The sequence below is a fragment of the Sus scrofa genome, chromosome 2 (genome assembly GCF_054392235.1).
Source record: "Sus scrofa isolate SSC_HxYL_T2T_F1_AM1 chromosome 2, Sscrofa_HxYL_maternal_Yorkshire_Landrace_v2.0, whole genome shotgun sequence".
Lineage (NCBI taxonomy): Eukaryota > Metazoa > Chordata > Mammalia > Artiodactyla > Suidae > Sus > Sus scrofa.
In genome coordinates this window covers 100,278,024-101,298,837 of record NC_139384.1, presented here as the reverse complement: position 1 = coordinate 101,298,837, position 1,020,814 = coordinate 100,278,024, and the positions used below count along the sequence as shown (strand labels likewise).

The window sequence follows — 1,020,814 nt, the reverse complement described above, 5'->3', positions numbered from 1 at the left end:
TTAATATCTTTTACATTCTTTAGTTTCAAGAAACAGAACCCAATTCAGTAATTTGAGCAAAAGAGAATTCATTTCATGCTGTGGTGTGGCTCAGAAAACCAAAGGCCTGAAGAAGCAGGCTCAGAAAGGGTAGGGACCAGAGCCACTTCCGAGTTTTCCCATATCAAGAGAGCTGCCATGAGGATAAATCTTATCCAGTTATTTTGTGTACTAGAGCTTCCATTCTTGCATCTTCCCTCTCAGGCACCAAAGCCCCCAAAGAAAGTGTCTAATAGCCCATTTTAGGACAAATACCCATCAGCTAAAAGTCAAATCACCTTAAATTATAATCGCAGCATGACTGTCCACAACAGCAGAGAGGCCATTTGCCAAAAGGAAATCGCAGAAGTGTTCCCAAGAGAATAAAAATGAATGATGATGGCTAAAATACAGCATGCAGTAATTGTAATAACAACAATAACAATAATAATAATACTAATAGGCGCTAGCTTTTAATGAGCACTTATGTAGTATTAGGTACCATGTTAAGCATCCCATTGAACTACGACCATAATCCTACAAGATAGAAAGTATTATTACTTTTAGAGAGTAACTAATTGAGCTCCAATATGTTAAATAATATACCCTGGGTTACACAGCTAGAAAACTGAAGCATGTTCTGATACCAAAAATGTGCTTAACTGCTATGCTATTCTACTTCTTTTATTAACTCTGGGCAATAAATTAACCAAGTGCTCAAAACTCCAAAATTCAATATTAAAACCAAAAAAACTCCCATACTGTGATAAGTATATTTGGTGTTGGCTGCAGTGAATGATAACCTAGTTATAGAACAGGGAGCAACAACCACAGAGATAATAAATAAAACATGAAAACCCAGAATCATGTTTTGCAAAATGGGGCAAATGGTAATTTATTGACTATGAATACTTTCCTCATTTCTCTATAGTTTAGAAACTGTTAACCTTGGCAGCGAACAAGAGACTTACTGTAAATTGGATGGCAACCACCAGCACAAACAGGTTTTCAATCAAATGTCTCTGGATTAGTCAAATTCAGTGAAAAGTGAGAGTATACAAATATCATCTATCATGTTAGTTTTCCTTTAAGATGAATTCTCTGTTGCTGAATTGATAGAAGAGCTCTTCTACTTACCTGCAAAATCTTGAATAAACTAATAAGTATTTCCAACTATGTTGTACTTCTCAAAAATTTAAATAATCTTTATGCTGGAAAGATGTTACCAGAATACAGGTTCTTGTTCATGCAGTCAAAGAATCAACTCAGTGAACACACAGGCAGCAAGCAAGCAAAGTCTTCATTACAGGAAAGCAAACAGCTCCCAGGGCTGCTGGGAGAGGGGAGAAGAGCCCCCCCCCCCCATTGTTTTTATCCCTTAACGATGGGGGGGGTACCAGTGTAGGGTCCAGAAAGATGTGGTTTTCTCCCATTAGCCTTGCCCAATTACCTATTTCAGTCCTTGTCCAATAAGGGTTTTAGGGGTGGAAATGTCCTGTAAGTTTTATGGTTTCTTTGTCCTTCTCTTCTTGTAAACTGAGTCACAGGGGGTTAGGGATTCATGTCCATCTGGGGGTAGGTACACTCCCTATAATAAACAAGGCCTGTGGGGATGTTACTCCCTGGAGCTCTTAAGCCACAAAGGTTAATCAACAGTCATATCAAAGAATGCATTGAAGCCCATGCTCCTACACTGCCTACCTGAGTTATTATTCTGACTCAATCTCATAAGTAACTTTAATAGTCCTAATAAATAACAGTCAATGTGCAGAACTGGGGAACAGGCCACCCTTCCTCAAGTGCCCATCCATCCCCAGTGTGCCCACTGGTTCTGTCAGCCAGACAGAGCCCCAAGCCTGGATGCACTGTGTATGATGGGGCAGAGACTTGGCACAGATCAGACTGCCTCCATGTGAATCTCAGGGAACCACTGTGTGACTTCACTGCTTTCCTCATCAGTAAACTGCTATTCCAAGACTTGCTATCAAGCTGAGAGAAATAGACAATACTTTAAATTGCTTGGAATCAGGTTGTCTTAGGATGGTTTCCTAGAAGCAGAGCATGAGGTGGAGCTTCCTGCTGATTTGTCTTAGAGCCTGTGATGTGAGGCAGTGCAGACATCACACACAGAGGTTCTGCAGGTGCAGCAACCTCTGCTTTGAGACCATTCTGCCTACCTACCTCCCCCCAACCCCCTTTCCCTGCACTAGGGGCCTGTGATGGGAGCGGTACCTCGGATTATCTCTGAATCACCTTCTGAGTCATTCTTCCATTGCTTTGGACAATCGCTCTGGCATCTATTGAGATGACTGATCCTTACAAATCTCCTAAGTAGTCATTTGCCACATCTTCAGTGTTCTTATTTTTTGCAATATGGATAGCCTGAGAATTTACCAAATCTTTAAATTCTTTTTTTGCTTAACAATTCCATCTTTAAGTCATTTCCCCCTTGAATTTTACTGTAAGCAGTCAGGAGGGGGTCAAGACTCACCTACAACACTTTGTTTAGATATTTCTTCAGCATGTCATTGCATTCCAGTCCAAGGTAAGCAAAAGACAAACCCTGTTATCTCTAATTATGAGATCTTAAATTAATCCCTCAGTAAATGCATCAAGAAGAACAATGAAAAATCAAGAGGTGATACTTAATAAAAAGAGACTACAAAAAGATAACTTCCTCCAGAAAAGTAATCTAGCAGTTAACTTATATAACAGGTCTGACATTTATCTATATCAGTTTGATCAAAGGGCCTACACAATATTATCGTCTTCTGAAAAAATGGATATTTTTCCAGAAGGTGGGGGGACAAATTCTCTGTTCCCCAAGATAACTTTGCCTATGAACAGGTACAAATCAGATAGACCAAAGAAGAAAATGACCTGACCATTCCCACAGCCATCTAAAGAGTTACACAAACTTGCAGCTAATTTCTTCCACATTCTGTATAAGGAATTACCATGGACCCCAGAGCCACATGAGAAGAGGAACATTAAATATCCAAGTGGTCATGAGGATGGCTATGTAAGTTTCAGACAGATGTTTCTTAAAGAAAAAAAAAAAAAGGAAAGAAAAAGAAAGAAGCCAGATGGGAGTATTAAAGGCAGGAACCAAATTAAGCCCAAGATTACCCAGAAAGATAAAAAGATGACTAGGAGAGTAACAGCCAGTGCTGACCAGAGTCGGAGTGAAGCCGGCCAGCCCGTGCTGACGGACGCGGCTCAGACTTGGCTCAAACCCAAAACAAGCACAATGTACCCATATCCAGAGCAACCGGGGAATGAACTGTGTGCTGAGCAACTGAATCATCACATGTTACAATAACGTCTACAGTCCATTCTCAGGAAGAATGTTTTAAGAATAGAAAGAAATCTCATATTGTTGGGCAGGATGAACCCTACATACTCTTGCCCAGAGGCAAGAGACAAGCCAGCAAGGAAGAAAATACAACTTTGACATGCATACCCTAGACTGTTTCCAATCAAATTTCAAAGGAAGTAAAATATGTAAAGAAAACACAAATTTAAATTTTCACCCCCAAAAGAAACCAGATCAAAGGGTTCCTATTTTATAGTTTCAAAAATGTTAGTCCCACTTAAATATTTTCTGGCCTGCACAAACCTTTCCCATAATAATCAGTATCCCAGAGGTCAAGCCTCTGATGTTTCAGTATGTGATCTACCAAAAACCCCTCAGCTGTGAATCTGAATTGTGTTTGTTTACAGCTTGTTTTCTCTTGGGTCTGAGACCTAAGAACAAGTGCTTATTTACCTAATTGGCTTGCTTGTTGTGTGCAATGCATAAAGATCCAATGTAGCCTCCATGCAATGCATAAAAGCACCACAGAATACCACAGGTCTTGCTAAACACATGAGGATCTGACTGTAACTGGTAGCTGCTATATTCTTCAGGAGTGAGCAAAGGGAGACCCCACTGGAAAGGATCCTTTGGGTCCCTGCGAGCTGCTCTCACCATGAATGTCTGTCTTTCTTCATCCCAGCTTACCTATCATCCTGCAAGTCTCTGGGAGTCTTGGGGACCTCCTTCCTTTGATTCAAACTCAAGTGAACCCAAAAAAGTTATGGTTAGCATGCCCGCGAATTCAGTGGGAAGATCAAAGCCTCAAAGAAGAACAGACGAGGGAGAAGAGATGGTAGTGGGAAGTGGGCTGCTTTAATTAAGAGCAGCTACCAGAGTTCTCACTGTGTCTCAGTGGGTTAAAGACCTGATGTAATCTCTGTAAGGACACAGGTTCGATCCATGGCCTCGCTCAGTAGGTTAAGGATCCGGCATTGCGGCAGGCTGTGGCGTGGGTCACAGATGTGGCTCAGATCTGGCATTGCTGTGGCTGTGGCATAGGCCAGCAGAGCACCCTAGACTGGCAACTTCCATATGCTGCAGGCGGGGCCTGAAAAGGAAAAGAAAAAAAGAGTAGCTACCTACTGTATAGCACAGGGAAGCCTACTCAATAGTTTGTAATAACATATATGAGAAAATAGAATGGATGTATATATTATCAGTTTCATATATATATATATATATATATATGATTTACTTTGCTGAACACCTAAACCAATACAACATGTCAACTATACACCAATAAAATTAAAAAAAAAAAAGAACATAGAGATGATGTTTACACAAAATGGTCCCCAGAGCAAATATAAGATCGCCTAGCCAAGTGCTTCTCAAATCACCTGGAGATCTTAACAAAATAATTATCTTCTGATTCAGTAGGAATGGGGGGGGGGGAATCCAAGATTCTTCCTTTCTAATGTGTTCCCAGGTGATATCACTATTTTTGGCCACATTTGAATAGCAAATCCTTAGGGTCCTTGTTTAAAAATTCAGATATCTATAGAAAACAAGTTTATGAAAGAAGAAAGGAGGGAGGAATAAATTAGGAATGTGGGATAAAGAGATATAAATTAAGAGATATAGTAAGATAAATTGAGATATAAATTAAGAGATATAGTAAGATAAATTAAGAGATATAAATTAAGAGATATAGTAAGATAAATTAAGAGATATAAATTAAGAGATATAGTAAGATAAATTAAGAGATATAAATTAAGATATAAATTAAGGTTCTCCTAAGAACCTTGAGCAGTTTGATCCCTGGCCTTGCTCAATGGGTTAAGGACCCAGTGTTGCCATGAGCTGTGGTGTAGTTTGCAGATGCAGCTGGGATCTGGCGTTGTTGTGGCAGTGGGGTAGGCCAGCAGCTGTAGCTCTGATTCCAGCCCTAGCCTGGGAACCTCCATATGCCACAGGTGTGGCCCTTAAAAAGAAAAAAACAACAAGGGCCTACTGCATAGCATAAGGAACTATAAACTCAATATTTTGTAATAACCTATAAAGGAATAGAATCTGAAGAAGAATATATATATATACATACATACACACACACACACATATACATATACATACATATTCCTTTCTGCATCAGTTAGTTACTCTGGTGACAGCTGCCTACCACAGCCAGAGCTGCGAGGGCCAGGTGGGAAGAATATTCCCCATCCAGGAATATCATGAGCTCAGGAATATTATGAACAAGTTTAGCTCAGCTACTTTCTTCTCTTAACTACTGATTCTTGCCCTGCCGCTAATCAGTGATTTTTACTTGCTACTGGGAATAGAGGAGGGAGTTTATTTGGTACCTCAAGGAAAGAAGTGAAAATACTGGGAGTGGTAAGGTGCCACATACTAATTAGATTTGGAGTTTCTTTATACTTTTCTGTAATTTTCTAGTTTTCTAGAAGAGTTTTATAATCCGAAAAACAAAATATTTTAAAGTCTTTAAACTGGGAGTTAATGCATGCTTAAGAAACTACCACAGCATTCAGTATTTCCTAAAACAGCAAACTGCCTAACAATGTCTTTTCCTTGAAGTTTAGCTTTTACACACACACTAACTCAGTTATCTGATTCTCAAACTTTATCTCTGGATTTCACCTACTAGGACCCCTTGTTGGCTGTTTCCTCAGTCCTTGCCTATTAAACAGGCAGATTTCAGTCTTGTAAATGTTCCTGGTTTTTTTTCCTAAGAAAATTTTCAGACCTATCTACCATTGAATATATCTGATATTTTCTTTCCTCTGGTTTTCAAGTGTCTGGTTTTACTAAACTCTACCATTTTAGCTAAAACAAATGGCCTGCACTGTCTATTCCCTAGAGTAAGCACCATTTTGATTTTGTTTTCTCTTTTGTTAACTTTTTTTTTAATTTATCAAAGATAAGCATATAAAAGATGAAGTTAGTTCACTCAATTCATCCCTCCTCACCTGCCCTGTATGTTGTTGCTGTTATTATTATTGATTAATTACTCTGTCACATTTGAAATTTCTAAAATTTTTAAATCTCTATTTCTTTTTTTCTTTCTTTTTTTTTTTTTTTTTTTTGTCTTTTTAGAGCCGCACCCACAGCATACGGAGGTTCCCAGGCTAGGGGTCTAATCAGAGCTACAGTTGTCGGCCTACCCCACAGCCACAACGCCAGATCCAAGCGATGTCTGTGACCACCGCAGCTCACGGCAACACCGGATCCTTAACCCACTGAGCGAGGTCAGGGATCGAACCTGCAACCTCGTAGTTCCTAGTCAGATCCGTTTCCGCTGCACCACGGCAGGAACTCCTAAATCTCTGTTTCTTATTCTGTCAGCTTTTGACCTGATCTAGCAAATTTCCACTGTTTCAGGTGCTAAAGATATTAGTCCCCTGCCCTTTACTTCATTTTTCCTTCTTCCTTATCTAATTCCTGTTATCTAAAATTTTAATTGTATGATTTATATTCTGCACTGTATATTATGTACTGCATGGTTATACCCATAATGGTCTTTAATGGTTTGTGTATAGATTGTAAAAATTAAAAACCAATAAACAGTATCTGTCATTTTAATGAGTTTGGTAGTGAGAGGACTGTGGTCTTTGTCCTCCTTGGGGGAAGAATTGAGCAAGGAGACCAAGAGTGTGAAGCAGGTGCAGAATTTATTAAAAGCACAGTATGTGTGAAAGAGCACACACGGGTGAGCTTGCAGAATGAACTGCATGCAGCAGAAGTGGCTTCGATTGCGTTCACGCAGATGGGGCAGTCCTCTGGGTTGGCAGGGGTGGGGGTGGGTGTCTCTAGCCAACTATCTTTTTTGTGCCCACATTTGGTCTCACTCAGGGTCCTTTCTGGTTGGCGAGTGCATCTTTTTGCCAAGACGGATTTCAGTGTGAAGGTTTCTGGGAGATTGGCACGATATGTTATGGGCTGGCATCCTTCTCTCCACAGGTCCCCTCCTTAGACTGAGGACCTTTACTGAACATTACTGACTGGAAAGTCCCTTTCAACCAAAGTAGGGTGAGAGGAAATTGTGGTCACTTTGTCTTTGACTGACCAGGGCCTAATGCACCTATAGGTGTTTCATCACAAAATCAGGAGACTGGCCACTCAGCCTGGGGCCCAGCTATCTCCTACCTCAGTAACTATCCAAATATTATTTACTACAGGAATTCCCATTGTGGCTCAGCAGGTTAAGACCCCAACATAGTATCCATTAGGGTGCGGGTTCAATCCCTGGCTTCGCTCAGGGGTTAAGGATTTGGCATTGCTGCAAGCAGCAGTGTAGATCACAGATGCGGATCAGATCCCATGTTGCCATGGCTGTGGTGTAGGCTGTTGGCTGCAGCTCTGATTCGACTCCTAGTTCCAGGAACTTCCATATGCCACAGGTGCCACTGTTAAAAAATAATAATAATAATAAATAAAAAATAAATATTATTTCCTGAAAAGATAAGAAATATGCTAGTTTACCTTTACTTCTCAACAAGTCCCATGACACTGCGCTGGGTGACCTCAAGGACAGCTCTCCTGCATCACAGTCAAATCAGTTCTTCTATGGTGTGGCCTCAATTGTGCCAAATCCTGGCACTTTTCTGTTTGCTCCATGTCTGGACCATGACTTTCTAGTATTTTTTGTATCTAATCTGGTTTGGTGCACAGAGAGGAGGAGATATTTAATTGTCCTCTTCCTGTAAATAGAAGAAATATATGCTTCTACCATATCCTAAAATTTATCTTGGGCTTTCCATCACTGCATATCTGGCTTAAATACCATGTCTTCTTTCTTGGTTCCCTCTCTCATTTGCTATTACCGAGAAATGTCTTCAAAAAGGACACAGAGTGGACAGATTTTCTGAATCCCTGCATGTCTAAAAATATCTTTATTCTACTTTAACTGATTCATAGATTAGTTATGGAACTTTTGCGTCAAAATAACTTCTCCGCAGACCTTTGAAAACATAATTCTATTATATTCAAACACCTCGTGACTGATGAGATGTCTGATTCTCCATCCTTTTAAGGGAAGGTTTTTTTGTTTTTTTGTTTTTTTTGTTTTTTTTTTTTTCTGAAAACCTCTCAGGATCTTATCTGCATCCCAAATGTTCTGAAATTCATAAAAATTTTATCTGTGTGGGGGTATTTTTAGTCATCTTTTACAGCACATGATGAATTCTCCTAGTCTTATTATGTTCAGCTCTGGGAAATTTCCTTTCATTATTTTGTTCATTTCTTCTTCACTCTTTTCTCTGCTTTCCATTTCTGGGACTGCTGCTCATCTCATTTTGAGCCTTCCAGATGTATCATATCTTGTTCTTCATATGTTGGTGGTTTTGTCTGGTTTTTGATTGATGGTCTTGGAGTTTTACTTTTAGGCAATCATTTGTAATTTATAAAAGTCATTTCTCATTTTGCTTATTCTTTTTTCATGGCATCCTGCTTTTGTTTTATGGATGTGATATCTTCTCAAATCTTAATGCCAATGCTTACAGAATAGAATTTTTAGTTATTGTCTGTTCCCTAAATTACCTCCAGTTCCTCCAGAATCAATATATATATTATATATTTATAATATATTTTAATATATTTTCTTATCTTGATTTTTTTCATACTATTTTTTTTCTCTACTGCCTGGTAAGTTGGATTGCATTCATGATTAAGAATAAAAGTCTGAGTTTATTATTCTAGATAACTGACTGAAGTTTCCTCTGCACTGTGTTTAGTTATAGTCCTTCCCCTAAGTGGGAAGAATGACTAAAATTATGTGTTCATGGACTGTGAGGTTTTGAAGTGTTGAATGGGCAAGAAGGAAACCCAAGAAGTGATCAGAGTGAGGGCAGTGGTTTTTTAGAAGCTTTGGTTTTCTTTAAACGGTTTAATTCAGCAGTGTACTCTTTCACACCAACAAATGTATGGGAAGGGATGTATTTATTGGGGCACTTGGAATGCTTCCAGCCAGAGAAAATCCACCAGGAGTTTTAACTGCTCCATGCCTCTTAAATCTCCTAGCAATTATATCCTTAGAGGTGAGAAGGATGCACCTGTTGTATTGCATTGGCCAATCTTCACACCATAACTTGGGTTTTCTGCACTCAATCTTCCAACTTGAGCCCAACCATGTTCCATTCCATTTTCCATATCCCCACCAGGCAGCTACTTCCTCATTCTTTGTACTTCCTCACATTTCATTGTGTTCTGTCTTCCATAAATTTGTTAAGCTCTCATTTTATTATCTCTTCTGCCTCCCTTTTCTTGATTGTTATGAAGGCTAGCCTACGTTACTGTGGTATCAATTAGATTAAAGATGGAGGGTAAGTAAATAAACGTACTTGTTCTGCCATCTTGGAATCTTGAACCGAAATGCGCTATATTGCAGGCAACCAAAATAATTCTTCCTCTTCTGCTTTGTCCATGTTTTGTTTAATTTTAAAACAGATGTTATCATTTAGTTAACAGAGACTTAAATTGTGAAATAATCCTTAATTCCACCTTAACTTTGATCCCCACATCTAGTCAGTCATTGAATACTATCTATTAAGCCCTGGCAAAGGTTTCAAAATGTTTTCTGTTTAACATTCCCATTGTCCATGAGGAAAGTGTAGACTTATGAAAGGCTAATTAAGAACTTAATAGTAACTATTAAGTGAAGTGAAGTGAAAAATATGTTAACTAACCTTATTGTAGTAATCATTCAGCAACATGTACATATATCAAATCACCTTAAACCTACACAATGTCATATGTCAATTACATTTATTAAAACTGGGAGGGAAAAAAAAGAGCTTAGTAGTTAGAACCCTCACAGACCCACCTGCACTGTTGTAACAGCTCCTAAAACGTCTTCCTGCATGTAACTTCCCTTTCTAATTCATTCCACCCACTGTTCTCCTCCCCTAGCAATTCCCGCAAAGTGTACTTCTTATCATTCACCAGGTGTATATCAATCACCAGGACATGAAGCCCTGGAGGAGCTTATGAGAACTTAAAGACTCACCCTCTCCCCAACCATTTTTGGTTGATAAATATAAGAGGAAGGAATAAAGTGCAAGGATATAAGCTAGGCACTAAGGCCCCTCCATGCCCAGGCCCCATTCTGAATTTCTGCCCTTACTTCTTATTCCTCCTCCTTATGTTCTTTGGATTTTAGCCAAGCTAAATTACTTTCTAGGCCTTTAATTTGTTCTGCAATTTCCTAGTCCTGTGCTCTTGGTTTTCCTATTAAATTACGTTCCCCTAATGCAGAAAAAAGTGTTTTCAAAATTTCCTCCATCTTTTAAGGACCAACTGAAATGCCTAGTCTTTCCTCAAGTATTCCTGAATCCTCCCAGCTGGAAATGATTTCTCTTCCCCTGTTTAATCTTAACACCTTGGTTTACACTTCTCTTACTTCTCTTAACTCCTGTCATATTCTGACTTATTCAATAGTCATTGGTGTACATGTATTTTCTTCTATGTAGTAAGACTATCAACTGCTTGAGGGCAGAAGTTGTAATTATTGATTTTTAAACTTCCTGTAACACTTAAGTGCCTCTTACAAAGGGCCAATGGCCAATAAATGTACTTTGAGTGAAGATAAACCTTCTGGTGAGAAATGACCATAGTAACTCTCAATAAGTTATCATCGTTCGAATTTATTACCCCAGCATTGAAAGTTCTCCATAATATAGTTCAGTTTACCTTCCTACTTTTCTTCTACAGGAATCTTAAATTCATGCCAAGAGATTCTATTCACAGACTCCCAGACTGCTCAGCACGGTGTACCCATCCCCTCTATCTGATCACATTGACGATCTTTATAAACTGGTTCAATGTACTTGTTTATAAAGCCTTTTGACACTATTCAACCTGCAAGGCTCTTTCCATCTGCTGACCTCATTTGGCAATATTTGCATCAACTGTAATTTTTTTTCTTGTTACTCAAAGTTAATTTTTATTAAATACTTTCTCTAGCTAAATTATGTTTCTTTTTATTTGCCATAGTACTTAGGACATATTTGATTTATTAAAGATGTTATCATTCATTCAAATTTAGCATCAGTAACATTATTCTAGTATATCCAACAATATTAATTATAGGATTTAAAAATATGATTTGCTATTTTCAACTACAATTATTAACATGAACTATATTAATGAAGAACAATGCATAAATATATATGCTAACTAATGTATTTGTGATTTTTTTTTTTGGTCTTTTTTTGCCATTTCTTGGGCCGTTCCCACGGCACATAAAGGTTCCCAGGCTAGGGGTTGAATCGGAGCCAGAGCCGCAGGCCTACACCAAAGCCACAACAACTCAGGATCCAAGCCACATCTGCAACCTACACCACAGCTCACGGCAATGCCAGATCCTTAACCCACTGAGCAAGGCCAGGGATCAAACCCACAACATCATCGTTCCTAGTCTGATTCGTCAACCACTGAGCCACGACGAGAACTCCTATTTAATGTATTTTAAATGTTTTTTAAATAGGTTAAATTGTACATCATCATGTTTATATTATACATGTGCTTTGCACATATGCCGTAATTCATTGCAGATACATATAAACTATCATCAACTTCAAATTACTAGGCTCTGATACATTAAACCTTGCTTATAAAATAACTAAGAGGGAAAAATCCTTTCCCTTTTCAATACATTTCTATAGATTTTTCTGGAGATAATTTTAAAGCTAATCTGAATGCATTCTCACAAAGATTTTATACAGAGAAACAAAACTTCACTAAAAAAATCGAGATATGTTGCTGTGTATGTTTAGTATATGCAGGAGTCTTATCAGTGCATTAAAAACAAGCTACTTACTCTCGCTTTTTTATTTCCCAAATTTTACTTCCATCTTACAAATATATTCCTACCTTGTCTTAATTATCTTTGTTTTATATCTTCCTATAATATTTCTTTTTCAGTTTACCTGTAATTTGACAGCCTGATCTGGGTCTATTTTGTATTTTAGTGAACTTTGTTTCTGCCTCTATTGAATCTCAAGCCTATGGACTTGTCCCTCATCCGTGTTTTGAATGGGTCACCAAATCCATGGTCATGTCTTTAAGTGGCTTAGGTCTACTAGGAAAATATATTCACACAGTCAGTTAAGGTATAATATTATAAAGTATGATATGAAATACTAATTGAGTGTTATAATTAGAGAATATAATTAAGATATTTGCATTGGAATTATCAGAAAGAGGTAGGTAGATATAATAGAATTGACCTTTAGTTATGTAGAACTTAATAAGGTAAAGAGGCAGCATGAATAGTAGAAATACTCTGAATTTGATGCTGGATAGAATTAAGTTCTGTCACACAGATCTTCTACTAACTAGCTGTGTAGTTTTAAGCCAATCACTTTACCTTTCTAAACTTGAGTTTTTTATAAAATAAAAATCTATCAGTAGGAGTACTAATTCTTATGTCACAGGGTTGTCGGAAAAACAGAGAATGCAGAAAGCACCAAGCACATTACTTGACATAGTGAACATACAATAAATTGCTTTTTAATGGATAGGGAAATTCAGGGAGAAAAGATTCTGGTGGCATGTTTAAGGGACATCATAGTCTACATTCTAACAGAGTAGCTGATTACTGTTAAGTCTATAATGCTCAGTGGGGCAAATATTAAAGGATTTTTAATTATATCAGAATTAACTGTGTTGACCATGGCAAGCCATGGAGCCGTGATGAGCTTGATTCTACAGCATGGAGCCAGGTTTGGCAGAATATTCCTTTTGGCAACAATGTTTAGGATGGGTTAAAATCAAGGAAAAGATGGTCAGAGAGAAAGGCACCACATTTTTAGCAAGAGGACTGCCCTTAAAGGCACAGGGCCCGGCTTTAGCTTCCAATTCTACACATGATCACACATTTGCAGTAGAGATTTTTGAAGGTATCATCCCAGCTCACAGCTTCCCTTCCCTGAGAACTCCTACCACAAAAGTGGCACCCTGCCGCCATGTTTCTTCAACATGACGCTGTAGTAGATTGTCCCACAAGTGGACACCCAACACTAACTAGCCGAAGACCATAACAATTTTTTTCTGCTGAGTTATTCTTTTTTTAATTTTACATTATTTTTTTTAAAGTATATTGATTCACAATGTTATGTCAATCTCTGCTTGCAGCACAGTGACCCAATCATACACATATATACATTCTTTTTCTCATACTTATCTTCCATCATGTTCTATCCCAAGAGATTGGATATAGTTCCCTGTGCTGTATAATAGGACCTCATTGCTTATTCATTCTAAATATTGTCCTTTCCATCTACCAACCCCAATCTCCCCATCCAAACCACTTACTCTCCTCTCTCCCTTGGCAACTACAAGTCTGTTCTCTATGTCTGTGAGTCTGCTTCTGTTTTGTAGATAGGTTCATTTGTGCCATATTTTAGATGCCACCTATAACTGATATCATATGGTATTTGTCTTTCTCTTTCTGACTTTATTCAACATCACGAATTATTAGAGAAGTGCAAATCAAAACTACACTAAGGTACCACCTCACAGTGGTCAGAATGGCCATCATTATCAAGTCTACAAATAACAAATGCTGGAGAGGGTATGTTGAAAAGGGAACCCTCCTACACTGTTGATGAGAATGTAAATTGGTACAATCATTCTGGAAAACACTAAGAAGATTCCTCAGAAAACTAAATATAGAACTACCGTATGATCCAGCAATCCCATTCCTGGGCATATATCCAGACAAAGCTTTCATTCAAAAAGATACATGCATCCCCTATGTTCATTGCACTGTTCACAACAGCCAAGACAAGGAAGCAACCTAAATGTCCATCGACAGATGAATGGATGAAGATGTGGTACTTATAGATATATATACAACAGAATACTACTCAGCCACAAAAAAGAACAAAATAATACTATTTGCAGCAACATGGATGCAACTAGAGATTTGCACACTAAGAATTTTGAGTTTGTTTCCTATTAAGTCTATTCAGACTTTGTTAATATTTCATCTGATAAAATAGAGCCTCTTAAAGCTGTCACGTTAAGTTCAATTGTATAGGAAAGCAGAGGGGAAAGAGTCTATAGACAGAGAAGTATAAAAGAGTTCATAGGAAAATAGAGATAGAAGACAATGTGCAGAGTAACCTTGGTGTCTGATCCCATTCGGGAAACATGGAGTTGTCACTCAGATCTCCCTGTCAGAACTTGATGCCCAGCATCAAAGAACGTGATCAGCTGATAGTCTCCAACTATCAGCAACCTCGGAATGGCCCTCATTGTGCCACTGAGACCACATTCTTCTTGGGGTGTGGCCGACGGTCAGTGGATGGTAACCAAGATCACATTCCTTTAGATATAGCTCAACAAATGACCAAACAAAGGGATGGTACAAGGCCCTATCTATTTTCACCCAATGCAGGACTCCTCCAGCAGGCATACTGTGGTCCAGAATCCCGCCACCCCCCCATGGACTGCAAAATCATCGTTCATATCCACATCATGGTTTGATATATGCCTGTGCAGTTCCATTGCCCAAATGTCAATGATTCTGAAGTTGATAAACACAGATCTTTGTGTCTCTTCCTTGCCATTAAATGATCTCTAAGTCAGAAATAATCCTTTCAAAATTATTTGCGCTATGTTACAACAAAAGAGAAATATGCAAACGGATTATTAATACAAAGACCAAAAAAAAAGTCACACTGTTGAGACACAGTTTTGTAGAGAATAAACATAACAGAAACCTTAAGCTGAGGATATGTTACCACTAAGTCCTCCAAGTCTCTCTCAATGGCCAGGACAGAAAGGAAAATGCTGTGTGGTCTAAAGTTCTCATCATATGATAGAAGTTTTTCATAAAAGATTAGGTTTCTCAGTGAATCCTAGAAGATGGAGCATATCATGTAAGAAAAATTCTGAAATGGAACTTGGTTTTGAAGGTTAATGGCAGGATCATTTCAGGTAAACCAATGTGAATGAATGCCAAGCAGAAGCACACAGATGGGAAATCTCTGTATATTCTGAGATTTACACTATTTTACTTATACTTCATTTATTTGCTCAGCATGTATATGACTCTCAGACATATCTTCACAGGGAGAATATAAGAGACCAGTTCTAAAACACAAGGTCCCTGTGTTTCTGAAGCTGGATTTCAAACTTTAAAAAAAAAAAAACCAAATATATGTAGCCCAATTAAGCTACAGAAATGGAGATTTTTCTGGTTTTCTGAACAGAGTAAAAGCCCTTCTATAGTTCACATTCTCTGTGGCATCGAGCAGCACAAAAAAGACAGAAAGAATGCCCAGGGCCCAGGCATATCAAGTTGGCCACTGTCCCAGAAACAGTGAGAAAGGAACAACTATCTATGGTCCCTCTGGTCAGGAAGGGACACTGCCTCTCAACCAAAATTCTATCCATCCTCTCCCACTCTCCTCTACGTTCTCAAACAGAAGAGTTTCCTTCAGCCAGTTATAAACCCAGAAGCGAATCCACAGGTTAGATAACTTGGCCACATTTTTCTCTTGGACCAAAAAAAAGGGGGGGGGGGAGGTAGAAAGAAAAATAAGATGGCCCTGTTACTGCCCCAGACAACATTCTCAGGCAAAGAAACTGACTCACAGCCAGACAACTTCCCACAAGAAAAATTTCCACAAGACAGAAGTGATACCACAGAATAAAAAAATGAGAACAAGTTATGACCTGGGGTTCCATAACTATATCTCTACTGCCTAACGTCTCTGTGAACCTAATGACTCATCGTTTTACTGTCGGATCCATGTTTTAATCACTTCGTGAAGGAGCACATGGAGGGCAGAAACTTTCCTAAAATGACGACTTTCCAGAGCCTCACCCGAACATAACCAGTGTTCTCAAGGCTTTGCCTGCCTCGGCCCAGCTAATGGGAACAGACGGGCTGGTCCACACCACCCTGGAGTGAGAAGCACAATCTGCAGAGGGATGGTTACCGTGTTGGACCCTCACGTCCAGCGCAAGCAGCATCTCATAAATGTTACGGTTTAAGTTGCTTAACGTAGGCTGAGAAGAAGCAAGAAGAAACAGCCAAAAGTGACCCCAAAATTTCATGACCGATAAATGGAGGCCATAATAACAAAATACCCAATAGACATGCAAGCACAATTAGACGGCATGAATTAGGTTGAAAGGATCCAGCTGGAAAAAGTCAAAAGTTAAGAGCCCTCAGTTTAGTGAGCATCGGCCACGTGGTAGCAAAGGGATCTTCCCAGAGAGGGGGGTCAGCACTAAGCTTGGCAGACTACAGGAGCTTTGAGGAAGCCATCAGGGACACCAAGGAGGAGTTCAGAGAAAGGAGGCTGGCCTGGGGGTGACCACACACTCAGAGCCAAGAGAACAAGAATGAGACCTGGTCCAAAACCCTGGATGCAGCCAGGGTGAGGCAGAGTCTGGAGCGTAACATGGATGAGGTGATGAGAGGAGCCGCCATTGAGGAAAAAAGAGTTTGAAAGATAAATGCAGTCAGAGAGGCAGATAACTTTTATAAGAGCATTCCAGAATGAGCAGATGAGAAAGGCAGTTCGAGCAAGGAGGGAAATATCTGTTTATTTTCATGGGCAATTGTAGGCTTAAAAGGCAATGTTGGAGATTTTTAGCCTTAAATAGACAAATGGTATACTATTTTCTAGTCAACCACCAAATATAACCTGGTATCTGGAATACGATTTAACATGCAATTCCCAGAATAAATTATGTCGACTTAGCTATATATTTTCAGCCTCGTGAAAGGCTGTGTGTGTATTTTCCTCTCCCAGAAGTGCACCAAAAGTTTTACTAACTCACAGGCTCCTGCTCTCTCTTGCTGCCCAGTGTCACGTGACATCTCTGGAGTCCCCAGCATGGATCCCAAGCTCTGGTATGGGGACACCATCACTCTGTCCCATCATAAGTCTGCCTTCCCACAGGCAGGATTCTTTAGAGTCTGGCTCTCATCCTGGGGGGACCATGGTGCACGACTAGTTTTCCTAGCACCTAAAGGAAACTAAACCATCCCAAAAGACAAACATAAGTGAGTGGGAATCACATGTGCAGGCTTTACATACTTTCCACTTAGCAAACACAGAGAACATCTCCCACCTTCACAGTCTTCATTGGGTTTCACACTATATTGTACACCTCAATTCTAACAGAAGAAAACATTTAATAAAAAAGTTCCTACTTCAAAAACCAACAAATTACTTTGATGCTACTTCAAACTCCATGTTTGCAGCTCTCCCACATTTTTGCCTTGATCCCCAGATAAGAAACCAATACATCAGAATGAATACCTTGTTTGTGTTTATCATTATCTTTATGAGAAGGCATTAACCTTTGCCCTTTGAGATAGCGAATCAGTCGTCCTCAGATCAAACTAAACTAAGAAATGTCCAAGACATGAGAAGTTCGCCTTGGCTGTGTGATGTTGATTTTCAGTGCCCTGATCCAGCTTTGGGAAAAGAACCACCCCCACCCTCCCCCAAGGCATTCAGAAATAATTTTATTTGCTCTTATTCACCAGCAAAGGAAAAGTAGCAAACTCCAGAGCCAATGACTATTCATCCCACCCTATGATAACCCTGACCTTAGTAAAGCCAACATCTGTCTTGTGTTTGAGGTGGCTGACAGCCAACTGGAGATCAGAAAACAACAATTTCCCTGGTCAGATGTAAACCTTGCCTAGCATGTTGACTTTATAAACCACCCTGTAAGCACAGTGAATTTAATTGGTAGATAGTGTTGTCTTTCCTTGGCTCATTTCCCACCAATTAATATTATTGCCGTGAGCACCCGTATGATCAGACATACACTAACAAGGCCCTGTCTAGACAGGCAGAGAAGGTTTTTCACCTTTTTGTTTTTTTCTCCCAGAATTAAGCATTAATACGCTACTTTCAAATGGGACAAATGTTTACATAAATCACACTGGGAAAATAAATACTGCTCTCGAAAACTTCCAGATGCTCTAGATGGGATTAGTTAGATATCGAAGCTACCATGTTAGTTTGTTCCCTGTGCACTTCAAAGATGTGCAAGTCAGCAAGAAGGGGGCGGGAGGGCAGCCATGTGTAAGAAATGGAAGCAGCTGAGTTATACACCAGTGACAGGCTGATCCATCTAGCTTTGCTTCAACCAATATTCCACCTTAATTTATGGTGGTGAGGAGGTATTGGGCATGGTTGATAGTGTTCCAAATAACACTGGCCATTCCCACAATGCGATGTCAAAAATTATAAAAGGCACTTTTCACAGTTGCTTTGAAAATCTAAAGTGGGGTATATCATGTAGGAAAACCTGTTGTCCAAAAGCAAGAATTCCTATTGTTTTCTAAAAGAAATTTTTGTAAACCAACTATAATGGAAAAAATAAAAGGCATTTTTAAAAAGCACCACCTCAAAACAAAAACAAAAACTTTTTAAAAAGGCCTAACATGTAAATGAAACTGCTAATTCACTTTATCTTAACTACCCAGCCCATTCACAACCTCACCCATCCCTTTTTAATACTTTCTTATGCTGGGGAAGTTATGAAACGAAATTTGCAAAAGAACAAATTCATAAGTTTTCCCATAAGTAACCCCAAGACCATCATTGTTATTAATTTTATGAATCCATTTATTATCACAACTAATCAAACCAAGCCAACATTTAGCAAATTTTTAAAATTCTCCTGAGCAAGGGCAGAGGATACAGAAGTATTATGAAATATGATCCCAAGCAGTTTCTAATAGATTATCCAGTCCAGTTTACTTCCTAAGATTACTATTCTGGAAAACTAAAGACCAACAGCTAACTTTGAGAGTTTTCAGATTGAAATGAAAGATTTCTTCAACTGACTAGACAGTAGCCACATTCCCCTTTTGAAGAGACAAACTTCTGCTGACCCTAACATGATGCCCTAGTTGAAGCGGGGACTGCCAATCACAGTGTTCATTCCCTTCAGACCATAAAGGGGTAGGGGTGGGGGTAGAATGTGACACAAACTGGGTCAATCACAGTCCTGGCCTTAGATGGTTTTTATGTGGAAACAAAGGGGAGCTGCTGCTTCTCAGGTGGGAAAATTTGGGAATCACAGGCTGGAGCTATCAGTGGCTATTGTTGCTGCTCACAGAGAAAGTCAGCCTGAGAGAAGCAGAACAGAGAGACCAGATAGCACTGTGGGCTCCAATTCCAGGGCCTTGAGGTCGGCCATACTCTGCTCTTTCCATAGCTTGCTTGTATTTGCCAATAAATTCCCTTTTGGTAAGCTAGGCAGAGTTGGGCTTCTGTCACTTGCCATCAAAACATGTCTTAATTACTCCTTCTGCATTGTTCTCCATCTCCAGAACACCTAACAAGAAAAAAGGTCTAAGACTTCACCAAGAGTTACACAATGAATGTGACTTTTATTTTACATATAAATTTTGACTCTAAAGGAGTTTGAACACTTAACCTGCTATAAAGTGTAAAAGTGTATAACCTGCTAGATGGAAACATCTTCAAAGTATCTTGGACAACTGTCTTGAAATTAACTTAACACAGAGAAACAGACTTAGACTGGAAGATTAGCTCCCAAACCATTTTGTTGTACAAATATGGGATCTGTTGCAAAGAGCCAAAGACCACCTACCCCTTTCAGTAGTGCAGCTTTCTGTTCCTGCCTTCTAATTTCAAATGCCCTCCACTTGCTACTATCTTGCTACTTCTGCACCTCCATACATACAAACACGTTTCAGTGTCTGCCTTTTCATAGCAGCCTAGGCGAACCCTCTTTTCCTCCTGGCCATCTGTGCAGCCACATCAGCTGGACCTCTACCTCTTGTTTCTTAGGTTCCTCCCAACTAAGAGAATACCTGGCGTTGGCAATAAAAAAAGCACATTTTGAGAGCTGTTAGACGGGAGGACTTCCAATATTCCTATCAACATTGTTATCTCTGCATAATGGCATCATTTTTCTTTCTCTGCATTCTGTGTCTTTTTTGGTAACTAAAGGGGCATATTTTGGAAGTTGTCTCCCCTTCTGATCCTTCAGTTATATAAAACAAAACAGTACATGAACATCAACCAAGAATACTGTTTTTTCAGCTGCTTTTCCTTAACCTTGAGATTCCTGAATTGAAATGGGGAAGGGCGAATAATTAGATCTGATGCTTGAGAAATTGATTTCTAATAGTTTTGAGGTTGAGAGTATTTGTCATTTCACCCTCTAGTCAAGTGTTTCTTTCATGCTTTGCTCTACAAAGACAAGGGTTCTTGGGAGGCAAATCTGTTTGAAATTATTCAGCTCAGAGACTGACACTGTAAAATTAGAAAGAAAGAGGTCAAATAACCTTATGGCAAAAGTGTCAGTGGATTTCCAGAGTAAAGTGTGCTCCCAGCATCCTGTAGAGGTTTTAAGAGGGCCACACACATCAAAAAGACAAAAAGAACTTTAAAAAATGAACAGTAGGATTTTTCCTTGCAGTAGAAGACATCCAAGTCCCAATCATTTTCCCTCTCTCTCTCTCTCTCTCACTCTCTCTTTTGCCTTGACCTTCAGCTGCTAACATTGAAACTACTGCAGACTTGGTGGAGTTTAGAATCTCCATTAATATTTACATAGCTTGCCACCCAGCCTATAACTCACCCTGCTGCTACAGAATGATAAATTCATTTGTCTCCACTGAGGCCTGAGAAGTATTATTTCACTGGGGAATAAGCTTAATTTTTGCCATACACATGATGTGATGATCATGTCTGGCTTATTAGTCTGCCTATCTCTTGAGGCTATTTTATGGTAAAAATGTATTCAATAAAACCTTGGAACGACCAGATTATATAGCTTTTTCCAAAAGTCTTATTTCCTTAGTAGCTGTTAATATCACTAAAGTGCAAGTAGGCACAGGGCCAACAAGGAACAAGAGGTAACCGTTCTGCAAATGTGCCATGAACACAGGGCCCCCTCTAAATAAAGAATGCACTCAGCAGCAGCTAGATGTAGAAAAGCATGTCCTCTTTGCAGCCATCCATGCCAATAAGTTTGTTTTGTCCTTCACTGGGGAAAAAAAATGAGTTAACACGGGTTGTTTTGATCATTTTGTTTAAAAATAAACAAATTGGAATCCACCTTGGTTTTAAAACCAAAGTCTACATGGAAGTTAAACCAGATGATTTCTAAGGGCTCTTCCAGATTTAAAATTCAAAAGTAACACAATGAAATGAAAGTCCTCTATGTGCAATAGATGACTGCAACAGGAATCCAGAAAAGACAAGAAAAGTATGGCCAGGTGTCATCAAATTTCCATACTTTTCTTGTCCTTTTGGGATCTTTTTCCTTGTGATGAGAACTTTAATATTTACTCTCTCAGCAATTTGCAAATATACCATATAATATTATTAACTGTAGTCATCATACTGTACATTACATCCCCATGATTTATTTTGTAACTGGACTTTGTTCATCCATTTCACCCACTCCACCTCTAGCAACCACCAAACTGTCCTCTATAAATAGGAGTTTGGGGTTTTTTTGGGTTTTTTTTTTTTTTTTGGTTTTTTAATATTCCACGTATAAGTGAGACCAAACAGTATCTTCCTTTTTCTGATTTATTTCACTTAGCATAATGCCCTTAAGGTCTATCCATGTTGTCGCAAATGGCAATATTTCATTTTTTATGACTAAATAATATTCCATTGTATATATACACCACATCTCTATTCATCCATCAATAGACACATCATTTCCATGCCTTAGCTACTGTAAACAGTGATGCAGTGAACATGGAGATGCATATATCTTTTCAAGTTGGTGTTTTCATTTTCTTCAAGTAAATACTCAGGAGAGGAATTGCTGGATCATATGGTAGTCCCATTTTTTAACTTTTCAGTAATTTCCATACTGTTTTCCATAATGGCTGCTCTAATTTTCATTCTCACCAACAGTGAACAGGGGTTCCCTTTTGTTCACATGTCTCCAATGCTTGCAATTTGTTGTCTTTTTGATAATACCCATTGACAAGTGTGAGGTGATATCTCATTGTGGTTTTGATTTGCATTTTCCCTGAGGATGAGTGATGTTGAATATCTTTTCATGTGCTTGTTGGCCATTTGTCTTCTTTGGGAAAATGTCTACTCAGATCTTCTGTCCATTTGTTAACTGTGAATTGTTTGGTTTTACTGCTATTGAGTTGTATGAGTTCTTTTTATATTTTGGATATTACCCTCTTATCAGATAAATGATTTGTAAATATTTTCTCCCAGGTGATTTTAAAATGCATCCATAGTTGAAAACTACCAGTCTAAATGGTAAGGATGAAAGTAGACTAGGAGTAAATAAACAGAATATGAAGAAGGCATATGGAGCTTTTGCAAGTTTCAAAAATCCCAGATAGAGTTTCCAGATAACTTCAACAATGACAGAAAATATACTAGATAAAATTTTGTGCAACCAAAAGAAAAAAATTACATGATGTTCAGTTAATAGGTACAATGGCTATTTTTCTTTTATCACTTGTTATATGTTACAGATCAAGTGTGGGGTTTTTTTGTTTGTTTGTTGGTTTGTTTGTCTTTTTGCCTTTTTCTAGGGCCGCTCCCACGGCATATGGAGGTTCCCAGGCTAGGGGTCTAATCGGAGCTGTAGCCGCCGGCCTACACCAGAGCCACAGCAACGCCAGATCCAAGGCTAGTCTGCAACCTACACCACAGCTCACGGCAACGCCAGAACATTAACCTACTGAGCAAGGCCAGGGATCGAACACGCAACCCCACAGTTCCTAGTCAGATTCGTTAACCACTGAGCCATGATGGGAACTCCTAGTGCAGGATTTTTGAAACAATCTTTTTCTTTCAAAGAAAAAAGAAGAAAGTTTACCTCTAAATGACTCAAATGCCAGTCTTTCAGGTTCACATGTCCATGTATTATCCATAGCACTAATAAAACCATTACTAACAATATTAGTAGCTAATATTTATTGAGCATTTACTATGAGCTAGGCATTGTGCTGAGTAATATGTGATCATAACCTCACTTAGTCCCTACAGTAACTCTGTCAGATAGTTACTAATATTATCAACCTTCCGCAGAGGAGGAAAATGAAGCTCACAGAGATGAGGTCAACTTACCAAGAATATGCAAATATTGATGTATGTGCAAATTTGATATATTTGATAAATATATCAAAGAAATAGATCATCAAGAGGAACTTAGATTTTTCTGAGTCCAAAACCTACTATTTTGACTACTACACAAAAACCAACTCAGCAAAATTTCTTTCCATCTATCATTTTACTGAATAACTATAATAGAATAAAGAACCGGTTTTAATCTGAAGCAGAACTTATTTGATGGAAAAAACAAGTCTACTTATCAAGAAATGCTATTTCTTCATGGAAAATAAATATCATGTCCAAAGCATCACCACTGATATAAAAAGAATTTGCCAAGAGAGAGAGAGATTTTTCTTTCCCAACCCTCAACAGTGACAATAGAATATGTGTATAAGTTCACAATTAGCCCAACTCAGAGTCAACTATTGTTTACAACTTAGTGCCGCAAAAGTCAATTTATTGGCAATATTAGCCAGCTCTTCTGCACTTCAAGAGTAACTTCCAAAAAGAAAATTTTACATATTTAAATTTTTGGAATATTTGGAATTAAATAAAATTTGGAAATTTATTACTCAACATGGGTAATCTCTTTGGGGGTAAATTGCCAAGTACCTCTTATATTAAAACAGCACTTGGTAAATTATAACACATATATCCAACATGTCTGTGGAGTGGTACACTTTTTTATTCATAGATAAAACTTGTGAGAAATCAGAATGTTGGAGTTCCCGTCATTGTGCAGCAGAAATGAATCCGACTAGGGACCATGAGGTGGTGGGTTCAATCCCTGGCCTCTTTCAGTGGGTTACGGATCAGGCATTGCCGTGAGCTGTGGTGTAGGCTGCAGACATGGCTCAGATCCTGCATTGCTGTGGCTGGCTGTGGTATAGGCCAGCAGCTATAGCTCTGACTGGACCCCTAGCCGGGGACCCTCCATATGCCATGGGTGAGGTCCTAAAAAGAAAAAAAAAAATCGTAATGTTGCCAATAATCTTGCTGTGCCAAATTCCATGGAGAAACCCGAACTGTTGTGCCAGTAAAATTCCCATTTCCTTTTCCCAGGAGTGAACAGGCACAGTAGTGAACAGCATGGGCCCAGAAGATGAGTGAGAATATTTATAGATAGGTCGGTGATGGTGCTACTCCAGTTCAGACTCTCCACAGGTCTGTAATCAAATTTTATTCAATAGGCATATAACCTATAAAATCCAGGGGACCCATGTGGTCCAAGCTTAGAGTAACATTACATTCAAGAAAATAAAGTCCAAATACCAAAAGTGATGTTTAAAATAACAAATAATTTACTCTCATTTCTGGAAAACTCCATTCATAACCTGCAACAATAGACTTTAAATTTTATTCCTTCTCTTTCCCATTTCTCTAGGGCCTAGGACTATTCCCAGAGACTAAGAATCAGTAAATTTTCCAAAACTCTCTATTGAAACTCAGTCATGAATGGTAGGTTGCATTGTTGATACACTTTTTTTCGTTTCTGATTCTTCCTCTGTGAGAAGTATATATTTCCTTTCCCATCCCATTAATGTTGGCTTTAGCCGAATGACTTGCTTTGACCAATGGAATGAGGGCAAACAATATATCCTACAAGCCCAAACAAAGCAGAGGCTTTAAATGTACTTGCAGGGTTTAACTTGGTTTCTTGGGCTCACCTCTGCCTGCCTTCTGCCAGGAGAAGAAAAAGTGCGAGTCATTCTGACAGGAGAGGTGCATGGAACATTTAGGAACTTGACCCCCAGCCAGAACAAAGCCACCAGAGCTGACCACAAACCTGTGAGTGAGAAATTCATTTTTTGGTTTTGTAAGATGCTGAGGCTTGGTGTTTTTGCAAAAACTAATACACAATGTGACTTTTCTCCTTTCCTTCTGCTATCCCTATAAGTAAATATTCCACCTCTTCAGAAAGGAGTAGGGTAGAGAAATCGGAATAAGCAATATAAGATTAATTTGACTGAGAGTAAAAAATGGTATTGCTCAGATAATGATTGGGACAATGACACCGTATAACATCAAAGAGGGCAGCCTCTAAGACAGACGTAAAATCGATACAGCCATCAGTAAACCTCATGGTCAGCAAAGGGAAAAGAGAGCCAGTATCACCCAGTGTTTAACTAGAGGACTGTAATTGTCTCAAAGAAAAAATATAAGCCACCTTAGCTTACTTGCAAGGAAGAAGGCGTATATGGGGTTTGGTACAAGGAATTACGCTCGTAGAAATGTAAACCAGACAAACCTTGGACTACTGTCCCTATCTATCTGATTGTACTCTAGCCTGCACTGGCCAGAGAACCCTGTGTTGCCGTGGTCATGGCATTAAAAAGAAATGCTGATATTATCTCTTGCGTGAAACTAAATGCATAATTCAGAGATTGTTCCGTATTAACTAAGCCAATATATTTGCACGCCAGCAGCCTTCACACTTCCTTCCAGCTCTGTGACAGACCAAGGACTTGGGTATTAATATAGATTTTGTTCCATGAGTAGTCTAGCCCTTAATACATGTGCTTCTTTTGGTAAATAATATTTTGGATATTATCTTGCTAATAACGTCTTTAACTGAATTACGAACTAGGATATTAGAAATCACCTGGAGCTGAAAACGGGTCTCTACCTCCAGACAGATGGAGCATCATAAACCTTGATGAGTCAAGTAATCACCTGAAAGGCCAAAGCATCCTCGCTGATTGAAGTCAGATGAGTTCCGAGACTAGACTGACCTTTGATCAGATACAGTGTGAATAAGCCTGAATATCTCTCAGGTTCCTAAAGGTCAGAGTAAATATGGGCCGAGGATAAAGAAGCCCTCGCTGTTGTTTCTTAAATTGATCAGTCTGAGAAAAGTATGAGCCTTCTCTTTGCTAGTGTTTCCCATGCTAATGCCACCAAAGAACTCAAAGCCATAACAAAAACTAAACCAAGCGCCTTTTTGCAAGCACCATATCCCCCTGCTGCTGTCTCGAGAAGTGAGAAGCTCTGTGTAATTGCTTCAGCTTTGTTTTTTTGTTGTTGTTTTTTTGGGGGGTTTTTTGTTTGTTTTTTACTCATTTCTTCTTCAAAATACCCTGTTTTTCTAAAAAATTAATATAACAAGTCGTTTTTCATCCACGTAAAATCACCAATATGAGACAATGCTTTGTACAGAGCTGATGAGGCAATTGTAAGAGATGAGGGATGAATTCTAACATTTATGCCCTGCCCAGAATGACTAAGATTTATAACTGTAAACCTGCAAAGCTCTGGCTTAGGTATGCAAATATGGGGCCAATTAGTGATTCACCTGCAACTGCTAATTAAAAGGTCTGGGGTGATGGATTGCCACTAACTGGGTAGACTGGGGCCGGCTGTCCAGCATCATCTATTCTCGCACAAAGGACACCCCAAGGAGAGAATATCTGAAGATTAGCTCCCTAAAGAGCCATCCGAATTTTATATCTACTAATTTGGAAGAAAAAAAATAAGCTGTGTGGGAAAATGTAATTATAATGTAGCTAGAAAATAAAAACAGGCAAAGCAAACCAAGTATTGTTGCATCATTAAAAGAGAAAATAACCCTTCTGGGTAATTTTCCCATGGAATTCAGAACAACAGAAAAAAAAAAAATTGGAAAAAGGTTTGGAAGAAACCACATGTGATTCTTTCCCCTCCAATTACAACAAATTTCCACAGTTTTCAACTCAGCAAAATGCCTGAACCAAAGCTTGGCAAATAATAGAGAATAAAATTGTTAATAAAATAAAAAATTCAAGTCCAAGCCTTCCAGACAGCTAGGTTAAATAGGTTCTCATATTACTTAAACTAAGTTTGGAGATATTTATTCAATAGCTGACTTCCAGTTTCAGCTGAAACAATCTAATTAAAATTCAGATTAAAAAAGCGAAACAAAAAAAAACCCACCCTGCTTCTCAGAGTCCACAAGCAGCTGGGTCTACAGACCTCCAGTTCCCTCTAGCATCAAGTGCTAGGATATCTCTTCCATTGTCAGCCCTTTGGCTCAGTTACAGACCTACAGTACCAAACCATTGCTGTGGCCACAGTGCTTTATGATCTACTATGCCTCAAACCCACACCTCTTCATGATTCTCATGCCTTAGCCCAAAGCACAACCACGGCATCAGCTACTTGGACCAAGGGCCAGGCCTGTGGCCACAAAGATCTTGCCTTCAAAGGGCTGCTGAATGCAGTGTCTTGTTTGGTTAGAGGTTTCTCTCCCACGCAGCCCTGGTGTGTTTGGGAAGTACCAAGGTTCCTGCTGAATGGCTTCCGGCACAGGGCATCCTGGAGACATGGGGAGCCTAATGAGGTGTCACATAAAAATATCCTCTAATGAAGTGACCTCAGAGGAGAAACAGCAGGTGGGCAATGTCAGTGCACTACTGGCAGGAAAATCTAGTGATGCTCATTAGGTTTACCTCATCAGTAAATATTACTGCCTTGGAGAAAGAAGAAATGAATACCCGTTAGCCAAGGTATGTTGAAATCCTGGACTTTCGGCTCACAGCTATACGACCCTGAGGTCCCTTCTTGCTCCACTTTGTTTATAGTCTCTTATGTTCAACTCATATGCTATTTAGTTTTAGCCTCATTAAGTACTTGTATTTATCTTAAAAATATGTCCTATCTTCCTGGAACACATATGTTTAAATATTTGCTGAGTGCCTACTATGTGTCAGGTGTTTCTTTCTGCATTACCTCCCTGAATCCTTCCACTAGCCAGAAGACACTGTGACCTGCACTAAGTCATTAAGTGATCAGGTAGTTGATCAGGCATTCAAGCTCCAGACCTAACTCTTTCCCTTCCATTGGAGCTGTCACCCACTATTTGGAGAGTCATCTTCTCCCCTGGCCTTGTCTTCTACTACTTTTCATTTGAATGTGCTCCCTATTCTTATTGAAATTACCTTCTTGTGACTTTTACTGGTTTATCCCTGCATTCCTCATGCTTCTGTTTTCTCTCTTTTCCCCAGTTCTCTACAATTCTTTCTCTACACTCTCTTTACCCTTTCACTTGCAACAGCTTTCCTCCTGATGTTGGGAACCCTAAACCCTCACCTTATCAATAATATTAGGCAAAGACATGTGGACTGCCCACACTGTCTGCCAACACTGCCTATATTTAAAGAAACTGAGTAAGGGAGAAGTTAGGCAATAAATTCAAGGACCCACTGCTAGAAGGAAGTTAGATTCAGTCTAGAAACTAATCTTCATTCTTAGCGTTATTTCTAACTCTGAACTTTCCTCTCATGCTCCTTGATCATAATCACTTTTCATCAATGGCTAATGTTCTTGTACTCCTCCAACCCTACTTCTGCCATATTGTCCAACATTTTCAACACAGATTCTTCACATGTGAGTGTATTAGACCAGAGACCTTGGTTTATTGTCTTTGTGTTTCTAGCACTTGGCACTGAGTTGGAGCTCCATAAGTGATTATTGAATGAGTGGATACTGTTTGTTCTAGCTTTCTTCACAGGTCCAAGCACACATCTTCCCCATTCTAACCTACATTATCCTAAAGTTCTCCCTGACTGGAATGCTTCTCCCCAAACCCGCCATTCTTATGGTATATTTTACCTGAGCTTAAAGGAAAAGCTCAAGACTGTTCCATCATGAAACATTCACTAAGCACTTTAATTTACCAGGATTTTCTCATCCCTGGTCCCCTATAGAAATTACCGTCTCCACAAATAACCTTATTTAGAGTTTGATTATATATCATTTTGCTCCATTCATGTTATTTTTGTCACAAGATCTTTGAGAATTAGTACCAATTCCTGTGTTAAAATATCTGCTTATTTCTAGAGTTTTATAGCTCACAAAGTGCTTTGCTCACACAATGTTTTCTCTTTTTTAATCCTCTCAACAACCCTAGAATGCATCTGCCCAATGTGTGAGCCTGAGAATCAATCTCTTCCTTCATCTTGCTGCCACTCTGCCATTTGGTGATCAATACTAATGCACATATCCACGGACTGAAGAACTGATACATACATTTGGTAGCAGTTCACATTTTCTCTTTAACCGTATGCTTTTTGAAGGGTAACAGAATATGCCACCCCAAAATATGCCTCTTTGGCATGAGGATCATTTTGAGCTGCAGACATAAGGGAAGCTCTGAAAACGGAGAAGTTACCCTTTTTTAAGGGGAATTTACATTAGAAAGGGAACCTGGACCAAGAAGAGAACTATTACCAAAGGGACTATTCATCTGAGAGACTTATCTAAAGGGCAGGGCAACTTTTTGTTTGTTTCTTGTTTTGCTTTTAATGAGATATAACTGACATATAACAGTATACCAGTTTTAGGTGTACCACATAATGACTCAATATCTGTATATATTGAGAAATAATAACCACAATAAGGCTAGTTAACATCCAACATCTCACATAGTTATTTTTTATTTATTTATTTTTTTTTTTGCTGTGATAACTTTGATCTACTCTAGGCAATCTCCTCTTCTCATCTTCCTCAGATCCTATCCCTCTCCTTGGCTCAGGATAGTTTATGAGCCTCAATCTTTGGACTCCCTTTTGAGTCCCATATCTTTGTGGGGCTCCTATATGTACCTATGTCATTAAAATTATTTTTTGTTTGTTTCTCCTGTGAGTCTGTCTCTTTTAACAGGAGCTCCTAGAAAAGAATAATGAAGGGTAGGGGGAAAATTATTTTTCCTCCCCAACAATTTTGACATTTATGTCTCACCACTTTCCTAATCTGCATTTTTCACTTTTCATCCTTCATTTAATCTTAAATCTCTATATCCTTTTATCCCTGTCACAGTAAATTAAGTGCATAATAAGGGCTCTGAACTTCTATAACTTGGCCTTTAGATCATAAATTCACTACACAGTTAGAATTTTAGGGTGACTAAAGCTACATTACCATGTATCTACTGTCAAGTGGATTTAGCACTTGTCACATATGTTGCCTTAGATTATCCTAGGACCACTTGAGGAAGTTAAAGGTACTGGTGCTTGTTCTACCAAAAAGATAAACTAGTATGAAACAGATCGACGGGAATTCATTCCCAGGTCAGTATGTTTTTTCCTGTGTTTTGAAAGAGCTTGGGTGACAGAAGTTCAAAAGGAACTCAAAGGAGATTCTCCTAAAAAAGTTTTTGAAGACATTTTGCCTGTTGGCATCTACCAGAGTCAATACCCAAAATGATCCTGAATTTAAGGAGCTCTTTTCTTGGGCTGACTAAATACACACCAACATCCTCATCCTGTCAGGGAATTATTGTTTGGGATAAGAGCTTTACATTTCAAAATTTTTACCCCATTATTCACTAAGTATATGCTCAGACAAAAAATTTTGGTCTACTTGTACTTTTTATAACATTTACTTCTATGACTATTGTAACATGTAGTCACCACAAGTATTTCTTGTTTTGGGACAGGTTCAGGCAGCTGAAGAGAACAAAAGCATTTAGGTTTTTTAAAAATGAAATCCTGAAACTATTCTGAATAATACTATAATATAATAATGCATATATATCATTATACATTTGTCAAAAATCCATGGAACACACAATGACAAAAATAAACCCTCGTGTAAACTATGGACTTTGGGTGATTTAATGACGTATCATCATGTCATAGATAATAACATATCAATATAGGTTCATCAAGTGTAACAAATGTACCACCGTGATGCAAAATGTTTAGCTGGGGAGGCTGTATGTATCTGGGGGTAGGGGTTATATGGAAATCTTTTACTTTCCATTCAATTTTTTTGTGAAGCTAAAACTGCTCTAAAAAAGTACAGTCTATTAAAAAATGAAATCCAACTTCTTTTAATATACATATACACATGCACACATTCTAGAAAACTTTTTTTGTTTGCTGAGATGTCAGAAATATTCATCTTTGATTACAAAGTGATTTTACTTTGACATCATGACATTTCAATAAAGAGAAAACAATGAAAAGCAGGCTCCAAAAAAGACATCAAGAGATCCACTTAAAGAATTAAGCCTGATTTCCAATAACTGTGGGAAAACCTCAACAGAAATTCAGCCAGCATATTGTCAATTTTTAATTTAACAAATATATCTTCAAGATTTACTAGGTAGAAGAGATGAGTAGTAGGAATTGATACTTGCACAGCCTTTTTCAATCTTTGGCTGTAACCATCCTTTAGGAAAGAATGCTTTCTTTTATTTTCTGCCTTTGATCCATACAGGCCAGGCTTACAACCTGTCAGCAACCTCTTCCATGAAACCAGAAAGAGAAAAACTTCTGTCGATAAACAGCTCGCACACTTGTCTACAGCATCAGGGCAGCTTCTTTCCCAGGTTCTTTGCAGACATAAAGGACCATGCTTTATCATGGGCAGTTCCAATAAAGTAGCTGCAACCAATTTATTAGAAGATAGCTAGACAGTAATCCAGACAGAACTGTTTCTCTGCTGTTATTATATCTCCCTCATCACTGGCTTTCTGAAGCTCCCAAAGGTCTCATTTTTCAAGATATTTGTCTACTTCCAAATAACCTTAGTAAAAGATTCTAGTGATAAATACATAATGACTGAACCAAGTCTTTCTTAACTTATTTATTCATACTGAATTAATTATTAATTTTCCAGACATACACTTCCTGGGACCTCATTACATATTCTTTCGGCTCCAGATGGTCAAGGGCTCAAATCTGCATTATCTTTGGAATTACCACCCATAAGAGAGAAAGAAGAATGGCCAGAAACCTGCTATTCTAAGAAAAGGTCCAGAAGCTATCTCTTATCCCAAATCCCCAAAGAAGGTGAAAGTTGGAAAAACCTGCTATTCTAAGAAAAGGTCCAGAAGCTATCTCTTATCCCAAATCCCCAAAGAAGGTGAAAGTGGGGAAAAAAAAAAAAAGTACCTAAGCCAAAATCCATCCCTGTAAGTACAATAAATCTCTTATAAGCTCTTATAAAAAGGCCCAATCTTGTTTATCTTTTTTTTTTTTTTTTTTTTTTTTTGCATTTTAGGGCCGCACCCATGGCATATGGAGGTTATCAGCCTAGGGGTCGAATCGGAGTTACAGCTGCCAGCCTACACCACAGCCACAGCAATGTAGGATCGGAGTCACGTCTGTGACCTACACCACAGCTTCTGGCAATCCTGAATCCTTAACCCACTGAGTGAGGCCAGGAATCAAACCTATGTCCTCATGGATGCTAGTCAGATTCACTAACGGCTGAGGCACTACAGGAACACCTCTTGTTTCTATTTTCTATGGAAACAAGAACTCCTTTGCCCATCAAATGAGAGGAAAGATTTTCATCTTATTGTAGTGGTAACAAGCCTTGCTCTTAGGCTGGGAGATTATTTAGAATTTACGCTCAGAATTATTCTAATATTTTGCTCCTGTATATCTGAACAGAAAGAGAAAGCCTAGGGATAAGAAATAATTAGACAGCAAAGAGTATTGAGCTTCTTTGATAGGAACCATATAACTTTTCTCCTCTTTTCCCCTGATCACCACATCTTTGTTTCAGGAGTTAGACATAAAAAATCAGAATACAGTCTCATGTGAAGCACTTTTTGTGACTTCTAATGATTCCTAGTAGATCCTAATACGTTAGGAAAAGTGATTATAGCTGCTGGGCCTTCATTCTGTCAAAAACCTTTCCCCCAGTCCTTAGTGAATTTGGCTTTTTTCTAGACCACATTCAACATTTATCCAATTAACTAAGTCTTTAAAATGTCCCAAATGCCCAGGGGGAAGTGAATGGGGGGGTAGATGAAATAAGATTGGCCATAAATTAAAAATTGTTGAATCTGAGTGATGAAAATTTATCACACTATTCACCCTACGTTTGTATTTTTGAAAATTTTCCTAGTAAATTTTCCATAATAAAAAATTTTACCCTCTGTCATCTCAGTAAAGTGAAGTATTTTAAATAAGTTCTGAAAAATATCTCTCAGAAAACACTAAATTGTCTCTAAGCATTTTACCAGAGTCCTTCCTTGTCCCTTACTGCAAGTAATTCAGTTTACATGGTTTCCTCACGTCCACTCTACTCTTCTCTTGCACTTAAAAAACATAATCAGTTGTTTTAACTAGTCTGTTGTAAAGTACAGAGTTCCCATTGTGGCTCAGAGGAAACGATTTGGACTAGGAACCATGAGGTTGCGGGTTCAATCCCTGGCCTCGCTCAGTGGGTTAAGGATCCGGCGTTGCCCTGGGCTGTGGTGTAGGTCACAGACATGGCTCAGATCTGCTGTTGCTGTGGCTCTGGTGTAGGCCAGCAGCAATAGCTCCAATTAGACCCCTAGCCTGGGAACCTCTGTATGCTACAGGTGCAGCCCTAAAAAAAGACATAAATAAATAAATAAAGTATTAGTTCTAAGCCTCCCAATACTGGGTGCACTGTTAAAGAGGCTAGGAAAAGCAAACCCTAAAATAGTGGCTTGCCAACTGACAAATTAGTTGGGGAGATGATTTGTGGGCATGTCTTCTCTAACCCCTATGTCGCAGATGCTGTTGGTGCCCTGCCCAGAACCCCTTTGCCAGCCAGGACATCACCACTTAGCTTTGAGAGTGATGGCCAGGGGAATGCTGGCAAATATTTAACAACTGGCTCTTGGTGAGGGGTATAAAGGTCTTGATTTCAAGATGCAAATGCTCCCATCAGGGCTGATTCCAAACCACAGGATGAGGTCACTGGGGAGTTGGGAAGCAATGCACTTGTGAGCTCTTGTGAGCTGCACTGCCTACACACATCTGTTCCTTTCTCTGGGGAATTGCCCCCATCTTTCCTTCCCACTCCCACTGAAGGTCACCTCTCAGGCTTCATGCAGGAATAGCCTGCAGACAATGACTTGCCTCAAGGGCAATCAATTCTGTGATTTATTCATCACTCCCATAAATCAGATTATGTTCCTTGAGTTCATGTCATTGTTCAGCTCTTTCCCTTTTCCTATCCTGTTCCCTCACTTATTAGCTGGATTTTGTTGTTGTTTGTTTGGGGTTTTTTTGGCTGCACTGCAACACATGGAGCTCCTGGGCCAGGCATCAGACCTGAGCCAAGCTGCAAACTAAGCCACAGCTGCGGCAACACTGATCCTTAAGCCACTGTGCTGGGTGGGCCGGAAATGGAATCTACGTGCCAGCACTCATAAGACACTGCTGATCTCATTGTGCCATGGTTGGGGGGGGGGGCTCCAGCAAGTTTTTTTCTTTAAAGAGCATGACCTCAGTAAATTATATACAGCAGAATACTTACCTCAGGCTCTGCTTCTAGGAAAGCCAACCTAAGGTACTTGCATAACATACTCCGAGGGTTAAGCTTTCCCAAGCTTTCCCTCCAATGCACCTTTAATGAAATGAGGAATAACTGTATTTCCAGGAGATCTAGAAGTGTAACCCAAAGCAGGCAACTACAAACCTCATATTTTTGAAATCTTCTATTTCACAATAAAAACATATGTAAAAATTTAAACTGTATTTCGTAATATTTGTGTTTAACATTAAAAATGTCTTCCTTTTTTCCAGAATCCTTGAGTAGAATCAGTGCTCTAATGCTCCAAGGTAATGGTCCCATAGCTGTTCCCATCCCTGAAAGCATGCATGTCTTAATCTGGGAATTCTGAACACAAGAGTGCAGGGAGTCTATTCAGACCCTGAATGCTCAGCCTCCAACTCTAGAATGTGCAGTGTGCTTTGCCAATCCTTTAAAGACTGTCTCTTCAGCACTACAAGCTCTTAACAGACCTGCCCAAACAGACTGTCAGTAGATCCCAGTTTCTTCTTCAGTTTAATCAGGAAGGAAAGAAGGGAAAGGGGAGAATGGCAGGAATCCAGTCATTGTTAGATGGATCTTCAAGCATTCTTTCTAGTCTTCTGTTTTATGGATGTGAAAACTGAGAATCGAGGCATAAAAGTAATTTGCTGAAGACAAGAAATCAGTAAAGGCTGGAAACAAATATGCTATATCTCTGGATTTCCAGGCCAGAGATCTCTCTGCTTGCCCATGTGGCTGCCCAGATTTTGAGGACAACTTTAGTTGGTATCAGTAGAGGAACAGAAAAATCTGAAGTCTGTGGTCACTCAGTAAAATGTCTCCCCTGAGACCCCAGGGTGGGGTGGTGGTTTATTGAGCAAGGCAGCCTTCAGACTCCATGTGTTTCCAAGTGAGAGTCAGAGACTGCCTCTTCATCCAAAAGGAGATCTAAGTGAGAAGAGTCTCGTACTTCCCAGCTGGAGTCCCTTGATAATAGATGGTCTGAGAATGCCCTCTGGTGACTTTCTGCTGTGAGTTCAGGCAATTTAGAGAGGAGGTGGCTGTGGAAAAGGGTGAAGAGAAGCTGGGCTCCTGGAAATGGTTTTATCCTCCAACAAATGTGGTGTGGGTGTTCTGTCAGCAAACTGTGGCAGGATCCAACCAGGAAGTAGGGTAAATACATAATACATGGTTACGCCTCTGTGGTGTTTGTCTTCTGTTCTCTAACAACGACTACAATTCTTTTTAATTGCACAATTACTTCAATATTGCTGAACTTGTATTATATTAATACAAGGCATAGAAACAATAACAAATTGGTAGGCATAAAAATCTCTAGCACAATTTTAATTTGGGCATATCCTTCTCTGGTTCACTGTATAATATGATCACCATTTCTCAAGAAAATGAATAAAAGCCTACCCCTGGGTCTTCAGAATAGAGTCTGTCTTCTCAAGGCCACTGCCAATTCATTTTTGATGATATACATTTGAGAAAAAGAAGATTGATACTTGTGCTCCAGGATATACCCCTGAAGAAGTTGGAAGGAGCACTGAAGTGAAGTAATGGGAAGAAAGGAGACACAAATGCAATTAAAGTTTTTCTAAGACTATGACCTAGATGTGTTTGACTCTTTTAAACCTTATACGGATCCAAAATAAAAAACATTAGGGTTGGAAAGGAAAGCATCTATTTCAACATTCCCTCACACCAGGACTAGTAATAGCAATAATTGTCATTTGTCGAATATTTGCTAGGTACCAGGTAATGTGCTAAGCGCTTCACGTACACTAATTTAAGTCCTCAAATCCACCATAAGAAAAAGAAACTATTATTTTATAGGTGAGAACTCTGATGCATGGAGATATTAAATAAATCGCCCATGGTCTCAAAACCACTAGCAAAACCAGTACTCAAACATTAACTAGATCATCAAGCCTCAAGCCCATACTTTTAGCCATCCTGGTGTATGACCTCTACGACTCTCCTAAACAGCTGTCCTGTTCTCTCTCCTTGAATTTAGTCAATAATGAGCACATAATTCCATTATCTATATAATAAGCTCTATATTGTTCTATATTGCTTAAAGGACCTCTGTTGCCCCATGATTTGTACCCTTCAGTCTTATTCTGTCTTTTGGAACTATATAAAAGGCTAATCCAAGTTCCACTTGACATGCCTTTAAATATTTAAAACCAAGTATTAGGTCACCAGCCCCATCTCCTAGCCTTCTTTCCTCCAACCTAGCCATCCCCAAGTCCTCCAACTCTTACTTGTATAAGTAGTTTTCCAGGCTTTTTGCTACTGGAGTTCACTCCAGCTTTTTAATCACCTCTCCCCACAAAATAAAAATATAATGTCTAATGCTGAACACTCTCAATGCATTCTGACTATGGCAGAGCATAGTGGGTCTATAACTTCCTTGCTGTTGAAGCTGTATTTCTAATCAAAGACAGCTGATTCTCACAGCAGGCTACACCCCATTGAGTCTCAGATAGAGCTCAGTCAGCCAGATTCCTCAGGCTTTCTCATCCAGAGAGTGAGAGCTCTCTCGGCCCACGAATTTGAAGAATTTATTTATTTTAAACTTCACATTGTCCCTTTTCTCATTTCTTAATGTTTCCTCTCTACTGAAATCATCCAAATCTCAGATCAAGATGTTGAAAAGATGAGGTCCACAAATAGAGCCCAGCAGCCTTCCTCCCAAATGCCCTTTGCATATCACCATCAACTGGGCACGAAGCCTCCTAGTTCAACTACTACCCAGCTCATATATCTTCATCTTTCCCATAAGAACATCACAAGAGACTCTATCAAAGGCCTTCCTGAAATCCAGACACATTTTGTCTGTGGCATTTCCCCTCCTCACCAGTCTCCCCACTCTATCGAAAAAGGAAATGAGGTTAGTTGGGCATATCTTATTTTTAAGCAAACCCACATTTACTGAATCCATATTTATATGTACCAACTGGCTCAATGGGATTTTTTTCACAAAATGGAAAATTCCTCCAAGAAATCGAATTTTGAACAGATCTGAAGAAAGAGTCTAAATTTTAGCTATGTTTTTTTTCACCTTTAAAAGAACTTGACAAAAATATATTTTCAGGACCATCAAGGCCATCAGAGAGCTCAGCACTGATGAGAATGCAACCACTTAAATCCCACACTCCCAAACTACAACTGAACTTCAAAACTACATTAACTGGGATCGGAACATTTTCTGAATCATGCTGTCACCAGAGAAATGTCTCTCCAAAACAGTTTGATCCCTGGGTTGAGTTCTGCAATCAGTACATATTAAGTTCCACTTTCTAGGACTTGTAGAGCTGTCATTCTGGACAATGAAAGTTGTGCTGGCACTGAAAGATTTCTATGTCATACACAAAGATTCCACTGAGGGTGAGAAATGTTGACAGATAAGCAAATTACTAAATGACAGAGTGAGCTTTGCCTGTTGTATGCATTGAAGCAATGGCTGGAAATGCTTCTGACCGTGTCCAGAGAGCCAGGCAAACACTCACATTTAAAGAGTGTAAGGGAGGGGATGGAGAGAAAATCAGTCTATCATTTCTACTCCTCCATCACATGGTCTCTGGAATTGTCCTAGGCCCCTATTCCATGAAGTCATTAGAAAGCAAGAACAGAACAAAAATCTAAGAAAACAGAGGAACTGGGGCAAAGATAGGGAGTGACTATGAAACGAATAGGGCCAGAAGTCTTTTACAAGCGCGTGTGAATCGGAAATAATGTCACTTATTTTCTTGGGTTTTATCCTTCCATGGCCTTCCTAATTAGTGAAAAACTAAAGCCAGTCACTTTTGGTGCTTGTATCAACCTTGTAAGACACACTAAATTCTCCCTGTAATGCATAAATGTCAGCCTCCCTCACTCATCTGGAGTGATTTTTCCAATTAACCACGACAGGCATTTCACTCAAGCCCCCTATTCTAACTCAGAGGCCAGGTCCTGAAGAATGAGACTTCAGGCAGCTGCTGACACTTCTTTTGTCATACAAGCTGCTCTAGACAAACAATATTGACTACAAATTTGTCAGGACTTTCTATGGCCATCAATCATTCTTGCCCTTTTGCCTTCTTGGGTGCCCCTGAATTTCCTCTCACTCCCATCCTTTAAAAAATAAATAAATAAAGCAAAAAATTAAAACCCCACAAAGTTTGAGTCAGTACATGTCCTGGAATATCTGGAATTTGAAGGTTCATTTGCTACGACTAATGTATCCCTTACTTAGCAAATTAGAAGCTATAAAAAATGATACAATGCCTCAGAGAAATGCATGCCATAGCTTCATGTGAGAATGCTTTGGAGTTTTTTGTTTTTGTTTTCATTTTTTTCCTACTCTTAGACAAGATCTCAGAAAATGCAAGGCAAGGAGTTCCCGTCGTGGCGTAGTGGTTAACGAATCCGACTAGGAACCATGAGGTTGCGGGTTCGGTCCCTGCCGTTGCTCAGTGGGTTAAGGATCCGGCGTTGCCGTGAGCTGTGGTGTAGGTTGCAGACGCGGCTCGGATCCCGCGTTGCTGTGGCTCTGGCGTAGGCTGGTGGCTCCAGCTCCGATTCGACCCCTAGCCTGGGAACCTCCATATGCTGCGGGAGCGGCCCAAGAAATAGCAACAACAACAACAACAAAAGACAAAAGACAAAAAAAAAAAAAAAAAAAAAGAAAATGCAAGGCAAGCAAAGATTTCATCCACAGGTCCCAAACCCCAACACCTCCAATGAACAGAATTATAAATTATAAAAACCTAAGTGTAAGAAAATCAGGACCAGATTTCCCACTGTTACAGTGGGTTAGGAGTCTGACCGCAGCAGCTCAGGTAGCTGTGGAGGTGAAGGTTCGATTTCCAGCCTACACAGTGAGTTAAAGGATTCAGCATTGCCATAGCTGTGGCGAAATTGCAGCCATGACTGGGACTCAGTCCCTGGCCCAGGAACTTTCATATGTTGAGTTGCAGCCATTTAGAAAAAAAGAAAGAGGAGTTCCCATCATGGCTCAGCAGTAACAAAACCAACTAGTGTCCATGAGGACATGAGTTGGATCCCTGGGCTTGCTCAGTGGGTTAGAATCCGGCACTTCCATGAGCTGTGGTATAGGTCACTGATGCGGCTTGGATCCTGCGTTGCTATGGCTGTGGTGTAGGCCAGCGGCTACAGCTCCAATTCAACTCCTTGCCTGGGAACTCCCATATGCCATGGGTGTGGCCCTAAAAAGACAAAGAAGGAGGAAGGAAGGAGAAAAAAGAAAAAGAAAATCAGGATCTATGAGAACTGGAGTGTGCATCCCCCACTCGGTTTTTCAAACACTGTGCTAACCATACAAAGCACATCTGAGGGTCAAATTCATGGCATGTGCTGTGCTGCCAGTTTGCAACCCCTGGTTTAGTGTACACACACACACACACACACACACACACACACGCAGTATTGACTCCTCCTTTCCTCCTCAGGACATAGGTGTATATATTTTTTTAGGTGAAGTCATGCTAAAAGAGAAAGAGTAGAAAAAATAATACAGACTCTTAGCTTATATATAGTTCACACAGGCAGCATTCAGAGACCTTAGCTTCTCCTAAAAGAAAAAGAGCTCCTACACCCATATTCCTTGGAAAATTAAGATTCTTACAGCAGCAAACACTCTTTAACTCTGCCTCCATCTCTACTCTGTGAGCACTCAAACAGTTCCAGCATCCAGCATTGCAAACCTCCCCAGTCAGTCCTCAAGAACCAAAGAAGCAGTTAGTTACTCCTCCTGCTCAGAAAAGGCTATGGCCCTTTCCAAGAGCTCTGATGTGGAGCTGGAATTAGAACAAGGGCCCCGACTAGGGCAAGCTCGAAGACCCACTGGTCCGGGTCTTGGGAAAAGATGGCTAATACCAGTACAGGAACTTTCAAAGTTTCGGGTTCTTTCTTTTGACTCTTAAATGAGAAGGTATTCGATTTTTTAATTAAAGTTAAAATTTTTCTCCTCTCTCCAAAGTCTTCTCAGCCAACATGCTGGCGATATGTCAGCTCAGATGACAGAGATGAACAGGAATGCGACACAGGCATCCCTTCCTTTCTGTTCTCCTCCTGAGCCTGTCACCTGAAGGCACAGACTGTTCTCATAGGATGAAACATCCGCTGCTTCCTCAACACGTTTGGGGGGGTTCACACAATTATAATGCTGTTGGCAGGTGTGGTTCATAATAAAATCTAAACTCAAAATTATTAAATATAAAGCAGACATTTCAAAGCACATCTAGTTAACATAGAAGCTAATTTCATCTTTTTTTCTTTGTCCTGACTTATGAAAATTGGTCACAAACTGATGTAGATTCAAAGCAGGGGGCAGAGGCGGGGAGCAGATCTCAGGATATGGGCCCTTTGGAGCCAGTGTCTGAACCACAAGGAGAAAGGATCTGGCCTGAAGCCAGCAGCACAACGGACAATGCAACCAATTTTGCTTAATGGGGAAGAAGTTAGGCAACCTACTAAAAACCACAGGGCTAATCTACATTTTTTAAACTTATGACTGTGTCTAGCAAAGTGCTTAACTCTTCTGTGTTGTTTCAATTCTCAGAGTTCCATGAGACTTAACCTCTGCCCCTCCTCTACTTTAGACATGAGTGAGGGTACTCAAAGCTACACAACTCTCAGAATACCCTGGGAATAAAACCTTTTTTAAAAAAAATGATTATTCGGAGTTCCCGTCGTGGCGCAGTGGTTAACGAATCCAACTAGAAACCATGAGGTTGCAGGTTCAATCCCTGGCCTTGTTCAGTGGGTTAAAGATCCAGCATTGCCGTGAGCTGTGGTATAGGTGGTATAGGTCGCAGACGAGGCTCAGATCCCGCATTGCTGTGGCTCTGGTGTAGGCCGGTGGTTACAGCTCCGATTAGACCCCTAGCCTGGGAACCTCCATATGCTGTGGGAGCGGCCCTAGAAAAGGCAAAAAGACAAAAAAAATAAATTAAATTAAATTAAAAAATGAATATTCATGGAGTTCCCATTGTGGCTCAGCAGGTGTAGAACTAGACTAGTATTCATGAAGATGCAGGTTCAATCCTTGGCCTCACTCAGGGGGTTAAGGATCCAGTGTTGCTGCAAGCTGCAGCGTAGGTGGCAAGTGGCTCAGATCCCACATTGCTGTGGCTGCTGGAAAGGCTGGCAGCTGTATCTCTGATTTCAACCCCTAGCCTGGGAACTTCCATATGGCACAGGTGCAGCCCTAAAAAGACCAGGAAAAAAAAAAAAAAAAAAAAACAAGAACAAGAAGTTTCTCTGTCTTCACTCGGGGTCTCATCCATGCCCTACTAAATCAGAAATCTGCAGCTTGAGGCAGTTTTATGCAATTATCCAGATGACTCTAATAATCAACCAGATTTAGGAATCACTTGCCTAGACCAAAAAGGATAAACATACGGCACATGAGTCACTTCTTCTACTCCTTTGTCCATAGCAGACATTAATACTCTTTCCCACTGAGCCTTACCAAAGTCTCAGAATTCCTCACCATGTAGGGCTCCAAGTATCCACCATCAGTCAGTGAGAGCTGCCTCATGAACTGAAACCTGTCTGCCATCCCCGAGTGAGAATCAACTGGCCCAACAACATTTTGTGCTCAGTTGCACCTTGAGCCCAACATCTAGGATAGCTCCATTGTACAGTAGTCCCCTCTTATCTGAGATTTTGCTTTCCAGTTTCAGTTACCTGTGGTCAACTGCAGTCTGAAAGTACTAATTGGAAAGTTCCAGAAATAAACAATTCATAAGTTTTAAATTGTGTGCTACTCTGAGTAGCGTTATGAAATCTCGACACATCCTGCTACATTCTGCCCTGGATGTAAGGCATCCCTTTGTCCAGTGTATCCCTCACATTAGTCACTTAGCAGCCATGTGTGTTATCAGATCCACTGTCATGGCATCATTAAGTAAAGGTTAAGTAACCCAAGCACACAAGCACTTGTTTTACTTAACCCCTATTTAATAATGGCCACAAAGCACAAGAGCAGTGATGCTGGCAATTCAGACATGCCAAAGAGAAGCTATAAAGTGCTTCCTATGTGAAAAGGTAAAAGTATTTGATTTAATAAGAAAAGAAAAAAAAATCATGTTTAGGTTGCTAATATTTACAGTAGGAGCAAATCTTTGACCAGAAAAATTGTGAAGGAGGAAAAGAAATTTGCACTAGTTCTGCACCTCGAAAAGCAAAAGTTAAGGTCACAGTGCATGATCAGTGCTTAAGATGGAAAAGGTATTAAATTTATAAGACTTTAAGAGAGAGAGAGATACCACATTCACATAAGTTTTATTACAATATATTGTGGTGGTTGTTCTATTTTATTATTATTATTGTTCATCTCGTACTGTGCCTAATTTATAGATTAAACCTTATGACAGTTATGTATGATGAGAAACAACATAGTATACCCAGGTTCAACATCTCCAGAGATAATGGGGGACTACTGCATAATCCTTTTTGGTTCACAAAATCTTTTCAAATACCTGATCTCTTTTGAGTCTCTCAAAAACCTTGTGAAGTAAGAAGGGCGGGTACATTAGAGATCTGACAGGTGAGGAAACTGCAGCTTTGCCCTGCCCAAGGTCAGAGAGCTGATGAAGAGTAAAGACAGAGTATCCATCCTGATCCCTTGCCTTCTAGATTGAGCTGGGCAGGAGCGTTAGGGCAACGTTACCATCTGAGCCTCGCAAGAAACAGGGACGAGACAAACAGTACAGAAGAGAATAGGCATGAAGGAGAGGTACAGTAAGCTGACCAAGATCCCAAAGCTAGAGAGTCAGAACTCTAACCAGGTCTGACTCTGGGTCCTGTATTCTTTCATTTATTTTATTTTATTTATTTCGTGTTTTAGGGCCTCACCCACAGCATATGGAAGTTCCCAGGCTAGGGGTCGAATCAGAGCCATAGCTGCCGGCCTGCACCACAGCCACAGCAACACGGGATCCAAGCCAGGTCTGAGAGCTCCACCACAGCTCACGGCAATACTGGATTCTCGACCCACTGAGCAAGGCCAGGGATTCAACCCGCATCCTCATGGATATGAGTTGGATTCATTTCTGCTGAGCCACAAAGGCAACTCCCTGTATTCTTTCTGTTTTGGATCACAGCCTCCCACACTAGCACAGATGAGGAAAGGGCCTTTCCTTTCTTCTCCCCCCATCATTCCCTGGTCCTCCTCCCTCCTCCTCTCAGCCTACTTCCCTTCCTTCCACTAGAATCATCCTCTCAGCCACGGAAATCTCTCCACAGCCCACCCCTCTTCTTCCCCCTGTTACTCCCTTCCAAAAGCAGAAGGGAACCGCCCGACTTACTCAGAGCAGCTCCAGCCAACTGACTTAAGATAAGACAAGCACCTTGGCAGTGAGATGTGAATATAAAATTGCAAACAGCTTTTGAAGTTGCAGATCCATAATCTTCTAAGCCAAAGAAGAAGGGTTTGCGTCTTCTCCCTCTTGTCTAAATCAACACTCCAAAGGTCTGAAATGAGTCCAGCCAGCCTTCGGATGTGATCTCACAAGCCTGCCTGCCACACACATGCATTTCCAGCCTGTCGCCTGAGCACAGCCCTATGGGGCTTGTCATCGCTTGATACAGGGGATGTGTTTCTGCTGAAATCAAAGTGAAGGGATGTACTTTGTTGCCCTTTCATGTGCTCAAATACGTCCTGACTGACATGGTTAGGCGTTTATCTCTTTAAGAAACTAAGCACTTTCATGTTTAGGAGAAGGATGTTTAGGGTTTCAGAACACAGGAGTTGGTCAGAATCCGACCTACCACTTACTAGTGTGTAACCTTGGTCAAATAACTTAATATATCTCATCTCAACTTTTCCACCTGTAAAGTGGAAACCTAATAATAGCACTTTTGTTATAAACTTGTTATAAGTATTAAATTGCTGATCCATACAAAGAATTTAGTCCAGTGGTGGGTATGGGATAAGTAATAATATTAACTCCACTGTTAAAACAGAAACAGAAAATTCAGGACACATATTCCATGTCCTCTGGATGTTTGATGGCATCTTAACAGGTCCCCATCATATTTTAGGGTCATAGTAAATAGGTTTGGTTGGTTAAGGATAAAACTAGTGTTTATATTATCATATTTTCAATAAAATGACTGTATGCATAGGAACTAATAAGAATAAAATTTCTTTTAGAATTAATTCAGCTTAAAATAACAATGCTTGCTAAGAATATGCACAATTTTTTAGCTTCTTTATAGTTTACATTTGCAAATTTTCTACATAAATGTGCATTATTTTATGGTCAGAAAAGTTAAAATAAAAATACATATATAATAAATTTAAGCAAAATATGTCTCACAGTATAGAAATATAGTATCATTACAGGAAACTGCAATCAAAAAATAAATAAGTACTCTATGATTGCATCATGGTTTCCCCTACTGGCCCAGTTGGACATCACTTTTGGAAAGTTTTATAGCCTTAAGTCTCCAAATCCAAATGGAAATGCGCCCCAGATAGTACTCAGATAAAACTGGCAATGGTTTCAGATGAGAGAAAGGCAAAACAAAGAATTTTCTGCAGTTGGAGGCCACCACCTGAGCTAGTTTCATCTGTGTCTGCATGAAGCCTCAGCCACACAAGCCTGTTGATCTGCTGCCTATGTACAGATCACACACACACACACACACACACACACACACACACACACACACCTTCACATACGCAACCCAAACACTAAGCTCCATTTCCCCTGCTTTGTTCCTATGGAGGACCAAACAGATAGCAGCAGACCTTATGTCACTTTTTTCTTGGTGCACTGGGAATTTCAGCCTTTTTTTCCACTTTAAATAGTTAGAAATATCACCAATTAGGGTACTATTTCAACTAGTAAAATATTAATTTTCGTGAGTCAAAAAGTGTTAGAGTTCTGTAAGTATGCAGAGAAAAGTTTTAAAAACTGATGTCGAAGACCCCACTTTGAGGTACTCATATAGGAAAATTCATGAGCTGTGGTGAATCTAATCTGTCCTTTGGATCTCCAGGCAGAGGAACCAGCTAGGTCGTCTGGCATGGGACAAAGCCCAGGGGCCTCAAATGTCGGCCTCTGTTTGGTGGTAAATTAGGGGCCTCTCCAGAGGCTGAGAGAGGTCTGAGCCAATTCCAAATCTGGAAATTTAATGAATATATTTAAGAACGAATAAATGCTGAAACACTGTGACCAAAATTATATGCAATATGTTTACATTTAGCAAATGAACGCTTTTGACCCAAGAATAATGTTAATAACCACATATATATCTTCTTTTGAAGACAGCCTCAGAAGTCAAATTTTGAGACCTTCAGTAACTGTGGGACTGAAACCCAGTGGCCCCTTAATGGACCTGAGAAAATCCACACGGAAGCCAGAGTGAGGACAACATTCCCTCTAGTGCAAATCTGAACTCATTGCCATCACTCTTGCTCCTTGCGATATCAGAGGTATGGGAAACAAAAGGCCTGGATGAAAGACCTCAAGTTGAGGGCTGTCCAGGCCTCATGTGGCCCTTGAGCTCCTTTTCCTAAAACTTGCAGAGACATATGACATGCAAAGCAAGAAAACCTATCCTGAAAAAACTTTCTCTGCTCTTAGGTTATCAAGTTGCCAATGGCCTCATTCTCTTCCCCCATCCCTCTCAAGACTTTGTCATCTTCACACAAGACAGATTTGTTTTATAGACCCAGCATCCAAAGGCATCAAAGAGGGAAACAGTTTCCTCGAAGATAGTGATGAGCAGTCTTAGCCCCAAAGCCTGTCTGGGCCGGCGGGGGGCAGGGAACATGATGATGATAGCAGCCAGCATAAATATACGTCCACAGAATGCAGAGATAATTACATGCTCTGGGCTTTATTGGGCATCCATGTGATTACTGCCTGACACAGGGTCCCTTGAAGCATAGAAGCAGAAAGACAAAGAAAAGGCCTTGGGGATTTCTAAGTTATGAAAGAGAGACAGGGAGAATGATGTACAGGCCTTTCCCGGGTAACCTCTTGAAAACCTCATCCCTTCCTCTGCTCAGGGACATAGACTGTTAATCTCAAATTCCCACATTCTACATAATCTGCTCTCCCAATGCTTGGTACAAAATGCCTGTGGTAAATGTCAACTACCTACATTAGCCCTTTGAAGATAAGTTAGAGCTTAGATTCAAAAAACCTTTTTAATTCTTGGTTGGTGAGTTTCCCACTTAGGTTTTCATATATGTTCAGTTATTTAATAGCTTGCTCCACATGACATCAGAACATGCTAGTTATGCTTACCTAGTGCTCATCTCTTCCTCTCTTCCCCTTAAACACACACACACACACACACACACACACACACACATCTTCTCAGTTGTAAGAAGCCTATTTCCTGTTGTTTCACTTTGTGGTTTGGAGGTTTGAAAAATAATTTTTTTTCCAGGAATAGTATCAGAGAAAGAAAATACAGAATGATAGATCTATGCAATTTAAGAGAGAACAAAAGTGATTCTCCAAAGGAAAAGGAGGGTCTAGCGTTAATAGACGTTCATGCCTACCTAAAAGTAAAAAGCCAAATGGATTAGCTCATTATAAATAAATGTGTATTTCCACACAAGGCACAAAGAGGAGATGAAATTTCCTCTTCCTGCTTACACATGAAGAGAACTGAGTACAAATGCTACTTGGATCAGAAATAGGGAGTTCCCGTCGTGGCGCAGTGGTTGGCGAATCCGACTAGGAACCATGAGGTTGCGGGTTCGGTCCCTGGCTTTGCTCAGTGGGTTAATGATCCGGCGTTGCCATGAGCTGTGGTGTAGGTTGCAGATGCGGCTCGGATCCTGCGTTGCTGTGGCTCTGGCGTAGGCCAGTGGCTACAGCTCCAATTCAACCCCTAGCCTGGGAACCTCCATATGCCGTGGGTGCGACCCAAAGAAATAGCAAACAAAGAAAAAAAAAACAGAAATAAAATATGCCCATAGCAAATTGCAGGAAACTATCCTCAGCAGAAGAGACAGCCTCTGGAGAATACTGGACCCAAGGAGGTAGTGAGCTGCAACCCCACCTCTTCACTCCAAAAAGAGAGTTTACTCTCTTCCCACTGTACATACACATTCCAAGTCTCAGACACTCACCTAATTGTTTTGTAAGCAAATCTCCAAAGGAAGATTAGGTTGACGAAAGAAGGATGGCCACATTCCTTGGAAAATTGCAAAAGTGAAGAACAGATGCACTATATAACATCCGTCTCAGTAGGGAATTGTTTCTGTTCCAGCAGTACTGACCCATGGGTTTTAAGACACCCATTGTGAAAACATGAGCAGTCCTACTGGTCACTGACCTCCCTCGAATTAAATGAGAGGTCCTTCTGCAGAATGAGTTATACAAGCAGGACCTGGCCAGATTGCTTTTCATTCACTCTACCCTACGAGCCTATTGTTAGTGATCTTTAAAAAGCTAGAGCAATTAAAAAATATATCAAAGGCATCACGATGAGTTATTGGGAACACTAGTGCTCCCTGGTAATAACAACATCAGCAATAACAACAATAATAGCAATAGATGGCAGCTTTCAAAAAAGCTGAGAAAAAGAACCTCACTTTTCTAAGTCGTTTTTTCTTAGTTCCAAAGCACTTTGTATCTCCCTATTCATCATGCATTTATACATCATGCCTTTATACATAAGTCTCTCTCATTGGTTGGTGGACTTCATAAAAACCCTGCCCTATTCTTAATCATCTTTTTATTCATAGAGCCTTCCGAGCAAGTAGAAAGTAACAGTCTCTCAATAAATGTTTGATGGATGGATAAATATATGAAAAAAAAAAGGTGTATACCAGAGTGCACCAGTAAATAATATCCTAAATTTCTGAGATAAAAATGAAAGAGGGAGTTCCTGTCGTGGCGCAGTGGTTAACGAATCCGACTAGGAACCATGAGGTTGCGGGTTCGGTCCCTGCCCTTGCTCAGTGGGTTAAGGATCCGGCGTTGCCGTGAGCTGTGGTGTAGGTTGCAGACGCGGCTTGGATCCCGCGTTGCTGTGGCTCTGGCGTAGGCCGGCAGCTACAGCTCCGATTCGACCCCTAGCCTGGGAACCTCCATATGCCGCGGGAGCGGCCCAAGAAAATGGCAAAAAAAAAAAAAAAAAAAAAAAGAAAGGGATCATCAAAGTAAAGTTTCCCATGTAAGTCATCCACATAGTGAGAGGACTTCATTGTTCCCTAGATTTCATCAGTGATTCATTACAAATAATTACATAGGATTCTAGATAATGGAATGCTGAAATGTGCACTTGTCATCACCGACACTATCAGAAAGGTCCGTCATAGCCAAAATAGCTACAGTTTGTGTGACCAGAAAAAGAGACACACAGAGGACTCTAGAGGTGATAATGTTATTGTCCCCAGAAAGCCTGGAAGTCATCGTCTCAAACAGAAGGGGTAAGGAAGCCCAGGGCAGTTTGTTCTCTTGACCCCAGGGTTAGCACTTACCAAGGGGCAGGAAATGGGAAGAGGACCCAGGGTCAGACCTCTGCAACGGTGTGAAGTAGATGAAATTTGCCTTTACTTCCTCTTTTCCTGCCTTCCTTCCTCACTGTCTCTTCGCCAACCCAAATCTGTCTATCCTTAGTCATCACAACTGAGGACATTCCAAAAGAGCAACTCATACTAAGGTATAAATTACTTGTAATGATCATACAAATTAGTCCCCCATGGGCATTTGCCTTTTTAATAGGAAGCAGTGCTGTTACTCCAAGAAATAAGAGTGAAAGAATTTCTACCATGAATATAGCAAGGGCGATACCTGAGGTAAGGAGGTCAGTGCCAGCTTGGAGTTGTATAGGTAGCTACCCACTGAATTAACTAGAAGCATTTTTTAATCTTTAGCAATTTAAGATTCAGGCCCTGGATCTCCTGTGATTATGTAACTACTCCTGTTTGAAAAATAAACACTTCCACCTCCCAGAGTGGTTGATAACCAGGAGGTTATCAGGCTTCAAACACTGATAAGTGATTCTCTAGAGACCCCAAGTGGTCAGAATAGGAACTCGTTTTTGTAATGAATAGAATGAAGCAAGATGAGGGAGTGTTAGTGAGACAAAGTTAAGACCTACAATTCAGTGACGTCTATTAAGGAAACATATAAAACTTTCATTAATGGACAGCTTTAGTTGCTTACTTTCCCACATGCTTTCATTTCTCTATCCTTTCTCTTCTTGATCTGTGTATATAATCCTATTTGCTTTAAGTGCCTTTGAGGGCACTTACCCTTACTGGGCACTTGGGGTCAATTTCATTGCTTTACCTGGGGTGTCCACACAACAAAAACCACCTTGCCCTTCAAAGAATCACTCGAGAGTATATTTCTCTCATGCATTCCAAAGGCTCCTACATCTTATTTCACTCTGACATTCACTTGGCTTTTTGTTAGTTGATTCTCATACTTCCTAGCATGTACTCTCATATAAGTACAAGGCTATGCTTTTGCTGCCTTTGGTTTTCAGCCTTCTCTGCCAGGAAAGTATTTGATCAGGAGCACTGAATGAATTATCCCAGGGGATTCAATTTTAAGTGCTGTATTTTAGTTTCACAAAGCACTGGATATGTCAGTTCATTGTGACACTCAGGAAATAGAAACAGCCAAGTTCTCTTTCAGGGATGATCCTTCCCAACAAATAAAAATAGTCCATAGATTTGTGGTAGAAGCAATACAAGTATCTATTTTAACCTGAAGCTTTACTATCTATGTATTTTGTTGGAATTTTGTTTTCCTTTCCCAAATTTTCTTATCCAACTACTAAAATTATATATACATATGTCATATATTAAAGACATGTCTAGAAGGACGTTTCTCTAGAATAGACTGTAATTCCTCCTGGTTTTGAACTAAACACATCTCAGTAATAGAAAGAGGTGGATCACATCAATAGGAATGGGGAGTGGGCTACAAGCATAGCATCCATAAATTTTACTGAGTTCCTGCCTTGCCTTGAAGTTCTAGCCCATGATCACAAACAGGTTTCCCTAAGTCATTTATAAAAATCCTCACATCAAATGAAGCTGAAACTTTCCACTTAATTCTGAGGGGTCTAGATTTGAGGCTGAGAGTAGGTCAGGCCAATGATAGAAGCGGTAGGCACAGAAGGACCTATGTAATCTGGACTCACCTTTGGCCAGTTTCCTGTCATTCACAGAAGCACAGGATTTCCCAGAAAACCTATCAATGTAATGGTTCTCCATAAAATAAATTTATTCACAGTTATAACTGGTTGAGTAATGGGGAGTCGTGTCCCAGACATTTATGGTGTCAGAGAGCTTTTTAATCAGAGGGTTAAGGAAAGGGAGGGGGAACAGGTAGACTGTTCCTCTGGTTTGTTTCCTTAACTCAATTCAACAGGGAAATAGCAGAAACCACTGAACAACACCTGACAATATCTCTGTCGTGTTATCAAAACCCATGCCCAAGATCTTGGTGTGAAAGCAAGCTAGTTTCTTGGTCAGTGCTGTGGACTGAATTTTGTTCCCCCCAAATTCATATGTTGAAGCCCTGACCCTTCAGTATGATGGTATTTGGAGACGGAGCTTTGGAGCTCTGGGGAGATAATGGAGGTTTTGATGAGGTCATGAGGGTGGGGCCCTCATGATGGGATTAAGACCTTTACATGAAGAGATATCAGAGAGTCAGTCTCTCTCTCTTTCTCTCTCCCTCTCTCTCCCTCCCTCTCTTCCTCCCCACTCCACCACCCCCACCACTGTGTAAAAATATAGCAAGAAGGCAACTGTATGCAAGCCAGGAAGACAGTTCTCACCAGAAAGAGATAGCGCTGGCACCCTGATCTTGGATTTCCAGCTTGTAGAACTGTGAGAAAATAAATTTCTGTTGTTTAATCCACATAGTCTATGCTGTTTGATTTCAGCAGCGTGCGCAGACTAAGACACATTTTGGTACTGATAAGTGAGGTGCCGCTAACATACCTGAATGTGTGGAAGTAGCTTTGGAACTTGGAAATAGGTAGAGGCTGGACAAGTTTTGAAATGCAAACTAGAAATATAGATGTTGGGGAGTTCCTGTCGTGGCGCAGTGGTTAACGAATCCGACTAGGAACCATGGGGTTGCGGGTTCGGTCCCTGCCCTTGCTCAGTGGGTTGACGATCCAGCGTTGCCGTGAGCTGTAGTGTAGGTTACAGACGCGGCTCGGATCCCGCGTTGCTGTGGCTCTGGCATAGGCTGGTGGCTGCGGCTCCGTTTGGACCCCTAGCCTAGGAATCTCCATGTGCCGTGAAAGCTGCCCTAGAAAAGGCAAAAAGACCCAAAAAAAAAAAAAAAAAAAAGTGACTCTGGTGAGGTCTCAGACAGTAATGAGGAATATGTTACTGGAAACTGGAGGAAAAGTAATCCTGGTTCTAAAGTGGTAAAGACCTTGGTGAACTCTGTTCCAGTGTTTTGTGGAATGTAGAACTTGCAAACAATGAACTTGGATATTTAAGTTTTCTAAGCAAAGTGTTGAAGAAGCAGCTTGGCTCCTCCTGACTGCTAACAGTAAAATGCAAAAGGAAAAAGATGGAAGGAATTATTAAGCAAAAAATGGAACTAGACCTACAAGATTTAGAAAATTATCAGCCTATTCATATTACAAAAAATGAGAAAGCATGTTCTGTACAAAACGTGAAGTATGTAGCTAGATTACCACACAATAAAGAGTTTATGAGATTTTTATGAGCAGAAACACTGTCAGTTTGAACTGAAGGGCATGGAGACAGGATGAAGTTGAAGGAAGGTTGTTAGATTTCTTGCACTTGACAGGACTAGAAGATAGAGTTATTTAACGTGTGCTATTCCTCAAGAAGAGGGGGGGATGACCACAAAGCAAATCAGAGATGATCAGAGCCCTTGCCTTAGTTTCAACAGACAGGTGGCCTACACCTGAGGCCTTAGGGGTGGGGCCTCCCAGAGCCTCTGGGACAGGACCCCAGCCTGACAAAGCCATGGGCTGGGACCCTGGCCTCTCATATGAGACGCCTACCTAGAACCCTGGGGTGACATTACTTCCCCAGTGGGCCTGGAAGGCAAGACATCAAGTCAAAGAGGATTATTCTCAAGTCTTAAGATCTAATGGAATTTGCTTTGCTAGGTTTTGGACATGATTGGAACCAATCACCCCTTTCTTCCTTCTAATTTCTCCTTTTTGGAATAGGAATGTCTATCCTATGCCTGACCCACCACTGTATTTTGGAAGCAATTGTATTTTGTCTGGTTTCACAGATTCACAGCTGGAGAGAATTTTGCCACAGGAATGAATCATACCTCAAGTCTCACCAATATCTCATTTAGATGATGTTTAGATGAGACTTTGGATTTTAGATTTCAGAATTGATGCTGGAATGAGTTAAGACTTTTGGAGCTGCTGGGGTGAACTGAGTTACTTTGCATGCTAGAAGGACATAAATTTTGGTGAACAAGAGGTAAAACACAATGGACTAAAATATATTCTCCCACAGAGTTCCTGTTGTGGCTTAGCAACTAGTATCCATGAGAATGTGGGTTCAGTCCCTGGCCTCACTCAGTGGGTTAAGCATCCAGCATTGCCATGAGCTGTGATGTAGGCCACAGACCTAGTTGTTGTGGCTTGGTGTAAGCCTGGGAACTTCCATATGCCTCAGAGGCAGCCCTAAAAAGCAAATAAATAAACAAACAAATAAATAAAATATACCTCCCCCCCAAACTTCATAGGTTGAAGCCTAACCTCCAACATGACAGCATTTGGAGTTTGAAAGGTAACTAGGTTCAGAAGTCCTAACGGGTGGGGCCCTCATGATGGGATCAGCGCCTTATTAGAACAAACAACAGAGCTGGAACCCTCTCTCTCCTCCATGTGAGGACACAGTAAGAAGGTAAAGGAAGTCAGGAAAAGAATTTTCACCAGAAACTGGTTATGTTGGTACCTTGATCTCAGACCCCCAGCCTCCAGGCCTATAAGAAAGTTAGTGTTTGTTATCTAAGCTAGCCAGTCTAAGGTATTTTGTTATGGCAGCCCAAACAGACTAAGATCTCATATACAATGCCAGTTTCATACTCTGGGCATATACCACCAGTCTAAAAGTAATCCCACAAAGACCTGATTTCCACTAACCAGAGTACTGGTCTAGATCCCTTCTTCATGTAGGTACCTTCTCCCCTAGGGCATTTTGCTTTTGCTCCTAAAATTTAAGTAAACTAATCCTTCAATTCCCTTCATATGTATGCATTTTAATTGTGCAATATAAGACCTGCTATCTGGTGTTCTCACCTTTAGTCCAAAGATGTTATAGCCTATTCCCACCCAGCTCCAGCTGCCACACTTGAGGATTCTGAGAAGTCAGGGAAGACTCTGGAAAAAATCCTCATTTGCTAGCAAATGCTTCTATGTCTATCCTAGTCTGATTCCCAATCTGCTGAGCTCATTTTACTCTTCCTTCCCTAAGATCTAGGATGAAGCAAAGTGAAGCAGTCTATTCTAAAAGTCCATCGCCTGCAACCCTGTCAAACTCTAAGACTTTAGAAGGGAGAAAAGAGAGAGCTAGCACATTATTTCATTACAAAAACCAACTATTTGCTAATTCGTAAAATATTTATTGAGTGCCTAATATATGAAGGCTATCACACTGAATTCACAAAAAAAAAAAATTGGTTTTATTTTCCTTCAATTTTTCCCAAATCATATGGATGTATTTAGTGTGGAAAAAAATAATTAGCCGAAGAGTTGGCACCATGCCTACTCTTAGGGAAGAAATTGCTTTTCTTTTGGACAGTCTATTGTGGTAGAAGATGGACCCTGAAAGTGTGAGGGTCTTAGGAACAAAAGCAATAAAGGAGAGAGCTAAACTGTCCTTGTTAGTGCTCCACAGGAGAAAATGAGAAGGATTTGGTGTTGCTCCAGATTGAGAGAGAAGAGGAGAGATGCGGAGCCAAACAAATGACATGGTAGGAGGATGGGAACTACGTAAGGCAAAGAAGCCAGTGAAGAGTCCACCCTGATGAGCTGACTTTCAAAAACAAGAATGGTAAAAAAGAAGAAAAAAAAATTGGTCTGAAAACAACAATTGAGTAGTTGTCAGAAATACCTTGTATTTCGGCAGTGAGTCCTCATCTAAATCCCCACCCCTTTACACAGTGCACATGGCCACTGGTCAGTGGCGCCCCCTGGAGTTCCCTGCATACCGCCTGCCTGCAGGGCTGTTTACAGAGACCATTGTTTCTGACTCCCCAGAGCCCTTTCAGGCTCTGCCAACCCAGCTCTTGCCAATTGCTCAAGTCTTTATAAATGCATAAAAGTAATTTGGGAAATTAGTAAATTCGGTAAATTCAGCAAATTGGTCCTTCAACAATTGGCAGATAGGACCGATTGTCTTAGTGCTGGTAGAATTAAAATCATTTCCAGGCTTTGGCAAGCCTGACCACCATTATATTCAATATAGTGCTTTGATGTTCGCTCCCTCTATTCCTCTACTTTCCCCAATAAATGCCGGAGTGTCTGAAATTCAAAACCCATCCCTCATTCTCTAAGAGGATCAACAGTTTAGACTTAGGCACAGAGAGATCATCTCTGAGAAAAGTTTACTTATACAGATCTCCTTTAAGCAAAAAATTAAGAGAAAATTATTAACTAGGTTTACCCATAAGAAGAAATATCCTTAAATATTTGAGAGATATGTAAAGAGAGATGCTACTGTCAACCTGAGCAAGTAGATTACGTCAGAAGTAGGGCATAGGCATGTCCTATGTTACCCGTACCCAGGGTTAGAATTCATCCTGCAGAGCATGACTGCAAAGTTGACAGTACACAGGTCCAAGGAGGACCTGCCCTTCAGCTCCATCTCTCATCTTAGGCATATCGTTAGAGGATGAAGGGAAGGCACAAACTACAGAAAAATCAAGCTCATGTAAGTCTCCCTTTATTCCCTATAATTCACTCATTGCATCTTTCAGAAATTTACGCCCAGATGCCATGAAGGAGGCAGGGCTCAGACCCCTTTTTGTGACGGCATCCTCTGCCCTTCAGAGAGATCATCCCCTACTTTGCCACTGAGTGGGAGATCACATTGTTCCCCTGAGGGATGCTCTTCCCATGTGGTCTAGGGATGAGCTTTCATACAGATCCCGGGTGTACCCAGTTCACAGGTTTGGGCTGCCTAGAGCAGAGCTAGGTCCTGCCAGGAAAAAAAAAAAAAAAAGGCAGAAGGAATGTGGATGGTGGAGCAGAAAGGGAGAGAACATCTACTTTGCTTACCTTAAAACCATCTCTCTTCCTCACCAAGACAGAGAGAAGAGAGCTAAACATACACTGGAGAGAGGTCTAATTGCAATGAACAGGAAAATTCCAGCTGGAAACATTATAATCACACAAAAACACGCAGAGCATATGACACCCCCGTTGGCAGTCCCCAGAACTGGACTAGCCAACCCTTTGCATCTTAAGAGCCAAAGACACATCTGCAGAAATACACACCACTGAGCAGCCGTAGTACAGTCCTATGCTGGGGAAGAGGGCGAAGATAAGGGAATGAGTCTCCTCCATCACTCCAGCCACAGGTCCCAAGGGCTCACCTAGAACCAAGCCAAGGAGGGGGCTAGCAGCCTGTGTCCTTCCTGTGAAGGGATGGGCAGCAGGATGACCAGTGTGCCCAACCTCCGATCTGGGATCCTCCTGCTATGGGCCACCTGAGCAGTGAGAACAGTCACCTTATGACTGACATCCAAACACAGATTTGGCGTTGTGTGAATAAGTGTCCAGCAGTTCTTTGCTCAAGTTTATTGTTGAAGAATTATATTATTCTGAAGAAACAAGGGCTCTCTTGGGCCCTCTAATCTGATTTAGGGAAGGGGTATATTCGTACAAACGAAAAAATATGGAACTTAAAGCAAAGGCCCAAAGATTAGTGCATGGCTCCCTCCCTCCAGTAATCCTTAGAGAGACATGACCTTTTATTAATAATACTCTTTCATTTGCTTGGGAACTAGGCCAGCACACAGGCTACAGGACTGAGTGCTCAGCATGTAGCTGGGATGGATGCCCCCGGCATCATCTGCAGCTGCATGAGCACTTTTCAGAAACCACCAAATTCAATACCCCCAAACAACCAAGGTTGAATCCTTGGGGGGAGGCCAATTTGGCCTGTGGTCACTTGTGTTTGATGAGTTGCTCTGATTTTGAAAGGAGGGCTGACATTCCCGACACTGAGCGGGTTGGGGTCAGCCTGACAGGGGTCAGTAGAAAGTGGCCCTTGGTTCTGTGGGAAGTCAGCATGAGCCTTCCAGAAACAGCTTGCGCCACTGTGCCCCCAGCCCTCAGCCCATGCCACTTCCTGGGCTTAGATGGGAACAAGGCAAGGAAACAGAAATGGTTCATATTTCATCCTCTGGCCCCTGAGCTACAAAAGCCCTCAGTCATGTGGCTTCCTCTCACAGTTCACAGAGCGGAACGGCCCCAGATGGGCATGAATTGCCCTCTGTCGTCCCTGGCCAGGCTCTGGTGTGGCGTGCCGTGAGGGTTCACACTGTCACCCTTGTTGTGCCGACAGCCCGGCACAGAGCGCTTCTATCCAGATGGCACGTTCAATTTCAATGGTTTCAAATCAAGTCACAAAAGGTGACGTGACCGCTTCCCCAGGAAACACGCGTGCGAGTTTGAGAGGGAATCAGCTCTCCACAGGGGCCTTATTGCTCTGCACTGGAAGAGACTTTCAAGTGCCTTCTAACAAAGATCATGAGCTAATGTTTCTCGGGGATTCCGTCTTTGACCACCACAGCCCCAAATATCCTTGCTATTCATCTGAGGCTTCCCTAGATTCCTGTCCCAGGCACCAAGGAATCTCCTGGGAGTAAGGTTACAGAGTTTATCAGAGAAAAGACAGTAACTGCAGCATTGAGAGTTCCCGAACGCCTTCACCTCTCCACTGTATACCCCTTTACAGAGCCCCAAAGACCAAAACCACAGAAAGAACACAGAGCCAGCTGTGGGTAATGCAGCTATTGCTCTCCCCATGGCTGGGCAAGCAGCAAAAAGGCCAGGAGAATGGGAGACTAAGATGGAAAGGAGATCATCTCAAACCACCCTTCTCCTCTTGGCCAAACAATGTCAGGTGGGGGCTAGGACTGAGGAGCCGGGCTCCTCCCAGAGGAAGGTAAGTACTTAACGGTGCCAGTGAATCGACCTGTACTTGTTGATCACCTCTACTGCTCCTCATTGAGTAAAGCCCCATGAAGAGGACAGAAGCACAAGATATGATCCTCAAATGGATGGATGCCATCCACCTGCACCCTAGTACAGGTGAGGCAGGTGGGCCAAGGGTGAGAGCATGGACTCAAGATCCAGTTGCTCGGGTTTAAATCCGGATTCCGTCACTCATTAGCCAGAAGGTAAGGCAGGTTGTTTACGTCACTATTCTTTCATTTGCAAAATAAAGATGGCAATGGGACCAACTCACAAGAACTGTTGTGAGAATTAAATGAGCTGATGTGCACAGGGTACTAACTTATATCAGTGTCAGCTATCTATGGGATAAGAAAAAATACATGTCAAATATTATGCCAAAAAATGATAATATGACAGACATAAACTTGGTCCACAAACCTAGGTAAGAGGGAACATGTCTTCCATATTCTTTAAATCAACCTGAGTCCAACTCAAGTCCCCAGGAAATATAACCCAGTCGCTGCTGGGGCTCCCCACACAGCAACAGGACATCAGTAGTCCTTGGGTTGGATGTCGACTCAAAGAATGTGAAAAGTCTAGAATGACTCTCAAGTTTATACCTCCACACAGGGTCCACCATTGACTGAAAGAGGATGAGACACACAGGTCTAGAGAAGCAACCCCTTGGTTCACCTTGAATTTGAGGTTCTTAGTATGTCTGAGTAGAGATGCCCAGAAGGCATTTCTATACACAATCTGAAAAGTAAGAAATATAGATTAATATTTTGAAGTCATCAGTATATGGGTAGCAAATAAAACTTTGAGAATGATTGTAATCTCCCAGGGAGACTTCTATAGTGCCTGGCACATAGATTGTTTCACTCCATCTTTGTGTATGTGACTTTAGCTAGCTAGCTAGCTAGCTATAGATATAGGTTTTTACATACAGAATTATTACCTTTATTTCCCCCCCCAACACATCATGAAAACAAAATGGGCAAGATAACCACTGACCTCACAGTGGAACTTGGAATGGGAAGACATGAGATTGTCATCAAGCATGTTAATCTAATGCACATGCCCCTTTGGTTCATGGCTGAAGCTCAGGAGGCTGAGGACACATCTGTTGGCTTATTGCTGTGCACACATCTCCAGTTCTGTGCTCAGTACAGTGACTGGCACATCATAGGCGAGAGAATTATAGACTGAATGAAACAAGACGTCCTACCACCACATTTAACCATCACATGTATACCCTGCTGGACTTTACTGATGGACTTTACTGATGGACTTTGAGGTCTGGATTTAGGCATGGCTAATAAAGGGGAGACCTTTTTATTCAGAAAAATGCTCAGAGCATGAATAAATAATGTGGATTCCTTGGAAATGTGGCCAATTTTTTGGCAAGATATGACAGAAATTAATTCTGTATCTAAAAATCACAATATATAATGACAGAGTAAAAGAATATTTTACTTTGAGAATACAATGATCGTATTCCTAACAAATATAAGAGTCATGCTTGAATGAGTCAGATGAAATTCCCCTGCTGTGACTAAAACACATTCCCTTATACAAATACATGATTTCACAAAGGTGCCGTATTATATAATTTTAAAAACTATCAAAAAGACTTATTCAAAAATGTCAAGACCTTAAAAAAAACTATGCTCACAGTGTTGTGAATAATAAACTGATTACATAATTTCAGTTACATGATTTCAATTTTTCATTTAAAATGAGCACATTAAAAACAGCAGATGCCTGAGACCATCTTGCATATTGTTTGATGTTAAAAGAATCATGCACAACTTTCTAACCTGGGTTCAAAATTGTTTTAGTTTGACATTTTAGTCCTTTATATACATATAGAAGGAGTCTAATCATATCTTATTGATGGGATAATAAAGACTATCAGTTCTCAATGCTCTGTTATAGCGTCTAATTTATTCTAAAATACTTGCCCTCAAATAGGGCAAGTAAACCTTAACTAACCTGAACTTCCCAGAAGCGATTAGTTAGAATTTAAAAGACCTTAATCAGTCATAATCTGAGAAGTCTATTGCAATCAGCTTTCAATATGTCTTTTCCAAATGTGCAACAGAAGTTTAATTTGAATAAAGATGTTAGATAAATTTTCATTGGTAAAATAAGAGGTGTTCCAGATATGCAGTCAGATGAAAACTGTATATAAGGCACCTCAACCTTTAAATGAACAAAGTATAAAAATTGGCCACAGTCACCTTCAGTGTGAGACCCATGGCCTGGTTCAGTCTTCTATGTTGCCTATTCAAACTAAAAGACCTTTTTGCTTCCAAGAACACTGTTTTATCTGCCCTAAAGTAAGCATTCATGCAAAGTGTTTGGGCTGAGTACCTAAAGGGACAAAGACCTCATGAAACCAGTTGCATGAGTGACTGCTAACAAATATGTGATCATGGTAGAATTCTGCCAGTGGCCAGAGTGTGGGGAAGGAGCTATCCAGTTCCTACCTACTTCTAACTGTTGGAGTCTACTAAAAATCAGCAGAAGAAGCAGGCATTATCAGCGGCTGAATGGGCTTACAGAGTTCTCAAAACTGTAGTAGAGAGACGAGTGGGGAGAGCCAGAAATACACTGGATATGTCCCTCTCCCAAGTAACCTGAAGCCAAATCCCTTCTAAAGTCTGACTATGCTCAGAAAAAGGGCCACGTGAAATAAAAGGTAGGCTTATGACAAGATGTTCAACATCGCTAGTTACCTGGTAAATGCAAATCAAAATCCTAAAGAGACATAGATGGACCTAGAGATCTTCACACTAAGTGAAGTCAGACAGAGATAGACATATATGATATGATATCACTTATATGTGGAATCTAATTTTTAAAATGATACAAATGAACTTATTTACAAAACAGAAACAGACTTACAGATCTCAGACTCAAACTTTAAAGTTACAAAGGGGAAGCGTAGAGGAAGGGATAAATTAGGAGTTTGGGATTAATATATACTTACAGCTATATACAAAATAGATAACTAACAAGGACCTATTGTTTAACACAGGGATTCTCAATATCCTGTAATAATGACATGAGAAAAGAAGCAAAGAAATCTTTAAAAGAAGGGATATAGATATAGATTTATAATTGATTCACTTTGCTGGACACCTGACACTAACACAACATTGTAAATCAACCCATACCCCAATAAAAAAATTTTTTAAATGGAGTTCCCTAGTAGCCTAGTGGTTAAGGATCTGGCATTGTCACTGCTGTGGCAAGGGTTTGATCCCTGGCCCTGGAATTTCCACATGCTGCAGGTGCAGCCAAAAAAAACCCAAACAAAAAACAAAAAAAAAACCCCACAATGAATTATCACCTCATACCTGTTAGAATGGATTTCATCAATAAGAGCATAACAAATGTTGGTCTGGATATGGAGAAAAGGGAACCCTCATACACTGTTGGTGGGAATGTAAATTGGTATAGTCACTGTGGAAATCAGTATGGAGGTTTCTCAAAAAAAATAACAGTAGAACTACCATACGACACAGCAATTCCACTTCTGGCTATATATCTGGGGAAAAAAACCCAAAACACCAATTTATGTGTTGAAAAGATATGTGTACCCCAATGTTTATAGCATTATTTACAATTGTCAAGATATGGAAGAAACTTAAGTGTCCATCAACAGGTGAATGGATAAAGAAGACGTGGTATATATGATGGGAAAACTACTCAGCCATAAAAAAAGAAGGAAATATTGTCATTTGCAACTGCATAGATGGACTTGGATGGTATTATGCTAGGTGAAATAAGTCAGAAAGAGAAAGACAAATACTGTATGATATCATTTATATATGGAATCTAAAAAATATAAAAAACTAAGGAGTATAACAAAAAAGAAGCAGACTCACAGATACAGAGGACAAATTAGTGTTTACCAGTGAGGAAAGGGAAGGGGGGGGCAAGAGAAGAGCAGAGTATTAAGAGGTACAAATTATTCAGTATATAATAAGCTACAAGGATATATTGAACAACATAGGAAATATAACCAATATTTTATAATAACTATAAACAGAGTATAACCTTTAAAATTGTGAGTCACTGTTATACATCTGTAAAATATCACATTGTACATAAACAATATAATAAAATTTTTTTAATTTTATGTATTTATTTATTTTTGTCTTTTTAGGGCCACACCCATGGCATATGGAAGTTACCAGGCTAGGGGTTGAATAAGAGCTGCTGCTGCTGGCCTACACCGCAGCCACAGCAACATGGGATCTGAGCCTCATCTGTGACCTACAACATAGCTCACAGCAATATTGGACACTTAACCCACTGAGTAAGGCCAGGGATTGAACCCACATCCTCATGGATACTAGTCCTGTTCATTACAGCTGAGCCACGACGGGAACTCCTTTTTTAAATTTTTAAATGAAAGCTATAGAATGACTGTACTAGCCTAACCCTCCCACTACAGAGGTAAGAACTTCAACCCACAGAGAAAAGACCAGAATCTGACAAAAAGCAAATGAGGGCCCCACATTCTACCTCCACACAAGAACAAGCTAACTGACTGAGAAGGGTTAGCTGCATTCTGTCCTGAGAGTAGGACACTTCCTACTCTCCCTGCAGTGAATGGAGAGCGGTGGAAGGACTTCCACCATAAAGCAGTGTCCCATAGGCTGCCATTAGTTGGTGTATTTCCACTGTGGATTTAAGGTTTGAAAAGGTGAGGCTACTAGAGGAAATATGAAAGACAAGAATATTTGTTGAGATTAGGTTAGCTGAAATTTCATGGTCAGATGCTCAGTCTTTTGAATTTAGCTTGACTGTCTCATATACAAAGATACTATATTTATTCAGTAAACATGACCTGGGTACCAACTGTAAGCCAGGCACTGTATAAGACACCAGGGACACAGAAATAAAAGGGACAGAATCCTTGCCTCTCACCAGTCCTGGGAGAGTAGCATCTTCTCAGTAACAACTTCGCGGGACTTAATTTATCCACGTTTTCCTAGATGACCGGAGGAAACTGGGACAGTTTCCAAGCAGTGATTAGTAAGGGGAAAAAGTTAAAGAAAAACGTCAAAAGAGAAAATGAAGGGAAGAGATACCGAAAGAGGTGCCCTCTGGTGGCAGCCGTCCCTATGTCATCCTACAACCAGCCCCAAACTAACCAAGAGAACAGAATTGTTAGTAAGATGAGGGACCTAAGACTGTTGACAAAACACAGATCCACCAGTGTCAGAGTAGCTTTAGTCTTGGAAAGAATGGAAATATAATACTTCTTCTCTGAGTATCATGCTCTTTAATACGTTTGCCCAAATCCTTGAATGAAGCGGGACTTCTTCCTATCCATTTCCATGGACCGGATGAACTCAGAATTATCTGGTGTTTGCCCTGAACAATGTATCCAATGAAGCAGAGGTAGATGAAAGTAGAATACATCCTGTTTCTCCTGCCAAGTTAGAAAACAGGCCCAGATCGGGGCCAGATGTGTAAATCAGGCCATATCCTATTTTGCCCTTCCAGAGCTCCCCCGCTCTAAGTTGCAAAGAAACAGGAGCAAGTAGGAACTCAGTTCTTCACTCAGGGAACTAAGGAACTTTTCCTGAAGATGGAAGCAAGGATTTTAGACCCAAGGAGAAAAGAGAAAATCTGAATTTTCTGGTCCTGGGTATTAGATATGCCCTTGGCAGAGCACTTAGAACTGCTTGGAAAAAGTCAAAAGACTTGTTAGACATCAAAAACTCAGAACAATGCTTTAATGATTTAAGTGTAAATGCATCTTTGACACATATGGATTAAATTTCCTTTACAAGGCACATGCTAAAGCACTGAAGAAAAATGTTTCTGACAAGTCACATGTTCAGTTTACCAAAAGAGTGCAGACTATGTGACAGGTCGTCTGTGAGGCCTAACTGTGTGCCATTCCATGGGATCCATGCTGCCCACAGTGGATGCATCTCCTTTTCTCAGGGAAAACTGGATATCCACTTGCACAAAAAGAAAACTGGAGCTTTATTCTAAATCATACATAAATACACAAAAATCAACTCAAAACAGATTAAAAATTTAAACATAAGAACTAAAGCTACAAAATTTGCTTGGTCTCGTTGATGATTTTTTGGACTTGACACCAAAATCACAACAAAAGCAAAAATAAACAAGAGAGACTACATCAAACTAAAAGCTTCTACACAGCAAAAGAACCAACAAAATGAAAACAAAATCTATGCAATGGGAGAAAATATTTGCAAACCACACATCTGATAAGGAGTTAGTATCCAAAATATATAAGGCACACACACAGATCAATAGCACAAAAACAAATAACCAGATTTTTTAAAATGGTCAAAGGACCTAAATAGATATTTTTCCAAAGAAGACATACAAATGGCCAACAGGTATATGAAAAGATGCTCAGAATCACTAATTATCAGGGAAATGCAAATTAAAACCATAGTGAGCTATCACCGCACACGTCTTGGGATGGTTATTATCAAAAAATCAAAAGATAAGTTTTGGCAAATCTGTGGGGAAAGAGAATCCTCTGATACTGTTGGCAGGAATGTAACTTTATATTGCCTTTCTGGAAAACAGCATGGAGGTTCCTCAAAAAATTAAGAATAGGAGTTCCCGTCATGGCGCAGTGGTTAACAAATCCGACTAGGAACCAGAAGGTTGCAGGTTCGATCCCTGCCCTTGCTCAGTGGGTTAAGGATCCAGCGTTGCTGTGAGCTGTGGTATAGGTTGCAGACGCGGCTTGGATCCCGCGTTCCTGTGGCTCTGGCATAGGCTGGCAGCTAGAGCTCCAATTCGACCCCTAGCCTGGGAATCTCCATGTGCTGCGGGAGCAGTCCAAGAAATGGCAAAAAGACAAAAAAAAAAAAAATTAAGAATAGAACTAGCTTATGATCCTGCGATTCTACTTCCTGGTAACTATCAAAGAGATGGCTGCACTCCCGTATTCAAGTCAGCATTATTACAATAGGCAAGATAGGACTATTTTACAGTTTGCTAGATTTCTAACAAATTTTAAACTGCCCACACTATTCCCAAACTATCTGATTTCATGTTTCATCATTTAGTGAGTTTAATCAGTTCCATAAAGGAAGTAACAAATGATGGCCAAGTGAAAACATAAACTTCAAGAGCTTGGGAATCATTAGTGAGGAGCCTTGCTTCTTCTCAGGAAGCCCCCTCTGCTGTGGGCTCTGGACAGAACGGGAATCTCCTCAGAACTTACATAACCTTAAGTTAAAGAATGAAACACAGCTAATAGGAGAGAATTAGCTAATTACTCAGCCAAAGTTTTATAGGAAATAGCAATAAAGGTTTCATGTCTTTCACACTTTTCCCTAGAATAGGTTTTACCAAATTTTAGTAAAAACACATGGAAAGATTTCTTTCTGAGCATTAAGTTAAATCTCATTTTCAATTCTTATTTTTAGACACTGAGTCCTGTGGCTGGCATTACAGAAGTGTTTCTGGAGGGTGGCCATGTTGCCGATGATTTTTAATGAACGCCAAAGAAGAAAAAATATTCTAACTTGGAAGAAATAATTCAGGCCAGAGAAGAAAGCATAAGGCAGTCTAAACGCAAACCATCTATGCTAAACAAATACAGCTATTCTGAAACAATACGATTTGTGTTTCAGACAAAAAAAATATTGTGATATTCTCATGGGTTACAGAAAATCATGCAAGGAATATAACAGAAATTATCCTTTTTGATACTAGGGGAAATTAGAGCATTTGCCTCAAACTTTGAGCTGTGGGTAGAGACCCATCCCTAGCCCCAAAGCATTTTTCTTGCCAAGCTAAAGCAGATACATGAGCTGGAGCAGGTAGGGGGTCAGGCCTTGGATATTTGGGCATGTGGGCAGAGACGGGATGCAGTAATGAGAACATCAAACAAGAAAGTCCAAAGACCTGGGATCTAGTTCCATATCTGCCATTTGCTAAATAGGAATCATAAGTAGGCACCCATCCGAGCCTCTATTTCTCATTAATAAAAAGTTTAAAAAAAGATGATAATTCTTGATCTCTCAAAGTCTTTAGGAAGATCAAGTACCTTATCAATCACAAGGTAAGAGTAAATTTGGGGATTAATATTAAGCCCTTCTTGGAGTTCCCTGGTGGCTCAGTGGGTTAAGGATCTGGAGTTGTCACTGCTGTGGCTGGAATCACTGCTGTGGCATGGGTTTGATCCCTGGCCCAGGAACTTTCTCGTGCTGCATGTGTAGCCAGTAAGTAAATAAGTAAATAAATAGTAAATAAACATTCTTTTAAAAAACTTTAAAAATAAAATAAATAACTAATAATAATGATAAGCCCTTATAAGGTGAACCTTTTAAAAAGGAAATATGTCTTTCTGGCTTAAAAAATCAAGATGCAGCTTCAGCCTTCCAACAAATTGCAGCAGCACAAGCAGGAATGGTATTGGAGAGTACCAACTAGTGTTTAAAAACTACAAGACGGTAAGAGTGAAATTTTAATTTGATTGTTGGGCACAGTTAATGAACATTTCTCTGGTGCCCAAGGCACTGACAGGCAGTTGATTCAGCATGCAGGCATATCCACAAGCACTTTTAGTCTCATACAGCATCACTCAATGCCGTGTCACAGATGATATAGGGAGTCTTGCTAGACTCTCCATCAACCTGAGACTTTCTCAGACTCCACCCTTCTCAGTCTCACTCAGACAAAGCTCTCGAAAAAAAAATTCAGCTTATCTGAGCTCAGGGTGTTGAGTTTCTCGTGTCAGAGCTCTAGAAATAAGACACTATTCTTAGCTGGGTTTACTTGGGGAATGTTTAGCAGTGGTCGTTAGCTATTCTAGGAATGACACTGAGTTTGGATGGGATCAGGTCGGCGCCTCCACTAGAGGAATGTCTGCTTTGGTGAGGAAGGCAGCATGGGGATTGTAACTTCAATTTGAATGTTTTAAACCATCCCGTGGGTAAACAGAAGCCCCTGCAAACCCAATTTTTCAACCTAATTTACTCATGGGTCTGAGTTTTCTTATGACAGGTGAGGGGAACTTCCAGTTAGCATGCACCTAACCATCATGTTAATTGGTTAAATTCACTACATCTTCCATCGATGAAAGACAGAAGCTTTAGACACAAGAAGAATCATTGGACACCTCCCCCAAACATAGCCCATATAGCTCCCTAAACAGCCTACCATAATTCCTGCCATCCAACAACGGCATCAGTGTGTGGCCTAATCCAGTGTCTTAGAGTCACAGGTAGATAAACTCAATCAAGAGTCAGAGAGAGAGAGACTTTATGAAGCAAGAAACAAATTGAGGGCTCAGTTCACACGTGAAGGCAGAGTAATATGTAGGTAAATTTTGCTTCCTTGACAAATTTACAAATAGAGCACACTCTGGATGTGAAAAATACTAGATCAAAGTCCATTTTTTAGGCTTTCATAAGTTCACGGTGCATATCCAACCTTTTGTATTCCTCTGTTCAAGAAGACATCTATAAAAAGCTTATATAAATTCACTTCCAGTCACTGGGTCATTTAATCTAGAAGCTATAACTAATATCTCTAAAGCATCCCCCCAAATCCATGACACTTAATATTTTTATATAAATGTTTGTCAAATAAAAAATTTAAGAATTTTAGTACATCCATTTTTAAACAAGTCGACATAATTATAAACTCCTTGGAGCTTTTAAAAGAATTTTCTATAGTTCTATCAGAGTTCTAGGAACATACTAGACATGTAATAAACACTGCTTTCTAACTTATTCATTTCAAATATTTATTAAACACCTGTAGGGTTATTCAAAATTAATTGAACGCTTCTGAAATTTATTTTCATTGCCTAAGTTGTATGTGAACATGAAGTCAAATGAATTTACAAAGAAGCCTTCACAGGTATTTCTCTACTCTTGCAGATGCTCATTATACATCCTGCATGCCACCTGGCAAGCCTCAATCCTGCATCTAATTCATCCCAGACTCTATGTTGCATCACATAATCAACAGTGAAAATGGCAGCCTCAATGTGATCCTTCCCATCCTCAGATCTGAGAGGATGAAGAGGTCAGAATACATGGTTCTGGACACATCCCCAAAAGAAGTGACTCAGTGTACATCAGTGTACAATATGGGGGCAGGGGACCACTGCTCCTGAGATAGATACGGGCAAAGCTCTGTGCTCTAAACCACATGCTGGATTCCTTGATCCCCGTCAGTGTTACCTAATACATGGTCTAAAATAGCGCTAGAGCCGGACTCACAACATATGGATGTTTCTAGGCTAGGGGTCAAATTGGAGCTGCAGCCTCTGGCCTACACCACAGCCACAGCAATGCTGGATCTGAGCCACATCTGCAACCTACATCACAGCTCACAGCAATGCCAGATCTTTAACCCGCTGAGCAAGGACGACAGGGATTGAGCCCTCATCTTCATCGATCCTAGTAGGGATTGTTAACCACTGAGCCACAAACGGAACTCCCATCTGACTCTTAAAAGTTATTGCTCTTTTTTTTTTTTTTTGTCTTTTTGCCATTTCTTGGGCTGCTCTGCGGCATATGGGATGTTCCCAGGCTAGACAATTGGTCACTCTAAGTAGATCTTTTGCTTTTGTTTCAAGGTAAGTGAATGAAAATTGACTATAGAATTCAGAGACTCAGAGACTCCAGTAGTTAATAAATTATGGCCTCATAGTCCTATGTATTTAAATTCTCCTCTTGTTCTATCAAGGAAGTGAGACCTGAATCAGCTTACGTGGGCTTTTGCATTCTCCACCAAATATTTTAACTTGACAGTTTGGGGAGGAAGTGATTATACAAACAATGGTACAAAACGGAATTGTAAATTTATCTTAGCCTCTTGTGAGCCCAATCTTAAAGTTCATAGCACTGAGAAAAAGAACTTATTAAAATGCTAAGGGGCTTAGAGCTTCATAATAGGAAGGTTGACTAGTAAAAACATAAAGTCAGAAAACACATCAATAGAAATCAAAAATGTGACAAAAATGAACCTATCTATGAAACAGACACATACTAACAGACAGAGAATAGACTTGCGGTTGCTAAGAAGGGGGTGGAGGTGGGAGAGGGAAGGATTGGGAGGCCAAATATGATATATAGAATGGATAAACAATAAGGTCCTACTGCATAGCACAGGGAATCATATTCAATGTCCTACGATAAACTATATCAGAAAAGAATATGAAAAAGAGTGTGTATATATATGTGTGTGTGTGTGTGTGTGTGTGTATATATATATATATATATGAATCACTTTGCTGTGCAGCAGAAATTAAGACAACATTGTAAATCAAATATATGTCAATAAAAATTTTTCTAAAAAAATCAAAAAAAAAAAGTTATTGCTCTTTCTCCTTCTCAGTGGTGGTGGGGAAATTATTTGTACATTTGTTACTGCTCTTTCTCCTTCTCCCTAGTGGGGGGGAGAAGGAGAAAGAATTGTTGTATATTTGTTATTGCTCTTTCTCCTTCTCCCTGGTGGGGGGGGGGAAATTATTTGTATATATTTGTAATATATATATAATAAACTGAACTAGACAATGAGTTCCTTATGCACACATCTTCACTTTTAATGCTTCTACTTACTTGTTTCTTTCAAACATTTCTCACTTTCCCCATGTGAACTGCTCATTTCTAGAACTTCTCACTGTCTGTCTGCTCTTCTTGCGAATCAAGGTTCATATTAAAAAGAGTCACTTTCCCAGTACGTATAGTTTGCCATTCGTCAGCATCCACATGAGCATCAGTTTTGTGTCCAGTTCATTAAATTTCAGCCTCTCTGTCCTCTTTCTCAGAGGAACTACACTTTCCAAAAATCTCCCCAAGCTTCAGACTTTTCTGGCTTCCCATGCTCACTGGCAATGGAAGCCTCTCCTAATACACCTCTCGAGCAAGGGCCAATTACTGCTTTCAGCAAAACATTTCTAAAGATATTCAATAAGCCTGTGCCTCACAATCTCTTCATGTCCCAGACATCTAACACCTCACAATGTGATAGACATCTGTACAGTCTCAGACCTGGATTCTCATGGTCTGTTTTCACTCATGGTCAAAAAACCCATACAGTACAGCACATCCACATCTTGGTTCATAGGTCATATTCCATCAAATCCTAAAAAGAATGCTGCACTAACACCTAGTCAAATAATCTATTGTTACTCTGTTTAGTCCCGTAACAAATCTATTGTGTGAAGAACAGTACTCAGTGCGTCCAGGAGTTGTTCATTTAGAAACACGACTATGGGCAGGATTACTATCTCCACTCCATCAGTAGCAAGCCCAAGACATTCCAGAGACTAGAGAGGGGTTAACACATAAATTCCTTTCAGAAAAGTGACTTCCTTTAGTTCACTGGCCTCAAGGCATCTCTTTCACTTCTCATTCCATACATTAAAGGTCTCAGAGGAAAAACATTCTTTGGGCAAGAGAAGAAATGGAAAGACCTCAAACCAAAAGACTCCAGAGGTGTTCTTCTGGTTTGCATATTTCCCAGGCTTACACTGACTTTCTTTTAATTACTGAAAGACAAGGAGATCTGAACCTTGCTCTTCCTTAATCTGTCTTTTTTTTTTTTTGCCTTTTCTAGGGCCGCTTCCAGCAGCATATGGAGGTTTCCAGGCTAGGGGTCAAATCGGAGCTGTAGCCACCAGCCTACACCACAGCCACAGCAACACAGGATCCAAGCCCCATCTGCGACCTACACCACAGCTCATGGCAATGCTGCATCCTTAACCCACAAGCAAGGCCAGGGATCAAACCCACAACCTCATGGTTCCTAATCGGATTCGTTAACCACTGCGCCACGACGGGAACTTCCTTAATCTGAACATAATCATCAGCTTCAAAGTAACTTACAAACACATAGAGCTACCCTTGTCCTCCAACAAAAATAAACGGATCCCTACCATGCACTTCCCAAGGGTAGCCACCTGCTCTCCCACTAACATCCCACCATGTCACCTTTCCCAGACCTCTGCGCTCCAAGTTCGAGGAGGTGAGCAAGGACTAGGAAGGCTCTCACTCTTATGACTCAGACTTTCAGCAGGATTACCGACTCCATGACCTAATTGAATCGTTCTTAGAGTTGCAGGATGTCAGAATTCTAAAGGTCACTGTAGATTAGATATTCAATAAATGTTACCTTTTACACCATCAAACTCTAAGCAAGGTCTGTATTTGAATTTTCTCTCAGCACCTAACAGAGTATCTGGCTCAATATTTATTTGCTGAATAAATGAACAAATAAATGAGTAAATGAATGAATGAATAAATTAGAGATCACTTATTACAAATATCTATTATAAGAATGACAAATGCTACAGAACATTAATAATAGACACTTCATATTTGCTTTGTCTTATATCAGTCCTAACTATCTTATAGCAATCTTACTTTCTGTCTTACTTGCAGTCTTAAATGACATAAAACTAATCTATATGACTTGTCCAGTTTCTCACAATTCTAACACCAATGTTTTAGTCCTCCTAAACCAAAAGAAAAAAAAAAAGAAAAAAAAAAATCCACAGTTGGAAAATCAGTGCCAGCAAGAAATTATTACATATAATAATAAGGCTATATGGATCCAAATGACCTCATAGGCACAGCATCAGAAATCAAAAGTATGTGTGATAAGTATGTAGATATATTAATAAAATATATGAATATTAATAAAATAAGTGCTATAATTTACTTCCACGTATGCACCATAATTTAGATGGTATTATGTGGCTCAAGTATTTGATAATCCCTGAATACACAATTAATATCACTTTGATATTAATAAAATAATGCCAAACTTCTGACAATTTTGCTAGTTGCTCAATGTGCATACTGACCATTTGTTTCAAATTAGCTAAAAAGGAAGATGTCCTTTGGGAAAAATACAAATAATGGGTATTTTTCAGAAATAAGGTGTTTTCAGTCATCAAAACAGTGTGGTACTGGTATTAAAACAGACAGACAGACCAATGGAACAGATTAGAGAATCCGGAAATAAACCCTGACACCTATGGTCAATTAATCTTTGACAGGGAGGCAAGAACATAAAATGGGAAAAAGAAAGTCTATTCAGCAAGCATTGCTGGGAAACCTGGACAGCTGCATGCAAAGCAATGAAACGAGAACACACCCTCACACCATGCACAAAAATAAACTCCAAATGGCTGAAAGACTTAAATATACGACAGGACACCATCAAACTCCTAGAAGAAAACATAGGCAAAACACTCTCTGACATCAACATCATGAATATTTTCTCAGGGCAGTCTCCCAAAGCAATAGAAATTAGAGCAAAAATAAACCCATGGGACCTCATCAAACTGAAAAGCTTTTGCACAGCAAAGGAAACCCAGAAGAAAACAAAAAGACAACTTACAGAATGGGAGAAAATAGTTTCAAATGATGCAACTGACAAGGGCTTAATCTCTAGAATATATAAACAACTTATACAACTCAACAGCAAAAAAGCCAATCAATCAATGGAAAAATGGGCAAAAGACCCGAATAGACATTTCTCCAAAGAAGATATACAGATGGCCAGCAAACATATGAAAAAATGCTCAACATCCCTGATAATTAGAGAAATGCAAATCAAAACTACCATGAGATACCCCACCTCACACCAGTCAGAATGGCCATCATTAATAAATCCACAAATAACAAGTGCTGGAGGGGCTGTGGAGAAAAGGGAACCCTCCTGCACTGCTGGTGGGAATGTAAACTGGTACAGCCACTATGGAGAACAGTTTGGACATACCTTAGAAATCTATACATAGAATTTCCATATGACCCCACAATCCCACTCTTGGGCATATATCCGGACAAAACTCTACTTAAAAGAGACACATGCACCCGCATGTTCACTGCAGCACTATTCACAATAGCCAGGACATGGAAATAACCCAAATGTCCATCAACAGATGATTGGATTTGGAAGATTGGTATATATACACAATAGAATACTACTCAGCCATAAAAAAGAATGACATAATGCCATTTGCAGCAACATGGATGGAACTAGAGAATCTCATACTGAGTGAAATGAGTCAGAAAGACAAAGACAAATACCATATGACATCACTTATAACTGGAATCTAATATCCAGCACAAATGAACATCACCACAGAAAAGTCTATTGGAAAATAGACTTGTGGCTGCCCGACGAGAGAGGGAGGGAGTGGGAGGGATCGGGAGCTTGGGCTTATCAGACACAACTTATAATAGATTTACAAGGAGATCCTGCTGAGTAGCATTGAGAACTATGTCTAGATACTCATATTGCAACAGAACAAAGGGCGTGGGAAAAAATATATACATGTAAGGATAACTTGATCCCCTTGCTGTACAGTGGGAAAAAAATAAATTAAAAATAAAATAAAATAAAATATATCCAAGAGACAAAAAAAAGGAAATAAGGTGTTTTATATCAGTATGTGAAATACACATCTCTATTTCAAAATTGCAGTATTCAATTACTCAATGCACTCATTTCAATGCAGAATTCAATATATTCGCTAAATAAAAAACGGAGGATTTCACCAATTATCCATCAAAACAAAATTCAAAAGAGAAAAGATATTTCGCTTATTCCATTAGTATCTCATACAAAACCAAGGGATGGTTTTGTTTCAGATGATCTGAAAAATATTCTCAGTTTTATCCTAAAAAGCTGGTCATTATAAGTAATGAGTAACGTTTACTACATGGGAAAACTTAATTTTAGTGTGATTCACTGGTCACCTACGCATGATATTTATTACAAAATGTGTTACGTTTTATTATATAACTAAAAATAAAGAACATATAAATATGTTTATCTAGAGAGAGGAAATACCATTTTTTTTACCCAAATATTATATAAGCATCATTTTTTTACTTTAATTACAAGTGAATGTGACTAGACACAAAATGTATTACTCCACTTTTTCCTGACTGACACATGGACTTTAAAAAGTCCATCATTTACATCATGAGAGATAAGGCCTACTTCATTCTGTTCTGAGTCAATTAGTAGCTGAAGGAAAAGCAATGAATCGTAAACTTAGGGTTCTATGAGTGCGGAAGAAAGAGACTGTATATGTTAATCTATCTACTTAAAAGGGAAACATTTTGAAGATTCTAAAAAGGAATCTTGGAAGTTCCATGGTGGCCTATTGGTTAGGGATTTGGCATTGTCATTGCTGTGGCTCGGGTTAGATCTCTGGCCTGGGAACTTCCACATGCTGCAGGTGCAGCCTAAACAAATAAATAGGAAGCTTGAACACCAAAAACAAATAAATGTAGATTTGGGGGAATCATTTATAGTAAAATATATGTGTGTCTACATTTTCCATACTATGACTGCAACCGGTTAAGTATTTTAATCAGCAAAACCTGTTGGTAGGACAGAACTGGAAATAAATTTACTTATTCTGACACGTTTTCCATTAGAGATACCAAGGAACAAGTGATGTCTCTTGGAAAGTACCAAAGACAACACCCTCTTTGGCATTAGCTGTGTGTTTTCTTTGGTTTGATTCTCCCTGGTTTGCCTTGGCAAATAGAATTTGCTTACACACCTCCCTGATCTTCCTGGCTATTATCCACGGGAATCAGAGCTCCCCAATTGATGATATCTGCTTTGCTCCAGCAAATGGAGCTGATACCCTGAGAACTATGAGGCCTGTTCCCCCAGGGCAGTGAGCCTACTGAATAGATGAACCATAGAAAGAGAAAATGTTTTCCATTACCCAAAGAAAATACAGAAAACCAGAAGGAAAGAGAAACCCTTGGTTCTGAGATTATAAAGCTTGGTTCATAGAACGTTCATTGCCTTCTACAGAATATATTATGGAAGACATAATCTCTTTGTCTCAAAGGACATTTCACAAGGTCTAGGTAGCAAAACCTTCCAAAATCTGTGTGAAGACACAGTGTAGGGGCCTAATTCAGTTTCTATTTTGACATTCAAACAATGAAATGCGACTGTTTAGTAGAACTCTCCTGACTATAAAGGAACCATCTGGGACTAAACATGATACCCAGCCTTATTTTACTGGCATTTTTAGCAACATGAATGGACCTAGAAATTATCATGCTAAGTAAAGTCAGTCAGACAATGAGACACCATCATCAAATGCTTTCACTGACATGTGGAATCTGAAAAAAGGACACAATGAACTTCTTTGCAGAACAGATCCTGACTCACAGACTTTGAAAAACTTATGGTTTCCAAATGAGACAGTTCAGGGGGTGGGAGGATGCGCTGGAGTTGTGGGATGGAAATCGTATAAAACTGGATCGTGATGATCATTGTACAACTATAAATGTAACAAATTCATTGAGAAAATAAATAAATAAATAAATAAAACCATCATTTCATTTTGTATTTTGAGTTTCTAATATATTTATTTAAGGTTTTCCCTATTCCGGCCATATCATAATCATATATACATATCATAATTATACAAATTTTATACACAACTATACATTTATTTATAATATATAATATATACAAAATATAATATACATAAAGCTTTTGCAGAATTATGTAAAGATTACCTCTGTGAGTAGCAGAAAGTTACAAAACTCTCCAGGACCTTTAAAACTGGACGTCATTTTCTAAGTCTTCTTCAACAGATAACAATAATTGTTCCGGAACAAATAAGCAGTTTACATCATTGGAGCATTACATCTGGATACCACAACTGCAATGCACTCTTGTCTCTGCAAGTGCGTGAGTTTTCTGTATTCAGGAAACATTCCAGATCCAGAATACGTGTGCCCCTGCCCCTCTGGTCTATCGAAAACCTTTATGGGAGCCATGAGGCCATAGAATTTATACATCATCTTTCTTCCAAAGTATCAGAGACTGAACCAGACAAAATAAATCCTTTCTCTTGCAGGCTACTGGCTAGATGTAGAAGGCTCTGTGCTGGCATTCTTCCCTCCTGTTCAGCTGTATTTCAAAACTTCTCTTTTTGAGAGAATAGCTTCAAAGAGTTTCCAGAATGCTCTAAAAGCTTTTTGCTTCCTTTTCCAGTTACAAACTGAAGACTGAATTTGGAAAGGTGGTAACATGATTTTTGGTGGACGATTAGCTCTTAAATCATAAGGAAAGACAAGATACCTCACTAAAGGAGGCAGAAGATTGTCCTGCTCTTTCACTACAGCATGGTTTCCTTTTCGCACAAAAGAGCTGTAATCCACAAGTTGAGAAAAATCTAACAGTCACGATATTGCTAAGTCTTTTGACTCTCCCCTTCTTTCCTGCTGGTCATTTCTCTAACCCAAAGTCTGACTGAACCAGGGGAAGGAGGAAAAAGAGCAGCCTGACTACTTGTGGATCTCTGGCAGAAGGTACAGTATAGGACAAGGTTCAACCTAATTTCTAAAATAAATGTTTCAGATATTATTGCTACAAACTCAGTCTGTTCCCCATTACCGCAGATACCAGGAATTAACTGTAATTTTGCTTCCATTTGATTCCCCGTAGGGACAAAACCACAGTTTTAATGCCAACACATGCACGTTCTAACATTACAGTAAACGTTTTTCTGACGCATTTACAGATTCACAAAAAAAGAGAGATAAACTGAAACACTTGGCTAAGGCTTAGTTATTTTGCTGAGAATCAATAATATTTCAGAGAGTGGTACAATGTAGAAATTACCAAACCCGTTCTTTAAAAACCCTCAGGTTAGAGTTTGAATTACTAGAAAAAGAAATGCAAATTGTTTATTGTTTTCACATGTACAGTAAATTCAGAAAATTGTACTTCTTCGAGAACCATATGGGAGAGACCTTCTTTTCATCAGTAGTGGTTATGCTTATTGTGCCAAGAGCTAAAAAGATGTTTTTAATAACCAGAGCCAGTTTGTTATACAATCTGTCTAGATCTTGCTTGTAAGAGAAATGAAGATCCCTTGGGTCGGAAATAGAGGGTGATGGGGGGGTGTTGTCTGAGATGATAGAAAAGTTGTACAAGAAGAACAATCCAAAGGGAAGTATCTTTAACTCGAAAAACTGGTTTGCATATTTCACTGAGGTACCACGGGAGGTTGCCGGAGCTCCGTTTGTGAATGTGACTTTGTTCATTGTAAGAGGGAATGGGACAATGACTTGGGTGCTACAAACATGTCCCCTAAAAAACCCAAATTTAGTTCAAGCGAACAATTCATCCAACAACAGCCTGAGAGGGCCCCAGAGAAGATGACTGCCCTTTGAACCGAGGGAAGGCCAGAACCCTGCCTCAGAGGCATTCTTAGGAATGAGAGTGACCCTGAGAAGATCACACAGATGTTTCCCTAGACCTGCGTTTTTTTTTTTTTTTTTTTTTTTTAAAGACCCATCAAAAACTAGTACCAGAACATTATAAAGAGTTCATGGCTCATGATGAAATAAGAAAATTAAGGAAAGTGCATTTTCATAAAGTTAAATAAATTCATTATGAAAGGCCAGTCCTTCATTATAAGATTATATCCTTCCTATAGTTCTCTGGATCTTCAACATATTATGTGGAACCATAGGAAATTGCCAATATTCAGCTATTTTTGACCTACAAAAATGGCAATTTCCTTGGTTTCAATCTAACATTAATGATGATGATTGGATAGAGGAGCTTGTAATGGCTTTGTGTGCAAAATATAGACCTGGTAACCATATGTCAGTACCAAGATTTATTTTTGAAAATCTTCTATTCCATAAAATCCATATTACTATAATTGCTACTACAGAGCGTCTCAATCAGCAGCCTTCCAGATTTTGACTACTGCAAAACAAAACAAAACAAAACAAAATTAAAAAAAAAAAGGAAGGAAGACAGACCCAGGTGATGAATAGAATGTTATGGACTAGTTTTATATGAAGGGGAGGCTGGAACTCCTGAGTCCTGGGACACCAGGAGCATCCTAAAGGCATATGAGACCCTGGGCTAAGAAAGACTTTCCAATCCCTGTCCCAGCCTCATTAGGAAAGGAAATTGCAGATCATTCTTACTTACATTCTTCCAGTGGAAGGATGCATAAGTTGATCCTCCAGTGGAAAACAAAGTAAAAATCTATTCATAACTTGGTATTTAGAAAAAAAAAAACAAAAAGAAAAAGAAGAAGCTCCAAAAAGTAAGACATGGTTCCTGTCAGTAGCAGAGATTAAGAAGATTGAGGCAGGAGTTCCTGCTGTGGCTCAGAGAGTTAAGAACCCGACATAGTCTCCGTGAGGATGCATATTCAATCCCTGGTCTTGCTCAGTGAGTTAAGGATACAGAGTTGCCACAAGCTACAGTGTAGGTCTTAGATGAGGCTCAGATTTGGTGGATCTGGTGTTGCTATAGCTGTGGCCTTGGTCTCAGATGCAGCTCTGATCTGACCCCTAGCCTGGAAATTTACATATTCCAAAGGTGCAGCCATAAAAAGGAAAGAGAAAAAAAGAAGAAGAAGAAGAAGACAAAGAAGAAGATTGATGCAGTCCTCTGGTTCTCACAAAAGATACATGTTCAACATCCAAAAAAAAGGGTATCTTTATTGGCCCTGCCAATCACTGCTCAAACGCAGCTGACTGGACTGCAGTGGACCAAACTGAAAGGTGAGCTAGGACGTCCTGAGGACTTGAGTCTGAGGCTGCTATTTTGGAATGGGCACAATGAAGCTACGTGCAAGCAGAGAACCAAAGAGAGCAAAAGTAAAGCAAAGATACATAAGTGATGAGAAATCTAATACCAAAGAGAAAGAGGTGGAAAAACAAGGCAGAGAAAGCAGATTTGGTTCTAGACTACATTCCAGTTCTAGAGACAGTTGCACATGAAGATTTAGGTGGGTCTTGGGATCCCAGATCCTTGGGATGGATGAGATATCCCTGAGACAATTTTTCTTACTTAAGCCAGTGTGGGGGAGTTTCTGAGTCTTGAAAACAAGCTCATTAAATTGTAAAGTGATTTATTTAGTGGGAGATGAAACTGGATTATAATCAGAACTGGCTAAGAGCAACATGACTATATTTTCTTCCTTTTATATCTCTTCTCTTCCATATATGGTTCATCTTTTGCTCTTTCATTCCTCTTATGTGGCAGGTGTGATTACTCAGAGATTGATGTAAATCATAATTTGGAAATGCTTCTAACCTTGATGACAAATCAGTAAGCTCTGGCTGCATAACAAACCGCTCCAAGACATAGAGGCTGAAAATAACCAATTTTTAGCCAAGATTTTGCAGGTGGGCAATTAGGCTGATTTCAGCCTGGCAGTTCTTCAGGTCTCAGTTAGGCTCACTAGACATTTGTGGTCAGCTTCTGGGTCAGCTTGGTGCTGGCTAGTCTAGGATGGCCTCTGCTCAGATGGCTTCTCTCTCTTCCAGGTGGTCTCTCATCCTCTAGCAGTCTTTGCCCCATGATTATTTACTTGGCAGCTGAGCAGGTTTCCAGGCGAACAGGTGTATGCTTAGGCTCCGAATCAATCCAGTATCACTGCTGCTGCATTTCATTGACTAAAACAAATCATCAGCATACCCCAGATTCAAATGCTGGAGACATATATCTCACCTCTTAAGGGAAGCAACTGCACAGTTAGATCACAAGGGATATAGATAAAGAGTGGGATATAAAAGTGGCCATTTTTGCAACGAGCCCACCACAGGTGGCCACCAGGGTTTGGGTAGAGTCTATTCACAAAAGAGATGTGGAATAGTGCTTAGTTCATCTCTGCTCTAAGATGCCAGGAGAAAAGCTATTTTCCATTTCTTGACTGGTTTCCTTCTGTAATATACAAAGTCTAGGACACAAAGGATCAAATCCAGGACACAGGCTCACAAAGCATAACTGTGGACTGGGATGGCTGCAAAAATGGAGATTAGAAGCTGGAAAAACAGAGGCAGCTGGTTTTAATAGTCTAAGAGAAGAGTCTATCCAAAGACTAGCATTGTAAACACTGTCAGGGTATGAGATGGTGCATTTTGACAACGGCAATTTAAAAGTATCTCTTTAACTATAAACTTCCAGTTATAAGATGAGTAATTTCTGGGGACCTAAGGTCTGTGTTTAGTATAACTAATAATACTGTATTATGTATTTGAAAATTGCTAGGTGATTGCCTCTTAAATGTTCTTGTCACAAAATATAGTAATTATGTGACATGATGGAGGAGTTAGCTAATGGTGGTGGTAATAATTTTGCAACATGTAAGTGTATCAAATCAACACTACAGTTTAAAATTAGAAAATGTTATATGTCAGATATAACTCAATAAAGCTGGAATAAAAAAAGAAAATCAAGAGTTCCTGATGTGGTACAACAGGATTGGCAGCATCTTGGGAATGCTAGGATGCAGTTTCAATCCCTGGCCTGGCACAGCAGGTTAAGGATCCAGCATTGTCACAGCCGCAGCTTAGGTTGCAACTGCGGCTTGGATCTGATCCCTGGCCTGGGAACTCCATATGCTGCAGGTGGCCAAAAAGACAATCAAAATATATTTTTAAAGTATCTCTTTGTACATTATTTCAATTCACATTCCTTGGCTAGAAAGATGGAAGTGCATCTTTCTTAACAATTTCTCCCATTCTTGCATGACTCATGTCTTTCCAGAGCCACTAACAAACTCTACTCATCCAGGCTATCAGTACCAAGGAGACCTGCCACAACAATTTTAGTGACCCGGAGGATGAAGCAGCAGAAAATGTCCTACTATCATGTCTAACAGAACCTGAGAGCAAAATAAACTAGACAAGATAAGAGATCTTAGATACTTCAATGAGCAGTGGGTCCCGAATAATACTCCAGACACGTTTGTACCTGAACAACAAAAACCTTTGAAAACATTATGATTTTCCCAATACAACAACAAGAAATACTAATGAACACTGGGAATAAGCAGGAAGGAGTAAGAAAAAGCCCTGTGCACAGACTGACATTTACCTGATGTGATGTGAGAGACTCCAAACTTCCTGGGATTAGTCTGCCACCATACTGAAATGTTCACTATTAAAGTAACCCTTTCTGTGGATTAGACACAGTCTGCAAGAAGCCACTATAAAAGCATAAATGTGTTTCAAATATATTTGAAAGCAGAAGTCATGGATTCGTTAACAATTTGTCATTTTTCTATCAGAGAGAAAAATTAAAATGAAGGCTTGATGAAAAATGTTGATGGGGCAAAGGGATAACTCAGAAGCAACCTCAGGTATCTAGGGGTTTACATAAGGACACAGGGCATGAAGGGGTGGAAGAAGCAGTCTTGCAATGACTCTGTCCTTTCAATAGTTTGCATGGAGCCAGTTGTGGAGAATGATGGAGAGTGGGAAGGGGAAGAGGAAGGCACAAGGAAGGAGAAGACTCTGCACCAACATTTGTCATTTCCTTTTGGGTCTGGTTTCACATCAGGATTTCCTGTTGCCATTGTGACAAATCACCACAAACTAAATGGTTCACAACAACACAAACTTATATAGTTCTGGAGGTCAGAAGTCCTCAAATCAAAGTGACAACAGGACCACTTTCCTTCTGGAGCCTCTAGAGAATTTATTTCCTTACCTTTTCCAATTCTAGAGGTCACCTGCATTCTTTGGTCCATGGTTCTTCCTGTATCACTCCAACCTCTACTGTTGTTACATCCACATCCCACTCTGATTGTATCGCTCCTGTCTCCCTCTTTTTCTAATAAGAACTTTTGCAGCTACATTGGGTCCACCTGGATTTTAAGAAGAAATATTTGGATAAACATCTTTAAATGGGCACTGAATGCAAAAAGTTTTGTGTCCCATTCCCACCAAAGCATGACTTCAACAAAGCAGGATTAATAGTTGAGTGAATAGGATGAGATGTTCTGTGGCTTTCAGTGAACTTCTCCATCAACTTCTACCACTGCCAAATGGACCCAAATAAAGTGGCAGGGATACAGGCATGAACTTAGCAAAATGGACTTCTGCTCACCAAGGCTTATCAGGCTATAGCCCGGCTAAGTACTCAAACTGCTAGCAGCAGAGACCAACACTGAGCCCCTAAAATGGTACCATTCTCTAGGGATAATTAGCCAGATACCTGATGGGGTTGATCACATTAGTCGCTCCTATCATGGAAGGAGCAGTACATTATTCTCACTAGATAAGCACTTACCATAGGCATGGATTTCTCTTCCTTGCCCACAATGCTTCTGACCCTATCTGTGAACTTACAGAATGCCTTATCTACCATCATGGTATTTCATAGCATTGCTTCCAGTCAAGCATTTCACAGCAAAAGAAGTGTAGCCAATGGGCCCATGCCCATGGAATTCACTGGTCTTCCCCTGTTGCCATCATCCTGAAGCAGTTAATTGACAGAACAACTGAATGGCTTTTTACAGACTCAGTTATAGTGCCAGGTGGGTGGTGGTACCTTTCAAAGCTGTGGCAACATGGACCAGGAGGTAGTAGATAACTTAGCAATAAATGTACCATCCTGTTTCTCCCTAACCCAGGATTCATGTATCTGAGAATCAAGCAATACAAGTAGGAAGAGCAGCTCTCAGTAACATCTCTAGTGATTCACTGACGAACATTTTTCTTTCCATCCTTGCAACTTTAGGCACAACTGATACAAAGGTCTTAGTTTCCAAGAAAGGAATGTTTTCACAAAGAGACAAAACAATGATTCTATTGAACTAGAAACTGAGACCATCACATAGCTTCTCTGGGGTCCTTACGCCTATGAACTGACTGAACAAAGAAAGGGGTTACTTTTGTGGTTCCCCATGGGGGCAATTTTGTCAGGAGGACATTTGCAATGTCTGGAGACATTTTTTGCTGTCGCAACTGCAGGAGAATATACTAGCACCTGGGAGGTAGAGGTCAAGGATGCTGCTAAACATCCTACATGGCAGAGGATAGGCCACTACAAGGAAGACTTAACCTACCCCAAAATGCCAATAGTATGGAAATCCTGGACTGTTCAAATGATCCTAGAAATTGAACCTCACTATCAAGGGGAAATTGGATTGCCATTACACAATGTGAGCAGAGAGGAACCTTGGGTACTTTTTTAGTATTCCCATGTTCTGTGATTAAAGGCAATGAAAAACTACAAGTCAATTCATGCAAAACTGCTAATGGTCCAGAATTTCAAGAATAAATGTTTATATTATCCCACCAGGCAAAGAACTCCAACTAGCAGAAGAAGGCAATTATAAACACCAGCTAGACCATGTGACTAAATGCAGAAATGAGAAGTATAGTAGTTGCATGTCTTCCTTATTCTGATGTGAACAATTCTCTGTGTGTGTATATGTATCTGTGTGTGTGTGTGTGTGTGTGTATATATATATACGTATATATGAAATTCTTTGTATATATACCTATGTATATGTATGTATGTGTGTGTGTATATATAGAAAATACTTTTATTTTCCTACTTCCAATTCCTGATCCTCTAACACAGTATGTGTGGATAGTTGTTAACCGTTAGGTTACAGGATAACAAAGAGGGAGTTATAATAACTTATAAGAAGAATGAACATGACCAAAAACACAAAAGGAAATAAGCCTCCACTTAGGGGGAAATGGTTGTACACAAGGGTAGTTGTATCAGGTTAAGCAGAAGTATAGTTGTTACTGTATCTATTTTTAAAATAATTATAGTTTACAGAGATGTATGGGAGTGCTAAGTTGACCAGACTGTGGTGGTTTTATAATCCATCACTACAGCTAGGCTGAACCATGTTTTCTAGAATTCACTTCTCTGTATGTTTTTGATTAAGATGGACCATATCTGAGAGCCTATTTTTTGCAGGAGATTTAGAAAGTAGAAGTGAAGCAGCAGCCATTTGTTCTTAACCTCCAAAAAGCAGAGTCAGGTGCATTTGAAGCTCAGGTACATTATCATTTATTTGCTGGTTTACCTTGTTGGCACACGACAGCACCCAGGTCTGGAGCTTCTCCACTTTTTCCTGGAATCCTCCCTCAGTATCTTCAATTCATGGAACATTTATTTAGTTCTGTAACAAAGGGAACTATTTTATCAATGATGGAGGCAGTGAAAACTGACACAGGTTTCATTCTCATGATCCCAGCTCCTCTTCATGGATTCTAGCTTGTCCTTGCTCTCCCCCACTTTACATCCATTTTTGCTTCCCAGTTGTTTGCTATGCAGACTTCAAGTTTTAGCATCTGACAGTAAGACAAGAGGCCAGTCCACGGAGACTATTTATCCAGTATCCACAGTTGTGTATAAAGTCAAATCTCTGTGAAAATCTCTCTCCTTCAAATCCCTCTCTCTCTCTCTCTCTCTCTCTCTCTCACACACACACACACACACACACACACACACACATTTATACAGGTCTCTTCCATGGCTCTGGAAGAGTCCCTAGTATTATGTGCTCATGATAATATGTTTTGGGAAAAGCTGTAAAAATAAACTATTTCAAACTCAGTCTAATTTTAAAATTTTTAATTATTTTTTTCCTTTTTTTGGTCGTTTCTTTTTTTTATTTTTTAGGTCCGCACCCATGGCATATGGAGGTTTCCAGACTAGGGGTCTAATCAGAGCTACAGCTGCTGGCCTACGTCACAGCCACAGCAATGCCAGATCCTTAACCCACTGAGCAAGGCCAGGGATTGAACCCACAATCTCATGGTTCCTGGTTGGATTCACTTCCACTGCACTACGATGGGAACTCCTGTTTTCTCTTTCTAAATAGATGATCACCTTCATGCCTAATTTATATTTATAATTTTATATTCATTTTCTTAAAGAGGGTCTTCTAAACAGTGGTTCAAAATCGGCATCTGTACCTGCAGAGGTCTCCCTGCATTTGAAGTCAGTTCAGAGTTGACCTTCCTGAAAATACGTCAGAAAACCCTTTTGCAGCTGCAGGATGAAATAAATGCTGACTGCAAACAAATGGAGAAGGTTGGTGAGTCCTGACTTCTGACCACAAGACATTTAAACATGAAGCGAATTGACTGCAGTTTGCATTAAGGAAACTGTAAGAAGGAGGGCTGTACTGGAAAATCAGGTTCAGTCTTGAAACATGCACTTCCTCAACAAGAAGAGGAATGGAATCAAGGGCACAGGAGATGCAGAGAGGAGGCCTAATTAAGGTTAGAACATTTGTCCAAATCTCCACAAATATAATCTCCTGGACCTTGGATCCTCCCAAAAAGCAGAATGATTTGTAACACATAAAGAGATTTTCAGATATCACTGGAATGATTCATCAAAGAAGGAAAAAGAATACGCCTTGTTTAGGGGAAGAATTTGAGACTACTGGATAGGTTTCTAAATCCAACGCCTCATGTAAATGTGACAACAAACTCTCAAGGTCAGAGATGAGTTTTGCTCAGAATGATGCCACTGCTGGATAAAAATGAATGTTGTGGGAAACACTTTATCACTGTAATAGAGTTGAAAATAAAATCTAGCTTCTTAAAAAATGTGATAGTATAACACTCTATAGTTAAATATTACCGTCATGACGTAGTGATTAACGAATCTGATTAGGAACCATGAGGTTACAGGTTCGATCCCTGGCCTTGCTCAGTGGGTTAAGGATCCGGCGTTGCCGTGAGCTGTGGTGTAGGTCACAGACACGCCTCGGATCCTGTGTTGCTGTGGCTCTGGTGTAGGGCGGCGGCTACAGCTCCAATTAGACCCCTAGCCTGGGAACCTCCATGTGCTTTGGGAGCGGCCCTAGAAAAGGCAAAAAGACCAAAAAAAAAAAAAGGACAAAAAGATTCTTGGCTTCATATTTATTTTTAAGCTTTTCCATGATAATTTTTGAAGAGCTAGTATGCATCTTTTAAGACCTAACCAAATAGATTTTTAAAACATCTTTTAAGTTTTTAAACATTCCATTGATCTTTCATATGTAACATGATGGATGGATAAAGGAGAAAGAGATGGCTCCATAGACAAAGAGCTGTTATTTTAAATCTGACTGTAGTCTGACCTGGATGGATTAAAAAGAAATAATTCTGAAGAGGAAGAAAGGCTCTTTTCTTTAAGATCAACACCATAAATTATTTCCTAACTTTCAGTAAAAGTCTGTGACATTCGTGTCGATGTCAGACAGCAACTCTGAGAACTGAGGAGTGAGAAGGTGAGGCCACCAGAGGTGGTTTGAAAATCAACAGAGGCAGGAAATCAGAACTAAAAGAAACAAGAAGAACATAAATCACTACTGTTCCTGCCACCAATCCACCCTCCTGTTGAATTCTCAGGTGTCACGGGGAACAGACATACTTCTCACATTAAGGGGATTCAAACCACTTGACCAGGAGAGCAAACTAAAGTATGACTCCAGAGGATTTGGGGACATCCAGGGGGCCACTGTCAGGGTTACATGTTATAAAATAATAACCATTAGAACAACTAAATTTGACTACCATCATTTGTCCTATTTTTCCTTTATAAAATATCAGAAGGTCCAAACCACCTTTTAAATTCCATTTATTCGGAACTAGAGGGTTTTGCTCTAGCGCCATTTGGTTCTTTTAAAATGTTGTTGAACTCATCTCAGCAACTGAAAATATCATATAGTAAACACTGCAAGTTCTATCATAGAGAAAGAAATCTGAAATACATAAACTATCCCAAAGAGTCATGGAAAAACTCGATCTGTTCACTTTATTATCTTTTTATTATGGTGTGAAGGCATGAAAAGCATAAGCAATGGACACAGGCAGGATGGACAGCCATTCAGTATTCTCCCCAGGTTATGTCCCGTCTACGTGCCTCCACTGAAGAAGGGAAGTGGCTTCTCCACCCTGTTCCCTAGAAGGAAATCTGTAACACTAAGGTTTCTCTGAGGACCTTGTTCCACTCATTTTCTCCCCTCTGGAATATTTTTAACCTTTTTCTATACACTGGTTCCTCCTAGCCTGAGGGCTTCCAACTGCAGAAGCCATCACCTTGGTAGGATCCCCAAAGTGGCTTCTTAGCAATGATTGTTTTGTAATAACTTATTTGCATAAATGAGAGACTATCCGAGGGCTGCCTTATAACACCACACCCACATCCCAATATGTTTTGAGTAAGAAGGCCTCAGTTTGTTACCTGGGAATTATCTGCAACCTGAAGCTGCCTATTTTAGCTACCCATGGAGCTTCATGTGGCAGGGATCTATCTTAAAAGACTACCAGGCTGTAGGGCCCTAAAAATTGGGACACAGAATGACAATACGTGGGCATGTCTATAGGAGTATATGACACATGTGAACATCATTGTTCACAATGTCACAGCAGGGGAAAAAAAAATACACAACCTCAGAAGGGCTGCCTTACCCTAGAGCATCTTATTGGTTGTTTTAAATTCTTTCTAAAAAAGCCTACTAGATATAAAACAAAGTAACAAATTTTAATTTGTCCAAATCTCTGTGCAAGTCTGATTCTCAACAGGAAGTAGGCACCCTAGGCACCCCCAAATAGGATAACCTAAGGAGAGTTTATTTACAAAGGTCCCAGTAGGGCACAGGAGACCCACAAGGGACATGCAGTAACCTGAGGCTGTCACCGGAGCTGTTACCATCTCTGAGCCCAAAGGGACAAGGGAATAAGAAATTACTAAGAGCCAGGAGAGAGTCGAGTGTAGGAGGCCATCTTAAAAGAAGCAGGAACCTTCAGAGAAGGGATACACCCAGTCCAAGGCACTCCCTCTGGGAAAACACTCTGGGAATAAATCCTCTGAGCTAATGCTGGTCTCTTTTTTTCCATGGAGTATGATGTTCATCAGTGACCTCCTATGGACCAAATCCTAAGAATAAACATTTCTTAGTTCTTTTCTGACTTGGTATCTCTCCAGCATTTGACATAATTGACTATTTCCCTCACCCTGAAAATCTTTTTTCCTTTGATTTCTGAGACACTATTCTTTTCTTGGTTTGTCTTTTCTCTCTCTTGCTTCTAGTCCAGCTTCTTTACAGACTTCTCTTGCTCATCCCACTCCATAAATAACGGCATTGCCTAGAGATCTACTGTCAAACCGCCTTTCTCCTTGATCGATTTCATTCCTTTCTCCATCACCACTACCAAGTTTTCAACTTTCTCCCTCTGGCCTTTACTGCTTGTCTTTCCAGAGAAGCAGATCCTGCGAAGGATTTGAATACAAGCAATTTATTTTGAAGGTGATGCCAGGAAACATTATTAGGGGAGTAAGGAAGGAAGACAGGGCAAAAGAGAGAGTTAATGAAGTGAACATTATACAGTGAAGATGCCTCAACAGGCAAACGAGTCTTACTGAGGAGCTCCAGGAAATGGTATAAAACACACCCCAAAATTATTTGAATCAAGGGGAAAATGCGCTGTGGTATTTACACACAACTCCTGAGAGTTACTGCAGGAAGGCCACTCCCAGTGCGTATTAGTTCCTTAGCACGTCCAACCTGCCAGGAACACAGGTAGAGCAGCCTCTGAGGGCCGTTCTTGGCAAAGAAGAGATGGGCCAATATGCACGGAAACGGTCAGGTCCAAAGAAAGTGGGTGGACACTGACAGCATCTGCTACATTTCCAAATTTCTATTTCTAGTCCAGATCTCTTCCTTTGCCCCATATTCATACATCCAACCACGTACTTGGACCTCTCCTACAGGAAGTGCCTGCAGGAATCTCCCCTCTCCCAAACCCACTCTTACCCTCACCTGTTTTTCCCTGATGGCAGACACCAGCACCCAAAATAAGACATCTGCCAGTCATTTGCGACTTGCCAATTGGTTGCTCTTTCTTATTGAACCAACCTCTGAATCATCCCAAATCCTCTCAAGGTCTCCATTATCTCCAGTCAATATTCTAAGTCTACAGTTGAGCACAATGGTTCGCTCTCTTCATTTCCAGCTGCATCTTTCTCATTCCTCCGAATACACTGCATGTGCCTACCCACACACACAATTCTTCACACCTAACAAAGCCCAGTCTTTGCATATGTGTTTCATTCTGCCATATGTCTTTCTCAACATTACCTGTCTGCTCAACTCCTGCTCATGTTCTTTGCTGTATTTTCCCAGACTTTCCAGGAAGACAGACATCTCTTTAGGTTATGCTCCTGCAGCACTAACAATTAAAGGACAATAATCACATACCTATTGGGTTACCAATAAAAGTATCCATGGGAATAGTATAAGTTATTTACCTAAATATCAGAACATACCAGAAGTGATGCAAAAAGACAGATAACTGATGGATGAGCATAAAATTGTTCGTTATAATGCTCAACATTAGATAGGAAGACCAAAGACCCTCTTTTAAGAGGTCTCTTCTTCAGTCAAGAGTGCTCTTCTGGAGTCACAAACAGACTCAGCTCCATGAGTCCACTGTGATGGCTCAAGAAAGGTCTTTTTACACCAGAACTGGATGATGATGATGATGATTTAGATGAACAAGTATTTCAGAGGACTGCCTAGCCACATCTATCATAGAACACTTTACCATTAATAATCTAATCTAATTAACACTCTTCCCTTTCTTCCCCTTAAGGTTCCTGTGCTGTTATTTCACCCCTGATACTCCAGGATCCCAGCATCTCAAATGAGACCAAGTTCTCCAGTTCAAGAATAGCATCTCTTATCTTCATCCATAGCCTAACAGAGGACAGTCAGTAGAGCACTTTTCAAAAATTCTAATACTGTATCCCCAATGTATATCTATGACAAAAGAAGTGTCTTCTGGTCCTTCACAGAGGAACAGTTATGAGGATGGAGAACAGGTCATTAATGATATGTAAATTTTAATATCTCAATTTTCTAAGTTTAAATTTTTTTTTTCTATAGTATACTAAGAAATTTCTGGCCTATTTCATTTGTGTTTCTCACTGTTAATTTCACAGTGTAAGCAATCAACTGAGAAAACTGTTAGAAACACTCCTGGCTGCTCAAACCAGCACAACTCATCCAAAATCTGGTAAGAGAACGTATCTCAAGGGATTGAGCCCGATGTGAAATTATACACCTCACTCTCTAGAACCCATTTACACAGATATTCCCCAAGTCTTATGCTGCATAAATTAGCAAAACCTTGAATTTTATTCTCCCATATTTGATTTTGATGCTAGAATATGACTCTGTCTGTCCAGAGGCATATAACTGTCTCTGGTGAGATCATCACAGGACCATCAAGAAAGGCAAGGATGGTTTCATCTCAGAGAGGATGCTGCTGCTAGCAAGAAGAGCTTAATGGAGTTTAGGAATTCGATTCTTTAAGTTGTCTAAATTCTCCCCAAAGTTACCATTCCTACTTCAAGGTTCTTCTCTTTTGAAATCAATGTTCTCATGTACATATACAAGACCTGGCAAGGCTGTGAATTCCACCTGTAATACAGTTTACCAATTTGCAGATCAGACCTATGTCTGATTTTCAATGATGTCAGCCCATTGTCAAGCAGTAAGATTCTTGTAGATCAGTTATAAAAACTCCCTGGGGGAGTTTCCTTATGGCTCAGTGGGTTAAGAATCTAGCATTGTCACTGCTACAGCTCGGGTCACTGCTATGGTGCAGGTTTGATCCCTGGCTGGGGAATTTCCACATGCCTTAGGTGTGGCAAAAAAAAAAAAAAAAAAAAAAAAAAAGCCTCTCTGGATTTTTTTTTTTAACACCATGCCTTGATCTGTGAATTTAAACTCTTGAGTCATTGTTTTCTTTCTGTAAGCCCTCCAGCACAGAGAGAAAGAGCTAGCCTACCTTACAGGGTATGCAGTATTACCCTTACATAAGGATCACCATAGGTAAGGATGTATTCCAGTGATCACCATACGTAAGGATATATTCCAATTTGCCTGGCACCATCTTGTTTATGTCTGTTCTCTTAGAATTGTTACTGACACTCGCTTTCACTTTCAAAAGTGTCCCAGCTTGAACAATAGGTTTTGTTGGCCCTTCATGTACTTAGAGGCTATCACATCAGCCTGCCATTTATACCACCAATGGACACTCAAAGCAACCACAGTGAAAATTTCTTTACGGAATGGCATGGCCTATCAGTTTCCCATCCTCTACTGCTAACAAAGTCCTCTTCTGGTTTTAAGCTAAAGAGAGGCAGATAATTAGTCCTAGCCCCCCATTTTCGTGAGGTTGCATTCCCTGCAATCATCTTTGGTAGAAATAAGTACATAAATTAAGATTCTTAGCTGCAGGCCACAGAATCTACTCCAGGAGTTCTCGATATGGCTCAGTGGGTTAAGAACCCAACATAGTGTCCATGAGGATGTGGGTTCAATCCTTGGCCTTACTCAGTGGGTTAAGGATCTGCTGTTGCCACAAGCTGAGGCATAGGTCATGGATGCAGCTCGGATCTGGTACTGTTGTGGCTGTAGTGCAGGCTCCAGCTACAGCTCTGATGTGACCCTTAGCCCAGAAACTTCCATATAAGGAGGCAGGTGTGGCCCCAAAATGAAAAAAAAAAAAAAATCTACTCCAGCTAGTAAAAGTGAAAGGATGTAAATTAACTATAGACTATAGTTCAATTTTTTTAAAAATTGAAAGGAATTCACTATGGAATATTAGGAGTTTACAGAATTCTGGGAGGGCTGAACCAAACCTATATTCAAAGCCAATAATAATGCAGTCAAAAGAAATGTCCAGGGAGTTCCTGCGATGGTGCAGCAGAAACGAATCCAACTAGTATCCATGAGGATGTGAGTTTGATCCCTGGCTTTGCTCAGTGGGCTGGGGATCCCGTGTTGCTGAGGCTGTGGTGTAGCCCTGGCAGGTATAGCTCTGATTTGACCCCTAGCCTGGGAACTTACACATGACATGGGTGCAGCCCTAAAAAGAAAAAAAAATGGCCAACATGACACATTTTTATCAGAAATTCCACAGTCATTAACATTCATAATTGGCATCAAAGATGAGACTAGACTATAGATCAGTCACCACAGCTGCTCAAGAGGATCCAATTTCTCTGCACATGAACCCCTACACCACATCATTCTCAACTACTTTCTAAGTTTTGTATAGAGTATCTTAGAAGAACCTAGGTCATCTGTGAAACCCTAGTTAGGGAACTACAGTGTAGTTTTTACAAATAAGATTTCTTTAACATGGAAGGCATAGTAGAAAAGCTTTGGTGAGGAAGCAGCGTGAGCCATTCTTAGGTAGCTACCAAGAACTGAAAGGATTATTGGGAAATCCACATGGATGAAAATGGTTATATGAATATCAGTGGTGGCTCCACATTTTTTTTTTTTTTTTGGTCTTTTGTCTTTTTAGGGCCGCACCCGAGGCACATGGAGTTTTCCAGGCTGGCCTAAGCCACAGCCACAGCAATGCCAGATACGAGCCTTGCCTGCAACCTACACCGCAGCTCACAACAATGCTGGATTCTTAACCCACTGAGCAAGGCCAGAGATTGAACCCAAAACCCCATCATTCCTAGTTGGATTCATTTCCGCCGCACCATGATGGGAACTTCCCAGAATTTCTATTAATGAAGAATTTAGGGGACACTAACTCATTGGAAAGGGGGTAGAGCTGTTTGCACACTGTTTTTACTTAGCTTAGTTGTTTATTTCAAGTCCTAGGGGGGCTGATAAGGTCTAAATGAGGCAAGCCTTGGCACCAAAAACCAAATTAGAATCGTAAGAGACTGCCAAGACTAGTATCACTCCTTCAGAGACTGAACTCAGCTGTCTCCAAACAGCAAAGTAAATGATAAGAATGCCCTTGAATAAGCGTTCCACCATATTGACAGGAGTCTTCCCTAAACAGTTCAGTGAAAGAGAAAAAAAAAAAAAAAAAGACTATTTTTAAAAACAAAATTGGGGCATAACTTCTGAGAAATGCAAATTATGCTACAAAATATTTTAAATTCTGAACTTTCAGATAACCTTGTATTTATTATTTCTATATTTATCATATTCAAACTGGCAGAGGCAAGGAGGACCAAATGTGTTTTCCCTTCTCTATGATGCATTGTTCTTTTTTTTTTTTTTTTTTTGAAAGGGGGAGTCTCCCTAACTTGAAATATTCTTTTACTTTCAAGGCAGCTTTGAGGCATCAATCATATTTACCTCTGCAGGATTCCTGAAACACCTTTTTCATTGCTCCAAGTCTATCTAGGAAGGCCAATGGATGCTCCAAAATGTATTATTTGCATGTATTTCCTTTAAAGTAAAAATCAAGCCTCTTGGCAGAAAAACTTCCCTCACAAGTCAAACAGCATAGAATATGAACAACTGCTTTTAGAGCCTATTGTGGACTCCTTGGGGGAGAGAGACCTGGGCTATTAAACATAAATTTTGCAGATCTGTTGGCTTCTCAGTTCATAGCATTCAACTCCTTGGCTCCTCAGCAGCTCCTTCTCATCTGCTGCATCTCCAGCTTTCAAATGGGGGAAGTGGGCTGGAGAGGCAATGAAATCGTAGTGCCGGTCCAGATATCGCAGGTAGGTGAGCATATGCAGGGCGTACGCCAACACCAGCAGCAGGATCAGAGACATTGCCAGGCCGATCAGGATGGCTGGCGAGAAGGAGGAGGCACAGTCTCGGGCCTTGGCAAACTGTCCCCCCTTAATAGTAAAGGCTTGGATCTGTCAGGAGAAAGAAAAGAGCTGGAGTGACTGATTCTTTTCTCCTAAGATCTACTTCCCAGTTGGGCTAGGGTTCCTGGATCCCTAATTAGTCATGTTTAAATACTGGGGGCATATTTGAATAATTTAAACATATTATCTAACAAATCTGAGTGTGCTTTTGGGGACAGTGAAACTTAATTCAAAATCAAGACGGACTCTTGGGCATCTATCCGGACAAAACTCTACTTAAAAGAGACACGTGCACCCGCATGTTCATTGCAGCACTATTCACAAGAGCCAGGACATGGAAACAACCCAAATGTCCATTGACAGATGACTGGATTCGGAAGATGTGGTATATATACACAATGGAATACTACTCAGCCATAAAAAGAATGACATAATGCCATTTGCAGCAACATGGATGGAACTAGAGAATCTCATCCTGAGTGAAATGAGCCAGAAAGACAAAGACAAATACCATATGACATCACTTATAACTGGAATCTAATATCCAGCACAAATGAACATCTCCTCAGAAAAGAAAATCATGGACTTGGAGAAGAGACTTGTGGCTGCCTGATGGGAGGGGGAGGGAGTGGGAGGGATCGGGAGCTTGGGCTTATCAGACACAACCTAGAATAGATTTACAAGGAGATCCTGCTGAATAGCATTGAGAACTTTGTCTAGATACTCATGTTGCAACAGAACAAAGGGTGGGGAAAAAAATGTAATTGTAATGTATACATGTAAGGATAACCTGACCCCCTTGCTGTACAGTGGGAAAATAAAGAAATATATTAAAAAAAAAAAAGTTAGAAGACCCAGTAATATTGGATCTACAACCCTATAAAGCAAAAATTAGAGTTGAATCAACATTTTCCTGTGATGCCAGCTATGCTTTGCCACCTGAGGCATGTCAGTTTTTACCTGAGGCCTCTGAGTTTCACCATTTATGCAACATCACTCTATACTTTATTCCTAGAAAAAGCCAGGTCAGCAACGCTGTGTATGTGGAATGCAGTCTTTTGCATATATACCATAACCCAAATCACCACCACTTCTTCCCTGGACTGGGCTTGCATTCTGCGTCTGCCTACATGAAGGATGTTTTACAAGTTCCACTTCCAACACCCAATGCTCTTCCACCATGAGGCTGCTGTTGAGGATGCTGGCATACACTGCACAACACCAAAGATGGATGCACTCCTCACAAGTGCATTTTCAGTGGTCTTGTGAACCCCACGGACACACAATGAATGGGTGATTCTTTCTTAGGCTAGCTGCTCAAAAGCTTCAGAGACTAATTACTGTGCTACTTCCAGCCAGGGCAGACAGATGATCATACAATTTTGTGTACCACCTTCACCAGTGGCTTTAACTGATCTTTCATTCCTTCATTTTTCTTAATCCTCTATCTTTGCTCATCTTTTTTTCGCTTTACATTTTTTACAGCAAAACATACATAAAATCTACCATCTTAACCATTTTTAGTGTACAGTTCAGTGACGTTAAGTACATTCACATTATCATGCAACCATCACCACCATCCATCTCCAGAATTCTTTTCATCTTGTAAAACTGAAACTCTGTTCCCATTAAATACCACTTTCTATTCCCCTCTTCCCCCACCTCCTAACAACCACCATTCTACCTTCTATCTTCAAATGTGACTACTCTAGTATCTCATAAGCAGAATCATTCATACAAATGTCTGTCCTCTGTGTCTGGTTTATTTCACTTGGCATAACATCCTCGAAGTTCACTCATGTAGTTGCATGTATCTGAATTTCCTTCCTTCTTAAGGCTAAGTAATATTCCATTGTGTGAATTTTTAAAATTATAGTCAATTTACAATGTTGTATCAATTTCTGTTGTACAGCAAAGTGATATATATATATATATATATATACACACACACATATATATCATTTTTCTATATTTTCCATCATGGTTTATCCCAGGAGATGGGATATAGTTCCCTGTGCGATACAGTAGGACCTTGTCATTTATCCATTCTAAATGTAATAGTTTGCATCTACTTCCATTGCGGGTATATGCTAGATTTTATTTTTCATTCATCCATTGATAGACGTTTGGTTTATACCCATCTTTTGCCTATTATCACTAATGCTGCTATGAACATGGCTGCAAGTCTCTGTTTTCAATTCTTTTAGGTATATACTCAGAAGTGGAATTGCTGAATCACATGGTAATTCTATGTTTAATTTTTTAAGGAATTGACATACTGTTTTCCACAGCGGCTGTACCATTTTACCCCACCAGAAATACAGATGGGTTCTACTTTCTCTACATTCCTGCCAACAGCTGTTATTTTTGGTTTGGGGGATTGTTTTATAATAAACACCCTAATGGGTATGAAGTTTGCCCATTTTCCAGTTATTTTTCTTAAAGTATTTCTGTAAGTCATCATAAGTCATTTCTGGAACAAGGGAGGTATAAATCAGTCAATTCACCTGTTCTCATTAGGTGAGAATTATTCCTTGCTTTCATTATCACCTCCTCATTGCCCTTTCTGCCTACAGTCCACAATTCGAATTCTGCCTCTACCACTTACAAGGTATATCTCTTTGAACAGTTATATGATCGCCAGAGTTTTAGTAATCTCATTTGTAAAACAAAGAGAATAACAGCTATCTTGCAGCTTTATGATTAGTTCTGAAGACAAAGAATGTAAAATAACCATGAAAGTGCTGACAAACAAAGAGGATTAAGTATTAGTTATTGTTAATCTGTAAATAACATGGTCGGGGTGTTGTACATACATCAGGCCATGAATTCTTTATATCCATAAAAATAGGTCAGAAATTGAGAGAGTAGAGTAACCTGGCTGAATGGCTGAGAGGTAATTTGAAACCATGTCTTTCAAACTCCAAAATGAAACCTCCTTCCCCACCCAGATCTACCTCACCACACTTCTCCAAGCTGAGGGGAAGGGGAGTAAATATATACTCACATGTGGAAAAGATCAAAAGCCTATACAAGGGACATGTAAAACCCTGCCTATTTCAGCAAATGGGAAGAACAAGGTAAGCTTTTTTCACAGGTAAACAGGGCAGTGGAAGTTGACATGTTTCTCAGTCAGAAATTCTAGTGGTGAAAAGGAACCTCTAATGCCTCCATGCCTTTCCACAAATACTTTAAGAGGATCTCTGGGATATTTTTGACTCCCTGGCTGACAGTTCCATTCCTATGCTAACTGCCAAAGCTGTCATTCCAGCTGCAGATGTACTTCTTATCTGCCCTGATAGGATCACTGCTCCTCTCCAGGAAGGAAATAAAATAATTGTCCGACAATTCTTCTCCCCAGAAGGGCCTCTCACTTCAGGAAGTGTCAGTCACTGGGCTTCATGCTACAGCTTCACTCCAACTTAGATTGCTGGCATTCCTCACTGATAATTATTAGTGACTGGATAAACCTGAATGTAAAAGCCAGTCCACGGGAAGGAGTGGGGAGGGGTGTCACTGTGCAGAAAGAGGAAATAGTTGATCCTATTCTATTTCATACCTTAGAAGATAAAGAAAAAAACACCAATATTATTTTAAAGCTATCCACTCCTCTTTTTCCCTTAAATATCACTTTTTAGACACTGAGTTTCTTTAGCACCACATACACAGGTGCGCTGAACATATGTTTTAGTTTATTACCTGGAAATCAACAAAAGTGACCTCCCACAGGCTTGACATATCGGTGTCACTGGGCAACAAAAGGCTGTCATACCGCTGCAGGCTGCTGACGCGGTGGCAGTGGTAGGAGTAACTTGACGTTGCATATATGCCAGTTGCATTAAAAGATGCTTGAACTGAATTATTGAAAATAATCTCAACTCGGTGCAAACTAAACCAGCTCTGGATGGAGAACTTGTTGTAATTGGTAAGGGTGAATCTGAAAATGATTATAAAACAGTATTACCCCAAAGCACATTCACAGTTGCTGACACAGGACATCATCTACCAATGGTACAATGGCTCCCTCTTTTGTCAGGTAGTAGAACTGGCTCAGAGAGAGGCTTTTACTTTTCTAGTTCTGAACAAGAACCTCCTGATGAGGGGGAATGAAGCAAATAACAAGGCAGCCTCCCAAAGGGAGCAATACAAATTACTACAAAAGGAAAAATACAAAGGCTTGGGGTTTTTTTTTTTTTTCGTTCTTAAAATTAAAATAATTTTATTCTTGCAAAAAATTTGAGAGAAATTACATGGACAATAATGTAGAATTAACAAAATAGATAATGGTTAAATAATAGTAATAGCTTTTACTATGTAGCAAGCATCTTTTTATGGTCTTTATGTGTATTTTATTTAATCTTCGCTACAACACGATGAGATAAATACTATTATCTTCATTTTGCAGATGCAGAATCTAAGACACTAAGGGATTAAATAACTAACTTGCGCAAGTTTATTCAGAAAGCATTGGAGCTGGGCTTAGACTCCAAACTGAGATCAGAGCCCTTACTCTTGGCCATTTGGAATGGAGCATTCTCTAGTAATAAAAAAGTTATAACATCCGTATGTCATGATCACTTTTCTCATTAAAAACTGTGTGACTACCTAGAAAAAAATTCTGGAAGGATAGACATCAAAATGTTAATGTGATTACCCACTTTGCTGTACACCTGAAACTAACACAACATTGTAAATCAATGTACAGTTTAATTTTAAAAAATGGGGAAAAAAATCAGCTGAGACCATTATAGCTCAGGGTGAAAGCTTGGGTTTTGATCCTGGCTCTGCCCACTGCAGGCTGTGTTCCTGCTCCCTCTGGAAACAGCATCTTGGTGTGTATAGGGCTGACCCTCTTCCCTCAGTGAAACCTCTCAGGCCTTGTCAATCATATTGCAGCCCTTTAACTATAGTGATTGGTTTAGAGAAAGGCATATGCCCCAGACTGGATCAGTAAGATGCAATCCTGGTGCTTCTGCTACAGCTAGCTAAAGGCAACAGGGCTCTTTTAAGTGGATACTGTCAGCTCAGAGTTTTCTTCCTGGCCACCATCTTCCCTGCCTGAGAATGAAGCTGACACAAGGTCAGCAGAGCCAGAAGATGGAGAAAGATGCTGCCCTGGTGAGGTCAGTTAATCATATTCATTCCCATTAATCAATAAGTTCCCTTTAGGCTTTAAGCAGCCAAAGAGTTCTTGCGAACAAAGCTTTTACTAGTGGTATGATAAGGTTTGCAATATAACCTCTGTGGGACTTGGTTTTCTCATCTGTAAAATGGATTGTGCTTATCTAAGCTGAAAGGGGGCATGCATGGCTAGTATCCTGTACTGTGCCTAGTGTTATAAAACATTTGAAGTTATCTAGGACACCCCCAGTTCACCCTGGCCTCCTGAGTTACACATGGGAAGGCTTTTTGAGGGAAGCAGTTGTGCCCAGCCATCCCTGCCCACTACAACAATCCACCAAGAACAGTGAGGGAAGGAAGGATGGAGGGAGTGGACATCTCTTGCCTAAGCTCTGGAGTCAGAGGTTCCAGGGTGGGCAGTGGGAGAGAGGAGCCACTCCCAGAAAGGGTTTCCCAGGAAGTGACTGCTCCTGAGCTTGGGGCTCGGGTGGAGCCTGCCACATTGTCTGCAGCCCTGTTTCAGATAACAGCCTGAAACTGAAGCTCTTATGACAATCTTGATGAGATGGAAGCATCGATGAACCAGTAGACCTGCCTGAAAAATCCTTCCTTGTAAAAACACCAGGTCATCTTGCCAAATAGCTGTTCAGCACATGGGATCTTTGGCTCTGTGTCTCTTGGCCCTTTCTGAGTCAGGAGTAGCATGGCCCTAGCCACTGGAATCTGTGGCTGGCTTCTGGAGCAGAGCCTAAGACAGGGACTTATGGGTGAGTGATTTTTTTTTTTTTTAAAGAAAATCCTGGGAGGACAGGGGAGATGTAAAATGCGTGGAGGAAGGGAAGAACAAGTAAGGGCATGCATTGAACAGAGTGCCGGGGCCGGGGGCGGGGGGCAACTCCGGCTCCATCCTGCTGGGAGATCTGGAATTGTCTCATGTAATTAGTCAGGGCTGCCATGTGGGATGTCTGGCCCTCTGATGGGCACGCAGGCAAAGGGTGCTCCAGCAGCTGGCAATAACACAGGTACCTACTGTTAAACAGGGAGAAGGATGGAGGGGTGTGGACAGAGCAGCACAGTGCCTACTTCTGTTCCTGCTCTTTCCTAGTTTCTCTTTTAAAAGTATATATTGAAGAAGCCAGACATAAAGGTCATATGTTACATGATCCCATTTATATGAAATGTCCAGAACAGACAAAGCCATGGAGACAGAAAGCAGACTGGTAACTGCAGGTGGCCGGGAAGGGGAATGGGGAGTGACTGCTAATGGTAAGAAGTTTCATTTGAGACTGATACAGAAGGGTGATGGTGTGAATATACTGAATGCTATGGAATTGAATACTTTAAAATGGTAACTTTTACCAAAATTAAAAAAAAAGGTGTAAGAAAAATAAATGTTAATAGTGATTATCAATGGTAGTTAGATTATTAATGATTTTCTTTTTTTTTCATAGCTCAATATTTTCTCATTTTTCTATTTTCTTTTTTTTTTTTCATTTTTCTATTTTCAGTGGACATCTATAATAACCTTGTCTGACTTTGAGCTCCTACCGAAGGAGACCCCAAGACAAAGACGTGAATATGGGTATTTTGTGGAGGTGATCCCAAATTTATTTGGGAATTTAGTCATTCAAAATATGTAGAATGGATAGAAGAGAAATGACAGAAGAAAGGAAGGTGGCCCAAAAGGACACAGATAAGCGAGTTTTTGCTGTGGGCAACTGGGGTTTAATGCCCATGGGGAACCCTGGGACAGAGGAGAACATGAGGCTCTGAGTGATCTCATCTGAGGAGGAGGGAGCTGGGGTAATTATAAACTTCTTTCAGTCCCTGCTGCAGTAGGGATGGGAGGCAATGTGCCCCTTTGGCCAGAGAAAGCTTTCAGGCAAAGAAAGGCTGGCAGTTGAAAGATGAGCTGGTGGACTATAGGGCTGTCAAATGCAAATGCCCAAGAGGATACAGACAGGAAACACTGACAGTGTCTGCCATATATAGCTTTATCATAAGAAAACTAATACTCATAAAGTTACTTTCCTTTAGGTTAAAAAAAAAAAAGTGCTGTTTTTACACAATGGACTATTACTCAGGCATTAAAAGGAAAGAAAAAATGCCATTTGCAGCAATATGGATGGACCTAGAAATTATCATGCTAAGTGAAGTCAGTCAGACAGCGAGACACCAACATCAGATGCTATCACTTACATGTGGAATCTAAAAAACAGGACACAATGAACTTCTTTGTAGAACAGATACTGACTCACAGGATTTGAAAAACTTATGGTTTCGAAATGAGACTGGTTGGGGGGTTGGGGGATGCACTGAGGGTTTGGGATGGAAATGCTATAAAATTTGGTTGTGAAGATTGTTGTACACCTATAAATGCAATGAAATTCATTAAGTAATTTTAAAAAAGTGTTGTGTGAATCAAATATATTCCCCATTCCAATATCAAACAGATATGTATATGTGTTTGGTCATTTTATGGAATTCTATTTTCCTTATAAAGTTTCTTCAAAAGATGATGGTCTGTGTGTTTTAAATTATGACCAGTGAAATACTGGTGTCCCATGATATGTAGGCAAATGTTCTGAGGAAAGAGCTTACTAAGGTTAAACATAGGAAATGCTAGGTTTATCAAAGCCACCAAGCATAGCAATCTTCCTTAAAAGCACATTTCCACAGAAACTTCAATACACAAATTTCCACAGTGAATCTCTAAGAGGACACTGTGTGCCTCTTTCTCAAATATGTTTGACCACAGGACCCCTTTTCTGGGATTATAAACTCTTACACAGAGCAGAAGTGTTTCATACAACACAGCTTAGGAAAGACTGCCCTAGCACATCCGGCTGGTTTCTCAAGTAATGTTAAAGACACAGCTGTTTATCACCACTAAAGATTGGTCCTATAGGAAGGGAAAGATTATATTTTTATAAGAATAAAAATCTCTAATGCCTTCAAAGTGCTCCTTCCCCCTAACTACTTGGATAAGCCACTGTTGGCAGAAGCATTATTCTATACATAAACAGAGAAAAATGTAGGCCTGGGTTGACTGTCTGCTGGGGAATGCAGCTAACAGAGAATTTTTGGTTACTGTTAAGTGATAACAGTGATTCAGCTGTAAGGAGCTATACAGAAAATAATTTCAAACTAGATCCTCAGCTTTGGAGCTTTAAATACATTTTATTCTTGGCTCAGAGGAAAAGGGCTATCACATTCTCAGGTTCATATGTTTTCTAGGTAGATGCTTTGATAGAAACTAAAGAAAGTATTACGATAGAGTCCCACCATAATACCACTGACTTTCCAGTACAATTAGGTAAACATGGCATTTCATGCGTCACAATGTTTGGCTCACAGTGGCCCCTGACACTTAAATCCTGAATGAATTATATGGAGCTAATCTGAAGTGTGAACCTCTGACATCCCAAAGTAGAATCCATACCTACCTTATATCAAGACCTCTGGGATTTTCAGCATCACCAAACTTCAGAGACAACCTAAGAAGACAGAAACACAGTTCATAAAAATAGAAATAACTCTTACTCCACACTATACTCAAAAATTACCTCCAAATGAATCACAGGCCTAAATGTAACAACTAAAACTATAAAACACAGGGGAAACAAAAAAAATTTTTGCAATCTGGGGGTAAGAAACAGTTTCTTGAAAAAATACAAAAGTATTACTTTATAAAAGAAAAAAGCTGGTAAATTGACTTAATTAAATTAAAAGAACTTTTGTTCTTCAAAAGGTACTGTTAAGAAAATAAAAAACTAGCCACAGACTTGGAGAATATATCCACAACACATATTCATAAAGAACTTGTATCTGAAATACAACAAATAACATGAACAACTCAATAATAAGGAGGCAATGCAACTTTAAAGTGTTCAAAAGACAAGTGCTTCACAAGATATACAAATAACCAACAAGTACATGAAAATATGTCAATATCATTAGTCATCAGGAAAACATAAAATCACAATAAGATACTGTAGTACAGTAATCAGAATGGTTAAAACTTAAAAAAAAAACTAATCTTAAGCTTTTTACATCTATGTTTATTCACATTTTTCTGAACATTAAGATAGGATTGCTTTTGTCAAAGCAAAAGCCACAAATAGTTCCCCTTTTACCCCAATTCTTCCCTCCTGAAAGCCAGATGTCATCCTGCACACAGGGGGACTCATAACACAGGTGAGGAACACTCAACTTATGAATCTGGGAGTTTATACAGAAGAGAGACGGTGATCCCCCTTCACCTTCTAAGAGAGGGAGAGAAACATTTGCTTTCTTAGTGTCAAAAATTTTCCTTGGGAAAATAAAAGTGTACAAGTTTTATTAACCTTTGCATGGGAGCAAACAGCTCACCATAATGGAGACAAATGGCTGCATGTCTAATACCCATGTAAACAGACGTCTCCACGGAGAAGATAAAAAGCTCTCTGGGTTTCCGAGCCCTGAATATCTCGATAGTTCTGAGCTCCCTTGCTCCTTGACATGCAATCACATTCCTCTGAGGAGGTACATCTCTTAGGAACACCAAGACACTTCTTTCAATCCAAGTCCCAAGAAAATGTGTTCAGAAATCGCTGACCATAGAGAAACATAAAAATATTTTCTTTATGGTCCCATATTGACCATACCAAGTGTTGGTAAGGATGTGAAGCAGCTGCAACTCTCACAAGATGCTGGTGGAAAGGTAAATGCTACAATCACTTTTTTTTAAAAGTTTGGCTTTCTCTAAAAACTAAACACACATATAGCATATGATCCAGCCATTCCACTCCTAGGTATTCACCTAAGAGAAATGAAAATACATGCTCCTACAAGGACTTGCACATAAGTTCATAGCAACTTTATTTGGAAACTTATCTACAAACTGGAGGAAAAAAACAAATGTCCATCAAGAGGTAGATGGATAAATAAACTGTTGTATATCCATACAAAGGAGTATTTACCACTCAACAATAAAAAGGAACATTACTTTGATACATGCAACTATGTGAAATACCAAAATCATTATGTTAAGTGAAGGAAGCCAGACTGGAAAAGAGTGAACACTATATGATCATAGTTATATAAAACTGTAGGAAATGCAAACTAAGCCATAATGATAGAAGGAAGAATGGTGGCTACCTGGAAAGGTGGGAATGGCAGAAAGATGGATTACAAAGGGGCACAAAGAAACTTCTGAGTTTGATGAAGTGTTTGCTGTCTTGATTGTGGTGATGGTTTCATGGGTATAAACATGCCAAAACTGACCAAAATGGGAATTCCCATTATGGCTCAGCAGGTTATGAACCTGACTAGTATCCATGAGGACACAAGTTTGATCCCTAGCCTCACTCAGTGGGTTAAGGATCCAGCACTATTGTGAGCTGTGGCGTAGGTCACAGACATGGCTCAGATCTGGCATCGTGGCTGTGGCACAGGCTGGCAGTTGCAGCTCCAATTCAATCCCTGGGTTCGATCCCCAGTCCCACTCAGTGGATTAAAGGATCTGGCATTGCCACGAGCTGTGGCGTAGGTCACAGACATGGCTCAGATCTGGCATCACTGTGGCTGTAGAGTAGACTGGCAGCTAGAGCTCCAATTCAATCCCTAGCCTGGGAACTTTCATATGCCAGGAAAAAAAAAAAAAGCTAAATAAACAATTAAAAGTGGGAAAGTGTGAGAAATTAACATATAAAGGATGATGCTATGTGACATTATTTCTAGAAGTTATAACACCTCAATATTATAAAACCAAAAAAGCAAAAGCAGATAGTTATAAAATGTCCAATTACAAATTTGAAAAAAAAATGACACAAACATAATTTAGTCCCACGTATCAAGAAACAGAAACATCAGTGACTGAGCTGAAGTTTATCTTCATACTACTTATGGAGAAAAGGGTTTATTTATAAAATAAACCATGCTAAATACAATTACTAAGAGAAACATCTTTTTTTTTTTTTCTAACATAACATAAGATACCTTAGAAGTACTAATTTACAAACACTTTATAAGCTAATTTACTTGGTAAAGTAAGTCTTTAAGAGAGTTTTTTTAGAGTTCCCATCGTGGCACAGTGGTTAACGAATCCAACTAGGAACCATGAGGTTGCGGGTTCGATCCCTGGCCTTGCTCAGTGGGTTAAGGATCCAGTGTTACCATGAGCTGTGGTGTAGGTCATAGATGTGGATCGGATCTGGCATGGCTGTGGCTGTGGCATAGGCTGCCAGCTGTATCTCCAACTCAACCCCTAGTGTGGAAACCTCCATATGCCTCAGGCGCGGGCCTAAAATGACTAAAAAAAAAAAAAAAAAAGAGTTTTTCTTTAACAATACTCTGATAATCTGTTACTAATTACTGAAAATACTTTAAAGAAATGAAATGCATTCCTTGGATGGTACTTTATAAATCTGCCTGGTCACTTTTTCTAGTTCTTCCAAGGAATCAGAATAGCTTAGTTACCCACAAACGGGCTCCCCGACTAAAGCTCAAAGCACAGCCATGCTGAGCCCACCCCTTCTCTGTGGAGCAGCTCAACACCCTCCACACTTCTGATGCCCCAAGAGCTTTCTCCAGCAGTCCTGGTTTCAATGAAAGCTTGTTAATGTGCTCTGCTGCAGAATAAAAAACATGAGGCCCAATTTCAACAAAGCAAATTTAGCAATCATTCATTCTTTCATGTGCTAAGCACTGCACCATAACCTGGGAACACAAATGGGAAATACAACATAGAGAGTCACTCAGAAAAGAGGGTTTTTTTGCTCATTCAAGTGCCCTACTCTCCCATATTTAAAACAGATTCTGAATTGTTCAGACTATAATTGCCTAAATTCAAAATACACAGATGCTGGATTATGCTCTATTGGTAGGGCTTTCACTGTTTAAAAAGACTTCTGCAGCAGATCTGTCTGCCAACAATTTGCCTTTCCCTGAACACTTTGTTTCCAAGCACTAAAGTGTGGTCATGTTTTCTTAATTTGTGCTTTTGACCTTACATGGTTATGTCTTTGCTTCGGTTTGTTCTTTCCACAACTCCCTTTCTGGTTCCTGAATATAACATTTCCTTGCCAACACAGCAAAGACATCTCCCTAATCTATACAATTCACAGGAATCAGGGACAGTTTCAGCAGCTAGTCCTTGAGGGCCTCATGTCCTGGGAAGCCTCCCACTCATGCTCTTAGGTGGGCTCTCCAGGATGTCTGCACACTCTCCTGAGCAGGACTCCAAGGAGTGGGTGATGCAGACTTAGAATTCACCCACGAGGATGAGTGGGCAGTGATAAAGCAGAAAAAAAAAGATAATAATTTGCATGTTGTGAAAACCAAAGGTTTCCTAGGCCTCTCGACCAGGTAAAGAGATACTATTTTACCCTAGTTATCATTAGTATCTTAGGAGAATGATACTAATACTTTGAGCAGCGATTGACAAAGTTCTCATACATACATTTCCTCATTTGATTTTTTCATCCCTATGAGAGAGGGCCAAGAGATAAGAAAGAAAATGGCATTGGTAAAGATATTTTAGACCCCAGCTCTATTACCATACAAGTTGTCTGATCTCAGGACGTTTCCTACCTCAAGAACTTTGTCCAATTTCCTCACCTGAAACACAGATGACAACTACCTGTGACTCGAGGGCTTATTTGCAACAGCATTGTGAGGAATAACAGATAATTGTACCTGTAAAGTCCTCAGCAGGTGCCCGGTCAATGCCAAGTGCTCACGTCCTCTTAGTTACTATTAACAGATGCCATCATGTCCCTCTCACAGGTGATGATCCTATGGTGGCTCTTCTTTATAAAGGCACAGAGCTCACTGGCAGAGCGGGGTCTAAAAGCTAAATTTCCATTCTTTCTAGGTTCCCAGGGATAATTAAGGTTTCTAAGGCCCAGCAAAAAGCTGTGGTGCTCTGATCTTCCCCACAAATACCCTGGGATCAGGATAAATGGAACCAAGGAGGGCCAGTCAGCCAGGGACAGGCAAGATGATCCCCACCCAATGATCCTCTCTTCCCACCGCAGATCACACATAAAGAGCAGTGTAGGGAACTAATTAGAGCCTGAGGAAAAAGCCCTGAGTTCTTGGAGTCTCTGAGATAGTCATACTGTAACAGAATAAACAATCTGGGAGGAATCTGGATGCTTATGCTTACAATTCCCTAGCTCCCTAATAATAAAAGATAGTCATTCTGAATAGCAAGATACTAAGACTCCTAATATAACCTCTAAGTGTATGTTTGTATAATCCATTTTTACCCATCATTAAGAATTTTTAAATGAGAAATCAAGTCCAGGAATAAAAAGGTGTTTCTGCCAAGATATGTAGGAAGAATACAGACAGACAGATAGACACACACACACACACACACACACACCAGAGTATGCTACAGTTTATACAAAGCATTCTGCCCATATAAACCAGGCCAGAACAAATGCACAGATTCTTCCAAAAGCCTTCATTATGGCAACAAATGTTGAAAGCTAGGTTTATAGAAGGCAAGTAGGACATGCCAGACTTCCTACGCCTGGACCAAAACAAATATAACCAAAAAATATTTGCTTGGATGACTGAGAAGCAGAGAAAGGCACTGGAAACTGATTTCCTCTTCGAAAGAAATATATGTTTAATCTGCTTATCTTAAATCAAAAGTAATTATTGTAATTACTTTTAAATGTCCTGAAGAACTCTCTGAAATTTAGCCATTCAAAGGCAACCTTGCATATCTGCAAACCTTCTACGTTCTACAACCTCAGACGCTTCCTAGAGTCAAACATCTGCCCTGGCTAGAGTCAGCTTTCCCTGTTTCACCCACTAGAATATGTACGACTCTGCTCAGTGATATGTCATCTCTTCCCTGTTGGGATAAAAGTAGTTGGACACTTAACACTTGGAGTGATACAGAGCCCCAAATCCTTTCTCTTTTGCAGAGTGAGTTTGGGAGCCCTCCTTTTCAGAATCCTCATTTCCACAAAATATTGTAACAATTAGCTTAAGTGTTCAGAAAAAATTTACTGGGAAAATATAAGAAATTTTTAAAAACTAACTTCTGACTTGTTCTTTCATTTTAAACATTAGACATTTCCTCAGAAATGTATGTCAGGGTCATGTGCAAAGGAACCTATTTTATTTCCTAAAATGATAGAAAACTGGACCACCCAGGTAACAGTCTAAGCTTGCCCTAAGGGCTTACTCCAATCAACTTACGTGGCATTTTCTTCACTACAATTTGAGTTGCCAGCATCCACTGTTGCCTCCTGGCCAAAAGCTTCATCTGTAAGGTCCAGCCAGGTCTGATTCTTAAATTTAATTGTTATCCTCTTGGTCCAAAAAAGAATGCAGGGAATTCCATCCATGGAGACATTAACTGGGCTATGATGGCTGAATGCACTCCAAGGTTCTTTTTCTAAAAGTCTTTGTCTGCTCAGATTGTAGTTGAGAGCCTAATTAATGAAATAAATGAAATTTAAGCTATGAATTTGTTTCCATGGTACAAATAGCTTCTTGGAAGTAAAAGAGGCAATTCAAAACCAGGTGAAATTCTGATAGCTCCAGAGTCCGTGCTATCGTAGGGAAAACGAGATGGGTGGACAAGATCCTAACAAGCCTAAAAATGACAGATAAACCTGAAAAGTACATGAACTCAGTTCCACAAAGCACCAAAAATGGAAAGGATGAAATTACAAAAACAAACCAATCAACCAAAAACCAATTGTGAAAGTAATAATATTAGCAAATAGTGACTTTCAAAAGTCACCAGTGACCATTCTGGGGGAGAGAGAGGATAAGCAGGTAGAGCATAGCAAATTTTCAGAGCCATATAACTACTATAACAGTGAAATAGTAGATAGATACTATTATACATTTGCTAAAACCAAAAAATGTACCGCACAAAGAGTGAACCTTAATGTAAACTATGGACTATAGTTAATTATGTTATCAGTAGTGGATTTTCACTTTTAAAAAATGTTCCACACTAATGCAAAATTTTTAATATGAGGAAATTAGGGAGGGGGATAGATTGAGGAGATATAAGGGAACATTATGTACTTTTGTTCAATTTTTTCTGTAAACCTAAAACTACTTTAAAAAGAGTCTAGGTGGGAGTTCCCTTCATGGCTCAGTGGTTAACGAACCCAACTAGGACCCATGAGGATTCAGGTTCGGTACCTGGCCTCACTCAGTGGGTTAAGGATCTGGTGTTGCTATGAGCTGTGGTGTAGATCACAGACGTGGCGTGGATCCTGTGTTGCCGTGGCTATGGCATAGACCAGTAGTTCTGATTAGACATCTAACCTGGGAACTTCCATATGGCATGGGTGTGGCCCTAAAAAGCAAAAAAAAAAAAAAAAAAGTCTAGGAGTTCCCATTGTGCCTCAGCAGGTTACAAACCTGACTAGCATGCATGAGGATGTGTGTTTGATCACTGGCCTCACTCAGTGGTTTAAGGATCAGGTGTTGCCACAAGCTATGGTACAAGTTGCAGATGCAGCTTGAATCCCGAGTTGCTACAATTGTGGCATAAGCCAGCAGCTGTAGCTCCGATTGGACCCCTTGCCTGGGAACTTCCATTTGCCCCAGGTGTGGCCCTAAAAAGAAAATAAAAAAGAAAGAAATTAATAATGTTAAACAAAGAAAATAAGAAGTTTCTAGAAATCAAGCACACTTCTCCAGACCATTAATGTCAAACAGGACAGGCTGTGATATTGGCCATTATGCACTAGAAATGTAGTCAGTGCAACTGAGGAGCTTAATTTTTAATTGTACTTAACATTATTTAATTTGAATTTAAATTTAAAGAGCCACATGTGGCTAGTATCTACTATCTTGGACAGCACAGCTCCAGATCACTTAATATACATAAACTAGCAAGGTATTCTATGAAAACTTTGCCCATTTCTATGAAGCCCAGGACAATGAACTTCAGCATGTCACTCTGGAGATCACAAAGGCAGATCTTTACCTGAAAGAAAATCTGCTTATCTAGATCAGTTATTCCATATCAATTCCTCCAGTGTAAATACAGATAAAAGGGAAATTAAACTGGCAGCAGCAACTCAAGTTTACCAGTAACTGAAGATAAACTGTTACTATAGTGGTCCTGTCTGAAAAGCAACAAAAGCAAAAGTGAATACTGTAATGCCAGTGAAACTTCATAGTGTTTTCTCAACTCTAACACATTTCCCCAAGTTCAAGTAAGAATGTTAGTTGTTAACAGAATTATTATTTACATTTTCACAGTGGCTCTGACCAGATTGAAATGCGTTTACATTTTTTTTTAAAGATACAATCTAGTTTCCTAACACGTCCATACCTGTGTGATTGGCATTGTTGTGACATTCTGTACTGGCTTCATATTTTCATTATCCTGTTGATCTGTCAAATAAAATGATACATGTACAAAGGCTAAATGTCATTGATTCAGTAAAGTAACTGAGTGACAATAATACACTAAGCACTATGAAATGTACCAGGCTTGAGTATATTTTGGCTCATAATTTAGAATATACTAGTTTAAGAGATCTTAACATCAAAGACTCTTGCTGCAAGCACTGGTGTTCAGAGAAGCCCATCACAGACAGAATCCTTCCTCACCCCCACCCCCCGAGGAATCATAAAGGCAATTACAGGTCTTACCATTGTTTATAACCACTTCTTTATTTGAAGATGTTCGAGAGCTGAAACCAGGAAAGACAAAAATAAAAAGATGGGAACAAATATCTATATTGTAGATTTTATATAAAATTTTAAGGAGGATATTTTGTTTTACTACATCTCAGAGGAGAGAAGAGAAGCTTAGCCTGTCCAAAGTGTATACTTTCGAATAGTGAATTTTTTTTTTCAGCTGCACCTGTGGAATACAGACACTCCCAGGCCAGGGATCAAACCTGCACTATCGCACTGACCTGAGCCATAACAGTGACAATGCCAGATCCTTAACCTGCTGCACCAAAAGAGAACTCTCTGAATAGTAAATTAATCATTTAAAAAGGAACACTATACATGTTCTTCAAATAAAATAAGGAAAAGGTTAAAAATTTTAAATATTAACCTTGGGAGTTCCCACTGTAGCTCAGTGGAAATGAACCCAACTAGTATCCGAGAGGATACAGGTTCAATCCCTGGCATTGCTCAGTGGGTTAAAGATCAAGCATTGTTGTGAGCTGTGTTGTAGGTCACAGACGTGGCTTGGATCCTTCATTGCTGTGGCTGAGAAGCAGGCCAGCAGCTGTTGCTCCAATTTGACCCCTAGCTTGGAAATTTCCATATGCCATACCTGCAGCCCTAAAAAGCAAAAGAACAAAAAAAGTAATAACAAAATAAAATATTAACTGTAATCTTTATTCTTTGAATAAACAGTCTACTCTGAGAGTCTACCATGTGCCAAGCAGTGTGCTAGACATTGAGGTTTAACCAAAATTAAATAACCAAATAACAAATCAAATAAAGTATAAAACATAATAAAATACTTTTAAAGTGAAATTTTATACTACCTTGTACTGTTAACATATTGGAGTGAAAATATCATTTTTATCCCTTTTAAAAAGACAGACTCTACTGCCAAAAGGTACTTCTGAAAATTATGAGGAAATCAATTATAATAGATATCTTGTCAGCATTTCACTCTCCATACACAGACATACCCTACACACATATAATTTATTTTTTAAATAATTTAAGAACAGATTTTTGTAAATATCATATTTTAAAGCCTGTAATTTTTTTCACTTAAAATATATCACAAATATTTTCCCGTGTTATCACATATTTTTTCTGACCTAATTTTTAATTCTATGTGGTATTAAATCATACAAATGTATCAATTTATTTAACCAAATCCCTATTAAGTATTTAAATTTTCTCCAATTAATAAGCAAAACTACACTGACCATTACTGTGGATTATTTGTTTCTACCCCTGAGAAGTTCCTAAGATAAATTCCTAGAAGTGAAATGGCCAAGTTGTAAGATAAATATAACTTTTTCTCATGGAATACTGCAAACACAAAAAAACTTTTTTTCTTCTCTTTTTTTAAGGGCCGCACCTGGGGAATATGGAAGTTCCTGGGCTAGGGGTCGAATCAGAGCTGTAGCTGCTGGCCTACACCACAGCAACACAGGATCCAAGTCGCACCGTTGACCTACACCACAGCTTGTGGCAACACCACATCCTTAACCCACTGAGCAAGGCCAGGGATCAAACCCGCATCCTCACAGACACTATGTCGGGCTCTTACCCACTGAGCCGCAATGGGAACTCCAAACATACATAAATTTAAACAGAAAAATATAAGCTCCCTCATCCTCCACCCATATACCTTTACTCATCAGCCAGCTTTCATAATTATCAACTCATAAACAGTCTTGTTTTACCTACCTGTCCACCTACTTCCCCTCTCTGGAATTATTTTGAAGAAAATATCAGAAACTATATCACTTAAGTATATATTTCTAAAATATAATGACTTTTAAAAATAACAGCCCAATTATACTTAGAAAATATTAATTAACATTAAATATCACATCAGTTTAAATCCCCACTTGTGTCCTGTCATAAAAATTTTATTTCATACTTTAAATTTTTTGTAAGTTGAATCCATAATATATGAGAATGCAGATTCAACTATATATACATTACTATCCAAGATTTCTCTATATATAATATCATAAATTTTGTACATTTTTACAGTTAGACAATATATACATTATTCATCATTATCTATGTATAAAACATAGTATTAGCTACAGTGTTACTAAATCTATGTTTTAATGGGGAGTTCCTGTTGTGGCTCAGTGGGTTACGAACCCAACTGGCATCTATGAGAATGCGAGTTCAATTCCTGGCCTGGCTCAATGGGTTAAAATCCAGCTTTACTGTGAGCTGCAGTGTAGGTTGCAGATGAGCTCAACTCCCACGTTGCTGTGGCTATGGCATAGGCCAGCAGCTGTAGCTCCAATTTGACCGCCAGCCTGGGGACTTACATATGCTGCAGGTGCGGCCCCAAAAAAGCAATAAGTAAGTAAGTAAATAAATCTGTTGTAGTGAAGTGCTTCAGAATTATGTGGAACCAGTTACAAATTAAATTAAATGCACCATTCTTCTTTTTTTGTCTTTTAGGGCTGCACCCAAAGCATATGGAGGTTCCCAGAGTAGGAGTCAAATCAGAGCTGTAGGTGCCGGCCTACTCCACAGCCACAGCAACACGGGATCCAAGCCGCCTCTGTGACCTACACCACAGCTCACGGCAACACTAGATCCTTAACTCACTGAGTGAGGCCAGGGATAGAACCTGCATCCTTATGGGTGCTAGTCAGATTCGTTTCCACTGAGCCACGACGGGAACTCCTTAAATGCACCATTCTCTTTGTAATAACAATCTCTACTATCTAATAAAAATTTCTGAAGATGATAAACTGTCAACTATAATGTCTACTAGATGCTATTAACAATTTCATGTATGCATGTGGTTATTTTTTCACTTTATCAACTCTACTGAGGTTTAACTTAGGTACAATAAATTACATTAATCCATTAAATGGGTACAGTTTGATGGGTTTGGGTACATGCATACATCCGACACTGCCGTAATAAAGACAGAATATTTACATTCCACAGAAGTTTCCCCATACACTTCTGCTGTGAAGAGATATTTCCTCCCCCTCCGCCACAGACACCTACAGACTTACTTTTTGTCACTTTAGTTTGCATTTTCTCAAATTATAACCATATAACATATATTCTATAGTGCTTGGCTTCTTTCAGTCTTATAATGACTGAAATTCACTCATGTTGTTACATGTATATTTCATTCCTTTTTATTACAGAAAAATATTTCATTGTATGGGTATACCACATTTTGTCTATACACACACACTGATGGGTGTTTATGGTGTTTCTAGTTTGAGGCAACTACAAATAAAGATATAAGAATATTTATATACAGGGTTTTTTGTGGAATATATTTTTGTTTCTCTTGAATAAAAACTCAAAGTAGAATGGCTGAGGCATAAAGTTTAATTTTTAATCAATTTCAGTGTATGAACTCCACATTCTTATAAAATTTGGTATTGTCAGTCTGTTTAATTTTAGCCCTTCTAATGGGTGTGGGTTGCTGTAGTTTCAATTTTCATTTCCCTGATGACTAATGATATTGAGCATCTTTTCTTGTCTCTATTGACCATTCATGTATTTTCTTTTGTGATGCGTGTGTCTAAAACTTTTGCCAATTTTTAAAAGTTGCCCTCTTATTACTGAGATGAAAGAATTCCTTGTATGTTCTGGATACAAGTCCTTTGTCAGACACATGCATTAAAAACCATTTTTTCAGAAAAAAACATATTTTTTTCCATTTTATGTCTTGCTTTTTCATTTTCTTAATGGTGACTTTCAAAATGCAAAAGTTTTAATTTTCAAAAGTCGAGTGTATTTGGTTTCTTCACTGTCCATTTTTTACACACTCCAACCAAGTAAGGGAGAAAATCAGGGAAGAAAGCATAGGCTCTAAAAAAAGTGGATCAAACTCAGAAGTGTGACAGAGAAACCTAAGGATGACTACTGTACATTACACTTAAGAGAGTCAATCCAGATTGGAGCAAGAGGACAAAAGGGCTCTAAAGAAGCAAGACCTAGAAGGAGAGCTCTAGGTAAAAGGAGGCTTTGAGAGACTATGCTACACGTTAAGTTGTTACACAAAGTCTAACATGTATAAGGTGATAAATCACCTCTGCATATCATTTAAATATTGTGGCAGTGTGGTGGATTGTTTATTCCCTAGCAGCAATCCCAGAGATGTGTATATCCCTGCCTTTGGCCACATTCCTTGCAGTACCTCACTGTGAGTGGAGAGTTTTTCCTGCACCATCATCAGGCTGGGTAATATGTTTTGGAATGTGGGCCAATGGAATATGAGTAGAAGTGGTAACATGCTAGTTTCACAGAAACTTGAAGGGGTGTTACATATGTCTACCACCCCTTGCTTTTTTCCCTCTGACACGGCAATGGTATGTCCCTATAAATACTCTTTCAGTCTGGGTTGTGAAATGAGAAGTCACGGGAAACAGCTGGAATAGGTCCACCCTAGCCACGGATAGATACCAGTAGCTGTCAGAGGTAATACGATCCATGACTGAGAAACAAATGTTTGAGATCATAACATTCTGATGAATGTTGTGATCTCAAACATTTGTTTGTTATAAAAGAAAAGCTGACAAAATAGGGGATGTGTTTTTAATAATTTATTATGGGAGTTCCCGTCTTGGTTTAGCAGTAACAAACCTGACTAGCATCCATGAGGACACAAGTTCAATCCCTGGCCTCTCTCAGTGGGTTAAGGATCCAGTGTTGCTGTGAGCTGTGGTGTAGATCACAGATATGGCTTGGATCCTGTCGCTGTGGCTGTGCTCTAGGCCAGCAGCTGCAGTTCTGAATGGACCCCTAGCCTGGGAACTTCCATATGCGGGTGGTGCGACTGTAAAAAGACAAAAAAAAAAAAAAATGTATTACGTGTCTTGGTACCATTTGATTTTTTTTAACCAAATATGCATTACTTTGATAAATTTTTCTAATTTATTTTATTAAAAGATGGCTTCCTAGAGTTCCTGTCTTGGCTCAGTGTTTAACAAATCCGACTAGGAACCATGAGGTTGAGGGTTATGGCCTTGCTCAGTGGGTTAATGATCCGGCGTTGCCGTGAGCTGTGGTGTAGGTCACAGACGTGGCTCGGATCCCGCATTGCTGTGGCTCTGGTGTAGGCCGGCGGCTACAGCTCCGATTAGACCCCTAGCCTGGGAACCTCCATATGCCACGGGAGCAGCCCAAGGATATGGCAAAGAGACCAAAAAAAAAAAAAAAAAAAAAAAAAAAAAGATGGCTTCCTTTAAAAATGTATAAATTAGCATTCTGATTTATACTATGTCTCTTGTGAGTAGGATTAGCACTAATCAGTCCTCTGAACCAAATCACATCTAGGAGCACCATGAAATTTTCTGAGTAGCAAACATGAAGCTCCCATCAAAATAATTATGTAAGCACAATAGAGAAATGCTTTAGACAAAAAGAAAATTCTACCTAAACTCCAAACTCTATTGTGCAAATTAAAAAGTAACTGAATATATGAAAGACACCAGAAATAACTTCTCAAAGAGTTTCAGGCTTTCTAATAATATCACTATACACAAATTGATTTTTACTTTCTTTAATGTGAACTTTATCCAAAAGTCATAATTCATGATAAAGGGTTAAGTATTCAACTTTAAAATGTCTTAATGAACAAAAACATAAAATTATGAGATATATTTTACCTAAATAAAAATACATCAAGTCATTTGAAAATATCTAGTTCAGAGGTCCTGTCCTCGCGCAGCAGAAATGAATCCGACTAGGAACCATGAGGTGGCCAGGTTTGATCCCTGGTCTCACTCAGTGGGTTAAGGATCCAGCGTTGCCATGAGCTGTGGTGTAGGTCGCAGACGCAGCTTGGATCCCGAGTTGTTGCGGTTGTGGCGTAGGTCGGGGGCAACAGCTCCAATTAGACCCCTAGCCTGCGAACTTCCAAATGCTGCGGGTGCAGAACTCAAAGGACAAAAGACCAAAAAAAAATATCTAGTTAGCGGAAAGTTATGGAATAAAACTACATCTAGTTAGCAGAGAGTTATGAATAAGTGAATAAGTGAGTGAGTTATGTCATTATTATGCTTGGCTTGACACTCTGCTAATGAAAATTTTCCATTATGTTCATTAATGAAATGCTGTTGGCAGACAACATAGACTTATTTTCATTTCAAGGAAATCTATGGACATACAATGATGCTGCTATACTCTTTTTTATTTTTATTTATTTATTTATTTTTATTTTTGGTCTTACCCACTACATGCAGAAGTTTCAGAATCAGGGATAAACCTGCGTCACAGCAGTGAACCAAGCCATAGCAGTGACAATGCCAGATCCTTGCCCCACTGAGCCATCAAGGAATGCCTATACTTCTTAAAATAAATTCTAATTTAAACAGGCCTTGCCCATATCCATGAGCGTAAACTAATGAAGTTTTAAGGGAAGCCATAATCACAACCAAAGACAAAATACTGTATATATGCATTTTCACATCACTACAGGAGAACTAAGAAATGCTAATTTTTAATTTATGAAAAAAAGTAGACCTATGGAGTTCCTGCTGTGGTACAATGGGTTAAGGATCTGGCATCACCACAGCTGTGGCATAGGTCACAGCTATGGCTCAGATGTGATCACTGGCCTGGGAACTTCCATATGCTGTGGATACAGCCAAAAAAAAAGAGTAAACACTAAAATATTCAGACTCTTTTCGAGTAAAGGGGATCTCTGCAATGTATGAAAAGTAATCAAGAGTCCTAGGTTTGCCGTGTCTGGGACCATATTTTTGATTTACCAAGTATTCCATCATGAGTCTCCCAACGATGCTTTCATGAAGGTGAAGGTGAAGTAGTTCCTTCACGGCTTCATGGTTCTGCTCAGGATGAAGACCACATCCCACTATGAAACCTCCAAAGGACCTTGGCCTGTCAGCTGTGCTCAATTCACTTCACCTCCTCTCCCTCACAGCTACACTAGCATTTTTTTTTAAATTTTATTGGAATATAGTTGACTTACAAATTTGTGTTAATTTCAGGCACACAGCAAAGTAAATCAGTTATACATATACATATACATATACCCATTCCTTTTCACATTCTTTCCCACATAGATTATTACACAGTACACTAGGTATTTTTTTAGTTCAGTTCCCTGTGTGCTTCAAGTTCGCTTTTTCCCTCATAAGAGTCTTGGCACCTGCTATTCCTGCCATCTGGAATATTTTCCATCCTTCCCTTCCCCCTACCTCCTTGTCATGTCTTTCATATCCTCAGATGACAGCTCAAATATCAGTTCCTCAGGAACACTGTCCCTAACTTCTCAGACTAGCTCAGATCGCCCTAGTACATGTGTTCAGAGTCCACCACACTTTTCTTTCAAAGCACATTTCATAGTTTATTTGTAATAATAGCATTCATTTGATTAATGACCACCTCCATTCTAGACTTAAAGCTCCATGAGCGCAGGGACTATATCTGTTTTGCTCACCATCATATACCCAGCATCTAGCACAGTGTCTATTTAAAACTACTAAGTTTTAAAAAACATATGTGTTACATGCATAAATGAACAATTAATGACCAAATTCTGACAAAGAGGTGGGAAATGGGAGATCATAGGGGATGCTGTGTGAGAGGAAAACGATTTTTTTTGTTTGATCATAAACACAATATTCATGTAAAGGAAAAGTGATGACCTGTACTTTCTCTAAGCTTAGGAAACATGCACCAGGCTTAAAATACAGTCATCCTTCTAGAGACGTAAGAATTCTGAATTGCCCATGAGTTGAAATATATTTTAAATTTCAGACCTATAATTTGAAGAACATTCATAAAACAGCAACTCTTGTTGCCTTCATAATGAATTGATATGCCATATTATTAGATTCAAATCATCATTGATTCCTGTGATTTTTAAGGTCTCTTCTGAAGCTAAAATTAGTCAAACCCACTAATCTTGCTTGAAAAACAGAACTGGGATTTTTACAGTTCTTGGTGTACATTTTACTAGTTTAATACACAAATCAGTCATTTCTGTATAAACCAGGTGAGGAAACAGTACTAAGCTTTAACCGCTTAAAGAGTATAAGTCACTTGTTACTTGCAAGTCAATCTGAAGGAAAGCACTAACTGATTTGGAAACAGTTGGGAAAAACAAATAAATAACTGAACTTAGGGTTTTTATCAGATGGTGACTTAAGAATTCCTTATCACAAGTTTTGGCAGATCATCCTGTTTGCCACCATCTTTTGTGCTCAAACTAAATCCCCTGATGGGTTTGCTATAATAGCACTTAACGAGTAAATGAGAGATAAGACCTAAGTTAATTGCTATTCAGATTTTGAATGTTCTTCCTCATAGAGAAATCTCTGTATGTTCCTTTACGTGGTACTGGAAAGAAACCAAAATGACAAAGGAAATAGAAATTGAAATTTTGCTTGGTAGTTTTAAATAATATACACTCCACATAATTACTGTCTCCTATCAATTAAAATGATTTAAAACCTTTCCTTTGGGGGAAAGGTTATATGTTTCTGAGGTTTTAAATTTTTTCCTTACTCTCTTCTCATACAATAACGGAGGGAAAAACTGAAGTTAACACTTGTAAACGTGAAAGAAACATGAACACTGATTTGGGTCATTTTCTCATAGAGATATACTTTGATACATAATACAAATATTTCTTGGATATTTTGAACAAATAAATAATTCTTCCCACTCATAATAAAGATTATATCTTTATCTCTTATTTATGAACTCCAGTTCAATGACTTTAGTAGCTACTGAATAATCTAATCTAGTATATCTGTTTTGAATTGTTAACAAATGTAGCTGTGCAACATATAAAGAAATGACAAAATCACCTAATTTCACACTTGCACTGAAGTTGACAGATGCATTAAAAGATGTGCAATTACTCACCTTACATTCTTCCTGGCAAGTATCTGGTCCAAAGTTAGTGAAAATCCCATACATAAAAAAATAAGTGAAAAAATAAACAAGATTTTTCTTCCCATCAAGAAATGAATTGGTTTCTTCAAACCAGGCACATCTGTTAATTCATAAATGCAAAGAGAGCAGAGGCAGCACTTTTTATGCCTTGTGACTGACAATCTATTCAACCAATAAAAAGACAGCTTTTCCAGAATGTATTATGCAGGAGGAGGGGGGAAGTTGTAGGGAGGGGCCTGATACTGCTTAATTTAGAGCACAGAGTAAAACCAAGGGGTCTATTTAGGTTTTTAGATTATTTACCTCAATGAAAAATTATTAGGGCACAGATTTTTAGAGAAATTCTCCCAATTAAGCTCTGTTTAGAAATTGGCAGGGGATCAAGATGGCAGAAGAGTAAGATGTGGTGCTCACCTTCTCCCACAAACAAATCAAAAAAACCCTTCTACGTGTAGAACAATTTGCACAGAACATCTCTTGAACACTGGCAGAAGACCTCAGACCTTCAAAAAGGGCAAGAAACCCTCCACATAACTGGGTAGAAAACAAGGAGGAGAAAAAGAGAGAGAGGAGAAAAAAAGGAATCAGGATGGGATCAGCACTCCCGAGAGGGAGCTGTAAAAGAGGAAAGGAATCTGCACCCTAGGAGGCCACTTAACTGAAATCAGCCAGGATGGAAGGGGAACATTAAAGCCTCAGAGAAAACCTGCAGCCAGCAGCCAATCAGAGGAGGGCAAGGTAGAGAGAGAGTTGAATAGACCACAGGTACCACTGCCCAGGAAACCACAGCCTGAGACACTTGCGAGGGAGCTGGGGGCTGAAACTGGGGCTACAGAGATCAGTTCTGGAAAGAGGACTAGGGCTGGCTGTGTGCAAACTGCCTGAGGGGGCTAGGCAGTGGTGCACCACAGCCAAGAGAGCACAGGAGAAGGCCTGGGACCACCACAGGAACATCTTTCTCTCTGCTTGCGCAGGCTTTTGGGTGGCGGGGCACTCTTGCACAAGCTACAGGGATGGGCCACAGCCATCTCAGACTCCTGAGGTGGGCATGGCTTGCCACCACTAAAGCGCCCATGAATAAGTTCTGCATATGGCCCCAGTCACCTCAAGGTCGCTGCCAGGGAGGGCCTTACAACTGATCACCACCACTTGTCCTCAACCCACAGCAATGCACACACCTTGCTGCCATTACTGCTGCCAAAGGCTCTGGGTGTCCCCCCATACACACCTCCCTGAGGGTCATTGCCCATGGCCCTGCAACCTGTCACCCCTACCTCCCATGGGTCCTCACCACTGCAAAGGCCCTACCCATTTCTCCCACTTCCCCAGAGTCATGTGCAGACTGTACACCTGCACACCCCCTATCAAGGGAATGATGGCCTGCATACACTGAGGAAAAGAGACAGCAAGCAAAACCAAAAGCAGCCCTCCCATCAATTAAAAAATAATAATAAATACAAAATAAAAAAGGAAAGCAATGTAAGAGATCTATGGAATAATATAAAGCATGCCAATCTATGCATAACAGAGATTCCAGGATCAGAAGAAAAGGAAAAGAGGATTGAAAATATACCTGAAGAAATTATGGCTGAAAATGTTCCACATTAAAGAAGGGAACAGATATCCAGATACAGGAAGCACAGAGAGCCCCAAACAAGCTGAACCCAAAGAGACCTATACCAAGACATATTATAATAAAAATGGCAAAAGTTAAAGATATGGCGAGGGTTCTAAAGACAGCAAGAGAAAAACAAAGAGTTAATTATAAGGGAAACTTCATAAGGTTATCAGCTGATTTCACTACAGAAATGCTATATTCAAAGTTCTAAAAGGGAGAAATCTGGAACCTAGAATACTCTACCCAGCAAGATTATCATTCATAATAGAAGAAATAAAGAATTTCTCAGAATTTGGCATCATTTTGGTACTCTCTTAAGAATCTCATAATGTGGAGTTCCCAACTGTAGTTCAGTGGGTTAAGAACCTGACATAGTGTCCATGAGGATGTGGGTTTGATCTTCAGCCTCACTTAGTGGGTTAAGGATCCAGCATTGCTGCGAGCTGCAACACAGGTCACAGATGCGGCTCACATCCTGCATTGCTGTGGCTGTGGCATAGCCAGCAGGTGCAGCTCCAATTGGACCCCTAGCCTGGGAACTTCCATATGCTACAGGTACAGCCCTAAAAAATGAAAAAAAAAAAAAAAAGGAAGAAGAATCTCATAATGCTTTTTGGGAATACCTTCATGACATTGGTCTTGGCAATGATTTTATGGATATGCTACCAAAGCACAGACAATAAAGGCAAAAACAGACACAGGACTATATCAAACTAAAAAGCTTCTATACATCAAAAGAAATAATCAACAGAGTGAAAAGGCAACCTATTGAATGAGAGAAAATACTGGCAAAACATACACCTGTTACAGGATTAATTTTTCAAAATATAAAGGGAACTCCTACAACTTGATAGCAAAAAACAACTCAATTTTAAAATGGGCTAATGACTTAAATAGTAATTTCTCCAAAGAAGACACACAAATGGCCAACATGTATATGAAAATGTACTAACCATCAGAAAAATAAAAATCAAAACCACAAAAAGATCTCACCTCACACCTGTCAGGATGGCTACTATAAGACAAGTGTTGGCAAGGATGTGGAGAAACTGGAACCCCTGAACACTGCTGATGGGAACACAAAACGGTGCGGTTGCTGTGGAAAATAATATGCAGATTCCTCAAAAAGTTAAAGATAGAACTATCATATGATCCAGCAATTGCAGTATGGATAATTATCCAAAGAATCAAAATCAGGATCTCAAAGAGGTATCAGCACCCCATGTTCACTGCAGCAGTATCCACTACAGCCAAGATGTAGAAACAACCTTACAGTGTGCTGATGACTAAATGGATAAAGAATACATGCATATACATACAATGAAATATTATTCAGCCTTAAAGAAAAGAGGAAATTCTGTAATATGGGATGACATGGATGAAACCATGAGGACATTATGCTAAGTGAAATAAGCCAGTCACAAATACTACTGATTCCATTTATATGGGGTATCTAACATAGCCAAATTCATAATATCAAAGAGTGGAATGGTGGTTTCCAGAGGATGGGGGAGGAGGAAATGGGAGTTGAAAATCAACTGGCATAAAGTTTCATTTAAGCAAAATTAATAAACTTTAGAAATCTGCTGTAAAAGATTTTATCTATAATTAACAATACTGTAGTGTACACTTCAAAATTTGTTAAGAGAATGGATCTCATGTTAAATTTTCTACCACAACAAAAAGAACTTTAGGGAGTTCCCATCATGGCTCAGTGGTTAACTAGTCTGACTAGCATCCATGAGGACGCAGGTTTGATCCCTGGCCTTGCTCAATGGGTTAAGGAACCAGTGTTGCTGTGAGCTGTGGTGTAGATCACAGACAGGACTTGGATCCTGTGTTGCTGTGGCTGTGGTAAGCCAGCAGCTGTAGCTCTGATTAGACTCCTAAGCCTGAGAATTTCCATATGCCGCGGGTGTAGCCCTAAAGAGCAAAAAATAAAAATAAAACAAAAATAAAAAGAATTTTAAATAAATAAATAACCTGAAATGAAAGCCTTTTCTTACTTCAATGCCCAGATAACTAAAGAATATCTATTGTTTCCCATCTTTGCCTGACTCCACTCCCACCCCCCACCTAAAAAGCTTATAACAAACAACAAAATTCCTAAGAGTTTTATGTAAAAAATATACAATTAAAATACCACAATAAATCCTCCAAAATGCAACTGTCAGCATTTTTGACACTTAAGAACCTTGATCTCTTTAATGGTAAAGCACTTGTGGTTGAAAGGGGCTATTTCTAAGCAGCATATCAGAGATAACAGATTATAGGAAAGCTGGGGACTTGACCCTGACGAGACACTCCCTTCCTCAATGTCCACTTTGCACATATACCGTCTTCTAACATGCCACGAAGGAGCTCCAAAGAAAATCAAGAGATTAAATAAAGCACAATGACTGGGAGAAATGGGAGCAAAGAAAAATAAGGAAGAAAGCTGCTAATAAAAATTATAAAATAGAAAAGGCTTATCCATGTGCTATATTTTTCCTATTTCTCAACATATATTTCTTTTTTCCCTCTGTTCTTTCATTTCACCCAGCTTGCATTCTTCACCTCTCCTTTTACCTTTCTGTCCTTTTTCTGATTCCAAGGAATTTCAAGTAGCGAGACAGGTTTGGACAGGAGGACTTTGGTCTGAAGCAATATTGCCAAATAGAATTCAGGACACTCAGTTAAATCTGAACTTTAGATAAACAACAAATAGTTTTATTAGTAAGTATGCCCCATGCAATAATTGGGACATACTATCCTAATCAATTCTTTGTTGTTTATTTGAAAACTAAATTCCACTGGACACCCTGTATTTTTATTTGCTAAATCTGGCAAGCCTAGTCTTAGGCACTCTCTCTCTGCTACTCAGATTTTAACAGGCATACAAATCACATGAGATTTTCTTAAGATGCAAATTCTGATTCAGCAGGTCTAAGGTAGGACATGGGCTTGTTTCTAATGAACTTCCAGATGCTGATGCTGCTTGCCTGAGGACTGCCCTGTGAGTAGCAAGGATCTAAAACAGCACTGTTCATAAATTAGGAGATTGAGATTAAAATACACACTTTATACAAAATAGATAACCAACAAGGACCTACTGTATAGCATAGGGAACTATACTCAGTATCTTATAATAATCTATAATGGAAGAGAGTGTAAAAAAAGAATACACTTATATGTATGTGTGTGTTTGTGTATACCTAAATCATTTACTGTACCTCTGAAGCTAACATAACATTGTAAATCAACCATATTTCAATAAAATATTTTAAAACCATAAAAAGAGTATTGTTTAATAGGAATAAGAGCTACATATGTAATTTAAAACTGTCTAGTAGCCACTTTGAAAGAATTAAAAATAAACAGGTTGAAATTAGTTTTAATAATATATTTCATTTAACCTAATACATCAATAATACCATTGCAAGCATAAGTAATTTAAAAATTATTAAGGAGATATTTTACCTACTTTTCTGCCCTAAACCTGAAATCTGGAGTATAAATACACTTATACACATCTCAACTCAAACTAACCAAAACTTCAAGTGCTCTATACCCACATGTGGCCAGTGGCTACCTTACTGGACAGTATAAATAGAGACCATCTCCTCCAGCTGCCAGAGCAATACGTTATAGTCTCCCATGGCAGCAGAAGGAGAATCTGATCACATTGCTCCTCAAAATCCTGGTCAGGAGGAGGTGAGAGCCCAGGCCCATGATGCTGCTGTACTGTGATAATAATGGTTCGTGAACACTCGGAAACCACAGTCTTGGTCCCTTAGCACTTATCATGTACACAATCTTTCTTGGAAATATGCTTCAGCTATATTTTCAGCTACACACATGTACACAAAATGTTTTATTTAAATCAAGTATCATTTTAATATGTAAGATGTGATGATCCTAAAATTCTAATATAGCATTCTTCCGTCAAAATTTTCTCTCACTTGGTTAAGAATATTTAAGGCAGAATAATTAATAGCTACGAGGTTTCACACATGTGTTTTAGAATAGAAGTCACACTTAAGATGTGATTTTCTGAGAACAGCTGATCTTGTGACTTTGGAGGAGAAAAGCAGACAAAAAAATGTTAATATGATAGCTTGCAGACTGCAAAGCACAAGGGTATCACCTCCCTGGCATTGTACCTGCCTGCTCAGATGGCTGAGATCTCTGCCCCAAACTGTGAAGGTGTGAGATTTCACCCAGCTAGTAAACTAACAAGTTAGCCTGCTATGGCTTCATGGATGCTAGCGGAAGACAGGACTCATGGATGCTGGCAGAAGCAGTATGAGCATCATTCTATTTGTATCAGTCCCCCTTGCCTATAGAGCAACATGGAGGGGTCCAGATGGATGCTTGTACACAGGGTTTCACTTCAGGAGGGAAACCCTCAGTTTCAAGGCTATAAACAAACCTGCCCCTTTGCTAGAGAGGAAGAAACTATCCTTTCATAGCTGTTCACTATACATATATCCTAAAGATATTCCAGAACAAAGAGGAATTAGTGACTTAGTCACAAGATAAACAGAAAATGCAGAGATACATGGAAAATATCGCCCCAGAAGTCTCCATGACAGAAGAGAAAGCTGTACATCCATGCTGCCTTCTTTTCAACTGAAAATACTTGGACTTGCTTCATTTTCTGATTTACTATATACTACTAAATGAAATGTTACCTGAAAATGTGAATATCAAAAACCATCTCCCATAGTCATATATTACCATATGGAACTGAGTTCTCACAGGCAAAAATAGGTCTATCTTAATTTTAACATTTACCTGAAGGAGGAGCATATAGCATTAGTCAGACCACAGTTTCTATTCATCCAAATGCTCTCAGACTGAAAACTACATTAGTCATATGTTCAAACCAGTGACAATGGTCTTTGCACATTGATTCAAAACCCAACTCTATACACCTCCTATAAAGCCTGAACGACCTGGCCCCCACTGATCTCTCTCCTCACTTATGGCCACCCCTTCTTACCACCACACCCCAGCACCCTGGCTCGCACTCAGCTGCTCCACACCCTCCACATGACAAGCTTTTTTGCACCTCAGTGACTCTGCACAGATTGTTCTCTCTCTCTGCGGGGATCACCTCATGCCCCTCTAGCTCTCCCTGCCTTCTGTTCACTCCCATCATAATATATATCAATATTTGTACTGAGACATTGATTTTCTTGTTATTTATGGTGTGTTTCCTCACCAGAGGGCCTGTTCCATGAGGGAAGGGACCGTGTCTAATTAACTGATGTACACCTAGAGCCCAAGTTCAAGTTGGTTCCAAATAAAATACATAGCATTAATGAATAAACCTATCAAAAACATCACATAGGCGTTCCTGTTGTGGCTCAGTGGTAATGAATCCAACTAGCATCCATGAGGACGAAGGTTCAATCCTTGGCCTTGCTCAATGGGTTAAGGATCTGGCATTGCCTTGAGCTGTAGTGTAGGTTGCAGATGTGGCTCAGATCCCGCACTGCTGTGCTGTGGTGTAAGCCGGCAGCTACAGCTCTGATTCAACCCCTAGCCTGGGAACTTCCACATGCTACAGGTGCAGGCCTAAAAAAAAAAAAAAAAAAAAAAAGTCACATAACTAACTCCCATGTCATGCCACATGGTTGCAATTCCCAGGGCCTGAATACTTAGGCAACCATAGTTAGAAAATCAACTAACTCAAATATTCCATCAAATTCAGTAGCTTGAATATGCACACAGAAAAACCCAAATTACATCAGTTCATTAATAAAATACCATAGTACTTATGTACTTCTTGCTTTTGCCAGGGTATGACTCTGTGATGGTTGATGTGTTATCAACCTGACTGGACTATGAAGTGCTCAGAGTTATATCTCTCAAGATGTTCCCGAATGAGATGAAACATTTTAATCAGTGGATTGAGCAAAGCAGATTGCCCTTTCCAATGTGAGTGGTCCTCATCCAAACCACCAGAGGTCCAATTAGAAACAAGGTGGAACTAGGGAGATTTCACTTTCTCTACCTGTCTTATAGCAAGGACATCAGTCTTTACCTGCCTTCCAACTCAGACAACAATTGGAACTATAACATCAGCCCTCTAGGGTCTCCAGCTTGCTTACTGCTTCTCAGTCTCTGTAACTGCATGAACCAACTCCTATAATAAATCATATATTCAGGAGTTCCCACTGTGGCACAGTGGGTGAAGGATCTGGGATAATCTCTGTTATAGCTCCAGCTGCCGCTGAGGCATGGATTCAATCCCTGGCCTGGCACAAGGGTAATGAATCTGGTGTCGGCACACAGCTGTGGTGTAGGTCACAGCTGCAGCTCGGATTCAATCTCTGACCCAGGAACTTCCATACGCTGTGGTTGTGGCCAAAAAATAAATAAATCATATCTTCATATTCATATGTGTATTTATCTCCTATTTGTTTTCTCTAGAGAATCCAGACTACTAAAGACTCTTTATCAAGTTCAGAGACTAATTGCTGCCATGATTTCAACCAATTTTCATCAAATTAATTTTTGAGTTGATTAAAATCAGGTTAGCAAATTAAATACTCATAAGTGCCTTTGATTTAAATGTTAATGTTTCTTACTTTAGATTCCCCTTTGGCTTTGTGGAACAATGATAATGTATCAAATTAGTGGCATATTTTTACATTCTTACAGCAGGGCTGCTTTCATAAATCTGTCCATTAGATAAACACTGACTGTCATGTGCTAGATGTCAAAATACAAAGTAAAAAAGATCAAGTCTTCACCTCCAAGAAGATCCCAGTTGAGTCACATGATTGGTGAGGTAATAAAAACCTTTGGGATGTTTAACCTAGTAAACCAGTGACCTTTGAAGGCCCCAACTCCACTCCATGCAATGGCTGATTAGACGAGGGGTAGAGAGAGGCGGGTATATAACAGATGAGGAGGTAAGAGATGAGTTATAACTATCTCCTTTGAAGAGTTGAAGCAGCCTTCCTAGGAAAAGGCCTCCAACTACTCTCAAAAATGCACAATTCTCACCTCAACAGAGAGAGGAATCAGAGTTTTAATTCACTAAAATAAAACTCACATTGAGAATATGTGCTATTTGCCATTGCCCTATACCTAAGGCCACCATTTAGAATAAGAGCAAAGTGGATTCTTTAGACAAAAATTAATGCTTCAAAGACAGCATTGTGTACAAGCACTTGGTAAAAATCCAAGGTGTTGTTTGCTAAAAAATTAACACAAACTTGGAAATTTTAACTGAAAACTTATCTAAGTAATTTCAAAATTCACTGGTACACAGTATGAAAAATTGCCTTATATATGAACTGATTACAGATTCATTGATTTGGGTTATCTTCATAAACAGTAATGACTGCTAGAACCAAGAAGACCAAAAAGTAATATTTTAGATCAATGGAAAAATTACTTTGTGTAGCTATAAAAACCCAGAACCCCTCACTTCTTCTTTTCTCCCTCTCTTCCTCTGTTTCTGCACTCCTGCTTTTTCTCTCTTGCTCTCTTTTTTTTTCACTTTATGGGGAAAAAAAAATCTTGTATTATCTTATTTAAAGTCCTTTAGGCAATAAAATCTTAACAATATAAAATGCTCAAAATTTTGTATATTTACTTTTATAAGAGTTTTATATTTATATATTATAATATTATTGCATTTAAATAATCTGAAATAGTCCTGGTGAATCTTCATTTTACTGTGGAATACAGAGGCTGAAAGAATGACCCCAGCCATTCCCTATCACAAAGATCAACTGGTCCACACTGAACTCAAAGAGCACAAATCTGGCCCATCTACCATATTCTTAAACATCTCCAGGGAATGAGATTCTAAAACTTCATGTTCCATTGAGTGAATAAAATCATCTCTTTTCCTAGTGTGAAAAATTATCTTTCATATCCTATAATTCAAAGGTCCCTGCTGAAATAGAGTCTGTTTTCTTTTGTTTGGTTCTCAGTCAAGTTAGAGAACACCTGGAGAATAAATTTTAGTATGCACATTAAAATGATAACTCCCTTCCAGAAACTTCACAAAGACTACTGCTGTCAATTCCCCCCTAGATCCTACATAGAGGTTTAATTAAATAACAAGATTTTAAGACCAGGCTTGAAGGTTGGTAAGATTATATGGCAATATACATATTTCTTTAGTTCCACAGAAACTATGGAAAAATAGAAAAGATATGAAAAGAAATAACTACACTGAAAAGTAGCTAGAATGAGATGATAAGAAATCTCCTTCATTTTAGATAAGTTGGATAAATAATCACCTTTATTTAATCATGTAAAATGGAGCACTCAACATTCATCAACAGCAGTTATACAGGACATGCAAGCATTGGTCTTAGTTTCATTGCTTCTTTTTCCCGACATAAAGGTGCTATTTAACTTGTCACATTTCCATAGCAACTAACACCTTAATTTTTATAGCTAAAACACCATGAATCATTTCTAACCACTCTAAATGCTCCAATATCAATTGCCAACATTGTCAAAAACCTTGGCCATTCTTCCCCAAAAGCTAACTTCTCTCTCATAGAGTACAAAGCATCAGCATCACCCTTGACCTAGTCTCCTCATCACCTGACCTAATTTTTGAAGATGACTCTTTCTTCTTAAAAGTTAGGGGGCTCTGAGACAAGTCAAATAATAACACTCTTCTGCCCCACCTGAGTGCTAAACTAACTGAGAAATAAAAAAGGGGGTAAGACAGGTAGAGGCCCAAATACCACCTTTAACACTACTATGAGAAGCTAGGACAAAGTTAGGGCAGGAGCAAAGGGAGTGTGACCAAACCCCTTCCTACAGAAGACCAGGCAGCCTATCACAGCAGCACACTGGGCTCTCAACAGGGAAGGGAGCCCTGCCCCACAAGAAACTGGAGGAGCCATGTGCTCTGTGGGTAGACTGGGTTCCAAAAAGGAAAAAAGGAAGAGCTGAACATGCTCAGGCTACTCTTCTTAAATTTACCATAGATGTCACCTCTCTTCACCTGGCATGGAAGGAGGAAACTGGAAGAGAAATAAGGAGTTACAATAATTTAACTCCTTCTACTTGGAAGGAAATAATGGGGAAGAAGGAAATTTATTCTCCTTTCTGCCCCAACTCTCCCAACATTTCAATAACTACCAAATAGGATCTTTTGTGACACAGTGTCTATCGGTTTTCATGTACCTCTAGTAACCCATGGATATGGTTTCAATTTATAGTAATAATACTTTAATCTTCACAACTATACTCCTTAGTTTTCCTAGTGTTTTGCTGGCCAAAAAAACATTTACCATCAATTTTGCAACTTATTTACTTAACATCCATCAAAATTTTTTCTAAATGTAAAAATCAAAATTCTGTCTTATAACTAACCTGGAAAGCAACAAACATGTTCTGGTTAAGAAAGTTTACTTCTTTAAGTTTAAATTTACCCTCTGTAAAATGGGTCTAATAATAGCACCTACCACATACGAGTTGTTTTGAGGATTAAAAGAAATTATAGCACGTGAAGGCCCGAGCCAGCCACTTAAACAGCACGCGGTACCTGTTAGAGATGGTCGTGGTGGTGGTGGTGACGATGATGTCAGTGGTTTCGCCCTCTCCAACATGATCCAGCTCCAAATTATATCCTGAATCTTATGACATCTCTCTGCCTCCAACGCTACCACCTGCAATCTCTGAACTATACATACTATTGCAAGAGCCCCCCCTCCTTAGATAACAGGAGTCCTCGCTTGTCCCTCTGTGGTCTTCTATAGCAAGCACAGTGATATTTTTTAAATGTAGATCGGATCTTGTCACTCCTTCGCTTGAAGCCTGCAATGCTTCCCGTCATACGGAGAATGAAACCCAAACTCCTTATCCTGGCCTACAGGTTGGACATGAACTGGTCCTGCCCACCCCTCGAACGTCACCTTCCTCAATTCTCCCGCTGGCTTACTACCCTTTAACCATGGCAAATTTCTTTTCCTCTAATTCCTCAAGTTGATTCTTGTATGGGGACCCTTTGAGAAAATTTAGGGCTCAAAGTGAAAGGAAATTCTGTCTCCTTTTAGGATCCAAATTAATAAGTTCTTTAGCAGGAAGTAAAAACTTCAAAGCTCCAAAAACAAAAATTAAATCCTTTAAAAAATGTTTCATAGCTACAGTAATCAAAATCCTTGACTCATAATACAGTCTGACTGTTCCTGTTTGATTGGTTTGTTTTTAATAATAATATAACAATTAAACTCACTACCCGAAGTAAACCACAACCCCACTCTTTCCACAGAATGTACTATCACACTGAATACAGGACACAGAAGATCTGAATAGCACTATCAGTCACCCCGGACCAATTAACATTTATACTACATTATTCCTAACTTTAGCAAAACATACCTTCTTTTCAAGTGTACATGGAGAATTCACCAAGACTGACTGTATTCTTTGCCACAGAACAAATCTCAACACATTTTGAAAACAATAAAATCAAAAAAGGATCTTCTTCGACCATAATGGAATTAAACTAGAAATTAATAACATAGATATCTGTAAAATAAATACCATAATTCTAAATAATCCATACACCAGAAAGGAAAACAAAAGGGAAATTAGCAAATGTTTTGAAGTGAATGAAAACTAAAATATACCATGGCATGGCTCATGGCATGTACTTAGACGGAAGTCATACCACTAAATACATTAAAAAAGAACAAGGATCTCAGATCAATGATTTAATAAGCTACCATTCAAATACAAAACAAGCAGAAGAAAGTAAATAATAAGAGACCAGAAATCAACAATAATGAAAACAGAAAAACAAGAGGAAATCAGTGAAATCAGCTGAGCTGGTCCTCTGAACAAATCAGTAACACTTCCAAACTTCTAGCTGACCAAGGGAAAAAAAGAGAAGACACAACTTGACAATATCAGGAATGGAAGATGAGACATCACTATAAATCTATGATATTAAAAAGATTATAAAGGAATCTTACAAACAATTTCATGCCCATAAATCTGACAACTTAGACGAAATGAACAAATTCCTTAAAAGGCATACAGTACCAGAGCTCACTCAAAAATAAATAATCTTTATCGTCCTATATTTACTAAAAAAATTGAACTCATTGTTAAAAACCTTTCAGCAAATATATATAGATATGTTCATGCATGACAGAATGTCATAACAGCTTTAAAAAGCATATTTGAAAAATTAGATGAAATAGACAAACTTTAAAAAAAAAAAAATGACTTACCAGATCTGCCTCAAAAAGAAATCACAGTTCTCTGAATGGTTCTGTAAGAAATTAAAGAGATTTACTCTGTGATTAATAATCTTCCCACAAAGAAAACACCAGGTCCACGTAGTTCTACAGGAAGTTTCACTAAACTTTCAAAGAACAAATGACCCCAACTTTATATGAACACTTTCCTGTGAATATCAACTCACTTTATAAACTGTTTTTGCTTTCTTTCAGTTTGTTGTTGTTGTTGAACAGAGATTCTAAATATGGACAAATTTATTATTCTTTTCTTCTTGTTCAGAGATATTTTCCTTTCTTAAGTTCAAGGAGATTGTCACCTTTGTTTTCTATTAAGAATGTCATTGTTGACATTCAGGCCCTCAATCCCTCTAGAGTTGGTTTTTTAGCCTAAGATGGTGATGGAATTAAATCTGAGTAATCACTTTTTGTAGCCTCCATCTGTTTGACCTTTCCTTTACACATTGATCTGACATCTAATTCTGTCATTTAATAATAGTCTGTATTCATTGTACATGAGTCTCTTGCTGAGCTATTCTATTCATTAGTCAGTTTACTTCTGTACCAATGCTGCACTGTTACTCAGCCTCAGAGAAATTGCTCAGAATAGGTGAGGCCAGGCCTTCAGAGGTGTTTGCCTATCCCTGACTCTACTCCTCCAGCTTCAATCTCATAGTTTATTGTAATGCTTTCCTTGTAATCAGTCTCAACTCCCTTGCTCTTCCTCCATCACTTTCATCTAAACTCCCCCTGCCACCAGGACTCTCTATCTTAGTCACTACTACACGGAATGAATCTGAGGAATACACAAAATCATGCTAATTGATGTAACTTTATAACTACAGTTTCAAATGGAATCTCAGAACTGTTGGACAATCCCACATCCTCTTGCTAATCTAAATTAGAAGGCAAAATTCATGCTGAGACCTAATCTCGAATGTGATGGCACTGGTTGGTGGGAGTCTTTGGGAGAAGAGTAGGTTATGACGGTGGAGCCCTCATGTATGGGATTAGTACTCTTATAAAGAGACCTCAACATGCAATTAAATCTCAGTAAACCTGGAAAAACAAACAAACAAAAAACCCAAAAACCAAATATAAATAAAGGTAACCACAGAGCTGCCCTGGCCCTTCTGCCTTTTGAGGTTAGCAAAAGACTTTACAAATCAGGAAATGGGCTCTTACCAGACACCAAATCTGCCTGCACCTTGATCTTGGAACTATGAAAAATCAACTTCAGTTGCTTATAAGCCACTGGTCTTCAGTATTTTGTTACAGCAGCCTGAATGGACTAAGACACTATCCCTCAGTAAAATAAAGGTAATAAAAATATTTACCTATTAATAGTAAAAGAATTAAATGAGTTAATAACTGTAAGTCAACTAAAAAAGAATGTGGTATTAAAGTAATAGTGAAGTATACTGTTTAACACAAGCATTGTTTTCCTACATAATTTCACATCTTACCTTCTCAAACTTCTTTCCCCTATGCTTTCTCTTCATTGATGACCCTGCTTATTTTGAGATAAGAGTAGTCAAAGAGAAGTTCCACATAATCAACAGATGTTCCAATTTACCTGCAGTTGTACCCCTATACTCCGCCTTCTCTATAACTATAGATAAACTGTTATTATTTCTAAGGTCAAGTCCTCCACTTGGGCACCCCTCTAGTCTATTCAAGGATTGCTCGTGCAATTACCTATCTTCTCTGCTGGAATAATTCCATCAGCATACGAAAGTCATAAAATTTGCCATCTTAAACAAACCCAACCTGACCCCACATTCCTCTCCAGATACAGCCCCTTTTCTCTGCACATTATAGAAAAATTTTTTGCAAAAATGGTCTATAATTACTGTTTACACTTCTTTCACTTCCACATTTTCTTGACTCCAATCAATCAGGCTTAGATCTTCTTGACAAAGTCTCCGATAACCTGCACATTGCCAAATCCAAACGACAATTCTCAGTCCTCACCTTATCCTTCTTTCACACTTGCTCAGTTCCACCTTTGTCACTTGGCTTTGATTATACAGCAGCATTAGCCACTCCTTCTTCTTCCTTTTTTTTTTTTTTAACTTATTTTTTATTTTTTTTCATTTTTGGCTGCCCCGAGGAACGTGGAGATCCTGGGCCAGAGATCAGCTGCGGCCATGCCAGATCCTTAACCCACTGTGCCAGGCCAGGGATCAAACACAAGTCTCAGGTCTCCCAAGACGCTGCTGATCCTGTTGTGCCACAGTGGGCCAATTCTTTTTGATCTGTTTTACTTCAATTGCTTCTCTTTCATTTCACTAAGTTTCCACGTGCCCAGGGCTCAGGCCTCCAACCTTTCTCTGTGCTACCCACAATCATCCCCTGAATGACCTTATTCAGAGCCATGGCTTTCAATGCGGTCTATTCACAGATGACTCTACTGAACGCCACACCCATGTATCAACTGCCCACCTCACATAGCTACCTGGATGTCTCACAAGCATCTCAAACTTAACAGCACCCTTGATAGCCCCTTCTAAATTCTTCTCCTTTCCCAGTATTTCCCACTCGATAAATAACACAAGTTATCCAATCTGAGCAGGCTGAAGATCATAATTAACTTCTCTTTCACATCCTACGTTTCTGAGTAAATCCTGTTGGCTCTACCATCAAACTACATCCAATTCAACGTTTCTTACCACCTTGGACTGAGTCCAAGCCATCATCACCTCTCAAGTGAACTATCAAAACACCCTCCCAACTGGACTCAAAGATTCATCTCTTAGTTTTTTCCTCCTCACAAAAGCCAGAGTGAGCCTAGAAAAATATAAATCCTATCTTGTTACTCCCCAGCTGAAAACTTTCCAAAGTTTTCAAACTTTTCAAAATCACAGGATGAGTAAACAAAGTCTTTACCATGGTCTACAGGCTCCATGTCTCTAGGCACCCCTCAGACCTCATCTAATGCCACACTACTCCTCATGCAGCTCCTCCACCCCTATCCTTCAGTTCAGCCCATGCTACTTATGAGAACACCTCTTCTTGGAAGGCTTTACCCATATGCTTGTCTGAATGGCTCCCTCTCTTTAGGATCTCAGCTCAAATATAAACTCTCCAGAGACACCTTCTTTTTAAAAAAAAATATTTGTATTTTTTCCATTATAGCTGGATTACAATGTTCGGTCAATTTTCTACTCTACAGCAAAGTGACCCAGTCACACATATATACATTCTTTTTCTCACATTATCCGCCATCATGTTCCATCATTAAGTGACTAAATACAGATCTCAGCGCTCTACAGCAAAATACTTCCTAACGCCACCCTATCCAGAGTAGCCACCCCCCACTCCAAGTCACTAACACCAAACCAACTGTGTTTTCTCAGGAGCTTGTCATACTTAAAATTATCTTTTGATGTTTAAATACTTTTATTTTCTACTTTCTCGTACCTAAAATATAGATTTTTATAAAAACAGAAACCTTCACTCTCGAAAATTGTATCCCCTGTTGCAGCCCTAGTGCCTAGAACAGAGCCCAGAACAGGGAAGACATTTTTAAAAAGTAATTATGAAATGAACTAACATCCCAGAAAACTTATCTATTTAATTTTCCAGGAGAAACTGGGGTTTAAAGAATTAAATGAATCACCCAAGGTCGCACAGTCAAAGTAGCAGCTTTGGAATTTAAGGCGCGATCTCGCATTAAAGCGTGGGTCTATATACAGTACGGCATGTTGCTTTACTAAAGTTTTTTTCAATGTACTGTGTTTCTTGTCAGTAGCAGTTAAGGCTCCGAAGTCTAATTTTACACAACATAAACACAATGCCCCACTCCACCACACGTACACACAGGAGCAAGATTTCTTCTTCCGACTTCAGCTCCACTGAACCTGCAGCGGGGGGGTTTGCCCAGAGCGCCTGCGCTGTGGGAGGGGCTCGGGCAAAGGCTTCTGGGATTGGTAGTCCTCGTCCCTTCTGCCCGCCGCATTCACGTTAAAAAGAAATAAACCACGGTGAAAATTGGATACATCTGAATTGCACACAAATTAAATAAGACGCAGATTCTGGAAAGTGGTGCAGGCTTGTAGATTTCTACCGAGAGGCGCCTACCGGACCAGGCTCTGCGCAGACAGCCGCAGGGTCCTCGGATGGGCGGGGCTTGATCGCGGGGGTTTGTGGTTCCTTCCTGTCTTACTTCTCTCTTTTGCTCAGGCCCGTGGCGCCGGCAGGATGGGTGAGCTGACGGGGCTGTGCTGAGGGCGGCCGCACGTGGAACTTAGGGTTTCGGGAGGACAAGTGGGCAGATAGGAGCAGAGGGGTGAGGGAGAGCCACGGGGACGACCGATGATGAGAGCCGGGGTAGCGCGACTGCCGCTGGCACATGGCCCGGCGGGAACGGGCCCATGCGGCGCGGAGGCCGCGGAGCCAGAATCGCTGAGGGACGCAGGGGGCCCGCCGCCGCTTCCCCTGAGAATTGCCGAGGGTTCTCATTCTTTGGGGAAAGCAGAGCCGTTGGAGCGCTTGTGTCCCTGGTCCAAGGGGGACCTTGAGGCTCGGGCCATGAGCGTGATGTCAGAGTCTATCGGTCTGTAGTCAAGGTGAGACTAGGATCTGAAGAGATGTAAAATGTGATTGGGTGTATATTGTGCAGAACTAAGGTGATTTCGATTTTTAGGCAAGTGTCGCGGTCTTCGTACTGCCAGGAAGCTCCGTAGCCACCGACGGGACCAGAAGTGGCACGATAAACAGTACAAGAAAGCCCATTTGGGCACAGCCCTGAAGGCCAACCCTTTCGGAGGCGCTTCTCATGCCAAGGGAATTGTCCTTGAAAAAGTGTAAGTACATTGTTGCGTCCTTCAGGATTTGAGTAGGGTAACTCGAGAAAAATGCCCTTAAGGTTGGCTGTAAACCCTTGGTCTTTATGTAGCCGCAGTTGTTGGAAAGTTAAATAACCTCCAGAGGTTTCCAAACTTTAACATTGTTTCGAAGGAATTGTGGCATTGGAGTGAAAAAAGTAACAGTAATGAAATAATGGACATTAAAAGAGCTTATATGTGTGGAAACTGTTCTAAGAAAGTCGCACCCATCTATTTCATCTTTGCAGTCAATCACGTCTTTGCTCTTGAGAAAACAAATGTAGAGTATGCTGCATCTATTTACCAGTACTCAATTGTTTTTTGATTTTATAAAATGGCAATTGTAATTTTGTGGGTGTCTCAAGTTTAGTGGCAGTGAGGATCTGAGTCCAGGCTTTATATTTATAGCTCTAGTTCTTCCTTCATATTTTACAGCTATAAAGAGGCCAGAAGCTTCTCCCATTGGTCTCATTAAACTAAGACTGAGAAAAAAAAGCTTGGTGGAAATTTAGCAATTTAGAATTAGGTCAAAAAGGTAGGAATATTGTGGGTTTTTTTTTTTTTTAATGAATTAAAATATGTGCCTTTTCAGAAAGTCAGCTCACTCCATTAATGCTGTTTATGTTTCAGAGGGGTTGAAGCCAAACAGCCAAATTCTGCCATCAGGAAGTGTGTCAGGGTTCAGCTAATCAAGAATGGGAAAAAAATTACAGCCTTTGTACCCAATGATGGTTGTTTGAACTTCATTGAGGTGAGTGTTGTTGTCTGTTAGCTTCTATTCCTGGGGTGGTTTCCCCCAGTTGCTTATAGGAGTGGGTGTGTTTGGTGATTGCCACTTTTACCTGAAGTAAACTGTTGATTTTATTTCAGGAAAATGATGAAGTTCTGGTTGCTGGATTTGGTCGCAAAGGTCATGCTGTCGGTGACATTCCTGGAGTCCGCTTTAAGGTTGTCAAAGTAGCCAATGTCTCTCTTTTGGCCTTATACAAAGGCAAGAAGGAGAGACCAAGATCATAAGTTTTGATGGTAAAAGCAGGATAGTAATAAATTTTCATATGCCAAAAATCCTTTCTGTGTTTTCTTTTCCTTACCATAAGTGTGTTGTGTATATATTACCCGTTTTAAGAAATTGGGAAGGTGTTCCTGTTGTAGCTTAGTGGTAACGAACCCAGCTAGTATCCATGAGGACGTGGGTTCCATCCCTGGCCTCGCTCAATGGGTGAAGGATCTGGCATTGGGTGAGCTGTGTGGTAGGTCGAAGACATGGCTCGGATCCTGTGTTCCTGTGGCTGTGGCTGGCGGCTACAGCTCTAGTTCAACCCCTAGCCCGGGAGCCTCATATGTTGTGGATATGGCCTTTAAAAAGACCCCAAAAAATGGGGAAACAAGAATTTTTTAGAATAAATAGTATTCATAATTTTTTTCCTTCTACTTGGAATAAGCAAAATATGAGCTAAATATACAATAAATAACTAAAGTAATCCCTTATAGAGGGCCTAAAAAAATCACTGAGCTTCTAGTGGGAATATGGAATCCCTGAGTGATAAAACAAAGTTGGAGTTCTGTGTTTATAGTAGCCAAACTTAAGTATTATACGATTTAGTAGATAGGAGTCATTGGAAGTGAGTGCCAGACAAATTATGACAGGAAAAAAGAGACCAGTTGTGGGGAAATTGATCTAGGTGCTCTTTGTCCTGAACTTGTCAGATTTTGACCTTGAGACTTATTTCAAGGGTGACAAAGTAATGGAAGCGACTGACTAGAAATGGTTAAGGTGGCTTGTGTTCTAATAATTGAAGCTGGTTGTTGGCTGGGTACATAAGAGGTCCTTTGCCCACAAATTAAAATTCCTTAGAAAAAATGGTTAGATCAGATTTTAAAAGGCTTATTAGCCTAATTAAGTCTGTGATTGAGAAACTGCTTTTGCCAGCATTAGGAATTAGGAGTTACTTGCTCTCTGATCAAATTCTAGGGTTAGGTTTTGTTTAGGATCTTTGGAAAATGGAAATTTTTTTTGCCTCTTGTAAGATCAAGATAAAATATTTACCGTCATACCTGTTCTCTGCCTATTTCTAAACAGCGATCTTTCATTTGCTCACCCCTTTCTCCATTTACCTTAGGAGGCACCCAGCAGATCACCCGCTGCTCCAACTTCAGACTTTACTAATCCCAGATTCACACTTCACACTTCCTCTTTTCACAAATGATTGTGTGATTCTTTCCATGAGGGTAGAGACAAACTGGCTGTTTATTTTTTTAATTGAGATAATATTTTATAAATATCTGTATTTAAGATAAGGGTTAATTCAGTACATTTGTATGTGGTAATAGCACTGACAGTTCTTGGTTTCCACTGCAAGGCTTCCTAATGCAGGTAATTGCAGTTCCTGGTTAGGCCATTCCCAAAGCCTGACCAGATGGGGCTAACTAACTCAAATGGGAGTTCCCTGGGTCTTGCCCACTTGTTGGGGACCAGAAGAGACTCCAGAGGGCTACATGGTCCCCTCTCCCCAACCCCTTGGTTGGCAGTAAGGCAGAAAGCTCTGGACTGTCCCAACACCCCAGGTTTCTCAGGCAGTGCTGAGACCACAGAGGAACCTGTAAAGATGAACATGCCTAGGGGATTTCCCTAGTGGGGCAGTGGGTTAAGGATCTGAGGTTGTCACTGCTGCGGTATAGGTTTGATCCCTGGCCCAGGAACTTACATGTGACATGTCCCCGGCCCCAAGATAAACTTGCTTAGGAGTTAAGACTGCAAAGATTGCATGTGCTTGATTCCTGAGCACCCAGGACACACCCATCCTTTGACAAATGATACATTGACCCACATATCCACCAAAGAGTTCTCAGATGCAAAAGTGTTTGAGCCTGATCTGAGTTCATCTGCCTCCTGTGTATTCTTGCCATCCCTCCCACCCCCTATTCCTCCATTACCTTGTGACCAAAGCCCCTTCATTCTTAGATCTATCTTGAAGTTCATTCCCATAGCAGGGAGAGAGATGAGGTACTTGCTTGGGGTGCAAAATGTAGGCAAAATCCAAGCAGGTTTTTTGGTAGAAATAGAGAAGCTAATTCTAAAATTTATATGAAAAGGCAAAGGAACTAGAATAGCTAAAACCGTATTGAAAATGAATGAAGGTAGAGGAATCGTAAACTCTGATTTTAAGACAATTTGTAGCTGCAATAATCAAGAGTGTGTGGTGTTGGAAGAGGGACAGGCAAATAAAATAGACTCCATGAATAAGGCTTATACAGGTACAGCCTACTGATTTTTGATAGATACAGAAGCAGTTCATTGGAGTACAGGTAATTTTTTCAATAGTGTGGATTTCCGTTTGCAAAAAAATAGACCTCAATCTAAAATTTTCACCTTATACAAAAATTAACTCAAAATGGGTTATATATTTGAATATAAAAGATAAAGCTGCAAAAATTGTAGAAGAAAACAGATCTTCATGACTGTTATAGGTAAAGAGTTTTAAGACATTATGCTATAAACACATTCCACAAAAAGAAATGGATAAAGTGGATATAAAATCATTTGCTCTGTAAAATACCTTGTGACAAGGATGAAAAGACAGACTGCAGACTGGGAGAAAATAATCTGCAAATGATATGTATAATAATGGACTTGTATCCAAAATATATAAAGCACTCCCTAATTTCAAAAATAAGAAAACAGTTCTATTACCAATGGGAATGTGAACAAACACTTCACTGAAGAGATGGCAAGCACTTAAAATGATTAAGAAAGTTCCTGTGTGGGTGATCGGGTTAAGGATCTAGTGTTAACTGCCACAATGGCCTGGGTCACTGCCGTAGCGTGGATTTGACCCCTAGCCCAGAAATTTAAACATGTAGTGGGTGCAGCAAATAAATAATTTTAAAAATAAATAAATTCAATACCAGGCACAAGTCTGGAGCAACTGGATTGTCACTGGGACAGTTACTTGCAAAATTTGGCAAATTTTTTTTTTTTTTTTTTTTTTTTTTTTTGGTTTCTGCTATTTCTAGGGCCACTCCCTCAGCATATGGAGGTTCCCAGGCTAGGGGTCAAATCGGAGCTGTAGCTGCCGGCCTACACCACAGCTCACAGTAATGCTGGATCCTTAACCCACTGAACAGGCCAGGAATGGAATCCGCAACCTCACGGTTCCTAGTCGGACTCGTTAACCACTGCGCCACGATGGGAACTCCCAAAAATTATTTGGCAGTTTTTTACAAAGTTAACATATACTGACAATCCAGCAGTTGCACTCCTGGGTAGTTACACAGAAATGAAATGTCTGCCCACAAAAAAATCCTGTACACGCATGTTCATGACAACTTTATTTGTGGTAGCCAAGAACTAGAAGCAACCTAAATGTCCTTCAGCGGGCAAATAAACTGGATGGATAAACATTGATAAAAGAAATGCTACTCAGTTATAAAAGACCCTTATTGGATGCAACAACTTCTGTGGATCTTAGTGGTATGCTAAGTACAAAAAGCCAATCTCAAAAGGTTGCATATCATTTCATTTATATGAAACTCTTGAAATGACAAAATTATAGCTGTGGAGATGATGAGATTGGTAATTGTTAGGGATAGCGATAGAGTCAAACTACAAAGGGCAGTATGAAGGGAGTGTCTTTTTGGTGGTGGAACAGTTCTGAGTCCTGACTGTGGTGGTGTTTACATAAATCAATACTTGTGATGGAATTTCATAGTACTATGTATCAAAAATGTGCATATAAAAATTGATGAAATTTGAGTTCCCTGGTGGCCTAGCAGCTAAGAATCCCATGTTGTCACTGCTGTGCCAAGGGTTTGATCCCTGGCCCAGGAAATTCTGCATGCCTGTGGGTGCAGCCAAAAAAAAAAAAAAAAAAAGATGAAATACAAGTAAGTCGGTAGTTTTTAGTATTGTAATTTAATTTACCTGTTTTGGAAACGTACTCTGGTTTTGAAATACATTATCATTAAGGGAAAATTGAGTGAAATATGTAAACTATACTGTTTTGTAACTTGAGTCTTAAATTATTTATAAATTAAAAGGTTTAAAAAATTGTGAATGAGTATTTATGTTACTCTTATATCTGCCCAGCAAACCCCAAACAAATGAGAAATCGTTAGTGCAGAAAGAATCCGGAGATCACTTAGTCCTGTGATTCTCATATCCAGAAAGTTGGAATCCCTAAGATATGTAGATTATACGAATACCCCAAATCCTCTGGGGAAACAATTATTATGACATTTCTGGGAAAATTTGTCTTTTGAACAAGTTCTCAGACAAAAGTTGTGAAACCATCCCATTGCTTTTCCCACTTACAAGGATACTGCTGCTCTTTTCCAGCCACCTCATTTTATAAGTCAGAAGCCCAAAAAAGGTAGCTCTTGAGTAATTTTTAAATAACTTGCCCAAGTAATCAGTACAACTGAAGCCAGAAAACAAGTCTGTCTTCTAAATTATTAACTGTTCCTAGAGGAGACCTACCCCCTAACAAAATAATAAGGACCGCCTTACAGGTAGCTACTTAGCCAGTTATGGCATAAATTTATGCTGGGTATTAAACAAGAGTTTTTGTTTTATAGGGGTTTTGTTTTTGTTTTTGTTTTTTTTCTCTTTTTAGGGCAGAACCCTTGGCATATGGAGGTTCCCAGGCTAAGAGTTTAATTGGAGCTACAGCTGCGGGCCTACACCACAGCCACAGCAACACCGGATCCGATCTGCTCTGAAAACTACACCACAACTCACAGCAATGCTGGATCCTTAACCCACTGAGCGAGGCCAGGGATAGATTCCACGTCCTCATGGATACTAGCCAGATTCATTAACCTCTGAGCAACGATAGGAACTCCTGTTTTATAGTTTTTGAAAGGAAGGGGGTAGTATAACATGATTACTAAATTTTCTGTGTGTTTATATGGAAATGTTGAAGCACACCAGTAAATGATATTCTGCAAAAAATTTAAAACTATGCTAGGGAAACACACAATGCCTCATATACATGGGGCATTGTGTTTTATTTTTTGATAGAGTTGAGAAACAGTTCTGATTTGATAGCTATGCAAATTTGAATCTGTATCTTTGTATATGTGAGTTTTCTGTGTTTCAATCCAGGTAAATGTCTGGATTTGGTTACAACGGTCATGCTGTGGATAACATTCCTGCAGCTGTTTCACGGTTGTCAAAAAGTAGCTAACATTTCTTTGTTGGTTTTACACAAAGTCAAAAAAAGAGACCAAGATCATAAATTACCATATTACAATAAAATTTTCACTAACAGCTGCTTGTATCATCTTTTTCTAACCTGTAAAATCTGTTTAAATGGATCATCCAAGTATTAACTCACATTCTTATGATATTGTAGCTTGGGGATTGCCTTTGCAGGTTGTATTAAGCCTTCTTAGTTTCTAGCACAATTTCTACTCCTATTATTTGATAAAGTGATGTTGTGTTTATTAGTATGTGAGGAAAAGCAGTAGATTTGCAAAGCTTATTGTCATGGTAATGTCACCAGTGGAATTTTAGAGCAAAGTATTAAACCATTTAACAACTGAATATTTTTAAGCACAAAGTGTCTCATGGGAAAATCATTTTTAGAGTGACACATTTGAAGGGACCCAGGAGTGACAGATAACCAGTATTTCCAAACATGCACACACACAGCCACCACCTCATTCAGACTGCCACTTAAATATGTCACCTTCAATATGTGGTGTGTATCTTCAAAAGGAGGGAGCCCCTCACATACAGCCTAAGAACTCAAGCCAGGCTTGATGAGCGTCATGGACATTCCGGGCTTCCCAGAGCACCTGAAGCTTTCAGACAGCAATTCTGACCCTAAGGAGAGTGTCTCCTGTAGGAGGAAGAGGAGGAGATGGCAGCCCAGATCATCCCCTCACATCTCCCCGTCTGAGAAGTGGCAGCTTTCTCCGCAGATCCTTACCAGTGTTTTGCTTATTTGTGGTAATAAGTTATTGACGTGGCCTCTCTAATCTATTTGTTTGTTTGAAGTTTAGCTTCACTGTCGTTAATTAGAAGGAGCACAAGAGGTCATGTTACTTGGCTGGGTTAAAAGTCTAGGGAAAAATCTGAGCTACTGAAATTTTCAAATAAGTCTAGATGCTGATAAATATACTTCCTTGCCTCTTTAACAACCAGCAAATGTTTAAATCTGTACAATAGTGGGCACAGTGAGCCACATTTTAAATAATTTTTTTGTGTCAACCACAGCTGAAAAGAGTTGAGGGAAATGTTACTTGTTGAAACCTGTTTTGTCCATTAACACCTGCTTTTGAAACAAGGCTGTGAAACAGATTTTGTCATTATCTTCCCCACCCCCAACAGCTTTGTGAATTTCTTTATCCAGTTTATAGGAAGATTTTTTTTTTTTCTATAGAGCTTGACAGCTTCAGGTATCTGTCTTTGCGTGTGTTGCAGGTAAGCCGGACCACCACTTTGCCCCTCCTTAGGTTCCCAATAGATTCCAAGTATTCCTTAGAATTTTAATACCAGCCTGTGCAATGTTGACTTTGCTTATTCTGTATTTTACACATTTACTTATGCTTATAATTAGATAGTTTTTTCCCCTGTCACTATATATCCCTTTTTCCTCCTGCCCATGACATAACATAGGGGTATGTGTGTGTGTAATAGAAGACAGACACTGTTTTGTTTTGCCTTTTTTTTGTCTATTTTAGGGCTGCACTCACGGCACAGGGAGGTTCCCAGGCTAGGGGTCAAATCAGAGCCGTAGCCTCCAGTCTACACCACAGCTCACAGCACCGCTGGATCCTTAACCCACTGAGCGAAGCCAGGAATCAAACCCATGTCCTCATGGATGCTAGTCAGGTTCGTTAACCACTGAGACACGACAGGAACTCCGAGAAGAAAGCCATTGTGAATGGGATTTATTGACCAAATCTTGATCTATAGGATTTGACCTACATTTTAGAGAGTCTAGGAACCTCTTGAAACTGTATGCAGAATTTTCTAATATCAGTATGTGCATGTCTGTGTATGCACACACACACACATATACACATACATTTTTCTGAAAATTGTGGGGTCTATATATTTTTCAGATTTTTGAAGGGCTTTCTTTCCAAGAATCCAGCTACTGTTTAAATTTGTTCAACATTGACCAGATTTATTCATACATTACATAATTTTCCAATTTAATCACAGTTTAGAGCAGTCATAGAGTTGCCTGTGGTTTGCCATTACTTATGAAATGCCCACAGTGCGGTGAGGATCTGCGGATGGATGATCCAGGCTGCAGAACCTGCAACATGCACGTTTCACATTCTACTCTGATGGCACCAGCTGACCTAATTATGGAGCACTGGGCCATTTTAGAGAAAAGTTTCCCAATGTCACTGGTAAATGCACAATCAGAAAGAGGGTGGGAATTGCTGTTGTGGCTCAGTGGAAATGAATCTGACTAGTATCCATGAGGACACAGGTTTGATTCCTGGCCTCGCTCAGCGGATTAAGGATCCGGCTTTTGTCGTGAGCTGTGGTGTAGGTTGCAGATCCGGATCCTGAGTTGCTATGGCTGTGGCAGAGGCCAGCAGCTGTTGCTCCAATTTGACCCCTAGCCTGGGAGTTTACATATGCTGAGGGCGGGGCCCTAAAAAAGCAAAAAAAAAAAAAAAAAAGACTGGAAGAGAAAAGTGATCAACTCAATAATAAAAGCACAGTAAAATAAAATTATTTTCAAGGATTTTAGCAAATGGTAAAATACAAACTGCTCTGGGGAATGTAAATTGGTATAGCCTTACGAGTGAACAATTAAGCGACATGAATGGAAAAACTTAAGACATTCCTTATCCTTTGATCCTTTCATTCCCTTAGTAATAACAACCCAAAGAAACAGAATGTGAACAACTATTTCTACACACATATCTTACATTCAAAAGCTCTAGCAGGTTGAGGGGTGGGGGAACAGGCTAGTGGGCTTTGTCTGCCCTCCTGAAGACTGTATCCCCAGCACTGGCCATGCAGGTAGTAAGTGCTCAGTGAACGTATGTTAAACCGTGAAAATTAGAAACAACCTAAAATCCCTCATTATTTGGTACATTTTAATATAAAATAAATAGTAGTCATTTTAAGTTGTTTTTTCACAGAACATTAAATGATAGGGGGAAATGTTTCATATAAAGTGTTCAGTTGGAAAAATCAGGATGTAACCATACACAGAAAGACTAATTAAATATACTTAACTAGTAGAAGAAAATGTATCAAAATTTTAACTGTAGTTATCTCTGAGTGATAAACACTTAAGTTTAAACTTTACTCTTTTAAATTTTTCTGTGACTTCCCAATTATCTGTAAGCACTAAAACCCTTTAAATGAATTTTTAGTTTCATAGTCTATGGGTACCTACATGTAGCATTAAAAAAAGAGCCAAAGTCTCCTTCGATCACTTCCAATCTGAGTCCCCAATCTCCACCCCCAGAGGTAACCTCTCCTACAAGTTTGGTGTGTGTCCTTCTAGACCATTTTTATGCTTTTACATACATATACTACATACGTACTACAGAAAATGTATAGTATTGATGTATTTTTGATATAGTGTTAAGTCACATGCAGAGTTAGCATCTAGTTTGTTGTTTTTGCTTTTGTTTTTTTTTTGGGGGGGTTGGCCGCACCTGCAGCATGTGGAAGTTTCCGGGCTAGGAATTAAAGCCACCACAGTTGCAACCTGAGCCACTGCTGTGGCGATGCTGGATCCTTAACCTGCTGCGCCACAAGGGAACTTCCAGTATCTAGTGTTTGTTTCCTATTTTAACTCAACAATCCATTTATGAGAACTGCCTATTTTGATACATGGAGATGAATTCACTCAACTGCTCTACACTACCACATTTTATTTAACCATCTCCTAATCAATAAGCAGGAAAGGGCCTCTTAACCCATTGAAGGAGGGGACTAAGGAGACCTCATCCCATTCTGCTGCTTGTGACAGGGGAGAGAAATCTTCTCAAAGTATAGAGTGGGTGGCAGTTCCCAGGAGGAAAGCAGGTCCAGTCCTTGAGTCTACAGAAAGGAGACCATGGGAGGCTTCCCTGAGGCTCAGTGATCACCCACATACACAAATATTCCACGAAGAATTACGGGGTACCACCAAGTGCCAAGCACCATGCTAAATCCTGAAGATCTGGCATGCACATGCAAATACCAATGTACCAAAGGCTGTATATATACCGAACTACGATTTCCTGTTAGCCTATCAGGGCATACTTTGTTAAATTTCTGCCTCATTCAAAAGTGATTTATGGGTATTTGAAAAGATTTAAAGTAATCTAAGAAATCACCATATAGACATTGGATTTTTTTATCCTCATGTAAGGTTTATCTGAATGTAGGAATGCAGGTGAGTTTCCAGTTTATTTTTAATAATTTACAAAATGGGACTTGGTGGTCTCAAATAATTTTCAGCTCTAATGGGTTGCAATATAAGATATTTGCAATAGAGCTCTTTTACCACTAGGTGTCGCTATTGACAACACAAAAGTTAGATAAAAGCAAGGGTTTTACATTACAAAACTGCTTTAAAGAACATTACCAGATTTTAGAATAAAAACGTGAAAGTGCTTTTACAGACGAGCCCTATAAAAATCCAGTGTGGCGGGGGCGGGGGACGACTTTGGGAACCTATGTGCATTTCAAAGTAGCCCAGCGTTATGGGCATGCTAATAGTTAACACTTCCTATACCTTCTAGAATAATCTTTAACCACTTATTGGTCAGCAGCATAAAGGAATCAGACATCTTAGAACTGGAAGGAAGCTTTTTTTGTCCATTAGCTTTCAAATCTCTGACCACTCCCTGGAATTAGAAATACATTTACAGCACCATCTAGTGTGTCTGTGTGCACATCCTAGATAACAGCTTTTCTATGTATCTAGTTGAAATCAAAGTTCCAAAAACAATGATACCCTATTATTAGTGCAATGTACTTTTTTCTATGTATGTGTAAAATAATACAAAATATATATTGGTTTCTGCCCCAGGTTCCTGGCACCGAGCTCCTAAAACTCTTGAAATTTCCTAATAGGCATCTTTTGTTCCAGTATCTGGTCTCTGACTCCAGTTCCTGACACAGAACTCCTAAATGCCTTGGAATTTCCCAGATGATAGGAGTGGCTTTTGTTCTAAAGAGGTGACTCTGGGTGGGCTCCTGAATAGCTTCAGGAGAGAGGCTAGTCACTGGGAAGACTAAGCCCTGATTAAAAGCTTGGAATTTTCAGCCCTATCCCTCATCTTCTGGGAAGGGGAGAAGGGCTAGAAGTGGAGTTAATGATTGATCATGCCCACATGATGAAACCTCCATTAGAATTCCAAAAATACAAGTGCATGGTTCAGAGCTTCCAGGTTGGTGAACACCTCTACATTCCAGGAGGGTGATGCACCCCAGCTCCATGGGGGCAGAAGTTCCTGCACCTGGGACCCTTCTGGATCTCGTCCTGTGTATATATCGTCTGTTTCCCTTATCATATTCTTTATTATGTAACAAACTGGTAAGCCTAAGTAAGTGTATACTATGAGCCATTCTAGCAAATTACCTAACCCAAGGAGGGGGTCATGGGAACCCTAATTTATAGCTGGTCAGTCAGAAATATAGGTGACATCTTGGGCCTTGCAACTGGTGTCTAAAATGGGGTAGTCTGTGAGATTGAACAGTTAATCTCAGGATCTGAAGCTAACTTCAGGTAGACAGTGTGAGAATTGAACTGAATTACAGAAAACCTGGCTGGTGTTGCAGATTGTCTGGTGCATGGAACACCCATAACATCTAGTGTCAGATGTGCTGTATGATAGTATTGTGACAGTAAAGGAGAAAACACAGGGAGTGTTTCTCCTAGACATATTCTATTTCATAAAAAAAAAATGCTGGTCATAAATGAATGTATTGATTTTACTTGACCTAATAATACCCTTCCTTCCATTTAATACGTGAAGAAATAGGCACTGAGAGGCACAGTGACTTGCCCCAGGTAACAAAGTAAACCAGGACTTATCAGAACACTGGCAGGTTTTGCTTCGGAAGGCACTAAGCAAAAATCAAAAATCGTCTTTGACATACTCCCAGCGCTTTTTGCATTCTTGTACCTTCTCAAGTCTGTGGACTGGTACCTGCTGGTGAAAAAACACCAGCGAAGTGTATGTGCGATTAGTCATTTTCAAATACAAAATTCTTTCTAAAATGCAAATGTGATCACTTTTACAGCTCTGCTCGAATTCCCTTGGCAGCTCTTTGCGGGGTTTTGGCCAAACACAAATCCTCAGTGAGGCAATAAAGGCTCCTCCAGACCTGCCCCAGTCCCCCTAGCCAGGCTCACTCTTTACCACCACCCCATGTGCACCCTCAAGGTCTTTCCTCCATTTGTAACCTGGCTCAACCCGAGGTTTTTCACAACTTCACTCACATTTCTCTTCTGTGAATCTTTCCTGGTGCTTGCTCTCCATGCCTCTGCCACCGCACACATCCTACCGTCCCTGCATCTTCTTGTCTATCTTCTCCACTGGACTGGGGTGTTCACCTGAGCCGGGTCGGGCCTCTCCATGTGCTACCCCTGCCAACCAGCTTAGGGTCAGCACCTATGAGGAACTCAGTAAGTAATGGCTGACGTGAATATTTGCATATTCTTACTCTCAAATTTTAATCCTAAAAAAAAAAAAAAACAAAAAAACCTCTTTACTGGACTTTCAGCTCTCTGAATTATGTAAAAGCTCGTTTTGACAATGCAGATCTCCATTTCCTAATGTCTTAAGAGTATTAATTAAAACTGTACCTCTCTCAGAAGAAATGGATACAAAAACCCACTTCTCACTTTTTTTTCTTCATCTTATTTTTTTGGGGGGGGGGGGCGGTGGAAATTTCTTTTTTTTAACCTCCAGCTTGTAGGCTAGTACCTGATGTTGAGCACAGCCTATGGCTCTTCCACGGTCACTCAAAGAACTGGCCCACTTACGAGGGTTCCCAGACGGAGGATATTCCCTGGATCACTTCCAAGGGGCAGACAGCAGCTCCTCTGTGCATGCAACCTCATAACATATCCACAGGGGGTCAGTAAGTTACTCGCTACCCATCAAATCAGAGTGAAAAGCAGACAATGAAATGCTACTATTGAAACCAAAACACCTCTGACTTGAACCCAGACTAAACCCAGGTTGGAGCTTGAAACCACTTTTTTTTTTTTTAATTAGAATCACTCACCTGGTGTCTGGATTTACTGAGGCTCAGGTTCTTTGTGTCTCAGCACAGAAGGAATTCAGTGAGAGACAAAGTGATAGGCAAGAAATAGTTATTAAGATGCTTGTGAGAGACAGAAGCCAGCAGGCAAGGAGGTTCTGCCCGGAAGAATGGGTGGGCTACATTTTATAATCCAAGGAAAGCAGGAAGTGGGAAAACACCACCTTCTTCCTCATTCTTCAAGTAGACCTCAGGCTTACATCACTAACTCCTCCTTCCTATCGGCAAGAGAGTATTTGACCCCATGAGGTCAAACTAGGACTGTCTTGGTGCTTATTCAAATTAGCGGAAGGTAGGTAACATATGCTAAAATATGTTGAATCGTCTCAGGTTTCTGTATAATGAGGATCTTCTACTTTGGAATGTCATCTTACCCTTAAATTCCTATCTTTGGTCCTTAAGGATCATTATCTTGCTGAACTTGAATGCAGGCTTCATTTTTTTCTTTCGCTTAATGACCTGAGGCGTATCTTGTGCTTTTACTTATTCTTTTATAGTTAAGCAAGTCTGCTTCGTCCAAAACGTTTCTGATGGGTTTTTTTTTTTTTTTTTTTTTTTGCTTTTTAGTGCCACACCCATGGCATATGGAAGTTTCCAGGCTAGGGATCAAATCGGAGCTACAGCTGTCAGCCAGCTTATGCCACAGGTGCAGCAACATGGGACCCAAGCTGTGTCTGTGACCTACCATGGTAACACCAGATCCTTAACCCACTGAGCAAGGCCAGGGATCAAACCCGCAGCCTCATGGTTACTAGTCAGATTTAGGAATTCCCTCTGATGGCCTTCTTAACTTAGAGCGGTCTCCCAAAGTTCCCTAGGTTTCCATGTCTACCCATGGTCCCCTACTGAGACTTCTACAGCCACCTGTGTAACTATTCCACTCTATCCCTACCACTATGACTGAGTACAGTGATAATGAGATGGGGTGAGGGTGGGGCGAGGGTCAGAGAAGGCTTTGTAAAAGAGTGAATCATGTAGGCCAGGTTAAGAATTGGGTAGAGAGATGGGTAAGGGAGCATTTCCAGGTGGGAACCATCATGAGCAGCGGTCAGATAGGCTGTGGGCAGATAGAGCAAGCCTGACCAGAAGCCCATTTTCCTGGGGAGCAGTCAAGCCTGAACTGAGGTGGGAAGGAGTAGGGATGCTGTGTGGACTGGAACAGGGCCAGGACCCACTCTTCCCCTGACTCCACATGGTGGAGCTCTTTGCAACTTTTTTTTTTTTTTTTAAATCACTGATGAATTTTTAGGTCTTCATTAGTCATAGGGAAAAAAAATTTTTAACTTGAAAGAAACATACACTTCTCCTAAACTGATAGACTATTATCTTAGAATCTGTTAGCAAAAGACAATTTCTAGACAAGTACATCATGCAGATAATACATTATTACATTTTCTTTTTATTTTTTATTTATTTATTTTTTACCCTAGAAATGACCTGGCTTGAGAAATGACTTGCTGTAAAATCTGTGTTAGGGAGAGTGGTGGGGAGAAATCCCTTGCAGAAGTTGAAAAGATGTTAAGTGGTAAATACCAAAATGCCCAGCAAGCATGTAAGCAGGCTCTCATCCCAGCATGAATATGTGCAGCTCAGCGTTTTAAAATTTACTTTTAGCTTTTCTAGCAGTTTGAATTAACTCTTTCTCTACTTCTGCTCCCTGTGTGAGAGTTCAGCTCTTAACTTAGAGACTGGAAGGGCTGTCATGGTCCTCTGCCATCTTCCTAACCCTTCCCCCAAGTGGGCCGCCTTGAGAGCAAGAGCCTCCTAGACTTCCTTGCTATCTGGAGGCTCAGGGCGATGCCCGCACAACGTCTGGAAGCAAGTCCAGCTTGCCGGGGCTACACTTAGAATTGGGAAAGGCCTGTTGGGAGACCAAAACAACTGTGCAGCTCAGGAGGTACATCCAGACCAGAGATTCTTCAGGAGCATGTGCATCGAAATCACTCCAGAAAGGCTGTTCCAGCAGGTGGTCCCAGCATCTATCGTTGTAAGAGAGCCTCAAGTGACTCCCTCACTGACAGACACTAATCTAGGTGCTCTAAAAAGCCAGTTACAGGTTTCTCTTAGTTTCAGACCTAGCAATTTAAAACAAAAAAAAGGGCAACCTCAAACCAAAAATTCTACCATATTAGGTCCATCTTAATACCTTACCGACTATTACATTTATTGACCAATTGGGTGAATGGCAATCAAATATAAGAAAGGTAGCCATTTAATGAATACTTGTATAATGCTTTACAATATTTTCTCATGCACTAATGATCTCACATGCTTCCATAGCAACCCTGTGAGGTAGCTTGTTAGTCTCAAATTAAAGAGAACAAGTCTCAGAGATGTGAGAGAATGACCTGGAAGTGCCCTGGTGATGTCACTATTTCTATTACATTCATTTTTTGCTATTTATAGTGACTGCATCTTTGCAGGGTATCTTCTTTTTTATCTTTTTGCCTTTTTCTAGGGCCACTACTGTGGCATATGGAGGTTCCCAGGCTAGGGGTCAAATTGGAGCTGTAGCCGCCGGCCTACACCACAGCCACAGCAACGCCAGATCTGAGCCGTGTTTGCAACCTACACCACAGCTCACAGCAATGCTGGATCCTTAACCCACTGAGCAAGGCCTGGGACCAAACCCGCAACCTCATGGTTCCTAGTTGGATTCGTTAACCACTGCGCCACGACAGGAGCTCCTGCAGGGTATCTTCTAAAAATAGAGTATATCAGTTTCCGCAGATATCTGCTTCCAAGGAAAAAAAATCCACATCAAAATCTCAGGGAGCTGAAATCTTGCACAACATGGGTCCCATTAAAACACGGCTGGCCACATACATTTCCAGTGTTATTCTAAGCTCTTTGGCTCAATAGAAGAATCTGAAGAACAAGAACAAAACAAAAGCCAAGAAAATAAAAGGTTAACTGAGCAATAAAGGCTTGTTTTAAGAATATCAATTCTAAAATAAAGCCACCCAGCCCTATGGCTGGGTGAGTGTTATTAAAATAAAGTCAAAAGCTTCCTAAATGATGGGAATGTGGTTGGCTGGGAAACTAGGCAAACAATTCAATGTCCAGCCTGTTAAAGACGAAAGCAGATGGTGGCGCCAGGAGGGCAAGAGAGACACCAGGATCTCTGCAACGGCAAAACATGCAGCACCAACTTCTCTTTCTACCTGGTCCATTGACATTTCATGCATCCTGAGAGGCAGCTCTGGCATAACTCAGAGGCAGATTCAGCCCAACAGCCGGCCCTACGATGCTCAGCCACGACGTGATATAGTTGACGTTCCTGGGAAACAAGTGAAAACACAGAAAACTTGGTTTCCATTGTAGTTGGATGAGAGGTAGAAAATCAGTTACCAATAATCATAGAAATGAAGCTTCTTCAAAGACATATGCCCACCACTTGGAATCTTAGCGTTTTCAAATGCCAGCCCATGGCCTGACAGGGACTTGAGAGCCAAAGAGGCCGAGGATCCATTACTAAAGTAGTTGCAGGGTCAGGCCCTGGGGTTCCTGATTCCCCTTGATGATTCCTATGTGACACAATTGACAAGCTTAGCTAAGGCAGCAGAGTGCAGTGGTGAAGAGCATGGCTCTGAGGCAAAAGTGCCTGGGTTCAAATTCAGTTCCACTGCTTAACAAGCTGTGTGAGTCAGTTAGCCCTTCTGTGCTTTAGCTTCCTCCTCTGCAAACTGGGTAAAAGAATGGTACTTAGTTCACAAGGGTGTTATAAAAATCTAGTGTGTTAATACATCTAAAATACTTAGAACAATGCCTACCACACAATTAAAAAATCAATAAATATTAGCCATTCTTTTTATTACAAAGAATATTCCTTTTTTAGCTTAGCTTTTAGAATCACATAAAAAGACTTACTCTCTTTTAAAAGGAGTGCAAGCCAATTTATCTTGGTGTTTCTTACCTCTTGGTTTTTTGAGAACTCTTGAACACAGGAGTCATGAATTCACTTGTCTTGCAGGGATGCAGTACAAAAAAGGGCTGTCCAAGTATGGGGTGCTCCTGTAAGAATCAGAGTTAGCCCAGGATTGCCAGTGTGAGTTACTCATATGGTTTACTCCTTTAACATAAAGGATTTTTTTTTTTTTCTTAACGTTGGGTTTTTGTTTTGTTCTGTTTTGTTGTTTTTCTGGCTGCACTCGAGATATGAGAGAGTTCCCAAGCCATAGCAGTGACCTGAGCCACAGAAGCAACAATTCTGGATCCTTAACCCATTTTACCACCAGGGAATTCTGACTGAGGTTTGTTTTAATTTCAGGTTATTAAATTAAGATATATAGTGATTCCTATTTTGATGTATCTGTGGGAGAAGGTGAGCGAGACATCTTATTCTTCTGCCATCTTGATCCTTCCCCCGATTCCTATTGTGAAATAAAATTTGTAACCCAAACATGAGAAGTTGGTGAGAAGAAACAATCTGTTGATAAAGAACGGCACTAAATGCAAAATGCAGATACATTATATCCATTTCCCTAACTGTTCTTTAGCTGGTGTTTACTTTGGCCTATAATTTTTCTTCAATTTTTCCTCAGGGATGTCCTTGACGTCTAGGAGCCCGACCATCTGAACAATGCATTTCATTCACCTCTTTGTCAATGGTAAGGGCACCAATATCATTTGCATACTTTCTTACATAAATTTTGCCAACATGTTCATTGTTTCAGGCCTAACTGCATCCAGTGCCAGTGGGCACATGTCCAGTGAGTAGACAGGAGAGGAGGGGGAGTGGAAGAGGGGAATGGCCAGCACTGTTTAAATCGTACTATTTCTGTCTGTTTGCCTGTCTGCCTCTCTCTGAGTATCTGTTTATCTGCTTCTCTCCTGTCTCTTCCAAGCTTACAGGTCTATTTCCATAAGTTAAAAGTCCATAAAATGGAATTCCACTTCCTTCCTAAGAGAATGACTGGATATAAGACACAGGTCAGACTGCTGCCAGGTTAGGGATGTGGACATCATTTGGCAAGCAACAGGGAGCCCTAGAAGGTTTCTATGTACAAATTCTATGCACAAATTCTACCAACACAATAACAAACAATTATTATTGCTAAGTCTATCATTTGCTTATATTGTACATTATCCATGACGCCATTATGCCAGAGACTGAAAACTCAAATATTGCTATGATCTGAATGTGTGCCCCCTTCTCCAATTGATATGTTGAAATCCTAATGCCCAGTGTTATGGTATTAGGAGCTAGGGTTTTGGGAAAGTGCTTAGGTCAGGAGGGTGGAGCCTTATGATGAGATTAATACCTTAAAAAAGAGGCCCTTTCTGCCACATGAGGACACAGTGAGAAGTCTGCAACCTGGAAGAGGGCTGTCACAAGACAGGGCTGGAGACCTCAACCTGGTCTCAGACTTCTGGCCTTCAGAACTGTGAGAAATAAATTCCTGTTGCGTACCAGCTATATCTGTGGTATATTTGTTATAGCAGCCCAAAGAGACTAAGACTATGAAGTCCGGACTGGTGACCCAAAGGGGTGAGGCCAGTTCAATGCACCAGGTGGTGACAGGGACTGGGGTAAATGGAGAGTGTGCCCAGCCGAGGCTGTGCTTGCTACTCTGCTCCAGCCAATTGTGCCATGTGGGAATGCAGGTTCAGTGTGCCAGGTCTTCCCATTTGTCAAAATAACCTAGAAATCCAGATTTTTATGCAAAACCGCCTAAATTTAAATGTTGGCACAATTTTTTAAAAACATGGTCTGGGCCAAATAAAACAAGCCTGTAGGCTGGATTTGGACTAGGGGCTGCCTAGCTTCTTCTCCTGGATTTTTCTCTTCTCAGTCAGTACAAGGAGAAGCTGAACTCAGAGCTATCCGTGGGAAGAAATATGTGTGGCTGTCTCTGCTGCCTCCACCATCTAACCCCAAAACATTCATGTCTGTGTGCAAGGACACATACCGACCCATAAGAAATGGAAGGGATGGTTCCATGTGTATGGGTGACACTGGGTGTGGAGAGGTGTGTGCACGAGTGTGGCGAGGGCTGAGTTATGGGCTGGGTTTAGGCTGGTGTATGTCTCCCTGGGTGCCACATCCAGATGCCTCTGCCCATTGGCCTGATTCCTGCAGAGGGCCTGAGCTCCTGCTCTCCAGCTCCCTCCCTACCCCTCCTTCCTTTCCCTAACCAGGCCTTGGGGCCACCGCCCAGATAAGTTATGCCTATTGAACGTCCTCCTGTCCAACTTGATTCTGGCTTCCCTTACCTGCCCTAAACTAGAAGTCATTAATTCAACACAGACCAGTGATCATCTGGCGGGAACTGTTCTGGATCTAATTATAGAGATCACTATCTTTAAGATAAACCAAGTTCCTAAGCCCATGGAACTTACACTCCAGTGCAGGAGACACCAAATAAACACAGAGAACAAATAAGTTAACAGGATACTCTAGATGAAAATAAATGCAATGAATAAAACAAAACAGGATAATATGATTTTAGAGGGATTTTGGTAATAATAATTTAGATTTGCTGAAAGGGAAGACCTTACTGAAGAGGTGATCTTTAAGCTGAGATCACAATGGTAAGAAAAACTCAATCATGCAGAGACACTGTTGGAGGCAGAAGACCATGGAGAGAAATGAGCCTGGGAAATGTGCATAAGAAATGCATAAGAATTTTAGAAATATCCTGGACTAAAATAATTACTGTTTAGAGAGCTGGGGTTTAAAAAGCTAAATTTAGTCTAAATTCTATTTGGATACTTATGTGGTAACCAATAGAAGGAATGAAAAGCTGTAACCAAATCTGTGAAGATGCTACCTTCTTAAATAAAAGGAAACCTAGACCTCCAAGGATGGCTTTAGATGGAACACTCATAAAGGAGAGAGTGAGCTCAACCAGGCAGCCTCTATTCCTCCTCAAGACACATTCTCCCCTAGGCAGCCCATGATTGCCATGGCCACTTTCATGCTCATGGGGAAACTCATCCAACTTGAATCCAATAGCTAAGGTAGAATGGACTAGTCAAACTGAAAGCCTGGGAATACCAAAAGGGTAACAAACAGACAGAGCACCAAACTCTTAAAAGATCCAGAGCGTTATAGAACCAGGGCTCCCGGGCCCATTTGAGCCAAAGGGGACACTAGGAAGAGATCTTGGTTGGGTGTTCCCTTTCTGGGGGTGAATGGAAGCACTCACAACCACTATCCAAGAGTGTTCTCCAAGACTCTTAACCTCTTGTAGTTCAGTTTCCTTAGGAGTTGGTAATTCTCATGAGGAATGGCTTTGTCACATAAGTAAGACCTTGCTTCTTCCTTACAGGTCTGTGATCTAACCTTTGCAAGACCTTGAGAGAATAACCATGTCAGAGTATAGCATACACCTGAGATTTTCAGATGTACATAAATTTCAGGGGGGCATCTTCTAAGCAGTGACATATTGGCCGGTGTCGATGTGACATTTTATGCTCCTTGTTGAAGACTTATATTTCACATCTACAAGTCATCTTTTGCTCATTCCAAGTAGCAAATTGATAAGAGCAAGCTTAGGGTCTGTAATTAAGACTTGAATTAAGTTCTGCTCTACTACTTAGCAGCTGTGAGCTTGGAGGCAAAGCACTTAATCATTTTCTGTCTCTGTTTCCTCATCTGATAACTGGGATTAATGATAGCATCTACTTCATAGACTGATGGTGATCCTTCAATGAAAAACAATGCCAGAAAACTATTCAAAACAGGCCTGACATATAAAAAGCACTTAGTTGACTGTTACTGTTTAGATGTAACCCATTGACATCTAAATAGACAAAGAAAATAACAACCAGACATACGGTCTTACAATACCCTATAACAAAGCCCAATTTCATTATCTAAAACCAAAAAGCTCCTATAGAGTTATGCAGCATGGTAAAAATATCACTGACTAGTGTCTAAATGTTTAGGAACATTTGACAACTGATTATAACCAAGGTCAAGAAAAGTCTGAATTAGACAATGAGACACCAACACCAAATGCTTTCACTGACGTGTAGAATCTAAAAAAGGGGCACAATGAACTTCTTTGCAGAACAGATACTGATCACAGACATTGCAAAACTTATGGTTTCCAAATGAGATGGGTTTGGGATGGACATGCTCTAAAATTTGGTTGTGATGATTGTTGTACACCTATAAATGTAATAAAATCCATTAAGTAATAAAAAAAGAAGAAAAATCTGAATTAGTATAAAAAAGCCTATGTAGATATGGCAATTAGAATTAAAAATATGTTGGTATTCAGGACAAATTAATAGAAAATAATTTAAATTAAAATAAAAGCTCAGGTACTTCAAAAACACTTCATTAATCTATAACATTTTGATATTCATTTTTCTTCAAACAAAATAAAAAATTTTATTAATATTTAAGGCTATATTCTTATAAAATAAAATGCATGGTAATGCTCTTGTGAAACATTTTTTTTTAAATAATAGGAACTTCCATGACTTAGAAGAGCTTTTAGAATAGCTTGGAGAGTTCTTCAGTACAGGTTTGGCCACCTGAAAAAAAATTCTTTGTCTTTTACTATATTAAAGACATATTTATATAACTAGACAGAAGAGATTTAAATGAATGACTCTTTAAAAATCAAATGTTTAAACTATATTTTAAAAATAAAAATTATATGGTTTTCATAAGATGCTTTGGTTTAAAAAAGCTAAACTAATTTAAGAAATATTGATCTTCTTAAAACAGAAATTATAATAAGGGATATTTGTATAATTTTTTGAGAAAAGTGTTATAAATAAATAACAATAGGCATGGACTTCCAGCTATAGCAGAAAGATGTAGAGGTCAACAAATCTCCTTGAAAAACAGGTATAAAACTAAGCAAAATTGCCAAAAAGACAACCATTTCTGGGATGTGGAAATCAATCAAAGACAAATAAAAATTTTGATAAACTGTTTAGTTCATGAAAACTGCTAGAACTTCAAGTTAGACACAGAGAGAGTCTGTAGCCTTCCTGCCTAGAAATACTCCCATGCTGCCATCCCCACCCCTACACACACCTCACCACCCCTGCAACCCAGCTCAATCAACAAAGAAGTTTAACAAGAGTGGTGTCAGCCATGAGAACCAGTAGCTGTGCTGCCAGCAGGTCTGACGTGATTTCCAACAGAGAAAACTACTGCCTGCTGGCATTAGCAATAAAGATAGCAAAGCAGGTACTATATGAAAAGGAACCCACAGCTCTGCTAGCCAGAGGTTACAGTCCCACTTAAGGCAAGCAGCAGACCAATCAGAAATCTAGTAGGGAGAATATGGAGTGAGACAGCAGTAGAAGGGCTAGGTAAGTTCTCTAGGTATCTTGGACTGACGGGGAACTAAGTACATGTGTAGGGGAAAAGGGGAGATACAAGAAGGCCTGATGAAAAATAAAAGCTGATAACAACTTGAAGATTAACTGAAATTTGGATGTGCTCCCAGCCCATATCCACATCCATGAACAAAAGAAGGAAGCCTTATAGGCTTGAAATATACGAGCATAGCCTCTGTCAGATCACTGGCCCACAAGCAATGTATGCAGACATAGCTGGTGACCCCATGGAAGCCAGGCAAAAAGATGAAAATAAGAATGAAAGACAAAATAGAGACACCAATGGCCACACTTACAGGGGAAGAAAATTCTGCAGATAAAACCTAGGAAAGGTACTAAAGCAAATAAATAAAAACAATAGAAACAACAACAAAAAGACAACCCTCAGAGAAGAATACTGGAATCCAGAGGTGCTACAATATATTACCTAAAATGTCTAGTTTTTAAAGAAATTTATAAAAATGAAAAATAAAAAAGTAACTAAAGGAAAAAATCCATTACATTAAAACTAACTCTGAGTGGGTTTGGATATTGGATTTACAAAGAATTCAAAGCAGCTATTATAAATATATTTGAAGAATTAGGAGTTCCCGTCGTGGCGCAGTGGTTAATGAATCCGACTAGGAACCATGAGGTTGCGGGTTCGATCCCTGCCCTTGCTCAGTGGGTTAATGATCCGGCGTTGCTGTGAGCTGTGGTGTAGGTTGCAGATGCGGCTCGGATCCTGCGTTGCTGTGGCTCTGGCGTAGGCCGGAGACTACAGCTCCGATTAGACCCCTAGCCTGGGAACCTCCATATGCCGCAGGAGCGGCCCAAGAAAAGACAAAAAAAAAAAAAAAAGACAAAAAAATAAATAAATAAATATAAATAAATATATTTGAAGAATTAAAGAAAACTACTTTTAAAGAGTTAAAGGGAAAAATTATGACAATGCCTCTGCAAACAGGTAATCCCAATTGAGGAATACAAATTAGAAAAAGAACCAAATGAAAATTTGGAGTTGGAAAGTACAATACAAAAATAAAACTTTCACTAGATGGGTTCAACAGTGGATATGAGATGGCAATAAGAAGAACTAATAGGAGTTATCGTTGTGGCTCAGTGGGTCAAGAACCCAATTAGTATTCATGAAGATGTAGGTTTGATCCCTGGCCTTGCTCAGTGGGTTAAGGATCTGGCATTACCATGAGCCATGAGGTAGGTCACAGATGTGGCTCAGATCCTGCATTGCTGCAGCTGTGGTGTAGGCTGGCAGCTGCAACTCCAATTTGACCCCTAGACTAGGAAATTCCATGTTCTGCAGGTGTAGCCATAAAATAAATAAATAAATAAATAAATAAGAATTAATGAACCTGAAGATATATTGATAGAAATTATTCAATCTGAAGGAAGAAAAATGAACAAAGCTTCAGAGACCTATGTGATAATACCAAGCATATCAGCATACACATAACAGGAGTCTGAGAAAGAGAAAAGAGAAAGTGACAGGCAAAATATTTGAAGAAATACTGGCTGCAAAGTTCTAAATGCTGATAAAAAAATTTAATCTACAGATACAAATAGCTCAACAATCCCTAAGTACAAACACTGAGATTCATACCTAGACACACCATAATCAAATGGCTGAAAGCCAAAGATGAGAAAATCTTAAAAAGTAGCAAGAGAGCAAGACCTCATCACATAAAGAGGAATAAGAATATAATAATGGCCAGCTTCTTCATCAGTCCAGACTGCAGCAGAAAGGCATATTCAAAGCCTGGGGAAAAACCCTAGAACTGTCAATTAAGAATTCTATATCCAGCAAAACTATCCTTCAAAAATGAAGGTAATATAAAATACATTCCCAAGGAATAGACTGAGAGAATTCCTTGCTAGTACACTTGTCTTATAAGATATACCCAAGAGTCCTTCTTTCGATAATATCAGAAAGTACCTCAAATCCACAGGAAAAAAATAAAAGCATCATAAATGGTAAATATAAAAGATGAACTAAGTATTTTTTCTTCTCTTAATTACCTTAATAGTCATAGGATTATATAAGCAAAAATTAAAATATTGTAATGTTTGGTTTATAATATGCATAGATGTAACATATATGACAATGATAGCACAAAGGAAGGGGGGCAGTGAGACTATACTGAACAAAGTTACTGTATTTTAGCTATGTTAGGTCAGTATTAACTTGTGTTCCTACTGTTAGAATGTTAGTAAGAATGTTTTCAAGAGCATTTAAAACCCAAAAGGTCCTTCTTATTGTTAAATGAATCCTTTAGGTATATTATTAAACATGATCACTCTTCAGAAAAATGTTAAAAGCACCATAACTAAAAGCACCATGGTTAAACTATAAATAGTCAACACCTAATGCTTTCTAAGATGTATTAGCATCTCTTAGTTGTGACAAATTAACATCACTAATTACTTTTCAAACACACATAGAAAATTAATTTTTAAAATACTCAAAATAAATCTTTTTTTCTCCATAAGACTACTGAATATAAGGCCTTGAGTTATTAAGAATACGATAATGGTTATATAAAGTAGAAACATGTAGTTTCCTTGATGTGATTAGAATTCATATATTTCCTCATTCATTCACTTAGCAAACATTAAGTATTCTTGCCTGTTAATGTCTCAATGACTTAATCCTAACCAAAAGCAAAGGAACTGTAATTCAAAAATGTGGTTAATCTTTTGGGTATCTTAATGCTGCAGAAGTGGCAGAATTCAAAGACAGCCTTGTGACTTGAGCCAATACTACATTTTCAGTTACATTCAGTCACAGAGAAAGGAGCAGGCAAAATATTTGAAGAAATACTGGCTGCAAAATTCAGCCAGTAAAAAAAATCAGCGGATCCTATAAGCCAAGCAATTTGTATTCAGACAAAGTAAGGTGGAGAATTTACAAATAGTTTGAGTCATTTGATCAGTGTAGACAATCTGGATAATATTTTTCAAAAGCCATTTTTCTACAATGAAGATTTTTTAAGGTTTATAGTATCAGGAAAGATTATCTGTATTTTCTACTTTCTCCTTCAGACAGCCAGAATCAGAGATGAAAGTGTCTTTAGTTGGTTTAGGAATTATGTGCTGGAGTTAAAAAATAATCTAAAATCCTACACCTTATTTGTTTAACATACCATTTTCAGAAATGGAAGAACATCAAAACTGTCAGGATCTTTTTAGTGACATTTCTTAGATCAATTCAGAAGGTAAATTTGTGTGAAAGTGCTACCATCTGCTGTCAGTACTAATGAACTGATGCAAATCTGCGCTGAGAAAAATGTCAGTGTGGAAATGCACGCAGCCAATGAACTGTGTTAGGCTTACAACTCAATAAACACTTCTACTGGAACAAAGTTCTGCTAAATGGTTTTCCGTGAAAATAGAAATGATGGGTCAGATTTCTATCTCTGTAACTCCAGAGGAGTTATAGTGGCACATTCTCTTATGAAATTTAATTTAGCAATGGTTAAATGTCTCATAAAATAGGTCTGACATGAATACTGTGAATTGGTTTCAGAACTATTAGATATGACTATCACAAGGAAATGATAATACTGCACCTTCATTCTTACATCTAATAAATATGATGAGTTACTCGGTTCATTTCTTAATTTTCTTGGCTCTCCAGGAGGGCACAAATATAATTTCACAAGCTAAGCTTTCATCTAGTTTCATATTCCAGACCTATCAGATTTGCCTTCCACATTCCTTAGCAATGGGAATGTGTATCTCCCTCATCTTACCCACTCAGTCTGGGAAAGGAAAATGGCCATGGAGCATCTGCAGTATCAGGCACTGTACTGAGAGCTATGCAGGAGTCCCTTTCCCTGGTAACTCTTTGAGGAAGGCTTTATTACTGCCACTCTGGAGAACAAGTTCCTAGAGATCATGCTTACAGACCTTCCTGTAGTGAAGAGCAAGTCATTCAATGTGCATGCTCACACACTGTCCCTCCTCATCCCACTGACCAGGGCTGGGATCAAGGAGTACAGTACCCCTGGCTTCAATCCTCTCTAGTCTACCTCTTCAAAAATCTATTTTTTAAAACTTCAAACTACTATATTTTCATAAAATTTTTAAGAGCAGTGCATGAAGAGTTCATAAAATACTGAAGAGTATAAAGACTCAAAGCAGAATAAGCTAAAACTGGAATTCCTGTCATGGTGCAGCGGAAATGAATTCAACTAGTATCCATGAGGATGCAGGTTTCATCCCTGGCCTCACTCAGTGGGTTGGGGATCTGGCATTGCCATGAGCTACGGTATAGGTTGCAGATGCAGCTTGGATCCTGCATTGCTGTGGCTGTAGCTCCGATTGGACGCCCAGGCTGGGAACCTCCATATGCCACAGATTGCGGCCCCAAAAAGCAAAAAAAAAAAAGTCTAAAACTGCCCAATTCAGATTTACTCTCTATTTTGTGAATTCCCTTTCACAATATTCCCTTTCAGACCTTTTTCATACTACATGTTTGTAGTTTTCTGTTGCTTTTAATTTACTGAACAGATATTGATTGAGTGCCTACTATGTGCCAGTCCTTGTCATATGTGTCTTTTGTCAATCTTCTCTGTCTTCTTATTTCTTCTCTTTGTTTTGTTATGTATTTATATTAGCTCTTTAGTATCATTTGAGGATATCAATTCTTTTCATTCATTCAGCCATCACTGTGAGCATGCCCTGGGTAATACTGTGGTACCATAAACCTCTGCTCTCATAGAAGTTGCTTAAATATCAAAATACTTTTTATTTCCTGATTGTTATTTGTCTTTAAATTTTGTTCATGATGATTTAGATAAGAAATGTAATGTTAAACAAATCTGCATTTTTTTCCATTGTTACGTCTTTCATCATTTTTTATGTTTAAAAAGTCCTACTCAGAATTGGAAAACCAGATGTTTACCTATATTTATGTACAGTTTGTCATGAAACTACTTGCTGTTCCCCAAAACACACTGCCTTACCTCCGGGTCTTTGAATATATGGTTCTCTCTATCTAGAAAGCCCTCCTTCCATCACCTACTAATATTCTTTTCTTTCATACAGATCTCAGCTTTCTTTTACTCCAACTCTGTATCAAGTGCCCTCCTTCTGTGTTTGCACTGCACCCATTAGGCCTACTGCTTAATTCCACACTGTTCTATATAGGAAATTGACTGTTTATAGGAGTCTTCCTTTATCATAATTTCCTGAGGACAGAAGAAGTATTCTGATTACTATTCTAATCTCAGCATCCAGGACAATGTCTTTTATCTGGTAGACTTGCAATAAATATTTGTGGAGCTACTGCATAGACAAAGACACCCTACTGTGCCAAAGAAAATTGTTACTGGCACATGCAGCCTGTCCCACAAAGGGAAATACTTGTGCAGGAAGCACTAATGGCTTCTATGCCACTGTGGGGACATAAAAGAGACAGAAACATTCTTTTTCCATGGCACAAAACCAGGCAAAGTACCTCTGTACATTTATAGGAGACCCCAGATAAAATAAAAGCTTCCATATCTGTTTTATGAAGTATTTTCTCCAAAGTATACCTAAGAGCAAAGGAGAGAGTTTGAGGACAAGGTTAGAAATAACTCCCTACAGAAAAAAAACTTGTCAACTATGTGATATAGTCTAAAATCTATTGGTTACTACATAAAAATCAATAGCCTTCATTACCATGAAAAAAACTGATGAGATGCATAGTTTAGTTCTGTAAGTTGGCCTACCTTCTGCTATACCACCATATCCCCTAAGGTTTGTTACACAGACTTAGAAGCAGATCAAATACCACTAAAATATATAATAAGCTCATGCCTTTGTACTTCACTCACCCCTTTATTACTTCATGTGAATTTTACTCACGCATTCAAAAAACACCGCGAAATACCTACTGTGGGTAAGCCTCCATGCCAAGCATTCATCCTTCTATCCATCCACTCACTCCTTATTTGACAAATATTTATGAAGCTTATTCCATGCACAGGCACCATTTTAGGAACTGGACATACAGCATACTCACGACAGAAGAAAAATCTGCTGTCATGGAGTTTACACTTAGTATGAAGTAATAAAAAATATAAAACAACATCCCATTCTCTCAGCGCCTAAAGTTTACAGTCCCAGGTTGTACCTCTAGGGGAGAAAGTTCCAAAGGTAAAATCAGTTTGTCATACTCACTTCCCTTCCCTTAGGATTTCTAAAGAGAATGGAAAAGCAGATCCCCAGGGAGAATAGCAATGTCACCTGCTCTAATGATAGGACAGGAATAATAGCACTTGTGACCAGGAACAAGAAAGGCTGGCAAGAGAGATGCCCTCTGTGGGAGGGATTTTTCTTTTCATAATTTGGAAAGGAGGCATAGGGAGGCTTCACACTCCAGAGAAAGCGGAGTAGGCAATCACAATGACACTAGCATAGAATGAGATGCTCCCCACTGTAGGATGGAGGCTGTCCTGAGAAAGGCATATAAGTGCCTGTGGCCAGAGAAAAGCTCACCAGTAAATTAGAGGAGAATCACAGTGCAGAGGTGGCCAGGCCCGAGACCCCACACATGGAAAGAATGCTTGTTCCCTGGGATAATACTCACAGTATCCAGGTACCAAGAAATCCAGATCCCTGGCACTCCATTGTTTTTGCCCTGCATACCCAATGCTTATTAAAATTGTGCAGTTTCTATAATGCTATGTTGAGTGTCCCACAGTTGGAAACCCCAAACAAGGTGTACAAATTTTCATGAGTTGACAGGGACTTTGAGTCAAATGAAATAAGCCATCTTCTTTCCTCATCTCTCCCCATACTCTGTTAGGATACCTGCAATTCAAGGATTATAGAAATCACTATAATATACAACAGACTATGTACCACTTAAAAGGCAGAGGCCCAGCAATACAGGAATTTAGATAAAGGAAAGGTCATTTCTGACTAGGAGGAGGAGTGAGCAGCAAAGACTCCTGAAGATGTGGTATTTTTCTGGCCCAGACCTCTTTAAGATGGGAAGCACTTGGAGCAGGGGAAGAGCGTGGCAGTAGAATTGAGGACAGAAAGATGCTGCTCCAAGTTTGATGGGAAGGGAGTTGAGTGAGAGGCACACAGACTTCCATCTTTTGAGTAAGACTGACAATTTTGGTAAATTTGAAGAAGAAGAAAATGTCTGTTTTTCTTGGTGATGGTGATGTGGTGGTGGTGGTGGATTGCTAAATGATTGAGGCAATCCCTGTAAGTTCCAAAGTATTTTCTGGAAGTAATCAACACCGACACAAGACAAAGAAGCAGTTTTGAAGTATAAGCAGTCCTTTGAAAAAAAGATGGAAACAAAAGGGAAAGAAGATAGACCCTAGTATGGATTTCTAAACCTAATAAGCGCATAATGATACAGTTAGAAAGATAGTGGGAAAACATTTAAGGGGAAAAAAATATGCGGAAAGAGATGAGTCTTGCTCAAATACCCAAGAAAGGTCAGCAAGCTAGTTTTACTCAGGCTGTACTGCACCTGTTGCTATTTTGAGGCCAGTTAATTCTTTTTTTTTTTTTTTTGGCCTTTTTTTTACGGCCACACTTGTGGCATATGGAGGTTCCCAGGCTAGGGGGTCGAATCAAGCTACAGCTGCCAGTCTACGCCACAGCCACAGCAATGCCAGACCCTAGCGGCGTCAGTGACCTACACCACAGCTCACAGCAATGCTGGATCCTTAACCCACTGAGTGAGGCCAGGGATTGAATCTGCAACCTAATGGTTTCTAGTCAGGTTCGTTTCCGCTGCGCCACAACGGGAACTCCAGTTAATTAATTGTAATGATGTTTGGGAAGATGGATTTGAAAAATAGGACAGTTCTTCAAATTCATATGCTGCATAGGAACCACCAGGCTTCCTAGAATTTTTATTAAAAATTACAGACATCAGAGCAATAGTCCTCAGACACCACCTCCTCTGCTAACAAAAACTTTCCTTTCATGGCTCCAGAGGGAATCCAGAAACTAATTCTCCCACCCTGCATAAATCTACAAAGGGCTCCCTCCTTGAGCTGCTGACAGTCCCAACTCCAACTCCTGGATTAGAGAGCAGAGTTTTAATATATTTATAGAGTCTATATGGGTTGTTGCTTTAAGCAATACCATTAATATGCCAGAACTCTGAGTTCTCAAACTTACTCAGTTATCAATTTGTCGTACATAATTTAATCTCTCTGTATTTTGATATGCAAAATGGAAATAGCGCTGCTGATACTTCACAGGGTGAAAGGAGATAACCAACAAGACCATTATAAAGCTTTCTGGGGGAAAAAAAGAGCTTATGTAAATGTCTATTAATTAAACAGGAACGGCTGCACAACTAGGTCAGGCATGATGATAAGACTGAACAACCCACCCCCATCACGAGCAGCAAAAAGAAGAAATGAACATTTAATCCTAATAGCACTTGTTGGTTGCATTTTATAAAGAATAGTAAATTGTAATATTCTGTAACATAACACAGAGTACCATATTTCAGACCATTCTCAAAGAATTCTTTGATAGAACATAAACTTATTAGAGACAACAGCCAAAAACAAAAACAAAAACACAAGCCAATTACTAATGAAGAACTTGCAAAAAGCTAATCAAAGCTCTCATCCAGAGAAAATGAGAAAATCTGAGGCTCAGAATGATTTTGTATATTGATGAGACTTTATATAGCACCACAGAAAGAAAAGTAAAACAGATTTAAATGAAGACAAAAGGACTTTAAGTCTCTGTTTAAAAGCCTTGCTATGTTCCCTAACAATGTTTTTATTAAAATGTTCTATTCAGGTGGAAACGCCCATTTTTAAAAAATACTTGATGGATGTGGCTGGCAGTAAAGAGTGCTCTTGATTTCCTGTCTCTCTCACCAAAACCCTGAGTGTTGTGAGGGCCATAGAAAAGAACCTTCATTCAGCCTCACCCATTTTGCAGAAATTTGCTCATCCCTCTGGCACTCAGAAATTCTGGAGCCAAGAGTCATGTCCAGATTCTAGAATAGAACTTAGTCCTTACTGTACAGCACAGGAGCTGTGTGTGATTGGGTCACTTTGCTGTACAAAAGAAATTGAAGAAACATTATAAATCAACTATACTTTAATAAAAACAAATAAACAAAAAGCATAGATCTTAGTCTTTCTCTACCAAGGCCAAGCCTACTAAGACTAAATTCAGTACATGAGCATGAAACAACTTGCAGGCATTACATTTATTCTATTTTTGTCTTAAAGGAAAACAATTGGGAATTTGTGCTTTCCGAGCATTAATTCTTTTTTTTTTTTTCCCCTTTCACCACATTATATAACTGTGACAATTTTTGGCTTACTAAGTTTATTTCTGGGATACTCACTAAAACAGTGACATCACTTTAGCTTATGTTGGGGTATAATAGAGTGGTGAATCAGCAATCAGAAAAGTCAAGGATTTTCAAGAACAAACTCACAAAATAGCCTAGTTTATTGATAACCAGATATTAATATCTGGCAACTATCACACAGGAAGATGTTTTATGAGCAATACAAAATAAAATAGCAGTCTGTTAGTATAATTACTTTTTAGGATAGCACCAAGTAGAAGTTTAAATCAACAGAAAAATGTACAGATTAATCATTAAGATGATTTTTCAAAATACCACAATGCTTTTTTTAGATAAATATAATAAATATAAATTTCGAAGTTATAAAAAATATAATTTCTATATCTTTGTAGCTAACAGTTACATATTTCATTTCCTTTCTGCTTCTTAGCCAGTTTTGATAATAAAAAAAAATTATTTTTATTCACCAAATCAGATTCCCAGTGATTTCTTTAACTTAAAATCAGTTTTTCTCTTTAGAAGTGCTCTAGAAAGAGACTCTATGAAGACTACTTCTTACTAATTTGATAAACCCATTACAAAATCTGTTACCAGTCTAATAACAAAATATGTTAGGTAAAGATTTAATCTATAAAAATTTAGCTACAATGAAATACTTCTCCCACTTTTTAGACCACTAATCATTTGAAACTAGGCAACAAAAACAATGCTACTAATATTCTACAGTATCAAGAAATCATACTCTTCTGTGTATAAATATATAATCACAGATTTTTTACAGGCAATAATTGTACCCTAGTAGTTTGCAAACAAGCATTAGAGAGAGGGATAAATGGATACATATGGGCAAGAGTGGCAGTTTCTTATCCTTAAAGATATTTTATTAAAAATGTAAGCAACTTAATAATATCAGGATAAAAAAAAATGTACACTCTAATCCCATTTCCTGACCAAACATTTGTCCATAGTAACTTCCACCGGAATCTTAAGAACTGGTTTTTACAGTTTGAATCTAGTTCAGTATTTTCTAGAAAAGAAAGTCTAGGACCCAAAATAGAGTATAAAATTGAAAGAGAAGACTGGTACCAGGAAATAACACAGGCTTTCCACATGAACTCAGGAGAGAGATTCTGATTTAAAGGCTGAGCTCTGAACTCACCATTATTTTCTCCTCATGGTCCTTCAGACCAGCAGGGTCAATAAATCTCATGATTGCTGCAGACTAGGTCATCCTTGAGCTCTTTTTTTCCTTCCTGTTAAAGGTTGATTTCTTCCTATTTTTATTGATATCTACCTACCCACCTATCTTTCATAGTTATGTACACAGTGAATATATCATTTTATGATTAATTTTCCTTTTACCTCAATATTATTTCATATATACCTTCCTATATTTTGCATAATCCTCATAACTTTCTTTTCAGCTATATAACACTCTATCTGGCTAATATATCATAATAGATATTCCACTGTTAGACATTTAAATCATTTCCAGTTTTATATTGTTATAAATTGTGTGTGTATTTGTATATTATAAAATTGCAGGAATGAGTAAAAACAGTGGGGATATTTACAAGGCTGTTCATCTGTATTATCACATTTCCCTCCAAAATGATTAAACTAATTTATATTGCCACCAATACAAACTGCTTGACTACTCCCTCACTGTTTTAAGGAGCACTGTCTTAATGTAACAGTTAAACCAGCCTTTATTTCACAAAAACATCACACAGACTTTATAAAGACGCTAAGCAACTAGCTTAGGTTTTATGCCACTTTTGACTTGGCCATAGGATGCAACCATTAGCAATTACTGACTTGACTCAGGAGAACATACAGAGAAGGCTTAGGGCTCTGGGTAGGGTTGGGTGACTCTCTTGAAAGTTTGTAAACATGTTCCTGGATGCTGTGTTTCCAGACTGGCTGAGGTGGGTCAGCAACTCTTGAGAAATGGTATGCCGAGGAGCAAAATCTCGGAACAGGACGGAATATCTGACCTGAGTCTCCAACAAGCTGGAACTTGGGTCTCAGAGGGTCATGAAAGTAGGCCAGCACAAATCACATTAACTAAGCTTATGTTCTTCTCAGATTCTGTGCCAGTGGATATAAATATGGCTACAGTATTATCATATCACTCTTCTAAGAAGCTCTACTTTCCTTGGCAAGGGTCTGGAAAATAATGCTAAGTGAGAAAACCAGCATACAAAATTGTATATTCATTATGGTTACAACTATGGATATGCTGACATTAAACTTGCCCAGGAAGAAAATGGCACTAAACTTTCATTCTGAGGCATGGCACGAAATAAGAATGAAAACTAAAATTGTGCCCATCAAACTGATATAACAGGCAGGAATCACACCTGAGGGCACACACACTTTCTTCCACACTTGCTTTTTCACATAGACGATAGCCCAGTTCTAACACGTTCCTCATAAAGGATTCATTTATTCTTTCTTGTCTGAGCTGGTGCTCCTCCAGTACTAGGACCAATTGCCTTTTCCAGCACAAAGTAAAGTCTCAAAGCCTCCATCCAGCAGTACAGTGCCCCTCCCTCCCCATTTCAGCCTGGACAGGATCCACTCTGAGAGGGGCCCTTCCACAAACAAATCAAAGGACAAATCCAGCTCCTCCTTTCAAGACAGGGGCTCTCTCCCAGGCATTACCAATCAGTTTGGGAACACAAATGTCTACATACTGAGCTACTCTGAAGCATCAGGGATACTCAGTCTAATGAGCCCACAGAGTCAAACTGACTTTCTGCCAGAGGCCTCAAAATTCTAGAATTTTACTTAGTTTCCAAACTTGATAAGGAAGATAATTATTCTTAATATCTAGTACTCAGAAAACATACATTTTAAAGGTAATTTTATATCTCTACATTCATTCAACACCTTTACTCCAATTTATAATGCTTTATTCCAATGCCTTCAAATGTTATTGCTTGCACACACCTACATTTTAAAAATGTTTATCTACATACCCCAAGGCACATAAGTTGACCTCTAAAATTTTTCATTAAATAGTTGCAAAGGATATAAGTTCCAGTGCACTGTAAATACGGACAATTTAAAACACATACTATTTTACAGAAACATACAATTTTAAATAATATTGTCACTTTCTGAAATGCATTTAATTGAAAATAAATGCCCTAGTGTAATGATATCCACCATCATTCATTTTTAAAATATATGAACAATTGGATATTTAATACTTTCCTCCTTGAATTCATCTCCATTCTGCTATTCTCAAAGAACTTTATCCTAATGTATATTTTTGGTTAAAAGCTTTTTATTGATCACATTCCTGTAAACAAAAAAATAGAGAAAGAAGTTTATTTTTCAAAATGTCCTGTGACCATTTTGTGCTAGATCTTATCTAAGATGTCTTGTTGAGTTGCCATTATAATGATTAGTAGTACTCAGTTGAGCAAAACAAAATATTATAAAATTTGATAATCACATACAGTGAAATATTTTTGGAACCCATGAGTTAATAGAATCATTTACTTTTTATTATAGGTCATACTTTTCCCATATATGTTTGAATCCACTCAATTCTCACAACACACCCTATTATTATTATCCCCATTCTATAGATACAGAAACTGAGGATAAGAAAGCCTAGACTTCTCAAAGTCGTCAAGCCTGGATCCACACTTGCTCCCTGGCTCCAGAGCCCAGCACTTAACTGTAATCCTACACTTCCTGACTTTAAAATATGGGGGAGTGGAGCAATATGCCCTGGTAAGGGATCACATGGGTGTGATGTATGCCTTTGTTTTGCACAGTGGGAGAAAGGCAAAAGGGGAGGGTGGGGCAGGAAAATCTCAGCCGTAAGCACCTTTCAGGAGGGCAGATTTTATGAGAGGGGACCTATGGAAATATAAGAACTGGAAATTAATTCCTTTAAACCTCTCCTTACCCCCATTTCCTTTGGAATATCTTCATATCCACTCAAGGATACATACACTCCAGTTTGAATGCTATTGGTCCACTCAATCTCTGATACAATAAAAATTAAAGAAGGTTTTGTGAAACATCTTGAATGCTTTAGAAACAAAATTTAATTAAAATTTAAATTATTTTAACCCTTGAATTTTATTTTAAAATGGCAGTTAATTTTGATAATTTGGAAGGACACAAATGCTCGAATGTTACAGGAGAGTAATAAGCATAACTATAATCTACATGGTAGGCTTATAATGATTAGATGTAATGCATGAAAAGATAGCAGGTCAGTAATAGAGCCATGCATCAAAAGCTCCTCTCAAAATCTTTATTTGCATTTCTATTACTGAAATCATTTCCTGATAATGAAGTTGCCATGAGAGAAGCTCCATTACTAAGGAATCACTGTTACAGAAACAACATTATTAAAGCATTGCTATGTACAGGAACTTTTATTAGGATGATACACGTTATATATCATTGTAATAAAGCTTCCATTATAATCCTAATTGCATAAAGCTGTGTTTGAGTATAGCAAGGCTAGAGCTGTAGGACTTTTAATAAAGTATCAAAATAATGCTTTGGTAATAGGATTGGTTAGAATACTAATACTTCAGGGAAGGCTAAACTGACTAATGGATGATGTCTATGACACTGATTATACATGCTCTACCAAGAATTAAAAAGAAGAGAAGTGAGAAGCCCCTCATGTACCTAGTGGCATGCAGTGTGGAAATGTGTGTGTTGAGGCATACATACCAGCTCTCCTCTCTTTGATATAACAACTCAGTATGTTCAATTTATTTGCTGATGTAACATAAGTTGCCAAAATGGACATTAGTCCAACTGTGATAATTAAGAGGTTTAATGTTCATAACTATCTTTAAGATCTGATAATCAAAAAGTTAACACAATTATACATATTCAAAGACACATTTCTTCTAGCAAGAACAGCTTGTTACAAGAACCACCGGAGAAATGTGAGATTTTGGTGGAGAGAGAGAGAGAGAATACCTAAATACAATATGGATAGCTCACTCTAAGAGGCCACTCTATATAATACATCAACAATATAGTCACCCTTATGAATTATACTTAAAAATTAGTATCAGACTTAAGTTTACATCTGAGAATTTTAGGAGATTCATTCAAATATTTGTTTTCGTATTTGTTCAAATGGAGTCAAGCATTTGGCTGTTCCCTCAAGAAGCATATCTAATATTTACCACCAGAGACCGCCAAAGAGCCATCCAATAACCCAGCTGGCACTGAGATGCTCCTTAATATACCTGCTGTGTGGAAACCGGCAAGGAAGGCACCAGACTGTCTGAAAACAGCTTCAGTTTAGGTTAAGACAGGAGAGACCCTACGGTGGCTCTACCACAGCCAATTCGTGGTCAGATAATGGGGCCAAGGCCATTTAAGCTTTGAGACCATGTGTGGCTACTGGACTGACTTGAAATCTGCTTGGAAAGCAAAGTGCTTTTAGCTTTGTCTCCTTTTCACTGTTCCCTCTTAACCTCTGCCTCCCAGATGTGCTGAACTGCAAACAGTTGAGTGGGATTAATTTAGAGCCCAGAAGGTTCATTCCTTACTGACTCTGGCGATCAAGAGCTAATGTGAACATTCCCCCAATGTGATGGTCTCCAAATCTTTGCATTACCTCAGGGGAGGGTACAAGATTTAAAAACAAAAAAACAAAACAAAACAAAACAAAACGAACAAACAAACAAACAAACAAAAAAACTGTACAGTCAGCTGGACTATTTCATTTCTCAGAATTCTAATATTCTCTCATCAAATATGATCAAACCCAACTAATGCATACTGAGACAATGAGGGACTCTATTTCTGAAACACCTACAAAATTTGAAATCTCTTGACTTGGGAGTGTATGACCTTGAGAGTGAAAGGACTTAATTATCCAATTGGTCAACTAAATGCCTCCAACAACAGAGGCACCTCAAATATTGGGAGACATTTCAACCTCCACAAACAAGCAGAAATTTGAAATCAGATCATTCTGAAAGAAACTATTTTTATGTCAGCATTCATAAGAGTTGGTAGTTTATGATGTCCTTATTTTTGATACTTCTTTCCCATCAGGGCTTGCAGGGCACTCTAAGCTCTCATGGTGATAGGAGTAGAGTTCTTACACGGAGGCCTTAAATTAATGTGGTGGAGACTCAAGAGGCTTGATTATATAAATGATGAATGATTTCTTTCCCCATCTTCTCCACAAATATTTTGTCACCTCCCTCAAACACCTCCTTTTTTTTTTTTTTGCTTTTTTAGGGTTGCACCTGTGGCACATGGAGGTTCCCAGGCTAGGGGTCTAATCGGAGCTACAGCTGCCAGTCTATGCTAAAGTCACAGCAACGCCAGATCTGAGCCATGTCTGCGACCTACACCACAGCTCACGGCAATGCCAGATCCTTAACCCACTGAGCTAGGCCAGGGATCGAATCTGCAACCTCATGGTTCCTAATCGGATTTATTTCCACTGAGCCACTATGGGAACTCCTCAAATACCTCCTTTAAACACTTCCTTTTCCCTCTACCTCCTTGAAGATGGTCAGTCCCACCCATGCAGCTGTCACAGAATCGTTCCCTCTTGCCTGCCACAGCCTCCCACCTGATGTCCTCTGCTCCAGTCTCTCCTGTCTGTCCCTCACCCTCCACAGATACCTTAGCCATCATCCCAAATACCAATTTTATGCCACTCTCTGGTTTAAAATAACTCCTTATTTTGGTATGGAGCTGCAGAAGTTGTTTATAAATTTTGGAGATTAATCCCTTGTCAGTGGATTCACTTGCAAAGATTTTCTCCCATTTTGTGGGTTGTCTTTTTGTGTTGTTTAGGGTTTCCTTTGCTGTGCAGAACTTTGAAGTGTGAGTAGGTCCCATTTGTTTATTTTTCTTTTTATTGTCAATACTCTGATAGGTGGATCTGAGAAGATGTTGCTGTCGTTTATGTCAGAGAGTGTTTGGCCTATGTTTTCCTCTAGGAGTTTGATAGTGTCTGGTCTTATACCTTTGGAGTTTATTTTTGTGTATGGTGTTAGGGAGTGTTCTAATTTAAAACAAACAACCCCATCCAAAAATGGGCAGAAGATCTAAACAGACAGTTCTCCAAAGAAGACATACAGATGGCCAAAAAACACATGAAAACATGTTCAACATCACTCTTCATTAGAGAAATGTAAATCAAAACCATTCTGAGGTACCACCTTACACCAGCCAGAATGGCCATCATCCAAAAGTCTACAAACAATAAGTGCCGGAGAGGGTGTGGAGAAAAAGGAACTCTAGTACACTGTTGGTGGGATTGTAAATTGGTACAACCGCTGTGGAAAGCAGTATGGAGATTCCTCAGAAAACTAAAAATAGAACTACCATTTGATCCAGCAATCCCACTCCTGGGCATCTATCCAGAGAAAACCACATCTTGCAAAGACACATGTGCTCCAATGTTCATTGCAGCACTATTTACAATAGCCAAAACATGGAAACAACCTAAATGTCCATTGACAGAGGAGTGGATCCAGAAGTTGTTGTATATATACACAATGGAATATTACTCAGCCATCAAAAGAACGAAATACCAGCATTTTTAGCAACATAGATGGACCTAGAAACTATCATGCTAAGTGAAGTCAGTCATACAGTGAGACATCAACATCAAATGCTTTCACTGACATGTGGAATCTGAAAAACGGACAGACGGAACTTCTTTGCAGAACAGATGCTGACTCTCAGACATTGAAAAACTTAAGGTCTCCGGAGGAGACAGTTTGGGGGGTGGGGGGATGTGCTTGGGCTGTGGGATGGAAATCCTGTGAAATCAGATTGTTATGATCATTATACAACTACAGATGTGATAAATTCATTTGAGTAATAAAAAAATAAAATAAAATAACTCCTTATTATCCATTACTTAATTAAGCAAAGCTTTATTGGCACAGGAATATCTTTGAATATCCAGTAAAACTATGGACTTTAGAATAATGCATAATGCACATAGGTGTTTGCCTATGATTCAAGGGATTCACTTATATCTTGAATCCTGGGAATTTGTAACACTTAGGGAAAAACCCAAACCTATATGGTAAAGTTTGAACTGCATGGCCCTCTCTCTATTCGGTTTACCTACAAACTGGTATCGAACTATTTTTCTAGGCTTATCTTTTATCAGGGTACGCCTAATTATAAACAAGGCTTCACTGAGCACCCACCACATGCCAGAAACTATTCTAAGTCCTAAATACATAGCAGCAAGCAAGACAACAAAGGTTCTTCCGTTGTGCACATTCTAGTGACCCACAGTTATCCTGTGTTGCACTTTAACCTGCTACTGCATATCCTCAAAGGTATGCAATTCCTAGTTTTGGTAACCTGGCTCTTCATGTAGCTTATACTCGCATTAATTGGGTTTACTCTCTATTCCCAATATACCTTGTGTTTCCTCATGTCTGTGCTGGTCCCTCCTACCTAGAATAATCCTGTCTCTCTCCTCGCTCCCAACTTCCTCTCTCTCTCTCTAAGTCTTTCCAGAGCCATTTTAGCTCATAATAAACACATTTTTCTTATGTCTTTATCAGTGATCTGGCACTTTTTCATATACTGCATGTAGCACCTCTTTAGAGTTGTCTTACTATGTAACTTATTAATTCTTCAATGTAATCTATGCATTATGGCCCCATCTTTGGAAAAGGAGACCATGCCATAGATTTCTGTTTCCCGAACAAACAATGCTGTCTATCGTGGTGCCTTTTATTCACACCACCACTAAATCTCCATTTGGTGGTTATTGTTGATTGACTGCAAGAGATGATCCCACTGTGGTGATGAAACTTACTAACTTTCAGGGGTGATCCAGAAAAATTTCGGAGACTCTTTCTCTCCTTGGAGATTGATAATATGACCAAAGTGATACACAACTTAGCAAACCAACCCAACCACTGTTATTTATCATTCTGACTGTGTGCCACCTGTATGCAGTCATCAGCATGCGGACAATATGTAATAAAGTTGTTTATATTCCAAATGATAATTTTCTTTTGCCCTCTACATACGGCAGAGCTTAGATGCACTCTTATCTGACCTAACCTTCATGTTAATACATGAATTGAAATCTTTGAAGGCAACAAAAGGCATCCTAAAACAAACAAATAAACAAAAAACAGATAGCAGACAATAATGGTATACCTGTGCAGCTTGTTTGGGGTGCTATTAGTCACTGCAAACGCATTTGCTATCTCTGTCTGCATCTATAACTCTCACCATCATTTCCTTGTAAATAAATGTTGCTTACAAACTTTCCCACACAGCCTGTCTTTTCAGGATTTTTAAACCTACCAATGTGCTTACCAGACTCAAATGCCTTGTTAAAACCAAATAGATGGCATACAAATTACAATGTTATTCTTTGGGCTGTATCAGAGACGGGGAGACTAAACTTTTTCCTCTCTTTTTTTCTTTTTAGAGCACACCTGTGTCATATGGAAGTTCCCAGGCTAGAGGGTCTAATCGGAGCTGCAGCTGCCAGCCTTCCTCACAGTGACAGGAAGGCCAGATCCGAGCTGTGTCTGCAACCCAAGCTGCAGCTTGTGGCAACGTCAGATCCTTAACCTACTGAGTGAGGCCAGGGATTGAACCTGTATCCTCATGGACACAAGTAGGGTTCTTAAAACACTGAGCCACAACTGGAACTCTTTCTTTCTTTTTTTTTTTTTTTTTTTTTTGCCACTAAATTTCTTAGACTTGTTTTCTTAGAAGCCTGAAAGAACAATGTGTCCTGATTGTTATCCTGCCTGTCCAGTTCCACTCATCTCAATGCATCCCCACACTGATGTGATTTGAAATCCTGGGGAATATCTCTACCTTCCAGAGCCTGGAGCATTCTGCACGCGGGTTGCTATTCACCTCAGTGACAGATTTCCACAAAGTGATAATTGCTACCAGATGATCCACCACATTAATGATGATTGCTGAATGGCAAAAAAATATGAATTTATTTCTATACAAGAATAGTGATATTTGTTATTTGAGCTTACGTCCCATACTAGCTACATAGTAGTGTTAATTTTGAATTTGGTGAATGAATTGATGGAGGCATGTTTGTTATCAACTTGAAATAAGATCACTAATAACAGTTATAGCTAATATTTATTGGGTTATTGCAACTATGTGTTACAATCTATTTTAAATATTTTATATTTATTATTTAATCCATGTAATAACCCTGAACTATGTACTATAATTGTTATCATTTTACAGATGAAGAAACTGAGGCATAGACAGAATTATTACCTTGCTCCATGTTTCACAATTAGTTTTGAAAAGTCATCATTCCAATCTAAGTGGCTTGGCACTATATCAAACATGCTTAATTGTTATGTTTTACTACTTCTCATTTACTTTATTCCATTCTTTCCCCCCAGTTTTAATGAGATATAAGTGACATACAGCACTGAATAAGTTTAAGGTGCACAGCATAATGATTTGACTTCCATATATTCTGAAATGATTACCATAATAAGTTTAGTTAACCTCCCACATCTCATACAGATACAATAAATAAATAAATAGATAAAGTTTTCTTTTCCTTGTGATAAGAATTCTATTTAGTCCCTTTCTTAAACTCAAGTTGAGGTATCACCAACTATATTCTGTCTTGCCACGTCAGATGAAAAACAGTATCGGATATTTTTCATGATCCCATATACAGCTGACTCTTGAACAATGTGGGTGTGAACTGCACAGGTCCACTCATATACAGACATCTTCCAATAGAAAATACTACAGTACCACACAGTCCATAGTCCATGGTAATACTGTAATACTACAGTACTCCATCTATGATTGGTTGAATCCATGGATGTGGAAGAACTGTGGATATAGAGGGTTGAATGTCAGTTATACATGAATTAACCCCATGTTGTTCAAGGGTCAATTGCATATGGTGTTCAACGGATTGGTCTTTAGGGAGGTGTCCAGTATAAATAATCTGAGTTTTCCTCCATATACCCAAGGAACCTTTTCCTTTGCAACAAAACATGCTCCATGCCATTGTTTGTATTATGGACTTTGTGCTGACCAATTATTTGCCTAACTAGAAGGTTTCAGCCAAAACAAGCGCAAAATCATCATCATCGAGAATATTGTGGTACTTTTGGTAAAACTGGGTAGAGGGTACTAGTCAAATCATCACAGATGCTTTTTCTGATAGCTTATGCTCCTCTATCATAGAAGTAAATGTACCATTCAATTTCATATTTTTGCCTACTTTGACCTTTAATGAAATCCTGATACAAGTTTCTCTGCTAACAGATTCACTAAAGGACTAGCAAACTGTTTCTTTGGTGAATATTCTGATGGGTGTACAAAGTGAGGGCTTCAGACTCAGCAGCATGCTGAATTTGCTGACGATATACTCAAGGACTATTGGCCTTATGTATCCTCTCCAGAGTCCTCTAGGACATAACGGTCTGAATCATTTGTTTGATACTTAGCATGTGTTTGCTGCTAGCATTAATTTTATTTATTTGTATCCACATTTTTGCAAATCTACATCTTACATTGCCAGCACCAGGTCCTTGAACCATCTCTACATTGTGGATTCCAAGTCCAGTCAAATGGCCTAATGCTACCTTGGCTGCTGGCTTCCCTGGCTACTGGAAAAGCCTCTGAGTAGAGACACCAAGACAAGTGCAACACCAAGACTCATTGCCTGGGCTGCCCTGTCCTTGTGCTTATCTGACATCCGGGTGTTTTCTAAATTATTACTGCACTTAGCACCTGATCTGCTATATGAAGGCAAAAAACATACATAGCAGTTTTTTTTTTCTTTTAAAGAACTCTTATATTCATTAACTCTTACTTACACAAAGGTTATATCCTGATTGTGCACGTTATACAAAGAAAAACAAGACAGAGCCCCTACCGTGGAAGAGGTTGCAGTTAAATATAAGAGTTATCTATTTAAACAGTTTCCAGGTGGTATCCTAAATAGAGAAATGCTAAGGTATCAAAAGGGCAAGCCATGTTAGTTCGCAGAGGATCCCTAGGCCAGGTAGGAGAGTGTTCCAGACAGAGAGATCCACAGAATCACAGGTCTGGAGTCACGGAGCAGGATGGAGCACAGAGAGACAGAGAACATGAGAGGAAGAGGTTATGGGTGTTGGGTATTTCCTCAACCTGTACCTCCACCCGCAGTGTTTCACCAAATCTTGTATATTTTTCCTCCTAATATTTCTCTCTAATATTATTTCCTTCCTAACATCATTTATATATTCTTCTCTACTCTTGTTATTGTCGGCCCACTGCTGTAGTCTTCTAACCAAAAAAATGGAGGTGGTTAATATGTTGAAAGAACAAGCCTTCGATGGGAGGGCCTGTGTGCACTGGTCTGCTCTATCTCTGACTCTCTTTTGGGGTCCCAGGCACCAGCATCAAGGGCTGATGGGAGCCTGTTCCCTGTTCATGCCTGGGGGACCCTGTACACACTGCTCGCTCCCTCTCAGCCCCTTCCCCATGCATGAGACTAGCATATTCCTATTCAACTCCATCTGTGAGGACTCTGGTCATCCTTCCAAACAAATGAAACACTGCACTTGTTTCTTTTTCAGCACCTTAAACACTTCCCATGGTGACTCTCAACATACCTTTCGCAACTTCTTGTTCACAGAATTGTCTCCCCACCAGAATATAAGTTCTCTGAGGACAGAGGCTATATATATCTACAGTGTCCTAACTCTAGCACTAACCATAGCTCCTTGCTCCAGCACTGTTTGTGAATGAGAGAAAAAGAAAAAATGAATTATTGCTACATTCTCCCCAGATTCTAATAAGCTGAGAAGTAATAAAACATGTAAACCGAACAGTAAAGTTAAAATGAGCTCATCTAAAAGTAATGTTCCTGGAGTTCCCTTCGTGGCTCAGTGGTTAACGAATCTGGCTAGGATCCATGAGGTTGCGGGTTCAATTCCTGGCCTTGCTCAGTGGGTTAAGGATCTGGCGTTGCCGTGAGCTGTGGGTTGCAGATGCGGCTCGGATCCCGCGTTGCTATGGCTCTGGCGTAGGCCAGTGGCTACAGCTCTGATTAGAGCCCTAGCCTGGGAACCTCCATGTGCCACAGGAGTGGCCCTAGAAAAGACAGAAAAAAAAAATAAATAAATAAATAAAAGTAATGTTCCTGTGTGGGGCAAACCTTCTCACTATGGCTAGGTAAAACACAGCTAACAGGATGTTGAAGGGTGGCGAGTGATTAGCCCAACAGTCCTCACTGGGATGGTGCACTGAGTCCGTTAGGCAGTTGGCCTGACTCTATCAGCAACATAAGCCTCAGTGAAAATGGCTGGTCAAAGTCTTCACTATCTACAATACCACAGCTAATCAGAGAGGACTATTTGGGTTTTAAAACCATTAGATGTCACGACTATGTCTTTGTAGAACCTAGTAAACAGTCGGTGCCTACTAAGTGCTTACTATTTAATAGAGCCTTTCACTAAAAGAGAAGAGAATCAGTAGAACCACCATCCTAGCATGCTAATTAATTCTCTGTGTGAAAAGAAGTGCTAATCTCCATTTTAAAACATCAATCATGGAAAATAAACTGAAATGTGACCAGATTTTAAAATGCTACTTGTTCTAAAATCAGATGTAAATGAAAGCTTCCAGGATTCTGTAAGAAGCGATTATATGGTGCTAAGAAACTCCATTTAAACTCAATCTTCTAGGAAACTTTAAAATACTTTTTTCCAGTTTGAAGCTGTTCCCTAATATCACCCTTCATATGCTTTCCTTGTCTAAGAAGCTTTGCTCTATAAAATTTCTCCCAATTTCTAAGTGAAATATTACAGAATTTCCCAGAAGCATTAGCGACGGTTCCTTAGCAACTGTTGATATGTCTCAAAACAACCTGAGACAATCTTCTCTGAGACATACAGTCTCTCCCTCTCTGCTAACAGAATTCCACAATATGGCACAAAAGATTCGTGTGGCTAAAAATAGCTTCTGACACACATTCCGAAAGTAGATGGAGTCTTAATGATTTAAGTCTTCCATATCACAGCTTTTGGTAGGTATGCCTCAACAACAGTATATCCAAAGATTCTGTGCAGAGAGATTTTAGAATCTTTTTCTTTTTTAATCACACCATTAATACTCTTGACATTTCAGAAATAATGTTTATCGATTTTGGTGTTAGCACTCCCATAAATTAAGTGATGTAATGGACGGAATTATTGTGGTACTATAAAGAATGTGTCATTCAGATTGTTAACTACATATTAGGAATAGCACAGACTCTGGATTCATGTAAAAATAACCCCAGATCTGGATAGTAAACAGGAGATGAAGGAAAGTGACACATTCCAGTGATTGATTGGTCTATCTCCACCATTCCCTCCTGGAGGTTGTATCAAAAACAACTGAACTTGTTTAATACAAGCAAGCTATAACAGCAATGGTCACTCTATACACACAAACACATGTGCATGTGTGCATGCGTGCACACACACACACACACACACACGCCCCAAAGATGAAAATAAGGCAAAGAATTCAAGGTTATTCTCCCCAAAGAAGTGAATATAGTAAAACATATTAGGAATGGAGAAAAAAGCATTGAGAACTTATAGCAGAAAAAAACTACCATGGTAGAGAAAGGAAACACAGCCCCTAATAATCTATGGGGCTATAAGCTTCCACAAGAAACTTGCTTTTCACTAACAGAAGAGAGTCAGAGTCTAGCTATAATCTATGATTATGGTTCTGGGGTAAGAGTAGATAAGTCAAAAATGGTAAAATTACCACGTAATGGACAGACTGAAAGAATAAGCATGTGAGTGTGTGTGTATGATAGGACACATATGGGTTAAGAATTGCATTTAGATCCAATAGGGTTATTATTTATTATTTTTTAATTATTTTTTTTTATTTATTTTATTTATTTATTTTTTATTTTTATTTGTTGTCTTTTTGCCATTTCTTGGGCCATTCCTGCGGCATATGGAGGTTCCCAGGCTAGGGGTCGAATCGGAGCTGTAGCTGCCAGCCTACGCCAGAGCCACAGCAATGCAGGATCCGAGCCGTGTCTGCGACCTACACCACAGCTCACGGCAACGCTGGATCCTTAACCCACTGAGCAAGGGCAGGGATCGAACCTGCAACCTCATGGTTCCTAGTCAGATTCGTTAACCACTGCGCCACGATGGGAACTCTGGGTTATTATTTATTATGAGGAGTAAAGGAACTAATGCACATAAAAATAACACAGTGCTTGGTCCCCAGCAAGTGCTTAACTCTTAGCTGTAATCATCCTCATCACCATAACACAAATCATCACCATCATTTCTCCTGTTTTATTTAGGAAGATACTGAGTTTCCAAGGAAGTTAGGGAACTTACTCAAGGTCACATGGCTATCAAGGGACTAGGCAGAGACTGATGTCTGCCCAATTGCAAAGCCTACGACTTTTCCAATTTCACCATAGATCTAAGCGTTCTTACAGAGGGGTTAAACACTTTGCTTCTATGAGACAGGTTTCAAATAAAAAGAGAATATAGTTGGCTGCTACCATCTTCATTCTTACAGTTGTAAATGCAAATAAATCTAATTGAAAACTCTTAATAATACGAGTTTTTATTGGCTAGACATATTAGAGTAATCTATTGCTAGGCTAAGACATTTCCTGGTCGTAGGTTAAGTGTCTAGAAGTGGCTTTTGCTGAAGTGTTGCCAGTCTGTCATTGATCTACCATTCTATACATATCCAATTAGCATTCTTGAAGTCACACAAGTTGCTAAGGTGACTAATTTGATTACGTTTTACGTTTTAAGACAATAACATTATTGTGGATATAAGGAATAATTTTTACCAGACCAGAACATCAAACTCCATTCATTAAAGAGTCCATCAAATAAGTCTGATATAAATTAATAATATGTGTCTGTGTTCTGGTTTGGCTATGGAGGAGGAAAGTTACTTAAAAATAAAAGGGCAGAAGATTTATTTTTAGTCTAGGATATACTTAGAGTTAATAGTGCTAAGCCAGTGCGGCTCAGGGCCAGAGCAAAATCCACTAATTTGAATCTCTTTTTGTTGCCCTTCCTCTTTGCTCTCTAAAAGACAAGCTAATAAGCAGTGGGGACATAACTAGGATCTACAGAATATTTCTGCTGTTTCTATTTTCTAAATCATCAAGCTGTTCTTTCATTTTATAGAGCAGTTTTTCAATTGTTGAGGATTTTTCTGCAGAAAGGCAATTTGATTTCTATCCTTGGCTTTTCGATTTTACATTCCATCATCACTAAACATTGATTAAGCCTGCTGCAATACACTCCTTTGTATTTGGGTCTTTGAATTCTCAGAAGGTCATTATTTATTACAATGTAACAATCTGGAAATATTTTTAAAACATGGTCAATACAGGTGGTGTACTGCTTAGGTATTAACCTTAAGTTTTTTTGTTTCAGGAAAAAGTGAACCAATGCTTCGGAAACAGTATGGCATACTGAATTTCATTTTTAAAAGATACATGAAAATTAATATTCTTTTTATGAGAATATAATCATTTAAAAAAAATTCAAGGTCTGGTGGGCAGCTTTCTAAAGTGGCTCAATAATCCTTATCCCCTGGTATTCATTCCCTGTGCAACCTCCTCTCCCTGCATGTGGGCTAGACCTATCAACTTGGTTCTAAGGGACAGAATGCGGCCAAAGAGCAGTAATGTCACTTCCAGGATGAGGCTACAAAACCCTGTGACCTCTACAGGACTAGCTCTCTCTCTTTCCCCCTCTCACCTCCTCACTATGTTGGAGCAAGCTGCCATGCTGTCAGATGCTTTACAGAGTGGCCCATGTAGCAAGGATCGGAGGGAGGCTTCTATCCAATAGCCTTGAGGAACTGAGTCCTGCCAACCATCATGTGAGTGACCTAGAAGAGGGATCCTTCCTACTTGAGCCCTGGGACAGAGTGCACCCCAGTGAGAGACTTAGACCATGGGACCTAGGTAAAACATGCCTGTTTTCCTGGTCCACAGAAAATGGAAGATTAAAAAATGCTTTAAGCCACAATATTTGGGGTAATCTGTTACACCGCAAATAAATAACAAATAAAAGCTGTAAGATACATAATGTCATCATTCATACTATGTAAATATTTAGTAAGAGCCTCTTATGTACCAAGCACTTGGCTAGGTACTGGGAACACTGTGGAGAATGAAGCACACATGGTCCTTGTCCTCTGGAACAGAGGAAGATTGTCTTGTGCGCACTTTCTTGGCTGCCGATTTGCATTTGGTTCCCCACAGCATGAGTGTTTGCTGCCTTCTGATGAGAGAGACTCTCCACCTAGAGAGATACACTCTCCCACGGAAAGCCTTTGCTAAGCCGTAGCCTTGTCTGAACAAATATCCCTGGCTCCAAGGGGCTGATTACCTTCCCCTCAGGTACAACAAAATCCCTGGCATATGTACAGTGATGCTTTATTACTCAGATTCTTTTACACATGAAGGGTAAGAACAACCCTTGAATAAATTTTTTCATATTAAAAAAATGCATCTCATTAGTCTAACCATAATAATAATTATAATTGGAACCCAATTATAATTGTTGCAACAACAATGCAACTGCAAATCTTCTGTAAATTAGTAGTCTTCATCTGCTTCTACTAAATTATCCTTATCAAGGGAGTTCCCATTGTGGCTTGGTGGTAACAAACCCAACTAGATTCCATGAGGATGCGGGTTCAATCCCTGACCTCGCTTATTGCGTCAGGGATCCAGCATTGCTGTGAGCTGCGGTGTAGGTTACAGATGCAGCTTGGATCCTGCATTGCTATGGCTATGGTGTAGGCTGGCAGCTGTAGCTCTGATTAGACCCCTAGCTTGGGAACTTCCATATGCCACAGGTGTGGCCCTAAAAAGAAAAATAAATAAATAATCCTTATCAAGCTTACAAAGTATCATACATTTAGCTCATTATCATGCCTATTTTTTCATCTCTCTCTCTCTCTTTTTTTTTTTTTTTTTTTTTTTTTTTTTTTTTTTTTTGCCATTTCTAGGGCTGCTCCCACAGCATAAGGAGGTTCCCAGGCTAGGGGTCTAATCGGAGCTGTAGCCGCTGGCCTACACCAGGGCCATAGCAACAAGGGATCCAAGCCGCGTCTGCAACCTACACCATAGCTCACAGCAATGCCAGATCCTTAACCCACTGAGCAAGGCCAGGGATCGAACCCGCAACCTCATGGTTCCTAGCTGGATTCGTTAACCACTTGAGCCACGAAGGGAACTCCTCTCGCCTATTTTTTGTTCCCAGTTTTGCCTATCAAAAAAGTCAACTATATTCCTGTTGCCTTTAAATTTTGTGGTACAATCTTCTGGTGGTAAATCTGCATTCCTCAAGATTAGTTACATTTTTAGAGTCATCTTAAGGCATTCATATTTAAATATCTGTGCTCTATGAAGTAGGGCTCAAAGATTATCATATGGAAATCCATCAGTATGAGTAGATGTCTTACTCTTCTAGCTTTTGGATGCACAATTAGGCCAATGAGTAGTTTAGGTGTCTGTGAGCAGAACCTCATAATTAAACTGGTGAAACCAACCCCAAATGTTTGGTATTAAATTTGCTGAAAAGTTACCTTAAAAAACATCATCTAAGATCCAAAGTGGAAAGAGCACAACTATGGTTTGAATAATTCAGAAAGAATGTGTCAACAGAAGAGACAGAATTAGCAGAGATCAGGGGAAAATAGGAAACAGAAAGTAGAGTTTGGCGGTGCTCATGGAGCATCACCAGGACAAGGAGTTCTGGGAGTACCCACCCATGGTTTTAATGGTGAGTACAAAAGATATGCACTCTTGTTTTCATGACCCCTACTTTCTATGAGACCAGATGACCACGACTATTCTAGTTGGCAGGAACATGCATGGTAGAGTTGGCCACATCAAACTAGATGTTGTATTTAAAGTCATTTAACTCTTCTTTGCTGAGCTTCTAGGCTCAACAGATAATATTCTTATTATAAGGCATCTTCCAATAATTTTCCTCAATGTTGATTAGCGACATCAGCTTTCCCATTCACGTGGTAGATACAACACATAATTATAAATTAATACATCAGCATTCTAAGTCTTCTATATCAGTTATTTAAGAGTCTGGTTGGTATTCTCTGAGTTTCTCTTGAGGACCTGAAGCAAAGCGGTGGCCAGAGGAAGAAGGTTACCAGGTAGGACTGAGAGAGGTAGTTAGAAGTAGCCAAAGCAGGGAGAGACTTCAGGGTCATTGGCATATAAAAGATATATTTAAAGACAAGGACCTTGATAGAACCACTCAGAAAGAGAAGGTAGACAAAGAACATCTACAGAGCCCCGGAGGCACTCTAATGCTTGCAGGTCTAATACTAAGTGGGGCTGCTGGGTCACATATAGCATAAGCATTTGGTAATTTTTTAGATATTGTCAAAATTACCTCCATTGAGGTTGTACCTATTTCTCCTGCTTTTCACAGTGTGAAAATACCGTTTCCCCAATCCCTTCTCAATACTATGTTTTCAAACTTTTGTATCTTTGCTAATATATATGGTAGGTTAAAAATGTCATTACAGCATTTCGGTATAGTTTTAACTTGCTCTACTCTTTTCGTGAGTGGGTTTGAGTATCTCTTCAAATATTTAAGGTGCTTGCTTGTACTTATCTGTGAACTGTCTGTTGAAGATCTTTGAAGGGAAAGATAAAGGTGCTTATACAGCAGTGGGCAGAATCTGGTAGCAGGGCAGCAGGGAGACATGATGACACAAGAGAAAAAGGGTGTTACTGCAGGAGTTACATCCTTGAGAAGGAAGAGGGCCTAGGACCCAAGGCACAGATAGGGGTAGTGTTAGAAGGCACATGTCCACTTTTCCCTGGTTACAGCAGTTAACTCAGAGTGTATAGGTTCAGATGTCAGTAGGCTCCAGCCTGGTGCTGAGAAGATGAAGGGCCCTCTTCTGATTACATACATTCTCATTTTCAGATATGAGTGTGGAAGAGGAGCTGAGCCACGAGAGGAAAAGGTATGAAATAGCGCCCTTAAGGAGCTGGAAAGTGAATTTACTAGAGGAGTGGCATAGAATGATCTGCCAGTCCTGCATCCACTCCCGAGATTTGTGGGCATCAGTTGGAAGTGAGCACACTGTTTATGTGATTTTTCGGCAGGGAGGTTCAGTTGCTAAGATATGGGCATAACACAACAGAGATATAAGACAATAAAGGGTTTGAAACACCATGATTATTGACCTGGGCCACGGAACCTACAGTGGGTATGGAGAGAAGTGAGGACACTGAGGTGTAGAGGTGGTAACGGTAAGAAGTGGAGAGGTGAATGGACTGAAGGACAGAGTGAAGTTGGGGAACCGCTAGAATAAGAATCCACAGGTGAACAAGGGGGAATCTTAGGAAGCTGTACCTGAGGGCAATCAAGAGGGAAGGTGGTAGGTTAGCCTTGACCTGAAAGGAGCTGAAGATTTTACATAAGGATGAAGGAGACATGAATCAAAAAGGCAGGATGAGATATGCAGGAAAGAGAAGGCTGCAGGAGAAGCAGGAGTCTTGAAAGAGAGAGAGAGAGGATTCAGTTGTAAAAGATCTGAAAGGAATAGTCAGTGGAAAAGTTGAGAATGTTGGAAGCTTTTTCCCCATGGAATAAGAATTCTAGAGAACAGACTGAAAATTGATTACAATAAAAAGATAAATAAACAAATAAATAAATAATGGTAGTTTTATAATATAACAGAAAAAAAGTGTGGGATGGAGGGAGCAGTGGGAAAAAGAGTTAGGAGAGAGAAAGGACAGGAGAGAATGAGCATGAGAACCCAGGAGAGGTTAGAGGAGCAGAACTACTTATGTCACAAGCAGAAAACCATCCAGAAACTGTAGATTATATATAAAAATAATAAAATCATAACACAATATAAGATATAGGGAAATGAGGCAGTTTCTATAAATGTATAGTACACAATGATCCACAGATCAGTAAATTCCTAGCACGTAATATTGCAACTAGTTCCCTCTGGACTCAAGATTTTAGAATCCCATTGTGCATTATGGAAAGAAGCTGGTTCAGTGATTTACAACTGGGAGCTATTGTGCTGAAATTAAAACCCGGAAGTTTTCTTTATGACGATAAGCCTCCTTATCTCTATAGGAGAAATTTTAAATTCTAATTAAACTTCTAAATTAACCTAAATGGAAGCCCAGCTCATTTAATAGAATCCTAGAATTTCAAATTACAAGGAAACTTAGATGTCATCTAGTTCAACCAACCTTTCCTAAAGAAAAAAAAAAAAACTTTTCTATTAACTCTCCCCTCCTCCAAACTCTCTAACTTCCTTAGCCTCTTCTCAGCATATATCCTCTAACTATTGTCCTGACTAAAATCCGACAGCCTCTAAGAAGTCTTTTTACCTTGCGCTCCTTTCAAATAGAAACTCAGCACCTGGAGGTGGGACAGGTATGATCCTTCCCCACTGCCAATTCCAAACAGTTCCCCCTTCCCCTGACCTTCTTCAAAAGCCCCAGCTCAAATGAGTTCTATGTCCAGCATGGTTCCCACTAGGAATTTTAACATCTGTCTGAAGGCATGAGGGAGTTACAAAAACATGGGATTGTAGGACATAGAATCTGGAGAAGAAGGAAGCTCAGCAAAGTGGGCATGGCATTTGAAACGGCCTTTTCTTTGCAACTATTGATTCTGAAAGTTCAAGGTCTACCAAGAAAGAGGGGCGCTGGTAAGCACATGAAGATTTCGAATGAGATTTGGAAGAGCTCACTTCGAAAGTAAGGGTACTGAAAACATATCAGTCCTTATAGCATCTGAAGCCCAGCTTCAAAATAACTTAGTCCTTAGCTGGATGAATGTGAGCAGATACTGCTTGTGCCCTAAGCTAGTTGCCTGTCTGAAGCAGAAATAATTCTCTCTGGAGAAAAATAACATTTCGCAGAGCCTTAAATTACCTCTGTAAATTTTTTATATGCACAACATCTGGCTCCTAATAAAAAAAGCTATTAAATATATATAAATGAAAAGACTTGACCAAAACCCAAGAGAAAAAACAGACAATAGAAACAAACCACATGAACCAGATAAAGGACTTAGCAGACATTGACTTCAGACTTCTGTTAATGCATTTAAGACAAGCTTGAGCGTTTTGGTAGGAATCTGGGATTTTTTTTAATGAATTAAATTAAAATGCTAGACTTGAAAGTACTATAACTCTAATTTAGAACTCAGTGAAAGGCTTTCAGAGTAGATTTACATAGATGAAATTGGAACACAGATCAGAGGGAAAAAAACCCAGAATGAAGCATGCAAAAATAAAGAGGTGGGTAGGGTAAGAGCCTAACAGACATATGAGCTGTGGTGGGGAGACCTAAACACCTGTAATTGAAGAGTCAACAAAAGATGATAGAGAGCCTGGGGCAGAAACAATATATTTAAAGAGAAAATGGCCAAGAAATTTCAAAAAACAATGAAAAACATCAAGCCACTGATTCAAAAGGAAACATAGATCTCAAGGAAGATACATCAAAGACTATAACATATAAATTTATAATAGTTAAAAAAACAAGAAGTTAATCCTGAAATCATACAGAGAAAAAAGAAAAACTACCTTCATAGAATCCACAATTAAAATTGATGGCTGGATAGTATCAGATCTATTAAAAAATCAAATATTTTATTAAAAACTTTACCATGAAGGAAAGTCCAGACCCAGATGGCTTTATTGATTAATTCTCCCAAACATTTAAAGAAAAAAAAAAAACACCAACATAACATAAACTCCTCCAGAGAATAGAAAAATAAGGTACTTTTCCAAACCATTTTTATGAGGGTAACATATGCTTGATATCTAAAACTGACAAGGAATATTATTAGAAAGAAAAACTATAGGTCATTTTCTCTTATGAATATGGATGAAAATGTCCTAAAGCAAAGTATTAACAAACCAAACCCAGCAAAATATTAAAAAGACAGTATATTAAAAGCCAGTTGGACTTTTTCCCCCAGCAATGCAAGGTTGATTTAACACTTGAAACCCAATCAATGTAATTTATCATATTAAAGAGTAAATGAGAAAAATCATTTGATCATCTCAAAAGACGCAGATAAAGCATTTGATTAAAAAAAAATCAACATCTCAAAAGACACTTAAACTAGGAAGGGGAGGGAACTTCCTTAGTCAGATACAGAATACCCACACTAAAACCTAAAGCAAACTTCACATTTAAAATATTTTTCCTCTGAAATTGGGAATGAGATATCTGTATCATCACTTCTATTCAACAATTTAATGAATGCCCTATACAAAGCAAGGAGTTAAGAAATTCAACAAAAGATATGCCAGATCTATGAGTAGAATACTATAAAATAATATTAAGGGAAAAAACTTAAAACTAAATTAATGGAGGGATATACCATATTCATGAATAGGAAGAGTTAATATTATAAAATTTTTCACTCTTTTCAAATTGATCTCTAGATCCAATTTAATACCAAAGTTTCAGCATGTTTGTGTGGAAATTGATAAGCTGCATATAAAATTTAAATGGAAATTAAATGAGTTAAGAATAGCTAAGAAAAAGAAGAATGAAATCAGGCAACCTTATCTACTGGAGACAATATAAACCTAATAAAGATAAAATAATAAAGTAATAAAAATAGTGTGACACTGGCACAAAAACTGACAATTTAATGGAACAGAGAATCCAGAAACAGACCTATGCATATGTGGAAACTTAACATCTAACCAAGGTGACAGAGAAGTTTGGAAAGGACAATCTTTGATAAAAGATGCTGTTCCAACTGGATAACCATATGAAAAAAAGAAATTTGACCCATACCTCCCAGTATAAACAAAAACCAGCTCCTAGAGGCTTACCCAAATAATCTGAAAGGTAAAATAATAAAGCATCTATATAACAAAGCTGCCCAATAGCACAACTAACAGCTACATGTGGCTACTTAAATTTATTAAAATTAAATAAAACTTAAAACCCATGGGAGTTCCCATCGTGGCTCAGCAGTGATGAACCTGACTAGTATCCATGAGGACATGGGTTTGATCCTTGGCCTCAATCAGTGGGTTAGGGATCTGGTGTTGCTGTGAGATGTAGTGTAGGTCACAGATGTGGCTCAGATCCCATGTTGCTGTGGCTGTGGCATAGGCTGGCAGCTACAGCTCTGATTTGACCCCTAGCCTGGGAGCATCCATGTGCAGTGATATGCAGAAGTTTCCAAGCCAGGAATAAAACTCATGCCACAGCAGTGACCCTGAGACACAGCAGTGAAAATGCCAGGTCCTTAACCATTAGGGAACTCCACAGAAACGTTGCATTTCTTGACTGAATGATGGTTACACGGGTAGAATCACTACATGATAATTAGAGATCTGTACCATTTTGACTTGTGTATGTTTGTGAATGAGTGCTATACTTCAATAAGAAAATGCTTTTTAAAAAATTGGCTCCATTGGGAGTTCCCACTGTGGTACAGTAGTAACAAACTTGACTGGTATCCATGAGGATGTGGGTTCGATACCTGGCCTCGCATAGTGGCATTGCTATGAGCTGTGGTGCAGTTCACAGATGTAGTTGGGATCTGGCATGGCTGCAGCTGTGGTATAGACCAGCAGGTGCAGCTCTAATTTGACCCCTAGCCTAGGACCTTCCATATGCCACAGCTGTGACCATAAAAAGAAAAAAAAATCAGCTCCATTGATATACAAACCACTGAGTTCTAATACTTTCTACCTCCTTCCCATTACTGTTATTACTTTTTTCCTTGCTGTCATATAACATTTATTGTCTAGTAAACATTCATTAAGAGATATATACTGAATCTATGAATGAATGAAGGAAAAATAACTCTGGTACCTTGGACCAGTTAAATGTCCAAAGTACCAGAGTTATTCCTGTCAGAAAAAAACTTATAAAAGGACAATAGAAGTAGCAACAGTTTAGGCAGAAAAGGCAGTTTCAAGAGGATATAAATGAATTCTGTGAAATCTTGAAGTATATGAACAAGAGGAACACCCATCTTCTTAGCAAAATCAAGACTATGAGAGTAAGGGACATTTCTTGCAATTTTAATTTTTGAAAAAATTTACATATAGATTTCTCTTGTTTTGTTTGTTTCTTTAAATATGCTGAGGGTGATGGAAAGTTTTGGGCTTATTTGTTTTGTTTTAGGAACTCTCATCTTATTTGCGTATTTTGCTTTTTTAATGGAAAAATTTTTTATAGAAAAATTCCAACACTCAAAGATGTAGAGACCATCATGAATTGAATATCTACTAACCATCACCTAGATTCAACAGTTCTAAACCCTTGTACAATCTTGATTCATCTATACCTCCACCTACTCTACACTCCTTATCCTGGGTTATTTTGAAGCCAATTCTAGACATCATTTCACCTCTTCCATAAACATTTCAGTATATATCTCTAAAAGTTAATGATGACATTATCACATATAAAAAATTTAACAGGAATTTCTAAATATATCGAGTATCCACGAAGTATTAAAAATTTCTCCATCTCAAAATTTTTAACCACTGAAATATTATATCTGTTTCTAAATATTTTTCCTGTATTTGCTCTCCCTTCTCTTTGCTATTATTTATTGATGTAGTTTATTTGATTCACAGTCTTTTCTTCTGCCCCACGTCCCACTATTATCCAGGTGACTTTCTATCCACACTTCACCTATGCACTCCAACAGTCACAGTGAGGAATTTATCAATACCAGGAGTCACTGCCTCTCTAAACCATTCTAGGACCCAAATATTCTATTCCCTTCAGATCTCTTAGAAGATCCCTAAGATTTCAGTTCTTTGGGCTCATGGGAACCTCTAGTCCACATTTTCTGAGTTCACCTCCTCTTTTCCTTATTAAACTTCCTTATTAAATTCTATTCATTTCAATCACGTTCTTACCAATACTCTCAACTTCCTTGCCTACTGTCTCTCCATTTTATCACTTGGCAAAATCCCAATTTTGGCTGACTCCATTTTGCACTTGCATGCAGGTTGCCAAGCACTGCTTGAGAAGATTGTGTAACCTGGCATTCCTCAAGTGGACCCTCCAGGCCTCCTCCTTGTCCTGACATATTCTCTAGTCAGTCTACTTTTCCATCCCCTGTGGAAGGAAGTCAAATCTCTATTCTTTCTAAAGCTCTGAAATCCCTCTCTGTCAGCAGATGAGTTTGCTTCCAACTTTACAGAAAATATAGAAACCATAAAATATCTTTTTCTTGCCAAACTAAAAATACATATGAATCCATAACCATATCTTGTTCTCTATAACTTCTGTTAAGAAGGAAGAGCCATCTCTTCTTCCTCCATCACTCCCACTTTCTCTGGGACTTTGATCTCAATTCTCTTCTTCCTATGTCTTTCCTGTCTGCTGGCTCTTTTCCCATCAGTTTTAAAACACTCAAGTCCTCTCCACCTTAAAAACAAATCAATCAATTACAATGAAAAACGAACTCCTCTTTCCCCTTCATTTTCCTCTCCAAGAATCATCTAATCTTTCCCTCCCAGTTGATGGAAGGATTATTAATTCTGTGTCTACTTCCTCATTTCACCACTCAAACCACAATAGTCTGTTTACTCATCAGAAGCACACAAATGACCTTGTCATTGATGACGATCCCCAATGGGTGCATTGCAGTCTTTTCTTAAGTGGCTTCTCCTAACACAACAAATTCACAGCGGTGAAACCCACTCCTCCCTAGGCTGCAAGGCCTCAGAATCTCCTGAGTTTCCTCCTACACTTCTGGCCACCCTTTCATAGAAAGGCAGTCTTCTCTTAAGTGATGGTATGCTTCAGATTCTTTCTTAGGCCATTTACTCTTTTGATTTTACGTTTGGCTAGGTGACCTCACCTATTCTAATGGCTTCAATTACTATTTATTGCTGATAACTTCCAAATCCATATTTCTATCACTGATATGTTCTCACATGGCTCAGAGACATGACACTCAGATGTCCTGCATGACTGCTAAACTTTCAGGATAACGAAAACTGAACTCAATCTGTCCCTCCTCTGTAAATGGCATCATCCATCACCCAGTTTCTCCAATACTATCAATTCCACCTCCTAAAATACACTTCTTCTTTATTTCTAGAATCATTCTTTCTTTCCACACACCTCCACCTTCATCTAGCCCATCATCATAGTTTTCTTGGCTTACTTATTTTTCCTAACTGGTCACCTACCTTCCGTGCTGATCCCTTCCAATTTCTCCATACTATAGCCAGAGTAAGCTGCAGTTGTACTGTATAGCACAGGGATCTGTGTGTGATTGGGTCACTTTGCTGTACAATAGAACTTGAAGAAACATTGTAAATCAACTATACTTTAATAAAAAAAATCTGTATTCTCATTAGATTATAAGATTCACGAGAATAGGGATCATGCCTATCTTGCTAAACTATCAATTACTACAGCATCCTGTTATACAGTAAAATTCAAGAAATAGTGGGAGAGAGAAATAAATTTGCATCAGTGATTTCATCTAGCATGAAAATAATCCCTAAAGACTTCATAGGGATGCCAGGTCTGGTTTTGCTCTCCATTGCATCCCAGGGTCTAGCACAAGTCTGGCCCACATTTGTTGAATCAATGAGTAAAAATAAAACCAAAGTATGAGATGCTAATGTGCCTTGCAAAATGACATATGAAATGATATACAATTGAAACATGCAAAGAATAAAGCAGTACTATTTCTCATACAGAGAGAACTCTCTAGTTTACAAATGCCACCTCTACCCTACCACTTTTCTCCCTAACCCCTTCCCTCCTTTATTTTTTTCCATAGCAGTTTTCATCTTCAATCAGACTATGAAGTTTACTTATGTATTTTGTGTATTGGTTCTTCCCTGCTAGAAAATAATCTCATAAAAGCAGTAAGTTACATATGTGCTCAATAAATATTATTAAATTAAACTGACTGTACCTGGAACTGTGCTAGATATGTTAAATATTTTATCTTGTCAATCTTTAAAATAAGTCTTGTTAGATCCCTTTATCTCCATTTTAGAGATTTAAAAAAGGAGTCTCATACAAGTTACGACATTCTTTAAGGTATAGAATAATGCTACAGGAGGAAACCAAAAGGAAGATAAACAGAAGCACAAATAAGGAAAAAATACAAGTATATCAGTCATCACAATAAAAGCAAACAGATTAAATTCTCTGGTTTAAAAACAAAAATTATGGACGATTTTTTTAAAGTACAGCAATTTGAGAAAAAAAAAATATATATAGCACTTAAACATAAGGACTCTATACTTCTAGTGCCAGTCAAGATGGAGTAAGCCCATTACAGCCTATATTTCTCACTGATTAAAGCTTAAAAAAAAAAAATTAAAGCAACTACTCTAGAACTTTGCGAAGTTAACAAGCGTAGCAAATTGGAGAGAGTAGGCAAAACCTGAAAAAACATCTAGGTGGAGTAAATTCCCTGGCTTTTTTCCTCTTTTTATCTCTCAGCTTTGACCCAGGGGTTGCCTCACTGTGGAGTTGTGCAAGGAGGACAAACAACAAAAACACTGGCCATACAGCCAGGAAGAGGGGTCCCTGTGAGTTGTGGAGGGTGGGGAAGATCTCTTTGTTTGTTTTTTCTCTTACCCCTCTTTTCTCTCACAGTCCTGCTCCAAGGGTGGCCCCATGGACTAGCACCGCAATGACAGCCTACAACTTTGAGAAAAATAAAGAAACAGAAAACATGTTTCTGGCCAGAGAAACTGAGAAAGGGGACACTGTGGTCTGAAGACTGCAGGGGAATATGTGGTTTGTTTCAATTTTGTCTTTCTTCTCTCTTCTGCTGCTCTTTCTCAAGGGTGGTCCCAGTCACATGAAACTACAAGAAGGAGAGCAAGAAGTTATAACCCCAAGAGAAACTCTTTCTTTCTAGCCAGAGGAGCATGAAAAGAAGCCTCTAGGATCTAGAGAGTGTGGGAGAAAGTAGAGAAAGTTAGAGAAATAGATTCCCTAATTCTGTACACAAACAGATACAAGTCCCAGTTTACTCCCAAGCGATGTATGTCCAGATCAGATCCAAACCAGTATAGGAGAAACACTGTGAAAATGGAACTGCAATTTAAACTATTACTCAAGTCTCAGAGAACCTCTGAGAAGTGCATGCAAAGGAGAAATGCAAAGCAGCACAGCAAATGCCTGGAAACACCACTCACAGAAGATGAGATAGAACTTGCAATCTGACCCTGAATGGGTTGATAGTCTGCTAAAAACAAAGACAAAAGCAAACATGCTTTTCAGGATTTTAACAGAACCCAGAATCTCATGACCTAATAGTCAAGTGACAAAGATATAATCCAAAACTACTTGACACACAAAGAACTAGGAAAATCTGATCAGTCCTCAAGGGGAAAGACAAATGCAAACCTCAGAATGTTCTAAATACTGGAATCATTTAGACAAAAACATTAAAGCGTCTATTGTATTGTAAACATGCTGCATGAGGTAAAGCTAACCACACTTGAGATGAATAAAAAAATAGAAGTTCTCCATGGGTATATATAAAAAATATACAAATGGAAACTTCAAAAAATGTACTATCCGAAATTAAAAATTTATTGGATGAACTCGCTAATAGAATGAAGATGACAAAGGAACAAGTTAGAAAACTTAAATACAGATTAATAGAAATTATCCAATCTGAAGAAGAGAGAAAAAAAGATTAAAAAAATAAATGAACTTGCAGGAACACACAAAAAAGATCCAAGACTATTCATGTCTCCAGGAAAATATCAAGAAGAAGACCACCAACAACTATAGATTAATATCTTCCATAAAAATGAATGCAAAAAATCCTCAATAAAACATTAGCAAATCAAAACCAAAAATATATAAAAAGTATAATAAATCATGACAAATGGGATTTATACTGGAATACAAACCTGGAATACAATTTCAAAAATTAAACAATATTACTCACTGTAATAATGGGCTAAAGAAGAACAATCATATGATCATTTCCATAGATGTATAAAATCTTTCGACAACATTGAGCACCCATTCATATTTTTTTTTAAAAAAAATCTCATCAAGATAAGGAGAAAATTTCCTTAAAGAGCATCTAGAAAAGGGCCCTCCCTACATCTAACATTATACTGAATAGAAAATATAATTAATTATATTTAACAGAAAAATACTGAATGCTTTTTTTTCTAAGACCAGGATAAAGGCAAGGATGTTGGCTATTGTACTAATCTGAGTTCTACAGTAAACCAGAACCACGAGGATGTGTATGTGCGTATGTGTGTGTGTTAGAGAGACAGATATAAGGACAGATTTAGTTCAAGGAACTGGCTCACATGTAGAGGCTTTGGTAAGTCCAAAATCTGCAGGATAGACCAGCAGCCCAGAGATTCATGGGAGAGCTGCACTTAGAGTTCTAGTAAAATTCCTTCTGGCTTGGGGAGGTCAGTCTTTTTCTATTACAGCCTTCAAGTGATCGAATGTGGCCCACACACATTATGGAGGGTAATCTGCTTTATTCAAAGTCTACCCATTTGAATGTTAATCTCAACTAAAAAATACTTTCACAGAAATGTTTAGAATAATGTTTTACGAAATATTTTGGTACCATGGCCTAGCCAAATTGCCATATAAAATTAATCATCACAGCTCTTCTCACCCCTATTCAGCATCATTCTGGAAGTCCCAGCTAGTGCAAAAGGCAAGAGAAAAGAGAAAAAGGCACATGAGTTATAAAAGAAGAAATATAACTGTTTTTTTCCCACAGATAACATAATTATTAATATTGAAAATTTTTCCCAAACTACAACAAAGCTCCTAGAACTAATGAATGAATTTAGCACGGTCTCAGGATATATGGCCAATATGTAAAAATTAATTTTTTTCTAGATGATGTAAATGAACAATAAAATTTGAAATTTAAAGGAATAATAATTATGACAGCATCAAAACCTGAAATATTTAGGCAAAAATGTAAGAAATATATACAGGTTCCACATGCTTAGAATTATAAAACACTAATGAAAGAAAGCAAAGGAATCACACAAAAATGGAGAGTTACACCTTTTTACATACTAGAATACTCATTACTAAGATGTCAATTCTCTGCAAATTTTGATCTATGGATCTAACACAATCCCAATTAAAATTCCAATTTTTGTGGATATTATCAAGCTGATTCCAAAATGTATATGGAAAGGCAAGGGAATAGCTAACACAATTCTGAAAAAGAAAAAGGTTGAGAGACCTACACTCTGATTTTAAGACAATATAAAGCTACAATAAGTACAACAGTGTAGTATTAGTGACAGAATAGAAAAATAGATCAATGGAACAGAAAAGAAAGTCCAAAAATAGATTCACCCATACATGGTCAATTGATTTTTGATAAAAGTGTGAGGCAACTCCATCAAAAAAGAATAGCCTCTTCAACAAATCACACTAGACCAATTGGACATCCACATGTAAAAAACAAAGTAAATCTGAACTCATAACTCATACCTCACTCAAAAATTAACTCAAAATGGATTACAGGCCTAGGTATATTTAAATGTGTTCTATATAAAATGTCTATAAAAAAATCTTTGTGACCTTGGGCTAGGCAATTATTTGATATAATATTAAAGGGATAGTACATTAAAAAATGTTTTCTGATAAACTGGACTTCATATAAGTTTAAAACTTCTGCTCTATGAAAGAATAAAAAGAAGTCACATACTGGGAGTAAGTATCCATTATCACATATCTGGTAAAGGACTTATACCTAGAATATGTAAAGCATCCAAACTCAACAGTAAGAATATAAAGGATTTGGTAAAAAAAATAGGCAAAAGGTTTGAGAAGATATTTTACCAAAGAAAATACAGGAACACCGAACAAACCCATGAAAACATACTCAACACCATTACTCACTAAGTAAATGCAAAATAAAACCACACCAATATTACTATACACTAAATGATAGCTAAAATAAATTAAAAACCTGGCGCTCCCGTCATGGTGCAGTGGTTAATGAATCCAACTAGGAACCATGAGGTTGCGGGTTCGATCCCTGGCCTTGCTCAGTGGGTTAACAATCTGGCGTTGCCGTGAGCTGTGGTGTAGTTGCAGACACGGCTCGGATCCTGCGTTGCTGTGGCTCTGGCATAGGCTGGTGGCTACAGCTCTGATTCGACCCCTAGCCTGGGAACCTCCATATGCTGCAGGAGCGGCCCAAGAAGACAAAATAAATAAATAAATAAATAAAAATAAAAATAAAATAAATTAAAAACCTGATCATTTTATATGCTGGTGAGGATGTGAAGCAACTGAACTCTCAGAAATTGCTGGTGGGAAAGCAAAATGGTTCAGACACTTTGGAAAATGGTCTGGTGTTCTCTTACAAATACTCATCACATGGACTAGTAATCTTACTCCAAAGTATTTATCAAGAGAAACAAAAATTTACATCAACCAAAACCACGTTAATGAATTTTACAGTAGTGTTATTCTTAATCAATAAAAAGTGGCAACGACTCAAAGATCCTTCAGCTGGTAAAGGAATAAATAAAATGTTGTTCATTCATATAATGGAATACCACTCAGCAACAAAAACTATATACAGCATCATAGATAAACTCAAATGCACTGTGTTGAGTGAGAGAAGCCAGGCTTAAAATCCTATATATACTATATAAATCTATATATGACTCTCTGAAAAAGGAAAACAAGAGGACAAGGGTCAGGACAGCAGAAAGGATGAGTACAAGGGGCTGCACCAGGGAATCTGGGGCAGGAGTGAAGGAGCCATCTGTATTATCTTGATTGTAGTGAGTTACATATCTCTAGACATTTGTCAAAATCCATAGAATGTACATCAAAAAAAAAAAGTGTTCTATTTAACAACAACAACAGAAAAAGATAAATAATTAAGTAACAGAGAAAAAATTATCAAATACTACCCAAAAGAAATCTGGTGTTGTTAGGTTAAGCAAAATGATTTTTAGGTAATTTGTCTCAAGGCACAAAACTCGTAAAGGAGAGATTCAGCCTTTAATCTACCTCTTTCTTACTATAAACTCTATGTTGTTTTTAACACATCTCAATGACTCACATAGACTTAATTTACTAATTAAAAAGTTTGAGTCGGGAGTTCCATTGTGGCTCTGTGGCAACAAACCCGACTAGTATCCATGAGGACTCGAGTTTAATCCCTGGCCTCACTCAGTGGTTAAGGATCTGGCATTGCTTGGATGTGGCTGTGGCTGTGGCATAGGCCATGACATAGGCCAGCGGCCACAGGTCCCATTTGACCCCTTCCATATGCCACAGGTGCAGCCCTAAAAAGACAAAAAAAAAAAAAAATTTTTTTGAGACAGTATCTCACAAGCACACAAATTCCATCATGAAATAAATGCAGTTTTCAGGTTTTGAGAAAAATAAATAAATATTCTGCCCCCCTCCAAGTGTTTACTTAATATTGGTGAAACTATTTTTGTTTCACTTGGAGATTTCCTACCCTGTTTTCTTTTCATAATACTAGAAGTCAGCCATTAATACCACCCAAAATTTCAAAATCTCCACCAGACTTCTTTATAAAAAAGAAATCAATATTAACATTTAGAACCGAAGAACCTCTGCAGCCAAGATAGATGATCAGAGGAAGCTGCCTGCTTTTAACTGAAACACATGCAGGAAAACCTAAGGGAAAATTAGCTACATAACCTATCAGTGTGAGCTCAATGTGCACATATACATGAAAACATTTAGAGCATATCATACTCCTTACAGGAAGTTAAAGGTAAATGATCATATTAGGCATATTTCCACCGACAAAATTATGATTTTCAGTTTTCAGGAAAGTCATTGTGAAAAGTCAAGCAAAACAAGAAGGAAATAAGTTTTGCATAAGTTCCCAAATCCCAAGAAACTATGCTAGTACTGTTCCCTTCTGGGAATTTTTTCAATTACAATACAATAGCTGCCTATCCTTAGAATGCTGCAAAATGAGAGAAGAATAACCTTTTAGACCACGGATTCAGGTTGTGGAATCTGTTTTTGGGAGGAAGTTCAAAGGTGAGCTCAAAAACTACAGAAAACAAGTAGAAAATATGTATCCTTATCATACATAGCCTCCTATATTGGTTATTAAATGCAAATCTGGTTTCTTTTCACTCACTTACATATGATCTAATATTAGAGTGCCTATGAATTAAATCTAGAATTTGGCAGGTAAAGTAAATGAAAATCCCAAGAGAAGAGCACTGGATCACAGGCTGAACCTCCTTAATCAACTTTCCCCAGGCCCAGTCCCTCCCTGTATCCCAATTTTCCTCCAAAATATGTGGGGGCTTCTCCTTCCCACTGACAGGACACATAGCATCACACAATAACCATGTCCTGGAGAGAACATTCATACATTAGGAAATGGACTTTACTTCCTTCAAAACACCAGCCCTTAGCAAGAGTGCTCAGGGCACTCAGACTCAGCTGAGGTCAGTCATCTGAACCTCTGAATGTGAACCTGATGTGGGCACACAAATCATTTTATCTACAGACACAGACAGATAGGACATAAAATAAGGGCACTTAAGATTTCCAAACCATCACCTGGAAAGTCACAGCTGTCCTTAAACAAAGCTCCCATTCTGGCTGAAAAGAATTTGGAATGCTTAGGTAGGTCCTGCCAAATTTGTCAGAAGAAGAGAGGAATTTTCTTCCAGTAACATAAGGAACTAAGACCAAAACTAATGTTTGCAAGACAGAGCTGAGGTTGTGCATCAGAAAGACACTTCTCAAGGACCAAGGTTATGGGACCAGAGAAGGTCAACTAGGGTTACACAACAAAGTACTTGAAACCAGGCAGGAATGAGACAAGAGAGAAAGACCACACAGAAGCAAGAAAGAAGGGGTGTCTTTGGCGATTTCCCTGAGCTAACTTGTGTATGCAGATTGGTGAGCTTTATCTAAAGTACAAATAAGTTGAGCTAGTTTAAGGAGCAAGGGAGACACTATTGGCAGCTATAGAAACTTAAGATCCTTAGCTTCCAAAGTTAACTGGCTACACTTTATGATTCTAAAGGAGCTCCAGAAAATAAAGTAGAGGGCCAAAAGTCTGTCCCCTACGAAGTGCCAGGATAGGGAGCTCAATTTGAACACTCTGATCACCTTCCTTCTGGGCCATATCATTAGTTGTTATAAGTTGCCTCAATTTGACAGAATGAACTGTTATATCCAAGGCTGAGGAATCTAAGAACTATTTTTATTCAATTGCCTCGCAAAATAACTTTAGCAGATGCAAAGGTAAGCCTGGCCATACTAATCTCAGTTAAGACCAAAAGGATTGTTTCCTGAGCAACCTGCTGGAACCAATATGGACTTACATATTCCTGATTAAACTCCCTCAAAAGATAGATCTGACATATCCAAAACTCTCCCTGTCAAGGAACAAAGCAATGTTAGTTGTCTAGCTTTAACTTGACAGTCTTTTGAATTATATCTGGCCAATATGTTCTCTAGCTTAGCTCAGACATTTTCAAACATTTTAAAGCAGTGGAAAACTTTTTGCAAATAAAATCTTAAAAGGAACCAAAAATCAGAAGAAAGTGGAGGTGCTTTGACTTCAGTAAGGTGCAGGGCTCCAAAGACCCATCTACCTTACTTGGCTGCTTCCAAATTTGTCCCCTCAACCCCTCGCACACGCCTTCACACATACACACAATAGCCTCAAGAGACCCTCACTCATACATGGGGCTTCCCTAAACCCTGTGTGAAATCCCAGTTAGCTGACACAAAAATTTTAGGAGATTGGAGTATACAAAATGATAATCATTTGATCAAAGCTCCATCAGTAGAAGAAAGACCTAGTTTGAGAAGTCTGTTTCTATATGGTCCACAGCCACAGTGATAGCCATTTTTTTTTAATGATTTTTATTTTTTCCATCAAAGCTGGTCTGTCAGTTTTCTACTGTACAGCAAGGTGACCCAGTCACACATACATATATACATTTTAATGATAGCCATTTTGATCAATGGAGAAAATAGTCAAATTTGTAGTAACTTAAATCAAAATCCAAGGGGAAATATCATTCACATATTCAAGAAACCAGCACTACTGATCATTTAGCCTTTCCCAGTGGTGACACTGGTGTCAAACATGCCTGTGAAGAAATTCAAATAAAATGTGGAAAATAATCACAATTTGTTGATTATTTCTATCTAGGAGATGGACTTTGGAGGATTAAAAGTGATCACTTTACAGGACTCTTAAAAACATTGTCGACTTTAACGTCTGTTTACAATTAATTTGATCATATGACCACCTTCAAAGCAAGGGGGAAGAGGAAAGCTTTAGGAACCTTTAAACAGCTTACCTAAGCAACTTTCCAAGGTCTAAGACATTGACTGTGGATGTCCTTTTGTGGAGTTCCCCACTGGCTGTAGATTAACAAGTCTAAGTTTGAAAAACCTGCCTGAATAGCAGTGTGAGGGTGTAAGGGACAAGCCACTGCATTCTCTGCTAGTAAAGACTACTTGACTAAGGCTGGGAGTGGGAGTGGGGATGGGGAAAAAGCCTGATGGAAAGGAGGATATTGATTAGAGGAAGCTACTTAGACATGTATTCAATTTAACTCCTTTCACCAGCAAATGGTTTATATCACAGAATCCATGCATATTTCCATTCTCTTTTCAATATATGACACACATTTTCTACTCAGGTAAATACCCTGTATGTCCTCTGGCTTTGCCACAATTTCTAGCACAATGCTGAGGACATTTCAGCAATTTGATGAAACAGTTATGTTTTTACTGCACAAACAGTGCAAAATTCTTAGGCATATTTTGCCCATAAATAAAGAACACTTATTTTTAAATTTAGTTAGCCTTGTTGGCTATTCAGTATAATTGAACAAATTATACCTGAACTGTGTTTCCTTACCTTTTAATGATACTGGGAAAGAAGCCTTAATATCCACTTCACTTTCTTAGATCTAGCAATTTTTTTCCTTTATTTTATTTATTTATTTATTTATTTATTTATGTCTTTTTGCCTTTTCTACGGCCGCTCCCACAGCACATAGAGATTCGAAGGCTAGGGGTCTAATTGGAGCCGTAGCCACCGGCCTATGCCAGAGCCACAGCAACGCGGGATCTGAGCCGTGTCTGCAACCTACACCACAGCTCACAGCAACGCCAGATCCTTAACCCACTGAGCGAGGGCAGGGATCGAACCCGCAACCTCATGGTTCCTAGTCAGATTCATTAACCACTGTGCCACGACGGGAACTACATATATCTAGCAATTTTTAAAAATTTATTCTCAGAATTACTTCTTTCTTTAAAAATTTTTAAAAAATCAATTCCAGATGTATTGGAAATGAGACATTTCTATATGTCAGTGTGATGCTGTAGGTTTAGACATAGGCCCAGTAACCACTACAGATTATAAAATGTAACTGCTCATGGTGTAGCCCAGGAAGAAGCACTGTGGAGATGGTTTCTACTTATGGGCTAGATGGGATACTTCTGTTCTTTCAGCCTTAGGACATTCTTTCCCTGATTTGCCAACCTCATCATATTAAAAAAAAAAAATAAGTAAATAAATAAATAACATTAAAAAAAAAAAAAAAAAGACCAGCATGTTGAAATAGCCATCTAAAGCTGAAGGTCTCTCCTGAGGAAGGAGATTCACTACCAGAATTTTTTGAATGCTCTTTGAATGAGAACCACAAAAGACTTTATCTAGTTAACTAAGCTAATATGACCCCTAAGTACTCTGTACTGGCTTTCTTCTCAATATTAGCTACCACTTTGAGCCTGTGAATATACCATTGTAGGAAATTGAAGCCCACCAATTATTCTACGGACCACTGCAGTGCTGTATTTTATTTAATACAGAAATTCTGCCCACTGCTTTTCTTCTTCACAGTATTTACAGGTTAGTGACATTAATAAATTCACATTCTTAGCATCAACTACATGCCAGTCATTATGCTAGGCGCATCACATGCACTAACTCACATAATTCTCACAACAACCCAATGGAGTAGTCCTTTTAACAGTCCCCATATAGAAACTGATTCCCATTAATGTCCCATTTTGCAAAAGAGAAAGGTGAAATGTCAAATAATTTTCCCTCAGTCACACTGCTAATAAGTGGAACATGAGTAAGAACCCAAATGTTTCCGACTTCAGAGCCCAACTCCCAATCTGTTGAAAAAACTATCCTCTGGCCCAGCCATGTAATACTGTATCAGTCAAAGTTCAGTTGCAAAAACCAGAATCTCCTCTGTATAACTGAAGCCCGCACTGGGAGGGCTGAATAAACAAATTCTATGTGACTTTCCAGAAACAATTCCCAAAGCCACCTGGAGAACTAGAGACCATGGGACATAACACCTCTTTTCAGGTCAGGAATCTGCCGTTCTAGAATCTCAATTCCACCCCCTTGATCAGAAACTTGCCTCTACTGTGGCCACCTCCAGGGGTACATCACATTTGCTGCAATTCATACCAGCAAAATGGCTGCCCCATCTGCTGCCTCTTGGCACACCCAGAGCTAGTGCCTGGATGTTGAAGCCGCACAGATAACCTTCACGATCCACAGGACTCCCAACAAAGTATAGCCTCTAGTACTTCTGTCTTCCAAATCCTGCACAAATGCAACCAAAATGATGAACCTAAATCAAATTCAGGCCTGTCTACAAGAGTGAGATGAAGAATTACATTTTAACTTTCCTGTGTCTGCAGTAAAGGAAGGGAACAAGAGAAGGAGAGTGGGGAAACAGCTGTTGAGTTCTAATCCACTACAGCCACTATAAATTCTAAAGATTTCAATGTCCTCCTTCATTAGGGTTGCAAAATTGTGTGTGTCTAGGAAAAGGTCCTGGACTTTTCATCTGATCCTCAAAGAGGTCCATGACCCCAAAATGGATCAGATCTACTTTAACCTACCTTTAATGTGATAACATCATGAGAATATGATATATACTGTGGAAGGAATGAAACCATAGTGGTTAAGAATAGAACTCTCAAACTCACGAGTTCATGAACATGAGTTCAAATTCTGGTTTTGTCACTTAAATAGATGTTTGACTACCAGCATGTTATCTGATGTTCTCATGCTTCAATTCATTTTCTCTAAAATGTAGAGAACAGAATCAGCCTAATATGGGTCTTCAGGAAATTAAGTGAAATAATGTGTAAAGTATTTAAAAGAATACTTGGCACTTTGGAAATGCTTCCTAAGTGGAAGCTATTGTTACTGAAAAACCTTTAGACAAGATAAATTCTAATCTTAAAAGGTTATATAATAGAGTAGCATTCATGCCCCACACTTTTAAATTCATTTCCAATTTCATAGAGCTTTCAGAAGTGAGTACTTGATTTCCTGTAACAGCAAACAGAAAGACAAGCACCCATCTATATGGTGATGACCTGGTTCTACTTAAAGAATACATTAATCTTGCAGCCAATTACTGCCAAGAGGAACAGCTCAAGCACAACTATGCCAAAATCAAATTTGTCAGTTTTAGAAGACATTTTTTAGGACCCAAATGGATGGTATTTTGAAAGTATTTGAAATGCCAACCCCTTTATTGTTTGGAGGGGGGTGTATTAATAGTTACCTCATCCTGGAAGGCCTGCTCCAATACAGTTTTACTCAATCAAAAATCCCACTCGAGTCTTGTTTTCTGGGTGAGGTGGATGACATAACTCCAGCTCACAAAAATCTTGCCATCCATGGAGTTCCCGTCGTGGCGCAGTGGTTAACGAATCCGAATAGGAACCAAGAGGTTGCGGGTTCGGTCCCTGCCCTTGCTCAGTGGGTTAACGATCCGGCGTTGCCGTGAGCTGTGGTGTAGGTTGCAGACGCGGCTCGGATCCCGCGTTGCTGTGGCTCTGGCGTAGGCCGGTGGCTACAGCTCCGATTCAACCCCTAGCCTGGGAACCTCCATATGCCGTGGGAGCGGCCCAAGAAATAGCAACAACAACAACAACAGACAAAAAGACAAAAGACAAAAAAAAAAAAAAAAAAAAAAAAAAAAAAATCTTGCCATCCAAGAGCCTATCTTCCATGTTTATGGAGCAGGACTTCTGTGCTTCCATAGAGTTTTGCTCAATCATTTGTGCAAAATTAATATAGCTTACAAAGAAAAGCCTCAGCCCTGCCCGCAGGCATGCATACAGGCGCTTTTGGACAGCAGAAAGAATGCTCAGTCTTGGCAAGAATGCAAATCAGACCCTTTAATTCAGACCATATATCAACTCCCCCAGTGTCTAAAATGTATGTGCTAATCAAGTGCAAGAAAAACCACATTTGGTTCATAACTTAGGTGTTCACTTGTTGGATACATGGCTCCAATCAGAAGCCTAGCTGACATCAGACTGTAACAAATTAAAAAGAACAATTATGGACAAAGGGTTCTCTAATATACTGATTGTAGGAGGAGTTAGGACATCTTCTCTGAAATTGACAATGGGACTCTCTAACAAAATATTTAAAAATGAATACTTATTGACTCAGAAATTCCACTTCTAAAAATTTATTACAAAGAAATAATCTGACAACTGCATAAATTGTAGGTACAAGCATGTTCACTTAGGAACTGTTTAAAATACAAACAATTGGAAAAGAACTCAATGTCCACAACATAAAACTGGATAAAACAATTATGGTACTTGCTTTAAAATGGAATTCTGTGTAGATACTAAAAGGAAAATTTAGATGTATTTAAATTTATATTTGATTTATATAAATATAAATAAATTTTATATTTATCTGTGGCTCAGTGGTAATGAGTCCAACAAGTATACATGAGGATGTGGGTTCAATCTCTGGCCTTGCTAGGGGTTAAGGATCCAGCATTGCGGTGTAGGTTGCAGATGCAGCTCAGATCCCACATTCCTGTGGCTGTGGAGTACTCCAGCAGCTGTAGCTCTGATTCGACCCCTAGCCTGGGAACTTCCATATGCCATGGGTGAGGCCCTAAAAAGCAAAAAATAAATACATAAATAAATATTGGCATGAAAAGATATCTGTGATGTAAATTTCAAAACCCAAGTGCCTAGTGCTATCCTATTTGTGTTTGTGTATATTTATACATAATATATAAATGTGTGGAGTTCCTGCAGTGGCACAGCAGAAACGAATCCAACTAGGAATCATGAGGTTGCATGTTCAATCCCTGGCCTTGCTCAGTGGGTTCAGGATCTGGCATTGCCACGAGCTGTGATGTAGGTCGCAGACACAGCTCAGATCCTGCGCTGCTGTGGATGTGGTGAAGGCCGGCACGTGTAGCTCCAATTCGACCCCTAGCCTGGGAACCTCCATGTGCTGCAGGTGTGGCCCTAAAAGACAAAAAGAAAAAAAACAATAATATATATGTGTGAATATATATTTAACAATCATATGAAAAAACATATAATGTTTCTAGAAAGCTATGTACTGGAAGGTTAATAGTGGTAATTTATAATGTTTATAAATTTATGTTTCACATGTATTTTATTTATAATGTTTATAGGTTGAATAATTTTTATTTTTCTTTATGCTATTCTATTGTGTGTTTTATTAAAAATTATCAATGTGAATTACTTTTGGTCAGAAAAAATAAGTTATTAAAAAATTTTAAGCTCACATGATAGCACTTTTATTTGAGGACAGTCCAAGATATGTACTGAGATTCATACATTCAGAATCATGCGGAATCTCTAAACTCTTTTTTCTTTGTGTGTTGTTATCAGTATAGGAATAGGCAAACTGAACTTAAAAGACAGGCAGGCAAAATAAGTGAAATAGAGTACAAGCTGATAGGAAGGGGAAGTGACCATGGTTAACTACAGAGCACATACCCAGTCCAAAAAACTCTCCAAGCACTCAAAATATATTTATAGGCTGAATCTGAACAGTAAGCTGCTACTAAGGGCCTTTACAGTGTTAACCTGCACACACAGAATATTGCTATAGCTCTGAAGCACGACTGCAACTGAACATTCCTCCCTTCCCATCTCCTAAAGCTGGATTTAAGTAGTACCTATAAAAGAGATAATTTTTTTCGTATTTGTAAAATTACCTTCATAAAATTTAACATAAGAAAAAAGTTTGTCTTTCTGGATAAACTTGTCTGCTTCCTTCTATAACAGAATGAAACCATGTATTTAATTGGTTTTCCCTTTTTGTTATTTGTGTTCTAGAAAGCTCAGAAATGTCCCTTAGACTAGGTTTTCTGTAAAACTGTCCTCCATCACTTAGTTCTTATTCACATGCTTTTATGTTCACAGTATACGTATTGATATTATATTTAAGTGTACGTATATATACCACTTTAAATATTTCTGAAATTCAGACCGGACAGAGGGAAGTATAAATGAATTAATATACTGAGAAAATAACATCAGCATGCAGTTACCGTAATAACTTGCCTACACCCTTTATATATTTTAGTATTATCTATATTTATGGGCCAAATTTTAAACTATGAAATACAAACCACAGATGTAATATGGGGAATCTGACAGCTGACACGGAAAAGAACCAGGAAAACAACAGGTGAAAAGAGAAGGTGAAGGGGGTAGGAAGTAGAATGAAAAAAGAAAAATGAAATAATTGCATCGTAAAATAGGAATATGCAGCAACCATTGCGCCAAAAATAAGGTGAAACAAATAGCATCTTTCTTAGGAAACTTATACCCTTACAGGCATCTGGAAAAGCCTGTCTGCAGAGTATATCTTCCACCCTTTGGGTCCTGGGCCTGCCCCCTTCTGCTCTCCCAGGCTTGTCTACCTGCCTCTAGCTGCTGCTTTACCACCCACCAATAACCTTTTTCTCAAAAATGGAAATGAGAATATAAATATTCCTCAAACTTGAAGTTTTGGAACTAAGATGTTTATTAAAAATTAAAAATTGATGGTAGGTAATTATCAAAATGAAATGTGCTAAGATGAGTAATATTAAAATTAATTATTAAATATTTTAAATGGTATTTTATTTTCACATTTATAAGCTGCTCCTTTTTTAGTAATAAAAGTTCTATGGATCAATGAAATGCTGGAAAATTCTTTAATGTAAGTCCTTATATTAATCCAGGGTATGTGCTCAGTCAAAAGTTCAACTTTGACGGTAAAAAGCTAAGCAATATTCTACTCAACCAGATAAATAGATGACCAAGAACATTAACTAACTAGTCTCTTCTTTTTATTACCTAGTGAAAAAAATTCCAGTTTAAAGAAATAAAACTCAAATATACCAGAATAATCTGGTTACTTACAGGAAATACATTACTCATTTACTTATGTATCTTAAACTCTTACTTCTTTAAATGATTTTTATTTTTTCCATTATAATTAGTTTACAGTGTTCTATCACTTTTCTACTGTACAGCAAAGTGACCCAGTCTCACACACACACACACACACATTCTTCTTCTCACATTATCATGCTCCATCACAAGTGACTAGATATAGTTCCCAGTGATATACAGCAGGATCGCATAGCTTATCCACTGCAAATGCAATAGTTTGCACCTATTAACCCCAGACTCCCAGTCCATCCCACTCCCTCTCCCTCCCCCTTGGCAACCACAAGTATGTTCACCAAGTCCATGCATTTCTTTTCTGTGGAAAGGTTCATTTGTGCCATATATTAGATTCCAGATATGTGATACCATATAGTATTTGTCTTTCTGACTTATTTCACTTCATATAAGAGTCTCTAGTTCCATCCATGCTACTGTGAATGACGTTATTTTGTTCTTTTTATGGCTAAGCAGTATTCCATTGTGTATATATACCACATCTTAATCCATTCATCTGTTGATGGACATTTAAGTTGTTTCTGAGTCTGGCTATTGTGAATAGTGTTGCAGTGAACATAGGGGTATATGTATCTTTTTCAAGGAAATTTTTGTCTGGATATTAGCCCAGAAGTGGGATTGCTGGGTCATATGGTAGTCCTATATTTAGTTTTCTGAGGTACCTTCAGACTGTTTTCCACAGCGGTTGTACCAATTTACATTCCCACCAACAGCACAGGAGTGTTCCCTTTTCTCCACACTCTCTCCAGCATTTGTTGTTTGTGGACTTATTAATGATGGCCATTCTGACTGGTGTGAGGTGCTATCTCATAGTAGTTTTGATTTGCATTTCTCTAATAATCAGTGATGTTGAGCATTTTTTCATGAGCTTGTTGGCCATCTGTATATCTTCTTTGGAGAAATGTCTATTCAGATCTTTTGTCCACTTTTCAATTGGGTTGTTGGTTTTTTTGCTGTTGAGATGTATAAGTTGTTTGTATATTTTAGGGATTAAGACTTGGCCAGTTGCATCATTTGAAACTATTTTCTACCATTCTGTAGGTTGTCTTTCTTTTTTCTTTTTTTTTTTTTAATGGTTTCCTTTGCTATGCAAAAGCTTGTCAGTTTGATTAGGTCCCACTGGTTTATTTTTGCTTTTATTTCTGTTGCCTTGGGAGACTGACCTAAGAAAACATTTCTAAGGTTGATGTCAGAAAATGTTTTGCCTATGTTCTCTTCTAGGAGTTGATAGTGTCTTGCCTTACATTTAAGTTTTTAAGCTTTAAACTCTCATTAAAATAGAATAAAACAAAACCTCTTGGAAATTAATAACTAAAAGCTAAAGGAGAAAGTAATATTATACTAATGCCTAAATAGCATTTAGTATGAAGTTAAGATTTTCGAAGATACTCCAGGATGGAAAGCCAAAGAAATTCTGAGACAAAAATTAATTTAGTCAAAGGTAATGAGAAAAAATTTTCATACACTTCTTTTTTTTAATGATTTTTATTTTTTCCATCATAGCTGGTTTACAGTGTTCTGTCAGTTTTCTACTGTATAGCAACATGACCTAGTCACACATACATCTGTACATTCCTTAGAAAATCCTATAATTTTTATTTATTTATTTTGATTTTTTTTTGTCTTTTTGCCTTTTCTAGGGCCACACTCATGGCATATGGAGGTTCCCAGGCTAGGAGTCTAATGGGAGCTGTAGCCACCGGCCTACACCAGAGCCACAGCAACTCGGTATCCGAGTTGTGTCTTCGACCTATGCCACAGCTCACGGCCACGCCAGATCCTTAGCCCACTGAGCAAGGCCAGGGATCGAACCTGTAACCTTATTGTTCCTAGTCAGATTTGTTAGCCACTGCGCCACGATGGGAACTCCCATATACTTCTTAATGTAAAGAAAGTCTGAGAAACAAACAAAGCTTATAAAAATATATTTTTTACCTCAAAACAAGAAAAGCACAATAGAGTGTGAGTGACAGAGGATACTTCTGAATTGATAAAAAAATGAATATGGAAAGTCAGTTACTCTGACAATGTATGAAATCCACAGCATCAGCATTCAAAAAATATTAAAAGTCCCAATGCAGGAGTTCCTGGTGTGGCTCAGTAGTAAGGAACCAAACTAGCATCCATGAAGAAACGGGTTCAATCCCCAGCCTTGTTCAGTGGGTTAAGGATCCAGCATTGCTGTGAGCTGTGGTGTAGGTCACAGAGGTGGCTTGGATGCTGCATTGCTGTGATTGTGGTGTAGGCTGGCAGCTACAGCTCCAATTCAACCCCTAGCTGGGCAACTTCCATATGCCATGCGTTCAGCCCTAAAAAGACAAAAAAAAAAAAAAAAAAAAGAGAGAGAGAGAAAGTCCCAGTGCATGTCCAGATCAACAATCTAAAAATACTTACTAACAGGGACAAAGGAAAATATCACTGTTGTCATTGCACTAGGATAACAAAGAAAGTGACCTACAACAATGACTCATATTTCACTCTCCAAAGACAGGGAAGTGTGATGGAATTACCGAATACTTTTAAAACACTGAAGGTTTCTACAAAAAGTCTGCAAGGTAGATACATTTACTGTGGCACTATAAACCTACTCCGGAAGGTGATAAATTAAAGTCCAGAGCGAACACCTAGAAACTCAGAATCAAAAATTAGCAGCAAATTATTGAGAAAATAATCACATGATATCTGCAGTCCAATTTAAACAAAACTCCATCATGGAAGAGCCAGCAATGGAGCTGGCAGTGATTCTGAAGCAGCAGCAGCAGCAGCAATCCATAAAGGCTTCTTAATTTTCTTGTCATTTAAGAATTAAGCCACTTCCAGTTCACACTGATCCTACCAGGTGCACTAAATTGATGTCATTATGAGCCATCAGGAAATACCCACCGAGACCTATACCAACACTGAGGAGTTTGTTAAACAGCTGTGTGTTTTAATTGATTTGTATTATTTAAAATAGGAACAGTTAAAAGTCAGTTATCGGATGTTGTGTAAAAGAGATGCCTAAAGACTCCAGGGAGACTGAGTTCAGAAGAAAGCCAATCACTGGAACTTCACTTGAGTGCTTAGGATTATTACTAGAGGAAGCACAATTAAATCATCAGTTTATCTGCCATCATTACAAATCACCAGGCAACATATCAAGCTTCATTATTTACAAATTCTTAACCAGCAACTTCCTGCATCATTGAGAGTCAAAGACAATCTATTCACCAAAAAGTACCTAAGGAGTTTTATTTTTTGTTGTGCTTTGATTTTGTTTTTTCACCCTGAGAGATTTATCATGGAACTATAATAAAAACTCACTGAAATTAATTATCATACCTTTGCATGTTTTATACATGCTAAAGTCTTCAAAATTAAATCAGTGGTATTTGGAACATGCAAAATGTGTATGCAGCTCCTCCTAGTCCAACTCTCTCACAGTACTTGTGTGGGGTCACATGGGAAGAATAGTCATTGAGTTTCTTTCTACTTCTTTCACCTAATCCCATTCATTCACTAGTACTCAGACAGCCCTCCCCAGACATGTAAAATCAGAAAACAATGTACCTTCAGAATATATCTGAAAGGACACAGGATGTTTTGTATACAACACTCTTTATTAGTCTTCCCACCAAATCTATGTAGATGTTGCCATTATCTCTAATGGAAAAATAAGACACAGAGAGTTTTTGTAATTTGCCCAAGGTCATACAGTGGTGGTGCCCAAAGTTAGCTAAATCTACTCTGGTGCAGCACTTAGATAAAGGCTCTAAAAGGAAGCAAGCCTCCTTGGAAGATAGATGATGCCAAGTCTAGGCAGGAACTGCACAATTTGAATGTGCAACAACTTGTCATATCAAAAAGCAAGAAGCCATCAAAGCTATTTGGGTTGTATCAAAATAAGTTAGAGATAACTCAGAAATGTTTACTGGTCAAAGATGAGATAAATTAAGCATCAGTAAATATAATCATTAGAATGAACTGAAATGCATAAAACATTTACATCCATGATTTATTATCATTAAAAAAAAAACTTTCTTGAGGTACCCCCATACTGTTTCCATAGTAGTTGTACCAATTTACATTCCCACCAACAATGTATGAGGGTTCCCTTTCTCCATACCTTCTCCAGCATTTGTTATTTATAGACTTACTAATGATGGCCATTCTGACCACTTGAAGTGGTACCTTATTGTAGTTTTGATTTGCATTTCTCTAATAATTAGTGATGTTGAGCATTTTTTCATGTGCTTAATGGCCATCTGTGTGCCTTCTTTGGAGAAATGTCTATTCAGTTGCATGATCGCTTTTTAAACTTAGAGGTACCTCAGAAAACTAAATATAGTGTTACCATATGACCCAGCAATCCCACTCCTGGGCATATACCCAGACAAAACTTTCCTTTAAAAAGATAACATACACTCCTATGTTCACTGCAGCACTATTCACAATAGCCAAGACATGGAAACTACCCTAAATGTCCATCAACAGATGAATGGATTAAGAAGATGTGGTATGTAGACACAATGGAGTACTACCTAGCAATAAAAAGAACAAAATAATGCCATCTGCAGCAACAATGGATGGAACTAGAGACTCATACGAAGTGAAGTAAGTCAGAAAGAGAAAGACAAATACCATATGATATCATTTATATCTGGAATCTAATATATGACAAAATGAACCTATATACAGAAAAGAAACAAACTAATGGAGAACAGATTTGTGGTTGTCAAAGGGGAGAGGGAAGGAGTGAGATGGACTGGGAGTTTGGGGTTAATAGATGCAAACTATTGCATTTAGAGTGGATAAGCAATGAAATAGCACAGGGAACTATATCTAGTCACTTGTGATGGAGCATGATAATGTGAGAAAAAGAATACATATATATATATTTATAAAACTGGGTCACTTTTCTGTACAGCAGAAATTGACAGAACATTGTAAATCAACCATAATTAAAAAAATTTAAAAACTTTCTTGGTTACCTCTGGAGGATGCTAGAGAAACAACTCATCATCTTGAAAGCTAGAACATAAAGAGAAAGAATCAAGCATTTATCCTGCCTTGTGTGTAGAAAGTACACCTCAAGTAACTAAGCTAGTGTGGGAAACTGTAGTAGTTCAGCTAATAAATAACGAATGATATAACTAGAACATCACGATTTTGCAAATCCTATAATGAATTAATGGGCTAGGCAATAATCATCAATTGCTGCTAACATCACACAAAAAAGTGATAACCAAATATTATATGCCTCCTCATAAAAGTATTCAGAATCACTGATAAAGTATTCTTGCCATAAAAAAAAAAAAAAACTAAATCTGATCGAGCTTCCAGATCTGAGCGTACATAAAAAATAGGGAGGGTGTTCCCCTCGTGGTGCAGTGGTTAACGAATCTGACTAGGAACCATGAGGTTGCGAGGTTTGATCCCTGGCCTCGCTCAGTGGGTTAAGGATCTTGCGTTGCCCTGACCTGTGGTGTAGGTCACAGACGTGGCTCACGGCTCGGATCCCGCGTTGCTGTGGCTGTGGCATAGGCCGGCGGCTACAGCTCCGATTAGACCCCTAGCCTAGCAACTTCCACATGCCACCGGTGCGGCACTAGAAAAGACAAAAAAAAAAAAAAAAAAAAAAAAAAAAGGGAGGAACACAGTAAATACTACAAAGATATAATTAAGGGGAAAAAAAAATCCAGGCTGCATATGCTGCAAATACAAACGACCATTTTTTTTTAACAAAACCTATGAGGAAAAGAGAGAGGAAGGAAAGAGAATCTTAGTTTCAAAAGTCTTAAGAGACATTAACCATTTTGTATAAACCTTATTTGGATCCTGATTCAAAGAAGCTATATTTAAAAACAAAAAAAGCAGAGTTCCTGTCGTGGAGCAGTGGTTAACGAATCCAACTAGGAACCATGAGGTTGCGAGGTTTGATCCCTGGCCTTGCTCAGTAGGTTAAAGAATCCGGCATTGCCATTGCCGTGAGCTGTGGTGTAGGTTGCAGACACGGCTCGGGTCCCACGTTGCTGTGGCTCTGGTGTAGGCTGGTGGCTACAGCTCTGATTAGACCTCTAGCCTGGGAAACTCCATATGCCGCAGGAGCGGCCCAAGAAATGGCAAAAAGACCAAAATAAATAAATAAATAAATAAATAAATAAATAAAGCAAGGAAGGGTGGGAGGAAGAAACAACTGGAGAAACTTAAGCACATGCTTATTTAATGATATTAAGAAATTATTAACAACTTTAGTTGTGCTAGTACAATTGTGGTTATGCTTTTAAAAGAATCCTTACCTTTTAAAAATAAATTTTGAGATAAATGTGGATTCACAAGCAGTTGAAAGAAATGATACAAAGAGATCACTCATACCCTTCACTCAGGTCCCCCCAATGGTAACATCTTGCAAAACTATAGTACATTATCACAACCAAGATACGGACATGGACATCGATGCAGTCAGATACAGAATCTTTCCATTGCCACAAGGTTCCCTAGTTGCCTTTTATAACCACGCTCACTTCCCTCTCACCCATAACCCCCTTCTAATCTCTGATAACTGTAATTTATTCTCCAATCTATAATTTTTTTATTTCCTGTTAGATAGGAGTTCTGCTATGGTGCAGTGGGTTAAGAATCCGAATACAGCATCTGGGGTTGCAACTGAGGCTGGGATTCAATCCCTGGCCCAGGAACTTCTATATTCCATGGGTGCAGCCATTTAAAAAAAAAAAAAAAGTCAAATAAATGGGATCATATACTATGTAACTTTTGGGGGCTGACTTTTTGCACTAACTAATTCTCTGGAAATTCATCCAGGTTGCCAAGTGTTTCAATAGTTGGGCGCTTTGTATTGCTGAGTAGTATCCGTGGTAAGGATGTACCGGTTTGTTTAACCATCCACTCTGTGGACTTCAGAGTTGTTTCCATGTGGGCTCTTACTATTAAAGCTGCTATAATCATTTGTGTAGAGCCCTTGTCTTTTAGAGATATGTACTTAAATATTTATGGATAATATCTTGTCTAGGATTTGCTACCAAAAAATTACAGATTGGGTGAGATACCAAACTAACCTTGGTCAAAGTTTGTAAGTGAATTATACTATTATTTCAACTTTTGTAGATGTTTATAATTTCCATAATATAATTTTTTAAAAAGGAAGACAGTAAGGAAAAATTACTTATCTGACCCCTACAGACTCACATACATAAACACACATATCTTCAAGCAAAATTGAAGATATGATTTCTTATCTTCTGATTTTATAGCCCATGTCAAGATTACAGGAATTCTTTACCTAAAACATACAGCTCACACCTTCCCATCATCATTGTTATAACATTTGCTGCACCAATTTAGGCAGATCCAACCTAGGCATCTGTTCACTTTCTTCTGGAAGTTCTTCATTAGGCTGCACAGCTGATATGATACATAGGTCCGTAATATCGGACAAAAGCAGGTAAGTAATCACCATAATCAAATGTATGAGATTCATGAGTGGCTTGTCTTCAAAAGAGAGGGTTCATGTCTGACATGAATAGGTCCTTATCATCAAGACAAATGCTGAGAGAACAGAAGTGTGATTACTAAAGATGAAGAGCAACAAACTATATGAGCACAATCAAGCCTGAAAATGAAGTGAAATGCATTTTACATTATGCAAAGGCTGCTTTTGTTTTTAAGCAACTCTGGAGGACAGGATATTATTATCATGTTCGGTCTGCAAGCTAATGGTTCTTTAGTATAATTCTGTGAAACAGTGTCTCCTATTTGGTGCCACCAATATTCTATCAGCTCATTTCGCCCAGTGCTGTATCACACCCTCCCCTTCACAGCACTGAGGACACCCTTTTTTCCTTCCACATAGGGCCTTACAAAAATGAGGACATACTCTCTCAAAGATCTCAAGTGAATAAGAGGATGTAAATACCAACCCATTAACTACACTGGGATTAAAAGCTAAGTCCTCCAAAGTAAACATTCATAATGACTTTCAAATACCAAGGTAGTACAGTGGCACCAAATGCATTTCCCTTGCTAGGTCTTCAGTGCCTAGACACACACTGTGATGAGCAACTCTAATGCTTAAATAATGTATGTTATCAAAAGTAGAGATACCTGTCCACAGATCAATACCAATAAGACAAATCCCCAAAGAACACCTAAATGTTACAGTTACGTTTACTTTGCTCCTATCAAATATCTCTCCCAGTAAGTGGGCCTCATACTTGGTATTGAGACATTAATGCTTCTTATGATAGGATTTGATCATTAATACCATACTCTGACAAGTAGGAAAAAGATGGTTCACCACCAGGCTGTCAGTGTAATGATTAAATGCCTGTATATAAACTGAAAGACATTAGTCAATTCCATTAAAAACTATCAACATACAGATTGGTTCATGTGGTTGGTTTAATGAGTTAGAAATTCTATCAATGGAACCAAATCTATTGGCAACATAATTAGGAAACTAAGAAAATACGGTTGAGTTCAAAATTTTGTTCATATGTCATATGTCAGAACAAAAACATGTAGAATTAAAACCCACAATGACATAGACCACCAAGGATTGTGCTATAGGTTTGCACTGAGGAGATTAATAATAGGGCTGCCAGTGACAGAAAAAAAAAGAAAAAGAAAAAGAGAATCGGGCTCAGGTGCAAAATGCAGAATGTAATTGAGAAGGACCAGAGAAAAAAGACAAAGTTGAATACATATATTTTTGGATGCTTCCTCCCTCTATCCTTTGCTATCTTCCTTGACTCTCACAACCAAAACATTTTCTTGGTCCTGTAGATTCTGACTCTACAGTACATATTTTTGGACAGTTTGTGGTCACTGACAAGACAATGGAAGTTGAAACACATAGTGCTCACCCTGACATATTTAAAGGTTAATCTAAAACACTTTGCATAAAATAAAATGCTCTTGCCAAAAATCTTTATGATGAATTTTCACATATATCTCATTATATTATCCTTCTTCACAGCAACCACTCATGCCTGGGCTGCAGAACTGGGATTTTTAAAGCGGGCCGTTTTTGTGAGCTGAAGTGGTTTCCGAGAAAGGAACATGTAAAAGGCTGAAGAAGAAATATGAAGATAGAACAAAGGTAACAGGGAAAGCATTAAACCTGGAAAGAATTCCAAGAAACTGCAACAAGATGGTTCAGGGAGATGAATAGCCATGTTTGGCAGAAGCTGAGATTGTTAGTATGGAGGTGTAGGAGCTAAGCTTAAAGGAGCAGGTTGGATTCAGGGAATGGTACCCAGTGAAACTCAGGAGAGGCATTTAGACCACATGCCATCGGCCCTAGGAGAGCTACTGTGGGTTTACACATGGGTAAGATAAGTACAGTGTGGTTAGGAAGATGTGACTATGGGAAGGGACAGGGAGGAAAGAAGCAGAAGGTCAAAGGCAGGAGGATTTACTAATTGTTCTAGGTGAGATGACAGGGCTTGACCAAGGAAGGTGACAGTGGGAAGGGAAAGAAGAGGATTAATTTGAGGGGCAGTGTGAAAGATACATACACTTAAACCTAGTTTTGTCCTCAATTAAAACTTAAAAAATGGTCATTTGCAGTCATTGTCAAAGAACTACTTATGAGATGCTAAGATGCTTAAGTTGATTGGGAGGTAAACTGTCATATTATGATCAAACACATAAGAGGGCATAAAAATTCTAATGGCTGATAAAGTCATTTTAAAAGGAAGCTTTGATTAAACTTAACAGAGCATGGGAAAAAACAAAATTTTTTATATAAGTAAAAATTATTTTTAAAGAGAGTATGATTGGTTGCAAGGTGATAAGTATTTTTAAATTTCTAAAATAATTAACTGCTGATTTTATCAAGGCAGTAATAATGACATATGATTGACAAATCTTTTTTTCTCTACTTTTTAAAATCTACTCTTTATATCTACTTTTACAAATCTATTTTCTCAACTTTTTTCAGATCACTATTACAAACCCATTATCAATCAAAAGTTATTATTATTATTTTTTTTGCAAATGCACCTATGAGTCAAACTCTGAGGCATTATAGGTGACACAAGCTAAATCATCTATTTCTTGGTGTATGCAATGAAAAAGACACAGACTTTTTTTTTTTTTTTTTTTTTTTGGTGGCACCCGCAGCATGCAAAAGTTCCCAGGCCAGGGATCAAACCCATGCCACAGCAGTGACCTGAGCCACAGCAGTGACACCATCAGACCGTTAACTGCTAGGCCACCATGAAACTCCACAACATTAATTTTATTTAATTATGAAATTATGCCAACTTGTAAAAAGCACTATGAAAGAAAATCATAGGGTGCTATGAGGCCTTATAACAGAGACTAAACCAAGCCTGGGTCAAGGAAGATGTTTTAAAGGAAACTGTCTGAACTGAAATCTGTAAAGAAATAAGGAAATGAAATAAGAAAAGGAGTTCCCATTGTGGTGCAGCAGAAACGAATTCAACTAGGAAATATGAGGTTGTGGGTTTGATCCCTGTCTTCGCTCAGTAGGTTAAGGATCTGGCATTGCTGCGAGCTGTGGTTACAGACGCCGCTCGGATCTGGTGTTGCTGTGGCTGTGCTATTGGCTGGCGGCTACAGCTCAGATTAGACCCCAAGCGTGGGAACTTCCATATGACACAGGTGTGGCACTAAAAAGAAAAAAAAGAAAAGATGAGCAGAAGGGAAGAATCACATATACTACAATGAAAATACTCTCCAACCTGTTGGGTAATTGTGTCCCATGGTCCCTGCAGCAGCCGTGTCTTATAGCACTCATGAACTCTTTCCCATAGGTCCTTCAGAGCTAAAGGTTTTCCATCTGTGAAATTGTATGATAGAGAAATTGTCAGTTAGTAATCCACTTGACAAGTGGTGCTTGGTATCTATCTAAAACTGCTAAAATAATATTTTGATTTTTTAAAAAATCTATACTAGTACACTTACTGTATCAGAAGAGCACTCTATGAAATACTATTTTCTTCCTAAGGGAAATTTAAACATTCAAACTTCTCTCCTTTGTAACCATGTAGCAATTAAATTATCTGTTCATTTATTGCCTCTAGGAATTTTAGAAAACAAATAAGACCCAAATGTATTTTAGAGAGAACTGATATATGGAAATACCAGCAAAGGACCAAGTAAACAGACTCACATATTCACAAAGGTATACTATGGATACCTCTGAAGTCTTAATACTTCCTCTAATCTTTAAATCAAAGACCATACATATGCTTCTTTTACCCTCTTATCAACTGAATATCTGTAACGTTCAAATCAGTCTGTTGGGTACCATCGGGAATAGTTTTTGTGAACAGCTTATATCAGTGAGCACTATGTCAGGCACACAATAAGAGTTCAATATATATTAGACATATCTTCCTATCCCCCATTGCAACATTCCAGTTATTCTCATACCTGAAAGCTAAACGATTCATTTATAGACTATCATTTCTTAGAATTTTCTCATGTTTCTATACCATATGAATTGTGTTTGAAACAGTAATATATTACTACCATAGACAGGGCATTTCTCATGTTTGACCTGAAAAGTTGAACTTTTCCTCAACCTTTATTTTCAATAAATAGCAATAGAATATTTTGATATATTTTCAATAAGTATCTTCATCTTGGCATTTATCTGGCGGCAGGAGACCATTATCTTGTGATAAATAGTTTTATTCTACTGACATTTCCATGTCTGTAAAATGAACAAGATTTATTCATCCAATTAACATTTGAATGTCATGTTTAGCTAGAAGTTAAAAACAAGCTGCCTTCAGTATCTGTGTTATATTGTTTTCTGAACACATTTACAGAGTAGGGCCAAACTTTGCTCTTAAGATAAGCACTACACATTTTCAAAATATGCATGAGCGTGTGTGTTGGGGGGGTGTGGGCACGCACGCATGTGTTGCTGTTGGAAGAGGGAAAGATATCTCAGGTCAGTGTTAAATAGCAAACCAAACAATCAAATTATTAAGAGGTGTCATGCTTTTAAAATAATGTCCAGATATCAAAGTTAAAAGAAATCAAGTTGTAGGATAATAAATTGTTACATCTGGTATAATTACTAATTTTATACATAAAGTAACTAAGGTCTTGGGAAATACACATCTATCAAAATTACGCAGCCAGTTCATGACTGAACCGGAGCCAGACTCAGATCTCAGGGCTCACAATCCAGTGCTCCCACTGCTATTCCATGCTGCCTCTGAGGACAAAGACCGCATCCATTCTTTCATCACTGCAGCCTTGTTGTGTAGTTCTACGCCTCACTCACACACTGCAAATGCTTTACCTGATGAGCAATATCTTTGAAATCATGATTTACACAATCGACATAAAAAATGTATTTATAATGTGACTCTAATTACTCCAAAACCAAAATGGAGCCTTCAGATAGCCCACGGTAATCACTGAAGTAAGACAGTCAAAATATTTTTAAAATCATATCATAAAAAGAGAGATTAAATATGGCAGAAACATGGAGAATTTTGAATCTATCTATTTATGAAGACTGAAGACCCCAAACTTTAATTTAAAATTAAAATGTGGGCAGAAACAAATACTTGGTTAAACCCATGAAACACATTATTATGTGCCTTCATGTTCAGTTGAAGTTATCTTCAATCAAGAACTTTAAGCCCTGTTTAGAGGGTCTACTTTTTCTGTATGGCCTCAGTCAGAGGAGACATAAGCATACTCAATCAACAACTCCCTAGTTTCAGACCCAAGATATTCGATAGCACCAATTTCAACATGCTTAGAAATCTCATTAATCACACTGCAGCTGAGAAGCTCAGTAAAATCTCTTGCATACTTGAAAAATTGAAGTAGAAGCCAAAATGATTTCAGCTGCAACCTACAAAGTGAGAGTGGTAAATTAAGGCCATCTATTTAACTAGTGTTTATTGAGTCCCTACTATGTGCCTCTATCACCTGGAATGATAATACACATTTGAGCTAAAGGAATATTCTGTCAGCAGCCTAAAATGTCAATGACAAAAGAGGAAGAGACATCGGATGAAAAATAGAATAATTAAAAAGTACAATCTTTAGCAACTGCCAGTAGCATTTAATTTAACATTTTCATATAAAATCTCTCAATTGAATAATAACCTACATGTCAAGTAATCTATATATTACTCAAAATGTGCAGCTTTCTAAATTAAATTTCTCAGGGCTATTAGTTTTCATGAATCAAATAACAGCATGAGATATTTCACTAGCACTACCTAACTCTAGTGCAAGCGTGCTGAAGTCACCTTTATCCTATGGTGCATACTTTCACTAAAATTTCATAACTCCTAAAATGAAGATTAGTGAGAGCATAAATTATTTAGAGTAAATTTAAGAGTAATGTTCTGAATGTGATCCCTAGAAATAAAAAGGAAAGGGTAGATTTTTCACAGGGAAATATGTCATTATTCAATATATTGTCTTCAAGAAAGCCTTGAAGGCTATAAAAATTCATGTCATACTCCACAGTAAGGCAGAGATGATGCTCCATCAAAGGGGAAAATGCATTTTTGCTTCAGTGAGAAAATTGTGATATGAAATGAGTGTTAATTGTTCATGTACATTCATAGCAGCTACTGTTCTGGTTAGCTCTGTAATTTTTATTTATCCCTACATACATTTTCTCACAGTTAGTCTTTATTAATCTCAAGAAATCCAAATGAAAATTCCAAAAATATAGACTATGGCAAATTTCCTTTAACATTTCTTAAATTCTGGTTACTGGGCATCATGTAGTAAAAATGGGCTAAAGACTTGGAGTCTCAACTCTTTAGTTTTCTACATACCCCTGAATAAATAAATCATTTAACCCTTCTGAGCACTCAGCTTTTATGTCTGTACATAAGGATAATAACAGTTCCTATCTTACAATGTTATTGTGAGCATCAAGATACAGAACTCAGCTAGCATTACTGAAAGGTACTAACTATATGCCAAGTCCCACTTTATAGATTAGCTCAAAGCTCTATGAAGCAGAGTTTATTATCATTATCTGAAAAATTTTTAGATGGTAAAACAAAGAGTTCAATGATTTATGCAGGATCTGATAGTTATTTTTTATTTTTTTATTTTTTATCTTTTGACTGTGCCCGCAACATGTGTAAATTCCCAGGCCAGGGACAGAACCCACACCACAGCAGCGACCAGAGCTGCTGCAGTGACAACGCTGAATCCTTACCTTGCCGTGCCACAAAATAACTCCTTTTTATCATTACTAGGGTTTTTGTTTTTGTTTTTTGTTTGTTTGTTTGTTTGTGGGGCCCGTGGCTTGGGGAAGTTTCCAGGCCAGGGATCAAACCTGCGCCACAGTAGCAACAAGAGCCATAGCAGTAACAATGCCAGATTCTTAACCAACTGAGTCCCAAGGGAACTCCAAGGTAACACAGTTAGTAAGCAGAAGTAGGAATCAGAACTAAGTCTTTCCAATCATAAACAAAATGAAAAAACTACAGACTGGGGGAAAATGTTTGCAAACTTCGCACCCAAAATGGGCCTAATTTCCAAAACATACAAACAGCTCATACAACTCAGTAACAACAACAATAGAAATATAAAAAAATAGGCAGAAAACCTAAATAGACATTACTCTGAAGAAAACCTACAGATGACCAACAGGCACATGAAAAGACGTTCAGCATCGGTAACCATCAGAGAAATGCAAATCAAAACCACAATGAGGTATCACCTCACACTGGTCAGAATGGCCATTGTTAAAAAGGCTACAGATAATAAATTCTGGAGAGGGTGTGGAGAAAAGGGAACCCCATCCCCACATTATTGGTGGGAATGTAAACTGGTGCAGCCACTAAGGAAAAGAGTATGGAGATTCCTTTTAAAAAAAAAACCTAAAAACAAAACTACCATATGATAAAGCAATACCACTCCTGGGCATGTATCCTGAGAAAATTCTAATTTGAAAAGATATATGCACCCCAATGTTTATATAGGCTCTATTTACAAAAGCCAAGACATGAAAGCAACATAAATGTTTATCATTGACAGATGAATAAAGAAGATGTAATATATATACATATATTAGAATACTACTCATCCACAAAAAAGAATGAAATAATGTCACTTGCAGCAACATGAATTCGATTATCATACTAAGTGAAGCAAGTCAGACCAAGAAAGTATCATCCGATATCACTTACTCATGGAATCTAAAAATCTAACACAATTGAACTTATGAAACAGAAACAGACTTACAGATATAGAAAACAAATTTACAGTAACCTAAGGGAAAAAGCAGGGGGAGTGTTAAATTAGGAGTTTAGGATTAGCAGATGCAAGCTACTATATAAAAAACAGATAAACAAGGTCCTACTGTATAGCAATCGGAACTATATTCAATATCTTATAAAAACTATAATGAAAAAGAATATGAAAGAGTATTTATATGTATAACTATATACATATATAGTTATATATACATGTATAACTGAATCACTTTGCTATACACCTGAACCTAACAGAACACTGTAAATCAACTATATTTCAATAATAATAAAAAACAAGAACTAAGGCTTTCTAGCTGCAGATCTTGTACTTTTACTACTATACTGTCTCTGTACCCAGGAGCTCTTTGTAAACTATGACGTGATACACACATATTAGTTGTTGTGTTGTTTGTTGTCACTAGCAGTCTCCACCAGCATTGCCTAACCTAGGAGTATCCGGAATTTTGCTTTTCCTATGTTTCCTAGTGGGCTAGGCCTACCTTTTCCCTTATCGCTGCCAAGGCCTCTCTTGATCTCTCCAGCTCAAGGTAATCTCTGCCCTCTGAGCCCTGGTGGCCATTTCTGCCTGCCTCCCCAGCTTTATTAGGATATAATGGATACATGGAATTATGTAAATTTAAGGTATACAACATGACAATTTAACACATCCATCCCCTCACATGCTTACCATTTGTGTGTGTGTGTGTGTGTGTGTGTGTGAGCATGTGTGTGATTAGAACATTTAAAATCTACTCTTAGTAACTTTTGAGAATACAATAAAGTATTGTTAACTATAGTCTCCATGCTGTACATTAGATCTTATATCTGAAAATCTGTACCCTTTAATCAGTATGTCCTCATTTCCCCATCTCCCAACCCCTATCAACCATTAGCCTACTCTGCCTAGTGGCATTAACCTACTCTGCTTAGTGGCATTTTGTTTGTTTGTTTTTTGCTTTTTAAGGCCACGTCTGTGGCACATCGAAGTTTCCAGAATAGGGGTCAAATCAGAGCTGCAACTGCCTGCCTACAGCACAGCAACACAAGATCCAAGCCGCATCTGCAACCTATGCCACACTTGCAACAACGCCAGGTCCTTAGCCTAAAAAGCAAAGCTGAGAATTGAACCTGCATCCTCATGGATCCTAGTCGGGTTCTTAACCCGCTGAGCGGCAACAGGAACTCCCCTGCTAGCAATTTTTACCTCTCTCCCGGCCCTTAATATATTCTACTTGTTACAGTGAATTTCAAACCTGCTTTGTTTCCCCCAGTAGACAGCAAATTCCTTGCGGGGATCAACCACCTCTGATTCCTTTATTCATCTCTGCATTCCAGAAACATTTTCATGCCCTGTGTATAAATATTTTCCAATGAGTGGATAGATGGATGTTCAGCATTATTTCTAGAGCAATTAGCACAGCTATTACTAGGAATAAAGACTGAACAATCATGATTAAAAATTCATTGATTAAATGCTTCTCATTTATGGAAAAAACCCTCATACTTACATAAATCTATAGTTTTAAGTAGATGAAGGTATAGTGGATACTTGATTTTTCAATATTCAAACAAAGTTCCTATTCAGCAGATAAGTTCCAAAATAAGTAGAAAGCAGAGAGTTTCATTTTGTACCACTAAAGCAAAAGAGAGGCAGACACATCCCCTCATCTTATCATTCGTGCCTTCAGTTGACCTAAAATGCACCCTTCCACTAAATCCTCTTCTGCTTATCACGGTCAGGTTCAATTATCTGCAACAAAGTGTACTTAACTAACAAAGGCCAGACGAACATTTTATACATCTTGCTTAATATTTATCAATTTTCAAAATTATCAGCCCCAGTTGTTAAAATGTCATATATTTGTCTAGGATTTTTGAGTGGAAAATAAATGTAAAACATCTTTCAATTACATTTGAGAAAGTTAGTGTATGCTGCAATTCATTTTTATGAAAATACGCCCAACAACACAAAGAGGAGTAATTTAGGGTCACCTTAAACTGTCCACACACTGTGTTAAGAACTTATAATGCAAGCAATAGTATAACCTTTCATTTAAGTTAAACACTTAACCTAGCAGAAGTACACACAAGACCTTCTTGAAGAACCTTTGAATCAGAAAATGTCCCAAGGGAAGCAACATTGGGTCTGCAATATCCCCACAACTATTCATCAGAACTCCAAAGACCATATCACCATATAAATACCTACAACATTAGGTCTGCTGGTTCTACTGCAGAATACGCTCTACTTTTAATCCTATCCAAAGTGCTCTGATGTTTTGATTCCAACCTCCTACTTTAGCACAAGAGTACTCAGCATTTTGGGCTCCTGGCTCTCTTCAAACTTCAGTTCCCTCAGAACATGGACCTGTTAACATCTGTAGCAGCACCCTGAGACCATCTATCCAGCTTGAGCTTCTTCCCATGGAGAATGCGGTCTCCACCTTCTCGGCATAGCACTTAACACGTGGACATGAGAAACTCTGTTGTGATGACTTTAAAGAAGGAGAAAACCAAAATACGAGTTTCAAGTTAGGCAGCTATTTTCCTCAGCATATTTTTTAAACAGGCTACTGAGTTTTTGCGCTGTGTATTCAGTAGGCACTCATATATGTTTTACTGGATGTTACAAACAGGGCTTGTTTTGCCAAGAGTAAGCAAAGAAATGTTTCTTCCTTATGAACCACAATACAACACTTACTTGTCCAGGAAGGCTAAGGTAGAGTCTCTCGCAAGTAAGAAAATAAGTTTTTCTGCCTTTTCTTATCTTTTCCTTGCCTCTAAATTCATGTAAAATCTGTTGCTTTTTGTGTATGTGATGCTTTATGTTAACATGGGTTAGAATAAACCCTCTAGCTAATTAGCTGTCCCTGTAGTTTTGTTTCACCTTTTCTTCAATACATTTTAAAATTAGTGCTTGATTTTTCAATAGGATTCTATCCCATCATGTGTTCAAACCCAGTATCCTATTTCTACTCTAGTTCCCCATGTTTTAAACACTTACTTGGTTCAATGAATAATTCTCATTAAACTACCTCTTTTAGGAGTTCCCACCATGCACAGTGGGTTAAGGATCCAACTGCAATGGCTTTGGTCTCGGTGGAGGTACAAGTTCTATCCTTAGCCCAGGAATTTCCATATGCCAAGGGTGCAGCCAAAAAAGTTTCCTTTATTATTTAAAGTGTTCCGTTTGAATTTCTTGCTTGCTTGCCTTTTTTTTTTTTTTTTTTTTTCCTTTTTGGGCCACACCTGCAGCACCCAGAATTTCCCAGGGTAGGGGTTGAATCAGAGATGCAGCTGCCAGCTTACAACACAGCCACAGCAATGCAGGATCCAAGCTGCGTCTGTGACCTACACCACAGCTCACGGCAACGCTAGATCCTTCTTTTGTCTTTTTTTAATTTTTTTGCCATTTCTTGGGCCATTCCCTGGGCCTATGGAGGTTCCCAGACTAGGGGTCTAATCGGAGCTGCAGCCACTGGCCTACGCCAGAGCCCCAGCAAGGCAGCATCCGAGCCTCGTCTGCGACCTACACCACAGCTCACGGCAACTCCAGATCCTTAACTCACTGAGCAAGGCCAGGGATCGAACCCGCAACCTCATGGTTCCTAGTGGGATTCGTTAACCACTGAGCCATGACGGGAACTCCCAATGCTAGATCCTTAACCCACTGACCAAGGCCAGGGATTGAACCCGAGTCCTCACGGATACTAGTCAGGTTTGTAACCCTCTGAGCCACAATGGGAACTTCTATGAATATATTTATATTAGTTAAATAATTTTTCATTATTTTTCTGAATAACTTTCACAGTCTGCTCTTCAAATTTCAACCCCTAAAAATCTTTTTTTAGTGCATCAAAACTCATGTTCCATTGCATTATTATGACTTTGCTAGACTTATTATTTATGTAAACATAAGTGGCATATATGAACTTAAGATCTGCTACAATCAAATAAGATTCTAAATTATCTGCCAAATCATTATCTAATTCCCGCTCATTATAATAATTAACTAAAATTATTTTTGCCTTAATCTTTAAGTACCTCTCTAATCTACCTTTCTTTCCTTTTTAACACACCACCTTAACTCTCACTGTACTGGGAATGGTGATTTTTCCCTGAAAATATGTTCTTTCCACTTCATTCTCTCTAAGAGACTATTATTAAAAAAAAAAAAAAAATTCTAACTACTCCAACTCCAAAAAAAGCCACATTCCTCTTCCTAAAATTTCATTCTTCATAATTTCTTCCCATCCCTCATTAATTTTCTTTCTGTTTTACTCTATCAAAACTCCTACTCTAGGAAATCCTTCCCTTGATCCCCATTCACTTTCACTCAATCTCTTTCACTCTTTGATTATATCCTCCGACTCCATCCCACTCCTTATCTCTTCCATAATTTGACTTCAATGTATCTTTCCAGCCATTTCTTCCACAATTTGTAGTGGAGGAAGACTACCCCAAGCTTCTTCCTCCTCCTCCCTGATGATGTACACACTACTCTAATTCCAATCTTTTCATTGTTCTTCCTTTGAGCTGGCCTTTACCTTGGTCTAGTTATGCTGCCTTTGTGAGGGAATTATTCTTTGGCTATTTATTTTGCCCTGTTCCTCCATGAACATTGGTCAGATGTAAAACAAGCGGATAAATCTTCTGCATGAAATATCTGGGCTATATTTTTAATTCTTTACTCTTACTCCCTGCGTCAATAATAGAATGGATCTCCAGAAAGAACAGACATTCAGTTGCTGAAATGAAGAAATGTTTCCTACCTTATTCAAAAGCAGCCCTTCTGACTAATTAAAGAAATATGTCAAAACGGTCCCCAAGAAGAACCCATATGTCAGCACCAAGAATTAAATATTTTGAAAATGAGAAGAACCACTTGGTCTATTTTTCAATAGAGACTGAGAGCAAAGGAAAGGAAGAGAGACGGGGATAAAAATCAGAATTCAAGCTGAAATAAATACAGAAATCTCTGGTTGTAAATGAAGGGGAAAACTAGGTAAGTTTAAGACTCTGGTAAAGCCCAAAGCCATTATGTATATGCCTAAGGTTTATATTATATTTCTAACAGTTTCCATCAGCTTTTGACCAAAGCAAAGCCCCTAAAAGGGAAAAATGGGACATAAAAAGGTGTTTGAATGATAGAATGATGAGCAGTAGTTGGAAGCTTTTTGCATGATACCTATAATTAACACAGTGTGCCTCAAAAATAGTGGAGGTGGGGAGAAAGACCAGCGCTTGAAGACAGCAGTATTTTGTAAGAATGGACTTTATAGACTGCAAAGCACTATTCGAATGTAGGCTATTTATTAGTACTTGACCCAAGTGCAATTACCTCTCATCCACTACTGGGTAGCAAGTAGTATTAGGTGTGTCCCACCATCTCACCCCAACCTAAGATGGTAAGAGTGGTGAGGGAAAAAAGAGCACTGAGAAGGACTCATTTCTTCTCTTAAATTCACGTTATCCCCTAGGAAACTGAGCTCTATATGCCCAAGTAGTAGAAAGGAGAGATTCCCAGAAACAGAATGCAGTCTCAACGTGGCTGGCTGCCTTCAGGGATCAAATAAAAATGTGTGTTTACAAAAATGGAACAGCTGCCCAGCTAGTTTGGATGTTCACCTTTGAGTCCTTAGGACATTCCATTTTTCTTAGTCAACCATTCCTACAGTTTCTGGGAATGACCAGGCTAAAGAGTAAAGACATATAAGATATATAAATGGTTTAGGTTCTGCGTTTCCTGGAGACAACAGCATCACTCCTTTCCTTATAACACAGCAAAAAAGTTCAATTAAGGTACCATCACAAGGTTTCCATCTTTAGGCTGTATTCAGAGTGGTTAGAAATTCCTCCTCCTGGTTCATTTAATGAGTACTTGTTGATACTGTGCCGCAGTTGATACTGTGGGTATTAAAATGAGTAGGACAAATAATACATATGTCATATATGTATTATACACACACAGCTGTGAATAAAGCTTGTCAGTTTGTAGGTTTTTTAGTACTCACTATTAATTTCCTTCCTCTTTCTTTTTTTACCTTAAACCCTTACCTTCTGGCTTACCATTTTATCGGAGATAAGTAAACAAATAACTTCTTGCTATAGTGCAGTATGTACATACGATTTAATGTGATGTGATGTGATATGACATGGGAGTGACAAGAACAACTGGTGTGTTAGCTGAGTCTTAGGCAATAGTTGGCCTGGTGGACACTGGACATGTAAAGGAGTAAGAGGTAACCACAGCCCAATGGATTTGCATTTCAAGAAACAAAATAACAATTTCTTCTGAAATCTAAGCCAGTTGATGAAAGAAAGGTATTGTCAATTTAAATGGGAACTACTTACTACTGCTTTACCTAAAAAAGAAAAGAGGTTCTGGAATGAAAATTCAGAGCAAAACAGAGAAACTAATTTTTAGTAACAGTCAAACGCAAAAGAAGTTCTAAATATCTGTCAAAAACAAGGCTAAGTGAACTATTTTTGAAGCAACAACAACAACAAAAAGACCCCTGAGCAAGAAATTTTATAGCCATCCTTTTTCTAGGTCAGAAGTCTCTTAGAATGAGACAAAGAAAAATCTGGACCTGGAATAAAAGGAAGATGTTAGGAATCCATTCACCCCACTGATAGAGATTTGCTTAACAAAAAGATCAAAGGCCAGAGTAACCATGAAACACGTGAAGAAGGAATAGACTGAGGGGAATAAATGAAAAATTCTGACTCCAGAGTAAAGGGCAATACATTTTTAGAACACCCATTAGGTTAAGCTAGATAGAAAAGAGAAAAGGAATTATGAGGGTATGATAAAGAAAAGAACCATCTTCGTGTTTCTCCACAAGACAGCATTCAGTATGCTTTGCAAAAATTAAATTTGATATTTTAATGTACCTGGAAAACCACTACATGACTTCCGGAATTCAAAAATTCCTACTGTTCATTCTATATAACACAGAATATGAAGGGTGGAGAAGAAGAAATCCTCCTACATAAAACAAATGACTTGTTTTGGTTTCCTTTATAAAAGCATAAATGAAGAGCATCTTAAAAATATATAAATAGAATCCAAAATAGCTAGTTTTTTTTTTTTAAAGAAAACCATAATGAAGAAAAGATCTTAGGAAGTATACAAATTTCATTAAAATATAATTGGACTTGCAGGAACAATTACTGTGCTGTACTGTAAGGGGAGCTGTTGGCACACAAGAGCAAAGCACACGTATGAGCTCATCCACCGGCCTCGGCAAGACCCACTTCCAGCTAGAAGCAGTCATGTTTCAACACCTCTGATTCCCTAATGCTGACAAGCTAAACAACTTGTTTTGTCTCTGGGAGCTCTTCTCTGGTGATTAACTGCTTATGGTGAATACTAATTATATGAAAGTACAGTATTGAAAAAGTAGTGTCCTATTTTCTCTACCTGCAGCCTCAAAAGACATGGCTTTAAAACTGGAAGGTACCAGAAAGAGCTATTGCAAACCAAACCAGAAGGACATTTTCCTCCCCCCACCCCAGCAAATAAATGTATCTCCTTCTACTTTTTAGTATAACACAGCTCACTGACAAGAAACTTCCTTTAACCTCTGGGATCCAAACCAACCAGCATTACGATAAGGTGAGTGTTTTAAACACCTATAATAATCATATGGACAAATCTGCAGCAAGAGTTTGTGAATTAGTGAACTATCAGTGTCCTCAATTCCCCATGTCCCATGCTGAAAATTTACCCCAAATTGTCAGTTCTTAGGAACTGCACCTCAGATTAAAATCTTCTCACCAGGGAGTCTATGAGAATTTGTTCTTGTGTTTTAAATCCTAAGTGCTTGTTAAACCGCCAACACTGCAAAATTAGAGACCATTAAACAATATAAGGCAGCAAGTGATTAAATCTACCAAATACACATTCAAAGCAGCTTAAGCTACTTTTTAATTAAAAATAAAATATCACTGGCTAAATTCAGATGTCTTAGCTATCCAGAAAAGGTTAGAAGGCTGTTCAAAATGCAAAAGGCTGCTAAGTCCAGATAGAAAACGAGAAACAGGGGAGGGTGGGCTGGGGAAGTGGCTCTTCTTGTCCCTGAGTCCAGGGTGGAGGGGCCTCAAAATGCTGACCCAGTTTAGTCAGAGGACAATGTGAAGTGGGGAGTCCCAGCAGCACTGCAGGGTGAGGACTCCACGCGGCTGCTGATTAAATAAGCTTTATTAGCCAAGGCCTCAGAGGAGACAGGGTGTTCCACCTTGGCAAAGGGAATGAGTTGAGTAACAGCATGGCAGGAAGCTGAGGCATCAGAGATGTATAGATGGCTGAAGGAAATGTTAGCGCTATTTTAAAATACAGCTTAAACGGACTGATAAACAGTTCCTGAAATAATAATTAGTGCTTGGGGAAGGAGACATGGGTACTTTTGAGTTAATGGGATCACTTGAGATGGAAAGAAATCTTTACCGTAAAGTTAGAGTAAATAAACCTTGTAGCTTTAAGTTGTTCCTACTTGTTTAAAGTAAAGAAAAGAAAAAGGGCCAGGGGGGCTTAGTCAACGTTGGGCAGGAGGCCAAGAATCTGAAGATCAGACTTAAGGCTGGGATGATATCATTCACTCTCAAGTCTCGATACTCTTTCTAAAGCATGAGAAAATTTACTGGTAAAGCCTTACCTCACCCACAGTTTTCTTATTTTTAACTCTATTTTTTTCTCTCAAGAATAATTTTCCAAATCTGCTTTCTGCCTTATATGTAAATGTTATGAATTTACATTTAGCTTCCAACATGGTCTTACCTAAAAAGCTTGCCCTAAAGTAAAGCACAGGCACTTGGTAGCTGCAGGAATATAAGACATGATATTCATATTTAATCACTTCAGTTGCCGTGTCAGTCTCTGTCACTTCAGAATCATCCAGGGGTGGCTCTAAAGCCTCCTGAAAAAAAAAAAGCAAATACAAAAACAAACAAAATATGTTTGTCAATAAAAAGAATACATTAACACAGAGAGAGAAAGATGTGGATTTTCTTTTGCAAAATGACAGTTAAATAAATATAGGACTATGAGGTAAGGAAAAGGGAGTTTCCCACATTAATGTTTAACATTTGAGTCCTGGGTAAATAGTAAAACCAGAAAACATTAGCACTAAGTAATTCCAGATTGTTTTTGAAAGACAAAGCAACTCTGGGTAAAGAAACAGGAAGAAAAAAAAAGCAAGAAGATCTATTGCAACAGCAACTCTGAAAAATCTTTACTGCACAATTTTAGCAACAAGATGATGGTTATACAAGCTACCTTCTTCCCTACCTGTGAAAGCTAAAAACATCCTAACAATTGAACAAGAGACTGTGAAATGTCCCTAAAGATTCTATTGTACTTGCCAAAAGATGATTCATTGTGTGCTGAACAATTCCCAGTTCCATTTTGAATAAGAAAGTTATTTTGCAAGAGGTTGAGTTTGTTAGGTACATTTCAAAACCTGAGATGAATCTGTTTTCTTTATTATTGTGCTATCTTTGGTATATTTCTCCAATAAATCCTGATTTATAATAGAGTATAGATGGCAAATATTAATGTTAACTTAAACGGGGTTTAAGCAAAGATGTGTTCTAGCCAGCTCACTTCTCACCTAATTATTCTTCACCAGTTGATTTTTTACTACTATTATTATGTGGGGGGGTTTCTTGAGAATGTATTTTAATGTTTGGAAGCAATTAACTGGGCATGTTGAGTCAGAGTCAGATTCTATCCACATTCACTTGTTTATTTGGGTTGAGGAATTTTCTTTGACCTTCCTAGTAGAAGGAAAAAAGCAGGTTGGTTTGGCTCATTGCTACCTCTCATTAAAATGGTAACAACAATGAACAATCAGGAAGAGCTACAGGAAAGATTTCAAACTTTATCAATATGAAATAAGGTTTCCTGTGGAGATAAGTAAAGCCACAGACTACTCTCCAGATCTGTTATCTGCTTTACTAATTCCCCACTCACAGTCAATTCATTGGGGAAGATACTACACTAGATAAATCCCAGCCGAAGATAGTTACAAAATAGTTTTTCACTAAACTCCAGTAAACACTATCAATTAAACACAATGAATTTAAAATAACCACAGAGAAATCATTGAAATAAATATTTCAGATAAAATTAATAAGTAGGGGGCAAAGATAAATATGTCTACTTTTAAAGCAATTCTCTTAACCCAAGTTCTTTCTTTTTGGTCAAAGATTGGAATTATCTGGCAATTATAATTTCTTTTCTTTCTTAACATTATAAAATCATTGTGATGAAAAATAATTGCAAACACTACACAAGTACATTAAAAAAAAAGTGAAATTCCCCTCATCCCAGCACTTTAGTAACTCAGATTTATAACCATTTTCAATAGGTCATTGTGTACTTTTCCAGAATTTAATTTTTTGGCCTAGAAACACATATACACATATATATATCTGCCTCCCCTCCCACTTCTACATCTGCAATTAATATGTGGGCATATTACCAGGTGTTGCCATATCAATGCTATATATTTTGCTCCTTCTTTTAATGACTTCACTGTATGCCACTATATGACTATGCCATAGTTTTGTGTGTTTTTTTAAACATTTCCATATTGCTAGATATTTTAGGTTAATTATAATTTTCTGCTACTACAACTAATGCTACAGTGAATATCTTAGCACATATATTTTTATACACCTCTATTTTTCCATGGTGCAGATTCCTAAAGGTGACATTAATGTATGAGAGGGTATGTGAATTTTAAATTTCAAGAGATATGACCAATTTGTCTTCAGATAAAGGCTGTATCAATTTATACTCCTGAAAAAAAATTTAAAAGAATGCCCTTTCCGATATTCCATAAATACTGAATATTAATTTGTTTTTAACTTTGCCTAGTTGATGAATAAATGTCAGGGGTTTTTTGTTTCAATTTCTAGTTTCTTGATTACTAATGAGAATGAACATCTACTCATGTATTTATTGATAATTTGTATTCTTCTGTGATTCACCTGTTCTTATCTTTCTTACTTTTCTGATATTTAAATTTCCATTTTTCTTCTTGAATTAAATAAACTTTGTGTATTAGAAATAATAACTTATTACTGGAAATATATACATATCTGCACCATAGGAAAACAAAGTGTGCAAGGATTTATGTGATATGTGTATATGTGTATATAAAACATTTTCTCTCAGTTTTCTTTTAACTTTGTTTCGTGTACATGTTGTCATGAAAATTTTTTTACTTTCATGTAGTCAAATCTGTACATTTTCTGTTTGCAGTTTCTGAGTTACCAGTCTTCACTGGAAAGACTCCTACTATGTTCCACTCCATCCTTAAAAATTATAAAAATGTTAAACCTCTTTATTCTACAAACACTCCTTCTCTCTCTCTCTCTCTCTCACCCACATGTTTTAATACATCTGAATTTTGTTTTTGTGTATGGTGTGAGGTAAGAATTTTTCCCAGATGATTTCTAATAGTCCATTTTTTCCATTTATTTTAATTGAAATATAGTTGATTTACAATGTTGTGTTAGTTTTGGGTGTACAGCACAGTGATTTTACATATATAAGGATTATATATATGTATGTATAATTTTTCAGATTCTTTTCCCTTATAAGTTATTAAAAAATATTACAAAATCCCTGTGCTATCACATTGATTTTTTTTTTGGCTATGCCCACAGCATTAGAAGTTCCCAGGCCAGAAATTGAACCCATGCCATAGCAGTGACCCTGAGCCACTGCAATAACACCACAAGGGAACTCAAGCAATCCCATTGATTTTATTTTTCTTTTTAAGGCCACACCCACAGCATATGGAAGTTCCCAGGCCAGGGGTCGAATCAGAGTTGCAGTGGCTGGGCTACACCACAGCCACAGCAACTCGGGATCCAAGCCGCTCTGCGACCTACACCACAGCTCATGGCAACACCAGATCATTAACCCACTGAGCGAGGCCAGAGATTGAACCTGCATCCTCATGGATACTAGTCAGGTTCATTACCACTGAGCCACGACTGGAACTCCCAATCCCACTTATTTTTAATGCCACTTTTACCATAAATTAGAGGCGTGTATGTATTTATTTCCTATTCTTCTCTTCTGAGCTATTTCTCTTCTTGGACCTTCACTGTACAGTTTATAAGTAAATCCTGAATTGGGTCATTAATTTCTGTACAAAACTGCAGAAACAAGACTGCTGAGACTCAGTTCTGCTAGGGAAGATAAAATTCCTGGAAAGACTGTCATTCACCCAAACTCAAATTAAGCACTCAGGTATGTGTTGAAGTTGACACCTGGTACTTGCAACTAGTGATCAATTAGACATAAACTCAGATTTTCTGGAACAGTTAGGAGGCCCCAGGAGTAAGAGAGAAAAGACAGAAAGAGCTCCTTAAAGAGACTATCAGAAGTCTCATTCCAGTCACTGTTCTCACTGGTGGCTGAGTGCCTTTGTGGGATTTGAAGGCTGGAGTACTGCTCTCTAATTGGGAGTGCTGCTGTGTCACCCAGTCCCTTGCTTTGGGCAGCCATCTATGGACAAAGACATTTTTTCATCCTTAATTCACATTAAGTAAATTGGATTCTTGGCCTGTTCCCACTAGCATCTTTCCATCACTCATGGTCGTCTTTATGATGTCCATACAAATATCATCCCTTGAAGTCATACAATTGGGAAATTTCAGACTTTTACGTATTTTCCACTTCCTTTTCTCAAAGTGCCAGATGGTTTTAGGCCTTTAAGACCAAGATTTTGTCTCATTCATTTTTGTATTCCTAGAGACTTTAACACAGAGCTAGCTGAGAACACTGGTAAGCAATATTGTCTATATCAGTAGCAGATCCATTTCTTCCCATTTAAGTGCACTATAACAAACATTATAGGTGATTTACCAGCAAGCCTACCCTGACCCCAAGGTCTGACAGAAAGTAAATGAAGAAGTGAAAATGTAAAAGATGACCAAAGATGATATACGAACGGCAAATAGGCATAGGAAAAAGATGTTCAGGGAGTTCCCACTGTGGCGCAGGGGAAACGAATTCGACTAGGAACCAGGAGGTTGCAGGTTCAATCCCTGGCCTCACCCTGTGGGTTAAGGATCTGGTGTTTCCGTGAGTTGTGGTGTAGGTCACAGACACGGCTTGGATCTGATGTTGCAGTGGCTGTGGCTGTCGTATAGGCCAGCAGCTGTAGCTCTGATTGGACCCCTAGCCCCTAGACTGGGACTCTCCATATGCTGCAGGTGTGGCCCCAAAAAGCAAAAGAAAAAGATGTTCAATACCATTATCCATCAGGGAAATGCAAATTAAAATTACAAAGAGATATCAATACACATCTATCAGAGTGGCTAAAATAACAAACAGTGACATCTTCAAATGTTGATGAAAATGCAGAGAAACTAGATCATTCATACACTGCTGGTTGGAATATAAAAAGGTACGGCCTCTCTGGAAAACCATATGGCAGTTTCTTATAAAACTAAACATGTAATTACCATACAATCCACCAATTACACTCTTGGGCATTAATCCCAGAGAAATGAAAAACCTGTACACAAATGTTCATCACGATTTTATTCAGAATAGTCAAAAACTTGAGACAGTTCAGATGTCCCTCAGTAAGTCATGGTTAAACAAACTGCTGTATATCATCCTACACTACTCAGCAATGAAAAGAGCAATGTGTTGATACATACAACCATCTGAATGAATCTCCTGGGCATTATGCAAGTGATAAAAGCCAATCCAAAGAGGTTGCAGACTGTATAATTCCATTTATATAACATTTTTGAATGACAAATTTTAGAGATGAAGAACAGAGTGCAGATTAGTGTTGAAGGGGTAGGTGGAGGGTGGTGGGTACGGTTACAAAAGGGCAAGATGAGGAGTCCTTGTGATGATGGAACTGTTCTACATATTAACTATAGTGATGGATACATGAGCCTGTACACGGGATAAAGCTGTCTACACAACACACGTACACACACACACACACACACACACACACACACACACACACACCAGTATAAGTAATATGGGAAATCTGAATAAGATTGATAGACTGTATTGATGCCGATATCCTGATTATGATATTATACTATAATTTTGCAAGATGTTACCACCAGGGGAAACTGGGGTAAGGGTATGCGGGCTCTTTCTCATTACTTCTTATTACTGCCTGTGAATCTGTATTTATCTAAAATTTTCAATTGAAAAGAAAAAAGAAAAAAAATAGCCAGGCAATTTGAAATTTGTTAAAAACAAAACACAATATCTAAGACCTCAGGGCTAACAGTACAGATGGCAGAAGAATTATGTTGATAAAGAGAGGCCGACGTCTGGGATTTGCCTGAATAATAATATAGGAAAGGGGTCAGTGGAGGGAGGTTTGACACAGTTGGTCAGAGTGATGATTGTTGGGACTGATTGATGGGTCCACAGGTGTTCTTTATACCTTTCAAGTCTACTTTTTAGAATATTTTTAATGCTCAAAAAAATTTTTAAGGTAGCAAAAGTTTCTGATACCACGGTACAGTATATAGAAATAATAGAATACTAACAGTGAAAGGAATGTGAGACATTCCAGCTGGCCCAGCACTCACCTTGCTGATCCAAACAAGGACCAGAAAGGTTGGTGATTTACCCAATATCACTCAAATAGAAGCAGAGGCCCACCTATGACTCAGTATCTACTGACCCTGAAACCACTGTTCTCTGGACTGGAGAATGCCCCTTCTTAACTGTTACACACGTAATGTGGACTGATGTTCTAGACACCATAAGATTACTGTGAACATTTTGAGTATGTTTGTTAACATTTTATTATTTTTCTTTTATTTTGTTTTAAAAGGGATTGGGGTATATTCAATTTGATATTGAGAGTTAACATAAAAAGGAGTCACATGTACATTTATTTTCCTATAAATATTGCCATTTCATTAAATGAGAAGATACCTGTGTTTAGAAAATTATATTCATTCAAGGAGCTAAAAGATTAAGTGGTTCACATTAATTATAGAAACCTTGATTTTATTGAATTCAATTAACAATAAGTTGACAGTGATCTCTCATTTAGAAAATCTGATATGAATTAAGCTTTACAACTAAATCTCATTAAATAGTGATCATGCTGAAGACACTTCAGAGATATTTTATTGAAAGCAAACCCAAATAGTGTACTTGGCTTAGGAAATGAGATCCATATCTTTATTTAGCCTACAGGGAAACGTAATTGAAGGAAGAAAAACTTTTCATCTATCACCAAAAATCTCTATCATTATTACTAAGCAAACATAAGTAACAAGCTTCATTCATAATATCCCTTGAGGAAAAGAGATTCTCTTTGTTTCTCTTCCACCAGTCAGGTTCTTCATTCAAACCTAAGAGTTTTGGGCTAAAATCGTAGCCAAGAAGCCAAAGAGTGACAGAAGGACAGTCCTGGTTCAGAGATAGTCTTTAGCTGAACCCACATGTGGACACATAACCATTTAATTACAATGGAAAGATGGATTTGTGTAAACTTTGCTTGATTTTCCTGGGCTAACACCCTTTTAATATTTTCAGAAGTGATAAAGACTGAAAAAGCCTTAGGACAAACCACTGGAAAAGCAATTTCATAAGAAAAAAAAGAGAAGGATTTTCATTATTCAAACATTTAAAGTGAATTATAAAAATAACTTGTGTTTAAAGGCATATGTTTCTACATGAAGTACTTTGGAATAAGATTATAGTTGCTGTAAGAAAAAAAACCTATGGGGGACTCTAAGTAAGCAGGCTTTTTCTGGTTTCATGTACTCATTATTTTACAGTGGGGTGATCTTTTCATTATTTTTACAGAAGTTAAATGAGTGACTAGAATGACTCTTTTTCATGATCTCTGTGGCTTTTGAGTATGTGACTGTCACAAGAACTTTGCAAGCAATGGCATTCTTCTAGCAAATGTAAATAGTGTATCCCGTACATAAGAGAGGGTTCAACACCAGGCAGGCATGTGTCAGACAGCATCTGGGGGGACACTGAAACAACAAAGGGTGGTACTAAAATGACCCCAAAGGATAAGATCTCAGTGACACTCCCCCTTTCCCAGTAATATTATCACTGCTCCTGATTTTCAAAAAAAGGAAAAAAAGACATGCCATTCCTTGCTCTCCTAGCTTCATTAGTGAGGAACGAATTAGCATCAGCATGGCCAGTGTGGGTCCCACCGAGAGAAAAAATCTGTCTCCTGTGTGGGATTAAATCCACTCCAGCCTGGCATGCTCAAGGGCAAGGCAGGAGGGAGGGGACTCTGAAATCCACCAAAGCACATCTGGCAGTTTTCTGGATGTTTACAGCTGGCTACATTGAGCTCCAAAGGCCCTGTTTCCTTTAAGACCAGGCAGGAGATAGCAAGACAGCTTGAGCCCAGAGCTAGGCTGCTAGCAAATGGCTGAGTGCAAGGCAGACTGCAGAAGAGGCTGGCTCTTAGATTCCATGCCAGTGAACACAGGTTCCCTGGCAGAAGGGAACAGTAATAATGCTTAGTGGCACCTAACATATGTCCACAATGATTAATCTTTACAGAACAATATATAGAAAGCATTATTTTCCCAGAAAAAAATTAGGATTCAAAGGGAATTTTTAGAAGAAAACAGGTTCTTCGCATCTATATTTTTAAGATTTCTGAGCAGCTAAATGCAAGGAATTAGCAGGATAAGGGATATGAAAACTAGACATTCCTTATGGAAATCATAACTAATTGAAGTAAGAGAGAAAGATTTTTATCTAGTATTCTGAGTTTCAGAAACAAATGTGCTTCTTTTCAGAGTTACCCTTTAGCCTATTACATGAGAAAGACCAGCCTCAGTTACAGGGTTTACAGTTTTTCTAAGCACATTTGTATACATTATACCATTGGTTCCTCTGCTATGGGTGGAAGGCCCAAGGTCACCCAACAAGTAAGAAACTGAGCCAGAGCACAAACTTAAGCCCCCAGGCTCCAAGCCTAGGGCTCCTTTACTCTGCAAAGACCATGAGATTTTGTAGGGTAGGGAGGGTGGGAGCCAAATGCACCTCCATTAACCTAAGACATCAGTTCATAACCCCCACTCCCAGGGACAGCAGTTCTTTCAGTGGCCTTTTTTTTTTTTTTTAATCTCTTCTTCCCCTCCCCACCTCCTTCATTTTCTCCTCTTCCTTTTAATTGACTGATTAATTTGCTAAAGTATCAATGGCCATTGATGGTTTAATATGTTACTCCTTTGTTAAAAATTATATTCAGTGTCGGATTTATAACTGATAACCCTAATTGAAAGAAATACTTAATAGTGGAAATTGGGGTGCCAAAAAGGAGCAAATTTTGCACCACACATGTAGCCACTTATATGTAAGACTTGCCTTATAAGTCACTCTATGTTTTAGCTCCAGAGCCCAAAAATTCTTCCTTATGGTAAAGGGTAAATCAGTTTCCACTAGGTTTATCCTTGCAGAAGATTAAGAAGTAAGAGTTATCTTTTATATAATATCCTCTAAAAAATATGAACCAATTTATTGTCTTCGGATTTCTCTTTCCCATATTAAACAATCCTAGTTCTAACTTTTCTTATATTCCTAGTTTCAGAGGTCTGAAAAGGTTTTCTTGTAGGGACATATAATAAATGTTTTAGGCTTTGTGGGCTATGAGATCTCTGCCATCATAGCATGAAAGCAGCCATTGGCAACATGTAAACCAATAGACGTGGCCATACTCCAGTGAAATTGTATTTACAAAAACAAGCTACGGTCCATAGACCTTAGTATACCCACTCCTACGAGTCCATCTTAAGGCTTTCCTTAATTTCATTTTATTGTATTTTTATAAGTAGGAAGCAGAACCTTATTAAAGAACCCATGTCTCCATTTGCTGAACTTCCCCCCTTTTCTATTTTTTCTATCTTAGGATGTTACATTAGATTTCCAGAGGGTATGAGCCTTCAGAGAATGATGATAATTGAATCCAATAGGCAGAAGTCATTTTCTAAGGTAAGAGCTAGCACCACCCTAATTTAAACAAGTGAGATTTTTAAATGTCTTAATGAATAAACTGCAAACTCCTTCAGCATGAATAAATGTCTATACTTAAATCCAGAGATGGGTAAGGTTTATTGCCAAAGAGTGAAAATGATAAAGTCTTGATAAATAGACCAAAAGCCAAGCACTGTATTAATTTCAGAGGAGGTTTGTTTTACCATGTGCACAAGAAACATCACGTTTGAGAATCAGGTGGGAGCTGCTCTACAGGAACTCCAAATGAGTCATGAGCTCCTTCCCTTTCCTCAAAACTGACTCTGGATTATGTGGATATGAACAGGACTTTATTTGCTTGCTTGGTGGCTCTTTTACCAGGAGCATCCCTTAAAGGGTTCCAAAAGTGCCTGCCATATGCTTGTGCCAGGACAAAGACATGGAGCTGCCTTTAAATAATACTATTTCGACAGCAATGAGAGCACAGTGAAAGTTCTCATCTTTCTACTGGGGTGTAAGGGAACATTCAAACCACAGATAAAAACATCCAGATATTAGAGAAGCATAGCACAGTCAAATGCAGAAAAGGGCATGGAATCTGGAGTTAGATCTTGGGTTCAATTCTTGGCTATGCATTCACTGGATGGACAGACAACTTAATCCTTCTGAGCCTCAATTTCTTTTTTGTTAAATGAAGGCACTTTCCTCTTGTTTCAAGTGTATTAAATAAGATAAATTGTAAAACTATTTGACATATATGTATACTGATTCATTCATTCATCAAATATTATAGGTTTATCTTCTATGTTCTAGATCAAGGGTTGACAAACATTTCCTTAAATGGCCAGGTAGTAAATATTTTAAGCTTTGTGAACCTTGTGTCTCTGTCAAAACCACTCATGAAAGCACCCTACGCAATATGTAAATTAATGACTGTGGCTTTGTTCCAATAAAATGTTATATACAGACACCAAAATTTAAATTTCACATAATTTTAGTGTGTCATGAAACACTATTCTTTTGATTCTTTTTCAACCATATAAAAATGTACAAAATGTTTTTAGCTTGCGAGCTGTACAAAAATAGGAAGCTGGCCACAGTTTGCCAACCCTTGGTCTAGACTCTGTCCTAAGATCTTGGAACAGAGGAGAGAATTTCAACAGATATTGTGCTCTAAGGGAGGAGATATGACAAATAAACAATCACACAAATCATTAACACTATCATCACAATAAGCGCTACTACAGAAAAGGCACAGTCCTAGAATATAGATAATTTTAGAGCAGATATAAATTTGGTGTGTGAGGTTTTAACATTTTTCTGTTTTGGTTCTTTCAAGTACAAACCTGTTTTAGGTAGGACTGACACTTTTAATATCCTAATCCCCATTCTCAAGGTTTCAATGACCATGTCATCCACCCAGATAGACTTTTAAAAAAACCTCTAATCATCTAAGCTTTTCCTATCAAACTCTTCTTGTAGCCACTAAAAAGTCTCTGCAGGCTTTGTTCTGTCACTCCATGTCCTGCCCTCAGCAAGTTTCTGCTTGAGAATGCCCCACGCCTTTTTTTTTTTTTTTATTACTCAATGAATTTATTACATTTATAGTTGTACAATGATCACACAATCCAACTTTATAGAATTTCCATCCCACAACCCCAGCGCACCTCCCCACCCCCTGAACTTTCTCCTTTGGAAACCATAAGTTTTTCAACGTCTGTGAGTCAGTATCTGTTCTGCAAAGAAGTTCATTGTATCCTTTTTTCAGATTCCACATATCAGATTGTAAACTGGTACAACCCCAAGCCTTTCTTTGTCAGCTTTGAGCAAATTCACATACATCTGTGCACATGGGCACTCTGTTTGCGGACAGAGCACATATTCATTCACTAATCATTACTGAGCATCTACTATATTCTACACATGGTGTCAATACTGGAGAGTTGTGGGTGAACAGAGCAGACACAGTCTTTTCTCTCAAAGAGTTTATAACTAAAGGGAGAGTGGGGAGGAGGGGGGAATACCAAATCATTGCATGAACAATTATTTGATATAGTGTTGCAAGCACTATAAGAATTTAAGAATGCAGCTTGGGGCCTTATCTGGTCTGGAGTCAGAGAAAGGCTTCTCTGCCATTGCACACACACATCCCTTAGGATGCGAGTGGCCTGAGGGCAAGGATTTTGCCTATTTTATTCATTCAGGTATCCCAAGCATCCAGAACAGTACCTGGCAAATGGTAGGCATTCAATCAATATTTGTTAAATGGAATGATCATAACCTGCTGTTGCATTTCCATCCTAAAAAATCAGAGGTCTCTAAACCTTTTTGATGGTGACTCAGAGTCAAAACTTTAAGCATTTATCTTTAATGTGTGTGTATTTATCTTCTGATCAAGTATGAACATGTGTTTCTCATAATATACTATATAAGTATAAAAGACATTAAAATTGAAAACCTTGGAGTTCCCATCATGGCTCAGCGGTTAACAAATCCGACTGGGAACCATGAGGTTGCCGGTTCGATCCCTGGCCTTGCTTGTGGGTTAAGGATCCGGCGTTGCCGTGAGCTGTGGTGTAGGTTGCAGATGCGGCTCGGATCCCGCGTTGCTGTGGCTCTGGTGTAGGCCGGCAGCTATAGCTCCAATTAGACCCCTAGCCTGGGAACCTCCATATGCCGCGAGAGCAGCCCAAGAAAAGGCAAAAAGACAAAAAAAAAAAAAAAAAAAAAAAAACTGAGAACCTTAACTGATAAGATAAAGCTGAGGGAAAAATATTTTCCAAGTAGTTATTTTAGTTAGGTGATGATCCGGACACTGACAGAAGTAGGCATCCCACTCTGCTCTGTGCTCTGAGCACCGAAGGACCTCCACTGATCCCTTGCCCTCATTTCCTCTTTGGGCATCTTGCCCAATTTGCCCTCAGCTTTCTGGGTCAGTGGTTGTGGCTGAATGAAGTTCTCGAAATGTTCATTTTAAAGTACCTATTGAAAAAGTTAGCACATAAATGGTCACATGTAAATCATATGCAAATAAGCACGGAGTTGCCTGCCCTTCACTGGGCTTCTGGCTCCAGAGCCAGTACTGCTGAGCAGCCAGCCCTGATCACAGCTCAGCTGACCAGACACCTGAGCACTGAATGCCCAGATCCTGCCTGCCCAGCAGTCCTGCCTCTCTCTCCAGCACAGGGGCACAGCCTTAATTCAAAACCAACTCTGAAGAACCAGAGGTAACTTCCTTTCTCTTCATAAAGAATCGTGTGTAATCTGCACCTAGACAAAGAACCCTAGGTTCCAAATGTGTAAATCAACACAGTAAATTCAAGTGTTATTTAAAAAAACATACTTATTTTATTTATTAATGGTGCAGACACTTTTTTTGGCCAGTAATATTTTGATGAAAGCAATGTGATTGGACAAATCAAGTCCTTCTGCATAATGCTACAGATTTTTTGTTTGTTTGTTCTGTTTTAACTATTAATAATGACATGGTGTTTTAAAGTTCTGGCTTCAGTTCCTTATTTTTCGATAGGTAATTCTAATGGCTACAATAGCTGAGAAAGATACACAGATCCACATGGAAAACATATATCACTAGGTGACCTTAGTAAATAATGACACTCACATTTCAGTCCATTTCTCTACTTGTAAGAGGTTTGTCTTGATGTTCTGGATGCTTTCTCAGTGAGTTGCTAATCAACGCAGAGAGCATCATAGGATCAGTAGGCACAACATACAAACAGGTTGAGGGTTATCATTAATAATATGAAATATAAATCCCACCTCAAGTAATCTTTTTTTTTTTTTTTTGTCTTGTCTTTTGTCCTTTTAGGGCCACACCACGGCATATGGAGGTTCCCAGGCTAGGGGGTCTAATCAGAGCTGTTGCTGCCAGCCTACATCAGAGTCACAGCAACACCAGATCCAAGCCACTTATGAGACCTACACCATAGCTCACAGCAACACCGGATCCTTAACCCACTGAGCAAGGCCAGGGATCGAACCCATAACCTCATGGTTCCTAGTTGGATTCATCTCCACTGCGCCAAGACAGGAACTCCAGGCAATCTTAACTTAAAATTTGGAGAGCAAATTTTTGGAAAGATTTGATTATGTTGTTGTTTTTACATACTGTCCTTTTGTTGTTCTTGTTCATTAGAGTTTCTTTGTGGGGATCTTTAAAGCGTCTAATCTGACAAGTAGGAGTTGTGTTAAGTAAAACTGGATGAGATCATCCCAGTAAATCCAGGGCACACAGTAAGCTGTGATATGTAACAAAAGCCTGAAGGAGTGAAGCACCACTGTTAGCCCCTTCCTAAAGTCCAGCTCCTCGACCCCTTTCGGATGCCTTGAGTAACACCTAGGACTCCTAGCCTTCCGATGATGATCTGTGTGAAGCCCCAGTAAGATGCATGTTTAAGTATTAGTAAAGCTTCATTTTAAAAAATAAATAAGAGTCAGTATAAAGAGTGGTTCTAATGTTATTTCCCACACTTCACTGGACTGTTTTGCAAGCTCCCTGGGTGCACGTATCCACTTTAAAGACTATGCTGGTGATCCTGACTGTTGTTTTTAAAATCCTGAAGAAGATAAAAATTGATCCTCAACATCTTCTATACATAGCTTTTCATGGCCTTGTTTTCTTCTTTCAGCACAAGACTTTGAAATTTAGCCCTTCTGATTTTCAGAGGAAAGGAACTTGATATCAACTCAACTATAGTAAATGTTACAGGCTTAATCATACCAAGACTCTTTGCCTTTGAAGTTTCCCTGAACAGGGAAATCATAGGTGAATCACTGACCATGCAGAACATGACATGGGAGAGGGCCAGCACTGGTGGCTTCCCCGGCACCCTTCGGAACATGCCTACTGTACTGAGAAGGCCAGCCCTGTCAACGACAGTGCAGCATGTGGACACCACCCAGGGCTTCATAATCTGTCTCTGAGAGAAGAGAAATTGCTCCTGGAAGGAGCGGCTTTTGACTTTCAACTGCTATATCCCCATTTTCCCTGTTACCAAGCCTGGGCATTCAACCACTTTTTCTATTTGTAATGCTAATGATAAATCAAGATTCAACAGAAGTTTCCAAAGAAGAAAAGAAGCTTAAGCTGGTAATACTGAATTAATGTATTTTCCTGGTTACTTATAATGGTAAAGAATTATTTGCATAGTAAGGAAAATGCTAATTTTATTAAAGTGCTATTAGATAAGGCTTTTAGATTAACTTGCAACACCCTCAAAAATTATGCAGAGGGACTTGATTTATCAGTTCTAACCTCTTTAGAATCCTTTGCCTGCACAGTTGCCACACTTGGAGGAAAAAACCAAATCCAGAACTGACTTGTTTCCTAAATGAATTGGGAAGTTGTCATTAAGAAGCATCTGCTACTTTATTGCCTTCATGTAAAAGCATTCTTGTGCTGCTATAACGGACTATTGAGCAGATGTTTTAGAGCACTATACCCACAGCAATACGTGTATCATAAAAAAGATAAGGAGCTACAACGTAATTAATGATTCCAGTTCCTCGATAAATGCATTTCACTTTTTTAAAAAAATGGATTTAGAGTTGTGTCAAGAACTTCAACTATTAACTCAAGCAATTCCCTTGCAAGAAAGTGAACATAAAATCATTTCCAGCAATAAATGACAAAGGGTCAGACTCAGCCCTACATCCAACTTGATGAAATTTGAAGGTGCAGAAAAGGCTTCTCCAGATCAGACCACCCCTACCAACTCCCCATGGATCACCAGAGAATCAGCCATTAGAGATTGGCTTCTTTGTGCCTTAAAGGCCTTTAAGCCAGGAAAATAAGCATTTTCGCTGAGAACGGGGGAAAATACTTAAAACCATTATCAGCTAAAAATTTTTAAATCTTCGCCAAGATTTTCAGATTGACAGTGGAATCACAGTTTGGGAGGCAGGAGTTGGAAAGTGCAGTAGCAGCGGGAAGGCCAGTAGTGTGTACAAACATGAACAGTGGTAGTTATCAACTGGTAACATGTTCTTCTTACTCTAATAAAATCCCCTAACTCCAAGTGAAGAAAAATGAGAAATAGTGATTATGAAAGTCTGCAAGAATATTGTTCTTTAATCCAAGATTGAGGCTCTATTTAAGGTCCAGACTTCACATGGATTACACCCAGAGCAGATCTTGAGAGGAGGATGTGAGTGCAAGGAATCTATTGGGTAAGTGATTTCCAGAGTACCAGTGAGGGAACAGGGAAGTGAGGGCAGGTGGGAAAGAAAGAAACACAGGGTACACTAGTGAGCAGATAACCACTGCATGCAACTGGGGCTCCTTCCTACTGGGAGCATCTGGGAGACTGTATGGAACATACTTCAGAGCATCCCACCTGTGGGTTTGGAAATTCGGATGTGTAGTCACCAACTCTTACCTGTTCCTGGCTGAAGACTGCCTCAGGATGCTAAGTCCTGAAATTGGTGGACTACCTCACAATGGAGCAGAGCATGCATTGAGAATGCCCTCAGGCAGAGTCATGAGTACATACAACAAACCCTGAAGCACACAGAATGGGAAGTGTCATGGGGATACGGGCAGGGCTAGAAACCACCACTGCTGATTTGGGTAAAACCCCAGTAACAGTGACCAATCCCTTAGCCACAATTCCGAAATCCAAAAAGCCCCTCAATTTTTTAAATATATTTTTTCCATAAATTTGGCACGCAGACTCATTTGGTGGAAAATTCTTACCTAAGGCTTTTTTAGTCTTTATATTTATTCCACTTTTTAGGAACACTGTTTCACTAAAGAAATATTAGTATCTTTACACATGGTATGCTGCCCAGATACCACTGGGAACGTACCATAATTCAGAACTTACCCTCATAAAACTACAGTACTTTTCTAAAATCCCCAAAATCTGAATTCCAAAACACATTGTAGTACAAGAACTGTAGGAATGTGGGGGTTTGGTGCCTTCTACCTTTATTAGATTTTAGATTTGTCTTGAGCATAAACAAAACAATATGGATAGAAGTGTGTTGACCTCCATGAACAAAAGGCACTGAATAAATGCCCTAGCAATTATCAGATTAAGAAATCTAAGAAAAAAGGAAAAGGTGAAAGGAGAAAGAGAAAAGAAACAGAAAGAAGAAGGAGGACAGAGAAGGAGAGAAGAGAGACAAGGCACAAGATGATTAAAAAAAAAACTAGTGGCATCAATAAAATATGAGAGCTACAGTAAGACTAAACAAAAAAAAATATAAACAAGTTTTATTATGCTTCTAGTCTCTAATTTTACTGTTGATAAAATCTAGTTCCCCAAACTTTTACATAGAAAGATAATGAAGAGACAGAAAGAAAACCGAGACTATACCCATGGATGAACTACTTAAGAACAGGAATCTGATAAGAGTTATGAATATTCAAAATCAGATCACAACCCACACACGCAGAAGGAAAAAAATCTCCCCACTCTGTTCTATAACCACCACTGCACTCATCAGCTGTATCCTACTTCTGAATATTTGCCTAACCATCCCTGTGCAAAAATAGTTCCCTTTCACCTTTAGAACATAAGGCTTCCTCCCTAATAAAAATTTGGCTTAAAATTCCTCTGTCCTAGAATATGTTCACTGATTAACCAGATCAGCCTGATGTTTAACCAAATCTCTTTAACAATAAAATTTTGCAATCATTACATTTGCATGTTCAAGCCTCTGTGATCTGGGCTTACTTTGGAATGGCAGCTATAATTCCTAGCAAACTTTTTAGATATAAGAGGATTTTTATTCATTGGAATTCTTGGAGTCTATTCTTTATCTTGGCCCATCATGGTGAATAGTCTTAAAATTCCCATTTAAAATATTATAACTGTACACCTTCAAAAATTCCCCCAGGAAAATCAAAACTCAACTCAAAGGCAGAGATTTTAAAGCATGAATATCAAAAAAGGTCTTGGTCTTTTTAAAAAGGTGATCTCGTTAAATTAACACATGCATAATTTCCATTGGGCTCTTCAAGCTCATATGCTTCAGAAGTCTAAACCAGTAATCCTAAACAATCCTAATTATTAAGATCCACAATCACAGATTTGGGGTTTTTTTGTTTGTTTGGTTTGGTTTTTGGGTTTTTTTTGGCTGCACCCATGGCATACAGAAGTTCTTGGCCCAGGGATCAAACCCTGTGCCACAGTTGTAACCCAAGTCACTGCAGTGACAACACAGGATCCTTAACCTGCTGCACCACGAGAGAACTCTCATAGTCACAAACTTAGTCTATAAACATTAACTGAGCATCTAGTATACATAAAATAGTACATGTTAGGTAGAAGTTAGATGGGCCTCTGGGTGAGAACACCTGGGGTTTGTCAGTCTGAGTAAATTAGGCCTTATTTCTCTTTGCCATTTTAAGGAGAAAGTTAACAGCAGGAGCTGAGCTCTGCTGGAGTAAAAAGATGACCACATCAATCATGGTGAGGTCTTGAGGTCTTGAGGTCTTCTGGGATCAAAGATTTCTGGGTTCAAAAAGGGAGGAGTGCTTACCCCATAATAGGTGTTGTCAACCTTCCCACAGCCCTTGTTTTAGAACCCATCTTGGCTAAAAGACGTACATGCATATCGAGGAAGGCCCTGGGTCCAATTAGGTGTAAGAAATAAAACAAGAGAAGTCACCAAAGGAAAACAAAGCCTCGGAAGAACTGCCTCATATAAGTGATTTAAATCAGCTCTCTAGCGCATTCCTCATTTAGGATGCTAGCACCTGTACTCTTCTTTTGGGTGTGTATTTCTCCCTTGCCTCTGTCTTAAATAAATCAACTGCTTCTTTGTGTGCTCTCCCAAATGTTGTACTGTGCCTCTAATAATAAACTTTGTACCTGTTTTTACAGTTTCAGTTGGTCTCCTAGAAAAATTTTTATTTTTTCGTAAGAGAATAAAACTCAGGGAAATTGCACTTCTAGCCTCTAGCTGGTCTAGCAGCCAGGGCTTCTGGTTTTCATCCTGACTGCCTAGGTTTAACTCCTGAGCAGAGAATTAAGATCTCGTTTCAAGTCATCACTCACTACTATCTCTCCGAGATCACATGGAGCAGTTTCAAAAATAAAAACATGAATGATAAACTCCCACAAGTCATTTCAACAAGTGAGTATGACACACAGCAAACTGTGATGATGGCTGTAAGAGAAGTATATAATGTTCATAGGATTGCAGATGAAGACCTCAATCCTAAATGAATCCTAAAAGAACACAGAAAGCTTCAGTTTAAAAGGTGTCTAAATAATGAATGATTCCAACTGAGGAAAATGAGGCATAGGTTATTCCAGGCAGAAAGACAGAAGAACTAAGGTCCAAGAAAATGAAGCTCATGGCCAGTTTAACAAGTCACCCTGTTTTTTTAGCACATACTGTAGTATAGGAGATTTGAAAAAGAATAGATATGTTATTTTGAACTCAAACTGTAGGGGACTGAAATAGAGAACTTAAACTATATTTAATAGGTGCTGGTGAACATAAGGAACTTGTTGTGAAGCACTGTACTCTAACAAATTAAAAGAGAAGACTTGAGAGTCACTCTGCTTGGGCTTGGAACTTGATTGCACCATTTATTAGCTGGGTGACATCACAAGTTAATTAAGCTCTCTAAGGTTCAGTTTCCTCATTTGTTCAAGAGAGATGATAATGATAATATCTGGTTTATGGAGCTGTTGGTAGAACTAAATTAAATAGTCCACATAAAACATTTAAGACATTGCTTATAGCACATAAGAAAATAATTTTGGATGGTGATGATGAAGATGATGATGGTGATGGTGATAATTATCTATGTGCTAGAGTATTATGATTAGAGTTTTCCTTTCAAAAGAATAATCTGGGAACAACTGAAGGATGAATGGGAAATAAGAGAGAAAAGACCGAGTGAGATAAGTTAGAAGGCTGTCTCAACAGAATATTCCTTGAGAAAGGTCATAAGAGGTTTGGGTAAAAATGGTTAGGAATTATATCGGAAAAGAGGAAATAAATAAGAGAGATGTTCCAAGAGAGTATTTACTCTCTAAGCAAATTACTACTGAATGGAAAGGGTCCAAACCAAGCCCATTCATTTGACAATACCAATGTTTTGAGCCTGAATAACTGGGAAGATAATGGTGTCATTAACTATAAAAGTGCCATCAATAGTAGGTACTATTTTGGAGATGCTAATTTTATACATCTGGATTCTACAGTCCATTGAATTTGTAAGGCAAACGTCTGAAGAGAGGGACTGCAGAAATGGCTTCAATAACTGTTACCAACATTTGAGCATTAATTATATGTTATATGTATACTATAAACTATGCATGCCAATGTGATAAGCAACCTTATGAGATAAGGTATTAATATTTTACCCAAACTGGATCCTAAAAATCTCTGCCATACATCTTGCCTATGTTCACAAATAGTAAAATGGAGAGTCAGAATTCTGCCCATGTGTATGATTTTAAAGTTTAAATATAGTTTGAATTTGAGTCTCCGGCATAAAAGGATTAACTGGAGCAGGTGAAATTTCTAATGGAAAAAGAAGATAAGACCAAGAAAAAAGTGAGGAATACCATATTTCAGAGATAGAGGAGGAGAGGAGTGAGCAATGAGAACTTCACAGATGAAGAAGAAAACTAAAGAGCTGAAAATGACATGGAAGTCTTAGAAGGCATAGCTTCCAGCAGCTCATGTTCAATAGCTTTGGATGTTACAGAAAAATGAAGGATAGTCTGAAAAGAAAATCTGAACTGATGGTTCAGTTGCATTAGTGTCTTTTAAGAGAGAAATATCAAAAGCATACTAGAAGAAAATACAAAACATGTGGTGTAAACTTGTGGTGAGGAACTGTATTAAAAATAGATAACCCTTATAAGAAATTACATAGAAAAACAGAAAGATAATATATAGGTAGCATGAGGGATACTAATGTCAAAGTGAGAGTTTAAAATATATATGCAAATCTTAAATCTGGGTTTATTTGTAAATTAAATGGAATTAGTCAGTTGAGAAGGAGGAACTGAGGATACTAAGAGATTCCAACTTAGTGACAGACTAGATGATGCCCAGGTATTGAAGTAAGGAGGAGTACCTGACAGACCAATCTTCCTATAAATGACAGATACACACGTTAGGAAAATTTATTTGAGGGTTTTGGAGACTCAACAAATGTAGACAGATATTTGGGGGGGAGTCATCATCTAGAGCAAGTGACTTGTTTTTCTGCAGTTTTTCCCCCCTGGAAACAGCCACAGTGGCAGCGGTGGTGACAACGGAGCTGGGGGAGGGGCAGTCAGGTAAAGGTCTTATCACCTTTCTGACTGAAAAAGCCTGGAGAAACCACTGGAGCTGAAAGATAAGGAGGAAGTCCCAGAAAGAAGAGGACTAAAGAAAAAAAGAACCTGAAATTCTATGTTTAAACTCAGCCCAAGTCTCTGGTTGATTCCTGATGCATGAATGCATGGCACAAATTTAAAGTAGCTTGGAGCTAAGGTTTAAAGAACTGAACTGAGATCTTAACCACTGCTCACTACCTGGATAATTGTTTGCAATCTGAATACAAGTTAATTGAATAGGAAAAGAGAAATCAACACACTTTTGGAAGAATGTAACAAAATCCAGAGTCTTCAAAACATAACAGTTACAATACATAAGATACACTCAGGATTTATTCAATATAGGATGAGAAGTAAATATGTGACAATCTTCTGGGAAACAATGAACCAGATGTCAGCAATATTAAAGACTTTATTGAAACCATGCTCGTAAGGTAAAGAATAATATACTCATACTAGTTAAAAAGATAGAATATTTCAGCAGAGAAAAAGGAAATGTGAAAAACAAATGGAAACATCAGAACTAAAAAATAAAAATATCTGTGATAATTCAATGGATGAGATTAAGAGCAAACTGGAGACAACAGAGGAAAAATTAATAAACTACGGAGTACATAAAGTGAAATCGACCAATGTGAAGAAGGAAAAAATGGAAAGAAAATGAACAGAACATCCAGGACTTGTCCATCAGTATATAAAACTAGAATACCAGATTTACAGTTGAGAGAGAGAATTGAGCTGAAAAATTGATTTCAATAGTGGCAGAAAATTTCCCAAATTTGGTGAAAGAAATAAGTTTAAGAAATTTGGAAAACCATAATATAATACATGCAAATAAATTCACATCTGAGTACATTACAAACTGGTGAAAACAAAAAATAAAAAAAAGAAAAAGAAAATATTAAAAGTAGCCAGAGAAAAACAACATACGACAGGAAAACAACAATTAGAATTATTACGTATTTCTCATCAGCAACAATTTTGTAGATCAAAAGACAAAAGGACAATAAAGAAACCTTTATCTAGTGAAAATATTGTTCAGGAATACAGGTGAAATAAATATTTCTTTAATTTTTTATTTTATATTGGAGTATAGTTGATTTACAATGTTGTGTTAGTTTCAGGTATATAGCAAAGTGATTCAGTTATACATATACATATATCCATTCTTTTTCAGATTCTTTTCCCATGTAGTTTATTACAGAATATTGTGCAGAGTTCTTTGTGCTATACAGTGGGTCCTTGTTAACTATCTATTTTATAAAGTAGCATGTAGACATTAATTCCAGCTCCTAATTTATCCCCCAGTCCCAACACACACACACACACACACACACACACACACACACACACACACCCTCTTTGCCCTTTGGTAACCAGAAGTGTGTTTCCAAAGTCTGTGAGTCTATTTCTGTTTTGTAAATAAGTTCACTTGTATCATATTTTGATTCCACATATAAATGATAACCATATGATATTTGTCTTTCTCTGTCTTGCTACACTTAGTATAATCTCTAGGTCCATCCATGTAGCTGCAAATGGCATTATTTCATTTTTTGATGGCTGCATAATACTGCATTGTATGCATGATGCCAATGGTAAGTATATATTCCATTGGTGCAAGATATATTTTGATAAAGAAAAGCTAAGGTAATTCATTGTCACCAGACCACACTACTGAAGAGACAAAGAATTTCTACAAGCTAAAGGGAAATGATAACCAGAAAGGATTCAGATTTGAGGAAATGGTAAAAATTTGAGTAAACATTAAAGACTATAATTTTATCATATTAAAAAAAACTGTCAGTTTAAGGCAAAAATAATAACACTATCATGTGAGGTTTATAATATATGTAGATATAACATCTATAACAACTATAATATAAAGGGTGGTGAACATGTAAATGGATGTACATAACTTCAAAGTTTCTACATTTTGTGTGAAATGGCACAATATTAAGTAGATTGCAAAGAGTTAAGAATGCATACTGTTATACATAATCACTCATAAAATAGTGCAAAGAGGTTTATCCAAAAGGTCAATAGATAAATTAAAATGAAACTTTAAATCTTCACCCAAAAGAAAGCAGGCAAGAGGAAACAGAGGAACAACGACAATGAAAAGGAGGATAACAGAAAAAATGACAGACTTAAATCAGTCATATTAATTACTACCTTAAATATCATTGCACTAACTATTTCAATTAAGAGGCAGAGATTATCAGAATGGACTTTAAAAAGACAAAGCAGTCTTTGTCGGCAAGAAAAAATAATTCAGGCATTCCCGTCGTGGCGCAGCAGTTAACAAATCCAACTGGGAACCATGAGGTTGCCGGTTCGATCCCTGGCCTTGCTTGTGGGTTAAGGATCCAGCGTTGCCGTGAGCTGTGGTGTAGGTTGCAGATGCGGCTCGGATCCCACGTTGCTGTGGCTCTGGTGTAGGACGGCAGCTACAGCTCCGATTAGACCCCTAGCCTGGGAACCGCCATATGCTGCGGGAGCAGCCCAAGAAATGGCAAAAAGACAAAAATAAAATAAAATAAAATAATTCAGTAGATAAAGGAGACAATTTTTCAGACAGGCATCAATCATAAATGTTTATGTCTAATGACAGAGCCTAAAATTGACAATATTAAAAGAAGAAATAGACAAATCCACAACCACAGTAAGAGACTTTAGCACCTTTTTCTCAGCACCTGATAAAACCAAAATTTTAATCAAGACATAGAGGATTTATGACTTAATTTATAGAGTAGTGTTCTCCCCTCAAATTGTAAAATATTGACTCTTTTAAAGTGCACATGGTACATTAACCACAATAGACTATATACTTGGCCATAAAGGTCTCAATACATTTTAAAGGAAAGAGTATCTCTGACCACAATGAGATTAAATTAGATATAGCTGCCAATAAGATTATTTAGGAAAACTCTAAATATTCTGAAATTAAATAATACACTTCTAAATAATTCACAGGTAGAATAAAAAATCACAAATTTTACTATAAAATATTTCATTTTTAATGAAAATACAATAAAATAAAATTTGTGGGATTCAGCCAAATCAGTGCTTAGAGGGAGAATTGTAGCTTTAGGTGCTTATATCAAAAGAGAAGAAAAGTCTAAAATTAATAACCTAAATTTCAACCTTTAGAAAAGCAAAGTAACCCAAAGTAAATAAAAGTAAGGAGATAAAGATAAGAGCAAAATCAACAAAAGAGAAAATAAACACTTAGTTGAGAAAAATAAGGCACAACTAAAGAACAAAAATCATCAAAACCAGAAATGAAAAAGAATTATCACTAAAGATCCTACGGACACTAAAAGTGTAGTAAGAAAATGTTCTGAACAACGGTACACAAAAATTTTTACAATTCAGGTGAAATAAATTCCATAAAAGAATAAATTACCAATGCTCACTAAATTAAACAAATGCTCTAAATAGCTCTTTAGCTTTAAGAAAATTGGCCAATAGTTTTAAAACCTCTCACAAAGGAAACTCCAGGCCCAGATGACTTCACTGGCAAACTCGATAAACTATTTAAGGAAGAAATAATATCAATTCTACACAAAATCTTTCCAAAAGTAGAAACAGTATAAACACTTGTCTACTCATTTTATGATGACAGAATTACTTTAATAACAAAACAAAGAAAACTGTAAATTAATATCCCTCATGAACATAAAGTCCTTAACAAAATCTGAGCAAACTGACTGTAGCAATAAATAAGAATGTTAAGACACGACAAGCAGGGTTTATCACAAGAATGCAAAGTTAGCTTAACATTAAAAAAATCAACCAATTTAATTCACCACAATGACTGAATAAAGAAGAACCAAACAGTTTTCCAACAGATGCAGAAAAAGCTTTTGCAAAATTCAACACACATTGATGATTAAAACTCTCAGGAAAGTAGGAATAGAGGGATCTTCCTCAACCCAATAAAAATGCATGTAAAAAATTCTTCAGATTAACATTATACTTAATGGTGAAATACTGCGTTTTAAAAAATTTAAGGTTTTTAAAATTAGGGTAAAGTAGCAGGGAAAGAAGGTAGAACCAACACCACCTAGGAGTTGAGACTATAACATGAGGTTACTCCAGAGGGCAATTGGGATTTTTCATACTATTTTTTTTTTAATGGTTTTGTTCTGCGTATGTGTGTTTATGTCTGTGTGTAACTGCACTCTGATTAGAATTTTGAGTTATAAATATATACATGAGAATGATCTTTAAGACAGAAAGAGATTACCCTAAGCAAAGGAAGGAAATTCCTGATTCTTAAGCATAAATTTTATATATTCATTATTATTTTCTTTTCTTTTTTATCTAAAGTAAGCTGTATTTTTGGCATCTCTGGGCGTTTTTCCCCACTTTAATTTTTTTTATCTGTTCAGTCTTTTCTGGGTACACTGTGACTGATCTTTTAGATGATAATTTAGCATTATCTATTCATTTTTATGCCCCCTTTCAAATTAGGATAATGACTTAAAACCAAGAGAGGATGTTAGGCATTTTCTGCACAGTCTATAGATATTTTAAGTAAAGGACACACCAAAGCTAAACCCTCAGAAGCAATTTTCTTAATTAGCTTAATTAGTAATGATAGTGTTCAAATCAAGTGCATCAGTTCAAGAAACCCTTTAAAGCATGATAGGCTTCAATAACAAAAAGATTTAAATTACAGGTTATTAATTCCTATATCCTACTCTAATTTCAATTCTCAGTAGAAGGCTTCAAGTTCTGTTCCTACCAAAACAAATCCCCAAATTTAAATCATATTTTATTGATAATACTTTCTACAAACATGCCAAAAATATTTTTTATCTTCTGGATATACTAAAAAAGCATCCATGGGTATAAGGGAAATTAAATAAAGAGGCAGAATAGTCTGTTTTTAACTAAACCATTTCCTCTTGTTTTAACAAGTAATTTAGGGTTAGACTAGGTTCCACCTCCAAATTCTAATTGTAAAAAGTAGTCTTCATAAATAAAGCAAAAATAGCCAGCTTCCAAAAGAAACTTAGTCCAATTCACAGCTCTGAAGGGTTTGACTATGAGCAGACAAACTAGGAAATGCCTAAAGACATATCCCATGTCAACTTCGCAATGGTTCCTGCTGGCAGGGTTCAGTGCTGCAGCTATCAATGGGCATCTTGGGAGTTCCCAGGACACCCCCAATTTAACAATTCCTTTTACACTTGCTAAAGAACTGGTGACATGACCTCTAGGATGCCATGCCACCAGAAGAAGGCTCTAGGATGGTATAACTTTTACTCTTAGGCCCATGTTAGGGTTACTGAACCCCATCTTGCTGAATGTAATTTTATGATTTCACTCATTTGACAAATATTTGAAGACTTATGAGTACAGCTCATAAGATTTTCAAAGAAATCACAGTAATAAATATGGATTTTCTTGTCAGAAATATTGGAACCCTTTAAACCTAACTGGATAGATAACACTTCTACTCTCCAGCCTAGTTCTGGCTACTTGACCTTTAAATCACCTTACTGAATCTTAAATCTTGGCTGCATTGCAATCCTTCCTTGGGGGCCCAGTACTTGGTTTTCTGCTCAGCCATGAGAGAATAAAACATTGCCTGGAAAATAGAATGATATCAACAAAGACAGTGAGATTTTTTTGAGAGGAAATGGATGGAGCTAATAAAAACAAGAGAAAAAAAATAAATGCAGGGATTCTTTTTTGTTACCTCTTTAATCTATCACCAAAATCAACCTCTCTCTATATAAAGAAATCCAAGGAAAACATGATTAGAATAATTCCCCTTAATTAAGTTACTTTCATCTTACTTCAGGTAAGATTTGCCTAAATCAAAAATGCAAATGTTCTTTCCACAGTTTTTCCCTCCCTGCCTGCCTAGTCCTAAAATCGTACGCCATCCATTTATTTTGTGGTTTTTCCCCCCCATGTATATCCCACAGGCCCTGCAACTTCCTGCTGGACTAATGACATCTGAGCAGATTATGGCATTATTGAAACTTTCCTGGTATCTGGCCAAAAGCATCAGTGGATCCAACCTGACCACCAATGGTCACAATTATTTCTAGTACATGCAACAACTAATGGAGAACCGGCTCTCTGTTTTGCATTTAATTGCAACAAGTTAGGAATTTTTGAAACATTAGGTAATTTCTAAATCTCATCAACAATTAATCTTTAAACTCAAATTTACTGATCATCTAGTGGGAGCACAGTACAATATTGATGGGGTCTATTTACAAGGTAATGTGTCACACTAAATGAGAAGCATCCCATACAATTTATAAATTTACAGGTACAAAAAACAGATCTTCATGGGCACACACACGTATATATTGAAAGCAGTGGATTCTTGCAGCCAAATAATTCTTCAGGTGTTTCAATTTCCAAAGAAAGTTTTTATTTCTTGTCTTTTAGTTCTCTTTGACTGATTGAATGTTAAGGAACCTGGGATATTACTAAAATAACTTGTTTTTCCAGAGAAAATCAGGAGAATGAAAGCAAGATTGTAATCTTCATTGTTTAAAATAAAATTCATAGTAACTCAAAAAGCCTTACAAACCAAAGAATTACAGCTTCCCCATTCCACACACACTAGTATATTCACAAACATTACAATAATACCCTTATGCATTAACAATCATTTATAACAGCTAGAAATTCATTCGTCTTTAATTACTTTAAAAGTGTTATCACAACTGAAAAGTAAAATTTATTCAAATGAAAGGAGCAATGGACCATGAAAATTTGAAGAAAAAAATTAGTTTAGGGCATACACTTCATCTAAAAGTAGAAACTTCTTTCTAAATTTTGGTCTCTTCCTCTTGCAGTTCATAGGCAACAATATTAAGGCTTTATTAACTGAACAATACTCACACTGAGGGAATTTTATTTGGATTTCAGAGACATAAGGTAATTGAAAGTCTCCACAGTTTAAAATAATTTAACCATAAATTAAAGAGTTCAGACATAAATACTGAAGCACAAAAAAGAAAAAAGGACATAACAGTTTAGGAATCCCTGACTTCCTAGAATTCTTCCAGGGATTCAAATTTCACAAATACTAAATCCCAAGACAAATTCCTCCTGGAAACTCTTCCTTCATTTCCCTTTAATTACAACACTATCCCCTGAATTTTCTTCTAAAAACACCCTTCTCTGTTGCCTTAATTAACTATTCTTTCTCTACTTATCCCATAAATATTTGTATTGCCCACAATTCTGTCTTCAGTCATTATCATGCCTCATTTTTTCTTACTCTACTAATCTCAAATATTCCATGGCTTCAGGTTTCACTTCTATCCCAAATCTGCATTGCCTACTACCAAGATCACTCTTTTGAAGTTTAGATAGATTCATATGTCCAACTAGAAGTTCATGGCATCTCAATTCAATGTGTCCAAAATACAATCCTTTGTATTTTCACTGATCCTGCTCATCCTCATGTATTTTACATTTAGTTAAAGATTTTAAAATTCATCATGAACAGTGCCTGGCAGGCAATAAAATTTATTGAACAAATGAAACTAGTCAACAACTATTAATTGAGTATATCAGTAGCATCAGACAACTGTGCCTGGTGCCAGGGAATATGGATAAAATCAAGAAAACAAACTTGCTGCCCTCATGGAGTTCAGTCCAATGGAGAATACAGCCATTAAACAAATAGCTACAAATGTAATTAATTTTTTACATTAATTACAACTGTAAATAAAAAGGAAAAATAAGCTATCTAATCACACATACGGAAAATTTGGTAAATGTCTTGAATATTTTTTTCCCTTCATGCTTAATTTCCAATTACTTCCCAAATCTTATTAGTCTAATCTCTGAATTTTTTTCTGATTTATTTATTCTTCTCCATCATTACTGTCTTGCTTAATTCAGGGTTTTGTCATCTCTTTCCTTTAACTGGTCTCCCTGATTACAATCTTCCTTATGGTCCAGTCATGACATTGTTATCTTTCTAAAGTATAGATGTGATGGTGTCACAATCCTCCTGAAAACCATTTATGGGTCCCACCTGGCATGAAAAATAAAGCCCCAAATCCACAGTTTTTATGGTTCTTATATTCTAGCCTTCACTTGCCTTTCCAAACTTATTACACTCCTCTCAACCCCCCTGCACTCTGGTCGCTAGCCATATCATACCTGTATTCTCTCAAACCCTTCTTTTCTAACACTTGATTTCAGAAAAATAAAATTGGCTGCAAGTCCTTGGGTGGAGTAGGATTCTGAATGCCTGTCCAATCTTGTGAATGAAGCACCTCCTGCTTGAAGCTGCAATAGGTCAAGGAGAGGGGCAGTTACCAGAAGCAGAGTACTTTAAAAGTGCCAGGTCAGTTGAAGAGTAGATAGCTCAAAGTCAGGTCAGTCATCTAAAATGGACCAGATGTCAACCCAGAACCAAAAGAATAAAACTAGATAGGAGAGAGATCAAAGGTTGCAGAACAAAAAAGCATCTGAAGCAGACAGTGGGTAAAATGGAACTAGAAGTGCCTTCAAAGCTAAGGAAAGATGACATCTATAGATCTTTAAAAATCTGATTCTCACAGTTGCCCCTATTAATGTAATAGGAAATATCATCCACCTCAATTTATTCTCCAAGGTTCTTTTCCATGAAAACTATTTGTACCTCAACCTCATTCCATCTCCTAGCTAATCCTTTTCTCTGTAATGCTCCCATGGTCCTTTGCACTTACCACCATTATAACAATCAGCACTCTCAATCACAATTACTTACTTATACATCTGCTTACTCAGATAAAAGGTGAGCAGCATGAGGGTAGGGACTATGTCTTATTTATACTTTTATCCTCAGTGGGAACACAGAGTTTGTAAATTAATGAATATAATGAAGTAATCAGTGAATGAACGAATGAGTATAGTAGTTCTAACTTAATAGTACCTAGTAAATACATATATCTGCCAATTAAACTTAGAAATTGACTTTGTGAATTTGTTGCTTTTGACTATTAGAATAGTTGGATATAGGAAGAGAAACAATTTATTTTCTTGGCTTTAACTAAAGAATTCATAAATGGAACTAAGAAATATTCAAATAGGCCACAAAAGGTGCAAATAAATATAATCAGAAAATTATCACAATGCCAATATGATGCTATTCAATAATGTCTTGTTTTTCTTTCCTTTTAAATAATTATGTCCTAGTGAGGCAACTGTACAGCAAACATTCTACTCACTAGTTTATTCTTACATTAATGATTTATTTGCTGAACTCCACCTCTTCCATTCTTAGCATAAAATATGAAACATGGACACTTGCAAATAAAGTACACACTACGGACTGGGGGTACATTTAGTGCCCAGTGGCAACATCCTATGGGCCAGGGACAGTCCCACCCTATAAAGAATTCCATCCCAAAAAACCCATAGGATTGTGCCTTCCTCCACTGAGCACTTTAGCTAAGCCTGGCAGTTTTAAAATTCCACATCTCATTATTTCCCCCTACACGAAATTACTCAAGTCAAAAGATGCATTTTCAGAATTACCGAATTTGGTAGATTTGTGCCATTTATCTTAAAGCCTCTCTTGTGAAAATGGGATTTTCCCCCTTAAGCACGCTGGTGGAAACTTTATGAAACAGCTAAATTTAGCAGGGAAGGAGAGGGTGTCACTTTCTTATTGTGCTGATTCCAAGATACATTTCACAAAAATATCACTGAGGTAGCTATAATTCCACAAAGTAGCTAGGATAATTTAAAAGGACCCGTTTCTGAAGTCTTTTGTTTTAAACAAGATCGCATTTTAATATTTTGCATAAATAACCAGTGGGAAGAAGTATAAGGCACAGAGCACACTTATTTTTCAATGCTCTGGAGATGCTGAGGGCCAGTTTTCAGCCAATGAATTTAGTATGTATAGATCTATCAGCCTTTACGACCACCTGGGAATTTCAACTTGATCCCTGTGAAAACCAAGGAATTGGGGGTTGGGGGGGATGTTTGGGAGAGACCAGAAATGATTTCTCATGGCACTACAACATACACAACTGAATTTTTTGGTCTCCATTGGAGTGGTCAAAATTTCATGAAAGATAATTTTAAAACTTATTCTGAGTTAAATTTTGATCCTTATTATTATTATTATTATTATTATTATTATTTTGTCTTTTGTTCTTTTAGGTCTGAACCCATGGCATACGGAGGTTCCCAGGCTAGGGGTCTAATCAGAGCTGTTGCTGCCGGCCTACACCACAGCCACAGCAACACCAGATCTGAGCCACGTCTGTTACCTACACACTAGCCACGTTTCCGTGGCCTCCAGTTTAGTTTGCACTCTATAGCCTGTGAGGAGCTTTCTGTCATGGGACTATTTACTTCAAACCTAGAGTTTTGTGCACCTACATTAACTATTTTATGTTATGTGAAGAATAATATATCTTTTAATATTAGATACTATATACACTGCACATATTGCTCTTGCACTGTTTTAAAGATTTTGTACTAAATGATAGAAAATATTTATATTCTTTGAGTGTGAGCTTTGAAGAGATGGCATTATCACTTTATTATTTTTTTTTAACAAAACGGTTTTCACAATTATTCTATCACAATGTTACTCTGAGCAAGTCCTATGCCAAAATCTTGTATCGTATTTGTATGGAAGATTAAAATTTTACTTATGCGTGGTAAGACCTCTGAGTTATGGACTTCATTGTTGGAATTTGATATTCCAGCCCAAAATCCACAATGTATCCAGAAATCCAAGTTGGTGTCACACATTTTATCTTGATGTGAACTTCTCTTTGCTTTCCTTTAAGACTCCATTTTGCAATAAATCTTTTGAGAGTTAAAAAAAAAATACACCTTTTTTTTCTTTTTTTTTTTTTGTCTCCACCCTCAGCATGTGGAGCCAGAGCCACAGCAGTGACAACACTGGATTCTTAACCCACTAAACCATGAGGGAACCCCTCTGGCTATTCATTTATTGATGTGAAAAATTCTTGATTCACAATAACCTTAAGACTAATATTAGAGTAAATACATTTCATAAATTGGGTTTCATAAAATAAATTTTATTTCATAAATAAAATTATTCTTCTCTAATTAGTAATCAATTTAATCAAATATTTGCATACTTGAATAATCATAACTATTATCTATTCATCTCAAAATCTTCCTGAAAGCATACATAACTGAAATTTTTTCATCCTTATAGCACATAATTCAATGCCAACTGCCCTTTGGAAATGCAATAGGAATTTGATAACACTTAGAAAAAAACTGGTTGAATTAGATGACCTCAACAGCACCTTCCAGATAAAAATTCTATGCTGTTACAATTATTTTAGTGGTACATACATTTCACAATGAGGAATGTCAATCTGGCTATATGCCAAGTCAGTTAACCTGCCCTTGAAATATGCAGCTGTCTCCCAGTAAGAATTAGCAGTCAACACCCTTACTTTCTATAAAACCTATGCTCTCACTCCTTTGACCTGGTCACATCTTATGCATTCCAGATCTCTTTTGACCTTGCTTCTTCCTATCCTCTCAAATTTGCTACTGCTACTGCTACTGCTCCTTTGGCTTCCCTCCCAAGCTACTGTTTATATTCAGCCCTCAAATCTGGATCCTATAATCGTCCAACCTGATCCAACTTGCCATAAAAGACTGTACTCTCTGATGACCTACGTGGCCAGCTCTGCTACCAAATTTAGCCATACCCACATGAGAGGGAAATGTGCAAGACAACTTGTGAAGGATCTTGGAGCAGGTGGGATGAATAACCATATGTCCAAAATATGACATGTTGTGATGTCATAGAAAACGAACAGAACTTAGAGCCAAATGACAGATCTGAATAATAACCCCGCCATTTAATGCCTGAGTAAATGAACTTGGAAAAATGGTTGAACCTTATGACAAACAAGGAACTCTCCCAATTCAATACTGTTTGTTATGAAAACATTCAACCACACACAAAAAGATAAAAACAGTACAATGAACACCATGTGCCCTTCAGCTAGCTAAAGATCTGTGAACATTGGCCAATCCTGTCTTACCCACTCCCCAGCAAATACTTTCTTCCCTAAAGCAAACCCTAGGTATCATATTATTTCATCTGAAACTCCATTATAGTGGGTTCTTTTGTTTGTTTTGTCTTTTTATCTTTTCAGGGCTGCACCATAGCATATGGAGGTTCCCAGGCTAGGGGTCCAATCAGAGCTGTAGCCGCTGGCCTATGCCAGAGCCATAGCAACTTAGCATCCAAGCCACGTCTGTAACCTACACCAGCTCACAGCAATGCCAGATCCTTAACCCACTGAGAGAGGCCAGGTATCGAACCCACGTCCTCATGGATGCCAGTTGGGTTTGTTAACCACTGAGCCAGGATGGGAACTCCTGTTGTGTTTTAATAATATAAACTCATTATTCTTATCACAACCAATGAAGTTAACACTAATCCCACAGAATCACCTAATGCCCAATCCATGTTCAAATTTCCCACATTATCTCAAAGCAGTCTTTTAAACTTTTCATAGTTTCTTCTAAATAAGATCCAACTAAGAGCTACACATTCTTTGACATTTTTTTAATCAGATAATGAAAGGAGAAAGCCTCTAATAGGCATTAATTTGACTTGTTAACTCTAATTTGCTGCAATTGAGGACTTCACTCAATACAAACCTCTAGATCTACTCTTTTCAATATAATAGCCATTAGCCAATGTGGTTGTTTAAATTGAAATTAAAATCAGGAGTTCCCATTGTGGCTCAGAGAAAATGAATCCGACTAGGAACCACGAGGTTGTGGGTTCAATCCCTGGCCTCACTCAGTGGGCTAAGGATCTAACGTTGCAGATGAGGCTCAAATCTGGGGTTGCTGTGGCTGTGGCGTAGGCTGGAGGCAATAGCTCCAAAGAAATTATAATTAAGTACCCAAACATTCAGTTCTCAGTCACACTAGCCACATTTCAAGTGCTCAAGAGCTGCACATGGCTAGTGGCTACCATACTGGATGGCAAAGATACAGAACATTTCTCTGATCAGAAAGTGAACTGTCATACAGTATACATTTTACGTCATTGTAGGAAATTCTATTGAGTAATTCTGGTTGAGATCCTAAAGAAAGGACCTATCTATGTACCAGTCAGACTGCCTCTCCCTTCACAGATCTTACAAAATAACTCTTATAGTAAACTTAACATACAAAATCACTGAGGACTTGTTAGAATCATCCGAGACCCACTAGACCATTACTGATCCAGGGTCCTTAGATATGGGTTCCCAAGAATATTGACCAGCAGGCCTCAACTTACAAAAGGGCTATACTCCAAAGTGTATTTGCAACCTGTTTGGAACTTCATTTTGTTCTGGTTCCCAGGCTACCCTTAAAACCCCAATTAACTCAAAATTTTATACCATGAACAGCAGGGAAAACAAAAACAAAAACAAAAACTATTATTGCTATTGTAGACTAGCCTGGAAAAACCAAATAATTAAAGCTAGTGTTATTTCTGTATGTAAAAATGTTCTTTAGGTAGAGAAACAGAGAAGAAAGTGTCACTGAAAAGGTCTCATCCCTCACTCTCCTTTGTCCACTTCTTCCACAGTGGAGAAGTAGCAATGAGAACACAGAACACTGGAGGACACTTCACTTGGGAAGGGCCCTCCCCGACCTGAAGAAAAAACAGCCATATATATGGTGTATTTGTAAATGAATCACACAGTTCAACAAAGGTAATTCCGTATATCTGATTTAAACTAAGCAATGAAGGCTTTTTCTGATTATTCCTTTCTACATCACAGTTTCAAAAGAAAGAAAATTTTATATAATTTAGGGTTGGTGCAGTTCTTTCAAATCTTAACAAAGAAAGAAATCATAGACTAAAAGGTTACTAGATTTAACTACAATCATTTTAAAAATGATGTATGCCAAAAAAAACCCCACTGCAAACAAAGTTAAAACACAAAAATAATCTAAGTAAAATATTTGTAACATACACAACAGAATGCTAACATCCTTAATAAATAAAGAATTTCATAACCAGTAAGAAGTGAATACCTTCATAGAAAAATGGACAAAGAACAAGGATAAACAATTCATAAAGGAAGAAATATAAATGGCAAAATAAACAGGCAAATTTTCTAATTTCACAGATAAGGCAAGAGATACAAATCAAAACAAAGAGAGAGTTTTTTTCCTATCAAACAAGCAAAAAGAAAAAAATTAAATTGGTAATCTCTAGCACTCACTCTTAGAGGGAAGCTTGCTAGAGAGAACAGAGTTACTGACACCTCTAAGGTACAACTCCTATCTTTCTCAGCTCCCATGAGAGAATGAGTAGAATACACTTGAAATATGTCTTCACCCCACTGGAAATGCAAAATGCACCACCTAAGCATAAAATATCACTCCCAATAGTTATGGCGAAGAGTTTTATTAAGAGGATGGGCATGAAAAGCTGCAAATCTTGATTTTTTAATGTAATATTACTTTATCTCTATTATATTTCACATTAAGGCATTTTAAAGCCTTTTTAGTCTGCTAGTCTGCATCATCTCTGCATTGCTTCTTGGCATTGACTCATTAAGTATTCTTCATTTGATTCAAGGCAAAATATGCTTCTGATCAAATATGCACTCACATGCTCTTTGGCAAGCTACAAACCAAATTAGAAAAATCATAAATCTGGTGCTAAATGTTCTGGAGGGATGGTATATGCTATACCTTCCTTATCAGAAAAGCACACATATGGATTGCAATATGTCAACAAAGTATGTCTGTGACTTTTCTCACTCCTAATTTTAAAAATCACAGATCAATAAAATAAGCCATATTACTATATTTGGATTAATAACTAACAAACCTAGCTTCTCACATCTCAAATGGAATTCATTCAAAATTACTTTGAAAGACACTCAAAATGTACTTGAAATGTACATTTTAATAACTGTATCTGCATAAAAGTTAAAAATAAATACATTTGATATCCCAAGGATTTTAATATCTCTAATATCACTTACACAATATGGTTCTCCAAAGAAAGTTTGCCATTACATAGCCTATAAAATCATTTTATTGCTTTGAATATGCCCCTTTATTTGAGAAAATCTTCAGTTTCCTTATTTAAATCAACCTAACAAAAAGGATCAATTATCACTTTTAATCATATAATAAATGTGCATTTTTATGCCATAGTTTCAAATAAAAATCATTTTCAAAGGTTTTTAATAATTGTAGCACGACTGTCTCATAAACACAATACACAGTGTTTTATTGCCCATGTACACAGTAAAAAAAATTCTTTGCAATTCACAAGAATCAGGGTCTAAAAATACCATTCTGTATATGATCATTCAATAAAACTAACAAAAACTGAATTTTGCAAAATGATATTTAAGCATACAATTATCCTATAAGATAAAGCTTTCTATTCAAATAATAAAATGCATTTATCAAAATTCTAAATGTAAGACTAATCATCATAAATTTTAAAGTTTTGAAAAAAACTAAAGTATCTATATGAAAGATTCTAAACCCCCTATATTTTATAAAATAGTTAACAAATATTAATTTTAAAAAATTCACTGCAATTGCTATTCAATATTTAGATATTTATCTCAGACTCAGCACATGCAAAGTACACAGTATATTCTGAGCTATGTACCACAAAGAGCAGAAAAATACATAAGAAATCTTTCTTAAACTTATCAAGGAGAAAACAAACTAATAACGACGATACAACATATACACCTCAGAAACATGGAATTTCACAGCTTGAAGGGATATTCAAGTTTATTTAATCTGACATAGGCAATCACATATGAGAGATCTTGTATTCAAAGTAGGGAAATTTCTTTACGCTTTCTTAAAAGTTCACCTTTATGCCTACATTAAACAAATAGAGGTCTTCTATTCTCTTGAATTTTTCCACTTGTGAAATGCTTCTGTATGCCTTTTACTCACTTCTCTTTTGCAGCACTGGTTTTATCATAAATAAAACACATACACACAACAAACATCTATCATCTATCATTTGTTATGAATATTTTACCTGTTGCAATTTTTCCTTTAACATTATTCATATTTTGTTGTTAGTTTTTGTTTTCTGGGTGTTTTTTTTTTTTCTTTTTGATGCAGAAAAACCTATAGATCATTTCTTCACGTTTTCTATCTTGAAGCCATTCTGAGAAAGATTTAGAGGGTCACCAGTGTTTTCATCTACTAGTCATATGTGTTCTATTTTAAAAATTAATTATTCAGTCCATCTGGGATTTTATTCTGGGGCATACTGTGAAATAACGGTTCAATTTAATTCATTTTCCACATGCTTATAACATTAAAGTTGAATAGAAGATGCCAAAAAAACAAATCAAAAAATGTAAAGGAAAGAAAAAGGCGGGGGGGAGAAAAACAAGGAAATCATGCACAAAACAGAGAACAATTAACCCAGCCTTGGAATTTTTCCACAGCATCTTTCAATACCAGAGGACAAGTGACCAGTGTTTGCAGAGTTCTGAAGGAAAGAAACCATGTCCTCCACAGCCGTCTGCCTAACCAAGATGTGTACACAGGATAACTACAGCAAAAGATATTCTCAACAACAAAGAGCCACCTCTGAGACCTTCCTAAATAATTGTACTTATTAATGGAAACTAGATAACTAAAATCTGAAGAAAAATTAAAATTCAAGGATGGAAAAGTTCGGGTAAAAAAAAATCATGGTGAGTACTGTATTCCAGTTAGAGATAGAACTAGAATTAAACAATTATAGGCCTTAATTACAAAACAAGGTAAATGGTATAAAGCTTAAATAAGTAAAAATAATATAACAAAAAAAAAATTGAGAGGTGACAGGAAGGTAGAGCATACATGTGCATCTTTCAAAAATGATCAGTTTACATGGTTGAACAGAAATGTGTGTCATAAAACCATAACTATAACTTTATGCTTTTCATAATCTTATTTCTTAACTATAGACAGATCTTCCAAAATATATACTACATCTTGTAGTTAAGAAGTATTTATTTGGAAGTGCTACCATTCTTTTATGTACCTTTAATTTCTTTTCCTTTTCATAAATTTAAGTAAAGATAAATTTAATCCTTTTTATTTAAAATAATAGCCATACTATGATCAACAAACCAATAGGAAAGAAAGAAGGGAGGGAGGAGGAAGTAGAAAGAGAAGGAAGTTGCACTTCTGGTTATCTAATGTATCATGGCAATTATTTAAGGAGTGATTTTTTAAATTTCTTTTTTGTATTTTAATTTTTTTAATGAACTTATGCCAAGATAATAATGATTTTTTTCCTCTGTTATGAAAAATCAAAAACAAAGTAGTCATAAAATAGAGATAAATAATCAAGGTTACAAGGACACTGTACATCTTTTGAAAACTACGTAAGTGAGTTTGAGTCACAAACAACATACCTGGATATCAAAGGTATAGGTCACAGATTTTGAGCCAAGGGGTGGTCCTCTGGGATCTTTTAACTTTGCATAAACAGAACTGTGAGGTGGAAGTCTACTTTGTATTTTAGTACACAACTAAATGAACTATTTAGGAAGTCTGATCTCCTGAATAAACAAACCCGATGACCGCCCACCTCAATCCCTGTCCTAAACTGTCGCCTGCAGCAGCTGACTCTGCTCAGGCTCCCTCCTTTACACTCTAAACAGCAGCTTCAGTGCTTTGCACACAGCAATGTGGCACATATTGTTGAGTGATGAATAGGGCTTTCTCCTGAGTGCTCTCAGCTCTGTCAGTGTCTATGCAGGCTTCTTCCCATACTTCTTCCTTCCCTTACCCTCCTACATGTAGGTGTCCCCCAAGGTTTGGTTCTTACTTCACTCCTCTTCTAATTTTCCTGAATTACCTCATTCACTAACAAACTCTAGCTCTGGCTTCTCTTCTGAACACCAAACCTAAATCTGGAAGTATGTGCTAGACATCTCTACAAGGATACCCTCCATCACATCTCAGTCTGATATGCCAGAGGTGAATTATCCCTGTCCCTCCCCTCTCCACATTGCACTCTGGCCTCTCTGTCATCACTTACATCTTTAACCCCAACTTCCCTTACATCTCCCATCTCCAGTAGGGGCAACAGCAACTCGTTTAACTTCCTGGTCACAGAGACTGAAAACCTGGGCATCATCCTCAACTTCTTCCTCTCCCTGAGTCCCTAGCTTTTACACCTTCATAGTATCTCTCAGCGCAATCTGTCCTTCTACCCACTCTGACATCATCCAATGCAAAAAAAAAAAAACAGCACAGTATGATGAAAAGAAAACAAGGTCTGGACTCAAAAGACTTAGGATTTAGGAGTTCTCTTGGGGTGCAATGGGTTAAAGAAGGCATTGTCACTGCAGCAGCTTGGGTTGCTGCTATGGAGATCCCTGACCTGAGAACTTCCAAGTGCTGTGGGCACAGCCTTCCCCCTCTCCAAGACCTAGGATATGAGTATCAGCTTTGCTCTGAATTTGCTTTTTTGCTTTGAAATCTTGTATATATTACCTAACATATTTTTAGCACAAATCTTTAAAGCAAAGGATACTTCTGGAGGATATAAATTTACATATATGATTTAGGAATAGTTATTGTATAAATTGTGTGAAAATACATACATAAACACATACATATGTAGATGTCTATGTATACACAAGCATGATATGTATATAAGCATATATGAATGAATGGTATTATTATTATAGAATATACCCCCATAAATTAGTACAAAAATGTCCAATTTTAATCTCTCAGTTCTCTAGGTAACCTTTTATCCTGAGTGAAAAGCATCACTTGTTTCCTCTTAGTCTGCAATTTGCTCTCCTTTACCAAAAGCATAAAACCAAAACTCCTAAGCGTGGATTTCCAGGTGCTCCATTTCCAACTCCACCATAGCTTTCTGACCTCATTTCCCAGTACATCCCCCTCCCTCCCTCACGTTCTATCAGGACACACCCCTATACTTTCTTTTCCCAAATACACCCTGCATCTATGCTGTTCTCTCCAGTCTAGAATTTCCATTTTGCACCTCTCCTTCAAGGTCTAATTCAAATATCGCCCTCTCAACAATACCTCCAATGATTCTCTACCAAGATATGTGGCCCATATTCCACCTTGTAAATAGAAGGATCTTTACAATTCTCTCTATTCAACTAGATTATAAATACCTGAAGACCAGAGACAGTGGAGTATTCACCTTTGACTCTCCATTACTTATCTGATATGCATTAGACATTTAATGGATGTATATAGAACTGAATGCATAAATAATGCCCCTTAAGTCTTTCAATTTCAAACAAGAAGTAGAAACATATAGAAAATTAAAACTATACAGTAAAAATGTATAATTAATAAATGATTGGGGAGAGGGATAAATTGTGAGAATGATACTGACACACACACTACTATACATAACACAGAAAACTAACAAGGATCTACTGTATAGCACAGGGAGGTCTACTCAGTGTTCTATAAAATCTTATATAGGAAAAACAATGGATATATGTATATGCATAACTGATTCACTCTGCTGTATACTGAAATTAATACAACATTATAAATCACCTATACTCCAATGAACTATTTTAAAATGACTAATTATACATATTTTTTCAATGAAAATGGAGAAAAAAATTTTAATACATTACTAAGCTTTAAACTAAACAAAAATATTGTTTGGTGCTCCCTCTGCTGGCTTTGCAGTAGCAACATAAGGATGCTGAACAATAACACCACAAAGAAGTAAACACAGATACAGTTTATCTGCTCCTTGTAACTCCTGCAAATAACCAGAGTAGAAATTTCTCACTCAGTTCATTTGGAAATAAGCCTATCTGCAAAAAGGCTGGACTATGAAAGTTGTTTATAAAGAGACAAAACTGATCTAATAATTTTGGTGATAAGAATTCCTCTAAGAATTCCTGTTTATATCTTAATTTTCTAACTAAGCTACCTACCTTACATATAAAAAAATTTTAATTTTAGCTGAAACTATTGAGAAACAAAGCAGGATGAGATCTTTTTGTTTTCTTATTAATCTATGGTTTTTAAAAACAGATTAGGAACAGAAGAGGTTAAATTCTTCTTGTGTTTCTAAACAGAGTTATTCTGAGTACCCTGAAGGCATTTAATTCCAAAACAGGAAGCCACAGAGAGGAACACTTGGTTACACTAATGTTATGCAGATCTTTTGGAACATATTTTCCTAAACACGTGCTGAAAGAACCTTTTCTATACCGTACACTATCACATGAAATTGGAGAAGGGTCCCACGGATAACACAGTGCATTTACTGCTCAAATTGTCCTTTACTATTTTCCTCCACTCTTCTTACTTTAAATGGTCTTCTGCTTGCTCATAGAAAGAGTGGTAAGACAATCAGGTTGGGGTCAGAGAATATTTATTCACACACTATAATTCAGCTGGTTTTGCTTATACTTGTACAAGATCTATGATATGGTATATGGCAGTCAATTTAAAAAAAAAAATGATCATGACCTGATACCATAGAAAGATTAGCCTGAAACCAGCGCAGCCATCACTATTAAAGATCAGTGTCCTTTCTAATAAATTCATGTTTTCTATGCTTTTAATCGCACTATAAAATCTCTTTAAGCTAAAACATGTTAAATAAGATCTCACTCATTGCTGAAACAAAGAATAATAGTAAACTACAGGCAAGTGGAAAAAGCAGTGGATTCATGTGAGTAAGTGGCGTGAATGCTGGAGCTACCTGTTACTGAGCTAATAATTTAACAGTGTTGGCTCTCGTTCCCAACCTCTCAAATAAGGGTTCAAACTACTAGTGACCAACAAGGTACTTCCTAAGAGTCTGTGACTAAATAGGTGAACCAGATCCTAGGTCCACTTTAAGTTACAGGTGTAAGACAGAAAAAAAAAAAAAAAAAAAAAAAAAAACACAAAGGTGAGTGCATTTTTCATACACCATCTGATTTCATATACCATTTCAATGCCATGTTTAAAAATAGCTCTTTTTCTTAGTTTCTCTCTTAGTTTATATTCAGTTACGTTTTAAAGAAAGTAAATGATCACTGAGCAATTATCATTCTGTGCTGGAAATTAAGGTTTCATGCACATTCTTGATTATCCATAAAAATGAAGTGCAATATTAAAAGCACTAGTCTAGTCAGAGGAAGCCAAGTAGGAAAAATAGTCAATATATTTGGATCTGCTTATGGTTACTTTCAAAGAATTTATGAAAATATTTATTCCGTTCTCAACATTTAGGCATTAAGAATTTTGTTGAAATCAGCTGCGAAAACGTCAAAATAGTATTTACATCCATTCTGCAGAGCTTGGAAATTATTTTTCCTTAAAAAAAGTCTCCATGAGAACAAGAAAAGGGTTTAGCTGCTACAGTGAGCTACTATTGGCATTCTTGTGCTGGCAATTGTGAATGCCCCTGCCCCCCACCACTGAGATGGCTGAGATGAGTGATTGCTTAGTGAGTGGGTGCCTCCCTGTTAGGGCCATAAGACAATGGCAGACAGACACAGAGAAGTAGGCAGAAAGTCAAAGAACAGAGGATATTCCCAGGCTCACCCTGACTCTGTCATCCAGTATATGGCAACCTTGAAAATGCTGAGCTGATGTCTTTTGAGCAGGGCTGTCAAATCATTAGATTTGTTTTTGGAATTTCAGCTCATGAATATGTCATCTAATGCTATGGGGGCATCTCATTGAAATGTACAATTACACATATGACTGTAGCAAAGAAATCTTTACATCCCAAAAGATTAACAGCAATTCTTCATCATCCAGTGATTCATTTCACTTTAAATTATTGAATTCTCTATTCCGAAATGATACAACAACAAGTTTCCAGAGTTGTAAATTAGCTGGCAGTCGGACAATATCTTAAAAAGCCATTTTGAAGTGTGGAAGAAAAAATATTCAGAATATGTGAATCATTTTCATTTAATATAATATACACCCAGTGACGAATGAAGGAATGAACACGGGAGACTTATGATGTGGTTTGTTACAAAACGGAAACAGTAGTAACCAATAAAAGTTATGCTTCTTGCATTCTTTACGGTAATCTGTTTACCCTGTTAGCCAATACCAGTGCAGTAAACTACTAAACAATTTCTGAACGTTTCTGTAAAGAAAATTTCATTTCTGAGTGAAATTACTGAACATTTTCTGTAGAGAAAATACCAGGGAAGGTCATTTATCAGGCTCCAGCTGTGTTGATGTCATTATGTGCAAGTGTATGACATCTAACACTGACATTATTAGGTGCTCATCATAATAACACAGTCCTTTCTACACTCTATGATAGAGTATGAACTGATAACAAAATCAACTTATGTATATCACATTCTTTTCAAACACGTCAATGAACACTAGACATTTTGAACCAAAAATACATATAAATGAATGTAACTTTATATTCCAGATGTTTTCCCCATAGAAAATAACAACAAAAGACTTTATCCATGATGATTCAATACAATCTCATATTGAACTTTAATGATGAAGATTAAATTGCCTCCTTTAAGATCGGCAGGTCTCTAAAGTTGCTTAAAAGTTAATTTAATAGCAAGCCAAAAACTGCTATGCAGGGGAGTACCATGGTCAGCTTGGAGTTTTGGAAATACCATGCTGGAAGCCATGTTGGCCATGTGGCAGGGCTGGGGACAGGATAGTGACTAGTGAGAATGAAGACTATGGAATCCAAAAGACTCAATTGTCGGCAATGGGGGACAGGTGACTCAGCCTGTGCTTTAATTTCCTCATTTAAAAAACAAAGAATAATGATAATACTCACCTAGGAGGGTTACCATGAGAATGAAATAAGTGCTTCATAAAGGTCAGCTATTCATCCTGTGAGCTGTTCCAAGAAAGCTTACAAATGCTTGCTTAAAAGTTAATTTAATAAGATAATGGCATTTAAGAAAACACTGTTAGTTTTAAATTGTTTTAACCCTAGTCTATCTATTGCTTTAGCTAAATGATGTGGTAGCCAAAATTAGTACAGAATCTGTTCAGTTAACTTACAACTCAATTTGACTGAAAAATAAAATATTAAATCAGTTTATTCAATATAATACAGAAAAATGGATTACTGGACTTAATTTTTTAATACTGATATGCTGTAACCACACAAAGTTAGATCCAAAACTGACAGAAATGTTTTAGCATTACCTAAAAGTTAACAGTTAATTTTGAAGAGAGAGATGAGAAAATTTCATTATAGACTTAATTTACCTCACCTTGTGGACAGAGAGTAGGCGCTTTAGAAACTATGAGGCAAGTAGGAGTGTAAATTATTGTAATTACCTAGGAAGATTGATTGGTATAATCTACTAAAGATGGACATATACATGCCCTCGAGCCCATCCATTCCACTCCCAAGTATAACCCCACAGAAATATGTCCAGGTATGCAGCAAAAGAGATGTACAAGAATGTTCATAGCAGCGTTCTTTGTAATAGCCAAAAAATGGAAAGAATCCAAACCCCCATCATTCTAAAGAATATATAAACAAACGCAGTAAATTCACACAATGTAATCATATACTTCAGGTAGAATAAACAAACAACTAACTACATAGAGCTTGGATAAATTTTATAAAACAATATTGAAAAAAAAGAAGGCACATACAAAAGAGTATGTTGTATATGAGATACTTACATAAGGTCAGGAACAAGAGGCAAAATTAATGTTGAGTATCGGAAGTGAGGTTAGCGTAATGGTTGGAGAGCAGGTAGTGACTGAAAGTGTCTAGGAGGGTCCTGTGGTTCTGGTAATGTTCTCCTTTATCTGGGTATTGGATATATAGATGTAATGGCATTGTAAACCCTCAAGGAGCTTTAAAAAATAAACAAATAAGCAAACAAGCCTAGAAACCTGTAGACAGAAGCAATGGGAGAATCACTGAAGCCCATCCCCAGGTGTACATACATACAGTGGAATTTAGCATGGATTTCTAAAGGAAAGGTAAGTCTTTTTCCAGGGCAGGGAAGGGAGACAAGTGGGAAGCAGGACAAGGGAAGGAAGCTGCAGAACAAAACTAGCAATAAGCCATAGACATGTGGTAGAAAAAAAGAAGAGAAAGGGGTAGGCAGGTTTATATAAGAGTGAATCCCAATCCACGAGCACAGTGTAAGACAGCTACAGTGAAAGGCCCACAGAATAAAGGCTGGGACTACAGGCTCAAAACAGTCCCTGTTATATGATGACCTCATTTTAGAATGCAAAGGGAATCACAATTGTTGATCATTGTATACTGTGCTAAAAGCTTTACAAAGAAATTATTTTACATTTTATTAGATCAAGATCCCAAAAAGAGCTCAGATGTTTATTGAACTTAATTGCCATAATCCTTATGTAAAAAGTATTATTACCTTTGTCTGCAAATAAAGAACCTGAGGCCTGATGAGTTAGTTATCTGTGCAAGGTGTTTTTTTTGTTTGTTTTTCATTTTTTGTTTTTTAATAAAAAGCAAGTGGTAGAAGAAGGTTTGTCTTTTTTTTCTTGGAGAGGAGTTGGGAAGAAAGAAGGAAAGAGGCAAAGGTAACCAACCCCTTCACTTTAGCCCTTCTCTCAGCAAAATACGTTGTGATCTTTAGAAGGTTTGGTTCAAATGAATTGAACATGGTATATATCACATTGGTTAAGGATTTCATCTGAGCATCAAGTTAAGATTCCTCAAACTTTAAAAGTATTCAAATTGGGTGCGAAATGAGACCTAGATGCCAAGGAAAAGCAGGACCAAACAGCTGGGATCCCACAAATGTTTCCATAAAGCAGAGCTGAACTATGGCCTAGTATGTATCAGGTAAGGACATCCCAAACCCCCCACCACTCCAAACTGCAATATTTTCTGTAAAGAAAATATAAGGAAAGGCCATTTATCAGCCTCCGGTTATGCCGATGCTTTGCACCATAAAAACTCTACATTAAAGCAAAAATGCTTGCTACAACTGTTCTCTTTGAGTAACTAAAACCAAGATAGATAGATAGATAGATAGATAGATAGATAGATAGATAGATAGATAGGGATGATATGATATATAAATACATAAGTCATCAAAACTTACTCTTTGAAAATGTATAGGTCAAATTATGTGTGGCCAGTAGTTTTATGTACTGGAAAATTCATTTAAATCTCCAAGAAAGCATAATTTTACAGTGTTTACCATTGTATTCTTACTGATATTTGGTTTACATATTTGGAATCTTGAAAAGAAATTTTCTTTTTTATATGACATTTATCTAGCTTAGCAAGCAAAAGATTTTCTCCTTCTGTTCCTAATGGAGCAGGTATCCAACAACTATTGTGTGTAACTACTTAATAATATCTGTGTCAGTAGAATAAGCACGGGCCTGTAAGTCCTAGAGTGTTTTCAGTCTACTTGCTATAGACTTATAGTGCAGGCAGGGTGCCATAATCTAAACTTATAAACTTGTAACTTTAATATGTTAGATCTCTTAATTATAGAATTGTGAATACAAATCCAAAATATATACCACATCAACGTCTTAACATTTTCTGAAGAAATTCACATAATTCAAACACCAAGGAAAAATAAAAATACACCACCACAAAATAAGACAGAAGAGATACACATTTCATGTCTCATAAATCTTAAAATGTGCCTGGCTTATAGCTTATTGGTCAATACTTCCTATAGCAAATTAATTAATAACAAAATTCGTAAGACACAACACTTCATGTATCAGAAAGACTGCTAAGTGTGTGAAGTCACAATGTGTCCACAAAATCCTATTTCACTAGTGCCTTCCATTAAAAGAATATCCTATATCACAACACTGTAAATTAATTATACTTCAATAAAACTTCTAAAATGAAAAAAAAAGAATATGCTGCCCTCTGAATAATGTGAAAACAAGAACTTGGGTACTAAGTATTCACTTGAAGGAACACCTGCCGTTATTGATATGAAGTAAGGAGAAATCTAATTTTATCAAATCTCATATAAGAAAAGTTCATCATGGGTAATTTGATAGGGATTGCATTGAATCTGTAGATTGCTTTGGGTAGTATGGCCATTTTCACAATATTGATTTTTCCAATCCAGGAACATGGAATATCTTTCCATTTCTTTACATCTTCTTTGATTTCTTTGATTAAAGTTTTATAGTTCTCGGCATATAGGTCCTTTACCTCTTTGGTCAGGTGTATTCCGAGGTATTTGATTTTGTGAGGTACAATTTTAAAAGGTATCGTATTTTTGTATTCCTTTTCTAATGTTTCATTGCTGGTATACAGAAATGCAACTGACTTCTGAATGTTAATCTTATATCCTGCCACTTTGCTGAATTTATTAATCAGTTCAAGGAGTTTTGGGGTTGAGTCCTTAGGGTTTTCTAGGTATAGTATCATGTCATCTGCATACAGTGACAGTTTGATCTCTTCTCTTCCTATATGGATGCCTTTTATTTCTTTTGTTTGTCTAATTGCTGTGGCTAGGACTTCCAAAACTATGTTGAAGAACAGTGGTGAGAGTGGGCATCCCTGTCTTATTCCAGATTTGAGTGAGAAGGCTTTCAGTTTTTCCCCATTGAGTATTATATTTGCTGTGGGTTTCTCATAAATGGCTTTGATTATATTCAGGAATGTTCCCTCTATACCCACTTTGGCGAGGGTCTTGATCATGAATGGATGTTGGACTTTGTCAAATGCTTTTTCTGCGTCTATTGAGATGATCATATGATTTTTGACTTTTCTTTTGTTAATGTGGTGTATGATGCTGATTGATTTGCGTATGTTGAACCATCCTTGTGAACCTGGGATGAACCCAACCTGGTCATGGTGTATAATTTTTTTGGTATGTTGTTGGATTCGGTTGGCTAAGATTTTGTTGAGAATTTTTGCATCTATATTCATCAATGATATTGGGCGATAGTTTTCTTTTTTGGTGGTATCTCTGTCTGGTTTTGGAATGAGGGTGATGGTGGCATCATAGAATGTCTTTGGGAGTATTCCTTCTTCTTCGACCTTTTGAAAGAGTTTAAGGAGGATGGGCACCAATTCCTCTTTATATGTTTGATAAAATTCACCTGGGAAGCCATCTGGTCCTGGACGTTTATTTGTAGGGAGTGTTTTTATGACCTCTTCAATTTCATTTCTAGTGATTGGTTTGTTCAGTTGGTCTGTTTCTTTTTGATTCTGTTTTGGCAGGCTGTCAGATTCTAGAAAATTGTCCACTTCTGCCAGATTGTCAAACTTGTTTCCGTATAGTTGTTCATAATATTCTCTTATGGTTTTTTGTATTTCTGCTGTATCCGTTGTGATTTCTCCTTTTTCATTTATAATTTTGGTTATTTGGGTTCTTTCTCTCCTCTTTTTAGTGAGTCTGGCCAGGGGTTTGTCAATTTTGTTCACCTTTTCAAAGAACCAGCTCTTGGTTTTATTAATTTTCTCTATTGTTTTTTGAGTCTCTATTTTATTGATTTCTTCTTTGATCTTTATAATTTCCTTCCTTCTGCTGACTTTAGGACTTTTTTGTTCTTCTTTTTCTAATTCGTTTAGGTGGAGGGTTAAGTTGTCAGTTTGGGATCTTTCTTCCATGACATTTTTCACAGAACTAGAACAAACAATCCAAACATTTATATGGAACAACAAAAGACCCAGAATTGCCAAAGCAATCCTGAGAAACAAAAACCAAGCAGGAGGCATAACTCTCCCAGACTTAAAGAAATACTACAAAGCCACAGTCATCAAAACAGTGTGGTACTGGTATTAAAACAGACAGACAGACCAATGGAACAGAATAGAGAATCCGGAAATAAACCCTGACACCTATGGTCAATTAATCTTTGACAAGGGAGGCAAGAACATAAAATGGGAAAAGGAAAGTCTATTCAGCAAGCATTGCTGGGAAACCTGGACAGCTGCATGCAAAGCAATGAAACGAGAACACACCCTCACACCATGCACAAAAATCAACTCCAAATGGCTGAAAGACTTAAATTACGACAGGACACCATCAAACTCCTAGAAGAAAACATAGGCAAAACATTCTCTGACATCAACATCATGAATATTTTCTCAGGGCAGTCTCCCAAAGCAATAGAAATTAGAGCAAAAATAAACCCATGGGACCTCATCAAACTGAAAAGCTTTTGCACAGCAAAGGAAACCCAAAAGAAAACAAAAAGACAACTTACAGAATGGGAGAAAACAATTTCAAATGATGCAACTGACAAGGGCTTAATCTCTAGAATATATAAGCAACTTATACAACCCAACAGCAAAAAAACCAATCAATCAATGGAAAAATGGGCAAAAGACCTGAATAGACATTTCTCCAAAGAACATATACAGATGGCCAACAAACACATGAAAAAATGCTCAACATCGCTGATTATAAGAGAAATGCAAATCAAAACTACCATGAGATATCACCTCACACCAGTCAGAATGGCCATCATTAATAAATCCACAAATAACAAGTGCTGGAGGGGCTGTGGAGAAAAGGGAACCCTCCTGCACTGTTGGTGGGAATGTAAACTGATACAGCCACTATGGAGAACAGTTTGGAGATACCTTAGAAATCTATACATAGAACTTCCATATGACCCTGCAATCCCACTCTTGGGCATCTATCCGGACAAAGCTCTACTTAAAAGAGACACATGCACCCGCATGTTCATTGCAGCACTATTCACAATAGCCAGGACATGGAAACAACCCAAATGTCCATCGACAGAGGATTGGATTCGGAAGAGGTGGTATATGTACACAATGGAATACTACTCAGCCATAAAAAAGGATGACATAGTGCCATTTGCAGCAACATGGATGGAACTAGAGAATCTCATCCTGAGTGAAATGAGCCAGAAAGACAAAGACAAATACCATATGATATCACTTATAACTGGAATCTAATATCCAGCACAAATGAACATTTCCTCAGAAAAGAAAATCATGGACTTGGAGAAGAGACCTGTGGCTGCCTGATGGGAGGGGGAGGGAGTGGGAGGGATCGGGAGCTTGGGCTTATCAGACGCAACCTAGAATAGATTTACAAGGAGATCCTGCTGAATAGCATTGAGAACTATGTCTAGATACTCAAGTTGCAACAGAAGAAAGGGTGGGGGAAAAAACTGTAATTGCAATGTACACATCTAAGGATAACCTGACCCCCTTGCTGTACAGTGGGAAAATAAAATAAAAAAAGAAAAGTTCATCAAACTAAAATTCAGCATGGCCCATGCACACATATATTGAAATACTCTTGGCATATAGTATTGGGAGAAATGTACCTACTAGGTCTTCCCCTAAAATCTCCCTGACAGGAAATTTCCTAGTTTCTTCTGAATGTATAATAACAGTAACATTAGTACCTCTAAAAAAGTTGCTCCTTTTTAACTTTTACCTGCTGGTTCTATTCTGCCTCAACAGCAGTCAGGTATGACCATGAGATTAAGCTGTGGCCAAAAAGAGTAAGTGGAAGTGTTTGTAGAAATTCTGGGAAGGTTTCTTAAAAGGGAGAACGTGCGCCCTTTCCCCCACACCACAGCTACGCTTCTTCCTGCTGTCTGGAACAGGGGTGAGATTGCAGGAGCTCCAACAACTGATTCTAAAGTGATATTGAAGACAGAAACAGTCATTCATTGAAGATGGTCAGAGTTCTCAATAACTTCATGGAGCTGCTTCTCTAGCCCTGGACTATCCATCCCTAGACTTTATTTACACAAGAAAATAACCCTATCTGTGTACTCTTGTTATTCATAACTTAGCAACTGAATTCCTAACTCACATATTGAATCTACAGATAGGTTTTCAGGATTTGAAGAGCAACATCACATTCTACCTATATCCTCCCTCTCTAAACTTAAAATTTCCAGCTTCCTCATCATCTGAGTCATCCCCTTCTATACAGTTTCAAGCTTTTCAGAGTCCTTAAAATTTTCAGAATAGAACTCTATAACCCACCAGATGTGATCTGAACAGTGGAGAACGGCAGGATTACTAACTTTCTTTTGCTTCCACTGCAAGATAATCTTATACATAGCTTCTTCAGCAGTCCTCAAGACTAAAGATTCATACTGTGGTTATAGGCAGCCAAAAAAAAAAAAAATTAATTATTCTGCTACTCCACACAACAGAAATAAATTTTGAACCCCAATTTTAGTATCCAACCTAATCAATTATCCTTCTTAGCATCTATCTTCTGATTATTTGTTTTTAAGTATTCTGTATTCCCACCAAGTCCTTGGTAAGAACCTTCATGATCAAGGCAAAACACAGAGCTCTTTAGTGATCCACTGAAGCCTCTCTCTCAGTGGGCAGGAAACACATGACCAATACTCTTGGGACTCTTGTCCCTCTTTCAAGAATTCAGGGCCAAGGACAGGTCATAGGACACCCATGAGTGGCACTCAGGAAGCCCTTGACTCTGATTCCTGCCACCTAGAGAGACTGGCAGCATGGGATGATAGCCTGTGCAGGTGGACAAATGTGCAGGGGAAAGGTGGTTAGGGGAGAAGAGGGGGTCACAGCAGTAGCACTAACCTATATAACAAATACTTGGAAAAAAGTAAGCATGGTCTCTTTAAAAAGAAAAAAATTCTATTAGTATTTTGAGAGTAGGGTGGGGACCTGACTAGTGATTGATTGACAAAGCAGTGTAAATTCCATAACCACCCCATTTGCATAGATATTGATTGCAGTGGGCTTCAAAAGACTGATTATGCTGCTTTTCAGATTTGAAATGAGTGTCTTGTACCTTAGCCCTACAGGAAAACCAAGATAGCAAATGTTAAAGAACTTAAATATGCACATGTGAAAAAATGTATTTATGATTAATGATAATTTATTAAGTGCAATACTGTGCTAAATTACTATAGAGCTGAGTAAGACTGACTTTTTACTGATGAGATTATCTTGTTTATGATTACCATTATTGGCTTTAAAAGAGCTACATCGCTATTTTCTGAATAAGAGACACAGTCTAACATATGCAATGCATTTGGATATTTGATGATATTGTCCCTACAGTAGGCTCAATCACTGTAAATTAAGGGTTCTCTATATTTATAAATGTCTCTCCATTTATAAAAAAAGAATATACAAAAATATATTTAAGTATACAAAGATAAACATACAAATTACAATACTTTATTAATAATTATACCAATATCCCTTAAATAAGTGATCTCAACTGAATTTATTCAATATATAAACAATCACTGCTTTAAAATTAAGAATTAAATATTTTCATTAATCAACATAATTTTTAATTTCATTTAGCTACCATGAGATAGTGGACAAACCACATCCATTCTCTTCTCTGGGAAGCTAGAGATTTGGGCTTAATATTTTTTCCAAATAAATAACATCCATGTTTGACTGACAAATATTTAGATTTGTTCTAGGTTTTTCTTTTTTTTTTCCTGATGAGTAATCTGAGAAAATATAAATCTCAGTGAGGTTGCAATTTGACCACTTTGATAGCTTTTTCTTTTCCTTTTGGTAAAAGATAGAAGATCTACAAATTAGCATGGTTTGTCTAGTTTTTGGTTCATAGCTCATGTCAGTCCAAGTCCCTACATAAATCTAAATTAAATTACATTAAGGATGTAATGCTGCTTTATTGCTTTGATAAAGTTCATTTTTCTATTTTACTTGAATGCTATCAACAAGTCTATGGGCTGTGGGTAAGCTGGACAAAGGTCCAGGCAATTTGGTCAGGCTGACTTGTTGGGGATCATTTAAAGGAGAACTATCTATCTAAACAGTACTTGTGAACTCATATTGTTCTGGCAGCAACTAGGGCTATTTCAATAAACCTTATTTCATTTTAAATAACCCGAAAATTTTTCAATGGCCTTATTAGCTAACAGCTTTGTCTTTAGGTCATGTCAGGTGTGGAAATCAAGAAACGATGATCCCTTTGTCTGCACAGTGTTAGTTAAAACTAACATGAGCAAATAATTTAAAAGAAAAAGCTGAGCTCAATTAAAAAAATCACTATTACCATATATTCTTTCTTTAGCTATTAAAATACTAAACTTAAGAAAAGACTTATACCACATTATTCTTGTGTCACAAAATTGATTAATTAACCTAAATTAAAAGTATTCAATACCTGTACCTAGTCTTAGCTTTTGACAGCCTAGGCTAAAAGATAACTTTCCTGACCATGTTGAATGAGACAACAATACAGCAAAATCCAGACTAAATGTCACAATGAGAAACTAGACTTCCTTAGAGCAAATAATTCATCCTTCTCCATATGGCATCTTTATTGCTTTTTGTTGTTATTAAACCAGTTTTAAGGTATCCATTCTCTTTCTTCTAGTTCTCCAGCTCTATTTAACAATTCTCTCCTGGGCCCACATCACTGTGAATGGGGTATGGTAAATTTTACAGGATAGTTTGGGTTTTCTAAAAGACATGAATAGTAATAAAAAAAAATCTGTGAACATAGAAATATGCCCATTATTTTGCACTCTATAAGTGTAGCATCTTCAGGCATCTTCAGTTATTACAATGAAACTAATATAATGAGAAATGATTAGAAATTTCATTAAATTAAGAAATGAATCATGTTTCTAGTTTGACTGTAGTGTTTAAACATCGCTAGTTGTTGCTCAAGTTGAAATTTATTGTGGCATGACTACTCTAAGTTCTCTTGAAACTTCTTTGGGCAAATACTGTTCTGTAATTTACGATGGTACTTGTTCTTTAGTTAAATCTTTTCATACAATTTAAGGAATTGTGAAAAATACTTTCTAAATACTTTGTTATTTTACTATTGAATTTCATAGATATGTTACCTTTGATCTTTTTATTCAGGAATATTTGGGTTTTGCAAAAAGCTTTTAAAAATTTTAATGCCAATATTTATAGGGATAAAGGTCATTAGCCATCCATAATAACAATAATACTCTAGCATTTACACAGTATTCTTCTTCAAGAAAGAAAATTCCTTCTTTAACAACAACAAAAAAATCAAGGTTGACTGAACATTTTATTTTATAAAACACACAAGTTTAAATATAGATATAACTGACTATAACTTTGCAGAGGATTTACTTTTGCTAAACTTAAAAATTGATTATATTATTGCTTCAAAAAGCATACACAATCACTATGTAAATACAGCTGATTTACCTTAACCTTGAGGTAACTCAGAAGATGTCTTTGTAGGTAATTCATAGGTATCACTTTGTAAGTATTTCTTTGTAGGTAGTTTAAGAAAAAATATATATATAATAATACAAACACAAAAGATAGTCATTAAAAGATAGAAGGTACTATTTGATCAGATGATATTACCAAGAAAAAAAAAAAAAAAAGGAGTTCCCGTTGTGGAGCAGTGGTTAACGAATCCGACTAGGAACCATGAGGTTGTGGGTTCGATCCCTGGCCTCACTCAGTGGGTTAAAGGATCCGGTGTTGCCATGAGCTGTGGTGTAGGTTGCAGACGCGGCTCGGATCCCACGTTGCTGTGGCTCTGGTGTAGGCCAGTGGCTACAGCTCCGATTGGACTCTTAGCCTGGGAATCTCCATATGCCGTGAGAGTGGCCCTAGAAAAGGCAAAAAGACAAAAAAAAAAAAACAAAAACAGGGCAATGGGATATAGCAAAGCACAGTATAAAAAATATTTGAAATGACTTATTAGTGATTTCTTTTGTAAAGTAAGGGCATTGGTCCACATAACGTGTTCATAGAGACTTTCACTTTAGGATAAAAGGTTAAATTACCACGTCAGCTTACACTTCTCACTAGGATACTAATGCCAGAAAACAAACTTTGTAATGTGTTGAGTAGATGAGCCCCATTATAAACTCAAGACTTTAATAATAAAGCCAGGATAGTTAATTAGCCCAAAACCTATGGACCCCTTCCTTAACGCCTCAGAGCCTGACACAGGCACTCATCAAGGAAGTACAATTATGGAAGGTGAAGCCAAAGGGCTAGAGGTCAGCAAAAGAAACTGTAAAGCAGTGTTGATACCACAGGTTGGGAAAGACTACAAAATATTGAAACAGAAATATTCCAACAGGGGTAGAGTTCCATTTTGAGCTTACTTTGGATTTAAGTCAATCCATTGGAAACATATCTGAGAGATTAAATAGGTTACAAGGTATAAATTGTTCTAAAATAAATATGAAGGTAGGCTTATAAGTGCTAACTTTTAAGCTGCTTTAATAATAGCAAAAAATGGCTGAAATTGACATCTGCAGAAATTTTAAACTCAAATCACCTGACAAAATAGACAAATCTTAGAAATAGATGTGTGAGTGCACCTGCTCTTCTCACAGCAGTGCATAAAAATATTTCAAACCCAGAGAGGCTATAGAAGTGAGGCTTTATGAGTCTTTATTTGACTATAAAACAATATCCTGTGATAGCTGATGTGCCAGTGTTTTCACTTACAAGATTACTAATGCCATTTGTAATAAACACTGATTCTTATTTCACAATACTTGTAGCAAGAAACTATATTTAAGGAAAAGGAAGGACACTGATAGACTTCTCACCTCTGCAAAGTCTTTAAAGCTGGACTGTCATAAGGGTGCATAAAGGTAAAGAAATAATTTTTTATTTGAAGAGGTCAAGATCATTACTGTCTATTAATATTCCTACTAAAGTAATACACTTCATTTTAAGAAACACACAATACCTCTTGTTCTTCAGAGACAGCCTATCCCTGGGAGTGAAGGAATGGTTAGAAACTGAGAGAAGGCTGAGCGGTCTTTAGGAGGAAGGGTGCCAAGCCCCTTGGCCCACTTCTTCAGCAGTAATATAAGTAATATATAATAATAAGTAATATAAGTCTTTGCACCTTCTGCCTGAAGCCATCCCTCCCCAGCCAGAAGCAGGAGCTACAGTAGGCTATGGCACACTGGGGGAAGATAGGACAAGAGGAACTACCAGCTAGCTACAAGTACAGATACCACTCCTGGCTAAAATGAAATGAAACAAAAAAATACGTGATTCTCTTAATTGAAGATCACATTTTAGACAAAAACTGAGCTTAACTGAAATTAAAGACGGCAGCTCTCTTACAGAGATAATTAGTATTTGCTAATTAGAGCATGATAATAAACTCATCCCATCATCCAAGTAAATTTTATGGCTGGTAAAAACTTCATTCCCTTATTTTTCATTTAAAAAATTTTAAATAAACTACTCTTTGCTGACTACTTTTATAACCTGTGACATAAATATAATAATTGTATGATACATTACATTTAAAATTATTGACTTTAAAAACTATTAAAGATATTTGGTAATTTGCCCATGATCACCCTACCTGTAAAGGAAAGAGCAAAGACTCAAACGTGGGTCCTGCTTTTTCCTGGGCTCAGATCTACCGACTGACACATCACGGGTGTCATTTCCATTTTACAACCTGGTTTCTTGGAATCTTCTAAAACGTCTCTGTGAAACTTTCCTTTCTGATATCTTCCTTTTTAAAATAGAATAAGAACTTTTTTTCCCTAACTGAAAGCTTTACATTTTTGTTATTCTGAAAAATTAAAAGGAGAAAAAGGAAAACAAAAATTCCCTGTAATTCTACCTTCCAGAGAAATATTATATGTACACATATGTGTGTATATGTCTGTATGTGTATATTTCCCATATCATCTACACATGCCAATTTACAACCTCACTTTTTCACTTCATATGTTGAAGACATCTTTTTGTATAAACATACATTTACTTTATTGTCTGTAATAAAAGAATAGTGATATCCTGAACATACATATATTTAATAAATGAAGAAATAATTGCAAAAAATAATAAAGATAATCATTGTATAACTTAAAAATTAAAAAATTGCATATGGAAATATTAATTATTTGGCTAATAATTGACATTCAAGTTATTTTTAGTTTCATCAGTGATTCTACAATAATTTTTTCAACAATTTTGTGGGATTAGTTATTTAGGATAAATGTTTAGATTTGGAATTACTAAATCAATCAAGTAGCAATTTTTTTTTCAAGTAACTATTTTAAATTTTCATACCTATTACCAGATTGCATTCCAGAAAAACTGTGACAATTTGCTTTCTTACCTACATGTATTAGTACCTATTTTATCACCTATGCTTTTCTTCCTTAAAAGTATGATAGGTGAAAAATATTACCCTTGGTTATTCTAATTAATATCTCTTTGGTTAGCATTGTAAAAGAATTTTTTTTCATGTATTCATTGGTCATTCTCACTTCTAATTTATAAACTGCTCACTAACAAAAGCAAATAAAAGTACCCTTTTTCATTTTCCTCTTGTGATTGTTCATCTTTTCTTATTGATTTACAAGACTTATTTCTATACTAGAGCTATTAATCCTTACTAGGGCACAATAATTGCCAAACTTTTCTCAGTGTGTCACCCGTCTTTCAACTTGGTTTATACTGTCTTCTATAATATTGTCATTTGTTTTTAATATAGTAAAATACAAATATCACTTGCCATCTAAAGTTATTAGATTACCAAAGACCACAGCAGCCAAGAGGAAGTAACATGGAAAAGATTTATCTTGCCACCTAAATCAACTAAAAAACTACACAAAATATATGAAAGAGTGATTTGTCAAGACATTGGACATCAGGCAACAAAAGACTGTGACCCTTGAAATATGGGTAACAAATAAAGTAAGCTCTAAGACTGCCCCAGCTTATTGCCCAGAGAGAGTTTTCAGGCAACAGTGCAGGGAGCCATAATCCAGGCAGAGCCCATAAGGCTTCAGGTTAAGGAGATGGAATTGGGAATCCAGAGAGGCCAAGCCCATTAAGAGTTTGAAGGACAAAAAATCAGAGGAGAGAGCTGCATAGAAAAAGTCTTTCTCATCTTCAGTTGAGCATAGATTGGCTCATGTGCATAAGGAAAGCAGCTAGGTCAAGAAAATAACCATCCAAAAGGACTGGTGGAAACAAGAGCTGACATTTGCATAGAGCTGGGAATAATTTGGGCTCCTAGTAGTCATAATTCATAGGGCACTGGATAAAGTCCTCGGAGGAGCTATGCCTCAATAATGGGGTAAAATTAGCCCTAGACAAAAGGCTACTCTGGTTCCACTTAACAAAGCTTAACGTTCAGAACTGAAAAAGATCAAAGTATCTTCAGAATACCTAACTGTATCTCAGAACAAAACTGAAGAATATTTATAGGAATACAAAAATATCCAGCACTCAACAATCCACCAATATCTGGCAACTAGTCAAAAATTACCAGGCATGCAAAGAGGCAGAAAAATACAAAGTTGTAGTGAAATGAAAGTTCAATTAATTGAAACTGACACAGAAATAACTTCAGTGATAGAAATAGTAGATAAACATAGTGAAACAGTAATTAAAATGGCATCCCATATGTTCCAGAAGCACAGAGGTCAGCATCTTCTATTTTATAAAGGGCCTGATAATAAGAAATGTAGCCATACAGTCTCTAAAAAACTACTCAACTCAGCTATTGCAATGCAAAAAGCCACCATAAACAATGGGTTAACAAATCAGCATGGCTATATTCCAATAAAACTTTATTTACAAAACAAATCTGCTAGGCCTGATATGGCTCATTAGATATCATTTGTCCTCTCCTGAGCTAGAAGAAAGGCTGAACATGTTAAGGAGAAACACCAAAGGCATAAAAAAGGTCCAAATCAAACTTCTAGAGATGAAAACTACAATGTCTAAGAAAGAATTAAAGAAAGACTAGATGTTGCAAAAGAAAAAACTGGTGAAGTTGAAGACACAGCAATAAATCTATCAAAAATGAAAAGCAGAAGAAGACTAAATTTAAAAAATAGAGCATTGGTGAGCTGTGGGGAAACTTCAAACAGACTAAAATACATGTTATTGGAATCCCCCCCAAAGGAGATGGCAGTGGAGGGGAGGCAAATAAATATTTATAACGCTACATACCCATACATTCAAGCTCAATAAACCTGAAGCACAGGAAACATGACGTAAAACTACACCAAGGCACACATCACCATCAAATTGCTTAAAGTCAGTGATAAAGCTATTGTATTTCCAAGTTAGCATAGAGCATGTATAGTTGGGAAATTCAGAAACCACATAATCCAAATCTATTTATATCTTAATTTTCAGATAGCAAGTTGCCGAATGAGATTAAGAGATATATGCAAAACTTTATCCAAATCTACTTGGTTCCTGTTTTCAGACAGAATGTTCAGATAGCAAGATATAGGGAGGGAGATGATTATAATAATAATGGTTCCCAGTGAATTATGCCTCATTATGTCTGCATTCCTCTGCATTGTGACATTGCTGCTCAAGAGGTAGAGTCTCTTTATTCACCCCTTATAACTGGCTGATCTTGTAATTTGTTTTAACCAATAAAATGTGGCAAAAGTGAGTATGAGTTTTAGAATCTAGGCCTCCAGAAGCCTCATTAACTTTTGTCTTCACTCTCTCAAGACCCAGCCACCATATAAAGCTTAGACTAGACAACTGAGTAAGACACAACAGGGGAGTTCCCGTTGTGGCTCAGTGGGTTAAAAATATGGCTTTGTTTCTGTGGAGGTGCCAGTCTGATTCCTGGCCTGGCATAGTGGGTTAAGGATCCAGCGTTGCTGCAGTTGTGGCTTAGGTTACAGCTCTAGCTTGAATTCGATCCCTGGTCTGGCAACTTCCATATGTTGCAGGGGGCGGCCAAAGAGGAAAAAAAAAAAAAAAAAAAAAAAAAAAAACAGGGAGGAAGAAGTCACAGTCATCAGGTGAAAGAAGCCTCATAAATGTGTCCAGGTGAGACTCATGGGAGAATGACTTAACCAATTTACAGGATCTTAAGATATAATAAATCATTGTTGGTTTAAGCCATTAAGTTTGGAGATGGCCTACTGCATAAAAATAGATGTCAGAAACATAATTTTTTTGGTTATTACTGTCATGTTCAGAAAGCCTTTGCCATTTCATATTATAAAAATATAAACCTAAATTTTTTTCTGTGCTTTTATACTTGAACTTGGACACTTTAGTGGTTTAATTTCTTTTGACCTGTGATATGAAGATGGTATCCAATTTTGTTTTTCCAAATAGGTAGTTATCCTAATAACACTTAATAAATAACCACCCACCTATTGATTTGAATGCTACTGTTACTGTATATTAAATTTTGAGGACACCATAATGGGACAAATCCAAAAGAAAAATGTTTACCCAACCTTAAATACAAAAGCTGTTAAACCAGATTTAGTAGTGTTTGTGTAAAAAAATCCATATTTCCATTTTAAGTATGTATATGCATACTTTATCATAAATATTATTTTTATACATTTCAAGAAGAAAATCGGAAACATGTTTTGCAACATTTTGTCATGGAAATAGTCTTATTATTCAGAAAGCTTTTTAGCATTATATTCAGAGTAATATGATTTTGCTGGTACTAATTAACCCTGGTCTTGTAATGTGATTTCTACAGCTCCCTGACTATGTATTAGCCAAATGACCTTAAGTCAGCTCTAATCCAACTGAAAATGCTTCTTAAAAAGACTTCACTGCAATCTACAAATATGAGATAAAATTCAAGGCAATTTTTTCCATGTTACAAAAATATTGGAAAAAAATAGATCTCCTTAAATTCCAGGTAGGGCTTTGTCAACATGCAGGTCTCCTGGGAGTTTCATGGAAGTCCTTGAATTGGAGGAAGGAAAAGAGCTTAAAAAGGTAGAAATAGCAAAAAAAAAAAAAAAAAAAAAAAAGCTGACTTTTAAATGGGGGTCCCTAGAAAATACAGCCTGCCCACATCTTACTTTCTCTCCAAAAAGTGTCCCACATTGCTGGTATCTTTCTAGTTAATTTGGTTCTGTTGCTTGAAATCACATCAATTAGAGATTCACTTCAATCAAAAAGTATCCACTTTTCAAAACATACAAAAATCTCTAAGATGTTTAAGAGGTTATCACATTGTATAATTTGTTCTTCAACTGGATTTTCCATTAGATTATGGAAATCACCTGCAGTAAATGAGCAGGAATTTTTCTAACTGCATTAAAAAGCACCTTCATTCTCCCTGTTATTGGCTTTGAAATTTAAAATAATCTTTAATTAAACTTTTAATCTCAAGATAATTATAAACACACATGTAAGAAAAGCATGTATTGTTAAGATGTAATACAAAAGGTATATCCTTTACCCAATTTCCTCCAATGGTTATACCTTGCAAAACTACTATGCAAAATTAAAGTAAGGATATTGACATTGATACAGTTAAGATATAGAGCATTTCCACCATCACAGAGATCCTTTCTGTTGCCCTTTTATAGTTTAACTCACCTCCCTCCTACATCACCTTCATCTTAACCCTGGCAACCAGTAATTTGTTCCCCGATCTATAATTTTACCATTTTAAGAATGTTATATAAAAGGAATCATACATTTGGAATTGGTTTTATGTACTCAGCATAGTCCTGTTGGTGATTTCATCCTGATTGCTGTATATATCACTACTTTGTTGATTTTTATTTCTGAGTAGTATTCCAGAGTATGGATATACCACAGTTTTGTTGATCAATTCACTCATTCAAGGACATCTGCGTTGTTTCCAGTTTTTTGGTTATTACAAATAAAATTGCTATAAAAATTTGTACACATGTTTCTGTATGAGCATACGTTTTCATTTCTCTGGGATAAACGCCTAGGAGTATAACTGCTGGGTCATATAATTATTGGGTAGTTGCACGTTTAATTTTTCTCAGAAACTGCCAAAATTTTCCAGAGTAGTTATACCATTTTACATTCCAAACAGTGACATGAGTGATTCTGTTTTTCTGCATGCTGACTAGCATTAAGTATTACAACTGTTTTCTTAAACTATTATTATTTTAGCCATTCTGATAGGTGTACGATGCATTTCTCTAAAGGCTGATAATATTAAACATCTTTTCTTATGCTTGTCATTTGTGTATCCTCTTCAGTAACTCTTCAAGGCTTTTACCTGTTTTGAGAGTTCTTTATATATTCTCAGTAGTAGTCCTTTGTTGAATATGTAGTTTCTAAATATTTTCTCCCACTCTGTGACTTTTCTTTTCATCCTCTTAACTGGGTCTTCTGCAGAGCAAAAGTTTTTAAGTTCGAGGAAGTCCAAGTTATCAATTTTTCATTTTATGCATTGTGCTTTTATCTCAAGTCGAATTCCTTGCCTAGCCCTAGATCCCAAAGGTTCTCTCTTATCTTCCCAAAAGTTTTTACGTGTTTTATGTTTTAAGTCCATGATCCATTTTGGGTTGCTTTTTGTTTGAGGTGTGAGACCCAGGCTAGGGTTCATTTTTTGCCTATGGCTGTCCAAATTGTTCCAGTACCATTTATTCTAATGACTATCTTTCCTCAACTGAATTGTTTATACACTTTTGTCAAAAATGAGTTGGACAGGAGTTCCTGTCGTGGCTCAGTTCCTAGTCATGAATCCGACTAGGAACCATGAGGTTGCGGGTTCGATCCCTGGCCCTTGTTCAGTGGGTTAAGGATCCGGCGTTGCCGTGAGCTGCAGTGTAGGTTGCAGACGTGGCTCGGATCCCACGTTGCTGTGGCTCTGGCGTAGGCGGCTACAGCTCCGACTGGACCCCTAGCCTGGGAACCTCCATATGCCGCTGGAGCAGCCCAAGAAATGGCAAAAAGACAAAAAAAAAAAAAAATGAATTGGACATATTTATGTGGGTGTGTTTATGATAGATTCTAGATTCTCTACTCTATTCCACTGCTCTATGTGCCTGCCTCTCCACACAATCTTGATTAGTGTGTCTATATAAGTCTTGAAATCAGGTAGACTGATTCCTCCCACTTTATTCTTCTTTTTAAAAGTGCTTCTAGTTATTCTAGTTCTTATGCTTTTTCCTATAAACTTTAGGACAATACTCTCTATTTCTCAATAAATCTTCCTGGGATTCTAAGAGGAATTGTGTAAGTATATACATAAGTTTAGGGAGAACCAACATCATTGCTACCTCACATAATTTACATTTTATTTGACTTCTTTCATCAGTGGTTTATAGTTTTCAGCATACAAGTCCTATAAATGTCTACTCTAAAGACCTCCTAAATAATTTCATAACCATGTTTATCTCTCCCATCCATGAAAATTTGTCAAGGCTTACGGAGTTCTAGTTGATGTTTGATGTGTAAACCTTGTCTCAAAAACTAGCATTTGCTTGAGAGCTGGGTCTTATAAGACAGGGTCTTATAAATCTCTGGATTTTTCCCTTAATGACTTGGGTAATACCTTGTATCTAGTACATACTTGACATAAATTGAAATTAAAGAGTCAAGGCAATTATTTTTAAAAGATTTTTCTCATTACTATTAAATCTCTTACATATACCCTTATGTGGTTTTCTGCCTTTGAATCTTTTTTTTTATTAAAGTATAGTTGATTTACAATGTTTTTTCAATTGCTGTTGTGTAGCAAAATGATCCAATCACACACAGTTTCCTGTGATGTACACTAGGCCCCCATTGCCCATCCATTCCAAATATAACAATTTGCTTCCAAAAACCCCAGACTGTCCCTCCATCCAACTCCCCCGCCCCCTGCCACCACCCCTGGGAAGCACAAGCCTGCTCTCTTTGGCCATAATCTGTTTCTGTTTTGTAGACAGGATCATCTGTACCATATTCTACGTTCCACAATTAAATGATATGGTATTTGTCTTTTTCTTTCTGGCTTACTTTACTTAGTTTGAGAATCTATAGTTCTACCATGTTGCTGCAAATGTCATCAGTTTGTCTCTTCTACAGCTGAGTAGTATTCCATTGTATACATATACCACATCTTCCTAATCCATTTATCTGTCAATGGACATTTAGATTGTTTCCATGGCAGTGTTATTGTAAATAGCACTGCAATGACCACAGGAGTGCATGTACCTTGTTGAATGAATGTTTTGTCTAGATATATGTCCAGGAGTGGGACTGCCAGATCCTATGGTGGTTCTACATTTAGTTTTCTGAGGTACCTCCATACTGTTTTCCATAGTGATTGTACCAGTTTACATTCCCACCAACAGTGAAAGAGTGTACATTTTCTCCACATATTCTACTGCATTTGTTATTTGTTGACTTGTTAATGATGGCCATTCTGACTGGTGTGAGGTGGTACCTATCTGTCTTTGAATCTGAGCTGGCCTTGAGACTCACTTTTGCCCAAGAGAATGTGGAAGAAGCGATGGTGCATGCTTCCCAAGGTGAGTTTTAAGTTCTTTAGCTGCCCAGGGTCTCTTGAACTATGTGCTTTGGGAGAGATGGTCAGAAGCTAAGAAGTTCAACTACCCTGAAAGAGCCACGCTAGAAGAAGGCCAAGACTTCCAGGTTGAGAGGACATGCAGAAAGAGAGGCCCCGCCAGCCTCAACTACTCCAGTTATCCCAGCTGAGGTGTCAAACACTTTTGGGTGAAAAAGTGAAAAATCCATTTTGGATGTCCAACCCAGTTGACCTGCGGGTTGACTTCTTGTTTAAAGCCACTAAACTTTGCAGCAAAAATCTAATAACTTAGGCACATGCAAAACAAGATTATAATATACATATGGTTTTTATTTCAGTCATATCCCTAAATCTAATACTGTTTTATTTGTCTATTGTTTTTTTTCATGGTTTTAGTTTAATTCTGTTGCTGCCTTTAATTTTATTCCATTGTTTCATATTATAAACTGTAATTGGCATTAATAACAGCAATATAACAGCAGAAAACATTTTCTCTTTGTAGAATCCACTCAAATAGGTCATTAAAATACGTAGCTTTTAAACATTTTTTTGAAAGTTGAGATAATGTCCTGATTATTTTTTCTCTGTACAAAGCAGTACATAGTAGTTATTCAGTAAAGGCTGAAAATTGAATTGGTGAGTAATGGGAAATGAACATTTGGTGAAAAATTCAATAAACATCATGTATTGAATCTACTGCTGACCCAGTTAAAATTTTTTTAAAATAAAGAATATTTGGCATCTATTGAAACATTTGTTTAAAATTCTTAAGCTTCTATTCCAAGTAAATAGTATCAATTTTAATCCATTATTTTTCCAAAATTCATATTGCAATTAACCAACAATCAGTTCACAAAAATAATTTGATGTTTTAAATGTATTTGAGGGCCTAATAAGAAATAATTAGAAATAAATACAACAGCCTTTTAATACAGCTCTTGAACAAGCTGGAAAAACCTTTTTAAAAAGCCTCGTTCAAACTTCTTACTGAGTTTTTGCAAATACCCATTTTTCTATTTGCTAGCCTAATGGAATAACAGTTTCTTAAAACTTTAGTGAGTACTTACTATAATTCTATATTCTATATGCATCATTAATAATTTAAAATGTTCTACTCTATACCTATTTACAAAATTAGTTTCTAAAAAAAAAAATCTTGATTCTAGCTATCTGGAAAAATTATGAGTACATCTCTATTTACTAAAAACCTTAGTCTTCCATACTTTATTTTTGTCTTTTTAGGGCTGCACCTGTGGCATATGGAGTTTCCCAGACTAGGGGTCAAATCAGAGCTGCAGCTGCTGGCCTATACCACAGCAATGCCAGATCCAAGCTGCATCTACGACCTACACCACAGCTTAGGGCAATGTCAGATCCTTAAGTAACTGAGAGAGGCCAGGGATGGAACCTGCGTCCTCAAGGATGCTAGTCAGATTCATTTCTGTTGAGCCATGATGGGAAGTCCCATACTTTTGTTTTTGTCTTTTTAGGGCCACACCTGAGGCACATGGAGGATCCCAAGCTAGGGGTTGAATCGGAGCTGCAGCTGCCAGCCCATACCACAGCTACAGCAACACAGGATCCTCAATCCACTTATCCAGGCCAGGGATTGAACCTGCGTCCTCATGGACACCAGTCAGATTCATTTCTGCTGAGCCACAATGGGAACTCCGGGAATTTCCATACTTCTTGATTTGCTTTCTATTTCATGAAAATGAATGGGTTTCTAACCATTTCAATAACTTGGTTTAAAAAGAAAAACATGAAAAAGAAAAGAAAGAAAAGTTACAAACAGTTTGATAAAAGGCTGAGAATTTTTTTTAGTCCCAGTGTATTCATATGTACTTTTAAAAGAAAATCTAGAAATTCATCAGCCAGAAAATATATTATAAAAGGAATTTAGAATAAATTAAGCATGTTCAAAGACTCTCAAGAGAGTCTTCAAAATAAACCTGTCCATGAGATATGATGTTAATCAAGTAATTGAAAAAAAAAAAAAAACAAAACAACTCAGCATGGCTAAGTTCCTATTTAATGAGATATTTCTGGATTCAACAAATGAAAAAATATAAGAGAATAGATGTTTAGGTTTTCCTAAATTATACTGCTCATATTTGTACTACCTTCTTCAAAAATTCTCAGAGTCACTTCACTGAATTGCAGGATATATAGATTGTTATAAATCACTGTGGCCAAGAGGCCTAGAAAAAAAGTCAGTCTGATTGTACCCCTTTATCTTCCTAAGACAGAAGTTTAGGGGGTCAGGAGTTGAAGTTTATCTAGAAAACCAAATGACTAGTTTGGTCCAGACAGAATCATAGAGCATCAAGCCAAACTGAAACAAAGGGAGAGATCTGGAATATGAATCAAATTAAAACCACAAGCTCAGGGGAGTTCCCGTTCTGGCTCAGTGGTCAACGAACCCCAAATAGGATTCATGAGGATGTGGTTCAATCCCTGGCCTTGCTCAGTGGGTTAAGGATCCAGCGTTGCTGTGAGCTGGGGTGTAGGTCATAGATGCAGCTAGGATTCTGTGTTGCTATGGCTGTAGTTCTGATTCGACCCCTAGCCTGGGAACTTCCATATGCCTCAGGTGTGGCCCTAAAAAGACAAAAGACCAAAAACAAACAAACAAACAAACAAACAAAAAAAAAAAACTATGAATTCACAAATAAATGGAGATTCACACAGGACCAAGTGCAAGGAAAAGCAAAAAGATGAGCCAGGAAAGGTTCAAAATTCAGTGAGGTTAAAACAGAGGTTAGGTCTGGAATACTGATTTCAGATCTCAGAGGGTGAAAGTGATGGATGGAGGTCTGGAGTCACTGACTGTCCACCCTGGTAGAGAGGAAAAAGTTCTTAACCATCTCTGCAATATACCAGGTAGAAGGTGATATTAGCCCCACCCCCACCCAACGCAATGCACGTGTTAATCCCTAAATTCTTAGCTTCAAAGGTCCTAATACAGCTTTTACACACTTCCCAGAGCCAAAATATGAAAAAGTTTCCTTCTGGTATTCCTCCAGCAAGGTGACAGCAGACTAATGAATGACTGCACTTTTGTGTGATTCTTACCTATAATTTCTTAAATAGTAAATGACCAAGGAACTCCAAAAAAGTATCACTTTATCTTCTAAGATTCCTGGTGGTGCCTTCTTCTTTGAATATAAAACTGTGTACTAAAACTTTCATTGCACATTAAAGTAAAGAAGAAAAGGAAGGGGAACTATCAATCTAAAAAAGCACAGTGGATATTGGCTAGACAGGAATCTATGTCCTTTGAATAATATAAATCATAAAACCTCAGTATTAAAACACTTCGACCTACTGAGATGCTTGGAAAGATTATGATGGGAGAAAAATGACTGTATTATACTCAACTTAGACAGTCAGTATTTTTCCATTCTTATAAACCATGATCCCAATGCACCAAGACCTTACTCCCTAGTAATAATTGATCAAAGGAGAGAGATTTTACTGCTTACTTGTACTGCAGTCAGTGAAAGATCAGAACCTATAAGAACCTGCCAACAAAATACTCCAGACAAGTGCAAAATCCATGAAGTATAAGGAGTATATGCCCCACACTATAAAGGAAAGAAAATCTTAACAGCTTTTTCTAAAGCATCAATCAAATCAGAACAAAGTGCCACAGAGAGGATTTTGCTTTATGAAGTGCTAGCTTCCTTCAAGGTCATTCATGGCAGTGATGCAAAGATGTCTGCAGTACTGTGCTTTCAGTCTCAGCTAGAGAACTGCCTAGGGTCCTTACTTAATGAGTTTACTAGCTGAGCTTCATCTTAATAGAAGCAGTTGAGTTCTAAAATAAAAAAAATTTTTTTAATCTCAGCTCAGTCTCTTTCACAGCTACAAAAAAATAAACAATACACTTATTATAAAGTAATGAATTCTAAATTAAAATAAATGTGACATCCAAAGTCACTAAATATTATTATTACAAAAGTCAGTTTTTATCATTTATTCATCATTCTGCTCAAAAATCGATAAAATACTTACATTTTAACACTGAACCTCATATTTGCTGCTCTCTTTTCTCCCTGGTTACAACTTTCATTTACTAAACCTCACATCTTTGAAAGACAATCCAACAAACAAAGGCTATAAAATGCCTAAACCAATGGATTATGAAGCAAGATTAAAATCAGGCAGCAGATAAATCTGAAAATATAGACTTAGCATGCAATATTTTAAACTATCTGAATGTACCTGTACATCCACATTAAAAAGGAAAGAGGATCAATGAATACTCTTCATATATTTACTATATTATTCTATTACTATACTATTGAAGGAGTCCGATTTGGTCTGTTATTCTATCAGTGTTTTTTACCTGATCATCTTGTCTGACCTTTTAGTGTAACATTCATCACCGATGGCTACTCACATATTTAGTAAGCCCTCTGGTTATACTGAAGTATCCATGTTAAACTAGTTACTCTGAGAATATCATTATAATCACAGGCCCTCAAAAGGATCATAACATTTTGCTTTTTCTCTAAGATCTTCCAGCCGCACTTACAGGACAAGAACTACACAACCATGAAAAACAAAGGGAAATTCCACAGAGGTTCCCAAAGAGGACTTGTGTATCTTCCTATGCACTTTAGGCTTACAGGAGGGGCCAAGAAATTCTGGTTGTATTATGTTCATAAAAATGACCCAAATAATACTATTTAAAAGAATTTTACAATTAAAAAGTACAATTAATAATGTTCAGTACAAATAATAATATTCAATACCAGTGATGAAGAAAACCTAAAAAGCCTAACACAGACCATAAAATGCCAGCAAGTGTATTGTCTCTTCTAAATTCTCCTGAAATTACTTCTGAGGAATGTTTTCTTCCTTTTGGTATCCTTTAACATAGTGCCTGACACTCAGCAGATACTCAAAAATCTTTGTTGAATGAGGCGGTGAGTAAAAAATGAAATTAAAAAGATAGGCACTAACATACTGAGGTTGTGGAGCATCATTTAGTGTGCAGCAATAATACTTCAAAATAAAGTATAACCAAAGAACTTAGCATATATGGATAGCCAATATTCAAAGGCATTTTTGTTCTGAAAAAAAAAATATTTCAATGAAAAATCTGTAATTTGCTTATGTACTGCTATGCAATAAACTACACAATAACAGAGATACGTGCAATTAAACATTCTTTATTAAAATACAAATTAACAAATTCTAAATTTACTCAATTTAATATAAAATATAGTACAAAAACCTTCTAATGGCAAATAACTAATTACAAACTAAAAAATTTCTCTTAATAGACTCAGCCATACAGAAAACATTTAACCCTGCTATTTAACTCGGATGTTGGATGTCCATTCAAAATATCCTTTAATTTCTCTCACCTACATGTTTCCAGGCACTGAAAAAACCCTACTCTAACCTCTCTATGTCCTCCCATGCAAGCTCTTTATATCTTGGCCTCTTGCTATTTTCCAACTGTCTGCCTTAAACAAAGAGTCCTTGCTGGCACTGGCTTGTTGCTAGTCAGTATTTAGCTCTCTCTTTCTGTAGCTAAGAGAGAGCAACCATCTGCTTCCCACAGCTTTTCATTCCTATGATAGCTTTCTGCTCTTTCCTCTTCCAACTCAGAAACAGAAAGCAAGAGAGAAAACAAAGCATTTTAGGTCCACAAGAAGCTGTAGAATACCCGGGAGAGTTTCCTCCCAATCAGGAAAATGCTTCCTTAGCAACCAAGTTACTAAGGCCAATTAACCTCCCTTCTCTATCAATATTCAATTTACATTGAAACCCTTTTTGGTTAAGCCCTTCAGTTTTACAATGAGCTTTCTGGCAGAGAAAAAGGTACTTCTGTCTTAAAGGAGCCAGGCCTTTTCTCCTGAATGTAGGTGTGATCTGAACTTAAAGTGTTAGGTGACTTCCTAACACAATGTAAGAGACTGGAAACATAGAAATGGCCCAGAAATTAAGGGCAATCAACTGGCATAGGCCTAAAATGAGAGTAAAACATTTCAGAACAACCAGAGTCTGAACACCTCAGAGACTGAAAAGTGTGGAAAAGATGCTTTGTACTTGTCATGGCTTTAGACTTGCAATGGCTGATTTATGTCCCTTCTCCACAACCAACAAAGCCCAGGTGACCACTAAATAATCACAACATCAGTAAAATTCTACAGAAAAGATGACTGGAAGAGAGAAACACAGACAGTATCAAAACTAAGGAATTTCCTTTCAGTTAAGAAAGTTAAAAAAAAAAAAAAAAAAGGGTTGGGGAGAGTTCCCCTCATGGCTCAGCGGAAACTAATCTGAGAAGCATCCATGAGGACCCAGGTTCGATCCCTGGCCTCACTCAGTAAGTTAAGAATCCAGCATTGCCATGAGCTCCGGTGTAGGTCACAGATGAGGCTTGGATCCTTGGATCCTGCATTGCTGTGGCTGTGGTGTAGGCCAAGGCTACAATTCCAATTCATCTCCTAGCCTAGGAACTTCCATACTCCAAGGGTGTGGCCCTAAAAAGCAAAGAGAGAGAGAGAGAGAGAGAGAGAGAGAGAGAGAGAGAGAGAGAGAGAGAGAGAGAGAGAGAGAAAGAAAGAGAGAAAGAAAGAAAGAAAGAAAGAAAGAAAGAAAGAAAGAAAGAAAGAAAGAAAGAGAAAAACAGAAAGAAAAAAATAAAAACTAGTGAAAAACAGCACTTTGAAGTCATGAAGTAGAGGGGGTAAAAACTATACAACATTTAAAGAAAAGGAGGTGCTTTTATAAAAATAAACAAATGTACGATGAAAATTCTCCCTCTTCCCAAGACTTCAAACTGTGAGACAGGCTACATTTTTCTAAGTCTCACTAATTATTATACTATAATCCAGTATAATAATTAAAATGACAGAAATATTATACAATAGGTAATCAGTTGTCTTCTGATGTTCACTTTCCAGGTCTTCATGAATAAAAATGCTTTGTTGTTGAATGTAGTTTCTTTAAATTCTATATACAATGCAAAATAGAACTTGTATATAGTAATTTGTAACAGGCACTATAAATCATCCTTTGGCAGTTTTGGTAGCAGGTCTCCAATATCAACATGCAACACCATTGGATCTCAAAACAATTCTATTGTAACAATCCAAGTCATAATATAGAATTTTAAAACCAGTTTTGTTTTCTAGCGCTGTCTTTTGCAGGACTCTCTATCCCACTTGCACAAAGATTTACTCTAAAACAGTAAAGCTGCCTTACACATACTCTGATAAAAATTAACATTAGTTAATCCTTGGCTCCCATTAGCCTATTTATCCTAATAACCACTCTGTGAGGCAGGGTTGTGAGCATGTCCTTCCCCAGGTGAAGTGTTTGATGTTGAAAAGTGTTAGGAAAGGAATGTAAACTCTATGAAGTACCTACCATTTTTTTTTCAGAACCAGCCAGGTGCTTTCTTCCATGACATCATTTAAGGCACAGTCCCCAATTCTCTACCTCCTGGCTCCCTTAAGTATCTGGAACCCATGTTTACAGATGAGAAATTTGAGGCTCAAAGCGGTTCAGCAACATGCTAAAAGTACATAGTTAAAATGAGGAAAAGTATAGATTTAAAATTAACTTTGCCCAACTCCAAAGCCCTTGCTCTTTCAACCATGCCACACCACCTGCTACCCAAAGTCTGTGGCAGCCCCACTGTGCTACCATCTGAATCCCTTCCACCGATGTTAGCAATCACCAAAGATCTAAATAACATTTCTAAATGTGGAGTTCCCGTCGTGGCGCAGTGGTTAATGAATCCGACTAGGAACCATGAGGTTGCGGGTTCGGTCCCTGCCCTTGCTCAGTGGGTTAAGGATCCGGCGTTGCTGTGAGCTGTGGTGTAGGTTGCAGACGCGGCTCGGATCCCACATTGCTGTGGCTCTGGCATAGGCCAGTGGCTACAGCTCCGATTTGACCCCTAGCCTGGAAACCTCCACATGCCACGGGAGCAGCCCAAAGAAATAGCAAAAAGACAAAAAATAATAATAATAATAATAATAATACTTCTAAATGTGAGTCCTGAGCCATTAGAAGGTTCTGAAATCAACTGGTGAGCTTCAACAAGCATTTTTTAAAAAGCAAAATAGACTAATAAGGTAGGTAGATCAAAAAGACTAAGAGGAGTTCCCATTGTAGCGCAGTGGAAATGAATCCGACTAGGAACCATGAGGTTGCAGGTTCAATTCCTGGCCTAGCTCAGTGGGTTAAGGACCTGGTGTTGCCGTGAGCTGTGGTGTAGGTCACAGACGTGGCTCAGATCCCACATTGCTATGGCTGTGGTGTAGGCAGGCAGCTGCAGCTTTGATTATATACCCTTAGTCTAGGAACCTCCACAGGTGCAGCCCTAAAAAGACCAAAAAAAAAACCACCAAGAATTGTTTCTCCTGAACCTTGGTTTGAGGTATTTGTGTATGCAGTGTACTGGGTCCTGATGTTAAATATATTTCTTATTGTGGGCTTATATCAAGGAAGTTTGAAAGTCAATGGTCTCAGAGGAGGCTCTCACACAGACCTGGGATCATGGAAAGACTTATCAAGGGACTGGAAACTACTCAGTGTTCAGCTCTGTTCATTTAAATAACATCAGGAAACATAGACAGGAAGCTCCTTCTCAGACAAGGAAGAAAAAGGACTACCTGGAATCAGCATAGGAGGAGGATGCTGATTATATAATTATACACATCCTTCACAGCAGCCCCAGTCCATCAAGTAGATAGTATGGTTTATTTTTTACAGCACTAATTATGTAATTATCCATAACATTAAATCACTTCCACCTGATTCAGTCTATCAGAGGTTTCCTGAAACATTCATTTGTTTATTATTTTTAAAAAGAACACTAAACTACCAATCATCTTATCCAGAAGCCGGCAAACTTTTCTTGGAAAAGATTTTCTGTCAAATATGACACTTTTGGTGCTTTGGGATAAATGGCAATTGAAATTTCATCTTAATATACTTTGGTTCTTCCACCAACAAGATATTTCAGACAATATTTGGTTGTTTCTATTTATTTTAAGGTAAAGTTATTTTTCACCCTTAGGCATGTAAATTCAGAAATAAACTTTAACAAATACTCCTGGCCACTTCATTTAATAAGTTCCATTTAATAAACAGACAAAAAAATTGATAATGACAAAACAGTTTAACATTGCTGACTTTTAAGTAAGTTAACAGTATACTGGAGAGAAGGGAAAATTTAGATAGTTCTAATCCAGAAAAATCAACATATAGGCTATATTAGTTTCTGGCATTTATATGCCAGGCACTGGGCTAGATGCTGAGGACACAGTGGTTACTGAAGTGATCTAACCATGTCAGGGCTTGGAGTCCAGCAGCAGGGTTCAGAACCACTATTCCAGTTTGAAATTGTTTTGTTATCTCCCCGTAAAATAATCTATCCACATTTTTAGTAAAGCCTCTTTATTATTATTATTTTTTTTTTTTTTTTTTGGCTGCATCCCTGGCACACAGAAATTTCCAGGCCAAGTTTCAAACCCAAGCCACAGCAATGACAACACTGAATACTTAACCACTAGGCCACCAAGGAACTCCAATAAAGTCTCTTTAATAGTGAGTGTTTTGGGTGCTAGTGGAAGAAATATTGGGGGTTACATGGGTCCTATTATATAAGTAGCAATCTATATGTATGACTGTCCCTAGTTCTGGGCCATACTTTTATAGTATGATAATATACTATATAAAAGTCTTTATCTGACAGTTTAAAAAAAAAATCCTGGCAAGCAGCCAATTTCATTCAAGCTGGAAAAAAGCTCAACAATCCTTTAAACATCTGAAGATTGCAGTTTACCATGATATTTCATATTTCCATTTTAATATTCAATTTCTTTAGAATACATCACAAGATTGTTTTTGGGCCTTGCATAGAACATTACACCGAAGGATATTTCTTTCACTCCAGAAAATATTATTTAAATTACCCTTTTTGATTTAACTAAAGAAGAAAAAGAATTATAAATATAATACAATCATTTTGAAAACACATTTTTTAGATTCTATTTAATATTTAGTGAGAACAAATCTCATTGTAATGTATTGCAAGCAATGTATCTCTCTCCACACGTGGAGCTTCCACTGACATAAAAAACAAACAAACAAAAAAAAAACAAAGGGAGAGTAAGTATTAAATAGCGGTTTCACTTTCATTAATTTTAGATTTGATTATAAAATCAAGATACATTGCTCAGAAATTTTCCATGATAAAAGATCCACATAAAGTTTGAAACTTCCAATCAATCCATTAAGTTTCTTTTTTAAAGCTAAATCATGGAAAGCATCTCAAGCTCACTTTTTATAAATGGGAGAAACATATAATTAGGGCAATTAAAATAATATACTAAGTGGTCTTCCTCAGAAACAACTGGTTCTTATCAGACCTTTATAACTGGCCATAAGAAGCCACAATGAAAGTCAGATTTTTAGAGAGAAAACATTAGGTCAGTATTCCTTCAAGTACGCACCTGCTGCTAGAAATGATCATACTTTTGACTTTTTTTTTTTTTTTTGCATTTTAGGGCCGCACTTACAGGGCATATGGAGATTCCCGGGCCAGGGATCAAATTGCAGCTATAGCTGCTGGCCTATGCCACAGCCACAGCAAAGCAGGATCCGAGCTGCATCTGCGACCTACCCCATAGCTCACAACAACTCCAGATCCTTAACCCACTGACTGAAGCCAGGGATCAAACCTGCATCCTCATGGGTGCTAGTCAGATTTGTTAACCACTGAGCCACGATGTGAATTCCCATACTTCTGATTTAAAAATCACCCAAATATTGGAATTATACACAAAGGAAGCTTTCTGACACAACTCACTGCTGAGTTAAAATACTATAGCTATGGCAGGTACTTGAAAATAGAGAATTAGTTACCTATCTGGATTGATTGAATTTGATTTCTCTCAAAAACACAGATTCTCTCTTTGCTCTGCTGAGACCACAGAGAATGTGAAAGGCAGAAGTAACCCTAAGAGGCATTTAGACTACATGTTCTCACTAAACTTAATACTCTTTTTCAATTTTGCAAAGTGATACTACTCAGGTACCAAGGGCCTAGAGAAGAAAGATTCAGGAGAATGTGGAGCATGTCCTTGTTTATATCACACTTCTTGGTTTCACAGCAGAACACTAAATTGCTTTAAGACCCCTAAGATTTTATTAGGTAGTTGAAATAGTTTTAGGGCCACATCTCTATACGTGGTTTCTGATAAGATCTAAGAATGAGTTAACACATACTTCTGTCATATAGTAGTTAAATATAGCTTGTATAAAAAATACCATATCTAGTGCAATAATCTGCAGTTTTATCAGAAATGAAAATCCTAATCAGAACTGATTGGTTTTCAGAATATCCTGTACTCTCCCCTCTCAAGCACCACACCACTCTGTGGCATGTATTTGCACTCTAAATTAAGTAACTTAAATTTACTTTGTCTTTTAACATTTTCACAATACTTCAAGAAAATACAAAAATGAGATTATGGGATTGGGGTCTACTGTAGTAATAGCTATTTACATAAAAAATCCAGTTATCTATTAGCATTAGATTCATTAAATCAATAAATACTGAGTGACTATTACAGCTGCTTCCATTTGTATCTAAACACATTAAATATAATAGACTTTCTGGTATTTTAGCATTGCTTTAATAATTACATTTCAAATACTAGCCGTAATCATGCTTATTACTCATCATTTGCATTTATCAACATGTCTATACTTCAGTCTAAAAATAGCAGTTGCTTTATAGAGAAATTATTAACACTGAGAACTGTAGCTTATCATTTATTCTATTATATATTAAAAAAACGCACAACATTCTGACGTATGAGTCTATTTCGGACATACAAAATAGAACTCATCCTAGAAGCCACTTAATAAAATCCTTAGGGCAAATGAGTATATTTGAAGACCTGGTTACATCAGAAGATCATCACTCTCTGAATATGTTCTTTTGGCAATTGAGATCATCTCCTGTTACTGATTCTCAGCTTAATGCTTCAGGGAATTTATGATAGGTTGGTTTTGTTGAGGGCCCTCTGTAATATTCTACCTGTCCTGGACTAAGGAAAGTCCCAGTTAGAGGACCACAAGGCCCTAGGATAAAAAATTCTTTTTTCTAGTAGCATACTATTGCTATTTTTATGACTCTATCATTTTCATAGTTTTAAAAAATGTAATCTGAAGGTATAACCTGAGGCTCTAAAGTAATGAAGATTGTAAATGAATAAATAAAATATGCTCACTACCCTTCACTGATACCTCTTGGAAAGGAATAAATGGAACTTCAGATAGAAGAATCAAAACTTCAATAATATTTAAAAAAAAATCATTGACCAACCTAAGACAAATATATATGGATATCTAATCTATGAAAATGATTCAGAATTGCATAAATGAAGTTGAGGTAAAAAGCAAAATGTAATGTCAGACAGAAAACTACTTCTAATACAGCAGAAATTGACAGAACATTAAAATAAAAATCTTTAAAAAAAAAAAAAAAAGCTAGTTCTACAGGTAAGACTTTCAGGCACTTCCTCCTAACCATTCATTAAAAATTGTTACTACTGAAATCGATATCCCTGTTGAATATTCATCTCACTGTTTTCCTTTTATTAAGAGTGGTTTAATGTTAAACATGATAGAAAAGTTACACCTTGTTTCTCTGTTCCGGCCATTGTAGTCTTTATTATCCAGTGAGTTAATTTTAAACCTTACAGAATAAAGTGTAGTGGTTATTTTGCGATAATATTTCAACATGAGTTTCAAAGGTTAATAATGACTAATTTCACCAAAAATTATCTAAACTGGAATATGGAGCTTGTGATCCCACTTCTATTCTCAAACTATTGTTTTATTTATATAAGTAAGGCTTGATAAGAACTTTCCACCATAAGCTCATATTCATTAAAGCAGACCAATTGTTAAATCATGTTTTTCACTACTGTTAAAGGTAATATCTTAATCTCTCTAAGAAAAGTATTTAGTTAAATCCAAAAAATTGTAAATTGATAAAGTATTAGCACCAACATCCATTTATGAAAATTACTGTTACACATAATAAGATATTCCAAGGACCAGTGTTGATTATGTTGGATCTTGTTAAAACTATTCATTTATATTTATAATGTTTTAAATTGCGATAATGTATCTCTCTTGATCACTGGTTAAGTAAAACATCTTATTCAAATACTGCCACAGTCTTGGGAGTTCCTGGTGGCCTAGCAGTTAAGGATTCAGCATTGTAACTCCTATGGCTCAGGTTTGAACCCTGGCCCAGGGAACTTTCATATGTCGCAGATGAAGCCAATACCAAAAAAACAAAAATGCACACACACACACACAAAAAACCCAGAAAGCAGACATAGATTATAATTTTCACAAATTACTTCACTTCTACATTCCATTACATTTCACTTTGATTTTTAAAATCCTAGAATTATCTACATACCATTGCAGATAATCTCACAGACAAAAATCATGAATCCAGCTACCCTTCAATAGTCAAGACTGTTGGTTCTGGCTAGAATAAAGAAGTGATTTGACTTTCCACTTCATAAATAGCCAGTTTTTTTCTTAAAAAAAAAATCTTTTTTAAGGCAACTATTAGTAGAGGCATTCTTTTGAATATCTTTAAATAGGAAATGTGATGTACAGATATCAATCACGCTTTAAATTCTAAAGAGAATCCAGAAGGTCCCCTAGCTCAGTCTTCTACCGAAGGCAAGACTCCTTTCTATAATATTAGATGCTAGGTTGTAAACTGGTGACCTAAGGACCATTTGCAGTTCATATATATATATAGACTCTTTGACCTGCACAAATTTTTTTTTTTAATTAAACCAACAAACAAAGCCAGATCTTGGCTTTCTCTTGAAAACCCACATGCAGCTGCATGTCTGCTGCCCTTTTGGATGAGCCATGCCTTCACCACTTCTCCACAGCTCCCTCCACTTCCCAGTAGCCCACTTCACTCACTCATCATCTGGCTGGTGTTTTAAGTATCTGAACATTTAAGTTAGTGACCACTGTTCCAAAGAAAAGGTTACCCACCCTGTGGCTGAACATCTCCATGAAAGGGGAGGGAGCTCACAGTTTTGCAAGTTGACTGATTTCATTGTTCATTTATTTCATTATTAACCGTTTAGAGTAGGCAATTCTAAACAGTAGAGATAGTTGTCTAGAATAATTTCCAGATATAAACTAACTTTATCCTCGGAAACAAAATAAGTCTACCCTCTCTTCCACAGGAAAGCGTTCTAGATATCTTAAGAAACTAAACTTCCCAGGTCTTCAGTTCTACTTTAACACCCTCAGAGCTCTCAAACAGTCCTCACAGTAATATATTTTCAAGCCTATCCATGGGCCTTGGCATGCTTCTCTGCATGGATAAATTCAACTTATGATTTTTAAACTATTATTTATGGATTCATTAATTATGCATTTTAGCTATCATTGTTGTTCTTCACATGTAATAATGTAATATTTCCTTGATCAAGATCAGTGATTTTCAAACTTTCTGGTCTCAGTACCCATTTATACTTTTAAAATTCATTGAGGATTCTGTGAATTTCTGTTTAAGAGAGTTATAGCTACTGACATTTACTGTATTAGAAATTAAAATGGAAAATTTTTAAAAATTTATTAATTTACTTAAAAATACATGGTAATATAATAGCAAATTTTGATGAAAAATAAACATTTTCTAAAACAACATAAATTAGTAAGAAAAGCAGCATTGTTCTACATTTTTGCAAATCTTTTTAATGTCTGCCTTAATTGTAGACAGCTTAGATTCTCATAACTATTTTTGCATTCAATTTGTTGCAATATCACATGTAGGTAGCCTCCGGAAAACTTGAGAATAAAAGTTTAAAAAATGTGAATAATATCTTAATATTATTAAATAGTTTTGACTTTGTGGACCCCCTTGAAAGGGTCTCTGGGACCCTCTAGGTGTCCCTAGGTCATATCTGGGATCCATTTATGCTTGAATTAATGAAACTTAGGTTCCAGTTAGTTTCTCTAGCATCCATGGCATTCTGTCAACTAAAATCACTAGCTCCTTCTCTAACAAATTGCTGTCATGTCAAACGTCTAATGTTTCATGTAAATGCAGACCTTATACAGATATGTTTTTGAACAGATCCCATTTTGCTGGTTTCAGGCTACTCTTTAGTATTTAAAGCTGTTGGTGCCCTGCTCAAGCCCCCTTAAGGCAGGTACACAAATACCTACTCACTTGCTATAACTGTTGGCTGATGACACATGTCAGCCCCTTTCTCTAAAGAATGTCTCAGTAACACTAGAGCCATGTACATTGGCTTGGGAGCTATGTCTACCTCTATATCAGCCAATGAATGACTGACAAACCAATAACTGTCACAGAGTACAAAAGGCCAGCCTCAAGGACACAAACTAGGACTAATTCTGGGTATCTGTGCTCCAGAGCTTCAAGGGGAATCAAACCAAAGTTGGTCTCTAGCTGAGACCACCATCTTCCTCAGCTTTTACCCCTTGTTCTGTCCTGCTATGTCACTCTCTTTCTCCTAAGAGCACATCCCTCATAAGTCACTTCAACAGGAATCACCACCTTAGGCTCAATCCAAGACATTTTTCATCCTATCAAGATTACTGCAATCTCAATTCTATCATACATCATATTAACTAACCCTCTCAGCTTTACAGCATCTCAAATATGCCAAAAACTCTATTATAAAGTAGTGCAGTGGTTCTCAAAGTGTGGTCCCTGGACCAGCAGAATCACCATAACCTAGTCATTAGAGCAAATTCTCAGGCCTCAGTCCAGAACTACTGAATCACAAACTCCATCACAGAAATGTACCACAGGTAACTAACCCACTACTATTGAACATTTCAGTTGTTCCTGTTTTTTCTTATTATAAATAATAGTAAAATTAATATACTTACAGGTAAAGCTTTGTGTACATTTCTGATTATTTTGTGAGCACTTGTCTACAATTTACTTTGATGTAAAAGTATTAAATCAAAAAAGAAGATATACCAATAGGATGGCTATATAATACAGCAAGCACAGCAGCCTAGGGGATGAGTACATGGATGTTCACTGCAAAATTCTTTCAACTTTTTCATATGTTTGAAATTGTTGGGAAATGTTGAAAATGAAAGATTCTGAAAATTTTTTCTATTTTATGAAGCTAAATTCCTAGAATTGGAATAGATTGTTCATAGTATGTGCACATCTTCAAACTTTGTGAAGTTAAAACATCAACCAGAAAGTGTCAGTTCTCTCACACTGTCAACACCACTTTTTAGTGCTTTTCAAATTTCTGCCAACTTGTTAAGCAAAAACTTGTAATTGATCTTTTAAAATCATCATCTCTGTGCATTTTTTAAAGCTAATACATAATGAACGGAAAAGCTTTCTAACATGCTTGGCTTCAAATATGATGTTGGTTATTCAAACCATGAAGCAGTAATCAAGAAACAAACACCCACTTGGGGGCACTTACATTATTACTAAGCACCATACCTTCAAGAATAACTTGCAAACTAAATTATACTGGGGAGAGTTACTTCCAGGCCAGGATCATACACAGGCAGAGGGGATTAGTGCCCGGACTGCCAAAGGGATCTGATCTAACAGGTCCTAAGAAAGGGCCCTTCCTTCACAAAAAAAGTCTCCTTTTCCATTTTACAAAAAATTCTTGGAATTCTTAACATTAGATTTCTTTACATTGAAGCAATGAGATCCTCACCCATTCTATTTTAAAATTCAAGTATTTTACTACAGTGTGGGATCCACATAATTATGATGTATTTATAGGCTGGAATGCAATGGAGCTATTAAAAAAAAAAGAAGAGTGGATATCTACATTTACTAACATGGAAAGATGTCCATGTTATACCTGTTCATTACAAAAAACAAGTATGCGTGTGTGTGTGTGATAGAAATATGTAGAAGGATACTTTCTAAAATATTAAGAGTGGTCACCTCCAGTTAAAGGATGTATGGGAGGTTTTTTTTTAAACTCTTTTTATAATTTTTCTTTATTTTTACAATGATATATAAAAAATTCTATTGAAAAATACAATAAGGCTATTTGCATTTTGATAAAAAGAAAATTGAAAATATCCCAGAAAAACCATCAAGCAATGATTAGCATCTTATTAAATTTTTTTATAATAATTTTTTTAATTTTCCCACTGTACAGCAAGGGGGTCAGGTTATCCTTACATGTATACATTACAATTACATTTTTCCCCCACCCTTTCTTCTGTTGCAACATGAGTATCTAGACAAAGTTGTCAATGCTATTCAGCAGGATCTCCTTGTAAATCTATTCTAAGTTGAATTTTAATTTAGCAAGATTTTCAAGTCAAGGTTAAAGTTCCCTAAGGAATGAGACCGGATATAGCATATTTTAAAGGACATAAGGGGAAAAAAATTAAAGGCAGACTAGGCAAAGAGGTCTCCACCCATATATTAAGCAGCTGAGGGACAGGCCTCTATTAACCTGGGGGGATTTCACTGGAGAAAAATCAATAGGCAACGAAAGGCATCTGTGGTCTTTAGCTCCAAGAGGAACCAAAAGGATAAAGGCTCACTAGAATTTATGTAGACTCAGAGAGAATCTTAACTTTACCACAGTTTCTGCTTTCAATATTACAGAAGAAAATACCTTCTACAAATGATGTTCACTTCTCCCCCTACATCAGGTCCAGGATCTGATGGAGGTTAATTTTTTAAAATATATATTTATCAGATTTAAATTTGTACTTTACACTTTACAAAGACTGAAAAGGAGAATGTGACATGTTAAATCACTTACCTCCATGGGAAGACATGTCTGCACATGGGCAGATGTTTCTGGATGTGACACTGCAGTCCCATTTTTAACTTGAAAATGTGTTTTGCACATGTAGCCATCAGAACAGTCCTATGTTCCAAAGAATACATAAGAAAATGCCAATTATTATAAAAACTCATCATTCTAAGACCTACAATGTCTCATAAGTTCCAAACCAACCAATGAAAAACTAAGTATATTAAAAGATCTAAGATAAATGTGTGTCACGCCACCTGTGTAAGAGCATTTGATTTTTTAGGTAACAGTACTGAGTTGAATAGTATCCTCCCAAAATTCATGTCTATCCAGTACCTTGTTTGTGACATTATTTGGAAATATGCTTTCTGCAAATCTAATCAAGTTAAAATGAGATCATACTGGAACAGAGTAGACCTAAATCCAATATGACACACGTCCTTATAAGAGAGAAGTTTGGCTATGGAGACAGACACAGGGGAGAAAGCCATGGGAAGAAAGAGGCAAAGATTGTATTGGAGGTACAAGCCCAAGAATGCCAAGAATTGCCATTAACTACGAGAAGCTAGAAAAGGCAAGGAAAAAGTTTTTTCTAGAGCCTTTGCAGGGAACATGGCTCTGCTGACACTTTAATTTCCAACTTCCAATCTCCAGAACTGTGAGAGAATAAATTTCTGTGTTTTAAGCCACCTGGTATGTGGTACTGTACTATAGCAACCCTAGGAAACTAACAAAGAAACTATATTTTCTGAGAAATCTGGTGGCACCTTTACAATATCTCCCAGTTATCTGGGCTCTCATACCACCAGCACTCCCACAGAGGACCTGCTTATTGTTCATAATCTGCACTAGTTCTGATTGGCTGCAGTCAACACATTGTGACTGGTTATGACACTACCACAGGTTGTTAAATATTTTGAATATCTGAGTATCTTTTTTGGCTATAAAGTAATCTAGGAATTATACATATTTTTATTATTTCACTAGGTTCTACATTTTATAGATGGAATTATTATTTCAAGATGTAAAGAAATGGAAAGATATTCCATGCTCCTGGGTTGGGAAAATTAATATTGTAAAAATGGCCATACTACCTAAAGCAATGTACAGATTCAATGCAATCTCTATCAAATTACCAATGACATTTTTCACAGAACTAGAACAAACAATCCAAAAATTTATATGGAACCACAAAAGACCCAGAACTGCCAAAGCAATCCTGAGGAACAAAAACCAAGCAGGAGGCATAACTCTCCCAGACTTCAGGCAATATTACAAAGCCACAGTCATCAAAACAGGGTAGCACTGGTACCAAAACAGACATACAGACTAATGAAACAGAATAGAGAACCCAGAAATAAACCCAGACATCTATGGTCAGTTAATCTCTGACAAAGGAGGCAAGAACATAAAATGGGGAAAAGACAGTCTTTTCAGCAAGTATTGATGGGAAACCTGGACAGCTGCATGCAAATCAATGAAACTAGAACACACCCTCACACCATACACAAAAATAAACTTAAAATGGCTGAAAGACTTAAATATAAGACAGGACACCATCAAACTCCTGGAAGAGAACATAGGCAAAACATTCTCTGACATCAACCTTACAAATGTTTACTCAGGTCAGTCTCCCAAAGCAACAAAAATAAAAGCAAAAATAAATCAATGGGACCTAATCAAACTGACAAGCTTTTGCACAGCACAGGAAACCAAAAAGCAAAAAGCAAACAAAAAGACAACTTACAGAATGAGAGAAGATAGTGTCAAATGATGCAACTAAAATATACAAACAACTTATATACCTCAACAGCAAAAAAGCCAACAACCCAATAGAAAAATGGGCAAAAGACATGAATAGACATTTCTCCAAGAAAGATTACAGATGGCCAACAAGCACATGAAAAAATGCTCAACATCACTGATTATTAGAGAAATGCAAATCAAAACTGCCATGAGGTACCATCTCATACCAGTCAGAATGGCCATCATTAATAAGGCCACAAATAACAAATGCTGGAGGGGGTGCAGAGAAAAGGGAACCCTCCTGTACTGCTGGTGGGAATGTAAATTGGTATGACCACTATGGAGAACAGTATGGAGGTACCTTAGAAAACTATGCATAGAACTACTATATGACCCAGCAACCCCACTCTTGGGCATATATCCGGATAAAACATTCCTTGAAAAATACACATGCACCTGCATGTTCATTGCAGCACTATTCATAATAGCCAAGACATGGAAACAACCCAAATGTCCATCAACACATGGTTGGATTAGGAAGATGTGGTGTATATATATACATATATATATACATATATATATATGTATATACACACACACACACAATGGAATACTACCCAGTCATAAAAAAGAAACAAAATAATGCCATTTGCAGCAACATGGATGGAACTAGAGACTCTCATACCGAGTGAAGTAAGTCAGAAAGAGAAAGACAAATACCATATGAGATCACTTATATTTGGAATCTAACATAGGGCACAAAGGAACCTTTCCACAGAAAAGAAAATCATGGACTTAGAGAATAGACTTGTGGTTGCCAAGGGAGAGGGGGAGGGAGTGGGATGGATTGGGAGCTTGGGGTTAATAGATGCAAACTATTGCTTTTGGAATGGATAAGCAATGAGATCCTGCTGTGTAGCACTGAGAACTATGTCTAGTCACTTATGATGGAGCATGATAAGGGGAGAAAAAAGAAATGTATGCATGTATGTGTAACTGGGTCACCATGCTGTACAGTAGGAAAAAAACTGTATTGGGGAAATAAAAATAAAAAAATTTTTAAATAAATAAATAAATAAATTCTAGCTCTATGCCAGCCAACCACAAAGTACAACCCCCTATGGCCTTCTGCCACTGAAACCTTTATAATTAGGCAACATAAATGGCCTTTAATATTGGCTTAAATAGAGAAAGATACATACACACACACACACACACACACACACACACACAGACTGAGAGACTTTATTGTATTTTTTTACATCACGTATCCATTCCTTTCTCTTATGGAACAGTAGCCAGTTTTCCCCTAAGGACTCATAAGTTCCTTCCTCCCCTGTTAGTGTGGACATAGCCTCCCAACTTCCAGGATGGTCACAGGACTCTGATCTGGCCAATTAGGATACCAGTCTTGCTGACCTCAGAGACTCAGGAAGAAAATAATTTTATCAGAGCCAATGAGATGTGACTACAGACTGTGGTTAGGGGAACAGGAAGTGGGGGCTATTCCCTCTTCTAGTAGATGTGAACCAAAGATAATCCTTGCATTGTTGTCAGCTATCATGGAGCCTGAGAATAAAGCCAATGCAGAGGAAAGCAAGGCCTTAAGATGTAAAGAGACCACATCCTGATTATACTATTTCTACCTACTACAGCTGAAGCTATCTCTACCCTCAATTTTTTTACATGGCCCCACATGTCCCTTCTTTGCTTTGCCCAAGTTGATTTGGGTTTTCCATTACTTGCAACCCAAATAATCTTTTTATAAAACAAAATATGGTGTGTTTATTAGTTTAAAACAAGAAGATTTTCTTCTGTATTGTACTATCATTCTCATTATGATAAATAACCAACAGTTGATTATATAAAATATTTATCAAATATGATAAAACCATAATAGTATGTATTTCTGAGAAGAAAGTATTAGCAGTCTGCAGTTTAAAAATAATCTAGCAAGAGTAGAGTTCTCTTCATGACTCAGCAGTTAACGAACCCGAATAGGATTCATGAGGATGTGGTTCGATCCCTGGCCTCACTCAGTGGGGTAAAGATCCAACGTTGCCCTGAGCTGTGGTGTAGGTCACAGACATGGCTCAGATCCCATGTTGCTGTGGCGGTGGTGGTGTAGGCCAGTGGCTATAGCTCCAATTCAACCCCTAGCCTGGAACTTCCATATGCCTCATACTTCCATATGCCCTAAAATAGAAAAAATAAATAAATAAAAAAATTAAAAATAAAAATAATCTAGCAATAGAAAAAAAAAACTCTTAGGCTATTCAGAGAATAAATAGAGCTAAAATATGTGTACTGAATATAACTCATCATATAAGGATAATTCTTCTATTTCATATTTTCTATACCTGAGTGCTGGTTATACAACCTCTTCCTAAGGGAAGTTACAATTTAGTAAAACTCCAATTACAATGCAAAATATACCTCCTTTGACATGAAGAAAGGTGAGTCAGAAATTCGTGTGCAGCAATGTTATAAAAGCTAAATAAATTATCTGGTCTCTTTTCCTATGAGTTAAGATAGAGACATATGTTACTTTAAATATTACTTAAATTTAAGCAATTTAAATTTCTATTTCATGTAATTCTGAAATAATTTCTGATACTATTTATTAGTGTCTATAAGGAGATGCACAAGGGTTTTTGACTCAGCTTATATTTGGTCATGGCGATTTTCTTTTTGGTATCAATCTCTTAATAGTCAAGATTATCCTTGAAAAATTAAATATAGAAGAAGGAGAGTTTTATAGCATTTCAGACATTTGCTTCCACAGAAGTAGGCCTTTCTCCCATATCATTTTAATTTAAGACAGAAAAGTACATTTTGTTCTTCACTGTAGAAGGATTCTTTTTTTTTTTTTTTTGTCTTTTTTGCCTTTTCTAGGGCTGCTCCTGTGGCACATGGAGGTTCCCAACCTAGGGGTCTAATCGGAGCTGTTGCTGCCGGCCTACACCAGAGCTAGAGCAATGCGGGATCCGAGCCACATCTGCAACCTATACCACAGCTCATGACAACACCAGATCCTTAACCCACTGAGCGAGGCCAGGGATTGAACCCGCAACCTCATAGTTCCTAGTCGGATTCATTGACCACTGTGCCATGACGGGAACTCCGAAGGATGCTGTTTTGCAGACAACAAGTGTAAAAGCATGAGAACCACCACCCTGAACCCATAACTGCAGTCAATCAGGGCCAGTAAACAAAGCTATATTCAAACCTGCCTCCAAATATTCCAGTGGATGGACATTCCACTGCATTCTTTTTGTACCTACGATAGCTTACAATGTAACATTAACTCTCCTTTAATTTTTTTAACATTGATGAGTTTTTACTTCCTCTAATTGATCCTATGCTCAGGGCCTAGGTCCCATCCCCTGGAAGAAGAAAGACCTCTAGGGGAAGCCAGGGTCTTACTGCAGAATCCAGCCTTCTCTTCCACATAAAAAGGTGGTCCCCATGGAGTCCGAAAACACCCTGAACCTGCACAGGAGGATGTGGAACACAAAGTTTATCCCGTTCAACTCTCCCACTTTAGTGCTAAGAAGGTAAAAAGACTGAAGCACTTTAAAGAGACTAATCTTACAGCTACCTAGGGGCAGTGCTGGAAGTGGAAAACAGGTCTCTTGGCCCATGTTTCTTCTACTACACTAAGCAAGTTCTGCCAAAGAGCAGGATCATGGCAAAAAGATGCTTACTGATGCTTGCAGACTGGTGTAAGCCAGGCTTTGACATGAAGTAACAAGCTCAAGCCACTCAAGTGAGGTCTGGGGACCAATAGCCTCAGCGTTGGTCAGGTAGAGAACCACTGCACTAAATTTACTGGAGTCCTCTTCTGAACTCTGAGAACAGATCCAACCATGGACTCTGCAGCTGACTTGGGAGAAAAAGCCACAAACAGCTCCCAACTTTCAGGAATTCCATGGCTCACCTGGAGAGCTCCGTATGTTAAACTCACTTCTGTCGTTGCTCATCTTAGAGCTGAGACTGTGCTAAGGGTGGTTTTTTAAGTGGTCTTCACCACCACCTCAAACCCTACTCTCTGGCAACAAGCCCAGCCTTGACCTGGTTGTCTAACAGCCAGTCATCTCATAATCTAAAACTGTCTCATGTCCAAATACACTTTAGCTATCAGGACTCCTTGCTTCCCATTGCCACAAAGCACGCTGCTCCACATTGTCACCGTAGAAGAGAATCTAAAAGGAAAGTTAGGTGCTGTGTGTAACCTAGAAAGCACTTATAAAAAGAGAACATTTCCTCACAGTCAAAACTCAAGTTATCTACATGTAAGGCCCTTAACCTTATATCAAAAAAAGGAATATAGATTTAAGTGAGAAAAACAATACCATAAATATGTTTGACAAAAACACTGGAAGTTTATAAAAGCTTTTAAAACATATTTCAAAAGTAAATAAAAAACTTCAAATCATATAAAATACTGACATATTCTACTGCATGGAAAAAATTCCTAACACCATAAAGTCAAAAGACAAATATCAAAATGTGAAAAAAAGATCTGTACCTCATATCATAGAAAAGGACTAATTTTGTCAATATATAAATAGCTTTACTTTCCTCAACATATTAGTAATAGTCCCAATAAACCAAGAGAAAAAAGACCAACAGCCCAATAGAAAAATGAGCAAAGGATGGAGTTCCCATCATGGCTCAGCGGTTAATGAATCCAACTAGTAACCATGAGGGTGTGGGTTTGATCCCTGGCCTTGTTCAATGGGTTAGGGATCTGGCATTGCCATGAGCTGTGGTATAGGTCGCAGACATGGCTCGGATCCTGCACTGCTGTGGCTGAGGTGCAGGCCTGTGACTACAGCTACAATCTGACCCCTAGCCTGGGAACATCCATAGGCCATGGGTGCATCCCTAAAAAAAAGAAAAAAAAAGAAAGAGAATAATGAGCAAAAGATATCAACAGTGCACTAAAGAGGAAGTACACATGGATATTAATCATGTAAAAATATGTTGAGTGTTACCTATAAGAAAAATGCAAATTAAAACTATGTGATACCATTTTTTACCTATCAGATTGGCAAAGATCGGAAAGCATGAAATAAACTGTGTGGACTAAGATGTGGATAAAACAGGTAAGCATTCTCATGCACTGCCAAGAGCAGGGTAGTTTAAATTAGTACAGCCTCCCTGTACAGCAAGTTGGCAATACCTATCCAAACTTAAAACATATATACCTTCCACTCGGAAATGCTACTTCCAGGAGTTTATCTTACAGATGTAGTTGCACATGTGGGAAATAAAATTCATGCAATGATATGTATTATTGTTTTAATAGCACAATATTAGAAACAAACTAAATGCCTATAGGTGAGGACTGATTAAATAAATTGTGGTATATGCAAATAATAGAATGTACGCAGCTATAAAAAACAAGTAAGTTCTGCAACTATTCGTGTGGAATAATAACCAAGATAAATCATTAACTTTAAAAATATGCAGAACAGAAGCTCCCATTGTGGCTCAGCAGTAACAAACCCGACTAGTAACCATGAGGACATGGGTTCCATCCCTGGCCTCACTCAGTGGGTTAAGGATCCAGTGTCGCTGCGAGCTGCAGAGTAGGTTGTGGACAATGCTCAGATCTGGCTTTGATGTGGCTGTAGTGTAGGCTGGAAACTACAGCTCTGATTTGATCCCTAGCCTGGGAAGTTTTATATGCCATGGGTGCAGCCCCTAGAAGACAAAATAAATAAATAAAATATACAGAACAGCATGTATATATGTATATTATGCTACCATTTGTTTAAATACAAATGCATATGCTTGTATACATTGAAAATAACTGAAAGGACACCCAAGACAAGTGGGGTGGTGACCTCTGAGGTTTGGGTGAGGAGGGTGGGAGGGTTAGGAAGGAAGCTTACTTTGTTAGTATACAAACCCTTTTGTGCCTATAAATAAAAAAACATTTCATGTTAAACAAATACTTCATGCATTGCCCTTTGAACATATGCCTCCAGGCCATCGCATTGTTGCAACAGATTCCAATCTTGAACTACTAGGGAGAAAATGTTCTTAAGGCCTTATAGAGCCCTGGAGAGACAAACAAGTTTTCTAGTGCAGTGCTGAGCATACTGGATGGAGATCTAAGGATTTCCTAACAGAACATGTTTGGGTCTGCTTCCTTATAAGCTATCATTAGCTACGCCATTCAGAGAGCTATGTTATGCCTTCTGGAATCCAGCTACCGAAGTAACTATAGGACCCTTGATGCTGAATTTTAATAAGCTTTTAACAATCTACTTTAGACAAACACTGCTGTCTAAAAAAATCAGGTGGTCATCTATGGGCTTCAGCACTACCTTGGAATAAAAGATTGTATATAGGATATAAACTCAAGTTAACTGCGCAGAATGACCAGTTGCAGAAAGGGCTTGGCAAGGCCATTGGGGCGGGGGGTAATTAGGAGAAGTGGAAGTTTTTCAGTTATGCCTGCACTGATCAAACAACAGGACCTTCAAGGCCAATGGAACCCTAAGGAACAGGCCAAATCTAGGCCACAGATTTCAAGTGGTTGTTCTTTCTCTCTCTAAGAGATCAACCCAAAACCACCAGAAGCTGGCCAAAGCTAATTACTCTTGGGAGAAGAAGAAGAAGAAAGAAGAAGAAGAGGAAGAAGAAAAAAAAATTGCTGTTGACAAGCAAAGCTTACACTGCGTAGGTCAGACATTAAACTAATATCTGTTCATTTTTTTAAAAGCCAAAGTTAGATATATGCTGTAGGCAAGTAAAGGTTAAGGATTTAGAGATCCTCCAGAATACAATTTTGAATATGTTGAAATGCCTCATTTTCTACCCCTCCCCCTCCCTAATTTCACTAACTAGTACTGCTACATCTTCCCAATATGTGTGTGGATGTTGAGCATGGCTGACTCTGATGCCTCTGGGTCAAAATCAAGAGTGACCAAATACAATCAAAGTAATTCATGGGTAACTGCTCACCTTTTACTCAGGCAAAAATTCAAAAGACCAAAAACTCAAAGAAATAAAAAACCCCAAAGTGAAAGAATGCATATAACATATTTCACCTTTGAAAAAGAACTTTGTATGTCTTTTCACTGGTCTTGTAGCATTTTGGAGTTTATTAAACATGACACAGCCATTTATTGAACAATCCACTAATACCTTCTCCATACTTTCTGGGAGAGAATGTTGGCGATTGACCTCAGATAATAATAAGTTCCAGCTGAGGAACCAGGGACTGTCCTTCTGGGAAAGAATTAAAATCTGGATCTATGGTCCCATCTAGTAGAGGCCACAACCCCCTTGCTTCACCATTTGCACAACATAACCTGTACTGATATTTGCCTTTATGTGTGTGACTTAAGGTGTGAATGACTACTGAACACAGTGGTTCACTAGCTGGGAATCAAACTGCAAAACACTGTGAGCACTGGTCCTTGATTGAAGGTTCTCTGGCCCAGTTTAAAAGAGCTTTCTTAGCATGGTCATGGTATGAAACTAAAAGAGAATCTGTGGGATTTTAACCTGAAACATTCTCTATACAACAGCTATGTGTCACAGGGTTATACAGCCTCCTATCACAATAGTTAGTTCAGCAGTAGCTCTTATTTACAGCAGCGTACTCATTACATAACCGTAATAGGTTTAAAGTTCTATTCAACCTATAAACAAAGCACAGAGTTGCTTTGCTTTTTAAGTATAGTTACTGAGTGGAATCTAAATATTATAAATCTTGACGATATAAAAGTAATAATATAGTTAATTTAAAAAATCAAAAGGAGAAACAGAAAGAAATGTGGAATGTAATATAAATACACTACCTTCCTCATCTACTACAGAAGCAATCAATAATAATTGTCCAAAGATGAGAAATTAGGAAGTAGGAGTATATTGTTTAAGGTTATGGGAACGTTGTGGCTCAGTGGCAACAAACCCAACTAGTATCCATGAGGATTCAGGTTTAACTCCTGGCCTCGCTTAGTAGGTTAAGGATCCGGCGTTGCAGCAAGCTGCGATGTAGTTTGCAGCGGAGGCTCAGATCCGGTGTTGCTGTGGCTGTGGTGTAGGCTGGCAGCTGCAGCTCCAATTCGATCCCTAGCCTGGGAACTTCCATGTGCTGCAGGTCTGGTCCTAATTTAAAAAAAAAAAAAAGTTACAGGAATCACTATGAGAATAACTAAGGAGTTGGTCTTCACCTATAGGGGTTCCTTTAAACAAATTTAAATCATCCATGTGATGGAATACTATGTAGTTGCCAGAAATAATGAGATAGTTCCATATATGCTCACAAAGATGTCCATTTTGTAATGTTAGGTGGAAGAAGTAAGTTACAGAACAATGATCCCATTTATGTAAATATGTTATAACTGTACATACATATATTTACATGTGCTTAGAAAACAAACTACAAAATTGAGGCGGAGGAGAGGGAAGGAAATATTTTCTTTTTCTTCCTTTTTTCTTTTCTTTTTAGGGCCACACCTGTGGCACACAGAAGTTCCTGGGCCAGGAGTCGAATCAGTGCTGCAGCTGCTGGCCTACGCCAGAGCCCCAGCAACACCAGATCCAAGCCACACCTGTGATCTACACTGCAGCTTGCGGCAATGCTGGATCCTTAACTCACTGAGAGAGGCCAGGGATCAAACTCATGTCCTCATGGATACTAGTTGGGTTGGTTACTGCTGAGCCACAAGAACCCCCAATTTTAACTTGTGTTTTTATTTTTTCTCCTTTTTAAACTTACCCTCTAGTTGCTACACCTAAACAAGGCCAATATGTCTTTTCTAGGTCATTACCTAATTATAGCTAACTTTGCTTTTCTAGTGGTTTCACATCACTTACGGCCTTCAATTTTTCAATTCCATTTGATTAAGATATGCTGGGACCCTGGCACTCTGCTCAGGTTGTGTAAGAAGTTAGTTTTCCTCCAACATTCCTGCTCCCTTTTCCTGGGAGGGCTCTTAGACCTACCCAATACCTTTCCTTTTCACCTCTAGACCCTTACAACTTCCTAGAGAAGCAATAGAGCACACTGTTCTTCTCTTTCTCAAAGGCAGGTGAAAGCACAGCAAGGGAAGTGGCCCCAGGGAATAAAGAGCAGAAGAAACTCAAGCCATTAGTCAGGAGGTTAGTGGACCAATTTGGTGACCTAACTATATGGGAGGTTGGGGGGCCAGGGGCAAGTACACATGCATATGTGTTGATTTGCACTTACAGAGCCTGCTTATTTCACACAAATTTGTCTAAAATGGTTATAATTTAAATAATGCTAAATCTGTTCTTTCTTGGAATTAAAGCTTCAGAAGTAAGTTTGGATCACATTGGTTCCATTTTCTTTATTAACACTTTTGACAGGTATCTTTATAATGTTATGTATGTTTCACTATTAAGCATTTTGTGGGATTTCAGTCTCTTTTCCCTCTTTAGCTTTTTAATAATGTTTCGTTTTCAGGTTTTCCAACTAGCCCATTTGGAGTTTTCAATTTTAAGTTCATGTGAGATGTGAGAGCTCCATGTATACCCCCATACTTCTTATTATATTAAATAAGTTGGTTTTGCTTCCAAGAGCATTCCTGCTTATTTGTGCCCAAGCAATGGTCAACAGACGCTATAACTGACTGGAGGCGATATGGAGTGACAGTTGCAGGAAAAAAAAAAATCTTTTTCTTTGTTTCTACTTTAAATTTGGAGAGATCTTACCATATTTTGTCTGCTTTAATTGAAACGTTCGCAAAGGTTTCTTGTTGCTTTTCTAATATCGTAGGTAAAATAAGAAAACATAAAGATGACCCAAGTTCTGACCTCCTTTATCTTAATTTCTAAATTTAATGTTACTGAAAGTCTTATTCCTTTCATAAATTATTTATTTTTAGAAAATTATCTTTTAAAAGAGAATTATTCAAGAAAATTAACAGTTTTAAAGTAATTTTGTACTTAATAAAATAAATTGAAAGAAATTTGATAGTCTATTATCAGGGTAACAGTTGTCACTTCTATTTCAAAGCACTGTCTTTGCAAAGCAGTACAAATAATTTATTAACGCTCCTAGTTTTTCATGAACTGAAGCGCACCTGAGCTTAAGAAGTTTTATACAGGGAAGGAGCCGGCTGTGAGGGTGGGAAGAAAGAAAGGAAGGCGAAAAAGGCCTTCCTGGTGTGGGTATACACAAAGTACCAAAAAATGGGTGGCTTCAAACAACAAAGATGAATCTCTCACAGGCCTGAATCTGGAAGCTAGAAGTCAGAAACGAAGGTGTGGTCAGGGCCATGCTCTCTCTTTAGGCTCTAAGGAAGACTCTTCCCTTGCCTCCTCCCAGGTACTGGTTGTTGCCAACTTGTAGACACATCACTTCAATTTCTGCCTCTGTCTTCAGGTGCCTTCCCCCCAAGTGTCTGTATCCTTTGTCCAAATTTCCCTCTTCTTAGAAGGAAATCAGTCAGATTTTTGCATTTACATGCCTCTAATCCAGTACGGCCCCATCTTAATTTTTAGATTACATCTGCAAAGACCATATTTTCAAATAAAGTCACATTCACAGGTTCAGGGCAGACATAAATTTGGGGAGACACTATTCAACCCCATATACACAAAGAGAAGAAATAGATGAGAGAAAGGCATCCCCACAGCTCCTGCACCTAACACAGAAGCAGTTTGCCCCAAACAACTGAGAGAGGCCAGGGACTGAAAAGCTGTTCCAGCCTGAGGACATTGGGCCCAACTGTCATGGCTGCTGTTGGAGACCAAAAGGGCTTTGATCAAAAAGGAGGATGAAAGTACTGATAGCTTCACAATAGTACCATCACTGTCTTTATGCATGGGACCTGGATAGTATGAAATTGAAAATTTTACTGGAGTCCTCCTATGTCCCAAAAGGAGCATTCAACATCCGCTACTTGGATCCATACCAGACATGTGGCAAACTCACACTGCTGGCAGAGAAGAGTGGAGAGGAGGAAGGAGAGAGGGAGGATGTTATCCACTCAGCCTTTTTCACTAATATAAGAAAAGTTTCCTGACATATTTCCCAGAATGAGTCACACTCTCTACCCTCAACGTCCTCTCCATTCCATGCCTGCGCATGTTTAAAGCTCTTGGACTGAACGCCCTCTCCTTCTGTATCTTCCAGCAGAACTCCTGCTTTCCATAGCTTGACATGAGCATGTGGTCTCTGCATCTAGGGAGAAGCTGTGTGAAAGCTGGGCAGACACAATGCAATAGAAGGAGCAGAAGCCCACCACCTCACCCCACACTTACACTACAAACCTTAGGAAGTCTTCCTTAATATCTCTTCTTCCTCATTCCCATGAGTTCACCATGTTCTCTCCCTGCCGTGTTCCCCACCTTACATTTAGAAATAGACCAGGTGAACTGACGATCATGTGTCTAAAAGTATTTTAGCCTAAAATCTGTATTCATTAAATTTACATTTCATATAATAAGAAGAAACAATAGTATCCTTTAAGAATTTTTGCATTCTTCTAAATGTTTCTTTGGTTTCTAGCCATGACAGAATAAGGGAGACTAGATTTACTTCCCAATCTTAAACAGCTAGAAAAACCAAACAAAAAATATGAAATTGAGGTTGTTGTCTATTGGACACAGGCAGTGTAGGGCAGTGATCTCTGAGGAAAAGGATATAAACTAGGTGAGCTCTATAAGTGTCCTCACTCCCTGCATGGAGAAAGTTCTTAAAGAAAAAGATTAAAATGGCAAGAACTTCCTGTTGTTGTTCAGAATCTGACTAGTATCTGTGAGGATGAAGGTTTGATCCCTGGCCTTGCTCAGTGGGTTAAGGATCCAGAGTTGCTGTGAGCTGTGGTGTAGGTCACAGACACATCTCAGATCTGGCTTTGTTGTGGCTATGGCAAAAGCCAGAAGCTGAAGCTCCAATTTGATCCCTAGCCTGGGAACTTCCATATATCTCAGGTGCAGCCCTAAAAAGACAAAAAAAAAAAAAAAAAAAAAAAAAAAGATTAAAAATGGAAAATGATTTCACTGTTTGCTTAAATAATCTGAGAATCAACAGAAAAATATAATAGGAGAGTTTCAGAGCGTGGCCAGGAAAAAGATCAATATATAAAAATCAGTAACTTAACAAGTATGGCAATAATTGATTAAAATCATGTGGATAAAATACACCATTCCTGGTATGAACACAAATTATTAAATGATAATGGAAAACACCTATCATTATGCCAAGAAAACTCTACAACTTGTAGGAAATGAAAATAATCCCAAAAAGTTGGTTGGTTGGTTGGGTGGTTTTGTCGTTTTTAGGGCCACACCTGAGGAATACGGAAGTTCCCAGGCTAGGGGTCTAGTTGGAGCTATGCCACCGACCTATGCCAGAGCCACAGCCACACCATATCCGAGCTGTGTCTGAAACCTACACCACAGCTCACGGCAACGCCGGATCCTTAACCCACTGAGCAAGGGCAGGGACCAAACCCGCAACCTCATGGTTCCTAGTCGGATTCGTTAACCACTGCGCCACGACGGGAACTCCCCAAAAAAGTTTTTTATGCTACTTGTAAAACAATTCTAAAATTATTTTAAAAGGAAAATGCATGGGGTAGTTAATTTTTTAAAATAAAGTAAGTAATAGGATTATCAGATATCAATACCAACTAAAGAGCCCTAGTAATAATTAAAATCTGGGACTTCCTTGCTTATCTAGTGGTTAGGCCTGGGCACTTCCACCGCTGTGGCCTGGGTTTGATCCCAATCTGGGAATTGAGATCCCAAATCAAGCCAATTTATGGCCAAAACATAATAATAATAATCTATGTTATTATCACAGAAAAGAAAAACAGATTAGGGATTAGAACATGGAGTCTAGAAATAAACACATTTATATGTTGGAATTTAATATATGATAAAAACAGAATTTGAGATCACAGATGGGAGAATGGATGCGTCGATAATGAAATGAAGTCAACTGGCTCCTCGTTAAATAAAATACATAAACCACATTACCATATCTCACAATCTCCAAAATAAACTGCAGATTAATTAAAGCTCTAAACATAAAAAATAAAATAACAAAGGTCTAGAGGAATATACAAGAGAATATTTTCATAATTCGAAGTTGGGAACGATTTTCTAAGCAAAACACCAACCTAGAAGCCATAAAGCAAAAGAGTGGCAGATTTATTAAATATTAAAAACTCTTGTTTGACAAATGATACTATTAACAAAGTTAAAAGAGAAGTGACAGCCTAGGAAAAAATATTTGCAATATAAATAGGAAACAAAGAATTGATAGTCATAATATGTGTTACTCCTACAAATCAATATTACAAAGATAAACAACTACAGTAAAAGAGACAAAGGTTGCATAAACAAAAAATTCTTAGAAGAAATAGCAGTGACCAATAAGCATATACAAATACTCCCTGTAAGGAGGAAAATGCAAATCAAAACAATATATCATTTTTCATTTTATCATTTAGAGTGAAAAAAAAATTTTAAAGATCAGTAATATCCAATTTTGTAGAGAGTATGAGAAAATGGGCATACTCATATACTTTTTGATAGGAATATAAATTGGTGCAGTCAGGAGAGAAATGTTGCCTGTGTTCTCATTCCCACATTTATTCATTCCCTAAATATTAGCACCTAGTTCATATAATGTGGTGTGCTGGGCCCTAGGAATACTGCTGTGATCGAAACAGACAAAAGTTCTTGCCCTCAGGCAACTTGCATACAGAAAGAACAGAAGCAGCATGGAGAAGATAACAAATAACCAAATACGTAGAGCTAGTGGTTTTAAGTGCAATAAAAATAAATAAATTAGGAGTTTCTGTCGTGGCTCAGTAGTTAACGAACCCGACTAGTAACCATGAAATCAAATTGCCTAAACATATTAAACTTATTTGTTGATAAATATCTCAGTTCTGGGAGAGGCTCAACGGTTAAGGAATCCAACTAGGAACCATGAGGTTTCGAGTTTGATCCCTGGCTTCACTCAGTGGGTTAAGGATCTGGTGTTGCCATGAGCTGCGGTGTAGGTCACAGACGTGGCTCAGATCCTGCGTTGCTGTGGCTGTGGTATAGGCCAGCAGCTGTAGCTCCAATTCGACCTCTAGCCTGGGAACCTCCATGTGCCACAAGTGTGGCCCTAAAAAGACAACAGACAAGCAAAAAAATAAAGAATAAGAATAAATAAATTAGGGTAAGGGGGATTGAAAGTGATAGGGTGAGAAAGATAGTCTTTTACAAAAGATGGGTAGGTAGGAGGACCTCGCTGATAAGGTGAGGGATGAGCTGACTGAAGCAGGGAATAAGTCATAAAGCTAACTTTATGAATACAATAGAGAGTGGGAATGAGACGTGCCAAGACACCATGGTAGAAAAAGCAGGGATATTATATAGCTGGAGCAGAGTGAAGGAGAAAGAGAATGATGAAGTTAACACTAAAGAAGAATGGGAATTCACACTGCGGCTCAGCAGATTAAGAACCCGACACTGTGTCCCTGAGGATGCAGGTTCAATCCCCAGCCTTGTTCAATGGGTCAAGGACCTGGTGTTGCCACAAGCTGTGGCGTAGGTCACAGATACAGCTTGGATCATGCATTGCTGTGGCTGTGGTATAGGCCAGCAGTTGCAGCTTCAATTCGACTCCTAGCCTAGGAACTTCCATGTGCCACACGTGCGGCCCTAGGAAGATAAAACAAGCAAACAAACAAAAAAAGACTAGAGAAGAATGGTGTGGGAACCATTTAGGCCATGGAAGTCATGGCCAAGGCTTTCGATTTTACTCTCAAACTGGAAGGTTCTGAGTTACAGAGTGATGTGACTGGACTCACATTTTTTTTTTTTTTTTTTTTAACAGCTGCACATGAAGTATATAGAAGTTCCCAGGCTAGGCATTGAATTGAAGCCACTGCTGCCAGCCACATCCACAGCCACAGCAATGCCAGATCTGAGACATGTCTGCAACCTACACCACAGCTCACAGCAACGCTGGATCCTTAACCCACTGAGTGAGGCCAGGGATCAAACCTGCATCTTCATGGATACTAGTCAGGTTAGCTTCTGCTAAGCCACAATGGGAACTCCATATTTTTAAAAGATCACTCTCTGGCCATTTAGAGAGCAGATTCCTAATGGACGTTAATTAGGAAGCTATTGCAATAGGCCAGAAGAAAAAAATGACAGCAGCCTGGGCTAAAGTAGTGCAGTGAAGGTGGTGAGAAGTGTTTGATTATGGATATATTTTGGCAATAGAATCAGCAGATTTTATTAATGTATTAAACATGAGATGTAAGAGAAAGACAGATGTCAAGGGGAACTCCTGGTTCTTGTCCCAAGCAACTAGAAGCTAATATTTACTGAAATAGGGAAATAATATAAAAAAAGTAGGTTGTAAGGGAGAGGGGGAAGGTTAAGTAAAAATGAGTTAAATGTGCTGCCTCACAGATATTCAAATGAAATGTCAAGGTGCTGGATATAAAAGCCTGAAGTTCAGGGACATGATATGTGCTAAAAATACAATTATAAGCGTCATCGGTGACTATATAGTATTTAGAGCTAAGGAGCTTGGATAAGCTCGCCTAGAGAAAGAGTCTAATTGGAGAAGAGAAATCCAAAAATTGAGCCCTGGGGCACTCCAGAATTGAGCTAATGGGAAATGAGGAGGAAGCAGCAGAGGAGGTCACTCCTGAGAGGAAGAGTTGAGAAGTAAAATGAAACTACAAGGTCAGTGTCTCAGATGCCAAATCAAAACTATTTCAAGAAGGGAGTGACAGGAGTTCTCCTATGGTGAAGAGGGTTAAGGATCTGGCGTTGTCACTGCTGTCACTCAGGTCATTGCTGTGGTACAGGTTCAATCCCTGACCTGGGAACTTCCACATGCCACAGATGGAGACAAAAAAAAAAAAAAAAGAAGAATGGAGTGATGATTGTGCCAATTTTTCAGCATCTATCAAAATGTAAAGTGAGCATACTCTCTCATTCAGTAATTCTATTTAACTATCTATTCTACACAAATGTATAAGTACACATAAAATTGTGTTGAATGGCTATTTATTAAAGTACCATTTGTCATAGCAAATTAAATACCCATCAACAGAGGAAAACTTAAATTACTGTACATTTGAATAAGAGAACAAAATGCAGCAATTAAAAAAAAAAAAAAACCTAGCAGATAGAAGTTACTGGCATGGCAAATGACTTTTAGATATTATATTTAAGAAGATACTTCAGGATAGTGTGATAAGAGAGAGCATGAACTCCAAAGCAGACTTCCTTAGATATAAATTTGGCACTAGCAACAAATGTCTTAACTTTTCTTGCCCTTCCCTCTCCTTTAAAATCCCTCAAAAAGAGGTTTGAAGGATTAAATGAATTAATACACAAAAAAGATCAGTGTCTGGCACATACCAATCATTCGGTAAGTGTTAGATATTAATAATATCTTAATAGTATACATCACAATATATAATAACTATACATATGAGTGCATAGGAAGAGATTTTGAAGTTTACTCCTCAAACTGTTAACACTGGTTTTTTTCTGAAGAAACATATGGGACTGGGAGTTAGCAGAGGGGTGAGAGGTAGCTGAAAGAGACTGTATCTGTATCTGTATTACTTGAATTTTTAATAACATATTAGTGTGGATTTTTATAAAAGTATATGTACATTTCTTTTGAAATATTTAAACTTTTAATTTAGAGAAGGAAAAAGAACAGTAAATGTTTATGGATCTCGGGCTATTTCTTACTATTTCTATTCAGCTGACACCAAAAAGATAAATTAGAGAACTGGGATATGTGAAGCAGGCAATATAGCATTTTCTAGCCATTTCCAAGAAAGATACACAGACAGACATGCGGCAGTAAAAATCAAAAAGAAGAGCCTGAATAAAATGGGGGGGAAAGGGAAGAGAATGAAACTGAGCAGATTCAGAGACTCTGAGTCCAAGCATTTAGGCAAATCAAAAACCATATCTATCATATCTAAGGCAAGCAGTCACCCAGTGGCTCCTGACACATTTCCAGTAACACAGACAACAAGCATCACCTTGTATTAACCAAATACAGGCCCTTATTGGTCCTACTTCTCTCATCAAAAGTAATATGGATTTAAGTCTCTCTCTTCACCAAGACCAACTCTTGGATACATAGTCTGGCCTCACTACCTTGTCCGGGCAAGCCCAGCCCTGCAGAGTGTGGGCAGGGAGAGCATTCCAAGCAGCAGGATGCTACAGTTGCTCCAAATCTAAGGCAAATACAGCTAAGAATCTTTCCATTCAATGATGCCAACAGGTAGAATGCTTAAGATAATGTGGATGTATAACTGCATGACTTCTAACTTTGACTAAATTCTGCTTGGGAAAAAAAAAAAAAAAACAGGTATTTGCAGCAGACAAATGTTAAAGCATATTTACTCTATGTAGACTCATCTTAACTCTTTTGTACATAACCTAATGTCTTTCATTACCTTTCTTTGTCTTTAGTACAAACCCTTCACCGGCTCCTTCCATAACCTTCCCAAGGTAGAGCTCACTACTTCATGTATGGCTCTGCCTCTAATTACTATTTACTGCATTTGCATGTGTTTTCTTCTCATTATAATGTCATTAGCATGCGAGGGAGCCCAGTTGCCAGGGCAACCAGGAATGGTGAATGCAAGGCACAGCCTTTAATGAAAACTTAACCCTACTTCGTTTAATTCCCACTGTGTTTTTTGGCTCAATTCACTTTTGTGGTTGCAAGAATGGAAATACCCTGCAGTTACCCCTTTTTATGCGGTGCTGCTTCAAGGTCTTGGGAATCTTTGTGTTCCCCTGCACATACAAACAACATTTTATATTTCTCATAACTAACCTTGAAAACTTCCTCTGATAACAACACTCCTTCTAATCAATACTGCTCACTTAACACAGTACTTTGAATATCTAAAATAGTCTATTTTTCTCCAGACTAACTATACTCAGGTTTTTCAAGTTTGATATGTTTTCTGCAGTGCTAACTGTGGATAAACCTAACTGCCCAATCCGAAAAAATTCTAAATGATTTGGCTGAGACCAAATTCACTCCTCCTATAGCATCCTGCCAATCTGGTAATCATCTCAAAAGGAACTAAGAGATTAGTTTGACATGACTTCTTTTTAGCCAGACTACAAAGGTATGCTTATCAAAGCTGGATATAATAATAACGGTTTGTCAAATGATCAAATCAAATCTAATTTTTAAAAAAATCTAAATCACAATAGACAAAAAATGAGATACTTGGCATTAGTAAAAGCAAAATCCTCAAATCCAGCTACAGAAATAAAGGAGCTCTTGCTTAACTGTAATGCACACTTTTAAGCCCCAAGAGATATAGATGCCTTCAAGTTCAATAGGAGCCAAAGTGTGACAGGCTGTCATGAAGGAATTTCTTAGAACTCAGTTCGCAGTTTTTACACATACACAATAAGGTAAGGAGAACAAGGTCAACAGTATTGCAAAACTGTTTTAAGACAGTAAATATTGTATGAACCAGTAACTAATGACTACAAAAATCTATTACTTTCTGATATTGCTGTCCTTTATAATATGAGGAAAGACAGAATCAGCAGAGTCAGCCACTGAAATAAGGTAGCCTGAGGAGTTAGAAGCCAAGAGGATTTGAACTTTCACTTCTGATGGAGCAGACTTGAAGAAGGGGACCAGTGAGAATGCTACTGTCCAACAAAACCAGCAGCAATGATGGAAATGGTCTTTCTGCTATCCAAAATGGTAGCCAGTAGCCACTTAAAATACAATGAGTGCAACTAGGAAACCAAAATGTTTATTATATTTATCTTATTTAATTTAACTTTCAATTTGAACAGCTACATGTGGCTAGTGGCCACCATATTTTATTAAATGATGGGCTGCTGCAGAGTAAATGTTCCAATAAGATTTTAAGATCAGACTATATTCATGGAGTTCCCTTTGTGACTCAGTGGTTAACGAATCCGACTAGGAACCATGAGGTTATAGGTTTGTTCCCTGGCCTTGCTCAGTGGGTTAAGGATCCGGCGTTGCTGTGGCTCTGGCGTAGGTTGGAGGCTACAGCTCCGATTAGACCCCTAGCCTGGGAACCTCCATATGCCGCAGAAGCAGCCATAGAAAAGGCAAAAAGACAAAAAAACAAACAAACAATTAAGATCAGACTACATTCTTTAGCTTTCCCCCAAACAAGCAACTGAAATGGGGCCCAGCAACATGTGAGTCACAGTCTAAGAGAGGCCTTACTGTAGCATCCACTGTAGACCATATCCTCCACAGGATAAGTCCAGGCCAAAGAACAATCTTCCTTGAGTTCAAGGGTGGGAGTTTAGAAGGAGATGGGTGGTGAGTTTCACCATGGACTTGAGAAGCAGTATAGCAAAGAGTCAAGTACACAGACTTGAAAACCAGACTGAGTCGAGTTTACATCCCAGCTCTACCATGAAGTGTGACTTCAGTTTCTTCATCTATAAAGTGGGGATAATAATGACTACTATTACCAACCACTATGAAAAATCAACTGTATGTATGAAAAACTTTAATAAACACAAATCACTTAGAATAGAATGTGACACAAAGTAATTGTTTTGTTTTGTTTGTCATCACCCCATGGCATGCAGACGTTCCCATGCCAGGGATTGAACCTCCACCTCAGCAGTGACTTGAGCCACATCAGTGACAATGCCTAATCTTTAACTTGCTAGGCCACCGGGGAACTCCCCAGAGTAACTGTTAATGAGTTTTCCCAAAAAGTAGCTTTCTCCGGTCAAGAGTTAACTTATTTTGATCCATCCTCATAAGCAAGTTAGAGAAGGCTAAGATAATCTATTTCTCCCTCTAGGCCTTTATTCTTCTACATAATTCACAAACCATCTGAGTAGCTATTTGGCTTAATCCAGCTTAGTCTGGTTCATTACCCTCCTGCCACCTACCCAGCTCACTACTACTGGCCTTCACCTCCCGCATCAGTAAGACATAAGATGCAGCACATGTCCAGGTGGTAAATACATTTCCTGAAACTTTATCATCTCCCAGTGCTTGCTTTTTCCGCCATTCTCTGATGTCTTAGCTACTGAATTTGGGACCTATCACAGTTAGCAATCCTGCCTCAGCCTTCCATTTTGTCATATAATCCAGTCCAATGCTTCCTAACCCTTTTCATATCATGACACATAAAAATTCATATTTGAACAGTACAATGGAGTAAACTGAAGGGGATTTGGTGGTGTCTATATGAAACCTAGTGAAAAAAAAAAAACTTAAATACATTTTCTTTACACTACACAATTATTACAGTCAATTCCCATTCCTACTCCCAGCCCCAGGCTAATCTACTTTCTGTCTCTATAGAAAGGAGTATTTATCATTTTTCTCCAAATGATGGAAACTCCTTTCTCATCACTAACCAGAATTTGGATAATTCAAATCTAAATTGTACTTCAAAACTGCCATCATTCAGTAAATCAAATAGATCTTCTTTTACTTTCATTGACAAATGAAATGTGAAAATTTCTTATGATAGTATGAATAAATTGTGAGTATAACTGAAATCACTCACTTTAACCAGTGAAGCAGCTTTTCCTTAAGTATACAAGATGTTGCTCTACTTGTCTTAGTAATCATTCCTTCCTATTCAAACTGTGACACAGACTAAACACCACAAGGGAATCTTTTTTAACTCTTCATTTCCAAAGCTGAATTTTTTTACCTGAATCCATAAATCTTATCAGTACATATGCATACATTACCATGAGGTCTTGGCAGTTTTCTATTAGGTTCATTCATTCAGCTAATTGGCTTTTTTTCAAGCCAATAATTACCTTTTAACAAATCTTCAAAGTAAGAATTGCTTACCAAAAAAAGTTCTAATTCTCCTTCTAGTTCATAATTGGTTTTTTTTTTTTTTAAAGTTCATAAACTTTTGAAAAACTCTTCTTTGGACACCTATTGCCCTTCAGTGTGAAACAGTGGGAAAATGTATTCCAATCCCATTTCTTCACACAAAGCTGAAAACTGACGTGAGTGAAGCAGCTTCAGTTATGTTAGATTCTCCACTTCTATACATCAGACTATGTGAAACTCATATACAGGCAAACTTTTACAGAACAGAGTTTCTCTGTGAATAAAACATCATATTACTTGAATCTCAGTATTTTCATGACTCTATGCGTAAGCATTACACCTTCCTGTCACTATAGTCACTCTACCAGCAAAACGAATTCAAGCATGTTTCCATAATACCTTATTTGGTTCAAAGTATGACTTTACCACCTGCAAAATTTTATCCCCAGTAATTTGTTTTGATTCTTCTTTACAGAGAACTGATATTCTTCCCAGCCATTTCTCTTTAGGAATTCTAACTGTGCTGGAATTTGGCAGTTTCTAACATGTAAATTCATCAATCTGAAATAAAACCTTGCTTGATATAATAATAATCTGGATTAATGTTGTCTTTATGTCATCTGACATTACCAACACATTTACAAGTATTATTTGGGAATGCTGTCTTTTCTAACTCTTGCCTCATTGGCCTTAAATTTCTCATCTGGCTGGTAAAATGAGGGCTCCCATCTTTGGGTGAGGAGGCAGTTTGGCTTAAGCTTTTAACAGTGTGACTATGTGACTGGTTTATTTAGCTTAAACTAAACAAACTGAAATAGCTTATTGTTAGAAACAATCTCAAAAATAATTTTTTTTCATTGCTTTTGCAAAACTTTAAAATGCTCTAGTCCTTTCCTGCACAGGATAAGTTTTTGCGGGTGAGATGCCAATGCAGGTTGCTTGATACCTTGTCTTCATCTGATAACATTTCCTGCCAGGAAAGCATTTAGACTAACAGGAAAAAAGTTACCAAGCACAAACATAAAATATTAGCTGGGGACTTCCCTGGTGGCTCAGCAGATTAAAGATCTAGCATTGTCGCTGCTATGGCTCTGTTTACTGCTGCAGTATGAGTTCGATCCCTGGCCTAGGAGTTTTTGCATGGCACAGATGCAGCCAAAAAAAATTCTTTTTAAAGTGTGAGATGATTCTCATTTCATTACCAAACTAGTAACTTTAACTTTTTTTTGATACTGTGTTTCTCTGTGAAGCTGATAGCTTTTCAATTTTAATAGAAAGTTATCCACTAAGACTAAAAAGTAAATAAAACAGTGATAAGTTTTAAATCTTTTTTAAATATAAAAAATTAATAGGGCCAATAGGTTTTTACAACTACATAAAATCTATTTACAGGAATGGGAAATTTTCTATGTTCATTAAAATGTTTTAAAAACAAATTTCATGAAAATTCAAACACATAATCATTGATTTTTGTTTACTCCAAAAATTAAAACTTCAAAAAGTTTATAAATATAAATAATACATAAACTGGTATATGATTAAATATTTTTACAATTTATTTTCTGATGCTAATCTAAATTAATAAACAATTAAATTACATTCAATTATTATTTAACTTTTATACTTTTTTAAATTTCCAAAACAATAATTCACTACAAAATTCTAACAAGAATGTGACTTTGGCTAATTGTTAATACCAAAAGCAAAAACTAAGTATAAGTAAAGTAAGTAAATAAATCAAGAAGCAACAAAATCAGTGTTTTATTCAGCAACAGTTAGTACTAAAAAATAGTAATAAAAGTAATGAAAACAATCCTACATAAGTTCTAAGTCAGAAAAATTGTAAAATAATGATGATAGCAAACTAAATTGAAATTAAAATACAAGTATTTTATGTGTATTAAAAAACAACATTTTAAAAGATGGAGGCAACCCAAATAACCATCAAAAGGTGAATGAATAAATAAAATGTCATATATTTACAAGAGAATATTAATCAGCTTTAAAAAGGAAAGAAATTCTGACACATTCTATGAACTTTGAGACATGTTAAGTAAAATAAACCAGTTATAAAAGGACAAATATATGATTCTGAAACAGAGCAGGGCCCTATGTCCTTCCCCCCATGTCCTCTGGCTACCTTTTGTCTACAGAAAAACTTTAGTCAAAGAATAAGTTTAATCAGTTTAATAAGTTCCCATCATGGTGCAGTGGTTAATGAATTCAACTATGAACCATGAGGACTCAGGTTCAATCCCTGGCCTTGCTCAGTGGGTTATGGATCTGGCGTTGCCGTGAGCTGTGGTATAGGTCGCAGACGCGGCTCAGATCCCGAGTTGTTGTGGCTGTGGTGTAGGCCGGCGGCTACAGCTCCAATTCAACCCCTAGCCTGGAAACCTCCATATGCCGCGGGAAGCAGACCTAGAAAAGGCAAAAAGACAAAAAAAAAAAAAAAAAAAAAGAATAAGTTTAATCAGAGAAATGAGAAAATACAGGAGCAAAGGAAAATAGTCAAATAAGACCAAATGATAATAGTTTAGTCATTAAGCAAAGTCAAGGACCTTTAGTTCCTCCTCAGGGGCTACAGTGAATCTTCTGAGTCCTATGCTTTGAGCTGTCTTAAGGAGAATGAAACCCCCACCAGGTGGAAGAAGTTAACTACATGAGGACCAGACTGTAGCCATGACATAAACGACCACAATTTCAAGAACTGGCCTTAAAGAAATTGGAACAAACAGACTCTGGAACTAGAGATTAACTGTACTTAAAACAATCAAGATGACACTGGTCAGAACACCGCATGTCCAATTTCAATATGACTGTCAGAGCTGACTATGTTGCTTCTGCATGTAGCCCCTCCCTTGCCTACAAAAGCTCTTGCCAGCCCACTGATTGTCAGTGGGAGAAGTCAACACCTTGAACAGAAGTCCACCCTCTCCTCTGGTTGCTGGCATCTGAAATAAAGCAAACTCACCTTTCCACCAATCTTGCCTCATTACTGGCTTTATAGCAGCAAGCTGCCAGACCCCACTTTCAATAACAGTTGCACTCACGTGAGGTCCAGAGTAGTCAAATTCATAGAAACAGAGAGTAGAATGGTCGTTGCCTGGGGCTTGGTGGAAGGAGGTGTTTTGTGAATATAGAGCTTCAGTTTATTAAAAAGAAAAAGTTCTGGAGAAGGGTGGTGACAACAGTTGTAAAAGAATGTGAATGTACTGAATACTAGTAAATTGTACTACTGAGCTGAACCACTTAAAAATGGATTATGATGGTAAATCTTACGCATTTTTTTTTTTTGGTCTTTTTTGGGCCACACCCATGGCATATGGAGGTTCCCAGGCTAGGGGTCGAATTGGAGCTACAGCTGCCAGCCTATACCACAACCACAGCAACACAGGATCCGAGCCATGTCTGGGAGTTACACCACAGCTCACAGCAATGCCAGACCCTTAACCCACTGAACGAGACCAGGGATTGCACCCGCAACCTCATGGTTACTGGTCGGATTCATTTCCACTGTGTCACAATAGGAACTTCGGTAAATCTTATGTATTTTTTCCCATAATTTTAAAATATTTTAATTTAAATGCTTAAAATGGTACACTTTATGTTATAGATATTTTATCGTAGTTTTAGTAATTAAAAAAACATGGAGTTCCTGTCGTGGCTCAACGGAAACGATGAGGTTGTGGGTTCGATCCCTGGCCTCACTCAGTGGGTTAAGGATCCAGCACTGCTGTGAGCTGTGGTGAAGGTCACAGACATGGCTTGGATCTGGCGTTGCTATGGTTGTGGTGTAGGCCGGCAGCTGTAGCTCTGATTCGACCCCTAGCCTGGGAACCTCCATATGCCTCAGGTGCAGCCCTAAAAAGCAAAAAACAAACAAACAAACAAACAAAAAACTTGGTAATGACCCATATATCACAAGTGTGTAATTAGACATATTGGGATGATTCAAGGTTCAACATCAAGGGTAGGTGCTACATGATATGGTTACTACAGAGATCTTCCAAGTTATAAGTACCATACCTAAAGCTTTTTGGTCCAAAATAACTAGTGAATAGGGAGCCATTAAAATACTATTCAAACATCATTTTCAACTACTATAAATACCTGAATTGTTGTACAAAACACTTTTAATGAATTATTACCATTAGTACCTTGAGCCCACTTACAGCCTGTTCATGGCATAGCAATGTGGCACAGCAATGTACATGGCATGACAATGGAAGTCCTAATCTAGTACTCAACTTTCAGCGTTCTCCCAGATCAGCTTCTTATTTCTCTCCCAAACTCAGCATATTCTTGGACAATCCTCTAGGTAAGTCTCATCCCAGCTCAACCAGGACTTGAGATCTATGCTTCTTGCATGCTATGCCCAAGATATCTCCCTTCCAGCATACCCCAATTCTATGGGCAGAAACCACAAAGTGGCTACAAAAAAACCCAAACATATCATAAGCAGTCTTAATAGAAGCAGTATTTGGAAAAGGTGAATTATATGACCTACCCATAAACCTCTATTTCTATGACTTATGAACATTTTTTATGACTCAAGGTTATATAACACATAAATCCCAACCTTATATTCTGATTCCTTGTCCAGGTATCAGCAAAAAATGAAACGCATACTAAGGAGTCATGCCCCAAGATGATTTAGCAGCACTAAAATATACGAGGTAAAACAGAACTGAAACTTGTCATTTGATATTCTATTTCTACCTCCCCTTTGTCGTCAAGGCCCACATAATGTCCAAAGTTCGTAATCCTTCAAAAGTGCCACAAAGGACATAACTCAGCTTTCTCTATTCTTCTATTTCTTCCACCTAAAAGCCACCCTAATTTTTTTAAAATATCTATTTGGCAATGGGAAATTCCATTTGGACACAAGATCCTAGTCAGGCTTTTCTTACGAGATTTTCTTATGAGAATGTCAACACTAACTCTCACTCAGTGGTCACTAGAGCATAAAGACCTTCCCTTAATGGGAATGTCTCCACTTTAGGTCTTACTATCCAGCCCTCAGCTCATTAACTATTCAGTGTCATCAAGCTGTTTTGTTAGGGTACCAGAATTATAAGTGATGGTCTTTCCTCTGTCTTCAAATTTTAATATCTAATGTTATATAATGGGGCATAGGACATAAATCAACATTTGAAAATCTCATCCTAGACCAAATGCTTTTCAAACCATCTGTGGTGAAAGATCGGGATTTTTATTTCCAATCTGTCATAGACATACTTTTGTGAAAAATACTAAAAATGAATTACTAAAAAAAATTTAAATTAAAAAATCCAAAACATATAAAATACAAACCCTAAATAAAAAAGGGGGGGAACTCTTCTTTTTAGAGTAGTTTTAGGTTCATAGCAAATTTGAGAGGAAGATATAGAGACTTCTCATATACCCCCTGCCCCCACACATACATAGCCTCCCCCATTATCAATATCTTTTTTAAAAATTATATTGATAGACATAAAATTACTTTCATCAAATTACTAATATGTTGCTAAGTACTCGTTTTCAATTTTTTTACTTATCTCCTTGTATTGGCACCAATCTAAGACCACACTGAGAAGCACTGCCTCTCTCATCCCAACCAGAATATCTACCTCCATCCTATCACCAGAGTCAAACAATCCTCTCCATAAAGAAGCAGGAAGATAGAGAATGCCATATGCTATGGTTAGGGAAAAAGCCACTTGGGGTACATACACATCTTTCATCTATAGATTTCTAATTCACAGAAGATGATCTTTTTTCATAAGCCATTCACCAATCAAATATACTTTTAGATTTATGAGAGTGACAGAGTCTAGGTGTCTCATATAGGTCTTTCACTTAGAAACCTTTCATTTTGTGGAAGTAGTTAAAACCCCTATTCTGGTTCTTGATTATTTACATAATAAAGACCCATTTAAATGCACATGCACTACACCCTCCTGAAGTCAGCAGGAGGTGAACATGAAGATCTGAGACCAAACTTTTCTGTATGTGTGCAAAGCATGTTTCCATTGTGCAATTGCTTTATAAATAACAAATAAACACTGGGTTTATAAGACTTGGAAGAAAAGGTTTAATGGCTTTGACTGTTTTCCATTACTGGAAAATTTACATGCTGAAAAGTAGCAAAAACCAGTGCAAAAGAATAAACAGTGGGAGCACTTCAAGGGCTTGCTTCTTTCGAGAATCAGGAGTAAAATTGAGTTTTATTAGCTGTTTCATTAAGTTTTACTTTGAAGAAAAACAAACAGTGAAGGCATATGTGCAACATCTGATGAAAAAGGGATTTTATTCTAAACAGTCTCTGTACAAAACTCATTAATGTAACATTAAATGTGAAGACTTGTCTAGCAATTTAATGATAATTTTACTCATTTTAGTTTATTTATAATTTCTGACACAGTTTATTTAACATAGTCTAATATTTAAATCACCATGTGTACTAAACTAATATATTAAATCTGTCTTTCCAATGACATTTTGAAATAAATATCTAGAGCAACTGTTAAAGGCAATTAGTATATGAAGTTTGTACCAAATTTAACACCTAAAGATAATATAGTTGGATATTGATAACTTGGAAAATTCATGAAAACAGATCAGTTCTCCTTAATCAAATTCTCAGTTGTAAATGATTTTCTTACACTACAAATATTCCTCTTCTGAAAAACCTAAATATAGATGTTATTATAATCCAGTATCTGAAATCTAAGCATCTAATATAGTATTCAAATTATTAAATAAAAGTAAATATTTTTTCCTCAGAGCAAATTTAGACATGCTGGATATTCATCATACTCCCACTGAATTTACCCAACTGCTATTTTTCAATTTCAAACCTAGATGTTGATAAGAAGCAACTAAAATATGTTAGTAGGAAAAAAAAAATACATATATTCCAGTTTCGTTGTGTTGACTACAAAGTAGTGTGGGCCTCTGGTATGGAACAGATTAAACGTCAACTTCTAAATTTTCAAATTCAATATTAAACTACAAGTTGGGGGTTAAGACCATAATCTTTGGAAGCAGACACACTTTGGTTCCAATCCTGACCCTGCCTCTCATATAAAGACCAGGTAACCTTTGACATGTCACTTACTCCTCTAAGCCTACATGCCTCATCTGCAGTAAACATAGCAAGAGCTAACTCATAGTGAAATTGTGGGGATTAAAATAAATGAAGTATATATGTAAATAACAGCACAGGGAAGGTGCTTTGAAAATGGACTTTCCTCTTTAGAAAAAAAATATTACTCATTTTAATCAGAGTAATTCAGTACATACTTTTAAAGTCAAACAGCTCTAAATGCATATATATAACAAAACTCAGAAGCCCCTTTCTTACACCTCCCTATACTCTGGTCAGCCTACTCAGAGGCAACCTCCTGTAACTTTCCCTGTTATATCTTCTGCCATCCATCTCCAAACCCCATATATTTTCTGCATATAGCTTTCTCCTGATACATCAAATTTGGATATTATCTATTGATTTATATAGATTATATATATATTCAAATTCAGTGGAACCCCCAAATTAAAACACCAGCATCATTAAAAAATGACTTCTGGTAAACTCTTACATTAGAAAGAACACAGAGAAGAAACAATCTCTATCTTAGGAGGCTATGTAGTCCAGGTCAATTGTGACCTGTGATTAAGTCATCTACTCCTCAGAGCACCAATAAGAAATGGATTTATTTTTTCCAATAACTGCTCTTAGCTCTCCTGTGTAGAATCTCCTTTCCCATCTGATAAGTATGACAGATTGATTGCATTGGTGATCCCAATTTTTTACAACTCCCTATATCTTTGTCCTTTGGTAGCACCTTTCCACACTGACTCTGAGCTTGGCCCCCAAAGAAAAACTCAAGTAGAGGTCTGAAAGAGTGCTTAAGGGTTGCTACTTTCTTCCTTTGGACCCTACCCACTGTTATGAAAACAAGCTCAGGCTAGCCTGCTGTAACGGAACCAGGCTGAATCACCCCTCTTAAATGAGGCCCACTTAGACTAGCCAGCTCCCATCCAACACTCAGCAGGACTGTAGATACATAAATAAGCCCTGTGGACATCAACTGACCCTGCCACAGATCAGCAGAATAGTCCAGCCAATTTGTATGTTGCTGAGAAATAATAAATGGTTGTTGTTTTGAATCACTAAGTTTTATAATGATTTATTATGAGGCAATACCTAACTGATATATTAGGGATCCTTAAACAACAAAACTTGGTCCCAATCTATAACTTTTTAGATGGTTTCAGATGTCAGAACTCTACCCTTCACATAATTAAGATTCAATCTTATATTATTTTTGTTATTTTGAACATTTCAGCCTCAAATTCAATTTGAAGCTCTTTTTTCCCCTTAGTTCAACCCATACTCTCTGCAATTTAGAATGGACAAAGGAAGCACTGTCTTGTTCAGAGAAACCTCCTGTCCTTCATTCTTCTTCAAGGAACCCAGAGCTTGAGAACTGGAAGTAGGGAGGGACATCCCTTGTTTAACTGGATGCAGTCGCAGTCCTCTCCTTGTTGTTTGCTATTGTTTCTCTAGCTGACACTGACTAGCTGTTAATGCTCCTGCACATAGCAGGCATGCAGCTGCTAACTCCCTCATGAGTGATTAAATGGGCTCTTCAGAAGGGAGACACCCCCTGGGACATTTAACTGATCTGGGCAGTCACCCTTCACCTTCTATCACTGCTGAGGTCCCTTTACATCCTGTCTTGAGCAGGACAATGGAAAAATAAGTCAAGCCTAGCTACTCTCTGAAGTGACCATATGAAACAAATTCAACAGTGTCCTTTACCCCCCACTATTATTCTCAACTCCCTTTAGCCCTGCTCCAGCAGGAAAGGGCAGATCAGCAAGTCCATGGATAAGTAAATGCTCAGTCAGGCAACAAAATGACCCCCTCTCCCAAACCAAAGTATCCCACAGTCTTTGCTAGTGACCCTATGGAGAAGGAAGAGTGGTTTGGAGAGGGAGGTAATCATTTCTCATTAGGAACGCTGCACTTCCACTCTGCTGAATCCTATTCTCATACTGGGGTGGGGTGGCATGGGGGAATCCCAGTTCTTCAGGAATGATTCCTCAGAACAGTCTCTGCAGGCAGGTTTCTGGCCCCAGTGGCTAGTAGATTATTCATAGCAATCCAAATATAGAAAATTAGTTACTCAAAGTCTTTTGTCTTCAGCTTGGGGCCTTAGCTACAACTCTGGAACAAGATAAAAAGGGTCCCACTCAACACACTGTTACATGGTTATTTTAAAATCTAAAGTATGCATTAAATTCTACTATACTGCATATCATTATAGAAAAATTCCATTTTTATAGAAATGCCAGTTTTATTAAAAAGACTGCCCTGAAGAGGTTATTTGAATGATACTTATTAACTTTTTATGTAAATTTTATGGTGTTTTCATGGATCCTAATTCATCAATTAAGGGATAAAAGAAGAACATTGGCATTTTTTTTAAATTTCTCATATTTTTTCAAATAAAACTTTTTGTCTAATAAAATTCTTCCTACAAAGTGTGGATTTTCCTTTTTTTCCAGAAAATCAAATATTTAATCATTAATTTAGCAAGTATTTATGTACCTACTTTATATCCACTGATAGTCTAGTTGTTTTGAGAGTATCAGCAAACAAAACAAAGATATCTGTCCTCATAACCTGAGCAGGGAAAGAGAGACATTAAACAATAAACGTAATAAATATGTTAATTACAGAGTATATTAGAAGGTGAATGATGGTATGAGAAAAAGAAAATGTAGAGGAGGATAAGGGAAATCAGGCTGTAGGCAGGGGGATCAAGTAGTTTGAACTGTTGAATAGGGTGGTCAGGGAGGCCTCCAAAATAAGACGGCATGTGAGCAAAAACATGGGAGGGGAGGACAGTTAGCCATATCTGGAAGAAGGGTGTTCTAAAAAGAGGGGCCAGCCAATTCAGAAGCCCCGAAGAGGGAGTGTTTGTCTGGTGTGTTTGAGGAAAAGCAAGAAAATCAATACACCTGGATGGTTATGAATGAAAGGAAGAGAAATAGGAGGTGATATCAGAGAAGAAAGAGGGAGGGGAGAGAGCAGATCACATGGTTTATAAGCTATTGTAAATGCTTTGGGTTTCCCTTAGATCTAGAAGTGATACAATATGACTCACATTTTAAAAAGGTTATACCATAGGACTGCAAGGGTGGAAGTGGGCAGGTAGTTAGGTAATCCTAGTAAGAGCTGATGGTTTACACCAGGGTGGTAGCCAGGGAGATAATGAGAAATGGTGTTATGAAGGTAGAGGCAATAGGATGTCCTAATGGAATGGATGTGGAGTGTGAGAGAAATAGAGAAGTTAACGACAACTCCAGTAGCCATCAGTGGAGAGGAGAAAGTTAGTTTGGGTGGTAGTAGGTGAGCGAGTCAGGGAGGAGGAGATTTGGAGTTTTAATTTTGGACATGTTGAGACTAAGTGGAGACATCAAAGTAGAAATGTCAAGTAAGAAGTTGGCATTATGAATCTGTAATTCAAGAGAGAAATCTGGACAGGAGGTATACATTTGGGAGCAAACTGGTGTTTGCTGCAATCTAAATGATGACCTCCAGGCTCATGAGATTAGCTAGAGAAGAGAGTAAGGCATAGGACAGCCTAAACACTAACATTATGAAGTTGTGGAAAAAAAACAAAACAAAACAAAATAGCAAAGGAGGCTAAAAAGGAGTGAAGAGAAATATAGGCAGTAAACCAAGAGAGTAAGAACACCAAATAAAGAAAGCATGTCAAGGAGAAAGAATGACCAATCCTTGTCAAATACTAATAGATCAAAGAATTTACCAATGAGCTTAGCAGCAATAACCTTAGAGGTCACTGATGACATTATATAATAACACTGGACCCAATGATTCATTCTACTAAAAGGGAACTTAAAATTCTTCTAAAACAAATAGGTTTTTAAATACTAGTCAATGACCCACTTATTTCAAACAATATATTATACAATGAAATGTATTTATACAAATAAAAAACCTGGCCAAACTCCAGTTTATATGATTTTAACTCAATTAAAGAAATGCACAGAGAGTGTTTACTATGCTAAGCACCAAGGATACAGAAGCAAGGATATAGAAACTAAGTTCCTGCAGTCAAGGAGATTTCAGACTACTATGGGGAATCAAGCAAGGAATACAGATAACAACCATATAAAACCATGCACTAATAAGCCAAATTTGGGAGTCAGGGCTGCCTATCTGATGGAGATAAAGCTTATATTTAATCTCGAAAAAATATTTAGTGGTTATGGGCAAAAGACTTAGGAAGGCATTAAAAAACTAATAAACATATGAAAAGGTGCTCAAATGAACTAGTTTTTAGGAAAATGCAAATTAAAATCACCCAGTGGCCTCAGGAGGCAGGACTTCAAATCTTTTCCAAAAAACAACTTTGAAACTATTCAAAATTGTTAAAAACAACCATTTCAGGCATCTGGCAATCAACCAAAGTCAAATAACACAGTAAGAAGCACTTATTCATGAAATACTGTTGAAATTAGGGTAAGAACAGTGGGAGTCTGTGACATTCTGGCCTAGGGCTGCTGCCATCCCTCCCATGTGGTCAGGTGGTCTGAGTGAGGGTTTTCCCTGGACCACAGGCTAGGACAGTTTCAAAGCCAGAGAGGCTCAAACAATCTGGAGCCAAAGATGAAAATTTGCAGTCCGGCAGCATTACCAGCAAAAGTAGCAATTTCAGGAGCAAGTCTGAGGTAGCCATTTCAGTTAGAAAAAGCAATCTCCCAATAACAAAACTGTAAAGGTAACAGATAGATCCTGGAAGTAAGACACCACAGAGGGGCTTGAACTCTGCAAACAACCCTGGCTGCGTCCTACCCATATGCCTCAAAAAAACCATACTGGAAAGTTCCTTTAGTGGCTCAGCAGTTAATAAGCCAGACCAGGATCCATGAGGATGCGGGTTCTATCCTGGGCCTCACTCGGTGGGTTAAGGATCTGGCATTGCTATGGCTCTGGTGTAGGCCAGTCACTGTAGCTGCAATTCGACCACTAGCCTGTGAACTTCCATATGCCGCGGGTGTGGTGCTAAAAAGCAAAAGAAAGAGAGAAAGAGAAAGAGAGATAGAGGGAGGGAAGGAGGGAAGAAGGAAGGAAGGAAGGAGGGAAGGAAAAAAAAAAAGGAAAGAAGGGAGGAAGAAAGAAAACCATACTGTCCTGATATCCTAAGCTGATGGCAGAGCTGTTCACATGAACAGAGGACATGCGAGAAACTAGAAGGCAGGGCAAATTGGAAACCTGCTTGTACTTTGTGCTCCCCAAACCACACATAGAAACTCCAAAACTTCAGGAAGGGTGGAAATCTTACTCCATCTACCATGCTCAGATGTATTCAAGCACAGCCTCTAACTAATCACTGACCACAAAGTTACGCACAAGTGAATGTTGAGCAAGTGAAGCATCTGTCGGAGTACATCTTTTCTTAGGCATGAGCTCTGTATGCTTAGATAAGAAGCCTGAACTATATCCTGAAATAACGGAGAATCACTAAAGGATTTTAACCAGAGAGTAATGGATTGAAATTGTTTTATAAGATCACTTTGGCAGGGTGGAAGACAGATTGGCAGAGGGCAAGATCAGAGACAGAGAGCAGAAACAGTGGCCTGAGCCAAGACAGAGGCAATGGGAAAGGAGGGCAGAGGAGGCAGAGGTAAGCCAATCTGAGAGATTTTTAAAGCCAGAATAAATAATGATCCATCAGGTCTAGGTATTAAGGAGACAGAAGAATGTAAAAGCCTTCAGGTTTGTGGCTTGAGCCAGAAGGACGACAGAGCCATCCAAGTTCAGGCGATAGGAGGGTGAAAGATGATGAGCTCCATTTTGGTCATGTCGTGCTCAAGGTTACAGAACTCTGACCTGTGAGATCACTTACATGATAAAACTCTACATAGAGACTATTATTTAGAAAAAAAAAATAACTAACATATGGAAATATGGGAGTGTAGTGCTCCAAAGACCTGGGTTCTTGCTCCAGTTGTAGCTCAAATTTGGGCAAGTCAATTACTATCTCAGCGCCTAAGGCACCTAATGAATGATTTATTCTAGTCACCATGTCATAGGGTGAAGAAAACAAGACTTCCCTATACACTTACAAAGTGTTTTGAGTCTAAAGAAAGATGCTGTAAAGCAAGAATAAATATGATTGGTGCTATAGTGCACAATTTGTTCTGGAAATTGTCGCTAATACAATATGATCAAAATAAAGCCATACTGAGAAAGAAACCATATTTTCTCTATGTCAGATGACATGGAAAGCACCAAAGAATTATTTTTAAAAGCACTAGAAGTAGTAACACAGTTTATTTATGTAACCAGTTACAAAATATACCCAGCAGAAACAATCTTTAAAGTGAACACCTATTGTGTTCCTCAAAAGAGAAGACAATGTTGTAAATATGTAATTTCACTCCAATACTATAAATTTAAAAGAGCAACTATCAAAATCCCAATTGGGAAACACAGCGAGACTTGTGTAAGAGTACCTATAAATGAAAGCCTACATATGAAGGAAATTTACCAAAACAATGCAAATGTATTAGGGTAATGTGATTTTTCTACGATTGCTTTCTATTTCTACAAACATTCTTGATGATGATAACGTTGCCTGTAATTAGAGGCCTAATCTAAGTCTTTGGAAATCAAATGAAACAAAATAAAATGAAATAGTTAAACATGCACAATAACTATCACTGTTTAAATTCATTAATAAATTTGTAAAGTATTACAGCTCTCCTTTCAAGTTCAAGCATTAAATTAACTCATAATAGATCACAGTAGATGGGCAAATTACTCCTAAGAGAGAGAATAGCTCCCCAGTCTGCAAGATTTGACTATAATTAAATGGATAACCAAAAGAGAGACTGGTCACTTATTAAAACTTAAAACAAATATATGAGATCAGTGAAGAAAACATTAGTATTCCATTACATTCTTCAAGAAAGAGATTCTTACCCTACAAACTTTAAACTACTTAGCCTCAATGGTAAGACTAGTCCCCACTGCAGTGTAACATGTATGATGTCACTCTTAGAGTATACCATTCAATATTTCATCCATATAACTACAGTGAGAAGTTGTACTCATTCTGTCCTCATGCAATTGTGATCTGCTCACCTACAAAACAAAAATGAACACTGTGATAACAGGAGCATTCCAGTTCATTTGACAATTCTATTCATCATTAATTAATAAATTAGATCCGTGTATGTCGAAGGATACATACACACACACACATTCTTTGACATTGCTTGATTGTGGATCTCTCTTTGAAAGACAGCTCTATTCCTTATATCTGAATCTAAGGGTCAGATCTTGGGCTTGACAAACTTATTGGTGTTAACTCCCTGTAAGTCTTTTTGTAATACAGCCTGCCAGCCTATCTGATGAGCCCAAACACCACTATTAGCCAAGAATGTGCTTTTAATTAAGTGTGCACAATTACTATCATCGTTTACATTCAATTATTAAATTTGTAAAGTATTACAGCTTTCCATTCTCTTATACTCTTGATAAACTTTAAAACTGGTGTTCAAAAATATTTAATTCACAAGTGATAAAACCTGTTCTTCTTGAAATGACTGCCTAAGATTTGCATATGCTTAAGTGACACAATAAATTATGAACGAAAACCTAGTGTAACTATGATTCAGTGTTTATTACAAAAACACAGCATGCTGCTCCAAGTGCATTTTTCTCCTAATCTCCAAAGATAAACTTTAAAAAATTTACTTTAGTCTAATCAAGAGACTATGTGAACACAATATATTTAATCTTTATCTAGTGACATTTGGGGCCAGAAATGATATTTCATTAAGCTACAGGAGGTGACTTAAACAAATAAAGCCTTACACTAAAACTAATAGCAATAACATGCTCACAACTACCCTAAGAAGGATTAATAAAGAGATATATAAAAATATTTCTTAATGAGCTGAAGCCAGAAGGATAAAAGTTTAGAAAAATTAAGTATTTCAAACCAACTAATGCTGTTATTCACATAAAGCAACATTATACTTAAGAAACCTGTAGAAAAATGTCTATTCTTCTGGTAAATCTTAAAATTTGTCAATAAATTTTAGCAAAGAACCTATCTAAGGATATTGTGCACACAGATATCAAAACATTTAACTGGATATTTAATAGTTCACCTTTAAAATAAAATAAACTCGGAGTTCCCGTCGTGGCGCAGTGGTTAACGAATCCGACTAGGAACCATGCGGTTTTGTGTTCGATCCCTGGCCTTGCTCAGTGGGTTAACAATCTGGCGTTGCCGTGAGCTGTGGTGTAGGTCGCAGACGCAGCTCACATCCTGCGTTGCTGTGGCTCTGGCGTAGGCCGGTGGCTACAGCTCCAATTGGACCCCTAGCCTGGGAACCTCCATGTGCAGTGGGAGCAGCCCAAGAAATGGCAAAAAGACAAAAAATAAATAAATAAAATAAAATAAAATAAAACTCCTTACTTCCAATAATTCAACATACAGATAACACAAAAATAAATGAATAGGCAAAGTAAAATAACTGTATTTAAGATACTAGTTCCATTATTTATATACTCTCTATTTTGATTATGTTTCTGATATAAATATCCAGTTGGGTTTATATAGCATTAGCAAATCTGAGACAGGGTGAAAAACTAGTATTATCAGACATACATGGAAAGCATTTTTAACCTTCTTTAATGTTGTGCTTCAGAAATAAAGGAAATAAAATCTCTTAACAGAATTAAGCTATGTAATTCAAGATGCCATCATCTAACAGAAATTCACCCCCAATTATCTGTTTAGTTCTCTACTTCATAAAATCCTAACTTAAAATTCGTAGAACTAATGTGTGAATTTGTAAGATATCATGCTAAGAGAAAAAAGCCAGTCACGAAAAGATAAATACTGTATGATTCCACTTATATGAGATATCTAGAGTAGTCAAATTCAGAGACAGAAAGTAGAATAGTGGTTGCTAGGGGCTGGAAGAGGGGGAAATGAGGAGTTAGTGTTTAATGGGTATAGAATTTTGGTTTTGCAAGATAAAAAGAGTTCTGGAACTTGGTTGTACAACAATGTGAATGTACTTAAGTTTACCAAACTACCATATGATACAGCAAATCCACACCTGGGAATATACCCAGACAAAACAAAAATTCAAAAAGATACATGCAGAGTTCCCTAGTGGCATGGTGGGTTAAGAATCTGGCATTGTCTCCCAACACTACTTATTGAAGAGGCTGTCTTTTCTCAACTGTATATTCTTGCATAGTTTGTTGAAGATTAGTCAGTCAAAAAAAAAAAAAAAAAAAAGAATCTGGCATGTCACTGCTCTGGCTTGAGTCACTGCTGGGGCTCAGGTTTGATTCCTGGCTCAGGAATTTCTACATGCCATGGACATGGCCCCCTAAAAAAGATACATGAACCCCTATGTTCACAGCAGCACTATTCATAATAGCCAAGACTTGGAAACAATCTAAATGACCATCAACAGATGAATGGATTAAGAAGATGTGGTACATATACACAATGGAATACTACTCAGCCATAAAAAAGAATAATTTGCAGCAACATGGATGCAACTAGAGATTCTCATACTAAATGAAGTAAGTCAGAAAAAGAAAGACAAATACCATGTGATATCACTTACATGTGGAATCTAAAATATGGCACCAACGAACCTATCTACCAAACAGAAACAGACTCACAGAGAAGAGACTTATGGTTACCAAAGGTGGGGGGGGGGAAGAAGATAGATGGACTGAGAGTTTGAGGTTAGAAGATGCAAACTGTTACATTTAGAATAGATAAACAATAAGGTCTTACTGTATAGCACAGGGAACGATACCCAATCTTCTGGGATAAATCAAAATGGAAAAGAATATAAAAAAGAATGTATATGTGTGTATAACTGAGCTACTTTGCTGTACAGCAGAAATTAGCACACTGTAAATCATCTATACTTTAGTTAAAAATTTTTTTAAAAATTAAAATGGTTAAGGTGATACATTTTGTTATGTATATATATATATATATATATATATATATATATATATACACATACATATTTTTTACCATAATTTTTAAAACAAAAATTTATGGAAATAATATTTTTCTGAGTTCATTAATTTTAACATTATGATAAATAAATTTAGAATGTACTTGATGAATTCATAATTTTAAGACATACAGGAGAGAAAAAAAAAGAAAGCCAACTAAATTAAATTGAGATATATCATGCCACATATGCTTTAAAACAGTATGTTCCTGGCTGTGAGTTGATCATCATGGAAGCTAGTGATAGGTACATGATAATGCATTACATTATTCTCTTTACTTTTGTGTGCTTAAAATCTTTTATAAGACATTAAAAATAAACATAGCTGTTCAAATAAAGTGTGAAATTCAGCAGGGCAGCAGGACTGATGAGAAAGGAAGGGTGGGAGTTTCTAACAAGAGAGTGTTAAACGATGGAATAAAATAAAACATGGAATTTTTTTTTTTTTTTTTTTTTTTTGGTCTTTTTAGGGCTGTACCCACAGCATATGGAGGTTCCCAGGCTAGGAGTCAAAATGGAACTGTATGTAGCTGTTGGCCTACACCACAGCCACAGCAACACCAGACCCAAGCTGTGTCTGGGACCTACACCACAGCTCATGTCAACACCAGATCCTTAACCCACTGAGTGAGGCCAGGGATCGAACCTGAGTCCTCATAGTGAGATCTGTTTTCACTGAGCCATGACAGGAACTCCAAATATGGAAATATTTTAGAAGCAACTTTAAAAATATGAATTTGATGTAATTAGGATAATGGTAAAGGGTTTTAAGAAAATCAATGTGAATTAATCAGAGAGAAAGACTACTGAAATGAAGGAATTAAAAAGGAATTAAAAAATCAGAAATTGAAAAGAAATTTAAATTTTTTAATTTCTAAGAATAAAATAAAATCTAAAAATTTTATTCTATATAAATCAGGAAATAAGCCCTTTTAATAAGCAGCTCCAGAGCTGTCAGGGAAAAAATCAAAATATTTCTAATATGTTGCTATGAAACTTCAAAATATAATGAAGTAGGTTTAACTGAAGAGACAGAGATTAATGGGGGAGTGATTAGGGGAGCAGAGGCCTTTTAATTCTTATTTAAGAATTAACATACAAAATAATCTAGTATTAATTGTATAAAATCTAATCTCAAGATTAGTAGAATATTTTCTTTTCAGTATCTGAAACAAAACCCCTTTTGTTTTCTCTTCCTGTTTCTGCTATACAAAAGTGAGAGAAGAAACTTTAAAACCCATGGGAAATTATTTTATCAATAACCTGAGAAAGATGAAATCACAGAACTAATGTACTCATACCTAGTGAGTAAAAACACAAAAACAAAAGAAAAAATTTTAGAAGGCAAGTTGAAGTTTTAAACTGCACAAATTCCCAAAGGGGTCTGAATCCAAGACAAGGCTAAGAATATTTGTAATTATGAATAAAAGTTTAGGGTAAAGAATAAATTGCAATGACATTGAAGAAAAGGAAGCATATATGTTACATACATAAAACATAGAGAACAGTACCAAAATCAAACTTATATACACATTACTCATATTGAATACATGACATGATTTTGCCACATTTGCTTCATCTATCCCTGGTGTTTTCTTTGCTAACCTCATTAGTATCATTTTATACCTTAATCTATAATCAAATATCCCCAATTGTCTCAAAAAAAGACCCTTTTACAGTTGATTTGTTTGAGTCAGGATCTAAACAAGATTCGTACAGTACGTTAGGCTATGTCTCCTGAATGTCTTTTTAGCGTAGTGCCACTCACAGTGTGGTCTGAATTTCTGTCAATTTGAAAACTAATTATATATTAGGAGCCCAAAAACTGTTCTCCATCCCCATACTCTTTGTTACAGGTCAGTAAGATAAATTCAGAAAAAGAAAGTGAGGGCTTGGAAACTCACTGCAAGCAGACACCATCAAAACATCCAAGTGCATGGTCAGTGGACTCATCTAAACCAGGCTGGGGGCCGTCACATTCCTATGGTGAGTCTCACGGGACCTAACCTGAACACTAGTTTTGGGTATTGGGATGACTTTCTGGTTGCTGCCTCAAAGATATTTTAAATACAAAATGTCTACCATCCTTTCTATGTTTTTAAGATGGAACTCTGGAGGGGGACAAAAAAAAAAAAACAAAACTTTCTCTTATCAAAGTAGGCTCTTTGGTTACCATGACATATAGTTCATACAGGAAAGACAGGATACATGCTTATTTCTTTCCTTTTCAATAACCCTCAATTTGTTAACCTTAACATGTACATAATGCAAAAAGTGAAGTACAATAAAAGAAGATAAGCCTATAATGTGTTTCAATTGCATTCATTGTTATTTACCATCTTATGCTCCCCTTTCTTATTGTAGAGAATTCAGAATATACTACAGACCAGAATGGTATATTTGATGCTAACAGATTTTCAGTTTTCTGAAAACCTAACTATAATTACATTCATAGCATTATTTCTATAAGAAAAGACAGTGATATTTCAAACAACCAACTAAAAATTATAACCATAATGTAATTTTCCATGTGCCGGAAACTGTGCTAATTTTTAAAAATGCAAATCTAATTTAAACTAACTGTGTTAGGTGGGTATTATTGTTATTCCTATTTTATAAATAAGGAAAATGAAGTTTGGGAGTTTCCATTGTGGCGCAGTGGAAACGAATCTGACTAGGAACCATGAGGTTGCGGGTTTGATCCCTGGCCTCAAGCTCAGTGGGTTAAGGATCCAGTGTTGCTGCGAGCTGTGGTGTAGGTCACAGACATGGCTCAGATCTGATATTGCTGTGGCTGTGTCATAGGCCAGCAGCTGTAGCTCCGATTCAACACCTCTCCTGGTAACCTCCATATTCCGTGGGTGTGGCCCTAAAAAGCATGGAAGGAAGGAAGGAAGGAGGGAGGGAGGGAGGGAGGGAGAAAGAGAGAGAGAGAAAGAAGGAAGGAAGGAAGGAAGGAAGGAAGGAAGGAAGGAAAGAGAAAGAAAGAAAGAAAGAAAGAAAGAAAGAAAGAAAGAAAGAAAGAAAGAAAGAAAAAGAAAGAAAGAGAAAGGAAGGAAGAAAGAAAGAAAGAAAAATTACTGGTTCAGTAACTCACAATGCTTTTCTCAGCAACTTTGCAGGAAAGGGAGTTTCCCTATGGCACAGCAGGTTAAGACTCTAGCATTGTCACTGCAGCTGCTCAGGTCGCTGCTGTGGCGCGTGTTCAATCCCTGGCCCTGGAACTTCCACCTGCCATGGGCATGACCAGGAAACCTACTGTGCAGGAAAAATGATGTTTTTCCTTATCCAAAAAGTTGATGTATACCAATTCTCTAAATATTGTCACAATTCTTTTAAAATTAAAAAATAAAATGGGTGTGACAAAGTGATTTATGTACAAACCTGAAGATATGAGTGACAACACATGTACTCTTTAAAAAAGAAGACTCTCTACATATGGACAAATAAGGCTCTTTTTAAAAGTATGGGGCAAGATGGCCCAGAGAGAGGCATTACAAAGCTGCACAAGGAACCTTTTGGGGATGATGGATATGTTCACTCTCATGATTGTTGTGAAAGTTCAAGGTCTGTATATGGGTCAAAACTCATCAAATATACACTTTAAACATGTGCAGTTTATTGTTTTGACAACTACACATCAGCACAACTATTTTTAATATAAAAATAAACTTCTGGAGCCTAAAAAGCAAAACTAAAATCTAAATATTGTCTCCAAAGAGTCCCAAAGAGACTGAGATGCAATACAGATGGAAGCTTTAAACTAAATAACCAAGTGACTGATTCCCAATTTCCTTCTTCGAGATGGTATAGGACTACAGAAATTAAGTAGCAAAAACACTACCATTCTAAAATACAAAAGAGGGGGGGTCTCCTTGTCTGGAGCCCCCTTTCCTAATTCAGAGCAACAGCATGCAGTGAATCAGGGCTGGGTGAGAACACAGTATAACACCATGCAGACACATAATCCCAGGAGTCATCCACTGGCCACACAGAGTTCACATGTCACACATCACCGGCATGTTGGATTTGGTCCTCACTGTGTTTGAGAAATATCCTTTGTAATTAGTTACCAATTTAAAAATTTAGAGATTTCTCCCTCTAAATCTTTTTTACTTTTCTTGGAAGATCTGGTAACCCAACCCGGCCTCAGGCCAAGCTCTCTGGGCAGCCACGGGCTCCAAGACTCAGTGTACATACTGTCTTGTCCCTGGCAAGCTTGACACACTTATGCTACCATACCAGGTCTTCACAGACTTTTGAGTTTGCAGTCTTGCCTTAAGGGCATGAAGATTTTCTCTGAAGAATGTTTTATTTTGATACTATCTAGAAGCTCACCCTTACACTAAAGAGAAAAGTCCTTAATTAGAGGTGCAATTCTCACTCCAAAGGGTAGGGAACTTTTCAAACTCAGCAGGAAGTGGCAGCAAATAAGAAACTAGATTTAGCCATACCCATCCCTGAAGTAGAGGCCAGGCCAAGAATAAAAACAAATCCTGGAAACTGGTTCTTAGGGAACTAGTTTCAACAAATTCAGTGAAGAAACTTCTGACAGATATCACTTCCTTCCTGGAGCTCTTGCCCAGAGCCCCCCAACACACGCATACACAGTACCAACTCCCTCCCTAACCCTTCCCTCCCCCATTCAACTAGGTCACTGAATTGGTAACAGGAATCTCTATTATCCTGCCTCTAACTTAAGATAAAAGAAAATTTCCTTTTTTTTTCTTTTTAACCTGATGAAAAGGGAAAGTTCCCAAGGAATAATCACACAATTATTACAGGACAAAAGGAGTCAGAAACCTCTACTCATTCAACGAATAAACAATCAACATTTTAATCATTATATATCAGAAGCAATAATAGTAAAGTCAGGAAGAAAACAAAGAGAGCTGTTATTACCATTAACATTTTTCTACTGAATTCATAAAATAATAGAAATATTACAAAGGCAAAAAAACCACTTCATTTGCAGATAAGCTTACCTCATGTAGAAGACACAAGAGAAATCACTAAAAAGCTATAAAATCTAAATGAATTCAGTAAAATGACTGGATGGTTACAAAATTAATTACAAAATATTAGCAGTTATTTTATATGTCAATAATAATCATACAAGAGGAGTTCCCTTGTGGTGCAGCCGGTTAAGTACCCAGCACTGTCACTGCAGCAGCTCAGGTCACTGCTGTGGCATGGCTCAATCCTTGGCCCCGAAATTGCCACATGCCCCAGGCATGGCAAAAAAAAAAAAAAAAAAAAAAAAAAATCATAGAAGAAACAAGATGACTAAAAATTCAATCATAATAGCAAACGAAATTATAAAATACTCAGGAACAAAATCAATAAAAGGTGCTAGTGAGGTCATGTTATCCTGAAGCAAGAAATGCCTTAAGGGTTTAGGAACCGTCCCATCACTAACTTAAGAGAGTGGGGCTGGAATCTACCACAAGAAATGGACGCTACACCACTAAACCCTCACATGACCCACCGCCCCCATCGAAGCTTAGCTGACATATATAACCAAGAGGAATAAATGGCTTCTCTCCCAGTGACAATCTGGACCTGATCAAGACCTACATTTCCCCTGTCCTCTAGCTCTGAATCAAAGGAATCAGCTCAAAACTGTTCACAATTCTCAGATTTCATACAGGAAACAGCTAATCAGCAGAGAAGCAGGATTAACCACTTTTTCAGAATCAGGTAAGATGGCAAGTAGAGAAAACCTACTTATTCTGTAAGAAGAGAATGTCAAGGAACTCTAAAAAAGCTTTTGACAGAGAACCTTACTAAATGTATGTGTGGAAATAAATGAGTACACAGACCTTTTATATTATTATTACTGAATAGAACCAAATGAAAGAAAAGTTTGGAATGTGTTTATATTATTAAGAAATTCCCAATGAATAGAGTTCTCAATATTTCAGAATTTGTGATTGTTTGACTGTGGCTTGGTTTCAGGGTTATCTTTCCACTCCCTGGACAAAAGTAGTTTCCTAAGAAAATTAATAGTGTAAACAAATTGTTTGAAGCACCACAGAAGCATCTGTTTACATTTAGATAATTAATATACCAAGCACTCTTATCTATTAAATTAAAGCAAGTCACCTAAGGACTTTTCTAGATAATACTTCATTAGCCTAATTATAATGAGTATATATAGTTGAAGTAATAAAATGGACATCTGTTTTAAAACATTCTTCAATTTGAGCCTTTTACTAAAGCAAGCTACCTTTCATACATTACTTTCAATTATGGAGTTTTACATGGAGGACAAAAAGGCCTCCACTGAAATAGGAAATAAAATTCTTACCTTTGAAGTTCTCCATTCCCAGCCATCGCCTATCTGCTGTGAATGTTTAATGAATTCTGCACAACAACGCTGGAATGTTTTTTCTCCAAAGAACTCATCTTCTTCCATACTAAATGACATCTGAAATATAAAAACTATTAGTATCAGCTGTGGAAAGAATACTGAAAGAAATTCTGCTAATTCACTTATTTCCTTAAACAAACCAAAATTTGGGATGTGGACTGCAAAATAACCTCAGAGCCATTCAAATATGTGTGTGTGTGTGTGTGTGTGTGTGTGTGTGTGTGTGTGTGTGTGTGTGTGTGTGTGTGTGTGTGTGTGTGTTGTTGTTTCCATCTTTCTCACCTTATCCCCATTTTTCAATCAGGAAGAAATGTAATCAACGTGAAAACCCAAAACCTATGTTTGTAACAAATATGTATCTATGGTTCAAAAAATTTAGTTTGTCCATAAATTTAGTTCCAAGAGTTTAGTATTATTTCTTATAAGCTAATGTTTTCAAACAACCTCCTCAGAACTTCCTTCTCAGTCTCCTACCTTAGCTCTTATATGGATAGCGTGACAGTGAGTAGTAGAGCTAGACTGTTCTTCACACTTTATTAGAATTCAACTCACTAACAAATGATGTTCTAAAGCTCAAAAGTACTTGTTTTACAAGGTATTAGGTTATCATCACCTAATTAATTACCTACTTTACTGAGTCTATAATATTGCAAATCAAGAATTACCCATATATTTGTTATATACATCTGTCCAAAACATAAAACATCGTTTACAGAAAGAGGGTTTTAGAGCAACTATAAGGAAACTCACAGATTATGTAGTTCAAGTCTCTTGATGAGAAAAGTTAGACCAAGCGAATTCCCACATTCTCCTCATTAGTGATAAGCATCATCAGGACAATTAGCACTTGTTAACTGCTTACTTGTCAAATACTTATGCTAGACACTTCACATTCCCATCTAATCCTCACACAATCCAAAGGTGGTTGTTATTCTCATCCCTCAAATGAAAAGGAGAAAGTAATCTGCTCAAGAATACAAATGAGGGAGTTCCCACTGTGGCCCACTGGAAACTAATCCACCTAGGAAACATGAGGTTGAGGGTTCGATCCCTGGCCTCACTCACTGGGTTAAGGATCCAGGCGTTGCCTTGAGCTGCTGTGTAGGTCACAGACGAGGATCAGATCTGGTGTTGCTGTGGCCGTGTTGAAGGCCGGCAGCTGTAGTTCTGATTCGACCCCTAGCCTAGGAACTCCATATGCTGCAGGTGCAGCCCTAAAAAGAAAGAAGAATGCAAATGAAGAAAAAAATCAAACCCCAGTTTGGCTCCAGAGCCTATGATCTGTTCATACTAGCTGATTCTAGTCCAGTATTCTTTCTGATTTTTCAAATTTAATATGACCTATGTATTGTTTGTTCATTCACCTAACGAATACATACTGAATACCTACTATGAAGTAGACACTGTGCATAGGCAAAGGTTTGATACACAAATATGAAAAAATGTATAGTTATGTTGCAATGAAGGGAGATAACCAGTAACAATAATTATAGTAGAAACCCTCTTACCCAGCCTCCATTCAACTTGTCAGACTAATCAACACAGTACCCATTCCCTATGACTAATTTAATATCTATAGCATGCTTACTATGAAGCACCTCTGCTCCCATCAGTTGAGGGAATGTATGTTCACAAACCACATTCATGTATCATAACTATGCACATTAATTAAATGCAACACAAACCAAACTAACAACATGTAAGTAAAAAAGAAAGACAACTATTACTTCTATGGTGCAGACTTTATAAACACCTGGAAATACTATAATGGTAAGTCGTCATAAGAAAAACTATTAAACTCATTACAGGCAATACAACTGCAAAGATTGGCTGAAGGAAAAAAAAATACACAAATCAAGGATTATGCACTTAGACTGCTGTACAAGTGGCTTAGGTTCTTTCTTTTAAACCAAAACTAGAAATTTAAAGGGTGCATTCTGGTTTCGATATAATTAAGAATAAACAATGATTTTTTCAATCAAGTACCCATATGCAAAGAAAAGGTCTTTGTTATACATGAAAAAATTGATAAGTGAATATATATATATGTGTTTTAAGTTGAAATAAAATGTTTCAAGCACACATGTACTCTTAACTCTAGCTCTAATCAAATTTTTCAGTTAACAGCTCAACTCTCAATTCTGATATCACCGGAAAAGAGGACTTCTAGTTAGGTATATACAGTGGAGCTACATACAGTTTATGGTAGGCACAAGAAAAGTCCCTCTCCCAGAGAAGATGGTGTGGGAAAGTGTGTGGGGTGGATGAATCTTTTAAAGTAGGAGTTTTAGCAGGGCAGACTGTCAGTGAGTAAAACACAGGAGACAAAACAGTGGTCCAAGCAGGGAGGAGGTATGAATAAGAGTAAATAAAGGTGTAGAGAATTGTAAGCTTGATGTCACCACCATGATGCAGAGTGAAGGAAGATAGTTAAATCCCAAGCAAGCTAAACCTGTCTGACCTCATTAGAGAGGCAGAAATGGATGTGAAGGGCTCCAAAGACACAAGATAGAATAGTAAGGAACTTCCAGAAAGGAGGCTCATGTGCCATGCCAGAGTTTGGACCATTTCCAAGGAAATAGAGAATAAGACCTTGGAGTAGAAAAGTCAGAACAGTAAATCACTGGTGGTTCTGTGGAGAATGAAACTGGAAGGGCAAAGCCTAAGGGCGAGGAGAAGAGTTACACACTGTTGCAGGGGTCTGAATGACAGGTAATGAGGATCTGAACCTAGGCAATGAAAGGGAGCCAAAAAGATCAACTTAAGAGATTTGGAAGTCATAAAAGAGACAAATGAAACCGTGAGGGTAAAAATCGCCCAGGTAGAATGCATACAGCAAATCCTTACTATGACTCCTAGGGGATCATGAAAGTTTACACTAAATTTCATAGGTATGTGTCTATCTGTATTTTGGGAAGGAAAGATTGTCTAATTTTCAACAGATGGTTTGAGGGGTCTTAACCAAAGATTAGGAACTTCTATGGACAGTGAGAAGAACAGTGGGGTGAGAAAGAAACCTGCAGAGCAGCAACATCTAAGAAACCTACAGAGGAAGAGGAATGAACAAAAGAGCTAAAGAATAAGGAGCCAGGCATTAGGCAGTCCTAGCAAGGGCAGTGCCACAGAGCCCAGGGATGATGGTTTAAAGAGAGCAGAGAATAACTAACAGAGAACCAACAATATAAGTAAATGTGTGTGTGTGTGTGTGTGTGTGTGTGTATGACTGGGTCACTTTGCTGTACAGCAGAACTTGATAGAACAATGTAAATCAACTATAATAAAAAAATAAAAACCTAAAAAATAAAACATTTAATTTTTTTTTTTAAATTTGCAGACTACTTTTTCAAAAAATCTGATTGAAAAGCAGACACAAATTGGTAACAGAATCAGCACAATGGCTAAAGGGTGGATGTCAATTTTCCTAAGAAAGGGAGGTCTCTCAATACATGTTTTGTTTCAATTTTGTTTTGTTTTGGTTTTTGTCTTTTTAGGGCTGCACACGTGGCATATGGAGGTTCCCAGGCTAGGGGTCCAATCGGAGCTACAGCTGCCAGCCTACGCCAGAGCCACAGCAACACCAGATTCAAGCCACGTCTGCGACCCACACCACAGCTCACAGCAACACCAGATCCTTAACCCAGTGAGTGAGGCCAGGAATCGAACCTGCAACCTCATGGTTCCTAGTCAGATTCATTTCCACTGTTCCACGATGAGAACTTCCATTTTGTTTTGTTTTTTAGGACCACAAGGGCAGCATATTGAAGTTCCCAGTCTAGGGGTCGAATCAGACCTGCAGCTGCTGGCCTACACCACAGCCGAAACCGCAACAACACCAGATCAGAGCCTCATCTGCAAATTACACTGCAGCTCACGGCAAGGCCGGATCCTTAACCCACTGAGTGAGGCCAGGGATTGAACCCACATCCTCGTGGATACTAGTTGGGTTCATTTCCACTGAGCCACAATGGGAACTATTTTGTGTGAATATATGTTTAAGCTGAGCAAAGGGGGTTGAAGAGAGGGAAGAGTTGAAAAAATATCAAAGAAAGAAAGTGACCAATGAAGCAGTATCCTGAGGGAGGTGGGAGGAGATGTGTTCATCAGCACAGAAAGATGGATCTGAACAACACAGTAACCTTGCCCCTTGCAATTGGAGGAAAGTCATTTGAGGATGAATATAAAAATTAGAGGAGTTTCAGGAGTACCCATCATGGCGCAGTAGTTAACGAATCCAACTAGGAATCATGAGGTTGAGGGTTCGATCCCTGGGGTGAAGGATCCGGTGTTGCCGTGAGCTGTGGTGTGGGTTGCAGATGCGGTTCGGATCCCGCATTGCTGTCTCTGTGGTGTAGGCCGGCGGCTATAGTTCTGATTGGACCCCTAGCCTGGGAACTGCCATATGCCGCAGGAGTGGCCCAAGAAATGACAAAAAATAAAAAAAATAAAATAAATTGTAAAAATAAATAAAATAAAATTAGAGGAGTCTCTGTGGTGGTGCAGCAGAAACAATCTGACTAGGAACCATGGGGTTGTGGGTTCGATCCCTGACCTCTTTCAGTGGGTTAAGGATCTGGTGTTGCCATGAGCTGTGGTGTGGGCCGCAGACTCGGCTCAGATTTGGCGTTGCTGTGGCTGTGGTGTAGGCTGGCAGCTGTAGCTCCGATTGGACCCCTAGCCTGGGAACCTCAATATGCCTCAGGTGAGGCCCCAAAAAGACAAAAAAAAAAAAAAGCAAAAAATTAGAGAAGTTTTTCAAATGGGACCCCAAATTAAGGAATACAAAGTCTGATGATCACAAGATTTTCTGATGCAGGGGTAGAGGACAGTGATGAACAGAGAGTGTTTGAGTACAGATTAGGAACTGCTAGTGAAAGAGATGAGAGGACAGTATTTAAAGATGAGTAGACACAGGTGGAGGTCCAGCACAGGCTGGAAAGCCTGAATTTGTAGTGCAAAACTCTGGAAAGTCTTGTGATTGCCTTCAGCAGTGCTCAGCTCCCCAAGTGTGGGAACCAGCAGAGAAGGCTGCATTGACTATTCCTACAAAGTTGAGGTTTTGCTGGGTTGAGTCATGGGAGGATAAAGGTGGAACAGGGAACAGAATATGCTGGTGAGAACAGCTCAGAGGTCCAGCTTAGGTATAAAAGGAAAAGATGCCAAGAGAAAGTTGAAGGGGCTGGGAAAATACTGCAGTACCATGGAATATTAGATACAAGAGAGGCTGAAAAACAACCACAGTGAAAAGAGGGAAATGGAAGATGGGAAGACTATGAGATTGATTGATTGACTGATTGATCAATTTGTCTTTTTTGCCATTTCCTGGGCTGCTCCTGTGGCATATGGAGGTTCCCAGGCTAGGGGGAGAATCGAAGCTGTAGCGCGAATCGGAGCTGTAGCCACTGGCCTACACCAGAGCCACTGCAATGAGGGATCCAAGCCACGTCTGCAACCTACACCACAGCTCACGGCAACGCCGGATCCTTAACCCACTGAGCAAGGCCAGGGGTGGAACCCGAAACCTCATGGTTCCTAGTCGGATTCGTTAACCACTGAGCCACAACAGGAACTCCAAGACTATGAGATTTAGAACTGGAAGAGCTCTAGCTGTGGCCATGGAAGTAAATTTATAACGTAGCTTAGAGGCAAAGGTCACTGGAGCTCACAAAGTTTAAAAAACTATCAAGCTTATAATGTTTGCTGTCTTCTACGTGGACACTAAAGTCACTCAGGATTATGCAGATAGCTGTTAGGAATTCAGAGCTCTTCAAAGAATAAAGAACTTCAACTAGGAGATTTAGAAAGACAAGGGGCAAACGGTAGAAGACAATAGAGCAGAGAAGCGGTAAGTAATACACAGTATACAATGCTGAGTCCAAGAAGAAAATTCACTAATAAACCAATACCTATGTTCATGATAGCCAGAACACAGCCTTGGATTCCTTCTCAAGATGGTATTAAAGGCAGCCACTACCAGTGAATAGTCACAGTATGAGAGAAAAAAGCCTACCTTGCCATATCTGATGGAGCTTAATTTCATGGGCCTCAAAGTAGCAGGAATACTTACATGGGGCTGGAAAAGCAGTAACCTAAAATTGGCTCTGCAGAAGTGGGGGCTGCCAGCAATCTCTACACCCTGAGTTTTGCAGGGCAGAGGAAAAAGCAGCCTCTACTCAAAGAGCTTTTTTTTTAAAAAAAAAAAAAAAAAAAAGCCAAGTTTCCTTTAAAACTGGTTGGTGTACATTAACCTGTGTAGCTGTTGACATCACGTAAGGTATGAGTGGGGACTGATCCACACTACATCCACCTGCCACTCCCACCCTGGAGAATCACAATGCATACTGTGGTGGGTAAACTATTAATTCAGGGCTTCCCAACTCTTTGGACCACAAAATTATTTTTCCCAGGAACACTTTTTAACACCTTACTCCACAGAATGTAGTAAAGGAAACAATGGGTTAAGGGTTTAGGTAAGTTTACCGTGGATATGTGTTTTTGATATCACAAGGGAAAACCTGAGAGGACAGGGGATCGGTGGGAGAACACGTTTGGGAAGAGAAAGCACCAACTACAGGAATGAGAGTACAGAAGAGATGATAAATCGCAAAGGCTCCCATAAAGGCAGTCAAATGTTTCAGGGATGTGAGTGAGATCTCCAGTTTATACATAGAATTCTGGTTAATAAGGTGCTTCAATGTAGATACAAGTTGAGAAAGTAACAGCTAAGATGTCTGTAAAAGGAAGAACAGAAGGTAACTTAGTAAAAGGAGGCAAAGGGAACAGAATGTGCAAAAGTCTGAATCTAAGAGACAGTCTGGTAACTGAAAAATTCTCCTTTGACTGAAATAGAGAGGCAAAGGAAGAGTATTCAGAAAACTCCCGATGTGGCTCAGTGGAAACAAATCAGACTAGTATCCATTAGGATGCAGGTTTGATCCCCGGCCTCACTCAGTGGGTTAAGGATGCGGCATTGCAGTGAGCAGTGATGCAGTTTGCAGACAAGGCTTGGATCTGGTGTCACTGTGGCAGTGGCATAGGTTGGCAGCTATAGCTCCGATTCAGCCCCTAGCCTGGGAACTTCCATAAGTCGCAGGTGTGGCCCTAAATAGACAAGAAAGAGAGAGAGAGAGAGAGAGAGAAAGAAAGAAAGAAAGAAAGAAAGAAAGAAAGAAAGAAAGAAAGAAAGAAAGAAAGAAAGAAAGAAAGAAAGAAAGAAAGAAGGAAAGAAAAAGAGAGAAAGAGAGAGAGAGAGAAAGAGAGAAAGAGAGAGAGAGAGAAAGGGAGCAAGGAAGGAAAGAAAAGAAAAGAAAAACGAAAACTACAGGTGATGAAGACAAGAGGAACTCTGTAGCCTGAGGGCTCAAAGGGGTTTTGAAAATGGGAGTACACAGATCAGATTTGCATCCTGGCTTCCAAAGGAGAGTAAAGATCTAACGGGCCTGGATGAAGACCAGTTAAAAGTTTCTTACAATAATTCAGGAGAGACAAAATAATGCTAAACAGAGCCAAAGATTGGCGGTAGTGTAGACGAGGTATAGATTCAAAAGACATTTTGATAGTGCAGGATACTCATTATAACAACTTGTTGATCTTGGTATGAAAGAGAAAGGTGGGAGAAAAGATTCAAGAAAGAGCCCCAGCTCTTTGCCTTAGGTAGTAATGTACTGACTAAAACAGATCCCTGGAGGAAAAGCAGGTTTGGGGAGTGAGATGGGTTTAATGCAATGTTACTGAGTGAGTTGGAAATGCCTGTGGAATATCCAAGTGAAGAAATCTAGCAGGCACTTCAAGATGGATCTGGATGAGGAAAGAGAAATTTGAACTAGAATACTGACTCTAAATCAACATTTAATAGATAATATAACATATCTGATCACTTAGAGGATACAGAATGAGAATAGGAAGACCAAAATGAAGCAATTAGAGAAATAATTCTTCCAACTCTGTGGTGACTGTGACACATTCTGAGAGATACTAAATCAAAGAAAAAATGAATTTAATACTCAAAGAATACTAACATATTTTGGAATATTTTATAAATTCCAAACAACCCTTACTTAATAACAAAATTGAACTAAGTAAAAACACTCAATTCCCTAAGCCCTCCAGTTACTTGAGGTTTACTAAACTATTCAAAATGTTAGTCGAAACATAAAATTTCACTCAATAGCCATAGTTTATTTAATTAACAGCACTGTGCCACTAGCAAGATGACTGAACATCAAAGCATTAATTAATATTTGGTTGAATACTTTTAAAATTACCTAAGGACTGGGCTTTGCTGAAGGATGTTACATACAATAATATGAACACTTATGGCTTGATTACAAAATTAGGAACTATATTATATTAAAATGATATTCATCTCAATTCAAATCATCATAATATGCTATAATGAAATATCACTAATTATTGTCTCTTTCCCCAAGTAAGAATATTTCATCAAAAATGAAAACATAATACAATCAACATTTTTATATGTACTTTTCAAGTTATAATACTTTCTGCTCCTTTACGAAATTCACAGTCTAGTAGGGACAGAAATTAGAATCTTAGAACATCCTATTATGAGATGACTGAAATTATGGTCAAAAAATGGAAATAACCACAGTTTTAGCTTATTAAGCAATAATGGCAAGAATAAGCCTAATTTTGCAAAAGAAAACTTGAGACATGGGAACTGCCTACGTTTCCAGACTTCAGCTATCTTCCGACCAGAGATGACAGCAGAATACAGGTGAACTCTCTCAGTAAAAAGGCTACTTCCAACTCTAATTTTATCCTAAACAGTGAACCTCTCATCTCTTATTATTAAGGAAAAGTAAGAAATGAGTCAGAGCTCTTTCGTGTCATAAAGTATAAGTTGTTAATACATCTATTTTGCTTGAGTTTCACTCTTGCTGAACAACTATTTCATTTTTTTTTAAGCTCAAACAATCAAAATCTTATTTTAACTGCTTCAACACTGGCTAAAGATTGGAATGGCAGAATAATTTTTTTTCTTCACCAAGTGAAAGCAGTCTTTCTAAACTTGAGGTTAGCTAAACAGTATAAAGAAGCTTATTCTGCTGCTATTTAATATATCTTTTCAGAAAAGAGCACCCATGATTCTAACACTGTGTATAATCTTTGTTCAATGATCCTCTTTAATTAAAAACAATTTTTTTCACTACAACCCTCCACATTTTTTATGGGAATTTTAATGTAATATGTGGGGAACTGATTTTTTGATTTGGGGCTTTGGGTTTTTGTTTTGTTTGGAGTTTCTGTTTCGGGGGGCTTTTTTATGACAAAGAGAACATTTCTTAAGATGAATCTATAAATTAATACATATATATCAGAGCCATAAAATACTTTTAAGAAATGTAATTAAGCCTCCCCAGAACTTAAGATCATTTACAAAAATGTGATTACAGAACATACTATGACATTAAAGATCATTTTTAAATAATAAAAGTAAGTAACTTCCTCTGTACTTGTCCCTCCCTGCAGCAATTCCACATTATAAGTAGATTTAGACTCTCTCCTAAAAAAACACAAAGCAATTACTAGCTAGGGAGGTGAACTCAATTTATTATTTTTATGAGAATTTGGCTTGAATGCATTTTAGATTAGTTAATCACTTACCTATCAGGGTCCTTGGGCAGGGATCCTCAAATTTTAGAGAGCAAAGAAGCACCCAGGCTACCAATTTAAATGTGGAATCCTAGACCCAGACCAGAAAGATTACCTGATTCTGAAGGCCCCAAAATAAGCATTTATAATTAGCACCAGAGATACTTTTGAGAAGGAATCATACTAGAACACTGAGACAAAAGGCAGATCTTTTAAATTAGGGTATTAATGAGCCTGGATTTCAAGGCATTTGGCACCCTGGGTGGGGCACAGCAGGCATGACCCTGGTAATCCAATAAATAACACAGGAAGCAACAAAAGACAGGAAGTTAGTTTCATCTTGACAGCAGCTGATCAGCAGGCTCAGAACTCCCTCCTTGCCTTCCCATTGAAATACATAACCCATATCAAAATTTAAATAGGATACAACACGGTATCTAAACTAGAACTGAGGGATTTTTTTTTTTTTTTTTTTTTTGTAGCTTTATTGGTAGCTGATGCTTGCTATGGCCTTGCACAGCACAAGGTCCAGTTAGTAAGAGGGAAGAAGGCATCTCATTCTCCTCAATTCTGTATTTCCTTCAGGAAACAAACAAAAAAAAAATAGCTTGTGGTGCCCTCTCCACCACTAACTTCCAACAACCATTGGTAATTCTCTTTCAAGACCATTCTCTCCCAATAATACGATGTTCACAGCCAGAAGTGGAAGGTAAAGCCAAGTGCAGAACTGCATGCAGGAATGTCAAGTCAGCAGTAGGTAGCTGTGGGAACAGAATGGGCCCTCAGAAGAAAACTGTCTCACTACTACTCTTTCCCCCCAGAATACTCAAAAAACTATAAACTATTTCAAATTACACAAATATACTCCCCTCATCAGAGACACAGGACAAAATAATAAGAAAAGAAGGCTTCTGAGTACAGACAGATCTATCATTCATAAATTGAGCTGCATTTGCCAATAACAGAGAAGAATTCCCCAGCAACCATATGTGAAGGGGATGCAAGTAGCTTGGTTACTCTGACAAGAATGGGCAGCACCATTCCTACACAAAGCCAAGATGAAGCTTGTTCACCCTAAGAGGAACATTGCCATAAAGAGGAAGAGAGGAAGCTTGCTCTTATAATGGTCTTACACTGGGAATTAGGAGAAAAACTTAGAAATTAGCTACTTAACTTTCCCAATTGAAAAAGAAAAAAGAAAAACACCACCTCAGAAAGTAAGAGATAAGAGGGAAAACAACAGCTAAGATTAAAAAGGAAAGTGAGGAAGAAAAAACTGGAAGAGAATTCAAACATACAAGAGTAGACAAATTCTATAAAAGAAGCAAAAAACAGGAGTTCCCATCATGGTGCAGCAGAAATGAATCTGACTAGGAATCTTGAGGTTGCCAGTTCAATCCCTGGCCTTGCTCAGCATTAAGGATCCTGCGTTGCCATGAGCTGTGGCTTAGGTTGCAAACATGGCTTGGATCCCACATTGCTGTGGCTGTGGTATAGGCCAGCAGCTGTAGTTGCGATTGGACCCCCAGCTTGGGAACCTCCATATGCCACGGGTGCTGCCCTAAAAAGCAAAAAAAAAGGTATTTAAAAAAAAAGCAAAAAAGAGAAGTACAAAAGCTGGAAAAAATAAAACATTTTAGTATAAACAAATGCTCTCCAAACACAAAGAAAAAAGACCAAAATGAAAACAATTCATATTGATTGATATGAAGGACAGAGAACACAGATCCAACCTACAACTAACTGGCATTTCTAAATTGAAATCATAAGCAAACATACAACTGGAAAACTTCCTGAGCTGGGTAAAAGAAAGATATAAAAGATTCACTTCTATAAATTGAATGGGTTCAATGTTTCTGAGAAAATTTTCTGGGAAAAAAACCTATGCCTAGAGGTAGCCTATGGAATATCTTTACTTAAAGAAAAAAAAGGAAAACAAAAATGCAGAAAAAACAGATTACAAACAAAGTAAGAAAAAACAGGGTAGCCTCAGCCAAGTCCTCCACAGCAAGGAACACCGGAAGATGAGAAAACAGCATCTAAATGGCTGAAGACTTGTGACTTATGATTTTATATCTCAGTCCCCAACACCTATAACAGTTAGGCACAATATAAACATTAAATAAAAGTTGCAAGGAACAAAAAAAAATTCAAAATTTTATATGAATTTAGTTTAAATATCTCTCTCTTTATAGCACCTTTCTTCAATTTAACTTTCAAGTATAGTTAGCAGTTGGATGTTTTATAAGATTATAGTTATTTTCCATAAACAAGACTTCTCTGCAAGCTCATAAGAGAAATTGTTTCTCTGCTAGTGATGATTTGAACTGATCCACCAGCTCAAACTCTTTTGCTGCCTTTGAATAGTGGAACTTATAAAACTAACTCTAGTCAGGACACAGGCTAATTACCTCAGAACCAACAAGGAAAGGCTTATGTATGACCTTGGCCAAAGACAGTCAACAAATAAGATGGTACAAAAAAGATCAACACTGTATCAGAAGCTAAAGACTCAGTGCTTGTTTAAACAGTCTGAATATAAGCTAGAGCAATGTGTTCTTAAAACATATTATCAAGTGCTATTATTGGGGGGAGGGGGGAATAAATTGTTGGACATTTTTGTAATGGAAGAGCCATTCCCTTTAAATTTTTCTTCTTGCAAAGTCTTCAATAAAGGCTAACGTGCCCTCTTACTTCCACAACCTTCATTCAATTACTCAGCACCTACAATATCCTAGCACTTGCTATGTGTGTTCTCATGGGAAAAAGAATCAAATTTTTTTCTGGGAAAATTGAGAAGACCCAAAAAAGGGAGTCTGGAAGACTTGAATTCAGTTCTTGAAGACATGAACTTAGAAATCTGAATAAGGACCTACCAAATGAAGATAAAGGCATGTCAAAAAGATGGAAGAGCCCCTGTAAGACAAGACCTAAAAAGTATATGCTAAGTTAAAAAGAAGAAAAGTGGCAGTAGATAAAGCATAGACTACAAAAAAAAAAAAAAAAAAAAAGCATAGACTGTGTAAAGTCTATGGGTAGATAAGGTCCAAAGGTTCCCAGCATCAGGAGGAACCACTCCTGAAAGGGTTCTTTGGAAATAAGTAGGATCACGCAGAGTTGTCACAACGGGGGGGGGGGGGGGGGGGGGTGTGGTTTGCTACCGCCATTTAGTACTCAAGACCCAGGTATAATATGCATCCTACAATGTTCAGAATAGTTCTGTAAAAATGACAGTAAGCACCCTTTAAGAAACACTCAGAAGTAGGTTAGGGCTTAAAAAAGTTTGGGGAACTTAACCCTAAGGTTTCTTAGCATAACTTTGAAAACTGTGATCAAAACCTGCATTTCACTCACTAAATATTTACTTCCAAAGAACCTGTGTTTTTCCTGAGCAAGTCATTGGTTATGTTTCCTTCTTTCCTCTGACTATCATGAAGCTCAAAACTTAGCCTGTATCCCACCACTAACAATTATCCAACTGGTCATAGCATTTATTTGAGCAAATTGCACCCCAATCTCATCTTTCTATTCAAGTTTCATATTTTCATGATTCTGATTTATCTTTATTTGTACGTTCTTATATACAGTTGATAAGCTACCTTAAATAATTTTAGAACAAAATAGAGTGTACATTTTAAAATATAAGCAGAAGTAAAATGGAAAACAGAAAACTAGATAGTTATAGGAAAAAAACATTTTATACTGAGCTGCCAGTATCATCCTGGAGGAACTTAAACAGACTTTTTAAGAAGAGTGTAATATATGGTCTTTGCCCTCAACAGTTTGTAATCAAAGAAAAGAACATTAGAGAATAAAAGACAGTTCAAATTAGTGATATACTATACAACCACTTTTTAAGGATTAGTATGGATTAAATAATAACAGCATATAGTGAACTCTTACTATGTATCAAAAACCATATTGTTAAATTGTCATAGCAACCCTATGAGAGAGTTACTATGATTTTCTCCATTTTATAGATAAGGGAATTGGGACACAAAGGTTAAGTAGTTTGTCCAAGGTAAGAGCTATTAAATGTGGCAAACTGACCTAAGACAGTGCCGGAAAGGAGTAACATTTCAGATAATCCTTGAATTATAAAAGATATTGAAAGGCAGAGATACTACAAAAAATGATGAAGATGGGGTCAGGGGTTGGGGAGGGCATTGGCAGTGAATCTAGGAACAGGTTGAAAGAAGGAAGAGTAGACAGGTAAAGAGCCTGACTGGAAAGTGTGGATTAAGGAATACAGGAATATGGGGGTGGAGGGGGTGAGAGAGCAGTTTCTAAATCACCTTAAAATTCTAAAGAGAGTCCATTTAAAACAGTGGACAACAGCAAAGTATTTTAGGTTCTTGAACTCAGAAGAGATGATTAAAAACTTTTTCTCCAAAAACTATTACATGACAGTGAGAGGAAATAACCCTAACTTCAAAGCTAAATTCAGGATTCTGAGTGCTGTAAACCTATAGATCAAGCATTTTAAGGCCTGGGATTCCAGGTACATCAAAGGAGCCTCTGGTTCTGCAATTTCAGCAGTCTCTCCCTAATCTAGATGCTTGTAGGTAGTGTTTATTCTCCATTTCCCTACTTTCCAATTTTTTTATACCCAGTCCACACCACAGCCACAACTCAGGATCCTAACCCACTGAGTGAGGCCAGGGATAGAACCGCATCCTCATGGGTACTAGTCGGGTTGGTTTCTGCTAAGCCACAAAGAGAACTCAGGCTTCAAACATATAAATAATCAAACTGAGCCCAGGCTTAAGAAAACTACTTATAAACTTTACCCTATTTGTTTTTCCTAAGGCGTTGCTTATCTTTCTCAGAAACTTGAAAGCATTATCTTCTAACATTCTATACCCAGTGAATCCAGTTTAAAACTAGGGAAAATTGTTTCTACTAGTTTCAATTAAATTACCAACAATTTTCAAACCTTGTAATAGCAAGACTCTAATTTGCATTTCTCAGTACTCAACATTTATTTTTTTGGCCAAGTTTTCACTTTGTAAAAGTCTCTTCCTGTCCACATTTGACCCTTCAAAAGCAAGAAGGAAGGTTTCTATGTGGGATCCTAATAACGTAACTGAGTACTACAAAGGGCCTGCCTATGTTTTCCAATTCTGAAAAGTATAAACTGAGGTTTTGCCACTAAAGACTGGAGGTCATTGGCAAGTACAGTTTTTGAAAAGCTATAAACATGATTCATACAAAGTGAGCCTGTGGCAAGAATTTACTGAACTCATAATGAAGGAGCAAGATGAATGGTAAAAATTATAAAAATCTTGGAAATAGAGTAATAAAACTACAACCTTCAGTAGTATTTTTTTTTTCTCCCAGTCAGAAATTGCATCTCCATTAGACAGAAAAATGTAACTGCAAAGCCTGGGCCCTACTCAATACTGTCAGGCAAAAGTATAGTCTTCTAATAATTACTTGATTCAGGCAAGCCTGTTAGACAAGGCTCTATTTTGACTTTGAAACAACATGTAGCTATCCTTTTGCATTTTCAGAGATGAGATGTTTATAATTTTCACAATGGTGAAAACTTTTCATCACAAAAGTTTGTTTTCATAAATAAGTTAACTGCCCCCCTTTCCCCCTCTTTCATGATTTCTGATACTATGAGTAGATAGGTTATTTGGAATTAAAAACTCCTGCTACTTAATAAACCTAAAACTTCAAATTAAGTGGGACTTGACCATTGGAATCGCCAGAAACTTAATACACTTTCAAGGTTTCGAGGCAAAAACTCTCTATCCCGGTACAGGATTCAAACACAGTACTGTAACTACCTAAGTCAGGGTAAGGTGTCCATAGCTGCCCAGGAGCGCTGTCACACCAGCACTAGCGGCTCGCCCCCACGCCGCAACTCCAGCGCGACCCGGCCTTCATTTCACTGACCGAAGCCCCGCTTCCTCGGTCTTTTGTTCAGAGTTGGATTGTTTCCCGCCCACCCGTACCCGTCTTTCCTCTCTATCCTAGGAATGGGGTTAGGACCGTGAGGGAAACAGAGCCGGGAACAGGCGAGCAGCAAAAGCCTGTGGAAATACTCACCCCGCTCCACTCGGCCCCTGACCCCGGTCGCCCAGCCCAGCGGGGGCGGAGCGACGGGGCTGGGGGAGGGGAACCGGGGAGAAGGACCTGACGCTGTGCGAGGTACGGCCCAGTCAGCGGTCCCAGAAAAAAGAGTAATGGGCCTGGGGGGGTCAAAAGGACGGAGGTAGAAGAGCAGAGCCAGCAGCTGGGACGCCCACCACTAGACAGGTCCTACACGTCCCTTAGCCGCCATCACCGAAGGCGACCCACTCAGAGCATGCGCAATGCACATCCCGCGCACCCTGAAACACAGCTCGCGCGGGCGGCTGACGTCGTGAGCTGCGTGCATTGGGCAGGGGCCAGGGGGCGTGACCTCCCTGAAGTATGCGACGGCCTCCCCCGAGGCCCCGCCCAGCAGTTTGCGGACCCAAGGGCCAGGCGGCGACTGTTTCCTCGGCACAGCACAAAGGCGGCTCGTGAAGAGAGGTGTGGGCAGGTAGCTGAAGTCTGGGGGAGGGCGGTGCTGGCGGCTTCAAGAGCCTCTGCACACGCCCCTCCAACGAACAGCCAAATGTCTGGAAAATAAAAGGATGACCAGTGGAGAAAGGTAGGGCAAAAACAACGGAACTGAACAATTCCGTGCCCCTAGAATCTTCCTGAGAGGTTGGAGAACCGTGCCGGCTCTCACAACGCACACTGCAAAACTACTGTAAACACATTAAGCACAAGCACGACCCCTTTTAAAACTTAAGGACCGAGATGGAAGTTAGGGATTCGTAAATTGACAGTAGTACTGTCTGTGGCACAAACTCGGGGCAAGGGGAGGGAAATCTAGCAGCAGAATTAATTGGAGAGAAAGGTAAGGTAAAGGAAAGACAAGAAAAGCGTAGGAATAACAAGGGTAATCCAACTGAAATACTGAAAATGCAACGGCAGACATCTGAGGGAAAATAAGCATCTGCTCCTTTTAACACAACGGAATTAAATTTGTGTGAAAAGAAAGGAGTAAACACAGGCAAAGAAGTGAAAGGAAAACCTGCTTCAAACATACAGGGCATAGTTTTGATCTTGCACGACGGTTGTGTAAGATATCACCGTTGAAGAAAGGTGATTGGGTACACAGGACTCTGTACTATTTTTGCAATTTCCTGTTTGCCTATCATTACTGCGAAATAAAAAGGTCTTAAAAAGTGAAAGAACACTGATCAGTGGTGACCACGGCAAGGGAATGACTAACAAGGGGCTAAAGGGAATTTGGGAAGATGATGGAACTGTTCTGTATCTTTGTTTGCCAAATCTTGTAAAAAGAATAGATTTTACTGCAAGTGAAATAGTTTAAAACTCAATTTAAAAAAGGATACTGCTAACTGGGAGTTCCCGTCGTGGCTCAGTGGTTAATGAATCTGACTAGGAACCATGAGGTTGCAGGTTCGATCCCTGGCCTTGCTCAGTGGGTTAAGGATCCGGTGTTGCTGTGAGCTGTGGTGTAGATTGCGGACGTGGCTCAGATCCCGCGTTGCTGTGGCTCTGGTGTAGGCCGGTAGCTACAGCTCCAATTCGACCCCTAGCCTGGGAACCTCCATATGCCGTGGGAGCGGCCCAAGAAATGGTAAAAAAGACAATAAATAAATAAATAAATAAATAAAAGAAGATACTGCTAATAAAGATGAATGTCCTAATATGTTTGCACAACTATGGGTATAAATTAATCAGAAAGCTGCCAATTAAAATTACTCACTTTTTTGAAAAGCACAGGGAGTGTTATCTTAAAAACGTAAAGCTTTAATACAAAGATAGAATGCATTGTTTTACATTATAGTCAGTTATTTAAAGACACTTTTCATGTATCGACGACACCACACCATGTTAACTTTTTTTTTGCATTTAGATTGTTTTTGCTTTTTATTTTTCTTTTTTTGCTGCCCGGAGGCAAATGGAGTTTCCAGGCCAGGGATCAGATCCTAGCTGCACTTGAGAGCTAAGCTGCACCTGTGGCAATGCCAGATCGTTAACACACTGTGCCAGTTAGGGATTGAACCTTTGACCCAGTGTTCTTAAGACACCACTGATCCCATTACGCCACAATGGGAACACCTAAGATGTTTTTAAGTTTCATAATTCACGTGCCAAAACCAAAGAAACTAAAAGTAAATGAGGTAACTTCCATATACTTCCTCTATCATATCACTCATGGGCAGTGATAGTACTGGCAGTCTCTACGCTATAAAATCTGTCATCAATGTCCAGCCTATAACAGGACTCCTCACTAGTAATAAGTATTTGAATAAAACAATGAATTAACCACAAGAAAAGAGAAAGGAAGCTATAAAATTTATTGAGCACCTACCACAAACCAGAAGCTTATGTTTAGTTTAATCTCATAATAACCACACAAGAAGCCCATTTTATAGATATGAAACCAAGACTAAGGGTAATCATTTATGAGTCATTAATCATTTTCAGTCCTTATTTTACTGGATTTCTCTGTTTCATTTGGACATGTTGATCACTTCTAGCAAGTTTTGCTTTCCTTAGCTTCCATAAAACCACTGTCTCTTGATTCTTCTTCCAACTCCCTGACCATTCTTTTTTCATCCTCATAGGCTTCTCGTCATCCCTTACCCTTTAAATGTGAAGTTGAGCCTCTGGCTTTTCATTTATTTTGTTTTGTTAAGGTACTGTAGGATGGAGGGAAAAGGGAGAAAAGGAATCCAAATAGCCAAATAGAGTTATACAAACTCTATTATATTTAGTATCTTCCTTTAGTCATTGAACACTTATTTTTTTCCATTCATGTCCTATAGGCCACACCAAGACACAAGGAAAGTACAGAACGCAGTCTCCAGCTAGGTAGACAAGGGCTCGGTCAAACCTTGACCAGGTGGGGTTGTTTGATTAAAAGGATGGAGGGGAAAATGGATACCAGGGAGAATAGCTATCTCTGCTGCAGCTTGTCCTGGGTAGATCTCCTTTGCCACCTCCAAGAGGTCCTCAGGAAAAGATACCTTATATAAAAGAAAGAATTGTGGATCAGCAGGTTAGGGACCTGACATTGTTTCTGTGAGGATGCAGGTTCAATCTCTGACCTTGCTCAGTGGGTTAAGGATCCCATGTTGCCATAGGCTATATGGCGTAGGCCACAGCTGCAGCTCAGATTCGCCCTCTTGGCTGGGAACTTCCAAATGCCTCAGGTGCAACCAAAACAAGATTAAAAAAAAAGAAAAAGAAAAAAGAGTTAAAGGAGTCAGTCTGCATGGATGGCAGAGATAAGAATATCATCTTGAAGCTCTATGCACATAGCACTCACCTAAAAGAGAGAGGAAAAAAAAAAAAACTGTAGTTGGCAAAACTGTAGGGACAGTAGAAAATTGGTGGTTGCTAGAATTTTGTGGGAAGGAGGCAAAGGGGGGCAGAATGAATATGTGGCACACAGGGCATGTTTAGGGTAGTGAAACTCACATATGACACTCTAATGGTGGCAATATGACAGCACGGATTTGTCTAAAGTCATAAAACTGTATAACACAAAAAATGAACCCTAGTATTAACTCTGGGTTTAGTTAACAACAAACTGTCAATATTGGTTCATCAATTATAAAATACCACCATAATGCAAGATGTTAGTAAGAGAGGAAAATTCTCTATATTATCTGCTCAATTTTCTGGAAACATAATTTCTAAGAAATAAAGCCTGTTTAAAAAAAAAAACCCTGGAAAAAAAAAAGTCCATATCAAAGAATACGTTTTCAGAGAATTATAACAATTACAAGGAGGTGACTTATGCTGTTCATCATGCCACTTTATATTGTTACCCTTTGTACACATGCAATGCATACATTTTTTTATTTTTATAAACAACCTTTTTAAGTATAATTTACATATAATAAAATGCTCCTGTTTTAAGTCTGCAGTTCAGTGTATTTTGACAAAGAGATATACCCATGCAACCATCACCACAGTTAAAATATAGAAGATTTCCATCATACCAAGAAATGACCTAATACTCCTTTGCAGTTAATCACTTTCCCTACCCTCAGACCCTTGGCAACCACTTATTTACTCTCGATTTTTTTGAAAATTCTAGAAAATGGTGTCATACAGTATATATGTATCCGGATCCTTTGACTCAGCATAATGTTTTTGATATAATAATGTTGTTGCATTTATCAGTAATTAGTTCTGTTTTATTATTAATTAGTATTCCACTACATGGATATACCATAGTTGATTTATCCATCCATCTGTGAAGGACATTAGGTTGTTTTCAGCTTTGGGCTATTAGATGTAAAGCTACTATGAATAATCATGTACAAGTATTTTTGTGGACATATATTTTCAGTTTTCTTGGGTAAATACCTAGGAATAGACATATACTTTGGGATCACTATGGAAATACAAATTGTGTTCTATGATTTTCATTTTATATTGATCACATTCTTTAGCTTAGAGATTGTCTTATTTGATGATTTTAATTTAGATTATTTTTTGTTGCTGAACTTAACATATTTATGTGGAATTAAACATTTTTGGAACTTAATGTATGTTTCATATGATTTTTTTAGTAGTAGGCATTCATGCTTATGGTGTGTAAAGTTCAGGGTTGTGGCATGACACTCAAGTATTAAAATATTTGTATGGAAATACCAATGGAGGATTGTCATTTTTTGAGTGACAGTCTGTAATTCTATAACTATCTGTGTTGCCTAACAAAATTTTTTAGAAATTTTCTGAAGGTTAGTAAATGTTAGTTGTATAAGTCTTTATGAAAGCAAAGGATAAAGTTAGTGTACAGTCTCAGTAGCAAGATATTATAACTAACAATGTATAGAGTGGGATTTTATTGGTGTACCAATATTTTCAGGATCTTATTCTTAAGAGTCTAGTTTATACTATGAAGAGTAATATCAGGATATAATACAATTTGAACTGTCTGAATAAAGGTTGGACTATTTTAGTGGATTTTGATATGTACTTTGTTATCTAATATTTTTGTTTGGGCATTTTTATCTCTTAAACATTTGAGGTCATTTGGAAATTATAACTTATGTTTTCAGTTTGTCAGGGAAATTCAGCATTCTAAAAGGATCACTCTGGCAGTGATCAGATATGACCCAGGATACTTGTTTCCAATGAAATTGGTTGGGAGGGCACTATGTTCTTTTATTTGGCAGGGGTGGGGGTGGAAACTGTACAGGAGTTCCTTTATGGTATAGCACCTAAGGATCTGGCATTGTCGCTGTGGCATCCCTGGTCGCCACTGTGGCACTGGATCGATCCCTGGCTCCGGAACGTCCACATGCCATAGGCAGGGCCAAAACAAAACAAAGCCATGCATGTCTATAGCATATCCTTCTGGGTTATCAGATTCCACTTTATTCTTTGTCTTTAAGCTATTTTACTGTTATTTGTAAAATGTGGGTAATTGATAGATATATAACTTCTCTCCTATCTGATAGTGATTTTGTTTGTCCCATTCCATTCATGGAAAAATTAGTTCTGTCCCACTTTGCCTGGTTCTCTCATATCATGTGAGTAAAATGAATTCTTTGGCCTGTGCTCATTTTTATATCTATATGAAAGTCATGACTTTATCTTATTCTGAAAATTATTTTTTAATAGAGGCCTGGCAATATGTACCCAAGAATCCCGTAAGAGTAAATTCTTACTGTGGACTTCTGGTCTCAGGTCTCACTGAAGTGTCCAGGACCTCTAAAGGGTAAGGCAATATAGGATCTTCAGAGGCATAAAAGGACAGTTCCCCAGGGAAACCAAAATCTCAGCCAATATGGTGTGAGACCCAAGAAGACATAAATGAAAAGGTACATCAAGAGCAAGTTATCTGTAGTAAAAGAATGTGTAACCCCTTTGGATTGTGTGGAGAAAGAGAGGTCAACAGGATATTCGAAGTACCCTATATCCAGAATCCACTGATTTGGAAAGCAATGTTTAGAGACTAGAGAAGTTAACTATAGAGTCATATCAACTCTTCAGAATTTTGGTTCAAACTCTCTGTGCCTTCTAGGCCCCAGGTAAGATTCCTTAGAACTATGTAATAAGATGCCCTCCCATGTTAGACTTTCCACTTACTATTCAACATAGAAAATACAGGCATGAGGGAGCAGTGGTAGTGAGTCAAGATCAACATACATAGCTAGGGTCTGCCCTCACCTTACAAAGACTTGAATGTCCTTGTTCAATGATGACCTGTTTTCTTTAATGTGTGGCTATGTTCACTGTTCTGCTTTCAACTGCATATTGATACAGCTGTGTTATAATAATGTTTTGCTTTAAGAGAGTTCAGTCTGTAGCCCTTGAAGCCTTTGTGCAGTTTTAATTCAGGAAGCTGCCCTAAATTCAGACCAAATCAGAAGTGGCTCCTGAGGCAATGAGTCCCTTTAGGCTGCCTCTTAAAATAAATAACAATAGGGTATACTTGCCTGGAATCTTCATCTGCATTGTCTCATTAGAGAGAAGGGAGACACTGTGGAAAGGGCACCAATTTGGAGTCAAGTCATAGAGCAAGCTTTAGTCCTGCTATCTACTTGGTATGTAAATTTTCAGCTGTTGCTTACCCATTCTGAACCTCAGGATCTGTATTTCTGTGTAATGGAATTAGTAATAATCCCAGCTTTTCAGAGCTGCAGAGAACAGGAAGAACATACACATTTCCAAATTCAGAAGATTGATATACATAGAGGCAATGGAATAATACAATCATAATCTAATCGTGTAATCTGTGTTTTCTAACATGAATAGATGACCAGGTACAAAACAGTGTGTCTTAAGTATGATTTCATTTATGGTCCTAAAGAAAAATGGTAAATTATAACCCCAAATTATTAATGAATATCCCTAAATAAGAGTATTATGGATGACTCTTCTTCATACTTTTGGCATTTCAGATTGAAGAAAAAATAATGTATTATCAAGGTGTTACTTTTTATAGTAAAAATAAAGAATGCCATTTCCAATTGAAATTAATTGAAATTGATGTCTGTGATTTTAGATGGGAGCAAATTTTTTTATAATCTTTACTGAGTAGTTGTTTGACCCAAAGAAAGGAATGTTATCTGGATATAAATTGTATCCTGTTGTTCTTAAATGGAATAACAATGGAGGTAAAGAGGTCAACTTCAAAGAGAGGAAAGCCAAAACATGATGGCCAGCAAAGGATAATAATGAAACATTCCAAATGTGCAATTTCCTACCTTCTGCAACCTAGAATTGGCCAAGGAGAATGTCCTTGCATGGTTTAGTCTTATTCAAATTAAGGGACTGGAGTTCCCATCGTGGCACAGTGGAAAGAAATCTGACTAGGAACCATGAGGTTGTGGGTTTGATTCCTGGTATCACTCAGTGGGTTAAGGATCTGGTATTGCCATGGCAGACGTCACTCAGAACCAGCGTTGCTGTGGCTGTGGCATAGGCCAGCAGCTGTAACTCTGATTTGACCCCTAGCCTGGGAACCTCCATATACCATAGGTGCGGGGCCTAAAAAAAAAAAAAAAAAAAAAAAAAAAAGGGATTGATGGTATAAAGATATGGGCATAGATAGTAGAAGGATGGAAAGAGACATTCTGTATATACTCAAGGCATGCTAAAAACATGAATGACGACAGGAAGGCAGACACCGTGAATGCTGTCCAGTCCCGCTGAAATGATGAGTTGTTAGAATGTTAAATATGGATTGAAACAGGCTGAAATTGAGTAGTATTGCTGCATTTTTAATGTAATATTTGACTTATTTGTATTATGGTGCTTTTAATTATTTATACTGTTTGGTGTGCGTGTGATGAAGAGAGGGTGAAGCTTATAGCCCTACTTATAGACTTGTCTCTAAAATTGGCTCTTGATACATACAACACATGCCCTACTTATAATACATAGTCAGTCCTATAAGTGGGGAAATCCCAAGCTAGAATTTTGTTTGGCTGACTGGTCATGATGGCTTCATGAGGATGATCTTTAAGGTGATGTAACAGCCAATGGGTGAAGCATAGCACTTGAAAGGTCCAGTAAAGAACTGCAATATCTTCCTAGATATTTATGAATTCCACATTTATGAATTTCAATAAAGTTGTTCAGCCAGAGTTTACTGGCATGTATGCTGCTTGGCCTAGAGACTCCACCAATGTGAAGCTATCCGTGGCTCCAGCTGGGCAGAGTGGGTTGTGGGCAGCTGCATTGTGCTAAAGGACACCTGCCTGGACTAAGAACATCAACCCAGATGATAGGAAAACACTCCACATGTGAGCTATACCCTTATCACATCAATGTCTCATTTCAACAGATGCCTTTGCTAAGTTGAATGTAAGTTATCTCATTTCTTCAGCTTTCAGAAGTCTAACTAAAACAATCTGGATTGGCATATCCAAAAGGTGATATCCAGTAGGCAGTTTGGTATATAAGTCCAGAGCTCGTGAAAGAGGTCAGGCTGAAGAGAAATACTTTGGATATCTCCTGCGCTTACTTAGCATATTAAGTCTACTATATGTGCTTGGCAAAAAAACAAAAACATTTTTCTTATAACATGGCCCCTTAAATGCAAGCCAACAACTTCATCTGGTGCTCAACTCAAGAAACAACCTTCTGTTCCAATAGCAGAAGAAAACTGGCTGTGTGGGATTTCTTGATTGATTATATATATATATTCAAAATCATGTATACAGTATTTTAGAAGAGATTTTTCAAAGGTAATTTTAACTCTACTCTATTTTTGCCTTGCTTTAAATTCTAGTTTCCATAGGAAAAAATCACTCTCCTGTATTTGGGTATTACTCATACACATGTGATAGGTACAGCCATGGTCATAGAAGGCACTATTCAAGGGAGGGTATATACAGTGAGAAAAGAAGAGATCTGAGGGTGAAATATTAGAGAATATCAACATTTTAAAAGTAGGTAGAAGGGCCCACAGGATTCTAAGAGAATTAGGATGGGGACAGGAATGATTAGTATAATAAAAACAACAATGAGAGAGCTTCCAGAGAGTGGCTAACTATCAAAAATAATGCAAAGAAATCACAAAAGATAAATAATGAAAGGCAACCACTGGACTTGGGAATTAAGAAGACACTGATCACTTAGCAAAGCCGTTTAGGTAGTAGTGGTCTAAGTCAATTCTTGATGGATTACAAGGTAGATAAGTCTTTAAATAAACAACAAAAGAGGTGGAGACCTAAATGTTTTCAGTGAAGAGAAGGAAAAGATTCCGGTGGCAGGTAGCAGAGAATTAGAACCAAGGAAAAATATTTTGGTACTTTTTTTTTTCTGGTTTATTGTTTTTTGTTTTTTGGGCCACATTCGAGGCATATGGAAGTTCCCAGGCTAGGAGTCCAATTGGAGCTACAGCTGCCAGCTTACACCACAGCCACAGCAATGTTAACCCACTGAGTGAGGCCAGGGATCAAACCCAAATCCTCATGGATACTAGTTGGGTTCATTACTGGTGAGCCACAATGGGAACTCCTGATACTTCACTTTTTTTTTTTTTTTTTTTTGGTCTTTTTGCCATTTCTTGGGCCACTCCCATGGCATATGGAGGTTCTCAGGCTAGGAGTCCAATCGGAGCTGTAGCGGCCACCCTACACCAGAGCCACAGCAACGTGGGATCCGAGCTGCGTCTGCAACTTACACCACAGCTCATGGCAGCACCAGATCCTTCACCCACTGAGCAAGCAAGGCCAGGGATCGAACCCGCAACCTCATGGTTCCTAAGTCGAATTCGTTCACCACTGCGCCACGACGGGAACTCTGATACTTTACTTTTTAAATGGGTGTGATTTGATCTAGTCTATAGGCCAAAAACCAAAAAGAAAAAGAAAATTTAAACAACACAGTCCCCAAGGAGGAAGGAAAGGGTTGAATCCTAAATACTAATTTGCATTAACAAGAAGGAGGGCAGAGGAGAAAGATGTGCTAGGAATGGAAACAGATGCCTTTGTATTGGGAAGGGAAGAAGTGCTGTGGAGGATGAATCAAGTTCACTTCTGTTAGCTTCTACTTACTCTGTGAAATGGAAAGTTAGCAGAGAAAGTGAGGAGAAGCTTCCAAAAAAAAACAGTAAAAGTTTGTGATAGCCTTTGGGAGTTCCTGTTGTGGCTCAGCAGGTCAAGAACCTGACATAATGTCTGTGAAGATCCAGGTTCCATCCCTGGCCTTAGTCAGTGGGTTAAGGATCTGGCATTGCGGCAAGCTTCAGTGTAGATCACGAACGAAGCTCTTATCTGGCACTGCTGTGGCTGTGGTGTAGGCTGGCAGCCCTAGCTCTGATTCCACTCCTAACATGAGAACTTCCATGTGCTGCAGGTGCAGCCATTAAAAAAAAAGTTTGTGATAGTCTTTAACAGATATAAGAGAAGCTGAGAAAGAATATATAAGATTTGAGGATACAGGGAGTTCTCATCTTGGCTCAGCAGAAATGAATATGACTAGTATCCATGAGGACATAGGTTCAATCCCTGGCTTTCCTCAGTGGGTTAAAGATCCTGAGTTACCATGAGTTGTGGTATAGGCCTCAGACAAGGCTCGGATCTGGTGTGGCTGTGGCTGTGGCTAGGCCAGCAACTACAGCTCCAATTTGACCCCTAGCCTGGGAACCTCCATATGCAGGATTCCTATGTTTGTACATTTTCTACATTTTGTGTCATTTTTGTTTCAGTATTTCTCATCCCGCCTGTGTGAATAAGTATAAAACATAGACAAGTGGATGAGTCCAGGATTGCAGGTTTGCAGGGTACTGAAGGAAATAGAAAAGGTAGGATTATTATTATTTTTTTTAATGGCCATACCCGCAGCATATGGGGGTTCCCAGGCTAGGGGTTGAATTGGAGCTGCAGCTGCCAGCCTATGCCACAGCCACAGCAATGCCAGAAATGAGCCACATCTGTGACCTACACCACAGCTCACAGCAACACTGGATGCTTAACCCACTGAGGAAGGCCAGGGATCGAACCTGCGTCCTCATGGATACTAGACAGATTCGTTTCCACTGAGCCACTATGGGAACTCTGAAAGTGTGGGATAAATTGTGGTTGCTCATAGGAGAATGATAAAAAAAAAACACAGGACCTGAACTGAGTGGTAAGGAAGTGATGCTAAGAGAGGGCTAACAGTTGAAAAAGGAGAGGGAGGAATCAAGGGACTAAAGATCATCATGGTGTCAGTAAGAGGGTAGGTTTGCAGAAATAGGAGAGGACTGGCAGAATAAGAGGGTATGTTTAGAGAGGAAGATATTGATATGTGAGATTCCATGTATTTCAGTTAGTTCCAGGTAAAGATAAGCCCAAGAAATCAGTGCAAGGTAGGTTGCTGAAGTTGAGAGAAGTGAAGCCATAAGCTTTGAATAGACCACAGAACTATGAGGGTCATTCATGAAGGCCTTAAATTTTTGTAGGAGTTCAGTTAGAGAGAAATACAGTGAGTGTGGTACACAAAACCTAGATGAATGTGGATAATTAAAAAAATGGCGATGAAAAGGGTAGAAAATGGTATAGTTAGGTTGGTATAGAAGAAACTCAAAAGAAATTTTGTTTGATAGGAAAATAAAATGATCTGAAATTGGCACTTTGGAACTAGGAGAGTGCCAGCAGTACTTCTAGACTATGAGTAAAGGAGCCAGGCTAAAGTAAAGTGGGAACCTCAAGGATACCTGAGTTTCAAATAAGTGGGTGTATCAGTCAGTCCTCTCCAGAGAAACAACCAATAGGATATATAGATATGTAGAAAGAAATTTATTATAAGGGATTGGCTCACAAGATTATGGAGGCTGAGAAGTCCCACGATATACCTTCTGAAAGCTGGAAGCTCCGGAAGCCATGGTGTAGTTCTAGTCCAAATCCAAAACCTGGGAACCAGGAGGGCCAATGATATAAGTCCCAGTCCAAGTTCAAAGGCCCAAGAACCAGTGGGCTGGAGGCTAAGGAGAAGATGCATCTTCCAGCTAAAGCAGAAGAAGCATATTTGCCCTTCCTCTGCTTTTTTGTACTATTCAGGTGAGGGTGATCTTTACACAGTCTATAGATTAAAATGCTAATCTCTTCCAGAAACACCCTCAGAGACACACCCAGAAACAATGCTTTATCAGCTATCTAGGTATCTCTTAGTCCTATCAAGTTGACACATAAAATTAACCATCACAGTAGGTTTACATCCTACTGGCTCCCTCTGTGGAAAATGGAAACTCTTAAGCCTTTTAACATTTGTCCATTCCTTTCACAAATTTATCAAGAATCTAGTATGTGCCAGGCACTGTGCTAGATGTAGGAAATATAATGAAGTCTTCCTTAATAGACTTGAGTCTTTAGTCAGCAAGAGCCCAGACAAATAAGCAGAAAAAACTTTTTAGCCTGAGCATGTTATGAGGCTGTGTCGTGTTAAAGGCTACATCAACCAAAGCTTTCCCGTAAAAAAGATATGTAAACAGTCAGTCAGACAGACATTGGTATTGATAATGTAAATAAGCCTTCCTGTGTCTTTGAGAAAGTCACTGATAGAGCTGTTTACTAAAGAACAAATACTAGTTTACTAGATGTTTAGGGATTATTTACATTACAACAAGGTGTAGAATCAATTGATATGGAAATCAGTTAAGAATGCTTTAATAGCAAAACAACTGCGGAGCTGTATAATGTTATTCTAAAACATAATACCTATGAATCACATGAAAGTTAAATTTCAATGTTATATGCATGCAAGATGGAAGATTTCCTAGATGTTTTCAGAAACCTTACTAGGAATTGCTATTCAGAGCAGTAAAAAAACTACAAATGAATTATAGGTAGATAATATGTGACATATGTAAGTTACATGTAAGATCATTATTCCTTTGACATTTGGCAAGCTTTATTTACACAATAATAGTTTTTTTCAGTTACAGTCAGTAAATTTCAGAGATAAACATTTAACCATTTTTTTTAGCATTAACCTTTGTAGATCCATTTTGAAAAAGTTTTCTTACATCACCAAATCTACAGATTCAATCAATATATTAGTACTTTTTATAAAAATAGCATTGGGAAGATAAAATGTAAACAATGTCAAGTTATGAGATAAAACCTCCCATAAATAAATGTAATGAAATAAGATACAAAATTGGAAGCAAAAAAAATCATCAAAACCATTAAAAATCAATTATAACTTGTGCTGTGGAAAAGGGGAGAAAATAAAAGGGAAGAAGAAAGAACAATAAGCAGCAAAACTTTCACAGTACACCCAAATTCCTAGAGTACCAGACTGTTCCAGCCTCAAATGCTGAAGCCAACATTTCGCTTTAGCCTTCTCCGAACATCCTCACAACCTGAGACTTGAGCATAAGCTTTTAGGGCTGAGTAAAGCCCGTGAGAGGCTTGCCACCTTGGGTTTCATTGTGGATAAGGCTCAGTGAACAAATACCAGACTGAAATATAAGCCAACCTTCCCTTAGGAGGAAGGATTTGGCTTAGGATAGGTTTAGGGATGTCAATCCTGTGTTTTCCTCCCCAACCTCCATGGGATTGTGCCAGAGGCCCCCCAAACTTACTGCTGCCCTGCACATTTTTGATTGGTATCATTTGTCTTCTAAAACTTACATTTTCCAGGAAATGTTTATTAATATTCAATAAAATGAATGTTCTTCTGTCTTATGTTAAATAGAGATATGTTCCCACAGAAAACGTACTTGGTCAAGGAGTAAAAAATGATAGCCACTTGATCATTCAACAACTACTTATTGAGTAAACACAAAACACTTTAAGGAAAGCAGTATTAAGATGAAGTTCTTGGTCACAAGCAATAGAAACTGACTAATTTTAGCAGGAAAGGAATTTATTGGCAGAATATCAAATAGCTCATAGAATCAACAGGAAGACTGAAGAACCAGGCTGAAAAAACAGGCAGGAACCAAAGGCTAACAGACTGTAGGAATCATAACAAGGTTACATGCAAGTTTGGTTAGGATACTTCTGGTGACCCCGCCAAGGGTGAAAATACTGCTAGAAGCCATCCTGTAACCACTGGCTCCTGGGAATGTGTTTTAACCTTCCTTACCCTTCAAATGATTCACTTTAGATTCAAATTCCCAAGTCTGATCTGCCAAACCTAGGTTTTATGCTCCTGCCCTCACTGCTGTGGTTGGGAAGAGGAGGTGTCTGGCTAACTGGGCTGTGGGAAAGGGAGTTAGAGCCATAGTGTTCATTAAGACTCACTTAATGGGAAATTTCCCTCAAATGGGAGTTTGGATGCTCAATGGCTAAAGAAATTATAAATGTCCACTTGAGTCTGTATCTTTAGCCATCCAAATGTCCACTTCAGTCTATATCTTTAGCCATCTTTAAGCCATACACTTTTGTCCCCATGCTACCCTGAAGAGAAGCTGTGGCCATCATTGTGCAGCTTATCAGCAGGCCATACGTTTTGGTGTGGGGGGGCATGCATAGGTTTGATGTACCACATAATATTCTCATTATTCCTTCCCTCCACCCTTAGTACCTCAAAAGGCCAATTTTGAGGTAATATTAAGGTATATCTTCTATATAACCATCTATACTGGGGGGACGGGAATATAACGAGCTCATGTTCCTATCAGCGAAGAGATCAATTTTTTACAGTGCATTCTTTTTCCAAGATGCTAAAGAATATATCAGCAATCCAAAATGGAAGGGCAAGCCTAAATCATTCAATAAAAAAGAAAAAAAAGGTATAGTGCTAGCACCGTGTTAGAATTGCAAAAACAAATAAAATAGAGTCGGAGTTCCCATCGTGGTGCAGTGGTTAATGAATCTGACTAGGAACCGTGAGGTGGTGGGTTCGATCCCTGGCCTCGCTCATTGGGTCAAGGATCTGGCATTGCCGTAGGCCAGCGGCTACAGCTCCGATTAGACCCCTAACCTGGGAACCTCCACATGCTGCAGGTATGGCCCTAGAAAAAGGCAAAAAAAAACAAAACAAATAAAATAGAGCCCTTGTCCTCCAAGAGTTTAGAGTATAATAGAGTAATTCATTTGAATAGACTATTGGAATGAATTGTGAGAAGTACTAAAAGAAATATATGCAGAGTTTAATGGAAGCATATAGGAAGGAACCTGATTTCATATGTGGGGGGGCAGGGTGGAAGATGTGAGGATATGACAACCTGAGCTGTCTTCTAAAGGACGAGTAGGAGTTAGCTTCTGTTTTGTGAGCGTATTTTATAATCAAGAGCAATAAATCACTCAGACAGGAGTTATGTTGCATTTTTATTGAGAATACTTCCAATAGAGCCCTTTATTTCACCTATCATAACACTTATGCTATATTGTAATCACCGGTGCTGCTGTTTGTCTTTCCACCAACTAAAGCTCTGTGGTGATAGGAACCATGTCAGTCCTGGTCATAGTTGTATTCTGGGCACCTAGCACAGTACTTGGCACAAGGTGATAAATAAATGTTTGCTAAGTAAAGAGCAACATCAAAACATTTTACACATGAACATAGATCTAACTGCTGAAGATACAGTCTTGACAGTTTGTTGAAATACTATTGAACTTCAGAGGCAGCTGATGTATAGCTTACTTTTAGTCAGTACTTATGATAGTAAAGTTATAAAACTAGGGTTATATCTTAGTAACCCTAGTTTTACTGTTTTAAAAGACCCAAAGACTCAGCTACTTCTTACTAAATACAAATGCAAAAGAGATAAGAGTAATGGTTTTCCTGTCTCTTTTTTTGTAGCATAAAAAGAAGGGTTAACTTCCAAACTCTTTACTTTCTCATTAAGGTAGTGTTTCTACAAGACTTCTTTTTAACAAAAACTCAGATTTTTAAAGGGAAGTAGTACTACAATGCTGCAACATAATAGGAAGGAGAAGAACTTGAAAGGAATCTAATATCCCTATTTTAGCTGGAGAGGCAGTAATCTTCAGCTTGAGGGGTAATACTTTATGATGCATAGACACTATGGTTACATGGGAACCTACTATAAAAAAAAATTGGTGTTTGCAATAAATTAAATCCTAAATAGATGATACCAAAGGTTCGCAAACATTAGAATGCATCAGAATTACCCAGATTTTTAAAACACAGATTTCTGGCCTCTGCCCTTGAAGCTGCTGATTCAGTAAATTTGGCGTGAGGCCAATAATCTGTAGCTCTAACAAGTTCCCAAGTGTGCTGATGATGCCTTTTGGGAGCTGCCCATTGAGAACAATTGGACAACAGCAATCAGTTACCTTTTACCATAGCTTTAGTGATTTCACTTATTATTATATCCCTCTACTCTTCACTCATATTTAAACATCTCTTCTTAGAAAATTCAAGATTTTCTTTTACAAATGTTTCTATTTGGGAATCCCTTAGAATGCTGAAATACAAATAGCATGGACCATTGCAATAAACATATTTTACTGCATTTAAAAAATAATAGGATGGGAAGCTGAAAGATCAGAAATATTAAAGTATTGTATTGATCATGGTTTTTCACAGAAACGTAACCAATAAGAGATATGTGAGGAGATTTATTATGATAAACTGCTCACAGATTATGGACCCTGAGAAGACCCACAGTCTACCACCTGCAAGTTGGAGACTCAGGAAAGCCAGCGGTGTCATTCCACTCTGAGTTTGAAAGCCTGAGAATCAGGGCAGCTGATGGTATAAATCCTAGTCTGAAGACAAGGGAAGACCAATATCCAGCTCAGGGAGCAGACAGAAAGCAAAAGGGGTGAGTTCCTCCTTCCTCTGCCTTTTTGTTCTATTCAGGCCTTCAACAGATTGAATGATGCCCACCCACACTGGGGAAGACAATTTACTGAGTCCATTAGTTCAAATACTAATCTCATCCAGAAATATCCTTACTTACAGAAATAATGTTTAATCTAAGCAATCCTTGGCCCAATCAAGTTGACACATAAAATTAACCATCACAATGATTAAATGTTAAAATCAAGATTTGGAATTTCCTTTTCTGAAAATATGACAGTTGAAATAAACATTAAAGTCTTCTACTCTTATAGAATAAATATTTATTTATTTATTGGAAAAAATATTACTTTAAATCTGTAATCAAGAGGTAGTGTTTCTAATGATTAAATATAAAACTTGGGGAGTTCCTATTATGGCGCAACGAAAACGAATCTGACTAGGAACCATGAGGTTGTGGGTTCCATCCCTGGCCTCTCTCAGTGGGTTAAGGATCTGGCGTTGCTGTGAGCTGTGGTGTAGATCACAGACATGGCTCAGATCTGGCGTTGCTGTGGCATAGGCTGGCGGCTACAGCTCCAATTAGACCCCTAACCTGGGAACCTCCATATGCCACGGGTGCAGCCCTAAAAAGACAAAAGTCAAAAATAAATAAATAAATAAAAATAAAATACAGAACTTGGAATCACAATATATAGATTCGACTCCTAGGTCTGTTACTTAATAGCCATATAACTTTGAGCAAGTTAATGAACTTATCTACAGTTGAGTATCCTCATCTGTAAAGTTGGGAAGATATTATTACATATTATATAAAGGGTTGTATGAAGATTAAATGTAAAATGCTTAGAAAATATCTTGCCCATTATATAATACTCTATAGAAGTGTTGCTTTATTATTGTTGTTATTGTCATTATATTGTTATCTGCCAAGAAGATGTGGGAAATATACAGGTGTTCAAACTAAAATAGAATAGAAAACCATACCAGGAACTGTGCTTTTCTGATCTCAGCAGTCTAAGGACTTGGGTTTTAATGCCTATGAAGAAAGAGCTACCCTAAGCTATATTCCCAATGAAAGAGTCAACAAAATTTCTGCTTAGTAGATAAGAAAATTTGTTGACTTTGAGCAGCATTCTGGGTAGAAAAGTCTCCCTCACAAATTTTAAACCATAGGTCTTTGCCTCCCATAACTATAGAGTTCAAGTTTATATTGCCACCTACTCTTGGAGCCCTTCAAATTAAGAAATTTCATTAAAAATTAATCCTAAGCTACTGATATACCTAGACCATCTCAAAGAGGAAAATACAAAACATCTCTGAAGAAATACACTTTAACCATACTGTCCAGTATTATACAGAAAAAACCTCTCTGAAAATGAGCTTAAAAATATAAAATTACAAAATATTTATGAAAATAATCCACCATGAATTAGAGTCAGCAGGCACACTAAATAGCAAGATATAGTCCTAAGAATTTTATATAACAGAACATTCTAATAGAGACTACTATATAAAAATATAATCACATTGAAGATATTTAAAAGTCCAAATTCTATTTTGAAAATTGAGAAGCTATAAAAAGAAAGTTTATTTGAAAAATAAAATTTCAAGAAGTAAAAAGTGCACTCACTGAAATTTTTAACAATAACAAAGAAACAATTCATGAACTATAAGATTGATCTGAAACAATTAGAGAATGCAATTATAGTTTCAGCCCTTATTTTGCCCAGGACTTTCTTGGTTTTAGTACTGAAAACCCTACACCCTGGGAATTCCCTCAGTCCTGAACAAACTGAGTGATTGGGCTCCCTCATTAACAGTTACTAAGAATAGAACAAGAAGGGCTGGTATAGGGATTCTGAGATAAAAGAATATTAAGAATGGGAGAGAGGAAATAGTTGAAGAGATACCAATATGAATCTTCCAGAATTGATAGATATGCATTCTAAGAATAGCAAAATGAGAATTTTAAGATTCATGGGTCATAGATGCCAAGAAAAATAAATAAAAAGAAATATACCCAGACACATAGTAAAACTACAGAACATCAAAGACAAAGGGAAACTCAGAGTTACCACAGAAAGCAGACAAATAACTTACAAAGGAATAAAATGTAGACTGGCAGGAGATAGTACAAATATTGCACACAAGACAGCATAATAATAATTTTAAATGTCTGAGATGAAATAACTTGCCACCAAGAATTCTGTCTTGGATAAAAATAATTCGCAGATTAAAGATACAACCCCACCCCACCCCACCTTGCTTGCCCCACCCCAGACCAAGTTTGCCTCTTCAGCAGATAACAAGACACAGGCAGCCTCTGTACCTACTCATTGCCTTTGTCAAATACTGTGTCAGGTGTTTACCTTGAACTTCTTTGTACAACAAAGGGAAATCCACCATGACCAAAGTCAAAATGAGAGCTGAAACCAGAGTGGTAAGGAAATACCACAGGCTGCTCTGAGGGATTTGCCAATAAAAGGAACCTAGAGCCTCATGATAAATAGCAATATAAGAAATAGAAGAAACCTTCCCCAAGGAATGGGGAGTCAGAATTGAGGCCTGTATAAATATCAGCCAAGATCTTAAAAAGGCTACAGTGATAGGATGAGAGAGAGAATCTCTGCTGGGAAAAAGAACCATAAAGAAAAGCTTTGTCTCACAGGTCTTATTATGGGGTGAGAGAGAAAGAAATTTTACTTGATGAATTCATAAGCACAAATCTGCCCACATTGGGTTTGGTATTTACATCAGTTTGTGTGGGCTAGGAAAGTTTGTGCCAAATGCTTTAGCTTGATAATGCCCCAGGGCTTCTGGCAGAAGCAAAGGCAAATCCTCACTAGAAAAATGTACCTTCAATTCAAGCTATGCCATGCTCAGTTCTACCATACACAAGTTGTGTGTGTGTGTGTGTGTGTGTGTGTGTGTGTGTATTTTACTGATATAAATTAATAGCACTTCTGTTGAGTATTATGGAACTTTGTTATTCAAGCAGCTCAATATATCATTAGTGCTAAAATTGAATTTCTTTTAGAATTCAATAGTTGCCAGCCTACTTGCTCAGGTATGCATTCCTGAATTTTCTGCCTCCATGTTTTAGAAAGGCATTATATGATGTTCAATAAACTACTTCATTTGTGACAATCAATGTTTGACATTCTAAAAGTTTAAGTCATTTGGTATACAGTTAGATTTTAATAAAATTATGCAGCTCCCTGGACCTTTAATTATATACTTACCAAACCTTATAGAGCCAATCCTTCCAAAAGTCTCTCTTTTATTCAAAATTATAACCTCATTTTTAGTGTTTCCTCAACAACCACTAGCCTCTAATAAAAGATGCCACAATTGTTGGGGTTTTATATAAATTATATTCTGATCCCTCCTTTAATACCTATTATATTGTGAATTATGTAATGAATTATTTCATGTCTTTGTGATTAGAAAAAGAGAAGGGAAGAGGAGTTCAGGGTATAGGTGCAAGTAGAGAGAGGTTGTTGTTCTGAGGGTTAACCATTAGCTCAGATTCTGGGGTGTTTTGGAATTATAAATCAAATGCCAGAGTTCCCATTGTGGCTCAGCAGAAACAAATCTCACTAGTATCTATAAACCAAATGCCCTAGGCATCACCTATGAGATGTGAGGATGCCATCAACTCTCATAACTGTAGCAATTCAGTACCTTGCCAATATCTCTCTCTACCTTATGTTATTGTGGGGACTCCTGGGACTCTTTAATATATTCAAGAGCCTATGCTCTGCTACTGTTATACCCAGTCTCCTCTGTACATCCTCTGTGTCTGCAAACTCCTGTGGGCCCCACATGCTCCTCAGGAAGGAAGCTACCCTGCCTAGCGCCCTATCTCCTGTGGCAAAGCCTTTGGTATCACTTTCCATCCTACCTGCATTGGAGTCAGGGTCTTGAGATGCAGAAATAGGGAGACTGACCTTTCCACAGGCCCCTGAGTACTGAGTAGGTCTGGATGATCAGATGTCAGCCTGTCCCCTTCATGTCATTGTTGTTTTGGTTCCTGGCCCCAAACATAGAAAGGACTGCTTTACTCTCCACTCATATCACATGGCCAAGTGACACATGCATTCCAGTTTAAGCTTAACTGGAATATCTAACTGAAAAACATTTCCTTATTTATGCAAAAAAAAAAATCTGCAGAGCATCTATGACATCCAGATTGCTATGCTAGAAGTTGCTGAATACACAACAAGGAATTAGAGGCAGCTACTCCGGTATAAGATTGACATGTTTCCAGCCAAAACCAGTGGCCAAGGAGTTCAGTTCTCTTTTAAAGAATCCGTCAATCCTAATATTAACCCTGTTACATTTTGAAATTTGACCTTTACAGATCTGAGTTAGGACAATGGGAAGCTATACCAAATAAAGAAAGCCTGCCTTGCTTCCAAAGGTTAATGAATGATGGTGAGGTTTATTATTCAGGAAGATGAAAAAAAAAAAAAAATTCAAAGCAGTTTAAACCAAATGCATGTCCGTCCATAAGGAGCCATCATCTCCTGGTGCCTAAGCTACCGCAAGGTCATCAAAAACTTCTGGAAGCTACTTTAATTCTTTCAGTGAGTGCCTGCCTTGAACAGGAAATGGCCAGGACTGGAAGAACATGGTTCACCTAATGAGCACACGTTATCATCTTGTCCTGTGATGGAAGATGACAAGAGGTCTGCATCACTGTAGGCAAACAGACGATTCACATCAGAATGGACACCTGGCCAGCTGCTTGTCAGGAGGAACTTCAGTCAAAATGCTGACACTTAAAAGAGACACTTATTACTACCGGGAGAAAAAGACATGATGGAAGTAGTTTCCTACTGTGTGAAAATGTATACAAGATGGATATACTTAACACGACGAAAAACAAGACCTTCTACATTCTGAATTTCTCTTCCAGCTCTAAAACTAGGGGATCTATATCCAGTTTTGGATACTTTAGATCTATGCTGTCCAATACAGCAGCCACTAGTAATATGGCTAGTCTGAATTGAGATGTGCTATAAGTGTAAAATGTGCATCTTATTGTAAAAGCTTATTAAAAATAAACAAAGTAGGAACTCCCTCTGGGGTGCAACGGGATTGGCAGCGTCTTGGGAGCACTGGGACGTGGGTTGGATCCCTGGTCGGCACAGTGGATTAAGGATCCCGTGTTGCCAGCTTAGTTCGTGGCTGCGGCTTGGATCTGATCCCTGGCCCAGGGACCTCCATATGCCTTGGGTGGCCGAAAACAAACAAGCAATGTAGGAGTTTCCATTATGGCTTAGCAGGTTAAGAACCCAGCATAATGTCCATGAGGATGCAGGTTCAGTCCCTGGCTTAGCTCAGTGGGTTAAGCCACAGGCTGCGGCTTGGACCCCTGGTTGCTGTGGCTATGGTGTCGACCAGCAGCTGCAGCTCTGATTCAACTCCTAGCCCTGGGAACTTCCATACGCACAGGTGAGGCTCTTAAAAAAAAAAAATGTAAAAGATTTTATCAATATTTTAAATAATAATCACATGTTGAAATCAGAATATTTTTGCTATTTTGGGTTAAACAAAGTGTGTTTAAAAATTATTTATTTTTCAATTTTTAAATGTGGCTATTAGAAAAATTTTAAATACATTTATAGTTTGCATTATAATTCTATCAGATGGCACTGTTTCATGTATAACTGTATTTATTGTATTCAGAGATAACAACCTGGAGCTGGCCCTTTTGGGTTTAGATAAAATGTCCACTAACGCTACCTCCAACAGGGTTATTCTCATAAGCAAATGTCACTGTGCTCAGTGTTCTATGAGACAAAAACATAGTAACTTGCACCACAGATAAGGCCAATGTTTTATCGTTGCACTAAATTCAAAAGAAGGCTCACCATGAAGAAGCTTGCTTATAAACAGTTTTACAGCTCACTAACAGCAGACCTTTTCTTACTCTGGCTTTAGCTGTCTGAGCTAGCATAAACAGCTAAATTAGGGAAAGTCTAGAGCTGATCCCAATAAGATCCTAGGGCCACTAAGAACTGATATTTGAAAGAAAAATCATGTGGAAATTAATAGAATGTATTTGTGATACCCTTGAGCTAGAAGACAGAATTACAAGGTCAGTGGCACTGAAAACACCCTTGTTATAGACTGAATTATGTCCCTTCAAATTTATTTATTTATTTTGTTGTTGTTTGTTTGTTTGTTTGTTTTTCCCTCAAATTTATATGTTGAACCTTCACTGCTAGTATGACTGTATTTGAAGATAGGACTTTTAAGGAGATAAAATTAAATGAAGTCGTAAGCAGGACTTCTAATTGGATAGGACTGATGTCCTTATAAGAAAAGGATAGGACATCAGACCAGACCTTTCTCTCCATCATGACTCCTAAGTGAGCACAGAGGAAAGGCCATGTGAAGATGCAGCAAGAAAATGGAAATCTTTTTTTTTTTTTTTTGTCTTTTTTGTTGTTGTTGTTGCTATTTCTTGGGCCGCTCCCGCGGCATATGGAGGTTCCCAGGCTAGGGGTTGAATCGGAGCTGTAGCCACCGGCCTACGCCAGAGCCACAGCCACACCATATCCGAGCTGTGTCTGCAACCTACACCACAGCTCACGGCAACGCCGGATCGTCAACCCACTGAGCAAGGGCAGGGACCGAATCCGCAACCTCATGGTTCCTAGTCGGATTCGTTAACCACTGCGCCACAGCGGGAACTCCAAAGATGGAAATCTTTAAGCCAGGAAGAGAGTCCTCACCAAAAACTGAATTCTATTCTTTTTTTTTTTTTTTTTTTTTTTTTTTTTTTCCTTTTTCAGCCATACCTGTGGTGTTTGGAAGTTCCCGGGTCAGGGATGGAATCTATGTCTCAGCTGCAGCAGTGCTGGATCCTTAACCCACTCTGCCACAGCAGAAACTTCTAAATGTCTATTCTTTAAGCCTGCTACTTAACACCGCAGACTGTTATTATGGTAGTCTAAGCAGACTAGTCCAACACTTAAAAGGGATTCTGGAGAAAGAGTTAGAGTGTCTTTAACCAGCTTCTTTAGTTGCTGGTATGACACCACATAATGGAGACTGCGTCTTTTTTTTTTTTTTTTTTTTGCCATTTCTTGGGCCGCTCCTGCAGCATATAGGAGGTTCCCAGGCTAGGGGTCGAATCGGAGCTGTAGCTGCCGGCCTACACCACAGCCACAGCAATGCGGGATCTGAGCCACGTCTGTGACCTACACCACAGCTCACAGCAATGCCGGATCGTTAACCCACTGAGCAAGGGCAGGGATCGAACCCGCAACCTGGTGGTTCCTAGTCAGATTCTTTAACCATTGGGCCACGACGGGAACTCCCGAGACTGTGTCTTGATGTCTTAACAGTGACATAGAACTACTAAAGAAGTCAGCAACATAGTCAAAGGCTCAGAATGGTTAGGCTCCCAACCTGAGAGGATATATTTTGAAAATTTTTAATTCTGCAAAAAGACTTTAGATATCTATATGTAGTTCCATGGGACCTTTCCGAAATTTTTCTTGCTGGAAAAGTACCACAGAAATGTCAAGAGAAGCAGAAAGCGTTAGCTGTAGATGTCATTCTAATGAATATCAAAGAGATCTTTGTCTTATTCTTTTGTCTTGTATTCAAACTAGCCATTAACATATCTTCACCTAAGTAGTTCTCATTAATAAGAATATGCTCTAAAATCAGGTGGTTATCTATACTAAATTAATGCAATGGAGCATTTATTTTAGTTCCAGACAGATTGGTATCAAACTTTTCTGGCATTAAGAATCATGTTTTACAGGAGTGCCCGTCGTGGTTCAATGGTTAATGAATCTGGCTAGCATCCATGAGGATGCAGGTTCGATCCCTGGCCTTGCTCAGTGGGTTAAGGAGCCGGAGTTGCCATGAGCTGTGGTGTAGGTAGCAGACATGGCTCAGATCCTGTGTTGCTGTGGCTGTGGCTGTGGCATAGGTTGGCCTCTACAGCTCTGATTGCACCCCTAGCCTGGGAACCTCCTAAGGCCCGTGTGTGGCCCTAAAATCAAATAAACAAACAAACAAATAAATAAATAAAAGAATCACATGTGGAGCTTGTTAAAAATAAAGATTCAAAGTTCCCAACCCCCAGAGAGATTTTGACCTAGGAGGTGACTGTGGTGGGGCCAGCCCTTTATATTTAAAATAAACCCGAGGGGGATCCTGACCCAGGCAGTCTCTAGACTACACTTAGAGAAATACTATTCCTAGTTGCAGGCAGATTTGATGAACAATTTATCCTAAATTGAAATGGAAATATACTTAATGTTTTTTGCATGCTTACCATGAGTGTAATTATACTTTGAGATGAGTGTGGGCTCTCCTTTTTCCACTCTCAGTTTTATCCTAAACAATGGCAATTTTAATAAAAAGTATATGTGTTAACTTCATTTACTGTTTCACACACGAACTATGTGCTAAAAATCATGTCAACACTCCATCTGAAGGGGCATTTTTTAGAAGGTGTAAGGAAAATTTGCATTCCATAATAACTTTTGATCTAAAATGAACAATGAAAGGAAAATGTATTCATCTTACAAGTATGTATTAGTGATGACATTAGTGAAATGTATTTATTTAAGCAACAAATATATGTCTGAGACATTGTTCTAGCACCGTGGAAGAGACAAAGATGCACTAGAGAGAGAACTACCCTCAAGAGATTTACAGTCTAGTAGGAGAGATCAGGCAGGCATATCTATGAAAGATAAGTGTAGGAAGAACAAACTGAACACTAGGAATTTGGGGGATCCATATTCAGTATGACTTCAACAAAGGCTGCATGGGGGAAGTGGCAGAAGAAGATGAAGCAAGAGAGGTAGGCAAGGGCCAGATCATGAAGAGTCTTGTGCACTAAACTAACGGGTTTGGTGTTTATCCTGAGAGCTGCGAGGAGCATTGCATAGATTTTAAGGCGAGGGATGCGGTGCGTTCTCTCTCTCCATATTTACCTAACACTTGCTTTGTATCCAGCACTAAGTAAGACTGTGGACTAGAGAACTTTTAAACCATCTCTGAGCCCTGGCCCCACCCGGACCTACCCATTTAGAATCGGTAGGGTTGGTGAACGGTACTGTGTCACTTAAAATTTCTTCCAGTAACTCTGAAGCAAAGCCAAGTTAGGCAACCACCACTGAAGGGTGTATTGAAGTACATGTATATGAAAAACTCTTTGCCCTAAGGTATCTTATTAGGGAGGACGTTCAAGCAAATGATAAAATGATAATTGAGCTAGTGATAAAATCACTTACGTGGTGAATGGTGCTGAATTCAACAGGAAGGAAGCAGCAACAGAAAAGCTGGACAGGCGAGGTATAGGGATCAAGTGATTGGATTGCTTAATTCTTGAACAAGGAAAAGACATTCTCAGAAAATTATTTTAGGGAGTTCCCGTTGTGGCTCAGTGATTAACGAATCCGACTAGGAACCATGAGGTTGTGAGTGCAATCCCTGGCCTTGCTCAGTGGGTTAAGGATCCTGTGTTGCTGTGGCTGTGGCATAGGCCAGCGGCTACAGCTCCGATTAGACCCCTAGCCTGGGAACCTACATGTGCCGAGAGAGCGGCCCAAGAAATGGCAAAAAAAAAAAAAACAAAGACAAAAAAAAATTATTTTAGGAAACCGTTTTGTCTGTGATATCCATAATAGAACTATAAAAAGAAATTGGAGGCAGAGTCACCAAAAAGAGCTGAACATAGTAATCCAAGCATAGGATTATGGCAGATGGCTAAGGGGACGACTACAGGGATAAAGAAAAGTGGGTGAAACAGCTTTGGGAAACTACCACAAGGCTTGTAATGTGTCACTAAAGAGAAAGGAGAAAAACACAAAGAGTGGGAGAAGGAAACGAGGCAGGAGAAAGTGGATGAGATCATGGCGAAACTTGCATTGTAAGAAGAGATGGTTGCATCTAGAAATGGGAACTGCTAATTATTTGTATAGAACCTAGAATATAAGGTATTTGAAATTGTACTGAAAGTTGCTATTTTATAAATGGAAAACAATCTTAAAATGCCACATACTCTAAAATGTCAAGTAAACATGGCAATTTGTTTTGTGACTCACACTTGAAGTTTATTATTGGAGTTACTTTTGAAAATACATAACAAATCTGCAGTCTGGTTACTATTTTATTTTAAAACTATTAGTATAAATTTTACTGTTTACAGTATATGTTACTTCTTTTTCCATTAAAAGGCTAAAGCTATCTCTCTGTTCCCTTACCCCTTGCTTTGTTGAAGCGTCTCTCCTCGTGTCCATGCTTTGGCCGGAAGTCAATTATGATGAAAAGGGTGAAGAGGGAATCAGAAGCCTCTTGCCAGGGCCTCCTGCCAGGGACAGATGCGCTTGCTTTCTGGTGCTTCCCGTGTATAAAGGACACTTAGGCTTTAAACTGAAGGCTTGAAAGCAAACAAGGCCGCATACATGTGTGCAGGCTGCGCACTGCACAGCTCTGTAGTGCTGTTCAGCTCTGTAGGTTTGTATACTTAATTTCTGGCAGATGGAAATCAAGCATTTGATTAAACCACCAAGTCACTGTATAGGCTAGCAACGACGCTGAAGGAAATCCTCTTCCTTCACTGTTTCTCAAACCATGGTCTTGGGACTAACTACATTAGACTTCTCTGTGAACTGCTCAAAAAATATAGATTTTGGATCTCACTTCAGACTACTGAGGCGGGCCTTGGAATCCACATTTTTAAACAAACTCCCACCAGGCAATTTTCACATTCTCTTTAAGTACAACTTTTCAGTTACTTGGCAGATGACCCTACTTTCTCCCATTTCATCATAATGGCGTAAAGAAGTATATATATTTTAAACTATTTTACATTAAAAAAAGAGAGAGAACAGCACACCAGTTCCTAATTACCCTTCTGTTTTAGAATAAAAAGATAGATGCAATGTCAGAATTACAAAGGAGTGCCTCAAAATAGTGAAGGAAATGCCATATAGGTCATATGTTTGATCTGCCCAACCCAAAGTGTCAGATTGAGCCCTCTCCGTGACCTCAGATGTCTATACCACGAGTATTTTTCACACATCCCTAACCTGCCCATTATGGATTGTTGATCAGTGTTTATAAACTCTCATCAAGTGTACATATTTATTGTCTGCATAATCCATGAAATAACACAGTTCTTGTGTATTACCTAATGTGTAAAATTTCACTTACCTTTCTGTGTCCTGAAAAAGAGCTTTGCCAAGCTTTAAGTGACTCTCAGCGGCTGCACCATAGGATCTGATGGACAAAGTGGTATTTTCACTAGCCTTCCCATTGCTTCTTGATTTATAGGCTGCAGTCCAAGTCCGTTGCATGTTGAAGAACCTTAATCTTTTCAATCTGTTCTCTCAATAAGAACCGCCGTCGTGTTTTAGTCACTTTAATTGTCCTTGTAAGGATCTTTTTTCTTTTCATGATCTTTTAAAATTCAAGTTGTCATTTTTAAGGTTTTGTGACTTGAAATGTCCGTAGTTGTCTGATATAAATACATATATACTAGTTTTCTCACAAGCATAAGATCGTGCATGTGATGCATCTAACATCATTTCTCATCATGGTATTGCATTCTTGACCTTTTGAGCTATCATTTGAGACCTCAAAAACAATCCCAGATATTGAAATATCAGATATTGAAATTGAATAAAAATGGAAAATTACCCAGGTAAAAGAGTCAAGATGGATTGAATATCATTAGCCAGCTGTTTTCCCCTGAGCAACATCACCTTCAGTCTTACCTAGACTCACCCTCAGCTGCTTGGCTTCCATCCAAGTCCACAGTTTGGCCAGGAATGTCTAAGGCAGGCAGCTTCACTGCAGGGACCTGGTGAACGAGAAGCATCTAACAAAGCATCATCTGGACAGTGATGATACTGCTTCTTCCATATGCCTCATGATTCCTTAAAAGATTCGGATCCTGACCTCCATGAGCATTCATCCTGTAGCATGTGGATAAGGGCTATTTGAGGAGGGGCTGGGGAGTGGGGCGGATAGCCTAAAGAATAGCACAAAAAGCCCAAAGCCAGTTTTTTTGTTTGTTTGTTTGTTTTGTTTTTTTGACCCTTGCTTTACAAGGAGATGCCAACTTAGATGCTGAAGGTCTTACAGTTGAAGGTCACTGTGTATCTTGCAGTGACTGTACAAGCCAACTGAGACAGCAGTGGTGGCACCTGAAATCCCTCATTAGAATGCCTGACCCTTCTCCCTTCCACTTTTGCTCACACACCAGTATCCTCTGGGATAGAGGTTCTTCTGACTGGCTTGTCTTTCAGTAAACCTTCTGGTTATTTACTTGATTTGCCCTGTCAGATCCCCATCTAGAATGACTTGGTAGAGCTTCTTATGCTGCTGTTTCTCAAATCTCAAGTAAATCCTCAAGTGAACAAACAGACCACCCTCATCTACTCAGCAGGCCTTATTCCTTCTGGGTTTATTTGCTCCAGGATATGACATTTGGATGCTATCTCTGAACCAGGAAGCAGGCTCTTCCCAGAACCAAATCTGCAGGCTCCTTAATCTTGGACTCCACAGCTTCCAGAACTTTAAGAAATAAATGTCTGTTGTTCACAAGCCACCCAGGCTATGGTGTTGTTATAGCAGCCCAAGTAGACTAAGACAGATGCTCAAAGCAAAGAATAGAGAAGATTAATCTATTATGGGAGGAGGGGTGGAATTAGAAGCAGGGAGATCCAATAAGATGTGAAAGCACTGAGGCAGTGGATTAAGATAGTGGCAGTGGGAAAGGGGAACCATTTTTAAAAGGATCATTTGGATGAATCCTCATGCCATATCAGAAGCACCTTTCAGGGACAGACCGCAGCCCTCTCACAGCCTGAGTTTTCACTGAGCCTTATACTCTGTGTTCTTATCATTTGCTCCTGATGCCTTAAGCAACAGTTCCTTGCCTCAGTGCTTTTGTACATCTGTCCCTTTCACTTTGGATCCGACCCCCAACACTGCTGCCTTGGTTCTGACCTCTGACTCTCTTCATCACTACAATTCATATCCATCCCCTTGCCTCATACCCAGTAGAGCATCTTCTCTAGGACCAGCTCAGGCTACTGTGACCAGAATCTTTTTAGGTTTGTAATGAACTCAGTTGCTTGACATGTTGGTTGGAATGAATAATAAGGCATTAGGAAGGAAGATACAATCCTGGGGTTTAGGATCTGGAGTTGAGGATTTGTTGAATGGAGTTTCTCTGTATAGAGGCAGAAAGGTGAGGAAAAGCCACTAGTCTGGAAGGTCAGGTGAGGCAGTCATTTTCACACACACATTAGATGTGATAATGGAACATCTGAGTGGAAATATCTGATGTGCAGTCTAACATGTTGGGTAGCAACTAAGGAGAGAGGTCAGGACCATAGTCACAGCATACAGACACACAGGCCGTCACTGCATAATTCCAGAGGGTGGCATTCACATAGACTAGAAGATACATGACACCCCTTGAGTTATACAAAGCTGAAATCTTGGTCAGGGCAGGGAATTAGTACGTGGAGGAAATAGACAAAGTCAGGACAGAATAAGACTAAAGGAAGAGAGCAAACCAGGAAGGGAGCACAGGGCTAGGATTGCACTTTGGGGAAAATGTAGGCACAAAAGAGTAACTCTAGCTCTGTTGTATCAATATATACAAAGTAGAAAATTGGTATATTTTGAATAGAAGGGAGATTTAAAAAAAACACAATTATAATGAAAGAAAGAAGTGTGATGTTGAAAAGGAAAAAAGGAATTGTGAGCATTAAAAGCAACAGGTCAAGGAGTTCCCGTCGTGGCACAATGGAAACAAATCCGACTAGGAACCATGAGGTTGCAGGTTCCATCCCTGGTGTCGCTCAGTGGGTTGAGGATCCAGAGTTGCCATGAGCTGTGGTGTAGGTCACAGATGTGGCTCGGATCTGAGATCTGGCAGTACTGTAACTGTGGTTTAGGCCAGCAGCCACAGCTCCGATTCAACCCCTAGCCTGGGAACCTCCATATGCCGCAGGTGCAGCCCTAAAAAGACAAAAAGAAAAGAAAAGAAGATCAACAGACCAAGAAAATAATTGTTTCAAAAAAGATAAGACCTGTGTGTAGTGTTGCTTGAGGGGAAGGAGCCAGTAAAGAGGAAGAAATTGAAACTACTGGAGACTGAGAAAAAAACTGACAGAACAGGATTCCAGAGAAGACAAGTTAGTCATGAAAAGGGAAAGACATCCAAGATGGCTCAGAGAGACCGACCTTTAGAGACAAGGAGCAGGAAAGATGGGGAAATTCATGTCTGAGCTCCTTGCTTTTAGGAAATAGGAATTAAAAGAGCAATCACCTCAAAGTAGACACAGGCTCCGCTGGAAATTTTTTCATGTTTTTATTATATTATAGAAGCAAAATATACTCACAATAGAAAATTTGGAAAAATTACAGAGAAGTAGGGGAAAAAATCACCTTAGTTTTGAAAACAAAGATAACCACTAGAATGTAATTCTTTCCAGACAATTGGGTGTTTTTTTCCCTTTCACATGTTAACATTAGCACTTCTAGTTACTATTTAGCTTTTATAAAGCTCACATTTAAAGTTTATTTAATCTTCTACAAAGGACGTGTGCTATAATATCATTAACCATTTCCTGCATTTGAGCTGGTTTCTATTTTTTGCTATTTCATAAATAAAGCTGCACCTAACATCTCTGCACATAAAACATGTTCTATATTTAGAATTGCTTTCAAAAGGTAGAACCCTGAAAGTATAATTGTTAATTCAATAAAAGTATAATTCTGAACATCTTTAAGCCTTTTAACACCTCTTGTAGCATTTTACATTTTACCAGCAATGGATAAGAATACAATTTTTCTTAACCCTTGCCAGAATTAATAGTTTATAAAAGACATTTGTTAACAGATGAAAAAGCAGTACTCTTATTACATGACATTTCTTCTACTACTACTGCTAATGAGAGTGAATAAGTTTTCATATAATTATTAGGGTTTTTTTTCTACTTTGTAAAGTGTTTTTGCCTTTTGTACATTTATCTTTTGGGTGCATATATTTTATAATTTTAAGTTATTTATACAATAAAGGTATTGATATGTTCCCATTTTAAACCTCTTTACTATATTTAAAATTTATTAGTTTTATAAAATTTACTAATTAAAGTAGCTTGTCTTATTATTACAAAAAGAACTGTGTATTCTGAGGCTAGTCCTTCACTCTTCCTTCAATCAAATAAACTCCCCCATTTGCTTCCACTCAGTTCCCTTTTGGCTTAAGTTGGTTAGTGTTGGTGTCTGTGGGCTACAACAAAGAACTCTAATAAAACCCAGCAATAATCAATTAAGGAGTGCAATAAAAAGAAGCTGATATATGTTAGCAACCAGAACCATAAAATATCTAGGAATAAACTTACGAGCAAGCAAGCTCAACCTCCAGGAAGAAGACTATAAATCTTTACTGAGGATATAGGAAAAAACCTGAATGGAAGAGGAGTGTACACTTTTCCTGGTGAGAAGAACTGACTGTTGTGAAGATATCAATATTCCCCCAAATGATTGTATAAATTCAAATACATTCCAGTGGGATAATTTGAAATATGACCATTTAGTGCAAATGCAGAAAAAAATAATACATGAGAGTAGCTAGAAACTTTTTGAAAATTACAGCTTAAGGTAGTGATTGATTCAGCACCTTGTTTGTTATTAGGGCAGAATAGACAAGTAGAGTGGAAGAGTCTGGAGATAAACCTGAGTAAATATGGGAACAGTAAAAGTGGCATTTCCGATCAACAGGAAAAGGCATGGACTATCCAATAAATCATATTTTGGAATAGTTGCCTCTTGGCTTCCAAGACACCACACTCTACTAGCTTTCCCCCCTACTTTGCTGGCTGTTCCTTTTGTTTCATTTATTAGCTTCTATTTCTCCATCTAAGTGCACCAAAACTTGAAATGGACCTCAATGTTTTATTTTTTAGATCTACCTTATCCAGGAATCTGGCTTTAAATGCCAACTCCATGGATGAGCCTGAAATTTCTTTCTCTAGCCCTTGCCTAACTCCCAAATCCTAGGGTCATGCATTAAACTGCCTATTTGTTATGAAACTTAATATTTCTAAACCAGAACAGGTAATTCTCTTTCTACTACCACTCTCCCACACCACCACCAAACATATACATCGATCTCTAAGTTTTAGCTTTCCTAATACTTCTTATCTTAGTAAATAACACCACTGTCCACCAAGTTGCTTAATCAGAAAACCTAAGTCATCTCTGATTTCTGCTTTTCCTTCAACCTCCAACATTCGCTCTACCAGCACATCAATGGGTTCTGCTCAAGAGAGAGTAAAAATGGATACTTAAGAACATGAGCCCTAGAACCAAACTATCTGGGTTCAGATCCTGGTTTCACCATTGCTCAATTATATAACCATGGAAAACCCACCTATACTTAGTCAAGTTGTCATATGTAAAAAAAGGATAATGATATTGTCTAACTCACAGGGTAACAGTGGGGATTAACGAGTTGTTAAGAGATTAGAACAGTAGCTGATACCTATTACATGTTCAATAAATGTCAGTTATTACTGTCTTCAAAATGTAAATCAAATCTTCTAATTCTCTCCATATACATGTGTACCTCCCAGGTTCAAGCCACCATCATCCCTTCTAACTAACTGATCTCCAACTTAATTGCCCCACTGCTATTCATTCTTCACCCAGTAGTCAAGGGACCCTTTAAAAATATAAGCTGGATCAGATGTTCTCCTGTTTAACATTTTTTTAATATTTAATTTTTTTCTTAAATGGCTGCACCCGTGGCATGGAAATTCCTGGGCCAGGGATCCAATCTGAGCTGCAGCTGCCACCTATGCCACAGCTGTAGCAAGGCATGATCCTTAACCCATTGCACTGGGCCAGGAATTGAACCAACACTACTGCACGGACAACATATCCTCAACCTGCGGCACCACAGTGAGAACTCCTGCTTCTTGTTTAATAATTTTCACTGCCTTCTTGAACATGGCCTGAAAGTCACTGCATGAATTAGCCCTGACCCAATTCTCTGCCTCCTATGGTAATATTCTTCATCTCACTCACTTCACTCTATCCACAGGAGTATCATTCTGTTCCTTGAGTACATTAAGCTTGCTTCAGAGCCTTTGCCTGTGTTTGGCCCTCTGACTAGAACATTCTTTTCTTGGCTCTTCCAATGACTAGATCTTCATCATTAAAATGTTAATGTACCATCTTAGAGGCACTTTCCCAGACTATAATATCTAACAAAGCTCTGTTATTCTCCCTTACATTGTCCTGTTTTATTTCCTTCATAGCACTTCTAGCTGTCTGAAATTATCTTGTTTACTCGTTTACTTTTTTGTTGAATCTCTTCTCCATGTAAACCATATGACCTTGTCTTTTTTTTTTTTTTTTTACAGTTGTATTTACAATGCTGAAAATGGTGTATATCACTTCTCAGGTGTTTAATAATTTTGTAATAAATTGGTGAATTACTGAATGAATTAAAAAAAAAACAGGTCATTGGGTCTTCACCTTACAGCTTATATAAAGGTAGATTCCCAATTGATTAACTCTCTAAACATAAAAAAAAAGATCATATTAAAGAAGAACACAGATAAATAAATTTTATGGTCTTGGAGTAGTAATGATCTTTCTCAGCAAGGAAAAAATACTATGGAGCCATAGAGGAAAAATTGATGTTTGGTTGCATAAAAGCTGGAAAATTTTGCACAGTGAGGCATAGTGGGTAGGTAAGCAGACAAATTGACTAAGAGAAAGTGTCTAAAAATATAAAAGGCCTTGTAAATGTAGATGCAAAACCTCAACAAAATAGTAGCAAACCAAATACAGCAATATGTAAAAAATGACTATACACCATAACCAAGTGGAATTTACCCTAGGAATACAAGGTTGGTTTAACATGTGAAAATCCTTCAGCGTAACACATCGTATTAATAGAATAAAGAACAATAACCACATATTCAACTCAATATACATAGAAAAGCATTTGACAAAAATCTTTATACATTCATGATTTTTTAAAATTATTAACAAACTTGGAATAGAAGAAAATTTCCTCAACCTGACAAAAGAATATCTACAAAAAATCCATAGCAAAATCATTCTTTATGGTGAAAGACTGAACACTTTCCCCAGTGATCAGGAACAAAGACAGGATGCTTGCTTTTACCTCTTCTATTCAGTGTAATACTGGAGGTTCTAGCCAGTGAAGTCAGGCAAGCAAAAGAAATAAAAGACATCCAGATTGAAAAGGAGAAAGTACAACTATCTCTACTGCAGATGAAATGTTCTTATACACAGAAAATCCAACAGAATCCACTAAAAGACTAATAAACAAAAAAAGTTCAACAAAGTTGCAGGATACAAGGTCAATGTAAAAAAATCCTTTTTTTTTTTTTTTGTCGTTTTTTTTTTTTTTTGTACATTAGCAATGAACTATCCAAAAATAAAATTGCCCTAGGCAGCTTCTACTCTACTTTCTTTCTCTGTGGATTTGTCTATTCTGGGCATGTCATATAAATGCACTTACATTGTATGTGATTTCTGATGTCTGACTTTTCTGACTTGGCAAAATGTTTTCAAGATTCTTCCATCTTGTAGCATGAATCAATGCTTCATTCCTTTCTATTGCTGAATAATACTCCATTGTATGGATATGCCACATTTGTTTATCCACTCATTATGTGATGATTATTTGTTTTTTTTCCCAGTTTGGGGCTATTATTAGTAATGCTGTTGTGAACATTCATGTACAAGTTTTTGTGTGGACATATGTTTTCAACTCCTGTATTTTTACCTCAAAGTGAAATTTCTGGACCAGGTAGTTAACTTTGACTTTGTAAAGAACTGTCAATCTATTCTCCCAAGAGGCTGTACATTTTATATTTCCACCAGCAGTGTATAAGAGTTCCAGTTTTTCCACATCCTCACAACCCTTGTTATCTGTTTTTTTTATTATTATTATTATTATTATTTTAGCTATTCTAATGAGTGTGAAGTGGTACCTCATTATAGTTTTGATTACATTTCTTGATGGCTAGTGATGTTGAGCACCTTTCCATGTGTTTATTGGTCATTTGAATGCCTTCCTTGGAGAAATATCTATTCAAATCTTCTGTCCATGTTTAGGTTATTTGTTTTTCTTTTTTTATTGTTAGTTCTTTATGTATTCTTAACAGATTTATAATCCACTAACATTTTCTCCCATTCTGTGGAATTTTTTTTTTTTTTTGGTCTATTTGCCATTTCTTGGGTCGCTCCCTCAGCATATGGAGGTTCCCAGGCTAGGGATCCAATCAGAGCTGTAGCTGCTGGCCTACACCAGAGCCACAACAATGGGATCCGAGCCACGTCTGCAACCTACACCACAGCTCACAGCAACACCGGATCCTTAACCCACTGAGCAAGGCCAGGGATCAAACCCACAACTTCATGGTTCCTAGTCATGGTTCCTGAGCCATGATGGGAACTCCTCTGTGGATTGTTTTTTTACTACCCTGTTCATGTCCTTTGAAGCCAAAACTTTTAAGTTTAATTAAGTCCATTTGATCTTTTTTTTTTTTTTTCCTTTGGTGGCTTGTGCTTTTGGTGTCATATCTAAGGAACAGTTACCTAATCCAACATCTCAAAGATTTGCTCTGATGTTTTTTCTATGAGTTTTCTAGTTTTTGCTCTTAAATTTAGGTTTATACCCCATTTTGAGTTAATTTTTGTACATGATGTGAGATAAGGGTTATTTTTCTTTGCATGTGGATATCTAGTTATCTAAGCACCTTTTATTGAAAAAACTTTTTTTTCCTCATTGAAATATCTTGGAACTCTTGTTGGAAAAAAAACTCTAAAAATATGATATTTTGTTCTAATAAAAAGTGGTAGGATGACAGTGGGTATCCTTTGCCCTCCTAGAAATTTTTTGACATGCTGTTGAATAGTTGTCACAGGTGTCATCAATATCTGTTGATAGTTTTTATATAAAGAAAATGCTAATCCTGTAACTCATCTAAATGAAATGGGATTTTAAATGGACCTCATCTCAGTTTCAACCAGGGCTCAAGGGAATAGGTGCCTTTGTGAAAATTAGCAAAAAAAGAAACCCCACTGGGTAGGTGAATCGCAGCAAAGTGCTCCTTCTGTCACCCTGTGTTGCTAAAGGAGCAAGGGCTAAAATTCATCATTTATTTATCCCCTTAGCCCGATATCTTCATGTAGGACACAAACTGTATAGTCATTCAGAGTAGTCTTGGATTCCAGTGACAGAAACATTCCAAAGTGAGTTTTGAAGTCCTCTAAGCAGGACTTCCAAAAGAGTAAGCAAAAACTACCCAACTGTATCCTAAAGAAAAGGGAGTTAGAGAGATCAAGAGAGAGGATGTCTTTGGAGAGCATTGTGCTGAGAGCCTACTGCTCTAAAAACTAGGTACGTTGGGAGATACTTCTTCTTCACCTCAAACGTTAGAGGACCTCTTTGGGGACCACCAAGAAAGTATCCTATGTGTTCCCTAGTATGGGGATTGCATGTCTGACACAGGCCTGAGACAATATGTACTGGCTCAAGCTTCAGGCTGCCTTTAACCATGATGCAGAGTGAAACAGCTATGGTATAACTGATCAGTCAGTGTTTTGTGGCCCAGACTAAACTATGAATGAGCAAAACAGGCCACAGTTTTCTAAGGTTCTTTCCAGAAGGACAGGTACAAGGTTTCTGCTAGAAGACTTGAGAGCTAATGAAAGCATCAGAAATTTTTCTCCAACTTGCGGAGAAAATTTTCTGTTTTTCAAAGGACCTTCCAGGTGAGAAATACCCAATGTTGTAGGAGTCTCAAAAGAAATTTATAGATGTGTCCATGAGAGAAAAAGTCAGGCCTAAACATTTGCCAAGTCTGAAGGGTATCAACAAATCAGGAATGTACCAATTAAATAAACCTTCGCCTGTTTCCTCACCTCTTATTTTCTCCCTGACTCACATCCCAGCTCTGGGTCACAGTTAGTAAGTACCGGGGAAAAGAAGGCAAAGTCAAAAGAGAAGTCAACTTCCCTGTTTCCCACTGGAAGCCCAAAGTAGGAAAAGGCCTTAACTTCAAATTAATCTCTTTATCTTTGTATTTTTTTTTTTTTTTTTTTTTTAAGGGCCACAACCAAGGCATATTTAGGTTCCCAGGCTAGGGCCTACACCACAGCTCACAGCAACACCCGATCCTTAGCCCAGTGAGTGAGGCCAGGGATTGAACCTGTGTCCTCATGGATGCTAGTCAGCTTCGTTTCCACTGTGCCACGACAGGAACTCCCAAATTAATCTTTTAAGCTTTAACTGTTACATGGAACTAGGCATTAATTAGTGACATAAGTCTCTTTAGATTAAAAGTATCCAAAAGATATTTTGTTAGCTAAGCATGTATATACAACTAGCTATCTAGCTATCTAGCTATCTGTCAATGCTAACCACAAAGCAGGAGAAAAATTAGTTCCACGGAGTGGGTTCGAATAGGCAGTGTGGTGGAAGAGGAGAGAGTAAAATTGTGTTTGTGTACACACTCACAGTGCCACACGTTCAATATATTCATTCCTGACCTATCAAAATCAATAAACTACAATATGAAAAGTAGCCATGTCTCTTTAAATCACAAAATGTCATTTCAAGAATCTCCATAAAAATAGCTTCAATTCAATTCAAACAATACTCTAAGTGGTTCCCTAAAGAAATAACTGTACTGTAATTTAGGCATTGATAGCTGTAACACAATTTAAACATGACTTCACTTTTTTGTCTTAATACGATTCCACCCACTGCATCCTTCTGTGTGTTGTTTTGCTAATCTGTCACTTAGGGTTCTTTGAGCTCAGTTTTAAGGAGTCAACAATGAATGAAATGAACTCAGTATTGGGATACATTTTCAAGAATTCTCCATGTAGATTGAAACCATCCTATATAATTCCGTCATACTTGATTATAACATGAATAGGAACAAAAAAGCTAATCATGACATAGAAGCAACTTCATGTCAAATAATGTCCATGAATGAGCCAATTTAGTAAACTCTGAATTTACTTAGCCTATTTGAACATCCATAAAGGGAACTTAGCAACGACAGTCTCTCCATATGCCAGGTGAAACCCTCAGAGGGAATAGGCCTCAGTTTAATAATGAAAGAGAAGGGAAAGGGCTGATAATTATTCTGTCTAAACAGTGTTTTTGCGGCCTAACATTGATTGTGTCTTGAAATCTCCTTTGGGAATGGAGCAGGCAGCTTTTCCTTTGCTTTCACAAACCTCATGCAAATTATTTAAACATTTTTGCAATTATTTTCCTGAAACTGAGTTTTGGCACAATGCCTAGAAACACTGAAAAGTGACATCACACCGCACCCAGAGATGCAGGTTCAAAAAAATTCTCTGGGGATCCTTACAACTGTCTTGGAGGCTGATTTCCATATCACCATGTAAACATGGGAGTCTATTGGTACTTCTGCCTTTAGAGAGGCCCCAGATAAGGACACCACAAGTAAGCAAATGTTTAGGCAATTTAATTCTAGTTATCTCGCTGTAACTTGGACTGTGTGTGCAGTTTTCTTTTAATGTCCTTTCTAACTATCTTTGTGAAAAATATTTCTGTTGGCACTTTCTTAAATCCTTGATGTGTCTATGACCACCTCTTTTTAATGTTAACCACAGAAAGAAGCCTGCTTCCCTTTTCTCTATCTCAGAACTTATATCTGGTTATTCATAAGGATAATTTTATAATTAATGCAGATGACTGGCCTAAAAATGATGACCCTCTTTTGTACTATTACTTCATGCTGAGGACAAAGAGGATACAGGAAAATTACTCCTTGGCCCAGGAAGTTTATTAAAATGCTAAATGAAGGTCTGGCGGCAGCTCAAAGAACTTTAAATAACCTTGTGGTGGAAAACCTCCAAAACCTCTTTTTACCGTCAGCTTAAACTAGGCTGGCTGTGACAAAGAGTAAGAAAATAAGTAGTTTCAAGAGTGTAAAAACACATCTATTTTTAAGTTAGGTCTGTCCAGTGGTTATAGACAAATGTGACACAGCCTTCTGAGGCACGATGACGATAATTTATCGTACTATGGTTTTGCAGGGTTCACAGCCAGTCCAGGACAGGCTCCACATGTCAGGCGTGGACGAAGTTGTGCAGAAGTGTAATTACGTCGTGGTCAATGCAGTGTTCGCTTTTGTAAGTCAGCGCAAAACATGCCACAGACACATTCTGTGAATAACGTTCTGTGGCTAAAATTCCTTGTAATGAAAACACAAAGTTATATGAAATAGAATGACACTTGCTACTCCAGTTAACTCCACTCTGTACCTGGGGGTTCTGACTCCATATGTGGTTTTGGCGGTGTGTTGCTGTGCTAGATCCTTCCACATTCAACAAGTGGCAGACTATGTAAAAGGTAAGAGTCCCCAGGGCAAAGTCACTGAGCCATGATATCTGTAATTTATACTGGGGCATCTGAAACCTGTATGAGAATTTTCAAGAAACCCATAGGAATGGGAATATCACATACAAATTGAGCACAATGAGAAACTTTTTAATAGGGTCCAAGGGAGAACAAAAGAGGTAGATCTCCACAGCCTCGGAAGAGTCAACAGCAGTGGAAAGAAGGCAAGTTTTTCCCAGAGTCCTCATGTGGAGCACCTGTGCCCTTTCTTTCCATCTGATCTCCTAACACAGAGAAGCACAACCTCAGAGAATACAGCTTGTCCCCCACGGACTTGTTCCTGGCCCCTGAAGTTGTCCTCATAGGGGGTCCCTGGGCTCCATCTGCAGCTATTCTGCCAACCCCCTTCCTACAACCAAGCTCCCCAGGCACAATCTTGGTCAGGAACAACTTAAGGAAATTGAGCCTGGAATTCAGTGTCTGCTTTAGTTCTGATACTCAGGCTTGTTCCATCCCTATTCATTAGTCTTAGAACTGCCTCCCTGCTGTATTTCTTCTCCTTGTCTTGGTGATTTATCTCTTAAGGGTCCTTCAAGAACTAAAGCTCACCTCGTTACTATTTTCAGCCTCCAGGCCTCTTTTGGACCTCAGATGAAGGGCTGGGACTGTCAGTCCCTGACAGTTTCTGGATTCTTCAGCATTATGCCCCAAAGCTGGCAGCCTTCTGGTTGGACTACAGCCAGGTCAGATACAGACTTCCTTTGCTGTTAGGCTTGGCCTATACCCCTATTGCCTGCCTGCCGCCGCCGTATAGGCAGAAGCAGCTCCCAAATCTTCCCTTTCCCATCCATCCTGCCTTCTTCAGGTTAACTAGGTCATTTCAGACAGTGTCCCAAGGTAGGAAGGCTTGAGCTCAAGAGGCTAACTTCTTCCTGCTGAGTGCTAACTGCAGCTAGAAGAGTAATTCCTATAGCTCTGTATCAAGATGCTTCTTCTTTTGTGACTGCCATGCTCTTCAGGCTTTATTTAGGACTGTTAATGTCATGTACGCTATTTACTGGTCAAATTAAGACTATTATTATAGAGTCACTGAAAGTCTTGATTTTAAAGATAACTTCATGTTTTAGGAAAATAATCATGATTTAATGTTTGGGGGGCAAGCAGGATACAGAACTATGTCAAGCTGTGTGAGCTCATTGTGGCAGACATCATGTGGGATTTGGGCTGCTCAGTATCTAAACTCCCTTCCCAGGTTTAAGGAATTTCCCACCATGTGATTCTACATGTGCAGTGAAGGCCCCCTACCTTTAGAGAAGCAAAGAATTAAGAGGCCTTTCTGTCACTGCTCCCTGACAGCTGGGGCAGGCATGTGGCCTTGACTCAATTAAGCACCCACCCAGACTTGGAATTGGGGACCAGCGATTCACAGAAGCAAGGACTATGGAAACTCCATCCTATCAGTGAAGGTGACACAGTTACCAGGGCAGCAGGGCTGTCAGGGCCAGCAGAACCAGCATTGGCCTCTGGGCTGGCAATGTTAGAAGTACCAGCTTTGGTGAAAGTCTTTAGTGTGGGAGCCTCACTGGAATAATTCCATGGCAGTATCTGGCCTCTGGTTCTGTTTCAGTTATTGTATTTTGCATCTCTTCTTGCTTAAGTTTTATATTTTGTATCTCTTTGCTCAGTGTTTCCTGTAAATTATCCGTCTTTGCCTCCAGTTTATTTCTAATGTCTTGCATCATCTTCTGCATCAACAGTCTAAAGTCTTTTTCCTGGAGGCTGAGAATCTTCTAATCACTTAGCTGTTTTTCTGGGATTTTTTTTCTTTCTCCCTTCTCTGACTTATAGTTCTCTGTCTTTTCATTTTTATAGGTTTTTGGTCTGGTGACTTTTTTACAGATAATAGAGTTGTAGCCTCTCTTAATTCTGGCATCCGCCCCCCTTGTGGCTGAAGTTGGTATAGGGGCTTGCTGTAGGCTTCCTAATGGGAGGGACTGATGCCTGTCCGCTGGTAGGTGGTGCTGATTCCTATCCCTCTGGTGGGTGGGGCTTTGTCTCTGGGTGAGATTAGAGGCACTGGAGTGCCTGGGGGGTCTTTAGGCAGCCTGTTTACTGATGGGCAGGGCTGTGATCCCACCTGGACTGTTGTTTGGCCTGAGGCTTCTCAGCCTGATGGGTGGAGCCAGATTTTCCCAAAATGGCCACCTCTCGATGTGGCCTCCTCTTTGTCTTCTGGAGTAGGATATCTTGTTGAAAGTTTCCAGTCCATTTGGTTGAAGGTTGTTCAGCATTTGGTTGTAAATTTTGTTGTTTTTAGGAGAGAAGTTGAGCTCCAGTCCTACTATTCTGCCATCTTAATCCCATCTCCTCTGGTTCTGTTTTTTTAAAACCCTCCTTTGTCATTTTTACTCTTTTTCAGGACTGGTTCTCTAGGCTTTCCTGTGAATTTCTGAACTAACAAATATCTTTTCAGTAAATTCCTTTCTTCTTAAAGGAGTAACAGCTTTTTCTGTTCATTGCAGCTAAGAATTCTGACAAGTGTACCAATGCTTTTTAAAATGCAAAGAGAAAAGACTTGATGTACACTCATTGTTAATGATGGTTATCTTTAGGTGTATAGAATCACAGATCATTTTAGTTTTCTTCTTTTTTCCTGGGAACATTTCCTAAAAATTTCAGTAAAGTGGTATTACCTTAGCAGTCAAGAAAGAGCTAAGTTTTAAAATTGGAGATTTCCTTAGATCTCTGAAGTCCTTAATTGTTGGAAAACAATTACCTTGATTAATCAAGTGGAATTTTATTTTGGCACCTGTGACTTCAGTTTTGGCTTGGGCAAGTCATAGGTATTGGGGTAAGAGAAATGCCAATATATTTTGTGAAAAAAAAAAAAACCCCGAGACCAGTTCTTACCTCGCAATCCTGGTCTACTTATATTTTTTATTTGTTTTAGAACTCTATAGTCCTTTGATGGGAGGCCTGAGAATATTGGACTATTTTTAGAGAACTTTAACCCAATTCCAAGCAATAAGGAGTTTCTTAACACTAATGTTTATAAATGTGTATAAGCACAGGAACACTGCTCGTATGATTCTTTGTTGGTTTCTCCTAAGTAGCTATCCCAACAGTTTTGTGAATACTGTAAATAATAGTCTAAAAATACCAGGATATTGAACCTACCAGTAATTCGTGCAGTTGGCTGAGCAGCTACCAGCAATGGTGTGAGTAACACAGTGGAAACTGTATAATGGTGTCCTTCATTAGAACTAAATCCCAGCTATCAAGAGAAAACAAAGATCACCATTGATAGGAAGCAGTGGTCGTCTTGTTTCTATAAGAGCCTGGGGAGTTTTCAGTATCCCCGCCTCCCTCTAGGAGATTGCCTGCTTTTGACCATGGGTGAGAGATCAAAGTTACATGGGATGAGAGTCTCTTGCCCCTCCATCAACACTGCTGAGACAGCAGTCAAGGGAACTCTGAATCTGATCCAGTTGTGATCACTGAGTTGCTGCAGCCCTCAGAGTGTGGGGACCCTATTGATCATGCCAAATGAAGCATCAAAGCACAGTAAAATGGAAGAAGCATAGCATTTAGTCCAATGGACTTGGTGTTAGAGCCCAGTCCAAATAGCCACCAGCTGATCACATGAGGCTTTCTGAGCCTCGGTTTCACTACAGAATGTAGATAAAAGAAACACCTCATAGTATCAAAGGAAATAGCCCATGTAAAACTCTGAGTACAGTTTCTGGCTTATAATGGGTACTCAGTAAATGGGACTTCTCTTCCATCCATGAGCTCTGCTCCCTTTATTTTTCTGGGAAATCCTTTATCTTTTAGAAAGAGTGACTTCAGATGCAATTTTTGCAGAGATAGTTATTTTTTCCCAACCTCTCAAATCTAGTAAAATGCTAAAATTACCTTCTAATTATTTTCTGGAAAGAGGTGCCTTGCCTGAACCATGAAAAATTATCAAAAAAGGGAAACATTCGTAGCTCAATGAATGATCTGTGTCAATATTGCGTGTGACAAATATATCATCATTTAACATGTAGGAATCAGCATTAAAGTGCAGGGAAAAGGTATTAGAGCAAGCCCATGAGGTTGAATAGTGCAACAAAAAAAGATTGACATTTGCTTAGTGAGGATGCCAAGCTTGAGTAATAATCAACACTTTCTTCTGCTTGTTGAATAAGAGGAATACTCCGTATTGAGCAAAATGCCTTCATAAACTGCTTGGGTGTAGCTAATTTATTTGGACATTAAGATATAGTTTTCCCATATCCTTCCAAATAGCATTTTTGTTGCCAATATGTAAATGGGTCTCCAGTCTCTCAGAAGGTGACACAAGAAAAGAAGTGCAGAAAAGAAGGAAAATCAAACTAGAAAAGAAAAGAAGCCCTGTCCAAAAAAATCAATAATTTTGCTACTGAGAAATTGCTACCATCCTTATTCAGGAAGGGGTGGAAAGATCAGACCAAGCTAACTTGTGTGATAAATGAGTTTATAAAGTAGCCTGTACCAGGAGACTAATTTAATTGGCTGCTTAAAGTCTGATAATATACCATGCTACTACAAATTTTTTCCTTTATTTTAATCTTCAATTTAAGCTGAGTATAAGGCACACCATGTCTGCCTAATGGGACAAGGAACACCAATTGCTGCTGGGGGCATACAACCACCTGTGGTAGGAATTCCCTTTTGGCACAGAAAGTTAAGGATCCAGCATTGTCACTGCAGTGGCTTGGGTCACTTCTGTGGTGTGGCTTCGATTCCTGGCCTGGGAACTTCCATATGCCATGGTGCAGAAAAAAAAAAAAAAAAAAAAAGCCTTCATTATTATTACAAGCACATATCCTAAAATATTTTTTAATGATGTATTTTTTCTTCATGACACTTGTCATAGAAGGCCAAAGAAAAAATATTTTTGTTCTACCACCCCACTCTTCCAGACATTTGGAGCCTCACTAAATACCCAGTGTTGTAGTTCCCAAATTATAAATCAAATAAGAAATTTAAATTAAAGACATTTGACTATATAAATTTATAAGCACCTTAGATGTGTATTCCAAGTTTAAAACTCAATATTTTCATTTCTACTGGTTATATGTTATCAATGTAGTTCAGATTCCAATGGCTTTCACTTTCTCCAATAAGAGAAAGCTATTCGGAGGATCATGCCAATTTTAAACGTAATTTTATCCAAGTTCCCTACCTCTTTTATAAGAATAACTGGTAGATATAACCGCAGTGGATTCACAAAAGAAGATCCTAGAATATTAATAGAAGGGATGAAGCCAGTGCAAGTTTAAATCCTCATAAAGTTCTCATGAAGAACCGTGTTGGTGCACTCAGTAAATGATCCTGAGCTTAGAACTTGTAAACCTAACTCTATACATAGGAAAACAGTGAGAAACGAGAGGAAAAGTTCCAGTGCATTATTCGATCATTATTGATGATAATTGATAGACTTGGTTATAGATGTTATACAAAAGAACCATCAAAAAAAAAAAAAAAAAAAGAAAAGGTCAACTAAGATTAGGAAACTATATATTAAATAGGGTGGAACAGATTTTTTTTTTCTCTCTCTCTCTTTTTTTTTTTTTTTTATGTAACTTGAATAATCCCCCAAACTTCTAATAAGCTAAGGTGCAACTGTCAAAAGAGTAGCAATAATAATAGATTTCTTCTTGTGCAAGAAAAAGCTAAGTTTTACATATTAAACAGGTAGCCTGTTGAACACTTTCTTCAATTTTCCAAGTTTTCTATAATGAACAAATATTAACTTTTTTCATCAGAGAAAAACAAAAAAACTCTCCACCCTTACATTCAGTCCAACAGTTAAGTCCTATCAGCTCTACTTCCAAAGTATAGCCTGACTCCAACCTCTTATTACCTCCTAAGACTGCAACCGTAGTCGAAGCCCCTACCTTCCTTTTCACGGATAAATGTAATACCCCCAATAAGTGATCACTACCAAACAGTCTTGCCAACTTTCAGTCCATCTGAGTCCTCCACATAATCGGATTATGTATTTCCCTTTCTTGAAACGTCCAAAGGCCTTTTCCTGAACCAGAATAAGATCTGAACTCCTGCTCTTGGTCCTCAAAGCCCAACCTGACCTGGTACCTGTCTGTCCTTCAGCCATCACAGATCACCCCACTCCCTGGCTCCTGTGCTTTGGTCACAGTGGTTTCTCACTGTCTCCACACAAACCAAACTCATTTTATTCTTGGGACCTTTGTTCTTGCCAGGCCTTCTGCTACGAATATGCTTGTCCAAGATCCTTACTTCACTTCCTCATTTTCATCTTTCAGATCTCAATGTCACCTTCTCAGAGAACTTTTCTCTGACTACTTATTTACCTAAAGCACCACTACTCCCCCTGCCCACTTAATTCTCTTCAACACTTATTGCAGCCTGAAGCAATTATATTTGTCTCCCAGCATGCTTATCATGTCTTTCTTTGGTAGAATATAATCTCCTTGAGAACAAGGACCCTTACTCAGTCCACAGTGCTTAGAACAAAGCATGGCATGTAGTAAGTGCTCAATAAGTCTTTGAAAGGGAAAATTTAGGGAAAAGGACATATGTTGTGCCTCTTATGATACAATGCTAAATATCTGATCCTCTTTGTAGACTTGTCATCTGTATGTCATCCTCATTTTACAGAAAGAAAAACAGATTTAGAGAGGTTGAGCAACTTATCCAGCATCTTGCAGTGAGCTCCCACGTGTGACCAAAGATAACCAAGGAGAAGATATCTACTTCAAAAATTTTACTTCATCAAAATCTTAACAGTATAAACTCCCCAACCCTTAATAACTACTACCACAAAAAGCCTGCCGTTTCTTTTTCTTACTATTGCTAACTATATTAATATTTTACTTACCAAGTACTCAACTGTTCTAAATAAGTGAACGTTTTAGATAATATAAGCTTACCTGTTACATGTCAAAACTTCATCTATTTACATCATGTTTGGTAAGATGTTTCTAAAAGGGACTATCTATTTCCCAGTCTTAGAATATATTTAGCAGAATTTCTGAATTAACACATGGTAAGTTTTAGAAACATGAGTTCTGAACAAAAAGAGTTTTTTATTTATAATAACAGGAGTGGCGACATGACGTGTAGGGCCCAGTGCAAAATAAAAATTCAGAGCTCTTGTTCAAGACTTGATACGAATTTTAAGATGATGATAGCAGAACATTAAATCAGGCCCAGGGCCCAGTGTGACTGCACAGACTGCATGCCATAGAGCTGACTCTGCATCATACCCCATATAGTATCATATACATAATAGGAATTCATAAGCATTTACTGAATAATGAATAATATCTTTAAGCCCCAGTGAATAGGGCTCATTTCTTTAAATGAATTCAGATGTGATGAAAATAATAATAACAATGATAATAATAACAGCAGCATTAATTATGTGTTAAGCACTGTTTATTTTATATGCATTACCTTATCTGATCCTCAGAAACCCCTATGAGATTCATTTAGGATTTTATGACTGCATGTAACAAACTCAACTGAAACACTTTAGCCAAACATGGATTCTGTTTGCATATATTTGATAAGGGTCTAGTATGGAGAATATTAAATATATAAAAAACTTTAGCAGTTTTTATTATAGTTCTCCAGAGCAACAGACCCAATGAGATGTATGTGTATATTGTGTGAGCATATTTGTATGTTATGTATGTGTATATACACACACATAAATACACATTTATATATGCATATATATATTTATACACAAACACATGCATACACATTCATAGGAAGAGATGTATTTGGAAAAATTGACTCATAATAGTATGGGGTCTGGCCCGCAGGCTAGAAACTCAGGCATACACACACACACACACACAAATGTTCATAGCAGCTCTATTCACAATAGTCAGTAGGTAGAAACAACCCAAATGCCCATCAGCAGATGAATGCAGAAGCAGAATGTGATATATCCATACAATGGAATAACAGCTATTAAAAAAAATGATGTACTGATACATGGTACAACATGGGTAAACTTTGAAAACATTATACTAAGTGAAATAAACCAGACACCCAGAAAAGGTCACATGTTGTATGATCCCATTTATGTGAAGTACCCAGAAAAGGCAAATGATAAAGAATTAGTAGTTGCCTAGAGCTGAAAGGATGGAGGTTATGAGGAATGACTGATAGTGAGTTTGGAGTTTCTTTTTGGGGTGATGAAAATGCTCTGAAGTTATATAGTGATGATGGTTTCAGAACAGTGTATATACACTAAAAACCACTGAATTGTACACTTAAAAGATTGACTGTGACATGTGAATTACATTTCAGTAAAGCTGTTATAAAAAAGAATCAAAGGGAGCTCCCTGGTGGTACAGCAGGTTAACGATCTGGCATTGTCACTGCTGTGGCACAGGTTCGATCCCTGATCTCAGAATTTCTGCATGCCACAGGTGGCCAAAAGAAAAAAAAAGAAAAAAAGAAAAAAAAAAAAAGGAGAGGGTCAAGGACCCAAAAATCATACATGACATTTTGACAAGTTTGGGAGTTTAGGGGCTGGGGCCTTTTTTTTGCTCAACCTCTGAGCACTGTACATAGGCCAGTTGATTGATGTAACTGTATAGGAGGGCTGCAAGTAAAGGAGCTATTTCAGAATGAAAGAGGGAAAATGAGACAGAAGAGACAGGGGAAGAAGAGAACAATTCCTTTTGTTGGAGTCCTTGTCTCTGCTCCTCTGACTCCTGTGGTGACCTCAGAACTGTCTCTTGACCTTTCCAGGTCCTAGAATTCAATTTGAGAAACACTGGTCAAAGCCATTTGGTAGAGTCGAGATAATCAATGCCTCCTACTTAACCTGAAGGACTCCAACAGGTCATCCAAAGTATTAGGAATGGGTTGGAGTTGACGTTCTTGTCAGAGACTTAGCAGTGGAGAAAGACATGTTGAAGAAATCAAATTGCCTAAACATATTAAACTTATTTGTTGATAAATATCTCAGTTCTGGGTGTTCCCGTGGTGACTCAGTGGTTAACGAATCCAACTAGGAACCATGAGGTTGCGGGTTTGATCCCTGGCCTCACTCAGTAGGTTAAGGATCCGGCATTGCCGTGAGCTGTGGTGTAGGTCGCAGACACAGCTTGGATCCTGCATTGCTTCGGCTCTGGTGTAGACCGGCAGCTACAGCTCCAATTAGACACCTAGCCTGGGAACCTCCATATGCCACAGATGCGGCCCTAGAAAAGACAAAAAAGGGAAAAAAAATCTCAGTTCTATTCGTTACAATAAAACAACCTGCAAAGTCATTCACAAGCTTCATAGAGGAACTTAAGTGAACTGATGCCCACTGATTTTGTTAAGACTCATAGCATAGGAAAAAGAAGAGCTTTAAAAAGTGACTTATTCCAGGGACAGGTCAGAAAAGATCATCATTTGTAATGAGCATAAGCTTCTATGCAAAAAATGAAGCTCAAGAGGATAGACCTATGTCATCAAGAAGAGAGGTGCTGCCTGGAAACATCTTTAGGAGTCTTATATTTCCTTTCCCAGAAAAAGATAGTTGCCACTGATACAGGGCAATTTGAAATTATTTAATATATAATAGTCATGTCTTTATAAACAAAATGGAAAGAATGACAACTCTGAAACTGCTTCTAAATTTATCAAGAGGAGTTCCTGTCGCAACTCAGTGGATCCATGAGGACACAGGTTCTATCCCTGCCCTTGCTCTGTGGGTTAGGGATCTGGCATTGCCGTGAGCTGTGGTGTGGGTCAAAGACAAGGCTCGGATCTGGTGTGGCTGTGGCTGTGTGGCAGCAGCTACAGCTCCGATTCAACTCCTAGCCTGGGAACCTCCATAATGCTGTGAGTGTGGCCCTAAATAGACAAAAGACAAAAGACAAAAAAAAAAAAAAAAAGAAAAAGAAAAAAAAGAAAAAGGATCAAGTATTTCAATTTCAAAGCTGATATATAAGGGATTTTTATAAATTGAGTTTTGTTGTTGCTGTTGTCACTGGCACAGCCCACTGGGGTTCCAGGAAAAATAAGATGGAATCCAGCTGATAAGGCTTAACCTCTTCTTTTGTGTTTAGTCTAATTTTACTTGCCTGTAGGTGGTCCTGTGAGGATCCCTTGCACCTAAGACATGGAATTAGAGTTCCCAGCTCCAAGTTACTGCACCAGGCACTGCAATCTGGAATGTCTTGCACAGCACCTGCATTGGGTCCATAAAGACTCTGCCCTCTCCTTGCCGTATAAAGGAGCCCCACCAACAGCCTGTCTCCCTTGCAGAGCTTGCACTGTTTCATTCTTTGATCAAATAATAAAACTTTCCTTTGCTTCTGAATCAAACTTGGTCTTATTTCTATTGGCACAAATGACACCAGGCAGAAGAACCCTTGTTGGGGATCCCCTCGGGAGGGTCAGTAACACTACTGTGGTGCTGCTTTCAGCTGATAACTGAGAATACTTGTCCTTTTTTGGTCATGATTAGGCTGGAATTAAAGCTTTGAATTGCATAAGATCTTTAGAAGTTCTTCCTTCATGAAATGCTACTGCCCTTTACCTTGAAGAGAATGATCATGGGAATTCATCATTCCGTCGATCTCAAAAAATAATGTGAGAGGAAATTCCACAGAGACCCATGGTTCTACTAAAATCAGGACAGGGAGTTGGGTGGTTAATGGAAGATGTAGTTAAAGTGATGACTCATAAAAATATTATAGATATACACATAATATTTGTATTTTAAATTAGGATAACTGCATCCTTTTACCAAACCTTTGATACAAAGACTTTTTGAATGTTGGTCCATTGATCATCTCATCTTTCTTGCATAAACCACACCTGTAATATATCCTGTACTGTTTCCAATTATTATTTCTTTAAAAGGAAGCAAAAGCTTAAAGACACCTGTGGGCCAAACTGAGTGCAATGTCCATCTAGATTTTTATCATTGTTTTTTCACTTTACCTATTGCCCAACAGCCTACTTTTACTGAATCTCTTCAAAATATTCAAGTTTTCAGAGAAACAACTTTTCTTTTTGGATTCATATTTCATATGTTTATATAACAGTTTAATTTACTTTACTGATAATAAGGACATGTTTAATTGTCCTGAAAGAGGCTGAGGAACAAGTAACCCAAGTCTTAGTAAATATATAATTTGGCTGATGGTAGCAGAGTGCATGGGGGTTCTAGAGAGTGGCCTTCTCGCTCTGAGCACTCAGGTGCTCTGGGTATAAGTCTGTATATTTTCCTGCAATATTGGTCACGCTCTCAGCAATGTGTCTCAGGGCCAAGTGGGGCTACTCTACATCACTAGCTCTACACTGCCCACTGCCCACTGCCTCCCTCTTTTTTACTGCTGAAAGTTCCTTTGAAAGCTTTCTCTCCTCAAACAGCTCATCTGCTAGTGGTGGCCAGTCCAGACCTGCTGCATTCAGCCTCCTCAGCCCCAAGGCCCACTAGATGTATGATACCACGTGCTCATAGACTAGTCATTAGTTATGGTGTGACTGCTGTGTATGTGCCCAGGGGTTATTTCATAATCTGTGGCTTGTTTGGCAACACAGACGTATAACCTAGGGAAACTCTCTGAAATCTGAATTTTAGGTCCAGATGATGTGGCTAGTTCAGAGAAGTTTTTGTCACCATATAAATCAATTTGTTTTGGAGTCTTAGGATGACATGGTAGCAGGGCAAAATGCAGTGAAAGCCCCCTTTTAGTGCCCTACCAGCCCACCAGACTTCGTAACCTGGACTGCTGACTTTCATCACCAGCCTAGTGCATTTCCCTTGGTTGAACTAGGGAAGATGGGTGCACATTCACTGAATCATGACAAACTTGCTATCATCTCATATCTTCTTTGACCCCTCATCATTTAAATATGAAAGGGAAAAGTCAGTTTGCAGAGTGTAGCATGACAGAGTGTATGGTCTAACCATCTTTTAACCCATGCTCAGAGCCACCAGTTCCACAGAATACAAGCTTTGCTTCCCTTCCCCTTCTTTTCTAATCACCTTGGTGGTCAACTACCCTGGATTTTTTTGTTTTCCAAGCGGGAGAGGAGTGGAGGCTGAGGGAGTCCAAATACAGTTTATGAAAGGTTTAATGTGAAAATTAAGGGAAAGAGTATCCAAAAGGACAAAAAAATTCTTGAGAACCACAAATGTTAAGAACGGAATCAAGGAATTCCCATTGTGGCTCAATGGATTAAGAAACTGACTAGTGTTCATGAGGATGCATGTTCTATCCCTGGCCCCAATCAGTGAGTTAAGGATCTGGTATTGCCTCATGCTGTGGCGTAGGTCACAGATACCACTTGGATCCTGCATTGCTGTAGTTGTGGCATAGGCTACAGCTCTGATTCAACCCCCAGCCTGGGAACTTCCATATGCCACAGGTGTTTCCCTAAGCAGTTCCTTCTTCTTGTTGCCACCACAGAGCCCCCATGTCCCCCAATGCTACCTCCTACCCCAAAAGCCATTTCCAGCTCTGTCTCCTGGTTAGGCAGAATGGCTTTCTTCTCCAGGCCCTGAGGCTTATTTCCAGCCAGCAGAGGGCTCATCAAAGCCCCTTTTCAACAAAGACTGGTCTCTTCCAGCATAGAAAATAAATTGAAAACTTTCCTCATTCACTTCCTCAAATCAACTCGTACCTCTCTTTCCCTTTGTCGGCCAACTTCTATTTTGCTCACAGCATCCAACTCTTTATCTTGCTCCTTTGCATGATCTTCTGTTGCTCCCTCTGCTGTTGCAACTTCTTTCTGGTCTTCAGGATTTGAGGCCGCTTTCTGTCTCACTTTTACATGTCTACTTCACCCTCAACCCGAACTGTCACATACTGCTACCTTAATACATTTTGTGATAAGATTTTTCAGCAGTAAGAACTGTCACTCAAACAAGACAGCAAAGCCACTCTCCAGGGGTGTCACTCCTGGTAACAAAAGAAACTAGGGATTTCATTTCGTTTGCAATAATTAGCCTTTCCTCTCTACCGTCACCCAGGTTATCTCTAAAGCTCTCCACAAGCTATCTCCTGGGGTGGTCTGGTATAGTTCTGGACTGTATCCTGGTTATCTTTCTAAATTCTTTAATTACTTCAGAGTCGATACCGAATCCTTAACCGTTGTACATCCTCTCGGGGAACCCATGATGTGATTGTTCTTAACTTCGGGCTGACAAAAATCTCTCGCAGAGTCTGTTTAAAGGGCAGGTTTCCAGGCCCGTTGCCTATGTTTATGCTTCCATCAACCAGGAATCTGCCTCTTCGTCTTATACATCTAAGTGATTCCGAAGCCAGTATACTAGTCTTTCCCAAAGCAGCCATTCATATTGTGATGGCCCAAGGGATTGTAAGAGTTATGTGTTTATTTTCATTTATATTTAAAACCCATATAATAGCAAAAATGTGATTTCAGGAGGTGAAATTAAAATGGTGATTTAATTGAAAAGATTAGTAAGTAGATAATTGTGGGGGTAGAACTCATATGTAAAAAATTTTGAAAGTGGCATGTACATGGTATAGTTGGAGAAACTGTGAGTCCAAGACTAGATATGCTTCTATGAATATTTGGCATTTTTTAAAACTCCAGAATATTTCTTTTATATTTTGCTTTTGTTAAAAAAATTAAAAATGCTACCTTTTCACCATAAAAAACTAAAAATTTCTTGGAAATAGAAGATGAAATTTATTGAGAAACCATCATTGAGAGATTTGTACTGACATCTTGCATACTGCCTTCCTACCTTCCCTCTCTTGGGCTTGCTCATGCTTGCCTTCTCTCTCCCTATCTCTCTCTCCTTTATTTTTCATACTTTTAAAATTGGAAACATAGCACACATACATACTCGCCACTGTTTTTAATTTTTAAAAACACTTTACCATGCCATTAGATGGTCTACAAAGAGATTACTGTAATGGTTTAATAATATTCCAGCATAGAACAATAGTTAAGAGCATGTGGGCCAGTCAACTTGGTTTTAAACCCTGGCTCTGCCTTGGGTAGTTTATGTAACTGCCCCGTGCTTTCATTTCTCCATTAGTAAAATGAGAATAGTAGATCCTATCTCATAAAATTGGAGTCAATGAGATAAGATACTTAACAACTGCCTGGCACATAGTTAAGCACTTGAAAATTCAGATCTCCCATAGGTATTATCACATTTAAGGCTTTCCTTTATATTCTAATGTTTTATGTTCTTTAGTATGTTTGTGATTCCTGTAGGACTTGATCCTAGGATCAGAAAATCCATGTATAATAATGTAGGTAGAGCAATAGTTTATATGTTCCCTAATTCCCATGGCCTATCTACTTTGGTTCTTTGGTCTTTACCTTTCTCCTAACATTTTGTTGTTGTTGTTGTTGTTATTGTTGTATTTATTTATTTATTTATTTTTGCTTTTTAGGGCTGCACCTGCAGCATATGGAAGTTACTAGGCTAGAGGTCTAATCGGAGCTACAGCTGCTGGCCTATGCCATAGCAAAAGCAACGCAGGATCCTAGCCTCGTCTATGACCTGCACCACAGCTCACAGCAACGCCGGATCCTTAACGCACTGAGCAAGGCCAGGGATCGAACCTGCAAGCTCATCATTACTAGTCGGATTCATTTCCGCTGCAACATGCCAAAACTCCCTGTTATTGTTGTTTTTTCAATGTCTTCCCATTCTAGGCTACTAACATCTGGCTCAAATAAATATGACCATTCTCTCACACCAGAGGTAGGAGGCTCTGTCACCATCATACACCGTTCTTACTGTTTTGATCCTGTGACTGTAAGACACAGCCAACATGACGGGGGTGGGGGTGGGATTATTCTCTTAAATATGATTTCTTGTCTGTATCTCCTCTTTTTTACTACCATCAAAGGAAGTTCTTAGTTTGAAGAAGAAGAGAATTATTACACATACACTTGGCCCATCTTTAAAACAGTTACTTTCAACTTATTCTACTAAAGAATTGGATGTGTCTTAATCAACCCTATAGGTGGAAAGTCACCCTTACCTTTCTCTTACACCTTCTTGCCTATGTGTGTGTACACACACACACATACACATTTTGCTTTTTAGGGTTATGCCTGCGGCATATGAAAGTTCCCAGGCTATGAGTCAAATCAGAGCTGCAGCTGCCAGCCTACACCACAGCCACAGTAAGGCAGGATCTGAGCTTCACCTGCAGGCTGCACCACAGCTCACAGCAATTCTGGATCTTTAACCCACTGAGAAAGGCCAGAGATCGAATCTACATCCTCATGGATACTAGTCAGGTTCGTTATCACTGAGCCACAACAGGAACTCCTTTTTATTTTTAATGCATACTTTCTGATCTTATTGTCTTGATGGTACCTTAGATTTTCCCTTAATGTGAAGACTCCTTTCCATATACTTGGATCGTGCTGATGGGGCTGTTTTGTGAGATGTGTATAGAAAGTACCTACACCTTTCTTAAAAAGACCCAAGTTTCCACAGCAGTGATATCCTGCTCCAGTCACAGAGTTACACCTTGTGATCTATTGTGCTTGAGTTGCAGAGATGACCCTGTGGTTCTTGCTCACTGGAATCTGCTTCAGGAAACCTTCAGTGGAGGAAGTTCTCCCTCTATTTGGCCTTTTGACCTCTTTGCTCAGAGGCCTTCTGCTGAACTTTTGAGTTTTAACCATCTCAGAAGAGACTTGTATCATATGATTGCCATCTACCTTATTTCCTCTGGTAATTCTCATGTCAGCTTTTCAGCCTGTTTCTTTTTCCTAACATTCTCAGTGATGTGTACTTCAGGTTAAAGTATTACACAGGGAATCTTGGTGACTAGCTTAGTATTCTGTGTAGTTAGTGGGAATTCTAACATGCACCTCTGAGGCCCTGTCAGAAGTTGTGCTCTTTGCTCTGTCTTCTGTCACTATCAAGTTTCACTAAAATCTGCATATCATGGCTCAGTGGTTTGTGAACCCAACTAGCATCCATGAGGACAAGGGTTTGATCCCTGGCATCGCTCAGTGGGTTAAGGATCTATCGTTGCCATGAACTGTGGTGTAGGTTGAAGATGTGGCTCAGATTCTGCGTTGCTGTGGCTGTGGTGTAGCCTGGTGGCTGCAGCTCCAATTCAACTCCTAGCCTGGAAACCTCCATATGCCACTGGTGCGGCCCTAAAAGAAAAAAGACAAAAAGACACCTCCCCCCAAATAATCTGCCTGTCTTCTTAAAGATATTGGGGCTGCTTTTGCTTTATTATACAAGAGAAGTTCTTGGTTCTACATGTTCTTCTGTAAATGGTAGCATTGGGAAAGCATGTCACAAAGCAAACCTATATCTAGATGACAGAGGACAATTTTGCAGTTTGCACTGGATGGTCCAACATTGCACAAATCTATGTAATAGCAAATTAGGAAGAGCAGTACCTAAAGCTGTAGATATATATTTATTTCTCTCAGCTTTTATTTCAAAAAATTACAAACCTACAGAAAGTTTCCAAGTACAATGAACATCCACATAACCTTTATGTAGATTCTCCAATTATTTTATCACATTTGCTTTCTCTGTCTCATATATATGCTTTTAAACAGTCACACACAAGCATTATTATTATTATTATTGTTTTTCTGATACTTTACCCTTAAGAATGAAGACCTCAGGGTTAACCATGAGGCTGGAAATTTAACATTTATATGATAATATTATGTGTTATACAGGACATATTCAAATTTCCCCAGTTGTCTCTTGAGTCTCTTGTAACTAAATCATTACCCTTTCTCATTTTTGCAACAGTGATTTACATATTTTGTTATCGATGATAGCGTTTTCTTTTACAGACTGTTTCTCAATTTGGATTGATTTGATTGCCTACTCATAATTAGATTCAGGCTAAACTGGGGCTTTGGGAGTTAGAGCAGGAACACTACACAGATGACTTTGCGTCCAGCAAATTAGGGACCTCGTGACTCCAGCTTGTACTTCACTGGTGGCAAACCTGTGATTTTCTGGTGAGGGTAGTATTCTCTTGACGAAGGTAGTATTCACCAGGTTTCTCCACTGTTAAACGTGTATTTTCTCTTTGTAGTAAATGAGAATCTATGAGGTGAAATTGTTTGAACATCCCATGCTCCACTCCAGTGTTCTTTCACCCATGTTTTAGCATCCACTGATAATTTTTGCCTGAGTAATTGTAATTACTGTGCTGGTTTTAAAATGATAATTTCTTACTTCTTTTCTTCTACATTGACTAATTGATTTTTTTTTTTTTTTTTTTGCTAGAGAAGGGCTCTCTCTTCTCTCTCCTTTAAATTTATTTCCTATTTATATGAATTCATAGGTAGTTTAAAAATTTAATGTGTTTAGTCAAGTCCTGTCATTGTTCCTTCTGATACTTGGATTGTTCCATATTTGGCCAGTGGGAACCCCTTCAAGTTGGTCAATATGCTTTTGAAGAAGACTTTACTCAAAGTCTGAATTTTGGACACCAGCATTCAAAAGCAAATGGGGGAGTTCCCGTCATGGCGCAGTGGTTAATGAATCCGACTAGGAACCATGAGGTTGCGGGTTCGGTACCTGGCCTTGCTCAGTGGGTTAAGGATCCGGCGTTGCTGTGAGCTGTGGTGTAGGTCACAGACACAGCTCGGATCCTGCGTTGCTGTGGCTCTGGTGTAGACTGGTGGCTACAGCTCCGACTGGACCCCTAGCCTGGGAACCTCCATATGCCACGGCGCGGGAAGTGGCCCTAGAAAAGGTAAAAGACAAAAAAAAAAAAAAGAAAGAAAGAAAAGAAAAGAAAAAAAAAAGCAAATGGGATGGAGAAGGTAGAGCTCATCAGCTCTGTGCTTAACACTTTACATTCATGGTTTCACTTTCTTAGAAAAGCCTATAAAATAAGCACTATCTATATTTTAAGGAGTTTCAAGTTTCTTTAATTAACATAAAAGCCCTGATATAGAGAAATTACAACACCGATGGACATTTAGGGTAAAACACTCAAGAATATCATCAGCATACAAACAGAGCTCACAACAGGACCAGAGCCAGCATTTCCTTTATCCTCACCTGACAAAATATCTTCATTTTAAGTATGTGTTCATCTATGTGTGTTTAACCATTTCTTTAGGGATGTTTATCTAGAATCACAAAGTGTACTATGGGTAATTAAATACACGTAAACTAACCACATAGCTAACTTTATACAGTAGGCATTCTCAACCACTTCCACTTAACTAACTTGCCAGATTCCCAGATGCCCTCCATTCCTTCTGTGAACTGAATTTTCTGGTATGCACAACAGGCTGAGCACATGAGGGCAGTAACTACTCTCCAATATATACAAGAACTTCTGCTCCCACTTCTGCTGTGGTTTACTAACCAAGAGTCCGTTGTATTTGTTCCCAAGCCTGTTTGGACTAATTAGACTTGTGACTGTAGTGTTTTAATTAATTAGATTAAGCATATTTAATTAAATATTGTGAAAATCAACAAACTGGGATAGCAAAAAGAGAGTAGTTGTTATTCCGAAAATTAAATTGAATGCTTTGGAAAGTCTTAATAAACTTAAATCACTAAAAAAGATTATTGATAATTGTTACAATAGGGGTGAGCAAAAAAAATGTTAAAAGAATGCAATAAGAATCATAAAAGTCCATAAGGTTCTAGATTAAGACTGCCTCAGAAATGTTTGCTTTCCTTTAAATAAATGAAACTAAAAATAGATGCATTATGGGTGTGACTTATGCAAAAAAGTCTTTAGAACACAGATCTGCACTTGGGGAAAAAGTCTTTGACTCTACCTCAAAATATCGCCAGAGCATGTTTTATTATTACGTTTTTTTTTTTAGGATTTGGGGCTTCTACCAAATTTTTTGTATTAACTAACATAGTACTGCTTCTGGTCTTATCAAATAAGAGTTTATACAGTAAGGTTCTCATTCTACAGGGGTTTCAGTCATATTTAAGTTTTCCTTGTCTTTGAAAAATCTCAGTTAAAGAACCATTTTATGTACTATTAAAGTCTGTATATGGATTACAAACTCAACTAACCACAACAGGCTAACTCCTGGTACCAGAACAGACAAACAGGGCAAACAGTCCCTTAGTAAGACGGTGTTTAGATGAGGTTTATGTGTGCTGAACATAACCTAGCAGAAAACACTCTGGGACTTTATATGTTACCTATGGTACACATCATTAATAGGTTAAAGCTTCTTTTTCATTTCTGTGTTTCTGGAATGAATACCACTTCTTTTGTATCTTGCTAAACACCTAACATTATTCTTGCCTTTCTTATATTAGAACTTTAAAAAGTTGTCTAAGAAGGTAGTGTATAATAGTGCAGCCCTGCAAAGGCAAGGATTCCATGGCCCATCTACTGGGTGTCCCATCCTTGACCTCAGCCCTTTCCTGTTCTCAATTCAAGCTTTTGTTTAGCTTCCGGCTGGGAGTGCTGCTTTCCCACCAATCTGGAGCAGGGAAGAACTGCTGCTGTTCATCTATTTCAATTTTTATTTGATTAATTTATTATAAATTTATATTTTTTAAATTTACACCTAAAAAGTATTTGTGGATGATGATGTTTTCCTCCTTCATTTTGAAGGATATTCAGGAGCTCAGATGACACTTAAATAGCCAAGACACAGAGGCCACTTTCAGCAACTAGACTGTCCTTGGGGGAAGTGGGAGGAACTTACCGAAATGCCCCCTACCGTGCTCTGCCCTCCAAGTAAATCTGTACTACAGAACCAATCTCTCCCTCAGGGCTGGAGAACCAACCTCATCCTTTCAGCAGGCGAATGTGACTGAGTACAAAAGCATGGGCATCAGAGCATAAACAGAGCAGTGTCATGTCACATCATGTCACATCGACTTCAGTGGAGCCCCACTGCTGACTGAGTCTAGTCCAGACTGCAGGCTGACATCCGAGTCCACAGACTCCATGACTTCTGTCCACCTTCCAGCTTTCGTCTGGCTACTACCACATACATACACGCTCCAGTAAAACAGGAATTTTTCCTCTCAAATAGGTCCCTTCTTTACCTGAATTGTCTTCTCCACCCTGCTCAAACCAACCTAATCTCTGCTTACTGAAATCCTACCCACCCATCAAGGTTCCAAGTCAAATGTTGCATTTCCTTGAAGCCTTCCTTGATTTCTCTAACCCATAGTCATCTCTCTCCGCTACGAACCCTTAGGGCACTGAGCAAATTCTCTGTCACCTACTATCAGTTTTTACTTTACCTCCGACGTTCCTAGGTTTTACTCAGTTTGCATTTCCTGCTGTACATTGCCCAGTTGGCACCTTGAACACAGAAGGTGTTTAACATCTAAATAGATGTTTTATAGCTTTCAGTTGAATTGTCTTAAGTTCTTGACTCCATGTCCAAGTAGTGCAATGCTAGAGGGGTTTAGGAAATATTTTTAGGAGGTAAAGGTACATAGCTTTGGAATGAAAATATTTTACTATAAACCATGAAATTCTCTGAGCTGAAAAATAATGCTTAAAGTTCAGATAGAATAGTTGATTCCAGAAGGGTTCCTTTATGAATGCTATAAATAGATTCAGTGTTTATTCCAAGGCAATTTTTTTTTTATTGAAGACTGGGAAGAGAATTACTTCTTTTTCCTTGACACTTTTCAATTCTTGTCTTCAATATTTTTGACTAATTAATTTAATTAATTATTAAAGTATCAATAGTCAAAAAATGACTTAAGAAGGTCTATATTTTTTTGGCATTGAGTGGTCAAATACACACTCCTAAAGATTGATACTTCAAATAAATAAGGGGACTGCTCCTTATATATGACATATCTATAATTTATTATTGATACATTCTATAATGATATATCTATTTCCTCCTCACTTTTCTGCCATAGAATTGGGTGGCAGGCAGCAGCTGAACAAGCACTAAAGAACTTTCCCTATTAACTTTATTCTGCTGTTCAGGATGAATTGTGACATTGACAGCATTATGGATCACTCGGCATCCTCCCCCCACCCCCCACCCCCTTTTTTTTTCTAGTACTTTCTTCTCCAGGGACTGGAGGGGCATTTCAAGGTGGGTTCAATGCATTAAAAATGTGTGTGGTCTGACTACAGTTACAGGATGGTATATACTAATGATCTCATTCCAGATTCCAGCTTCATTTTTATCTCTGTGTGTGCAGTGCACTCAGCTAGACCATGATCAGCCAGACACATTCCCATTTTCACTCATCTTGCTTATTTACTGAAGGGTTTCTACGTGTGCCATCCAATCAATGGCTTTCTTGGGTTTGAGGAAGAGTTCCCTTAAATGTGGTCATCAAGTATGGATTTTGAGCATCTGAAAATGAAATGAATGATTTAAAATTGCAAAGGAAACAGAGAAATACTCTCTTAGCTTTGGCATGACAACTGGGCTTTTGTATTAAATGCAAAATTTCTGGTCTTGAGTGATAGCAGGAAATAGTTTAGTTACCTCTGTCCAAAATTCTGCCCCAACAATGATCTGTAAAAGAAGATCCTGTCAAACTCAAATGCTTTTAGACAAATGACAAGAAGTTCTGAATGGTATATAAGAGGTTATCACTATTTCTTTGGCTCAGTTCCTCCTTCATATAAATATGGGCTTGTAAGTCTTAAATCGCTCTCTTTTGGCATCTTGGGTTTCCAGAGCTCTCATATAATATAGAGGGCTTGGTACTTATCCATCTGCCTAAAATTCTCTTCCCACAGAGGCTTGCTCCCTCTTCTCTTTCAGTCTTTGTGCAAATGTTCCCGTCCTTCTCAATGGGAAGTTATAATATATATAGGGTGAAGGAATCATCCAGTTGCAAAGAAAGTATCCATCTTCCTTCCCTGCTTTAATTTTCTCCACAGCACTTATCGCCACTTGAACAGTTATATTTGTTTATAGCCTCTTTCTTTCCCTAAAGCTGCATGAGGGCAATAATTTTTATTTTTTGGCTGCACCTGTGGCATATGGACGTTTCCAGCCAAGGATCAAATCTGAGCTGCAGCTGTGACCTGTGTTACCACAGAGACAAGGCAGATAATTAACCCAAGGTGGCACAGTGGGATCTTCAAGAATTTTTATTATTTAGGTGGGTGCTGTATCTTCAGCGCTTATAACATGCCCAGAACATAGTAAGTACTCAATAAATATTTGCTAGGTGAAGATGAGTGTCCTTGGTCTTTTCCTCCTTTGCTTATTTATCTCGGTCATCTTTCCAAAACATAAATCAGATGATGTTATATTCTCATGCTTACAAAATTTCAATAGCTCCCTGTTACCTACATTTTAATACAATTCCAATGCTTTAGCTTGGCATAGAGAATCCCAATCTACTTCTCCAGTCCTTCATCTTAGCTCTTAACCACTCCACAGTGTCCAAGCTTACCCTATTCCTTACATTGCTACACTTTTGTGCGCAATGTTCTTTTTACTTAAAGTGTCCTCCCCACCTTTCAACCTGGGCAGCTCCTGATCATTCATCAGACTGAGTTGAAATGTGGGCTCCTCTGGGAAGCTTTCTTTGTCAATCCTAGGCAAAGTCAGCCTGTCTGTCATCTGGGTTTCTACTCTTATTATAGTACTAATGACATGGGGTTACACGTATTTATGCATTTGTATTCTTCTACTAAATTGTGATATTGGCCTTTCTCTCCCTTTGTCCTGATCATTAATAAGATGATATATGTAAAGCTTTCCATAGTAGTTAGGACACACTTGGTGCATAATCTCCCTTCCTTCCTTTCTTCCTGACAGACTTCCTTTCTTTCCTCAAAACTGGGTCTGCTCAAGTTATGACATATAAACTCTTCAAATACTGGAAGCATAATAATCTTTGAATCCTAGTGAGTTCTATAGAGATTGATACTTTGCGAGATATTTCATTGGGTTGATGGATGGGTGGGTGGACCACTAGGGTTCCAGGGTCCTTTCCTAAGTCTTCTCTTCCCTGCCCCCACTTTTTACGCTGCTACTTTTGTGCATAACTACCTCATTACTGTTCTTTCTTATATGTGCAATTATCCCCTCATGTGCCCAGTTAGATGATTCCTCATATTTGGGGGATAGATATAATTAATTTCAGATCCAAGTGACCAACATTGGACACCCAAAGTTCTTCTGTAAAAAAGAAAGGTTCTTCTGAGGCAAGGCTGAAAATCTAGACAAAAAAAGTTAAAGGCACTGTGTATAGGTGCCTTCTTCAACTTCTAAATGTATTATTCAGTCCTCAAGGAATAAAAAATGAGCAAAAAAAGTTAGAATTGAATACATTGAAATTGTTTCATACTTGATTCTGAAAAAAAATTAAAAGGACCTGACATAGAATAGAGCGATTTTATCAAGGCAGAGGACACTGTGGAAGAAAGGTCATAGAATGCTGCTGAATAAACAGGGATGGCAATAAATCACGTTAGCAATCAACACACCCAGTGTTCTGTGCCTACCAGCAGTGGCTTGTGTTTGCAAGAAAAGTGTAAATCCCTCATTCAGCACTAAGTTTTTGCAATCCTATGCTGTAAAAATCATTTTTTCCCAAGCCTTTCCAGGGATCAGAATATGACCTGATAAGTAGCCCCATTTTATATTAGTTATTAGTACATAGGATGAGAAAAGCAACAGCTTTCACAGCAGAGGATCAGGTGACAAAAGCCTTCTGTACGGTGGTTTCCACACAGTGAGGCTTATAGTCCTGTGGTCCTGCACTTCCTTTACTCTGGAAATCTCACCTATCACTGCTCGACTCACCCAAGCCAGCTCCTGGATGACTCCTACTCCAATACCGTGAACACTGAAATCATTTCTCTAACCACTGAGTTCTATCTCTCCTCTCCCACCATTTCTCTCTTGCTGAATCCAACTACTTCAGGACCCCAAAGACCTCACCTTGGAAAGACAGTAAAATGTTTTCGTCACTTTTTCTCCAATATTTCCTCCTTTGTCCTCAGAATAATCGAACCGAAGTTTTATTAGAGGACATAGCTGCTTATATTAAAGGCTATGTGCCATGCTTTCCTTGCAACAAGATTTGGCCTTATGACTAAGTTCTGGTCCATTGGATGGGAGTAGAAGTGACATGTGCAATTTCTGGGTTGTTTCCTTAAAAGGAAAGAGTGTGCCATTTTGCTAACTGGAAAATGGACATAGTGGTGAGTTGTTCTGAACCGCGTGAATGAAGGCAAAGCAACATGATAGAGACCTTAGGCCTCTAATAATTTCTCAAAGCAGAGATGCCTACTAGTTCAGCCTGTTATATGAGACAGAAACAAATTTTATTGTGTTTAAGCCACTGTTATTTCTGTCACAGCAGCCAAACCTCTAACTTAACTAGCACAGTCTTGCACAAAGTGATCTGCCCACCAAACATGTTTTTCCATTATTGTTTTACAACTTCTTCTATAACAATCAATGGCTTTCAACTTTGGTTGGGTATTATAATCACCTGGGACTTAAAAAAAGAGTCTTGATGTCCATGGCTTACTAAAGACTAATGATGTCATAATTTCTGGAAGACATTCAAGCATCAAAAATTTTGAGGTTTCCCAGGTGATTTCAAATGTACAATCAAGAATTAGATGGCTTGGATGATCTGCTGGGGTCTTAAGAAGTGAGAGAGTTCATTCCTAGCCCAAAACTGGAAAAAGGAAAAGAAGTAGTGGAAAATAGATCAAAAAGAATGATAACTCCTTATACCTTCTGCTTTAGAACTTGATAGAGCCATTCATTTTCTTGTCTGAATTTTGAAAACTCTCAGTTTACCACACTGTCCATATTTGAATATAAGTAGAAATACATTCCAAAGAATGTTTTGATGACCTTTTTCTTTTCAAATCTTTCTTCTTTTTTTCCTTTTAGGGCCACACCAGCAGCAAATAGAAGTTCCCAGGCTAGGGGTCAAATTGGAGCTACAGCTGCTGGCTTACACAACAGCCACAGCAACATGGGATCCAAATCGCATCTGCAACCTACATGCAGCTCACAGCAATGCCGGATCCGTAACTGACTGAGCAAGGTCAGGGATGGAACCTGCATCCTCGTGGGTACTAGTCAGGTTCGTTAGTGCTGAGCCACAGTGGGAACTCCTATTTTCAAATCTTGATTATTTTCATGACTCTTGACTTCTTTCATGACAATATAGAGTTGAACTACAAAATTAACAGTTTGCAGAAGCCACACAGATAAAAAACAAGGGCCACCACGGGAGATCAGTAACCAAGTATCCCATTGTCAAATAAGAGGAAAGTTTACAACAGGGAGTGACTTAGGTACTTCGGGGAAGTTTTCATTCAATGTTTAAAACAAACAGGTCACATTTCAGTAAGACAGTAGGTCCCTAGATCTAAGAGATTTCTAAACTGGAAGAGAGAGAGAATGGGACTGAAAGAAAGAAAAAAGAATGGAGGGGACAATACTGAGAAAGATGGGGTGGGAGGGAAGGCGAGAGACAGACAGACTGGCAGAGAGAGAGACAGTTACAGCTTTTAAGGGGCCATTAAAGTTCAATTCCCTTGCCACACACCTCTCCCTCTCCCTCCATTCACTCAGCTCCTATAAATGACTTTTCTGATTTACAGGGCAGAGGAGGGGCTATTCATTTCCTGTGTATTATTCCATTACTTACTAATATCTGCAGCCAGACTGAGAGATGGTATAAGCTGAATGGGAAGATGGTAGGGAGAAGTTGTAATTGTATGAATTTATTCTCTCTCTCTCTCTTTTTTTTTTTTTTTTTTTTTGCCAATGGATTCATTTCATCTGATATCTGGTATGACAAAAATGCTGTTATAATTTATTATAACTATAATTGTAATTTATTTACATTGTAAGAGGAAAAAGCAAGCTTTGTAAAATTTTCAGTATCAAAAGAAATAAGCCCTAAGACTGATCACTTTTTAAAATTTAGTAGGGATCCAAAGTCTGAACTAATACACATTGTCATCACCTTTCTTGGCTGTCCTCAGCTAATGTTCCTTCTGAAACTAATGTTCCTTCTTAGAGGATATTCAGTGGAATCAAGAGATGGCATATCTTTGGCTAGATCCAGTGGGAGTTGAAGAGACAGCATTTATAAAAAAGCAATTTATCACAACTTAGATCTAGCTTTAACAAAACAGGGAATGATGTAAAAGCAGCTATCAATGAGATATTACATGAAAAGAGGGCAAATTGCACAGCCCCTTTTTGAGTTAGCAGGTGAGAGTTGGTTCTTAACTGTTTCTGTTTGTATTATCAAAGTCTAGCCTAGGAAACAAAACTTTAAATTAATAGAAAAGGCTGATGGGTTGACAAGAACTCTACACTTTGTAATTAATCACAAAACTCATACTTAGATGGATAAGAACATGATGGTTAAAACACTAAAATAACCATTTCAGAGGATCAGTACTTCACAAGAGAGAAAGCAGCCTGAGTCATAGAGTGGGCATGCTTCAGGGAAGGACAGACACAAATGGCTTTCAGCCTGACATTTTTTTGCTATAATATATAATATTTTATTTGCTGCTTTACTGGACTTTCTTTACTAGAACCTTAAAATTCAGACTCCGGTTTTTAGAATCTCTCTTTTAAAAGTCAAGGACAGGAAGTTCCCATTGTGGCTCAACAGAAACAAACCCAACTAGTATCCATGAGGATGCAGATTTGATCCCTGGCCTCGCTCAGTGGGTTAAGGATCCGGTGTTGCCATGAGCTGTGGTGTAGGTAGTAGATGCGGCTCAAATCTGGCATGGCTCTGGCTAGCGGCTATAGCTCTGATTCGACCCCTAGCATGGTAACTTCCATATGCCACTAAAAAGCAAAAATATAAAAATAAAAAGACGTCAAGGACAGTATTTCTTTTGTATCGGGTCTAGCTCATTAACTAGTTTTATATACACATTTAAAATATCTCAGAGGGATACCACCAGGAAGCTTTCCAACAGCCTTTTTTTTTTTCTTTCTTTCTTTTTGTGCTGCTGCATCTCCAACTTACATCGCAGCTTGTGGCAACTAACCCACTGAGCGAGGCCAGAGATCGAACCTGCATCCTCACAGACACAATGTTGGCATCCCAACCCACTGAGCCACAACAAGAACTCCAATGACAGTCTTTCTCCGCCCTCCTTTGCCCTAAGGATTTTGTTTGGTCACAATGTGCTTAGCCCTAAGAAGTGAATCATGATTGGTCTAAGGCCCTTATAGTATGGCCATAAGCTCTTTTGGTGGATATTTATTTTCTCAGCTTCCCCTATAGTTACTGGCGGTCATGTGACCCAGTTCTGTTCCAATCAAATGTAAGGGGAACTCTTCAGGGGCTTTCTGGGTATTATTTTGCTTTCTGACAGCGGGGATAAGTATTTTTAAAAGATTTTCTTGGGGTGCTCCTATTCTTCCTGTCTGAGATAATTGATTGATGTAAAGAACTGATGCTTGGAAATATACATCTTGTGACTGCCCTAAGCAACAGCCTGATAGACATTGAAGATAATGTCAAAGATGCTGACCCAGAGCCCTACCATAGTTGAGCTACTGAACAAGCTCTGGAATTGCTTATAACTAGACTCTTGTTAAGTTATCAGTATCCTTTTGACATAAACCAGTGTTTGTTAGATCTTCTGACATTCACAACCAAAAACATCCCAACCAATACAGTTCCTTTCTTTTCAGGACATAAGTTCTTAACACTTCATCATGTGATTATAGAAATGATTCTCATTTCATTTTCCCTTTTGATTTATTAGTTCAGTTTTTTTATGTTTTAAATAGTTGGTAACCTTCTCAAGAAAAAAAAAAGTAGACTCTTTCCATGAAGTCAAAAAGTTGTTACTTAAAAATGAAAATAGCCACATGGTAATATTAACCATGACTACTCATAGCATTGCAGTCACTTTCAGTCAGGGTTTCTAACAGACATGGCAAGCATTCTTCATCGGAAAAGGTGGTACTATCACTACAGCAATATTGTTTCCATGTTGATTAAAGGATGTTGTGAATTTGCTATAAACAAGCCACTTTTGACTGGACTTCAACAGTGCAAATTTTACAGTATGTTCACATACATTTGTTCAATTGATTCTGACAGTGATCTAGCAAGGCAGATATTATTTTTAGCTAAGTGTTACGCATAAGGATACCAAGACTGAGGAAAACTAAGCGACTTGCTTCTGCTAATTTAATTTATAACTGGAAGAACTTGGATTTAGATCAAAGCTGATGTTCCTTCCATAATACATGCCATGGAGAACAGTCATAGGACAGCTCCGAGGCTCCTGCTTTCATCCATCAGCTCAAATATTCCCAGATTTCATGATGTATTTTTGGTATATTATGTTAAGCTTTATAGAACTTGAAAATAGATATTATATCTGTCATCCCATAGTAAATTGCTACCCTAATGTAGGTTTGGGCAGAACTGGCTTAAAACGCATTTTGCAAAGTCCTAAAAGGGCACCAGGGTGATATTTGAGGCATTCTCTCTCTCAAGACTACCACAGTCATTTTTCTTACTGACTATTAGTACTTATGTCACATTAGAATTAATATGTTAAGCTGATCCAGGGCAAAGACTCTATATTATTTGCTTTTGTCCAGTTCCGTGCCTGCCACATAGTAGGCACATCATAATGTTCATTAAATCAATAATTATTTAGTTACCTACTCATCCATAGACACAAAAACACTTTCATCTTTTCTCTCTTAAGCACATTAGTCAGTTCTCTCAAAAATTTGCTTTGGAGACCTATTGCTGTATGCAGTTTCAGGAAAGAAACCTAAGTAACAGCAAGGTGAAGTTTTTCACACTTTTATGTCCTTCCTGAACTGGTGGAAATATCCAAAAACAGGAGGAAAGCAATTAGATTTTTTTTCAGTAGCTTCTAGAAATAGGTTATCCATCTTCCATTGGAAACTGTCGCCTTTCTAATCACTTTTCTCCTCATGTTGGGTTAGTTTAGAAACATTATGGCCAGAGTTTAGTGCACACCTTTGGTTTTTAATATTGCAACCACATCACCACAGGTAGTGAAGGAAAACAGCTGTGCTGAGGAAAGCTATACATCTATTAGAGTGTGTCAAAAGAATGAAATTATAGCTCAGAAAAATCTTAATTTTCTGTGAAAGTTAAAAAAATTTTAAGAGAAATCCATGCTCCTGATATTTTTGAAACGCGCTTCCATTTTCACGGATCTTAATTCTCTAATAAAGGAAAGATGTTCATAACTGGAATCCCAAATGTTTGTGAATTATCACTATGCAAACTGAGTTTGTTCTAAGGGGGAAAACAACCACTTTAAGAAATATTCATGCTTGAATTTTTTTTCTAACTGTGTTCAAATTTATTTCGGTAATCAAATATATTTTAGGATTAAGGAAGGATGAAACGATCAATGAAAAATTTCAGGCACTAAATAGTCTGAATTAACCTTGAAAATACCGGTTAACTAGAAATCCAGAAAGCCCACAAAAATTAAATATAGGCCATTTCATGACCCTAGGAAAACATGGCCACAGTCACCATAATATTAGAAAGGGAACTCTTACCATTAATTATAAAAAGCAAAAGAACTTAGGAAAATGTGCGCTGTTTTTTTATCTGATATCAGCATTTGTATTCCCTGGGAATACAAATTCTTGAGATGGAATAGAGCTGTGAAAATAAATTTCCTGCTATTTAAGAGTATGAATCTGATAGGTTTCTAGTCGTTTGTACATAACAACACTTCAGGCTTCTACCAGGTGAGTGCTGAGTAGTTTGTAGAAACCTAAACTTAGCTGTTTTTTTCCTTTTTTCTTTCTTCTTCTTCTTTTTTTTTTTTTCATCTTATGGCCTCTATTTTATTTCTCTTCATTTTGAAATAGCTAGGTAGTATGCCGGCAAAATCAAGGAGAACGCTGCTGATTGTGAAGATAGCAACAGGGAGGATTTTATCCAGGTTGAACTGCATCTTTATCTGTAGAAATATTTTTTATGTAATTACTTAACCAATTTAAACAAAAATATATGACATGCATGTCATTTAGAACTTCATACTAAAATTGAGTATTAGTACTCAATTAGCTACACAGAAAAAATTCAGTCATCATTTGGATAAATAATGCCTGCTTACAATTTTTAAAAATGTACATGCTCTTAACACTAGAATCCTTCTTTCTAGTTCAGATTTGTAGGTAGAACCACAATATGTGAAACCACTCAAAAGCAGTGGATTCTAGCTGAAGAAAGTGAGAAACACTCTACTAAGGTAGTCCTAACATGCCTTTTGAGACCCCTCAATGCCCCCAGGCAGACAGCATGGAAATCATTGGGAATGCAGCTTGACCTTGAAACCAAGCTCTAGATCCAGCTCAGTCACCAGAGCTGTATGACTTTTGAGAAGTAATTTTGCCCCTTTGAGCCTCAGTTTCCTCACTAATAGACTGAATGATCACTAAGAGTCCAAATATTTTACTCGGATTTCTAAATATAACTAGTCACACTGAGACTTAGCAAAGAAATCTATCAAGGGTGAAATATGAAAAAAGGCACTCATGGTTTTACATTAGCATTAAAAGCATGTTGTTTTGAAATATGATATACTCATTTACTCTTGAAAAATACAATAAAAACCCATTCAAACCCTCAGGGTCACATTTCTTGATCTATAATCATTGTATTCCATCTCCAACTTAAACCATAGCACATTACTACACATCAGAGGAAATATTTGTTACCTCACATATCTGCAGCCCTCAATATTTTAAGTTCTTTAAGATTACATATGCAAGTGTCTCATTCTCACCTGGGCAAGTTGCCATTATTACTCTATGTGAATAATCTATGAATTGGTCAGTAGTATTAGCTTGGTTAGGTTAAAAGATAGTTAAATACACATTTTTTTTTTTCTAGAATGTGTACACTTATCTATAGCATTCTACTTACAGCATTTTTTTTTTTTTTTTTTTTTTTTTTTGTCTTTTGCCTTTTGTCTTTTTAGGGCCACACCTGCGGTATATGGAGGTTCCCAGGTTAGGGGTCTAATAGGAGCTGTTGCTGCTGGTCGACGCCAGAGCCACAGCAACACCAGGTCCGAGCCTCGTCTGCAACCTACACTGCAGCTCATGGCAACACTGGATCCTTAACTGACTGAGCAAGGCCAGGGATCGAACCTGAAACCTCATGGTTCCTAGTTGAATTCATTTCCACTGCGCCTTGATAGGAACTCCACCTTATAGCATTCTTCACAAGTTCATTTTTTTTGGTTTGTTTCCCCACACAGCTATTGTATATTTTGCAAGTATGTTGTGCAGAATTTGCATGTAAATAAGTATTCAAGTATAACTGGTGTAATTAAAAATGTTATGGATGGGAGTTCCTGTCATGGAGCAGTGGAAATGAATCTGACTAACATCCATGAGGATGAAGGTTTGATCCCTGGCCTCACTCAGTGGGTTAAGGATCTGGCGTTGCCATGAGCTGTGGTGTAGGTTGCAGATACAACTCGTATCTGGCCTTGCTTTGGCTGTGGCATAGTCCAGCAGCTATAGTTCTGATTTGACCCCTAGCCTGGGAACCTCCATATGCAATGGTTTGGCCCTAAAAAGACAGAAAAAAAAAAAAAAGAGAGAAAAGAAATGCTGTAGATGTTGAGGAAGTTGTACGGGCAATGCTGAAGTGACTGCCCAAGCTGGGCAAAAAATAAATATAATTATAAGGGGAGTTCCCGTCGTGGCGCAGTGGTTAACGAATCCGACTAGGAACCATGAGGTTGCGGGTTCGGTCCCTGCCCTTGCTCAGTGGGTTAACGATCCGGCGTTGCCGTGAGCTGTGGTGTAGGTTGCAGACGCGGCTCGGATCCCGCGTTGCTGTGGCTCTGGCGTAGGCCAGTGGCTACAGCTCCGATTAGACCCCTAGCCTGGGAACCTCCATATGCCGCGGGAGCGGCCCAAAGAAATAGCAAAAAGACAAAAAAAAAAAAAAAAAAAAAAAATAAATATAATTATAAGGAATTGGTGGACTAGATGGGGAGGAAGGAAAATGTCAAGAGATTTTACATCCAGGTGTTGTTCAAGGGCAACGAGAACTGTGGAAGTAGAGTTCCTGTTGTGGCTCAGCAAGTTAAGAACCCGACTAGTATCCACGAGGACTCGGGTTTAATCCCTGGCCTCAGTAAGTGGGTTAAGGGTCCAGCATTGCCATGAGCTATGGTGTAGGCCGGCAGCCTCAGCTCCAGTTCGACCCCTCACCTGGAACCTCCATATGCAGTGGGTGTGGCCCTAAAAAGACCAAAAAAAAAAGTTGGAAAGAATGGTCAAAGAGGAGAAAACCAGATGTGTACATCTCAGGGGCAGAGAAGAGCTGAGCTGTGAGTTCCAGGTATAGACACACAGGTGCATTGTTGAAGGACAGTGAAGGAAATGATGTTTGAAGCCAAGCGAAGGTGAATGCTATAAACTGGGTATCTCTATCTCTCTCCCAAACAGTTATGTTGAGATCCTAATGCCCAATGTCATAGTGTTAGGAGGTGGGGTCTTTGGAAGATGAGTAGGTCCTAAGGGCCTTAGGTATTGAATGAGATTAGTTTTCTCATAAAAGACACCTGAGAGACATCCCTGCCCTTCCCTCCGGTAAGGATACAGCAAAGGCTCCAGCTAAGAGCCAGGAAGAGAGTTCATCAGGCCATACACATGTTGGCATCTGATCTTGGACTTCCCAGCCTCCAGAGCTGTGAGAAAGAAATTTTTGGAGTTCCCCATCGTGGCACAGTGGAAAAAAATCTGACTAGGAACCATGAGGTTGCAGGTTCGATCCCTGGCCTCGCTCAGTGGGTTAAGGATCCGGGGTTGCCATGAGCTGCGGTGTAGGTCACAGACGCGGCTTGGATCTGGTGTTGCTGTGGCTGTGGTATAGGCCAGCAGCTACAGCTCCTATTAGACCCCTAGCCTAGGAACATCCATATGTTGGCCCTAAAAAAAAAGAAAAGGAAAGACGTTTTTGTTATTTATAAACTGCTCAGTCTGTGGTATTTTGTTAGAGCAGAACAAACTGACTAAGATGGCGAGGACGTTGTCGATCATCAGATAGGACCTAAAATGGCTGAGGCAGAACTTCAGAGAGTCCACACATGAACACGTCATCTCCCGTGATTAGTCCCACGTTACTTAGGTGATGTGTTCAAGCACCATCCAGATGGCCACCAACAGGATGGGAATCCCACGTCGTGTGGGGTTGATGCAATAATTTCCATAATTTCTTATTCCTAAAATTCTGTTACTTCCACCAGGAAAAAATATTAAAGTTAATTTGCTCTTGCACAAGGCATAAGTATTTATAATTAGGAGTCACAATGATTTGGGCTGTATTTGGTAGTGAACTACAGATATGAGTGAACTTTTAAAATGGTAGCATTTTAAAGACCTTAAAGTCCTATTTCTTCCTTACCCAAAGGAGAAAACTGAGTCCCAGGAGATGAATGTGATTTGCTTAAGGTTTTGAAACAAGTTTGACTACTCTGGACTTTTGATGAATCTCTTTTTTCCACCACTATACTGTGCTGCTTTTAAGCCATTTGAATTTTGTGCTGATCTGCGAATTGAAGGTAATAGATGCCATTAGCGGGCCAGATCTCTGTGAACAAAGGGAACTGTAGATTTGAAACAATTGTGCAGATAATTCTGTTTCCTCAGATGCTAAAAATGTTTTAATAAAAATATCTAGATAATTGAAACCTGGCCATTTTATTTTTTAAGTATTTTTAAAATGATTACCTTATTCACAATTTCACTTTACTAAATGCTCAATAAATGGAGATTTTGGTCTCATCTCTATGAAGTTCCCATAATAAATTATTCACTTGAGAAGTGTACAAAAAAAGAGAAAAGTGACCAAAGCACACATCACCAATAATGAAAGTACTTTCTCATGCTCTTCACTGAGAAGGAAACATCTCTTATGTAGTATTCTTCCCCAAAATGCTTAACCTGAATTCAACAGTCAAATGTATCTTGTGGGACATTTTACAAAATGATGGGTCTGGATTTTTCAGAAATATCAATGTCATGAAAGTTTTTTAAGAAGTTTTAGATAAAAGAGGGTGAAAGAGATATAACAAAAAAAATGCCGTGCAAGATTCTTGATAAGATCCAAGTGAGCAAAAAGCTGGATCAGACTTGGGACAATCAGAGAAATTCAAATGTAGACTATAGATAATGTCATTGTATTAATGCTAAATTCCTTGAGTATGACAATGATATTGCGGCTATGTAGGAGAATGTTCTTTTCTAATGAGATACGTGCTGGAGGATGAAAGGGGTAACAAGGTGATGTCTGCAGCTTATTTGCAGATGGTTCAGCCATAGTAAAGTGTGGCATGTTCATGTTAGCGAGAGGTAAAAGGCAAGAAGGGAGCGAGCATATATAGCAAAATGTTAATAATTGGTGAATCTAAGTGGAAGGTATAATGAGTTTTCATTGGACTTAAAATTTTTCAAAATAAAAAGTTAGGGGGAAAGTTGAAAGTTCTGTGAGTTATTTGCCTCCATACAAAATATACAGTAGGAAATGAATAACATGGGAACCTTATTCTCTGTCCCGTAAATTGCTTGCCCTAGGCAACCATCTATTTACAAGGCTCTAATGAAGCACTTTATAACACTTGAATAAAATGCTAAATAAATGACAGATCTAGTTGTATGCATTTCCTGAGGAAGTACCTCTCCAGTTATTTAGGAATTCCACTTTAGTAACTAGACATTTTATAAATGATGTACATGAGATAATCTCAGTTCTAGAATTGCAGAACGCCAGGGGTCCTTAGCCACAGCATATCAGAGGCAATGAATGTGGCCTTTTCTTTCCTTTTTCAAAATTCCACCATACCCAAGTACATCTAAACTTAGCATTTAGCACATATCCCCCCCTCCCCTAAACTGTAGAGTTTTCCTCCCTCTAACTAGAGAAAGAGTAATCCAGCAGCTAGTGTACAGTGCTGTGTGTGTGTGTGTCCATCCTAGGCAAAGGAAAGGTTTCTAATACACTTGGTGTGTAGCAGGGCTTAAGAGTTGACTAGGGAGATATCCCAGAGAATGTGATATCTGTTGAGCTAGTGGAAGGTGGAGAGGGTAAAAGGATTTGCAAAAAGGGGTAGCGGAATGAACAAAAGCAGCTGCTGGCTAATGAGTTTACTCAAAATATAAAACAAGATTTCATGTGCCCAGAATGTCTGTGGGCTTTTCTCCCCTCATCTCATAATTCCTGTTGTTTTGCCTTTGTTTGTTGACAACAATCTAATGACTGTTTGCCTCATATATGAGTCAAATATTTCTGTGCAGATAACTAAATATTTCTGAGTTATTCTTTGACAAGAATTATCATGATTGGCTTAGAATAGACAAATCAAGACTCATCATTTGGAGCTGGGACAGAGACCGATGCCAGTTTTCCCTCAAGCACATATCTTTACAGAATCATGTGGATACCTGAGCAAAACTGGAATTCTCTTAGCAGAGAAGAAGGCAAAGAGAATGTTTGTCAGGCAGGTGGCCATCAGCATCTTTTATAAGGAGAGAATCTACTCAAGGTGTTAGGTCATCAAGTGAGGTGAAGGTTAGAAGGCAAAAATGTACTCATGCCTGTGGGCTTGCACCTCTGGGAGGTGAGGTAGTATAAAGTTAGATAGAGAATATAGCAGGGAAAGCAGATTTGGGAGTAAGAGAGTAAATTCTGTTTTTATGAAGTTGAATTTGAGATGCCTTTGCAATGTCAAGGTATAACTACACAGCAAATATTTTAAGTTCTAGGTTCAGCTGTGGATTGGATATGTAGATTTGAGTGTCATCAGCATATAGCAAAATTGAAAGCCATGGAGTAGTTAGATCATCTAAGGTGAATATAACATGAGAAAAGCCAGTGGACAGAAGAGGAACCCATAAGGGAGATAGAGAGCAGTGGTTTTAGGGGGACTGGGAGAGAGCAATTTCATCTCAGAACCTAGACAGAAAGCTTGAGAAGTGAAGCGATAGACATTGTCAAAAATAAAACAGAGGTCCATTGACCTGTGGTCTAAATATATCTTTGACGGTAATGCTTCTAAAGTCTTAGGAATGTTTTTATTTGGCTCACACTGGGTCAAACACCTACTTCTGAACCAATGTCCAAGAGGATATGGCCATCCACTCAAACCACAGACATAAGAATAGTGAATGGCACAGAGAGGAGGAGAGGTGGTGGGGGTCACCAGAATAAAAGGGGAATGGATGCTGAGCAATCAACAAGAAATGTTCACTGCCAAGGTCATTTGCTGATGGCAAGTATACTGGGAGCTAAGTAGGAGACTTAAGAAGTGTAGAGATTTGGAACAGTCCTTAAAAAATATATGGGAGCTCAACATGGCCAAGTAAGAATGACAAGTAGAAACACTAAGAATTCACCTGAGGTTGTCTAAGTTAGCGCAGGCAAGAATTCATCTACCAGTGCTTGACTATACAGGGATAAGTAAAAACAATAATACTATGTATATGTGAGGAATTGTTTTATTTTTTATTTATTTATTTTTTTGGAATTGTTTTTAAGAGTGCATATTCTGATTTATTTAATCCTCATACCAGCTCCATGAGAGTGATGTAAGGATCAAATTGTGTATGAGTAGAGGAGGTTGATCATGGCATTGAGATTTCGTTGATGGATGCAATGAAAGTAGAGGGCTATGAGGGGATCAAGCCCCTGTGAAAGCTAAGGATGGAAGTGGAGGTGAAGGGAGGCCAGTAAATGGAGAGTGAAAGAAATTGAGGCTCTGAGGGTCTCTCTCTGAGGCTGACTGGGGTTGGGAGTGAGACTTGGAAGGAGAGAGAGTTGTACCCAGAAAGGAGGATGTTGGAATCTGAGATTTTAGGAGGGTTTCAGATTCATTTCTGCCAAATTTCTATTCTTAATTCTAATACCCCAAAACACAGTTTTAAAAGTCATCAGACCAGAGTCTCTGGTTGAGTTCCAGCTTTAGGTGAGTAATCTCCAGCAAGGAATTTACCTTTTCTGAGGCCTCTATTTCGCCAGCTATAAACTAGAGATGATAAATGCTTATCTCAGAAATTGTGTAAAAATCAGGTGAAATGATGAACATAAGGCACCTGCATTATACTGTATCTGTTATGTAGTAGATCCTCAATCTACTACATGCAGTCACTACCACTCTTACATTATTATCATCATTATAAGTAGCTTATACATAGTTAAGAGAAGCTTTAAAGAAACCATGAGGGCAATCCTCAGTGTCTCATTCATCACGTATCCTTAAGACTTAGCACAACATTTGGCACACAGGAGGGACTCAGTGAATGGACGTGGGACTCAAGTTATCTGGTGCTTATCATTTCAGGGGTCACCTACCTCTAATGTCTTTGGGGAAAAATAATTTTTCTAATATCATTAAACAAGTATTTATTGAGACCCATTGTGCATCTGGCACTGTTCTAGGAAGTAGGGATATAATGGTACAAAAAACAGCTCTCATGGAGCTTCCAGTCACAGGGGAAGCAGATATTAAAGAGATAATCTTACAAATAAATGTAAAATTTTGACTATGATATGTGCTACTAAGGAGAGGCAATCAGGAGAAGACTGACCTAGTCTGCAAGTTGAGGAAAGTTTCTCTCTATAAATGATAATTGAATTGAGAATGAGAAAGAGTTAATTTGACAAAAAGGGAATGGAAGAACTTCCTAGGCAAAAGGAATAGCATATGCAGTCTCTGTAAGAAGGGGCACATCAAGAATAAGATCTGTATGGTTGAAGCAGAGAGACACAGTGTCTTTTGCTGGATACTGCTGGATAGGAAGGTGGAGGCAATGGAAGCAAGGCCCAGAATCTCCAGTCATTCTACCACTGATAGAGCGAACTATACATGGAACTACAGGACACCATCTTTCCTTCTTTTTTTTTTTTTTTTTTTTTTTGACCATGCCCAAGGCATGAGGAAGTTCCCAGACCAGGGATGGAACCCACACCAGAGCAGTAACCTAAGCCACAGCAGTGATAACTCCAGATCCTTAACTGCTACGTCACCAAGGAACTCCTAGGATACCATTTTTCTTGACAAGGTGCTGGTCTTACCAAAGAGAAATGAAGAAAAGGCTTTACTTCACTCTCTCTCTTAATTTTCCACTTATCACTAGTCCAAGACTGCTGTGAAGAGTAGAATTTTTACAGAAAGTTTTGGACTAAGAGAGGGGGAAATAAGGCATAGTTCAGAATAAAGGAGCAACTGAAAATTAAATAATGGATGCTCTTGCTCTTAAACTGTTCCGAAGTCATCTTTTACTCCAAACTCAGCTAAGATGCTAAAATAAGGCCATCCACTCTCTACCCCTAGCAACACAATCGCAGCTATCATTCCCGCTGGTGTTCATTCTGTTTAACCTGCCCAAGGTCAGGATCTTAAGCATGACTTCCACCACTACAGATGAAAGCAGAAAGCATGCACATGCCTGAAGGCGGGTTCATTTCTTCATTATTTCTTACATCGCAATGAATGACCAAGAACTCCTAGATCAGCCCACTGAAAACCAGTCAGTCGACTTTATCCAACCAAATTCCCTTTGATTAAAAAAGCCTGCACCATTTAAAACTTTTCATTCATTTAATACACATTTATATAGCCCTTAAAATGTGCTATCAACTTTGTTGGTTGGCTGACATACACAGAGTTGCATAAACCATGGTCTTTGACCTGGAAGGGTTCACAGGACAAATAATTTCGATGCAGTATCTTGTGATAGTGCTATAACTGAGGTGTGACTGCATTTTGCCGGAGCAGAGAGAGTAATTCTCCCTGGAGAAGTGGGATAGAGGGATTTCACACAGAAGGTAAAGATGGGGCCTTGAGGAACAAATTGGGCATTTCCAGAGGAAGAGAGAAGAGATGTATATTTTGGCACAGAAAGCAACATGTGGGAAGACATGTTGGAAAGTGTTACAAAGTCTGTCAGGGGAGACAAACCAGGTGAGGTAGACAAATTTTATAGCCTTAATAAAGCAATGATGTAACCAAATCGATTTGTTAAAATGGATTTCAAAGCTCTGGAGATGCCATGTGACATCATAGCTGCTTTAAGAAATTTTCCTTAGTCCTTATATATATTAGTCAAGAAAAATTCAGCCAGTCATCTTCTGTGTTTATAAATTATTTTTAGACTTCATCTAGATTGGCATTAGATAAATCAGCAATAGATTTCAAGCCTTGTGGTTTGTTCACCTCTCACTTATCATGGTCCCAAATCAGAGACCAGGAAATAACTTTCTTATCCAAAACAAGGATGAAGTAGGTATGCAGGCCTAATAAAAATGTAACCATGAAGCTGATTCAGAAAATCCAGTCAATTACTGGTTATCTCTATGTGGATTATCCACTGTTTGGTTTACTCCATTACTTTGTAATAAGAGCAACCATTTATTGAGTGATGATTGCGTAGGGAGCTTTACTTCTGTTATTATCTACCCCTCACACCTTCTTAAAGTAGATTTTGTCCCTGTGGTAGCCAGAAAAAAACGACATTTTACAGAGATTAAGTAGCTTCCCCAGGACAGAGTGACTAGGAGCAGGGACTACAATGCCCCAAGCTCGTGTCTGAAACCTGGCTCTGTCACTTACCTTGACCTTAGAAGTTGTCTGACCTCTCTATAGTCAAGTTCCCCATCTATAAAGTGGGAATATTGTATCTAAGCACTGAGAAAAGTGGGTAGCATAATTTTTTGCTGCTATGATTATTAATGGCCAGAATAGAACCTCTCAGAAAGCCTCTCTGCCAATTATTGACCAATGTAAAATTTGCCCTGGATGAAGGCAACTAGGAAGGGAAGATGTTCTGCAAAACAATCACAGTGCTTTCAAAAATAGCAGAGCAGTGACTTCAGATGAAATCTTTACTTGCTTTCATGATGTGGGATAATAGAAGAATGGCATTATCAAGCTGTATGGCTGTAGCTCTCAAAATTCAGCATATATAAAAATTACTTGTGAAACTTGTTGAAACTTCAAGTTCCTGAACACACTCTTCCCCTCCTACGTAGGATTATGGCTAAGGAGGTCTGAGTGACTAGTGAGTTTTAATGTAATGTCAACTTGGAAAAAAAAATTGTCTATCTGGTTTTTTTGTTTTGTTTTGTTTTGTTTTGCTAATTATATGAGCCACCAGCTGCAGTCCCCTACTGTTAATCTGAAGCCCATTTGGATTTCTGCAAACCCAAAGCTTCATTCTCTTTCTTGTTCTCTTGGCTCCAATACAATGCCTGGATTCTCCAGGGTCCAGAATTTAATAAAACTCAGAACTATTTTGCCTTCCTCTAAGTGCAAGGAAGTGGGTCTGACTTATCAACTTTTAGCTTTTAAAAAAATAGCTGCAATAATTTAACATATCAAAAATTTGAATCTACTATAGCAACAAGAGGAAGATTGATCATATTCTTCCGTTTTTCTTTTTCTTACAAATAGGGTAAGCATTACTAAATAGGAGAAATGAAATGAGGCTAAGAAAATTTTGCTCTTCACCTTACCCTCTCAAAAAATCTTTCTTGAGATAAATCTGGGGCAAGCAAGTTCTAACATCTTACAGAAATTATATAAAGCATCATAACTCACTCTCAGAGGACATTCTAGAGCTCAGACAAAGCTGGCCTGGGAATCCTGCTGATGAAGGGTTTCTCCCCAGGTGGATATATGCCCCTGTGCCTTCCTGTGCTGTGTTCTGTGCTCTGCACCCACCTTGGTTTCTCCACCTCACCTCTAACCAGCCCCCTAGGCAGGAGGAAACCTCAAATCCCCTCTTCCTTCGGTTGCCTCTGACAACTGGAAACTCTAGGCCAAGAGAGACAGCCTCCTGGGCAGCCTGTTTTTTTCTCTTCCCCAATCTGTTCAACTCAGTTTCCTGCCGGCAGGAGTGTTCTTTTTGTGCCAGCTTTAAACCGCTGAGTGCCCTGGGCATGGGCCCGGGCTCTGGAGCTGCGCCCAGTGCTTGGCCCAGTGGTTGGCCTACTGCCCAGGAGTTGTCAAGTGTCTGCACCGGGTGTCTGTCCCTTCAGCTGCCTGTCCTCCCATCTCCCCCTCGGAACAGTGGGATGAGAAACATCCATCCTTGTCATTTTTCCAACCCTAACCAAAAGCTTCTTCATGCCCTTGTTAAGGCAATGGGCCCAGTGTGGTTGCAAGCCCTGGCTAAATGAGGAGGGAGGGTACTGGGACTTTTGAAAGCATTTAAGGATTCCTTCAGAGCCCTCTAGTGATGATAAAACATTTTAAAGGGTCTTTGGGCCCTGAGCTGTGGATTCTTCAGAAACCAGAACCTGGATGCAACCTCAGGCCTCTTCTAGAACGTCTCCATCCTTCAGATCCTTTGGTTAAATATAGCCTTTCGGAAGAAGAGGTGGTGGTGGTGGTGGTGGTGAGGGAAACCTTGCTAATTTTAGCCTTAAAGAGCTGGTATGTGAGGCTACACCTGTCAAACTGTACCCCTAGGATGTCATACAGCCATTAAACAGCTGTCTGTCTTTCAGGCCCTCCAAACCAGCCCAGTGGGGCACACTGCAGGGGGATGGCTTAGAGGCAGAGGAGAGTCAAGTGTGTGGGATGGAGACAGAAGCACTGACTTGGAAAAGAGACTGACACAGACCAGAATTAAGGCTGGAGGACCCTGCTACATCAGAATTCCCACACCAGGTTCCTCAGCACAGAGGTGTAGGCCATATTTAAATCTCCGAAGTTGGATGGGTTCAGAAAATTGTAGAAAAGTAAACATACTGTTTAGTCACGAGGTGGGTGGTCATCACATATGTTACATATCTAAAAATTTAAGTCAGAACAACTTGAACCTTTCCACATCTAATTCCCACTAGCAGTTCTGAGCTGGGTTAGTACTGTTTATTAACAAAACCAAGGCTTCTTCTTTCCCCCTAAAAGAAGGCATTTAACCCTTCAATATAAATCTATATTTTAAAAAAAGTTTTGTTTCCAAAATCATACACAGGAGAGTCAGATTTTTTTCTAATTCAGGATTCTTTGTTTCCATTTGTAAACAGAAAGAGATGCCCAGTCTGGGTTTTAGAAAGCAAATTAAGTTTGCAGCATGGCCAATTAGAAAAATCTTATTTGTACCTTCATATACAGCAAATTTGGGGGGAAAAAAAGGACTGGTGGACCAAAAAACATATTGAATGCTAAATGTAATTGCCATGATGACTCTGACTAAAGCCACAATCAAAAGATATTCTAAACTTTAAACCCACAGTTTAGTTGATAGCTTCTTTTCCACATCTACTCATTATACAGCAAGTCATAGAGTAAACGGTCATTTAGAGCATTATTTATCAAATTCCCATGTTCACAATGAACTGGAGCTACTTTCCACATTCCACTTTTAAAAAGTCACTAAAAATTCTTTGGGTCACAGGAGTAATATTAAACATCCTGCCATGGATAATGGTAAGTGAAATTGCAATCCATGGTCCTGGGTGTAAAGATTAGCTTCACTCCAAAGCATTTCCAAATCAAATAACTTCAAATGATAAACTTAAAAAAAAAATACTCCTTATGGACAAAGAAATTTCATAACTTTAGGAAAATATGCACTTTTATGCAATATTAAAGTGTTAGAAATATTTTTTATCCATAAAACCCACAATTATTATCAAGGGTTTACTAACCCAGTTAGGATTTTAGAATCTTTTCTGTCAAGCTTAACATGCTATACTTTTTGGCTAAACAAATAAACTCATTATAATATCAACACATAATTTTTTACAGCAGCAGCAGCAGCACTTCTAAACATGTAAAAACATGTCACAGATTATAAAACAGTGATTGATTTCAAGTGCAGTCAAAGTAATCTCAGATTAAAACTGGCATCAAGTTGTAATAAGCATATTCACCTACCAAACAGCACTAGAGATTGGACTGGTCATTAAAAATAAAGGAAACCAAGGAGGACACCAGAGTATAGTATTGTGCGTGCATTTTTTTAATACACATACACACACACATTTATATATAATATATACAAAATTATATATATATATGTGTGTGTGTTTTCTTTTTAAGAGACGGAAAATCCCAACCAGCCCTATAGGAAGCAGGAACATCTCTCCCTCTTTCTCTCTCAGAACTGCTTTCATTTTGACCCAAATTTGCTGGCTTACTTGAAATGATTTTACCTTTCTCATTAGAAATTCATTTGAAGTAAAACTGTAGAATCTTGAAATTTAGAGCATCAAAAATTATTTATCTTAAGGGAATGGATTTTGCCATTAATTAATTTTATACACTATTTCTCTTCTTTTGTCATTCATTTGGTGTTAAGTTTTGCCAATTTAGTTTAATGCCAACCTGCCTGGGAAACCTACCTTTGCAGGCAGATGTCCAGATCAAAAAATAGCCTATTTTCATAGGAGAGATATATGCAAACATTTACACATCACACAAAATAAGGTTGAAATGGGTGGGGCCACTTGATTGACATCCATTTGTCACTCTCATTGGAAAATTTCATGGGCAGCTTCCAATATGCTTAGACAAATTTAGATGAATGGAGACTCTGACTAATGATGCCATTATCCATATACCAAATATAAATGAAGGCCTAAAATCCTGAGTCATTCATGTGAGCCGCTAAAATGACAGAGGAGGGAAACTTAGAAAAATGAAAACAAAATGTCTTGAGGTGGCAAATTAATAAAAAGAAATAACATTCACATATGTAAAAAGAAACATGCTTAGTTTGGGCGAGGAGATCCAGTAAAGTCCAGAAAACAGGGCCAAATCTTATGAATTGCAAAAATTGCATTATGTACAATCTTTTTAGCAATAAAATTATTTTAACCATCAATAACTAAGGGTTGTTATTTTAGGAGAATGAAGTCAATACATTTGTTTTCCTGAGGCGGGCAGGGGCAGTATTGTGCTATTCATGAACTTCATTAATATTCATTAATTTTTAAAGCAGTTTGGTTAGCTTTGGCCATTATCAGATATTTTGCTTTTAAATAAAAAATAATTCCAAGAACTTCATTATTTAAAAATGTAATTAGCATGAAATTTAAAACCTACATTTTCTCTAGCAGACATTGTTCATTGGAGGGTGTATATTTTTCAGAAGGTCCTGTTTTAATTGAATTCCTGGGGTAAAATTCTAAAAATCATAGTGACTAAAATAACCTAAATGTAACCAAAAGTAAGCTGAAAATACTTTTTTTAAATGTTGGAATTAATTTCCACTTTAAAGAGTACCATAGTTGACCCAATTAGCTCTGCAAACGAATTCTGTTGTTTGACATTCTTTAGCATTTCGCTGTAGACTATTTTCACCCGTCCACTACCTTAGATCCCCAAAGAGTCCAGCACACATTTAGTGATATTTACCTTATGAAGTAACTAAATCCAGATGAGCATAGAGCTCACATCACTGTAAAAAGAAATTGTTTCCTCATGCTTGCCGCTCCCATTCAGGGACTAGAAACTGCAAACTGAAAATTATCCTTGTGCAACTAGGAAATTGTGGACAGAAATGCAAAATAGTTTTATTTGTATATAAGCCCAGCCATAGAAACCATACAAAACCTTGCTCTGCAAAAGTCCACCAGCCTTTGTAAATCAGGCTTTTTACACCATGACAGATTAACAACCAGGGCAAAAAATTCATGCACGTGGAGTTGGAAATGGAATCCTCCACATGTCCTTCTTGATTCATGTCCACACTGAGGTACAATAATGTTGAGTAGTATTTTGTGGGTTATAAGAAAATAAATAAATAAAAATGAAAGTACCACCCAAAGAAAAGAAGTCTGAATAATTCAGGGAGATTTTTGAGGCATGGCCAACAGGAAAATTCACTGTAGAGAATGACTAAACTTTCAGGAAAGCACACTTCTTTGTGTGTTTTTATTTATTTATTTATTTATTTATTTATTTTTAGGACTGCCTGCTCTAAACTATATTTGAATCCGTTTGATTTGCATTTGTCAAAAGTAACTTACAGTGCCAGAGAAACACCTCAGTTACATTTTCTTTAGATTTTATTTTTAGCTTTGTGTTTTATTTTGTGTTTAAGATAGGCTAGCCCCTTGGGACTAGCACAATTTTCCTGTTTATGGTAGTTTGAAAAATAGGAGAAAGTGTCTTGCTTTTTGTTACCAAAGATTCATGACTGTAGTTATAATTTTCTAAAAACAGTTAATAACAGCCTACCAACAAGAAGAGTAAATCCTGTACCTGGCTCCCTAAAAGGATTAAATCAGCCTCCCCACCATAACATAGTGGGATAATGGGCAATATTCTCTGCAGAGATAGTTATTTACTCTATAACTTATTTTTGAAGAATATAGAAAAAAAATTTGCTGCATCCACAAGTGGATTTCCAGTCCAAGAGAGATTTGGGGCTGCCCATTTTAGGGACACTGAACCCTTTCAGCTGCCCAAATCTGACCAGACATTACACAGGGGATACTTGCAACCCTCTCTCTCTGATCTCCAGGGTCTGAATGCAGTAAGTGGCCTCCCAAACAAGAGAGAAAAGTTAGTATCAGCGTCTGAGTTCCAACTCCTCCACAAAAACCTGTGGCCCTCAAGTGCCACCAAATCCTGAATGCCTACGTCACAACTCAGCAAGTCAGGCCTTGTCCTCTCCAGTTTGAGAAGGATTAAAGGTGCCCAGATAAAACTACGGAATGGAAAGGGTTAATCAGAATCCTCCTCTTCCTCCTCCTCCCTCCGCCCTCCTCCCCCGCCCCCCCGCAGAGCCAGAGTATCTCAGCAGGGAAGCGACTGGAAACCACAAACACCCAAGCTGGGTAGCAGCAACTCTGAACCTGCAGACTTGGCTCAGGGAAAGGAGTCGGTTTAGACGAAATGGTTTTATCAAGGTATCTGAACAGACCCATCAGAGACAGAAAAGGTGGTGCGCCCCTGCCCTCATATCGCAGGAATTTCTTTTATGTTGCAGTCGAAGCCTCCAAATACATTTTATGACCCTAATGCCCTTTATTCCGATAGCCCCCGAGAGGTGTTTGTAGAACTGTCCAGCAGGAGTTCACAACGCAGAGGGAGTGTAGACAGCCCCCGCCCCCCTCCCGCCGTTAAGTGCCCAGCCACGGCGTCCAAGTAATCTTTGCTGAGGGGTGGGCCCGCAAAGAAACAACCTTCGCCCCGGTCCGTGCATCCTCCAACCCAGCGGTGGGCAAGAGGCTGCAGGACAAATTCGCTGACCCTGGCCCGGGCTCCCAGCCCCCTTCCCCTAACACCAACATCCCCCACGCCCTCCTCGGTCCCTTCCCCGCTTCCCATCCGGGGGCTGTCCCTTATCTTCCCCAGAAACCTACTGGCGCTCTGAGCGCCCACCAGCAAATTCCTAACAGCCCCAGCCTTCCAGGAAAGCAAAAGCAAAAAAAAAAAAAAAAAAAGACCATGACATCACGGGCAGGTTTATTTGGGTTTGTTTGTTTGCTTGTTGGCTCGATTAAATACTCGTGGAAGGTGAACGTACCCCACACAGGAGAAGTTTGATGTTGACAAACTTCTGGTGGCAGCGAGACTGTGTCAGCACAACTTCCGGGATAATGAGAGCTGCTTTGCAGGGAGCGCGGCAGCGGCGGCGGGAGGCGGCCACAGGACGGAACAGCAAATGCTATTCAGCCCGAGCAGTTTCAAGCCGCCCGAGCTGGGGAATTACTGTAGTCGAGCTACGGCTCTTACCACCGGCGCTGGATCTGGGCGCGCGTTAGGGGGGGAAGCTGCAGGCACAGGGCGCCGAGAGGGGAGCTTTCAAGTTACTTTGCTCCATCTCTGCACCCGGCAGAGGCAGGCAGGCTGCGTGGTAACTGCCAACATCTTGTTCCCAGCTCCTTTGGGCGGTCGCCCTGGAACCAACCAACTTTTCTCTCCCCCAAAACTCCCTCTTTGTTTCAAATAGGACTCTCCAAAATTTATTCTTGGGAAGACTGACAGCCGGGGTCAAGAAACAGCTGTTGAAGTTAATGTTTCTTCCTCCCACTTCGTCTGATGGTTGTGCCCTGCCAAGACAAAGTGAGAGGCACTGCCTAGTGGCTTCTTTAAACAGACAAGCATTTAGCCAAAAAAAAAAAAAAAGTGGGGGAAAGAGGGGGGGATATTTTCCTGCTTAACATACAATCTGATCAGAAATGCAACAGCATGTGCCTTTCAACTTGTGCTGATTACTCGCTGAAAAGATGCTGCATCTTTTAGTTTTGAACACTTTGAGCATTGGGGGCAGGGATGGCAGGAGAGGTAGTTGACACTTTTCAAATTTTAGTAAAGGGGCAAAAATTTTAAACCTTCCTCTGACCCACCTGTCCCCCTCTAAGAATGGTAGAATGGCCTTGGGGAGTGGGAAAAAAAGAGTTGCATTCCTTTGCAAGGTTTGATTCACATTTCAAATTCCATGTCATTATGCAGAATAAGGGCTTTCCTAGACCTAGGCAAATTGTTTTTATTTGGAGACCTAGGCCAACCGGAACCTTGCTTCCAGCTCCTGGTAGCTCTGGGTGGTTTTCTCCAGATTAAGCCTGTCTCCTCTCCAGTTCCCCAAACCAACTCCTTTGCCCTGAGGGCATACTCAGGGGAAAGCTACCTTGTTTTTTCTGCTTTCTTGGGGTGCAGGTTGGTTTTAGCACAGCCCTTCCTCTGCTGACTGTGCTTTTTAGGGTGCCCTGTTGTCTGCCTGAGTCTCCATCCCCTGACTGAGCCCTCTGCCAGTGGCCAGTCTCTGCAGTGGGAGTGGGCAGTTGGGAACTCTGTTCCTTCCTTCCACATCAGAGAGCTTAAGCACTCTTCCACCTGACCTCTTCTCCTTTGGGAACGCTCTGCTCACTTGGCCTCTTTCAGGCACAGTCATATGAAGACATAAAAGGCCTTCCCACTCCACCACCAGGTTATCCTGTCACCACATCGCAATGCAGTGCCATCACAAAGTGATATTGCATCAGACCCAAGGATATTTTAGGAAGCGCTCAAGCTGGGTCCAACCAACCTTCTGCGCAGGCATCGGGGGCCACACTGCCAAAATGAGGGCTGCAGAGCTGCTGGACAGGTGGCAGTGATGTTCTCTCTATTCTCAGCTCCATTAACCACTTGTTCCCTGACTCCAGCCGCCCCCACCCCACAACTCCGTGGCTTTCCCACCTCTCTCTGCCTAGCTCCCAGTTACCTTTGTTTTCCCTTGTGTCTTTTTGCAGAGTGTTCCGGTCCACCTTCTGAGGTATTTCCTGTTTTTTTGCCTATCATGGTCACTCACTGAGACCTTGATTAGCATTTATTCTTATTAACTATAAATCCTCTGAATTACACTGGAAGTTGCACTGGCTGCCACACACACCGGCCTCCAACTTGGGTGTCTGCAGGCCTCCTCAACTTGTTTGACTTGGGTGAACTTTTCTCATTCTCTCAGACTCGGGATGGCCCAGCTGGGCTGGCATAATGGCAATGGCCAAGAATCCGTGCACCACCCTCAGCAAGTGCCCCCTTCTCTGAGTCCTGCTAATGCAATCCAGCCGCCAATTGACTTAAATTCCTTCCGATTTATTGTTCTCAGTCCTTAGAGTGGCCAGTGCTCAGCATCGAGCAGGGCTGTGAGGCAGGCCTTCGCTGATTCTGAAGTTGTAATTTCCTACTACTGGCTCCTGCAGTTTTATTACAGCCTCCCTTTTTTCTAAGATTGACAGACATAAACCTCCAGTGTGGAGGCCTGCAACAGCACCCTTAAAGGCTTCTTTGTGTGGAAATGCAACCTTAGGGCAAAGTCGGCCAGGCTCCAGGAAAGGCACATTTTCCTGCTACAGGGAAGCACTGTGCTGGGACCAACCTTTGGATTTCTTCTTCTCCTGGCTACCTGGGATCTTCCCGGGGACAATGCTTCCTTACTCTAAGTAGAATTTTTTTTTTTTTTTTCTTTTCCAAGGGGATTTTGGCGGCTTGGGAATACTGTAAGAGAAGACCTGTAGTGGCTGTCCAGGCAACTCTACATGCAAGCAGAGGCATCAGATGATCTTCCTACAGTGAGTGGGCCTCTAAATGCACCCACTCCTGAAGCCTGCAAGCACCATCCAGGTCAGGATGCCCCCTGGTAGGGGAGCTCTTCTTGGAACTAATGCTACCCTTCCCAGTGCCTTCCTGTCACTTAGAGGATGTGATCTACTTATGCAGGTGTTGGGTTAGACAAATTGCTCCAAAAAGCAAGGGGGAAAAGATACAGAATCTTAATTTATCATGCAGGATAAAAGTCAAATTTAAATCAGGTAGAATTATGAAAGGATTCAGAGCTAGTGTCTTTTTCCAAAGGAAAAAAGGACCTAAAGTATCATCTCTGTTGAGGGTTGGTGAGGTCAGGAAGGAAGCAGCTCATGTTTGAAGGGTTTTTTCTCTCTACCTTTTAAATGTTCACTTACATTTAAATCAATCAAATAGAATAGTAATAGGAAATTCAGATGTATATGATTAGGTCTTAACTGTTCCACATAGCTAGGTACAAAAAAGAAGATATATGAACGTATGTTCTTGTCACGACAGAGGACCCCCTGCAGGAACTGGGACTGTGCCTGGATTAAGGGACAGGTGAGGCATAGCTGGTTAGAGAAGAGAAATTTGGAATCAGGGAGAGTTAGGTAAGACACAAGTACACTTGACATGCAATCTAGTTGAGATGCAGTCATTTCCTCTGTAGCCCCAGGAGCTGGAGTTGCTGGTATAGAGAGAGTCAAGAACATGAACAGTGAAGGAAGTGGAACAGTGAAGGAGATGTCTTTACATAGTATTTGAGATTACAGAATATGGACAGAAATAAAAGTACACAAGCAGTTATTTTCCCCCTTCCTTTTTCATTCTAAATTTAGGCAAGAGTTTAATTTAGGATGAAAAGTCTCCATGTTGATTCCTCTAGCTTCTCTTCCAGTTATCCCATCCACACTCCAGTTCTGGTTTTGGGCCGAACTGCAATTGTCCTTTGCAGGGAATTGCATGAACTCTTGTACTGGTTTTCTAATGTGGGAAAATGTCAACTGAGGAGGCGAAGACCACCAAACTAGTTTCATTATGACCCAAGGTACACTAAATCCAGCCCTTCAGTGGTGGGCGACTAGCCCAGCACACTCTTCCTCTACAGGACTCATTAAAATGTTATTTACATTTTACAGTATGGTCCCAATCCAAAAGTTGGGATTTTATCTTGGCAAATAGAAAAAGAATACTCTTGTGATTTCTGGGCCTGCGAAGCTTTAATGTCTACTGTGGACCCGTTGGTGATTTGCAGAATAAGGTTGTATCATTTGAGGGTGAGCTCTCCCCATTTCAGTTCAGAGAAGTTGGCAGCAAAGTAGAGAACAGTTGAAAACCCATGGTCACAGCCAAACAGATTTTAACTTTCACCTTCCTCTTAGAAGTGAATCTTTTGTTTATCAAAAGAACAAAATCAACAACTCTGAAGAAAGCATGTTTCATTCTTTGGTCTCGAACCTTCAGCAAAGCTGATGACTTCATAATTATGCCGTCTCCTGCCTCAGAACCTTCATTCATGTGACCAGAATTGTTCCAGAACAAAAACAATATTACAAATCCCAGTCACTTTTAGGTAAACCAAATTGTCTGGATTCTTACCTCAACTGGCCGAATTAAATTAACATTTTAATGATGTGTTTCCGGCATTGTTCATGCTTCATAAAGAATAACTCACTTTATTTGACTGAAGGCAACACAGCTAAGCGATTCTTAAAAAATGAATTATTCCCAGATCTGAAATTAAGTTTCCTTGAGTTCTTCTGAGGCAGCAAATATTCTTCAGAATCTACAAGCCCAACTATACGATGCCACCACCTTCCCAAGATGACCATTAAGGATTCCATCTAGAAGTAGTTATGAGAATAATTTTTTGCAAAAGCAGAGGCTATTTCTCAAATGGCAATAGGCCAAACATCTAAGACCTCTGGAGATGCTTGACATCTTGCCATGTGTCATCACAATCACATTGTGGATAGGGTATTCTCGTCTTCAGTTTCACTGACTACCGGTAAAGGGCATGTGCAGAATAAATAGTGATTCAAGCTTAGAACCTAACATGCCTACTCACATTCCCTGGAAGAGGGTGCGGGGAATGTGTATCAAAGATGGCATCAGCTCTTTACCTGTCAGTGGCCTGATGATACCCATCTGCATGCCACCTTCCTTCTGTGGTTTGTAAAATTCTGGGATTATTGTGATGACTATATGGGACTTTCAGCTGAAAACAGTGAGCCCTAACTCAGCTGCAAATGGTGAACAACAAGGTCAACCTCAGGCGATTTTTTTAAAAGAAAAATTTAGAGGAAAAACGTCTACTTAACTGACTCAAGAAAGCTTTTGTAGCCAGATAGCCATCTCAGACTCTAGCAGTTACACACTATATTTGTTTTCTAAAGGTGCTTGCCCCCCCCCACCAAATGCCATATCAATATAATATTTTCTTCTTTATTTTTCCCTAATGAACAAGTGAAAACAGAAGTTGTTTTCCCCTATCTGTTCAGAAAAGTCACATGCCAGTCTGAGAATAAATACACAGGGAGTCTTCAAACATAGAGGTCTATCAAGAGGGCTTTCTTCAGCATTATGCGTCCAACTATAATCTACATATAAATACAGCCATGGAATGATCTAAATATAATCATGCCGGTTAATAACTGCCATCATGTCTCAGCACTACACTAACAGTTGACTTTTTTTTCAGGGACATTTTTCACAAGGTAAGTTACTATCTCTTGGCAGGATTTATTGCAGATGTGACAAATTAGAACCTCACTTAAGATGTGACTACCAGGTGGATGGCCAGGCTGGGCCCACTCACCAATAAAGTGATTTGTTCTGAGGCAGTCATGTTTGGGATTCTGATGCTTCTCTCAGCAAAACTGCAAATTTTTATTTTTCACAGAACTTTGAGGTTGTCCATAAGTGATTGCAATGTTCAATGCCAAGTCCTCACATTCTCAGAGATAAAGAGGGCAAAGAAGGAAAGAAAGAATGTGTAGCTCATTATCCACAAGTGATTTTTCCTGTAGTTCAGAATGTTGAGAGTTATTTAGAAATTTTTCAAGGCGATGACTTCCAGCCATTTTCCATAAAAAGGGGTATTTTTGCATTTCATGTGCTATCCCAAGAGTGGATGTAAGAAGCAGTTTGTTTTTACTCTGCAACAAGGGAAGTGACCTAAATAATTTGTCTTGCATTTCATAAAGACCACAGTAGTGAACTAAAACCTTTTTTTTTCTATATTTGGTTCTTCTCTGATGCTGTTTTGCAAGCTAATACATATAAACTTTGCCTAAAAGTTCAAATGATTTTTTTTCTTTTAAAACTGTACACTTTTTTAAAGTTTTTAACTCTTCTGGAATGGGTCATAAATCCAAGCTAAGCTCTAATAATAGTTAAGTCACACTTCTATTTCAGAGTTCTAAGGAACAGTGGTATAATTAAGTGGTAAATAACATGGCATACTGCATTATCACTATAGGTTATGCTATAGAGTACATTTAAAGCACTTTTATCCTAGATAGTGAAGACGCCATCCAAAGTGAGTCAGTAATTCGGGTGTCTCAACAGCAAACTGTTTAAAAAGTGATTTTTGTTGCAGCTGAATTCGGAACCCAGAGCACTTCTGATTATCTACTGCTTAGGCAGCATATAGGCAGAAGAGCAAGTGCTACTCTGTTAAAATGTGCTTCAACTCTGCCCTAAAGGGAATTTTTCCAGGAGTAGAAAGGAAGACCAAGTCTACAGAAATCTTGGCAAACTCTTATCCAGGACGACTATATAGATTTCATGGATCTTTCTCTTGTTGGCCAGCGGGTATTACCTTTCTCCAAATTCCATTCACACAGCTGGTTTCCTCTTTTCACCTGGGGTAAACTTCACGGTAAATATACACATCAGTTAGTGCCATGCCCAACATTTCTTCCTTCCAGGTGATGGTTAGCTTGTAATCTGCAATGAGGAAGGAGTGGGTCATAAAAAGTAAGAGGCAGGCTCTACTGTAACAAGTGCTGGCTTCAAATCCTGATTCTGTCTTAGCAGAACGTCACCTAGATCCAGTCTTAAGTTCCTCATTTATAAAACAGGGCAGAAAATTTTAAAAATACACATCCCACTCTTCACCATCTCCCTTCATTGGTATCCCCAACAAAGGCCCCCTGAAACTCTCATAAGATCTAGATGGCGCTTTAACTGGCCTTTGGATCAGTCTGTGAATTTCCCTTCTCAAAAAGGCTAAAGGGTCACATTTCTCTCTTAAAGTTAATATCTCACACTTGCATCTATTGCTTGACCCATAGAAATAGAGTAGGGGCAAAGGCTCAGAAATCAGAAAGTCATTTTCTCAGTTGTCCCATCACACAGATGTACGCAGTTGCTCAGACCGTGGTAGCTGATGACCAGGGGTTGTTGCCAACCTCATTCACTGAGCAGCTTCTCATCTTCTCCACCAGACTAGGAGCTTTCTGAGGACAGGCTCTAGCAGTGCCACAGAACTTGTCTTCCTCTATACACTAAGTGCAACACAGTACCTTGAGAACAACAGATTCCCAGCAAATGTTTGTGGTTTGATTCTTTTGAGAAAGAGTTCCCAAGCGTTTATAACAAAACAAACAGGTTCATATTGCAGAATCCCAATTCACCCTTTCCTAATGGGCCTATAAGATATCTTTCTAGTAAAACCTTGTTTGGTCACTAATGTCGTATCAACACATTTTTCTTTTTCTTTCTCACTCTCTCTTATTTATTTATTTATTTTTTAAATCTGGCCCTACCTCAATATACTGGTTTAAAATATCTTGGAGTTCCTGCCATGTGGTACAGTGGGTTAAGGCTCCAGTGTTGCTGCAGCTGTGGCTTGAGTTTGATTGCTGGCCTGGGAACTTCCATGTGCCATGAGTGTGGCAAAAAAAAAGTATATGTGTATACATATATATATAAAAACTGGCTTTTATCATATTTGAAACTATAATAAATACTCATTAAAAATAAGGCTGCCTAGAGGGTCTTCCCACATTTCTCACACACAATTTTTTTTAGAACATGATTGCTGACATTTTGGAATATACTTTTCCAGGTTATTTTATTTATTTATATTTTTGATGCACATATTCACATTCATAATTATTTCATAGAAACATGATTACACTGTTCACAGTCTCAGAATTTGCTTTTTTCATTTAACAGTGCATTGTGAACATTTCTGTGTCAACACACACTTCATTCTTTTTTAGAGCTGCATAGTACAGAAGTTTCATGTTATCCAACTATTCATTATCATTATCTGAATCCCTGCAGTTGCTAAGTTGTGTAGGGAAGCAGGAATTGGTCATAACAGGAAAATATCCACTAACAAACTGGCCACTTACTAAATTAGTCCCCTCTCAAATAGCCCTCCCAATTTAATACCAGCATTTATCCCCACTCAGCCAGTCAATTTTGCTGATTGTAGATGTTATAAACATCCAACAATACAATGTAAATAAAATGCATTTCAGTTACCATGTAAAATTGCTAATCTTGCAAAAGATGCAGGATTTTATGAAGTCATTGAAAGTGATTCTAGAGAACTGTTCCATAACCAAATGAGTATCCGGCAGTGTTAGACCAGTTAACAATTAAAGATGAGAAAAACAACAAGGATGATAAGAGGATAAGTTCTTCAAAAGGAAAATTATTTGAATATCAAAGGATTAAGAGAGGCTCTCAGGAAAATTGATGAAGCCCTCACATCTTTTTTCAAAATGACCTTTGTATGATTCTGCTATGAAAGTCAGTGTGAAGTGAAGGGTGTCAAAATTTGCTATCAAGTAGTTTTGTTAGAAAAATTATTCCCCTCACCAAATCAGCACTTGATTCATCCTTTGTTTATTGTAAAAATTAGAGCATTGTTGCAAGTAGAGTTGTTATATGTATATCTTTGAAGATTAATCCTATTTAAAGATAAGATAATCTTTAATTTTTTCAAAACAATGTCTCAATCAAACCTTTTTTTTTCTTTCACTCTTGGTTTTACAATGCTAGACCCTATTTATTACCGATGCGGCTTTCAACAGTCATGTTATGGCAAACAGAAACAACAGACACTGAAAATAAGGCTCCTAATAGACTAATCAGATTCCCCAGTTCTCTTTCCATGAGACATTTAGAAGCAGGACTAGCCACTTTGCAAGAAGTAAAGCCTCAGGGTGGTTGGATAATTCATGGGAGGGAAGAGGCCTTGAGAAAGGAGACAGGCAGTGGACTTCCTCTGGCACTAATCTGGCACATAGATGTTTGGGCCTAATGTAATTTGAAAAAAGTAAAAAAAGATGTAACCTTGTTTGTGTCCAAGCTGGTAAAGCAAGTTATACCAGTTAAATGTGGGTATATCAGGATTTATTTTTAGCAGTTACCTACTGACTGATATTTGGGTTGCTTCCAATTTTCTGCTACTACAAGCCATGTGGCAATGAACAACAGGGTACAGATATATCTTGGTGCACTTGTATAGCATCTCTGTAAGAAAAATTTCTAGAAGTGAGATTCTTTGGGTTGGAAAAAGATATATTAAAAATATATACAGTAGTGTTAACAAACATTAGCAAATCGTCTGACCATTTAATGCCATCTATAGTCTCTGAGCGCCTCTTACTCTACATCCTCCCCAAAGAGACTACTACCACTTTTTGCCATTCGGATTGCGGAAACATGCTATGTACATTGCTGTTTTCATTTTCAATAATATAAATTTTTGATCTGTAAGATAAACTTTGCTTACTGCCTGTTTATAATCTTTAGAAAGAGTCTCATTATAGAGTTTGGAAAATCTTTGTAATAGATGCAGGGAGAGATTCATCTCACCCGTGGTAATGGACAGAAGCTAAAAAAAAAAAAATGAGCTTAACATGCAGTTAGCTGTTTAACAATATCCTGCTTTGAAACCATGCAGTCATTGCTCCTACAAGGTAAAGTGTTTATCGTCAGTAGTAGAAGATGGAGATAAACAACTTTTGCAAATTCCTAATATCAGGACTGTGAGTTCCTTTATGATTTTTAAAATATGAGACCAGGTATGGTCAGTAGATCCTGAACCCAGATGCCTGATGTCATCCAAGCACACTCTCTCCATTAGGATTTTTAGTCACAGAAAGTGGCAGCATTCTAACTGATCATTTCTTATATATATGGAAGACCTAAAAAAGGAAGCAAAAAATATCTGCTAGAGTATGCATTTGTCCCAACCCATCAAATGGTAGATTAAGATGTATGCATTTCATTGTGTGCAAATTTTTCACTAAAAAACACCACAGAGTCTTCAAAAACTTAAGTATAGAGTTACCATATGATCCAGCAATTCCATTCTGGGAATATACCTAACAGTAATGAAAGCAGGGACTCGAACGGCTATCTGTACATTCATGTTCAGGGCAGCATTATTCACAACAGGCAAAAGGTGGAAGCAACCAGGTGTCTACTGATGGATGAGTGGATAAACAAAATGTGCTGTGGACATTCAACAGAATATGATTCAGCCTGAAGAATGAAGGAAATTCTGATACATGCTACAATGTGGATGAACCTTGAAGACATGCTAAGTGAAATAAGCTAGTCACAAAAAGACAGATACTGTATGTGATTCTATTTATATAGGTATCTTTTTTTTTTTTTAAGGGCTGCACCTGATGCATATGGAAGTTCCCAGGCCAGGGGTTGAATTGGAGCTGCAGCTGCTGGCTACAGCCACAGCCACAGCAATGCAGAATCTGAGCGGCAGCTGGGACCTATACCACAGCTCATGGCAACACGGATCCTTAACCCACTGAACAAGGCCAGAGATGGAACTTACATCTTCATGGATGCTAGGCAGATTAATTTCCACTGAGCCACGAAAGGGAACTCCTATATAGGCATACTGAGTAATCAATAGAATGGTGGCTGCCAGGGACTCAGGGGGAGGGAAGAGTGGGGATTTAGTGTTTAATGGATATAGAGTATTAATTGGAGAATATGAAAAGTTCTGGAGATGGATGTGGTGATGACTGCACAACAATGTGAATGTACTTAATGCTACCAAACTGTATACTTACAGTTCAAGTGGTAGTTTTATGTTATGGATATTTTATCACACTAAAAAAAGTTTTGTTTTTAAAACCCATAAACAAATATTGAACTCTAATGATATGCATGCTTAAGTGTTCTTGGGTGAAATGTACTGATGTCTACAACTTATTTTGAAAGGAGTCAAGAAATGAAGACAAATTCATAGATTGATAGAGAAATGAATGAACATGTGATAAAGTAAATATAGCAAATGTAAATTGTTGAATCCAGATGGTAAATGTATGGGTGTTTCGTGCCATTCTTCCAACTTTTCTGTATGTTTGAAAGTTTTCCTAATAAAATGATGGGGGGAAATGATCTAGATTAAAAATAAATAACTAGCAACTGAAAGACTCTTTTTACCGCAAATTCATATTTTGCTTTTGTTAATTATGGGGAAGAATATTTCCATGGAGAGATCATCAAGCTAATTTAAGGAAATAGGACTGATTTTTTGTTTGTTTGTTTTTAATAACGATTAGATAGAAACATTTATTAAACAAGTATTGGATAGATATTGAGGCACAAGTGACTCCATGATATTAAAAATGAACTCAATATCACCAAAGTCGATAAGCATCTTTATATATCAAAGGCAAGGGTCATGGTTCAGCTTTTTCTTCCATTTTTAGGATTTGAGCATGTGTAGAAGGAGAGAATCCCAGTCTGCTCAGTCAAATGGAAAAGATGACATAAATAGATTGGCTATGGTGATGTGCAACTCTAGAGTGTTTGAAAGACTGGAGGTCCTCTTGATAAATATTAGCTCATTGCAGAAGCATAGTAGATTATAAATAGCAGCTCCGCATCTCCTCATAGAAACGTTTTAGAGCGTTCTTTCTACATTCCTTTTCTTCAGTTCATTAAAAAGTAAACAGAGAGAGATGGCCTTCATTTCTGGGATCTCTACATTGCAGGCCTGCTTAGGCAGTTTTTATAATTATAGAAACCTGTGATCATCCCATCCCAGTAACATTCTCACTGCGTTGAAGTAAACATCCAAAGTTTCATAGGTGCAAACTCAGTGCCTAGAGGGGCAGGAAAGTAACCCCACTGAGTAATGCAGGCCAGTCCCAGTAGGAATTGTGACCTTCCAGAGAACCCTTATCATGACTAAAGGAGGAATCCATGACTCAGTCCTAGCCAACTAGCCCAAGATAGCCAGATGTCTCCCTTTTTAAAGAGCAGTCTGAAATTTGTATTTTTATGTGAGCTTCAAATTTAAATATTTTCAACAATGTTGGAGGGGGGTCAAACAAAACACATTTTTTACTTCTGGGATCTGTAGGCTGGCTCCTCATATGTGGTCTCTCGTGTATGTGTACAAGATGGGATAGTGTAATACACTAATGCCAAAGTCCAGTAGAATTGAAGTCTTGCATTGTTTTACTTCTCTGGGATTGTATGCTCACCTCCACTGTCCTCAGTTTCTCCCTTGTAACTGGAATAGAGTTCAGGTCTTGGAGTTCCCGTCATGGCTCGGCAGAAACGAATCTGACTAGTATCCATGAGGACACAGGTTTGATCCCTGGCCTCGCTCAGTGGGTTAAGGATCTGGCATTGCCGCAGATGAGGCTTGGATCTGGCATTTCTGTGGCTATGGTGTAGGCCAGCAGCTACAGCTCCAATTCGACTCTAGCCTAGGAACCTCCATATGCTATGGGTGTGGCCCTAAAAAAAAGAAGCCAGAAAAGAAAAAAGTTCAGTCAGTTCTTTACCACTTTAAATAGAAAACAAACATCTGACCACTACAATGTTTGCAAAGCTCACTCAGTAAAAGTATCTTGAAAATCTGCTTTGTGTCATGAACCTTTTGTGTCCCCCCCCAACAAGGTGAATTGACGCCAATATATAATTCATGGAGTCCTTAATTTATTTATATGTAATAATTCCCCAAATGTATGTCCTTGGAAGTAGAAAAATATTTTTCCAGAGTTCCTTTTGTGTTTCACAAGTTAAGAACCTGACATAGTCTTTGTGAGGATGCAGATTTGATTCCTGGCCTCTCTTGGATCCAGCATTTCCTGGGAACTTCATATTCCCAGGAACTTCCATACATTACAGGAGTGGCCATAAATAGAAAAAAAATTTTTTTTCCATGGCATTTTAGCTAACTTTTTTTTTTTTTTCCCCCTGGTCTCACCTGTGACAAGTGGACGTTCCTGGGACAGGGATCAAACCCAAGCTGCAGTTGCATCCTATGCCGAGGCAATGCTGGATTGTTAACCCCCTGTACCACAAAGGAACTTCTTTAGGTAACACTTAATGAGTGCCACCTGTGGATCATTTACTGTCTGCGGCTCCTTATATATTTAGCTTTAACATTTTTCACATTATTATCCCGACTTTACAGATGAAGAAGTGGGCCCAGAACAGTTGCATGCCTTGCCAAGCTGCTAATTGTCAGAGCCAGGAAGCAGGAATCAAACACACATGAGCATCAAGCTCCATGGCCTGGTGTTCTTAACTCTTCATCACTGCAGTGCCTACAATCTGGTGGTATACCTGGTGCTGAGGCAGTCAGGTCAGACTGCCAAGTACTATTATATCCATGATGTACTTGTGGAACAACCTTCCTAATGCTCTACTTCCAACAGAACTCATCCTCAGGTATGATTACGCATTTTTTTTTTTTTTGTCTTTTTTCCACTTCCCTTGCTTTTATGTAGGAAAAATACATTTACCCAGGTGATGCGTAGATACATCCTCGATGTGAAATATCCGAGCAACGACTTCAGAAAGGGAAGGAAAATTCCCCTTGGCTTCCTCCTCCAACCCTGATCCCACTCCCTCTCCTGTCTCTGGCTCCAACACTGTTAACAGCATGGCTTGTTTCTTCCAGACTTTTCCTATGCATTTACATACATACATGTACATATGTAAAATGCATGGAGCTATGTTTCTGTGGTAAATGCATTCAAAATTCCACCTTGCGATGTCAGAACACTTTTCTCTGGCAGCCCTGGCAACTTCTCCAGCTCCAAGTCAAGGTTGGGAGGGTCTGGGGTGGGGTGGACTGGGGCAGGAGACGCCTCTATCAGTTATCTATTGCTACATGACAAGGCACCCCACGGTTTATCAGCATAGAACAACGAACATTTATTATCTCGCACACTTTCTGAGGGTCAGGAATCTGAGAGCGGTTTGGCAGGATGGGACCAGCTCAGGGTCTCTGGCGAGGGGGTACTGAAAATGTCAGCAGGGCTGTGGTCATTTTGAGGATTCTCTGGGGTTGGAAAGTTCACTCCCAACTTGGCTCACTCAACGGTTACTTGCTGGAGGGCCTCTGTTTTTCATTGGCTTTTGGTAGGAATCCACAGCTCTTTGCCATGAGGTCCTCTCCCTAGGGCTGTTTGAAGTTCTCATGGCATGGCAGCTTGTGTTCCCCAGAGTGAGCCATCTACCACTTACAAAGGAGGACAGGAGGAAGTTGCAGTGTCTTTTATGACCTGGTCTTAGCAGCCACAGACCATTACTTCTACCAAATTCCATTCGTTAGAAGCAAGTCAGTATGTCCAGCCCACACTCAAGGGCAGGGGAGGTTAGGCTCCCCCTTTTGAAGGAAGGAGTGTTAAAGAAACTGTGGACATATTTTCAAACCACCTCAAGGGCCGTTTTGTGTGGGAAGGAAAAAGGAGCAAGGCAGAGTCTAAGATCAGGGCAGAATCGTCTAAGAGGAGGGGAGAGGGATGGGGATAATGAAGCAGGATGGTGAGAGGTGGAATGGCATGGCTGGCAATCCTGGCTGTGCATTAGAATCACCTGGGGCAATTTCAGAAGGACTCCTGCCCTCGGCCCCACTGCAGATCAATTAAATCTGTATTTCTGAGATCGAGGCCCGGGTATCAATATTGTTTAATGGCTCTCCAAGTGCAGCCTGAGTTGTGCACCACGTAAGAGCAGGGGGGCTGGAGTCCAGCTGAGTCTGGGCTGCAGTCCAAACTCTGCCAATTATGTAGCTGTGTGATCTTAGGCAAGTTAATTAGCTTTTCTGTGCCTCATCTGTAAAATGGGGGTATTAATAGGACTTCCTCATGGGGTTGTTGTGAGGATCACCTGGGTTAATAACCCATGTAGATTGCTTTGAACAGTTCCCTGCGCTGTAAGTGCTGCGTAAATGTTGCTATTGTGATCAGTAGCAGCATTCTCTGGATTTTCCCTCCCTCCAGCTTGCCCTTTCCAGGTGCCTAAGCCCAGAGAGGAGTGTGGCTTCCTGTGCCCCATCCTCCCCCTCTTCCCTCGGGAGGAAGGTACACAGATTCTTCAGCCTCCTGATCAGTCTCTGCCAGCACTGCTGGCCCTCAGGTAAACTGAGGAGCTGAGCTGAAATGGCACCATTTCACCACTGAAATGGCTGCAGAAGGACCTCCTTCCTCTCAGGAGATGGAGAGAGGAGCCTTCTAGGGTGGGAGAGGAAGGGCAGTTCCACTCTGCCTCACAGAGAATTGAGGGGCAGCCTGTGGTCCCAGGAGCAGGGTCTGCACACATGCCTTGCAGTTCCTTCAAGAAGCCTTTCCTGATCTCTGTTTCTCTGAGCTCCTACAATAACAACCTGGTCCCTAAATTACCTATGGACATTTCAGTTTATTTAATTACCGTCTGTGTTTTCTTTCCTTCACACAGCAAATTCTTTTAGAGGCAAGAACTATGTCTTCCGAGAGAAGAATCAGTAAATGGAGGGAGAGAAACTGAGGAAGGAAAAAAGGGATATCTTGTTTGGATTACAGATACCTCTTTAAGCTTTAGGATGTACGAGACTGAGGCACTACCTACAGCACTAAGGAGGCACCACCTCTCTTTTTAAGCTTTAGAAACTTGTACGTGTAGTTGGAAATGTACTCTGTTTCTTTAATTCTCTCTCCTTTCCCCTCATACCGCTATATTCCTAAAACACCCCTTCCTCTAACCACCATTTTCATGGAAAAATAGCATGAGTGTTCTTTCATCTGCTTTTACAGCAGAGGTTAATAAATTGCCACGATTATAGGGTATTCTAGCTGATATTGATGAGGCAGGTACAGAAATAAGCTAATGGGTTAGTTCCTATAAAGAAATGTGTTTCCTAAGCATAAAAGCACTACTCGGTAGGAAAACAGATTTAGTTTTTTCAAGCCTGCTAGAATAGATGGAGTGGGAAAAAAGAATAGCAAACGAAATAATTAAACTATAAAAATAAACTATAAACAACCATAGGATTTTTGACAAAATTCCTACCCAAAGTTCTCCCTGTTCTCCAACATTAAAATAATTTGAATAGACTATCTCTTCATTCATTGCTCTTAAAGAAATCCCTCTATTCTCCAAGATTATAATTTGGGTTCTAAACATTAAAGATCTTTTTAATAAAATGTATTAAGCAAAAACATAATTGAAGCCCCTACCATTTATTGAGTATGCTTTTATAGTCAGCGTGGATGACAAAAGAGAACATGGTATTAATAGTTAAAACTACGACAGTAAAGGGCACAATTTCCGTAGCACTTGGGCTTGGTTTTATAATATAGAAATGAATATCGTGGGTAAAACTTTCGAGTAGGTGACATCTGATTGTATGAACACCAGTGACATCAAAACATGCTATCTTAGCAAGCATCTAGATGCTAGAAGGAGGTCACTCTAGATTCTGATTTCTCCAGACTGAGTTCATTCATTTCTGCCACTGCAGGAAATCCTGGCTTTTAAGCCTTAAAAGCTAGAAATAAAATTAGCCCTAAATCTAAAAATTATTCTAGAGAAGTATGGATGGCTTTGATGGTTGAGGTTGTAATAACTGTTACTTACATAAATAGCAGGTTTTATTGGTCTGGTTAAATGATTCCCATGTGTCCTTCTGAAACTTTCTGCAGTCATTCTTCATGGACTGCCATCTCAGCTCTTTGAGAAGAAAAAATGATGTACTCAAGGCTTCTTCATCAATGAGCTCAGCCAATAAGCCAATAGAGGGTTCAGTGGGCACCACTGACCTTTCCAGGAAAGCTACCAGCCTGAAAATGGAGAAAACATGGCAGCGACACTGCAGTAAAATTCAAGAGCCTAAAATAAACTCAGTGAGCCTGCCTGGTCGCTAAACACTGAATATATTTAAGTGCTATTTTCACAAGAGCATGGCGACTTTTTAAGAATTTCATTTTTAAAACTCTAGTATGGTTTTGTTCTTCTAACAGCATCATCGTGTGTCTGTGTTTGTTCCCAGTGAGGTCATTATTAAGTGAATTGAATTATTGTTCTGTTCAGATGACCTGTGCATTCAACAACATGTGCCGAGCTCCAACAAGAAATGTTTTATGTATTATTGGGAGATGGCCATCTGTGGCACAAACCGGGCCTCCCAACATGCAGAAATGTTGGGAGATAGTTTATGTTCAGCTTTATCTATGATCAAAATTCCATTTATAAGCTTTTTTTCATCCCCTTGTCAACACTGTTCACTATAGCAACACTGAAAATGGCCAGAAATGAACAGATTTATCAGAGCAATGTGAGGTCAGACTGTATGTTTCAATTACCGTATATTGGATTTTTATCATACATTTTAAATTTTGTTCATAAAAATAGGAACAATGTAGTAATGAAAATGAAAGTAGTTTTCTTTGATCAACTTCCAGTTATTATACGTTACAAAGTGAACAAGCTAGATTGCATGATTTTTATTAGATAATATGTCTCACATTATACATGTATATTTTAAACATAACATTGGTTGCCCATGCCAAGAAACATGGATTAATTTTTTCAAGTCTGAAGAATACTGTTCTTCCCTTTCCTGCATATATAATGGAACAGCATGGCAATGTGTAAAGTTAAATTTTAAATTGTAGATTATATTTAAACCACACCCTCCCATCCTCTTCATATCGTTTTCAAGTAAACTGTTGGTAATACTCAGGACATGTCAGACCAAATTAATGACTTCACATAAGGTTAAATATATCCAGACGTTCTGTGTTACAGAATGAAATGATGTTAGGTACCTCTTCGGGCTGTTTTTTTGGTAATTGTTGTGCTGATGCCTCAGTTAACAATAGGCATCTCTTATAATGAAGGCTAAAATCTTACAAGTGAAAGAGGACTTGACAAGTGATTTTCTTCCCTCCCTCTTTTCTTCCCTCCCTTCCTCCCTGCTTGCTTGCTTGTAGTGTTCACTTTACACAATGTAGCTGTACAATGAAAATATATTCTGATTTTAATTTCATTTGTAAGTGGGGAGTGTTTGTTAGAGAAATGACTAGTATCAGCAAACAGGTAGAGATAAGCTTTGTTCACAAATATATCCCTGGAGTCATATTACCACTCGCTCACCTTCAAAGCATCATAATGAAAATGAGGATAATGATGATGAGGATGATATAGCAATGATAACTGGCATTCAGTGAACACTCAGTGCCTGCAGCTAAGCTAAGTGTTTCAGAGGCATTGTCTTATTTGCTCTTCAGAAAAACCCAATGAACGCAGATAATGCTCTCTTTAGATGAGGAAACTGAGGTTTCAGAAGCTATGAAACTTGCCCAGGGTCATTTACAAGGACCCCATCCTAGGTCTGTTTGAGCTCTAAGTGTGTGACCTCTCTCTGAGAGATGGTGGGAAGGGTAAATGTGGGACCATCCCAAGTTCCCCCAGTCTGCAGTGAAGGCCAAGCCAAGCAGAGGCCCATGGCTTTGTGGGGCTGTGAGAGGCCTCACACTTCTGATCTGGACTCACTCCTTTTTCTAGGACCTGAAGCCCTTGGCTCCAGACCACTTTGTCACGTCTTTGCCCTATCCCTTCTCCATACCCACTTCTCTGATACACTTGATTTTCTGGTGCAAATGTTTTCTTTAATATTTGCTTGATGTTTCATACTATGATTCTTCATTCTTGGTGTCCTGGAACATACACATACATCTCCTACAGTGGGCACAAGGGAATGCCTGCTTCATCCTAAATTCCCCAGCTTTTTTTTTGGCCACACCCATGGCATGTGGAAGTTCCCAGGCCAGAGATCGAACTTGTGCCACAGCAGTGACAGTGCCGAATCCTTCATTGCTAGGCCACCAGGGAACTCCTCCAGCTTTTGTAATTATTATTCAGAGGACACCCCAATGGGACCAGAGATAGTGCTCCCCCCTCCACCCCTCGTGGCTGGGAACAAAGGGCTCTGCACACTGCAAACAGCAGTGTCATTAGCTGACCTTCTGGCATTTGGACGGAAAACTGGGCAAGTGTTGATCAAATAGGAGCACATGGAGAATGGAACAGACACTCCGAGAAGCCAAGATGACATGCAGGAGAGGCCAGGAGAGAGAGACCTAAAGAGTAGCTGGCCCTTCCCTGTCTCCATTTTCTGGTGGCTTTCCACTTTCCATCTCCACATATGTGTCTTTGTACTTTTCCTTAGGAAGACCTGAGCGAGGCTCTATTCTTGCAGTTACAAAGAGCACGCGAGCATATCCCACCACCAACACTCTTCTGAGGCTTCTTCCTTCCACTTCTGTCCTTAATGTTTTGATTACAAGAGGGATGCTAGTCAGGATTCTTTGCTTTGCAAGTGACAGAAACCCAACTACTTCAAGCAAGCAAGTAAAGAGGGATGGAGTGGAGAAATGGGGGAGACATGGAAGTTAGAAAGATAGAGAGAACACAGAACTGAGGAAATTGCTGCAGAACCCCGATAGCCCTGAGCCCTTAGCAACTAGAAGCAGAGCCTTGTTGCTGCCATGGTTCTCTCCTGCTCCTTCTTCTTGGCTTTTGTCTTCTTCATTCTCTTGCATGTTCTGTGGTGGGAGATACAGCTGATAGCATCTCTTGGAAATATTCTTACAGCTCTACGACCAGAAATGAATGAGAACTTTCCCCACCAGTAAATGTAGAAATTTCCCAAGGAAGAACTCTGGCTAGGCTCTGGTCATGGGCCAAAGGAATATCTCCTGAGGGAAGGTCACACATCCCTGTGGCCCAGGAGCATAACGTTCTGATTCGAAGCCCACAAGAAATACATGCGTGGAGAGGAGGAAGAGCAGTTCCCCAAGGGAACAGGAATGCTGCTCCATGCAGAAATAAGGAGCTGGAGTTCTGTTGTGGCGCAGTGGTTAACAAATCCAACTAGGAACCATAAGTTTGCGGGTTCGATCCCTGCCCTTGCTCAGTGGGTTACGATCCAGAGGCCAGCGGCTACAGTTCTGATTCGACCCCTAGCCTGGGAACCTCCATATGCCGTGGGAGGGGCCCAAGAAATAGCAAAAAGACCAAAAAAAAAAAAAGGGGGGGGGGAGAAATAAGGAACTGTATCTATGACAAGAGACAACTTTGCTATACATCTTTGCTACAGTATAGCTATACAACTTTGCTGTATCATCTGCAAAGAAGCAGAAAAGCAAATGGGCTCTTTGTCTAATTTCCCAAGGTCCTCCTACAGACACATTCTACACCTGTGCTCCCACCTCAGATCTTTGGGTCATCTCAGGGATTTGAGTCCTTACCCGAAGATTCACTCACCTCCACTTGGTGGTCATATCCTTACCTCTGCGCCCAGCAACTTGAATGAATTTGAAGTCCTCAAAAGAGGACAGTGGAGGCTCTCTTCTTTACATGCTGGTCTCTCAGCAGAAGATCCCTGGGCCAGTAACATCAGCCTCACCTGGAAATCTGTTAGAAATACACATTTCCAGGCTTTGCTCCAAATGTGCTGAATCAAAGACTCTGGGTATGGGGCTCAGGTATCTGTGTTTTAACAGACTCTTCAGGTGATTCTGAAGCAGGCTAATGTTTGCAAATTTCTGCTTTAAGCCAGCCTTTCAATGGTCTGATGTTTGGATGGTGTCCCCAGAATATTCCTGAGGGAAGACTGTTGGGTCTGAGGCTGTTGACCTGTCGTCCACACATGCTCGTGTCCATAGTTTATGTCGGGTGACTATACATTATGCCACCAGGCATCCATCTGTTGCCACATGTGTCACCCAAATAGATCCCAGAGAGAGTCTGAAGGGTAAGGGGAGGGCAGATGAAGCCATTCGGTAGGGTTCTTTTATGTGGCTTTGTCATGGCAAGGCATTCCTGCACTACGAAGGTACCCCTTGCTGCACAAACTCACATCCAAAGTGTACTGGGAGCACCTGTGTTAGCTGTACAGGTTCCTTGTGGCCCCAGAGACTTTAAGGTGGTTCTTGGAGGAACCTCATCTTTCCCACTCACCTAATGAGACTTGCTTAAGAAGCCTCATGGGCTTAAAGAGGAAAACTGAGCTCCAAGTGTTTTCCTGCCCTGTTTTCCTTTTCGTAATGTTAGAAATCTGAGATCATGTTTTCCCCACACTGTGATCATCATTATATCTCGTAAGGGCTGTGCATACAGTAGGTGTGGAGATGACAAATGGATAGCCCCTACAGTTCTTGCTTCAAAGCATCAGTACTAGTTTCTGACCCATTTATTCAGAAAGAGATATTTTCTTTGCACACCCAAAATTCCCAAACATTAAAATACCCCACTCTACTACTCAACAAAAGAAAGTGTTCTGAAAATTTCAAAAAGCTTTATATTTAGAATGTGAAGTCATCAATACGTACAATATAGATCCATGTTTTGGAGAAGTTAAATTATTTAAAACCCAAAGATCACACATCTTAAAAACAAGTGGATTTATATTTTTGTCCTTAGAATCTTCTGGATGCAAGAACTCTTATACAATCACCTAATCTACAACTTCACCTTTAAGCTGAAACTGCTTCTGCCAGGAAGGAGTTCTCATCTCAGAGTAAAAGGATTTGCAAACAAGGATTCAGAACAGAAGTGCCACCTCAGCCTTATTGGTGGGATTGCAAAGTGATAATTTAATTTAATTACATGATAATTTAATATCCCCTGTGTTGCTCTGCAAGTACTTTGAGGACAGTGTTTGGAGTGGCAGCTAGGTCTCTGACAGCATAGTTATACTAGTGGAAGGTGAGGCTATATATACAACTACTATGTAGACTTTTTAAAATCCCAATCTTTGAAAACATTTAGAAATAACAACATTCTTTGGCAAGGTCACTCATTTGCTTTCTTATTGACAGTGTAGGACTTCCAGAGAATAGTGGAGCATTTATTTGCCTGACCAATGACTCAAGCTTTCTTCGCTAAAATAGGAAGAAGAGACAGCCACTTCCTCATTCCTTAGTTATACCACCAGTTCCCAACCCAAGCCCTAGAAACTGCCTAGAAATCTGTTGTCTTGGCTTCTTCAGTAATTCAGGGAGTAAAAGACAGATAGGACTTATGCCAGATTTCACTTTGTAGTGAATTATTTAAAATTGTTTAAAAGGATAAATATGCTGGAAATTAAATGTGACAGACTGTTAAAAATTGCCCAAGGCAATTTTTAGAAATCTTCAGATTTTTTTTTTTTTTTCCTGCTACCTTGGGTAAGGAAAAATGGTGATGCTGATAACAAAGAGAGGAAAGTCAGAAGGAAGATTTTAACTTGTTAAAGGAGGATGAGTTTAGTTCCCACATGGTGACTCTGTGGTGTAACCCAGTACAGTGGGCTTTGTGGTGCGCCACTCGAATTCCATGGACAGGACACCGTACACCCCCAGCTATTAGCGTATTACCTGTTGACAGCTCGCAGCTGAGTCCCTCTCCAGCAACTGCCCTTGGTCAAAAGGAACTGTCTTGCCCCAGGTTGTTTCTTTCACAGGATTAACCTGGTAATGGTGTGGTCCTGAGTCCTGGCTTTCTTGCCTTAGTTTGAGGGCCTCTCTAATGGACTGACCACCTTCAGACTTCTGGTGGGATTGGCTGAGGTTTGTTCCAGCTGCATCCATCAACAGTTCAACTTCCCCTTCTGCCAATCCTGCTTTCCTCAGCCACTTTGATAAGCATTGTTTTCCAAAGGACACCCTCCTAAAATTATTGCACGTACCTCTTTATCTCTGTTTGTGTCCTGAGGAATCAAAGCTAAGATACTAAACAAAGAAACCAAACAAAGATGTCAATACAGAGCTGGGAGGGTAGGAAGGAGACCGAGGAGTTACTTCTTCACTATGAGTCAGTCTGTTTTTTTGTTTGTTTGTTTTTTTTTTGTCTTTTGTCTTTTTAGGGGCACATCCATGGCATATGGAGGTTCCCAGGCTAGGGGTCGAATTGAAGTTGTAGCCACTGGCCTATGCCACAGTCACAGCAACGCCAGATCCGAGCCATATCTGCGACCCACACCACAGCTCATGGCAACACCGGATCCTTAATCCACTGAGTGAGGCCAGGGATTGAACCCGCAACCTCATGGTTCCTAGTCGGATTCGTTAACCACTGCACCACAATGGGAACTCTGAATCAGTCTTTTTTCTTTTTAATTATTATTATTATTATTTTTTTGTCTTTTTGCCATTTCTTGGGCTGCTCCCGTGGCATATGGAGGTTCCCAGGCTAGGGGTCGAATCAGAGCTGTAGCCACCGGCCTACGCCAGAGCCACAGCAACGCGGGATCTGAGCTGCGTCTGCGACATACACCACAGCTCACGGCAACGCCGTATCCTTAACCCACTGAGCAAGGCCAGGGATCGAACCCGCAATCTCATGGTTCCTAGTCGGATTCGTTAACCACTGAGCCACGACGGGAACTCCCCAAATCAGTCTTAATAAAGTAAATTTCCTTTAGATTACATGCTTTGGCTCTATAGTACCCCTCAAGGCTGATTTGATGTATTTATGTAAATAACACCAGTACTAATCAATTAGTCAGGTATTTACTGAGCACTAGTTTCTGACTGAAAATCCCTATTCACAGTGCAGTTCTTTTATAACATAATATGTTGGTATCATTGAGATGATTTTCAGTTTTGATGATAACAAGCCCTAGCTTAAAAAAAACTGCATAGAAAAATAAGACCACATAATTTCGAGGCCTTAAAAGTGAGTTATTGACTCAGTGTAGACCTCATCTGATAGTTTCCCATGAGCAACCAGAGTCACACAGAACCAGGTCCTCATGAAATCTATTAAAAATGTACTTTTTTGTTTTTTAATCACCTAATGAGACAAAGTCCCAGGTCAAGGTCCTCTGTGTAATGATGATACTCAGTGCGATCCAGACAGGTAGCTCAGTTTTATAGATAAGAGTCCGAGAATCACGTAGGATTCATTGAGTGTCAAGAGCCACTCACCTGCAAGAGCCCAACACACCAGCCTGACTGGGTGAGGGAAGACCCCAGCATTGATGCCCAAAGCATGCAGCTTCCGGAATGGCTTCCATGAATTATTTCATTTTTCTAGCCCACCTGTTCCAGTCCTGCTCACTTTCCAGTGATGTCCTGAAGGCTTGGGGTTAGGAACCCAGAAAAATAGCTAATTATCCCAGTTTTTTTTTTTTTTTTTAAAATGATGAGGAATCACACCTGTCCCAGATCTCCCCATTGTTTCAACTCTGGGGTCTCCAGAATCCATTGTGTTTCCTGTATGAGGCAGCACCTCTCAACCATGACAGACCATGTGGTCTAGAATGTTGCAGAGGAAGATGCTGCACAGAAGAGGGATTTTTAGCAGTTTCTCTCTCTCTTTCTGTAATTTGATATTAAAATAGTGATTTAACATTTTAATGTGGCAGAGTTGACAATGCAGGTTTGTGCAATGAAAAGATAATTGCTATAACATTTTAAAATATTTCATTACTGCATTTTTAATAATAAAAACAGTAAAATGCTTTTGCATTTTCGACTCAGCCTAAACTTTAATAATCATTCTTATTCAAATGACAGTATGTGGAACACTTGAATGTTGTATATATATCCATGAATGATTTAGGGGAACTATGAAATTATATTAAATTTGAAGAATACAGTCTAGTGTACGAGAGAAAAAACCCTAATGACTTCACAGGAGAAATATTTATTGGAATATCATGTTACCTTTGTTTGTAGCATAATGGTCTCTGAGGGACCAAGTGAGATTGTTTTGATGGTAAATTTATTACATAGTTTTTAGGGGGCTGGGCCTGAGGGATGTTGTTGAAAAGGGTTCTGTGATCCCAGAAGCTGTAAGGAACTGTGGGCCTCTCCCAGAGAGTCTCCGAGTGAATTAACGTCCTCGGAGAACCAACGCAGATGCTCTTGGGGGGAGCAAATGTTTCACCCCTGTTGGTGTCAGCTCACCAAGAAACGGAGCAAACAGCACACATTTCACTCTGTCAGAAATGTCATCTTTCCTTTCAGAGAGCAACTCCAAAGCATTCTTTATTTCTTTTCATTAAAAGCGCAGGCTGGAATATTGAACTGCTTCGGCTGGAATTTGGGCTCTACCATTTGCTGGTTGTTTGACCTTAGCAAGTTACATGACCCCTCAGGAGCCCACTTCCTCACCTGCAAAACGATAATAGGACTTAGCTCACAGCTTTGTATCGGGGACTAAAACAGCTCAGGGACACGTGGCTCTCGTGTACAAACACAGCGTCTCGGCACTTTATCTTGGCTGAACTCTCCAGCAATGGTGGCCATTATCTTTACAGTTGACCCTTGAACAGCACAAGGGTTGGAACTTGTAGTCGGCCCTCTGAGTACGTGGCTCCTCCTGATCCACGATGATTTAATTAACCACAGATGGTGCAGTAGTGTCGTATTTACTATTGGAAAAAACCACCTAAAACTAGACCCGTGCAATTCAGACCCATGTTGTTCAAGAGTCCACTCTGTTGTGACTTTTCTTAAAGCCCTGTTTGTTGGCATGTGTACGAGGGTGCACCTTGTGAAATGGAGTCTGTGCTTGAATGCCTCTAACTCCAAGTTCACTCTTATGAATAGGGCCAGCAAGAGGCCAGAGGTCAGGATCCCTCTTGTGGCCACTGCACACCCATGAGGTTTAGGGGAACCAGCCTATGGCAGAGTCCCTGAGATAGCAGAAGGCCTTCCAGACTCTTCTATCTCACTCCTCATATCTCCAGCACAGGCCCCACAGAGCTCAGAGATGCTGGATGGGGCGGAGGAGGGCACAGGGACAATACGGCAGGGTTCACCAAAGGAGAAAAATGCCACCCTCCCAACTGCACCTGCAAAAATTTGCTGGTCTCCTTTCCTTTGCAGCCCTTTTCTGCCTCTTGACCTCCCTCTATAAACTTAGTCTCCCCCTAGACCTGAGGCCAATCTAGTTCTTATTCGGAGGAAACTGAAGAATAAGAATAACTTTGGTGATTCCCCATCAGGACCACTCTCTGACTTCTTCATCTTCATTTTGCCAGTTCTAGTAATGATAATAATATTAACAATAATGACTAATTTTTTTGTGTGTGTGTCTTTTTGCCTTTTCTAGGGCTGCTCCCATGGCATATGGAGGTTCCCAGGCTAGGGGTCGAATCAGAGCTGTAGCCGCCGGCCTATGCCAGAGCCACAGCAACGACAGATCCAAGCCGCGTTTGCAACCTACACCACAGCTCATGGCAATGCCAGATCCTTAACCCACTGAGCAAGGCCAGGGATCGAACCCGCAACCTCATGGTTCCTAGTCAGATTTGTTAACCACTGAGCCACGATGGGAACTCCAATAACTAATATTTTTAATACCTACTCTGTGCTATCCCTGTTCTAAGCAATTTACCTTTACTTTTGCTTCTCACAAAAGCCCTATGAGGTAAGCATTGTTATTTTCCCCATTTCACAGGTGAGGAAACTGCAGCACAGAGAGGCTAGGTAACTTGACCAAAGTCACACAGGTAGTGAGTGACAGAATGGAGACTGGAACCCAGGCCAGCTGGATATACAGGCCATGCACTTAACCACTCCCCCCCCAATAAGCTTATTCTTTATTACTCTGTCTCAGACTCTAGTTCTTTCTCCCACTCTAAAGATTAAGCCTCCAACTTGTTCTGTCTGCCTGAGTGCTGTGGTGATGAGCTGCCTGGGGTCTTTGGTCCTCACCATGACCTCCCCAGGAGCCAGAGCCCTGTCCTGAGTCCTGGTCCAGTAGCCCTGCTCCTTCCACCCAGTTTTAGGCCTCTGTGCCCTGGATCCCTGCTCAGGATGCTGCCTAATGCCTGTCTCAGAACATTCCAGATACTGCCTTACTGTCCAGGCAGCAAGTCCCTCAATCACCTATAGGGACTTTGGTCTCCAAGCCCCTTGCTCATCTATACTGGCCATCCCACATCCGGCAACTTCAGGCATAGCTCCGACTACCATGGTCCAAGCTCCCTAATTCTTACCCCTCCTTCCACTGCTGAGTCTGGAAGGAGCCTTTATAGGGAGCCAGCATCTAAGCTTTCTTAAGATATGCTGATTCGGCAGAGAATCCTCTAGGATCCCCTCTGGACTAGCATGTGTTAGGGCCTCTGGTCTGTTCAACATGTGTAGAAAGGCTTCTAATGGTGTAGATAAGAAAAGAGAAGATGACTAAGCCCTTCCAAAACCAGTAAAATTATTTAATGTGTCCTTAAGACTGCACCATCTCCCTTGAAGGAGGAAAGAAGATTTAAGCCTTACTGTATAAAAATGATCGACTGGACGCTTTTCAGTTTAACGCCCAAGATATCGAAATGTCAAGTATCCCACATTTTGCTAGCCAGTTGTAACTAAGTGAGTAATAAAATACACTTAAAGCAGTTGGAGAGTTAGGGGACTCCTTAGCCATGAAAGCACATATTTGATGAACAGGTCAGAAAAATTCCCCTGTCTAAAATGCAGAATGTTAAACATTTTGAGAGGCAGTAGATTCCCAACCTAAAAGGTGATAGGACCCCCACCTAATTAGCCTCCAGAGCAAGACCCTCACACATCTAAGGGTCAAGGTTGTCTCTGACATGAGATGAATACCTGGGACATCAAAGCTGCCTCTGGACCCAAAAGAGAGTCTGCAAAACCCTTGATTCAGGCACAGGAAGTCCTTTAAAGGAAAAATGCACCCCTGGTTGGTCCCACTGGGAGATTATAGGAAAATAAAGAGGGTGAAGGTCAGAGCAGAGCTAATAATATCAGAAATGAAGAGTTGCTGCTGCAGCTCAGTGTGAAGGATCTGCAGCATCTTAGGAGCACTGAGATGCAAGTTCAGTCCCCGCTCAGCACAGAGGGTTAAGGATCCTGTGTTGCCACAGCTGCAGCTTAGGCCACAACTACAAGACAGATCTTGTTCCTGGCCCAGGAACTCCATATGCTGTGGAGCAGCTAAAAAGGAAAACAAAACAAGATTGGCAATCAAACGGAAAGATGTTTTTAGATTATATTCACCAAAAGTCCATTTCTCTTAAAGCTAAGAGCACAATAAACAAAATTAAAACTTAGCAAGCTGGTTGTAGGGGGTCTCTCTCTCTTTCTGTGTCTCTCCCTGTCTTTCTATGTCTCTCCCTGTCTCTCTGCCTAGCCTCTGATGCGCTCCTCTTGTTTGCAGAATTCTCTACTGTGTGACTCCAGATGAAGCACAGGGTCTTACTTTCCACCTCAGGAGATGAAAACTCCCTATATTCACTCTCTCAGCTCCTGGGCAACTAGGATATAGACTGTGACAGAGGACACGGAGACACTGTGAGTCAGGTGTGACAGAGAACAGACCACCTTGGAGCCACTGGAGGCAAAGGTGCCCCGAGTGGCTTTCAGGATGTAGTGTCATTATCAGGGTCCTCACCACTTCCTCCTAAGTTTATTGGGCCTGCTTTCTGACCAGCCTCCGTTCGTGCTGCTCTGTTTTCAGAGTCCGATTTCCTCGCTTTTCAAATGATTCCGAGATCTAGCAAATTTCAAAGCATTCATTTTCTGGCGGAATGAGCCAGTCACCTTTCTGTTGCGTGCACCCAAGAACCCCTGTGTATCACTGGGAAACCTACTGGCAGCATTTTAGAGACAGACAGAAGCAAAGTATCCCCCAAATACAAATGGTTCTAATAAATTCAATAAGGAAAGATGCATATTGCAATAGAAAACAAAGGAAAGGACATAAGCAGACAATTCATCAGTGAGGAAATACAAATGGCCAAAAACATAGCAAAAAGACATTTGCCCTCACATTTCCAAGATGCAAAAATTTCAAATACTGTTGAGAAATCATTCTTTCTCCATCATACTGACAAAGATTAAGAATGACGATATTCCATGTGGTAAGCCTGTGGGGAGCAATTTGTTGTTGGGGGTGTAAAATGGCACACCCTTTCTAGTGAGGGGATCTGTTACTGTGTATCAAAATTGAATGGGTTCCTTTTGGCCCAGAAATTTTGCTTGTAGTAATTTATTTATCCTGAAAAAAGGCCATGAATCCTGAAGCTCTGTTCCCAAACTGTTCCTTAGCATAGAGTTTGTGTAATGCAAAGTAAATTCACTGTTCAAAGTCTTTTCAAAATAACTCACACTCTTTACTTGTTTTTGTCAGGCACCCTGGGAAGCATGAGCTCACAGTATTATACATTAGATCCCTTTTCATCCTTTCCCCTAACGCACTGCCCCTGTATTTCGGAGCAGTCGGAGCAGTGATCCTCAGATACTCTGCCCTAAGGTGCCCCTCTTGCCCTAGCTGTAGGCAACTCTCCTTTCTCCCTTTGGATCAAGAAGACCAAGAATGTGTCCTCCCTAAGGGCAGAGGACCCAAGGAGATTGGTAAAGAATGGGAACATTCACAAGTTAATAATCCTTGTTTTAATCTCATAAGAGAAGGGTTCTAAGAGATATACCTGACCCCCTACCTGCCCTCACTCCACTGTAACCACCCTGACTTCTTCTTTTCCTCAGGCCTTTGCATTTACTGTTGTTCTGGCCATGATGCAATTCTAGATAATTGAATAGGGCTTGATCTCCCATCCCATTCCAGTCTTTGCTGTGATGTCACGTTCTCAGTGAGATCTTCCCTGGTCATTCTATTTAAAATTGCCACATGCAGATCCTAAGACTCCCCATCCTTCTTCTAGGCTTAATTTTTCTCCATAGCACATATCATCAACTAACATTCTATGTCTACCTCTCATTCGTTCTTTGCCCATGTCCCCCGTCCCCTAGTAGATTATAAACTCCATGAGGGAGGGATTTTTTGCATGTTTGTTCACTGCTTTATCCCTAGTGCCTAGAAGAGAAGTTGACACACAGTAGATGCTCAAAAAAAAAAATTTGCTAATACAAAAATACCTTTGTTCATGTTTATAGTAAAGAACAAAACACTGTGTATATATATATGTATAAGTGAATCACTTTGTTGTACAGCAGAAATTATCACAATACTATAAATCAACTATAATTCAATAAAACTTAAAAAAAAAAACCCAACAACCCAGTACTGTAGGCTCAACACCAAAGTGGAGGCTTCTGTTTTTCCTATTTAACATTTCATCAAGGGTCCCAACTCTGCATTTGAAACACAGGGGAAAACACATTTCCCACATGGTTACGTGGGAACTCCTACTTCATAAGCTTAGTGATATGCCAAGTTCTATGATGATAATAATAATGGTATTTTTAAAAAATAACTCAAATGTTACTGTGTCACTGTGATAAGACTCTAGATAACATTATAACCACTGATATCAGGGGTTCATTAATTCGATATGTGACCAATAATCACCCGTATTTTAATGTAGTTATGTATGTGATGAAATGTAAATGTTTAGACATTTTTGAATTCCAGAAAGGAAGATGATCCCTAATAGGAATTCTTTAAGGCCCCATTTATATGGGTCAAGAGTATGATGTGACTATATGACAATGTATATTTATAAATTAATCTCCTGGGGTCGCAACTCAATTTTGTTACTCTCAATGTTTCTAAGATCACAGTTATATTTATTCTGTATCTGTAATTGCATTATATTTGTACCAGGAGAGCTACTTACTTGAAAGAAATACATAAAGCACTCTATATAAAGTGAATAATATGAAATCAAAAAAAGAAAAGCACCCTAAGTGTCCTGTAAATTGTAGATTTGTTAAATATATTACACCATATTCATACAATGGATTGCTTAGCACACTGAATAATATTTTATTCTGATAAGATATTCTGATAAAATGACATCAGATCCTAATTCCTAGATCTGTAAATATAATCTAATATGGAAAAAGGATTGTAGAGGTATGATTAAATCAAGAAATGTGTGAAGGAGAGATTATCCAGGATTAGCAGGTAGGCCCTAAATGACATCACATAAAGTATCTTTTTAAATGTATTTATTTTTATTGAAATATAGTTAATTTACACTGTTGTGTTAGTTTCTGATGTTTCTGAAGTGATTCAGTGATATATATATATATATATATATATATATATATATGTAGTCTTTTTCATATTCTTTTCCATTATAGTTTATTACAAGACATTGAATATAGTTCCTTATGTAGTAGTTCATTGTTGATTATCTGTTTTACATATAGTAGTGTGTATCTGTTCATCCTAAATTCCCAACTTATCCCTTTTCCCCCCTTTCCCTTTTGGTAACCATAAGCTTGTTTTCTGTGTCTTTGAGTAGATATCTGTTTTGTAAGTAAGTTCATTTGTATCATTTTTTTTAGACTCAACATGTAAGTAATGCAATATAATATTTGTTTTTCTCTGTCTGACTTACTTCACTTATTGTGATAATCTCCACAGTCTATCCATGTTGCTACAAATGGCATTATGTCATTCTTTTTTATGGCTGGGTAGTATTCCATTATGTATATGTACCACATCTTCTTTATCCATTCATCTGTTGAGGAACACCTAGGTTGTTTCCATATCTTGGCTGTTATAAATAGCATTGCTATGAACATTGGGGTACATGTGTCTTTTCAAATTAGAGTTTTCTTCGGATACATGTCCAGGATTGGGATTGCTGTGTCATATGGTAACTTTATTTTTAGTCTTTTAAGGAGTATCCATACTGTTTTCTGTAGTGGCTCCACCAGTTTACATTCCCACCAGTGGTATAGGAGGGTTCCCTTTTCTCCATACCTTCTCTAGCATTTATTATCTGTAGACTTTTTAATGGTGGCTATTCTGACCAGTGTGAGAACCTCATTGTGGTTTTGATTTGCATTTCTCTAATAATTAGCAATGTTGAACATCTTTTCAATTGTCTGTTGGCCGCCTATATATCTTCTTTGGAGAAATGTCTATTTAGATTTTCTGCCCAGATTTTTTTTTTTCATTGTTGTTGTTATCAAGTTGTATACACTGCCTGGTATATTTTGGAAATTAATCCCTTGATGGTTGCATCATTTGCAAATATTTTCTCCCAGCCCATAGGTTAAATTTTCATTTTGTTTATGCAAAAGCTTATAAGTTTGACTAGGCCCCATTTGTTTATTTTTACTTTTATTTCTATTGTCTTGAGCGACTGACCTAACATTGCTATGATTTATGTCAGAGAAGGTTTTGCCTATGTTCTCTTCTAGGAGTTTTATGGTGTTATGCCATATACTTAAATCTTTAAGCCGTTTTGAGTAGATTTTTGTGTATGGTATGAGAGAATGTTCTCACTTCATTGATTTACATGTAGCTGTCCATCTTTCCAAAGCCATTTACTACATTTACTAAAGAGACTGTCTTTTTTCTCTATCGAACATTTTTTTTTTTTTTTTTTTTTTTTGTCTTTTTAGGGCTGCACCTGAGGCATATGGAGGTTCCCAGGCTAGGGGTCGAATCAGAGCTGTTGCTGCCGGCCTACTCCAGAGCCACAGCAATGCCAGAGCTGAGCTGTATCTGCGAACTACATCACAGCTCACAGCAATGCCAGATCCTTAACCCACTGAGTGAGGCCAGGGGTTGAACCCACAACCTCATGGCTCCTAGTCGGATTCGATTCCTCTGCAGCACCACAACAGGAACTCCTCCCTTGTACATTTTTTTTTTTTTTTTGCTTTTTAGGGCTGCACCCAAGGCATATGGAAGTTCCCAGGCCAGTGGTCAAATCTTGGAGCTACAACTGTGGGCCTATACCACAGCCACAGCAACACAGGATCCAAGCCGTGTCTGGACTTATACCACAGATCACAGCAACGCTGGATCCTTGACTCACTGAACAAGGCCAGGGATAGAACCCACGTCCTTATGGATACTAGTCAGGTTCATTTCCATTGTGCCGCAAGAGGAACTCCCCATTGTACAATCTTGCCTCCTTTGTCAAAGATTGACTGTAGGTGTGTGTCACACAAAGCATCTTTATGAGAGGCAGAGTAGGAATTAACATACACACAGAGGAGAAGGTAACATGAAGATGAAGCAGAAAGAGATTTTAAGTTTGGGATGTTGTGGCCACAAGCCAAGAAATCTCAGCAGATCTAGAAGCCACTGACACCCTCATTTCCCACACATTGATACTAATTCAGACTTCTGGCATCCAAAACTGTGAGTGAATAAATTTCTGTTGCTTTGAGTTTCCAAGTTTGTGGTGACTTAGAGTGGCCGCAAGAAACTAATACACTCTCCTAATTTTCAGATTACTATTTTGAATTATCCAACAAATGAAATTTCCTTTCCCAATAGAGACACCTCACATGTCAAAAGTGACTCAATTCCATTATTTTTTTAAATTAAACTTTTTTATTTTGAGATAGTTGGAGCTTCATATGCAGCAGTGAGAAATAATAGAGAGATCCTGTGTACCCCTTGCCCAGGATACAGGGGGACCTCTGCCCTGATGAAAGTCCTGGCTCTCTGTTTGCCTTGTCGGATCCCACCTGGCAGGACTATTAGGCTTCCTATCACAGCTTCTCAAGGGTGGAACTCTAGGGTCCCACTTGGCTTTTGCTGGTATGGCTGTGGCTGAGGCCACAGGTTTTCTTTGGTGTTTCACCGGAGTAGAGCAGTTGTTGTCAAAAAGTTTTCAGTCTTTCCTGGCTGCCCCTCTCCTTGCCCTTTTGCTACAGAGAGCAGGATTTTTTGGAGCTTTCTTCACCTGTTCTCCTTGGTGTTTCTGGACTGCTGTCTTCTTCAGCTCCAAGTCTGGGATAAATGGGCCAAAAGGAAATCCAGAGCACCCACCACTGCATGGTTCCTTGGATCCTGAGGTCCTATTAAGTTCCCCTCTTCTCTCTGCCTTTCAGAGTCTTATGTTTGTTTTACATATAAGGTCCAGGGTTTTGAATTGCATTTAGTGGGAGGAAGAGGGAAAAGTACATCTACTCCATTTTCCCAGAAGTGGAAAATTCTCAATGTCTTTAAGTGCTCACAGATCCCATTCAATTTGGGGTTTTCTGCTTATAGAAAGAATGAAAGAATAGACTATTTAGAAAGCTTCAAAAAGCAGAGGACGCTACTTCTCTTTAAGGTTTCCAGTCCTAAAGTCATGCTGACCCTTTCTTAATTCTTAGGTGCATGGTTTCTTTGTATAACATTATACTGTGCGCATGATTTTAGCTGTTTCTCATAAGCTCAGTTCCATTGTGAAGTCTTCGGTAAAGACCACATCTTATACTTTTTTTCTTCAAACTGGTTAACCACAGAGAAGTTATCTGATGATGATTGTTGATTGAATACATAGAAAGAACATCTACCTCAGGCTAAGTTATATGGGAGTCTGAGAAAGGTGTGCAAAAAAAAAAAAAAAAAAAAAAAATCACCATATTCCCAAGGGCCTTAAAGTCCAGCACAGAATGAATTACCCGTAGCATACTCTTTATGTCAAATCTGCCAACTTGATTTTGTATGACAGAAATGAAAAGTTTGCCTACTCTGTGGGATACAGAACTTGACTCCTCATCATAGCATATGGTATTCTGGATTGTTTGTAAGTCAACTGGTGCTTGAAAGTGATGAAGCCTGGCAGATCCTATAGGTTCACTTGCTCACACATTTCCTTTTAGATTTTTCTCGAGAAAAGGTTCAGATTGTCTATGATGTCAGGAATAGACAATCCTTACAAAGTAAGCTTTTCACCACCCAGTGAAGCATGTAGGCCAACTCATACCTCAGTCCCATAGACTACTTCTGACTAGGCCTGGGGAACAACAGGGCGGACAAACCTACATGCAAGCCTTGAGGCCAAATTGTCTCATCTGTTTAGGCTTTAATGTGGGTGGACAGAGGGACAAAATTATCTTCTCATCTAGAATCCAGTCAGTGCCAGGACTGGGGGACCATTTAGTTCTAATTTTGACTCTCCCTTGACTTTTCTATAAAATGTTTAACCTCTTTGTATCTTCTCATTGGGATGTCATAAAAATTATTTCTTCACTTGAATGTTGTAAATGAGAGACAGATGCCAGTGGAGACTTTTTGATGTGAGCTACATTCATGAGAAAAAGTACTGTCCTTGGGTTTCTAAACTATAAAGTTTAATCTTCACTCCCCAGTGTCTGAACCGTTGGTTGATTAATTCATATAAAATCTTCACACTTTCACCGGTTTTCTCCTTTTCATTCCCAATCCAAATATCAAGGACAATATACGGAAATTAATTTTTGAGTTAGAATGGGAGAAATTGTGTTAAATTCCTTCAGAGAATTCATGTGGGGTTAAATGTAATATTTGCCGGCTCTACAATGCTTTTGCTGGTGGTTGTCCTTGCCATTTTTATTTTAATCCTTTATGTCTGCTTTTACAGCAACTATTTTAATTTAGGTTTTCAAATATTTTACAATAATGTTTAGTGGAAGGGGAAAGTGGCCATTGTACAGAGACAGTTTACCTGGTTGTCTGGATGAACAACCAAACCATCCAAACCGTTGTTTGGTTGAACGTTGTTGAGTTGGTTGGATTTTCATTATTGCTACTTGGAATGTGGTGCTTCTACCTGAGTTATGGTATTAAGGGATACTTTTTGTGATACTAACTCATAGTCTTAGGAAAAATAATATAGTTCACTCTTCCTTTTAATAGCAAAATCTTTATTTCTTCAGACACTAAAGAGCGCATCAAAAGTTGTGATGAATCTGAAAGACAGGTATCCGTGACTTTCCTTTCGAAAGGTTGATGGACACCAGTTTTCTTTTATGGCAGACCTGTTTTAGTACTTGTTTTCATTAACCGGATTTTCACTTTTATTTAAAAAGATAATTGCTTCTTCACGACATGCCATTTCAGCTTACGACAGGTTTCGTAGGAATACTCTCCTTTCAGATAGAGTGGAAACCTGTAGATTAGAAACTTGATATTTTGAATCCCTTCTCCCCCAGTTCTGATGTTCACAGCTTTTTGGATGAACTCAGGTGATAAATTCTGACTTGTTTGCCATCTCGGTGTACCCCCAGGGCATTATGGGGAGAAAAAATGTGAATGGATGAATGTGAAAGTAATTTGGGAGCAGTAAGTGTAGTTTAATGTCATGCTCTCATAATCCTTGATATCATTGCATCACCATCACTACACCACCTTCATCCAGGTCATAGTGCCTCAATGATTGCAAACTCATTTTCTTTCCTCTCTGTGAATTATGAAATGTATGCAATACTATATTATGGTAAAGGAAATCGGAGAGGTTAAGAAGTTTACTCTAGGATGCAATACCAGCAAATGACAAAGCCCAGATTCACATCCAGGCTGATTTTCTACCAAACCACTCTAGGGGCCCCTCCCCTTACCCAAATTTGGTGCCTCCTACTACAAAAAACTTTTTTCTTCCTCCCTAATTACTTTTCCTATTCTTTAAGTTTTTGTGATAAGGAAAAAGACAAGACAATTGCCTTAAGTAAATTAATTTATGTTACGATATTGGTGACTCTTACCCTTAGAGGAAGAATCTGTCAGGTCAAGTTAATCATTACTTTGTGGAACATGGGAGAAAACGATCTTGGCAGGGTGCCTTTCTATTCTTCCTCACTTAGCTCAGGTCACCAAAGCACTTCCATCAATACATGTACATACTCATGCATACAACACACACACACACACACACACACACACCTGGAAAATAAGAGGTGAACAATTTGAAGCTTGCTTTGTGCTGACCCCAGATTGAGCTAAGTGGTTCCGTAAGTATTGACAAACTGAGACCTGAACCCTGGCTTGTACATGGGATTCAAGGTTCATTTTAATATTAGTCTTCTCAAAAAGCTATTGGCCATTCCAATTAGCCAGAGAATATAAGACATTTTATATTTGATACTTCAGGTTTAGCCACTGGAGAGAAATTATTTGAAAAGAGAATTTGCTAAGGGACCTAAAAGAGGAGGCACTATATCAATGTAGTTTTTTGTTTTTGTTTTCGTTTTTTGGTTTTTTTTTTTTTTTGTTTTTTTCCTCTCTCACGCTCTTCTTTCTCTGGTGCTTACAAGTTCCCTCCACAGTCCCCTATTGAAAATTTTGAACCATTTTTGTTAAGCCTGTATAATTAAATATCTAATCATATTCCTAAGTCTTTTTGAAAAATGTTTCATTTTAGATTATATAAGGAATACATAATTACAGTCTTATTGTAAAACTAAAAATACAGAAATATAGAGTAAAAAAATAAAAATTCTTTATCATGTTCACTCCTGTCGTATTTCTTTTCCCCCAGTAAATTAGTACGTATAGTTTAGAGTATAGCTGTCTGGACCTTTTCCTATCATTTACCGACAGTTAATTTAAACACAGATGTATTTTTAAAAAAAGATTTTTATGAGTTCCCTTTGTGGTTCAGTGGATTAAGAACCTGATGAGTATCCATGAGGATGCAGGTTTGATCCCTGTCCTTGCTCAGTGGGTTAAGGATCAGAGTTGCCAAAAGCTGTGTCACAGACATGTCTGGGATCTAGTGTTGCTGTGGCTGTGGCTGTGGCATAGGCCGGCAGCTACAGCTCCAATTCGTGACTCCTAGGCTGGAAATTTCCATATGCCACAGGGGTGGTCCTAAAAAAAATTTTTTTTTAATGTAACTGGGTTCATACTAAATATAATCTGAGATTTACTTTGTTTCATGTACCAGGGATGCTTGCATGTTCTCAGTCAAGTCATTTAATCACTTAAGCCTCAGTTTCTCATTTCTGCTACAAGAAGCAGAAGGTCATATTGGGACTGGCTCTTGAGAGCCAATTGTGCACCTGTCCTTCTAATTCCTTGTTTAAATGTCAGGTTGGTCGTTTAAAGTTGACCATGTGGTCTCATTTAGGCCACCATAAAAATTGGCAAATAACTACAAATTAGGGCTCCCCTAGGTCAGCATGCTAACCCTAACCCCTGGACTTCATGGCATGGCTAGCCCTTGCCCCTCCCCTTTGCTTCTGGCACACCTGTTTCACTCTTCAAATTTAATTTTGGTTCTTTCTCTTCTGCTTCATCTCTTCCCCTTCCTCACCATCCTTTGTGAGAAAGAAGTAATTAGGGCTGCATTGGCCCACACAGGCAGTAGGTTAAACTGGTGAATGGGGCTTGAGGTGCCATTTGACAATGTAAGTCACATTCAAGTGAGCATCTTGGACGAATTTCCCCCCCTCCAAAATTAAGCACTTATCACCACATAACTGCTTACATTATAAATTGCTATGAAGATTCAGTTAAATGAAATGTGACTGGCACATAGTAGGTGTTCAAAAATATGTTAATTGCTTTCCTTGTTTGCATGAGAAAGCTTCAATTCAGAATAGTTTAATGACTTCCTTAAGGTTGCACAGCTGGTTACTGGCATAGCAGGACCTGGGACTTCTGAGTCATAGTAGAGGTAGTTCTGTGACACCAGTGGTTCTCAAAGTGTGGTCTGAGGAGTCCTGGGCAACTCTTCCCTTTTCTGGCTACATATTCATATGAGACTAGGTTTTCTTCATGCATTTTAGCCAAAACAAACAGCACCAAGGGTAAAATACAGATGCAGGAGTTCCCTTGGAGTGCAGCAGGTTAAGGATCTAGCATTGTCACTGTAGCAGTTCGGGTTGCTGTTGTGGTGCTGGTTTGATCCCTGGCCCAGGAACTTCCACATGCAATAGGTGCAGCCAAAAAAAAAAAAAAAAAAAACAGATGCTGATATGAGAATCCTACCATATTCTATTAAGCCAGGCATTACAGAGATTTGCAAAAAATATAAATGAGTGACACACTCTCACCAATTATTTTTGTTTTGGAAAACAGTTTTTTTTTTTTTCTTTAAATAAAAATATGTTAAGCTAACTGATTTGTTAGGATTATTATTTTGAAAGGAATTCATCAATATATATTTAAGTCTCTCATTTTTGTTTCTAATATATGTATTTCTCTAAAGTGCAGTACCTACAGATACGACATAAACAAAACCTCTTTTACATTCTTTTAAAAATTTATTTTATTTTTATTGAAATACAGTTGATTTATAACGTGTTAGTTTCATGTACAGCAAAGTGATTCAGTTATATATATAAATGTATACATATGTATATATTCTTTTTCAGATTATTTTCCTGTATAGGTTATTACAAAATATTGAGTATACGGTCCCCTGTGCTAAGTCTTTATTGTTTATTTTGTATACAGTAGTGGGCATATGTTAATCTCATACTCCTGATTAAAACCTTTTTTTACATTCTTAATTTTTAAGAGTATAAAAGTGTTCTGAAACCAAGAAATCTGAGAACTGAATGTATAGAGGAAAACATCCTGCCCTCCAATTAGTTTTATGTGTCAACTTGGCTGGGCCACTTAATTGGTCAAAGATTATTTTGGATATTATTATGAGGGTATTTCTAAGTGAGATTTACATATAAATTGCTTGACTTTGAGTAAAGCAGATTGCCCTCCGTGTGAGTGGGCCTCCTCCAATCAGTTGAAGGTCTGAGGAGAACAAAAGGCTGACTTCCCCTGACTAAGAAGGAATTCTGCCAGCAAACAGCCTTCACCTCTAACATTGGCTATTTTCTGGGTCTCAACCTTGCTGGGTCACCTTGTAGATTTTGGACTTGCCTTTCTATAATCAGGTGAGCAAATAGTGTAAAATAAATCTCAATTTGTTCTCTCTCTCTCTTTTTCCTCTCCCCCACCCCAATCCCTGCTTCCCTCTTTGGTTCTGTTCTGTTTGGTTCTGTTTTGTCCCTCCAGAGAAGCTTGACCAATATAGCGGTAAAGATGGAGACAGATTAAGGTATAATGACCTGGTGGTGGTGGGGTGAGTTGAGGCCTTTCAGTTCCTGTTCACTGGGCAACCTTCTATCCTGGAAGGGTGAAGGCATCTTCCTCTATCTCAGTTGCTTCAGAGCCAGGTCAAAGGGTCTTTAGCTGGAGAGGGCATCCCCTGTGGGCCCTCTTCTCCTTCTCCCCCACTCCTCACCTGCTAAGGTATTAAGGAGCTAAGTTAAGTTTCCTTCAGATCCCTTGATCCTGTTGGAAATTTAAGGGGAGAATGTGTGTGTCTGTGTCTGTGTCTGTGTCTGTGTGTGTGTGTGAGAGAGAGAGAGAGAGAGAGAGAGGCAGAGAGGAGAGAGCATAGTTCTACAGAAACACTTCAATTATTTTACAGGCTATCAGAATCTTCTCAGAGTGGTTGGGGGTTGGTCTGTGAAAGGAGCATAAGGGCAACTGCATGCTCAGTGTGAGGACTGTAACTAGGCTCTGAATGAGGGAGCAGGACAGGCAGGGGGCTTAGGAACAGACATTTTGCCACTCTCATTTTTGCTCAGGGTTGGTTAGCTCTGCCTGTGCCCCTGCAGTTGTATTTCAGTATTTGTTTTTAAATCTAAATGTATTGGAACTAGTTTCCTGGGGGATTCATCAGCTGAGGTATCTTAGACCCTTGGCCATGGGCCATAAAACGCACTTGATCTGAGTATGATATAAATACCTTCCACTCCATTGATGTATTGATTTGTTTTCATTTTGTCGTCTCTATGTACCATGCACATCCACATCCCAGCCTAAGTTCCCAGAGGGCAAGGGCTAGTTTAGAGAAATTCTTTGAGCAAGTAAATGCCCAAAGAGGGAACAACTTCACATCTATCCAGTACCTAAAATGTGGCAGGCATTCAAATATGAAATTTATCTGATCTTTATCATACTTAACAGATTAAAAAAAAAAACTATAAACATATAGAATCTATATGTAGTGTGGAATATTATTTTAAAAGCATTTCCTGCTACCTTTCCCCCTCTAAGTAAGTTAGAGTTTTGTTTTTGGTCAGTTTGCTTGAAGCTCTGATTCCCTTGAAACCAAGCACTGACATGGAGACTGACCAGCGGAAGGAAGAGAGGAGAAACAAGAAGGAAGTTAAAGGGGAGGAAGAAGGAAGTTAAAGGGGAGGGGAGAATCAGAGTTCCCATTGTGGCGCAGTGGTTAATGAACCTAACTAGGAACCATGAGGTTGTGGGTTCGATCCCTGGCCTCGCTCAGTGGGTTAAGGACCTGGCGTTGCCATGACCCGCGGTGTAGGTCGCAGATGTGGTTCGGATCCTGTGTTGCTGTGGCTCTGGCATAGGCTGGCGGCTACAGCTCCGATTAGACCCCTACCCTGGGAACCTCCATATGCTGTGAATGCGGCCATAGAAGAGACAAAAAAAAAGGGCGGGGGGGGGGAGAATGGATTGTAAAAACTCACCCAAAATTCACCTGGAAGGTGAAAGATGTTGAGTAGTGTTGAACGTACAATTTTAACTTTTTCCTACTTCTGAGTGGGAATGGGAGCTAGAACCTAAGTTATCAGTATTTTTCAAACTTCTTTAATCACTATTCATAATAAGCGATGCGTCTGACCTTGCAGCTAGTAAACACATGTGTGTATATATCCCCCCCATATACACATGTACACATCCCCACACATCACACACATCTGAGACAAGCTTTATGGAAAATACTTCACCTTTATCATATGCAAAGAACTCTATCGTTTTCTATTCTGTTCTAATCTTTTTTAAAATGTTTGTCAAACCTATAAATTGAGTTTATGACCCATTAATGGGATCCTCATTCTTGGCAAAACACAGTTATAGAAAAGTTAGTTTTTGACCTCCCTAGTAACTAGCTCAAGGTCATGTAGTGTAAATGGTGGATCTGAGACTTTCCCCACTCTCATTATGCTGAGTGTAGAGGAGCCCCAGGTAGGAGATGCCCCACCCGTCAGTCAGAGGTCCCCAAGATACAAGCAGATCTCAGAGACTTTCCCAGTTTCTCTGGACACACACTCCCTCCCCCTACTACTGGGATCCCATCTGCTTTCAGCTACAAAATGTTTCTTCCTAAACAAGTTATGGAACCTCGGGGCTGCGGGCAAAAGAACTTCAAGAACTTGAATGGAGAATTATCAAACAGAATAAAAGAAAAGGCCATTCCCCCCACTGTCAGGGAAACTTCCTGTGCAGGTGTACCTTGTTCAGGAGAAAAATACAACATACACCAAGTTCAAAAAAGGAAAGGAGGAAAAATTTCTCTTCCCTCTGGGCCACCTAACCCTCTACTCAGTGTCCAGACTCCATTAGGATGAAGGAGATGGGGAGCATTGAGTAGGGGCAGAGAGAGCCAATCTCCCTTTGCTGACTTGCTCTGTACCTCCCCTTGCTCTACACTGTCTTGGAAGCTTTTTCTCCTGCTTGTTTCTTTCTTTGACATTTTCCCCCTTGGCAGTTTTATTTTGGGATGGTTTAAAATGTTGAAGGAAAAACAAACAAAAAAAAAAACCTCTCTTTGCATGTGTTGGGTGAGTGAGACTTTTCATTTGGAGGAAGACTTGTTGCCCAGGAATCTGACTTCCCATGCATCTCCTTTGACAGAGTTGAAGTCTTTATCTTTGATACATGTACTCTTTTCCCTTTAGTGAGTTTCTAGAATGTGGTCATCCCTTTGGGGAAGGTCTAGAATAAAACTGGTCTGAAATTCCCCTCATTCTTCCAGTTGCTTGTTTGCTTTGCTACCTCTTATAGATGCCTTTCATTCCTCCTGCCGGACCAGGAAAGGGGGTTGGCGGAATGGAGCGCTCAGCTCCTGATCTCCCTGCCCTGAGGGATCTGGCCCTGCCTGGGTTATTTCCTCAGAAGGGCTCTCGGTTCACTCTGGTCTGCTTGCCATTTGGGGAACAAAATGAGTTCTTTCCTGCCTCCGAACCGTTACATAAGCTATTCCTCTCACTGTAAATCTCTTTCCTTGGTTCTTCCCATTGTCCAATCCATCTCCTCCTTTAGGGCTCTGCTTAGAGACCATAGTCTGAGGGAGATTTTCTCCAATCATATCCTCTAAAACAGGTCTTCTTTGTTCTTCTCTATCTTGGCCCCTGTTTCTCACATGATACCAGCCACAATTTGTTAATAGTTTACTTGTCTTTATTTCTGCTTCCATAATAAAAGCAACCAAAAAGCATAATCAATCCTACCAAGTAGACAGTGTGCCCCCCTCCTTATACATTAAGAAATCTCATTTGTCTTATGATGAAGGTATTGTTGGCAACCATCAACAAAGTAAGTTCTTTGCCAGGCTCCTCTTTCTCCCCACTAAAATGATTCATTCGATCATTCATTCATTCATCCAGTCAACAGGTTTATATATCGAGCACCGGTGGAGTTATTTTGCAGCAGATACTTTACTACAATGATGAAATAGGCTGTTATCGCTCACTTCACTCTGTGTTGCAGCCGGCCAGAAGGACCATTCTCAAGGGCATTTCTCTGCTAAAAATCTTCATCAGCTTCCAGATGCCTTCTGGATGAAATCTGAGCTCTTCAATACGGAAAGCTATGCAGGTCCTCGGTGACCTGGCCCTTCCTTCCTCCCCAGCCACATCTTTTGGTGCTTGTCTCCTGCCCTAGGCTCTTCTGGGTACAGGATGTCCTCCTGAGGGCAGGCAGGTAGCAACAACAAAGGTCCCTTGGGCTTTCCTTTTCTGTTCTCTTTCTTGCTCTCTCTCTCAACCCCTTTCCCCCATACAGCCTGAGACAATCACTTACAACCATGGCTTCTGGGTTATCATAGAAAATCTCGCCAGGTATATAGATCTCTGCTGGTTGGTCTGACAGTCTTTTGCTCCTACCTGCTGGGCTGTGGGCTTTTTCTGATAGAGATCTCAGTCCCAGTACAGTGGGTCAGGGGCTGAGCTGGCCCTATGACTTGAGGATAGACCTCCATAGAGGAATTCCACTTTGCCAGGTCATACTGTGGCTGGTGGTGTCAACAACGGCATAGGATGCTAAATATCTGCTAAGAGCTAAAGAAGAGGGTATCAAGAACTACAAATCTAAGCTTTGTATCAAGCTGCTAAAGAAGAGAGCGTCAAGGAGTTCCCGTCGTGGCGCAGTGGTTAACGAATCTGACTAGGAACCATGAGGTTGCGGGTTCGGTCCCTGCCCTTGCTCAATGGGTTAACGATCCGGTGTTGCCGTGAGCTGTGGTGTAGGTTGCAGACGCGGCTCGGATCCCGCGTTGCTGTGGCTCTGGCGTAGGCTGGTGGCTACAGCTCCGATTCAACCCCTAGCCTGGGAACCTCCATATGCCGCAGGAGCGGCCCAAGAAATAGCAACAACAACAACAACAACAAAAGACAAAAAGACAAAAAAAAAAAAAAAGAAAAAAAAAAGAAGAGAGCGTCAAGAACTGCAAATCTGAGCCTTCCTGTCAAGATGCTTTTTTTCCTGGATAAGGTAGTCCCTTGGGGTCCTACCTTATTAGAAGGGCCAGAGAGAAGGGAATTTAAGTCTTTGCAATTTGTAAACATTTATTTCTTTCTTTCAAGTTCACCTCTCTTCTGGATTGCTGCTGTATACCCTTATAAAACTTTTCCTTTTATCATTTTTTTGTGCTACTTGGGGCTTGCTTTTAAATTTTTTTCCCCCTGGGGGAATACCATGAACAAAAGGAATTTTTTCAGTTTTTTCAGAAACTTGCAGTGGCTTGTCTTCTAGATGCTTTATGCTTCAGTTTCTTCATCTATAAAATGGAGAATTAGCAAAATTAATGAACCTTTGTTATTTATAAAATGTCTTATAGGATAGATGCTGCACAAGTAATATGCTATGGAATGATAGCATTTTGTTAGTGTTTATAAGCATAATTTGAATTTTCCATTAATTGGAATTAATCCTGTTTATAAGAAAAGATCTTTCCAATTAAATCACTGGTGTGTGACTTTGGGCAGCTGAAGCCTTCACTTTGCTTTACTTCTAATAAAATAGTTTCCTACTCTATTTTTGGTAAATTCTTAATTTGCAACTTCCTTTGAATAGTTTCAGTAAAAAAAAACTCACCTTTTATATAATCTCTGTAAATATTATTATTTGTATTAGGAAATTTTATTGAATATTTTGCCTCTTCTGATTATTGAAAATCACTTTACAACTGAAGGTTAGTAACTGTTTATTTAAGATAAGACTACTATGTGCTTTAAGATTTTAAAATAAAAACAAATAACCTTTCATTAAACCACTATTTTATTTTATTTTATTTCATTTTATTTTTTTGTCCTTTTTCAGGGCCACACCCTCGGCATATGGAGGTTCCCAGGCTAGGGGTCCAATTAAAGTTGTAGCTGCCAGCCTACACCACAGCCACAGCAACGTGGGATCCTTAACTCACTGAGTGACGCCAGGGAGCGAACCTGCCACCTCATGGTTCCTAGTCAGATTCGTTTCTGCTGCACCACGACAGGAACTCCTAAACCATTTTATTTTTTTTTTTTTGGCTTTTTGGCTTTTTGCAATTTCTTGGGCCGCTCCCGCGGCATATGGAGGCTCCCAGGCTAGGGGTCAAATCAGAGCTGTAGCCGCCAGCCTACACCAGGGCCACAGCAACGCGGGATCCGAGCCGTGTCTGCAAACTACACCACAGCTCACAGCAACGCCAGATCCTTAACCCACTGAGCAAGGCCAGGGATCGAACCCGCAACCTCATGGTTCCTAGTCAGATTCGTTAACCACTGAGCCACGATGGGAACTCCCTAAACCACTATTTTAATAGACCATCTTTTATTTTTATCCTGGATTCATAATGTTCCTTCTCTTTAAGAATCAAAATTATTTTGAACACTACTAACCCCACACGATAATGAACTACAAAGCTATTTATACTTTTAGTTTTCTCATCAGTAAATGTCCACCTTGTTCTGAAAGTCAGCTACGTTTTAATGCTATTTGCCCATTTACAATCCTTTTAATCCTTGTATGGTCTTTTCTTTTCTTGAAAAGTAAAAGATTTTTCAACATTCCTAGATATGCCTTGAATCTAAATCTCAGTTGCTTTCTGAACAGTGCTCATCACTGAAGTCATATACATGATATTATCTAAGTTGGAGTATCAGCTTGTCCCTAAGTGGTACCAATACAGTTAACAGCCACAGTGGGCCAGAGTACGTTCTGACCTCCTGTCACCTATTTACTAACCTAACAGTTTGGGAATGCTTTGAATCTGAACCCATTTGGCTTTGGATCTAGACAATTCATAGCAGTCAGGAATCATCCAAGCTGATTTCTTCTGATCAAGATGATCCCTGACAAAAAAATTCTGGATTATCGTTCCTCCATCCTAAAACAGGTTTTCGAAATAATTCAGGGAGAGATACTAGCTCTATTTTGTGAAAGTCTTCCTGTTTCCCAGATACCATGCTAAATAGATTTCAAGATGGATTTTTAAGATGAAAATCCTGGTGGGTGGATTTCGAGATGATTTTTAAGGTATATAGTCTATAATTGTCAATTAGGAAATTCCCCCCCCCCCCCGCTTTTTTTTTTTTTTTTTTCTTCTTTTTGGTCTTTTTGATTTCTTGGGCCGCTCCGGCAGCATATGGAGGTTCCCAGGCTAGGGGTCTAATGGGAGCTGTAGCCACTGGTCTGCGCCAGAGCCACAGCAATGACAGATCCGAGCCGCATCTGTGACCTACACCACAGCTCACGGCAATGCTGGATCCTTAACCCACTGAGCAAGGCCAGGGATCGAACCCTCAGCCCCATGGTTCCTGGTTGGATTTGTTAACCACTGAACCATGATGGGAACTCCAGGAAATTCTTAAAAAATAACTGCCCCCTCCCTTGACTCTCTGGGGCTGGTATAAACTTGAACTAGGTCCTCCAGGATGTCTCTAAATCAATATGGCTGTTTAAACCCTCTAATCAAAATCAGTCTTCATGGCTCAAATCTTTATGGCTGGACTGCTGTAGAATGCAGCAATGCTCCAAATGGCTCATAATCAGGTGAAGTTTTTTAGTCTATTGTGTCCTTGGTGGATATCTGTGGAGATATGCGGGCCCAATCTTAACTCATATCATGTGTTCAGCCTGATAGCTGTCTTGTAAATGCTTAAAATATTAGTGTCCATTTTTTTTTTTTCCTTTTCAAGAGGATTTGGAGTATGAGAAAGCTAGAGAAAAAATGGCAGGAATATGGCCAATAGACTCCGGGTCAGGGGAAAATTATTTAGTGTCATTTTCCCCTTTGAGAACAGATGAGTCCTAGCCCATATCTCTCTTGAACCTAAGACTAGTCTGTGAGTACCAGAAACAGATCATGGACATGAAGAGTAGACTTGTGTTTGCCGGGCCGGGGGTGGGGGCGGGGGGGATAAGGGAATGGATGGGGAGTTCGGGGTTTGTAGATGCAAACTATGACATTTAGAATGGATAAGTAATGGGGTTCTAACTGTGCAGCACAGGGAACTGTTGCCAATCTCCTGGGTTAGAACATGATGGAAGATAGTATGAAGAAAAAAAAAAAAAAGAATGTATTTATGTATTTATGTGATTTAGGCTGGATCACTTTGCTCTATAGGAGAAACTGAAGGAACATTATAAATCAACTATACTTTAATAAAAAAATAATAAAAAACAAAAACTCCACTAGCTGCCTCCCAGCCATGCTATACTAGGCATTGAGGAAGAGCAGTAGTGATTCTGAAACTGCCCCAGTGCAAGGTCTGGAGTGATGATCAGAGCTCTTGCAAAGAAAAAGATATCTTAAGGTTAAGTCGAAAAGAGGGGAATTTTGAGCAGTAATTTCCCACAACTTGAGAAGCAAAAGGAATTGTGTGAATTGTTACAATTTCCCCCTCACAAAGCTTTCTGTAGAGTCCTGACAGTCACCCACAAGTCACTTTTAAAGCAATAGTGTGAGCTATAATCCATTCAAACCAAAAACATTAGTCAGTCTTATAAAATTTACTCAAGTTTTTAAAAGGGAGATTAAGGAATGTTTGACACTGCCCCCTGCACATAGTAACACTCTCATAAATCCTCTTTGTATTCGGCCCTGCCTCTCTGCCCAAGTCTCTCCGGCATGCTCCTTAGACCCACACCACAGCAGACCTTTTCTTTTGTCCCCTCCCCCAGTGCATTGTATGACTGTAATATTATATTCAGCCTTCCAGGTTCCACTCTTCCTCCCCCAATCTCTTGAATTTGCTTCATGCATAGCCATTTCACCAAGCTTCTCTACTTTCTCCAAAGCTGCCTAGTCACATGCAGGAAAATAACTCTTTCACAGTAACCCTGAGTTATATACGCTTGTGTGATAGGCTAGGATTGGTTTATCTCCTCAAAATACAAGCAAGTGAACCAGTTGATCCTTGCTAAATCCTGTCTCCCAAGGAAGGAAGATAGGTCTACAGACAATTTGGGGTTACCAATATCTTCACATTATAGGCTCTTTGGACTTGCTTAGAAGTCCAAAGAAAGATTCAGGAGGATGCATACTTTTAAAAACATGTATAATCACCATATGTTCCCCTTGTCCTCTTTGAGTTTCCCAAATCACAAAACTTTTTACACAAAAGCATTATCAAAGGAGATTTAGTAGGGTGGATGGAGTAAAGAGTTTTTAATCACACACCACATAGAAAACAACTTAATAAAGCTCCACTGTGCATTTTCCCCCAAGGTCTCTTTATAGGTAGGCAAACAGTTAGAATCTTCTCTTTTTTTACCCCTTCTTGCAGGAAGCCCTTGGCCTTGCACCTGCCTGCTCTCCCTCCTTTATTAGGCAGATTTTTCTTCATCTGCACAAAGCCTGGACCCCTGTAGAAGCCTTGTTCCTACCTCACAGCAGAATTATCTGTGTTTATAGCAAAGCAACCCTCTTCCTACAAAAGATTTCTCACATGAGTAGGCAAAAACATAGCGTTTTCTCCATATGTTACCTGTTCTTTATTATTTAAAAGGTAATAGTATGTTTGTTGAATTTAAGCATATAGATTCAGATTCATCTTTTCAGTGAATGATACTAAGAGCCTTGTACCTGCCAGGCAATGGGCTAGAAGCTGGGGCTACGGCAGTGAGCAAGACCCAGTCACTGTCCTCAGTGAGCTTGTCTGGTAGGGAAGATGGACAAGAAAACATACATTTCAACTCTGAGTGCCAAGTATGATATTGGGAGCATATATTGGTTGTTAGAAAACTTTCCGGAGTCACCCCATCCTGCCTTGGAGGAGGAAAGTCTAGGAAGGCTTTGCTGAGAAAGTGTTGAGGAGGAGGATGGAGGCTGCCTTCTGGTAAAGAAACAGCTGGACCAAGATCCAGAGGGGAGGAGCATAGCTGTGGTTCACTGTGGACACATTTTATAGATGGCAGTTTGAGCCAGTAAACCCTACCCTCTAATCATCATGTGCAAAAAGTGAGGAGAACTGAGCAAAGAGATGAAGCTGGAGAAGGAAGCAGGGCTGATCATACATGGCCTGCAATGCCACATTGACAAGTTTGGGTTGGCTCCTTTGTTTGCCTGAAGTTTGTGGAAGCGATTCTAAGCAGGCATATTTAGATTTCAATTTTTTAAAAGGAAGGCCTTCTAGAGCCCATGGTCTGGGAGGTAAGAAGACCCTTCAGCAGTGCAAATACCCCGCCTTCTAAATGTATTGGTTTTATTCCAATGTGCATCCTTTATTTCTTGAGAATTTTGAAGACAGTATTACTCAAATATCTTCTAAGGCCACAGTCCCATTCATTATTTATCTGAAGCTCCCAGTGGCTTTCTTTCTTGTCAGGGATATGAATCTGAAGGAATATTAGAGCCCAGATGATAACTACCTTGAATAAATTATTATAAAATTTTCAACTTTGAAGAAAATCACCCACTACAATAATAATGCTAGGAGTCTTAATCTAATTTTAGTGTTATTTCCTGAATGATTTACAAAATCCCCAAATCCTACAAAAATGTTGAAGAATGAAGTTGCATGACCATTAATTTCTTTTTCAAGAACAAATAGCTTCTCTTCTCTAATGTGAGCAATATAATAAAAAAATTTTGAATCTAGTAAGAGAGATTTGAGCATATAGAAAGGAAATACTTCTGATAGAAATATATGCCATTTTTAATTTGTCAGCAAAAGAACTGTTAAAAATAATAACTAAATAATGTTGAATGATTGCTATGTGCCAAATGTGATCTTTGCACTTTGTGATTTGAACTCAGAATAGTCGTGTGAACTACATACTAGTCATTCCATCATACCCATTTTACTAACAAGGGAATAGTGGTCAGGAAAGACATGTAACTTGCTTAAAGACATGTAGTTACTAATTTGAACTAAGTCTGTCTCCAGAGGTTAGGTTCTATTTCTTATTACCACAGTCCTTCTTAGAGATCTTGGGGATGTTACCCCTGCCTTTGGGTCGATATTGGATACCAGCTTGGCAAAAGGCTAGAGTACAGATACGTGGAAGAAGACTAGTACAGAAAGGATAAATTGTCTTCGATAATCCTGTAATTCCATTAGCAATTCCATAATTTAGTTTTAACATTAACCTCTGGAGCCTTCATTCTTTCAAGACCACCATCTTTATCAAAACCTATGGGGTGTGGCCCCAAATTATTTATTTTTCCTAGAATAAGGATTCCATCCTATAGAACTACTTTCCATTCTCATCAACCTGGGGGCCATTATTAACTAAGCAGGACTGATTACATCTCCTGACACAAATTGCTTTCAGTTGTTGGGAAGATAGTTTTCCATGGTGTAGAGAGTACAGTGTAATGGTGAAAAACAGCTCTGATTTTAATTCTAGTGCTACCATTTCCTAGTGGTATATTCTTTGAGAAATAAAACTTCTCAGGACTCCAGTTGCTTCATCTGTAAAATGGGGATAATAAGACCTACTTTGCAATGTTCTTAAGGATTTGATTGGTGAACATGAGCAGGCACCTGCCAAGAGTTTGACAAAAACAGCTTTCTTTATAGTGAAACCTGCTTTCTCTAATGTTTCCACAGGTTAAATTATGACAATAGGTTTCCTGGCTCTGGCATACTTTGTTCACAAATTTTTCCTCTTCCTTACATGGTATTATATATGCAACCTTTCTGAATGAATGTTTGATTAAGAGGATGACAAGCGATTCTGGTGGCGATGATTAGAGGGTAGGGTTTACTGGCTCAAACTGCCATCTATAAAATGTGTCTATCAGAATCAGATGCTCATTTGGCCCTGTTTCGTGTTCAGAACTAGGTGGTTTTCAAGTGGGATGTCATTTGCTAGAATCCTGGAGGCCTTGGTCAGTTCACTGTTGGCTTGAACCCATGCCACAGACTTAACAGGGATATCTGCCTTTACGGCTCAGGAAACGGGTTAGTTTTCAGGCACAAAGCCAAGGGTCTGAGTATAACACACATTTGAACTCAAACAAATAACAAGTTTATCCCCTTGTTTTTGGTTTATGGGTTGATTGATTTTTACAGCAGGAGGCTTATTACAGGATCAGCCAGGCTCCTTCCCTGGAAATCTGTGGAACTGGTGACTATTCCTTCCCATGCACAGTGCCACCCAGATGACCTAAAAGACTTAGTGATTCCCTCTCTTTTAGATGTAGTTCACATGCTATAAAATCAACCATTTAAAATGTACAATTTCATGGTTATTATATATTTTTAAGGTTGCACAACCATCACCACCAGACTTAGTGATTCTTGCTTTTCCAAATACATATACCTGATGGAAAAACAAAAATCTTCGTTAATATCCACTTACTTTAAATAAGTTGCTGGTGCAAAAAATTAAATCCAGAATTCTGTTTGCAGTGCTTTGCTTTTCAGGTCACTTGAATTTGCAAATTAAAATTAGTTCATTAATATGAATTACAAGCATATTGCTTTTTATTTAGATATCTTCTCCTCTTTCAATGATAACAGAAGTAATTGTGAAATGCATAGAGCCTACATGCATTTTATTCTTTTGTTTATGAGTATATACAACATACATTCAGAAAAATATCCTTCTGGAGGGTAACACACAAGCCCACACAATTCTATTACCTTGCAATATTTTCTTGTCAGGTAGAGATAGAAGTGTAGGTACTTTTGTTGCTTCCATGTTTTAGTGATCCCACTCATATCTGGTAAAAAAAATAATTAGTTTTGGCTTCTCTCATTTCTCTTTTCACATTTAAAATGTTTTATTTTCAGTGTAGGCACTATGGCATTGTCTTTTTAAAGTGGAGATTTTTGAAAGACTAGACAAATAGGTTCTATGGTTTGTATATAAAAATAATACTATGGACCAACCATATCCAAGTAGAATTGTTTTCCACTACTAGTGAAGGATTGATATCAATGGCACAGTTAAAAGTCCCAAGCCAGATGAGAACCAGACAGTTAATGCCATTACAGACAGCACTATGTAGGCACAAACAGCCCTTCCATTATTGGATGATAATACACTGGTTACTTTTTCAACGAGGCATCTTGGATGAACAAAAGAGCCTAGATTTCATATGACAGGCTAGAGTTTCACACTTAATTCCTTCGAATAGTGATAAAAATGGTGGTGAAGAATGAAGGCCATGCTGATTGCAGTTCAACAATTCTAGTAGTTCCAGGGGTACTAGTTTCCATTTCATAATCATAACCAATAATGGCTTTCACATTCTATTGTATACTGTTCACTTGTTCTAGTGTTTCTTAAGTGTCTACTATGTACAAAACTTTGAGTTAGGGACCATTTTGTTAAGAATCATATGATCCAGTTTCATATGACAAAGTTATGGTTACAAGGCCAAATTCCATTATAATAGAATTAAAGTAACATCCAAATTATTTTATTTCACTAAAATTTTATGGTATTGAATATGCTTGAATAAGTAAGTTACTGGGATTTTTTTTAATAATACTGAAGTTTATTAAAAAAACTGATCTGAACTGTAATGTAATACAATTACAATCATAAATATAATTACGAGTTAAGTGCTGAGGGAATACAGTAGAGGAGACTAATTAGAGAGAGGTGGTTCTAGGACTCCTCCAAGGGCTTTTGATTGATTCAGGGGGAGATCCTGGTCCTCTCTAGACTTTTTGCTCCCAGGGGACACTCCTCCACTGAAAAGTTAAAATGCAGAAGCAGAGTCTTTGCATCTGCACCCAAATCACAAGGATCTTTTGGGTCCAGCTTTTAAGAGTATCACCTTATTCCTTTAAAATTAGTCAATTAATTTAAATAAAACAAAAATAAATAATAGAAAATATTTTCCATTAAAGAACTTACCTTTGAGACTTCTGACGAAGGTTTTCCACAATTTTAAAAAGTAGCCTTTTAAAATGAATTGACATCCAGATGACTGGGGTCAAACCCGCTAACTCTGTTGAAGAGGCCTCTCTTAACAATGGATCCCATAGTTATGAAACATTAATAGGTCCTGATATGGCCCTCATTAGGGCACCATGGTCACTCTAATCTGGTGGGTCATGCATGAGATCTCACTTCCTTTAGAGCAGGGATATAACCACTCCCCATCTCTTTGTCCTTCCACGTACCTACACATTTCACAGCCTTTCTGCATATTTGATAAGAGACTTTCCTAACATTGATCAATGGGTGAACTGCTAGGTGTAAGATTTGTTTTACAGTAAGTTATTTGGATGAATATAAACATTTTGACCATCACTGACTCTAAAGATAATTTAAGAACTAACTCAGGGAAATAAAGATAGCACTAGGTTTTGCTGTGTACTCTTAGCACTCTAAGCTTCAGGGAACAGCAATTAGAGAGCCTGCTTGACCTTATCTAGACTGTCTTTGGTCTTGGGGTTATTTTAACGTATCAATACACGTTTAATTGCTATGAATAAGAAACTGAAACCAAACTAGTCAAAACCCAAGTTAAACCAGAAAGGAGAATTTTATCAAGCTTTAACCCCCAAAGTACTATCAAACATATTGAGCTGACCATTAACCGTCGGGAACACTGAGTCCCAACTTGAACTTGGAAGTGACTCACTCTGTGATCCCAGCTTGACTCCCTTAAACCCTCTGCTCCTTAGTTTCCACATTTGTCTCCCTTTAACAGGTATGTAAAGACCTTGCAGAAAAAGATTTTTTAAAAAGTGACCTGTTTACAGGCATCTGAGTAGGAAATCATTTTACAGGATCAAAGAAAAGAAACTTTTTAAAAAAGCAAACTTCTATCCTGGGTTGACTTTTTATCAGTAACACATTACAGTCTGTTGCCATATAGGGTTAGAAATCAGCAGTCAACCAAAAGTTAAGTTCCAAGAATCTGCGTTGTTAAAGTGCCAGAAAGCAGAAGGTAGCTTGTCATATTTCTTAAACCACTGGTAATATGGGAGCAGGCTGAAGCAGGCAGCTAGAAAAACCGTAGGCAGGATGGAACAGAGCCCTGGGGTTAAAAAGAGGAGGTAAAGGTGCAGTGGAATCTCTGGCTCAACAAAGTGGTTAATTGTTGTCACATGATTCAAATATGTTTATTTCTTAAATCTTCACTCCAGACTGTGGTGGACAAGGAGCTTTTTTTTTTTTTTTTTTTTTTTTTTTTTTTGCTGCAGACAACTATTAACAAGGAATAAGGGGGAAGAAAGAAAAGAAGGGAAAAGAATGAAAGAAAAAGATTGTATTTGCATTATCAAAATGGATCAACAATCGATTCTTTAAAAGCTGCCAGAACAACATTTCACCATTATTTTCCAGGTCCAGCTATCAGCAGAACTCCCTGTCCAAGGAGGCTCATAGCAGCTACGCAGACAACAGAGAAGGAAGCTGCTTGCTGTAGCTGGCACCTTAAGGACGACAGACAGCCGACAGGGCAACTCACCCTGAAGGTGTGTGTGTGATTACACAAAACCTTCGCTTGGTCATTTTTTAGTGTTTTATTAATGCTGATGCAAAATAAGAGTAAAATTACAGGTGCCAGTTCCCAGTGTAGAATGCTGATAAACAACTTACCATTTTGCAGTGGCTGGTCACATCTGGAGCCTTTTGGGATGCAAAAGTACTGGAAGGATTATTGCAAAACTTAAAGACACTTTTGCTGCCATTACTTTGTTTTTAACCTAAATTAGTGAGGGGTTGGGGGGGTGGAGGGGGAGTGCTCTTTTAGACAGTTATAATGCTTATATCATAAACTTATTTAAACACTAATCTGATAGCAAAATCAAAAAAGGGGTTCGGTTTACAGTAGTTGCTTGAAAACTTTTCTAAATAGACCTTAAATAGACAGAGGCTGGTATAAAACTATGGACTAATGGGCTATAATTTATTAACTTGGGTATGCTATCAGATTTCCCAATTTAAATAACCTGTTCAAACTTGATTTGTCATTGTTGATACCTCTCCTTTGGGTGTTGAATTAGCATGTTATGTGCACAGCCTAAGGATAATAATGTAAATAGAAGTGCTTTGTTCTTATTCTTTATGAAGTTATGATTTTCCACAACCACAAAAGAACATCAACTTAAGGATATAATAAGAGTATTAGAATATAGTTGCTATTTTTCACTCATTTTAAAGAAAGATCTTCTTTTAGGAGATAAATATTTTTCTTTGTTTTCTATCCACTTTCAGGTTATTTAGGCCTGGCACAAAGACTAGGCATAGATGGGTGGAGAGAGGCTGGAGAGAGTACCTTCAGAAAAGTATTTGTGAATTGGTGGTTTTCCATCAAGTTGCTTGAGGAATAATTATTCATGTATGAAGCTAATAGCATATGGTTTTCTTGATCCTTTTTGTGCCCCTCCTTTGAAAACATGCAGTTTGAAATTTAGGCTGCAAACCCCATCATAGCCACTGAGGCCTGGTTTCGAGAAGATTATTTGCCCTATCTATTATATAGGAAATTAGACGTTTTAAGGAATGCACATGGTTTTCTATAGTGCTACATGGACTGGCAGGGCTGGAGATGGATATTTCTCATAGTACTTCCTTGTCAAGAATATTCCTCTTTTGGAGTTCCCACTCTGACCCAACAGGATCCACTGCATCTTGGGAGTGTTGGGATGCAGGTTCAATCCCAGGCCTGGTACAGTGGGTTAAGGCTCCAGCGTCGCTGCAGCTGCAGCTTAGGTCAAACTCCCACTTGATCTGCTCCCTGGCCAGGGAACTCCATATGCCCAGGGGCAGCCGAAAAAAACAAAAAATATATTCTTATTTTACATTAAATAATATCTTAAGGGCTTAATAGGTTTTATGCCTGAATGTTGAAGCAGTGTGTGAAGTATGTGAAACTTTCAAGCTTTCTTCATGCAAATGAGCAGATATGCTTAACAAATCAATCTTTAGTTTATAGGATGAACAAAGCCACTGTCAGGTGAGCCCTGATGGTACATGTAGACACACGCACACACTGGCTCAGACATGTATTAGCATCACGTGTTACTGCGCTGAAAAAGTACTTTGTTGACTGAAATATGCATATATGAATTAAGTAATGTCCCTTCTGCCTAAGTCTGGTTTTAAGCCCTGTGTGTCCTCTTTTTGACAATAATGTAAGAAACTTTCTGACTGACTAGGTAAAGAAGTCAAAAAGAGCTTGTTTCCCTTCTAGTTTCTATGCCTTCCTCATTAACTTGGAATTATATTATGTGGTTTGTTGTAAAAAAAAAAAATAGCACATAAGTGGTGGAAGAGGGGACAGAGGAGATGAACATTTGCTGATAGGAGCCAAGCTCTTCATATAAATTACCTCATTTATTCCCTGCAGCAAATTGAAAGGGAAATATTGTATAGATGAGGAAACCGAAGCTAAGAGAGCTTAAATAACTTGACCAAATTTATAGAGCTCATAGTTAGAGGAATCAGAACTTCTGAATCTAATTCTAAAATTTATATTATTTTTATTATACTGTGGTACCTTCTATGGATTCTGAAGTTTCATATAGGAAAGACAAGAGGGAGAGTTTCATTTGGAAGGTAACACCTCATATTGTTTGGATTACATTTTCAAATCTAGTTAGTAAATCCACATGCTGCAAATTTAACCTGTTCTTGAATCTTCTATGCAACAGTCTGCATTTTATAGTTGGACAAACATATCTAGAAAGAGTTTCATCTTGGTATCTAAAAAAGACAGTTGGAGACTTTTGCTTTTGGTACAATATAAAGTGTTTTTGGTAATGACCTTTTCAATTGTGGTATTAATGTCTTAGCCAAAGCTCTACTCATTGCCAGGAAGAGAAAGACACTCAAGAGAAGTTTATTATGAGGTTAAAATGGGCCATCTTCTGGTGATCCTAGAGGGGGGGAAAAATCAATGTTCAGACCATGCATTGGTTTAAGAATGAGACCTAGAACCAAGGTACTTCCTCTGTCTCCACCGTGACCACATGATTCACTGGTTTTGCTTCTCTCTGTACATCTGCTCCATTCTCCAGCATTCTCTACCCATCATCAGTATGCTTATGGTTGAAAATAGCCATCATAGATCCCAATTTCTCATGATCCCCAGATTACCATCGAAGGACATTCTTGAGTCTCTTTAATTTTGACAGCACTGATTCCTAACTGCCATTTGTGTCCTTGATCCGGTGTCCACTGGTGGTACCAGGGAGGGAGATACAAACATGATTTTTATGCCTACCTCCTTAGGAAGGGTTACCAGTATGGGCAATTCCTAGAGAAAAGGGCTCTGAGTGAAGCAAGCATTCCAAATACACCTCCAACCTTAAATAAAAAGTATGTGAAAAAAAGTCACATTCACAAAGTTTGGGGAATATTTTCATATAGTCTCCTTTGATCTGGAATTATCTGTTCCCACCTTACACTTAAGGAAACTATGACCACCTGGCTTGGTGAAGGTCATCTGGCAAAGTAAATGGAGGACCTGGGACTAGATACCAAAGCCCCTAGGTCTTTCCGCCATATTAAGCTGCCTTTTGTCCATGGAATTGGACACAGTTTATGGAAGAAAGTTGCTTTGTGGTGGTTGTAGACCTACAGTTTAATTCACAATTAGCACTCATGAATGAATTTGCTAATTTGAAACCACAATAGGTTTTAGCTTCCTTTCGTGGAACCACATCTTTGTGTTGCACCTAACAGTTAATTCTGCACTCCACTGGAAGCATGTAAATAATTTTCTTATATTGGTATGGTGCATACTTGTAGGAATTATGGATACCATGGAAAAAAATATGTTGAATAGATTGTTTTGGGCTGTCAAGTAATTGTAGTTCAATTTTGTGCAAGTAATAGACTATGCCTTTGAAATATGGACAGTTGGTGTGGGAGCTGGAACATTTTGGTTAAGGGAGGCACAGGCTCCATAAAGGTGGAAATGTCCTAAAAATTCATGAACAAATGAACCTTTAGTCAGATCTAGTCCCTGGCAATTTGTGCCAGTATTTTTTTCAATGACTCCTGAACCTCAAACCAAAAATCAAGAAAAAAAATTTAATAAAAATGCTTGCAGTTATCCTCTTTTCCCAGAGATAATACAGTTTCCCTGTGCTAAATTCTGTTATTTTTTCCAAAATTTGAAAAAGTGATTATATTTTAAAGACGAAAGCAATTTATTCCTGTCCTCAAGAAAAAAAAAGTCCAGTATAGTGGACAAATTGAAATGCATAAAAATATAAGATATTTTTAAATCTCATTCCTAATGGACATATCTCTGGCAATGACACCATGGCAAGAAATGAATGGCAGTTTTTCATGCAAGAGTATTACAAATAAATTCCTGTAGTACTTTAAATGTCTGGAAAAGTCTCTAGAAATGGACCTTAAATGGTTACACAGTTAGCACTCAGATATCAAAGAATTCAGCAAAATAGAGACTGTTTAAATATTAAACATCAAATTTTCCTTCTTTCAAAGGACTAATAACTTAGCAATAAAAATTGTCTTTGAATCTTGCCATCAGAAAGTCTCAGTCAGGCAGTGGATTTTAAATAAAAATTTGCAAGCAGTTCCTATTTAAGCAAAATTAACAGCTGAGCAAAGAGGAATGAATTAGTAGCCTGCCCCAAACTCACCTTGAACAGACAACAGTCCACCTCCTTTGCAGTACAAGCTCCTCCTCTGTGGAGCTGCCTGCAAAGCGAAAGCACCCAGGATCGATGCTGTCAGGGAAATGCATCTGCACTGAGGCAAGGCACTAATCAAGTTCTCCTGCAGCTGCTGACCTAGCCCGCAACACTGGAAGAAGAAACGCGCAGCCATGAAAGAGAAGCAGAAGAGAAAAGGAAACAATGAAGAAGGAGTCCCTGAGATGGAAAATAATGGGACACCCCCACAATAAAAATCTCTTTGTCCGCAGAGATGAGGAAATATTTCATTAAGATATTCTCGAAAAGACCCATGTAGAGTGAGAGGCAAAGGGTAAAATGACTTGCTGAGGCTTTTCTGGGGAGCAACTAGAGCCTGAGAATCCATTCCCAAATGGCAGCCCTGTTACTGGACCAAAAACGGAAGGTAGGACCCAGTCAAAAGTAACAGAAGGAGTCATAACCTGGGAGGGGTAGAGCTAGGGCAGTACAACACATTTTTTTCTGTACTTCTGTTCTTCTGAAAACTATTGATCCTGCTTGGTTCTCAAGAGAACACGCATAGAGAAGGAACCATGACATCATAGAATCTTGAGGCTATAAATAAGCTAAGGCTTTCTAGTCCAACCAGAGACAAGGATTGGGAGATTCAAAAAGATCTAAGAGCTTCCCCAAGGTCACATACAAATGAGGGGCAGAGAGCTAGAAAGAACCAAAATCAATTTCTCCTAGATTCAGGACAGTTCTTTTGGAGTTCCAGTAAATTTTCCACACTTCCGAAGCCTTATTAGCTATGGGCTCACGTTGGAACAGTTCATTTCAATAAGTAAGCTAACATGAAACAGCATTGGATAGTTAATAATAAAAACGATTTTTATAAATAATTACTTCAATAGGAAATATGACTTCTGTCAACCTATGAAATACATTTTGTTTTTGCAAATAATGTTGCAGTGTTATCTCTTATTAGATGTCTGGGATCCTTTTCCAGATATTGTCACCAGCTGGGTTAGGTGTTATACAGCATGCGTTGACATTTGAATTAGTAAATTTCTATCACAGAAATAAGGAATTTAGAGAACCTAAGTAGCATTCATTATAGACAGTGTCATTACTTCCAAAACACTTACTTTTTTCCTCTCATTTATTTGATTAACGCATACAAAAATTACAGGAGTTGTAAGGAACCAGAAGAGGAGTAATTTGGCTAGAGTAGTTTGCATATGGAAAACCTCTACTCAGGAAGGTCTTTAGGTAAGTGTACTTGTTTTCATCTCCTAAAAAACATTTGTCAGGGAGTTCCCGTCGTGGTGCAGTGGTTAACGAATCCGACTAGGAACCATGAGGTTGCGGGTTCGGTCCCTGCCCTTGCTCAGTGGTTAACGATCCGGCGTTGCCATGAGCTGTGGTGTAGGTTGCATATGCGGCTTCTGATCCCGCGTTGCTGTGGCTCTGGCATAGGCCAGTGGCTACAGCTCGCATTAGACCCCTAGCCTGGGAACCTCCATATGGCGCAGGTATGGCCCCTAGAAAAGACAAAAACAAAACAAACAAACAAAAAAAACCCCTACATGCTAGGCCCACTATAAAACAAAAAGCACACTTTCACAGGATTATCTGCTTAAGATTTCTCCACTACTATGTAAATCATTAAAAAACTGAAAGGCTGAGAGCCCTGGTAAAATTCAGAGGACATGTGGTAATTGGCACAGCACAAACATTGACCAATAGCACCACAGTATATTTATTCGCCTTTCCTTCCAGCACTGCTTAGAGTGTGGAGGGTCATGCCATGGAATTGGTAGCATTATTATTATGTTTATCTGTGTTTAGAAATAAAGGTAAATGAGAACATGTATTTCAGTATTAGATACAGCATGTTAGATTTTGGCATATACTTAAATTTTAACATCTACTGTGTGCTAGATGTAATGCTTGGTGCAAATGAGATATGAGATAGAAGTTTACGAGCTAGCAGGGAGGATGAACATGAACATAAAAGATTATGCAGCATGATCATCCCAGGATCCTAGGGGAAAGCAAGCCTAAGATCACAAAGAGGAGTGAAGGCAGGCACCTCAGAGAATGCAGGTTGATCCTGGGAGGATGGACCAGGAGAACAGGAGTAGAGGGAGAGGGAATTCTGGGCAGATGGAATTGTACTTTTCAGAGGCATGAGCATGAGAGAGAGTATTGTGTTCTGAGAGTATAAGTGAAAGGGTGGGGAGGGAAAGGTGATTCATGTAAGACAACAGTGGACAGGTAGCTAGGCGTCTGACAAGGAAGAGACTCCTAACTAGGTTGTTTCTAGTTTTTTTGGCTGTGATGAACAAAGCTGCTATGAATATAGCACAAGTTTTTGTGAATACATTTTTTTTTAACTCTCTTGTATAAACACTTAGAAGTAGAATTGCTGGGTCATAGAGTAGATATATACTTAACTTTTCAAGAAATAACACAATTTTTCAGAGTGGTTTTACCAGTCTATACATTCACCAGCAATTATGAGAATTCTTGCAGCTTAACACCCTTGCTAATACTAGATGTAGTCAATCTTAGATTTTAAGTCATTTTGGTGGATGCATGGTGGTATACCAGTGATTTTAATTAGCATTTCTCTGGTGATTAATGACAGTGAATGTATTTTAACATACTTACTGGCTATTTATGTCATCCTTTGTGACATTTCCAAGCCTTTTGCCCATTTTTAAAGTGTGTTTGTTTTTTTATCATTAAGTTGTAGATGAGCATTATATACTTTGGATATAAATGTTTTGGCAAATATATGTGTTATGAATATTTTCTCCCACTCTTCAGACTGCCTACTTATTTTCTTAATAGTGTCTTTTGATCGGCAGAGATATTTGGACTTTAATAAAGTCCAATTTACCAATATTTCCCTTTTATGATTAGTACTTTCTCTATCTAGTCTAAGAAATCTTTGCCTACCCTTCATCATGAAGATTTTCCCCTATGGGTCCTCTAAAATGCTTTCTGGTTTTAACTTTCTATGTAAGTCTATGATGCATCTCAAACTAATTTTTTGTGTATTATGTGAGTTAAATTTCACTTTTTTTGCACATAGTGTTACCCAGTTGTCGCAGAACCTTTACTGAATAAAACCATCCTTTCAACCCCACTGAACTTCCTTGTCATCTTTGTCTAGAGTCTCTTGACCCTATAAGTGAGGGTCTATTTCCAGACTTGTCTATTATGCTCCATTGAATTATCTGCCTATCTTTTAATCAGTACTACTTCATTTTGATTTTTATGGCTTTGTGATATGTTTTGAAATCAAGTAGGTTAAGGATTAAGTCTTCCAACTTTGTTCGTTTTTTAAAAAAATAGCTTTTGCTATTCTAGGACCTTTGTTTTTTCTTTTTTCTTCTAAATCAGTTTCTAAAAAAATACTTTTGGGATTTTGATTTGGATAGCATTGAATTTATAGATCACTTTGGAGAGAATTGACATTTCGACAATGTTGAGTCTATCAATCCATGAACATGTTATCTCCACTTAGGTGTTTTTTCTGAATATCTCAGCAATACTGTATATTTTTTCAGCATAGAAGTCTTAAAATTCTGTTATTAAATTATCCCAAAATATTTACAGTGTTTTGAATGTTATAAATTTCACATTTCAGTCTTACTTGCTTTGTTAAAAAATGAAAAATGTTCATTGTTTTCTCATTTTGAAGTATATATAGAGAAAAAAGTATCGATTATTATTATTAGCACCTTGGTGAATAGCCAATAGTCTTGTTTTATGCATATCTACATATACATATTCTAAAAATATAAATATGAGTCTGTCTTTTAAAAATAAAAAATTAAATCTATCACCAATATAGCCCAAGAAGTATTAAAAGGGAATCTTATATTGAGTTGTGTTTCTAAAATCTCTATATATATTCATTGTTTGGAAACCAGAACACATTTTTTTCCCATAAAAATTATGTTCAAGGAGTTCCCATCGTGGCTCAGTGGTTAACAAATCCAACTAGGAACAATGAGGTTGCGGGTTCGATCCCTGGCCTTGCTCAGTGGGTTAAGGATCCAGTGTTGCCGTGAGCTGTGGTGTTGGTCATAGATGTGGCTTGGATCCCGCGTTGCTGTGGCTCTGGTGTAGGCTGGCGGCTCCAGCTCCAGCTAGTTTCCTAGTCTGGGAACCTACATATGCCATGGGTAGGGCCCTAGAAAAGGCAAAAAGAAAAAAAAAAATTATGTTCAAATGATAGGTCACCAATTCAGACCCACAAAACAAAAGAAAACCTGACTTAGCCCATAATGGCTTTTAGCCCTCTGACCTGTGCAGATTTCTAAGCCCTTTTAAGGGTGCACTGTCCCCACCCATTTGTTCCCTATGTAAACCTTGGGTCTTTAAAGCCCTTTGATGGAGCTATTGGGTTAGGATGGAGAAGCCTTAGCAACGGCAGGAGGCTGGAGTTGTTCAGGGAGTCCTGTGCCAATGCTGACGGGGTTCTCCTTTTTGAGCATCAGAAATCAGGTGGGCTCTGGCAGTAGGAGAACTGAGCAGCAGCAGTTTGCTTGTATTAATATTCATTAATATCTACATTACATTCTCAAAGTGATTCTACTGAGGCTAAAATTCAGGAGGTCCAATCTCAGGGTCATCACGTTATCCAAGAAACATGGCCCAGCAACAAAAAGGTAGTCTCAAAATAATTTAAATACTTGCCTCTCTCAAATGTCATGCTGTCAATACATAGTCCACAGAAGTATTTGGTTTCAATCTCCTTTTGCTCTTCTGTTGTCTTCATTGTAAAGCTTCCCTTCTCTAAACCCGTAAATTTTTTTTCTTTGCCACAGGATGTGTACTTTTTTTTTTTTTTTCTCCTCCTCTGCCACCTTCTTTCTTCTAATTCTGCATTCCATAAGCCCAAAGAAGTGTTCTGGCAATGGCAGAACCCTTTCTGAGTTGGGGTTTGGGGAGGAAAATGCTGGGAAGACCTCCATATACCTACTTCCATCACATCTCCCTGGGTGTAAGATGCCTAAATCAGGAAGAACCAGTGTAACTGGAAAGACATCTGGGAATTCCTGGAAAGAAAAGTTGGTGATAAGAATGGCTTTTTCTTCTTACATGTAAAGATAGTAGGTACATAAGAAGGCAGTCTGGAAAAAAGTCATTTTAAATAACTTTTCATCCTATTTCCTTCAGCTCCTCCATTATTAAACTGCCCAACAAATTGGCTCAGTCCTGTGCTGTAGGCAAGGGCCTAGGTTTGGAATTCCTGGGGAACTGGAGGTCAGGAGGGAGCTATTTGGTAATGCCAAAGAGGATAGCTGGCCCAGGAGGCCTTATCAGACAAGATCTTTTGGTCTGCTGCTTGGTTTTTGTTTCACTTTCTTTTAATTATGGCCTCTCCATATCTGACCTGAACAGTACCATTCTTCTGGTTTGTTAGTTAATTTTGAAGATAACAGCATATTACCAATAGAGTGCCTTCTCAGGTCACAGTATATTGCAGAGAGCAAATTATTAATTAAATGGTAACGTTTTCTGAATTTGGAAGTAATTCTAAAGTTCATAGTTATTAGTTACCAGGAAATTATAAAAAAAAAACAAAAAACACAACCAACAATTCAGTATATAAAATCAGTGCATAATTAGCAAGCTGCCCTCCAAGAAGCAGATCACATCACATTCTGTCCAAAAGGAACAGCTCTGCTGATGAGGCACTGACATAGTTAAGAGAAACCATGAATCATGAGAGGCCGGGAAAATGGTGCTGCCCAGCTCCCATTCAGAAGCAGCATAATTTATGAAGCACCGAGGACAGTGGGAGGTAGGCTGTCAGAAATGCTAAGTTCTCTGTGGAATTATTACATTTCCTTTGAAAGATTGGATGTCACTGAAAGAGGTAATCTGGGAAAGCTTGGAGGTTCTGTGCAATTGGGAAAAGTGCAAAGATACTTGGAAATGAAGCCAAATTTCTTCAGCCCTTCTCCCACTGGAAATCACACCCAACAGCTTATGAAAACAGACTTTTTTCTTCAAGCATCAGGAGGAAACACGTCAAGAAGGATACCCATGGCACCTGGAAATTTCCAGATCTACCAATCCAGACTGGTCAGAACTATGCAGAGATTGCATTGACTCTGCCTTTAAGATCTATGTTTCTTTATCCCTTGGCACACTCTATTCCATTATTCAAGATCATATATTGTCCATGGGTTCGAGGGAAAAAGCACGTAAAAATTAACAATATATGTTGAGGACTTCAGCAAACTTATTATCAGTTATTACCTGGACAAGTAGTAACGTCTAACATTTATCATTGGCTGTTTACTAAAATGCTGAAGACAGTGTTAAGTGCTTTGCATGGGTTATTTTATTTAGTTCTGCCATAAAATTAGCACATCCTCCAATTTAGAGATGGGGAAACTGAGGCTTTGAGAGGCCAAGCAGCTCGCCCAAGATCACATAAGCAAGTTATCAGAGGTGGCACCTATATTCCAGTTATTTCCTTTTGCCTATAAAAGTATCAAGTTTTAATCTAATAAAAAGATTAAAATGACTAAATCTACTTGACATTTTGGAAGGGAATATGATTCACCTTGAAGAGGAGCACTCTGGATTTTGGCATAGCAGATTGGCTATTTCTTTTTGTCAAGTCATTTTTGTACAACTCCTTTTTGGTCTATAATGGCTCCGTGACATGTACTCTCTGAATGTAGATGAAATCACTCCACTCTTAACACCTCAATGGAATATTCCCTCAACAAGAGAGAAAGTTTGCTCAACTTTGCAAAGTACTATCTGCAAACGATTCCAAAACCACCTCATACTGCTTTCAGACTCTGTTTTCCCCCTACCTGTGCATATACTCAGCTTGTCCATTAGACCTTGGGTTGTGGATAGATTTCTTTTAATGGGCTGTATTATTTTCTGTCAAGCAGTCGTTTGTTTCCTTGGAGGTCCTTTATATTCCCTTTCCATTTCCATGAGGGTAGGTAGTCCTGGTTCTGAGGATGAGAACATTTCTTCAAATTATTTAAAATGAGAATCCGCCGAAACAATTGTATACCATTCTGTTTACGATCTGGTCAGTGAAAGATGTAGGGTAACTTAGTGGGCAGTTGGAAGAAACCTTTCACTCTTCACTTTTTGCATTAGACAGCTAGCTACCTGGTCAGAAAATTGATTTCCAGAAACATGAATGGCCACAGAGCAATTTTAGCTGAACCTTTGTGGCAAACAATGCCATTTCCTGGGTGCAGAGTGATTGGACTTCAAAATGAACCATCAAGCCCACAGGCAAGCTTAGGACAGCAAGCAGACAACCTGCTTTTTGGGCTAGGAGTTAAGTGTTTCTCTTCTGATTCAAATATCAGAAATAAGCCTTTCCCATTTACGTATGATACCAGAATACATAGAGGTCCCTCACACCTCTTGCGTGAAGAGGGAAGCCTCTTGATTTGGCTCAGCGCACCAGATGATTATGGGAACATGGTGTGGTATCATGGCAGAAGGGCAGCCTTCAGGCCCAGCAGAGCTGGACTCGAATCCTAGCCTTGGTTGTTCAGCCCTGAGAGACTGGCTTCTGCTTCAAGGCTTGCCTTGGAAATTAAAGACACTAACTCACTTAGCAGGGTTTTGTAAGGATTAGAAATAATGCATATGTCATCTGGGCCCCCTTGTTCCTATTTGGAGAAGAAACAGCCTCTCGGAACACTGAGAAGCAAATTGATATCCTTTACTTGGGTTTCTCCTCAGGAAAGGAGCCTGTGTGTAATGGACAATAGTGCTCCCGAGAAAAACCTCGCCCCCTCCCTTCTCCCCAGAGTCGCACCTTCATAGGGCTATCCTTTCTTTTTCTCCCCTTCCACCCATCTCACCAGTTCTGTTTCTGGCTCCCAGTGTCTCAGTTCTGTATCACAAAGGTCCTGGAATCTGGCAGAAGTCTGATTCCCCTCAGAGGGTGGACAATAGAAGCTGTAGAGCAAAAGCCAGCATTCTCTTTAGGTGGCAGCAGGCGTGTGGCAAGGGCTGTGAAAACACTTTTAAAAAGTTTGGCCTGTCTTATACATGTAACACTCACCTCGGTGACTGGAACCTAGTAGGTGCTAAATAAAAATGTCCTAAAGAGCATCTACACTGTGCCAGATACTTCTCGTGTGAGTGTGGGGTTCAGAGCATGCTAAGGAGTAAGACAAGATCCCTGCTTCATAGAGTGCACAGTGTAGAAGTTATTCTTGAATTTAGATGAATGTTTTAGGTAGCTATATCACCTCTAAAACAATAAGCATGTACTCTGTTATCTCTGTCAAATAGCCTAGGCATAGTGAAACATCTACATGGCATCAATGATGAATTAATACATTGGTTGTATTCCAGAGAACTCATTTCAAAATGACCAGGCAACATTTCTTTAAAAAACAAAAGCAGCAAGACAAAACAACACACCAAAAGTAAGTTATTTAAGGTAGACATTTATATTTAACAACAAATGGTATTTGTGGGTTGTACTGTAACTGGAGTATTACCACTGTACAATAAAATTATGTCATTGCTTTTCATCAATTATGTTATCCGTTCTTGAATTAGAATGGTAAAAACAGATTATTTTATTCATTAATTCACCTTCTATAACTGCCATTGTATTTTAGCCCTAAATTGGTTGTGGAGTCTAAAATCACCTCTTTATTAACTGCATTTTGCAGCAAATGGCCTAACCTGTTGACACTTCACTTTTAATACCTGTTAAATGGGGTTAAATTTGACAGTATCTACCTCCTAAGATCTCTTGTTAAAGATCAAAGGAAATAATGTGTCTTTAGTACCTAGCACAGAGTCCAGGCCCATTGTGGCCAACATTTAACTAATGGTTGTTATTATTATTGCTGCTATTATCATTATTGTTTATTATTGTTCTTATAACAATGTATTATAGTAGCTAGGCTCTGTGAGGTACAAACAGGAAGTAGCTTTATTTTTAAATTTCATTGCCTTTAAACATTTTCTGTCTTATCTCCCTTTCCTGTCCCAGAATGATATCTCTGACAGATTTGGTATATTTTCCTGTTACTTTAGGATATTAGACAACAGTCTCATTTTCAAATTTAAAAAGTCTGGTCCAATCTAAAGCAAAACTTCCATTTCCCATCTAGTTTAAAGCTTCTCCCCTCGCCCTGCTCAGGTGTGTCCAGGGATCCCACAGATTGGTGGGGGGAGCCACACGAGTCTTTCCTTGGTCCTCCTTTTGTTTCTGTCACCTGCTTCTGGCTCCTTCAGGCTGAGGGTGAGGTGGGGTGGGGTGTGTGTGAAAGGGGTGATGGGGACCAGAGGAGGTGGTAGCTGCATTTCCTTGTTCTTTTTTTTTTTTTTTTTTTTCCTTTTTGTACTTCTTTCTTGGTCCTCTCTTGACGGACTCTCTCAAATGGCTTTGGTCCTAGTAACAGTCCATTCTTTTTTTTTTTTTGGCCATGCCTGGGGCATAAGTAAGTTCCTAGGCCAATGATAGAACCTGTGCCATAGCAGTGACCCAAGCCACTACAGTAACCATGCCAGATCCTTAACCCCTTGTGCCACAAGAGAACTCCCTGGCCCTTTCTTTTAAGGAACATTTTTGTGGGTTCTTCTGAGACTCTCACTCCTCCCCAACCCTGCTATTAAGAACATAGGAGTTCCCGAGGTGGTACAACTGGTTAAGAATCTGGTGTTCTCTCTGAGGCAGCATGGGTTCAATCCCCAGCACTGGGTTAGAAGGATCTGACATAGCTGCAGCTGCAATATAGGTAAAAAACAAAAACAAACAAACAAAAAAATAAAACACCGCTCTGTTCTCCAAAAAAATGATAACTCGGGCCCAGCAGGCAGCCCTGAAACCCAACTACCTCCCATGCTATTTGGTTTATGAAAATGTATCCCCCTTTTCTTATCAAATTCAGTCTATTTTCGTTGCTGTTGCTTCTGTCCCTATCCACCTCCAGGTGCGAGTCAGGCATCAGCCTGTTCCCCAGACGCCAGGGAATATGTGATTTGAGAAGAGAGACAAACTGTAGCATTTTCCACTTACACCCCAGATCCTTCCCTTAATGATTCGCTAACTTCTCATATGGGGTAGGAGCATAATTGAATGGATGAAGAGACAGTTAGCAAGCCCTGGATGGATGTGTTTAGGAGCTGTCTTTAGAATGTGTGGACTCCTGTTGCCTTTTGTCCTCAGCTGGGGCGCTTTGGCGGAAACTCTGAGACAACAGGAAAAGTCGCATCCAGCATCCTGTTACATTTTTATTATGCCTGAACTTTTACCACAGTCTCATAATTGGTTTTCCTGCTGCCGATCATCCACTATTTCATTCTGTCCCATACATAACATGTTGATTAATCTTTCTCAAAAGACACCAGCCTTGTCATATTTTTCTTTTCAGTCCATCACTGTGGCTTCTGAAGGTTGGCTACCATCCCAACCGCCCTTTCAAAAAGAAAAGAAAAAGCCTAGGGTCCCTGAATTGAATGTAATCCCAGAAGATTAAGCCAGGTATCACAGTCATAGAGTTTCTGGGAGTCTCCAAAACTCCTCTGACACAGGTTTGCTCTCAACTGCTTATTGAGTCAAATAAAGACTCCCCAGGCTATAAACATAAACTCCACTAATTCAATGAGGTATTTACAATATGATCAGAGATCCCTGAGGCACTAGAAAATATGTTTTTAATATACAATCCCAGGTTCATTGTTTCATCAAAATCCTCTAAATTTTGAGGAGAGACCCACTGGCTAAACATTACCAGATTCTTTAGAGCTGATTTCTCCAAGAGCCACACTCTTTCTACACAGAGAAAGTGCCAAGTCTGAATTCTAGAGAATTAAAATTGTGGGACCCAGAGAACCTCTAATTCAACTTTTCTGTTTTACACGTGAAAACATGGTGACTGGGAGAGGCCATGACTTGCCCAAAGTCACCAGGCCATTTGAAGCATGAACAGAATCAGTAGCCAAGGCTCTGATTCCTAGAGTCAGGCTGATTTCCCAACATCCCAGGTGATAATATGGCAGTTGGTTTCATTTCTTTGTAAACCACTGTCTGATTCGTCCCTGTACTGCAGACCTTGCAGAAGGTCACCCACGTGTAATGGAAAGGGACTATTCTTTCTAAAATTGGAATTAAAACCTTCTCTGTTACCATGTCGGGAAAAGAAAATTATTACTTTTAAAAAGAAGTAAAATGAACTGCAAACACAGAATTCGTCTCTGAAGATGCTGATAGGTCTTTTTGGTAATGAAAAGGAAGGTCCATGACATACCTTGGATGAAAAAGGCTGAGACAAAACAAGCTAATTTGCTTTAAATAATAGAGTAAGAGGAATTTTCCATTTCCAGTGAGAATTGGGAGGAAGGTGTTTTGAGGAGAGAGAATAAGAGGGGGAGCAAATAAGATGGGGATAATGGGCAGATCAGAAGGGAACATGGCTCAAAAGAAACTCCTTGTGGCCCCAAATTTTAGAAGCAGAGAAATTTCATACTTGATTTTAATTGCCTTTCTATACTGTACGGTGATCACCCTTCGAAATCCACAAATCTTCAGTAAAAGTTCATTACATACAAGATGAGTGTTAGAGGGGCCTGGGGCAAATGGGAGTGGGGAGAGGAATAAAATCAAGGAGGAGGCTAACAGTTAGGATGCTGTGGTAAGCAGAATAATAGCCCCCCAAAGATGTTCATGTCCTCACCCCAGCAACCTGTGAATGTGTTAACCAATGTGACCAAAGAGAATTAAGGTCACTAATCAGTAGCGAGGGAAATGCTCCTGGATTATTCAGGTGGCCCCCGTATAAACACAAGCGTTCTTTTTTACGCAGCACATGGAGGTTCCCAGGCTGGGGGTCTAATCAGAGCTGTAGCCACCAGTCTACATCAGAGCCACAGCAACGCGGGATCTGAGCCGCATCTGTGACCTACACCACAACTCATGGCAACGCTGGATTGTTAACCCACTGAGCAAGGCCAGGGATCAAACCCACAACCTCATGGTTCCTAGTCAGATTCGTTAACCACTGCATCACAACGGGAACTCCTCACAAGGGTTCTTAAAAGTGGAAAGAAGGCCAAAGAAGAGGTCCAAGGGATGCAGTGTGAGGAGAACTCTTCCTACCCCTCATGTTTTAAAGATGGAGGGAAAAAGGGGACCACGAGCCAAGGAATGGGAATGGCCCCAAGAAGATGGAAAAGACAAGGAGGTGGACTGTATTCTCAAGAGAAGGGAAGGAATGTAGCCAGCTATCACCGTGATGTTAGCCCACTGTTTGCGGTGCCTCTCGTCTCTGTCTCTTCCTTCCATGGAACCGTTAATGCTGGGGTCTACCCCTCCTTCTCTCAGCCTCTCTCTGTTTCCTACCCTTTTTTGTTCTAGGGGAATGTCTCTAGTCACAGGATTTGAGGAGGAAGAAAGAGGAAGGCAGAAGAAATCTCCAAGTTAGCTGCACTGTTGTCATGTTCACTATTATGTATCCCAGCCCCATCATCCTGGTCTCATTTCGGTGTTCCCAGGCATCGTTCCTGTCCTTTATTGATCTGTTCCTTATCCTTCCATGTCTGATTCTGCTTTATGTCCCAGCACCTATTATTGATTTTAGGCCCACACTGATTTCACAGGAATGATCACTAGTATCCATCTTCCACTCGGGGTTACCCCCAATCTCAGAGCTGCAGAGATGCTCCTCACATCTCAAATGGCAACTCAACATATTTTCCTGCAGCAGCGATTTTCAGAATGTGGTTTGGGGAACTCTAGTTTTGGGTGTTAGTATCTGTTACTCAATAAAAGGGTTTCAAAGTCAAAGAAGGTCGATGGATTCTCAATGGAACAATTTTAAGCAGTTTTTCTTTCCTGCAGAATTTCTTAAAGCCTTTAATATGCAAATGTACATTATGAGTCTCTGAGTGGGATATATGATATGCAGTGTTTCCCAAACTTATTTGACCTTGGGATTTTTTCCTTGAAACTTTCTTGAGAGAATATTCCTCTGTGAAATACATTTTGTCTTAAAGTAACGTACTTAACTCTTGTGGGTCAGGTGTAGGTTTTTGTGAATTGACACGGGGATATAGGCATTATTGTTCTGGTGGGACAATGGATTCTAAGTTCTACAACTGCATTTTTGGAACCCAGTAGGCTGCGATGTGAACAACTGCATATAGGACCCTTCCAGCTAAGAACCATGTGATTGCCTGGAAAGCAAAGGCTGGGTAGAAAGCATCTGGTATCATAGGTCAGAAGAGCTGGTATCTAGTCTCAACTTGACCACTATTAGCTAGGTATTCCAGAGCAACACTCAACATTTTGTCCTCAGTTTCTTCATTTATAAAATGGAGTGCTTACTGGTAATATTAAAATAAAAATAAATAATACCCACACAAAGTATTGTACAGAAATTTCAGGAGTTTCTGATGAGATGATGACATGAAAGCACTTTAAAAACAGTAAGGCCTTTTTTAGTAACTACAAATAAAAATATATTATTTTCTAGTTAACTTGGCTTAGTAATAGGAATAAGGGTTCAAACCTATTTATTGAAACTTCAAATCTTATTTATTGATTTTTTTGAAAAACATTTCAATCCAAATTATTTTCCCCCAACACTAATAATAAAGAATAATTCAAAAATTCCAGTTTTACTTCTTTTTGGTTTCTAGATCTTCTCTCTGGTGGAGAAAGAGTGCAGTGGCCAACACAAAGATGCAATCAAGGGAGGGAAGTAAAACCCAGACATTTAATAAACAGGATAATCAGGACAAGGTAGGTCATCGTCACATTTGAGCTTCAAGTGAAGTCTGATTGATTTGAAAACAGGGCAACTGGGGGCAAATTCCTCTCTCAGATTTTCAGGCAACTTTGGATCCAGCTATTAGCAGACACAATCTTCCCACCGGCAAAACTTGAGAGTATGACTCTGATGACAAAGCCTGATATGTCATCTGTAACACAGAGAATGTTTCATTTCACGAAAGAGTAGAAAATATCTGTTACCGCGCTTCTCCACTGTCCATCTTATGTGATGGACACATGAGAACACGTCAGTGGGTCATGGGTCACAGCAGCTTGGGTCTGTTTCTTGGCCTTTTCAGTTCTAGGATTGGAGTTATTTATTAAATTAGGCCACTGCATTCTAAGTATTCCTGTGCTTTGGTTCAGGAATTGTCTTAGAAGAGGGAACTCTGAGTAACCTGTTAAAATATCTGGAAGATCCTACTATGTTGAGCCTGGATCAGCAATTAAACTTCATTCCTTGCTGTTTGTTTGAAAAAGGAACTTGTAGCAAAAGTGGATGTGTCATACAGGTATATTTTTTGTATCTAGATGCAAACTATTGTGTTTGGAGTGGATAAGCAGTGAGATCCTGCTGTATAGTACAGGGAACTATATCTAGTCATTTGTGATGGAACAGGTTGGAGGATAATGTAAGAGAAAGAATGTATATGTATGTGTGACTGGGTCACTTTGCTCTACAGTAGAAATTGACAGAACATTGTAAATCAACTAAACAAAATATTTTAAAAAACAGGGTATACTTTTAAAGCAATGTATTTTTTTTTCAGGTAGGACTCATGAATGATTCTGGGAGGGTAAATTATACAGACAAGGATGAATTAGGAGGGGCACTACCTTACAGTCATATATGTATTTGGGCTTAGTGGCTACTTGGGGAAGGGGAATTTCTCTGTGGATATCACACATTAGCATCTAATTTAGAGACATTTTCTTTAAAACATCTGGTTGCTTTTCTTACCAGAAACTGTATTTTGAGTGTTCCTTTCTTTTGTTACTTTTATCATAGAACGTGAGGAGAGTAACATTTTATGAATAAATATGGTGTACACGGGACTTTTTCCAAATTGTTGTATTTATATATTATTATCTTTGTTATCTTTCTTTTTAAACAAAGAATCTCAAAGCATATTACACAAACAGATGCATTAATCTGATTGCATGTGAACCACTTGTTTGCCATTTCATAGGTACAATTACTCTTGGTTTTATCCAAAGTGATTCAGTGTTTAAAAAAAAAAAATGGTAACAGAACCCAGTACCCTTTATTTCTCTGCTTTAGGTTCTACTGTTAGCACATGGCAGGAATTCTAGGCACTAGATTGACTTGAATTAATTAGCACACATTCTTTGTTGTGGTTGAGGAAGGGGCGGGCTTTAATAAAACAGAGAAATGAGTTTGAGAAGAGTTGAAGAGAAACAGGTGATTTCATCTTTCAGAGATGAGAAGTTTCTTGGTGCTCGTTAAGAACACAAGCCTCCATACGTGCATGGAAGAATGCGGAGCAAAAGGAATTTCAATGAGTTTTTCATGAAATCTGACCCCGAATTGAACAAAGAGAATTCTAAAGCTTTTGCATATGCCATTTTTTAGGGGTGGTGGTGGACTTCAGTCTTTTCCTCCCTTCTTGGTGTTGCTTGAACAAAAAGAATTATTGAAACCGAACTTGTTCAGGTTTTTATAAATCAAGATGTCAACAAACACAAGCACTAGTGTAGTTACAACCAGAAACTGTAGCTTAACAGAATAAAACTAACCCTGCTTTTTTTTTTTTTTTTTAAGCTCTACAAGGAACGCATTGTTTATTCTTGTGTAAGAATGTCATGTAAAGAAACTCTCTGTCAGGTTTTCTATTTTTATTTAGTTGTTTCATAACTCAATTATAATGTTCCCCTCTGTCTAATAATTAGCATATGCATAGTAACAAGGCTTGTACACATGTTCTTTTCCCCACTGTGTGTCTGTTAAGTCTCCAAATTGTTAAGGAGAATGGGCTATGCCTCTGTAGGTGAGTTTTTCCCTGCTGCTCTGGCAGCTTGCCCCTGTGCAGTGGTTGAGGGTCAGCTCTTGGAGAAAAGCCCAGCCAGAGGCCCGAGCGGGGACTTCCTGCCATCTGGAACAGTCTGGAGCACAAGGAAAGGTGTCAGCAAGAAGCACTCAAATGACTCCTTTCTGCTCCCCCCGGGGAGGACAAGTATTTCCCCTGGTTCCTTGACTGGGGAAACTTCCCTCCCAGTCATGTGATGCATACATTTTGAGCTCTGTATTTCATTGCCTTTCATGCTGAGGTTTTTGCGGCCACTTACCACCTTTTGAACACCCTTTCTACATTTGAGGAATTCCCCACAGTCTGAGTCCTGCTTCCCCATGTAGAAGCCCCACATGTACTTTCCCAGCCTCTCTAACAGCAAGATGCAAATTTGAGACCTAGGCTCAGCTAATCCTCCTTGCTTTCAGGAGAGATTGTTTTGATGATAAGTGAGGAAGTAGGTGCCTCACAGAATCTATTTTCTGGCAAGAGTGGCAGTGGAGGCTTCTGGCTTTGGAGGAGGACAGTGGTGGAGGTCTCAGCATGTGCTGTCCAGTGCTAACAGTATTCACTGAGATGAAGGGATTGGGGCCACAGGGATCTTCCTGTGGTAGTTGTGATGGAAGCAGTGCCTCAGCCCAAGATCTTCTTTGCAATAATAAAAAAATTAAAAGCCTCTAATGGATTGTTCACTAGACACACACACTCTGAAAATCAGAGCATCAATGTGTTTAACTTGAGTTATTGAAAAATTTTAAGTTACTAAGATAACTTTTTAAATTGAAGTATTGTTGATTTCCAATGTTGCATTAATTTCTGCTGTATAGCAAAGTGATTCATTTATATATATATGCTTTTAAACTATTCTTTTCCGTTATGGTTTATCATAGGACATTGACTATAGTTTCCTGTGCTATAGAGTAGGACCTTGTTGTTTATTCCCTCCGTGTATAATAGCTTACATCTGCTAACCCCAACCTCCCCCTCCATCCCACTCCCAATACCCTCCCCTTCAGCGGCTGCAAATCTGTCCTCCTTGTCCTTGAGTCCATTTCTGTTTCATAGATAGGTTCATTTGTGTCATATTTTAGATTCCACCTAAGAGTGATATCTATGATATTTGTCTTTCTCTTTCTGACTTACAAGAACATTTTTATTTTATTTTTTGATCTTTTTAGGGCCGCACCAGCAGCTTGTGGATGTTCCCAGGCTAGGACTTGAATTGGAGCTGCAGCCACTGGCCTACGCCACAGCCATAGCAGCACCAGATCCAAGCCGCATCTGTGACCTACACCACAGCTCACGGCAATGCCAAATCCTTAACCCATTGAGCAAGGCCAAGGATCAAACCTGCCTCCTCATAATTACTGTCAGATTCATTTCTTCTGAACTATTGACAGGAACTCTTCTTTCTGACTGACTTAGTATGGTAAATCTCTAGTTGCATTATGTTGCTGTGAATGACATTATTTTGCTCTTTTTTGTGTCTGAGTAGTATTCCATTGTATATATGTAAGGATGGTCACTTTTAAGTGCATTATTTTCTGTAGGCAATTATACAGTTTGTGATAAATAAACTCAAGCACCAAAGGGTTTGTAGGAAACTGGTATAGCATAATTACCTTTCAGATAGTTTTGGGGTACTTGTAAGCTTATATTTAATTTGGATATTATCATTTTAAGCTAACTTTTCCCTCTTCCTCTACTCTCTCATCTGTGTTATTGCACAAATCTAATTTTGGGGGGTATAGAAAGAGGTTTGCTGATGCACACATGGCATCTAGGCAGGAATGCAGAACCCCATTAGTTGAGATGGGGAGAGGGGTTACACTAGGACTACAGTAAACCTAGTGTGAGAGAAGAGAACACCCTATCCAAATCAGTGAAAAATAATTTTTTGAAGTAAATGCTCTTTTATTACTTCACAAATAATTTGCATAAGATAAGAAAAATCACATTTGTTAAGAATAGGTGAATTTTTTAAAAATTGTGAGTCACTATTGGTCCATTTTAATGGATCATGACCACCCTCACATTATGGGAATAATAGCTGTATCTAAAATTTGAAGACTTTCTTAGAGAATATTTGTAGACCCTTTCTTTTCAAGGAAATAATTATTATAAAATTTTTTCTTAGAATGACACTATGGCTATACTACTGTAACAATACAAATTTATGGGATCTTAATCAATGAGTTTTAACCATAGAGATAAATTCTGAGGGATAAGGAATTTATGAACTCACTCCATGGTTGAAGTTGTAGGAATCACAATTAAAAATCTTCATTATTGTCTGTCCTTCACTCTGCTGTGATGTTGAGAAAGACTGATATTCTGAACTTGGATTAAACCATTCTTCTTCAGTCCTCCTATTGGTTTTTAAAATAGTCTCTCCTTCCATCTTGTGCCTTGTGCTGTAATTTCTACATGATATAGATTCCTATTATGAGCACTATTCAATTACTGGTGATTCAAGCAAAGAGAATGTAAATGTTTGTTAGAGGTCCCTCAGATAAAGCTGTTACTGGCTAGATGGAGAACAGAAACCACAGTTGTCTCCTGTGTTCAAGAGTGTTCTCCCTGGCCTGGGAACTTCCACATGCCATGAGCATGGTCAAAAAAAAAAAAAAAAAACCAACAGAGTGCTCTGTATCACTTTTTAACGTTCCTTCTAGTTCTGTGAAGCTATCTGAATGTTTTGTGTTGTATTAATTCTGTAATTTCTGCTATAACACACAGAAAAGAACAATCAATCTATATGTTTTTGCTTTTCTTCTATTAACTCCCACTGGTATGTTATTATTAATAAATGATTTTTAAATTCAGTTTTGAATTCTTTTTTCAACACCATTTTGGTATTTCTGTATTTCTGAAAATAACACTTCTAAGGGTAGGAGATATAACTGTGTGGCTGGAGTTGCGTTGATTCAGTTCTACCAAGGCCAGGAAGACAGCCTGGTTCTGCCTTTGAGCAACATCCAAATGCAGGTGTGCAGGCATGGAAGACACAGAGATTCTCTTTCAAAGACACACTATCCAGCGATGGGGAGTGTTCGCATCTTCGGGGGCTGCCTCAGCTGCTGAGAACACCGTCTCCAGAGATCATGCCCTCTCTGAGGCAGCTCGCATCCGATGAGTAAGATTGAGGTACAAAAATCAGGCCATCTCTGGCAGGACCCAGGACACTCTGATGGGCAGCATTTGCTCCAGAGATCTCCTCATTGTCTTTGCCATTGGCTTTGTCAGGCTGACACTGGGGTCGGGATCATCTTCTTTACAAGAGAGTGCTTTGTTTGTTTGCCTAAACTGTTAGCTATGCAAATAAATATTTTGATTGTTAATTTGGGAGATGAGAATTATTTGATGACTGTCTTGAAGTAAGTGTAGCCTTATTATAAGGAGGAGGAGGATTAATTTTTTCCCCATTGTTATTGCTGATATGATGAGGAAAAGTACTTACACTGTATCCATGGTTAAAGATATGAAAGGATTTCATCCCTGGAATTAAGGGATATTGTGGGAACTCCCACATTGCAAATGTGACTAGGAGACATCAAGTTTCTTGTTTTCCACCTTTGAACCTGTGAAATATGAAATGATGTCATCACAGTGTCCACTGCCACCAATGGCTGTTGAATATGGCATTACGTTGACCAATTACTGCCTTCAGATAAGTGGTACATGCTGTGAATGTAGGTTCATCTCAGCCTCTGCTGAAGAATCACAGCATTAGCCTTACACTTACATCTTGCTGGGGAGATGAGACACAGGAAAATAAAGTTCTAGTAAAAGGCAGCTTATTCTTATATGTGACTCAGATTATAAGAGCAGAGAATGGCTCTAAAGGAGTCAGGAGTCAGAGCCAGAAGCCTAGAGGAACTGCGTGTACATAAAGTGATACGGTGATGACAAATGTGCCAGGTAGGTTTCTGTGTGGTTTCAGACCATAGAGGGCATAGGCCATTTCTACAAAGGAAGAAAACACTTATAAACACTTACTAAGCACCAAGCTCTATGCCAATCCCAGTACATGCATTTTCTCTCTCAATCCTCATGATAACTCTGATATACAGTTAGGAACATCGTCTCTGTTGGCAGTTGATAAAACTGAGACACAGAGTGGTAAAGTGACTTGCCTAAACTCACATAGTGAGCAGTTGTGGAGCAGGGACTACAAACTCAGGTTTTCAGTCTTCAAATTTCATTCCGGAAACATTAGTAATCACTTCCCAAAGGCAAAGCACAAATTAAGGTAGAAATTGCAGGGCTTAAAAGTAGGGAAATATATTCCCCTGTATCAAGCTCAATATGTAGGTATACTATAAATGTCTGTGAATGAATAGGCTGTTTTCAAGGAGTATATACTCTGATAGTGAAGAAAGACATGCATAAATAACTATAGTGTACTGAAGGCTATAGGTACTGATGGATCAGACTGGAGAAAATCTGAGGGGAGAGAAAGTTATCCTATAACCAGTGCAGAGAAATTGAGGTTTTTGAGCAAGAGAGTGACATGATGAAAGCTTATTACTGAAAACTTAATCTGCTGACCTTGTGCTACTTGTTTCCTTATTGTCAGCAACATTAAGCCACTTGGAACTCCAAGCAAGTTAGATCTGTGGTATAAAAAAAGGGGAGGAAATAGTTCTCCCTTTCATGTCCTGCTCACCCAAATTCTGTTAAATTGGTTTAGATTCTGCAACAATAAACTGGAGTAAGATCAGAAGCCTAAAATCTGAAGGCATGCTGATACTTCTGTCTAATCACTATTGTTACTAAGATTATAAGGAGCCACAGGACGTAAGGGTTTGTAATATTGTATGTTGCAAATATCTAAGAGAACTAGATAGGATAGAGGTTCATTCTTGTATGACTGTTTTAGAGTTATCCATTCATTCATTCAGTCTTTCATTCAGTGAATACAGTTGACCCTTGAACAACACGGAATTGAGCTGCGTGGGTCAACGTATATATGGATCTCCTTAATTTCAAGAGTAAATACTACAGTCCTACACAATCCAAGGTTGATTGAATTCACAGGTGTGGAACCACAGACAAGGAGGAATCATGCATGTGGAAGTTCTACATGGATTTTCAACTGCTTAGAGGGTCAGTGCTCCTAACCCCCTTGTTGTTCAAGAGTCAACTGTATTTGTTCATTGAGCACCACTGGGTACATGGTACTATTCTAGGTCTTGGGACATAGAGGTCCAATATAAGAAAAAGCACAACAAGACAAATTCCCTCATAAAATTTGCAAGTTCTTCAGACCATAAACATTTCAATGTGACTCTAAAGAAAATAAAACAGAGAAATGGGATGAAGAGTGACTGAGGATGGGGAGTAAGCACTTTAAAAAGGTCTCTCAGAGAAATCCTCTCTGACATCGCAGGAGCCTTAAGTAATGAACAAAGCCAGCCATTCAAAGAGCAGAGGGAAGAACATTCCAGGCAGAGGAAACAGCCAGGGCAAAGGCCCTGAGGTTGAAAGTCGAAGACGTAGCAAAAACTGTGGGCTTTTACCATTAGCCACATTCAGAACTTTGAAAAGTATATCTGAAATATTTCTGCAACCATTTTGTCAGAAAAACATTTTACCAATAATGCAACTATTTTCATTAAATTTGTTTTTAATAACCATTTAAAATTTTCCATCTGAAAAAAAATGGATATTTAAAAAATGAATTTGACTATAAACTGACAACAACAACAAAAATAAAGGTCATAGAGAATAAGGAGTTCAGAATATGGATGAAGGATTTCAGAAGATCACCTTGAGGAGGGGTGGTGGTGGCGAGGGTTGGAAACGAAAGGCTGAAAATCCAGTACTATTTATTAATTTAATAAATCTGTTGTGATGTCAGTGTAATCGAATGTTGCCACAAAATAATGGTCTCCTGCTGCTACATAAATGTTGAGGCCAGGCTCTGATGTTTATTTTCAAGACAGGAGACATTGATCCTTCACTAATAGGATATTACAAGTTTATTTCTATTATGCTAAGTAACAAAAGTTGATTTCATTGTTTGAATTGATGGATGTTGGTGTTGTCAGAGTTCAGAATGGTCCTGGGCTAGGAGGCCAAAAGGATGAGTGTGTTTTTTTTTTTTTTTCCTAATTAGGCATCTTTGGATTTCATTTTAATATAAAATCAATAAAGGAAAACTTTAGGGATACTTAGTCTCTAGGATCTTTCTTCTGATGCCCCAGAGATTGGGACAATTTGGCACAAGCTTGTTCTCCCCTGAGACCAAGAGATTCTAGAGCCAGACAGTGAGTGAGTTGGATGGGGGCCCCACCCAACTGGAAAGGCAACAGGAAAAGTGATGAGAGGAAAAGACAGCTACAACAATAGAAGGAGGAAGTGAAGCCAGAAAAACAAGAGAAGAAGGAAAAGTAACAGTGAACTACAATAATTTACCAGAAAAGGAAAACCGCACAAGGGGGAAAAAACACCCAAAGGGAACGGCAGTCTGCCGATTTACACGCAGGGGACAAGATTTTGATCATTTCCAGAGTTAGGGCACTTATTTACAGTGATCAGTGAATGCATGGCAATGGGATCCAGCGATCCAGGTCTCCCTTTTCCTAAGCAGAACGTGACTTAAAACAAAGACCTTGGTTTTTGAGTTTTTCTTCCATAGATCACGCAGCCACATAGGTTTGGGAAATGTGATTGACCAAAAGAGGAATAAATGAACAAGGGGAAAACTGGAACGAAGACATGAACTGACCAATTTAGACAGAGGAAGGAGAATACTCACCTCTTCTACATATCAAAAAAGAAATAACTCATGTCACATCATTTCTCCTTTTCACATCCTATAGGGAGCCAAAGGATTCACCTTACAATAGTCAAAATGGGAAGAAATGATGTACTTGATAAAGGACAAGGCTGTAATAAAGCCAAGTGTGGCTGATTGTGTTTCTGATTTTACTTAATCAAGAGCAGAGCGCTAAGAACAGAATTCATTGCTGCCTACAATGCTGAAGCAAGATCCCATAAGCCCTGTTCAAGTGGTCCCACCTGTATTTAATCCAACCGGAATTCATACAGAAGCCCTTCTAAAATCATGATACATGGAAGAGTAAATGTTAAGGGGCAGGGGAAGATGGAAGGATGCTTGTATCAGATTCCTGAGAGGGCCTGAAGAGATCAGCTGCCTATGTGAGAAATACACTCTTGTGTGAACTAGAAAATTTCACGAATAATAATACCTACCTCAGATGTTTGTGAAGAGCATTGCATGACTCTACATAAAGCATTTAGATGGTGCCTGGCACACTACAAGAGCTTGATCAATATCAGTGTTGTTCATCATAAGCCTATGGTGTGGCTTGTAAAAACAGAAATTCTTGCATGGCTGGAACCTATAACAGTGCCAGCAGTCAACCATATTTGACTTGCAAAATTAGTGGTTTCGTGTATTTCAATCTAATATGTTCCCATGAAACTTGCCTATTTCTCTCACCTTTTGTCCTTTTGTCAGGGATTAAGGAGAAAAGAAAGGAAAGGGGAAGAGAGCGGGAGGACAGGCTAAAAGAAGGAACAGGAAGGTGGTGGTTTATGAGGTAAAGCCCTTTGAAGAACTTGCACTGACTGGAAGCTGAGGTGATAAGATGTAGTCCTGTGCCTCACAACCCTTTAGTGAACTCTCTAGGTCTTCAGGAAATTCCGAGACATGGATGTGTCTCCATGTGCCACCAATGAAAATGCTCCTTTAAGATAAAGAAAATACCCAAACCATGGAATAGGCCTGACAGTTCCTAAAAGGACACAATGCTGAGGCAAAACCAAAGGAAGCAGTACAGGAAAGTTGGGGTACAGGAGTAACTCTTCCAGAGAGGTGAGAGAAAGTGCCTAGAGCTCAGTTCTTCCATGATCTCTCTTCTCCCTGGACTATCCACAGCTGTCATCAGAGTGAGCTCCTTGTCTGCCTCTCTCCTAGAAACTGGACCAGCCTCAAAGGCCAGGGCAAGTGAATATAGTATTTCTAAAGCCGCTAATTTCTGGGCACCTCAGCATCAAACACACCAAAAAGAAGAATCTTTCACAGAGCAGTATCCTTGGTCAAAACTCTCCTTAACCTAAAAACAAAAACAAAACAACTCTCTTCAACCTAGCAACAAACTTTAGCCCTAAGTAGCGTTCACAGGGTTGTAGACACTGATGACAGTTCTCCTCAAGGAACTAAAATCCCATGAGTATTAAAGGGTAGGAGGTAAGCTCAGTGTAGAAGTAGCAGACCATAAGACAAAAATGTATTTAATTTTCTTTTTTTTTCTTTTTTTGTCTTTTGATGGCGGCACCTGCGGCATATGGAGATTTCCAGGCTAGGGGTCTAATCAGTGTAGCCACCGGCCTACGCCACAGCCACAGCAATGCCAGATCCAAGCCACATCTTTGACCTACACCAAAGCTCATGGCAATGCCAGATCCTTAACCATTGAGCGAGGCCAGGGATTGAACCCGCAACCTCATGGTTCCTAGTCGGATTCATGTCCACTGAGCCACGACAGGAACTCCTATTTTAATTTTCTTAATGCTGGCCCCCAGTACCACAAACAACTTGGGGATTTGCCTTACAGTAGTCAATAGCTCAGTACCACATGGCAGCGGGATCCTTCTCTCCTCTGCCTTAAGAACTGAGGTCCAAGGAAAAAGACCTGAGTTTAGAAAGCTAATGATAACGAGGTTATAAAATAATTCATCTGATGAGGAAACTAATTTGTACACATATACTCTAAAGACGGTGATGCTAGCAGGTAGCAATAGCCACCACAGAATACTTACAAATCTTCAGGAACTTCCTGCAATATACACGATGGAGCCCAACCGGGTTCAAAGACTTTTTGAACACCACACAATAAAGGGCCCTTTATAACTTTAGCAAGTATACAATACCCTGATAAGATTGCTTATTCTATATGGCTTACAATTGGCAATGGCTATATTCAACACTTGTCTTAGATTTTTAATAATGTTCTTAAACTATTTCAAGATAAATAAAATACCGTAGTGGTATAATTTGTCATTTTCCTTTTTTGCCACACTTGGTTGAGAAGACCTAGTTATGTTGGAAAATTATGAAAACCAAATTTAGTGCTGTTTTTTTCCCTATGTTTCCATTTGCAACAGAAGGAAATGACACTGTATGGAATGCTGTACAACCTTTTGAGATTGGGGCTTTTGTCCACTCCAAGAGTGCAAAGACATGATACTGGCATAACCTTGGTAAATGAAAAACTATTGTGAAGATTTAAGAATGCACTAAAAAAATATAGTAATACTTTTGAATAAAAAACACTCATTGGCATACTTCCTATTACATAACTTTCAACATTTAATGACAAAAATCCAGTCAGTGAACACTGCAACACTTGGAATCTGTTTTGCAAAATGTTCTAAAGTGTGTGAAATTGCTATACATGGTAGCCTCGCATTTATTTTTTTCATTTTTATTCATCTTCAGCTAATGCACAAGGCTTTGTATGTTATTTTATTCCAAGTTAGTAAATTTCAAATTCTTGATAGTGTTAAAAAAGACTAGGCCCTCTAGAGATGGAATATTTAGAACTAGTAGCTCTGCACACTGTCTCTCCCAACCTGTTGGTAAGTGTTTATGAATATCTAAGTTGGGATTTTAAAAATCCCAGGCAACAGGGTAAGAAAACAGTCATTGCCTCAGCTTAACTGATGTTAAACCAATAGCAGTGTGTCAAATAATGTTAATTTGAGGCCCCACTTTGTTTATTGTTCTGGTATGAGAGACCACCAATACATAGTATTATGGTTGTAAAGACTCCGTTCATTCCCTTACTTTGGTACACGGCATGTGAACAGTTTGTGAATACGAGCATGCTGGTCTGTTTTGCTTGGGAGTGAAGTTTCATATGGTAGTTTGAGTGACAAACATCTCAGAGCTTGCTCACATTCCTCTGTGGAATAGTCACTTCTGAGAGAAAGAGGTGCGGCTTAGTGGTCTGGGAACAGGACTGTCAGCCAGGAACACAGAGTCCTCATCTAGGAACTAGTTCTATTTTCTTTATATACCAGATCATGCTAATGAATTTTTCCGGGACTCAGTTTACCCAGTTTTAAAAGCTTGTTAAGAAAATCTAATTAACTGGCCTATTTTGAGTATTAATGAATGGATATCTGTAAATGACTTGAAATGAAAAGTGATGTGAATGTAAGTAGGGTGATGTTATTTTCACAAACTAATTAGTTTTATAAAACAAATAAATAATAGAAGAGTGTCATCTTTTGGAAAAATTACCCCCCAAAGAAGAAAATTCATTTTCATGTTGAAGTAGTTCATTTTAATTTTTCTAAATAAATATTTTCTACTCTAAATGTTTTTCTTTTGTAAGTTAACATGTTAAGGATTTTATGTAATGCAAATAATTAAATTCATGATTAGCTTCCATTTAAACATAAAGAGGTAGTCTCTTTGTTCTACATAGCAAAGGGAAATCTTTTCTCAAGTTCCACGCACTGTAAGCATACGGACATTATTAACCTTAATGTTTTAGAGGAAAAAATTAGGATCAAAGAAATGTATAGTCAATCTAGAGCTTGCATAGGGTGGTGTAATAAACTGGCTGTTTAAACTGGCTGTTTAAAAATGATAAAGACTTCCAAGAATAAGATGCAGGTTCCAGAAAGAGAAAATTGTGCATATGCACCCAAACAAAACAGGAGGGAAAAAAGACCTAATGACTGAGTAATTGTGGGGTTCTATATCTGACAAATATAAAAAAATGAACCTTAAATGCAAATGCTTCATTCTGGTGATTCAGCTGGTCAGGATTCACCTACTCCAAATCCACCCCCCCCCGCCCAAATTAATCAGCCTCATATATGAGGTTAAAAAAACCCCAAACTTCTAAAAAATAAATTGATTCTTTACACTAGGAAGCTTTACATCTCCTATCTCTCCCCCTCCCCTTTCCCCCCTTTTAAAAATGAAAACAAACAAAACATGGATCTTCATTTCTGTGTCTGGGATCTCAAATTTGGCTCTGAATATGTGTTTCAAATCTCATTAATTACAGTATTGGCCCCATGAGATATGGTTGCTGATGCAAAGAACACTCTTTGTACTCAAAATAATTTGAACAAGGGCAAAGAAGCATTTTATGTACATGTGTAAACATTAAGAGAAAAAAAAAAACCGAGATGATGGTTCAGGTGGAAGCTGAGATATTTTAATGATAATTGATTTGATTACTTAAGCTGTGACGTTTCCAGGTATAGAAATAGTTATGTTTTCACTTAGTATATTTGTTGTATGATAACATTCTCGTAAAGGTAACTCTGACATTAACTTGGCAAGTTCTGAACTAAGACCTTTTAGCATTTTATTATTTCCAGATACTAAGACCAAATTGTTTTGAATTCCATATCCTACTGTGCAGATCTATAATTTATTTTTTTAAATATCAGAAAATATACCATTACCCCAAAGACACTTCTGTGTAACAAATCTGGGTAAAGACCAATCAAATGAATAAATTATAACAGTAGACAGCAAACAGCTTCTCTTGCTTTCTTCATTTTCTTTTCTCTTTAGGAAATATCAAATTAAACCATGGCTATTTGTGGTCTTGTACTATAAGAACACATGTGGTCATACATTTTCATCCTATTAACAAATTTGTTGGCTCAGTGGGTAGAAAGGAAAGTCCACTGTAAAGATGTCTTAATTCTTTAGATGGGGAGGATCACATTTAAAAATCTTGCTCTAAGAGAAGGTGCCCACTGGCTTTCTTTAAATGGATACTGAAAAGCAGAGTTCAACAGCCTTGAGTACCTTTAAGAATCACTTGGGGATTACAAAAAATACAGACACCTGGGTCCATTCCCCAAGGTTTCTGATTTAGTTAGTCTGGGGTGGGGTTCCAGATCTTGTATTTAAAAACAAATAAACCAAAACCAGAAAAAAAAAAAATTCACTTATGGCAATTCTAATGTGCTACGATTGAGAATCAGAGAGAATCTCAACACTAGTGCAAAAATAATTATCTAATTTGTTTTTAGATAATAGTAGAAAGCACACTCTTGATTTTAAATGGAAACCTCACCTTATGCCAGGTGTGGGCAGCAGCTGCCAAAGCGCTCTCCTTGACAGCATTCTCTAAGCAGCACCTTATAGGGAATGTTCTATGGGTGATGGAGCCTTGAGATGCTAATAATTTTCTGGGTTAAAGCCAATGGAAGTAGATAATCGAACAACAAATTACATAAGGCTAACCTGGAAGGTAAAGTCTATGAACAGTGGCAGACATAGACGTTTGAGCATTTTCAACAAAAGTTTATCAAAAGAGAGAGGTTATTACTCCTTTCAGTTCTTCAGACCCAGGGAATGCCCTGTCCTCACCACCAAATCACTGTAGGTCATCTGAGAAGAGAATTTTGAGTAAGAAATGGCAAATTACTTCTCTTGGAAATCAATCAACTTAAGCCAAGGTGACTTTTTTTTTTTCAGTTTCTTTATCTTTACTTCTTCTCTTGGCTAAATTTTCGTGCCTTCAATAAAGGTAAGTTTATTTTTCTTACATCTTACATCAATCAGTCCTCTAATGTTTTTGCCATCTTCTTTTGCTATCATATTCTGTGTATACTTCATTTAATCCTGTTTGTGTTACTCTTACCTATCTTTTTACATTTTACTTAATTTTTTTAATTTCCCTTAACCCTAGCAGGCCTTTTCTCTTCATTTCTCTGTTTTTGATTTATGTTTGGTTGCCAGAACCTTTTGTGATTTTCTGTCTCATTTTTACTAACTGCCCTTCCTTAACCTTCTGTTGATGTTTTATTCCTATCACTTGCTGTCAATACCCACACAAGCCCATTTCTTTCCATTCCATCTATCTCTGTATCTCCATATACATTTTTATGATCCTACTATAAAAGCTTTAAGGTGAATGTGAGGAATAGAAGGGTGCCTTTCCTCATTTGAATCCTATTTCCTCTCTCCTCCCATAGCTGTTCCATGTCTATTCGTCTTTTCCTGATGTTTTCCCCCATCTGACCCTCACCTGCACCCCCCCTTCCCCTGTCACTCCCCATTTGATGCCCATCTCTTCTTTTTAACCCCATTTGCACTCTCTCTGATTTTACATCCAAGGATCTCCACAAGATAAAGGATGGAGTTCTGTTGGGAAACAGGTTATGTGTGTTTTATAAACTTTTGTGCATTTACTAAAATGGGATTATGAGCTTGGATCCAGAAATATTCGGGCAGCCTTTTAGCTCTAGCAAAGCTTTGCACACCTTGAAGAACGGCTGGGGCCTATTCTCATAGACAAGGACAGGGAGGTCCTTAAAGGCTTCTAAGACCCTTTCCATTCCAAAGGTCAGGGTAAGTTGACATCAGTGACCAAGGCTGGAAAAGCAGGCACACCTGGGGCCCTTCTCTGCAGCACATCTGGCAGGGAAGCTGGTGAATGGTGCGCCGCGGGGCTCAGGTCTTAGGGGGACAGGATGGGGGCCACCGAGGCCCCATGAATCACAGGGCCATCTTTGGGAGGCAAGCTCATCTCTAAAGAGAGGAGGCAGGCCCGAGGCAGAGTGCTCCCCTGGGATGCAGGGCGCGGCTCAAGGGGCCAGGCGACGCCACCCCAGCGGCGCCAAGGGCCGGAGGCGCAGTCCCTCCCTGGCTCAGCCAGAAGGTCGAGCGCGTGTCTCCCTCGCCAGCCAGCCCTCTGGGAGCAGGGCGGGGGCGACACCCGGGGAGTGGGGCCGAGAGCGGCAGCGATCACCCCTGGGTTCCGGCGCGGGGGTCACAGACAGGAGAGGAGTGAGAGAAAGGGGCTGGTTGGGGGTCCCCGGGGCGGTTGGGTCGTAGGTCTGCCTGTGTGCTCAGCGGGCGCCCAGAAGTCTGGGGCCGCCACGGCTCCAGCTCCGCCGGCTAGTGCCGGAGACTCCAGGCCGCACTTTCCCCTCCTCCCGGCGCCTTCTCTCCAGTGAGGAGCCGAGCGCGGGCGGCGCGGGGGGAGGGGCGGCGACGGAGAGAACAGCCAGTTGTTTAAAATCCTTCTAGAGCAGTTTCTAATTCCCCCCTTGCGCCGGGGTTCGGAGGGGGGAGGGGGGAGAAGAGCGGGTGGAGGGAGGAGAGCGGAGAGGGAAGGAGGGAGGGAACCCGGGAGGGAGGGAAGGAGGGAGGAGACTGCCGCTTAGGCTGTGGCAGCCACCGCGCGCTTCGGCAGGCCGAAGGGAGGGGGAGGCCTGTCAGTCTCGCGCGTTGCCTGGGCGAAGGGGGCGGAGCCTTGGCGTGGGGCGGCCAATAGTGGGGGTGGCTGCGTGGGTCGCCATGGGGACGGGGCTGTTCCCGGGGAGGCTGTGATGGGTTGACAGGTGCGTGACAGTGGGAGCTGCTCTCGGCACAAGCATGTACGGCAAAGGCAAGAGTAACAGCAGCGCCGTCCCGTCCGACAGCCAGGCCCGGGAGAAGTAAGTGTCTCCGCTTCTCACCCACCTCCGCCTTCACACGCGCGCACACACACGCACTCGTACACTCTCTCTGAGGCACGCAGACACACAGACACTCTCCGCCCGGGGAGAACCGGGGGTGGGCTGGCAGGGGGAGGGGTACGCGAGGTGGGGGCATGCGATGAGGGGAGAGGCTGTTTCCCAGGAGGTGCTCTCGTGGGGCGGGCGGCCGTAGGGGGCTGCTGTCGGGAGGGAGCGAGTGTATTGGGGGCGGCGGCGCTGCTGGTGGCGAGGATGGAAACTTGTTTGGGTGATTGAGGGAAATAACCCGTGGGTTCACCTCCTCATAAAGTAACTTTAAAACTAGGGTCTGGGGCTGCGGGGACGGAGAGCCACTGGGGGTCGCGGGGCCGGCGGGAGGGGGCAGGTGCGTGGAGAAGGGCGCGCGAATGGAATGTGTGTTTGGAGGGGCCGGCGGGGGTCGGGGCGGGCACCGCGAGGGGCGCCGCGGCGGGGGCTCGGGCGCCGGGGCTCGGGCCCGGGTGCGCCGGCCGAAGACAGGGCGGAGGTACCGGGCGCGCGGCGGGCGGAAGCCGGGCGCGGAGCGGCCGAGCGGGGCCCCGCGGGGCGCGGAGACGCGCGCGGGGCGAGGAGGGCGTGTGCGGGCGTGGGCCGGGTGGGCGTCGGGATTTTCCCCGGCCCGCGGAGCAACGCGGCAGTCGCAGCCACCGGCGCCTCACCGAGCTGGGGCATGGGGCGCCGGTGGTGCAGCTGAAGTTTGGGAGTCTGAGAAGAACCGAGTTCCCGGGGAGGAAAAGTGTGCTGGCGAGAAGCGGGATCTGCTGGGGCTGGGTGGCGTTTTTGCCGCTCGCAGGCGACCCAGCTCCGCGGCGGCTGCGGCTGGAGAACTTTTTTTGGAGACTTGCAGCCTCCCAAAGGTCTGGGGGCCGTGGCGGCCCGGGCGGGGGTCGCAGGGCGCGCGGAGGGGTAGCGGTGGGAACCGCGGCGTCCAGCAGGAGGAGGGCTGTCTGCGGTGGGGAGGGGGCAGTGGTACGAATGGGATCTCGCGGGTAGGGGAGAAGCGTGGAGGCAGGGAGGAGTTGTTTGTGGGGTGGTGGGGAGATACAGGTGTTATCTTCGGTGGGAGCCCGGAGGAGGCTGGCAAGAAAAGAGCCCCTCCCGGCCTGGGATGCCACCGTCACGGCACGCTGCAAGGCTGGGCTGTTGCTGCTATTCTTATATACTTGTAACGGTGATTTGGTTGTTACTAAAAATGAGAGCGAGTAGTGACTGTGACCACTGAGGAAGAACCCCTCTTTGCTGTGCAGCAGATCTAACAGTGATTCCCAGTAACAGCCTCTACTCTGAGGTGAGGCGTATCCCTCCCTGTCAATGGACGCGCACTGCCTTTCCGAGGGGTTCAGACTGGGGAAAAGTCTGAGAGCATCTCTCAAAAGCTACTTTGGTTATCTTGCGCACGGAAATAGCCGCATAAATAAAAACCGACTACCGAGCTTCCCTCCTTGCTTTAGGCATTTAGTAGTCTTCTCCTGAAAGTTTTTTTGTGCCCAAGGGATGGGAGCATTTCCTAATCTTCGTGTTGGCAGCAACATACACAATTCCCATAGGATTTAGGGGTGGCAGGCCTTGATGTAGCAAAACAAACAAAAATTAACGGGGAGGTGCTTCCCCCTCCCAGAGGTATTTTGTGAGCTCTATTCAGGATTTTGTTGCTGTGACAGGAATATAAAAAAGACTAGGCATTATAGAGAAGAAACAGCAAGTTACTGGAAGTGAAGTTTTGAAATTACCTAATTTGTGTGCATTAATCATTTGGTTGTAATATATCTGAGAAAATAAAAACATTTAGGGAAGATACTCTAATGATTACAGAGTATTTGGATTTCATATTTTGGTGAGTGAAGGAATTGAAATGTGTATTGAGGTATAGTTTTATTTTGGGGTGGCAGAATTTGAGAAAGTAATTTTGGATTTTACTTGGACTAACGTGAATGGCTGAATTTAATCTGTATTCTGACAACTTTTTAAGTTTGGTTTTTTTTTTAAGTATCTGATATAATAATGAGGAATTTGAACCTGGTGTGACTGTAGTCCTTTTTAGCTCCAACTCTGTGATTCTGTCATGAAAGCAAATAATTCCCACTTTTGCTGTTAAATCTACCAAACCGAACACCAAGTAACATCTACTCTTGTAAGCAAAGTGGTAAGGATTCTGCTAGATGGTGCTATTTGATTTAAATATATTTCTCCCATTCATTATAATTGGCAGCAGGAATCCTAGACTGGCTTGCCTTATGAACTAAATATAGGTGAAGAGGCCACTTTTGGAGAATTGGCAATGACTGTTCTGGGTTAATTGTTGTTGCATTAATTTCTAGGTGAATGTTTGAATCCAAGACCAAGGTTGAGGTAGATTCTATTTATGGAATAAACTTAGTTTCATTTTGCTGGGTGAGTTGATCTGATCACTCATTTTTTCCCCTTTATGTGTACTTGGGACTTTAATGGCACTCTTCTACAATGGCCTAGTAACTTCAGAAGATAGGAATCTTGAAGTTGTTTTTAAAATGGATGTAACAAAATTAAAAAAAATTTTTTTTAAGTGGCAGGTTTTAAAAGGTACCTGGGTGAAGAATGCTTTCAGTAAGCAAATTCAAAATAATGTACTGACTTTAAAGTCAGAGAAATAATGGTTTTCAGTAATAAATATGTAAATATTTATTTTGCTTTAATAAAAACATTCTGAAAATGGGCCATTAAAAATAATGGCATGGACACAAAATAAAAACATGGATTTTATAATCTATCAAGAAATGCGTTTTCTAATGAGTTCAAGTGGATAGCAGACAGGCCCTTGCCTATGTTTTTTCTTTCATTAAGAAGTCGCTATATGGAATACTTGAAATTAATTTGTTCGGCTTTACACATTTCTATATTTTCACTCTACAGTTCCGAACATAAAAATGGCTGGAGTCAGGTTAATTACTGATTTTGTTGTTTTAAAAGCCAGACAGATTGAAGTCTCTACAAAGGTTTGGATTAGGTTTAATTATAGAGAGAGTGATTGAAAACTCTTGGAGGGAGGAGGGATGTTTGTGTAGAAATTTAAATTCTGATCCTCTTAGGTCATTTCCCCCTTTAACAGGCTTTCTTTCTAACAGTTATCCCAATTGCAATTAAGTAACTATGAAATAGGTTGTTCAATGTCTACCTTTCTCTAAAATGTAAGTTTCTTGAGGGCAAGGGGTAGTACTTCTAATTTCTTCTTTAAGGTATCCTTGACATTAAAAATAGTGCCATCAAATGTCAAAAGCACCAAATAAATACTGATGGATAAATAAGGATGTTAGACTCAAGAGCATTTTTTTTTTCCAATGTGACAAAATTTTTTTCAATGACCTCCAAAACAAGGACTTTGAAGTTTGAGTTCCATATGCTCTAGCCTAAGTGTATTTCAAAAAGAGCCGATAACAACAAAACAGTAATCATTATTTATCTGTCATTCTATGTATCTGTCACTGTGTTCAGCGCTTTATATCTGTGTTATCTAATTCTCTCAACTATACTGCAAGGTAGATTTTTTTTTGCTCTTGACTAGTTAAGTAACTTAACTTGCCCAAAGATACATGGCTAGCTGGATTTCTGACAAAGATTTCTTTACTTAAAACCTGTAGTTGAAGCCGAAAGATACATTTTTCAGTGTCCCAGATTGCCTTCCTGATTTAGGGTAGAATGCTACAGATTTAGGGAACAGCATTATGTAATCAGGTATAACAGACTTTAAAGATGTGATCAGATATGCAGTCTTAACCATTGGTGCACCCTCTGCCTATATCCTCCTTTATGACAGATATATGTGTGGTGTGGGGAAGACATAGAAACTTTAGGAGTGAAAGTTGGAAGCCTAAAATAATGAGGAATCTTTTTCTTCAGATTTTTCCTTCCAGAAATTCTCTGAAGTTTTAAACCTTAGACATTGTAGTTATGAACAATTTCTGTATGAAAAGTTGCTGAACTTTAAGCTCCTCTGTGGCTTTCTGTTCCACAGAAAGAATAACTGGTACCTGGAAATAGTTGAGTGGTGATTACTACTTTTTATTAAACTAATTTCATCTTTATGTAAGAGCACAGAAAGATGAATCTTCTATAAAGCAACATTAAACATAAACAACACATACTAAACAGTGACACTAAATGAACTTGTCAAAAACTACAGAAATCTGTGCGTCTAACCTGGATTTCAGAAAAGTAACTTTGGTTTTTAAATTATGAAAACACCACACAGTCATTTTACAGTGGTTAAAGCATTAATGATCATTTAAGTACTACTCCATATAAAAGAGAGTTTGTAGGAGTTAGCATCTACCAGCATCACCTATTCCCTTCTTTTTAAAATTGCTGTCAACACCCACCCCCCAAATGATAAACTTTCCTTCTTCCTTTCTTTGGAAGTGAAAGACAAGTGAAGTAACACAATTCTCTTCAGCAACCTGATTGACAAGCAGTTAATGCAATTCAAGATTTCTGAAACTAATGAAGGAATACCTTCATGAGAATAAAATTGTCTATAAGATATTAAATTGACTTTCCCCTTCCCCATCCCCAGGATGTTTCCTCCAAAATACTTGTGATCTAATGTCATCCTAGCTGTGAGAGTTTTTCTTTTGATTGATCTCTTTTTCATTATTTATAAGTATCCAGAAAAATTTTTAAGAAACCCAAAGAAAAATATAAAATGTTAAGTTTTAGTATTGTTTGATTTAGAGATTTATTTTGATTCTTAGGAAGAGTATTAATGTTGAAATGTATTTTTTCAGAACTATGAAAGAAAAAATATTGAAAGGTTTATTCCTACACTTCAGGGCCAGTTTGCCACATAAAACCAATTTAGGATGAAAAAAATTAAAAATCATTAAATTTTAGTTGCTTTGCAGTAGTGAACTAAATGTGTCTTATGTCTTCATTATTACTAGAAGATATAATTATTTCATTTTTAAACTGAAACACACTGTGGATTAGGTTACTTTTTTTAAATACCTGGGTTACTTTTTTAATTTTTAATTTTTTAATATAATTTTTATTTTTTCCATTAGAGCTGGTTTACAATGTTCTGTCAATTTTTTACTGTACAGCATGGTGACCCAGGTACACATACTTGTATACATTCTTCTTTTTTCCCATTATCATGCGCCATTATAAGTGACTAGATATAGTTCCCAGCACTACACAGCAGGATCTCATTGCTAGTTCATTCTAAAGGCAATAGTCTACATCTGTTAACCCCAACTTCCCAATCCATCAACATGGATGGAACTAGAGACTCTCATACTGAGTGAAGTAAGTCAGAAAGAGAAAGACACAAATACCTAGGTTACCTTTTATTAACACTTCGCCCCGATAGTTTAGAGTTAGAAGTAAAATTTGGGAAAAATTTTTTTTGAATTTCGAATTTTCTCTCTTCCATAGAGATCACAACTGTTAACATTAATGTAACATAGGAGTAGGGATTAATGTACTTGATTTAAAAAATATGAAACTACTTCTTGGAAGGTATAATTTAAAATATGTATTGAAGATAATTATAATTTTATTTTGAAATATGTGGGAATATTCTCTACTGTTGTGTGTACATTATCACTTTGATATGGGAATGATATAAAATACTTGTGTACTAGTGATGGATTGTTGGTTAGTATGTGAACTTCTGTGAACATTCTAGTACATTAATTTTATTAATAACTTCTTGTTTCTCAAAGGGAAGTCTTAAAGTAGCATTGGAACAATAGAATAAGATACTTGTTAAAATCTGAAAAGAGTTTGGAATAAAAAATAGTGGTTATATTTAGATTTTAAACTTTTATCAGATTTTGTATATATTGTACATATGTAACATCTATTAATGGTTTTGTTAACATGTAGCTTAACATGACTAGGACTGTGAAAGTTATTTGACTACTGTAACACAATCCCATGTGTACTATAAAGAGTGAACTGAAAGGTGATCCACCAAGATTTATATCCTTTTTTTCAGTAGTGTTAGAGAAATAGAAGAAATATTCTTCACCAAACTGTATGTCTTATTCACTGTGTGAGGTGTTGAAAAACAGGTAGAAAAATGGTCCATCTGGGGAAGAATAGTTTTTCCAAGTAACTTTTAATAGCTCTACAGGTCGGTCAAATTTATGGTAGGTCATCATGGGTAACTGGTATTTTTCGTCAGAGTAGGTTAATAGTTAAAGATTTTTGAAAAGTGGGGATAATATTGTTTTTGTAATATTGACAGAACCAAAAATTCAACGGGTTCAGAAGAGCCTGAGCATTTCCAGTGCAGTGAAAGAATAAATATTTGTTCTTTGCTCATCTTTAAGAGAGATGCTTCAGTTGGTATCACTTCTTTACAGCCTCACCCATGGCGTATGAAAGTTCCCAGGCTAAGGGTCTAATCAGAGCTACAGCTGTTGGCCTACACCAGAGCCATAGCAATGCCAGATCCCAGCTGGGTCTGTGACCTACACCACAGCTCACAGCAATGCTGGATCCTTAACCCACTGAATGAGGCCAGAGATTGAACCCGCATCCTCATGGATCTTATTCGGGTTCGTTACTGCTGAACCCTGACGGGAACTCCCGGTAACACTTCTTTAGTAATGACAAAACTACCCTCGTATTTCGCTTTAAGAATTTTGATTATTCTATTTCATGGAGGACACTAAACAGCTTTCCGAGAGTTAACAAGCCATCGTAGCATTTAAAACCACAATTCAGTTGGAGTGATCTTGAACCAATGGTCTGGCAATCTCTTATTTTTGATCTTCAGTGTTAATTTTGCTTCATGGCATATCAAACAAGTAGTTAGTCATAGGAAAAACATAGAAACTGAAGTATGAGAGTTTACTCTTTTTTACTCTTTTAATTTGTACCTATATGTATAGTATACTTTTAATTACTAATATAGTTTTATTTTGAATTAGTATAATCTAAGCCATATTAAAGTACTGTTGAAATACTTGTGAAGGTAAAAATAGTAGGTGAAAAATTTATGCGTGGCTCTGTCCATATAAGTTAAGCGAGGAGTTGATACCAAAAATAGGGTCTCACCTGATATTAATATGATTATTTTTCTTTCCTGATCAGATATTTGCCTTAATTCTTCTTTTCTTTACCTTCAAAATTGAGGAAAAATAAAAGCTACTTTACTGATGAAAGCTAGGTAAATTTATTAAAAATGATTTTATTTAAACATTAAAATGCATGCCTTCGGTAAAATTATAAAATTGTAAATACTACATAAAGAGCTGGTGGAGTTTTGTCATGGAAAGTTTAATGTTTAGTAGTAACAATTAAAGCAGTGCTATCATTTGAGTATTTTGTTTACGTTTGGCGCTTTGCTTGCATTGTCTCATTTAATCCCTTCAAGAATCTACTAGACTGTAGGTATTATTTTCTGTTAATGTTATAGAAGAAACAGAGGCTTAAGAGTTTATTATGCTTTTGGCTGTAGGTATGAAAACAGGAGATAGAAAATGGCCTAATTGATCAAGGTTTAAAAATGAATCTCACATAACAAGGTGTCTGGAAGAGGTAGTTTGAGAGTTGATTCAGTGAATCAAGGACATCAAGAGATCAGCTTCTTTGCCATCTTATAGTTTCCCTCTGTGAATGCAGCATCCAGCATCCCTGCATCAGCTTCCCGGTATCACTTCCTCATACAACCAAGTGTAAAGGCAGGAAAAAGGGCAGGGTTGTTCCTTTATGTTTCATCAATCAGGAAGGAAAACTTTTCCTTGAAATAGCTTAGCCGATAGCTACTTATGCCTTATTGGAGAAAACTGTGAAATTCCCTCCCCTAAACCAGTTACCAGGAAAGGTAATGGGATTACCATAATTGGCTTAAATCAGTCATCCTTGGGGCTGGAAACATTTTCGCCTGAACTACCTAAACAAAACTGGAGGTCTTTGGCAAGGAAGATGTATCCTTGAGGATAGGAAGAGAGTAAAACGGGTCCCTGGTCCCTGCTTTTGTGGAACTTTCAAGTTTGAAGGAGAAACATAAATAATAAACAAGTAAATATAGTAGGCAATTTCAGATGGTGACAAGTGATATTTAAAGAAAAGTAATGAAGTGTTATGATGTAACAGAGAGAGTGACTGGGAGACTGCATTAGAGGATAGTCAGGGGAAGGTTCAGGGAGGAGACTTTAAGCAGAAACCTGAGTAATATTGAGAGAATTGGTTATGAGAAGGTTTGGAATTAGAGCATTTTAGACACATCTCAATTACCATTGAGGTAACCTTTTAGATCAGCATGATTGCTCAAGGATATGTAAAATGTAAGTCAAAATTGAAACAAGAAACCATGCTTCCTGGAGCATGGTTTTGGCTTTTATTAAGGAATTGGGTGGCAGGTCTGGTTTATCGGAGTTTTCCTAAATATTGAGGTTACCTATCTCTTATCTTCCAAATGCCAGGGATATAGTTGTTTCTAATAAGGACAGTGGAATATATGGCTTTTATAATAATATTGATGATAGAAATAGTTAAGATTTATTGAACATTTAAAGCCTATTGGGTTAACAAAGGCTTGTACGACTGGCATAGTTATTTCTCATAAGTTTTCCGGGTTGGATGAGACACTCTTACTTTATGCTTCATGGCAACCCCTCCTTACCCTTTTTCATGTCTATCACAGATTTATCAATTATTTGTGTGTTTTGTTTAATGTCTCATCTCCTGGATAAATTGCAAGTTCCCTGACGAGAAGAACCATGGTTGTCTTCACCAGTGTATTCTCACTGCTTAGCACAGTGCTTGGAATTCTGATTAGATATTTGTAGAATAAATGAATCAAGGATGTAACCTGCTATAAATATATGACAACAGGATATCACTATATCTAGCTCATTTTCTCCCCAATATTCCTAATATTTAGTATCAGGATTACTATGTAATTTCTAAAGAAGAGTGTTCTGTAATAAAGGCATTTAGTAGTCTTCTGTGGCTTTTAGGACTACAGGAGGTTATCTAGTTATATTACTGTGAAATAGGTATATGTTTTTAATATGAATTTTTGATAGAATAATCTTCTTTGTGTTTCAGCAAATTTAATAATGTAAATGGAATTATGCTTTATAGTTTCAAGGTATTTTAATGTGTTTTATTTAAATCTCCTGATAATTCTGTGAGGTAGATGATAATTCCTACTGACTGTAGAGATTCATACATGGAAACTGACTGGCCCAGCTAGAGTAATACAGATCATATGTGGCAGAGCTTAGTCATATTTAGACTTTTTGATTCCAAGGTCGGTGTTTCATTACACTATAGCTGCCTCTTTTAAAATGAGTTATACACACACACACACACACACATACACACATTAAGAAGGCTTAGATATGGATTTGATTTAACAGGGAATCATGGACTAGATAGATGATAGTTAAAAGTTCATGTCAATACTTTGAGAAATATTGTTAAACACAATCCTATATAATTAATTTCAGAATGCTGCATCATAAGATCTAATTTCTGTTTGAATTCTATATACTTTTGTTATATAAATTGATTAGTTTGGGATTTGAGGTAGGTTTGGATTTCTCATCTGTGAATATTGAGGCTAATTTTGGTTAGTAAAAAATTCTTTTCTATTCCTTTGTCAAATAGCTTTAATTTGGAGAGTTGAGGTAGTGTTTTGTTTTGTTTTTCTCCCCTTTTGTACCTCTCTCCAATAAGGAGTAAGATTTTTATATGAATAATAATAATGATAATTATTAGTATTATTTTGGCCACACACTTAGCATGCAGAAGTTTCTGGGCCAGGGATTGAATCCACATCACAGCAGTGACCCAGGCCACAGCAGTGACCCAAGCCATAGCAATGACTGGCTGTTTAACCTGAAGAGCCATCAGGAAACTCCTGAATTATTGATAAACATTCTTTTCTTATTTTTGTTTTTAGGGTGGTAAACTATATATTACATAAAATTTACCATTTTAACCATTTTTAGATGTACATTTTAGTGGCATTAAGCACATTTACATTGTGCAGCCATCACTACCATCCCTCTGTAGAACTTTTTCATCTTTCCAAAGTGAAACACTGTACCCATTAAATAGTGGCTCTCCATTTCCCCTTTCCCCCAGGCCCTGGCAACCACCAGTTCTGTTTTCTGTCACAATGAATTTGACTATTCTAGATACTTTGTATAAGTGTAATTATAATACTTGCCTTTTTATGTCTGGCTTTTTTCCTTGCTTAATCCCTCCAGCAACTTCACGAATTTGATATAAGCCTCATTTTCTATAGGGCAGAAAAGAGTCTCAGTGAGGTTATATACATTGTCCAAGTAAATAAATAGTAAATTTCATAGTGTGGATTCAAACTCAGGTTTCTGACTCCACTGCCATACTGAACAGTCTTGCCTCAGTGTGTTTCAATCCTGGGAAAAAATAATGGGAGTTGTTGAGTGTGGTGAGTGGGAAGGACTGTTTGGTTAGTTCTCTTTACACCATTTTTAGTTAGGGTGAGATTCGTTTGAGAAGAGAGAGGTTAAGGAAAAAGGTTAAAGAAAACATTTTTCAGCTGCTAAAAAGGTGGGTAGCCACCCAAAATATCCCACAAATAGCTCCAAATTCTTTAGCTGGTATCTGATATTTAACAACTTGGTTGTAAGGCTTGTCAGAGAGGAAGATGCCAATTAAGAGCTCACATTATAATTTCAAGTAGAGCTGTTTCTCCACTCTTCTTTCTGTATCTAGAAGCCAAATAATCTGGCATTAGTTATTTTACTTGGTAAATGTTTGAGGCAGAAATAAATAGAAGAAGAATATTGATGTGTAGAAAAAATACTTCTCTAATTATGAGTTTCCTCTACTTGTCTCTTCCAGCCAGCATGAGACCTATTGGCTTTTTTGTTTTTAGACTAGGGCATCTGGAACATTCCATGTGGTCCAGGACCAATAGTACAATCATATTGAATCTATTATATAGTCATTTCTGTAGTACTGACTATGAGAAAAAAATGGAAACAATTTCATTGTTTTCTTTTTTCACAGTGTCATGCACTATCATTTATAATTGATTAAAATTATATGATTATTATACTTTATTAGTGCATATAAGCAATAGCTATTATTAGGAAGCTATTAAAGGTATTTCAATAAGCATTTTTTTTACCCTGAATTAAAATAAGGGACTGATACTGTTACTCTTTAATTTAGAAATATTGTAATGAAAAAAATTTGAGTTTTTTGTACCATAAAATACATTACATTTACATAAAGTACATACATTCACACTACATATATGTATATATGTATATGTATATATATGTGTGTAAATATGCATGTGTGTGTATATATGTATGAATTTTTTTTCCATCTTCAGGTAACAGGTCATCTTGGGAAATGACTTACTAATTCATTTTTAATTCAAATCAGTACTGGGTTAATCTTGCAAGTAAGTTGGACTTAAAAATTCAGAGTCATGAGTCCTGTTATGGCTCAGTGGAAATGAATCTGACTAGCATCCGTGAGGATGCAGGTTCAGTCCGTGGGCTCACTCAGTGGGTTAAGGATCTGGCGTTGCGGAGTTCCCGTCGTGGCGCAGTGGTTAACGAATCCGACTAGGAACCATGAGGTTGTGGGTTCGATCCCTGCCCTTGCTCAGTGGGTTAACGATCTGGCGTTACCGTGAGCTGTGGTGTGGGTTGCAGACGCGGCTCGGATCTTGCGTTGCTGTGGCTCTGGCGTAGGCCTGCAGCTACAGCTCCGATTCAACCCCTAGCCTGGGAATCTCCATGTGCCGAGGGAGAGTGGCCCAAGAAAAGGCAAAAAGACCAAAAAAAAAAAAAAAAAAAAAAAAAAAAGGATCTGGTGTTGCTATGAGATGTGGTGTAGGTTGCAGACTTGGCTCAGATCTGGCTTTGCTGTGGTTGCGGCATAGGCCAGCAGCTGCAGCTCTGATTTGACCCCTAGCCTGGGAACTTCCATGTGCTGGGGGTGCAGGCCTAAAACAAAAACAAAAAAAAAATTCAGAGCCAGAAAGATTACAGTATAGGCAAGTTTTTATTAAAATGGTAAATCTATTGATGCTTTTCTCTAAGATGGGGATTTCATTAACAAGAGAGCCTGTGACATAGTAGTCATTGGCTGCTAGTGAGTAAAATGTTTGTGTTTGTGTTAGATCCCCAGTAGGATAGCACCCTTAAAAGAATAGCTGAAGAGAGTTTAATTGAAGGTAATGTGCAGGGTTAAAACCAACTAGGGATGGAAGAACACCCAGGAATTAGGAACAAGAGAAGCTTTACCCTGCTTAGGTCTGAAAGGGAAGAGAACAGTTACCAATGTCTAGTGAACACTGTGGTCCTTGCAGAAAGGCTACCCTTCTGGAACTGTGGTTTTATGATGGGGATCATAGCCACAGTCAGACCCACTGCAAACAGAGGCTGGAGACTTGGTAGGGAGGCAGTCTTTCTTTCCCTGCCCTCTCATCAGTTGAAGCCTTCTTTATATAGAGCCCAACTGGGAGCCACAGGGCAATGGAGCTGAGATGATCAGCCCCCCAGGTCACAGCAGAGCAGAAAGGCAGGGCCACTGGAGAATACCCAGGACAATGTTCAAGTTTTAGTTCCTTAGACATTTGAAACAAGTCTTCCAGTTCTTTAAATAGAATGGCCTCAGAAAATAGAGCTTTATAAAAAGTTGGGTTTTATCAAAATAACACTTAAAATTGGAGTTCCCAGTTGTGGCTCAGCAGTAACAAATCCAACTAGTATCCACGGGGATGTGGGTTCAATCCCTGGCCCAGCTCAGTGGGTTAAGGATCTGGCATTGTGGTGAGCTATAGTGTAGGTCGCAGATTTGACTGTGATGTGGCATTGCTGTGGCTGTGGCAGGCCAGCAGCTATAGCTCCACTTAGACACCTAGCCTGGGAACTTCCATATGCTGGGGGTGCAGCCCTTAAAAAAAAATTAAATATGTTTAACTATTTTTCTGATAATATAAATCTATACATTTTATGAGGTGGGGATAATATTTCTTCTGCTTTCTGCTCTCATTCCTTTATTTATTTAAGAAATGCTGTCTCTCATGTGTCAGCCTCGGTTGAGTCTTCATCAGTCAGATCTGAATAATGCAGTAGTTTCTGCCCACTGGTAGCTCATGGTTCAGAGGAGGCCCACCATCAGTGATTCCCACCTGGGTAACACACACTCTAATGAGTGTGCAGAAGGTGTTATGGGAATTCTGAAAAAAGCCACTGAATCCAGCCAAAGATTATATAATATACTCATGAGATATTTCCAAGAGGATATTTATTAAATGAGAAATAAACATCAGCCAAATTGGATTGGGAGGGCATGCAAAGAATATTTTAGAGGGAGAGAGAAACATGTCCAGAAACATGGAGTCATTAAAGAATATGGTACACTTAGTAAATTAAAGCTATTGATGGTTAGTCTGGCAAATTAGGAACTATTTCATTTATATTTACTTTTTATACAATTTTAAAAGTTACTTTTCATTTATAGTTTTGAAAAATATGGATACATTCCCTATGTAGTATGATACATCCTTGTAGCCTTTCTTTTTCTTTTTTTTTTTTTTTGTCTTTTTTGCCATTTCTTGGGCCGCTCCCACGGCATGTGGAGGTTCCCAGGCTAGGGGTTGAATTGGAGCTGTAGCCACAAGAAGCTATTGTAATAAATTAGCTGCTGTAATAATGTGCCATTTTTTTTCTACACTACTGGCAGTCCAATGGATGTCTTAGGATATAGAATACACAGGACTTGGTAGCTTAAATATCAAAAATTAGGGTTTTTAGGGTGTCTGTAATTGTGGGTAGAGGTTAGAGTCAAACTTTAGGAGACTATAAGAGGATAAGTTTAGTAAGGAGGAAGAAGATAAGTTTAATCTGAGATGCCTTTCAGACCTAGAGATGAAGCATTTTGGGAGGAAACAGATATGTGGATTTTGAGCTGGTTGGGTGTGTGTAGCGGGTGGGGGCAGGTGTCTAGGCTGGAGGTACAGAATTGAGAAAGGATGGAGAAAGAGAAGTAACATTTGTAAGCATAAGGTACCTGTGTTTCAAGCATTGTGCCGGGTACCTTATTTATATTTCATTTCATTCTTTGCAGTGCTGTGAAGTAGGTATTATCATCTCCACTTTAGTGATGAGGAAACTAAGGCTGTAATGGGATAAATGTTTAGCTAAAACACACATGTCAAACCTGGAATCAGAACTCAGGCTTACCTCACGTTTTCTTTATAAAAAATAACTTTACTGAAGTATGACATTCATACGGAAAAACGCATGTTTCATGAACTTGAGGAATTTTCACTAACTGAACACCACAGTGTAATCTAGCACCCACATCAAGAACAAGAACGTTATCAGCACTCCAGAGGTTTGACACAAGTAGTGCCCTTCTACCCCCCAATTTCTGAGAGCATAGATTATTTTTGCCTGTTTTTCCCCTTATATATGGTCCATTTTTCTTTGCTTACATATTGAAGCCATGCGATGGGTGGGAATGAAGAAATCAAAGATGGAACCTGGGGGCATACTGAAGGGATAGGTTGAAGAAAAGTTTGAGATTGAGACTGAAAAGGAACACTAGAGGGACGTGCGGAGAAACTCATAAGGATTGGCATCACAGAAATCAAAGAAGGGGACTTTTGAGAATAGAGGCAGGAGTTACTATGCCAGAGAAAGTAGCATGAATGAGGAGGTTAGACAGGGGGTGGATGTTTAGAGTAAGAGATCATCTGTGACCTTAGGGAGAAGCGGAGTACACCCAAGCTGACAAGCTGTGTTTTAAGGAGTGGGGGATAGACAAGAAAGTGGAGACGGCAAGTGTGGACATCCTCCACGTGGGAAGGGAACTATAAAGAAGACAAACTAGAAGAGGATATTGATTTTTTTACTTGGGTAATTTTGCATGGGGCAGGGGAGTATAAGTTGGGGAACACTACTGGGTTTTATTTTCTTGTGAAGATGTCAGTTGCTTTCAACCACTTTTATTGAAGGATGATAATATGAAAATTCTCTAGGGGATATGGAAGGGAAAGAAGGCAGTAGGTAAAGTGGATTTTAGCTCTAGTAGATGGGCTTGAAAGTGATTGTGTTAGTTTTTAAATTTAATTTAATTTTGAATTAAAGTATAGTTGATTTACAATGTTGTGTTTCAGATGTACAGCAGAGTGATTCAGTTATATATGTGTGTGTGTGTATATGTATATTTTTCATATTCTTTTCTGTTATAGTTTATTACAAGATATTGAAGATAGTTCTCTGTGCTATAGTAGATCATTGTTGGCTATTTATTTTATATATAGTAGTGTGTATATGTTAATTCCAAACTGCTAATTCATCCCTTCCCACTCCTATGAATTTTTTAAAATGGTTTTTAGGATGGGGTAAGATTCTTTGATGGGGTTACATTGCTAGCTTTTGTCAATTGGTTTTATTTATTTATTTTGTCTTTTTGTCTCTCTAGGGCCTCATCACGGCATATGGAGATTCCCAGGCTAGGGGTCCAATCAGAGCTGTAGCTGCCAGCCTGCACCATAGCCACAGCAACACCAGATCTGAGCCACATCTGTTACCTACACCATAGCTCACGGCAGCACCGGGTCCATAACCCACTGAGCAAGGCCAGGGATCGAACTCACAACCTCATGGTTCCTAGTTGGATTCATTTCTGCTGTGCCATGATGGGAACTCCCTGTCAATTGGTTTTTGAAAAGTTTTTTAAATCTTAGGAGATTAGAATAAAAGGAATATTTGTAGGTGATGACTTGGAAATGCCAGTGGAATAGTTAACCAACTTAATAGCTGCCTGCAAGAGCTACTAGTCAGGCTGTTAGCCTTACAGCAAGTTTTGATAGGAAAGTATTTTTAAAAATCTTTCCTGGTTAGTGTATTATAACTCCTCTGTATAGAGTATCTCTAAGTTTCTTTGCTACTTTTAAAATTGGTAAAAGGTTCAAATGAGAATACTTGAGTAAAATCCCTATTTACATGTACAATGGTACCCTTTAAAATAATTTTTAGTATTTAAGTACTCAAAGTAAAAATTGAAAAACATAGATAAGCAAAATGAAGAAAATGAAAGTAACCATATAACATTCCTGATATTTTTTCCTGTATCCATACATGCATATAAATTTTTGGGAGTTACTTGATAAGAAAAACATCAAAGCCACTTGACTAAAAAGTACCCTTTTAAACAAGAGGAGGAAAGCAACAAAAGGAACTCTTTGTGAGCATATATCATTTTCCAGTCACCAATAAATACATCCTTCAAAAACAAAAGTTAAACCTTTTAAAATTACTTACATAATTTGCTCATAAAATCCATTCATTCAAGGCGCTACCTGTGTGAGGCTCTGTATAAGACAGTGGGGATACAATAGTGAGCAAGGTATACATAACCAGCCAGAGAAGTAAACAGGGTTTTTGGAATAGAGAGTAGTTTGTGCTTGGGAGAAGTGCAGAAGTGGGAGAAACTTTAATCCTTTCTAGAAACAGAAAGCTGAGTAGTCCTTTAGTTATGTGGGTGTGTTTGGGGGAGGGGTGATTTTGAAAAGGTGGTAGAGGCTACAGAAATGAGCAAGGCTAGCTTCTGAAAGCCATGCTAAGAATTCTGAATTCATCCTGAAGCTACTCGGGTTCAAACAGAGAAGTGCCTTGATCAGAGTTTACTTTCTACTGTCTTGAAAATAGGAAACAGGTTATTCAAGATGTGAAAACAAAAACAAAAACAAAAACAATTCTATTTTACCCAAATGTAATAAGCCCAGATGGATTGATAAATATGTTTTGTTATTTGTAACAGGATAAACTTAAACTCAGAGGAAAACAGAAGGACACATAGAAGTGGTATAAAGTCTAGTTTGTTATTAATGTTCTGTTTTTATATATTTCACAATAAAATTTGTAACATTTTTTTCCGTCAATAGAGAGGTTTACAAAATATGTTGTTAGTTATCACTTGTGAAATACTAATTCATTATTGTAATTTAGTTTATAAAAATGTATTTGAATTTTTTTTTGTCTTTTTTTTTTTTAGGGCCGCACCTGCAGCATATGGAAGTTGCCAGGCTAGGGGTCAAATTGGAGCTGTAGCTGTCGGCCTTTTATTTTATTTTATTTTATGCCAGAGCCACAGCAGCGCAGATCTGAGCCGCGTGTGACCTACACCACAGTTCAAGGCATCCCCAGATCCTTAACCCACTGAGTGACACCAGGGGTTGAACCCGCGTCGTCATGGATGCTAGTTGGGTTCGTTAACTGCTGAGCCAAGATGAGAACTCCCAGTGTATTTGAATTTTAAAAATTTAAAGTATAAATTAGAATTAGTTCTGCATAAAATATTAATAGCATATTTGCCTTTTACATAAATCTTGTGACTGTTTCATTAGAGCTTTGAAATCTAACTGACAAGATTAGGATTGTTATTTATTTTTTTGTTATGTAGTTATAACAGATATAATAAATTAAGTTTTGTCAATATAATTGCAACATCCAACATGAAACGAATTCACTAAAGTTTACAACCATTGCTGTTCTAAGCAAAATTCTTAAGTACTTTCATTCGATCATTAATCTAGCATGCTTATATTTATTTAAAATCAACAATGAGCATATGCAGGTCAATTTGATTTTTCTCTTGGGAACTCGAATGAAGTGGCATTTGTTTGAAAAATCTTCCAATAAGGATAATGGTCTTCATATCAATTGTAAAATATTGAGTCATTGATTGGAAAGGCAGTGGTACTGCTGGTTTAAGAGTGTAGCATACTTTCTTGAAGTGTTTTCCTTATAAATCTTAAATATAGAAAAATCTTTCTATTTAATAAATCCATTAGACTATTTTATTTTATTTTATTTTGGCTGCACCCACAGCACTCGGAAGTTCCTGGGCCAGGGATCAGACCCATGCCAGTGACCTGGAGCCGCTGCAGTGACAATGCCAGTGACCTGGAGCCGCTGCAGTGGCAATGCCAGAGCTTTAACCCCTAGACCACTATGGAACTCCATGACTTTCTAAGTCCATTCCCTTTGCTGTTTAGTTGTTTATATGATGTGTACTGAGAATTTGTTTATGTTATGGATATACTTCTCATTTTTTTGCTTGTCCTCTTGGCAAGGATAGAACTTTGAAATGTACACGAATTGTGTATGTGTTACAATAGCCTGCTGTCATTTAAAGAAGAGGGTGGGAAATATTTGCATCAAACTAAAAATGGAAACCAAGATGAAAAATATCTTTTTTAGGTTTTACCAGCCCTTTAAAGTATTAAAGATTGCTTAGAGATATTTTGCTATGTGTCTGTTTTATCGCATTTTTTATTATTGTTAATATGTAAGTAAAATAAGTTAAAGAATGACTTTTTATATGTATATTTAAACAATTATAAAAGGCAGAGAAGTAGGCACAGGTTGGTATTACTTTTGTGTGACATCTACCAGTTCATCTAAATAGCTTTAATTAAAATAAAGGGTCTTAACACTCACTTCTAATCAGAACATGTCGTACTTTTGTCCATTTACTTTAAATAAATAGGTATTTATGACAAAGTGCACATTTCTGATTGGTCTCTGTAGTTGCCTTTGATTTTTTTTTTTTTTTCTCAAATAATTGCAAGACTGATGATGTTTAAAAATTTTCAGACTTCCTTTCTGGGAGAGAGAATGAGTTTCATTTCTTTGTAAATGTGTAAAAATTTAAGCAGTTGAAATAAGAACTACCTACATTCAGGGCCCTATTTTAGACAAAAAAAAATAGCCAGTGTAACAGGCTTATGGGATCTTTCAGCTTCCTGAACTATGTTGCTACAGGCAAATACTGTCTAATTGTGACATTTGGTCAGATTGAGGTGTGTTATCTAGAAAGAAAAGAGTAGTCAGGAAAATCTAGGGTTAATAATTTCTTAGATTTCTTAATATGATTTCTCAGCAAAGTTGGAGGACCTATAAAGGACAATTCTTGAGCCTGTTTGATTTTGAGTAGGTTATATTAAATTCACATTGTGTGAGATATATCACTTATCAGTGCCAATACTTCAGTTTTAAGTCTAATGAGTTTCCACTTGTGTGGCTATAATGAGGGTTTTTGATCCTTTTCTTCCAGCTATTGATGTATGATGAAAATCCAAACAATCATAATTTACTATGAGTAAATGAGACTTATTTTTCTGATATTTGAAAGTCATGGGAGCCCTGTCTATTCCTTCTGTTTGTTTATTGCTGTATGACTAGTTCTCTTTTCTGGCTGACTTCCAAGTTATGTTTTCCATTCAGTGTAATCCTGAGATTATTGGGCCTTCATTTTTTTTTTTTTCTGTTGATGACTGATAGTATTTCATATTACTGATTGACATTCAGATGAACTTAATAGGACCTTTATTTTTGAGGAACTCTGGACATATTTATTTTGCCTAACAAAGAAGGCTACAGTTTCAACAATCAAAATATTTTAGAAATGTAAACCTTTAGATAGTATTTAAGTTGTATGATCTTAAAATTTAGAATTACTTTCTCTGATCCCTTTCCTTCAAGGGATAAGAATATTATTCATTTAATATTTATAGAGGTAGAAGTTGAATGTTTCTGAATGTGCTGTTTTTCTAGTTGTCTAAAATGTTGTGATATCATTTAACCAGTAAGGCATCAGACTACTAAAATAGGTGGGGGGGTGTGTTTACTAGAAAGAGTATTAGATACTCTATTGTAGTGATAGGTGCATCTATATAAAATTCAATTTCATCTATAGTCAAGATTTCTTTCTTCTGTGTGAACTACTCAAAAGAACCACGCTGCAAAGCTTTAGACCACTAAATGCTTGTGTTACTTTTATTTATTTGCATATGTAATTTATTGTATCTGTTAAAAAGGGAAGTTCTTATAAAAAGCAACAAAACAGGAAAAACAAGCAAGTAGTTATTTCTTCTCGTAGATTATGATTCAGAGTTTAGTTTAAAAAGTTAAGTTTGAGAGATTCCATTCAATTTTGGTAGAGTTTTGACAGGAAGTTGAACATACAAATGTTTTTAAAACATTGAAAACATAATTTACAAAATACCAAGAGTAAATTTACAGGGTGTATTGGCATTACTCTTATTGCATGTGTTACATGCTAGGCTGTAAATTATTATTACTTTGTTCCATAAAGACCAGTATGTTTTTATACATGTTTATTTTAAAGTATTTATCTATGCTGTGCATCATGGATGACTTTTTATTTTGAAAAAGGGAAATTATAGTTTCCATGTTTAGAAACTGAATAAAAAGAACTAAGAAAAAAACTGAAGAACCAGATGGTTTAACATCATATGCCATTAATTTTTACATATTTAATTTCTGAAATGAATTTATTTTATGGTTCTGATTGAGTAGGTTAGGTTCTTTTACATTTGATGTAGTATTTTAAGGGTTATTATTAAGATTTTCTAATTCATATAAGTGAATGATATTAGAGATAACTTTGATTTGATGTTTTACATCAAATTTGATGTTTTGCATCAAATCAAAGACTCTCTTTTGAAGACAACTTTAAGGCCTTGAAATCTAATGCTCCAATGCATTGCAGTGTTAAAAAAGGAAAAGATACTGTTCTCCTGATATGATAATTGAAATGAAGATAGAATTTTTCATTTCTCCTTTTAAGTTAATTTTGTAATACAAGAAAATTCCGTTTGGGGCTTTATCTTATCAACTTCTCAAGTTATACAGAACCAACAGGGAGGAGAGAAGCAAAGTTTGGGGTATTATCCCTCCCAAGTAATCTACAAATAAATGGTTCATTGTTCTTATGGAAAAGGAAAAAGATTTCTTTTAACTTGGGTGATGATCTCTTCTATAGATGTGTTGAAATCTGGAAATTGAAAAAAAAAACATATTAATTGAACTCTATTTGGATAAGGTAATTGACTTTCTATTTTTTAAGGTTCTTTACTGGAATGGTTACTGGAACACTTGAAATGGATAAACTTTTTTTGCCTGAAGCTTATTCAGGCAGCCAGGAAATCTTTCTCTCTTACTTGGCGTAAGTAAAGATATTTTTCCATAGGATATTGCCAAAGGTTTATTTGGCTTGGCAGTCACATGGATTTGTGATTACTTCTTGAGGGCAATGATTTTACTTCATGAAAATATCAGTCATTATTCTTTAAATCCCTGGTCATCTAGAAAAAGGTAAAGGGTTAATGCATAATCACTTAATAAGCTATTAACATATTTGAATGACCTAAGGAACACCCAATATTAATGACCTCATTATCTTGCAGTCCCAGTGAGGTAGATGCTATACTCTTTTATACACAAAGAATCTGAGACAAAAGTAGTTAGAAACTTGAGATCATACATTTTAGTGTTTATAGAATCCATATTTGAACCCATTTTTTCAATCAAACATTTTTTCAAATGAATATTACAGTTTTGTCACATGAAAAGTTCTAAAGATCTGTTTCACAACAATGAATATAGTTAACACAATTGACATGTACGCTTAAAAATGGTTAAGATAGAAAATTTTATGTTACATGGTTTTTATCTCAATACAACTTCTATTAGAAGTAATTTGGGGGGGGAGGGTTTACTTGTAAAAATTTAGTGAAAAATAACAGGAGGTAAAAATGTTCATTTTGGGAGTTCCCATTGTAGCACAGTGGTTAACAAATCCAACTAGGAACCATGAGGTTTGCGGGTTTGATCCCTGCCCTTGCTCAGTGGATTAAGGATCCGGCGTTGCCCTGAGCTGTGGTGTAGGTTACAGATGCAGCTCAGATCCCGCATTGCCGTGGCTCTGGCGTAGGCCAGTGGCTACAGCTCTGATTGGACCCCTAGCCTGGGAACCTCTATATGTTGTGGGAAGCAGCCCTAGAAAAGGCAAAAAAAGACAAAAAAGTTCATTTTGGTTCATTTTGGATTTGTTTTGTTTTGACCACACTCACATCATGTGGAAGTTCCCAGGCCAGGGAGCAAACCTATGGACTCAGGTTATTGCCATGACAACACCTGATCCTCAACCTGTTGTGCCACAGTTTTGGTTCTTTTCTTATCCAAAATGGAACTTCTGAAATTTAACCACTTAAGAGGAACCTAAGTTTCTACTTAGATTTGGACTGAGCTGTATACAAAGTCTAGTTTTCTTATAATCAAAAGATTGTAATTTTTTTCAAAAATCTAGTCAGTGATATAAAGGATAATATGTAAATCGAAATTATGGTACCAGAGAAAAAGTATTTCACTTTTTCCTTAAAACATCTAGTCAGTGATATAAAGTTAAAGGATAATATATAAATCAGAGTTATGGTACCAGAAAATAAGTATTTCACTTTGTTACTCTAAATGAGAAGTCTTCTTTTCAGTAGAAATCTAACTGAAGCAAGCCTGAAGATTTTTAGAGTTACAGATGCATGGTTTTCTGTGTGTGTGTGTGTGTGTGTGTTTTAGGGCACACCCTTGGCATATGGAAATTCCAAGGCTAGGGGTCAAATCGGAGCTGCAGCTGCCGGCCTACGCCACAGCCACAGCAATCTGGAATCTGAGCCATGTCTGCAACCTACACCATAGCTCATGGCAACGCTGGATCCCCAACCCACTGAGCAAGGCCAGGGATCAGAACTCACATCTTTGTGGATAATAGTTGGATTCGTTTCCTCTCTGCCATAACAGGAACTTCACAGATGAGATTTTGATCATGTAAAATTTCTTTAAAAAATAGTTATTCTGTAGCTGTTTTTCAGTAATAGCAGTAAAGCATTTGTTTTAAAATAGAATAAAAACTATGTATTTTACAATAATTAACATATTTTAGCGATGCATCATTATTTTGATGCCTTTCCATATAACAGGATTGATGTGCAACATCTCAATTAAAAAACCAACTGCTGTAAGAAGCTAGTGTCTCTTCTGTGTCTCTCGAAGATTAATTTTATGCACCTATATTTTTAAAAATTGTTTCACTTATCTTTTAGATTAAAAAGAACAATTGATAATATGAGCCAATTGTTTAGAATTAGGTACTTCAAATTATGAGATTTAATGTACTTCTCTATCTATATATGTACTGTTTGTTTTGACCGTAAATGTAGAGAGTGGAGTTAATAATACTCAGTTCAAGACATAGTATATCTTTGGTTCAGGCCTTTCTCCTGTTTAATCCACATTCACTCATTCACTCATTTACTTACTCCTGTCTACTTCCATTCCCCATTTCTACAACCTCTAGCCACATAGGAAACATTTTAGGTCTGTCCTCTCTGTGTGTGTGTTTAGTCTCTATTTGTAACTACTGCATTGAGGATTTATTTTTTTATATTGTCTAACTGCTTGAAAATTCTCATCTTCAAATTATTTAATTTTTTTGTTTTTTAAAAAGAGAATCTAATCTCCTTGAAGATAGGTTAGTTCAGATGAACTGTTTAAAGAACAAATATAACCTAATTTAGCAATTTATAAAAAGTAAGTAAGTTTAACATGTCGAAAGCATTGAGAAATTTAGGAGAGTATATTATTTACTCTGTTACCTCCTTGACTTTTTAAAATTCTTCAAGTAAATAAGAGATAAACTTCATTTTCCATTAAGCGTCAAAGTTTGTTATTCTTTGTAGTTGGTTATAGCAGTGAATAAGACCTCAAATATAATAGGAATTCAGTGAATGTGTTAATTCCATTTGATGCCACAGTTACCAATTTGTAAATTATCTTGGTCAATTTAGTTCATTTTGGGGGCCTTTATATTTCAGTATGATTTGGACATTAGTCAGGCAACCAGAGTTTATTACAAAAGCAATAAAAGATGTAGTTTCTACTTTATAATCCAGTTGGTGACAGTGTTCCTTCCACAATGTTACTGTTTTTGATTCACATACCATTATGTATTCTAAGCATGTCAGATTTATCTCCCTTTTAATAAAGGAGAGGTTGAGACTGAAGACATTTAATGGCTTGTACAAGGTTACTTTGCTTTGAAGTCATCAGGACTAGGACTGGAATCTTCTGATTCCTGCGCCAATGTTCTTAACTTTATACCCATGTTTTCAAACTCTTTTCCAGAAAGAACTGAAGGAGATGACGTAGTGTGAAATGAGGACCACACTAGGGTATGAAATAAGGCCATCTTAGAGAAGCTCCAATATTAATGTTTTTATGTAGTGGGATAAAAGGAAATGTATTTTTTAAAAAAGCGTGCTTCCTTTTAACAAAACTTTGAAAATCATTGTTTAACTGTATTGTTGCTGCTTTTATTTTGGGATGGAAGCTCTATATCAAATTAGTCAATGTTAATTCCACAAAAGAATGAGAAAATAAATGCTAATCACTTTGGGTAGTGTGGACATTTTAACCATATTAATTTATCCAATTTTTGAGCATGGGATGCCTTTCCGTTTATCTGTGTCTTTAATTTTTTTTTTCTTCAATTTGTTGGCCACACCCATGGCATATGGATGTTCCTGAGCCAGGGATTGAATCTGAGCAACGCCAGATCCTTTAACCCCCTGCACTGGGCAGAGGATCGAACCTGAGCTGCTGCAGTTGGATTCTTAGCCCACTGTGCAGCAGGAACTTCATGTCTTTAATTTTTTCATCAAGCCTTTTGGTGTATGGATCTTTCACTTCCTTTGTTAAACTTATTCCAAAGTATTTTATTCTTTTGATGAGATTAAAAAGAAATTTTAGTTCATTGTTAGTGTACAGAAATGTTTGTATATTGATTTTGTATCCTGCAGCTTACTGAATTGATAAATATTTATTGAATGAGTGAATGTTGAATAAATAACGAGTTATCAAGAGAGGATTAATTTACATTCACTTTCCTCTGAGAAAAGTCTCAAAGTATATGCATTTGATGAATATTTCCATAAAAATGATTTTGTCTTAATGCCTAATAGTAGTTAGAGTAATTTAGCCATGATTTGAAGAATGTTGCATGTGATTTCCTTAATGCCCACTGCAGCTTTGTGACGTTAGTAGTATATCTCCACTTTATAGATGATGACACAGACAGTTGACACTTGCTCAAAGCTAATTACGTGCCAGAACAGAGGCTTGAGCCTAGGTCTATCTGTAACTAAAGTCAGCATGACTCTACTTTGCTGCTTCCTAAATTAATGCTTAGGTTGTGTGGAAAATTTGTTTCTGATGACACTTATCCTTCCCAATAATGCTGGATAAATGAGGTGTTACTGTAATAGGTGCTAATTGAATGACACAGAGAGTAAGTGCAAAAGAAATTAAAGAAGGAAAAAGTGTGTGCTCTAGTTAATAGGGAAGCTTCTTGGAGTATCTATGGAACTTTAGTTCACTCAGTGCTATGAAAGTGTTTGGAATACTGGATCTTATAGGATATCTGGGATGTGAGTAAGTACTGTTTAGGAGAGTAGAGGTATTTCAGTTTGGACAAAGTGCTTGGAGGCCTGGTGGTGGGTATCTTGAAAGAAAGGACTGGTGTGACTGGAAGAGAGAATTTGTGGTAGGAAAAGTAGGATATTTGTTGATAAAGTGAATGAGAGTGATTGGGGGCAGTATATAATCTATAAAGAATTTATTTTTTTCTTTAGCAAAGAACAATGGTACTGTGGGATGAAGTAGTGTTTTTAGGAAGTTGAATCTGATAACCACATCCAGGTTTTAAGTTCGAAGAGTGTAGCATTAGTAATGCCCTCAGTAAGAGTGGCGGTTCTGGCCCTGGGCTTGAATTCCACCTCTCCTCCTTGCTTTAGGAGCTTAGAATGTTATTCCGCTTGCTGTCCTTCAGTTTCTCTTCTGTGAAATGAGAATGGAAGTGGTATCTTTTGCCTGACCCTGGGGAGTCTGAATCAGTCAGTGGTAGTTTATGGTGTAGGGCAGGAATACCCCCTCCTCCCAAGTCAGGTTAAGTTATCCCTTTTCTGTCATCTTAGAGCACTGAGTATTTGCTTAATATTTTCTTTCTTGACCTCAGGTGAAAAAAATTGAATTAAACTTGGATAATGGCACACTGTCAGCTTTGGCATATACATGGTTCCTCTCTTGAATTATTTCATTTAAAATAATTCTCATTTACCCTAATTTCAGTTCTCACTCTCTACCTCCAAAGACATCCATACTCATTTTTTTTTTCTTTTTTTCACCATGCCTATGGCATGTGGAAGTTCCTGGGCCAGGGATCTAACCTGTGCCCACAGCAGTCACCTGAGACATAGCAGTGACAGCACCAGATCTTTAACCACTAGGCTACCTGGGAACTCCCATCATAATGTTTTTGAATATGTGTGTATCTTTAAAAAAAATGTGGTGTTTGAGCATATATATGTTTTTCATTTGTATAAATGATATTCTGCTATAGATCTGTTTCTTTTTTCACTCAACACTCTAAAAAATGCCTTTTATGATAGAAAATTTCAAACATACAAGTGTGGAGAGAATAGTATAACAAACCCCCTTGTATCTATCATTCAGTATCAACAGTGATCAACTCATAGCCAGTCTTGCTTGATAACTATTTCTAACCCCTCCACAACTCCACATCGAAAAACTGTATTATTTCGAAGCAAATCTGAGGGTTTTCCCCCCTATATTTCAGTTCTTAGTACTTTAAAAATATATATCCATTTGAATCTGAAGTTGAAACTTCTTCAGATATTTCAGAGTGTGCATCTACAACATCTTCTCTGGTCCTCTGATGATGATCACCAAGGCTGCCTCTAACTTCTGGTTACCCCACACACCTCTGTGATTTCCATTTTCTTTTTTTTTTTTTATCTTTATTTTTTGTCTTTTTAGGGCCACACCCGCAGCATATGGAGGTTCCCAGGCTAGGGGTCGAATTGGAGCTGTAGCTGCCAGCCTACACCACAACCACAGCAACGCCAGTTTCGAGCCGCATTTGTGACCTACAGCACAGCTCACGGCAACACTGAATCCTTAACTCACTGAGCAAGGCCAGAGATCAAACCTGCGTCCTCATGGATACTAGTCAGATTTGTTTTCACTGAGCCAGGACAGAAACTCCTGTGATTTTCATTTTCATACCTGTTTTCTTAATGGCTTTGGGGAGAGCTCTGACTTTTCCAGGGTAAGACCTCTGGATCATAGGGTCTATACATTCATCATTTCACTAAGTACTGCCAGCTTGCTTTCCAGAATGGCTGTATCTCTTCACACTCTAACCAGCAATACATGAGAGTTCCCTGTATTTTCATTTCTGCTGACACTTGGTATTCTCTCACATGATATTTTCTCTGGTCTGCTGTTTTTAAAGTGGTATGTCATTATTTAAATTTTCCTTTCTCTGATTATTAGTGAGGTTGGTTATCTTTTTTTTTTTTTTTTTTTTTTTTTTAATTTAGTCTTTTTAGGCCCACACCTGTGGCATATGGAGGCGCCCAGGCTAGGAGTCCAATCAGAGCTGTAGCACAGCCACAGAAATGCCAGACTGAGCCGAGTCTGCAACCTACACTGCAGCTCATGGCAACACCAGATCCTTAACCCACTGAGTGAGGCCAGGGATCGAACCTGTGTCCTCATGAGTGCTAGTCAGATTTCTGGGAACTCCCTGAGTTTGGTTATCTTTTCATGTACTTTATGTGTTATTCTATGAGCCTTTTGTTCTTACTGTTTCTTCTGCCTAGAAAACACTTTCTCCTTGCTTCCTTGGCTCACTCACTTCGTTCAGAGTGAGTGAAGGAAATGAGTGAATGAATTTAAACCCTGCTTGAATATCATACCCTTGACCGTCTGCTTGAATATCATACCCTTGTCCGTCTGCTTAAATATCATACCCTCGACCATCTTATCTAAAAGAGTACTCTTCATCACCTCTATCTTTGTTCTCTTTTATCTTTCTTCATAATATTTATCACAACAAAACATAGTATATTAATTTTATTATGTATTTCTTTCTTGAAGGCAGGTGTCTTCTTTGTACACACCTATAATCCTAGCACTTAAAATAGTAGGTCCTCAACTTACGTTTGCTGAGTGAATAAATGTGAATTTGCTATTTATATCATTTGCCCATTTTCCCTATACAGGAGGAGTTCCTTGAATATTCTAGACATTAATCCTTTTTGATTTGATTTTATTTTTTTATTTTATTTTATTTTATTTTATTTTATTTTATTTTTGTTGTTGTTGTTGTTGTTGCTATTTCCTGGGCCGCTCCCGTGGCATATGGAGGTTCCCAGGCTAGGGGTCGAATCGGAGCTGCAGCCACTGGCCTACGCCAGAGCCACAGCAACGCAGGATCCGAGCCACGTCTGCAACCTACACCACAGCTCACGGCAACGCCGGATCGTTAACCCACTGAGCAAGGGCAGGGACCGAACCCGCAACCTCATGGTTCCTAGTCGGATTCGTTAACCACTGCGCCACGACGGGAACTCCCCTTTTTGATTTTAGACATTGAAGTATAATCTGTTCCATTGTTTGCTTATTGTCTAAGTTGGAAGAGTTCTTCAGAAGTTAAGAAAAGTATATTGGAAAATTTTTAGATCCTGTGAGTCTTAATCCTGATCTAGAAGGATTAAATAGCTGACTTATTTTGTTGCTATGACTAACCATTCCATCAAGTAGTAGTCTTAATTTTTTTTTATAGTATCCATCCAAACTTGATTTGTAGCTGGCAGATTTCAGTCTCCTACTATTGTGACTATTTTCTAAAATTTCTGAAAATGGTACTAAGCTGAGTGGTTGATAAATATACTAGAGAATGTGGAACTGACCCTGTCTGTATATCTGGTTACTTTTTTTCCCACTTAGTTTTGTTTTAAAACCACTATTTTACCTAATATTTTGTTTCACAAGGATTCTCTTACATAGCAAGCATGCCTGTGATTGTGAAAACAGCATGGCAAAAGGAAAATCCCTGGTTATTGATAGTATTTGTGTGGGCTTTAAACAGATCTCATTTTTCTTTTACATGGAATAATCAGGCAGCATGTATAATAGTTCAACAGTGAAATGAATCCTACCAGTTAAAAAAATCATTGTAGAGGTTTAAGTTTTTCCAATGGCTAAAAATCTACTGCACTGAACAATGGTTAAAGCCAAATTGTGAATTCTAAGAGTGCATGACTGATGGCATTTTAAAGTAGAACAAAAACTGTGTTCAAACACTTAGCATCAGAGAAGGCGGGGGATGCTTTGATATTTATCTAGTCAGCTTTCTTGCCTTCCTTCCAGAAGATGATAAACACTAGTGATGTCTTTGAAATCCGGAGGCATTATTTTTGTGTTTCTTTTGTTGAAATTTTATGGAAACATCTAAACAGTAGCTAACAGTCTAGCTTGAAAAGCTTAGTGTGTGTGCTTTTTTAGCACCTGAAGCTTTAATGTTCTGAATGAATCTGACAGCAGTAGTGTGCCTTCTTCAGAAGTTATAACAAAGGCCATGCCATCATCTCGATGGATTGTGACACAGATTTCAAATTGTGATGTAAACAACAAACAATGTAAGGCCAAGGGAAGGCCATTTGAAGTGACTACTCTGATATAATTTCTGCCAATGCAAGGTAATGGGAACACAAGGTGAGATGGCTTGGTAGTGCTTCCAGGAGGGCTTCTTAAGTTTAGGAAAACTCTTTAGCTCAGAATGGGCCATGGTACCAGAATTTATGAAAAAAGTGCGAACTAGATGAGCTCTGAGCCCAGAAGTACAGTCTGGGCTGTGCAAATCATATTTTTTATTTTCTGTGTTTTATGATGCTTTGACACTTTGGAGCCTTGCTGACTAGGGGCAGATTGCCCGCCCCCTCACCGCCAGGGCTAGCTAAACCCTCGAGATAGCTAGGGTTCCTCGAGATTACACTCCCTGTGCCTATGCCTTTCGTATACAAACCAACCAGTCCAGAGCCCTTACACACCACCTCTACTGAGCAACCATCCCTTGGCCCTAGTTGCACCCCAAGGCCAGGTAGCAGCCAACTAGGGGCAGTCCCTAGGCCCTTGAGGCTGCCGAAATGATTCAGACTTGCCAATCCTAAACAATTTACCCTGCCCTACTTTGCCTTTTCTGAGAAAACCACAATAAAGGCTTGTGTCCATGTTTTCCCCTTGATCTTTCTGCCTCCTTGACCGACCTGCCCCTTCTTGGGAACTGTAATAAACTTTTCTTTTAAAGGCGGTCATCTCCATGTCTGTCATCTTCGTATACTCGATGAAAACACATCCTGGGCACATTTTAAATCATGGGCGCAGCTCTCTTTTGGAGTCACCCCTTCAGCTACCTCTGCCCGAGCCTCAATTCAGGTTCATAATCCAGATAAGTAGAAAGACCGTGGGTGCCTGTGGTGTTCTCACTGTTACTGTGAGAAGCCATTTTCTACACTTTTTCCTTCCACCCCCTTTGTTGTGAATATTGAGAAGTCCATGCAGGCCCTCCCCAGAAGTATAGGCTGGGCTGGATGAAGATAGTAACCTGGCCCCTCCTTTGGGGTTGGCTTTAGCTCTTCATGGAGAATGGGAGATGTGGTGGGGAAGGGGAGGAGCATTGGGGGCTCTTAAGTTCTGGAGAAGGGGAGCTGGGCAACCTCAGAGGGAAGCCCACCAGCAGCTACTCACTGCTGCAGAAGGCATAGAGCCAGATCCCCCAGAAGGCTGCTGCCTAAGACCCAAAAACAGCCTGTGGATTTCTGTAGCAGGAGGTTATTATCACACTCTGTTTTGAAACCTGCGGCGACCTCATCTGGATCCTATGTATAAACAAGTATGCTTCAGGAGAAACACTGCAGGAATAAACATAATAAATTTTTACCGAAGAAAAGATGATATTATATAATTCTGGCAAAAATGTGTTCATGGTTTTATAAAAAATGCAAGTGGAGGGAAAATGGAGAAAAATCATAAATTTAGTGTTCACTAAATATCAGTTGTATTTTAAAGTTAGAGATTTATGTAAGGGGTTTATAGCAGTGTCTAGGTTAGAAATGGCCGTAGAGGTTGTCATTGGAGTTTCTATGGCCCAAAGTGCTTTAATGTGTTCAGGAAGCTTATAGACTTAATGGCTATGGCATTACTGTATCTATGTACTGGGGAAGACCGTAGTCGTGGATTTCTTACATAGATTCCCCTTAGGATTTAATCTCATGGAATATTGACAAGTTGACACGTTCTCTTCTCATATGTGGCATTCCTGGGAATATCTGAAATGCAGAATTTATAATCTTATCACAGTTGTGTTAATAAATTTAACTAATTTAGAACATCAGCTCAGAGTTTGCTCATTGAAGCTGTGCAACCCTCCCCCTCCACCAGCTTCCTGATTTCTTAAGTCTCAGTTGATTTCCTTTGAATATGGAGAATTTTTTTCGCTTAGGTTTCCCGCAAGAGCCTGAGCTCTGCTTCTAGTAGGAGGCTGATTGATCGTTGCCAGATGACCTGGTGAGAGCTAGCCTACTTTGCCTGCTTCCAAAGCTAATCATTGTCTCTGTTGTCTTTTTGTTGTTGTTGCTTTTTAATCACTTTTTTTATTTTTCTCAGCTTTTGTATGAGTTTTTCTTTGCTACTCTGCCACTTTAGATCTGCTCATACCAGTTAGCTCTCTCAACTCTATCTCTGTGGTACATTTTTTCTTTTTTTTTTTTACTTTGTTTTCTTTTTAGGGCCACATCTGTGGCATATGGAAGTCCCCAGACTAGGGATTGAATCGGAGTTGTAGCTGCTGGTTTACACCACAGCCACAGCAACACCAGACCTGAGCTGCATCTGTGACCTACATCGCAGCTCATGGCAACACCAGATCCTTAACCCACTGAGCAAGGCCAAGGATTGAACCCATATCCTCATGGATTCTAGCTGGGTTCTTAACCTACTGAGCCACAACAGGAACTCCTGTGGTACATGATCTATATTATTTCCACAGTGAGAAATCAGGTCATTTCTTCCTTCCTCCATCTACTTCTTCTTACATAAATTTCTAAAAAATATTTCCCTATTGATAAGGTGTCACTATGAGCTTCCCTTGTCTCCTTTCCCTGCCTTTTCAGAAGTATAACTTCTTAGTTGTTTGCTTAATGTCTGGGAAGATATGAAAGTCTATTATCAAAAAGAAAAACTTATAAATTATGAAAAGGCATATGTAGCATCCATAGGATGGTACAGAAGAGTTCTCAGGGTCTTAAAAGATTAGAACTCAATCTAGAGTTCTCTAACTCAACTCAGAGGAGGTACCAACATGCTTCAGCTATATATTGATGACCTTTTTTATGTGGAGAGACCACAACAATATATTGTCCATTGATTGCTTCTGGTACCTCTTGGGTAGGCTTTGTGAATATTTCAGGTGTGGGTTTTATATCTTATGACTGGAAAGACAATATACTGGAAAACTTCCATTTTAAGGAATATACATTATAAAAGAAGTGAAAAGTAGAATCATGAAATTTATTTGGTTGTGGATAAAAGAGTTGAAGCAGTAAAAGAGTATAAAGAAGCAGGTGGAAAATCTTGAAATGTATAGTAAATTGAATTTTGTGGGGAACGTGGATTTTCATCTATTGTATTTTTTAAACGGATGGCCAGGAAGAAATGGCAGTGTTGTTCTGTAGTTTAAATGTCATATATTTGATCCCAGAGGTCTCTTGAATTGGTAACAGGCAAGTTGGTGGGTCGGAAATTTGATTCACTCTGCTTATAAGTGGCCTGTTCCTGTTTCATGAATGCTGTTAGAAGACAAGAGATTCCCTGCCCCCAAGTCCCATGGAAGAGAGGAAATACGGTACAGATAGATCTCTAACATATGGTAGGTTCCTGCTGAGGGACACCGAGGATGAGAACTCCACTGCTTTTATAGTAACCAAGACTGCTCTTTGTCCCCGGAAGGTGATGATACCTCATCCTCTGGGGTTGCTCACTGCAAACACAACCATGGTGGAGTGATCAGGACCTTGCATTTCTGGCATATCCAACAAGACATACAGGACTGTGAGAGATCAATAGAGGAGAGTCTTTTAATACAGGTTGTATGAAGAGTCAATAAGTATATCCTGTTTTTCTTAAGTTTTAGAACTATAAGTATAGTATTTAAGGAACAATTAACTACAGGAGATTTTAAAATGTAAAGTTCTTCTAGTGAGGTTCAAGCCATAAGTTTTCTTAATTGTGCAAAAATTAGAAAATTTATGCCAAACTTTCTACTAGTAATGAAGTCATTTTGTTAGGCAATCATGCTACAAAGAGTTTGGGGGAGCTCACTATTAAATAGTCTCTGGGAATACTAAGATGAATCAACACATAGCACTTTGTCCACTGAGGATTGAATGGAGGGGAAGAAAGTAAATTCTGTTAATGATGTAATAAATGCTATGATACCCAGGTTGCCGTGGAGACGCAGAAGAAGGATGCCCAACTCAGCCTAGGGTCAGGTGGTTAGGAAAAGTCTTCTGGAAGGAGCATACCTCTAAGTTGAGTCTTAAAAAGTTAGCAAAATTGGTAAGAAAAGATGGACATACAGGCAGAGGGACTAAAAAGGACAAAAGCACAAGGGTTTGTTGCATTCAGTGACCTGCTAGTATTGTAGTGGTATTGCCTCAGGAGTACTTCACACAGGGTAGAAAGGTCCTTGAAGAGGTCTTAGTGTGGGAGTGATAGGACCAAGGCTTTTCTAGTTAAAAAATCATTATGTTGGCGCTGAGGTTGGAAGACATGTGAGATTGATGCTGGAGGTGTGGAGCTCCTAATTAAGCCAGTGTGAAATCAGGTAAGATTTGGTAAGGGTCTAAACTGACAGCTTTGACAAAGTAGATGAAGAAGAGGGGACAAATTAAAAAAAAAATCTTGAGCAGCATTGACAGGATGCCATTAATGGGAAGATAAGCATGAGGGAAATAAAGGTTGTCAGGGAGATAATATCTGACAGGCTTGAATATGTTCTATTGAGGTACCTACAGGGCATCTAGGTGGACATCATGGTTGATTATAAAGATTTAGAATTTAGTAGCGTTTTGAACACCAGGATAGAGGTTTGGGTGTCATTTATTCTTTCAGCAGATGAATACCTACTTAGGAAAAGCACTATGCTAGATGCTGAGGAACCAGCATTGAATAAAGAGTTGTTGTCATGCAGTTTACATTTCCATGGGACACAGACATTAAACAGAAAAAATTGCAAATTCTTTTATTAAAGTGCTGCCTGGAGTTCCCATCGTGGCGCAGTGGTTAACGAATCCGACTAGGAACCATAAGGTTGCGGGTTCTATCCCTGCCCTTGCTCAGTGGGTTAAGGATCCGGAGTTGCCGTGAGCTGTGGTGTAGGTTGCATATGCGGCTTCTGATCCCGCATTGCTGTGGCTCTGGAGTAGGCCGGTGGCTACAGCTCCGATTAGACCCCTAGCTTAGGAACCTCCGTACGCCACGGGAGTGGACCAAAGAAATAGCAAAAAGCCAAAAATAAATAAATAAATAAATAAAATAAAATAAAGTGCTGCCTGTCTTAGATTTTAGAGCTCTAGTGTTGCCCATCCCCAGGGGGCATTGTTTGCATAGGATAATATGAGCAACTTGAGGGTCTCATTCAGGATGAATAGGGGTTAGCCAAGGGAAGAGTTGTGGGGAGGGGGAGAGAATTGTTTCAGGCAGAGGAAACTGCATGTGCCAAGGGCTCCAGGCAAGAGAGATCCTGGTAAGCTCAAAGAACAGAAAGACCAGTGTGGTTAGACCGCGGGGAACCAGAGAGAGAGTGGTGTGAAATGAAGAGAAGTTGACATGGGCCAGATTATTCAGGACCTTGTAGGCAGGAAAGCATTTGGGAATTTACTTTTAAACAACAGAAAGCTATTGAAAAGTTTTAAGGAGGGTGTTGTGAGATTAGATTTGTGTTTCAAAAAGATTCTGATTGTTAGGTGGAGAATGCTGTGGAAAGGAGCAGAAATGGAATCTGGGAGATCAGTTAGGACTCTAGGATGGTGATAATGAGAGTTTGGACTCTAATATGGTCATGGATTGAAGTTGGTAGATTTAAGTTATTTAAAAGTAGAATTAACAGAACTCTGGGGTTGTCATTTATCGTGGTGTCACGTTATGGAGAAGAAACGGAGGATAAAGTCCTGCAGGACACCAACATTTAAGGGGTAGGCTGAGGAGAGGGATTCCATGAAGGAGAGACAGAAGTGGCTAGAGAGAGGAAGAAAATCAAGAAAGATATCCTAAGTCAAGGGATGGGAGTTTGAGAAGGGAGAACTTTGTTAACCATTTATACACTAAAGCTGAAATAGGCAAATGATTAAATATGTGATCCTGGAGGATAAAGTGGAATAGTACAGTATTTTAAAAGAGTATTTAAGGACATCAAAAATAGTCATGATACAATGTTAATTGAAAAAATTATATAAATTTGCATATTCAGCCAAATCCTCAATTTTTAAAAATTCTATGTAAGTGTGTTTATGTAGCAAAAATATTCTAAGGCAATACAGCAATATATTTCATTTAAATGGCAAAAATTATTTTATTTTTAGTCTCTGTGCAATTTCTAAACTGAGCATGTATGAGGAAAGATTTTCTGTTTTGATTTAATGTTTTATATGCATTTTTTTTAATGTTTTACATTGTTTAAAGAGTGCCAGAAATTCTTTGAGGCTTGTAATGGGAAATTACCTTGTCTACTCTCACCCTTATCCCATTTTCTGTTTCTTAGGGGAAACTACCTTCAACAATTTTAACTTTTACTATTTACTGTCTTATCTCCAAATAACAAACTTATATTGCTGCTACTTGATCTTTTTAGATGCTCTTGACTTCTCACAGTTGAAGATGAGAATTTTGTTCTCTCATTTGTTCTGTTTCCACATCCACATCCACATTTCTTTTCTTTTCTTTTTTTTAAAATATGGCACAAGGAAGTTCCACAGGTTGCAGCTGTGGCAAAGCTAGATCCTGTAACTCATTGCTCTAGGCCAGGGATTGAACCCGTACCTTAACACACTGCACTACAGCAGGAATTCCCATGAATATATTTCTTGCCTTCCTGTCCTCTCATTCCTTGTGTGTGTGTGTGTGTGTGTGTGTGTGTGTGTGTGTGTGTGTGTGTGTGTGTGTGTGTGTGTGTGTGTGTGTGTGTGTCTTTTTAGGGCCACACCCATGGCATAGGGAGGTTCCCAGGCTAGAGGTCGAATCAGAGCTGTAGCTGCTGGCCTTCACCTCAGCCACAGCAACTCAGGATGTGAGCCTCATCTGTGACCTACACCACAGCTCATGGCAACACCAGATCCTTAACCCACTGAGCAAGGCCAGGGATCGAACCTGCATCCTCATGGATGCTAGTCAGATTCGTTTCCGCTGAGCCACGAAGGGAACTCCCTGTCCTCTCATTACTTATTCTAATTTTGGTTAGAGGAGTATTTACTGTTTTCATTATTATCACTTTTCATAGCTCTGCCTTGTAGTAGTAGTTTATGATTACTCTTTCTTCTATACAGTTTTGTTCCTGGAATGCGTTAAAAGGTAGCTCAATTTTCCCTGCACTTATTAATTTATCCCCACATTCTACCTTGTTGTGTAAATAGCCTCTTAATTATTTTATTCCTTTTATTTTCTTGAGGATTTAGATCTCAATCTCTTTGGCCTGTTCTAATCTATGCTGGCTATTCTCCTGGTCTTTTTGATAGTTGTTATCCTAGACCCTTCCTTTCCCGCCATCTCCATCATCCTAAGGATTCCTTTTGCTTCTTTCTTACATTGGATCCCGCATTACCTGATTTCCTCTTGGTTGAGTCTTCCTGTGGTGGATGGAGGACATTGTTCAGCAGCATCCTGAGTATTTAGAAAATCAGGCCCTATTCCGGGGCAGTTTTATTGAGTTAGGTTTTTTTTATTTCCTTTCCTCAATTCTCTTATTCTCTCTCTTTTTAGAATTCCTATTTTCTTTGGATGTTGTCAGAACTTGGACTGGTCTCCAATTATTTTATCTTTTCCCTTCAGTTGCTTTTCACATCTTTCATTTGGGGTTTGTTTTATTGGGAGGTTTCTTCAGTTATCTTCCAACCATCTGTAGTTTTTTTTTTTTTTTTTTTTTTTTTTTATGTCTTTTTGCCATTTCTTGGGCCACTCTCGCGGCATGTGGAGGTTCCCAGGCTAGGGGTCGAATTGGAGCTGTAGCTGCCGGCCTATGCCAGAGCCACAGCAACGAGAGATCCGCTTCGCGTCTGCAATCTACGCCACAGCTCAGGGCAACGCCGGATCCTTAACCCACTGAACAAGGGCAGGGACCAAACCCGCAACCTCATGGTTCCTAGTCGGATTCGTTAACCACTGAGCCACGACGGGAACTCCAACCATCTGTAGATTTAAAAAATTTTCCTGTTACTAGACTGCTGCATTTTAAAAATACTGTCCTGTTCTTGTTTCATTGAGACTTATACTGTTTTATCTCTTTGAAGGTTATCAATGATAGTTTTAAGAAATTTTCTTCTCTTTACATATTTTTTGTTTGCTTACTTTGGTCTCCATCTTGTTTAAGCTCTCCTTACATGTGCGGTGATCCTTGGCTAATTTGTTCACTTACACATTCTAAAAAGTGTTCTCTTGACCACTAGTTCTTTGTCTCTGGATGAGGCTTGTAGACTTATAAATATCACTCTGTAGTCTTTGATGGTAACTTGACAGAGCTGTTCAGTCGGAGAATCTCTGATGTCCATTTTTTTAGGTATTTTGTTTTAGGCTGCTTAGATTGCCCAAAGAAGACTTTTTAGTACCTGACTGGAGGTCATAGCCTGCCTTTAGTGTTTTGAAAACCAAATTGGGGAAGGAACACATAAATTTTCTTTCTATTCTAACATCTCCTGCTCTCTCTCATGTGTGTGTGTGTGTGTGTGTGTGTGATATGTATGATCTAAACTTGCCTTATGTCATCCAGTAATAATGAGACCATTTAACAGTCTCCTCCAGAAAATAAGCCTCCAGTGTTCTGTAGGGGTAGGGAGGAGCGTTAACCTAACTGGTGTTATGGAGAGGTGAAATGGGGAATTGGGAAGCTGACAGCTTTTCAAGCAGATTTTTAACCTGTTCATAATCCTTCTTTGTCTTTTGGAGATTCTGTCATGTGAATTGAGTTGTTCTTCCTTTCCATTTTTGCCTGCTTAGTATTCAGATTTCTTAGATCTGAAAAGACATTTACTATAATTTTGTTATTGTTGTCTCATATCCTGGACTCTATGCCCTTGTAAATTTAAGCCTTTTTTTTAAAAAAAAAAAAAACTTTGGGAGTTCCCGTTGTGGCGCAGTGGTTAACGAATCCGACTGGGAACCATGAGGTTGCGGGTTCAGTCCCTGCCCTTGCTCAGTGGGTTAACGATCCGGCGTTGCCGTGAGCTGTGGTGTAGGTTGCAGACGCGGCTCGGATCCCGCGTTGCTGTGGCTCTGGCGTAGGCCGGTGGCTACAGCTCCGATTGGACCCCTAGCCTGGGAATCTCCATATGCCGTGAGAGCAGCCCAAGAAATAGCAACAACAACAACAACAAAAGACAAAAAGACCAAAAAAAAAAACAAAAAAAAAAACCTTTGCTGTCATTTGGTGGGAGAGTGTTCAGCCCACTATCTTTATCATAAATCTGAAATCTTAATTTTCTGAAGATAAGATCTTTTTCCTTTTCTCACATGTAGTAGATGATTTAGGCATGTTCCTAATTGATAGTCAACCCCTTTTAATATGACTTACTCAGGTCATAACTTCTGATATTTTACTTGAAGAGCTATTGGTTAATGATAGCTACAACAGGTAATGTCTGAAGCTTCAATATAGGTATTTTTGTATTAGGCTCTAATAATAGCAAGAGTGATGATAAAAATAGCTTAAATAGCTTACAGTTGCATTGCCACGCATTACCTAAGTTCTCCACTTAACATATTTAAACTTCAGACTAACTTTTTGGAGAAGGTACTGTTATTATTTCCTTTTTATAGATGAAGACACTGAGGCATAGACACATTATATAATTTTTCCATAGTCATCACAGCTAAACTAGAAGTGGAGGAGTAAGAAGATGAATCTAGGTAGTCTGGCTCTAGAATGCACACTCTTTTAAAAAAAGAAATTAAGTAGAGTTCATTTACAATGTTCAGGTGTACAGCACCTGTGTATCTGTTAATCCTAAATTCCTGACTTACCTCTCTCCCCCATTTCCTTTTTGGTAACCATAAGTTTGTTTTCTATGTCTGTGGGTCTGTTTTTGTGTTGTACATAAATTCATTTATATCTTTTTTTTTAGATTCTGCATATAAGTGATAGCATATGATACTTGTCTTTATTTGCCTTACTTCACCTAGCGTGACATCTCTAGAGCCATCCATGTTGCTTCAAATGGCATTATTTCATTCTTTTTCATGATTCAGTAATATTCCATTGTATATATGTATCATATCTTCTTTATCCATTCATCAGTCAATGGACATTTAGGTTGCTTCCATGTCTTAGCTATTGTAGTGCTGCAGTGAATATTGGGGTGTGTTTATCTTTTTGAATTAGGGTCATCTCCAGAAATATGCCCAGGAGTGGGATTCCAGGATCATATGGTAGGTATGAATCTAAGTAGTCTGCTCCAGAACACACATTCTTTTTTTGTTTTTTTTTAGGGCCACACCCATAGCATTTGGAGGTTCCCAGGCTAGGAGTCAAATCAGAGCTACAGTCGCTGGCCTATGCCACAGCCACAGGCACAGCCACAGCCACATGGGATCTAAACTGCATCTGCTACTTACACCACAGCTCATGGCAGTGCCGAATCCTTAACCCACTGAGCAAGGCCAGGGACTAAATCCAAATCCTCATGGATCCTAGTTGGGTTCATTAACCACTGAGTCCCAAAGGGAACACCCCAGAACCCACATTCTTAACCGTTTTGCTATCCTACCTCCATGTACTATTGAGGTTATCTCTTGTTTGAGATAAAGATTTGAATTTTCTCCTATCAGGCAGAATAATCAATTTTACTTGTCCACTAGAAGTCATGTATCTGTTTATGCATTATTTATCTCAAATAGTCTGCAGACATAAAAATACTTTCCTTTTGATGATTTATCTGAAGATAAGTTATTTGTTACTTAGAATTTTCTGACGTGTCCTAAAAGCTCTACTTTTCCCCTCCTTATACAAATGTGTATATATATATGTGTGTGTGTGTGTATGTATATATATGTATATATCTTTATATATCTTTTTAGAGCCACACCCATGGTATATGGAAATTCCCAGGCTAGGGGTTAAATTGGAGCTGCAGCTGTTGGCCTATACCACAGCCACAACAACGTGGGATCCAAGCCACATATGCAACCTATACCACAGCTCACAACCTATACCACAGCTCACATCAATGTTGGATCCTTAACCCAGTGGGTGAGGCCAGGGATCAAACCTGGATCCTTGTGGATCCTAGTTGGCTTTGTTACCACTGAACCACAACAGGAACTCCCACAAATGGTTATGTTTCTAATGATCCTCTTTTATCAGACTTTCATTGATTCATTCTTTTCAAAGGCTACCTCCTGCTTCATTATACCGTTATTCAAGCATATGGTAAATTTCTGGTAAAGTGGTAAACTGTAGGAAAGTATCCCTTTTCAGATTTCAGATATTAATTATCTTAAAGGGGAATTATCCATATTTTAGAATCTTTGGAACAGATACTTGAGAATTTATGAGAAGAATCAGTTAGCTGAGTTTAGTTGTTTAAAAACAGGCAGGCTTTTTGTTTCCTGTTTTAGTAGGAGTTGGAAGAAAAATCTTAAAGACAAGCACCTAGTTATTTAATTCCCTTCCTGCATCAAGATGTAAGTAAACAGCTAATTTTATAGAATTTAACTTGCTTTAGGTTTCTGCACCCTCTTAACTATTTCAGTTTATGCCTGAAAGAAAGCAGAATCAAGTTTTTATTTGTATTGTTATTAAATGTATTTTAAGAGCATTAGATGTAGTCATATTCAGATGTACATTCAAAAATATATTTTCTTGACTTTGTTCTTTAGAATTTATTTGTGATTTGTTAAAAAAATCTAATTATATAAACAAATCCTAGAATCAGATTTAATTTTTTTACTTGATTAACAGATTTTTATTCTTGTATCCACGAGTGTAATGTACTTTTTTCCCTGAAAATTTTTGCCTTTTTCATATATTTAAGCATAGCTCTCTCACTTCTTTTTAGAATTCATCTATCATTTATTTCAACTCACTCTTGTGGGACTGATGCTTGGGATTCCCTTAGCTCTTATGTATTCGTATTATATTTGAGGCAACATTTTGTTTCTATGGAAATGTGCTTTTTAGTTTCCTATTGGAATTAAGAATGAGAGGTTGTTTTCTAATTCAGGTCTTTTAGTCTTATTTCCATCTCTTAAACCCTCATATTATATTTTAGCTTCTAGGAGATGATGAATAAATGTTGATTCAGCAATTCCACAGAAAAATTTGACTCAATTTCTTAACTGTATAGGTCTTGATCATGTTAAAAGCTCATCACCATCTCCCTCCTTCTGATTGCTAGTGACACTAGCCAGTGCCAGTCTTGATGGCACAGATTCTTGTTTGAGATTCATTTAGATGAGAAGTGTGATATAAGATGTGAGGGCATATTGAAATAAGGGTAAAACACCAGAAAACACTGCCTTTGTGAAGAAACCACCTTTTTTCTCCCAAGGTATCTACTAGATAATCTTCATTCATCCACCTCCATTATTTAGTTCACTTTTTACATCCCGTTATAGTTGGACAACTAGTTACCACTCAATTCATGACAGTTAGGATCAGGGGGAGGTTTTTTGAGTTTTTTGTTTGTTTGTTTATTTTATTTATTTATTTATCTTAACCCACAGTGTTCTTAATTTGAATTCTTGTCATAGAGTTCATCTTCTTCAAATTTTTTCTTTTCTAATTTAATAAAGAGTAAATTTGCTGAATTAGAGGACACTGTATAAGAACTGCCTGTTTGGTTGAATATTTGAATTAATAGTCTAAAATTGTTAAGAATTTATATCTGCTTATTTTTCTTCTGATGAATTTTTAATTTTTTAATTAAAATGTTTAATTGAGGGAAAACTGCATCTAGGACTGACTGACTCCTAACATACACAAAAGAATAATTCTCTAAGTGTTAAACCTCTGGCTATGGTGACTGTTTTATGTTTCTTTTCACTGTATTATTTTTATAACTTTTTCAACTCTAAAATAAAGGCATATTAAAAAATTCCTTATACAAAAGTGGATAATGTTTTAACATTTTCACAAAGGGAAAAAACCTCTATATTAAATTCTTGGAAATCACAGATCTTTTAGAAGTCTCTATTTCTTTCTGCATTTATGATTTAATTCCTAAATTCTGTAGATCAAATCAGGCATAAATATGTCCAGTTTCTAGGGTTTCTCTTTTTCCTTCTTTCTTACATTTTCATATGTCTGTATTTTATGTATCATGTGCTAGATTAAGATTTGATATGAATTGTGATTAAGGTATTATTAAGGAATTACTAGGAATGTGCACATGGTGGTGGAGAAAATGAAGGAAACTGTATTTGAGAGGTATTTGCTTAATTGCAGTATAGAAGAGAAGTCAGAAAAGGGGAAGGGGGATAAAAATGGAAAAGAAAGGTGAAAGAGCAGAAGAAAAAAATGCAAAGAGAATTATTTGCATAGCTGTGGTTGATTATGTATTTGCTTCTGTTTCAATTTATTTAATTTACTTGTTCTTTGCTCATTGAATTTTAAACTTCCAGAAAATGGGGGCCATTGCTTCTGCTGCCTTTGCAACTCCCAGATCCTAATAGTGTCAACTCAATTATCCATTCAGAGATTATCTGCTTTGTGTTTTAGCCTTTGCAAATATAGCTTTCAAGTTCTTATTGACATAAGTAAACAAAGAGGGTGATAAAGACTTTTTAAGTCATTTTACTATTTCATGCTTACTTTTGCACTCTTAGGTAGTTTGGCTCTTAGACTAGACTATTCATAGTCAGTCTTTAACTTTGATTCGAAATGGATCAGTTGTTTTACTTTTTTTTTTTTTCCTTAGAAAAATAAAAGCAATTTATAATAGAAGTGTTTTTCTAATGGATTTAATTGTATTGATTTTTAGCCCCTGCCTCTCCCAGCTATCCTCCACTTAGGGGTAAAAATCAACCCAGTACACAGTTCTGTATTTGGTTATAGAACCATGCCTGGCTCACTGATACTCAGCTGACTCCTAAGGACTTGGAAAATCTTTAGTCATCGAAGACAGCTTTAATTGGTACACAGAGCTCACATACATAGTTGAGGAAGAGAGGGTGTATTTTAGTAGGATTTTCAAGAAGGATCGAAACATTAATTTTCTGGTGTTCTCTTACAAAAAATACCGAGTTACCTAGCTTTATAATTCTCTTCTCCAGCACAAAAGAATGATAAAATACAAATACAGCAAATTTAAAGAAAAAATAATATTTGTTTAAACCAGCTTTTAAAAAAATCTGAGGAACATAGTTCTCTTAATGATCAGCAGTTAAAAAACATTGAAAAACTTTTCAGTTATTTCATTAACATGTATGCTCTGCAAAGCGTTGTCAGTTCCAGAAAATTGAACACTATGGTATTCAAATGTAGGTGCAAATAAGTGTCTGCTCTATTGTTCTGTGTGCATAATTCTGTCATAGTTTATTTGAATTTTTGCTTAATTACTTCCTATTTCCTTTGCTGTAGAGGGAGCTCCTTGAAGTCAGGACCCCTGTCTCTGAGTTCTGTATCTTTAAGATTGAACCCAGTTCCTGGAGTATAGCAGACACAGAACAGGTGTTAGATGAATTAATCATTGTATGAGCTACGAATGTTTTTCGATGGGTTTTGTTTGTTTTTGTGGGGGGGTTGCAGTTTTAAAAATTAATAGATAAGGAAGTATTGACCATGATGTTCTCTAACGTGCACTGAGTATTTGATTTAGCTTTTAACATCTGAAGTCATTAGTCTCTCATTTCTGAGGAAAAAATGATAGCTTTTTTGTACCTTTGCTGTTTTTCTTACCTAAAAGCCAAATGTATTAAGTAAATTGTAAATGTTGGATGATAACATTTTATACTGTTTAAGAACTTTCACATGTGTTATTAAGCCTTATCTTCGCAACAACCTGAAAGAGAAATAGGTGAGGAAACTGAGGCAGAGATTTATGCCAGAAGTTATACATTTAAAACTTTTGAATTTCTAGTTCAGTGCTTTTTTACCTTTACCTTACAGATACCTTTCAAATTATTTCTTGTTACTTATTGTGTTACTTGATAAGGCTGCTGAAACAAAGTATCCTGCAGTGGGTGGCTTAAACAGCAGAAATTTCTCTTCTTATAGTTCAGCAGTCTAGAAGTCCAAAATCATGTTGTTCACAGGATTGGTTTCTTCTGAGGGCTGTGAAAGAAGAATCTGTCCAGACCTCTTTATGTCTTCTTCCTGCGGTTCTTCTCATCTTCTTCTCTCTAAGCATGTCTCTATCCAAATTTACTCTTTTTATGAGGACACCAGTCACATTGGATTAGGGGCTCACCCTACTGTAGTATGACCTCATCTTAGCAAATTCTGTCTATAACAACCATGTTTCAAATAAAGTCACGTTGGAGTTCCCGTCATGGCTCAGTGGTTAATGAATCTGACTAGGAACCATGAGGTTGCGGCTTTGACCTCTGGCCTTGCTCAGTGGGTTAAGGATCTGGCATTGCCATGAGTTGTGGTGTAGGTTGCAGACGCAGCTTGGATCCCGTGTTGCTGTGGCTCTGGCGTAGGCTGGTGGCTACACCTCCGATTAGACTCCTAGCCTGGGAACCTCCATATACCGTGGAAGCGGCCCAAGAAACAGCAAAAAGACAAAAAATAAAAAATAAAAATAAAGTTACATTGAGGTAATTGGGGGCTAGCATTCCACCATATCTTTTTTCATTGGAAACTATTTAAATCACACTTAAACCTCTTAGTAAAAGAAGTGTGACGGGAGATGAGAACTTTTTTTTTTTTTTTAAATAGAAACTCATTTGATTTTTGTCGCTCTGTTAACTCTCAGATGACATTATTTTAATGCCATTGAAAGGCATTTTTGACATAACGATCCCTTGTCCTGGTTCTTAAAGCCATGGAGTTATCTAATGAATAGTTTGTAGAAATACCCCTGTTTATAATTTTATTTCCCTGGGATTTTCTTAAGTTAGAATACACAAAGTTAACTGAGAACTAAGTACTTCTCTCGGGGTTAATCTCTTAAAGTAAATCTGTCACTTCATGCTCCAGCTGTTCTCCTGTGCATCTATATGGCCCCACTTTTCTGGAGGACTTAGGCAGATGATGGAAGAGGCTCTGAAGGAAAGTTTAGATTAATCAGACAATCAAGAAGCTAGTTATTTTTTAAAAGGGTATTCTATAAATAAATGGTAAGAAGGTTTCTTGCACAGTAAGATTCAGAGGAAGGCAAATAGCTCTTTACTGTTTAGATAAATTCCTGCTTAGCTAAAACTTTGGCAATTAACCTATTTAGTTTAACTGAATCCTGTTCACCCCAACCCCTAGTTGTATCATGCTTTAAAAGGAAGAAGTTCACAAGATAAAGGATGTTCTGTTCTGGGACAGTAGACATTTAACCAGATCACCTTCATCTTATATGTATAATCATTATCATTCTCAGGATTGGCCAGTGGTTAATATTGAAGAGAATGGTAATTTTGAGGCAGTGCAAAGTTCTTGGTTATACACACATTTGGCTTTTTATGCTTATCAAAACTGGAAGGAGAACAAGTATACTTTAGCACTTCAGGGCATGTGTTACTTCTTTTAACATGGGCTAAACCAGAGGACACTAGATTAGATCCATGCGCTTGGGTTCTCACCCTGATTCAGTTTCCAAATGACTGAATAATCTTGGGCAAGTTATTTCACTTTCCTAAGCTTCCTTTTTTTATCTGCAAAATGAGAGATTTGCACATTCAGCTGTGAAACTTTATTATTCTGTGTGCTTACTTTATTGAAGGTGTAGTATAGGATTCAAAGAAGGTAAAGAAATGTTCCTTGCCTTCAGAAAGATTACAGTATAGATGGATGGAAATCCATAATACATGAAAAGTTAAGTGACAGTATAAAGTTACAATATAAGTTGTAACATAATAGATGCCATGAGTGATGTGGACTTTAAGTCCTTACTGTAAGTCCTGAGATGGATGAGATAGATACCTGTAGGGAAGAATCATCTGAAAATACCTGCACTGAATGGGGATTGAATTAATTTTAGGAAACTGTTGACCTTGCATAGATGAAGGGAAAAGGAACAGGGAGGATCCAGCAAAAGTGTAGAAGCTGGAGTTATAAGTAATATTTGTTTAAAACAAAAGTAAGGTTGTTTCTAAAGTATAGCTCATAATAATCATGGGTATATTGGGTGCCCAATATGTCCAATTTAAAATGTCTTTCAGTTTTTAATTTTTACTTGACGCAAGCATTTATGGTAAAATAATTTGAAGATTTCTTATAGTTTTGCAATATAAAAGGAATGAAACAAGGGAGGTGAAAGAAGGCTTGGCGTAAAAAATCGTGAAGTTCAAGGCAGAGATTTTAAGTAATTGGTATTGCACAACTGTTGATTAGTTGAATCTAACTAGGGTACATATAATTGTCTTTATGTGTTTATGGCTTTTAAAACTTGAACTATAGTTTTACACACATTTTAACTTTTTAGACTTAAAAATCAGTTGATTATGTTTAATTTTACTTGCTCCTGGAAAATTTTGTAAAATAAATATAAACTATATTTGTGACATTCAGTATTACAGCACTTTGGTGAATTAAGTTTCCTTAGTTTATCATTTATAATTTCCTAAGGGGGATCAACTGTTTTCTGTTAAAAGATTCTTTAAGAATTTTAATATATTAAGTGGCTTTTAAAAACTGCAATATTTCGTATGGAGATTAATAAGACAATAATAGAAAATGTATTAAACATGTTTTCAGATTTACCTTCCATAGCACTAAGCACAAGAATGTTCACATATATAGATACTCTGTATGCTGTCTGTTGAATGACTGGTGGGATGGGTGTGTAAATGGATGAGTGAATAAATTAATATATTCAGAATTGCTTCATATTCATATGTATATAAATGCACATACTTTACATACAGGCATATAAATATACATACTTGTTTATACCTATTTGTTTAGATATTTTATACCTACATATATAATATATATTCTGTACTGAATAATTTGGATGAATGCTTTCCAAGGTGTGTACTATGGAAAGTGTTCTATTAAAAAATGATCTCTACAGCCAAATAGATTGGAAAATGTGGCATATCACATTCATGTCAATAAATCAATACAGACTAACACTTTAAAAGTTCTGAGTGGTCCAGCAATAAACTTATTTAAATTTAGCCCAGCATTTCCAAAATTGTGTGTGTGTGTGTGTGTGTGTGTGTGTGTGCAAATTTGGAAGACAATGGGTTTTTATGTAATATAAGTGATAGAACTGAACAGTTGGCGGTTTGTTAGAGAAATGGAAGATGGAGATGGTATTTCATTAGACTTGTAGGTAACTGGGAAAGCATATGTAAGATTACAGTTTTTACAGGAGTTATTGAACTAGAGATAGTGAAAGCCTTCCATACCCTTCACAAATTGTAATCATGCCATCATTAATTATATACCACAGTGGAAGGATTGGGAAAGGAGAACAAAGGAGCACCAGATGACTAAGAAGGAGAATCACCAACCCACCACCTCATTGCTTAGGTAACACAAATACCATTGCTGCTTTGATCATGTGACCATTTCACATGGTTCAGATTGCTGGCTTTTTGCCTGGCTTGGGTATTCTCTCACTGTCTCAGTTCCCAGTTTTCTGTTGACATGTCAAAGAAACTAAAGCAGCAGGAAAGTTCCATAGCCAGGTACTCTTGGCATTTATTCATTTTAGGTAGCAAATATTTTCAGCTCTACCTCAGTATATTTATTATACAAGAAAATATAATAAATATAATAAAATGTGGAATTTGTCTGCAGATGGAAGGAAAATATTGGCACCAAATTCTGGATCTGCAGATTAAAACAAAATTTATTTAGAATAAACTGAAAGATAATCTAAAATAAGCTGACTTTATTAAGCCTTTTTTGGGTTTTTCCTCTTTTAAGAGAAAACATTAGTAAATCCAGTGTTTTCTGTTACTAGAAAAATAAACACAAAGACTTAGGTTCAGTGCTTAGCAGTTAAGAGAGGAATGTAATTTAAATGATTGAATTTTAAAATAATTATTTTGACTTTTTTCCCTGGAAGTATGTGTTGTGTTTCCCTCTAGGCCTCCTCAGATAACCTGGAGTGCTTCTCTTGCCCCACGGAATCACTCACACTATAGCCAAATTTTGAGTGTCCATCTGACAGACAGTGCAGATAATGGCTGATGATGCCTGCGCTTTGGGGGTCCTTCTGGGTTGCTAGCACTGCATGTGTGTTCTGTCATGTCTGGTGCATATATTTTGTCATGGCTTAATAGCAATCAAAATAATTTGTGTGTTCTCAAAGCTCACTTCGAAATCTAATTTTTAAACTTCTATTAAGTTATTTAATTAATTTTTAAAGAGCTATGTAAACACTGAAGGTTTTTATAATTTAATGGGCAAACTGCTTTACCATTTAATCCTTAATTAAATATTGAACCACTTTAATAAAGTAGCCACCACACAAAGAATACTGAATAAGATATGTGAGGAAAAAGGGGGAGAAGACAAAAATCCCTTATTAAAATGACCAGTTTGTCTTTTGTCGTAAACAGTGGAGACTATATGTAAATATCTACTCTTAGTTATTAGAGCTAGAGTATATTAAGGTTTAGCCATAGCATGAGAAATCGTATTTCCTTTGCTGTCCAGTGGTTCAATATGAGACTCTAATGGCAACTTGGAGTACATCACAGGTCTCTTAGTTGGCTAAAGGCTGTGAAGATACTATGTAGCTGTTTAAGGAGACATAATGAAAAGAGACAAAAAAAAAAAAATTCCTATGTACCTTTCTATAATAAAAGGACAAAAAAAGAAAAAAATGTAGTGACCCAGTTTGAATTGGCATCTGGTTCGTGTGACATAAGGATTCTCTCCACTGGGATTGAGCACTAGCAGAGAGCTCATGCTCAAATGTCTGGATGAAAGTATGAAATGATAAGCATATTTGTAAAAAATAGCATTCCTGCATTTTGTTCAAAATTTATTGACATCAAGCTTCATATACTTTGTATTTTCAGAATCCTGTATTGGAGCTTTCATTGCTTTGAGTGGAAGCCCTGTGTATAAGTAGGATTGAGTCATGGGAAGAAGCTATAACTTTTGTCCTCTTCTAATACAACAAAATTTTTTCTTTAATTAAAAAATTGATAGTGATTTATTTCAAAGTATGTCTTATTACTCTCATGATTCTTTGTTTCTAATCATCTCTGTTAATTATATGGTTAAGTTATAATCCTCTGTGAAACATTCATTACATGTAAATTGGTATTCTAGGATAAAAGAGTTCAGAGGTCAAATAGGTTTATAGAATAGAATGGTACATCTCTTTTTAGAGATTTATAATGTATATCATAATGTCAAAGGCTCTGAGAGTTGCTGAAGTAAATAATGATGTAGTAATAAGTAAATAAAGAGTAGAAAAGGTAGAAAAGTGACAGTGATGTCTGTTGCCTTAAGTACTTTTATGTTTTGGTGGACTTGTTTTGATGTGATTAAAATAAAAGAGCTTATGAGATTAGCCTAGTCAAAAAGTTCCTTTTTGTTTGAGACTTCTTTAGTGGAATCATTTAGCACAGTGTTTGACACATAGATGCTTAATAAAGAAGAGGATTTGTTCAGATTGATCAAGGATAGACAGTGAAATACAAAGACTTTAGAAATATTCAACATTTCTGTATTTCTGTGGAGTCTTCCTTACTTCATTATTCTAGGAAGTATTTCCCCTGCTTTATCCCTCTGACTTTTTCTGGCTTCATCGATGGGGTTGAGGGGTAGAGGTGGAGAGACTCAGGAGCTGGGACAACATGAGCCTTAGGAATCCCTGCAGTTCTGAACCCAGCTAACCCAGGGGGCTGTAATAGAGCTTCATTTAGGGTTGATTTTTTTCTTCCATTTATTCTCATAGTTGTCTGTGCCCTTATAGGGCTGCAAGTAAAAGTTGCTGCTGGATTGGAAATAATCAGGCCAATTGAATTTACCACCATTTATTCTGTTTTACTTCAGAAATCTTAAAGCCTTTCGAAACTTGGAGGATTACATTTCTAGCCCTTTAAGTCCTACTTGAAGGAAAAGGAACTATAATACTTTTATAATGTGGTCAAGTTTATCTATTTATGGATATATTCAAAGTATTTGTCGCCATAATAATAGTTACTATTTTAACCATAATGGACTAGGCATTGTCCTAGGCACTTTACATACCTCCTCTGTAATTGTTACATCCAACTCAAGTGGGTAGTTCAATTACTGGGTAGTTCAGTTTTGCAGGCAGGATGTTTCAGAGAGATTATTGATTTTGTTGTAGTTATTCTCATAAATTAGTTTCTAATTCATTTTTAAAACTTGGTTTTAAAGCCTCTAGTTAGGATTCAGTATATTGGAAAGTAACAATAGAGAAAAAACCCACTTATTTCTCTTCTTTTAAAACTCATGCTTATTTTTACTCATTTACCTATTTTCACTTTTTACTCAACCATTGGATTAGTAATTTTTTGGCCTCCTCTTTTGTATGTATCTTTGGTTGTAAGTAACCTGGTGGAACTGAAAGATGCTTGCTGCTTCCTTCATTTCCACTTTCCCCCCACAGCTCTTTATTCCCATGACTGAGTTAGGCATAGATGAGGCTGTGGCAGTTATTACAGAGATCAGGCCTATTGAGGAAGTGGAAAGGCTGTAATGGTAGGATAATCATTTTAACTCCCTGTCCTGCTGCCATCTTGGGCAGAACTAGTGGCACCAGAGAGTTGCCTGGAAGTTCTTACTGACTTTTTTCAGTGGAATTTTTTTTTTCCATGATGCGGGATTGAGGAATGGCTATCCAAAGTAGTTGCGTGGAGCATTCAGTAACCAAGACCAACTCTCCATCTTACATTACACTTAGCAATTATCTATTTAGGTTGTTGCAATATTTTTCCTGTTTTGATCTTGAATCTTTCTCAGTCTCAAGTTAACATTTCACAATGTGTGATGAATAAGGACTTTGTAACTAACAAAATGTTATATTAGTATAGTTAAACTAATGGATGCTGATGTCATTCAAAGTACCTATTAAATCAGAGGTTTTTTGCCAAATCCTAGAAGCTTAAATTATGTGCCAGTACTCCTTTTGCTTTATTACTCCTCAAACTTATTCCTGGCTAACAAATTATAAAGGTTTGTTGGACTTTACTCTCAACCATTGGCTATTTTGTTTCTTTTCCTTTCTTTCTTTTTTTTGCAATTTGGAGTTTGGCATTTATTATTTTATCAGAACTTGGCACATGCATGCACAGTTTAAATAAATGCCTTTTCTCTTTTCACTCCCTTGGCTATCCATCAACCTTTCCTTACTGCTAAAAATGAGTTATTTGTTAAAAACAGGATAACTTTTGGGTTTTACTGTCTTACTTTTTTTTTTTTTTTTTTGAGCTTATTTGGCTCTTATTTGTGCCCTTAAAAAAAAAAAAAAAAAAAAAAAAAAAAAAAAACTAGTATAAGAAATGTGGAGATAGGTGGAACATCCAGACAAAAAGTATTTGTTAAATACCTGTAGTGTAGATAGCATTTCTTAATACATTAGGCAGCCTGTCTTACTGTTTACATATAAAGTGGAAGAATTATGCTAAAAACCCTTAAAATTAATTTTGACTCAATCTGATTTTTACGGTTGGTATTTGATATTTAAAATCTTTTACTTTCTGTATATTTTGTAGTCACTCATATTCTATGTTAGTCATAGTCTGAGTGTTTTAAATAGGCACATAAGTTTCTCAATATCATTTTTAACCTTTGAGGAGATATAATGCCTTGAAAAAGAAATTGAATGTAAAAATTAATTAGGATATAAAACATGGTATAAAGAACTTAGATTTTAAAAGGACATATAGATGAGATTTTAGATAAATAATTTTAATTGAGGGGCAAATAATTATGGTTATGTTTTTATAATGTCAATATTCATTTGATAGATTTCTTTTATCATCTTAATGTTTCATTTGGGTGTGTGAATAATTATTACTGGGTTTAAGTGATTTATACCTACAGCAATGTAATGTTATAATTCAGTGTTTTACCTGGCCAATTTTGAGAAATTTATTTCTTCCTCAAGAGTTTTTATGTCTCCAGAACAGTAGGCAGCAGAACTGAACTTCAGGTCCTGCTTCACTTTATTCTTCAAAATCTTCTACTAAGTCGCTCAGGAAACAATAAGATTAAATATATTAAAGCTAGTAAATCAATAGTTGCTAACTATTATATTTAGCTTTTTTGTGCTTTATTTCCTGAAATGGTTTTATTTCAAATGATGTTCATCTAATTAAATTAGTAGATCAGCAAGTGATATTAATGAATCATTCTGTGTAAATAAACACCAGGTTGTAAATTCCAGTGGACTGTCACAGACTGTTGTAATGAAAACATAACCCAGGAGTATGAATGTTTTAGTGAATGAAAGAAGTGGAACCAAAACCAACCAGTCTGGATAAATCAGTCTGAAAGAGTTTCCTATTGCTTGCCCTTACTCCTTAACTTTATATACAAAAATATTCTCAGTCCTTCATTTAATAGTTTTTTGGCAGGTCTAAAATTGAAAGCATTTATAATGTTATCTATAGTGTTACCAGTGAAAGATAAAATAAGGTCTCATGTTTCAACTGGACAAACCTAATTTTTACTTTCTTTCTTTTTTTTTTTTTTTTTTTTTTGCTTTTTAGGGCTGCACCACGGCATCAGGGGGTTCCCCGGGTAGGGATCGAATCGGAGCAATAGCTGCCAGCCTACACCACAGCCACTGCAATGCTGGATCCAATCTGCGTCTGTGACCTACACCACAACTCAAGGCAACACAGGATCCTTAACCCACTGAGCGAGGCCAGGGATTGAACCCCCATCCACATGGATACTAGTTTGGTTCGTTATGGCTGAGCCACAGTGGAAACTCCTGGACAAACCTTTTTTTTTTTTTATGTTTTTTTAAGGCTGCACCTGTGGCATATAGAGGCTCCCAGTCTAGGAGTCTAATCAGAGATACAGCTGCCAGCCTATGCCATAGCCACAGGAACGCTGGACCTGAGCCATGTCTGTGACCTACACCATAGCTCACGGCAACTTCGGATCCTTAACCCACTGAGCGAGGCCAGAGGTCGAACCCACAACCTCATGGTTACCAGTCAGATTCTCTTCCACTGCACCACAATGGGAACTCCGAGACCTAATTTTTGACAGTCTGTCCTTGATAGATAAGATTTTGGCCATGAGTAAATTTTAAGATTATTTGCAAAGGAATCCCCACTTATTTCAGGTAACCTGAAGGATAAAGAAGACTCCTTTCTTCTAGGCCTCTGAAATGCCCTGTACTCTTCCTTTACTAATCGTGACACAGGTTCATCATGGAAGAAGACTCTTGCAGTTGGGCTTTTCCCTGTCCCCAACCTCCACTTGCCTTCTTTTTCCAAGTACTTGTTGAGTGATTAAAGTGTGTCAGATGCTGGGTACAGGATAAGATGTTGAACAAGACACTCAAGGCTCCTGCTCGTTAGCACCTTACAGTCTTACCTCCCCTATTTTTTATTTCTTAGTATGGGAAAATATGGAAGAATAACTGCACATGCTGTCCCCAATATTTAGGTAGGTTGTCTTTCAATAGGTGGTTTGCAAATTGGTTTGTTTGATACAGGGAGCATATCCCCAAAGAGAAAATATTATAAATTGTAATTATATTCCCAGATGGTACCCAGAATATAGCTGAATTCCAGAACTAACAATATTATGGTTTTCCATTATCTTTGAGCATATGAATTTCAACTGTAAATTTAAAATTGAGAGGCTCTATTCTGCTTTACAACAATTTCAGTAACTGCAGAATGTGCCTTCCCCCCACCCCATTCTCCAACTTCCATATGCCCTAAGCAACAGGGAGTATTTCCATTTTTTTCTCCCAACTCATTGGCAGTGATAGATTTCTTCACCTACTATGGTAGTGACAATGGCAAGAGGAGAATAAGTGTCCTCTGCAGCTGTGCCAGGAAGAAGATAGGGGTTTGGGGCTGGGGTAGGGGAATGGGTGAGGTCCTTAAACTTGGAGAAAGATAAAGATCATTCAGGAAGTGGAAACCCTTTTGCACCTAGAAAAGGAAGAATGGGCGTTCAGGGAGATGGAGTAGTATTGGGATGGGGTCAAGATGGCATTAAAGTAGTGGGCTGGCTTACGTGAAAGTGGTAGAACAGGGAATTGGAAGGAATGTTTAACAATAGCTGCATAAAAGGGAACTGGAATCTTGGCAGTCAGCCTACTCCACTGGCTTGAATTTCTCAGATGCGGCAGATTTACAGGATCAACACTTGCAAGTCAGGTTCTGCCTATACACTGTTTCCTTTTACTGACATTTCCTTTTTATGTGTAATATCATTAGGACACCTTTAAATGTCCATAGATCACATAGATCTGCTTAAAAATGTTATCTTTATGCATTTGAAATTCTTAAATTTTCCTTTAAATTTGATAATCTTTGTGATCTTTTCAAATATTATACCATTTAGCATGAACTAAAAACAGCATAAAATAAAATCCATTAAAAGAAGAAAGCAGTATTAAAATAAGTCAAACCCCATTTAGTCAAAGAAAGGGAGATGTTTCTAGCAATAATAATCTGGTTAACTTAGGTTAACTATCTGTTTTCAGAGGTTGTGAGGGTTATTCAGTCTCTTCCAATGTGTTTTTCTTCCTTTTGTAAGCCTTGTAACTTTTTGTTGAAAGGTGGACATGGTGTGCCAGGTCAAAGGAACTGCAGTAACAGTAGAAAGATGGGGGAGTTGGGGGAGAGTATATTCTGTAGTCCTGGGATTAGGTTTTAGTCTTTTAGCCTGTGTTCTGGACTAGGAACTTTTTCCAGTGCTTCTTTCTTTCTTTCTTTCTTTATCTTTCTAGGTAGGACAGGACACTTGGAGGAGGCTGGAGGTGTGTATGTCACTAACCCTGAGTAGCAGGTTGGGCTTTGATACCCTGGCTGGCAGTTTAGACTCTAGCAAAATAGTTTCTCCAAGGGCAGGCCTTTTTAAGAATAGAATGCTCCAGTGTATTTCAAAATGGTTGTCTCCCCCGCCCCCCTGCTAGAATCATGAGGGGATTCTTCTCTGATATTCACTGTAAGTACCAAGTTGGGCTCCTGGAGGTAAAACTCACTGTGGTGTGGATGCCTCCATGTCTGGTTTCCCCTGCTTTTTTTTTTTTAATCTCTCAGACTTGCCCATACTGAGCCTCTAGCAATAGTCAATTAACAGTTTTCCTACCTAGGTGCTGGTTTCTGGGTAGGTTTCTTTGGTGGTGGTGGTGGGGGGTCCTCTCTGGTTGTGTTTCTGTTTACCTTGGTGTGTCTCCAGTTTTGGTGGCAGTGGTTTGCTCTGAGACCTCACCTCTCTTACAGATCTAAGGTTTGTTGATTTTTCCGTTTGTTCAGCTTTTTACTGTAGAAAGAAGCCGTTGCCACATCTGGGCAGGCTGTGTTTACCATATTTAGGTCTCTAGCCCTGCATATAGGTACAAGGGTCCACTGATAACCAAGCAAGCAACTTTTAAGAGATTGATGCTATCTAATGATCTGTTGACTTCACAGTGGAGAAGGCAAGGGTAGGAGAAAGGAAGACCAGTTCAAATACTATTACATTAATCTGAGAACCGAACAGTGAGGACGTTGCCAGAGAAGGTAGATATGACCCTTGGACTCCGGGCTCCAGAATTTTTAGTGACTGATTGTGTATCAGGCAAGAGTATGAAATTGAGGATGACCTTCATGTTTTTGGTTTGGACAGCTAAATGGATATGTGTCATTAACTAAGAGAAAGAACAGAGAGGAATGTGGCTTTTCAGTTTCCTGGGCGATATTCAGGTAGATGTGTCCAGAGGACAGTTTAATAAATTGACCTGGAGCTTTTTGCAAATTATGAGTTGGAGGTAGAGATTTGGTAGTGTCAACACAGACTGTTTTCTACTGACTGAGGAAAATGTAGGGAATGAGAAGACTGTGACGTAGTCTTCGAGAATGCCACCATTTTAGTGGTAGGTAGAGGAAGAAAAGCTAGTAGGAAAAAGAAAGCAATAGTTTAGGATATGAAGGACAAGGAGTAAAAAGAGTGACTTGATGTTTTACATCTAAGGAAGTTATCACCAGAGTTAAATACACTAAAGAAGTAAACGAAGACAAGTTTCGAATGATGACCTTTTTTGACAGTGCAGCAAAAGCAGTTCAGGTAGAGTTGTGTGGAGGTCATCTTATGGGAAGACTGGAGATTAAGCCTGATTTATCAGCCCATATACTCATCAGGAATTGATTAGGTTGCACATAATTGGAAACCCTAAATAGTAATGAGATTAAAGTTAAAATGATTTCCTCTTAAATGAGAAAAGTCTGAAGATTGAGAACTTGGGGGCTGAAGTGGCAGTTCCATGAAGTTGTCATATTCCTTCCAGAATGGTGTTTAGAAGGATCTATATACTCCTTCTACCTTTTTAGGCTAATGTTTTAGTCAGCTGCAATTGCTGTAATAAAGTATCGTAGATTGAGTGGCTTCAAGAACAGAAATGTATTTCTCACAATTCTGGAGGCTTAAAGACCAAAATCAGAGTGACAGCCACACTGTCAGCCATGGTGTGTTTCCAGGCAGGATCCTCTTGCAGGTTGTAGACTGCCAGTTTCTTGTTGTATCCTTTCATGGTGGAGAGAAAGCTAGCTAGCTCTTTGGTCTCTTCTTGTCAGGGCACCAGTCCCATTATGAAGACTCTATTCTCATGACCTGATTATCTCCCAAAGGCCCTACCTATAAATACCATACATTGGGATTAGGGTTTTAACATTAATTTGGTGGTGGAGAGGGGGAGGAAGGCACAAACATTCATTTCATTGCATCTGGCATTTCCAAAGTGGTCTCACTCTCATGGTCCAAGATGGAGGATGAAACTCCAACCATCACACCAGCCTTACAGGCTGAATCAGCAGGATAAGGGAATGTAGAACAATACTCTTTTGTGTAAGTCTTCCAATTTATCTTTTTTTTTTTTTTTTTTTTTGCCATTTCTTGGGCCGCTTCCACGGCATATGGAGGTTCCCAGGCTAGGGGTCTAATCGGAGCTGTAGCTGCCAGCCTACGCCAGAGTCACAGCAACGCGGGATCCAAGCCGAGTCTGCAATCTACACCACAGCTCACGGCAACGCTGGATCGTTAACCCACTGAGCAAGGGCAGTGATCGAACCCGCAACCTCATGGTTCCTAGTCGGATTCGTTAACCACTGCGCCACAATGGGAACTCCCCAATTTAAATCTGTATCTTCTCAGCCAAACTTTAGGCAAGTGAACACACCCAGCTTCAAGGGAAATAGGAAAAAATTATCTTTTAGCTGAGAAAATATATGTCCAGCTGAAAATTTGGTTTCTTACTACTCAGGGGAGAGACCTTTCCGGCAAATAACAGTTTCTGCTATAGAAGATGTTAACGTGTGTGTGTGTGTGTGTGTGTGTGAGAGTGAGAGTGAGAGAGAGAGAGAGAGAGAGAGAGAGAGAGAGAGAGAGAGAGAGAGAGAGAGAGAGGAGGAAAGAGGAGAGGAGAGAATGAATAGAAACTTATTAAAACTCTGCAAATTTGGTTAATCTGCCCTCTGGAGCAGAGCATGATATGTCTCCTGACATTACTATAATCAAAAGGAAACGTTAAAAAGACAAATAGATTGTTCACCTGACAGTGTTTAGATCTCCGAACCATTCTGCCTTTTAAACGCATTTAATTGTGTATTTAGGGCAATCGATTAAGGAAGGCAGACTTTTGCTATAATATTTTGCTTACATTCTGTAAATTACATTTTGGTATTCCAGGGAAACACTGTAATGGCATAGTAATCTGACTTAGTACCGTGAACCTATTATAACACATTTTCTATTTAACTGGCTTTATAATTGTTAATAGTAGCATAATTTATCCCCTTCAACTGTTTTGGAATAAAAAGTATGATTTCTAATTATAGGGCAGATTAGGTTAGAAGGATTAATAGGATGTAGCAGTTCTCTGCTCTTTGAAAAGCTAACATCTGGGAGAATTTAGAAAAAGTAAACGTGTTTAGAAATTGCACATTCTTTTATTTTTATTTTTAAAAATGTTTTATTGAAGGATAGTTGATTTACAATATTGTGATAATTTCGGCTGTACAGCAAAGTGATACATGTACACACATCCTAGATAGAATTTTATAGTGATACTCCTCTTTCCACTTATTCATTAGAATTCTGCTTGCTCTGATTTTACCCATTGAACCAATTTGTATGGAGTCCATTGACTAATCTTTGACTGATATGGCCAGGCTTTTCCCATGGTATAGATAACATGCTTTAAGCTTCCATTTTTGGTATGGAAACCTTGGAACATTGGTCCACAGTGATCTATGGGAACCACACAGACTTAGATTATGGAGAAACAGTTTATCTGGTGATGGGAGTGGTGGTTGTACTAGCAGTTGCCTTAGTTGCGACTTTGATAGGTGATCTGTCTACTTCTCCATTCTTTGCTTGGTCAGAGTGATATTTCCTGGGAAATCTAATTTATTCATGAAAGGTATTGAATCATGTTGTTGTGCATTATTTTCCTAGGTATAGCAGACTAAACTTTAAGTCATACATCCTCATCTCAACTCTTCTACCAAATAGTTCTGTTGATCTAGAAGTCAGTCAGTTGCTCTGGGAAATACTTTAGTAATAATAAGATTGTATAGCCTTGTATTTGAGGGGTATTTTAAAGTTCATCTCACCTCAACTTCTGTTTAATAAATAACGCTCTTGCAGTATTCCCAGCTTCAACCTGTACTATACCTTTACTCTCTTAGAGATTGGACACATATATTTCCCAACCCCAAAATTGTTCTTTTCCCAGCCCATAACATTTTTGGATAGCTTTAATGGTTATAAAAAAAGGTCTTTGGTATATTAAGTTACAGTTTGCCTTCTTATCACTTTAACCCATTGGTTTTAGTTCTACCCTTTTTAGCCATGTAAAATAAGACCATTCCCTTTAAATAACTAAGAACATAATAAGTGTTTGAGCCTTTCCTTTTTTGCAGGTTATGCATCACTGAAACTTCCAGCTATTGCTCCTGACTTGTCTTTTTTTTCCTGTCCTCTTTCTAGGAATTGCTATCTCTCCTTTTCTAGTTCTATACTCTATTAATGCATTTAAGATAAAATTAGCTGTTTCGGCAGGGCAATCAAATACACTATTAATTCATATTAAATTTGCAGTCAACTAAAACCTGTCTTTTTATATGGGCTCTTGTTATATTTGTCTAAATTATACAAGGTTTTCGATTCGAGCACAGGAATTTTACATTTGTTTTTGCTGTCAACAGATTTAGTGCAGCATTTTAGAGTGCCTCTTCTTTGGGGATACTAATTCAGGAATCTAAATACATTAGTTATCTCCTTAGTTTTATTTTCAAATTTGATGATTATGTTGTGATTGTTCATCTAAAGTCAAGGAGTTATTTGATTATTTGTATCTGGACTTGAGGAGGTCCACATCTCTCAGCTTACTCTTTTCATTGGTTTAGGCACCCATGGATGCTAAGTGCTTCTTAGTGCAATTGACTGGAAATTGAATATCTGGAGATTAATTTAGTTAGAGGTTCAGTTCATGTTGTAGTTAATCCTGGTCTTCTTCCTTCTTTGTCTTTTATCTATTATTTTAGTTTCTTATGTAGAGATATATTTAAACATTTTATTTTAGTGTCACGGATGTATCTGAAGAATCAGAATAACTTTATCTAAACTTATATAGAAAAAGAGACTCCACTTTCTGATACTTAAAAAATAATGGTTTTTGCTTTTGTTTTGGTGTACAGAATAAATTTCTATATTCCAAAGCTTTACATGGTAACCTAAATTTTAATTAGGAAATGCCATAGGGATTGCCTTCTAGATTAACATTTTTTTCCAATTACACATGAAAATAAAAGTGCTTATTTTTTAAAAGGCTGAAAAAATGAGAACCATATGAAGAAACTCTTAATAAAACAAAATTACTGTAAATTGCTACTAAATAAGTATTTACTTCACATGTATTTACAAGCTATAAAGCACTGTAAATATAAGTTCCTATTTATTACTCTATCATATTCCACATAATAAAGTAAAATCTTTCTATTGCATAGTGATAGTAGAAATCTGTCTCAATAATAAGCAGTATTTTGTGAAAACATTTTATTACTCTAAGGTACAGAAAGAATTTTATTTCAGCTACCAGTGTTGTATATAATTTAGATAATTCTTTCATGCTATTATCCTTTCCTTAAAAATCCCCCTTTCTTCCTGCTTATCCCATTTCCCTTAATACCTAGCTTAAGTACCATTTCTTCTGTCAGTTAGAGCCCTTTTGTAAAGAGACTCTTACAATGAATGGTCTCTTCCTATTCTGAATTCTTGATGTTTTGTTGCCTGTACACTAGTCATATGCTATTTTGTGTTACTGATCTTATTTTTAATTACATGTTTCTTCCCATTATCAAGTCTGCAAATTACTTGAGGGCAGAATTTGTGTGTTCTTTTTTTTTTTTTTAAATCTAAGACCTAGAACAATGATAAGTGCTTACTAGCCTTTGATGTTAATGAGCACTAAGTGTTTATTTGTAAAGTTTCTCAGGATGTTTAAAAATAGTTTTTGTTGCTAACATTAGATATTTAGAGTAGTTTTTATGCTAGTAATTGTGAAACTTTCTTAGAATAAAAATACATTCTCTGACCATATTGCCACAAATTCTGTTTTAGTGTCCTCAATTAATGGTTTCATTGGTCCTCAATACTTTATACAAAATAGATGCCTAAGAGTCTTTTAACAAGGAGATAGATAAGTGGCCTGAAAGAGAAAATGCTGTAAAATCTAAATATTTCAAACCAGTGTTAGGAAATGGATTTAGCTCCCCAAACCCTGTGTTTCTGATTATTTTACATGGAACTTTAAAAAAAATCTCTCCAAATAATGATTAAAAATATAATTACTCTGCATTTATACTCTCTGAAAATCAGGGAGAAAGAATCCTGTGTCTTTCCTGAGTTGAGGTTTTCCTTTGAACACCTGCCCACTTCCTTCTGTGGTATTAAGAATTCTGGGTCCTGTGTCTACGGGTGTATTCTTCTGAAGCATTTCTTTCCTGTCCTGCCTATGCCCTAAGGAGTACAGATCAGAGACATTGCTGCAATTTGTTACGGGAAAAACTCTTCCAGAATTCCTCTAGGGAAAGTGGAAAATGAATTATAAGCACTAGTCTCATTGAATGATGCATATTAATGTAGATACTCTAAATATGATAGTAATGAGGTAGGTCCTTCTGCAGATATCACCAGTTATCATGTAGCTAGATGATCATAGGGATTTGGCTGAGGTTAAGGAAGTTAGAAAAAGGTGAAACATCGAAAAAGGAGGTGTAAGAAGTAGTAGGGAATGTAAAATGAGTGGAAAAGGAAAGCACACATAAAGCAGAATAGATCTAAATGCCAAAATAGCATGTGCAAAGATTAGGAAAGAGAGTTAACAAGAAGAATTAAGAAAAAGAATAGTCAGATCAAGTTCTCCTCATTCCTATTCATAGACTCCTTAGAAGTCCAATCACATGAAGAGTTGAGGGTAGAGAAGTAAGCTGAGTGTTTTTGGAACACACCAGCCTTTTAGTAAGGGGACTGTTAATTTGCATGAAGGAGGGAATAGAAGGATAGACGAGGATTTAGTGTTCCTGAAACTTGTGGTAAATCGAATTTACTAAGGCTGGGTCATAATGAATGGATCACATCCCTGATCTTAAGTTTGAAGGCCTCAGGCAAAGAAGGTAGAGCTTAAACTACTGATCTTTTTTTCTATCCTTTTCTGACCATAAACAATTTAATGAGGTATTACATAATTATTAAAATCATGTTTAACAGTAATATTTTTCATTTTAAAGTTTTATTGAAGTATAGTTAATTTACAAGGTTGTGGTAACTTCTGCTGTACAACAGAGTGATTCAGTTATACATGTACACACATTCATTCTCTATCAGATTCTTTTCCCATAGATTATCGCAGAATACTGGGTAGTGTTCTCTGTGCTATACAGCATGTCCCTATTGGCCAATCACTCCTTATACCTAAGTGTGCATATGCCAGTCCCAAACCCACAGTCCATCCTTCTTCACCCCCCATCCCCTTTGGTAGCCATAAGTTTGTTTTCAAAGTCTGTGTCTATTTCTGTTCTGCAAATAAGTTCATTTGTATCCCTTTTTTAGATTGTACATGTAAGTGATATCATATGATGTTTATCTTTTACTGTCTAACTGACTATGATAGTCTCTAGGTCCATCCATGTTGTTGCAAATGGCATTATTTCCTTCTTTTTATGGCTGAGTAATATTCCATTGTATATATGTACCACATATTCTTTGCCCATTCCTCTGTTGATGGACATTTAGGTTGTTTCTGTATTTTGGCTATTGTGAATAGTGCTGCAGTGAACATTGAATTTTTTTTTTTTCCAAATCATGGTTTTTCTCTGAATAGATGTGCAGGAGTGGGACTGCTGGATCATATGGTAGTTCTATTTTTAGATTTTTGAGGGGCCTCCATACTGTTTCCATAGTGATTGTATCAATTTACATTCTCACCAGCAGTGTAAGAGGGTTCCCTTTTCTCTCCACCCTCTCCAGCATTTATTGCTTGTAGACTCTTAAATTATGGCCATTCTTGCTGGTGTAAAATGGTACCTCATAATAGTTTTGATTTGCATTTCTCTAGTAACTAGTGATGTTGAACATCTTTTCATCTTTTCCTGTGTTTTTTGGCCATCTGTATGTTTCTTTGGAAAAATGTCTATTTAGATCTTCTGCCCATTTTTCAATTGGGTTGTGTGTTTTTTTGATATTGAGCTGCAAGAGGTATTCGTAGAGATCAATCCCTGTCAGTTGCTTCATTCGCAAATATTTTCTCCCATTCTGTGGGTTGTCTTCTCATTTTGTTTATGATTTTCTTTGCTGTGCAAAAACTTTTAAGTAGGTCCCATTTGTTTATTTTTGTTTTTATTTTCATTACTTTAGGAGGTAGATCTAAGAAGATACTGCTGCAGTTGTATGTCAGAGTGTATGGCCAAAGTTTTCCTCTAAGGGTTTTGTTGGTATCTGGTGTTATATTAGGTCTTTAATCCATTTTGAGTTTATTTTTGTGTATGGTGTTAGAGAGTATTCTAATTATGTTCTTTTACATGTAGCTGTCCATTTTTCCAGCACCATTTATTGAAGAGACTGTCTTTCCTCCATTTGTCATAGATTAGTTGATCATAGGTGCATGGGTTTCCATTTCTGGGCTTTCTGTCCTGTTCCAATGAACTATACTTCTATTTTTGTGCCAGTACCATACTATTTTGGTGACTTTAGCTTTGTGTGTGAAGTGTGAAGTCAGGGAGCCTTATTCCTCTAGCTCCATTTTTCTTTCTCAGGATTACTTTGCTATTTGGAATCTTTTGCGTTTCCATACACATTTAAATTTTTTTTTCATTCTAGTTCTATGAAAGATACCCTCAGTAATTTGACAGGAATTGTGTTGAATCTGTAAATTGCCTTGGGTAATATACTATTTTTGACTATATTGATTCTTCCAATCCAAGAACGTGGTATATCTTTCCATCTGTGTCACCTTTGATTTCTTTCATCCACCGTCTTATAGTTTTCAGAATATAGGTCTTTTGTCTTTTTAGGTAGGGTTATGGCCTAGATATTTTATTCTTTAAGATGCAATGGTAAATGGGATTGTTTCCCTGATTTCTATTTCTGTTCTTTCATTGTTAGTGTATAGAAATGCTGTCAATTTCTGTGTATTAGTTTTGTATTCTGCAACTTTACCAAATGCATTGATGAGCTCTAACAGTTTTCTGGTGGTGTCTTTAGGATTTATATGGTACAGTTTTCTGGTGGTGTCTTTAGGATTTATATGGTATCATGTAAGCTGGGTTCAGTTTGCTAGTATTTTTTTTTTTTTTGAGGATTTTTGCATCTGTATTCTTCAGTGATATTGGCCTGCAAAGTTTTGGGGTTTTTTTTTTGCATTGTTTTGTTTTGTTTTTGTATATTTGTCTGGTTTTGGTATCAGGGTGATAGTGGTCTCATACAATGAGTTTGAGAGTTTTCCTTCTACAATTTTTTGAAATAGTTTCAGAAGGATAGGCGTTAACTCTTTTTGCCTGTGAAGACATCTGGTTCTGGACTTGTGTTTTTTGGAAGCTTTTAAGTCACAGTTTCAATTTCAGTGCCTGTGATTGGTCTGTTTATCTTCTATATCTTCCTGGTTTAGTCTTGGAAGATTGTACCTTTCTAAGAATTTGTCCATTTCTTCTAGGTTGTCCATTTTATTGGCATATAGTTGCTGGAAATATTCTGTTATGATCCTTTGTATTTCTGTGATGTCTGTTGTAACTTATCCTTTTTCATTTCTAATTTTATTGATTTGTCTTCCTTTTTTTTCCTTTATGTGTCTTGCTAAGGGCTTATCAATTTTTTTGACCTTTTCAAAGAACCAGCTTTAAGTTTCATTGATCTTTTCTGTTGTTTTCTTTGTCTCTATTTCATTTATTCCTGCTCTGATCTTTATGATTTCTTTCCTTCTACTGACTTTGGGTTTTGTTTTTCTCACTAGTTGCTACAGGTGTAAGGTTACATTGTTTATTTGAGATTTTTCTTGTTTCCTGAGATAGGCTTGTTTTGCTATAAACTTTTATTTTAAAACTGTTTTCCCTGCACCCCATAGGTTTTGGATCATGTGTCTTCATTGTCATTTGTCTCTAGGTGTTTTTTGGTTTCTTTTTTGATTTCTTCAATGATGCATTAGTTGTTTAGTAGCATATTGTTTAGTCTCCACATGTTTGTGTTTTTTGCAGGTTTTTCCTTTTTGATTTCTAGTCTTAAACCATTATGGTCAGAAAAGATGCTTGATATGATTTCATTTTTCCACAGTTTACTAAGGTTTGATTTGTGGCCCAGAATGTGATCTATCCTAGAGCATGTTCTGTCTGTACTTGAGAAGAATGTGTACCCTGCTGCTTTTGGATGGAATAGTCTATAAATACCTATTAAGTCCATCTGGTCTAATGCATCATTTAAAGCCCATGTTTCCTTGTTGGTTTTCTGTCTGGATGATCTGTCCATTGCTATAAGCAGGCTGTTAAAACCCCCCATTATTAGTGTTATTGTTTTTTTTTTAATTTATTTTTTGTTTTTTAGGGCTGCACCCATGGCATATGAAGTTCCCATGCTAGGGATCAAATTGGACCTACAGCTGCTGGCCTGCACCACAGCCACAGCAACATCAGATCCAAGCCCTGTCTATGACCTAAATGGCAGCTCATGGCAACACCAGATCCTTAACCCACTGAGCAAGGCCAGGGATTGAACCCATATCCTCATGGATACTAGTTGGGTTCATTACTGCTGAGCCACAGTGGGAACTCCATACTATTGTGTTATTGTTGATTGCTCCTTTTATGGCTGTTGGCAATTGTCTTATATTACAGTGTTCCTATGTAGGGTGCATATGTGTTTACAATTTGTTATATCTTCTTCTTGGATTGATCCTTTGATCATTATGTAATATGCTTCTTTGTCTCTTATAACCATATTTATTTTAAAGTCTATTTTGTCTATTATGTATTGCTACTCCAGCTTTAATTTCTATTGCATGGAATAATATCTTCTTCCTTCCTGTAATTTTCAGTTTGTATGTGTCCCTAGAACTGAAGTGTGTCTTTTGTAGATAGCACATAGATAAGTCTTGTTTTTGTATCTATTCAGCCAGTCTTTGTCTTTTGGTTGGGGCATTGAGTCCATTTACAATTAAGGTGATTATTAATAGGTATTTTTGTGTTCTTATTGGCATTTTGTTAATTGTTTTGAATTTGTTTTTGTTGGTCTTTTTTCCTGTTCTCTTCTCTTGTGGTTTAATAACTATGTTAATGTTGCATTTTCTTATTTGTGTGTATATCCAGGTAGATATTAGGTTGCAGTAACCATAAAGTTTCGATATAGGAGCACATATATATATGTACACACACACACACACACGATTGTTTTAAGCTGGTCTCTTAATTGCAAATACATCTCTAGTATCCTGCATTTGTACCCTCCTCTTCTCATGATTGTTGGTTTTGGTATCATATTTGTGTACAGAAGATTTCCTACCTCTAGTTATGTTTGCCTTTATACCAGTGAACCTTCTCATTGGTAATTTTCTTGTTTCCTAGTTGTGGCCTTTTCTTTTCCATCTAGAGAACTTCCTTTGGTATTTGTCTTAAAGCTGGTTTGTGGATGCTGAATTGTCTTAGCTTTTGCTTGTCTGTAAACTTTGTGGTTTCTCCTTCAAATCTGAATGAGAGCCTTGCTGGGTAGAGTAATCTTGGTTGGAGGTTTTTTCCTTTCATCACTTTATATCATGCCACTCCTTTCTGGCCTGCAGTGTTTCTCCTAAAAAATGAGCTGATAACCTTATTGGGGTTCCCTTTTATGTTACTTGTTGCTTTTCCCTAGCTGCTTTTTCTATTTTCTCTTTGCTTTTAATTTTGATCAGTTTGATTCATATGTATTTTGGGGTGTTCCTCCTTGGATTTATTCTGGATCACATTTGTTGTGCTTCTTGGACTTCAGCGAGTGATTCCTTTCCTATGTTAGGGAGGTTTTTAACTATTATCTCTGGTCCTTTGTCTCTCTTCTCCTTCTGCCACCCCTATGATATGAATTTTGGTGTGTTTAAAGTTTCCCCAGAGTTCTCTGAGACTGACCTCATTTTTTTCATTGTTTTTTTCTTCATTCTGTTCTGCATCACTGATTTCCACCAGTCTGTCTTCCACCTTACTTATTTCCTTTGCCTCCTGTAATCAGCTCTTGGTTCCTTCTAGTGAATTTTTTTCGGTTATTGTATTTTGCATCTCTGCTTGCTTAAACTTGAAATACTCTATTTCTTTGTTAAAAGTTTCTTGTAATTTATCAATCTTTGCCTCCAGTTTTTCTTTCCCCCAAGATTTTGGATCATCTTTACTATCATTACTGTTAAGTCTTTTCATAGAGTTTGCTTATCTCCAGTTCACTTAGCTGTTTTTCTTGGGTTTTGTTTTGTTCCTTCATCTGTCTCACATTTCTCTGTCTTTTCATTTTATATAGCCTTTTTTGCGGTCTCCTTTTTATAGGCTGCAGGATTATAGCCTCTCTTACTTCTAGTTTCTGCCCTCTGGTGGGTGAAGTCGATATAGGGGTTTGTGGCTGGCTTCCTAATGGGAGGGACTGGTGCTTTCCCACTGGTAGGTGGAGCCAAGTCTTTTTCCTCTGGTGGATGGGGCTTTGTCTATGGGTGTGATTAGAGGCAGGTGTGTGCCTAGGAGGACTTGAGGCAGCCTGTTTGCTAATGGAGGGGCTGTATTCCCACTTTTTTTGTTGTTGTTGTTTGACTTGGGACTTCTCTCTCTGATGGGTGAGGCTATATTTTCCCAAAATGGCAGTCATCAGGGGAGCTCATGCCAATTATTCAGAGAACAGGTCTTTTATCTCTTTAGATAGGTTTACGCCTAGGTATTTTATTTTTTTTTTGATGTGATGGTAAAGGGGATTGTTTCCCTAATTTCTCTTTCTGATCTTTCATTGTTAGTATATAGAAATTCAATCAATTTCTGTGTAATAGTGATGCCAGGATTATCCCTGGGACCATTGCCTCCAATGTCTTGCCCCCATCAGGACAGCAAGCCACAGCTGTCCCCAGTTTTCCAAGGAGACCCACCTAAGACTTGCAGGTAGGTCTAACCCAGATTCTTATGGAGTCCCTGCTTTGCTCTGAAACCCAGTGCATATGCTCTCAAAGAATGGAGTCCATTTCCCCTAGTCCTGTGGCACATCTGTACACAAGCCCCACTGGCCTTCAGCCTCAGATGCTCTGGAACTCCTCTTCCCAATACCAGACCCCAGGATGAGGAACCTGATGTAGGGTTTGGAACTTTCACTTCTGTGGGAGGGCCTCTGAGATATAGTTATTTTCTAGTCTGTGGGTCACCTACCCGATGGGTATGAGATTGCTTACATCATGAAAGCGCCCCTCCTACCATCTTAATGTGGCTTCTTCTTTGTCTTTAGGTGTGGGATATATTTTTTGGCATTTCCAGTCTATTTCATTGATGCTTGTTAAGCACTTAGCTGTAATTTTGGTGTTTTCATGAGAGGAGGTGAGCTTGAGTCCTGCTCTGCCAGGCTATCTCTGAGTGAACTACTAATCTTAGACTTGATTCTACAGCATGGGTTGTATCCACCTGGCATGTGACCTGCTGGGCACCAGGGCAAATGATGTCCTGTTGTGAGGAGGTGCTACCTGTACATATAGCTTCTGCTTTGTGCACTCTGTAAAAGATAAAAATAAAGAGATTTTAAATGATGCACTTTATTTTCAGTTTCATAGTAATCTTTGCATTAGATTAAAAAGAAAAGAAAGAAAAATTAGAATGGTAAAGTCAGGAAGAAATTCTGAGTAAGTTGTTTTCAGAGCTTAGTAGCAAGAGGAAAAACAGACTGCTTTTAAATGTTTTCCACTCATCTTAATTTCTTACAATATGTAATTTATATTATTTAGAAAGAAGATTTTTTCTTGGTTACCAACTTAAGTACATATAGATAATTCAAAATAAGCTTGGGAAGGAGATATGAGCTTATGACTAATTTTTAAAATAATTTTTTCTTGATTAAAGAAAATTTGCAAAACATAGAACAATACAGAGAAGGAAGGAAGAAGCCCCATCACCTATTGTAATCACTTTAAAAATACTTTTTTCAAAAGAGCAGTTTTAGTGAGGTTCATAGCAAAACTGAGTAGATGGTACAGAGATTTCCCATATCCCTTGCCTCCACTGACCGTGTCATTCACCAACATGAAAGTTCTTTTAATATCTCTGACGTGGTACCCAGTATCACTTTTTAAATATTTACCTTGAAGTTAACTTAAAGCTACTATTCTCTAGTCAAATTAATCTGGCTACAATTGTGTATTGTTAAAAGCTTGTTTGGGGTTAAAATTACCCACCATGGTTAGGGTAAGTTTACTTGTACTCTAGGACTAGAGTTTAGTTCTACCTCAGAAGTCACTCACACATCTCCACCAAATGGTCTTGATGTTCATTGTGAGTGATGAGCTTGTTGTTTCTCCTGTGAGTAGTTAGTGGTTTCCCAGCTCTTTGTGAGCAACAATTCTTTGCCTGGCCAGGTGGAGTTTCCCCAGTGCAGATTGTTGGAGTTCTTTTGCTGTGTAGCACCCCTGCTGATACCCTGCCTAAAAAATCTAGTTGCCTCAATCCTCCACCTCCCCCTCCAAATTTGATCCCTTGATCTCCTCAACTTAGACCACTGTCCTGTGATTGGATTTCTCCCTCCTTGCACTGTGTTCTGTAATGTGCCTTGAGGCAGAAAGCTAGGGTTATGATAGGACTCAATCCTGTATGTCCCCCTTTTCTCAGTTTTATAGGTCTACACTGTCTTTTGTCCAGTCTCTAAAACCAGTTGTTTCAATATCCTGATGTTCTAGTTTTCTGCAGCAAGAGGGCAAGTTCAGTCCCACTTACTCTTCCATGACGTAAATGGAAGTCTGGTGTCTGGTATTAATTTTGATGTTAAAACATTGAAATAGAATATGGGAAGTCTTCCAAGCTTAGTCAACAAGTGTTTAAGAGGCTACTAGTATTCTGGGTGGATATAAAGGAAAATCTCCTCTATAAGGATAGCACAAATAGGTAGAACTGTGTGTATCAACTATGAATATTAGACTATGTATATCAAGATTCCATAGGTGGGTGGGAGCTTGGGTATAATGTATAATCTTCAAGCTGAACTGAAATGGAGTAAGTACTGTTAGAAAGTATGTTTAGTACTGTAATTCCAATGTATATAGCTTAGTTCTAAGATTAGATGGAGAATTTTACTAATTTCTGCAAATAACCATGTTTCTACACACTGTTGATGAGTTTTTAATTAATTCTTATTATAGCTTTGCCTTTAAATTTTCCCCAAATTAATAGTCATTTTAATCATGAATTTGCCTGTCTGCAAAAGGCAAGTGTTTCTATTTCTTTTCTTTTCTTTTTTTTTTTTTTTTTTTTTTTTTGTCTTTTTTTTTCTGCTATTTCTTGGGCCGCTCCCGCAGCATATGGAAGTTCCCAGGCTAGGGGTCCAATCGGAGCTGCAGCCACCGGCCTACGCCAGAGCCACAGCAATGCTGGATCTGAGCCACGTCTGCAACCTACACCACAGCTCAGGGCAACGCCGGATTGTTAACCCACTGAGCAAGGGCAGGGACCGAACCCGCAACCTCATGGTTCCTAGTCGGATTCGTTAACCACTGCGCCATGATGGGAACTCCAAGTGTTTCTATTTCTAAGCACACCAAATCATTTAATTCTAAATCCATACTCCTAAGAATTAGGTGTCTATCATTTATGAAATAAATGAAACATCGGCAGTCATATTTTTATGCCCAGCTATCCATTTAATAATTGTTAAATCTTTCATTTCTGTCCCTGTCAATCTTAACTGATGGAGTTATCTCTGCCCAGAACATTTAATTCTCAGTTTAGTATCTTCAATATTTTTATGTATATCAGGGATTTATTTCTCTAAAACTGATACTGAGAATATAAAAAAAGACTTTTTAAGGGTGTTTAAAACAAAGGCTGGGTATTAATATTATTATGTGGTTGCATAGACAGTTTGTGACACGCTAAAATTTTTTTTTTTAGCTTCACTGTAATGATGAAGAACTTTAAAAAGACAATGTTAGAAACAGATTTCTAATTTTTCACACCTCCTTAGCACCAGGTTGTAAGCTCTGTTGATAATTTGATCAGGCTGATCTAGTTTCATTGCTAAACTACTTACAGTCTCATGAGCAGTCTCTCAGTGGCTGCCAAATGCTCTTTGCTACTTGTTAGCTAACTGTGATCCAGCTAACTCTTGGCATTTTATCATTGTAGGAGTCACATTTGGACACTGATACATACCATTAGTTGACAGTGGAATTAAACAGTGGATCAGGAATGAGATCTCTTTTCTAGATCCAGCATGACTTTTTACAGTCCATTAGGAGAACTTAATCTAAGTTCTCTGTATCTGAGGCTTCTCTAGTCAATGACATTGGGATTTAAGGACAAAAGATGGGGAGTGGATTTTGGATGCAATATTTCACAGCACATACTACTCACCAGTGCTAAATGGTAACAGCTGGACCACTCTTCTAGCCCTCTGTAGTCTTTTTGTTATTTATTTCCTGGCTTGGACTTCTTTCCTTTAAGGAAATAGAGAGGCTATTGTCTTTTGAGAATTTGTTTTATTAAAAATAACAAAATAGCAATTAACTACCACCCACAACTAAATGCACTAATTTATTTCTTAAAAAAACTTATCCTTTGTATTTAGGGATTAGGAATCAGTGTGAAGGAGTTATTTGGTAATCTTCATGTTGTCAGACTATAGTATTTTTATTGAGAGGCGGAATCATAAAGCTACTAAGAGGATGCTAATGCTATAATAGGCAACTAAGGCAACCTTACACTTTCCCTTAGCATGCCTTGAATGGAGAAACCAAGGATTCTATTCTTATACCTTGTCTAAAGAGCCATTCATTCATTTAAATACATATACATATATATATATATATATATACATATATATATATATATGGTACTTACTAGTTTAGGTGCTGGAGATACAGACATAAACAAGTTAAAAATGCATTAGAGTAGTTTAATTTCAAGAGAAATTAGGAACAGCTGGGTTTTTTTTGTTATTCTCCTACCCTGTCTTCCTTCTACTTTTGCACATACAGTGAATTAACCAAAATAATTTTTTTTTTTTTTTTGTCTTTTTGCTATTTCTAGCGTCGCACTCGCGGCATATGGAGGTTCCCAGGCTAGGGGTCCAATCAGAGCTGTAGCCACCGGCCTACGCCAGAGCCACAGCAACACAGGATCCGAGCCGCGTCTCTGACCTACACCACAGCTCAGGGCAACGCCGGATCGTTAACCCACTGAGCAAGGGCAGGGACCGAACCCGCAACCTCATGGTTCCTAGTTGGATTTGTTAACCACTGCGCCACGATGGGAACTCCCAAAAGAATTTTAAAACTGCAAATGGGGATCCATTAATTTGAAGGCTTTATGTTTACTGGCATCTTTTTTTCCCTCTTGCTAAATGTAAGAAGATAGAGAAATCCCAACAAAATCAGTTTTTATTACTGAAATTTGGAATGGATGTATGTTTTCTCATATTAAATGGCTACTTTCTTTTGCTTTTCGGTTTCGACAGTACATCTATTTGAAATATTAAAAGAATAGCATGCAAAAGACAGGTTATTTAACAGTTAGTAATAGACCTTAGTGTGAAAAGCAGATAGAGGATACCATGATCAGGCTGACAGACATAGCTGTTTATTGGTAGTTGGTCCTTTCAACGTATTTAGATATTAAGTATTTATCTAATGTTGTTTATACATTGCTCATAACAATATCTACCTCGCAGGAATATTGTGAGGCGTGATTAAATGTTATCCATAGGTGGCACCGATTTATAGTACATATTTCTGGAAAGTTTTATAAATGCTAAGTCATATTTATTGTAACTAACGTGAGTAATATAAAGGAAACTTTAGATGAATTCTCAGAAGATTAAAAATTCTTTTATGATCTAGTCATGTCCACTTTATTCTATAAACTGAGATTAAACAAATTAGGCCATTTTTATTGGCTGACTTGTGAAATAATGATTTGCTTTATATAGATTTATTATTCACACATACATAGATATTGACATACATATATATGTAGTAGAAAGAGGAATTAAGTCTGAACTATAGGGGGTATTCACCTTTTATTTAGGTGTAGCTTGGAAAACTTGTTTGAAAATTAACAATGCTATCTTAATTGTTAAGATATCTACTTTCTTTTTTATATGTTGTCCAGAGTTCCTTATTTTCTACCATTAATCTCTTCGGGGCAAGAGATTTAATCTCAAATTAGATGTCTAGGAGTTCCTGTCTTGGCTCAGTGGTTACCGAATCCGACTAGGAGACATGAGGTTGTGGATTCAATCCCTGGCCTTGCTCAGTGGGTTAAGGATCCGGTGTTGCTGTGAGCTGTGGTTTAGGTTGCAGACACGGCTCGGATCCCACATTGCTATGGCTCTGGTGTAGGCTGGCGGCTACAGCTCTGATTGGACCCCTAGCCTGGGAACCTCCATATGCCACAAGAGTGGCCCAAGAAATGGCAAAAAAAAAAACCAAAAAAAACCCAAAAAACCCATAAAAACAAATTAGATGTCTAGATTATAGAGTGAAGTGAATTCTTCACCCCTTTCCCACACTGTAAATTCCTTATTTACAACTACAAATGAGAATTTGCTGTAATTAGACTCTTAAATGTCAGTGTCTGCTGTAGATGCTTTATTAGTTAAATATTTGCTTGTCTTATACTGTTAGATGGTACTTTTTCGGCAAGTATGTGATGAATTTCATTCATGTGAATGCTAAAAATTTGTTTCTTTGTTAGATTTTGTAAATTTTACAAGGTAAATTTGAAGTAATTTTATTTGGTGGTACAATTATGACATTTTCTCAGATTCGAAAGTTTAAGAATTACGAGAGGTCTCTTAAGTGTTTGGTGAATAACCACATCTAAATTCTGAATTATATTTCCAAACATGAAATTAACTAATGTAAAATACTGTACTCTGGCCGCTTTCCTTTTTACTTATTTATTTATTTTAATTTTAATTTTATTTTTTGTCATTTGTCTTTTTAGGGCCTCACCCACATCATATGAAGGTTCCCAAGCTAGGGGTCAAATCAGAGCTATAGCCAATTGCCTGCACCATAGCCACAGCAACGTCAGATCAGAGCCATGTCTGTGACCTACACCACAACTCACAGCATCGCCAGATCTTTAACCCACTCACTGAGTGTAGTGAGGCCAGGGATCAAACCTGCATCCTCATGGATGCTAGTCAGGTTCATTTCTGCTGAATCACAATGCGAATTCCCCTTTTTATTTATTTTTTATTGTTTTACATATTCTTTGGTTAAAAAAATCTTTTTTAAATTTAATTTTTAAAATTATTTCCCCATTACAATTTTTTTTTCTACTGTACAGCATGGTGACCCAGTTACACATACATGTACACATTCTATTTTCTCACATTATCATGCTCCATCATAAGTGACTAGACATAGCTCCCAGTGCTGCACAGCAGGATCTCATTGCTAATCCAAAGGCAATAGTTTGCATCCATTAACCCCAAGCTCCCGATCCACCCCACTCCCTCCCTTAACCCCTTGGCAACCACAAGTCTATTCTCCAAGCCCATGATTTACTTTTCTGTGGAAAGGTTCATTTGTGCTGTATATTAAATTCCAGATATAAGTGATTATCATATGTTATTTGTCTTTCTCTTTCTGACTTATTTCACCCAGTATGAGAGTCTCTAGTTCCATCCATGTTGCTGCAAATGGCATTATTTTGTTCTTTTTTATGGCTGATTGGTATTACATTGTGTGTGTCTACCACATCTTCCTAATCCAATCATCTGTCGATGGACATTTGGGTTGTTTCCATGTCTTGGCTATTGTGAATAGTGCTGCAATGAACATGCGGGTGCATGTGTCTCTTTTAAGGAAAGTTTTGTCTGGATATATGCCCAAGAGTGGTGTTGCTGGGTCATATGGTAGTTCTATGTATAGTTTTCTAAGGTACCTCCATACCATTCTCCATAGTGGTTGTACCAGCTTACATTCCCACCAACAGTGCAGGAGGGTTCTCTTTTCTCCACACCCCCCCTCCAGCACTTGTTGTTTGTGGACTTATTAATGATGGCCATTCTGACTGGTGTGAGGTGGTATCTCCTGGTAGTTTTGATTTGCATTTCTCTAATAATCAGTGATGTTGAGCATTTTTTCATGTGCTTGTTGGCCATCTGTACATCTTCCTTGGACCTATTCAAGTCTTTTGCCCATTTTTCCATTGGGTTGTTGGTTTTATGTTGTTGAATTGTATAAGTTGCTTGTATAATTTAGAGATTAAGCCCTTGTCAGTTGCATGATTTGAAAGTATTTTCTCCCATTCTGTAAGTTGTCTTTTTGTTTTCTTTTTGGTGTCCTTTGATGTGCAAGAGCTTGTCAGTTTGATTAGGTCCCATTGGTTTATTTTTGCTTTTATTTCTGTTGCTTTGGGAGACTGACCTGAGAAAATATTCATAATGTTGATGTCAGAGAATGTTTTGCCTATGTTCTCTTCCAGGAGTTTGATGGTGTCCTGTCGTATATTTAAGTCTTCCAGCCATTTTGAGTTTATTTTTGTGCATGGTGTGAGGGTGTGTTCTAGTTTCATTGATTTGCATGCTGCTGTCCAGGTTTCCCAGCATACTTGCTGAATAGACTTTTTTTTTCCCATTTTATGTTCTTGCCTCCTTTGTCAAAGAATAATTGACTATAGGTGTCAGGGTTTATTTCTCCATTCTTTGTTCTGTTCCGTTGCTGTGTCTGTCTGTTTTGGTACCAGTACCACACTTTCTTGATGACTGTGGCTTTGTAATATTGCCTTAAGTCTGGGAGAGTTAGGTGTCCCGCTTGGTTTTTGTTTCTCGGAATTGCTTTGGCAATTCTGGGTCTTTTGTGGTTCCATAGAAATTTTTGGATTGTTCTTGTTCTGTGAAAAATGTCCTGGGTAATTTGATAGAGATTGCATTGAATCTGTAGATTGCTTTGGGTTGTATGGCCATTTTTACAATATTAATTTTCCCAACCCAGGAGCTTGGAATATCTTTCCATTTCTTTACCTCTTCTTTAATTTCCTCGATTAATGTTTTATAGTTCTTAGCATATGTCCTTCTCCTCCTTGGTCAGGTGTATTCCCAGGTATTTGATTTTTTGGGGTGCAATTTTAAAATGTATTGTCTTTCTGTATTCCTTTTCTAATATTTCATTGTTAGTATACAGAAATAAGACTGATTTCTGGATGTTAATCTTATATCCTGCTACTTTGCTGAATTTGTTGATTAGTTCAAGTAGTTTTTGGGTTGAGTCCTTAGGGTTTTCTATATATAGTTTCGTGTCATCTGCATACAGTGACAGTTTTACCTCTTCTCTTCCTATTTTGATGCCTTGAATTTCTTTTGTTCGTCTGATTGCTGTGGCCACGACTTCCAATACCATGTTGAATAACAGTGGTCAGAGTGGGCATCCCTGTCTTGTTCTAGATTTTAGTGGGAAGGCTTTCAGCTTTTCTCCCTTGAGTATTGTATTTGCTGTGGGTTTGTCGTAAGTGGCTTTAATTATGTTAAGGAATGTTCTTTCTGTATCCACTTTGGTAAGAGTTTTGATCATGAAGGGATGTTGGACTTTGTCACATGCTTTTTCTGCATCGAGATGATCATGTGGTTTTTTGACTTTTGTTAATATGTTTTATGATATTGATTGATTGTGTATGTTGAACCATCTGTGTGAACCTGGGATGAATCTTTTTGATATGTTGTTGGATTCAGTTACCTAAAATTTCGTTGAGAATTTTTGCATCTATATTCATCAAAGATATTAGCCTATAGCTTTCTTTTTTGGTGGTATCTTTATCTGATTTTGGAATTAGGGTAATGGTGGCATCGTAGAATGTCTTTGGGAGTGTTCCTTCTTCTTCAACCTTTTGAAAAATTTAAGGAGGATGGGTATAAGTTCCTCTTTGAATGTTTGGTAGAATTTGCCTTTGAAGCCATCTGGTCCTGAACTTTTATTTGTAGGAAGTGTTTTTATGACATATTCAATTTCATTTCTAGTGATGAGTATGTTCAGTTGATCTATTTCTTCCTGATTCAGGTTTGGCAGTCTGTAAGTCTCTAGAAAGTTGTCCATTTCTTCTAGGTTGTCAGATTTGCTGGCATATAGTTGTTTATAGTATTCTCGTATGGTTTTTTGTATTTCTGTAGTATCCATTGTGATTTCTCCTTTTTCATTTTTTACTTGGTTTATTTGGGTTTTTTCTCTAGTTTCCTTGGTGAGTCTAGCCAGATGTTTGTCCATTTTGTTTACCTTTTCAAAGAACCAGCTCTTGATTTTATTGATTTTTGTCTATTGTCTTTTGAATCTCTATTTTATTGATTTCCTCTTTGATCTTTATGATTTCCTTCCTTCTGCTGACTTTAGATTTTTCTTGTTCTTCTTTTTCTAATTCATTTACATAGTGGGTTGTCGATTTGAGATTTTTCTTCTTTTTTGAGGAAGGCCTGTATTGCTATGAACTTCCCATGAGCACTGCTTTTGTGGCGTCCCATAGATTTTGAGTGGTTGTGTCTTCATTATCAGGTATTTTTTTAGTTTCCTTCTTGATTTCCTCATTGACCCATTGGTTTTTTGGTAGCATGTCGTTTAGTCTCCATATAGTAGGTTTTTTCTCATTTCTTTTCCTGTGGTTGATTTCTAGTTTCATACCATTGTGGCCAGAGAATATACTTGAAATAATTTCTGTACTCTTAAATTTGTTCAGATTAGCTTTGTGCCCCAATTTATGATCAATTCTTGAGAATGTTCCATGTGCACTTGAGAAGAATGTGTATTCTGATTTTTTTTTTGGATGTGATGTCCTGAAAATGTTAAGTCTAACTTTTCTATTGTTCCTTTTAGGATCTCTGTTGCTTTATTGATTTTCTGTCTAGAGGATCTGCCCATTGTTGTGAGCAGGATGTTAAAATCTCCTACTATGATTGTATTCCCATCGATTTCTCCTTTTATGTCTGTTAGTATTTGTTGTAGGTATCTGGGTGCTCCTGTATTAGGGACATATATATTGATGATTGTAATATCCTCTTTTTGAATGGATCCTTTAACCATTAAATAGCGTCCTTCTTTGTCTTTCTTTATGACCTTCGTTTTAAAGTCTATTCTGTCTGATAGGAGTATTGCTACTCCTGCTTTCCTGTCTTGTCCATTGGCATGAAATATCTTTTCCCATCCCCTCACTTTCAATCTATATGTGTCCTTTGCCCTAAGGTGAGTTTCTTGTAGGCAGCAGATTGAAGGTTTTTGCTTTTTTATCCAGTCTGCCACTCTCTGTCTTTTGATTAGAGCATTTATTCCATTGACATTTAAGGTGATTATTGATAGATATTTATTGCCATTTTAAGCCTTGTTTTCTAGTTGACTCTATGTTTCCCTTTTCTTTTTTTGGTTGGATGGTTTCCATTTATTTTATTTTATTTTATTTTATTTTTTTTTTTTTTTTGTCTTTTTGCTATTTCTTGGGCCGCTCCTGCAGCACATGGAGGTTCCCAGGCTAGGGGTCCAATCGGAGCTGTAGCTGCCGGCCTACGCCAGAGCCACAGCAACACGGGATCTGAGCCGCGTCTGCAACCTACACCACAGCTCAGGGCAACGCCGGATCGTTAACCCACTGAGCAAGGGCAGGGACCGAACCCGCAACCTCATGGTTCCTAGTCGGATTTGTTAACCACTGCGCCACGACAGGAACTCCTCCATTTATTTTATACTTGAGTATTTTTCTTTTCAGTTTTTGTGAATGTAATGTTTGGCTTTGATTTGTGGTTTCCCTGTTTTTTAAGTATGTTAACAACTTCCTATATCTGCTTACTTTAGCCTGATAATCATATAGGCTCAAACACATCATTAAGATAAAAAAAAGAATTATTTTTTCTTACTTCCCTTACTCACATTGTATGATTTTGATGTCTTCTCCTTTTTTTTATTAACATCTTCATGTTTGGATCTGTATGCTGGCTTAAGTGATTTCTTTCCAATTGTGGTTTCCTCCATCCCAATTCTTCCTTTTTTTTTTTTTCTTTCTTTTTTTTTAATTTAGAGAAGCCCTTTTAGTATTTCTTTTAGAATGGGTTTTGTATTGCTATATTCTTTCAGCTTTTTGTTGGAGAAATTCTTTATTTCCTCTTCTATTTTAAATGATATTCTTGCTGGATAGAGTATTCTAGGTTGCAGATCTTTTCTTTTCATCACTTTAAATATATCTTGCCACTCCTCTTTGGCCTGTAGTGTTTCTATAGAGAAATCAGCTGATAGCCTTATTGGGGTTCCCTTATAATTAACACTTTGCCTTTCTCTTGCAGCCCTTAGAATCCTCTCTTTAACTTATATCATTTTTTATTATAATATGTCTTGGCATGGGCCTGTTTGGGTTCAACTCGTTTGGGACCTTCTGTGCTTCCTGTATTTTGATATCAGTATCCTTTAGATTTGGGAAATTTTCAGCCATAATTTCTTCAAATATATTTTCAATCCCCTTTTCTTTTTCTTCTCCTTCTAGAATTCCTATTATGCGTAGATTGGCCCACTTTCTATTATCCCATAGGTCTCTTATATTGCTTTCATGTTTTTTCATTTGGTTTTGTGTCTGCTGTCCTGATTGGGTGATTTCCATTATTCTATCTTCCACATCACTAATTTGTTCCTTTGCATTATTCATTCTGGTCTTTACTGCCTTTAGCTTGGTTTGAATCTCTGCAAATGAATTTTCTAGTTTATCTTGGCTCCTCCTCATATTTTCTAGCTCCTTTCTGAGGGAATCTGTATTACTGTTCATATCCTTTCTTAATTCCTTCAGTATTTTCACTATCTCCTCTTTGAACTCAAAGTCTATCAAACTGCAGAGGTCTGTTTCATTGTTGATTGCTTTAGGTGAATTCTCCTGTTGCTTTAACTGGGAATGGTTTCTGAGCTGCTTCATCGTGCTTGTGTTTTTCTTCTGTGAATTTGGGGAAGCCAAAGTGTAGTTTTGCACAGTCCGTGGTGGTCTGGTGGGGCTGGCTCCGTGAGGGTGGGGCATGGGTGCTGGTCAGATTTGCGCAGGCTGGGCGCTGGGAGCGCTTGAGGGTGCTGGCAGGGCCAGATCTGCTTGGGTGGGGCCAGATTTGCGTGTGCTGGGCACGAGCGCCAGGCACAGGGAAGGAGCGCTAGGTTTCTGTGATATAGTGGAAAAGTGTGCATACTGGGGCCCAAGGAGTTTTCTGTGGCAGCCTGCCCCTCCTCCTCTCCCCTTCCCAACAGTGGCACCTTGCCTCTCCTGTGGGTCTGGACCTTCTCCCTGGTTCCCTCTGCCGTGGCTTTCTATTCCCCAGCCCTTAGTGTACCACTCCCCCCACCAGCAGTGCACCGCTCCCTAGTCCCTTAGGCTGTCTCTACACTACCAACCCCAGCCCACTCCCTGGGACTGACCTGCCTAAGTCTAGGCACCCAGCCCCCGCCCAGCATCTCAGTCTGTGGTGTCTGTGCCAGTGGTTCAGATGGTCTGTGTGTCTCTCATTGTGCGTTTTGGATCTCAGACCTGCTGTTGTGCTTTTCTCTGCTTCTTGGAGTTCCCTCCGACTCAGGCTGATCTTTCCATTGGTTAGGTGGCTTCCCAGGGTGAAGGTTCCCTTTTTCCTTCACAACTCCTTCATGGGAGTGTTCGACCTGTACTGATTCCTTTTCTCTCTCTCTATTTTTTCTTTTGTTCTCTGCAGTTTGGTCAAGAGTTTCTTGCCCTTTTTGGAGGTTTAAGTTCTTCTGCCAGCATTCAGTTGATGTTCTGTGCAAATCGTTTTACATGTAGATGTGTTTTTTTGATGTGTTTGTGGGAGAGGGTGAGCATGTCCTCTTGCTCTTCTGCCATCTTGTAAGAGTCTCCCAAAAAATCTTTTTGAATTAGGCTTTCTGCATTTAGAATTTCTTTAGGCTAGACTTCCAGTAATGGAATTATTGGGTCAAAGTATATGAACTTTTTCTTTTTTTGCAAGTTTTTGATGTATACTTATTGCCAAATTGGTTTTGAAAAAGAGTTATACTGGTTTATTGCCGTCAGCAATATTCAGGTATCCATTTTCTTACATTGTATGTGTTTAACTGAGAATTTAAATCCCTTTGTTGCTCTAATATGTATTTGTTTGATTCCCAGTGATGGTTAACATTTTCCACATTTTAAAATTAATTATAATGTTTGTTATTGTTTTGGCTTATATTAGTTTACTGTATATTTAAAAGTTAATCAAAAGTATCTAAATGGATCTCTCCTCTCACCCCTCAAAAAAATAAAAAAAAACAAACAAAATCAGACCAAAATTAATCCTGACAGCAGTCTTGGAAAAAAATGTTTGCAAATAATGTATCAGGGTTTTAATATTTTTATTTAGCTAAATATAGTAGTTTTTTTGTGTAGTGTGAGTGGCACAGAATTTAATCTCTTACTGGAGATGCAAAACTACCATTATGGTTGTTAATTAGAGGACACTGCTGTAACAATAGTTGTCCTTAGGCCTTCTGAAGGAGTCATGGATGTTTGTTCCTACTCTAATTAGGCCATACCGGTTTTATGTATTACTAGTTTTTCTGCCACATTCATAGTAGTTGGGCTTCATCTGTTGCTTCTTATAGATTAATATTTCTCCCAATAGCTGTAACTCATATTTCCTTCTACTCTTTTTCTGTATACACTCTGTATGTATCTTTGTATATATGTGCTTATGCTGTTAATTTGAACATTATGAGCATTTCTCCATTTCATTAAACACCTTCAAAAATATATTTTGCTATCACTTGCATATATCACAAAGTAATTATTCCTCTTTTATCAGATATTTAGGTTGCTGGTTTTTCACTGCTATAATTTTGCCACAAGCTTCAGTATGAATTGTTTGGATTTCTGATTAATTCTTTAGTATTTTAGAATAAAAATTACAGGGTCAAAGGATATAAAATGTTTATGATTTAGTATTTTTGTATTTACTTCATTGTTGTTAAAAATAGGTAATACAAGAATCACAGGAAAAATAATCAAACAGAAGAAAGTTTATGCAGTAAAAAAATACCTTCCTCTTATCCTAGACTTCTAACCCCTAGGAAAAAAGCCCTTCAATGTAAGATTCTGTTTGGACATACATGCTTCCAGCAGAAGGGGAAGCATGGGAAGTGACATTTGTTGCTCCCATGCCTGTATGTATATGAAATATCTCTGGAAGAATATATGTGTAGTGTACATGGGCGCATACTATACAGGCTATTCTGTACTTTGTGTATCTTACTTATTCACTTACCTATATTATTTTCTTAAAAAGCTGTATTATGTGCACTTCTATATTTTATCCTTTGGGCACTGAGTATGTTAATGTATTAGGAGTCTTTGCTACATTAATGGTTAAATTTTAAAATATTGTTTATGACTAGGAGATTGAGTATTTTTCCTTAGGATAACTTACTGGCCATAGGTAGCCACTGTTCTTTTTTTTTTTTTTTTTTTTTTCTTTTTGCCTGTTGAGGGCTGCTCCCGTGGCATATGGAGGTTCCCAGGCTAGGGGTCTAATCGGAGCTGTAGCCACTGGCCTACGCCAGAGCCACAGCAACGCAGGATCCGAGCAGAGTCTTCGACCTACACCACAGCTCAGGGCAACGCCGGATCCTTAACCCACTAAGCAAGGACAGCAATCAAACCCGAAACCTCATGGCTCCTAGTCGGATTCGTTAACCACTGAGCTATGACGGGAACTCCAGCCACCATTCTTATTTGACCTTTAACTTCCTTAACTTGCTCATTATTTTTAAATTAAGGTCTACATGTTCTGGCAGGTCTTTTTATATGATCTTTTTATATATTAAGCATATTTGCATTTTTTTGCCCTGGTAATTGTGTATCCTGTTTTCTTAGTTTATTATTGCTTTTTAATTTTATTTGGGTGTTTTCTGAGGGGTAGTCAGAGGTTTAACATATTTATGTTTTTTTTTCATTTTTATATGTCTTTAATTCTCTTCTAATTATATTTTTATAACTTGTGAAAATCCACTTTTGTCAGAATCATAAAAAATAAAGGGTGAGTGGGATTTCCCCCTTTCCTTAATTTTATTTTTTTGTCTTTTGTCTTTTCGGGCTGAACCCATGGCATATGGAGGTTCCCAGGCTAGGAGCTGAATTGGAGCCATAGTCGCCGGCTTGCGCCACAGCTGCAGCAATGCAGAATCTGAGCTGTGTCTTTGACCTACACCAGAGCTCATGCCAGATCCCCACCCACTGAGCAGGACCAGGGATCAAACCTGCATCCTCATGGATAGTAGTCGAGTTTGTTAACCACTGAGCCATGATGGGAATTCCTCCTTTATTAAATAGGCTAAAAAGTTAAACTGTAGACTGGTCCACTTCCAAGTTATTAGAGATTTTGAATCCATGAAGCCTAGTTGAAAAAGATTTGATTCTGTCAGAATTGGAGATGGATGGAATTTGAATTCTGGTGTTTTATCAGGGTTGGTTGACTTTTGCTTCTGCCTCCTATGGCATCTTATGATTGTTTATATGTGTAACTTTGGGACAGTGAGTTAAGTATGCATCACATGTGTAGGTGATATATATAATTATGGTTTTGCAGGCCGTGCCAAGTGGGTTTGGGTTTTGGCTGTTCTCTGTATTCTTCCCATTGTAGCCTCTACCTTTGCTCTTACTTTTTTTTTTTTTTTTTTTTTTTGTCTTTTAGGGCCGCACCCACGGCATTTGAAAGTTCCCAGGCTAGGCTAGGGGTCTAATTGGAGCTACAGCTGCCGACCTACGCCACAGCCACCTCAGATCCGAGCCGAGTCTGCACCCTACACCACAGTTTGGGGCAACTCTGGATCCTTAACCCACTGAATGAGGCCAGGGATCAAACCGGCAACCTCATGGTTCCTAGTTGGATTTGTTTCCGCTGTGCCACAATGGGAACCCCTGCACTTAACTTTTAAAGCTTTAGAGCCAGGGAGTAAGGAAAGTAGTGAACTGTTTCAGGTATATTTGCTTTCTGGCTTTGGCTCCCTCTCTAGAAGTGCTGGACGTGGTTTTGGTAACTCAATCATTGGTAACTATCTGAAATTTAGAATGCGAAAAAGATAACTTAAAGATATATGATCCATCCATCATTGAAATACTTTTTCATTAATTAGTGTTAATTTAAAAAGCCTGCATCTACTTTCTACAACCAAACTCTTATTGCATGATTGTTAATTCTTTTCTATATGTTTGGGTTACATTATGAGCCACTAGGTTGAATAGTTAACTCTGTACTTCATCAAAAATAGTTAAATTTCTTAAAGATCCAAAAAGGAAAAGGAAAATATTAATATGAGAGTATGCATAAAATAAATATTTGTATATTCAATATTTATCTTTAAATTTTCACTGTCCAGTAGAAATTGAATCCAAATAAAATGCTTAATGATCTCATGTCACTGGGTAAAAGACTATGCTGTGAGTCCCCAGCATGGATGGATGGATGGACAGGTTTCATGCCTACTCCCCTGGAATCATTTATGTACATACACAAATAATTTATTACAGGGATTCTCCCCCCCCCCCCCGAGATTTGAAGATTCTTACTTCTCGTGGCTCTAATGCTTCTATTACAGGGAACTAGTGGAGAGTATACAGTATCTATCTGAAGGTAGAACAAATACTCCACTACTGTGGCTCCTAATGGTTCCCCTGGAGCAGGAAGGGGATAGAAAAGAATGGCAGACCTGGGAGAGATTGTGGCATTGGAATCCAGTACACAACTTTGTAATACAATATGTGACAGAATTAGCTGAAAGTGTTACAATCATTGTTACTATTTCCTGTGCTCTCTAGTCCTTTCAGTGTTACTGCAAGAAAAGTATTTTTCCCATTTCCCATTTTACAAGTGAGGAAACTGAGACTCAGAAACCATTGTGGCTCAGTGCTTAACGAATCCATCTAGGAGCCATGAGGTTGCGGGTTTGATTCCTGGCCTTGCTTAGTGGGTTAAGGATCCGGCGTTGCCCTGAGCTGTGGTGTAGGTCATAGACGTGGCTCAGATCCCGTGTTGCTCTGACTGTGGCATAGGCTGGTGGCTACAGCTCCGATGTGACCCCTAGCCTGGGAACGTCTATATGCCACAGGTGCGGCCCTAGCAAAGACCAAGAAAAAAAGAAAGAAAGAAAGAAAGAAAGAAATTGTGTTTCACTGAAGGTGAGCATAAGTACTGTAAACAGATGGTGAAGGTGAATTTAACTCTGGACATGGTCAATTTAAGAAAGAACTTTCTAGAAACTTTAAACAGGAGGTTTCCATTGTGGCACAGTGGAAACAAATCTGACTAGTATCCATGAGGATGCTGGTTCAATCCCTGGCCTCACTCAGTGGGTTAAGGATCGGGCATTTCTATGAGCTGCCATGTAGGTCACAGTTGTGACTCACATCCTACATTGCTGTGGTGTAGGCCAGCAACTATAGCTCCAATTTGACCTCTAGCCTAGGAACTTCCGTATGCCGTGAGTGCAGCCCTAAAAAAAAAAAAAAAAAAAAAAGGAACTTAAACAGTTTTAGGAGAAGCAGGTTTGGATCTTGGTAGAGAGAATAGGCCTAAAGAGATAGGTTTGGAAAATCCTCTTCACAGAGGTAATAGTTAAAATGTTGGGCGATTTGCCAGTGATGTATTATGGATTCATCATGGTGGGAGAGTTGATTAATTGTTCAGCCATGCGATGCTCCCTGTCGCTCTTTCTGGAGCATGGGTCCTAACTGTCTGAGAAGCATTCATTTTATTCAAGGGAGGTTACAGAACATGGATATATGAGGTGGCATTATAGATAGTTTTTCTCAGCCCTGCCCTATTTTTATCACCCTGTTTGGTAACCAAATGATATGCTGCTACCACAGAGATATGAAGAGTAGAGAGGCACACCTCTAGGAAGATGCCTCAGAATCTTTGGTTCTATAGTTTGAAACCCCTTCCCCCATCAACTCCGTGCCCTCACCAATACATCTTTTAGAATCATTGTCCTGTACCCATTGAGAGGAGGAAATTGTTGCTTTAAATTCTACTTAAAAAGAGGGATACTTTTTGTTAATTAATCAGGGAAAAACATAGAAGAGATACATTACCGCTTTAGTATTACAGAGAAGAGATTATAAGGAAGTGACTTGCTTAACTTTAAGGAATGGTGTTTATTATAAGGACACAGCAAGAGTTATGCCCTAGCTGTGACTGTTCTAAGGTCTGTTCTCTCACCCACCTGTGGGCAACCATGGTGCCTCTGCCTCACTCTCTGCCTTTCACTTCCAACTTTCCCAAGTTTGGTGGAACATCTGTATTGTTCGCCTTTGACTTAGGCCTGGCTTTCTTGTCTAGCCTGCATTATTGGATTGGCTATAGGCCCAAGATTTTATAACCCACAAGGAATTGCCTGAGGCTCCAGGGCAGTAGGCTGTAGGGTTATTTGGACAGGGAATTTTGAGGCTTCACCATCTCTCCAGGAAACATTTACAGATAACTTCTTTTCAAGGCGAAATTTGCCGTTGTATGGAATCATGTAATAGGGTTGGGAGTAGTTAGTAGAGGGACAGAGTATGTGGGATATATGTTTTTGAAGAATGTATGAAAAAATTGCCAGTGGGGTTTGTTTGTTTGAAACTACGGGAATATTTCGATTTTCCACGTCCCTTATAATGTATTTTTGTGGTGGACCACACTTCCACAGGGAGCGTTATTCAGGGACATGACATGCTACCTCCTCTGCGTTAGGGTAGATTTGACTGAGCTAAGATGTGGCATATTCAACTTGAAGAGATTAGGAGATGTTTCTGAATTATATTTGTATGTTACTGTCAACAACATACTTTTCATCTCTTGGTAAATTTAACAGATGTCTACTCATGGTGCTTATTACCTACAAAATAATTCTCATCTTATGTGTTTGGCAGTTTTGGAATGGAGAAAGAATTAAAGGGACAGAACAAGTGATTTTATATAGGCTTTCCCTTTTCATGACAAACACATGTTATATTTTCATGATAATGAAGAAATTACTTTGAAAGTGCTATCTGTCAGTCTTTAACAATCATACATTCATTTGGCTAGAGAGATGGTGTAACTGTACAGGATTGTGGTTATTGTTACATTGTTTTGTTTACTGTAAACCTGGCTCAATATTGGTAAATACAGGGTAGCAGAAACTGAACTGTTGTGAGCTATCTGGGCATCAGTCCAAGATATCATTAAAAATACTGCCTCAGACTAATTTGGGTTTATGAATAATATTTTGTTAACAGCTTAACTAAAATTGAGCCACATGGTGTAGCTTAAAATTCTGAATCTTCAAGATAATGAGAGTAGTATAAATAGGGCATACTTAATATTCTATATTTGAATGATAAATTTATACATACTTTTGTGTTAACCTTTATAAGCACCCAAATACATAATGTAATCTGATGTCTTTAAAGTTTACATAATGCTATAATTTGCTGGTAAGGTAAATTTCTTATAAACTAAAATATTACTGGTTTAACAATCAAATCTAAAGAATAAGGAGAAGGTGCCTAAAAAAATATTAAAATGGACATTCAACATTCATTTTGGCTTTTGAATGTGTAAATAGCTGGAGTTTATGTTAATGTTCACCAAAAAGACAGAAGGATATAGTGTTACAAAGGTCCAGTAACTTAATTCATTTATTTTGCTAATAAAAGATAATAACTATACCTTAAAATAGGTTATGAGAATTGTTAATTGGTTATAAATTATAATTAGTATCAGGTATAACAAAGGGAATTGAGGGTATGATAAGTTAGATGATCCCAAGACAAAAACCCATGTTTAGGTGTTTTTTGCCAAAAAAAAATTATTTGTATTTTCCTTCCTCCCTTCCTTCCTTTTGCTTTTCAGGGCCGCACTAGCAGCATGTGGAGGTTCCCAGGCTAGGGGTCGAATCAGAGCTACAGCTGCCGATGTACACCACAGCAACTCGGGATCTGAGCCACATCTGCGACCTACACCACAGCTCACGGCAACGCCAGATCCTTAACCCACTGAGCGAGGCCACACCCTCATGGTTCCTAGTTGGATTTTTTTTACACTGCACCATGATAGGAACTCCCATTTATCTTTATCTTTGTGTGGTATTTTAATTAAAGTTCTCCCTGAGTGTACATGCATAAACTCCCATTGAAAAGATGTTGGAAGAGTTGATTTTTTGTGAAAAAATATTTTTGTAATGAAAAGATGTATGTCTTAAAGAATGAATTTTAACTACTCCTCTTCTCAGTATTTTATTTGTTTTTCAGGTTAGCCCTCTACGTATATGAGTATCTGCTCCATGTAGGAGCTCAGAAGTCAGCCCAAACATTTTTATCAGAGGTATGTTTTATATATTTTCTCCACTGTATTTTGATATCCTATATAAGTGAAAAATATACTATAACAATTATTTGAAAAAACTCTCGTTATATATTATGTACTGAGTGCTTATCAAAATGCATAATAAAGGCTTCGTATGTTATTTGTAAGCATTTTTAGTATTCAGAAATTCCATTTCCATGTAAGTAAACTCGTACTTTCCAGTTAATTTTTCTCCTTCGAAATAGAAACAAATATTAGTCTTGGCAACAATAACCAAGAAAGCAAATTTTATTTTTTTTTTAAGAAGGCAAACATTGTCATATCTCTAGTTTTAGCAATATTTTGGCTTTACTCACAATTTTGGAAAATATGATTATTTTATTTTATTTTATTTTATTTATTTATTTATTTTTTGCCTTTTTGCCTTTTCTAGGGCCGCTCCTGCAGCATATGGAGTTCCCAGGCTAGGGGTCTAATTGGAGCTGTAGCCACTGGCCTATGCCAGAGCCGCAGCAACGCCAGATCCAAGCCGCATCTGCAACCTACACCACAGCTCAAGGCAATGCTGGATTTTTAACCCACTGAGCGAGGCCAGGAATCGAACCTGAAACCTCATGGTTCCTAGTCAGATTTGTTAACCACTGCGCCACAACGGGAACTCCGAAAATATGATTTTTGTTTTTATTTTGTATAAATAGTAGGAGATTGATGACTGAACTTTAGTTATAAAACATTTTGATAATTTTATTTGAAGTTCTTGTTTCCGTTTCTATTTTTCTCCTTCACATTCTTTTAAACTTTCAATTTGATCTTTCTTACAATGTTACACTTTCTTTTCCAATTATGTAACGATGAGGATGAGGAGGATTTTACTGGTTTCTTCTTAATGAGTTCTTTCATATGATGTGCCAAGACATTATGCATATATTATCTGTAATTCTTATAAGAAATTTGTAAGGCAGATAGTATTATTCCTATTTTACTGATAAGAACAACAGGATTCAGAGAGTTTACCTAACTAGCTTATGGTCACACAGCTTAGTAAGTTATGGAGCCAGAATTCAAACCTTAGGTCCATGTTAATTCCAAAGGCCCTGGTTTTCTCTCTGTTTCTGTAGTGTCTAGTATGGTAGTTACTGGGAGGATATGGCTTTTTGAGCACTTGAACCATGACTAATCCAATTGAGAAATGCTGTAAATGTGAAGTCACACACTGGATTTTGCAGAATTAGTGTGAAGAAAAGAATGTAAAATATCAATAATTTAAAATTTTTGATCACATTGAAATGATAATATTTTGGATATATTGGGTAAAATAAAATGTTAATTTTATCATTAATTTTACATCATTTAACATTAATTTTTATCTTTAAAATGTAGTTACCAGAAAATTGCTGATAAAAAATTACATCGTCTCGGGTGGTATCACTAGTTTGGCCTCTATTAGATCACAGACACAACAGGCAACCCCTTGGCCAAAGTACCCTTCCTGAGGTACAACCTTCTTGAGGTTCACTAGCCTTTGCCAAGCACACAAGTAAAGAAATATGCATAGCCCCCCAATCTTTTATCTAAGTAGTATATGTGAACTAGTAGGGCCTTATTGTAAATACCTTATTTACAAACTTAAGAAGTCAGTTGTTTTACCATAGAAGGAATATAGGCAACATAATAAAAATGTGATTTCAAAGTTTATTCCAATCAGAACAGAAGTTAGCATGTCTATATCATTAAATCATTGATTGGTAGACTGATCTATAACCTTTTTGAGTCACCTGTTTGATGTTAGAAAGGAAATGATTGAGATAGCAAAGAAGATGCCTTTAATAATTCTCAATCACTGCCAACTTATATTTAAAAGAAACTAAATCCAGTTATGGAGATTTTTCAACTTTTATTTTAATGCACTTGGAAACTTTAATGAAACTTGATGGAAAGATTTACTGATAACTTTCCTTAGATCAGGGATCATTTGCACTGGCTCAGCTTTCTGAGTCCTTGGTAGTTCCCAAGACTGTTCTTTCTTACCAACACAATAATCATTTCTTCAAAAAAGAAAAATGGTGCTGACTTATAAAGGGAGGTTCAGGTGTTTGGACTTAGATGGGTTATGTGGATCAGGCAGATAACTAGGTACCATACTGATATGCTTCTGAACTAAATGGAAAATGGATCCATAAATTTTCTGGTGCTGTTTGGTAAAAATAAAATTACAATTTCACAGGGGATTTACATATTTTTTTAAACAAGTATTTACCCATAATGTTATTCTTTGGCTGCATTTGGAATACAACAATAAGGATTTCTTTGAATTGTCAGTTTGGTTCAGTTTCACAAGAGGAACCAGTTAAGCTGAAAACAAACTGTTATCACCAGGAAGATACAGTATTTCTGGACTTTAGAGATGGGCATATTGATTCCCAGACTAGTTACATGGAAACCTTTGAATATAAAGCAATACTATATATTTTTGTGGGTACATATTTATGAATGTGAAGTATAATAAAAGGTCTGAAAGAATATATATACCAGACTAGTTGTTTCTGGGAGTAGGAATATTAAAGGAGTAATGGAGAATTTTATCCTTACTTGTAGGATATTTTAAAATAAGAAACATATATATGTAATTTACATGTATATATATAACATGTGTGTATATATATAATTTGTATAGTTATTTAAAAATAAAATAGTAGAAGATAAAATACAAAATTATCTTGATTTTAAAATGGAAGCCTGGAGGTATAATTGTAGTAGACCATTACTGAGCACAACCTGGAGTTCAAAATACAGTTGTCCCTCTGTATACATTGGGTATTGGTTCCAGGACCCGCCTTTCCTATGTGCCCCCCCCAAAAAAAAATCAAAATCCACATATGCTCAAGTTTCTTATGTGAAACAGCATTGTGTTTGCCTATAACCCACAGTAATTTTCCCATACACTTTAAATCATCTCTAAATTACCTATGCTATCTAATATGTTGTAAATGCTTTGTTATAGCTGTAAATACAATTTAAATCATATGTAAATAGTTGCCAGATGGAAGCATTTCAAGTTTGGCTTTTTTGGAACCATCTGGAATTTTTTCCCAAATGTTTTCTATCCATGACTGGTTGAATCTATGGATGTGGAACTTGCAGATAGGGAGGGTTGACTGTAATTTCAATTGGTTAAATTTCAGTATCTTGCTGTATCCTCCCTCACACTTCAGGTTTCCAGAATACCAACTATTTGTGTTTGCTTGTACATACCAGAAGGCTTCTCACATCAGGGTTTACTCAGTGCTGCCTAAAATCTCCCCTTCTCCCTTTGACTAGCTTAGAATTCACTTTTTCCAGGAAAGCTTTCTCAGGGTTCCGCTTCTCCATGCTGGTAGTGCATTCTTACATGAAAGTTTTTGCATACTCTGCCAGGAAGTTTGGACTTACCTTCTTGGCAAAAGGGAACTTCTGGTGCTTTTTAAGTAACAGAAAAGCATCCTTAGGTTTGTACTGTCATGTCTGTGTGAATGGTAGTACCCATCCTCCTTAACTATGGACAGTGAAGAAAGGAGAATCGAATCTTTGACAGCTTTGGAACCTATTTAGCATTGCTTTATCTCTTACTTTCACTTGGATCATCTAGAAAGCTTAAGGCTGCCTTGTTATAGAATGACTTATTAAGTTTGAGTAGTAAAGGACTATTGTATCTAAATTCTTCTTACGCCATACCCAGATTTATACCTAATTTAGAACTGTTATACAAAGAACCTAAAAAATAGGGAGACATATTTATTTGGGTTGGGTATTTGTGATAATAAGGAGACAGTTGAAGTGGCACCAGTTACTCAAGTATTCCATACCCTCACCCTGGTTCAAGGCAAGATAGAATTCTTCTGATTTTGACATTCTCCCTCAACATGAATGAGGATATGAATGACTGTGATATTAATGAGCCCTTGTGAGCCAGGATTTACGGTGCTGGGCTGCCTCTTTCATTTGTATGGGTCTGCTTTCTGGCCAAAGTTGTGAGAAGGTCAAATTGGAACTTTAGGCATCATCTGAACAAGTAAGGTATGTATCTCAGTAGTCCAGTCTCTCACTTGGGCTTAGCCTTTCTATCTTTTATTTTGGCCACATCCACTGCATGCATAAGTTCCCTGGCCAGCGATCAAATCCATGCCACAGCAGTGATAATGCTGGATCCTTAACCCACTGAGCCACACAGGAACTCCTGGGCCTAGCCTTTTTAATAGTGCCCATGGCCCAGCCTCTAGAAATTGGATTGCTTTTGACAGCTTTTGTTTTAAGCAGAGTAGTAGGGCACTATGAGCCCAGCTACTTTTTTTTTCTCTGTTCAAAGAGGCAGCATTAGACTGACAGTAGAAACTAAAACATTTCTCTGGCCAGGTTGTGTTAACGAGCTCATTGTTATCTGATTCGTCTTAGATTCTATACCACTGCCTGAATCCTAAATATAGTTTATATGATTTTTCATGTTCTTACCACCAAGGGGACAAAATTGAATATGCTTTAGAAATAATCTCAACATGGAGCTCTTCCTCTGCTTTATATTTTATTATCCTTCAGTATTAAATAATTACAAATAGAATGCTAAGAAATCTCTCTCAATTTTTGTTACTTTGGGTTTATTAGAAACTATCCTTTTCTTGGGTTATATTGTTTCACTATGCAAAGATATCCCACTCATTCTTGAAATTTTGCATGGTATTCATGCCTCAGAATGAGGCCTGGTGTCTGTAACAAATAAAATTAAAAATTAGATTTCAGAGATCCAGCATTATTTTCTCTTATTAAAAATTTTACTTTGTTTATACTATATTGCTGGCCTTATTTGCCATAAATTAGCAAGTAAGTTAGCTGGAAATGGAAGCTTAAAAACATCCAGTGGATTGCTTCTTCAGTTTTTTATTAGGAATGCTAAATTATTGAACTCCATAGACTCCAAAATTCTGTTCTGTTTGTTTTTCATCTGTATGAAGAGAGAAGTAATTGTAATTTCCTAACCTATTTCTTGAACTTTAATTTGGAGGCAACACAGTGTAGTGGGTAAGACTGATCACTTTGGGGCCACATTGCGGGATTCTAATTATATTCCATAACTTATTATTCAATTTTTTGTTTATAAAAAGAAGTAAATAATACTTTAAAGTTGTGCTGAGATTTAAATGCATTAGTACATATATAGTGATTTGAAGGGCCTGGCATGGGGTGAGTTCTTAAAAGTGTTATTTTAAAAATTCTTGACCAATTCTTTTCTATCTCGTGTCATTTACTTTCAAGTACAAGTATAAATTTATTTCCTCTATGCACATGTGTGCTCCAGATAGCGTCACCTGGATGGTCCACAGTCCTCCCACCTCTGAGGGTTACCTTTTCCATCAAAGTGGCTCCAGCTCTAATCTCTCATATAGCAGGTTGTCTCAAGTCCTTTCTAATATCTCTGGGGCTTACTACAGGGAGAGAGGGGTCCTGGTTTTCTTGCTCTAATTTCTTGCTCTCACCAGCTATTATAACCTCGCTGCTTTTCCTTATGGCTGATACCTTTTTTTTTGCCCTAAACTTTCTTGTTTCCTTCATAACCTCCAAGCTCCACTAACTTATTGCTCTTGCATAGAAAAGAATCTTACTGAAGGTTAGAGCAAAGCTAAAGAATGTTAAGCATTAGTTGAGTACAGTACAGGCAACAACATTAACTCACATATTAGACACAACTATTCCTAAGTTCCTGAGTCTCCTTGCCATAGGGAGTTTCTCACTAGACATTGTCCTTAGGGCTCCCCTTGCCTTCCATCTTGTTGATGCTGCACCATTTGTCCTACTTTGTCCTTTTCTGAATCCTCCCAGACCCCCGCCCCCACGACTCTCTGCCCAGACTACTTCTTTTTGAGAGACTGTCAGCAACCTCTTAAATCCTTGTTATTTTATCATATAGAATATTAAATGTTCGTTCTCCAGTTTCAAACCATTCCTTGGGGCCACTGCCTTTCTGCGTCAAAATGTAAAAACAAAAATAGAAAGGATCCATGAAGGATCCTTTTTTTAAATTTTTCCCAATAAAAAGTATTCCTTTAAGAGGAATTTTACCTTCCTTCTAAAGCAGAGCAGCTCTAGTTCATAAAACTTTCCATGATTATGGAGATGATATCCAATCTACACTTTCCAGTAAGTTCCCCACCAGTCACATGTGACTGTTGAGCCCTTGAAAAGTGGCTAGAGCAATTGAGGAATATTCAGTTAGTTTTGAATGTAAAGAGCCACATGCAGTTAATGAGTACCATGTTGAATGCCGAATTTGGGATTATGTCTGCTTCAGAGTACAGTCAGATTTTTTTCTTCTTGTACATTTTATTTGCTTTTTTTTTTTTTTAGTCTTTTTGCCTTTTCTAGGGCCGCTCCCTCGGCATAAGGAAGTTCCCAGGCTAGGGGTCAAATTGGAGCTACAGCTGCTGACCTACACCACAGCAACTCAGGATCCGAGCTGTGTCTGCAACCTACACCACAGCTCACAGCAACGCCGGATCCTTAACCCACTGAGCAAGGTCAAGGACTGAACCCGCAACCTCATGGTTCCTAGTCAGATTCGTTAACCACTGCACCATGATGGGAACTCCTCTATTTGCTTTTTTTTTTTTTAATAGAATGTAAATTTTTAAACTTTTTTTTTAACAGTTTCGTGTATAGATGCACCCATATTGCTGTACGTGGAAGGATTTAGAAAATTAGGAACAGTAGAAACAGTGGGTCATATCTAAACTAGAAGTCCCAGAATTTTGTCTAGGAATAATCATCTACATAGGTAAATGTTTGTTCCTAGATTCTTTTTTTTTTTTTTTTTCCTTCTGTCTTTCTTTGGTCTTTTTAGGACCACACCTGCAGCCTATGGAGGTTCCCAGGCTAGGGGTCCAATTGGAGCTACAGCTGCCAGCCTATACCACAGCCATAGCAACACAGAATCCAAACCCCGTCTGCAACCTACACCATAGTTCACTGCAATGCCAGATCCTTAACCCACTGAGCGAGGCCAAGGATCAAACCCACAACCTCATGGTTCCTAGTCAGATTTGTTTCTTCTGTGCCATGATGACAACTCCTGTTCCCAGATTCTTAACATGAGATTCTTTTCTTAACACACAAACTGGCTTTATCCTTTTATGATACTCATTTTTTTGAATATTGGCTTTCAGTAAGTATGAAAGGATTTAGGAATACTCTGAAAAGTTTGAATCCCATGAGTTTCAAACCTACTGTGTTGTTGGAGATGCTGTTAAGTGGATCTGGATCATCTAAAGAGGCTCCATATTGACAAGGCTGGAGCCCCTCCAAAAAGGTGCTGCTAGAAATCCAGAATTGCCCCACCTCTGTCTGTTGTCACTGCTGATGCAACCAGCCACTACTTCTCTCTTGGAGCCAGGGGCAGGAAGTTTCTTTTCTTCTTCCTGACTTTTAATCTCCTACAAGTAATGTCCTAATAGAACTCAACAGAAAACTAACTAATAAGGAGCCAAGGAATGTAATTTTCAGAATCCAAGTATAGAATGGAGTAGGGAGGAGTGGGTGTGGAGCTAAGAGACAATAGGTAAATGACCAGTATACCTAACTGAAAGCAAATAACGATGAAATGATAAGTAAACATGTGTATTTATGATGTATCATATTTTTAAATTAAACACACTGTGCTCTGATTTTTGTTTCATTTATTTGACTTCAGTTGTTTTATACTGGTTCATTAAAATAGAATTTCTCTTTCTGTGGTTGTAGGGCATTTCATTCTATGAAATGTGCCGTAATATATTTTATCAGCCCCCTAATTGTAATTATGTACATTTAGGTTATTTCTAGTCTTTTGCAATTATAAATGATGCTTCAGTGAAAATCGTTATATGTATAATTTTGCACACAAGACCATATTTATAGAATAAATTCCTAAAAGAATTGCTACATCAGATAGTATGTGCATTTGTAATTTGTAATTTTCATTTATAAACCATATGGCATGAATTGCCCTTGCCAATATACCTTTCATTCATGATTCATTGTTTGGTTCTGCATTTATGTAGATATGGTGAAAATGCTAGAACGTATGATAGAGGCCCTGCATAATTATAGACCAGGCCCTAAGATGCAGAATATGGCAGTGGGAATTGACCTTAAGATTTGCAAAGTTACAGGAGACTATAGCTTTTGGCTGGAATATTAATGGAAGGAAGGGAGCAGGATGATTAAACAGTGAACAGCCTAAGGAATAGGGAATACACATTGTGGCTGGGTAATGGAAGAAGACAAAATAGAATGAAGAGAGAGGGAACTTGTTTGCCTAGATGCCACTGAAACACCTAAACAAGCCTGGTGTCCATGAAACTCAGTGCAGGATAAAGTGACTCTTCATAAATAGCAGAAGAATTATTTTGAAAATGATTATTGACATTTAGAGATATTTTCTGGCCATTCTTCAGCCTCACCCATCATTAATACATGTTTACTTAAAAAATAAACAACATGTCACTGCTGTGGCTTTGGTTGTACCTGTGGCATGGGTTAGATCCCTGGACCAGAAACTTTTGCATGCTGTGGGCAAGGCCAAAAAAATTAAACTACATATATTAATATGATTTTAAAATGGAAGTCCTCCTTTATGCCTTTTTCCAGAGATAATAGTTTTCAGTTTGGTGTTATTTTTTAAAATATGCATACACCCAAATGCATGCATACGTATTCATGCATTAAAAAAAAAAAAAGGAAAGGTTTACACTATGTGAATTCTTCTCCAGCCTTCCATTGTCTCCAGCTTAAAAAATCGACATAGATGGCCCTTTTTCCGTGTAGGTACATCTTACTCTTCTTAATGATTACACACTGTCCTGTAGTATTTAAGTACCAAAATTTATTTTACATTTGCTATTGGTGAATGTTTTTCTTGTTGTTTCTAATTTTCATTGTTTTTTTGTTTGTTTGTTTGTTTTGCCTTTTCTAGATCTGTTCCCTCGGCATATGGAGGTATGGAGGTTCCTAGGCTAGGGGTCGAATCAGAGCTGTAGCCGCCAGCCTACCCCAGAGTCACAGCATCGCGGGATCCAAGCCACATCTGCAACCTACACCACAGCTCACGGCAACGCCAGATCCTTAACCCACTGAGCAAGGCCAGGGATCGAACCCGCAACCTCATGGTTCCTAGTCGGATTCGTTAACCACTAAGCCGCAATGGGAACTCCTAATTTTCATTGTTTTTGACAGTGCGCCATTGCAATAGTTTTCTATAGTTTAGGGTTTTCCTGAGCATCATTCATGCTTTCTTTAAACAGCTAATATCTAGAGTAGTAATTATTTTGGAGGCAAAAAATATCATTCACTGTGGAATTATATTCCTATGTAGAACCATCTCTTCTTTGCAGATACATAAAACATCAGTTGTTGTTTATAGAATATCTGTGAAAGGATGACTTTTGTGTTAACTTCAGTATGCTGGGCCAAAGTTTTAGCTGTTTCTGCCACGGACTTGCAATGTAAAGTGAAAAAAATGACTTTTATTCATGATATAGTGAAGAACATTTTGAGGATGAAAAAGATGATTTGAACTCAAATGTGAAGCATTTTGAGTTTCTCTAAGGAATAAACTGACATAATACTGGTTAAAATACAAATATGTTACTTTCAGACATCAAGACTCAAATATAAACCATGTAGGTATTGTCCTTGAGTATTTTATCTCCTGAAATAGCTGATGATTGGTTGTGGAAGTTGTGAAAGTGCAGGAGGGAGACTGCTTAGTTGCTGATGTGGTGCAGCAGGACTCATGTTAGACTCTGAGTCTAACCCTACTTCCAGCACAGTCTGGCATTGAGACCTAGTCCTTCTACTTTGACCCTTCTGTAGTCACCTCATATTCTCCTTTTTATTAAAAATAGTACTATTTGCTTTATTTCACAGTCATATTATGTATAGTCAAGATGAACTGAGATGAAATGTAAGGATAGTGCTTTGAAATACTTGCTGTTCATATGCTTAAAACAATTCTAGGGGTTAGGGATATTAGTGTGTCTGGGGCACATCCGTGAGGTCCATTATTATGCTTTCAAGAAGACAACAATTAGTGAAAAAAATGGCAAGAGAAAAGATTGAAAGATACGGGTTTTTGACTAAATTTTAACTTTAGCAGGACATCAGAGTTTTATTTCTCATAAGACTCATTAAGTATCACTCCTTTTTTTTCATGAAGCAAAAAGACAGAATATTGATCAACTGAAATTATCAGATAAAAGGTAGCATAGATATAAAAATTATTGATTGTTACTATTTAGGAGAATTAGAGTTAGGATCTGGCTTATATTTGTATAACATGTTCCGGTTCACTGTTTATACTTAAACTTTATAACTTCAAGTTCATCAATTCCTAGAATTTCACCTTTTAATTCTTTTTGAAAATGGCTATCACAAATTTAATTTTCTAATCTTTAAAAAATTTCTCTTTGTTTTTTGAAAGCACATTACTTGTCTCTGTCAGGGTTCCCCTTGGTTTGTATTTTGTATACCTAAGAACTCTAAAAATGGTGTGGGTTTCAGTGATTTTTAAGCAATCAAGTTTTGCAGCTCTTAGATTTTTTTCTTTCTTTTTTAACATTTAGAGCTACTTTCTGAGTGTTTATTTTAAAACGTTTTTGTTTTTTATCCTTCTGGATTAAGAATTTCTAATTTCTTCAGTAGTAGGTGACAGAAAGGATTCCTTGAATTTTTTTTTTGAAATCTGTTACATTAACAATACTTAACTTCCTAGTATTGTTAAAGCCTTTTTTTCCCCCCTTATTATCTCCACACCAGAGGCATATGGAAGTTCCTAGGCCAAGGGTCAAATTGGAGCTGCAGCTGCAGGCCTACATCACAGCCACAGCAACCGGATCTGAGCCACATCTGTGACCTACACAGCTTGTGGCAACAGCGAATCCTTAATCCACTGAGCAAGGCTAGGGATCAAACTGCATCCTCACGGACACAGTGACAAGGCCTTAACCCACTGAGCCACAATGGGAACTCTGTTAAGGGCTTGTTGATTGGAGTATTGTTAAATAATTTTTAATTATTTAAAAAACTAAGGAACATGCTTATACATAAGGTTTGTTTGTTTTGAAACTGGATCATTTTAGCTAAAATTATAACTAACTTCTTACTGTTTTCCTCCTCTCTTTATCCTCCTTCATTGCTTTGTTTCCCCTCCCCTCCTGTAGCATCTGCCACCTTCTACTTCCAAAATAAATACTTTTTTTTTAGTTTGTTTATGGTCTATCTTTTCTACTAAAATGTAATCTCCCTGAATGCAAAGAGTTTTATCTTTCCAGTTTACTGCTGTCTAGTGTTTAGAAAAGTCATTATATAAATATCCACACAGCTTTCCAGTGTTTAAATTTAGTTTGTAAGGAGCATTTAGTTAGAACTTTTAATTTTCGATAGTATTGATCTTTTTTCCCATATTTATTATAGTGAACACCAACTCATTTGAAATATAAATAATTGGGAAGTTAATATCTCCGTCTTTTAAAAACTCTTATGCAAGATGTATACCTTCTTACTCCTACCCTCTCAAATTAGGAACTTATTTAAAACAATCCTTAAAGTAAAAGTTAGAGTCTGTCATATTAAACCCAGTCTGTTGTAAATTTCAGGGTTAGTGAGGATAATTGATTTTCATATTGGAATTAGTAATGGTGATTTTGATGTATCTTAGGGTCCTGAAATATCTACTGAAAATCTGGCTCAGTGGGAAGCAAATTCAGGAAATTAATGGTGGCATCTTCTCTCAGACTCTCTCATCAACAAATCACGGTGTTAAATGAATACTTGTAAAACTTGAGTAAAGAATAATATGAAAATGATTAAAATCTTATGTATTATCTTAAAATCTTAAATGGGAAAATAATGCTTTGTAATATGTTTGGGAAAAAGTATTTTTAGGAAATTATTTAATATCTTTTTTATTCATTTTAGATAAGATGGGAAAAAAACATCACATTGGGGGAACCACCAGGATTCTTACATTCTTGGTGGTGGTAAGTATCTTTTATTCCATTTTTACTAGATTGATGATGCATTTCAGAAGGCTCGCACTCTGCCTTTGATGGTTTCATGCTTCTCCTTTATTATTTTTCATTTTATGCAATTATTTTCTGAAAAGTAGCACTTAAGAAAATAAAAAACTCAAAACCAGCATTAATATTATTTAACTTAAAGATACTGCTCTTAAGCTAGAATTGTGACCGATGTGTGAAATCTACACTCTAAGTATGGTTCTGTATTTGTCACCTCTGGCTACCATAATAAAATGCCATAGACTCAATGGCTTAAAAACAAATTTTCTCACAATTCTGGAGGCAAGGAGTCCAAGACCAAGCTACCAAGCTTGGTCTATTTCTGATGAGAACTCTGTTCTTGGCTTGTCAATGGCTGCCTTCTTGCTGTGTTCTCATCTAGTGGGGACTGGGGTGGAGGGGAAAGAGAGGGAACATGCACTAACTAGCTAAGTGGCTCTCTGGTGTCTCTTTTATAAGGACACTAATTACATCATGAGGGCATCACCCTTGTGACTTTATCTAAACCTGAGGATACTGAAGGTGGTGGTGGTGAATGTTTGGGAGAGAAAAGAATAGTCCAAAAGAATTTGAGATAATTCTGTATAGACTCAGAGATAGAAACATGTACATAAAGATTGTCAGTCAGTATTAAAGGCCCATTTGATATCAGAATTTATAAATTTTATTGTGGCACCAGTGTGTGCCTTTTCTGCAGCAGCAGTTGTTAGTCTAGATATTTGCGCGGACAAGCTGGGGTTTTCTTCTTCTTCTTCTTTTTTTTTTTTTTTAATTTTTTTCAGTTAGAAGCAATTCCTGCCTAGAATCTTATACACTCATCTCTCAGCATCTTATTTAAAAGAAAAAAACCAAAAGCTCTCTTCTAGTGCTGTGCATGCGGTTTCCTTGATCCGTTACTGAATGCCATCATCTTTTTAATCTCTCTCCTGAAAACATGCTTTACTAGAAGTTCCGTGGTGAATGGAACCACACTTGGTCAGTTGTGGTTGTGGGTTTCCCTTGTTTGTCTCACATACATACATCAGGAACAGGTGCGGTCCTTGGGTTCACAGTTGTTCCTGAATTTGGAACAACGGTTCATTGCAGTTAAGCATTATCATTGTGCTGTTTTCCTGGGGTTACGACTGACCTCTTGTAATGTATATTATTATAAAAGACAGCTTTCCATTTTACATTGTATGTTTATGATATCTAGATCTGGACTGTAAATACTTAACTCTTTGCTAAATGTAATTGTATTTTTGTATCTGTTGACACCCTTACATTTTGTATGTTTCCACTTAGGTCTACAAAGTAGCACGGAAACCACTAAGTCTGTCCCTATTGGATTAATGAGCTACCAAAATGAGGATTTTAAGTTTTCCATTATAAAATTAATTCTATTTCTTGTACTTGTTTCTCTTTTACTCCATTTCTCATGAATTTAACCTAGTCTCATACTATTGGGGTTGATAATAACTCACGGAACACTTAGGCTTTTTGTTTCTGTCAGACTTTAGCTTTTTGGTCCTAGCTATCAGAAAGTGTTGTTCTTAAATCTGCTGTTGCTCTTCCTTTTTCTCTTGCTCTTCGATTCAGGGGAGCTCTTCCTCTGTGGTTTTGACATTTTAAGTAATTTTTGCTTAGCTGGAGATAGCAAAGAAATTGTAAATAATGGGCACAAAAATATTTTTAGGCTATATTTTAATTTAAATCTGTCACATGCAGGAGGTACATTATTTTTAATATTTAAATTTTTCTTCCTTAAAACTACTAATGTACCTTTTGAAAATGCCTACTTTATCGTATAAATCACTGATTCTTAATGATTTTGAAGTTATGGGGTCCTCTGAGAACTAATGAAAAGCCATGGATCCTCTCTTCGAGGAAACTGCCCAGTTCCTAAGCTTTCCTGATCATTTTGTGTAGCCAGCCATGACTGTGGGCTTTAAGCTCAGCAGAGAGGCCTGACATTTTTAAAAAACCGTTTCAGAGGTCCCTTTAATTTTTTTTAATTAAAACTTTATTTTTTAGAGTAGTTTTTAGTAAGTTCACTAATAAAATTGAGAGGGAGGTAGAGATTTCTCATGCATCTCCTGCTTCCACATGTGCAGAGCCTCCCTGCCTGTTATCAATATTCCCCACTAGAGTGGGATATTTGTTATAATGATGAACCTACATTAACATACTGTAATCACCCAAGTCCACAGTTCACAAGACAGTTCATTCTTGGTGTACATTCTGTGGGTTTGAACAAATTTAAAATGACATGTATCCATGACTATAGTATTGTACACGGTATCCTCACTGCCCTAAAAATCTGTGCTCTGCCTCTTCATCCATCTCCACCATCTTCCACCCCTGGTAACCAGATGCTTTTATTACCTCCATAGTTTAATTGGAACCATACATTTTGTGGCCTTTTCACATTGGGCTTTATACATGCATTTAAAGTTTCTCCATGCCTTTTCATGGCTTGATAGCTCATTTATTTTAGTGTTAAATAATATTCCATTGTCTGGATGTACCGTGGTTCAGTTATTCATTTGCCTACTGGAAGTTTGCTTCCAAGTTTGCCAATTATGAATAAAGCTGTTAATAACATCTGTGTGTAGGTTTTTATGTGGTTGTAAATTTTCAGTTCCTTTGAGTAAATACCAAAGAGTGTAATTACTCGATCATATGGTAAAAATATGTGTAGTTTTGTAAGAAACTGCAAAACTGTCTTCAAGAGTGGTTCTATCATTTTGCATTCCCACTAGCACTGAATAAGAGTTTCTGTTGCTTCATATCCTGGCCAACATTTGTTGCTCTACAGCATTCTAGATTTTGGCAGTTCTAATAGGTGTGTAGTGGTATCTTATTGTATTCATTTGCATTTTCCTGACAGCATATGGTGTAGAGCATCTTTTCATATGCTTATTTGTCATCTGTGTATCTTTTTTTGTGAGATTTCTGTTAAGGTCTTTTACCCATTTTTTAAATCAGGTTGTTTACTTATTGTTGAATTGTAAGAGTTCTTTATATATTTTAACATTTCTTTATCAGAAGTGTCTTCTGCATGTATTTTTTCTCAGTCTGTGGCTTGGTCTTCTCATTATCTTGACATTGTCCTTTGCAGAAGTTTTTAATTTTGAAAAAGTCCAATTTAATCAATTATTTCTTTGATGTATCATGCTTTTAATGTTATTTCAAAAAGTCATTGTCATATCCAAGGTTATATAGGTTTTCTCCTAAATTAACTTAACAGGTGTTTTATAGTTTTACATTTTACATCTCCGTTTGTGATCTAATTTAAGTTAATTTTTGTGAAGGATTTCTAGAATCTAGATTCTTTTTTTCTTTTTTCTTTTTTTTGGCATAGGGATGTCCAGCTGTTCCAGTACCATTTGTTGAAAGTACTGTCTTTTCTTCATTGTACTGCCTTTGTTCCTTTGTCAGAGATCAGTTGGCTATATTTACATGGGACTCTTTTCTGGGCTTTCTGTTCTGTTCCATTGATGTGTTGTATGTTCTTTACCAATACCACACTATCTTTATTACTGTAGATTTGTAATAAGTCTTAAAGTTGGGTTGTATCAGTCTTCCATTTTTGTTCTTATTTAATATTGTTTTGGCTATTCTGGGTCTTTTTCCAGTTCCATACAATCAGTTTCTCAATATCTATGAAATAACTTGCTGGTATTTTGATTATAATTGCAGTGAATCTATAGATCAAGTTTGGAAGAAGTGATATCTTGACAATATTGAGGTGCCTGACTTATTTATCCTTAACTTATTTAGAGCTGGGCTTCATAATCTGTTCTCTGGGTTAAGGATTCAGAACTGCCTTTTTTTCATGTTGCCTTTTTTTTTTTTTTTTTAATTTTGACTGGGAAAACTTTTGCTGCCATTGAGGTCCAGATGATAGGATAACCTGGATTCTTTGAGAAGTTACTACCTGCTCATTTGGTTAAGCTAAGGGTCCCTGTTGAATGAACCAGTTGCATTTTTATAGTTTCTTCTCACTTCAGTTTTTCAATAGGATGTTTGCAAGTGGAGTTTTCCTGTTGCTTAAGCGTCTTCACCAAAAATTTACTGTACAAAATTATGCTGTGCCATCAAGGAAATAAGCAGTAGGAGAGATAAACAATTGATATTATAACTGAGGTATGTACTGGCTGTAATAGTGGTAGAGGAGGAATACTCATGTCAGCTTGAGAGAATTAGAAAAAGCTGCATAGGGAAGGTGAAACAGCTGATTTGAACGTTGAGTGAGGGAAGGGTATTTTGGCCAAGGTGTAGTTAGAATGAAATCTCCAAAGGGGTGTTCAAGTGACAGTTCTCTTGGATCAGTTGAATTGTAGCTGCAGCACTATGAAGTAATAGAATATAAGGCTAGAGACAGAAGCAGGAGCCAGATGATGAGTGCATCAAGGATTTTGGATTAAAAACCAAATATTTTAAATAAATACATGACATGATTAGGTCTGTGCTTTTAGACACTTGATGTCAACATAGAGATGGATTGGAAAGGGTTAAGAACATAGGCAGAGTCTGCTAACAGGGCAGTCATTATTGTTCAGTTGAAAGGTGATTAGGTGATGGATCCTAGGTAGTGAACAATTAGTGGGATAGATTGGAGGTGAATGGAGAAGTTCCCATGTTTTAGGTTTCAGTGGTGGGATGAATAGTGACAGCATTGATGGAGTGAAGAAATAGAGAGCAATGGGTTCTGAAGAAAAGACCATGATTTAGCTTAGACAGGTTAAATTTGGAGATGCCTGTATCATATTCAGATAGAGATGCTCTCTATATGAAGTCAGAGATCTGGCTAATAGAATTGGACATGTATGTAGGTTGAGGTGAAAAGAGCAGGACAGTTTGAAGATGTATGAAAGAGCAATACACATGCACAGGAATGCAGAATAAAGTTCAGGAGAGATGAGGGGTAAAGGCCTTGGAGAGGAGGGCATTTTCTCCCTTTGGCATGGGATAGAGGAGTGCATGTGATTCTACTTTCTGGAACTGTTTTTCTCTTGTTTCTGGTATGATTTCCTTTATCACTTCTTATTTCCCTGTTTACACCATTCCCTGTGCTATCATACTTCTTATGCTTCCCTCCCATGTTCCTTACGTTTGCCTTGATTAAATCCCCCTTGAAAATGTTTTCCCTGTTTGTATGCTTTAATAAAAGTTTCCAGCTCTTCCATGAATTTCAGAAATACAAATGCCAAGAAACTTATTTCCTCTGAAATTAATGTCCTTTTCAATTTGCATAGTTTAAAAACAGTTTAATTCCTATTTAAAGTTTTAATGGCAGAAACTGTCTTATTTTAATTTTATTTATAAAACAACTTTTGAAATAAGTTTTGGCTCATATATTTATATCCTGTAATTATATATATAATTATATACATATAATTGCAAAGAAAATAAATAAGATTATTATGAGAATCCAGTTTCTTTCACCTGGCAGTAGGAAGTCAGATGTTGCAGCCTGCTGGCACGCTAATGATTTTAGAATCTAGTGGATGACATCAGGTGCAGCTAAGAATAATGAAACACCCATATGAAACAATAGCATTGGAATTAGTCAACAGGCTTACTAGAATGGTATAATATTTATAATTGGCATACTGGTTCTTACTCATCTTGTATGTCTTGCCTGTTGTAGGCATTGCATAGCTAATTGTTTATTTGAATTTTTAAACAGCAATGGAAGACAGTGTAGGCAACAACTAGGGTAGGAGGAGAAATATAATCACACTGAGAAGGGAAAGAAAAGTGTTAGCAAGACAGAAGGCAAAGGACAGAGGTATTCAGGCTATAGAGAAAAAGTGTAATGTGTCCAGGAGAATAGGAAAGGAGTGTGGATACAGAGGAAGATTTTGTGGGGAGAAGACATTAAAAAACTCATGAAATCTTATGCTAAATACAAAGGCTTAGAAAGGAATTGAGGCAAATTTTACTTAGTTAATAAGAAAACTTAAAAAATGACTATTAAAAATGATAAAAAATAAAAGAAAAAAATTTTTATGACCATAATAACTCTGATACTTTTCTAGAATATTTTTAATACCTTTATACCTCTTTTAATAGTACTTTCATGTAAACTATCTCTTTGTATCTACACAAAAAATCTGTAAGATACATAACAGATAATTTCTCTATTTTACTTAAAAAAACTAAGGAACAGAACTGTGTTCAAAGTCAATCTCAGAGTTGGAATTAAAGTTTTCTATTGTAACTAGTGCTCATCTAAGTAACAGATAATTATTTCTTAAACGAAACAGAATTTAGTAGCCCACTATTAATGACATTAATCCCTTTTTGAGCATTATGAATGGCTAATTCCAGACAATAGATACAAATGTGACTCAGAAAAGTTATCTAAGTCCAGTCTACCTTGAACTATCCATGGATCACCAGCAACTTTATGTAGGGCGAGGAGGTGGTTGCCATAGAATACTCAGAAAATGAGTTGGAGTACAAGCGTCGAAGGTAGGATAACTAAGGGCTTGCTGCCTTATTCAGGGCAAGTATCTATCTACCACACTCTTGTAACAGCTGATGGTGCTCAAACTGCTTGGGCTGTATAAATCGCCCCATACTTGGCATAAGGCATCTTGAAATAAGAAGTTTTAATGACATACTCATATTAGAAGCAAAATAATGTAAGATAAAAAGTTCAGGCCCAGCTCTGCCACTAACTGTGTGACCCTTAGTTTCCTCATCTATAAAATAATAATAAGAGAATTAAACACTGAATAGATGATGCTTAGTATATGATGATTTAGCAAATACTTATTAAATGCAAGCTATTTTGATGATACTTTAAACTATGAATTTGTTGCTAACCCAGGAGTAAGGGAGAATTTTATGAGAGCAGAACAAAATTTAATGTTTGCATTTTAAAAAGTATTAAGCAATGCTAAGGAATAATACAAGTACATATATATGGAAGCTCTAAGGTGATGAGCAAGTACATGTGCATTTCATGTAAAACTCTCATTAGCCTGGCAAATGGATAGTTTTCTTCAATATGGGTTGTAACATTCATTGATAATGTATTTGGAGGCCAGGCAATGAGAAATAACTTCCTTACTCGAACTTATAATGGCATGGCTTGCTCCTCAGGGAAAAAAAAATGTTTTCCTGAGGGTTCTTTTTTGCTTCTTCTTTAATCTTTATTTTCAAAGAGCCCTAAATCTGGCCATTGGTGTGAAGGTTATATAATTCTGTTAGCATCTCACCTTCTGGGACACATCTAGCATGTTTACCCACCCTTGTAGACTTCTCTGACACCCATTTTACTTTGTGTGTTCCCTAAAGATATTGACAGCCTAGCTAAATCACTGTGACGCACATCCTCAGAATAGAAGGGAAAATTTCAGATGAGATCCTCAATTTGGGAATCTTAACGGGTTTTTTGTTTTTTTAATTTAAGTAGAGGAATTATTAATAATCATAGATGATACAAAAACAAGACTTTAATACTTTGCAGGTTTTGCTTCCCTATGTTTAGTTTCTATCTTCTTCATCTATAAAGTGCTGACTTTTCACTCATTTCTGCTTAGGAATTAAGACACTGTAAATCTAAAGCATTATTCATGATGATTAATCTACCACATTTCAAGGATAGTATTTTGGTTTCAAGCTTAATAGATGTAGGGATTAGAGAAATTGAAAAGCTCCTGAGCCTTCAGCATGTCAGGTTATAGAGAGAGGAAGTCTGTCTCTCTTGATTACTATAGCTTTATAATATAGTTTGAAATTGGGAGGTGTGATGCCTCCAGCTTTGTTCTTTCTCAAGATTGCTTCAGCTGTTCAGGATCTTTTGTAGTTCCATACGAATTTTAGGGTTATTTTTCCTGTGAAAAATGCCATAGGAATTTTGATAGTGACTGAATTTAATCTGTAAATTGCCTTGACTAGTGTGGACATTTTAACAATATTAATTCTTTCAATCCATGGCACATAGTATCTTTTTCCTTGTTGATGTCTTCTTCAGTTTCTTTCATCAGTGTCATATGGTTTTCAATGTATGTATAGATCTTTCACCTCCATTGCTCAATATATTCCCAGGTTTTTTCCTTTTTTATGTAATTTTAAGTGGGATTGTATCTTAATTTCTCCTTCTGATAGTTCATTGTTAGTATAGATTCACTAAAACAAAAATCAAAACAGATATTTTGTATATTGATTTTCTTGCAACTTTACTAAATTTATGATTTCTAACAGTTTTTTTTAGTAGCATCTTTAATAATTTGAGTCTTCTCTCTTTTTTCTTAGTCCATTAGCTATAAGTTTGTTGTTTGTTACTCTTTTAAAAACTAAAAGTTAGTCGTAGTTCATTTTATTTTTTTATTCTCTATTTCATCTTTGCTTACTTTGATTTCCACAAATTAGTGAACTTTTCAGTTTCCCTTCTGTTATTGATTTATTTGTAACTTCATCCCATTGTGGTCAGAGAACATACATTGTATGATATCTATCTTTTTAAGTATATTGAGACTTAACTTGTGACCTAATGTATGGTCTATCCTGTAAAATATCCCATGTGCTCTTGAGAAGGACGTTTGTTTTTTGTTGGGTAGAGTGTTCTGTTTGTGTTTCTTAGATCCAGTTGATTTATTGTGCTGTTTAAGCCCTCTGTTTCCTTGCTTGTGTTCTTGCTAGTTGTTGTATCCATTGTTGAGGGTGGAATATTGATGACTCTATTATTATTGAACTATGTTTCTCCCTTGGGTAAATGTCTTTAAGAGAATATATTTCTTTACCTTTATTCAAGGAAATTTTGTGTAGGTACTGTAGGATTGTTAGAAATACCATATATAAACTTATCCTGCTTTAGTGATTTGTTTTATTCATAATCATGTTCTTTTAAATTTTTGACTTCCTATTAAATCCATAGAGAAACTTAAAAACAGAAGTAGAACAATGCTACTATAACTTTTAGGGTATAAACCAATAATAAATTATTATTTTTCATCTTAGTTCATTTTGTAAGACAAACCTTTAAAAGTCATGTGGGAATAATATTTGAGAAAGCTCATGATATTTGCTAGGAAATTAAGGAACAAGAAGAGATTTTAAGGTATTTGTCATAATATTGCATATAATATTCTATGATTAAATACAATTTAAAGACTACCGTTATAAAATTTTGATTTTTAAGGGCCATGAAGTTCCTTAAGAACATGTAAATAAGAATAATTGCAATATATGGTAATTCATAACACTCCTGATCCAGGTGGAAAACTCTTAGCTGTATCCTGTATGTGTATAATTCTTATACTTTTTATCACAAAAAGGTCATAGGGAGACCAACTATAACTTTTATCTGTTTGTACTCTTCTACTATAGAAATTTAAATTTATTTAACTTATTTTTACCTTTATTGTTTTCTTTGTATTCTTGCTTATTGTAGAAATTTAGAAGGAAATAAATGCCAATACTGAATCTTTCATGTTTTTCACCTTTAAGAATAATATTATTTTACTGATTTAGTTATGTTATAAGGCTGACAGAATGTTACATTCTAGATTAGAAGAGAGAGATCCAGTCTAAATAAGACTGCAAGGGTCAAAACAAAGAGACCATTTCAGTATGCCAGTTTTTATTGTACCATTGTTCACTCTGCCCTCGGCCCAATGATCTACCTTAAAAATATGCATACATTTTAAGCTTTTATGAAAGCTGATTGTAGTGTTGATGATATTATTAATAATATGCTTACTATAAGACCCTATGTTTATTTTATATAATTTAATTTTCTCAACAACCCCATTTTATAGAGTAGGAAATTGTTTTCTGTTTAAACAACTTGAGCTAGTAAATGGCAGAGCTGGCTTCTGTCTCAGATGTACCCTATTCCCAAACTTGTGCTATTAACTACTTGATTTAGCCTGCTTTCCAATTCTGTAGAGTGGGAAATGTGTAATAAAAAGTACTTGTTGATCAGTAAAATTGCCTTTCTTACCAGTACTTTCAGCCATTTGCTTTCCTGCTTTTTATTTATTTTTTTTTTCTTTTATTTTTTTTCTTTTATTTTCCCACTGTACAGCAAGGGGATCAAGTTATCCTTACATGTATACATTACATTTTTTTCCCCACCCCTTTTTCTTTTTCTTTCTTTCTTTTTTTTTTTTTTTCATTCTATGTTTTCCTATTTTTTTCTTCTAGGGAATAGAATTTCTTTTTTTTTTTAATATTTTTTTTTATTTTCCCACTGTACAGCAAGGGGGTCAGGTTATCCTTACATGTATACATTACAATTACATTTTTTCCCCCACCCCTTTTTCTGTTGCAACATGAGTATCTAGACATAGTTCTCAATGCTACTCAGCAGGATCTCCTTGTAAATCTATTCTAAGTTGTGTCTGATAACCCTGAGGTCCCAATCCCTCCCTCTTCCATCAGGCAGCCACAAGTCTATTTTCCAAGTCCATGATTTTCTTTTCTGAGGAGATGTTCATTTGTGCTGGATATTAGATTCCAGTTATAAGTGATATCATATGGTATTTGTCTTTGTCTTTCTGGCTCATTTCACTCAGGATGAGATTCTCTAGTTCCATCCATGTTGCTACAAATGGCATTATGTCATTCTTTTTATGGCTGAGTAGTATTCCATTGTGGCTGAGTAGTATTCTGAATCCAATCATCTGTTGATGGACATTTGGGTTGTTTCCATGTCCTGGCTATTGTGAATAGTGCTGCAATGAACATGCGGGTACATGTGTCTCTTTTAAGTAGAGTTTTGTCCGGATAGATGCCCAAGAGTGGGATTGCGGGGTCATATGGAAGTTCTATGTGTAGATTTCTAAGGTACCTCCAAACTGTTCTCCATAGTGGCTGTACCAGTTTACATTCCCACCAACAGTGCAGGAGGGTTCCCTTTTCTCCACAGCCCCTCCAGCACTTGTTGTTTGTGGACTTATTAATGATGGCCATTCTGACTGGTGTGAGGTGGTATCTCATGGTTGTTTTGATTTGCATTTCTCTTATGATCAGCGATGTTGAGCATTTTCTCATGTGTTTGCTGGCCATCTGATTTTTAATGCCTTGTGCATGTACATTTTTAATTTCATTCTATATTTTAAGAAAATACATTGATTTAACAGGTGTTTAGAGTATTGGCCTAGAGATTGGACAACAAATTATCTTGAAAAAAATTCATTACACTTTTAAGAATAAAGTGTTACTACTTTATTATTTTGTGATTATATTAGTATGTTTTAAAAACTTTATTCTTAATGGGAAAGTTGTGAAAGTATTATAATTATTTCAATCATGTGTTTAAGTCATGTAAATAGGCAATTAAGAATGACAGTCTTAATTTTTTTAATTATATTTTTATTTTAGAAAAATCTAATTAGCATTTCTGAACGATGGCTAATTTATACCCTATTATTGCTTGAAGAGCTTTGCCTGAATTTAAGTCTTTCAAATAAATATTTGTCCTGAAGTAGAAGACATATTTTGTGTTAGGAATATTTGTCTTCTATTTTTAGAATTATAATATCTCATTTGGCATTAAATGTTTTTCTTAATGTTACCATAATTACTCTTTTAGTGTCTTTTGGGATCTCTACTGTGCAGCTCCAGAAAGACGGGAAACATGTGAACATTCAAGTGAAGCAAAAGCCTTCCATGATTATGTAAGTTACTATATAATTTTTCTAGGTTATATTGTCAGTTTTCTTTTTGATTACTGTTGTTGGAAAATGCATTGGACCATCCATTTTTTTCCTTTGGTACTTAAGAAATTACTCTTTTCTCCCTTGGAAAATAGGTTCATAACTTTAAAAGTGAAATACAAATGGTGTGTGAATCTTAGGATAAGAGAGTAGTCCTGACTCCAAGCTATGAAAGGTATTTCTTAATCGTTAAGGATGCTGTGTTTGTGAAATTTCAGATATAAAAATTAAATAGTAATTATTTATTCCGTAAGAGTCATCATAAGAATTCTATAAATGAAAAGCTCCTCTTCTTCGTATACTATTTTTAAAATATATAGAAATACTACATTATTCTCTTTTTGCCACTTTTAGTTACACATCTTAAGGCTAAATATCCCCTTCACTGAATTCAGTTCCATAAGTAAATTTATTGTGAATTAAAGGAAATTCAAAGTAAGAGAGCCAAAGATTCTGTGCAAAACTGAAAATGGGAATTAAAAATATTTTTTAAGGAAGAGAAGTAGACTGTTCTTGGCTAGGTGATATATATTGAGTATTTCTTTAGAAGAATTGCAAATACCATTTTAGAGAGTTGATGGTATCAGAAAGTTAAACTGAGAAAAAGAAAAGGAAAAGAAAGGTTGGGGGTAGATTTTCTTTTGGGCAAAATGGCATTTAAGAATGCGCTTATATTGAAAAGCAGCTGGGAAAACAGTATGGTTGCAGAACTGACCATAAAAGACTTACAGATTGAGTTTGGCATGGAGGAAAAGCAGTTTCCTTGGTTTGGAGGAAGAGGAATTGTGCCTGGAGCCTGAGGAAATACCTGATAGTAAGTACCTAAAACTTCACCAGAGGATTACATGTTTAGTTGGTAGAAGGGAGGTATCATTCTGTATAATAGCTTTAAAAAACAGAACCAGGGCTCAAAAGGGAAAAAGAACGTGTTCTTCCAAAAGAAATCCTTTAGCCTTAGAAGTAGGTAGAAGAATTAGCTAGAAGAATTATCACCCCAAGCGTAGCACAAGGAAGAGTGCAGACTTAAGAGAAGTGAAAATCTTGGGCATCTGGCAGGGATTGTGTAAATACTTTAAATGTGTACTAAACTGATTAAAGCAAGACTGCTTGTGATTACTTCATTGGATATTGATTGTTCTCATAAAGCTTGCTGTGTACTAAACAGTAGCTCTTGGGGACAAGGTGAGTGAGAGGGATGCTACTGCCTATAAAGAAAAAGTACAGAAGAGGCAGACAAGTCAGGGCCCAGGACATAGTATTTATTTGAACAATCTAGTTTTCCTTTTTCAGCCTTGGGTGATAGCTGTAAAGTAAATCAGAGAACCAGTCACAAAGAGTGTGAAGATTCTGGCTAGAGTGAGATACCCCATCTCATCTATTACATCAAGAAAGACAAGCCTAGTTTTGATCTGTCAGTCATAGGAAAAGTTTTTTAAATAACCACTAATTTTGACAACTAGATGGCATTAGATAGTACCAGTGTTCTCCTGTAAAGAACATAAAATATTTGTGGATCTACATCTTAAGAAATTATTCATGTAAGTGCTTTTTCAAAATTCCATTGTATAGAAAGGTACAGCCTACTGTTCACCTAGGGAGATATTATAGGGAACATGGAACTAATTTAGTACCTCCTTCTTAGAGGTATTAGATAAAACATCATTGTCATAACCATCATCATCATCATCATTTTGCATTCATAAGGCATTTTCAGTATTTTAGAGAATGCTCATATTTATTAGGTTTAGAAACCCACTTAAATATTTCAAAGTTTCTGAAAATGAGAAAATGAGCATTGACCAGATGTAGGAATAAAATTAGAGTAGATTTTATCAGAAGAATAACCCTTCACCATATAATATGGTCCTAAGAAAATGTAGTTTAGAAAAAATTTAAGTATTTGGATTTTAAAATTTGTTATGAATTAGCACATATTTTATCAGATGTTTCAAATTTTTATCTTAAATATTAGTTTTAAGAGATTTGGGAGTTCCCGTCGTGGCTCAGCAAAAACAAATCTGACCAGCATTCATGAGGACACAGGTTTGATCCCTGGCCTCGCTTAGTGGATTAAGGATCTGGCATTTCCATGAGCTGTAGTGTAGGTTACAAATGTGGCTCAGATCTGGCATTGATATGGCTGTGGTGTAGGTCAGCAGCTACAGCTCCAATTCGACCTCTAGCCTGGAAACCTCCATATGCTGTGAGTACGGCCTTAAAAAGACAAAAAAAAAAAAAAAAAAAAGATTTGATTTCTTAGACAGCATTTTTATTATACCGTATAAATAAGCCAATTTATTATTTTTTATTTGGTAACACATTTTTTAAAATGAAAGTTGCTGGAAAGATGAAGTTTGACTTACATAATTTTGTATAGCATTTGGAATTTTAGAAATATGTATATTTTCTTTAGCACACCTCTGTGGTAATTAATTTTCATGGGTAGGATTTCTTGAACTTCTGATAATAGGCAGTTTATGAAAATGATCAACATAGTTCATGTTTAATGTGTAGATTTAGAAGTTTGAAAGACTCAGGGAAGAAAATAGGAAACAGGAACAAACAATAAGATTTTGGTACATTTCTGTCCTCTTCTTTGTTAATGTTAGTCAACTAGGAGCCATTTCTAAAATAGTGATTAATATATGTACCTACTGAATTTCAAGTTAGTTCTTAAGGAAGCATTATGAAAAATACTTTATTAGCTGCATCTTTAGAATAAAGAATATTTGCATATATAAATTCTAATATGTTTAAAAAATCATCTTACTATTTTATAGTCTTCATTTCCCTATGAGATTGAATGAAATGAAAGATAAACTAATTTTTTAAAATAAATAGTAGAGGCATAGGAGATAAATAATGAATAATCCTTTTAATTAAAGATCGGGCTAGAAGTTCCCATGTAGCCCAGCGGAAACTAATCCAGCTAGTATCCATGCGGGTGCAGGGTTTGATCCCTGGCCTCGCTCAGTGGGTCAGGGATCTGGCGTTGCTGCAGCTGTGATATAGGTCACAGATGTGGCTCTGATCCTGCATTGCTGTGGCTGTGGCTCTGGTCATCAGCTGTAGCTCCAGTTCGACCCCTAGCCTAGGAACTTCCATGTCATGCGTGCGGCCTTAAAAAGCCAAAATAAAAAAAATCAGGCTAAAATGTTAAAATAGATAATCTTTTGATAATAGGATTATGAATGATTTTTATTTTTCTCTATATTGTATTTTCCAAATATCTATAGTTAATTTTATAATCAACAAGTTACTTTTTTTATTTTTTGTCTTTTTAGGGCCACACCCGCGGCATATGGAGGTTCCCAGGCTAAGGGTCGAATTGGAGCTGTAGCTGCTGGCCTATGCCACAGCCACAGCAATGCCAGATCTGAGCCACGTCTGTGACCTACACACAACTCATGGCAACTCCGGATCCTTAACCCACTGAGCAAGGCCAGGGATTGAACCTGAATCCTCATGGATGCTAGTCAGATTCATTTCCACTGAGTCATGATGGGAATGCCAGCAAAGTTACTTTAAAGCAGATTAAATTTCTTCTTATTGTAAATTCTAATATTTCTTCTAAGATTAGAAAATAAAAAACTTGGTAAAATAAAATTTAAATTTGAGGTGGTCATATGATTCGATATCACCATGTTATATTCATAGGCATATTTAACATTTGTCATGAAAGTTTTGTTTTGTTTTGTTTTGTTTTTTTAGTAGATACACATATTGAAAGAGATATCTATAAACTGTATATGTGCAATTTTGAACCATCTATAATTTCCACTAATTCCTTTTGGTAGTAATTACCCAGAAACATTTTTGGCTTTTGGTTTAAAACATTACTGGTTTGTTTTCTAACCATTGCCTCTTTGAAATGTGGATTTTTGTCACTGTATTATACTGCCAAATCATTATAGATACAATGTGAATATCCTCTTCTTCTTCAAAAAAATCACCCTCTTGATACTTATTGTGAGAAAAAGAAAAAAAGAGAAAATACTTATAATAATCAATTTAAAATGTAAATTGATCCTCTGACATTTATATTTTAAAATATATTAACTATTTAGCATCTGTATGCAGTACCAAATGTAAAATAATTACACATCTAGAAATTAGCAGTTAATAGTGTGTAGAGATGCACTTTTGGATGACAAAGCTATTAAAAAAAATACAAGGAAATGATTACTGTACATGTCAGGATAATGGTTTCTTATGAGAGGAAGGAAGAGGTTATGATTGGGAGGGGCTTATGGCCAGGGCTTCTGAGGTGGTTGGCAAAGTTCTATTTTTCCTGACCACAGTGGTGGTTACTTTATAATAACCGTATGTTTGCTTTATAAAATTTCATAATCAAATTTATTTTGTATGGCTTTCTATATTTGTTTTCTATTTGAACATAACAAGATTCGAAAACAGCTAACTTTAGAAAAAGAATACGCACAGTCAGTTGTTTCTAATGTGTTTCCAGGCATTGCTATTGTTCATACTTGAGAACTGATGGCAGAAAATCTAGGGGTGGATTCCAGACAAATTTGTGTTTGTTTCTTCTCTGCTATGACAGATTGATTCTATGAATTATGTTTACCTGTTGATTTTCTAGAGGGGAGTAGAGAATAACATCAGAAATGTTGGAGGAAAATTTAATAATTAGGAATTTGTCTTCCAAGAGAAGAAAAAGATTTTATTATAAGGTAATGATTTTGCCACATGGATGGGAGATATCTAGCTTGGCTGTTATTTTTATCCTGAGTGAAAACCAGGTTTGTCTAAGCTACAGTCGAATTATTATTACATATTACAATATTATCATTAAAAGTAAAGCATCATTTCAAGTGATTAGAAATAATGCCTACTAACTTCTGAAGTTTATTGGACTAGCTATCTTTTCCTTCCCATTAGTATGTTTTATTTTACTCTGAAATTACAGGCAGTGCTATTATGTGGAGCCAATTAATGTTTACTAGATTTTTTTCTGCTACAGCTTAACATGAAGTAGTTCTATTTAATAATTTACTTCTGTTTCATTATGTCTAAAATATTTAGCAAAAATATCAATACATACTACTGAACTTTTAAAAAAAACACATACAGTGATTATAATTTTAGTTCTCTAGTATGAATAGAAGAGTCCTTAATTGTCCTAAAGCAAACATAGAGCCAAAATATATTATTGCTTTAGTGTGATGGTAATGAAATCACATTATTATACTGAACTCTTTGAGAGCAGAGAAAATTAGACCCATTCTTCCCCAGGGTCTGTCAAATAATAGATGTTCAATAAATATTAACAGAATGAAGTAGTCTGTTAGTTGGGAGACTGGAAATGTTTCAGATCATTCAAATGATCAAGTAAAGTGATAGGCTTGAATCATAATTGTTGATAACACATGGCTGGTTTTTTTATTCTTGCCTAAGAGAGTGTTTGTAATACCTAGAAAGGATTATGTTACAGGTTTGTAGTAACGAGATACTTTTTAAAAAGTGATAAACTCACATATTATGTAAATAAAATAATAGAAGAGTGTTTCACTCATGCTTCATTAAGATTTTTTACAGATAATTACATATTGTTTAGGAAAATACTCATGTAGAAACTACTGCATAGAGTAGGTATGTTCTTTGCCATGATCCTGTTACATTGTATACCTACTTGTATATAGACAATGTATATTAGATCCTTGTATATTAGATTTTTGTAATAAGATGTTTTCTCTAATAACTTGTTAGCTTTCTCAGGGAATAGACTTTGTCTTATTTATCTTTTATAGTTTCTTTACCAGGCAGGGTGCCTGACATGAGATGTTCAAATCATGTTGTGTGTTTATATAAATGAATTATTATACAAAGTATTATCTAATAAGTACTTATCATTTCTTATTTTAATATAACATAATACATTAAATATATAATATAAATATAAATATATTTAATATAATCATATTTAAATAATTATATATTTTAATATAATTGAATATGTAGTTGCAGGAGGGTCATTTAATACTACTTTTATTCACTTTGTATTTCAAGACAAATTTAGATAAGACAGCAACTTAGAAAGACATAAGTGACTCAGAGCAGACATAAGTGACTCAGAGCAGGTAGCAGAGGCTTTCTATCTTGAGGAAAGCATGGCACTGGGAAGTGTAGTGGTGAACAGAATAAATATAGTCCCTATGCTCATGGGCTTTTCTAGCAAAAGAGACCTTTCCTCAAGAAGTTTGAAGTATAAAACGGTGAAATACATGTAGAGATACAGTATAGCATTGTATTTCTATACCAGTCAAAATTTATAGATATGTAAGAATATGGAGAGAAATAGGTAAGAATATGGAAATTATACCTAGCTTCTAACATATATTTAGTTTTTGGCCTACAGTAATCATAATTAATAAATGCCTAAATGAATGGTTTCATATTGGGCCATAATTCTCCTAAACAGTCCGTGTAAACTAGAGGTCTTACTAGGCTAGGAACAAATAAAGTTACATTTAAAGTCCATTAAGATGATAAAAACTGTCATTGGTATTTATTAACATTTGTCAGTCAGTACTATATAGGCTGCTGTTCAGCTCAAAAGGTAGAACAGACAGTTGGCTCTCCGTATCTGCAGGTTCCACTATGCTGACTGTGCTATGGCATTTTATGTGAGGCACTCAAGCATTTGCAGGGATCCTAGAACTACCCTCCTGTGGATACCTAGAGATTACTGTAGTGAGATTCATTTTTTGCGTTTTTTTTTTTTTTTCCTCATGTTTTTAGGGATGCACCCGCAGGATATGGACGTTCCCAGGCTAGGGGTCAAATCAGAGCTGAAGCTGCCAGTCTATGTCACAGCCACAGCAATGCCAGATCCGAGCTGCATCTGTGACAGAGCTTGTGGAAACGCCGATCCTTAACCCACTGAGCGAGGCCAGGGATTGAACCCACGTCTTCATGGATACTAGTCGTGTTCATTACTGCTGTGCCACAACGGGAACTCCCATTTTTCGTTGTCGTTTTATCTGCCATAGTATTTCTACCATTGTTTTCATTTCCTGTAGGATCCAGTTTAAATTTTTTTTGCCATGTAAATAAATGGTATAAACCACCTTATATTCTTCATAGCATAAAGTAAGTTGTTTATTTTGTTTGTTTTTGTGCAAGCTCTGTTGAAGAGTACGTTCACTACTTTAACCTGTGAGGTGTGTGTCTCTATTACCAGCTGTCCTTGGGCCTAGGATTGCTTCTGGGTGGCATCTAAGTATTGCTAAAAACTATCAGCTATTTTCCATATTCCTTTTGATCCTGAGATTTCCTGCAGGCAAATATGTTATTTCAGCCATTTTTATGGGAAATGTGAATAAAGGGAGATAATGAAGGAAACTATAAAGCATCATGGAAGAATTCTGCTTTACTTAAAAATCTTTTGCACTCATTTACTGCATTATCTAGACATTATGAAATTCTCAGAAAAATAAATGAAAGATGTAATATGGTAAAGAGATAAACAGAATAGAGATGACTTTATAGTTTGTTTCATTGTGAAAAATAATACATTTTTTCAAAGTATGTATTTTCAAGGAACTTCATCTTAAGCCTCTTCCCTTTACTAATATATTCATTTTTATTAAAGTCTAATCTGGTGAATGTGGAAAGATGAATATAGAAAGGCTTTAATTTTTTTGATGCAGATGTTGCATTGCTGTGGTTATGTTGCCAATATCATCATAATATAAACAAGAGAAATATGATACTCCTTCAAAAAGAGCATGCATTTCTAACTTTCTATTAGAGATAATGAAATTTCTAAATTTAAGTTATTCTGGAGATTTTTTAAATCTGTCTGATGTTGAAACAATGTAAGGTGTGTTTAAGAAATGGTAAGCAGAGCTATTTGACCAGAGTAGAAAAATCAAACAAAGGATCAGTACTTAGCTATCAAATGGCAGCATTTTAAAACTGTAAGGAAATTATGAGATCATCCTTTTGAGTGGTTTCAAGCTGCATTCCCTCGACTCTTGAGGTATAGTAGAAGAGCTATCAATGGTTCCTAGGAGTGAGACAGGAGAGAATCTTACCAGAAGGCTATTGACCTCCTTCTGTTTTAAATAAAGCACTCAGTTTTCACCCTTTCCCAGTTCCTATTTTCTCTTTCTAATTAAATGGAATCTCTATTTAACTAGTTACCTATGCCATAAATGAGTCTTTTTTCAATCTTCTTTGTTTTTTCTCCTTCATCTCCAACTGATCATCAAAACCAGTCAATTCCAGTGCCTAAACAGTTCTTACACATGTCTTCTCTCTAATCCCATTGCAGATACCTTAGTTCAGGTCTTCATCATATTCCAACAGCAGTACAACAGCTGTTTCTGCATCTGTCTCCCTTCTACACTCACGGGGTTCAAAAACTCTCCCCCAAAGATTCTTGGTAAAACTCTTAAATAAGCAACGTTTCCCCCCATCTCTTTTGCATATTTACAGTTTCAGGATCCATAAAAATCCAAAAACTTTTAAAAACTTTGAAAACTGCTTATTTGGTCTGACCTAGTTATTTTTCTAGATAATAAACTTGGTGCCTAGAGATGTAAAGGATATGATATGCCATTGTTTAAGAATTGAGTGAGGTTTAGCCAAGAAAACTTAGGTTTTCCAAATTTTCACTGAGTAATTTTTCAACTATCCTGGATGAATGTTTTGTTCTGTCTGCGATCAAGAGGCATTTTAAAGCATATTCAAAAAATAGTAGATTTGTATTTTGGGACAGTTAACCTGAGGACACTATGTAAGAATAAGTGAAGGAAGGGTGAAAGGCAAAGACCGTGAAGAAGCGATCCTAATAATCTTAGCTGCAAAGCCTTTGAATTAAGGTGGCGGCATATGAAATGGGAAGTCAGAAATGAAAACAAAGTATTAAAAAAGAGCGGCTAGTTAAGTATTTCTCAATACTTAATACTTCTCAATACTCAGAAAGAGAGAAAATGTTAAAATAATTTGCAATTCACGTGACTCAAGACCTGTGATATTGTTAAGCAGAAATCTGAAATTTTGAAGGAAGAAAGGTTCCCCTATAAAAAATGAGTTCAGTGAATTAAGGAATAAGAGTAAAGTAAGAATAGAGGCCTAGAGATAAAAATTTGGAAAGAAAAACCCTTAAGGGTGATAGGGAGGAAGGGGCTAGCATTAAGACGGTGGGCGGGGGGGGGGGGGGAAATACAGCACAGTGTGAGGTAAGTACGTAACACACTAGCTAGAGCTTAGATGGTGTGACGGGTGTATTCTACCACCCAGTAAATTTACTGAATCTGTTCACTATTTCTGGATGCATTCCAATATGAATTCTGTATCCTAGGGCCACTAATAAAATGTGTTTGGTGTTAAGGTACTATCTTGAGTTCCTAAGATATTCAAAAGCTGTTTATGGTTTTTGAAGCAAGACTTGAGACTCAAACTGTCAATGCCTGGGTGATTTCTATAGGCCACAATTTCATTTTAGAAAGCAGTCATGTGTTGTTGAGAGGAGAGAGTAGATTTAAATTTGGAGGAAAACTAAATGGACTTAAATGATCCATGGCTTCTTCAGAAGTTTCTGAAACTTAGATTAATAGCTAGAGAAATCTCAATGTATTAGCCTTTCTTCTTCGTTGCAGCTTTGTTTTAGCCAACATGTATTGACTTGCCTGGTAAATAAAGAGCAGTGTAAAAATTCTCATACCTTAGGGGAGTAAACATATGGGAAAACTATAAAAAATGCATTCAATTTGGCAGTGTAATGGCTGGTACTTAATTAGTTCTCAGTATTTGATGAAAGGATGTATTCTTCAGGTATGCTCTTCCTCCCTTCCTCCCTCCCTTCTGCCTCTCTTTCTTTTTCTTTCTTTCTTTCTTTCTTTCTCTCTTTCTTTCTTTCTCTCTCTCTCCTCCCTCCCTCCCTTCCTTCCTTCTTTCCTTTCTTTCTTCTTTTTATAGCTACACCTGGGGCATCTGGAAGTTCCTGGCCTAGGAGTCAAATCAGAGCTGTAGATACTGGCCTATACCACAGCAGCAGCAACACCACATCCACGCCACATCTGTGACCTGTGCTGCTGCTTGCAGCAGCACCAGATCTTTAACCCACAGAGTGAGGCCAAACCTGCACCCTCATGGACACCATGTGGCGTTCTTTACCCACCAAGCCACAGTGGGAATGGCAGGCATGGTATTTCTAAACTAAGTGCCCCCACTTCCATGGGAACATTGTATTACTGCTCTCATGAGATCCATTCAGTATTTCTTTTTCTAGCTTTCCTTTAATAATTACTTTATCCTGTTTATCACCTTGCCTTATCCCTCTACCTGATCATCATCCTTTCTTTCTCAGCCCTAAGAGAGATGCAAAAAGAGAAAATTAAGAAAAACATTTTGAAACTGAAGTTATAATTTTTATTATGGACAGAAGCCCAAATGCATAAAGAAAATAGAATATCTTTAGATATCACAATGCCTTCTGTATTGTTTACAATAGTGTATCTTAATTTAATGTGCATTAGAAACTGTGGGCATAATTTCCAAATACATTTTTTATTGACACCAAGCCTCATAACCAGGACAATAACTTCCTTTTTACTCTAACCTGGAATATCTTTGTGGAAGAACATTGGGAACTTGCTCTAAGTTAAATCTGCAGACTTATTCCATTACAGGCCTACATACCCTTCTATCTTTTCCACACCTTGAGTATAACATTTGATCTTTTCTTCCCATTTTCCTTTGTCAACTTCTTTTTCCCACAGTGCCTACTCCTTTATGTCCAGAATTTTCATTTCATTCACTGCAGAGACATATAGGAGGAAACAAAACAAACTCTGGGGAATTTTGAGAGAATTGGGAATCTCAAGATTTTATGTTTGCAATATAAATGGAACTGACCTGGTTTTATCTCCATGCCCACATTTCTGAGTATTTATTATTTTTATATTTATTTGTTTGAGGCCTTGTGTGGGCATCGTATGTCTCTTATTTGGGAATTATTATTCTACTCTCTTGACTGGATGAGGGCTCAAGCTTCTTTAAGTTCAGACCAAGAAAGGATTGAGATGGCCCCACTGATTGGTGCTTTAGAACTTGTGGTATCCTTGGAAACCTCTCACTTTTTTTTTTTTTCTATTATAGTTGATTTACTATGTTCTCTCAGTTTCTGCTGTATAGCAAAGTGACCAGCCATACATATATATGTGTATATTCTTTTTCTCACATTATTCTCTATCATGTTCCCGTACAAGGAATTGGATATATTTCCCTGTGCCATACAGCAGCATCCTATTGTTTATCCACTCCAAATGTTATAGTTTGCATCTGCTAATCCCTAACTCCCAGTCCATCCTGCTCCCTCTCCCTCCCCCTTGGCAACCACAAGTCTCTTCTCTGTTCTTGATCTGTTCCTGTTTTGTAGATAGATCATTTGTATTGTATTTTTGACTCCACATATAAACGATACCACATATGGTGTCTTTCTCTTTCTGACTGACTTTACTCAGTATGAGAATCTCTAGTTCCATCCTTATTGCTGCAAATGACATTATCTTGTTCTTTATATGGCTGAATAATATTCCATTGTGTCTATGTACATCTTCTTAATCCATTCATCTGTCAGTGGACATTGAGGTTGTTTCTATGTCTTTGCTATTGTGAATAGCGCTTCACTGAATATAGGGGGGGCATCTATCTTTTTCAATTAAAGTTTTGTCCAGATATATGTCCAGAAGTGGGATTGCTGGATCACATGGTAGTTCTGTTTTTAGTTTTCTGAGATATTTCCATACTGTTTTCCATAGTAGTTGTACCAATTTACATTCCCACCAACAGTGAAGGAAGGTTCCCTTTTTTCACATCATCTCCAGCATTTGTTGTTTGTTGATTTATTAATTATGGCCACTCTAATTGCTGCAAGTGGTACCTCATTGTAGTTTTGACTTGCATTTCTCTGATAATTAGTGATGTTGAGCATTTTTTTCATGTGCCTGCTGGCCATCTGTATGTCCTCTTTGGAGAAATGTCTATTTAGGTCTTCTGCTCATTTATCAATTGGGTTGGTTTTTTTGTTGTTGAGTTATATGAGTTGTTTGTATGTTTTGGAGATTAAACCTTTGTCGGTTGAATTGTTTGCAAAGATTTTCTCCCATTCTGTAAGTTGTCTTTTCATTTTTTCATGGTTTCTGTTGTTGTGTAGAAGCTTTCGAGTTTAATTAGGTCCCATTGGTTTATTTGTGTCTTTATTATTCTAGGAGAAGGGTCCAACAAGATGTTGCTGTGATTTATGTCAAAGAGTGTCCTGCCTGGGCACTCTAGGAGTTTTAGAGTATCTGGCCTTAGATTTAGGTCTTTAATCCATTTTGAGTTTATTTTTGTGTGTGGGGTTAAAGACCATAAAGACAGGAAACTGTCTTTCCTCCACTGTATTTTCTTGCCTCATTTGTCATCGATTAGTTGACCATAGGTGCTTGGTTTATTTCTGGGCTTTTTATGCATTGATCTATATTTCTGTTTTGTGCCAGTACTGTAATGTTTCGATGACTGTAGCTTTGTAGTAGAGTCTGAAGTCAGGGGGCCTAATTCCTCCAGTTCCATTTTATTTTTTTTAATTTTTTTTTCTCTCTCCAATATTGCTTTGGCTATTTGAGGTCTTAAATGTTTCCATACAAATTTTAAAATATTTTATTCTATTTATATAAAGAATGGCATTGGTAATTTGATAGGGATTGCATTGAATCTGTAGATTGCCTTAGGTAGTGTTGTCATTTTGACTATACTGATTCTTCCAATCCAAGAGCATGGTATATCTTTCCATCCACGTGTCTTCTTTGATTTCTTTCATCAGTGTCTTATAGTTTTCAGCATACAGGTCTTTTGTCTCTAAATAGGTTTATTCCTAGGCATGTTATTCTTTTTGATGAAATGGGATGGTTTCCCTAATTTCTCTTTCTGAATGATCTTTCATTATTAGTATGTAGAAATGCAGTCAATTTCTGTGTATTAATTTTGTATCCAATGACTACCAAATTCATTGATGAGCTTTAATAGTTTTCTGGTAGTGTTTTTAGGATTTTCTAGGTATGGTATCATGTCATCTGCAAACAGTGATAATATTACTTCTTCTCGTCCAATTTGGAATCCTTTTCTTTCTTTTCCTTCTCTGATTGCCATGGCTAGGACTTCCAAAACTATGTTGAATAACACTGGTGAAAGTGGACATCCTTGTGTTGTTCCTGATCTTAGTGGAAATGTTTTCACTTTTTCACCATTGAGAATGGTGTTAGGTGTGAGTTTGTCATAAACAGTGTTTATTATATTCAGGTAGTTCCCCTCTGTGCCCCTCTCTGGATAGTTTTTGTCAGGAATGGGTGTTGAATTTGTCAAAAGCTTTTTCTGCATCTATTGAAATGATCATATAGTTTTTATTTTTCATTTTGTTGATGCAGTGTATCACATTGATAGATTGGCAGATATTGAAGAATCTTTGCAACCCTGGGATAAATCCTACTTGATCATGGTGTATGATCTTTTTAATATACATTTGTATGTGGTTTGCTAATGTTTTGTTGAGGATTTTTGCATCTATGTTCATCAGTGATGTTGGCCTGTAATTTTCTTTTTTTGTGGTATCTTTCTCTGGTTTTGGTGTAAGGGTGGTGTTGGCTTCATAGAATGAGCTTGGGAGTGTCCCTTCCTCTGCAATTTTTTGGAAAAGTTTCAGAAGAGATGTTAACTCTTCTCTGAATGTTTGGTAGAACTTAGCTGAGAAGCCATCAGGTCCTGGACTTTTGGTTTTTGGAATTTTTTAAGTCACATTTTCAATTTCAGTGCTTATGATTGGTTTGTTTTATCTTCTATTTCTTCCTGGTCCAGTCTTGGTAGGTTGTACCTTTGTAAGAATCTGTCCATTTCTACTAGATTGTCCATTTTATTAGCATACAGTTGCTCATAGTAGTCTCTCATGATCCTTTGTATTTCTGTAGTGTCGGTTGTAACCTTTCCTTTTTCATTTCTAATTTTAATGATTTGAACCCTCTTTCTTTTTTTCTTGATGAGTCTGGCTAAAGGTGTATCAATTTTGTTGATCTTTTCAAACAAACTTTTGGTTTCATTGATATTCTCAATTGTTTTCTTTGTTATCTATGTTATTAGTTTCCACTCTAATCTTTATGATCTCTTTCCTCCTACTAAATTTGGACTTTGTCTGTTCTTCCTTCTCTAGATGTTTAAGTTGTAAGGTTAGGTTGTTTGAGTTTTTTCTTCTTTCCTGAGATATGATTGTATTGCTATAAACTTCCCTCTCATAATTGCTTTTGCTGTGTCCCATAGGTTTTGGATTGTTGTATCTTAATTGTCATTTGTCTCTAAATATCTTTTAATTTCCTCTTTGAGTTCTTCAGTGATCCATTGGTTGTTTAGTAGCATATTGTTTAGCTTCCAGGAGTTTGTGTTTTTTGCTATTTTTTCCTTGTAGTTGATTCTAGTCTCATAGCATTGTGATCAGAGAAAATGCTTGAAGTAATTTCAGTTTTTTTAAAATTAACAAGGCTTGAACTGTGGCCCAAGATGTGATCTAGCCCAGAGAATGTTCCGTGTACACTTGAGAAGAAAGTATATTCTGCTGCTTTGGGGTGAAAAGTTCTATAGGTATCAGTTAAATCTGTTTGGTCTAATATATCATTTAAGGCCTGTATTTCCTTGGTGATTTTATATCTGAATGATCTGTCTATTGCTGTAAGTGGGGTGTTAAAGTCCCCTACTATTATTGTGTTACTGTCAGTTTCTCTTTTTATGGCTCTTGGTAGTCGCTTTGTATATTGGGGTGCTCCTATGTTGGATGCACACATATTTACAATTGCTATTTCTTCTTCTTGGATTGATTCTTTAATCACTATGTAGTATCCTTCTTTGTCTCCTGTGACCTTCTTATTTTAAAATCTATTTTGTCTGATATGAGTATTGCTACTCCTGCTTTTCTGTAGTTTCTATTTGCATGTAATATTTTCCTCTACCCCCTCACTTTAAGTCTGTGTGTGTCCTTAGATCTGAAGTGGATCTCTTGTAGGCAGCATATACATGGGTCTTGTTTTTGAGTCCATTCAGTCAGTCTGTATCATTTAGTTGGAGCATTTAATCCATTTATATTCAATGTAATTATGGATATGTATGTACTTATTGTCATTTACTTAATTTTTTGGATTGCTATTTTGGGTCTTTTTTCTTTCCTTCCTCTTTTTGTTGCCTTCTTTTGTGATTTACTGACCATCTTTAGTGTTATGTTTTGCTTGCTTTTTCTTTTTTATGTGTGTGACCATTATAGTTATTTGATTTGTGGCCCCATTGTATTTTGATATAGCCATCTATAAATATGTGCAGAATTGTTTCTGCTTGCTGGTCTCTTAATTTCAAATGCATTTTCAATGTTCTGCATTTGTCTTCTCCTCTCTTCCTCAAAGGTTCTCCTTCGGGCTCTTCAGCTGCCTTTTATTTTTATTTATTTATTTTTTCAGCTGCCTTTTAATGCTTAGTTTTCCATCAGCTTGTCAACTTGTGGGACTTCCAGGTGAATTCTAACTTTGAAGGAAGGAAGCTAAGCTTGTGTTTTCTTAACAAATGTTCAGGCTTAGTTTCTTCAGTGCCAGTGATATTTGACATCATGTGTTACTTAGAGAAGTTTTCCGCCTTTGATTACTAGCTCCCTTCAGTTGCTTTTAGCCAACTCCTATATTTGCCTGTGTCAAAGTTGTGCATCCAGTTGGACCATCTACTGAATTCCTGTGTCTTATCTGAGAGATGTTCGTTTCTAAAACAAAAATGATTGGTGCCTTTGGTTAGGGACCTGCTTGCTCAGTTCAGTTTTCTAGATACTCTCTGGATAAACTCTCAGCCTCCTTTTCCAGATGTAAGTTCTGTCAAACAAATGAACTGTTTCCATCAGTGGGAAAGGTAGGCTTTCCTCTTATAATATGTCTGCTTCTGCCTTTGCAAGCTCTCAGTTCGTTCAGGATATAAGTCAAATTTTGCCTCTTAAGAGAGGACTTTCTTAACTACTCTGACCTTAGTAAATTGTCCACCTTATAGATTTAAGGTTGCAGTTTAATGAGATTGCATTATTAGTTTGATTCCACATATAAGTAGAATTTGTCTTTTTCTGTCTGACTCATTTCACTTGGCATAATTCCTTCCAAACCAACCAATGTTATTTCAAATGACGAAATTTCATTTTTTTCCCAAAATTTCATTTTTTGTGCCTGAGTTGTATACCTATAACTTATATAATACGGTATAGCAATTATATAAAAAATACAATAAATTTCCTGTCAGTGCTCTACCTGATTTGCTTTTTATGTAGACTATTTGATTAAAGTATTTTCCCTTTCCTTTTAAAAAAAATTTCATGAAGCTAAAGTAATAGCTAATTTTCTTTGAAATATAAAAAAGCCAGAAGGAGTTACTCCCCTTATTTTAGGAAGTTTAAGACATGATGATTATATATAGTTTTCTGTGATTTAAATGTATATATAGTTCTCATGAGGCATTAGTACCTGTGAAGAACAAATAGCATCTGATGCTTTCCTTATTCATATCAGAAGACTAGAATAGCAATAAAAAGAGGTGCTTAGGGAACTAGGGTTGATTAGTTTAGATTATAAAAAGAAATTTAGGGGTTTTTTAAGTTGAACTGTGATTTCTGTAAAATCTCATTTATTTGTTTATACTAATAATGGAGGTTTATATGAAATCTAAAGAGTGAGTAATAGATCTTGTCAGTAAATATTTGTAGAAAAAAATTGTGCATGTTTTTCCCTTGAGTATGTAGGTAGATATTTTATCTTAACAGTGGTGCTGTCAAGAATAAAGACATAAGAACCATTTCTCTGTTGAGGGGAGTCAGTGACTTGGGGGAGAGTTAAAACAAATTAAAAAGGATAAACAGTAATTCAGTTTAGAGTTTTTATTTTTTTAATTTTTATTTAAAAATAAGTTTTTTTTAATGAATCATCCTGAGGATCAACTTTTAAAATAAAGAGTAAGAAATATAAATTCTACTTAATAAAGTAAGTGTTTAAAGATTCAGAGAAAGGGACTAAGAATTAGAAATAAGACCTTGATATTTAGGAAAGTTCTGAAAGTCAGAGATTAATTTATACATTAAACTAGTTTTCTAATAAAAAATAATCTTCAATTTGAATATATAGGTAAATGTTGATCAGATTTATTAAAAATACTTTAAATCCTTATCTCATGAGTTCCTGATATCTCTTTACTTCATTTTAAGTGGAGAAAGAAATACTGTTTAAACTGGTCCAAAATACTAAAAGTGAGTTTTTATCATATAGAAAGCTTGGAGGAGTTGGGTTAGATTTCTCAGATAATATTTTCATTTTCAATGGAAAATACAGTGTATCTTTTTTTTTCTTTTCTTCTTCTTCTTCTCTCTCTCTCTCTCTCTTTTTTTTTTTTTTTTTTTTGTCTTTTTCTAGGACCGCACCTGTGGCATATGGAGGTTCCCAGGCTAGGGGTCTAATTGGAGCTGTAGCCGCCGGCCTACGCCAGAGCCACAGCAACTCAGGATCCAAGCCATGTCTGCGACCTACACTACAGCTCACGGCAACACCAGATCCTCAACCCACTGAGCAAGGCCAGGGATCAAACCCATAATCTTGTGGTTCCAAATCGGATTCGTTAACCACTGAGCCACGACGGGGAGTCCAGAAAGTACAGTGTATCTTAATAACACTTCACATGATCAGTGATGTCACTGAAAAATCTGATCATCAGTTCTTGTCTGTATGAAATATTATTTTGGATGTGTGGGAGGTAGATAACTTGTCTCTTTAGTTGGCAGGTCTTGTATTGAGAAGAATTGTACTCAAGATGCCCTACCCAAGAACATCATTTGCATCTTGACCTGATTTAGATGATTAGATCTTAGACTTTGAACTAATATTGTAATTATGAAGAAACTCTGGGGAGTAGGGGGAGGGAGTGACTATACCTTGGGTTGGGATGTGAATTGTGAAAATTGAGTGGACTGTGCCAGATTGAGTTTTTAAACTAAACTTTTTATTTTGAGATAATTATAGAATCACATGCAGTTGTAAGACATAGTACAGAGAAATCCCGTGTAGCCTTTACTTAGTTTCCCCTGATGGTAACGCGTCTTCCAAAACTCAAGTACAATAAGGTTTGATATCCAACAAGCACATGTACGACTACCTTTATTGGTACTGGGCCCAGTCCTGCTAGGAGTACTTCTCTCTGTTCTGGGGGATGTCCTCCAGCCTTCTCATTACACCATCTAATTCAGGTTTCCCCGGTTTTTCTTGTACTCCTTTGTATTTTTGTGTGTATCTAGTTTTGCGTGATTTTTTTTTATCATTTGTACGTTCCTGTGTCTACCACCATAGTCAAAGTAAACAGGTGGAAGGATTCCTCCTGTTGCTGTTACAGCCACACCTGCCTCCCCACTCTTGTTTCTAATTCTCACAGATTGAATTCTATTACACCCATTAACTCACATTATAAATGCAGATACCCTTTGAAAAATGAATATGTAATACATAGGATCATTTTTTAAATGGGGTCTATGGAAATTACCAACAAAGGCCTCAATTTAGAAATATACAGTGGTCGATTTTTCCAAATTCAGGATTTATCTGTTAATGAAATAACTATTATATCAATTAAAAACTACTTTAGCTTACTATTTTTCACTACTGTCCAGAGATGGTTTAAAATATTGATATAAGTGCTTCATTTGCATGTGGTGAATTATATAGATGGACTGGACAATAGTGTAATGACTTTGCTTTTGTATATAAAAATATATACCCTAAATAGTGATTTTTTACTCTCTGTTCAGCACATTCAAGGTAATCAAGTATGGAGAGTTATAAGGAAAGCATTTCTAAAGGAAAGCATTGCCTTTCTGTGCAACTTGAGTATCTATTTACTATGCTGTTTTGTTGCTGTGGCAAGAAAAATAAGCAAAGTAATTTGTAAGTAGTTTGGTGTTTTTCCTTTTAAAATTTTTGATTACCAATTTATGGTTTTTCCTTCCCTTTTTCTTCCTTTTTTTTAAAAGTGATTTTTTTTCATTATAGCTAGTCTACAGTGTTGTATCAATTTTCTGCTGTACAGCATAGTGACCCAGTCACATACATATATACATTGTTTTTCTCACATTATCCTCCATCATATGTGACTAGACATAGCTTCCAGTGCTATACAGCAGGATCTCATTGCTTATCCATTCCAAATTCAGTAGTTTGCATCTGTTAACCCCAGACTCCGAGCCCATCCCACTCCCTCCCTCCTCCCCCTTGACAACTACAAGTCTGTTCTCCAATGAGTTTCTTTTCTGTGGAAAGGTTCATTTGTGCTGTATATTAGATTCCAGATATAAGTGGTGTTTGTCTTTCTCCTTCGGACTTATGTCACTTAGCATGAGAGTCTCTGGTTCCATCCATGTTGCTGCAAATGGCATTATTACTATTATTTTTTTTTTTATGGCTGAGTAGCATTCCATTGTGTATATACACCACATCTTCTTAATCCATTCATCTGCTGATGGACATTTAGGTTGTTTCCATGTCTTGGCTATTGCGAATAGTGCTGCATATGGATGCATGTATCCCTTTTTCTTCTTTATCTTATGTTCCTTACAGTCTTTTCCTATGATCCTGTTGTTTATAACAATGACAGAAGTATTATGAAACACTGGTGTGAATTTTATTTTCTAATTTGTGCAGGATTTTTAACTTTGCAGAACTTTAGTGTACGATATGCATAATTTGTGATCCACAGATAGAAATCTAAAATTACTATTATGTGTGATTTATCTTATTTCTAGTATGTAATCTACATCTTCTTTTTGTTTTTAAAAAGGTAGTTAGACCAGAGTTCCCATTGTGGCTCAGCGTTAACAAACCTGACTAATATCCATGAGGACACGGGTTTGATCCCTGGCCTCACTTAGTGGGTTAAGGATCTGGCGCTGCTGTGAGGTGTGGTGTAGGTCATAGATGTGGCTTGGATCCTGCGTTGCTGTGTTGCAGGCTGGAATTTGGACAGGTTGTAGTAGGCATGGCTTGTCTCTGCTCTGTGATGTTTGATCCTCTGTAAATTGTCACTCTCTTGTTTTTGTATGGTAAGTTATGATGAGAGTTTGTTGTAATTCCTATCAACAAATTGTCCTTCTGTATGTAATATGTCTTTTTATTTCTGGATGCCTTCAAGATTTCTTTTTATCTTAAGATTTTAATATTATGTGTCTAGGTATGATTTTTATCATGCTTGATATTTTTGATCAGGATGGATTTGTGTTTGTCTATTATTAATTTTAAAAAATGTTCAACTATTATATTTTCAAATATTTTTTCTGTCCTCTTTTTTCTTCTCTTTGCAGGTATGTTAGACTGTTTGATATTGTTCAGTAGCTCTTAAACGATCTGTTCTTTTTTTATTCTTTTTTTCTCTATTTTTTACTTTGAGTACTTTTTTTGGACTTATTTACAGGTTCACAGATGCCTCCTTCAGTGTTGAGTTCACTGATGGATTTGTCAAAGGCAGTCCTCATCTCTGTTACTAGTCTTTTTACTTCTTGCATTTCAATTTGATTATTTTTCATAATTTTCACTTTTCTACTGAAGTTTCCTATTTGTTCATGCTTGTGGTCCATCTTTTCCATTAGAGCTTCTAGCGTATTAATCCTAGAGGTTTAAAACGTTTTGTCTGATGATTCCAATAATGTCATATCACGGTTTATTTCTTTGTTGGTTAACAGTCTCATTTTTTAATTCATTTTTGTTTGTCTTGTACTTTTTTGGTTGAAAGCTAACCTCTTTGTAGGGCAATTGAGACTAAGGTAAATTTTATTTATGCCTAGGAAATTATGTATCTCTTCTTTTCCTAATTCTTTAATGTGTGGGCAGAGCATTGAGTTAACTTAGGAACTGAGCTGGGCTTGGATTTGTTGTTGCGTTGGTATTAGTGTACCACAGACTTCAGATTTCTCTAGCATTACTTTGTGTTTAAGATAGAGGCTGTTTTGCTCAAGAGTTTTTTTCACTATGTAGTCTGCCTTTAGCTCCAAGTCCTCTATTTGTTTATGAGCCTAAAAGAGGGTCTCTTTTTACTATCTGGCACCTCCCCTAGAAGTTGACTGCTTTGCTTGTTACTTGATGCTTATCAGGCTGGTAGTGTAGGAGCAGGGATGGCATTCCCTGTTGTTCTAATTCAGCTTCAGTGTTAGGCAGGGCTTGTTTCCCTGGGTCTCAAGAGTGTCAGATTCTGTGTAACCCTGTTCTATCCCTGTGGTAGGGGGTGGCTAGTAGTCTTGGTTCAGGATGTTCTTCTACACCCTTCATTTCCAAAACTGGAGATGTGTTCCCTCCGCCCCCCATTTTTTTCCCACAGCTTTAATGGGCCTTTGCTTGTGTCCTAAGAGCTGTAGGTTTTTTGTTGTTTCTCAGGAGAGAGGGGACTAGATGGAGCTTTGTAGCTTTTTCACAGGAGCTGCTTTTCCTCTCCTCTAGGCCAGTTACAGTAGGGAGACTCTCTTCAGTCACTTGCTTTCTCCCAGTTTTTCTTGTGAGAACATTGTGGAGAAGGGTCTGTGACTAGATGAGTATTTCTGGCTCCCAGGGATTCTATGATCTCATGCTAGTTCATACTCAGCCCTTAGCAATTTGTTGGAAATTTTAGCTGGGTTCTTACCAGCTTGTATTCCATCTGGCATCTGCTTTAGGTTATCAAGTGTCCTCATCCTGTTTCTCCTTGGAGGTGTTTGTCTGTATTTAGATAAGCTCTCTGATAGGTTCAAGAAAATCTGCAGTTTTGTAAATTAACTGTTTTTTATGTTGTAAAGTTGGAAATGATGTGTTTCTAGCTTTCTCTATCTTATGTAGAAAACCTATGAGCAGATCCCTCAATATATGCTCATATTGTTCAACTGTGTTTATGATATTTCCTGTGCTGCTCACTTGATCTGAAAGGTCTACAAGTTCCATTTTAATTTTCTTTCTAATAAGTTCTTTTAAAATTTCTGACTAGAGCCTGATAGTTCTTCTCAGCACTTGACTTCTTCACCCCAAACATGTTTCTAAGGCATAGTTTGAAATACATTGGTGGGGAAAAGAAATCCCATTTTTAAGAATTAGAAAAATATGGGTTTTGGTATCAGCTCTTCTTTTATTAGTTAGTTCATCTAAAATCAATCATTCATCTAGCTGAATGTCTCTTTTTTCTGAAAGTGAAAAAAAGAAGATTTTAAGATCTTTGTTCCTCTTATAGAGTTGTTGCAAGACTCAACTGAAATATTGCGTATAAATGACCTCTGAAAAATGTAAAACTCTATACAAATTGATTTTATTATTACCTTTCACAATATACTTTTCACCCATGAGTGCATTTATTTTTACCAAGGTTAACTGAACCAGTTATAATCTATCTGACTTCCTGTTTTTGATTTATTTAAAGAACTTTTTATTATTGGTTTAGAGACTCTTGTTAAGGTCTTGAATTGTGTTTTGATTTTTGTAACTTCTAATTTAAACCTTTCATACTCTGCCTCATAGATCCCCCCATCTTTCTTTGATGATCAGAATTTTCTTGCCTTAAAATATGTCTTTTTACCTTTAAAGATTTTTTTTTTACTTTATTAGCTGTCCATGTAAGAGTTGATTTGCTACTATTTAATATTTTTTGAAGGTCTGATTGATACATGACCCTCATTACTTTTTTGTTCCTAAGTTGTTGTTGTAAAGTTCCCAGGCATCTTGTCAGAAAGTGTTTTTTTAAAAACTTTTCTGTGAAAAAAGTGTCTCATTTATTCATAACCTTCTGAAAATTTGGTCACTACGTAACTGTTCTATGAGAATGTTGAGCTTGTTCAACAAGTATTTACCAAGTAGTCACCCATTGTACTCCAGAAGTCAATTATTGTTCTTTATTGAGTCTTAGCAACCAAGATGTCATGTACCAATATGGCAGCAAGGGCAGAGATGAATATATTCAGTGTCTTCATCTGCCACCTTCCTCCTTCTTCATAGGACTCTTATGTTCCAGGTTTCCTTCCTTTCCTCCCTATCTGGACCCCATTCCCAAATCACATCTCAGTTCACTCTATTTCAAGATTTTTTTCCCCTCACATGTACATATTGATAGCATATTTAACTTTTCTCCTTTTCTAAATATGGTTTCATTTTTATGGTAAAGTCTTTCTCTTTTGCTCATCTTATATACAAAAACCTCAAACAATCCTAATCAGAAATGAGATGAATAAGAATATTATTAGTAGTTTATTTGTGTTAAGGATGAAATAATCACACATTTTAATGGAAATGAGACAAAACATAGTAACAGCTTGTGTCTGGTTGCTATACTAAGACCACCTGAAAATTCAGGATTCACAGAGCTCAGTATATAGTCATACTCACTGATATGATTTATACAGCAAAAGCTTATAAAAGAAAAAAGGGGCAGAGGAAGGCTGGGGGAAAAGGGCGAAGGCTCCAAGCTGGGAGAAGGTGCTGGAGGAAACTAGATGCAAGCTGCCAAGAGTCCCCTACCAGCAGTAGAGGTATACAAGATCCACTAAATTCCTCCAATAATTCCTTGTTAAAATGTTAAAAATAGAACTGCAGGGAAGTTCCCTTTGTGGCTCAGTGGGTTACAAACTCAACTAGTGTCCGCGAGCATGCAGGTCTGATCCCTGGCTTTACTCAGTGGGTTAAGGATCCGGCATTGCTATGAGCTGTGGTGTAGGTTGCAGACACGGCTCAGATCCTGCATTGCTGTGACTGTGCCATAGGCAGGCAACTGCAGCTCCAATTCCACCCCTACCTGGGGAACTTCCATATGCTGCAAGTGCGGCCTTAAAAAAAAAAAAAGAAAAAAAAGTAGAACTGCCAGAGCTCCCTGATGGCCTAATGGTTAAGGATCCAGCATTGTCACTGCTGTGGCTTGGGTTGGATACCTGGCCCAGTAACTTCTGCATGCCGTGGGCATGGCCAAAGAAATAGAACTACCATATGATCCATCAATTCCACTCCTAGGTATTTATCTGGAGAAAACAAAAATACTAATTCTAAAAGATATATGCACCTTTGCTTTTATTGCAGTATTATTTACAATAGCCAAGATATGGAAGCAACCTAAGTGTCCAACCTAAATGGATAAACAGAATGTGGTATGTATGTATACAATGAACTATTATTCATCCATAAAAAGAATTAAATCTTGCCATGTGCAGCATGATTAGACCTAGAGGGTATGTGTTAAGTGAAATAGTCATGATAAGGGAAATAAGTTGAACAGAGAAAGATAGACACTTTGATTTAACTTATATGTGGAATCTAAATATCAAAACAAATAAATAACAAAACAGAAACAGAATTATCAATACAGAGAACAAACAGGCATTTGCCAGAGGGCTAAGGGGTAGGAGGAGGAGAGAAAGAGGTGAGGAACATACAAAGACAACAGACTCCAGTTATAAAATAAATGAGCCTCAGAGATGAAATGTGCAGTGTGGGAAATATAGTCAATAGCTACACATATCTTTGTATAGTGACTATTTTAACTAGACTTATTATGGTGGTCATTTTGAAAGGCATAGAAATATTAAATCACTGTTGTATAAGAGCAACTAACGTAGTATTGTAGGTCAATTATACTTCAAAAACAAACTCATAGAAGAAGAGATCAGGGGAGTTCCCGTTGTGGCTCAGCAGATTAAAAACCCAACTAGTATGCATGAGGATGCGGGTTTGATACCTGGCTTCATTCTGTGGATTAAGGATCTGGTGTTGCTGCAAGCTGCGGTGTAGGTTGCAGATGAGGCTTGGATCCGGCATTGTGTGGCTGTGTTGTAGGGCAGCAGCTGCAGCTCCTATTCAACCCCTATCTTGGGAATTTCCATATGCTGTGGGTACAGCCCTAAGGGAAAAAAAGCCAACCCCCCCCCCCAAAAAAAAAAAAAAAAAAAAACAGATCCAGTTGGTGATTACCAGGTTGTGGGGAAGGAAAGAGAGAACTGGATAAAGGTGGTCAAAAGATAAAAACTTCAGTTAGAAGATAAATAAGTACTAGGGATATATATACTACATGATAACTATAATTAACACTGCTGAAAGTTAGTGAAAGTTTTTAAGAGAATAAATCCTAAGAGTTCTTATCACCAGAAAAAAAAACTTTTTTTCTATTTCTTTAATTTTGTTTCTAAATTTATTGTGATGCTCATTTCAGGATGTAAATCAAATCATTATGCTCTACACCTTAAATTTATACTGTGCTATATGTCAATTATGTCTCAATAAAACTGGAAGGAAAAAAAAATGTGAAACTTCCATCAAGGAAGTTTATGTGAGACTCAGTGCCTAAGGGTTTTACTGGGGACTGGTCATGTAGGTACTCTGGTAGAAGGAAAAGAAGCGTTCAGTGTATACTGTATTGTTTGTGCAAACAGTTTAGGCATAGTAAGCCATCATTTTGTGAAAGGTGAGAACTCTCCCAAAATCAAAGTTCCCAGAAGACAGCCAAAGACCAAACTTGCATGCAAACCTTTTTAAGGAGAGCAAACTCAATCACACGATGTTAACTCTCTTGCACACTGCTGTTAGCTTTGAAGTTCCTTCCAGAAAACATCCAAAAGCTCCATTCAGATCAATAAAGAACTCTGGTTATGTTTCCTCATGTACTGCTAATTGAACAAACACTAACATTTGTTGTAAGCTATTAAAATGTTATAGAAACAATTTTCTATTACTTTTCACCACAAATAGTATTTCTACTAGGAATTTAAAAGGCTTTTATGAGACACTTAGAAATTTATAGCAAGTTTTCTAAAGTAAAACCCCATTCCAAGTTTCAAACAACTGGTTTGCAAATGAAATTTTAGAATAATATCTAGATTAGGATTTTCTTATATGTAGTATGCAGAGAAGAAAGAAATTAGAGTAAGCTGAATTCATTGGAGAAGCCTTTAAGGAGGAAACTGGAATTGAACTGAAGATGGGGAATGTAAAGATAGGTAAAAAGAGACAAAGGATATACTAGGGCAATTGAATAGCATGACTGAGAGAAGATTGAGGATGGAGTGAGTTGGAGGGGAGAGACATTTGTATATTTTTACTCTAAAGCAAATATAAACTCACAGTCGCTTTTGCATCAGTGCTGTTGGTACAAAGATGCCCGATCCATATATTTTCTGCTTTTGTGGATTCCGGAATTTTCTAGGAAGACCTACTTTTCTTATTTAATAGTTTATATGAGGTACAAGTGTTATACTATTCTCTTTTGTTTCCAAATTAGAAACTACTTAATTCAGAGGGTTGGTTTAAAGATTAAATAATATGATGTATGTAAACAAGCTGCGTGAAGTATTTATGGCCATCATTTAAAAAATTATAACTGTCTCATCCTAATGAGTTGGATTAGGTGTACTTAACATATAATTATTATTAGGTATGGAATTTCTGCACAGCAGTATTATCTACCTGTTTACTCTTACCTGATCTCCCACCACCTCACTGAATATTTATACCAGAAGATTATCTTGCTGCTAAACATTACAACTCTCCTATCTTACAGTGTAGGCATTTAGCATTTAAGTATGTGCTGGGTTTGGTTTTCCTGTTTCTTCATATCATATAGGCTCCTTATTTGACCTTTGTTTCCTGTGTTTTCCTTTGGTATTATACGCAACTGTTTGGAAAGCAACTGTTATAAGAAAAAATCTTCTGTATTTGCCTTTGCAGTATTTTTTATGGTTAAAATAGAATTTAAAGGGGTCGTTTAGTCCAAGATAGCAAAGCTATACAATAAAAGTTCTTTCTTTGTACTTTAGTAAGAGATAGGAAATATTTCACAATTACCTAATGCATCACTTGAAGCTATCTTGTGTGAATATTTGTCTAAATGTGAACAGTTAACTTTTTCAAATATAATATATTGCAAGAACTATTAGAAATTCAGCTAACTAATCATTTTCTACTACTACAACATAATTCTTGGTAAACATCTAGATGAAACATAAAGTTTTAGGCCACATGTTTGAATGTCACTGATCACTAAAAAGAATGACTAAGCTATCAATGAATGGCTCAGTAATTGATTTATTCTCTTTTCTCTAGATTTATGATGTATGTAGAATCATCTTTTCTTATCTATCACCAGTAATCTAACATATTAGAAAACTAGTTGAACAGTGATGGGAAGCTACATTTCTAATTGGAAATGTGTCAGAATGTCTACTTTTCAAAGTGAGGGAGAAATATACATGTGGTAGCCCCATCTACCCGTTTGGTGTAGTTTTCATAGTTCCTTTGTTGGTTACTTAAAGTATTTACATGTTAAAAGAGGATAGTAATAAATCTGATCATATGTGTTTATCAAATTTTAGTAATTACAAAATTTTTCTTCATGTTTGTGCCACTAATATATCTTTTGTAAATGAGAAATACGTGTTATAAAGGAAATTATACTGTGTAATAGAAGTTTAATACAGAAATTGAGTACATACACATTAGGTTCAGTATAAACTGTTTTGAGAATAATGTTTTTGTGAATTTATGAGAATGCATATTAAACTAGTTAGCTTCTTTTTAATGATTAAGATGGAAAAGTCTCATCTTTTGTACCATAAATTTTAAGTGTAATTTCCTCAAAATAGAGAACTTAATTTTATTAACTATTTTAATTTCAGTATTTTTAAAAATTTTACAAGGGGAAAAATAATGGCAGCCCCTAGACCCCAACCCCAAACAAAGAGGGATACTTTTGTCTTGTGAAGATGGGTTTTCTTAGATAAAACAATCAGAGCTTTAACCTAATACTTAAACAAACAGAGCTTATATTCCAAGGGAAAAGCTATTTACTTTGAGACTCAGTTTAGGAAGTCTTTTGAAAAACTCAGGAAGCTTTGGCTGAGATAGAACTTGATGGCTGCTGTTAAGGACATTTATGTATTTTTAACCTGGTAAGCTTTAAATCTAAATTTCTGAATTAAAAAGTTTTAGAATTTGTAACTAAGATAAAGTTTAATTAAAGTATGTGTTTTTGAAATAATTATATGACTTTCTCATGTTTTAAATTGCATTTTTATATGTATCTTTGCTGAAAAGGAACCATCTACATGGGAAATATTGAGGAGATAGGGCACAGAGACTCCATTGTGAGAACAAGACTATTTTTAGCTTTTTTTCTACAAAATATATATACACACTTTATCTCCTGTACTTATATACTTAAAATTATTGTACTACGCTCAGTTTTAACAATAAATAGCTGTAAGTGATCGATTCTCCCAGCAGAAACATTTTCCTCTGTCTTTTGTGGCAAAAAGTCATCATTTTTCTCTCTCCTGTTTTTAAAAGACTGAAATTAAATTTTTCAACTCAGTAGAGTAACTGTTCTTAGTGGAATTTTCTTCTTGGCTCTTAAGATTTCTATTAACATGGTAGTGCCTCCACAAAGATCATAAGGTACAAAGTAACAGATTTTTGGAGCTAAAAGTGACTTTTCAGATCATCTAGTCATACACTTTGATTTTACATTTAACCTCAGTGGCAGCTCAAACCTCCTCTCCATCCTGTGGCCTCTTTAATATTGCTACATATCCTTAGGGATTATATGCTCTCAGTTACTTCCAGCTTCACATTTCTGACCCATGCGTACTGATTTCACTTGCAGCACACCTCACCACTGATCCTTTTCTCTTTGTTTCTTATAGATCTAGGCAACAAATGATATGATTAACTTGTAGTCAGTTGGTGCTTATCAGCTACCAGACCATTAATACACCTGCTAAACCACAGTGGTGGATTGTATATTTGACCTCTACAATCTGTACTTTTTTTTTCAATGAATTTTATTACATTTATAGTTGTACAACAATCATCACAACCCAATTTTATAGCATTTCCATCCCAAACCCCCACTACAGTCTGTACTTTTATTGAACTTTCTCCTGTGTTATTTGGTGCTCCAGTTAGAAAAGCAGAATATGTTGTACTTTGTCAATATATTTTTCTTTCATTTTTAGATCTGAGATAGTAAGTGGTCTAAAGACCTTCATTATAACTATATTGAAGATTATCTTTAATCATCTATATCTTAAAAATATGATACTTGGATAATGGAGAAGCCAGAAGCTGAGTACAATAAAATCAGCATTTGGTGTTAACATATGGTGTCATTGGATGTCCTTGCCTTCTATTCACAAAGTAGTTTTTTTCCTCACCTACAGGTGAGATTTTTTTTTTTTTTTTTTTTTAGGAGAATCCTAGCTAAAGTGTTTACCTTGACATTGAGCAGATGTATACTCGATGTAGTGTAGTAGACCTGAGACTATATTAAGATATCTGGATTATTACTATTATTATCTATAATATCCATCTCTTCCATCCAGGACCAAACTGCTAGGGTTACACAGTAATTTTAATACAAGGCAGAGAAAACAATACCATATGGAGATAGGAACACAAGATTAGGGGGCTAGACATAGTGAGTTTTTTTTCCCATGGAAAAATTAAGATTTATAGTCTGAAATGGGAACTAACATAAAATACCAGTATGGATTTTGATTTTGCATTGGCTGTCTTTTGGTTGAATTATCACATCATTTATCTTTCTTCCCTGCAGATCTTGTTCAGGTACTCGGTAAATGTTTGTGAGCTTGAGCAGAATTTGGAGTTAACATGGCTGATGGTCTCACTGTCCACCTGATGTGACCCAATGCCAAGAGTGTGACCCAATAGAGGTTCTTCACGCTTGAGGATACATCACTGTGACTATATTTTTCACCTCCCAGTACAACATTTTTTCCTCAAATCTGTAAATTCTAATTGCTGTACTCTTAGACAGATTTCTTTGAAAAAAATTGAACAGTGGTAAATCATTTCTATAGTTCTGCTCTAATATCTTGCATCACAGAGACCATACTTTAATAGAAATACACAAGTTTTTATTCTATAGAAAAGCCCCTTTGCCCCAACCCTAGATCACCCTCTTCCCCAAATTCGAATTTTCAAAGTGGATACCAAGAGGTTCTCATTTTTGTTTGTTTTACAAAACCTTATTGAATGGCCTATTGAAATAGTAACTTTTGTAATTCATTAAATATTATTTATAGAACATTAGTTGCTTAACTGCAGAGCTAGAGGGCAGATAAACTGAAATTGAGTTGAGTCACTGCCAAATTAAGATCAGAAATTAAGATAAAGAATCTCTTACACTTAAAAATGATATTTATTGGCAACTTCTTATGAATATGTCTGTAGTGCAAAAGATGTCTATTTATAATGCATTCTTGTTGTGAATTTAATGACCATATGTTTTAATTAATTTGAAAACTGTTGCTGGCAGTTGGTCAGAATAGGAACTGGCAAACCTATTCTCCAGGTAGTATCTAGGGGCTGTTTGACAGCTTCCTTTCCTTATTGTGAAAGCCTTGATCTGATTACATAATATGTGTGTGTGCACGTGCGTGTGCTTGCGCACACACATTCCAGGGGCCAGGTGTTATTTTTTTACTGTCAGCTACTTGAAACTATATGGTGGAAACCATAGCATTTAAGACCAGAATATTTCCACTCCAATTTCTCCAGTGGATGGGGACAGAAGCAGCTAGGAGTAAAATTAAAGACGTAATGAAGTAACCATTCTTCAAACCATCCTTAATGAGAATGCCTTTTTTTTTTCTTTTTATTTTATTTATTTATTTTTTTTTTAGGGCCAAACCCATGGCATGTGTAAGTTCCCAGGCTAGGGGTTGAATCAGAGCTGTAGCTGCTGGCCTACACCACAGCTCATGGCAATGCTGGATTCTTAACCCACTGAAGCAAGGCCCAGGATCTAACCTGCGTCCTCATGCATACTAGTCAAGATTGTTACTTCTGCGCCACCATGGGAACTCCAATGAGAATACATTTTAATGTAACATAGGGATAGCTCTCTTTTTTCCTCTGTCATTCTCTTTCTTATCCTTAACACTCAGAACTGCTACTGTACCAGTTTTTCTCTTTTATTGTCATAATTCCTTTCATCATCCTTATTAGCATGACTGCCCAGTCCCTCTCATGCTTTAATCTTACTTGTCCAGTTGATCCATTGATCATTTGTACTTGGACATCATTCTCCACTTTAAATTCAATTATTTTAAAAGTAATTAGTAGGAGTTCCCATTTGGCTCAGCGTAAATGAATCTGACTAGTATCCCTGAGGACACAGGTTTGATCCCTGGCTTTGCTTAGTGGGTTAAGGATCTGGAGTTGCCATGAGCTGTGGTGTAGGTCTCAGGCACGGGTTGGATCCCGTGTTTTGCTATTGTGATCTAGGCGGGCAGCTGTAGCTCTGATTTGACCCCTGGCCTGGGAACCTCCAGATGTGCAGGTGTGGCCCTAAAAAAAACCCAAATAAATAAATAAACCTAAACAAACAAAAAACTTTGAGAAAACAATTAGAGACTTGCTAGCTTCTAGCTTCCATGATTCTATTTTTAATAAAATTTTTCTTCTATTCTTCCATGATTTGAAACTTTGTTTGACCCTTCCCTCTCTTTCTCTGCCAACATCCTCCAAATTATCTTGTCACCTTCCCTTCTACCCAACTAATACATAGCTATTAAATACTGCTTTTTCAATTAATTCCTCTACACAAAAATGTTTAATAATTTCTTAATACTTTCAGAAAGAAAAACAGATTTCTTTACCTGGCATTTAGTTGCATGATTATCTGCTTCAGTTCTCTGTATTCATTATTAAGTTTCTACTCCCATTTACTTCAAACAAGTCTGCCCCTGCATATTGTCCTTGGACTATGCATTAAAGCTATGCTCAAATCCATTACCTTTTAAATCAATGCGGTCCTTTCTTAGTCACATGGCTTTGGAAATATTTCCCAGGTTTTTCTTTTCTTTGGGGCTGCACCTGTGGCATATGGAAGTTCCCAGGCTAGGGGTCAAATCAGAGCTGCAGCTGTTGGCCTATGCCATAGCCATAGCAATGCAGGACCCCAGCCACATCTGTGACCTATGCCACAGTATGCAGCAACACTGGATCCTACAACCCACTGAGCAAGGCCAGGGATGGAACCTGCATCCTCATGGAGTCTGTGTTGGGTTTTAACCTACTGAGCCACAACGGAATTTTCTGATGGTCAGATTCTCTCTCCACCTGTTAAATGAAATCCATCCTTTGAGATACTACTCTAGAAACCATTTTCTTCATAAAGCCTTTCTTAATCCCTTCAATGGATGTCGTTTTTACCCTTCCTTATATATAGTAACAGCTGTTAACAAAAATCAATTTTAATTATTGGTATAATTTGCTAACACTACTTAGTTGTAAGTTTCCAGCGCCCAGCACAATGGCTGGTGCATTCCATATAAACATTTAATAGACTTGGAATGATTAATTATTTTGGTGTACTTATTTTGAGTGGTAGACAGTATAGTATAACCACGAAGAACAAGCAGTGTCTTTGGAGTTAGATGGATAGATCTAGGTTTATGTCCATGTTCTGCCATTTAAATGCCATGTGATCATGAGTTATAAGCAACATGTTAATGGACCACTTCAAGGCTCATGTCCTGATCTTTAAAAAAATAAACTTTAATTCAAGGATAACATACACACATACATGTATATAAACATGTATAAATATTTTTAATTCATTCAGCCTGTCTCTTTTTACTTTGTGCTGATACATTGGTTTTTTTAAAAGATGATTTTTATACCTTTAGGGTTGGTAAAAAATTTATTGTACCAAATTTAATTGAGTGGCCCCATTTTCCATTGAGATACATGCTTAAGGGAGTTTACTATGACAGAGAGGCAATATCAGGGAATGTTGTTACTGCTTCAGGGTCTATCCCTTTCCAAAAAGTGGTGGCAAGAAGTTTATTCTGCCCCAGATCACAGGGTTATTCCTCACCTGCCCCTTTTGTATCTTCTTCCTCCTGCCCAGACTGGGTGAGTAGATCATGTATAGGAAATATATAAATTAGTTGCTTTCTAATCTATTATGGTAATAAGTAGTTGTAAATTAATTTTTTTCTTACACATTTTAGAATCTGTTCCTAGAATGTTCTCAGGTATCAGTGCCTTTAATGACTAGAGTTCATTTTATTTTGTTTAGTTTTTTTAACATAAGAATTTATTGACAAGTTATATAGCTGATTATTGAAACAGATTTCATTCTCATTATGTAGTATGTCTTTTGGTTATCAAAATTTCCCTTCAATTTTTCACCCCTGAAGTGTTACCCAGACCAAGTTGCAGTGATGGAGAAGTCATTACCATTTTGATTTTGTGCTACTGCAATCCTTGAAAGATAGTCAAGCACTCTTAGTAGCTGGTTTGACAGAACAGTTGTTCTTGAACATATATGAAATGAAAGTTTTTCCCAAAAAGAGTTGCATTTAATGTCGGTTTCTTTCCAATTAGGGTCTCTAACATATTTTCAAATCACTCAGAAGTTAATTTATAAATATATTTATTCAGTTGTGAATCAGTGGATTTGTAAATATTCTTTTTTTTTTTCTTTTTAGGGCTGTACCTGTGGCATATGGAAGTTCCCAGACTAGGGGTCCAGTTGAAGCTGCAGCTGCCTGCCGCCCACAGCCACAGCGACATAGGATCTGAGCCATGTCAGCTCACGGCAATGCCAAATCTTTAACCCACTGAGCAAGGTCAGGGATCAAACCCACATCCTCATGGATACTAGTTGGATTCATTACAGCTGAGCCACAGCTGGAACTCCTGTGAATATTCTTATAAAGACAGATTTTATTTGTAATCAAATTTTCATCTGCATTGGAAGAAACACCAGAATTGCTTTAGAAATATCACACCTTATTTCTAAATAAGCTGTAATGTATCACATGTTCTTTTAATTCTGTGAAATAAGGTTTCCTTTAGGTGAAATTTGGGTTTATGTCACATACTTAGGGTTAAATCATTGTTCTTAAGATTGTTCAGAAGTAATAAATGCCAGATTTAGGATAAATGGAATTACTTATATAAATGAGTGTTAGCCTGGAAAAGAACCAGACAGGAAAGCATCAGTCTTTTTGATTTTGGTTACCTTATGACAGATATATTATTGGCAGGTTGGAAAGAGCTTCTAACTTGGCCTCTTATAAGTAATATATTTAACTTTGAAAGGAAGTTATGCTTTCTAATGTTATATTGCAGAAGAGCAGTATAAAGTGATTAATAGTATATTAAGAAAATACATTTATCATAAAGTAAGAATGAAATAAAATACTTTTTAGTACTTCATATAACCATTTAGACTCTTGAATTTTAGTTTATGTACTTCAAAAAGAAAAATGTTTTAAAAGAAAAAGTGACTGTAAAGGATTAGAGTATCTCAATATTTTCCTGACCTACAAAATAGCAAACACTATGTCTGAATGGCTACCAAATAACAGAAGTCTAGAAAAAAGAGTAATGAAGAGATCTATAGTTAGTAGATGTTTGCAAGAAAAGAATAGTCATAGTCACAGATTTTTCCCATTTTTCATTTCCCATTTTTGCTGCAAGTCTGCTTTTTATGATTTACCTTTCCTTGTGTAATTTACTTTTGTAAATTTGTAATTATTTTAGTAATTTTCTTATTGTAACCATTTTGATTCTCCTTTTCTTTTCCCTTTTTACATTCTGCTTCTGTATCTTTCCCTTTCATTACTTTACATTCTTTCAGTACTTTTTGGTTTTGGACCTTTGTTCTCATTAAATTGTATACATTTTTTGAAAATCTAGAATTTAAATTCAATTATATAGCAGCTCTTTATAAGTAAAATTTATTTTCTAATTAGCATAATAGGTCAATATGGTTTTTGTAATACTACTCTGATCTTTACCAAGCTCTAAAATTATTTGGGATTTTGCAGTGGTGAGAGAAAACCTTGAGAAGAGAGAACTTCATAGATTTGCTGTCAGTGTGGAACTCTTGAGGCTCTGTAATTCAAGCATCCTCTAATTCTTATTTGGAAGTAATCATTGATGTGCTATCTTTGACCTGTTATTTAGCCTATTCATGTGTAATTGCTAATTAAAGGAAAATTTGAATCTAAATGAGTAATTACACAATTATGACACTCTTGACATATTTTTGTAAAATTGGCAAGTGTGCTCTTGGTCCACCTATCTGGACCATTTAAGTTCCATTTGAACCATTTACAAGCAGTCTCAGCTTGGGCAAGTTACTTAATCCCTCTAATTTTTTTTTTTTTTTTTTGCTCTAGTTAAATGGGGTTAACAAACAATATGTGTTTAATAGAGGTATAAGCAGGACTATATATCATAATTCATTTAACTTTATACAATCTTTTATATAGTAAGCTCTTAATGATTGCTGCTTCTGTTATTGCTATAACTAATATTTCAACTACCATTTTTAATTTAAGTATTTGTATTACAGTTTAGAAGTTAATCTCAACATGAAGCAAAAGAGGTGGGAAAAAATGTAATAATTTATATGGGGTTACTGTTAAATTTTTTGGCTTAATAAGTTATGAGTAAATTAACATTTTTGTATGTGGAAAATACACATGAGGTTCATTGGTTTAAAGACAATTGATTTTGCTTTCCTTCTAATTTTGTTCTTATGCTTTTCTTACTCTATTTGTGAGCTACTACAATAGGGTATTTTAATTTTTTTCTTCTCAATTCTTATTTTATCTGTAAGCTAGTCAGTGATGGCCACTGTTTGAGCGTGATTTCAGAGCCACTTAAAACTGAATATAATAGCGTTGTTATACAAGATGATTTTTCTTTTGAAGAAATTATTTTATTTCTTTCATAAATTATAATTTTCAAGTATTTTTCAAATGTTAGGAAAAATTTCACTTGAAAACATAAGAATATATCATAATTTGAGGAGTTCTTGTTGTGGCTCAGAGGTAACAAACCCAACCTAGTATCTGTGAGGATACAAGTTCAATACTAGGCCTTGCTCAGTTGGTTAAGAATCTGGCATTGCCATGAGCTGTGGTGTAGGTCACAGGTGTGGCTTGGATCCATCATTCCTGTGGCTGTGGTATAGGCCAGCATCTATAGCTCTGATTTAACCTCTAGCCTGGGAACTTCCATATGCCACAGGCACAACCCTTAAAAAAACAAAAAAACAAAACGGAGTTCCCGTCATGGCGCAGCGGAAACGAATCCAACTAGGAACCATGAGCTTGCGGGTTCAATCCCTGGCCTTACTCAGTGTGTTAAGGATCCGGCGTTGCCATGAGCTGTGGTATAAGTTGCAGACATGGCTTGGATCTGGTGTTACTGTGGCTGTGGTGTAGGCTGGCAGCTGTAGCTCCAATTGGACCCCTAGCCTGGGAACCTTCATATGCTGCAGGTGCAACCCTAAAAAACAAACAAACAAAATAATATTATACACACACACACACACACATATGTATAAAAGACAAGGTAAAAAAGAAAAATAATTTTCTTAGGGCCAGTGAGGCAGTGAAAATATTTAACCTTAAACAATACAAGATGGGGTCTCAGATTAGTTTAGCATGATAATCTAACATTGGGAAACTTAATACACTGTTAAACATAGTGCCAGTAGACGAGGGATGTTTCCCCTCCACAAATACCAAGAGTCAGAGGTAGATGAAAGATGAGAGGACCTCCAGACTTGCAGCAGAAAAGGAAAAAAGTAATACATTACAAAGTGGATGCATATAAATGGAAAAGTTTGGGGTAAAGAGTTTGTAAAGTCATTGTACATGTCAGTATGTAGACTCGGGTGGAACCCATAGTGTGTGGCTCAAGAAGGGAACCCTACTAGACCAGGTCTAGGACTTTGTCTCTGTGCCTTAAAGATTTTCTTTTTCCAGTGTAATGTGTAGAGTTCTGAGATTGGTGGTTAAATCACAACTTTGAGTATATGGCAAATGATTGTGTACACTCACTACCCACAGAGTTGTTTTGGTTCCTCTCAGTTAATTCTAAGAATTAAATCTTATTTAAAAAATTTCTTCAGGTGTTCATTAGAAACAGATGAATCAGTGTGGACCCAGATACTTAGATTTAATGCAATTTAATTTCTAACCCTCCTTGGTATCTTGTGTTAATTGCCCATAGCACATCAAGTTTGTCATCAGATGCCAACCAAAGTAAAAAGTAGTAAAGGAGAATGTCAGGGTACTTTACAGAGTTCAGCTATCTGGTCAATAACATGTCTGCATTTAGGAAATTATTTAAGAGAAGAAGTTTTTACTTTAAGCTGCCCTGAACTGATTTGTAAGAAAACAAGGGACTATAATACATCACTACAAAAACAGAGAAACAAGCAAAACCTCCTTCAATTAAGTTCCAAGGGAGTAAACAAAGGTATTAATTAAATGTTTAGTCATATTATAACTGGCTTGTTTATTTTATATCACATTTATGAGATACTGTGTATAATTGTGATACATGTATTTTTATGTTTTCATGCAAAATTATATAAGCCATGTAAAAACCAGTGTGTGTAGCACATTTACATGTATTTTTATCATTAACATATTATGAATTTTTATTATAAAGGAGTTTAATGATATTTGTTTTATTTTGTCCTTTTATTGTATTGTGGGTAACATTTATCTTGAGGTTGAGACCAAGGATAGGAACATATTCCATAATTATAGCTTTTTGCATAAAAAACAAATCACTTTGTGATTTACTTTCCTATTTCTAAATTAGTTAGGATTCATGGTCAGTGGCTAGAAGATCCCCAGTAAGATTATTTTTCACTTATTTAAATATCTGGCCTGATAAGATGGCCCCACAAATATCAGAGAATTAGGCCTCTCTTGTTGCTGTGCCAACTTGAACATGGCAGGTTCCATCTACTGGTCTAGTTTCACTCAATCCCAGTCAGCTAAGAAGAGGGGATACACTTTCTTTCAAAAGTGATGACCTGGTAGTTAAACATTATCACTTATGCCCAAATCTTGGATCTGAGTTGGTCAGAACTTGGTCATATGCCTTATGTAGCTACAAGAGACTGGAAAATGTGGTCTTTAGCTATATGAACATATGTTCAATTGAAAATTTGTATAGTTTTTTGTCTTTTAAAATCACCCCCCCCAATTAAATACCTAGGAATAAACATGACCAAGGAGGTAAAAGACTTAAATGCTGAGAATTATAAAACATTAATCAAGGAAATTAAAGAGGATTCAAAGAAATGGAAAGATATTCTATGCTCCTGGATTGGAAGAATTAATATAGTTGATATGGCCATAATACCCAAAGCAATCTACAAATTCAATGCAATCCCTATCAAATTACCCATAACATTTTTCACAGAACTAGAACAAACAATCCAAAAATTTATATGGAACCATAAAAGGCCCAGAATAGCCAAAGCAATCCTGAGGAACAAAAACCTAGCAGGAGATACAACTCGCCCAGACTTCAGACAGTACAAACAAAACTACAGAAATCAAGATGGCATGGTACTGGTACCAAAACAGACATACAGACCAATGGGACAGAATAGAGAACCCAGAAATAAACCCAGACACCTATGCTCAATTAATCTCCGACAAAGGAGGCAAGAATATAAAATGGGAAAAAGTCTCTTGAGCCAGTAGTGCTGGGAAAACTGAAGAGCCTCATGTAAATCAGTGAAACTAGAACACACCCTCACACCATGCACAAAAATAAATTAAAAATGGCTTAAAGGTTTAAATATAAGACAAGACACCATAAAACTTTTAGAAGAGAATGTAGGCAAAACATTCTCTGACATCAACCATAGAAATGTTTTCTTAGTCTCCCAAAACAAGAGAAATAAAACCAAAAATAAATCAATGGGACCTAATCAAATTTAAAAGCTTTTGCACAGCAAAGGAAACCATAAAAAAAAAGAAAGAAAAAAAAAAAAAAGAACCTATGGAATGGGAGAAAATAGTTTCAAACAATGCAACCCACAAAGGCTTAATCTCCAAAATATACAAATAACTCATACAACTCAACACCAAAAAAACAAAGAACCCAATTGAAAAATGTGCAGAAAACCTGAAGACATTTCTCTGAAGAAGACATGCAGATGGCTAACAGGCACATGAAAAAATGCTCAACATCACTAATTATTAGAGAAATGCAAATCAAAACTATAATGAGTTACCACTTCACACCAGCCAGAATGACCTTCATTAGTAAGTCTACAAATAACAGATGTTGGAGAGGATGTGGAAAAAAGGGAACCCTCCTACACTGTTGGTGGGAATGTAAATTGGTACAACCACTACAGAAAACAATATGGAGGTACCTCATAAATATAGAACTACTGTATGACCAAGCAATCTCACTCCTGGGCCTATATCCAGATAAAATTTTAATTGAAAAAGATAGATGCCCCCCTGTGTTCAGTAAGCACTATTCACAGTAGCAAAGACATGGAAACAACCTCACTGTCCATTGACAGATGAATGGATTAAGAAGACACAATGGAATATTATTCAGCCATAAAAAGAACAAGATAATGTCATTTGCAGCAACACAGATGGAACTAGAGATTCTCGTACTGAGTAAAGTAAGTCAGAGAAAGACAAATACCATATGATATCAGTTATATGCAGAATCTAAAATATGGCACAAATGAACCTATCTGCAGAACAGAAACAGACTCATAGACATGGAGAACAGATTTGTGGTTGCCAAAGGGGAGCGAATGGGATGGACTGGGAGTTTGGGGAGAGTAGATGGAAACTATTGCTTTTGGAGTGGATAAGCAATGAGGTTCTCCTGTATAGCACAGGGAAGTATATCCAATTACTTGTGAATAGAACATGATGGAAGATATTATGAGAAAAAGAATGTGTGTGTGTATAATTGAGTCACTCTGCTGCACAGAAGAAATTGACAGAACATTATAAATCAACTATAATAAAAAACTTAAAATAAGAAAGGAATATCGGTGATTGTTCAGCATTTAGTTTTGATTTTGGTGTGCTCATGAGAGGAATGACTTCAAGGTCCTTCTATTCTGCCATCTGCAAGCAGACTTCTAGATACTGTGTTTTTTGGGGTCTTTTTTTATTTGGGGGGGTTGAAGGGTTTTTTGGGTTTTGTACTTTTTCTTAATTTATCTTGGTTAGACTTTGTAGTGCTTTTAAAATCTGGACTTAATGTCTTTAATCAGGTTTGGAAAATTGTCAGCTATTGTATCTTCAACTATTATTTCTATTTCTTTTTTTTTTTTTTAACAAATCCTTTCATAATGGGATTCCAATTACCTGTCTGCTAGGTATCTTACCATATCCTGTAAATTATTTAGGCTCTTTCCTGAATTTTTCATCTTTTCTTCCATATTTTAGTTTGAATATTTTTTTCTCACCTGACATTCACTAATTTTTTCAACTAGGTATCATTTTCTATTTAATCCAGCCACTAATTTAAAAAAAATTATTAAAGTAGACATCCACTAATTATTCTTTAATTTCCTTCCTTCCTCCCTTCCTCCCTTCCTTCCTTCCTTCCTTCTTTCTTTCCTTCTTTTTAGGGCTGTACCTGCAGCATATGGAAGTTTCCAGGCTAGGGGCTGATTCAGAGCTGCAGCTGCTGGCTTCTGTCACAGCCACAGCAACACCAGATCTGAGCCGCATCTGAGACCTACACCACATCTCTATAATTTGCATTTATATGTTATCATTTTACCATTTTCTAACATTCTCAATATGCTGCTTAATTTACTGATGGTACTAAGCATAATGGTTTTTAAGCTTGCCTCTAATAGCCCCATTATCTACAGCCCCACTGGGTCTGGTGTCTCTTTTGTTCCTCTTGGTTTCCAGATGTTTGGTATTGTTGTCTTCTCATATACCTGGATATCTTTCACTGTGTCCAAATGTTGTATATAAAATGTAATGGAGATAATTTGAGAATCTCAGTGATATTCCAAAGAGGACTTTTGTTTGTTTTTGCTTCTGGCAGGCAGCAAATCTAGAAGCATTAGCAATTTCAAGAGAGTGAGGTGATTTAAAATAGGCTTATCTTCTGTAAGGTTTTATTTCTAGATTCATACTTAGACCAATGGTGTATAACCCTTTGAGGTCCCAGCCCATACTAGGCTTTATATTCTTGGTGGGCTCTGAATGCTAATTAGTATGTACCATCATTGTAAGATTATTAAGCCCTGTTTTCCCTTTCTTAATCTCTCAGCCATACTTTTGACATTGACAAAAGCTTTGAGCACAAAATCGCCCTCAAATTCCAGGCTTATCTCTGAGCTGACTTCCTTTCCTGGTCATGACTCTGTAGCATTCTTTACTACCTCAGTAGCTTCTGGTGCCTTAAAAAGTTGTGAAAAAAATCCTTTTTTTTTTTTTTTTTTAATTTATGGGATCCTTTACTTTTTTTAATTACTCAAATGAATTTATCCCATCTGTAGTTGTATAATGATCGTAACAGTCTGATTTCACAGGATTTCCATCCCATAACCCAAGCACATCCCCCCACCCCCCAAACTGTCTCCTCTGGAGACCATAAGTTTTTCAATGTCTGTGAGTCAGCATTTGTTCTACAAAGAAGTTCCGTCTGTCCTTTTTTCAGATTCCACATGTCAGTGAAAGCATTTGATGCTGGTCTCTCATTGTATGGCTGACTTCACTTAGCATAATAGTTTCTAGGTCCATCCATGTTGCAAAAAATGCTGGTATTTCATTCTTTTTGATGGCTGAGTAATATTCCATTGTGTATATGTACCACATCTTCTGGATCCACTCCTCTGTCAATGGACATTTAGGTTGTTTCCATGTCTTGGCTATTGCAAATAGTGCTGCAATGAACATTGGAGTACATGTGTCTTTGCGAGTCATGGTTTTCTCTGGATAGATGCCCAGGAGTGGGATTGCTGGATCAAATGGTAGTTCTATTTTGAGTGTTCTGAGGAATCTCCATACTGTTTTCCACAGTGGTTGCACCAACTGACAATCCCCCCCCAACAGTGTACTAGGGTTCCTTTTTCTCCACACCCTCTCCAACACTTATTGTTTGTAGACTTTTGGATGATGGCCATTCTGGCTGGTGTAAGGTGGTACCTCAGAATGGTTTTGATTTACATTTCTCTAATGAAGAGTGATGTTGAACATGTTTTCATGTGTTTTTTGGCCATCTGTATGTCTTCTTTGGAGAACTGTCTGTTTAGATCTTCTGCTCATTTTTGGATGGGGTTGTTTGTTTTTTTGGCATGGAGCTGCAGAAAGTATTTATAAATTTTGGAGATTAATCCCTTGTCAGTAGATTCACTTGCAAAGATTTTCTCCCATTCTGTGGGTTGTCTTTTTGTTTTGTTTAGGGTTTCCTTTGCTGTGCAGAAACTTCTAAGTTTGATTAGGTCCCATTTGTTTATTTTTGTTTTTATTGTCAGTACTCTAAGAAGTGGATCTGAGAAGATGTTGCTGTGGTTTATGTCAGAGAGTGTTTGGCCTATGTTTTCCTCTAAGAGTTTTATAGTGTCTGGTCTTCTATCTAGGTCTTTAATCCATTTGGAGTTTACTTTTGTGCATGGTGTTAGGGAGTGTTCTGATTTCATTGTTTTCCATGTGGCTGTCCAGTTTTCCCAGCACCACTTATTGAACAAGCTGTCCTTTCTCCATTGTATATCCTTTCCTCCTTTGTCATAGATGAGTTGGCTGTAGGTGCATGGGTTTATTTCTGGGCTTTCTATCCTGTTCCACTGATCTATATTTCTGTCTTTGTGCCAGTGCCATATGGTTTTGATGATTGTTGCTTTGTAGTATAGTCTGAAGTCTGGGAGCCTGATTCCTCCAGCTCCATTTTTCTTTATCAGGATGTCTCTGGCTATTCTGGGTCTTTTGTGCTTCCAAACTAACTTTAAAATATTTTGTTTGAGTTCTGTGAAAAATGTCCTTGGTAATTTAATAGGGATTGGATTGAATCTATAAATTGCCTTAGTAGCGTAGTCATTTTGATAATATTAACTCTTCCAATCCATGAGCATGGTATATCTTTCCATCTATTTGTGTGATCTTTGATTTCTTTCATCAGTGTCTTATAGTTTTCAGAGTACAGGTCTTTTGTCTCTTTAGGTAGGTTTACTCCTAGGTATTTTATTCTTTTGGATGCAATGGTGAATGGGATTGCTTCCCTAATTTCTTTTTCTGCTTTTTCATTCTTAGTGTATAGAAATGCCGTTGATTTCTGTGTATTAATTTTGTATCCTGCGACTTTGCCAAATTCGTGGATGAGCTCTAAGAGTCTTCTGGTAGAGTCTTTAGGATTCTCTAGGTATAGTATCATGTCATCTGCAAATAGTGGTGGTTTTACTTCTTCCTTTCAAATTTGGATTCCTTTTATTTCTTTTACTTCTCTGATTGCTGTGGCTAGGACTTCCACAACTATGTTGAAGAGTAGTGGTGAGAGCAGACATCCTTGTCTTGTTTCTGATCTCAGCAGGAATTCTTTCAGCTTTTCACCATTGAGAATGATGTGCGCTGTGGGTTTGTCATATATGGCCTTTATCATGTTGAGGTAGGTTCCCACTATGCCCACTCTCTGAAGGGTTTTTATCAGAAATGAATGTTGGATTTTGTCAAAGGCTTTTTTTGCATCTATTGAGAGGATTATGTGGTTTTTATTCTTCAATTTGTTAATGTGGTGTATCACACTGATGGATTTGCGGATATTGAGGAACCCTTGCATCCCTGGGATAAATCCCACTTGATCATGATGCACAATTCTTTTGATGTATTGTTGGATGCAGTTTGCTAGTGTTTTGTTGAGGATTTTTGCATCAGTGTTCATCAGTGAAATTGGCCTGTAGTTTTCTTTTTTTGTGGAATCTTTGTCTGGTTTTGGTATCAGGGCAATGGTAGCCTCATAGAATGAGTTTGGGAGTATCCCTTCCTCTGCAATTTTTTGAAATAGTTTCAGAAGGAGAGGTGTTTAGCTCTTCTCTAAATATTTGATAGAATTTGCCTGTGAAGCCATCTGGTCCTGGACTTTTGTTTCTTGGAAGTTTTTTAATCATAGTTTCAATTTTGGTTCTTGTAATGGGTCCATTAATCTTTTCTATTTCATCTTAGTTTAGTCTTGGAAGATTGTACTTTTCTAAGAATTTGTCCATTTCATCTAGGTTTTCTGTTTCATTGGTGTATAGTTGCATATAGTCATCTCATGATCCTTTGTATTTCTGTGATGTCTGTTGTTATTTCTCCTTTTTCATTTCTAATTTTATTGATTTGAGTCCTCTCTCTTTTTTTCTTGGTAAGTCTGGCTAAGGGTTAATCAATTTTGTTGATCTTTTCAAAGAACCGGCTTTTTGTTTCATTGATCTTTTCTATGGTTTTCTTTGTTTCTAGTTCATTGATTTCTGCTCTTTATGATTTCTTTCTTTCTACTAACTTTAGGTCTTGTCTGTTCTCCTCTCTTGAGCTGCTTGAGATGTAAAGTTATCTTGTTTATTTGAGCTTTTTCTTGTTTCCTGAGGTGGGCTTGTATTGCTATAAACTTTCCTCTTAGAATAGCTTTTGCTGCATCCCATAGGTTTTGGAGTGTCATATCTTTGTTGTCATTTGTTTCTAGGTATTTTTTAATTTCCTCTTTGATTTCTTCAGTGATCCATTGGTTGTTTAGTAGCATGTTGTTTAGTCTCTACGTGTTTGTGTTTTTCCAATCATATAGCATGGTCGGAAAAGATGCTTGATACGATTTCAGTTTTCTTAAAGTTACCGAGGTTGGATTTGTAGCCCAGGATGTGATCAATCTTAGAGAATGTTCCATGTGCATTTGAGAAGCATGTGTATTCTGTTGCTTTTGGATGGAATGTCCTATAAATATTAAGTCCATCTGGTTTAATGCATCATTCAGGGCCTGTGTTTCCTTATTGATTTTTTGTCTGCTTGATGTGTCCATTACTGTGAGTGGGGTGTTAAAGTCCCCCACTATTATTGTGTTATTGTTGATTTGTCCTTTTAAGGTTGTTAGCAGTTGCCTTATATATTGTGGTGAACCTGTGTTGGATGTGTAGATATTTAAAATTGTTATATCTTCTTCTTGGATTGATCCTTTGATCATTATGTAGTGACCTTCTTTGTCCCTTAAAATATTCATTTTAAAGTCTATTTTGTCTGATATGAGTATTGCTACTCCAGCTTTCTTTTGATCCCCGTTTGCATGAAATATTTTCTTCCATCCTCTCACTTTCAATTTGTATGTGTCCCTAGAAGTGAAGTGGGTCTCTTGAAGACAGCATATATATGGGTCTTGTTTTTGTATCCATTCAGCCAGCCTTTGTCTTTTGGTTGGGGCGTTTAGTCCATTACCATTTAAGGTAATTATTGATAAGTATGTTCTTATTGCCATTTTATTAATTGCTTTGGATTTGTTTTTGTTGCTCTTTTTTCTTTCCTTCTCTTGTCCTCTCCTCTTCTGGTTTGATGACTATCTTTAGTGTTGTATTTGAGTTGATTTTTCTTTGTGTATCAATTGTAGATTTTTGGTTTGTAGTTATTCTGAAGATTTGATGTAAGAGTCTGTATGTATATGAGATTGTTTTAGGTTGTTGTTCTCTTAATTGCAAGTTCATCTCCAGTTTCCTACATTTGTACCCACCTCTTCTCATGATTTGTGATTTTGGTGGTATGATTGTGCATGGGTGATTTTGTATCTTTACTGTATATATACCTTTACTGGCGAGCCTTGTCATTTGTGGAATTTTTGTTTCCTCTTGCTGTCTTTTCCTTTCTGCCTGGAGAAGTTCCTTTAGTATTTGTTGTAAGCTGTTTTAGTATTGCTGAATTCTCTTAGCTTTTGCTTAGCTGTGAAGGTTTTGATTTCTCCTTCAAATCTGAATGAGAGCTTTGCTGGGTAATCTTGGTTGGAGGTTTTATTCTTTCATCACTTTAAGTATATCATGCCACTCCCTTCTGGCCTGCAGTTTCTGCTGAAAAATTTGCCAATAACCTTATCAGGGTTCCCTTGTATGATATTTTTTTCTTTTCCCTAGCTGCTTTCAAGATTTTCTCTTTGTCTTTAATTTTGGTCAGTTTGATTAATATGTGTCTCGGTGTCTTCCTCCTTGGGTTTATTTTATATGGTACTCGTTGTGCTTCCTGGATTTGAGTGAATGGTTCCTTTCCCATGTTAGGGAAATTTTTGGCTATTATTTCTTGAAATATTTTTTCTGTCCCCTTCTCTCTCTCTTCTCCTTCTGGCACCCCTATAATACGGATGTTGGTGCATTTAATGTTGTCCCAGAGTTCTCTGAGACTCTCTTCATTTATTTTCAATCTTTTTTCTCTGTTATGCATCCGTAATATCTACTAATCTGTCCTCCACCTCGCTTATTTGTTCTTCTGCCTCCTGTATTCTGCTGTTAGCTGCTTCTAGTGAATTTTTTATTTCCGTTATTGTATTTTGCATCTCTTCTTGTTTAAGTTTTATATCTTGTATCTCTTTGATCAGTGTTTCCTGTTATCCATCTTTGCCTCCAGTTTATTTCCAATGTCTTGCATCATCTTCAGCATCAACAGTCTAAAGTCTTTTTCCTGGAGGCTGAGGATCTCTTCATCGTTTAGCTGATTTTCTGGGGTTTTTCCTTTCTCCCTCATCTGAGTTATAGTTCTCTGTCTTTTCATTTTTATAGGTTTTTGGTGTGGTGACCTTTTCACAGATAATAGAGTTGTTGCCTCTCTTACTTCTGTTGTCTGCCCCCCTTGTGGCTGAAGTCGGTATGGGGGTCTTGCTGTAGGCTCCTGATGGGAGGGACTGATGCCTGCCCCCTGGTAGGTGGAGCCGATTCTAATCCCTCTGGTGGATGGGGCTTAGTCTCTGGATGGGATTAGAGGCAGCTGTGTGCCTGAGGGGTCTTTAGGCAGCCTGTTTACTGAGGGGCGGGGCTGTGATCCCACCTGGATTGTTGTTTTCCCTGGGGCTTCTCAACACTGACTAACAGGTGGGACCAAATTTTCCCAAAATGGCCACCTCCAGAGAAAGGCAACTGCTGAATATTCCCTAGCACTTAGCTTTCAATGTCCTTCCCTCACAACAAGCCACATTCATCCATTTTCCCAGGATGTCCTCCAAGAACTGCAGTCAGGTTTGACCCAGATTCCTGTGGAGACTTTGCTTTGCCCTGGGACCCAGTGCACATGAAAGTCTGTGTGTGCCTTTTAAGAATGGGGTCTCCATTTCCCCCAGTCCCATGGAGCTCCTGCACACAAGCCCCACTGGCCTTCAGTGCCAGATGCTCCAGGGGCTCTTTCACCCAGTTCCAGATCCCCACACGTGAGAGTTTGATGTGGGGCTCAGAACCCTCACTCCTGTAGGTGAGTCTCTGTGAACCAGTTAATTTCCAGTCTATTTAAGACACCCCATGGTGCCCGTTTGTGGATTGTGGCACCAGTATTTTTATCTTTAGAGGCTGCAAGTTTAAGAGAGCCCCTTAGCCCCCCAGATCCTGTGGCCTTTCAGGGATTGTGCCTTCACATTCCAGATGAGAATCCAGGTATTGAAGGGATGGATAAAATGTTCGATTTAAATCCAATTTTGTAATGGTAATGAAATGCTAAAACATTTAAGAGAATACTTTGGAGAAGAATCTTTTTGTAATGTTAAGAATGGCCTCCATACATGTGTTTACATCAGTCTGGGCATAATGAGCCAGGGAGTCTCTGGCTACCCAGACAGCCAGTTGCATGTGATCAGGTAGATACCCACAAAGTACAAAACTGTCCTTGTCCTCAGACTTTAATAATTAAATAATTGACCTTTTGTGGCACCTTGGATTTTTTGGGAAGGAAGGGAAAGAGGCTGTCACTATGTCTGATTTTCTCATTCTCTATGCCTGGGGACGTAGGTTTAGGGTACCAAGTCATAGACGTAATAGGGATGATAGCAGTGTATATGCTGCATTCTTATCCTGCAAACCTATTATGTGACACAGTCTGTGGGGACAGCATTTTCTTGTTAACGTAGTGTTTTGAACTTGCTTGGGATGAAGCAAGTTAAAAAAGGAAACGTGCAGGAGTCACATTTCCAGTTATGGCTGTCCTTTAGACAAGTCACTCTCTCTCTCTATAAAATCAGAGTTTTCCTTCATACTTCTTATATGATCTCTAAAATTCTTCATCTCTGAAATACATTGATTCTATTGTTCACCTAAAGCTTTTACAGTATTCTTTATACCGGTAGACCATTCATTTACTGCTAGAATTGATTTGAAAATTTGTAAATCCAGTGTAAATAAGCTACCTTCTTAATGACCATTTAAATCTTCCCTCAGGATTTATCCATGGAGCCATAATGTTTACTGACATGCCTCCTGGATGTGGTCTTTAATTGGGAAGCACATCTTACAAGAGAATTATAGCCTCCAAATGGGATAATTCCTGTGGTTTAAATGTTGCCACAAAGGAATTCACTGGCATTAGACACCAGAACAGATTTATTCCTCAATACTTGTCCCAGAGGCTCTAAAATGTTACTATAAACTCAGAGCAATCCTAGAGTTATCCAGATTTATTTTCAGGTTAATTGGTTATTCGGTATTTTCCTGGAAACACATGAATTCATATCCTTTGGAAAGTACATATGTACTGGGCCATCAAAATGATGTGAGAAGAATGCCATTTTCATTAAATATCTGGTGTGATACTATGCATAAAGACTTGTAGCCAATTTTTCCAAATTGATTATTTGCTATTTCTTAGAATCTTTTGAATTAAAAACATTTACTAACAAAATTTTAATATAACTAATCAATTTCACTGAGGTAGAAGAGTTAGAAAAGACAGAAAGTTATGTTTTTTTTTCATTAAATGGATTACCATGAGTACTTTTTTATTTTATTTTATTTATTTATTTTTTGTCTTTTTGCCTTTTCTAGGGCCGCTCCCACAGCATATGGAGGTTCCCAGGCTAGGGGTCTAATTGGAGCTGTAACTACTGTCTTACACGAGAGCCACAGCAATACCAGATCTGAGCCACGTCTGCAACCTACACCACAGCTCATGGCAACACTGGATCCTTAACCCACTGAGCGAGGCCAGGGATCAAACCCGCAACCTCATGGTTCCTAGTTGGATTTGTTATCCACTGAGCCACAATGGTAACTCCACCATGAGTACTTTAGAACTGAGATCACATTTTTTTTCCCTAAAGCATTTTTCACTTGTAATATCATTAGAATTTAGATCCTTTTTAGTTTGTTAGAACTGAAGGAGAATTAGGAAACATTCTGTGTAGAGGACTTCCTGACAAATAATTTATTAAATGCTTTGGTTTACTGTATTTACTCTTGGAATCTTTATTCTAAGATATTTTAGATATTCTAATATCTAAAAAACAAACGTATACCTAATTGAACTTATGTACTTGAATATTTACAAAATGTATAATCCGACATTAATTACATGAGTCAAAAACCAAGTTTATATTGAAGTTAAAAAATAAAATGTAAAAATTTAGAGGTGTAATTAGAAAGCTCATTAGTGAAAATATACCTGAGAGTTTTTGATAAGCTAAATATAATACTCCAGTATTGTAAGAAGGAATAGTTCCACACTAGGTTCTTGGGACTTGGCCTTCTGAAAAGAGTGTTGACTAGCCTTGATGCTGTGAGATGTGTTTTTGCATTCTGTTCTCCCACCCCCAAAGCCCTGCCAAAGCCATCCCCCAAAAAATTAAAGGAAGAAAACCAACAAAGCTTGTTAAATTTTCAAGCTGATGTATCATACTTGATTTATGGTAGAAGCCAAGTGAATACTATCATTTATCTTAGAATAATTGGACAAATATTAGGGAGACAAAAGTAGTTCCATAAAAGCTAAGTAGAAACTATGTGTTTGCCTTGCAGAAGAAACTTCAAGACAAGTCCTCTAGCCTGTCCTAATTAGGAAATCTGGAGTAGCCACCTTCTAGAATCATATTATTTAATAATGAATTAAAGAAACTCAAGTTGTATGCAATGAAGAAGAGAGGGTAAAGCAGATGGGATAGTGGTCTTCAAAAATCCCTTAGGGCTATCCTGTATAAGAGCAGCAATTGCAAAGAGAGAAGTTTTAGAGAGATATGATTTGGCTTATCACAAAGAACTACCTAATAGCAATGTCTGTCTATGGAATTACTCAAATACAGACTAGATTGGTGAATGATGTGTTTCATTTGGAAGAAGTAGCAATGCAATGACCTAAGATTCTGAGATCTTCCTCTAATAATACTACATTGAGCTGCTTTAATGAATGAATGCAATGTAATATTTTTCAAAAATTTTCTATAGTATTTTACCTTTATATTGTCTGTGGATTATCCTACAGGGATATGGCTTAACTAGTGAAGTGGATTCAGTTCCAGGCTCCTCTGCTTCCTTGCCAAGATGCCTCTGAGCATATGCATAGCCTGAACAATCATACACAGCATCTCTGAATATTTGTTGGTCGGTGTTCTTAGAGTATTTCTCTCTAGTCTGATTTCAGGTGTAATGTGATCTTTTTCTGTATCTGATTGCTTGCCTTACTGTTGGAGTAATTTAAAAAAAAACCCAGCAAAGTATTATTACTCAAAGGCTTGTTTCCTCTGAATGAAGTTAGTTTCTTTTAACAAAAGTTCTATAATTTGCTTTATTTCAGATAACCAAAAGATTTAACTTTCAAGAACTCTGATACTAATCATGTTACTGATCAGCTGGAAAATGTTAATTGATCCACCATCTTTGATTATATGTCTAACACAAATTATAGTATTAATATTAAAGGGCACTTACCTCCCTTCCCATATATATGTGAGGATTACATTTATATGAATATATATATTTTTGATATCTTCAGCTTCATTGAAGTAAAATGTATACAAAACTGCTCATATTTAAATATATACAATTTGATGTATGCATATGCAATTTAGGCATATGCATACCTTTGTGAAATATAGTCATCAAAATCAAGGTATTAACCCTGACCATCCCCTTCAAAAGCTTGTGTCCCTTTTTTGGTAAGAACACAACATGAGATCTACTTAACTCTCTTAACAGATTAAAACATAATACTCTATCAGTAATTATAGACTCTGTGTTGTACAGAGAAGCTCTAGAACTTACTCATCTTGCATGCCATAACTTTATAGAACAGTAGCTCCACCTTCCCTCTCTTCCCATCACTGGCAACCATAATTCCATCTCCTATTTCTTTTTTTCTATCCTTAAAATTTTTTTTCTTTTTTTATTTTTAGGGCCACACCCACAGCATATGGAAGTTCCCAGGCTAGGGGTCAAATCAGAGCTATAGCTGCCCACCTACCAGACACAGCCATAGCAATGCGGGATCCAAGCTGCGTCTGTGACCTATACCACACTTCAGGGCAATGCCAGTTCTTTTACTCACTGCATGGGACCAGGGATTGAACCCATATCCTCATGGATACTAGTTGGATTCATCTCTGATGCACCATAACAGAATCTCCCCGTTTGCTATTTCTATAAGCTTGGATATTTTAAATTTCTCATATGTGGAATTATGTAGCATTTGTCTTTCCGTGACTATTTCACTTAGAATAATGTCTTCCAGTTCCATTCCTTTTGTCACAAAAGGTAGGTTTTACTTCTCTTTAAGGCTGATTAATAGTCCATTGTACATATATACCACTTTATCTCTTCATCTGTCCGTGGACATGTGGGTTTGAATTGTTTTCTTATTGGCTGTTTTGAGTAATGCTTCAATGAACATGGCACTGCAGATACTCCTTTGAAATCCTAATATCAGTTCTTGTGGATATATACTCAGAAATGGGATTGCTATATCCTATGTTAGTTCAATTTTAAATTTTTAAAGGAACTGACATATTCTTTTACACAGCAGTTGCACCACCTTACATTCCTACCATCAGTGTTAAAGGATTCCAGTTTGTCTTCAATGTTGACAGCATTTATTGTCTTTTTTTTCAATAATAGCCATCCTAACAGGTGCAAGGTGATATTTCATTGTACTTTTGATTTGCATTTCCTCAATGATTAGTGATACATACTGAGCACCTTTTCATTATGTCTTCTTTCATGTATCAAGTCCTTTGCCCATTTTTTATTTAGCTTATTTGGGTGTTGTTAGTTTTTTAGTTTTGTTTTGCTATTTAAGTTAGAGGAGTTTCTTATTTATTTTGGAACATAACTCCTTATCAGATACATGGCTTGCAGATACTTTCTCCCATTCTGTATGTTGCCTTTTCACTCTGTTGATTGTTTCTTTTGCTGTGAAGAAGCTTTTTAGGTTGACATATTCCCACTTGTCTATTTTTGCTTTTGTTGCCTGTAGTTTTGATGTCTTATACATGAAATCGTTGAAGACCCATGTCTTGAAGCATTTCCACTATGTTTTCTTCTAGGAGTTCTATAGTTTCAGGTCTATGTTTAAGTCTTTATTCCAATTTGAATTTATTTTTGTTACAGTGTAAGATAGTCCAGTTTCATTCTTTTGAATGTGGATATGGTTTTTCCAATACTTGTTGAGGAAACTTTTCTTTCCCAATTGTGTATTCTAAGCACCCTTTTTGAAGATCATTTGATGTTATATAGGTGGGTTCATTTCAGGGTTCTGTTCCATTGATCTGTATTTCTGCCTTTATGGTATGTTGTACCATACTATTTTAATTACTCTATTTCTGTAATATATTTTGAAGTTAGGATTTGTAATGCCTCCAGCTTTGTTCTTTGTGTGTGTGCGTGTGTGTGTGTGTGTGTGTGTGTGTGTGTGTATGTGTGTGTGTCTTTTTCTAGGGCCTCACCCAAAGCATATGGAGGTTCCCAGGCTAGGGGTCTAATTGGAGCTGTAGCTGCTGGCCTACACCAGAGCCACAGCAACTCAGGATCTGAGCCACATCTGGGACCTAAACCACAGCTGACAGCAACGATGGATCCTTAACTCACTGAGCAAGGCCAGGGATTGAACCCACTACCTCATGGTTCCTAGTGGAATTCGTTAACCACTGAGCCATGACAGGAATTCCCCAGCTTTGTTCTTAAGATTGTGTATTTGGGGTCTTTTGTTAATTAAGTAAATTAAGATTACTTTTTATATTTCTATGAGAAATGTCATTGGGATTTTCATGAGAATAGTATCAGATCTCTAGATCAGTTCAGGTACTTATGTACATCATAATAGTATTAAGTCTTTAGGATGTCTTTCCATTTATTTGTGTCTTCTTTAATTACTTTTAGCAATGTATTTTGTTTCAGTGCACCAGTCTTTCACCTCCTTGGTTAAGGTTATTTCTAAATATTTTATTCTTTATGAAGCTAAATGGAATTATCTTAACTTCCATTTCAGACAGTACATTGTTAGTGTATAAAAATGCAGATGACTTTTTTGAGTTTTTTAATTAGATAATACACTCTCATAGTTAAAAATCAAAACAATATAAAAATTTAGGAAGTGAATGTAAGGTTTTTCTCCCACACCCTACTACCTTGTTCTCCATTCTTCTGCACCCAAAGCCAATAAATATAGCTATTTTACATTTTCTTCCAATTCTTTATGCCAATGTGAATATATTTTTGTATTTTTTCTTTTCCTTACACAAGAGGTAACAAACAGTATACTTTTTTTGCCATGTTTTCCCCCCTTCGGCAATATGCCCTGTATATTTTAACAAAAGTGTATATAGAGAGATCCCTATGTGTTTTTCCTGTCATTTTACAAATGCGTAGTATTCCACTGTGTGTCTTTAGCCTAATTGAATTTAATCCAAAATGATGGACACTTGGTTCCACTTTGCCAAAACAGTGCTGCCATGACTTAACTTAGACATCTGTCATTTTGTACATGAGCAGGTTGGATCTGTAGAATGAATTCTCAGAAATAGACTTGTTGGATTAAAAGGTCAATGCATTTGCAGGTGAATTTTATATGTTGATTTTTGTATTTTGTTTTTATTTTCATTTGTCTTAGAATACTTTATTTTTTAATTTAATTTTATTTTTTTACAGCCTCACCTATGGCATATGGAAGTTCCCAGGCTAGGGGTCGAATTGGTGCTGCAGCTGAGGCCTATACCACAGCCACAGCAACACTGGATTCAAGCCCATCTGCAGCCTATGCTGCAGCTTGTGGCAACACTAAGTTCTTAACTCACTGAGTAAGGCCAGGGATTGAACCTGCATCCTTACAGAGACAGTGTCAGGTCCTTAACTCACTGAACCACAATGGGAACTCCTTAAGGTATTTCTTTGATTTTCCTTTTTGAATTCATCTTTGGTAGTTTGGAAGTATGTTGTTTAATTTCTACATATTTGTGGAATTTAAAAATATTTGCGAATTTTCCAATTTTCCTCCTGTAACTTATTTCTGGTTTCATACCATTGTGAATGCAAAGAACACTTAATATGATGTCAGTATTTTAAAATTAGTTAAGGCTTGTTTTGTGGCCTAGGATATGATCTGTCTTGAAATATTTCATGTATACTTGAGAAGAATATATATTCTGATGCTGTTTACCAGAATGTTCTACATATGTCTGTTAGGTCTTTAATGTTATTCATGTCCTTTCTTGATGGATTTTACTGATTGAATGATCTATCCATTGATGAAAGTGGATCTTGAAGTCTCTTTCTTTTATTGTGCTGCTGTCTATTTCTCCCTTTAGTTCTATTAATATTTGCTTTATATATTTTTTGTTCCAGTGTTAGTGCATATATACTTACAGTTGTGTATCCTATTGATAAATTGATCCATTTTTTATTCCCATCTAGTGACCTTCTTTATTTCTTTTGACTGATTTAACTGAAAGTCTGTTTTGTCTGATGTATTACTACCTCTGCTCTATTTTGATTATCATTAGCAAAATATCTTTTATGGTACCTTTGCCCATGTGTGTCTCTTCTAGGTAGCACATTGTTAGATGTTTGTTTTATCCATTCCACCACTCTGTCTTTTGATTGGAGTATTTAGTCCATTTGTATTTAAAGACATTATCAATAAGGATTATTGACCTTTGTTAATTGTTTTCTAGCTCTTTTGTCATTCCTTTCTTCCTCTCTCTTGCTGTCTTTCTTTGTCATTTGTTGATACTTTGTAGTGGCATGCTTTGACTCCTTTCTCTTTATATAGATTTCTTATGTATTTTTCAGTTTAGTTATTCTATACTTTAGCTTCAGGATTTCTGTTTGGTTCTTTTTATGATTCCTCTTTTTGTTTAGTTTCTCATTTTGTTCCTATATCATTTTCCTCATTTCATCTAGCTTTCTGTGTTTATTTGTACTTAATTGAACTTCAAGATGATTATTTTGGTTTTTTTTGTCAGGCTATTAATAGATCTCCATTTATTTAGAGTATGTTATTAAAGACTTATTTTGTTCCTTTGGAGCAGTATAATATTTCTCTGATTCTTTGTTGTTTCTTACAAGTTTTGCATTTGGTGTCTTTACATTTGAAAAAAAAAAAAAAAAAAAGGCTAGTTCTTCCAGTCTTTATGGATTGGCATTGGCCAGGAAAAACTCACTAGATATGCCCAATTAGACTGGGAGTCTCTCAAACCAAAGGATATGCATGTTCCACTCCTTTCTCTTCCTCCTGAGGGAGAATACTCAGAGGTTGTACACCTTCTCCCAATCTCACTGAGCCATCCTTAATACTGAGAGCCCTCCACCCTATTTCCCCAGAGTAGTGCACTGAGATGCTGGGGTTTTAGGTGCAAGCTCATTACTTTCTGCTTTCCCTTCTTCCTGAAGAACAAGTCTCAGGATCATGCACCCTTTTCCAACCCCACAAGAGCTAAGTCACCTGCTAATATCCACACCAGCTGCTGAGTTCCTTGATGGCTGTTGCAGTCCCCACCAGCTGCTGCCATCCGTTCTGGCAGCTACAGTCCACAGTGCACTGCTGAGAGCCACCCACCCTCTTCCTTGTTCTTAGCTGCTCTGAGGCATTCAAACTATGCTGGATCTCCCAGTACTCTGGGTGAGGTGAAATAGGAAGTAGTTCTCTTGAGGGCTAGGGATTTTGGATTCATCCTTGGCTTTTTCTCCTGATGGAAATCACATGTTAAAGGGATCTTTTTCTGTACTTACCTGTGCTAAACTGAGGGTGGAGGACACAAGTGTAGTGAAACTACCGTGCTTAACCATTTCAGTGAAGTTTGTGGTTGATTTTGTATTATAGGGTGCTCCATGTTCTTAACTGGCTTCTGGGGTTCTCATCAGGGTATTCTAATATGCATATAGTTGTTAAATCAGTGTTTCTGTGCAGGGACGAAGACTGGGACTTATTCCTCTATCCTACTGATGTCTCCCTGTATATTATTTTTTAACTTTTGGAAACTTGTGAAAACTATAAAGTTTGGCACTTAACCTCTGAACAGATAATTACCCCATCATATTCCCTCTGCTAGACAAGTAGTGTATTATTTAAATGAAAGGGTTTGTTAATTTATTACCCATTTATCTGATTTTTTTGGTCAAAATTTTAAACATTTTTAAGTATAGTTTTATCTTAAAGATTAGAAACTAGTCAGAGTCAACAGTGATACAATTGAAATTGTATCTGAAGACTCAGACTTTAGGTGTCTCCAAAACACTTTACACTGCCATGATTATTACCATAACAAGCTTTAATTTGGTGTCACTTTGAATTTAGGCCATGATGTCAAACTGTGCTAAAAGAAATTCTCTGGTGACTAGAGCTATTCAGTAACAGCTGTTGCTCTACCTGAGAGGATTAAAAAAAAAAAAAAAACAAAAAAAAACTGCCAGCAAAAAGCAGTCTGATATGCCTTTTAAGTTATTACAGTATTAGTTGTTGCTCATATATGTAGAGATAGACTTTAGTTGTGGCTATTTTGTAGGGGTACTATTAATTTAATTATGTGGAACAAAGTAGATTTGGTATGCCTGTACCAGCAGCAGAGGTTCTCAGCATTGGAGAGCAATCAGATGTTTAGAGAATATCACCAGTCTAATTCTGTATTTTATTTTGTTTTTTAACATCATGGAGTTAGGGACGATTGTTTTGGGGATATAAATGCATCTCCTGTGTAACTAATTTTTAACAGTGTAACTGAAAGTAGTTATCCCCCACTCCCTAGTCTATCTTTGTTAAGCTATTTCACTAAACAAAAGATAGCTAAATTTAATGGTTGGAATAAGACACAAGACATAAAGTGACAGCACAGAGGAATTTGGGGGTGATAGAACTGTCTACATTTTTATTGTGGTGGTTGGTTACACCATTCTTTCATCTGAACTCACAGAAATTTGCACCAAAAAGGAGTTTCTTTTACTGTATGTCATTTTCGAAAAGAGGAAAAAATAAAAATACGGCAGTCCTTTCTTTCACCAGCACATTTATTCAATATTATTAGATACTTGGTGTATCTTGATCTCTTTATTGAAGTGTCATTGATTTACAATGTTGTTTTTAGGTTCAAGTGTTCAGCCAAGTGATTTAGTTTTATATATATATATAGATTCCTTTTATATATGAAATTTTATATATGAAGATAACTTTCCATTATAGGTTATTACAATCTTTTCCATTATAGGTTATTACAACATATTGAGTATAGTTCTCTGTGCTATGCAGTAGGTCCCTGTTGGTTGCTTTTTTTTTTTTTATAGTAGTGTGTATGTTTTAATCCTAGAACTCCTAATTTATTACCCCTTTTCCCCTTTGGTAACCATATCTTTGCTTTCTATGTCTATGAGTCTGTATTTTGTAAATAAGTTCATTTGTATCCTTTTTTGGTAACACAGGTAAGGGATACCATGTGGTATTTGTCTTTCTCTTTCTGACTTCAGTTAGTATGATAATCTTTAGGTTACCACAAATGGCATTATTTCATTCATTTTTATGGCTAAGTAACATCCCATTGTGTGTGTGTGTGTGTGTATAGCTAGATTTCTTAAGTTACGCAGGACAGATACCTACCTTCAAATATTGGCTTGTTGTTTATAGAGAAAAAAATTTGTTTCTCACTTAGGCACAAAGGGAAATTTTTAAATGCTTGTAATTTTTTTAATGTAAAAGTATACATATATTCATCCTAACGATTCTGTTTTTGAAAACTTTGTTATTTTAATAAGGGTGATGATATTTGTATGTAGACAACTATGTTGTTTCCTCTCTTCTTCCTTTTGAAGAATAGCACACATTTTTAGAATAAACTATAGGACAGTATAAAATTACCTTGCTATCATAAGAATTCTGTTTATAATCTGAGCCTTATTTGAACATTGCATTAACATTATAAACACTACTGTTTAGCACAGTTATTCATCAGAGTCTAGATAGATTAATAAATTGAATGAAGATACACTATTCACAACCTGTTTTTAACAAACTCTCAATTTTATCTTCATGTATTTTTTTCAGTTGCTGTACATATATATTCAGTAGTCAGGAGTTTTCATTTACTATGGTTTTTCTTGGGCCTGGTATCTGGTGTTTTCTCCTTTGAATTCTTACTACTAAATGATTGATGAAATGAAAGTGTTACTCTTTTTTTTGTCTTTTTGTCTATTCAAGGGCCGCAGCCGCGGCATATGGAGGTCCCCAGGCTAGGGGTCTAATCAGAGCTGTAGCTGCCGACCTACGCCAGAGCCACAGCCACATGGGATCTGAGCCACGTCTGCAACCTACACCACAGCTCATGGCAACACCAGATCCTTAACCCACTGAGCGAGGCCAGGGATCGAACCCGCAACCTCATGGTTCCTAGTTGGATTTGTTAACCACTGCAACATGAGGGGAACTCCCTGAAAATATTATTCTGAGTTGAGTATTTTTTAAGGATGAAAGTTAAGAAATACAAACATACCAGCTTCTTTTTTAGCCAGATTAAGAAGGAAGTTAAGTATATTGGCTGGAATTTTTTTTTTTTCTGAATATGTGAAATGCTACAGATTTTAATATTAGTAGCCTAAATTTACTTAGTCATTTTACTAAGATCTCTAATGAAATGGATATTTATTTCATTAATCAAACCCTTTTAATGTGTCTACTCTGAAATAAGCGCTCTTATAGTGCTGAAGACTCCAAGTAAAGGATATGGTCAGTTCTTTATGAGTTTATGGTCTATGAAGAGAAAAACTTGATAAATCTGTAAGAGAATTATGCACAAAATATGATAGAACACAAACTTGTGATTTGTCTTATAAATTTGGGGAACAGTTTTTACAATAATCAAAAATTGCACCTATGTTATTTATTTTGGCACTTTAGAAAATCGTTGTGGGACTTTTAAAAACCTATCTTTTCATCTTAAAAATTTTAGGCCAAGGGACTTAGGTTTTTGAGAGATGAGGAAATGAGTTTGTCACAGCTTTTAAAAGTTATCTTTGCTATACTCTATATGTGTAAATTTAAAAAAAAATAATTGCTATTGTAGGACAGACATTAACTTCTGGTGAAGTGACTTTGGCAAGATTTTAAGAGAGATTTCAGATTTTGTGCTCCATTATTGGACTGTTGGAGAAAAACAGTCCCAATTGTTTTAGTTAGAAATATATCCCCAGGAGAAACTAAAGATATTAACAGACTGTTATTATGATAAAGAATCATTAAGCATTGCATGTTCAAAGGGGTATTGAGAGGAAGAGATATATAAGAACGCTGTACATAATACTTAAGCATCTTGTAAAATTCACTTTGATTGGAGTAGGGGTGGGAATCATAGAAATTGGCTCTTTTCAGCTGTCATGGTATTGTTTTTGAAAATTTAGACAGGGAATGCAAAAGTGTAAGTATGTAAAGTTTTACTTCTTTGGCAGCAACGCTCAAGATGTTTCTAGAACTAATATCCTTGACAGGAATGTAAGTGTGGAGAGAGTGTAGAACTATTTCCAAGCACCAAAGCATCCCCTTGAATATATTTAGTGAACTAAATTGAATTATATCATTTCTAAGACGCTCTTTTTAAAAACATTTTAACATCTCTGTAATTGGAATACAGTTTATAGTTCATAGTTGTACAACCGTTGTTGGCCGAACAGTAGTCATCATAGTTGTCTTTGTAAATATCTTATAAGGTAATGTTTCACATTAGAAGGAGCTGGAAACCAGGAGAGAACTTTTTAATACTAAGGCTTATAAATGACTGGCTCATTCTTTAGTGCAGCTTTCTCTTGATATCTGATAACTTATAGCCTTATTTTACATGAGACTGATAATTACAACCTTAACTGCATATCTTTTGCTGGAGAATCAACTACTGTCTGTATGAGTATGGGTAACCTGGTTCATAGTCTTGAGAGAGAATGGTGCAGGTAGGCTTATTTGGGTCAGATACTTTCTTTGGGCCAATCAGCTGTATATAGTCCTCAGGGACAACAATCCCAGGAGAAAGTTTTTATGAAAGTGGTTAAGAATAGAATAGGTAATGAAACATGTTTAGTATACCATTTTAAGAATAAGGAATTTTATTATAAGGACTCATAAAGTGGATAAAGAACTGAAACTAGAAAACTATTAGGTACCAAGGCAGCTTTAGGTCTAGTTTTGTTGTTGTTGTTGTTGTTTTTCTATTTTTTTTTTTTTTTTTGTCACCCAGCCATTTTATGCAGGAACTCTCCTGGCAGTTATGTTCTCTGCATGTATATATATATGCACACACACAAACACACCCCTCTTCTTTTGCAAGCCCACAGTCTTTCACACTGTTTGTCTCTGTGTGTTGCTCCTTCCTTTTGCTGTTGATTAGCCAGTTTTCTCTTGTTTATATCTGAGAATATTCAGTTTGACTGGGTAAACAAATTACCATCTTTTTCTAAGCAGAGTTCTTCAAGGCTGCCTGCCTCACAGATCACTGATTAGCCTAGAGACTGGCCACCCCTGAGACACTAACTACTCATTGATAATAATAGATTAATGGTGCAGTTGAGAGTTGTGGCAATAATAAATGAGAGGGAAACTGGTGGAACTAATTTGTGTGGATTTTGTTAACAGGAACACTACTCTTTTTAAAAAGCAGTTACCTTACATTCTCAGATCTCTAGGACTTTGGGAAAACTTGGGCTTTCAGAAAGGAAGAGAGGGAGGAAGGCGAAGAAGGGAGAGAATATTTGTGGAATATCTAGAAGCCAGCAAGGAGCTCCTTGTTCTCTGTTACTTCTTGTGTGAATCAACTAAGGTAATCTGAATGACGCTCTTAATTTAAGTGAATAAGCATAAATAAGATTTGAAGTTAGGCCTGTTTGTCTGTGTGTCCTCAAAACCCATCATTTTCCCCCCGAACACACCATATTGTTTTACTGTGTTTATAAACAGTTTCTTACTTGTTCATCACTTGAGAGACATTTGAGTTGTTTCACTTTGGGTCAATTATTACTTAAGCCTATATAAACATTGGATTTTAGTGTGTTTTTTTTATTTGGATACATACCAAGGAATGTGATTGTTGTATTGTACCATGCTGTTTAACTTCACAAGAAACTACCAAACTGTTTTCTGAAGTGTCTCTACCATTTTATATTCCCACCACCAGTGTATGAGTGTTCTAGTTGTTCTGTGTTTTCACCAGCACCTTTGTCAGCTTTTTTTATTTTTATGCATTTTTATAGCTATGTACTGGTTTTTCATTGTGGTTTTGTTTTCATTTTCCTATTGACTGATGATGTCGAATACCTTTTCATGTGCTTGTCATCTCATATCTTTGGTGAGGTGTTTAAGATCTTTTACTCATTTTTAAAACTGGGTTATTTGTTTTCTTAAGTTTTGAGAGTTCTTTATATAGTCAGGATACAAAAATTTTACCAAATTATGAATTACAAATATTTTCCCCCTGCTGTGGCTTGTCTCTATTTTCTTAATAGTGTCCTTCAAAGAGCAGAATTTCTTACTTTTCATGAAGTCCAATTAAATCAGTTTTTACTTTTGGTGATATAGTAAGAAATCTTTGTCTAGACCAAGAGTCTACCGATACTTCTTCCCTATGTTTCATCCTAAAAGTTTTATAGTTTCTGGTTTTTCATTCTGTTCTGTGACTCGATTTGACTTAATTTTTATGGTCCAAGGTTTGGGTTGGGTTCTTTATCTTATTTTTTATATTGTGGAATATTGATATCCACTTATTTCCAGGACCGTTTGTTGAAAAGACTCTTCTTTTTCCATTGTCAGTTAAATCTTAATTAAATCTCTTAATGTCAGTTAAAATCACCATATGTGTGTGTCCTCTATTCCTTCTTCATGACCATGTTATCTTGTTTGCTATGCTTTATATTTATATAAGTCTTGAACTAAAGTAATGCAAAACTCCAATTTTGTCTTTCATTTTCAAAATTATTTTGGGTATTCTAGTTCTTTTCTATTTCTATATAATCAGCTTTTGCTTTCTACAAAGCAGTTCTGTTGGGATATTGATTGGAATTTTGTTGAGTTTATAGTTTGAGGAAAGTTGAAATATTAAGAATATTAAGTCTTCCCATTCTTAAACACTACACATTTTTCCAATTCTTTAATTTTTTATCAGTGATTTGTAGCTTTCAGTGAACATATTTTGAGATTTCTAGCAAAATATTTTCATGATTTTGTGGTTTAATAAATGGTACTTTTAAAATTTCATTACCTAATTGTTCACATCCTATACATACAGACTTGATGTTCTATGTTGTTACATTACTGAATGTTACTACCTTTTTCCTGGTTTATTTTGGAGTTTATATATAAGTAATGATATCTGTTTTGGATTTCAAAAAAGTGTATATTTTTTTGTCTCATTCATGTGATTTTTAGGAACATAGAGTGGTAGTTTTTACATATATACCATGTAATTAGATTATTCTTATAGTTTTTCTTTTTTCACCTTGGTTGTTTCTAGTGAGAATTATTTGACTTAAGGAACCAATTTAATCACTTGTCCCATATAAAATGCCATTGTCTTGTGTAGTTAGGATTCAAGTTTACATGAAAAATGACATATGAGGAAGTTAATATTTCATATAGTCGTCTCTCTTAATGGGATTTGAAAGAATGTGTATCTTACTTGCTATAGACAGCTAAAACAATAAAAATGGAAAATTCTTGCTAGAATTGTACCCTTTTTGTATTGCTTAGTCATCATTGTTATAAAAGTTTAAAAAGTTTAAGCATTTTAATCATGTTCAAGACTGCCTTCATATTTCACGTGATTTTAAAAAAGGAGTTGTGACATTCCTTTAGTGAATTCTCAAGACCTTAAAAATGAATCTTTAATTTGAACAGAATATGATGAATGAGAGGCATTTACAGTGTGTAATTGCCATCTAGATGCAATTCTACTCTATAGTGTTTTATGGATTTCTTTCCTTCTACATGGCCACAACTCAGGGTTTCTTCTCAGTAATATAGGGTCATTGAAAATAAAATGCATTTGATTCTAGATGGTTTTGTTCCCCTCAATCTAAAAATTTTCTTATATTTGGCATTTAGTAGAGGAGTTTTAGCTAACAATTTTGCTTGCCTATTTTGTTTATTTGTTTGTGAACATACATCCTAAGGCCACTGGTTTGAACCAGAAGTTAAGTAGAATTAATTTTTTTAGGATTAACAAATGGAAAAGCCAAGGTGATTTTTTTTTCAGATATTGCATTGCCAGCTCTTCCATAAAGAAGATTTTTAAAGTTAAAGACACGTTTAAGAGATAATACTTGTTGTTTTCTACATTTTAAGAGACTACTAACAATATTTTTTTCCTTTTTTTCTATTCTTAGTCTTTTTAACTGTTATTTTTCCAGTGTTAGAGGATGTTCCCATAATAAAACAGAAAAAAACATTCTTGAGGAAAGATTTATCAGGGGATTTTGTTTTTTTGGTGTGATGTCTTACTGTAACACTTTTAGACAAATATTTATTCAAGTAACTGAGAAAAACCAGTTTCTGAAAACATTAATTGTAAAGAAAGATGTCTGGGAATTGGAGAAATTCTTTTGATCAGAGGACAGTAACTCTGGGAGTGGGAGTGGGACAACACTCCCAGTTTTTTTTTTTTAAGTCCTTTAGCAACTTGTATTTGTTCTATAAAATTCTATTATTTCTTAAACACATTCTTCTACTCAAATATTGTTACCCATTGTAATACTTAATGAAAACAGAACTTATTTATAAAATATAATTTCTTAGTCAAGTCTGTTAAAACATACCTCTATAAAATCTAAGAATGCTGCTTCTCTTCTAATAGAGGGTGAAAAGAGTAAGGAATAGGGGAGACCAGATGTGGAAAAATATGTATTGTGATAGCTTTCTATTCATCTCTAGCTAGAAAAATACTTCTGCTATCTGCATTGACATAATACCTGCTTTCCCTACAAGTCGATTCATCCAAAGAATTGTTTCCTTTTGTTTTGACAGGATAAACTTAAGTTCTGACTGCGTTTTTTTCCCTGCAACCCTTTCATAGTAAGGAGTTTATAGTCATATCTCTGTTCCAATTTAAACAGAACAGGTCAGTGAAATATAAAGGTTTTTTGCCTGTTAATCTAGGAAAATTAACCATATGCTTAAAATTTAAATACAACTTTTAAAAAAAAATGGACATGACAGAAGAATCTAGTAGCAGCATGACTTTTATTATAACTACGTAGGAAGTTTTATACACTTAAGCATGTCACATAGTAAAAGGCTTGATATTCTATAGTATTCTATTATGTAATATAGTTTATTAAAATTTTGTTTTTTTTAGGAGAAGCAGACCTTTTTTCAGTCACTGATTGTGGTAATATATATATATATATATATATGTTGAAACCACAAAGTAATTGAAATAAATTGAATATTAGTTTATTAAAGATAGTGAGCTTATTAGAGAAAGCAAAATTAAAAGCTTATTTAAGAACTTTAGGTTAAAGACAAATGAAACTAGATTTCTGATACCTTCTATAACACTCTCATCAGAATAAATTTTTTTATGAAGATGAGTCTACTTACAGTCTTTTTTTGAAAAATAAATTTTATTTGAGTATAGTTGATTTAGAAAGTTGTGTTAGCTTCAGATGTACAGCACAGTAACTCAGTTATATATGCTTTTCAGATTCTTTTCTCATATAGGTTATTAGATAGTATTGAGTAGATTTCCCTGTGCTCTACAGTAGGTCCTTGTTACCTAATCTATTTTATATATGGTAGTATGTATATGTCAACCCAGCCCCCTAATTTATCCCTTCAGACCCACAATTCCCCTTTGGTAACCATAAATTTGGTTTCAAAATCTTTGAGTCTGTTTCTGCTTTAAGTTCTTTTGTATCATATTTTGTTGGATTTTGCATATTAGTGATCTCATATGATACTTGTCTTTCTCTGACTTACTTCACTTAGTATATTAATTTCTAGGTCCATCCATGTTGCTGCAAATGGCATTATTTCATTCTTTTTTATGGCTGAGTAGGTTTTTGTTGTTGTTGTGTTTTTTGGGGTTTTTTTTGGTCTTTTCAGGGCCGCACCCATGGCATATGGAGGTTCCTAGACTAGGGGTCTAATCAGAGCTGTTGCTGCCAGCCTACGCTAGAGCCATAGCAACACCAGATCCGAGCTACATCCGTGACTTACACCACAGCTCACAGCAACACCGGATCCTTAACCCACTGAGCAAGACCAGGGATTGAACCCGCAACCTCATGGGTTCCTAGTCGGATTCGTTTCTACTGAGCCATGATGGGAACTCCTGGCTGAGTAGGTTTTGATAGTTGCTGTGTGTGAAGACATTTGTATTGATGTATATAGACTTGAATATACAAAAGGTTTAATTATTATTATAGTTATATATGTTAAAATAAAGGATCTGTTTTAGAAATATAGTTAAGTGATATTTTGATAAAAAGATAAATCGATTATAAAGTATGATAACTCAGACTTTAATGCAGAAATAATCACTGGTTGCAGTTAATTTCCAATTTTCGTAACATTATAAGTGTATTTTAAAACATCTTCCCAAGCATGCTGATTCTTGGCTGTTGCTCTGATAATTCTAGGCATCACTACACTGTTAAAGAGACAAGATGTCCAGTTCTGACAAGCCACAGTAAATATAGATAGCACTACTTCTTTGTAGAATATGTTTTGATTTATTAGTTCGGTCTGGAGCCTAATATCAAAGAGATAGTAAGGGAAGTAAAAGTTATCTTGAAAGAGATGGAAAGTAAAATACAAGTCGAACCTAGCTTTCAAATTCAAATGTGCAGGTGGTTATGATTTCCTAAGGAATAAAAGTAACCACTAGGTTTAAAAAGTCATGTGAGTTAGAAAAAGTTCAGTCTTAGGGAGTTCCCCTTGTGGCTCAGTGGTAACGAACTCAACTAGTATCCATGAGGATGTAAGTTCAATCCTTGGTTTCACTCAGTGGGTTAAGGAACTGGCTTTGTCATGAGCAGTGGTGTAGGTCGCAGACTCGGTTTGGATTCCACATTGTTGTGGCTGTGGCAAGGGCCAGTACCTGTAGCTCTGATTCAGCCGCTAGCCTGGGAACTTCCATATGCTGCAGGTGTGGCCCTAAAAAAGACAAAGTTGAATCTTAAACCGTGGATTTACAAAAATTTGGTTTGAACATGTAGAATTTGGGATCTTGTCAACATACACCTATGAATGTTCTTATTCAGCTAGTATCTTCTGTGCCAGGACTGTGCAGGTGTTAGGAATACAAAATATCCATTGCTTAAGTACAACCTAAGTAGAGCAACAGTATGGCGGAAAAACTACATAATGAGAAGATAACCAGAAGAGCAATTTCAATGACATAGAAGAGGTTCTTTATTTAAAGAAAGTACAGGGTGCTATTGATATACATGGCAGAAGGAATGTAAAAACGTCATAATTCATAGGCCATTGGGTAGCCTACCGAAAAGGCCCTTGCTGCAGTAGTGGGAATAATTATTCCCACATGATAGACCGACCTATGACATCTTAAAAGCAAGAACCAAAAGAATCAAACTGTATCCAAGTAACTTAACTGTATCCTAGAACAAAACTAAAGAATATAAAAATATGCAGCACCCAACAGAATAAAATTTATATCTGCCTTCAATCAAATATGACCTGTCAATGGCAAAGTGGCAAAATCTCACCCATAATAAGGAAGAGCAGTTAAAACTAATCCAGAATGGACACAGAGTTAGAACTGGCATACGGGACATTAAAACAGTTATAGTTTTCAGTATCTTCAAAAAGTTAGAGGAAAGCTTTACGATGTTAAGTAAAAATATGGAATATGTAAACACAACCAAAATCCTAAAGATCAAAAATACATTGGATAGCATTAATGGCAAATTAGACATTGCAGGAGCGAAGACTTAGCAATAGAAATCCAAAATGAAACACACAAAGAAAAAAACTGAAAAAAAAAAAAAAAGAAGCAGAGTAGCAGCAAGCTATGGGACAACCTAATTGGAGTCACCACAGGATAGGAGAGAGATAGAGGTGGAAAGATAGAAAAATAGTTATAGAAATCATTGACAAAAGTTTTCCAAATTTATGAAAACTATAAACTTAGAGATTCAAGAACTTCAAAGAACCCTAAGCATGCGCATATACACACAAAAAAACCATGAAGAAAAATGCACCAGTGCATGTGATAATCAAATAGTTCAAAACCAGTTACAGAGAAAATCTTAAAGAGTCTAGGAAGCTTCTTGTTAAAAGAATGCAAGCACTTTTCAACATCTTTAAAGTACTAGAGGATCAATGTAGAATTCTATACTCAGTGAAAATATTCTTGAGAAACAAAGCCAAAATAGAGGCTTTTTGAAGCACACAAAGGCTTGAAAGAACTTATCACTAGCAGACTTGTCTAAAAGAAATGTTAGTGGAAGTCCTTGAGGCAGGAGGAAATGACAGCAAGAGGAAATATGAATCTACACAAAGCAATGAAGAAAATCAGAAATTGTAAATATGTGAATAAATGTATGTCTCTATTGCTATTCAAATCTCACTTAAAGATAAATGACTTCAAGGAAAAAATGTAGCACATGGCTTATAACATATGCATGTATTCAGTGTACAACAACATAAAGGCTGGGAATCTTCTACTGTTATAAGATTCTTTTTTTGCTTTTAAGGGCCTCACCTGTGACATATGGAAGTTCCCAGGATAGGGGTTGAATTGGAGCTGTAGCTGCTGGCCTATGCCACAGTCACAACAACACAGGATCTGAGCCAATTCTGCAACCTACACCACAGTTCATAGCAATGCCAGGTTCTTAACCCACTAAGCAAGGCCAGGGATCAGACCTGCATCCTCATGGATAATAGTCAGGTTCATAACCCACTGAGCCACAACTGGAACTCCCAATAACATATTCTTGAAGATAGTGTATAAATACAGTATTATAATCTCTGGAGCAACCACCAAAATAAGAAAACAGTTATAGGTAGTAACTCATCAAAAAGGAATAAAAAGGAGTTATTAAAAAACATTCAATTAATCCAAAAGAGGGCATAAAGAGGGAAAAAGGAATAAAGAATAGATGTGACAGATAAAAGACAGCAAAATGGTAGACTTAAACTTAACCATATCAGGAATCATATTAAATATAAATAATCTAAACATCCCATTTTAAAAGCAGAGATTGCCAGATTGGATGAAAAGTCAAGATCCAACTATATGCTGCCTACAAGATTATACATTAAGTATAAGAAAGACATCAAAAATTAAAAGAATGGCAAATACTAATTAAATCAAAGTTGGAGTGGCTATATTAATGTCAGAAAAAGATTTAAGAGCAAAGAACTATAACCAGGGATATAGAAGGTCATTTTATATAAGAAAGGGGTTGAAGAAATTTAGGGGTTGTGATACACACACTCAACACAGTGGAACATTATTCCTCCTTTGAAAAGGAGGTCTGCCATTTGCAACAACATGGATAAGCCTGGAAGACATTATGCTAAGTGAAATAAACTAGACACAGAAAGGAAAAAAAAACCTGTGTGATCTCACTGATATGTGCCATCTAAAAAAGTCATATACATGAAATCCCAGAGTAGAACAGTGGTAATAAGGGGTGAGGAAGTGGGAAAAATGAGAAGATGCTGGACAGAGGGTACAAAGTTGCAGTTATGTGAGATAAGCAAGTCTAGAGATCTAATGTACAGCCTGATGACCATAATTAATAATACCATATCAAAAACTGGAAAGTTGCTAAGAGAGTAAATTTTAGGTGCTCTCGTCACATGCAGAGAAAGATAACTATGTGAGGAGATGATATGTTAATTAGTTTGACTGTAGTAATCATTTTACTATGTGTGTGTATATATGTACTTATATATATCAAATCATCATGTTGTATACCTTAAATATATACAGTTCTTATTTTTTAATTTAAATAATCATGGGATCAATTCATCAAGACTTAAATATATACAATTCTTACTTTTTTTTTAAATTTAAATAATAGTGGGGTCAACTCATCAAGAGAATATAGTAATCTAATACATTTATGCACCTATTAACAGAGCTTCAAAATACAGGAAGTAGAAACAGACAGAATGATAAAAAGTAATTGAGAAATCCACAGTTTTAGAGATACCCCTCTATCAATAATTAATAGACAATTCAGATAGGAAATTAGTAAGGATATAGAGTGTAGGAACAGTGTTAACTAACTTGGCCTAATGGACATTTATAGAACACTCTACCTGTAACAGCAGAATATACTTTTTTTTTCAAGTGTATATTAAATATTTACCAAGGTAAGCAGTATTCTTAGCCATAAAACTTAAATATCATTAAATTTAAAAATACAAACTGTGTTTTTTGACCAAATGGAATTTATCTAGAAACCAATAACAGAAAAATATATGGAAATTTTCTGAATAGTTATCAGCTTTTAACTATATGAAAATGACAAGCAACATATAAAAATTTGTGGATTGCCACTTAACTAACACTTAAAAGGAAATTTACATCAGTAATCACCTGTATTAGAAAGGAAAAAGGGTCTCAAATTAGTGACCTTGGCTTCAACCTCAAGCAAATAAAATAAAAAGGTCAAATAAAACCATAGTCAGACAAAAAATGGAAATAATAAAGATCTGAGTGGAAATTTATGAAATAAAAACAGTAGCGAAAACCAGTGAAACCAAATGTTGATTCCTTGAGAAGATGAATGAAATGGATAAACTTGTAGCTAACTTATCAGCAAAAAAAGACACCAAAACCAAGAGATGAGAGAAATATCATCATTATGGATTCTATATATTAAAAAATAACAACTTTATGCCAGTAATTTCTGCAGCATACATGAAATGGATAAATTCCTTGAACGTCACAAATAACCAAAGCCCTCTTAAGAAGAAATTGATAATCTGAATAGCTATTGGTTAAAGAAATTGAATTTATATGTAAAAACATTCCCACAAAACAAAACCCACATGCAGAGATTTACTTTGAAACCTGTCCAACATTTTCAGGGAGAAATAATGACAATTCTTTATGAACTCTTCTGGAAAATTAAAGGAGAGGACACTTCTCAACTCATTCTAAAAGGCCAGCATTATCCTGCCACCAAAATGAGACAAAGACATTCCAATAAAGAAAACTAAAAATTGGTATCCCACATGAATATAGATGCATACAGAATCCCTAACAAAAGCAAACAGAATCCAATAGTATATAAAGAGGATATACACTGTGAGCAAGTGGAATTTGTTCCAGGAATATAAGTCTGGTCTAACATTTGAAAATCAGTTGAGGCAATGTGTTATCTAGTAAATACAGAAAAAGCATTTGACAAAATGCAACATTCATTTTTTTTAAAATAACTCACAGCAAACTAAGAAGGAAATTCCTCAATTTGGTAAAATCTTACCACTAACATACTATTTCCTAGTGAAATATTGACTGTTTTCCCCCTACCATCAACAATAAAGGCAGGGTATCTGTTCAGTTTTGTCTTTTTTTTTTTTTTTTTTTGTCTTTTCTAGAGCCACTTCCCACGGCATATGGAGGTTCCCAGGCTAGGGGTCTAATTGAAGCTGTAGCAGCCGGCCTACGCCAGAGCCACAGCAACATGGGATCCAAGCCATGTCTGTGACCTACACCACAGTTCACGGCAACACCAGATCCTTAACCCACTGAGCGAAGCCAGGGATCAAACCTGCAACCTCATGGTTCCTAGTCGGATTTGTTAACTACTGAGTCATGATGAGAACTCCACTGTTCATTTTTAATACTGCTGTTCAGCATCATACTGGCAGTTCTAGCCAGTGCACTCAAGGCAAGAAAAAAGGGGAAAAGGCAACAAGGAAGAGGTTAAAATTGTCTTTACTTGCAAACAACATGATGATCTGTGTAAAAAACCTGAGGTGGGGAGAGAGTGAGGATGTTTACACAAAGCTCAAGAGGCAAATAGGGGCCAGGCCATGAATGCTTTTTATTTATTTATTTTTTTAAAATGATTTTTATTTTTTCCAGCTTTTAAAATCTACATTAACAGGTGCCAGAGTTTCATTAGGGCAGTGTGTAACTGTTAAACTTTGTATTGATCAGATTTGCAATTAGTTTGACTGCATTGTGGATTGTATATTGAAGAGGGCCTTAAGACTCAAAGCAGAGACTCCAAAGTCTATAGAAGTAATAGAGATGAAAGATGATAGTTGCCTAGACTGCAGTAGGGAAGGAAAGATGAGAACAGTTTTGATACCTCTCAAGATGGAACTGACAGGACCTTTACTCAGCGTGGAAAATGGGATAAAATAAGGAATACAGGACAGCTCACATTTCAGGCTTGACAAACTGGAGGAGTTGTGGGTATTCTTCACTGAGATAGGTTATGTGGCAGAAGGAATAATGTTTGGGAAAGAGTTGGGAAAATGGGATAAATTTAAACAGGTGTAGCTTGGGATACTTTTGAGATAGCCAAGTGATGATGTACTGGAGCCAGTTTATACAGATGTCTGGATAGGGTTAAGTTTTGATGGGAAATAATAGATTGGAAGACACCAGATGGTAATGGAAGCCATGGGAATGGAAGAGATTGCCTAGGGGGAAATGTAATGTGAGTAGAGGTGGGCTTGGGAGGGAAACCAGCATAGGAAGGGAAACAAGAAAGTGAGATTAGGAAAGATGAATCAGAGTTATGAAAAAACCTAGAGACTGTGTTCTGGAAAGATGTTTTTAGAAAGGAGAGATTCATAGTGTCAAATGCTTCTGAGAAGTCAGTAGTAATTGACATTTGTGTAGAGGTTACTGTGGACTAAGCATTCTTGTAAATAGTTTTGCGTATTTTATTGATTTAATTTTCAAAGCAATCCTTTGAATTAGGTATTAATATATCCCAATTGTCCAGAGAAGTGAGGTACAGAGAGGTTGACTTGCCCAAGAAAAGGCATACCTAATAAAAGACAAAAATCAAGATTTGAACTCATATAATTGGACTATATAATTTGTGCTTTTCATCAACAAGATAAATGATGAAAGTGGTAGTTGGATTTAACAATAAGGACTTTCCTGATAACTTTAGTCAGTTTTTGTGGATCAAATGGGAACAAAAGCCTGACTGGGGCAGACTGAAAAATAAATGAAAAAAGGGAAATACAGACAACACTTTCATGAAACTTGGGTGTAAGGGGCATGGGTGAATACAGTTTGAGATTTAGGAAGGGCGTTCTTAAAGAGAAGCAAATCTTAAGTTTAAATGCTGATAAGAGCAAACAGTTAAAGAGAAAGAGGGATTAGAGAGACAGAGGAAGAAAGGAAGGGAGAAAGAGAGACAGAGCATAAAAAGAGTTTCTGAACTGTGATGGCAAAGCAATAGGGAATAAGTTCCATAGCTAATATAAATAAATTGAGGGACCCTAGGAGGAGCAACACCTCTTACTATGTTACTGTCATGGCAGGAAAGAGGAAAACATGGATGTAGATGCATATAAACTTGGAGGTTTCCTGCTATTGCAACTCCTTCAATCTCAATTTCTCTCTCTTTCATAGATTTGAAACAGGGATGAAAATTCTCTGTGTCTGCAAGTTACTACCCAATTAACTTGGACTTCTGTTGGCTAAAGGGGAGAGGGAAGAGCATCCTTCTACTTTGGTATTGAAATACAGGTTTCTAAGACACAGACTGAGCGGGGGATATCTTTCTGGTACCGTTCCGGCATGGAGGATTTTCTGCCGCTTTTGAAGAATCACATTTACAATTACCACAGGAAATGAACATACTCCTTGGTACTGTGTGCTGGGGTAAATCCGTACTGATAGAAAAGGTCAAGTATAATGTGTAAAATATTCAGCTGTAGGTAGTAGTGCTCATGATGTGCAGTATTTCTTTATAAGCACTTGTCTAGAATGTGAGGTCAGCAAACTACCACCCTCTGCCTGTTTTTTAAAATAAAGTTTTATTTGGAACTTTATTGAAACATAGCCACATCCATTCTTAATGTATGTCTGTGGCTGCTTTTGCACTGTCACACCAGGGTTAAGTGGTTGCAGCAGAGACTGTATGGCTACAAAGCCTAAAATGTTTACTTGTGGTCCCTTTAGAAAAATTTGCTGATCTCTTGTCTAGAATAATAAAGCAGTAAGAACTTGGAAATTTTTTTGAGAAAAAGAAAAATCAAGATAGTAAAAATGTGAAGGGAGTTAGAAAAGCATTAGTAGAAGATATTTAGGATATATTGTTAAGTGAAAAAATGACTTTTACAAGCCTATATAGATTATAACTTAATCTCATTTTTACTTAAAAATTTATATTAACAATTTATATAAAATTTTAATAGTAGTTGTTTCTGAACAGTGAGAATACATTTGATTTTTACTTTCTTGCCGGTTCTCATTTGTTTTCTTATTTGTCTACAGTGAACATGTGTTTTTGTATTAACAAAATAATCTGGTAGTAAGATAGGATGAGAACATAGAAGCCAAATGAGTTAGAATACAAAGAACAGAGAATTTACTAGGGTTAGGCAAAGATGAAACTCCTGGAAGGTGCATTAAAAAAATGTTTCTTGTTGGTTATAAAAAAATTGAAGAGATTTTTTGACAATGCCACTAAGAAACACTTTCAGGTTCTTCAGTCCCTTATAACCAGCATCTGATATGAGCACTGCCCAAGAATGCACAAAAAAGAGGGGAAAAAAATAGAAATATATGTTATAAATTACATATAGGCTTTGTCCTTCATTTCCAGAGATTGATATTTTTGTGACTTGTAGATAATATTCTATATTACTAATTTAACCTGAAAAATTAAACTACTTAGCTATGAATAAAACCTACACTTTAATAGAAATTGAAGGATTTGTTTCATAAAACGTCACAGTTGTACCTTTAAAAAAAAAGGTGAACAGCTTTCATTTGGGCAAAACAAAGTCGGAATTACAGAAAGTAATTTTTTCAGCGAAGTACTGTTGCTAGTAGACGAGACTTGAAGTCATTTTATTATGGTATTCTATTCGACATTGGCACTGTGACACAGCCTAGATGCTCACTCAAAGTTCATGGATCTTGACAAACATTAGGTTGACTTCAGTGGCTGTACTTTGTTAGAAGTCATTGAAATAAAAGAGCAGTTTTTACCAAATCTCATCTATTAAGTTACGTATTTTTTTATTTACATTATCACTATGAGTGGTATTTATTATCTCTGTAATAACCAGATCAGTAGTTGAGAACAATCTCAAGATTGTAGCTTAGACTACAAAGTACCCACTCACAGATAAATTGTCATGCAAAACAAAGAGAAAACCACAGCAAAAAATAACCCCCCAAACCCTTGTTCTCTTGATCTTAAATATGAGTCAAATAGGCTGATGATTCATTAACTATAATTAAAATTTAACTTGTAAGAGGAATTTTTGTGTAACCTTGTTTTAAAAAATAATTAAATCAATAGAGAAGGAGCCTCAGAACAAGAATATATGTGGCTATATGGCTGTAGATAGTGTTTTTAATGTAAAATTTGAGCCCATGTATCAATTAAATATGTAAATAATTATATAAAATTAAATTCAGTAATACATTTAAATACACATACACAGACATATGTACATGTTATATATATGTATGTATACGTGCTTATGTGTGTAAATTCATCTATTCCACTGACTACTATGACAATGAATAATGGAATCATTTTGAATGAAGAATTTTAGTAATAGGAGTTCCCATTGTGGCTCAGTGGTAATGAACCTGACTAGTATCCATGAGGATGCAGATTTGATCCGTGACCCTACTTAGTAGGTTAAGGATCTGGTGTTGCAGTGAGCTGTGGTGTAGGTCACAGGCGCAGAAGCTGAGGCTCAGATCTGGCATTGCTGTGGTGTAGGCCCGCAGCTACAGCTCTGATTCAACCCCTAGCCTGGGAACTTCCTTATGCCACAAGTGTGGCCCTTAAAAAAAAAAAAAAAAAAAAGAATTTCAGCAATAATTATATTTAAAAGAAATTTCCTGTTATGGAAATCCATTATGTTATGGGATTATCTTAAAGGCAAGTGGTAGAAGTCCCATTGTTTGCTATTTAACAATAAATTTAAGAGATCACACATTTGTTGAGAGCAGACTTCATTGGCCATAGATGTACAAGGTGTCCTAATAGATCTTACCTATTTTTGAAATTTAAGTTTATTTTAATGATAATGTAGAATTTGTTTTCGTTGCTTATGCAAGCACTCTCTCTCTTTTTTTTTTTAAATTAATATGCTTCACATTAATTTAAGAAGTCTCTAATGGCATTTGGGGAGGGGAAACTTATTAGCTTCCTTCCTGAGTAATGCAATTTTTATTTCCTGTCAAAATTGTAGTCTCAGCCAGAACTCAGCGTTGGACAAAAGAAAGAAAAGGAAAAAAGGATGGGAGAGAGGGAGGGTGGGAGGAATGACTGTAGGAAGGAATAGCAAGAAAAGAAAAAAAAAACAAAGCAAAAAAAGAAAACAAGAAAGTTAACTATAGTTTACTTGTATAAAAACAAATAAGAAATTGTAAAATGTTCAAAACAGCAAGATCCTATCATTGTCTCATTTTTACTCCCTACTGCCCTGATATTTTATTCATATATAAATAAATGAATAAATATGTATATTTTTGGTGATGTTTTTACTGAATTTCTAAGTAATGGAAATATAAAGGAGAGCTGTTCTGGTTATACTTTTAAAAAAATTATATTAGACTGCTGGAAAATAGCCATTTCCTATAGGTTTCTAAGTTTACCTCAGTAATATTTGTATTAATGTTGAAAGTAAAGAAAATACCATTCCCAGATCTGGAATTTGGCTAAGTAGGTTCAGGAGTCAGTGCTTCAGCATCTTGTTTGGGAAAGAGAATTTAGGCAGTTAAAAAAAATGTGTATATATATATATGTGTGTGTGTGTGTGATATAACTTTTTATATTAAAATCTGTACAGAGTAAAATTTAACAAAATCTTAGCTGATAGGGAAATATAAAAGGTGGAATTGAAAAGGTCTGTTAAAGAGATGGATTTTCAAAGGCTGGCAAAACCCTGCTCTGAGGTATTAAAATGACACTTTCTAAATCATTCTCAAGAGTTTTGAATGATAACTATTTGAGTAGTCTTTCCAAACTAGTATAATGTTACAATTATTAGAGTGCATGCCGCTCTTTGTCAAAGATCAAGTGTCTGGTCCATTTTCACAACTTTGCTTTCAAGTTTTGTTCCACATGAACTGAGGAAGATGTAAAACCCTTATTTTGGAGGGTTTTTACCTGTTCCCTTCTAAAGTAAATCCTTTCCCTGAAAGATTGTCTTATTTTTAGAATTAGTCTCTCAACTTTTGCGACATACATAAATCTGAAAGTTGTCTTAGAGAAAGTAAAATGTGCAAGGTAGTTACACAGACTTGGGCAGTGAGTAAAGGGGTCTGTATTACATGCTCATTTCATCAAGGCTCTTTTTGGCCTTCTAATACATGTGTGAGGAAAGTAAACTCAGTATTGCTATTCATCAGGTCACTGAAAGTTTAAGTGACTCACTCAAGGCCACATGGAGGATGGTGACAGGGCTGCAGCAGAGCTGAGAGTGAGCAGTAATGTGGTCTCATTATTGCCATCATTCCTTGAACTCCTACTGTGCTCACAGTCCTCACCCTGGCAGGTTGTATCCTCTGTCAGAAGCTGTGACCTATTTTTAATGTTGCCTTTTCAAGTGAAGAGATAATATTGAATGCTTTGTTTTACACATTGCTACTAAAAATAGATGAAAAATTAATAAATTCTGAATCCATTTTGCATGTTCATGCTCTTTATAATTACTACAAGTCTATCACCATTCAAGTCATAATTTAACTAAAAAAAATCTTCCAAGCTGTATTTTCTTCTACCACCTCCTCCCCCCCAAGGTACATTTTTACGTTATTTTCTGTAAATCTGTTTTACTTGTTTTTACTGTGTAACTCTGGTTTCTTCATCTAGTTTCTGATTATATAATTAAATATGTGGTTCATTCTGCTTCTTAAATATGAATATTTATTTTAAATATATATACCATGTGAAAGCAACTGAGTCATAAAATGTGATTAGTGTTAAACATTTTAGAGACTGTCGTTTGCTTATGTGTTGCTCAATACAAGAATTAACACAGATATTCATACATTCAAGGACTTTCCCAGCCAATGTTATTAGCTTCATGCTATAAAACAAAATAAATCTGTAAATGATTTTTTCCTAATCCCAAATAAATCTAACTGGAAAATGAATGTGAGAGCAGTCACAAATATTTAAGTAGATGGTTAGTGAAATGTGAGTAGACACTTTTTATATCTTTTCATATTCAGTTAATTGTTTTCTTAAAATAGCCTACTCCAAGTTCTTTGGAAGTTCCTGAAACTTAAAACTACCACATAAAGCGTAATTACTTTAGAAGTATTTAATACTTAGCAACATTTTAAAAGAATAGTCTTACAGGTATTTTTTAAAAGTACACATGACATGAAAAAGGACAATGACATAAAAACAAACAAATCCTAGTTATTCTCAATTTGATAAAGTATACATTCTTAAATTCTAGAAAACTTAATTTTATACTGTCCTCAGTATTGAAATATAATCACTAAATAATTAACACATAACCATCAAAAATTCAAGCAAGACTTAAGTTGAGCACTTTACTGGAGGAAATTGTTACATTGCTTTATGAAAAATGATACTTTTAATATATGCTAAAATATAAGTAGAAAATTGTCCTTAGAAAGTCATTCATTGTTCAAGCTTTCCCATTGAGAAAGACTGATTCTAGACTTCCAGAACTTTATAGGTTAACTCTGTATAAAGCTACTAGCGTTTGCATTTCTAAAAGTTTTAAAATTATGACTATAGTAAAATTCCAAAAATGGATATACCTAAGATGCTTCACTTGAAATACCATTAATTGGAAAACCTGGTGCTTATGCATGTGTTAAATATCTCCAGAATACAGATCATCAAATTTATTGTTATGAAGAAGATACATATACTTAAGAAAAATAAGGTCTTATTTTTCTAATTCCTGAGACCAAATGTATTTTATAATGTAATGAGATAATACAGAACTGAAAAATCTTAGAGGCTAATTAGCTGTTTTCATAGTAAAAAGAAACTCACTCCTAGTCAGTTATAGTAATAACATAAGGTCTTTTTTTTCCGTAATTACTATACTTACAGTAAAATATGATACTTGTGTTTTGGGATCTCAGAAGTAGCTTAATAAATTCTTATCCATGATTCCATGAAATATAAATAAGAATCAAAATCCTGAAATTATATCTACATATTTAAGTAGAAATTTGTTGATCATGTTAGATATATTTAAGGAATTCAGTTGTTCCATCAACTCAGTTAAAATCAACTAAGGGTTGTTTTGAAGTTTTAAATCGTTTATAAATTCAAAATAAAAGTTAATGGATCAGTGTGATTTTTTTTTACCTCCTTTTAAAATCTTTAAACTGTTGATTTTATTTTTATCATTAATAAAATTACTTTGATAAAAAATGGGTAATATTTAATATGATTTTTTTAACACTACTTATTGAACACCTAGCTATTCAATCTAAGGTGCTGGTGAGGTTTCATTAGATAGTAAGAGACTGTAAGACATTGTGGTCTTCGAGGAATTTGCGATATAGTTGGAGTCAACTCTCAAACACATGCAAAGTTAAACTAAAAAATTTAATGTTAGACAACTTCAGAGATAACAGTGTCAGAAGCATAGTTATATTTTCCAAATGTCAGAGGGTAGATTTGGAATATAACATATGTAAGTCCTAATTAATGTTGAAGGATAGCAATAAAGACTAAAATTCATTTGCACTGAAGTTTAATCAGTCCATCAGCAAGCAGGAGTAAATATATTAGAGATGCTTTTATTTCTTTGAGCTGTGATTCTAGACATGTGTCTCTAAAATAGAGAATGGACATGGAGCACCTTATTATAGGTTTAAAAATATAGAATGAATTTAGATAAATGGCACTCATGGAAGATATTTGAATATATGAATGACAAGAACAGAGATATTTGACATTGTGACCTGACATTGCCAGCATGAAATGAGGGATTGACTGATGAAGAGAGAAAAAGGCAGAAAGATAGATCAGATGCTATTTTATTTCAGTGGTACAGTTAAGGTTTCAGAATGACAAACTAGGGTTTCAGTATTGTAGTTGAAAAGGAGAAAGATGATTTTGAAAAATCTGGAAATCTAGAATCTTTAAGCCTTAAAGTCAGATAGTAGCTCAGTAGTAAGTTTACTTTGATAGTTTAAAAAAATGTGGTATGCCTTTATTATTAAGCATCTAGGCTACTCTTTCTTAGATAAAAATAAACATGTTAATTATGTATAAAATTTCAGTTTAAAAAAACTATCTACCTGATAGTATACATTCTAAAATATTTCAGGGCCTGCATTAGCAAACCCAATGAAGGGAGAAACAGGAAGGACAATTTTTTACTCATTTCCCTTTTCTTCATACAAATGCCATGAAGCCATGTTCGGGCAGAAGTAATGTACATTAGATCCATAGTTAAAACATTTTCTAAGAACTGTAAGCCTGATACAGTGCTTTCTGAACATGCATTTTGGGGTAGACATCATTTCTTTTTTGTTTGTTTTTTGTCTTTTTAGGGCCTCACCCGTGGCATATGATGGTTCCCAGGCTAGGGGTCCAGTCAGAGTTGTTGCCTCAGACCTACGCCACAGCCACAGCAACGCCAGATCCGAGCCTCATCTGTGACCTACACCACAGCTCATGGCAAAGTTGGATCCTTAACCCACTGAGGGAGGCCAGGGATCAAACCCGCAACCTCATGGTTCCTAGTCGGATTCGTTCCCACTGCACCATGGTGGGAACTCCTCATTTCTTTTTTTAGTCAAGATTTGTCTCTTACTAAAAACTCAAAGTATGAGTGATGATTAGCCTAGCTGAAAACTCCTACCCATCATTATTCTAATAAAATCTAAGAGAATTCTGATTTATTTTTGAGAAAATGTATATATCCAGACTCTCTAGAATGTATTGTGACATTTAAAATTTTATGTTTATAAGATTGGCATAGTGTTAGAAGGCAAATTTCTGATTTTTCTATTCTTCAGTAGCTTGCCCAAGAGTTACAATGCATTCATAATATTTTGGTGGAAAGGAGAAATAGAAATGACATTTGTTCTAAGAAAATTAAGGCGTTTCTACAAAGACAAGCAGTTTTATCTTTGCATGTATATGAAGAATTCTGATAATAAAGAATTTTATCCCTTAGACCTCAAAGACCTATTATAAATGTAACTAAAGCCTGAAAAGACTAAAGCTCTAGAAAGTTAAGGCTCAGGACACTGAGAAAGTGTTCATACATCTTGTGTTAGCAGAATAAGGTGCCTTTTCTCAGGTAGTGCTTCTATAAAGAAAAAGACATTTTCAAATTTCACCTAAAAATTAGCTTCTTTTACAATATAACTCAAACTGTTTAACCTAGATTAAAGATTTGATTGGGTTGAGGTATAGAATAATCAACCTGAAAAGCATCATTATACAGGGTAACTTGAAGAACAAAAGCTTTGAAATCAGAATTGAATTGAAAATTGTTATCTCAGTACATAGTAACATGTGTTTTGGACAAGCTGGGTAGCATATTTGTGCCATAGCCTCCTTATTTGTAAAGTGGAAAACATGATGCTCCTCATAGCTACTGTAATGATTAAATGAGATCTTATGAACCTCTTTGGTACGTACAAGGCCTAACACCCAGTAGGTGCTCAATAAATGGTAGCCATGTTGCTTGTTTTTAATAAGATCAACTAGACTTAAACAGTCCCTTTAAAAACTACTAAAGGAAAGTAAGAGAATTTCATTTGTCCACCAAGAATGGATTTAGACATTAGATTTCAGGAGCAGAGGTTCAAGATGAAGAAATTAAAAATGAAATACTCTCTCTGCCTCCTTACATGTCAGTTTTTCTCTTCCTGCCATTTCTGCAACATGTTTTGTAGTGTCTAAGTTTTGTGTTAACATTATTATCCCTTCTAATTTGGTGTGTGTTGCTTTATTATACAGGGATTATTGTAGCATTTGTATAAGCTTCCCTTCTATGCCCCTGAAAGCACAAAGTACGTCTTATTCATTGTTATACATCCCAGAGTACATCACAACTAATGTGTATTCAACAAGTATCATAAGTGAATTCCCTGAACCTCAGTTATTTCATATTCTATGCCTGAGAGATAGAGATAATTTGTTCTTTATCAGCTTAACCACAATAAACTATGTGTTGATATTTTCAGACTTCATTCTCAAACCTAATTCTCTGACTCTTATTAGTATTATTATTATTACTAATGATTATTTCTATTACTATTCCTTAAATATTTTTGTTTTCTGTTAGTTCAGAGTAGGCAAGTGTTATGAAATAATTGTAAATCTCAGTGTCTTAATAAAATTTTCTTGCATAGGAGGGCTACTGTGGGTAGGACCATCAGATATAAAATATAGGATGCCCAGGGGGAGTGAGGTTAGCATAATGATAGCATAAGACAGCCCTTATTTTTGTTTCCCTAACTTCAACAACAAAAACTTGGCATCCGTCCATTAACAGAAATACCTTTGTAGGAGTTGTGGGATGCAGTAGCCCCGGCAACCAGTGCTTGGGGTAATAGATAACTAAGTACCACAGACTTAGGTACAGGAGAATGTGAACCAATTCTGGACATTCTTGGTTACAGTCTGGGAGCACCTTCGGAAAAGAGGTTAGAGAGCCTTCGTGAAAGTCCAGGTTTCCAGAGGAGTTCCAGCATTCTATTAGAGAAGGAAAAAATAGTTTGTCTGCATTGAAATGGGTAAGAGGAATATCTCATCTTTGCCAGCATCATCCCTCTTCAAAGGTGGCACAGTTTAGGGCTAAGCTAGACAGCTGGTGATTTCTTCTGAGTGGGGACGGAAGGGAGAGTCAGTGCGTGAAAACTTGGCTTCCCCAGCAGCATGGGCCCCTACCAAAGAGACTCATTACTCTCTCACAGCATCCAGAGGATGCTTTTAAAGAAGGAACTTCATGACTAAAGAGAGGGAACAGATTGGGAGAGTAGCATATTAGGTTCCCAAAGGGCAATAAAAGGATAAACTTCCCCCAGACCCACACCAACCCCCACTCAGTCGCTTGCTCCCTGGGTGGTTCCAGGCTGCAGTGAGAGCAAAGTCTGGTTGGCAAGGAACTCACTCAGAAAGCAGACCAGGCTGTATTGGCAAGGGAAAAACCACAAACTTGAGATGTAGTGCCACCTTCAGGAAAACAAAAGACGGGCATTCAGCAGGATGAGAAAAGAGATACAAGCTTAAGAATTCTGCCACAAGAGGGAGCAAGAAGCATTGGAGCAGTTGTATCCATACAAAGTCAGAGAACATCTCAGAATCTATATCAGGACTGATATAAGGTATTCTTACCCAAAAGGAAGTTAATAAAAGATGGAGGATGTGATTGCTACTTAAAATGCAAAAACAATCCAAAACTTTAACATGAAAAATCAAGATCATGATATAACCAAAATATCACAGTAATCTTCCAGTAATCAAATTCAAAGACATGGAGAACTACAATTTACCTAATAAAGAATTCAAAATAGCTGTTTTATGGAAACTCAGGGAGCTATAAGGAAACACAGACAATTCAGTGAAATCAGGAAAACAATATGAGATCAAAATGAGACATTTAAGAAAGAGACAGAAATAAAAAAGAACCAAATAGAAATTGTGGAGCTAAAGAAATCAGTAAATGAAATGAAAAATGAGTAGAAAGCATCAATTTCTAAAAAAACCAAATAGATAAAGAATTATAGAGATGATATGAACTTTGAAATAATCCAGTCTGAAAAGGAAAAGGAATGAAAAAGAGTGAAGAAAGCCTACATGATCTATGAGACACCATGAAAAAAATTAATTTACAAGTCGTTGTAGTTTCAGAAGAGAGGGAGAAGGGGAAGATAGCTTATTTAAACAAATTATGACTGAAAATCTCCCAAATGTGGGAAAAATTTTAGACATCTAAGTTCATGAAACTTATAGATTACTTCATTATTTCAATCCAAAACAATGCTCTCCAAGATATAGTAAAGCTATCTTAAATTGAAGACAAAAAGGATACTAAAGCTAGCAAAAGAGAATATTATGCCTACAAAAGAACACTCATTATGTTATTAGTAAATGTCCCAGCAGAAACCTTACAGGCCAGGAAAGAGTGGAATTATATCTATTTCAAGTGCTGAAAGAAAGAATTGCCAACCAAGAACACTCTGTCTAGCAAACTTGTCCCTAAGAAATGAAGGAAAAATAAAGGCTTTCCTAGACAAATGGAAGCTGGGAGGATTTATTACCATAAGACCTGCCTTATAAGAAATGCTAAAAGGAGTTTTTCAACCAGAAATGAAAGGATGCTTTCATTTGAAAATATATAATGTGGAAAATATGAAAATAACACACGGATAAAGGCATATAGATAAAAAGAGACAAATTCAAAAACTTGACTACTGTAAATGATATGTTAACCATTTGACTCTGGTGTAAAAGTTAAGAATATAAAAATCAGATAATATAAATAATGAATACACAATATTAAAAAGCAGTGTTGACATTAGAAACATAAAAGGAGACTAAAAAGGTAGAATTTTTATATGCAATCAGCATAAGCAGATTGTTATAAAATGTTTTATATGTCACTTTGTTACCATAAAACAAACTACAGTAGACTCACAAAAATAAAGACAAGGGAATCAGAGCATACTACTGTGTAAAGTCACCAATTCACATAGGACCACTGCAAAAGAGTAAAAAAGGAATAAGGGAACTACAAAACAGCCAGAAAATAATAAGATGGCAGTAGTGAGTCCTTACATATCAATAATTATTCTAAATGTAAATGGATGAATTCTATAATCAATGGCAGAGTGGATAAAAAAACAGACCTAACTATATAATGCCTGTAAGAGACTCACTTCAGCTTTAAAAACACATGCAAGCTCAAAGTGAAGGAATGGAAAAAGATACTTCATGTATAAGTGGAAACCAAATGAGAGCAGGGATAGCTCCATGGATATCAGATAAAATAGACTTTAAGTAAAAAATGTAACAAGAGACAAGGCTATTATATAATCACAAAGGGCTCAACTCATCAAGAAGACGTAACAATCATAAATACATACACACTCAATATCACAGCACCTAAATATATCAAGGAAATACTAAAGGAAGAAATAGACAATAATACAGTAATAGAGGGTTTCAATACTTCACTTCCAACAACAGAGATCATGCAGATGGAAAATAAGAAAATATTGGACTTGAACCATACTTTAGGCCAAATGGACTTAAGAGGCATATATATAGGACATAGAATACATTCTTCTCACGTGCACGTAGACCATTCTCAAGTTAGATTATATGATAGGTCACAAAGTAAGTTCATTTATTCTTCCATCTACTAGATTGTTACTGAATGCTTATTATCTGTAGAGTAGAGCATGTATAATTGAAGCTATAAATAAGTATCCATAAATCACTGTGGAGAGAATTAACACATATAGTCCTGGATATTGAAAGTACTCACACTTAATATCATGCTTCTTGAGTCATGTAAGTAGTGATGATGGTTTTGCTTTAATCCCTAAATAGTCTTACTCCTGATTATCATGGTGGTCACTGACATTTCAAAGAATCTGCCAAGAGTTAATGATGTCAGTTGTGGCTTAGGTTTCACAAAAGATTTAATTTACATGAGGATTGGCTCTTAGATCTCATCAGCATTGTCTCCTATCCAACCTTCAGTTGAAAGAGAAATACATTGGTAGTTAAGAATATTTTTGGTAAATTAATTTGTGGGTGTTGCTCTTAGAAATTCCATAATAGAACTTTTATTTATTAAACAATAAAGTCAAGGAGTTCCCATTGTTGCTCAGTGGTAACAAACATAACTAGTTAGTATCCTTGAGGATGTGGGTTCAATCCCTGGCCTGGCTCAGTGGGTTAAGGATATGGTGTTGCCATGAGCTGTGGTATAGGCTGCTGACATGGCTTGGATCTGGCATTACTGTGGCTGTAATGTAGGCCAGAGCTACAGCTCCAATTTGACCCCTAGCCTGGGAACTTCCATATGTTGTACATGCAGCCCTAAAAGGCAAAAAAAAAAAAAAGCCACAATGATAAACTCAGAAAAGCCCAGTAAGATTAGTACATGCCAAAGATAATTATGGCCCATCATTTCTTTAGAGAAAGTTGACAATTGAAATTTTTAAACATTTCAAATTTTTTCCAAAAATGAATCTTATCTTTTCTAGAATAGATATCAAGTGCTACAATAATACCACAATTTTTGGAAATAGGGTAGTTTTTCCTGTCCCATGTTAAAATTAAGCACATAGGTGAAATTTCAAAATTTAAGATAATTTTGCATTTAGTTATAAAAAAGAATGACATTTTGCCATTTGCAGCAATGCAGATGGACCTAGAGAATATTATGCTTAGTGAAATAGGTCAGACAGAGAAAGACAAATACTGTATGATATCATTTACATGTGGAATCTAAAAGCACAAATGAATGTATATATAGAACAGATATAGAAAATAAACTGTGGTTGTCAAAGGGAAGAGGGAGGAAGATGGGACAAATTCAGGGAATGGGATTAACAGATACAAACTACTGTGTATAAATAGTTAAGCAACAGGATATATCATATAGTGCAGGGAATTATAGCCATTATCTTATTAACAACTTATAATGGAGTATAATCTGCAAAAATACTGAATCACTATGTTGTATACCTGAAAATAATATTGTAAATCAACTGTATCTCAATTGAAAAATAACAATGGCAGGAAAGACCAAACAACAACAAAATTAAGACAATTTTCTAAATCTTAGAAGGAAACAAAACTTCATATTCACTTTAATTTTTATTTCATGTAAAAGTGTCATCTTAGAATGATTTTCATCAGTAATATCTGTAGTTTTCTCACCCATTTTTCACTTAAAACTATGAACTTATTGAATAGCTGAGCATTTAATATGTGCCAGACCCAATATTCCAAGCACATTTCATGTATTAAATAATTTAATTTTCACTGAAGCTAACATAATTGAGATATTCTTAGTTCCACTTTTCAAATGAAGAAACTGAGGCAAAGAGAGTTTAAAATTAATTACTCAAAATTGTTGAAGACTATCCTTCCCCTACTGAGTTACTTAGGCATCTTTATCAAAAATCAAATGACCATTCAAGTTTGAAGCTCTTTCTGGACTTTTTTGTCCAACTGATCTAAATATTTGTTCGTAAGCTGTTGTCATACTGTCTTGATTACTGTAGCTACATAGAAAGTCTTGAAATCATTAAGTGTGAGTCTTCCAACTTTGTTTCCCCCCCCTCCAGAAGTACTTTGGCTATTCTAATTTATTTACATTTACATATAAATTTTAAAATTAGCCCGTTGATTTTACATTTAAAAAAAACTGCTGTGGTTTTGATTTGTGATTGTATTTATAGCTCAAAATTGTGGTAAATGGATAGCGTGAAAATATAGACTCTTCTATTCCATGAACATGTTATATCTCTTCTTTAAGTCTTAAGTTTCTCTGAGAAATGTTTTGTAGTTTTCACTGTATAAGTCTTATTTTGTTAAGTGTATCCTGAGAAGATATTTTTGTGAGACTGTTGATACTATTTTTTAAATTTATTTTGCAGTTATCTGTTCATAGCATATTTAAATTTAATTAGTTTTTGTATATTGACCTTGTATCCTTTGATCATGCTAAATTTACTATTCCTAGGCACTTTTTGGAAGCTTCTGATGTACTTGATCATGTAGTCTGTGAATAAAGACAGTTTTACCTTTTTATTTCTGATCTCTTTGCCTTTTTATTTCTTTTTCTTGCCTAGCTAGTTTATTTATTCCCTCCAGTAAAATAATTATGTCCAGTAGGAATGATGATGATGGACATCTTTGCTTTGTTCCTGATGTTAAGGGGAAAGCATTCCATCTTTAATTATTAAATATAACTCTAGCTCTAAATTTTTCATGGATAGAACTTTATCAGATTTAGAAAGTTCCTGTTTTTATTTTGCTGAAATTTTTTTAAAATCATAGATAAGTCTTGAATTTTTTCAAATGCAAATTATTTTTTTAAAATACGTTTTGTATTGATCATGTGGTTTTACACCTTTATTCTGTTAATATATTAAACCAACTTTGCATTTCTGGAAAAAAACAGTCTTATTTTGTCATGATGTATTATCCTTTTATATGTTGTTGCATCCTAATTTTCCTGATTTTTCCTTAGATATATTTGTGTGCACATTTCTGAGTGATATTGGTCTTTGTTTCCATTTCTGTTATTTTCTTTGTCTGGTTTTAGTGTCAGAGTAATTCTAGCCTCATGAAGTGACCTACAGATTTTTATTTAGGCCTGGACTTTTGTTGGTGGGAAGATTTTGTTTATCAAGAACTCAATTTATGTATTAGATATAGAGATATTTATATTTATTTCTTTTAAGGTGAGTTGTCATTTTTTTTCTCAAAGTATTTGTTCATTTCTTCTATATTATCAAATGTATTAGTGTACAGTTATTCATAATATTCCCTTTTCATGTCAGGAGGCTAAGTGTTGCTCTCCTCTGGTAAACGTGACTTATGTCTTCTCTCTTTTGTTGAGTTTGGCTTATCAATTTTTTTGAATTTTCAAAGAATCTTCTTTTTGGTTATAATTATTTTCTCTTTGAAAAATTTTTTACTCTATTGATTTCTGCTTCTATCTTTACTGTTTCCTTCCTTGAGCATACGTTGGCATTAATTTGGTCTTATTTTTCTAGCTTCTATAGCATTGAAATTTTGGTCATTGACTTTGTATCATCTTATTAAGATTTAATGCTACAAACTCTGTAGCGTTGCTTTAGCTACATTCAGAATTTTAATATATTGTAATTTTATTATCAATTACTATGAAATATTTTTAAATTTCTCATGTAATTTCTTTTACCCTTGTATTAATACATAAATATTAATTTCTAAATGTGTGAGACTTTAAAAATACTTTGTTTTTAATTACTGATTCAGTTTAATTGTTGTCAGAAAACATTTCTTTTAAAAGCTATTGAGACTTGTTTTATGGCCCAGTCTATTTTGGTGACTCCTTCAAGAGTACACATTGAAAAGAATGTGTATTCTTCTATTGTTGAGTGTAGTATTTTATATTCATTTAGTTCTATTAGACCTGTAGATTTATTCTAGTCCTTTATATCGCTACTGATTTTTCTGTGTACCCACTCTATTAATTATTAAGAAAGCAGTGTTAAAATCTCTACCTATAATTATGAACTTGTTCATTTCTCTTTTCAGTTCTGACAATCTTTGTTTAAATGTCAAGGGATATGCATCTAGGATTTTGTCTTTTTAATCCAATGACTCTTATTATTATAAAACTGTTTCTCTTTATCTCTGATGTTCCTTGGCCTGAAGTCTGGTTTATCTGACATTTGTACAGGTACTCCAGCTTTCTTGTGATAAATATTTGAAGGTATATCCTCCTCTATGCCTTTATTTTTAACATACATGTATATGTGTGTATATATATATATATGTGTGTGTGTGTGTGTGTGTGTGTGTATGTGTATATATATATATAAAATGTTTGTTTGTTGGAATAGCATGTACTGGATTTTGTTTTACTACCCGTTCTGAAATCTCTGCCTTTTTATTGAAGTGTTTGGACCACTTGCATGTAGTGTAATGATCTGTATTTTGAGGTTGTCTGCTGTCTTGTTTTATATTTGTCCCATCTAATTTTTGTCCCTCTTTTCCTTTATATTGACTTTTTCTGATTTTTTACTATTAATTTTTGATATTTTATCTCCCCTGTTAGGTATACTTTAATTTTTTTAGTGATGATCTAGAGGTTACAATGTCTGAAATATGCCTTTACTTAGGAAAAAAATCTCAAAGAAAGTTATTGCTGATGTGACTGCATATATTATGGATTACCAGTTTTTTTTTTTTTTTTTCTCTTTTTATGGCCACACCTGTGGCATATGGAAGTTTCCAGGCTAGGGGTCAAATCAGAACTGCAACACAGCAACACTGTATCTGAGTCACATCTGTGACTTACACTGCAGCTTATGTCACTGTTGTATCCTTAACCCACTGAGGTGAGCCAGGGATCAAACCCACATCCTCAAAGATGTGGGTCCTTAACTCACTGAGCCACAATAGGCACTCCTGATCACCAGAATTTTGAACTAAGAAAGTTGTCATTTGAAGGTGGTCATTTTAAAGCCAAAATTAATGTGTACTACATTATAGAATTCTCTATTAATCTTTCAGATTTGGATCTGACTGTATGATCACTTCTTCCCTTATATTAAGCCACATTCTTTTTACCAAACAGATTTTATCTGACTTTGTCCTTTCAGGTGTACATTACCAACATAAACTTGGCCCTGTACACCCTGGCAGTACTACTCTTAATATTGACAGCTTGTTTTTTTATAGCAAGTATTTCAAATATCTCTTCCAAATGCTTTCAGTCTTAGCCCCTCTTAATAACAATTGATAATCATATCCTTTTTGACAGAGAAGAACAAGACCATCTGGAATAACTTTATGATTGCTTTCACCTCAACTAATTTCTACTTTCTTAACTAGTAGATGATGACAGTCTCACTATTCCTTGCTGTCTCAGAAAAGAGGCCCTTCTTTCCTCTCTAAGTTGTACTCTGAATTTCATTCCTTTGTCTCTTAGAGGTCCTGCTCTCCTGATTTATTGTTTTCTTGCATACTTACCCATTTAAATAAAAACTGCACTGGACTGTCTTATTCCTTTTAAATGCCTTATTATTGCTGTACTGTCCTCCTTAGCTAAGATTTTTTTTGGGGGGTGGGACACACCTATGGCATATGAAAGTTCCAAGGCTAGGGATTGAATCTGAGCTACAGCTACAACCTACACCGCAACTGCAGCAATACTGGATCCTTAACTCACTGTGCCACGGTGGGAACTCCCTTAGGTAAGATTTTTAAAAGAATAATTTTTAGCTGCTATCTGTATTTCCCAGCAACTTCCTTCCTTCCTCAAACCTTGTGATACGGCTTTAACATCAAAACCTTACTGTAATTATATTTCTTTGCCTCATTAATTCTTACTTACTTCAACACTAAGTTCCAGAATAATAATTTTCAAGAAGCCTTCTCTAAAGTCCCCAGAAGGACTCTCTGTGAATTTCTTTTTCTTGTTATTTTATGAATCTAGTTCCCACTTTACACTGTATTTATCCCTTTAGAACTGTAATCATGTCTTATTTTTATTTGCAATGTTTGATATTTAAGTTCATAGTTTTCTTAATTGAATTGAAAGTCAGAATCTTTTCCTAAAACTTTTTGATCATTGTGTCACTCAATGTATTTGCTATTCCACTAGAAATTGTCTCCTCTCCTGCCTTCTAAACCTTTCTGGTTTATTCTTTCAAAATTCTTTTTTGAGAGCCTATTTGCTAATGTTTGCTTAGCATCATAAAATTACCATTCTATATATTTATGTAGCCTTCAGTCAATATATCTTTAACGCTTTCCATGCACCTAGGCATATGAAATTCCGTGATTAATAAGGCAAAGCTGCTTTAACTGAGAACTTAATTGACTCAAATGAGTGAAAAGTACTCAATGATTAAAAGAAGTTATACATTACACTATGTCAAGTAATCTGGGCTTTCTTCTATAGGACATGAGGTGCCTTCATTTGTTTTAAAGTTTTCATATGAAGAAGCAATATGAGCAAATCTATGCTTGTAAAAAGATCATTATTGGCAGCCTTAAATGTGGACCTGAGGAGAAAGCAATAGGAGAAAAACAGGGGGCTTTTGTAACAGTCTTTTTTTTAAAGATGGGGAAAGATGATTTTGACAACAGCAGTGGGAGGAGGATGAGAAAAATACAAAGATATTTATGCGACTTTCTTCATTCATCCATGTTTCAGCTGTATGTTTCCCCACTGGTCTCCCAAACACCTCTACTTATATATGAAACTAGAAATAAATAATGAAAGAAACAATACCTAGTATTTACTGACCACTTAACCTCCTGTCAGGTATCATTCTAAATTCTTTATATGAATTAACTCATTATTCCTCCAACAACTATAAAATAGCTGCAATTATTTAGGTACACTTTCTCTTGCACTGAGAGTTTCAGTAACTGGCCAGTGTCACAAGATCCATATTCTTCTTTTGTCTTTTTTTAAGCCATAGTACTATATATTGTCTGAATCCTGGATTATTTCTCTCCTGCCTTCTCTTCTATTTGTATTCTTTTCTCTGTTATCACCCATTTCTGCCATCCACTTTTCCAATGTGAAATCCTGGATTATTTTAAATGTTGGTGTCTCTACTTGCAGCTTTTTCCTCATTCCTCTTCCTCTTTTTACTCTTGGAGAAATATCACTATCATCTTGTTACTGAGCTGCTTCATGTCCTTGAGACGTAAAATAACTATCACTCATTGAATCAAATACATCTTGATTTGTTTCCCAACATTCCCAGAAACTAGTCCTTTGTCATATATACAAGTTTTTTCCCCTAATGACCAATGAGGGAATAATTTCCTGTCTTCTATAGTTCCTTTGTAACTCATTGCTTCCTTTGTGCATTTTTCCATGTTCTTATTCTGGTCTGAATTTTTAAAAATTTATTCATATTCCTTTCTATCACATTAACTTTTAACAATTAGCTTAACCATGACTATCTTCTGTGAAGTTAACCCCAATGTTTGGTGGTTTTCCGCTTTTAAAAAAAATAAAATATAATTGATTTACAGTGTTGTGCCAGTTTCTGCTGTACAGTGTTTTCACCTTAATGTGAGTTCCTGTAGCACTTAAAATAAGCTGTGTTCTGAATTACCTATGCCTTTGGTGAGGCTCTGATTTCCTGGCTGTTGCAGAAAAGACAGACTTCTCTGGGGATCACTGTATCTAAGTTGTATCAGGGAGTTAAAGTGTGCAGGATAAGTGGCAGGAATACTCAAGTTTCTCACAAACCTATCAGGAATTTGCAATATTTTTACCAAGGCAGTGTAATAACTACAGTTTATGATAAGTTCTAACTTGAATGGTAGTTGTTTCTTTCTGAGATATTTTCCACTTCAGTGCAATTTCAGAGGTTAAAATGCATACAAGATGGTTCGTTTTACCATAGCTCTCTTTTTACCACTGTATATTGTACTTGATTATATGCATTACCTTGCACTATTAATCACTTTTTTCTTTTTTACAGTAGATTTAAGAATACGGTATTACATTACACTTCACTCAACTACATGCAACAAGTGCCAAATCTAAAGTAGAAACATAATAAATATGTTTGTAAATTCCAAACGGAACAAAAATAAGCTCCCTATATTTATTACTGTGGAGGGATAAATTCAAAACATCTGATATTTCTATAGCTTTTCCTATCACCTAACATACACATTTAAGCTATGAACTTTCTCCAAGTACTGCTTTAACTGTACCTTACACGTTTTGATATGCAGGGCTTTTGTAGTTCAAATATGAACAATTTTCCACTGTGATTCTATATATTAGAAGTATGTATTTTCAGTTTCTAGAAGTACACAGTTTTGAATACTAAATTTTTCATTTCTAAGTTTATTGCATTATGTTCAAAGAATATAATCCATATCATATACATTCTTGGCTATTTTTTGCCTCTTTGAGGCCTAGTTTGTGATCAGTTTTTTATGAATATTCTGAGTGTTTGGGAAAAAGTGTATATTTGTAGTGCTGGGTCTTATAAATGTCCATTAAATCAAGCTTAATTGTGGTCAAATCTGATTTTTTGTTTGGGTATATAGGTTTCAGAGACATCTCAATCTGTCACTGTGATGATGGATTTGCCATATGTTTTGCTGTATGTGTTTTAAAGATATACTATTAGATGCATCAAGGATCATTATAACTTGCTTATAAATCATTCCATTCATTATTAAGACCCTTTTTTATCTACTGCTGCTTTTTGCCTTAAATTTTATTTTTAGATAAAACATCTAGTCTTATCTGCTTGAATAATCACCGATAGTGATTTCGCAGTGAAATAAATGGTTATTTTATAGATCTATTTTCAAAATGGTATTTAAAATAAAGTTGACTTAATCGTTATATGTGATTGGCAACCATATATTAGAATTTGATCTTGAAAATTAATTATGTGGTCATCTTACAGGAGTTATATTATTATTCAGATGAAATGATACTAAAAATAAGTTGACATTTCCCATGTAATAGCACTACTGATTCATGTTCATCACCTACAGTGAATGCTAACATGAAGATTGTATAATTTATTCCATTTTAGCATCCTTTAAAACTGTCGAAGCCTATTTAGAAAATAGCAAAACCAATATTAGCTATACTGACTTCTGTCAGCTTGTCTTCCAGGAACTTGATATGCTTGCTTGACATAAAATAACACAGGCTAGTTTAGATTTGAGATATTTATCCGTTCTCTAAATGACATAACACTTATTTTAGCCAGAACAAAACATGTCATCAAAATGACATGGATTCAGTTCAGCCAGTTTTTACTGACCACACACTAGTCATGGCTAAGCACTGTGTATACAAAAGAAGAAAACAGGCCTGGCCCTTTAGGGCTAAGTATTTTCAGACTAAACAGAGAAAATCTCAATTTAACATGGTTGGTGCTACAGAAGAATTTATGCAGGAATCATAGAAGCCATAAATTCTTATTCATCATTTTCTAATGAAGGTATATATTGCTATCAGTGCATATCAAAGCTAGTGGTCAGTTGTTTTTTCTTAATTTAGAAACAGTGGGAAAGGAAGACTTAAGTGGAAATAAGTGGATTTAAAATTCAAAGTCAATAAGATTGTTAAACAAGTTGGGAGTATGGACTTTCCTTTCTGGAAATACTAAGAACACAGTTGTTCTTAAATTGATCCAAATTGAACTGTTGCTTCTCCCCCCCGTCTTGTAGTCGTCCCTCTCAACATGATGCACATCCATATTCTACCTGTACCACTGCATCCTAGCAGTGCGCCAGAAATCTGGGTCTTCCATGGCCTGGCCTTCTTCCCTACCCCCAATTTGTTTGACCTTCATCAATCCTGGCAGTTTTTAACTTTGAGGCATATTTTGAATCCATCCGCATTTCTTCTCCACTGCTGCCCAAGCACTTCAACCTATCACTACGCTACTTTAGGAATCTTCCCTCACCCCTTCTATTTCATTTTCTCCAGGGATCTATTTAAAACAATAGATCTGCTGATCATGTACTTCTTTCTCAGAATTTTTCAGTGACTTCATATTGGTCCTATGATAAAATTAAAATCATTGTGATTGAGCCACAGTGACCATCCTTAATATCTCTTGTACTCTATCACTCTCCTGCCCACTCTAGGGTCTTTCTTTTTTAATTCACTTGGTTTATAATAATTTAATTCTGTTGCCTCACTTTCTAATTCTCTTTTTGCCCTTTATCAGCAACACTTTCATCAGCTCTCAGCTTAAATTTTACTCCTAGGGAACATCCTGTAATCCTCTAAAGTACATCATCTCCTTTCTTCTTCTAGCATTTATCACAGTGGTAAATAAGTATGTGTGCAATTGTCTGTGTTCCTTTCTAAGATGATAAGATCCTGAGAACAAGAATAAGGTCTACTTGGTGTAATATCAGATATGTGGTAGATACAAATACATGTCAGGTAAAAAATGCACAAATGAGTGAAAATTATGAGGTAAAAAATTGATTTAAAAATATATCAATAAACCTGAAACATTTCAATCATGTTGTCACTTAATAACTTCAAATTTTCACAATGCCTGTTTATGTGGAAAGGCTGTCATATTAAAATTTTTTTAATTCAAACTTTTTGTGTCCTTATTAACTACTACTTAAAACACACTGCAGATGAATTTTGCCTACTTCCAAAAACCAAATTAACTGTTTAAGAATAAAGATTTGTTATCTGGAGTTCCCATCGTGGCTCATTGGAAACAAATCTAGCATCCATGAGGACATAGGTTCGATCCCTGTCCTTGCTCAATGGGTTAAGGATCTGGCATTGCCATGAGCTGTGGTGTAGGTCGCAGACACAATTCGGAATTGGCATTGCTGTGGCTGTGGTGTAGGCTGGCGGCTATGGCTCCAATTCTACCCCTAGCCTGGGAACCTCCATATGCTGCAAGGGTGGCCTTAAAAAGACAAAAAAAAAAATGTTAATCTTGAAAATATCCAAAGTTATGCGATAAAGTATCTGAATGCAGATAATTCCCTAAAGTGAATTACAGATGTTTTGAGGAGTGTTGGCATACTCTAGAGCCCAATACCATTTTGTAATATAAGATTTGGCATACAAAAAAAAAAAAAAAAAAAAAAAGGCTCTTCATGTCAAAAATGCACTTAGCCATTCTTATCTGTTAATGATATATCTTACATATTTTATATCAGTGAACATCAGGGATACCGATAGAGCCCTGCAGTTGAAGGCTGGAAAAAAGTGATGGATGAAGTTTAGCCAAATGTATCTTAACCACTGTCTCATGAGATTTACTTGTTTTAATTTAAAGCAGATCTTTAGAATGATTTTCTTTAATTTTGTTTCTCTGTTCTAATAGAGTGCCAGTTATTTTCTATTTTCTTATTTTTTAGTCTACTGTATTTTCACAGGTACTATTTTTAGGATCTTTGTTAAGGCTTTTCTGTTTTTTTGTTTGTTTGTTTGTTTTACTCTCTCTCCACCAAAACATTACACAGATATAAAAGCAACCTTTGCAGGTATCCCTTAATCTGTGTGTTTATATGTGCTAACATACAGTAATGTTTTGTTTTGTTTTGTTTTGCCTGTGGCAGCAATTAAATAGCTTCAAACCCAGTGACAGAATTAAGCTGAGTTATACTCTGTATTAATAAAAAAGATTTGTAAAGCTGGTTCAGTGGCTTATCCTCTATTTCTAGCTTGGAGACAATATAAACAAATATTTTCATTTATTATATTATTTTGTTCATTTTGTGACTTTTAAAATCCATCTGTTATGCTACTTTTGAGAAAACTGTACCTAACACCTTTTAAAACAGTAATATTTCTACTGAAGCTATTTTCAATTTCTATTTTTATTTATTCATTTTTGTCTTTTTAGGGCCCCACCCACAGCATGTGGAGGTTCCCAGGCTAGGGGTCCAATCAGAGCTATAGCCACTGGCCTACACCATAGACACAGCAACACAGGATCTGCACCACAGCTCAAGGCAATGTCAGATCCTTAACCCACTGATCAAGGCCAGGGATCGAACCCGCAACCTCCATGGTTCCTAGTGGGATTCATTAACCAGAGCCACAATGGGAACTCATCTATTTTTATTTGTAATAACTTTTGAGGATGTGAGACGTATTAAATAAATGTTGAAGCTTTAAAAGTTAATGTCCAGATGGAAATCCTAAAGTATTGTGATGTAGTGAAATAATTTACATTTTCTTTTTTAAACCTATTAAAATTTCTGCTTAAGTGTATTTGAACTACTTATTCTAGATAAAATTTAAAAATTTGTTCTATTAGATGCATATTGTTTCAGATCCATGTTAATGATGCTCTTAATGGAAAAAACTCATAATTACTGCTTTAAATTTGTTTGTACAAAAGCTGTAAATTACAAAAGAAAAAATATATTTTAGAAAAGATATGCCTTTTTGCGTAAACTTTTCAACTGACTCATAAGGGATGTGACTTTTTAAAAGACGAGTACATCATAATGGTTATCTTCTTCCTGGAAAAATTAAATACATAAACAAAAATGGCAATGATTCATGCTGTTGATACAGAGTTCTACCTCTATGACTGTAATTTGTTCTGTGACAAAAGATTTTTTAAAAGAACTTCTTAAATAGAGGTCCTGTGGTCATGCAGTCAGAACAAGCATACCTTGGATTCTAAGACAAGGCCATTCTAGGATGACAGAGTAAGCAACTGAGAGAAGTCATACAGCTGACTATTGAGAGGAAGTCAAACACGTTAGTAGATCTGCCTTAGAGGCTGATAGCAGGCAATAGGCAGAGGTATGTGCAAATCGTCATCACTAGGATGGTAGATAATGGGTAATGGGAATGCCCTACAGGTGGAGAAAGCCATGCCCCAGGGGAGCATGGCAAGAAATAACAGCTGGAGATCTAGACAGGTGAAAGTATCAAGGCAATCCAAATGCACGTACATTGGTACCAAGGCAATCCAAATGCAAGTACTGATGACTCAGCTGTGGAAATGGAAGTCCAGGGACTGAACATACTCTGTCAGAGCTGATATGAGGAAAGACCCCAATAGAATGTTTTCTGCTTGTCACTAAGGCATTGAGATGCTAATTAGATGGGTACTGGGGCTAAAAGCCCAGCAAATGGAAGTAAGAGGTGAACCTTCTTCTGGTACAGGGACTGAGGTTGGATCCTAGTTTCTTTGAATCAGTGTACCGGGTCAGGGACCATTAGAAAAGTTGACGTGATGGTGAATCCTCAACTATGGTTTCAGTTGTCTCTGTGTTCCCCCATCCTAGTATCTAGCTTAGTTGGAATCGGGGGAGCTTTCGGCTAATAATTTAAGAAGCTCTTCCCTTGTGGATAAGAAAGGCAGAGTTAGAGTCGTGCAGGCAGTTCTAACTGAAGAAAAGGTAATTGTTTTTGCCCCTGTCACTATGCTTCCCTGCTTTTAGCTGTGGAAGGGGAAAAACTGATTCACATGAGGCATGAATCAAAGCCACTAAAACAATTTTGACTCTAAAAACACCACAAAACCAAGCTTTATTAAACCTGTGAGATATTTTTGTTTATTTTTCATCAGATGGACAATCGATTTAATCAAACTTATATGCACTGTTTAACAGGGCAAGTACCATAACCTCTAAGGATCCACAGAGTTCCCTTGTTTCTAGATGCCCCATGAAAAGTGTTCAAAATAAAACAGTAATTTAGGGAGAGAGGTGTATTAGTTTTATATTGCTGACTTAATAAATTGCCATAAATTTAATATCTTAAAAATTCATTATCTCACAGTTCTGTAGGTCAGAAGACTGGATAGATGGGGCTATTTTCTCTACTCCAAGTCTCACAAGGCTGAAGTTAAGGTCTGGGCCTGCTAGGCTCTTATCAGGAGGCTCAGAGAAGAACCCACTTTCACGCTTACATAGGTTGTTGTTAAAATTCATTCCTTGTGCTTGAAGGAGTTGGCCAGAGACTGTGCTCAGCTTCTAGGTGCTGCCACATATACAGGCCCTAGGGATTAGGGCGTGGATAGCTTTGGGGAGGGGGGACATTCTCCCTTCCACAGAGGAAAACAACTTCTTGCCAAGGGGTGACTATGATTGTGCAATTTCTCTTACCGGTAGGAGTAGTTAGAATACCTAGACTCCAAACAAGTAGAAGCCTAAGGATTTTTATACCAAATCAGTGTAGAAAAGAGACAAAGGCTTTTGAGGTCAAAAAGGAAAAAAGTAGGGCAATGACCAGAAATATGACTGTTAAGAATTCGTGAAAGAAGTTACAACATTAGTATTTGACACCTTTTCCTTGTGCTTCCTTTAAACTGTGGTATTTTGAACCACTGTTAAGGTTAATTTACTAAGTGTTTAAGTAAAATGTTAGTTTGTGGACTGGGGTAGTGGGTATTTAATGGAAAAGCTCACAGGTAGGCTTGTAGTTTGACCATGTGGCCTAATGCAGGCTAACTGCTCTAATAACAATTTACCCAGCCTCTGAAATTCATATGAAGACAGTAAGTGTTCTTGTGCACTGAAATTACAATATATGAATATTAAGAATGTCTTAAATATACCCATTTTGTTTCATTTTAAGCAGAAAATTTTATATGCTATTTTTATGAGTTTTCTTAATAACCCATACTTTTGAGTAGTAATCACATTAGGTTCAAATACTGTGTGATCAAAATGAATCTGTGTATCTTAGCCCCAGGCACGTATAGGTACCTAATATTTGGGAGGCATGTATAGATGAGAAGAAATCCCCTAGAACTTAATATTCTTGAAGCAAATTCTTTATGTCAGCCTCTTTTCTGATAATCTACCTTTTCTGATTAAAGCTAAATACTGAATTCAAGGAACTGAACTTCTGAACCATGAAACATGGCTGCTGTTCTGAAATTTAACAGCTAAATCAAAGGCCACCTGCTAAAGAATTCTTTAGGAATGAAATCATCACTGTGTTTATCAGAGTCCTTTTGCATTTCTTTTGCACTTAAAACATTTTTTAACACCCATAACTGCTTCCCTTCTGTTGCCTATCATATTTCCCATGCTTCTTGGCCTTCATAAGAAAGAGTTAGCATTTTGTAGAAATTACAGCAAATCAAAGCACACTTTCCTTTAGTTGAAATACTCAGATCACCAACTCTTTTATACTTTATGTTTCTAGGTGCTCTGGGGCTACTTTTCATTTTGTTTTTAATGATCCTTCTGGGTCTGTCATTCTTTTGGAAGCCTAAAGGGTTGAATACTATTCTCTGGATAATTAAGTTTTTATGAAAGCAGTATATAAAATATTTTAAAAACAAGCCTAAAAAGTACACAGTAGTCAGGCTGGTTCTCTAGACTCTAGGAGGGTGACTGAGTGGAGTGAACTGGAGTAGGACATGTGGAGCTAAAAATGAGCTTGTCAAGTCAATGCAAACAAACACCCAGGGATAATGAAAGGGATGTTTAAATTATTTCTAGACTCTCACTTTCCAGAACAGAAAGACTGGTTCTTCATGGTAAGAAAACTAAAATGTTTCATATTTTATCTTATTGTAATGGGAATTCTTTTTTTTTTTAGGAGTTCTTTTTAAGTTAGAAATACCTGCATTTCATTTAACCTTAAATTTTAAGGATTAGGTTTGTCTTATGTTATTAGTATTGGTCACATTTGATACCTACTGACAAAACTGGCAGTGAGTCTTTTTAACCTATAATAATTTTTATTTATATTATAAATAGAAATAATATAAACTTCAGAATGTATGTGAATGTTTTATTTTTAAAAATCCATATATCCTTGTAACAGTTAATTTTATATATCCATATGCTTGTCTTTGGTAGATTCTTTTTATTGCTTGCATAATTATAATCAAACTCACTTCAATTCTATAGCTTTTTTTTTTTTTTTTGCATTTTAGGGCCTCATCTGTGGAATATGGAAGTTCCCAGATTAGGGTTGAATCAGAGCTGCCTGCAGTTGCCGGCCTACACCACAGCCACAGCAATTCTGAATCTGAGCCACATCTGCAACCTACACCACAGCTCACAACAACTAAGGATCCTTAACCCACTGAGCAAGGCCAGGGATCAAACCCGCATCCTCATGGATACTAGTCGGGTTTGTTTCCACTGAGTCACAACAAGAACTCCTATTTAGGATGTTTTATATAGCACTTCATCATAAACAAATTCCTTTGTTTCCCAAATAATTCCATTTGTAACTATAATTTTTAATATTGAAACATCTTCTATCACTTTTATATGCTACAATTTATAGAAATATTATATTATTGCTGAAGTTGGGGTTATTTCAAATATTTCTTACTATAAATATATGACAGTAAATATATTTTACGCATACTGTTTTTCTCATAGTTTAGAATTTTTATTTGGATAGTGTCTGAAAAGAAGGACCACTGAGTCAAAATGTATTAATTTTTTATGTCACATGATATATACATGTAAAGTACTTTCTACAAGTGTACTGACCAGTTTTCCATGTCACTAATAACTATTAAAATCCTGTCCTGGCAAGATTCCTAAGCATATTTCCCTAGTTATCAATAACACCATGGCTATTTACTTAGTAACATTTGCAAAGAATGACCCTTTAAGGTCTGCCAGATCTTTCCTTTACATCTATTAACTGAAAAGATTTTTTCCCAACTTTCTAGCATTAGGCGAAAAAAGAAACAAACAGCAAAACCCAGGCATGATCACTGAAAAGGTTCACATCATTCTAGGCAGGTAATTTAGAGATCAATATCTAGATATGAAACTGAAACATTTGGGAATTATAAATATCAAGCAAACATCCTTCAAATCTTTAGAAGAGAAAAATGGATTACATACCAAGTAACAAAAATGAGAATGCTATGAGACTTCTCTGCAAATACTAAATACCAGACAACAGTGGTACCTATATGTCTTTTTTGACTCTCATCAAAAAAAAGTTAGGAGTTTTATATTAACATATACACTATTGTATATGAAATAGATAACTATGGATCTACTTTGTAGCACAGGGAACTATACTCAGAATTTTGTAATAACCTATAAGGGTTATTACAAAAATACATGTATATATGTATATATACATGTATATATGCACCACTTTGCTATACAACTGAAACTAATACAACATTGTAAATCAGCTATACTTTGATTAAAAAAGGGAATGTTGGGAGTTCCCCTTGTGGCTCAATGGAAGCGAATCTGACTAGTATCCACGAGGACCCAGGTTCGATCCCTGGCCTCGCTCAGTGGGCTACGGATCTGGCGTTGCCCTGAGTTGTGATGTAAGTAGCAGATGCAGCTTGGATCTGGCATTGCTGTGGCTGTGGCATAGGCCAGAAGCTACAGCTCCAATTCGACCCCTAGCCTGGGAACCTCCGTATGCTATGGGTACAGCCCTATAAAAAGAAAAAAAAAAAAGACCAAAAAAAAAAAAGAAATTAAAAAAACTGAATATAGAAATCAAGATTATTACTGACAGAAAAGATGATGAAAACAAAAAGATTACACCTAAAAATCCAGATGTTTATACTAAGGGTTAGGAACTAGAAGAGGGAGCTATAGAATAGAAAGAATAAACTGAGTTCTTCATTCTTTGTGGAGGAAGGTAAACAGTATTTGTCTTAACTTTAATACATTTAAAGCTTATGATAAAGAAAAGTTCTTTCTTTTTCCTAAGTTTAAGGGGCAGGTGTTCCCATTTGTGGCTCAGGTGGTTAAAAACCTGACTCCTGTCTATGAGGATGCGGGTTTGATCCCTAGCCTTGCTCAGTAGGTTAAAGATCCAGCATTGCTGTGGCTGTAGTGTAGGCCAGCAACTGCAGCTCTGATTTGAAGTCCTAGCCTGGAATCTTCCATATGCTTCCGGTGTGGCCCTAAAAAGAAAAAATAGTAATAATATTAAAGGACATCTCAGTTGGTGCATATTAGAGGACTTTTTTGCTAACAAGGGAAACAGTTAAATAAAACATAGCATAAAGTTTAAAAATAAGTGGATAGGAGATGATTTGATATGAACACAAAAGGAAAGCTGAGTTTGCAGTATTAATTTTAGGCAAAATAGATTCAACGCAATGATTATTAAACATGGAAAAGGAGAAATGGACAAACAACAGTTGTAGGGTACTATGTATATTTGAAAGAGTAAGGGGACAAAAATTGGAGACAATATATTAGACAAATAATTATTCATGGGAAATTATAAAAATTGCTCATTAATTAGACCAGAAAAATTATTCAACAAATTCTTACTTGGACACAATTTGGAAAGCTAGAAATTAAAAATGAAAATGAAACCTTTTTATCTTTGGCATCTCTGAGGTTTGGTATTGGTGTTATTATTTTTTTTCTAAATAATCTGATCAGTGCAATTTTGGTTTTCAGTTATATCCAATAATTCTTTGGGAAATCAAAATTAAACTTATTGGATGAGTTAGGGAAAAAATAGTGAACACCACCATCAAGCCTTGCAGATGCAACCAAAGGTAAATTCAGAATCACATTTACGGTTTTATATCCTTTATGTTTTAAACAAGAAAACAGTTGCTAATTTAAGAAGTTTGAAAATAAACAGTAAAATCTTTTTTAAAAAAAACAAAGGAAAATAGAGGTTTCTTTAAAGAAGAAAACATATTAATTAAATAGAAAAAAGCGAACTAAGAGAACAATTGCTTGCAAAGACAGCCACGAGAACACTAATTCAGTTTAGGAGTAAGAAGACAAATCATCATCTGTCTTAGAGCCTGCAGTTCAGTAATACAGTCCTGGACAGGTGCAGAGAATATGCACCACAGTGTCATCCAGAGACTGAAGTTAGTGGGTGCTCTGCCTTTGTTCAGGGTGCTGATACTGTAGGTGACAGTTAAAAGTAAGTAGAGGCATTCTAGAAGTGATGCATACCTCATCTGCTCAAATTTCATTAGTAAGAGCAATTCTTGGTGAGAACAAGGGAGACTAAGCAATGTAGTGTAGCTGGGCTGCCATGTGCCTGGCTACCGTTCTGTTACCGTGGAAGAAGACAATAACAGATGCTTGTGTTCTACTAGCAGTCTCACAGCTGCTACAGAGGACCTTTTTAAAACATGTGAAAGTAGTGTGTCTATGAATAAAACTAAAACTCTGAATGAAATGAATTGTTCTGGGAAAAATATAAATGAACATAATTGAAGCAAATAGAAGCAGAAAATATAAAAAGAATAATGACCATAATTATTTCCAAAATTGCCTTTGTATTCAGGCAGTTTTACTGCTTCATATTTTTTAACTTCCAAAAAGTAGATAAACATCTTATTAGGTAAATTTTTTCAGAGTGTTATAAAAGAGTTTGCTATTCAATCCATTTTGAGACTGTACAATAATCCTAATGCTTAAATTTGAAAATATAATCCAGCAAGGTATTATCTAAACCTGTCTCACTTAGAATATGCATATAAAGATCATAAATAAAATATTAGCTAATGAAATTCATTAGGCTATTAAAGGGATTATCCATGATCAAGCATGTCTTGTCTCAGAAATAAAGTGATGGTTTAAGTTTAAGAAGACCTTCAATATTTATTTATAGATATCATGCTTGTCAAAAGAAAAACCAAATAATACCAATCAAATATGAAAAGGCAAAAGTGTCTTTTTTTATTCTTGATATTTTTTTTTTTTTTTTGTCTTTTTGTCTTTTCTAGGACTGCTTCCCACGGCATATGGAGATTCCCAGGCTAGGGGTCCAATCAGAGCTATAACCGCCGGCCTACACCACAGCCACGGCAATGTGGGACCCAAGCCACATCTGCAACCTATACCACAGCTCACGGCAATGTTGGATCCTTAACCCACTGAGCAAGGAAGGCCAGGGATGGAACCCAAAACCTCATGGTTCCTAGTTGGATTCGTTAACCACTGTGCCACGACGGGAACTCCTTTTATTTTTGATCTTTGAAAATTGGTTCTAAAATACTAGGCAGGAGTTCCCATTGTGGCACAGCAGAAACAAATTCAACTAGTATCCATGAGGATGTGGGTTTATTCAATCCCTGATCTTACTCAGTGGATCAGGAATCCAGCATTGCCCTGAGCTGTGGTGTAGGTTGCAGATGCAGGTTGGATTCCACGCTGCTGTGGCTGTGGTGTAGGTTGGCAGCTGTAGCTCCAATTCAACCCTTAGTCCGGGAACCCCCATTTGCCACGGTGCTGCCCTAAAAAAGCAAAAAATAAAGTATAATAAAATACTTGGCATAGAAATATTTATTAGTATAATAAAGGACATGTTTTCCACCATTAGCCCAAATATGTAACTGTGCTCTGCATTATAACTTTGAGGACAGGAAACTTACTACCTTTTATCCACGGTTTTGATTTCTGCAGTTTTAGTTACTCACAGTCATTCAAGGTCCAAAAAATAATTAAATGGGGAATTCCAGAAATAAACAATTTGTAAGTTTTTAAATGCACACTAGTCTGAGTAGTGTGATGAAGTTTCACCATGTCCTGCTCCATCCCACCTGTGACATGAGTCATCCTTTTGTCCAGCTTGTCCCACCTATGTGTCACTTAGCAGCCGTCCAGGTTATCAGATCCACTGTTCACGGTACCGCAGTGGTTGGTTCAGGTCACCCTTATTTTACTCATAATGACCCCAAAGCACAAGAGTAGTGATTTAGGCAATTCAGATTTGACAAAGAGAAGCTGCCAAGGGCTTCCTTTAAGTGAAAAGTGAAAGTTCTCGACTTAATAAGGAAAGAAAAGCAATTGTATGGTGAGGTTGCTAAGATCTGTGATAAGAATGAATCTTCTATTCATGAAATTGTGATGAAGAAAAAAGAAATCTATGCTAGCTTTCACACCTCAAACTGTAAAAGTTATGACAGTGCATGATAAGCACTTAAATGGGTGGAAAAGGTACCACATTTGTGAGTGGAAGACATGTACAGAAAACGTGTTCTGATTGACGGCAATATGTAGTGCCAGAAAGCACTGAGCCTCGACAAAGACTTCAGCAAGGGACGCCCTGAAATGAGTAACACCAAAAGCCATTAACTGCCAAGTAAGGGATGGTTACATAAATGCAAGAATAATCTTAGACCAGAAAATACAAAAATTACTGGGGAGCCTGTATTTGTTGATGAAGCCACTGCCACATTTCTGGCAGAGGTAAGGATTAAGGAGAGAGACCACATGCACATAACTTTCATGACAGTATATTATTATAATCCTCTTATTATAACTTATTGTTAATCTCTTAATATTCCTGATTTGTACATTAAAATTTATCATAGTTATGAATGTATAGGAAAAATATATGTAGGGTTCAGTACCATCTGCAGTTGGAGGCATTTAATGGGGGTCTTGGGATGTACTGCCCACAGAAAGGGGGTCTGCTTTATCACCATTTTAAATGTTTCTCAAAATAATACCTGTATTTGACTTAAAAACAATACAAATGTCTTAATACTAAAAACCAGTAATTCCCTGCTCAGTCTCTTCGTACCCACCCCTCCCTTGAATCTTCCTGTCAGTTTCTAATAAATGTGTCACTATTTTAGTTCCTCTATTATTACCTTTACAATGTTACACATACTTAAAATATTTTTTCCCACCAAATGTATATTTTATATCCTGATTCCCTGGTGTATAGTTACACAGCTGGTTCTCTACCATCCTTGGTAAATAATAAAATAATATTATTTTGGTAGTAATAACCTTACTGCTAGTATCATTTATGAGTGTAAATAATAAAACTGTTAGTTATTTAAGATGTAGAACCTTGATAAATGCTAACTTTGTGTGTAGCAGTCAATTGCATCCTAATTTTATTTTTAAGCACAATTTCATTCTGTATCTATTGTTTTGAAACTTGCTTATGGAAGTATACACAAGTTTTTTTTCTACCAGAGACCACTAGTGATAATAACTAAGATTATAATAAGAACTTGGAGTTCCTGTTGTGGCTCAGTGGTATTGAACCCAACTAGTTAGTATCCATGAGGGTGCAAGTTTGATATCCCTGGCCTTGCGCAGTGGGTTAAGGATCTAGCGTTGTCATGAGCTCCAATGCAGGTCACAAGCATGGCTCCCGAGTTGCTGTGGCGGTGGTGCTGCAGCTCCCATTCAACCCCTATTGCCTGGGAATGTCCATATGCCATCGGTGTGGCCCTAAAAAAAAAAAAAAAAAAAAAAAAGTACTCTTCTAGCTTTTATTTCAAATATTTATTTTAGAGAAATATAAACCATATGCCTCTCCATTTAAGTTCAGAAAGAAGTAATTAGAGAATAATAAATACTGTGAAAGTTCATTTATATAATAGCATTTAAGAGAAAGGCAAAAATGGGAAATGGTGCTGGACATATATACAAGGGAAAAAATAAATAATACAGAGAGGGAGGGACACAGATTGACTTTTTATAGGGTAGAATGATACAAGTACAGAACATCCAAAAGAGGGAAATTTCCCACACAGACTTAAGCAAAGATAAGTGTATAGCAACATGAGGAAAGATTTTGCAGTGACTCTTTAAAGTTCATTTCATCCTTGGGAAAGCAAATAATCGTTCTGTAATTTGGTTCATTTGAAAATACCAATTTTAATTTATTGTATTTATGAAAAGCAAGTAAAAATTATATTATTGATTTGGTAAAATATTTTTAAAATAAAAGTTTTCATTTTCAAAAAGGCCTTGAAATTTGAGTCGCATGACAAATGATTTAAAAGCAGTTAGAAAATATATATCTGAAAGTATATATTAAAAGCATGCAAATTCAGTAAAAAGACAAAATACTTTTAATGATAATATTTTCACATTTGCTCTGAAGTCTTATGTATTCAGTTTAGTGAGAAGAAATATTTTAAAGCAATATTATTTATATGTCTTGCTTTTTTAGGAGAGACAGAATATAAAAAAGTCAACCCTAAATAATTGTGGATATATTATATATAAAGGATTTTCCATGGTATTCTAATGGGAATTCACACAAATCCAGTGAAACTAATCCTTTGTAGTAGTTCTTAATATAATTAAATTATTCGCTCTCCTTATGTAATTCAGTCCTAACTCCCCAGAATGAGACATACTTTTTGAGTTAGAACCAATTGCAACTTTCTGTGGATCCTCAAGTCATGAGATAAATTTGTCTCTTGAGTTGGAAGTAAACTGGAGACAAGTCTCAGAAATTCCAACAATGAAATTCAAAAAATATGCTACACTTCTCCCTTCTACATAAAGCTCTAATCTCCAAAACTTGATTCTTGTTAAGTTTACAGTTTCAAAGCTTGTTTTATCTATATTGCTACTGTATATAAGTGAGCCAACTGGACAGTTTGAGAAATACACTCTTTTACAGTGCTTAGAGTAACATTTAGAGTACCTCTTTAGTGTTTATTATAGACTAGTATTTGTTACTGATCAACATGGTGTACCAAGTGGTACTCTAAGCTTGAGTCCACACAGGGCAATAAAGGGAGCAGTTATCCCTTCTCCGTAAATCCCAGAAGAATGGATAAATAGTTTAGCTCAAAAACGTGACCCACAAAGTGAACTTTGGGCTGAAATGCTCTATACGAGTGCTTTGTACTGGATAAACAAACTGGATAATTATTACTATTCTGTTCACCTCACATTGTGTCCTTAGGCCAAGCCTAGAAATTGCTGTCACGCTGGAAAACTAAATCATTGTGCTCTATACTAGAAGTCATGCAGCTATGAAAGTCTTTATTTTCAAGATACCGCTGTAGTTAAGGCCAGCGTATGACTATCATGGCAAAATTTCTACAAAATTCTTGTGCCTCTGTGAGGAAGTAGATGCATACTATAAAAATATGAGACATCTTTAAAATGTGGGAAGACAGTCTCAACAGAGTAAGAGGCGTATTTAAATCAGTTAGTCACCATAACTTGATCCATTAGTTTGGTTGATTCATTCATTTCTGATTACTTTATTTAAAATTATGAGTCCTACCCCCTGTCCTGGGAACTCTCTGTTCCCTGCTCTTTTTCTCACCTCTGATTGCTTTCTTGACCCCCACATTAGAATATTAACTTAAAAAGGTTAAGGACATTTTTTTTTCTATTGTGTTAACTGTTCTGTTGTAAGGCTTGTAAAATGTCCTTCAGAATATATATTTTAATTGAATTTATTAAATAATTTTGAAGTCATAAAATGAAAATTCAGAAGATATTTCAAGGATTTAATTTGCTTAAACCTTCATCTGTTATCATTAATTTTGTTTCACTTTAAAATAGATTAAAAAAACAAACCCTTAGAAAATATATGCAATGAAGAACTTTGAAGAAAAAAACTAGCATTTTATATACCTTTAAACAATGTAGTCCCCCCAAAAAAGAAAAAAGTAAATAAGTGATTAGCCAACATCTTCACTTGTTGAATTTTACTTTAAATGCAAGTAAACATTTTTCCCTTTAGGTAGGCAAAAGCTCCTTTCATATACCTGATAGGTAACTGGAATTGAGGGAGAAATAGCATCTTTGAACTAGACTATCAAGTTACAACAATTCACTGAATTCTATTTTATTTTTGTAAACCTACTTAACATTACAGTATACATTTCTATGAAAGCATAGGTAAGCTTTGAGTCTCTTTTTTTACGTAAGTCTTTTTTATTGCAACAACAGGTTTCTATTCTGTAATGAATCAGAAGAGTGACATCCTATGTCTAGCTTTCCGTACCAAGAGCACCTTCCCTATTACAGTAATTGACTGTCAGAGGATGTAGATCAAATCTCTCTTCCTAGATCTGGCTCTAACCATATATATTTAAACTAAAAGAAGAAAAATGGTGGTTCGTTTTACTCTAACATTGTATTCAAATTTTACAAAAGTTTAGTTAAAATGAAAAAAGCAATTTGCCTTTCGTTTTTTAAAAAAAGGTGAGTGATGACACATAATGTAAAATAGAACAATATCTGACAAATGGTAGGTGTTCAATTAATGTACAGAGAATGAAATTGCATGTTTTTGCTTAAAATAGAATAATAGATTGATGTTTCATCTTAATAGCTAAGAAATAATATTTCTCCTTTTATACTTATATGCATTATCAGAAGTTTAGAATTTTGGCATTCATAGATAACCAATTTAACTTTAGATTTCCTCAGGAAATTCTAAAATCACTGACCTTCATTAATAATTAATTCCAGTACTATAGAACAAACGTGTTTTAGTATTTTTACTAATTTATATACCGGGAAATGTATGCTACACATTTACTGATATTACATATTCTAATGGAATATTAATGCATGAGTGAATAAACTAATTTATAGGTGAGAGAAGTACAACAAATACACTAGATGCAGAATGTGTTTTGAGTTCTTTTCCTAACAGAACTCTTGGATTCATGATGATCTGTCCTCACATATTTCTGGTCCCTTCTTAACTATCCTTCGTATTTGTAATATCTCTAACCACACTGAGGGATGAAATCCATGGTTGTATATATTACTGCTCTATGTAAGAATTAAATCTAAAACCTTGACTTGATTACAAAGAGCCTTTCCCAAAGTTTTTTGTATTCCTATTTCATGAAGCCGTAGGATTCCATGAAATAATTTGCAAGTGAGTAGACTTTGAATTTTTCAAACTGATTTTTCATAATCTGTTTATATGAGGCTAATCTCTCCAAATCTAATTCCGTTCTCTTATTCAATCTCCTAATTAATTTTTTATCCTCACCACCCTATTTTTGCTATCAATGATAGTCTATCAGAAGGCGGATAGTGAGTGTTGTCACCTACAGAGAGAGAATTAACTACACTTATTTATAGCACAGAAAAGTATAATCTAAACAAGAGTTGTTTTTTCCAATCCTGCAACCTCCGTTTTCAAATTTATTACTGAAGTATTTACCGATTTGTTGTTAATGTTGCCATTTCAGATGCTTGTGCCTTAAAATAAAGCATTTACTTAAACTGCTATCATTTTGTCATATTATTACTTGCCTTTTATATATCACTCAGATACACCATCCTATTAAAGTTTTGTGACTTTAAGAAGCTTAAAGAGATGTGTTTAAACCAAATAACTTAGTCATATACCAGATTAACTGTTATATCTTAGTTGACCTCTGGAGTGGGAGAATTTACCAATCATTTGTTCCCAGGAATGAAAAGCTTCCCTTCCTACAGTCTGTTATCATCTGTCTTTGGTTTTGTGCCTTCTCTGTAATGACGTAGGTTTGTTTCTCCTTTATTCTTTGCAGAGTGCTGCAGCAGCTCCCAGTCCAGTGCTAGGAAACATTCCCCCAGGAGATGGCATGCCAGTAGGTCCTGTACCACCAGGGTTCTTTCAGGTACTCAGAGAAACTCTGACTAGGACTGTTAAGGCATAGGAACTCCTATTCGATTTTATTTAAAGATATGAGGGAGAATGAGGCTATTTTAATCCTTAACGTAAACTTAATGCTGTGCAGCCAACTCTTGATTATTCAGAGACTGGTTATCTAATATATAGATTATCCCTTCCTTCTACCATTTTGTTGCCAGGTTTTTATTCCTGTATTTGTTTTGCCATTTCATTGTTCAAGTAAGAAATAAAGGTCGTTGAAATGCAAATTAGCCCACTAGGCTAACTGTGGTGAAGATTTGCTGGGTGGAGAGACTAATGGGTAAGGTTTTGGAATAATATAAGGATTTTAACTATCCAAGCCATCCATATCTCCACAGACTAAAGATAATCAAGATTCGGCTGTACTTTCAAAATATGGCTAAATCATAATCTATTCATTTATCAAAATTACAGGCTATAACAAAATAGTTTTAGAATCATCTTTGTGGCTTTTAAACTGCAATCTTTATCATATATAACATTTTAAGATCAGATTTTAAAATACAAATGTTAGTATTTTAAATTTGCAGCAAGCTCATTTATTATATCATAAGATGATAAAGATGATAATGACTTTAGCATTATAATTGTGCATCAATTCTTAATTTTATGGCATCCACATTTAAATCTGACAGTTTTCTAAACGAACCACCATAGATTCTGAAACACCTTTTGAGAAAATTAGGAAGAATTTAGGAGTAAAGTACCACAGTTGGAAGGCATTACAGGAGTTAATGTAATATGATATATTGTTAATGAATTACATCAGGTACTTATAAGCTAATTTGTCACTTTAGTATTTTGTATTTTCAAAGTCCTTGATAATCATTTGTTAATTTTTACATACCATCATTGTAGCATAGATCAATGTACTTATAAATGTGAAAATGGAGAAATAAAATTGTAAGAAATTTTCCACGGTCCAACAATTGAATAAAAAGGTCATAATTAGAACCTTGTACCAACCATGAAATGTCAAGTCCTTTAGGACATGCTTATTTGTCTGATTATGCTATATTAGTATTGAAAAGTCTTAGAGCTCACATTTTGTCTTAAGGGCCCTTTCTTATAATCTAGAAATATGCTATAACTCTTGATTATTAATTAATCACTATATAAGATAACAATAGTTAATACTTAATAACTTAATAGTTACCATTTAAAACTGCTTACTGTAGCCTATGCTTTAAATATTTCATATGTGTAAACTGTTAATCCTCACAACAATCTGGGAATAAAATTAAGTATTATCATCATTCCCCTTGCACAGATGGCAAAACCAAGGCATAATAACCAGTTTGCACACAGTCAGAAAGTCACAGGACTGGGATTCAAAGCAAGGCTTCCTGAACTTCTGCCACTGAATTCACCTTTTAAAGTTCATAGTTCATCATTATTCATAAAATATTTCTAGCTCATTTTAATATTTTTTCCTCATGCTCTTATTTCTCTTTCTAAGGATACACTGGAATTAGTGAGTAAAGCAGAAGAGTTTATCTACTTACAAGAACTCGTAGACGCGCTCTAAGTGGCACTTTTAAAAAGAGGGGTTGGGTTGGAAAGAAAGCCACATTCTTCCGAGGATTAAGCAAAGATAGATGGACCTGTACATTTTCATGTTTACATTTTGTAGAATGAACCATTCTCCCCTTTTCTGTTTCTGCCTAAGTCTTAGTAAGAGTGGTTGAAACAGAATTAACTGTTGTTTTAATTACTCTAATTAAAGCAATTACTCAACTACTACTAGATGCCAGGCACTGTGGTAGGCCTCTGAAGATGAGTGTGTACAATGTGTACTGTCCTGAAGCTCATTGTCTAGCCAGTGAGTCATTATTAAACATAAATAATTGTAATACAGCAAGATATATGCTGTAACAGAGGCAAGGGTAAAGATCTGCATTGACCTAGAAGAGAGAGCTATTAAATCTGTCTGAACTGGAGATAAGAGTGGTTTGGAAACAGTTTTCCAAGAAAACAAGCATAGAAAATACATTCCAGAAAGTGAGGAAAGTATAAGCAAAAGTGTGAAAGCAGCAGAATGACCTTTTCAGAGGTGTTCAGAGTAATATGAACAGAAAGTAGAGGGGAGGGCAGGCACGAATTCCCAGAAATGCAATTGGAAGACATGCTTTAGCATACTGAAAGGAGCTGTATATATACCATGTTAAGAACTTGAGTCTTTATTCAGTAGGTGGGTAGGAACTGTCAGGGATCTCTAAGAAGAGTAGTGACCTGGAGTTCTTGTCATGGCTCATGGAAATTTGACTAGTATCCATGAGGAGGCAGGTTCAATCCCTGACCTCGCTCAGTGGGTTAAGGATCTGGCATTGCTGGGAGCTGTGGTGTAGGTCACAGACATGGATCGGATCTGGCATTGCTGTGGCTGTGGCATAGGGTAGCAGTTATGGCTCCGATTTGACTCCTAGCCTGGGAACCTCCATATGCCAAGGGTGTAGCCCTAGAAAGACAAAAAAAAAAAAAAAAGGAAGAAGAGCAGTGACCTGAATTCAAACTATGGAGTAGATTGAGGCTTTATTAGGCACCTATGATATAGTTGTATACAAAATCTCTGCCCTCAAAATACTTACACCATATTAAATGAAAGAGAGAAAAGGCAGTAAGACTATAGAAGGAAAATGGCTATACTAAATGAGTAGTGTGTGTTTTTTAGAGCAAGTCAAAAGGCCACCAAATCCAGTCCCAGGAGAGTCTTTGTCAGAAAAATATTGTCAAAACTGCAAATAAAATTCAAATTGGTGTCTAAAGATGAATTAAGCGCTCACACACACACACACACACACACACACACAAAGAGCAAGAAATGGAAGAATATTCCAGGAAGAGGGGGAAAAAAATTTACAAAGACCCAGAGGAGAAAGGATAGAGACCAGGTAATTCCCCAAAACTGGAGCTTACATGGCTAAAGGGAGAATGGCTGGTGATAAGGCTCCAGAAGAGCCTTGAGGAACCTTGGAGGGTAGTTAAGAGTTTGAACTTGATCTTGAGGGCAATAATAAGCTATTGAAGGGTTTTAAGCTGGAGAGGCATGTTCACATGTGCATTTTTAGAACTGTTACTCCAGATATAGTGTGTAGCCAGGATTGCAGAGAGACAGGTGTGAAAGTAGGGAGACCAGGAGGCTATTACAGTCATAGAGGTAAGATTGTTGATGGTCTGAACTAAAGGAGTGGCGGTATGTAGGGAGCAAAATGAACAGATTTGAGAGACAATTAAAGGCGAGAGGTATGAGTAAAAGAATTCAAGACTGATATCCTGGTTTCTGGCTCTAACCTGGGCAGATGGGGGTTTCATTTTCAGAGATAGGGACCACAAAACGAGGAGTAGATTTGAGGTAGGGCAGATGAGGGGTAGTTCCTGTGGGACCTCCAATTGGAGATATCCTTTAGGCTAATGAACATATAGGTTTGAAGCCCAAGACAGCAGTCTTGGCTAGAGAAGAAATTTGCATGATTGTCATCATGTCAAGGATTCACAGGCATATGTTCTTCAGGGAGAAAGTACAGAATGAGAGAGAAAAGGGGCATACACCCGAACTCCAAAAACACTAACACTTAAAAGAAGAACAAAGGCAACAGAACCCATTAAAGAGACTAGTACAGGATACCAGTTGGTCAGCTATTACAATAGCTCAAGAAAGAGACTCTGGGGCCCTATTCAAGAGCAGTGGCAGCAGAACTGCAAAGAAAGAAGCAATGCATAGTTACGTTTGATAGGCCTTAGCTGATTAACCAAGTTGGGGTAGAAGAGAAAGAGTTGGAGGAATCAAGGATGATTCTGAGGTTTCTAGCTTTGGCCCCTGGAGAATCCTAATGTTTTTATCTGAATCAGGAAAGATAGGAGGTAAGAACATGTTTTGGATATGTTTGAGCATGGTACACATTATTCCTCTCTATCCAGGGAGACCCAATCCTTTAAATACTCTTTTCCCCTATTCAGTAGGCTTAAGTATGGCTAGTGTTCCTAGAAATGCCTCTCTGAAACATTGAAAATCTCAAGCCATGAAAGTTTTAAAGAACAAATAGGATGTTATCTTTGGTACATAGAATGACGGGATCAGGGTACTCAAATGTTTGCTAAATATCAGCATCAGTTTCCTATCCTATGGCATGATTCTGGCCACCATGCCTATTGTTAACAAAGAGCACTGTCCTCCGTGAGTTCAAATAGCAACAAGACAGTCATAATTCAAATGCAAACATCAGTTTCTAATCTAGATCTGTAGAGATACTGACATCCAAAAATCGTCCAGAGTATGAAAATAGTTTTGAATCCTCATTCTTAGGAAATGTAAAGCTTATCTGGGGACAGCTGGAATGGGACTAGACCAGGAAAGGACTGAGCCGATTAGAATTTAGTGAATAAATAAAAGTTAAAAAAAGGAGAATTTATAATTAATGCCTAAAGCTTCAGCAGCTTCAGCTGGTCTGAGCTCTACTTACTGTGTGATCAGACCATAAAAGGTACATTGAAAACATTCTCCTAAGTAGGCAAATGTACTCCTTTTATTTCTGTTTACATTGCAGAGCAAGAACCTTCTTTTCCAGTATGATTATAAATACGTTCCCAAGTAGAATTATTACAAAATCTTTGTGAATTCATAACAACTGCATTTGAATGATAGCAATTAACTCAAACTCTAAAATAAATAATATTGATCAATGCCCCATTTATTTAATAGGTCCATCTTGGAAGGCAATCTTTGAATAAATGTCTCTTTGGGACAGATATCAACATTGTTCAGACTTAAACCTTGCCATTTTTATTGAAACGGGAGTACTTCTTCTGTTGTTGCTAAACATGCAAAAAGAGGTATCAGTTTCATAAGATAAAGGCATTTGATATAAGACAAATTTGGAGTCTTACTTGGAGTCTTTTATTCATCGAGTAATTTGTATAATAAACCCTATAAATTCTCAAAGTGACCTACCATGGAATTGGTGAATGACTTTAAATCAACTTTCTTAAATTGAGGAATCTTGCTACAGAGGTCAGAGAGAAGATAGGAGAAATGACCATTGATTCTAACTAGAGCTTGGCAGTTTGGAAGGAAGAAAATACAGTGCTATGGTGTGGTGTGAATACACAGAGTAGGTCCTCAGAACTAAGTCTGTACTCTGACTCTTCCTGTCCTTGTGCTAGAGTATTATTCAAACGTGTCACTGTATGCTAAGAAATCTGATGTGTATTAAAAGCATCCATCTGCTATGTATTCCATTCTCATATCTTTCTTATCAAAAGTAAGGCAAAATTTGATTGCAGCAATTTTATCAAATATGCAGTATTAATCCTGGAACCAATTAGATTTTCTTCACAAGCATAATAATCAAAATAGTTTATAAGATGCATAAAATAAAGTTCTCATTTGTGTTTTTTAAAAAATTAGACCATTAGCTGTAATAGCTTAAGTTTTATTTTTTTGTAGATTTGAGTAACAAGATTTCTCTTGTGAATTTGCTATAACTTATACTCTGTTAAAGAAATGAGCATTTCTTAGTTCAATCAGAAAAAAAATTTTGGAGTTCCTGTCATGGCTCAGCGGAAACAAATCTGCCTAGGAACCCTGAGGTTGCGGATTTGCTCCCTGCCTCGCTCAGTGGGTTAAGGATCCAGCACTGCTGTGACCTGTGGTGTAGGTCGCAGATGCAGCTCGGATCTGGCGTTGCTGTGGCTCTTATGTAGGCTGGCAGCTGTAACCCCTAGCCTGGGAACTTCCATGTGCCGTGGGTGTGGCCCTGAAAGGACAAAAGACAAAAAAAAAAAAAAAAAGAGTAGAATCAAAACTATTTTTTCCTCCGCTCCTTACCACAAGAAAACTTTTAAAAAGAAAACTGTATCTTATTTTTATCACTCTAACTAAACACATCTATAACTTTTATGTAAAAATACAATGTATTCTTTTGATAGGCGCTAATGTGGACATCTTTGAGCACATAACCAATGTGTGATATACCTGTAAATATGTAATTTTGGATTATGTATAGGCTTTTGTTCATTTTTTACCATGTATTATATTCTGGGTTTTTTTTTTTTTATCTTGATACATTTGCTATATTCTTAGTCACTAGGTCTTTAGTTTTCTTAGTGAAAACTGTTGAAAACTAATATATCGATGATGGATTGTAAATGTAAGGCTTTGACATGAATAAGATTATAAATACTTGTTGAAGATAAAGTATACCAAGTAATTTAGTTTCAGCTACAGTGGCCATCCATATTTTAAAATCCAAATTGATCAAAACTCTGATATGGTGTAAAATATGTTACAGGAGATTTGTAAGTCACATTTTGTTTACAGGCTGAATATTAGCAATGGTAAAGCAGCTTTGCCATCTAGTGGTGGTTTGCAGATGTCTCTACTTTTCGGGGTCTATGTTCCAAAAGTTCTATTTTTAGCAAGACAGCACTGTAGCAAGCTTCGATAGTAATAACATAGTAAGATATCAGATATCCCCCCTTTTCTCCATGATGTTGTTATTGACTAGAAAAAGCTCAGTATAAATGACACCAAAGACAAAAACAAAGCTCAGGTTAATACAATACTCTTGATACTTTAAAAGAAAAAAAATCAAAAAGGAGAACAGTGATCATTTCATCTAACACTTGAAACTGAAAAGGAAAAACAAGAAGAAATGTTTTTACACGCACTGATTAAATGTTTCTAGACGTAGATATTTATCTAACTTATTCCTGGACACAGATCCTTCATATGGGGGTTGGAGGGGGCACACCTACAGTGATTGGAAGTTCCCGCACCAGGGATCTAACCTGCGCCACAGCAGCAACCCAAGCCACTGCAGTGACAATGCCAGATCCTTAAAAGCTGCTGTACCACCAAAGAACTCCCCATAAGTCCTACATTTTGAAGATACCTTCATAACGAAGCATACTTATCTCCTCTGTTCTTCCTATTGAGATTTCACAGTACCGCCATTTTATTATCAGTAGCACATGTTTTCCCCTATTATTTACACATGTAGTTAAGAAGTCTACACGCCTTCTCAGTTCCCTTCTATTTTTAATCTTCATATTGTCTTCTCTCCCAGTGCGTTGCCTTTTCTCTTATCCTTCCTGATCATGGCTATTTCAGAAGTTAGTCTGAGGAGATACTCTAAACTTATATAAACTTCCTTTCCTTCTCCCCAAAAGTTGTAGACATCATCTGTGATCTCAGATAACAAACCAGAAGATTAGTTAATATGTCATTTCTTAATTTGATTGAGTACTGAGTATCTCAAGTAGAACTCTCTTACTGAACTATAACACCTAACATTATCAATATATGTAGTTTAAAATTCACACATTAAGAATAGTATTTCTCAGAATTAACTATACCAGGATTTGTAGAGCTGGAGAAAGTCACTTATTTATCAGCGTTCAAGACATAAAAATTAAGTTTAATTTTCTTAAAAATGTGATCCTGAATCTTTAAAGAACAGAGATTCTAAATATCAAGAACAGAACAATTCTTTGTCTGATATAAAGATAAAAGCAGCCTAAAAAATAAAGGTGCCTGAAGCTGCTGACTGTAATAATGCTTTCCTGCAGTTGTGGTAATGGTTTTTCTGGCCTCAACTATTAGAACAAATTAAAACCCCTCAGCTTGAGTAACCAAGCAAGTTTTTTTTAAAAAAAAATTGCAGTTTCCAACAACCAAAGACCCTACAGTAGTGACTAAAATGGACAAAGAGCAAAGAATGGAGTGTCAGGGATTCAGAGTCTTTACCTGGGTTTTCCAGTTAGACTGGAATGAAAGTTTCCTTTTAGGAACTTTATTTTTGCCTTTTTAGAGGCACACCCATGGCATATGGAAGTTCCCGGGTAGGGGCTGAATAGGAGCTGCAGCTGCCAGCCAGTGCCACAGCCACAGCCATGCCAGATCCAAGCTGCATCTGCAACCTACATCACCGCTTGGGGCAGTGCTGGATCCTTAATCCCCTGAGCAAGGCCGGGGATCAAACCTGCATCCTCATGGATACTGGTTGGGTTCATTACTGCTGAGCTACAGCAGGAACTCCTACTTTCCCTATTTATCAAAATGAGTATTTACAAAAAAGCTAACTTGGCCATCCTAGACCAGTGTCTTCTTATTCAAAGTTCTTCCCAGAATGCTTCTATTTTTATTAGCGGTTCTTGGAAAACAAAAAACATATAGCAAATATCCAAAGGCAAGTTACAGAAACAAAAGCAGTCAGCATTCTTTTCTTTGGGGAACTAAGAATGAAGAATGGATTATTAAATATAAATCAGGTATTAAATAAATTACAAATTCCCTATATAGGTGGGATAGATTTGTCTTAGGTATGCATTAGGATACCTTCAGCTAGAAAGTAACTTATCACTGTGTGGTGTTCTGGAATAATGTATCTTATATCTGTATCATAAGTCAAAGAATTTTTTCTGTAAATAGCCATATAGTATCTGTTTTAGAATATGTGAGCTCTGAAGTCACACTACCCAGCTCTGTCATTATAGTATCAAAGCAACCAGAGCTGCTATATAGACTGATGAGTGAGGCTATTCCAGAAAAACTTCATTTTACTAGAATAGCAGTGGGCTACATTTAGCCTGTGAGCCATGATTTGCCCACTCCTGTTCTCTACGAATACAGTCACCACTAGACAGCCTATAAGACATCCACAGGTCAGGGCTAATAACCGTGTTCCTCCAAGTGTGTTCTGTGTACTCCTGACAAGAGAGCCCTGGGTGTCACCCCACTCCTCGTATATCAGAATTATTGGTGGTGGGGCCATGGGACTGGAAATCCTATGTGGTTTTACTCTTTGTTTTTTTATTTTTATTTTTTTGTTTTTTAAATTGTTATTCCCCAGTACAGTTTTTTTTTCCTACTGTACAGCATGGTGACCCAGTTATACATATGTGTACACATTCCATTTTCCCATATTATCATGCTCCATCATAAGTGACTAGACAAAGTTCCCAGTGCTTTTTTTATTTTTAACAGATGAGTCCATCAAGCTAAAATTTGAGAACCACTAGCTAAGATTACTGATGACATTCAGCAACAAAGATGTAGTGTCCCCACAACTACCTGTACTAGAGTTACTGCAGTAAAAAAGCTAAATAGAAAATCCTTGCCCACACAGAACTTAGAGGCTACTGTGGGAGACAGTAAGCAAAATAAGTAATTATTTTTAGATATGATATGTTAGATTGTGAGAAGGATTAGGATATGCAGTGTTGAGGAAGTTCTAGATGGGGTGGTTGCAGAAGGACTCATTGAGAAGATGCCCTTTAAGTTAAGACCTGAAGAAATTAGGGAACAAGCATATCAAGTGTGGAGGAACTGTTCTAGGCTGAGGGACAAGCAAGGGTAAAAGCCCCTGAGTCCAAAGCATGACCGACTCTTTCTGGAACAATAAAAATATTTTTTATAGTGGAGTGTCAGCTGGGAAAAGTAGTTCAGTATGAAGTGTAGATAGTAGAAAGCCACATCAAGGAGAACTTTGTAGGTCATTGTAGGGAATTTGGGTTTTACTCTTCGTGGAGGGTTTTAATAGGATCTTTCTGGCTGCTGTGTTGAGATCAGTCTGTAAGAGGGAAGGGTGGAAACAGGGAGGCCAGTTTGGATGTCACTGCAAAATTACGACAAATTATTATGGCTAAGCCAGAGGTTGTAACAGTGGTGAGAAATGATTGGATTCTAAATATATTTTAAAGTTACAGCCAACAGATTTTGGCAATGGTTTGGATATGTTGGGAGAAAAAAAAGAAATCAAGAATCACTGCAAGAATGGAGTTGATGTTTACTTGTGTTTGTAGGTAAAACTTCAAGAGGAGTCATGAAGACAATATCAGAAGTTTAATGTTGAACTTAATTTTGTCAAAATTAAGATGGCTATTAGGTATTTCAGAAATGTTGAGCGGGGGCAAGGTATCAGAGTGGCTCTGTTTGTCTCTGGAGTTGTTATGGTTGTCTCTAGTTGGTCTAGAGACATTTGGGAGTTAATAGCTTGTAGATAATGTTGAAAATCTGGATGACATTACCAAGGTAATGAATATAGAGAAACAAGAAGCTCTACAGTGGTTCCAGGGCTCTGATGTTAAGAAGGCAGGAAGATGAGGAGGAACCAGCAAGAAAAATGGGAAGCAGTGTGGGAGATAGGAAGAAAACCAGGCGATGTGGGAGCCTGGAAGGAAATGGAAGAAAATGTTTCAAGGCAGCGAGGAATATGCTGTGTCAGATGCTGCTGAGAGTTCACCTCAGTTGAGGACTGACAGTTGACCATTGGATTTGAGGTGGTCACTGGGGACCTTGATAAGGCCAGTTTTTCAGTGGAGTGATGAGAGTAACAGCCTCATAGAAGCCGATTCAGGATAAACTGGGAAGAGAGCAGTTGGAGGCAACGAGTATGTCCAACTCTTTCAAAGAGTTTTGCTCTAAAGGGGAAAGTGAGAAATGAAGCAGTTGCTGGAGGGAGAAATGGGAGAGGTCAAAGAAATGCTGCTGGGAATGAACTGTTGGCTGTTACAAACTGTTCATCCCTGCCGAGGGACAAAGAAAACAGCTCTGCTGACACCTGTGGGAAGAGAATATAGGCTGTTGCCAGGTATCATCTATTATAACCAGAAATCAGGTATAACCTTGTGTATAAGACATAATGCCAGGGAATAGAGTAATTGGATATTCTTTGTACACAGATGGATGCTTATGAAGAAACAGTAAAATAGAATTACTTACTTAGAATGCCTGCAATTGTGACTACACCTGTTTTCTGTCATTTTCTTATTCTATAAATAATCTGACTTTAAAAATACCTTTGACATTAGTAATATTTTCTCCATTCAAATTTGTCTTACCAGTTTTATTCTGTACATTTATTCTGTATCTATTTAAGACACATGGTTAAAAATTGATGTTTTAAATTGGAGATGGAGAAATAACTTCACCTTGTGTGATTTGAGTTCTCTCATCTTGCTTATTTTTATGCTTTTTAGTATTAGTCAAATTAGTAAGCTCTAGTTTCAAAACAGACTTGGGAGGATTAATCACTCCTGTAAAAATCTGTTCAGTAGAAAAGATTATTCTATGTAGTTCAGACATGAATTAACTTTAAATAGACTTCATGTTTGTTAAGTAAGTAACCAAGTCAAAATGGAGCATAACATTTCATTTCTAAGGACAATAAAATATATGTAATCTGCCGCTTGTATCAGAAACCAAGCTTATAGTCAGGTTTATTTAACAAATGTTATCACTGCTCATGAATTTGAAGACTACTGCTTAGTCAGGAGAAACTTTCCTAATATATCAAGTTATCAGAAAGGTACGAACAAAGAAGCTTTCTTTTCCCCAAGGGTACATTTGGATAAATTAAAGTGCCTGTCTCCCACACTATCATCTGGAATAAGTTTACATGGAAACATGAATATAAAATAGGTTAAAGGGGGAAAAGGGGAGTACTTTTGCATTCTTTAATGAAAAATTAAGAGTAGTTTTTAAAAATTATTATTTTTGCTTGTTTTTTGAGTCTGGCTGATACTTTATCCTAATTATAAATCTCACATAATTATTTTCATACCCATAGTGTTTTTTTTAATACACTAATAACATGGGTTGATCTGTCCTTGTGACTTCAGCCAGTAGTGGAAGGCAGCCAGATTCAGCATATGTAGGACTCCAGCTACTTGTCTGACAGGCGTCAAAAAAAAAGTGTCTATGTTGATATGTGAATATAAATCGATCTAAAACAAATTATTGAGGCTTTTATAGAATGTTATTCAAACTTCTGTAGTTTATTAGACCAGAAGGCAGCATAGTCCCTGTTCATAATCTACAAGTCCATTGATACAAACCTTTATCTGATATATGGTAATGAAGGTTTGAAAAATAGTCTCATCTTTTTGAAAGGGCCCATAATGTAAGTGAGCAATTTTGATGCTTACACTACATCCATATCAAAAGAATCAACCTGCTTATAACTGTGTGCTGAATTAGATTAGCCTTGCCAAAATAACATCTAGGAAACTGGATCTGTTCATACTTCACAGTTATTTTGTGAGTTATTTTAATTAAGTGTTGTTGATGATAGAATATCTAAGATGTATGGAAGATAAGCTACATATTTATGCTTTATCAGCAGACTATGCCAGCACAAGGATGTCATTTTGTGAACTAAATTATTTTAATACTAGTTGGAATTAAAGTATGTTAATCAGGAGTGTCTTATCCACTGGAGTGTTAGTAATGCCTGATAGAGATTTTCTTGAAAAATAAAGAAACTGAACAAATTAAAATGCATAAATTGTAAAGTAACTGATGAAATTATTTGATGTATAATTTATGCTTCATTACTTTTCTACAGAAAATTCTTGAAGCATTTCATGGAATTATAAAAATAAAAACATGTGAATAGTCTTACTATATGAACAGTCGCTGAAATTAAATGTACAAGTCACAACACTCTAATGTTCATTTCAAAATAATATTCTCAATATTGTTTATTACTGATAATGTATGACTTGAGTTCTTAACAGAATAAGAAAACAAGATTTACTTAGGAGTAAAATTTCAAATTGCAAAATTGAGAATAGAAATCAATATAGGACAACCATGTAAAGAGAATTGAGCTAACTTAAAAAATGGGCTCAGAATATAATCAAAGCCATTTATGATAAACCCACAGCAAATATAATACTCAATGGGGAAAAACTGAAAGCCTTCTCACTCAAATCTGGAGCAAGACAGGGATGCCCACTCTCACCACTGCTCTTCAACATAGTTTTAGAAGTCCTAGCCACAGCAATTAGACAAAAGAAATAAAAGGCATCCATATAGGAAGAGAAGAGATAAAATTGTCACTGTATGCAGATGATATGATACTATACCTAGAAAACCCTAAGGACTCAACCCCAAAACTACTTGAACTGATTAATAAATTCAGCAAAGTAGCAGGATATAAGATTAACATTCAGAAGTCAGTTGCATTTCTGTATACCAGCAATGAAACATTAGAAAAGGAATACAAAAATACGATACCTTTTAAAATTGTACCTCACAAAATCAAATACCTCGGAATACACCTGACCAAGGAGGTAAAGGACCTATATGCCGAGAACTATAAAACTTTAATCAAAGAAATCAAAGAAGATGTAAAGAAATGGAAAGATATTCCATGTTCCTGGATTGGGAAAATCAATATTGTAAAAATGGCCATACGACCCAAAGCAATCTACAGATTCAATGCAATCCCTATCAAATTACCCATGATATTTTTCACAGAACTAGAACAAACAATCCAAACATTTATATGGAACAACGAAAGACCCAGAATCGCCAAAGCAATCCTGAGAAACAAAAACCAAGCAGGAGGCATAACTCTCCCAGAATTCAAGAAATACTACAAAGCCACAGTCATCAAAACAGTGTGGTATTGGTATCAAAACAGACAGACAGACCAATGGAGCAGAATAGAGAACCCAGAAATAAACCCTGACACCTATGGTCAATTAATCTTTGACAAGGGAGGCAAGAACATAAAATGGGAAAAGGAAAGTCTATTCAGCAAGCATTGCTGGGAAACCTGGACAGCAGCATGCAAAGCAATGAAACTAGAACACACCCTCACACCATGCACAAAAATCAACTCCAAATGGCTGAAAGACTTAAATATACGACAGGACACCATCAAACTCCTAGAAGAAAACATAGGCAAAACACTCTCTGACATCAACATTATGAATATTTTCTCAGGTCAGTCTCCCAAAGCAATAGAAATTAGAGCAAAAATAAGCCCATGGGACCTCATCAAACTGAAAAGCTTTTGCACAGCAAAGGAAACCAAAAAGCAAACAAAAAGACAACTTACAGAATGGGAGAAAACAGTTTCAAATGATGCAACTGACAAGGGCTTAATCTCTAGGATATATAAACAACTTATACAACCCAACAGCAAAAAAACCAATCAATCAATGGAAAAATGGGCAAAAGACCTGAATGGACATTTCTCCAAAGAAGATATACAGATGGCCAACAAACACATGAAAAAATGCTCAACATCACTGATTATAAGAGAAATGCAAATCAAAACTACCACGAGATATCACCTCACACTAGTTAGAATGGCCATCATTAATAAATCCACAAATAACAAGTGCTGGAGGGGCTGTGGAGAAAAGGGAACCCTCCTGCACTGTTGGTGGGAATGTAAACTGGTACAGCCACTATGGAGAACAGTTTGGAGATACCTTAGAAATCTATACAAAGACCTTCCATATGACCCCACAATCCCACTCTTGGGCATCTATCCGGACAAAACTCTACTTAAAAGAGACACATGTACCCGCATGTTCATTGCAGCACTATTCACAATAGCCAGGACATGGAAACAACCCAAATGTCCATCGACAGATGATTGGATTCGGAAGAGGTGGTATATATACACAATGGAATACTACTCAGCCATAAAAAGAATGACATAATGCCATTTGCAGCAACATGGATGGAACTAGAGAATCTCCTCCTGAGTGAAATGAGCCAGAAAGACAAAGACAAATACCCTATGATATCACTTATAACTGGAATCTAATATCCAGCACAAATGAACCTTTCCTCAGAAAAGAAAATCATGGACTTGGAGAAGAGACTTGTGGTTGCCTGATGGGAGAGGGAGTGGGAGGGATCGGGAGCTTGGGCTTATCAGACACAACTTAGAATAGATTTACAAGGAGATCCTGCTGAATAGCATTAGGAACTATGTCTAGATACTCATGTTGCAACAGAAGAAAGGGTGGGGGAAAAAATGTAATTGTAATGTATACATGTAAGGATAACCTGACCCCCTTGCTGTACAGTGGGAAAATAAAAAAATATATATATTAAAAAAAATGGGCACAGAATGAATAAAAAGTCACATTTAGTTTTTAAAAGAATGTTTATGCTTTGGATAAAATCTTATAGTGAACATATTTTATTACCTTTCCAGAACTATAAATAAATACTTATAATCTTCCATATTTATCATTTTAAAAAATTGTTTAGCAGATTTTTCCCTTGAGTCTAGAATAATTTCCATGTCCCAGAATTGCATATTGTTCTGTATGTCTTCTTAAAACTGTATATGAAAAACATCAGAAAAAATATTAAATCTGTCTAAAGCCATATATTCACAGGACCAAATAAGGTAGACATTTGATCTTTGTGTAGTTAATGTAATTACTAAAGGTAACCCATATTTTTCTTGTCTGTATATCACCTTATACCTTGCGTTTCTAGCTAAATGTTAAGGGAAGCAAATTACTTTTTAGCAAATAGCGATTTCCCTTATCGATTTTTGGACTAAAGATGACTATGTGCTGAAGGCAGTATGATGTTTAAAACAATATTTAATACTCTTATTCAAATGCTGAGCCTCTTCTTAATGGAAAGAAAATATGTAAGCTAAAACATGTTTCTGAGAACTGAGGATTGCAGCTCTTTGAATATATTTCAGTCTAAAGACTGGAGTTTTATGTCTACACACAACACTATATGAGACAAGCAGCTGAGATGCCCTGCTATATGGAATTGTTGACAGTTCTCCTGGCTGGCCTCTGCTTCAGAAAAAATTACCACACTTTTTATTTTGTCCAAAGCATACATAAATTGACATCCTGCTATACCGAAGAGTACTTACTAAATACTGCTCCTCTGTAGAACAACCTAAGAATCATTATTTTCAACCCTGACACCTCAGAAATAGTAAAAGAAGCTTGAAAGCAGTAGGAGAGAGTAAAAGACTTTTTAGTTATCTAACTCATAAATTCTCTTATATGCTATTGATATGAATACTGTAATTATAACTCAGTATTATCTTGGAGTCTCCAACACTTTCTTACCTATTCTTAATGGGCCCTCTACAAGATATAATTTACCCTATGTAAGCAAGCTGAATTTTCCCCTCCACACATGTAATCATTTTATCATTAGACGACCAGGTATACTATACCAATATTGTACCTTATTCTTTGCAGTATCAGTAAGTACTACCTATTTTTAACCAGCCCCATAAATTGGCCAGATGAGATTTCAGATGAGAGAATCAAACTTTATCATATCTTTTCTGGTTTTTAGAGTCTTCCATCAATGTTGTTCATGTCCTCAGTCAATGAGCCAGCTATGGAAACCACCAAATATTTATTGAATGTGACTCTGTGTATTCTCTTAGAATGTGCTAACTGCTTCCTTCCCTTCCTCCTGAACCTCATTATAGGTTATCACATTATAATGAACAGTTTGATTATAATAATACTCTTCTAATAACACTACATTCATGTACCACCATTCCCTACCCACCTTCTATTCCCTTTCAGCATATGACTTAAAAGCACAAATAAATGGACTAAAGACAACATATATTGGACAAAAGACAAAACTCTATCAAAAATGTTCAAGACAGAGATGGAGCTTACTGTATTTATTTCAGTTGCTGAATTCTTTTCTTCCAGTGAATCAAGAGAGCTTTATAAGCGAATTAACTTTCTTACCTGAATTATCACTGCCTTTTCAGCTTTTCATGTTTAAGTGGTAGCAAAGGCAAAGAATTCTACATTAGCGAATGGTTGCACAGTTGCCGGGGGATGTAGGAGGAAGTACCAAGTCAGGCAATTTATTTATAGTCAGCTGGTTGTAAGAATGAAATATGTTTACCTGCCTTTGTTCTATAAAGATATTACAATAGCAGGATGTTATAAAGCTGTAATAAAACTTAAGTGGCAGTTGATTAAACTTAAGTGGCAGTTGAGAAATTTGATCTAGTCCACTCTAAACTTTTTTCTGTAAAGTGTGTCAAAAAGGCATATTCAAACAAAATTCTCTATTAGATTTTATTATAATCGTACAACACAGAACTTGTAAAACTTCAGTTGAGTTGTTTTGTGAAGAAGTTGTGTGTGTTCATTTTTAGATTATTTTGTTAGTTTGTATTTTCTTAAACTTGGTAATTGTGTATTTCTTTGCCATTTACAAATATACTATTTTTTTCAAAATCAAAAGCAAATTTCACATGAATAATTTTGTCGAGTTCAAAATTACTTTAAATTATTATAATTCCCATATAATTGTATATTGTAGAACATACCTCAGACTGCTACGTTTTCGGAAATGTAAACTGTCCCGAATGTTACATTTCTTTCATCTGAGGACGTATTAGTCTTCTTTTCATCATTGATTTGTTCTAAATTTTGCTAATATAAAGTGTAGCTTAAAGAAGCTTTTATTTTTTAATGATTTTAGATTTTATGGTCAATTATCACATGTTAAAGACCAAGAATTTAAGAGTTTCTAAAGTCACGTTGAAATATGTAAAATAAGTATAAGGGGATTATACACTGCTACATCAATTTTAATGATTCTTAGAAATACCAGTTTTATTTCATGAATGGATTGCCTTGACATTAAGGTAGTAACTCTGATCTGGTTTTGTGTTCTTTTCTCTGAAGTAGGTTCCTTCATGGCACACATAACCCTACGGTATGCTGAATCTGCTAGGATAGCAGTGTGAACAAAGTGCTCAGGAGATGGAGGGAAAGGAGCCTGTAGAAATTCCTTAAAAGAGGAAGTCATATTTAAACTGACCCCTGGAGGATTGGTAGAAATTTACCTGGCAGAGAAAGGAGAGTTTAGAGTGATCTCAAGAAAAATCCTTGTACTGATAAATCATAGTTATGTTTTCCAGAAACCATTGAAAATGTTAGAAAATATTACCAAAGTTAACATTTGAGCAATGTGTCCTTTAAGATGTACAGTTTAATCGTGTATCTATATAATGAAGTTAGTGCTTACAATGGTTCTCATCACCTGTAATTTCAGGATGGGTAAATTATTTATAGAACAATTTCATTGAGGGGGTGGGGAGTCTGGGATCCTCAGAGAAGGAAAGATGAGAAAGAGCTGATTCCTTCTCATTCTTAGGGAACTGAGATAAAGTATTAAATGGTTCATGAAGATCGAATAGGAGAGGGAGACTACTACTTCCCACTAGCAGAAAAGGCAAAGAACAAAGGAAAATCTCTCTTTTAGGAAAGTAGAAGTTTAAAATTTCATGAATAATTCTTGATATAATGGACACTAATAATCCTTTAAGATTGAGTGACATTCGTTCTGAAATTATGATTCTAAGTGGTGTGATCTTTTCTCTAAAAGACTGCTTGGAGCAAATGATCTGGATGCTTAGTTTATATTTCTATTAGAGTTTGTTTCCCTTTCATTTAGTCATCAAATATTTATTGATGTTTCTGGCTTTGTAGATATTTATATTCCTTCCACTTTGGCTTATCCCATTCATCCTAAGTAGATAACTGAAACATGTAGAAATGAGAATTTACGCCTATAAATGTATTTCCATATGTCAGAGTACTAACTGTGCTACTCAATTTATAGAGAAGCTTGGTCTATGAGTTTTGCCTAATTAAGCTTTTTAAAAAGCATGGCCTTGATGTTCAGTCATTCATAGCACTACATGTTCTTATCAAATAGGGATGCTGTAATAAGACTTCTGAGGGAAGGTACAAGATTGAAATATTATTTTCTTTGGGTTTTCATTGATATTTGCAGTTTAGAGAAGAAAATATTCTATTTCTTCCAGATTAATGGAAGAAATAATTCTTCCAGAAAATTCTTTCTCCTCTTAATTATAAGTGAATATTGATTAATCCTAAGCAGAGGGCAATGATCTTTACTTCTTTAATGTCCACCCACCTAAAACAAGTGCCTGGTGGGTATTTAATAAATATTTGTCAAGGGCATTCCCATTGTGGTGCAGTGGAAACAAATCCAACTAGTTTCCATGAGAATGTGGGTTTGATTCCTGGCCTTGCTCGGTGGGTTGGGGATCCAGAGTTAGGGTGAGCTGTGGTGTAGGTTGCAGACACGGCTTGGATCCCACATTGCTGTGGCTGTGGTGTAGGCTGGCAGCGGTAGTGCCAATTCAACCCCTAGCCTGGGAACTTCCATGTGCCACAGGTTTGGCCCTAAAAAAAAAAAAAAAAAAAAAAAAAAGCAAAAGCAAAAAAAAGTGTTGAATGAACAAATTTCTAGCATATCTTTTAATTGATAGGTGCGGCTTTTTTATTCTCTCTGTAGACCTTTGATCTGAACAAAGAGCATCATTGTTGGTTGGAGAATTTTTTTCTTCAACAAGGTTTTTTTCTTTCTCTCTAAAAAGCATGGGAATACGTCAGTCCCACCTCCACACACTTCAAATATTTATAGCTATTTATAGTAAACTCATCTTTGTATTTAAGGGTAATGCTGGAAATAATTTTTAAAAATCCACAATTCATTATTACTTCCCAAGAGACTTCTGAGATCATCCAGGCCAACCCTCTCACATTAAGGTTGAGAAAACTAAAGCCCTATAAGGTCTTTGGTTTAGGGTCCCTCTGCTAATTAGTGGTGATGCAAAAACTAGAATGCAGACCTTTGGCTCCTGGTCACACACACTGTAACTAACTTTTTTAGCCCGTTTTCCAAGGGGAGGGCTTTTTACACTTAAAATATTGATTCATCATCCTGACATCATTAAAAAAATTTTCCCCAAATATAAAGAGTAAGCACACCTTCATGGCTAAGGACTCTTTTGAAGAACCTGTTCTTCCCAGGTTTATCTACATAGAGAAGACTGACAGGTCTGTCAGTATATGTATTTTATATTTAATCAGTAGATAATCTCTTAGACTACCACTTACCATAAAAGAATTTAAATTTGTTTTAATATCTTGAATTATATTTGAAGGCAAATTGACTCCTGAATAGTGAAATATAAACATTAGTAGAATACGCTCAGTTGCTAATATGAACTCTCTCTCTCTCTCTCTTTTTTTTTTTTTTTTTTTGTCTTTATGGGGCCACACAGGAGGCATATGGAGGTTCCCAGGCTAAAGGTCAAAAAGGAGCTACAGCTGTAGGCCAAAGCAACAGCAACGCCAGATCCAAGCCACGTCTGCAACCTACACCACAGCTACGGCCACACGGGATCCTTAACCAATTGAGTGAGGCCAGGGATCAAACCTGCAACCTCATGGTTCCTAGTCAGGTTCGTTTCCGCTGCATCACAATGGGAACTCCCCTGAACTTTCTTTAGATTCTATTGCTGCGTCTATACCTCAACAAGTAGGCAGTTGAATACCTAGGCAGTTAACTATATAACTTAAGAATCACCTGAATATTAAGAGTTGATGTTGTAGCAGCACTGATTGGATAGTAAAATGCTTTACTTATAGGAATGCTTATATGTTAGGGAAAAGTAGATTTTTTTCTAAAATAACTGTATTTTTGTTTGATTTTTTTGCTGTAATTGTGTAGCTATAGATAGAAATTTTTAAGTGGTTTTCATTTTTTTATAAAAATTTTTTGAATGACTTGAGGGGGGATATAAGAGGAGATAAATTAGTGAGAGACTCTTTCTCCTAGTCTTATTCTTTAGGGTCCTTCAGGTTCCCAACTACCACATGCCCTGTCTGTCCCTCTCCTAGATCTTTGATGGGGTGTCAGGGCCAGATAGGAAAGTATGACAGTCCCATGAAAATACATTTATTCACAATGCTATTGATGATAGAAAACTTATCTTTTCAAACAGTCCATGTATATGAACACTGTAACATTATTTTACATTCAGAGGAACATCCAAATCTCAAATGCTCCATTTCAAATAAAGTACATCGCAGTGTTTATTGGTATTTAGTAGTGTTAAATGAAATTGTGAAATTAATTTAAATTGGTAAGCACAATTTGCACACAGTTGTTAAACACAATTTCTGCCTTGTATTTTATTTCAAAGTGATTTTATTATAGACAGGAATTATTAGCAACCTATTTTTATTTCTCCATGTTTGTGTCATAAGACATCACTTTGTGAAAGAAAGGCAACCACCCCCACATCAGTGACACAGTATTTAATATTAAATTTTTTCAAATGAGTCTCGAATTTAAAAGACAGTTTCATAAATTAAATTAGGCGATTTGGAAAGTTGCAGAGGGAGTGTGAATATTAGGTTAAACCTCTAACTGACAGTATGGTTAACTAATCTAATTTAGAGTAACTTCACAAATGAGAAAACAGAGTGAACTTTGATCAAATGCGTGAAAATGAAACATTTTTAAAATGTTAAAACCTGAAAATCCACCTAAGTTTCATCACCTGAAGTTGACAGTATTATCTGAAGAATACTCTATTTCTGTCCATTTAAAAAGACCTCTTAGGAATATGTTAACATATAAGAACATAGTAAGCAAAAAGCCAAATAACTTTAAGTTCTTCTGGTTTGTTTGTCAGACCCTCCAAAACAACTTAAAGTCTATACCACATAAAATTGTTAGGATTTTATTTTTCAGATGCTGCTTTTAAAATAACCCTGGAAAATATCTATAGCCATGAACTGCAGGTCTAATTTCTAAAAATATTTGTAGAAATTGCATTATAAATGTGCAATTATGTAAAGTATTATAGATTTGGCTTACTCGTGCCTTTGATAAATTAGGGTTTTTTTTGTTTCTTTTTTGTTTCTTTTCTTTTCTTTTTTTTTTTTTTTTGCTTTTTATGGCTGCACCCTCAGCTGTAGAAGTTCCCAGGCTAGAGGTCGAATTAGAGCTGTAGCTGCCAGTCCTCACCACAGCCACAGCAACGCGGTATCCCAGTTGCCTCCATGACCTACACCACAGCTCTCACAGCAATGCTGAATCCCTGACCCACTGAGTGAGGCCAGGGATTGAACCTGCATCCTCATGGATACTAGTCGGATTCGTTTCCACTGTGCCACAACAGGAACTCCTGTTGTTAACTTCTCTATGAATTCATTCTTGATATTTTACTTAATATTCAGCCCTTTAGAGTTGATAATTTGGTTATATCACATGTAATTGTGCATTGTAATTAATTAAATGGGGGGGTTCCTGTTGTGACTTAGTGGATTACGAACCTGGCTAGTGTCCATGAGGATGTGGGTTCGATCCTTGGCCTTGCTCGGTGGGATAAGGATCCTGCATTGTCATGAGCTGTGGTGTAGGTCACAGATGCAGCTCGGATCCCACTTTGCTGTGGCTGTGGTGTAGGCCATCAGCCACAGTTCCGATTCAACCCCTAGCCCGGGAACTTTCATGTGTGTGTGTGTGTGTGTGTGTGTGTGTGTGTGTGTATCTATATATCTATATAGATATATAGATATAGATATATATGAACTTCTGCTTTTCTATAGAAATTGAATTTTTAATTTTAGAAGTAAACTTTTAAAAATTTGATGCCCAAATCTGAGTGATCAAAAATATTCTCCTTCCACTTAACATTAAACAATCATTAAAATGATACCTTCAGGATATTTTTCAGACAGTTTTGGAACTGACAGTCAACTTAGTAGCCTCTGATTCATCCAACAAGATAAATTGACTTGAGTTTTAGTATAAAGTCATTTTTTTCTTTTGTTAGTAGTACATATAACATACACACAGTATTATATATAAAATAAATAAGAATCTGCTATATAGCACAGGGAACTATATTCAATATCTTGTAATAGCATACAATGGAAAAGAATCTGAAAAAAAATGTATGTGTATAACTGAATCACTTTGCTATACATCCAAAACTAACACAACATTGTAAACACACTATACATCAACTTTTTAAATGATTGTTTAAAATAAGTACACAGCTCATACTTTGCTAGGCTCAAAATATGCAAAGAAATTTCAACTTTAAAATTTACAATCAATTTTTAATTATAACAAATGAAGGAAAACCAAAGCTCTTCTAACCACAAAAGACCCTTGGAAGGGAAATTTCTTTACCATTTTAAACAAAACTACAAAAGCAAAGATGAAGAAGCCTGACAGCTTTAAAATTATTAAAGGAAAATGATAACCAAATTGGATAATTCAGTGAAAAGTATATACTCAGAATCCAGTTTATATAATGCTGTGCCAGTCTTCCTGAAGTCTTTACTAAGATTCAGTTGCATAAATTTCTTAATCCTAACTTTTTGCCAATTAGATAGCATCACCTTAATTATAATTGACATTTTTTTAAAATTTTGCCACTGTTACTTTAGTCATCTTTGATTATTTTACACTCTCTTTGAAAATTCTTGCAGATATTCTACAAAATAAAAAATAGGAAGGTAGTTTTTGTTAAAAGTATTTATTCTCCCGAAAGCAGCCAGGATAAGGAAGTAAATTGATTTAGTTTTGTATAATTTTAAAACTCTTTAAAGCAGTTTATTTTCAGATCTGTTTTTACATTGTGGTTTTTTGGTTGTTTTGTTTTACTTCCATAGCCTTTTATGTCACCTCGATATCCTGGAGGTCCAAGGCCCCCACTGAGGATACCTAACCAGGTAAGATTTCTGTGTGCTGCTTAAGTTTGGGATGTGTGTGTTTGTGTACTTAAGAATCAATAAAAATCTTGAAAATGTCACAAATATTTCTTTCCTATAAAATATTAAATTATCCTTCATCCCATTTAATGCTGCTTAGAGTGATACATAATCTACATCAAGGATTGGCAAACTAGAGCCCAGAGTTCATTCAGTAATACATTATCTGTGGCTGCTTTTACACTGCAATAGCAGATTTGAAGGTGAAAATGGAGACCATATGTGGCCTGCAACACTAAAATACTTATTATCTGGATCTTTACAGGAAAAAGTTTGCTGACCCTTGGAGTCTACCATATACTTTGAACCTAACTTTTAAAACATATATAGTTTCAGTAAATGCTGATTATACTGTAAAGAATGGCAATACAATTTTCTATGAACATACTTAAGTTCATTTTTATTAGTTTCAGTAATGCAGCTTAACATTGGTATCAATTTTACCCAATTATAGTGGCATAGCAGGCATATAATTAGCTGCTTCTAGAAGGGTTAGCTCTGTTAATAGTTAACAGTAGATCATCCAACGAATTTACCTACAAGAGCTCTGATATTTCATAGACTTCTGTCCTCAAACAGTTTATCAATATTATATTTATTTGCTAAACAGAATAAAGCACAGTTTTTACTTGCAGGTAGCTTATACTTTAATTTTAGGATGGAGATAATGTGTGTGTGTGTGTGTGTGTGTATCACAGGAAAAATTACTTAAATGTTTAAGCATATGGAATATTTATGTCAAGATACTTTTTTGTCACTTTCTTTATTCTCTGTATACTTATTATCTCAGATCTAAAATAAACCCTGTTATCACAATAAATTCTTTTTCATGTTTTTAAAATTTCCGCTTCCTTCCTGACCCAAAGTAGAACAAGAATGCTGTGCTTTCTTTGATAGCGCATTTGATAACAATGGAGTTCTGCGTCTCTTCTCCTAACTCTTTGAAATTGTGTAGTGTCCTTGAAGTGTCCCAGCTGCTGGTGTTCTCTGCTTCTAATGCACAGCAAGGCGTGCCAGCACCCATATTCACCCCCAGGGAGACCTTTAAGCAGGCAGCAGTGCTGGTCACCTCATGGTTGCAGTGCTGGAAGTCCTCACATTAGCAGTTGGAGGAGTTTTCTCCTTCAGACTGAATCTGCATTGAGTACATAGGGCCAGGGGAACATGGCATGAAATGGGAAAGGGAGACGCAAAGATGCTAAGTGTTTCTTTCAACATGTAGGAATATTATTGTCTCTGTGGGTGAACCTGTGTATATCAACAGTTAGATCTACTTACAGATGCCTGAGTCTATTAAATTTCTTTTTTAAGGACAGACAGTTATATCTTTCATTGGCATTTGATGGTGTTTCAGATAGCCCATCCATCGCTGTAACAGGTTTGTAAAAATCTCAATTAGGGAAATGTGAATTTCTTGTACAAGTGTGTTAGACTTTTTCTGATTCCATTTATTCCATATGAATAATGAACATCTCATAGAATTATTGGAATTGCATCCATTTGACATTGTTGAAATGCCTGCTGTGTATGAGCTACTAAGCTGAGTTCCATAGCTAGAGAAACTGACATAATAAAAGACATGTTTTTACAAAGAGGAATGGGCTATGGAATTGTAAATCTAGATTGTTTGAATTTTTTAAGAACAAGTATATAAAGCCTTTGGGTTTTAAAAGAGGCAATTAAAAAGTTAGAGGAAATAAAGAGTTATGATACAGGTTATTTTTTTCTAAATAATTTTAAATAGACTTTAAGTATATTTTAAAACAATTGTACTCTTCTCTGAGTGGAATTTTTTTGCCCCAACACCATATAGAGTTAAACTTCATTAATATAGACACCTATCTTTCAAACGTATAATAATTTACATTTACACTATTTTTTTAATTTTTTAGCAAATTTTTTAGTATAAACATCGTTTTAGGAAATGTTTTAACTACTTAGGAGCGTGACCTTTTCAAACAACAAAACAGTCCTTCAATTCCATTATGTAGTCATTAAAGTAGAATTAACCAAGCTATTTTTAGTAATTATTTTGAATGATATATGTAAAAATGAATATATTGTTTTAAATTTAGTTAGTAATTTAGTCTTTATTTTAAATGCTCATAAGCTAAGAAAATTACAAATTACAAATTACTGTTAGCTTCTTCAGTTGTATTAACTAATAATTTTGAATAGGTAACAGATTCTCCAGAATTTATAATTACCAATGATTAGACTATTTTTTTTTAAGTTCTTCTGATCTGGTTTTCATGGTTCTGGACTAAATCCACAATGGCTTATACTCTGCATATTTGGAACATGGTATAATATCACTATGCTCCCAAAATGCAGGAAGGTAATAGTATCTAAAATGATGAAACACAAGTAAAATTACAGAAATATACAAGATAGCAAAGAATATCTATGCAGGAACACAGAAATTGGAATTTGTTCAGCTGTCAAAATAGGTTGGTGGTGTTGAGGCAGCTATAACCTGGAGGTCTTTATGCTTCTCATAGATAAAATGCTTAATCTGAAAAATTAATAGTATTTATTCAATATTATGCTAAGGAAACCAAGACAGCCATAAATAGAGACTATTAACAAGTGACACCTGAATAAACTTCTGCTTTATTGATCTTACAGAATTTTGAGAATTTATACTCCATTTCTCACCATTCCTGAAACTCTGAAATAACATAGTTAATGCAACTGGCCATTTTAAATTCTAAAACTGATTTCAACATTCTGAAAGCACACTACAGGAGTTCCCATTGTGGCTCAGTGGTTAATGAATCTGACTAGGAACCATGAGGTTTCAGGTTCAATCCCTGGCCTTGCTCAGTGGGTTAAGGATCCGGCATTGCCATGAGCCATGGTATAGGTCGCAGACGTGGTTCGGATCCTGCATTGCTGTGGTTCTGGCGTAGGCTGGCAGCTACAGCTCTGATTAGACCCCTAGCCTGGGAACCTCCATATGCTGCAGGAGCAACCCAAGAAATGGCAAAAAGACAATAAATAAATAAATAAAAGCACACTACATATAACCGTTCTACTGAAACTCTCAAAGATATTTGTCCAATAATAGACAAATGAGTGGTTAAATAAATTATGGTATATCCAAATGATGAAATAGTATGCAGCTATTTAAAGGCATGTTATAGAATTAAATTTATTGATATGAAAAAAATTCTCTGTGATCTATTACCAAATGTAAAAAAGGCACAAAAGATAGTTTGTCACCCTTGCCATATTACTATACAAATTCATTTCCACCACTCAACACTCTTCCTGCCCCACAACACACACACACACACACACGTCAAAAAGACTAATGACTATATCCTTTATTTTTGGGTGGTAGGATTAGAAATTTTTCTATTCCTGCATTTTTCAAGTTTCCATTAAATAGGAATTTCATTTGTGATTGGATAAATATAATATTAATTATATGCATAAATTAAAGTACGGATATTTTATTCTTTTGGTTATTTGATATATAAGATTATTCTTTATTAATGTTAATATATAGTTCTTACTATACATGATACAAGGAAAAACATAGTGGTTGTTAAGGATAGGCAATCTTTAAAAGACTTTTCTTCACTTCAGATAGGGAAAAATCAGCAGGCATTTGGGCAGAAAAAAGTTACTGGGACATGTACTAATATACTGAAAATAAATTTACTATATTCCCCTATATTACCAATATTTTATAACATACTATACTTATTTTTCCTTACATGTTCTATTTTCAGAATAAATACTATTTAGCATGTTCCTTTCTTAATAATTTTGTCTTTGTAAAGTTTTTCATGTTTAGAATTTGACCTTTATTTAACGATATTAATATGAAAACATAAGATAAGGACTTCAGCTGCATAAAGAGAAATATGTTCCTTACTGAATAAATAATAAGGGCCTTATAACTGAAATTGTAAAAAAGATGACTATAGAAAATTTTAAACTCTAAAATTAACTATGTCCTGCCTGTTTAATATAAATCAGTGGTTATATGAAAGCATAAAATAGTTTGACAAGTTTAAAACATTCCTTTCTATCACTGTCATTTTTTTATTGTGTTAATTATACTGTTAAAGTATTTAAATTGTTATTTTAAATCCAATGAAACGCAATGCAAAATGTATTATTTCCTTATGACTTTGATTTATGAACATGTCCTGAGATATATATCTTTTCCAATTATTTTCTACCTTTGCAGGACAAAGGAAATTAACAAATTCAAAATAGCACAGACATTTTTTGCCTGACATCTTACTCAATTTAAGTTAGTGGTACAGCTTTTTGGTACATTTACTTCTTTTGCCAAAACATATCTCATTATCTTACAGCATTTTTGGCATAGATATTCCCATTTTGGACATAAACCAATAAAAAAAATTCATTATACATGTGATTGGAAATTTTTTAGCGCCATACAAAAATCACTCTCTGAAATATTCAATTATTCAACCAATATTTGTTCAGTTTACTGTGTGCCAGGCACCATTCTCCATGGGGGATACTTTGGAAAACAAACTAATGGGAGTCCCTCTCTTATGGAACTGGCATTCTAATATACAACAGAACTTTCTAGGGTGAGAGAAGTGTTCTGTATCTGCATCGTTATATGCAGTAGTTCTAGTACTTTGAGCACCTTTGAGCATTTGAAATGTGGCTGGTGTGACTGAGGAATCAAATTTTTAACTTTATTCTAATTTAAGTAGCCACAAGTGGCAGTGCTACTATACTGGACAGAGCAGTTACCACAGTTGAGGTACAGAAAAAATAAAAATAAGTAAATGTCTATGTCACTTGTGCTTTGGAGACAAATGTCTTTCCACACCGAAATGTCACATTTCTTCATTTTAGTATCTTTTCTACTTATATTGCCTCTTTACAGAAGAAAAATGACAGTGGTGCTGTTGGCGGGACCTCAATGTGTTGAGTATCTTAGGTCCAAATGCCAGTAATGCCCAGCATTGTATGACCCTGAGCAAGTCACTTAACTTTTTCAGTCCTTGCTTTTCTTACAGATTAAATGAGAGTGGATCAGATATTTCTAAACTCCTTTCTAGTTTCAGATTTTCTTGTATTTGATTCTACCTCATTTCAAGTAATTGAGGGGGCCCATTAAAGAATTTTTGGTAGGTCAAAATTGTTAACTGAGTCATAAAGGCATTGATAAATTCACTATTTTTTAATCATCACTGGGCATTTAGTCTTTGTGAGCAGACTATATACATTAACAGTATTCGAGGAAATATATACCAGAATCTTAAGTTCCTAGAGGGGCTCACCATTGGAATTATATGATGAATCCTTTGTAAACTAAGTAATTTTTTGTGCAAGAAATTACTTCATTTATTATTAAAAAACATTTAATAACATTTTATTATTTCATTTACTTTAAATCCTAAGATTTCAGACTTATCTTATAGAACTTGTGGAATACATTGATCTGATTTGAAGTCCTAGCTCTGCTATTTACTAATAGTATAATCATGGACAAGTTAACAAACTTATTTCTGTATTAAACCTCAGTTTCTCATCATCAGAAAGGATTTATAATAATCTTATGGGATTATTATAGGCATTGAGGGAAATAATAAAGAACTTAGCACAGTTCTTGGCACAGACAGACTGGCTCACAAGTATATATTATTGTTTTTGTTTTACTTTTTTAGGGGTGCACCTGCGGCATATGGAAGTTCCCAGGCTAGGGGTCGAATCAGAGCTGCAGCTGCTGGCCTACACCACAGCCATGCGGGATCCAAGCTTTGTCTGCAGACTACACCACAGCTCAGGGCTACGCTGGATCCTTAACACTGAGCAAAGCCAGGGATCGAATCTGCACCTTCATAGATACTAGTTGGATTCATTTCTGCTGAGCCACAAAGGGAACTCCTGCATTACTGTTGATATTATGTTTGTTATTATTAAGCATCCTCATTAATAGTGTTACTGCCTCTGTCAGAGTGAAAATCTTTTACAGAACAAAGAATATGTGCCGAAATGAGTAACTAATTAAGTCTCTTTGGGATACATGTAACATGTTGACAAACATGCAAATTTATATCAACCCACAAAATGTATAGATTTGTTTTTCCTGATACTAAAGTTTTAAAGAATCTAGTAACTGTGGCTTTTCAATACATAAAACCATCATCTGATCATCCTGGGACTGATAAAAATGTTTTAACAGAGATTTGACTTACCAAAAGACAAATACTGGTGACTAAAGAGTTAAATTTGGGTAAAGACACTCAGTTTTAAAGACAGCTTGACATTGATCAAGATTTCTATAGGATGAAATATTTTTAAGTAATAAGAGAAACAGAAAGACTTGGTTCTAACATTACAAGATAAATAAGAAAACTAAATTTTTGAAGAAAATGGTAATAAAACACGGTGTCACCAATGAGAATTATAAATTCAAAATCAGAGTATACAACTCAAACCAGTTAGAGACTTAAAAAAAGCAAGAACTTCAAACTCACAATTGAAGATAGTATTGATTACATATATTTTCAGCCCTCCTCCTAATTCGCTTATTTGTAACTTTTGACAATATGACTATTTTTCTTCTTGAAACTCCCTTTATGCATTCTAAAATGTTGGTCCCCTTGCTAATTTCATACCTATTCAATTTATTTCCTTTCCTACCTCTTCTTAGTGTTTAATGAAAATTATATCTTTGATTTTTTGGTCTTTTTTCTTCTCACTTCTTGAAATCCAGTCCGTTCTTATGACATTATCATTGATGATTCCTAAAACAGTCCAGTGTAAACTATATTTCTTTTATTTTTTCGGTAAACATTTATTACTCTTAATCAATAGGCACAGATAGGATCCACATTCTCTGATCTTACAGTCTATTGGGGATACAGAGAAAAATAAGCCATGATCATATTTAAGTTTTATAAAACTAAGATGTAAGATTCTATAAAAGCACATAAAAGCCCTTAACTCCTCTTCATGCTAACACATTCAAGGAGGCAGAGAGGAGTGCCAGAGAGAAAAAATGGCCATCATGATCAGAAGATTGGTTATATTAAGCAAATGAATACATTGATTGAGCAAAGAAATAAGATGTTAAAGATAATGAATGCCAGATTTCTCACCGTTGGGGAAAATATTTACATAAGAAAGAAGAAAGCTAAAAATAATTCCAATTTTAGGTTGGAATTGAGTTAGAGTGTATGAATTTATGGTATAGGTATGTAGCATACACACAAACACACAGATATGGAATTAGTCCTAAGTAGGCATATGTGCATATCTGTGTGTACATGTACATATAGATTTTTGAATGCAGCATTTACCGAGAGAGCCGAAAAGCAGTGTGGTCAGCTAACAGTGAACACATTAAGAACCCAGATCTTGGTGCCTAACATGCTGACCTCCCCTAGAAGGAATGAGGGCCCTTTGTAGAAAGGTCCAGTTACAGAGCTAGCCCAGCAAGAGTATGAAATGAACATGAAACATCTTGTACCAGTAAAGAAATGTACAAAATATGATGGGAATACGTCAAAATGATAAAAGAGCCAGCTTGAAGAGCCTCCCACTGGCCAAATTTTGGATATTTGAATAGTGAAATGAATGGTTATAGTAAAAGATTAGAATAGGAATCTCTAAGCATCAGTCAATGAATCAGTAAGAAGGGAGAGCTGTTCCTTTCAGTGGGATGACAGCTAATAAGCATAAAAAGAATGATAGACATGGAATATTTCTGTTTGGCAGCTATCATAGTGCTTAGAAGTTTTCTGTAGATGCTGAGGCTGATGAGTTGATAAAATACTGATGAGAAATGGGATGTTGGTAGTCTTGGAATAGCTCTAATATTAAAAATAATCAATTACAAAGGGGAAAAGTAATGATCTAATGTTGTAGAAATCATGCCAACACCAACACAAAGAGATAGTAAAGGTTAACGGCAACAGTAGTGGGATGAGTAAACATCACGCGCCCTCTGGTGTGACACGTGGAGAAGAGTATAGCATCATTTCTGCAGTATTCCTTCTAAGAAAATATGACCCGTGTCTGGGTCATGAAGACACTTCAAAGGATCATCTCAAATTTAAGAATCATTCTCCAAAACTATTCAGGAGATGGTAGAGAAGGACTAAGGAAAAGACTTCGAAGAGCACGGAGAGACATGGCAACTAAATGCAATATGTGTTCCATGAGATCCTGGTCCCACAGAGATAAAAGGAACATTGCTGAGACAAATAGCAAAATTTAAATGAGGCCTGTGTGTTTTGGGATGGTAGCATTGCATCAATGTCAATTTCCTGACTTCGAGCGTTGTGCTGTGGTTGTGTAGGAGAATATTCTTGTTTAGGGAACTGTACTCTCTAGTACTTAAGAGGTGAAGAGGCAAAATATCTACAACTTGCTCTCAAGGGCCAGATGTGGTGAAATGTTAACTGTTGGGGCAATCAGTTTTAGGGTATGTGGGAATCCTTTGTACTGTTTATGCAATTTTTCTATAAGTTCAAAATTTTTAAAAATATATTCATATCTTAAAGCATACAGAAGGAGAACTTCTCCCAAACTGGGATTATATGGAAGAACTTTCTTAGAAAGTGATCCCTCAACTGAGATCTAAAATACGTCAGAATAAGCACTTAAGGGTTTCTGACCTTGGGAGAGATAGTTTAATTTTAGTTTGTGTTTACTTTTGTTTTGCTTTCGCCTTAAACGGTTCCCATTTAGGTATTGTTGATTGAGTTCAAGAATTGGAAAAAAAAATGAAAGAATTATGGTAGAACTGAAAGTTAGAATGTCTTTGTGGGCAGTGGCAGGGAATTAGTCTGGAAAAGTAAGCCTAAAATAGATCATTTAGAAGGAACTCAAATAGGCGTTGGGTGTGCTTATAAACAAAAAATCAAAGATTACAGAAATGTTTGAAAAATTCTTAAAATTGGCAGCTCTCTACTGCATCCCAATGATGACAATTAAGCAAGCAGTTCTGATCTGGATATATAAATTCTTTAATATCAAATTTCTTTTGAAATATTTGAAATTTTAAGCTAATTAGACAAAATATTCCTACTTAAGGTAAATTATTAAACCTTTATAGAAATGCCAGCCAATTGTCAGGATTATACATATATGTGTATACATACATGCTACGTCAGATCAGTTTGTTTAAATCATTTATAGCTTGGTCCAACTCTAAGTGCTGCTCAATGACTATTAGAATTTCTAATTCAGTATGTACCCGGTATCACACACCAGCATAAAATAAACCCTGTCTATTAATCTCTACCTCATTTCACTTTTAGATCTCTTTCCATTCATCCAAATTGTTTGAGCTTAGCTGGAGTATTATTTTTCTAAATAGTTTTAGGGAAAATATAACTACCCAAAATAACATTCATTGGCCCCTTGGCATTTTAGTCTTGCCATTTCAACCCCAATCAGTAGAATACTCTGTAGAAAGAACTTTCATTTTAAAAGCAAAATTAGTTATTTTAATATCTTTAGTAAATTTATTTTGGGGATGGGCATTGTACTTCTCAGGAGGAAGTAGGACAGCTTTTGACTATATTTTGTTCCCCCCAAATGCCAATTTTGTTTGCCACAAAATTGGGACAAGTATAATATTTTTAAAACTATGAAGTTACACTGGGTGTACAGACTTGTACAATTCATAAATGAGTGTGAAATATAAGAAATTTTATGAAATACTGAAATGCATCCTTTAATTGTAGAAATTTTTAAATACTTTTAAAAGCACTTATTTTATAAATTGTTACAATACTACTTTTTATTTTATTTTACTAAATACGCTAGGCACTTGGAGGTGTCCCAGGAAGTCAGCCATTACTTCCCAGTGGAATGGACCCAACTCGACAACAAGGTGACTACTCTGAAGTAAAAGTAAAATTGATGTGCAGAATCTCAAAGGAAATCCTGTATTTTTTGAGGAAGATTTTCTTTGTATAGACTTTCCATAATTATACCAGTTGCGTTTTTGTAGGTAGCATGGCCAAGTGATTATATTTTCACCTCTTAATCATGCATGATAGTGAAGGCAGTGATAATGTAAGAAACAGAATATTAAATTTCTAAAACCCTTATTTTGACTAGTAACTTCTAAAAACTTTTATATAATTTCTAACAGTTATGTGTGGCTCTATTACACTGTTCCAAGGAAAAAGGAGCATATGGTGTGAGCGATTTAATTCAACACAGAGTGGGAAGAAAATTTCAAGACATTGATGGAGAGTGTGGATAGGTAGTGGTAAGGAAGCCAGAATGAGGTGATAGAAATGAATCAGTCCCTTAGTAAATAAGATGCAACACTAGGCAGAGAGGAGGCTACAGCCTCTGGTTTAGCACTCATTGTCATTACACTGCTGATATCATCACACTCTTTCTCTTTTTAGGACATCCAAATATGGGTGGGCCAATGCAGAGAATGACTCCTCCAAGAGGAATGGTGCCCTTAGGACCACAGGTAAATAATCAGTGCAGGAAGCTAGAGGCTGAGTTTTTTGCTTTTTATACAGACTACATTATGTGCTGTATGTGCTTATATTCATTCAAGGCTTAATATAACATGGTTGTTAGGTTCTTGAGGACCTATTATCTATGACGTGTCCAAATTGCTGTAACAATAAACCCTGTTTTAACAGAGGCTACCACATATGCCTTTGGTACATGGGAGAAAATACACAGTAGTAATTACTATTAAAAAAAGATCAACTATTACCTTTTTGTTAGTTGTATTAAGGAAATAAGAAAAATGGTGTCAAGTATTATAAAAGATAGCTGTGTAAGACAGTTAAATAAAACCTAGTTGACTGAATTAAATCTAGTAAGCAGCATTAAATATATTTCTATAAGTCTTTATAGAATACCATTAACGGTTTATTATATACTACCATATTTCTTTACAAAATATGCAAACAATAGAGAACCATTTAGAAATAAATGTTAAAATGGCTTTTACGGGACATGCCTAATTCTATCAGTATACATTAGATGTTAGCCTACTCCTCTATCAAAATTTCCCAGAAGTCCACATCAAAATTGAGCCTATTTGAGCTATTAATAACATTTTAAAGTATTCTGTTCCAGGGTATCACACATTTTAGCTAAAATATCCTTTTGTCTCTTGAGAAAACTGCATGGGGTATAAATTAATCTTGTAATGTTATATTTCAAAGAAACTAATCCAGAATTCAGAATTTTAAATTTCTTCCTCCTAAGCTAGAGGTTAGTGTATCATATCACCAGTTAAAAGAGTGAATTAATTTACTTTCTTTATTCTAAGAATAGTCTTTTTAAGTGACAGTTTTAGGAGCTTGTTTCATGTATCTGCTTTTTAAAAGTTAAATATTCTGTGTCAAAATGAGTCAGAATTAAGAATCTAACACCCAGGTAAATGTAATGTAGACGTAGGAGTTTTCTAGCCAACATATAAATAGTTGACCCTTGAATAATGTGGGAGTTAGGGGCACCAAACCCCTGTGCAATTGAAAATTCATGTGCAACTTTTGGCTCCTTAAAAATTAATAGCCTACTGCTAACTGGAAGCCTTATCAATAACAAACAGTTAATGCCTATTTTGTATATTATATATATATTGTATACTGTATTCTAATAATCTAAAGAAACTGTTATTAAGAAAATCATAAGAAAATACATTTATAGTACTGTACTATATTTATCAATACCATAAGTTTACATCATCTGCTTACAAGATGAATCATCTATCAGTATTTACATTAATATTGTCTTAAATTATACAAAACACTGGAGATAATACATGTATTTCTAACACTGGACATCAAAATGAAAAAGTACTGTGGAAAATTTCCTATTTATCTACAGGTAACACAGTTCTTTATTATGCTGCTGATAACAAAGAAGCAGCAGTATAATGGCTTTACAGTAGCCCAGTGTGATAATCAATGCAGTTGCATCATGGTAGCCTAGCCTATATACTAATGAATGAATTGTTATAACATTTTTATGATATACAGCATTGCAGTCACATTCACAATACAGCATTGTAAGCATTGTTACATTTTTTAAACTACTTACATGGGATGATAGATTGATACACAGTTTCTCCCGCTGGGGCAGGAAGAGTGAGAAAGGCACATACTGCACAGTAATGTAGTTCTTTGAAAGCAAAGCTTTTCTTTTTTTCTTTAGGGCCACACCCATGGCATATGGAAGTTCCCAGGCTAGGGGTCTAATTGGAGCTGTGGCCTCTGGCCTACACCACAGCCACAGCAACGCAGAATCTGAGCCATGTCTGCAACCTACACCACAGCTCACAGCAATGCCAGATCCTTAACCCACTGAGCAAGGCCAGGGATCTAACGCACAACCTCATGGTTCCTAGTTGGATTTGTTTCCACTGTGCCATGACGGGAACTCCATGAAGGCAAAGTTTTAAAACAGTATGATAATTGACACATTATTGATTTTATATTAAATTTCACTCCTATTAAATACGGAGTTTTGCCTTATAAGGACAGACTTGTACCTTGATATCCATTTTATGCTTTTATGAGATACCTTTTTTTTTTTTTTTTTTGCTATTTCTGGATTATGTGGTTCCTCTGCAAGTTTTTTCAAATTGTTAAATATCTCCAAAATGTTTTCCAATAATATATTAGAAAAATCTACATATAAGTGTACCAGCATAGTTCAAACCCATGTTGTTCAAGGGTCAACTATATATACAAACTATATTGAGACATGAAGCACAAATTTTTCAGAGATACTGTATCACATTAAAAAAAAACTATTATATACTTATTTGGGAGAGCCTCAAAGTCAGAAAAAAACCCATTTCTTATATTTAGGCTCAGTTATTTCCTATGTATTTTCTTAAGCTCTTATAAAACTCTGATTTATATATTTATTTTTCCCTATTTCTACTCATGTTAGGGATTGATGATGTATATGTCCAACCATCATTAATTTATCAATAGCAATTAGAATTTATAAGTTCTGTAGGATATTATATTGACTAAATATACTTTTTGTCTTTGAGGAACTAAGCCAGCCAATTACACTGTACACAACTTGAGGGATTTTTTTTCCCTCAAAAGATTTTCATAGCAGATATATTTTAAATATACATCAAAAGTTGTTACCTATCATTTAGTCATTCTTCATTCTGTTCACTTACTTTTCAGCTAGCTGCTCTTTGAGCTTTTGTCATCCCATACTAATATTTTCAGTACTTTAAAAAATTAGAGTCTGATTTGAGTCAGTTTTGTAGTGTTTGAAAGATAGACCAATGCTTATGTAAGTTATATGAAAATGCAGAAGTAAAAAGCATACTGGTCTTTATGTTTTAGAAATATCCAGCCAAGTGTTTGTGTTTTGTGTTCTTAGTAAATTACAACAGAGGATAAGAAAACAGTGAGTAATCTCTTATTGAAGAGTTTTACTAAATTTATAATATAAGTATGAATTCTTTCTTTGCATATTCAAACCCAAAGAAAGGAATTTATTTCTTCCATTTGGATTAATATCCTTGCTATCTATTTCTTTATAATTTGGGATAAAGTATTTTGGCATGAACTTAATAGCTCAGAAACCAGAAATACCTACAACTTTTTAAAATTCCAATATATGAAGTACTTATGGTTAAAGCAAATTATTTTCACATATCATATACTTAAATGAAAACAGGAATCATATTCATATAAATGGTATAATAGGTAAAAAGTGAAGTAAAATCATTTGAATTAGAGGATTCTTGTGAGATATTTACTCATAACATCTGATATATAAAACATACAGATTATAAACAGATTTGTAATAGGGGTTAACTGTGTTTCTTAAAAGATAGTAGAAAAACAGCTTTCATAACAGATATTTAATCATACAGATGCTACCCAAGAACAGAATACATCTGCTTTTTTATAGCAGAACTATAGAAACAGTTCTAGAATATTGTTTCTAGCTTTATGCACAAAATACACATGTCTTCTGTATCATTGATATTTCCAAAATTTTTTCATCTGAAGACCAATGTGAAGAATGATAGTAGTTATCTATTGGAATAATTGAGCTCCTAGAATATCTATAATCTAATGATTCTTAGATAATGCTGATGTAGGCAAAAGTACACACCTAGAACATAGTAAATATGTTAAAACATACTGCATGTATGAAGAAATAAAACTTTGCTCCAAATACTGGCACATTTTTACCACTCCTTAATCTGTTTTAAATTTAAGTTCAGTGGCAATACATGATTTTTAGATTGATAGCAGTATCCTTTCTATAGAAAAGCAAAATTACCTGTTTAATCAAGAAAAAGATCTTCCCCTATACCATGTTTAAAGTCATTTTTCTACTTGGCTTTTATAGTAAGATATACTTGGCTTGCCTGTGTTCTTCGCCTCAGCAAGTACCATGTGACAATTAACAGGAAAATTCAACAAGACTATCCAACTAGTTCTAGTTCTTCTAGAAATCTGAAGGATCAGTGACGTATATACAAGTAGGAACATAATCATGAATTCCAAATTAAGTCCTGGGGGTGGAGTAATGTGAGGTAGAAAAATGTGATAGGCTCTCATGTACAGAGAGTAAACTGATACTGTATTTTCAAATCTAAAATGAGAAATGGAATTTAGCTCAGTATAGGAAAGAACTTCCTAGAAACTAAACTGTCCAATCATGGAAAAACTCTTTATAAACTTTCCAGGCAAAGTCTGAACAGCCCTTTTGTCAGGAGCATTGCATTGGGAGAGATATTAAACCAGATGGAATTGTATAGCTGCCATCAGATTTAAAATTCAGTGATTCTAAATTAGCTCTTCCCATTCTGCCTTTGTTACCAGTTGGAAAGCCAGTTGTTATCTTTCTTATCTTCCTGTTTTCTGTTTGCTTCAGACTATATGCAAAATGAAAACATCTTGAAACTATCAAAATATGTATTGGATAATTTCTTACTCATTTCCTATGACACTTGCACACTTTGATACTTGAGCACTAGATACGCAAAGCTGAGTAAAACAGACACTACCTTCAAGGTACTAATTGTTCAGTAGAAGATGCAAATATGTAAAGAAAAACCATTAGACGGTAGGAAAAAAACTGAGAAAATAAATATGCGTGTTCTGTCAGGGAGTCAGTATGTAAACAAACATGTAATTCTGTTAAGAGTTGAGGGCTCAAGGGAAAATGAGAAGACAACTTGTTTAAATTGGCCCCTTATTAACAGTGGTAAGACATTCAGGGAGGCAGGGAGGAGGGCCAAGTATCATGCTTTTAATGCACCAAGCACTATAATAGTTTTTCTTTTCTTTTCCTTTTTTTTTTTTTTTTTAGGCCTGCATCTGTGGCATATGGAGGTTCCCAGGCTAGGGATTGAATCAGAGCTGTAGCTGCTGGCATACGCCACAGCCACAGCATCGCCAGATTTGAGCTGCATCTGTGACCTACACCACAGCTCATAGCAATACCAGATCTTTAGTGCACTGAGCAAGGCCAGGGATCGAACCTGCTTCCTCATGGATGCTAGTCAGATTCGTTTCTGCTGAGCCACGACAGGAAATCCTATAGTAGGTATTTTACATGATTTCATTTTTCCTCCAACAAGCTTAAAAAAAGGGATGATATTATCACTTTACAGATAAGGAATTTAAGGTTGAGTGGATCATTGGGAGAAGCACTGGCCTACAGTCACACATCTAGAAGGAGGGGCAGGGAAAATAGGGCAAAAACAGAGATTCAGGCCAGTGTCTTTCTATGTCCAGAACTATAAGGAAAACTAATGTTTTCCATGATAAAATAAAGCACAGATGTTCTAAGATCAAAAATGAGGGGCAGTTTTTTGGTGAAGAACTGCTGTTACACTCTACCATTCAGATTTTGTTCCCAATGACTTTCTTCTCAGAGACTCCTGAACAATACTGCCACTGACACAACCACGCTTGATCCAGAGGTTAAAAGAAACAGTGATATTTTTAATCAATGACTCATTGTAGATAGACACCATTCTCCTATCCCAAAGCACACACAATTGAGATGTTCAAACAAGGTTTCCTGAAAGAAAAAGCAAATAATGAGAAGAGCATGAAACTGGGTAATTTATTTACAACCTATGGCTTACTCTCTGGTGTTAACAGACCTTCTCTCATTGAACATTCCCTTGTCATCTTAGTACCTACTACAAAGAAGACCATAGCAGATGAGTTAACATGAGTGTAAAAGTGTACTGCATGTTTCTGAACTACAAGAAATCCAATCCTCTGGACAGTATAGTTGAAAGTAGGAGAAGAAGGTAAATTTATAAGAACTGAAGGCAGGAAAGATAGACTAGGGCTGATCTGTGAATAACATCATAGAACCACGCTGAAGAATAGCCTTTGGTAGGCGTTGTGGGTTACTGTGGCTTTTAAGTGACATAATAGGACTGAGTTTTAGAAGCACAGTTCTGGAGGCAGTATGGAGAATAGATTGGAAGGGGAATGAGCTAAGTCAGGGAAACTAAGATAGTACTAGTGTCAGTAAACGATAGAGATGAGTGATAGGAAGCAAAGCAGTATTTAAAGAGCTATTTCAGAGGTACAATCAATAGGCTTTGGTAACTGACTGGATACAGCAATTGAAATGAAAGAAACATCAAGGAGCTCCCAGAGGTTCTTGGCCTGAACTACTGTATGGCAGGTGTAGAACTGAATGAGGAAGGCAATATACAGCCTTGAGAAGATAATATTGAGTTTACTTTTAGATTTTTTTGTGTGTTTTTGTGTATGTTGTTTTGGGTTTTTTGCTTTTTAGGGCCACGCCCATGGCATATTGAGGTTCCCAGGCTAGGGGTCTAATCGGAGCTGCAGCTGCTGGCCTACACCATAGCCACACCAGATCCAAGCTGTGTCTGTGACCTACACTACAACTCACGGCAACGCCAGATCCTTAACCTACTGAGTGAGGCCAAGGACCAAACCCTCATCCTCATGGATCCTAGTCAGGTTCATTAACCGCTGAGCCATCAGGCGAACTCCAACTTTTAGATATGTTGAGTGTGAAATGGTATCTATCTAGAAACAACCCACATGAAGTTAAAATATGAGTTATCTAAGAGCTTAGGAGAGAGAGCGTGACAAACTATAAATGATTTGAGATTCCAAATATATAAATAATTATTGAACTAATGGTAGCAGATAAGATTACCCACAAATGCCTGTTTATTTAGAATAATGCTAAATTCTTCAAGTTCTAGCCACTTTGAGAAAAGCAACATTTGAAAAGTTAGCAAAATAAAAGGAGCCAGCAAAGGAAATTGAGGAGTAGTCAGAAAAGTTGGAGGAATAGCGGTGTCAGCATGAAAGTGGTTGATAAGTGTCAAGATATATTAACATGATAATATTAAAATTAATCTTTTGATCCTTATGGAAACTAAACTAAGATGATGTGCATGTTAAAACATACATATTTTTATCCTATTAATGCACATAGTAGATATTGACAGAAGCCTGTTGAATCATAATTCATGCATACATATTTTAAGGATACTTTAGTCTTCATATATTTGATATATTCGTATATTAGTACATTTTTTTCTCTTGATTACTCTGTGAACAGAAGTTTGCATTCACCTTTATGTTGGATGCACCTGTCTGTTTTCAGACTTTATGTAATTTTTCTGAGTCAGACAGTTTCAAACATGTTGACTAAGTCTTTTCTTTAAAAATAGTTTTGGATTTATGAAATGTTTTGCTTGGTAAAGTTCACTGTTATACGGATATCAGATGAATAAAGATATGTTGACTATTATAATTGTAACTGTACCTTAATCACTTAACATGTTCCAATGATCATACATATTCATGTGGTTTTTAAAAGACTCGAACCAAAGTAATTGTTAAAATAGAAGCAAAAGTACAAGAGTGGACCCTTCAGAGAATGAATTGCACAGGCCTTATCCCATCAGGAGTTATGTAGGGAAATCATTAACCTACTCTCCTTTCTTTCCCCCCTCCTCTTTGGTTTTGTTTTTTTGTTTTGTGGTAGTCTGACCCTTGGTTATCATTACAGAACTATGGAGGTGCAATGAGACCCCCACTGAATGCTTTAGGTGGCCCCGGAATGCCTGGAATGAACATGTAAGCTAAATGTTATTATTACCCTGTGAAGTGTTCTATTTTCTGTCTTCTAAAGTCACACCAGTTTGTAACAGGATTTACAAATTTCAGCTCAATTTCTGTGCAGTGTAAAATTAAACTAGTATAAATGAATAAACATGAGCTGAAATGTTTGCTTCATTCTCATAACGTTTTCTCTATTTTTCTTCCTTCCCTTGCAACCTTTTTTCCATTTTCAAATGCTGTAAATGCCAACTTGTAGCCCAATTTTCACGTTTTATTTACTTTGAGTCATTTATAAATAAGCATAGTTTTCATGTAGTTCACACAAAAGTATGAAGAGATGATGACACCAAGATAACTTACTCTGCAGAAGTAAACAATTGCATATTGTTCATTTTAACAGCTATATCCTTATTCCTATGAGTTTTAAACTCATAAATATATGTATTTTTGCTATGTAGGGACCACTGTTAATCCAGGAACAAGTCTCTCTGGTAGTCTTCTTTATTAAAGGACTTTCTACAGTATATTTTCTTTTGTAAAGTCAGGATATACTTTGGGAGTAAACTAACGGTTTTTTTAGTTTTGGTGGGGGTTTTTGTTTCGTGTTTTTGTTTTTGACTGAAAAGGATTTTCAAGCCCCAAAAGAGTAGTTGCTTCTATCAGCCAATGCAATTTGTTAACGAATATTTATTGCTTTTTCATAATCTAACTTCCCCTCAAAGTTCCATATACACCCAGAACTTCTAAAGACATTCATTAATTCATTAGAGGATCACTTCCACAATGTAGCCTAAAGAAAATTACCAGAAATAATGAAAGAGTTCTGGGTAGGGGTTGTGGGTAGTCTCCTCTCAAGTATTTTCTATTAGTTCACGTTTTGGTTACTTACCTATAAAATTAAACAACTTTGCCATCATTTAATGGCAGTGGATATATCCTGAGGTAAGCTTTTTTGATGTACATTGGGATTTGTTTTAGTATTTAGAACCATTTTCATGGAAAGCAGTTTTAGCTAAAATAGAAAATAGGTTAATAGGTGCGTACCAGCCAGACTCAAAACTAGCAGAACAAGGAGGAAAAGTAGGTCACATTTTCCTATCGCATCTTTTTACTTGTAAAGTAAAAATGGGTAGACACGAAGTCTGATTTTTTCTTAAATTCCTCTAAGATTTAGCTTTATTCATGGTTGCTACAAAAGAAGTGGTATTCTGTGCTTTTATCAAAAGCTGAAACTCTTTTAACAGTAGTATTTAGATATATATATATATATATAAAAGTTACCTAAGATTCTGACTTTAAAATGGAATAGCTTTTAAGGAATAAATTTGAATACTATGTATAGATGTAAAGAGTATAGATTTTGAATACCGTGATCAACCTATAATTTGCTTTAAATATTAAGAATCTAATATCATTTTTCTGTTTTACTCTTCATGACAGTCAGCAATGTGGTCAACTTTAGATTAACCTCATTTTGCTACTATAGAGAAAAGTTATTTTCGTGTGACATCTGAAAGACTCAAATAGCTGCTTTAAATTGTCTAATTCCCTTCTCACATACATTTAAACAGATAAATATGGGGACCTTTAACACCATAGACGATGGAGACTAAAAGTATGGCTGAAAATTTTAATATGACTTTTTTTGATATTTGAGTTTCTCATTTAAATATACACAGATATTTTGAGGTGTTTTTATTACATATTATTTTATTATTTATATAATTTCTCATTTTTTAAGAATGATCAAACTTTAAAGGCTCAAATTTCCATTAAATATTACTATTGACTTTTATTTGGGGTCTTAACATCATTTTCAGTTTTCGATAAATTAGGATTTCTTCAAGGACAAAGTTCTGAAGTATGGAAGACCCAGCCAGAGAGAGTAATTCTTTTATTGATATTGGTCCCAACATAGTAAAAGTTTAAAGAGACATAAATAAAACTTATTATTGTCTCCATTGTACTCAATAGAGTAAATTTTATTGAAGCTCATGTCATAATTTATTATCTTTAAAACAAAGGAAATCTTACTATGTCATGGCAATTAAGTATTTCTAACTGGTAGTATGGCTTTTTTCATGTCACTTTTTTACATGTCGGGTAACAAAAATTAAAGCAGAAGGCTTTAGAATAGTGTCACCTTATTGTGTGTTGGGATCAGAAGGAATCTGCCAGACAGTCATGTCTGGATGAAGTTTCTTTAGCTTATCACTTTTTCTTATTGGCCACAGAATTATGACAGTAAAAAATACCCGGCCCTGGTCACTAAAGTAACTAATTACCATATTCTAACTGCAACTTCATCTCTTACTAAGAGCAAACCATTTGGCATAAAATTTTGATAATTTCATTGTTAACAAAATATTGGGGAATTCCATTGCGACTCAGCAGTAACGAACCTAACTAGTATCCATGAGGATATGGATTTGATCCCCAGCCTTGCTCAGTGGGTTAAGGATCCGGCATTGCCCTGAGCTGTAGTGTAGATCACAGATGCAGTTCGGATCCCATGTGGCTATGGCTGTGGTGGTGTAGACCGGCAGCTACAGCTCTGAATAGACCCCTAGCCTGGGAACTTCCCCATGCCACGGGTGTGGCCCTTAAAACCAAAAAAAAAAAAAAAAAAAAAAAAGTATATATTGCTCACCTCTAAAGAAAATGGTAATTCTGATATAATTTTTAAATTTCCATGGTCTAAACTCAGGATAAATTATATATAGTATCATCTAAAATTAAAATAAGAATATACTTTTAATGTTTCTATAACTAGTATTACATATTTAGAAATAAAATTTAAAATCAATTTTGGTCATTTAAAGTAGAATTTACAAACTATAACCACAACGTAAATGTTTTTAACTGTATTATCAATTAATTTTTAAAGGAAATTATATTTCTAAATAATCTACATTTTTACAAGTTTCAAAAGCGTGTAGGATTCAGCATTAAAATATTTTTAATTAAACTTTGTCTATCTTGGTATTTTATGGTTACTAAGAGGACAAAGAATTTCAAAGGACCTAGACTTTCTTGTCCTAGATCATATCCTATAGAATTATGAAGTTTGTATGGTTATTATCTGGAAACAAAATGAATTACGGAAAAAAATATTTTTCTCTTTGGTAGTCATGGTTGCCTTGATTCTCCTATCTGTACACTCTAAATTTCATTTTTCCCTTTACTTTCATTTTATTATTATTATTATTTATTTATTTATTTTGCCTTTTCTAGGGCCACTCCGAGGCATATGGAGGTTCCCGGCTAGGGGTCTAGTCGGAGCTGTAGCCGGTGGCCTACGCCAGAGCCACAGCAATGCGGGATCCGAGCCACGTCTGCAACCCACACCACAGCTCACGGCAACGCCAGATCCTTAACACACTGAGCAAGGTCAAGGACCGAACCCGCAACCTCATGGTTCCTAGCCGGATTTGTTAACCACTGCGCCATGATGGGAACTCACCCCTTTACTTTTAAATGAGGCTAATCCTATACTCTACTTTAAACTATACCTGTGTAGAAATTTATATTCAAAATAATGCCTACATTATAGTTGGTAGATTACTCACTTAATACTGATGGCCCTCAAAAGGAGTAGGAATTACTACTGCATTTAAGGAATTGTTCTAACAGAACTACTCCCTGCTATAACCCCCACTTGATTTACTGGTATTTACAAAACCTAAAATGTTTCCAAAAACAGTAGTAATATTGGGGAAAATTTAGCTTATCTGAATGAATTAATATTTAGCCTATTATATTAAAATACAATCTAATATGAAATACATGATGACCTGAGAATAGTATTTGTCAAACAATTGAAATGAATAAAAAGTATTTTATGGTTCTTAGGATAAATTTAACATTTAATTTAATGTTATTTAATTTTTATTTTTATTTGCTACTTAAGTGAAATATTTAATTATTTTAACATTTAGTTTATCATATTGATTTAATATTAATCAGATTGACAGAATTATTTTATATTTAATGTATCTTATTCATACAGTCCTTGTTTGAACATACTGTTTCAAAATTATCAGATTATCTGCATATCATTGTATACAAATTTTTGTCTTATATTGGTGGTGTGGTTTTTTTTGTTTTTTTGTTTTTTTTCTTTTTTTGCTTTTTAGGGCCGTACCTGCAGCATGTGGAGGTTCCCAGGCTAGGGGTCCAACTGGAGCTGCAGCTGCCAGTATTCACCACATCCACAGCAACACCAGATTCGAGCCACATCTGCGGCCTACACCACAGCTCATGGCAATGCTGGGTCCTTAACCCACTTAGTGAGGCCAGAGATGGAACCTACATCCTCATGGATCCTAGTTGGGTTTGTTAAGTGCTGAGCCACGACGGGAACTCCTGTCTTATGTTGTTTTAAGGTAATTATCTCCCAGTTTCTTTACTGTGGTTTATTTAACATCAAACAAGTCAAATGCCCTACTTGATCAACATATATCCTATGCTTTACCGCAGTTTCTGTCCATTAGGAAATTGAATCCTGTATGTAAAAAATCACCTGTCTACAGTGTTCCAGTAACTAATTGTAAAGTCCTCATCAGCATCTTAGAGGGGAACTATTTCCAGAGACAATACAAGTGCCTCTCACCTTCTTCCTATGCATAATATTTTGACCAAGTGTCCTCTGGCATCTTATTTTGCCCTTCTATTTCTTAAGCAGAATTGGGAAAAATTGCACTTGAGTATCCCAATAGAGCTGAAAGATACAATTTTTCATACCTTACCCTGCCGTTTACATTCCTGGGGAATCTCAAAATAAAACTCAAAATGGTTGTATATATTCCAAGCAAATATGGGTAATATAGTCAACTTGGACAGCCTTTAACACTCAGAACTTTTAAGCTCCCTAGATTAAGAATAAGGGGACATTTTTTTTCTTATTAAATAAAAAAATCACAGTCTTTTCACTGAGATTAAAGGGAAAGGGAATTTTTTTGGCCACGCCTGCTTCACGTGGAAGTTCCTGAGCCAGGGACTGAAGCCATGCCACAGCAGTAACCAGAGCCACTGCAGAGACAGTGCGAGATCCCTGTGCCACAGGGAACTCCTAGAGGAAAAGGGAATGCTGAATGACCATAATTACAGAGGACCTGCTGACAGTAGTGTTCTTTTTATCAGACAGTATTTATTCAGGTCTACTTAATACTAAAAGCTTAAGGACAAGAGATTTTTTTTTTTTTTTACTTAGGTATTCATTTTGTTTTAAAAATGTTATGTCCTTTTAGGCTATAAAATAAGAAACATCCTCCTCCACTCTAACATGAATATATTGACATACATTGGCATAGATTACCTCCTATCTTTCCCAAGATTTATTCCAGTCATTCTCTTGAAATAGTTATGAAAACAAGAAAAGATTCCCTTGTTTAATAGTAACTAAATCCTCAGTAGCACTGAAAGATAAATTGATACATAGCTTTATAAAGTTACATAATATTCTGTGCAATTTTTTGAAATTATTATTTAGATACCCTCTATATACATTTGTAGCTTAACAGCAATCATTTTATATATATTGTTATTTTACAGATAATTTCATTTTCATTTTCAATGATACATGCAGCACGTAAATTGATGGCACAATGGTATAGTTTCTATTTATTTGTTCAGTGATTTTTTTACTCCAAAAACAGGTTTTTATAAATATAAACATCTTTATGTATTTACTGCTATAGGTGATTACCACATTTAGTGGCTATGCAGTAAGTGAACTTAAATCTAGGCTTACTAAAAGCAGTTTGATTTGGAAATGAAGCTGTTTTGGAAAATGATAAAATTCTTAAACTTCAGAAATATAAAAGCTGTGAAAATAAATATAAAGAATAATTAGAACTGCATGGTAACTAAATTATAAATGTTAGTATTTTATGATATTTTTGCTTATTGTGAAACATTCAAAACGTCAGTTAAAATTTCATTTATCATACTGTCTTATAGGGGTCCAGCTGGTGGTAGACCTTGGCCAAATCCAACAAATGCCAATTCAGTGAGTATATTGTATTTTTTCCTTTTCTTTGCACTTTGTAGCACTTAACAACAGAATTCTCTTTCTTTTGAAAGCCCTACAGTTGGTTATATTAGTTTTTAAGTATTCAAAATATATTTTCATGTTTTTAGAAAAAGTATGTATAAGTTGAAATTGTCTTTTTTTTCACTTCAAGTTCTACTGTAAACATGCACTCAGTGTAGATTAGCAGACCCTCAGAAAAGTAAATCATAAAATCTATGATAATTTTTATAAAATGACTATAATAATCACCCAGTTGGCATATAATCACCAAATCAGAGGAATTATGATTACATTTGCTGTTCTAGTTACCCCTAGATTTACACATTTGCCTGGAACCAGTGGGCTAAATTGCTATTCTTACACTTGTAAGCATGTATTTGACATCCTGAGAATTTTCCTTACATGTTTTGTGGGTGTGATTTGACTACATAAATATTTTTGTCTCTTGATGTCACAAATATAGGCATAAGTTAAAAATTAAGCTTTCCATCTTAAAATCATTAGTATGATTTTAACATGATGATTCTGGAGATTTTTTTTCCTTGACTTGAATCCTTGGATTCTTTAATATGTGAGAGAGTTCTGTTCCATACATTTGTATAGTATGTGTGCTACACAGAGATGCCTGAGTCAAGGGAGTCAGTAGGAGACTGAAAGATAGCTGTTTTTAATTTGTGAAATCTGTGGGTTATCTGCCCAGAAGGGATGCTTTTGCTAATGTGTAGAGGTACCTTCACTGATGAGTAGTGGCCTTAATGCTAAATAAACATGAAACTGATCCAATGTTTAGTGTTAATTTTAACTTCAAGAGAATTTAAAGTCAGGTATGGATGGTACAGAAAGCATCATCCTGCATCCATGGCTAATTCTAAAGCAGCAATCATTTTCTTCTCAATTAAGTAACTGTCAGAGAGGAAATATTTAATTTATACTGTCTGTCTATCTCTTAGTTTCAATAGCTATGACACTTGCTAATTATATTTGGGGTGGAGAGAATGATGATGTTGCTTCCATTTGGGTTTTCAGCGTACCGTTTAATTTCAACCAATCTTGTAAGACACTGTTTTGCGTGATTATGTTGTAACATGACTGTCTATATCCACTAAATTTCCTTTGGTTTGCATATATGCTTTTTAATATTCACATTTCTATTTACTCCTTGCTATATACCTTTCCAATTTCAACATATCACTTTAAAATGACACCTTACTAGCAGCTCAATACCAGTAAAGATGCAGAAAAAGCATATTTCAATAACAAGGAAAACTCTGCCAATCTTTCTATTGCCAGGATCTGGAACTTCTATTATCTGCATATCTAATGAAACTGGGTTAAAAAGCACGATGGATGGCCCATCTTAACTATTAAGCCCTCCTATCTAGAACCAAGAAGACCATCTACCCTTCTTGACCCCTGCAAGCAGCCAGAGAACAGTTCACACCCACCACTGCCCACCCCTATAGTACCACATTTTGTACACTCATCTGGAGATGCTCTCTTCCAAAAGCCATCAAGGAAGGTGGGCAGGATTTGATATTGAGGATGGTGTGTTGTACCTAGTGGGCGTGTTATCCAAGTAAAGAGTATTATATAGTATTACATGAGGAGATAGTTATGCTTTCTGATGATTTTTAGTTTTGAGGTACCTAAAAAATTCTGGGATTTCATAGAGCCAAGCATCATGGATAGGAGAATATACTATATCAAGTCAGCAGCTCTGCATTATTTTGGACTCTGAGAAACAATGGGAATTAGGGTGTTGACTGTGCATATCAAACTACTGTCCAACCACCACTTGAAAAGGGGTGTTTTGCCAGCACATGTGTAGGCACATGAACAAGTTGGAAGCAGTCCCTTCTGTTAATATATACCATAGATGGGTACACCCCCCTCAAAGAATGTCAACAGGGAAAAGTTGTGGACGGGCAAACACCTGTAGTTTTCTCTTCAGAAAGAGAAAAAAGTCATCACTTAAACACAGAAAAGGAAAAGCATTCCTTTGAGAATGATCGATAATGAGAACAAGAAAAAAAAGAACAGACAACTGATGACTTTCCAGCAAAAAAAAATAAAAATAAAAAAATAATGTTTACATGAAACAAAGCAGAAGTATTACAAAGGGATGTTTTTCCCCCTAAATACCCTTGATTATATCGTAGTGATAATTCATCTGTATTATTTTGAATTCCAAGTTCTTTGAATTTCTTTGTCCGTATTGAAAATTACAAGTATTTTTCATTTTCTCTCAATACAATTAAGCCTCTGGCTCCTCAGAGCAGCATGTTAAACTGGTTGGTTGTTTTGGTTTTGCTGTTTCCAAATATATTTTATATCCTTTTTTCCTTTCAAATACTTTTGTTTCCAAAAATCAGACATTACCTTTCATAGCCACAGTATAAGGATCAAAGCAAGAAAATTAACGTTGATATAATGCTATTTTCTCATCGGCACACCTTATTTGGATTTCACCAGTTGTCCCAACAAAATCCCTTGTAACTAAAATCCTAGTTCACTTGCTGCATTCATGTCATATCTCTTTGTATCCTTTAACCTAGAATAGTTCCTTCACTTTTGTTTTTCTTAATCTAGAACTTTTGTTGACTGCAAGCCAGTTGTTTCACAGAATGCCCCATAAGTTGGTCTTGTTGATGTTTCCTCATGATTCAATTCACGTTATATACATTTGGCAGGAATCCTCGCAAGTAATTTTGTATTTTGCTTAGTGTTTCATTTCAGGAAGCATATGATGATGATTTGTTCATTACTTGTGATGTTAACTTTGATCACTTAGTTATGGTGGTATGTGGTAGGTTTCTCCAGTGTAAAATTGCCTTTTTTCCCTTTGTAATTATCAACTTGTGGAGACATGCTTGGACACTAATTATCACAAAGATCATACTTTAATCTGCTACTTTTGGTATCCATTGATGATTCTCTCCTGAATCATTTTTTCACTTTGTTGACTGACTGATGGCTATGTTCTGATTGTCTTTTCTTCTCCATTTATTAGTTGACTTTCTACTATAACCAAGAGTTTTTCTTTCTTCTCCATTCATTTATGTATATCCAGTATACTCATAGATTCTTACTTTTGTTTTTTGTCTTTTTGCCTTTTCTAGGGCCGCACCCGCCGCATATGGAGGTTCCCAGGCTAGGGGTCGAATCAGAGCTGTAGCTGCCAGCCTACACCAGAGATGCAGCAACTCAGGATCCGAGCCATGTCTGTGACCTACACTACAGCTCACGGCAACGCCAGATCCTTAACCCACTGAGCGAGGCTGGGGATCGAACCCACAACCTCATGGTTCCTAGTCAGATTCGTTAATCACTGAGCCATGACAGGAACTCCAATTCTTACTTTTTGTTCAGTGGGGCTTTCTTTAGTACTAAAATAATTTCAGATTTGCCCAGTTGGAACCCCTTCAAGCTGGGTCATTTGTCCTTTTGACATGTCCCCATTATTCTTTGAGCATTTTGAAGCTCATATTTTCCCAGCTTTAGCCCTGGAAACAGCCATTTTTAAGGGTTCCTGGTTCCTTTTGGTAGAGAGTAGCATTTTAGAACCCATTGGAAGGATAAAGCTTCTAGCCCTCTCAACCAACAGAACTAGAAGACAGATATATGTATATACACACATTCACATACATATCTATCTTTCTGTATGTGTAGTAGTAAAACCATGACTAGACAGCTAATGTAAAAGAATGATGTTAGAACAATCTCTAATACCATACACAAAAATAAACTCAAAATGGATTAAAGACCTAAATGTAAGGCCAGATACTATAAAATTCTCAGAGGAAAACAGGCAAAACACTCTCTGACATAAATTGCAGCCATCTTTTTCATCCACCTCCTATAGAGTATGAAAATAGAAACAACAATAAACAAACAGGACCTAATTAATGTTAAGAGCTTCTGCACTGCAAAGGAAATCATTTAATAAAAAACAAAAACAAAAAAAATAAAAAATAAAGACAACCCACAGAAGGGAGGAAATCTTTGCAAATGACCAACTGACAAAGGATTAATCTCCAAAATATACAGACATCTCACACAGCTTTATATGAAAAAAACTAACAGCCCAATCAAAAAAAAAAATGGCCAGAAGACCTAAATAGACATTTCTCCAAAGAAGACAGACAGATGGCTAAAAACGACATGAAAAGATGATCATCATCGCTAATTATTAGAGAAATGCAAATCAAAATTATAATGAGGTATTACCTCACACCAATCAGAATGGCCACCATCGAAAAGTCTACAAACAGTAAACACTGGAGAGAGTGTGGAGAAAGGAAACCCTCTGTTGGCGGGACTATAAATTGGTGTGACCGCTATAGACAACAGTATAGAAGTTCCTTTGAAAAACTAAATATAGAACTACCATATGCCAAGCAATCCCACACCTGGGCATATATCCAGAGAAAACCATAATTAGAAAACATAAGTGTTCCCATCGTGGCTTGACTAGTATCCATGAGGACTTGGGTCCAATCCCTGGCCTCACTCAGTGGGTTAAAGATCTGGCGTTGCTGTGAACTACAGTGTAAGTCATAGATGTGGCTCAGATCCTGCATTGCTGTGGCTGTGGTGTAGGCCAGCAGCTATAGCACTGATTTGACCTCAAGCCTGAGAACTTCCATATGCTGTGGGTGCAGCCTTAAAAAAAAAGACACCCCCCCAAAAAAAAAATCCAACTGCAGCAGGTTGACTGTGGAGTTGTGGGTTTGATCACCAGTGTGACACAGTATGTTAAAGGACCTGGAATTGCCTCAGCTGTGGCATAGGTCACAGCTGTGGCTTGGGTTCAGTCCCTGGACGGGGAACTTAACATATGCTGTGAGTGCAGCCATTTGAAAAAAAAGAAAGAGTGGGGGGAAAAAAAAAATACATGCACCCGCGTGTTCATTGCAGCACTATTATCGATAGCCAAGACGTGGAAGCAACCTAAATATCCATCCACAGAGGAATGGGTAAAGAAGATATGGTACATATAAATAATGGGCTATTACTCAGCCATAAAAAAGAATGAAATAACGCCATTCTCAGAAACATGGACCTTCACTATCATACCAAGTAAAGTAAGCCAGACAAATATTATATGATATTGCTTATATGTGTAGTATTTAAATATATATATACAGATGAACTTATTTCCAAAATAGAGGCTCACAGATATGGAAAACATGTTTATCAGTGGGTAAAGAGCAGTTGGGGGAGGGATAAATGTGTGTGTAACTGTGCATTTGGGTTGAGCTGTAAGGCAAATTCTAATCATTAGTAGCAAACACTTTTATCGAAAATGTCTTAGTGAGCTTTGTCTGGAAACACTTTTGATTATAAGGTACAGATAACCCAACTAGGCTCATATGGAAAGAGAATATGACTGGATCATGTATCTGAAAAGTCCAGATAAAATTTGCTTTGGGACTCATTTCATTCCAGTTGTTCAAATAATGTCATCAGGACCCCATCTGTATTCATTGCTTACCTCTGTTCCCCTCATCTGGCAAGAAGGCTGTGTGAAGCTCCAGATTTACATCCTCACGGCTCCCTGTGGAGCACAAAAGAGAACAGCTCTATCAGTTAAACACAGGTATTGGGAACCACTAACTGAACTGGATACTGTACTTAGCTTGGGTACATAGGCTCATTCATGAGCCAGTTATGACCAGGAGTATAGTTGCTTTATCAGCCAGGCTAGGTTATACACCCACTCCCTGAGCCTCATTCAAGGCACAAAGGAAAATAAGGGAGGCCAAAGAAAATTCAAGGAATTGTTAGCAGAAGAAAGAATAGGCAGAAACAACAAATGTTCAGTATAGCGTTGTACTCATCAACTCACTAGCTTGACAGGAAAAAGAGGAAACTCCATTAAGGAAAAATGAGGGGCTACCACAATGGTTATGCCTAGGTGAAATACAAACATCTTTCTTCAAACAGCCTCTGAAATGTATCATTAGATTATCATTTTTTTTATAAAAAGAACTCTAAAAATATGATATTTCCAACTTACACTAACACAGATAATATTCCCCTCCCGGATTTGTAAACTGAATTCAGTGCTTATAGGGTAGTTTTAAACTTCATAGTGAAGAAAGCTACATAGCTAGTCTTTTTTTTTTTTTAATGAAACCCAAAAAAACCTCTAATCATTCTGCTCTCCTCTCTACATGGATCCAGTCGTGGATATTAGAGTATTTCAGAATATGTGGATTCTTGTCACAGCTCTTGAATTATCTGTCTAGCTTAACAAGACAATACATATGGCCCTTAATTTTATCATCTGTCAAATAAGAGTGTTATAGTTCTACGATTCTGATCATCTAGTTGTTTGATCTTGCTTATCATCTACATCTGCATTTTCATCTTTCATATTAATATATATTTTGTAAAGCATATGGGGGAAGGGCGGAGAGCGGAGATTAATACCATTGAGAAGAATCTGTTCACTAGAGGTGGAGAAAAGCCTAAACAAAATAAAGAGGAGGGGAAATTGTGTGAGATAAAATTATTACTCAGTGGCTGGTAGTGTAGACTGGGAGGCAGCAAAGCAAGAAAAAGAAATATGAAAACACAATGTCTTCAGGGCTTTGAATACTGAGAAATTTTAAATTTTCTCATCTATGTGGAAGAGAGCTATGTTTTAGGAAGATAGCATATAAAATGGATACATAGGGCAACACTATTAGGAGAGTATAGTAACAGGCCTTATAAAACATTATCAGAGCCTGAGATAGCTTGATGGAGAAAGGATGGCAGAGGTAAATTTCACACACATAGTCAAAAATACCCAGTGATGGAGTTCCTGTCGTGACTCAGTGGTTAACGAATCCAACTAGGAACCGTGAGGTTGCGGGTTCGATCCCTGGCCTTGCTCAGTGGGTTAAGGATCCAGCATTGCCATGAGCTGTGGTGTAGGTTGCAGACGTGGCTCAGATCCCGCATTGCTGTGGCTCTGGTGTAGGCCGGAGGCTGCAGCTCCGATTAGACCCCTAGCTTGGGAACCTCCATATGCCATGGGGAGCAGCCCTAGAAAAGGCGAAAAGACAAAACAAACAAACAAACAAACCAACCCAGTGACTTGTGGATTTGAGGATAAATAGAGTGAAAAAGTTGGAGGTGATTTCAAGTCTTTGAACCCAGTTATCAGAGAGAATGGGAATAACACAAACTGAGGTAGGGACATAGGAAAATAATCAGGTTTACAGGGTAGACAGTGAGCTTTGTTTTTGGAAGGTTGAATTTCAGGAATTTATAGAACACCACTTTTGATTCTTCCACAGTACCCAGTCTGTATTTCCGTAATATCTGTAAACTTCAACCTCTGCCAAGTCCTCACTGATGCTTGACTAGCAATTTTGTTCCTCTTGCTTAGTCACATGACTTTCCTGCACTCCTTATCCTGGCCCGCTCTCTATCAGCTAAAATTGTCTCATTATCTTATAGAGGGAAAAAAAGACATTAGACTCAAATTTCTTCAAATCCTACCCTTTACCTCCAATATTATCAGATTTTTATTCATTTTTCCCCTTGTCCCAGAAATATTCTTTATTTTCAAAGATACCCTTTAATTTATTCTCTTTCTTTATTCCACCACTTGTTGCTTCTTTGCATATGTTGCTCATTCATTTTTCTAAAGACATCTTCAGTCTGTCTCTTTCCTTTGGCTGGAACTTTCCCCAAAACTATGCCAATGAACAAAATCCTAAGACATTATTTTGGTTTTTTTTTATGGCCAAGTAGTGTTCCATTGTGTATATATACCACAACTTCCTATTTGCAGCAACATGGATGGAACTAGAAACTCTCATCCTGAGTGAAGTAAGTCAGAAAGAGAAAAACAAATACCAAGTGAAGTCACTTATATCTGGAATCTAATATACGGAACAAAGGAACCTTTCCAAAGAAAAGAAAATCATGGACTTGGAGAATAGACTTGTGGTTGCCAAGGGGGAAGGGGAGGGAGTGGGAGGGACTGAGAGCTTGGGGTAAATAAATGCAGAATGTAGCCTTCGGGATGGATTAGCAATGGGATCCTGCTGTGTGGCACTGGGAACTCTGTTTAGTCACTCATGATGGAATACTTAATGTGAGAAAAAAGAATGTATACATGTATGTGTAACTGGGTCACCACACTGTACAGTAGAAAAAAAATATATGTAAATACATGATTAAAAAAAAAATCCTAAGACAACCATAAAGCCCCCTGTCTTCCAATCCCTATAGAGGTGAGAGAGGGTAACTGATAGAAGAATTCTCTCAACACTTCCTCAGTTTCAGACCATCATGTGTCTCACACATTGCCTCCCTCACCACCATTCTACTGGACAATGAATTCTTTGATCTTATCCTTCTTATTACTATGTGGTAGTGCAATGCCTAAAACATAGCAGGTGATAAATGAAGATGGGTTGAACTGACTTCTCTACCATTTCAAGTCCCACAAAAACTACTATTCTAAAGATTAGTGATGACCTACTTACCAATCCAACATAATGACTTATTTTCTGTCCTCATCATACCTGACCTCTGAAATATTTGACACTTTATTTTTTTTTTTTTTTGTTTTTTGGAGCTTTTTTTTTTTTTAACCATTTGCATGGCATTTGAAAGTTCCAAGGCCAGAAATCAAACCCATGCCATAGCAGTGACCCGAGCCACTGCCATGACAACCTCAGATCCTTAGCCCACTGGGCCACAAGGGAACTCCTTGGTTTTGTTCTCAATGTCTGTTAATTTATTTTCATTTTAATGTTTCTTTATTCATTTTTATATTTTTACCAGCATATTCCTTTTGATTATTTATTCTTAGGTATGTCACGGAAAGGTTGAAAGACTTAAGCCAACAAGATTCAAAAATAAGCCCTATTTAGGAATTTCCTAGCAAAGCTGCCCCCACTCCTTGCTTCAAAGTCTAACTTGCTTGACTTTTTACATTTCCTCGTGGTTTTCCTTCTATCACATTATCCGCTTTTTTTTTTTTTTTTTTTTTTTTTCTTTTTGGGGCTGCACCTGCAGCATATACAAGTTAGGGGTCGAATCAGAGCTACTACAGCTGCCAGCATATACCACAGCCACAGCAACACCAGATCTGAGCTGCATCTGTGACCTACACCACGCCTCATGTCAACGCCAGATCCTTAACCCCCTGAGTGAGGCCAGGGATCAAACCCACACCCTCATGGATACTAGTCAGGTTCCTTTCCACTGAGCCACAAAGGGAACTCCATATGGACCTTTTTTTAAACAGTAATGTTCTTTATAATCTTGTTTTTTTTTTTTTTTACCAATTTCAACTATCATCAAATGTAATCAAATCCTAGAATAAGTATTGTGCCCAGCATTAAATGGAAATTTATTCAACTGAAGCTTTATCTCTAGTCCTGATCTCTACTGAGTTCTGGATATCTATTTCTAAATATCCATTGATCAGGTCCCACTGTCTACTAATACCTTCAAGTTCAACATGTCAGACATTCCCCAAACTTGTCCCCTCCCTCCTAAATTCCCTCTATATAAATTAATAGCACCCTCATCTACCCAGTCACCAAGTTGGAAACATAGGAATTGCCTTAACTTCTTCCTTCCCTTGTCCACCCCACCACCTTGCTTGTGGGTCACCAAGCCCCAGAGAGTACATTTGCAAATTCTCCTACTCCTACTTATCTTAATCAGCACTGCCTAGAATACTTTTTATTATCTCTTGCCTCAACTTTTTGCATTGGTCTAACTTGTATTCACATTCCAGAATGCTTCTAGAGTTATCTGACTAAAATAAATTTGAGCATGTCTCAAACCTGTGACTCCCTGTTTCCCAAAGCCTAACTTCAGTCTGACCAAATAGCCTCATCTTTTACCACAGTCCCCTCTAAGTTCCACACTGTAGCAGCTGTGTAAAATTACCTACCATTTCCTTAATAAACTATGTACTTTCACGTTTCTTTTTTAAATGACATTCCTTCTCTTTGTCTTTCTAATGGACCCCTACTCACTGTAAGTCCTAGCTACCCAGCTCAATATATCTTCTATACTCACATAGAATTTCTACCTACATTGTTATGTTTTGTTGCTCAGACTAGGCTGGCTCTAGTTAACTCCTGTTATAACTTATGGGAGCACAAGTCCCATAAAGTGCTAGGGGTAAGAGCCCAAATACTCCTTTTCTATTAGCAAGGGCATCAAGACTATGAAGGAGAAACAGTTAATATAAGCCAAAATTAAAGAGTTTGACATGGCAGAAATGGAAAGAAATTTAACAACTAGATGAGTTAACAAACTTTTTAAAGTAATTTTAAATGTGTATATTTAATGGTATCTGAAGGAGCCATGGAGAGAGAGAAATTAAAAGGACAAAAGGAATAAGGACTAAGAGAATTGGATGGTCAGGAGGGGCTAGCTTTGGTAAGAGTGTTTTCTTTATCCTATCTTAACTGGATGAAAATTTAAATATGTAAATAATGGAGTGTTGAGTTGAAGATGAAAGCATAGCAAGAATTTGATGGCCTTATTTTATGACAGAAGGGCAAAGTACTATCTCAGGATGGCATAGCCACCAATGAGGGCCAGCTTACAAACGTCAATTGTTAAAAATTTGAGAGCTGATTGTTCAATTGTCAGTAGCTTAAAATCTGCCTTGTAGAAATGTTTATACCACATAAATTGGCAATTGCTACAGACTGGGCGATCCCCCCACTCAGTGTACTGGCACACTTCTAGAATGCTTTGGGGCTTCCGTGAAGGCTAAAACAAAATGCTTCCAGGGGAAACTAGATTGAAGTTGGGTAACATGATTACATTTTGGACCTTGTCAATCCTGTTTTGTGTTTCTTGTCAAGAAATCTCAGAGTTCCCATCGTGGAGCAGCAGAAACGAATCCAACTAGGAACCATGAGGTTGCAGGTTCGATCCCTGGCCTCGCTCAGTGGGTTAAGGATCCAGTGTTGCCGTGAGCTGTGGTGTGGGTCACAGACGCAGCTTGGATCCTTCATTGTTGTGGCTGTGGTGTAGGCCGGCGGCTAGCTCTGATTGGACTCCTAGCCTGGGAATTTCCATATGTCACACAATACGGCGCCTGCGGCCCTTAAAAATAAGAAAAAAAAAAGAAAATGAAAATAGAAATCTTTACCATAGAACAGAAAAGTTGACTAGAGAGTGATTAAAGAGATAGAAATTAACAAAGTAGATTTTAGGATAATGAATTTAAGATACCTGCAAGAGAAGCAAAATGCTAATGGTGGCATTGGGGAAGGGTACAGGCAATTCAATAGGAAACTAATAGGGAAATAATGGACTTAGTAAACATGGAGGAATTGTGATGGGATAACATTCTAGTTGAAATAAAGAATAATAATTGTGAGTGTCATGAGCAACAAGAAAGACATCAGTCAAGTAAAGTTGTTTAGATTTCTGTGTGAAAATGTCAAGGATATAGTCATATTCATAAATGGAAAGGCAGGGTATGTTGTATAGGAAAGACAGTGAAGCATAAATTCCAAAGAGTGGCTAGATCCTATCTTGAAGTTGCTTAAGAATGGCAGTAGGCAAAAGAGACAGAAGAACATGAGCCAGGTGCTAACATGACAAGGAGATGAAAGTTGAAGCCAGAAGCTAAGTGGGTGATTTGAAGAGAGGGCAGGTATACAAGTTTAAAATAATAAGTAATATGTAGAAGGTGTATGGCAGATCACGAACCACAGGGCACCCAAGAGAGCAAAACTGTATTCATTCACCAAGTCAAATAAATGTTTACTGCCACAGGGATCCCGATATTCATAGAAGTGATGCCACCACTAATGATACTGAACGCTCTGGGAATGGCCATCTGCAGTGCTGCATTACCCAGAGTCACAGAGCAGAGGTTACATGGGGTCTCTGCTTAAGGCAAAGCAAGGACACCCGACAATGAGAGTTTTCAAATAACTTAATAATCAAATCAAAGGCAAATCATAGCTGTTGTACTTCCCACTGCTTATTTTGAGTTCATACTATTTTTATGTTTAACTATGTGGAAGGTATTGGGGTGGAGGGAGAATTTAGGTATAAGCGTTATAATCTCTTCACTACTCTTAAGGTCTCATTTTGGCCCTTGCTGTTTTACTTTAAGAAGACAGTTGATTTATTGGCTTTTGGCAGAATAAGGCAAAAATATCTCTTCTGGATGTGCAAAAGATGAAGGACATAAGATAGTAAGCTTGTGTGAAAAAGAATACTTGGGTTTTACTTCTCTATTAATAGCCACACTTGAGTTATTTTTAAATATGTTTTCCAGTTTTCATTTCTTAAATTATCATAGCAATGTCTTATTAATTCCTTCTCACCTCTAGAAAGGAACTTGTTTAAGAGCTTGATTTGCAGAGAAAGAGTGAATATGTTACTCATATCTAATCCCCACAAATTAGCCGTCTTTGGAGACTTATAGTAACAAAATCCTTTGCATTTATTATATCGTTTCCTAGAAGCTAATTAGAAAGGAAAAGGGGAAAGGAAGAAGTCTATATATCAAGTATTGACCCATACTGCATGAATATAGTAGCCTGAAACTTGTCATTTAAAAAAAATAATGTATCCCAGTATGAACATAAATTAAGAATTGCATCTGTAAAGGCTACTAATTTGAAAACTTCTGGTTTCTGGTTTTTTGTTGCAAAATATATATCTTTCTAATTACAGAATAAGTGTCATTAATATCAAGCAGTGAATACAACTGCCCTGAAAGCAGTGTAACTTGAAGCTATAATTCTGTCTAAATTCCTCTTGACTACAGTCCACTCTTTTTCATAAATTCAAGATAATACTGCATTTTATTCATTTTCTAGCACTTAGATATAAATGCCATTCTTTTTAAATTTATTTTTCATTACTCAATGAATTTATTACATTTATAGTTGTACAATGACCATCACAATCCAATTTTATAAGATTTCTAACACACAACCCCAGCACATCCCCTCACCCCCCGAACTGTCTCCTTTGGAAGCCCTAAGTTTTTCAAATCTGTGAGTCAGTATCTGTTCTGAAAAGAAGTTCATTGTGTCCTTTTTTCAGATTCCACATGTCAGTGAAAACATTTGATGTTGGTGTTTCATTGTCTGACTGACTTCACTTAGCATGATAATTTCCAGGTCCATCCATGTTGCTAAAAATAAATGCCTTTATTCTTTACTATCTTTTGTGATAAATTTTAAAACTTGATAAAAGTTAGAAAATAGATTCATTTTAGGTCAGTCTCCATATTGCCACATGAATCAATATATATATATTTTTTGTCCTGTTCATGTTCCAGATACCATACTCCTCAGCATCTCCTGGGAACTATGTAGTAAGTACATATGGGTTTGTTTGCTCATAAGAATTGATGTTACATTTTATTTGGGCAATGAAACAGTTGTCCAGATGTTAAGAAGAGCCCCTGTGTATTGGCTAAGAAGTGAACATCTGATTTGTATTGAGTTGTTTCATCTGCCAACCTCAGTACATATGCTGATATTCATTAGTGAAACAGTTATCAATCTGGCCAAAATTGCCCTGAGTACTGTGTTTTACTTCAGCATATGTTTCTGTAAACCAGTACAATACACTCTGCCCAATCACGGAGAAAGCCATCCCCAGTTACACAATATGATATGCTTGGATTTGCAGTTCTCCAGAATAATCTGCATCCCTCCCCATCCCATTCACCATACACAAAGTCTAAGCGACATTAAACTTTCTCCTAATCACAAGAATAATCAGATAGCAGAAGAATGACTAGTAATTTGGGGGGATTTTTTTAGTTTTCAGGCTAAGAAATCAAGAGGATTTACCATCTTTTAGTACATGTTAAAATCTTCCAATTATTCACGTTAGTCAACTTAGCAAGGTTTTACCTGACCTGTTGAACTTACAAATGACCTTTTAACCATCATAATAACGCTATAATCCTTGCTGCATCTCAAGGCCATAAGATATTTTGTTAGAATATTTCTGGGGAAATGCCTGACAGAGAAGCAAGGATAAAATGGGAAAAGGAAAAATATTTTCTAAAGAACTTTTCAGAGGTGGTTAGCTAACCAGGGCAGGAGAAAAGGTGTACTTAGGAAGAAGATCAATGAGCATTTTACCCTCCATGGAAATAATGTTTTAAGAACATAGTGAAAGCACATGCTGTTCTGGACCTGTGATCTTAGTGCTCAGTGTTCCCTGAAGCTACAAAAACTAAAAAAAGCCTTTTTTCTCATTCTCTATGAAACAGAAATGAAGGTTACAAAGTTTGGGTAACACCTATTTTTCCTTAAAGTCAATTAAGAATACGCTTGATATCTAGTTTTATGAAACTATTAACTAACTTATTTAAAGTAAATTTAAGCTGTTTAATCAATAGCAATACCTGTATTATTTGAAATAATTAGTGGGGTATGTCTGTACACTCACAATGAAGCAAACATTTAGCCACTTAATAAACTGATTATTGTACATTTGAAAATTCTGAAACCCACTGCCTGAATTAGCCAGTTTGATTGTGAACTTAAGAATCACCTAATACCCATTTCAGATTGATTGTGTTGCTACAGCCTTGGGAACCTTCCGCATCCGTCAACATTACCTCTCATTTCTTATTGATGTGATAGCTGAAGGTACAAGGCCCACAAGTGTTGCAGTTGATACTGATAGAAATAGCATCAATGTATTTTTAAACATATGAATATCTTTTGGTTTTCAGTTGTCCATAAAAACCCATGAGACAAAATACAAGAAAATTACAGCAAACTAAATGACCAATGCACATGCATTATTTCTATTTTATGGATTTGTCAAGGCCCTATTAAATGGTTTTTTCCTTCAACTCATTATACCTGATGTGATTAAGTTATGAATAATAAATCAGTGTTACAGGCTCATTGTTTTTGGAAACTTGTCAAGACAGTCTCAACATATTTAAGCTAAATTATATTTTGCATAACATTGAGATGAGCATGCATTCAAAGAAAATAAATTATGGAGAAAATATGTTTCCTCTGCTATTTTCAAATTGGATTATTATAAAGTCTAACTTCTGTTTTTCCTTATATTGCTTAATGAAATGCCTTACTTTTACTGAACTTTTGTATAATTATTTAGGGTCCTCCAGGAGGTGGAGGGCCACCAGGAACACCCATCATGCCTAGTCCAGCAGGTATTGTAATCGAACTAGCCACGTGGGCATTTGATTCTTAGACTAAAAAAATCAAAAAATACAGAAATTGTTATGAAAGTTAGTAGTATTCATTACCTCATTGATGGTTTCACAAGTCAAGTAGAGATAATCAGTAGGAAGAAATAGTGTTTTTAAATAACTATTGTCCAGTTACTGTAAGCATTTAGAAAATTCCTGTTGTATAGGTAACAGATTTAATCAGAATGAAAACGGTATTGATTTTTATGGATTGCCCGGTAATTTATCTGTCTGAAAGTTTGCTTGAGATTGTGGAAAAGATCCAAATTTCACAACTTAAGAAAAACTCTGCCTTAGTAACACATGACACACATAGATCTATTAGGTTTAATAGAGTAAATAAGACCCACCATACCTAGCATCTAAGATAGACGTGGGTGTGCTTAGAATATCATTTACCCTACATGTCTGTAGATATTGGTTAGCTAATGAATCCACTATGTTGTGGGGAAAGTTTTTTAATCTTTTAAACTAAAATACTTCAATATTCCTGGAATCTTTTAAATCTCTCCTTTCTCTGAGACTCTAATACAAACTATTAAAAGTGTTAAGTCTTGAGGACTCTAATAGTAGCACAGCAACTTGTAGCAAGAGCTGTGAAAAGTTCATTACCACTTGACTCTTTAATCCCACAATCCAAGAATCATGTAGAATTATGCTCATTTGTTATAGCCAAGAGTAAAATAATAGACTCAACCTTCGTGCCTAATCCAATTTTAGTAAAATTTTTAACCTATGTTTATGGACTATAATATAGCCATTAAAGTTATTATCAAAGAATTGTTCATGACACAGAAAAATGATTTAATACAGTATGATCACAATGTTATTTTAAAACATTTAACACTGAATTCTAAAAAGTAGGTAACAAAGAAGTAGACTGTCAGTTTTAACTTCTGGGTTATGATAGATGGGAACTTTTTATAGTTAGAAAACTTTTTTATTATGTCGTACTGTTAAATTCCTATGTTCTTAACTGGTTTGTGGAAATCTAAGATATACGAAAGTTTGAAATTAAATAATCACGCAAATAAATATTTTTAAGCTTTGAAAGTTCAGTATAGAAAAAGCATAAATTTGATGATTCAGAACTTTACCTTGCTTTACTAACTCTGGTGTATATTACAAGTTGTCGTGCATCTCTGTTCTCAGAGCATGTTCACTGAAGTGAAACAGACTTCATTGAAGATAGAATTCTATGAATTGAACATCTTGCCCATATTTGCATTATTGTATGGTGAAGTTAAGGTTTAATTTATGAAGGTAGCATGGGATTAATACTTCACTACAGTACTAAAAAAATTTTGGATTAACTTAAACTGTGCAGGTAATAAGTAATCTGATCACCTCTTCCTTTCAAGCTAGAAATTGCCACCAGTTTATCTTACTAGCTTTTCTGCATATTCTATGTACTCACCCTTTATCACAGTTAGTCCTCTAATACGAAGCCCATATCCCCCCAAAAATAGGTGCCCAAATACCTATTTTGTAAAGTTTTTCTGTATGTGTGTATATATATATGTATCAGACATAGTCTAGAAAATACCAAGCTTATTCCCTCAAATTTTTTTCATTTTCAGACAAAATTGTATTTGAAGCATACATTTCTCTTTCTGCATATTTTCAAATATACTCTTCATTTTCCTTTCAAATTAATTACTAAAATTACTAAGTAAAATTAGTAAAGCTAACAAAAGGTGAAAAACCATTCGAAGGTTTCCTATGTTTAAAAAACAATCCAGGCTTTTCTGAAAAACAAGTTTTTATAGGATAGAGTTTATTCCATTAATTGAATCTAAGATAGCAGGTATTTATTGTCCATAATATTCAACATGAGTAAGACACAGGCCCTTTCCTCCTGTCAAGGAATTTATAATCTAGTTTCAAGCAGGAAGGAAAAATAAGACAAAATACTAACTATAATGCAAAGCAGAATTCAGTAGTGGGGGAGCACACTTTCACGTATTGGGGGAAAAAACCTTCAAGGAAGAGCTAGCATTGGCCATGGGCCTTGAATATTGAGAGTATAGTTTCAGTAAAGGGAGAATGGGGTAGAGAACATGCTTGGAGGAAGAAAGAAATATGCAGATGGAAAAGGTTGATTATATGCAGGAATATATGACAGGAGAGATACAGAAGGATATAAAAATAGTTAAGGCCTCAAAAGTGAGGAAGGAGCTTAAACAGATATAGGTCAACCAGAGGTGAACATTTCAACTTTCTCAATAGTATAATCTATTACTCTAGAAGTAAAAAATTATGTTCGGGTTATGGATCATTATTTAAAAACACAGGATAAATGGCATTTAACTGGAGTTCCTGTCATGGCTCAGCGGTACCGAACCTGACTAGTATCCATGAGGACATGGATTCAATCCCTGGCCCCACTCAGAGGGTTAAGGGTTCGGTGTTGCCTTGAGCTGTGGTGTAGGTCGCAGACAGGGCTTGGATCCCGCATTGCCGTGGCCATGGTGTGGGCCTGCAGCTGCAGCTCTGAATCGACCCTGGCAACTTCCTTCCATATGCCACAGGGGTAGCCCTGAAAAAAAAATGGCATCTAACCTACTCTAAAATGATAAATTAATATCTAACAATCACGAAATAAGAGGAAAAGTAATTGCCCATTTTTGCTCTATGGTTTTTGCCATGAGAAAGCAACTGATTTTTGTCTTCAGCCTTGAATCAGTACAAAACATTTGAAACACATTTTTCAAAATAGAGAGGCCCACTACCTTATATTAAAGAAAATTGTATAATTTTAGGATAATATAAAAACATTTTATAATTGATAGTTCCTAAATGTAAAATATAAAACCTTTCACTTTAGGTTGTACGTTATAAATACATATACTCAGAGACTTAATTAGAATTAGCTAATAGACATGAAATACAAAATGTTTTTAATTCTATAAAATGTTACATATATTTATATGGATGTACACTCTAGTTATTTGTTTTATAATGAACCGAGAATAAAATAAGTAAAAAAAATTTTTGTCCAAAGTTGTGCTAATGGAAACTGGCTTTTACGTCAAGCAAGAGAATTTTCTTTCCAGTTATATAGTCTTATTCTAATCTCTTTCTGTGGGAACTAAGCCAGGATATTCTACCAGCTTTTATTAGCTATTAGCTAAATAAACTTTTAAAATTGGTGTATAGGCTGCCTAAGGAAATAATAACTAAAAATCTACTAAATCTGAATTTTAAGAGATTTTTGTTATATTTATTCATATGAATTGCTTAGATAAGTCAAAAGGTATTCATATTTTTTAAAGCAGAAAAAAAATTACTGGAATTTTTTAGATTCTTAAAGTAATATTCCTTTTGACCGGAATTATTCAAGTGATTATCCCTGATATATTGGGTAAATATCCCTAATTTACAGACTCAGAATGATAGTTTCTGGATCAGAGAACAACTTACAGGTATTTGTTTCTGAACTTAAGTAATGACCACTTCAAATACTGCAGCTATTAATATGCTTAAGTGTACAGATAATCTTTGATGATTACTTTGTGATAACTTGGGTGTTGATTGTAATGAAAAATATTAATTCAATAATATTTTGTTTCAGATTCAACCAACTCTGGAGACAACATGTATACTTTAATGAATGCAGTACCTCCGGGACCTAACAGGCCTAATGTAAATATGAATTTTTTTAATTTTTTGGAGTGCATTTGAAGACCCAAATTCTTTAAGTACATTCCTTTTCCTCGGTGCTATTATTATCCAGGATCTTACTGGATATCAAAAAAAAAAATCAAATTCTTTCCATGTTCTGATTGTGTGTGTGTATATGTCTGTGTGTGTGTGTGTGTGTGTGTGTAGTGTATGTAACAAAAGATTTCATATCAATATAACTTAAATGTAAAACTGAACCTAATCAATGATAAAATGTTGGCATATAGCATTATTTTATCTCAATAATTAATACTACGTGAAAGTTTCAGGTAATATGTAACCATTTATGTTAGCCTCATTTTTTGCATCACTAATTTCTTAACATGTTTTTTTTCTGATAAACTTGAAGTTAAATTAGGAAATTGAATATGCTTGTTTTTCTCTAAGTTTTTGACAGCTGGAGTTTAAATATACAACTGAAGCAGTTCTACAGAAAGAATTTGGGTATTCTTAATATAAGATATGGTCATGATTTTTCCAGGAAAGCTTAGAGGAAAGTGACATTTATCTATAATAAAAGACCTACATGTTAACAATAAATAGTCAATAGACAGATAAATATGGATAAAAGCTCAAATTAAAGAAAAATCAGATGTAGGAATTTCAGGAAGTTTCCATTGTGGTGCAACAGAAATAAATCCGACTAGGAACCATGAGGTTGTGAGTTCAATCCCTGGCCTCACTCAGTGGGTTAAGGATCTGGCGTTGCCGTGAACTGTGGTGTAGATCACAGATGCAGCTCAGCATTGCTGTGACTGTGGTGTATGCCAGCAGCTGTAGCTCTGATTAGACTCCTAGCTTGGGAACCTTCATATGCTGTGAATGCAGTCCTAAAAAGCAAAGGAAAAAAAAAAAAGAATTTCAAAAAGTATACCAAAAACTATAGATGAAATAATTATTATAACTGAGCTTCCTAGCAGTGCATATAACATAGGTAACCTTTAAATTGTCCAGTATGATATGGCACTTGAACTCTGGCTAGTCCAGACCAAGATGTGCTGCAAGATGAAACACACCTGGATTTTGAGGACTTAGAATGACAAAAATGCAAAATACCTCATTAAAATTTTATATTGACTATATTTTGAAATGATAATATTGATATAGAAGGTAAATAAAATTATTAACAATTAGCTTACCCTGTTTCTTTTTTACTTTTTAAACATGGCTGCTAATATATCTCAATTTACTCAACTAGTTCACATTAGTATCTTACATACTATTTCTGTTAAGCAGCACTGCCTTCAGTTATCAGTATTCTCTATGTCACCCAATAAATTTCCAGGGAGAAGAACCAGTATAAGAAAACTGTCAGTAATGTCTAAAAGGTGTTTTCACAGAGATTTTTAAAGAATATTGAATATGATAATGAACAATGTTCATTTTAGAAATTCAGCACAAATGTAGCAAAGCTCTTCATACTGCAATTTCTTATCTTAAAACGCGATATTCGAAAGGGAGGGAGTAAGGCAAGAAACCAGGAGCATATGGTACTGAAGACATTTCTGCAGGCAGCTAAACCAGCATCATCCAAGTGTGTTCCATTCTGGTGCTTAAATTTATTATGAAGATAAGAGCGTCAAGAAAAGTAGAAGAAGAACATGTCACTTTTTCAAACGTCATTCATTTCAGTCAGAGGTAGTGAAAGCAAATGCCTGCTAGGAGCTGGGACTGTAGCATTACATGCTTTAGATAGAAAATCTACAGTCTTAGTGTCATGTAAAGCACAGCAGAAGCACATAAAAAGGCCGAACTGAGGTTCACAGGCTATTGACCTCAGTGGCACCAGCTTCTCTGCCCAGATCTAAACTATGCTCTTGACAAAACTAAAAAATAACAGTAAGTTCAAAGCTAAGTTCTCTGACCTCTCATTAGAGGTAACCATATTCCGAATTATTCACGGGAGAAAAAAAAAATCTACACATGTGCTTTTAAGCAGCAAAATTGGCTTTATGCTGGGAAAATGTATAAGCATGTGGTTTGTGTGATCACAGTGATGGAAAGCCATCTAATTTCCACACAAATTCGGTGGTATACAGGGTGTCTGCTGAGGGCAGTTTTTCCTCAAAAAGCCTATATGATAGTCATCACCACCACCTCATCTACACACATAAATACAAATACATGTAATACCACCTTCAATATTTCATACCCTACGACATGAGAGAAATGGTTTGGGCATGAGATATTTTAAGAACAAGTGTTTTCAGTAGGCTATCTTCACTGTAAACGTAAAATAATTATAGACAGCTTATCTTTAAAATGGGGTCCAGGTTTCGTTAGAAATATTCCAAAGAGTTGAGGGAAAAACTTGAGTGGGCAGCTCTTGGACATCACCTCTACCACAGCACATCTGTTCATATCTGTTTTGTACCAGGCTTCTAATGTAAGGTTTCACTCAAAAATATCACTGCTTTTAAAAATGTTAAAGATAACTGCTATTGAATGTCTAATTGTCTTTGAACTGACATAGAAGTCATTGGACTGCCAAGAAGACTTAGCTATATTCAGCTATCCCCAAGGAGCTAAATGTATTTAACCTTCAAGTTGAAATTATTATGTCCATTTGGATAAAGATGGAGTGTCTGCTAAGAAAAATGTTAATGTTGGTGTATAATGTTCAGTTATTCTTATTAATAAGCCAGTATCTTAATCAGCTTCTTCAGAACTACCTCTGGTTTATAATACCAAAATTTGTCAATAGCCTAGAAAAGAATGCTTATCTTCCCATTTGCACAGGATTATGTTGCTTTCTAGTCAAGGAAATCTGAAGAAGGAAAAATTGGGTATGAGTAAAGATTAGCCTGAAGATCCAGAACACAGAGAAATGGAATGAATGAAGGACAAGAGTCCAGTTAGAGAATCTAGAAGGCTGGGGAAAATCTAGGAAATAATATCCTTAACTTGAAAATGAAAGTAACTTGTAGAAGTGTCTTACAGTGTTAAAGATAGATATAGCAACACTGAGATAAACAATTGTTTTCAATGCCATCACAGTCATTTTCTCCATTTTTTAAATAGTTTCCAATGGGCCCTGGGTCAGATGGTCCCATGGGTGGATTAGGAGGAATGGAGTCACATCACATGAATGGCTCATTAGGTAAGGATATTAAATTTGATCTTCAGAAATGAACTCAAAACAAAACCCTAATTCTGCATAGAGGACTTTCTGATTGGCAGAGTTCTTCTGTACATAGGAACTCATTTTGAAATGCTTCCATTTTTACCTACAACTGATCATTTAATCCACAGTATATTTGCTACAATGGCAAAAGATTAGAAAATTAGATAAATGACAGTTGTTCTCATCTAGCTCATATAACCTATGAAACCTGAGCATTTTATGGTAAAAGGAGACACTACTGCTTTGGGTACTGTGAGGACTGTGGTACCTTCCCCCCCAGGTTTCTCTCCCAAGGTCCAGAGACACAGTCTCAGAGGAACTTCAGTTCCCTCCAAGATTTTGACTTCATTTCTGTATGTTAATGTTTGTCTCTTTTTAAAAATAAAATTGGTAATCACAGTCTGGAAAACCTGAATGGTTCTCTTAAGAGAGAACACTGCCCGCATTGTCTGTGTTGGTAATAAAGCCTATTTCAAGTCGTGGGAATAATGGCCATAAACATACTTCATAAATGATTATTTTCTTACCAAATGCATCCAAGTATGCTCAAGGGAAACAAAAAGTTTCCCAATACTGAGAACTAGAGACAAGTCATACACGATTGACCTGGTCACACACAGTATGCTGTATATATAGGCAGGCCAAATGAAAAGGCAGAAAGAAAGATATTTATGTGTGTGCTTATCATCATCATTTCACATCATAAGCTTACTTTACAAGTGTGGTTTGAAGTTTGTGATCAATTTTTTTTATCACATCTTTTACCTGTTACCATTTTTTTTTTTTTTTACCTAAATTGGAGAAACTATGCCCATGAGTCACTCAGGTGATACACAGACTTTACAACCCCACCCTAGATCAGGAAATGCTATCCTCTGATACTTGGAAAAACAGTATTATATTAATAGTAGTAGTAGTATATTATACATGGCTAAAGAGCTATTACAAAACTTTGAGACACATTTGTGCTTTTAAGGATCCATGCTTCTTTTGCCTAGATTTAAGAATATTAATCTGCACTATCCAATTATGGAAGCTACTAGTTATGTGTGACTATTTAATTTTAAATTAATGTAAAATTCACTTCCTCTGTTGGCACTGCCACATATCAAATGCATGTAGTCACATGTGCTAATGGCTGTCATAATGGACAGGGCAAAGAACTATTTCCATCATCACACAAAGTTCTACTGGACAGCACCATTCTAGAATTTCACTTTCTAATTTATTATCAAGTAATTCACTTCTAATCTTTTGACTTGTAAAATCATTCACAAAAAGATGACATTTGGTCATGGAACATTCTCAGTTATATTATTCACTAGAATAGAATTTGAAGAATAATTTTACATATACTTGTCATCTATAATGAGTATTATTGTGTATATTTATATATACATAACTGCATTCAGTATTTAGCCATTTATTATGCCTATTTATAAATTAATTGGGTTAATAAGCCCTTGTTATTTTAACTTTCAACTGAATGCTGTACTATTAAAATATTGTGATATTTTCATGCCTGGAAAACTTTAAATAGTTAAAACTAAAATCGTGGCAAGGATCTGATTACTGTTCTTTTTACCTAAGTTATAATTTCCATTTCTTAAGTAAGAAATTAGTATTGATTGCCCATTTTTTCTAAGAATTAAAATAAAACTAAAACATTGTATTTTGAAGACTATTAATTTTGATGGATTGCCATGAATATTATCATTGCCAGATTTTTAACATTATTAAGAATACTTTGATTTTGGTTATTATAGTAAATATGATTCAGAACATTTTCAGATATTGTTGCCAGTGTCCACTTTATATTTTATCAGGTTTACAAAAACACCATTTTAGAGAACAGACATATCTCTTTTGCTCTCTATTTACATATCTATAAATATATGTACGTATTTGTATCAGTATACACATTTTTGAATTGTGTATGATATATATATCTAGTCATTCACTTTCGGGAATTGATGGCAGCAAGAATTTTTCATTCTGCTTTTACCAAAAAAAGTAGGTGATTGGGAACTAGATGTGCAACTCTTCCTTGCATTTGCCATCACATAATGCTTACTTACTACTCAGTGTAAGAGCAAAGTAATTTTTTCAGGTTCAAACATCCAGGAGATATACATGGAAAATACATACAGTGTATTGCATGATCGCATTTTGTTTTTATTAAAGGAGTACTTAGTAAAAAATGGACTCATTACCTAATCAAGGCTTGCTTTCCACATTTTGTTTTAGGCTCAGGAGACATGGACAGTATTTCCAAGGTGAGTATTCTGTATTGGTTTTTTATCTGTGTTTTGTTCCACAAGGAACTCTTATAGATTATTAGAGTAATGCCATGAATTTTGTTCTTGAACAACAGTTTGAAAGTAGAAGGTCAGATATAATTAAGTGGAAGTTTGAAATATGAATGCATATAATCTGTGGGAAAGGGTAAAATCCATCTTTTAGGAATATTTCAGGAGTTCCCACTGTGGTGCAATGGGTTAAAAATCTGACTGCTGGAGTTCCCGCTGTGGCTCAGTGGTTAATGAATCCGACTAGCAACCATGAGGTTGCAGGTTCGATCCCTGGCCTCGCTCAGTGGGTTAAGGATCCAGCAATGCCGTGAGCTGTGGTGTAGGTCGCAGACACGGCTCGGATCCCATGTTGCTGTGGCTCTGGCGTAGGCCGGCAGCTACAATTCTGATTTAGACCCCTAGCCTGGGAGCCTCCATATGCTGCGGGTGCGGCCCTAGAAAAGACAAACAGACAGAAAAAAAAAAAAAAAAAAAAAAAGAATCTGACTGCAGCAGCTGAAGTTGCCACAGAGGCACTATTCAATCCCTGACCCAGCACAGTGGATTAAAGGATCCTGCGTTGCCTCAGCTGTGGCATGGGTTGCAGCTGTGGCTTCGATTCAGTCCTTGGCCCATGAACTTCCATAATGCCGTGGGTACAGCCATTTAAAAAAAAAAAAAAGTTTCAAAACATGCTAAGATTCATTTAAAGCATTACTACACATGATTAATTTATGATTCAAGTAAATAATCCATTTAATCACATTACAGTGTTACACATTTGTAAAACAGACTACCATAGTTTAGATAATCTTTTGAAAATGTAAACAAGTCTAGAACAACATGAAAACGGCCAAGTTTGAAAAAGTGGTTATTATATGTTGTAAAGGCATTCCATTTATACATCTCCTTTTTCTTTCAAACCATTATCAGGCAATGCTGATGTCGTCAATCATTATTACAGTTCCACAAAATAGAGTAAGAAAGTAAGGGAATTTTTTTTTTATGGCTGCGCCTGTGGCATAAGGAAATTCTCATGCCAGGAGTCGAATTGGAGCTGCAGCTAAGGCTTATGCCACAGCAACACTGTACCCTTAACGCACTGAGCTAGGCCAGGGATCAATCCCACATGCTCACAAAGACAACACTGGGTCCTTAACCCGCTGAGCCATAATGGGAACTCCTAGAGGAAAACTGTGTTAATACAAGTAGGAAAGTAAGCCTTCCAATAGTATATGTCAGTGTTTGTCTTCCTTCAGTGTGTTGAGTATTTAAAATTAGTCCTTTGCTAAGGTGCCTGTTTTTTTTTTTTTTTTTTTTTTTTTTTGAAGAATACCTAAATTCTTTTTAGGTCATGATAAATTTTAAATAGTTCTCTGTGGTTCAAATATATATTTAGAATGGCTGATAAGAACTAATTATAACTACCACTAGAATGACTCTTCTGGAAGCCTATTTTATATCAATAAATACAGAAATTCATTAAAGATGACTTCATTTTTAATTCCACTTTGAATTATATTCATGTATAATAAAGTAAAATTCCTGATGCCAGGGAAAATAAAACTGAGCTACAGAAACTTTTAGATTAAGACTTAAAAGCGGCGGCGAGGGGAGTTTAATTGGCATCCTGACATGGTATCTGCATGCCTCACAGTTGTACATTCACTTTGAATGTCTGTGTTTAGGAACAATCAGAAAGGTCTTTTTCTTTTCTAAAAATAGGTAAGTATATATAATGGGCACTATCTTACCTCTGTGAGAAATGCTATGAGGTAAGCCCTCACAATGCTTGCTTTCAAAATAAGATTAATTCTAAAATTCCATTGGAACGTTCTTTCTGGGAAGCACCTTTACAAATCAGATAACCATGATTGTATTGGCTCTCTTAGGTATCTAAAAATTGGTATTAGCTGAATTGTGCACTGTGGTCATAATAAAATATCTCAAGTTATATTTGAGAGCCATATTCTAATATCTAAAGATAATTCTTCATTACACAAAGGTGGGAGCACCTAGGTTGCTTAAAGCCATCTTCCCCAAATTTCCACTAACAACCCATAACCTTGTACATTACATAGATGTAAACAGAATTCTACATGTGACTGTACTTTGTAATTTATAAAGCACTTTTACAAACTTAAAGGGTCATAATGACGGATTAAATACCATCTTCTAATCTACTCTCATGTCAGATCTGTTGCCGTTCCTTTTGTGTTTATTTTCATATTGCTCTTTCCAGAAACAAATTTTCCCACCACACTGTACCCACTGCTGATAACATTCTCTTGCCTACTGATGTATTGCTCATTCTTTAAGTATTAATTGATCACCCATGGTGTATTTCTGTGTATTGGGTATTGCCTTGTCCACTATGGGGAAATGCAAAAGACTTCTTTAAATACAGACAGTCTGTGGCCCTCAAATGGTTTACACTCAGGCAGGAATTCATTCAGTTAATATTAATGTGCCAAGGCATTATTCTGGGCTATGAAAATCCAAAGATAGACAAGATATGGCTCTGCCCTCAAGAACCTCAGTATAACTAAGGAGAGCAAACATATATAGTTAGGCAAAACTTTTACAAAGCAAAGTTTGAATGATTTCTATTAACATAGTATATTATCCCCAAGGAATAACCATGCCAGTACTATAAATGACTAGTTGCATCCACCTTCAGATGGGCTCCTAGGCATCTCATTTCAGCACTGCCCCCATTGGCTTCAGGCTCTAAGCAGGCTGTCTGGGTGATGGTACCACTATAGTCTGTCACATCCCTGCTGCACTATAGTCACTTTATCTGTAATCAGCAGCTTCAAGCATACACCAGTGTACTCCACTCCCAATTATTTTTTCCCTCCCTCTTTCCACTTATAGACTCGTCATTAAGTCTTTTACTCCAAGCTAGCCACGTTTTTCCCCACCTTCCCATCTTCTTCCTTTTCCAACAGCTATCTCAAGAAACTCTTCCTCCTTTTTCCTTTTCTTGGGTTCATTCCTTTCCATCCTATTCCTTCTTCTAGTCATTCTTGTTCATGAATCAAAAGATTATCTTGACCATCACTGGTTGGCAGTTTTGTTCAAAATCCCTCTTGGGTCTCTGGCTGTAGGTATCTTCATAATTCTCCAATTAAATCTGTATTTTGTCAAGTATCAGTAGTATGGTTTTTTTTTTTAATTTCTTACTCCATATTTAGAAATTGTGTGATAGCACTGCTTCAAGGCTTTCTCTACTTTTTATTTGTATCCATTTTATATGTAAGGTAAATAAAGAACACTGAATTAAGAATCAGAAAGCCTGGTTTTACTACTTACAAGTTGTGGCAACGCATTACTTGATTTCACTTGGGCTCAGTTTCCTTTGTCATTAAATAGACCCCAAAGTTCCTTCTCTACCTACTTCATAAAATTACTGAGAATCAAGTGTGAACATAGCTAAGGGCTATGAAGCGCTATACAGATATGGAGTATCATCCTCCTCATTATACTGTCTTCTGTGGGCAAGGCTACGAACTCACACTGCCAACTGCGTTTTGACAGCACTTTTTCAGTGGCAAAGTGAACTCAAAGCTCCTAATGATATTTAAATTATTTCTTGCTCAGTTGAGTACTTTCTCATCAAACTCATATGCCTCTTTCTCAAACATGCAGGATTCATTTTTAATTTAAAAGTCTTTTTGTTAAAAAAAAATGTAAAATTCTTTTCATCCCTCCTGCAACTGAGAAGTCATTCATTTAATCAGCGGTACAAAAATATTTTCCCTTGGAGTGATTTTAGGGGTTGGGGCTGGAAAGGAGCATATGACTTACCTTCCTCTTAGAAGGAAATCACCTAAATAAATTCTGCCGTTCACATTAAGCTACTGAACACTTCTATTTTTGAGTTTGAAAACAACTATATCAGAGAAGGCAAAAATCTGATCATGTCATGCTTAATAAATTATCAAAGGAGTCTTTTCAACCTGGAGCTTTCTGAGCTCAAGAATGACAGTTCCAGTTAAAGATCTCACACCATTTACAAGGGAACTAGTCTCCAGCTATAGATCTCTGCCATCATTGCAGGTGTGTAGCCTGTGGTCTAGCTCACCTGTACCCCCTGGAGAACCAGGACTGGCAGTCTGGTCTTTGAGAGGGTGGCAGAGTCCACAAAACTTGTTATTGGCAGCCTGTGAGAAATCAATTCAAAGATTTTAGAATAATGTCAATGACTTTATTCCAATTATAAGCAGAGCCAAAATGTCTACATGTGTTCACTTTTCTAACAGAAGCTTGAAAACGCTTGGAACAATTTCTGGGGAGAGGTGGAAGAAGGGACATTAACTTACTAATTAAGAGATAATATGAAAGAATACCTGCAAAATAAAATTAGAGAACTGAGAGCTTAAAAGAATTAAATGTGTTAACCAGAACAAAGTGTGAGTGTGCATATGTATGCTTAAAAATAACATTCATATGATGTCATAGCTTAAGGGAAAAACATTCCCATGAGTGAAAATGTAATAAAACCCCTTAAAAATGGGTCAGTATAATCTTAACTATACTTCTTCAAGCTCAGTTCTTATACTATAATAATTTAAGTAGTAGAGAAGAAGTACACATCAACTAAGGTATGAAATGCCTCATTATGTAGCTAAAAGTAATCTTTATTTGTATTCTTTTGTGCTCCCTACCCTCTATGAGCTCAAGAAATTGGAGTGCCTTTTTGTGCATTATATTCCTGCCTTGATGATGAAATCTGCTAGAGACACACAATCATAGCTACAGTTAAATGCAACATACAGACAATTCATTGCTACCCACCCTCATAACCTACTCCAGGCTGGTGTTCGGAACCACTGCCCTAGCTGTTCCTCAGATACCTATACTATCTTTGGCTCTTATCTTCCTTGGGTCACCCAGTGCCCATGCACAGCACAATTTCCTTAAGACTCCCCACGGAGCAACCTTTTGTTGTTTTCACAACATTTTGCAGCAATCACTTCAGATCTTAAAAAAAAAAAAAAAATGTCCTGGAGCTTCTATTGTGGCTCAGAGGGTTAAGGACCCAGTGTTGTCTCTGAGAATGTAGGTTAAATCTCTGGCTTTGTTCATTGGGGTTATTAGATCCAGATTATTACAATAACATATGGAAAGGATCAACAATGTCTTAACTGTATAGCACAGGGAACTATATTCAATACACACATACATACATACACACACACACACATATATATACACATATATACATATATATATACCATGTAATACTACTCAGTCATACGAAAGAATGAAATAATGTCATTCTCAGTAACATGGATGGACCTAGAGATTATCATACTAAATGAATAATTTAAGTAAGTCAGAAAGAGAAAGACAAATACCATATCATTTATAGGTAGAGTCTATACATAGGACACAAAGGAACCCATCTATGAAACAGACTCACACACAAGGAGAACACAGAGTTGTGACTGCTGGCTGGTGGGGGCAGTGAGGGTGAAGAGGGATGCACGGGAATTGGGGTTAGTAGATCCAGATTATTACAATAACATATGGAAAGGATCAACAAGGTCTTAACTGTATAGCACAGGGAACTATATTCAATATCCTGTAATAAACCATAGTGGAAAAGAATATATATATTCTTTATATATATATATATATATATATATATATAGGTATAACTGAATCACTTTGCTGTATAGGAATTAACACAACATTGTAAATCAACTGTACCTCAATAAATTTTGAAAAGCACAGTTGATAGCTTTATTAATGAGTTATAGTTTAGTTAATTGTACTTAATTTTTTTTCATAAAATCAAGTTACTCATGTTCATTTCAAAGTATAGTTACCTTTCTCTATACTTGGGAAGCTAACATTTTCCGAGAAAAAATAAAAAAAAAAAATAGAATCCTCTTTATGCCATTAAACTGTGGTTCCCTAGCCGTGGGGTTCACTGGCAAATGGAGCTCCTGTGGACTTCAGAGGATCCTTGTTCTCAGATCCTCCTTGTGGGGTGCACAGCAGGACAAGAGACAAGCTCTATTTCTACCAGCTCATCTATCCGTCTCTGCTTTACAGTTTAACCATATTTTTAAAAGGCACATATTCTTCAGGGGATAACTCATTCATGAAATTTTCATTTTTATGACATAACTTGGTTTAAGTCAGAAGCCTCAGAGCAATTTTCTTTTAAAAAAAATCTAAAAACTTATTCAGAAACAGAATATAAAATGGCAGTGGCTTAGGAAAAAAATCTAAAACCGGTCTTCCATTTGAAATAACAAGTAAAAGTTTTTAACCTTGAAGTTTATTTTTACAAGTAAAAGCCCCTCAGTCACAGTTGCAATCCTGTGTGAACATGCCACTAGCATTCTGTATTTCCTGTGGATGTGGAGTGTCAGATGACCTCACATGCCTAAAATCCAACAGTAATAGTTAGACCAGAAAATTTAAGTAGGATTTAAAGAACATACTGCTATCTTAGTGTTTGACTAAACTGCTACTATCAGCCATTTTATCTTAAAAATTTCAAGGAGTTGCCTGGTGGCTCAGTGGGTTAAGTATTCAGTATTGTCACTGCTGTGGCTCAGGTCACTGCTGTGTCACAAGTTCAATCCCTGGTGTAGGAGCTTGAGCATTTTGCAGGTGCGGTCAAGAAGTTTTTGTCTTTGTTTTCTCAAGAAAATCTACTCAAACAAATGGTAGCACCCCACTTCTGAGCCTTCTTTTCCTCTATAACTACGTACTGAATTAGCCATGTCCTAAGGTATTTCTCTTGTTCTGAAATATAGGTATCTCTTTTCCTTTTTTCCTTATGATTCATGTAAATACAATGGTCGAAGTGGTGTTACTATGTAAACTGTGTGTAGAATTAAAGGTAAATGCTTATTAAAATAGTGGCCTTTCAAAGTTTGATTAGTAAAATGCCCAGGGAAGTTATTGTCCCATCACACCCTTCATCATGCCCCGGCTGGGAATGTTTCTTAAACTCTCCAGAGTCTAGGAACTCTACAAACCAAAGGTGAGAAATTGAATAAATATTGATTCTGAGACCAAGAAAAAGAGTCATGAGGAGTTATTTGGAGTTTTCTGTTTTTTCATTTTCATTTGGAAAAGCATGATTACTTGTCAAAGTGCAAAGAATGAACTAGAATACCTGGTAGACGTCTGAGATTGAAATTCTGTCTGCTTTGTCCTCAGAAATGAGGCTGTAGATTCCATGTTTGAAACAGTACAGTGCAAAAGGGAAATAAACATCTTCAAAATGCTTTGTTTTCTGAATCTTGTTTACAGAATTCTCCCAATAATATGAGCCTGAGTAATCAACCGGGCACCCCGAGGGATGATGGCGAAATGGGGGGAAATTTCTTAAATCCTTTTCAGAGTGAGAGTGTAAGTATTCCTTTGACTACATTATTATATCCAGATTTTATTTCTGAAGCTCTCCTTTAGAATAAACACATAAAGCCATTATGACTGTTAAGCTAAATAGAGTTCAATAGGTTGGTCTTTTAAAACTTCGAAAATTAAGTGGCATTTCTTTGAAAACATTTTAAAAAATAAAAATTTTACTATGTACATATTTATCAAGACAAAAACTATAATACTGGTTTTCCTGGAGAGAACATCCACTGTAAAGAAACATACTAGAAACAGTTGGCATATTTGATAGCTTTTATACATTTTCACATTACTGAAATGTCTTGGATCACTGCAAAACCACATCTATTCTCAGCACTGTCTTTAAGACTCTGAAAATTATCTCTAAGATACCTATACGTCACACACTAGACTTTTCCTGCCTGTTATATTATTTACATTTAACCCGAACTGGATACCCTAGTCATCTTTCAAGGGTGATTGTAATATTAAGAGAAAGACAGTATCATTTCCTGTCTCCATAGAACTGTGGACCGGATCCAGCCAAGAAGCAATATAATTCATTCACTCATTTTCTGAGCACTTAGCACAGGATAAAGCCATGTGCTAGGCATTAGAGGGACCAAATGAACCATATGACATCCTTTTGCAAGGGCTTATTGAGTCATAACTAATATTTCACATTAGAAGCATCACTAGAATTTTTTTAAATATCATTTCCCAGAACCCTCTCTAGACCCAGTGAGTGAGAGTTTCCTGGAGTGGGGCTGGGCGTACTCACATGTGAAAAAGCTTCATCAGTGATGCTGATGGACATTCTCTGCTAAGAACCACTCAGCTGGAATAAAAGGCTTCAAAACCCAAACTAGTTTCATATTAATAGGATCAGTACCTCCAAAAGATGTATTGCTCTCATTCAAATTTATTATGGAAGATCTACCAAACTATAAAGAGAATCAGAAGAGAAAACTACCTTCGCTTTGCCCTAACAGCCTTTACCAGAGACGATACCATCACAGTCAGTGGCTAGTAACGTATGCAGAGAATGGCTGCCTCCCCAGATGGAGCCCAAGATGGACTGTTCTGTGGGTTCTTTTACTTCTCAGTATTGACCTAGCATGGGACAAGACTTCCCCTGCTTTTAGACTTTACTTCTGTTAAAGCTAGACATAAAATTATGCTGATCTTTAGTTTGTCTTTTATTTGCATGATACATATGGTTAGTAAGGACAAAGAAGGTATACATAAACATTTGTTTAAAAAAAAAAATCAGGAGTTCCCGTCGTGGCTCAGTGGTTAATGAATCCCACTGGGAATCATGAGGTTGCGGGTTCAATCCCTGGCCTCGCTCAGTGGGTTAAGGCTCCAGTGTTGCCATGAGCTGTGGTGTAGGTCGCAAATGCGGCTCAGATCTGGTGTTGCTGTGGCTGTGGTGTAGGCTGGCGTCTACAGCTCCAATTAGACCCCTAGCCTGGGAACCTCTATATGCCACGGGAGTGGCCATATAAAAGGCAAAAAGACAAATAAAATAAAATAAATCAAAAGACTAGCCCATCAGTGATGAAGAAATAGAAAAATGTGAGAAACTATGTTGTTTTTCATAGTGCTTAGAATTACAAGATTTTTAGAGCCGGGTCCTTTCACTAGTTTGCTTCAAGATTGTGGACAAATTAGTCAAATTAATTAATGTTCGCTTTATAGACATTAATTTCATCTTATGCTAATTCTTCCAGCAATAAAATGGTGTAATTCAGTGAGGTATATGATAATTAATTCAGTTCAATTCAACGTTTATTGAGCCTGCTCTATGCAAAGCAGTAGGTTAAGAATGGAGTATTCTGAAATACATATAACACATCCCAATCTCAAAAAATGCAATTTGATGGTAAGAACATATTTACGCAACAATTAAACCATATGTCAGATTAAAAAGTGCTATAATAGATGTAAACCTGGTATTTTAAGAGCACCAAGGAAATAATTTTGTATTGGAAAATACAACTATTTAAAAGTCCCACATGACTTTAACTTTAGGGCAGGAACAAGGAGAACTCTCCCCACTTCCTTCCTTGATTTGTCCTTGGTGACTGCCACCTTGCTTGTCAGAGAGGGGAGCTGCTTCAGAATGGGCAACAGAAAGCTCTTTATGGGGATCAGAGAATCAGAGTGGACCTTAATACTACTGTGTGCAGAATAAACACCAGCCTCACCCTTTCACCCCAATGGACTATGCACATGCTGAATAGCAGGTCCTTTTGTGACTGTATGCGTAGACCAGATGGCCACTCCTGGTCCAGCCTCGCTACCCTTAAAGCCATAGAGCAGGTAAAATGCCATACTGCTGTGCAGAGTTACCAGAAAACCAAAGCTCCCTCGTCTTCCCCCCTTCCTCTCTCCTGTCCCCACTAGAAAGTCCCCTCAGGAGAAATACTGGGATGGTGGTTGAGAAATTGCACCACCACTTGAAGGGGAATCTGGCCTTGGAAGCAGGTCCACACTAGCTGCTCCATTCTTCTATCTCCGAGCTATGACTAACAGTCTTATCTGTGTCTTCCTCTATCACATCCACACGTTTTTGTTTGCACTTTTTTAAAAGATGGACTAACGAGAAGAGAGAGAAGGTGGCAGAAGAGATTCACTGCTGACACGTGTAGTAAGGCCGTCAGGAAGTAAAGAGGTTAGCTATCTCCACTGCTAGCTTTACTGTCACCAAGGAAAAGTAGAACCATGTAATGAATTCAAAAAGATAAGATTTCTAATGACTAAACATCCAAATCAAATTCTAGTGGTTTTTCATGCACCTAAGTCTGAAAAGCACAGATTTTTGAGCAGTCTGCTTTTGGGGGATTTGTCAATCTTTATCTTGAAATTGAACCATAGAAGAGGCTTAGGATAGGAGCAAACATCTATTTACTGATTGTTATGTACAGACACTATCCCAGTCAATCCACACATGCTACTTAATGTACTTAATATAGCAACAAATGTCCCAAAGGCAGAAACCAGGCAATGCCAACATGCCTTATACAGAAAAACATGAACCAAAAAAATGTTTCACATTCAGCCTTTTTTTTTTTGATGGAAAGCAAGGCCTTTAAGAAACAAAGATGCCCCCTAGTGTTCAAACTCTAAAAAATGTTTGGTTTTGAAAATACAGAATACAAAAAGGCTTACTTAGTTCAAAAATTTGTGCTTCATGCCTCAAGTAAAGCAGTTAGTCTTATTTCTTGAATTAATTTAGCAGAGTATTTTCTCCATGGCGCTCAGCTGTAATCAACTGAGCAGACAAGATATTAAAGTCATGGCATCAAATAGGATTTATAAACAAGGTGTTTGATCATTTTCTATTACCCTTACTGCCTTTTGTCATATTCTGTTATTATAAAGAAATCACATATGCCCAATTTTTTTTATAGTCACATATGGACTAGATCTATTTCACTTTAGTTTGGCTCAGAGTACCTGTACTATCACCTCTCATTAAGACAATAAAATATTACATAAATGTTTAGAAACAGAAATGCAGTATAAGATCTGAAGTGTTCTTGAAATATATCAACAGAAATGTTATGCATGTTGCTCAAAGACTTAGTATTTCTGATGGAATCCATGGGACATGAACTGGGTAGAATAAATTCTCTAGTTCACCAAAACATGCCCTTTCAAAGTATGTTTTACATTAAAAGGTAAAACAAATTAGTGTACATGTTTAGAATTATACCATTAGGTTTTCCTTTTTGTGTGTGTGCTAAGCCAAACACTGACACTGTCAATAGCTTTTAAAGCCACTTTACCATCTGATGGAGGAGAACCAGACCCACAGAATAGTTTGGAAGCAGCGCAACCTGACATACCAGGATTCTGGCACAAACATGTATATTTATGTAACATACATGTCATCATACAATAGAAACATCGCAGTGTGGTCTCAGGACCGTACACCATGAATGTTTTATGTCTAAATATGATACCCCATTTAACACCTACTCTTCCATTATTTCTGGAAAACCATAAGCCACTTCTCCTCTACTTGAATAGCAATAGCAATATTCCTTTGTGCTTGCACATTCTGCGCGTTTCCCAGAATTCTGTGATTTCCCTGAGTTAAAGCAGTTTCAAGAAAGGCAGCAGCAGACAAGCTGTTTCCGGCCTGAGCAGTGCATATGGCCCCTCACTTGTAAAGACAGTCATGCAGGCGTGCAGTCTGTTTTACTGTACCAGATACACTTTGAGCATCGTTTTGCCATTACCTGTAGTATTAAAAAATTTAATTCTATTAAATTATTGTTCATTTTTCTGAGTTGTATTGTATGCTGCCATCCGTTCTGACTGCTCTGGCCCTGACTTCCTTGTCGTACCCTATTTTTCCACTCAGATTCCTCCCTGAACAAGCCTAACTCTCTTTAACTTCCCAGTGTATCTGTAACAAGTTCTCATTATTCTGTAAGCTTCACTTAAGACACCTGAATTACCACAGGTTTGCAGTCTTAACAATGGCCAGTGTTAAAAGATGGGAGCCACCAATAGACATGCTTGGGAGCAGAGAATGTGCAGTTAGGTTTGCATATATGCATAATTAGAATGAAGGCTATAATATATTCTTAAGTATATTCCCTAATGTTTCATGATATATGAATGAACTGGAATAATCCTTATAAATCCTTATAAAAAAGGATTCAGACATTTTTTAAATCCCGTTATTCAGAATGAGATGGTCTCTAGAATTAATTATGACTTATCCAGAAATTTTTTTCCAACATAACCTTTGAAGTCCTTTCAGAAAAATTTTTAAAACCTGTGGCTCTTTTTAGATAGGCACAATACACCCGGGAAAACTTTGTCTTAAAATAAGCATTGATGATCTAGCTGTGCTATTTAAAATGAAATACACCAGAAAGTGAAGAAACATTTAAATCAATTCTTCGTTAGTGAAAAAATTAAATACATTAAAATTTTCAGTTCCTAAATTACACTAGCTGCATTTTAAGACCTCAGTAGCCACGTGTGGCTAATGGCTGTTGTCCTGGACAGCACAGGAGAGCACACATCCTTCACCACAGAGGGTTCTAGGCAGCACGGATTGTTCACCAATTCTTACAGTAACTATCAGTAGCCAGAGAATCATCGATTAAATTTTCCTATGCCCGTTTTGCCATATTCTCTAACTTTTTTCTACTTTTAATAAAACCTGGGTATCCATTTATCTTCTTGTAGTTAGTTTGGCCCCTACAAGTCAAATCCCAAAATATAATTGTTTAGTCAACCATCAGTTTTGGACATTATCTACAAACAGTTGTGGAGGGCTCATGGCCGCGTGCGGTCATTATCTGTAGGGGGGATTTGTGTGCCATCTCCTGATAAGCTGGGGGAAGATCCCCCTCCTAGAACAGGGCCAGGGTGGGCTCCACCTCATTAGTCCTTGTCTATGATTGTTTGGTGTTTTTGGTTTGGTTTTGCTCTGCTTTTTTTGCTACCACTATCAAGGATAAAAGAGGAGACGTTTTTCTATCAAACTGAAACCTGTCTCCTCTCTGGCATTCTCCCTGTTTGATTACCCTCCTCACTGTAATCCGACATGGAGGATCAGCAATGTATATAATTGAGCTTTCCTATCCCAAAAGGTAATTTGAGGTTATTAAGTGATTAACAAGTAGATTTTTCTTTGATTTGACCTCCCCCTAGGGTCCACGGAACCCATTTTCAGGCCTAGTCATCTACTTTTACACAGGATCAATGTGGGTATTTTGTTTTGAGCCCTAGATTAAACTCTAATGACTCCTGGTCCAGACTTCTGCCAGGAGAGCCACACTCACCCTGTTCTCTTACTTGGGAAATCCTGCTTTCTCCCTATTAATAAATCCACCCTTATGCAACACACAACTTAATGCTTCATTTCTGGTTTCTGCAGTACCTCAGCTCATTTGGAATTCACTTCATTCTGTGCCATCTGCTCCCTTTTTTCAAGTTCATACTCCCCTTCCCAGGGTCATGCTGTTCCTGTTTGAGACCCAACAGACTGGGATCAAACCCTCTGACTTTATCTGCCTCTTTCTCTTCAGCACAAATATTATTACCATGTTAAAAAGAATTCCTTCTTGCCCTGTCCTCTCAGGGTTTTAATAAAACATTTAAGGAGTTCCCTTCGTGGCTCAGTGGTTGAAGAACCCAACCAGGATCCATGAGGATGTGGGTTCAATCCCTGGCCTCACTCAGGGGGTTAAGGATCCGGTGTTGCTGTGGCTGTGGTGCAGATTGCAGACACAGCTCAGATTTGGTGTTGCTATGGCTGTGGTGCAGGCTGGCAGCTGCAGCTCCTATTTGACCCCTAGCCTGGGAAATTCCATATGCTGTGGGTGTGGTCCTAAAAAAAATTAATAAAAAAGTAAAATTTTTAAATATGTAAGTGCTCATAAATCTAAAACCCAGCAGAAACTGAGACAACATTGTAAATCAACCATACCTCATCCCAAGACCGTTTCCATTTGGAAATAGATGCTCCTCCTCCCATCACAGATGATTTAGAGTACACTGTCCAAGACGGTGATATGTAAATAAATTAAAACTAAGTAACATTAAAAGTTTAGTTCCTCAGTAGCACTAGCCACATATCTTGTGCTTCAATTGCCACCTGTGGCTGGTGGCCTTCATGCTGGACAGCACAGATAGTAAAACACATCCGCTGTTGAAGTAAGTTCTGTCAAGCAGTGCTACTCTAGAACTTTCTGTGCCTCAAAAGTATGAAGGTAGATTGGCTTAAGTATCAAATTGATTGTCCTTTTTTTTTTTTCCTTAATCTTTGTGAGACCACTTTTCCAGTTTCTCACCTTTTTCCAATGGTCAGCCTCAACCTGAAAAGTAATATATAACCACAGTGCCCCTCGGTATTAAGATTGGAACCATAGCTTCAGGGAAGAAGTGTATATGCTAAAGTGTACATCAGACTCTTACGTATTCTAACAGCTTTAATGAGGACTTCTTACAGCCAGCTGGGAGTTTATTTCATTTCCCTTACACTATTAATCTCATACGTACTGAGCACTTTCTGTGTATTCAGTACATGGTTTTAAGAGTTTTATGTAGTCAATCCTCCCCAAACCCCTTTAATATCCATACTATCATTAAGACTATTTTACAGGTGCAGAAACTGAAGCACAGAGAGGTTAATAAACTCCTAAATTTACACAGCTAACAGATAACCAAGACTATCCTATCCCTCATACTTTATTATGATTCAGCCCCGAACTACATTTCTCCACACTGTTACAAGGGCCCATGAAACATGAGTCTGGCGAGAAGGAGGAAGCTTAGGGACTAGGTAATTAACAACCCCCTAAATTCAGAGAGTAAATGCAACTGGTTGCTTTCCAGAGAAAATATTTGAAATTTCAGGACAGTCAATTTATGTAGTTTCGCTCTTTTTCTGCTTTCTGCTGTTTATGCCGTATAAGGTTAAAAACTTGTGCATCAAAGAGATCAAAATTCAGTGACTATTGTTTACCAAGGGGAACGCTGGGGGTCTGCAGAAAAATTGTTGTTAAAATATGGATTCTTCTTTCCTTCCAGTACTCCCCTAGCATGACAATGAGCGTGTGATCCATTACCGAGTCTCCTCATGACAACCACAGTGAGTCAGCCCTTCACAGAACTACTACGGAAGAAAATTATTCATCACAGTGTACAGTTAAACAAAGAAATCTCAGTCACACCAAACCAACCTTTTTATTTCCTGCTCTCTCCCCTATTTTGTGAAGAAAGCGGGTCCCAACGTGATTCGAACAACTGTACGGAGCGGCATATTTTAGAATTGCCCTCAACTGAACTGCAAATGATTATCTGTGTATGTATATGTGTGGGAAAGAGAATGTAGTGTATGTGTGTATGTTCTATGGACATAGGCACATACGTACATTACCCACAGGACATTGTAAAATATTATCACATGACATCTTAAGTAGAACTAAGTAGGGACTTTTATTCCATCCTTTTTTTCACGTTTACATTTTAATTATTAAAAGTTGCTCCTGCCCCTCCCTGAACTATTTTGTGCTGTGTATATCACTGCTTTATATAAGTTATTTTTTAAGGTGAACTCAGATGTTATGGTTTTGTAAATGTCTGCAATCATGGATAGGAATAAAATCGCTTATTTGAGAGCTTTCATTAAATTGCGTGTGATGCAAGTTATCCTGTGAATCATAAAGTGTACTGTCTCAGAAAAGAAGTGTATCTTCATCTTCATGTCCAGCAATTTCTCAGTTACCTTCAGTGAGAAGTATTTTTGTACTTTTTTTTTTTTTTTTTAGGAAAAATACTTCGAATCAACAAGCTTAACTGGGACCTAACACAGTATATTTCTGCAATAACTGCTCTAGATGGAATTCTTGATTTGCTTGTCTTAGATGATACAGAAAATCATTAAGTAGCCACAATTGCTTAGACCATAGCAATAAAGTGAACAGGGATTGTTGTATTTTTAGCAACCTATCTTCTCTTGAATGTGATAGAGCCCAGAGATGAATAAAATCGTTTGCTTGATTTTGTCACTTCTCACCAGGAATGCTAGAGCTAAATTTTCAGTACTAATGTGAAATGGTACCTGATTTTTATTTAGGCTTCTTATGAACATTTCCACAGACACTGCAAAGGAGATACATTCAAATGATTGAGACTTTGAGCACAGGGGGAAGGGAGCTTTTGACCACAGCCCAGGGACTCTGGAGCCCTGGCTTTTCTACCCAGGTATCTCACTAACAGCAGAACTAACTGGCAATGGTCCCTTCTGAACACCCCTTCTCCCTGGCAGCGGAGCACCTGCTATGTTCTCAGGATATAGGGCTTTCATGAGAGGGAAATCACTTTTACTAATTATATTTCACCTAGCCATTGACTTCAGCAGGCTACATCTAATTCACGTAACTGTTCAGAAAGTGTTAGAAAAAATTAAAATACTTCCCTTATGGAAGCTCATTGCTCTGTGGCGCTTTGCAGATCTTTTGGGTTCTGTGGTTAATCAGATGTACAAACACCCAAATCATAATAGAAAAGTGTGGAGACTTTGATTTCAGACTCTAAAAGCTAAGTTGGTGATCCTGTCTGTTAAAATTGTGGTACAAATAACCATTGATCAACAACTATATAGCCAAACTCCAGGGACTTTGAAAAACATTGTTCAATCTCAGGTAAGAGGAATCCATCTTTCTTTAAGCATATGGTCTCTAAAATTAAAATGTGGCATTGTATTTACTAGTTTCTGTTCCCAGATGACTTATTTCTCTCAAATCCATCAGGATTTATTCTTTCTAAAAAAAAAAAGGGTTTTGCCTGTGCATGACAGGAATGCCAGGCAAAACTGTTAAGGGGGAAAAAAAAGAAGCTGAATTAAAATTTATGTTCCAGATTTAAACTAATCAAATGAGCTGCCATTAATCACACAGTGTGCAGGAGCCTAGAACTGCACACCAGAGAACAACTTCAAGCTTTCAAGCTGCAGAGAACTTTCATGAAAAATTCAAATGACAAGGTCTTTAAGTCAAGCCAAGGTAACCTGAAGATGATGCTTTGTACAGACACATGAATTTACCAAGAATAATTTTAACTTTCATTTTATGACAGTTGTGTGATCATTGAGAGTCCTGTGATTATTAAGCATAATCTTATAATGCTAGAATTCTGAAGCTTTTTGTACATTCTTTTCTTCATTGTTACTGTTCTTGAATTTCATTTATTTGCCTTCTAAGAAGGTATTGTTTCCTATTATCAAAGAATCCTGAGCATGATTTTACTTGCTCTTGTTTTGGGGGTAATGCTGGAATATTAATGGCAGTATGGGTTCCATTATTTCTAGCATATTTGGTCAAAAAAGTGAAATTGACTTTTCAAGGTATAGCAATTAATTCATCTGAAGTATTTCTTTTTCTCTTGGAACCCAAGTTTTAAATAGCTAGTTTTTAAAATTCCTGAAATAGTGGAAAATTTGAGAAACTTTTATTCAAGAAAACTAGAAAATATACTTCATTTAATATCAAATAACTTTCTCATGCACCAAATAGAGGTTCATATATCTGTACATTAACATTTGTTTAGGTTTTGAATCATTTAAACCTTATCCTCTTGTCCTGTAAGAAGGCCATTTAGCCTTTTTGTTTTCATCCATGTTTTCCATGCATTTGTTTTGTCTTTATATATACTACCTGTTCCTCAGTTATTTTCAACATTTACCCTTACAGTAATGTTAGAAATTCTTGCCTACAAGGAACATATAAAATATACATATGAAATGTAAAAATAAATAGGTGAAAACATTAACTCTCATTACTCTGTTTTGCATTATGCCTCACTACAGTTGAAAATGTATGTCCAGTGCTTTCTAAGGTAGGTATGTTCTTCACCAGCTGTCTTTCTTATAGCAAAGTTGTACATGGAAACAGAGGCTCCGAGGTGCCATTGATCTGCTAATACTCCGCACATTTGATGGGTCAGTCTTAGTGCTCCTTTCCGGGTGTTCCAGTTTGGACTCAGTTGCTGATGAATAGCAATTATACAGCTAAGAAAATGAGGTTAACATTGCTCTAATGCCAGAAGATTAACAAATCTGCTCTCTGAGCCATGAAAGTGCCCCAAACACCCCTTCCCTCCAGGAATGAAATAGAGAAAACTTCCATTTCTATGATTCTCTAAGACATTTGAACTCTGTTGCCCTTCATAGACTCTTTCAGTTAACACTCTCCCTGTAGTTTAAGAGAACAAATGAAAATAAATGAGTTCAGTTTCAGATACAAGGCAGCCCTCCATCTGTCCAGACCTTTCTCCATCAGATCATTCTGGGAATGTGCCAAAAAGCATTTAGAACTGCTCTTTTGGCAAAGAGTTTTCCACAGCCCTTAATACCATGAAGTCTTGATTGGCTTTTTTCTCTATGCCTCCCTCCCAATTCCTGCGTCCTCCAGTAGAAATGAAGTACAATGTGAACATTTTTATCTTTGCAGCCTTTACAGTTTTCTTCTTCATGGAGTATACAGTCTTCTCAGAAGAAGTAATTGCAATTTCTACTTTTTGACTCTCACTGTTAATTAGAAGCAGTGCCACAAATCATAGCTATTGACTTTGGAATGCATTATAGTATTTTGACATGAGTTTTTATGTTTTGGGTACCATATTCTCTTTCCTAATAACTCTAATTGATATAAGTAGCACTAGTAGTTTATAGGGAGAAAGAAGCCCAACTTGGAGGGGAGAAAGTTACCACATTTTTTTTCCCAAAAAGTAGATTATCCTCCTTTTTTAAACCCCTCCTGATGGAGTAAGTTTCTTGTTTGCCATGAGAAGCAGGACTCTCTTCCTTTACACAGTTGGGACCCAACTGTAAGCATGTGTAAGAGGCTCCTTGGGTCAATGAATCATACTTTGAGAAATACTAGAAAAGTAAAAGAAAGGTGAGCCACTGTTAATACACTTCTCCAGATTAAACGTGAGAGTGTGTGTGTGTGTGTGTGTGTGTGTGTGTGTGTGTGTGTGTTGGAGATGGCAGTGTGAAGTTTGCTCACAAAACACTCCCATTATAACTTACATTATGTCACAGCATAACTGATGACTGTTTAACAGTTCCTTCCTTTGATTGCATTTCATTTCAATGGTAAAATAGCTGATTAAAGTGATTTGGGATGGAAAGAGTAGTACAAGACATAAGCAGCTGGATTCTCCTGCTTCACATCCCATGCTAGCATGCCCACATTAGGCTTCTCTGTGAAGGCACTGCATCTGAAGGTAAGAACATAAATGACCATTTAGTCCTTGGTCACTTCACTGCCAGGAACTGTGCAATAATCTCGTCTTTTGACGTAGACATTTGTGGAGAAGATATTGAATGGACATTCATCTATTTCACCAAAAATGTCAACTTTGTCCATGAACTGTAATTCAGAAGGAATGACCTACAGATGAAAAACACCTGAGACCTCTTTAATTACTTTGCTGAACTATATTCTAAAGAGAAGTCCTCACTTGAGTGAGTCTCCTAAGGAACATTTCCCTCTAGGTTTCCCATGTTAACTTAGTATAAATGGTCTTCCTGAATAGAATAAAAATAATTTCATTAAGAAGTTTAATGTGAAAATTTTTGCTGTCTACATCCTTAAAAATGTAGACAAGTATATAAACAACTGTAAATTATCAAGTGGGACTAAGTGTTTTCATGTACAGAATTATAGTTTTCCTTTTCCCCTTTGGATTTACTATCTCAGGATAAACTGGACTCAAATCAGTTATCCCCGTCATTGAAATGTAATGATATGGTCCTAGAAATAGGACCATTTTTTACAGTGAGATGTGCCATTAACACGACAAAGGCAAGTATTAACTATTCCTAGAGAAAATATTTATTCCCAGGATTTATTCCATGTTAACATTAAAACTTTATCCTGCTTTCTCTTTTGTGCCAAACGACTTCAGTAAGTACATTGCCAAGAAAGTGAAATTTGGATTCTTCAGGGTTCTCAGAACACAATACAACATGCTATAAGCTAAATTACCACCACGTCCTGGTAAAATTGCTCAAGAAAATACAATTCACCATCCATTTACTAGGAAACAATAATTCAAAGAATCCATCCAATTTACCTGAGTTTAACAACACCTTAGAAATGTTTTAAATATCAATTACCAATTTGAATGTATAGGACTTTCTACTAGAGTATATTTCAGAATATTTACTTCCCATGCATTAAGACAGTTACGTACATAATGTTAGAATGAATAAAGTCATGGAGTTTCAAACACGAATGGACAGTCTTTATAAACAAAATTCTTTAGCGCCATTAGCTTATTGTACTGTTTATCTAATTATGATTTTTAAGAATTAAAGGCGTCTTATTACTACATGTGTTAAAACGTTACCTATCATGTCTTCTTGGAAAAACTAGAATTATTTGTAAGGTTTTTATAAATGCATAGTTGGTGTATAAATATAATTAGAGTAGGGGATGACTCTTCCTAATCCACTATTCTTCATGCTACCATGGCCACCAGCTACCTGACACATTGTGCTAATTTAGCCTCTGCCTGTATGTGGGTGTGTATATAAACATTGTTACTATGTTTATTTTCAAATAAATTTGTGACTTCATGTTTTTGTATAAATACTTGAGCTACTTGTGTAATGGGAAAAGTTGTCATAAAGATGTACAATATACATAAATGGCCCTTAATTTGGCAGATGTTTTCACATTTAATTTTAACAATATAGCTTTTCATTTACCATTTCTATCTTTCATTTCTAGCCACTAACTGTATTACTTATTGAAAAAGTAAAGGAAATTTTTCATATGAAGCCGGCATTACTAATGTGGATATCTGTGTCCATAATTGAATTAGACATGATACTTTATGTAAAAACCCAGTCTCTAATACCAAAAAAATTATTTATATTAATTTAAATATGCTATGATGAGTTGCTAGCTTTATGTGGTCAGATAACTAAACTTTGAATACAAAAATCATTATTAGCAGATATGTTGATAAAAGTTCATTATTTTATTCCAAGTAGGATTATACTTAATATGGAAAACCTGAAACAATTATTGAGCTAATTCTTGTAAAACTATGCTTCAAGTATATTCATCTTTCTGATGAATTATACAGATTTGTCTCAGTTCACCATCAAACATTCACCCAGATAAATATTCTAAAGTAGGTTCTGCACACTCTTCCATAGATAATTAAGATTATAGGAGGAGGAAGGTCCATAATTGAGATTAAGCATTCGTCCTCTCTATCAATGAAATCTATACATCACTGTTTTCAATAAATTCTTAAGTGCCTTTTCTACAGTGTTTAAGAAGATTTTTAAGTGTTAATTATTTCTAAAATTATGGTTTGGATCCAAATAGGGAGTTCTGGTTCCATGATGCAGCACATTTATACATAGTGTTTAGGTGGGAAAATGCTATACATCCCACTGTTCAGATACCTTTTTGAGCCAGCGTCACCTCAAATAACTTATGAGGCAGCTTTAGCAAGATGTCTGGATTTCTGGAAGATGGAAGGTAAGGAGTAATAAGGAAGGGACTAAGTCAACTGAAGAGTCCCTGAATTTAAACAGGTACAGGCCTCTAAGAACTTTTCTGGAAGTTGTTATTTGAACTATTTCTAATTGTGTAAAAATGGTTGTTAGTGGTAGTAACATCATGTGGATTCAGGACAAGAGTAACATAAACAAACAAAAGCCAACAGAATTCCTTTAGTTCCTCCTCAGCTCCTCCTGGTGAAATGAGATGACAGTGAAAGAGCGCAAATCCCAGGGAAGGGGCTGATGTCTGCACCCCAGCCCCACACAGCAGGGGTCATCAAGTGTTTGCTCCTAGACCGCAGTGTAGCCTGAAAAGTCAAGAACCCCTTTACATCAAAAGAGGTATAAAAAATTAAAGGAAATTCCAGTTTTGTTCCCTACACAAATTGTCTGGTTAGAAATACAGCATTGCTTTTTAGAAAGCTCTGAAGCCAAAAGACATTATCTGTCTCATTCCATTAGCAGAGTTTCCCTTGAAGTCTGTAGGGTCTGCTTGGCTATAGCTGCATTTCTCAGTGTACAGTGATCTCAAATTTCCCTCACATGATTGTGTCTTTGCATCATACAGCCTCTAATTCTTGATGGCTAATAGAAAGGAAACTCAGGTATCCACTTACATCACATGAAAAATTTTGCTTTTCCATGTGCTCACAGTATAATCTCAGTTATCATATATAATTAAAAAATTGGAATACATTTTATAGAGAATTCAATGTTCCTGATTTATGTAAATATTGTTTCAGAGAAAAATGGTTTAACAATTGAAGTCAAATGTATTCTCTAGATAGTCTTACTGGTGCTCACCATTTTGTCATCAAGTTAGTCACTATTCACACATGACTGAAGGGACATTACACATATTTAATGGTCTCATAACTGTTTTAACAGAACACATGTATTAATCATTGCAAGAATTTTTTTCATTTTGAGAACTCAGCATGCTTTTACAACAAGGAGTGACTAGCCAGATTTTCATATACTTCCTTTTTCTTTGAGAAGTATTTATGTAAACACAATTTCTAATTCAAGTGAAAAAAAAAAAACCACAGGAATCTGAACCATTGATAAAGAGAAATGAACACTTTCAAAAGTCTAAGCTACATATGCAAGTGTTAAATGAAAATCAAGCACCAGCAATTGTAAATCTGTCTAACCATAAAAATTCTTCAATACCCAAATTCAAAATTGAAATGATCAATCTAATGAGAAATTTATTCAAATAACTAAATCAAAACATAGTAGCCATATCTAATTTGTACCAAAGGTGAATTAATAATACCACTGCCGGTATTTCTAAGATATCTCCACAAAAATCAGGCAAACCAAATTCTCAATATTGAGACATCAGAGTTTAAAAGGCAACCCATTTAGCAAAAATACCTTTTGAAATAGGCAACACAAGAATCACAGGCTCTGCTCAAAAAATAGTAAGGATGCTGAGAGATTTCCAGTTGCAAAATTACGTGGTCCAATGAAAGTTCAGTTTAGAATGTAAAGCTTTCAAGGTCCAAGCATTTGCAGAATGTGTATGCTGCAAGTATCTCTAAAATGAGCCTCTTAAATCATCTCAGAGGGGAGGTGGTCTGGGATGAGTAGCAGCCTGGCAAGCTGACTCTGGTTACTTCACTTCCCAAATGATTTAAAACCTTGTTTGGTAAGGTGTTTACTACTGTGTTGTCAAGTCCTAGAAAGATTTGCATAATGTTTCTATGTAAGAGAGTTACTGAACTATGTATCTGCAACAATGAATAACTAATACCAACATTTTTTTCCTTCAAATAACCAAAAATATTACGTTGTTTTGCTCTGGCAGTCAGCACTTCAGAAAACTTGAAATGTAGATTGGAAAAGTCTATGTTCCTGATACCTTTGATCTTCATTTCAAATCTGTTTAAAATAAAATATCTTTCTGGTTCACTTGGAAGTATTATTTCTCATCAAATTTACCATGATATGAGCTCTTGCACTGGGCCCCAGAAATTGAGGTTCCCACATGTGCATTAAAGAGGCACTGGAAATATCTAAGCGGCACTAGAAATATCTAAGCCTAACCAACTGGAGTTTTGGAGCAAATTGTTTAATCACGTATCTTTTCCATTTGAGTTGCACAAATACATGTTCTTACTCCTATTAAGTAGAAAATCGGCATTTACCAAGATTAATGATTAATCACTAAATTGCCACAACAATTTCAGCTCAAATGTAAATGTATACAGTTAATCCCTAACCTATTGTGGTAGATTTTTTCCCGCTAAAACCCAAAATTTATGTAAAGGCTTTACATTATAGATGATTTTGTGGTGGATTTCAATCCTGCCAAAAAGAAGCTATGTGATTCCAACTGTTTTCACATGTAAATGCCAACAATTAAAACACTTCAAATCTATTTCTGACATTAAAAACCTGTACACAAATGTGGGGACTCAACCAAAAGAGTTGTGAAAAATACTTAAGTAATTTGGGTCTTGGAGAGAGTGAGTATATATGTGCACACAGCGATTTATTAACATATTTCAACTTTCAAACTCTTTTAGAGTAAGTGCTTTATTTCACAAACTGAATTGGTATTTTACTGTTTGATTAAAAGTTGAAAAATCAACATTAACATTTATGCCTAGAGTTCAAAATATTTCTTAGTTACTTGGCTATGAATTTTTACTTTCAGTGATTATGTTAAAAGTGTATTGAAAATTTTGACAATTATAAGAAATCAGATCTAAGAGGTTCATTATCAAAATGGCAGAGTAATAAGGATGTGAAGTTCACTCACCCCAATGAACACAACGAATACACATCTACATGCGGAACAGTTTTCACCAACACACAGGTCATTAGGCAGGAAGTGAAGAAAAGCTGTAAGGTTGGGAACTGTGCCACTGGGAGGGGACTCAGAGGAAAAGGGAGAATACGCAGGGGAACACCCCCCAGGGAGTCAATGGTTGGAGCCAAGAATGGCACCCCAACCCTGAGGTCCTACTTAGGGGAGCCAAGCCCCCTTGGCTGGTTGGAGGGCAGCTAGGCCTAAGAGAAGGGCTGTGGGAAGCCTGGACTATGTGTGAAGGAACACACAATATATTGTCTTGTCTCTGAGCCAGGACAGAGAGCTGTCTGCTCTAGCAGCTGCCAGGTTTCCTGTGACAACCTTGCCACACATGCCAGCCTCAACCATGTGCCAATCCAGTTTCACTCACTCCACACTGCAATGCAGCACAGGATCTGGAGCAGTCATGACTCGTGACCCAGTCCTGGGGTGGAGCCTGGGTGGGGTGGCATTGGCCCCTGTTCGTACTTAAACAAGCACATCAGAAGCCACTGAGATCTCTGATGGTGGCCACTCTACCACAGCTCACGCCCCAGTACACACCACGAGTCTGTGCAGGCCCCACCTGCCCTGTGGAGCAATTCCACGCAGGGCAAGGGCAGCAGAGGTTGAAGGCAGTGATCAGTTGTGAGGGACAAAGGGGACTTTCAACTGAAGCTGCATCTAAGCAGAGTGAGAGATTCAATCACTGCAGAGGCAGCAGACCAGAGGCAGCTTGGCTATTTGTCAGGGGAGGACATGTACTGAGAGTCTGCATGGGATCCACTTTCTTCAGCACTCTCCCACTCTGGGGAAGGGGTCACAGTGCAGAGGAAGGGGGAAAATATACATTTAGAGGGAACAGAACTAGCTTGGGCCCAACTCTCAAGGTTTTTGACAGCCCTCAGGACAGTGACAGCCACTGAGCAAAGGGCAAGTCCCATCTCACACTCAGCACCAGCTCTTACCACTGCATCTCCAGAACCATGACCTGCCAGCACACCCCGATGAAAGATGTGACTTGCATCCTTGTCAAATCCGGCTTACCGACTACTGGCATTGGGCACACTCAGTCTGCATAAAGATGCTCCCACATAGGAACACACCTTTAAGACCACAATAGGTAACTGTTTCACCTTAATTCATAGAGGCAGAGAAAGTTAAGCCAAGTGAGAAGACAGAGGAAGTGCTTCTCAATTAAAAGATCAAGAGAAAACCCTGGAAAAAAAAATGATGAAACAGAGATAAACGGTTTACCACATCAAGAATACAAAGCACTGGTAATAAAAAAAAAAACATTGAATTAGGAAAAAGAACAGATGTACACAGTGAACACTAACAAGGACCTAGAAAATGAAATACCTGATCAGAAATGCAATTCAATAGCCAAAATAAGCACAATAGAAGGACTAAATAGAAGACTGACATAGAAGAATGCACAAGTCATCTAAAAGAACAATTGAAATCACCAAATCAGAACAGCCAAGGAAAGAATTTTTAATGAAAACAATTTAAGAGATCTCAGGTAAAGCATTAAGTATACCAACATTCACGTAAGGGTCCCAGAAGAAGAGAGAAAAGGGGATCAAAAATGTATTTGAGGAAATTATGACTAAAAACTTCCCAAACCAAAAGAAGGAAATAGATATCCAGGTAGAGGAATGACAGAGGGTCCCAAAAACAATAGAAACTAACCCATGACAAGTTATGTCCATAACCAAAATGGCATAAGGTAAAGATAAAGAGAATTCTAAAGGCAGCAATAGAAAAAAAAAAAAAAAAAAGAGTCATAAGAAAGAGAATCCCATAAGCCCAACAGCTGATTTCTCTGAAGAACTTTTGCAGGCCAGAAGGGAATAGCATGATAAATTCAAATTTCTGAAAGGAGAAACCTGCAACCTAAGATACTATACCCAGCAAGATTATCATTTAATATAGAATGAGAGATAAGGAACTTCTCAGATAAGCAAAAGCTAAAAGAGTTCATCAATACTAAACCTAACCTACAAGAAATGCTCAAGGGTCTTCTCTAAGATGAAAAGAGGTAAGAATTTATGAGGAAAAAAATTCAACTAGGAATGGCAAATATATTTTAAGAATTAAGTATTAACCACTAAATCCAGTACAAAGATTAAGAGACAGAGGATCAAGATGGCAGATGAGTAAGATGTGGCACTCACCTTCTCCCACAAATACCTCAAGGAGATCCTGTTGAGTAGCATCAAGAACTATGTCTAGATACTTATATTACAACAGAACCAAGGGCAGGAAAAAAATATATACATGTAAGAGTAACTTGGTCCCCATGCTATACAACTGAAAAAAATTAAAATAATAAAAAATAAAATAAAAACTACATGTAGAACGATTCAAACAGAACATCTACTGAACACTGGCAGAAGATGTTAAGCCACCAAAAAGGACAAGAAACCCTCCAAATAACTGGATAGAACAAAAGAAAAAAAGAGAGAGAGGGAGGAAAGGAATCAGACAGGACTAGCACTTCTTAGGGGGAGCTGTTAAAGAGCAAAGAAACCCCACACCCTGGGAACCCACCTAACTGATGGGGACATCAGCCAAGACGGAGGGACCTCAAAATCGTGGAGAAAAGTGCAGCAGGTGAACAGAGGAGGGCAAATCAGAGAGAGCCCCACAGACCATTTGTACTACCACCCCCAGACACCATAGCCTGAGATGCTTGGGTGGGGGCTGGGTGCTGAGATTCAGGCTCTGGAGATCAATTCCAGGGAGAAGACTGGGGTTAGCTGTACGGAGACAGCCTGAGGAGCAAGGAAGTGGTGTGTCATGGGCTAGAGAGCTGAGCGCCACAGCTAAGAGAACCTGGGAGGAGGTCTGGGCCTACAGGAGAAGCAAGGCACCATTGCTGGGGAGGGTGAGAGAAGGAGGGGTGGACCTCCATAGGAATATCTTTCCCTGCATACAAGCAGACTCTCAGAGGGCAAATTGCCTCTGGTGCAGGCCATGGGTGATGAGGTGCCACTTGTGTGGGCTACAGGTGACAGGGCACCCCTTGTGCAGGCTAACAGCACTGGGGGGCTAAGCATGATGTGGCACCTCTTGTGTGATATACAGGTAGTAGGGGCAAACCACAGCAGTCATCTCAGACACCAGAGGTGACCATGGCCCACCAGCACTAGGGGTCTGTGAACAGGCACCATCTGCAGCCCCAGTCACTTCAGAGGTCAGCAAAGAAGAGGGCACTGCAATAGAGCACCACCCATTACTGCTCTCACTCCCCTGGGAATGCACCCCCCTGTTGCTGCCATTGCCAGATTCTCCAGGCACCACCTACACTTACCTGATCACTGTCACTTCCCAGGGCCCTGCAACTGGGAGCAGCCTGCACCACCTTCCCATGGGTCCTTGCCACTACCAAGGGTCCAGCAACCAGGCATGAGCTACTACTCCTGCCCATTGCCTCCATCTTCCTGGAAGCACACATGGCACCCTAGAAATAAAACATAAGCTCTCACAAAATACCCAGGGGTGCTCACACATATAAATAGCCCCCTAAGACTACAGTATTTGTTTTCCCTAAACCCACAGAATAAGAAATATGTAAGCAAAATGAAGAAGCTCAGGAACCATTCCCAGTTAAAAGACGAGGAGAATTCACCTGAAGGAACAAATAATGAAACAGACCTCTGCATTCGAACAGACACCAAGTTCAAAAAGGAGATACTGAAAATACTGAAGGAACTAAGAGTGAAAATGAAGGAATTAAGAGTGGATATGAACAGTAAAGCAGATTACTTTGGAAAGGAACTAGAAAATATACAGAGGAGCCAAGAAAAATTAGAAAATTTATTTGCCAAGATGTAAGCTAAGTCACTAAAGAGGAGAATGGATAATGCAGAGACACCAATTAGTGACTTGAAAGATAGAATAACTGAAATCACCCAGTTAGGACAGCAGAAATAAAACCAAGTGAAAAAACATGAAATTAAAGGGATTGGAAATATATTTGAAGAAAGTGTGGCTGAAAACTTCCAAATCTAAAGGAAATGGATATCAAGATACAGGAAGAACAGAGGGCCCCAAACAAGTTGAACTGCAACAGGCCCACATCAAGATATTATAATAAAAAATAATTGGAAAAAGTTAAAGATAAACAGAGGATTCTAAAGGCAGCAAGAGAAAAACAAATCATTAATTACAAGGGAACCCCCATAAGACTATTAGCTGATTTCTCTAGAGAAACACTACAGGCCAGAAGAGAGTGGAAAGATGTATTCAAAATTCTAAAATGGAAAAATTTGCAGCCTAGAATACTCAACACAGAGAGAATATCATTTAAAATACAAGGAGAAAAATATTTTCTCCAAACAAAAACTCAAAGAGCACAGTAATACTCAGCCCATTCTAAAAGAAATGCTCAAAGGGCTCCTCTAAGTAAAAAAGAAGTAAGAAGTAATAGGACTGAGGGAATCACAACTGGAAAGCAATCACTTCAATAAGCCAGTATACAGATCTCAAAGAAAAAAAAAATCTATTGTAAAAGCAGCAATAAACTCAAGAAACAGCAAAAGGACAAATATGAAGATGTTAAAAAAGGACTTCAAAAATCAAAAAATGTAAGGAAGCAAAGTAAGAAAATTAAACACTTTAAGAATGTGTTTGAACCTATATAACTATCAGGCTAAAGCAAGCAGTAAAGGAAGGGTTTAACATACTTGAAAAACAGGGCAACCACAGATCAAAACCAAATAATACATCTGCAGAAACTAAAAAGAAGAGAACACAAGCATAAGACAGAAGTAAATCATCTAACCAAAAAAAAAAAAAAAAGAGAGAGAAAACATAGAATCAACTGGAAAACATGGAATAAAAGGGCAATACATACATATTTATCAACAATTGCCTTAAATTTCAATGGACTGAATGCTCCAATTAAAAGACAGAGTGGCAGATTGGATAAAAAAGCAAGAGCCTACAATATGCTATTTACAAGAGACTCACCTTAGGGCAAAGGACACATATAAATTGAAAGGGAGGGGATGGAAAAAGCTATTTCATGCCAATGTACAAGACAGGAAAGCACGAGCTGAAATACTTCTATCAGACAAAATGTACTTTAAAAACAAAGGCCATGAAGAAAGAAAAGAAGGACACTATTTAGTGATAAAACAATCCTGTCAAGAAGAGGATATTACAATCATCAACATATATGCCCCTGATATAGGAGCACGCAGATATATACAACAAATACTAACAGACATAAAAGGAGAAATTGATGGGAATATAACAATTATAGGAGACGTTAACACCCCACTGACATCAATGGACAGATCCTCCAGACAGTATCAATAAGGCAACAGAGATCCTAAATGATACAATAGAAAAGTTAGATTGCATTGATATTTTAAAGATATTACATCTTAAAAAAATCAGAATACACATTCTTTTCCAAGTACCCATGGAATAGTCTCAAGGATTGACCACATACTGGGGCACAAAACTGACCTCAACCAATTTAAGAATATAGGCGTTATTTCAAGTATCTTCTCTGACAACGGCATGAAACTAGAAATAAAACACACAAAAAGAAATGAGAAAAAACTGACTACATGGATACTAAATAACATGCTACTAAAAAACCAGTCGGTCAATGAGGAAATCAAAAAGGAAATTAAAAAAATACAAGACAAATGATAATGAAAACACAACCATTCAAAATCTAAGGGATGTCACAGAAGCAGTGCTTAGAGGGAAGTTTATAGTGACACAGGCCTTCCTCTAGAGAAGAAAATCTCAAACTGACAATTCGCCCCACCACCAAAAAGAACTAGAAAAAGAAGAAAAAACAAAACTTAAAGTTAGCAGAAGGAAGGAAATCATAAAGATCAGAGAGGAAATTAGAAAAAAAAAATCGAGATTCAAAAAACAATTTAAAAAAAAAATCCATAAAACCGAGAGCTGGTCCTTTGAGTGGGTAAACAAAATTGACAAACCTCTGGTCAGACTCACCAAAAGAAAGACAGAAAGAACTCAAAATAACAAAGGAAAAAGGAGAAATCTCAAGGGATACTGCAGAAATACAAAAAACCTTAAGAAAATACTATGAACAATTATTCGACAGCCCATAAGAAATGGACTTTCTAGAGACTTACAACCTGCCAAAACTGAATCAAGAAGAATTAGATCAATTGAACATACTCATTGGAATTAGATCAATTGAACATACTCATCACTAGAAATGAAATGGAATATGTGAAAAAAAAACAAAACTCCCTACAAACAAAAATCCAGGACCAGATGACTTCACAGGTAAATTCTACCAAACGTACAAAGAAAAACTTATACCCATCCCTCTTAAACTTTTCCAAAAGGCTGAAGAAGAAGAAACACTCCCAAAGACATTCTATGAAGCCACCATCTCCCTAATACCAAAAACCAGACAAAAATCTACAAAAAAAGAAAATTATAGGCCAGTATCTCAGATGAATATAGATGCAAAAATTCTCAACAAAATTTTAGCCAACCGAATCCAACAAGTAAAAAAAGTCATGCACCACGACCAAGTGAGATTCACCTCAAGTTTACAAGGATGTTTCAACGCACAAATCAAGTCATACACCACATTAACAAACAAAAAAAAAGGAAAAATCCCATGATCATCTTGATTGATGCGGAAAAAGTATTTGACAAAATCCAACATCCATTCATGATTTAAAAAAAAAAAGTGGGTACAGAGGGAACAGACCTTAACATAAGCCATTTATGACAAACCCAGAGTAAACACAGTAACTCAATGGAGAAAAGCTTAAAATCTTTCAAGACAAGGATGCCCACTCTTACCAGTTATTTGACATAGTATTGGAAGTCCTAGCCACAGCAATCAAACAAAAGAAATAAAAGGTATCCAAACTAGAAGAAAAGAGGTAAAACTGTCACTGAATGCTGATGACATGATACTACATAGAAAACCCTAATGACTCCACAAAAACTATTCTAACTGATCAACGAATTCAGCAAAATAGCAGGATACAAAATTAACATTCAGAAATCAGTTGCATTTCTGTATTCTAACAATGAAATATTAGAAAAGGAATATAAAAATACAATACCTTTTAAAATCACACCCCAAAAAATTAAATACCTAGGAGTAAACCTGACCAAGGAGGTGGAAGACTTATATGTTGAGGACTAGAAAGCATTAATCAATAAAATTAAAGAGGATTCAAAGAAATGGAAAGATATACTATGTTCTTGGATTGGAAAAATTAGTATCATTGAAATGGCTATACTACCCAAAACAATCTACAGATTCAATGCAATCCCTATTAAATTACTCAAGACATTTTTCACAGAACTAGTACAAACAATCCAAAAATGTATATGGATCAATCAAAGAGCCATAATTGCCAAAGCAATCCTGAGGAAAAAAAAAAACCTAGCAGGAGGCCTAACTCCCAGACAAAGCTACAGTAATCAAGACAGTGTGGTACTGGTACCAAAACAAGTACCACCACCAATGGAATAGAATAGAGAATGAAGAAATAAACAAAGAAATAACCCTAGACACCTAGAGACAATTAATCTTCAACAACAACAAAATTGAAAAATGGGCAGAAGAGTTGAATAACATTTCTCCAAAGAAGATATACAGATGGCCAACATGCACATGAAAAAATCCTTAACATCACTAATTATTAGAGAAGTGCAAATCAAAACTACAATGAGGTACCACCTCACACAAGTCAGAATGCCCATCACTAATAAGTCCACAAATGACAAATGCTGGAGAGGGTGCGGAGAAAAGGGTACTTTCTTTCACTCTTGCTGGGAATGTAAATTGGTACAACCACTATGGGAAACAGTATGGAGGTACATCAGAAAACTAATTATAGAACTACCATATGACCCAGAAATTCCACACTTAGGCATATATTCAGACCAAAATTTCACTGAAAAAATACAGGCACCTGTATGTTCATTGCAGCAATATTCCAAATAGCCAAGACATGGAAACTACCTAAATGTCCATTGATAGATAAATGGATTAAAAAGATGTGGTATATATACACAATGGAATACTACTCAACCATAAGCAAGAACAAAATAATGCCCTTTGCAGCAACAAGAATGGACTAGAGACTCTTGTACTGGGTGAAGTAAATCAGAAAGAGAAAGACAAATTACCATATGATATCACATATCTGGAATCTAATATACAGCACAAATGAACATTTATACATAAAAAAAACAAACTCCTGGACTTGGAGAACAGACTTGTGATTGCCAAGGGGGAGGGAGTTTGGGGTTAGCAGATGCAAACTATTACATTAAATTGGATAAGCAATGAGGTCCTACTGTATAGCACAGGGAACTATATCCAGTCTTTTTGGATAGACCATGATGGAAAATAATGTAAGAAAAGGAATATATACATATATATATACTCACACACACATATATTAAACTAGGTCACTTTTCTGTATAGCAGAAATTGGCACTACATTGCAAATCAATTGTACTTCAATTTTTTTAAATGGCATTAAGTACATACCTATCAGTAATTATTTTAAGTACCAGTGGACTAAGGCTTCAATCGAAAGACATAACATGGCTAATTAGATTATTTTTAAAATGACCCTTGTATATGTTGCCTGCAAGAGACTCACTTCAGAGCTAAACACACACACAGATTGAAAGTGTGAAAATGGCAAAGATTTGATATGAACAGAAGAAAAAAAGCAGAGCAACACTCCTATATCAGATTAATTAGACTTTTAAAAAAAGGCTATAATGAAAGATAAAGAAGGGCATTATAGGAGTTCCCACTGTGGCACAGTAGATAAAGGATCTGGCATTGTTCCTGCAGTGGCATAGTTTTGATCCCTGGCTTGGTGTAATGGGTTAAAGATTCAACGTTGCCACAGTGAATCATCCTGAAAGTTTTAAACTGAATGACCTCAAAATTTTTAATAAAGAATATTATTTACCTAAAATGTGCTAGTAGCATCTTTCCCAGCCATAAAGCAATCAACTTTTCAGTAATTTTAATTTTGACATTTGAATAAATGGAAACTATTTTAAGGGTATGTATCCCATCATTTAGAATTAGTACCTTAAAAATAGCAGCTCTTCAATGGAATTAATAGTGATATAAAATGTTTGATATAGGCAGTACTTTTATAGAATAAGATATACTGGAAATCATTCCATGTAATGTTTTAAAATAAAAGGTCAATTATGGTTTAAAAAAAGAGAGAGAAGGGAGGAATTATATAATGATAAAGGGGTCAATACATGAAGAGGATAGAACACTCATTAACATATATGCACCACATACAGGAGCACCTAAATATACAAAATATTAATAGACACAAAGGGAGAGAATTTGACAAAAATAGAGTAATAGTAGAGGATTTTAAAACTCCACTTGGAGTTCCTGTCATAGGCCAGTGGTTAACAAATATGATTAGGAACCATGAGGTTGCGTGTTCGATCCCTGGCCTTGCTCAGTGGGTTGAGGATCTGGCATTGCTGTGAGCTGTGCTGTAGATTACAGATGAGGCTCAGATCCTGCATTGCTGTGGCTGTGGTGTAGGCTGGCATCTACAGCTCCAATTAGACCCCTAGCCTGGGAACCTCCATATGCCACTGGAGTGGCCCTAGAAAAGGCACAAAGACAAAATAAATAAATAAATAGTAAAACTCCACTTATGTCAATGGACAGATCTTCCAGATATAAAAATCAAAAAGGTAACAGTGCTATTAAATGATAGACAAGTTGGACTTAAAATCTACAGGACATTCAATCCAAAAACAGCAGAATACACATTCTTTTCAAGTGCACATAGAACATTCTCAGGATAGGTAACATGCTAGGCTACAAAACAAGTCTCAATAAATTTAAGAGGATAGAAATTATTTCAAGCATTTTTTCCAACCACAATGTCAACCAAGTAGAAATCAACCATCTCAAGAAAAAGGGAAAAGAACAAACATGTAGACTCTAAACACCATAGTACTAAAATTCCAATGGCTAAATGAAGAAATCAAATAGGCAATCAGAAAATACCTCAAGAAAAATGAAAAAGCAAAGACAACACTCCAAAATCTATGAGATATGACAGAAGCATTTCTAGTAAGGAAGGCTATAGTAATACAGAACTTCCTCAAGGAATAAGAAAAATCTCAAACAACATCAACTACCTACTATAGAAATTAGGAAAAAAAAAAAAAAAACAAAACAAAGCCCAAAGTCAGCAGAAGGAAGGAAATAACAAAGATCAAGAAGAAATAATAAAATTAGCTATTTTGAAAATAGGAAGGACCTAGGAATAAACATGACCAAGGTAGAAGACTTCTATTTTCAGAACTATAAAACTGTAATAAAGGAATTTAGAGAGGATTCAAAGAAATGGAAAGATATCCCAGGCTCTTGTATTAGAAGAATCAATACTGCTAATATTTGGCCCTACTATCCAAAGCAAACTACAGATTTAATACAATCCCTATTAAATTACCCATGACATTTTCCACAGAACTAGAACGAATAATACAACAATTTATACGGAATCAGAAAACGCCCAGAATTTGCCACAGCAAACCTGAGGCAGTGGGGAGGAAGCAGGAAGCATAACCCTCCCAAACTTCAGACAATATTACAAAGCTATAGTAATCAAAACAGTGTAGAACTGGTATAAAAACAGATATACAGATCCACAGAACAGAATAGAGAGACAAGAAAAAAATCCAAACACCTATGGTCAATTATTTCTGACAAAGAAGGCAAAAATATAAACTTGGGGAAAAGAAAGTCTCTTCAGCAAGTGGTGCTGGGAACAACGAACAGCTGCATATAAATCAGTGAAATTAGAACACATCCTCACATCATGCACAAAAAGAAATTCAAAATGGCTTAAAGACTTAAACATAAGACATTACACCATAAAAATCCTAGAAGAGAACATAAGAAAAACATTCTCTGATATAAATCATACGTATATTTTATTAGGTCAGTCTTTCAAGCAATAGAAATAACAACAAAAATAAACCATTGGGACCTAATGCAACTTACAAGTTTTTGCACAACAAAGGAAACCATAAACAAAACAAAAAGACAACCTACCGAATGGAGGAAATACGTGCAAACAGTACAACTGACAAGTGCTTAATCTCCAAAATACATAAACAACACATATAATTCAACAACAACTACCCCAATCGAAAAACAGGCAGAAGACCTAAATAGACATTTCTCCAAACAAGAGATACAGATGGCAACAGGCACATGAAAAAATGCTCACCATCACTAATTATTAGAGAAATGAAGGTCTACAAATAACCAATGCTGGAGAGGGTGTGGAGAAAAGGAACTCTCTTACACTGTTGGTGGGAATGTAAATTGGTACAACCACTATGGGAAACAGTATGGAGGGTCCTCAGAAAACTAAATATAAAATTACCATAGGATCTGGCAATCCCACTCCTGGGCGTATATCCAGACAAAATTCTAATTCAAAATGATAAAGGCACCCCTATGTTTATAGCAGCTCTATTCACAATAGCCAAGACATAGAAGCAACATAAATGTCCATTGACAGATGAATGGATTAAGATGTGATAATATACACAATGGAATACTATTTAGCCATTAAAAAAAATAAAGCCATTTGCGACAGCATGAATCCAACTAGAGATTCTCATACTAAACCAAATAATTCAGAAAGAAAAAGACAAATACCATAGCATATAATTTACATCTGGAATCTAAAATGCAAAAAAAATGAACCTATATACAAAACAGAAACAGACTTATGGTTGCCAAGGTGAAAGAGGGAGGGAGGGAAACAGACTCGGAGTGTGGGGTTAGTAGATACAAACTACCACATTTCAAATGGAATAAATAATGAGGTCCTACTGTATTGCACAGGGGACTATATCCAATCTTTTGGGATAGATCATTATGGAAGATAATATAAGAAAATGAATACACACACACACACACACATATATGACTGGGTCACTTTGCTGTACAGTAGAACTTGGCATAACATTGTAAATAAATTCTACTATAATAAAGAATGACAGGGAGTTCCCATCGTGGCGCAGTGGTTAATGAATCCGACTAGGAACCATGAGGTTGGGGGTTCAGTCCCTGCCCTTGCTCAGTGGGTTAACGGTCCGGCGTTGCCATGAGCTGTGGTGTAGGTTGCAGACGCGGCTCGGATTCCGCGTTGCTGTGGCTCTGGCGTAGGCCAGTGGCTACCGCTCGGATTCAGTCCTTAGCCTGGGAACCTCCATATGCCGCGGGAGCGGCCCAAGAAATAGCAGCAACAACAACAACAACAACAACAACAACAAAGACAAAAAAAAAAAAAAAAAAAAAAAGAATGACAAAGAGCAAAGATGAATGAAATCAAGAAATTTTTTTTGAAAAGATAAACAAAATTGCTAAAACTTTAGCCAGGCTTACCAAGAAGAGAAGAGAAAGGATGCAAATAAAACAAAGTAAGACATGAAAGAGGAGAACAGAAAGCAATAGATACCACAGAGATACCAAAAAAAAACTTAAGAAAATATGATGAACAGTTATATGCCAATAAATTGAACAAACTGGAGGAAATGGACAAATTACTAGAAACATGCAAGTTACCAAGACTGAATCAAGAAGAAAACAGACAACTTGCACAGACCAATCACTAGTAGTGAAAACAAAAATAGTACTCTCCCCCGCCCAAAACTCCCAACAAACAAAAGTCCAGGATCAGATGGCTTCATGGGTAAATTCTACATACAATTACAGAAAAGTTAACACCCATTCTTCCCCATCTATTCCAGAAAAACTGTAGAGGAAGGAACGCTTCCAAACTCATTTCACAACTCCAAGATTATCCTGAAACCAAAAATGAAGAAAGCATACAAAAAAGAAAATTACAGACCAATATCACTGAAGAACATAGATACAAAAATCCTCAACAAAATATTAGCAAACTGAATCCAACACTACATCAAAACAATCCTGCACTGTGATCAACTGAGATTTTTCCCAGGGATGCAAGGATTTTTCAGTATCTGTAAAAATGATCATTGTGATATACCATGTTAACAAATTAAATAATAAAAAACCATATGATCATCTCTACAGATGCAGAAAAATCTTTTGACAAAATTCAACATCCATTTAGGGTTAAAAAAAAAACTCTTCAGAAAGTAGGTGTAAGCAGAACATAACATAATAAAGGCCTTATATGACAAACCCACAGTAAGGTTATGAAAAACATATATCTAAGATCAAGAACAAGACAAGGATGTCCAATCTCCATCACTTTTATTCAAAATAGTTTTGAAAGCCTTAGACACAGCAATCAGAAGAGAAAAAAAAAATAAAAGGAACCCACATTAGCCAGAAATAAGTAAAAGATGCAAAACCAATTTGCACGGTTGGTTCCTCTGTCTTTCTTTGGAAGAATTCCATTTATTTAAACAATATGAGACCAACACTCCTTTTCCTGCAGTGAAAGTTTGACAGCTTCTGCCTGCATCACAAAAACTCTTATTTCTCAAGCCATGTTTAAGGCAAAGACGTTGAATTAAGATGGGAATGGAAATTTCGAGGAGACTTACAACCATTTTCCTTTCACAATATAAAAGTTCATAGAAAATACTCTTACAAGTCAAGGAAGAAATTAGTTCTCCGATCACACATTATCTTGATCAAGTGAAATCTAACTTATTCAATAAGAAAATTATATAATTTTTATTAGTAGAATTGCAGCTAATCCTATGTATCTTTTTTCTCTAATCTGGGAGCCCTGTTCTAATACTTATAACTAGTCCTTGTAGTTAAGATATAATATAGAGTTATTGAAAAGTTAATGTACCTTCATAAATAGTTATTAGTTTAAAAGCATTAATGTGGCTCTTGAAACCACTACTTAAATTCCTCAAGGAGTAACTTTGGCCCTGGTAAGACAAGTCCAATCTTTTTAGGAATATTTTTAAGCTATAAAGAGACTCCAAGAAAACACAGTTAGCTAAAAGCCAAGCGGTTACAGATCTTAAACTACTGTGGCCAATGGTTATGGCACCTCACTATTCCCATAACCCTTCCTGTAATGAATGATTACATCTGATCAAAAAATTTCCATTAAGTGAGCTTTCAAGATATTGTTAGCTTTGGGGCTAACTACACTCCTCATCTCTACCACAAGACCCATTATTTACATTCAAGCCAGTTAACAGTAATCTTTCTCAATCTCCTCTTACTTGTATCCCTCCCCATGGTCCCTGGAGTCCTATTACAAGAGCAATGTTAATAAACGCATACCACTGAATCAGCAGCAGGTGGATCCTTAGTCAATACAGCACAAGTCAATAGTTACTTAGAAGGAAGCCCACTACCTGCCTCCCTTGTACCAGTCCCCTCATCTGTCACTTCCCATAGAGACCCTCAAAACTTCTAGCCGATTTAAGTTTTACCTCAGCTTCTACAGTTTGAATCAGGTATGTTTTTGGCTTTTGTTTTCCAGCTTTTTTCCTTTTACTTATCTATCTGGATGTTAGCAGGTTTTAAGAAACAAAGTGTACAGTGACTGGTAGAAAATGATAGCTCAACAATGAGCTGGAATTTATTGAACATGATTACTGGTCTCTACTGACAAATGTTAAGCATGTCATATTAGGTAGGCATACTATCCTTGAAGATCCTGAGTTCCCTGTTTTTTTCTGACTGTAGATCATAAGGCCGAGATAAACATCTGTTATCTTTTTTTTTTTTTTTTGGTCTTTTTGCCTTTTCTAGGGCATATGGAGGTTCCCAGTCTAGGGGTTTAATCAGAGCTGTAGCCACCGGCCTATGCCAGAGCCACAACAACGCAGGATCCAAGCCGCGTCTGTGACCTACACCACAGCTCACAGCAATGCCAGATCCTTAACCCACTGAGCAAAGTCAGGGATCGAACCCACAACCTCATGCTTCCTAGTCAGATTCGCTAACCACTGAGCCATGACAGCAACTCCGATCTATTGTTATCTTATATTATTAGTTTTGATAGAGTATTACAAGTAAGTAGTTTTCTTCCCAAAGTTTTGAAACAATGAGGGAAAGGAGAGGAGGGCAAGAACATGCCCCTTCCTCTTTAATGACTGATCTTTTACATGAATGAAGTATGAGCTGATTGCTTTATAACAAGCCACCTCCACTCTTTAATCAACAGTTCCTCTCGCATCCAAAAGAATAAAATAACTAGGAATACACCTACCTGAAGAGACAAAAGACCTGTACTCTGAAAACTGTAAGACACTGATGAAAGAAATCAAAGATCACACAAATAGATGGAAAGATATACCATGCTCGTGGATTGGAAGAGTTAATATTATCAAAATGACAATACTACCTAAGGCAATATACAGATTCAATGCAATCCCTATCAAATTACCAAGGACATTTTTCACAGAACTCGAACAAAATATTTTAAAGTTTCTTTGGAAACACAAAGACCCAGGATAGCCAAAGACATCCTGAAAAAGAAAAATGGAGCTGGAGGAATCAGGCACCTGGCTGCAGACTATACTACAAAGCAACAATCATTAAAACCCATATGGTACTGGCACAAAGACAGACACATAGATCAGTGGAACAGGATAGAAAGCCAAGAATTAAATCCACGCACCTACAGCCAACTAATCTATGACACAGGAGGCAAGAATATACAATGGAGAAAGGACAGCTTGTTCAATAAGTGGTGCTGGGAAAACTGGACAGCCACATGGAAAAGAATGAAATCAGAACACTCCCTAACACCATACACAAAAATAAACTCCAAATGGACTAAAGACCCAGATAGAAGACCAGACACTATAAAACTCTTAGAGGAAAACATAGGCCAAACACTCTCTGACATAAACGACAGCAACATCTTCCCAGATCCACCTCTTAGAGTACTGCCAATAAATACAGAAATAAACAAATGGGATCTAATCAAACTTCAAAGTTTATGCACAGCAAAGGAAACCCTAAACAAAACAAAAAGACAACCCACAGAATGGGAGAAATCTTTGCAAGTGAATCCACTGACAAAGGATTAATCTCCAAAATTTTTAAACACCTTCTGCAGCTCCATGCCAAAAAAACAAACAACCCCATCCAAAAATGGGCAGAAGAGCTAAACAGACAGTTCTCCAAAGAAGACATACAGATGGCCAAAAAACACATGAAAACATGTTCAACATCACTCTTCATTAAAGAAATGTAAATCAAAACCACTCTGAGGTACCACCTTACACCAGCCAGAATAGCCATCATCCAAAAGTCTACAAACAATAAGTGCTGGAGAGGGTGTGGAGAAAAAGGAACCCTAGTACACTGTTGGGGGGGGGGATTGTCAGTTGGTGCAACCACTGTGGAAAACAGTATGGAGATTCCTCAGAACACTCAAAATAGAACTCCCATTTGATCCAGCAATCCCACTCCTGGGCATCTATCCAGAGAAAACCATGACTCGCAAAGACACATGTACTCCGATGTTCATTGCAGCACTATTTGCAATAGCCAAGACATGGAAACAACCTAAATGTCCATCGACAGAGGATTGGATCAAGAAGATGTAGTACACATACACAATCGAGGATTACTCTGCCATTAAAAGGAAGGAAACACCAGCATTTTTAGCAACATGGATGGACCTAGAAATTATTATACTAAGCGAAGTCAGCCATACCATGAGACACCAACATCGAATGCTTTCACTGACATGTGGAATCTGAAAAAAGGACAGACTGAACTTCTTTGTAGAACAAATGCTGACTCACAGATATTGAAAAACTTATGGTCTTTGGGGGAGACAGTTTGGGGGGTGGGGGGATGTGCTTGGGCTGTGGGATGGAAATCCTGTGAAATTGGATTATGATCATTATACAACTACAGATGTGATAAATTCATTTGAGTAATAAAAAACTAAAAAAAAAAAAAAACAGTTCCTCAATGTGGTTTATAAACTTCTCTAGGCTTCTAAGACTGCTAAAACTCTGTAAATAGGTAGTTAAAATATTTTAGATGCATGCTCATTTTATCTATGGATTTCTTCTGTAACCTAATTCATCAAAATGCAAATGCACTTTTTTTTATCCACAGTCATTCAATTATGTCAACATCTCATGTGAGGGGAGGGGGACACTGTTGGTGGGAGGGCAACATATCCAGCTAAAACTGATTAGTTACATGGCTTTCAAAAAATTAAAATACTAAGCATTCTTTAAGGAAAATAATTAAACCATAGTCCAACATATTTCTGAAACCTGAGTATTTAATCATTATTTACAGTAATTAACTAGTTGCATCCCTGAGATACGACTTCCTCCCTCATGGGTAGGCAAGGGAAATTAACTAGTAAGTATGACTCAAATGCTGTGCTTTTGCTGTGCTTTTACTGTGTCCCAATGACTCACGTGTCTATTCAAAAGCTGAAATTAAATGAGGAGGGATGGGAGCAAACTGCACCTCTGGCCAGCTTGACAGATGCAGCTGCTGGGCAGCAGAATGAGCACATACTTTTCTCCAGACTAAGCTCCCTCTCCCCAAGCCTGAGGTCTCATAAAGTCCTCCCCAAACCTCAGCAATAGTGTTTTGCCAGTGGGTGATTTGCATCAAAGAGCAGCAAAATTCTTAATTTTAAAGCCTACGTGTTTTGTTTTAAATCATTTTATTGAAGTACAATTTACATGTAAAAATCTGTACTAATATATATATATGTTAATAAGTTTAGAAATGAATATATACCCATAAACTATGAAGGCCATAGACATATCCATCACCTCCCATCCCACTTGCTGCACATGTGTGTGTTAAGACCACTGTTAGCTGTGGCACTCTGCTTGCTAACAGAGCTCCACAACTTATCTTACATAATTGAAACTTGCTACGCTTAGAACATCACCTTATCATTTCCTCTTTCCCCAACTCCTGGCAATCACTATGTTCCTTTGAGCTAGATGATTTTAGATTCCACATGTTGGTGAGATCATACAGTATTATTCATTTCTGTGTCTGGCTTATTTCAAATGGCATAATGTCCAGTAGGTTCATCCATGTTGTTGGAAATGGCAGGATTTTCCTCTTGCTAAGGCTGAAGGACATTCCATTGTACATATATATATATATATATATATATATATATATATATATATATACACACTGCATTTCTTTATTCATCTGCAAGTGCCCATATAGGTCATTTCCATATCCTGAGTATTTTAAATAATTCTGCGATGAACATGAGAACACAGGTATATCTTTAAGATCCTAATTTCAATCCCTTTGGATAAATACCCCTAAGTGGGATTGCCAGATGATATAGTCATTCTATTTTTTAAAATGATTTTTATTTTTCCCATTAGAGTTGGTTTACACTGTTCTGTCAATTTTCTACCATACAGCAAGGTGACCCAGTCACACATACATGTATACATTCTTTTTCTCACATTATCCTCCAACACCAGTAACTAGATATAGTTCCCAGTGCTATATAGCAGGATCTCATTGCTTATCCATTCCAAATGCAATAGTTTGCATCTATCACCCCCAAATTCTGGACTTCCCATGTGGCTCACAACCCCAAATTCCCAGTCCACCTCACTCCCTCCCCCTCGGAAACGACAAGTCTGTTCTCCAAGTCCATGAGTTTCTTTTCTGTGGAAAGGTTCATTTGTGCTGTATATTAGATTCCATATATAAGTGATATGATACAGTATTTGTCTTTCTCTTTCTGACTTACTTCACCCAGTGTAAGAGTCTCTAGTTCCATCCATGTTGCTACAAGTGGCATTATTTTTTCTTTATGGCTGAATAGTATTCCATTGTGTGTGTATATATATACACACACACACATATATATATATATATACATATATGTATATCACATCTTCTTAATCCAATCATCTGTCAATGAACATTTAGGTTGTTTCCTTGTCTTGGCTATTGTGAATAGTGCTGCAACAAACATACGGGTGCATGTGTCTTTTTCAAGCAAAGTCTTATCTGGATATATGCCCAAGAGTGGGATTGCTGAGTCATATGGTAGTTCTATGTATAGATGTTTAAGGTACCTCCATGCTGTTCTCCACATTGGTTGTACCAGCTTACATTCCCACCAACAGTGCAGGAGGGTTCCCTTTCCTCCATACTCCCTTAAGCATTTGTTATTAGTGGACTTATTAATAATAGCCATTCAACTGGTGTGAGGTGGTACCTCATTGTAGTTCTGATTTGCTTCTCTCTAATAATCAGTGATACTGAGCATTATTTCAGGTGCTTGTTGGCCATGTGTATATCTTCTCTGGAGAAATGTCTATTCAGGTCTTTTGCTCATTTTTCACTTGGGTTGTTGGCTTTTTTGCTAACACAAAACAGGTCAGGTTTTCTTTGAGCCTCAGCTTGCTCAGCTCTAAAATAAGAACATTGGTTTGAAAAAGCTCTAAGCACTAAACTTCAAGAAAGTAATGATGAAGTATCTCTTCCTAAAACTATTGCATTTACTAATACTGTATCTGACACTGTTAATATCAAGGTGAGATCTTATAAATGCTAAAAAATTTTAACATAGAAGAGCCTGAAAAAAAGTTTTCCTGCTAATAAAAGCTGATTTGGAGACCTGATTTTTCTGAAAGTTTACAACCATTTTTGAGTTCACTTTCTTATAGTAACAACCAATTTTCCTATATTTTCATTGCCAAATAAGTCTAGTAATATAAATCTTCTCAGAGTAGAGTTCCTGTCATGGCTCAGCAGAAACAAATCTCACTAGCATCCATGAGGACACAGGTTTGATCCCTGACCTCACTCAATAGGTTAAGGATCTGTCACTGCCATGAGCTGTAGTGTAGGTCACAGAGGCAGCTCAGATCCCACATGGCTGTGGCATAGGCTAGCAGCTATAGTTCTTATTCAACTCCTAGCCTGGGAACCCCTCTATGCCACGGATGTGGCCCTTAAAAAAAAAAAAAAAAAAAAAAAAAAAACAACAGCAACAACAACAAAACTCCTCAGACAACTTCAGGTTCTTAATGCAAGAAGCAACTAAGAAGTGATGAGACTCGGGAGTAACATGATCAATGCATCCTCTGCACAATACTTTAGCCCCATTCACATATTTAACAGGAGAACTAACTTTCGCCCCCAGCTACATTCTCAACTTTTACTTCATCTAAGCTCTAAAACTCTGGCCTGGAGAGTTACTAATAATATTTCAAAAACTGAGGTATTAAAGGACAAAGAAGTATTTTTATAAAGTTATCTTTCTTGTGGAGGTTTCTGCTATTCTTTTTCATTCATGTGAAGACAACTCTCAATGTCCACTTAAATGAAGAAAGCTACCGTAATTATCCAGTGCTGCAGTAATGAGGTTTTTTGGTACCTGAAATATTTAGAATTCAGAAGGCATACTGATGAAGAAAGATGTCACATGAGAGCACATTTAATGAAAGGTCTTAATCAAAATGCTCAAAGTCTAATAAGCCATGCAGTGGTTGACATCAGACTTGACAGAACCTCATTTATTTTGGAGGTAGGCAAAGAGAAAAGAGGAGGCAGTTGCTAGATCATACAGGAGATTTTGGAAATAAATCATTTGGTCATTTTAGGAAATCTTTTGTTCCTTAGTCTAGGGTTTGTTATGGTCTTTCTTTACTTGGTTATGCAGTTTGTTTGGAATTATGCTACAACTGATTTGAAGACCTCTGTACAGATTCAAATATACCTATGTCTTGTTTTTATATTTGAATTCACTGTTTCCATAGTTTTGTGTTTTACTTTGACTATGTTTTAACAATTATGCTAGAGGTATGTTGGGTTTTATCAATCAAGAGTTCTTTAAAATGCTCAAGTTATATTTTTTATGTTTATGTTTCACTATTCTCTGTATGTCTACATTTACCTATTTCAATAGTATTCCTGTCTTACAATTTGAGCTGTGTTTTAGAATAAAGTTTTCTTTCACAAAAGTTGCTATAACATACTGAATTTCTGAAGAAACTAAAGAATTAAGCAAATTCCAAAGTATGTGAGAATATAATCATGAAATTACAAATAAGATAGTATAATATCTAAAAGACTGTCATCATCTCAGGAATTAAGTTGACTCTGAAGACAGGCTGCCCAGGTTCAACTTCTGGTTCTACCATTTCCCGCTGTGTGACTTTGGACAAAGTATTTAATTTTGCTTATTTCCTCAAAAAGAAAATAAGAATACCAATAGTACCTTATACCAATCCATGCAAGGTCTTGTGACAATTTCATGTCAGAATGCATATAAGTCACTGTGCTGTCTGCCACATGCAACAGTAATGTTGCTGTAAGTACTAAAAATAAAATATTTAGTGTTTACAAAAAAAAAAAATCCCACATTACACATGCATCTTTCTTTTAAAACCGACTGGTAAATTTCCTCTTTTAAATTGGAAAAAATAAAGGTTTTCTTCAATTTCAGTCTTAACAAGTGCACTTGTTGACTAAGTTCAAGTATTCTTTAAAAATTTCATGATATGTACAGGACTAAAATTCTACGTAGATACAGCTTTTTTTAAGCTTACCTTGCTAATTTAACTCTTCATATGAAAATCAGTTATAGTAAAACATATTAGAAAAGACAATTTGTTATTCCTTTGCTATTTGAGAAAGAGCATATTCTTATTTCAGATCAGATTTGGTCTCATCACAACTTATTTTACATCTATATTCTGTGCATTAATTATCAAGATGTGGTACAAAGTCCAGAAGTATGAAAAACTGTTGCACTTTAGACAATAGAAAGACAATGAGGCAAAGTACTTGAAAGAAAAATGTTCAAATGTTCATCAAGTGTTAAAGTTTAGAAAGTGGTGGTTCTTTTATTTCTTCCCTTGGCTGGCCCACAGCATGCACAAGTTCCAGGCCAGGAGTTGAACCCATGCCACAGCAATGACAACACTGGATCCTTAACCCACTGTGCCGCTAGGAAACTTCAAAAAGTGGTTCTTCTGAACCCTCTGCTATCAGGAAATCCAGTTAACTAAGCTGTTCAATGTTGGCATGATTGCCTCCTACTCATTGTGGACCTCAGCCCAAAAGTCACCTCCCCAGAGAGCTCTTCCCCAACCCCCTTACCGAAAATTGGCTGCTCCTGCCCCATTTCATGATTTCACAGCACTTGTTTCTATGCTCAATTATCTTACTTATAGTTTAGGTGTTTATCTTTAGTCTTCTTCCCACTAAAATGGGAGCTCTGTAAGAGCAGGAAATCTGATGGCCTTGCTCACCACTGTGCCTAGAACAGCATCTGACACACAAATGAATGGAAAAGGCAGAAAGTGAATCACTGATTGGTAGGTAGGCTTGCAGACTCATCATCATTCTCTTGTTAGGGGTGAAGGAGTTAATAGATTCCTGTCACTGTTCCCCAGACATCTATCCCTATGTCATGGAACAAGTGCCCTGAAAGTGGCAGTGCCCTTAAATTAAAAGAGGCCTTCGTCCTGGCCCTGCACTTTAAAGGGCTCCATGTATCCTACTCACGCCCACCAAGATTTGTATTAAACCATTACTTGTGATCCTCTCAGGGTCTAGCACTCACTGGCACGGCACCACCCTCAACCCTAAATATCCACTTTTGACGCCGCTGTCCAAGGAGTCTCGGGGGAAGGCTTCTCTACCTTGCTTGCCCTATGTCCTCAAAAGGTTTATGAGCATAGGTTTGTGATGTTTCAGTCAGAAATAAACATTGCTTAAGAAGATGGGAGGGTTTCATTGGGACAATTTGAATGAAAGACTTCAGTAGGTAAAAAGAGAAATGAATTCACCTGACAACTTTACGGAAGATTCAGTATGTAGGCAATAGAACCTATTACACACAATTAGGTATTTCCTGGAAGTTCTGTCTTTTCTTCATTTTCTAAGTCCTGACTCAGGAGATAACTTGGGAATTAGGACAGTATGTACGACAGTTGCATATAGTGGCTGTGTAACTTTCTACAATCCAAAACAATGATGCAAACACCGCCAGCCCATAAAGATTTGTGTAACAAATTCAGTAGTGTTTTATCTTTTGCCAACTTTCTATTTTGTCATCACAAATGTATATTTTAAAATGGGAGGATTGAACATATTTGACAATTTGCTCACTTGATTTATAATTTTAAATATTTAGACATATGGTGTGTGGGCTTCCATTTGGACTCATTTTAAAATGTACGATTTTTAGAAACAGGCTTGTAATGAAGACATAAAAAACAGTAATCTTTCTCCCTATCCGTACCGTTAGTCATAGCCTAAAAGGAAAGATTTCCTTCAATCTGGCAGAAATTACAATTACCCTCAACAGTTAATTGAGTCCCATGTTAAGCCTTGTTCTACTTGAATCGAATTCTGGAAATTCCTACCAAGTTTTATGACCTTAAAATTATCAGCAAACTCTCCTTGTCCAAGTTATTAGAACATTTCAGATTTTTTACATCATTTCAAGACAAGACAATACTTATTTGACAATGCTTCCCAGGTAATTTTAACACATATACAGCGTTAAAATCCAGCCTTCTTAGGTCATCAAAGACCTGATATGAGAGAAAAAGATATTTTGAGAAGACACATCATCTTTGTTTTCTAGGCAGAGCACTGAAAATGCAAAGAAAAACCCCTGCTCATAATTTCTCAGCAAGAACAGACCAACCATCCAAAAACTCATGCAAACCAAGAGAGAGTTCTAGAGTACATTTGATTACTTTACCAGTGTTGGTGGTTATTATCAAGAGAGAGACTTTTTTTTTTTTTTTTTTTTTTTTGCTTTTTGCTTTTCAGGCCCTCACCTGCAGCATACAGAAGTTTCCCAAGCTAGGGGTCAAATCAGAGCTACAGCTGCTGGCCTACACCACAGCCACAACAACGCTGGATCTGAGCCACGTCTGTGACCTACACCACAGCTCATTAGCCACACCAGATCCTTAGCCCACTGAGCGAGGCCAGGGCTCGAACCCACAACCTCATGGTTCCTAATCGGATGGTTTCCACTGTGCCACGACAGGAACTACAGCAGTCTGTGTTTTTAAAAGCATCTTTTACTCCCTTTTTATTCTATTACTTTCCCTATCTCTTGACTTAGTCAGTCTTTGCTGTCACCTGGATCTTAATGTGCGGCACCTGTGCCCTGGCTTTGCAAACTGTGATGCTAAGCTCTCTAACTTGTCATCCTTTGTTTCCATCCTCTCTGTCCAGAGCTAGCAGAGTAGCAGACAACCATTTGTCCTTCCACTTTTAATTCATCCTCATGGCATGCGTGGCATGAACATAGTCATCAATAGATCTAAATATCCCCACCTCCTCCTCTGCAAAAACGATCAAAACTTTAACGGTCTAAGTTACCTAAAAGATGTGAGAAACCATTTAAGCCATAAAGTAATTACTGCTGAGAAGTTCACCTAAAAACGCTTACCTTACACACATCCAATTCATTTGCACTTAATCATACTTAATATAGTTTAACGGTGTATTTGATTTAGTTTACTCAAAACAGCTACAATATATTCCATGCTGCTAATTCTGAAGCACGACCGCTCTACTCAAACCCACACACCTAAAACAGCTTTTATCTATCAAATACGATCCTAAATCTTATTAACCTGCAAACATTTGGGCTAGTATATACTTCATTTATGCAACACTTCTTTGCCCTCAAGCTAATTGAATAGAACTCTTTACAAATTAACCTTGGCACTACCATCCACAAGTTTAAAAATTTACAACATATAATATACATACACAAATATACACACCAACAGGCTTGTTCGTTTGTTTTCCATTGTGTCTAAGAGATTTAAGATCTCCTCTTTTCCCTTTGGATTTATTTAAAAATTTCTTCAGAATGGCCTCTGCAATCCTAAATCATTCAAAATTTCACCTGTTTTTTTCATAAAGCAGAGAATCTGAACCAAGGACAAGGAGAAATCTATCTTGCCTTTGGATTCCCTAAAATGTCTTTCAGAGAGAAATTTAACTTTATGAAAGTCTCAAAGTATCAAAAATGACTTATGGAACTGCTAACTGTGAGGGACCCTCGTCTCCAACAACGGTTTGCCAACCCCCAGTATCATGTACTTTCCCTCCTTTTGAAGAGCATGGGGACTGGCCACAAAGCTTCCACAACCAGAAACATTAACAGAACACACACACACACACACATACACACACACAACAATAGGAAGAAAGCAAAAACAAATGTGCATGATAAAGTTCGAAAGCAGGTACCACAAAGAGAGTGCTCAGACACAAGGGAGACTTACCGGGGACTCTGCAGTTGGCGAAGAATCATGGCACACAGGGCTCTGTGGGAACCAGCACCACAGTTTGCTCCCTGGCCTTGGGCTTGCAGCCTTCATCTTCTTGGAGCCCCACTTCAGGCACCATTAAATGTCAAAGGTTCAGAAAAAGCGAAAATAAAACCCACGAACCACCAATTAATAACAACGTAGTTTGCACAAATCACCAAAAGCGAACTAGGAACGTGCACAGAGTGAGGCTTGCAAGTCTACGGTTACCAAGCGGCTTATATAGTGAGAAGGCAGTGTCTTCACAGTAACTGGTAATTAAGCTAAATTAATGACTAAACTGGTTTTTTCTGCTCAGGGAAACTTTGAGACTGGTCTCCATTTGCTTTTGATTTTAACATCACAAAGTACGGACCCTATTTTAGGAGGCTGTCATAAGCCTGCCCAGATTTAAAAGGAGCTGACCCAGACCCCATTTTTCAATGGAAGGAGTGTCAAAGAATTGCAGGCAAATTTCAAAACCACCATCATCCCAGCAGGTTATAGGTTGTCTTTTCAGCAGCCCCCATGGAGAGACATGAAGATTTTCCAGGAGTGAAAAATGACCTACAGTGACACAAACAACTTCTCTGATCACAGAGTTTTCCCTAAAAGGGTAAATTATTCCAATGGCCTGCACAATTCCTTTACCTTCAATCTTGAATCTAAAACAAAGTGCATCCAAGGACTGTTTCTAATTCCAAAAAGCCTTCGGATGATGAAACTTGCTGGAGAATCCTGGACCACACTACTTTTGGACTACAAGACAATAAAAATAAAAGATAGCTTTTTATTTTTATTTTTTTATTATTATTATTATTTTTTTTTTTGTCTTTTTGCCATTTCTTGGGCCACTCCCACGGCATATGGAGGTTCCCAGGCTAGGGGTTGAATCGGAGCTGTAGCCGCCAGCCTACACCAGAGCCACAGCAACGCAGGATCCGAGCCGCGTCTGCAACATACACCACAGCTCACAGCAACGCCGGATCGTTAAAAGATAGCTTTTTAAATGAAACTGAGATTGTAACTGAGCAGGGCCCTGTGGGGCTCCTGGGCACAAAAGCCTTTCTGTGTCCCGCATTTCTTGTTTTTAGGAAATGGGTTTCATTCAGCCTCCATGCACTTCCCTGGGCTCCAAGGGGCAGGTCCAGACAGGTGCTCATTAGGGAAAGAAGGGGATGCAAAGTCAAGGGAGGGACAGTCAAGAAACAACAGTACGGCCTTGGGCAGAATCCTGGTCCCCTCTCAAGGGATCCACATAATGATATAGGGAGGCATCTTATACACCTAAGAGAAAAGTATATTCTTTATGCTTCTTTTAGAGATGAATACTTTGAACAAGAAGGTAGAGGCCTTCTTGTCCTTCTCGCTGGCTTAATTGCACCCTAAATGCTATCACCTGTAAACTAAAGATTAGGCACCCTGAGCATAATTGCCTGTGGGTTAAAGATTATGAGCACATAACGTTTTTCAGGAAGCTTCCTAGTTTGTTCTAATCTCTGATCAATATGCCCTTTTCCAAAGTACTATTATTCTAGGCAAGAACCCAGACGACCACCATTATGATCATGCTGAGATCTCCTGACACCGGCTTTGATGACTACGATTCCTGCAAAGAAAGAAGAATGCATGTCTGCCCCAATCCTGATTCCTATACAAAAACCTGGTTTTCTCCTTTTTTACTATAAAACTCCCCACAATTCTTCCCAATGGATGGCACAGTCTTTAGGGCATGAGCCTGCTGGTCTCCTTTGCCTGGCAAAGCAATAAAACTTACCTATTTCTCCTTTACCCAAAACTCTTGTCTCTGTCTCTATTTGGCACAGGTGGACAGAGGCCAAGTTTCAGCAACAGGTTGATTTGATCTCCCTCAGGATTCATTGTCCTAGTATCTGTCCACAAAGTGGCACAGCATAAGCCAGATTCCCTGAGGAACAGGCTCTGAGTAAATATTTGCATGTTAGCACAGAAAAGAAATTCAGGGACTGGGAGAACATACTTGTGGTTTCCAAGGGGGAGGGGGAGGGAGTGGGATGGACTGGGAATCTGAGGTTAATAGATTCAAACTATTGCCCTTGGAGTGGATAAGAAATGAGATCCTGCTGTATAGCACTGGGTTCTATATCTAGTCACTTGTGATGGAGCAGGATGGAGGATAATGTGAGAAAAAGAGTGTATATGTGTGTGTGTGTGTGTGTGTGTGTGTGACTGGGTCATTTTGATGTACAATAGAAAATTGACAATACTGTAAACCAGCTATAATGGGAAAAAAATCATTTAAAAAAAGATTTGCATGTTAGAAGCTTGTTGGGGCATGCTTTTCCCAAACATCACCTGTAAGGGAACGTGTATTTGTTTCCTATTGCTGCTGTAAACAGCAATAAACGGTGACTTCATACAGCATAATTTATCACTGAATAGTTCTAGAGACCAAAGTCCCAAATCAGTCATCAGGACTGCATTCCTTCTCAAGCTCTTAAGGAGAATCTGTCTTGACTTTTTTCATCTTCTATAGGCTACCTACAGTCTTTAGGCTGTGGCTCTATCTTCAAAAACAGGTGGTAGCATCTTCTCTCTTCTCTGACTTCCCGATTCTTCCTTATAAGGACCCTTGGGATTACATTTTGTCCACCAAGGATAATCTCTCCATCTCCAGATCCTTAACTTCCTCATGTGTGCAGATTTCCATTTGTCATGGAAGGCAATGCAGTCACGCATATTGGGGAGGAGGATGCAGACATCCCTGGGGAGCCATTATTCTGTCCGCCATAGAGCAGACTGGGAGGAGGAAGAAAGTGAACACACCTTAGAGACTTCAACCAGTTCCATGAGATGTGAAACCAGCCATGTTCTTCAGAGATGTCCCAGACTGCAGCAAGAGGCCAGGCCCTTAGACTCCCCAAATCAGCCAGACAGTGAATACAACTTCCCCTAGAGAGGGAACAAAAGTGAAAACCTGGCAGTTCCCTTCCACTGAGGGCAATTCCTGGGGAGGGGCCCAGGTGTCATCCAAGAAGGAAGACACTCTTGGTAACTGGGAAAAGGAATATTTGGGTCCTGAAGGGAATCTCTGTGCAGTGCACCATAAAATCCACACACCTTACCTGCGCAGATCTGCTTGCTTTGTACAGTAAGTCAGACCGCCTTGGAATAACTTCTCTGAAATTTTGGTGGGTCTCTTTCCCTAGGGAAAATTTACAAGTGGGAATTTCATGAGAAAAACTATATCCCCCAGGCTCCGGGTGGTTTCCAAACAGTGACAATGCTAATCATTGCCCTCCTCAGTTACCCACCCTGGGTTACCCCGGGCTACAGCCCTACTGGCTTAGGCAGTTGGCCTGGTGGGGGACCTAGAGCCTCATCCCTGAGGGTCCTTGTTCATCCCTTGTCATCATGCCCTTCATAGGACAAGGCTGTGGCACAGGTCCTTTTATCACCAAAATTGGGCAAGGGAGACCCAAGATGCCCTGAGAACCACTGCATGTCAAATGTACCTTGGCCTTCCCCAGAAGTCCCACCTCTTCCTGGAGTTTTGGGTCAGTTGCCCTTGCCAGGATGGTGACACCTTTCCCTCCTGCAGCTGGTCCTCCTGCTGGTCTCTAGGCACAAGGAGCCTGGAGACCAGGCTCTTGCCAGATGCCCCCCTCCCATCAGAAGTGTCCCCCTCTGGAAATCAGATCTATACTCACAAAAACTTAAGGTGAGAGTCATCAGGGCTGGAATCACACATTTCCCAAAGAACATAAGTGATGATGATGGCGGGTGGATCCATCCCTACTTCTATCACTTGCTTCCCAGACTCTTGGGTTCTTCTAGGGACACACACAGTGATGTGCAAGGGTCTAACTTCCCTTCTTCCACCTTTGCCCCCTACATTCTCAGCAGAGCAACTGGACTGAGCCTTTTGAAATGTAATGCAAATTTTATCATGCCTCTGCTCAAAACCCCTCAATTCCCCATTTCATTCAGACTAAAAGCCAAAGTCCTTACCATGGTCCTGAAGGCCTCGCACAACCTCTCTCTCCCTTCACCCCCTTTCTGACACCAACTCAGGACCCTCTTGCCCAATCTGCTGCACAGAGCCTCTGTACTGTTCCTCAAACATGCCAGGTCCACTTCTGCCTAAGGACCTTTGCACTTGTTCCCTCTTCCAGAACACAGCTATACCTGCGCAATGTTGCAATAGCAAATAACTCCCAAATCTCAGGGTTACAGCAACAGAGTTTCTGGGTTAGCTGTTGGCTCTGGCCTCTGCTGTTCTGGTCAAGAGCATTCTAAGAGAGCCTCTTTCATGTGGACTCCACTGGCTGAAGACAAGGGAACGTGAGAAATCATGCCCTGACCCTTAAAGTCCTTTGCCCACCCACCGTTACTTATGCCTCGTTGACCAAATCAATTCATACTTGAGGAGATAGGAATTGCAGCCCTAGCACATGGCCGGAAGGAGGACAGGGACATTAATGAACAGTCCTAAGGACAACTGTGGCCTCTGAAGCCCCTCCCTCACTTCCTCCTGACCTTTGCTGAAGGAAAGCAGGGTCTCAGGAGAGCCTTTCCTGACCATTCTGTGTAAAGCTGAACTCACGCCCACCTACTGCCTCCCCTGTCCTGTTTTACTAGCCTAATGGCATCACACACACACACACACACACACACACACACACACATACACACACACACACACACACACACACACACACACACTTATGTACTTACTTTGTTCACCTTCTGCCTCCCTGCACCAGAAGCTAAGCTCCATGATAACAGGGATAAGCTTTCAATATTTGCTGAGGAAACATTTGGGCCCTGCTTGTGCTTCCTACTTCTGTTCCTATTAGAATTCTGAAAGGATCATTGGTGAGTGTCGTTTTTCTCCAAACTTCTCACCGAGTTTACCTGACAAAAATAAGAGGTGGCCCATGTCTATGTCCCTTTGCTATTCCAGGCTTCGTGTGAGAATCTGCTGAGGAGAGAATATTCCAGACAATCGTAATTCCGATAGGCAGGAAAGACAATTTTCCAAGATTTATTAAAATATTTATCATTATTCGTTTTAATCTCTAAACCAAAATTTTTTGACCCAGGTATTACTGCCATCTAATGTAAAGTTATTTTTATCAAATACAAATATTGTTAAAATGTATTCAGGGAATCACACAGTAGAAAATAATATTTAAGACTATTGACATGTGTCAGGCCAGTCACAGGCGAGCGTCCTACTTGTCAGCCTCACTGATGGGCAGCCGTTTGGGTAAATCCCTGCCATTCAGCACCAGCTCACTTTCCCACATTTTCTCTTCATTTGTTTTCTCTGCATGTGATTAAAAAAAAAGAAGAAGAAGAAGAATTATAAATGAAAAATCTGAGATATCAATATCTACATTATTGGGAAAATATTTTCTTTTCAAATGCTGTATGATGATCATTAGGGTATATTTAAAACAATATTATTTTATCTAAATAACAGTGCAAATGACAATGGGTGTGTAAGCACCTTGGGCGTGTAACTCAAAAAGATTTACTTAAGAATTCAGATTTGATGACTGATTAGGTGGGCAATGTGGGGTAAATTTCGGGATCTTAGTTTTCTTACTGAAAGACTAGAATAATTATAGTGGCTGTCCCCATGCAGAGACTCCTGTGAATTAATTACCAGTTCCAACGTCCCTCAGGATAACACGGCACTGCGTAAAGCTGAGTTACTAGTTTAGTCTCCCACTGGGACAGGAGCTGACCCCATAGCACCCAGGCAGGGCCTATGCCAGCGAGACCAGGTGGGGGCCGAGCAGTTGCCTGATTTGAAGACACACCAATGGCTGTGAAGGTTTTGCATCTCTAGCCCAGTCAGCTGCATGACTGAAAAACTGATTTTACCATTGCTATAAGAAAAAACTATTTCCCATGTATACTACTTTTGTTAATTAGGATACTATGAAGGGTTAATCAGATATCATTATAAAAGTATACCATCTATTTGAGAAAAATGACTTGAGTGTGATATTATAATCTGGATCACTCCCCTGATAAAAGCTAAAAATGAGCTGCACTGATGGCACTCAGAGATTGAAAATATAAACAGAATTGAATAGTTCCATAGGAAATAAAAGAAAAACAAAGGACCACCAGCAATTGTATAAGAACATTGTGGGGGTGTATCAGCTAGAAATCTTTTGGTTACACATGACAGATAATCAAACTCAAATGGTCTTAAACAAACAATTAAAAAAAAAAAAGGTCAGGGAAAAGGGGCCCTAAAAAGGCTTATCTGTTCATGTAACTGGAAAGTTCCAAAGTATTGGTTTCAAGTTAGGCTTGATCCAGCAGCTGAACAACATTATCAAGGACTTAACTTTCCCCAAAGTCTTCCCTATGCCTGAAGGCCTTTATAAGAGGCACTGATAATTTTTTGTAATTAACTTTTTTTTTGCTTTTTAGAGCTGCACCTGTGGCATATGGAGTTTCCCAGGCTAGGAGCTACAGCTGCTGGCCTACACCACAGCCATAGCAACGCAGGATCTGAGCCACATCTGCAACCTACACCACAGCTCATGGCAATGCCAGATCCTTAACCCACTGAGCAAGGCCAGGGATTGAACCCGCAACCTCACGGATCCTAGTCAGATTCATCTCCGCTACGCTACAAAGAGAACTCCGAGGCACTGATAATTTAAAAAATTTGTCTAGTTTCCATTCTCCATCCCTAATCAGAGCTTAATTTTCTTTGGGGGAATGACTTCTCTCCCAGAGTATTCAGTCTTAGCGAGAAAGAAATTCCAGACACCTGTCTAATCTCTACTGAAAGGAAGAAAAACAGATATTACTCCTCTTGGACCCTTCCCTTCCCCAGTCCTAGGGCCAGGAGCAGACATATGACTCAAGCTTGGTCAGACAGATGCTCTCTCCCAGGACTTTAGATCTTAACCAAGGTCCACAAGGAAGGAGCAGAGGCAAGGCCATACCAGAATATTCTTAATAAACATTCACTGCACTTCCCAGCCCTGCAGCACAGCCTTTGGTCCTGCCCACTGTCAAGCCTGGTTCTCCATGTCTAGTCAATTCTGGGACCCTCTCCCCCAAAGCATTACCCTTTGCTCAGGATGCTCAGGTCCTTCTGGGACTGACCATAGGGAAGACAGCCTCCCCTCTCCATGTCCCACGGCACTGTGTACACTATCTGATGATATGCCCTTTTCATATCACACCGCTGATTTCTATCAGACTGAGAGGTTCCCTGAGAAGGAGGGCTTACCTACGCTCAGCCCAGTGTCTGCTCAGTAGTACGTATTTCATATCAAGTGCTGAGTGAATTAGTTGATGAATGAATCGCTTTAGAGAGACAAGACATGGTGGCATAAACAATTCTAAAATTTAAGGCTTATATTATCAAGCACAAATCATAAGGGCTCTTTAAAAAGTGTGGAACTGCCAGAAAGAATTTCTTAGGCTGTTTTATGAGGAGTTATTGCACATTCTTTGAGGATCTATATACCTATCAGAACTACTCTTGTTTCATCCTTGAAATTTAATCCGAAGACTTCTTCTAGGCAGATTGATGCCTATCTAACAGGGGATAAATATTATCCATTTTGCCTCCAGCAAATGCCTCTGATGTTTAGGTACAGGCCTTTTCCAAAGTGAAACAAAGTATCGAAACCTCCAGGTTGGTTCTAGCCTTCCTGCATCACTTGGGGCACTAACCCTGACTGATGACTCCTCGTGGTAAAACACTTGGTCCTGCAGGGTGAGTGCAAATCCAGGGGGCTCTGGTCCCTGTGCTTTCCATGTAAGGCCTGGGTCCTTCACTCCCTACAGGCTCCCAGACACACATTGCACCGCTGTGGGTGGGCTAGCTCTGTCCACAATGAGGGCCTGGGAGTGGTGACACTCAAACAGCAACAAGCACATCTAGGGCCCAGATCTTTGGAACCAGCCCTCTTTGAAGAAATGCCTGATTACAGGGCTGGGGAAGGAAAAAGATGAGCCTGGAACATCTGGTTGCACCAGAAAATGAAGAATTACAAAAGAATGATAGAAATATGTCAAAAGGACCCAGAAGTCAGCTTGTGGGGACTCCCTCTGACCCAACTGGAGATAATTTGAACATCAAAAGGAATAAAGATAATGAGAGGGCAGCTCACTGAATAAAAGAAGAAACCATGAGTCCAGAGAGACTAAATAAATTAATGAATAAATCACAAATTTAAGGAGAAATGAGATGCTTACATAGTTTCAAAGTACCTCCCTACAAAATGCTAATAAGTTGCAAGGGGGAAATTTTCAGGATCACGTCCTGGAGGCACTACCCTAACCCAAGGACCAAAATGAACATCATCAAAAATGGGACAGGTTGAAACTGTCCACCTCTGGGTCAGGTACACGAAGGACAATACAGCATCGATTCTTGGTGTCCCTGCCAACAGTGCATCAACCCAATTCAATTACAAAGAGACATCAGACAAAGCCAAACTAGGGGCCATTTTCCAAAATAACTGGCCTGGAACCTTCCAACATGGCAAGGTCATGAAAGTCAAAAAAGAATGAAGACTCGTTCCAGACAGAGGAAGGCCAAAGGGAGATGACAACTGAAGGTAACACAAGGCCATGTTGGGGCAACTGGTAAAACATAAATGAGTCTGAGGACTAGAGGTTAATAATAGATTCATGTTAACGTCCTCTTTTTGATAGTGTAGCCTGGTTAGGTAGGAGAATGCCCTGTTTGCACGAAGTTCACATTCAAGTATTTAGAAGTAATGACAGGTTGTGAGGTTGGCAACCTGCTCTCAGATGGCTCAAGGAAAAATAAGCTGTTTGTATAGTTCTTCCATTTCTTTGTATAGTTCTTCAGTTTAAAAACACACACACAAATCAGATGTAAACTTCGGTCAAGTACACAGTCAACTTCCGGATATAATTTGAGGAGCTGCCCATAGCCATCAGCTAAGTTTCCATATATGTTTATCATTGTTTCATCCTCATTAGAATAATTTACATTTTTATAGCACTTTCATATGTTATTTATTAAACCTTGAATTCTATAAAGCCAAGGGCTAAATCTATTTCACTCAACACTTCATTTATTCAATGACTGGAACAGCCCCAGGACACAGTAAGCACTCGATAAAATGCACTGATTGAATGAATGTAACTTGGACTAAAAGCACGGTCTTTGAAGTTCGACCGATCTAGGTAACTTCCCATCTCTCTCATTTCCTAACTGTGTAGCCCTGACCCCATTGGTCACCTTCTCAGCCTAGCTGAGACAATAGCCAAACTATCGTGTCTGAATCCTGGCTTTACTATTTCCTAGTTCCTGTGTGGGCTACAGTTTCTTCATCTATGAAATGGGAATTATAATAGTCACCACCCTTCACAGGGCTGTGTAGCATGTTATGAGTGGCTCAGATAGTTTCCCCGGAGAATTCTATCAAATGTTTAAAGAACACCAAATCTAAACAATTTCTTTGGAATATACAGGAACACTTCCCAATTCACTTTATGACTCTGATACCAAAACCAAAGAGAGGAAAGAAAGAAAGAATGGAAGAAAGGAAGGAAGAGGATTACAGACCCAGACCAATATCTCTCAAAAATATAGATGTAAAAATCTTTAACAGAATATTAGAAGATAGAATTCAGCAACATTTAAACAAAATTATACCCCATGACTTAAGAGGGATTTATTCCAGAGATGCAAGACTGGCTCCATATTTGAAAGCAATCCCTGTACTCCGCCTACTGTTGAGCAGCGGCAGCCAGGGAACTCCATTGAGCAGTTCCTGAGATAAAGCCGGGGCCAAGCAAATCCCAGTAACTGGAAAAACTGGACACTATACACTTGGCTTTTGTTCAAACAAAATAAAGTGCTACACTGCATATGCATTAGGTGACACCTGGCTTATACCCATGATGCCTGTCTGTTTGCAAGCTGGGGCCACTGGAGGCATAGGAACAAACGGAAAAGGTTGGCTTGAGGCTCCAGGTGCCATATGGGACAGTCCAACTTCCCAAGGTCAGCATGATCCCAAGAACAGAAAATAAAGAGAACTTCCAGGCAAGAAGAGAAAGAGAACTTCCAGGCAGGAAGCGGGCATTTGAAATATAAGGAAACCCATTCTGAATTTTTTGCTTAGGAATTCTGTATTTAAGCTTTGAACCACATCCTTATAAATTTGAATTTGAAAATATTGACCTGGCACCTTTCATAACCTCTACCAAAGGTGGAGAAAGAGACTGCTAACTAATACAATTTATCTCTGTATGAAATACTTTGAATGACCAAGCCATCTGCCTGAGATTCACCTTATAAAAAGAAAAGGCTCCCAGCTACCTCTGATGTTCAGAACAATACCGTAGCTCTTGCTGTCTTCCCTGCAGCCCCTACTCACCATTCCAGCTTTTAGCACAAGCTGACAGCACCCTCCCTTCCTACTGAGGCAAAGCTCTGTCTGAGAGCCTACTCCTGCCCTGGAGTCAGCATAAATGCTGAGGAGTTTATGCTGGGGAGCAGCCCTTCGCCAGTGAAGGGTAGGAGTTGGAGGGCAAAAATCCCAGCTTCCATGTCTCTGGAAGGAGTAACACACACTGTTCTTCACAAACATTAATATGCTTATGACTCACCTGGGGATCTTGATAAAATTCAGACTCTGATCTAATGATTCACATCTGGGGTGGGGCCCAGACTCTGCATTTCTGACAAGCTCCCATGTGATGCTGATGCTGATGTTCTGGGGACCATACTTTGACTCTCCTGCAGGTGTTTTCTACAGTTTTCTCCCAAGTAAACCACATGTTCTCAAATTCCTGTTGGGAGTCCACTTCTGGGGGAAGCACTTTTTCTCTTTTATTTCACACTCCTTGTTCTCGGTTTTCTCAGAAACCTGACCACTACTTGCACTGTGACCCAGGGCAAACAAACATCCCATTTCCTCATGTCCAGAATGAGCGGGTTTGACTGTCTAGTTTCCTTCCCACCCCAACATTCTAGAGATGTTCTTATTGTTCTAGTGATCATCACACTTTCCACACTCTTCCTGATCAGTTCTCTTGCTCCTATGCATGACCTTCTAAAATCAAGCTGGCTTCAGAGCCCGCTCATCTTCAAAAGATGTCTCTAAACAGCAATAGAAAATGGAAGCCTTTCCTTCAAACATAATAGCAAAAATCATTGACAGATAAAGGAGAGAGCAAATGTTCACACATGCAGATGACATTTTCATTATGAAAGGGAAAAAGAGGCCATTCAGAAAAATTTAAGGACAGAGAGTTCCCATCGTGGCTCAGTGGTTAACGAATCTGACTAGGAAACATGCGGTTGCGGCTTTGATCCCTGGCCTCGCTCAGTGGGTTAAGGATCCAGTGTTGCCATGAGCTGTAGCGTAGGTCGCAGATGAGGCTCAGATCCTGTGTTGCTATGGCTCTGGTGTAGGCTGGCAGCAACAGCTCTGATTAGACCCCTAGCCTGGGAACCTCCATATGCCGCGGGTGCAGCCCCAGAAAACTCAAAAAGACAAAAAAAAAGAAGTAAGGACAATAGTTTCAAGCAGAGGCTATGAAAATGAAAATTAGTGCAAAACACACAAAAGGTATGAAACCATAATCAAGACATCTAAACAGGAGATAATACATACAAGAAAACACAATAGTGACTTTGTGTAGTGTGTCTGCCTTTTGAGCAACATTCCCAGGCATACATATACAGATGCACGCTATCCCCTCTAGATAATCACTTTCAAAGGCTACCAACTATATACCATACACATGATATTACCACTTCAGTCACCATTTTAACCCAAAACAACATATGCTTGACTTCCAATAACTTAACAAATTTTCTAATATATTAATAAATTCATACATGTAACCATTAGTGATTGCTGTGTAACAAACCCCAATTCCAGTGACACACAACAAAAAGCAGCTAACGCCTCATTCACGAGTCTGCACGTCTGCTAGATGGTTCAGCTTCAGGCTGTGAATCTGCAGATTGACTGGAATGTCTCTGCAATATGTGATTTTAGCCTGGTATCCGGACGCTGATGGGGCACTGATGGAGGCAATGCATCTTCTTACTGCAGAGGGCAGATGTTGCTGAGAACAGATGTGGTACCTCAAAGGTCTAGGCTCAAACTGGTATACTCTACCTCCCCACACCCCATTCCAAAGCAAGTCACAGAGTCAACCCCAACATCAGTAAGTGCCTCCCATGGAGTCATCAGCACCTGGAGTGAATAGTTGCTGAACAATAAACTCTAAAAGCATATGTCTGAGTCACTTTGCTGTACAGAAGAAATTGGCACAACACTGTATATCAACTATACTCTAATAAATTAAAAAAAAAAAAAAACTCGAGGCTTTTTCCAAAGAAGAGTGCCAAAAGTGACATGAGTAATAACCCTGTCATTGAAATCAGCATATAACTATATTAGGGGACCCTCCTGGAAGCAGAGGTTTCAATTTGTTGAATAAAGTCATCGTTATGCATTTTATAAAAGCCAAAGTTCTTACTTGCCTAACTGAATGCATCTGATTCTTATTTATGCTGGATATGAGATGGAAACCTACCCGCAGAGGACACTGAAAAACTAACAAGTCCATGTTAACATCATTCCTCTCATTTATATATATAATTTTTATATTTAAAAATATATCTTAAAAGGAGAAGCAAAATTACCAGAAGCACAGGGATGAAAAAGCAGCACCGAATTGTTGGAGTCAGTTAAACTCTGTGGTAACTCAGGAGCTCTGGGTTCAAGCCAGGTGATCTATGACCTTAGCTGAACCTTTTGCATCAGCTGCCTGCCTGACACAATGCTTCACATCTCCAGGCTTCCATTTCCTCACCCATCAATGCCCTCCCAGATGAAGCCAGCCCTAACAATATGACATCTATGGCTCTATAATATGCTGGAGGTTTTCTGATGTCACTGTTTCCTTCATGGGAACTAGTCACTGATTTTAGTTCTGGAAAATGTTACAGCTTTTATGTGCTAAAGGTTGACAATGAAAATTCTCATTTAATGTTCTAGGTTCTGCCTCTCATAAAGAAGAAATTCTCTTGGGATTTGTTGGGCTCATTTGTAATGAAGTGATAGTTTCTAATTGTCAACTCTCTAAATTAAAGCCAAAAGTTTGCCTTCCTTTGTTTGGTGACTCTGATGGGTCTGCAAACATCAGTACTTGTTTGTTTGGCAGTGCAGGTAATTTCACAACAAAATGATCAATAATAGAGGAGTTTTTTGGAGCCATTATAATATCCTAAGAGTCAGAAGGTGTATTTTGAACTTGAGTTCTCACCCTACCTGCCAATCAACAGCCTGAAAAAAAGAAGTCACTCCAAAATCAACTTCTAAAACAAAAGGTCTACATTTTCTGGGCAGCATTTAACTAATCAGTTCTTAACTTCCCATTGCTGTCAAGTTCTTCACACAGATGAAAACCTCATTGTGCATTCATTTGGCAAACACCTGTATCACCTTAGCCAGGCACAGGCTATAAATTTCCTACATTATCTCTTTCAATTCTCTGCAAGTCCCTTGAAATAAGTACTGCAACCCAAACTGTTCGCAGTTTTGCCAACTTCGGTCTCCTGGGATTCAGACATAATAAAGCTGTCTTTTGCCTTCCTGGCGATATTCCTGGCGCCTTAAATTTCACCTCCCAGGGCACTGGGCGGGCCAGGCAGCCAGCAGGGCGCGCCATGCGGGCCTGGAAGGCAGCGGCGAGGTGCCCTTTGGAGTGGGGGCGGGCCCGGCGGCGGCCAGGCTCCCTCGCCCGGGGGCTTCGCACTCTTGCCCAGTCATGGAGCTGCCCACACCCGGCGAGGTGCGCATGAGCCAGGCCATCCAGCCCGCACACACCAACTCCCGCGGTGAGCTGAGCGCCGGGCAACTTCTCAAGTGGATCGACGCCACCGCCTGCCTGGCGGGTAGGGAAGCTGGAGGGGGAGTGCCGCGCGAGGGGGACCCTGGGTGCTAGGGCTCCGGAATGGGGGAGCACCGGAGGGAGTCGGGTGTGTATTGGGGTGGTGTCCAGGAAGGCAGGGAGTCCCTGAGAACTGGAAGAAGGCTGGGATGTGAGGGATGCGGGATAGCGGAGGGGGTATCTGGGATGCGGAGTTCGGGATGCGGAAAGATCTGGGACGGCCGGGATGAGGAAAGACCTGGGACGGCCGGGATGAGGGATGACGCTCCGCAGTGCGGATCCCTGGGGCTCGGTTCTGCGCCACGCCAGGAACCGGGTTCAGTGAGGAGGGAGAAGGGAGGAGAGGAGAATAATTACAGAGTTTTAAGCCCTGTGCAGCTGGGATGTGATGATTGAGATTGTTCATCCTACTCTGGGAATGACCTAGACCAGTAGTTCTAAAACGTTTCAGTCTTAGGACTCCTTTACGCCACTAAATGAGGCTCCTGGAGAGCCTTTATGTGGGTTCTTTTTATCCATATTTACCTATGCAAAATTTTTTTAAATAACCATTTGAAAAGAACAAAAACCCATTACATATTTTCATTGAAAAGTAACTGTATTTTCAATAAGAATAAAAACATACTTAGAGAAGTGGTATTGGTTTATATTATTGCAAATATATTTAATGCCTAGTTTAATACATCACCTCGTTTCATATCTGCTTTCATTCAGTTTGTTGCCTTCCACATCCTCATGTAGTCTCTGCAAAGGACCTTTGCACCTGCTTCTTTTTTTTTTTTTAATGTATGTATGTATGTATGTATGCATGCATGCATCTATTTATTACAGACTCTCCTTGCAGTGTATGGAAGTTCCCAGGCTAAAGGTCAAATCAGAGCTGCAGCTGCCAGCCTACACCACAGCCATAGCAATTCCGCACTGAGCTGTGTCTGCAGTCTACACCACAGCTCACAGTAACACCAAGTCCTTAACCCAATGAGCAGGGCCAGGGATTGAACCCATATCCCCATGGATACATTACTGCTGAGTCACAACGGGAACTCCTGCAGGTGCTTTTCTTTTTGCCTTTACCCTCTTCTCATGGCCCTTTCAGGGCATTCCGTTTCCATTTAAATATCATTTCTGCAGAGCAGTCTTTCCTAACCATCTGCTTTATGCCTGTGCCCTTTCATCACTTTTATCACAACACCCTTTCTGACTTCCTTCACACCACTTAGCACAATCTGTAATTATTTTTGTATTAATATTTCAACTTTTATTTCTTGCCTGGCCAATTAGCATGTAAACTAAAGCTAGGTCTCTATTGCTTGGTTGGCACTAAATAAAAACCTTCTGATTTTATGTATGGATAGTTAGATGGATGGGTCCAGAACTTGGAATCTCATTTCTAAAAGGAAGCTAGGCTTTGCATAAGGCACTTAATAGAGTCGGCAAATGTACATATTAAGTCAAATAACTTTAAGATAAAATGTTAGAGCTGGAAAGAGCTTAAGATCATGTATTCCCAGGACTCTTATTTTACAGAAGATAAAAATAAAGCTCAGCTGATTACAAAACCCTGCTTTCCTCAATGAATGCTCATAGTTTCTAATCCACTATGTGTTAACCACCCATAAAACTGTCATATATCTGATGCCAATCTGTTTGTTTTCTGTTTGTTGATAGGTCTGTTTGGTTTCTGCCTTAACAGTTTTTATCAGGATTTGAGGTCGCTTATAACAACATAATAATGGAGATATGAATATAAAATTAATTCGCATGTAGGAGAAAAAAATATAGAAATTATTGTTGCTAATAATGATGATGCCTATTGCCAAGGCAACTAAATTCATTATGTGAATGTTTAAGTGATTCTGTAAAGTTACCTCACTTCGTGCTTCTCTCCTATAATGTAGAAACCATTGGCCATCCTGCAATTATCATAAAAATTTCTATGGTTTTTACATCTTTGGAAGCTCTGACCATAGAATGAGTCAGGAGATAACCAATTACTCTGGACCTTAATAGTTGTATTACTAATAATACAATGTTAAAAAGAGACCTTTATGATAAAGCTGGTTTGGAGACATGGTTAATGCCTGTGTTAAACACTCCATCGTAAGAAAAGCCGCCACATAAGCACAGGACATTATTTAGCCAAAAGTGTAACTGAATCTTTGACTGAGAAGTGCTCCAACATGGTGGGTTTTTTTATGCAATTGGACTAATACAAAAACTTTTTTTTTCTGGCATTTTCCCAACCAGAGTTCTATATTGAGAGGAACTGATCCTACCTTTAGAGGAACAGAGTTTTATAGTGTGAGTTTAACTAAAAAACTTAATTAAAAATAAAAAAACCAGTACTCTTCAGAGGATCATATAAGAACCCACAGTTGCTAGAACATATCACTCACAGTGGCTAGGCTCCAATTCAAAATTACTCGATATTCAAAGAAACAGAAAACACGACCCATTCTTAAGAGAAAAGACAGTGAGTGGAGACCAATCCCGAGATGACGCGAATGCTGGAATTAAGTTAAGCTTCAAGGATTTTAAAGCAGCTATCATGACTTTGCTCAAGAATATAATGAAAAATAGACAACAGCTCTCAGCAGAGGAGTAGAAACTATAAAATAATAACGCAATGGAAATACCTGAACTGAAAATAACAGTATCTAAATTAAAAATTCACAAGATAGGATTAACCAAAGAATGGAGGTGACAGACTAAAGAGTTAGTAAACATAAAGATGGAGCAATAGAAATTATCCACTCTGAAGAAAAGAAGGGAAATAATAAAAAGTAAAGTGTCTGAGATTTATGAGAAAAAATGACAAAAAGGTATAACATACCTTTTATAACTAGAGTCCCATAGATAAGAGAAAGTATGGAGCAAAAAAAAAAAACAAGAAATAACGGCTGAAAATTTCCAAAATATGGTAAAAGATATATTTACATATTCAAAAAGGTCATAGGGAGTACCTGTTGTGGCTCAGCAGGTTACGAACCCGGCTAGTATCCATGACGATACAGGCTGGATCCCTGGCCTCACTCAGTGAGTGAAAGGATCCCGCATTGCCATGAGCTGTGGTGTAGGTTGCAGACATGGCTCAGATCCCATTGTTGTGGCTGTGGCATAGGCCGGCTGCTACAGCACTGATTTGACCCCTAGCCTGGGAACTTTCATGTGCCATAAGTATACCTAAACAGCAAAAAAAAAAAAAAAAAAAAAAAATCATAGATCACAAAGCAAAATTAATACAAAGAAAATCACATTTAGGCACATCATAGTCAAACTCTAGAGAAAATCTTGAAAGAAATACATTATACAATATATAGGAAAACAAGGATTAGGATTAGAATAAGCCAATGACCATACGTGGAAAGATGCTCAACATCACTAGTTATTAGAGAAATGCAAGTCAAAACTACCATGAGGTATCACCTCAAACCAGTCAGAATGGGCATCGTCTGTTGTCTACAAACTAATAAACACTGGATAGGGTGTGGAAGAAAGGGAACTCTCCTACAGTGTTGGTGGGAATGGACTATTGACAATCGTATGGAGGTTCCTTTAAAAACTAAACACAGAACTACCATATGATCCAGAAATCCCACTCCTGGACATATATCCAGAAAAAAAAAAACCTATAATCAGAAAAGATACATGCATCCCAATGTTCATTACAGCATTATTTACAATAGCCAAGACATGGAGGCAACCTAAATGCCCATCAATAGAAGAATGTATAAAGAAGATGTAGAACATATATATGGTGGAATATTATTAAGCCATAATAAAGAATGAAATAATGCCATTTGCAGCAACATGTGTGACCAGAGACTATCGTACTGAGTGAAGTAAGTCAGAGAAAGACAAATATCATGTGATATCACTTATACGTGGACTCTAATAATAATGATACAAAATAACACTAATAAAACAGAAAAAAATTCAGATTTCAAAACCAATCTTATGTTTACTATAGGTGAAACTACTGTGGGGAGAGAGGAATTGGGAGGATGGGAATAACATGTGCACACTGGCTGTATAAAATAGATGATTAACTAGAACCTACCGTATAGCAAAAGAAAATCTACTCAATAGTTTGTAATAACCTATATAGGAAAAAAGAATGGATATATTTATATGTATACCTGATCCATTTTGCTGTACATCTGAAACTTATACAACATTGTAAGTCAACTATATTCCAATAAAATTTTTTTAAAAAAATTAGCCACTGACCTCATCAGAAACACTGGAGGCCAGAAGATAGTGAAATAATATCTTTAATACTAAATATAAAAGTTACCAACCAAGAGCTTCAAGGCCCTGCGCCTGGTCTATCCTCGACCTTCCCTTCAGCCGTATCTTACTCACTCTCCTTGCTTTTTGCATTTTAGCCACAAAAACTTTCATCAGGACCTGTGCAGTCACTGTGCCTTCTGCCCAGCATGCCCTCCCTCCTCTGCACCCTCCTTCACAACACACATCTCTTTCACTCCTTCTCATCCTTCAGATGTCAGTTCAAGCATCCCCTCCACATGGAAGCCTTCGCTGACATCCCACTTGCTGTGGTTCCTCAGTTACAGACCCTCACAAATTCCATGTTTTCTTCAGAGCACATAACTCATTTTGTTATTATGTATTCATTTAATAATCTCTGGCTCTTCCACCAGACTCCGTAAGAATGGGGATAGTGGCTGTTCTGTATTTCCGGCACCTCACAGAGAGGCTGACATAGCACAAGTGTTCAGCCAACATGAGTTAAAAGAAGGAATGGACAACAGCACCACCATTTTTGTCAATCGTCATACCTGGATTACATGCACTTGGCTACTGTTCCTCAGCTTCTCTCAGTTTCCTCAAGGAATCAGAAACAGCTTTAGGGTTTCTCCGCTTTTAATGGCATACCGCATGAAGGACAATCAAAACCAAGAGCCAGAACAAGTTGGTCATAGTCAATTCACATCCGTCATACTTGTAAAAAGAAAAGAACCACGTGTAAAAATTGTGGCCCTCGGTTGGCTCTCCATGGCTTTCTTTTTTCTCTTTTAATTTAATGGCCCTTGAAAATATATGATGTAAATCACGGCTACTGAGCCCCTGAAGCCCATGTTCAGCCACGCACTTCTCTAGGGAGGATTCCTTGGTTGGTCTTTTCTTTTCCCAGAGTTCCTATTGCTTTTACAGACAAAAATCACTATTTAGAACAATGTATTTGATCTTTCAAAGCTTGAATTTCCTCATTTGTAAAATGGAACTGATACTACTATCAACCTCATATAATTGATATGCACAAATACTTAACTTAGTGCCAGACCATACTTAATAGATGATAATTATTATGACTGTTTCTTTGTGATGCCTAATGCAATCTATTATCGTGCTATATATATGCATAGAAGACACCCAATACATACATTAAAAATTTAGTCTTTTATCAATTTTTGCACTTTAGTTATTTAAAGCATTCAAAATTGGTAATTCATGTTGGTATACATTGTAACACTTTATTAATAAGAGTAGTTTAATAAATTCAACATCTTATTCCCTCATGTCAGGTAACTAGAATGAATATCTAGTAAGTACTCATTACTCAACTTTTTATAGCATATATTGGTAAGCATTTAAGTTCTCTAGAAAACTTAAACCCTAAAAGGGCACTATTGGAGTTCCCGTCATGGCACAGCGGAAACAAATTCGACTAGGTACCATGAGGTTGTGGCTTTGATCCCTGACCTCGCTCAGTGCGTTAAGGATCTGGCATTGCTGAGAGCTGTGGTGTAGGTCGAAGACGTGGCTCGGATCTGGCATTGCTGTGGCACTGGAGTAGGCGGGCGGCTACAGCTCTGATTAGACCCCTAGTCTGGGACCCTCCATATGCCAAGGGCGTGGCCCTCAAAAAGACAAAAAAAAAAAAAAGATAAAAGGGCACTGTTGATGGTTAGAGTAGACTCATTAACAGATAGGACTAATTCAGCTCAGTATCTGGAAATCAATGGGAACTGAATAAATACTTGATACACTGAATTAAATTGAGCCCAATATGAGAATTACTGGAGTCTGATACTTTTATGCTTATTTCCTCTCACTGCATTTATATCTGGGAAGCCCATTCTCCCCCCTCCATCACTCACACAAAGAGTTCTGCTGTGGTTAGTTTTCTGGTAACTCAGTTTATATTGAGTGTATATCTGGAAGAACAGTTAATCCAACTAGTTAAACCAGAATGTTCAATATTCTATAGAATTAGCTCCTAAGAATGTTACATACTTGCTCTCTGGAATATTTTCTCACATCTCTTTACCTGGGACCATCAGTTAATATATATTGCAGTTTAAGGAATCCACTACATACAAAGAATACAAATTCAGTATAGTTCACCATCTCTTTCTTTTTCATAATGTGGCACCAGGAGTGAAGTCTCCAAAATTAAAGTGGAGTTTACATTTCTTTGTGCATTCTGTTGGGGTCTGTTGCAATTTTAATTGACTATTCCTTCAAGTCAAATTCTAGAAAACACACATGTCAAATTTTTCCTAAAGAGAATAAATTTCATATTTTTACATAAAGTAAAACCAACAATCAAAAAAAAATCTCAACAAATTAAACATAGACAGGGAAAATGTAAATAACTGCAGCTCCTCCCTAATCTCTCCCACCATACTCAATACTTTTCCTCCTCCAACATAATTAATGCATAGTGAATTTTGTGTGAATTTGGTAATAATAAATAATAAATACTTATTAAATGCCTATATGCCGATCTATATTTCTCTGATGCTCAGACAAGTTTCTCTCTGGTTTGGGGTATGACTTTGGGGTCTTCCATATCGTTCAGTGTTTACACTGGTTAAATGGTTTAAATGTATTCATAACACTGGTTATGTGGGATAATAAATACAGCTTTGGGGCCTTGTTTTTAAAACAAAAGAAGGGTAAGTTACTAACAAAATATTTAAAGCTGGCATCGACTTACTAAAGTTGCTATTTAAATAACTCGATATGCTGGATATTGGTGTTGAATTTCAAATCAAAGATAGTACAAGTTAAAACTTAAGAGAAAGTACAGTAATTTCCATACAGTAGAAAAAATATACTGAGCTGAGCAAAGAACTCAGTCAGTTCTTCCAGAAGTGCGGGCACAGCTGTCCTATATTGAATGAGAAGATGAATTACTAGAGTAAATTCTCTTGTTTTATTCCTTTTCTCACGTGCTGAAATATTTAAGCATAACCACTAATGCAGCCCATATTTACCTGTTTTTTGAAGCTGAAAAGCATGCTGGGGTTTCCTGTGTTACAGCCTCAGTGGATGACATACAATTTGAGGAGACAGCTAGGTAAGTGACATTGCTCTATCAAGCCTTCCAACTCCTGAATGTATATGTTGTGACATATATCTGTGGCACCTTGGTTTACTCATTTGGAGTCAGTGATACAGTTTGTTAATAAAATAAATAACATTCGACCCAATGTAAATCAGAAAAAATATAATTTGCAGGACCTACTTTTAGTAAATACTCTTAACTGTAAATTTACAGTCCTGGAGTTCCCGTCGTGGCGCAGAGGTTAACGAATCCGACTAGGAACCATGAGGTTGCGGGTTCGGTCCCTGCCCTTGCTCAGTGGGTTAAGGATCTGGCGTTGCTGTGAGCTGTGGTGTAGGTTGCAGATGCGGCTTGGATCCAGCGTTGCTGTGGCTCTGGCGTAGGCTGGTGGCTACAGCTCCGATTAGACCCCTAGCCGGGGAACCTCCATATGCCGCGGGAGTGGCCCAAAGAAACAGCAAAAAGCCAAAAAGCCAAAAAAAATTAAAAAATAAATTTACAGTCCTGATTTTGTTGAGAAATAGCTTTTAGCATTAGATGCATTCTGGTATAAGGTAGAGCAGGATTTCTAATAGCTGATTCTTAATGACTCTTCCCTCTACTAGAAGAATAATTAATGCTAATAAGTATCTCTGTGATGGTGAATTCATTATTAGGTTGTTGGGTAAATGCATCTGAGCAGAGACGTTAAATTATAAAAAAAAATTTTGTGCGTGGCTGTGTATATATGTTTTACCATCACTTATTGTAGAAAATCTCAAGGCACACAAATCTTTCAACCACCTATGACAATATTCAACTCATAGACATAGTTGTTTCACCAATATCCCTCCACACTCCCACACACACCTGGATTATATTGAAGCAGATCCTAGATATCACATCTGAATATTTTAGTATATACTTCTAAAAGATAAGAGCTCTTTTAGAAAAAGTAATAACCTAAACACAATACCATTAACAAAAAGTATCATTCCCAATGACCTGAAAAAATGTTTTTTAAACAATTGGTTTATTGAATCGGGACCCAGTATGGCTGATATGACCTTTAACATAATATTTTTCCCTTTCTTCATTTCTCTTGCAATTTAACTTTTAAAGAAACCTGGTCATTTGTCTTACAGATTTTACCACATTTTGTATTTGCTCACTATATCCCTGTTTAACATGTTCTCATATAACATGTTAGGTACATCTAAAAACTGACCTGATAAAAGTTTGAATTTTGGTAAAACCCGTCCCTTTCAAGAACACATAACATCTCCCAATCTTTACATAGAACATTATTTCATTAGATACTGGTAAAATAGTAATATGCTAATTCTACAATTTCTCCACATATTTTCTGAATATTTGTATAGAGAAACCCTTTATCTCACTAATTACTTGATTACTCTGAGCCAAAGTTTGTCCGGGAAAGACAGGCTTAATTCTTTCCCTTTAGTTAGTATCATTATGAGCTCATGGATTTTAACATATTTGATGCATTTCAATTCTGATATGATTATTACTATGGATGTTCAAACTATCCCATCCTCGAGCACTGGGAGCTTCTTTGGTTTGGTTCCTAAGTCCTTTGGACATAACAAAGTTAAAATCTTTAATAACTCCTTTGTTTTCTGCTGTGATAAGCTGGGCTCATCTTTTATGTTTCCTCACACAAATTTAACTTCAGAAAATTTTTCAAAAGAAATGATAAGTCGAGGTCATAATCTAGGCAGGGAAGGTGCTCATTGATACAAGGTTGGTCATTATTTCTATGGCTTTTTAATGGACAGAATTAGGAATTATGTTTTTTGAAGAGTATATGTTAATAACTGTAACAAATTAGGATAATATGGTTTTACTTAATTTCTTTAATTTTATATTCATATCTCTTTTTTTTTCTTTTCTTTTTTTCTTTTTTTCGGGGGGGGGGGCTGCATCCACAGCACATGGAAGTTCCCAGGCTAGGGGTCGAATTGGCGCTACAGTTGCTGGCCTACACCACAGCCATAGCAACACTAGATCTGAGTTGCTCTGACACCTACACCATAGCTCATGTCAACACCCAATCCTTAACCCATGGAGCGAGGCCGGGGATTGAACCCACATCCTCATGGATACTAGTTGGATTCTTTACTGCTGAGCCATGATGGGAACTACGTATCTCTTTTTTTCTTTCTGAACACCCTTGATTCTTACGTAACTTAGAAGAAAACAAAACTTATAAGAAACATAACTTACAAGAAAAAGGAAGAAAGAAGATCATCTGTTTCCAGTCTGGGATAGTTCTCAGGACCATTGGGTAGTTACCACCAGTTTTCAAACCCTAAGTACTCTTGTCCAGTGAGATACCTAGTTCATCTCTACAAGCTTACTGCCTATATTTATCTATGTGGTGTTTATTCATTTACATACAAATAAAATTAAGCTAAGTGAAAGCACATGCATAAAGAAATTACATCTTCAAACCTGACTCCAAAAGACTTTTGATAGGAATTAGAAACATAGATATGGAAAGACCTTTAGCTCTTAGCCCAATCATCTCTTGGTACTGAATAGACACTGAGGCCTAATGCCCAAAGCCAGCCAAAGGTCAGAGGGCACTTAAAGCCTGGATCTTCTTATGCTTAATCCAGTGCTTTTCCCAAGCCACTTCTTCTAACTTTGTGATCAGCAATCTTTATTGAACATCCCTATGCTGGTTTTCATAGGCAGCTACAGTGTTAGTAAAAGAGCCCTTGACATACTAAAGCCTTGAAGATGCAGGTAAAGTTCTGTTGGCTAAGCTCAGATACTAGCTGTGTGATTTTCCATAGAGTAGAAAAAATTGACATGTGTTTGTATCTGAACAAAATTACAGATTAATGAAAATCCAAACTTATTTGAGCATAGATTAAAGCATCATTACTAAATTTAAGAAGGCCAGCAGTCGATTGCAATAAACATCCATTATGAACTTTCCAATCCTAAATTATATGACTTAGATTTAACTAGTAACATCATCTTAAAATGTGGTTTGCCATTTACTCCATTTTGTGTTTGTGGTGTCAGAAGGGATATGAGAACTGCACCACTGAAAAAGGAAAATTGAAAGCTACTTATAGAAATTCATATAATTTGGTTAAAAGCCATAGTAAATATTTTTGAATTCACAAATGTATATTGCATAGACCAAAATTGTGCTCTAGACCCAAAAGAATATACGATTATGGCACAGCTCTGGAGTGTGTGGCACTCAGTCTGGTGAGAAAGTTAGAAAAATACATAGTCATCAGAATGGAAGGAAATGATAGGATGCATGCTTAGGGTGAGATGTAAACTCAGTTCCGGGGGGTGGATAAAAGGTCCATTTTAATTGGAGAATCAATGAGACTTTCATGATGGAGGTAGCATTTAATAAAAGCCTTAAATGAGGTATAGATTTTCATCTGGTGAATAGGAAAAGGTCCTTACAAGATGACATACCTGTATAAGCTAAGCACCAAGGTGGGAAGGAGTGGGGGGTGCTCAGGAAAAGCCTGGTCTGCAGAGATGACGCCCTAGCAGTAGTTTGGAATTGGCTAACAGAAGGCCTTGAATGCCATGCTATGAAATTGATTTTATTTAGTTGGAATTTTAGTCATTCCACTCACCCGACAGTTCAGTATCAGAAGTTTGGTTTGGTGGAGAACCAAGCCGTATGTATTTCCCCTACATTTTAAGGGCAGGGCAGAGTTCACAAGATCCGAAAAGCAGTAAGATGCTTCCCCTCTTCAAAGTCTGACAGGCAGAGAGGGCCAAGATTTTGGTAGCATATGAGAACAAAGTACTAAAGTAGCTTAGAAAAGGGACTCACTCTTCGCCTCATGCTATTACCGTAAACCTCTGCTAGAAACTTGACGAGAGCCAGAAAGTCTGGAAGGAACAAATTTAATGAAAAAAGAAAAATTGGTTTCCGTTTGCATGTGTTAAATGTGGGGATTAAGTTAAACGAGGTAATGTGTGTGGAAGCAGCTAACACTCAGCCTAGTAGAGCCTCCATAACTATTAGCCGAATCTGCTAAAAGAAGTTTGAGAATATGGCTCTGAGTTTCAAGAAAGAAGTTCAGGCTAAAGATATAGACTTGAGGAGTTCCCGTTGTGGCACAGTGGTTAAAGAATCCAACTAAGAACCATGAGTTTACGGATTCGATCCCTGGCCTTGCTCAATGGGTTAATGATCTGCCGTGAGCTGTGGTGTAGGTAGCAGACGTGGCTCAGATCCCGAGCTGCTGTGGCTGTGGTGTAGGCTGGTGGCTACAGCTCTGATTCGACCCCTAGCCTGGGAACTTCCATATACCGTGGGAGTGGCCCAAGAAATGGCAAAAAGACGAAAAAAAAAAAAAAAGATATAGAATTGAGAATCATCTCTATAAAGATGACAGGATGATGGAAGAGAACAAAGTCTTTCTGGAAGAAAGTGAAATGAGAAGAGAACAGAACAAAGAACAGATTTGAGGGGATGGCTACACTTAAGGGATGGATAAAGGAAGGGAAATCAGTGAAGGAAACTGAGAATGAAGAGAGAACAGTGTTTTGGAACCCAAAGGAAGAGATGGTTTCCTGGAGGAAGAAGTTGACAGATTCTCTTAAATGAGAGGAGCCCTTGGATTTAGCTGTTAGGAAGTGACTTTGGAGAGATCAGGAGTAAGATGTGGAGAAAACAGGTAGTTTTGAGTAGCTGAGAAGGGAATGAAAGATGAAACCCCCAAACTGCTGAACCCGAAAAAAATCCTAATTTTTTTTTTGTCTTTTTGTCTTTTTAGGGCTGCCCCCGTGGCATATGGAGGTTCCCAGGCTAGGGGTTGAATCAGAGCTACAGCTGCTGGCCTACACCACAGCCACAGCAACACCAGATCCAAGCCATGTCTACCTACACCATAGCTCAAGGCAATACCAGATCCTTAACCCAGTGAGCGAGGCCAGGGATCAAACCTGCAACCTCCTGATTCCTAGTTGGATGCATTTCCGTTGTGCCACAACAGAAACTCCAAAATCCTAATCTTTGAAGACCCATCTCAAATGTCACCTCTTCTTTTTTTATATATATATTACTCAATGAATTTATTACATTAGTAGTTGTACAATTATCATCACAATCTAATTTTTTAACATTTCCATCCCAAACCGCTAGCATCCCCCCACCCCCCAAGCTCTCTCCTTTGGAAACCATAAGTTTTTCAAATCTGTGAGTCAGTATCTGTTCTTTGCAAAGAAGTTCATTGTGTCCTTTTTTCAAATTCCACATGTCAGTGAAAGCATTCGATGTTGGTATCTCATTGTATGGCTGACTTCACTTAGCACGATAATTTCTAAGTCCATCCATGTTGCTAAAAATGCTGGTATTTCATTCTTTTTAATGGCTGAGTAATATTCCACTGTGTAAATGTACCACATCTTCTTGATTCAATCCTCTGTCGATGGACATTTAGGTTGTTTCCATGTCTTGGCTATTGACAATAGTGCTGCAATGAACATTGGAGTACATGTGTCTTTGCGAGTCATGGTTTTCTCTGGATAGATGCCCAGGAGTGGGATTGCTGGATCAAATGGTAGTTCTATTTTGAGTGTTCTGAGGAATCTCCATACTGTTTTCCACAGTGGTTGCACCAATTGACAATCCCACCAACAGTGTACTAGGGTTCCTTTTTCTCCACACCCTCTCCAGCACTTATTGTTTGTAGACTTTTGGATGATGGCTATTCTGACTTGTGTAAGGTGGTACCTCGTAGTGGCACCTACAGTCGGCTAATCTATGACAAAGGAGGTAAGAATATACAATGGAGAAAAGACAGCCTGTTCAATAAATGGTGCTGGGAAAACTGGACAGCCACAGGGAAAAGCATGAAATTAGAACACTCCCTATACACAAAAATAAACTCAAAATGGATCAAAGACCTAGATATAAGACCAGATACTATAAAACTCTTAGAGGAAAACATAGGCCGAACACTCTCTGACATAAATGACAACAACATCTTCTCAGATCCACCTCAGAGTAATGACAGTAAAAACAAAAATAAACAAATGGGACTTAATTAAACTTCAAAGTTTCTGCACAGCAAAGGAAACCCTAAGCAAAACAAAAAGACAACCCACAGAATGGGAGAAAATCTTTGCAAATGAATCGACTGACAAAGGATTAATCTCCAAAATTTATAAACATCTTCTGCAGCTCAATACCAAAAAAACAACCCCATCAAAAAATGGGCAGATCTAAACATACAATTCTTCAAAGAAGACATACAATGGCCAAAAAACACATGGAAAGATGTTCAACATCACTCACTATTAGAGAAATGCAAATACTACCTCTTCTATGCCTCCTTCCCTGACTTTTCACATTAGTTGCTTCTGGGAGCTTTTGCAATTCTCAATCCTTTCTTCTTTTCGAAAAACTGCATTTCATCTGTCTAGATCCTGGTGTCCCAAGTGAAGACAGATTTCCTTGATGTTCAAAACCTTGTCTTATAAATCACTGTATTCTAAGGTCTTAGTGTAATGCCAGAACTAGTTGTAACTCAGTAAACAATTGTTAAATATATTATGAGTTGGAAAGAGAAAAAGATTATTTTAGGAAGTTGAAATATGGAGGAGAAGAGAAAAAAAATCTTGAGATAGAATATAGTTGAAAGATTTTTTTTAAAGGAAAAGGCTTGACCTTTTTCCACAGACTGATAAGGAGTCAGGAAGGGGCAGAGACTGAGGATGCAAAAAAGCAAAGAGCTGCCTAAGCCAGACCACAGTGCGGGAGAAAAGGTAATGGGGGGATGGATCAAGGACACAGGTAAAGGAAGAGATCTTCCTTCCTCTGAAACAGAAGAGTGAGGAGAAGAATAATGAGAATGTGGTTCAGCTTTGAAGAAGGGAGAAAAATAGAGGAGGTTTATATTGGGTAGACCCTTAGATGACCGAGAGGCCTGAACGCAAAAGCTCTGAAACAGCTTCCGGTTACCGGACCAGAGTTCTAGCAATAACAGGGAGTGAATGGATCATCTATCTAGCAACTCTGAGGGCTCAGGTCAACCTAGGGAAGCAAACATTCAGTTTGATCGCTTGCCTGCTTATATGTTTACCCACGTATTTGTTGACAAACATTTTAAAATGTCAATTGTCTAGGTCTGCATGTGTGTTTGTTTTACCTCCTCTTAAGGAAACAGCTGTGATATGATATAAATGTCTGCTGTAGATTTGGAAGTTCACTTTTACACCACCTTTGCAGAGGCCCTTTTCTGTTAGAAAGAGGTAGTCAGCTAACATAGGTATGGTTTACAATGATTGACATCTGTGTTTTAGCACTGTCTTGTTCTGTTATCATTAACCTGAGTTTTTCATGCAGGAACATTATCAACATGATAAAGTGGAACTGCACATGCATTTAAGTGACTCCTCATCAAATGAAATGAGATTTGCTAGAATTACAGAGGTGGTTTTTTTTGTTTGTTTGTTTTACTAGACTTGGACAAGTTATAACCATCAAAGCGAAAGTTACTAGAGCATTTAGCACAAGCATGGAGGTAAGAGGCTCCTATTTTTTCTTCTGCCTCTTGGTGCTCATTTCTTCATTGTTTATAGAAGGTAGATGAGGAGGCCTGGCATGACTTGGTGTTCATGAGATTCTGAATTTCAGAAGGCCCTTGTCAGGCTCACAGGTAAATAAGGAGCCTGTGTTTCCCTGCTACTAAAATTAAATGTGATGTGATGTGCTCTTTTTACATAGAAGGATACACAGGAAGTAAACATACAAGGAAAAGGCACTCTGGTTTCATAAATTAAGTGAATCATGGATTGTTGATGATTTTTGTACATGACATACTTGGTGAAGATGTAGAAATAGATATTCTTTATCATTGATAACATAGTGCTGAATTAAGATGCCTAAGGTGGCCCACAATTTCCAGAAGGTAGTATTATTTTTCTGAAGTATGTGCCTGAGTTTACTTAACACTTCAGCAGAATGTGATCGTGAGGCCCAGAGTTCAGAGTTCTTCACATGGGGAAACCTAGTCCACTATAATGTGTTACCAGGAAGTGTCTTAGCTACCTCCTGGCCAGTCCTGAAAAATGAAATTCCTGAAAGAGGAAAGCTACAAATAACATGACCGCAAGTAATACTCTGTCCATGTCAACTTGTTTACAAAACTCAGACTAAAGATTTTTAAAAGGTATGGTGCATCTCTCTGATACGCTATAAGGCATTCATTAACATCCTGTTTTCAAAAGTACATTTATTAATAATGGGATTAGAAAATGCTTATCACATAATTTTAAGTTATAATATAAAACTGTAAATACACGGTGATGTACACTTATATACGTGTGTATAATTATTAATCTGAATGATGAGATTACTGGCAATATCTACTCTGATAGTCAGATTCCATTTTTATCATCTATTTTTGTATTTACCAGATTTCCTATGGGAAATATATTTTTTTCTATAATCAGAAAAAAAGATATTTTCCAATTTCATAGAAAAATCATTGAAAGGACTGTATTGTTTGAAAGTAAATTAAAATGCTGATTTCATTTAAAAACCCAAAGAAAATAATGATAGAGTACAGAGATGAATTTTGAATGCTGCAATCTCATCTGTTGTCTGGATGGCTGAAAATTTTTGAATTTATTTTTCTTTTCATTTTAGATCATCATCAAGGTCACAGTACAGGACATGTGCACTGGCACTGAGAAACTTGTTAGTGTGGCTTTCTCTACATTTGTAGCCAAACCAGTTGGAAAAGAAAAGGTAAATTTCCTGTGTGAAGAGATCTCTAGCATGTAATTGAGGGACATATTAACAGAATTATCAGCATCAGAATTACTATGGAAAAAAAAAGACATTTCTTTTTACCATGAGTATGCTTTCCCAAGATTTGTTATTCAACAATATTTATCATAATTTTCACCAATATTTATGCAGTAATATCATTGTACTATAACTAACTTAGAGAAAATGAGAGATGTAGACAATTTGTGAAAGAGGAAAAAGCATTGTGTTTTAAATGATGGGAAAGTTATATCAGTGTCTCAAAAACATTGCTTACTGGTTTAATTCTTTTCTTTTAGCGTCATAGAACTCAAAAGTGAGTTAAAATATTTTTTTAGGAGTTCCTGTCGTGGCGCAGTGGTTAACGAATCCGACTAGGAACCATGAAGTTGCGGGTTCGGTCCCTACCCTTGCTCAGTGGGTTAACGATCCGGCGTTGCCATGAGCTGTGGTGTAGGCTGCAGACGCGGCTCGGATCCAGCGTTGCTGTGGCTCTGGCGTAGGCCAGCGGCTACAGCTCCGATTCGATCCCTAGCCTGGGAACCTCACATGTCGCGGGAGCGGCCCAAAGAAATAGCAAAAGGACAAAAACAAACAAACAAACAAACAAACAAACAAAATATATATATATGTTTTTTTTAAGTAAGAGCTGTTTAGCTAGCAGTTGCATGCTATCTATGGTCCAAACAATTTTTGTACCTGAAGGAAGAATGTCAAAGTTGCTGAGTTACTTAAGTTTAAAAATAAGCTGAAGGGCATATGGGGTAAATACACCCTTAAAATATATATATATATTGGCCTGATGTGGGTGCCCAAATAATTACCTGGCCATTGGCCCAGGAGCAGTGAGGCCCTTGTCTGCTGGGGACTTATTATAATTTCTTGGCTTTTCTTTTTAGGGTGACTAGGAGAAGATCCCCATTTAGTCTGAGCATTTTTATTTATGTATTTCTTTGCTTTTTAGGGCCACACCCACAGCATATGGAGGTTCCCAGGCTAGGGGTCAAATCGGAGCTACAGGTGCCAGCTACACCGCAGCCACAACAACGTGGGATCCGAGCTGCGTCTGCAACCTACACCACAGCTCATGGCAACACCAGATCCTTAACCCACTGAGTGAGGCCAGGGATCAAATCCGCATCCTCGTGGATCCTAGTCAGGTTCATTACTGCTGAGCCACCACGGGAACTACCTAGTCTGACCATTTTTAAATGTAATAATTCAATTTAGAACTTAACTCTTTCACTCCAAGAATCACCCAGAGGTGACCACAGTGGCTTCTCCTAGTTCCATTTTGAAGCAACGAGTAGTTTTCCCTCTGCCAAAGTGTTCTTCCTCACAGTGCCTCCAACTTCAGATCCAGATGGGGCAAAGCAATGTTTTCACTGCACCCAACAGAAGTGACAGAGAACCACACTCACCAGCTACTCCTCACCCGGGCCAGGAGGCACCGTGGTGCCTGGGTGGCAGGTGTTCCTGCAGAGTTTTGTACCCTGGGACACTTCTTCCACTCTACTCAATATTAAACAGGCCACAAGGCAAATTCACATTGCCTAAGCTGAAGCTCATATCACCTATTATAGTCAACTGAATATATCACTTGTTATATTACAAAAATGCAAATTTCTGGTCTGTATCTCAGGCCTACTGAATTAGAATCACTAGGACAGGAGCTGAGAATCTGTACTTTGACAAAGCACCCTAGGGATCCTCTGGTCACTAACATCATTGAGACACTGAGATAGGTCTTGCCAATCATTTTGTTTTTCCTGGAATCCCCCGCCCCCGCATCTCCAAACTTTTGAGAATGAGAGAATATGGGGTGGGTGCAGAGTTCTCATATCTGAGTGCAAGTGACAGAAAGGATTCTACAGCACCCTCCAAGCCACTCCTTCACTTGGAGGAGAAAATGAGAACCACCGCTCTCCCCTCCAGCTTCAGGCCTCTTGCTTCAACTTCATGACTCATGGAATAAGAACAGGGGTGGGTGCAGAGTTCTCATATCTGAGTGCAAGTGACAGAAAGGATTCTACAGCACCCTCCAAGCCACTCCTTCACTTGGAGGAGAAAATGAGAACCACCGCTCTCCCCTCCAGCTTCAGGCCTCTTGCTTCAACTTCATGACTCATGGAATAAGAACAGAACAGCCACACTTTTCATCCAGTTTCTACTGAGTCTAAAAAACTGTTTTCTGACTGTGATTCTGGGAAAGCAGACACCTTAAGTGCTGCTGTAATTGGCTGGCTGAGATAATCTTTATTGTAAGGCTCCTTTCCAAACAAACTTATTTTCTAGTTGGTAACATTCTTATTCAGTAGCACATCATGAAGAGAGCCATGAAAAATCAGTAGTTTGGTTTGAACCAACAGGCCTGCCTGGATCCCTGTCCAAAGTGAATTTATTCTCAGATGAGCTGGGCAATGATTAACTAGGTCTAGTTCAACAACGGCACAGGCCAGATCACAGAAGGCCGCATAAGACTCCATAGGGTATGCTCCTGCACGGCCTTACTGAAGCTAAAGGAGAGGACACAGAAAACATCAAAGAGCTTCGAGACTTCCAGCCACAGCTCTTAGGGTCCTCTTTAACACACAAAATGTACTTCGTCTGCAGGTTGGAGAACCAAGGCCTTAATTTACCAGGTGGTCCTTTATATCCCACTAAAATAAGACTGTGTAATTAGTTAAACCAGTCTAAGCTCTCTGTCTCTATGTCCCCAAACAAATTAGAAGAAGGAGTTCAGGGGAGTTTAACTTTAAGCATATATTAGAAATCACTAGCTGTTTCATCCTTATCTTGGTCAAGGGTCAGCACCAGCGTTTACATGTCTTGTAAATAAGCGTGGAAGGACGCTGGTCCAGCTGTAAGGTGACTCATAAACACAGGCCAGCACTCAGGCATTTCTGGAGGAGTTTGAACACTTGGTTCTGTTGCATCATATTTCCAGGTTTCCAGAGGTCAACTAGAGCTTTATTCTGATATATTGATTCTTTTGTTTTGCTTATTAGAAAAAGTTTTCACCGTGTGATGAAATTTCCAAACTGGGACTATCTCTTGGTACATGATAGCTTTCTCTAGAACATCTCTATTCTCTCCCCTTGCTATCTTTTTCTTTTTTCTTTTTTCTTTTTTTTTTTTGTCTTTCGTCTTTTTAGGGCCACTCCCACAGCATATAGAGGTTCCCAGGCTAGGGGTCAAATCGGAGCTGTGGCTGCCGGCCTACGCCACGGCCACAGCAACTCCAGATCCGAGCCACATCTGTGACCTACACCACAGCTCACGGCAGCGCCAGATCCTTAACCCATTGAGCGAGGCCAGGGATCGAACCCACAACCTCATGGTTCCTAGTCAGATTCGCTTCCACTGCACCACAATAGGAACTTCTCCCCCTTATCTTAATTTTGCAAAAGGTATAAAACATGTCTTGATAAGAGGAGTCAAAGTCCCTCTCCTCATTCGTTAATGTGAAGAATTCTTGTTTTGTACTTCTGTGGAAAATTTTTTAAATCAGGAGTAATTAATATTTGGGAAATTTTTTAAGGCACATATCTTGTATGAACAAATAATTAGGCCTATATTGATTTTTTTTTTAGTTTAAAAATATTTTAAGAAAAAATTAAGTTAAAATAAAATATGTATGAAAACACCCATAAATGCTTTAACATTGAGTTAGATAAAAATGTAGCATGTCATTTGTTTCTGCTAAATTCATGTTGTGCTTTTATGATTTAACAAGGCAATTAAATATAAATGTTTTTCTTTCTCTAGATTCATTTAAAACCAGTCACACTTCTAACTGAACAAGATCATGTGGAACATAACCTGGCTTCTGAGAGAAGGAAAGTTAGGTTACAACATGAAAATACCTTTAAAAACTTGATGAAGGAAAGTGGCACATTTGATGGTCAGTAAATCTACTTACAGGGAATTTAATTATATGGCTGCGGCCTAGCATGTGATCTATCCTGGAGAATGTTCCAGGTGCACTTGAAAAGAACATGTATTCTGCGGCTATGTTGGTCCTTTCCAGTAATGAGAAAGAAAACCAGAGACAGAATGAGAAAGAAAACCAATTCAGGTCAAAGTTCCTGACAAGATGAATGTAAAATTGTCCAGGCAGAATGATGACACAATTCTGAATGAATATCCAAAGTACAAGAATTGAAATTGACCTCCGGATGGGTATTCCCCTGTCTGGAAGCCTGTGGAAAGGATGAGCTTTGTTTACTGTGTTTAACATGAGTACATAGCCAGAGCTGTGAGCCCAGATGGGTCTCTAAACCTGGGAGAACCCTATTTCCCCATTGATTGGCAGTCACCTGCAAAGAGGCATGCTTCTGCCCCAAGGTCCATCCACTAGACTTAACATATTTCTGCAGTCATGTCATAGCTGATGCTTATAAAAATACGACCTGCCCTAGTACCCACCTCTACATGTCTCACTGAATGCCATGTATGTCTTCATAGGAATCCAGTAGCTTTTTCTTTAGTTAGCCCTCAGAAAAGGAATTGTCTTATATTTAAGTCTTTACAATGTCTCTCACAGTATAAGGTCTTTTCTCAATGTTTTAATTTTATCCTGGGAGTTCCCGTCATGGCACAGTGGTTAACGAATCCAACTAGGAACCATGAGGTTGCGGGTTCGATCCCTGCCCTTGCTCAGTGGGTTAAGGATCCGGAGTTGCCGTGAGCTGTGGTGTAGGTTGCAGACGCGGCTCGGATCCCGAGTTGCTGTGGCTCTGGCATAGGCTGGCAGCTACAGCTCTGATTAGACCCCTAGCCTGGGAAACTCCATATGCTGCTGGAGCGGCCCAAGAAATAGCAAAAAAAGACAAAAAAAAAAATTTTTATCCTGGCAACACAATACTCAATTATGCACCTTTCTCTTTTCATTTAACAGTATATTTTAGGGATGGATTATATAAATTTATTTTGAACAAAAAAGAAGTATCATGTAAGTAAGAGAAATTAACCTAAAAAACTCAATCAATACTAGTTTGGGATGTTTATAGAATATTATCTAACAAAATCAGTACTTTAAAAAAGATAGAAGTTGGAAAGGATTTAAGATTTCACATGCTCTTTAAAGATCACTTTAGGAAGCAATCCAATTTTGATTACCACAATGTGGTGGGCTTAAAGTCTGGAAAAAACTGAAATTTCCAGATAAAATATTTATAAACATCATTGCAAACACATCTCAGCAGGCAAAAAAAATAAGAGAAAGCCTGGAAGTCTATAAGTGATTAGAAATACAAATGCAGCAGTGTAAGGAGACACAAGAGCTGGCATTTTCTCAGAGGCCCCTGTGGGTGCTACACCTAGAACCTATGTTTTAATGGGCTTGCCAGTGCTCAGGAGACACAGCCAGGTGGAAGCTTGCATTAGGGAACCATACCTGGAGCTGCAAACTCCCGAAAATGATACCCTCAGTGGGTCAACTGGAAAAATCCCATTCCTCAGAGAGCTCTGGTAAGGATGCTTTCCACTTAGCCCTGGGTGGAATGGGAAAAAAAAAAAAAAAAAAAAAAGCAAAAAAACTGTTTCCCTCTGAGGATTCAATCACAACTACATTCTCAAGCAGATTTGGTGTCAGAATTCATATAACTTGTTTGGCCTGAAACAGACCAAGGGAAACCCAGTGTGAAGCAGTACTGTGTTAAGTACCCTCAGGTGGTCTGCAGCCACAAAGGCCAATCCTCTGAAGAAATGACTTTAAGCCCAACCCTCAAGAATTCCCATAGATAAAGATCTAAGAAATACGAGCTTCTAGGCAACAACCATAAAAGATAAAAATACGTCACCAAAATGCAAATGAAGCAATAGTCAATAGAATGAGGTCCTCAAAGACTACAGATATTGAATTTATCATATAAAGAATTTGAAGTAAGAACTTTAGTATATTTTAAGAAATAAGAGTATCAAAAGAATGCAGGAACAAGAAAATGACCTAGAATATTTGAAAAGAAGCAAAAAGAATTTCTATACAAAAAGAATATATAATAATTAAAATTTAAAACTCAATGAACAAAATAAACAACATTTAACATGGTAAACTGGAAAAATGGATCTGAAAAAGAAAAGGGAATATATAAGAGAGATTAGGAAACAGAATGGAGTAAGATGTCTAATAAGCATCTAATCAAAGTTGCAGGAAGACAGGAGAAAAAGAATGGGAGAGAAGTAATATTTGAAGCAAACAACATAGACATTTCATTAAGAGGTAATGCTGAAGTTTAATATACATATGAAAAGATATTCAATCTCATTATTAAGCAGAGAAATGAAAATTAGAACCAACTTGAGATACTACTTCACATCCACAAAGCTGGAAAACTTCAAGAGTCTACAACTCCATTTAAGCGAAAATGGGGAGCAGTGGGAATTCTACTAAAGAGCAGATAGAAGTACACATCAGTACAGCTATTGTGTTACTTAAAAGAATTCTGTTGTTAGTGAGAACTGTGAATGTGGAATAAATCAGCAAAGTTAACTTTATTCATCCATCCATTCATTTAATAAATATTTACTGAGCACCCACATTCTGAAATTATATTGGAATAAAAAAAATCAGTCCTTGCTCAATGGAGATTAGAATCTAGTGGATCGGATAATCAAAGAACACACAAATAAATATAAAATTATAGCCATGACATAGAAGATAACCAGCATGTGGCACTGTGGTTGTTAGATATGGACCTCTTGGCCACCCCAGTGTCATTCAGACTCATTTACACCATGGCTGGGCAGAAAAATCATCATTTGTAATAAAAAGAAGAAGGTTCCACTTAGGGACTTTCCATTGAGGGATCATATTTGGGGGACAGTCACTGATGTCTTTGCCCAAAGTCTTAGAATCACCGGAGTAGAAATAGGGCTGAGAATGTAATTTAAACTGAACTGGGGGGAGTTCCCGTCGTGGCGCAGTGCTTAGCGAATCCGACTAAGAACCATGAGGTTGCGGGTTCGGTCCCTGCCCTTGCTCAGTGGGTTAACGATCCGGCATTGCCGTGAGCTGTGGTGTAGGTTGCAGACGCGGCTCGGATCCCGAGTTGCTGTGGCTCTGGCGTAGGCTGGTGGCTACAGCTCCGATTGGACCCCTAGCCTGGGACCCTCCATATGCCACGGGAGCGGCCCAAGAAATACCAACAACAACAACAACAAAAGACAAAAAATAAAAAAATAAAAATAAATAAAAAAATAAACTGAACTGGGGACTCTTTAAGGCATACCAACTATCCAGGGGGTTGTGTTGGAGGCATTGTCAGCCTGTGCCCATCCACTGATGTAAGTGCCACTGGGGCAAAGAAGGCGGCAATAACTGTAAATAGTGCTCCACTTTCAAGCGACCCATGTCAGCCCCTGTTCCTCTTTTTCAAAGTTGTTTCTAAGTTATATGTATTTCCAGGCTAATTTTAACATTAGATTTCCTATTTCTACAAAACACTCCATTTGTGAATTTTATTTGGAATTGCATTGAATCTATAGAACAATGTGGGGAGAATGAAAGTTTTGACAATATGAACATTTTCTGACCAGGAACACAGTATAGTTTTCCATTTATTTTGCTCTTTTTCATTTCTCAGTAATGTTTTGTAAATTTCCGTGCATAAGTGTTTGATGGGCTTTGTTTTATTTTTGTGGTCGGACGTCTCTAAGAATTTAATCATTGTGAAGTTATTATAAATGGTTTTTAATTTTTATTTCAACTTGTGTGTTGACAGTATATAGATCTACAACTGATTTTTGTATATTGAGCTTATCCTGCAAACTTGCTATATTAATTTCCTATGACTGCTGTAAAAAATTATCACAGACTTCATAGTTTAAAACAAAACGAAACAAAAAAATTATAGCCATGAAAGAAAGGTACAAGTGAGAGCTCCTAGCGGTGGGAGCCAGAGGAGGCTTTCCTGAGGACATGTGACTGAGATGGGCCAAGAAAGAAAAGAAGGAGCAACAAGGTCCTACTATAGAGCACAGGGAACCATATCCGATCTCCCAGGATAGACCATGATGGAAAGGAATATATACATAAACACAGCCACTTTGCTATACAGCAGAAATTGGTACAATATTGTAAATCAACTATGCTTTAATAAAAAAAAAAATTTTTTTAAGAAAGAACAGAAGGTAAGTGGAAGAAGGTGGTAGTGGTGGCCAGCAGAACCGCTGCCGACCGAGGGAGGACCATGTGCAAAAGCCCTGATGTCGAAGAAGACACTGTTTAGCTTAGGAACTGGAAAAAGGCCATTGTGGTTGGAACAAAGGGAGAGAGACTGAGAGAAAATGGGTGGCAGCAGACTAGCTGGGGCTGGAGAAGGAGGCACAGGCCAAATAAGGAAGGAAGGGCTTGAGGCCATGAGGATGATTTGGGATTTTTCTAATAGGACAAGGGGACGTTACAGACAAGTTTTTAAGCAGGAGACCCAAAGGATCAGCAGAATGAAGGGGGAGAAAAGAAAAGACCAGCAATTGATTAAAAATATAAAAATTACATTAGGAAATGGAGTTAAAAGACTCTGTAACTACACTTCTCTGCTCACTTATATGTGACTTGGCCAAGAATGGCTCCATCCCCAGCTACCAACAACAGCTGGGCAGATCTGTGCTCTCTTTCAGCTCTGCCTCTAATGGTACAACCAGGATGGTACCCTTGATTTGTAATTCCTCCCTGCCTCTCCTCAACAACAGCACGTGAGATTTAAGCCTAGCTGGTGATTCACTTGATGATGCAGGAAGGGTAATTGAATACATTTTACTGCTTTGCAGCCAAAGTAAATGATTTCTCCATTGTTGAGAGTAAAAACCAATTTGTCAGTAAATGAAGCAGATATGATTCAAAAGAAGCAGAAAAAGACACCAGGGATACACTGTATTGTGTCTTTTCTCTTTGTGACTGCATCCATTACAAAACAGAAACCACAGGAGGCCACATTCTGATTCTGAAGTGTATAGTACAGCAAACCATTCCAGAGTCTCAGTGTCTGTGACCCTTTAAAGTTCAAATCACTTTTTTTCAATAACTTTATTAATATACCATAAATGGCCCATATCTAACATGTAAAACTTGATAGATTTTGAGTCACGTATACCCTCATAAAAAACCATCACCACAATCGAGATAATAACATATCCATCAATCCCCGAATTTCTTTCTGTCCTGACCTGCTCTGATCTGCCTCTCTTCCACCTGATGCAACCCAAATTTAAACTTAATCATTCTTTTAATTAAATTTCTGGTTGACTTGTAAAATAACTTGGCGTTCAGTCTCTAAAATATCCTCTCTGATCTGTTCTTATCCAGTTCACTGTAAATACCCATGGTTCAGAGCGACTGTAGAATAAAACCTATTTATTTCCTCAAGAGTTTTAGGTCTTTGGTAGTAATTCAATGTTTCTAAAAATCCTGTGAGTTGAGTGTGCTGCTGGGAAGACAGGCTGTAGTCTTGGGTTCTGCGTTTAACTCCACCATGTTTGTTGACACCCACCTTTCAGGTTCCATTTGTGATGAAGAGGAAGGAACGGTTTCCACAAGGGGTACCTTCGTGCAGAGCATCGAACTTGTTCTCCCACCCCATGCAAACCATCATGGAAATACATTTGGTGGCCAGATTATGGCTTGGATGGAGACAGTGGCTACTATTTCTGCAAGGTGCTTGGTTTTGACCTTTGGCTTGTGATCTTGGGATCAGTGGGAAGAGGAAAGAAAGGGTCTGAGACTCAGCTCTTGAGTGAATCAAGGAAACAAAGAGAGGGCAATGTTGCCTTTTTATCAAAATGAGAAAATGATTAGTCCATTTTCCTGTTTACCTTAGAATTATTTTGCCCTTTTGTTTGAAGGTGAGTGTTTAAATTTTTGTTTCAAAAATAAACAGAAAATGACAGTTCTTATCCTTTATTCTGAATTATGTATGAATGTTGATCTTGTGACACCGCAACTCTTTGTAACAATAGTTATGGCAAAGTAGACCGGGAATAGAAACAGAAGACAGCCTCTATCTACACTTAAACATAGTCAAGTTATAAACTTTTTTAAAAGGCAATTTACAATTGGTTCTGACCTTTGAAAGTGTTGGTTAGAATCAGTATGGCCAAAGGATTAGCTAAAAAAAGATGAGAAAGAGGGAAGAATTTGGAAAATTACTTTTAAGTTCTCCTCAATTTCAAAAGGGCTATTTTATGATTAATGGAACCATGTAGGTAATCGAGCAGCTTTAAAGAACACTGTGTACTCTGGAAATGCATTTGAACATGATCTGCCCTTCTGACAATTTTTGTAACCACTGAAAATTGTTAAGGTTTTATTTTCCCAAAATCAAAAGAATTCTATTATTAATACGTCTATGGTTATGACTATGGTTAGAAACCTGTGGTTATCCTTCCTATAAATTATGCACAAATATGAGAGCTTGTTTTAAAAATGACATTGTCATTCTTAACGCCAATAAGGCATTTGAACCTGTTTCATTGTAAAGGCTTACAATATAATTAACTATGGCAGCTTCTGTTCACTCACTGTTGGCACAATTCTTTAGAGTAACTGCATGACTACTATGGGAATCCAAAATGTAGAAAATTATGAAAGTAACTTTCTGAGATTACATTTTCGTTATGGGTTTTCAAAACCTTGCACACAAAAAAAAATGTAAAATGTATATATACCTGGTAGCCTTTCAGGCTTTGTGCAACAATCCAGGTGATTTTTCTGTGGGGAAAAAAAAATAAGTCTTTTGCTATGTGGGTGAATTCAGGTAACAGTGGAGCCAAGGAACTCATGTGAGTGGCACCAGCTGGCAGTTCTCGTCACTGTGCCCCACTCCAAATTGGGACTCACAGCCTCCTGTGATTGTAGTCATGAGCTGTCAGAGGAATAAAACCCTCAAATCAGAACAAAAGACAGTGGTTGGTTTTTCAGAGGGACTTCCACAGAGTGCAAAAGACAACAAAGAGACAACAAAGAGAAACACCAGCATCTTGGTAAAAACCCCACGGCCTAGGGACATGGTATTATTTCCCAAAACATTTGCAGGCAATGTGCGGGACCACTCTCAATGCACACAATCCAAGTATTTATTTCCCTCTTGAGTTAAAAGAGATGTTCATTTAGAAAGCACCTTGAACACTGGTCTATTACATCCATCAAGCAAAGCAGCCATTCCTGAAGATATTTTGGAGAATGATCACGTCTTCTCTCTCTTCTTCCCTTTGTTTCATCAGCCGCCTGTGTCGAGCGCATCCCTTTCTGAAATCCGTGGACATGTTTAAGTTTCGGGGACCGTCTACAGTTGGAGATCGTCTTGTCTTCAATGCCATTGTCAACAATACATTTCAGACCTGGTAAAGCATGTCTAGTGCTCTTACCCTGCTATAAGTGAATTCAAACTTGTCCTTAAGTGGTGTTTTGTCATTTTATTCCAACCTGGAGGTGAGTATAGGGACAACTTCAAAGTAACCAAGTGCCTTCTAATTTTTTTCTTGAAACGTCACTTAACCTTCAAAATCTATAGAACCCTCTGTTCCACTTGAGGCCTCCTTACACCAAGTATATTATGATAATTTTTTTTTTTTCATAATAAGGATGACTGTACGTCCCACTTGATCCAGGATGGTCCTGGTTTGTACTTGTCACAATTATTAACTCTTCCTTTCACTCTCAAGAGTCCCAGTGACCTATGTGGTCAACCAGGTCATAAGAGACCTGTCATTTATCACCATGAAGTCCAAACCACTTCCCAGTTATCCAGTTATTTTTATTATTCTTGATACACAATAAAAAGATTTAACTTAGTATTTTTTCTTTTTAAGTGTAAAAAAAGAACATCTATATTTCCTATGCAGTTTCAGTGTTTGATGCTTTTGTAATTACAGAACTATTGTTTTTAAGAGAGAAAACTTGACTTTGGCACAATTGAATGCCCCTCCCCCATTATGAAAATATGTTCATGAATGTATGTAAAGTTCCACTGGCCTTTTTCCCGCTTCATAGTGGGAAAGTAAAGTGGAAATGCTCCCAGGAGCTTGTACCTCAGATCCATCGACCTGATAAAATGGATTTGAACAGCTGGACAGATTAGCAGTCACAAAGAAACAACCTAGGGCCCTCATTCTCTTCCTTGCCTGGAGGAGGAGGTGGGGTGGTGGGCAGAGGAAGCCCGGCGTGCTCAGGTTCTCTGCCTACTGCCCTCGTTGCCCTTCTGCAGTGTGGAAGTGGGAGTGCGCGTGGAGGCCTTTGACTGCCAGGAGTGGTCTGAGGGCCGAGGCCGTCACATCAACAGTGCTTTTCTCATTTATAATGCTGTCGACGATAAAGAAGACCCGGTCACGTTTCCCAGAATCAAACCCATGTCAAAGGTCAGTTATCAGCACATGTAGTTCAGGTATCTGAACACTTACTTATTCTGGGGGAAGCTGTGGGTACAGAGCTCTACTCAGACTCTCTCTTTGCACCAGCAACAACCTTCATGGCTATTCCCCTTTGGTTTTCTTTCTTTCCTGTGTTACAAAGCAAAATGGGCTATTTCTTCTTTTTCCAGTTCACTCTAATCACTTAGAGTCACTGTCATCATTGAAATGATGGAGGCCCCGAAGTCCTCACCTTTACTCGGGCATACACTGCTGTTGGAAGTACATTGTCTTCAGTGTCACAATTCTGTCTTCTCCCACTTTACATCCAGTTCTCTATGCTGCTCCGCATTTGTTGGATTTAAGTCTTTTGGAATAGGCTGCCTCATTGCCAACTCTGACCCGAAGCCTTTTCATGCAGGGACTCCTTGTTCCAAGTAGCCTCTTCAACTGACTTAGAAAAGAGAGACTTAAGGATTGAGCTCTGAGATATTAAAAATTTACTGATTTTACTCTGTTTTTTGTTTAAGGATGATTTTAGACGATACCGCGGAGCTATTGCACGCAGGAGAATCCGCCTTGGCAGGTAAGGGACTTAGGTAGAGGGATTTTATGGAATCTTCTCTTATCTGACAAATTACATAGCAAAGAGCCCCCTCGGGGTCTCTATTCTCACATAATATAAAAAGAGAAGGTCTGATGTTTTCTGACTATGGGGGCTACTATGATGGAAATTGTTCTTTCTGATCATTCCACCAGTAAAAGCAGACTTTTGAAACTGCTGATTTCAGTTCAAGAAAGTGTCATAGTTTTTGCTGTGTGCTAAGGGGAAGAAAGAAAACTGTTATTTAATGTTTTAATTTTTTCCAGAAAATATATTATTTCTCACAAAGAAGAGGTTCCACTTTGCATACACTGGGATATTGGCAACCAGGTGATGACACTTTTATGATTTGAAGTTTTTCATGTAAAAATCACTTCCTTACAAAAACTGAAATTCCCTCATTTAACTGACTCATGCCTATGCAGGTTAGATGAAAAGGAGAATTATAGTAACCAGTCATCTCAAAATGGAATAAAACTAAGCTGTCAGTAACTAGTTATCAGCCAGTTGCTTCGTTGCCTTATTTGAATTAAGTGTACAGTTCCCAAGTCACAGACTCTGGATCAAATGCATTCAAGCAGCTTGATACATTGAGATCTGGTGTCATATCATGGTTCCTGCTGAATGATATACCCACTGGCTTGCAATTTTATAATACAGCAACACAGTATTAGTTTCTGACCATAAAATGTAAAGGGAAATCCAAGTTTACTTATTACATGTTGATTACAAGTGATACTGAATGGTATGCTTATCTTTGCTCAGGATACCAATTAAAATGATATTTATTTGCTAAGCATAGGAGACTCACATTATCTTATCTGAATTCTGAATTAAGAGGTTGGGACAGAAATTATGTTCCTGTAACTTAGTTCTAACCTCAATAGCAGCACTTTGGCTCTAACAATGTCCAGTTTCTGAGCAGAAAATATTTGATCATATATCTGTGCATTGAACTCACAGCTTTTCAAATATTTGCTTTTTAGGTATCTTTGAGTAATGGCAATGTGGAGGCTCTCAAAAATCTGGCAGCCAAAAGTGGTTGGGAGCTTACCAGTGCTGTGGAAAAGGTAGGAGGCATCCAGGTATACACACAACCTGTCGCCCATCACAAATGAAAGTTGTCATGTTGGTGGTGGTTTTGCTACTTCTTCTTTTTTTTTTTTTCTCTCCTTTTTAGGGCCACACCTATAGCATATGGTAGTTCCCAGGGTAGGGACTGAATCAGAGCTGCAGCTGCTGGCCTACACCACAGCCACAGCAACACGGGATCCAAGCCACATCTGCAACCTACACCACAACTTACAGCAATGCCAGATCCTTAACCTACTGAGTGAGGTCTGGGATCAATCCCATATCCTCATAGATACTAGATGGGTTCACTGCCACTGAGCCATGACAGGAACTCCCAGTTCTGATGCTTCCAATACTGCTTCTAAGATGGTAAAAAAAAAAAAAATGGAGATAAAGATGGCAGAGTAAAGCACAGTGAGCTCACTTCTCACCACAAACACATTAAAAATACTTCTATATGTGGAGCAATTTACACTGAAAACAAACTGAAGACTGGCAGAAAGACTCTTATACAGCAACCAAGACTGTAAAGAACGATCCACACAGAGTCAGGTAGGAGGGGAAGAGAAGCGACCAAGTCAGGGCCTGCATCCCTAAAAGACGTCATGGGGGGGTTATCACACAGGCTCAGAGATCCTCCCCAGAGGGGGAGCAGTTTGAACCATGTGCTGTGCACCCCAGCCCTGAGGTCTGACACCAAGAGAAGGAGTCCACTTAGCTGGTTTGAAAACCAGTGAGACTAACGAACAGGAAGGCTATAAGAAACCCGGACTCCACTGTTAAAGAGCACTTACATGCTGCGTTACCCTGGGAACAAGGCAAAGGAAGCAGATTGAAACCTCCCAGGGTTATGGCTGGTTTCCTGGGACCACCCTAGTGTGTATCCTGGCCCACATCAACCACCTGCTCCAGCCTATATAGCTCCATCACAGCTCCCCACTAGGGGGAAGGTTGCCAATGCTGAGGAGAATGCACAGTCGGAGGAAATGGAGACAGCTCAGACCAAGCACTACATCTGAACAGGGTGAGAGTGGCCATTACTGGTATTCGCAAAAGTGATGGATCACAAGCTGATGTGCCAAGATCACCCAGCACATGCCCCAGCTTACACCAGGTACCTGCTCTGGCCCTCCTCACTCTAGCACTGCTCCCATCTCTGGTTAACAGTGCCATTGTCTGTGTGGAGAAGAGTACACACATAAAAGGAACAGAATCAGCTTTGACTCAATCCTCAGGGCTTCTGTGCCAGCACCCTGGGATCTGACACTGCCCCTAATAGGGCAGTAATGGCCACTGAGCATTGGAGAAGCCCCAGCTCGCACCTAGCTCTGCTTTATCCCTTTCATCTCCAGCCTCAATTCCCACCAAGGTGATAGCCACAAGTACACCCTGTGGAAGAAGTGACCCATCCTCACTTCAGACCCAGCTCCCACCAAAGCCACAGGGCACACATAGATTGCATATGGATGCTCCCACACAAGGATACCCCTTCAAGACCAAGATAACTAACCACTGCACCTAATTTCATACAGAGAGAAGAAAATGGAGGAATTTGTTTCAAATGAAAGAACAATAAAAACCTTGACAAAACAACTAATGAAAGAGATGAATAATTTACCAGATAAAAAGTTGAAAGCATTAGTAATAAGAATGCTAAGTGAACTAGAGAAAAGGACAGATTGAACACAATGAGAATTTTAACAAGGAACTAGAAAATATTTTTTTAAAAAAAAGAACCAGTCATAACTGGAGAGTACAATAACTGAAATGAAAAACACACTAGAAGGAATTAACAGCAAACTAGGTGATAAAGAATGCCTAAGTAATATGGAAGATACAATAATGGAAATCACCTAAACAGAACAGCAAGAAGGAAAATAAATTTTAAGAAATACAAACACCAGATTTCAGGCAATATTACAAAGTCACAGTAATCAAGACAGTGTGTTAATGGTATCAAAACAGATATACAAACCAATGGAACAGAATAGAGAAGCCAGAAATAAACCCAGACACCTACAGCCAACTAATCTTCCATAAAGTAGGCAAAAATATAAAATGGGAAAAACACAGTCTCTTCAGCAAGTGGTGCTGGGGAAACTGGAGAGCCACATATAAATCAATGACACTGGAACACACCCTCATACCATGCACAAAAATAAACTCAAAATGGCTTAAATTTATACATAAGACAAGACACCATCAAACTCCTGGAAGAGAACATAGGCAAAACATTCTCTGATATCAACCTTGCAAATGTTTTCTCAGGTCAGTCTCCCAAGGGAACAGAAATAAAAACAAAAATAAACCAATGGGACCTAATCAAACTGACAGGTTTTTTCACAGCCCAGGAAACCATTAAAAAAAAAAAAAAAAAAAAGACAACTTAAAGAATGGGAGAAAATAGTTTCAAGTGATGCAACCGACAAGGGCTTAATCTCTAAAATATACAAACAATGTATACAACTCAACAGCAAAAAAGCCAACAACCCAATGGAAAAATGGGCAAAAGACCTGAACAGACATTTCTCCAAAAAAGATATACACATGGCCAACAAGCACATGAAAAAATGCTCAACATCTCTGATTATTAGAGAAATGCAAATCAAAACTACCACAAGATACCATCTCACAACAGTCAGGATGGCCATCATTAATAAGTCCACAAATAACAAATGCTGGAGAGGGTAAGAGAAAAGGGAACCCTCCTGCACTGTTGGTAGGAATGTAAATTGGTACAACCACTATGGAAAATAGTATGGAGGTACCTCAGAAAACTATGCATAGAACTACCATAAGACCCAGCAATCCCACTCTTTGGCATATAGCTAGACAAAACTTTCCTTGAAAAAGACACATGCACCCGCATGTTCATTGCAGCACTATTCACAATAGTCAAGACAAGGAAGCAACCTAAATGTCCATTGACAGATAACTGGATTAAGAAGATGTGGTATTATACACAAGGGAATACTACTCAGCCATTAAAAAGAACAAAATAATACCATTTTCAGCAACATGGATGGAACTACAGACTCGCATTAAGTGAAATAGGTCAGAAAGAGAAAGACAAATACCATATGATATCACTTATATCTGGAATCTAATATATGGCACAAATGAACCTTTCCACAGAAAAGAAAATAATGGACATGGAGAACAGACTTGTGGTTGTCAAGGGTGAGAGAGTGGGATGGATTGGGAATTTGAAGTTAATAGACGCAAACTATTGCCTTTGGAATGGGTAATTAATGAGATCCTGCTGTATAGCACAGGGAACTATATCTAGTCACTTACGATGGAGCATGATAATGTGAGAAAAAAGAATGTATACATGTATGTGTGACTGGATCACCTTGCTGTTCAGTGGAGGATTGACAGAACACTGTAAACCAGTTATAATGGAGAAAATAAAAATCATTATAAAATTTTAAAAAATACAAACAGTTAAAGGAAAATTTGGGTAACATCAAGCATATAACATTTACACTGTAGGAGTCCCGGAAGGAGGAGAGAGAGAAAATGGTCAAAAATGTATTCGAAGAAATTATGACTGAAAAATTCCAGAACCAGAAAGGGGAAACAGATATCCAGGCACGAGAAATATAGAGAGTCCCAAACAAGATGAACCCAAAGAGACCTACACCAAGACATATCATAATTAAAAAGACAAAAGTTAAAGGTAAAGAGAGAACTAAAGGCAGCAAGAGAAAAACAAAAAATATCATATAAAGGAAACCCCCCACAAGGCTATCAGCTGATTTTTCTGCAGAAACTTTATGAGCCAGAAGAGAGAGGCATAATATATTTAAAGTGCTTAAAGGGCAAAACCTACAACTTAGGTTACTCCATCTAACAAGACTGTCATCCAGTATTGAAGGAAAGCTAAAGAACTTCTCATACAAGCACAGAAACAAATAAAGTCATCAGTACTAAACCAACCTTAAAATAAATGTTACAGGGTTTTCTCTCAGTGGAAAAGAAGTCTACAACAAGAAGTAATAGGAAAAGAAAAATTCCACTAATAAAGGCAAATATATAGTAAAGGCTGTGGATCAACCACTTAAATAAGCTAGAACAAAGATTAAAAAACAAAAAAATCATAAAGCCATAAGATCAACTATAACTACAATAAATAATTCAGGGATAAACATGAAGGTGTAAAATGTTACAACAAAAACATAAAATGTGGAGAAGGAGAGTTTTTAAATGTAGATCTTTTAGAATGCGTTTGATCTTAATGACTATCAGTTTGAAGCAAGCAGATATAATTACACTACAGCGTATATGAACCCCATGGTAACCACATATCAAAAACCTAAAAAGATTCACAAAAATCAAAAAGAAAGGAATACAAGCACACTACTAAAGAAAACATTAAACCACAGGGGGGGAAAAAGCAAAAAGAAGAAATGAACAGAGAAGAACTTCAAAAAAAAAAAAAAACCTGGAAAACAAGTAATAAAATGGCATTATGTATATACTTATCAATATTACTTTATTTTTAAAAATTTTTTTCTTTGCTTTTTTAGGGCTGAACATCAGGCGTATGGAAGGTCCCAGGCTAGGAGCTAAATCAGTGTTACAGTTGCCAGCCTATGCCACAGCCACAGAAATGTGGGATCTGAGCTGTATCTGTGACCTACACCACAGCTCATGGCAACACCAGATCCTCTACCCACTGAGAGAGGCCAGGGATCAAACCCACACCCTCATGAATACTAGTCAGATTCATTTCCACTGCCACAACAGTAACACTTCTAGCTATAGATAATTACTTAAATGTCAATGGATTAAATGCTCCAATTAAAAGACACAGGGTGGATGGTTGGATAAAAAAACCAAGACATTCTATATGACGCCTACAAGAGACTGTTTCAGAGATAAACACACACAGACTGAAAATGAGGGGATTGAAAAAATTTTACATAAATAGAAGAAACAAGAAGGCAGAAGTAGCAATACTTGTTTTAGATGACAAAATAGACTTTAAAACAAAGTCTATAACAGAAGACAAAGAAGGACATTATATAATGATAAAGGGATCAATACAAGAAGAGGCTATTATACCTATTAACATATATGTACCCAATACACAAGCACCTAAATATATAAAGCAAATACTAACATATATAAAAGGAGAAATTGACATTAATACAAAAATAGTAGGAGTATTTAACACATCACTTATATCAATGGACAGAATAGCCATATTGAAAATTAATAAAGGAACAGTGCTCTTATACAATAGACCAGTTGGACTTAAATCTGCAGAAAATTCCATCCCAAAGCAGCAGAATACACATTATTTTCAAGTGTACATGGAGCATTCTCCAGGACAGATCACATACTAGGCCCCAAAACAAGTCTCAACAAATTTAATACAACAGAAATCATATTAAGCACTCTTTCAGACCATAACATCATGAAATTAGAAATCAATTATAGGAACAAAAGTTGAAAAACACCAAGCACATGGTGACTAAACAATATGTTACTAAGAAACCAAGAGGTCAATTAAAAATCAAAGAGGAAATCAGAAAGTACTTCAGGATAAATGAAAATGTAAATGTAACTTTCTAAAATCTATGGAATGCAGCAAAAGCAGTTCTTAAGAAGGTAGTTCACAGTGATACAAATTTACCTCAAGAAATTAAAATAAAAAATCTCAAATAAACAAACTATCTTACCATCTGAAGGAATTAGAAAAAGAAGAACAAAGCCCAAAGTAAGCAGAAAGAAGGAAATAATAAAGATCGAAGAGGAATTAAATAAAATAGAGACCAAAAAATAATGGAAAATATCAATGAAGCCAAGAGCTGTTTTTTGGAAAACACAAACAAAATTGATAAGCCTTTTGAGAGACTCATCAAGAAAAAAACAGGGAGGACCCAAATAAACAAAATAAAAAAGCAAAGAGGAAAAGTTACAATAGATATCACCAAGACACACAAAAAAACATAATACCGTAAACAATTTTATGCCAACAAACTGGACAATCTAGAAGAAATACATAAATTTCTAGAAGCATACAATCTTCCAAGACCGAATCAAGAAGCAATAGAAATCCTGAACAAACCAATCACTAGTGGTGAAATTGAATAAATAATCAAAAAACTTCCAGGAAACAAAAGTCCAGGATGGGATGGCTTCACAGGGGAATTCTATCAAACATATAAAGAAGAGCTATTACATATCCTTCTCAAACTGTTCTGAAAAATTTAAGAGGAAGAAAAACTCCCAAATTCATTCTATGAGGCCACCATTACCCCAATACCAAAACCAGACAAAGACACTACAAAAAAAAAAAAAAAAAAAGACAATTACAGGCCAATATTTCTGATCAATATAGATGCAAAAATCCTCAAGAAAATATTAGCAAGCTGAATCCAACAATACATAAAAAGGATCATATACCATGATCAAGTGGGATTTATTGCAGGGACATAAGGATGACTTTATATTTGCAGATTAATATGATACACTACATTAACAAAAGGAAGGATAAAAATCATATGATCATTTTAATAGATGCAGAAAAACATTTGACAAGATTCGACATTCATTCATGATATTAACTCTCATCTAAATTGTGATAGAGGGAACACATCTCAACATATATGGTAAGTTCACAGCTAACATCATACTCAATAGCAAAAAAACTAAAAGGTTTTTTCCTCTGAAATTAAGAATAAGACAAGGATTTCCACTATACATTTCTATTTAACATAGCATTGGAATTCCTAGCCACAACAATTAGACAAGAAAAAGAGAACACAAGAAAATAATCCCAGTTTAAATCACATAAAAAGAAGAAAATACCTGTGAATAAACTAAACCAAGCAGGTGAAAAATCTATTCTCTGAAAACTGTAACACACTGATGAAGGAAACTAAAAATGATATAAAGAAGTGGAAAGATATCCCATGCTCATGGATTGAAGAATCAATATTCTCAAATGACCATACCACACAAAGCAACCTACAAATTTAATACATCTGGCATGACAATACCCACAACATTTTTCAGAGAACTAGAATGAATAATCCTAAAATTTATATGGAACCATGAAAGACCCTGAATAACCAAAGCAGTCTTGAGAAAAAAGAACAAAGCTGGATATATCACAGTCCCTGGCTCCAGAGTATATTACAAAGCTACAGTAATGGTGCTGGCCCAAAAACAGACACATATAACAATGGGACAGAATAAAGGGCCTCGAAATAAACCCATGCACTTATGGTCAATTAATCTATGACAGGGGTGGGGGCAAGAATATACAATGGGGAAATAGCAGTGTCTTCAATAAGTGGTGCTAGGAAAACTGCTCAGCTATAAGTAAAAGAATGAAATTAGAACATTTTCTCATACTATATACAAAAATAGACTCAAAAATTTAAGACTGGAGACCATAAAACTCCTAGAAGAAAACAGGCAAAAAATTCTTTGACATAAATCATAGCAATATGAGGAAAAAAAGAACAAAACAGGATCTAAAATATTTTTCTGGATGTGTTTCCTAAAGCAAAGGAAACATAGGAAGAAAGAAACAAATGGAACCTAATTAAGCTTTTCCAAAGCAAACAATGGGGAAATGAAAAAACAGCCTATTGAATGAAAGAAAATATTTGCAAGTGATATAACCAATAAGGGGGTAACCTCCAAGTCAATATAAAAAAAAATAACCCAATTAAAAAATGGGCAGAAGGAGTTCCCTGGTGGCCTGGCAGTTAAGGATTCAGTGTTGTCACTGCTGGGGCTCAGGTTCGATCCTTGGCCCAAGAACTCCCTCATTCTGTGGGTGCAGTCAAAAAAAGAACTATGGGCAGAAGACCTGAATAGGTATCTTTCCAAAGATATACAGATGGCCAAGAGTCTCATGAAAAGATGCTCAACATCGCTCATCATCAGAAAAATGCAAATCAAAAATACAGTGAGTTATCACCTTATACCTATAGAATGGCTATCATCAAAATGACCACAAATAACAAATGCTGGCAAAGATGTGTCTAGAACAATGTTTTTAGGAATGTATATTGGTATAGCCACTATGGAAAATAGTATGGAGGTTCCTCAAAAAACTAAAAACAACTACATGGTCCAGCAATTACATATATATATATATATATATAGAGAGAGAGAGAGAGAGAGAGAGAGAGTGTCATATATAATCATATATTCATGTGTAGGAGTATAATCTATAAAGATATTGAATCACTCTGTTGTCTACCTGAAATGAATATAACCTTGCAAATAAACTATATTTCAATTTTTAAAAAGGTAAAAAATCTTGGGGGGGGAGCTTTTTTAAGAGTCAAGTATCTTTCCAGCTCTGTCTCTTCCATTCCACACCCACTGAACTAGGGTCCTTCAAATCACCTTGCACATTCCTACTCTGAGTTTGGTTTTCATATTCCACCTCTCTCTCCTCCTCCTCCTATCTACCTACCCCAGGCCTACCTGGTCTTCAACACCCAGGACTAAGCTTCTCCATAAAGCCAATTACCCTGACTGAAGGAACTTACCCCTCTAGGAACTCCTTTAACAATTACTTCTTTACAATTAATTTGCCAATCAATTATGCATTATCTTGTAACAGTTCCTCCATGGCTACACTGTATCGATATTTGTCTTATAGAGCAATTTAACTTTTTAACTTCAACACATGATCTTTTCCCTAAACTAGATTATAAACATGTTAAGAATGAAGCCTTGTCTTGACTTCTTTGTATCTCTTTTAGCACCTTTTACAATGTTTGCATGTCAACAAATTTCAATAAACATGTATCATTTGGATTTTAATTTATCTAATTTCAGAGGTGTATCAGGAGATCTTCTGAAGCTGATGTCCACACTAAACAGATTATAAACCCTCTGAGGCCCTTTTGTTCACCCCTATAATTCCAGAACATAGCAGTGCCCACCACTCTGGAGATGCTCAATAATCCCAACATTTATCTATGCTCATATTTCAATGTGTACTGTTTTTCATCATCAATGAAACAGTAGCCTCTAAAGTAGGATTATCATATTTTCTGGTTTTCCTGGAACAGTCCGGATTGTCCCATCATAATTATTAACAGTGCCTAAGTGTTCCAATTTAGATAATAAATAATAGGGTCACTTACCCTGAAATGGAAGCAAATTCAGATGCTACTGCATTGATTGTTTCACCTCTGGCTTGACCTCCTCTTCATGTTTTGGCTTTGGTTGTTTGCTTTTATGATGTCTTGGTGCTCACTTCTGAATCCTTTCAGGGTCTTCCTTACCTTCTTTGGATCCACTTAGGTTTCCATCTATGCTTGGTTCAGTGGTGCAAAAACACAGGTTTAACATAACAATGCTACTTGCTTCTCCTTATTCCTCATAAAAGCTGCTTCAAGACTTTGCCTTCTTTTATTAATATGAAAGCTGCTTTTTGCATCATTGCGAGCATCTGAGCATTCATGAGAAGCGTAGGAAAGGATACTCTCTTGTCTGGAACAAAGGACAAGAACATATTTATTTAGTAAAGTCAGATAACATTAAAACTTCAGTTCTTTAGGAGTTTGGGGCCAGAAATCAACCTAGACAAACAAATGTGTTTTTACAGTGTCTAAGGAAAGCCATCAATCATTAATTCTTAACTTTTGTACAGATACATATTAGAGAATATTATGTAACTGAAGAAACATTCTTATGTTATCTCTGTTGAATCTGAAGCCCTCCTTTTTCTAGATTATATTTATGATAAAAATCTAGTTTTTTTTCTTTCTGAGTTATCCCTCTCTCTCTCCAAGTTTTTAAGGCTTCTATATGCTTGTTTTAACCCCTTCACCCACTATATGCTTTTAACTTTAAAATACAGCTCACTTATTTTTTCCGTCACCTTTCAGCTGAATAAAATCTTGTAACATAACTGTCTGTTAAAATTATACTTATTTGAGGTTTTAAAAATCTATACTTATTTTTTAGATGTTTTGATAAATGGCAAATGTCTAAAATTGTTGGTATTTGTAATGAAATTGAGCAGTACTTACTGTTTTAACCTACATTTCATTTTCAGTGTGTAATGGTGGAATTAATAGCAGTAATACAAGAAGCAAAATATGTACCCTCATCTTAAAGAAGCTGATAGTCAATTTTGAAAGCATCACACATGTACATATCACTGCTGAGGAATAATTTTAAGGTAGTTTATAAAGAAGTGAGAGATTGTAGTATTTAAAATGCAAAAGTCAGCTCTTAGGCAAATCAAAGTCAGGGAAGAGAGTTGCTTAGACAGCTTTGGAAAGGAGACGATTCTTTCCTCCCTGAGGATAGTACAGGGGTAAATTGCTGGAGGGGTAAAGTGGCATTCCAGACAGTGAGCAGCTTAAGCCAAGCCTTCCTGATGAAAGTCAGCATTGGTACAAGACTTAATTGACAGACATAGCTTTTTATTTAATAAGTGGATGAGAGTGTACCAGCAGCCAGAATGGCAAGGATCACGTGAAAACTTTTACACAGGACAAAATCTACAGGAAACAGACCAGAGGAGAACTAGTCTGTTTGAAGCTGGGGAGGGGCTGGTCCCAGGGCTCCACCTGACCAAGTCTCCTCCTCTTAGCTCCTGGGATATAATGCATCTCCAAGGAATCTACTCCTCTCCCCATGACTCCGTAAACACAACCAGTTTTGTCCTCCTTCCCACAATATAGTCTCAATGACATACGTGTCAACAGAGAGTACAGAATTCTAAAACTTTTTGAGTTATTTCCTCTTGTGCCATTTGTATAAGACCCAAACCCATTAATTAGAATCTTAGAAGGGGAGAAAAAAAAACATTAATAAAATGTTAACAAGCTCCAGCAAATGTTGAGCCTCCTTTAAGCTTCATTTCATAGAATATAATTCTCTAGGCACCAAATGATGAAACATTTGAGTTGGTTGCAAATGGAATTTAACCATTGTATTCTTCCAAGCATGTACCCAAACTCATTTTCTTGAAGAGTTGGTCTTGGAGAATTTTTCACTAAGAAAAGTTGGCTTTCCCAAAGTAGCACAGTTTAAAGAGAGCCAACACCTCCTGCTGCCTTTCTTTGCCTGCTTCATCTGCATCAACATCATTGACTCTGACAGCAGAGTGATGAGAAGGACTTTCTGTTACTTTTACCTTCAGGGAAAGGATCAAAATATCCAATATGGTACTTAGCACTGGATAAGTCTAGTGAGATCTATAAGGGCAGAATTTAATGATAGCTACTTAGCATGGAGTTTGTTTTGGCTCCAGGTTAGGAAGCAGCAGCATGTGTCTGCAACCTGAGAGCAGCTTCCTGGAAAAATGCTGTGATAATTTCTTAGGGCCACTGTAACAGTACCACAAACTGGGGGTCTCGCAGTTATGGAAGCTGCAAGTCTGAGACCAACATGTGGGCAGTATCAATTCCTTCTGAGGGAGAGAGGGAATATCTATTCCAGGTCTCTCCGTGGCTTCTGATGGTTTGCTGTCAATCTTTGAGACCCCTTGGATTGTACATCCATCACCTGACCTCTGCTTCATCTTCATATGGGATTCTCCCAGTGTATATGTGTGTGTGTGTGTCTAAATTGCCCCCTTTTATAAGGACACCAGTCATATTGGACTAGGGGCCCATTCTACTGCAGTATAACCTCATCTTAACTTACTATATTTACAATGACCTTGTTTCCAAATAAGGTCACATTCTGAGGTACTAGAAGTAGGACTTTAACATATGAGTTGGGGGGTGGGGGGAACAATTCAACACTTAAAAAGTGCTTGGCCTAGTCTTACATCCCACTCTACCCTGGTTCTACCAAGGTTGACCATGGCTGCCCCAAAGCCAGAATCTGACTGAGGTGGTAGAATTCACTCTGACCACCTGCCCTCACTCCTCTGAGATTGCACAGCTCCATCAGGCTGGAGAGCCACATGGACACCAGGCTTTTATAAGGTGACTTCTCCCTTAATTTATACCAATGAACCTCCTGCTACTTCGACTGTACAGGGGGCAAAAGTAGCTAATTCTGTGCTGGAGTGAGTCTCAGCCACCACCTAAAGCCACACTCATAGTCTGCTTTCTGTTTGATAAGTGCCCACAGCCTACTTCTCCTCTGCAGGCTCAATGTAAAGACAGGCTTGGTACTGAGGTCAAATAGAGAATAAAATGGTATAAGCAAATACTTACTTCTTTCCTTTCTAAGCTGCTTTTAGTCAGTTTCTCATTTCTTCATTCTCTTCTTGAAGATATTTATGTTTAAATAAAGGTTTTCCTCTCTTACAGCCTGATTTTTCCATCTGCTTGATTCCTGCAGTGAAGTCTTAACCCTATGCTTGTTTGTCTTCTCGCAGCTTGTTGCCATGGGAATGATTATAAGATGGCACATTTCAACGCTAACTTCAAAGAACCCTGAAAGAGATGGAGAAAATGGGCAGGATAGAAATGTGTTCTTAGCTGAACATATATCTCTGATTATTGGTACAAGTACAGTAGAATGAGAGTTCAAAGTAACAGGGGATACATTAATGTTTAAGTATATGTCAAATGGCTTCCCCAGACAAGCCTTCTCTTATCTAAAGAATAATAAATACTAGAAACCCAGGGACTGGCCTCTCAGGAAGACAAGCCCTTGTGATTCACAAATGAAAGAATGCTCTGTGCTAAAGAAACAAGGTGCTTGAGAGGATGATTCTGAAGGCAGTTGACTTGCCTCTTGGGTCCCTTCGGCCCATGTGAAGGTATGCCTGACATTCTTGGAAAGTATCTTTGGCTATCACCTTGACTCCAAGGTCTAGAGGAAAATGAAGCACTAACTTGCCCAGTGATATTTTCTGTTGTTCCTGGATAGAGGCAGGGAAATATCATAAAGAGATAAAGAGAAAAAGGCTTACACTCTTTATTTTTTGTGACAAAACCTGCTGCACAATAATTATATAACCCACCCTCAAGTACATGTTGTTTAGATGACAAAGGAGCATAGCTTCCTAGCCTGAGGTCTAGACATCCAAGTGTCTGAAGTGAAATTGCCATTGTTTGGCTTCATTATTATCCAGGTGCCACGATGCCTTTGTTAGTGCAGCCTATGACTGTATATACAAGCTTGTGGTTTTTAAGTAAAAACATCCATGTTTCTTTTGTATTTTTTCTTGTTATTTTCTTTTAGATAAAAATATATACTTTGGAAGAGCATGATATTTTATCTGTTTGGGTTAAAAAACGTGCAGAAAGACCAGCGCACTTGGCTTATCATCTCTTATCTGACTTTACCAAGCGACCTTTGTGGGACTCCCATTGCATGTAAGAATACGTTTTAAATATTTCCTTATTCAACCCTGACATCATGTAAAAGATGATCTCCACACTGCAGTCCATCTCCACTGTCCAAAGTATGACCCACTGTTTTATTGATTAAAGAGTATTTTCTAAAAATTGCTCTGCACAAAAAAAAACCTACATCAGGTGCCACTGAGAGACACAAAACACAAAGTATTATAATCATCTACTTTTCATCTATATTAAGTTGATATACTTTAGCCACATCTATTGTAATCTTCTCAATACCTCTTCAAGGTTGATATTATTCCCATTTAACAAGAGAGAAGTTCCAAAATGTGCCAAGCTCACAGAGGCAGTAAAGCAATGGAACCTGAACTGGAACCCGGGTCTATCAGGCTCTGAATTCCAGACTCTTGTACTTTAATACACAGTCTCATACAACCCCCTCCTTATTATTATCTACATTTTACAGATGGGAAAAAAGTGACCTGCCTAATATAAGACAGCTACTAAGTGGCAATCTAGGACTCAAAGCCAAGTTGTTTGATTTGAAACTTAGGGCTCCTTCCCAATACACCATATTCCTTTACCTAAGGGTCCCTCTTGGATTGTCCATATAATTGACGAGTTTTCAAAATATTATTACTTGATCCTAAAGAAAAATAATTTTGTGGAAAACAGCGATGTGCCTTTCTCTGCAGTGCTGAGAGCGGTGACCTTAGTGTCGGATGGCCAGCATTCTCTTCCTCACACACAGAACTATTCCTTCTGGCCACACAACACTAAAAACAGACTTTGAAAAATGATGCTGGCTTTGAGGGGATGGTTATATAAGCAAAAGAGAGAATGTGGACACCAATAATGAAATTATGCAAACAAACAAAAAAATGAATGCTTTATTCTACTGGATAGAAAAGTATAGACTTTCTGTCACTGTTCTATTTACATAGGTCCTGTGAAGTCATAGACTGGATAAATGAAGATGATCAGATTTATCATATCACTTGTCCTCCGATGAATGATGACAAACCCAAAGACTTGGTGGTACTTGTATCACGAAGAAGGCCTCTCAAAGATGGGTGAGTATCTGCAATTCAAGTTTATCGCAATGTTTTATAGTTTAGAGTAGAAAGAAAAAGTTGATATGAAAATAAGGAAGTCAATGGAATAAGCATTTCTTTTTTAATGATATTCATATGAGAATATGAGAATTTTCTAGATGAACCTTTAGTTATCATTAAAAAAAAAAATTCTATTAAGTGCAGGCAAAGCATCATGCAAGACTCCTAAAGCAGTTTGATTTCCTTTTGCTCCATGCAAATGTCAAACATACTTAGCAAGGAGTTTCCATCGTGGTGCAGCAGAAACGAATCTGACTACGAACCATGAGATTGCGGGTTCTATCCCTGGCCTCGCTCAGTGGGCTAAGGATCTGGTGTTGCTGTGAGCTGTGGTGTAGGTCTGATTAGACCCCTGGCCTGGGAACCTCCATATGCCGCTGGTGTGGCCCTAAAAAAGCAAAAACAAATCCCACATACTTAGCAAACCTTTGAGACATTCCTTTTTTGGTAAAAATGCAGTGAAAGCCAAATAAAACACCAGGAAATGGTTTTGGTTCAGAATTTACAAAGGCTCAACTGTGCTAGACACCCAGAATTGCTGGATGTTGATTAGAGCTCTGTTCATGGCTTCTCTATGGTCATTGGACTTTTTGGAAAATAATGTCTAGGTTCTAAGGGGAAGGGTCCCACAAGAAAGTATTCAAGGGACAAGAAGTGGAAGGTGCCAAGACAGTTAGAGTCTACCTCTGGAACTGGCCAGCATTATTTCTGATGTCAAAGCTGATCTGTAGAAATAATCCCTCACATGTGGGATTACTGCACATGGATGTTCAGTGTAGTATCATTTACTGCAGCAAAAGATACTAGAAATGAACTAAAGCTCCATCTTATAAATTATGGTGGAACCATACCACAGAGTACTATACCAGCATTAAAAAGGATGAAGCAGTTACTGAGACACTGAGACAGAAACACCTGCAAAGATTTATTGTTAGAGGGAAATCAAATTATAGACCAGTAGTTGTACAATGATTGTATTCATGCAAAAATCTACATTTGTCCCTTTGATTTCATAACTGTTATACATTTATAAATGGGTTTAGAGGGCCACAACAAAAAGTTAAGTGTGTCACCTCTAAGATGGGAGTGTATTGTGGCTACGGTGGACTGAAGGATGATTTCTATTTCCTTTTTTCTTTTTCTGGCAGCACCTGCAGCATATAGAAATAGAAATTCTTGGGGGGCAGGGGTCGAACTGGAGCTGTATCTGCGAGCTACACCACAGCCATGGTAGCACTAGATCTGAGCTACATCTGTGACCTACTCCACAGCTTACAGCAACATCTGATCCTTAACTCCATGAGTGAGGCTAGGGATTGATCTCACATCTTCAGACACAACATTAAGTCCTTAACCCACTGAACCACAACAGGAATTCCAAATATCTATTTTCTACTCTATAAGGTTCTCTATTGTCTGAGAGTTCTTTAAAACAATGATAGGAGTTCTCTTGTGGCACAGCTTAAGGATCCTGCATTGTCACTGTAGCAGCTTTGGTCGCTGCTGTGGCCTGGGTTCCTTTGGAAACTTCTACCTGCCACAGGCACCGCCAAATATAAATAAATAAATGAAATTTTAATTTAAAAAATGACATTTTTTCATTAAAAAAGAAGAGACTGAAATCACAACCCATTAGGACATGCACACGCACACATACACAAACAGTTTCGAGGTTGACCCCAGCTTTGCAGAGTTATGCAAAGTATATGTAATTCTCAGGCAGAAGACACCTTTGGCTCATCTCACTATATTTTCTATGCTTGAATGTAGCCATAGTGTTTCTAATGCATACCACTCATCTAGAAGATCTGGATCTCCATAGTTTTACTTTACTATATAAACAAACTGCATTAGCCAAAGGAATTGTCTAAGAACTATGCTTCACTTCTCTCAAGAACTAAGAAAGTGTTCTTTTATCTTTCAGTCACACTTACACGGTGGCAGTGAAGTCGGTTACTCTGCCATCAGTCCCACCTTCATCACAGTACGTCAGAAGTGAAATCGTATGTGCCGGATTTCTCATCCATGCTGTTGATAGCAATTCGTGTACCGTAAGTTTGAGGAAACATCAGCAGATTAATTTGCTCCTATAGATACAGAGAAACCTGGATTTACTAATTAACTGTAATTCTGCAACATGTGCCCACCCACACCCACCAGGGAATCCTAAGGTAATCCTTTCAGATCCATTCCCAAAAGATCAGAGTCATTGTCTCCCCTACACCAACAAGACTGGGATCGCTGCTTGAAAAAACTCAAGTCAATAAGAAATTAAAACATTGTTTTGTTTTGCTTTATTTTTTTGAAACAGATATCTTACTTTAACCAGATTTCTCCTGGGATCCTTCCTTACTTTGCTGGAAATCTTGGTGGGTGGTCAAAATCCATTGAAGAGACAGCAGCCTCCTGTATACAATTCATAGAGAATGCTACTGATGATGGAGCTATGCATATTTTAAATGATAAATTTTAAATTACCTGTCCTTTGATGTCCCACTTTCAATTTCAAGCACCCTTAGTTCTGACACTTGGCAAGCTTCTGGGCTACGAAATAATGTCATATCGGTCTAAGCAAAAAATGCAGTTATGAAGAGGTTAAAAAACAAAAAGATTTGGGTGATTTGGGTGACCCAGTGATTTTTAACATTAAAAGTTTTAAAACTCTGTTGTAGATCACCTGTGGCTCTGCTCCCTTCCAGGGACGCAGGCAATGGAAAATTTCTCATAGGCAATATTTTGTGTTCTGTAAAATGGTGAGTTTGGTTAACAGAATCAAAAAAGTTTTATGCTCAGGGCTGAAACATATTCTGGGTGAAATTTTAAAATTTTTTATAAAGTCAGAAATGATAAGTTGGCTATTTGATTAATCGTATGGGGTTATTCCATGTACGGCAGGTATCTGTATGTTGGGAGCATCTGACAAGATGTATTACATGTTTTAGAGCTTTAAATTAGGAAGACATTAAAACATAATGGAATCCAATCAATTTTAGTAATAGGAACTACTTTACTAGTGTCACTGAACATATATCAAGGTAGCTGACCATTTTAGTATCTATTGCTCTATATACACTCACAAAGTACCTGCAAAATGTGACACTGTAGAGAAAGAATTAACTGAGCTCTTCTTTCATAACCATTACATTAGAACTTTATTCCCTGGACTTTTACATTTATTATTTTACTCTGTGATTTGTCTTAACTTTAAGACAAACCGGCCTACGTCAACTTCTAAAAGTTGGAAGACTTCATCATTAGAGTTTTGAGCACTTAAGAGGTTAGAGATATCCTGCTTTAGTTTGTCTAATCTTTACCTCTGTCCAGGTCTGGTTGTAAATATTTTATTATTCTGTGCCAGCATGTTTACATTAATATGAACTTTGGGCTGTGGCCCAATCTTATGAATTAACAGTTATATACAATAAAAAGAGTGGATATGTAGATTAAAATGGTCATATATTACACTTCAAACGTAGAAAGATTTTTGAGAATATAGATCTTTTAAAAGATAAAAAAAGCGAGTGTAAAGGGGGTTACATTTCACTAAAATTTTGTATGCTAAAATTTCAGCCCTCTCTTAACAACTGACACACTTCTAACTTCTATCTTTACCCAGTCTATGACGTCACAGGACCTGTGTAAATAGAACAGTGACAGGAAGTCTACACTTCTCTACCTGCTAGAATAAGGCATTCATTTTTGTTTGTTTGCATAATTTCATTCTTGGTGTCCATATTCACACTTATGCTCACCTAACCATGCCCTCGAAGGCAGCATCATTTTTCAAAGTCTGTCTTCAGCGTCGTGTGGCCAGAAGGTATCGTTCTGTGTGTGATGAAGAGAACGCTGGCCATCCAATGCTAAGGTCACTGCTCTCAACACTGCAGAAAAAGGCACATTGTTGTTTCCACCAAATTATTTTGAATTTTAATTTTCTCGAAATTTTTTCCTGAGCAGTAACAGAGCAATTGTGGGGTTGAAGGACTAGAGTAACTTTGGTTGGGTCACTTTTAGACATAAAGATGTTGCCCACTCTAACTTATAACACCGGCATCGTCCATACCAGAACTGTCCAATGTGGTAGCCATAAGTCACATGTGACCATTTAAATTACATTAATTAGAATTAAATAAAATTTAAAGATCATTTCTTCAGCCACACTAACCCCATTTCAATATTATCCGTTACACGTGGTCTCATGAAGCTCACTTGTGGACTCCTGGACTAAAGAGATTTTAATAGGTTATAATCTGGAAAAGACAGCAATACATTCGGGCTCTGCTGAGGGCATCTCAACATCTGTTGCCTGAAAGCATGCCACAATTGAGTAAGGACTCCTGTTGGAAAATTCAACAACAGCCCTTAGGTTGACCTTTCCTTTTTTTAATGGAAATGTGTTTGATTGCTCTCTCACTCATTTAATACATACTTAATAAGAACCTCCCTGGTGTTAGAAACTTTTAGGCATTGTGGGTTCACCAAGGAACAGAAGCATACTGATCACATCGTAATAAAATAAATAAATAATATAGAGTATTTAGGAGATACGTGTTAAATGGAAAAAGGATAAAGGATGTGAGGTCTGGGGAGGTGTGGGAGGTGGTTGTTCACATTTTAAATAGGGCAGTCAGTTAGCTCTCTTGAGGGACATTTGAGCAAAAACCTGAAGGCAGATGGGGACTGAGCCACGAGGATCAGTCCTGCAGGCAAAGCCTTTGAGATGGGACTGTTTCTAGCACTTTCTAGGAAAAGTAGGCTTGAACAGAGTGAGAAATAATTAAAGACAGCAGAATTAAAGACAGCCTTCCCCATTCTTTGGCCCTGGCTTTAAGCAAACACACTGCTCCAAGGGTAAGCAGCTAAGCTGGTTCATCAGCAGTCACCCTCAAGCCCATGGAGACTAAGGATAGAGGAAACATAAAAATGCAGTCATGCTTATTTTTTCCTTTGGCATGTCAAAATATCCTCAAGGAACATTCAAGATTTCATGCTATTCCTAATGGCAAGGGTTTTCAAGAATTTCTAACAGGACCGAAACCCTTTTGATTACGAAAGGAAGCTCATTCCTATTAATTCTTCCTGGTTTTAATGCAGCTGAGTTTCTGATCTGTATTTAGTTTTTCTATCATATTTTTTAAAGAAGAAATCTAGAGGAAAAAATGTGAAAATTGACCTGCATAATTTAGAATATAGTTTACCCTTATACTTAAACACCTCTAGGAAATGAACAATTTTAATAAAAACTGAAAGAACGCCAGAGTATTTTTATGTATACCATCACATGGTTCTCTTCATATTTCTTACTGCACATTTCAGAGATAACTTTGAAATTTTTTACTGGTTTATTTATAGGAGAGTAGTTTTGAAAATATATGTTGAAAATGTGTATGTTAAGAAATAAATTTTATGTTTTAGAATAAATTATTAAAATGTAAACTATTAAGTTTGTTCATGTTTTATTTCACTCGTTTGAAGGTAATGTAATTACTGGGACAGACAGTTCACCTTGGACCCAGAGACGTATTGCATGTTCCTGCTGAATGTGCCAGACTGGAAGACTTATCCTAATTCTGAGCAGTACCTGTAGCTGGTCCCAAAGGCAATTAAGTAGGTCAAGGTGACCACAGCATGACTTTAGTGTAATGGCCCACTCTCTGGGCATAGGAGACCCAGCTTGTTTGCTGCTTGCTATAGTGTTTGCAACTTACTCAAAGAGTGCTAGGCTCTGGATTCCTCAGCTGTGACAAAAACCTGCTGTCTATAGCATCTATCTGGGCCTATCATGCCACCCTGTGGGACTGAGGGAAGAAGGGAAGCAGCACAAATAAGTCGATACTCACGTTGCTTGCTGTGCCATGACTAATACTGTCCTTTGTCTCTGAACCAGGATTCTTGCGCCTTCTGTAAATATCCATGAAACAGTAACAGACTAGAATCTCAAACTTTTCAGGGTTCTTGGGTTCCTCAGAGTAACCCACCTCCAGATTCAAAAGTCAAAGAAATATTACAAAATGCCTCTCATTGTATACTTGCAAGTAAAAGCACCATATAAAAATTACACATCTGGTACCATCTTTCCTTTCCTCATTTTGTGATATTTTTAGGGACAACTGAAAATAGATTCAAAATTAATATTTCTATCCTATTCCTTTTTTTTTTTTTTTGTCTTTTGTCTTTTTATGGCCACACCGTGGCCTATGGAGGTTCCCAGGCTAGGCCTGTAATCAGAGCCGTTGCAGCCGTTGCTGCCAGCTTACACCACAGCTCACAGCAACATCGGATCTTAACCCACTGAGCGAGGCCAGGGATTGAACCCAAAACCTCGTGGTTCCTAGTCGGATTTGTTTCCACTGCACCACAATGGGAATTCCTCCATTGGTCTTTATCTCTCTCCATCATCCCTTCTTTCCTTACCTGGCTGAGAGTCCATGGTCTATCATTAATATCACTCCTTGGAAAACCTCTGAACCTCTTCCTTTCATTCACCTTGTCTGGCAAATCACAATTGTGGTTAAGTTATTTGTAATACCTCATGCCTGCACTGAGCACCTGAAAATTGTGGCCTGGTCTCACCTGAAATTTATGACCACAAATTTCAAAAGGATTCTGATAATCCTACTACATTTTCTGTTGGCTACTTCATACTGCCTTCCCTTCTTTCAAGTTTCCCATGTCTTCTATCTTTTCTATTAATGAACTTTAGAAAATACCTCATTGGAGAAAATATAAACCATTAGGCAGGAGTCATCTCATGTCCCCATTTACACACCTTCCACATCTTTGCTGGCCCCTCTGTTGTAATGAATTAAACATCTCTACCCCTAGCAAAGAACCATTTCTCTAACCTTCTCCAAGGCGCCCCTCCTCTAGTTCTCTTTTTTCTTGACATCAGTTTTTCCTGGCTTATTTCCATAGCCACTATTATCTATTAAAATAAGACAACAACTTCGCCTGATCCCTTTTCCTAAAGGCCACCCCATCTCTATTCCCGTTAACTGTAAATGTGGTCTTCATATCCTTATTTCATTCATCGAATTGTACTTCCACTCCACTCTTCCATAAAGACCTCTCTTTTCAGGGTCGCCCATGTCTTCCATATTGCCACAACTCCTGGCCCTCTTCTTGACTTTTTTAGCCTGTGAGCAGAGTCAACAAAGTCAGCTAGTTCCTTCTTTTTGCAATATTTTCTCTTCTTGGCTTCCGTGATGTCACACTCTTGTATTTCCTCGTACATTACCAATCGCTTTTATATTTCTTCTTTTTGTCCACGCCCGTTACATGCACACGTTCCCAGGCCAGAGACTGAACCCAAGACACAGCAGTGATCCAACCGGCTGCAGTGACAACGCTGGATCCTTAACCCACTGTGCCACAGAACTCCTCTCATCACATTTTTAAAGCCCCCTTCTTGTAGTTATTCCTGTTCCACCAGACCTCTAAATATTAGATTACCCTAGGGCTCTGTCCCTGGCCTCTTCTCCTTTACCTCCATTTATCAGCGAGTCCTCACAGTTTCCAGGTTTTAAAAGACATCAACTTGCCAATAACTCCCAGATCTATGTCTCTAGTCCTAAACTCTCCTGAACGCCACACCTGTATATTTAACCACTTATTTGACATTTCCACCAAGGTAATAGTCATCTCAAAGTCAACATTTTCGAAACAGACCCCTTAATTCTGCCGCCTTTCCCTCCATAAAATCCTCCTTTCTTCAGAAAATCTTAACAGCTCTGTTAAAAATATAATCAGAGCCTGATCCCTTCTAATCAACTCCACCGCAACAGCCCTAATGCAGAACACCATCTTCTCTCATCTGGATCATAACCTTTCTGTTCCTATTCTTACTCTTCCCTTCAATCTACTCTTGGCTCAGCAATTAGATTATGTCGCATTTTCCCTCAAAGTGAAAGGTTTTGCCTATCACAGAATAAAAGCCAAAGCATTTTTTTTTTTTGAGGTCCGTTGTCGTACATTGGATTATTTGGAATAATTATCAGAAATAGTCACTCACTCCCTCACCACCACCTCCATCTGTATCTATTGTCTCTGAATTTGACCATGTGACCCATTAACACACATGATGAATCTAAAGGGCTGAAAAGGTTTTGTTGCAAGTGGACTTCCCTCTTATATCTCTGCCATTGTCCTGAGAAAAAACACATCGGGGCTAGCCTGCTGCTGCCAGGAAAAGGAAGAGAGACATGTGAATAGGGCTGCTTCATCTGAGTCTAGCTTAGATCAGCTGATCCCAAACCAAACTTCCTATGGATGTGAGCAAGCCTAACCAAGATTAGCAGAGCTCACAAGCATGAGCTAAGTACACACCTACTATCGTATGCTTCTGAGAGTTTGTGATTCTTAGGTGGCAGAAACTGGTAGAGCCTGTAAGATATGACCCTGTTAACTGTCTGATCTCCTACTGGTTTATCCTTCATTCTTCTCCAACCGTACTGACCTCTTTGCTGTTTTTCAACTACACCAGGTATGCCCCTTCCTCAGAATAAGTGCATTTACTTACTACCTCACATCAAGATATCCAAGGCAAAAAAAAAAAAAAAAAAAAGCAAGTTCCCGTTGTGGCCCAGTGGAAATACAGCCGACTAGTATCCATGAGGATGAGGGTTTGATTCCTGGCCTCACTCAGTGGGTTGGGGATCTGGCGTTCCCATGAGCTGTGGTGTAGGTCGCAGATACAGCTCAGATCCCATGCTGCTGTGGCTGTGGCCGGCAGATGTAGCTCCCACTCTACCCCCCAGCCTGGGAACTTCCATATGCCCCCGGTGAGGCCCTAAAAAGAAAAAAAAAAAAAAAAATTTTCCAAGCCTTACTCCCTACTACCCATGTACCTATACAGTAGACTATTACAGATAAACCTTGAAGACATCATGGCAAGTGAAGGGAGCCAGTCAAAAGTTCACATCTTCCTTCTACCCCTTGAATACGGCAAGGTCATTCCTCTTTAGGGGCTTTGACTATTTTCTCTCCCTAAATGGTCTTTCTCATTATCCTTACAACAGGTTTCTTCTTGCCATCCACAATCTAGCTTAAAAGTCTAAGCGTCAGAGGCCTTCCCTTGATTATCCAATCTAAAGTAGCTATCCAGCCACTTGCATCATCGAACGCCAATTATATCAGGTATTCATTTAATTCAGTCGTTCATTCAATAAGTATGAACACTTTGTATGTGCCAAGCACTTCTGAGGATCTAGTAATGAGCAAGACTCAAAATTCCTGCCCTCATATAGCCTATAATCTGATGGAGAGGGGACAAATAGTGCTAGGTAGGGACATAAATAATGGACAAAATTTAGAGAGAGAGAGAATGAAAAGTTAGCAGAATGAGGAAAAAGCTATTCTCTGTAAGGTCTGTCCTAAAAGAGTCTATGAGGCCCATTGTAAAGCAGACACTTGAAGGCAGTAAGAGAGGGTTGACTCTGGGATGGGGCGGGGGGGGAATGTCAAGAAAAGAGCAACTCAAGATTCGAGCCTATAGGCTTGGAATATAATTGCAGTGAAAATAAATGGAGACAAGAAAGGAAATTAGTCCTTTTTTTTCTCAAGGGAAGTGATAAGATTCAAAGCTATATGAGTTTTAAGCATTAGTGCAATGTCCAGCAGGCAGGTGAGAAGGAAGCGAAATCAGGGATCTGGGGGCTAGATGTAGATTTAGGGGTCACCTATGGCGAAGTGAAAAATAAGCCAGGAGTTCACCAGTAGCTCAGCAGGTTAAGGATCCAGCGTTGTCACTGCTGTGGGTCAGGTTCAATCCCTGGCTCCAGAACTTTTGCATGCTATGGGTACAGCCAAGAAGAAAAAAAAGTTGGCAAGAAGAGATGGCATTTCCAAAAAACTAAAGAAAAGAGAGCTAATGACTCTTAGGGGATTCAATGATGTATTTATAAAGTGTAATAAAATATACTGCCCTAGTATTATTTTTACTGATATTTCTGATACAGAAAGCAATATACACTTTCACAGGATATCAGAACTTCTGTGTCTAGCATGTTCTTCTGACAAAGCGACCACATACTTTTCCAATATTACATTCAGCACCTGCAATTTACTTCTAATGATTTCACTGTCTACTTCAAAGATCATTAAAATGTAAACAAAGTAACCCAAAATAGACGAAACAGACAGGACCATCCCTGCACTGAAGACTCGCATAAAAAACATTAGACTTAACTTGCAGCTGACTGGTTTTCTACTTTCCAGAGACTTTTGCTCCGATTACGACAGGTAAAATAAATCTTAAGTGTTCAGACTTAATGACTAAGGCAGCCCGTCTGTCCTTTTCCAGTTGTATGACCTGTGCCATTCCTTTTAAATGGCACTCATGTCCTTAAGCTCTGAGATACTGAGCCACATTCTGTCATGTTTTCCTCCATCACTGGGGAAAAAAAAAAAAAGAACAGCTCCTATCAAGACCAGAACTGTTGGAACAGTGGAAATGAATCTGACTAGGAACCATGAGGTTGCGGGTTCGATCCCTGGCCTCGCTCAGTGGGTTAAGGATCCAGTGTTGCCTTGAGCTGTGCCAGACACAGCTCGAATCCCACGTTGCTGTGGCTATGGTGTAGGCCAGCAGTTGTAGCTCCAGTTGGACCCCTACCCTGGGAACCTCCATATGCTGTGGTTGCAACCCTAAAAGAAAAAAAAAAGACTAGAATTGTTGAGTCACAGAAGCATTAAAACAGAAAAGTGTTCCTTTTCTTATTTGGTAAATATTTTGCTTTTGAAACATCAGTAACTAATCACAGCTGTTTCCTTTTGTTGCAAATGTATCCAATCAGGTAAAACTCTAAATGAAACACAATCCAACAAAGTCATCCCATTATACAGTACAATGGGAGCCTTAAGCTTTGTGAAATATATGTATTAAGTATGCATGTATTCATCAAATCAAACAAAGAAGCTAATGGTCTCTGATTAGTATTCTAACTCTATTATGATGATGTTTGCATCTCACCCTGACTCAATCCAAAAAATTCGAACAAAATGCTATTAAGTTTGACAGACAATCCGTTATGTACCATCATCATTCTAGTTAAATACCCTATTTGGGCTGGAACTTCTCTCTTGAAAATTGGAGCAAAGAACCAGCTGCTGTTAAATTGAAATATATTCTATTTTAACCTCAGTAATCTGTAATTCTTTATATCAAAACTGAAGCAAAAGGAGTTCCCGCTGTGACTCAGCAGTAATGAACCCTACCAGTATCCATGAGGATGCGAGTTCAATCCCTGGCCTCACTTAGTGGGTTAAGGATCCAGGGTTGCCGTAAGCTGTAGTATAGGTCACAAATGTAGCTCGGATCCCTGAGTTGTTGTGGTTGTGGCGTAGGCTGGCAGCTGCAGCTCCAATTTCAACCCTTAGCCTGGGAACCTCCATATGCCACAGGTGTGGGCCTAAAAAGCAAAAACAAACAAAAACCGAAACAAAAATTAACTAAAACTAACCTTCTAGGAGTCATAAAAAATCATGTTTCCAAACGGATTGTTACAAAGACATTCACGGAAAACCGCTCATTCATTCCAAAGTTAGGTATTCAGAAAAATAAATAGCAAACGCGTTTTTATTAAATATTTTTAAAATACAGATTTTATAGCAATTATAAATTCTAATATAATAATAAATTGATACTTTGAATGAAGAAAATTATGTCGGCAAAAATTCATTTCCAAGTACAAAGCAGTTACCCTATATTTAGGGATGGTTCATATTAATGCATAATTTAATTTTTAAGAAAAAGGTGATTGTTACAATCAGGTATATAACCACTTAGTTACACCTAAGTTTTATCTGTTAAAAATATATACTTTTAGAGAATCCAACTTGAACATTTTATACTTTTTTTCAGCCATTTTCCCCAAACAGTGGGAGAAGTACTCGTCAATGGACAGAACTCAGGGAACAACCTGACCCCACCCAGCTTATACTGATATCGATAATACAAGCCGCCTCCAAGAGAGAGTCTAGCTCCAATTTGTGAAGTAAGCCCAATTCAGAATGTTTACCAAAGAAGTGGCAGCTAACAACAGTACCAGTCATTATCAAAAGTTAACAACTTTAGGTAGCTTTGTTTTGGGTTTCTGTGGTTTAGGCACATCCAAAATTTCTTCATAGTCTGCACTCATTCCCTTTGCCCAGCGACCAACTGTGACCATTTGATCTGCAAAGGAACAGGAAAATCAGAATATAAGAAAACCAGTCATCAAATAAATCCACTTAGATTGTTACTGGTTTAGCAAAGGAACTAGTTTTGATATGAATATTGTTACTGGTTTAGCAAAGGAACTAGTTTTGATATGAATAATCACAAGGAGAGACGACTCCATCAATAAAGGAAAGTGAGCAATTCTGTAATTGATTATAACCCTTGATTTCAGAGTACCACAGGCAATTTCTCATCCCAATTAGGGAAATGCAGCAACTGCTTTGCAATGCACAAACTGATGAGAAAGCTCTTTTATTCTTTCTCAGAGTTCATCATTACAGAGTCAATGAATTCCAAGAGTCTGTAAACAGCAAGACTTATGAAGCATCAGTTTTAAATGCACAAGATTCCACCTGTGAAATTAAACAACATCTGCTTGTCAGTCTTGTCATTTGGGAAGTGGCAATCCTCCCAGGAGGGAGAATTCAAATTCCACTTCATCATTTCAATCTCACTGCCTACAATGTTGCAGGCTTCTTTCAACTTCTTCTAGACAAGACTGTAAAAACAAGAACTCTTGGTTTTCAAATTCAAATGCTAGGGGTAGGAAGAAAGAATGGACAGACTTCTTTGTGCGGTACTATGAATATTTGCTACCAAGAGAAATGTGCTTTCTCCTTAAGAAGCACTACTGTCGGAGTTCCTATCATGGCACAGTAGAAACAAATTCGACTAGGAACCATGAGGTTGCAGGTTCGATCCCTGGCCTCGCTCAGTGGGTCAAGGATCCAGGGTTGCCTTGAGCTGTGGTGTAGGTTGCAGATGCGGCTCAGATCTGGTGTTGTGTGACTGTGACGTAAGCCAGCGGCTGCAGCTCTGATTAGACCCCTAGCTTGGGAACCTCCATATGTTGTGGGTGTGGCCCTAAAAATCTGCCTTAGGTTTGGTGAACATTTATGAAGTTTTTGATGACCAAGAGAAGTGTTTCATTAGGAAGAAAACATAACTGGCCAGATGCTGTGTGTATAACACAATTTTAATATTTTTGCCAGTTTTTGCAACCAACTTTGAATCCTATAGGTTTCTTCAGAGCATACCAGAGGATACTCAGTCATAAAAATATTGAAAGTTATTTTCACATTTATTTTCTCTTAGTGAATCCATAGTTTTCTTTAAGTAACAGAATTGGCTCTATTATTAAATACATTACTTAGCAAATACAAATGTTTATGAATAAGATGCTTTATAAAATCAGGGTCCTCTGGAGCTTACGGGTCACTTTTTTCTTCCACTGGAGAACAGCAGCTGATGCTCAGTTAGTACTGTGTCTACTGCTGATAAAGAAATGGTAAGTCATCACTGCAGAAAGAAACCAGCCAGCCTTTAAATCAGTTGTGCCTCAGTGAGGTGAGGAATATTAATCTTACCCCATCTAACTAGAGAGCCAGAGATCTCACCTGAATTCTTACTTTCCGGGCAGTCTTTCTTAAAATGTTCCACAGAGCCACAAAGTCTGCAGCAACCACCTATAAAAAGAACAAAGTTATGGAAAGCCTCTCATACTTACTTAAGGCTTTTAATGTCTTTCATATACAATATGGTCCTCATAACCTTGTCACGTTGTAAAGGCAGCTGGAGCCACAAACTTATTCCTATTAAGTCTGTTGTCTATTCCTCTTGACCTCATAGAGGACTAAACTGTACCTACCCACCATTTCTTGCTCCAGGCCTTCCAGGGAAAAGTGGAAAAGAGATATGACAGAAGGTACCCGTCCTTTGGAGTGTCCAAGAGCCACTACATGGAAGCCTAGACTTTGGTTACATGGTCAAGGGTCTGTGACCTCTGCAAAATTTTGTGTGGGTGCATTTTTTGAGGAGAATGCCCATAGTTTTTAATCAGATTCTTTAATGGTCAGATGACTCCCAGATGATTCTTTCATGACCCCCAAAGAGGTGAGGAACCACTGCTCTGCTGTACAGTTCAGACAGGAGTGGGCAGTTACAAAAGGAGTTCACGTAACTTTTGTTTCACTGCCATCTATCCGCCAGGCATCCTAATTCTAATAAAAATGCCTACTTGCCTACTTCAAGCAACATTCTAGGACAGTAAATTACAATACATTTGGTCTCTCAAATGAGTCTTTCAGTGAATGGTCAAACATTACTGCTTAAGGGTTAAGCATTCGCATGATCACGCTATAATGTTAAGCGACTTACTCAGAAAAATGATCCTACAGAATACAAACCTAGATGAATTCTCACTTCCGTGTGATCTACTCCCCTTGCTACATGTTTTTATATCTAGCCATTTTGGTGGACCATACAAAGCTGTCTTTGTTCACCAGTCATATTTTATGCTCTGTTTCATAAGTTCAAAACCAAAAGGGACTTTTGAGCATTTTCTAGGTCCAGGACTCTTTACTGCTGTAGATGCCATAGTGAAAGAGAAGAGGCACTTGAACAATATATTTTAATTCTCATAACTCTTCAAGGTAAAACACCCTAATATGTCAAATCTAAGACACCATTGATTATAAGATGCATCATTATTTTACATACCTCTCTGGAAAAGAAAAACTGCCAATTATGTGGCACCCATCAATAGTAAGATACACTGAGTTCAGAGATACTACACTGTCAAAAAAATGTGTATCTTGCAATCTGCGAGATATAATTTTTTCTCATTTGCACTTAACAGGTAAGGAAAGTGAAATGAGAAAAGTAATCTGGCCAAAGTCCCACAATTAGCGAGTGGTAATGCTGAGGCTATAACTGGTCTAACTCCAAAGTAAAAGCATTTTATTGGACGCCTGCAAAGGAACAAAGGACATGACACAAGAGGTGTCCAGAACCTGATGGTACCAGCATCACATAAATAAACGGCTCACATTACTGGATGACAACTTCCTCCTTAAAGCTTTAAATATCACAGGCTTTAGTGTGGGCACCTTAACACATTAACTGAGCTCAAGGTAAGAAAGTTACATGGTCCCATGACAGACAATTAACTAAGGAAAACATTCAGAAACAAAAATTAGCATAAATATGAAGAGTGTATACCAACCCTTCTACCCAAAATGGCACACTAGGCTGAGATTAAATTTTCAACACTATTTTTTAAATCTTATATTAGTTTGAGAAATAAGCCCTTTGCTTCAGTTGCTTAAAAGTACATATTTATAACATACTCTCACAACTGATGCTGAAGCAAGCACAAAGAGTGTGAAATACACATGTCGGTATTTTCTGATTTGATGTATTAAAAATACCAATTTGCAGTACACAACAAGTTTAGTACACAGAAAACTGCTTGATAAAAACAACTAAATTCGTAAGGTTTTGCTACTTATTTAGTGATGTATTTAAAAACTGGTTAAGTGTAAATTAAATCGCAATTGGACGATGACTCACCATTTTTGACCTATAGGCATTACAGTACTCACCATCAGCATAGAGTCCTTTGGGATTATCAGGACAAGATCTGGATAGATGTCCCATTTCCCCACAAACGAAACATTTTGCAAAAGGAAATTCACCTGTAACAATCAACAGCTCCTGTTGTTAGTTATATATAAGTCATGTAATTCATATTATTTTAAAATACTGAGTAGAAAACATTTTTTTTTACATAAAGTTTAATCTCACTTGATTTCAAAATATTAGGTGACACACTCCTAACAAACCCTGTCAACAACAACAAAAATAGCAGTTGACTATCCACTGGCCACTTTCCCCATTAAACACAGGAAAAAATGATAGGAAAAAGAAACATACCAAGAGCTGGGTCTACTTGAGCCTTGCACTTGGTTATTTCGTGCTCTGTGGATCCACACCGATAGCATATTCCAGTGCCCATTTCTTGATTTTCAAGGGCAGCAGGGCAATCTGCAATCCCATGGCCAGGTTGTCTGCAATGGAAACATACCTGGAAAAACAAAACCTGAGTTTCCACACTGCAGCACTACACTGGCTTTATTAATTCTAGTCATCAAAAATATCTTTAAAACATTTCTCATTTTGAAGTTATCTAGAGCATTTTTTGAAATCTCAGTTATTTTATCTGCAGAAAAAATGTTTCATATATTCCTAAACCGTAAGAAATGTCATTTCCATCAGAGGGTTTCACTGCCTCTGAAAATTCTCAATCCATAAATCTATCAGTCTCAGACACAAAGTTATAAATGTCTTTGTAGGAGATAATTGCTTAAAATGAATTAAGCAAATATGGACTATTCATTTCATTAATGGGGATGTCTATAACTAGAAAAACTGAGTTTTCTGGAGAAGACAGACAATGACCATAAAAATTATCACTCAAAATTAATACTTTCATTTTTAAAGTTCACATAATTGAATGAATTTGGGTCAAATAATCCATTTAAATTATGATTCAAATCATAAGATACATTTCAGATCAAAAAGCACACTTTATAATTTTTATATTGTTAATACATATTCCTTCATATTCATAAATATAGAGGTTTCATTTTAGAATATATACACATTTTTAAAGGTATAATTCTAAGATGAATTATTTTGCTCCAGCATAACATTAAACAATGATTTGGTTGCTTTACATACTATCTGGCAATTTGGAGGATATTCTTTGCTGCAATGAATGAGAACATCACTCATAATCATAAGATGGTAGATATTTAAACTATCTTATTTAAACTGGAAAAAGGTGTATTTTTGGATAACAAATAGTTCATCATTTAATTATTTTTTTCAAAATATGCCCAAGGTTTTAAAAAAGCTAATTCAGCAGGCAAAATAAAACATAATATTCTGCAACTATACCCTCACTTTCTTTTTTTCCTATTTAATAACAGCTTGGAAAAACAAATGAGTCCCTTTATTCCTTATTAACTTTTATATTTAGAATAAGCTAGCCCAAAGGAAGAAAATGCATTTATTCTACAACTGCAGGAAAAGCTACTACCAAAAACTGGCTTACCAACCTAAGAAGTCTTAGACTCCTGGTGAAGTCAGGGTAGTTTCTAGTAACCTGACAGTTTACTGATTAAGGTTTTATCTGTAAAATACAAACTTCAAATACAAACCTCTTGAATGATCCATAAATTTAATGTAGATGGGACTGTGGAGAGCAGACTGTTAAATTTCTAGATGTCAATCAATTTATTAACTTTAAGAACTGATGCTTGGTGTGAGGTATTAAAAAAAAAATGAGTTGAAGGGTCTCGAAAAAATGAAAAACTATCTAAAGCATACGCTTTAATATAAAGCATTCTTTTTTTCCCTAAAACAACGTCATCTCCCTTAACTACAACCATAAAACTTCTCTTAAAAGGTCAAACCACTGAACTTTTTTGAAAAGTATGTGATTCACTGCCTTAACACTGCCTATGCAGGGAAGTGTGCATTGACACTGTCATGTCTATGTCAATGAAATTATCTTTAAATAACCTTTATGTAAAATTAACTAAACTATTTAAAAATAATTGTACAATTTAAACATAACTGTTTGATCCAAACAGAAATGACTATCCAAATTTAACCACAAGGAACATTTCATTATTATCTCAAAAAAAGAAACTTTAAATATGATACTGCATAAAACTAATCTTTCAAATAATCAGAAGCCACATTTATAGAGGCTGTAACATTTCAAGCCTGCGCTGCTGCAAATAATGCTCTACATTTAGTAATTCTAATTTCTTTTAAACCATAAAATAGCAACACATCCTGATTCTAATGTAGCATCCTGCTGGAAAAATCCCTTGCTAGAGAAGGGAAAGAATTATACCAAGTATTTCATTTCCTATCTCTGACACAGTTTAAAATCTAGGTCTTAGCTCCACAGAAATAAACCTGCAGCCTCTAGCATTCCCCTCAGTGTAACATGGGGAAGGAAGGAGCAATGACTAGGGAAAATCGCAAGGAGTTTTAATTCTGCTGTTCCTCTGCTATATTACTAACCAGTGATTCTTACTAGCTCTTCTCTTGTGCCTCAGTTTTTCATGGATAGACAAAAGGACAGTCTTTCCAATATCAAAAGGAACTACACATACCTACCTGTTGTACTTAGCCTCCCCCCTTATTTGGATTTTTTTTTTTTTTTTTTAGTGACTGCTTGAAAAAGAGCTACTAAGGAGTAAGAACAGAGGTTTTAAAGTCAGACTCCGGGATTAAATACCTTCTCTTTCTTTTTTTTTGGCTAAACTGCATAGAGTTAGCAGCCCATTTAGGTTCACATTTAATAACACACCCACTTATACAGTGCCAGCCAGTATTCTAATTAACACCTTTTCCTGGGTTTGAATTTCTCCTCTGCTACTTGCTAAGTGACTTTCAGCAAGATACTTAACCTATCCGCACACCAGTGTTTTCTACCCATAATATAGAAATAAAGCCACCATCTCTCTGTGTTGTGATAATTAATCAGTACATCAAGCGGCCTAGCATAGAGAAAGTGCTAACATAGTTCTAGTGTTATGACGAGCCCTCAAAAATATTCCTTATAAAGCTAATACATCACAGCAATCAGGCTCTGCTAAAATATGTATGTGGAGGTATGAATAATAGTTTCTAGCCATAGAAAGTAACATTTTGGAAGAGGTGATAATCTTACCATTGCATTTTTCTTTGCTGCTTGTCGTTTTAATCGCCTGCCCTCCCGGCGACTGTCCTTCTTTAAAGCAAGTGCAATTTCTTGCCTTACTTCCTGACTGTCTGCTATCTCCTCCCCATTGTGAACCATCTGTGAGTTCTGTCTTAGGTACTCCATGAATCCATTCACATCTTCATTTAAATACTCCTTTTTCTTTTTATTCTTTTTGTGTTTTGCTTGAGGTGAGTCCTTTTTAAGAGACAGCCTATTGGCTTCAAGTTGTTTACTCCTTGGTGGGCTTTGGCTTTTCCCCTCAAGGGATCCCTTCTTCATGTCCTCCCATGATGTTGCAGGGAAGGGTCTTCTGTTCTGTGTGGTCGTAACTCGTGCCCACCTTGTCATGGCTTCATCAGAGGTACCTTATCAATCTTTACCACAAGCATGACCGTTAGTTATCAGCTCCAAGAAAAAAAAGAACTATGTCTATAACTATACCACACATACCCATATGTTAAAGTTTTAATTTTTATTTATTTTTTTATTTTTTGCTTTCTAGGGTCGCACCCACCACATATGGAGGTTCCCAGGCTAGGGGTCCAGCCAGCCTACGCCACAGCCAGGCCAGATCCTACCGCATCTGCGACCTTCACCACAGCTCATACGTTAACCCACTGATGAGGCCAGGGATCAAACCGGCAACCTCCTGGTTCCTAGTGGGATTCATTTCCGGGGAGCCACGACAGGACCTCCCAAAGTTTTAATTATTAAGTCACTTATTTCATTTAGATATCTACATGTTTAATTATGTAACACACTGGGGAAATATGCCTGTAATATAAATCTAGCCCTTGCCACAGCTATCAGACCAGTAAAACAACAAACAACAAAAACAGGGATATAAATACTTGCTTCCTATTGGAAAACAATTCATAAGAAACTACATTATTTTCAAAATTAAATCATACAGTAAATGAAGTTACTTTCCCCCAATTCTGCAGTTTTCCCAGCTGTTTATTTTTCCTATCTCTAAGTCGAAAGTCTACTTTCTTTCAATCTTCTCGCTGGGTCTGCCATTTCATTGCAAGCAATTTGCATAGTAAAGTGGTAAGCCTGCACAAATCCTCTCCTTTGACGTGATGTTTGTCATTACAACTCTGCGGCAGACTGAGAAGTAAAATACATAAAAGTGTTTGCAGTCACGTGATAATACTAGATCTTCCTCCAGAGTGTAAGCTACGTCCAGCCTGGTTGTTTCCAATCATTTTCCATTATGAAGCCGCCTCCCTTCTAGGGCAGTATCCTGTGCACCAACCAGTGTTAAAACATCAGCTGCTGCCACAACCTCCCTGCCACAAGAGCTGTGGGGCGGAGCCAATAAGCAGGCGTGGGCCGTGCGCGGCACGCCACTTCACACCACGCACGCACACTCGTCGCTGCAGATCCTGTGTCTGTCACAGTAGGGACAGGAACTGTTCAAGAGGAGATGGTTTCTCCTTTCCCTGAGCATCTGGGAAGGGGAAGCTCCGAGGACCCGGTCGCTTGACACCGTTCGCCCGAATGGCCCCACAGGGGTTGGACACGCCGGCCAAGCGGCCAGCTCCCTACAGCTGAAGCCGGTCCCGGCGCCGACACCCTAGGCCGGTCGGGGAGCCGGGTGCCCCGGCCCCAACTGGCGCCTGGGGGCCCTTAGGGACCTAGCCGCCAGTCCCTCCGCCCTTCCGCCGGGTCCTCAGAAACAAACTAGGGGCCCGTACCACCTCATTCCCCGGCGCGCAACCTCTTACCATGCACGAATCCTCCAGGGCAGCTGAGTTGGCCGGCCAGAGAAACCCGTACCCCTGCCGCGGCGGCAGCGGAGGCGGCACCCTGTAGAGGAAGTACGTGGGCCCTGAGGGTGCGTCACTTCCGGCGGGCAATCGGCTGGCCCCGGTGGAGGTGCACCTGAACGGCGCTGACTTCTCAGCGCCGGTAAATGTGGCTAATTGGTAAATGTAGAGCGCCGGGTGTTTGAAGAGCACTGTGTTGGAAGGTGGAGGCGCAAAGATGAAGAGTGCACAATCTGTGCTGTGTGGAACGCACACCATAGTGAGCGAGATGGGTGGGAGGGTTCGTGGGGTGAGGGAGGCCCGAAAGAGCTTTCCTTGACAAGGGATCTTTGTACTGGACTTGAAAAATAAAACAAACATTTCTTTGGAATTGGCGTTGGGAGAGAGTTAGATCTTTTCAAACAGAGGTAAAGTAAACCTATTAGCGCAGTGGCAGTGGATCATTGTTATAGAAATCCGAAAAGGACATTTGGCGCCCTCTTGGATGGAGGATGGAGCCGCTTAGGCCTGCGCAGTGCTAGTTAAGGATGAACCTGAAATAACACCCCGTGAAGCCAAAGATGTTCTCTTTTTAAGAGTGAAACCCAAGTCTCCCAAACAACTCTTTAGCTCAACAACGCCCCCTCCCCGCAACAGCCACCACCAGTATTCCTGCTTGTTGTAAAAATTGGCATCCACTGAGTTCACCAGGGCAACTGCTCCCATCCCCATTGCCATGGTCGATCCATTTTTACCTCTTAAGTATCTGTCTACTTCATCACTAATACTACTACTCTTGTTCCAACTTTCATCATGTCCTATCTGAATTACTGGCGGCTGATCTGGGCATCTGTTCTTGCTCCACTCCCTCGAATTCATTTTCCAAGCCTTAGCAAGGCAAGCTTTTGAAATGTAAACCAGATTGTTGCTCCCCTGATTTAAACCTTTCCATAGTTTCCCATTGTTTTTGTTTTGTTTTTGTCTTCTTAGGGCCGCACCCGCAGAGTATGGAAGTTCCCAGGCTAGGGGATCACAGCCAAGCCAGATCCAAGCTGCATCTGCAACCTACCCCACAGCACAATACCAGATCCTTAACCCACTGAGGGAGGCCAGGGACCAAACCTACCTCCTCATGGATGCTAGTCAGGTTCCTTACCACTGAGCCACAAGAGGAACACCAGTTTCCCATCGTTCTTAGGAAGAACTTCAAACTCATAAACAAGACGTTAAGTGTCTGCCTACTTCTCTAGCCTCACCCTGCACAAGCTCCCCCTTTTTCCTGAGCTCCCTGCATGGGACTCTTTGCTCAGTTTCTCAAATGCCACGTGCATCTTTCTGTCTCTACCTTTAAGCATGCTGTTCACTTTGTATGCTTCTCCTCCTATTTTTCTTCCAATTAACATCTCCTCACCCTTCAAGGATTTTTTAACATTTAATTCTCAAGTAAGCTTTCCAAAGCTCCTTTCCCCAAACTGGGCCAATCCCTAGTGCTCACTCATAGCAGTCTATATTTCCTTATGGTGTTTTTCAAATTTATAATTGCATAATGCATTTTGTAATAAGTTATTGTATCCCCGTTGCCTGATATGTAGTTGATGCTCCTATGTTTTGCTAACTAAATGAAGAATAAATATTTTGCAATGCTTGTTAAAGTAAGCTAGAAAATGACCCTATTTTAAGAGTAAAGATTAAAGTCAATACTGTAGGAATACTGGAATTTGGTATGGTAAATATCACAGATATCCTAGGTCTTATGGTGGGGAAAGTTTTAAAAGATTTTTTTGAATCCTCCAGGTCTTTAAGAGAGAAAGTTTCCTAAAAGATATATGATAGTGTTCCTCATACCATAATATTCTTAACCAGCCACTTAGCATTCTAAGTGCCAGCCAAGAACCTGACATTTCATAGAGGTTTCTTTTGCAGATTCCAGGTTCTTGCACATAATGTATACCACTAGATGGTGCATTCAACTAAAACTTGTCTTTGGCATTGTGCTGAATTTTAATCTGTCGATGGTTGTTCATCCCTGGAAGTGAAGGAACATGATCTCAGTTTGTGGAGATGTGCATCAGCTAAAAATTAGAAATTGAGTATATCAGCCATGGAAATCTTTTGGGATTCAGAAGACATTATTAGTACTAAGGATAGCCCACTTCCACTGAACATTTGGTAGGTACCTAGCACTGTTTGTTGAATGCTTTACATTCATTACCTAATTAACCTCCCCAGTACCCTGGGAAGTAAGAACTATTATTTTCTCCACTTTACAATGAAGAAACAAGCTCAGAGAGCTGAAGTAACTCATCCAAGGCCATATATCCAGTAAGATAGAGTCAGGATTTGAACCAAGATCTCAGCCCACCATATGCACACCACTGTGTTAAAATACTGCATAAGATTGTGTACTTGAGCCCACTTTTTTTTTTTTTTTTGTCTTTTTAGGGCCACACCCACGGCATATGGAGGTTCCCAGGCTAGGGGTCTAATTGTAGCTGTAGCCACAGGCCTACACCACAGTCACAGCAACATGGGATCCGAGCCGTTTCTGCAACCTACATCACAGCAACTCTGGATACTTAACCCACTAAGCAAAGCCAGGGATCAAACCCACAACCTCATGGTTCCTAGTTGGATTCGTTAACCACCGAGCCACGATGGGAACTCCTACTTGAACCCACTTTAAAGTAAACTTTACTCAGTCTTGCTCATGTAAGACTATTTTTTTTTTTTTAGAATGTATTCACTTTTACAGTTCAAGGAATTATCTTTTTATTAAAAGTTTTTCATTCAGATATCATTAAAATACTGTAAAAGTGTTACTTTCAAAACATATGATCCAGAGGGTAAATGTCGAGTGGGAAGCTAGAGTTTTAGTTATGAAGGGCTGATGGACCTCAGCATGAGCAGCTTCAAACACCTGTTTTTTGTTTTTTGTCTTTTGTCCTTTTAGGGCCACACCCATGACATGTGGAGGTTCCCAAGCTAGGGGTCTAATCGGAGCTGTAGCCACCGGCCTATGCCAGAGCCGCAGCAATGCCAGATCTGAGCCTCATCTGCGACCTACACCACAGCTTACGGCAACGCTGGATCCTTAACCCACTGAGCGAGGCCAGGGATCGAACCCACAACCTCATGGTTCCTAGTCAGATTTGTTCCAGCTGCACCACGACAGGAACTCCCAAACCTGTTTAGCTGTAATTTGGAATGGAGACTACTGCATCTAAAAAGGACAGCTGGGACCAGATGTTACCAAAATAAAGGGTTTTGTAAATACTAAATCAAAATGTTTGCATGTTATCCTTTAGAGCTTAAGCAATGAAGAATTATACATAGTTTTTCAGATCATCAGTAGATCGTCCCATAACATAGATCACAGAAGAGGGCTGTGTGTAGAAAAATGTACCTAAAGCAGTGCCAGAACCCTCTGGAGCCTTGAACTTCATTAGAATATATACAGAAATAGAGCAGAAGAGAGAGGAAAAGAATTAGTGATCCTGCTGTTGTAAATAAAAATGAAATCCAAACCAGTGACAGGAACTCCCTGTCAGTGACTTTTTTTTTTTTTTTTTTTTTTTTTTAGCTGCTTTAGAGCCCTTACAATAAGGCTCCTGGGTAATAGAATTATGAGTTCCTTTTTTCTTCTTTAACTATTACTTTACAAATTTTCTTTAATGAACATGTTCTTTAAAATCATTATTATAGTGTTTTTTAATCCACGCAAGTTTTGCAACAGCGCATAAGAATTTCCAATTATATATAGATTCATAGAAATACATACCTTTAAAAGTCTTGTTTTACAGGTTAATAAATGAAGAGTCAGAGAAGTTAAATAACTGCCATAGGACACACTGCTAGTAACACAGTTTTTTTCCCTGACGTGGACAGACAGATGGCCCTATATTTTTAGTTTTTCATTTGACTGTTGGTTTTCTCACTCAATAACAAAGTTACAAGCAGTATCTGAACTCTCAACAGAAGAAACCCATTATAGGAAGTTGCTTGAGGTTGCTAAGCAATAAGGAATAGAAATAACATGAAGTTTGTGTTCCCTCCTGAAAAAAAAAAAAAAAAAACGAAAAAAAAAAAACTTGAATCTTTTTCTTACTCTTTGAACGTAAAAAAAGAATAGCACTGGAAACATTAATCAATCACAAGAATGATGGGGCCTTCTGACGCTCATCTCACCCCCTTCTGGTGTGGCTCTCAAGTTTGAGTTCTTAATCATGCTTTTTAAAGGTTAGAGTGTTAAGAGCTTCAAATGAATACTTAAACCTAAATTACAAGTGATATGATTTGCAAGCTCTCCTCTCTGACATGTGTACTTCCTTCCCTCCTTCTTTGTCTGAGGAAACGCTGCCTGGTATGTATGGGTCTTAGACTGTTCCTTCCAGGGGGACAGTGGGAGGTCTGTAATTAAAAATGGATTTCTATAAAATAGGGTAGGTCAAGAAAAAGCATTTTTTAGTATCTACTGTCTACCAATACCTTGTTAAAGAGTAGATATATCACCTGGCCATTCAGCAGGTTGGGGATCCAGTGTTGTCACTGCTATGGTTCTGCTCGCTACTGTGGCACAGGTTTGTTATCTGGCCTAGGGATTTCCACATGCTGCAGGCTTGGCCAAAACTTTTTTTAAAAGCCAGTCTATTAAAAAAATAGAAAAATTCATATTTGACCTTTTAATCAAAAAGGTCATCTTGATTCTCTTGTTTACATGTACTTTATTATTTAAGGAGCAGTTCTTAAGTTTAAGAAGCAGATTGTTACCCATGTATAACTTCTCTTTCTTATTACAAAATCACTCATCAATTTGAATTTAGGAAGTGTGATGTGTGGAGCACAAAACCTTTTCAAAATAATTATAGCCACTATTAGTAAGCATCTTATGCTTTAAATCTTCCTAAATAGTTATGACTGGTCATACTCATGATATACTTAACGCTCATGAACAGTAATACTCATTTACAGCTGGGGAAAACTAAGATGCAGAACTAGCTTAACTAACATTAAGTTTGTCAAAACTATATCCAGGATTTAAAATGTTTGTTCCCTTTCCTGAACTCATGGTCATGTCACCTTCCTGTGATTGCCTAATATTTCATTTTATTATTTGCCAGGCTTGTATTAAAATAAGCATTGATTCTTGGCAAATTCTTTCCTAATTTCATATTCTGCTGAATCTCACAGTAAAGTCCTATTTGAAGATGGATGGACTCCCCACCCCACCTCCCACTCATGATGAATACATTCCTAGAAAAGATAAAAAACAGGTGCCCCATTGGCATATAAAAGTGCTAGTATCTAAAAAGAGGGGGAAATGACATCTCAGCAGTATAAGGAGAAAATCTGGAATCAGAGAGAGAATGATTATTTAATTTCTATTTAAAAAAAACAGGATAGAAAAAGACAAAAAAATCAACCTCCGTTTTAATTAAGCTAAACCAATAGGCCACTTAAATGAATGTCGAAGATATGCCAGGGAGTGTGTTGAATAGAACATGTTACTTAAAACCTTTAATAACCAAAACTTTTTACCTGTCTACAGAGAGAGATGTGATTTCACTGTCGACCAAATTGTTGTTATGTGAATAAAATGCATAAAGACTTGAAAACCAACCCTCTTCTACTCATTAAAGTCTTCTAGTGCTTCATTAATTTTAATGGTATAATCTAGTTCTGATTGAAGTGCACCTGAATGCAGTTAGTGCCTCATCAGAACTGATGAGTTCCAAGTAATTCAGTCCATGTCTGCAGAGTGATCACCAAGTACGTGTCTCTATTTACATCTACTCTATGCCTATTTGCCCGTGTCTGCAACAGCACAGCTTCTGCATTCCAGGAGCCCAGCATCTTCCTTTTTTACCTCACCTACACTATTTTAAAAAGATCTCTATTTACGGAGCTGCTTGTATACTAACAACTGAGTTTTGTACAAACGACAAAAAAGGATTTTGTAGAGACACCAAAATACTGCATTTCTTCCCCAAATCTTCACATTGAATACAGGTAAGAGCCTATATGAGTCAAATGCATTTTTTGAAAAGTAGGGAGCCTGATGTATATGTTAAAAAGTAAAAGAATATCGTTTTGCATTTCCTCTGTAACCCTGTTTCATAAAACTAATTTTTTGAAAAATTTCTTAAACCTTCTTTTTAGAATTCCATAATTGTATCTCTCAAACCAGATTTACTCATTGTCAAATACAGGTTTTGCTTACAAGTTGAAAACACAATTATTTATGGTGCACCTCTTTCATCCTTGACCTCCAGCATGGATTTATTTTCAAGGCACTAAGATAAGTGACTCATTGAATATATGGATCCGAAGCAAGAAATTCAGATAATCTAACCCCACCCCCATCCTAGGAACTAACTAAAGAGGATTTGGACCTCAGCAGCAGCTGATAGGATGAAGAAGGCCCCTTGTACCAAATGTGATCTCTCTAGCCCATTTTTTAGGTTCCATGATAACCATTTGCCTTCTCTTTGCCTAGGTTTCTTACAGAAAGGAGAAAACGTAGTTAATTTGGCTTCCTTTTCTGAATCATCTGATTCTAGTCTTGCAGTTCTTAGTTGTACATCCCAGGTCTTCCAGATTTAGTCTTCCAGATGGCTAATCCCCACACGTGTAGATTTTTCTAGTTTAATCCTAGGCAGTTTTATTTACTTTCTCTCTTTTTTGATGGTTTTGAGGCTCCTTCATATATGTACTAGTCCCCTATAAAATTTTAAAGCCTTGTATGGTTCCCTACACATATGAGAAAGAGAATAAATACTTCTAATGTAAAGAATCACTACCTCGATTAATGGACTAAATGCAGTAAATATTCCATAATCTGTACCAAAGTTTTCCTTCACTAAAATTAACAGCAACTCTGGATCCTTTCACATTAAAACAATTAGGCTTGATTCAACTTTGAATGTAAAAAAGTTGTTATGAAATATTTTTGACATTGAAAAAGGAGTAAGCGACTTCTTATGCCTGGGAACCAGAAGGTGAGAAGAGGAACCGTCCTTGTGAAAGGGGTAATCATGGAAATCAGAAGACAATAGAACAAAATATTTGGAAACAAAAGAAAGGGGAAAGGAGAGGATTTAATGTTTATTGAGCCAGCTAATTAGATCTATGTCTTCCAAAATGTTTCATCCCATTCATGTGCTGTAAAATCAATTTAGGTGACCCCAATCAACATTTTTTAAATATGAGAGAATGAGTTAATATAGAATAGAAAAATATCAGAGTGCATCTCACATAGGTAACTATTATTACTTCAAACATTTATTTGGGTTTTACATACATACATAAAGACACTCAATTGCTTACCTGGGTGCTGGGTTCTAATACAAAATATATTTTTTCCTATAAATTACAGTGAAAGAAAAAAAATGTAAGTTATTGCCTTATATTATTTAATCATCATAAAAACTTTGTAAGGCAAATTGTCTCCATTTTACAAATGAAACCAAGACTTAATTATAGAGTTAAATAATTTGCCATTGGTCATACAGCCAGTTAGTGGCTGAGCTTCAATTTAAGGCAAATCTTTTAACCTCAAAACAATTTCTTCTGGCTGCTTTCCTAACATGCTCTTACATGATCTTTGGCCTGCAGAACAGCCAGTTCTGCATAAGCAGACATACTGCGGCAGTGCAAAAGTCAAAGAGAAGGACCAAGGAAGAGAGCTAGAATGGTTTCCTGGCCAGCAAAGCCTGCTCTAGCTGCACTCTGCCCCAGAAACAAGAAATACAGCAAACTTTAAAAGTACCATAACGCTAACCATACTCTGTTCCCATCCCTGCTCAACAAATATTGATTGGAGGAGACCTTAATAAACAGAAACCATTTATACACTATGACTGCTTTGGCTAAAAGGGCATTCAGTTAGAAATCTAACAGTGAAGTCTTTTTATCTTTCAATTGACTTATCTTTTACACCACAGATCTTTTATTTTCACTGTAGCATTGTCAATGTGTTTGTTTCTCATAGAAAAAGAACCTACAAGTTCTGCAAACAGGATTATAGCATTCACATATTTGGCAATATTTGTCAGCATGTGCTTCTCTCTAATCTCTTCATTTATGTGTCGGTTTCTTTAAATGTACAAACTTGCCTTCACTTACCACTTATCTCATCAGACCTTTCAGAAGAGGCATCATCAGTCCTGTTAGTCTGCCCTAAAGGATGGTTTTAAGGAATATTCAGAGATGGATTATTATCATATTATAAAAGTGATTCTTTTTTATTATTTAACAAAGGAATCCTTACGTAATACTTACAATGTGTTGAGCACTTCTAAGTGGACTTTACAAACATTACTTTTAGCCTCTCAACAACCCTATGAAGAAGGAATTATCACTATTCTCATTTATACAGAGGAACCTGAGGAACTCAGAGTCAAGCACTTAACATCATATGGTGGGAGAGCTGGGACTTGTACTCGAACAAAGGGCTGTAGAGTCAACATGCTTGACCACAACATCCTCTCAACCCTCCATCCCTTGTCCCCAGAAAGCCAGTTACTGCCCAAGGTTCTGATCCCTCTTTTGTCAACAGGCATTTGTTGGCAGAACAGCCCTCCACCCCATCCCATTCAGGGTGTTTAGCACAATGTCCTGAATTCTGTGGGTGTAGTTTCCTCTTCTAAATTTCAATCACGTATCAGTTTGTCACTCAAAAATTGGTGTAGTGCCTATTAGCACCAGCACAAATGTATTCTTTTTATACATTATTTTTCTCAATATAGCAGAAGGGAAGACTAGGTTTCTATTATAGCAGTGATCTATCTTCATTGTAGCATCTACAGTGCTCATTTATTCACAAAATGCAGAACTTGTTCGCATTCCTGTTATTCAAGATAACAGTATTTTTCTCATTGTGTGGGGCAGTTTTAGAGTTAGAGAATTAGCTGCTCCCACCTTTTCTATCATGTCCCTTCAGATTATAGACATCACAGGATGGAAGGAAGAGAATAACAAGATTCGAGGTAAGCATCTGTGTGCTGAGGAAAGAATTCGGCTTTCAAAATTATACTAAATACATTTTCGGTATTTGAGACATCAAATTTTGGATTGCTTTTGAGAGACTGAATATACAAAAGGACAACAGTCAGACCATAAATGACAATGAAACTCTTGACGCTAACCTCTGCATCAACCAGTTCAAGAAGCCAAACCATAGTCTCTGAAGCAGTTGGCCCAGAGGCTGGGCTTGCTCAGTGACTTCCAGTTTCCCTCTTTTGCGCCCTAGCTTCCAATTCACGACCAACCTAAGAAAGCCAAATATGCTTCCCAAACCACTTACAAAGGATACCCTGCTGCTAGTCGGCCTGCCTCCAATTTCCGCCTACAGCCCACTCAGAGCACACCTGAGCATACGCCTTCTTTTGCCAGAAAGCTTTCCTATGCTTGCCTTCAAATTTCTGCCAGATTCCTGGAAGTGGTGGTGGTGGCTGACTCTCCTGCTACGGCAAGCCCTGAAAAGCCTTCATTTGTCCTCTTCTGCATAATCTTTAGTTCCACACATTCAAGAGATGAGTTTCCTCTTGCTCTACTGATTACATTAGTTTCTCATTTTTCTTTTCAATGGTATCTGTAGGGATTTGTTAAAGAGTTGATTACAATAGCATCTAGATAGTTGGAGGGTTTCTAAATTGGTGCCTAAGGGGTCTTACAAATATTAGCTTTATTGCCATCTTAAAATATTTTTACCACCTGCTACTTGTAATTGAATGTTTGCCCTTCTTTGTAGCATTAAAAAAAAAAAAATCAAAGAAACAAACCAAAGATATTAAGGAGAGTTTTATTGTAAAGATAGACAGGACCTACAATTTTACATTTTTCCAAGTCTATAAAAACTCTCAGAGTAGAAATTGCTTTATGTCTGTCATCCAGCAGACAGATTATTTCAAACTGGGGGAGGGAAAGTTCACTTCCTGCTAAACTGGGGCAGAGGTGGCGGCACCTTAATATCTTGACCTCTCTCCAGCTTCTTTTCACAATCCACCAGGTAATTGACTCCATCGATGACTATCTGAACAAGCTCAACCTTTGACAGTGAAAAAGATGAAAGATTAATTTGCACCGAAGACACATACAAGGCTTTCATAAATAGGAACAATACTGGGACAAATGAGAACTCGCCATGTTAGACGGACTTGATAATGATTTCTTCTCATTATTTCCCTGAAGTTTTGTGGGGAGAGATAGTTATCATCAGAAATATGATGATATCTGATACAGGGTTTCTCTCAATCTTTCCTAAGATGGGTTACCACTCTGTGTGTGGGAAATTTTTTTAAAATACAAAACCCATTAGTGTGTATCTCAGACATTTTTTCCACAACAGTCTCTGCTATAAAATAACGGTTTGTTTAAAACCAAATCTTCACAGTGACACCCTTGTGATGTTCTTTGATCCAGAACTGAATTCTGACCCGCCACTAAGCTACCTGAGTACTAAATGTGCTATAGTTCAGATATTATCATTCACACAGTGAATGGCTTTCTGAAAATTCTTTAAACAAATGTTTGGCAATTAAACCCTGTTTTGCACTGTACGAGGCAAGTTGGCTACTTAAAGGAACGTGGGTGAATTATATTAAGATATACTTTAAAGAGTTCCCCTTTAAAATTATTTTACTTACAAATAATTGGTGTTTCTTAAACTAGAGTACCCATCTACCTATGAATTTTCCCCTGGGAATTGCCTCCCAAATTTCTCACACTGCTCCTAAAGGGACCCAAACTAAGATAGTAAGTCATTACTAGTTCATTCCACATGGCCCAAAAATACATGGTATAACTCCAGAATGGACAGCAATAATGGAAGAGATCGTTAAGTGTCAGAGCTAAACATACTTCAGGCATGATGGAGTCTAGTACCCTCCCCGGTTCTTTTCTTGCATAAGGAAACTGAGGCCCTAAGAGAGGGTTGAGTCAGAAAGACAGTCATCACTGAGAAAAGAAACAAGTATTTTCTACTCATCCGACTGCCCTTCTTCCAGTATGAATGAGTGTGTAGTGAGATGGGTCTCTCATTCACTGCCAGTGGATCTCTCTTGGGATAAACCTTCTGGTAGGAAACATGGTCATAAGTAAGGGACCCCTCATCTTTAATTCAGGAATCCCTTTCCTAGAAATATATCCTAACTAAATAATCAGAGTTGTAATTAGAGTTATGCATAGAGAGGAGCAAACAAAATATCAAATAACCAGATATATTAAATAGACAAAGAACTACTTTTAGTATGCTGTCATTAAATACTGTGTTCCAAAGAATATTTAATATTGTAGGAAAATGCCCATGTTATAATATATTGGGAAAATCTGTGTTATGTCAAATATATGCTATAACACTAAATTTTGTGAAAAACATTTTTTGAGTAATTCTATGAATGGAAGGCAGTTTAGAATAATGTTGACGATGGTTATCTCAGGGTTGTTAGGCTAAAAAAGTGGTTTTATTTTTAATACTTTTAAAAACGTTTCTACCTTTTATAACGATCACCTGCTATAGTTTTCTAAAAGTGGTAACTACCTTGCTTTCCAGTAATAAAAATCTAGTTAATATTAGAAGCTGACAGGGCTATGCCCCATATTTTCCTTATTCACTTCACCACACATTTTCCCAACAAATGCCAGGAGGTATGGTAGATAGAGCTGCTTCTTCCTCAAGTACTTTATCAGAGCTAGTAGCACTTAGGCCAATTTAACTGTTTTGAGTGTTTTTGCCTTTCCTTTCCTCAGTTCACCGGGAGGGGTACCAACCTGCAATTAAATATGCAAAAGATGGCAAGGAAGAAGAGCAGGCACCAATAATTCAGATTTAATAACCACCCACTGAGTTAATAAGAGTTGTATAAGAGGCCTTTAAACTAATGATGAGCCCAATACATTCAATGGGATCTCATCCAGATAAGTTGGCATGACTTACTGAGATGAGCACAATCTTACACACGCACACCTAGTACACACCTGAATTGCCATCTGTAGCTCTACACATAACATTTTACAAATATCAAGTATCTAAAAATGCCCGAGTATAATGCCTTTTGCAGCAACGTGGATGGAACTAAATACTCTCATACTGAGTGAAGTAAGTCAGAAAGAGAAAGACAAATACCATAGGTTATCACATATATCTGGAGTCTAATATATGGCACAAGTAAACCTTTCCACAGAAAAGAAACTCATGGACTTGGAGAACAGATTTGTGGTTGCCAAGGGGGTGTGGAAGGAGTGGGGTGGACTGGGAATCTGGGGTTACAGATGCAAACTGTTCCTTTGGAGTGGATAAGCAATGAGATCCTGCTGTATAGCACAGGGAACTATATCCAGCCACTTATGATGGAGCATGATGGAAGATAATGTGAGAAAAAGAATATGTACATGTGTGTATGACTGGGTCACTTTGCTGTGCAGTAGAAATTGACAGAACACTGTAAATCAACCATAATGGAAAAAATAAAAATCACTTTAAAAATTAAAAGAAAACAAGCCTATAATGGAAAAAATAAAAATCATCTTAAAAAAATAAAATAAAATAAAAATACCCAAGTGAAGATGACAATATGTGACCTTCACCAAAGAAAATTCTGAATCAAGAGAAACTCCATTATTTTACCCGCCTTGGAAAGGGAAAGATAGCACACACGCTCTCTGACTTCACGGTGATAAAAGACTGCCATCCTTCAGCATGACAGAGCTCCTGCTGCTGACGGATCCTGGAAGAGCTCTCAGGGGCAGGCAAGGGACAACAGTCCCACGGTGAATTTCTTCACTTGCCTGTACATCCTCAGCTTATACCATGCTCACCTTCAGGTGGTGATTTCCTGCGGAAGACTAGTACTGCAGAATGAAGAAATGCTAACATGACTCAGGACTTAATGGGCAAAGAGGAGGTCTTGAATTTTGTGTGCAAGGAAAGGCTGTTGAGGTTACTTCTTTTTGTCTTAGGCTGCTTTTGTTGGTTCATGTTCAGAGAGTGAGAGAGCCATTACCTCTGATCGACCAATTCGGTCTATGTTGGAAATATCATACACGTCTGCCACTGCTGCGGTGTCCACACCACCTGTACCACGCTTCTGGAGTCTTAGGTTCTCCAGGATCTTAGAAAATCGCGGATCCTGGGACAAAGGATAGGATTTAGTGTCATAAGATGTAATACTGATGCATTATTGGCATACTCAGACATACAAGGATAAGTAACAACAGTTGATATTTATTTATTTTCTTGCTTTTCAGGGCTGCACCCACGGTATACGGAGGTTCCCAGGCTAGAGGTCGAATGGGAGTTACAGCTGCCAGCCTTTGCCTCAGCCACAGCAACACGGGATCCGAGCTGCACCTGAGACCTACACCACAGCTCACGACAATGCCAGATCCCTAACCGACTGAGCGAGGCCAGGGATCAAATCCACAACCTCAAGGTTCCTGGTCAGATTTGTTTCCCCTGCACCATGATGGGAACTCCCAACAGTTGATATTTATTAAGCATGTATTTGCTATGTACCAGGGCCCTATGGTGGAACACTTAAGCCTTATAACAACCCCATGAAGAAGGTATGGCTTTTACGCCTTCTTCACAGATGAGGAAACTAAGGCTCAGAGGAATTAACTTGCCTAAAAGTAGACTGAACACAGTTAGAAGGGAACAGAGCCATTATTAACCCCTTCTTCTTTTTCTTCTTCTTCTTTTTTTTTTTTTTTTTTTTTTTTTTGGTCTTTTTAGGGCCACATTCATGGCATATGGAAGTTCCCAGGCTAGAGGTCAAATCAGAGTTGCAGTTGCCAGCCTATACCATGGCCACAGCAATGCCAGATCCGAGCTGCATCTACAACCTATGCCGCAGCTTGCTGCAACGCCAGATCCTTAACCCACTGAGTGAGGCCAGAGATCGAACCTACATTCTTAAGGATACTAGTCAGGATCTTAACCCTCTGATCCACAAGAGAACCATTGTCACTAACTTCTACACCCCTTTTTTGGCATGTGGATGCCAGCTTTGGTGAGTTTTGATTCATCTATATAAAATTTGTTACTGATCTGATTAAAATTGTGACATTAAATAACTTCAAAGAATTTTCTTAGTATTGGAGTTTTGAATAACAGATATTATTATGCGATAAGCACATTTTCTAAAATTGTTTTAAAGAATTTGATTCATTTGGTGTGCTGTGACAGAAACTATTAGCTGCCCACTGGAATCCCTCTCCTATTCCACAGATGAACTGAGGAAGTTAACAACTGGTAGGTTCTTTCGATGGAACAAGCAGAAGTGGCGTGTGCCACTGCCAGGCCTAGACCTTAAATCTTTTTTCTTTTTTTTTGCCGTGCCCATGACACATGGAGGGAGGTTCCTGAGTCAGGGATCAAACCTACGCCACAGCAGTAACTAGAGCCACAGCAGTGGCTTAACCTGCTGAGCCACCAGAAAACCCTCATAGAACTCAAATCTTTCTATGGACATACCTGCATGCTCTCTTTCCTTCCCACAAGCTAGAACATGAGACCTGACTGTGACCATACAAAGGGGACAGTGCCCTGAGACCGTAGTCCTCCAAGTGTAGCTCCCTGGCCAGCAGCAGCACCTGGAAACTTGTTAGAAATGCAAATTCTGCAGGTGGGGCCAGCAATCAGTGTTTGCACAAGCCTCCAGGTGACTTTGCTGCAGGCTCAAGTCTGAGAACCTCTGTCCTAGGAGAGAGAGAGGAGATGGAAGGCAAGCCAGGGAGCAGGGCAGGTCAGGGCAGCCCGCCTATCTATCCCAACCTGGAAGGTGAAAAACTTGAACTTCTTGTTCTTGAAGCCACATCCCTTTCTTACAGCCCCATTCACCTCTCACCCTAAGGTACAAGTGTTTTTGAAGCAAACAACCCTTTCTTGTCACTTTCTATTATCCGTGCAGAGAGTAAGGGTCAAGGAATGGGCTGTGACATTTCTCCCACCGCAGAGCAGTCCCATCTGAACTGATCCTGGTGGAACCCAACAGGGCCACCAGCCACATGACATTACCTTGCTGAGTTTTGGGATCCTGACATGGACCCCAGCTCGTAATCCCGTGCCGAGGTTCGAGGGACAGGTCAGAATGTACCCGAGGCGCTCATTCCACATGAACTCCCAGCCTCGTTCTTGGATTAGACGTTCTACCTACAACAGGGAACAAACGGCAAAGTTCTCAGCTACCCAGTCACTCAGCACATCCCAAACACCAGGGAGAGACCTGTGTGCTATATGTTTGCTATGAATGAAGTTTAGGTAAATTTACAGGACTTCTCTTTCGGTAGAAAGGAAAAAGGAAAGCTGTCTTTCAGTTCTTTTTTTATGAATGTTTTTAAATTTCTTTTTTATTGAAAGAAAGATTCTTCAAAATCTAGAGCACGTAACAATTGTCAAAAGCTTCACATGCACGATTTCATACAATCCCATGATAACCCTTTCACCTCCCCAACCCCTTTGCTGCCCCTTCCCCTCCCATGGTAACCCCTAGTTTGTTCTTTTTGTCTGTGACTCTGCTTCTTTGTTGTTTTACTCACTAGTTTGTTGCAATTTTTGGATTCCCCAGCTAAGTGACATCACACAGAATTTGTCTTTCTCTGACATTTCACTTAGCATAATGCGCTCCAAGTCCTCCATGTTGCTGCAAATGGCAAAATTCCATCCTTTCACCCTATAATACTTGTTTAACAGAAAATTAAACCTCTCCTATCAGAATATTAAAATGGTCCAATTAAATTAGAAGAACAATGTAAAACATTGATCACAGTACCTAGCCCACAATAAACTCAATAAATGCCAGCTGTTATTGTTTTCCACCTGAGCATAGTAGGAGAATATAGGAATTCTCAGCAAGTATGGCTGTGGGCAGGTTCTTATGAACACAGGAGTATGCTATATTGTCTCTGCTTAGAACAGCCAAGAGCTCTGTTAAAGAAATCAGAAAATAACTAATGATCCACAGAAGTCTCCACCATTTTGCACTGGGGAGGAAAGCATAGGAGCTTGCTAATAACAAAAGAAAGTCATCTATTTTTTGAAGTACTACCCTGGAATTCCCATCCCAAAAGGGTACCATGATCCCCAGAAAAAATTAGCCCATCTTGGAAGTCACTGTAGTGTCTTCCTGCAAGAATAAAGAATAAAGGATATTTTATCTTAGCGAATATTCAGAAATCTCTGATGACATCTTACCTCCTTGAGTCCTCGACAGAATCGCTCAAATACTCTTTTCATATTGCCTCCTTTCTCCATAGAGATTACCCTGGTGTGGTCTTCCTCATTAATCCAGATGAGAAATGTCTTGTCATAATTGTGCCTAATGAAGAGAGAAATATGGTGCCGAGTGTTAATTACGTTGGTTTCAACACATGAAAATTCCCATTACCTCTGTAGCTTGATTGCCTCCTCATTTCCTTACATGGCCCTAATCTCTTAATTGTGCTGGAACAAGTACTGCAAAATAATGTTATCTTGACAGAATGAAGAGTAAGACCAAGGATGTCATGTTTTTGCCCAAAGAGAACATAATCTCCCTTGTTCCTTAGACTAGGATGATAATTCAACCATGATAACATTTGGCTTTGAAGCTAACAAGAGTGTTTTGTCTCCTAATAGATTGGAACAAAATCTTGCAGCCCTTAAAAATATGATTTTAGGAGTTCCCATTGTGGCGCAGTGGTTAATGAATCCAATTAGGAACCATGAGGTTGTGGGTTCGGTCCCTGGCCTCGCTCAGTGGGTTAAGGATCTGGCATTGCCGTGAGCTGTGGTGTAGGTTGCAGATGCGGCTCAGATCTGGCATTGCTGTGGCTCCGGCGTAGGCTGGCGGCTACAGCTCCGATTTGACCCCTAGCCTGGGAACCTCCATATGCCGCGGGAGTGGCCCAAGAAATAGCAAAAAGACAAAAAAAAAAAAAAAAATATATATATGATTTTACCTGCATCCCAACACCTTTGGGCTGCAGAAGATTTCACATGTTTGCTGTATAGATCCTGCCTATCTGCCCTCACTGAGCAGCTGCTCCCAAACATTTTGATCTGGGCTCTTCTGGGTAGTGTCACAATAAACTATCGAGGTACAGGGATCAAAGTAGCTTGAGGACTCAGGGTCAAGACAAAATATGTGTACACTCAATAGTCACTCTTCCTCATAGGGTTTTGCTTACATTCTCAGTATTTATTTTTCATGTTCTGCTCTTTTGTTTTAATGTCATGAAACAGATCCTCTGTGAGTTCGAATAGTATGAAGCTAACTTTTTCTTAAAAATAGTCTTTTTTCTCATGCATAATTCATGCAAAACAGCAAACATTCCTGCACATCTTGGAAACATCACTCTATTTATACCACACACACACCAATTTCTAAGTAGTCTCTCTTCTCCATTTAGCTCAAGCTGGGCATGCTGTCAAGCGCAGAACACAGCAACTTCAGGTTAGGACAAGCAATGATCTGAAGGAGAACATCTGCACACACTGCAAATGTGAAAACGCTGTGTCCATACCAGATTCCCCTGGCATCTGGCCAGTCACGGGCCATCCCAGCACAAGTTAGTAAAGGGGATACTGGCTTATCAAACAGAAAGTGGTCCTGCAGGCCAAAAAGGACAAAGCAGCAAGGAGAAACTGATGAGATCAGAGACAATGCCAAGTGCCAGGTGGCCAAGTTTCAACTCACTAATAGTGGCTAAAGTCCCTCAGGCAGTGGTTCTCAGCCTTGGCTCCCTGCTATAATAACCTGAGAGCTTTAAAAAAAAATTCTAGTGCCCAGTTCCCATCTCTCAGAGATTCTGACTCGTTATGGGGTGCAGCCTGGACATCAGTCTTTTTGGGTGATTCTCGTGGACAGCTAACGTTGCAAACCACTGGCTGAGCCCAGATGGAAATCCTTCATCACCATGGAGACTGTCAACCCCACCAGTGCCAACCCCACGCAATGGCAGGGTGGGCAGTGAGTGGGGGGTACTATCCTGAAAAGTATTTTACAGAGATGCAGTCTCCACATTTCCAAGTGCTGTTGGTTTATTTATTATTATTATTATTATTCCTTTCATTAAAAAGTATTAGAGATATAAACTGAGTTGGAGTTTCCGTTGTGGCTCAGCAGTTAATGAATGCGACTAGCATCCATGAGGACGCGGGTTTGATCCCTAATCTCACTCAGTGGGTTGCCATGAGCTGTGGTGTAGGTCGCAGACGCAGCGTGGATACTGTGTTGCTGTGGCTGTGGCACAGGCCGGCGGCTACAGCTCCGATGGGACCCCTAGCCTGGAAACCTCCATATGCCATGGGTGTGGCCCTAAAAAGGATAAAAAATAAAATAAAATAAGCTGTGAATAAAATTGTTCCCATTCATGTAATGTTCACTATGTGCCAGGCTCTAGCTATGGATTTTTAAACTTTTATTTCCTTTAATCCTCACAACACCACTCCGAGGTAAATGTGATCATTCTATTTGATAGGAAAAGAAAACTGAGAACACAGACAGCAAACAGCCCATCACACAGGTAGGAAATGGCAGAGCTTCTTACAAACCTAGATTGTCTAAGTCCCAAATACGCCTCTAATTACAATATACTATTCTATATTGTAGTATAGAGTACAAAAATCAAAATCAAATGTATGGATGAAAATCAATGCCCAGAGCGTGACCTTTTTCTTAGCATGTGTACACAATGAGAATATGCATATGGATACCATATATTCAAATATATTACACAGATGTCAGAAATCAAGAGGACACAGGAAGGGGAGTCCTTCAACAATCTCTAAGTGGAGGAGGTCAGAGACCTGAGCCAGGACAGGCTGATGGCTGTCATTTCCCAGGAAATGGGGTATCCCCTAAGCCAGAACCAGAAGTGTCTCCTTGAGGAAGAGGAGGGCTTAGTTCTGAACCAGGAGACGGAGGCCTCTAGATCATGTGGATGGCCCATCTGATTTGGCAACGGGGCATATTTTGTGGCACTGCATCTTCTGAAATGACCGAGATGTGTTTCTGCTGTTCCTTGGGGTTTAAAGCTACTTTTGAAAAACGCCATTCTGTTGTAACTGTGCTACAGGGAAACTGAAGAAGGGACTTGGGGTTTGTCTACCCTTGTGTTAGAGTGAGGCCATGGAGAACCTAAGGAGGCAGCAGGAGTCCCGGAGGGGCTCCTGGAGGGGCCAGGGCAGGTCTTCTACCTGGATAATTCCCTTCCCAGATTTTCCTAGCTTCCCAGACTTTGAGTGTGGTAATGGACACCATCCAGGCATAGACAGGATTTTTCACACCCAATTGTTTCCATTTATCAACAAGCCAGGGGATCCTCCAAATCCATCCTCCACCCCCCACCATACTTTTTCCTCTGCAGACTTTATCCATCTCTACTTCTGACCTAAAGCTATATGGCTTGCTCTTCTTTCTTTACACTGACCAGGCTGAAGCCCCAGCAAGCTCCCAACCAGCGCAGGGGCCCGGGCTGGGGGAGAGGCCACACCGCGCGGATCAGGGCTCTCTCTGCATAGCCCAGCCCAGGGCAGCCCAGGGTGTTCGACTCACGTCGATGAGCCGCTGCTGGTCCTGCTCCGTCATCTCGGACAGCTTGTAGTAACGGCCGGCCAGGTCCCCCTTGAGGCCTTCCAGGGCCGTGATGGCCACGTTCTCCACCTCCCTCCGCTCGGCCCGGGTACAGGCGGGCGGCAGGCTCAGCCCGCGGATGCTGCGGCCCGTGCGCACCCGAGACGACAGCACGTAGCGCTCGTCGAACTGCCCCTGGGTGATCTGCCGAGCAAAGCCTGGGGTCACCGTGGCGCCACGGCCACAGTGGCCTCCAGCCTTCGGATCTGAGGGTCCTATGGCACTGAGCACGTGTGCACGCTGGACACATTCTGGAACTCTGGGGGCAGGAGTCTTAGAGAGAAGTCTAGGGAGGAGCTACTTTACACAGCGCTGCCTGCAGTTCTTTTACCCCCCACTAGGTTTGAAGTGAAAAAGGAATTGTTTTATGAAAGGTTTAAAATTCTCACCCCTGGTGGTACAAAGTAAGAAAAACAGGCTTTGGGACCTTCCTGACCATCTCCGTGGCCCTCCAGGGAGCCTGCTGTGCCAGGGCCATCACAGGGCTTTCAAAGGCATCTGCCTTCTCTCAGGTGCTCCTCCCCTTGAGCTCGGGAGCAGCTGCACCGGAAGGCACAGAGGCGGCTGGCGCCTACCTTGGATGCGTCCAGATCGGTGGGGTGCTTCATCACCCGAGGGTCGTAGCCATTGTGCCTCAGCTTGATGACAGGGTCAAAGAGGTCAGCAAACACCTGCAGGAGGGAAGAGTTCCTGTTTCCTCTGGAATTAAATTGGTTCATCATTTGCTTTTTATCTTTTTTTTTTTTCCCCTTTTTAGGGCCACACCTATGGCATACGGAGGTTCCCAGGCTAGGAGTCTAATCAGAGCTACAGTTGCCTGCCACAGCCACAGCTGAGCTGTGTCTGCAACCTATAACACAGCTCATGGCAATGCCGGATCCTTAATGCACTGAGTGAGGCCAGGGATCAAACCCATAACCTCACGGTTTCTAGTCAGATTCGTTTCTGCTGTGCCACAACAGGAACTCCCTGCTCCCTTTTATCTTAAGAGCCAAATTTGATGCCTTCCTTCTCAAAAATTCTCAATGCTACCATGCAGGAAAGAGCTGTGAGAGTGGACTGATGGCCAGTAATAATAACATTTGTAGTAGACTTATACCAGAGGAAACTTCTCTAAGGCACCTTGACCCTTAGGAGAGGGCAGGGCTACAGAACTCTGTCATAGTAACCTTTTCCCTAGTGATTCTGCCAAGTTCACTGACATCAGATGAAGTAGGAAAATCTTGTGTTAGAGGGAGTGGGATGAGACTGGGAATTTGGGGTTAGCAGATGCAAACTATTGCATTTGGAATGGATAAATAATGAGATCCTGCTGTATAGCACTGAGAACTATATCTAATCACTTGTGACGGAACATGATCGTGGAGAATGTGAAAAAAGAATGTATATAAACTGGGTCACTTTGCCATACAGCAGAAATTGGCACATTTTAAATCAACTATAATAAAAAAGCTAAAAAAAAAATTTTGAGGGGAGTTACCATTGTGACACAGTGGTAATGAACCTGACTAGTATCCATGAGGATGCGGGTTCGATCCCTGGCCTCACTCACTGGGATTAAGGATCCGGCATTGCTGTGAGCTGTGGTGTAGGTCAAAGACTCAGCTTGGATCCCGTGTTGCTGTGTACTGTGGTGCTGCCTGCACCAGTTTGACCCCTAGCCTGGGAACTGCCACATAACACAGACTCAGCCCCAAAAAAAGAAAAAAAAAAAAAAAAAGAGGGCTTTTCCCCAGAAGTTCTTGCTTTTGTGGGATAAAAGAAGCTGCCAGATCAGAAGCTAAGCAGTTCTGGGGTCAAAAGAGAAGGTCAGATTCTAAAGTTTTGCAACATAATAAACTAACTGCACAGAAAGAAAACTGCACAGCAGCAATTAAGGCAAAGCAGGAACCTCTCACCCTGTGAGGACCTTCCACAGCCCAAACTACCTTGGGTGATACTTACTTTTTTAAAAAAGCAAAAACTTCAAAAAGAATATCCTCTAGGTCAAATAATGTTAAGAGAAGTCATAACAGAGCACCCTACAGCATTTGGGAGCTGTGAGAAGTGGTAAGTGGGTCCAGGCAGCCAGCTCTAGTCTGAGACTCTGGGAACCCAGAGCTGGGCACTGTGGCACCTGAGTGAGCTACCAGTCTAGTCCATTCCAGAGAAGCCCCACCCTCCTCCTGATGGCTGCCTTTCCAGGGAGCTGCCTTCAGCTCCCTGCAACACAAGGGGCAAAGGGGGCCCAACAAGAGGGAGATCAGCTGGAGGTATTTGTCACCACGAGGCTGCTCCGGTGGCTGAGCTCCAGAGCAGTAGACCGCCCTGTGCTTCTGCAGCCGGGATGAGGATGTGGAGATTGTGGGATTCCTCCAAGAGATTTAGTGAACTCACTAATAGAACAGCGGCTATGTAATCAGTCATTCTTAAACTCAAGACACATGGAAAAAAGGACACAATGAACTTCTTTGTCTGCAAAGAAGTTTGAAAAATCTATGGTTTCCAAATGAGACAGGTTGGGGGGAGGGGGGAATCTACTGAGGATACCGGATGGAAATGCTGTAAAATTTGGTTGTGATGATTGTTGTACACCTATAAATGTAATAAAATTCATTGAGTAATTTAAAAAAGACACATGGAACCATTCTCCTCCCACTGCAGTAAAGTTCAGCCACAAATGCATCATCTCCTAAACCCTTACTGGTGAATACATACCACCAATACAATAAAACCATTAAAATATATATTTTTTTAATATCAATTCATCCCCTTGACAAGCTCAGAGAGTTCCATCACGTAACTCATTCCTCCATGGGGATGGTTTCTGCAGCAGCAGCAAAGGAAGCTTTGTCCCTGGGAGCTATAGACCTCACTGTTTCAGAAAGCACTGCAGATGGCCCCTTGATGCTGGGGCCTCCCTTGATGGGCTCCCTTCCTGCAGAGGCAGCAAGGTGGTCCCACAGAGAGAACTCAGAGCAATCCGCCCCCATACACGCACTGGCAGCCCAGAATTTTACCTCATAGGACTCCTCATCACCAGCCACCATGCCCACGGTCTTTATGAAGGGGTGGCCGGGGTTGTCCACACCAGTCTGGATACACTGGTCCAGGGTGTAGCCGTTGGGTGTCACCTTGTTGCGGAGCTTGGCGTAGATGGCCGGCGTGAGGCACTCGGCCATGCAGTTGTTGTGCTTGCGTAGATCAGGGTAGTCTGCGCTGCAGGGGGAGGAGAAATGCATTCAGTGAGCAGCCCCTGAACGAAGGGGTCTGTGCAGGAGCTCTGCTTCTGCCCATCCTTCCCCAGCAGGCAGAGGAACACTCAACTAGGTCGTGAATAAAGTAAGCCAGATTTTTTAAAGAGTTCCTTGAACTGCCAGAGAAATGGACCTGGCCCTGCCTAAGGAGTCCATGATGCTTGCTGCAGAAGCCCACAGACTGTGACTTATGTTTATGTAAAGAGGAGAGAGAGGGGAGTTCCTATGGTGGTGCAGTGGAAATGAATCCAACTAGGAACCATGAGGTTGAGGGTTTGATTCCTGGCCTTGCTCAGTGGGTTAAGGATCCAGCGTTTCAGTGAGCTGTGATGTAGGTTGCAGATGCAGCTCGGATCTGGTGTTGCTGTGGCTGTGGTGTAGGCCAGCCAGCAGCAACAGCTCCAATTCAACTCCTAGGCTGGGAACCTCCATATGCCTCGGGTGCGGCCCTCAAAAAAGACAAAAGACAAAAAAAAAAAAAAGAGGAGAGAAAATAATTAGAAAAGAAATTGAAATCATATAAGAAGCTACATACAGGTATAAGAAATATGTAAAATCATTTCTCCCCAAGCTAAGTGATAATCACGTGCATTATTGTGGAATAGGCTATTGTAAAGTATCAAACTTTATCTAAGGAGAAATAATAGGACATCTCATTTAAAGGGATTAAATGGTTCTGTTGGGTAGAAGAATGTTAGACTGTAGTTGTGATTTCCATATGGTAGAAAAATTGGTAGAGAGATGAGAGAGAGAATATGTTGCGATTCTATGTGGATCGGGTAATTTTATAAAAATATTTTTGGTACTTTCCATGGTAAAGATGGACTGTTCCAAAAACATGAAACACACCCATGAGAAAATGAAATCATATGCAGACTTCCCTTTTTTTTAACTTCATCATTTTGGTAAAATACAACAGCTGCATTTTAGTCCCTTAGAGCTGCGGTACAAAGGCTAAAAACTCAACAGGTGGAACTACAGAGAAATTCATGTGTCTGTCTGTCCTCTCTCTGTGATGTTCTCTGCTTTGCTGGGAGCAGTGCCTGGCTATAGAAACAGGAATTCAGCTATTGAAATAATACCTAGAAAGAAATCAAATGGAGGTGCTGTCTTACCCTGGGCTATGTACTGATTGAAGAATAGGGGATTAAAGATGACCACAGGCTCAAACGGAGGTAATCTCACCTCAGGAATTCCTGAGGTACACGGTGGGGGCCAGTATTTCCCTCAGAGATCCTGATTCCCACAAAGCCAGTAAATGTTTCTGAGAAACACCTCAGGTGTTCCTTGACTCTTTCATGCAAACCTGCCTACATGAAATCTCTTCAAGGCAGACCTCACCCCAACTCGATCCAGTGGTGTGTGATGCCTCAGCCATAGTAAGTTTCCAAGGGTGGAGAAAACAGTCCATCTTTTTTTTTTTTTTTTCCTGCCCCTATATGGAGTTGCCAGGTCAGGGATCAGATCTGAGCCACACCTGTGGCAATGTGGGATCCTTAACCCACTGTGCTGGGCGAGGGATCAAACCTGTGTCCCGGCGTTCCCAAGATGCTGCTGACCTCACTCCGCCACAGGAGGAGCTCCAGAAACAGTTCACTTTCATGCCACTCCTCCACTTCCCTACTGCAAGGTCCTTTAAAGCTGACACTTAACATCAATACTACCACATGGGGAATTCCCACTGTGGCGCAGCAGAAGCAAAACTGACAAGGGACCATGAGGCTATGGGTTTGATCCCTGGCCTCGCTCAGTGGGTTAAGGATCTGGCATTGCTGTGAGCTGTGGTGTAGGGCACAGATGAAGCTCAGATCCTACGTTGCTGTGGCTATGGCATAGGCTGGCAGCTGTAGCTCTGACTGGACCTCTAGCCTGGGAACCTCTATATGCCCCGGGTACGGCCCTAAAAAAAGCAAAAAAAAAAAAAACCCTACAACAGCATGTTTTCCGGAGGTGGTACAGCATGTGTAGGCAAGACATAGGTCTCGAATCAAGGTCCCTGGGTTCACATTTGATGGCACTACTTAATTCTCCTCAGTATCCACTGCATCAGGGATGCTAAGAGGAACAAAATACTCTGCATAGGAGTTCCCATCATGGCTCAGGGGTTAATGAATCCGACTAGGAACCATGAGGTTGCGGGTTTGATCCCTGGCCTTGCTCAGTGGGTTAAGGATCTGGCATTGCCGTGAGCTGTGGTTTAGGTCGCAGACACGGCTCGGATCTGGCGTTGCTGTGGCTGTGGCATAGGCTGGCGTCTACAGCTCCGATTAGACACCTAGCCTGGGAACCTACATATGCCATGGGTGTGGCCCTAGAAAAGACAAAAAGACAAAAAAAAAAAAAAAAAAAAAAAAAAACTCTGCATAAAGTGCTCCGTACACACAGGAGTGTCCAACAAATGTTACTACTATTATTACTATTATTTCTATTTCAACAGACATCCAGCTCTAGGCAGGGATGATGACATTACACTTTCTTAGATTTGCCCCAAGTCACTGTGCTTATAAAGAGTCACTTTGATTTAGTCATCCTCAATGGCAAAAAGAGGTATCCTTGCTGACAGTTTTGGCAGGAGAAAGCATATTTCTGGCTGGCTTTTGGTGTCATTTCAAAGCCAAGAGGGGGAGTTCCAGTCATAGTTCAGTGAATCCGACTAGCATCCATGAGGATGCGGGTTCAATCCCTGGCCTCGCTCAGTGGGTTAAGGATCCAGCATGACCCTGAGCTGTGGTGTAGATCGCAGATGCAGCTCAGATCTTGTGTTGCTGTGGCTGTGGCATAGGCCAATGGCTACAGCTCTGACTGGATGCCTAGCCTGGGTACCTCCATAGGTGTGGCCCTAAAAAGACAAAAAGACCAAAAAACAGAGAAATAAATAAATAAAGCCAAGAGGACTTACCTTGGTGGGAACAGCCTGTGCTGCTCCCGGGCCTCAGCACACACGCTCCGCTGATTCATCAAGTACCCGGTGGTCAGGGCACCGGTGCCCAAGGTGGCAAATAACAAAGAAGCATTGCGGCCAGTTAGTAATTTTGAGAAGGTGCTGGCCATCCTTCCTCGTGGATGAGTGTCTGGAAGGCAGAGAAGCTGGATTAGCCACACAGCACGGCCATGAACCATAGTACAGAGATCAATAGATGGGAGAAAGAACTGTGGGAGACTTAGCGTCTGTTTTACTTTTCTCTGTCTTCCTTTCTCTTCTACCCCCTTCACATTGCTTGAGAAAATCTGGGTAGTTTTAGAAACTGAGGATGTCAAATTGCTTGAAGCCCATGCCATTTTTTGCACTAGCAGGACATGCGTGGGTGGGAAACGGAGGATTTCTACATCTGACTGGTTGACAGACCACGTGCTCTTTGGGACTCTGCCCCTGCACAACTTAACACTGAACAGAATGGACTGCTGGGTTTGTAAGAGGTAGAGGAAGTTGTTACCAAACTAGGTTCATTTTGCCCAATGCACAGCAAGCCAAAACGCTGAGACAATAAAGCTTGCAGCAAAGAGAGGGTTATTCCCAAGGCAGCCAAGGGAGAAGATGGGAAAGCAAATCTCCAATCTTCCTCCCTGAAGGCAAGGGGCTTGGGGTATTTATGGGATCACAAATAAAGAAGCGGGGCAGGATGTCTCCATGAGGACAAAGGTTCGATCCCTGGCCCCGTGGGTTAAGGATCCAGCGTTATGGTTGCAGATGTGGGTCAGATATGGTGTTGTCATGGCAGTGGCAGCTGCAGCTCTGATCCAACCCCTGGCCTGGGAACTTCCATATACTGCAAGTGCAGCAATAAAAAGAAAAATAATTTTTAAAAAAGCAGCAGGGTGGTCGAAGGCATGAGGAACGTGGGGAGGATGGGGAGAGGTGATTGGAAAAAAGGTGCAGTAATAGTCATTTTGCACAGCTGTAATTAGGCTAAAGGGCTCCCAGGTTCTGAGGGTGGAGTTTTCAGCCCTCCTATATCAGAAGGTCACTGAGCTCAGACACTTGTGTATGCCCAGTTGAAGGTTCAGCGGTCAGATCCAGTCTTAACCAACTAGACACAACTGACTCTAGTTCCTGGAAAATAACTCAGGCAAACATCTTATCATTTAGGCTAGGAGCTGCTTGGTGGAGCTGCAAACCTTAAAAGGACCTAGATTGGTGAAGACAGGCAAAATGGATGTGATCCATCATTTGTACAGTTTCGAAGTCTCTGAGAACCACACTCCTACTTTGCTTACCCCAAATGAGTCAGTGTCAGAGCTCAGGGTAACAAGTCAGGAGGTTTGGGTTATCTTGAGAGTAGATGCCCATTTGAACACTACGATCAGGATGCCAGCAGGGAGGTGGAGAACTGAATCTAAGACTCCCCAGGTGAGCAAGGACTCTTGAGATGGGCTGAAGTAGTCCAAGGTCAGGAGTCCTCCCTGTACCCCTGGCTTCCAGCTGAAGTGCACTCAAATCCTCTCTGAGGAAGGTATATTCATTTTAGGACCTGGTTTCCTACAGATTAAGATCAAGCAAAAAGCTCTCAGTCGAAGACCACCAAGCACAAACGGAGATACCATAATGGAAGTCAACAGAAGACATGGCCACAGATTTAGACCTCCAATGATTGAATATACTGGAATTGTCATATGAGAATGCAGATTGCCTCTACGTGCAGTGTTGAAAGAAATAAATCTTGGAATCACAACACTGAGCGAGCAACAGAGACTATTATTACCAAATTAATTTGGAAGAAAACCAAACTGAACTACTGGATATAATACAGCTAAAGACAGAATAAATAAACTGGAAGATATATTTTAAGAAACTACACAGAATGTCGCACAGGTTAAGAAGAAAATGGAAAATATAAGATAAGAGATGTAAAAGATAGAATGAAGGTCAAATACACATCTAATTAAAGCCCCAGAAAGGAGAACAGAGAAAACAAAGAAGCCATATGAGAAGAAAAGTGAGAATTTTCCAGAACGGAAGAAAGACAAAAATCCATAATTCAAGAGGCACAATACAACCAACCGAAACTAAAATAATCCATCCACACATAATAGTCAACTGCAGCACAGATGCAACAATGACATTAAAAGCAGTCACAGAAAGACAGTTTCCTGTAAAAGGAAAAACATCAGCTGATTTTTTTCAACAATGAATAATGGATGCCAGAGACCCGGTGTCTTTAAGGAGCTAGGAGACAATAATTATCAACCAGATTGGGGACCGAATCAAACTATCTTTGACTGAAAATGAAAAAGGCAATTTAAAGAGCAGATCCATAACAAAAAAACTACTAAAATATATACTTTAGGCGTTGCTGTCATGGAGCAGCAGAAAGGAATCCGAACCATGTGGGTTCGATCCCTGGCCTCGCTCAGTGGCTCAAGGATCTGGCGTTGCTGTGGTGTAGGTCGCAGATGCAGCTCGGATCCAGTGTTCCTGTGGTTGTGGAGTAGGCCGGCAGCTGCAGCTCCAATTAGACCCCTAGCCTGGGAACCTCCATATGCTGCAGGTGCGGCGCTAAAAAGCAAAATAATAATAATAATAATAAAATATATACTTTAGAAAGTAAGAAACAGACACTAGCGGGACAGCCTGAGATGCAGCTAAAATGTATAAATCATGATACATTTTATATAACATCAACAAAGGATGAAAATCAGATACCCTGCTGTGTCTGCTACTGCTGAGAGATCAGAAGGGACAATTAATCCACAGCATCACCCAGGGAGGGACTATTTAACATGGGTTGTTGAGTAGAGAACAATGGAGCAGGTATCCTTCAGTACTCCCTCTTTAGATTGGCCTCTGTGATGCCCAAATAAAGGAAGGGTAGAATTTCCCCCTAATATTTAGAAGGTTCCCAGGACTCTGCTACAAGATTCTCCAAGTGTAGATGGGTTAGATGGCTGCAAAGAGCCCATTGAGAGTATGATTATGGGATGAAAACCTGGGCTACCCAGTGGATGATGAACTCTCCCAATAAGGCGAAGCTGGCATGGCCTTAAACGTAATTCTGAAGTAGCCTTCTGAGGTCCACTTTCTGGCTTGATTGCATTTGGGGAACTGGGATTGATCCCTCAACTTTGTGCTTCCAGGATCCTCACATGGAAGTCTCTACTTAATATCTTTTTGAGCAACACTAGGGAGAAATTTGAACATCTCAACTAAAAACATCAAAGGCCTTAAAAAATAATGAGGAAATTCTTTTTCTATTTAGCATGGGAAATCAGATTATCAGACAGCATTTCCTCTGTGCTCATGTCTTAAAACAACTCCCTCAATTCCAAAGAAACTGGAATTACCTTAGTAATCACCAGGCAAGATAAACACGTCATTTCTTAAAGTTGTTCTGGGGACTTGTAGTGGCCCAACATTCACCTCATCACATGTACTTCTTGGTTCCCTACTAGACTTTGGGCTGCTGTTCATCTTCCAAGAGGAGGTGAACGGTCCTCAAGGAACAGCAGCAGGTGTTCCTGGCCCTTGTATGCAGCAGGCAACGTTAGGTTGCGTCTTTCAGACCTATCTTAGCTGTTTCCACACCCTGCAATCAGCTTCCCAAGCAGCAAGGCAATATCGCCTTCTCTGAGTTTTATTGTAGAACTCATCAAAGTAAGGGAAGCTTTGCCCAAACTCTTTCCAGACTATACATGAGCCAAAAAATAAGCCAGGACATTGTTTCTCTAAGTTAACAGGAAGTGCAATTGTTGCGATTGAGGGTGACTCAAATATTTTTATTTTGATTTTTTTTTCCTTAATTGGATATGTTTTCGCATCAGTCTGTTTAAGAAGAGAAATCCTAAGGGGCAGAGTCAGGAGGAAGAGGTGGGAATGGTGTCCCTGTGTAGTGCACTGACCACTGGTGGTCCTTAAAGGTCTCCCCCGCTGCGAGGGTGATCTGGAGGGAGTATATGACTCAGAATATGAATGTTTGAGATGTCATCATATCCATATTTTAGTTTCTGGAAAAAATAATATTATTTAACATCCAAGAGTTCTAACATCAGGCAATGATGTCAGATTCCTGGCAACAATCCTCTAGAGGCTTTGGGTGCAGCAAGCCAAGCAATCTTAGGGCTGAAATTCTCTTTACCCCCTGCATTGATTCCTTGTAGAGAACTGACACAGACTCAAAGTTTTGGTAAAGTGAAGAATTCCTGTTTTCTTGACTCTATGTTTTTCTCTCTCCAAGACACATGGAGACAATGAATTTCACCATTAAGGTTCCAATCAATGAACTTGGATATGAAGTTGAAACAAGGGTCTCAAACAGGACAGTGATCTGTCCTGTCCTCCTCTGGAGCCATGCTCCCCCAAGACCCAGAGCCAGGCTTGCAATGAAATCACTCTGCCTCACAACTAAACGAAATCTCTCTTGCATACTAAAAGTTAGTCTTTGGAAGTTCCTCTCATGGCTCAGTGGAAATGAATTTGACTAGAATCCATGAGACTGTGGGTTCAAACCCTGGCCTCAATCAGCCGAGTTGGGGATCTGGCCTTGCTGTGAGCTGTGGTGTAGATCGCAAACACAGCCTGGATCCCACGATGCTGTGGCTGTGGCGGAGGCCGGCAACTGTAGCTCTGATTTGACCCCTAGCCTGGGAATTTCCATATGCTGCAGGTGCGGCCCTAAAAAGTGAAAGAAAAAAAAAAAAAAAAAAAAAAAGCTAGTCTTTGAAAACCTGCACTGGCAGAACACTGCTTTGTCCTAAAGATTTCTCTATTACCCGGAAGGCCCCAATGTTACGTAAGCACAGCTGATACCCCTGCTCAGAGGAGGCTCACTTTGTTGTTTGCACAGATGATAACACGTGGCATAAACCAACAGAGCTGCAAAGAGCTATGCTGGAGGTTACCTGTGTTCACCCAAGTGGTCAGTATTTGGCTTTGCCTAGTTTCCAAACACGGTGGTTCTATAAACTGGTATATTATGTGAAACCACTGGAACAAAAGTTTGGAGCTTAAAGTGCTCTGAAGCTCCCTTACAAGCTTTTAAAATTTTGATTCCCTCCATGCCCCTAGTATTAGCATAACACACTGAACTGTCCTGTCAAGAGATCAGTGGAGAGAGGAGATGAGGGGCTGGAGGAACTGTGGTGTTTCTCCGGGGACGAAAGCCCTTGGCATCTAGACACCTGCACTGTGGGCTCCATGCCTTGCTTTTTGCCTGATGGCTTACTTCAAAGCAGGCATCATTCCTGCTTTTGGAATGTCCTGTTTATTCCCTTCTTGGCACTCAATCCCACCTATAGTTATTTTGTTTATTTTTCTTGTTTATTGATCATCTCCCTGAACAAATTATAAGCCTCCAAGGGAAGGGACCCTGTTCCTTTTGCTGTCATATTGCCATTGCCTGGTGCTTAGTAGCCTCTCAGGAGCATTATTTAATATAAGTGACTTCTGTTTTTTGCTGGGGTTAGAAGTCAATCTGAGGCTTGCCAGGATCCATGATCCTGGGGTCAAGTGAGTGGTCACAGTGGGGGATGTGAGGCCAGAAATGGAGCCAATCAGAGAGCTGAGCAGATGAGGGAGCACAGGGTGGGGAAGAGGAACATAGGCAGCAGAGAAATTGTGAGGTCTGCTTCCCTCAGCCGTATGAGATCAGCAGCCAGGGTCCCCTGGGAGAGCAATGCTGATGTATTCTGGAGAAGAGAGGCCAATGTCAACTCAGTAAGCTCATATGCAGAATTTTGTGAAGGCTCACACAAGCACACGGACATACGTTCAGGGATGGTCATGGGGGCCCAGAATCCCCAGGGCACAGTGGGCCAGCCTGACATTCAGGTTGCCAGCTCTAGAGCCTTACAATCTCAACTTGGGGGAAAAAAAAGAAAAAGAAAAAATATATATATACATACATATTTGAATACAGATTTTTAAAAAAATATCAGTTTTTCTGTCCGTATTTTTGTGCTAGTGCAATGAACCACACTCAGTTGTTCTTATAAAATTATTAATTGTTACTGTTTAGTAAAAGTATCGCCTCTCACTGACCCTCCCATTTGGACTTTGCCATCCATTCTTTCCGGCCTGACTGGTCCCCAACCTGGTGCCTGTGTTTCCACAAAAAAAGTGACCGCTTTCTGTCTGAGTGCCTCAAGCACTCACGAGCTGCTCACTTGCACTTGAGCTGCATAGTTCTTTGACATGTGGTGGTGACTTCAGTTATCCCATATCTCCTGTCACGTTGGGGAACTCCCCACATGTGTTTGGATTGTCTTTCCAGCTGACTGGTAAAAGCTTCAAGGATAGGAACTCATCTGCCAGATTCCTGCACAGTAGCTGCTCAATGAACATCTCTTCCCTGACTTTATGTTTGTGAACAGTGTTCTGCCTGATTTCCAGAAGGAGGCACTCTTACCAGCGCCCTGTGTATCTCCTTTTTTTTAGGGGTGCCCTCATGGCATAGAGGAGTTCCCAGGAAGTTCCTAGGAGTCAAATCAGAGTTGCAGTTACTGGTCTACACCACAGCCACACCAGATCCAAGCCACATCTGCAACCTACGCAGCAGCTTGTGGCAACGCCGGGTCTTTAACCCACTGATAGAGGCCGGAGATGGAACCCCATCCTCATGGATCCTAGTCGGGTTTGTTACTAATGAGCCGCAAGGGGAACTCCCTGTGTATCTCCTTTTAAAAGTGTGTATCTCTCAAGTGAACATGTAAAAAATAAATAAAATAAAATAAAAACCTGTACGTCTTTTCCTTTCCCCAAGGCACCTTACCCTCTAGCCTGGCCCCTTTACTCCCGAGTCCTTTTCACTTTTAATCTGCTATGAAGCCCCAGGCCTGGTATCCAAACCAATTTAGAATCCACTTTGTGAGTCAGCTTCCTGGATCAAAATTTGAGGAAAAACAAAAATCTACTTACATTACACAAAACACATCCCTTTCAGCCTCTGATTTTGAAATCTTATCAGAAAAGCAGCAAAACAAGGCTGGTGGGCTGCTTTTCTGCATTTTCCAGCTCAGGTTCCTGGGCTGTGTAAGCCACGCCTGAGCCAAGGCAGCCCAGTGCAGGCTCCTGAACTCTCAGCCTTGACAGGCTGGCTGATCCCAAGAGCCCCCTGAGCCCATTCCACAGGTGCCCAGCAGAGGCTGCCCCACAGACAGCCGACAAAGCATAGCATGTGCACCCTTGCTCCCTCCAAGGATCCGCCTCAGAACAGGCAGGCAGGTGGGAAAGGCATGCTCAGGTGAAGAGCAAGTGCTAGGTGTTGGGGAAATTTAATTTAAATCTCCTGACACCCAGAAATTCCTTTCCAAAAGATACAGGAAAGTAAGAAACAGTTTGGAGTTCCCGTCGTGGCTCAGTGGCTCACAAATCCAACTAGTAACCATGAGGTTGCGGGTTCGATCCCTGGCCTTGCTCAGTGGGTTAAGGATCTGGCATTGCTGTGAGCTGTGGTGTAGGTCACAGACGAGGCTCGGATCTCGCTTGGCTGTGGCTGTGGTGTAGGTGGCAGCTACAGCTCCGATTGGACCCCTAGCCTGGGAACCTCCATATGCCGTGGGTGAGGCCCTAGAAAAGACAAAAAGACAAAAAATAAAAAATAAAAAAGAAAGAAACAGTTTAATTACTGACTAATAAGCAGGAAAACAGACTGCAATGCACAGGCAATCAGTTAAAGAGACTCCAAAAAGGCGGAACAAAATCTCATCCTCTTATGGAGCCTTGCAGACAGACCCTTCCAAACTGCTCTCGAGGTAAGTCAGGTAAGAGAATATGACAGCACTACTTGTCACACAGAGTTCACCCTAAATTCACAGTCGTGGGCATGGCCATTTGTGTTAGCTAACTACCTTTGTCCAAAGGGAAAATAAGCTTTTCCATTTCTCTGACAGGTTGCTTACCACTGAGCCTCGGAGACTGGGCGGCTATCTTCGATGGGGCGTTTACATTTCAAAGAGATGCTCCCAGGTGCTTGAGAAAGACGGGCCTGGGTAGTCAAACCGGCTAGACGTTTACTTAGCTTTTAGAAAGATTTAAATACGTCTCAAAGGGGCAGAGAAAGTTTTCTGAAGGAAATACTCTAAGAAAAGGGAGGGGGTACATTAACTTTGGCATTTCTCTCCCCCACACACTGGGGAGGACAGTGTTGGGAGATCAGCTGGGCTCAGCTCCAGGATGGACATTATTTGGAGTCGATTTGGTACTTGGTACATAAAAGGGAAGAGAACCCACAACCATAGCATGGGGTCACAGTTTTTCTTGGTTCTCAAGCCCAATGGCCCACATGTGACAGGTTCTAAGTAAATGCTGGGTGAGTGAATGAACAGTCACAGAGAAACCAGGGCAGGAAAGGACTTTGGAAGTCATCTATCTATCTATCTATCTATCTATCTATTTTTTAAAAAAATTTGTGGCCGCGCCTGTAGCATGTGGAAGTTCCCAGCCAGGGATCAAACCTGTGACAACACACCACAACAGCGACCCGAGACGCTGCAGTGACAATGCTGGATCCTTAACCCAATAACCCACAAGGGAACTCCTAGAGACCACTTAGCTCGACTTGAATGCAGAAATCTCTTTCCCTTCAGCCGTTCTTAAATACCAGCAGTGCTGGGGAGCTGACTACTTCTGAGAGCAACCCGTTTTACTGGAGAATAACTGAAAATATTAAAAATCCTTTTCATGTCTTAATAAGGGGGAAAAACAAAACTAGAGAGCACTTTCAAGGGCCATGTACTTTCTTCACAACTCCAAGGAGTATTATCTTGCCCCACGCCACAGATGCGGGAACTCAAAAACAGAGAGGTTAACTGACAGCCAAAGGTCACACGGCTAGAGGGAAGTTATATGTACTGACTTTCAATAGGCACTCATTTAAATGAAGATGCTGCTTTTACTTACAAGCTTTTTGTGTTTTAATTTTTGACTACGCCCATGGAACATGGAAGTTCCCTGGTCAGGGATCAAATGCATGCTATAGCAGCGACCCAGCAACCCACTGCCCTGCAGTGACAACTTCAGAACCTTAACCCACTGCACCACAGGAGAACTCCTACAAGCTTTTGTAATGAACAATATTACAGTATATTTGAATGGAGTCGATCCCCTTGTCTCCCAAGGAACAGAGCTGCCAGACAGTTCTAGCTGCCTCTGGTTCTTTATGCTCTCTCCGGCATCCTGAAGGGTTTGTCTTCATCAGGGTTTCCACAGGGGGCTTGAGAGAGGATAATTATGGGGTCAAATTGCCCACTAGCACATGGGCATCATTCTGGGCAGCTCTGAGAGGCAGGGCAAGCAGGGGGTGTACCCTCGGGGCTCCTCCTCCCTCCAGGAACCCCACTGACCTGGCATGGGGGGTCACGGTCACCATGAATTATAACGACGTGTGTCAGGTGGGGACAAGTCACAGTGAGAAAGTGATGGAGGGAGAAGCAAGACAGGATGAAGTGACGATAAAGACATGTTATCTCTTTACTTGTTTGTTTGATAAATATTTAAGTGCCTACTATGGGACTGCTTTTCAGAGCTCATAGTCTAAGGGGAAAATTCTCCTGTAGCACTTACTGTTGTTAAGCTTTGTGGTTATCTGCTGTTAGCTTTGTGGTCATTACCTCATTGAATCCGTATAACAGACCCGTGAGGTTGATGCTCTTATGACCCCCATTTTACGGGTGAGCAAATGGAGGTAAAGAAAGGTAAAATAACACATCCAAAAGCACACAGTTTCTGAGCGCCAATGCTGGGAGTCAAAACCAGTGGTCTGTTTTCATAATCCATGCCCTTAACCAGCACCCCGCCTGGGCAACAAGTCAAGTGGTAAGTGTTCTTTGAGGGGACCCAGAGCCCTGTGGGAGCCCCTGGGAGGGTCTGGAACTGGCCCAGCCCACTCCGCTACACTTTTTGAGGGAGCTTGTCTGGTCTCAATTAGATGGAGGTATTACTTGCCTCCACCTGCCCTGGGACTAGTAGCAGGTCACTGACTGCAAAGGATTAGAGCAGAAACAATGAGGAGACACCACACACCCGTGAGCATCATGAGATGACTCTGGAGGTCTGGTGCATCGCCTCGCTCTGGCTGGCTGCTTTCTCGCCATCTCCAGGTGGGAGAATTGCCCCTGCCCTCAGCCCTCACCACACTTAATCTACTTTGGAAAGGAGAAGGGGAAGAAAGGCTAACTTCAGCCCCTGTTCTATGCCTGTTCAATCTTCTGAATGAGGAAACAGCATCCTGGACACTGTCCCTCATTCAAATGTGGCTCTCGAAGGACTCCACAGAAGATAATTCCCCTGAAGGTGGAGAGATGAATTAAACTGGAGCTGAATCTGCCTGGGATTTGTAGTGGCTGCCCCAGGGAAAATGCACAAACTGGGGATAACCCTGACTGATTCTAGATTCCAGAATACCTGCAGCTACCAGGAGTGAATCTGAACGGGGCCAAGACCAACCACTCAAATGGCCCATGTGAAGGGTGAATGCAACATCCACGGTGGAGAAGATCACATTTCAGCCCAAGAGCTAAGCCTCAAATCCCATTCATTCACCAAACCACCCATGCATCTACCTACCCATGCATCCATCTGCCTATCTGTCCTTCCATTCAACCAACATTGGAGAGTCAATCCCTGTGTTAGATCCTGGGGCTGCCCTCCAGGAGTTCACAGTTTGGTGGGGGTGACAGATCACTGTAAGAACACAGCATTCCAATCCAAAGTGGCAAGAGCAAAGAGAATAGAGGGGAGAAACCCCAAATCTGCCGGGTGGACCAGAGGCGGTCATTCTGGAGGAGGTGAAAAATCTTTGGTGCCAGGTGGACAGAGGGGAGGACATTCCAGATAAAGGGAACAAAATGAACAGAGGTGGGGGGCTGCCAGGAGCATAGGGACAGCTAGTGAGGTGAAAGGCAGGGCACAGACTGCAGAGACAGGGAGCAAGAGGAAAGTCACTGTGAGATGTGGCAGTTGATTTTGGAGGTGATGAAAAGGGACACCAGGATTTTTAGCAGAGGAACAATTTTACTAGATTTATGGAAGGTTGACTCCATAATGCTGTGGTATTCATGGTGAGACAAACACAGAAATTGAGAGTGAAATTTGAGGATGTGTGTAACATTTTGACAGAATAATTTCAATTAGAAAAAAAAACTGAGCTGGTGTTTTGCATGTCTTTGATTAAGTTCTTTTTCCAGCGATTGCACTTTTATTTTACAAATGTACTGGTCTGCAATGGAGGAGAAATCAGTAGCAGCTTTTTCTATAGATAGATTGAAAAGCACGGCTCAGTTTTCTCATCTGGAAAAGGGGGCCAATGATAGGACCCACACGTTGAGGGTCCTAGTGTCGGCCCGAATCCTGACAGAGAGGGAGCAGGCAATAAATGTTAGGAGTTCTTGTGGCTAAAGCTACTACATTGCTGAGGAAGGGACATGGGTCTGGAGGCAGGGAAACCAAGTCCCAGGGCCCTGGACTAATCTGGGGAGGAGATTCTCTGGCCTTGAGCCATGGCAGTGGCGGAGGCTTACATGGAGATAAATGGGAAGGATTCCCAAGCTATTTAGTGAGTGGGCTCGGGGGGGCTGTGCGGTTAGTTGGGGATGGATGTCATGAAGGACACTTGAAGGACGGCCAGGGTTCTGACTTGAGGAGTCCCCATGACTGGGAATCCTGGCTGGGGAGCAGGTTTAGGGTCCAGGCAAGGACAGGGTAATCAGGTGGAACAGAAGGGTCCCTGGGAGGTTTTGCAGAGAGGATGTCTTCTAATGTGATTATGGAGCTTGTAAGAGACTTCTTGCCCAAGAGGGGTCTGGACTGGAAAGGGCGGCAATTGTTCAAACATCCGCTTCTTTCTTTCTTTTTCTTTCCTCTTTCCTTTTCTTCCTCCCTCCCTCCTTCCCTTCTTTTTTTGCTTTTCAGGGCCAAACGTGCAGCATATGGAGGTTCCCAGACTAGGGGTTGAATTGGAGCAACAGCTGCCAGCTTACACGACAGCCACAGCAATGCAGGATCCGAGCCGCATCTGTGACCTACACCACAGCTCATGGCAACACCAGATCCTCAACCCACTGAGCAAGGCCAGAGATGGAACCCATGTCCTCATGGATGCTAGTCAGGTTCATTACTGCTGAGCCACGACAGGGACTCCAGCCCTGATGTCTTCAAAGAGACTTTAGGCAGGACAAGTTTCACCTCTCTGCTCCAGGTCCACCATTCTGCTTCTGTGGAGGCAGGGAAATAAAGCCCCATGCTAGAGGCAAGGTGGGGCCTTCTTTTGGTCCTAAAAGGTTCCCAGGAGTAGAGCTGGGAGAGTTAGGGGACAGGAGGGAGCAGCTCTGCATGGCCCTTCCTCCCTGGCTGTAAGCAGATTCACCCTGGGGTGCTCTGAGAGCCACCACAACCATTGTGGAAAGTGAACCAGGAAACATCTATTATCATAAAAATGTGGAAACCCACTGGCCCAGCATCACCCTTTGGAAGTCTGTCCTGCAGAAACAGAGCTGTCAGTATATTAGGAAAGAGGCATAAGAATGTTTCAAGAAGCAACGTGTGTAGCGGCAAAAAAAAAAAAAACCAAACCAAAACACACACGCAGAAGAAACCTGGCCATCAGAGGAAGGCTGTATTAAATGTGACACATTCAGACAATGAAACATTGTGCAGCTATTACAGAATCAGTGAAAACTGCCCCCAGTCACCAGGATGTAAGTCTATACCATGTCCTTAGGTGAAAAGGGAAAAATCTTGCAGAGTAATGAGTATGCATGATTCCAATTGTGTAACAACGAGGTGCATATGTACATATGTGCATAGACTGGTACGAACAGGCCAACCAAAAAGTGTCACTTGCCATCTGGTTCTACAAGAATGAAGTCATTGGCCACTGCAGCCGCTGACCTTCAACACACCCTGAAAAGAGGTCAGAGTGAGGCACTCTGTGCTCTGGGAAAACTGACAGAACAGGCCTTCAGACAGTTAGGTATTTTTCTAGGAGAAGATTTTATGAGCCCAAGTTCTTGCATCTTGCCATATCTAGAAAAGCACTAAAATCGTTCACAGGGACATCTGTTCCTCAGGACTAGCAGCAACCTTCTGCCAAAATGTGTGCTTGATTGCATGTATCCCTCTTTCAGTAAACTTACACACACACACACACAGACACACACACAGACACACACACAGACACACACACACACACACACTCGGCTATCTGAAAGGCCATCTCCCAAACTATAGTCCTCCTTTGGATCCAAATAAAACTTAACTCACAGCTCCCACATTGTGCATTTTTCTAGTCAACAAACATAAAGAAAAGTCTTGAAGGTTATTCAAACTGCATCAAGTATTACTCCAGAGCAATAGATTTGGAGTCAATAGATGATTAATTTTCTCTTAATAGAATTCTGTATTGCATCACTTGTAAAAATATGTATGTATTTGCCTTTGTGATCGAAATTAAATAAATTAAAAGTGAAAAGAAAATCAGCTGTGAAATGGGTTAAAAATCCAGATTTCTAGGCTTTACTTTCCAATGAGTAGCAAGAATGGGACCATTGCATGTCAGGCATTCCCAAGCTCTGCTGGATCTGGGAAAGCTGTAAATTGCCTACCTGAGCCTCAGCAACTCCTCTACCTCATGGGCTCAGTAAGACCATTTCCTGAGCTCTGTAAGGATAAGTGACAGACCAGAGCAGGCATGAAATAAATCTGAGTCCCTTCTCCCTAATGACCCAAAGACAATGAGACAGTTATCCCTCTGTCCCCTCAGCCAACCCAGGCTGTCCCAGCCAGCACTGGTCTGCCTCTTCTCTGAACATTTTTTTTTTTTTTTGTCTTTCCTAGGGCCGCTCCCGCGGCATATGGAGGTTCCCAGGCTAGGGGTCCAATGGGAGCTGCAGCTGCCAGCCTACACCACAGCCACAACAATGCGGGATCCGAGCCGCATCTGTGACCTACACCACAGCTCACAGCAACGCCAGATCCTTAACCACTGAGCGAGGCCAGGGATTGAACCCACAACCTCATGGTTCCTAGACAGATTTGTTAACCACTGCGCCATGATGGGAACTCCTTCTCTGAACATTTGTTGATTTTGGTTTACAAGTTTAGCATTTGATGAGTTTCAATAATGGTTTTATGTTGTAATTTCTTTGCAGACAAGACCTGATTCCAGAAGGAGCCCATCATGAACTTTCAGATCCACTGATCATCCTCTGAAAACCATTATCTGGGTTCACAATATGTATGTGCTCAGTTGGACTCCCAAGTTCTTCTTCTAGACTCTGACCTTTTGCCCAAGCCTTTCCTTCCACCTTGAACGTCCTTTCCATCCTTGCACGCTTGGTTGAACCTTCCTTTCTTTGTTTCTTTTAACTAACATTTACTGAATGCTTACCAGGAGCCATGCATCATGCATGTGGCCCTTACAAACCCTGTTTTCAGTCTTTGAAACAATCCTGCCAAGCAGGCATAATTTTGCTGATGGGGAAACAGACTCAAGAGGGTTCAAAGTCCTGCCCAAGGTCTTGGGCCAGCGCCTAAATGAAGCTGGGATTTGAACTTAGGCTTGTGCTTGGCCCTGCATTCAGGCTCCTTGCTGGCAGCGCACCTCCTGGGCAGCCCCACTCTGCTCAGCAATTGGAAAGAAACCACCTTTGTGGTTTAGGACATGGTTTAGGACCCGGAAGTGGCATTTGATCACACCATTCAGCGAGGCCCCCCAGATGGTAGAAATGCCTTTACTGCAGCAGCTTCTAGACACGGGATCCTCACCCCAGACCATGTGACACCCTCAGAGTCCCAGAACACTCTGGACCTGTTCTCTTTCCTTGTCCTTAGGCTCCTGCTGAAGGGGCCCAGATGCCAGGTGCCGCTTTACCCACTCCACTCTGACGCCAGGTGCCCAAAGAGCCTGCCAGCCGTGCTGGGGATGCTGGGCCAGCCTGCCTTTCCCTGAGGAGGTGGGGCCTGGGCTTTTGTTCTCTCTCCTCCCCTTCCTTCTCCTCTCTCACACGGAGGTAGGGATTGCAGGGGTGAGGAGAGAAGGCATCTCTAGCCCTCACCTCATAGAAGCGGTCGGCCTCTGTTTCCCTGATCTGGAACACCTCCTGAGTCCTGATTTGAAAAGTACTGCTCATAGCATCAGAGCTAAAACCTGGCAGAACTGCTGGGCTCCCAGCCAGGGAGATTTCTATAGGGGGGTGCAAGGTCACAGCCAAAGGCAACGGTGTCGTGGTTATTCCTACACTTGTCCTCTCCACCAAAAACAAGAACCACCACAGCAAGCCCTCGCGTCACTGTGCCCAAGAGCTATACATCTGTCTCGGACAGGAATCCTGGGAGTCTGGGTCATGGTTTGAGGGTTTTGTCTGGTTCCGTCCCCTCCTAACGTGGAGGCCTTGGGTTTTGTCACAGCCTCCATCCTGAGCCCCTTAGTTGTCCTGAGTATCCTGGATGGAGATGCCATGAGTGCCATTCTGCTGACCCAGAGTTATTTCTGGTCCAGCTGTACACGGTGTCCATGTGTCTGAGCTCCTTGGAGGGCAGTGGAAGGCTAGGGGGAGGTCCACGTGTCAGCTTTCCATCTAGAGAGTCACCCCAAAAGAGAGGATGTCCTTGGGGTTGGACCAGCTCCACAGAACGCTATGAACAAACTCACATGATGCCAGACGTGGTCAGCAGAAAATGACTGTCCCTTCCCAGTTCTAAGAGAGGAAAGGGTTCAAGCTACTTTGCCACCATGGCCTATAGAGGCACCCTCAGGGGCACTCTTGGGCACCCCTGTTCTATTCAACAAATAGAAAGTCATTAGCGGAGAGGTTTAGGGTCCTTCCCTATAAAACAGGTCTTTCCTAGGCCTTCTGGGGATGAAGATATATGATCATCACCAGGCTTGTCTCTCAAGGGTAGGTTGTTTTCAAGAAAATAGGAAGCTGGGCACCATCTAGTCCCTTGAAATGCTGTAAAGGAGTAGTCTCTTTCCCTTGCCCAAGGGACAGAGTCCTTGTGGCTCCCCAGGCAGGAGTGGGTGTGACCTCCAGCAGTCACCTTCAGGACGGGCTCCCTGTGAGATTCCTGGCTCAATGGGCAGGAACTCCCAGAATGCTGATGCAAGGTTCCATGTGGTTCCCTCTGGGAAGACAAATGGCTCCTCCTCTCAGCTGTGGCAGAGAAGGAGGTCCAGTGGCCCTGAGCCAGAGGCAAAGTCTGTCTCAGAACAAATACTTCTGCCTCTGGACATGCAGGACTCTGCACTCGTTATCCCACTTGATTCCACCTGACCTGCTGGGGGGTTGCAGAACCAGGGCAATGCTCAGGAGAAGGGCTCAAGGACAAAAGTGAGGAAGGCTGAGGGGTTGTGGCTTGTTCTGGCAAACACCTCTCTCCATCCCCAGCAGAACATTCGAAGGCAGAGATGTCACCCACTCAAGAGACAGAAACAGGACTGACAGTAACCCAAGCACGCAAAGAACACGTCTTTGGCATAGGTGAAACACATGTAGGCCAATTCTATAGCATTTTTACCTCCAGGGTGGAGGGGAAACATAAGCTTGGCTCATTATTAATGGGTTAGTGATTTCAAAAATGAATTACTAGGAGTTCCCGTCGTGGCGCAGTGGTTAACGAATCCGACTAGGAACCATGAGGTTGCGGGTTCAGTCCCTGCCCTTGCTCAGTGGGTTAATGATCCGGCGTTGCCGTGAGCTGTGGTGTAGGTTGCAGACGCGGCTCGGATCCCGCGTTGCTGTGGCTCTGGCGTAGGCCGGTGGCTACAGCTCCGATTCGACCCCTAGCCTGGGAACCTCCATATGCCGCGGGAGCGGCCCAAAGAAATAGCAAAAAGACAAAAAAAAAAAAAAAAAAAAAAAGAATTACTAGCAATATGAACCAGTTTAAATCAAGTCTAGCTATATTTGCTCAATTAGTAATTAGCTCCATTCGAGGGCTTCAAAATGCTCATTTTTTTTCAGTTAGTTTACCCCAAGTCACTGATTTGCACCTCTCTTGTTGCTGCTGCTGCGGGAAACCATTCTCAAAACTAATGTGTGAGTCTCCATAAATACATGCGAAAGTTGAAGGTCCCCAATTTAGTGGCATTTAGATTTCTGCCATCAAGAAAAATTCCCAATTCATTATCAAAAACAGGCACCGCAAGCAGGGTGCTGACACGGCTCTGGCACCTCACACGCAGCTGTCCTACGGCATGGTCACCTGCTCCTGGGGACAGGGTGACGGCGGCCAAGGACAGAGGCTGGACCGGCTTCTTTAGAGAGTTCCCACTAATTCTTCACACAGGAACAGTGCCCAGATCCCGGCCCACTGCCCTGGGTCCACTACTCACAAGGCCCCCATCCTGGCTCCCGAAATGCCCCCGCTTTGGGCTTTGGGGGAAGAAAGGTGCTTCACCGTCTCACTAACCTTGGAGCTGAAGTCTCCTGCGCCCGGCCTCCTGCACTGCCCACAGCCAAGGACTGAAACGCGAGAGCCGGAGCCGGGCCTTGAAAGGGCTCAGGGGAGGGGCGGGATCGGGCCCGTCTCGGCCAATCCGGCCTCAGACCTCCGGCCGAATCGCTCTCCAGCTGTGCCCTTGAAGGCCGGCTCCTGATTCTTCCGCCGCCGCGGGCCCCGGAGTTCCTTGTAGCACCTGCTCTGTCTCTGCTAAATTTTCCGGCTTAAGTCT

The 1,020,814-nt window shown here is 38.0% G+C and overlaps 9 protein-coding genes and 5 long non-coding RNA genes across 102 annotated transcripts; 6 read left to right on the top strand and 8 right to left on the bottom strand.

Annotated features, from left to right (window-relative positions):
* Positions 1 to 77,421: 77,421 nt before the first annotated feature.
* Positions 77,422 to 135,544, bottom strand: ATP6AP1L (ATPase H+ transporting accessory protein 1 like). Of its 40 annotated transcripts, none has more exons than XR_014838184.1 (13): positions 135,505 to 135,544; positions 133,152 to 133,195; positions 131,680 to 131,720; positions 118,825 to 118,847; positions 109,933 to 109,973; positions 109,610 to 109,671; positions 107,503 to 107,738; positions 101,748 to 101,798; positions 96,880 to 97,117; positions 92,711 to 93,228; positions 83,615 to 83,710; positions 81,274 to 81,430; positions 77,422 to 79,235 (listed from the first exon to the last, which is right to left on the bottom strand). XR_014838184.1 is itself a non-coding variant. In XM_021084512.2 (10 exons), the coding sequence occupies exons 4-10, from the start codon at positions 118,917 to 118,919 to the stop codon at positions 92,926 to 92,928; spliced, it is 1,026 nt and encodes a 341-aa protein (XP_020940171.2). In that variant the 5' UTR covers positions 118,920 to 118,954; positions 131,680 to 131,720; positions 133,152 to 133,195; positions 135,505 to 135,544; the 3' UTR covers positions 87,812 to 92,925. The 40 variants fall into 40 exon arrangements, 17 of the variants coding, with proteins under 17 accessions (XP_020940171.2, XP_084870098.1, XP_084870095.1 ...); XR_014838175.1 differs by lacking the exon at positions 118,825 to 118,847 and adding an exon at positions 80,659 to 80,770; XR_014838176.1 differs by having other exon boundaries at positions 77,422 to 81,430; positions 118,825 to 118,954; positions 133,152 to 133,198.
* Positions 135,545 to 135,881: 337 nt separating this feature from the next.
* On the top strand, positions 135,882 to 137,536 carry RPS23 (ribosomal protein S23). The gene is given in 4 exon segments (NM_213764.1): positions 135,882 to 135,892; positions 136,334 to 136,493; positions 137,145 to 137,265; positions 137,385 to 137,536. Coding segments are annotated over 4 exon segments (432 nt in total). The 5' UTR covers positions 135,882 to 135,888; the 3' UTR covers positions 137,532 to 137,536.
* A 13,603-nt stretch (positions 137,537 to 151,139) lies between these two features.
* ATG10 (autophagy related 10) lies at positions 151,140 to 379,133 on the bottom strand. Of its 9 annotated transcripts, none has more exons than XM_085008754.1 (9): positions 378,887 to 378,919; positions 363,155 to 363,274; positions 317,184 to 317,291; positions 306,733 to 306,880; positions 235,671 to 235,809; positions 222,371 to 222,468; positions 153,677 to 153,774; positions 152,925 to 153,040; positions 151,140 to 152,628 (listed from the first exon to the last, which is right to left on the bottom strand). In XM_085008754.1, the coding sequence occupies exons 4-8, from the start codon at positions 306,733 to 306,735 to the stop codon at positions 152,941 to 152,943; spliced, it is 438 nt and encodes a 145-aa protein (XP_084864880.1). In that variant the 5' UTR covers positions 306,736 to 306,880; positions 317,184 to 317,291; positions 363,155 to 363,274; positions 378,887 to 378,919; the 3' UTR covers positions 151,140 to 152,628; positions 152,925 to 152,940.
* Positions 299,773 to 305,598, bottom strand: LOC146405617 (uncharacterized). The gene is made up of 2 exons (XR_014838218.1): positions 302,028 to 305,598; positions 299,773 to 300,673 (listed from the first exon to the last, which is right to left on the bottom strand). It is a non-coding gene; the product is annotated as an uncharacterized LOC146405617 (long non-coding RNA).
* Positions 379,134 to 379,284: 151 nt separating the features above from the next.
* On the top strand, positions 379,285 to 550,843 carry LOC110259416 (uncharacterized). Of its 13 annotated transcripts, none has more exons than XM_085014003.1 (8): positions 379,285 to 379,475; positions 395,306 to 395,543; positions 418,655 to 418,750; positions 467,820 to 467,968; positions 478,344 to 478,600; positions 519,554 to 519,684; positions 537,505 to 537,607; positions 539,421 to 542,492. In XM_085014003.1, the coding sequence occupies exons 5-7, from the start codon at positions 478,570 to 478,572 to the stop codon at positions 537,568 to 537,570; spliced, it is 228 nt and encodes a 75-aa protein (XP_084870129.1). In that variant the 5' UTR covers positions 379,285 to 379,475; positions 395,306 to 395,543; positions 418,655 to 418,750; positions 467,820 to 467,968; positions 478,344 to 478,569; the 3' UTR covers positions 537,571 to 537,607; positions 539,421 to 542,492. The 13 variants fall into 13 exon arrangements, 8 of the variants coding, with proteins under 8 accessions (XP_084870129.1, XP_084870130.1, XP_084870127.1 ...); XM_085014004.1 differs by having other exon boundaries at positions 538,004 to 542,492; XM_085014001.1 differs by lacking the exons at positions 478,344 to 478,600; positions 539,421 to 542,492 and adding an exon at positions 548,806 to 550,843.
* LOC110259415 (uncharacterized) lies at positions 467,794 to 524,033 on the bottom strand. 4 transcript variants are annotated; one of them, XM_085014007.1, is made up of 3 exons: positions 523,831 to 524,033; positions 481,772 to 481,974; positions 467,794 to 471,862 (listed from the first exon to the last, which is right to left on the bottom strand). In XM_085014007.1, exons 1-3 carry the CDS (start codon positions 523,932 to 523,934, stop codon positions 471,774 to 471,776), a joined length of 396 nt encoding a protein of 131 aa, XP_084870133.1. In that variant the 5' UTR covers positions 523,935 to 524,033; the 3' UTR covers positions 467,794 to 471,773. The 4 variants fall into 4 exon arrangements, 1 of the variants encoding a protein (XP_084870133.1); XR_014838202.1 differs by lacking the exons at positions 467,794 to 471,862; positions 481,772 to 481,974 and adding exons at positions 507,973 to 509,591; positions 516,889 to 516,968 and having other exon boundaries at positions 523,831 to 523,951; XR_014838204.1 differs by lacking the exons at positions 467,794 to 471,862; positions 481,772 to 481,974; positions 523,831 to 524,033 and adding exons at positions 509,456 to 509,591; positions 516,889 to 516,968; positions 519,809 to 519,863.
* A 3,151-nt stretch (positions 550,844 to 553,994) lies between the features above and the next one.
* SSBP2 (single stranded DNA binding protein 2) lies at positions 553,995 to 866,571 on the top strand. 20 transcript variants are annotated; one of them, XM_085013948.1, is made up of 20 exons: positions 554,154 to 554,433; positions 555,145 to 556,327; positions 578,187 to 578,233; positions 601,739 to 601,818; positions 642,411 to 642,483; positions 654,442 to 654,503; positions 666,079 to 666,163; positions 776,995 to 777,084; positions 800,403 to 800,462; positions 810,285 to 810,351; positions 810,881 to 810,951; positions 818,517 to 818,584; positions 824,531 to 824,579; positions 837,892 to 837,927; positions 839,706 to 839,760; positions 843,374 to 843,444; positions 846,505 to 846,583; positions 848,855 to 848,883; positions 856,180 to 856,278; positions 863,830 to 866,571. In XM_085013948.1, exons 4-20 carry the CDS (start codon positions 601,775 to 601,777, stop codon positions 863,857 to 863,859), a joined length of 1,068 nt encoding a protein of 355 aa, XP_084870074.1. In that variant the 5' UTR covers positions 554,154 to 554,433; positions 555,145 to 556,327; positions 578,187 to 578,233; positions 601,739 to 601,774; the 3' UTR covers positions 863,860 to 866,571. The 20 variants fall into 20 exon arrangements, 19 of the variants coding, with proteins under 19 accessions (XP_084870073.1, XP_084870070.1, XP_084870071.1 ...); XM_085013952.1 differs by lacking the exons at positions 555,145 to 556,327; positions 601,739 to 601,818 and adding an exon at positions 575,074 to 575,172 and having other exon boundaries at positions 554,262 to 554,454; XM_085013949.1 differs by lacking the exons at positions 554,154 to 554,433; positions 555,145 to 556,327 and adding an exon at positions 575,079 to 575,172.
* LOC146405616 (uncharacterized) lies at positions 580,920 to 588,528 on the bottom strand. The gene is made up of 2 exons (XR_014838169.1): positions 582,495 to 588,528; positions 580,920 to 582,177 (listed from the first exon to the last, which is right to left on the bottom strand). It is a non-coding gene; the product is annotated as an uncharacterized LOC146405616 (long non-coding RNA).
* On the top strand, positions 698,098 to 704,867 carry LOC146405615 (uncharacterized). The gene is made up of 2 exons (XR_014838168.1): positions 698,098 to 699,753; positions 702,506 to 704,867. It is a non-coding gene; the product is annotated as an uncharacterized LOC146405615 (long non-coding RNA).
* Positions 745,086 to 750,357, top strand: LOC146405614 (uncharacterized). The gene is made up of 2 exons (XR_014838170.1): positions 745,086 to 748,685; positions 748,735 to 750,357. It is a non-coding gene; the product is annotated as an uncharacterized LOC146405614 (long non-coding RNA).
* Positions 802,935 to 898,644, bottom strand: LOC146405613 (uncharacterized). 4 transcript variants are annotated; one of them, XR_014838166.1, is made up of 4 exons: positions 898,404 to 898,644; positions 876,448 to 876,597; positions 830,098 to 830,160; positions 802,935 to 803,016 (listed from the first exon to the last, which is right to left on the bottom strand). It is a non-coding gene; the product is annotated as an uncharacterized LOC146405613 (long non-coding RNA). The 4 variants fall into 4 exon arrangements; XR_014838165.1 differs by lacking the exon at positions 802,935 to 803,016 and adding an exon at positions 815,769 to 816,521; XR_014838167.1 differs by lacking the exons at positions 802,935 to 803,016; positions 876,448 to 876,597 and adding an exon at positions 815,769 to 816,521.
* A 13,576-nt stretch (positions 898,645 to 912,220) lies between these two features.
* ACOT12 (acyl-CoA thioesterase 12) lies at positions 912,221 to 962,271 on the top strand. 3 transcript variants are annotated; one of them, XM_003480872.5, is made up of 15 exons: positions 912,221 to 912,351; positions 919,608 to 919,677; positions 927,125 to 927,185; positions 928,313 to 928,414; positions 932,204 to 932,339; positions 937,934 to 938,090; positions 939,656 to 939,775; positions 940,639 to 940,789; positions 941,311 to 941,366; positions 941,651 to 941,714; positions 942,371 to 942,454; positions 955,602 to 955,735; positions 956,665 to 956,793; positions 958,760 to 958,886; positions 959,147 to 962,271. In XM_003480872.5, exons 1-15 carry the CDS (start codon positions 912,225 to 912,227, stop codon positions 959,306 to 959,308), a joined length of 1,680 nt encoding a protein of 559 aa, XP_003480920.3. In that variant the 5' UTR covers positions 912,221 to 912,224; the 3' UTR covers positions 959,309 to 962,271. The 3 variants fall into 3 exon arrangements, 2 of the variants coding, with proteins under 2 accessions (XP_003480920.3, XP_020940164.2); XR_014838162.1 differs by lacking the exon at positions 941,651 to 941,714 and having other exon boundaries at positions 959,147 to 961,399; XM_021084505.2 differs by lacking the exon at positions 927,125 to 927,185.
* A 6,104-nt stretch (positions 962,272 to 968,375) lies between these two features.
* On the bottom strand, positions 968,376 to 977,437 carry ZCCHC9 (zinc finger CCHC-type containing 9). Its single transcript, NM_001244220.1, is given in 6 exon segments — positions 968,376 to 969,007; positions 970,450 to 970,518; positions 972,436 to 972,528; positions 972,767 to 972,917; positions 975,585 to 975,991; positions 977,348 to 977,437. Coding segments are annotated over 5 exon segments (813 nt in total). The 5' UTR covers positions 975,966 to 975,991; positions 977,348 to 977,437; the 3' UTR covers positions 968,376 to 968,888.
* A 9,714-nt stretch (positions 977,438 to 987,151) lies between these two features.
* On the bottom strand, positions 987,152 to 1,020,607 carry CKMT2 (creatine kinase, mitochondrial 2). 3 transcript variants are annotated; one of them, XM_021082288.2, is made up of 10 exons: positions 1,020,553 to 1,020,607; positions 1,003,114 to 1,003,285; positions 999,978 to 1,000,176; positions 997,554 to 997,649; positions 996,901 to 997,122; positions 994,868 to 994,953; positions 993,558 to 993,681; positions 992,382 to 992,516; positions 990,367 to 990,492; positions 987,152 to 987,413 (listed from the first exon to the last, which is right to left on the bottom strand). In XM_021082288.2, exons 2-10 carry the CDS (start codon positions 1,003,263 to 1,003,265, stop codon positions 987,294 to 987,296), a joined length of 1,260 nt encoding a protein of 419 aa, XP_020937947.1. In that variant the 5' UTR covers positions 1,003,266 to 1,003,285; positions 1,020,553 to 1,020,607; the 3' UTR covers positions 987,152 to 987,293.
* Positions 1,020,608 to 1,020,814: the final 207 nt, after the last annotated feature.

Excerpts from the sequence above, each read along its gene's own strand:
- ACOT12 (XM_003480872.5), top strand. The coding sequence starts at position 912,225 with ATGGAGCTGCCCACACCCGGCGAGGTGCGCATGAGCCAGGCCATCCAG. Across the intron at positions 932,340-937,933 it reads GGAAAGTGGCACATTTGATG|GTTCCATTTGTGATGAAGAG; the intron begins GTCAGTAAATCT and ends CCCACCTTTCAG. Across the intron at positions 942,455-955,601 it reads TTACCAGTGCTGTGGAAAAG|ATAAAAATATATACTTTGGA; the intron begins GTAGGAGGCATC and ends ATTTTCTTTTAG.
- SSBP2 (XM_085013943.1), top strand. The coding sequence starts at position 554,063 with ATGTACGGCAAAGGCAAGAGTAACAGCAGCGCCGTCCCGTCCGACAGC. Across the intron at positions 654,504-666,078 it reads TTCTTACATTCTTGGTGGTG|TGTCTTTTGGGATCTCTACT; the intron begins GTAAGTATCTTT and ends TTACTCTTTTAG. Across the intron at positions 843,445-846,504 it reads CGGGACCTAACAGGCCTAAT|TTTCCAATGGGCCCTGGGTC; the intron begins GTAAATATGAAT and ends TTTTTTAAATAG.
- CKMT2 (XM_021082288.2), bottom strand. The coding sequence starts at position 1,003,265 with ATGGCCAGCACCTTCTCAAAATTACTAACTGGCCGCAATGCTTCTTTG. Across the intron at positions 1,000,177-1,003,113 it reads CACAGGCTGTTCCCACCAAG|CGCAGACTACCCTGATCTAC; the intron begins GTAAGTCCTCTT and ends CTCCCCCTGCAG. Across the intron at positions 990,493-992,381 it reads GGATCCCAAAACTCAGCAAG|GATCCGCGATTTTCTAAGAT; the intron begins GTAATGTCATGT and ends CCTTTGTCCCAG.
- LOC110259416 (XM_085013999.1), top strand. Across the intron at positions 395,544-418,654 it reads GCAGACAGAAAGCAAAAGGG|GGTTCACAGCCAGTCCAGGA; the intron begins GTGAGTTCCTCC and ends ATGGTTTTGCAG. Across the intron at positions 418,751-429,067 it reads TCAATGCAGTGTTCGCTTTT|GTGGTCCTGTGAGGATCCCT; the intron begins GTAAGTCAGCGC and ends ACTTGCCTGTAG.
- LOC110259415 (XM_085014007.1), bottom strand. The coding sequence starts at position 523,934 with ATGCATTTCCCTGACAGCATCGATCCTGGGTGCTTTCGCTTTGCAGGC. Across the intron at positions 481,975-523,830 it reads TGGACTGTTGTCTGTTCAAG|GCTGGTAGCTTTCCTGGAAA; the intron begins GTGAGTTTGGGG and ends CTCCATTTTCAG. Across the intron at positions 471,863-481,771 it reads CAATAAAACCTGCTATTTAT|ATTACAAGCTAACCATCACC; the intron begins GTAAGTAACAGT and ends TCCTCATTGCAG.
- ATP6AP1L (XM_021084512.2), bottom strand. The coding sequence starts at position 118,919 with ATGGGAAGAAAAATCTTGTTTATTTTTTCACTTATTTTTTTATGTATG. Across the intron at positions 107,739-109,609 it reads CAACAATGCCAATCACACAG|GCTCTCAACTACAATCTGAG; the intron begins GTATGGACGTGT and ends TTCATTAATTAG. Across the intron at positions 97,118-101,747 it reads CCCAGAGGTCTTGATATAAG|ATTCACCCTTACCAATTACA; the intron begins GTAGGTATGGAT and ends AATCATTTTCAG.
- ATG10 (XM_085008739.1), bottom strand. The coding sequence starts at position 363,180 with ATGGCTGGGAATGGAGAACTTCAAAG. Across the intron at positions 317,292-363,154 it reads GGGAATGGAGAACTTCAAAG|GACTGTTCTGATGGCTACAT; the intron begins GTAAGAATTTTA and ends TTTGGAACATAG. Across the intron at positions 283,744-317,183 it reads AGACATGTCTTCCCATGGAG|TTCTGTGAAAAATGTCATGG; the intron begins GTAAGTGATTTA and ends TGTTTGTTCTAG.